This window comes from Equus przewalskii, chromosome 24 (genome assembly GCF_037783145.1).
Source record: "Equus przewalskii isolate Varuska chromosome 24, EquPr2, whole genome shotgun sequence".
Taxonomy (NCBI): domain Eukaryota; kingdom Metazoa; phylum Chordata; class Mammalia; order Perissodactyla; family Equidae; genus Equus; species Equus przewalskii.
Genome location: NC_091854.1, coordinates 26,634,057 through 27,787,489, shown reverse-complemented (window position 1 = coordinate 27,787,489; position 1,153,433 = coordinate 26,634,057). Strand labels below are relative to the sequence as shown.

General features: G+C 37.4%; 3 protein-coding genes and 2 long non-coding RNA genes across 20 annotated transcripts; 2 read left to right on the top strand and 3 right to left on the bottom strand.

Annotated features, from left to right (window-relative positions):
- Positions 1-97,326: 97,326 nt before the first annotated feature.
- On the bottom strand, positions 97,327-98,111 carry LOC139079167 (uncharacterized). Its single transcript, XR_011532519.1, has 2 exons — positions 97,850-98,111; positions 97,327-97,593 (listed from the first exon to the last, which is right to left on the bottom strand). It is a non-coding gene; the product is annotated as an uncharacterized lncRNA (long non-coding RNA).
- Positions 98,112-547,532: 449,421 nt separating this feature from the next.
- LRRC7 (leucine rich repeat containing 7) lies at positions 547,533-1,040,531 on the top strand. Of its 9 annotated transcripts, none has more exons than XM_070592308.1 (27): positions 547,536-548,804; positions 654,121-654,218; positions 746,440-746,642; positions 778,729-778,846; positions 796,916-796,994; positions 807,855-807,944; positions 811,697-811,753; positions 878,684-878,747; positions 907,290-907,364; positions 912,961-913,105; positions 918,975-919,047; positions 930,092-930,221; positions 931,225-931,340; positions 935,383-935,452; positions 937,397-937,496; positions 939,779-939,903; positions 941,937-942,185; positions 946,993-947,193; positions 955,226-955,337; positions 955,548-955,728; positions 957,393-959,073; positions 962,940-963,080; positions 971,626-971,745; positions 993,487-993,708; positions 1,007,309-1,007,401; positions 1,024,479-1,024,553; positions 1,038,657-1,040,531. In XM_070592308.1, coding segments are annotated over exons 1-27 (4,728 nt in total). In that variant the 5' UTR covers positions 547,536-548,802; the 3' UTR covers positions 1,038,765-1,040,531. The 9 variants fall into 9 exon arrangements, with proteins under 9 accessions (XP_070448407.1, XP_070448409.1, XP_070448404.1 ...); XM_070592304.1 differs by lacking the exon at positions 962,940-963,080 and adding an exon at positions 686,729-686,804 and having other exon boundaries at positions 547,791-548,804; positions 1,024,496-1,024,553; XM_070592300.1 differs by lacking the exon at positions 962,940-963,080 and adding an exon at positions 686,729-686,804 and having other exon boundaries at positions 547,791-548,804.
- Positions 1,040,532-1,059,425: 18,894 nt separating this feature from the next.
- On the bottom strand, positions 1,059,426-1,109,106 carry LRRC40 (leucine rich repeat containing 40). Of its 2 annotated transcripts, XM_008535584.2 has the most exons (15): positions 1,108,881-1,109,106; positions 1,096,237-1,096,418; positions 1,095,071-1,095,144; positions 1,092,046-1,092,175; positions 1,088,768-1,088,891; positions 1,085,737-1,085,879; positions 1,084,525-1,084,697; positions 1,080,431-1,080,518; positions 1,080,267-1,080,312; positions 1,073,560-1,073,668; positions 1,070,495-1,070,602; positions 1,067,523-1,067,633; positions 1,065,422-1,065,499; positions 1,063,085-1,063,270; positions 1,059,426-1,060,865 (listed from the first exon to the last, which is right to left on the bottom strand). In XM_008535584.2, exons 1-15 carry the CDS (start codon positions 1,109,029-1,109,031, stop codon positions 1,060,760-1,060,762), a joined length of 1,809 nt encoding a protein of 602 aa, XP_008533806.2. In that variant the 5' UTR covers positions 1,109,032-1,109,106; the 3' UTR covers positions 1,059,426-1,060,759. The 2 variants fall into 2 exon arrangements, with proteins under 2 accessions (XP_008533806.2, XP_070448410.1); XM_070592309.1 differs by lacking the exons at positions 1,085,737-1,085,879; positions 1,088,768-1,088,891 and having other exon boundaries at positions 1,108,881-1,109,031.
- Positions 1,102,307-1,103,664, bottom strand: LOC139079140 (uncharacterized). The gene is made up of 2 exons (XR_011532474.1): positions 1,103,531-1,103,664; positions 1,102,307-1,102,493 (listed from the first exon to the last, which is right to left on the bottom strand). It is a non-coding gene; the product is annotated as an uncharacterized lncRNA (long non-coding RNA).
- Positions 1,109,107-1,109,108: 2 nt separating the features above from the next.
- Positions 1,109,109-1,152,794, top strand: SRSF11 (serine and arginine rich splicing factor 11). 7 transcript variants are annotated; one of them, XM_070592317.1, is made up of 13 exons: positions 1,109,109-1,109,271; positions 1,122,625-1,122,834; positions 1,129,408-1,129,541; positions 1,133,317-1,133,426; positions 1,135,387-1,135,479; positions 1,136,527-1,136,576; positions 1,137,998-1,138,125; positions 1,140,041-1,140,122; positions 1,144,434-1,144,565; positions 1,147,499-1,147,588; positions 1,150,663-1,150,758; positions 1,151,163-1,151,301; positions 1,151,410-1,152,794. In XM_070592317.1, the coding sequence occupies exons 2-13, from the start codon at positions 1,122,647-1,122,649 to the stop codon at positions 1,151,602-1,151,604; spliced, it is 1,437 nt and encodes a 478-aa protein (XP_070448418.1). In that variant the 5' UTR covers positions 1,109,109-1,109,271; positions 1,122,625-1,122,646; the 3' UTR covers positions 1,151,605-1,152,794. The 7 variants fall into 7 exon arrangements, with proteins under 7 accessions (XP_070448418.1, XP_070448414.1, XP_070448419.1 ...); XM_070592313.1 differs by having other exon boundaries at positions 1,151,407-1,152,794; XM_070592318.1 differs by having other exon boundaries at positions 1,109,138-1,109,271; positions 1,122,622-1,122,834.
- Positions 1,152,795-1,153,433: the final 639 nt, after the last annotated feature.

The window sequence follows — 1,153,433 nt, the reverse complement described above, 5'->3', positions numbered from 1 at the left end:
ACTCTTGTTGTATTATTATTGAGCTGTTTCTGGAATTTTCTCTATCGTTCAGATAAATTTTCAAAGGCCTAAGCATGGAAGTTACTATTTTTGGTGAAGATGATTATTACAGTATAGTAATCAGACATTGCTGCAATGACACTTAATGACAAGCAACTTCCCAAAATCTCAGTAGCTTCTATCAACAAATATTTATTTTTCTCACTCGTGGACCTGTGGCTCATCTGCAGTTCTGCTGCTCTTGACTGAGTTAGCGTGGACTTGGCTCCAGGCTGCAGGTCAGGTCTGGGTCTGCTTCACACGTCTGCATCCGTGGCTGAATCAGGAGCAGAGGAGAACTGGGACATGCTGCTCTTAGAAGTGATCACAGAAGGTCAAGAGAGAAAGTGGAAACACATGATGCCTCTTAAGCCCTCAGCTCGAAACTGGCCCAGCGTCACTTCTGCCCCCATCCATTTGCCAAAGATATTGGGCCAGGGAAATACACCCTGACCACAATGGGAGGCCTTACAAAGTCATAGGGAAATGATGTATAATTTTACTAAAGAATTGGGAACAATCATCTAATCTATTCCAAACACATGTTTTGCCCTTAACAAGTAATTTAGATGTATGAAAAGATAATTCCAAATGAATGTGGAAAATAGAGTCCAAAAGATGTTTATTCTGGGGTAACTGCCTGGGATTATGTCCGGGATATCAATGAGTTGGGAGTAGGGTAGACAACTTAAAGAAGCTATGATTTACATGAAGCATTACATACAATAGCCCAAATATGGAAACGACCTAAGTATCCATCAGCGGATGAATGGATAAAGAAGATGTGGTATATATATACACAAAAGAATACTACTCAATAATAAAAAAGAATGAAATCTTGCCATTTGTGACACCATGGATGGACCTCAAGGGCATTATGCTAAGTGAAATAAATCAGACAGAGAAAGACAAATACCGTATGATCTCACAAACAATGAGAAAACCAAACCAAGCTCATAGATACAGAGACCAGCTTGGTGGTTGTGGGGGTGGGGTGGAGGGCAAAATGGGTGAAGGTACAGGCTTCTAGTTATAAGTAAGTCATGGGGATGTAACATACAGCATGTGACTATAGTTAATAATATTGTACTGTATATTTGAAAATTAAGTGAGTAGATCTTAAAAGTCCTCATCACAGGAAAATAAAATTTGTAACTAGGTGTAGTGATGGATGTTAACGAGACTTACTGTAGTGATCACCTCAAAATATATGGAAGTATTGAATCATTATGTTGTATACCTGAAACTAATATCATGTCATATGTCAATTATACCTCAATAAAAAAGTAGTAAGAAAATGCCAGTCTATCAAAAAAGGGAAGGAGGGTAAAATGAAAGAAGAGATTGGAGGTACAAATCCACTTGTGCTCAGTTGAAGACCCAGTTGTGCCACATGTTGGCAGCTTCCTTAATCACTCTGGATCCATTTTCCTAAACTGTAAAAAACAATATTCCGCCTGTGAGGAAAATCTGAGACAATGTATTTGATGACGGTTGGCAAACTTAACATATGATAAAAAAGAGTTTGATATAATTATCAGTTTCATGTAATTATGTCAAAGTTCCAATTTGAAATTATTTGTAATTATATAACTGAGTGCCACATTTTTTGTCTGACTTGTTTCATGTGTGACAGATGAAGAAGTTCTGATGTGGTCATGAAGACTGCATGGCACCTAAAACAGAGGTCACAAACTCATGGCTTGTGGGCCACGTGTGATTTGGTTTGGCACACAGTATTTTGCAGATATCTGTATTCACTGTCAATGTTAAGAAATTGGGAAGTTTCTCATTAAAATCACAATTGCTGGCTTCTGTTGAAATATCAGAAGCTTTAGCACCCTCAGCTTACATCCCTACATGACAACAATCTTCCACAGCTACATAGGAACTGCTTCCTTACGGGCTATGTGCTCTCCAGTTTCCTACATTGCTCGTCACCCCCTATTGCATTACACCCACCCGCTTAATTCATTTCCATTATCTCTGGGATCCTTTAAACAGGGCTAGTATTCAGTATGTTTAGCTATTAAAGCCAAGAACCGATCAATTAGAAAGGGCACGGATCATAGGGTGCTAAAGCAGGGTCCTGAGGCACATCCCATGGTGATGCCAGACAGTGCCCTTTAGGTGCTGGCATGTGGGAAGGTTTAGGGGTTTCTGGGGCTGGGGCCATGGTGGCCACGGTGATGGTGGAGGCACTATGGGGGTTCAGAGTAGGGGCTCTTTATCAAATACTAAAGAAATATTTCACCATTTTAATAACAGGCCTGTCCGATCGTGCATAGCTCTGAATGTCAGTTCTATTGTGAAATTTGCATTTCTATCCTAGAAGGCAAGGATACAGCTTAGAAATAGGAATTATTGAGAACCTAAGTTCAGAAAACTTGACCAAGTTCCTTGGGAGTATGGCGAGAGCATAGAAGATCAAAAGCAGGGGTCGCTGCTTCTGGGAAAGCTGTTTGTCTGTCCTGTTACTTCAGCGTTATTCTGTTGTCTGTCTTAGGACGGTCCTTCAGTCATGCATTAGACGAACTTTTTGTTGGATCTCAGAGCTCCCCGGCTCTCCTCTGACTGGTCCCTCTGAGCTAGCTCCTCTTGCTGTTAGGAGTTTAGGTGGTGTCAGTGCGATGCAGATCCTTGGGAAACTGCCTGACAGCTTTTCATCTTTTAGAGATAAGATAGCACCAATTTATGGTGTCCTTAATGAAAAATAATGGGTTTAACATTGGAAGTTATAGCTCCTTTCTGAAGGTCTCCATGAAATATCTGTGTCTGGTTTATACCTTGTTTAATTTTGCCATCCATAAAAAAAGGTAAGTATGCTATTTCATTTATGGGGTAGAATATTTTTTCCCACGATCATCTTGAAGATTTTGTGCTTATGGCGGGAGAAATGAGTTTTTAAGAAATGTCAATGTTATGATTCTTCCAATAGCATGTTTTTCTGAGTCTCCATTTTTAGGTAGAGTTGAATGTGCCATTTAAAAAGAATAGTTTATTTTATGGTGGAGAAAATCTGATGTGAGAGTGAAAAAGAGCAATAATTCAATGCCGCAGCATGACGTGACAGCAGAAGACGGAAGAGGACGGTTTGGAGAACCTCAAGCTGTACCTGTAGCCAGTTCTCAGCTTCATATGCCACAAACCCGGCCCCCAAACACTGCCAGGTCACTTTCTTTAGAACTGTGCAGCCTCAGGATACGGAGATCTGTCAGTCTCTGCAGGGGAAACTAATTTGGAGTATCTCTCTGGATGCTCCTAAAGTTTGGGACATTTCTTGAAAATTAGCAGTAAAGAAGTTGTACGATGTTATCTGTTTTGCACTGATTTAAAGTTTCCATGACATCAAGGAAACTGGCTGGCAGATTAAACCCACCACTCCAGATTTTTTTTAAATAGAGTTTTGTGAAGCTGACAACAGTTGATAACACATATTTCCTACTGGTTTGCTTACTCTGCCAGCACAACTTCTTCACATCGTTTGTACCTGGGCTGACCCTCCATGTCACTGAGGAGTCTCCATGCCGTGCTGGGGAATGTAAAACGAATGAGTAACCCTTCAAATCTGTGGATATTATTTTCTTTGGCCCTTGCCTTCTCTCTTCCCCACTTTCCCTCACAGCCTTTCTTTCCCCCTCATTTACCTCTTGCCTATTTCTTAACCTCCTTTGGTTGTTATTGAACAAAATTTGAAGCAATTGGAATTGAAATGAAGTTCCAGGACCCTGTAGGGAAGTGAGAGAATACCCACCACTGAGGAATGTCTCTCCTAGGTCTCCTCGTTCCCCTTCACGAACTTATGTGACAGGTATTCTCATTGCCTTCATTTTTCTACTTGCAGAAATTGAGGCCACAAGACCTTAAGTTAAAAGGTTTGACCCTGGTGTTTGTATCTGCGTCTATTTTACATTAAATCTCCTCCTTTTTCTCCACCACCATGCTAAAAAGGAATTGAATGAAAAAGAATCTTCGTTCTTTCCTGTGATTTTTCCTCCCACTTTTAAAATCTATATTCCTCTCTTCCTTCCATTTGACCTTCCTTAACTTCTAAGCTGAGTGGGATAAAAAGCAAGTCTTATGATTAGTGGGGTGACAAGGAGTTCAAATTTAGGTATAAAGTGAGTGAGCTATGGGATGTTGTAATATTTTATTTCAGAGAGAAAAGAGTAGACCATGTGTGGACAAATCTATTCCCAAGATAATTTTAGAATTAATTGGATCAACTTGCTGGTGAGCATCTACCATGAGCAAAATACCCTATTGACAACATGGAGGAGAAAAGATTAATACAGAGTTTGTCTCTTCAAGGAGTGTCTTCAAATAGGCGGATACATATAGTTCTAGTCTGTAATATAAAGTGAACTAAAATAGATGCTATAGTTGAGATACAGTTAATGGGCAGAGGAAACACAGGGAACAAAGGGAATTCATTTTCATCAGAGTTAATTGGGGACCATTTGTCAGGAAGGTGGCATTTGAAATTTTCCTTGAAAGATAAGAAATTTGATGGGAGGAGAAGATGGATATTAATATTCCCAACTGAGAATATAACATGAAATAGAAAATATGAGAAGTTGTTTTGGTCTGGTTGGAGCACTGTAGGATTCTTGAGTGACATAGAAGATAACACTGGAGAATGGATTGACATCAGATTCTGAAGAGCCGTGTTAAGAGTCTGGACTTTAATCAAGAGACAACTAGGAATTATCGAAAAATTTTTTAATTTAGAAAATAACGTGATTTGACCTGTGCCAAAATAATCCTAACACAGTATGAAGGGTGTACTCGGGAGAGTCTGCAGGCAGAGATGTCTTAGATGGCTATTGCAGTAGTGTGGATGAGAGAAGAGAGATGATACATTAGTTATCTATTGTTGTATAACAGATTACCCTTAAACTTATGGTTTAAAACAGGTTTTATTATCTCAGGGTTTCTCTGGGTCAAGAATCCCAGGATGGTTTAACTGGGGGCCGCGAGGCTAAAATCAAGTTGTTGGCTCCAGCTACAGTCATCTCGAGGCTTGACTCGGGGATAATCTGCTTCCAAGCTCATCCCTGTGACTATTTGCAGGCCTCAGGTCCTAGTGGCTGTGGGCTGGGAACAGCAGTTCCTTGACACATGAGCTTCCATTGGGACACTCACACATGGCTACTAACTTCTCTCAGAGCCAACGAGCAAGAGACGGTGCCCAAGACGGAAGCCACGGTCTTTTTATAACCTAATCTTGGAAGTGACATCTCCTCATTTTTGCCATAATTTGTTCATTGGAAGCAAGTCACAGGTCCAACCCACATTTAGGAGGGGGGGATTATGCAAAAACTTAACCTTGATCTTGGATTTCTAGCCTCCAGAACTGTGAGGAAGTAAATTTCTGTTGGTGAAGCCACACAGTCTGTGGTACTTTCTTATGGCAGCCCGAGCAGACTGACACAAGGATGAAGGTCTGAATTTGAGCAGAGAGGGGGGGATCAAGGGAGGGGAAGGTCATAAGAAACATGATGCTTTCTTTAACAATTTCAGTGTTAGTTCTTAGAGAAGAAATTGGTAACCCCTAGGTAACAAAATAGAATTCTTAAATAAAAATCAAGTTAAACAAAAGTATTTGTCTTTGCTTATTTATTTGTTTGATAAGGGTACAGAACTGACCCTTATGCATATGCATATCATATGCAATGTCACTTGCTTCCAGCCGCTGAACAATACCGTCTGTCCCAGACTGAGTTCTCCAGAAACAGATGCTGAAACCAAGATTGAGATGCAAGAGGTAGGGATTAACACGTGCAAAAGAAACTGAGAGGAAGAACGACCGGACAAAGGGAGAAGTCAGAATGTGATGCAGGCACTTGTCAGGAGCTCTGGAAAAAGTATTGCCTATTTAAGTTGTCCCACAGTGGACTGGAGTGGCTGGTTCCTAATAATCCCCCGTATCCAGTCACTTGGTGCAGGCTGTCCTGGAAGGGCAGGACCCAGGGTGAGGTGGCTCTGTAGTTGAGGCAGAAAGCTGGAGATGTCTGCAGTCTGAGCTCCCTGCAGCTGGGCAGAAAGTCCTCTCTTGAAAAGGATCAGGTGACTCATCTCCAGGTTTATCAAACCTTCCTCGTTTTGGGGGGAAATAAATGTTCAGAGACAGCATGGTGACCTGAACTCAAAACTAGGCCACATGTAAAAATATTGCCAATTAGAATAATAATACTTAACATTTTTACAAAGCTGACTGTGCCAGTCACAATGCTATGATCTCTACCATAATTTCATTTATTCAATAAAGCTTTAGGAGGATATCTTATTATTATTTCCGTTGTACAGATGGGACGCCTTAAGATTTAGAAAAGTGAATTTACCTCCTCAAAGTCATACCACAGATGGCGGACCTAGAAATAAAATCTAGGTCTCTTTGGTCTAGAACCCATGACTTAACTACTAATCTATTCTCATTATTGATTAATAGATGGTGTGAAACTTAAAGCATTTCTTAAATGATGTGATACGGGATTTTGTTCTTGTATCTGTCCTATTGGATCACACTTTCAATGACTGGGTGAAAGCGTAGCAGACGAGCTCATCAGATCTGTAGATGACAAAAAGCTGGGCAGGAGAAAAAATACTTTGACACAAGAATCAGAAGGATTCTTAGACAGCAATAATGTTCAAAATGATCAAGATGAAATTTAGAAGGGATGCACATGAAATTTCACACTTAGGTTCAACATTTTCCTGCACAAATTCTGAATGAGGGAAACCTTGTTTAAGAGCAATTCCTGTGAGAAAAAAGCCTCAGGGGATTTAACTGACTCTAAGGCAACTCGGCAAAAAGGAAGAAGATTAAGCGTGAACATCAGCTAGACCTGAATTTGGATCCTGGTCCCAACACTGCCACTGGGCTGAGTACTTTGACTTTCAGAGACTGGGTTTATTCATCTAAAATGGAGAGAGTAATAATATTTACCTTGATTACTTCAGAAACTTCTCAAGAATATTTTGTGAAATAACACAAGAAAAAAGAGCTTTATAAACTGTTACCTAGCATATAAAAGCCAATTCCTTGCCGTTATTTTCTCATCTCATGTCAGACACATAGTGGGTAAGCAACGTGAAGAATGAGCTGAGAGCAGAGTTGTTCTGGAATATACCTAATTTTCACTGGCCTACATCCATTTCACTTCCTTTCCTGTGTGATTTGGGGTCTGGCTCTAGGTGAAAGCATAATTTCAAATGGGTAGACTTGGAAAACATCAGCATCTCTGTAATGGTTGTGGTTAGTTTTAGATAACTTTTTGTGGAAATCAAATAAGAATTACAGATTCCAGCAGGACTGAGAAGGTCAAAGAAAAATTGGTTATAAGACAACGCCATACTTGGAAATTCTTTGGTAGGAAGTAACCTTAACCATTACCCACAGGCTTTCTGAGTATGAACTTGTGTTATAACCATTTGTTTTTTTCTGCCTCTTTTAGTCCTCCTGGAATCTGTAGCTATTCTTCCTCTTATCAGATTTCCACAAAAAGTTATCTAAATAGAGAAGAATTAGCATTGAGTATCAATTTTGTAGTAATCATGTTAGATGTTCTACAAATATTTTGTCTCACTACTGTCCTCATTTCATAGCTAGAAAAACAGGCCTGGTTTAAATAAACATTTTATAAATAGATAAATTATTCAACTGGTAATTAGTGGAGCTGGATTGGAACCCCCAGATTTCTGACTCCAAAACTCTATGTCAAACATCCTCTACGCCTACCATGAAGACAACCCTGAACAAAGTATGCTTTTAATTCGTTACCCTCTGTGTTAGTGTCACCCTGCTGCTCTGTGAGGGAAAGAAGACGGTTACTCACAGAAAGGTTGTCAGAGGTAGTGACAAGTTTTTGTTTTGAGCAATGTTTCTACAGAACAAGCTAAGCTTTTAATGGCACGTGAACATTCCTGCTCCCCTCCTTCTTATAGCTGTGACCTTCGTGGGATTCCAAAGACCAGTCAGGCTTAAACATTTTTAAGAATATTTTATGGAGGCCATGAATATTCAAGGAGGTGATGTAATATCTCAAGCCCAGAACTCAGGACTCAACTCTGATAACACTGACATAAATTATAGGTCCTCTGGGCCCCTCCAAATTATAACAATATTCCTCATACCTTCTCAGTTCAATCTCTTACCTACACCATAATGATCCATATTCCAGAATAAAACACTGGGGTTAGTTTGGGGTCAGAGTTTAGTATCAAAGATGGAGGAACTTGCCTGTGTGTTCTACTTACATTCCCAGTTCAGAGGCGCAAGGTCTCTCTGGGTGACATGGTAGGCTTTTAGATCATGGGCCAGTCAGGAGGTCAGACCTCTGAAGGTGGGAGTGGACACAACTGACACCCTCTCTGTCAGTCCATCTGGCGGCTATAGCAAAATACTATAGCCTGGCTGATGTAAATAGAAAACATTGATTTCTCACAGTTCTGGAAGCTGGGAAGTCTGAGATCAGGGTGCCTGTATGGTAGGATTCTGGTAAGGCCTTCTTCCTGGTTTGCAGATGGTCTTCTTCCTGTTGTGTCCTCATGTGATGGAGAGTGAGAAAAAGACATCATCTCTCTCATATCTCTTCTCATTAAGGGCACTAATCCCATTCATTAGGGTTCTACCCTCATGACCTGATTACCTTCTAAAGGCCCCACCACCAAATCTATCACATTGGAGATTTAGGCTTCAACATATGAATATTGAGTGGCACAAACATTCAGTCTATATCATCCATTTACCAAGAGTATTGCTTAGATCTATACATGCCCTCCCCAACAAACTACTACCAGCAAGAGTACGTAAACCCTGAAAGCCCCAGCTCAGACTCTCTAACTATACCTGTCCTAGTCTGTTCAGGCTGCTATACCAAAATAGCATAAACTGGGAGGCTTATCAACAACAAACATTTATTTCTTACGCTTCTGGAGCCTGGGAAGTCCAAGGTCATGGGGCCAGCCGATTCAGTGTCTGATGAGAGCCCACTTCCCAGATGGCCGCCTTTTCATTGTAACCTCACATGGCAGAAGAGGTGAGGGAGCTTCCTCAGGTGACTTTGATAAGGACTGTAATCTGATTAGTTAGGGCTCATAACCTAATCACTGCTCAAAGGCCCCGCCTCCTAACACCATCACATTAGGAGTTAAGTCTCAGCATGTGAATTTTGGGGAGACACAAACACTCAGACCACAGCAGTACCCTGATCACAAAAGGACTATAAAATTTTCTAACATCAAAGGGGATGTGAGATGACCCTAAATGGCACTATCTACAGGTACAGAAACACAGCATATCAGAGAGCTATAAAAGCACTCTTTCAAGCTTCAAAGGAAGAAAATTCAGGGCTAGGCAAGTTTGAAATATCTCCTCATTTCAGACTTCATTTCCTTATCCAGTACAGGGTGTCTAGTGCAGCCAGCCCTTCTTTTATATTTTTAAGCATTTCTTAGATAATGGTAAAAGTGCTCTGCAACACGAAGTGCTATTTAAAATTTTAGAGTTATTATTATTTTTTTATTCTTTTGAGGAAGATTAGCCCTGAGCTAACATCTGCTGCCAATCCTCCTCCTTTTGCTGAGGAAGACTGGCCCTGAGCTAACATCTGTGCCCATCTTCCTCTAGTTTATATGTGGGATGCCTACCACAGCATGGAGTGCCAAGCAGTGCCATGTCCGCACCTGGGATCCAAACTGGTGAACTCCGGGCCGCCGAAGAGGAATCTGCAAACTTAACCACTGTGCCACCGGGCGGGCCCCTAGAGTTATTATTTTTATTACCATTATATCTTTGGCCAGGAATGGAGTGATATGGTATTAAGGTTGGACTCCACCGAGAGAAAGCGCTTTCTTCTCTGATTGATCCAAAAAAGTCCTCTGAGAGAGGTTGATCATGGTGGTAAAAAATGTCATTGTTCCATGACCTTCAGAGGCGTTCCTGGCATATCAGATAAATGAACCGTTGGGGGCAAAAACAGAGGAAGGACGAAAATCTCCTCTCCTGCTTCTAAGGGATTTGGTGCCAACAAATGTGGCTTATCAGAATGAACAAACCAATTGACAGTTGTTCTGATTCTTAATTATTACTTGACATATGGGCTTAGACTGTGCCCTAGAGCTCACGTCTAAAAACACATATAGCAGCAAGCTTCTCTTGACAGAATGAACCCTTGGCATCTGGAGAGCATAAAGTAAATTAGGAACTAACCTTATCAAACCTAAAAATGAGCCAGCATGATGTTACCTCAATGGTTCATAAAAGGCCTTTGAAATTCCTCCTGTTTCCATGTCAGGTAAAATAATTAATCAGTGAGTTCAACTTTTTCTTTAGATTCCATGTAAAATGGGGTGGTATTTGTCTTTCTCTAATTATCAGGGGCTGAAGGGCGGGAAAATAGGGAGAGGTTGTAAAAAGGTGCAAACTTTTCGTTATAAGATGAAGAAGATCTGAGGATGTAATGCATCACATGGTGACTACAGTTGATCACACTCTATTGCGTAATTGAAATTTGTTAAGAGAGTAGAACGTAAAAGTTCTCTTCAAAAAAAAAAGAAAAAGGAAAAGAAAAGAAAGAAATATGTGAGGACGTGTTAACTTGGTGGGAGTAATTTTTTCACAATATACTTGTACATTAAGTCATCATATTATACACTTTAAATATCTTACAGTTTCATTTGTTAGTTATACTTCAATAAAGCTGGAAAAAGTTAATCAGATCTCAACCAACTGGAACATTTGAGTAGACAGAATATCTTATATACTTCCTCACAGGGTTCACTTTTGTTGAATAAAGAGGCAAATAGCAAGAATATTACCTGGTTACTTTAAAGTTTCCTTCCATAATTTTCCTAACAATAAAATAAGAATTTCAGAATAAAGATTGAATTAATGACACAATAAATTGTCCGAACTCTACTCTTGATCAGAAACTCACTACCCCTCTAGGTAGCCCGTTCAATAGTCGGGCTGTTAGAAGTGCGATCAAATGCTGGAATAAAATCTATCTCCTTCAAAGCTTCTCCCCAGTGGACATAATTCTTCCTCCTTCCCTCTGGTGTCATAAACCCTGGTCAGGCTTTGGTGCCCACCTCTCCGCTGACACTGCTCATTTCAATGTCACCCATGACCTCCTCATCACCAAATACAATGGCCAATTGTATTAGTTGACTAGGGTTGTCACAACAAAGTAGCAAAGATTTGGGGCTTAAATAACACAAATTTATTTTCTCACAGTTCTGGCAGCTAGAAGTTCAAGATCAAAGTATTATCAGGTTTGGTGTCTCCTGAGGCCTCTCTCCATGGGTTCTAGATGGCTATCTTCTTCCTATGACTTCAAATGGTCTCCCTCTGTGCCTGCCTGTGTCTGAATTTCCTCTTCTAAGAAGGATACCAGTCATACTGGATGAGGGCCCACCCTAATGACCTCATTTTAACTTAATTACCTTTTAAAAGATCCTACCTCCAAATACAGCCACATACTGAGGTACTGGGGGTTAGGACTTCAATATATGAATGGTGGGGAACACAATTCAGCCTGTAACATCAGTTTTTTCAAATCTCATCTTATTTGAATTGTTTTTTAACATACTTGAATTTTCTGACTTGACTTCCTGGCTATTATGCTCTCTTAGCCTTCCTTGTATTTTGTAGGTTACTCCTTTTTGTTCTTGTTACCTGAATCCTCCATTTTGTAGTTTCCAAACCTTAGAGCCCCCCAGGACAGTTTAATCACTTCTGTCTGCACTCACACCTTAGGCGATCTCATCCTATCCCAGAGATTACAAACTATCTCTACGTGCTAGTGTTTCTCAGATGTTTTACATCAAGCCGAGGCATGTCCCCTGACACCCAGATAGCTAAGTCATATATCTGTTTACCTAACTCATTCCAAATTCACTTCCTGCTCTAACTCCTACCTTAAGCCTGCTCCTTATGCGTCTCCCCAATCCCAGGAAATGATATGTCTAGTCGCCCAGTTGCTTAGGTCCAAAATCTTGGAGTAGTCCTCAACTCAGTTCTTTCTTTCATGTCCTACATCAGTTCCAACAATAAATCCTGTTAACATCACTTTTAAACTATATCTGCTTCTCAACGCCTTTACCATATGCAGACATCTCTCAGCTGCAAAACAGTTTGAGCCTCCTCCCTCATTGCCTTGCTCTTGCTATAAGCCTCTCTTCTAGTCTGTTCTCGACACAGAAGCCATAGTGATTCTTTTAAAACCCTTTGGATGATGTGACTTCTCTTTTCAAACCTTCTAGTGTCTTCATGTCATACAGAATAAAAGCCTAAGATCTTTATTGTGATGTATAGTTCCTCGATCATTCTCCCCCATTGCTTATTTCTAATCTAGCTCCACCATGCATAGCGAGCTGTTTCTTAACCTCTGAGCCTCTGATCTGTTTCTGGAACATGAGTACTGCCATATCAGGGCCTTTCCTTTTGTTGTTGCCTCTGTCTGAAAAGGTTTTACCCAGCTTAAGCAAGTGGCTCTCTTTCTCACTTTACCAAGTCTCTGCTCAGAAATGATCTCAACAGACGTGCCTGCCGTGACCTCATATTTAAACTAGGATCTTCCTCACACTCTTTCTCCACACTCTGCCCTATTTTTCTTTATAACCCTTATCATTTTTACTTGCATTTGTGTTTATTTGTGTACTGCCTATCACCCAACCTTAGAATGTCAGCTCTGGGAGTCAGGATATTCCTTCATTCTGTATTGATTCATTTATTCATCCATTCAGCAAGTATTATACATTGGACAATCTGGAGACAGAATAGAGTGCATTATTGAGCACTACTACTACATATATGCGCTATGCTAGATGTTGTGGATTCATTGGTGAGTCAAACAAAGACGTAGTACCTGATGATCCTTTAGGTGCACTCTTCGAAGATCATCATCTGCCTGCACTTATGACCCAAAGTAATTCTTACACAACTCCATAAGGATAGAGAGAAGGATATTCACTCCAGGTTATTTGCGATAGTGGAAAGTTGGAGGAAATCCAGAGGCCCACAACATGGAGAGTGGAGAGGTAAAACATGGTGGATGGACATTCTGAAGAGCCCTGCCACAATCAGAAGCAGTAGATTAGTATACAGAGCAATATAAATGGATCTCAATGGCATAATGCTGAGTGAGAAGAGCAAGCTATTTAATAAAATACCTTTTATGTGAATTTAAAATATATGTGCATGAGACACCAATATAGTTTTTACAAGAGCACATAAAAAAAAGATATATATTAAATACATTAGAATGCTACCATGCGGGTAAGGGCATGAGAATGGAGGATGAGGGAAAAAGGCAATGAAATGAATCAGTGAATAAGTACGCAAATGAGACCTAAAAGAGCAGCACTGGGCGGGCCAATGATGCTAAGATGTCATGATTAACTTAATCAACACCCAAAGTCTTCTCATTTCCAGGGGAAGCAGGGCTCTTTAAGCAGCTCCTCATGTGTCGCAGTTTTCAGAACTCACCGCATCCTGGATAATCTCCTCTGAATCATTTCATCCTGTCTCCAGTTTGTCTAATATCCAGGCTCATTTTCCGGATTTCCTACAGCCTTGTGTGGAACAGAAACTACTAAGACTCAAAATTATGTCCTTGAGAACTTAGGAGATTCTAAATTTGAAAATAAAGATTCAACTGCACTCTGTACTTACTGAGGCAGGGGAATGGTTACTGAAAAGTTAATCAAAAAATTCAATTAGCTGTGTGCTCTGAACTTTCCAGTTGACTGACATTTTATGGTATATGACTTAAATAGTTACAGAGCACACTCAACAATCACAAGCAGCAGGAAAATGAGTCATGTAGTGACCCAGACCACTGAATACTGATTTCTTAGAAGGCAGTGTAGTGAGGTGGTTAAGAGCAAGAGTTTCTGCATTCAGCCTCTAGTGTCTGAATTCTGTTTCTTCTGTGTGCTGAATGTGCAACTGGTGTGTTTAGATAACCTCACAAAGCCTCAGTACCTCTATTTTTAAAAGAGTGATAACATCCTAGTTTGTAGGGTTGCTGTAAGGGTTAAGTGAAATATTTGATATAAAGGACCTAGAACAGTGCTTAGTACCCAATGCACACTCAATAGATGTTAGTTTTTTTTTATCTCGACAAAGTAGCTCATTCCTTTTTCTAAGACGTACTTACATTCCACTGTCATGTCAAGTGCTGTGTTCAATGCTGGGAGAAAAGTAGATCAAGAGTTAGATTTTTTTTTCTCTGATATTCTAATACTCTAGTGGATACGGTAAATACATCCATGAACTTTTGTAAAATTTGTTAAGAACTCAACATGTACAAGATGCTGGACATAATGGAGTAATTCTGTGTCAAGGAGACCTTTTAGAGCTGGTAACCTTGGAGATAAGACATTCAGCCATTCATTCAACAATCATTTGTTAAAAGTCTACTACGTGACAGAGCTTGTAGTAAAGGCAAGGAATATAAAATTAACAAACATAGTTCCTCTCCTTAATAACATCTCAATTTAGTGAGAGAGGTAGACATGTAGATATCCAGTGATACAAATTATAATATTCCAAGGTGAATGTTGCTAAAAGCATGAGTGAGATAATACAGGGTGTCATGGCATGGCACGTCATGGCAGAAGTCTCCAGAGATGAGGTAATATGTTATCTGTATATGGAACAGTGAGCAGGAGTATGGCAAATAGAGAAAAGGGAGGAGAGCCTTCCAGGCAGAAGAAACAATACCTGAAAAAGGACCATCAAGAAGAGATTCGCACAGGGCAGATATACCATGAATTATACGAAGTTTAAGTTTCAGGACCTCTTGCTTGAGTGCGCCCCTTCTATTTCTCCACGTGTTCTTCTCCGAGATGGTAGGAATCAACAGAAAACGGGATATTGGAGGCATGGAACCCTGCCCCTGATGGTGGTCCTGGGACTGTGAGCGGGACCTGCAGGCTGCCAGCACTACTTCTCCCTCTGCCTGGTCTCCATCAGCACCCTGCCCACCATGTACCTCATGGATCATCCCAACCCTCAGATCCCAAGAAGAAGGATCCAAATAAGATGCCACTCTGCATCCTGCTTAGGGCCACTATGATCCAGATTATGGAAACCTGGTCCCGCCAGTTCCCAGGATCACCATGATGGGACAGCATGGGAGTGGGTGAGGGAGTGCTGTGGTAAGTAAGGAGCCGCCTGGGCTGCGCTGTGCCCAGGGAGAGCAAAGGGCTGGAGTTCTCCCTAGGCTTGCTGCTGAGCAGAAGCACAGGGAAAGTTACAGATGAAATGGAAAGCAACTCTTCTAAACTATCAATAATGAAAAACAAATCTCGATCGACCATGCCAGAAGAAATTCAGAGTAACCTTACTATTCTACAGAAAACATTAAAAATCATTGCATGTAAAGAGGCACTCAAAGAATTTGCATCCCCAAAATTTAGAAAAATAGATATTGAAGAAGTATGCCAGGACATTAACTAATGTTAATTAAAAAATGTTAATTTTGTGGATTGTTTTTTATATTTATGGTATTTGTCAGCTTTCTAAAATTTGTAATTTGTCATGATTTTTTGTTTATAATTTCATAATTTTTTTCTTAACAAAGACCCCCAAATTTACGTAAGCATCTGGCCTCACGAAAACTAGATTCCTTCCCGATTTATAGTGCTAAGAATGAGAGGCGAAATATTTTTTTCATTGTAATTTCCCCCCTTCTCTCCATGTAATTTCTAACCAAAAGAACTTTATGAAGAGGAATAGCCAAATGTATGTATGAACACACACACACACACACACACACACACACACACCTCTTAAAATTTATGAATATCTGGACAAAGATTGATACATTCCAGTGTAGTACTTTAGTGCTTTCTTGGAAAATCTGGTTTGGGGAACACAGTATAGGTTAGGGGTAAGACTTCTTGCTTGTCATCCCTTGAATATGATATGCTTGTGTCTATAAATCAGGGCACAACTTAACTCACCCACTCAGTTGCCAGTGTAGAGAAAGTGAAGCACAAGACTTGCCTGGGCCTGAAATCCGGGCAACGAGAGAATAACCGTTACACCCAATGAATTCACCCACTAGTAAATATGGTCCGGTGCCACCCTAGACTCTGATTAATCCAAATTGTGAAATTCTCTTCCTTTGGTCAGCCATGTTGAATGAGGAAAAATGGACAGAGGCAGACAGTCCTTGCTCAGTAAATGGCAGTTGTGAAGGGCCTTGCATGATAAACCTGATTTTATACTGTTTATAATTAGGAGTAACTATAGATTTTTAAAAGATAGGACTCAACTACATAGATTTATTTTTGATGAAAATAACTTTGCAATGAGTGGATAAATGAATAGAAGTGGGAGGGACCATTCAGAGACATAGTTGCCACATTTCAGATGACAGATGGTAAAGACCTTGGCAGAAACAATGGCAGAGGAAAGGAGAAGAAGAGTCTGGATTTCAAAGACCTTCCTAAGGGATATTTGAAGGTGGAAGATTGCTAGTTTGATTCTAGGACTGAAGAATTAAGACAGGTTTAGACTTTCTTCTAGGCTTCTAGTTTTGGAGAATAGGTATCTTGTAACACTGTTTGGAGAGAATGATAATCCAGAGAGTGGGTTTTATGGGGAAACTAACGAGCTCAGTAGGTAGGTAGAAATATGGATCTTGAGTTGGGTAAGATGTCAGGGCTGGAAATAAAGATGTAGGTGTTGTCAACATATGGGAGGTAGCTGCAACCATGCAAAAGGAGAAGACTTATAAGGAAAAGAGTGAAGAACAAAGGGGGGAATTTCTGAAGAAAGAAAAAAGAAAACTACCATTAAAGTGGGAAAGTAAATAAAGCCAATGGTTAAAAGTAAGAGGGGGCTGTCACAGAACTGGGACCAGGAAAATTGTGGAACCTGAAGGGTAAGGGAGGACAGAATTGCAAGAGGTAGAGGATGACCAATTTGAAGAGTTCCAAAGAAGGATAGAATATAAGTGATTTTGCTTTTAGAATTCAAATCTAATGGAATAAAAACTTGAGGTAGGAAAGTCAGCTGGAAGCTATCAAAATACTCTAAGAGAAAGGGAGATGACCACGACTGAGCAACAGAAGTGGAGATAAGAAGAAAACAAGACATTTAGGAGGTCATTTTGGCAGGAACTGATGGAAGGCCAGCTATAAAGAGGAGAAAAGTCAAGAGTCGAGGCTGATTCTGAGCTTTCTATCTTGATGAATGGTGGTGCTGTTAACTGAGATAGCAAGTGACAGAGAAGCTGGTTTGGGGAAATTTGGGGGAGGTAATGAGTTTTGTTTTGAATTTGTTGAATGTGACATGCCTTCAGACACTCAGGTGGAGATTTCCTGAATGAGCCTAGAACTCAGAAGGGAGCTTTGAGCTGGAGCTATAATTGAGAGTGGGAAGAACATACGTTCTAGGTTAAATCACCAGAGAGACTGAGATTGCACAGGAAGAGCACATGAGTATCTGTGAAAAGTGCTTAGGACAGAAGACTGATGGATGTGTGACAGAAATAGAGCCAATAGGTAGTCCTAAGTAAAAATTTCACTAAATACCTTTGTAGAAGGTAACTAGCAGAGTCACAGTGAAGCAGTAAGTTCACTCTAAGCATTTGGCTTGGGATGTGTGATGTTTATTAATAACGTCTAAACTGAGGTGGGAAGAGATGGAAGAACATGAACTTAAGAGTCTTCCAGAGTTGGATTCAAATCCTGGCCCTGCCAGTCATATTTTATGGGGCTTTTCCTAGAGCAGGTGCTCAGTAATGCTGACTCTCCCCATCTCTCCCTGTCTCATCCTTCTCTTGAGGGATTCCCTCTCTCCCTTCCTTCCCTATGGTGAGCTCAATCATTTGGAATGAACCCTCCTTTGGCTTTCAAAATCCCCAGTTGAAACACAAGGATTCAATTGTGTACTGTACTGATAAGGAATGATATCTTAGGGGATGGAACCATAATTTAAAATAACTGTCCTGATACCCAGGTAAGCAGCATCCATTTAAGAACATCAATTGAACAAGTCCTGTTCCTAAGATGGGTCACCTACACCCAAGGGAATAACATGGGGGGTGGGGTGGGGTGGGTGGGTAACAATGTTAAGATAGGCTAAATAATTTCTAATTTTTTCTTTCAAAATAAAGACAATTAAGAAATACTATGTCAATAGACATATTATAGAATTATTGAAGGAGCTAGTAAGGATTTTAGAGGTTATTGAATCTATTTTCCTTTTTATTTTCTTTTGTAGCAAAACTTCCTCCTACAAATGAAATCTTATTCAAATAACAGTTATTTGTTAACAAAGTTAACAGAGTTTCTCAAATTGATGTGAGAGTGGGAGACCCTGAGCCCTGCTTTCTCAGTGTCTCCTAACTCCTACTCAGTTGGTCCCTGAGGTACAATTAAGAAACTCTAGGGCTCTACAGAAGACAGTTTCTAATCATAGCTTTAGTCCAACTGCCTCATTTAATGGAGGGGAAACTGAGTCAGGTGGTGAGGGTAAGTAGTTTGTTCGAGGTCCTGGTGGTGGAGTGGCAGTGTTGTCTTGACTTCTCCAGGGTTTCTGTTGAAGGGGCCTTTTAAGGACTGAGATTCGAGCAAATCACTGTCTTCTCATTTTACTTTTAAATCCAGCATTCTATAAAAATAGGAAGAGATCCAGAATGTTACTCCAACCCCTCCTTCTCCAAGAAGAGTCCCAGGAGGTTGAGAGCCTCATGAGAAAATATGTAAAGCTTTTCGTCGGGAGACTGACTAGCCACCTGCCAGAGTTGATAAGTAGGAGAGGTAGTTGGCCAGGGAGATGGGGCTGAATGAGCGGATTCCTTGAGGCCAGCCAAGAAACAGAAGTCTCCCTTGTGGAGACGCAGCAGAGAACCCACTGGGACTGAAATTCCATGTCTGGGAGCCGGGTGTTAACCTGCACACATTCATCTATGGTGCTCCTGTGCTGATTTCTGAAGACCGTGTGGGAATGGCCATGGGAGGAGGGCTGAGAGAGTGGAGCTCGGCCATGGCCAGGAGGGCATAACAAACATTAGGGACTTTGAGGAGGGTGTTTGCTAGTTTCAACAAGAGGGAAATAAAATCAATGCCCTTTTCTGAGTTCAAATCTCAGACTTTACCCCAATGGAATATTCACTGGTTTAAAATGATTTTCACAAACATTTTCGGAGCACCTATTAAGTCCCAAAAGTTAGGTGGAGAGCTTTGGATGAAAAAAATAAGCTACTTTCCTCAAGAATTATCTATCCAAAGGAAATGAAATCGTTGTCTCAAAGAGACACCTGCTCTCCTATGTTTCCTGCAGCGTCATTCACAACAGCCAAGATGTGGAGACGCCTTGTGTCCATCAATGGATGAAGGGATAAAGAAGATGTGATGTATACACACACACACACACACACACACACACACTCAATGGGATATTATTTAGCCTTAAGAAAGAAGGAAATCCTGCCATTTGTGACAACATAGATGAACTTGAGTGCATTATGCTAAGTTAAGTAAGTCAAAGACAAATTCTGTTTGATCTCACTTATATATGGGCTCTGCAAACATCGAACTCATAGAAACAGAGAGTTGAATAGTGATTGGCAGCAGCTGAGGGGTGGAGGAAATGGGGAGATATCAGTCAAAAGTTACGAACTTTTAGCTAGAAGAAGAAGTTCTGGTGATCTAAGGTACAGCATGGTGACTACAGATAACAATACTTTGTCATATACTGGAAAGTTGTTATGAGAGCAGAGCTTTAATGTTCTCACCATAACAACAACAACGAAATGACAACTACGTACGCTGAAAGATGTATTCAATTAACATTATGATAAACATTTTGCAGTATACATGTGTATCAAATCATCACATTGTACACCTTAAACTTACATAATATTATGCTAATTGTATCTCCAGAAAGTTGGAAGAAAATTAGATATAGTGAAAGAAACAGACATGTATGTAACAGCTGAAATACAGCTTACTCACCTTTTATCTTCATAGTTTGGCTTAGTGTATTTACTTACCAAATGCATTTATAGCCTAACTGTGTGAAAAGGATTTGAAGGAGTTACAAAGTACTTAATAAGTGTATCAATAGAATGGAAAATCAGGACCAGAACAGAAAGAATAAAATAATTTTAGTCTGCAAAGGAGAATTGCAATTGGCTCAAGCATGGGTCCACCCTTATTACCTTTGTGAACATTCATTACACAGCCTCTCTGTGCTGCAGTTGCTGCTTCTATAAAATGGCGATAATAGATAATAAGAGTGTCTATCTCATGGGTTATTGTGAGGACTAAATGACTTAATGCACGTTAAATTAACAACTGGCTAATAAAAGTTGGATATTATTTTGCTTTGCTTTCTGATAACTTTCTTCCATATTATCTTCCTACTGTTTTATGGGGTTTTAAATTACTATTGTATCTTGATGGTATTTAACTTCCAAGGGTTTTTTTTGGTTTTATAAGTGTTCCCTTTGCAGTTTGGTAACTTGCTTCCTTAATGCAATTATAATTTCTCTGGATATAGTTAGGGTCTTTTATTTGTAATTAATGTTTGTATTCTTCTACCCACATAAATTCTGATTCTTCCAGATTGTTCTTTCTAATCAGTTTTATTTTGTTCTAGTTATTAACATTCAAATTAGAGTATTGACTTTCAAAACTGTTTGACTATGACTCTCAATAAAAAGTACTTTTCATATCAGGACACACTACGCATACACACACACAGACACAGACAGAAATGCACACATTCACGCATCATCAGGGGTTAGAAATTCATGCATAGTCCTTAACCTTACTACGTGAACTATAATCTGATAATCTATGATTTAAAAACTTGACTGAGGGCTCTAAGTCCATAGATAGGCATTGTTGACCGAGAATTTCACAAAATTGGCCTGGCTGGGCCATTGAGCTGATGATAATTCAATACTAATATCGTTAAGCCTGTCCTTTTAGGCTGAGCAGATTCCTGGGGAGGTTGCTACCAACTTCTTGCCTGGAAGGTCAAGGCACAGGCACTGCTGCCAGCGTTGGGAGCTGAGTCACGGAAGGATGCTCAGGGTCTCAGCATCCAAAAGCATGTTCATTTCCTCTTTTCAGTGCAATACATCAAGCCTCATTTCTGTCTGGTGAGCTATTACAAAGACTCTGTTTTTATGTTTTCAGAAAATAACCTTTCAGTTTTTTGCCAGGAGATGGGAGGAGTAGTGACCTGGTTGCATGGAGTGCTGTAAGGGATCTGATCTTTATAATTGATTCCTAAATAGACTTTTAAACAATCTTTATAATTTAGCACCTGTTCACTCCCTCTTTCAGAGTAATTATGTTGCCAGTACCGGGCCTTTTGAAGATTCTGCAGCCCCAGGTTGAGTACGTTCTCAACTTTCGCCGCTGCCAGCCTCTGACGCAATATTCCCAAATCTCCTAAATGAGTAACCCCTCGTCATCTGCCTTTTAGATTCTATAATTTTGTGGTTGATGTCCTCTCTACTTTTCTCCCCATTCTTTGCGTTTATGCCTTAAAAAATCCTTTATTGTCAGTTCCACGGCATTTTGGAAGGAGGTGAAAGTAAATATGTACATTCACCATTTTTACTTGGATTCGGGTTCCATCTTGAAAATCCTGGATTCATTTTTCACCTCTATACTTTAGTAGCTATGTGTCTTTGAGCAAGAATATGACAATATTAAGACCCTGTGAAATAATAAGATACCTTCTTTGGATGTGAAAAGCACCTCGCAGAGATCCTGGAACATTAAACGCAGAGGTGATATTCCAAATATTTAAGCAACGTTACAGCATGGTCACTGACCACCCAGTTCTCCATGATTTTTGTTTCCTTTATTTCCAGACTGTTAGGGTCTCAGGAGCAAACAGCCTATTTCATGTTTCTTATTTCTTTCCCTTAATTCATGGCACAATGTTAGGAGTCAATCAATACTTGTCTGAATCTTGCAGATATAGGCAGTGACTTTTCACTAGTACTTCTTGATAATTCCTGTCGATTTATACTTTTAAGAAACCATTATCCTACTTCAACTTGGACTCTAGATCACCACAGTAGTGGCTCTTTAAATGTCAGACTTCTCCCCTGCTACCTCATTAGCATGGCGGTGACTCAGGTAGAAAGCAAAGGGAACATTTTGCGATCACTGAGCTGCTTCTCCCCAACCAGAGACTTGAGAGTGAGAATCTCTGTCACCTGGGGCAGGTGGAGCGAAGAAGTGGGTGCATTTGACAGGGAGGAAATCTGGCCACTTCACTGCCTTTTGGTAAAGAGTGCAAGCTTTCAAAGGGTATTAACGAGAAGTAAGAAAAAGAAAAACATCTCAGTCATCACATCTTCTACACTACAGCTTCGGGCTTTTCCTGGGTAGAGCAGAACACTATATCCACTATAAGAGGGACTTTCTGGTCTTGTGTTTTTCTCTTTCTTCACCACACTCACAATTGTACAAGTACCTTAGGCAATTTCCGTGAATTGTTGCTCAGCATAGATCAATACCAGTTCAGGTACTGACAATTTCTCAAAGCTCATACTCCTTTAAAGCCGCCTTCTGAGCAATTCCATATCAGCCTCCTTTAAGGCTCCCTTGAAACCTAAGTACTTTGTAGAGATGGCGCCTAATCGATTTTCTACAGCAAATTAACCCCCTCAGACCTTGGATGAGCATTGGAGTTTGCCACAACAAAGTGAAATAGGAGCCCTTAGGATAAATGGTTATGGGTCAGGGAGAAGGTTCAGAAGTACTGACCTGAATTGAAAAATGCTGACTAATTCATCCTTCCCAATAGTACGTTAGCTTGGAAACACTCATAGTGGTGAAAGAGATAACCCAAATGTCTGAATTCATTCTCTTGCTGAAACCTCCAGAATCTTTAATTTACATTGTCTTTATATTTTGCCCTCAAGATATAGAGTCACACTAGGTATGCTGATCATATTTTTAAAGAAAGCATAAGATTTTTTTTTTCTGTTACAAGGAAGAGTACATACTTATAAAAAAATTGTGAAGGCCAAAAGAATCAGGAAAATCCCCCATCCTTCCACATTCTTAACCCATGGAAATAATCATCATTTACATGTGTGTATTTTTTTACGAATGTAAATTTTTGAATATTTGGAAAAATATAGCAGTAATCTTATCCTTTCTAGAATTTCATTGCTTGTTCCTCCCACTTATAAGACAAAAGCATTTTTAATGATATTGAAAATTAATTATAAATATCATATTTAATTATTGCTCAATATGCTATTGAGTAGATGATTTAATTATCTATTACTGTGGGATATTTAACTTATTTCCAATTGTTTAAAATTTAGGATATGATAAAGGTATCATTTCACAGTAGTGGGGGATAAAAAGGCTATTTCCAACACCATCCTCCCGAAATGGATAACCATTTGATGGGTTAAAATGCACTTCTTACTTTATTTCTAAATAAATTATAGATAACTAATGATTTAATATTTAAAATGGCAGCCAGCCCTGGTGGTCTAGTGGTTAAGAATTGGCACTCTCATCACCAACCCTGGGTTCGATTCCTGGTCAGAGAGCCACATTGCCCCTCTGTTGGTTGTCATACTGTGGTGGCCATGTGTTACTGGTATACTGAAAGCTATGCCACCAGTATTTCAAATACCAACAGGGTCTCCCACAGTGGACAGTTTTCAGCAGAGCTTCCAGACTAAGACAGACTAGGAAGAAGGACTTGGCTGCTCACTGGGAAACTGGCCATGAAAACCCTACGAATAGCAGTAGGGCATTGTCTGATACAGCACCGGAAAGGGAGAGGATGGCACCACAAGATGGGGCAGGGTTCTGCTCTGCTGTAGACAGGGTGCTAGAAGTCGGAAAAGACTTGATGGCAATAGCAGTAAATCATAAAACGTGCTAGAAGAATATAAGGGTGAATATTTATATAATCTTGGTGAAGAAGGGTCTTTTTTAATTTAGTGAGGGAGATTGGCCCTGAACTAACATCTGTGCCAATCTTCCTCTATTTTAAATATGGGACAGAACCACAGCATGGCTTGATGAGTGGTATGTAGGTCCGTGCCTGGGATCCAAAGCTGCAAACCCTGGGCCACTGAAGTGGAGCATATGAACTTAAGCACTACGCCACCGGGCAGGGCCCTGGAGAAGGGTCTTTTTAAGTAAGAAAATAAAGCAGAAACCACAAGGAAATAAATGATAGATTTAAAGGAAAAAATGACAAGAAAAACTGCCTAAAAATCTCTTAGAAATCAATAACTAGGCTAAAAAATGGTCTAACTTTGATGTATTGATGATTCACTACAGAAAAAAATATGAAAACATTTAAAATATTCATGCACACTAGCAATAAAAGAGACATGAATTAAAATAATGATATATTATTTCCCCTATCATTGCAAAGTTTAAAGTGGTTAGAATACCTCATGTTGTTGTGACTGTGGGAAACAGACACTTCCAAACACAGAGTGGAATTTTAAATTGGTACAACTCTCTGGGAGATATTTTAACAATACATGTCAAAGACCCTGAATGTTGAGTACTTTCCAGAAGTTCTTTGAATTTATTCTAAGGATATAATTAAATAACTGTCCATAGATGTGTGTGTAGATATTCATCTCAGTGTTCTGTATCATCATGAAGAATTGAAAGCAACCTCAATACCCAACAACACTGGGTTGTTAAAAACATTTTGGCATGATCACGCAGTAGAAAGCCATGTGGTTCCTAAATAAAATTATCTAAATTAATATATAGTGTTATAGTGTTGAGACCAGTCATTATCTAGTAAATGTAGAAAACATTATGGGAGAAAATGTATGGTATTCTATTTTTGCACATACTTATGTTTCTGGTTACTTGGGGGGAACATCTAGAAAAACAGGGAAGAAAATATTAACAGTGGTTATTTCTTGGGAGTGAGATTTTGGTTGATATGAATTTACATACCTTCCTTAATCAATATTTCCTATTTTTTGTGCTATTAAAATCATGTACTTCTTAAATCTGTACTTTTTTGAATAATAAAAATATATAAATATTATTTTGATAAATACTTGAATCCATATGTCCGTAAGTACATTTATTATTTTTTTCCCTTAGGATAAATGACTAGAAGTGAGAAGTTCGGTTCAAAGGATGTGAATAATTTTGAAATTCAACATATCTTGCCCATTGGCAGGTGTTGACATAACACTCCCCATGGGCATTAGCATAAAAGTGCTATTTTCATCATACTCTTGTCATCATTGGTAAAGTGATTAGTAGTAAGAGTACATTTTTAAATTTTAAATATTTGCTAATCAGTTGAATTTTCACTGTTGGAAATCTTTTCTTCCAGGGTATATTTTAAAAACCACAACAGGCCAATGGGGTTTCAGATAATCATGAAAGCAAGCTGGCCTTTTATAGGCCACAAAATGCTACATAATTGCTGTGGCTTTTTGTGCATTTTTAGCTAAGAGGACACAGTGGATATCGAGCATTTTCTTAGCATGCCTTTGCAGTTCAGCTGTGCCCTCTGGATGATCTCATGCCTTTCTCCTCTTCATTGGAAAGAATGAGTCGATGTTAAGGGAAGGGATATTTTACTGAATCCCATTTTTAGGAGATGATGTTTTCACTGTACTGAGCAAGGAGTTTAAGATAGTGGACTCTGGCAGCAATCGTCTGTCTTTTTCATTCTTCCCTCTTTGATTCACTCTTTTTCAGCTGGTAGAAGCTCTGGACCCTGTCTTGACAAGGACTTATATGAGAGCCTATCTAGTCACTGGGAAAATGTTGTCTCTCTGTCTCTTCCTTCTCTCCTTCCTCCCTCTCTCCCCTCTCCGCTATCCCTCCCTCTCCCCTCTCATGTACCTGCTGCTCTCACTGACTGCTTTACTCTTCCTTGTCTTGGCCTTTCTTCACCATTGTCATTGGAATATTAGAGGATCAAGTTTGAGGTTAGGCGTGTGTAGAAAGGAGCACGGAAAGCTACTTGGCCTTCTTTGGTTTACATCACCTAGGAAGAAGACGTTCCTCTCTGAGGTCTACACTGGCTCACCAGGGCACTGCATTTGAATTATAAGCAAAAGCCTCAAAGTTCTATAGAGCATGCCTCTACCTAGCCTTGACCTATGGGCAGTATAGTTCACAGGAACCTTCGAAGTCTTGGGCTATGCTATTGTAGTAGAGAATGCCAGCTGCTCACAAAGACCAGTACTCTCCTCTTCTTCCTGGGCACAAAGATAGACTCTACCTCCCAGGTTCTTTTACAGTGAGCTGTGATCCTATGACTGAGTTCCAATCAAAGCAATGTGAGTGGAAGTGATTAGTGTCACTCCCAGGCCATGTCATAAAAACCTCTCATATGTGCTTCTCCATGAATTTTCTGCTTCCGATAGTCAAGTATGGACACAGCCCCCATGGAGACCTTGGAATCCATGTGTTAACAATGCTATAGCCTCTAAGTTGGATAAAGAGTGTGTATCAATACAAGAACACTCTCACATGATATAGGATTTAATGACCAGGCAAGGGTCCTGATGATGTTGCTAACATGCTGCTAGGATGGATCTTGAAAGTCTGGAGAAGGCTATGGCTTGTGCTAAGTGGAGCAGAAAGTCTCAGTAATGGAAAAGGATATCAAAGTTTCAGAGGAATGTGCATGCTTGAGTGACTATAAGGTTGGAAGATCCACCAGTCAGCCGTGATAGGTGGGAGAGTTCGGAGTCCACTCCAGTGACCAAAACAAAAAGAATGCAGGTGAGAGGATGTCCAGTATCACTGAGAAACCCAGTAAGTCACTATCCTCTGAGGCCAAGGCTGACACCAGGAGGATCTGCGACAGAGCTGGCTTCCCTAAAGCAATGGAGATGGTAGGACCCCTAAATAATAGAGATCAGGTGGAGGCACTTAATCTCAGAAACAGAAAGAGTACAATTATTATAATGAGTGGATAGTCAGAGTAACACAGAAAGGAGCCTGCCCTACAAGGAGCTTGGCAATGGGTAATAGAACATGACATCCCTAAAGGCAAATAAATGGGCTGCCAATATGGGAGTTGCTCAATTTATTCAAACAAAACAAATCAAGGATGGGTCATCAGGAAGGTAATGGCAACCACCCCAGTAGAAGTGACAGTCCTTTGCATGGTTTCTGGACGTGAGCCTTCTTTTAAACCCGTAACTCAATGACTGGAGTAGATACTGAGTCCCCAGAAAGAAGGACTCTGCAACATCACAGGAAGTATACACAGTTATGATGTCCTCTGTCCTTCCTCAAAGGGACTTACAGTTATTTACTTAGGTAACCATACACTGAGGCAAAGAGGAATGTCTAGCCATTTTGAGAACTACTGAACATAGCATCCACGCTGACGTTGGTGCCTAGGGACACAATGTTATCATTCCTCCCTTGCGTGAGAGTGGGAGTATCTATGGGGTCCATATAATAAATGGAGTCCTGGTCCAGGATCTGTTCACAGAGGGTCCACTGGTTCCACAAATCCATGCAGTGGTTAATTCTCTGTCCCCAAATGTCTAACTGGAAGGGGCATACTTGATAGTTGGCAGAACTCCCACATTAGTTCCTTGGCCTGTGGAGTAGGAGCTAGTCTATAGGGGAAATCCAAACGGAAGACTCTAGAACAACCCCATGCAGGAAAGATAACAAAACTGCAACCACCTCATCCTGAGGAGGAATGATGGAAACCATGCCTACTTTAAATAAAGCCTTTAAGGTTTACAGGGATGGTGATCTCATTACATCCACCAATTAATTCGCCATTCTTGCCATGACAAAGCAGACAGGTCCGGGAGTATGACTGAACTATTATAAACTTGAACAAGTACTAGTCCCAGTTGCAGCTGCTGTGCCAGGTGTGGTATCTTTGCCAATCAGATTGATGCTGCCTCAGGGCATGGTATGTGTCCACTGATCTTGCAAAGACATTTTTTTCCATTTGTAGGAAGAAGGAATGGAAGTAGTTTGCATTCATGTGGGATGGACAACATTTTACACTTATGATTTTGCCCCAGGGCTATGCTAACTCATTGGACCTGTCATAATATAATCCAAAGGGACCTGGATTGTCAGAACATTCCGCAGAATATCAATTTAGTTCGCTGAATCAGTGGCATCATGTTTCTAGGACCAGATAAGAAAAGCATGGCGAACGCATTGGAGGCACTCCTCTACGTGAGAAGAGGGTGGAAGAGAGATCTTAGGATGTCTTTAGTGTCCTGCCAAATCAGTGAAGTTATTAGAGGTTCAGTTTTTTGGTGCATGCCAGAATATCCCCTTGGCATTAAAAGGACAAACAGTTTTATTTTGGACTTTCCACCGCTAAGAAAGAAGCACAACACTTGGTAGATATCTCTGTGTTCTGGAAAGCACATATTCCACACGTAACAGCTCTGATATATTAGCCAAGTGATTGGAAAGAGTACTAGCTCTTAATGAACCCAGAGCAGTAAAGTCTTCTGCAGCAAATAATGGCAGCCCTGGCATTTGGGTCATATATCTGAGTAATTCCTATACATATATCCTATATAGGTATCTGTCCCTATACATAACTATATATACAGTCTATACCTATATGGGTATCTATGATAGGAAAAAGAAATTATATGGAGTTTATGGCAAACTGCAGTAGAAAAATCACAACATAGGCCCCAGTATTCTGAAGCAAGGTCATGCCGTCTGCAACAGTGGGTTGCACACCATTCAGTAAACCACTTGTAGGGCCGGCCCGGTGGTACAGTGGTTAAGTTTGCATGTTCTGCTTTGGTGGCCCGGGGTTCACTGGTTCGGATCCCAGGTGCGGACATACGTGCACTTGTCAAGCCATGTTGTGGCAGGCATCCCATATATAACAAAGCAGAGGAAGATGGGCACGAATGTTAGCTCAAGGCCAGTCTTCCTCAGCAAAAAGAGGTGGATTGGTAGTGGATTTTAGCTCAGGGCTAATCTTCCTCAAGAAAAAATAAAAAAAAATAAACCACTTTTGTCATGCTACTGGGGCCCTGATATACCGAGCTCCTGACCATGAGCCATTAAGCAGCCGTGTGAACAGAACTGTTCATCATAAGCTGAGTTCTGTCAGATCCCCCGAGTCATATGGTTAGACCAGTCCAGTCAGGGATTGGGTGACTTTGAGGAGCACCATGCAAGACCCCAAGAGTCGTAGAGGACTAAGGAAGACTGGGCAGAGATGTCCCCACGGATTGAGTGAGAACACGTTCCAGTCCTGCTCCAAGGGGTTTCCCTCTAAAAGTCTGTCATTAAATAAGCCAGGGCTTTGTCCTGCAAATGTTCATGAATTCCTGCCAAACTGCTGGTATTCAAATGAGTAGAGCCATTTTTCTGCAAGTTCTTTGAGACTCGATATTTTAAATAACTGTACACATCACGAGACTAACTCAGTTAAATCCCAGAGCTTTCAGAAATGCTAGAGTGACAGTGACACTTAAGACATTGGATACATTCCCCACCTCCAGTACTCTTTACATTCCTTTTTGTTTAATTTTTCCACCACAATTATCATCTAACATATTATATACTTTATCTTGTTAATTTTTTCTCCTCCTCTCTGCCCCCCCAAGCAGAATGCAAATTTAACAAGGGTAGTAATTTTTGTCTCTTCTGGTCACTGTTTTATTCATCCCTAGAGCCTAGGTCTGTGCCTGGCATATAGCAATGGCTCAATAAACACTTTTGTGAATGAATAAATGATGCATAGAAGTCTAGCGCCATAACCCATTTCTATCTATTTCTAGTGTAATATCTATCTCTCTTTGGTTAATGGGGGTACATTAGTGTACGGAACTTGGAGTGAAATAGAATGGATACTCCAGTTATAGCAGTTATAACAGTGAAGAGATGCGAGGAAGCCCCTTTATGAGAGTGTTGATGAATTCCTGACTGTTCTTTTATATCCTCTATTGAGGTAGTCTCAGTGACCCAACTCTAAGCCATTTGGCTTAACAAAAGAAAAAACCAAAAGAAGGAAAATGCTGGCCTCTAGGGTATTTTGGTTTTCTACTTGATGAAGGAATGCAGATGTAGAGACTGTCCCTATTGGCTTGGGGGCTACCCCTTTGAATGCCTTGGTTGGGCAGCCGAAACTACTCCACTCTGGGTATTATGAAACTCTCTCTCACTCTTGCTTCTTCTTTCCTTGTGTCTGCATGTTCTTTGAACTAGAAAAACCTTGACAGAGTGATAGATACAGCGGGGCAAGGTTCAGGGTGAGTAAGTGGGGATTTATATTTTGGTCAACATATGAGCATGCCAAAATGGCATGTGGATTTAACTCAACCCACTGGCAGATGCAATGCAGAGTGGGGAAAAAAAAAGACATTATTTCTTACACCCAACATTATGCCTAAAGGCAAAATGATTTATTGTGGTGGTGAAAGTATAAATGTCTCAAGGAACAGGGAGTTAATGATGATGCCTCTCTACTCTTGGAATCAGATTTGAATTCAGTGGTTCCTGGGGATTCCAACAGCTACTTCTCATCAGTATTCAAACTGAATTCATATCAGCATCAAACTAAGAAAAACTGTGTCTGCCAATTTATTCATGCAAATTATCACATATCTACTTTCTATCTTAGGGAATTTATCACCTAAAACTCTTATTTGACACACGGCAAATCATGTAAAGCAAGAATCAGAGACTCCTGCAGAGGCACAGTAGAGGAAGTGCATTTAGGTGAGAAGTTTTAGCTAATATTGCATTCCAGTCCCAGGTGAAAAAATAGCAAAATAATTTAAATTGACCCAAGTTCTTGACGACCTCTTCAGTGTGCTTGTATAAATCTCCATACTGTTCCATTATAATATAATCACTTGAAATTCATTTTCTATTGAGGGCTCATAACATATGATGAAATTATTCCTAACTGCTATCACTAGAGGGTACTAAAATGAATTTTTGAAGCTTTAGTAAATATGCTTTTTTCAAATCTCTCAAAATGCCAAGGGTTTGTAGCATGACACTTAAGGGAGTCTATCTAGCACAAAAACCCTGACTTTGGATCCCTTTGAATTTTAGCTGAATGCACTGAATACCTTGAAGGAAATGTGGCGTATTCTGAATTACATTCCATTCCATCCCAATTCCAGCTGTCTTTGCTTCCTAAATGACCCGGCACCAACGGCAACAGCTATAGCAATGGCTGCTACTAGACTGACTGCCAGGAAAAGTCATGAACTTAATGAGGTGATATATATACACAATTTAATTTATTCTTCTTAAATTCTACTATGAATGCACCTATGGACAGTCGGTATTAGTATCCCCATGTTGCAGATGAACGAACTAAGCCTCAATGAATTTAAATAATTTTATCTCAAATACTATGCAGTCAGTAAGTGTGATTGGCACATATACCAAAAACGATTTGTCCAACGACAAAGCTGATGCTCTCCACCGCTGTGCTGGGCTGCTTGTTGCTATTGAGGTGACACTTTCTGACACCCATACCATTGTTTAATGTTTACCTGGAACTATCTGGAAAGGTGGTAGAAATATATCCAGTCACTTTCCCATCTCTTCTTTTAACGAAGTCTCTATCCTATGAGCTAAATGAGCTAAATGGTTTTTAGAAAGGTGCAAGCCATGGAGGCAAGTGTTTATTTAGGGTATACTACATACAAAGAAAGAACTATGTTCACTTGAGAGACAGCATAGCATCTTAGAAATCCAGGTCCAGGTGTGTCTTGGGAGGTATACAGGCCTGTTCCAATCACAGCGTTGCCACTTATTGGCTGTGTGTCCTTGGTTGATACTCTGGTCACCTTCGTATTTGCTCTTAGATCCATTCCTCATGCCTCCCTGCTCCATGCTGTATTGCAGAGTGCCGATTTCAGCAAAGTGCATTTTGCAGGCTCTTTTGCCAATTGGATTCTAGCTCCGTCAGATACTGGAGGGCATTGGGAGAGGACTGGAAATGGGAGGGAAGCAGGGGTCTTTGTTTCCCACTCTCTCTGCTTTAGGCAGCACTCTGGCAGTGTTTCCTTCTCCTTTACAGGTCCCAGTTCCTTCAGGGTAGTGGTTCCAGCTTACACGGGGCCACCCCAGCACTCAGCCTCCAGTAATACCACCTGCTCCTTGCCCTGCTAGTCCTGGGGATAATGGTGGCTTCCTACTCTCCTGGCTTGCCTCACTGACTCCTCTTTGCCCTCTCAGCTCCTCCAACCCCTTGGTGAGGAGTTCTCCACGTTATTTACCTCCTACTGAACAACATAATGTGGGTTCTGTTTTGCTAAATGAAGCTGACTGATATTGTATGAGCAAATACTCAACTTCACTGAGACTTAGTTTTCTTGTCTACAAAATAAGGATGATAGTAACTGCTTGCGAGTTACTTAAACTCTCAGTGCTTCAGTTTCGCCATTTGGGAAATGTAGATAAGAACACTACCTCCCTTGGAAATAAATAAACCAACTGCTATAAGAAATAAACCATCCAAATTCAGCACCTCCTCCTCGTAGATGGGCAGTTTAATATAGATCTAGGCAATGTGGGAATTGAGGTGTGGGCCTTGGAGTGAGTCTGTAGTTCACACAGTCATTCAGAGGCTCATGGAGCCTTTGGTATCTTCAACACATGGTTTTCAGGGTTGCCTTGGGTCATGTCTGTTCCACTAACCAGAAAATGCAAGGATCACACAGATAATTCTTATTGGCTGACCCTGGGAGTGATTTGCATTATCTCCACCCACAATCCACTGATTACAGCTCAATTACATGACCAATCTAATAGCTGGGAAGGCTGAGGAATGTCATCTTGGTAAGTGTCAATGAAGAAAAGGAAATGATTTGATGATCAGCTAACAATTTCTGCCACAGCTTCACAGGGGTTTTATAAGGATTAAATCGGTTAATAATCCAGACTTTTTATTTTTTGTTTTGCTTCATTTTTTTAATTGAAGTAACATTGGTTTATAACATTATAAAATTCAAGTGTACATCATTATATTTCAACGGTAGAGACTACATTGTGTTCACCACCAAAAGTCTAGTTTCCAAACATCACCATACAAATGTCTCCCTTTACTCCTTTTGCCCTCCTGCCACCCTGCTTCTCATCTGGTAGCCATCTATCTGTTCTCTGTATCTATGTGTTTGTTTGTTTATCTTCCACATGTGAGTGAAATCGTATGGTATTTGTCTATCTTCATCTGATTTATTTCGCTCAGCATAATACCCTCAAGATCCATTCATATTGTTGCAAAGGGCAAGATTTTATCTTCTTTATGGCTGAGTAGTATTCCATTGGATATGTAGACCACATCTTCTTTATCCATTCATCCATCAGTAGGTACTTAGATTGTTTCCAAGTCTTGGCTATTGTAAATACTGCAATGAACATAAGGGTGCACATATCTTTTCAAATGTTTTTGTGTTCTTTGGATGAATACTGAGGAGTAGAGTAGCTGGATCATATGGTAGTTGTATTTTTAATTTTGGGGGGGGGGGATCTCCATACTGTTTTCCATAGTAGCTGCACCAATTTACATTCCCACCAGCAGTATATGAGGGTTCCCTTTTCTCCATATCCTCTCTGATGCTTATTTCTTATCTTTTTAATAGTCACCCTTCTGACAGGCATAAGATGATATCACATTGTGGTTTTGATTTGCATTTCCCTAATAATTAGTGATGTTGAAGATCTTTTCATGAACCTGTTGGCCATCTGTATGTCTTCTTTGGAAAAAATATCTATTCAGATTCTCTTGCCATTTTTTTAATCAGGTTGTTTGTTTTGTTGTTGTTGAGTTGTATGAGTTCTTTATATATTTTGGATAATAACCCAATATTGGATATATAATTTGAAAATATCTTCTCTCATTCAACAGGTTGTATTTTTGTTTGTTGATGGTTTCCTTTGCTGTGCAGAAGTTTTTAGTTTGATGTAGTCCCATTTGTTTATTTTTTCATTGGTTCCCTTGCTTTAGGAGGCATATCCAAAAAGATGCTGCAAAGACTGCTGTCAAAGAGCATACTGCCTATGTTTTCTTCCAGGAGCTTTATGGGTTCAGGTCTTACATTCAGTCATTAATCCATTTTGAGTTGGCTTTTGTGTATGGTGTAAGATCGTGGTCCACTTTCGTTATTTTGCATGTGGCTGTCCAGTTTTCCCAACACCATTTATCGAAGAGACTTTCCTTTCTCCATTGAATGTTCTTGGCTTCTTTGTCAAAAATTAGCTGTCCATAAATGTGTGGGTTTATTTCTGGGCTCTTGATTCTGTTCCATTGATCTGTATCTCTCTTTTTCCTCTAGCACCATGCTGTTTTGATTACTACAGCTTTGTAGTATACTTTGAAATCAAGGAGTGTGATACCTCCAGCTTTGTTCTTTTTTCTAAGGATTCCTTTGGCTATTTGAGGTCTTTTGTTGTTTTATATAAATTTTAGGATTCTTTGTTCTATTTCTGTAAAAAGAGTTGTTGGGAATTTGATAGGGATTACATTGAATCTGTAGATTGCTTTAGGTAATATGGACATTTTAACTATGTTAATTCTTCCAATCCATGAGCATGGAATATCTTTCAATTCCTTTGTGTCTTCTTCAATTTCTTTCAATAGTGTCTTATAGTTTTCAGTGTACAGGTCTTTCACCTTCTGGGCTAAATTTATTCCTTGACATTTTATTCTTTTTGATGCGATTGTAAACAGAATTGTATTCTTGATTTCTCTTTCTGCTATTTCATTGTTAATGTTTAGAAATGCAACTGACTTTTGCATGTTGATTTTGTACGCTGCAACTTTACCATATTCGTTTATTATTTCTAATAGTTTTTTCGGGATTCTTTAGAGTTTTCTATACATAAAATCATGTCGTCTCCAAATAATGATAGTTTTACATTTTACTTTCCTATTTAGATACCTTTTATTTATTTATTTTCTTGCCTAATTGCTCTGGCCAGGACTTCCAATACTGTGTTGAATAAGAGTGATGAGAGTGGGCATCCTTATCTTGTTCCTGTTCTAAGTGTAATCCAGACTGTTTAGGACAGTGCCTAGCACATAAATAGCATTATATAGGTGTAAAGTCTTACTGTTATTGTTCGTATTAAATGGGGTAATGTTTATAAAGAGTCTAGCAAAGAGTCTGACACATACAAAATACTCAGAAATGTAATATATAATCATTATCATCATCATTGATGTAACCATCATCAGAGAATTGAGATCTGAATATAAAAGTTGGCTTTACCACTATCTTGGACAAGAGTTTTCTTTCTAATTTACAGTTTTGCATCCATGAAGTAAAAATGTCACATTTTTATTGATGATGATAAGGATGATGATAAATTATAGGTTCATTAGCAACATTAAATGAGTCTGGATATGAAGTTGCCTACTGAAATACTTAGCACATGATATATACTAAAAAATTCTTGTTTCATCTCCTAGAGTCCAAGGATAAGAGGAAGGTGGGAAGGACCTAAAGATCAATAAAATTAGTTATTGTCCATAAAGCTGGATACAATCTGGAGGGAGAGAAGAAGTATATCACAATATTCTAGATTCTTTGGCCTTCATGGAAGATGCATTCCAGTAGTGAAGCAAATTATAAACAAGTAAACAAATGTACATGTGTATATGTGTGTGTGTATATACACATGTATGTTCAGATAATGAGAAGTGCTACAAAAAAGTAGAGAGAAAGTATATAGAGTAATGGTGGCTGTGGGGAGGGCTACTTCTATAGGGTACTTAGTTAAGGCTCTCTGTGAAGAGGCATTTGAGCAGAGATGTGAAGTCTGTGGTGGAGTTGGTAATGAAGGGAAAGGAATATGAAGTGTGGGCTAACATAGCATCATGGCCTCAGGATCAAAACTGGAATTTAGGTGTTGTAGGTGCCCTGCTTTTAATTTGTAGCCCACGAGTGTTCTTTGTCAGATAATCTTTCCTACTATTGGAGATGGGAAAAGAGGCCAAATAGAGGGAAACATTTTTAAATCCCAACTCAAGGGCCTGATCAATGGTAAGGATCATTCTTGTCATGAGAGGCAGAACAGTACTGACAGATTCCACCAAGGTTAGTCCCTCAGTGAGACTCTTTCCCTCACTTGGGGGATGGCAAAGCTGAGTCAACTGAACACTTGTGGCATGGCCAGCATGGAAAGTTTCAACCAAGAGTGTCAAAGAAAAAGATGGTCTATGGGGAGGGATGTTCTGAAGGCCTGTCTATATATTGACCTGAAAAGAACCATGTCTTGGATCTCCCAAGTGATTTTATGCAGCCAGAATTTATATGAAGTATGAGGACCACAGGGGAAAGAATGACAATGACAATAGCCCTTAAGTAGTATAGTGGTAAAATAGACAGAATGGACTGTATCCTCCTCCCAACTCTATTATAGTTGACTTGGCAATATTCTATTTCTCCATCTGCAAATGCTCCCTGACCCACAGGGCTGACCTCTGGCAATGTGAAATTCAATTCAACAAATGTTTATTGACTTTTATTGTGTGCCAAGCAGTAGTATATATCTGAGGATGCAGCCAGGAGATTACATTTCGGTGAGGGAGTCAGACAATAAAAAATAAACATGAGAGTAGCATGGATAGAATACTAGATGCTGGTAAGTATTATGGAAAAAATTAAGTAGGGAGTGTGGGGGAAGGGTCAGATTTTGAATTGAATGATTAGAGGAGGCCTCATGAGAACATGAAATGTGAGTAAAGACCCTACGAAAATGAGGAAGCAAGCAATTGGCTTTCTGGGGATTGGTCATTCCAATAGAGGATGCAGAAAGGACACGTGTCCTGGTGCAGGAATGTGCCTGGGGTGTTTATGGAACAACAAGAAAGCCAGCATGTGAGGTAGATGGGGTGGCAAGGGTAGGGTGTGATTCAGAGAAGTAATGGTGTCGGGTGGGGCTGTATAGACCAAAGGGTGGAACCAGATCTACAAGACCTTGGAGCCCACTGTAAGGACTTTGGCTTTTAGTCAGGATGAGATACAAAGCCATTCAAGTGTTTTGAGAAGAAGAATGATATTATCTGATTTATGTTTTAACAAGAAGCCTGTAGTTGATGTTTGCCGATAGAATGAAGTAGAGCAGAGGTGGGAGAAAGGAGACCAGTTAGGAGAGTAGACCTTCTGCTTCCTTCCTTCTGTGCCCTTCGCCTCTCCTTGATGGTGATTTCCTTCCTTCCCAACCCACTTCCAGTGCTCTTCAAATTCTCTCATATGCTCTTTCTAGTCTCCTAATGTCCTCAGGAAAAGAGATAATAAACTCATCTACTTTGTGGTCTACGTGATTTATAAGATATGTTTTATAAGTAGAGTGTCAAGTTTAAACAAAAGGAATGGTGCTCTAATTGTAGATTTCAGGCGTTAGTGGGCAGGTACTTTACTTGGATCAGTGGGTCTTTTGAAAATCCCTGAAAGGACTTTCTACAGATACCTAGATACTCTCAGCCTCAGTTGAAATCTTTAAGAATAGGAGACAAGTTGTACAGACAGGAATAAAAAGGCCAGCCTGGCTTACACTTCTCATAGGATGATAGAATATTGTATTCATGTGGCCATCACCCACTCAATCGTTATAGATTCCATCTCATTAGCCTGTCTCCCAGTCTCTCTCCTCCTTTCATCCTGTTGTTAAGACTTTCATCTTTGGCTTGGAAAATTGACTTAGTCTCCTAATTTGTTTCCAGCATTTCAGGCTTAATCCCCCTTCACCTACCCAATCCAATCACCACATTGGAATGATCTTCCTAAAGTGCAAACGATATCATTTCTCTGTTTAAAACTCCTCAGTTGTTCTCCAGTGCCCTCACCTTAGGGAAACCCAACCTCCCTGGTCTGACACACGAAGTCCTTCAGCAACTGGTCTCTCTCTCCCTCTAAATTAATATCCTAACCATCTCATCTCCATCAACACCCCTCACACACATTTTCTGCTCCAGCCACATTCCATGCTGTCTTCTTCCTCTGGGACTTAGTGTTTTCTATCTTCTCTTCCTGGTGAAATTTATATTCTCTTTACCTCCTTACTTTACCCTCAACTTTGAACGGCTAACTTCTATTCACCCTTCAAGTTTGGTGTAGAGGTCACCTCCTCTAAAACGCCTTCCCTGGTGCTTATGACTCAGTTATATGCTTTTCCCAAGAGTTCCCATAGTGTTTTCACACTTACTTTATAAAAGAGATTTTCTGTTACTTGCTGATTTGTCCTCCCATTAGATTTTGAGCCCTTAAAGCAGAGACTTTGCTTTATTTGTGTATCTATGATGCCTAAGAGAATGTCTGATACGTGGTAGAACATCAATACATGATTTTTTATTACATATTATTTTTTAATTGAAATATAATTGACATATAACATTGTGTAAGTTTAAAGTGTACATGTTGATTTGATACATTTATATATTGCAATATGATATCACTGTAGTGTTAGCTAATATCTCTATCGTGTCATGTAATTATCATTTCTTTTTTGTGGCAGGAACAACTAAGATTTAGTCTCTTAGCAACTATGAAGTTTATAATACAATATGATTGACTACAATCACTATACTGTGTGTTAGCTCTCCAGCACTCATCTATCTTAGCCTGTACCTTTAAACAACATCTCTCCGATTCCCCCACTTCCTAGCATCTGGGAACCACCATTCTACTCTCTGTTTTTTTTTTGTATTTGTATTTGTATTTCCACATATTTGTAGCATTTGTAGATTCCACATATAGGTGCTCTCATACCGTATTTGTCTTTCTCCGACTTATCTCACTTCACATAATGCCGTCAAGTTCTATCTACGTTGTCCCAAATGGCAGGACTTCCTTCTTCATCATGGCTGAATAATAAACATTTCATTGTATATATATACCGCGTCTTCTTTACCTATTCATCCATTGATGCACATTTAGGTTGTTTACATATTTTGACTATTTTTTAAAGATTGGCACCTGAGCTAATAACTGTTGCCAATCTTCTTTTTTTTTTCCTCTGCTTTTTTTCTCCCCATATCCCCCCAGTACATAGTTGCATATATTTATTTTTTTCTTTTTAGTGGTGGGTCCTTCTAGTTGTGGCATGTGGGACACTGCCTCTGCATGGCCTGATGAGTGGTGCCATGTCAATGCGCAGGATTCAAACCAGCAAAACCCTGGGCCGCTGAAGCGGAGTGCGCGAACTTAATCACTTGGCCATGGGGCTGGCCCCCATATCTTGACTATTATGAATAATGCTGCAATAAACATAGGAGTGCATATATCTATTCAAACTCCTGTTTTCACTTCCTTTGGACATACACCCAAAAATGAAATTGCTGGATCACGTGGTAGTTGTATTTGTAATTTTTTGAGGAAACTCCATACTGTTTTCCATAGTGACTGAATCAGTTTACATTTCCACCAACAGTGTACAAGTGTTCTCTTATCTCCGTATCCTCACCAACACTTATCTCTTGTCTTCTTGATGATACCCATTCTAATAGGCGTGAGGTGACATCTCATTGTGGTTTTTATTTGCATTTCCCTGATGATTAATGATGTTGAGCATCTTTTCATATACTTGGCCATTTGGATGTGTTTTTTTGGGAAAAATATCTATTTAATTCCTCTGCCCATTTTTTAAACAGGTTGTATTTTTGTTATTGAGTTGTATGAGTACTTTATATATTTTGGTTATTAACCCCTTATCTGATATATGGTTTGCAAATATTTTTTCCCATTCCATTGGTGGGATTTCTTTTCTTTTCTTTTTTCTGATTTTTTTTTGCTGTTTAAAAACTTTTCCATTTGATGTAGTCACACTTGTTGATTTTTACTTTTGTTGCTTGTGCTTATAGTGTCATATTCAAAAAATCATTGCCCCGCCCAATGTCAAGGAATTTCTTCCCTATGTCTTCTTCTAGAAGTTTTATGGTATCAGGTCTTACATTTAAGTCTTTGATCCATTTCAAGTTAATTTTTATGAGTGATATAAGATGTGGTCAAATTTCACCATTTGTTGAAGAGACTATCTTCTCCTCAATGAGTGTTCTTGGCTCCCTTGTCAAATATTAGTTGATTGTATATGTAGAGGTTTATTTCTGGGCTTTCTATTATGTTCCATTGGTCTACGTGTCTATTTTTATGACAGTACCATACTGTTTTAATTACTGTCTGAATAGACTATTGAGTGCATGAATGAAAGCTGTGTATGGAAATTCCTATAAAAGTCTAAAACATGAAACACGGGAAAATGATATACTAGTCTCCAAACAAACCTTGGAGAAATACAACTTTCTAATATTGAGACCAATGGGAAGTTGCTCTCTGGAGTACTCAGAAAATGCACTGACAGTACAAGAGGCTTAGATACTATGTAAAAAAGTAATTAAATAACCTCCATGGTTACTGCAAATCTGTACTACTGATCTTTAACTAACTTCAGTTAGGCAGGTTGCCCATGATGATGTCTTTAGTCCTTTTCCAGCTTTAAGTAGTTTTTAAATGGTAATGATCATTTTAGTGTAATTCCCTGCAAAAGTTCACATATTCATTTGTAGGGGATTTTCTAAAAGCCAAATATGTGCTAATGTTTTAAACATAACATTTATCTAATTTAACACTACTTTAGATCAATAATTTAAATAATCTACTTCATTGTAAACTAGAGGATTATTACGTGTGATAGCCTAAAACTAGATCATTTTAAGAAAAGTAAAAAATATTTCATGATTATGAAAATGCAATGTAAAAAGCCCAATTAAAAATAAGCATAATTTTAAGTTGCAATACTTTTTCAAGGTCATTAAACAATGAAAGTATGTTTTTCTTTCAATTAAGTTATAGACTCTTTAGTTCTAAAAATGAACATGAAGGTGGACATTGGCCTCCTTGTTTTGTTTTTAAAAACTTTATTAGAAAATAGCAATCATTGGTTGATTAAATTTTTTCCCTTTGTGAGTTAAGAATAGATGACTTAGCCCCTTCAGGTTCCCATTAGACTTCTAGGGCTTAATTACTTTTTTTTTCAAACCTTGGAACTTCTTATCCACACTGTGACCACAGTGTGCCTTCAAGATCTATTTCCGTGCTCTCTGGGCTCCAGAGGGGAACTTTCTGAACTCATGGTGGCTCCCTCCTGAGATCTCTGCCTTTGTAATAAAAAAGACGGAACTGAAGTCTGCATTTGGAGTCATTCAACAGATATGAGTCTTAAACCCAAATTGTCCTCTAAATTTCTGTGTACATTTGGGCAAGGCACCTCATGCGTCCAGGCCTATTAAAGGAGTTGTTTGGTTTAGATGTTCCCTAAATTTCATTCCATCTTTACTATCTTAAATTATCTGACTCCATGATTTGTACCAGAAACCTCAATTTTCTTTCTACAAATCTTCTAGCCAGGCAGGTACTGAACTGGATGCCATGGGCCATGTGTACCTCTCTGAGCCCCTAAGACCAGTGAGTACTGACATTATTCTGCTTAGATTACCTTTTAGAACCAGGCGACTTGGAGTTTCAGGATAAAATCAAAGAAGGCACACACCTTCTGGCAATCAAAAGCTTACTGCCCCCATGTCATCCACGATATCTTGGAAGTTAGGTAACATCTCAGTCCACACTTGCTCAGCTACAGCTGATGAAAGATGTTATCAACTCCAATAATGACAACATTTTCTCTATCTTCTCATTATCATAGTAGCTCTCACAACAAAGGAGATAAAAGGAGAGCCTGCTGAGATTTCAAGTGCCACATGGACTGAATTCCAAGTTTAAAAGATGTCAATTCAGAATTATACATGGAAGAGTCCAGGTTATTTTACCTTTTGTTGGGGCTAGTGGGAACAGAAATCAAAGGAAAGTAAAAAAGGAAAAATAGGGGCCAGCCCTGTGGCCTAGTGATTAAGTTAGGCACACTCCTCTTTGGAGGCCCAGGTTCGGTTCCCAGGTGCAGACCTATACCATATGTTGGTAGCCATGTTGTGGCAGTGACCCAGATACAAAATAGGGGAAGACTGGCACAGATGTTAGCTCAGGGTGAATCTTCCTCAGTATAAACAAAAAAAAGAAAAGAAAAGATAAAGGTCAGTGTGCAAATAAATTGCCATTTGAATCTATTTGGCCTTGAAGACATGAGATACCAGGGATGGGGATGGCGTTAAAATTTTTCTACCATTTACCCTCATTCCTATCATGAAGTTGCTCTCTACGTGCAGAAACTCTAGTTAATTGAATATATTGCACCTATAGCAATAGGTTCACTGGCCCAAAGCACACCATTCTTCAACAGCTACAATGTGTGGTATATTTGGTGATGCTGAATTGAGTTTCAGCTTGACCTTCTGAAACAAAACTTTCTACGTCATCTCTCCATTATCAACTCTGGTCTCAGTTACTTCAGGAACTTCTGTCTTCTGCATATAGCACAACAAATTTAGAGTGCTCTTGAACAAATTTAAAGACATGAAGATTTTCAGATCAAGGAAAAGTTTCCCACTAGATATTTCATGTCTATTAAAAGTAGATCATGGTGACTAAATGTGTTTCCTCACTGCAGACAATGGTTGGATGAGGATACTGAATTATTACGGATAATAGAATCCACTGATTCGTAGGGAAAAGCTAATTTAGTAGTCAAGGCATTGGTAGTTATCTAACCTAGTAAGCTCCTTAGGTGGTAAAACTCTCTAAATCTCGCTGTGAATGTATTATAATTATAATCCACCCCAGTAACACTGGCGTTAGATTTTATTGAGATGGAAAAGTAAAATAAATATAATCAAAGAATAGTAATCTTAGAGTGAATTGCCTCATATCTGTGCTCTACAGAGAAGAAGAAAGAAGAAGGAGAAAGGGGAGTGCCTATATCAGGAAAGTGAAAGCTCCCCAGAGGTTTTGGCATCAATTCCTAGAGAAACTATCCTGGAGCATGAGGTGGGAGTCGGGGTGGGGCAGCCACCGGGAGACACAAGCATCATTTCCATGGATCGAGATCCACCCTGGACCTGCAGGCTTTGGTCCTGGGCTTCTGGGATTCTACCTGTGTTAACACAGGCTGACTTCATGAACCAAATCAGGGCTATTTCCATGTTCATCCATGACCTGGAATACTTCCTTCACTACCTGATTTAACTCTGCTTTAAATACTGACTTCAACTCATTTTTCAAACCATGTACTGCTGGTACTATTATTAAGTTATTACAAGAGAATGGTCGACACAGTGGGCAAAAACAGGGAGGAGAGACATGAGCCATCTAACCCTGGTGGTCCTGCAAACCCTGGTTCCAACTGTGTCTGAGGCCGGTAAAACAAAACCATGTCCAGCAAACTTGCATGGAGATTTACATGGTAATTGGAGCTATGTGTGGTTGGTCTGGATGTAGGATATGAGATAAAGAAAATAGAAATTACTCCAAGGTTTCTGACCTGGGCAACTAGAATGGAATTATAATCTACAGCGATGAAGAAGACTATAGGAGAGTTGTGTGTGTGGTGGTAGGCTGGCCTTGTGAGATGAACTGTGCATCTTTCCACATCCATCCGTGCTCTAGAATAGTTGCAGCACCATCAGATTTATCTTTTCTTTACGTTCCCTCCAACTTGGCTTTCAAGTCATCTGCCCCTGGTGCCATATGTAAAGGACAAAGTCCTCTTGAAACATAGAAATAGCCAAACCACTTGAAGTGAGGGACTTCCATCTCAGGAAAAACATTCAAGTACGAGTCTTTGTTGAGGAATTTAAGAATAATGACAAAGCTGCTACTTGAAAATTCAACAAATCTTCCTCCTTAAAGTAAACCTCAGTCTGATTAACTTTCCAGAAGAACCATGAAATTTTGTAGACATTTATGCATACAATAAGACAACAGTTTGGCTCTGTGGAATTTGGCTACAACTTGTCCCAGAGATAAAGTGTTGAAAGCCATTAGAGTACACTATTTAAATAGATTACAACGCCCATGGAAATTGTGCAATGTAGTGGTCCCGATCTGATCATTCTACTTCTATTTAGAAGAGCTATGGAGAAGGTGAATTGTGAACCTGTGCAGGTGGTGATTGTAAGCCCAGAGTAGATATCTGACTTAAAATCTCATGAATAAAAGAGTAAATAAATAAAAAGTTAAAAATCATTTCCAGAACTCTCTAGAAGATTTCTATTCATTCCTTTCTTTGGCCAAAACCATATAACGTGGACACCCTTAGCCACAAGCAAACCTGGGATTTTTTTGGGTGGGATGTGGTAAACAGGAACATTGATGCTCCAAACAGATGAGTCTCTTTTAGTAGCAGAGAGGAGAATGGATAATTTGGTAGACAACTGGCACTAGTAGTGTCTGCCACATATACCACTTTCTTGCATTATATAAATGAACTTGGTCAACCTTTCGTTTTCTTTGCAAAAAGCATTTGGATACTGGCAAAAAATTCTGGTTAGTATTTGAAAAGTTGCCCACTGATGACACATTTCTATCTTCAATGCACGTTGTCACAGTGAGAAGTAATAGGGACAGATATCTTGGGTTTTGTTTCTTTGTTTTCCTTTTAATGTGGAATGGGCTGCGGGAACTTTTTGACATCCCCTTAGGATAAATGTCTTATCCTAAACTTTGATTTTTCCTGTGCACTCACTGGGAGACAGTTGTGGTGAACGAACTCAAAAAAATCACATGCTTAGGGGCTGGCCAGGTGGCGCAGTGGTTGAGTGCTCACGTTCTGCTTCTCGCTGGCCCAGCGTTCGCCGGTTCGGATCCTGGGTGCAGACATGGCACTGCATGGCACACCATGCTGTGGTAGGCATCCCACATAGAAAGCAGAAGGAGATGGGCACGGATGTTAGCTCAGGTCCAGCCTTCCTCAGAAAAAAGGGGAGGATTGGCAGTAGTTAGCTCAGGGCTAATCTTCCTCAAAAAAAAAAAAAAAAAAAAACCCACATGTTGAAACACATTAACTCTATTAAGATCAAGATTACATTTTAATGACCCAAATTACCATTGTCCAGGGTATCCTTAAACATGGTAATATATATAAAGTACTTAGAACAGTATTTTGGTTTTGTTAGGCTCTCAATCATGTCACTTTCCTTTTCTATCCTCACTAAGTCCTGGGATACCTGGGAAGCCAAATTAGAAGTAAGAAGATTGTTTACAAATATGAAATTAGAGCAAAAGAAAACACCTGGACATGGATGCTACAGGCCACTTGGAACCGAGAGAATGGTCATTATTCCAGAGTATGCCAGTTGATGAGCAAGATGCACATTTTCCATATATCAATCAATCTCTCTCTCTCTCCCTCCCTCCCTCCCTTTCCCTCTTCCTTTCCCTCTCCCTCCTCCGCCCTCTCTCTCTTTCTCCTTCTCCCTTTCTCTGTCTCTCTTTTGCTCTTCCCAGGTGAGGATAAGCTTTGACAAATTGATACTTTGTGGTTTCTGGTCTCTCTGAAAACAGATGCTAGTCCACATCTTGTATCTAGTTACAAAATTTCTTTATGATGGACATTTTCAGGTTTTCATATTCGTTTCTTCGTAAACGGATTCCTTTCTTTTTAGGGGCACTCACTTGTCTCCTTGCCAGTCTGAAGAAAACCTCCCAACCTGTCAGCCGCGCTCTTATATCTTATTGCTTGGAAAATCTGATATTATTTCCTGGGAGGAAGAGTAATGCATCTACTTTTTCTTTCATTATATTACCTTACATTCATAAAAGGACATTTTCCACCCTGTCTTTTCATTCCAGGAGTTTTCCTGATTAGAGTCCTGCTACCCAGTATTCTTTGCTTAAAATACTCTATTCTTTGGAAATCATCTCATGTTTAATCTTAGAAAAGACCCACTAATGAACTAAAGATTGACATAGTAATTGTTGTTCCAGTGGGAAAAACATCCACGAGGTGAGGGGTATGAGTTTCTCTTGTTTCATTTCAATAGTAGCAATCAAACTTCTAATTAAAATTAGTCACTCAATTGCTTTCTAAATGATTCGGGTGACTTCATTAATCTGCAGTGATGAGCTACCCCTGTAATATTTAATACCCTGACAAGGCAAGCCACATATTATCAAGCAAGAGTCAAATTTCAGTGGTCCTCTGATATTTCTGGACACTAGGAATCCGTTGCTTCTCTTGTATGATGAGGGCATATTTTCAGACACAGTTCATGTCCTAAATAGACTGAACACTTGTCTAATATCGCAAACTCCCAGAGGGCAGACATCAGTGGCAGCTATAACGCATTTTAGCTCACTCGAAAGAGCACGAAGAGGAGGTGAGAAAGCTGCTCATCAACTCTCTCCATCACTCACCTGGAACTCCTTGGTTTTGAGGGTGAAGAGACTGCTCTCAGAGTTTAGTAGGATCTCTTCTATCTCTGAGGTGACAGTTTCCCTCTTGTAGACATCATGTTTCTTAAGAATGATTTTATAGTAACATGTGCAGAAGTTGCTTTTCTCATATAACCCTGTCCCTAGGGAATCCCACTATGATCCCATCATGTCCCCAATCTGTATTTCCAGTCCTGTCCTTTGTGATCCAGACTCAACCATCCAACTAATTCCTGCACATCACTTGAATAATTAAGAATCAGGGCCTAACTTAACATGTTCAATACTCAACTCATTCTCTTGACTTCAAAATGTGCATATCCTCCAGGGATCCCCATTATCCATGTCAGGAAGTGAGAATCCTTTCTCAGTTCCTTCCTAGCTTCACTTCCCACATTCAATTAATGATCAATTTTGATCCTTCTACTTCTTTAACATTTCTCTGTCCTCCCCTTTACTTCGTTCCTGGCACTTCTTTTATTCAGGCCATCATCATCCAAGGTGGATCTTGATGGCTGCCTCAGAAGCACCCCTTCCGCCTTCCTAATGGTAATCTAAATCTTGTTCATATGTACACTCCACCTCTATATGGCCTGAGTGATTCAGGGAAAATTGATCCAATTCCCAGTTTCAGGAGTAAGTCTGATCAAAGCAATGGTAATTCTATACTCCTCACCCCAATGGTTGGGTCAGGAACCCAGGTTTCCACATTCTGTGGACAAAAGATTGGACCAAGAGCACAAGATTCATTTTGCCAATGAGATTCAAAGGGATGGTTTCTGGGGTCTTGTAGTGATTATACAAAGCCTGGCTCCATTTACCACTATGAGAGAAGCCAGCCAGAAGATGAAGCATAGCCAAAGGAAGAGAAGAAAAATGGATCCGGGGACACGATACTAAGCTACACTTAAAGCTCAACTTATTTCACTACTTTCATTACATGAGCCGGTAAGTTTACACATTGCTTAACTGAATTTGACTAGGAGTTTCTCTTATTTGCAACATAGAAATCCTAAGTGATATATCTTCTTTCTAGAGTTGTCACAATGGTCTGGCAACTCATTTCTCCATCTAGAATAAACCTCTCCAGTTGGCCATCTACTCTCCTGACAGGGTGATCTTTCAAAAAGCCCCGCAGATCTATTCATGTGCTCCCTACTTAATCCCCTACCATGGCAACCTATTATCTTCAGAATAAATTAAACCTCATCAGCATGACACACAAGGTCCCACATTATTGGATTTTTCTTCTGCCTCCCCAGCCTCATATCTCATTTCTTTCCAATGTGAATTCTATGCACAACCTTGCTTAAATAATTTTGGCTCCTAGAATAGAAAGTCTTTATCACTCACCTTTCTGTCTTTCTACATGCAGATTCTACATCTTAGAATTCAGCCAATTCTAGTCTATTCAGCAACCACCTACTTCAAACCTACAGTGTCCTCAAATATGTGCAGTGTGCTGGCAAAGCTCCTCCCCTTGCTGTTCACCTGGTGAGGTTTGGCAGTAAAACTTAGCTGCTGCTCAGAAGACTTTGTGCTTCTCCCCTGTTTCATGCCTCCCTTCCTGTTAGCACTTACCACACTCTGTTTCAATGGTTTGTAATAATTGGTCTCTCCTTAGTTCCTCCCTCAAAGGCAAGAGCTATTTCTTATTTATCTCCATATTCCCAATTCTTAGCATTGAGGTTGGGATAATAACTTATTCACAGACTTGAGTAAGCAGAAAGCCAGATTATTCAAATTGGGAGGTACATTAGATATCAGCTAATCCTAAAGTTCAGTGAGGGAGGTGACCTACTGCCTGTTGGAAACTGGTGCCTGATAGTTGGTTTCCATGTAAGAAAGTCCATAGCAAGTGCAGGGGCCTAGAGTCACTGGAGAGCATGTGCACATGCAGGGGGCGTCCACATCTCAGTTCAGCAGATCATTGTCAGGGGGAAAAATGGGGCCTATATTGCCAACACTTCTGATATTTGTTCAAGAAAGAAAAGAAACCTTCTGTGCAGGCCAATACAGCAGGTGGATCTTGCATCTGTGGACTCGATACACCCTTAGCCTGAGAGTCAGTATCCTTGGATTTATTCCAACCTCCTCATTTTACAGGTAAGGAACCCAAACCAGGACCAAAACAAAGTTTCCCTAAGAGAGCCCTCAGTCCAGGGTACATGCCTCTTCCATACGCTCTCATGGCCCCCTGTGCCCTTAAGTTAATGTTTTATAGCACTCTATGTGACTCTCTCCTCCATCACGGGGCATGTTCTCTGAGTACAGCGAGGGCCCTTGTCGTTCATCTTTCGGAGGACTAGGCACTGAGTAAGAGCTCAGCAGATACTCCTTGAATGAACATTGAGTGGAAATCATGCTCCTGGCAGCCAGCATTTGACTCTTGATATCACCACCACCTTTAACAGGTACATTTATAGATTCACTCCATGGGACGTTTGATAAAGCTTTCTGTGCTGAGCCCTTGGGAACTGGGAGTGGGCTGGATAGGGGCTACTGAAATACTGGGGAGTTCTGTAGATCACAATCTTTACTACAAGACATAAAAGTCCAGTGGAAGAACAATGTGTTGTGTCAGGCAAAGAGGAAGGAACACTAGATGTGGAGGGGAGTGTGGAAAGTGTCCTGAACTGAGTGACCAAGGCTATGTAGGATTTGACAGGTAGAGAACTAGCTGTTGGCCTGGGGAGTTGGTGTGCAGTCTCCAGTGAGCCCTGGTCATGCACTCATGTCATGGTCGTGCACAGTGTCTTGCCACTTTCATTTTTGCCTCCATGAGCGTCTTGGTACCAGTTCGCCTTGATGGAGAGTCCTTCTTCAGGGTCTAAAGCAAGACCCTAAAGCAAAGGGACCTCCAGAGAGAGCCATTTTATTTCCAGTCTGTGGTTCTGGACCTGGGAGAATGAAGTCAAAACAGATAAAACAAACAGATAAAAGTACGAACAATAAAATGAAAGTCCTCAGAGAGTCCAGGTAAGTTTTGAAGCCTCTTGCTGATTATCTGTAACCCGGTCAAATTCTGCCACCAGGTGACTCCCAGAAAGTCATAGAAAGAGGCAGCTCCACTCTGCAGGAGCATTTCTTGTCGTTGAATGGATAATTCCTCCTGTCTTGAACACTGAGCAAGCTGGCCCTAGTTGCACATTTACCAAAAACTCTCTAACAGTAAGACCAGACACTATCTTTAGAGAGGCTGTGAAGCTGGCTGTTTTTTTTAATGCAATAATAACTGAATACCTTTATTACGCACCTGTTGTATGCCAGGCTGCGTCTGTCATTATTACTATTTAACCTAACAAGTTCAGAGTAGGTGTCCTTGTTTTTTGTTTACAGGTGAAGAAACAAAGACTCAGAGAGGTTGAGGGGCTTACTAAGTACCACACGGCCAGAATGTGGAGGAGCTACAAATTGAGCCCGGCTGTAAATGACTTTTTAAAACTGGAGTTCTTTCTACTTCCCCCTGAGATGTGGTGGGGTACGAAGACTCTGGGTCAAAACCTCAGGGTTTGAGATGGCTTTGTCATTTATTAGAATGAAACTCTGCTCATGACACTTGAATATTCTCTGATCCTAATACCTGAGATGGGAACAGTGATAACCTTCATGCTGCCCACTTTACTCTGTTCTTCTTGTGCTCGGATAAGATCGTACAGTGTCAGATTAACAACGGAAATATTAATTGTCATGCTGTTTGGAGAATAGACCGGGTGGAAATCATGAGAACCACTCTCAGTCATTTCCTCTTGAAGATGAAGACCTGATGTTTTGCAATAGTTTGATATAGCATGATGGTTAAGAGCACAACCTTCAGAATTAGAAATATTTGGGTTCCAATCCTGGCTTTACCCAGTTTGGATTAGCTGAGATAGGCAGATTAATGGCCTTTCATAAGAAAATAAATTAGTGTTGTTTTTTGCTTTTTTTTTTTTTTTTAAGATTTTATATTTTTCCTTTTTCTACCCAAAGCCCCCTGGTACATAGTTGTATATTCTTCATTGTGAGTCCTTCTAGTTGTGGCATGTGGGACGCTGCCTCAGCTTGGCTTGATGAGCAGTGCCATGTCCACGCCCAGGATTCGAACCAACGAAACACTGGGCCACCTGCAGCAAAGCGCGTGAACTTAACCACATGGCCACGGGGCCAGCCCCAAATTAGTGTTGTTTTAAACTACTAAATTTGTTGTAATTTGTTTTAGCAGCCATAGAAAACTAATATGCTAGCTATGTGACCTTGGACAAATTACCAAACCTCTCTGAGCCTTACCTGTATGACATAGTAAGTTACCAACCAGTAAAGAATAGTTTTACGATTATGATTGATATCATATAGACAGTACTACTGAACTAACAATAATTTTAATAGGCATAGGGCCCTGTCTTTGTCATAATTACGGTCAACCTTGATTTTCCTGTTTATGTGGCGCTACCAACCCTGAGAAGCTATGGGCAGAGAAATCTGGCTGACTCATTGCAAGCATAGCTGAACACCCACTGCATGTTGCCACGTTAACTGACTGAGGTTCCTGCCAGAAATATCTGTTGCCTAGTTAAGGGAGTGTTCCCTGCTTTGGAAGCCTAGGCAACTGCATATGTGAAAATTTCTGGTTTCCTGGGATTGCAAATTAAATGTCAGGGAAGACAGAAATGCTGTAAAAGGATTCCAAGAAGCAGTGCAATGAATTGGATAAGGAGAAATGTCCTTGTTTGGCTTAGAAAGCCCTTTCACAGAAGCCATTAATGGATAAGCCTTAGATGATGGCATCCGCTTCATCCACCGTTCCCTAGGTATCAGAATGAAGTTGGAAGTTGTGCCGGATGGAGGTCATGTACCCCTTCTCTCCTGCATAAGATCAGGAGTCAGAATAACCTGAGTTTATGCCATTGACAAGTGACTTAACTTCTCTTGGAGATTCTATTTCCTCTTCTGTACCAGGACGCAAATAAAGTAATAAAAAGCACTGTGAAATGTAAACATGCTAATGATAACTAATACTTCCTGATTGCTTACTATATGCAAGGAATTAGTCTAAGCACTTCACATGTAAAATCGCATTTAGTCTTCAGAGCATCACTAACGAGACTTTCCAGTTTTACAGATGAGAAAACTGAGGCATAGGGACATTTATTTTCCAAAGTCACACAGCTAGTAAGTGGTGACAGCACTTAGCCAACGTGCTGAAATGGCTCCCTAAGATTTGGTTTGTGGCACAGTAATGGTGTTATAAATGTGAGCTGTTGTTAATGTCTATCTACCTTGCAGTGTAGTTGGTAGGATCAAATAGAAACTCTTTAGAAATAAAAAAAAAAATAGCATTTAAATAGGTTCTATAAGTGAAAAGCTGTTGTTTCCTCCTCTTTCATGTACTCCTAGCTTGCCGGAGTTTTTGCAAGGCTCCTAATTCTTCCTCCAGCGTGTTCCCTGACCTCACAATGCCACGAGAGGAGCCCTTCTAAAACACAAACCAAATGATGACAGTGCCTGCCTGAGAGCTTATATGCAGTACATTCAAGTCCCACAGAGTGTGTCATAAAAGCCTTTCAACGTGATGGGATTAGTGCCCACCTTTCCAGTCCTTCCTGGAGCCCCATGTCCACAAATCAAGGCTCTGTCAAAATACTTGCTGTTCCCACATCATGTCTCATTACTCGTTAGCTGGGCACATTTGCACTGGAATACCCTTACTCTCCTTTCCTGCTAGGTGAACTCACACCCACCTTCAGAACTTAGTGCCTGGACCAGTGCAACATTTTAATGCATGCATTTTAATTGCATGCATTGTGTAGAGAGCCTGGTCTGCAAATAACGTCTTTGCCAAAGGAAACATCTGAACTTTTGTTCAGTGTTCTTATTTAGTTTCCTGGATCATCAAAATTCCCCACTGCCACCCCTTGTCCTTTGCTTTATTCATGCAAACCCCCTTGGCCATTTCCTGTATCATCTTTATCCTTCTCCTTGGTTCACAGTCCAGGATCTTCTGACTCTGGGGTTCAGTTTCCTTCCCGGCTATGTCACTGTTTCCCTTATTCGTGGACAACCATCAAAACACCTTCCCAGGCTTCCTCTGGCCTCGTACCTTCCCTTACCACATGCTGGAGGTTAGGACCTGGCATCAAGGGTCACCTTTAAAGAAGCCTTTTCTAACCTCTTCAAGAATAGCTGTGTAGGGGCTGGCTCGGGGCATAGTGGTTAAGTTCGCGCACTCTGAAGTGGTTAACTTTGGTCGCGTGGGGTTCACACATTTGGATCCTGGGCGTGGACCTACACACTGCTCATCAAGTGATGCTGTGGTGGCGTCCCACATAGAAGAAGTAGAAGGACTTGCAACTAGGATGTACAACTATATGCTGGGGCTTTGGGGAGGAAAAAAACAAAAGAAGAAGGTAGGCAACAGACATTAGCACAGGGCCAACCTTCCTCCCCAAAAAGCATTAAAAAAAAAAGAAAAAAAGAATAACTGTGCTCTCTTCTCCTACCTCCTATAGAGCTGGTTCTCTACTTTATTAAAGTGTCTATCTTGTTGGGGTGACTGTTGTACACTAATTTCTTTTGTTTTTAATCCAGAGTAGACCAGTCTCCTGGAAAGCAAGAATAACATTCTAGTTACTCCTGTTTCAGGCCTTGCCACTTGGTCTTGCGTGAACCACTTAGCTTTCAGTTAACTTCAATTTCCAAAATTAAAAAATGGGTATAATTAATATTCTGCAGAGTTATAAGAATTCATAGTGTATAAAAAGGGTCTAGCCCAGTGTCTGGTAAACAGTGAGAACTAATATTTGGTAGCAAATATTATTATCTCAATTCATAGAGAGACTGAACAATTTGTTTGGGTGGAGATGAAGAGGAGGAAAAGCATTAGCTTTTGCCTTCTCTAACCTGCCCAGGGACCACAACTGATTCACCATGAGCGCCAGCATCAGCCCTAACTGCCAGGTTAAGGGGTGAATGTTCAGGGTTTGAAGTTTGTCTCTTTGCCTTTGCATCCAGTATCTGGTGTGTCTGGAGTGGGCCCTAGGCAACTATTAATCCATCAATGTGCTGCCTTCTCTGGCCCGTCTTTGTGGTGGTGGCTGTTCACTCTGCTGTCTGATTGGTTCTCCAGGCTGTCCACCAACCCCACCTATGTTTTTGCTTGCACCCCAGTTGATACCTGATCTGGACACTGCCAAGTTTCTTCTCAGAGGGTCAGATCTTGTCCCTTCTGAGTCTTGGATGAGGTCTCCCCAAAGCCTGTGTTTGTTTGGCCCCTTAAGCACCATTGGTGGGCTTGCTCTCTAGTGAGAACACGGCCCTGCAGCCCAGCTTGGTCCCCCAACCCTTCCTACTACTTCTTCCTACTACTTACTTCCTACTACTCACTTATTGGTATTTCAAAGGCTCCAGAATTTCTTGCAACTCAAGAGTTCACATGGGTTATGTTGGGGGATGACTCATGTTTTCGCAAGGTTAGAAAGACTGATGACAAGCAGCTAGATTTTGATGTTCTATTCATTCCTGCCCAAGCCAATTTATGAATCCTGGTGATGCACTTGTTGGCAAGTTTCTCCCTTCACTTTAATAAGCCCTATTTCTATGTGCTCAAAGACCATTACTATATCTTGCAAGAAGGGAAGTTGTTTGATTCAGCTCCTCAGATTGCTTGGTTCCTTCAAATGCCTTTTTAAAAATTCAGAGAGGAGAATGTGTTTTCTCTGAGACCTAGATATTGATATAGGATGTTAGTTTGAAAATAAATTATAGCAAGTATTGTTCATTAATACTATCCTTCAAGTCCGCCTGGTACCTAAATTCCTACTGTTAAATGAGGCTTTGTGGCAGAAAAAGTTCTTAAAGAGCCTTTATGTAAAGGAAAAGGGTATAACTATTAAATCTGAAGCAGCAAGTGTTCACTCAGACCCACCTTTACTTTTCTTTTTAAAGATGTCTTTGAATGAAGCAGAAGAATTCACCTTTTGGCATACTTTTCAATGTATGGGTTGCCTTTCTATATGCCAAATAGCACAAGGGACCAGATCTCATGGGTAGAAATTACATTCTTCCTTCATTTGTAAGTCAGTTGAGAATTCAGAGGAGGTTTCTCCTCTAAGCACTGAATTCCCAAAAGACTTTAAAAGGTAGCTCCTGAAAGTTTTTCTAGTGAATTAAATTGTGAACTGGACTCTGTGGCTTATCATTGCCTGAGCAATTCTGCTCATGTCCCTCTTGATAAGGACTAAGGGAAACTATGAATTATCAAAAGAAAATGACTGCATATTTAAGGAGCCAAGTATAAGTCTGGGGATGGGGAATAATGCAGTCCTACAACAGATTTATAAGACTATATCAGGGAATTCTCCCTCAATATAGTGGCTTTTTCACTCTTATTTTGAGCTTTAGATATTATTGGATGCTGTTTTCCCCCTGAAACTTACTTCTTTGGATTTCTAATTCATATTATCATTCCTTACCTTTAAACTAGTTTATCTTCCTTGGCTTCTTGATGGCAGAGGAATCAGGATTATCTTCAGCTCTTCCTTTTCACATGCTGTATAGTCAGTCAACAAGTTCTGTCAGGTTTGCATTTGAAATGTTTCTCTGGTTCACACGCAGGACTACCACTGCAAGACACACAGACTCTGTCAATTCTATGCTTGTATTCTGGTTTGGGGGGTCAACAAACAGCTGCCCTTGGGCCATATCCAGCCTGCCAACTATTTTGGTTAGTGTAAGTTTTATTGGCACACAGCCGTGTTCATTTGTTTCCGTATTATCTACAGCTGCTTCGGCGCTACAACTGAGTAGCGTCAAAGCCTAAAATATTTACTTTACAGAAAATGTTTGCTGGTCCCTGTTCTAGTTCACACTCTCATAATTTCTCACCTGGGCAATTGAAACTGTCTTCCAACTGGTTTCCTTGCCATTAATCACTCCAACACTAGTCAACTCACCATGTTGATACCAAAGTCTCTTTCTATCTCAAACCCTAGCAAATTCCTTCTAGTCCGTAATGGTTACTTTTACTTACAGCCATTCTTGTACTCTGGCACAATTATAGGCACTGGAGATACAACGGTGAGCAAAATAAACTGGATTCTTGCCCTCACAGCTTTTGTTCTTTATTCTGGAAGAGCAGATAGGCAATTAACCCGGTAATAATAGAACAGTGTGATCTGTGTTGTAACAGGTGGTTTAGACAAACTGTCTTGATTGAAATACTAGTTCCATTCCATATCAACTGTGTGACCATGAGAAATTTACTAATGTTTAGCCTCAGTTTTCATATCTCTGCTCTGTTTTTGGTGATCCAATGAGATAATCCATGTTGGTCCTGTGGCCTTGGTCTAGTGCACACTCAATAATTTTAATTAATAATTACTGGAAAAATATAGCTCTTTGGGAATAGTGAGCAAGAAGGTTTAAGCGAGTCTTGAAGGTCAAGGATTGGCCGGTATGACTGATGTTTATACTGAGATCTCAAGGGTGAGTTAGCGATAGAAAGAGGGACAGGGAATAACATGCAAAGAACTAGAGGGGAAATGTCCCTGGATGCTAAAAGATTGCTGTCATATCTGTGATCCCCAAAGTCCTTTGTTTATATTGCTAATATAGCTATTGCCACAACATATTACAGTTGCATCATTTTTTTTGAGGAAGATTAGCCCTGAGATAACATCTGTGCCCATCTTACTCTCTTTCATACCTGGGACACCTACCACAGCATGGCTTGATAAGTGGTACATGGGTCCATGCCAGGGATCCAAAGTGGCAGACTATGGGCCATGGAGGCGGAGGGTGCGAACTTAACTGCTGTGTCACCAGGCCGGCCCCTAGAGTTTCATTTTTGAAGATAGAAGCTATACTAACATTTTCATCTTTATATTCCCAGAACTTAGGAGAGGCCTGACACATTACACGAGTGCTCAAAAAAGATTGTTTCACGGGAAGCAGCATAGCTGAGTCAAGCAGCATGATCTTTGGAATCAAAAAAAGCCTATATTTAATCCCATTCCTGCTATTACCCTCAGATGTATTAAATCTCTTCTCTGACCCCAACTTAGCTTTCAAATGTGGAAAGGAACACTTGCCACATAGACTTGTAGGGCTTAATTAGAGAGCATAAGCAAAACTCTTGCTGTGTCTGCTTATAGTAGATGTTTGATAAATGACAGTTATTATTGATAATGAGGCTTTTTATTAATTCTGACCCAGGGTATTAGCACAGATCTTTTAGAGTAAATGAACTGAATAGTTGAGAGAAACCAGCTGACTTCACAAATATTTAGTCCATGCAGGCTCAGAAACCTGTTTAGTTTTCCTGCCTACTTTTTGTTTCATTCAACAAATATTTATTGAGTGTCTGCTATGCGATGGGTGCTGGGCAAGATGCCAGGAAATTTGCATTGAATAAGACATGCCCAGCCCCTGTCCTCTTGGGGCATGCAATCTAACACAATGTAAATCTGTCAGTCATATCATGCATTTTTTCCTAGACCATTTTTTTTAGAGAATGTATGTTGGTGAATAGTGTGTATGCCCCCTACGTAGAGTAAGTGAGGTTTTTCTGTCTTTGATTAAGTATTGGATGGAGCCAGATGTAACATGTAAACTGGGCCAACAAGAGTCAATGTTTGTTCTGTTTTTGTTTTTTCTGCTTATATTGCCTGGAGTAGCTCATTCTAATATAGTCATAACTTACCTCTGGCACCGTTTCCACCAAGTAACGTCATTGAAGGCAACTTCCGTTCCCATACATAGATTTTTATTTCTCTTTACCACCTCCTTCTCACTTTTCTCTACATCTGATAATCTGATACCAACAAATTAATAAATGGTGATCATTTGGTTAATATCTGTCCTGGAAAAGAAGGTAAAGATGAGAGAAAATAGCATATTATAAATCAAATAAGATTGATGGTGGCTACTCTTGACTTTCTTCCTACCATAATCCAGGCATTCTGTATTACTTTTAGTCCTCACAACAAATCCTACAAGCTAAGAATTACTAAATTCATTGTGAAAATAGAAAACTAAGCCTCAGAAAGGTTAAGTTATCGGCCAAGCTCATTCCCTTGGTAAGAGGCTACACTGGGTTGCTAACATGGACCCACCTGACTCTAAATCCCACACATTTTCCATGGTGCGATACCTTCTGTGGGAGGTAGAGAAAGGCACCTCCACCAGGAATGTCCACATCCTAATTCCCAAAATTTGTAAATATGTTCCCTTACATGGCAAAGGAGAAGTAATTTTTCAGATGGAATTTTCCTGGATTATCTGGGTAGCCCAGGGTAATCACAAAGTCCTTAAAAGAGGATAAGGGAGACAAAAGAGTAGATCAGAGTAACATGATGGGAGAAAGACTCAACCCAACTTTGCTGATTTTGAGGATGGAGGAAGGGGCCACAAGCCAAGGAATGCAGGCAGCCTCTAGAAGTTGGAAAAGGGAAGGGAACAGATTCCTTTTCTTGAGCCTCTTGAAAAGAACACAGCAGTACTGACACGTTGATGTTAGCCAGTAAAATCCAGGTCAGCCTTCTGGCCCTTAGATAATATAAGATAATAAATTTATATCATTTAAGACACTAAACAATACTGTTGTTATGACAGCAATAGAAAACTAATATACTACCCCTATAGGCACCAAATGATTTAAAAATTTATGCAAGAAAATGATTAAGGGTGATATTTTATCATCCTATTGGAAAGGACTTCAGAAGCTCAGAACTCAGAAGATACATTCAGTTTCAGTTTTGGCATATGAGTAGGGCTTCATGTAGAAGTAAAGAATGATAAGGATGAATTTAAATTGGGGCTTATTAAAACAGAATGTGATTGCATGTTACAGCTAGGAGTTATCTCATGACTGAAAAGAGGGAAGAAAGAAAGGAAGAGAGAAAAAAAGGAAAAGGAAAGAAAAACTTTTAGACTGCACACTATTAAAAAAGGAAAAGCAGATTTAAGTATATTAGTTTTTTAATTACTGAGAAGGAAGCAGCCTGGAAGCAAAAATAAATTGAGCAGGAAACATCTTTTATCATTCCTTTCAGTTCTCAATCTTTGCATTAAATTAGTCCAATGTGGAAGTTTTTCTTTTCTCTGTGCCTTATCTAAGCAATCATTTCAGCTTTTTAAAGAATAAATAATACAAATAGGCTTCATGGAGATGTTGCATTCATTCATGAAAGTAATAGATAGAACTGAATTATTTATAAAGCCGATTATTTTTACAAAGACAGTGAATGACGGGTAATGGCGAAGGAGTGCTTTTCTGGTAATTTAATTTGAAAAACTGTGAAGAAATCAGTTTTCAAAATTTAACAGCAAATCTGCCATGGATTAATAGAAACTCTTGAAAAAAGGCCCATCTCGTTGTGACTTTGATCAAAGTGGGAAAGCTGCAGGCTATTCCGGGATCACACATGTTATCCAAGATTATCTGCACGAGGCCCGAGGTGTTTTGTAGTTTCCCGTGTGGAAAAGTCATTCATAGCCCGGAAAGTTCAGGCACGGGCTTGTGTATTTTTTCCTGGAAAAGATGAAGTGCTGCCAAACAAGAAGCGTGGATAAGGTAGAAAACAGGTGAGTTTCTGCTGGTGTCTTAATATTGGATTATGACAGGCAAGGCGAAGAAATGGTTCTCGTGGGCTGGTTCTGGCCCACATCAGCCAGGTTAACCCTGATGTGTGGAAGAGCTCAAAGTAGCTAAGGAATTTGTACCAACTTCCTACAGCTCTTCTTCTTCATCCTTTTCTTTACTAAAAGAAAATTCAAAATACTTATTTAATAATTGCTCCCCAAATATATGCTTTATGTATGTGACCATGCACAAGTGAAAGAATTCCAGTGGAGGGACGATGGTAGCAGAATATTTGAACACATTTTCTTGCTCACAGTGGTTCCTTTTGAACTTTTGCCTGCAAATCAATGTAAATATGATGTCAACATTTTTCTGAATTCTGCTCCAGGAGAAAAGCTGAGTCCCAAAGGCTAAGACCTTGAAGGCCTGGCATACGGTCACTAAATTCTTTAAGTTTTACAGATTTTCAATTCCAAAGAGATCTAATTTCTTCTTGGTTGAAATATTCCTTAGGCTCTTTATTTTTCGTTAGATACACCTCTACTGAGTTTAAGAATAAAGAGCCAGGATTACATTTTTGTGATAACAGCTTCTTTCACTCTTCCATATCAATTGAAAACTTCGATTGATTGCGTGCTGGAATTTTTTTTTAATCCAAAGTAAAACAAGCATGGGGGAAGGAACTAACAGTACAAAAGCATAGTCAGTGCAAAGTAAATCTCCGCCATCCAGACCTCTAGCCACCTTCCAGTGGCAACCAGTGTTAGCAGCTTCTTCACCAGCCTCCTGGAAGTAGTGTGCTTCTACACGGACCACACATCTATTTCTCCGACACACCATTTACCATGGGCAGTATTCTACACCTTGCTTTTCTCATTTAACAATGCACTTCACAGATAGCTTGATAGCAGCACCTGCACATTTTACCTCATACTTGTCGACAGAGCAAATTATTCCATTGAACGGGTGTAACACAATCTATTTAATTGACCTCCTATTGATGGGCACTTATATTCTTTTCAGGCTTTTATTATCACAAACAATTCTTCGGTAAGTGAACGTTTATGCATGTGTTTCTGCACACACGTGAGTCTATCTGTGAAATACATTCCTAGAAGTAGATGAGCATGACTAAGGAACATGTGTTTACACTTTAGTAGAGTTTTCGATATTGTCCTTCAAGGAGAATATACCAATTTACACTCTCACCAATGGTGTCTGAGAGTCTTGTTTCAACATACTCTCTCTACTCGGTGTTATTAGTCTTGCCCATTATTGTTAATGTGACAGGAGTAGAGTGGAGATTCGTTTTAATATGTATTTATATAATTAGACATTCATTCAATAAATAGTTTTCAACAAATACATTTTTCAATAAAAACCATGAGGAGAAAGATTGTTCTAGGTAACTATTGGTATGAACAAACTATCTCAAAACTTAGTAGTTTAAAATATTTTATTCCTATCTTGTCTCTTAATTTGGGGGTTAGGAATTCTGACAGAACATAATGGGAACAGCTTCCCTCTGTTCCACCATATCTAGAGTCCCAGCCGGGTTGAACCTATGGCTGGGGACGGGAATAATGAGTTAGCCAGAAATTGCTCTCTCTCTCTCTCTGTTCTCTTCCATCTTTCTTCTCTCCTCCCTCTCCCTCTGCCCATCTCTCTCTCTCCTTCTTCTCTGCACACAAAAAGCTCTCCATCTGGCTACCTTGGGCCATCATACAAGGCTGAGAACAACCCAAACAAGCCTAACGGTTAAGAACTCAGTCAGCTGTGCTTCCCAGACTCTCTCTTTTTGCCAGGGTCCAGCCTCGGCAGAGTCCAGGTTCCCGCGGGAGAGACGGCGTCGGCGAAAGTGTAAGTGCTAGACGTGAGACTCGACGCAGTTGCAAGCAAGTCCAATTTATTTCGGGGACAGGGTACACTTACATAGGAAAAAATCACACGAGGTGGTCTAACTATTGTCGTCATGGGAACAATAGGCGAGGGGCAGTGCGTGACTAAAGGTAATCATCAAAGGTGGTTGTCTACATACCAGATGTGCAGCATACATATCGATTGTTTAGGAAGAGGTTACATAGTTTCAGGGTCTTCAAAGAAGTTAGGAGGGCAGCGAGGATATAATTAACAGAATATAGACCCCCGCATCCTTGGGGGCTGCTGTTTGTTCTTTGAGATATGTTTATTGCTAGTTCTGCCTGTTTTTACAAGGCTTCCAGGACAGAGGGAAGACGTTAATCAGTAATAGGCTTTAGAAAGGAGGACAAAGAACTCTGCTTAAAGAATTATGTTCCCTGGAGAAGTGCCTTGCACGATTCTCCTTCCATTGCCAGACCTTGTCACAATACAATGGCAGCTAGATTGGGGGAATGCTTCCCACATCTTTTGAAGACATACATTTAAAAAATACCTATAATTGTGTAATTTCAAGATTTGTGAAACATTTTACTTATTGTATGGGGTCTTAAAATGTGATTAGCTAATATAGATAAAAGGCTATGACAGTTCACAAATGCAATCCTCCGTCATCTACTGAGGTTGTAATGAATTGGAGTGACTAGTTTTTCCCAGCTACAGCTAGGTCTTTTCTTTCCCTGAACTCTGTACAATCATTAGTGATAGAGAAAGTCATTTTTTGATGAAATGCAAGCCACAATTTATATTAAACAAATTGAAAATGAAATTTTTTCAGCAAATGCTAATACTTTACTTCCAAACAAACCCATTTCTCGTCTTCATTGGACTTGTGTTCTGATAGCATCACAGCAGTCAAATAATTATGCAAAGTACGATTACAAACTGTGCGAAGTGCTGTGAAATGTGTAAGATCTTTATGTGGTTTCTGGGATTAGGGCAAGGTTTTCATGAGGAAGAGAAATTTGAAATGAGATCAGAAAAAAGAAGAGGAATTACCTACACATGTAGGTAAAGAACACTACTGAGGGGAGAAAGGGAGAGGATGGTGTGGAGGACAGAGAGAAGCAATGGGTAGGGCATCGATTTCAGGAAAAGGCCAGGGCATTCACAAATGCCTTGCGGTGGGAGGGAACATGATGGCTCAAGGACTTGAAAAAAAGCCTTATGGCTAGAGAACAGAGAGCTAGGAAAGAAGGCACAAAATGAGGCTGAATCAGAACCTTTCTTATGGGCCCTATTAAGAATTTCGTTCTTTATGCTGAAATCAGTAGGTAATACATAACTAGAAAATGCCTCCCAACTCCAGGCTCTAGGATCATTGCTATGCCCACTTCCAGCCCTCAGCCTTTCTACAACTTAAGCAGGAGATGGAAAAGGGGAGAGAGAGACAATTGTCCCAGGAGCCTGGACCCCGGACCGAGTCTGGGGGTTGGGAAAAAAAGCTGGGGGGTTTGAAAGAAAAGATTTTAGATCTGAAAGGTTTCACTTTCAAATGGTGACTGTATTAAGAATTAGCGCAGGAAAAAGAAACAATTCGATGTTTTTCTAGAAAGAAGGGATTTAATGCAAGAAATTAGGTGCTTACAAAATGACCGTAAGGATTTAGAGGAGTAGACGTCAAGAGTTCTCCTACTGGACTATTGATTTCAGGATCCAAATTCTGTAGCTGCAGACTAGATGTCAGGATGCTACTGGGGCTGTGACCACAGTTGCCACTACCTCGCATCCATGTAGCTGGCGACTGGAACAAGGATTCAGCCACCTCAGGCACTGACACCTGTTGGAACTTGAAAACAATGTCCCCCACCTTTTTTCCACCTCCCAAATCTTGAATGAGTGCATCTTGTTGACAGAAACCAAACTGCATACACAACCCTATTTTTAAGAGAGCTGGGGCTGAGCTGTTTTCAGGCTTGTGATTGCTGTAACACGTGTATAAAAGGCAGTGGGAATGGATGCTGAGAGCCGATGGATAATATCCAGTACATTAACCAAACTTAATTTTCCCGAGCATCATTGACAAATAGGCCAGGGATGAGAAATGAGGAATGAGCCACAGCAAACTCCCAGTGATCTCCAGCAATAATTGATGGCTATGATCTGAGGAGATAAAACTTCAAAATGCCTGATACTGCTCTGGTCATTATATGTACTTCTTGGATGGGTGTCCCCAGTGGACAGTACCTTATTTCCCTAATCTGTGAAGAAGCTGAAAACAATTACAAAGAGTAAATATGGAAGTCAAAGTGTTTCACTCAGAATTCACTAAAGGGCGAACTTTTATGTGTAGGATTGTTTTACAGGTGAACAGTATGTTATGTGTGGCAATTCTTTCAATTGTGACCAGAGCTTTGATTCATTATCATCATAAAAGTAATGAATTACCTTACTTAGTTTTAAGGAATAGTGTAAATTGCCTGCAACTGGATGTGTCATAGTGGATAAAACATGGTAATTAGCGTGAGAAAATGTGTGTTCTAGTTCTTGCCACTTCCTTGGAAAAATTACAACCTCTTGGTACCTCAGTTTCCTCATATGTAAAATTAGGAGTTTGAAATTAAAAAAATTTGCCAGTGCCTTCTGGTCTAAAATTCTACTTTACTATTTTATAAGTTTATAAATGGACTAATTTGAGTTGTGTGCAGGTATAGCCACACTGGCACTCAAAAGGGAGATGACACTCAAATGACTTAGTCACTCGTCCGTTTAGTTTGAAGTCTAGAGATTGCTGAAAAACTTTGATCTATTCTGCTCTTGTTGCTTTAAAGAAAACAAGCCATTATGGGGCTGCTTTTCTCTCCACATCTCACTGCACAGACTCCTTTTCATTCCTGAGGTAAAAAGCAATCAGCACAATGTACTAGTTTTCAAGAAGAAAGTTTGCAGTCATGGAAACATCGCTTTAAGTCACCCTGTGTGACCTTCACGATGAGGACAATGTCCAGCAGTTCGGCATCCACAGCACAGCCTGTTTCAAATCTGTCACTGGTAGTTTGCAAATACCAGGGGAGCAGCTGAGGGCCAGGTCCTCGTTCGAGACAATGTAACCATTTTGACCTCCAGAGGACTCCGTCCACATCTGTCCATTCCACTCTCTCAGAAGCCTCCTGTGCTGCGACCAAACGAGCGGACTCCTCTCTCAGATGGGAGGCTTCTTGTCCGAACAACTAATTTCAGAAACAATAAAATTTCACATGTTTTGGTCCTTACCGATGGCACTTGCTTGAGACTGATGCTGAGTTTTCCTGGGCTGCTTTTTGAAATACGAAGAACAAAAGCCTCCCAGCTTAGCCAGAGGTGCCAGCTGTGGTCCTGCTCGGAGACTTGGATAATGCTGTCTTGCTCCGTAAAAGAAAGTGGAAAATTTGAATTTGTATTGGACATTTTCCTCTTCCAGCTGCAGAGTTATCTTATTTTTTTTTCCCTAATGCACAGATATTTTACTTATGCTAATGCTTCTTCTATCCTTATTTGGCCATTGGAGCACTTTATTGAATGCCATCTTCTAGAAAGATCTCAGTCTTTCCAGAATTAATACGTTGAGCCAGGAGCTGCCCCATAAATCCACCGAGCAAAAACAGCAAGACTCCTAAGTACATCAAGCTTACCCTGTAAGAGGAAGATATGGGCCCAGAATGCCTATAAGTATTCTTAACTCCCTTCAAAGAAAGTAATTGAAGGTCTTATTCTTTGGCTTGATAAAGCATTAGTGAATTAAGGAAGCACAATAGGATTCAAAGACAGACTTAGAAGGATTGAAGAGACAGTGCTACAGTTAAAGGGGAAATAAAAATGTTAGGAGGAAGCAATAATCAGAGAGGCCATAGTTACAAAGAGGGTTTCTTGTAGCAAGATAGGAAAGGATGCTTGCTTTCCCGCCATGTTCCTCCTTCTGCCTCCTTCTAACTCAATCCATATTTGGCTTAGTACTTCTACCATCCCCCATTAAAGCCCCTTCTCAGATGTCCAAGGTTGTACAGCGTTACTAACCCTACCTTGAAAATGGTTCCAAAGTAACTTACTGGGAGGATGAAGGAGAACCTGAAGGAGTCATACAGACTGATGACTACTGAAAGTATTCCCTAGAGACTGTGCCTTTGTTGAGCCCATGCTCCATGTCATGCACTATACCAGAAGCTTGGATACAGAGGTAAAGTCTGACCTCAAGAAGGCACCCTGTAGTGGGCAAGTGAATAGGCTACTTCTGTAGCATAAGACAAATGCTAAATTGGATGGCTTTACTAGGTTTGGGGCAATAAGGAATGGCTGGCTTAAAGAGTAAATAACAATTCACATTTGTGCTGAATATTTGAAGGAGTAGTGCTGGTTTATCAAGAGGTCCAAAGCATAACAAAGGAAAAATGTAATGGAGCCAAGGGTAGAGAATTCTGCTCAGGGGAATAGCAATGCAACGCTATGAAGAAACACATCCTCAGAGAACTCTTACTGATTTGGCATGGCTGGATACTCACTTGGAGAGATGAGTGGTGGTCATAAGATGAGGTATAGGATGAAATAAACACATATCAGAAGAGTGGAATTTTCCCTCATCACTTCAGTAGCTATACTGGTTCTTTTCTAATTAAGGACTTTCCATTTCTTCCATTTATTCTCCTTCTCAAATCATTAATACAATCATTAGGTTCTTAGAACTCCTGATGTCTAACATTGACTTTCAAGTAGATCTCTAAAACCTTAGTTTATTAATTGGTTTATTAAAGTGGAGGCAGAGATGATAGGTGCTTTTCAGAGAAAGATAACGTGTAGTTGTGGCAGGGGGTGTGGAGAGAGACCCAGGGTGGGTGGTGGCGGGTGGGATGGGTATTGAGAAAGAGTGGCTCAAAAGCATGCAGAAGACCTTCATGGAGAGTCTGGAGGTGCCCTGGAGCTGCCTAAAATGAGTGTAGGAACGAAGGAGAAAACAAGCGGAGATCTCCTCTTCCTAATGAAACGGTGCTGCTCTGCAGCTGCAGCTGTAGAGACACAATAGGAAAAGTATCTGAGGATTGCGCATTGGCAGATTAATGGAATAAAGCAGAAGTTCATGCCTTCATGGACTCAGGGTCAGGGAGAAATAGGGGAGGATTAGGGTTAGAGTAATGGATAAGGCTTGAGGAGGGGTTGAAGCTCAGGAAGATATAAAGGTTGGAGGAGGGCCCAAAGCTCTGAAGTGGTCAGAGATGGACAGACGGATTGAGATAATAATCAGGGGTGTCCGTTGCGTTCTTGTGTTTGTAACAATGTGGCTGCTGTCATGAGTCCATATCAAAATTGCTGCCTCCAAACAGTGCAATGGGATGTTCTTCTTTGAGCTAAGAAATACCAGTGCAGACACAGCGGAAGGTGTTGGAGTCAGAGAGAATTTTCTGCCTGGAATTAAAATTCTGTATATGTCTTCCATGGGAAAGGAATATATCAGTTACCCCAGAAAAGATGTTCTCAGAAATCTGGCAAAGGAAAGAATTTGGCATTTGTACTGGAGCCCTGGGAAACTAAAGGAAGTAGATCTCAAATTTCCAGCCAGGGAAGCCTAAGTATTTTCAGGCCAGGTGACTAGTTTTACAGTCTGGGGATCATTAGGAATTTTCAATGTCTGAATGCAGTCTACATACTGTGTTGATAAATGTGCTTTGTAGCATTTCTGTAAATTATATTTCTTAATATAAATTTATATTGAGTGCTTACCTAATATTTCAGATATTCCCAGGAGTTCTAGCAAACTATGAGGTGGAATACCATCCCCTTTTTCATGAAAATACTTGCATAGAGAATTCATGAAGACTTTCGTTGTTGAAAATGCTGTATAATTTTAGTTCCATTGTGAGAAAGTATACCATATTGATATGGTTGTGAGCAGACTAGCATTTTGCATAAGTAGGAAATCATACAATAAGAATTCCAGGAAATTTATGTTTTAGTCCTAAGAGATTTAGCAGAGTTCACGGGTAATGGGTCAGTAGCGGCAGTCTAAAGAGGAGTTAGCACAATGGGTTGCAAGAGGGTAGCATGGGAACCAGAGTGCTGGGCAGGACTGCTCATAACCCAGCAGGGAAAGAAAATACCTAAATTAAGGGAAGGAGACCTAGTCAGAAATCTGAAAGCAGTTGGCATTATTGTGAGCATACTTAAGACTCAAAGTTAATAAAACTGAAGCCATAAACCAATAGTCATTGTAAAGAAGATGAGGAACAAGAGGAAGGAGGAGCTCTCATGCCTTCCTGCAAATGTGCCGTTGTGATTCTAGCTTGATTTTAATGCCTCCGAGAGCAACTGAGATGTAGCACAGAGCTTTGTGTCCTCGGCTATTCACTCCTTTATGCAGCCATCCTGAAGGGTCCATTCAACAAAGAGAACCAACCTCAGGCATGCTCTCCATGGATACTCCTCCAGGTACCTCCATGGGTGACATGGAAGCAAGGTAAAAGAACTTGTGGTCATAAGGCTACGGATGACCAGTCAAATGGGCAAGGTGGCCTGTGGCATGGAGAGGAATTAGGAGAGTGGGCACCTTGATTCTTAGTGCAACCTGTCAATGACAGATGAACACGGATGAACCAAGCATTTCCATTTAAAATTTCACGGAGAACATAATGTGCAGCAATTCACATTTTACCTACTTTTGAAATGTTATCCCATCACATATTTATAAGGAGGAAAAATATTTTAAATGTAGTAAACAGCAAAAGCGTGACAGGCTCTTGAAGATATTAACCAGTCTTGAATAGCAATAACTCTTAAACATTAACGCTGGGAATGCCTGGCCAGAAAGTACTTTATCACCTGGAGGGGGATCTTAAGCTCGGCATCTCCACTGACACTTTGCTTTCATTAGGGCTCCTGCCAATAGATTTGATCAATGTTCTGCTTCCCTGGTGGAACCTCCTAAATTCTCATTTGCAGCTGTCACTTTTCAGGGACTTGCAAACTCTCAGATCATTAAAGTGGCATGCCATGTGACTTAGATTTGACAGACAATCACTTACTAAAAATATCTGTCCCGATCAGTGTTGATGTTCTAAAGGGATATTTTCAGCTTCTTGTTCTTTCTCCCTCTCTGTGATGAGCCTGTACCCAGTGAGTTGAAAGCAGCAGAAGGAATAGCGTTATTAAAGGCAGCAGGTTATCGTGGTGCACAGCTTGCCCATGGGGATTGGAGGCAGAAGCAGGAACCCACGCAGTCCTGTGAAGGTTTACTCTCTGTTGATCCATGTAGCCCATGGGCCTGTCACTGCACACTCTTATGCTTCTCAGACAGCCATAGCTCTTCTCTCCAAATGGCCTTTAATTAGAACTGCTGTCGCTGTCGCTTGGTTGGGTAGGTTTGATCTGACTTTGTTCGAAGCCATTATAATCTCTCCTGGTTCATGCTCAATTGGCATGTTAGAGATTAAGGCCTTGTGTAATTTCTCAAATTGACAAGTAGCGATGGTTATGGGCTGGGAAGGCTAGAGGCATTGTGAGAAATAGATCTCAAAAGTCCTCATCGCAAGGTTAATACGGCCTCTTCAATTCCTCTGTTGCATCTGTCCTGGGTTTCTCAACAGAGTCATACCCAGCAAGGTAGAAACTTGCCTTTTAAACTACTTTCTTTTGCGAATTCTACTTCTGTGTATGTCCACTCTAGGCTTTGGAATTTTAACTGCAATTGTCATTGGGATTTATCCCTTGCAGTGTATAACTCTAACTATTCCTGAAGAGGTTGCTTTATAAACGTTCTTGACATTTCTGTTGAAAACTACCTCTCTTCGAGATGAGTACTTCCTCAGTAAAGACTCCTCACCTGAATAGAAATAAGTTATTTCTCTCTATGTCATGTTTTCAAAGATTTTTCCTTTTGCTCCAAATCTAGAAGCCCAAGGTTGTGCTGTTAAAATATTTTACCCTTATTATGTGCATAATGTTGATTTTACCAAATGCTTTATTGCAATTGAACACAATGAATATGTAATAGTTATTTTTTTTCTTTCTGCCTGTGACTTCTCCAGTATTCTGGAATTAGATTGAAGGACGAGCACCATCAGTAAGCCAGGGCCCACAGGCTACCCAGATTTCTGAGCTAATTGAGGTAGTGGTATCAGTGTCACAATACGATTGGATAGAAGGTTTGCCATTGACTCACTATGTGATGGGTTGCAGGTAAGGCCTATAATAATCTCTTGAGTTAAAGAATCTTGCTTTCTCTCCCTCCCTTCTGGCTCATGTCATAGGAGCTTCATTTTAAGTTGGAGTCTTTGCCAAGCACACCACATGCCCTGGAACGCTTCCTGGAATCTCCTGTCTTCACACAGGAACTCTGAGCTTTGTGTGGCTCCGGTTGACTCCCTCCCTTCAGGATCTCTATACTGTTCTTGGTTACTCCACGACTAGCTGGAGTCACAGCTAGACTTTCCACAGACAGTCTGGAGGTTCTCCCAGCAGTCTCCTCTCATGAAAGTAAGTCGTCCTCACTCTCTCCTGCCAGTGATGAAGACCCAAGCACACATGGCTTGTGAAGCTGCTCTTTTCCCTGGCCAGCCTCGCACCTTGTTTGCTCTGGCCCATCCAATAATCTGGAGTGACTGAGGCTGTATCTCATCATAGAGTCAATAATCTGGAGTGACTGGGGCTGTATCTCGTCATAGCATCCTCTGTTCCCCATTAGCTTGTTGTGCTAAGGTTCTAGGAGGCTGCCTACCCAAGCCTCTCTCACAATCCATTACTGGTAACACACAAATGTTATGGGATTTGGGAAAAAGGAAAGGATAATTTAGCACCATTCAGGAAAAGCTGTTCAAAATTTTTCCGCAGAGCTATATTAAAATCACAGTATATTGTTTTCTTCTTTGCTGGTTTTAAAAGTTTTAAATTTAATGTTTATCTAAATAGTGCATTTATATTGTTAAAATATCAGTTAATACTTTAAGGCTTATAACGGAAAATCAGGAGCTTCTTTCCTCAATTCTGCTTTCATCTGATTCTCATTCCACAGTGACAATCCCCTCAAGTGCATTTAGCTGGTTCTTCTGGCATTTAATACCATAACAATGTGTATATTATTATTTCTTGTTTTTTTCAGTTTTTTATATTATCTTTGCATTTTGAACTTATGGAAGATAAGGCTTATTGTTCTCACTCCCCCGCCCTCGCCATGTACTCACGCAGGTTTCCTTCTTCCCATCCTCTGGATGGATCTGTGTCACCATGTAGACTGCATGAACATTCAGTATTTATATGCTGACTTGGACTCTGTTCATAGCTCAACTATGGGATGTACTATGATTATGTTTTCTTTATTCAACTTTTAATTTTTCCTGGGGTTATTAATTATCCTTTTGTTTGTTTGCTCAGTTTTCTGTTTATATATCACTAATTCATCTGCAAACTCTCCAACACAGCTATGAACTCCTCTCAATACGGTCTAAATGATTGAGTAACCTGTTATTCTATTTCTTTTTTTTATAGAGCTATCTCCCTGGAGCCCTCTCTTCCCCTCTTCCAGTCTGGACCATTTACTATCTGGTTTCTGCACAGCTGTCACTCTGAGATTTCCTTTCACCTTCCTTCTAGGATTCCCCCAAATTATCTCCCATTTCCAGGATGCTGTATTTTTGTCTTTCTTGGTGTAGTCCATTCATTTTGGTAAAACATGTCCATGGCAGAGAAATTCTAAATTTGCCACCATGATCCCCATATCCTGGTGTTCATGCCTTTGTGTGTGGGGATCTAGTGACTTGCTTTCAGGCAGTAGAATATGGCAAAGGTGACAGATTGTCAGTTTCATGATTATATTACATAAGATTGTAATGCTGGTCTTGCTAGAAGGTTCTTTCCCTTGCTGGCATTAAACAAACAAGCAGCCATGTTGTGAGCTGTACTATGGAGAGGGCCACATAGAGAGAAACTGAAGGCAGTTTCTGGCTGACAGCAAGAAACTGGGGTCCTCAGTCTGGCATCCTACAAAGAACTGAATGCCAGCAACGAACAAGCGAGCTTGGAAGGAAATCCTTCTGTAGTCAGACCTTCAGATGAGAGTCTACTCCTGGCCGCGCCTTGAGTGTAGCCTTGTAGAGGACACAGCTAAGTCAAGCCCCAAGGTTTCTGACACACAGAACATGTGAGATAGCAAATGTAGGTAGTTTTAAGCCACTAAATTTGTGATATTATTACACAGCAATAGAAAGCGAATATAGGTTTTGGTACCTGGAAATGATGTGCTCTTATAACAAATACTTAAAAATGTGAGAACAACCTTGGAACTGGGCAGTGGCTGGCACCTGGGAGAATTTTGAGGAGAGTGATAGAGAAAGCTTAAATTGCCTTGACGGACAGTTAGTAGAAAGCTAGACTTTAAGGATGTTGCCAGTGAGGACTCAAAGGTGGTGAGTAACATGTTATTGGAAGCTGGGTGAAGGGGCATCCCTAGTATGTATGGCAGAAAGCTTAGTGAAATTGTCACCTGCAGTTAGTGGAGAGCTGAACATGTAAGTGATAAACTTAATTGCTAAGGATATTTCCAAGCAAAGTATTGGAGGTTTGGCCTAGTTTCTTTTTGTGGCTTTTGGTAAAATGTGAGAGGACAGACATACACTGAGGGAAGAACCATTAAACAAAGAGGAACCAGAAATTGATGATCTTGAGAAATTTCAGTCTCTCTGGATGGCAAAAGATGGTCAAATTAGGAGATGGCTTCTGGGCATTGTCAGAAAAGTATGTGGTCTAGAGAAAAAGACAAGAGTATGACTGTACCACCTTTTGTCAAAACTTCAGAAAGATCAAAGTTTCCGGGTGGTACTCAGTCACACAAGGCACCCTTGAAGGAGATTCAGAGTTTGCCTCTTGGAATCTCTCAATCAAACCATGGGGCTTCTAGGAAGATTAGGTATTGTCCCTCAGCTATCTCAGCAGGAGCCAAAGGTGAAGAAGAATTATCTCAAAAAAAAAAAAAAAAAAATGTGGCTTTTGCCTAATGGAAGATCCACAATGTTTTTAAAAAAATTATTTCAGCAAAAGCACTGCCAGCTTGAACTGGAAAGGATAGAGAGAGTGTAAAACGAAAGGAGGCTGTCATTTCCCCAAATTCTACTGGCAGAAAGCAGGCTGATATAACTACTCAGCAGCAAATGCACATTACTCTTCATGACTCAACGTGGGGAACCAAGAGCCCAGAGGGTGGAGCCCAGAGCCAGGGAAAATTATTCCCTGATCTTGAAAGTTAATCATGGAACTCCCAACATTTGGCTAGCTGGATTTTAAAATTGCTATGGACCAGTGATTCCATTACACCTTTCATTTTCCCTTCCATTTTTTTTAAATGGAACGGTCTATAGCTGTTATCTTATACCTGTCCCACCATTGTATGTGGGGTGTGTGTGGGACAGAGAGCTAGTTTCTTTAGTTTTACAGCTTAATACATCAAGAAGAACTGTACTCAAGGAACCTCATCCATACCTGGACTTAATTTGGATGATGAGATTCCGGACTTTGAATAGATGCTGTAATGGGATAATAATTTTGGAGACCTTGGGAAGTGGTGATTGTATTTTGCATGTGGAAGGGGCATGAATTACTGAAGGCCAGAAGGTGGATAGTGACAGATAGACTTTTCCAGAAGGTGGCAAAATGATCCCCACCTCCTGGTATCCCTGCCTTCTGTAACCCCTCCCCTTATCCAAGAGAATCCAACAATAAAGACAGCATGCCACCTTTGTGATGATACTACATAAGACTGTAACGTCTGTTTTGCTAGGAAACTCCCTCCTTTGCTGGCTTTAGGGAAAAAAGCTGTGTATTGTGAGCTGTCCCATGAAGAGAGTCATGTGACAAAAAACTGAGGGCAACGTCTGACCAAAAGTCAGCAAGAAACTGAGGCGCTCAGTCTGGCATCCTCCAGGAAATTGAATGCCACCAACAAAAATGTGAGCTTGGAGGTAGATCCTCCCCCAGTTAAACCTCCAGATGAGAAACCCGTGGCCAACCTGGTGCCTGGAATCCTGACTCACAAACTGTGAGATAATAAACCTGTGTTGTTTACAGCCACTGTTTGTGGTAGTATTGTTACTCAGCAAAAGTTAACTGATGCATTACCTTTCAACACCTCCCTGAGAAAGGGCAGACATTTTGCCTACCTGAAAGAACCTTTCTTCTACCCTCACCCCTGATTGATAAATTTGTTTTGTATAAAATTGCAGATTGAGAGTAATTTTTTTACTCAGAATTTCCAAAGCTACGTTGTCTTCTAACCCATCATGCGGCTATTTAGAAGTCTGATGGGTTGTAATTTTTGAACCCCTGTATCCGGCCCCTGTTTTTTTCCCTCTCCATAATACATAGTATCTTTATTTTATGCCAAATGTTTTAAAAGATATTCTTGGTGTGCATTGATGCAGTTCTTTTGGGTGGCCCTGCCAATTTGAAAACAGGTGTCCATCAGTTCTGGGAAATTGTTTGAGATTTCTAATTTTAATTTCTTTTTTTTTTTTTTTTCGTTTTCTTTTTTTGGATCTCCTATTAACCACATTCTTGAATTGGTCTTCTAAATTTCTTATCTTTTCTCTACTATTTTCCAAGACCTTTAATCTTTCTATATTCTTGACATTTTCTCAACTTTACCTACCAACCCATCTATGAGATGCTATATTTTTCAATCATACTTTTAATTCCTAAGTATTCTTTGTCTTTTTTTAATAGCATTTTTTTTCATATAGTAAGAATGATGGCTTGTGCTGTTGAAGTTTTTTAATTTTCTTTTTGAATCGTCTCTCCTGTATCTAAGTTACTTGTTCGCTTGTTTAGGTATCTGTCTTTCATGTGAGCGGCATTTCTAAAATGTCTGGTGGTATTTGGCTATCCACTCACATATCACAGTGAGGCACTAAAAGAAAGAATAAAAGCCGTAGACAGTGGGAGATGCGTGCTTGTGTTCTGATGCCTTTCACTGTGGGGTGACACGTTTTTCCAAAATCAGTATCTGTGGATCTTTTCTCTTGGGCTATTTTGTTTCCCAAAGTAGAAGTCTTGTGATCTATGTGGGTCCCAGGCCCACCTGCCAAGCTTGAGAGTGCTGAGTGAGAGAAGGAGACGGGTTCTGGCATTTATGTCAGTATGGTTCCTCATCCTTGGCCTCAGCTGGGCCTGCTGTTCCCAAGTCCAGAGCTTTTCTGGGCCGATTTCCACAGGATGGTATTTCTGTCTTCTACTAGAATAGGAAAGAGGCAGTTGGCTACCCAGTATATTTTGTACCTACATTTTGAGACAATTTATGATAACATGTGTGGGATATAAGTTTGGTTCAGCAAAGAGGATTGCTGTAGGATAACATGTTATCATTTAAATGGCATTCAAGTTCCTCTGCTTCCCAACAGGTGTGCAGTGACTCATTAATGCTCTGTGAATGGATGACAGGTATGTGAGCTCCCCAACCATCCCAGCCCTTGGAGAGCCACCAGGCCTCGGCTATGAGCAGCAGAGTCCATCTACCCCTCTGTAGCACATACACGTGATCATTTCCTATATGTGTCATGACAGGAAAACATTGGAAACGCCATCCTCTACAATATCACCCAACCTACGTTTCTAGTCTTGCTTCTCACAGCTTCCTGGAATAAACCCCTCTTTTCTGATCAATACCTTGAATCTCCCATTACCCTACTCCTCTCTCACTTTGTTCTGACTTACCTGGTCTGCCCACCTATATATCCCACTTACTTAACCTTTAAGTCTAATCTCAAATTTCAACCATTGTATAAAGTGTTCTGAATCATTTTCAGCTGTATGTGATGTTTCTTCCTCTGACTTTTCATAGCATTAATTTTCCATCATACTCATTTTCATTTTTCTTGGTCTGTTTTATACTGTACTTATTTACATATATTTTTTTTCTGCTCAACTAGATTGTAAGCTTACTAGAGGATCAAACCTTGTCTTACTCATTGTGTTGACCCCTTTACTGTACCATTTATTCCCTTAACAATCTTCTTTGGAAAGAATGAGTCAAGCGATCAATGAATTCAGCTAGTACTCTCTCACGTTCTCTGACAACTTTTATTGCTAAACCTTAAAGTCAAATCTCTTCACAAACCCAAGTGAGCTTCCTATGGGAGCATGCTTGTAGTGACCTCTTTATTTTGATGAAATGACAATGTACTGTCTGGATATGGGTGTGATTTTGCCCTTCAGTAAACGTTTTATCAGCAGCACAAGTGTGTTGCTTTTTTTTTTTTTTTTTTTTACTGGCTCAGTATAAAACATCAACATGATTCTGTCAATTGTGTTTCTAATTTCTTTAGAAACTCTTTCTTTCCTCTAAAATGATATGTGAAAAAAGGAAAACCATAGAATTAAGCAGAACATAAATCTGTGCCATGCAATATTTCACCTTTTGTTTTCTCCTTAATCAGTTAGATTTGCATGTATAATGCATTTTGAAAATACCAACCACTTATATTTTCCTCTGAAACTAGCTTGCAAAGGAGTTGCTGTCATTTTTTTCCCACAAGAAGTGCCTTTATTAGCTCTTTTTCCAAATCTTGTCCACTTGAACATGTTTATTTGCCTTGTTTCTTAGTTCACAGAGTGTTACATTTCTACAGCCTTCATTCCAGAATTCTTTGCACAACTTCTCTTTGTTTTCCCACCTTCTACCATCCATCCTCATCTGGCTCCTGCCTTTGCTCAACTGACAAGGCAGAGGTATAAGTTCTATTCTCATTCTCTGGCTGCAAGTCATATATTAAATTAATGTGAAGTTCTTGGGAAAGTAGGGCTTAATGTTCAAAGTCCTGAGTTTGGATTTTGACTCTACCAGTATTCAGCCAGTAACCTCTGGCAAATTATGTTCCTCTCTCCGGGCATTTTCCTTCATCCAGAAAGTAAATAGGTTAGAACAAACCGACAGTTTTCAAATTATAATCCTTAATGACTCAAGATAGCAGGGAGATACATCCCTGGCCAGGAGAATAGAAGGCAGCAAGGTAAACACACATCTCCACAAAATGGTTGTTCTAGCTAAAGCTGGAGTTGAGAAGTTGGGCTCGACAATGAGATGAGGTGACATCATCACATCCCATGCTCACATCCTTAATCTACAGAACAGTGAAGGAGTCACCACACATAGGAGATGTCATTTGAATTTGTGGTGAGATATTGCTTCAGAGTTTGGCAGTAGAAGTCATCAAAGTACATGATAAGATACTACCAGCTTGTATTATATATTGGAAATCTTTGCAAGAGTTTATTTAAAATAAATATTACATGGCTAAAAATAAAGTTTATACACCACTGGACTATCCGATGCTATGGTCCTTTCACTTCTACATGCTGTTTCTGACTCACCAGGCAATGCAACACTGGTTGGCCCAGTGGGGTCTGTATTTGGTGTCTTCTGGTTGAAAGTGTCAAAAGGGCATTGGAGGGTATAAATTAAGGGACAGTGTATGACAGCACTGATCTTCTGCATTATAACATCTGTGGAATGGTCTCACCTGCTTTCTCATCTCTGACCTCACTTGATCATAACAAGTGTTCTTCCGGGTCACCGAGGACAAAATCCCTGGTGGGTAGAGGAGTGGAATTTGGAGTCATTTGGATCTGGGCTTAAGTCCTGGTTTTGTAATTTAATAACTGTGATGTCTTGGGCAAGGTTTTTACCTCCTTAATGCTCCACTTTGTCATCTATAAAATGGGACCAATAATATCTTCTTCCGTTGGTTAGCATTAGGTTGAAACTATGTCATTAATGTCAAGGTTTTAATAGAGTGCCTGGTAAATAATCCATAAATGGGCCTATTGTTGCTATTGGTAGTGTTGTTAGCAGCCTGTCTTTAGACTCAGCTAGAGGACTACTTCTTCTGCAGAGCCCTCTGGCTGCCTTCATTCTTCACTGAGGCGTCTGTTTCCCTGTGTTTCTACCTGACTAGTCCACGCTCCCATTAAATAACTATTTTTTGTATTCCAATTGCATACTTGAAGCTCCTTGAGGGGAGGCTTTATGTCTCTTCATTCATCCATTTCCATGCCTAATACAGTATCTATATTACACTAATGCTCAATAAATAGTTTTTGAGTGAATGAATGAATCCTCAAATGAAGTTTATATTTTGTGAACTGAAATTTGTTCTTAGCCAATTCTTGCTCGGTGTTGTATCCACACTTGCGTCTGAGGTGGTAGAAGCGTTGTTGATATAAATAGCTTTCAGCAGCTTAATATGCATAAACCACTGGGGAGATAACTCTGAAGCCGAATCGCATATGAGCACAAATTTCACTGAAAAATTTGTTTAACTCAAGGACATAATTTCTTTCTATTCTTTGGATGTACAAAGATGTATATGAAGCATGGTAATATAAAATTATCATGAAAAAATTTTTCTGTTAGACATAACTAAAGCCCCACCTCTCTCAAAAGGACTTTCTTGGCAAAGCTGACCCAAACGGATCTCCCTTCTTTCTTCCATCCCTCCATCCTTTCCTTGTTTACGTCCTTCCTTTCACATATATTTGTCATGCACCTACCCACAGGATGCCAGGCACTACGACAGGTGCTAGATATTAAGTCATAAACTCGAGATAGACATGATCTCTGTCCTCATGGAACTCGCCTTCTAGTGGGGGGCTCTGACAAGTGTCAGCATGTGGTCAGACTGAACTCTGATAGATAAGTATGTGGGTAGAGCATTACACCCAGTAGCATTGTCAGTGTGCTCTGGGAAGACCAGCTTCCTGATAGGGAATGTTTGTGGACACTGAGAAAGATGCCCACCCTTTGGTTTATGTAGGATTCCCAAAGACTTGAGAGACAGAACATGAATTTGGCCAGCCCTAGGGCTCAGGCATGTAGAGGAAGAGATAATGGCGAGGGAAAATCACAAGAGGAAATTCATGTGCTAAACAGGGCCTTCCCTGTCCCCGACACCTCTCTCTCTGCTAAAGCCCTTGAAGAGCAAGGCCTGGAGGCAGCAGTGAGGCTGATGGCCTTCTGACACTCTTCTCTGCAGTGTCCAGGTGTTCTGTGACGGAGAGAGCAGTGGTATGAGATGAGCACCATGTCACTGGTTACCTGAAGGAGCTGGTCTGCAGAAGCAAAAGTTTGCTGCTTGCCAGCACAGAAGAGCACCAGAGGCCAGGAGTCCAGACAAGGCCTGCAGCGGGATCAGCAGCAGCTACTTGTTAGGAGTTAGCTAAGAGGGACCATGGAAAAAGTGGCCATCAGAGAAGAAAGTCCAAAAATACCCACTAACAGCAACCCCGACCGTGCAGAATCACATCTCTCCTCATGCCCAGAGGTTCCTGGTGAGGAGAATTAGGGAAAGAGATTCTGAAAAAGGCAAGACTCCCTATTAGTCAAGAGAGTGAAGTCTCAGACCATTGTGATTTGGAGTATTGCTGTAATTTTCATATAGTTATACTTGCTGGCAAGTGAGATAAGGGGACATATGGCTTACACTATTAAATACACAATTGCAATAAAATGTAAATGTAACAACACCTAATATTTGATGAATGCTTATTATATGGAAGGCACTTTTGTAAACATAGTACATGAATTATCTCATTTAATACTCACAGCAAACACATGAAATAGTACTATTATATCCAATTTACAAATGAGGAAATTGAGAAGCAGGGAAGTTAAATCACCTGCCCCGGGTCAAACAGGTAGGTCTTGGCAGAACTAGGTTGGGAACCTGGGTGGTCCGATCCCAGAGCGTATGCTTATGTCTGTCCCACACATTCACCACTTCTATGATTATTGCGTCTCTGAAACCCGTCCCCTAACTGTATGTAAGTTCTTCAAGGGCTGAGTGCCTTGTGCTCATTTTATACCAACCCCAAAGGCACCTACCAGGGTGCTGGGCATGGAGTGCCCCCTCTGAGCAAGAGTTCTTAACAGGGGACTTGCACTCTGTCACCCTAATGCGCCATACCTACTGTACTCCTCCTTCACCCCCCCGATAGTCTCACTCATGCATCTCAGACAGCTGGTGGTTATGTTGCCTAGTAATTCTCCAAACTCCTTATCCAGGGTAGTTATCCCCCTAGTCCGATCCCAAATGTCTCATATTCTAATGTGCTCTTTCTTCCTCCCAGAGAAAGCTGCATTTCTTTGACACAACAGATCTTGTTCAAGTGTATGGAGGAAAGCGACCCAATTAAGAAAACTCAAGGAAGCCTGAAATCATTCAACAATCATTTATTTTGTTGTAAGCACTATGGTGGATAATGTGCAAGACACAGTCTCTGTCTTACTAACTTCATAAACTAGTCTAGGAGATGCAGCATTTGTAGTGACAAATATAGAATTAGGCAGAGCAGGTTAAGTATTCAATTTGTGATATGACAGGAGAATTCAGAAAAGGGAGAAAACACTTTGGAATTAGGATCCTGAGGCTACATGAAAGTGGCATTTGAGATGGTCCTTGAAGTGTTGAAATTGGTAAAGAAAAATGTCTATGTTTAGGGAGTGGGGTCATTTTGGTAGGGGAATCCTTTTACTCTTCCCGGGATTACTTGAATTTTTTAAATGGATGTCTTTTATCGTAAGTGGCTCTCCAGTGGGTGAAACTGCTGCCAGTAGGAACAAGGAATGAGAACAAAACTCTCACTTACAGATACTATGACACATTACTTAAAATGAGAGGAGGGAAAAAGAGTTAGCAGGGAGGAAGATTTCTATTGTCAAAAAAGACTGGAATCTACTTTAAAATTAAGCAGCTATCATTGCCATAGGCATTCTTGGAGTCTTATGGCTAAGAAACATTAAGAATATCCAAGAGGGAGTATAGACTACATTAGTTCCCAAACTGGACCCCAGAACTGGATATTTGTGGAGCCTCTCTGAATAAGTGTTCATCAAACACATCTTGAAGAGTGCTGAATTGCGGCCAGGAAGACAGAGTGGAGGTTCAGGTGGTGTGGGGGAAGGAGAAATGGAGAGGTGGCTATTTAGGACCCAGGAACCTGTCTTGTTCAGCTTGAAGCGGAGCATGTAGGCAATCGCTTTCTATACCTTCAGGTCAACCTCGGCTGAGCACATCTTAGGGACTCAATCAATACTCAGAGAATTGAATTGGATTAGAGAATGCAGCACGTCCCCTCATTTCACCAGAGGTGCTACCAACAGCAGAACTATTTTGAGAGAGGAGCTGTGTGAGGAGCTGCCCGGCAGCCACCTTGATCTGGTTGCTCTGGAGGCAGCAGAAGGTCATGTTGTGGGGTTCTCCCTCTCTGCACAATCCGATAGGAATTTCAGCGTTTCTCTGCCCACTCAGGATCATCTCTCTCCCTTACGCCCAGCCCCAAATGGTGACAGAGCCTTGTTATGTGCTTTCTTAGTGTTTCAAAGGGAGACTAGTTTGCAGCTCTCTTTTCATTAAACATTTATATGGTGGTTCAGTTTGAAGACAAAATATTATACTTCAAGCTCACCCAGAGATAACTGCAAGATCTTGGTCTTTATTTGAGCTGCAAAACCCACAGCATTTTTGTGGAAAATGAAGCTGCCGGAAATTTGAGTCCACATATTTTCCTAAATTATCAGGTGGAGAGAAAATAGGATTTCAAGAACACAGAGGGAAGATGTCTGACCTCCATGACTTCAAATTTTATCCAATTGCCCTTTCGTGTTTAAAGGAATGATTATTTTTATTTATATTTTTTTCCACACAGTACAGTAGGGGAGAATAATGATATCTCCATTTATATGGAACTTGTAGCTTATCAGAAGTTTTGTAATATCCATTATCTCACTAACTTTGATTGTTACAAAAATCCTGCAAAGTTAGCAAGTCAATTATCGATTGGCTTTCATGTTATAGAGGAGGAAACTGAGACCTGAGACAATGGTGGCCCTTTTTGGCCACAAAGCTATTTAATTTATTTGAACATACCTGTTGAGCAACTACTGTGCTGTACCAGGACCTGGAAATAGAAGGATGAAGATGAATAAGATACTTCTCTATGCCCAAAGATCTAGCAGTCCGGGGAGAAAGACCAACATGGAAATGGCAAATTGGAGTCCGTGGTGATAAGCAGAGTGACAAGATCTGCTAACGGTGCTGAAAGCATCTGCTCTCCCAGTGAGATAGGATAGACGTGTTGAGAGTGATTCAGAGCTGTGGTTCCCAAACTCCCATGTGCACCAAAGTCACTGCAGCGTGCTGGGTCCCTTCCTCAGAGCTCCTGACTCAGTAGGTCTGTGGTGGAACCTGAGAATTTGCTTTTCGACAGACGGTGCTAATGCTGCTGGTCTGAGAACTAGACGTTGAGAACCACTGATTTTGCGACTGGTTGATGCAGGGCCTTGGAAGTCTGGCAAAAGTTAGACAAAAGGCTATCAATTAAAGGACAGGACGAAGGTGGCCAAATTGTCTTAATAGCCCAATGAGTCAGGAAATTATAAATTTTTAATGGAATAAATTAAAACCTCTGCAATGTGGCTACCAAGGCTTGGCAGCATGAACAGGGAAGTGGAAAAATAAGTATGAATGGATTCTTGCTTATTGCTCACTTAGGAGTGAAAAAATTATAGATGCTGGTGACAATGTTTCTAGACATGTGATCTCCTTTGAGTAGGAGGGAAATGAAGATAGGTTGGGGCATAGTCCCACCATAGTTGTTTTCATACTTTGATATGATGGGAATAATTGTTAAAGCTGCATATCTATGGGGCTGTCTTGAGGGGAAGAGGCAGACTTTGGACCCGCCATATTGCTTCAAACAGAGCAGCTATGCTTTTATTTTATGTTGTATCTAATAGGATTCCTTGTGATAATTCATTTCCATAAAAGATTCTACAGGCAAATGGAATTTGGCCACAACTGAACTAGTATAAAAACAAGAGGTCAGGAATTTGGGGGTCTTGGTGGGTTTTCCTGAAATGGGGCTTCTTTGTAGTTCCAGTCACAGCTCGTGCTCCTGGTTACCAAGGTGAAATTTCCTTTGTGCAGCAGTGATTCTGGAATAATGTTTTCCCGGAGAAAACCCAAGTGAGAGATAAACACAGCTGTCTGCTAGTGAAAGGTTACACACAATTACTCCCAAGGGCCTTGAGAAAGCAAGAAATGTGTAGCCCTTTTAGGTAGATATTGTGTCCAGGGGTTATTTGTTTATTGAGAACACAGGGTAACTGTTAAATTCGCTGGCCCACTTGGCATTTGTCTTATTGATCCCCTGGTATTTTATAAATGTTTTCATTCGTGTAATGGTGGTTGTTTATGTAACTCTTTCTGGTAAGTTTATGGAGAAGGTGGGGAAAGATGAGACAATTATATACAAAGATATTAATATATTAATACACCCATCAAAACAAGGATGAAGTAGGGGCAAGATAAAAGCCATGTTATAATTTAAATCAATGTTTCCAAAATATGTCTGGATAATAAATTGTATGAAATACTTGTTAAAAATAAAATGTCTACGTTTGAAACTACTAAATCAAAATTTCCAATGGAGCACCTTGAATCTGTATTTTTAATAAGTTCCCGGGTGGTTCTTAGGCAGTCAACTCATTGTTGGAGTGTTTAAGGCCACCGAGGCACCTCTATGTGGCCCCATGGAGTGTATTCAACCAGGGCCGGTCTACCATGTAACAAGGTTTGCACAACCTGCGGGGCATCCTAACTTTCTCACCCACCACTCATTCACTGCTACCGTTTTTATTTACCTCAATGAGTCTTACCTCACCACGTATAACATGTTCAAAATAAACATTCTCTAATGATCTTCTGGGGAATAACCAGCAAAAACGGAAAAGAATACAGTTTATAGAACCACCCTCAGGGAAAATGTAAACCAGTTCCAGACTTGTAAATGTTGCCTGATTCTTAAGTATTCAAGAATGGGTTTCAGCATTTTGGTGCCTCTGAAATAATGCTGTTGCTACAGCATGTGCAGAGAATACGGGAGGAGAGACTCATTTAATTAGGTTATCTTTTTAGGTCCTCAAAACAGTTCTGCATTGTAGCATTATTACCCCTTGTATGTAGACTGGGGGACTGAGGCTCAGAACAAATAACCAGCTAACTGTGACACAGCTAATAAGTGACAATATAAGGGCTCAAACCCAGATCTTTGTGGTTCCAAAGCCTATGTTTTTTCACTCTATCATGTAACGCATATGGCGCTTATCATCTTTCCTGCTGCCATTAACACAGATGAATGCCAAGATGAACCCTGAGGAAACAGTTGTGTATCTGGGATTACTTGAGGAAGCTCTGAGAAAGCAGGATTGTGTACATGGAGGCTTTGGAGCCCAGAGGATGAGAGCATGCTCATGCACTCTGGATTCAAGCTTAAGTTTAAATACCCTCAATGAACATTTGTGTGACCTTAGGCAAATCATTTTAGGACCACTAACCCTCAGTTTTCTCATCAGTAAATGGATATAATTTTTCTACCTACTCATAGGGCTGTTAAAAGACTTGCATGTCATATTACATGTAAAGTACTCAGCACAGGCACTGGGGAGTGGTAAGTACTGAATACATTAAACAAGTCAGAGGCATCACCATCCCCAGGTGGTCACACAGGCCCACCTGACCCAAGGGCAGTACACTGAGAGATCATACTGTGGTTTCTTTTTGTTAAAATATTTTTTATGTGAAGCAAGAGCTCTCTTCCATCATATTAATAAAATCATTTTTTTTCAGTGTAATTCTGTTTCCATGTAATTTAATGATTCTTGATAAATGTGATTTTTAACTATATAATTAAAAATATTTTGGGGCCGGCTCCGTGGCCGAGTGGTTAAGTTCACGCACTCTGCTGCGGCGATCCACGGTTCGGATCCTGGGCGCGGACATGGCACCGCTCGTCAGGCCACGTTGAGGCGGCGTCCCACATCCCACAACTAGAGGACCTGCAACTAAGATATACAATTATGTACTGGGGGGGTTTGGGAAATAAAGCAGAAAAAAAAAAAGATTGGCAACAGTTGTTAGCCCAGGTGCCAATCATTAAAATAATATATATATATATATTTTGGCTTTGTACTGTCATTAAGTAGAGTTTTGTCAAGGGAAGGGCTTGGATTTTGAATTCATGCAGGATTGGGTTCAAATGTCTCCACCATCCTTCTCTGGTTGTGTGAACTTGGGCAGTTTCTCTGAGACTCAGTTCCTGTGTGTAAGATGAAGACAATAACAACTATATCAAATGATTATTGGGAAGATTAAATGTTCCAAGGATCTAATAATATGTAAAATACCTGGCAGTTAAGACAAGTGTCATTTAAGACTGTTTTCAGCAGCAAGTGACAGAAACCCAACCCATATACACAGTGGCTTAAACGAATAGGGTTCTATTTTTTTCTGGTGACAAAATGCCAGAGAGAGGTAACCTTGTTGCCAATGGATAAGCTGCTCATTGATGGTGGCAGCACGCAGACTCCTGTTTCTGTCGTCTTAGACACTGCCTTTCATCCTCTGCAGTCGTTGCCTCATGACCACAAGATGACTTCTGTAGCTTTGACTTCGGTTTCAAGAATGAAGAAGGAAAAAAAGAATTAAGAGGTCTTCTCTTCAGGAGACTTGAGCTTTGTAGTCCCCTAGCATAGTACCCTTTTATAGATCATTGGCCAGAACTGGGTCACATCCTCCCCTTTAGACCAATCAATGGCCAAGGGTAATAAAGTTACCATTATTCATCACCTGGGCTAGGCAAGGAAGGGTCTAACCTATATGAGATAAAGGAATCTCAGCCAGCTCCCTGAAATAATAGGGTTCTCTCAGTCAAGTAGAAGGAGATAGGGTGGGCAAAGGAGTTGTTGAGTGGGCCGTGGAAAGTATCTGCCACAATCGTCATTCAAAAAAGGCTAATTTTACTATCCCTTTGCCTAATAAAAATGAATAAACTTATAAATAAAAATATCTCTGGCCAGCTTACAAGCCCTGATATTCAGTTCATGAAAATATGACTTCTGAACCCAAATACACTGTAGGATCCAGAAAGTTGCCCTTAAAATAGCCGGACTTTCAAGAAATATTCTTAACAATTTGGATCAGATTGCTTATCTGGATTCCAAAGAATGGATCTCAATCTAAATATTGGAGGAGATTAATAACAACTGTTGGGCCATTTTCAAAGAATGCTGGTCTTGGGAAAAGACTTAGAAAATAGAACTATCTGGGAGGGTAAGATTTGCATTGGACCTTTTCCCAGAATTGCATTAGTCAGGCACTGTAAAAGGAGGAGGGAAGGGCTGGAGACATGCCTAAGTGTCAAGAACTGCCTCTTCTCATGTGGGAAGATTTGGTTTAAGAAATCTGGACACCATTTCATTAGAGGTATATCCCAAGCCAAGATCTGACTCCTACTTACATTTCCAGGTTGAAAGCTCGCCACTCTCCACCTTACCACTTCTCCTTCTGCATCACAGCTCCTTGCCTCTCCTGACACCCCCAACTAGGCGAGGTCTCCCTGTTACGAATTGCCCGAGTGCCTGGTACTTTCCTTTGTGGCACGTACAACACTTGTAAATAAGTGCTTGTTTACTTGTGTAATTATGGTTTATCGTCTCTCAGCCAGTAGATTAAAGCTGGTTGAGGTGCTGTATCCTCAGCACCAACAAATGTTTGGTACATGGTAAACAATCTATAAATATTTAGCTTTGAACATGTATATTTAGAATGTGCCAATTAAGAAATTTATCTGAAAATCCAAATATGCAGACAGATTGGGGAGGAGGGAGTGAATTTTCACTTCATACAATAATTTCCCAGAGGAGTCCTTGAAACATGGAGCTTCTTCCAAGCGTTTAAAATAGGACTTGATTTAGCAGAATTTGATTCACATTACTTTTCAGGAACACACACACACACACACATACCTATTGCAAAGCCATATGCTACAAGCACACCCTCTAAATTTCTCATTTCCAGGCGTGATCCACGCCAATTATGAAAGAAATGAAAAAGAAGGGAGAAAAAAGCAGCCCAGTTCTAGAATTCCAGCCTAATGATTAAGAGAATAGAATACTGATGAGAAAGATCAGATGTCTCCCAGGGAAATTGGGATAGGAGTGTGTGGCCTTAGAACAATCATCTCCCACCCTTTCTCCTAGCAGCTGGTTTGGTTTTGAGTCAGGTCTGGGGTATGAGTCTATTCTGTGAAAGACTGGAGTGGTTGTTCCTCTCTGAAATGAGCCAGGTGGGCTGCTGACCAAACGCGTTAATGTCAGTGTGGGGGTGATGGAATATCAAGACCTGGGTAACAATGACAATGGCAGCTACAGTCCCTGAGCACTCACTGTGTACTACATGCTGTGCTATGCGCTGGACTTGGATCATCTCTTTTAAATTTTGAACTCCTTTCTGCCACTTACACACTTTATAATTTTCTGAAAGTCTTTTAATCTCTTATCATTTGGGAAGTGAAAAAAAGGATGCCTCTTTAATTTCCTCACAAAATAAAGCTCAAAGGAGATGATGGATGTGAATGCATTCTGCACATTTAACCATGCCTTATATTCGTATAAAGTTATATACTTTATGTGTATGGTTACTTATGTTACATCTGTTTACTTGTATGTTTTTTATGTTGATTTGTATTTTGTTTCAACAAAAGTAGATCTATGGTCAGGATATAATGGTAGCTGAGAGGCCATCTTCCTCATTGGGCCTTGAGATTAAGAAAAGACTTCTTGGAGAAAAAGAGTCCAAATTTGCCTCTTACAGGGTGAGGAGGAGTTGTTCAAGTGAAGAGGGGGAGAGGAGTCTGGGGTGTGTCAGACGGAGGCAACAGAATGAGCAAAACTATAAAGGCATCCAACACTATCCAACAGTTGGTCCTGGGAAGTAAAAGCAGTTTAGTATTATCAGATGTAGGACATGAGTCAGAGTGTCAGACAATAAGGCTGGAGAATTACACAATGGCCAGGTTATCTAGGGCATTCTGTGCCCTGCTAATGTGTTTGATTTCTATTTATGGGGAACAAATGAACTGCTTTAAGCAGAGCGATGACATGGTCGTATTTGTATTTTAGAAGGATCAATCTGGAGGTAGCATGAAGGATAGATTTGAGGGGAACGAAACTGGAAAAGCAAAGCTAAGTTAGGAGGCTAAAATAGTAACTCCAGCCCGATGACCAGGCCTTAACTGGAGTAATAGTAGTTGGGATGGAGAAGAGGGAATAGATTCCCTAAATATATGTGGATTGGAGAGGAGTTTTATATTGGGAAAATCTGGTTACTGATTTAATATGGCCATAAAGAAGAAAAAAGTAAAAGAAAGTCCATAATGAATCCAAGATCAATAATCGTTTTTCTGGATAGATGGATGGATGGGTGAATAGAAGGATGAATGGGTGGATGGATGGACAGAGAATTTGGGTATGTAAATACTGAAAGAGTTTGATTTGGTTCTGGAACTCATAAGGTACCAGAGCTTTGATTTTGTTTTTACTCCTATAAGTTGGATTACTCAGTCAATCAGACACCAAAATCCCATGGATCCTGCCATGTACCGAACACTGAGGCTGGCTCTGTTGGGATGCAAAATATGAATAATACTGGCCACTGCCTTGAAGAGTTATGCATTCTTGGTAGGGAAACAAGACTTATAGATAATAATCTAAGGGAGCCTCGGAGCAAATGATGTGTGCAGAAATCAGTGGTTCAAATTCTCAGATGTGAAGGAGACGGGTTAGAGTTGTACAGATGGCTTCATGTTGCATGTGCAAACTTATCTGAGCTTGAAGGAGAAGGGCAACACAGTCAGGTCAAAGAGCAGGGAAGGAATTAGTAGCAGGGAGAATGGAAGGAGTTAAAGGATGAGGGGATTGGCAGAGCCATGGTTGAAGATTGTAAGCAGGCTAATTTGTCTGGAGACACCATCCCTCTTGTCTAGTCACACATGGGATATACTGGGCGGTTCAGCTTTTGCATGGTCCTCTTTGCTCTGTCATGGCAAATCTCTGCAGGGACCTCTGCGATCTTCTAAATGTTTTGACCGTTAAATCATTCACTCTCCTAATTATACACGGAACCCCACTACATAAAATAGATAAAAGGATAACTGAGGTTATTGAAGTAGAGTTGAGGACCTGGTCTATGGTCAACCAATCACCTCAGAGATGACTCTTGAGATAGCCAAGAAGAATCTCTAGTGTTCTGAAGATCTCAGTTTGGAAACTATTGGTTTAGTCCAATTCCTTCGTTTTATAGAGGGGAAAATTGGATCCAGAGAGGGTATGAGACTCACTCAAAGCCACATACACTACTATCTCCTGACTTGATGGAGCTAAGCTATAAGTAGAACTCATATTTCCTGGGACAAGGCTGAGCTGGAACAGTTTCTGTATCCTTGGTTGGGGACAGATACCTTGTTAAATCATACACTGTGTAGGTTTTGACCCTTTTTGGATATTTTTAAGTTGCCATTGCCTGGGGCGATCCAAAGAGTCAGCAAAAGCCCCCATGCTTTCTAGTGAGGGTGCTCAGAAGCCACTCAGCGGGCTTCCCACTCGTAAACGATTGCCAGAGAGAGGGAATATTAGCTTTTGGCAGTGGGCACAGTCGTGATGTGCCTTGAATTGCCTTAGAGAAGAGCTAATTTCCCCTGCTCTGTGTTCTGAGGAAAATATCCCTACTTTTGACAGATGTTCTAATTCAACAATTAGCGGTGACTATGACATACAAAAATTACCAGTTGCTAAAGCCTCACTTAGCCTGATGGAAGACATAGAGTATTTTTATACTCAGCAGCCCTGGTCTGTGTAGCTTGAAGCACACACTTGCCCAGCATTTCTCTGGCTTATGTGTTTCACCACTAACTGTAATTTATTTTTAAATATTCTAAAAATGCGCCCATCACAACAGCTTCTGGGGGGTGGGAGGAGAAAAGAAAAGCAAGCAATGCTGCATGAAATGGTATCCACTAAAGAGCTTCCTTTCTAGCCCTTGGTACCATTATATCATGGAAAAGGCTGGCAACCCTTCAGGTAAAGGGCAGCCTTGTTGGTAGAGCCCCAAATGGGACGTTTCTGCTCCAGCAAATGATCCGTCTTCTCCTGGCCACTCAGGTGTTCTGGGTATAATTAAGACAGGAGTGGTCCCAGCTCCTCTCTCTGGATTCTTTCCTCCCTTATTAATAATAATATGCTTCCTCCATTTGTCCCCTGCACACCAACTCTTTCCCACGTCTCCATTTTTTTCCCAACAAAGTCTTAGAAAAATTCAATCTCACTATTTTGAAACAACCACAGGGGCCTCAGGATTGGAAAATCACTAATAGCTGTGATTTCCAAATGTTTTGGACTATACCTGTCTGCGTAAAGCAAATACATGTATTTACATGCATATGAACATACAAATGAGTAGGCACTGGCAATATAAGTGTACTCATAAAATAAACGCATAGTATACACCTGGGAAAAATTAATAACTAATTATAGTGGATGCAAATAGTCTTCTTAATAATTTCAATAATTTTGGTTACATTACCAAATCTGATTTGAATGTCAGTCTTTACTTTTGAAGTGGCTAATGAAGACCTCATACCAGGGACAGGAGTCTTGGTTGTACCATTGTCCTGTGGTTATAGGCTACATCGATCATTTGTATTCCTTCGCTCCGCAGTTCCTCAGAGGAGATAGTTATAAGCTGCAAGTGAATTTTCTGTTTAATATCAGGTAATCTACTCCGTACACCTACTTGATGTAAATGATAAATGGTGGCAATATCCCATAAGCAACGCCCGAGAGCAGGTGTCGCTGCCAACCCATCTCCCTGTGAAGCCCTGTCCTTCCAACAGGACTTCTTTCACCGACCTATGGACTCCAGACAAGAGGCTGGTCTCAATCTGGATATTAAATATTAGTATTTTTTTCTCTTGATTTCTTTTTACATTAAAAAATAAAGTTTCTTATATTCATTTCCCATTCCTTAGCTGTTCATCTTGAACATTTCACTTGGAGGGTGCAGATGGGCCTTGGTGCGTGGGCTCTTCTGTTTTCTCCAAAAGAAGCCATCTGTACATCTGGACTGCCTGAATGGTCTGCTCTGGTTGTGAGGCCTTGGAGAGAGGCTGTGTGCAGTGGAGGCAAATGCTCGGTGGTCAGAAACCTGGTTTCTAGGAGCTGAGGGTTGTACACAATCCACTTGAAGTTGTTCACATCCACATTCTCAGGTGACGCTGCGTGCAGCTCAGGCAGGGAGAGCTGACCCGGCTGTGAATGACCCAGCCAGGGTGTGGCCTCACCTGACTTCATAGGGGCTGAAGGTCCATGGGGCTCTCTTCCTGACTGGGTCCCTGACTCCCTCACCACTGTCTGCTCTTTCTCTCTAAGTGTGCCTCCCTCACCACCTTCTGGCCCGTGGTACTCCCAATAGGGGGTTTCTTGTTCCCCACATCCAACTTCTACCAATTCCTGTGTGTTCTGTTCCACCACGTCGGCCATATTCCTCTGTCTTCACGGTTAGCATCCTAATTCAGGTCTCATTCTCTCTTGCCTGAACGGGTGTAACAGCCCCCACCGACATCCCTGCCTCCTCTCACCCCTCACGCAAATCTCTCCACACCACTGCCGCCTCCAGATGTGCCTCTGAGCCCAGACTTCAGTGGCTCCTCCACTGCCGATACTGTTGATTAATCCGCGACTCAGGAGGGCATTCGCCTTCACGACCGTGCGTGCCCAGTCCGCCTTTTCTGACTTCCCGCACTTCTCTGAAATTCTTTATTTTCCTGACAAATGAATCCTTCTGCTAGTCCACTAACAAAGCCCACATTTCCAGACCTTTGGGCCGTTGTTACTAGTTTCGTCTGCCCGCACTTTCAGGCTTTAATCCATTCATTCAACCGCTCCTTTTTAAGTACCTACCAGGATTTTCACAAGCGCTCCCTGTCAAATGTCTACCTGTCCTTCGAGGCCCGTATCAAATATAACCTCCTCCATAGCCTTCCGCCTCCACAAGGCAATGCCATTCTACGTCTTCTGAAGGTTCTCAGTATTTTCTCTGCGCTTTTCTTATGGCACTGCTTTTTGTTTGTTTTGTCTCACATTTTGGCTCAAACCACTTAACAAATACCTAATCTGTGACAAGCAGTATGATAGGTCATATATGATTAAATTTAATACTCCCTATATCCTTGCTAGGTCCATAATCTTACCCCCATTTTAAAGATTAGGAAAATGAAGCACAGAGAAAAAGTAACTTGCCCAAGGCCAAACCACTGAGGAATTTTAGAGTCAGGAATCGACCAAGCTTGCTCTCTTTCCTGATTATATGACGCCCTGACTGTGATCATCATTGTACTTTTTCATCAGCAATCGTACATCACAGACTCCTTGAGGACATGGGCTATGTCGTGGGTCCCTCAGTGTTAGCCACATCGCATTTATTAAGAACTGAATTGGTTGAGTTTCAATCAATCAAACTGTAGCTGAGGGACCTTGGGGAAGGGAAGTCCATGGAGTTGGTGGTCTCAACACGGCTGGAGATTGGCCACCACCACTAATATGGGCCTTTTCACATATAGGCCTGAATAACTCTGTCAGCCCCAGTCCACATAGGTCTTGATTTTCTGGCTTTCTAGAAGTTGCTGCCACCTAACTCCTGGCTGACACACAATCTGTTGCAGCTTTAAATATTCGCTGTGTTAATGCTGATTACTGAATAAAGTGGCAATTAAGTTTTCATGGCATAATTTCTATGTTTCACTGGAACAGTGCTAATAGTACACTATGTCTGTCCCTTCCAAGAATCCACCTGTTTTTGGGGAGATGGCAGCAGGCCGGTGCCATGGGCTGCTCAGTGCAGTGCTGTGTCAGTCACAGGATTCTGTCACTGCATCGAGAGCCACAGAAGATCCAAACCACAGGAGATGTGAACGATGTGTACCTTCCCTCAACTCTGCCCCGACCGCAGTTAAATTGGTCTTTAGACACGAAAGAAACCTTCTATTGTATCCTTTGCCATTTGTAACTCCTGGTGTTTCAAAAGGCAACTGAAGCCATATTTCACCATCTGGCTGCCTCCCCACCAACAGGCAAGACCACAAGGCTTCTGTAAAATTGTGCCTGTGCCACAAGGAATTCCCCTCCGTGACTCGTCTGTGTCGCTGCCCTTGCAGTCTCAACCTTCAATTCCCACTACAGTTGCTCAGCCTGTAGCCCATTTTCTCATCTCTGCTCCATCACTTTGGACCAGAACCTTCCTTAAGACTAAATCTTCATTTCCCCAGCCCACTACTATTAATCAAGAAACTGACTTCCGTACCTCTTTGCTTTGGCTTTAGGGCCCACAGACAAAGGCCAAGCCCAGCTCCTAGACCCCAGCCCAGTTGAGAGTCCTGGATAGACCTTTCTAGCAAGCCCTGCTATGAGATATGCTGGGAGCTGAGTGGCAGGTGGGCTGGGACAGAGCTAAAAATAAACACGGGACAGACTCCAGCTGCAGGGGACTGGCCCAGCTACCGAGATGACCACTGCAGGGGAAGTCCATAAAGCCAAATTTTACTTCCCTAGGAGCCTGAGGAAGGCAGCCAGAATCAAGGCCAAATGGTTCCAAATGGTGGACAAGGCGTGGAGATCAGAGCTCTAGTTAGTGGCCATGTGCAAAGTCCAACTGGTGGCAGCTTTGTCGATGTGAGTGGTCTGTGTAATTTGGAGAAGTCTGCCCTAGCCAAAGGTGAGTGAGGCATAATGAAAAGGAGTTTGAGCTTTGAAATTAAAAGGCCTTGGGTCCTAACTACTGCCGACCCCTAACTAGCTCTGTGATTTGGGCAACTTAATTAACCTCTGTGAGCCTTGGTTTCCTCACATAGAAATAGGGGAGGTAATAATTACCTCAAAAGGCTGTGATGAAACTTAAAGAGCATAGTATACATCAAATACCTCACACAGGAGCTGACAATCAAAGACAGTTATTCATGTTAGATTGGAGGGTTGAGACCCCAGGAAAGATGGGAGGACACAGGCAGATAGTAGACAGTGACTGGTGTTCAGGCTCTCAGCAGTGGGAATTAAGGGACAATCAGGAGGCAAGGTCAGAAGACCAGGGATGCAGATGGGGCGCTGTGAGCCACAGCCAGGCGAAGATAGTGCTAGGCTCCTGGGTACATCTGACTCAGACGGGACAGACTTTAGACCTCACCAGCTGGTAGGGCAGAGGCTGCTGTTGTCCTCCCTGCCTCCATCAGGTTTGGTACAGGAGTTGGGCATGGGCCCTTGGTGCCCATGGATGAGCAGGCAAGGGCATTGCAGAGCAGGCCAGCCTCTCAGGTCAATGATGAGAGCAGCTGCCTGAGAAATGCTGGGACAGGCTCTGCCAGCAGTCCTGCCTGCCTCACCTCCGCCAGGTGCTGGAGAGGCCACCTGGAGGCCTGTCCCAGGAGCCAGGAGCACAGGCTGCAGTGGCACTGTACTTGGCTCTTGTGTTAGAGGACCTGAGGTGGGCAGGGGATTACTGATGTCCCGAAAACAGGTTGGAACAGAGTACAGTCACTCTCCTAGGGGCAAGCAGATTAGAAGTCAGGCGTCAGGTACTGAGATAGGCCCACTGAGAAGCGCTGGCTGCTCCCTTCTCTGTTGCCTTTGCTGGTTCGTGGCTAATTTCTCTAAGCTTGACCCTCTGAGCTACTGTCATAGCCATGATATATATATATTCATGTGTATGTGTACGTGCACACTTAACACATATGTGTGAAAATAAGACAAGAATGAGCATGGGAAAAGCGATGGGTATAATAACCAAGTTGCCTACACATTTTAAGAGACCATGATTTTAATCTTTCTTCCCATAAGAATCATAGTTTTGGGGCCAGCCCGGTGGAGCAATGGTTAAGTTCACCAGTTCCACTTTGGCGGCCAGGGGTTCACTGGTTTGGATCCCGGGTGTGGCCCTACGTATGCTTGTTGGGCCATGCTGTGGCAGGCGTCTCACATGTAAAGTACAGCAAGATGGGCACGGATGTTAGCTCAGGGCCAGTCTTCCTCAGAAAAAAGAGGAGGATTAGCAGTGCATGTTAGCTCAGGGCTAATCTTCCTCAAACAAAACAAAAAGTAAAAAAAAAAAGAGAATCATAGCTTCTATAAGCATCTCTACCCCAAATTTTAAACTCCGTGAAGACAGGAAAACACCCAGGATCTGCCTAGCACAGAATAAGTGCCTGAGAAATGTTAATTGAATAAATCTCACCTGTATTTCAGTCCCTGAATGAGAGACTTTAGTATATTATTTCTAATTTTTGTCACAACCCTGTGAGATATCATTAACCTAAATGATATAAATTTTGTTATAAATGACAAAACTGAGACACAGAGGAAGTCCGTACAAACTTTGTAAGTGACAGAGTGGGGAACTAACCTTTACTCTGACCACGTATCCTATAACATGTGTCAATTTGTGATTTGGAAATGTGGTTATTCATCACGGTAGCTCTAAAGGAGGGAGAACACTTAGGAATTCTGGGGTCAAATGGAGAGAAGGATATGTCAGAGAGGGGAGGAACAGGAGTCTGCCATTTCCAGTATGACGTAATTAACTTGGGTGCTCTTTGCTTAGCGTAATATCGCCAGATTTACAGAAGAAAACTCCAGGGTGCCCAGGTAAACTTGAATTTCAGATAAACAGCAAATAGTTTTATTACTTTGAGTATATCTCAAAAGTTGCATGGAACATACTGATGCTAAAAAGTATTTGTTGTTTATCTGAAATTTAGATTTCACTGGGCATCCTGTATTTTGTTTGGCAGGCCTACTCTGGTTTGATCCATATGAGAGTTCCAAGAGACATTGATTAAGATCAATAGGAATGGAGTTCTGCTGGAAGAGGTCGTTTGGTTGAAGTGGAACAAATTTGTGTGACAGTGTGTCCTTTCAGTCAGTCAACAAACATTTTATGGGCACTTGTCCCATGCGGGGCACTGTGAAGAAGGGAGAAATGTCTGGGTACCAGTTCATCCTTCTTTGGTGCTTGGAGTCCAATAGAAGAGCAGAGGAATGCACTTAAGTGACTGTGATATGAACTTCTGGGAGGCGTGTGGCACGTTGCTGGGAGAGATTTGGCCTGGACACGGGAAGTCTTCTTGGGGAAGAATTTACTCCAGCTGGGCATGACCCCATCTCATTGCCCTGCTTCACTTCACAGTCTCAGCTCCACACGCCTGCTGAAATGCTCTCTCTCCAAGTGCAAGTCTCTATACACCCCTGCCCTTGCTTAAAATCCTTTAACAGTCCCCATAACCTTTTTAATTAAATACCAACAAAAACCCCTGTCTGCTAGAGACCTGTGTACTGTCCCAGCCTCATCCCTACTCTGCCCTGGCTGTGAAGAAATGTCCTGCTGGATCAGTCATGCTCTCCTTGACCCTGCGCCTTCCCCTCAAGCTGGTCATCTCCCTGATAGCGCTTCGGTTTCACCTCACCCGCCTAACGCCTACTCTCTTGTATATGGCTACTAGGTATGAAGCACCTTCCAGACGGCTGGCTCATTACTAGACACTTAAATTGTTTAATCCTCCAAGACTCTGGTGCAGAGTCCCACCTCCTTGAAGCCCACCTCCCCCCACCTGCCACCTTGTGAGCTATTAGCTTTCCTTTCTCAGAGCACCTGCTACCAGGTGTGGTCACTGTCTGTCTGCGGTCTCTCTTTACTACAAAGTGAGCTCTTTGAACAGAAAGGCAGCATCTCACCTTTGTCTGTAGCTTCAGGATGTAACACTGTGCCAGGCATGTAGGAAGGACACTGACGTCTGTTGTATGAATGAATAAACGCTATAAAGAAATTAGAAACTCCTTGTAATAATGACGTTACTACTAATATCAGTGGCTCTCATTTACTGAGCCAGATTCTGTGTTAAGTATCTGATATACGTGGCTTTATTTGATACTCTCTGTGACTACAAGAGGTAGGAATGTCTATAATCTCCATTTCACAGATGAGGAAACAGAGGTTAGAAATATTAGGTAACTCACCCAAGCTAGTGATGGAGCTGGCATCAAACCCAGATGTGATCAACTGTGGAACCCATGGTCTGAGCCACTAACCCATCCTGCCTCTCAGATGTCCCCTAAGACCATCATCATCTTCCCTAAGTTAGTCTCTTACTCTTTCTCTAGTGGGTTAAATGTGCCTGTCACATCTGACCGCTCAGGAAAACCCAGCTGGGCCAAAGAAAACATCTCCGTTGGGAGAATCAGGGCTTATGCAAATATCCAGACTGTGGGGGAGGCCTGCAGTTTTCCTCTGTGCCCTGTTTGTCATAAATAAACTGTGGCAGCATGCTTAGGTTGTTAACAGAGATAGATGGAGCTGGCCCAGCCATTGCTCTGCACTTGGCAAATGGAATAGCTACTTCTCCATTTGTGGAGCAGAGTGGTGCAGGAATTCCATAGCCTCTATATGCTTTGAGATGATTGCATACGGGAGCAGAAACAGGTGGTAGGAGGTGTGTCCCTTCCCCCATCATTTATTGGGGAAGTCATTACCACAGAAGGGCAATGAGGGGCTGGCCAGTGCTGTACCTGAAGAGCAGAGTGTAGCTGGGGATTTGAGTACAAGGTCCTGCACCCCTGGGCGCTCAGTGTCCTCTCTATAAAGTAGGATGAGGGTGTCACTTTCTATCTCCTGACGTGCACTTGTTTTGTGGTGTGTTAGAAGGCATTATGTGGTAAAAATCACTTCATGTTTAGAACAAAAAGGGGATGTCTCTTTAGACAAGCTTTCTTGTCCCTGTCTTCTGTTTGTTTTCTACTACAGGACTTCTCAGGGCCTTTATATGCTCATGTAAATTACTAATCTCCCAGAGGTCACATACTTGATGGCATTTCTGCAACTTGATTGATCACCTAAGCACATTTTCAAAGAGCAGATTATAGCATGGAGTTTCCCAGGGCAGAGCTCAGGGGAATACTCTACTAGATTGCATCTGGGGGTCACCTGTCTGAAGCAGAGCTGGGCTGCCACTTCTGCTTGCTAGGGTACACCTGGGACAGCTTATAGAGCTGATGTATCTTCTGCTGCAGGAGAGGACACACACAAATGTGCTTTCTTGGTTTAAAAGCTCTTTGCTCATCTATGTCCCCAAAACTTCACCACTTAGTGTCTAAAATCCTGTCCGAGAGAACTGAGCTTTCCAATGTGCTTTGAGTTTATGCCTGTATTGAACACTTGCATGGTGCCATGCATTTAATATAAACTCTTTATAAATGGTCTCATTAATTTTTACGATACTGCCACAATGATGGTTGTACATATTGAGTAGTGGATGACATTCACAGATCTGCCTGAAACATACACATGATTGTTCCCATTTAACAGATAATTAAACTGAGGTCCAGGGAGCTTAAGTATTAGAGTAGCTAGTAAGTGTCAGAACCAGGATGCAAACTTCTGCTGAAGTGCCAAGGATAATTTCAATTCTTTCCCAGTATTTTGTTCTTTGGTTTTTTTTTTTCCATCAGGCTGACCTAGATACATAGTCAACATGGAAATGAATGCCTTGGTACCAATTCAGGATTCAGCTTTTAGTAACTTCTTGGTCAGATAAGGAACACAGAAAGTCACTAAAATTTATGAAAATGTTCATCACTTATCCACCTCTGCATAACAAATCACCCCAAAACTTGGAGGCTTAAAACACAAACTATTTTATTTGCTCACAGGACTCCTGTTGGTCTCATTTGAGGTCACTCACACGGCAGCAGTCATTGGTAGCTCAAGGGGGGCTCGACACTCTGAAGCAGCCTTGTCTTCGTAGCTGGTGGTTATGACTGGCCCACCACAGACCCTCTGTATCCAGCAGGCAAAGGTGGGATTCCTCGCATGGTGGTGGCTCTGTGCTCAGGCCTCTTGAGAATTAGGCTTCGGAACTCCTGCACCATCAGTTCCCCTCATTCTGCTACTCAAAGCAAGTCATAAAATCAGCCCAGGTTTAAAGGCCTTCTTCTTCATGGGCGAGGCAGCAAAGTCATACTGCAGAGGGCCCTGTGGACAGGAACTATTGTGGCCATCTTTGCAAATGCTCGACCACTGTTTAAGCAGACCCTTCTTAGAACACCTGCTCGGGCAAGGACCCCTCTTCTGAGAGACTGCCTCCATGTTAATGGGATAGGGCTCCCTAGCAAGAGCTGCTTAGACAAGAGATAGACCCTTACCCAAGAAGGAGTCAATCCATTGCCAAGTTGAGTCAACCAGAGTCTTAACCCAAGAGTTTTAAATTGTGAAGCAAAGATTAAGTTAGGGAGTCAGTAGCGCTGGTACCGACAGCCATTCTGTGCAGTCATTCCTCATCCATATTAATGGAGAAGCAGAGATACGCCAGTAATTCATTCATTCAAAAATATTTACAGCACACCCATTGTATGCTTGGCACTGTGATAGTCACGGGCCCATCCGGCAGAGAGGGAACAATGAGAGCACAACCACAGGGATAAAGTCCACATGTTTCCAAAGAGACAGAGGCTCTGGTTCCAGAACCTGCTGATGCCTGGTTACACGTTCTGCCCTTGTCCACTCTAAGTTGCCTCTGGACTGTACAATAAAATTCTTTATTTTCCTTAAGCTAGTAGAATTGGCTTCTGTGACTTGCGTCTAGATAAACTTGGATATAGTATTCTACTGAGAGAAAGTGCCAGTTACTTTCTGTGTTGGCAGAGAGAATAGAACATTGGAGCAAATTGTCTACTATCCTGGGACTTTTAAGAATTAGTACCTGGGCGACATGGTTATTTGGATTGCTGACAGTAGGACCTCAGGACGTCAGGCAGATTCTTCTTTATTTTTATACAGCAAGACACTTCCAAATATAGTAAATCTCTGACTTGCTTGCTGGGCAAGAAATGATTCAAGAGGAAATAAGCCCATCTTTCTTATAGTAACATTTTATTCAACTTCCCACTGATTATTTTTTGAGTGCCTACTGTGTATGAGACACCATTTTAGCCACTTAAGAAACATCAACCAACCAACTTGACAAAAGTCCTTTCCATTACAGAGCTTACAGGGCTGCACATTGCTCCCAAGTTATAAAACGTAAGAAAACAGTAGAGATCAGTTTAACTCTTTTGGTCTATTTAGAAACGGGTATTTTCCAAAATAAGTATATTCTAGAGTAGATATTTTCTCACTGATAAATCCAAAGGTGAGTAATAGATGTAGTTTTAAAATAAACATTATAGAATGTACAAGAACAATAGAAAATTTAAAACAGCAACAAAAATATTAAAAAGAATCCAGTAGTGTTGATATGTTATTTCTGTGAAATAACTCACTGACTTACTCTCTTGCAAGATTGAGTCTATACTTCTGACCTGATGATGTGCTGAGCCGCGCTCTGCACTGGGATGGAACTGGTAAAGTGGGGAGTAAGATCTACCATAGCAGGATTTGGGCTTCGGGGCATCGTGACTCAGCTACTGTATGAAGGTTAGGAGACTTGATTTCATTCTCGTTAGTCCTGGGCAGTATTTGTCTCTCCTCTGGCAATTATCATTGTTAATACAGGTTTAAATCAGTTGCTTCTTCTATCTTGCCCACAACTTTGTGAAAAAACTTCGTTTTTTTTGAGTATTTTTAAAAATGAAGAATCTTAAATATTTTCTGAGTTGTTTTTACGTGAAAGAAGCTTTGACTTTTAAATAAATGTGCATACTATTACAATAGTCAAAATGTTTCTTCTCAGCTGCTGGCTTTGATTCTCAATTCTGGGAGTTCAAACATTAATATCTTTTCTAAATGTTCTACATAGGCTCACATAAGAATATTTATTAAATCACTTGTGATGATGTACTCTCCAGGATATTGCAGACATTTCTACAACAGAGGAACATGGGAAATAGGTAGGTAGATCGATGGATAGGTATAGAGAGATAGGTATGGATAGACATAGATATTGTAGATAGTAGATAGATAGATAGATAGATAGATAGATAGATAAATAGATGTCTTCTGATGTTCTTGCCGTATTTGCAGCCTGGGGAATCATTTCCTCCCCCTGGACCCTTTGAAGGCTTGATCAAAAGAGTGGATGGTTTGCCTATGCTTGGCACCATCCCTCTTTACTCAGCCCACAGAAACATGTCTGTACCATTAGCCCAGTCTATCAGAAGACAGCACATAGAGAGACATACCATGTTCTAACTGTTCAGAAGGAAGAAAGGTGCTCTAGCCTAGGAACAAAAAGTACAGGTCTTGAAGATAAACAGATCCAAGCTTGGTCACTTACTGGTCACATGACCTCAAACTAATTGCTTAGCGTCTCTAAATCTCGAGTTTTCTCATCTGTTATGTGGTCTTTCTAATAACATTTCGTTAGTAAGTTTATTGTAAGCAATAAGTAAACTAATGCAAACAAAGCCGCAAGCCACAGAGTAAGGCACTGTCACTGCTAGTGTAAGATGATAGAACCATAACAGGGGTGAGGGGGCATGAGTTAGCAGAGCGTGGGCTTGTGGACTCTTACAGCAGGAGAGGACCTTACCAATCAGCGCTTCCAAGTTCTTTATTTTGTAGCCTGGGAATTGGAGGCCCAGAGAGGTTAAGTGACTCACCATACGTTGCCAAGCAGGCTGGTGGAGCTAAAACTTAAACAGTGGTCTACAGTCAGAGGTGAGATGCTTTTTGACTGGTCTGCTCTTTATAATTCCCTCTCATAACAAGAAGGAAATATCTGTAATCATTATAGTCAGATTAGCTGAGTGACTGTGCAGTAAGTTCAATCCAGGGAGTTACCTGAAACTCCACCACTTAAACATGGCTTTGTCAAGAAGGGGAAACTTTTGTGTCGTCAGGATGAAAGGGAGCGCGGTGCTGAAAGAACAGACTCTATCCCTGACTCTATTAACTCTATTTGTATGCTTTCAAAAGGAAATTCTCTTGGGCAGATAAGAAGTTGGCATGCTGAAAGGTAATACATAAATTTCCATGCTCAATAACCAGGACTGGAGCAGGCTTGTCTGTGATGCAGCCCACACCATCCAGAGCTTTCCTGCAGCCTCCCAGCTGCTGTGCATTGCTCATGGCTCTGAGCAACAGAGCAGGGCCGTGCTTATTGTTCAGGGTACAAATTCATCATCGGAGGGGGCTGTTCTGAATGGAAATCTACCCCCTCCCCGCCTCCCATGTATCTCCTCCTCAAGATGCCTCACAGAATATGAGGAGGTTGGGGGGCAGTGGAGGAAGGGGCCATTACCACTGCATTGTGTGGGCAACTGAGGCTTGCTGCTGGACCAGGATGCTGAGTTCCCTGTGCTGAGCATCTGCACCTTATAAATGGATCCTTTACGAAAGTTCATCTGTAACTTTCCCAGTTGATGCTTTCATGCAAACCTAGAGAGAGACGGGGGTATGAAGAATCCATCTTAGTTTGGAATAGCAGCTCAGAAATGCCGTACTGATCAACTGTTTATTTCCATGGGCATGTCCTCCCACGGTCTCTGATGGAGAAACATCTGTTTAATCTCTTCTAGATTGTTAGGCCAGGCTGTTTTCAGGGGGAAGGTCAAACAAAGAAAATAATTTCATAATAAGGTAAAAGTTAATTGTATGTAAGTAAGTTCTATAAAGACATCACTCATAATTTGTTAGAATTTATTTTTTAATTAAAAGTCTTTAATGTTTTATATGTGCCTGTTGAATGAAATGACAAAAGGCTATTTTATTAGCTATGATTCAAATAGTTGGGGAATGATTTTAGCTTTTGGGGCCTCAAGTTCCCAGTCCGGGTTCTTGGAAGAGGAAAAGAACCAACATAGATCTTTTGCCTCTGCTGTTCTGGGAATTACACATATTTTGTCTTAATACTTACCTTGAGGGATACTAACAAGCTTAAGTTACAGAGGCCAAATTATGCTATTTAATATTAATTGTAATATTCTAACTGAATTGAAATATAAAGTGGCGGAAGGTATTTGAATTTGAGCCCTCACCCCCACCCACACTGACTAACGTCTCCTGAAACAGGCTAGCTGTGGATGGCCACATAGATTTCTTGCAGTTTCTGCCTGAGCTCTTTTCATTGTTTCTTGGTTCCCCTAAGCACTTAGAATACCTTAGCTAAGGCGTCTTTGTTTGTGCCCAGTTACAGGCTTTTGTGAACAAGATTGTAGTCTGGGAAAAGGTGCATTTTCCTACTGATGTAAAATAAAATTCAGACCCTTGGGATCTTTGCATCTCAAGCCTGGATATTCCTGTGGGTGCTGTGGATTGTGGAGTAGCTAAGGAGACAAAGCATTCCCCCTGCTCTGGATGAGCATCAGCAGCTCTTCTCCAATCCGTTTTGTTAGATACGTTGCCATGGTGTTGGAAGGCGGTGGCCTAGATAAAGCATTGCGATGCTGGGGCTCTTAGAAAAGCTTCGTGAAATATTCCATCTGCGGATCAGGCTTGAATTAGCCAGAGTTCTCATCGAATTTCCATGATCTGATTCGTGCAATGTCAATGTTATCAGTAAAATTTTATAACATCACCTAAATGGTCTCTGCTGCCTTTTACATTTCTGAAGGTCCTAAAAGGGGCTTCATTGCTGTCTTTCTCTCCATCTCTCTCTCTTCTCTCCTTATCTCTCCCTTTACCCCCTCTCACATTTCTCTCTCTTTTACATGTGTTTATTGAGTACCACATATAGTACTATGCTATATGAGGATGGTTCCTGATGATCAACTCTGCAACACGTGTTGTTTTCCTTTTCTTACACATACTGCACCTGAATTTAGGGAGTTTGAGTGCCGTGAACAAGGTCACACTGCCGGGAGGTTTGGCAGAGCCAGGTTTCAAGCCAACTTCTATCTGAGTTCATAGCCCCAGCACATTTCCTTGCATGCTGCTGCCTCATGGGCCTAAAGTGTCTGATCACTGTCGATGCCTCCCTATGCTTTACCAGCAGCTGGCTTGTTGCTAACGTGAAGATACTAGGATTTTTTTATTGGTGAAGAAATTGATAGTCAAATCTAAAGAAACAAATACCTGAGGTGGTTGAGGGGGTCCTATAAGAAGCAGAAAACACCAAAGATCAAAAGATCTTACTTATCTATGTACAAAGAAATTTTTGAATGTAACTTTATATATATATATGTCATTCATCCAATAAACGTTTTTAGCACTGGAGTGTCTTGGTAACACTCTCTCACTTAATTTTGAATCTTGAAGGAATTATTCCAGAAGCCAAGTCCATCTAAGTTCTGAAAATGGTAATTCAGAAAGCTCAGACACAGTTATCTTATAAAAATGTTTTAAAAGTAAAAAAATAGTTTAACTGTTTCAAAGGCATTTGGCAAGAGAGATGATGACTGGCAGATCGTCTCCTCTCTGGCATACGGGACAAGAAAAAAGATCATCGTTTCACATTATGTGTGATTTCTGTCTTCACCTTGAAGAGGAAGGAGAGGGTGGGACCAGCATTTGGTGATGTCTTATTAGGAGCCGAGGTTTTCATTATGCATATTCGTATGCGATCTCATTCAGTGTTCACATTCTACAGATGAGGAAGCAAAGGAGAGAACAGATAATCTTAGGTGAATAATCGGCAAATTTTTGAACGTAACTCATCAAATTTTCATCCTGATCTCTATCTCTGTCTACATCACTATTCTCCTGTACTCCCCACATGTGGAATACACTACTGTTCTCACTTTACTTCTTCTCCAAAAACTGAGCTCAATCAAGTATCACTTCGTCTAGGAAGCCTGTCCGGACTAGCTCAGCCTGCACTGATCTAGCTTTCTCTCTCTTCAGAATTCCTACAGGACTACTTTTCAGAATCGCAAGTGTATTTCTTAAGGTTGTCTCTGTTTCATTAGAGCACATCTTGCCTCTCCATCTAAGCTTGACTTTTCGGAGCTCCCTGAGAAGCAGACCTGCATCTCGTTCCCTTTTTGTTTCCTATTACAGCTGAAGACTGCTGGTCACATACATATTCATCATGTTTTTGAACATGATGAGTCACATTCCCAGAATACCCCAGAAGGACCGGACATTGTCACTGGATAACCATGTGTCTTTGGGCAAGCCACCTGATCTTTGCTTGGGTTTCCATTGCTCGCTTCTCAAAGCAGGCTGCTAAATAATCCAACTCCGTGGCAAAATTTCTCCATTTTATGAGTCGCCCAGGGGATGTTCATCAAAAGCTCAGATTCTTGTTGGTATAGCCATTCTTCGTGATTTACCGGGACAGAAAGGGGACTCAGGAACCTGAACTTTTAGCGATTTCCCTTGGTGATCCTATGCAAGTGGTGTGGGGACCATCCATCAGTATTCACTGCTGAACAGCACTGGTTACCAAAGTGGACAAGATTGGAATAACCTGGGATACATGAAAATACTATGGATTTCCAAGCCTCTCCACCCCAGGCCAACGGAATCAGAATCTTTGGAATGGGCAGGAGATGGAAACTGAGAATCTGTACTTTTTGAAATTTCTCCAGGTGATTTTGAAGTAACCAGTCTTTTTTTTATTTGCTGCGAAAAGCTTTATTGTTTCCATTTGGTCCACGGTATGGGAGAGGGCTTCAGAGTAGTTAAAAAGCAGCTTAGTAGCTGCAGGAGAGGCTCAGGCAGAAGCCCTGACTCCAGGGGAATCAGAGGGGCCCCTCAAAGGCCACTGGGCTCCGGAGGATCCTTGGCATGCTTGGGGGTGAGACTTTCAAAGAGATGCTCAGCCCGGCCTGGGGCCGACCAGCCAGTGGAGCTTAGTCAGGTGGTCACCCATCTTCTTGATGAGTTTCACCTGCTCATCCAGGCAATGGCTCTCCAGGAAGTCACAGAGATGGGGGTCTGTGCCGGCAGAACCCAGGGCATGCAGAAGCAGAAAGGCCTAGCACAAGTTCTTCTCTAGGGCCATGGTAGCTTTCACCGTATCCAGGGTTTTACTCCACTCATTTTGGGAGGATGCATCTTCAAGAGATACTGGACACCCTCCAGAGCCACATCCTTGAGGTCAACATAGAAGCCCAGAGAGTGGTAGGTGTAGGAGGCCCACACATGCAGGTTGACCAGGGAGTCGGGAACGGTTGAATAATTCTGACAAATATAGGAGCTCATGGCTGGTCTGCAATAAGGAGCTAATGACAAAATACCATGTTGACTGGTCCGGGAGGTTGCAACTGGGAAAGGAGTTTGGAAGGTGGTCAGAAGCTGGAAGAAGGGGAGAGTCCCCGGGTGTGTTCCCTCCAAACACTGTTGAAGCAAGAGACAGACCCAAGGGACCCCGGGGTGTGCTGTGAAATAACTAGTCTTATTACCACCATTAGGGAAGTTCTTTTAACTACTTTCCCATCCTATTTCTTTAGCATCGGTCTCTCCATATCTGCAATCTTGTCACCTTCTGCTGGGCCTCTGGCTATATCCCACCACTCTTCTCTCTCTAAGGGGCAGGAAAATGCCTAAAGCCAGACTGCCATTTTGAAAAAGCTCTCTCTTAGGAGACAAGCACTTTTCAAGTACCATTCTGAGCTAAACTCTTGATTTCAGCAATAAATCTCTTTAAGTTATGAAGAAACATGGCTTAGTGAAACTATTGAATATTCCATAAAATTTATCCTACATGACTAAGCTGTTGCAGCTTTTTGTATCCAGTTTAACCCACTTGGAAAATGTTAAATCATCATATTAACAACACAATCCAGCAGTTAAATAGCTTGGGAGTTACCATGGAAATGTGCCAAACACAGGTGGGCTGGCGTGTGTGGAGGGGTTAGTGGAGGGGGGAAGGTATTAGAGGTTACTTGAGAACTGCTATGCCCCATTTTTATATTTAAATTATTCATACAGTCAATTGATTTAAAGAGATGCAGCCAAGCTTTTAAAAGCACAGTCTCCTCTCCCTCTACCTGGTCAGACAGCTGGAGGGATTTATTGAACTGCTCTAAATGCCACCTGACTCCTTTGATGGAAACATGGTTTTTTCTCCTTGAGCTAGAATCTCTGATTTTTCATATATAGTTTCCTGGATATCATAGTAATAATAATAATAATAATAATAATAAAAAATGCAAGATCCAAATACATTCCATGTCCCTCAAGGCGTAGATGAATGGAATAGCCCTGTCTGATGTCACTTTGTACCAACGTTTCTCTGTTTACCCCATTCCAAGAGTCACACTGGCCTATTTGTTCCTTGAACATGCCCAGGCCTTTTCTCCACATCAGGGGTGTTATGGGCTGAATCGTATCCCCCTCAAAATTCCTATGTTGACGGCCTAACCCCCAGTGCCTAAGGATGAGATTGTATTTGGAAACAGGGTCTTTAAAGAGGTAATTAAGTTAAAATGAGGTCATTAGGGTGGGCCCTAATCCAACACGACTCGTGTCCCTGTGAGTAGAGGACATTAGGAAACAGATGTGCACAGAGGGAGGACCATGTGAAGGCGCAGGGAGAAGGTGTTATCCATAAGCCAAGGAGAGGTCTCAGAAGAAACCCCCCTGCCAACAAGTTCATCTCGGATTTCTAGCCTCCAGAATTGTGAGAAAATCAGTTTCTGTTGTTTAAGACCCCCAGTCTCTGATATTTTGTTGTGGAAACCATAGCAAACTAACACATGCCTGTTTGTACTTCTTTCTTTTCTCTGTATGAAATGTTCTTCCCCCAGATCTTCAAAGGGCTAGAGAGTTTTTTGACATTCAAGTCTCATCTCAATGGTCGCCTCCTCAGAAATATCATGATTATCCTAAAGTTTTCCCCACCCCAATCACTCATGAAAGTGGAAACTGAAGAGGAGAATGGAATTAAATTGTCAGTCAAGACAAGGAGATCCCTCGCAAGACTGTTTAGTTCAAGTAACCCAATCCTAAACCAATTAACCCATGTCATTGTCCTAGCATCAGGAATGTGTTTCCTAGCAGTCCAATCAGTGCACAGCATAGGACTTTTGTTCAATGACTATGGGAAGTGACTACCAGGGAAGCCTGCCTTAGTACTCCTGGCAGCCATTTTGTGACCATAAGGTGAGCTGCCCGAAGATGAAGCAGATACACAAAGGAGAGCAGGCAGAGAGAACATAGAGAGACAAAGCCAGGTTCCTGAATAACCGTGCTTGAATCCTAGTCTACCATCAGACTTTAAGTTACCAATAAAGCCCTTTTACTATTTAGGCCAGTTTTATTTGGGTTTCCTGTTCCTTGCAATGAAAAATATACTTATGGATGCACTTACTATCCCATTATTTTATTTTAGGTTTTCCGTAGAAAATGTTAGAAATCATCCTGTACAATTATTACTTCCCCATTAGTTTTCCGTCTATTAGACTACAGGTTCTCTGAGAGTAGATAGCTGTCTTGTTCTCTGTATTTTCAACATGTAGAACAGCCTGGCACATAATTGATGTACACAAAATATTTGTGTAAAAAAAAGCATCATATTAAGTGTGCCAGAGTCTATGCTAAGTGCTCTATGTGTCTCGTGAGTCTCCAGCCGCTAGAATGTGAGCTTTATGCGAATGGAGACTTTTTTGTTCATCGCTGTATCGTCGGAACCTAGAACAGTATCTGACACAGACGAGGCACTCAGTGCATACTCACTTTTGAATGAATGAATTTTACTGGATCCTTATAACAAACCTACGACATAAGTACCATTCTCGCTCCCCTTTCACAGATGAGTAGGGAGCCTATTAGGTGTAGTAAGACCTGGTAAATAAGCCTAGTCTTTTGGACTTCAAAGCCCACAGCACAGTAATGCCCCATAACCAAATAGCTTATAGATTATAACAACAATGAAAATGAGTATTAAACTTCTTAAAGAAGATTTTCCAACCAGACACAGTTAGATTCATTACTCATCCTAGTTTGGTCAACTCCTAGTGGCACATTTGTGTCTGCATCATAATCACTTGTGGAGATTATTTAAAATAACAGTGTCTGGATCCATTTCAGAACTACAGAATCAGATCCCAGCAGTGAGGGGAAGGGAGACCCGGAGCTCAGGTAAAGGTAGTTTCCAAAACACTGTAGGGTATTTTGATCCCCAAGAAGGGCTGAGAATCATTGTGGAGTTATAATATAGCTAATTGCTGGTGAGACAATCACGCTGTCAGAACTGTTGGGGAGGGACTGAGAAAAGCTTTCATATTGTCAATGCCTAGCCCAGTGTCTGGTCTATAATAGCAATACTATTCCTATATTAGTATTCCAAGGAATGACAATAAACCGTAACATAAACCCATTTCTCTGAACCAGGAGCTGTATGAAGTTATGCATACTCTCCTGTTTCATTCCAAACAATAGATGGAGGTTGGTACCAAAATGATCTTTGGCATTTTTCAGAGGAGGAAACTGAGGGTCAGCCAGGCTAAGCTTTTTGCCCTGCATCCCACATTAAATGTGTGAAGCCTTTTCTTCCTATTGTTCTAACTCTAATCTCAACCTCTACATAGTATTTCTTCTCAGAGATACTCAGTTAGTGCTTTTGGAAGGAAGCAGCTGGCAGTAAGGAAAGAAAGAAAAAAGGAAGAAGAGAAGGGTGCAAGGAAGAAAGAGAGGGACAAGGGAGGGGAATGGGGCAGGAGAGAGAAGGAACAGGAGAGGCAGGAAGGCAGCACTGATGCTATGAAAGTAGAAATAGAAATCAACTCGACCTGCCTTTTCTTCAGAAGGTGAGGCTGTTTCTTGTCACTTCCAGTGACGTGTCATAGACCTCTGTCACCTGTGGGGCTGCTGGCTTCTAGACCCTCCAGAAATACCACCTTTCCCTCTCTCCTAAAGGAGAAGGACTGATATGGAAGGGTTACATTCAAGTACATTACTAGGTCCTGGTGGTTGGGGAGTAGAATTTTTTGTGTACTGAGTGAAAGAAATTAAAAAACACAGTTTTCTGTGGGAAGTCTCTTTTTTGGGGGCTCCTATGCATGAATCATTTTTTTTTCTCTTGCCTTCTCTGAGCTTCACATGGAAATTTGATAAAATGTTACCTCCCTAGCATATACCTAATAGAAAGAAATGAACGGAGCCTAGGTTTTACCATTATGGTAAGGTTTGGGGAAAGGGAGAAGGATTTGGCCAACTGCCCCAGGTTTTAGGGAGAAAAATCTCTGCCTTTGGATTTATCTTTTATCATCTTTACTTACCACTGGAATGGTGATATTTAGAGGGCTGATATTAGGGTATGGAAGGTGCCAAGGAGGTCACAGGCTTTCTTTGGGTCTAGGTGTTTCAGATCTGCCTGCTAAGCCAAAGTTGTCCCCATTCCTCTACCTTTTACAGCTCAACAATGCTAGAGTTCCCACATGAGGTCAGAGGCCAATGTCCTACAGGGTAATAAAGTGTGTGCATTTGCATGGAGTGTCCCTTCTAAGTATCTTATTTTGGAATCTGAATTAGCAGCACATGGGCGGTCAAAAAATTCACAGATCCTGAGTCCTTGTCAAAAATCATCTCTTCATGACTAACAGAGCCACCCTTCCCAGAGCCTGTGGTGAGGAGAGTGTCACCTAGTCTCAGGAGTGCCTGGCACCAGGGATGGCTGAAGGCCCCCGTGGCCAAACAGCACTGTTTTCTGTTAGGGAGACAGCAGCTTTCCAGGCAGGGCTTTACCTGCTTGAATCCAAAAGCTTTCCCAAATCCCAGGTCTCACCCTGTGAAAAATGCTGCCTGCATTTTCCTTTAATGAAAAACCAAAGCAGAAAAGTGTGGTGTATGAGAGCACGGCCCACAGAATCAGACACACCCAGGTTTTATTTGGGACGAAATTACCTAAGGAGGCTGTGGATCAAAGCTAACATCTGTAAATCTCCATTTCCTTATCTCTATATTGGGTGTAACAATAACCTCATGGGCATTTTCTGGTGGTTAAATGCAATAATCCATGGCACATACCAAGTGGCAATGAATGATGTGTTATTCACTAGAAAATTTTGTGCAACCGCCACCAAACCCAAGAACTGGGTCTGAGGGCTTCGACTTTCTGTTGTGCTCCCTCCTCCAAGTCCTGCACCTTTGACCTCCAAGGGCTTGACATGTTGCAGGTTGAGTTCTCAAGGAAGCAGACTCTGAGATGTAGTTCAGTCACAGGATGTTCAGATGGGAGGGTCTTTGGGACCATTCCCCATGGAAGGGAAGAAAGGAAGCAGGTTTGAGCAAAGGCGGGAGTCGAGCTGCGATGCAGGTTGGGCAGCTTCAGGGGACCCCACAGAAAGCTCTAGACTAGACTGGTGGTCAGAGTTGTCCCACACTGGGCCCAAATGACCAGATATTTATATCTCTGCCTCAACAGTCATTGGATGTGGCTGCCCCTGGGAGGACTGGACCTTTGGCGGGGTGACTCTGCAGCTGAGGCAACCCTTGAAGGGACTGGCAGCTGCAGCGTGTCTGCTGGCAGCACTCTCCACAGCTTAGCGACAAATGCTCTTTGAAGAGGGGTTTGGGTGGGCTGTCCCCATGTCTGCCATGCCATGCCCCTGCCATACTATGTCCCTGCCATACTGATGCATAATTACAGCTAGCTCTTGGTTTTCTACGTGTCAAGCAATGTTACACATATACTGATATCTCTATCTATCTGTCTATCTAAACTGAGGCACAAATAAGTTCAATAAATTGCTCAAGATAACCACTTGTTAAGTAGCTTTTGAAACAAGACAGTCTAGCCACAGTGCTTATATCTTAAATACTGCTGTAATCTATCTAGCAGGGACCTGGGTCTCCGAAAGAGATCTGCTGGTCCTGTCCGATACAACTGTGTGTCTCCAGTACAGTGGTTCTCAAAATGTGGTCCCCACATCGGCAACATCAGCATCACTGGAAATTCGATAGAAGTGCAAGTGCCCTGGCCTCACCTAGACCCAGAATCAGAAACTCTGGGAGGAAGGCTCATGATCTGCATTTTAACAGGTCCTCACAGGGATTCCAGTGCACCCTCCAGCTTGAGAACCATTCCAGTAGTGTACAGGTACAACCCCAGAAAGGACATGCCATCTCTCCTAATAGCCTTTCCCTTCAATCTTCCTTTCAGCCAGCAGAGTGGCCCATTCCTCTCCCATGGAATTCTGCCATCTCCTGACCATTGGCTCCCAACCGTGAGTAACTTTCCTTGCTAGGTTCCTATTTGGAATGTGCTATCCCCATTGCATGATGTTGCCATCATCCCCTCTCAGCCTTAAGGGTAGTGCTTACTTGGTATTAGTATTTACAATTTGATGTTATTCCAAGGCAACGCTTGGCAACCCAAACCAAGCATGCTGGTTTCATCAGCAGGCCAAAGAACCCCGAGTTCAAATCTCAGCTTCATGAGTTACTAACAGCATGCCTTGACCAAGTTCAAATTCATCTTTAAATTCAATGTTTTCATGTGCAAAAACAGGAGTAAATCAGCTGTCTCACAGGCTTTCTCTGCGTAATTATTTAGATCGTTTGTTTAGGTAGCTGCCCGGGTTCTGACACTGAGAATATGCTTCACGGGACACTTGTTTAAAACGTATGTGGATGCCCTTTTCCCTCTCCCCTCTCAGATACCTTTGAAAGACCAGCTGGACTTAAGAATAAACAGTGCGTAGATCTATATGGCATCTTCAAGCCAGCTAGAGCATCCTATCATCCATCCTTCTTACTCTCCTCTCCTCAAGAAAGGCATTTGTTGAAATATTTTGCATTTTTTTCTAAAAACCTTTCTAGGAGAGTACCGAAAACATATTAGGTACTCCAGTGGATTGGCTGAATCTAAATATATGTATATGTGTACACACACAACACACACATATACACCTAAGCTGTTGTAATAAACCTTTACAGAACCAGACTATGAGTCTAATATCAACTCCGTGAGATAAATATAGACCCTCCACTTTAATGATGATAAACTATCATTAATAGTGCTTAAATATCTTGCCAGATATCCCGCACAGTTAATAGGGGCAGAATCAGAATTGTAGCTCAGAATCCCAGTATAATCTTCTTTTCATTTAAAGCCTTCCCTCCAAGAACTCTGATTAGCAATTAAATTTTCTTATAAACTGAGAAAGATGTCTAGGTGTTGGTTATAGATAAGGACAGCATTCAGGTATTGGCATTCACCATTTCTGATCAGAGCATTACAAACGTTCTCTCTGTGGATTGCAGTCTAGAATCCTGCAGAGAAAACTTCATGTCATCAGCAGGGTCCAAGATGTCTATAACATGGAGGATGCTGAGAAGTTATTAAAATACCAAGGGATTATTATTTAAACCTAAACTAAAGAACCTGTGAATGGACGGAAGAATGAATGAGTATCTCCTGGAGTGAGGCCCATTAGCATCCTGGGAAGAGCTGACTGTGGAATAGGACTCAGCTAGGAACTAAGAGCTCTCTGGAGGTTGACCTCAAGGACACAGCCAGTCTCCACAGGGCCCTTGATCCTCTGAAGTCCTGGCTGAGCTGCTGTTCCCTGGGAGTCAATTCACATAGGAGCAATCACAGCAGTCGTTCTCAACCTTGGCTGCAAGTTAGGATCATCTGGGGAGATTTAAAACATGCTGATGCCAAAGCCACTCCTAGATCAATTACATCAGAATCACTGGGAGTGAGACCCAGCCACCAGTATTTTTTAAAGGCCAACATCAGGTGATAATGCATAGCTGAGGTCAAGAGTCACTGTTCTGAAAGCTAAAATGTTTTCCTCTTTTTCTCTTCCATTCCTTTACATTTCTTACCTTCATTCCTCCCTCCCTCCTTTCTTCTCATTCTTCTTTTCATTTGTTCTTAAAAAAGTGAGTGAGGACTTATTACTACATGAGAAGTCATGTGCTATAAAGATACATAAGATGTGATTTCTGTCCCTGTATTATGTTTATGCAGTAGTGTAACAAACGTACGCAAATGTAGAGGTTTAGAACAACACCCGTTTATTAGCTAACAGTTCTGTAGCTCAGAAGCTGGCACAGCCTGAATGGGCTCCCTGCTCAGGAAATCACAAGGCTGAAAGGGAAGTGTTGACCAGGCTGAGTTCTTATCTGGAGGCTCTGGGAAAAAATCCACTTCCAAGCTCATTCAGGTTATTGGCTGAATTTGGTTCCTTGTGGGTCTAGGACTGAGGTCCTGGTTGTCTTGCTGGCTGTCAGTCAGGGGCTATTCTCAGCATCCAGAGGCCACTCACATCTGTCGTCATTTAGTGCCCTCTGTTTTCAAGCCAACAATGGTGCATTGAATCTTTCTCATGCTTTGAGTGAATCTGTGATTTCCTCTTCTGTGACCAACTGGAGGAAACTCTTTGCTTTCAAAGGATTCACATGATTAGGTCAGGGCCACTTGACCAGTTTCCCCATCTTAAAGTCAACTGATTTGGGACTTTAATTACACTTGCAAAAGTCCCTTCGTAGCAACAACTAGATTAGCATTTGATTGAATAATTGAGAGAAGGTTTGTGGGAACATGGGACAGGAAATTTGGGGGCCATCTTAGAGCTCTGCCTACCACAGACCCAATTAGTTCACATGTAGGGAAATAGACTTGAAAGCCCATGGAAAGCAATAGAAGATGGTAACAGATACAAGGAAGAGAAGTGGTGCTTACAAATTGCAGAGTGATTAACTCCAGGGTGTATGTTCAGAGGGTCAGATCAGGCTCCTTAGAGGAGGTGACGCTTGAGCCCATTCACACATTAGACAATTACTTATTGAGCACCTGCTGTGTGCCAGGCACTGATCTGAGTTGTGAGAGATGAACAGCTATTTTCCAGGTGAATAGGAGGTGAATACGGTTGAACTTCCCAGAGAGGGGACACCATATGAAAAAGCATGTATCCGACAAGTGACAAAAAAGAGAGGTATTCGAGGCATGAGGTGCTGTTCAGTCCTGGTAGGACACAAAATGTGTGTGGGAAGTGGCTGGAGATGAGGCCAGAGTGAGGCAGGGGCCTAACTTATGAAAACCTGTGACACAGATTTTACTTTGTTTTTCAGTGACAGGGAACCAGCCAGGGTTTTCCCCCCAACTTAGTTGAGGTGTATTTAAAGTACAATAAATTGCACGTATGTGAAGCATACAATTTGATGAATTTTGACACACTTCACACACCCGCGAAACCCTCACCACAATCAAGAAAACAAACATTTTCTATCGCTCCAGTAGTTTTCTTGTGTCCTTTGTAATCCGTCTCTCTCCCGACTCTGCCCCAGGCAACTGCTGATTTGCTTTCTGTCACTACACATTAGTTTCTATTTTCTAGAATTTTATATCAATGGATTCATGCACTCATTTACTCGTTTGTGCTTGGTTCTTTCACTCAGCATAATGATTTTGAAGTTCCTCTTTGTTGTGGCAAGTGTCAAGAGGTCACTCCTTTTGATTGTTAAGTACTATTCCGTTGCTTGGGATGACTATACCACAGTTGTTTATCCATTTTCCTGTTGGTGGACGTTGGTGTTGTCTGCAGCTTTTGGCTACTTTGTAGATAAGTTATTTAATAAAGCTGCTGTGAACATTCATGTATTAGTCTCTGCAGACATGTTTTTATTTCTCTTGAGTAAATACCTAGGAATAGAATCTGTCATAACTTTTCACCTTTTAATTGTTTTACTTTTAACTGTTTAACTTTTAAGAAACTTTCCCAAAGCGGTTACATCATTTTGCAGGAGTATATGAAACTTCTAGGGGCTCTCTAACCTCTCTAACACTTATATGTTCGATCTTTTCAATTTCAGGAAATCCAATGGATATGCAGTGGCATCTCATTGTGTTTCTAACTTTCATTTCCCTGATACCTAGTAATATCGATCCTCTTTTCACGTATTTATTGGCCTTTGTATACTTTGTTTTGTGAAGTCTCTGTTCAACTCTTTTGCCTATTTTAATGAAGTTGTTTGTCTTCTTATTGTTGGGTTGCAAATGTTCTTTATATATTCTGAATGCAAGTCGTTTGTCTGATATATGTGTTATTAATATTTCACTAGTCTTTGCCTTACAGTTTAATTTTGTTTATGGTGTTTTGAAGTGCAAACGTCTATCTCATCAATTTTATTATGCTTTTTATGTTATATCTGACACACATTTGCCTATCACGAAGGCTTCTATGTGTTTTTCTAGAAGTTGTATTGTTTTAGGTTTTATATTTAGGACTATGATTCATTTAGTGTTATGTTTTTGTGTATGGTATAAGATAAGGGTCAATACTACTTGTTTTTTTGGATATTCAGTCGATCCAGGGTAATTTGTTGAGAAGACTTTTCATTCCTCATTGAATTGATTTGGTAATTGTTGAAAAGCAATTAACCATATATATGCGGATCACAGAGGAGTTCTAAGTAGGAAAAAGATGATTACCAAACACTTAAAAAATTATTCATTCCTTTTTCATTAATTCGTTCCATAAGTATTTCTGAAAATCCTACAAAGACCAAACGCCATGCCAGGGACTGAGTCTTGCTTATTTTTCTGTCTTCAAAGCTAGAACAGAGTCTGGCACACAATAGGCCTTTAGAAGTATTTGTTTAACAAAAAAGAAAGACAAATAAGATAGAAACTCTGTCATCAATGTTCTCAGAGTCTAGAGGAGAAGAAAGAACCTTGGTGAGAGTGGGCGAAACTACAGGCAAGCCGATGATTGAGAGTGGAAGCAGCCCTCCAGGTAGAGAAAAGATGGGAAGGCACTGAGTTAGGGTAGTGGTAGTGAAAAGAAATAAAGGGTTCAAGAAATGCAGAGAATGGTAACTGATGAGGAGTTTAAGATGCTACTCAAGTTTGCAGCTTAGAGGATACAAAAGATGGAGTAGATTTAGTGGGGACAGAAGCAAGGAACCATGCATCCATCTGAGTGCCTTTGGGCAGAGAAGGGCGTACAACCCGACTCCTGCCTCCCAAGAGTGTATAGCCCAGTAAAGAATGGAGAGCAATGCAGAGAAAGCAGTATGCATGTGGAAAGAAAGGAGTCAACAAGAGGTGATAGGAAAGCAAAGAGGAGACTGTGTGGAGGAAGTGTATTTAAGAGAGACCTCAAATGAAGATGGAGATAATGTTGTTTGAAATGATTGGGAAACCTTTCAGGCAGAGAACAGTAGGAGTGAAAGCAGGAGGTGTGGCTGTACATGGCATGCTGGCAGGTCAGTGAGTTGTGTGTTGTGGATAAAGTAGGTCAGTGTGAATGAGTGATGGATTGGTGAGTTCAGTGGGATCTGAGGCTGGAAAGAGAGGCTGGGGCCAATGATGTGTGGTTTCAGGCACCTGGATATGCAGCGCCTGGTGTCTGTCAGGTGCTGTGGTAGACTCATCCGACTGACTAGCAAGACATAGTTCCTGCCTCCAAGAAACTCATTCTCTAGTGAATAAAGAACCCAAAAAATAATTACAAAGAGGCTGAAATGTGCAACAAGGACTTATGTAATGTGGAAGACACAAAGTAAGGAATAACATACTCTGCCTGTGGAAATCAGGATACTGTTACTCAGGAGGATTGCAGAGGCCAAGTGGCGGTTTCTGGAGGGTGTGAGATGGAGCATTGTTTAAAAAAGATTTTCCAAACAGAGGTGGCAGCATGGACAGAAGGACAGAAGTAAGTGTGCTCAGGCTCCATGCATCTCTCTTATGTTTTTCTTCCTTGCGTCTAGCTAGAGGAAATGCAATCCTGAAATCCGAGTTTGGACTTAAGGTAGAAATGGAGATACTCCTTTGGCTTCTGGTCCACTCTCGGTTGGGTCAATGTAATCTACCAGCACCAGAGTCCTTATTGTGGTATTAGGTGCTGGCCCATCTTTAATGATGAAGCAGTACTTTATTTCTCATCTCGGTATTGATTCTCATGTAAATCTGTCTCAGAAATCTTATATGAGGAAGTGGTGATTACAAGGCAAGATTCAGGTTTTCCCGCATTCCCGTAAAAACCTTACCCACCCCTAATAATTCGGGGTGTAGAACTTAGTTCTGCTCAGAGCAGACAAGGCTGTGATTGGAAATTCTAAATTTCCAGAGACTTCTACAAAGTTATTTGTTGCTGTCTTGGCTCAGTGGCTCTCCTTATTGCCTGTCTCAGAGCTCTGCAGTGTCTTGCATTCTGATGGTAGGAAGCCTTAGGGGGCACAAAGCAGGTGTTTTGAATTTCAAGTGATTCAGCGTCACTGGGGACATGACGTACTAGAAATGACAGTCTCTCCGTTTCCACCTGCCAGGAACTTGGGGACCAGTGGCAGCCTCTTCCCAAATCATGAATATGATAAATAGCTTTGTGTTCCCCAGGAGGTTACCTTCTTAGAGTAATTCAGACTGAGAAGATACTTTCTAAATAGAAAGTTGAGTTACAACTCAGAAAGCATTTAAGCATATTGGAATCTTTATGTACATAATTTATTTGTTTCTTTGGGTTCTATCATTTTCATTTGAGTCCAAGGAATTGTCCTCATTGCATAGTCAGTGGTGGTGTAGAAGGGTGCTGTCACAGGTTGGGTTTCCTGGGAAGCAGACGCTCAGGTGGAGTGTATTAGTCAGCTCAGGCCACCATAACAAAATACCACAGACTGGGGGCCTTAAACAACAGAAATTTATTTTCTCACAGTTCTGGAGGCTGAAAGTCTGAGATTAGGGTGCCAGCATGGTCAGGTTGACCTGAAGGTTCTCTTTCTGGCTTGCAAATATCCACCTTGTTGCTGTGGGCTTACGTGACTATTTCTTTGTGCATGCACATGGAGAGAGAGATTTCTTTCTCTCTCTTTCTCTTTTTATAAAGTCACCACTCCTGTCGGTTTAGGACTCCACCCTTATTCCCTCATTCCACCTTAATTGCCTCCTAAAAGCCCTATCTCTTCCTAAAAGTACAGTTGCATCAGGAGTTAGGGCTTCAACATATGGATTTGGGGGGACACAATTCAGTCTATAGCACAGAGATGGTCCTTGCAGGAGCTTTATTAAGGAGTACTCAGGTTCATCACTTCTAGAAGGGAAGAGAAGGAAGCAGGATTGAACAAAAGGAGAGGTTGGGCTATGAAGCAGTCTCACCAAAGACATCAGTTGACCCTCGCGGCAGCTCTAAAGCTGGAGAAGGCCTTTCAGGTTTGAGGTCTTTTATAGCCAAGTCAATCAGTCATTGGGTGTGAACTGCCCCTAGTGAGAGCATTATTATTCTCTCCTTGTTGATCTGTACGTATTTTAAGGCTATGTGGATAGATTTCCAGGCAGCTGCCATGATTTCATAGGAATGTGAAAGCCTTTTCCAAATTCTTGCTTGTAGATGATGATTTTGATGACTCATTTCTGAGGGGGAAAATAAAACACAGGGAGAATCCAGACCAAAGGATTGTGCCTCTGAAGTCAGCATAGAGATAAGACACTCAAAATCTGAACTTGGGTGAAAATGCAGAAGATAGCAGCATCAAAAATATATATCACATTGGATGACTCAGCTCCTTACTAACCCACTCATCTGTCTTTATTTTCTTAAAATCTAGGCTGGCTGGCTCAGTTAGCTAAGCTGACCATTTCACATCCTCACTTCTCATTTAGAAAATGCTTTCATCTAGAAAATATTTACCATTTCTCCATCCTTCTATATTCAGCCACTGCAAACCTTTGGGGCTTTAGCTTTCCCTAATCTCAAAGAATTAATGTTCCCATTCTGACCTTCTTAGCATGCCTGTGCTGTGGCCTGTCTAGCAATCCCCACAGGTGTAATAACTTGGTTAATACTGATGTCTCTATTGATCCCACGTTAGTCCCATGAAGCTAGGGAACCGTGCTGTCTTAGTCACCATTGTATCATCACCATCTAGCACACTGCTTAGCACACACTCAGTCTTCAAATATTATTTGCTGGATAAATAAATGGATGAGTCAATGAATGTTAACAAGGAAAATGTATCAACCAGATCTTTTGGGGTCATTTAGTATCTATGACCTGCAGTCCACAGTTCTCTGTCGACATACTAAAATGTACCACTTTTTAATAACTCATTTTGAAAAATAATTGCCCAAATTGTACATGGTCATGCTTTCTCCTCAGACCATCACTTGGGAGAAAAACATCTCAAGATCTGTCTTCTTGACAAACGTCAGCAACAATCTGTAATAACAAAAAAAGTCAGTGATTTTCATTTATCTTCATGGTCTCTGACAACACGTTAGGAGGGTCCCACAGGGAGATCCACACATCTACTCATATCCCTTACTGAAGAGCAGTCCTTTATCATGAGTAGTCTTCCTCTTTGACTGCAGCAGTCTGGGGAATACTTACCTCACTGGTCAGAGCACCACCTTGCTTTTCAAAGAATTCACAGCTAGCTCCCCCTAGCATCCATTACCCCTTTTGAGCAAAGACCATGTCAGGTTTGTCTTGGCCAGGTGGGAGAGCCTGAGCCTAAGTAATGTAAATCTTTTATGTTTCTCTGTTAATGTTGGTCCTTGAGTTGACGAGGAATATCTAGTTTATTGGAATAACTTGTCTTGAGTTTTAAGGAAGCTGTTGCAAATGTGTGGCATGGCTGCTTGTATTCTCACACTGGTCTCTGTGGGAGACATCATCAGTTATTAACAACATTTATTCCCATTAAACCTAATACTTCTTCAGAATCTTTCTCAACATAGTATTTTAGGCAGCCTCTACCATTTACCATGTTGATGTGTGAGATGAAACCTCTTCCATCCTTACTCTAAAATAAGCCCTGATTTAATTTGGCAAACTCTAACTCAAGAACACATCAGAAAAACGAATGATGGACTCAAGGAGTAGTGTAAATACACGATTGGATGGATCAAACCTGTTTATATATGTTCCAGTTACCAGGACTTTCATGCACATCTTTTATTTGATACTTATGTCTATGCAATAGCAAATCAGACATTTTCTTCCCATTTTGTATGTTAAAAAATCAAGACTAAGGGGCCAGCTTGGTGGCTGAGTGGTTAAGTTCGTACACTCTGCTTCAGCAGTCTGGGGTTCGCTGGTTTGGATCCTTAGCATGGACCTACACACTGCTCATCAGGCCATTCTGTGGTGGCTTCCCACATAGAAGAACTAGAATGACTTGCAACTAGAATATATGACAAGGTCCTGGGGCTTTGGGGAGGGGGAAAAAATCAAGACTGAAAGGAGTTTAAGGAGTTACTTGGAATGAAAAACCTAACAAATAAAAAAAAATTGATCTTCTGATTCCAAATTATTTTCATTTTCTATAGAAATTACTATTTCTATAGAGTTATTTTATAATTAGAATTATTTTCTATTGTAATTATAGAATTGTTTTCCATATAACTAGAATTATTTTCATTTTCTATAATTTCATTCTATGTCCTAACTGACTGATGTATAAAGGATGTGAAGTGGGAAATTCCTAAGGTTAAAAAGATACTGTGGCAAGCTTCTCTTTTCTGATAAGAGGCCAATTAAAGGCATCAGGGCTAAAACATGATCCTAGTACAAACTTTACTCAAGACAGCTGAAAAGGTCTTCTGACTCAGAGAGGAAAACTGGTTGTTTTCCAGAACTATTGTCAAAATATTGGCTGATTACTCTCTTTCTGGCAAACAAACTGCTTAAAAACCATCGTGGGGTGCTCCTGTTAAGCCCCATTACTAAGAAAGAAAGCAGAAAACATTAATATGCTTTCTTAGCACAGGCATAGTCACTTTGGGAAGGAAAACAACACTAAGAATCCATATCTGGCTGTACTTCTGTATTTTCCACAGAGAATACAACCCCCATCACGACTCTCAGGGTCTTCCAGACAGGTTCAGTACCAATGGGTCTGTCTCGTTGGTGTTTTTTGAGGCTAATTGGACAGCCTGAATTTTAACAGTGTAAAAAAATAATTATAAGGAATCCAGGGGCTGGGAAGTGGGGGTCAGAGTATGAGTATTTCTAAAATAAATGTGTGTGTGTGTTAATGTTTGGAAATGAATAACCTGAAAACAAAGCATGAAGTCTACTAAATTTAGAAGGCCTTCCAAATTTATATGTGATAGATTCAAAAACTTAGGTTGGAAAAAATAAAAACAAAATCATTCAAGAACAACAAAAATAAAATTTCTGTAATAATAGAGAACTCTATGTATCCAATATTGAAATCAACCATACAGGATAATTAATTAAATACAAAGTCATTATTTTAGGTACATTGAACAATCAAAGAAATCCAGACCAATGGGCATGAAAAGCAAGCTGTCCTATTTAAAAGCATAAAAATATAGAACATATAGAGATAGATCTTAATTTTAGTTTTACATTAATCAGGTCTTTTATTTACTTTGGTTTTGTGATAGGTGCTTCCTTGAGTAGCCCCTTCCTCTGCTCCGTAAAATGGACAACCTTGACTGCAGACTCAGTCCCATGTAGACTGAGCCAATCCCGATGAAGGCCTGTATCATATCAGAATCCTGATGAACCAGGTGGTAGGACACAGATGGTCAAAGCCTAGCACTGGTAGCACTTAGGTTGACCCCTGAGTAACATTTCAAAGAAATTATTGTTTCTTGTGTCTCTTTATCTTTGGTGTAATATAACCATAAAGAAAGAGTGCCAGCAGAATGCCTATTGCATAGATTCATTTTCTGTGCCTGCTATTATTGAAAACAGATCAATGATCTATCACAAAACAGCCAAACATCGATACCTTATATTCAAGGAAAATCCACTGTTGTTAACGTGATGTCCTTTGTTCTCCATACTTTGCAATATGAAATATTTCTTTCCTGTTGTATTTGCATATGCTGCACAGAGATTTTTGGTTTCCTGGAATTTCAGCCACATGTCACACCATCATTATCACACAGTGATATTTCAAAACTCAGAACAAATGAAAACTCCCTAAATGTTGTAAAGGATTTGTGCAGTAAAGTGACATGAGTTCAGAATTTGACTCAGTGGTTCTTGTTTAGACTCTGATCATGTACCAGGCAGAAGCAGGCAGTATTGCACAGGGGAACATGATGTACTTTGAACTCAGAGTTATCTATCGAGATTGAAAAGAAATGGTTTGGATTATCCTATCAGATGCACAGGAATCAGAGCTCTTCCTCAGTACTGAACTTTACTAGTAATGTGATGTTCTAAGCAATACATGCAAGACATTGCTTGTTATAGAAGGGACCATTTTGGTTATAGCTCCTTTTTAGCCTTCAATATAGCTTATGTGACACTTTCCAGTGGGCCATGTCCCATGTTTCTTTGAATTCCTAGGGTGTGTACAATAAGCAACTTAGACCAGGTATATTCTGCTAAAAGCATTTCATATCAAAGGACTCTCTCTATTCTCCTTCTCTCAGTAGGTTTGCAGGGGACTTTGACCAATGCAGCCTGTTCTTCCTCAGGTGTCCTTGGTGAAGAAAGAAAGAATTTCACGGATATCGTAGGCTGACTGCTGCCCTTTCTTCGCTCTGTGAGTGCAAATCCTTACTTCATTTCTTGCTCTCTGATTACGCTGGGGCACCTTGGGCAGTTTCCACCACACAGGTCTGGAGACTCCAGGCATTCACACTTCAGGTTATCATTTTTCCTTCCTCCTTAGATAAACAATGAGACTAACAAAATGTAACTGTTAAGTATTGTTCTCAAGAATCTCACATCAGGAAGTGTGTGCACCTTTCCCAGAAATATACTTTCCACTTCATGGCAACAAATGAAACAAGAAATACGTTCACACTTCTCTAAGAATTCTGTGTTAAAAAAAAAAAAAAAGTACCAGCTCACAGTTTTAATGCTACTACTAATGAACCAAAACTATCTAAAGTAATAGAGTCACGTTTCCATACCACCACTGCCAATTATCTCTGACCCTGGGCCGGCATCACCAGTGGCAGGTAATAGGAGAAAGATGTGGCAGTCATCCAAGTAGGTTTGAAGAAATCTGCTAAAATTTTAATGGTTGTGGAATGTCCAGTACGGACTGGTGTTAAAGTATGGAATCACTGGGAGGCCTAGAGACAAAGGAAGTTTGCATTCACTGGTAGATTAGGGGCAAGTCCGGAGTCCAGAGAGAGCTCCCTCAGTGGTGCTGTGCAGGAGGGGATCTGCCACCACTCCAGGAAGGGCGTGAAGCCCCACCCCCTGCTTAGACTCTTCTCTCAAGTGGGAAAAAGCCTTAAATGGGTGAAGGGCAGCAATCCCTGTACCACCAAGGCCACTGCTGCTGAATAAAGTGAGGGAAAGCCCTGTCTCCTCACGGGGAAGCAGTAGGCAGAGTCCTCTGCCCCAAATTCTAAATAATTTAAATAATTTAAATAATATAAATAAATAAAATTATTAGAGATCTCCTAACACTAGGGGAGGAGCGACACCTCTCCCCTGCGCATGACTCACCACGGACAGCAGGCAGAGTTTGGGTGCCACCGGGAAGAGGGGCTCGAATGCTGAGGAAGTTCCACTCACAAGGCCCAGGCACACAGGTCTTCCCTACACTGAGCTGAGCCGGGCTCCCTACCACCAGCCTAGGAAGCTCTGGGGAACAAGCGACAGCAGTCTGACACAGAGAAAGGGCAAAAGCGTGAAGAGGGTTCCCTTATGTGGTGTACGCATATTGGGATGGCAGAAAACAGAAGGTGGAGCACAAACATTGAGACAAAACCTAAGAGGAATTTGAAGTTTATGGTGCGTGGCGGTAGTCATAGCAACAACAAAGCCCAAGTCCAGCTTAACTCCTGACTAGATTGACTCAACCACCAATGCTCATGGCCTAACCGAAAAGGAGGCATGCCCATTTCCAAGCATAAATTCTATTTCCCACAGTCTCTGCTGTTATACACAATATGCCTGGCATTCAGTAGTAATAATAATATTTAAAAAGTACAAGACACAGGCACACACACACCAATCTCTTGTCAAAAGGAAAACAATCAATGGAACTAGATTTAAAGGTGACTCAGATGTTGGAACTATCAGACAGGGACTTTAAAACAATGATGTTTAATATCTTAAAACAGCTACTGGAAAATGTTGATAATATGCATAAAGATGGAGGGCATTTCAGCAGAGAGTTGGAACTATAACAAAGTCAAATGGAAATGTTAGAAGTAAAGAACTTGGTGTAAAAGATGAAGGCTCCATTTGCCAGGCTCGTCAAGAGACACAACGCAGCAGGGGTGGGAACCAGGGAGTCTGAATATAGATGAAGAGAAAACACCGAAACCGGATAACAACGGGGAAAAAACAGTAGGGAAAAAACAGAACCGATCTCCAACAGCTATGGAACAATGTTAAATGGGTTAATATACATGTAGTTGGAGTCCCAGAAGAATGAGAGAGTGAACATAGCAGAAGACGTATTTGAAAAGAAAATGACTTCCAAAAGTAATAAAAGCTAGGAAACTGCAGATCTAAAATGCTCAGAGAAACAAAAGAAAGATAAGTGAAAAATAAAGCACACCTAATAGAGCATATTTAACCTTCTGGTAACTAAAGAAGAAGAGAAAACAGTAAATGTAGACACAAAAAAAGGGATGTTACAGATACTGAAAAAAGATACGGTTTATAGGAGACTTCTCACCATACACGATGCAAGGCAGATGACAAAGGAGTGACACCTTTAAATATAAGGAAAAAATTTCTAACTCTTAATTTTATACCAAGTGAAAAGATCTGTCAAAAATGAAGGTCAATAGTTTTTCATCGAAACAACAAGGGTTGGAGAGAATGTGGAGAGAAGGGAACCCTCATACACTGCTGGTGGGAGTGCAAACTGGTGCAGCCACAATGGAAAGCAGTATGGAGTATCCTCAGAAAATTAAGAATAGATCTAACATACGATCCAGCTATTCCACTGCTGGGTGTTTATCCAAAGAACTTGAAAGCACAAATGCATAAAGATACATGCACCCCTATGTTCATCACAGCATTATTCACAATAGCCAAGACTTGGAAGCAACCTTGGTGCCCATCAAGGGACAAATGGATAAAGAAGATGTGGTATAGATACACAAAGGAATACTACTCAGCCACAAGAAATGATGAAATCCAGCCATTTGTGACAACATGGATGGACCTTGAGGGTATTATGCTGAGTGAAATAAGTCAGAGGGAGAAAGTCAAGTACCGTATGATCTCACTCATAAGTAGAAGATAAAAACAATGACAAACAAACACATAGCATTGGAGATTGGATTGGTGTTTATCATAGGGGAAGGGGGGTGAGTGAAAGGGGTGATTAGGCTCACATGTGAAGGGATGGGCTATAATTTGTTTTTGGATGGTGAACATGATGTAATCTACACAGAGTTCGAAATATATTATGATGTACATCTGAAAGTTATATAATGTTATAATCCAATGTTTCTAAAATAAATAAATATTTAAAAAAATTAAAAAAATAGTTTTCCATAAAAAAATGGAGAGAATTAATTGCTGAGACCTGTGATACTGGAAGTTTCTTAGGTGGGAGGAATACAATACCAGATAGAAACGTGCATCTACACAAAGAAATAAAGAGCTTTCAAATGGTAAAGGTGAAGATAAATGTAGAAGATACCATTATTCTTATTTTTTAATTACTTTAAAACATAATTTACTATTACAAGCAAAAATCCTTACAGTATTGGATTGGGAGATATGTAAAATTAAAATGTATGGTAATAATATCAGAAATGGGAGGAGAGAAAAAATGAACATATAGTACTTTGTTGTAAGGTTCTTACACTATACATGAAGTGGTAAAATATTGTTTGAAGATAGACTGAGATAAATAAGATGTATGTTGTAAACTCTAGAGTGACTTCTAAAGTTTAAAAAGAAAAAAGGCATAGCTAATAAGCTAATAGTGAAGATGAATAGAATCTTAGAAAATAAATCCAAAAACAGGCAGTAAAAGTAGAAAAAAAAAGAATAAATAACAGATGGAGCAAATAGAAAATGTCCAATAAAATAGTAGATTTAAATCTAACACTACAAATATTTATAGTATATGTATAAGGTCCAATCATTTCAATTAAAAGATAAAGGTTTCCAAACGGAAAAAAACATGACCACACTATATACTATTTACAAGAAAAAAAATTCACTACAAATATAAAGATGTTGATAAGTTAAAAGCAATAGGACAGCATCTGGCCCCGTGGCCGAGTCGTTTAAGTTCACATGCTCTGCTTTGGCGGCCCAGGGTTTCGCTGGTTTGGATCCTGGGTGTGAACATGGTACTGCTTGTCAGGCCATGCTGAGGCAGTGCCCCACATGCCACAACTAGAAGGACCCACAACAAAAATATACAACTATGTACTGGGGGGATTTGGAGAAAAAAAGCAGGAAAAAAAAAGGAGATTGGCAACAGATGTTAGCTCAGGTGCCAATCTTTAAAAAAAAAAAGTATTCTTTATTCTATTTCTGTGAAAATTGTTGTTGGAACTTTGACAGGGATTGCGTTGAATCTATAGATTGCTTTAGGAAGTATGGACATTTTAACTATGTTAATTCTTCCAATCCAAGAGCACGGAATATCTTTCCATTTCTTTGTGTCTTCTTTGATTTCTTTCAAAAATGTTTTATAGTTTTTGGTGTACAGATCTTTCACCTCTTTGGTTAAGTTTATTCCTAGGTATTTTATTCTTTTTGTTGCAATTGTAAATGGGATTGTATTCTTAATTTCTCCTTCTGCTACTTCGTTGTTAGTGTATAGAAACGCAACGGATTTTTGTACATTGATTTTGTATCCCGCAACTTGACTGTATTCCTTTATTATTTCTAAAAGTTTTTTAGCGGACTCTTTAGGGTTTTCTAGATATAAAATCATGTCATCTGCAAAGAGTGACAGTTTCACTTCTTCTTTTCCAATGCGGATCCCTTTTATTTCCTTTTCTTGGCTGATTTCTCTGGCTAGGACTTCTGATACTATGTTAAATAAGAGGTAACAGTGGGCATCCTTGTCTGGTTCCTCTTCTTAGAGGGATAGCTTTCAGTTTTTCTCCATTGAGAATGATATTTGCTGTGGGTTTGTCATACATGGCCTTTATTATGTTGAGGTATTTTCCTTCATACCCATTTTATTTAGAGTTTTTATCATAAATGGATGCCATATTTTGTCAAATGCTTTCTCTGCATCTATTGAGATGATCATGTGATTTTTATGCTTCATTTTGTTAATGTGGTGTATCACATTGATAGGTTTGTGGATATTGAACCATCCCTGCATCCCTAGAATGGCCCACTTGATCATGATGTATGATCTTTTTAATGTATTGTTCTATTCTATTTGCTAGTATTTTGTGGAGGATTTTTGCATCAATGTTCATAAGTGATATTGGCCTGTAATTTTCTTTTTTTGTGTTGTCCTTCTCTGGTTTCGGTATCAGGATAACGTTGGCTTCGTAGAATGAGTTAGGAAGCCGCCCCTCCTCTTCAATTTTTTGGAAGAGTTTGAGAAGGATAGATATTAAGTCTTCTTTGAATGTTTGGTAGAATTCACCAGGGAAGCCATCTGGTCCTGGACTTTTATTTTTTGGGAGGTTATTTATTGCCGTTTCAATCTCCTTACTGGTGATCAGTCTATTCAAATTTTCTGCTTCTTTTTGGCCCAGTTTTGGAAGGTTGTATGTTTCTAAGAATTTATCCATTTCTTCTAGATTATCCAATTTGTTGGCGTATAGCTTTTCATGGTATTCTCTTATTATCTTTTGTATTTCTTTTTTTTTTTTTGAGGAAGATTGGCTGTGAGCTAACTACTGCCAGTCCTCTTTTTTGCTGAGGAAGCCTGGCCCTGAGTTAACATCCATGCCCATCTTACTCTAGTTTATATGTGGGACACCTGCCACAATATGGCTTGCCAAGCAGTGCCATATCCACACCCGGGATCTGAACCAGAGAACCCCAGGCTGCCAAGAAGCAGAACATGCAAACTTAACCACTGCACACCTGGGCCGGCCCAATCTTTTGTATTTCTGAGGTGTCCATTGTAATCTCTCCTCTTTCATTTCTGATTTTATTTATGTGAGCTTTCTGTACTTTTTCTTGGTGAGTCTAGCTAAGAGTTTGTCAGTTTTGTTTATCTTTTCAAAGAACCAGCTCTTGGTTTCATTAATTTTTTCTATTGTTTTTTTAGTCTCTATATCATGTATTTCTTCTCTGATTTTTATTATTTCCTTCCTTCTGCTGATTTTGGGCTTTGTTTGTTGTTCATTTTCCCAGTACCTTTACGTGTGCTTTTAGATTGTCCATTTGGGATTTTTCTTCTTTGTTGAGGTAGGCCTGAATTGCTATAAACTTGCCTCTTAGAACCGCTTTTGCTGTATCCCACAGATTTTGACATGTTGTATTTTCATTTTCATTTGTCTCCAGGAATTTTTTGATTTCTCCTTTGATTTATTCATTGACCCAATCGTTGTTCAGTAGAATTTTATTTAATCTCCACATTTTGGTGGTTTTTCTGGTTTTCTTCCTGTAGTTGATTTCTAGTTTCATACCTTTGTCGTCAAAAAAGATGCATGGTATTATTTCGATCTTCTTAAATTTATTGAGACTTGTTTTGTGGCCTAATATGTGATCAATCCTGGAGAATGTTCCACATGCATTTGAAAAGAATGTCTATTCTGTGGTTTTTGGATGGAATGTTCTGTATGTATGTACCAGGTACATCTGGTCTAATGTGTCCTTTAAGGCCACTGTTTCCTTATTGATCTTCTGTTTGGATGATCTATCCATTGGTGTAAGTGGAGTATTAAAGTCCCCTACTATTATTGTGTTACTGTCTATTTCTCCTTTTATGTCTGTTAATAATTGCTTTATATATTTAGGTGCTCCTATGTTGGGTGCATAGATATTTACAAGAGTTATATTTTCTTGTTGGATTGTTCCCTTTATCATTATGTAGTGTTGGTCTTTGTCTCTTGTTACAGTTTTTGTTTTAAAGTCTATTTTGTCTGATATAAGTATTGCTCCCCCCACTTTCTTTTCTTTGCCTTTTGCATGGAATATCTTTTTCCGTCCTTTCACATTCGGTTTCTACCATATGATCCAGTTATCCCACTGCTGAGTATTTATCCAAAGAGCTTGAAAACACAAATGCATAAAGATACTTGCACCCCTATGTTCATTGCAGCATTATTCACAATAGCCAAGACTTGGAAGCAACCTAGGTGCCCATCAAGGGACAAATGGATAAAGAAGATGTGGTATTCATACACAAAGGAATACTACTCAGCCACAAGAAATGATGAAATCCAGCCATTTGTGACAACATGGATGGACCTTGAGGGTATTATGCTGAGTGAAATAAGTCAGAGGGAGAAAGTCAAATACCATATGATCTCACTCATAAGTAGAAAACAAAAACAATGACAAACACATACATAGCATTGGAGATTGGATTGGTGTTTATCATAGGGGAAGGGGGGAGAGCAAAAGGGGTGATTAGGCTTACATGTGAAGGGATGGACTATAATTTGTTTTTGGATGGTGAACATGATGTAATCTACACAGAATTCGAAATATATTGCAATGTACATCTGAAAGCTATATAATGTTATAATCCAATGTTACTGCAATAAAAAAATATTAAAAAATAAATAAAAAAATAAAAAGCAAAACAAAAAGTTTTTCCATCAAAAAAAAATGGAGAGAATTAATTGTTGAGACCTGTGATACTGGAAGTTAAAGGAAGATTCTCAGGCAGGAGGAATATGATACCAGATAGAAACGTGCATCTACACAAAGAAATAAAGAGCTTTCACAATGGTAAAGGTGAAAATAAATGAAGATATCATTATTCTTATTTTTTAATTACTTTAAAACATAATTGACTATTACAAGCAAAAATTTTAACAGTATTGGATTATGAGATATTTAAAATTAAAGCGTATGGTAGTGATATCAGAAATGGGAAGGGAGAAAAAAATGAACATATTTTTTGTAAGGTTCTTACACTATACATGAAGTGGTAAAATATTGTTTGAAGATAGACTGAGATAAAAGACGTATGTTGTAAACTCTAGGGCGACCTCTAAAAATTAAAAAGAAAAAAGGCATAGCTAATAAGCTAATAGTGAAGATGAATAGAATCTTAGAAAATAAATCCAAAAACAGCCTGTCAAAGTAAGGAAAAAAGAATAAATAACAGATGGGACAAATAGAAAATGTCCAATAAAATAGTAGATTTAAATCTAACACTACAAATATTTACAGTAAATGTATAAGGTCTAATCATTCTAATTAGGAAAAAAAACACATGGCCATGCTAGTTACTATTTACAAAAAAAAAAAAAAAAATTCACTACAAATATAAAGATGTTGATAAGTTAAAAGTAATAGGACAGCATCAGGCCCCGTGGCCAAGTGGTTTAAGTTCACATGCTCTGCTTTGGCGGCCCAGGGTTTCGCTGGTTTGGATCCTGGGTGTGGGCATGGGACTGCTTGTCAGGCCATGCTGAGGTGGTGCCCCACATGCCACAACTAAAAGGACCCACAACAAAAATATACAACTATGTACTGGGGGAATTTGGGGAGAAAAAGCAGGAAAAATAAAAAAAAGATTGGCAACAGATGTTAGCTCAGGTGCCAATCTTTAAAAAAAATAAAGTAATAGGACAGAAAAAGAGATGTGCCAACTCTAACTAAAAGAAAGATGGAGTGGTTGTATTAATAGCAGACAATATAGATTTCAATACAAGGAAGAGTATCGGGGGCAAACGGGGACATTACCTGGTGATAAAGGGGTTATTTCACTAACAAAGACATAACAATCTTCAATATGTATGCACCTAACAATTGAGCTTCAAAATATAGAAATGAAAACTGATGGAGCTGAAAGAAGACATAGGCAGTCCACAATTTTAGTTGAGAGACCTTAATACTCCTCTCCTAGTAATCTACAGAACAGATAGAAACTCAGTGAGGATAAGTACCTCTGTACAATTCCATAAACCAACTTGACTTAATTGACATTTAAAAAATATGCTTTACCCAAAATAGAATATGCGTTTGCTTTATTTCTGTGCCTCCTATAAGCAGACTTTGAGATGGAATTAGACAAAGAAATTTGTCGGTGAGACTGACTCCAAGGAAAAAAATACAAGCAAACTTCCAGTTATAAGATAAATAAGCCCTGGGGATGTAATGTACAGCATGGTCACTAGAGTTAACAATACTGTATTGTACATTTGTAAGTTGAAAAAAAAAGGAAAGAGATTTATTGGTGAAACTGCCTCTAAGGAAACAATAGAAAGGATCCGTAAGAGATGGGAAAAGACATTAAGCTATTGTAAATATCTGTCCTTTGAGAGAGAAAGAAGGGGAGAGAGTTGAACAGGCAGTCTCAGACTGCAGAGCATGTCTAACAAAGTTTCAGGCAGGCCAAATGAGAGTCTTGAGGCTCATCTGTCAAGGGTATCCCCTGTCTCACAGGAACGGACCTGCCTTAGTATTCCTGCCGTGTTCAGTCCTTGGAGGAGAGAAGCCCATGGGTAGCATGACTTAGCATGAATGGTGCAGTGGTGAACTCAGTGGATAGCAGCTGGGGCCATCCAACAACTATGCTTCCCCAAGCAGGAGACCTGGGTGGCACATTTTCATGGATACCAAGTACATGCCTTATGCTGCACAGATCTACTTCACACAGCTTTGGAGAACAGCTTCTCCGTGGTTCCTACGGACTTCTCTTTCTGAGGAGAAACTTAGAAAAGTAAGGTCAGTGGAACAAACTACTGCCATTGATGCTGCAGAAATCCAAATAAAGTTCATAGTTTATTCATTAGTATTGTACCAATGTTAATTTCTAAGTTTTGGTGAATGTACCTGACATATTCTTATATAATAAGAAATATATATTTGTTTTTTCTCTGGTACCTGGCACAGTACTTCTAAAACCCTTCTGATTTCCTAAGTGATAAGGGATGAGAGAAGCACCATTTGTCTTATGTATATACATATGTATATATACATGTATACATGTATATAGAGAGAGAGAGAGAGGAAGAGACAGCCCTTTTCAACCATACCTGATTTATGCTAATGAGGTGACTCTTAGTAGGCCTCTAAATAGCGTCAGGATGGGGGCTGGTTGCCAGAGGAACCAACCATGTGAATAGAGGGTTGAAATTTTCAGTCCTACCCCCTGACCTCCAAGGAAGGGAGAGGTGCTGGAGATCGAGTTAATCATCAATGGCTCATGATTTAATCAATCACACCTACATAATGAAACCTCCATAAAAAGTCTAAACAATGGGATTCAGGAGCTTTAAGGTTGGTGAATGTATCCACATGCTGGAAAGGAGGTACATCCCCAACTCCACGAAGACAGAAGCTCCTGCTCTCAGGACCCTTCTGGACTTTGCCCTGTGTACTTTTTTATCTGGCTATTCATTTGTATCCTTTATAATTTCCTTTATAGTAAACCAGTAATAATAAGTATAGTGTTTCCCTGATTTCTAAAAGCCATTACAGCAATTTACCAAACCTGAGTAGGGGATCATGGGAACCCACAATTTGTCAAATCAGACAGAATTGTGGGTAACCTCGGGACCCACTACTTGTGATTGGCTTCTGACATTGGGGACAGGCTATGGACTGAGCCCTTAACCAGTGAGGTCTGCATTAAGTCCAGGTAGTGTCAGAATTGAATTAATTGTGGGACATCCAGTTGGTGTCCGCAGGAACTGGAGAACTGCTTAATGTGGAAAGCCCACACGTTTGGTGTCAGCAGTGTCTATGGGTAAGAAACAGATCATTGTAATTGTGTTACTATGTATTTTTATAGGTGAATGATACGCAAAGATCTTCCATCCTATTTTTGTAACTTTTCTATAAATCTAAATTATGAAAAATAAAAAATAAAAAGAATATGACCTCATACTTCCATCTACAGACCAATTTCCCTGCCAGTGTGGTGAGTTTTCTTCTTGCCTGCTGGTCTTTGGACACAAGGAGTCCAAAGTGGTCCTGGGGTGGCCATAGCTTGTAGTTTGATGGAACTCTTATTGAATCTCTTTAATAAGATTTAGTCACAATGACCAATGAATAATAAAAATGAGAGAAAAGAGAGAGAGAGAGAGGCAAAGAGAGAGATAGTGACAGAGACAGAGAGGGGAAATCCAAATTACAAATATCACAGATGAAGGAGGAGACATCACCACAGATCCCACAAGCATTAAGATGATGATATGGAAATATTTTGAACAACTTTATATGAATATATTTTACAATGTAGATGAAATGGACAATTTTTTGAAAGACATAAACTACCAAAGCTCACTCAAAAAGAGATAGATGCCCTAAATTGTTAACATAACGCTGTTATCACATTGAGGAAGTTCCTTTTAATTCCTAGTTTGCTGACAATATTTATTATGAATAGATGGTGGATTTTTGTCAAATGTTTTTTTCTTCATCTATTGAAATGATCATATAATTATTAATAAATGTATCTATTATTTGCATTTATAAACCCATTCTCTCTCCCACATTTAGATATAGATACTAGATTCACAGTATGTACTTCAAAAATAATAGATATTATTGTTAATTTAGCATCAATGTTGAGATTTGGTTACTTGTTTCTTGCTTATATCGATTTCTGCCTGTTTTGGTTCTGAAGAGATCCAATATAGGAGTAACACAGCATAATATGTTTTTATTGTTTCTTATCAGGTCTCCTCTGCTAATTTCTTGTTATTCTTTTATGGATGAGCTTGAAATAAACACCTGAGGAAGAAATGCCAACATCAACTCTATACATTTCCCTTACAGCTAAAGTCACTCTCTAGCAAACAGCTTCACCCTTTCTTTCTTCTGGACCCCACCCTGGCTCCTTCTCAGAGCTAGAGATGCTTCTCAAGTAGAATGTATATTGCTGGTTTTAACATGAAAAACAAAGAAAGAAGGGGAGGATCTTTTTTTAAATAGCAGCTTTTAACAAGTACTTTACTACTAAATGTTGATTTCCTTCACTAGACTGAACTCATGGGGCCAAGATCACGTTTTATGTTTACGTTTTATTCTTTTTTGTTCATTTGTTTCCATAGGCTCTACTACAGGCTTGGCACAGGGTTGTTTCTTATTAAATATTGAATGAATAAGTGAATAAATAAATGTTCTAACCCAGGGCATTATGCTATGTTGACCTATTTGTTCATTCGTGGTAGGGGTAGATTTTCTTCTTTGAGGAGACTAGAGTATATTTCAACATATATGTGAGTCGGACAGGTCAGAAACAATAGCCAGTGGTAAAGTAAATCACATATAAAATGCCTGCTATAATTTAGAGACAAACAGAGATGTTAAATGGGAAAGCAGCAGGTGATTTATTTAAAATGCACATTTGTTTGTCTAGGGGGAAAAACACAATAGAGCTTCATTGTTTTTCTGAGATTAGCATCCAGAAACTTATATGGACACGCTGGGAGGCAGTCAGTTGACTGATAATTGTGTTCTTCCTGAAGCTAGTTTAGAAAAAACATTCTGGGAATCCCAAGCTTCTTGATACCTTGGCAACCACAGGTAGAGCACAGCCATCATGGGACTGACTCACTAAATCCCTTTCTAAATCCTCTCAAAGATTTAAATTTGTTAGCTTGTCAAGTCTATCTCTGGAACCCTTGCTCCTCTAAAAGACTTAGAAAAACCTTTTGACTGAGATCCAAAATGATTTCTCTGTATCACTGATGAACTTACATTAAGCCTAATCTTTTGAACACTCATCAAACTAAAGTTTAATCTTCTTTCACAACGGCAAATCACAGCTTCCAAACCAGGTTTCAGATGTTTATGGTTTGCAGATGTGATCTACTGAATTAGGAAATTTCCCAAAAAGATTTCCACCAAAGAAGGGCTCACCTCACCTTAGTGTTTTTATTCAGTACTTACTAAATACTTAAAGACAAATGTCTGTTGTTGAATAATAAGCAAACAAATATACCTGGCCATTATATTTTCTTCTGAACTTACCATATTTACTAAGATCCATATATCCCTTCTAAATCTTTCCTACTCTTCTTATTGTCCAGCCGTTGAGCAAATGGATCAGCTTTTTATATAGGACTAAAAGCATGTAATATCCAGTCCCTCAATATGTCACCACACATTGATAAATAAAAACAACAACTATCACAACATAACGACAACATCAAATAGTATTAATTTCTCTTTTCCATAGAATCTTGCAGCCTAAAAAGAACTTCAATATCTCTCAACTTAACTTAAACTTCAGGACAACCGAAATGGATATTATTGTCTTCTGTGTATAGGTGACAAAAGTGAACCACAGAGGATCCAAGTGATTTTCCCCAAGATCATAAAAGAAGAAAAGCTAGAATTTAATACCGCATTTGCAGTGACTTCTGTTACATCAGTTTAATTCCCTCATTCATAACAACTAAGATTTTGGCTTGGCTGAGATGGCAGATATGTACAAGGAAGGGCAGAGAAGACTGGAAAAGTATCTAGGGATCAGATGATAAAAGTCTGACTATTTTAAAGAGATTGAATTCCATCTTGTAAATTTTAGGGAAACATTGAAAGTCACTAAACAGGAGAGGAATATAACTAAATTTGTATTTTGTGATAATAATTCCGGAGTCATTAAGCAAAGGAGATTTAAGTGATGCAAGACAATAGGCAGAGAGGTCAGTTAGGATGTTACTCCTATTGAAGTGGTCCACATAACCCACAATTATAAATGAAACAAATGGGTGGGACATGTGTAGAGGAGGAAGGCACCTACTAATGAGCCAGACACTGCGCTAGATGCTTTGCAAATACTATCTTTAATCCTCAAAAAAGCCTATTATGCACTACTATTTTTATGCCCTAGAAAAATTATATATTCCATTTCTCACAGCCAACAAATGACATAACCAGGATTTAAAATTAGGTTTTATCTGGTTCCAAATCTCTTAATTTTTCATCAACATAATTCAGTGTAATGGGATGGAGAGGAAGGAACGTATTCAGGTCCTATTTAGGAAACAAAACCTAACATTTGATGCAGTTAGAATAGAGAGCAAAGGAGAGAAGAGTCCAGAATGCTTCCTAGTTTTATAGTTTGAATGCCTGAATGAATTATTACACCGTTAAGGGAAATGAGAAATAGGGGATGAAAAGCAGATTCGGTGGAAAAATAAAATTTCATTTGTGGCTCTCAAAACTGTTTGTACATGAGAATCACCTGAGAAGCTCTTGAAGTCAAATTTAATTACCTGATTTTCCTACTAAATGTAAACATCGTGAGGGCGAGGATCAACCTATCTCTGAATGTACAATTCCACCTAATAGCTTAGTGCTGGGAATATTCTAGGTGCTTAAAAAATACTTAAAACTCCTGAATTATCAAGGACTCTGAAACTCAACATACTTGACATAGGTTGAACCGGTCAGAGTTTGCCTAGAAAACAGAAACCACAGTAAATATTTCAAGGGAGAAGGAATTTAATACAGGGAATTAGAAGCTTATACAACTTTTGGAAGTTCTAGAAGAATGAAGGCATTAGAACCATTGATGTTTTTTCACAAAATTCAGAAGAGAAAGAATTACAGAGAAGATTTTGTTAATAATCTCAACTCCCTGCAAAGTCTAGGTGGGGTATTTCAAGCACAGCTGGAACCTGCTAGCAAAATTCCACGTTTGCCCTCTTTTGAATCCCAGTGTCTGTCCATTGCTGCTACTGAAAAATAATGGCTTCTCCTTTTCTTCTACCTTCCAAATATCCAATAAATTCCTCAAGATTATCCAGGAAATATAATTTCTAGGCTTTTATCCACCATAGTAAAAGGGAGAACTTTGAAAGGTGGATGTGATATCATCATCAAACGATATCTGGCAGATATGTCCTGTGCTTTCTTCTCAGGCTCTTTCAAAGATGGTGGGCAACCTCCTCACTACTGTTTCTGCCTTCTCTCTCCTCCAATGTGCAAAATTTATGGGCCACTTTTCTTTTCTCCACTCTGTGACTCAAAAATAAACAAGTTTTATGTCCTCTTGTTCAATATAAATATGTAATATAATATACTGATGGATTGATTCTTTCCATTTAATTCAACTTAATTTCCAATTTAATATCTTCTAGTGTGATTCCAAATCAGTGTTGTTGTCACAGATTATGCTTTTAAAGAGAAAGGGTATGACTTCTTTACTGGTTTGGAGTACATTATTCACAAATTGTACTTATTGAAAATTGAACCAGGTCTTAGAATCACAGAATAGTGAAAACACTGTTTGAAGGAATCCAAATATCACCTTATGCAATCTCTCACTCAACGTACAGAACTCTTTCATAACGTCTCAGAACATTGCTAGCTATCAGCATCTTACTTTATGCTAAAGTGGTCCTTTCCATTTTTTTCCTTACAGATAAAATATTCAATCATTTCACAAATAGAGTTTGTTTCCTTGTAATATGTAGCCAATAAAATATTCTTTATCAAATGAATAACGTGAAGTCATGATCTTACTAGCCTCAACTTAGGAAAGTATTTTTTTTCCTTGTAAATTCAAGACTTAATCCCTCTAAAACTTCACCAGGTATATTTCTTTTCTGTCTTAATTGTATCATCCAACACACAAGCCAAATTGCTCAGCTGTGAGTAGCTCAGATAATGAGAAAAAGCGTTCTATGTATTAATTCAAAACACTGTTAAAATGTGAAGAAGAAATTAGAACAAGTGTATTGGACAAATCTCTACAATCCTTGCTTTAGCTGGACCCCAATCAATTACTCAATGTTTTTAAGTTTAATTAGCTATGTAGTGACAACAGCAACATATTGTTCATATCTCAGTTTTGTTCAGAAGACATTATCAAATATCTTGCTGAAGCTAATTCTTTAAAAATATTTTATTGAAATATAATTGACATACATTGAAGTACAAAGATCTTAGGTGCTACTGTGTTATGAATTTTGACAAATGCAACCATCAGGGTAATCTACACCCTTATCAGGATATAGACATTATCATCACCCCAAAAAATTTCTTTGTACTTCATCTCAGTCAAATCATACTCTCCCCTCTCCACAAGTAACCAATATTCTGATTTATTTCACCATGATTTAGTTACCCCTGTTCTAGAACTTCACATAAAATAAATCAAACAGTGTGAATACTTTTGTGTATGACTCTTTTCTCTCAGCACAATATCTTAGTGTTTCAGCCACATTGTTGCATATTTTAAGTATATATATTTAATTGGAGGCTAGTAGATCATTATATAAATATATTATAATTTTGTTTATTCATTCTCCTTTACAAAGACATTTGGATTCTTTACAGGTTTATCTGTTGTGAATAAACCTGCTATAAGCATTCTTACACAAGTGTTTTTGTTGAAACGTCTTCATTTCTCTTGGATAAATACTTAGGAATAGAATATCAGGTTAATAAGGTAGTTGTATGTCATCTTTCCCTAAATGACTGTACCATTTTATATTTACATCAGGAATATGTGAGATGCCTGGAATCTCCAGACCTTCATAGCCAGTGTTTTCAGGTTTTTCTATTTTAATAATTCTAATATGTGAATAGTTATATAGAGCTCCTTTTTATGTGCTTATTGGTCATTCACCCATCTTCCTTTGTGATGGATGTTTCAGGTTTTAAATTATTTTTTAAATTGTTAGTATTCTTTTTAGTGATGTAGGAATTCTTGATATATTCTGGATACAAGCCCTTTGAGAGATATATGTATATATATATATATGTATTTACACACATACACACAAACATATACATGTATATACTGACTGACTATGGTAGCCCAGTCCATGACTTGCCTACTTATTTTCCTAATATTGCCTTTTTATGAGTAGATGTTTTAATTTTTTTAAATAAGTGTAATTTATCAGTTTTTTTATGATTCCTGCTCTCTGTGCCTTATCTAAATTTGCCTACTCTCAAATCATGAAAATATTTTCTCATGTTTTCACCTAAAACATTTATCATTTCAGCTTCTATACTGAGGTATATCAAGTAAAAATTTGGAATTTAGTTTATATTTTCTCAGTAGTCTTATTACTACTTGTTGAAAAGGCTTTCCTTTCTACATTGGATTGCTTTGAGAAATTTGTCAAAAAAATAAATTGACCATATAAATGTGAGTCTAATTCTATTCTAGTCCATTTATTGATTTATCTATCAATATTATCAATTTCCGTAAAAATAGAGTCTACTGGAAATTTGCTAGGGATTCTATTGAATCAATGGGTCAATATGGGGAGAATTTGTATTTTAACATTGTTGAATCTTTTGGTCCATGAACATATTATCATTCTACATTTCTATCGGTTTTCTATCATTTGTCTCACAATGTTTGGTAGATGTCAGTGTAAATTATTATTATTCTTTCAGTAAAACTAAAGAACAGTTTTTGGTTTTGCTATTATAAATGGTATTTTTAAAGATTTTATTTTACATTTGTTGCCAGTATAATAAAAAAATGAATATTTTGTATTGACATTGGATCCTAGAGCCTTGCTAAATTCACTTAATACTTTAATATTTTTTCTTTGTAGACTTGTGATTTTTTGCAGACAACATCACGTTTTTCTGTTGAAGAGAGTTGGATTTCTCCTTGTCCAACCTACAGTGCTTTTCACTATTTTTCTGACTTTATTCAACTGGCAAGAATCTGCAGCACAATGTTAAAGAGAAGTTATGAAAAAGGATATTTTCCAGTTTTTCTTGATCTTAGAGAGACTATATTAAATTATTTAGTGTTTTTCCATTAATTTTAATGTGAGTTTTATCAGATTGTTTTATATCAGGCTGAAGAAAATTCTATTCTTGTTTTTCCAACAGTTTTTAAACATGAGTGGGTATTGAATTATGTCAAACGCTATTTTCCTGCTTCTTTTGAGATAATTATACGGAGTTCCTTTTACTATGGCAAATTACACTGATTTTTCAATCGTAAACCAACCTTGTTTTCCTTAGACAAAATATATTTTACTTTCATGTTGTTGGTTTGAGTATGCTAATATTTTGTTAAGGATTTTTACATGTATGTTCATGAGGAATATTAATCTCTAATTTTCTGTCTTTGTAAGTTTCTTTCCTGTTTTCCATTCTGCCTCATTAAAAACGTTGGAACACATAATATCTTCCTCTATTTTCTGAAGTTGTTTGGTAGTATTGGTATTATTTGTACTTAAAATGTGTGACAGAATTCAGCAGTGATGTCACCTGGACCTCAGGTTTTCTTTGGAAGATTTTCCCAATAAATATAACTTATTTATCACATATTTGACTATTCATATTTTAGTTTTTCCTCGAATCAGTTGTATTAATTTGAAACTTTTACATGTTTTAGTATTTCAGTTAAGTTATTGAATCTATTGCCATATTATTTTTCTTAATACTTTCTTATTATACTTTTAGTAACACTTCTAGGTACCAGCTGTGGTTCCCCTCTTTGAATCCCAATATTGGAATTTATGTCTCTTTCTCTCTTTTTTTGATCAGTGTAGCTAGGGATTTATTAATTTTTTACCAAAGAACCACTTAGACAACAAAATCAAGCCTCTAGCCAGGCTAACCAAGAAAAAAAAGAGACAGAAAGAGCATAATTGCTAATATCAGAAGTGAAAGAGGGGACATCATTACAGATTTCACTAAAAGAATAATAAAGGAATACTATGAACATCTCTATGCCCCCAAATTTAATAACCTAGATGACATGGACCAATTCTTTGAAAGATACCATCTGTCAAAACTCACACACACAAAAATAAGTGATCTGATTAAGCCTATATTTATTAAGGTATTGAATCAATAATTAATAACCTTCTAAAATAGAAATCACCAGCCTCTCATGGTTTCACTAGCGAATTCTACCAAACATTTAGGGAAAATTATACCAATTCTCTACAATCTATTTTAAAGGATAGAAGTGGAGGGAATACTCCCTAATGCATTCCATGTGGTAAGCATTACCCTAATACGAAAACTAGATAAAGACATTACAAGAAAAGAAATCTACAGACTAATATGTCCCATGAACATAGATGCAAAAATTCTCAACAAAGTATTAGCAAATCAAAGCCAGAAAAATATAAAAGGAATTATACACGATGGCCAAATGGGATTTATCCCAGGTGTGTAAGGCTGACTGTAAACATTCTAAATTAATGTAATCCATTACATCAACAGACTGAAAATGAAAAGTCACATGATCATATCAACAAAATTAACAAAATCTGATATTCATTCCTTATTAAAAAAAAACTCTCAGTAAACTAGGAGTACAGGGAAACTTCCTCAACTTGATAAAGACTGTCCATAAAAAAACCTACATCTAACATCATACTTTATGATGAGAGACTTGAAGCTTTCCCATTAGGATCAGGTATAAGGCAAGTATGTCCCCTCTTAGCACTCTTGTTTCAACATCATACTGGAAGTCCTTGCTAATGCAATAAGGCAAGAAAAGAAAACAAATGGTATACAGATTATTATTATTATTATTATTCATTATTTATGAATGAAGACATAAAAAATGTCTTTGTTCATAGATGACATGACCATCTATGCAGAAAATCCAAAAGAATTGACAAAAAACTCCTGGAAATAATAATCAATTATCACTGTAGCAAGATATGAAGTTAACATACAAAAGTCATTCTCTTTCCTATATACTGAAAATGAATGAGTGGAATTTGGATTTAAAAGCACAACACCATTTACATTAGCATTCCCCAAATTGAAATACTTAGGTATAAATCTAACAAAATATGTACAAGATCTATATGAGGAAAACTACTAAACTCTGATGAATGAAATAAGAAAAAAATTAAATATATGGATAGGTAGCATGTTCATGCAAAGGAAGATTCAATATTGTCAATATGTCAATTCTTCCCAACTTTGTCTATAGATTCAGTGCAATCCCAATCAAAATCCCAGAAAGTTATTTTGCGGATTTCAACAAACTGATTCTAAAGTTTATATGGAGAAGCAAAAGACTCAGAATACCCAACACAATATTGAAGAGTTGGAGGACTGATACTACATGACTTCAAACTTACTAAAAGGCTACAGTAGTCAACATAGTGTGATATTGACAAGAGAATAGACAGATCATTGGAACAGAATAGAGAATCTGAAAACAGACTCACTTAAATAGAGTCAACTAATATTTGACAAAGGAGCAAAGTCAATACATGGGCAAAGATAGTCCCTTCAACAAATGGTGCTGGAACAACTGGACATCTACATGCAAAAAAAAAAATGAATCTAAACACAAACCTTACACCACTTCACAAAAATGGATCATAGACCTACATGTAAAACACAAAAACATACATTTCCTAGAAGACAACATAGGAGAAAACCTAGATGGTCTTTGATATGGTGATGCTTTTTTAGAAATGACACCAAAGACATGACCCTTAAAAGAAATAATTGATAAGCTGGACTTCATTAAAATTTAAAATTTCTGCTCTGCAAAAGACAGTGTCAAGAGCATGATAAGAAAAGCCACAGAGTGAGAGAAACTATTTGCAAAAGATGTATCTGATAAAGGACTGTTATCCAAAATGTACAAAGAACTCTTAAAATTCAATTATAAGAAAACAAACAACTCAATTAAAAAAAGGGCCAAAGATTTTAACAGATACCTCACCAACAAGACATACAGGTGGCAAATCAGCATGCGAAAAGATGCTCCCCATCATTTGTCATTAGGGAAAGGCAAATTAAAACAACAAGATACCTCTACACACCTATTAGAATGGCCAAAATCCAGAACATTTACAACACCAAATGCTGGTGAGGACATGGAGCAACAGGAACTCTTTTACTGTTAGTGTGAATGCAAAATGATATAGCCACTTAGAGGACAGTTTGTCAATTTTTTAACTAAGCATACTGATAGCATGTGATCCAGCAATCACACTCCTTGGTATTTACCCAAAGGAGTTGAAAACTTATGCCCACACAATAACCTGCACGAGGATAGTTATAACAGCTTTATTAATAATTGCCAAAATTTGGAAGGAACTATGATCTCCTTTAGTAGGTAAATGGATAAATAAATTAGGTTACATCCATACAATTGGATATTTTATTATTCAGCACTAGAAAGAAATGAGCTATCAAGCCACGAAAGACATGCAGGAAACTGAAATGTGTATTTCTAAGTGAAAGAAGCCAATCTGAAAAAGCTATGTACTGTATGATTCCAACTATATACCATTCTGGAAAAGGCAAAACTGTAGAGACAGTCGAAAGATCAGTGGTTGCCAGAGGTGGGAGGTGGGGAGGCTTTGGGGGCAAGAAGAGGCACATTACAGAGATTTTTAGGGCAGTGAAAATACTCTGTATGACGTTATAATAATGGATATATGTCATTACACATTTGTCCAGACTCATAGAATGTACAAAACCTAGAGTGAGCCATAAGGTAAACTATGGACTTTGGGTAATTATGATGTGTCAACGTAGGTTCATCCTTGGTAAAAAAAAGAACAGGTACCTTTCTGCTCAGTGATGTTGGCAATGGGGGAGACTATGCATGTGTCGGGACAGGCTTATGCAAGAAATCTCAGTACCTCCTTCTCAATTTTATTGCAAACCTAAAACTGCTCTAAAAAATAAAGTCTTAAAATTTATTTTAAAAAGAACCATTAAGGAAAACATTTCTCTATTATTGATGATTTTTTTATTTCATTGACTTTTACTTTTGTCTTTGTTATTTCCTTCCTTCTACTTACTTTAAATTTAATTTTTTCTTCTCTTTCTAGCTTCTTAAGGTGGAAATAAAATTACTGATTTGTGACCTATTTTTTAATATAAGCATTTAATGGTATAAATTTCTTTCTAATCACCCCCACGCATTTCAATATGATTTGGTTTTATTTTTATTTAATTAAAATATTTTCTAAAAATATTTTCTCATTTCCCTTGGGATTTATTCTTTGACCCATGGGAAATTTCCAAATATCACTTGTCACTGAAATCTAACCTAATTCTTCTGTGGTCAGAAAAAATACTTTGTATCACTTAAGTATTTTAAAATTTATTGAAAATTGTTTTATGGTGCAGTATGTAAAATAATATACTTGATTGATGTTCTATGTGCACATGAAAAGACTGAACGCTCTGTAGTTGTTGGATATAGTGTTCTGTAAATGAAAGTTACTGTAAGGTAGTGGATAGCTTTACACAGTTTTTCTCTATCTTCACTGAATTGTGCCTACTTTATCAATTGAGAGAGCAATAATAAAATGTTCAACTATAATTTTGGATTTGTCACATCATTTTCTCCCATTAGTTCTCTCAGTACTTGCTGCCTATATTTTGTGCTTCTGGTATTAAGTGTGTACCTATTTAAGATTTTTGTCTACTTGATGAATTAACCCTTTTATCATTATTAATTATCCCCCTTAAAATCTGGCAATATTTCTTTTCTTGAAGTCCATCTTCTTTTGATAATAATGGAGCCCCTTTTGCTTTTTTATCCTGATTTTTTGCATGGCATGTATTTTATTAATCCTTTACTTTTATTTTTATATTTATAACTATATTTAAAGTATATCTTTAAGATAAGCTGATACTTAGAGTGTGCTTATATTTCAAGTCTATCTCTTAAAAGCAGTATTTAGTTGGGTATTGCTTTTTTATCCAGCCTGATAATCTCTGCCTTTTACTACAAGTGTTTAGTCCGCTTAAATTTAGCATAGTCATTTATGTGGTTGGGTTTAAAATCACAATTTGCTATTCATTTTATCATTAACTGATTCTGGTTCTGTTCTTTTTTTCTTTGTCCTGCCTTCATTTTTGCTATAGACTGAATGTTTGTGCTCCCCACCCCCAAATCCATATGTTGAAACACTAATCTTCAATGGATGGCATTTGGAGATGAGGCCTTCGGGAGGTAATCAGATCATAAAGGTAAAACCCTCATGATGATATTAGTGCCCTTGTAAGAAGAGACAAGAGAGAGCTTTCTTTCTTTCTCTCTCCCCACCATGTGATGATACAGTGAGCAGATAGCCTTCTCTAAACTAGGAGGAAGATCCTTATGAGACACTGAATCTGCCAGGACTCTGATCTTGGACTTCCCAGCCTCCAGAACTGTGAGAAATAATTTTCTGCTGTTTGAGCCACCCAATATATGGTATTCTGTTATAGCAGCCTGAAATAAGACAATTTTATTAGTTGAATTTTTTTCAAGTATTCAATTCTATCTCATCTATTGGTTTATTACCTATATCTCTTTATTTTTGTTTATTATTTTTACTGGTTGTTTATGGACTGTACATGTATCCTTTACTTATTACAGTTCACCATGAATTACTGTTATATTTCCCTACATGTTATTCAAGACATTACAACAGTATACTTTTGTTAACTTTCCTTCCATCTTTGTGCTATTGTGGTCAAATAATTTATTCTACGTTATAAGCCCCTCACTATATTAGTATTATTTTTTCTTTTAAAACTTAATTATCTTTTAAGTAAATAAAATATGAAGTACAAAATGTCTTATATTCACCCATTTTTTACTATTTTCATATTTTTAGAATTTTGTGTGTATCAAACTTTCCTTCTGATGTCATTTTCCCTCTCACTAAAGGATTTTCTTTGACATTTGTTGCAGTACAAATCTGCTGGAGATAAATTCTACCAGCTTTTTATTTGTCGTAAAAATTCTTTATTTATCTTTATTTTAAAGGATGTTTTCCCAGGGTATTTATTCTAGGTTGGCAGTTACTTCTTTTTCTTTTAACAATTTAAAAGCGTCATTCCATTGTTCTCTGCCTTGAATTGTTTATGACTGGAATTCAGCAGTCAATCTCATGTCTTTTTTTCTATATACGTCATTTTTTTTCTGGATGCTTTTAAAATTCTCTTTTTATCTTTGGCTTTCAGCAATTTTACTATGATTTATCTATATGTGGTGTTCTTTCTATTTACCCTGCTTGGGATTCATTAGCTGCTTATATCTGTGGTTTGCTATCTATTGAAATGTATCTGTTATTGGCCATTATTTCTTAAAATATTTTTTGTGTAGCAATCTATGTCTCTTCAGAAACTCCAAGTCCGTGTATGCTAACCTGCTTGAGATTACTCTGTTCATTTTTTTCTGTGTGCTTCACTTTAGGTTATTTACATTTTATTGTCTTTAAGCTTGTAGACCTTTCGTTTTGTCTCAGCTATAAGGCTTATCCATTGAATTTCTTTTCTCAAAAATTGTATTCTTCAATTCTAGAGTTTCCATTTTTTTCATAGCATTAATTTGTTTTCTGAAATTTCCTAACTCTTCCACGTATCTTGCTTATCTTTTCTTTTAATTCCTTAAAATATTTATAACGGCTCTCTTAAAGTCATTATCTTCTAATTCCAACATTTCTGTTAGCTCTGTTTCTGTTTCTAACAAATACTGGTATTTTTTTCTTGGTTATAGATTACACATTCCTGCTTTTTTGCATGGGTAGTAATTTTTTATTTTTAGCTCCATATTTTTGATAGTGTGGTGTAAGGAAACTTGATTATGTTATCTTTCTCTAAAGAGGGCTGTGTTTTGGCCTAACAGGTAGTTAATTTACTGGATTAGCTTGATCCTTTTCAGACATGTTTTTAAATTTTTTTAGAGTGAGTCACAAATAACTCTTACCCTAGGGCTAGAATAGCCCTACAGCTTTACCGGTAATATCATTTGAATTTTTCAAGGTGTTCACTGAGGTCTCTATTCTGTCTGTTTGGAACTCCTACTTTTCTCTGCAGTATATGATCTGGAGAATCTCCATTTAGCTTGCATTTCCTTAGTAGTTATTCTCTGCCAGACCTCAAGGAGATTTTTCCTGGCTTGTGTTAAACTTAGTATTTGACCAAAGGTATTAGAGTACCGCTGTAGGTCTGTGGTGCTCCTACTGTACACAGCACTTTTCTCTCCAGTATCATGTCCCACGCATTCTATCTGCCTCAGCATCCCCAGACTCTAGTCTCTGCCTCATCAGCTTAGTGAGCACTTCATGCTTTGTTTGGACAATGTCTCTGTCCGCTGCAGCACAGCCAGCGCCTGCAGACAGAAAGCCAGGGTGACTCTGCATTTCCCTCGTTCAGGGCTCACTGTTCTATGCTGCCTCTTACTGAATATCTGATAACTGTCATTTCATTTATTTTGTTCAGTTTCATAGTTGTTCACAGTGGGAGGGCTAGTCTGGAAGCAGAAGCACCTGAAATAAAAATTTACTACAACTATCACAATCTTTCACACATGTTAAAAAAGCTTATCCCTACTTCTACAGTCAGAATAATATTCTTAGATTAAATCTAAAGCAGCCGCTTGAAGTTATCTGAGGTTAAGAGAGAAGCCAGAGTGGATGTTGGTTTGGCCCCTTGGGGATGATAGGGAGTTTAGGCTAGCTGTCCTGATAGCACAAACAATGATCAAAATTTCAGTTGGGAGAAATCTCACATCAGGAGAGTAGTTATAGGATGATGCGAATTACCACAGGTAGAAAAAAGCGTACGTGTGCATTCTGTCCTCTACTGGTGGAGAACGGTGTCTGAGACGTTGCTACATTCTCTTGTGCAGGTTTGTAATCGCAATGATCGCAGTCCCATCACGAGAGCATATTCTGAGGTGTCATTCTTTTTCACCTAGTATATTCAGAACTTCTTAATTTCCATTTACCTTTGGCCCCCATGTTTCTGGCACCACTTCTGAAATGACTATACGCCCTGTTTAGTGACAGCATTCTTATTACCTTGGAGCAGGCATTTTCAGTTTTGGGCTACGGTAGCTGTTGACCCTTTTGCTGTGGAATTGCTTACACCAGAGAAACCTGCTTCCTTGGGAAGATACCCACAGTCTTCACATTTGTTCCATCTGGATAATCATCCTCAGTGGATTCCAGAAGAAAAGCTACTGTTGATTTTTCAGAAGCCTGTTTCGCCTAGGACCTAGTGATGCCAACGACCTCTTCCTTAGACTCATCAAGTCATTTCTTCCTTATTTCTGGAATGTTTTAGCCCTTTTTTTCTGCTAACTTTGTTTCTGCAATAATGAGATTTGCTTCCGGTGTTTGAAGCTTTCTCCACTGTTCCCCTGCGTACCTTTTAGGAAGGCTCAATTGTGTTGGAGACAGCCTAACTGGCTTCTTGGATTTGTCTTCTAATTTCTTTAGCACGTGTTATAAGAGCGTGTTCACCTGGAACCAAAAACTTTCCTTCGTTTTACCTTCCTTTTCCTTCTGCCCACACATTTTATTCTTTATAAATTTCTCTTGATTTTGTCTTCTGGTTTGTCCTACAGTGAGGTAAATAAAGTCAAAGAATTCTGGGTATAAGAAAAGCAACCAGTGAAGAAGTAAATCTTGTCCATGTTAACTCTCTGAATTGGAAAGTACTGCCTAGGGATTACTATTCCATTGGACCAATATTTCATCTAGGCCCGAACTCAATTTGTTATTGTTTTCTTATCTCCCCTTTAATCTGCTTTATCTTAGCTGTGTCTACCTTCAGAGTTATAATTCCAAAATTGGAGGGGCGCAGTTTCTCAGGACACACTCAGTGACTTCATGCCACCCATAATGGGTGTCACCTTGAAGCTCACCAGCAATTCTTCAAGTCTGTGTTCTTATGGGACTTTTTGATCTTTTCATCTCAGATCTATACAATCTGTGACTTTGTAGTTTAGCTGTTGCAGCTGGGGTAGTATTTGTAACTGCTCTTACTGTGAAATGCCAGCTGCAGCTTTAAGAGGGTATTCCTCCATAGCTTCCTGGAACCTGATTCTTTCTGGGCAGCCTGTCTGCTCTCTGAGAATTTGCCATTGTTCTTTCGTGGGTTACTTTGGGCCCTATTCCCCTTTCCTGTTTATTACAAATCTTGCTTTTTTCCAACACACTCTTTAAGAATAACTAGATCTGGGTGATTGTCCTTTTCCCCTTCACATGTTAGTCTCTCTTAATCTTTAAGATCTTATTTTCTTTTCCATCTGTGAATAATCTGTCCTCTAAGATCCTTATCATTTCTCTTCAAGAAATGTATTTCTTCTTCCAGCTTATTAGTTTGTCTTCATTTGTTCCCCTTCATTTGTTCATTTATGTTCTTTTGCTTTAGTGCTCATTAAAAGTCTGAAGAGTATTTTTAAATATGCCACTTCTTCTCTTATTTTCTAGGCAAATGTGATCTTAGAAACAAAGGTCATTTAAACACTGTTTGGTCCTTTGGATTTGCCGTAAATTCTTTGATTTGTTTCTCTACATTAACCAAATAAAATAATATGTTCTGTTTAAAATTAGGAACCCCGTTCATTTTTTATTTGTTTACGAACAAAATCTTTCACTCTCTTGGGGGTGTGTCATTTTGGTTTTCTGACATCAAGTTCAGAACTTGCTTAAGGGGCAAAATCCATTACCAGTTGTCATCACGTGGCAGTGGGTGATTCTTGAATTTGGTGAAATTGTTATAGCTCGACCTACCGAGGCTTGGCACTAAAGATTTAGAGCTAGAAACTTGAAAGGGCTCTGCAGCAAGAAGATCTCAGCTGCTTTTACAGTTTTAGGTTCAGATCTTGTGGCCAGATATCTGGTTGAGAAACAGAGTAAAAGTAGCAAGCATTTTTCCCCAATTCTCTCCAGCAAGGAAGACTTTGGGGGGCAGGTATGAGGGAGAGTAGGAGGGAAGACTGGTTTTTAGCTACTCTTTATCTTTTAAAAACTCAAACCTATAAAAAAATTCACAGGAATATTACAAAGAACATACACACACGCGCACACATACACACACATCCTTCATCTAGGTTCACCCATTGTTATTATTTTGTCACACGTTTTCTCCTCTCTCTTCTCTTTCTCTCTGCACATACACACATACATACACATCTACATGCATCTATGTAAATCTATATAATATATACACATAAGACGTAATCAACTATGTAAATATATAATGTATTTATTATTTTATTTGAGAAACCATTTGAGAAAAAAGTATGAAATTCATGACGTTTCACTTGTAAAAACTTTAGTACAGATCTTGTATCTCCTAACAGCAAGGACATTCTCTTATGTAACTATAGTGAAATGATCAAATTCAAGATGTTTAGAAACTAATACTACTAGCTAATATATACCCCATACTGAAATTTTTGTAATTATACCAATATTATTCTTTATAGAATTTTTTTTAGCATTATCATTTCTTCTGGTACCATTCCAAGATCCATTCCGAGATCAAGCACTGTGTTGAGTTGTCATATCTCTAATCTCCTTTAACCTGGTAAATATGCTCAGCCTTCTTTGCTCTTTTACAACATTGACTTTTTTGAAGAGTAGAAACCCAATGTTTTTTAGAATGCACATCAGTTTTGGCTTGTCTAATGTTTCCTTATGCATGTTTCCTCATCCTCATTTTGTGAGTTCATTTCTGTTCTTACTGTGCCTACAATTCGAAGCTGGGCAGTCATGTGTTGTTCAAGCTCAGCTCTAACTGGCCCGTGAGGTGTAAGGTTCCTACAGCTGGCACTTGCTAAGATCTGCACCTGCATGCTTCCCTGTATGAAAACAACACTTACCTGAGCAATGTACCAAATGTTACAGTGACCTACAAGGTTAAAATCCTACATGTCTACTGAAGTCTAAGGCTTAAAGCCATGTATTAGGCCATTTGAGTTTATAGCCATCTGCATAATTGTAAAAGATAATCTGCCTAACAATATGAACTGCCACCAACTGGCACAATAAAAAAATACCTAGATGGACTACGCTTGCTAATGTGCCACAAAAGCCTAAAATCACCTACCCTATTCAGGTTAAGAGCTCCAATCTTTCTATGTTAACTGTGTTTTCAAATTTAATCATTTGCTTATCTCCCAAGGATCCCAATGCGTTTATATACAGTGTCTGTCTGCTGGGGTCTTAATATATGGTGGCTACATCAAATTGGATTGCACTGGATTAGATTGATGTTTGAATGTTTAACCCTAAAACAAGATGTCCTTTTGCATAGTAAGAGCATAATTTTCTCCTAGTGTGGTAAGAAGTTATCTCTCTTCTTTAGTCAGATTATCTACCCACACAAAGTCAAATTTTATATTTCAGCAAGTCCTAACCATAAGTTTAGTTAAGCAAAAACATTGGACATCCAAACCAAAGCACTCCTTAAATGATGGGCTGAGCCTTAAGGGCACGCATCAGACCCTGGATGTTGACATCCGTAAAAAGAATAGCAGGCATGTGTTGTTGTTGCTGTTGACAGAAAAAGACCCTGCAGTATTGGAAAAGAGAAATGGAAATAATGAACAAGTCAACCCAGAGAACAGGTGCTGACATGTGGCTTTGTATCAGATGGAACGCTTCCTTCACTTGTGTGACAAGGAAATTGAGGACAGAACGCCCAGCAACATTATACAAGACAAAAATCTCAAAAAGGAACAGAGAGGCATAAAACGATAGATGAAAGGGCCCTGAGAGGTGGCCTGATCAAAAGATTTGAAAACTATTGTGGTTGAAGGCTGAGTGGTGCTTCACTCCTGGCCTCTGATGGCCTCTGGTGACTTCACCTCAGCTGGCTTTTGCATTGAATGGTTATAATGTAGAGTTCTTTTTGGTGGACCAAAAAGGATCTTTCAGTTTAAATGTGGATTTGAAGAGCCCTGGATTTCTAACCATGAAAAAAGGGAAAAACTAGAACCAGGAAACCTATTTTAGCACATCATTAGGCAGCCTTTTATAACCCACAGAATTTTCCAGAAAGGATAGTAGCCAACAATTCTCAAAGTTTGGTCTGGGAGTTTCTAGAAGTCCCTGAGACTCTTTAAGGAAGGATTTAAGTATAGTTAAAACTATTTTCATAATAATGCTAAGATGTTAGTTGCCTTTTTTACTCTTATTGTCTTATGAGTGTACAGTGGAATTTTCCAGAGGCCCCCTGAAGTGTGATGACATCCTCACTTTGATAGCTAATGGGATATGTACTCATATATTCTGCATTTTCTAAGGTAGTAGATTTAGGGTATAAATATATTCTTTTTCAGGAATTAACTCAGTTTGTTCTCAGTGATTTTAATTTGCTATCACTGGTTATCTGCAGTGAAACTTTCCATAATCTAACTAACCTTATTATTATCTAGAAAATTATTATTTTGAAATTCCAGGATAAACTATAACATTTTATAAAAATGCAAAAGGCAAGTTTTAGAATTTCAAAATCGTGATTTATTAAATGATAACTAGGTTAGCTTATGGGAGATAAAATTACTCATATAGCATGGCAACAAGCTGTCCCAGTAGCTTTTCACAAACACGTGCGTACATTTTTTTTTTAAATGCCAATTTCACTTAAGAATTTTCTTGAAGAAGTAGTAAAAAATTAATAATTTTTAAAATGTTGACCCTTGAGTACTTGCTTTTTAATATTTTGTATGACGAAATGGGAAGTGCACGTGAAGCAATTCTGCGTGTGGAAGGCGATGGGCACCTTAATGAAAAGCGTCTGTGCCATTGTTGGAGTGAGGCGCTAACTGCGTTTGTCTATGAACAACAGAAAGACCAACTATGGTTTTTCAGACTTGGGTATTTTGGCAGGCGTTTTCTCAAAAATCAACAATGTGAGCCCGTCACTTTAAGGAAAATAATTACCAGTATTTGTTGTCAATGATAAAATTTGAGCTTTCTAGCAAAAATTAGAACTTTGGCCAACTTGCATTTACCAGTGTGAGCTTGACAATTTCACCATACTTAAAAACCTTTACTGCTAAGATCAGTCACAATATTAACAAATGTGATCTATTGATGGTATTGTCTAATGAAATATGTTCACATATAGAAGACACACATGAATCATTGAACCAGTATTCTCCAAATGATCCATGCATGATGTTACAAATTCATATATGAGCAAAAGATTCATTCAGACTACAGACAGACTAATGGGATCTAATGTAACAGAATTCATTGACATGGTTTCAGATTCCATATTGTAAATAACTTTTAAAAGACTACGTTAGTTGCGTTTTGGTGTCGTATCAAATAAGAATATTTATAATTATCTGAAAATGCTATTGAAATATTCCTCTTTCCAACTCACATCTTTGTGAAGCTGAATTTTCTTCACATACTTCAACTAAAACCATATTTTGTAATTGATTGGATGCTGAAGCCAATATGAGAATCTAGTTAACTTCTATTAAGCCAAACTTTAAAAAAGTTTACAAAAATATAAAACAATATCATTCTTCTCACTAACTTTTTGTTTTGTTTTGGAAAGTTTATTATGTATGTTAACAAGAAGTGGTTTTATTTTTATTATTTTTAATTGAATTAATATTTGCTTCTAATCTCCAATACTGTAAATATAGACAGATTTGACCAAAATAAACAAAAGCTCTTTGGGATCCTCAATAATTTTTATAGTATAAAGGGATAAAGAGACCAAAAAGTTGAGAACAGTTGACACAAGCTATTTTCTATTCAGATAATAACAAAATTATTAGGTACTTTTTGTGTGTTAGGAATTGTTCCAGGTGTCAGAGTGTCTGAGAAAAAAGGCAGAACATACGCCTGAGATGCATATTGTTCAATGTCGTAAAGAAAGGATTTTGAAAAGCATCTGAACTTATTCCTACACCACCAATGTGAACTACATGGTAATCTTATAACATTTATGGAGCGCCTACAATGTGTTGGGTGCTTTATACACATCATTTCTAATTTTTACAAGATCTTTGTAGAGTATTCCCATTTCAAAGTTGAGGAAGCTGAGACCTGAAGAAGGAAAGTGACAAGCCCGTGAATACATGGCTACTTCTCAACAAAGTTACGGATTAAACCCAAGCCTGTCTGTTTCTAAAATGCAGATCGTTTCCATTGTACAAAACCTACACTTTATAGGAGATGCTTAAGTAGAAATTTGGTGACCCAGTAGGAGAGATGCTATGTAAAATTTTACAAGATCAGAGATGATTGGACTAATCAGCATTTAGGTATTATCTAAACCAGAGATATTGTGATTCAAAGATTCTTATTTGTTCTGTTAATACCGTGGTTAACTCAGGAAGGAGTTGCAATTTTAGTCCAAAGGCAGCCTGGTGGAAAAGCCAATGTCGCAGATGAAGTCTCAAGGCAGCTTGTGGGAGAATTTTTTCTTGGCTGGTGGAGGTCAACCTTTTGTTCTATTCAGGCCTTCAACTAATTAGAGAAGGCCCACCCACATTATGAAGGGCAAGCTGCTCCACTCAAAGTTCACCAATATGAATGTAAATCTCATTCCAAAAAGCCTCCAAAAGAATCCAGAACAATTTTTGACCAAATATCTTGGCACTAGGGCCCAGCCAAGTTGACACATAAAATTAACCATCACAACCAGTTTGGGTTTCATTAATTTTCTCCATTTTTTTCCTGATTTCAACTTCATTGATTTCCACTTGTTTCCTTTTTATTTTTTCTTTCTGATTGCTATAGGGTTTTCTTTTTCTGACTTCTTAAGATGAAAAAGTAAACTATTGATTTTGAGACCTTTCTTCTTTTATGTCACTGTTAGTTAAAACTGTACGTTTCCCTCTAAACTGCTTTAGCTGCATCCTTTAAATTTCGGTATGTTATATTCTAATTTTTCTTCAATTCAAAATATGTCCTTACTTCTCTTGAAAATTCCACTTGCACGTAGTTTAATTTCCAAGTATTTGAGGATTTTGTTCACATGTTTTTGTGATTGATTGCTAGTTCAATTCCGTTTTGGCCAGAGAACAAACTTTATATGATTTCAATTCTTTAATTTATTAGGATTTGTTTTATGACCCAGGATATGATCTATCTTGATAAGTGTCCTGTGTGCATTTGAAAGAAATGTGGATTCTGCTATTGTCATATGGAAAGTTCTATAAATGTTGATAAGATCTAGTTGGTTGATGGTATTTTTTGTGTCATTGTGTCCCTGCTATTTTCTCTCTACTTCTTCTTTTGATCAGTGAGAGGAGTGTTGAAGTCTCAAACTATAACTGTGAATTGGTCCATTTATCCTTTTAGTTCTATAAGCTTTGCTTCCTGTATTTTGAATCTCTGTCGTGAGGTGCATATTCATTTAGGGTTATTATGATTTGTTTCTGAATTAATCTTTTTATCGTTGTGCTATGTCTTTCTTCATTCTTGGTAATTTTTTTTGTGCCGATATACAATTTGTCTGATATTAACATGGCTCTTCCAGCTTTCTTTTGATTGGTTTTTATATGGGAATATTTTTTATCCTTTTACTTTTATCCTGCCTACATCATTATATTTAAAGTGTTTTTCTTGTGTACAACTTATAATGGGATCTTGTTTTTATTAGCTGAATTTGACAATCTCTGTCTTTTACTTGGTGTGTTTAGGTCGTTTACATTTAATGCAATTATTGATATGCTTGAATTTATGTCTAGCATTTTATTATTTTTTAAAATGTTATCCTTCTTGTTTTTATTCCTTTATTTTCTCTTTCCTGCCTTTTTTCAAATTATTTGAATTTTTTTGTATTGCATTTTTATTTCTCTACTGGCTTTTTTACTATATTTTGTGTTCAGTATTTTTAGTGGTTTTTCTGGAGATTATAATACACATATTAACTTTATATTCCCCTTAAAATTAATATTTTATCACTTTAAGTGTAATTTAGAAAACTTGTACTATACAGCCCCTTTATTTTTCCCCATTTAATTGTCATATATATTACATCTAAATACACTGCAAAACTCACCAATGTCATAATTTTTAAATACATCTGTTGTACATATTTTACAGAACTTAAGAGAAAATGTTTTAATATATTTAACCAGATATTTACCATTTCTATTGTTCTTCCTTCATTTCTGATCCACTTGAAGTTCTCTTTTACCTGAAGAACTTTAATATTTCTCTCAGTGTAAGTCTTAATTTTTCTTCAACTGAGAATGTCTTTATTTCACCTTCAATCCTGAAGAATGGTTCTTTTTTTAAAATAATTATTTTTTATTTTATTTTATTGAAGTAACATTGATTTATAACATTATGTAAATTTCAGGTGTACATCATTATATTTCAATTTTTGTGTAGACTATATCATGTTCACCACCCAAACACTAATTAGCATTCATCACCTCACACATGTGACTTATTACCCCTTTTGCCTTCCTCCCTTCCTGCTTACCTTTTGGTAACCACTAATCTAATCTCTGTATCTATTTGTTTGTTTGTTGTTATTGTCATTGCCTTTATATTCCGATTATTAGTGAAATCATATGGTATTTGGCTTTCTCCATCCAGCATGATACTCTCAAAGTCGATCCATGTTGTCGCAAATGGCAAGATTTCATCTTTTTTTATGGCAGAACAGTATTCCATTGTATAGAGAGAGAGAGAAAGAGAGAGAGAGAGAGAGCACATCTTCTTTATCCATCCGTCCCCTGCTGGGCACTTAGGTTGTTTCCAAGTCTTGCCTATTGTGAATAGTGCTGCAATGAACATAGGAATGCAATATCTTTTTGACTTAGTGTTCTTTGGATAAATACTCAAAGTAGAATAGCCGGATCATATGGCAATTCTATTCTTGATTTTTGGATATTCTCTTTTGATATAGGATTGGGGTTGACAGTTATTTTCTTTCAACACTTGAGAAATGTTTTACTGTCTTCTGGCCTCCATGGTTTCAGATGAGAAATCCACGGTCATTTGAGTAATTATTCCCCTACAGATAATATGTCATTTCTCTTTGGCTGGTTTCAAGATTTTTTCTTTGTCTTTGGTTTTTGCCGGTTTGATAACGTGCCTGAGTGTGAACTTTTTTGAGTTTACCCTTTAAATGTGCTTTTTAAAAACTATCTCTGATCTGTAAGTATATTATTTCTTCAGCTGTTGTTTCTTCAAATATATTTTTTTGCACCAGACTCTCTTCTCCTTCTGGAATTTCAATAGTATGAATATGAGACCTTTTGTATTGTCTCATAGGTCAGTGTCGAATTAGCATTTCAAAGTATCAGAGAATCCCTGTGGATTACATGATGAGATAAAGCTTTACAGACAAAATAGACCAGAACTGGTTTTTGATAGATCAAAACAAATGAAATACACTGAGAGAAATGGAGAAAATATTATTAGTGGTTGGAAAATCCTGAAACCACACTGTGAGACTAAAATTGATGATTCTCATAATTCTCTATAAACCATATTTCTATTTAAAGAAGGTATCTCTGGATAAACATACTATACCCTCAATCATCAGGTTAGTCATGACAAGGGGGAAGATGTTGGCTGGTTCCACAAGCCTGGGAGATAAGCAAATATTTCCTTGGCATCTCATGCCTACCTTTTCTCTTTATCTGCCCTGTGGCCATCCTCTATCTTGCCGGCTTCCCTGCCTGTCAAGGATGCAGGACAATTCTTTATCTCAGACTGCTCATGAATTTTGTGCAGCAAGCTGAAAAGTTCAAGCACAATTGTCTGTGAAGAATTCACAAATATTCTTTTCAGGAAAATTTCCTTCTAAAAAGAGAATAGTAATTAGCACATAAAAATAAATTACTAATGGTAGAATGTCATGAGTAACAAATGTGTGATAACCTGGGGTAAAGGCAGAACTTCCTTCTCTTTCATTTACAATATGTGGGTAAAATCCTAGTTTGCCCATGTACGTAGAGCTGTCTCACTGATATTGCTAATCAACATCCCTCCTTCGAAAAGTGTTTTTAAAACTATGCAAAATCTTTATGTGCTCAGAAGAGAATGCAATTAGATATTTACATTTATATAATATTTTCTTGAGGAATGCTTGACTCTTCAATGAATCAAATCTATCTGTAGTAACAAGGCAGAAGAGTAGAATGGAGTAGAATAGTTTTATCTCAAAATGGGCAGGCGGTAATGGGGATGCCCCTCAATATCATGTGTGCACTAAATTGAGGGCTGATTCAGGAGAATGTAGTTCTTTGATTCCAGCTCACAAAGGAAATATCCAACTATATACGAGTGCTCTGGACTCAAAGAAATATAAAATTTAGCTGTTGTTGGAGACAAGTGGCTTCTGTCTTTTGTTTCCTTGTCTGGTGATGAATCTTTCTTTTTTACAGAGCGTTTTATTAATATTGCAAGATGGGAAGAAAACATTCATCGTCAAAGAAACCTAGGTTATGTTATCAAGTTCTGTACTGTGAATTTAGGATTAAATTACATCCTTAAAAATCCTACTGAGTACCCATGATGTGACAATCATTGTACCAGATGCTTAACATCTGTACTTCATTTAATCATTAAAAACATTCTGTAATCTTGGTGTTATCAGCTTTATTTCCGTTTTTACAAACATGGGGACAGAAGTTAAGAGAAGTTAAATGATGTGCCCAGGGTAATACAGGTAGTAAAAGGAAGAGGAATGACTTAAACCTTGATCCTCTGACTCTGAATCATGTACTTCTTCCAACTTATCCTTTTTCATCTTTCCACTAAAGGTTAAGATAAATAGGAATAGAATATGCTTTTTCTTTAAAATTTTACTTTGTTGCATTATAAAAGCAAAATATGATACATGCATTCCTAAAGAGATTTTGCACACACACAGGTATATATGTGTGCGTATATACATATACATATGGGAAAGGAGGATGAGGGGAAAATAAACTGATCATGATAATGTGCAATGAACTGAGAAGTAGGATTAACTCCTTTCTCTACTAACTCAGTGCAGACTTAAAAGTCTGAGGGAAAAACGAGAGAGAGAATAAACAAATACGTAAAGGCAGGATATCCCACGAGAGAAATTTGGAAACCTCAGAAAAACTTTAAAAGTACAAATAAAACTTACATTGAAAACATTGCTGACAGTAATGCACTGTTTGTCATAATTATCCAAATCGTTAACATCATCGTTTATAATCAGTTTCAATAAACTTTACATTTTTAGTTTCCCATGACATTAAGGTTTTTTGAGAATGCAATTTTTACTGCTACATGAGGATAGGCTGTAACTTACTTGATTATTCTATAGCACTACTGGAAATTTAGGTTGCTTTCAATTCTGTATACTACAAATAATGATGTGATGGGAGTATTTGTACATACATTCTTGTCAGTATTTCTGGTTATTTCCATAGTGTACATTCTGAGAAGCAGAATAAGTAGGTCAAAAGGTATGAATAGTTTTTTAAATATTTTTGAGGAAGATTAGCCCTGAGCTAACATCTGCTGCCAATCCTCCTCTTTTTGCTGAGGAAGCCTGGCCCTGAGCTAACATCTGTGCCCATCTTCCTCTACTTTATATGTAGGATGCCTACCACAGCATGGCTTGATAAGCGGTGCCATTTCCGCACCCGGGATCCGAACGGGCGAACCCCGAACCGCTGAAGCGGAACGTGTGCACTTAACTGTTGCACCACCGGGCCGACCCCGGTATGAATATTTTTACGACTTTTGCAAAACTTTTATCTTTTTACACTAACATCAACAATATATTAGAGTATCTGTCTTAATACACTTTCTAAAACTGAGCATTATTTTTAAATTTGATAATTTATGAGTGAGGTATGGTATTTCATTGAATTTTGTGGGGGTTTCTTTAAGTACTTGTAAATTTGAAATATGTCTTCATATGATTATTGGCTATCTGTAAAGAATAAAATATTTTTAAATTTCTCAGAGCAAGGCTAATTTCACCCAAGTAATAATACCTTTGAGTAGATACTGTTCCAAGATATGTATTCAATTAACTCATTCTCCTCATTATACCCATTGGACACAGAGGAAGAGAAAGTAATCTGCCCCTGGTCACACGTGGTTAAGTGGTAGAGCCAGCATACGAACCCAGGTGATCAGCTCTGGAGTGTCACCTTTAACAACTGTACTTTAAGGACTCTTTAATGATATTAATTGCTAGGCACATTTATATTTACACCTGGCTTGTTCCATAATTATACCAGGCTGTATCAAAATTTTATTTGCAAGATGATACGCTCCTTCTTACAGTAACAGAAAATGTATTTTGATCAGAAAATAATGTCCCTGCATGGGATGAGGCTTTTTATGTGATGTATATTGATTCAGACTGTATCGGATAAGACCATCTAGATTAAAGAACGTATATATTATACAGATGCTGGGCTATTTTCCCAACAGAGTCATCTTATAATAGTTATTTCCTTGGAGAGACCTATCTAATTCTGTGCCTCCTGTCTTTGGAACAAGCAGAACTTGGTAGTTCAGAAAACGGTCTAGAAGATGATTAAAGGTAATGAAAACATTGCGGTGAGAGACGCAGGACTGAGTTAACTAGAGAAGGGAAAACATTAGGGTCCTTTGATGGTTACTGAGAAATAGATGTAAAATAACGTTAACCAACTTTTCTGTGAAATGTTTTGTAAACGTGTCCCTTTCGTATGTAAGTTTGCCTTTAAATTTTATAATATTTTTGATATTCAGAAGACTTAAATTTTTATTTTTAAAAATCTTTTTAGTAGTTTTTCTCATTGCTTTTATCCTAAAAATGTCATTCCATAACCTGTCACCCAAATATTCCCCTGCTTACGTTAATTTTTCTAACGATAATTTACGTTACTCTTTAAGCTCAAGAATTTACTGTGATCTGTCGTGAAAACTAATAAAATATTTGATTCTTTTCTAATACTTGGGCAATTTTTCTTACAATGGTCGGTTTGTTACACTGAGTGCTATGAATTTTAGAGTTTTGTTGCACTGTGGCTGGAGAATAACAGTCTTACAAATTTTCCCTCTGAAAATTGATTGAGTTTATTTTTCTCCTCTTAGAACATGCCGTGAGATCTTGGTAACATATGCATTTGCTGTTCAATATACATCTAAAAATTCAATCAGCATCATTATTTGGATTGTTCAAATACTCTACATTCTTTATTTTTGTTTAGTTATCCCATAACAATTGCATTTATGGGAAACTGTATTAGGGACTTCTAGCTAAATGGCATCTTAAACTTGAACTTTTGAAGAGATTGCTATATGAAGACTAGTTAGGACAGTTGAAGAAAAATGGTTTTGAAGTGGTATGAAAATCTAAGTAAATTCAACCATAAATTATAACATTAAAAGAACGTGAGGAGAGGAAACTTAGCAGTTAGGCAGGACTGGGTTACACGGGGTCTCGCCCTCCATGGCAAGTAGTCGAGACTTTACTCTTTAGGCCAGCCATTCTTAAACACTGGTTTTATTTTGGCTGCATAAAAAGAAACTGCGGATTTTGATAAATATACACTGAAATCATACGTATGTGAGAATTAGGTCGTAAAGTCAACTTTATTAAAGATTTTATATTTTCCTTTTTCTCCCAAAGCCCCCAGTACATAGCTGTGTATTGTTTAGTTGTGGGTCCTTCTAGTTGTGGCATGTGGGACGCCACCTCAGCGTGGTTTGATGAGCAGTGTCATTTCCGCGCCCAGGATTCGAACCGGCAAAACCCCGGCCTGCCGAAGCAGAGCGTGTGAAGTTAACAGCTCAGCCACGGGGCCAGCCTCCTAAGGTAAACTTTAAAAGGCAAAAATCATGTATTATCAAAATAACTTTTGAAGATCTCTTAAATTGCCTATGAATTAGAGTGTAAGTGATGGGTGGGCACCTTACACATTAATTTTCATGAATGCTGCAGTTTCAGCAGAGGAAGCACGGAGCAGCAGAGGAGAGTCGATGTGAAGATGAGTGGGTCCAGACCTGCGTATCTTTAAGATGATTATCAATCCAGATTAGTGAATGCAGACTGGGTTCAGATACTGGTTTTGGCCCAGTCTTTCTCTCCTTTCTGCTGGGACTCCAATTATCTGCGTGGTCATCCTTATTAACACAGCCTCTCTTTCTCTCATGCTTTTTAAGAAGCATTTTCGGTCCTCTTGTCTCTCACAGCTTTAGTCAAAATATATCCTTCTGAACTAGCTTCTGTTGGAAAAAACTCATTCCTTATTTATGTCCACTCCTCAAGGCGGGTAGGAGGAGTTTTTACTTTCAGTCCTTATATTTTTCACTATTAGGATTTCTATCTGATCTTTTATGTAGCTTTTAGTCCTCTGCTTAAATTCTCCATCTTGTATTTTAATTATTTGAGCATATTTATCACATTTATTTAATCACTAGGTTTAAAAATTCAATTATGCATCTCTCTGATGGGTCTGTTTTTATTTTTTGCCTTTTTTCTTAATTTTTTGATTAAATCTTTTCTCTTTGTACGCTCAGTTATTTTTTACTGAATGCCAGACATTAAATATAAAAGTAGCAAAAGTAATTTGAGACTATGGATGTTTTCTTTTTCTATAAAGGATTTAGTATTGTTTCTAGCATGCATCTGGGCTAGAGACAACTGCGATCCCGGAGTGTCTTAATATACTAAAGACCTGAGATCATTGAAGCTGAGGTTTAGTTCTTCTCGTGGGTGCCTCCCCTTCTCCCGTGTGTAACCCTTTGGAGTCACAGTAGGAAGCCCAGGTACACACCAGGGTCCTCTGGGTTGGTGAGTCCTGAAGACCAGTGTTGGTTCTCACAGCCCCTTGAATCTGCCAAAAACTCTGCTTACCTTCTCAAAATCTCTAACAATACTTTTAGAATTGGCAAATTCCTCAACAGGAAAAGTAGTACTAACTGCCAAGCTTACCTCTTTGGCTTTCTTTTCTTTCCCACATTCTGTCCCCCAAATTTTGTTGTTGGTAACTTTCCAATGCCTTCAGTTTTTTTTGTTGTTGTTGTTTTTTTTGGTGAGGAAGATTGGCCCTGAGATAGCATCTATTGCCAATCTTCCTCTTTTTTCTTGAGGAAGATTATTGCTGAGCTGATATCAGTGCCAACCTTCCTCTATTTCGTATGTGGGATGCCGCCACAGCATGGCTTGATGAGTGGTATGTAGGTCCATACCCCGGATCTGAACCTTCAAACCCTGGGCCACCAAAGTGGAGTGCACAAACTTAACCACTACATCCCCGGGCCAGCCCTGCCTTCAAATTTTTTAAAGCCTTATTTGACTAAGTTTTATTGTTGTCATCAGTAAGAAAGTCTGTCTGAAATAACCCAGTCTACCGTTGCTGGATTTGGAGCTCAATTTGAACTTTGTATATTCGCTCTGATGAAGCGGGATTGTGAAGAAGTAGAAAGGAGGGAATTAGGGGATAAACTGAGAGACTAAGGCAATAGTGTAAACACCTAGGGAAAGATAATGAGGGCCTAAAGTGAGGTCAGAATGGTAAGGATAGAGAAGAGCAGAGCTGTTTCAAGAAGCACATGGGCAATTACATTGGCATCGCAAATGAAAGCTGGAGGTCATTCTAGAGCTCCTCCTCGTTTTTCGGTTCTGAACTACTGACTGGATGTGGCCATAAAAGGTATTGACACCAGGTTTCTGCTTTAGATGACCCTGGATGGTGGTGCTATTCAATGAGATCGAAAATACAGAAGGAGAAGTAACACTGGATGAGGACTTGGGAAAAAAATAAATTCAGCGTGGGCATACTGCATTTGGGGTATTTTGAATACACACACATAGTGGTAGGCAGAATTCTAAAGATGCTCCTCCCAACATTCTTGTTCCCTGAAGATTCCATCAAGCACTAACCTATATACTGTTGTGCAGGGACTTTGCAGATATAATTAAGGTTATTATCACATGACATTAAGCTAGAGCATTTAACCTGGATTTTCCAAATGGGTCCAATATAATCACATGAGCTCTTAAAAGCAGCAGAAGAAGGCAGAAGAGTCAGTCAAGAGATGCAGCAGAAAGGGACATCAGAGTGATTCCAAGCATGAGAAGGATTCTTGGTGTCATTACTGCCCCTCAGATGTAGGTACTCATGTGCAAGGATTGGAGTGACGTTTCTAGGAGCTAAGGGCAACCCCAAGCTGACAGCCAGCAAGAAAGTGGGACCTCAGTCATACAACCACAAGGAACTGGATTCTGCCAACATTGTGAAGGAACTTGGAAGTGGAATCTTTCCCTGGAGCCTCGAGAATGGAACACAGCCTGCCAACCCCTTGATTTCAGTTTTGTGAGACCCAGAGCAGAAGAATGGGTGAACCATGCTGTGCCCCAAATTCTGACCTACGGAAACCGTGAAATAATAAACGGTTGTTGTTTCAAGCTGATGTGTTTGCAGTAACTTGTTGCAATAGGGATAGATAAATGTATATATTACACACACACATACCTACATGCACAAACACATCTCAAACTCAGGGTATAAGTACAAGAAGAAGACATAGTTTTACACAGTGAGAAAAGTAAGTCAATAATATGTACTTGGGAAATAATAATGTTCAAAGGGTAGACGGCACAAGAGGATCCCAAAGAAGTAAATAACCGTAATATATGTTATGGAAGACAAAACAGAAGAATCTCAAGAACAAAGGAATGAATAACAATACAGCAGAATGAAATGTCACAGAAGGGAAAAATTCTTACAAACAATGTTACCATACGTTATCCCTTTTTCACTATATCATTCGTGAATGTGATTTTTTTCTTCTTATAATATTATTCTATTAGATCATGATATGAATTTATAGTGTGAATTATGTCACATATTATCTTTCTGACTCTTCAATAAGCTAAGAAGTTCAGAAAGAAAAATGGTGTTTACTTGTAGGAAGTATAAGGATTTGGTGTCAATTAGAGTCCTCAAAGAAGCAGAGGCCGAAATAGAATTCGCCATGCAAGAGATTTATTGGGAGCAATGCCTGGACAGGTAAAGGGGAAGGGAAGGAAGGGAGGAAGGGGGGCAGGGAGATTCTTCAGACCATTATGCAGGTCTGAGCCCTGGGAAAGGAGCGAGGGAAGGAAAAAGTAGGTAGTAGAGGCCTTGGCTGCGATGCAGTTCTGAGAGAGTCTCTGCCCAGGCAAGTGGGGGACACAGTAGGATCACCTCTCAGAGGAGTCCACTTGGCTGAAATGGCACAGCTATGGTATCCCCACCAAGCTCAGTCATTAGCATTGAGCAGCTCAGGGTGAGTGTGGGGTGCAGGGAACACTGTAGTGGATGCAAAGATGTGGTCTCTGGAAGCTTTTTGCCAACTATGCTCTTCACGGCAGGTTCTCTTAGAGGCATATCTGAGAAGCACACCCCCAGCCGCCACAAACCATACAGCATGAATTTACTACACAAATATTACCTAAGAATTATTCCCCAACCCCTTCACTTTTTCTTATCTTGTTATTTTGTGGATATATATATTTATAAGGCTGATTCAAAATATTACTGGAATAAATCTGATTATAATAAGTTTTGAACTGGAGGACTAAATTAAAAAGTAAGATTCTAAAAATAAATGTTGTAATATATCAGAAAAAGAGTGGATATTGTTCTGCTTTATTGGATAGCTTATTAACTTCCCTAAACTTTTGCTTATACTTGTTTCTATTCATGTCTTATATTTTCAGAGTCAGCTTATTATCTGCATACTTCTTTCACATGATTTCAGGCATTGAAGAAGGCCCCAATGTGCTTGCTTTTCTTTCCACCTATTGCCTGATGCCTGAAATTTCACCATCAGATTAGTGATATAATCTCTCGTACTTCATGCTCTCTCTTTCCTCTCCCTGGCATGTCCTCCAATCCTTTCTTCTCTACTTGCCTCATCTCTCTTTCAAGGATCAGTTCGGGTGTCGTCATCTCCAGGAAGCACCCACATCACCTTTCCATGCTTCCGTAAGATCTCACTGTATATCCATCATATCACTTATCCCACTGTACTGTCATGGTTGTTTGAGCTCCTTGACCAGAGGCCTTGTGTTCTGTTTATCATTGTATTCCTTACAATTAGCACTTTGTGTAGAATATGATAGGTACTCAGCAAATGCTTGTTAAATGAAAAACTTAAATTCCACTAAAATATACATAACTACAGATATGTTGAGCACTTCCATTTAGTCATTTTCACCTTCAACTGGGGTGGGAAGTACTCTGGGCGCTAGTAATGGGGGCACTGCTGCTGAAGAAGGTTTAAAAAAAGGCCACCATAGGGGCCGCCCAGGTGGCGTAGTGGTTAAGTTTGCATGCTCTGCTTCGGTGGCCTGGGGTTCACAAGTTTGGATGCTGGGCGTGGACCTACTCACGGCTCATCAAGCCATGCTGTGGCAGGCATCCCACATATAAAGTAGAGGAAGATGGGCATGGATGTTAGCTCAGGGCTAATCTTCCTCAAACAAACAAAAAAAGTTCACCCTCTAAGATCATAAAAAGTGTTCAAAATTGGAAACTTGACACTTAAGTTTCTTACTCAAAAAAAAACTAACAACTTTTCACAAAGCTGACCCTGGGATAGGTTCCTTTTAATTTTGATGTCTGTTACCTAATGCCAGGTGGATTGGTTTGGTAAACTAAGATTTTTGCCATTAGTCAAGGTAAATGGCATTCACACACTTGCTTGAGGGGAAAAAAATTATTTTCTTGATTTCCTACAGATGTGCCCTCAAGAATGGCACATTAGTTAAAGACAGAAGCAAATAAATCAATGCCAAATGTGAAGCGCCATTTGAAGGCTTATCTCATTGCCAGTTTTTCTTTTAGACCTGGTGTGATTTCCGTCAGCAAGAGACCCTCTGGGACTCTGCTGAGGGGCTCGGTTGTCTTAATCATTTCTTCTCGGGAACACTCACTGAACTTCTGAGAATATTGCCAGCTGCTCTGGTGTCTCCCAGCCTCTGTTCAGACCGAACGAGAACAAGGCTTGAGGAACGGTGTGCCTCTGCCTTACACGGTAGGACACTTAAATAGTCATTGGCTTACCCATCCTGTTTTAAAAATTAATGATGGGAATTATGACATGCTAAAGATTTTACAAATATTCTTATTCTAAGTGACATTTGTGAATATACTTTTTTTTCTCTTATAGTGAGCTTAAGATAATTAACTGCGGAGACTTACCATAAGAGGGAAAAACAGAATACCTTTGGCTAAGCTTTGTGGACATTACTCCTCTGTTTAAAACCTTCCAATGGCTTTGTGCAGCAAATAGAATAAACTTGAAATGTTGTCATGGTCTGCAAGGCCTCATGTGACCTGGACGTAGTCTGTCTCTATGACTTTTCTTAACGTTCTTCCCTGGCTCCCTAGTCCACGTGTGTGATTCCCAGACATGTCTGGGCCCTTCATGCCTTAGGAACTTTGCATATGGTGATGGTGCACATTCTCCCTGGTCTCCATGTACCTGCTTCCTTTTCATTTGCTCTCAGTTCAGATGTCATCTTCTTAGAAATGCCTGCTCTGATCATCACAGACAAAGCAGGCCCTTCTCACCAAACATCTATTCCATTATTCTTTTTTGTTTGGTCTGAAATGCTCTTAAGTTACTTTAGTCTATTGACTCTGAAGGGGAGCAGAACATGCCACTCCAAGATATGCAACTTTGGCATATTGATTATTTTGAATTAAAGTTACTTGAAAAACAGCCAGTGCAAGAAGGATGTTCTGACCCTCCTTTGTCCCCCTGAAAGCAGGAAATAAATCTTCCCTGTGAAAAGTACCCTACCTGTACCAGGAGGGTAGAAGGCATCTTTATCACCAGAGATAGGGACTTCAGGGCTGAGAAACCTGTATACACAAGGCTTGCTACTTCTTCACTAATTTACTACCCCAAGCCCAAACCTCTCATCTTGTCCATTCTTCACAAATGTGTTGTTTCTTTGTCTAGAAGGTATAAAATCTTCCTGCTTTGGTCACTTCTTGTAATCTCATATTTTTATGGAGCTCCCAGACATACAAAATTAAATTTGTTTTTCTCTTGTTAATCTGTCTTATGTCAATTTAATTATTAGGCCAGCCAAAGATCCTAGAAGGGAAGAAAGGAAAATTTTTCCACCTCTACAACTCCATGAGTGCACGGGCTTCATCTGTTTGTTTACAGAGAAAGGGACAACTTGGTTACAAACATCAGTAGGCTTATACATGATCCTCACCTTCAAGTCCAGTTCTTTGGAAGGACCAAGACTAGCTTTGATTGGACTGACTCGGATCAAGTGACCATTCCTGAACCAAATTTTGAGGCCAGGAGAGTGGAACACAAATTAATCAAGCTTGCATTATATGTCTTCTGCACGTAAAGGGTAGGAGAAGTTCAGATAGTAAAGACCAAGAATACGAACAAGGGTGATTTTTTTCCAAAGAAAATTATGGTAATTTTCCAAAACAAAAGGAGAAATGGAGACTTGGAAGTGAAAGCAGCAGCTGCCACTACAAGAAGTAGAAATTGATATGGTTACTTTAAAGGGCTACAAGGCGTTCCTCAGTGTGGATGTATCCTAATTTAGTCAACCAATTCCCTGTGGATGGATATTTTAGGTTGTTTGCCAAATGTCATTGTGGCGAACATCATTGTACATGCATTGATTATATCAGGATAATTCCTAAAAGTGAAACTGCTGGATCCTGGTGTCCACATTAAGTGTTCAATTTAGGGAGTTTCTATTAAATCACAACAAGTTTTGTTGTGGAAATTCATTCGTCTTGTTAGTATAGTCCTGTCTAATAGAAAAATAATGTGAGCCACATACGTAATTATAAATGTTCTAACAGCCAGATTAAAAAAGTAAAAAGAAATCAGCAAAACAAATTTTTAAAACATATTCTATTTAACCCAATATATCAACAATACTATCATTTAAACATGTAATCAATATAAAAATTTATTAATAAGATATTTTACATTTTTTTCATACTAAAGTCTTTGAAATCTGGCGTGCATTTTCTACTTAAAACACATCTCGATTAGGACTCATGGACTAATGCTCAACAGCCACATGGAATTAGTGACTATCTTATTGGAGAGCACAGCTCTAGAATAGTCTAACTCTAATAAGTACATAGAGGGTTTTACACACCCAGGTGCTCTCAGAGACTAGTTTCTGGGCAATTATTTAAAGCTGGCTCTAAACTGAACATAGTACAGATCATCTGTAACTCAAAAGACTGCCCATCTCTAAAAAGATCTCACTCTAAATGATGGTTTACAAATACATAGTGGAGAGGACGCGGCAACATTTCAAACCAATCATGAACACACGGCTATAGCACCAGGAAGAGACTTGATAGAAAAACTGAGGCCTAGATTGACAAAAAGTTTGCTAGTGGGTGTGATGAGAAAGGGTGAAAATCTGGGAAAACTTAACTTGAGCTGCCTGAGGGAAAAGAATGCTAAATCTGGGGAGCCTGGATGAAATATGCTTTTATACTATGCAAATGTTTTTCCTCTGATTTCAGAAGACTGTCTCAAACTTGAAATCATCTGAGTTCTTGCTCAGAGCTGTGTTCTGCATTAATTTGTTCCTTGGAACATGTGAATTAGGTACTATTGCTATACCTATTTGCAGATAAAACAACTGAGACGCAAAGTAATTAGTTTCACAGCTAGCAACTGGTAGAGCTGGCTTTGAAACCTCTGACTTCTAACTCCAGTGCCCATGTCCATTATCTCTGTTCTGTTTTACTCTCACTCTATTATACATGCTCATACAACAGCATTTTAACTAATAGTTTAATTTCTTATGCACACTGACACAGGAAGTAGGTGCCCTAAAATCTTGGACATAAATATTCTAGTCACCAAAAGTTATATTCTCTTTTGAAAATTAATATTTAGGAATTTAACTTACAAGTTGATGTCTTATGAAATGGCTAACAAGTCAGTCCTGAGACTCTGATCAATCCTGGGTATGTAAAAATAAATAAAAGGATAAATAAGTTAACTAAAGTTGAAGACCAAATCCTGAATTATCGGGGCACTATCAGACCCTACCTGAAAAGTCGGCTTCTCCCCTTCTCTTTATGGCCTCTCAATCTTCTTTCAGACAATTCTATACAGTTGTTTAGGAAAAAATTGCCCTGGGACAAATAAGAAAGAGCCCATTATCTTAATGTGACAGGTAGAAAAGTAGCACAGGACCAAAACAATAATCATTGAATTGCTCTTAATTGCTTGGGAGACGCCACTGAGGCTCCAAGAAGTGCCTGAGGGAGTATGTGATAAAAATGCTGTTGTCTGAGTGTACACTGTCTGACTCCAGTTCCCAAATCTAGTTGGAGACGCAATATTCTGAGAAAAAGTCAAAGAAGTCAGTCGTTTGAGAATGTCAAGGTTTTCATTTCCTTTGCTATTAGTGACTTTGAGGCTTCAATTAGAAACCTGTCCACTTAGGACAGATTTGACCTTGAGAAACACACAATTTTCTCATGGGTCAAGTGAACAAATGATGTAAATTCAAAAACATGCTTAGGGACTTATTAGTTGTCCACTTACAACATTTTGGGGCTTGTCTTTGTGACAGAAGTGTTAAATTAATTAAACAAGGAGGCCATTAGACTGAGGTGGTTCTAATGCCACAATATCCTAGGCAGCAAACTAAAACCCAAGCCTGTAAAGGCCTCAAGGCTAAGAAATCAAAACCTGAGGACAGCCAATCACAAACAACCAACCAAGGCTCTCCCAAATAAGGCAACGGCTTAAACCACTAGCCAATCAAATGATCTCCTTGCTTTGCTTCCTGGTCTTCTCTATAAAAGTCTTGCCCCTAGTTCCCGTCAATGAAGTGCTCCTAACAACTCCTAGTTTATCACTATCTGATTTGAATGGATTTTTGTTCAAGTAAAATCTTAAAATTTTTAATAAGCCTCGGTTTATGTTTTAACAGAAGCATGGCGAGGACCCACGAAATTATTTCATGAAGCACTTAAGTCAGGGGAACTGAGAAGATCTTCGGCAAATAACTGTGTCTGTATGTCTGCTGCTGGTGTACCAGGCTGGGGCAATGGAAAGGAATCAACCAGTATTCTTCCTGCTCAGAAGCCAGGAGAGGAGCACTGTGATGCACAGTGTTTACAAACAACCCGGTCAATGGTTGGCAAATTCAAAGACAGTTTATGGTAGGTAAGCACAAGGTTGAGCAAAGAGGGTCTCAGCATTTAAAGTTTAAGTTGCAAAGAAAACGACTCCTCCTTTCAAAGGAATGTTTTGCTGAAATGCTTAAAATTTATTTATTAGAAGTAAAAAGATGGCCCAACAGACTTTTACAGAATCCCCGAAGTGGTGTTCTGGGAGGTTTGTCCTTCCTCGGTCTGCTCTGGAGTCCCAGCAGCCTGGTAGGGGAGGGTGTGGTCAACCTGCTGAGGGCAGGGTCTGTGTTCCTCTGGTTTGTCACCGTATCCTCCAGATGTGGCATTGGCAAGGCATTATGTAAACGATGCTGAGTAAATGAGAGACTTTGTCCCATTGTCCAGAAGTTTCTTTCATCAGTGGTGGTGTGGCTACACAGCTGGCATTAAGTACAAGCTAGGAGACCTCTCGGTAGCTACCATAGAGGAAATTTAGGGAGAGTCAAAGCAGATGACCTTATGTCATTTTTAATCTTGAGAGACTATGATTTTAAGACCTTTCCAAGACCTGCAGTTTGATGGGCATGATGGATCAGAATGCCTAATTCCTTAGTCTCAAGGGTATTATCCCTCTGATAGAATTTGGGGATCTATTGATGAAGATAAACATTTACAAGAAGGATTGCTCTATCTTTTCAGATATAGGCTGGAACACAGGATTTGTCTGACACAAGTTTAAAATCAGAGCCTCCAAACAATTTTGGAAAAAAAAAATTCATCACATGAGGCTCAGCAACGACCTCCTCAGAGTGTTGGAGGCCCCTAAGCTCCATGGTAACCATTTGAGTCTGGGGGAGGCACGTATGAGGCCTGAACTTAATTGGCTCCCTTTTTTGGTTCCTCTGGGACCCTCAGTGCCTCCCCACACACATGGAGGTACTGACACTTGTCGCCTTGCATTCATTAGTATAATAGCTTTAATGATTTGATTTGCTCCTATAAAAGGTGCTATATAAATGCAAATGATCGCCAAGAATGATAACAAACAGTCTTCGGCAGCAAACCACTCATACCTAATGTCCCTGTGTCAGAGAATGAGGAATGTAGAAGTATTTTTTAAGAAAACTGTCCCCTCTGTGTGCTAAATATGGTGACAGGCACTTGTAAAAGCTGTGCCTTCCTCTGGTTCCCTAGCTTGGGTATTTTTGCTGACTGAGGGAGACACTGATATAATCCATCTTTCGGGAATGTTAAATGCTAAGGCAGCAAGATGCTGAATTGAATACGGGGGGCTTTGCGGGGAGCAGAGAATCTATTTCCAGGTGGGAAAAGGCCAAGTCCCCAAACCCTAAGTGTAATTAATAGAGATTTATCATGATTTGTACACTGCCAGCAGTGTACACAAACAGTTTTACAAGATGAGAAAAGTGCCGAGAGTGGGACCTGAGCGCTCAGGTGGAACGTAGCTCAGCCCCACACGCATTGTTCTCTGTGCCCTGACCAGATATTGATGCCACTTATTGACGACATTGATTATCTCCATGAGACGGACAATCTGATTAAATAGCAAAAGCTTCAAGTCTCTTGATTTAAATCTGGAAGGAAGAGGGAATTTCTGTCGCTGGAAATATGCTTTCTTTGTCCATTAAGTTCATCTGCCCATTCTGCTGTGATATTATAAAAAACAAGAGAAACTAAAATTACGGATAATGGTAGCCAGGTTTTCATTCCTTTAGCAGGTTGACTCCTTTTTTTTCAAAGGATAAATTTCGTTAGGTTTTGATTTTTGCATTGGGAGCTGGAGCACAGTCTTCGTTTTTCCCGTTAACTGATGTCTTCCTTTAATAACCATGATACTGATGAACACGTGGCAAAACCCTCTCCTCAGCACAGTACTTAACTAGAGCCTTATTATGAACAAGGAATCTTTACCATTATCTTCCTGGGTTTCCTTGGGACCATTAGTTTTCCATTCTTTAGGGATTTCTCATTGACTTCTTACAGTGTCACACCATGATCTGATCTTAAATGCCTGCTTTCTCTTTGAAGCCATTCTAGTTTTTTCAGCTTAGCTCTTTCATCTATTTCTTGATCCAAGATCAGGTATTTCATTTGTTTAGAGATAATTTACTTCTAGTGGTTCTGCGGGGTTTTCAAGCTCAAAATGCCCATTGAAGTGAGAAGTTCAGAGAAGAGAAGAGACTCTAGTGTTTTGGAGTCTTGACATTTAAGCTTCATCCGGGGGGTTAACTCTCCAGTTTGTGGTGAGAAAGTTTATAAAGTTAGAAAGGCTGGTAAATCCACGAGTTGACTTTTAAAGTCTCATGTCGTTGCTTTTTATTTTTTTTTAGATTGGCACCCGAGCTAATATCTGTTGCCAATCTTCTTTATTTTCTGCTTCTTCTCCTCCCCAAGCCCGCCAGGACATAGTTGTATATTCTAGTTGTAGGTCCTTCTGGCTCTGCTATGTGGGACGCGGCCTCAGCACGGCCTGATGTGTGGTCCTAGGTCTGTGCCCAGGATCCGAACCGGCGAAACCCTGGGCCTCGGAAGTGGAGTACATGAACTCAACCACTCGGCTGTGGGGCTGGCCCACAATTTGCTTTTTAAAAAGAAGCAGATCATTAGTAATTTTGGTTCAAAATAGAGTACACACAACAAAAGAATTAGTCCTGAACTTTTTTTTTTTGGTATTTTTCCATGCAAACAGGGAAGTTGGTGTAAAAAAATAGGAGAAACTGACCCTGCAGCCAGCTAATAGTAAGTCTTAACATGTAAGTGGAATATTTTAAAGCAGTCTAATTCCAATTACAGGATTAGAGTCATTGGAATCCTCAGCAAATTTTCAAAATTTGCTTTTGTTTTCTTCTCCCTTTCCATTCTTTTTTTTTTTTTTTTTTGAGGAAGATTAGCCCTGAGCTAACTACTACCATTCCTCCCCTTTTTGCTGAGGAAGACTGGCCCTGAGCTAACATCCATGCCCATCTTCCTCTAGTTTATAGGTGGGACACCTACCACAGCATGGCTTTTTGCCAAGCAGTGCCATGTCCGCACTGGGATCCGAATCAGCGAACCCAGGGTCGTTGAAGCAGAACATGCACACTTAACCGCTGCACCACTGGGCCGGCGCCTCTCTTTCCATTCTTTACTTCTCTTTTTCATCCTGGTGCTGCCTATGCGTCACCCACACTTCAAGTCTTCAAACCTCGGCTGGCAAACTTCACTCCGTATGCCCTCTCTTTCCCCGTACCACTCAAAATTCTTTTCTGTGTAACGTGACTTCAGCTAGAGCTTAGGAGAAAAATAATCTGAATAAACTCCCCTTTACCAGACCATTTGTCAAAAATGTACATGAGAGAGAAAGAAATTTTAAAGCCACCACATTCTAAAAGTGATGTGATGGCTACTTACTGGTTTTTCCCACTCTGAGCAACAGAATCTTGGCTTCAATGGTGAGATAGGGTCTCTCCAATAAAATAATTTATGTATAATAGAAATAGCAAATAAATTCATTTTATTAGGCTAATTCAGGTTGACAGTGGTTGCCTGAAGCTCTCTGTTAAGAAGGTTTGTAAAACAAAGTCAAGGTGCAGTAGGAAAGAGCAGGACAATCAATTAGAGCTGTCTTCCGTGGATGAGGTGCGTGGGAAAGGTGGTCGTAAGGCCAAACATTACCATTCCTGATATATTGAACTATGCTAAGAGAACCTATCCTCTAATGCAGCTGAAACTATTAAATGAAATGATGCTTAGGAAGTGCTTAGCGTGATGGTTCTCAACTCCAGCTGTTCATCTGAATTGCCGCTCCATACTGAGATTTTCACTGAGCATGTCTGACGCGATTAAACAATACAGCAACTATAACAGCAATAGCAACTGATTAGACGCAAACGCTTTTCCCCTGGGATTGAGACCCATTGGCATTGCCCACCATAGGCCATCAATATATGTTCGCTGTTACTATTGTGATTATTCTCATTAACATGGAGAAGCACTTCCCAAATAGTGTACTGTGAACACCAGAAGCATTACATGATCTATGAAAAGGAAAATTGCTCTTACCTATGTGTGGGAAATGCTGCATGATCTATCCCCTTCTTCAAAGCTAAAGGGCACATTTCCTTACTGAAGAAGTCGAGAAAGCCTTTAGTAAATAAATTTATTTCCCCAATTTTTGTGAATCCAGCACTCTATCCCTGAACATCCACTGACATTCTTTGAAAGTAGAATTTGGAAGAACATACTCTGAGTCTAGTTCTTAAAGGTTTACCTTAAGCAAGAGTACATTAAAAAAACTGCACATAATATATAATTGTGTTCTGTATCATTTCCTGTTTTGCAACGTTAAGTAACTGTTCCGTTTACCAGATCAATTGCAACAGTACGCAACATCATGTAGTCATTTCCACCATAAGAGAGACAATAGAAAACCTCTTTTTTGACTGAACCCAATTACCAGCCCAATTTTCTGTCCCCCTGTGCTGCATATCTCCTCAAAAGAGTTGCCTATATGTCCTATGTTGCACACTGAATTGTGTCCCACAAAATTTATATATTGAAACCCTAATCCCCAATATCTCAGACTGTGCCTGCATTTGGAGATGGGGCCTTTAACAAAGTGATTCAGTTAGAAAGAGTTCATTAGGGTGGGCCCTAATCCAAACTCACTGGTGTCCTTAGAAGAGGAAATTTAGATACAGAGTGAGACACCAGGTGTGCGCCCACAGAGAAAAGACCATGTGAGGACATAATGAAAAGACGGGCACCTTCAGGCCAAAGAGACAGACCTTGGAAGAAACCGAACCTGCAGACACCTCGCTCTTGGGATTCCAGACCTCAGAACTCTGAGAAAATAATTTCTGCTGTTTAAGCCCCTGAGTGCACGGTATCTTATTACGGCAGCCCCAGCAAACAAGCTGCCTCCAGTTGCTCCACCCCATTTCCTCTTGCACCTGCTCCATTTAGGTTTTGGCCTCACCATTCTTCCAAAACAGCGCATATTGGGGCCCCACCTCACTTGCCACAGTGGATGACTCCCTCCTCCCTGGAAATCTGTTTCCACTGGGCTTCTGGCACATCAAACTCTCCCGGCTTTCCTCCTACCTCCCTGACATGCCTTCTACTCTTCATTCTGGTTTTTCTGCATCTTCCCGATCTTTTGCACCTGGAGTTCCTGAGTCCCCTTTCCTTCTGGTTTTTCCCCAGCAAAATCAGTATCTAACATCTATCTTATATATTTATTATTATTGGCTGATTCCCTCCATAGGAATGTGAGAGATTTTTGTCTCTTTCATCCACAGATGTATCATCAACATCTAGAGCAGTGCCTGCACCTACTATGTAGGTTCAACAAATGCTTTTTGAATGAATAAATTGGGTAAAACCAATCAATGCATTTAGGAAAATAGTCTCTGATCAGGTCTGGAGTCTGGCATAGTCTAGGGGTCAGGAGCATGGGCTCCAGGCTTGGACTCTGCCTTCACTGGTTGTGATAACATGGCACATTCTTCAACTTTTTTGTGCCTGTTGCCTCAAATTTGACCAGAAGCCAATGATTATTTCACCCCCTAGGGTTATTATGGAGATTGAGGGCGAGAACACATGTAAGGTACTTAACACAGGGTTGGCACCTTGTAAACACCTGGTCAGTGTTATCTTCCATCATTAATAGGATCAGAATTTCTTCAGCAGAGCTATACAAGTTCCCTGAATGCAGGAACCTTGGCTCCTATTCTTTTATCTTCACCGGTTGCTTGTGCTATAATCTGCAAAACAAAGCTACTCAGAAATGCGCCCCCACAATGTGGAAGCAATAACATAACTAGCTACATAGGTGGCGGGAGATGAAGTCAGAGTCCCAAGGGTTATGGGGACTTTCCGGGTGGAAGAGCGCCAGACTCATTTTTTCTTCTGTTCAAGGTTTCACATAATGTCCAAAGTATCTCTTACAATTCTGTGCAAAAAGACTGAAGAGAATCCGGGGTCCTCTTCAGATTTAAGAGCGGTGAGTCAATAAAACGCTTTTTTGATATGGAAGTGCGGCACGGAATACTTAAGTACCAGGGCATATCACGTAGGAATTGTAGTAGTGGCTACATCTCCGTTTGGTTGAGGAGGAGGGAGGTGCAGCTAGGAACGGGGCTGTGTTAAGCTCACAATATGAGAAGGACCTTAAAGAATCCTCTATTTGCTGCACTCCTCCTGTTTGCAGCAGAAAACAAAGGGATTAGTCCATGGGCCATGGGCCAAAGAGCTTGAGTGTGCGGAGGGAACAGGCTTCGGCAAGATACACAGACAAGAGAGGCCAAGCACAGGGTGTTCACACACACAGGAAGCATGCATTCGGCACAGGGCTTGGGAGGGAGCAAGTTTAGCAACACTGACAATAAATATGCGGTTGAAAATGCACATTAAGTGTCAGAATCAGGAAAGGCTGGACACTGTATAAATTTTCAGGAAGGAACCATAGGCCAACAGAAGAGCAAATGTATCATGGGGCCCAGTTAGAATAACAAGAGGTTTAGTGTGGTCGGAACAGAGTGTGGGGGCGAGGTTTCCAAAGCATTCCTATTTATAAGGTAATTTTTAGATTGTTGCAGAGTTACTGCTCTTCCCAGCCACTCAAACTAAAAGTAAGCTGCATCGTCCCTTTGCTGGGTGTTGCCTGAGGGACTTAGTGACAATGTTACTCTCTAACAAGGAAATGGATTAAAGCTGTAGGCAGGGTTCAAGCTCAGCCTTGGAAAGTGGTGTAGGATGATATCTAAGGGATGGGCTTTGAGTTGAGGCTGACTAGGTTCAAATTCCAACTCTGTGACTTGCTAACTCGGTGATCTTGGGCAAGTTAATTCCTATCTTTGAGCCTAAATTCTATTTTACATACTGTGGGGTAATGTTATCTTCCTCCCAAGCAGGTTGTGAGGATTACATGGAATTACGTATAGAAAGCATTCAGCACAGCACCTGCCTTCTAGTTAGTGTTTGCTAAGGGCAAATGATGGCACTGATATTGGCAAAAGGGCTTAGGAGGGAGATCTCAGGAAGGAAGTTTTCGGTATCAGAAAATGGACAGAACAGATCAAATTTAGATAAATAAACACATCTCAGTCCCTAGATTATATTGGGGAGAAGGAGAACATCACAGCCTCACAAGAGAGAACGAGCTGGGATAATGGGGCTTCTTATATAACAGGACTTACAGGAGTGAGGAAGGGTAATCAACTTTCTCCCTCTGTGCGTGGACCTAGCTCACTTGAGCATGCTTTGCTCTCATCAGTTCGCCAGCTTGCATCAGAAGATCAATGATAAACTCAGTACACTCTGACAAGCTTGATTCTGGAACTTTAGGAGGCCACGATACTCTTGCTGAGTGAGCCCAATAGCAGAGAAATGATCTTATTGGATTGTCCCAATAGAAAACATAAATGCATACTTTAAAAAAATCCTTTAGGGCCTTAAGAGAAGGTGTTCCCCATGCACTGGCTCTCCACAGTTCAGTGGGCTAGAGGGATCTTGTCCCAGAAAGGATGTGTAAATGGTGTCCGAGGAACACGTTGCTGCTCTGTGCTCTACAGTTCCCCATGCTGCCCTTTGGGATGATGCCCCCCATGGAAATGTTATGTAAGGCCCTCCTTTTTCTTGAATTGTTTATCACAAAGATTTTTATCTATGCTACTACCATCCACATCAATAAAATATTTTCCTGCTGATCCTCTCAAACTCCACAGCTAGGCTTCTAGCTATCCCATAATATGCCCTGACTACTCCGATGATTACATTTTATGCTGGCTCATGGCATAAACTTTCAAAGCCGCCAGCTGAGTCGTCATTGTAGTACAAGCGATTTCTTGATTGATGTGCTGTGTCTGAGCTGCCTTTGTTCTCCTGGTTTCCCACTGGTTATCAGATTACAGATACGAAGGAAAGAAAAGAGTGTAACAATCAGACCAACACTGGGTCTCTAACGATATTAGAGGTTACCTTCTCTTTAAGAGAGCATTTGTCACTTTAAAATGATCGGATCATCCAAACAGGTCATGCTGGGCCGGTCGACTCAACTACAGACTGGGTCTCGGAAAGCTTTCTTCTGATCCCAGAGTTCACGTCATTTTTGGCTGCAGGAAATCTATGCCCTGAGAAATTAGATGTCTGGAACACTCCTTAGTCTCGGTGGATGGCTTTTTGTTGTTGAAATGCTGCCCAATTGTGAGGAAAAACACATTTTTCCTTACAATGCAAAGAAAGAAAGTTTTATTTTGTTTTTATTTAAAGGAAAGTACTTAATGCTGTCTATTACTTTGCAAAAAAGAGGTAATACTTTCCACTTGCTCTGTGAAAACTTCAGCTATTTTGTTTTCTTGTCTTTCAAAAGGGAAGAAAATTGAAATATTGAGATATTCTTTGGAAGGCATACGGGACATTTCAACATGGCTTGCAGTCTGTAAAGACTCAGCCTATCAAAAGATTCAGAAATGAGACTTGATTAATCAACCAATTTGCCTGTTTCAAAAACTTCTCTGAATCCATTATTATGTAAATCAAACATTGGTTTTCCTTTCAAAGATGCTTTCTAATATCCGGGGCTAGTGCTTCAGTGCTGGTCAGAATTGCAACTTTCTGTATGCATATGCCGTTCTTCTCTCAGAAACAGGAATTCAGCTTCCTCCCTAACCTTCTCCTCTTCTCTGTGGTGCAATGGTCAGGTGGGTGGGACTGGGTTAATACCTTTTGTTTAAAAAAGCTTTACCGACTCAGCTGTGGACTTTTAGTTCTAATGGAATACATGGACAGATCTCACAAGCTTGTCTCATGCAACAGCTACATGGCGAAGGAAGTCGGCCTGCAAATGTAACATCTAACAAGGAAAACTCAGACAAACCACAGCAAATCGTCTTGAAATAGATCCATAGAGAAAATGTACAGTCTGTAATTCAGATGGTCAAGGCAGATTGTTTAAAAGAAAAATCATTAGGCTGAAAAGCTCAGCATAAAACTCGAGTTATCCTTCCACCCCCTCGACAGCCTCCTCTCGTCCTGTTGGGCCCCGCTGCACGAGGCTCAGGGACTCCAGTGACGTTTGTAGCTAATCCATTCCTCCTGTGTTGCTAGCAGGTAAGACTGTTCATGCAGAAGTCACTGAGGACAGTGGAAAGTATCGCCTTCTTATGAGCCGACCCAGAAGGCCCTGGTTCCTCCTGATATCTCAGGCTGATGCACTGGGCTGATTAATCACAGCAGGAGAAGTGTCCAGCTGATGGCTCCGATCAATCCCACCAACAGTGCAAAGCCCCCACGGCTGGCATTGTCCTAACTTCTACCTCGTAACTGAAAGTTGCACAGAGCTAGTGGGCACACGGGCTCTGACAGATAGCTTGGGTAGGACAGTAGGGAGCCAGCACATGGACATTTCAGAGTGGCAGCTCTAGCTGAGGAGACAGAAGGGCAAGGCACAAGAAAAAGTGAGCTTGGATAAAGCATCTCCAGTAAGAAGAGACTTCCCTTGGGTTTCCTGGTTCCCCTGGGATCAGATTTCTATGCTGAACCATATGCTCTCTTAATCTTTCTGCCCTGTGTCTCTCAGGTAATTGACTGCCATTTACTGAATGCCTAACTGTACCAGGCTCTACAGACAAGCACTTGAAGTCCATTCTGTCAGGTATTAGCATTATATCCTTCCTGGTTTACAGATAAAGAAAATGAGGCTCCAAGAGATTAATCAACTTGCCCTACGTCACACAGTGTGTACGAATTAGGATTCAAATCCGGGTATATCCAATTCCTACGTTTTTAACTACAATACACAGCTGCCTCATTTCCTCTGCGCTCTTTGCTAGTCTCTTTCCCACCCTGAACACTCTCAGGTTTGATTGTCAAATTCCTGTCCTAGAGCAGGATTCTGCCTGGAACATCCTCACTAAAGGAGTTGTCTGGACTAGTAGGTCATTAGGACAAGGACGCCCACTGGGACTGGTACTAATTGCTTGAGCACAAGTTTCCCATGCACAGGCGGCAATGCTGGGTGGGCCTCTGCAGAAACATAGATAAAAAAGTAACTTTCGGCAAACAATTGGCATCAATTATGTGCCACTGACTGAAGTCAAATTATTCCCATGTATAAAGTGTAATGAAAAACAGAGGCATAGAGATTTACCTTGTTCTTGGTAGTTTTCTTTCTTTCTTTCTTTCTTTCTTTCTTTCTTTCTTTTTCTTTGGTCTATTTGAGGTGGAGTCACTTCTGGATCTGTATTATATCTAGGCGCATTCTTGCTTTTATGATACTCTTGTAGTTTTCCACTCTGTAATAGATCTTAAATTGCTAATGTTTAGTGAAGATACTTATTCCCAGCTTTGTAGGTCCTACACCAGGACATTGACACCACACGTTCCTATTACGCTATTCCTAACAAGAAACGCAGAATGTTCCTGATTTCAGACACTCAAATCAACAATGAGAGGAGCCCAAGGAGAGGAGCAGGAGAGGAGAGTTGAAGATGTTGCTCTAGCTGAGAGGAGGCGGCGTTTGTGAAGTGTGTCTGCAGCCGCAAATCCGCAGCCTGGGGTCCGTTCTCCCTCCAGGCCTACCACTTTGGGGCTAAGGGGCAGATCCTGTGCTCAGGAAGGCAGGATTTCAGGCCTTTTGAATTTAAAAACAAACTCTGATTGCTTTTACTTGGTTTTTTGGTTTGCTGAGAGCAAGGCGTTGATGGAGAGGTGAACTTAAAGAAGTTGAGGATGTGACTCCCAACTCAAGAAGCACAGTTGAGGGAGGCCTGGCGGTAGAAGCGGGAATGTGCACGATGGGCACAGTGTTCACCATAGGTGCTTGTGAAAAGCTGAGCGCCAGAGCTCTGGGATGGAAATTCAGAGGAAGGGGAAAGCCTGTGGTCTCACTCACTACATTCCAGCCACAATTATAGCTCATAGTCATGAGTACATTTTTGAGAGGCCCTATCAATTTTGTTGTTGTTTGTTTTTGCTCAGTGCCCTGGAGTCAAGCTGTCAGGTTTTGACACCCACCTTCACTACCTGTCAGTTGTGTGATTGTGTCCACATTACTCTCCTTCTGTGCCTCTATCTCCTTATCCTTTAAACGACAACGGCAACACTATTACTAATAACAGATACCTCATTGTATTCAGTGCGAGGAGTAAGTGAAATATTTCACATAAGGCACTCAGTGCGCAACTTGGCACATGGAAGAGTCAGTAAGACCATGATGGCAGAAACTCTTGACTGCCTTGGTAATACCCATTCTCTCCTGCTTGCTGACCAACCTCCAGCTGAGCTGAGTGGCCATACGCCTCGATAAAGCCCTCTTTCTAGCCTCCCTGGAACCAGAGGCAGCCACAGTTCAATTTGTTGCAGGTGGAAGCCTCCTGGAAGTTTCTGGGAAAGCTTTCACTTCCCCTTTCAAAGGGAACACAACTGCCTGGCATCACCCTTTCCCCACTTTTTCTTCCTTGAATGTGGATCAAATGCCGGGAGTCAAAGGCACCATCTGGGATGGAAGCAACAAGCAAAGGGAAATTTCAAGAGAATAACAGAAATGCCAGCCCAACCATGACCAACCTACTAAACCAACGCCAGCGGGCGCCTTTATCTAGGTTTCTTTTGTGTGAGAAAAATACCGCTATCATCTATTTTTATTGTCTTTATATTGACTCTGCCAGAAGGTCTTCTGTTATTTGCAGGTGGAAGCATTCCTAACAGAGTTATCCATCTTTTGTTTTTAAGCCACACATTATTTTCTTTAATCTTTGTAAAACTCCAGGAAGGTAGAGATGGTTATTCTCATTTTTTTTTTCAGTTGAGATTTAACATGAATTGGGGCTTAATAGTGAAAAGTAACACTTTAGTATTAAAAATAATAGTAACAATGATAATATAGATAGTGAATTACGCTTAGTAGGTGTCATTTGCATTATATTTGTTTACTCCTCACAACTCTCTGCTGGAGGTGTTGTTATCACCTCCACTTTACAGATGAGGAAACCGAGGCACACAAAGCTTCAGATCCAGATCTTTCTGACCACTAGGCTTATGTGCCTAATTATCTAAAGAATCCTGCCTTCCTGCAGTTCCAAAATGCTTTCTCTCTCCTCCAAGTCTTTGTACATGCTGTTCCTCGTGGCTGGAACAGTTTTCTCTCCACTGTCTTTTGTGGGCTAAATCTCTTTCACATTTCACACCTCAGCTCAAATCTGTTTTCTTCCTGCAAGCCTTCCTGACACTCCCTCCCTGGCTGTGCGAGTCCATCTTCTCTGTGTTTACTCCTGTCACGATGCTTGGTCCACTCTCGCATGTTCTATTTATTCATCTTGCTCAGCCTTCAGAGTCTTGTCTTCCTGAACACTGGCCGTCTGTCCTGTCCACCACTGTTTTCCTAGGGCTTGGCTCATAGCGACATTCAATTAAAGGCGTCAGAGTTGACTGACCCTTTGTATTAGGTGGATGCTGAGGGCAGTGACGGTGCCTGGAAGGCAGGAACAAAGCGGATTTGAGGGAAGCGAGAATGATAGCCTCAATTCTAGGGCACCCGACAGGACCTGCGCGCAGGGCAGTTCACGCAGCGCCAGTGGAATGTGCTCGTCATTTCGGCGTTGACCGCAATCAGCCCTGGGAAGGCTACTTAGTCCATGGCCAAAAAAAAAGAAAAGAAAACGTGCTGAAAAGGTGGCAGTGTGTGTCTCTGGAAGGCAAGCCTAGACATGTGGTGGGAGTTAAAGAAATGCAGAATTACAAAAAAGAATCCCTCCCACGGGAGTCTAAAAATGATGTTCCTAGCAGCTTTAGGTATCAGAGTTGTGCAGGCAGAAAAGTATTTGATTAACTCCCTGGCATGATCTCCGAGGTGTGGGTGTCTCGGAAATCTGCATGCACAATATTCCTTTCAGACCAGCCGTTGGGCGTTGTTTTACATACGCCCCATCACAGCTCTTCAGAGCACTCTGCACATGGCCGAAATCACATCCGTGAAAAATTCTCCCTCCCAAGGTTAAGATAGCTGTGCTGTGGCCACTTTGTGCCTGGCACGTAGGAACAAGATAATGAGACTTCAAGTTGACTTGAAGTAGAATTTCTGAACGTACCAGAATGGGCAACATGCCCCACCCCACCCCCTGCATTCTCTATTCCTTGTTTTCTCCTGAAGGTTTCCAGACGGCTCTTCCTCATCTGCATTTTTCCTTCCATATTTAGGTATGTGGTGAATCAGACAGACTTGGTTCATTTAGGTGGCAGAGACAGTCGTGGGGTGACATGGAAGTCTGCAGGAGCCACGTAGAGAGGACCTCCAGAAATAATGGGATGAGGAGGTGGTTTACGCAGTGTCTTCCCTGCTCTGCCTCCTCCCTACCCTGGGTCAGAAACTCTTGGAGTGATTCCCATGGTTAGAGAAGAGAGCTTTCTGCCCCAAGTTTAAGAAGGAGAAGCCCGGGCAGCAAGAAACCAGAGTTCCCAAATGTGGCCACGTGTTCCTGTGACCTTAATGAGTCCATTGATTTATTAGTGATTCAGTTTCTCTATCTGATTTAGAAGTAATGATCATTGACATTTTTGATCACAGGAATAACTAATAGTTTTATTTCTTTGTCAAAATTTCAATCAACTGGTAGTGGGCGCCAGGAGCAATTTGTTGATAACTACTATTAAACTGAGTCCTGGTTAGTAGAAAACGATGTTGTAATCCAGGGTTAGGCAAATTTTTTCTGTAAAGGGTCAGAGGGTAAATATTTTAGGCATTGGAAGCCATATGACTTTGTTGCAACTACTCGACTCTGCCATTGCAACCCCAAAGCAGCTGAGACGATACGTGAATGAATAAGTATGGTGTGATCCAGCACAACTTTATTTACATAAACAGGTGGCACATTCGGCCCACGGCAGGGCCACAGTTTGCCAGCCTCTGCGGTTAGAATGTCTTCAATGGACAGAGGGAGTTTGGTGACACAGATGCCATACATTTCCCATCCCTGATGCAGAGTTACAGATCCCCCAAACCTTCTTGCTTTCATAGTCTTATTAGTCCCTCCTGACAAACACGTGAGGCAGCTCAGCACAGGTATTTTTAGGACAGCGGTGCACTTTGGTTAGGAGCCCAGGCTTTGGAGAGAGAGCAGTGTTGGCATCCAGCCCTGCACTCACAAGCTGTCTGAGACCGGCCGACTGACCCTCCTGGTGCCTCAGTCACCTAACCTGGTAACAACTGATGATAAATACAGTTATTATTATTATCTTCCTTTCTATAAACTGGGGTATTTATGAGTATTAAATGAGGTAGCATATGTAAGGCTTATAGCACAGAGCTGAGTACATAGTAATGCAATAAATGTTAACTAGGATTCATATTGCCATTTTACCAATAAAAGAAGTTTAAAATGATCACATAATTCTGCCAAAGCTCTCTAGTGAATAATAGCAGAAGTGAGACTGAAACCTCGGCCTTTGGACACCAGGGATCAAGTTATTCCTACTAAAAAAGAGTAAATGTGTGTTAAAACTCTCTGAAAAGGTACAAAGTGAAACTTAAATGGAAATATTTTTCCTTAGAAGTGATAGGATATAGACAAACTCTAACTTTCCATTAGTCTCATTGATTGATTTTTAGTCATGTATTTCTCTGTAAAATTCCTTAATCTTAGATATATTTTCTTTATACACCAGTCAGGACGTGACTTGTCCCTGGGACCAGAACATAGGCTTGAGAAGTGTCAGGGAGAAGAGGTCTCACATTGCCTTTTCTGCTAGATATGTCTCGTCCTGTATGAAACAGACCCCACTGCCCTAACTGCCTGTGTTTTATTCCATGTTGGTACCATAATCTTAGCCACATTTGAGTGAAGAAAATGATGGATGTATAAACCGCAGTGGTGGAGAGGCTAGAGACCTCTTACTTGTGCACTTATGTGGCTCAAAAAGGTGATCTGGGCTTATGAGATGAATTGCCACCTCCTTCTCTCTCTAGCCTGGAGAGCTGCAGAGCAGTGAAGGGCTTCGGAGAAGAGATGGCGCTGAAAAGTCCCAGAGAGTGAATAGAAATTCAGCAAGAGCAGAAGGGGAAAGTTTTCACAGGCAGAAAGCACAGGCTAAGCCAAGACCCGTTGACTGGCAAGGGGAGACAGATCCTAAAGAAAACTGCCAGGAAGCTTTTGAGATTGTTGCCTGGTAACCACCCAGCAGAGTTTGGTGGCTGTAGCTGAATCATCCAAATGACTCTCGCTTCCCAATCCCTTCTCCACCCCCATAAGGGTGAACACTTGGAGTGGAATCTAATTCTAAATCAGCAGCTGATTCAGACATCAGTGATGGGGAGTAAGTTATCTCAGGGACATTTCTTCTTAAGTGCCAGGGTAAATTCTTGCCTCCTTTTCTGGGGACACCCACTGACTCTCTAACTCATGCTCAAGCTGGCCCCGGACTAAGCCAGCTAGGATTGACTTGAATGAAACTCACCTTTGTAAATACTGCTCCCATGATTAAGACCTACCTCTAGAAGAAATCAAACCAACCAGAAGTGGGGTGAGGAGGAAAAGGTCCCAGGGGAAGTTGCAGATGAGCATTTTCATGTGTTAAAAAAATATGTAAATACTTTCAAAAGATGGCACCCTCAGCACTGGCAGGCAATGGAGGACAAAATTTGTCAAGATCCCACGTGTTTTCTCCATGACACTTCTCCTCCCTCAGTGAATAAGTTGGTAAACTCTCAAGAGCTGTTCTGGAGACAACAAGCACAGAAGAGCCTCCAGTCGATGTTGCGCACTGCAGCAGGGACTGTGTCTTCTGACTTTAGCCCAACAGTCTCCTACTCGCCTGCAGAGAAGGGTGGAGACTCTGGTCATGACTCACAAGAGGGGGGCCAGGAGAAAGGGGGAGCCCATCGCGGGCATCTCTGGCTTGAGTGGGCCTGTGCGCCCTTGCAAGCCCAGGGAATTGTGGGAGCTGTCTTCCCCCAACTGCCCCCGTTTGCTTTTCATGTCTTTCCTCCTCCTTCTTTCCACCCCCTCAAACACATGCACATATTGGAGAGAAGTGGCTATTTCTGGCTTGCTAGCAAAGACAAGAAATCACATCCAGACACACAAAAGCTAGGAGAAGATACTGTGGAGAGAGTGAAGCACATTTTTGAATAGCTGAGTTGAGGACCCTTCAGAAGGAAAGTGACCTGGAGGTGAAATTTGGTTCTGCCTTTTGATGGACTTCTTTTTCTTCAATGGTTAAAATTCTTCTGAATTTTCATTAGCAGCTTCCGTGACAGTTTCTGAAAGAACAACAGAGTGGCACCACCAAACGGAATTCCTTCTGTACAATCCACTTGAATGTTTAATGTGTATTTCTTTAACTCCCTGGAAGAATGGCATTACTCAGCTAATGCCTGGGGGTCTGGTCATGTTCCATTCCTTTTTGATTCATATATTGGGAGGCAAATGAGTCATACTTGATTAAGGGGTTGATTCCACCTACTCATGCAAATTGTGTGTGTGGACGGGGACAGGATGAAGCAGAATGCCATAGGGTGGGCAATGTTCCTTCCTGTGCTTGAGTGGCAACTTTGCAGACTGCGACTCCCAGCATCTTGATCCAGGAGCTGCTGGGTCTGCAGCCAACTCTGCGGAGAAGTGAGGCCCGTGTGTGTGTGTGTGTGTGTATGTGTTATGTGTGTACCGAGATTCTGGTTCATCACAAAATGTCAAACTGTTATATTTATGTGATCCTTATTGCGTCTGTGGAAGCGACTGTTTGAATGCCAAATCAGACTGCCAGGCACAAATTATGGTAATAACAATAATGGTTATTTATTATTTGTTTTGAGCTTGGCAGTGTGCTAGGTGCATCTCCTCATTTACTCCTCCCAATCTTCCACAGGTAGATATTTATAACCTCTACTGTAATAGTCTCAGCGAGGTTAAAGGAGTAAACCCAACCTCAGGCCTGCTTGTCTCTAAAATCTGTACTATTTACGGCCTCCTGGATCTGATTTTGGAATTGCACTGTGAAACCCACCATCTTTTAAAAACATTCCTGTAAAATGTAAGGCAGCGGGAGAATATTTTATTCATAATGTGTGGCAAAGCCAAAAATTTAAAATGCTTCAATATCTGTACTACTCAATTTAGCACATAATTTTATATTCTCACAAATTGTTCTGTTTCTTTTATGAAGACCAATCCTTGAGGGCAGATTGTTTTTTCACTTTTTTTGTATCCTCCTCCGGGCCTAATATAAGATAAGAAATCCAATTACAGCAAAGACAAGGGAGCAGACAAGACATTAACATGTGTGTTCCCAACACAGGATGAGATTTTTTCACGTGGTTCTTCTGGAATCACATTTTGTGTGAGGATTAGATTCTAAAGGCAGTGTTCAAGGTGATTTTTGTTAGTCTTTTCTCTAACACCAAGTTGCCTCTCTAACACAACCCCTTATTTCCCAGCCGTATGGAATTTCAATGGAATCGGTCTCATCAGAGCTCCATAGTGAGCCCTGATTGAACTCATTAATCAGGGAATTCCATCTCCTTGGCTACAGTGATTGATTCAAGGATGTCACATGATCCAAGCAAAACCAATCAAGACACAATTCCAGTCTTTGGTTTGAGCTAAAAGAAAAGTCAAATTCTTCTTTTCGTAGCTTCAAGAGAGTTGAGGACCAAGAAGGAAGGATCTTCCTATGAATTCAACCAACACTGAAAATGCAGAGCTATGAGATGGTGAGAAAGACCTGTGTCTCAGGAACATTGTTTAAGCCTTCAGTCACCTCCAATCCAGAACTAGGAACCAATAGATTTTCTTATTGCTTAAGGAGGTTGAGTTGTTTTTTCTGTTCCTCACAATATGAGTCTTACCAGTTTCTCCAGGAAAGGTAAAAAAAAATTATGTTATTACATTATATATGCAATGTTATTACATTATAGATAGACACAAAATCTCACAGCAAGATCAATAAGATCAGTTTTTTGTTGTTGTTCTTTGTCATGGAAGCAGATTGCTACATCTTGAGTTGGGCAGGAGATGAGTTCACTGACCTTTATTTGAGGGCTGTGTTAGGAAAAATGTACTTATTTACTCTAGAATAACACCCTGTGTAGTGAGGTGCTCAAAATGTGTAGGGCAAGTGAAAAGTGGGCTCATCCCAGGTAGTAGCAGATTCTTGTGCTCGCTCTAGGACATTTGCTCATTGAGTGGATGTCAGATAATATCACGTCTTCTTCAGTTCAAGGGTGTTACAACAAGAATATCACGGTGGGGGGGATTGAACAGCAACCATTTATTTCCCACAGTTCTGGAGACAGAGAAGTCTGAGTTCAGGATGCCAGCATGGTCAGGGTCAGATGAGAGCCTTCTTCTCAGTTTCCTCACACGGCGGAGAGGAGGAGCTCAAGTCTCTTTATCTTCTTCTAAGGACTCCAATCCCACTACGGGGGCTCCCTCTCCATGACCTCCTCCAAACCTTCTTCCTTCCAAAGGCCTCACCCCCAAATACAATCACATTGGGGATTAATGGTTTGACGGATGCATTTGGGGGGAGACATAAATATTCAGTCCATAGCATTCGCCCACACGATTTAAAATGCCCCCTGACTCTGCCAAGTACATGTGTTTGACATCACGTGAAAAAAATAAATATATCTAGAATACGACTCCATGGAATGATCTAACTTTATCCTTAAAGCGTTACTTTAAGGAAGAAGTCAGTATTTCAATATTCTACATATGAGGGCATTGAGACTCAAGGAACTTTAAAGCTTTCTCACGTCATTATAAAGATAGTAACTAAAGCCAAGATTTATAGCCAGGCCTGTCAAACACAAGCTGCGTGACACAGGAGATCAATAAATTCTTTTTCGATTGAAAATCTTATTGGACTTCAATTTAATGAAAGTTATAAGTATGGTGGCAAATTGCTACCCCTCAGGAATCAATGAGCCTGTTTAATAATGTGATATTTACAAGTCTTGGCCTATCCCCTTGACTGTCTGAGTTTTTTTCCACTATGCTTTAGTTTTAGAATCTTGGCAGTCTCTAAATGACAGAATACATGGGGATTGTGTAGTGCCATGTTCCTAAAGTAGTTCTATATGGCTAAAGGCCAATAATTTCTTGAAGCAAAGAATTCACAGAATGTAATATGGCAGACAATAGTTACTGGGATTAGGGAAGAATTTTCTAATTACTTACTGAAAGAGAAAAAACTAGAAATAGGTGTGACTTCACCATTAATGTGAACACAATCAAACCATTTTGCTCCATCGAGAAATGCTATGGATGATATGAGCAGAGGGATACATTTGAGGCTGTGAGACCAAATATTTTTACCCCAGCATCATGAATTTTCTTTCGCATGTGAGAGTACAACAGTGGAAGAACCAGGCTCTCATCCCATCTCTTGGAGTCTTACCCTCAGCAGAGTTTCTTTTCACATTTTCCTTATTGGCAGAGTGGAAAGAAGGAACTACCTTTATTGAGATCCTATACTGTACCAGTCTCTTTTTGGTGGTGACGTTATTTTTACTAATCACTTCTTCATCTCTTTGAGACAGACTTTCATTTTAGAGACAAACAAATGTTTGGAATTTTTTTTTTAAAGATTGGCACCTGAACTAACATCTGTTGCTAATCTTCTTTTTAGTTTTCTTCTTCTCCCCAAAGCCCCCAGTACATAGTTGCATATTCTAGTTGCAGGTCCTTCTAGTTGTGGCATGTGGGATGCCACCTCAGCTTGGCCTGATGAGCGGTGCCATGTCTGTGCCCAGGATCCAAACTGGTGAAACCCTGGGCCGCCGAAGTGGAGCGCGTGAACTTAACCACTCGGCCATGGGGCCAGCCCCGCGTTTGGAAATTTTAAGAGTTATGCCAAAATTAACACATTTTAGGAAAACCAAGTCTCCAGATTCACAAATCCAGGGCAGAATCCGCTACTAGACCACGTGTGTTTGCAGGTTTCCTGATTATCCAAAGGGATCCCCACACACGTGTGTCTAAAGCTTTCTCCAAATCTAAACCTTGGAGTTGGAGGAGAGACATTAGTGCTCTGTACCTTCCTTTGAATTCCTCTGCTAGACTGGGACTCTATCCTTTTCTTCCCTGGTGTTGCATACACTCTATAGTCCAACTTTTGAGTGGCAATATGCATTGGAGGAGGATAGGAAATGAGTGAAATGAAAGCATTTTGAGAGAGCATAGTGTCAGGCAGACCTGGGTCTCGTTACTGGGTCTTCTCATTGTGGGGTCTTGAAAAGTTCACCACTCCGAACCTCCCTTTTTCCTCATCTATAAAATGGAGATAATGACCTTTCCTAAGATTGTTAATACTAAACAAACAGTATATGTAGATTACCTTCCACAGCTTCCTTTCAATCTTCCATGCCCGCCCTCCTTCTGTGGTTAAGTTTGATACAAGGGAGTAGGAATCAAATAGTCACTAGACAAACACTCTGATCATTCAGTATGTTCCAGTGGATGTGCTTCATCCTGGACTGCCATCCCAGTGGAGGGTCCTTCAATATTCTCTTGTCCTTTAAAGCTTTCAGCAGTTTGTTGGCTTCGGTTTTTGCTAACGATTCTCCATCTTGACTGTGCATCAGAATAGTTGATGGAGTTTTAAAAACCCACATGTCTAAGCTTGACTGTGACGCTGACTCATAGAGGTTCTGGTTCAGTAGGCTAGGGATCAGGGGAGAAGCCCCGTAATGTGTATCCTTTATAAGCTCCACAGGCAATTCTGCTGCACTTGCTAGGTTGACAGTTACTACAGTTTGAGCCACGTGCTCTAGATTGGCAACGGCAGACCACGCTCGGAAAGAGATGGGAAGGTTGAGTTGTGCCGAGCCCTTCTTAGTCCCCATAGCTTTGTTTTCTTAAAGCGTTGTCTCTAAACGACCTTCATCAGTAATTCCTGGTGTTCTTATTGTGAGTGCAGCTACCCAGGGCTGACCTGAGATCGCAACCCTTGTTTATGGGGCCTCAGGAATCTGCATCTAGCAAGTTTCCCAAGTGATTGTTCTGTACACTGAACTTTGAGAATTATTTCCAGAGAGATTTCAGACTAGTGTGTTGAATGCAGATCTGAGAATAAGGCACAAACCTGAGGGGGCTTCCTTTGGGAATTAACTGTGCTGACTTCTCTAAGCACAGTGGCTTTGACTCATTGTGAATTGAATTTTTGCTTGTTTCTTCAGTGAATTGACTTTACCATACATTTAATTTTGACCTAGTCTCTTCTTTTCTCGCCCATCCCTAACTCCACCATGGACCTTCAAGTATGTCAAGGTCTTAAAGAGAATTAAGCTCAATTTAGATGCACTTCAGAATAAAAATTCAAATTTTTGCTTCCTCCTTAGAAAATCTGACTTCATCCATATAGGCCCTATTTAGGGTAGAGGTTAAATAATAGGTATTCTTTGAATTCCTCAATTTTGTATGACTTTGATGAAAGCCCATAGAGTTGAGTTTATGTTGCATTTTAGTGAATCCAGTAAAGAATGATGAAATATCACTTATTTTTAAGTCAGAAGGGAAACTATTTGGCAAAGCATGCAATTCAATGCCCTAGTTTTTGACAGCCTATCTGGGAAAATGTCATACTGCTGTGCCAGGGAAATTGCCAATCTCCTACAAAGGAAGGCACTTTTTCTTTTTCTTTTGGTAACTAAGGAGGTTTAGAGTACACTCTGATATGAAGACTTGAAAGCATTTAGTTCTTCTGTCGAAATGCCCAGGCTGTGCTTACGCCCCTCTACGTCCACATCAATCCAATTCAGCTTTTGTCAAAGTTACTTTAATTTAGTCCCTAACTAATGACTGAACTTTGGTCATGTAGATGGGCTTGGAAATAAAGTACCGACAGTGTTTTAGAGATTTTCTTCTTTAGTATTTTTTTAATATAACCCGATTAAAATAAATTAAGCTTCAGTTAATTTAACAACCCTTGGCAATGAATTCATCAGACCTCTGAAAAGATGGGGAAGCATAAAATTGCTGCTCCGTGCATATGTTAAACTTCTGGTCTTTAGTATTCTGCGGCTGATCAGCTTTGGTTTTTGGCGATCATTCTATGGAGTGACCTCCTTTTTTAGTGGTGGGAGGTAGGGGCCAGGAAGAAAAACAATTATGTTATAATTTCCTCAGTTGTTTTAATACACTTAGTCCTTGTACAGTCTTTAGGTTCTGTTTTCATTGAAAGGGTGAGAAGTAGTCCTTTGTTTAGGGCAGAGTGTCTTGCCCCATACAATTTTCTCTAAAGTAGTATGAGTTGAGAAGTACTTTGAGGGGAGCTGCTTCATCTCGATGTTGAAATAATTCCAGTGGTTTTTGTTCTTATCCTTTTGATTTGCTTGGTTATGTCATCATCATCGCAACGCGGGGGAACCGGTTCCAGGAGCCGCAGCTCCTAACCCCCAGTCTGACGTCCATCTCATTACATTGTATTGTCATCCTCTTGTATATTTTCTTGCCAGTTTTCTGCTTAGAGTCCATAGGTATAAATCACAATCAGGTCTCCTAAGAAATATTTAAATCCCCCAGGGGGGGCAATAATTTTGTTGTCCAAAGGAAATATACAGACTATGCTACTAAACAGCATAGAAAAACTGTCTTATAATTTGGAAGTTAGGATTCACATGGTGTTAAATAACACAACATTATGATGGGTTTTCTGAAAGAAAAAAGAGTAAGAGACAGTATTTGAATTCAGGAAATTTTACTTAACAGGATGAATTCCATAACATGCATCTAGGGTCCTCCATCAACTTGCTGCCTACTTTTCCAGCCCATTTCTTGTCACTCATCGTCTGACACCAAATATTCCAACCACACTACACTGTGCAAATGTTCTAGATGCACCATGCTTGGAGGAAACAAGGAACAGGTGCTTCACTAGAGACTTGGACCTCGGATTGTCCTGCAAGAGCTGGAACCAAGGTGTGGGCTGCCAGGTGGGACCTGAGAACACAAAGGCACTGTTCCTCAGGAGCTGAACCAGAGGAAGCAGAGCTGCTGCTGGAAATGCCACCAGAAAGAGTGAGACAATCATTAATATCCTGACTTCTCCTCTCTTCCTGCCTTTCATTCTTCCACCATTGACTTCCATTGCCCAAAACAACTAGGTGTCAGTTGGCAAGGAAGCCTGGGAAACATAGTTCCCTGAGATGCAAAGCAGAGCAGGTAGGAGGAGGAGGTGGGGAATGGATCTTAAAGCCAATACGCAAATGAATTTTACAACCTGTCTCAAGTTGAGCTTACCCAGAACTACTCAAAAATAAGGATTTGAGTTCAAGTGGTTTATTTGGGAGGTGAATCCAGGATGCACAGGAATAGGAGTGGGAGATGATATATGGGAGGTAAGCAAGCCCATGCAGGGAGCTTTAATAAGCAGCATACTACTGTGGGCAGCAGGGGCTCAATCATCTTGGAAAACTCTGAGAAACTGCATAGAAAATGCCTCAGATACCCTGCCTAAGAGATGAAGAAGCTAGGGAACGTGTGTACCAACTCTCTTCCCTCATTGGTTGAGAACTGCTCTTGGGAGAGGATGGATTATCATTATCTCAGTGGTACTTGCAGGCTCCCCTGGGCATGGGCTGAAGATGATCAGAGAGAGATGACCAGAGAAAGTCCACAGGCAGAGGTGCCTGCAGGAAGAAGCTGTCAGCAGGTGCAGGAATGTTGGGTGTCACGGAGCAATGATAGCGCCTGCTACATTCCCAACACTGAATTAGGTGCTTCTCTTCTCCATGTCTTTTGTACTTTCTCCATATGTCTATCACTGTGTTTATTACATGTCTGTTTCCAATATGGACTTTTGCTCTTTAAACCAGAAGCTATTTCTTACTCCTTATCTAGTCCCCACCAATCAGGCACAGAAGTCCTTAATATATAGAGAGGATTAAATTAGTGCTTCATAACCCAATCAGATATGTCTTTCCTTTTTATAACAAACAATATGAAATATCCAATTCACTTCCATGAAATTTAAATAATTAGCTTACCTACACAGATATTTTTTTAAAAAGTCAATATTAGGGGGCCAGCCCTGTGTCTGAGTGGTTAAGTTTGCGTGCTCCATTTCAGCAGCCCAGAGTTTTGCCAGTTCGGATCCTGGGCATGGACATGGCACTGCTCATTGAGCTATGCTGAGGTGGTGTCCCACATAGCACAACCAGAAGGACCTACAACTAGAAAATACAACTATGTACTGGAGGGCTTTGGAGAGAACAAGAAGAAGAAAAAAAGAAGATTGGCAACAGATGTTAGCTCCGATGCCAACCTTTAAAAAAATGATCAATCATAAAAAAAAGTCAATATTACATTCTACCTCTAATAAAAAGAAAAACTAAGGAACCAATTTATAATAAGATAACATGCATGTCATTATGTAAAGGAGAAGGCATGAGTACACCAGAAGGCATAGTAAGTTGTTAGATACCTGCACTTATCAAAAAATATGTTTAGCTTTAAGGAAAAAAGAAAATATTCATCTGAATATTATTTACCTTTTTAATCTTTGTTAACTGAAATATAGGCTAATACATAGACTCAGTGTATATATACACAGACAGTGTGAATACAGCAACTGAAAAGGAAGGCTGACCCAGGAGTGTTATATGGGCAACTTAAATGTCATAAGATCATTGTAACTTATGACAGGCTTTTCCAAAACGGTGAACAAATCTTGGTAGGTTTAATAAGAAAGTACATTTTTTATTGATTAGCATGATAGTATTTCTAAAAAATTCTAAGTAATTAAAGCAGAGCAAATATATGTGCGTGTGTGGGCATTTATATGCAAAACAGAGTTAGGATCCAGGCTCAGATATTATATGGGGATTATTCACCTACGTGAATCTCCCACAGGACATCTGATGGGTGTCAGTTGTGAGACAGTTCTGTAATGTGCAGGACAGGCCTGTACACTGCTGTGTGTATATCTTCTCTGATCACCTCTACACCCTTAATTCCAAAAGGCCCCCCTAATCATTGTGACAACCAAAAAACCCTCTCAAATTTCTAAAACATCCCTTTGAAAGTGAGCCTACCCCTTTGAGAACAGCTTTGTTAAATGTTTGCTGAATACATCTCCTTCTCCAGTAGATGGGCCCTGAATATTGGATTAGCTATGGATAGGTGAGCAGGAGGTTGACATTACTTAGGAATGTAAACAATGGAAATCTATCAACGTATAAAAAATCACTTCTTGACTATAAAGATGATTGGTGGCTGCTTTGGAAATATATATTTGAAACCCTGGATATGTGTTGGGATATTTAAAACTGTACTCTGGAAGAAAATATAATGGTTTTGGCCCTTTCAGTTCAGCATTTTGATAATAGCTTGAAAAAAGATATAGAAGGCATGTTTATCAGATTTGGAGATAACACAAAGTTGGGAAGAATAGTTAATGTGACAGGTGACACCCAAGGTAAGACAATGAATTGAAACAAATACAGTGAAATTCACTCTCAGCTTCCAGGATATGATTGCATCAGTACAGATCGAAGGTGTAGGCTCACTTACAAATATTAGCTCCTTACTATCTTAATACGTAGAGAGACACTGGTTTCACCCATTTCCATGCAATCTTCAACTACAAAGGATGTCTAGTCTTCTAGTCTTCAAAGCAAGTAAGGTGATGACCCCACTGTATTAGACTCCATTATGGTGATGTAGTTAATTCTGAGTGGTGCCCTTTAAGAGGAGCATTGACCAAACTGAGAGCTTTGGCAAAAGGCAAAGATAATGAAAGATCCAAAATTCCTCTATTTGAAGAATGGTGGACAGAACTGGGGATGTTCAGAGTGGAGAAGAAAATATTTAGGGAAGATGTCGTTTCCATATGAGTGAATTAGGACTCAGAGAGCTTAAGTAAATTGTCCAGGGTAAACAAAACTAGCACTGCTTGTAGTTTAACTTATCAAAGCTGCATTGCCACGTGATGGACTCTGCATCATTTGCAGTGTTCATAACAAGCATGTGTATTGGTTTTGGCAATACAAACTGCTATATGAACACCCCCCACATTTTAGCGGCTAATTTAATGACTTAAAATTAGAGTTTATTTCCACAGGTCTAACTGTCCAGTCTTTGACCCCCTTAAGTGGTGTTCTTTCCTCCAGGGGTTGTTTCTAGAACTCAGGCTTCCTCCATCTTGTGGCTCCTCTATCCTTTAGGGCCTCAGCACCTTCCCCATTTACCCAGCCGACAGTCAAGTGTCTGTATCTAGCAGCACAATGGCTTCTTAAAGCTGCCTGGGAAACGACATGCACAGATTCCATTAGCCAGAAGAGCTCACGTGACCAAACTTGGAAGCAGGGGAGGTGGTGGAGGGAGGGGGAGCAAGGAGTCAGGAGGAAGCCGAGAAATACAGGCCTCAGCTGGGCGGATGTCTTCTGAAGACTCCCGCTATGAAAAAGAGAGAATGGATTTGTTGGCGAGTGACTAAGCTTTTTAGCCGCAACCAGCAAGATGAACTTTTTACAGCTGAGGACGCTAAAGCTCATAAAGATTCAAGAAACTTTCCCAAGGTCTCATGGGTCATAAATGACTGATGAATTTTGGTCTAATTTTAACATCTAGGTATGTTCTTATACCATCAAACCATCTCTGGTGAGAGTGCTTCCTATTCCTACACTTTGCTCTCCTTCTCAAATGAATTCAATCTTCCTATTTTTACCAGCTCTTTTTTTTCTTTTATGAGGAAGATTGGCCCTGAACTAACATCTGTTGCCAATCTTCCTCTTTTTGCTTATGGAAGATCATCGCTGAGCTAACATCTGTGCCAATCTTCCTCTATTTTATGTGGGATGCTGCCACAGTATGGCTTGAGGAGCAGTGCTAGGTCCACGCCCAGGATCCGAACCCACGAATCCTGGGCCACTGAAGTGAAGTGTGTGAACTTAACCACCCTGCTATCAGGCTGGCCCCTTTACCAGCTTTTTTTGATCAACCAATGGAATCTTAGCTAGTTCTAACTTTTCCTGAATCAAGAGTTACACCTTCTTTCTAGACAAATTCTTCCTGCTCCCCCTGAGGCATGCCACCAATCATCTTTGTCCTGGGAGTGGTTAAAACAGACAAACCCGCAACACCCACCCACACACACACAGACACACTTACACATAAGCATACAAGCCCCTTCTCTGACCTTTTCTAACTCACACGTTTTTCTGCTTTGGGGGATTGAACTACTCCTGGCTCCACCTCTCTGGTATTTAAATAAAGTCTGCATAAAATACTAAACTCACTTATCTTCCAGGCTTTGCTCAGTCTCCATAGCAACCTCCCTAGAAACAGACTTCTTTAAAAAGGAATCTCAAAAAAGTTGGGATCATATAGGACTGTGTTCTTTACAATTGTACTGAAAATTGGAAAAAATAAAACCAGCTGTCTCATCACAACCTCCGCTGACTTCGCTCTCGTTCCATAACGCTCTGGCCTGGTCATCCGCTTCCGCTCTGCCCGGACCGTCCAGTCTCCACGTTGCAGTTGGAACCATCTCCAAACGCAAGTCAGTTGGTATCATTTTCCTACTAAAATCCTTCTTTCCAATGACTTCTACTCTCATTCGGATCCAGCCCAAGTTTTGATTAGCCCACCAAGCCTTCAAGGTCCCTGCTGTGTCTGGGACTTCACTGTCTCCTGTCCCACTTGACTCCTGCAGGCCTGTCCTGCCGTCAGTCACCTGCCGAGCTCCTTCCTCCTCTGCTCTTCTCCCTGCCTGGGCTGCTCTGCCCCGAGATTCTTGCGTGCTTCACACCTTCTCATACTCCCCACCTTAATCAATCTGCATTATTTTTAAATAGCATTTGACACTATCTGTAAACACAATCTTTATTGCTTTATGCATTTATTATGCATGTGATTTCCGCAAGGGGAGGGACTTGCTTGTTTTCACCACTTTACTCGCATCTCTTAACACAGAGTCTGCAAACAGCAGTCATTCAGTGTTGAATAAATTCAACAGCTAGTCACTAATGTTCGTTTAGTGCCTCCCAGGTATCAGGCTTTCTTGAGGAATTTGTTCGTTTGTTGTTTGAGAGTGTTGATAAAATGACTGATGTTTGTAGAGAACGAGGCCGGTGCCCGTGTCCCTCCTGGAAGTAAACACTTGTGCATTAGGGACATTCCACTCCAGGTTAGATTAAGGCAGAATTGAGATTCTGTCTGGCAGCCGAAACTGAACGTAATTAGTGTGCAGAGGTGGGAAAGGCACTCTCTGCGAGATTTTGTCCCCTTCATTCATCTAGACTTCAAGATCACACATAAAACATGTTTGTTTTAACTTTGGGCAAAGTTCAGCAAGCGGAGTTTGAGAGAAATTAGCATCTTTCAGACAGGTGGCTTCCGCGATGATGAAATCGAGCCCAGGTGACAGGGGTTCGCTTGAGTGCAGAGGAAGGGTTCTTTAGTAATCTTTATGCCCCCACTTTGCCAGAAATGGCTCTTGATAGGGAACATTGGATAAGTTGGCGTTTTGTGGATGATGCAGATTATTCCAGAGGAAATAAATGCAGTGCATAAGTTAATCAAAAGAATTTCCCCTGCATTGACTTTCCTCCTCAGCTCTTTAATTAGCTATTCAACAGCAGTACTCCTGTACGTGTCTGAAAATAGAAGCTTGGTCAGGAGAAAAGTAAGACGGCCTCTTTCCTCTCTACACCAACAGTGGTTCAGATTAGCTCATTCGTTTCATGAGACTGATAAGTTTGTATGTTTCTCTCTTTTAAAATTGTGCATCTATAATAGAAAAGACACACCCAGAGGTCTACTCACATTAGAAGCATAGTTTTATATTACTTTTACATAGCACTTTGTAGTTTGCAAAGCTCTTTAGTGGAAATAATCTGATTTTTCTTCCCTGGATACAAATAGGTGATGCTAGCATTAAAAACCAGTTGTGGTAGCATCTTGCCCCCATTTGCATGCAAACTGGCAGCCCCTCCCGACGTGCTGTTTCTGGGAGTACCAAGGAGATGTTTGACCTTGTCTAACAATATTGTGTGTCAGCTATCGCTACCACAGGGTGTCCACTGTTCTCTTTCTCATCTGTACTGGATTCTTTTGTTAATGTTCTCTAGTCGCCAAATTACTTTAAAAATGTCTGCTAGTGGCTCTGTTCCCCAGGGGAATGCTAATATCTGAGCTGACCCTTGAGGTGCCAGAGGGATGCTGTGATCTCCATGGAACCGGAGAGAATGCTCTGCGTTAACCTACTTTATGCTACATTTTCCTCCCTCTTAGTCTTCCTGCTGGGACTCTTATGCCAAGTACATAGACTCTGTGAACAGGCCCCCATCACCTCACAAGGTACGCTCAGATTAGCCCTAGCCCTGGGCCTGATTTGGATCCAAGTGAGAGTCTGCTGTAGGTTATCGCATTAGGTTTCCATGACAACTCTCTGAGGTAGTCATGGTAAGGCATTACTGGTCCCATTTTATATATTAGAAACTAAAGTACAAGGAACTTGATTCATTTTTAAAATTTTAAAAGTAATTATAAAGAATTATCAGGTTAAATTAGGAAATCAGCTCCCTTTCTCTTTATCTTAATCCAGATCTTTTTTAAATTTCTTTCTCTAAGGTCAAAGTCTCCTCTTTTCAGCTCCTCGTGCAAGGACTTTTTTCTTTTCTTTCGTTTCTTTCAGCATTATTGAGGTATAGTTGACAATAAGGAATTTTTTTTTTATATAATAAGAGCACTTGGATTTTTTTTTCTTTTAAGATTGGCACCTGAGCTAACATCTGTTGCCCATCTTCTTTTTCTTCTTCTTCTTCTCCTCAAAGCCCCACAGTACATAGTTTTATATTCTAGTTGTAGGTCTTTCTGGTTCTGCTGTGTGGGATGCCGTCTCAGCATGGCTTGATGAGTGGTGCTAGGTCTGCGCCCAGGATCTGAACCGGAGAAACCCTGGGCCACCAAAGTGGAGCTTGCAAACTTAACCACTTGGCCATGGGGCCGGCCCCAACAAGGACTTTCTAATTGCCCCTCAATAAGAAAAGCTGCCCAGGAAGAAATGAATTTCATGTGAGCGGAGGTCTGGCAGCCAGAGACAGGCAGGTACATGGTGGGGTGATCAGATGCCAGACGGAGATGGTGGGCTTGATCATCTCTAAGATGCCTTTCCAGTTCCTTTGTGGTCAGCAACCCCATAGCTAAACTCTGACCAAACAAAGCACACCGTGGCTCTGCTGAAGGGAGGGAGGGAGGTCTGGGCTTTTATCAAAGAGGGGTGAGGAGTGCACAGAGCAAAGTGGTGATGAAATCCCAGAGAAAATCAGAGGGAAGGCAGAGGGAGGGCAGGGTCTGGTGGAGCAGCTTGTGGTCACTAACACGATCCTAGTTCAAGGGCAGAGAGGTGGAGACCTGACCTGGGCTCTCCCATGGCTGTAGGCGTTTGAAGAAGGGACAGCGGAGGAAACTGCCAGTGGACAGGAGTTGAGTGGGAGCAAAGGGCTGAGTTTAGAAGCAGCTTGGCCCCATAAAGGCATCCCAGAAGCCTCTCCTATTTGGGTTTGGCTCCTTGTCTGAGTCTGGGGGCAGCTGTCCCGTTACAGACACCAGCGTGTCAGTGCTGGTAGTGGTGGAACAGAACTCTGCGGTACCTAAGAGCCAACCAGGGGCACCCAGCCGTACAGGAAAGAAGGAATACTAACGGCAGTAGTGAGACATCCAGAAATCCCCTCTTTTCTGCCTTCATTTTGAGTAAACATGACTCAGAAAGCCTGAGACAGAGAGTTGTGACCTGACACTTGACACAGTTTAGTAGCCTGAGAGAACTGTCTGTTCCTCTATTACTCTCTCTGTAATAACACAGTTTACCATCCGTTCATCTCACTAAAGTTTTTCTAGCCTCTGGGTTTTCTGTGCACTTGTTTCCCCTGGACAGTGGGGCTCACTGCCTGTGTGTGTGAGTTGGTAGAGAGTTATTTGTTCACATGTTGTCTTTCTCCTGAAACGACCTCTGTTTCTTTTTTTTTTCTTTTGAGGAAGATCAGCCCTGAGCTAACATCTGATGCCAATCCTCCTCTTTTTTGCTGAGGAAGACTGGCCCTGAGCTAACATCCGTGGCTATCTTCCTCTACTTTCTATGTGGGACGCCTACCACAGCATGGCTTGCCAAGCGGTGCCATGTCCACACCAGGGATCCGAACCCGCGAACCCTGGGCCGCCAAAGCGGAGCATGCACACTTAACCGCTGCGTGACGGTGCTGGCCCCTGACCACTGTTTCTAAGCTTTGACCCATGGACTGTGAACACTTATACTGCTAAATTCTTGAGCCATTAGGACATGATGCTCTGTCTGGTAATCCATACAGATGGCTTTGCATCATTTATCGCAGCCTCGGAAGCTGAGCATTCTCATACCAAACACCCTTAGGCATGATATAATACATATTTTTTAATCGTATATCTTTTTTTACATAAAAAAGTGAGTTCAGACAGCTTTGATAATCTAGTTAAGGCTCACATTGGAAAAGAAAAGCAGTTTTTCATTCCAGATAGGTCAATTAAGACAGGTTAAATGTTTTTCTCTTGATAACAGCAAAAAGAAACAGAGTTGGGACTATAACTCAGAACCCTGATTCCCAGTTCCCTGTTCTCATCAGTAAAACGCAGTCAGCACCCTGCTCTCTTGCTCCAATTGCTATATTTACATGCCCCAATTCTCCCATTAAATCCAAATTGTATTTGTATTTAAATCTAAGTTGTATTTAGCATCTCTAGCAGAAAGCTTTAATTTTTAAATTATTTCTAAGAGCTCTGAGGAGAGGTTATTGTAATTCCGTCTTGAGAGCACAGGTGAAAAGCTAGAGAACAAGATTAATGACTAACCACAGGTCACACACGGGCTGCTGTTGCCAGGAGAGACAAAAATTCCCGGGATAGCATTCTTTCTACTTTTGAGTATGAAAATTTTCTTAGTAAAGTGCTTAAAGTGACATTAAAACCAAAATATGACAAAGTGAAAAGAAAAACTAAGTATCCATCTGCCCACTAAGCTTAGTCTTTAACTTAATATCTTGAATAGTTAATTATCTTTATGTAATTCCTATATTTTCCAAATCACACACGGCCGTTAATAATAAGCTTGCATGCATATAATGACTATAACGTATTGAATGACTCCAGGAAAATAGTAAAGTTTTGAGTTTATGCAGTCGCAGTATATATGTGCTAACTATTGGCATCAATATATTCAATTCCTGAGAACACACGAGATCACTGTTTAAGACACTGGATAGAACGGAAACAAAAACGTGAACCCGATGAAATTGCCCAGTATTTCAGAATATTAACATGTGGCTAGGAAACTGAAAATGCCACCGATACATTCAGAAATTTCTGTTCCACTGTGAAGAGTGTGAGAAGGGAATAGGGTAAAACCAAAAGGTAAATAAGACTATAGATTGCACCAAGACTTGGTAAATGGAACTCTCAATTAGAATAGAACAATGAAGCGATGGAATTTGTGCAAAATTCTGAAGCAATGATGGGAAAAATCTTTTATGTGATTACATAGTCTAAGCAAGATACAGTATTTTCAGGGGCCAGCTGGGTGGCATAGTGGTTAAGTTCACATGCTCCTCTTCGGTGGCCCAGAGTTCATAGGTTTGCAACCCAGTGTGGACCTACATGCCACTCATCAAGCCATGCTGTGGTGGCATCCCACATACAAAATAGAGGAAGATTGGCATAGATGTTAGCTCAGGGACAACTTCTCTCAAGTTAAAAAAAAAGGTTCAACAATAGATGTTAGCTCAGGGCCAATCTTCCTCACCAGAAAAAAAAAAAAGATATAGTATTTTCATAACTTTAAGCAGGGAATGACATAATTAATCTGTATATTCTTAGAACAGCACGGCATGTGATTAGAGGGTGGAAAACAGGAGTCAGAACTAATTTGGAGGTTTTTCAGTGATGTAGGTGAGGGATAATAGATGTCTAAACTAATACAGTGATGTGGTCAAAGGAAGGGACCATATTTGAGAGATAATGAGAGGGAGGAATGAATTAGAAATGTGAGACTTCAAGGAGTTTGCCCTAGAAAAAAAGTGGATGGTGGCTTCCTTTATCAGAATAGAGAATGTGCAACTATGTTGAGACGACGTTGAGATTTAGGAATTTTGCTTTGTGTGGTTGTGAGACTTTCCATTTAAGATCAATAACAGTCAATCGGAAAATCATGCCTGGTCCTCAGTCAAGAAGTCGGGGAAGAGAGAAGTTGAATGAAGTCAAATAAGACAGTTTGCTTAGACAGAAACAAATTGCCAGACATGAAGCTGTGTCTGACATACAGGAAACACATCGTAAACATTTTTTAAATGAATGAGACTGATCGCTTTGCTGAAAGTTGTAAATGATGATGAAATATTGAATGAGGAGCTCTTCAAAATGCCCCTGAAAATTCATTTCTGTCCAGTCTTATGGTTCTCAGATTTTAGTTCTTTGGTTCATTTTTTTGAGACCTCTAAATGTAAGCACTCATCTGAAGATGAGATTTCCCTGTAGACATAGCCCCATAAAATGAGCTTGTCACCCTCTTCTGAGAAAATAGTGAATCTGTGTTTAAATCTACTTTGTTGAACATACTCTGCAAACCTAAGACGACATTGGCACAGAAATATCACTTTGCCAGTATCTTTATTTTGAATATGATTGGTTTCCTAAATATTTTTTAAAGACAATATTTTTAGAGCAATTTTAGGCTTACAACAAAATTGAGAAGAACGTACAGAGATTTCCTGTATAATCCTGTCCCCACACACACATAGCCTCCTCCATTGTCAACATCGCTCACTCACTCACTAGAACGGTACACTTCTCACCAAGGATGAACCTACACTGACATAATCACCCAGACACCACAGTTACTTTAGGGTTCACTCTTGGTGTGGTACATTCTATGAGTTTGGACAAATGTATAATGACATATATCCATCATTATAATATCATACCGACCATTTTCACTGCCCTAAAAATCTTCCGTATCTGCCTGTTCTTCCCCCAGCCCCACCACCTCTGGCAACCACTGATATTTTCACTGTCTCCATAATTTTGCCTTTTCCAGAATGTTATGTGGCTAGAATTATGCGGTATGTAATCTTCTCAGATTGGCTTCTTTCATTTAGTAAGATGCATTTAAGATTCCTTTATGTCTTTTCATGGCTTGATAGCTCATCTCTTTTTAGGGCAGAGTAATATTTCATTGTCTGCATATAGCACAGATTATTTATCTATTTACCTACTGAAGGAGATCTCGGTTGCTTCCATGTTCTGGAAATTAAGAATAAAGCTTCTACAAACATCCTTGTGTAGTTTTTTGTGTGGACATTAGTTTTCAACTCCTTTGAGTAAATACCGGGAGTGGGAATGCTGGATCGTGTGGTGAGAGTATGTTCAGTTTTGTAGGAAGCTGTCATGCTGTCTTCCAAAGTGGCTGCACCATTTTGCATTCCCACCAGCAATGTAAGTTTCCTCACTATTTTGAGATTTTGTTCTTCTTTCACCCCAGTTGTCCTTTATCATTGTCATATCCAGGTAGAATCACCAGTGCCGGACGTGGCTAGAAAGATCATTGCTTGGTCCATCTCTCTGAGTTAGGGCAGAAGAGTGAATAGATAATTTGGGACTAACGCAGTCAGAAAAATTTACATCACAGCAATTTCATGACGTCTTACTTCCATAATTTGTAAGTTTTATACACATTTTAAAAGTGTGAAGTACACAGAAACATGTATTTGCACGGCTCCAAGACCCCATCTCTAACCTGTATGGTTTAAATTTTTTTAAAAGGGTACTAGATTACTTTGATATAGAACTTAAAACATATGTGTGCAATACTCCCAATATTAACCTATATGTATCATTCCGAAATTTATTTCCTTTTGTCTTATTTTTTTCTTACTGGTGATCCAATTTGTATTTTCTCATTTTATTCTATATGAAAATGCATTCACATTTTAGATTCCCTACATTTTTCTTTATTAAGTTTTTAATGCCACTATAATGCTTCTGAATTAGAATGATATTTATCATTTTCAAAAGACGTGTCTCCCTGTATTCCACCCCTGAGTTCTCTGAAACCCAGAATTAATATGTAAAACACATTCTTTTGATTGCTGTACAGAACCCTCTTTATCTTTAAAACATGGTGCAACCTTCTTCTGCTTTCTGGGTGCAATTAGGACCGAATATATGAAAAATGTCAACAGGGACAACAGTCGAATGTTTGACACTGAACATGTGCTGTAGTGGCTTTAGGAACAAGTCCAAATTGGAAATTCTGGTTAGATAAAGGTCAGCTTTCCTAAGCAGATGCATCAGTAAAGAAGCGATAGCTTCTTCTGTAATATTGATACTATGGCTAACATATGTAAGTTATTTTTTTCTTTCAGTTCCATATGAAACTGTGTAGTTCAATACCCTCCCTAACATACTAAGGGAAAAATAGAGTATAGATCTTATGTGAATCTGCACAGCAGAGTGTATAGGGGGTCTATCCCTATCATTCAGTTTGCTGGTGGGAACACGTGCCTTTTTGCTCTGTCCATGCAGATCCAACTACTGATCAACTGGTTACTATCAAGTATGTATTTACTTTGTGCTTGGAATTTGCACATTTTTGTTGAAAGTCTCATGTCGTCAATTAGGATTATAAAGGTAATCTGGCCAGACAAAGGTACTAAAGAGATCGTCAGTCCAGATTTGATTTAACATATATTTAACACACAAGTATTCAGCATTTCCTGTATACAATGTATGTGAAGAAAGAAAATTTCTAAGTGCATCCCAAAGTATTATCTGTGGGTTAGAGATGGTTTTAGGTAGTATGTTGAGATGGTATTAAATGACAATGAATCATACAATGAGCAAGCTCTTTTCACTTCTCTTCCAAACCTGAGTATCATCCAAAAGCATGTTTCAGTGTGGTGCCCCTGTATCTTTAGCTCCTCCCTAGACAGATCTCCCTTTCTCTTTTTTTATGAAAGAGAGAGGCATCAGTCCAAGAGCTCAAAGTGGGGAACAATATCATTAAAATTTAATAATGCAATTTTTATTTTGGGCCTTCTCTCTAATAAGAGAAAGAGATATGATTTTCCTTTAAGATAAATTGGTTTAAGCTAAAAAGCAAAAGTTTAAGTTAAAGGACATTAACAATAGCTGTGATACATTGGTATGGTGAAACTCGTAGATGGTTATGCACATGCCCAGATGGTGAGAACTGGTTAGTTGTATCCTTTGCTCTTGACGATCACCGTTTGGGTTGTTCTGCATGGGGCAAACTTCTATTCCTAAATGTTCCTTTCATTATGCTCTGGTTTACACCACTGGCTATACGGGGGCCAAGGATCATTGCCATCCTGGAAGCAGGCACTATTTCAAGGTTTATATGAAAAGACAAAATTAAGAAAAAAAGATCAAGAGCCAGTTTCTGCCTTTAATGCATTTTTCATCAAACACGAGAGGTGAATGTGCCCCATGACCTTGTTCTATGATGCACTACACTGTGGTTGGACATTTTAAAACTGTGGATTTTGCTTCTCTTTTGGTTAAAAAATCACTGTTACCATCCTTTAGGCACTTTCAGAGGGCAGATCAAGCAACTTTAGATGGTGCAGGTTATATCTACAGATATGTACTATTTCAGGTTGTCAATGTGCTTCTGACTCAGGAACTGGCCAAAATTAAAAAAAATATAAGCAGTTAGCAAATCAGAGCTCCATAGATAATTCCTGGTTGTGGTTTTCTGCTTTCCATGATAGACAAGAACAGTGGGCATTTGTCTTCATCCTGAAGAGAATGCATAGCAGAAATGAGACTCAAACTCGGAAACCATGACGCCTGGAGCCCTGCTCTTTCACTCATATTAACAGCATATACACCTCCAGACAGACGGCACCATTAGACTCCAAGGAGCAGAAGGGATATCTCTGGACGAGGAGTTAGGAGCCTAAGCGGTGGGACCTTGGGCAGCTCATTTAACTTGTTGGAGCCGTAAGTGTCAAATAGAAAAGTTAATATTTTTCTCATTTGTTTTATAGATTTGCTTTGCAGCACAAAGACAATGCTGTGTATGAAAGAGATGTGAATTCTAACCTGCCATGCAAGTGTAAGGCATTGTTATGAGCATATACTCCCAGTCTGCTTCTTGTGATGCTGGTCGTTGTTCTCTCCCCTGCTCCTTAGCCCATAATCTCTCACATATGTTCTCCTGTGTCTATACTTCCTATTTCCTGATGGGTACAGAACCTTGACAGTTGCCATGAGGACATTTGTATCTGGCAGAGAGCCTTCTTCCGTCCTTGTCTTTGCTGAGACTACCTCCTAGGGACCTTCAATTGGATTTACTGCCTTGGGCAGGGCCCTGTCAACATTATCTGTTCTCCTAAAAGAGGGGAAGCTAAAGTTCGAGACAAAGGTCAAGATCCCAGAGGAATTTGGTAAGCACTTCTTCCTTGCCTTGGACCCTGGTGGCATATAGATGAAACTAGGAGTAAGGGGGAGTTGGAAAACTCCAATTCAAATTTCGTCATCCAACTCAGATCTCCTGTTCCCTCTGAAGCCTTTCCTGATCCTCCCAGGCAGATGAAGAGATCCACAGACCTTGTGTTCTCCTTGCACTTTGATTAAACCTCTCTTAGGGCACATGCTGCTTTGTACCAATTGCATATGTTTAGGCTTGTCTTTTGCAGCTGATCTCCTGGAGAGAAGAAATCTGTCTTATTTATTTCTATCACCTCAGCCACCCTACTCAGTGTCTGCTGTATACATAATAAGCACTCACATTTTGTGGGGAATAAAAGTGCGAGAAAGAAGAATGAAAAGATGGAAGAGAGGGAGGGAGGGAGGAAGGGAAGAAGAATGAGTGAATTTCCTTTATCCTCCAGAGTGAGTGATTTTGTTTTTATCATCCCTGAATGGAGAGCTACAATTTAATCCTAGATTTTAGCCCAAGAATATTTAACAAGGATATATTATTTTCCTGGGTGGTAGATAATTCTGGTAACTGCTGGTCAGAAGATACAAGATATTTCTTCCCTAGAATCCATTTTGATGACAGGTTTTCCCTTTGGTTTTAAAAACCAAAAAAAGAGAGAATTTTTCTTAAGTCAGTGCTGTATGTATGACATGGCAAATATATATAGCGGCAATCTCAAAGTTTTTTAACCAGGTTTTTTTTTGGCTTATGGGATTATTTTTGTTTTCTGGCTTCAAAATGCCAAAGGAAAAAATGTAATTCATTAAAAAAATTCTGGACGATTTTGCTTTTTGATTTGAGATCTGGGCACTCATCTCCTTCTTGTACTGCAATTAGAATCAAGCAAATCATTAAGCATTTCTAAGAGGACATCCTATGTGAATTTAAATAGCTTATATTTTTAGTTCACTTTTCCAAATTTTAAGCCACTGTACCACACATAAACAAGCATTTCTAGATCAAGTGTTTACCTAAAAAATTTCTTGCTGCACTTTCTATTGAGATATAAATTTAACATTTATCCTCTCTCCTCAGGTAGCTGCTTTTTAAATTCTGTACGATTATGAAAGAATAAGAGAAGGAAGGAAGAAAAAAAAGAGGCAGGGAGAGAGGAAGAGAGGAAGAAAATAGTGAAGGAACTTTTTACTTAGATTCTTACAGCATCAAACAGGAAATGTTTCGGAGACAAGGCTACAATGCTGGGGGAAAATTAATCAGAGTGGAGAACAGCTTGTACAAAAGTAAAAGATCTAAGTAGCATGTTTTGCTTTAAGGATGGACCTATTTGTTATTTTTTCTTTATTGTACAACATGCGCCATTGAATTTGATGTTTGAAAGTTGCTTATTTTCCTCTTAGGATTTTAGCACGGTCTCATTAAAACTGTTCTTATCAACATTGAATGATGTTCTTTGTTGAGAGCTAGCCTTGTACAAACACTGATAAATGTTTCGCTGAGGTCAGGAAACGTGCACTTTTCATCTTTTTTATCTTAGGGCTTAGTGAAGTGGCTGGTATGTAGTAGACACATAATAAAGTATTTGATGAAAAATGCATAAATGACTGAATGATGAATGAATGAAAAGATCAAATTTAAAATAAAACAATAGTCTAAGTATTTAATTTAGTTGAAAATCACAAATGTTTACAGTGTACTTGCCATGGTTTACACACTGAGTTCGACACTGTAAGTTCTATAAAATTAGTGAGTTTCTGATCTTCAAAGGACAGTTGTAGTATCAGTCCATATTCTTTCACACTGTCTTTAAGTAATCAGAATCAATCTTTGCTTAATTGATATAATCGTGACATTATGCATTGAATACTAAGAATGCCATAATTAACCTCACTAACTAGTTTTCTGACTTTTTGTCCAGTTTGCAGAAGCTCAGAGAGGAAAAAGTCTTCATGTGTCAAACTTCATAGCAGGACAATATAACATTCTTTCACTGGAGCTAGCAGATTTTATAATTTTTAGTTACACTTGAAGCTTGAAGTAATTTCATTTCAGTTTGAAAACAGTTAATTCTCGAGGTCCTGACTGTGGAGGAACCAGGTGTCAGGTGGTCAAACAGAACAGTGAGCCAAATTGAAAGTAGCATTCAAGCTTATTTACTTCGGTGACAGAGCAAGCAAGAGGCAGAAGTGGCCCTGGCTGCTCAGTATTCCATTTCTTCATATGGACCAGCACCATGGGCGTCCAGTGGGTTAGTGCGGACAGAGGGAATCCTCTGACCTTTGAGCAGCCCTGAGCAAAAGCTTCCTGCCCTGAACAAGAGGTTCCTCTGTGTATGTGTGTGGGTCAGTGGGGGTGGGTAGGTTAAGGGACAGTAGAAACATACTCAGTTAAAGTGGAGAAAAGTACCTCAGCACAGGTCCTCAAGGAGGAGGCCTCTGAACAGAGTTTAGGTTAGGACCGCAAATTGTGTATATGAGCATGTCTGGCTGGCCCCAGGATGGGGGCCTTGAGTCCATGACCACAGCTCTCTCCAGAAAACTGCAATGCACTGGCTGTACACCAAGTCTGGAGTGGGGAGGTAGCTTCCGCCCAGGGGTCCTGCCAGGCAAAGCTTTGTAATTGCCTATGGTTGGGCCAGAAAGATTGTACATAGGATTTTGACCTGGACATGGACTCCTCATGGACCAGCCATCTCCCCGCAGCTCTTCGGCACTGGGGATTGTACTGTGCATCTGTACCAGCTCCCTTCTGTTAGTTGCTCTGCCTGGAATTCTACAGCCTCTGGCTCAAAAATATCATTCCTTTCAAAGCACTATACTATCTTTCAGGCACTTGATCTCATGGTCAATTACCCTCTGCCTCTGTTAGCCTTCATTTCCACTCTAATCAGCCATGAGCCACACATAACAGAATAAAAAATTATCCCTGAGTTCCCTCAGTACTGTACAAAATCAAAATATCCTCACCTGTCATCTCTTGCTTTCCTTCCTCTCATGCACAAAAATTGTTTTCCATCCATATTGATATTTTAGAATATTGTTCTCAACTTATTAAATGAGTCCACTCATAGCCAAATGGTGCTTTTTTGCCAACTCAGCTACCTGAATACTGTTACTTAAATTGCTAACATGCTCCCTTGCCCTGACCCACCCTTCTCTTGGCATTACAGTGCCAAGCCTCGCAGTATCCTTGCATTTAGCTTTCTCTGCTCTGCTCCTGCTCCTGGGCTATAGTGTTTTCTGGAACCAGCAAGCTTGGCTTACTAGAGGTTTGTGCCATCCAACCACAACTTGGCTGTGGATACTTTCTTGGCAACACTCTCGTTCATCCCTCATTGGATTTCTGGCTCCCTCTCCTCAGTGGCAGATCCAGGCTTTAGCCTTTCATCACTTGTCTTTGCCCCTCTCCTTACAGCTGACAACTTTCTCTATTCCTTCAATGAGATATGAGCTCTCCATCTACCTCCTTAGTATCTCTTGCATATCCTTTATAATTCCAATTCTCAATTTATAATTGAGAGAAAAATTAATGTCTCTGTTTTTCTCTAAAAGTAACACAGCAATATCTGCAATAATATACTATAGCATAATGGAAAAGGGCAAGGACTTTTTAGGAAAAAAATATGAATTCAGATATTATATTGACATCTAAGTTAAAATCTAATACAATGGAGTAACAGGATCTGGATTTACACTGAAATTTGAAACAATCCAGAAAGGGACAGAAAATAAGACAGACAAATATATGGAGTGATTATTTTTAAGACACTGGGATTGGGTTACAAGTGATGACCCATGAAAGACAAGAAACAAATGAGATAAGCCCTGTGATTGCCCAAGCTTGATGCCTTGATGCCAAGCTTGTTGCCAGGCTTCAGCTCAGGGAGCGGGAATTCAGGTAAAAATGGCTGACTCTCTGAGTTGAGATGAGTAGTGAGTTCAAGAAAACTGACATGGCTTGACAACGTACTAGAGAGCTGCATGAAGATAAATCCCATGAGATTTGCTGAAGATCCCTCTCAACTGTTGAACCCTGTACCAGTCAGTGCATGTACATGAAGAAACAACTTGAGGTTGGAGAAAAAAGAGAACACTGCCTCTGTACTCATACAGAGCTGGCAATAGTGCCCCATCCTTCCAGCCCAAATGGAAAAACTCATTTGTAGGTAGAGTAATCAAGAAGGTCTTTCCTCAATAGTGAGGGATAATTAGCTCTAATCCTAGCACCGCTCAGGACTTGCCTAACAAAATATAAAAGCAAGACCCAAAAACAGCAAGCTGTTTCCAAGCAATTAAACTATATCCCACAATAAAGCTCAAGAATATTTGTAGGAGTACAAAAATATCCAGCACCCAAAAAGGTAAAATTCACAATGTATGTCACCCAATCAAATATTGTCAGGTATGCAAGAAAGCAGAAAAACATGAGCTACAACTAAAGTAAACAACAAACTGAAATGGACCCAGAATAGACACGGATTTTAGAATTAATAGACAAAGAGATTAAAATAATTATTGTAACTGTATTCTATATGTTCAAGAAGTTAAGTAGAAACATGAAAGATATACAAAAGACCAAAGTCACAGGTATGCCAAAATAAATGAAAAGAGCATCAGTAAGGGGCTGGGACAACTTCAAGTAGGCCCATATGCAAAGATCAGAGGCCCTGAAGTGAAGGATAGGGAGGTAAGTCTACAGATCCAAGCTCAGCAAATCCCCAAAACAAAAACCCTGAGGAAAACTAAGCCAAGGCACATTGTCGGCAATTCCCCTAAACTTGCAAGAAAGAGAAAATTGCAAAATCAGCCAGAGGGACAAAAGACACATTTTATGCAAAGGAACAAATTTAAGGATGAAAGCAGATTTCTCCTTGAGAACAAAACAAGAAAAAAGAAAATATAACAACATCTTGAAAGTATGGAAAGAAAAAACCCCGTCAATCTAGAATTCGATACTGAGCAAAAACATATTTAAAAAGGGAAAGTGAAATAAAATCACTTTCAGACACACACAAGCTGAAAGACTTCGTTACTGGTTGATTCACACTATAAGAAATATGAAAGGAAGTCCTTCAGGCAGAACAAAAACAATACAAGATGGAAATCTGGATCTACACCAATGAATGAAGGGCACGGGGAATGGTGACCATGTGGGTAAATAGACCACTGTTTTCTTATTAAGCCTCTTTAGAAACAAAAGGAATAACAATGCATTTGGATTTATTCTTAGATTATCATGAAGTAATATAATGTCACTTGGAGGTGCACTGTAGCAAGTAAGGGTGTATACTATGCCCTGTAATGCAAATACTAAGATTAAAAAAAAACAAAGTTATAGCTAATAAAATAATAAGAGAAATAAAAGGGAATCATAAAAAATGCTCAGTGGCTCCTAAAGAAGACATAAAAAAGAGGAAAAAAGGAATAAAGAGAGAGGGGACAAATAGAAAACAAATAGCAACATGATAAGCTTAACTATGTCAATAATCACATTGAATGTAAATGATCTAAATACCCCAGTTTGAAGGAAGAGATTGTTATATTGGGTAAAAAAGAAAAAAAAAAAAACCCTCCAGACTTAACTACATGCTACCTATAAGAAGCTCGATTAAAATTAAAATTTACCACAAATAAAGCTCCAGGCCCAGATGATTTCACTGGTAAATCCTAACAAATGTTCAAGGAAAAGATAATATTAATTCAATATAAACTTTTCCAGAAAACTGAAGAGGGGGAAATATTTTCAAACTCATTGAATGAATAAGACCGGTGATAAGATGCTATTATTGTCATATATATGAGGAATTTATGAAATCTACCTGGGGTGATTAGGAAAGTCTTAAATTTTCTTCCAGTAAAAGCTTATTGATTTTACATTTCTTTCAACTGACAATACTATGCTGTACCTTCCAAAAACACATACTATCTTTCCTGTTAGTACCCTTAGCAGTATATTGTAACCAAAGCAAATGTCTAGCAAAGAAACAAATATTAAAATGGATTGTGAACAGAATGTCAGCTCTGAATCCATTAAATATCTGGAAAATAATTCTGAAATCTTGATTTATTTATCATTCACTGAGGAGCCTTTTAAAGGGTATTGTAAAAATGAAGTGATTTTTCTTGATAGAAATTTTGTATATCATTTCTTTGATGCAACTTACTCCAATTACCATTTAGCTAATGAACCCTTCAAATTTCATTTGCATAATTGGTGCCAATTTTGACAAGAGGAATTTATCCTGCTGTGATAAAAGCATCATCGGACTCACCAATGGAGTGATGATTATGTAGTTTGGAATCAGCATGGACACACCACTGAACAGACAGGAGGAAACACTGGCTTGTCGTTCCGGGTTTCTAAAGCCCTAGCTCTCTTTCTGGTTACAGGGCCTTGGACTCAAAACAGGATTGTCTATACTCAACGTTAACGTTATAACTAGTGATGAAGCTTTCATTTGAAAGGCATCTTCAGATGACCTGAACATTCTGGTCTTCAAAATGAATTATCTTCTTTTTGGATTTGAGACCTTTTTTTCTTATTGGTGAGGAAGATTGGCCCTGAGCTAACATCTGTTGCAATCTTCCTCTTTTTGCTTGAGGAAGATTGGCCCTGAGCTAACACCTGTGCCAGTCTTCCTCTATTTTCTATGTGGGACGTTGCCACAGCAGGCTTGAAGAGTGGTTTGTAGATCAGGGCCTGGGATAGGAACTCAGTAACTCCGGGCTGCTGAAATGGAGCGCGCGAACTTCACTGCACCACTAGGTCAGCCCCAAGGACATTTTTATATGTTACTCTCTATAAGGTGGTGACTTTCAAATCTCTATCTCCATTGCTCCCACTTTGTTCCTGAGCTCCATAGCCATGTATTAAATAGCCTACAAGACATCTTCTTTTCAGCGTCTTGTACAACGCTAGGCTCTGTGAGAAGCACTTTCCATACATCATCTCATCCTTACAACAGTCTTGTAAAGGAGATATCATTATCTTTATTTAGAGATGAGAAAAACCAAGATCATAGGTAAATTCCCAAGGTCGCATAGCTAGTAGGGGAAGGACGTGGGATTCAAATCAAATTACTCTTGAGTCCACAGCTATTTTATACTGCCTCCAACTTTGTATTACATCTTAGAACACATATGACTTAAAATTCAGCTCTTAGACTGAATAATGTTAAGTTTGAGATTCTACTTTAAAAAAAAAAATAGTTCACCTTCCTAGGCTTTTTATATTAATGAATAGCACAGCATCCTTTCAGTCAAACAAATATGTCAGATTTATCCTCTGCTTTCCTCCAACCCAATAGTGGTAAACCACACCAACTCATTTGCAAAGACAGTGTTTGGGGATTTTCCTTAAGTAGAATGTAGCCTGATTGCTTAGGGGAATAAAGCAGTGGTTGGGTGAAGCAGATTACCAGACAAAATTCATCTAAAACTGACCACTCTCTCTGAACTGGAGTGTACTTAACAATTAGAACAGACCCCTACAGTACAACTATGGTGATTCAGAATGGTTATACAGGTACAAAAAATTGATCCAGATCGACTATTCTTCTGTATCTTGATCTGTCTGTGTATACACAACTAGATTCACATATGGTATAAAACTCACAGGTCCGTGAAATATCACCAAGTTTGATTATTATCGTGAGGAGTCAGGAGATAAAGCAAGGCTAATATTTCTTATTTCTTACTAAATGCTGCAAAACTCAGTTTCCTCCTGGAATTGCTATGTGGATTAAATGTGCTACGACAAAATCAGTGACAATAATGTTTCCTGTATAACACAATTAACCAAATCTTTCAGCAAAGCAAAATTTCACTAATTATTTTTTTGTTGATTTAGATAAGTTAATACAAGGGTCCTAATTGCTACTGGATGGAAACTAGCCATTATAACAAACTGGAGGGATATGTAAAATAAAGAAAAGGTACATTTGAAAAAGAATCAGGAACTTACTAGAAATCAGAGCTCCCGTAGTCAGGGGAGTTTCAGGAATTTGACATATATTAAGCACTGATGATGTTCTTGGAAGAGTGTGCAAAATGCTTAATATGCTTTATTACCTTTCTCCTACAACGGTTTACTGAGTGCCCACTGGGCTCTATGCATTGTGTTCCAAGCATGATGCTAGTTAAAGAGCCTGTGATACAAGCGCTGTTTTGTTCATTACTCCTCCTTGCAAATAAACTGAACATTGGAACTTTAAGTAACTTACCCAGGATTGTACAGCCTGTGTCGGTCAAAAATTGAACCTGCATTTATTTGACTCCAAAGTACATGTTCTCAAACCCTGAACAATGCTGTCTTCTATAGTCAGAGAAGCGAATTACCAGACAGTGAAATTAGAGTAAAGAGCCTGGTTTCTAAAGGGGGGAAAATATTTGCGTTTAAATTCTAGTCCCGTGAATCATTAACTTCATAACCATGACCAATCCAGCCTCAGAGCCCTCAGTTTCTTAGTTGGTACAATAAGTAATAGATCTCCTAACTTACGTGGCTTGCAGTGACCTTTACATGAAACAATGTATGCGAAGTGTGTGGTATATTATTTGGTACTCAGAAAAAAACAGGTATTACTATATTATTTTAGAAGATTGGTACTTCTTCATTCTTCATTATCAGCTTCCAGCAAATGTCTCTTATGTTGTAGACACTTAAGACAGGCTCATAGACCAAATAATGAATAAATGAATGAACAGGTGTTTCTAAGGCATCTAAAAGGCCATGTACCTCTCACAATAGTTTTCTCATTCAAACAGTCAAAATATTCTCCCACATTGTCGATGTTCTTGCTTATCTGTTTGCTTCTGTATGATTCCTGTTGGGAGGTTATATTAATCATGCTTCACTTTGTATTTTTTAAAGTATATCATACCAGCACATATAGCAGGAACTGAGGAAGCACAAATCGCGTCCAAACTAGAGCAAGAGAAAATGACCCGTTGATGCAGAGTGAAACATCTCTGTCACCGGATTAGAATTACCAGAGGTGCTAGAATGGGCTCTGATTCTATAAAATAATCCATAGAAAAGCATACTTTTAAAAAACGTCTCAGTCCTTCCCAACTTGATCTATGGATTCAACGCAATCCCAAATGAAATCTCAGGAGGTTATTTTGTGGATATAGACAAACTGATTTTAAAGTTTACGTGGAGAGTCAAAAGACCTAGCATAGTCAAGTCAGTATCGAAGGAAAAGAACAAAGTTGGAGGACTGACACCTCCTGACTGTGAGACTTACTGTAAATCTACATAATCAAGGCAGTGTGGTACTGGTGAAAGAACAGACGAACAGATCATGAGAACAGAATAGACAGCCCAGAAATAGAGCCACTCAAATAAAGTCAACTGATCTTTGACAAAGGAGCAAAGGTAACGCAATGGAGCACAGACAGTCTTTCCAACCAATGGCACTGGAACAATTGGACATCCACATACAAAAGAGTGAATCTGGATACACACCTTACACCATTCACAAAAATTAACTCAGAGTGGGTCATAGACATAAATGTAAACTGAAAATCCATAAAACACCTAAAAGATAACAGAGAAGAAAACCTAAAAGACCTTGGATATGGTGATGCCTTTTTTAGATACAACACCAAAGGCACAGTCCATGAAAGAAATAAATGATAAGCTGGACTTTGTTAAACTTAAAAACTTCTGTGCTGTGAAAGACAGTGTCAGGAGCATGAGAAGTCAGACAACAGACTAGGAGAAAATCTTTGCAAAAGACATATCTGATATAGGACTGTTAGCCAAAATATACAAAATCTATTAAAATTCAACAATAAGAAGTGCCAGCCCCGTGGCCTAGTGGTTAAGTTTAGCACACTCTGCTTCAGCAGCCCGGCTTCGTAGGTTTGGATCCTAGGTGCAGACCTACACCACTCATTAGCCATGTTGTGGAGGCGACCCACATATAAAATAGAAGAATATTGGCACAGATGTTAGCTCAGGGCTAACCTTCCTCAAGGAAAAAATGAAGAAGATTGGCAATAGATGTTTGCTCAGGGCTAATCTTCCTCAGCAAAAAAAAAAAAAAAGAAAAAAAAAAAAGAAAAAGAAAAAACTCAATAAGAAAACAAACAACCTAATAAAAAAGTGGACCACAGATCTTAAAAGATACCTCACCAAAGAAGATATGTGGATGGCAGATAATCGTATGAAAAGATTCTCCACACCATATGTCATCTGGGAAATGCAAATTAAAACAACAGTGAGATACCATTACACACCTATTAGAAATGGCCCAAATCTACAACGCTTACACCGCCAAATACTGATGAGGATGTGGAGAAACAGGAACTCTCATTCATTGCTGATGAGAATGCAAAATATGAGAGTCACTTTGGAGGACAGTTTGGCGATTTGTTGCAAACTAAACACACTCTTCCCACAAGATCCACAGATCATACTCATACCCTTCGGCATTTACCCAAAGGAGTGGAAAACTTATGTCCACACAAAAACCTGCACCCAGGTGTTTATAACAGCTTAATTCATAACCCCCAGAACTTGGAAACAACTCTGATGTCCTTCGGTAGGTGAGCGGATGAATAAACTGTGCTACATCCACACTGCGGAATGTTACTCGGTGCTAAAAGAAATGAGCTATCAAGTCATGAAAACACATAGAGGAATTTTAAATGCATATTACTAAGTGAAAGAAGCCAATCTGAGAAGGCTACGTACTCTATGATTCCGATGATATGACGTTCTAGAAAAGGGAAAACTCTGAAGATAGCAGAAAGATCAGTGTTTGCCAGAGGTTGAGGGGGAGGGGAAGGATGAAGAGGCAGATCGCAGAGGGTTTTGGGGGTAGAGATAATACTCTGTATGATACTATAATGGTGAAATACATGTCCTTATACGTCTGTCCAAACCCACAGAACGTACAACAGCAAGAGTCAACTGTAAGGTCAACTATAGACTTGGGGATTGTAATGTGTCAATATAGGTTCCCCAGTTGTGACAAGTGTGCCACTCTGGTGGGGGTGTTGATAATGAGGGAGGTTGTGCATGTGCAGGCACCGGTTATACAGGAAATCTCCTTACCTTCCCCTCCATTTTGCTGTGAACCTGAAACTGCCTTAAAAAATAAAGTCCTAAAACTTTAAAAAAAATGTTTAAAAAAACTTCCAACATAGAAAGATGTTTGCAGCTGCTCTTGGGCTGGATTCTGCAACCTAGAGATGAGACAGAAATTTGCACAGCAGCCAGGTATGATAAAAAAGAAGTATTCAGATAAACACATAATTATTGTAATACAAATAGGCACAAATTCATGCATGGAGGAATTGAAATTGAAAAACGCTATTATTTTAGGAAATGGGTATTTAAATTTAACTGGCATATTATGGGGAAATATTTCTTTGTTACCTTTTCTATAAAACATAAGAACAAAGTTACTGAGACTGATTTTACTTTATGGTCTCTGGAACCTGTGGTGTTATTTTATACTGCTGACATATTATACATGGATTTCTCAAACTTAAGTAAAAGAAAAATGTTTAAAACATCTAACTTATGTTCTGCTGATTTTTCTGCAAGACTTGACAAATTGTGGTGGGTTAGACTGTTGCTCAAAATACCCACTCTCTAGTCTCCAGGGCGTGTATGTACCTGACCCTTTACTTTGGGCTCTGCCATGTGGTTTTCTTTGGCCAGAGAAATTTGGATAAAAGCAATGATATGCTCGTTCCATACCCATAGCTTAAGACTAGGGTTGCCAAATTTAGCAAATAAAAATATAAAATGTCCAGTTAAATTTGAAATTAAGTCAGTCCCAAATATTGCATATAATGTACTAATGCCAAAACTAATTTGTTGCTTATCTGAATTTCAAATTTAACTGGGCATCTATATTTTATCTGGAAACTCTACTTAAGAGCCATTGAATGCTTTTACTTGTCCTCTTGCCAGTACCATGGAGAAAATATGCCCTGGCTAGCCCAGTGGTTCTAGGTGGATGAGATGTTCATAGATCAGATCTGGAGTTAGCCTGCAGAATAGATACTCAGCTGAAACTTAGCTAGATCAACTGCGCCTCCACCCACCCATTCAAACCACAGCTGTGTCAGCAAAGTAAATGCTTATTGTTGTTTGTCACTGAAATTTCTGTGGTTGGTTGTTACACAACAATAGCGGACAGATACATAGGTTTTCAGAAAATAAAGGGAGTAAAGAGCATATTTGCATCATTATCAAAAAACGCAGAATCAGTAACTTCAGGGACTTGTTCTGAGATGAACAAAGGTTTCACGTGCATATACTCTATAGCAGATATTTCACTTTTAATTTATACCCGATAAAGTTTGCTCATTCAATAACACAGAACAGTGTACCATCTTCATGACAATTACAAATTATCATTGATTGCTTACTGGACCAGCATCTTTTCCAGATCACACCTTTCTCCTGTTCTTACCTGTTTTCTGCCACACACAGACCAACTATTCACACTTGTATGTCTTATTCATATATCACTTTATTCAATGAATATTTACTTAGTGCCTTAATGCTGGACAAATTATTTCAAAATTTAGTGGCTTAAAACAACATTTATCATCTCACAGTTTCTCTAAGTCAGGAATCTGGAAATGGCTTAACAAAGTCCTTTGCTTTAAGGTCTCTCTCAGGCTACAATCAACATATTGCTAGAGTGTATTCATCAAAAAACTCAACTAGAGGAGGATTCTGCTTCCAAGTTTATTCACATAGCTGTTGGGAGCTTTCAGTTCCTCACGTGCTGTTGAACTGAGAGCCTCAGATTCTCAGTGGCTGTTGGTTAGAGGTCTCCCTCAGTTCCTTGCCAAATGAGCCTGTCCAACATGGCAGCTTGCTTCATCAAGGTATATAAGCCAAGAAAGCAATGGAAAGAGAGAAGACCAGAAAGACGGAAGTCAAAGTGTTTTATAACCTAATTACAGAAGTGACATCACATCACTTTTGCTACATTCTATTCATTAGAAACAAGTTACTAGGTCCCATCCCCACTCAAGGGGAGGGTATTACAAAAGAGTATGACTACTGGGAAGTGGGGCCATTGGGAGTTATGGTAGGCTGAAAAATGTCCCCCTTCCAAAGATATCCACGTCCTAACCCCTGGAACCTGTGAATGTTACCTAATATGGCAAAATAAGAGTCTTTGTGGATATGTTTAAGGATCTTGAGGTGAAGAGATTATTCTGGATAATCTGGGATAATGTATCCTCATCAAAGGAAGTCAGAGGGAGATTTTACACACAGAGAGGAAAAGGAGATATGAAGACAGAGCAGAGAGAGACTTGAAGATGTTGGCCTTGAAGATTGGGGTGATGCAGACACAAGCCAAGGAATGTCAACAGCCAACAGAAACTGGAAGAGACAAGGAACACATTCTCTCCTAGAGCCTCTAGAGGGATTACGGCTCTGCTGACCCTTTGATTTTGGCCCAGAGATACTGATTCTGGACTTCCGGCCTCCAGAACTGTGAAATAATACATTTCTGTTGTTTTAAGCCACCAAATTTGTAATAATTTGTTAGAGCAGCCACAGGAAACTAATACAGGGCTGTGTTAGAAGCTGCTCACTATAGCACCATATATGTGTACGTATATGTATCAGTCAGTGTGTTGTGCAGGAGTCTCTCATTTTCAGCTAACAGAAGGTCATACTTAAATCAACCTAAACAGGAAACGCTTGCATTAACTCACGTAACTGAAAACTCCAAAGTCCAGTTAGTTTTAACTACTATGGACAGTTAGGACTCAAATAATGTCATACATCTTTCTTCATCGTGACTTTTATACTCAGAATGAGGAATGTTGCCAAAATGCGGTGGCAAGATGATTAACAGTAGCTCCTGTGTTGCTTACTATTATATCATAAACCTGAGCAGAAAGAGAAATTTTTTCTCCCTAATATACCCCATAAACTCCAAGAGCAATTCTCATTAGCTATGATGGGGTCATATGCCATCTATGAAACCATTTTTTGTGTTTAGAGGCGTGTGATTGTCTTATTTTCCTGTCTAGTTTCTATGTTCCCCTTGGGGTTGAAGGTAAGTCTACCAAACTCATGGATTTAGATGGGACGAATGATTTCTTAACAAAAAATGAGTAACTGTTATTGGAAAAAGGATGAATAGATCCTGAATAGGTGAAAAAAAGTTTCATTCAGTCCTAGTGAGAAGTAGAGATGAAAATATCAGTCTCTATGTTTGAAGGAATTTAGAGTCTCATGTTGGGTGCAAAACAATAAAGACATACTTATAAATTGTCTCAAGTAATTACTTTCTCAGAAACCAAGACTAAACAATATGAGAGATACTGATAGCAGACATACATACACATGTACATTGTACTTTAAACAAGTACCTCATTGACCTTCTTGATAGTCCCTGGAAAAGTCAGGCTATTTTGCATCTCAGAACCTTTGGGAAGTAGTATCATGTATTATTTAAAAGCATGGGTTCTGGGGTCATACTCTCTTGATTTAAATCATGGCACTAACATTTTCTAGTTCTGTGGTCTTTGGTAAGTTTCTTAACCCATCTGAGATTTAGCATCCTTGTATTTGCAGTTGAAATAGATTACCTACTGCATAAGATTTTTCTAAATAAGGATTTAATGAGCTAGCTAATATTTAGAATTTTAGTAAAATGTCCAGCAGTCAATCCATGAAAATTATCTATCATTATCTCTTAGCTTTATTGGGCTTAGAATATTCTTCCTCTGTTTTCTCCCCTTCAGTGAACTCCTTTATCTTCAAGAAGTAGATGACCTCTGGTCTTCTTTGGAGTCTTGTGTCACAACTTCTCTTGTACGTTGTCTATAGCAATCCATGGTAACATTGCCGTTGGTCTTACCTCTGTTATCACACTCACCCGATAATCTTGTGAACATGTGCTGCTGCATTTTTTTCCTCTCTCTAAATGTGCAGCACTCTACTTGACAGATAGTGGGTTCTCAATAGGTGTTTATTGAAATTTTCATGAAATATTATCTTAAGGAAAGGTGGTGAAGTCTTTGTTCTCATTTCAAATCCCTGGCAATCAGATCATCTTTATTCTCTTTTGACTGCACCAGAAGTTCACATGATGCTCTCCACAGTCTAACTAATCCGTGTATTTCCATACTATATGATGGAGCATAGTCATTATGTCAGAATATTATTAAGAAATAATATTATTTGTAAAGTACATGAAGTGTCTTAGTATATGATTAAAGTTGTCATTTTCACCGTCGTTCAATGATATAATTCCTCTCAAGAGACGTTTTTGTCTTTGAAGGAAACACCAAACCACTTGAATATTTACCCTCATGATCTATGTTTGATCGTCCTTTGTAAACAAGATTGAAAGCTAAATAGGTAGCCCGGGAAGGGAGAGAGAGACAGAGAGAGAGACAGAATGAGAATCTGAAAAAATATGTTCTGGACTTGCCTGTTTGGTTTTTTCCAGAGAATTGTTTGAGAGGTCACATCCAGGGTTACTCATTCTGTGGCTGTACCCAGCAATACACTATTGCTGAAGAAAAATATTCCATTTGGATTTACTTCTAGTTGGGGGTGGTGAATCAATATGAATCAATATTTGTCAAATTAAACTGAAAGGAGTTGAAAGTCTTCTCCTGAAGCTGTTTTTATCAAGAACCCCAAGTTATTTCTCAGGCGTTAGAGGTCTAAGTTTGAAAAGCCTCGTGATGGTAACAATTGCATTTCCAAATGCCTTCATCTTCCCTTTCTGTGCCCACCTTTCCACTGCTTTTATAAACACTCTTCTAACTTTGTTTATTAGTCTCCCAAGTAGCCGAATCAGCACATGAGGCCAACTCACAGATGGAAAGTCAGAACTTGGTCCAGACAGCTAATGGATTCATCCAGTGTCTTCCAGAGTTAAAGTGGGTCCAGCTGGTTTAGCATAATAGGATGCTTATTAATACATCGTAGCATTATAATCAGTGAATGGAGACTAAATTTTCTTTCAACAGAAATGAAACTACACAGTCACAGGAGTGTTACACAGTCTCTGTGGGGAAAAGCACAAACCAGTTTAAACTTAGAATTCCTCATCATCTGACAGAAGGATTTTCATCATGGTAAGCAGAATGCATATCTGCCCTGTAGTGCATCTTACACCCATTTCCCTTGAAGAACTTTCGATCAATAGCTAATAATAGATACATAGGGTAAATTATTAGAGCATTTGTAAATAGACAACACACCATGTTCAAAACTAATTTTTTTGCAAATGATTTGAATTCCAGGAAGCCACAAGGCAGAAAGCATAGAATAGAAAAGTCACAAGTGGTATTTAAAAAAATGGATTTACATAAGGGCTCACAAACTTGCCACATATTTCATAGTAAATGTCTTAGGCACTATTATTGTCTAATTATGACAAGAATACTCCTTCCCATTGTGCCTACCAGCAGACATGCTTGGTGAAGTGGAGAAGGAAGACAATTCTAAAGCTAATTTGAACAAGCAGACAAAACACTTGCTTAAATTATCTAAAGGAGTCGAGAACTTAATTTATGTGGACAAATTTTTCAATTTTCAAATTTATTTCTCTGTCTTTTTTTTTTAAGTTTAGGACCTGGGCTAACATCTGTTGTCAATCTTTTTTTCTTTTTCCTTCTCCTCCTCCCCAAAGCACCCCCCTACATGGTTGTCTATTCTAGTTGTAGGTCCTTCTGGTTGTGCTATGTAGGGTGCTGCCTCAGCATGGTTCGATGAGCTATGCCATGTCTGCGCCCAGAATCTGAACTGGTGAAACCCTGGGCCGCTGAAGCAGAGTCCATTAACTTAACCACTCGGCCACAGGGCCGCCCTGTATTCCTCTGCCTTTGGCCTCCAAACTTTGGTCTTCTTTAATCTTAGTTCTTTGAAGAATTCATTAAAAATATTAAAACCTAGAAACAATCTTGGGATGATGAGATTGACAATGTCACTGTTATTGTTGGTGAGGGTCAATCAACCTGTGAGAAGAAGGCGCCCTATTGGAAAGAGCATAGTCTTTAGGGCAGCAGAATGTACTTCAGAGATGGTCTCCAGGGCATGACTTTTGCTTCCACCTATTACTACCTTGAGTTAGTTATTTAAATTCTATTTTAAACTCTAGTTACTAAACACTACATAGGGTAATTATAATAGTACCTATTTCTTAGAATTCTTGTAAGAGTTACATGATACAATGTAAGGCACTTAGAACTCTCCATGTGATAAAGCTCAATAAATCTTAGATATTGTTCTTTTTTTAATTTTTATTTATTTATTTATTTATCTATTTATTTATTGAGGAAGATTAGCCCTGAGCTAACTATGGCCAGTCCTCCTCTTTTTTTGCTGAGGAAGCCTGGCCTTGAGCTAACATCCGTGCCCATCTTCCTCTACTTTATATGTGGGATGCCTACCTCAGCATGGCTTGCCAAGCTGTGCCATGTCCACACCCGGGATCCGAACCGGTGAACCCCGGGCTGCTGAGAAGCGGAACATGTGCACTTAACCGCTGCACCACCAGGCTGGCCCCAAATCTTAGATATTATTATTTTATTAGTAATTATTATCATTCAGATCCAGAAAGAAATGTATTTAAATCACACGTTCATCACTTACTAGGTTTGTAAACTTGAGAAAGTGGTTTGGCTGCTCTGACTCTCACGTTCTTGGTGTGTCATAAGGGGATCACATTGCCTACCTCACAGATACGCCGTGAGGTTGAGCACAGTATTCCGTGGCCGCTTGTGCTGAACTGTAAATACCAATATAATTTCTGGCGTAGCATTTGATAAGCTGTAGCTATTTTTATTCTTGCCTATTATTCTTATATGCTGATCAATACCCTAAAGGCTATGAGGGGAAATGCAAAAAATACATGTGCCAAGCCTCTTTCAACCTAATTAGAAAGTCAAGACATACAGAGTAGACGAAGAAATAACTACCCAAACCTTCAAACATCTTTGATGACTCACATATATCAGTAAGGAATTTAGACTTTCCCTACGTGTATGTATATTTATTTATTTAAAAAAACCTGCATGGGTTATGATTCTAAAATATTATGACTATCACATAATATCTACAGATAGACGCTTTAAAAGAATGAGGTAAAATATTCTTAAAGGTATTAAGTCATTTTTACTCTCACTAAAATATTATTAGTACGTAAATACATTATAATTTGGCGGAAAAGCAGTGTGATTAAATGCGCCACATTGATTTTTAATCTCGCTATGATACTTTGTGACAGGGCAATGTAAAGTTCTAATTCTGGTTTCATTTTTTGTTCCTGATTTTTATGGCTGTCAGAGATGAAAAAGATTTATAAATCCAAGTGGCAGAAAGACATTATCAAGTGCACTTAAAAAATTATTACAAAAGATTTTTAAGTTTATTCAGCGATTATGGAAAGTTTATGTTGTTTCATCTTGTAAATTTCCTTCTTCTCTGATTTAATTGGTAGTTTTTCAACCTAACTGTAAAACATTGCACTTCTAAATTTTTAAAAAGGGGTTTCAAACCCCCTAAAAGGTCATTTGTGAGAATTTTAGGAAGGTTAAAACACCATTTTTGAGTCTTCAGATATGAGTGTTTTTATGATATAAAAACATATTTATGATATTTATGAGTGTTTTTGTGATATACAGCGTTTTGGCAGAAATACCACAGAAGGATGAAAATAATTCTAAGCATCTATTTTCCAAATATTCTCTCCACAGCGAGAATTTCTTTCAAAAACCAATTATTTTCATGCTTATTGTTGAAATACCACTTTTACCTTGAAGGGATTAGATTAAAAGAGTTTGTTTATTAAAGATCTGTTCGGTAGCAGCTACCTGACAGCCACTTGTCATACCAGAAAAAAACAGAAAATTTGGAACAGTTGTTTTTTGTAAAATAAAAACACATAATTCACCTTTAGAGTCAACAACTCTTTTCACTATATTGCCAAAAGGTAGGCAAGAAAATTCTGTGACTGAAATAGATATCACGGCCAATTATCATTTTGTCACATAATATTGTAGAGATTTTACAATTTTAAAATCTTTATTTTTTTAAATAAAATTAACCATATGATGTCATCTCATAAAATGCAAAATGTGGTGTGTTAACAACACACAAACCTGCCAGTGAGAACGCCGCTGTCAACACTTCCGCTGTGTAGAGTTTTATTCTTTTCAAGGATGCTTTTCTGATATAAGCTCAGGCAGAGTGAGGCCGGAATAAGGCAGAGCCTGAGTCAGGCGGGGTGGGACAGAGACTGGCTCATTTATTAAATATCAGGAAACCTCATTTATTCCTCATATTTATGTTAAAAAGAAGCACCATGTAGTCTAACTCTATTTTCTCCCTGTCCCCAATGGATCAACTTGTATGTTCCCGGTTTGTGGCTTCCACTTTGAAGACTGCTGGAAAGACTACAAATTTTGGATGTAATCTGTGTAGGAAAATCAGCAGAAGCTCACTGAGTGGTCAGAAAAGGCTAGTTTTTCTGGTTTAGGTCAGGGGGAAACAGCCTTCAGTGGACACAACCTTTGTGACAAATGTTTTGGTACCTTCATATTGATTCTCCTTTTTCCTCGTGCCAAAAAAAGAAAAAAAAAAAAGGAAACTGATGTTTTCAGGAGTTTATACTTGTGCTGTGCGATAAAGTACCTACTAACCACACGTAACTGTTTAAATTTAAATCATTTAACATAAAATAAAACTAAAACTTTTGGTTTCTCAGTTGCACTAGCCACTTGTCAAAACACGTGGCTTATGGCTCCCCTAATGGACACATAGGTTAGAGAATATTCCATAATTTCAGAAAGTGCTATTGGATAGAGCTGGTCTGCAATGAGACCTCTTAGAAGTCCTGGCACCAGCAGAGATTTTCCACTCTGTTGCCACTGATACTATCTAAAATTCTAAACAAACACTTTGTTTTAGTCTATAATATAATAAAAGGAAGACTTGTCCTTCCTTAATTATGCAAATAAAATAAGAACTCCAAATGTAACAGCAATAACTTATATTTATTGAGAACTTGCTTTGTGGCAGGTATTGCACTAGTGTTTCACAGGGGTCATTTCATCTCCTTCTCAACAAAGAACTATGAAAGCAGTTTTTACAGAGGTGAAGTAAATACTCCAGGGTTCTAGAGTTGACAAGTAGTGAAGCCATGATATGAGCCTCAGCAGTGAGAAGTGGTACCATTTGGTAACGTCACGTACTCTGTGTGGTAAGGGCAGAAAGTGGTGTGAAGAAGTTCACGCGCATTCCTCAAGCAGAGAATTTAAGGGAAGGGAATGTGTCCAAAGACTCGGTAATCAAGATAAACAATCTTTTAATGAATTACTTTTTAAATATCAAAATTAATGCCAGAAATCCATAATGAACACAATGTCAAAATTTTAAATGAAGACGGGATCACTATTTCTGATTTTTCCTTTTGGCTCAAGTCCCGATGTGCCTCTGTACGGCACTTTATTTAAAATTGTGATATTGTATTCTTCATGGTTTTTTGTTCTGCATTAATTTGGCTTTTAAAAAATCTCTTTATAAGCTTTTCTAATCACTTCCTTCAACCCTTGCTGGAACCATGACTAATATAACGACCAATTAGTCAGAATCTCTGAGGATGTGAACCAGGAAGCTATATTTTTGGAGAGCTCTCTAAGTTAGATTTGGTAAATACTGATCTATGGTTCTTTCTCCTGCTTTGTTTACTGGAGGTATCGCCAGATAAATGAACCACCTGGGCACAACGATTTCATTACACTAGCCTTTTGCAATAACACGACCTATCTTGTTGTCTGTCTGATTTTCAGGGTAAATCTCTCTTACCGTGCCAACTGAGTAACCGCGGTGAGTGATACTGCTCCTTAGACATAGAAATTATTATATGCACTTCTTAAAGATAGAATTATTGGGAGCATGTAGAAAACACTCAAGGAAAGGTAGCAGTGTTTTTTATTAGATGACATTTGTTTTTCCCTCTTCTTAATATGTTTGTCTTGACAGATGAGGAAGTTGGCACAGGATAGGTAAAGACTGAAACATTATAATGGAACTTCTAATGTTACAGAAAATGAAGACAGCCATGGCAAGTGACGAATAAGCAAAAGTGTTATGTTCTGTAAGAGACTAGTACCTTCAAGAGTGGCAGGTGACCATGGCTACTCAAAGGATCACACATCTTCCGCCAGTGTCTGGTCAATGTTATAGTCTCAGGTTTCACACTTCACAGAGCACCTCAGTTTCTAGGAGGCGCTGAGGTACACAGAGGGAAAGAAGAAAAGAAAGGCATGGATTTCTGCAACAGACCGAATTGGATGCAATCTTGGACAAGATTCTTGATCTCCTTGAAACTCAGTTTCTACATAGAAAAAGCAATGATTATCTGAGTAGGTTTATATTCATTGTGCTTTCAGCTTTATATTTTCTTAACCTATAGTTTGTAGAGCTTGGTTAGTTATATAATTTTTAGGACTAAAACATAACCTTGGCTAGGTTATTGCTACCTACAAGACTGTATTTGCAGCTAATGAAGATAGGATCTTAATGAGAAAAGAAGACTAACCAAGAGGGTAATTTAATTTGGGTTTCTCCTAAGCATACGAATCCAGCCTCCATCCTAATATGTGAGTGAATTACATGATCAAGAGCATAACTAGCAGGCACATTATTAGTGTTCAATATCAGTCTCCCTGACTTTGGATATGCATTTGATGAGAAATTTACAACTACCTTATTACAAACAGGATACCAAGTAATCAATTCCTACACATCTGTGGAGTCCAAATATATTTCTTGTTTAGTCTTTTCTCTTTTTGACTCACCCTAATCCAATGGACTTAATGAAATCACTAAATAATTTAAACAACTGTTCTTGGTTCTACATTATTTAGATACTTTATTTTGACGTATACACACAACTGTCTTAGTGGCGTCATTATATCTAAGGCATAGCTATGTACCAGGGAACCACAGTTTAAATGACATGTGATATAACTCTTGCCCATGATTCCATGGTCGAGATTTGCTTCAGTTATCTGTTGCTGTCTTTAAAAGAACACTATAAAAATTAATGACATAAAACATAATTTATTATTTCTCAAAGTTGTATGCATTGTCTGGGCTAAATTGGGTGGCTTTTTCTACGTTGCCCAGGTTGAGTGAGGCCACATTCAACTGAAGAGTCAACTGGGGCTAAAATGACCAAAAAGGCATCTTATTCACTACACTATGGCTTCTTCACATATACTAGTCTAATGCCTGTCTTCCAGGAGGTAAAATGCAGGAGATACCAGTCTTCCTAACACCTGGGTTCAGAATGTCATTTCAGCTGCATTTCAGCGAGTCACAAGATCAGGCCAGTCTCAAGGAGAAAGGAAATGGACTCCATTTCTTGATGGGAAGAGCAGCATACACGTACAGGGGTGGAAGGAAGTGTTGATAACCATATTTGGAGGCCATCCATTTCTGTTCTCTGTCACAACAATTCACCTGTCCTGGCCACTTGAAAATACATTCACCTATTTCCCTAAAGTCACATGCCATTATGAAATCAGCTCCAAGTTCAGGATCCTTTCACCTAAATCAAGCCCAGATGTGGATAAAACTCATTGACGGCAGTTTTTCAGGTGCAGGTCCTTGAGTGCAGTTTCCAACATAAAATATATGGCATTGGCATTGTGACTGGGTAACTGGCAGAAGCCTGAGTGGTGAGCAGATTGTTTATAGAGGAAGAATGGTAACTGAGGGAATTGCTATGGGAGACTGGAGAAAGGGTAGGCCATGCTAAGTATTGGCAGAAAAATTGAGATAGTTACCTGAAGTTACTTGGAAGACAGAAAAAGTACCTAACGAACCCTGGATTTGGCTGGGGAGACTTGTAGGCAAACTTTTGAAAACAGCATTTTTTTACCTGCCTGTGAGAAGGTATTGCAAGAGACAGGTGAACTAAAGAAGGAACTCTTCAGTTTTCAAGCAGGATTGAGAAGAGATATTTTCAACCCAAGTCTTGTTGGGTTGGAAAATAATACTATTTCTCAATCCCAGTTGCTCAAAATGACAACAGGTTCTGAAAGTAAGAAATAGCTTCAGGATAAAGATCAAACTGAGGGTCTGACAGTAAAATTTGGCCTCAGGGTTAAGATCAAATTAGTAGTATATCTGTAACACTGCTCTTAAAGATTTAAGATTTGAGTCAGTGAAAGATTTAAGTCAGTGCCTGGTAAGCCCTTTCAGCGAGATAAAAGCCTTCAACAAATTTTAAAGATTTTATCCTAGGGCATCCTGAATCTCAACCCAAAGCAGGGGGAGACCCACCTTGAATAGATTTGTGGTTGTGGCATTTTTCTAATGTAGTGGATTATAATTTGATACTTTCGAAACAGTTTCTTTTTAAGGTAGTTGAGTTAGACGGATGAAAAAGGATAAAGAAAATTTAAAATATAAAGAGACTTTTAGGCCACCAGCTCTCTGTGGGCAGGGTAAAGACTGAGAATACCACTCAGCTATAAATATAGGGCATTTCTTACAGAAAAGGAAGGATGATTCAGAAGATAGAGGCAACAGTCCAAAGATGGAGCTTAGAACCATTGAAAATCACTTCTAGGGAACAGAACTGAATCCTACTCAAGGAATTTTCGTTGCCCAAGAGTAGAGTGCTACGAAGACATATGCCGATCCACACTGGAAGAGCATTATCTGTACATAAAGGGGCATCACAAGACACTGGAGTATGAGCCCAACTGGAGAAAACTTCTGGGTCTTGGGTGGGGATGAGAGACTTTTGCATGTGGGATGAATGTGAATTGTTGTGGCCAGAGGATAGGTTGTGGCAAATTGACTGCAGATATTGCCATCAACAATTTCTCCTTTTCCAGGATTCACATGAAGCCCCTACATTAAGAGATGAAGCCTATTTTTCCTACCTTGAACCTGCAATAGCCTTGTGACTTGCTTTGACCAACAAAGTATCGCAGAAGGGAGGTTCTAGGACTTCTGAGTCCAGACTTTAAGAGAATTGGCAACTTACACTTAGTCTCTTTCTTAGAGCTCTGAGCACCACACAAGAAGTCCATTGTCCTGTTGGAGAGACATGTAGAGAGGAGTAGAAGAGGTATGTGAAACCATCCCGTACAGTTCATCCAAGCTCCCAAATAAAAGCAACCACATGATTACCCCTAAGACCCCACATGAGCCCAAGTCAACTCAAAGAAACATGAGAAATAGTAAACCATTTCTGTTTTAAGCTACTGTATTAATTTTTATTGATAGATAACAAATTACCACAAACATAGCAGCTTGAAACAACACATATTTATTATCTCCCAGTTTCCCTGGTCCAGGAGTCAGGTAATGGCCTAGCTGGGTCCCCTGCAGAGGATCTCACTGTGCTGCAAGCAAAGTGTTGAACAAGCTGCCATCTCCTCTGAGTCTTGATTAGAGAAGAATCCATTTCCAAGCTCATTCAGGCTATTAACAGAATTCATTTCCTGTAACTCTGTACCTGGGCCGTGGCTTCTTATTGGTTGTTTGCTGAAGACCTCTCTTAGGTATTCCAGGCCACCCACAGTTCCCTACCACACAGCCTTTTCCACGTGCATTTCACAATGTGGCTGTTTACTTCTTGATCCAGTCTGCTAAGACAGAGTCTTAGATAATGTAACATAATCAAAGGTGACATCCATCACCTTGTCATATAATGCAACCTAATCAAGGGAGTGCTATTTCATTGCTTTGCCATATACTGTTGGTTAGAAGGAAGCCACAGATTCCATCTGCACTTAAGAGCAGGGTATTATACAAGGCTTACTGGTGGTCACCTTAGTGTATGTCTGCCACAGCCATTGCTTTGGATGGTTTGTCAAGCAGCTATGGATAATCAAAACATCTTCCTTGAGCAGCAACTCTTTGAGTAAAATTGGTCATTTTTAGTCATTCAAGTAAATAACCTAGTCAGAGAAACCACTTCATTAAATGTTTACAAAGTTAAAGAGGCATCTTTTCAATGGAAATCTTGGCCACATACTTAAGTAGAGAGTGCTTCCCGTCTCAGTCAGCAGGTGAGAAGTGCCAACTATAAGAAATCTGTAGGCCACAGCAGATGCTGCGCTCGGGCTGAGGCTTCTATCCATTCTGCTTTCAGATTCAAGATTCAAGCAAATTCCTCTAGAGGCAGGCCCATATTAGGGGAACACAGCATTCCAGATTTCAAGAATGAAGTTGAGGAAAAGCTGCAGTAATCGGGCCCCTGACATCAGACGATCTTGGAAGCTGAAAGCCAAGGGTTGTGATGTACTCCGTAGCAGGGGCCTTGGAATGTTAGTTATAACTTTTGCTCTTAATACTCGAACCACCGTAAATGAAGATGGGAACATTTAGATCCTACTGATGCTCTAACCTGTAAAGAGAGCTCTCAGGGTATGCTTTCATCAGAAGGCTAGTTATAAGGATGACCAGCATCAACATGCCTTATTCAGGTTCAGGTTATGAAATAGCATATTGTTGTTATGGACTCTGCACAGATGTTATTTCATTGTGCACAATAACTGTAACTTATATACTCACAGTAGGTCCAGTAACAATTTGTGTGAAAGTCACGTTATGTACATACTGAATTAACACTCAAAACAACCCTATTGTAGGTATTATAGTAAACCATTTGAAGAAATAAATAGGGAAAATGAGTCTTAGAGAATTTACTAAAATGCCAAAGTTTACAAAACTAAGAAGTCACAGAGCCACGACTCTAACTTCATACATTTCCATTCATTCATTTCCATCAGACTCCAAAGCCCATATGTTTTTCCCATTATGATGAATTATTCCTTTCCCTATCCTCAAAAGTCAATGATGCCAAAATGTTTTGAAGGATTTGATTTTCACCACTGAAATCTAAGCATTCCTCTCATCGGAAACTGATCATAAAGATACGGAATGGATCTTCCAGAGTTTTCTTCAAAGAACCGAGATTAGAGATGGCATTGACAGTGTCATTCCACATGCATCACATCATTGATGTCTGCAAATGTACTTTGTGTTTGTTTCGTAAATCAAAAACTTGGAATATCTAAACTGAGTAAGAAGACTTTGATCGAGTCAGCGAAGCTGGCTAATTTTACCATTTGTAGCAGTAATAAAAACCAGTGGCATTCTAAACACAGAGGATTGAAAGGAAGAATAAAATAGAGTTTTAGAGAAGTAATTCTAAGTTTATGAAAAGTAAAATCAATCAGTTGAAGAAGAAATTTGCCGTGAGAGAATCAGCCCTTCAAGTCTCATAAGTAAAGTGTGAAAAAGTCTCTTACTGCTAAAGAGAGGAGAGTTGCTATACTTCACACCACAGAACTTCATAGAACTGTTGAATTTCGAACAGACAAGCTGCCGATAGCTACGAAAACTCAGGAAGGCGGGCGATTCTTCTAGGGTCACCATAGAGGCTGGAATAGCAAGAAAGGATTTTACGCCCATCAGTTTGACCCACATATAACTTCAGAATAGGCTTAAAAATCCACCTCATTTACTCATTCTTTCATTCATTCCTGTTTATCATGCATAGGCACTGCCATTCTTACTATTTGGAGCAGGTACTGAGATAAGCACTTGGGAGGGAATGATGAGCAGGACACACCTGGTTTCTGCTAACATAGAGCTCACAGTACAGTGCAACAGAAAAGGAGGACAAGTGCACAGGCATTCGCAATACAGTGAAACAGTCAAGTCTTGTGCTCTATGAGCCGTAAGGGGAGGGCGTGTATGGCAGGTAAGGCTTCCTGGAGAAAATCACACACATGGTGAAACCTGGTTAATGAATGGTAGACGGCCAGGTAAAGAGGCTTGGGCAACTTGTTTTAGAGAAGGAAATGGCTTGTGTGAAGACTTAGTGGTGAGAAAGAGCAAGAAAGGTAGGAGGAACAGAAAGAATTATGACCTGGTGAGTCCCGCGTGCAAAGGCGGGAGTGGCTACAGGGATGGTGGAATCCGGGGCCAGAGCACAGTCCTGTGAGTCTCGTGAGCCTCGTGTGGGCAGCGGGAAAGAGTTTGCACAATGGGAAGCACTGAGGGGAGGAGAAATGGTCAGATTATTCCTGGCTGCTCTTTAGAAAGTCAGTTAGAATTGGCAAGACGAGATGTAGTGAGACTAATGTGGTAGTTGTTACACTATGGAATCAGAGGGTTTGGTGACTGTTTGGAGCTGAGGGTGAAGAGGAGGGAAGAAGGCCTCCCAAGTTACTGGATTGGCCAGGGGTGCGGATGGCAGTGCTGTTCAGGAGACAGGAATGCCAGGAGCAGCAGCAGGCTTCGGATTAAGGAGGGGGCGGTGCAATGAGTTCAGTTTGGGGCAGGAAGAGGTATGTGCGTGTTTTCTGAGAAGCACTATAGGAGGAGTTTACTATGCTGGACAGTTGAATTACATTTTAGCTTTTTAAAAAAAATGTTTAAATGTTTATTTTTATTGGTGTTACCAGCATTACTTCTATTTCTACTACTACTGTTACCGCGACCATAACCTGCATTTACTGAACAGCTTCAAAGTGGTAGGCTGTGTACTAATGAGTTGAATTATTTAAATCCCTATAGCCATCTGTGGGGTGGGCACTATGAGAAAATGGAAGCTTAGCAAGATTATGTAACTTGCCTAATGTCACACAGATAGTACGTCCCGAGGAAGGCCCTGAGTCCTGTCTGTCTGTTACCAAACCCTGTGTTTTCAACTAGTGTGTTACATTGAAAGTAACGGCTAACTTTAAAGTTAGAAGAAGAAAAATCCACTCAGGAAAAAAGAGAGAGAGAGAGACATTCATATAGTCTCTGTTAAGTTCCAGATGCTATTTCTACAGAAATAAACACAACCTCAAACTCACCTTGAAGAGCACACACTTTAGCGAAAAAGGGAGAAAGGCAAACATCTACTATTGCACGCCATCCATGAAAATTCCTTGGAGGGGAGCATGTCAGTGGCATTGAGAAAACAATGAACAGGTGGCTTGCACCAAAGTGGAGAAGTCAGGGAAGGTTTCTAAAACAGCCAGGCAAGTCACAGAAGCCATACAGAACATAGGGTGCTAAATGACCCCACAGAATTTCAGGCTGACTGGATGGCAGGGTGATATGGCAATGGCGAGGAATCCAGCTGAAGATAACCGGAGTCAGGTATTAAATGATCGAGCGCCAGGGGAAGAGGTTTTGATTTTAGCCTAGAGTTAAATCATTCGAAAGCTTCTGAGTAGAGTTCTGACATCATTAGATTTACATTTCTAGACCAATCATTCCAGCAGCCAAATAGAAGATTTATAAAGTACATGATGTAGAGATCATGCACACAGTTTGCAAACTATGACAGAATTTGGCCACAGAAGTGCTTAGCCACAGTGTTGCAAAGCAAAACATAGAAACAGTAAACAAAACTTTGAATGTGAAGGCTTTTAAAAGGGGCAAGAATTCTCCAGTTCCTTATAGAATATCTTAGAGCTGTCTGCTTCACTTACTTATGCTACCGTCCTGATCCCTGATTTAACAATCTTTGTGATAGTAAGAAATGAAAAGATGAAAACCTAAACTAAGAATGACTATAGGATTAATGCAGAGAAAAGTGATTACAGAGAGATTAAAGAAATACAATACAGAAGTTGAAATCCGTGGAATTTGTAGGCAGGGAATATAACTCGTGAATCACCACGAATGGTGAGTGACAACTGCAGGGTAGTTGGGGTCGCCCTCTGAGGCTGTGCAGCCTGGTAGGAGGAGCAGAGAACGGGTGGAAGAGTGGAAAACACCAGCTGTAAAGGGCAGATTTAGGAAAAGTAGTCCCCATTTAGTTCATGCAGGAAGCGTGGTTCTTTTGGGTGGGCCAGTGTACAATCTCTACCTGTCTCTGCCCTTCTCAAACCTGTGCCGTTCAACTCTGAAAAGGTTAAAAGAAAGAGAAAAAATGGCTGCACATATACTAAAAACGTTCATCAATTCAGAGTCGCAGTCGGCTCATTTCAACCTCCTCTTTCTCAAAGGTTGACAGGAGAGCCAGGAAGCCGAGACTGACGCATGCTCCTACCGGCAGTGGGCTGAAAATCTGACCCTCTCAAACCTTCATATTGTATAGATTTATGTTCACATTTGCTTAGTGGAAGCAGGGAGAAATTTACTTCAGGAGGTAGTTATTTAAATCATGTAAGATATACATTAATTGGTTCTTATTGTTAAAAAAATATCCAAATATTTTAGAAGTAGAAAGAGCAAAAGATCAAATCTCTCCTTACGGCCCTTACCCAATATTCCTCTGCTCTCTTCGTAGTTTGGTGTATATTACAGTTTACAGTTTTTAGTGTATATTTTCCCAGCTATCTTTATGCTTCTATATGAACATGTGCAGACCATTCCGTCTTTGAACGCAATGCTATGCACTCGATTTCCATAACATGTAGTGGAGAATTAACCTCACCCAAAGGGAAGCCTGGAATTTGCCCTTGGCTTCTAGGAGGAGAGCTCTGGACCGCTGGAACATCCTGCCTGACAGGAGGCCTTTGTATCTTTTGGGGCTTCAGCCAATGGACACTCTAATGATGTGATTTATTATGGGGGCTTTGGTTGCAACATACCAGTTCCGACTTCCAGAGAAACTGATAACTAAAGCTCAACTTCCAGAGGGGGCTGGAGACTAAAAGGCAGGCAGGCAGGCAGGCGAGATGCGACTGAGCCCCAAAGAAAACTCTGACACCAAGGACTCAGGTGAGCTTCCCTGGTGGGCAGTACTCTGTGCATATTGTCACACAATGTGACCAGGGGGAGGCAATGCTATTCGTGACTTGACAGAGAAGACAACTGGCACCTCCAGGCTTGGACCTCTCCTGGACTCTCTGGTCTCTTCCCTTGGCTGATTTTAATCTGAATCAAATTGTTTTCTGTAACAAATTGCAATGTGAGTTTAACAGCTTTCAATGAGCCTTGTTATTCCTTTCAGCTAACTATCAAACCTGAGTGTGGTTTGGAACTCTGTGAACTTGCAACTGTGTCAGAAGTGAGGATGGTTTTGTGTGGGAATCGTGCCCTCAAACCGCACAGTTTAGTTAACTCTGGGTACATATAAATATCGATATACTTGATACCTCAAAGGTCAAGTTTTGATGTAAAAGGTTTTATTTTTCTTCTTTTCCAAAAATTTCTTCACTATCTCTATGTGTTTGTCTTTTTGTTTTTGAATCGTAGATTAGCTCATCAGAGTGATCTGAGAATTCAGTTAGGATCATGTTTGGGACAGCATTGAATTCATAGATTAACATGGGAATGTTTATAAATTTGTAATATTTTGTTTTTCCATTCATGGATTTTGTATGTCTTTTTACTTCAGTCTTCTTTTCTGTCCATTAGTAAACATTTACCTCTTTGTTTATACAGGTAGTGGATATATTAGGTATATTCCTAAATATTTTATTTTTTTCTAACTCAAGTAGGATTTTCTCTTTACTTTTTCTTATTGTTCATTTCTGTTGTATAATTTAGTGAATTTTTTTGATCTTTTATATCCAACTATGTTACTAAAGCAGGTAATTAATTTTAAGAAATTTTTAAATCAATTTCCCTAGGTTTTCTTGGTAGAGAATTATATCATCTGTAAATTCTGACAGTTTTGTGTTTTTCAAATATGTGTACTTTTTATGTTTATTTCTTGACTTATTGCATTGTCTGGAATCTCTGTAAGATATTGATTAATGACAATAGTTGTAGGCATTTATAGTTTGTTCCTGAGTTCAGTGTAATTTTTAAAACAACTTACCCTTAAGTATAAATTTTGCTGGGAAATTCTAGTATACAGATGTTAACAAGAAAAAGAAGTTTCCTTCTATTTCTAGCTTGCTAAGTTTTTTTTAAAAAAATCATATCAAATGCTTTTGTTATATCAATCAGGATGATCAAAAATTTTTTTTCCTAATCCACTAATGTAGTATAATCGTGTATAATACACGATTTTCCTAATGTTGAACCTTCCTTGTATTTCTTGGAAAGAAACCCTTTTTGATCAGAATATGTTGTTACTTGCCCAGTTTTGTTGTTAGGACTTATGCTTACTTTGTGGAATTACCCGGGGAACTTTCCATACTTTATATATTTTGAAAGCTTAATCATGTTGGCACATATTTGTACTCCACCTCTCTTTTAAATATATTAGCTATGGAATATTGAACTATATATCTTTATAAAATATATCTGTTTAAAAATATATATATATGTATGTTTTACTCTCCTACCCCCTCTGTACATAGAGACAAATGGATAAAAATAATTAAGACTAACCTACATGGTTCCGGGAAAATTAAGTACTTTTCCAAGAACGGAAATGACTGATTAGCCCCTGTGTGCATGCAAAATATTCAAGTAGGGGCTGGCCCAGTGGCACAGTGGCTAAGTTTGCACGCTTCGCTTTGATGGCTTAGCGTTCGTAGGTTTGGATCCTGGGCACAAACCTACACACTGCTCATCAAGTCATGCTGTGACAGACAAAATAGAGGAAGATTGGTTGAGATGTTAGCTCAGTGACAATCTACCTCAAGCAAAAAGCGGAAGATTGGCAACAGATGTTATCTCAGGGCCAATCTTCCTCACACACACACACGCAAAATCAAGTAATAAATGACTCTGACAATGATTTGCAAAATCTAAGGTTAGCCAAAACCTAAGGTTAGTCACCATATCAATGTGTTTCCGCCAAACTGTAGCTCCTTATGTGTTCCCTCCAGGAACCAAGGCACAGGATTGGGAATAAAAACAAGGGTCGTTGCTGCTACATTGACTCTAATTCCTTACTCGAGAAGGCTGTGCGTTTACAAATGGAGTGGCTGAGAAATAGCCCTGGCAGGATGGGGTTCGGTGGTAATGATTGAGGGCTGTCTAGTGTCATATTCCTTGCCCCCAGGTTCTATACCATACCGTACTGTATTTTAACAACTCCTCTCTCCCCCAAACACACCCCCAAGTGTGTTTCCTAAGTAAACAGCATTCAACAAGTTATCACCTGAACTGGGAATCACCCCTCTTTCCCTTCCTTTAAAAACACGTTGCACTGGTCTCAATTTCTGTAATTCTACTTCTTATATCTCTCATAAATCCCTTCACTCTGCGTTAATCTTAAATCACTCCTGGTTTAGATCTCCATCATTTCATTTCTTACTGTCACAGAGGTCGTTAATGAAGGAACCAGATACAAGTCAGGGAGGGGGTTAAAAATTATAACTCAGAAACAATCTGATCCTAAAAGTTTGCCAGGAATGGCTTGTAAAAATTTGTGAGCCCCAAAATTTTATGAGCAGGAATTTGGCTACGTTTTGTCCTTTTTCTATGGTTATTACTCAATTCAGGTTTTTGAAGTGTTCTTGAGTTAGTTTGAAGAAATTACACATTATGTTTCTAGGCTTCCAATGATTACCGTTGATTTTGAAGCTGATATTTAGATTGATATTTCCTATAATAATGTCTAGAGTTAATATTTATATTCTCTCTCTGATCAAAATGCAATTGAGAGCCTGAGCACATTTTCCCTTATCACCAAGCTCCTCTTCCATCTGCCCCTGCCCAATTGTTCATGTAACAATTGTCTTGGAGTTTTGATCCAAGTATTATTTTCAATATTACACACCAACATTTACTGAAACTTCACTATTCTTTCTTTCAGGGGGGTGCGGGTGGTCTCAGCAAACTGCCTGGCACTTAGGAGGTGCTCATGTTTTCATAGGCTTTCCGTAAGCATGTATTTCCCTCCCCAAAGCCCCCCAGTATGTAGTTGTATATCCTTGTTGTAGGTCCTTCCAGTTCTGTGTGGGACACTGCCTCAGCATGGCTTGATGGGTGGTGTGTATGTCCCTACCCAGGATCTGAACCAGCGAACCCCTGGCCACCGAAGCAGAGCACGCAAACTTAACCACTTGGCCATGGGGCCAGCCCCGAAAATTCAATATTTTTGTGTCTCTTCATTCAGCATTTTTACAACATTTTTACGTAGTGTGTTTTTCTTGATACTTCCCTTTCCTACAGGACGTCCTTTAATTATGTCTTCACGTGTCATAACTCGCTCTTGTTTTTGACCAAAATGTTCGCAAAGTATAAAACCCTAGTTTCAAAAGTATTTTCCAATTTTTTTCAGCAGAAGTTTAAGATATTAATCCATCCATTCTAGAATATGGCCATGACTCAAAAATTGAATGCAAATTTTTTTTCTTGTTCCTTTGTGAGTAATTTGATGAATTTTGGAAGATGTTAGGGTTTTTTTTAGAGTTCTTAGCTAAGACAGGCTATGTCTATGTTTTTTCTTTTTAAATTCATCTACTTGTCACTCAGTCCACAATTTTAATCTAAGATCTTATGTTTCTCTTTAGCTCAATAGAAAGGTATTCTTCTATTATTTCTTTTCTTCTATTATCTCTGTTGTTTGATTTGGAACTCCTTTTAGATGGATATTAGTCTCTTGGATTGATCTCTGTGAGTCTTAATTTGCTTGCACTTCTAATTTCTTTGTCTTTTTGCTTTTATTTTTGTGATTTCCTTGACTTTATATACATACCATAAATTTGTTCTTTAGCCATTTCTTTTCTCTATTTCACCCTTCTGATGTTTTCTCTACTTTTACCTTCCATTTTCATTTTGGTAATTCTTTTTATAGTGCAGACTTTTCATCTACTTCATTGCAATAGCTATCCATTTGTTTCTGAGAATGTTAATTGAATTATTTTTAAAATTCTCATTTATTTTATGAATTCTCTTACCTTTTCCGAAGTCAGCTTTCCTATTTGTTTATGTTGTTCATTCTCTTTCAGTTTATTGTCTTTCTCCAAAAGTCTGGTTAACGTGGTTTGGCGATCTGAGTTAGGGCCGAAGGGCTGGGTAGATCAGGGAGAGTGTTGAGAAACAGTTCCTTGCTGGCTATGCAGGTCTGTATCAGCAGCAGCCCTCTCTTCTGACTGGCTGGGCTGACTGTAAGCTTTGTATTTGTGTGGGGAATGTAATAGGTAAGATTTACGTCAGGGTGTGTTGGGGAAAATGGGGACAGAAAGACTTCGGATCTCACCCTATACTTCCACCAATTCCCAGGATCCAGATGTTTGCCCTGTCTCTGAAGCACTAGATTGTCGCCTTGCCCTTAGGAGCCACCTTTCTTTGTTTTCCTCTCTTCCCCTCACCCTCCACCCCTACCTCAAACTTAAGTTGCAAGCTGGAGATGCCTCAGCTCTGCTCTGCTTTTCTCTCAGACCCCCCTCCCCACACTACTAGCCTCAGAAATGTCCCTGCTGCTGTTTAGTCAGAGAAAAGGAAGAGAAAGGGCTCAGCTGTTCCAAATATCTAGTGCTTTGGTAATTTTTCCGGGGTCTTCTCTGCCTCTTTGTGCAATCTGACTCTGAGTCTTGAGAATTATTACAATTGCTCGAAGTTTCCTTCCGGCTTTCCCTCATACTTTGGGGGCTGTGGGCTTTTATTCTTTTGTTTCTGGTCAATCTATTTTGTCTGCAATTCATCCTTCAGGTGGTTCACAAAATTCAGTTCCACTGATGACACCCTATCTTGTTTTCCATTGATATTCTGATTTATTATGTTTTAAACATATTTTTCTATAATTTGAAAGGATTTGATGCAGAAAGTGGAATTGATTATGTGGCATCTGCATTCATTGTCTCGTCTCTGTGATTGTCAATTAACAAAAAGTGGATAATTTTGCTTCATGCTTAAAATGAGAGATCTTTTACAAGCATTAATCATTCCATGATTTTATAACATTTGTAATTACCTTCTATTTCATACCTTTCCTGTCATTCATAGATAATGTTAATCATTGTATTAGTCAGCATTCTCGAGAGAAACAGAACCAATAGAATATGTGTACATATACAGAAAGAGAGATTTATTTTAAGGAATTGCCTCACACAATTGTGGGGTCTGGCAAGTCCAAAATCTGCTGGCCAGACCAGTGGGCTGGCGACCCACGGAAGAGTTAATGTTGCAGCTCGAGTGCTAACATAGGCTGCATGTGGAATTCTCTCCTCCTGGGGGACCTCAGTCCATCTCTCAAGGCCTTTAACTGACTGAGTGAGGTCCACCCACATTATGGAGGGTAATCTGCTTTACTCAAAATCTACTAATTTAAATGTCAATCTCATCTAAAAATAGACTTTCACAGAAACCTCCAGAAGGTGTTTGAGTACCATGGTCTAACCAAGTTTGTGCATACAATTAACCATCACTGTTATACATATTCACTAATGTGTGAATTATAGTTATAGGTGTATCCATATAAAGCCTTGTTCAAAATGTTTTTCAAAAGTTTCCAAATGTTTCTTGAATTTAAAATTCGGTATTTTAAAAAGATCATTTACTCCCAGCAGAGATTCCCATGTCCTGCGTTAGTCAATTTCAGGATTTCAACTGACTGCAGCTATTGAGTGTAGGTAATTCTTGGTGGAGCAATCTCAAGATTGCTGTGAAATTCTCAACAGAAGTGATTAGTGCTGTGGAAAGGGTTGCTGCTGTTTATTGTTGCTGGTTTTAAGTTTTCAGTCAAAAACATGTCATATTTGCCAAATGAGTTGGATAGCATTTTTGTTCCAACTCTCTCTATACCCTTCTGATAATACAACTTTATGTCCACATACTTTGCCATGTGCCCTCCACGAAAGTAGGTAAAGGTAATATGTCCTCCTTATTGATACTGAGCTTGGATCCGTGCCTTGTTTTGAGTAATAAAGTGTGCACAGATATGCGAACAGAAGCTTCAGTTGCATGGTTTGGCTTACCTTTTTGTGCTTTTCTTGTTTGGCATAAGGAGATAATTCACTGTATAGCCATTGTCTTAGAAGGAGGAACCTGAGGAATATCCTTAAACTGAATATATACTTAGAAGTAAAGGGGCCAGCCGCGTGGTGCAGTGGTTAAGGTCACATGTTCCGCTTCAGTGGCCTGGGGTTTGCGGGTTCGGATCCCCGGGGTGGACATGGCACCACTTGACAAGCCATGCTGTGGCAGGCTTCCCACGTGTAAAGTAGAGGGAGATGGACATGAATGTTAGCTCAGGGCCAGTCTTCCTCAGCCAAAACAGGAGGATTGGCAGCAGATGTTAGCTCAGGGCTAATCTTCCTAAAAAACAAAAAGAAGAAGTAGAGCCATATCAACTGTCCCACAGACCTGTGAGTAAGGACATTTATTAATTTTTCTAAGACGCTGAAATTCTGTGGTTGTTTCTTATACAATTACTTTATAGCAAGAGCTGACTGATATTGTAGGAAAAGGACCAATTTACATGTCACTGTTACTTGAATTAATTGGTATCCTATTTTATTCATTCAGTCCACAAATATTTATTGAGTGACTACTACATACTGAGGATCACTCTGGGCAGTATTAGCACTTTTTTGCTGTCAGTGGTATTTGTTCTCTTTTCTTATATAGGGCACAAAAACCCTGCCTTGCTACCTACTATTTCATTTGAATCCAGGTAGAGCTGCTGTCGAAGAAAATAAGCCTTCATATTATTTTTACGAAGTAATCAGTGTCGGCTGCCATGTGACCAGAAGGAAGAAAGTCAGACACAGAATGTGATGCTTTCTGATTAACAAAGTAACAGTGGATTTTTAAATGTCTTATATACAAATGAAGTTAGGACTGTGGGTTGAACACCAGGTAAAAACAGGTCAAGACAGGCTGCAGTGACAGATGACTCTAAAACCTCAGTGGCCTGCAACAGCAAAGATTTATTTATCGCTAATGCCACTTGTCCATCATGAGGTGGTCTGTGGCTCTTCTTTGTATCGTCTTTCCTCTGAACATCCAATGCATAAAACATTGTCAAACTCATAACAAAGGGAAAGTATGTGCTGGCCCTTCTGCTTGAAATGGAACTCAGCCATTTCTGTTCTCACTTCATTGGCTGATTCTGTCATCAGTGAGTCATGAAATTATAATCCTCCTCCAGGGAAGGGCAGCAAACCATTGTGAATCATAACATGCTTTTTCATGCAAACGACTAGAACGTGTAGCCTCAGAATTATTCGTACTTTCCATAGGAGAGGACTTTAAATTTTAAGTCCATATGCCTTAAGGGAACTTCTTCAAAAACAGCCAAGGCATTTTATGATGAGATACAGAACAGGTATACATCTGACACAAATCTTACTCTAACAAGAAACAGAGTATATATTTGTAATAACTTGAGGTCAAATGCCTTGCAAACATTCCAAAATTTTATCTTTATCATGAGCAGTAAATGACTTCAAACTTCTGAATTTTGCTCCCTGCAATGTACCTGAATCCACAATATCTTTTTATCCTCCCCCAGTTTTTCATTAACATTTGCTAATGAGATCTCTTATAGTCTCTGGTATCAACATGATTTTTATTAGATAGAACTGAATCAAAGAATGTGGAGCTTATAGGTTTTCTATTTTGACATTAAAGATTATAGGGCTTATATTTTTCTATCTTCTCAATAAAGCAGCTAGCAAAATCTCTGGCATAAAGTAGGACTAAGAAAATCCTCCTTCTCTGCCCACAAGTATACTTCCAGCTGCCTTTGAGGATCATTTAACCTTTATAAAACACAAAAGTAATGCTTTCCCGTTTATGAAGCACTTTTCAAAAATTCAATTAATTCTCATTACAATCCTGTGAAATATGTGTTATTACATTCTCTGCTTTATGGATGAATATACTGAGACTACAGGAAGCTAAATAACGTTCGAAACATCAAATACCTTAGCAAGCATTTGCTAAAGGGACCTTTGTTCAAAATACTATACTTTTCCCGGCACTCTGGTTATAATGCTTATAATTTACTTTAAAACACCTCAGTATAGTTAATGTGATAGTATGTGTGTGCCAGTTATCTCAATTTTAGCTCCTGGGATGATTAGATGGTACCGTGCTGTCAGGACCATCATGACAGTAGAGTCTAGGGATGGTCAGCTAGGCAACGTGACGGAAGACCACATTCCAGAGAGAGCACAGAAACAAGCCCTTCTGCTGTTAACACCTCCTCAACAACCAGTACTTTACTAAGTGAACAGTACTTGTACAAAGTGAGTTTTTATTGGTGAAATTATTTTAATTATCATCATTTATTTTTTAAAAAGAACTTGTCTGAAAAATTGAAAATATTCAAAATATGTGGTTTGGCTAAACCATCCTTGATTGTTTCTGCACCTCTCAGAGATAGTATCTGCTCTTGATTCCCTAATTGAGCCTGTGTCCACTTATTAGTTTGGGGAGAATTTCTGGATTGCGTGATGCTGGTTAGATGTGTTTCTTCTCTCAGGAATTTCGTCGTGTCTTCATCAAAATCACTTTAGGTGGTTGGAACACCTAAAGGACATAGAGCTGGGGATTCTTCAAGTGCAGAAAACAGGTTGTATGCACCCATGCCATGTCAGCTTTGCTAATAAATAGTAATCTAATCAATGTCCATGTAGGGGACAGAATTGAAGAAGAAGCTGTGCCTTGCTTTCTTTATACCTGATAGCGAGGTTATGGAGAGTAACAAAGACCAGCCACCTCCAACTCGACCGGCACCTACTTTTATCCATGACCATGTTGGCCGAGGTCCCTTCTCAACAACCCATCATATCTTCTCAGGGACGCCATACAGCATTCTCTCTTGAATGCTGGCCTTTGTAATCCGAGATCACCTGGATGCTAATGTTGAGGACAGTGACTCAGTGACTACAGCATGATTTCCTCAGGGCCTGGAAATGTCTTGAATATATATCTGAGCTCTGCAAATAGTTGGGTAGGCTAGAAATTAACTCCTTAAGAATGTTTCTTTGGATGCTCCAGAGCCCCGTGATTCTTTTTATACAGCTATGTAGAGTGAGAGATTCTACTACAGTTTTAAAAATTAATGTTCTTTATATGCAGCAAGCACACAGGAACTATTGATGCTTAGTAATAAAACAAATGCTTAGCAATTATACAAAGCCCATCTTTAGACAGCTTTACAAATATCAGCTAATTAAATTTTAGTAAAGACAACTTATTACGTAACAAACATATGGTGGAAATACAAAAAAAAAGCATAGTCATAGAAAACAAGACCCGAATCAAACGTTAATTGATTGAAATTTCTTTTCCTTCTCATAGGGTACACACTGCCACCATCTTCAATATTTTTTTATTATTGTTTCAAGAAAACTGGGTAAATTTATTCTGAGTATCATACTCTTACCATGTCTTTGAGGTTGCCTTCGATTGTCAGAGACATCACCTCAAGGGAAAAGAATTCTTTAACTGCTGTAGCAAAATCCAATTTTGAATAAAAAATCAAGTTGCATTGTTATTGAAATCAGGCATAAAAAATAATTTTCCTTTGGTCTTCCACCTTAGATTCTTTGATGCTCCAATTACCACCAATTTTTGTCTTTCTTGTTGTGCTTTCCAAACTGGTACTAATATTTTGATGGTGAGTTTTTGTTGATAGCAGAAAATAGTCAGCCAATTTTGCAGGCCCGATCAATTTTTAAAATTTTTATGTATCTTTGTTTGTTTGAAATCAAGTTTGTAAGAAGGGACTTAAAAACTTTAATTCGACTTTTTAAGCTTAATTGCTAATTTCTGCATCAGTAAGTCCTCAGACTTGTATAGATGGGTGTAGGGGGAATTATCATATTTTTGGCATTTATGATATATTCTTATAAAATTTTCATTATTTTTCCCTCTTTCATGATTTTGTGACTTCCTAAAATTATTATCCTCTCTTAAAACTGTTGGGGCAGCCTTTCCCATGTAAATCAGAAGAGGCAAAACTGCCACTGACACCTCATCATCTGGAGGACAAAACTCTAACTCCTTAGCATGATATAGAAGACTTCGAATGACTTTCCTTTCTGATTGTTCTTGGTTTTTCAGCCTAATCTCTCAATGATGGACCACTTGGATCTAGAACTCTAGTTATACAAGAAGTTTTTATTCTATTTCATATCTTGATTCTTTTGCACAATTTTCTCTTCCACACAAGATAAACTTTCTTGCACCTAGCAAGGTGCTAATCTTTCAAGGTGACTTTGAAATTCTACTTTCACATTACCTCCACAGAGAGATCACTATGAAAGCTCCCAGGTAGAGTTCATGATGCTCTCTTCCAGGTACCATATCCTCATGAACAAACTTCCATTATATTTCCATTTGTCTGGATTACTGGCCTGATTTTTCTACTCCTCATTGAGCTCTTTGACAACAAAGACTATGTTTCTTTTATTTTTTCACCTCCTTCATCACTTCTAGCACCTACCATAGGTCTTTAGAGGGAAAGAGGGATCTGGCTTTTCTCTCATTTCCAAGGATGTTTTCTTCATTGTCCTGACTCCTTTCTCATTAATCTTGAACGAAGAGTATCATTAATCTGATAGAGCATGATGACTGGCCACATAAGCTGGTGGGCATGGTCATGTGTATTCTCTTCTGCTCCTTCCTGTCTTGCTGCTGGAGCAGGCAGGAGGCTGGCGCTCTCCCTTTCAAGGTAAGCCTGTTGCTTCTCTTTTTCTGGTCTTCCTTTCCACAGTATCAGTAATCTCAGGACTATGAAATTTGGCTTTTGGGTTAGAGACCTATTAAGCTTACAGTTTAGAAGGATCTGGAAGAGTCTCTTCTGTTGACCATTCAGAGCACCATCAGTCCAGACTACCTTCTGCACACTGCCAGCTCGCAGATAGAAAATGTTTTTTCCCTCCCATAATTTGTGGGCCCATCACTAGTTAGGGAATATCGGAGGCCAGAACTTGGTTCTAGTGAACTGACAAAGAAATATCATAACACATTAAAGGTAGTCTCACACTTGAGAAGAGAGGAAAACCAAGAGATCAGATGGCTAACAAAATATAGCTGCTGGAGGAGAAAAACGTCAACTTGAATAGAACAGTAACATGAACACTTAGGAAGATTCAGATTAAACACAGAATTGACTTTTTGGAAATAAAATTCTCCAACAAAACATGATTTCCAACTAAACAATTTGATAAATAAGCTGTAGAAAGTGTAACCATTGTTGAGACCTATCCTAGAAGGTCAGATAGAAAAAACAAAGAAAAGCCCAGAGCAAGTATTCTAAAATGGGAATATTGATGGATAAGAGATTCTGAGGATAAATCCAGGATATAACATGCCAACAATAGAATTTCCAGAAAAAGAGAAAAGAACAGATGTAGGGGTTATACTAATTTAACAACTATTCAACAAAAATATCCCTAGGCTGCAGAAAGACCAGATTTTAACATTTTAACGGATGCACTGAATTCCTGGTATGAATGATAAAAAAAGGACATGTACCTAGGCATAAAAATTTCTAAATTTAAAGCTAAAGAGACAAATTTCTTTAAGTTTCAGACAGAAAGTTAAAAATGCCTAGAAAAATAAAATAAGCTAGAAGATGGTGGGCGAGTACATTTAAATGAATGAAAAGTAAGAATTAAAACCCCAGAAACTAAAATATCTGGCCAAGATGTTAACATGTAAGAGCAAGATAGATAGATAGATAATCAAGAATTCAGAACGTGTCCCTTACGTAGGGTAACATATAATTTATCATCCTAATTGAGAGTGAAAGGTGCCACTATTCATAATTATACCACAACAAGCAGGACTTAAGCTAGGCATAAACCAGGACTTGCTAGGAAAACTGGACTGGCATCTAATTTATCATCCTGACTGAAAGTGAAAGATGACGCTATTAATGCTTGCACCAAAACAAGCAAGACTTTCTAGAAAACAGGGATGAATGATCATATACCCATACACCACATCTGAGGAAAGTTCTGAAGAATTTGAACCATTAAAAAGAAATCGAGAGAATGAACTAAGAACTTAGGATTGGAAAAAATGAATTGGAAGGAAACAAGTGGTAGGAAACAAAACTTACAGTTAAATCTACGTGAGTAGTGTTGCATCATTTGGGAATAACAATGTGATGTTAAATAAAGTTTCCTGAAATATAGGAAAGCATATTCAAGATAAATTTCAATAATAGTCCAGAAATAAGAAAAACTATATCAACAAGATTTAGGGTGAAAATAGGAAAAAGAGGGGCTGTAAAGCATTTTTGTCACTTCATCTGGAGGGGGAGAGATCTTCAGAGAGGGTAGTGGAGGTCTTCTTACAGTCTTAGCTTATTAAGGCGGGCAGGGGAGAAGCAGTACAATAGAATTAGCCAAACTCGAGCTGGAGGCACAGTCCTCCAGGACTGCCAAGTCGCCAAGTCTTCTGACACCAGCCACAAGTTCAGGGGTCTCAAGGGCCATCCTCAGTTCACACCCGCTTACTACAAATTTGGGAGTTTCCGCAGACTTCCTCAGATTCAATAATTTTCTAGAACAACTCACAGGACTCAATAACGTAGTTCTGTTACAGCAAAAAGATGCAAATCAGAACCAGCCAAAGGAAGAGGTACCTAGGGCAGCATAGGGACTGGGAGCATTCCAAACATGAAGGTTTCACGTCCTCAGGGAGGTGTCCCACTCCCAGCACCGACGTGTAGTAATATAGGTACAGAGTGTGGAAACTCAGGAAGCTCATCTGAGCTTTGTGCAGAGTTTTTATCAAGGCTTCATCACATAGGCCTGACTGATTGAGTTATCGCCCACATGGTTGTATTCTATCTCCATTACTACCGTCTTTCCCTGGAGGTCGACTGATACGGTGTAGCTCAAGGTCCTAACCCTCTAATCACATGGTTGGTCTTTCTGACCCGGCCAGCCCCTATCCTGAGTCATTTTGTTAGTGTAAACTACCCAGGGGCCTGCCATGAATCATCTCATTAGCATAAATGGTCAAGTGTTGTCAGAGGGGCCAACCGAGAATAACACAGTTACTCCTATTACTTGAGAAATTCCCTCAGTTTAGGTTCTTCAAAGGAATTGGAGACAAAAGTCACACCTCTCTTTTGGGCGAGGTCAAACTATTTATTACACAGGATCATCATTGTGCAGGAATTATTGTAACTTTTTCAGTTCATATTGTAGAGGCTAGTATCTGAAAAAGGACGGGAAATATATAGTAAAACTTATAAATTATCAAGGGGAAAAAAGTGAATTAATTGCTGGGCTAAATCAGCAAACATAAGGAAAAGTTAAGAGATGAAATATTGGCCAATGGATAAAAGTAGAAGTAATGTTTTCAACTTAACAAGCAATTACCTTGAAAGGGAAGGTCCTGCCCTCCCATTTGTTCTTTTCTCCATTGAACTAGCTGGAATGTGGATGTGATCAAAGAAATAGAGACTTGTTTTGGAACACAAGATGGAATCTGTGAATTGAGAAGAAAGAAACCCTGGGCTTCAAAACAATCGAGCGCCAAACTCAACTGTGGATCACCTACCTTGATATTTGTGAGATGGGCACAACTGCGTACATTTTTAGAGGAGCCTAACCCATATGCTGACTAAACAGCTGAGAAAAGGAATACTAAAAATTGCTATAAGTAGATACCAATAATGGAAATAGTAATATTAGATAAGATGGCATTTAATATTAAAAGCATAAAAAATGGATAAAATAAGTCATGATGTAATAAGGAGGCAAAATTTAATAAGATGATGTTATAGTGATGTTTGTATACTCTGAAGAATATGTAGCACCTAACTACAGGTGTAACTATTAAAAATATAAGAAGAAAATGAAAAAAAGATAAAATTATGAATTTATAACAGAAGTTGACAAAATAAGGAAATAAAAATTATAGAGACTTTAATGATGCAATCAATAAAGCTTGGTTTAATAAACACATATAAAATATAACCGCCACATAAAGAATATCTAGAATCTTATTTAATGTGTGTCCGTATAAAAAAGTCACAAGATTTTCTAAAGCTCAAGATTTTTTCAAGGCATATTCTCTGATTCTGATCCAATCAAGTTAGAAATAAGTAATTTAAGGATGTTAAAGATCTTAACAATTTGAAAGACACTGACAGATAACTTGTTAAGAAGAAGAATCAAAAGTGAAATTAAAAAGCAAAGAACAGAACATCTTATATCGACATATATAACATACAGACAAAGCAATACACATGGAAAAATGTATAGCCGCAGGTGATAAAAAATGAAAGAACTTGTGTTTATGTTAAGGAATTAGACATCCACAAAAAGCAAAAATAACTTGGGAAGATGAAACTAAAAGGGCAAAAACTGATATTAATACTATGGAAAAATAATGGAAAGAATTTTTTAAAATCAAAAGCTGGTACTGTGAAATAAAAACAATTTTTGATTAATTTATAAACATTATCTGAGCTTGGAAACTCGATAGTAAGATAAATGCTGGATTAACATGGGTCAAAAGTGGTTGATTGTTTCCGTGGAAGAATATTTTCAATTTTATTTGAAATTCCCCAAGTTTTTATTGTGGTAACCATTTTTTTTTAAATATAGATGAAGCTTGTGATAGGCAAAAGCCATCTGAAAAGTGAATTCAACTTGTATGTCACCAGTTTGCAACTTCTAGTTATTAAGCTTCCTTGGCCTGGCGGTCCCGATTTTTAGCATGCTGTCTGTCAAGTATTTTAGGTAAAATATTCACATCATTGTCATATAAAAATACTCAGCCACTCTTTGAGTCTGTTATTTTTATTCTCAGTATACTTCTTTTAATAGTACTTGGAGCCCAGTATTCCTGTTTATACTTCAAGGAGAGCAGCATGCACTGACCTCAAAAATGAGAGAAATAAAATAATAAAATAAAACAAAGTAAAATAGAATTCTTCATAAAAAAGATCGTAATTTCGTAATGATGAAAAGGATGAACAAGGACAATTCTAATTGATGATTATCAGATCTATACCCTCTAATTATACTTTTCAACCACTTTTGTGGGGCTAGCAAGCCATTGGTCTACTCTCTACATGTCATGAGATGTTCAATAGTTTAATTCAACTATCCTTTCCCTCTTCAACCAAAAATCACCACAGAAAAACAGAAATAAGTATTCTTGTTTATTTCAGTCAGGTAGGATGAAGTCAGGGTTCACTTCACATGGTTTTCAAGCCAACAACACTCATCTTCTTCATGAATTCCAGATAAAATTCAGAATTGCCAAGGATTACACCATAGCAGATTATTTAGGGATGTGGATTAGTCACATAAATCTTCTTGAATCAGTTCCGTAAAGATGATAAATGGCTAGAACATGGTGCCAAAAGGGAGAAAAGGACAATGTGCAATCTGTGAACAAATATGCAGACCATTTGGCTTTAACTGTAACTGTGTCCAAGTGCTTTGCCAGAGGAGAGGAAGGGCTTGGAAGGTAAATAATGAGTCCAGAGATTCCAGCCCCATCTGTTCGGACAGGCTGAAGCTCACTGGGATGACAGTGTTTATGCTGGGCACTGATTGATGTCGTCTCAATTGGCTCTTGACATGAGAGAGAGTTGAGGATGTCTGAATTAGAAATTGGTCCCAGGACATGGAACATGAGCCAAGAGCAGTGGTTATGCAAACACTATAGTAAAAGAAAGCTAGTGCTCTCTTCCCACTGTCCACTCCCTCAAAAAGAAAAGAGAGAAGAAGAGAAGAAAAAGGAAAAGCAAAAAGAAAAGAAGCAAAATGAAGAAAATGTAGAATGCCACATAAGGCTAGGAAATAGCAAAGCTAGCTGCCTATTTATAATTAATAATTACACATATTTGACCCATGTGTTCCTTTTTGTCACATTCGTTTCTCTTATTTTTATTGTTCGTAAATGTTAATTAGTTTTCTCTTGCATTACAAAAATTAGCTTATACTCAATAGTGGCAGTTTCAGACGGTAATTTAATTTACTGTTTTGTTTTTAATAATGTGACAGACAATGTAGTATTCCATTATTATTTTAATTTACATTTCTTTAATTATTTGTGAGATCAAGTAAAGTTTAATATATTTCCCTATTTGTTAATGAATTATTTAGTCTCCGATGATATGTTGGTCCAGGTTTTATTTTATGTGTCTTAGTGTATCAGGCACTATGATCAGACCTATCCAATCTCTGCCACCTATAAATTGTGTGGCCTTTGAAAGTTTTATTTCCTCTTATTTCAGTTAGTTTGCCAGTTAAGTGGTAATAATATTGGTATGGTATTCACCTCTTGATTCATAAACTTATATTTCACTTCTAAGTTCTAGATCATTATATTCAATTATCTCTTGGATATATTCTTCTTTGTGTCTCAAAGTTATCTCAAATTCAATATAGCCCAGATTAAACTCATATTTTTTTAACCCTCAAGCTCTCCTAAATGTTTCATTTTAGTGAATAGCATTACCATTCAACTATTTGACCAAACCAGAAACTTAAGAGTCATCTTTCTCATTTATTTTCCATAGTCAATACCTAACTAGTCTTTGTTGTTTTGGCCTCCTAACATCCTTTGTCATATTTTAATGAACCTAAAATCCCATCAGTTGTAACATGTACCATTACTTTAACTCCCCATAAGAAATAAAAAAGGGTGCCAACATGTGCATTGACACATTGCTTGACTTAAGAGTTCTAGAGGACCAGGTTTCTTCACACAGTATTGTCATCTGCGCCATCACAAACTTTGGCTATATATCATTTCTCAGAGTGTTGTTCTGTTGTCTTTTGTATTTTGCAAATTGCCGTGCACTTGCACAGACAATGGCGGTTGGATAATCAATACAGTACAGAGACTATAAGAAGCATCTTGACTTCAGAGATGTTAAACATTTTTTTAGTGTGTCTTAGAATTTCAAAATATTTCTCTTTGTCTCCACTGCCATCACAATAGTCCAAGCTATAATCGTTTCTTGCTTAGACACCTGCAACAGTTGCTAAGTAGTCAGTCTGCATTCATCCTGCCCACCTTCTGTTCAATCCTGTCTCCGCCTAGCAGCCAGACAGTGTGAAAATCTGATGATGTCATTCTCAGTGGGTCTTCTCCCTTTGGCTCCCTTCAATGGCTTCCAGTTTTACTGGGAATAAAGACAAAACTTATCTCTATCCACCAGGTCTTTCCTGGTCTGGCCTCCATCTCTTCTCCAGGATCATCCTTCTCTACTTTTCTTCACTCTGCATTCCGGAGGCTAGAGCTCCTCTGTTCCTTTGCCTGGTCTTTGCACACACATGCTTTCCCCTCTGACCAGATGCTCTTCTCCCCCATAGTTAAATCATCCTTGTCCTTCAGATCTCAACTTAAATTACTTTCTCAGAGAAGCATTCTTTGACTTCTTCAGCCAGGTAAAATGACCGATTAAATTTATCTATATAGCACTTGACATAGTTGCAATGTTATAATTACTTTTGTGATTATTTGATTAGACTCTAAGTCCTATAATGACAGGGACCACACTTATTTTTGCTTCTCTCTGTATTTCCAGCAACTAACCCAAGGTCTGGTAGAGAACAGATGGTCACTATATATTTATTGATTGCATGAGATAATAAAGGGTTCTTATTCGGGCTGAATATGATAACACAGATCATAACAGTGCAGTATTGACTGTTTCACAGTATTTTATAAATGTTAGCTCTTATTGTTGTGGTTATTGATTCATATTCTTCACACTCCATCTCTGGCTTCCCACCTACTTTTAAAGAGTTAGCATTTTCTACATGTCATCACTAATTTCAATGTGTTTGTAATGCAATGAACCCAAATGATCTCTCTTAGCTGTAGAAGAATTGTACCTGCCCTGCAAATTTGTTTTCTTGGCATCAATTATACTGAAAACTACTGAGTTGCGAGCATATCAAGTTAACAGTGTCTTGTGTAAGCCCCAGATTTACATCTCTAGAAGGATGAGAAATGAAGGACAAAATTTGCCCCCATTTGGGAAGCACAAGTCTATATTCATAGTTTATTTTTATGTTTTATTTTTCCTAGTGAAAACTGAGGAGGAAAATAGGTTGCTAAATTCCTTGTCTTAATTACTTCTACATAAGGAATACCAGCATTTCATTTTAATCCTCTCTCTCTCTTAAAAATATGTATTTCTTTGCTCAAAGGCCAACTCTGCTTTGGCATTACTCATTAAAATTTCTTTTACACGAACACCATTACTATAGCAAAGGAGCCCATAAAAATGTCCCATTTGACACTCATTTTTGTGCATTTGCCTCTGGTTTAATTGCAGTCCTTGATGGCTATTTGTTACTTTTTTTTTTGTTTTGAAGATGATTAGCCCTGAGCTAACATCCGCTGCCAATCCTCCTCTTTCTGCTGAGGAAGACTGGCCCTGAGCTGACATCCGTGTCCATCTTCCTCTACTTTATGTGTGGGACACCTGCCACAGCATGGCTTGACAAGTGATGAGTAAATTCTCACCCAGGATCTGAACAGGTGAACCCCAGGCAGCAGAAGCAGAACGTGTGAACTTAACTGCTGTGCCAACAGACCGGCCCCCTTGATGGCTATTTCTGGATCATCATACATTTATTGATCATACATTGGTGAACAGAGAACAAGATTAGGTAATACAAAGGACACAGAGAAAGATAAGAGACATATACCATAATCTCTCTCAAGTTTCTTCTTTTTCTTCCTTAACATCTCCCAATACTAGAAATCTCTTTTTCTTTGAGAACAGTCAGAAAAAGCTTACTGTTTCAGTTAAGAGCTAGCTAACCAAAATCAAGTCTTTTAAGCAACCTAAGTCTGTAATTCTTCATCTGTAATAATATTGTAGATATCTATGGCAGATTGCATCATTGTCACCAAATCCTTATCTTGTTTATATCCATGTCCTTTGTCACATGTCTTTGCATTTGCTCCCATTAGGGCCAAGCATATTTCCCTACTTTGTTGATGTTGGCCTTGGCCATGTAACTTACTTTGGTCAAAGGAATTTTCCTGGGCCTGATGAGAGCAAAGTCTTGACGTTTGCTGGTATAGTTGATCTTGCTCTCTTGTGCTTCTGCCGTAATCATGTGAAACACATATTCAAATGAGCTGAATGGTCCGAAGAGAATGAAAGGCATGTAAAGCACATTTGGATGACCCATGGCTTGGAGTCAATTCCAGCTGAGCCCAATCTAGATTAGCTGGCTTACATTCTGCCCAAAAAACCCATGAGAAAGAAAAAAAATTATTGTTATTTGCCACTGATTTTTTGGGATGGTTTGTCTTCTACCAACAGCTGACTAATACACACCTCACATTTTTTAGATAATTAAGAAAGACATGATGTGTAAGGTGCCTAATATAGTAGGATATTATATAGAATAAGTAATGAACGAAAAGATCACAATCCAGTAAGAAGAGAGGGCATTGGCAAAGCAATTTAGAGCTCTAAAATCAATAGAACAGCATTTGACGTTCATCTCTACCAATTACGTGTCCTTGAGAAGATGCCCAACTTCTGTAAGGCTTAGTTTCCTCCTCTGTAAACTGAGGGAGATAATGAAACATAACTAATAATGTTTTAAAGGTTCAATGGATTGTGTTTTGAAGGGTTTAGTAAAAATGCAATGCATAGTAAGAAATGCTAGCAATTTTCATTGCTCTTTTATTATCATTAATTATAATTATCACTATTAGCAATGCTATTTCAATAAGTTCTTTAGGGGCAAAAAGAGTGTTCAGTTTCAGAAATATTGGCCAATTACAGTTTCCTTTCCTCAATCTACTTCAAAAAGATTATCAAATCAAGAATTAATAACCTTCGTTTTAATAGGCCCAATTTACCTATTGTTCACTGTGTTTGTTTTGACAAAGATTTCAAAATTCATAATATTTGAAACCCTTAGTAATTTGACTCCCACTGTACTCTTCACCTTCAAGTTTCTTTGGGTATGTTGTTTTTTGCCTAATATTACACAACTTTTGGCAATGAAATCAAGCCAACTCTGAAACCCAACTCTCAAAGACTACCACTAGTGCATTGCTGATGCCGCCATCATTTACTTGTTGTGTAAGCTGCCTCTTGGAGAAGGTAACTGGATTAGACCCATTGCAAGGAACTGAAAGAGAAAAAAAGAAAGCTCTTAGCATGCATGGATAAAATTGCACAACTCAAATTTCCCACTCAAAAAGATTTTTTCTGCAGGCAAGATTTTAAGGGCAGCAATAGTAAAAATATTTCATGAATCATTCATCTTCAGTGGGTGCCTTTCTTCTTCATTCAGGTGAAGGTTTTCTGTCTTGTTTTCATACATTTATCTTTTGGGGTCATAGAATCATAGCTGTTAGAGATGAAAACAACCTCAAGAGTCTGGTTCATTGATAGCTTTGTATTTTTTCTTTTCTTTTCTTTTCTTTTCTTTTCTTTCTTTGCAATGTCTCAGTTTGGAAGGGAAATTGGTTTTCCCTGGATCACTGAACCAGCCACATGGCTTTTACTTGCCTGGGCAGCATCACCTGAAATCCAAGGGCTATGACTGCAAAATATGATTTATTCGGTGAAGATAGAAGAGTGAAACGACAATTAAAGTGTGCATTGATTTATTTCAGGGTAGAAATGTAAACTCAAAAGATACAAATTTCCCAAGGGAAGTCACCTGTCTGTTTTTGGTTCCTTAACCAGATTGCATAGCAGTCCATACACAATCATACTTAAAATGAGTTGAGCTGAGTGAATTAATAATGAGTAGCAGCTGAAGACAAATTGCTGAACTTACTTTTGTTCAAGGCATACAATTATACATCTTAGAGATTTTGCTGAAACACACATAAAGCCACTGGAGTATGTTGAATTAATTTTGAGGAGTGATTTTTCAGTGTCTAATTGACCTGTTGTGGAAATGCAACCAGCGCCATGAAAAGGGCTTGCAGCTTTTAGCTGCTCAGCATACCAGTTGGCAAAGTCATCCTAGAACTAATCAAATAGATTTCCCGGAGAAGCTGAACTTTTCTTGGTAGGGCAAGTGCACATTTTGCCTCTCTCCCAGAGCTGGAGGTTTAAGGCTCAAAAAGGGGAGCACGTCTTTCCCAAAGGATGCAGTATCTGAATTGGTTACTCTAATCTTTCATTAGTTAAAACTTGTTGGTTTCAAGTGAAATAAACCCATTTGAACTAGCTTAAGCAAAACAGAAGAATTTATGATGAAATTCCAGGGTGAGTTCACAGAAACCCAGAGTGTCCAGTCCAGTGGACTGCAAGAATTGCTGAGACTGTGACGCAGCCACTGTCGTCAACTCGTCAAAACAAGAGTGTCTTGCTGAACTTCGAGCCCTAACAATTCTCCCAGCCGGCCACTGCTCACAGGAGTTCCTAGCTTCCTGCTGTAATTATTTTTCTAGCAGTCTAACACCTTTGTTTTCCCTCTGCGCAAAGTGTTTGAAGCTTCCTTGAAAGAGAAGTGACAAAGGAAGCTCACCTTCCTTCAGCTCTACTAGTTAATAAGAATCTTTCCTCCCTTTCCTGTAAGCTCCAGAAAGCATGTATTTGCTTTCTTCAAATTATGGGCAAGTATACTTGCTAATAGTTGGACGAGTTAACCCTCTCATTACCGTCTTTCAGACTGGCAAGGAGAGAAGCTTCAGCCTGGAAGGAGGTTCCCTGGGAGCAGAAAGCACTTCAACGGAGAAGGCTTATGACATGACCCAGTCCCAGAAGCCATTCATGGGCTGTCACTTCGAGTGATTTGTTATTTGCTCTACCCACAATTATTCAAGACTGACATTTTATGTATGTTGAGGAATATTAAAAAAAAATTCATACACAAGGAATTTACATCTTTTGAAAGAATGATGCATGTAAACAGCCAGTTAATGCCAATAAAACCTAAAAAGCTATTGAAAAATTCATGACATTGAAATAAAACTCACACTGACAGTCAGTACCAGTTGTTGACCCTTCAACATGAAGCTGTTGAAAAATAAATATCGGTGTAACTTATTACAGGTCTGGCTGGAAATATTTATTGCTTAAATCAGCCTCTTGAAAATAACTTAAATATTCTTGTATGTCTAATTCCAATCAAAGTCTCAAAGGTGGATGGTAACTGGCAAAATGATTCCCCAATTTCATCTATAAGAACAAATAGTATTAACTATAGGCTAAAGATTTGAATTCACGGGGATATTTTAGCTCCATTTTTGATGTTTTAAATAGAAAGGGCAAAGGATTTGGAGTTGGGAACACAAAAGTTTCAATCTTTGCCATATTTTAGTTGAGTAGCATTTGGCATATTTTCTAATCTCTGAACTTCATTTGTAAAGTGGGGGAAATAATACCCATCTCATGGAATTAGTAGGAGGAACAAATGAAATACTGTATGTACATCAATGAGCAGAGTGACACATATGAGACTAAATAAATAGTAACTGTTACTAGTGATGCTATTATATTCGGAAATAATTCAGTACCTAACAGCTCTACACTATAAATTAAGCGAGAGTTGCGCTTTACAGAAGGGAGGGTCCTAGAGGAACTGAAAACCCTGATTTCCAATGATATCAATACACTTCCTTATTTCTCTTTCCTACGTTATACACAAAATAATTTCAAAATTACAACACTTGTATTATGATCAAGAACAAAATTATTAAGTGGAAAATGCAGGAAATAAAAATACATAAATACCAAAAAAAATAAGATTTAGAGTTGCAAAATACACACATAAAATGTCATTCATTTTACCTAATATTAATGAGTCAGAAAATATAATTGAAAAATTTTTACACATACACACACATACATGTATCTCCTATGAGTAAACTCAATCAAAACTTTACAGACCAGAGTTTCTCAATCTTGGCACGATTGACATTTTGGACTGCATAATTCTTTGTTGTCAGGGACTTTCCCAGACATCGTAGGATGTTTAATAGCATCTCTAGCCTTTCCTCACTAGATTCTAGTAAAACCTCCTGCCCCCCACCCCGAAGTCATGACTATTAATACTGTCCCCAGACATTGCCAAATGCTCTGGGGAGCAAAATTGCCCCCAGTTAGGAACCACTGGTATAGACTATGTCATCAAAGAACTCCGTCTTAAGTGGAGAGAATGATTAATTTCTTTCATGGTAACATCGGGACTGCAAAAATGTCCATTCTCTTCAGTTTTGAAGAGCTTTATAAAAACTTATTAAGGAAAATAACAGCCTAGAAGAATAAACCAAGTATGGGACATATAATTCACAAGGAAAGAGGTAATATTGTCTAATAAATATATAAATGAATTTTCTAACTCACTAATAAAAAGGAAAATAAAAATGTAATTGAATAACTAGAAAATAAATTATTTTCAACATCAGTGTTAGTAAGTGTGCTTTGAGATAGCTTTTCGCTTTCCCTGCTGGTGGGAGTGTGTATTGTACTGGTGTAAGCTTTTTCAGAGGGCAATTTAACAGTAATATCAAAAAGTTTTAAAAGTACGCACCCCTTGTATCCAGTAATTTCACTCCTTGAAATTTATCCTTCACAAATAATCATATATATGCAAAAATATTTGTAAACAAGGGTGTTTTTGATGTGATATTTAAAATAGCAAGAATTAGAAATACCGCGAATGTCCAAGAACAGGAGTTAAATAGAATAATTACATAATCACCATTGGATACAATATTATTCCCCTATTATTACACAGTCTTGTTAATAATGTGTAGTTATTATAACAAGTATCTTTAATAATGATGATGTATGTGTGTTTGTATGAATGTGAGAGGGGAAGTTTCTCAGGAAGCAGGCTCAACAGACTCAGAGAGAGACTTTGGTATGCTGGCTATTTCTTAAGGAGAGCCCTTGGGAACAACAGCTGTAGAACAGAGAGGAAGGAAGCACTTGTGAGGAAAAGAAGTCAAGCTGTGACTTTTGCCCAGTGATGACCTTTTTTGACCCTCAGGTAGCTCCGGAGCTGGAACAACCATTGAATGTCCCAAAAGATGGGCCAGGACTTTATACTCCTGCATCAATAAGTCATTGGACATGGGCTTCCACAGAAAGAGGCAGGACCTTGGACGAGGATGCTCTTTGCACCTGAGGTGGTCCCTGAAGGGACTGACAGTCACGTGCTGGTGCTAGTCCCAGCAGCTAGGACAACAAGCCTTTGTGGAAGGGCCGTCTAGGTGGTACATCGCATCACAGCATCCGTCACAGAGCACATGTGTGTTTCGTCTCTGTGGGAGGAATAAAGCAAAACCCATCTTTCCTGTCCAGGTTCTGAACAAATTGAATAATAAGATAAAAACCTCCTCAGAATGAAAGCTAAAATATCACCTTTATTAAAAAAAAAAAAAAGCCACTATTGATGAAAATGGCAAGTGGGCTTTCCAATACTTATTCCAAAATTAGAGTTTCCCACTCAGTCTTCAGCAGAGTTGGGCTGGGACAGGCTTCCCACTGGATACCCACCTCCCCAAGACTTACCACGTGGAGGAGCAGAACAGAAAGTGTGCTCCTTTGTAGGCAACTGAGTCCCAAGATAATGAGAAGAGGAAAAGGCTGGACAACTCACACCAGTTTCCACTTCCAAACTCATCAATCTTATTTCTCCTCCTTTGAAAAGTGAGAACATGCATATAGAAAAGCAAAGGACCAGAATGGTACACTAATAGGCTCCCTCCACAATGAAGAAAATATCAGCAATTTGGAAAAAGCGTTTACCTAGTAATGATATACATGTGGGAAAAGAAATTGTGGGCAAACACAGTATGCCAAAAATATTATATCTGGGTTGTGCTGTTAGGGTGATACTAATGTTCTTTTTTATGGTTTTTAAAAAAAATGTTACAAATGTCTTATATTGAATATGTATTACTTTCATGATCTAAAAGAATTATTGTGAAAAAATTAAAGCCAGTTTCCTCAAAAGTAGGTAGTATACAGAAGACAGGGATGGTGACATAGGAGAAGATTGAACTAAATAAATGGAGAAGAAAAGAGATAATGGGGCAACAAGAAGAGCAGGGGCAGGTGTTTGGGAGATGAGTTGAAAAGATGGTGGGCAGGACAGAGTTACCGCTGAGTGAAGGAGAAGTACACAGAGCTATCAGTACCAGCCATGATGACTGGATGGCTATGTTAGGAAATGGGCTTCTCCAACTCACCCTGTGGAAGCAGAGTGCTTGATAACATGGTGGTTACTCTGACTGCCTCCCAGTTCAGATGCTAAAACCTCAAAAATGGCCCTTGAGTCCATCAGACAGATTTGAGCCAGAGTTGAGATTCAGAATGCTCTGGATACCTACTTTGTTTTTGTCTCTCTCTCCAACCCTAGAACGTAAACATCATTGACAGGAGTTGGCTTGCTGTATACACTGCTATTTCCCCAGCACCTATAACAAAATTCATAATAGGCCATCAAACAGTACTTTTTTAAATGCTTGGAAATGAGCTAGTTGTGACTGCTTATCAAAACCTATGAAAAAAGAATCAACTTAACTGTAATCCTTAAATTATAATGGTTAAATAAAATCCAATTTTTGGATAGATAAAATAAGACTTTAGGGTAAAATGCCCACTTTACACCAAAATGTTTTTGTTAACATGGAAGGTAGTCTAAAAATAGAACTTTTTGATAATGAACACATAGGCTAGTTTCTATAGCAATGAAGCCACCTCAGTTGTAGGTTTTGTGATTTCAAACAGAAAAAGGGCAAGCATCATTGTCACTTTTTCTACGTGAGTGGTCAGCACCAAAGACATAAGCACATAAATAAATACATTCACAACTCATAAGCATTTATACCGTATTAACCAGGTGAAGCAGCTTTCTGCCCACACCCTTGCTATTAATCATACACCCATTGTCTTTTACTTTATTGCTTACATCATGCAGCTTTCTTATGAGAAGAAAATTTAGTGATTTGCACTAGCCTTTGGGAAAAATGCAGCTTACGTGCACGGAGACAAGACCAGCATGAATCCACTTGATGCTTAGTTGCAGTTTGAAGAGGTAGGTTTAAAGAATCTGAATTTTTTAATTTAGCATGCCTCTTCAATACAGTCTATGTGAAATACAGAGAACATAGAAAAATGCTTTTTGTTGTACATGTAGATTTGCCTGTGTCTTTCTGTTAAAATAATAGCAATTCATATTTATTAAGCACTTACTATATGCTGGGCACTCTTATAAGCACTTTTTATATATTTTATAAATCTTCATGGTGACACCATGAGAAAATGTCATACTTTCTCCCTTTTAATAGACATAGAAACTGAAGGAGCAAGGTTAATTAAGTTGCAAATGGTTTGCATGTTTCTCATTTATTCACTCATCTAACAAATGGTATTAAATGCCCTTTGTGCTAGGCATTGTTCTGGGAATTAGGAATAAAGCTGTGAACAAGCAGGCAGGTTTCCTACTCTTAGAATGCTTAAATTCCTGTAAGAGACACAGCCAATAAATAAAAACACATACAAAATACGTAAGATACTTTCCAATACTGATCTATATGCTATGAAAAAAAATTAAATATACTTCTAAATACAGTGGATATGGGTAAGCGAATATGACACTAGGTAGAGACTCAAAGAAGGTTAGAAAAAGTGAAGGTCAAGCTGAAGCTCAATGCCGAGACAGACCAGGCATAAGAAGACCTAGGGAAAGAGTCGCAGCCAGGGCGAGAGTGTGCAGGAGCTGAAAGAAGTCCAGGGCACTTGGGGAATAGTGCATGCGACATAGCAAACCACAGACGAATCAGGTAAACCCAGGTCCTCTGACTCTAGAATATGCACTCTTATGTGATGGCTAACAGTTAGGATACTTTCAGCCATAGAGTATTCCCAGCTAAGGCGTGGACCACAAGAGTTCTGAGACTTAGGCCAACGTAGCTGTTACTCCAAAGTATCAAATCTCTGAGAACCTGCCAGTGTTCCTAAAACTTACAGAAATGTTGCATTCTCTTCCCAAGATATCTTTGCTTGTTTTAACAATAGAATAGAATATATTCTCCTCCCCTTAAAAATTTGAATTTCTGGCAAGATGAACCATATTTCTTCTGAGACTCTGCAAGGAACTCCATGGAGCACTTCTGGGTATACGTGGTATATATATACAACGTATTTTGAGAAACACAATGAGCATAGTTCATGGTAGGTAGCTCATTGGGTAAAGGCTTAATGAACAGATGAGTGAACTCATTCAGTTTGTTCCTCTTCTATCAGCACGTGGGGGTGTCACAACATAACCTTAAATGTCTCGTCAGGAGGTGGCAAAGTATAGTATTAAGTATACCTATGAGTTTTTTATTTAGGTTTACTTAGGTTTGAATTTCGACTCTAGCATTGGCTAGTGTATGACCCAGGGTAGATCATCTAAGCTGTATGCCTCAGTTTCCTCACCTGTAATAGTTGGTATAATAAAATATTAGGATGACTTTAAAGGATGAGGATTGGATATGGTAATGTATTTAAGGAACTTAGCATGATGCCTAGAATGTTGCATTAGCTACTATATAAGAGCATGGAAAAATCCCACTGTCTGCTAATGACTATAGAGGAGCTGTTTCAGGGACCCGTGGATGAGTAACTTGACACTGAGAACAGTAAAACTCAGAATATGCTAATGTCTGGAAGTGCTATCAGGGGACAGTATTCAACTGTAGTATCTTGGCGCACTAGCATCTGTTGCTTAGTAGGCTCTTGAACAATTATTGAAAGAGTATATCAGTAAGTGAAAGAATGATCAGTAGGGTGGTGTGCCGCATTTAAGTGGCCAGCAAAATAGTTCTAATATAATTTTTCAAATAATTTATTTTTGTTATAGTGTATAAAGGGTTAAATTTTATCCTGACATAGCTGCCAAAAGTAGTTCATGACCAAATATCCTAAAGACATCATGGATATTATCATTTAAAAATCTCTCAGAAGTCCTATGATAAAGAAATAATCATCCAGAGGTGTGCTGATAAATGGCTTTTCAGAAAAAAAAAATCTCTAATTTGTAGCATTTTCATATTTCCATGATGTCAATACTCCTTCCACGGCCTATTTCAAAGTGCGCGTGTGACATCACTGAATGCACAAAGGGAAAGAGACAAGTGGAAATAACTCTTGTGAGCTAGCATGAACCAGCAGCAGCAAACTCCTCCTTTATCATAATATCAGGATTTTCTAGACTTGTAGGTACAGCTTCCCCTATCTTTCGTTTAACAGCATACCTGTTAGTAAAGTCTGGAAATGTTTTACGGGGCACCTCTTTGTGAAAGTCTGCCCTAGTTTGTGAGTCTCTCTTATTTTTACTTCTACCCACTTTCTTAACTGGGCAACAAAAGAGAAGATTATAGCTAGTGCATAATTCCTGGGGATAGTGTTTCAGGTACAAGAACTTGTCCTGTCACGTGTATCATACACAAAATGGGTCGGGACCTGATGGAGTAAGAGAAGGCCCATCCAGTCTGGTTCTCCTCTTTGGAGACCTGGAGATTCACTCATGTCAGTGCCCAGAGGGGTTCAAGTCCTGACAATTTGACTAAGTTGGGCTAACTGACACTGAGACAGACATAAAACACCATGTTGCAATGACTAGAATATTCTCTTATTGCAGTCATGCCCAAGGGGAAAGGAAATATGAACCAGAAGCTACCAACTGACTTACTATAAGAAAATTAGCTAATAGAGATGGAAAGAACTTGAAGTCCATTGATTAAGCCATTTTTTTCCCCACAATAATAGCCTACAAGAGTTAGATAATTATATAACTTGACAGATCAAGACAAGATCATCTGATGCTGCCATTGCACTTTAGGGATGGTCTTTCTAGTGGCACTGATGGCTAAAGCTGCCTTTACCAATGTGATCCTTAATATGATGGGCTCTGCCAGAATTTGCTTATATTGTCTTTTTTCAGTGATCCATGGTTGACCACACCTCATCCCTAAACATTACTGCGGTATTTCTTTTAAATCTTTTCGTATGTTTAATGAAGTTATAGTCTAGTCCTAGGTGTTAAAATATTCTCTCTCAGCATTTTTTAATATCTCTACTCTGATCCATTATACTTGGTTCTCACTAGTTCATAGTCAGATAATAATCTTTCCCCCTAATTTCCAAGCTGTTCTGGGTACCTCACCATGACTCTAATTTGCTACAAATTCAGCAGCAAGTATAATATTGGAAGGAGCTTGGGCTTCAAGCATTTGTTTATTCATCCAGAAATACTAAGTGTGCCTTTACTATGGGTGAAGTTTTGGTGGAGCACTGAGCATACAATTATCAGCAAGACAGACATGATCCCAGACTTCATGAACTTATAGACCCACTCGTTCGACAATGCAGCAAGTTGTAGAGCTGTTTGGCTGCGCAAATCACTTCATCTCTTGGAGCCTCAGTTTCCTAACCTGTAAAATGAGTTTCCAAATCTTACCTTGCAGATTGTGTTGGGGAAGTATAATTAAAATAAAATCTTCTCCCAGCCCAGAAATCCCCTCCAAAAAGGAGTTGAGAAAAACAGTTTTAACATCAAATAAGCATTAAACCAGGAAGTTTTCACATCACAGGCAATCTGCTAAGAGATTGCAAAGGCAGAAAGAAATCTCACATTTTATCTAGCCCAACAGATACAGCCCATTACATACGTGTTCTCAACACAAACAATAATTAGTCCTCAAGTAAGAGAACTTGACAGTACCATTTGTCATACATAGTTCACCCTAATTTCACTTGGTAGTTGGGGTGACCGTCTGTGTTAGTTAATTGGCCTTATCTAAAGGAGAAACAAACTTCATATCTTTATGATAGGAAGCAGTTGTGCAACCTGGAGCAAGGTGTCCACAGAAGTTAGTCTCTTATCCTTCCACAGAAACTGGCTGATGGAGATGCTCTCTCCCTTACGTTTATACTTCAAAGAAATGGCTCCCAGGTGTTTAAGAAAGACATTCCTGGATCATAAAGCTGAAGAAAGGCCTATCTAGTTTTCTAAAGAATTTATGCGCATTTCAAAGAGAGAAGAAAGCACTTACAAGCTTAAGTTTTCTGAAGTAAATGGTGTAAGAAAAAGGAGGTGAGAAGGAGCTCTTCCCTTATTTTCAATAGGGAGAATTAAGCCTCTTATTTTTTATTTTTGTCGCCCTTACATTTATTATAAGAATTGAGCAATGTATATACAAATGCAAAAGCATTTTGTAGGCTCTTAAATGTTTTTACAAACTGAAAGTGTCATTTTAACTGGAATGGACATTTTGGTTTTTTGAATTAGAGACATCTTGAAGGCAGCTGGGTGAAGTAAGAGTATGAGCAGTAGGAGCAAAGATGGGCGCAGAAAGGAGCAAGTCTCCACAGGTCATGGTGAGGCACTTTCAGAACAAATACTGTCTGTTGGGAAAAAGTTTATGATAATCTTGTACCCAGCCTATGTTGGAATTTGTGTGTCATCAGAACAACATAGCATTTTTCTGATAATCAAAAGGCAAGCTCAAGTGATTATAATTTTTCTAACAGAGGAATGACGTGAGATATTAACATGCAGGGAATTCAATCTATTGGCATTTGGGTGGATTGAAATGTGAGTAGACTGGCAGCTGAGGACCTGGGTATTGACGTCCAACTGCCCTGGATTGCAATCCAAGCTTCAATACTTACTAGCAAGACAAACTTGGACAAGTTTCTTAATCTCCCCACAACTCATTTTCCTCCTCATTTATGAAATTGGGATCTGATACCCACTCAGTACGATCACTGTGAGATTTAAAGGTGTTTAGTCAATGTCTGGCATATAGTAAATGTTAATAAATGGTGACTGCCGCCACCACCATCTTCATTCTTAATAAAAATAATAAAGAACTTGAGAAGGTTTGGGAATAATTAAATGATCCAAGAAGGGCTGTTGAGAGTCTGGTTTGGTTTCCAGATTTTTAGTTTGTATGGAAAAGTGGCAAGTATTGCAGGCATGTTGAAAGTTAAATCAACAGAACGTGGACGGCAATTTGGTGAAATAGAGACAATATCAAACCTTTGTCATATGTGGAACACTGATTGCTTTAATGGGTCCAATTCTTCACCCCTGGTCATGGGACTTTGGAGCTTCTCCTATCAAGAGGCAGAGTGTATTTCCTATATATATTGCTGTGGCCAATGAGGCGTTAATAGAAATGAACTAACAGAGGCTTATAAAAGCAAGTGTGCATTTCCGCTAGTCCTCTGACACCTTTGCTATTGCCATGAGAAGGACATGTCCAGGGCAGCCTGTGGCAGTTTGAGAGGCACGTGGAGCAAAGCCGAATTGCTCCAGTCACCCCAGCTGACAGCCAGCAACCTCCAGAAATGTGAGAAAACCCAGCCAAGATCAGGAGAGCTGATTTCACGTGCATAAGCTATCAACTTTCTGCTGTAGATCATGGAGATTTGTGACTGTTTGTTACTGAACCATAGCTAACTGATGCATCGTCAGACAGATATAACATCAGGTCTTCATGAGGAAAAAAAAAGCAATAACTAACTCACGAGGTTGTCGTAGGGATTAGAACAGACAAGGTACACAAAGCGCCTGGCATTACAGATGCATTTAGTAAGGGCTGGTTTCTGAGACTGAAAAAGTCAACTTCCAAAAAATATCTATAATGTTTTCACAATGCAATGTATTCTAAAGTTTATGATCACTATTTATTAGATCCAAACATGAAAGAAAATAGAAATGCTATATTAGAACCCTTAATGCTAGATTTCTGTATGTTTATAATTCCAAAATAGACTTCCTTTCTGAATTTTGTTTTTTCTTAAAGATTGGTATCTGAGCTAAGAACCGTTGCCAATTTTATTTTTTTTCTCCCCAAATACCCCCAGTACATAGTTGTATATTTTAGTTGTATGTCCTTCTGGTTGTGCCATGTGGGACACCACCTCAGTAGGGCCTGATAAGTGGTGCCATGTCTGCACCCAGGATCTGAACCGGCGAAACCCTGGGCTGCCGAAGCAGAGCATGCTAACTTAACCACTGGGCCACAGGACCAGCCCCCCTTTTTGAATTTTTATGTATTGCTTTTAAAAGGTCTTTTTATATGACAGACATTAAAATAAATCTCTCTGTAAACAATGAACTGCTCGAGACAAGACTGTATTTTCCCCCCATTAATACAGTGGCCTTATTTTCCATTTACATAACGGACTCAAGCAGGCAGGGTTTGGTTAAATTGCTCATTCTGCCTCTTGCCTGCAAGGCTTTTGCTGTGAGCAAGCATCAAACACAAAATCTGACTGTCATGGAACATTAAACAGGTATTCTCCCTTTAAACTTCATGATCTCAATTTCCTGGAGTTATCCAATAGAAAACAGATGCAAATTAAGAGCTCAATTCACAAAAATAATAGGTAGCATTTATGCTGGCTTCCTATGGAGATGGCTCAGAAAAAGTGCGGAAGGCACAGCCAGCATTTCCAAATGAAATGTGTGTTCTTACAGTTTCATAAATATCCTCCTTACTCTCTTCTAAATATTGACCTTTCTGTGCTGAATGCAAAGGTAAGCACAGGCACAAACAGGCCCAACCAGAACAGAAAGCTGCCTTTCTCTGGAACACACTTTGATGGGTTTCACTGTTTCTTTTTTAGACATACTGGAGAAAGAGACACAGATTTATGCTTCCTGACTTCTGCCTGCTGCATAGTGCGCTGAAGGCTGGGAAGCTGATAGGTTTCTGGCCTTCTCTCAGCGTTACTGGCAAAAGATCTCCTGATTCTAGAGAAAGCCAATAGGAGGAGGTTCTTGGGTTTTCGTTTGTGCATTGTGTATGTGTGTTTAATTTTGTTTTCTGTTTGTTCGTTTGCTTTATTTTTGCTTTCTGAGAGAAAGAAGAAAAAGAAACCTAGAAAGGATAAATGGCTCTGCAGCATGTCGATGCATTTACAGCACTCCTTAAAGAGGTGAGATCATGTTTTGTGTAAATTAATTAGTGAAAGGCTTCACACAGACTTTGGTTTTCTCTAGAAAGTTTGTAAGCTTTGGTGACAATAATGGAAAAGGACATAGAAACATGAATCGAAACTATTGCTTGTATTTAGGGAAATGGAAAAGCAACGTGAAGATCAAGCTGAGCGTCAGCTTCCCCATGGAGCTCAACTCTGTTTTAGACGATCGGACGGTCTCAATTTGTAGAATCACTTCAAGTTTATTGAGGATTTTTGTCAAGGGAATCTATGATACATGTTAACATCACTAGGCGCTCAATAAGTCCTTATTGAAATGAAGTGCAGCTGGCCCGGGCAGATACTAAGGCAGAGAATTGGTCACTTGCATGGTAGGACAACATGGCAGTAGACAGTTGGGTTCTTGGGAATATCCAGGTATTTGGCATCTAATAGATGGAAAGACTGCTGATAGGTTCATTTCTCTTGTGATTATTTTGGCAAGATAAAATCATCAATAAGGAGATTTTGGCTGTAAGGAAAGTGTCAATTTCCACCCCAGCTCTGATATCTCAGTTGTCTGCTGGCAGCCGATGCCAAAATGGACACAGACACAGATACCTGTTTCGACAAATTTCCCAAGACCATTCTCTGTTTATTTTCAATTGTTCATCCCTGCTTTTGTTTGCCCAGTTCTCATGTTCCAGGCTCAGAATTTTGCTGTTGTTCAGAACTGGCCTATGGCAAATTATCCATCTATAATTATTAGATTATTTGTGGCAGATTTTGGAAGCTGCTACAGTCAAATGGAGGTAAGTGTTAGCTACTTCCTGACATCAATACCCAGATATCAGGTAACAATAGAAGCAAGTGTCATGGCAAATTCAGCCACACTTGGAGATATTTATCAGAAATGATATTTATTTAAAAAGCTGTAACAGTAACAGCTCAATGGCCTATTCTTTACATTCAAAGATGTACCAGCTCTCTGATCTTTAGGGAGTCTGAACATAGCACGCCATCTCTAGGTTTGCCACCAGCATCCTCTGATGTCATAGTTGGACAGAGGACCATTTCAAAACCTAGCCCCCAGCACCATCCTAAAGAGTGAAGGGTAGAGTTCTCACTGTATGTCCTGTTTAAACTAGGGCAAGGAGTGTGTCCAAAATATCTTAGAAAAGGCATAGATCTTGAAGCCTACTAATTTGTCTCCACTGGAAACCCATTCATGTTATTTGTCAAGTTAATTAGAGAAGTCTTTGGTATTGATTGGAGATAGATGTAGCTGACTCACAACGGCCACTTCTGGAGCAGTGCCTTTCGGCTCCAGAATTCCGGTGAACCATGAATTCCTGAAATGACTCCTCTAGATTATTAATTCAAACACACACGCACACGCTTATACCGTATTGTCTCCAAATTTATAAAGTAAACTGCAGACATACAATAGTTGTGAAAACCTTCTTCTGGCCCTCTCAGCTTTTTTAATCTTCACAAAATTTTAAGCCTTCCTGTTTGGTGTTCTATTTGGGACCTGTTAATGTCTTACAATTTCACTTCAGCACCCATACCCTGCTCCCTCTCCCTTCCCCAAAGCTTTCTCCATCTGTAGTCACGTGAAACTCTACAGGCTATTCCAGCCCTCAGTCCTCTAACAGAGGACAGGAGGTTGAAGGGAATAACAGCCCGAATTACTTCCAGAATGTTAGAGAGTAAAATATGTGTGATTAGTAGCAAGAAGAAATGATGCCAAATGAAAAAAACAATTCTTCCTGGTAAAGTATAGTAGAAAGAACATACTTAGATTTGGATCCAGTTCTTTTTGTATTTGAGATATGACTTTACCATTTACTGCTTCAATGACATTGTGCACATTGCTTAAACTCGTTGAATCTTAGCTTCCTCTTCTGTAAAATGGGGATAATTTCTACTTACTAAATATTATAACCTATATAAAGTGCTTGGATAGGTGCCTGGCGTATCCTACTCAACAGATGGTATAGTGTCAGTGTCAGTAATTAATCTTTACTATTGTTGCTGTTGTTGTTATCATTTTTTATCCTACAGACTAGATGTGAAATTGTAAGACATCACTGAGACTCTTACAATGAAAAAGCCCTTTAATGAGCACAAGGAAGGAATAACTATGTGAATTAGTTACAGATAGAAGACTCTACTAGTAATTAGTATAAATTAGAAATTCTATGTGCATGGATTGCTCATCATCTATTAGTCTTTAAAATTATACCTGTAGGTGTGATTGTCTTCAGTAGTGCTATATATATATATTACATGAGAACTGACCCCAAAGATAAGAATGCCAGTGGGGGTCTTAGTAGGAATCTGAATTATAAACCTAAAAGGAAACAATTCATTATGTTCACAATAGACATCCTAGTGCTGTGGTTATGAGCTTTAAGCTTTGAATAGGACAGATCTGGGTTGTAATCCCGGCTCTAACTCTTACAAGCCATGAGACCTCAGTCGTAACATCAATAAAATGAGAAGAAGAATAAAAAAGTTGTGGAGATAAAATGAGGTCATGTATAGAAAGCCTTTATTACCGTACCTCACAGATAGCAAATGTTAATTATATCCATTTGACAGCCAAGGAGAAAAAGAGAAAATCTCTCAGATTGTCCACTGATATATATTTTTAAAAAATCATTGATACAAGACATATTTGATCCCATCAAACAATTTCTAAATATTTTGATCATCAGGAAAATGTTTGAATGTGGACACATACTTTCAACAGATGCAATGAAGAGGGGCTGCAATTAATTTCAGATCACTGTGCAGGAGAGGCACAATGCTGTGGGCTAAAGATGACCCCAATGGAGACTGAGGGAAAGACCACCTGACTCTGCTTAAACACACCCTCCACCTTAGATTCGCATGTCACTATGAGCACAGAGCTTCATTTCTCTTCTTAGGCAGGTCTGTCAACTGACGGGAAAGGGTAATGAGAATCTAGGAAGCCTGCTGAGACCCTGTGGATGGTATGCAGTGTTGACGGTGTGCTGAACTCTGGCCAGATCAAAGGCCTGTGCTGCATCAATGCTCCACAACGCTAGGGCTGGGAACTCTTCACCTTCTGCAGTCCTCGCACACTGTGGTACTCAAGAGGTATATGTTACATGCTGGAGAAACTATGGAAGTGACTTACGAAAATAGCAACTATAATGATAATTTGCTTTTCTATGGATGTCCCAGTCACTGGGCTAAACACTGTCATCTCCACAATAACTATATGAAATAGGTGCTATTATTTCTTCACTTTTAGAGATGAAGACACAGATTTAATAAGTTGAATAACCGCTCAAAGCCACACAGCTCACTGAGATTCCGATTCAGGCTATCTGACCCCAGGAAGTAGACTTTCATCTCCCAGCTATAGCACCTCTATTTCACAAGCCTTCCTAACTGTTAAGTGACAGGCCACAAGCACCACCAAATCCTGCAGACAGCTGCCGTTCAAGCTCTGAGCAAATGTGCTGTCAAGCCAAAGCCACTCTGGACACTCCAGTCTAGGCATTGCCACCAAAAGTAGTGAAAACGATCCCCAATCATCTTCAGAATCCGTGGGAAGCCCATCACAGTCTTGCCTCCAGTTTTCTTTCTAGTCCCGTCTCTCTCCACCAGCCCCTACACTTTATCTCCCAGTCTAAGCTCCGATCATACCAAATTGCTTTAATTTCCCAAAATGAGCCTTTCACTCCTCTTCGAACTCTGCCTAGTCCTTCCCACTGGCCAGAACACACCCTTGCCCATTTCCTCTCATCAGCGCCCACGTGTTCTGGCGAGCTTACCCTGTGCCTGTGCCCTGTGCCCACATAGCCAGTGGTCTGACTATAGGACCAGTATATTTTTTCTGATAACCAAACCTTGATGTTTACCCCTGACATTAGGGATGTATTTCCTCTCAATTACATTTCCCAAGATTTCACATCTTTTGGAAATAGCAGATTTGTAAAGGAAGCAGGAGCCGGAAGTGGCTGGTACATGCAAGCCTTTGAGAATTCCTGAATTTGAAAGCACTAAAGTAAGAGTTAGCCTTCTTCCACAGATCATGGGGTGAGCAGCCGTTTGTTTTCTAAGCATCTGAGTCCCGCTGTGCAGTCACTGGAATGCATCTGTCACAGTCAATATGGACGATCCTACAGCCAGGGACTATGGGCAATGATAATATTTGAGGCTCATTCACATTTTCTTTACAATTATTCATTGTTCATCTTGTGCGCCCGTCATCTTGGAAGCTACAAAATTCTATTAAGGTGGCACCTGCTGACCAATGATCGCTTTGAACAAAGTCTAAAAGCAACTAAGAAAAGAAGGACAAGAGAAGATAGAGCAGCAACTTATCTGGGAAGCCAGCTCCTCATTGTGTGTGTGCTTGAACATTTAAATTAAGCGTGACTTTAGCATTTCATGGGGGAAAATGAGCAACAAGAGAAAAATGCAGAAGTATTTTTTCTTGTGAGCTTTTAAATTTTAACATATTGAATGATTTATTTATCATCTAGAAAAATCTCCTGAAGGGGATATTTAGTAATATACAATTGTTTTACAATTTTTGAGGTGTTTCACCTCTCTTTCAATTCTCCCGCACCCCCTGGCTGACAGGCCAGGGCTGTTAACCCTTACTTTACACGTGAGGGGAAAAGCGACTGGGAGCTTGAGTGATTTAGAGCATTGACCTTTCAAAACTCTTCTTCTTCTACTTTTTCTAACATTCTTCAAATCTCTCTATGTGCTCTCCCATATATCATTAGACATCAGGACTTGAGCCTCATAAATCTGGTCTTTATTAGGAAAAAAAAAAATAAGCCTCTTGCCAATGGGTCTTACATTGTGGAAAATCGGTCACTTTTAGTCAGAAGATTATCTTGCCAGTGCTTCTCTTTGCTTCTCCCTTGTAAGTTTTTGTTCGCAATTGCAATTGTCCTTCTTTATAGAAAGATACAAGGCTTCAGAAGCTCAAGGGGTGTGAAGGGTGAGAACATTCCCACTGGGTCTTGGCCTGCTTCCAGCCCCAAGAAGGATATCATTTTCAGTGTCAAACTTCCAATTTCCCTGGAAAGGTCTCACCTCTTTTCCCACAGCCCAGCCCTCCCCAACTCGCAAGCCTGCGTCTTAATTGCCTCTGCTCGTCTTGAAAACAGCTAGGTGCTTATCTCAGATATACCATTACGAGCTCCTCATCTTTTCTACTTTTGTCACTGATACCAACCCCTGCTGTCAGGGTTGATTATCAAGATTTTAATCTTGTTTATATATATGCCTCTGCTCTCTGAATGAGGGGAAGTTTGGATGCTGGCCTGGAAGGATGCTTTATGATGATCCCTATTTGCCATCCTTGCTTCCTTTCAGAAACATAGAGGCAGCATGTCGACCTTTACTGTAAATGCTGTAATCCTAACAGGATTTGCATAATAGAATGAATTTCACCGTTCTCACCTTAGTCCAGATCCCCATTACGTTGCATCTGGACGATGACAATTGCCTCCTAACTGGACTTCCTGCCTCTTTTCAAAGAGTGTTTCTCAATATTGGCAAATAGAATTATCCTTTTGAAGTGCAAATCTTCTTGTGCTGTTCTGTTTAAAACCTCTCAGAGTCTCCCAACAGCCTTTCAGATACGAGCCCATCTGCTGTAGAATTCTCTCTCAAGGCTTCCGCCACATGGTCCCTGTTCATCTCTTCAGTCTCCTTCCTCTCCTTGACCTCTCCCTTTCATCCACACTTCTTACAGTTTCCTAACCATGCTGGGTTGGGGTTTGTGACTCTACAGGTTTGCACATGCCATCTTACTGTTGAGGATACCTTGTTTTTCTGCCTGGCGACTGTTTCTTTCTTCTGCAGGACTTATCATGCATCATCATTCTTGACTGCACAAATACCATGTGTCTGGAAGAATTCCTTGCCTGGGCTCCCAAAACACCAATTACCTGAGAATTTCTTTGAATTTTGAGGGCAGAGACTCTATATTGTTCATGTCTGGACCTCAGTGCCTGGCACAAAGTGGGCACTCAACAATGATTACTGAATGAATTATTGCTGTTCTGCACTCAGTATGCGAGCACGCACAGCACTCTCTCTATAATTCCACCCAGTCAGAGGCTGGGTTTTTGTTCTGCTGGTGTTTAGGCAGGATACCACCAAACTGAGAGTCAGGAGGTCCAGTTCCTGTTTCTGATTCTCCTCGCTACTCTCTGAGCCTCTATTTCATTCACATGTTTTAATATATATATATATATTTATGGAGTCTCTACGAGCGGCTGACACAGTTCTGGGTGCTGAGGATGTAGCGATATACCAAACAGGCTAAGTCCCTTTCTCATGGCATTCACATTGTATTTGAGGAAACAAAAACCAAATGGACAGATATATGTGTGTCAAGCTGTTGTAAGAATTACAGTAAATGAAACAGGAAAAAGAGGTTAATAAAGCAAAGGGGTACAATTTTAGATAGGATGGTCAGAAAAGACATTTCTGATAAGGTGAGATTTGACCAGAGATCTAAAGGAAATAAAAGAGTGAGGATGTGCATTTTGAGAGAAAGAGCCTTCCAGGCAAAGGGAACAACAAGGTCAAGGAGCCTGAAGCAAGATCATGCTAAGCATGTTCCAGAAACAGTAAGGCTGTAATTGTGGCCAGAGCACAGTGAAGGAGGGGCTGGTGGGAAAAGACCAGGTCAGAGAGTCAGCAGGACCAAGTCATGCAGGGCCTGTAGCTCATGGTGAAGTATTTCCTTTTCACTCCGAGTTAGAGGCGAAGCCAGTGGGGGGCCTTGAGGCACAATCTGATTGCTCCATTAAAGGATCGCTGTGAGTCTTCTGTGGAGTAAATACCGTTAGGGGGACACGTGCAGAAGCAAGATCAGTTAGGAACCACTGCTGATGACTTAGGCTAGGGTGGGAGCAGGGAAAGCAGAAAGAAATAGATTTAGGATATATTTTGAAGTTAGCATGGAATTTTTGCTGATGAAATGGATGGGAGACATGTAAGAAATAGAACAATTCAGTGATGATTCTAGAATTTCAGCCACTTACTAAGATGAGGAAGACTGAGAAGAGCAGATCTGGGGTGGGTAGAGAAGAATCAAAGGGTCAGAGTTAGATGCTTAAATATGTAGATATAGATATAAATATAGATACACCTATATAGACATAGATATAGCCCTCGTGGTCTAGTGGTTAAGATCTGGCACTTTCTCTGCCATGGCCTGGGTTTGTTTCTTGGTCAGAGAACCACACCACCCATCTGTCAGTTGCCATACTGTAGTGGCTGTGTGTTTTTGTGATGCTGAAAGCTCTGCCATCAGTATTTCAAATACCAGCAAGCTCACCCGTGATGGATAGGTTTCAGTGGAGCTTCTAGATGAGGAAGAAAGACTTGGCTACCCCTTCCAAAAAATTGGCAGTGAAAACCCCATGAATAGCAGTAGAGCATTGTCTCATATCAGGCCGGAAGGCGAGAGGATTGAGCAAAAAGACTGGGCAGGGTTCTGCTCCGCAGTACACCGGGGTAATTGGAGTTGGAATAGACTCGATGGCACTAACAACAACAACAGGTAGAGATGGAGATATAGCTATATACGAGTGGAATTCTTGAGTCAACAGTAAAATAATTGAGTCTGGAAGGTAGGTGAGCTTAAAGTTTGAGATTAAAAATCTGAGAAAGACCTAAATATGGACAGAGGATCAGCCATAGATTTGGAAGTTGCCACGAAGGGAGTGAGTGGAGGAAGGGAAGATAAGAGGTTTGAGTGCAGGTTTAGAGGCCAGGGAAGAACCATTGGAGGAGACTGAGTAGGAGGGACCATGGAATAAGGGTAAATTCAAGAGAAAATATTGTCCTAGAAATCAAGCAAAGAAGCAGTTTCAAGGAAAGAGTGATCAGTTGTTTTAAAAGCTGCTGGTAGTTTGAATACGATGAGGACTGTGACTTTAGACTCTAGAAACGTGCAGGTTACTTATAACCCTGACAAATGCAGTTTAGGGTAGACGTGGGAGCAAACCTGATAGAGGCGGGTTCAGGAATGATTAAAAAGCAGGTAGACACAGGAAATAGAGACCATTCATAAAAGAAGACTGTTGGGCTAAGGAATTTTTGAATTACCTTTTCTTCTCTAATTTCTATGACTTTTTTTTTTTTTTTTAAGGATAGCCATGTTATATACCTCAGTACTTACCTGGGTTGCCAATCAGAACATTTGAGTTCAACCCAATATCCTGAGCACTGAATTACCTTGAATGCACTTTATTTTTCCTTTGAGAATTCAGAAGGCGCTTTAGCTTTTCAGAGCCTCAGGGACACTTTATGTTGCATCAGTTATCACTGTGCTGCAGACGGGCGAAGTGTCAGTTAATAGAATTCTGGGTAACAGAGAGCTTATTGCATTTGTAGTCTCCTTGTCTTTTGCTTCATCATTCCCTCTGTTCTGCGTATCCTGTCATTGATGCATCCGTCCACCCATCCATCCATCCACCCTTGACTTATTCACCAAGCATTGGGGATATCAAGATCTCAGAGTGCTCGGTCTTCTTTATTTGGGGACAGAGATATGGAACATCCTCTGACCCATAGGAAAGTCTTCCAATGCAGATTGCACTGAGCAGGCCCTGAAGATGAGCAGGTTCAGGGCTATAAAAAGAAGGAAAAAGATATGAAGAGAAGCTGAGGCACTGTAGCCAGAAGACTATTTTAATCGTAATCCTAGAGTGAACCTTGGGTTAAAGCTATAAATATTGTGCTAAGCATCAGATCCAAAAACAAGTATTTGGAGAAATTTAGGCATGGTGTACAGCCAGAGTAAGGAAATGCAGTTTAGGATGAAGTCTTTATGAGAGGTTCTAGATGTCCCCTTTTATGTTTGGAAGGTTTATGGAAGAGGGGCAGGACTGAGAGCAAAATGTACCGTGCAGCACCAGAATAAAACATGGTTAAAGTCAGGGAGATCCTGAAGTGCTCAGTTTCTCATTCTGTCCTTTATTTCCTATTCTCCTATTCTTCTTCCCTTTCTGAGTCTATCCTTTTTTTTTCCTCTTACACAGCACAGAGATAAAATTTGTACAATCTATGATGATGACGTTCAGAATAAACTGTTTCTCATGTAAAGTAAGCAATTGAGTTTTAACATAAATTGAGCCATCCCTTTTAATTTAACTTCACTTCTTAAGTTCTCTAGATTTTTTTCAGAAGAAATGTCTATTTTCTGGAAGTGACATGCTTGACACTTTCTCAATGGGCAGAAAACATGGCTTTATACGACAGTTTCAGTACAGCCCTCGGCAGAGCAATGTGGATAAGCACAGTAAATATGAGAGAGAGAGAAAATTAGAAAAATGGACTACAATTTTTTCCTCTTTGCTGCTTCAGCAGGACAAGGGAAATGACGATTTGGGTTTATGTGTAGAGGTTCAGAATCAAAGCCAGTGAAGCAGGACAAAGTCCAGCTATCAGATGGAGAGGGACACGGCTGCTACAGGAGTAAACGTTCCCTGCCGGAGAAAGAGGAGCCTGATCCTCACTCCTGCCTCTCCATCGGACACTTGAGACAGCTGGAGCAGCGGAGCAGACGGGCCCAGAGATATCAAGTAGATACACTTGATGGGGGAGCATAGAGCAGGATGGCTTCAAGTTCTTGAAGAAAATGCATTGCCGCAATCAATGGAACTAAAAAGGCTCATTATGTAGGATGCTCCTTATAGGACATGGATCTTCCTGAGGGAATTCTCTGCCAGAGCCGTTAAGGACTTATATCCTGATCAGGTGGATTCTGAGTCTTGAAATTGATTTCTCATTCCAAAATAGGTTAAGCTTGCCCTCCTGCCTTGAAAAAGAAGTTTCCAGGAGTTATGACAGAGAAAAAGAAAGATATCTTCAACCCCAGAGCCTGTCTCTGAATTAAAGGGGGTAGCTGTACTCTGCTGACAGATCTTAAAACTAATTACTAAAGGGTTAGCCCTGCAAATTCTCAAGTTCTTGCACCTTTCTTTGTGCACTATAATCCAATAATGTGGATGTACTGACCTAAGGACCAGAGTGACAATCACTTTGAAAGAAGAAAAGGTGATCCCTTGTACATGGCACTGTGTTACTGGGGTCTTGAAACACCCTCCACTCTGAGGTGATCCTGCCGAGTGGTGTCCTTGAGCCCCAAGTTCCACTTCAATGTTGTGCAATAGCGTTTCCGACCTCAATTGCCCTCATCTGAAATACCCTGATATTTCTACTTAGCTTACAGTTCATGAAGTAGATTAACGCCTGCATAGCTACAGTTAAATCGTGCCTTGTTAGGTAATGTTTATTAATCTAACTCCATGTCAGCCACTAAGTACTCAAGGACAGGGGCATTCATCACTGAATTCCCAGCACCTGGCACATTTTTAATATCAAAAAGTGCTTCTTAAAATACAATGGGAGGAATTATTATTACTACTCTTCTTCTTATGAATTGGTTTTGTGTACTTGTACTCCCGTGTCCCTGCTGGTCCTAGGACCTGCTGTACTACTCTATCTACAATTTTAACTAGCCTGAATCACCACAGACATTATACTTTATAGCTCACACTGTCCAATATGGCAGCCATAGCCACATGTACCTACCAAGCACTTGAAATGTGGTCTGTGCAACTGAGAAACAGAATTTTTTCTCTTTTTTTTAATGCTTTTTCTGGTGAGCAAGATTGGCCCTGAGATAATATCTATTGCCAGTCTTTCTCTTTTTTTTTTTTTTCCTCCCCAAAGCCCCAGTACATAGTTGTATATCCTAATTTCAAGTCCTTCTAGTTCTTCTATGTGGGATGCTGTCACAGCATGGCTTGAGGAGCAGTGTGTAGGATCCGAACTGGCAAACCCTGGGCCACCAAAGTGGAGTGCATGAGCTACCAGGCCATGTGGCTGGCCCCCCAGAATTTTTCATTTTAACCAAATTAAATTTTAAAACTAACACTAAATTCAGTTAAAGGAAAACTTTAAGTATGTTTGGGACAAGTTGGATATGTGACTCTATTTGTATCTAAATTTTATGAAATCTAAATAGAGATCAAGTACTTTTGATGAAAATTCAGCATCCGAATTGAACTGTGCTAAAGCATAAAATGCACACCAAATTTTGAAGACAATATAACAAAAAGAACACTAGAGTCTTATTAATCATTTTTCTAATGATCGCATTTTGAGATGATAATTTGGATACCTTAGGTTAAATAGAATATATTACTAAAATTAATTTCACCTGTTCCTTTTTACATTTTGAAATATGGCTGCTAGAAAATTTACCGTAATTACATACATTTATTAACTCTATTGAGCTCAACGGTTATATCATGCAGGAAAGTGACCAAGGGTTAGGATTCATAACTAGCCCTTTGTTAGGCCATTTTTTCCAATGATTTTTTTTTTTCAAAAGACTACAACAATAAGTTAAGAATCTTGCCAATGGAATTGTTCATAACTCTCTGGAATGAATCTTTCATTCAGACAGACACTGACAGAGCACCTGAAATGAAAGAGACCTGGGACTTCCTTTAGCTCACTACTCGCACAGCTCTCAGTGTGCCTGCCTGCCGGCAAACGACTGACTGTGTTACAGAATTTGGTCTGAGATTTGTTCATGTAAATTGTTAATACTTGGACTTTTTTGAGAGGGGATGCAAGGAAGGTACGTTTTCTTGAGAGCTGTCCACATCATCTCTAGCAACAATTTAATGACCAGATTGTGTAGCAGTCTTCTCATAAACTGGTGAGAATGAAAAACGAAAAGAATTGCCAGAAAGTAGGGCAACAGATGATCAAAGCAGATTCTTTTAAGTTGTGTCCAATATGTTCCACGTGTTGGGAGCTTTCATCATCTCATTTAATTCAAACATAAAATAGCCTGGCAAGAAAGATATTATTACCATTTTATAAGTAGAGGCCCAGAGTGGCAAGCGGTAAGATAGATTCAATCCTCAGTCTATGGCTCTGGCTTGGTCTCTTTAATTTTCCTTCTATCTAAAAAGTGACAATTGTGGTTCAATGCAATAAGCTCTAGTCTTGAATCAGAATTGGATCCAAATTACAGGCACAATACCTAAGATTACACAATACTGAAGATTCAAAAATATTCATAATGCTCAAGATTTAAATTATAAGCATAATATTCAAACCCTACCCAACATCATTGTACTCTTGTTCATTCATTCATTTATTCATTCACTCAACAAGTGATTGCTGATTGCCAAGCCCTGTGTTAAATGCTTGGATGATGTGAAGATGAATGAAATGCATCTATAAAAGTACTTTATAAAACAACAAATACTTCAAAGTATTTTCTATTTTTAGATTAGTAATGATGCAACAGTCTGTGGAGATGTGGAGAAATAATGGTATCCGTTCCCAGCTACAAAGATTAAGGTAATACACACCCTCATCAGCCCCTTGGTTACCAGGCCAGATGCCACAGAGTCAATTTAGAAAACTCTGCCTTCTCATTCCTACATCGTGTCTAAAGCCTTAACCGTTTGACATCTGATGGTTCCTCTCCATCCCCATTGCTATTGTTTGGTTTAGACACTTTTGTTTTTAGTAGGGTTTATTTCTTAGAGCAATTTTAGGTTCATAGCAAAATTTAGCAAAAGGTCCAGAGATTTCCCATACACTCCGGCCCCCACACATGCATAGCCTCCCCTATTATCAACATATCCCACCAGAGTGGTGTATTTGTTACAAGTGAAGAACCTACGTTGACACATCATTATTATCTAGAATCCGTAATTTATGGTTCACTCTTGGTGATGTACGTTCTTTGGGTTTGGATAAATGTATAACGACATGTATTTACCATTACAGTATCACTATAGTTTCATTGTCCTAAAAATCCTCTGTGCTCTGCTTATGCATCCCCCACTCCCAATGTCATGTAGTTGGAATCATACAGAACATAGCCGTTTCAGATTGGCTTCTTTCACTTAGTAATATGCATTTAAGTTTCCTTCATATCGTTTCATGGCTTGATAGCTCTTTTTTCTTAGCACTGAATCATATTCCCTTGTCTGGGTGTAGTACAGTTTACTTATCCATTTACCTACTGAAGGACGTCTTGGTTGCTTCTAAGTTTTGCCAATTATGAATAAAGCTGCTATAAACATCTGTGTGCAGCTTTTTGTACTGGCGTAAGTATTCGACTCCTTCAGGTAAATACCAAGGAGTGCAATGGCTGGATTGTCTGGTAAGATTATGTTTAGTTTTGTAAGAAACCACAAAACTGTCTTCCGAAGTGGCTGTACCATTCTGTATTCCCACAAGCACTGAATGAGTGTTCCTGTTGCTCCACATCCTCCCAGCATTTTGTGTTGTCACTGTTCTAGATTTAGGCCATTCTAATAGGTGACCGATGGTATCTTATTGTTTTAATCTGCATTTCCCTAATGACGTATGATTTCGAGCATCTTTTCACATGCTTATTTACCATCTATATATCCTCTTTGGTGAAATGCCTGTTAAAGTCTTTGGTCCATATTTTAATCAAGTTGTTTGTTTTCTTACTGTTGAGTTTTAAGTGTTCTCTGTATATTTTGGATAATAGTTCTTTATCAGATGTATCTTTTGCAAATATTTTCTCCTTAACCTATTGTGAATGGGCAATTCTAATGATCTCTTAACTAGCTCATTGACCCCAAACTTAACTTGTTGTCCACACTGCTGCCAGACTCAGAACCCCACATTGTGGCCTCTAAGATGATTGTCTGCCCATCTAGCTGCTTCCCACCCTACACCCTCAGCCTGCACTCCAGATGCGCTTAACTGCTTGCAGTTTCTCAAACAAGCCAGCCAATTGAAGGCTCCAGGCCCCGGGTCCTGTTTCTCCCTGGACGCAGAATACTCTTTTCCTGCTTCTTCACCTAATGAGCTTTCACTGATCTTTCAAAAGTCGTCTCATCAACCTCTTCTTTTACCTTGTTTTTCTTACAGCTCTTACCTTAAAGAGTCAGGTTAAATTGACCAATTCCTCATAATTCTTTGTCATTCCTCAGTAAACATAAAGTATTCTGCTGCTATAGCACTATCAATACCAAATTGCACTTACTCATTTACACAAGAGTCCTCCTCTCTGACCGGTACATTCCTTGGGATTGAGGGCTGTGTTTTATTCATCCCTGGTACCTGACACGGCAGACCAGTACATCGGTACATGTTTACTGAGAAAATGAATAAATCGTTCCTTTATTTCTTAAAATCTTTTAGTGGATGCCGTCATTTTAATGGTATACCAGTCTCTTCCTCATAAGTCCTTGCTTAATCTAGAGTCTTCTGTGTCTTTTCATTTATTCATGATCTCATTATACTAAAATATAAGCATTTCTTTCAATGGCTGTTAGGGTTTCAGGCTTCAAGGCCTTGACTCACCTAAGTTCACAGCTGAACTATTTCAGTGTCTGGTCAATGATGCCATCTCTGCACTAAGAACCAGATGAGAAAGGGCTTGTGGGAGCTCTTTGTTACCTATGGATCTAAAGAGAGTGGGTGTGCTGAATGTAGGCCAGCCTTTAAGGTGAAATCTAAAATGTTCCCGTCTCATTTTATATACCCCAGACCTTGCCAGTTCTGTCTCTCCCCAGCTGAAGTTCTCAGAAGCCTCGCTGCCCACCACTCTTACCTTCCTTGGTGCTCAGGTCTTTTTTGTGGCACCTTAGGTTGCAAATAATACTCACTTTTACCACCTTGTCTTGACTACCATCCTATCTTATGACTGCCTGGGAGAAGCAGTGTGGCCGATTCATTCCCCATGAAATGTCAAAGTGCTCAGAAATGAGAAGCAGTGTTTTGAAAGAGAAAAGACCGTGAGTGAGCTTTCTGCAAATTCCTTACACTTAGTGAGTTCACGTGATGCTCCCCGCTCACCGTGGGCTGGAGCTGGCACAGAGCAAGGCCAGCATTTCCTCTGCTGCCAGCCTGTAATTAAAGGCTTTGAGAAGCATTTGGGGACGTTCAGTTATATGAAAAACGTCACAGAAATGAAGCTTGCTTTTATCTTTGTTCTTTAACCTAAGACCTCTTGTTTCTTACATTCATTCAGTCATTCTTTCTTCAGGTACTTATCAGTCCCCAAGAAGCCTGAGTTGGACGTCTGCATAGGGAGATTATGTATTTCAAATTGGGAAATCTCTAAAATGTAGTTTTGAAATATCACCTGCAAAAGACACACCTTCAATTTTACAAGTGGAGCGATGGCTATACGTTCTCCCGCCTCTCCTTTCTATTCTCTAGTATTATCTCGTAGGTCTGTAACAGGCTGCAGTTCCAGGTCAACCTAATTTCTAGCCGACTCTGCCCTTCCCAGCTTCTGTCTGCCTTCTTCTCTCCCTGAGCCAGTTTTGGCAAAGTCAGAGGCTATATAAGAAGCTCTCTCAGTGTCATGTGAGGAGTTTGGGGTGGATCGTGCAGCCAGCGGGCCCAGGGTCTAGTGTGCCGTGGAGAAGCTCTTGGCTGAGTCCAAGCAGCTGCCGAGTCACAGTAGCCTCTGCTCCCCAGCCCTACACCATGGTGGCACTTTTACTTCCAGAAAACAAGGCAGGTTCCCTGGTTTCTTGCCTGTTGCATTTATCTGATAACCTGAACTGCTCTGAAACCTGCCTCACTCTCGCCACCTGATTCTTCTCCTCTCCTTAGTGTTCTTTGACTTCCTGTCCAAGACTGTGAGATTTATTGCATCGTCCTCAGAACATCACTTGCCGGACGATATCCATTGCTTGCCACACGCACTGCCTCATAGGCCATGCCGTGCCTTACACGCTAAGTGTCACTTTCCTCTTCCTCCCCCTTCCCTAGGCACAGAGTCGTGAGGTCTGCCCAAGCCGTGCCATGGCTTGCACGCCGACCAGTCTCAGTGTCGCAGAGCCAGGCGCTGTCTCCTTTAGCCCCCAGTTTCTTCCCTCTCCTCACTGCCCTTGTTGCCAAGGGCTAAGTATGCCATACGGTGAGGTCCTCCAGTTATGACAGGTCCCAACTTAGAATAGTCATCTACCTTTCTTCACGGCAAAATGTATTCCCTTGTACATGTCATTTTTCTCTTTGATGTAGAAAATGCTAGCTGGAATGATCAGGTTGGCAGACCAGGCGCATTTATAACTGTGGTCGATTTTTTTTTAACTACTACTCATTATTTATTATTTTCTTGCTTGTTTTGTTGCAAAGAATATTTTAGATGGGTACACATACACTTAAAACGTATGCTAAATATATAATTATACAAAAAATGAATATATACAACATATATTCATTTTTATGAATCTTCATTTTAAAAAAATCATAGAGACAGAGCAGAACATCACTAACACCTTAGCCTTGAATATATAGCAATATTCTTTCATAAAGGCAATTTTAAATATTTTTCTCAAGGGACCACAATTTCAAGAGTCAGACCACATTACAGTATACATGAAATGTAAAGTACAACCAACAATGTCCAAGTAATTCAAAGAAAAAGAAACAGAGAGACCTGCCTCTGCTTTGCCACTGGAGGCACAGGCAATATTTGTAATAATGCTTAATTATGCTCTTTGCATCGACTCAGCCTAGATTACATAATAACAATGATGATCTCCGCAAACAGACAAGTTCATCCAGAAATAACATTCTATTACCTAGGAGGTGCAATAGCTGCCTGCTTACATAGATGGGCAAAGATGACTCTTCCATTTGCCAGCAATCATATGCCTACTACATTCTGAAAAGTCAGATTGGAAATTTTCAAGAGACACCTTATATTTCCTTTGTTATGCTAGATAGTACATTATGTGTCATTTGTTTCAGCAAAGGGATGACATTGTTCTACAAACACACCTGAATTGCAGTTAACAAGGACAGATGTTCAAAGTCACTATTTAATAACATGCTCTCTAGTAAGATGACTATAGTTTCTTTATACATTATATATACACGCACACTCACACACATACACTTTTCTTGAAGTATAATCAGCTGCTCTTAGACTACAATAGTAGAGATGCAGACATTTAACTTCTCTGAGTCTCAGTTTCTATGTCTATAATAAGCTGATAACAATGCCCGCTTACCCGCATGGCTATTGAGGAGATTGAATGAGATAATATGCCTGCACCTAATAAGGACATGACTTTCTCATTCTCTTACACGTGAAATTTGAGGTGATCCTGAGAGCATTCATCTCTCCAAAGCAGTGTTGTGTCCCAACAACAAGTCTGGCTTGGGCGAAAGTATCATTGTATCAACTGAGTCATCTGGATTAATCCTCTAGCCTAAAATTGGTTTAAAACAATCCTGGTTACTTTCACATTAGCTAATATGCAATATCATACTACAATGATACTAATGGCCCTCATTTATTTATTAGTATGCTCTGCACATTATCTCTACACCTAAAATCTCTTTGAAAGGTGGGAATTTACTTTTCTCCTTTTGTAAATGAAAACGTTTTGGCACCAATAGATTAGGAAACAAATCCAAGGGTCTACAGCTAGCAAGTGCCAAAGCTGGTAACCAAGCAGTTGTGCTGGCTCGCAGCTTCTGCATTTCCACTATGCTGTGTAGCCTCTCTTGTTTTCTCTTCTATCTACCTCACCAGTCTATGGGTCAGGGCCTACTCTATATTCATGCTACTATCTTCACTGCATGCCACAGTTCAAGGCATAGAGTAGATCCTAAATGATTTCATGAAAGAAGAGAGGACTATTCAGCCCAACTAATTACGTAATTAAAATCAGTTCAATAAATACCTCCAAATGTTTGTACAATACACCTATTAAATTTTGGTTGTAGGAAAACTACAGTCCTAAAGAAGAAAAATTGTTGTGGTTGTGCTTTCCTGAAAATCAGTCTAGGTTTTCTTCCCTGAGGAACTTACAATACACCAGGGACTCTGTATGTATAATATTAAGTACTGAAGACTAAGTTTAATGAGCCAGGAGGAGTGTGACATGCTTGGTGTGCACTTGGATTCTGCTTGAGGTGGTCAGAAAAGTATCCATGGCGGGGGCATCGGGGGTGATCTCTGACTTGGATTTCGAAAGATGAGCAGAATTTCAATATGTGACAGCAGAGCAAATGGCATTTTGAGCAGAGGGAGATGTATTAGCAAAACAGAAAGAGTAGTTTGTATGCATAAAGGTTGTACTTAGAGATAATTTAGGCTGGATCAAGGACCTTCTGAAAATCCTGAAGTGACAAGCTTGCTTCATTTGAGCTCAAAGTAACCACAGAAGCTTGACATTTATACTTCATCTTCAGGAGTCAGAAACAGTGGCCAACTTTTATCAAAAAGTTTACCCTTATCTCTGCCCTTGCAAGGCATGACGGGGAGAAGTCAGCTATTATCCTTGACTTCTATAGATGTAACTGAGAGTGAATTAAATGGAAGGAGCAGTAAAAGATGAGCCGAGGAGAAGGAAAGGAACAAGATCATAGAAATGCTTGAAGTGTTAATTGCAATCATTGAGAAAGAGGTAACGTGAAGCTGAAAGGAAGATGATCTGTTATAAATAGAATTTGAATGCAGAATATCAGAAGGTCAGCAGATGGGGCTCTAAGAGGCGAAAATTACACATAAACGCAGACTAAGAAATAAGGCTATGTGATAAATTCAGAAAAAGATGGGATAAGATTAATCCAAAACTAAGAGGTAAACTTTTGATCTATGGGTTAAACTGGTTGAATACAAAGAGTCCAGATGCAACCAGCTCTCTACAGAAGTAACTAGAGAATAAACTGACTTCCAAAACAAAGCAGAGAGAACAGAGAGTCTGTGGAAATAGAATCCACAGACCAGCATGTGGTCCCAGGAAGGAGGGCATGTAAAGGAAAATGTACGAACTCTGGAATAAGTGTTGAAGTTTGCATACTGCCTGTAGCTCTTACTGATTGCTTGACCTTGGGCAAGTCACTTAACCTCACTGAGCCTCGGTTTCTACATCTGTGCAATTCCCCTACTTATACCCTTGGGGGCAGGATAGAAGTGTGGGCTCCAGAATCAGTTTGCCTGAGTTCAAATCTCAGCTCTACAACTTACCATCTGCGAGCCTCGGGTAAGACAATTTCCTTCCTCATTTTCTTCATCCGTAGGATGTAAGTAATTACCTATCTGTCACAACATTCATAAAAATCATTTCTAGGGGGTGAAGGGCAAAACTATGAAAACTTTGAATGCAATGTAGAATAATATTATGATCTCAGGATTGGGAAGGATTTTTTTTTTCAACAAGAAACAAAAATTATAAATCATAAAGAAAGAGATGGATAAATCTGACTACATTAAAATTAATTGCAAAGGACACAGTAAAGACAGTGAAAAGGAAAACCGTAAACTGTGGGAAGATATCAGTAACTCATGAAAAACATAAAACATCAATATTCAGTATATAGTAAAAAAATAAAAGCAAACTCTTACATGTCAAGGTAAAAGACAATCCAATAAACCAATACAGAAGAAAGGGAATTCTTGACAACACCTTCAAGTTCGTTGAGCTAGAGTGGGAAAGGAAGGAGATGCATATTCTCTCTCCTAAGCTGGGTGGTGGGTACTTTTAGTGTTCATTTTATAATGATGCACATTTTATACACTCTTTTGTAAAGACTATGTGTTTCTCAGTACATTTTTTAAAGTGGAGATTGTAGTAAGTACCTACTTTATAAGGTTGCTACGAAGATAAATAAGTTATCTAGTTATTTACTTATAAACAAGTTACTTAGTGCCTGGAACATAGTAAGTACTTAATAGGTGTTTATTATTATTATCTTAAAACATTGGAAGCATTGTAAGCCCTTAACGTAAGGTAGCTGTTATTTCTAAGCTATTTTCTCGTGAAAGAATACGTGGAGAGAGAGAGTGGTCTGCACGGAGACGAGGACAGAAGAAACCAGCCAAGGGAGGCTCTTATCTCTGCTGGGCAAGATGGTCCCTACAAGTGGAGGTGGTTCATCACAGTATCTTAGGTCTATTATGCCAGCCTTTATGATGTCCTTGCTGTCATATCAAGTTCACATAATAACCCTATAGTTTCTCACATAGCTGTTCTCAGAAGAATAGAATGCGCAAATCACACAGTAGAAATATTCTCTTCTTTTGGTTAGTTTGAAAGCCTTCTATCTATCAACAGACAAACATCCTATTTTACATTGCAACCTCTTGTGAGCTCAGTTAGTGGAAGTTTTTGTTTTCGCAATTCAGGGAGCATCAGCAAAAATTGTGTTTCTAGACCAATGAAGCAGAAGACTGGTTCCTGGGTCATGATCAGCCCTGGGAGTGAAACCTGGTCTGAGCAGCCCAGCAGACTCCTCTCTGATCAAGTCCCTAACTAAAAAGATCGAAGAGAAAAGAGAAAAATATTTTGATAAGGGACTGTGGGGTTCTTGACAAAGAAACTGGATAGCAAATAGACGTTATCTCTTGAGATCACCAAAATATACTGGAGTGGCCACCTGGCATACGGTTTTGAGTAGAATTCTGAAGCGTATATGTTCAGAGGATAAGTGAGGCTAACCACAGAGAAAGAGAAGGCCTGTGATGGCAAGTGAGGCATGAATCAATGGGCAAGCACCGATCACCAAACCAAGAGGGAAGTGACGTTTTATGTGTTCACTTTAGAAAGACATAAAATGTCAAACCAAACCACAGCTATTATTAGGAAAGGCTGAGGACCAGGCTTGGAAATATATGCTCCTTATACGTGCAAAATAGAGAAGTTTCCTAGGGAGTACAGCACTTGTTCTGTGTACAACTTATAGCATGATATGTGGAGGGAATTCTTCTACTTCTGATGTCTAGGCTTGGACACAAACAAAAATGATCAGAGAAACTACATATTTTGGTATTATTTGTATATGAATATGATTAGAGAATCTTGATTTTAATATCTGTGCTTACAGATTGATCAGTATTATCAAAAGTGTGAAGTGATCACCAAGAAAATTGATAGGGTTTATATTAATAGAGATTGTAATAAAGAGAGAGGCATTGTGTTTTCTGACCATGATATGATAGTAGTTGAAATTAATTTCTCAAAAGCTAAAAAATTTGTCAAAGATAAATGGAAGAAGGTCAAATTCCCATTAGAGCAGATGAATTATTCTTAATGGTAAGCAGATTGATAAATAGGAGAGAAGGCTCTCTTTCTTCTCAAAATATCTCAGTGATGTTAAAGAAAAAATTAGTCTGACACTTGTAAAATGGAAAGGCAAACTATTCAGGACTGTCTAGATGGGTATAGGGACCACTGCGATGGGGTTTTGCAGTATGGGAGAGAGATGGGGCTCAACTCCAAAGACAACGAGGAAAAATGGGCATTTATAGCCAAGGAACAGGGGAGGATGGAAAATTACTAAAAGGATGCATCAGGGGTCAGGGAAGTTCCTAGCTAAAGAGACTAAAGAAGAGTCTTCCTGAAGGCAGATCAGGGTGACCAGATAGCATCTGGGGGACAATGGGAGATGAGAAATTTGATCAGATGTGGAGGGTGGGAGATTCTGACTAAACTAACTTAGCAGGGTTCTCACTAAAATTGGGCTCTTGAAGACTTGCCCAAGGATGAGGCCTAGTTGAGCTCAAAGGAGCCTGTCTAGAGTTTGTTCAAGGAGAGAGTCTATCAGCGGTAATGCTTATTAATAAATGATATAAAGAAATCTCTCAGGAGAAGGAGTAAAGTCTGTATGTAGAAATTATGTGAGTCCTTGCATACAATTTTTAAGTGTGAAGAAATTCAAGAAAAAGGTATACACACCACCAAGAATAAATGAGACAAGTATGATGACTCCAAGTTGATGAGGAAAGAGAGAAAAATAGATGGGTAGATAGATAGATAGATAGATAGATAGATAGATAGATAGATATGCAGACAGTAGATAGTAGCACAGCCTTCCTAGGGCATATGTGAGAGCAAACATATAAAGAATATGCCAAAGAGAAATAATGGATAAGAGAATAGTTCATATTGGAATTGTTTTAGGAGCAAGATAAAATATACAGACGGGATTATTCATTCACTCGTTCCTTCTTATAGTCATGCTACAGAAACAGGACGGGACGCCGCTCAAAATCTGTTTTGGATGGCAAGACTGATAACCACACACACAACCAAGATGGTGTGAAAAGTTTTCTTCCTTATTTAATACCGCTTTTTGGAAGAACAATGTGGGCTACCCAAGCTGGTCCAAAAATGACTTGGGAGAGTGAGGAAAGGAGATTGGCCTAGGGTTTTTGCTGTGCTTAGAGGTGGGGCTGGGGCAGGAGTTCCTGCATGGGAAGGATGTTGTGTGGTTAGAATCTTCCACCCGCACCAAAGGAGGGCGCAGCTAGGCCTTCTAATCACTTTGCCCAGGTGTGGGGTAGAGGGTGATGAGGCCTAGTTGTGGGCCAAGAAAAGGAGGTAAGGTATTTCTCTGACTACAACACGAAAGTATCAGAGGATTTTGTGCAAGGGAGTTACATGATCTGATTTACATAACGAAAAGCTTGACTCTTTTGCCGCCGTATTGAGAATGGAATGCAGGCACCAAGAACAAAAGCAGAGACATTAGTTGGAAGCGTTATCCAGGTCATTTTTACTTGGCAAGTAGCAGTGAAGCCAGTAAGAAAAGGTTAGAGGTGGGATGTATTTTGAGAGTACAATCAATAGGATTTGGTGACAGATTGCATTTAAAGTGTGAGGAAAAGAGAAGAGGATAGGACGATTCCTAAGTGTAAAACATGGTCAATTGATGATTGCATCTAATGAAACAGAGAAGACAGTTGTGGGAGGCAGCATGCAGAGTTGTGTTTGGACATATTAAATTTCAGATACCAGTGATACATCTAAGTGGAGTTATTAACTAGGCATTTGGATGTACTAAAGAGAATACGCTAAGAAGAGGTCCACACACTTTAGTTATCAGTAAGGGAAGACCAATCAAAAACTAAGAAAGATTTGACAGCATGTGTAAAAAGTCCAGTACCTCAATGTAGTTTATTTCAACAACATTAATCAAAAAACATCATGAATTTGTTCAAAAGAAAAAGACCCTTAGGGAGAAGCTGAAATTTCTGCTCAGGTCCACCAGCTGAGATGTGGGGGAAACTCTTTGTGATACTGTTCAACCTGATGGAGATGACTGCCAAGTGCTCTAAAACATCTGACAATGGCTTCGAGCCAAGCCTTGGCTGCACTTTTAATGGCATATGGGCTGAAGATGTAAAGACCAGCAGGAGGAAACAAGAGATTTTATAAAGTGGGGGCAACCAGCCACACTTATCAACGACTACATGGTTTTTGGGTAGGATCTGTTCACAGTCTGGACCAAAACCAAAAGACAGGAAGATATAGCTAAATAGAGAGCTATAAAGTTAAGGTAGAAAAACATAAAGTGTTAAAGGAGAGGTCTGAGGAGAATTTAGATTTTGTGTTGATTAGAAAAACTAGAACTTTTCTCTTTATGATTGTGTTATGCTCTTCAAGGGGAGATGACGGACAATGAGAGGACGTTATACTAAAATGACCACATCCATAAATCTCTGGGGTTTGTAGAACAATGAATTAACTTGGAAAAGGACATCATATTCAGGCTGCCCTTGAAAACTTGGCTCATAGACTCTCCTAGGAAAAGTTGTCCACCTGTTTTCTTTTCTATCTGTATGCCACCTTACGGAGGCTTCCAGGACTGTCTTCCAGGAGAACAAATCATACTTTATTTGTCCCATGTCTCACAAACTTAGTCAAGGTCCTCTATTATGTGATATCAAACTGGTTTTCACACCAAGAATTCCACTCTCTACGTCTCATCCTGTATTTTCCTTTTGTTGTCCTTCTCTTATGTTCTACCTTAACCTTTGGAAAAAGTTTCCCTACAAGATTCTTCTCATCCTTCAAGACCTGGGTTAAATGCTTTCTCCTCTGAGATGCTTTCTTTGATCATCTAAACATGGTGAGTCTTTTTTTTCCTTTTTAAAGATTGGCACTGAGCTAACATCTGTTGCCAATCTTTCTTTTTTTGATTCTTCTCTGCACAGCCCGCCAGTACACAGTTGTATATTCTAGTTTTAAGTCCTTCTGGCTCTGCTATGTGGGATGCCACCTCAGCATGGCCTGATGAGCTGTGCTAGATCCACATCCAGGATCTGAACTGGTGAAACCCTGGGCCACCTAAAAGGAATGTGCAAACTTAACCACTCGGCCATGGGGCCAGCCCCAACATAGTGACTCTTTGCTTCTTCTGTTTATCATCATTAATTAACCTTGACTTCATGAGCAAGTACTACAGTTGTTATAACATTGTTAGTGTCTATTTTCCCAGTTAGACTGTGAGCACCCTGGGGCCAGACACCATATTTCATTCCACGTGTGGGTATTTCTACAGCCTGTAGCAGAGTGCCACGGCCATGACTTTCAAGAGAAGCTTGACCTCGTGAACTTTAAAATGTTTACCAGTGTCTGGTATAGAGAAAGAATTTGATTAATCTTAGTTCTTGATATTAATATTAGTAACCTTACACAACTAAAACCATAGGGCTGGGGTCTTAACCACCCTTGGCCAAGTGATTAAGTTGGTGTGCTCTGTTTCAGAGGCCCGGGGTTCATCACTTTGGATCCAGGGTGCAGACCTACACACTGCTCATCAAGCCATACTATGGTGGCATCCCACATAGAAGAACTAGAATGACTTGTGCTAGGATATACAACCGTGCACTTGAGCTTTGGGGAGAAAAAAGAAAAGAGTCCTCAAATGCTAAAAAAAAAATAAAACATAGGGCTATTTTCTTTTTCTTAATTCCATTTTTGCCTATTATCTACCTATGGATTGAAGTGGAATCCAGAAATTTGGGGCAAGGCCTGGTCCTAAGTCTTTCCAATTTATGTAGCATGCTCAAAACATGAGCAGAACATAGGCACCGAGGCATAGATCTGGGAATTTTTGAAGAAGCTTCTATTTCTTTCTCTTTGTTCTATCGTCAGTTTGCAAATCAGAAAATTTTAGATTTGAATAAAAGGGTGATTTCCAAGGTGCAGTGCACCAGATAACCTAACTAATAAGCATTTATAAAGTTCTTAATGTCTCCATGGAAAGAGGCTGTGAAAAAAGCAATGACTTGTCTTTATGGCTTCACTTCATTTCATTTCATTTACAGTTATTTGTTCCAAAGCTAGCAGGCTTTATCTTTATTCTTACTCCGTAACTATGTTCAGCTTTATTAAAGCAAACTATTCTTCAGGAGGAAATTGTTTTAATGTGCTTTTAGAACCCCGCGTCACATAGAAGTATAACAAATAAATGTTTGGTAAAATATAATCCTTTCTTTTTCAAAAAATAAATTATCCACCTTTTCATTTTTATTGGCATTTCTGGAATGATTAGCCACTTTGGAACATTTTGAACTTGCCAGAATTTAATATGTCCATCAAGAAACTAGGCGGTAAATGGTCTTTTTAAGGTAGACTTGGAAATTCCTTCTTTTGTTTCTGTGTGTCTTTGATGCTATATGCTCTGGGCTGCAGGTTTGCCCCTCATTGTGAAGGCAGCTTAGTTCCGGAAAAAGCTGTCTAAGAAGGAAGATTTTTTTTTCAATGAAGAAAAGGAAGAAGGAAGCTACAGAAGTATTAATTGCAATGCAAAATCTCTAGTTGTTACTAGGTTATCACAGGGAACATGTATTGTTCTGGGCTGACTTGATCCTCCCCAAACCATTCATGTTGAAGTCCTAACCTCCAATATCTCAGCATGTGACTGTATTTGGAGTTAGGGCCTTTAAAGTGGTGATTAAGTTAAAATGAGGCCCTTTGGGTGGACCCTAATCCAATCTGACTAGTGTTCTTATGAGAAGACGGAATTTGGACACACAAAGAGGCACCAGCAATACAAGCACACAGAGAAAATCTCACGTGAGAACACAGTGAGAAGGTGGCCATAGGAAGCCAAACAGAGACAGGCCTCAGTCTGCTGTTGGCCAGAGCAGCTACTGGACATAGGCATCTCCGTTGCTGTCTCCTTTCTTTGTCTTTGGAACCCATGCCCTACCGTCAGCATGCATTCTATTCTCATCTGTGACACACATTTTATCGTGGACTGTCTGCCCTTCCTGACGGAGGGCTGCTCTTTTCCATTTCTTCCAATGCCTGGATCTTTACATTTGTGTAATACCGGGATACAGCTTTGAAAATCCCACTGTTAGCCCAAATCTAAGCCACCACCTTAAGAGCTAATTGTTTAAGTCATTAATTAAGCTGACTTTCCATCTTAATCTGATTTACCCCATTGTCTATTCACTTTGATTCCATTTCAGGTGGATTGGAAAGGGATATAATTCATTTACACCTTGAAAACTCAACATATAAGAAATTAAACATCTAGTTACATTAATCATAGGCCCTGGAGCTGTTCATGGTAAATATTTTATTATAAACTAATTGATTATGGTCCAAAAGTTAGACAAGCCAGCGACTAGACTGCTGATAGACCCATTTTGACTCTTCTCAACTACAAATGACTGGTTGGTTGATTTTGTTTAACTGCCACCTACAAATCAAATTTCCAGTTTGTGCATTGTTTGAATATTTTCATCTCTTGCCTTTCCTCTGGTTTTTGGACAGTTTTTTAATTATAGTCCACTTTTAAAGAAGATAAACAGCAAGCTCAGGGAAAAGAAGGAGAGTTAAATTCTGCTAGGATATTTGATTTTAGTACAAAGGGAAATGTTGGTTTAGCAGTGTTGTCAGATCATTCAAGCTATAAAATTATTATAATAATGATGCTTATAATTAAAATTTACTGAGTATGTATTATATGCCAGTATGTCTAAATTACAGCAGAAATGTGCTAAGTACTGCATATAGACTATCTCACTTAATCCTTATGGCAACCTCATGATGAAGAGGAAGAACAGTGTGGTTAAGTACCTTGCCCAATGTCACGCAGCTGGCAAGCAGTGGAGCTGAGAGTTGAACTTGGGCGTTTTGACTCCAAGCTGATGTATTCACCACAGCAACTCGCTGCTTGCCCAATACCAGAGAGAGGCATTGAGAGCCACTCTGAACATTTCAATCATGGGAAACACCGAACCAATTTGGGAGGTCATTGCTCAATGAGAGGAGATTAACTACTGAGCCGGTGACATTTCGATTCACATAAAAAATAATTTGAAGAGTTTGAAACATAATTCAAACAGACCTCTCATTTTTTTTCTCAACAAGTCCACTAAAATGCTCTTCTTTTGTGAAATAAAAGAAAATGGTAATTTAGCCATTGCTACAATTGCTTTAAACAAATTGGTGGCTTTTAAATCACATTTTTTGCAACTCTTGGGGCAAAAAATCAGTGATTTTGCCAGGAACGTAATCTTTTAGTGTTTTAAGATTCCTAAGTAAACTTTAATAAAAAACAGACACTAAAAATATACTACATAGCAAAACCAGTCTAAACTTACATATGAGAGCTAACCTAAAAGTTACCTAGCACAAGTAAGTAATCAAAGAGCTTGTTTCTATTAAACTTTGTTTGTAGAAGAAAAATTCCCATTTGGTTCTTTTTTATTATAAATAAACTTCCTAAATATTAGCAGATTTCCTTAACTGCCATTGCACTCCTGTTCTTCTCTATTAAAATCTAAATGTGGATCATGTGAAAATACCAGTGTAGGTAGAGTGAGTCTTACTTCATGTGCTGGAAGAGCTAACGACAGTTCTACAAAATGCATATTCTCTGATTAGTTGGTCACCCACAGAAAATGACCTCAAATGCAATATGAAGATCCCCAAAAACACATGCAGAGAAATTTAATGAGTATTAATGATATTCTAAAAGAGATGCTAGACTTGTTAGTGGTGAGCAAGGATGCTTAGATCATGCTAATGTTAAAACCTAACAGATTCCCTAAATGCCTTTCATGTCAATGCGAGATTCCTGTTTCCATGGCAACCTGCAGTGAGTTAAGAAGAGTACTGTGAAACTGTACTGCAATTTTGCTTAGTCTCTCTGAAAGAAAAATGGCAGAAGAAACCATTTCTCCATCCCTGATTGTAATCAGGGATCCTCCGCCCCCACCAGCAAACTTCTGTTATTGCTCCTGAAGAAGAAATTAAAGGCAGTAAATCAGAAATCTGTTGAATGATCTACTACGTTCTACAGGAGCCACAGACCCTTGACTGGAGCCAAGAATCACATGTGCAGCACATAACACTGGAAAATCTGTAGGAAGAGATCGAAACGGATAATGGTGCCAAATAATGAGGAGGAGAAATAATGAGGAAAGCATCTATGCCCTGATTCCTAGAGGCTGCTTTCAAATTTGTTAAAACAATTTCCACTGGGGTGGTGCCTTACTGCCCTGTTTTTGAAGCTCTGCTCTTCTTTGCATTTTGAAAGGAATGAAAATATAATGAATATTTCTGGTGTTCTGCAAGGAATCTAAATCAAAGCTCTGACAAGGGATATCCACCCACATGTTTGCTTCAGCTTTCCTGATTCATTAATTATCCTGCTCAAAGCTCAAGACCAAAAGATTCACCCAGAATGAGAGAGGCAGCATGTCCATTGGCAATTATCCCAGACCATTCATGGGGGGAAGCTGTAACTGAAAATCAAAGATCCTGATACAGGGCATCTTTTATATGAAATGGAGTGACAGGAACACACACTCAATTTTTTTTAAGCCTCATTTATTTTGGTATATCATAGAACACTTGCTGCTAACATTTATTTCACGCCTACTGTGTTCTAGGCATTATCCTTAATATGCATCATCTTATCGGTTGTCATAAAACTGGAAAAGATAGGAGTTATGAATAGCAGCTCCAATTTTACAAATGAGAAATTTGCCTAAGTAAATTGCCTAAGGTCACACTTATCCTAGGAAAAACTTTAAAGTAAACAGAAATAGACTTTGAGGCTGTTTATCTCTCCTTTAAGCATTCTTCTGCTGTTAAAAATAATAACAATAGAAATGCATATCTATCTAGATCTAGATTAACAGAGCAATAGTGGATAAATGTGAATGTCTTCAGGAGTCATGCCAGCAATTTAACTGAGTAGAGCAGGCTGGTTGGAGTAGACAGACAATAGAGACTGGTGAGGACTGTAGCCAGTTGTGGTTCGCGTGTCCCATCTGAAGGAGGCAGCTGCTGCTCGGCTCCCTCTGATATTTGCCACGTGGAAACATAGGCTCAGTGTGGCCTGATTTTCCTACTTTCTAAGACAATCCACTAATCCCAATTTTTATGTGAAACCTGTGAATTTTTAAATGTGGGTATGAAGAAGAAGTGTGAGAACCAAGAAAAAAGATCTGCCCAGGCTTCCTTATTCTCTTCTCTGCCTTAGGAATTAATTATCCTTTTATCCAAAAGTGAAAGTAATTTCAAAAGCGGAACTTCCCTCCCAAATAAAGTACCAACGATAAGATCTAACAAGGAAGTAAGAGTGGTAGAATTCCAGTTATTGGTGAGCCCTCCTGGTAAATAAAGTGTTAAGAAGAGTTGCATCCGTAGCATCTCAAGGTGATGCCCAGTCCTGGTTTTGATTTCTCTTCCTGAACTTCTCATAGGAACTTAATGCTTTTTCTTCTTTCCAATGTTGTATTTTTTATACCAAACAATTGAAGTAGAACAGAATCCTATTTGCTCCTTAATTAAATGAAATAACATTAAAAAAATTCTTCTGTAATTTCCTCTGTGTGGTGGTACAAGTGGCAGGTTTAACTTCATTCAACTGAATGACGGCAATAATCACACAGAAGAGATGAGTAATGTAGATTTTCAAAGCTTCTGCTATTGAAGTTGCCCAGCATATCAAGGTTGGGGAAATCTGTAAGATGTACAATTCCCATAGCAGCATCCCCTTTCAGACAGCAAACAAGAATGAAGCTGAAGATTATACTGGAAAATGTGTACTATTGATTTTCTTAATACATTTACTTTTGATGACAGAAGGTCCAATTACATGACAATTTCTATATAAAGAAAACGTTCCTTGTTTCAGCTTAACTGTCTCATTAAATGAACAATAAAATTCCCTCTTGGGGGGAGGATATGGATAAGTATGTTCAAAGCATGTCTTAGAGATTTCCTAAGGCGATGTCACTGTTATGTCAAGCGTCAATAAATCGTTTTGCTGGAATAGTGATGTTAGACCATTTCTTCATAATTTTACTACAGTCATTGGCTGACCAAATAAAAGACCCAGTTACACGAAAGTGAGTATGATCATAAAAATAAATTTGAGTGCTCACAGTGGTCCAGCAACACACATAATATGTCCTGAATATGGCCCTCACAATGATATTTCAGGGATTTTTTCTAATTTTACAAAACTGGGAGAGATTTTCAAGCAACCAAGCTTAACCAGCATTCTGGCAGCAACAGCAGCCAATCAGACCTGGTGAATTTTCAAAATGCAAGCACATATGGATGTAAGTGAAAATTTGTTTTCTGGAAATCTGAATTTAAGGACCATGGCAGGGAATCAGAAAAAATACCTGAATCTCCATTCTTTGCACACTATATTTCCACTTATCCACTGTTACTTAATAATAATGATGATAACATTAGGCAATGATATATTCAGTTCTTACTATATGCCAAGCATAGTGCTGTTTAGATACATTTTCTCATTTAATGCACACTACAACTCTGAGAGATAGGGATTGTTATCTTTATGTTACAGAGTAGGAGTTGTGTGCCAAAGAGGTTAAGTCAGTCACCTGAGGGCATAGCTGGTAAGGAGCAGAGCAAAGGTATGAAGCCACCTTTTTCCATGCTGATGCCTTCACCACTCCAGTGTTCTAATCCTACTGTTACACCACTATTGTGGCACTGTGAATCCAGGACACAGTGAATTTTTCTGGATGACAAAATGCAGAGTTCCAGAGAGCTGAATACGCTGAGCAAGCCACTTCACCATTTGGGGTTCAATCTCCTCATCTGTAAAATAAGAATAATGCTTTTTCATTGCCAACTCCATGGGATTATTCTGAAGATCAAAGGAGTAAATGTATCTGCCATCAGATATATATTTTTGTTACTATGCCACCATTGGTTCATCCAGTCAATTAGCTGTAGGAATATATATTTTGAAGGGGCCAATAGATAACATTCTGTTTCTCTTACTTATGGTTTGACTCAATTCAGAGACAGAGAAAAAAGCTAGGCAAAGAGAAATCAAAATATGAGCAGGCGAAAAAGATGGCATGGGGGGCATGGCTTAGATGTGTGATAACCATGGAATTCCTAATCTTCCTCACACCTTAGTCTAGACTTTTGAATAGACAAACAGGAAAACTTGAGTTTACACAGAATCTCCTCATTCTTCATTGGTAACATACCAGCCTGGGGAGAACAGGGTGGAAAGGGAGGAAATCCCCCACGTGTAGACTTCTGATTAGATGAGCTGCACCAGATATAAAATCATGGACCAAGGCTCTCCCCCGCCAACTCCTGCTGGGAAAATAAGGGATGAGGCTAATGGCCTGGAGGGTTTCGGGATAAACTTTCCTGGTGCAAATCAGATGAGTGGGTGCGAACCATCTTCAAGTAGTAACCTAAATGTCAGTTGCTACAACTGTTGTGGGATCATAGGCCACTATCTCAGGCTAAACGAAAATAAGTAATAAACTCTAAAATCTCACTAGGGCAAATTATGAGACCATTACAGTTTAGAACTGTAGAAAGATTCTGCTTAAGACAAAATTTTCCAGGCTTTATTGTATTGTTCAGTTTGCCCCTGAAGTCTTCATTGATTAAACATCTTGGTAGTTACTGTGCATCTTCAGTGCACATCCTTTTTAATTTTTTTTCCTCTTCCCTAAATGGAGTTGAAGAGTATGTTACAAATAAGGATGAATGGAAATCTACTTTACTGATTAAGGATTGTAGTATATGACACCCAAAAATATGCCACTTTGGCGTAACAATTATTTTGAGCTAAAGTTAACTGAGAAGAAGCAGATACAAGAAAAGCTCTCTGCTCTCCATTTATTTGCCTCAAAGTAGGGAATAAATTTGGGAAGGTGGCCCCCACTCCTCTCTTTACCAGAAAGGATGGTAGTTAATTATAGGAGACAACTCTAGATCCTTATCAGCCTATAGAAGGCACCAGAAGAGTCAACATAACAAATCTTGCTAAACTAGCCCTTATGTACCAAGAGGTTCCCCATATATTTGCCTTCCCTAGAAGCCACGAGCTCTTTCCCTTTGTGTTGCCCCTTCTCTGAAATTTATTATTGCTTTGCTAAGATTCCATATAAGCTCAAATTCGAACCACCCCTGTGAGTTACTCATCTCTGAGCGCTCCCATGTGTATGAATGTGGTGCACATGCTAATTAACTTCTGTATGTTTTTTCTTTGTAATCTGTGTCTTTTGCTAGTCTACTGTGTAGGATACCAGCCAATGAATCTAAGAAGGGTGAAGGGGAAAAGATCTTTTTCCTCTCCTACACTGAAAGCCACTTAGAAAATTTTTGACTGAAAATATCCCAGAACAGTGGTCCCTCTGAATTTGCTCCTATCCTTTCTTTCTAGCCTCACTTCCCCAAGCTGCCTCCCCACATGCACACCCGTAATACACAACTTATGCCTCAAGTTCATTATACTTCCCACTCAGCCAAGAACTCCAAGCTCTTTCAGACATCCAAACAACTGCATCTCCAATTTCCTCTGTGCAACATTTCATACTGTCTCTTTGCTGAACAATGAACTTCCGTTCATTTTTCAAGATTGAGCCTAACGGTCACTCACTGCTTCAACAAAGATTTCCAGAATTCCCAGACAGAGTGATCCTCTGTACTCACCAATCACTTTAGTCACGTCTCTGTTATATCACATACCACGTCCTATGTGTAACAGGGTGTCCTACTTGAGTCCAGACTAAGTTGGGCTGTGCACATTATTCGTGGACTGGTCGCCACAATTTGCATGAGTATTTTGAATGAGACTTTTTGTGTTTTTTGGGTAAAACACAAGGAAAATGTTTCTCTTGTTTGTGTTTTATGTGTTTGTTTCAAGCTCTTGAGAGATGGAAACAAAAGTGGGAAACAATGGAGGATTCGTCCATGTCTAATCTTTGGATAGGTTGTTGGTTTTTTCAGAGAGAGGATACTCATAGGTGGAGAACTTTTTCTGAGAGTCTGTGAGACCCTAGGTACCACTGGGCTCTGGTACAGAACGCTATTAACTAAATGTAGCTCAGAACCAGAGCAAGGGCAATTTCCCCACCCTATTGTGCCAGCCCTGGTGGTCTAGTGATTAAGATTCGATGCTCTCACTGCCATGGCCCAGGTTCATTTCCTGGTCAGGGAACTACATCACCGTCTGTTAATTGTCAATCTGTGGTGGCGGTGTGTTGCTGTGATGCTGAAAGCTATGCCACTGGTATTTCAAATACCAGCAGGTTCACCCATAGCGCACAGGTTTCAGCGGAGCTTCCAGAGTAGACAGACAAGGAAGAAGGACCTGGCCACACACTTCCTAATAAATGGGCCATGAAAACCTTGTGAATAGCAGCAGAGCATTGTCTGATGTCGTGCTGGAAGGTGAGAGGATGGCACAAAAAGACCAGACTGGGTTCTGCTCTGCTGTCCACACAGGGTCACTAGGAGTCAGAATCCACTCAGTGGCACTAACAGCAACTGTATTACAGGAGAGGAATGGCTTAGAGCCACCACCACAGTGTACATAGTGAAGTTCCCATAAGGAATTTTATATACCGGAAGAACAACCCATTGGGTATTTCTAGAAATCTTTGGGGGTATTTTGGGGGAAGTAGGAAAGTTCTGAGCAAGCAGGTAGGAGAAAGAGCAAGGCTATGAGTCTTTGGGACACTGAGTTACATATTCTCTAGAGCATTAAAGGCCTCATGTACAACTGGGTAGCTTTTATGGCCAATGTGATTACCATTCCAATTGTTTCCCTGCGTGTCTATATGTTCTACAGTCTACGCAGTTCTTCTGATCAGGAACAATGTTTTGATAATGAAATTTAGTGCAGCTCACCCAATAGGCACTTCATGCATGCTTGTTGAATGAAAGAACGAATGGATAGAGACTAAATCAAAACACAAAACTGATTGTTGCTTTGAGCAAATATCGTTCACAACCACACATACTTTTCTTTATGTATCATAAATCCTTGTAGAGTTACCTAGAGTCATGGAACAGCAAAGGGAAAATGAGAAAACTGTTACTTGAGCATCTTACCAAAGCAAAACTCAATCTAATCTACATTCATATTTTGTAGGCCATGCAAGTGTTCTCTACTATTAAAAGGTGCCTCACCCCCAGAATAAGAGTAATATAGTGGTTAAAAGTACAACTTTAGAGTCAAATTGCCTGGATTGAATCTTTGGTCTGTCACTTTTGAGCTGTGCATCCTTGGCTAAAAAACATATGCTCTGTTTCAATTGTATCATTCGTATCATGAAAAGGATAATAATACCTACTTTGTAGGATTGTAGTGAGTATTAAATAATCATTAAAGTGTTGACAATGATTCCTGGCATCAAATGTTAGCCAGAGTTGATGTTTTCTTGCCGAACTCTCTTTCACTTAGTATGACCTTGGCTTGGCTGAAAAGGTAGTAATTCGAGCCACTTGCTTAGGCTTGGATTTCCTATACTTCAGTTTCACTTTTGTAATAATGAGGCTAGGACTGAGTGGACATACTGAACACCAGCAGTAGTGTGTGTTAAAATGGTTTGGTAAGGAGGTGTTTGAAAATACTTACTATGGGTTGCAGCCACATTCCTGGCCTCGTAAAAAGAGGTTAAATGCTTTCTCAAACATTATCTTTGGCCTTTTCTTTTCTCTCCCACTTTAACACTGCTCCTACTACTTATGGTTATTGACCTCCTACGGAGAGACTGGTTTCCTGGTGATGCGTGTACTCACACGCTGTTGCAAGCCCATAAATTGACCGATCGGTAGGTGAGAACAACTTGTTCTGATCTGACCATTACTCTGTTCCATAGAATTGCAATTAGAACTCTAACACCTGCTATATGATGGAACTCCCAGGGGAATGTTACAAAGAAGAGGCACAGAGGTATTGAGGAAACACATGAAGTCATAATTAAAAATGAGAATTTGTGTTTAGAAAATGGATATTAAATTAGGAGGACCGTTTCTGCTCACTGGCAATGTGCCCATTTCTTCTGCTGGTAGCGTGGGGCGCTGTTGTTCCTCTGATGGATCATGTATTAGTAATCTCAGTGTCACTCCACTTAAAACACCTCACTGTGAGTCAGACTGTGGTGGCCGTGAACTCAGAAGGCACTGCATTGTGAAGAAGTCAGGCACAACAAACAGGCTCTGTGGAGGATCGAGGAGGTGTGGAGTTAGATTTCAACAGAGGCAAAATGAACATGCTCAGTTTTGCAAGTGAAATTGCTGTGTTCGTCAGTCACTTGTGTGTATTACTTTTTCTCTGCAGAGCATGAATGCTAAGAGAGAGAATCCAAATTTCTACTTTTATTAAAAGTTGTTGCCATATTACTGGGGTTGTAACATCTTCATCGGGTTGTATTTACAATATTATCATGAGTCTCAGGATATAGCAGGCTCTCATTACTATTGGTTTCATGGTGAGGCCATGTTGAAAGGGACCCTAAAGAAACTTGAGAACGTTTGCAAGGAGATGTTTGCCTTTTGCTGCATGACTAGTTTTCTTTCTCTCTGATTATATCACTTCAATGTTTTCAAGACTTCAATGGTTTGTCATTTCCCTCAGGATAGACTTGCCAGATACTGGACATTAGTTAAATTTGAATTTCAGATAAACAATGAATACTTTTTTAGTATAAGTATAGCCAAAAACTGCAAATGCTGCATAACACAAACTTCTACTAAAAATTATTCAATTTTTTAATTTGAAATTTAAGTTAAACTCGGAGTATTACATTTCTATTTGCTTAGTCTGGCAAACCTAACTTAGGACAAAAATCTCAACTCCGTAGCCAAGCTTTATAAATCATTTCTCCCGGCCACAGGTCCACTCGCTCTCTACTTTTTTTTTGCTCCAATGATATTGGGTTTATTTCAGTTCATTAAAGAGATTATTTGCTCTCTCCCTGCCATGCCTTTCATAGCTATTCGCTTTAGCCTGGAAAATCTCTGTACCAACCACCAACACTACTTCTTCGCCCAGCCCAACAACTTATAATTGTTCAAATCTTTGAAGGGTTCACCAAGAAAGCCAACATTGTACAGCCGTGGGCTTGTTGAGGTTTCAGTGGAAGCAATAAATAAAACTCTGCCTTGATCTCTTGAGTTAGAAGCCAATTGAGAAATAAGACATAAAAGACAACCAGAGAGATAGCAAAATTGACTGAAGACTATGAATATAAATTTGCAGCCAGATGGACTTCCACTCTCCCTGAATTGGACTTAATCCCCCAAATTGCAGGCACTGGGCAGAGCAGGCCAGAGTGCCGCTCCCAAAGGAGAGGGGAACAGAAGGGCTGCGCTGAGTCTCTCCTCCCAAACAGATGAGTCACACAAGGCCCTCTTCCCGCCTTGGGGCTGCAGAGGAGATGAGAGGCTTCCTTCTAAAACTTTTCCTTCTAGAAAGCAGAGTAGAAATTCTCTCCTCTCTCCATCCTCCTCCCATTTGAAAAATTAGGAATGTGGACTAAGTGTGTGTCTCCAATGCCCCCAGCTTTTTATTTCTTTAACTCCCTGAGTTTATTCATTACGTCTATGGTCAATTACTGGTGTAGCTACTTTACTAGAGGGAGAGGTTAGGATGGTCATGCTATCAGCTTCATGAGGCCTCCTCACTGTATCAGCCACTCATCCTTTAAAGTCCTGCCAGGCAACTGGTGGGAAGAACTTTGGCCTGAAATGGCTCTGAGATGGGCAAGAATGGAGCTAACTTTAAAAGTCCTGATTTATAAGCAGACTTGTTGTCTGAAAACAATCCTAAAGAAGTCCCAAATTTGAATAAAAACCATCTCCTATTATGAAGCACATGGATACAAAACGAAGCCCAAAAGTCACATTCCTTTTTCTTTAGAAGTTAAAAACTAAATAAAGTAAAAGATTCTTTAACTACAATCACCCCGTTTCTTTTTCTGCTCAGTCTGATGCAAAGAGAGCCCCAACCTGATGCCTGGGTAGCGTTCGGATTGAGTAGACGGCTACCTGGCCTGTCTTCTACTAAAGGGTATAGCTTCTAAGCCGTGTTCAAGGTAGAGTTAATCCAACCTAAAACCTCTCATGTGCCATAACTTTTCTAATATTGGGACACGAAAAATATCACAACATTAACCTCACTCCACAAAATTTAAAAATTCAAATCTCTAGCCTCTGCGGAAATATTGTTCCCAGGACCCAGTACTCTGTACAATCCAGACCCATATTACTGTTGCCAGAAATGAGAGCAGAAACTTAGTAGCTGAGGGAAAGAGGAGAGATACAGGGAAATCTTGGTTTTAGAATTTTGCCAGGATGCCCGTTAATTCATGTCAGTTATCAGAAGGCTACAGCCTGTGAAATTAAACTCTGTTGAGAAAAATCTTCCATGAGTTTAATTGCAGCACTGGGCTTGCCATTTGTAGGGGGAGAGTGGGGAGGGAAGATCTGCCTATGCACCATCTTAGCTGTCAGAAAACAGCATTTCAGACGGCCCTGCCATCCTAGAAAGACATTAGAACTGAGCGTGAGTGGCGGCTTCAGCCGCCAGATCTTATTAGACGTGCCTTTCTCCCCCATCTGGCATATGCAAAACCTCCTATTGCTGCTTTCCCCTCTGCATTCCTGGCATTCAGGCTGTGCTGTGTGTTTGTCTAGTGATGGGGGCTCCTCTTATCTTGTGAGCAGGCATTTTTGTCTCGTGTCACTGTGGTCATTGCCTCTGCTTCTTGCTATAAAAGTTCTCTGACACTTGAAACCTCTTCTCCACATTTGTTTATGCTGGACAAGCTCTGTGCAGTTTCCTGCCTTGTAAATGATGCTGTTGATGCTTCTGAAACCTGAGCTACACAGGCCTGGTGAGCACCAAGACGCCGGCCATCTGCTCCTCAACGCCCTGTTCACATTAGAGAAGTAACCCTGGTCTTCTAAAAACTCAACTCTCTTTTTCTATTTTTTGCTCTTCATCATCCTTATTGATCCTGAAATAATATAACTATCATGTTTTTAATTCATTTTAATCTTTTTGAATTTTAACTTTTCCACTGTTGCTGTTCTGATGGTAAGAAATAGTGTATTTTACAATTATCTGTCCCTCTTTGACCTGTTCAGCAAACTTGACTTCTAAAGGCTCGGTAATCTAGGTACATCCCTTCTTAGCTCATAGGTTTGCAAAAAGTTCGTGGAGTTGTTTCTCTATGTCAATCCAAAAAGAAGGCAGATTTTCTATTCCTTTCAAGGTGTTATTTAATTCTTAATTAATAAAGACTAATGCACTTCTGTGATATATACCAAGGTATAAATCTCTGTAATCTAAAGCCATGATCAAGACTTACATAACCAATAAATCAGAACAGTAACCTGGGACAACTTGTTAGAAGAGAGGATGACCCAGGAGCCTATAGATAATGTGCGCGAATCCTACAGTTTAGCTGTTATTCATTCCCCACTTAGCCCTGAACCATGATTGTCATAAAGAACAGAATTTGGAGTACATGAGCTTGCATTTGTTCCTTATGCTGGCACAAAACACACATGAGTATTCAGTAGCCCTCATTGAACTTAGCTGTCTGTAGTATTTACTGAGAAATTTAGTAAATTCAGGAAAAAAAACCTGTTCTGCCCATCAAGACCTATAAAAGACAGTGTGTTGACACCTTGCCTACCTTAAGGTAAAGTTTAGGTAGGATGTATATTGTCTCTTTCCTCTGTGATCTGATCCTTATGTGTCTTCTTAAATCACATCAAGGTCAGTCACAAAGACCTGCGCAGTCCCTGGTTATTACAATTCTCCAAGTATCACCATCCTCAGTCACCAGAAGCAAAGCCCCACACAGCTAAGCTTGCTAAAGCCCTGCAAAATGTCACTGCCTCCTCAGGTTAAGCCAAAAACCTCAATCTCTCTACTGGCCAATGGATTCATTTGGTTCTTAAATGCCAATTTCTTGCATCTACTTCTCAGATATCTGGCAAAGGCACCGAGATGATGGGATATATGGCACAGTAATAAATAACATTTATTTTCTCTTCTGAGTTTAGAGTCTATCGAGAAATTAAGCCCGGGACAAATGGATGGATATCAAAATGTCAGTTCAGTTTTAGTTCCATCAAATGGACTGGAGAATGCAGTTTAGCTCTGGTCCTGACACCTGAATTGAACCAATGCTCCATCATTTCTGGATTTCCCCTTGCAGGGCCAGAGTCCCTCTGCTGAGCTGTCTTCTTCTGCAAGTGAAGATCAGGGAGCACAAGCCCTATAAGCTCTTTATTCAAAAAAGAAGCCAGAGGGGTTGAGCATGCTCAGTTTCCTCCCCTGCAACTCACCATTCTGTGGTTGGGGAAGAAGTGAGTGAGGGGGCAGACAGGAGATGAAAATGAGAGAAGTGAGGAGTTAATATCCCTGGTCCCAACTCTGCCTATCAATGCTCCCTGTTATGAGCTTTATAGCAACTCTCCTTCTCATTTTATCTGTCTTCTGATTACAATGTCCTTGAAGGCAGGGATTCTGTTTGCCCTGCTTGTTAATGTTTCCTTGGCTCCTGGCACTTTGCTAGCACTCAGTAAATATCTGCTGAATGAATAAATGATTGCATGGGCTCGTCAGTGTGGAATTCTGGGGTAGCATATTGTTCCATAAATGTTTGCAACAATTGGCAATGGTATGACCTGGAGATCCTAATAGAAGGCATTCCTCCTGCTCTCTTCTCATAGCACAGGAATAAGTAGCATGGCTCTGATAAAAAGATATTCACCATGTCACTGTCCCCTGTGTGTCCTATTTCTGGTTTGCAGAGTATCACTGAATTGCCCCAGGGACCCATCAGTCATTCTTCTCTTCTCGTCTTATGCAGTGGCAGCAGGGAAAATATTCTATGTATCTGTCTCCTGAGACAACTGATTGGTTCCCAGAAACATCATCGCCTCACGGAAGGACAAGTTAACTGGATATCCTAAAAGAACATTGTATACAATGCTTATTTTATTTTATTTTTCCAAGCTCTATTTTTAAAGTAAAGTTGTAACTCAAAAGCTTGCATATTGGTGACCACATGGTCTAGAAACAACTTGTCCAATAAGCATAAGCATGTTTAAGGGGATTGGTATTGATCACAAAGCCTCCCTCTTTGCTCTAATTTCATGTGGATGCACTGGCATCAAAGACATATGGGAAGAAAAATTGAGTAATGAGGCTGCCATAGAATATAACTCCTTATAGCCTTTCAAAGGAGTGAAATCTTTAGCAGAAAAGTTAAATAGATCAAACATAAAATTGGACGATCATGCACTTTACCCTATCCAGCAGTTGGTATGATAAAATGGAGGTTAAGTAAGGAATGGACTGTCCTCGCTAAAATTACTGTCACTGATAAAGTGCTTACTAAGTATACTAGACGTGGTACTTTATGTTCACTGCACATGACCTCCATTATCCATATAACCTATGAGACAGGTACTATTATTCTCATTGAACAGATGAGAAAACTGAGGCTTAAAGAGATTACCTAATGTACCCAAGCTTACAAGGTGTTATGCATCAGGGTTGGAACACAGGTCTGCGTATTTCTGGAGGCCATGGTCGTTACCAATAAGCTATGGTGCATCCCATGCAACCAAAGAGGAAAGGAAGCACAGAGTGCTTGGATTGGCTCTAGTTTGGGTTTAAGGTAAAAAGCCCAAAGAAAAGCCCTCAAAAGTTCATACATCCTCTTGCCCAGCTCACATGGTAGGAGTGAGTTCAAGCAGAAATAATCAACATGCAACAGCTTAAAGTTTCCTCTGCCATAACACCCTCAGGGAAAGAGTATGGAGGCAGTGGAAAGCTTTACAAATATTTGGAGTAGAGCCTAATACTAAAGGGATTTGTCAGGATTGGATGAAACAAGAGCCAAAAGTTTTGAGTAGAAATAATCCAGATGAAACTGTCCACCGCGTGGCAGATGGCCAGTGCAGGCAGCTCCTGCTTCGGCATCGTGGCCTGGTCCTGTGGGCCTTCGTTCGTGGTCAAATGGCACTCCAACAGTGGGGAGGGTTGAGTAGGGTCAGCTGGTTTGAGAGGCTGTTGAATTTAAAATATAAACAATGTTTCTGTGGCCCCATCATCAGTACTATCTGCTAATGGAGTCGTGTATACACTATCTGACAGTAGCATACCTAATTTCAACAAAATGAAAGTTGTCCTTCTTTTTTTCTTTTGTGATATTCGTTATCACTTGAGGATGTTTAGAGCACACAGAACCACGGCTGTAATTTTTAAATACTTTTGCTGAGTTTCTCTTTTAAGCCTGATTGTAATTTAGATATTCATGTGGCCATAAAATGCAGCCTAGATTCAGGTAAGCGCATTTGACAATAACAGCACATAAAACTATAGGCCAACCAGAGATCTATCCAGAAGAGGCACAGAGCTGCAAAGCTTAAATTTATTTTGTTCAAGGATGGCTTCTGAGAGGATCACATGTATATTTTTTTTGGAAGAGTCATGCTTACATGCATCAGAGTCAAGACAGCCATTAGTAAACCTCTGATCAAATTCAGAAAAATTTTGTATAGTGTCTTGGAAAGTGCTCATGTAGATCTTTAGACACTGAAAACCTTGTTGGATGGGGAGACAACCAATTCCTCTAACAACCATTTTGTTTTGAGGCTGGTCAAATCACTATGAAGCTCTTTACACTAATTCAAAACAAGCCCATTATAACTAGGATAATGGAACTGAAAAAGACTTTAAAATTCATTTGGCAAAAGTTCTCATTTTATAATAAGAAGTCTATTCATTCACTCTACAAAGACATATTGTGAATCCAGCATGGGCCTGATATTGTTCTAGGTACTAGGGCTGTAGCAGTGAATACAACAGACAGGAATCCCTAACCTGAGGGGCACACTCCTTTTAAATTGACTTGCTCAAAGTCATACAGTATTGGAAAGAAATGAAAAGACTTTCGTTTCCCCGGACTGTGCATGTCACCCCCATTATTCAGATTACACTCTCCTTGCTCCTTCCCCAGTTATGTCCTACTAGCTGTGAAAACATTGTTTAAGAGCATTCGTATTTTCCAAATCAGTCTCCTACATGTTCCCAAAGTCCTTTTTTCATAAGTCTCTAACATAAAGTAGTGAAAGCATGTCACAATGGGAAGATGACATTTGAGGAAGAACTTAAGGGAGGTGAGGCTATGAGCTGTGTGAATATTGAAGGACAGCATTCTAGCAGAGGGAGCAGCCACTGCAGAGAGCTTCAGGAAGGAGTGTACCTAGTGAGTTCCAGGAGCAATGAAGCTCTCAGTATAACTGGAGTAGAGTGAGAAGCAAATGGCAGGAGATGAGGACAGAGAGGGAATGGGGGCTATGGAGATTACCAGAGCCTTGTGACCATTACAAGGGCTTCAGCTCTTACTCTGGGAGATTGGGGAGCCATTGGAGAATTTTGAATGGAGGCTTGATAGGATTGACTTAGATTTTAACAGGATCTCTCTGGATACTCTTGAGAAGAGTCTGCAGGAGGGCACATGGGGAGATAGAAAATAGAGCAATTAAGAGGCTACTGTAATAATCTGGTAAAGAGATGATGGTGTGAAGTAGCAGAGAGGGCCCCAAGAAGTGTTTGAATTCCTGTATTCAAGGTAAAGTTAACAGAATTTGCTATTTGGAAATGGCGTATGATAGACAGAGAGGCATCAAGGATGACTTTAAGATTTTAGACCTGGAGGATTGAAAGAATGGAGCTGGCATCAACTAAGATTTGGAAGATAGCCAATGGAGCAGACTGTGGAGGAGGATGAGGAAGCGGCAGTTTTAGACATAGGTTTGAGATATAGATACCAATTGGCATCCAAGTGGAGCTATCACGTAGGCAGCTGGATACATAGGAGGAAGCTTGAGGGAAAGAGTGGTGAGGGAGGAGCTGATCCTAGCTGTGTTTGTGTGTGTGTGCATGCATGTGCATGTGTATGTACATGTGGGTATGTCTGTGTGTGCATATGTGCACACATGTTTATGTGTACATGTGTGTATAGTATTAGCACATAGTTAATATTAAAAGCCGTCAGAATGGATGAGATTACCAAGGCGCAAGATCCAAGCTAGAGATCAAAGAGAGAGAATGAAGAAGAAGGGTTGGTGTTGTGATGTTAAAGAAAGAGAGGAAAGCGTGAAATGGTCATTTAGGAGAATGGGGGCAGTGAGGAGAATAAGGGAAGATGGTATGATTTCCAGGCAGCCTTAAAGGCACATCTGAAGTTCATGGTCATAAATCTAAAGTAAAACCAATCAGCATGGTTTATGTCTCCCTCCAGCCATGCTCCGTTGCCTGGGTGCGGGTAAAGCATAGATGGGAAGCTGGATTTAACATTTTAGACATTAAATACATTCTGCATGAACTGTACCTGTTTGGGAAAATATATTGCTAACCAGCATCAGACTTATGTTTAAGGAGATAATTCTTTGTGTCAGAATATACATTGGTCAATCTTTTGGATGTAGAAGGTAGGATTCCCAGCACATAAGTTAAAAGGATACAATTCAATGTACACAGGAAAAAAATGTACTCTGCATAAGAAATTGCCCAGTTTTCATAAAGGAGAAAGTAGAGAATGGAGAAGGTGCTCGTGAAAGAACAGATCAGCAACGTGGCAGAATTCCAGAGTCTGAGGAAGAATGTAACTAAGGAGAAACTTCTGGTGACCAGGCAGCCAAGATTTTATAAACAAAAATGACTAGTTTATAGGTTATTTTTAATATTTTAGGGTAATAAAATCCAGTTACTCTAAACATTTGGTGAAGTCTACCATATACACAAAAACCCGAGTGAATGTGGGGAAAATCAGAGACGAGAGAACACCCATGGAAAATGAGACATGAGGCAGAGCTCGAGAGAGGCAAGAACGTGGAAGGAGAACATTCAGGCAGGACATGAAGCCACAGGGATGTGCAGAAATACTAAAAGGACATTAGACAGGACATGAAGTTTCTTGGTTCAGATGAAGTTTTTATTACATTTTAAACAATAGCAAAATATCAGCTGATATTTCAGTTGAATAATGGTAACAGCTACCATTTTTTGAATGCTTTCTATTTGCCACACATACCTAAGGATGTGCCTACTATGAATAAAACTTCGTTTTTTAATTACAAGACCTTGAAGACAGTCATTATTAAATTTTCATGATATTAAAACATCTACTTGTTTATGCTTTTTTATAATTGATGTGTGCATTGCATTTGATATAATCTATCATTTTTGTGAAATGCTATTACTAGCTGACATGTCTTCTGTTTTTGATATTACCTTAAAATTAAGGAAATGTGGCAATATGTTCACTATGTAAGTGATACAACTAAAATTCAGAAAGTTTAATTAACTTTTCTAATTTCCCACAATTGGCTGAGACGAGGATTCAAAATCTAGGTTTCTAGGACTCCAAAGTTCTGACTGTTTCCTCATGTAAACTCTGGTTATTTCTTCCACTATTTCAGAACCAGCCATGACTCAGCCTAGCAAGCCTAATTTGATTTGCATTCCCAGGAATACACGTTCATGTCATGAAAGCAAAACATTTTCATACAGTGACAACTCATCAGACTAAAGCAATCTTGGTGTTAGCAGTGACACAGAAAGCGTCTTGGTGGCAGAGACGAAAACAAGTAATGTAGCTATCTGATTTACCAACGAAAGCAGAGGGGTCACAAAGAACAAGATAAATTCTGAAGAGTGGAAAGGAATCTTGTTTTCTTAGCGAAGCAGAGAGATGAAAAACAATCAGCCAGAACTAACTGCTGAATTTGAAACACGAGAGTGAAACAATCAGTTGACAAAAACAAATGATTCAACCAAAGTGGTTATTTTATGTGGTGGAACAAGTATTTGCAGAACCATTAGTCTACCGTCACGTCACTCATCACGTAACGCCAACATACCCTTCAAGAAGATGTCCTTTCATGGATCTAAGCTATTCCAACCAGCCTGGAACTCTTAAGTTTTCCCAAAATGCGCTACTTATTTTGGGTCCTGGGACCAAAACTGGTGACCCAGGTCCAAATCTGTGGCAGAAGAAGCCAGCAATTGACTAAAACTGGCATCCGATGAGTGACGAAGAAAGTAGGAGGAATGGCTAAGTGACGGGAGAGGGAGAATTCTGAGCAGAGAGATATATATATTATATCTATGCTATGAATATGCATGCATGTATGCTGTGAATTATAGCAGTCAGCCAGGGGAGGGAAGGACTAAATAATACAGCAGAGCCACTGGGGGAGAGCTATTACTGGAAAAGCTACGCCAAGGGAATAAAGCAAGACAGTTAGCGGCACAAGGGCCTAGAAGGCAAATCCAGGACAAGCATGAAATAAAGCAGTTCATGGTAGGGCAACGGCAAAGGGTGCTTAAGTTAACCGAGACTTTGTAACTATTTGCATTCTACTGCTTTCGCCGGCACAAGTTTTGTCTGTTAAAGGGATCAACTTCAGGAACCTCTCAGATCTCTGTGACTCGAGGCCTTACATGCTTGCTCTACTGTTAAAATTTCAATCTGTTAAAGTCCTATCCATATTTCAACAACCTTCGTCTAAAATGACAGCGCCCTAAACAGCTTCCTCCCAAATCCTGGTAAGGCCACCTGACCCGCCACCTCTGAGTACAATGCTATCCTCCACTGACACTACCACTCCCACTCCCACTCCCACTTTCCTGCGTCCTGAGCAACACTTGGTGTTAGCAGACTTTTTTAAATTGAGGTATAACTGACATACAATATTATATTAGTTTCAGGTGTACAACATAGTGATTTGATTTTTTATACATTACAAAATGATCATCACACTGTCATCTGTAAAATACGTTATTACAATATTATTGATGATATTCCCTGTGCTGGAGGTTACATCTCCGTGACTTATTTTATAATTGGAAGTTTTTACCTTTTAATCTCCTTCAACTATTTCGCCCACCACTCCCCTCCCGTGTGGTGACCAACAGTTTGTTCTCTATATCTATGAGTCTGTTTCTGTTAATTTCACATATCTGATGGGCGTGAAAATGTGTGATTGAGCATCCTTTCATGTATTTACGTCTTTTAGCTTTTACCTTCTCTCCATATCTTTTATCCATCTGTCTAATGGGTTGCTTGTCATTTACTTACTGATTTGTAGATTTTCTTTATATCAAATACTAATCTTCTATTGTTACACGCGTTGCAGATATCTTATCCCAGTGTGTGGTTTCTCTTTTAACTTTGTTTATGGGATCAATTTATTGATTCTTTTATTTATGGTTTCTTACTTTTTTTCCTCACCTTACTTAAGAAATCTTTCCCAATTAGGACAAAATTATTGTCTCTATATTCTCTATTAAAAGTTTAAAAGTTTTGCTTATCATATTTTTGTCTTTAATCAATCTGGAATTTTCTTTTGTATATGGTATGGAGTAGGATTCTGATATTATTTTTTTCCATATATAAACCAATTGTCCCAGTACGATTTAATTAATATCTCACCATTTCCCACTGATTTCTTTTTATTTTATTTTATTTTTATGGAGGTAACATTGGTTTATCATATGATATAAATTTCAGGTGAACATCATTATATTTTGATTTCTGTGTAGACTACATCATGTTCACCAACTAAAGACTAATTACCTTCCGTCCCCATACACGTGTCCTTACCCCTTTCACCTTCCTGCCTCTCCGCTTCCTCTCTGGTGACCACCAATCTAATCTCCACATCTATATGTTTGTTTGCTGTTGCTGTTGTTGCTATTACTTTTATCTTCCAAATATGAACACAATCATACAGTACTTGGCTTTCTCCATCTGACTTATTTCACTTAGCATAATACCCTCAAGGTCCATCCATGTTGTTGCAAATGACAAGATTTCATCTTTTTAATGGCTGAGTGCTATTCCATTGTGTATATATACCACGTCTTCTTTACCCATTCATCTGCGGAGGGGCACATAGGTTGTTTCCAAGTCTTGGCTATTGTAAATAATGCTACAATGAACATAGCAAATATCTTTTCAAATTAGTGTTTTCATGTTCTTTGGATAAATAGCCAGGGGTGGAATAGCTGGATCACGTGGTAGTTCTATCCCACTGATTTCTAATGCTATCTATGACATTTACAAAGCCCTATAAATGTGTGAGTCTATTTTGCCATCTGTATTATAATTGACTCTTTTTCTTGACTTTCAAAGCCCTATATAATCAAATCATATAGAGCTCAGGTGTGTACCCTATACTACAACAACGGCGCTAAACCCACATAATCAGAGAATCTTGGAGCGTCAAAGAAATATATGATTTTAAAAATCTGATTGTATAATTTTACAGACAAAATTCAAGCCCAGAGAAGCTAAACGAGTTGCCCAGGGTCATATAGTCAGTCAGTGGTGGGGAGTTCTAGAAATATGTTGATCTACATTCACTGTAGTGCCCCGTCCACAGAACTGGGTCTCAGCACATATTATGTGGATTTGCTGTTTGAATCAAATGACAGTATCAAATTAAATCAAGCAGGAGCTGCGATTTGTTGAGTGCCCACCATGTGTTGGACGCTGTGCTAGTACGTCCCTAAAACTTGAGAGTGACTTCCCTTTGAGTTCTGGCCTATGAGTTCTGGTTTGTGTTGTTCTCTTTTCTCTGCCTATGCACCATGATTCCAAGAATATTTTTAGTCTGATAAGAGGATTCTATTCAAACTCGAGTCCTATGTTGCTGTAGTGCAATTTTCTCTAGCAGGCAGAAGGGAGAGTTTTACAAAACTCCTGAGTTATACACACCATGTATATTACACAAGAACTATCAAAACAGAATTTCACCTTGGAAATTCAAGCTGAAACTGTCACCTACTTCTCTTGCTTCCCTTTACTTACTCCAAAAGCATATGTTAAGAACCCACAAAGATGTGGATCACCATTATGAATAACATTCCCGTCCAATAGGGTCTGACAGGCTATTTGTGGAACTAGGCTGATAAAAAAATATATAATTCAATTGTAGTAAGTGTCGTTAAATAGATAAGAACAACAAAGTTACAGAAAGGCACAAAAGGATCAGAAATGATCGTTCTACATGATGAAGTCCAGGAAATCCTCATGAGTGGGAGTGTATGAACGGAACGAAAAGTATGGAAAGGGAACCAACTATTTGTGGAGAGATATAGATGTCAATATGTAACATTATGACACAAAACTTAAAGAAAATCGAAATTTTGTGTTAATTGGTAATGTGTTAAACTTTTCTTCTCAAGATCTCACATTATGACGAGTATCACTTAACATTTATTAAGCAGTCAGTTATTTTACAGGCACTGTGAAGGACCGGGAAACAGAGCAGACAGTATAGATTTAACTCCTTTCAGAGGTAGGGTATCTATATAATTCAACATCCAAATGAGTACACTTTGAGATTGCAAAGGAATACTATACTAATAAGCAGAGTGTGGCAATAGGTGTGAATCAGGACTATCCTCCATTAACTAGAATTTATGTCAGCATGTGCAAAGGAAAATATCAATGTGCAATGTGACCACACAATAGGGTTCATAATACCTTCTGCAGTGTCATAGAAGGCTGGGTAAGTGAAATTTCTCCATAGAATCAGGCCCGGCTTCATCAGCTTGCAACCTGTGCGGTTGCATGGGGTCCCTCTCCCAGAAGGGCTCTGCAGTTGGTTTAAAGCTCTGCTCTTGCTGTCTTGAAATTATGACTATTGTTTTAACAAAGGGCTCCACATTTTCATTTGTACTGGGCCCCACAAATTATGTGACAATGCTTAACAGAAAATATAATTTAATCTGATTTAGGAAGAAGACAATCAGAATGCCAGAGAATTCAGGAACGATATGGGATGAGACTGGTTGAAGGACCTGGAAATACTTAGCTGGGTAAAAAATATATAAGGATGAATTAATCACTCTCTTAAGAGAGTGAAAGTTCAAATATCCAAAGGAGAATTAGATTTGTCCAGTGCAGTTCTAGAAGAGGGAACAAGAACAATTCTTGGCAGCTATAGGAAAACTGAGAAAAGGCAAAATTTCACCACAATGGAAGACAAGACATCTTACAGTATCAGAGGTATTAAAGCTGAGATTTGGTGACCATCAAGTCATGACTGTTGAAAATGAGCTTTTTCATTGATTAAGAGGAGAAAGAATAATATAAGTATAATGATCCCAACCAATCCTAAGATTTCATATTTATGAAATACATTGAAACTTCCTTGTCAAAATGACCCATATTTCAGAATTCCAGGAAGTAAAAGAGGGGACATGAAACATAACCTACTTTCAATTTTCTGTATACATTTTTCTTTTTAATGAAAGCTTTTTTTGTATTTTTTAATGGAGGCTTCTTTTCTGTTTTGTAGGAGATCAGCCCTGAGCTAACATCTGTTGCCAAACTTCCTCTTTTTTTTTTTTTCCTCCCAAAGCCCTGGTACACAGTTGTATATCCTAGTTGTAGGTCATTCTAGTTCCTCTAGGTGGGACGCTGTCACAGCACAGCTGGATAAGCGGTGCATAGGTCTGCACTCAGGACCTGAACCAGCGAACCCCAGGCTACGAAAGTGGAGTGCATGAACTTAACCACTCAGTCACGGGGCCAGCCCCATGTATACATTTTTGAGCAGAGGAAATTAAGAGAAATTGTAGAAGACTAATAGTGCGCTCACTTAAATTGTCTCATCAGTGAGCACACAAATCACGCTGACCTTAGTTGTGCTTATGACTCTCAAGATGTGACTTTAAAATTAACAACAGATAACAATAACACAACATTCAGCAAGTGAAGTCTAACCTAGTTGTTTAAGCCTCACAGAGGACTTGTGAGCAAAGACTTGTTATACCATTTTATAGATGAGGAAACAAGCTCAAAGAGTTGGGTTTTATTTTAGTCACATAGCTAGTCAACAAAAGATGAATAAACTGGTTTATTTATTCATTGACGAAGCATTTGAGTACCTGGTAAGTTGAGGCACTGTGCTCTGTGCCAAGAATGCAGATACGAGCCGGACAGAGTTCACACTGTGACAGGCTAGCCAGGATACAGTAAATCTTTTGCTTTATTACGTCCCAAAGGAAATGCTCAGGCAACTTTTCTCTTTGGCGAGCAATTGCTATTAGGGGTAATTCTGATTTGTGTGGACCATGTTTATTTAGCCTTTATTTCAAGCGTACATGAGTCCAGTATTGGGAGATCAGGAAGTGAATCAGACATGTCCCCTGTCTTTTGGGAGATATGGCAGAGAGGGGCTGATTTCAAAGACAACGCAGAATGAAGTAAGTACTAAGTGGATTTGGAAATTTGGGAAAACAAGAGGAGAGGGAGAGTTAGATGTAATTGGGTTATCAGGAAGGTTTGCATGGAGAAGGTGAGCGGAGAACCTGGTGGATGCATAGATAAGTTCAAAATTATCAGAACAAGTTTAGAAAGAGGGCACATTGGGGTGTATCAACCCGCATACCCACAGCACTTAACACAGCAACTACATATATCCAGTTAACAAACAATAAGTATTTGTTAGATTAATGAATTCAAAAATTAATTTATTGGTGTACATTTAATATTGAAGAAGGAGAAAGAGTAAAATCACAGAGTTACAACTGTCTGTGGGACAGTTGGGTATTGAGCAGGCTGATGAGTGTGAATGGTGAGTGGTATGACGGGTTTTATGGACAAGCGCTTATGGAAGAAAGAAGAAATGATAATTAGAAAGACAAGGAGGAATCCAATTGTGGGAAGTCTTACTTTTTAGATGAAGCTTGAAATGATCTCAGTAGGAAATGACAAGACTGTAACTTTTCATACCTGGCACCTAACACAGTGTCTTAAACAATGGTACACAACATGTGTTTGCTGAATGAATAAATAAAAGTGTGAAATAATAAATGAGGAACAGAGGGACATTCATCAGTTATTCAACAAATATTTATTGAACCTTGTTCTGTGCAAAGTACTGGGCTACACGAGCAAGAAAGGAGTGCTTTATATCCTCATGTACCCCCTGGCTCCACGGTATATCTACACACCAGAGAGCGGTGACGATGCCAAGTGAGATGAGCACCGTGGTGGGGAAAGAGAAAGCCCTTTGGAACACGTCAGGGAGATTGCCGAACCCAGCTTCTGTGGGATTTCAGATTTATTTTATTTTTGGTTTTTCAGAAGAGAGTGGTTAGTGAAGGACAGCAATAGGAAAAAAGTGACATCTATGTGAAGACATGAAATATGAGCAGGAACTGGGGAGAAGGAAAACTAAGTGCGAAAAGCTCTAAAAAATAGAAAAGTTCAGAAAAATATCCAAAGAAGGAAATAAGAAGAGCTAAGGCCGGAGTTGCAGAAAGGACAGAGCTGAATGGTAAAATTGGAAAATTGAGAAACTGGAGGCTAGAATGCCAGTGCGGTGACTGTAGCAAGAGTTGACAGGAGAGCTCACTAAAGCGTGCAATGAGAATAGGAAAGGGGGACGTCTTAGTAACTTCCACGCACTCAGTGCTCAATAAACAATGCCTGACGACAGGATGTGGGACGGATTGCTTATGTGGGGTAAAGAAAGAGAAGAGAAAATCGAGTCTGAGGTTTCTAGTTTGAGGGATTAAATTGATGTTGACTATGTAATTTGAGATTGGAAATATGGTCATGGAGCAGATTTTGAGGTTAAATTAATACATTTAATTCCATATACAACTTGATGAAGAAATCTGCCTGCTACCTCTTTGGCGTTGCCTAGCGGAGTGGAAATACATCTGGAGCTCAAATATCATAGTGTAAAGGGCAATTCTGAGAGAATCCACTCCATCACACCACCGAGTTTTGTAGCAATTTTTCCTTTTCATGGAAAGCAAATAGAATTAACAAGCATGACTATTTTCTCTTGTACTTGAGTAAAGAGATTGTCAATATGTGAGTGCCCTTTCCAAAAAGGTGAGCTGCTTCCCTACATTGAGATACACAGCATGTGCAAACCTCCTCCTTAAAGCCGTTTTACTTAGAAAGCATGCCTGTTTATCTTTTTGTGTTTATGCCTAAATAAACAACTTGTAGGAAAATATGTCCCTTTGAATATGGAATAAAGCAACACAAAATTATGCTTGGATGTTTCTTACTGTCTGCACAAGGAGGACAATGAAAGGAATCAGAACAGCCCCTTCTACCTCAATAAAGAGTTGCCCACAGGAGCTTGTTTTTAGACTACCGGCAAAGATTCCTCTATAGGCACTCTTTTCAATAAGTTTGCCCTGCCAGAACTTCTTAGAACATTGACAAATCCCACCTTTGACAAAGAGCTGAGTGCAGTATTTCTTGGCATTTGTTTAATGGAGCATGAAGAGAAGGTAAAAACATTTCACTGGATTTGGTTTATTGGTATGCTGAAATATCTTTTTAATTGCAGCCAGAGAAATCAAATTATAGTTTGGCCCAGAGAGGGAGGCATCCGTTATTTTGAGGACTATCAGAACAGTATAAAGACAGATGTAGCATTTGAATCCAAGCATCACCTAGATAAATATAGCATTTGAGTCCACGGGAAAGAATAAAAGGAAAGAGAGACAGAGACAGAGAGAAAGACGAGAGAGAGAAGGAAAGGAAGAAAGATGGAAGGAAGGAGAAGAGAAGGAGGGGGGAGGAGAGGAAAGAGAGAAAAGGCTGAGATGAAAAATCTAAACTGAATATTTTAAAGAAACAAAATTTTAGGAGTGAAGAAGAGAAAAGTGAAAAAAGTTCAGTGGAAGGTGGTGCGGAATGATTGAAGGGATGAAGACAGAAGTAAGACCACTGGCTCTGAGCACCAGGAATTCTATGGTAATTGAGTAAACCAGTTATACAAATATTCTAACTTGAATGCCATGGAAAAGAAAGAACTAAGTTTCGAGACTGTACTTACGAAGGTAGTGATGAATGTGAGACAAGATATAGAGTGGGTGTGTGTGTAGGGGGGTGAAATGGTTTAGACTTTAAAGAGAAAATCAGATTTTCATAGCATCACAGCATATTCCCCTTAGCCCGATTTCTGTACTTAGTCTTAATAGCTGTGATAAGGTCTGGCCGGGTGACAAAACTGGCCTCTTGTGGAGAATCTATTTCTCACTAAGTCCATCCCTCAGGATTTTGAGAACAGAAATCAAATACACCAGCACATGTCAGTCATTCAGGTTAATTCTTTTAATATGGCTCTATTGGCCAGATAGATGACACTTACGTTCAATCATTTTTCAAGTCCAGTTAGTCCTTAATCCTAATTATGCCTGACCAGAAACTCATTTTCAACTAAGTAAACAGGAACTATAGAGCTCTTGTTATTTGTTAGAACAAGCCGTGTTAAATAGCAAGCATTTGCTCTCCATTCCAATTATTGTTTGTAGGTTTTAAGGGTCTGGGTTAAGTAGAGTTGTCAGATTTTACTTTGTTGGATAATTAAGTCATAAAAATGAATTAATAACAACAGCTCAAATCTGTTGTGTTTTGCAGTTTGCTGGTGTACAATTAGCTTGTTTAGTTCTGATAATGCTGGTAGGTAAGTATGTCTGGCTCTTCATCTGTATAATGGGGATAAGAACTCCATCCTCCTTATAAGGTTGTGGTGAGGATTAAATGAGTTCATAAATGCAGGGAGCTTAAAATTGTGCCAGGAACATAGCAAATATTCAGTAAATGATAGCTGTTTTTGTTGATCCTATTATTACAATTATTAAGTTCAGTGTGCTTTGTGCAATCTGTATCACACAAAGAACAGGAAGAGGAAAAGAGATGATGAGAGAGGGAGGGAAGGCAGAGAGACAAAGGAAAAGAGGAAGAAGGGATTAATATCAGACTTGTAGTTGAGAAGATCTGAACCTTGCCTATTTGAAAAGGCTATTCAGGGTAGTTTCATGCCATCAAGTAAAGTGGATTGAAGCAGATATATTAAACTGATATTGATTAGCTTTGTAAATATCCATTCTCTTGCAGTCAGTAATGGGAGACCATTTAGATTGGAAGGAAGTGTGAGGGGACTGGGTGTTCCAGGGATTAAATTGAAGGACTGAGAACCATTGACCATCTGCATGACCCTGTGTGCTTGTAATTAATCTATCAGGACCTGAGCCACTTTCCCTCCAATGTGGAGTTAAATGACAGTTTCTTATGTTTATCTTGCGAGAGCCTGCCAACGTCAGGTCAAAAAGGCATTTGGAGTTCTTCACGTAGGCTGAATGCAATAATGCAGCAGCTCAACAAATGGTTCTCTGCAGTTGTTTCATTCATTGATTTTTCGTTGTTGTTCTACCCAGCCTGAGTTTACATCCTCATCACATCTCCTCTGGATGATTGTATAACTCTCACTTTTCTCTTCTTCCTTCCCTCAATCCATGTGCCATGATATATACCAAACACACATCTAGTCAAGTTAATCCTACTGCCGAATGAATAATCAAGTCAATTACCACAGCATGGATTTCACAACCTGAGACTAGAAATTTTATTAAACCTTGTTCATTATGTCCTCATCTTTACAGGACATTATTCATTATACCCTTGTCTTTACAAGGGTCGTACAAACTACTTTCTCATTGCAGTTCTACCATCATTCGCTGTGTGACTTTGAAAAAATTGCTTAAACTCTCTCAACCTCATTTTTCTGACTCTAGCAGTGATTCTCAAACAGGGAATGATTATGCATCCCAAGGGACATTAGTCAAAATCTGGAGACATTTTTGATTTTTACAACTTGGGGGAGGAGTACTATTGGCATCTAGTGAGTGGAGGCCAAGGATACTGCTAAATATCCTTCAATGTACAGGACAGCTCCCACTATAAAGAATTACCCATTCTCAAATGTCGATAGTGTGGAACTCGAGAAGCTCTGTATTATGGAAATCATAAACCTACTGACTCATGTGACTGTGACAGTTAAAAGTTAAGTGCCATACAATGTCTAGTATTCATAAACACTCAAAAAATGTTCATTTTTATTCCTGTCCAATCTTCTTTCCTGCCTTTCCAGATTCCTATTTTTATTTATTTAACAAAACCTCTTTAATGCTTACCACGTGCCAAGCACTTTGAAAATATTAACCTATTTAGTCCTGAAACTAGCCCTGTAAGGTAAGTTCATGCCCATTTTACAGATGAGGAAACTGAGGCAAAGGGAGGGTGAATATCTCGGTTAAAGTCACACAGCTTGTAAGTTGCAGATGCGTGCTCAGCTCTGAGTCTGGAGCCCGTGCTCTAACTACGTGCTGTGCTGCTTTTCTAGACCCCACTGTTCTGTGCACCAGTCCCTCCAGACTTCTGTCTAGTTTCGTGATATTGCAAGCATTTCCATACCACTGAACAAGAATGAGAAAACTGTCTTTGTAAAGACAGGAACACATTGCTCCTCTTAGAATCCCCTATAACTAGCACAGGCTTAGCCTGAAGTATATGAATAAATGACTGTATATAAATAAATCAACCAATCCATCAACCCATCAGCAGAGCTCTCTGGTACAATTTTCCTTCCAGTCACTTGTAGGAGATCAGGGGGACAGGACCTGACCTTTGAGCAGAATAAAGTCCCCGATCCTCCCAGGGCCTTGTCTTTATCTTTCCCCACGGCTTCTTTAGCCTGGACTATGACCACCTAAACTAACCCAAACTGCCCCTCAGTGGCTTCATGAGGACTGATCCTCCCAGGGGCTCCACATGGCTTGATGAAAATGCTTCTGCAAAAATAGATGCAGTTGTATTTCCATCATTTGGTGACTAGACAAGCACTAACAGGAGCATATTTTGGTTCCTAACAAGCATCAAATAAACAAGCATGTCTATTATTTTTTTGAGTAAGTAGGTAGAAAATTATTGAAGACTTCCCATCTATATTTTTGTGACATAATCCTAATATATTGAAAGAAAAAAAATAACATCCCCTTATATGTATAATGTTTCAATATTTGCCTTGACAAAGACTCTCTTTCTTTAACCAAACTTTAGTTAGGCTCATCTGAGTCCATTTTTGACTTGGCCCCATCCTTGGGACTTGTCCACAAGAGCAAGAATCCTGTAGGGTCAGTTTATTGAGAATCCTCCACCCTATATATCTGATAGCTCCAAGAGCTGATCAAATTCCTTATTCCCCATCACCCTCCAGGTGATACCTGATCACTCTGGTCTGCCTTCAACAAGAATCCTGTCTTGTTTAACCAGAAGCTCCCCTTACTTCTGATATTTTCTTTCAGTAATTTTCCATCCATAGACCCCCCACCCTGCTCATTGGCTATAAATCCTCACTTTTCCTTCCATTTGGGGTTGAGCTCAATCTCTCTCTACTGAAAAACCCCATTGCAGTAGTCCCTTGAATGAAGTCTTCATGTCCATCTTTAACAAATGTCAGAATTATTTTTCATAATTATTTTTCTTTAACCCTCTTTGAATTTGATTCCCTGAATCGACTTTCTTAACAGTAATTCTGGTTCACAGTCATGGTTATGCTGCCTCATGCCACCTTTGGAGAATTACCTGCCTCTAGGTTCAACTCAGCTCTGAGATCCGGCAGGCTAAGGCCAGCTATCAGATTGGGTACTCAGTGCATTGCACTCTTCCTAAAGTTTTAATTCTGAGCACATGCACTTCATCACCGTTGGTAAGAGAAAGTTAAATGCCAAGCTTGGTAGTACATGTGGTATTCTCTATGTATGCATTCTCATTTAGGAACAGTTATGTGCCCACATGAGAACCTTAAGATTATATGATAAAATTCACTTACTGAGAAATCCTGCCATGACTTTTGTTTCTACCCAACAGGAATTTTTAAACAAAATAAGAAACAGTTGAAGCCAAAGCAGAACATGTGGCAGATGCTTTGCAACTACAGGATTTTCAAACCGGAGTTGATAAAGCCCAGTGCCCTCCTTTGGCATCCGTTGCTAATATACTGGGCTAGTAATGTCTGCAGAGGAGCTGTGCAAATTCTAGTTGCAGCTCAGTCCCAGTCTTAGCCACCCGGGTATAGGGTGCTGGGGAAGTAAAGCAGCCAAGCTTGTCAGATGGAGCCGTTAGGACCCCTGCCGGGCACGATCACAAAGGACATAATTTCACCTCTGCAGCCTTCTTGGCTGATTGACTTGTACTCCTTTAAAAAAAAATTATTTTATTGAGGTCATACTGGCTTACAACACTGTGTAAATTTCAGATGTACATTATTATATTTCAGTTTCTGTATATACTACGTTGTGTTCACCTCCAATAGTCTAGTTTTCATCTGTCACTATATATAGTGCCCCTTTGCCCCTTTCATCCTTCCTCACACTCTTCCCCTCTGGTAACCACTAATCTGTTCTCCTTATCTATATATTTATTTATCTTCCACATATGGGTGAAATCATATGGTATTTGGCTTTCTCAGGTTTATTTCACATAGTGTAATACCCACAAGGTCTATCTATGTTGTCAAAAATGGCACTATTTTGTCTTTTTTATGGCTGAGTAGTATTCCATTGTATATACCACAACTTTATCCATTCATCTGTTGATGGGCATGTGGCTTGCTTCCAGGTCTTGACTATTGTGAATAATGCTTCAATGAACGTAGGGGTGCGTATATCTTTTTGAACGATTGATTTCATGTTCTTTGGATAAATACCCAGTAGTGGAATAAGACTTGTACTTTTAAAAGTCATTCTAATTCAAATTCAGTGCCTGAGCTCTCATTCCTTAAGTTCTTCTAATTTGTAACAAAATAAGCCAAAAGAGGTTTCATCAAAGGTCAATTTTCAGGCTCAAAGAGGGTGAGCCATTTCAAGATCTATGTAGACACAGAGTAAGGTTTTACTACTCCCGACTAATCCAAGAAAGGAGAGTAAAAGTGTGAATTTTAAGAAATTTTTAAATTAAATGAAAATAAATGTATTCTTAAGAGTATCGTAATTTGAAATTCGTGATGATAGCGTATTGTCCAATGAAGATTGCAGCTCTCACAAACTAATGAACTTGATTTATTAGCAGGAGAGCCAATCTGAATACAGTCCTTGCAAACAGATTGCTCTTTTAGCAAATTAAAAACTTCCCCTTTTAATCTTGCCAGCTCAATAATGTAAGATAAACTATGTAGCTATAAAAAAAAAACAAGAGAAAATCTCAGTATTTCAAATCTCAAACTCTAAAAATGCACAAAATTCAGTTTTCTTGTACAGTCTTACATAACATGGTGCAAAGAGACCTGTGATAGAAGTAAGAAGACTTGGGCTCTCTTCTCAGCTCCAAGGATTATTTCCAAGTCAATTGTTTCATTAACTTATTCTTTCAGCATCAATCATTTATCAAGTGTTGACTCTGTGCTGTGTACTGTTTCAGACGTTAGAGATACAGTGTGATCAAAAGAGCACACAGCACTATGGATCTTAGTTTGCAGTTGGAAGAGAGAACAGCAACAGACAGCAAACGTATAAACATATATAATTTCACACAGTGGTTAGTTATGTATTAAAAAAAGCAGTGTAAAGGGATGGAATGTGAGGTTTGAGGGTATGGGAAATCGAGAATTACCTTGATACAAGGTGATTGGGAAAGTTGTTTAAGCAGGTGGCATTTGAGCTAAGTCTTGAATATGAGGAAAATCCTGTAAGCTTCAGGCTCCTTATCACAAAAGTGAGGATAATGATAGTATATATTCCATAAGATTATTTAAAGTATTAATGTCTTACATTGAAGATACTTACCAAATGAATCATGGCACACTATAAATATTCAATTAATGATAGTCATTAATATTATTATGTTAGACATTACAATGATGACAAATTTGGATATATTTAAATAATAATTTAAATAGCCAATGTTCTCAAGAGAGGATGAAGTCAAGCGGCATCACTGTTGAAAAAGCATAATTAATTAAGAAACTAGTTAGGTAGAATGATTACAACAGAGAGAGAAAAACACTATAAAAAGTCAAAAGCTGTGTTATCACCTATCACAGTTCTATTACCACTCATTATCATATTAGATTGAAAATAACCCTGCTTATTTATATAGCACCTTTAATCCAAGCACCTTAGCATGCCTGGATCACTTGGGATTGGGGAGCTATTAATCTCTGTTGTTGTTTGATCTGTTATGGCAAAACAAGTTTTGTCAGTTACAATACTACAAGGTGGAATCAGAATCACAGGGGAACTAGCTTTGTATCTTATATAGAACTTGATTTCTTACCCTTTTGAGAGCTCGAACAGCAGCAAGATGTTGTATAATGTGCATTTGTCTGAAAGTCACAGATCTCTGAGAAACAGTCATTCCTCGGCACTTACTGTACATTTTAAGTGTATGCTTGACACTTTAAGGCTTAGTTTTCCCATTTGTAAAAGGAAAATAGTGCTTCCTAATCACAGGCTGCTTTTGATGTTTAAGTGATACAACATATACAAAATCAACCCGTGCAATGTTGGCGATAGAGGGATGAACAGGACAATATGGTCCCTCTCTTGTGGAACTTAATATAGTGGGAAAGACAGACATAAACAAATATGATTACGCTTGGGCAAAATACCTTGAAAAATAAAATAGTATAAGAACAACAAAATAATAATGAAAATATCATGAAGAATGCCAAGGACTATTGTTTGCAGCATTGCCTATTTTGGAAATAAATTCGAAGAGAGCGGTAGTCATGCTTCCTTTAGTTACCTGGTAGAGGGTAGAACACAATGAAAATGTCATACTTAAAAACTTGATTTGATAAAAGTGATTGATTATTGCGGTTTCATAGTATAAGCAGGTGAGGAAAATATACCTATAGGAAAATAAAAAGATAACTAAGACAGAGTGTCTGGTCCATGCTTCAGTGAGTCTAAAATCTAGTGGGAGATAAAAAGGAAGAAATACCCTTAGCCAAAGAATAGTACTCCTCTCTCTGGAAAGGTCATTCTCTTAAACAGCTTCTAGAGGAAAGAAGAGAGAAAAAGGGATTCAAGGCAGAAAGAGAAAACCTGCCTTGCCAGTGGGTCAGCCCAGTCAGTCTTGTCGCCAAAGGCGTTACTGCTCTTGTCAGAACCACATCCTACCCAATGGTTACAGGAACAAGGCGGAATGCTACAACTGAATTGAAAGAGGCACAAGTAAGTTGGCTTCACCCCAAAGGGAGGTGAACAAAAGAGATCCTTGCTGATCTTCCAAATTTGGGGAGTCTGAGTTTCACAAGTTCATATCCATTGCAAACAATTTGTGAAGTACTCCAATTTTCTTAAGAAGTTTAGACAGGACCAAGTGAACTTACATGATTTCCAAGTAAGTCTTAGGATAGAATTTTTGTGCTGCTGGCTACCTCTCTCTGTTATTTTTCCTTTGTCTATTGCACCACTTAAAGAATAAAGGTCTCTGGCCACCCAAACCAAAAGGAAGGCAGCAGGTCCTTTCTGCATAGGATAAATACAAAGATATTGCTTACATTACTTCAACAAGTGCATGCCGCAGAGTGAAAGAGGCCACAGGGCCCCAGAACATTGCACATCTTGCTTACACATAGTAGGAGCTTAAAGATTGTTATTAAATAATTTACCCTTATTTCATGAGACCATTTGTCAAAAGGGTGTGTTTACATACTCTCTAGCAGCCATTTATCATCCTGCAACTGCAAGTGTGAAAACCAAAAAGAAGTAGCAGCTAGGAATGGGAATTATTTCTTTCATTTTTTTAGCACTACAGTTTTCATACGTGCACATAAATTGCATTTTCTTTAAGAAAATTTACTACCTTCTGCCATTCAAATGACTGTCCTTGTTTCTTCGGAAAACTCAAGCCACACGTCTTACTGAAGGCAGTTGTTTCCTTGCAAGACATAATACAAACATTTCGGCAAAGAGCAACCTCGGAGAGAAAAAATAATGAATATGGCAAATGCTTCGTTAACACTCTATTCATCTCCTTAGGATAGAAAGCTGCGTAAAAAGACTATTCCATTTTCTTCACTATTTTACTGAAACAAGGAGTCAGGCAGATTTGTGAAACAGGTGTGCTGACATTCTTTTGAATGTTGATTCCACTCAAATATTATCCAATGATGTGTCTTCTATTTCTTGAGGATGAATGAGATGAGAGAAGTGGAGTGACTTAGTCAAGTTCAGGCAGTGAATCAAGGGCAGAGAAATCAGGTTTCTGACTACCAGCCATACGCCCTGTTTTCTGAGTGCTCTTAAAGCAGAGTTAGCCAGTCTTTCCCAGACATATCAGTGTAAGGGCAAAGTCACCAAAACTGGTAATAACAATCACAATGACTAGTTTTTAAAGGCTAAGGAAAAGTTCTTAGTCTCAGAAAATTGCTTTGTGAATCTTGAAGGTACATAAGAACACAAGGGACATAAATATCTTCAAGAGCGTAAGGCAGGTGGGAAAAGGTTAGCAGGATCTAGCCCTCCATGTCCAGTTTGTAGGGCAAAGGAGAGGGGCCTCCCGTTGTTGACATTTTCGTGTTGCCCACATTTCCTTTGGCAGAGAAATGCTGTCACTCAGCTCATTTCTGGATACCATAACTACTGAAGTCAGATACATTTTGACAATTGTGGATGACTCTCCCAGCACCTTAAAGATACCTAGAGAATCTGGCAGAGATTCCAGAAATAAATATTTAGGCTTTTAAATTATAGATTGCAAAGGCTATAAAATTATTACAATAATATCAAAAGAATCAGCCGCACTCCAGATCACAGCATGATGAGATTTGAACACAGAATATTTCAAAGGAGCCACACTCTTTGGTTTGGCATAATTTACATGAAGTAAGTGTTAGCAACTCATGTTTTTATATACATCAAAAAAATGCATATAGCATATTAATTACTGTAATAAGCTAATAACTTTGAAGAAGGGAAAGATAATGTCTTTTTCCATTTTCTAGTCTTTTCCTGTTCAGAAGATTTTTCCTGTTAAAATATACAAATTAATGTTCCCCAGAAAGCTCCATTGGAGATGTGGAACATCTTTGGTGTAGAGACAGTATAGTATAGGGGTTCAGTGTCAGGCTTTGCAGACAAGTCAGCCTGAGCTTTCCTCTCAACTGCACTGATTACTAACCAGCTCACTGTTCCATCCCAGACACTTCTTTGTGTTGGAGATAGCTTATTTCATTGGCACTCAACATCTGTTCCCACCTCCTTCTAGGATGCTTTCCTTTACTGTAGAGGCTGGAAGGCTGAAAACTACATTTCCCAGATTTCCTTGCAGCCAAGAGCTGGTGACAGATAGGTTCACCATTAGATTGCAGTCACCAAAGTTTTGAAAGGTAAAGGAGAGTGATGAGGACCATATTCCCATTACATTTAGGTGTTTGTGGGGTTTTTTTTGCTGGCTAAAAATATCATAGAAACGAGTGCTCTTTCTCTAGCAGTGCACTAGTATCTAGCATTGTAAGTATCAAGGATCATAATGGCTTCAAGCTTCCTAGTCTGGTCTTCTGGTTCCATAGTGTGCAGCTACAGCTGTGTTCTCACATTCAATAGTTTGTCAAAGACCTCCTGATCCCCCACCTTTCCCCTGGGAGATGAGACCTGTCCTATGTTTGTTGGACATTGTCCCCGAGGCCCAGCCTATAGCCCACTCCTTCACTCCTCAGTGATTTTTGTAAGCACCTCAGACCATGTGTTAAATCCCTTTCTGCTTAAACTGCCTTCAACCATAGCTTCCTCATCTGTAAATTGCGGCAAATTAGGTCTTTGTTTAATAGCAGTGTTGTGAGAACAGCTTTAGTGAATACTTGACCCAATGCCAGTCACACAGTAAACACCCAGTATAGGTATATGTTAGAGGCTATTTTAAATATCAATTTAATGCTGCTTTGCCCACCGATGTTCTCTCCCTAAACCTTGGACACTTATTCAATAATGGTAATAAGAACAATGGAGAAAGAGAAATTGAGTAGGAACAATTGAGGCAAGAGAAAACACTTCTAGGATCTCCTGACTGCATCAACCACAAGGCTGTAAACCAGGCATATTCTATAAAAAGCCGTACGGATGGAAGAATTATCTGGAAAGAGAGACTCCAAGAAAAAAAGAAGAAATGTGTCTCTGGTCAGTAAAGAAAATGTTGGAAGGATGAGATAGGAAGAAAGAGCAAGGGAGCAACTGAAAGTAAATGGCATGGAGGGATTTTCTGGGGCAACTCTATCACAGGAGAACAATTAACTGTGGAAATTTAATGAGAATGCCCCGCCACTGATGCTGCAAACAGGAACCTAAAACTTTTGACCCTTGACAGCCCAATGTCTTGGAGTAAGGCATTTTTCCTCCTGCCTCCAGTACCTGAAATGTCTGCTGCAGTGACCTAGAATTTTTTTAGTGTGTTTAATCCCTGACCTAAGGAAAATGTGCTGAAGGGGGTTGGTTTTAAGAACCAGCAGAAATAAGGGCTATGAGAGTCTTTATAGCACAGTTCTTAATCATTTTCACCATCTTTTGGACATGCTTTAAATTAGCAATTGCTCCCCAACCTGAGTCAGTTTCAGTCAATCAATCCTGCCCTGTAAGTTTAAGCAGTATCTCCTATGCAAATTAGAGGTCACATCATAGGAGATAAAATTAGAAGAGTCTCTACAAACAGACTTTAATGAAAGCTATTGATCTGCTCATTACTTAGCCTTTAGTTTTTAGACATCATTAGCAAGAAAGGACTTAGCTGAAAAGCTGCATTAGTCCAGGGAAGGGGCACCAGCAAGAGAAATGTGTGGAGGCAAAATCACTTACCAGGACTCTTAGACATATATGATGCATTCCCTGTGCTCCTGAAGGAGCAGAGGAGTGCCTCTCCAAAGGCAACTCTCCTTTCGCATCCTGGTCCTCCCAGCAAAGACGCTGTTATAAAATCAGGGCCAGACAGGGATCTCTCTCTTCCTGTTCACTCCTTCAAAGCTTAGAAATACAAACTGAAGATATAGAATTTATGATCCCATCAGCAGCAGAGCCCAGATTTCCTGACACCCCGCTCGAGTGAGTTTTCTGCCATCTCATACTTTGTTACTTCCAATTCATATAATTTACACCCTGAAGTGATTTCTTTCTTTTTGAATTAGCTGATAAGGCTGAACACACACTGTAAATTGTTTCATTCTTAACTTTATATTTCATTTTGTACTGCATATGGCTAGTTTCAGAGACATTCACAAATCTTCATATGAATGTCATTCTCAACATTTCACTTTATTGTACACAAAGCAGATCTAGTTTCAGAAAAATTCATACATTGTCATAGGATTGTGACACTCAGCATGGAAACTGGGATTTGAGAAATATAATTTACAAAGTTTGAATGAGAGGCCCAGCTTCACACTGCTCACAGACATACTGGTGGGCTCTGAGAAGAAAATCTTCTCATAAAATAAAGAAGAAAACCATGGGGGAAGTGAAAAGAGGGAGAGTACTAGTTTTCTTATCTTATTCAGTAAAAGAAAGTCTTTGTTTTTAGGGAGAATAAATTAGAATTTCAATGCGATGGAGGAAATGCATAATTTGCATTTAAGCAACCCATACCAAACTCATTAGGAAAGATCCTCAAGAAAGTTTGGCTCTTCTCCTGATCTTGTCAAAAATTCTCTGCTAGCTGGCCAAATTGTTTCACCTCTCAGAGCTTCAGTGTTCCATGTCAGTGGAATGAAAAGATAGCTCTGTGGTTTTCAAACCGGGTTCCACAGAGCCCCAGGCTCCTCTGGAAGGTCTGTGAGTACAAGGGGAAGCCAGGTGGGTGTGACATCAAGAAAAACAGAGCAGCTGTGCTTCTGTCTCTTTTATGAATTTCACTGATGATTTTGTTTCAAAATAAGGGTTCACTAGTAAAAAAGAAAAAGTAAGCCCTAATTATTTGAATGCATTCTAGTTATGCAATTCTAAGATTGGAAAAGGCTGACTTAATTGTCAGATCCCACTTCTAGGAGTTGGATCATGGCATTGTAGGAGAGGAAAAACATATTTTTCCTCTACCTTTCTAAGTTCTCAATTGGGATCCTTGGGACAAAAGACAGATTAATAAGAGAAAAGCATACACATTAATTTAATATAAGTTTTATGTGACACAGGAGCCTTCATAAGGAACTCAAGACCCGAAGAAATGGTTAAACGTGAGTGTTTTTGTGCTAAGTTTGATGAAGAGTGGAAAGTCATGGAAGGAGGTGGCAGGATGGAGGTGAGCTAAGTGTAATGAACTAAGGGGCACTTGGAAGGTCTGTTCGTTCAGATCCCTCTCTGTGTACCTTCATCTTCAAAGATAAGAAAGTTCCCTTCTTCTGGGTAGAGAGAGAGCACCTCTCACGTAGGGTTTTTATGACCTACTTCAGGGGAAGGTCAGAAGTCCTTCCTGCACCTGAGATTTCTCAAATTCCTTCATCTTGAAATACTCAATATCCAATATGCCATATTTTGGGATAGTGTATCCTGAATCCCATCAACAAGTCAGGGTTTGCCTTTGAAGTAGAAATAAAGGAATGTGACCAATAGAAACGACAGGAGAACATATGCATTTTTTCCTATGAGAAAATTTCTTAGTTACATCTCACATTATGCTATGGTGTCTTGAGCTCAACCCTAGTTAGAGTCAGCAAACAGCAGATATTGGACAAATCCTCAGCATGCAGTTATACTTATCAGCCAACAAATATTTCCTGAGGGCTCACCAGGAATTCTTACAATTCTGGCCCCTAGACTAAAGAGGTATGTAGTCATTTTCATTGGCCCCTTGGAGTTTACACTATCATGCCAGAGGCAGACATTTAACAAATTTATAACCCAATAAATATTTTCCCTCTCTTTTTAAACTTTTTATTGAGAAGTAATTTTAGATTTACAGAAAAGATGAAGAGATAGTACCAAGAGTTCCTGCATAGTCTTCATCCAGTTCTCCCTAATGTTAACATCTTACATAACCATGGCACATTCGTCAAAAGTAAGAAATTAACATTGATAAATACTATTAACTACACTAGAGACTTTATTTGGATTTTGCTAGTTTTCCCACTAATGTCCTTTCTCTGTTCCAAATCCATCTAAGATGCCACACTGCATTTAATCACATCTCCTTAGTCTCCTTCAATCTGTGACAGTGTCTCAGTTTTTCCTTACTTTCCATGACCTTGACACTTTTGGAGAATACTGGTAAGGAGTTTTGTAGATTGTCCCTCAATTTGAGTTTGTATGATTTTTTTAATGATTAGACTGATATTATGGGTTTCACGGAAGAATACTACAGGGCAAAGTGCACTTTCATCATATTATACTAGGGGTACATGCTGTCACCATGACTTGTCATTGGTGGTGTTAACCTTGATCACTGGCCAAGAAGCAGAGCCAGATGTCTCCACTGAGAAGTTACTCTTTTTACCTTCCCACACTCTTCATAAGGAAGGAGTCACTGAGTCCAGCTTATACTCGAAGGGAGGAGAATTAAGCTTCACTTCCTAGAGGAGAGAGTGTCTACATGTATTATTTGAAATTCTTCTCTATGGAAGAGTTGTCTCTTCATTTCATATCCGATTAATAATTTTATAAATTGTCTTAAGTGACATAGAGGAAAATAAAAGGGAGACGTGGGAGAGATTTACTTAGAAAGCTCTATAAACAGGTCATCAGCCTTCAGGTCTCCTAGACTGATGCCCTAAAGACATGGGTGAGGCAAAAAAGAAAAATGACAGGAGAAAGAGGCACCATTACCCGCTCCCTTTCCTCCCCCTACCACCCACAGCAGGGATTACTTACACGGACTCGGGGTTAGTGGCGTTGGGAGACAGCATCAGAAAAAACACGGCAAAATTAAAAAACTGCAAAATTCTATCTAGGACATGAACAGAATTCTTGTACTGCAATGACGGCTACTGTTGAAACACAGATTATCTTGTGGGAATTCTTGAAGAAACAGCTAGCTTGAGCAAAAGAAAAGAAAAAGGTCACAAGTTGATTTTGCTACCTGAGACATTACTTGAAAGATTACATCCCTTTACTTCCTCTTTTTCATACTTCTTAAACCCAGTTGTTGTACAAAGACCAAGAATTATAATACACAGCATCACAGGATCTCAGACAGTTAGACTTGGAGTACATAAATGAGGACAGTAATTGAGGCAAGATTATGGTGGGGGAGAGGTGGGCAATAGGCTGGAGCGGGCAGTGAAGAAACAGTTGGAACGAACGAAAGGAGTTAAAGGGAAGGAGTCAGGATGAGTTCACTTTCTAGCTTCAATCTGTGTGACCCCAGTCTCTGAGATAAATGACAAACTGCAGATATAAATGTCTGGCTTTAGAATTTTTCCTCAACAGGATGTAAAACTACAAACCCCTTATGAGTTTGCAAGCCCTACCCCGAGATAAAATACAAAATGTAGCAAAACCAATATTTTAAATAAAATAATAGAACAAAGACAACTGCATTATGAGATCAAAAAGCAGATTGAGTAGTTAATTGAAACTCCACTTCCAGCAGAAAAGGAGATGAAACAAGCAGATAAAAGTTCTCTCTAAGCTTCTGTGCCCCTGTTTATACGCTTTAACTTTCCAGTTCTCCATCCTGTGCCCTATTTCAGAGCCATTTTTCCACTCATCTTGGGAACCTCAGGACACTGAGGAAATTTGATGTTCAGACATTTTATTTTTAGGATATCACATTATGTAATATCTTAGGTTGGTGTCATTCATTCCAAAAACTGCTGTTTTGAACAAGAACTGAGAAAAATGTACCCAGTAGATATGAACCTTTTCTACATTTAAACTGTCTTGAAAACACCTTATAAAAACTCAGCAATACCTCTTGAAAGCATTTTTCTTCTTTTATCTATTAACAAATACATATGTGACTTCAGGTTCATTTTCAAAGTCTAATGCCTGCACCTCTATTTCTGGCAGAATTTCTCAATTAATTAACATTCCTGAGAGCACAGTTAGGCACAATATAGAAAAAGAGAACTTTTATTTACTTGGTTTCCCTGCTGTGTAAAGGATGTTACAACTCCGGTATATTTCATCCTTTGAAAAATATCCTCTTGTTCTCCCATCAAGGATACTCATGAAAGCAAGATATAGAGAAGGAAAGGAGAAAAGGTACAGAGATGAAGAATAACGAAGGATGTTGTGTCTGTACTGAGGCTCAAATATCAATGAGGCTGTGCCACATAAAGGCCCACATTTGTGTCTGCTCCTCACTCAAAGTGCTCTTTTCATCTCAAAGGGAAAAGTTTTGCAGGTTGTCGCTGACAACAAGATCAATGTCAATTCTGAAATTCGATATGGAAAACAATAGTGAGCTTTCAACCAGCAATTGTCATAAAATCAAAACATCTCAGTTTTTTGCTGAGTTGGAAGAATTGGTTTGATATGGTATTTATTCGAAAGGCTTTTCATCAGCTCCCTTAGCATTTGCTGAGGGCATCCTGATAATTTAGCTAGTCTGATGTTGAAACAGAATTCTGCAGGAGCAAAGTGGGCCAGCAAACCTAGAACGCTGCTGAAATGCCCGTGGATGAGCCAGCCCAGTCATTAGCTTTATTGCTAACAAAGAGGAAAATCGTGCATATAATTATATGGATTGCAGAGCCAGCAGCAAGAGTTGGCACAGGGGAATTATTTCCCTGCCACCATAACTTCATCAGGATCAGAAGTTGCTTGTATGCCTTCAAAGGAACATGGGGCAGAGGACAAAGTAAACCTGTGTTCTCTTTTTGCTGTAGATTTTTTTTTTTACCCCTAAGCAAACCTCTCTCTGTTCCCGCTAGCTAAACTATCTTTAGAAGTCAGGGAACCCAAAGAGTTAGTGACTTTAGGCTTCTTATGATTACTCTAATGTCAATACAATATTACTAGTAAAAACAACAATATTAATGAAAATATGAGATAATGAGAATTGGAGTTCAGAGAAGTTTGAGTTATTCAGTGTTACAAGGTAAGTAGTGTGTGTGTGTGTGTGTATAGCGGAGCTGGAGCTAAAACCTAGATCTTCTTGCCAGGCTAGTGTCTTCTGCATGTATCTCTTGTTCACTGTCATCACTACAGAGGGAGATACATCAAAATTTTGAGGTTCAGTCACAGATAGTATACCTCTAAGTGCCACAAGCAGACATGAACACAGGACCAGATGCACCTATTGCTTGGACCTACTTTGGGGATTCTTGTGTTCTTATTCTGTAAGGCTCCTTTGAATATTAGCTTCTTAGTCATCCTGTACCTCTCTTATTTCTCCTATGCAATTAAGCGGGATAATATGCATAATTCACCAGCACAGTTCCTGACGCAAAGCAGACATTCTCCCTTCTCCAGATGCATTCGCATTCCTCTCTCCCTTTGTAACAGAAGTGCCCTCACTTCAAAAGACCCTTACTATGATCTTGAGTCATTCAGATTCCTCCCTGTAATGTGAAGATCATGACACCTGCCCTACCTTTCTCAAAGGGTTGATGTAAAAATCAAATGAGATAATGCATATAAAATTGTTTGTTTGTGATTGATTGGCAGGGTTTAATTCAAAATTCTACATAATTTCATGAGGCATCATTGCAGAAGACATTGGGATTTCTTTCCTCTAGGAAATCAGTCTTTGGCATTATCATTGATTTTCTTTGGCAAATCGTGATATCTATTGATTATTAAGATTCTCTTCAACATTCCCAATACTCAGAGATTTATAAGCCATGAGAAAAAAATGGTCCCTGTAAGCTTTGCCAGGGTAGGGATAGTGGTAGATGAAATATTACCAAGCAGAATGAAGATAAATGACAGTTTCAAATGGCCTTACGGTTGGAGGCCTCCCAGTGACCCAGCTCAGCTCACAGATGCAGCTGTGGCAAATAACAGCCAGGGAGTGATGATCTGTGTGATTTCAGCCCATTATTACCAGAAGCCTGATATACATAAAATGTAGGTCAAAGCATTCTGTTTAATGCCATATTTATCTTCAGAATGTGAAGCATGAGAAAGTTGTTCCAGCAATAAAGAAACAGAGGTGATAAATTAGTAGTCTCCAAAGTGCTATTTAAATGACTACATTCAATTTCTATCTCCTCATTGAAATATACATTCCACAAGGGAGAGGACCATGTTTATTTTGTCCTCCCATCTCTCTGCGCTTGGCACAGTGCCTCCCTCATGAAGGCCCTCCATTAGATGCATGTAAAAGATCTGATTAGTTAGTTATTTGGTTGAGACCCATATTGTGGCACTTGTTTATTTACAACTGTTTTTCCTTACTAAACCAGCCCCCGACATGGGGAAGGATTATATAGCATTTATCTTTATTCACCTTCTATCTAGTCGGGTGCTTATTCAGTGAACAAGCGGAAAAAAGAAGGATGTAGCGTAGGGAGAATTTGCTGCTGCCAAATATAGCTTTCTCCTCTGGGTCTTCAGCATATGTAAGAAGAGAATAAAAGATCTACAGTGGGGGGAGTTGTTTTCACAGATTAAACCAGCAAGAAGAACTGATCAATGAAACATTACAGATAGAAAAACTCAGAGCAAAGACAAGAAAATTAATGAGATGTTCTGGGCGTGAACTGATTGGCATAGAAAAAGGAAGGTAACTCTGGAACAAGGAGAGAACAAAAAGCGATAGAGGAAATTCATGAAGTCAAAGAAGTTAATGGAGAGTGGTAAATACAGCATGTTGCTTTGTAAATGTCAGAGCACAAAGGAAATTTAGAGTTAAGTTAAGGGTTTCAACTGTAAGAATTTAAAAGAAACAACGTGGAGACAATTGTTGGAGGGTTAGTGATGTGTTTAGATGTAATTATGTGGGAATATGGTAGTTTTGATTGTGAAAAGCTGTGGTTAGGAATATAGGGAACTGTTTTTTCAGCTAAGTAAGTAAATGCAGATTGTTGGACATAATCCAGCAGCTGCTGAGCATAGAATTTAGTGTTTACATCTTGGAAAATAAAGCATTGTATTGAGCTTTTAGTTAAAACTGATTTAACTGATGCTTTTTCAGAGAGATGATATAAAATTTATCACATTTTCCACAAATTCTAATCAACCATTTGAAAATTCTGGGAAAAAAATCAGAAAGTAGCTGTCATTTATATGCATTTTTCTTTATATATCTCACTCTTTCATATAAAGATGAATTTTAATAGTCTGCTAACAGAATAAGCTTCTTATAATTTATGAAATTAAGAGTTTTAAAAGTGAAAAAAATACTTGAATAGTATTTTGTGTTCCTCAAAATGACTGATTTGCTGATTTAAATTGATGTTCATACTGAATTTTAAAAAGAACCTATTTGGGTGTGTGTATACACTCTCTATAACCTGACAGAAGACAGTGATAATTCACCATAAGTGATGTAATTGTTTAAACACTTTATATCCTACTAGATACTTGTGAAGTTAAATAGCAGAACACCCTAGAAAGACGAAAATGGATAAAGTAATATCTCATTTTACTTTAATAGTAGATTTTAAGGAAAAAATGATAACAATGTGAATACCAATTTGGTCACTGTGGGAAACAAGTTCATTTTCAAAACTCTAATGCATCCAAGGCCTATAGTTTTTTAAGGAGAGACCAGTTGATGGACTTATATTGACATCTCTCAAAATTGCTCTCTCACTTTCAAGTAATCACCTCCTCTTAAAACCACGTTACTAAAACTTGTTCTAATTTATGAAGAGATATACATCTCTTCTATCTATAAATAAAAAGTGAATTTAATGATTCGAAAATGAGTATATGGAATATTTATATCCCTAGGGACTCAGTAAATGTTTTAAAAATCTCTATAAATGTGCATTATGCATTTTCTTTTATGGGAAATATATGCGATAAATTGGGAGTTAAGAGAACTCAGAAGTTGTCCCAACTTTGTCACTAACTGGGTCTGGATTATGGGCAAGTCATTTAACCATTTGGGTCTCAGTATGTAAAATGAGGAGATTGTATTAAATTTCCTTTAAGTATATTAAATAAATGAACTCCTATTACAATATTAACTACTGAAAAAAAATTTGGTATAAATTCAATTGATAAAGTGAAGAATAATACAATCAACCATTATAGACTGACTGGTGATGGTTAAAGACAATAATACTCATGGGAAGTCATTAACCACATTCAGTGGGTTGTACTGATTGCTGTTATACTACAGTTAACATGTACGACAGCAACGGCCCCAATTTATTCAAGTGAAAGATATGTTATGGGTTTATACAAAGATTAAACTCATGGAAACTGGTATACTATCAAACACATATTTTAATATGCATTGATTGTCAGTATCAGTTTTATTTCTAATTAATGTCCTCACTATCCGGCTATTTTTGATAGAAGTCTGAAATATCTATACTATTATTGTCACCTGTGTTGACACTGTCAGCCTTATTAGCAGTTCAAATGTGTATTACTGTTTTGCTCTGACTGGTTAACAAGAAATTCTTATATTTGGAGACACATCAACTGGTTAATGTTAAAATTAGAAGGCTAATATTGATCTTGTTATTAGGTCTAACAATTGCAACACACAAGATAAAGTTCAGACAAGAGCATTTGATTGGCCCTGGTGCATGATTGTGCTGAAAAATCAGAGCTCAAATCAATTATTTTACAAGGAAAATTAATGTTAGTTATGTTAGTTAAAAAATAATGTTAAGTTAATGTTAAAATCAAGGTAAATGTAAAATCAATGTTAAAATTAATGTCAGTAGATGGTTTCAAATTTTTAACGCCCTTATTAAAAGCAATGCCATCAATCAAATGACCTTTTTTCTTTTTACTCTGGAGCACATTTCTGATGATGGTAGGGATGATTGTGAGCTTGCAATACTTAACTTTTATTTGAAGCATATAATTATTGTGACAGTTCCATAAGGAATATAATTTGGATTTAAATTGTCAATTTACTATGTGCAACAATGAAATAAAAATAGTTTTAAGAAAAGAGTTGATCCTACTGATGAGTTTTCAGACAACTTTCAAATGGGTGTTTACCCTTATGTCTCATGAGCTGTTAAGTACACGAGTCTTTAACTGGTAGCATCCACTGCTTGTGTACCAGGACCTTGCCAGTGTTCAACAAATTTGGGCTCACTATGACCCAATATTTTTCCAGGGTTTGTTTGGGAGATACGATACACGGGAAGAATTATGTGCAAAGCACAGCCCATTCACCTTTCCAGATATCTCAAAATATCAGATATTTATGTTTCTTCCAATTTTACCCTCATATACAACTTCAATTTTCCTTTGAGGAGTATTTTATTATTGTATACTTGCACTTTTGTTTGGTTTTCTTTTGTTTCTGTTTGTTTTCAAACCTTTGCATGATATAGTTTTTCAACATTTTGAGTCTTTGTCAATCTGTGATGTGAAAATTGTATTATAAATTCAGATGGGATTAGAATACTAAGAGCTGGCAACTGAGCCAGGTCCCTAGGAATTTCTGAAGCTGCCTTATTTAAGTGTTTGCCCTTCCTTATAGGTATTCAACAGCTTGATCTATGTTATATTGAATTTTTTTCAAATTCTTTTATTTAATTTTATTTTATATGTAGCATTTTTAAGGTGTTAAAATTTTTTTCTGTAATATATTTAAACTCACAATAATTTTTCTTTGTGTTTATACCCTTTGGTTATATTCTTGGAAAAGTAATTCACCATACCAAGATCTATAAAACACATGTACACAAACATATACTTATCAGTTCTTTTCTCTTTGGCTCCTCCTACTCTTAATTTTTTTTCTCTTACTTTATTTTACATATCCCCTTTTATGTTGCTTTAGGTCGTTTCTGAAACAAGACAGTACATAAATACATAATTTTTTTCTTAAGATCTAACAAACACTGAAATCTAAACAGCAATTAATGGACAATAAAGAAGACCAATGAGAATATTTGAAACTAGAATTCTCTTTACAGTTCTATGTAAATATTAACTTAGTGGCTTATAATTTAATTCTAAGAGTCACAAGTTTCACTGAGTTAAGAGTTGAGTGCCAAGTATTGTGCCATGCAAGATATATAACGTGGAAATGTAATTTTGAAATTGAAAAGATATTTTCATCTAGACAAACTGATTAATGGCCTTCATCAAGAGAGAGTGACAAAGTATTACCTAAGCCAAGAAAAGCCTAATCTTCATAGCAGAGGTGGCGTTCACACATGCGTGCATTGCTAGCCCTTACTGTGGACATTGCTCAGTGTTCAGCATTTCACTGTGATTCTCATAAGAAACACAGGGAAATATGAAATGAGGATCAATAAAAGAACGGCAGGTTGAAGCAACCTTTTAGTTGGAAACTGCCAGAGAATTGGGAAGTTATGTTTTTCTTATTTTAAGTGGGAGTTTGGTCTCTCAAAAGGACATGTAAGTACGCAGTGGCCAAAACCCAAAAATTCTGCTTCTTCTCAATCAGTGGTTTTTAGATATAGCCTGAATTGGACCAAATAAATTAAATGCCTACATTTAAAAGTCTCCAATTGCTTAATGTCTACATTTATAATTTTTTCTGCTATGAGTTGAGGTATTTGATTTTATTGAAAACTAACAGTCATTACAGTGGGTAGAAGTTTGGTGTTGAGAAAAGAATATGAGTTATAGAGTTAGAAAGAGCAGGTACACTCCCAACTGGATAGCTTGCTAGATCTTTGAAAATTACTCAAGTTCTATATCACAGATTTTAATCTATCAAATAGGACTAAGAATTACTTTATCAGGGTTCACTCTAATGATTAAATTAAGTAATAATATACAATTTTAAAGCACCAAGCACACAGTCCAAAGTGCAGTAGATGCTCAATAGTTATTCATTATTCCTCTTCTTCTTCTTCTTCCTTTTTTTTGTGAAGAAGATTGGCCCTGAGCCAACATCTGTTGCCAATCTTCCTCTTTTTGCTTGAGGAAGAGTGTTACTGGGCTAACATTTTTGCCCGTCTTCCTCTGTTTTATGTGGGATGCTGCCACAGTGCAACTTGGCTAGCAGTGCTAGGTCCATGCCCTGGATCCGAACCTGCAAACCCTGGGCCGCTGAAGCGAAGCATGTGAACTTAACCAATATGCCACCAGGCCAGCCCTTCATTTCTTCTTTTTGTTAAATATTAACTTCATTATCAGTTTTTATACATGAGAAAGAGAAATAAGCTTTGGTTTACTCCTAATATTTTAAGCATCTCTGAACAAATTTGTTGACAATAAGAATTGATTAAATACTTCTGGTTCAAAGTAGTAGAGTAAAATTAGCATTATTCCACATTTCCTTCTCAGAGACCACTCAAAAGCAGCAAGAAAAATGAAACCCGGAAACATAAACACACTCTGAAATAAAACTATGAGCTCTCTTATGCTTATAATCCAAAAAATATGTGCGAGAATTGCCACAAGCAATAAACATCAACGAAAGTAACGGAGGAGTAAAAAGAAAATGTCAATCCAGCAATTCTCCTAGTTATAGACCCAAAAGAATTGAAAGCAGAGACTCAAAAAGATACTTGTACACCAATGTGCATAGCAACATTATTCACAATAGCCAAAAGGTGGAAGCAACCCAGGTGTCCATCAACACTTGAATGGACAGAGAAAATGTGGTATATGCATGCAATGGAATGTTATTCATCCATTAGAAAGAATGAAATTCTGATATATGCTATGACACAGAGGAAACTTGAAAACATTGTGCTAAGCGAAATAAGCCAGAGACAAAAGGGAAAATATCGTATGGTTCCTTACATGAGGCATCTAGACCAGGAGAATTTGTAGAGACATAAAGAGATGTTACTAGCACCTGTGGGGAAGAGGGATTGGGGAGTTATTATTTAATAAGTACAGAATTTCTGTTTGGGGTAGTCAAAAAGTTCTGAAAATGGATAGTGATGATGGTGGTACAAAATGTGAATTTACTTAATGCCACTAAATTGTACACTTAAAAATGGTTAAAATGATAAGTTTTATGTTATGGATATTTTACTACAATAAAAGAGAAAGAGAGTACCAATAGCTACAGATTTCAGAAAAACTTCAGAGTAAACTTCTCTAAGGTGAAGGAAACACTCAAGTGTAAAACCAAAATCTTGTATTTACAGCAAAGGGAATAGGATGCATGGGCTCAGCAATGGGATTTCCTTTTATCTTGTTAGGTTTTAAGTTTAGAGTAGGAGAGAGAGTCTGCATTGTGAGAAACCTTACAGCTATCTAGATCCACCAGCATGCAAGAGGTTAAGGCTAAAAGAATTCACTAAATTCCCCCCAAAATTTCTGCTAGCCCAAAATATGGCCATGGAATCTTGCCAACCTGAATCTCCTGCAAAGAAGCAGTGGAGGAAAAAAATGCAAAAACTAAACTCTTTTCATTCAAATATGAAGAATCCAGGGACCACCCCAAGGCCTAGTGGTTAAGTTTGATGTCTCCACTTTGGTGACCCCGGTTTGGTTTCCGGGTGCTGACCTACACCACTCGTCAGCTGCCATGTTGTGGCAGTGAGCCACATACAAAATAGAGGAAGACTGGCACAGATGTCAGCTCAGGGTGAATCTTCCTCAAGCAAAAAGAGGAAGACTAGCAATAGATGTTAGCTCGGGGCAAAGCCAAAAAAAAAAGGAGAATCCAAAAAGAATGAGCACAGTATTGCTATAAAAAGCAAAGGAAGGAGCAGGAAAAACAAATTGTAGATGAAAATCACCTACCTTAAATATGTTATTATGGAGCAGACCAAAATTGTGCTCAAATTGGCTGTAACATTTTTTTATGAGAAAATGTACAAGGCAGAGATGTAAGAGTTCAGGGAAGAGATGATGAGGACAGTAGGAGAAATGAAGACAAAATTGGAAGCAGTTTAAGAATAAATAGACAGCTAGGAATACAGTAAGGGCTGTAGAAGACAGGAATGATAAAACTGAACGGAAAAAATGAGGATAATAATATTTGACAAAGATTACAGAGAAAATGATAGATATGGGACATTTAAAAAAGGAGATTTGAAATATACATTATAGGATTTCACAAAAAAGAAAGGCAAAATAGTAGGACAGAGAAAACTTTCAAGAAATAAAAGATGACCTGAAAGGGCCTTCCGAGCAAAATTTGGTACCAAACTGTCAACTCTGTTAATCCTGTTAAACATGAAAATAAAGAAATAACCCTCTTAAAAAATGTTCATGATGTAAAGAAGGGTAGAGAAAAACATGGTGATCTTAGTATTCTTCACAAGAGGATTAAATGCATAAACAAGGGTGTTTTGGGCAGGAAGGAGCGGGGTGCAGTGAGGGTCCTACAGCCTTTACAAGGGAGGAAAGTGTGTTCTAAGAATTTTGTACTCAGCCAAAAATCCAAGTGTGAAGGCACAAATATTTTTCTACATGTAAGAATCAGGAATATTGCAGTCATGGATCTTTCTTTTAGAAAAAAAAGAGCACTATAAACAAATTTCCATAATCAAGGACGGGTGGAATGTTATAGCAGAAGAACTGGAAGTGAGCACTAAATCTATTTGGCAGTGGGCCTAATATTAAATAAATGAAAGGATACACATAAAGTGGAATTTAAGTAATTTAAACTGAGACTATACAGAAATTACATCATTTAAAAAGAGAAACTGAGAGCAGACAGAAGACAGATGATGGGAGGGAATAAAAACCTGCTGACTTCCTCATATTTACTAACAAAAGGTCAAGAGATACTATGTAAAACCAATAAGTCAATGAGTAGACATAAAATTACTGATGAGTCAGGGTTCCTGCAGGAAGCAGATGACATACTTTAATAAGATAATTGAGCGGAGTTGACAAACGGACAGTTAATTTTTAATGTTGGCAAAGTTAAAGGAATCCAATAAGAAATGATGAAATTCCCAGGAGCTAGCAACAGTGGGGAGCTGTTATTACTCTATACCTGAGGTAAGGGAGCTCCTTCTGTAGTATAAGGTCACTCAGTGCGGGCTTCCAATGACTGATCCACTTGGAAGCCAGGTTACAGAACCTTTTGATACAGTCCATATGGTCAGCCTTGCAGGGCATAAAATAGAGTGGAGAATTACAAATAGTGGTTTTTGAGAAACAACTGGAGGAAATCCAGTTCAAACATATTTAATAAAACAAAGGAAAACACTAAGAAAAATAATAGAATTTGCAAGAGTGGAAAGGGAAGAGAGTGGAAAGGAGATGTAGATAAAATCCTGCCATCACTTGTTAAGGTGAGAAATTAATAGATACTAGCTAAAGAAGTAGAAAATCAAGATATTATATAAAAATATATATTTAAACTTAACTGTTAGAACCAAAAGGAACTATACCAAAATAACAGAAGATACAAGTACCTAAAACAAAGCGTGATTTAATCCTAATGCAGAATCTAAATCTATGTTGCATTCCAGAAACAATGTGATTTAGTAAAATTGAAAATACACATACAAACACATAAACACTCATATATACATATACATATGCATATATGTATATGTGTGTGTACATATGCATATGTATATGTATGCATATGTTTATAGGTATAGTGTGTGTCTCTAGAGAGAGACACACACACAAAGTTATATCAGGCAGATGCAGACAAAAAGAAAGCAGGGACCACTACCATAATTTTAGACAAGGTTAAGTTCGGAGAAAAATAAGCATTAAATGAGAAAAGCATCACTTTGTAATTATAGGAACTCAACTCTCAAATAAGATATGAGTAATAATATCTATGTGCTAAATAACATAGTATTATATTAATAATGCATTAATTATGAGAGTTACAAGAAGAAATAAAACAGAAATTCAGCAGTTCTACAATTCCTCTCTCTCAGTCTGTGGCCAATCTAGCAGATAGACCAAAACTAAGCCATAAAACACTTACACAGTCTGTCTCGCCAGTGACATTGTATTTCCTATACATATTCACTCAAGATAAGAGAAAAAAATTAATCATTAAGAAAGTGAAAATGAATAAAACACAATTATTACTTGAAGATGGTAAAAGTACATGTTTCTTTAGCCAGGGAGGATCAATTGAAAAATTTCTGCAAGCAATAAAAAAATTCAGTAAAGTGGCTGTGTACCAAATTAACAAAAAGAAATCAATAGCCTTCACATATGCAGAAAAAGCACTTAGAAGATATAATAAGAAAATGTCTATTTACAGTACCAATAAAATAATTAAAACTAAAAAAGAGAAATATATAAAATCTGTACTAAAAAGTAAATGTTACAGAGGGAGGCCAAAAGATTTAGAGAAACGGAAAGGCATATAATCCTGAATAAGAAAATTTAAAGATGTTTATTCTGAGGTTAATCAAAAAGTAATGCAATCTCAATAAAAAAAATTTGTAGTATTTTTAGTAAGAGATATTAGGTACTGATTCTAAATTTGGCAGGAAACAAAAAAACAAAATTTTTCAGGAAAATTTCTAAGAAAGGAAGAGCAATAAGGGGAAACTAGCAGATATTAAATATAGCATAATGCTACAATAAATTAATTAACACTGTGGTTCTGGAAAAATAAATAGACTGACCCATGAAATAGAGTAAAATGTCAAGAAACAAGAACAAATTCATACAGGAATTAGATAAATGATGAAGGTGAAATTTCATATCAGCGCAGAAGACATGAATTACTCAATGAATAACGTCAAAATCTTGGACATCTGGTAAAATAAACTTCAGAGGGATGAAAGATCTAAATGTGAAAACCTAAAAATACTGGCAGAATTTTTTTTATATTATCTTAATGCGGCAACATCTTACTAAGTTTGACATGAAACCTAGAAGTTGTAAATTAAACCAGGTAAGTTATACTGCATAAAAATTTTATTTTCTACACAGCGATAATTTCTAAGCAAAGACTAATGGCAAGTGACAAATAGTAAACAGTATTGCTATTCATATTAAAAAATATGTATTTTTATGATCTTATAGAGAACTCTACAAAGCATTTAGAGAAAGGCTGCTACAAGGTGGGTACAGGTTTGTGGGCACATTTTATTGAGTTGTTCATGTAGCACTTACCTGTTGAGCCTCTGTTATAGCCCAAGCACTGATCTAGGACCAGGGATTCATCAAGGAACAAAACAAACGAAAGACACTGCTCCCACACAGAGTCCATTCCTGCAGCGGGAAGTAAACAATAAATATAACAAATCAGTAAATTATGTATTAGAATTATATATTAGAAGGTGATAAGTTCTATGGGGGAAAAAGAGCAGAGTATGGACATGACTCTGGTCAGGATGAGCTCCATGGAGATGACATTTGAGCAAAATCTTGAAGACACTGAGAGAGTTAGCCATACGAATATCTTAAAGATATCGTACAAATATTATAAGGAAGAGCTAGTGTAAATATCTTAAGATAAGAAGATGCTTGGAATATTTAAGGAAACATAAGGAGATTAGAGAAGTTAAGGCAGAAAAGATGAGAAGAGTGGTTGGTGGTTAAGTGTAAGAAGGCACGAGGGCCAGATCATGTAGGGAACGGTAAGTCTGAGTAAAACAAGCATTGAAGGGTTCGTGCAGAATAGTGACATGATCTAACCCACTCTGGCTGTTACCTTGTGAATAGATTGTGGGTGGGTGAGCAAGAATGGGAGCAGGTCAAGTCAGGAGGGTTTTCCGATTATCTGAGTAAAGAATATCAGTGGCTCTGTTCAGTGTGGTAGTAGCAGAGGTGGTGAGAAGTGTTTACATTGTTTCTATGTTTTGAAGGTAGAGCCAATAGATTTCAGAAAATAAATATAAATAAGCGTTAATATGTTAAAAGCTCATTCCATTCATATTAAGAGAAATTCAAATTAAAACCACACTAAGATGCACCCACTAGAATAGGAAAAGTGAAAAACACAGGCTCAAGTGTTGAGGATGTGGAGCTACGCAAAGGCATATCCACTGAAGGTGTGAGCATAAATTGGTATGACCACTTTGGAAAACTGCAGCAGAATGTACTAAAGCTGAAGGTATGTACACTCTATGACCCAGCAACTTTACTTCTGGATCTATATCCAACAGAAATGCAGCCAAAAGACATATATAAGAATGCTCACACAATCACTATTTGTAAAAGCCCCAAATTAGAAACTTCTCAATGCAAATAAAAAGTAGAATGTAAATTGTGGAATACTCACAAAATGGAATATAGTATTGCAATAAGAATGAGCAAACAACATTCATGTACAAAAATGTGAGTGAATTTCATACGCAAAAAAATGTTAATTGAAAGAATCCAGACATACAAAGCATAAAGGTCAAAAACAAGTAAAGCTAATCTATGGTGTTAGAAGTCAGATAGAGGGTGCCCTTGGGTGAGGATTACTGTTCTTCCAGGGGATCAAAGGGGGTTTTTCTGGGGTGCTGGTAATGTTCTGTTTTTTGATCTGGGTGCAATTACACGGAATTGTTCAGCTTGTGAAAATTCATTGATCCATTCGTGATTTTGTATGTTTTTCTATATATATGTCATATTTCACTTTAAAAAATGAAACTAGTGCTTTTTACCTATAAGTATGGCAGAAACATGAAACAGTATTTTGGCTAGGGAATGAGAAGAAAAATTTCTCTTGGAGTGATGGTGTGAATGTCAATTAGTGCAAGCTCTGTAGATGGCAATTTTTATCATATTAAATACCAAAACTACAAATGCACGTGTTCTTTTTCCCGGCAAATCTACTCCAAAGAATATATTCTTCAGATACTCTCACACATGAACAAAATGATGTATGCTCAAAGTTATTCATTTTAGCAGTGTTTGTATTTGTAAGAAATTGAAACCACCTCAAGGCCATCAATAGAAACTCTGTTTAAATAAGTTATGGCAACAGCTATTCAATAAAAAATTATGGAGTTATAAAAAAACACACAAAGAAGAGCTTTATATATTGATATAAAGCAATTCCCAAGATATGTATTGCCAAATTTCAAAAAAAATAGTGAGATGCAGGGGGCTTGAATGATACGTTCCCATTTATTTTAAAAGAATAAATGTTTGTATATACATAGGGAAGGTTGGATAAGAAATTTATTACCCTTAATACCTCTAGACAGGAGAATGGGTAATGAAAAACTGACAAGAATAGTAGGGAGACTTTTTTCAGGACTCACATATATTTTTGAAGAGGTAACTGTATCACCTTTTGGAAAACAAATACAATGTACTCTGAAATGAAAATTCATTAGAGAGGAGAATATGCATATTATACCATAGAATAGTTATAAACTGAGAGGGAAGTGAATTTTCTTATAAAGTCTTCTTATAAATTTCCTTTCTAAAGTCACACCTTATATCATTAAGTGTGAGGTTTAATAAATCATTGAAGGCATTCAGAGAAGGCAGTTTTATAGCTCCTGCTTAATAGGATATAGGATCCCCTTGTGAATATATTTATTGGACTGTGTCATTGTCAGTTTAAGATCATGTCTACTTCTTTATTCATTGAATTGAAAAGAAAATAGATTATCTAACATACAGTCAATTTACTCTTGCCTTTCTGTTTTCTAGTTTTTTTGTAATTTAAAAGAAATACTGCAGAGAAATACTCTTCAAGAGTAGCCATGCTTACAAGGTGTCTCATATCTGGATAAAAAGTCAAATGTGTTAGCTCTCATTCTTCCCTTCGTTTGTGTTCTTATGTTAACAGCCTTTTGTTATGTCAGCAACATATACACAGAGCTAAGATGGTTGGAACCTTAAAGATTGTATGAGAATTATTTCTTTTTTTCCTAATTACAAAGCACACTTAAAAATGTTCAATGACTATCTTCTGTTAGTATAGAAATATGTTCAACAGAGAGACTAATAACTTTATTTCAATGATTTATTAATGTGATATGTATTTTTCTCTCATTGTTTAGTCATGTGGTATGAGTTATATCCAAATTCAAATGGTTAGCCAAGAAAATTTCATTTTATCATGGCATGCCAAAAATTAATATACTTTGGATATATAATTTTGAAAATAGAGAGATAAATACAACTTTTATTCAATATTTTAAAACAGTGACATGTTTAGTTTTCAGACAGATTTTGTAACTACATCAAGAAACTGAATGAAGAATTATTCCAGAGGTTGACAACGTCACTTCTCTAAATGCAATCAATATTTATTGGGAACTTAATCTGTCTACTAAAAACCACAAGAGGTATAAAAGAAATATTGGGTCATAAAAATCCCTCAACTGGATTCCAAAGATACAGAACAGTATGATCCAATCTCTACCTAGAAGAAGCTTACTTTATTTTGGATATGGGTTATTTATAGTAAAAATATGCATAAAATTAAATTTCATGTGAGTCGTGCAGACAAAAACATTGCATGAGAACACATGAGACACAAGGGCCTACCAGTCAGGAGGACACAGAGGAGCTGACAGGACTACAGAGAATCATGAAGGAATTTATTTTGTTTCATTTATTTTATTTTTTTTAAAGATTGGCACCTGAGCTAACAACTGTTGCCAATCTTTTTCTTTTTTTCCTGCTTTTTTCCCCAAATCCCCCCAGGAAATAGTTGTATATTTTAGCTGTGGGTCCTTCTAGTTGTGGCATGTCGGACGCCACCTCAGCATGGCCTCATGAGTGGTGCCATGTCCCCGCCCAGGATATGAACCGGCAAAATCCTGGGCTGCCGAAGTGGAGCACGCGAACTTAACCACTCAGCCACAGGCCAGCCCAGGAATTTAGTTTACTAAATAAACCTTTTTTCAGTCCCGCTCTATATTGGGTCTACTATGTGGTATACTACAGAGAATTCACATAGTTGACAAAAATAATATTTGTTGAACAAAGAAATGAATTAATTTTTCCATTTTTAAGGAACTCATAATCCACCATGGCACTGCATTCTCATAATTAACAAAATACAGAAAAGAATAAGGACTATAATACATTAATAGATAGGCAGTAAATTAAAGGTTTATACTTAACAAACAGTAAGGAATGAATTTTTTTATTAATTTATTTTATTACATGTATTATATTATTTATATTTTCTTATTTATTTTTTGTTTGTTATTGAAGTATAAGTATTTGTTATTGAGGTATGAGTAGCTGGGGGTAGTGGTATCTTGGAGCCAGTTCCATAACTGCTCTTAAAATAGACCGTGGAAATCAACAAAAGCTACAAATCAGGACTTACTCCTACCTCCAGCAACAGTTGTCAAACTTGTTTAACATGTGTAGAAAGCGCAGTTTTAGAACAGCATCCCCCTGCCTAGGGGACAGGTGAAAATTGGCACTTCCTTGGGTAAAATTGGCAGTCTAGTTGGCATTCATTGGATATAGCTCTCTGCTTCTAAAATTGGATATTCCCTAGCCATTTTGCCTGGTTCTCTGTCACTGAATTGATGGTATATAAAGAAGACTACATTATATAATTTATACTAATGAGGTTCTTCAGAATTTCTTTGTGGGATCCACATTTCTCAGAATAAAGTGTGTTGCAGTATCCAAATGACTAGAAAAGAATGGGTTGGCAAGAGAGAGAGGAGGAGGAATTGGAATTGGATAAATCATGCTAAAAAGCATGCCATTCAGTGGGGAGTGGTTGGGTTCCTGCACTCCACGTCAGCGTCCCCAGGTTTATCAGTTTGGATCCCGGGCACAGACCTACGCACCACTTATCAAGCCATGCTGTGGCAGGCCTCCCACATATAAAATAGAGGAAGATGGGCACAGATGTTACCTCAGGGCTAATCTTCCTCAAAAAAAGAATGCCATTCGACAACTCATTCCTTTGAAATATAATTATTGAATCCAAAATGCACACCAGGCCCTGTACTAGTCATTGTCAATGGTGAACTAAAGTAAACACACTTGATCCTTATGGAGCTAATGGCCTTTCCACAGTGGAAGGGCAGCTGCAAAATGTTATGGTTTATACATACCTTGATTCTCTTATCAAAAGAGGTAGACTGACAGAGAGAGACACATTATCTTCCAATCTTATTTTAAGCAGAGAGAGGGGCTTTCTTTAATGAGATAAATTATCTGTTGACCATCAATTGGTTGCTGAAAACAGAATCATTCTTATCTCTTGTAATATCTCCCAGATTCTGTCCATAGATACTATGTAAGTCAAAGATGTTTTTTAAGTTCCTTTTCTTTTTCCTGTTCTTGAGAGTACTTGAGTTAAAAGTTGTGAGAAGCTTCACTGGGGACTACTGGATTGACTAGTTGTCATTCATCGGCTATAACCAATAACCATTCTACAGATAGGAGAGATAAAGTGACCTTTACCTGAGCCAGGCTTGAGGACTATAATCCTGGAAGGCAGTCTCCACAAAGGAAGAAAGCCTTCAGGAGAAACAGGGTTTTCAGTACAGTTTTACAACTTTTTAAAAACAAAGAACATACATCAAACACACCCGGGATACAGATTTATCAGTCTCAAAGAGGTATTCAGTTGAAAATTAGCAGGTCAACATGACCCTGACATCTGGAAAGGGAACTGACCTTCAGATACACTAATATGGGCAGTACCACTACTGGTGGGCTTAGGAAGGGAAGTACGCATTCTTATCTTAAAAGAGTGCATCCTTTTTCTGTAAGGTAATGTTTAATGCAGTCTCCTTGAATGGTTAAAGCAGATGTACAATGCCTGTTTCATAGGCCATAAGTCAGGTTTCTTCAGTCCATGCGGAATCAGTTTTAAACCAGAATAGCTACTGCATATGCCTCAAAATGTGAGAATCTCTTGTCAGATATGACTCTGCCATCCTACAACTGGATATTCTCCAACTAGGATTCTTCCTCCTTTTCTTTTTTTAATTAAAAAAATTTGTTTTTCCTCATGGTGCTTGGAGTCTACTAGATAAGGAAGTTAAAACAAGTAAACCCATTGGGAGCAGGCTGAGGCAGGGTTCTGCTGAGAGGGTTAGTGTTGTTGAGAAGACAGCGAGGAGGAAGCTGAATTATTTTGGAAAGTACCCACAGCTCAGCTCTACATGAGGCCTCCTTGTAAAGCAGCATCTCAGAGGAGCACAGGTTCTAGGCTTTCCCAGGCCCCCGGTCCTCATTTTTTCCCACTGCAGATCCTGTGCACTCCTCCTTCTCTAGTAAGTGGCTTTCCTTCCCTTTGCGGGCATTCTACCCAAAGGTCTCCCAGGGCCTGGAGCTGGTGTTGAAGATGAACCGGGTTCTCAGGGCTCTGCAGGGTCCCTGAAGGCAGGCTCCAGACAGAAGGCCGATGGCAGGGCTTGGAAAGGGGTACTGATCTTATTCCACTGGGTGCCGGCGACCAGGGTGCCTGGGAGGACAAGGAAAGCTGCAGAGGGAGAACAGGTTCATCTTTGTGGCCCCGAGGGAGGGCTCCTATGGGAATCTGGGGGCTGGCAGAGCTCTCCACAATCCAAACCTTCTATCCCTTGCTACCGTTTTTCACTTAAAGTCAATTTTATCTGCTGTAAGTACAGCTCCCCCTGCTCTCTCTTAGTTTCCACTTGCCTGAAGTATCTTTTTTCCATCCCTTCCCTTTGAGCCTGTGTGTGTCTGTAAAGCTGAAGTAGGTCTCTGGTAGGCAGGGGAGTGGAGGGAATACAATTTTCCCTCTACCTTTCTAGGTTCTTTGCTGAGACATCCTCTGTAATAAAAGACAGATTAATAGGAGAAAAACAAACAAAAGTTTGAAAACATGCATAACTCCTGTATACATGGGAGATACCTAGGAAAACTGAATAACTCTCCAAAACAGCCCAAACCACCACCTTAAATACCATTCCCAGCTAAAGACAAAAGAAGATGTGGAGAGCCCAAGAGGCCAGTTAGGGAGGTGACCAGAGAAAGCACAGTAACAAGGGTGTGTCTGTTATGCAGATTTAAGTTGGTGCCTTCTCCATTGGTAAGAGTTTCTAGAGATTTGGTCATCCCCTTCTTCCTGGTACAGAGAGGGAGCCACCCTTGCAAATGGAGATTTCCCTAATAAATCTAAATGTCTCTTACCAAAGGGTCACTTGTATATGGTTTTCAGAGCTTTTCTGTGTCTGCTGTTTCTTAAAAATAATAAACCTAAAATAACCCTTATGCCAAAAAGGCTCACACATTTTGGGGTGGCAAATCCCTCTCCCCTTCTTGCTCACACAACAACAGACATGAAGATTGTCTAAACTTGAGCTGTGGCGATTTCTCTGAAGTTTACATCAAGTCTCTCACATTGAGTTTGCAGGGTTTTAGGGAAAGGAAAGTTTTCATTCTCAGTGATTCCAAGTCAAAAGGGTGGGGGAAAATTGAAAACGTTAGTCTGGAGAGTCTGATAGGAAACTAGAAGAATTCAGGATCCAGTCCAGTTTACAGATAGAAAACAAAACCTCAAAGACAATTAACAATACTAGAATGTGATAGCCACACAAGTTTGCTACTGAAACATAATTTTTCTCTCTACAATCACCATTTCTACCAAAGATAATCATAGTAAGACAAATTTGTTTGCAAAATGTCAATGCAAATAATCCATAATCAATCTATAAACCAAAATTCGGGTTGATAACAGAACCTCTAAATCTCCAGTTCCCCGCACCTGTATGTAATAAGTGAATCACTGAGCCATCGTGCTTGGAGATGGAGAAAGTTTTATTAAAATTGGCCAAAACAAGAATGGGGAGGATGGGTTCTCTCAAATCTGCCTTAAGGTAAGAAGAAAGCAGGGGGCTCCTTATAGAGCTAAAGGGCTTGCGAGGAGGAGTTTTGGGGAAAAAAGGAGAACTCTGTGATTCACTCCAGATAAGCCCTTGGGCAATCAGACTTCTGGGCATCAATGGCAGCTGGAGGCTCATTATCTAGTAATTGAAACTTCCTTAAAGGCATCCTTTTTCTACTACAAAACAAACTCATAAACTCTTGTGATTCTTGAGTCACCACTCAGGTTAAACAAGAAAACAGAAGATAAGATTAACTTCTTTTCATCTGTGTCTGTGTTGGGAACAAGGTTGAAGGGTAATCATGTTCTTATTGAGTATTTACAGTAATTCTCAGGTGCTCGCTTTCGAGGTAAGTTTATTATGAGTTAGGTCTGAGGACTATAGCCTGGGGGCGTCCTTCCCCAAGGGCTAATATAGGTTATATACTGTCTTAGTACAAAGAGCATACATCCCACGAGAAGACTATATCTTTTACTACTGTCACAAAATTGCTTTGCTAGCACAGCAGGTCAGTAGTCAGCAGGTCAGTGGTCACAGGTGAGCACACCCTGTCAGTAATTAATCGTTAGTTTCTAGGAAGAGATGCTTATCGTTAATGCTGATATGGGGAGAAGCCACATCCCTATCTTTAAGGGCATCGTTCTTGTCTTTGGGACATTATACATCTTTAAAGTAGATGTGCAATGCATGCTCAACAGGTCATGTAAGGCCTTTCTGGAAAAACAAGGTCAGGCCAAATTAGTTTTAAACCAAATGGCTTCCTCATATAGTCCAATATATCCTATTGCTTTTCATTTGTTCATCAAAAATAAGTCTAGTCTCATTAACCTTGGCCTGATTATTTATGTAATTACAGCAAGAATAGTGATTGACCATAAAGCTCTGTTAATCTTCTTTGATGAAACTTTTTCATTTAACCAGCACCTAATGGATGAATAAATTGGTTCTAAGCTCTAAGAGTAATTTTTGCCAGAAAACATTTACGAGTTGTTAGGAAAATGTACCTCCCTTGACTATTCCTTTCTATTTTATCTATTGGTATGATAGCATTTTTTTTAAATTATGCTCAAGCGTCATTATTTTCCCTGGAAAATTCTGATTCTGCATCAGCATAAACCTCTAGCCCACTGTCAAAGGCAGAGGCGTTTTGGACTCTAAATAGACCCTGGATCCACTTGAAGAAGAGTGTCCTTGCCAAGATTGGTATCTAGATCCTTTTACTCATGCCCTACGCCAAACTTTTCCTTCAGGGAAGATTAATATGATAGTATCCTAAGACTCGAATGTCCCACTGAGTAACCTGGAGGTGCATCAGATTCCAGAGACACTCGGGCAGTAAAGTAAACTGGAGAAGGCCTTTGCTTCAGCTGGTAAAAGCAGAGACTGTATTGGCCTGCACTTTTGCTCACACACACATTGTAGAGTGTATAATGGGGACAGGGAGGCACGCTGGGATGTTATTCTACTGGTCCCATCAGTGAAATAAGAATGCTTTCAATTTTCAATGTAGCTTTTTCTTTGAAATAAGGCTTTTTGATATTGTCCTCAACATTGAAGTAAATACTTATCAAATTCTTAATTAGCAGTAATTAAATAGGAAAACCAGAGACCAACAATTAAATATCATTTAGGAAAATTAATATATTCATGGTACATTTAATATAGCTATATAATTACTTTTTATACTGTAGCCATCAAAAATCAATGCAGTTTTCTTTATGTCTTTTTTTAATTAGTAACTTCTTACAATTTAATTGACAAGTTGTCCATTTTCAAATGCCAGATACTATTTGCTTAAGCAATTTAATCCCTACATGTGACATTTTTGGTCCAAATAAAGTATAATGATATGAATATATAATAATACATTATGATTTTAAATAATGCCTTACTCAAAATCTCTTTATCTATATTAGAGTTTCAAAATTTTGCCTTGAATGATTCTTATCTCTGTAGCACAAATTTAACTTCTTTAATGTCAGCACAAATTTATTGACTGATTGGTTAAATCTTTCATTAAAAAGTATTGCCTGTGAGCTGACTCTGTGGCGGGCACTATAAGGCTGGAGATCCTTGAGGGCTGCTGTCTTCAAAGATTTTACCGTTCAATGGAAATATAGCGCACAAGCAAATGATAATCAATGTGAAATATTCCAAAAAAGGGGGCTACAGGAGCAGAGAAGAGAGCACTAATTTCAATTTTTGGCATAAAGAAAGACTTCATAGGGGCCAGCCCAATGATGTAGTGGTTAAGTTCGTACACTCCACTTCGGCAGCCTGGGGTTCGAGGGTTTGGATCCCGGGCATGCACCTACGCACTGCTCATCCAGCCATGCTGAGGCAGCATCCCACATACAAAATAAAGGAAGATTGGCACGGATCTTAGCTCAGCAACAATTTTCCTCAAGCAAAAAGAGGAAGATTGGCAACAGATGTTAGCTCAGAGCCAGTCTTCCTCACCAAAAAAAAAAGAAAGAAAGAAAGAAAGGCTTCATAAGCTAAATGATATTTAAATTAAACTGAGTCTTGAAAATCAAGAAAGAGTCCCATATTGGAAGCAAAGGATATTCTACACAAAGTGGGGAAAAGTCTTCTGCACAGAAGGAATCTCTGTCCACAGTCATGGTTGAGTGGAAGAGCATGGTGTGTTCCAGAAAGTGCAAGTCCTGTACTCAGTGTGACTGGGGTACAGAATGCATGTGAACGGGAGAAATGAGCCAGGACAGCTGGGCAAGGGGGCCTTACGTGCAGCTCTAAGGAGCTTTGACCCACAGCTATTGCATGGGATGAGAAGACACCGAAGACTGTCTAATCCATGAACAAGACCAAATTTGCCAGTGGCAGAAAAGAGCAGGGGAAAAACGTAGATGCATGTGTATTCATGTGTATACACCTGTTTGCATGCCTGAAAGGAAGGGTAAGAGGTGGGTAACGGCTCAGCAATGAGAAGCTTGATGTACAGTCATGAGGCGCACAATGATTTTTCCATCAACCATGGTGGTCCCATATCTTAAATGCATAGCAGGCTATACCATCTCAATTTAAGTACATTCTATGGTGTTTGTACAACAACAAATTTGCCTAATGATGCATTTCTCAGAACATATCCCCATCGTTAAGCAACAAATGATTATGTATATAAAGTGTAAAAAGATAAAATTTGGATGCAGAATATTGTATGTATTACTAGCTCATTATTATGTGAAATGGAACATTGATATAAGACGTCAAGCATTAGGGCATGACCCACAGGCTTATTCATGCTAGAAATACTAGTTACTGACTAAAATTGAAGTATAGTTTAGAAGTTAAGTGAATATTTTCTACCTTTTAGGAGATGGTGTTATTAAACTTAAAAAATTGAGGGTCTCTACCTTGAGAAAGGTTAGAGTGACACAGAGCAAATGGGAGATATTCTAGGTTGCAGAAGCAGTATGAGCAAATGAAATGGTAAGAATGAGACGGTCTGCATGACCAGAATTAAAATTGAATTCTGGGAATGAATGGCTCTCAGGAAACACAGATAGCTTATTATAAAACATAAGCTAATAACAAGGACAAAAGAAGAGCTAAGGAGAAAATAAATATTTATCAGTATTTAGAAACTGCTTATCAAAAGGCAATAAAGCGTGCTTTTTATAATGCACTGGATTATACCACTTACTACACTGTTGACCTTGGGTGAGGCTTAAGCTTTCTGTGCCTAAATTTTACCTGTAAAGTAGCGATAATAATTTGCCCTGCCTTATAGGCTTGTTAATAAGTTGATACATCAAGTACTCAGAACAGAGACTAGCACATAGTGAATCCTCTGTAAGTGCTGACTGTCACGTACGCAACGTCATAGGCAGTCTTATATAGTGGAAAGCTCACAGTCCATGGCATAGGGTGAGGTCAAGAAATATTTGCTGGAAAAAAACAAATGAAAACTGAAACAAGAAAAGTGTGAATTTGATTTTCTGCTCTATTATTTACAGCTTGTGCAACTCTGGACAAATGGGTTAACCGCTATGGGCTTAGTTCATTATTAATTTATTAAATAAACGCTTGTTGAATATCTATTCTGTGCCAGACACAATGGCAAATGACACAGACTTGTTCTTCGTTTTTACAGAATTTCTCGAGAGAGAGAGAGAAACTGCAAGCATGTAAAACACATAAAACAAAGAATTTCAGTTTGTGAAAAGCACCTTGATTCTCTCTTCTGCAAATGGAATAAAAAATATTTACTTTTTAAAGTCACTGCAATGATTACAAATAATATGCCTAAAGGCACTTGCATAGTGCCTGGTATAAACTATAGGGAAGTGCTGAATGACTCGTTAGTAGCAGTATGAGCAGTCTTCAGATGATCACAGCATGGTTTCAGCATTTCAGAAGCTGATGGTATGGTATAGTGGTCAGCGAACTAACAGCCCTTTGGCTGGCCAACTGTTTTCATTTTGTAAATAACGCATTTTTGGAAAAAAGCCATTCCTATTTGTTTACATATTGTCTACAGCTGCTTTCTCACTAAACAGGCAGATTTGAGTAGTTGTGCTAAAGACCGTATGGTCCCCAAGCCAAATTTACTATCTGACCTTTAAGGAAGTTTTCTGCCCTGGTCTGGTATGTTAATTAGGTTATGTTTAACAAAAATTGGCTCTAATATAGGACTGCATATGTTGCCCTCAGTGATGGATATATATCTTTAGTGTTGTGAAAATGGAGACTGCTCCTAACTAGGGTTATCAGAGTATCCTTCCTAAAGGAGAAAGCATTTTACCAGAACTTAAAGGATAAATAAAAATTCAGGAGGTAGAAATGGCTGGGGAGGTGGCAATCCAGGCAAATTTCTGTACGAATAAAGGCCTCAATATTCTGTGATGTGTACCATATTTCGGAAAATAACGATACGAGACTGGAAGGCATGGTAGGAAATAGATTGAGAAGTGTTTTAAAAACCAGATCAATACGTTTGAACTTAATTTAGCAGGCAACTGAAAGCCACTGAGAATTTCTGAGCATGAGAATGACATAATCGGTATTTTAAAGATGTTCGTTCATCAGTTGTGCAAAATGAATTAAAGCAGAGACAATGAAAAATAGTCAGCCATCCGTAAATGAATAAAAAATCCACACAGGCATGAGATAATGAGGGCTGGCACTAGGATGATGGATAGAAAAGAAAAAGATGACCACAAATAATGCCACAGTTACTCTGACCGATTGGGCGTGCAGGGTGGAACTGGGAGGAAGACAGAAAGCAGGTATATGCCATCAGCGTTAATGGTGGTGAGAACTGATGAGAATGATGAACAATGTCAAAATCAGGAGAGAAACCAAGATGAGTGTGGACTGAGAGAAGATCCATGGATTTCAGTATGTCGGAAGTCAGTTACCGCCTCTAGAGCCAGGGTGACAGACGTGAGATTATGACTTAAAGAGATGGCGCACTTGAAAAAAGAGAGAACGGCAAGTAATAAGGTGGTGATGATAAAACCCATTTCACCGGCAATGAGCTTACAACGTGCCAGGTAGTGAGTTAAGCACTTCAAGGTACTGTTTCACTTATTATGTATGATGACTCTATGAGTAGTCACTATTATTATCTACCCATTTTACAGATGAGGAAATTAAAGTTTAGCATGATTAAATTTCTCCAGTCTTTGAGATTAGTTAACACTAGAGTTTGAACTCGGGTAGTATGACATCAAAACCTTTTGCTTGACCACACAGCTGCACTGTATCTCGTAAGAAAAAAGAGAAAAAGTAAGGTGAGTTAAAGCAATGGTTTTTTAAATTTTCTTGTTGCTTATTGAAATTTTTTGTTGCCTTTTGATGAGGGTTACATGACTACTATTTAGAATGAAATCTTCATGTTTGCTGGGGAGGGGAGACTACTACTTATCAAAAACACAGCATAATGCCGTTTTAATTAGTTAGGCTTTCGGAAGTGGCTCCTAAGGCTGGCTCTGTTTGTGGCAGAACAGCAGGATCCTGTAGCTAACTACTGTCCTGGTGGCTTCCAGTGTCCCACTCCCTGACTGCAGCAGAGGTAGCAGCTCTCTGCGGGCCCGTTCTGCAGTGCTGTTCTGTGTCATTCCAGAAGTGCAGGCTCTGAACTCTAGATTCCTGGAGCCTGGTAGACTGAGCTCCAGCTCTGCCAATGGTTGTATAAGCACCAAATTCCCTCTGTTAAATCCTTTCTACGTAACCTAGCAGGAGCGATTTCTGGTACATGAACCTTAACCTATCCTATTCAGTATTGAAGCAGCAAAACCAGCAAGCATGAGATTGATAACATTGAAGTTCCAGGAACTTCTCCAAAACTTCTTTCCTAAGCTTTTTCTGCCAAACAGAGGGAGTGCATCCTCAGGCAGAGGCTGTGCTAAAGGTGGCGTTTCCTTAATTGTGGCTATTTTCTAAATTCATAAATGAGAAGAGAAAAAGACCATTAGCCAACAGACAAGATTGCTCGGGTTTAAGATCTTTTGTCCTTGGACGTAGTTTACTTTCTTATGGAATTAACCAGAATCAAAGAATCCTGATACCTTCCAGTACTTTATGGAAATTGCGTTGCCGAAAGAATGTGTCCAGTAGCACCCTGTGACTAGTTCACCTAAAGATATCCCTGGGCTCCTGAATTCTACCAACAGGAGCAAGGAGTGGATGCTGTGCGATTTCCCGAAGGGCAGTGTCTTCAGAGCCCACCTGAGATAGTTGGAGATTTTCTTTGATTTTTATTTTCGCTCTTGATTTCCGGTCGAATTGTAATATCATCTGATAATGCAGTCTGTACTATTTCAAATTTGGAATGAAATTAATTTTTCTTTGAGTTTAATATGTCGTCCATTTTTATAGCTGTTCCATGGGTGAGTTCCTTTTTTTACTAGATATATCTATAGAATCTATACTCATTCAACTTTATTAATACTTTGGTTAAAATTTCTTTTATTCTTACTTATATTTTTGTCTATGCAGTCCAACATGAGATAAAAGAGAGACATTTCTGAATTTATCTATCCGTGTACTTCTTGAAGATTTAGCTTTCAGTATTTTGATGCTATGATATTAAAATATGCATGACAGCTATGCCCTCTTTGTGAATCTGCACATTTCAATTATAAAGTGGTACTTTCTATGTCATTCAATTTGTCTCAAATTTAATTTTATCTGATACAAATTTTTTGCAGCTTTAAATAGACACTTGGTCTGATTGAAGAACCATGAAATTTAAAAGATAGTTAATGAACAAAAGAATAGCCTCTCTCTAGAATGTAACTACTATATTCATATTAATTCTGTGTTATTTCTGAAGTGAGAGTCCAGGAAAGGAGAGAATCGATGTCTGGAAAAGAATGAAGCTAATGAGAAAATAAATTTTAGTTTTCATCCTTCATAGAGGACATGAACAAATAGTAACCAAGACTGGGGAAAGAATTAACATTCATTAATAAAAAGAAACTCTCACCCTCAAAATAGCGTCATTTTCCTTTATCTTTCCTGGTATTTCATCTGAAGTTCCTGGGTAGGAGTATGGTCATATCATGCAGGGGTCGTAAGTTATTTGTACTTGTTTACATATTTTTTTGTCATTTATATGGGTATAATTTGGGGGATTAGAATTCACTAAGTATACTTTAATTCTCAATATTTAATTCCTTCATAATCCTAGCTAAAATTTCCTTAAGTGATTCTCTTTCCTTTTAGTTGACATCATAGATTCAAGCCATTTTTTAAGGATTTCATTGCCATAAAAGTATGTTATTTTCTACCACACTTAAGATCCAAATAACAGACTTGCCATAGCTTTGCTGAATGTTTTCCTCAATCTGACTTGGAATAAAAAACAGTTAACACCATTCACCAATGATGTTGCCTTAACAGTTTTTAAAGGTCTTAATCACTGAGAAGTGAAAATACCTGGAAGGGCGAATAGTCCGCAATCTAAATTGAGAGTTCTGATTGGGCTTGCTTGGGTAATCAATACTTATAGCCATCATTTAGATCAAATCTCAGAATCTCCTTTTTTTCTTCTCTATGTTTTATCGGACTTGACTTTCCTTTGCATTAATCATGGCATACTTAGCAATCAGATTAGAAGATATTTTTTGGCATTTGTAAATGTCCTGGGGCTGGCCCCATGGGCGAGTGATCAAGTTCACACGCTCCACTTAGCCAGCCCAGGGCTTCATCGGTTTGGATCCTGGGCATGGACCTAGTACCACTCACCAAGCCATGCTGAGGCGGCATCCCACATAGCAGAACCAGAAGGACCTACAACTAGAATAGACAACTATGTCCTGAAGTCTTTGAGGAGAATAAGGAAGGGAAAAAGAGAAGATTGGCCACAGATGTTAGCTCAAGGTCAATCTTTAAAAAAAAAAGAAAAAAGAAAATGTCCTTAATACTAGTGGCATCCCACTGCAACTACAATAAATGTGCTTAATAGAAACAAAGAGATGTGCAAAAGAGAAAAATAATCTTATTTTACACTTTCGCATTTTTTGATTTTCTCTTACGTGTTTTACTTGGCGAGTTTACTGCTCTTCATAGCTAGTAGACGTTTTTACTAAGATCTTAACATTAGTTGTTTTGTAGCAGTGCCCCTGTTCAACCTAGGAAGGTCCCAGCAATTTTCAAAACCTCCACTGTAATGAGCCCTTTCCCATATGTTTCTGTCCAGTTGATCTTTCTTCCCCCAGAAATCCTCTAGTTTCTGTGTTTATGGCCAACCCCACGCTCATGACTCCATCACTTGGTCTTGTCTTCCGCATGGCTCATTTGAAAGTCTATCCTACAGATCATATCTATTGGTTTCACCTCCTGTTTCTGTTCCTTCTGTTCTTTTCAACACCGTGTCACCCCACCTATCTTTGTCTACTGCTGACCCATCCCTGTCACCTACTTGGCTTGTTCTCTTTCCAGGTCTGTGCTAGCCTCAATGAACAGGTATCGAGAATGCTTTTTCTGCTTGAGTCCTTAGTATCATCACAGGGTTGGCTCTGAAGAGTCTCGAATGATTCTGGCTATAGTAGCTACTCAGGTTCCCTCAGCATTTTTAAAGTCTACTATCTAATGTGCAAAAATAATGGTTTCACCAAAGTCGTTCTTCTATGTTCTACTATCTACTTTTTAAGGTCTTTCACCCATTTCTGAATGTTTATACTTGGTGCTCTGCATACCCTGCTGGACGCAGTTTCCCTGCGTGGTAGCAATCCAGCTGCATTAAACCATGCTTCCTTCTTTATGTTTGTCATATCTGCTTCTTAAGACTTTACATTCCACTGGAGAATTATTGAGTCCTACGGTCCTCTGAGGGACTCTCCTCCTGATCATAGGTCACAGGTCAGGGACATTAGTGCTCAGACATTCTTTGAAGTCATCTTGGCTCTCCTGACTCTATTATCCAATCTGGCCTCACCTGGATTGATTTTTACTTTCCAAAAGAAAAAACAAAAAATATTTTATTTCTCTCTCACACATACTCTTAAAATATACATTGCACACAGAAACTAATTCTTAGAATAAACTAGGGAGGGGCCGGCCTGGTGGCGCAAAGGTTAAGTTCGCACGTCCCGCTTCTTGGTGGCCTGGGGTTAGCTGGTTCGGATCCCCGGTGCAGACATGGCACTGCTTGGCATGTCATGCTGTGGTAGGTGTCCCACGTATAAAGTAGAGGAAGATGGGCATGGATGTTAGCTCAGGGCCAGGCTTCCTCAGCAAAAAGAGGAGGATTGGCAGTAGTTAGCTCAGGGCTAATCTTCCTCAGAAAAAAAAAAAAAGAATAAACTAGGGAGCAATAAACTACTCCTAGGGCATTAAATATTGCTTCATGTGAGTGACTTATTAATATATTTTTAAACATTTTTAGGTCACTTTTACACCACAATATGTAAGATTCTGATTCATCAATTATTTATACAGACTCAACCAAGTATTGCCTTAATTTACATATTTGTTAAAGGCAGGCCCTGAAATTTTCTGTCCATACTATTGGCTGCAAAAGATCAACTTTATAAAGGAAAAGTCATGTCTATTTATATTACTTTCAATAGCATTTGAACAAGGTTTACTGGATGATTTTTTTTTTAAATAAAGATGAAATTGTCAGGCCTACTGTCACGTTTAATCTCAATGAAATTCAAAGGTAAGACTGATAATTTCTTGAGAAAAGCTTTAATCAGCTATATAAGACCTCATCTATCGGCATCCGGATATAATTGGTCTCTGTATCTCTCCCTGTACTAGCCATGGTCTCAGAAGACCTAAAGGAAAATTAGAGAAATCAGAGACTGTTTAGCTCGCAGTAACTTGGGAAATTTTATTAACTATTAGAAGTCATAATATCCCAATCCAAGTCTAACTTAAAGACCTTTCACCCATATTTCAAATCAAAACTACAATCTTTCTCCAGCATCTGTCTAATTCTTGTTCCTCCTCTTGCCTCTACCAGACCAGGAGAGAAACTTCTAATGTCTCTCTAGTCCTTATCTTTTATCTGAAATCACATGGTCCATTTTTGATATTCTAGCACCAAGTTCAGCCATGTGCCTTTGAAGACTTTAAATATTATAAATCAAGAAAGCTGAGTTCCTTTCAAAGAACTGTGAAATATCTTAGGTAAGAAACATGTGATAACAGGAGCAGTATTTTAAAACAATTAGTTGGCACAACAGGAAAAATGAGGACTAATCATTTATGGCTATTACACGTTGAGGAGATAATGGCACATCTTGGTTATAAACACAAAGAATTGTTTCCTGCCTATCTGCTTAGTATTTCTAGGAAAAAATATCCAAAACCTATAAAGAAGGCAAGAGGATGCTTGCATGTTTTTTCAACGTTAAACTGAGGCATTGTTTAACAGAATCACCTAGCAGTTAATTTTTTAAGAGAATGTAGCATGGTGTAACATTGCTACTTATTATTTATTAAGATTTAAGACTGTGAAGTTACATGTGAACTTGGAGATTTTTATATGGTAGAGATGGAATAATTCCTACCAGAGAAAAATTAACCCTAAAGGTGAACTACATAACGTTTACCAGTTTTTAAAATCTAACCTGGTAATAGTTCCTAAAATTCCTTTATCAAATATGCTGTAAATATCCAGTTCTTAACATACCCTTTTAGCCACCTTAATTATCATACTTGTCCTTCATCGATTAACGAGTTAAACAAATTTTGGGTACACGTTCATTGTACATTTGTATGAGGACCATGTATCATTGTACCACTTGGAAATTATTCTCTGTTAGTACATCCCAATTCTGCTTGAATTCTAGATCTCTTCTGTAACTAAGCTTAAGCCTCTATAGCAAGTGCTTCTGCAAACTTAATCTGTTAATTCTCGACAGTTTGTGAAACGGAGAGGATTCTCTAAAATGATGAAAAGAAGATCCTGTCTGTGGGTGTACTTTGTTTTAGTTTAGGCACTAATCTAGTCTGATTTTCTGGGCTTCCTGGTTGAGGAACCATCTACTCAGAGCAGGATGGAGGTAGTAGCTAACACAGCCCTCGCAGGTTCAAACTAGGTGATCGGCGATGTGTTCTCCAGGCTGCCTCTGACCCCGGCTTCCTGCTGGGCTTCCACCTAGGAACTGTTTTGAATACTTTTTTGTTCACATTTCTTGCCTGAGCAAGTCCTTTGATCTTACTTTCTGGACCCTTAGCAGGCACTGCCCAAACACCTTGCTATTGCTGCCGTGGAATTAACTGGCGTACTAAAGGAAACCCAAAAGATCATAACACAGTTATTAGATTCTATTATATTTTGTAAATAAAAAAGATTCAATAGAAAACAAAACCATTCAAGGAAACAAACAGCAGGTGAATTCAGGTTTCTTGTGTGAAAATGGTTTTAGAAATAAGCAGGTATCTTTATTTTCTACTTTCAAGATCAAAAACTTTGAGAGTAGATATCAAAGCGCCAACATCATTATTGCAAAAGTTCCCTGGGGTCAGAAAAACAGACCTCAAACATAACGCTGTGGGCTCTTGAGGCGGCCACTGTGCAGACAGCAAAGAGCAAAGAGGGTCTGAAGAGGCCAAAGCTGATCTATTCGCAAGTTTTAAAAATGGTCGCTCAACCAGCAGGTTGAAGCTGTGACAAACTTCGCAAAACCCAGAGTAATAATTTACACGGAATAGGAATACATTCTTTTCTGTGTGACCCAGGTTGTCTTTATCTTTGCATCACAAACTAGAGGCAGTTCATAGTAGACATTTCTTGGCACTTTTCTTTTCCAGGAAAATTTCTATTGTTCTTATTTTGATTTCAACACTGTGCTACAACCATTTATCTCAATAGTTAGCTAGCTCAACACAAAATGAATGAATAAAACATTTTGGTTTACTGAACTGGTGAATTCCATAAAACCAACTGCAAATCTGGTGAAACAAGCGGGCTGAGGATTGGTAGGAAGATTGTGAGACATTTCTGCTTTTTGCTTGTTTGTTTGCCAAATTTATTGAATCACTGTGGTTCAAGGACCAAAGACATGAACTGTGTGTGACACCAAAATAACAAGTTCAAATTGTTATATTTCATTTTCAATCAATCATACCAATATTTCATAGACCAAAGATTTGATTGGCCTAGTTGAACTTTGTTTTTCCAGAATGTATTCAAACTATTTTATGTGTTGACGTGCCTCTAAAAACCCCAGATGTTGGAATTCTTGAGCTTATTCAAGAAATCTGACTGCAGAAGTGCAGACATCTCTAAGGGAACTCAGCAGGAAATCCAGCATCTGCTCCAGCGACTGGAGAAATCCCCTGCTTCCCAAACTGCCTCTGTCTTCATCTCCTGCCCTCCTTTTTGTTAGCTTATTTAACCTGCAATTTTATAATTAAAGTACAATGTTTTCAGCTCACTGAAAATAACCTTATTCAACTCCTCTTCCCCTCACGTGGGTCCTGGAGCCCCGGTGGATTTGCAACACATTACAGAATGTCTCTTTCTTTTCTGAGCTTCTGCATTCTACACAGACTTTCACAAATTGAATGCCTCACCTTACAAGCAGGACAGGGAAAAGAGTGTGACTCCTGGTGTAAGATTTGGATCAAATGGCCTGGATCTGATCCCTTGGATCGAAAAAAGATAAGGCCAGTGATGATGTCTGATGTGGCATTTCAGCCAACCCTTAACAAGGCCAGACTTGAGAAAGAGGAAGTCATAGACCTTGTGTTTAGTTCAGAAGGCTATACAACAGAATAAAATCCACATTCCAGCTTTGGTGTGACTTTACATATCTTAATTCTTATTCATTAAGTGTTGATTTCTTGGTTTAATTCACACAGAGCAATCTTATTTTCCTCATTTCAAAGGTCTTATGGGAAACATCACAGTGGCTTTCATCTACACACAGCAGTGACATCTTTATACCTTTTCCCTGGAAATTTCTTTCTTGCTTAGAAAATCCTTCACCAAGCAATCAGAAAATATTTATCAACTGTATTAATCAGGACTATTTCAGATACACATTATAGAAATCCAATTCAAACCAGCTTGAGCAAAAATAAGAAAAAACATAAAGGAAATGTATACGTTCTGATGGCGTGCAGTCTGCTCGCTTTGACCCCTGGCATACTTAGGTAAGAATATTTCCCTTTTCCTTTAGGTAAAGGTGGACATCAGGAAGTTGTCTCTCTCCATTCCTCAACTCTACTTCTCTCACAGGTAGGCTCTATTCTTGTGATGGTCCATGAGAGTTTCAAACTTACATCATCCCAGCTTAGCAACCACAGAGACACAGAGTGCTTCTTTCCCATTAATTCTGGCATAAGTCCTGGGCCTGACTGTTTGGGGTAGAGTGTGGGTTCTGTGTCCAACTATTGTCCTAAGCACTGTGCTTAGGGGGTCTTCTGCTTTGCTTAGCCAGACTTTGGTCCTGGACCCACCTTAAAGCTGGTAGGTGGGGTTAGAGCTGGTTCTCCCATTATCACCTGAGAAGAGAGGGCAGAGGGAAGGCGTATTGAAATAAAATTTTGTATTCAATTAATAGCAGGAAGCACAGAAGATTGGTTGTAAAAGCAACAAGTATAAAACATGGTTGACTTCTTGGGTGACACATGCACATGCACACATTCACTCACAAAAATCTCATCTCAAAATTACAATTTAAATAATGCTCATAAGTAGTACAGTCACGCACCACAAATGACGTTTCAGTCAACGGCGGACCGTGTATACCACAGTGGTCCTATAAGATTAGTATCATACAGCCCAGGTGTGTAGTAGGCTATAACATCTAGGTTTGTGTAGGTACACTCTACAGTGTTCGCACAAAGACAAACTCACCTAATGACACATTTCTCAGAACATAGCCCCATCATTAAGTGATGCACAAGTGTATAATGCAACTATTTCTCTTGTAATAGATAAATACATTTAATCAACTATTAACGTAATCTATAAACACTGAAGGACACCTACCGTAAAAAATGCCTATTTGTTTGGGCCAGCCCAGTGGTGTAGTGGTTAAGTCTGCATGCTCCACTTTGGTGACCCAGGGTTCACAGGTTCAGATCCCAGGCACGGACCAACACACCACTTGTCAAGCCATGCTGTGGTGGCAACCCACATACAAAATGGGAGAAGACTGGTTAGCTCAGGCACAATCATCCTCAAGCAAAAGGGTGAAGACTGGCAAGAGATATAATGACAGGGCCAATCTTCCTCACCAAAAAAGAAAAAAGCCTAAGGAAATCATATAGAGTGGTATACAAAGGCACATCTATTTATCTGCCTAAAACTGGTTTGTGAGCACTGGAGAGTCAGAGGATTGTCCTAGTGGTCAAATCACCAAAGGTCTCTACTTCCTGTCTTGGGGAAAAAAGTCTCCCTTTGAAGTTTAGGTAGGAGGAGGGGTTCCTTAATTCACAGTGGTGGACTAACTTGCCTTGCCTTGAACCAAGCCTCCCATTCAGAAGAGTTGGAATAGCTGGAAAAAATTTTTTAAAAGAAAATCTATTTTCAGTTATCAGAGAGCTACCAAGACACAAGTCTTGTGAGACTGGAGATCTGGAGAAAAATAAAACCCAGAGAGGTGATCACAACAGTCCCCACTGCTTTTACCCCGCCAGGCATTGGCTGAGTCAGAGGCGGCTGCCGAGCGGCTGAGAAATCAGGGCTGTGAAGATGAGAAACCAAGCCGAGATTCCAGCGGTCTCACATGCTGAGGGAACAAACATTGATGCAAGGTTTGTTTCCTGGGGAATAAAGAAATATGAGGGGTGGATAATTAAAATTGCCTTCAGTAATTACAGGTGCCACATATCTATTGGTATCCTGTAGCAATGTTCATATTGCTTTGGCTTTGAGTTTTCTCTCTCTTGCTTTTGAAATTAGATTTTGTGGGACCTGTGGGTCGTAAGTTGCTGATCACTGTTCAGGCCTCTGAGAGATAGTGCCAAGAACTGTAGCGTTTTCAGCATGGATACAGACATAATTTGGGGGTTTTTTTGGCTCTTGAAAGTGTCTTGCTGCTCTGCATCCATTCACTCATTCAGTATTTACTGATCTTACTGATCGTAAAACAGAGTCACGACCATAGATACAAAGCAGACTGCCAGGATGGAAGGCCTGCTTTGTTGCTTATTAGCTGTGTGAGCTTGGGCAAGTTAATTTGACTATCTGAGCTTCAGTTGCCACATCTTTTAAAGTGGGGATAAAAGCAGCACTAATCTTATAGAAGTGTCTTTTGAGGAATAAGTGAATTGAAACATATAAATAATTAAGAACAGTGCTTATCAACCAGTGAAAACTGTATAAATGGTTGTTATCACCTTCATCATTCTCATCTTCTTCTCCAATCTAGGGCCTTCTTTGAAACCAGACAAACAGATTTCTGTTATTTGAGGCTCTCCACTTTCTTTTGTGCTGTCATCAATTCCCTTCCAAGGAGCTTCCTTGCTGGGTTCTTTACACAGCTGTCAGTTAGTTCTCCCCACAGTCCATGTAGACAGTCGACATGGGATCTTGATCATGGTGAGAGAAGAAGCAGGACCTGGTGAAACAGATTTGGCTGTCAAGATGACCAGGTGTTATTTCTCACCAAAAGTATTTTTGCTCATTAGTGCCCCAGAATTCCTGATTCTCTTCTTTTTCCTACTTCCACAATACTTTGAGTTTGCCATAACTATACTCAAGCCAGCAGAACTGCTTCTGAGCTGTTCTGGCCACAGCTTTTAGGGGCGCTAATCAGTTCAGGTCCATCCAAAAGACTGGCAGAGACCCTGAGAGGTTGATAGAGAGCACTGGGCAGATAAAAGCTCAAGAATTCTTCTGAAATGTGAAGCTAAAACAATTGTGAAATAGATAGACAGCTATGCCTCCTGATTCAATGCTAATATTTTGATGATACCATGTGATTTTTGAGATTTTTTTCTCACTAATTTTAAGTGCCGTCAAAGTCAAAACCACTTTTGTATTTGTGATGATTCAGTGAAAATTTCTTTTTTCTGATTTGAATCACAAAATCTCTTTCCAGCTCAAAATGATGACTGACTGAGTATGTGCTCTTATCCCATGGAATGTCAATGACGTGAAAATCCAAATATACTGTCATCCTTTTTGTACTTTACAGCATTTAATCCTGATTATGTCAAGCTCCAAGACATCTACTTGCCAAGCGAAGAGCTGGAAAAAATTTAAAACTAGTGGATTGGATGAGTATTATTCCTTCGTTTCAGTTTATGAATTTCAAGTGTCACTCTCTTAATCAAGCTAGAGGTGCTTTTCCATATCCATAAGTGATAATAACTACTGAAGTAGGTTAATGCTGATTTTGGCAAAACTAGATTGATAACGGACAGAATATTTGACTCTAAGTTTTTAAAAATTACTGTGTCACAGCCTTGGGAATCTGGTGTCTATTTGGTGTGTATTTGGGTACAAGGTATTGAGTAAATTGATAAGTGAAATTTCTCAATACCAATGACGGGAGCCTCTGGAAAGAAGTAATGCAATGCAACAAAATTCATTTCCTTTTAAGTGCTGGTACAGAACACAGCCCATTGTATTATAACTATATACAGCTGCACTGAACACATTATTTATAACACATACAGCACAGTGTACTGCAGCACATTGCATTGTAACTTACGTACTTATGCTTAGAGCACGGACCATGCAATTCTTTTCTCTACTTCAATTGCCTAGTCCAGGGCCTTAATAATTTAGAAAGTGTTTGGTAAGTGGTTTTGAAAAAACATATGAATCAACAAGTGTAAAGGAGTTCTACAATATTCACATTTTTACTAGATAAAGATTCTGGTAATGAAATGAACATCAATGTTCTCAGCACGCAAATAATCCACATAATGACTTGTTTATAGCTATATTATCCTTTATTATGAATAATCAAATCACAGTTAAGTTCATAAGGTGGCCAATGTCCACCAATAATCAGCCATCTAAAAGTTTAAGCCTGTGATGCTTTTCAAACTAATGGTTTATTTTAAAATTTCTTTGGAGCTCTTAAACTATCTAGGTTATGTTTCTTGAATCTGTCAGAGATAAAACTTGTTCGTATTTACCTTTGTCTTTTGGATATTATTTTCTCAAAACTAATACTTTATAACTTGAATTTTACATGTTCCAATATCTATAGTCATAATTCATTTCAATAATCTTTTATAAATATAAAATTAATATATGTTCAATTCTAAAAACTTGGAAAATATAGAAAAGCAAAAGAAAAAATAACTCATAATTCCACTAACTAAATGCCCTCACTGTAAGTATTTTGTTGTGTATGCAATTTGTATGTAAATATTAATAGTACATATGTTTGCCTTTATATATCATGATAATGTATTACAGCCATTTTGTTTTCCACTTAACATTTTACACACCAATAAATATTCTTTAATAACATGGTTTTCTAATGTCATAATTATTATACCATGATTTAGTAAATTAATTCCAAATTGTTGGACTTTTAGATTATTGCCAAGTTTTTGGTATTATTAAATATACTCTTCTGAACATCCTTATATCTATATTTGTGCAAGTATCTGTAATGTTTCGGTAGGAATAATCATAAGTGAATTATTGTTTTGAAGGGTATGTACCTAAAATATTATATTTTAGCTTCCATTGTCTTCTCCCAACCTAGTGATAAAAGTGCTTCCATTTTATTTTTGAAAAATCACTGTAAATTGAATAAACCATTTTTTTTACCTAACAAAGTTAATTGCTTTACAGCCTCTTATGAATTATAATAAACTCCTCTCATATAAGACAATCTCAATGGTATAAAGAAGTAATTGTAATTACGGTAACATTTAGCTCTGATTGGGTGCTTGCTAAATGCCTGGCATGTTTCTTAGAACAGCATGCTCTGTAGTATAAACTCAATTAAATTTTGCAGCTACTATTAGGTCAGTACTATTAATGTCCCCATTTCAAAACTGGGAGAACCGAGGCACAAAGTGGAGTTATATGTCCATGGTGACGCAGCTAGTGAGTAACAGAACTGGGACACAAAGCGAGGCGCTCTGGCTCCTGAGCCCATGTCATTCACCACTATGCCACACTGCCTCTGGAACAGCCGTGCCCAGTGAATAACCAGTTTATTTGCTGATCGTTGATGGACACATGGCATTCCTTAGCATATACTCAAATTACTTTGTCAAACTCTGTCCGATTTTTGCAAAGTGCTTGCAGACTTTTTTTTGGATTAAAATATTTTCAGGTGGAAGTAACAGCCATCCATGGCCCCTACTTGGTACGTAGACTGGTTTCATGTACACTGCGTTTAAAATACATAGCACTGCACATCTTTCTCCTGGTGGGATGGCTTTCAAATATGATATTTGAAGAAAGGAAAAGTACAATGTGATACTTCAGCAACTGCATTGCTCTTCTTCCTGTTAAACCTGACCAGTCTGCAGGGCCCTTTCAATGTACGGCGTGTGAAATCTCTGGCTTTGCAAAGGGCAGAGAATGCGTAACAATTACTTCTGAAAAGGAAATTAGCTGTTCTGCCCTGTTGTACATATCCTGGCTGTAATGCTGACCGTTCAATTACAGTATCCACAAGGGCATGCAGAACAGGAACTGAAGAGACCCTGATGGTACCTGATGGCGTGGCCTTGTCAACGTTTCAAAGATGCCTTTAGGTAGTGGTGATGTTTATACCCAGGCATATGGGGACTACAGGCCGGAGTGTCTGTTCAGTGAGAACCAAGGTTCTAATAGAGTGCTGGGGTCTTTGGAACTGGTCTGGTTTCAGAAGCAGAGCCCTCACAGGAGCCTAGCCGAGTGTGCAGACCCTCTCAGACAGACTCTCTCAAGGCAGAATTTCTGTCCCTACAGCATGTGGAGACGAATGGCTAGTTTTGTGCCAGGAGCTCATCTGTGATCCACTGAACACTGCAAAGGAAATAGGCCTCATTCCACATCCCACATGCCAGTGGGAATGTGACCCCTATAATACCACCAGACTTTCTTTATAGATTGTCTAGATTTTCTCAGCAATGCCTGCCCTAGACTAAGCTTGAATGTTTCTAGAATCTGATGCCCAGAACAGCTGGTGAAGGAAGCAATGCGTATTCCTGTTCCATGTCTTCAGTTTCTACTCCTCTCAATCCATTGCAAATGTGGCTTTTAGCTGTATCATGTAGCCAAATTCTGCCCAACTGTCTTAGTTCTTTAGCTCATTCTCCTTCACTTCTTTCAAGTGTTGAGAATGCCAATCACTGTTCTTTTCTAAATCTCTCTTTCTTCTTTTCCTCCTTACCATATATATGTCCTATTTCTGTTAACCCTCTGTATCTTACTTCTGTGTCTCGTTTGCTGGTTGCTATTCAATTTTCTTTCCCCTAAATGTAATTTTGAATGGATCTGTCTTCATGTTTCTCTCCTTGTAATTTCTGCGTCTTCGCCTTTGACCATGTACCCATTGCTATAATTTCAAACTGCTGTCTAATCTCTCTTTTGAATTCTTTTTTCACATTTCCAACTTGTCATTGATAAACCTTCATGAATGTCCTACATTATTTCCATCTCAATACATCTAAAACTGATCTCATTATCTGCTCCTCTAAAATGTGTTCTCTCTCACATGTTCCCTGTCTTCATTAATGGCATCTGCATAATCTCCAACACCAAGGCTCAAAATCTTAGCTCAGCAGTTCTCAAGAGGAGAGATAGTCTCCGGCAGAGGCATTTTGAACATTTGTGGAAGCTTTTGGGTTGTGGTTGTCATAAGGTCTGAAGGTTGCTAGTACCACTTAGTGTATAGGGGCTAGAGATGATATACATCTTGCAGATCAGGTGTCCACGTCCCAAAAAAGACTTCCATATCTTGAATGAATTTTTAATGCCCCACCAGATGTTCAGAGAGGTAAAAAACCTTTTTTAAAAAATCCTTTCAGCCTAGAACCCAACTCTGTTTTACATTAAACAGGAAGAATTTTTGGCAGTTTTCATATATGTTGAAGTTCCAGAAATTTATACACTGTGTAAATTGTCTTTTTTTCTAAACATTGCCAAGAATTTTTCACCATTACAGAAAATTATGTCACTGTGAGCAACACAGCTCATGGTGTTTGAGTCACCAATACACAACCATCCTAGAAGTCTGTAGCAGGGGTAGCGATTACTCACGTGGGTGCAAACATCTGAAGAATCACCACATTCATTGATTCAGTCATTCCAGGCATGACTTCACTGTGCCTTTGCAAGGTCATTGTGCTGTGGTTTATATACTGAAATGCATGCTGCTAATAATGTTTTTCTTTAATTTCTCTTTTATATGTCACACTTAAAGAATCATGCTGATTTTGTTTAATGAATGGATGCCCATAGTTTTTAAGTATCTAGAAATTTTATTTCAGGATAAAAAAGGGAGAATCACTATTAATATTTTTATAGATGGGGAGTTTGGGGTCTGGTAGAAATGAAAACTATTGACTTAGAGTCTTTAAATTTTTCCTCTTTCATCTACGAACATATAAATATTTGCCAAATTCTATAAATTTTACTTTTGTGAATATTCTAACATATTTTTCACATATTGCTGCTGACTATATCTCAGTTTCCATGATCTTAATGTGAATGCTCAATGGCTTCCTAATTAATCTTCTTTTCTTGAAAGGCAAGGTTATGTAGTTTTACAAAATATGGGCTTTGAAATAAGACTGACTTAGACTCATATTTTATCTTTTCACTTATTAGTTGTATATTAACTTTTCTATATTTAAAAATGGACTAACAATTCCTACCTAGTAATAACAACGTCATCAGAAATTTATAGAGCAATAGACAACATGTCTAATGCATAACAATAAATATTCATTTAATGTTAGGTTTCTCTTTCGATTCTGTTATATACGTTATGATGATCATGACATTCTAGACTCTATAAAATAATCTTGATTGCAATACTAAATGCTGTTGTCAGACCATGTGACATGACGCTAGGCTTAGAAAATATGGTCAATGTAATTACAACGTATCTTTTGGTGTATGCATTGAAGGCCCAGATGTGTATGTACCCACAGAACAAGTAATTGAGAACTCGCTTAGCAACGGGTATTATATGACCCCGGGAGATAAATTCTCATTACTTCTTCAATAAGATTTCAGATACATTTGATGCTGGGTATGAACAAAATTTTCTTCTCCCATCTAAGCTGCCATTTCTACTGAATGTCAGGAACTTACTTATTTTCAGCTTACACATTTTATGAACTGTATTTCCATTCAATTTCTGTTCACCTGAAATAGAAATATGAAGTACTTATCAAGAAGCAAGACTTTTTCTGCCTCTTTATAAATGAAACATTTCTGAAAATTAATGTGGTACCCTAAGCTAACAGTAATAATTTGAATGCCTGCATGGATGCTACATAGAGGAATAGGGAACATAAGTCGTTTTTATTATTATCATTGCTCGTAAAGCCCATTTCAGAAGATTGCTTATTTCCTCCAGCTTGGACTTCTTTATTTTAAATATTCTCCTGTAAAATAAGTTGTCAGAAGGTTAATTTAAAACTGCAGCTCTGGCCAGTTTTCTGAGATGACTTCCTTAAACGCTCATGGGTTAGCTCATTTATGTCAGGAATATTCCCAAAAGGAGATCAGAAAAACTGTGGAAAAAAAGGAGTGAGTCAAGTTTGGGGCATTAAGGACAGTGGGAAAACTTGCCTTTAGTTATCTTGAAAGAACTGACTATGTCTACCCAGAGTATTTTGAGCCAGCAAGGTAAATGAGTTTGCTGGTGCGGTGTGATTTGTAGGCAGAGAGGGGAACATCATTCCAAAGGAGCAGACTCGCCACGTAATTCTGAAAAATAGAAACAAAATATTAGGCAGATTCAAGAACAAGAAAATGTGGGAGGAGAGTAGCGGCATGCAGGTATAAAAAGGGATCATAGATTAAAAAAGAGAGATTTTGAAAAATGAAGAAAAAACAAGGAAGAAAGATGGGTTTAATGAGGAATGAATATATCAAAAATTATAGATATTTTGATGGAAACATTGTCAGATAAGACATAACCCAAATCCAGGATGGATATGCCAAATTTAAGAAAACTAGCTGGCTTCTTCAGTGCGATTATCAGGCAGAAGTTGTAGCTCTCTGTGTAACTTGATGTTTGAGGCATGTACTTTGTAAAATATGACTCCATTGTCATGCGCTCCGCAATTAAATCAACAGTTTTCTTCTATTATTAACAGTAGAAACTAATCAAATTAGAAATCATTTGGATTCTCTAATTAGTTGCTATTTTAGAAGTTAGGATAGCATACTTTGGGTGTACCGCTACCCTTGACTCTCTGTGAGTCAATTTAAAACGGCACGGTTTAGGTAAGTAAAATATAAATAATCGTAGAACTTCTGCTTCTAGTCCTGAAAGGAAGATACAGAGGAAGCAGCCTGAAATTGCCATCCTGCTGTAAACAACGCAGCCCTGGACGTAATATGTGAGGCAATTGATTTCAGGCCGTGGAAAACAGGCAACGCGGGACCAGATTCTTGAAGGAAGGGAACACTTGAGCTAAGTGAGCTCCGTTCACCCCAGCTCTCTGCCTGGAGGCATTCTCCTCACCGTGGAGGTGGACCCGAGATAGAGCACAGCAGGCTGCCTAAACACTTGTAATGTCATAGCAGAGACCCAGACAAAAGGTAGCTGTGGAAGGAAGAAGCCCCAGAAGGTAGAGGGTGCCGTGCAATTTATTGACCAGGACTGTGCTGCACATAGCAGGGCGAGATTCCCAATGCCTAACACAGAGCAAGTGCTGCGGGTCTGAGAGTTGATGAGATACCAGAAGTCGTACAATGCTGAGAGATGCTGGGGTTCTAGACTAGCCAGTGAGGACAGACCACGCTACATCGGGCACCTCAGACATTTACTAGGTAGAAACGAGTAAGGACCAAACTCCAGAGTAATGGCCAGGTCACAGGACTCAGTGCAAAACTGAAATAGATTTTCTTCCTAAAAAAGAGGAAACCTATGCTTGGAGGGATCAAAAGTATCTGCCAGCAATTTAATTATCTGTCAGAGCAAAATCCATTTTAATTAAAGGAAGACATCATAGTCTAGACTCTCTACAATGTCTCACCCACCAAGTCATCCACAAAAATTCTATCTGGTGAAAACATTCCTGAAATATGAGTGAAATAAAGACATTTTCAGCTAAACAAAAGCAGAGGACCCCAGCAAACCAACACTCCAAGAAATGATAAAGGACATTTTTTTCAGGCTAAAAGGAAACGATACTAGGTGGAAGCTTGGAGCTAGAAGCAGTGTGTTAGTTTGCTAGGGCTGCTGTGACAAAGTACCACAAACTAGCTGGCTTAAGAAACAGAAATTTATTCTCTCATAATTCTGGAGGCTGGACGTTCAAGATCAAGATATTAACCCTTGGTTTATTCTGCCGTCTGTGAAGGGAAATCTGTTTCTCGTCTCCTTCCCAGCTCCTGGTGGTGTGCTGGCAGTAGATGGGCTTCTCCCGTCTGTAAAAACATCACCGCAACCTCTGCCTTTATCTTCACGAGGCGTTCTCCTGAGCTGCATCTCTGTGCCCAAATTTCCCCTTTTTATAGGACAACAGTCATATTGGAACAGGGCTCGCCCTAATTATTCATCCTAACTAATTACATATGCAACAACTCATTTCCCAATAAGGCCACATTCTGAGGAACTGTGAGTCAGGACTTAAACATATGAATTTTTAGGGGACATAATTCAACTTATAAAAAGCAGGATTAAAGAACACTAAACAGTATAATTGTCTGGGTAAATATATAGACTACCATATATTTTTCTTTTTACTTCTTTGAGATAATTGACAGTTTAAATAAAAAATAAATGCATCATCTTGTGAAGTTCATGATATGTTTAGAAGTAAAATATACGACAACCCGATAGAACAATGAATGGGAGGAAAAATGGAGTTTTATTGTTGTAAGGTGTTTTTGTTTTAATATTTAGTGTGAAGTATACAAATTAACTCTAGGAAGACAATAAATCAAAGAGACATATTGGAATACATAGGACAGTAATGAAAATGGAAAACGCATCAGAAGAATGAATTTCTCAAAGGTATTCATTTAGTTGAACAGTAGGCAGAAAAGAAGGAACAAAAGGGGAACGAAACATATGGAACAACAAAAAACACACCTAGCAAGATTTCAGAATTAAAACAAGCAATTATAAAAATTACGTTAAATGTACTGAATAAAGCATTTTAATTAAAAGCCAAAGATTGTCACACTGGATTAAAATGCATAATCTAAGTATATGCTGTCTGCAAGAGATGTTCTTTAAACATAACGTCAGGGGCCGGCCTGCTGGTGCAGAGGTTAAGTTTGCGTGATCCGCTTCTCGGCGGCCCGGGGTTCACTGGTTCGGATCCTGGGTGCGGACATTGCACCGCTTGGCAAGCCATGCTGTGGTAGGTATCCCACGTATAAAGTAGAGGAAGATGGTCATGGATGTTAGCTCAGGGCCAGTCTCCCTCAGGAAAAAGAGGAGGACTGGCAGCAGTTAGCTCAGGGCTAATCTTCCTCAAAAGAACAAATAAAAATAAGATAAACATAACATCACAGATAGGTAGATGGATAGAAAATATATACCGTGCAAAGAAAGCATGTATGGCTGTATTAATATTAGACAAAGTGTACCTCAAAACACGGATTATTACCATATATATATATATATAGACATACACATAAACAAATATTCTCTCTCTCTCTCTCTCTCTCTATATATATACGAACAAACTTCAAAATGAAGCAAAAAATGACACAAATAGAGAAAAAAATCCACAGTTGTAGTTGGAGATTTTAACACCACTCTCTCAGTAGTTGATAGAACAATTAAACTAAAATTAACCAACGAAATCTAACTAGTACAGACTACTTCACCCAACAGCTACAGAATACACATTCTTTTTAAGTCTACACCGGCACATTCACCAGGATAGACCACCTACTGGGACTTAAAATACCCCTCATTAATTTTAAAAATTGATTCTTGCAAAGCAGTTTCTCTGACCATAAGAAAATTAAATTAAATTAGTAATCAATAAGAAAAGATATCTGCGATATTTGGAAAATCTTCAATTATTTGGAAAGTAAACTTCACACTTCTACATGAGCCAAGGGTCAATAAAGAAATGACAAGGGAAATTAGAATATATATCAAGCTGAATGATAATGAAAATACAACATATCAAAATTTGTGGTAGGTTCCTAAAGTGGAGCTTAGAGGAAAATTTATCACTCTAATTGCTTATATTTGCAAAGAAGAAAGTTTTAAATTCAATATTATAATTTTACAGCATAAGAGGCTAGGCGAAAACAAGGAAATTTTAAATCAAAGTGGAAATATGAAAAATGAAACAGAACAGTAATCAATAAGATGGAAAACAGACATAATAGAGCAAAATAACAAAGGCAAATTTTGGTCTTTTGATAAAATCAACCTAATTTGTAAAACCCTAGCTATCCTGATGAAGAGGAAAAAGAAAAGAAAATCTAAATTACCAATACCAAGGATTAAAGGTGGGATATCTCTACAGATCCCACAGACACTAAAAGGATAATAAGGAAACATTATGAACAACATAAAACCAATGAATGTGATGACTTAGATGAAATGACCAAGTTCCTTGAACAACAGAATTCGAAAAACTGACACAAGATGCTGAAATAGAAAATATGAATAACAATTATGTATTAAAATAATTCATTATCAAAACCTTCCCCAAATGACATTTCAGGCCCAGGAGATATCTTTGTAAATTCTATCAAATATTTCAGGAAGAAAAAAATAACAATCTTCACAATCTATTTTAGGAAATAGAAGACCAGGGAACACTTTCGAATTTGTTTACAAGGCTAGCATATTTCCAATACCATACCCTAGCAAAACATTAGAAGAAAAGAAAAATACAGACCAGTATCCTTCCTAAACATTGCTATGAACTTCCTTAATGCATATTAGTCATTCAAATCCATAAATAAATAAAATCTATCACGAACAAGTTGGCTTTATCACAATTACACAACTTTGATTCAATGTTTAAATATCAATAAATCTCATTCACCTCATTAATAGGATAAAATCCCCAAAATAGGATCATCTCAATAGTTGCCTAAAAAATGTGCAAAACCTCCACCAATAACAACCTGCTTGAGAGGGTTGTGGAGAGGAACAAACGCCTATATATTTCTTATCTCCTGGGTACTCTAGAGCCTGGCACATGGAGGTGCTTGGGTAATGTCAGTAGCTGTTCTTACTAAATATTCTGAAGCGGTTTCTTATTGTTCTTGTTTTAATATGACTATCAGAACAAAATCTTACATATTTAATCAAAGACCAAGTTTCACAGGAGCTGATGAGAAGAGTGAGCAACAGTTTAATTCCGAGAGGTTGAAGACAACTGCTCTGATTCATCCATGGTACCGAGCACACCGGCCTCCAGCTCATGGCCAACCAGAAGAATCTGCAGTTCGACATCATCCTCACAGCAGCAGCCAATATTTTTACGCTGATTATCATGTGCTGGGCCAGCAACCATAGAGAATGTTCTTAGCTCAGTGTTTGGAAAATGATGTTAGCTGAATCTGAATTTACCTCTAGAGCCCATAAATGACTAACAACTTAAGAGACATGAACCAACAATAGGAAAAAGTTAGTGAAGTATAAAGGACAAGTAGGACAAACTCCTATTAATAAGAATTAGGAAAACAGCATGATGAATATTATATCTGTCTTCGATTTTACACTTAACAAGTCACTTTCATAAATATTGTCTCAGATCTTTATTTGTTAATACTGAGCTGATTTAAGGCAGAATTTTTTAAAGCGTTCAATATGCTAATGTGCATTGCAGGTCTCCAAAAGAGGACATAAAATTAGTCATTTTCCATACTTTTTCATCCAAACAGGATAGACCTGTTTGGACCAGAATGCCACAGAATACAGTTAGAAAGTGTTGCACTGAAAAGTTATGAGGTCTTTAGGAATATGGTCTGTTTCAATTAAATCTGTATCTTCAGAACCAAGCACAAAATCTGGCATTCTAAAATGTTTCTTTAACTATTTTTGCTATTTATGGTTATGCTTGCTTTACAGATGAAAACTCAACACTCAGAGAAGATAAGGGATTTGCCAAAGTCAAATAGTCAATGATAGAGCTGGGATTTAATTCTTCTTGCAGTCTTCTGCTTCTGAACCCAAGTGGTCAGCAGTAGACAGGGGAATTCAGGGGTAGAAATGGTTTCAAGTTGGTAGTTGGCAAATATACGATCTGGTAGTGCTACCACTGGCCAGCCGGGTGATTTAGAGCAAATTATGTAATCTTTCTGGGCTTCATATGCTTCCTTTGCTATGAAATAGAGGAGCAATTAGATTATTAATTTCTGACATGACCAGTGGTCTAAAATTCTCTAACTTGATCTGAGTTTGAAGGAATGACAATGTAAACGCGTGAAGAAAGTGAGCAAGATAGTTTCGCGTGTCTGCGGAGCAACTGGGCCTTTCGAAGTTGGTATCCATCGGCAGACTCTCCCTAAACCTGAGCGTTATGACCAATCATCTTGTTTTATTAATATTGCTTTTCTTTTTAAATTGTTTATTATTGCTATTAATGCTATTAATAATAATAACAATACTTGCTTAAGTTAGAAGAGGGTTTTCTTTTCTTAAAACTGTTTCCTCACCTATTTTCCTATCTTATCATTTGCTTATTATGAGATAGAAAGTGAAGGCAGACGTGTCTGGCTGTCTCTAGGCTGTTAGGAAAATGGAAGATTTACATAAGGTCCCCCAATGAGCCAAGTGCAGAGTCAAGGTTTGCTGACTTCCAGCCTTATGTTCCTTTTTCAAGATTGCTTTTTCCTTTCTCTCACCAATATTTTAAAATATTTTTCTAAGCATGTGGACCTCTTCCAGATTTACATTTCTCACCTTTAGTTTTGCTCGGAGATCATGATCTCTGTATAACCAGGGCCAGAGCTGCCTCTTTTCCTTCAGCCCTGGGGCTTTCTTCTTTAACTATAGCTGATGAGAACACTTCTCTACCTGTGAGGCTGATCCTTATATCACCCCCGTAAGCTCAAACTTCAAATCTCCTGTTATGAAAATGCCTCAAACCTCAACTCACAGATAAACGTATCGTACTTTGAAACTATACCCGAGATTTAACAATTCACTCTTTATATGCCGTTTTCCCACAAATTACTTTCTCTCTTCCCAGCAGAGTAAAGGCTAAGGAAGTATTTTAGGTTGCAGACTTGTTTGTAAAGTACTTAAATATGAAGATGATGTTGATAGAGGAATACAATTATCACACACGGAATAGATTATTTAACACAATAATGTTAAACAACAATTTATCTTAAATGGAAAAAATTTTTTTTTGAATGAAAACAATGCTTTTTATGTGATAGCATTTATTCTTTCATAAAATATTAGGTGAGCACCATTTTTGCTAGACTTTGTGCTAGGCCCTGGTTGACTTAAAGACAGGCAAGACTAAAAAGAACAAGAACAGAAAAAATCCTTAGCCTGGAAGTCTTCATGGTCTAATAAGAAGGAGAGGAGAAAGACAAAGTTTCATATTGATTCATATTGGCAGAGTCCTAGTGAGAACAGCTCTAATAGATGTAGACAGAATATGCTGTGGCAACAAAAAAGAGACAGCTCCTGAAGGTCAGTGTTGATCCAGAGAAGAAAGGATGCTTGAATTGAGTCCTAAAGGATAGATAGGAGTCCATTAGGAAATAGGTGGGGAGATGATACTTCTGTAAGTTTTAGCATATAAGAAGGGCGTATCACTTTATGAGTAATGGATATTCATTATTATGGCTAGATCACTGATCCCGTGGAAAAGTAGTATTTGTTAAAGACAGAAGTAAAGTAAATCACAAAGGGCACTGCTTGCCAATTTAAGAAATCTGGATTTTATCAGATATTTGAGAAAGATGTCTCTGGTGACTGTGTGAAGAAAGTTGGCTTGAATGGGTTAAAAAGGGTAAATACAGGATTTTCCTAAATTGTAAGCTTTAACAGAAAGGAAAATTTTACTTTTGAAAGGAAAATTTGGGAGAGCAGAAATTCTCTTTTAGAAATTCTCTTGGATGTTAAACATCCAAGCAGAAATATGGAAAGTTGGATACACAAGTCTGGAATTTAAAGGACATTTATAGGCTGAAATTATAAATTTTAATTTCATCAGCATATAGGTGAGATTTCAAACCAGGGCTAATGAGATCACCTAGAGAAAAAGGATAGATAGAGATATCTCCTAGTTCTTTAGCTGGAATATATAAGAAAGAAATTGTTGTTTGGTGAAAACAATTGCAGTTAAAGAGGATCAGGCCTCCTTCCCTCCCTTCTCTTACTTATTATAATCCAAGAATGAACCTGGAGCTAGAACAAGATAATCCCCCTGCAAGAATGAAGGCATTACTTAAATCTGGGACACTACTTTCTGGAATGGAAATTGCAAAGCAGATAAAACGCTAGCTGACTTTGACGTGGGACTGTTTCCTCTTCCACTTGGCTCCTTGAGTGGTTAAAGAAGGAGCTACTCCTCCAGGGCAAGAATCCTCTTTGAGGTGGATGCTTTTTATTTCTCTCATATAGCTGTGAAGCTGAAGACTACTTCCTTAACCTGGGAAACCTTGAGGCAAACAGCTTAGACATTCTCTGTTTAGTGAATTTAATTTTATTGATTCAAAGAAATTAATGTGATGAACCATACTTGATATGGAAATAAAACTTCATAATGCTACAAATGGAATATTACAATACTAAGTGTCCTTCTATGACCATGATTTTTCATTCTTGATGCCAAGGTTGTCAGATATCTCTCTTTCAATCTTTTCCTATTTTCTCTAGGATATGGAAGCTAGTGGGCAAAGTCAGAAGACGTAAATATGGGCTATAAGAGTGTGTTCTTATTAGTCATATATTAATGCCTGTATTGAGGAAGTCTGTTTTATCTAGCATAGGTCTCACTCACAACCCTTAATTGATCAATTTGGCTGAAGCAAATAGAGTTTTCTGATTGACCAACCCATAAAGGAGGCATGGTTCATACCACGATTGAAAACTCTTCCAGGGGAGGGATGGAGACAAAGTGGGCTCTTACCACTCCAAGGCAGTAAGGGCAGTCATACTAACAGATATTCTCTTTAAAATGTCTGAAGAATGTGCTAATCTTGATCTATGCCTCCTCCAGTTGATGGCAAGATCAGTGCTTTACCACTGTTCCGTGTTGTGGACAAATCAAGGAGTAACTACATGCTCTCTTCAAGTATAAAGAGTTCCAAAAGTTGCACGATTGCTCATGTAAATGAAACCTGCTGTTTTTGATGCTTTCCAGGGGATAGAGCTTGTTAATGTGAATAAAACAAATATACGTACAGCACAAATTATTCATCTATTTAAACCCCCTCAATGTATGTGTTCATACATAATGATGGAAGAGTATTCTTGTACTTAGTGTTATTATAATAATTATAGATGAAGTTAAAGTTCAGAGAGTTTGTGGTATTCACCTAATGTTATGGGAATAAGTAATAAAACTAAACTTCAAAACAAGAGCCGCCACAAGCGTTAATCAGTAGCTAGGGGAGAAAATGAGATTTCAACATGTTGATCAACACAAACACAATCAGGGAAAAATTTGTGGGTAATATTCTACAAATAATTAGTGGATTTTGACATACTAAATGAAGCCTTGACTATTTCCATAATCCTTTTTGAGACCTTCTCTCTGACTTTTTTTCCTTCCAATCTGCATCAATTAGTAAGTAAATTTTACAGACTGAAGATGTTGCTGTCCTTGAGCCCATCCACTCCAGGCCCAGAATCCTCACTTGATTTCCACTGAGTGAAAAAAGACAGAATCAAGGCAAAGTTTTTGACTTGATCACTCCCAGGCTAAAGAGGGCAGGCCAAGGGCTAACAGTTTATGCTCCCCTGTAAAGGCAAACCAACAAACCAAGGTAAATGAGAGGGGATTATGGAAAAACAGTAAAAATGAAACCAGAACAGCATTAAATTTTTAAAATATATATGTATATATTTACTGTCACTCTAAGAGTTTGGTTCATTTGTTAGCTTGGATAAATATTTATATACTCTGCATTATGCATTTAAATTTAAAATAAATCAGTTTAAGATATTCCAGATTGTGACATAGCTGACAAATTGAACACTGTATAGGATTGCTGCTGTAAGACCAAGCGTTCTGCTGGCCTGCTTAGGTAGAGTGATAGCCCTCTATGAGTCCCCTTCACCGCCAAGTACATCAACTTGCTATCAAAAGGCCAGTTTGGAAGACTTCCATTTTCAAATTACTCCTCTTTTCCAAACAACCAAATAGAATTCCAGTAAACCCAGGAAATATTACAGCCATTGTCACTCCTAACATTAAAGTGTAGGAAAGAAACCTTATCTTGCTCTCAAATTGTAATACCTTGCATTGATATGAAGCTTTGCCATTTTCAACCTGCTTTGACATGAGCAATCTCATTTGAGTTTGCTTTAATAAATATTGCATTTTATAGATGAGAAACTGGGTCAGCTGCCTAAAATTAAACAGCTAGGGTGAAGTGAGACTAGGGTCTGCATTAGATGTCTGTTCTACTTGCTGGTCTGGAGGTCTTCTGCTACGTGGAATTTTCTCTAATATTTCCTGAGTATGTTACTGCAAATTACAAACTTTGCAGCAAACTAAGACTACAGTTTACTATCAGAACTAAATTTTTGTTAAAGTTACTTCACTATTCAAAACCCAGAGGTTATTTTTCCTATTGTAGTAATTGGGTTTAAAAGTTCTACTTTTGTTTTCTTCTCATCTTAGAATAGAATGGAAAGGAAGAGAAAAATAAGAGTGAACAAAGAAACGCGAAAAGGGTGAAAGAAATAGAGGAAGGAAGGAAGAAATAGAGAAACAGAGGAAAAGGAAGGAAGGCAGGAAGGGAGGGAAGAAGGAAAGAAGGAAGGAAAAAGAAGGAAAGAAAGAGAGGAAGAGAGGAAGGAAGAGAGAAAGAAAGAAAAGAAAGAAACAGAGAAAGAGGAAAAGGAAGGAAGAAAGGAAGGAAGGCAAAAGGGAGGAAGGAACAAAGAAAGAAAAAAGACAGGAAAAAGAAGGAAAGAAAAAGAAAGGAAGAAAAGGAAGGAAGGAGGGAAGGAAGGAACTGTGATTGTTCAGATTTATCATTTCATCAATATTAAATACAAATTACAGAGAAAATGAAGTCTATCTTTCTTCACTATTGAAGACAGGAGACACCTAATCTTTAGCTGTTTGGATATGTGAAAACAGCCAGCAAGCCCTGGAGCGGGCTCTTTTTCTGCACCGATTCCCTGGTATCACCTAGAAATTATTTTCAAACAAGATCTAAGTACTTTGTTTCATTATTTGTAAGTTAAAAAAGTACTACGTATATAATGTGCAAGTAAACGTTCTTCTCCAGTTCACTAATTCTACAATCAAAGACTTGTGATTCTATTAGCAAAACATGCCCGGGCTGGTGATAGAGGTCTTGGGGAATAGTAAAGATGCTTGCTTATCAAATTAATTTTGCTCATAAATTAAGAAGCTCTTGAAGCACAGTAATTATTTAACACGCATAGCTACTTCGATGGAAAGGGAGAAAGGGTCTCCAGACTCTAAACTAGGCATAGTTTGAGTTTGAGGAAACCTTATGGTAAAAAGTAAAATTTTGTCTGTGTGGGACTATATGGCTATTAGACAATCACTTTGCAGCATTTTGAAGTTATAGAACTTGTAACACAGAAGCCTAATTCATTTTATGCAACTTGAAACTTTTCTATGAAATTCTCATAGCAGAGCTTATCAATAGTAGTTACTATCAGTAAAGTGTGTTGCTGCAACCTTGTTTTGTTAGGCACAATGTAGTATCGTTAAAAAAGGAAAAAAAGAAAAACAGTTAAAAGAATCGGATTATGGTAAGATTGTATGCTTAGCATGTTGTCTAAAATGTCTTATGTATGGGAAAGTGTGATTTCCAATTATTAAATGAAATTTTGTGGTCCAGGATTATACAGACACACAACTTAAGGTGGAAAAAAAAATCACAGATGAAACAAAATAAAAACCAATGTTCAGATGAGGACCGTATTTTGGGAAACTCATTTATTTATTCCTCCATCCATCAAATACGTATTAAGCCCTTAGTCCATCGAAGACACTGTGGTTGACGTCTCTGGCATCTGGCAATGCCAGTCTCTTTCTGGAGTGGCCATGTGTAATGGGAAGAGCATTGGCTTCAGAATCTGAAGACCAGGGATTCATTTTCTTTTCTACCCTTTATTAGCTGAGTAGTCACACATAAATTACATAATAATTCCTGAGACTGGTTTTTGTCTGCAAAGTAAAAGTGATAACAGATGCATCATGAATTCCTGAGAATTAATTGAGATACTGTCTATAAATACCCAGCAGAGCATCTGATCCAGAATTCAGCAGTTCTTGGACTGTGCTGAAACAGGCAAAACTGAAAATAATTGCATGCTGATAAAATTCCTTTTATATTTCTTTCCCTTTGCCAGATAATGAACTTCTTAGGTGATCAAAGAGCACAGCTCTGCAAGTGGATGTTGACATTTAAGGAAATTGGAAAAAATTTTGGCATGCCAATTAATCAAACGAAGCCGGAAACTAGTGTGAGTGGAATCATAAAAGTATTTTACGTAACAGTGTGTGCTGAATAATTTAGAAACCTCAAAATCTTTATTTTACAAGGATAAATAAATAAAACTGACATTTATTTTTGTTTAAAATGCTTTATTTTTAAATATACATTAGGTTTGGAGAATTTTAAAACATATATTCAAATTTAAAGACCATTAACTAAAGGAATAATTGCAGACCCACAACCCAAGTTAAGAGATAGTCAGACTAGTATTTTAGAAGCTTCATCTATGCCCCCTGTGTGTCCCTCCATAGTCACATCAGGCTTATTCACCCCAAGAGGAAACCCCATTCTTATTTTTCTGCTAATCAGCTCCTTGAATTTCTTTATAGTTTTTGCCACATATATACATCACACTGAAAAATATATATTAGTGTCGCCTATTTTTAAATTTTTTAATGATGGAATCAAACTATGTGTGGTTCTGTGATATATTCCTCCAAACATTGTGTTTTTGGGAATTGGATTAACCCAGTTCAGAGCTGTAGTTAATTTATTTTCACCGCTGAATATTATACTGTACGAATATAGCATAATTGTTAATCTATTCTACAATTGATCAGCATACAAAATGTTAACATTTATTTTCTATTGCGAATTTTCTATTGTAAATTACCTTCTTCTATACGTATGCAGGATTTTCCCTAGTGTGTATACCTAAGAGTGGAACTGTGCCTGTTCAACTTCACACACAGTGGAAAACTCTCTTCTAAAATGTTTGCAACAGTTTTCACTTCTCGAGCAGTGGATGAAGATTCTCATTGCTCCACATTCTTGCCAACACATAGTGATGTAAAACAATGTGTTATCGAGACATCTGTGTGTATTTCTGGGTTTGCTAATGAGTTTGAGCGTCTTTTCATGTATTCAAAGGTTATTGATGTATCTCTTCTTTGAAATGTCTGTTTGTGCGTTTTGTTCACTTTTAATTGGTTCCTTCCTTTTTTCTTATTGATCGATTGATAGGATAATAACCCTTTGTTGGTTATATACATTGTGAGAATTTTCTCGGTTCTTAGTTTGTGTTTTGTGGTCTTTATGGTGTCTTTTGATGATCAGAAGTTGGTCATTTTAATCGAATAATAGATTTTATCAATCTTTTGTTTCATGATTTGCATTTTCTGTTTTTTGCTTAATAGACTCCTCCCTGCCTGAGGTCATAATATGTCCTATAATAATTACAGAGGTTTCCATTCCATTTGAATCTTTATTATATCTGAAACTGATTCTTTGAATGATGTAGAGAGGTAATTTGTCATTTATTCCCCGAGTGGATCAATGATGACCCAAAACCATTTATTTCCATTGATCTGCACTGACAAGTATGTCATAAATTAAATTAAATCTTCCTATATAGATATGATCACTTATGAACCTTTTAGTCTGTCCCATTTGTCTAGAATTCTATTCTTGAGACAATATTATACTATTAAAATAATTAGAGCCTCATAGTAATTTTCGTTATAGTAAAGAAAATCTTCTTCAAGGCTATTTTTGGTTCTTTACTCCTCTAAATAATTTAAAGAACTAGTTGTAAAGTTCCACAATTATTCATGGGAATTCCCTTTTTGCTTTTTACCTTTGACCCCTTCACCTATTTCACAGGTTGGAAATATTGAGTAGATACTATAGCCAATCTTCCTAACTAAACAAGTGTACACCTCTCTGTATACAGATAGTCTGTAATATTTTCAAATAAATGTCTTAAACTATTTTTTTATTCCTAGATAGCGTATGTTTTTCCTTCCTATATATAATAAATGATTTATTTTAAATTAAATTTTCTAATCCAATCATTACTTTTATTTTGCATATTGGTTTGATATCCATTGTCCTTGTTAAATTCATTTATTAATTCTAATATTTTACTTATGGATTCATTGGTGATTTTTGATAGCAATTGTATCATCTGCATTGTCGAATGTTTTTAACTGCTCTGACTGGGACCTCAAGGGCTTTAAGGAAAAGTACTGAGAATACGAGAGTAGGCATCCTTGACTTATCCCCGATGTTAAAGAGAATGATTTCAATATTTCATCTTTAAATGTAATATGTGCTCTAGATAGTTTTGTAGGTGTCTTATATCACCTTAATGAAGTTCCTATCTTTTTTTTAATCTATTTTTTGTTTGTAAGTCTTAATTGGATGTTTTTTAAATGATTAGTCCTTACAAATGGTCAAAACCAAAGCCTTATATGATCTGGCTCTCTATCATCTTTTTGTCTCATTTCTGACCTCACTCCCGCCCTCAACTCCAGGCACACTGAACCCCTCTTTACTCTGAAAACACTCTAGACATACCTTGACTTCAACACTTCTGTTTTGTTGAATTCTGTACCCTTTCCCTGAGATATCTACATGGGTTACTCCTTCCTCCTTCAGTCTTTGGGTTATTACTAGAAAGCACCTTTCTCAGTCATGCATTCCCGGGACAACCCACCTAAAATTGGAATTCTCACCCTCACCTTGAAGCTGTCTGTCTTCCTGACTTTATCTTTGATGTTAGAATGTATTAGTAGTATGTTATATGCATAATTTAGTCTCATTAATATCTTCAGAAAAATTTTCCCCTTGAGTTTGCATCTCTGCTTTTACAAATAAATCAACTGAGAAATTACTTTTGAGGCAGATAGACTTGACTCTGTCTCCTTCATTAAAGACTTATTACCATCCTAGGTGAACTCTCTGACTGTTCTTCATCGAAAGGGAAAAGCACTTCAAGAAACTTTCAGTAACACCCAGATATCTGGGATTATTTATCTGTGGAACTTTGTAGCAATTTCTTCTGATCATGTTTTCTCCTACTGGGCACAAAGGCTGAATCATGGTTTTAATTTTTTTTTTTTTTTTTGACATCTCATCTCTGAGATAATGACTCTCAATTACAGGAGAATATAAGAACACAGTTCCTTTCCTAGCTAAAAAAAATGATATATAGAGTAACAAAAAGTTATTTTTAACATGAATCAGATTGATCAGAACCATGTTTCTATGACGACTAGGATTCTTGAGCAAAGAGACAAAATAACAAGCAACTTACTGAATGTTATGGTCTCACTGCAGTTGGTTTTCTTTTGGATATCTTACAGGTGATAACAATCATCTTTTATTCAAAATGGAGAAAGGTGTTGCATTTTCATTTATTTGTGGGATAGTTGCATTGTGATAGACAAAAGCACACACAGTGGCTTTGTGTGGCCATTGGGTTGTTGTTGGCAGTTTTATTACAGAAGGAAGGACTGGGTGGATGTTAAGTAGACAAGTGGCAGACTGTCCAAATCTGCAGACTGACTTATGAACTCTTCGCCAACACACTCCACTTGGGAGGCTGGAAAACTGAATACTTCTCAGGATGGCCAGGTCTAGAGGCAGGAAAGTGAGGTGCTCAGTCCCCCAAGTTTAAGGATGCGTTCACTCTAAGGATTGTGCAAGTACAAGACTGGCATCTGAGAATGCGGACCGTTTTGAACTTTCTGCCCTGGATGTCTATCTTGCCTAGTCACAATCCTGCATCTCAGGCTCCCTGACAGCTCAGCTCAGTTCCACACGTGACCTAGCTTCTGCTAAGCCAATACACCCTTACGACATTTGGAAGAAAGAAGTAATGAAGAGTCCCCCTCCTGGGAATTCTTCTGTCTCTATTGGCAGACAAGGCTGAGGAGGAGTTTGGATTTTCTTTACCAGCTTTATCAGAGGTTTCAGCAACCGTTCCCCACATTTGCAGGCATTTAGAGGAAGAGTGTAAGGAACTCGCAGAACATCCCTCTTGCTGGCAGGAAGTTTAGCTGCAGTGATGTTCTCCTGCAGCTAGTAGTTGGGGCGGTGTCTTGTTGATTCCCTGTCTAGAGCTGAGGGGTAGGGTCTTACAGCTGAGTTTGGTAGTAACATCTTGACCTCCAGACCTCAGCAGAGCCGGGTGATCCTGGAGCTAGGAGCTAGAGCAGCAGCTTCCTGACTCCCAGGATTCCTGATTAGACAGACAGCAGCTCCCTAAGTGGCCATTTTATGATGGCATTCTGGAAGTAACCTTAGTTGCTTGCCCTAAGCTGGTCTAGCCCTTCCAACAATGTTCTTAGTACATCTTTTACTTCTGCTCATCTGATACCTGCAACAGATCCTTCACTGATGCAAACAGAGAATAAGTGTTTTTTTTTTCTATTGAGGAAAACAAAGATTGAAATGAGTTTTCCGGTATGCCACCAGGATTGACTACAAACAAATGCTTACTCAGAAAACATTTATTTATATATATATGTTTATTTTTAATTATTCACCATATTAAACATATGGATACTAGTATGAACTGATAAGGAAAGAATTCACTTTGAGTCACGTAGATAAATCAATTAATCAATAATTCTGTATCAATTATGTGATTAGGACTCTGCTCTAGAGTCTGAGAGGTGAAAGCTACAAAAATGACAAAACTTCCCTAAAGAACCTGTAATTGTTGTCATTTTTAAGAAAATAAAGAACTCAAAAATGATGGAAATAAGGCTGCCCTCCAAGGAGGCAAGAAGTATCTATAAGATCCAATATATCATGATTTAGAACATTCATATTCAGAGTTACCTAATTGAATATATTAATAATTATAAAGAATGAGTCCATCAATTGGAAGCAGTGAGGGGTTGGTCTGCCACAGCAGAATGATAAAAGAAGAGTCACAAAGGCAAGATTGTCCATCTCACTGAAGCACTTTCCAGAATAGAGGCGCCTCAGTAAAGGAACTCATAGTACTTCTAATTTCTAGCCCATTGGAAAGACCATTCTCCTTATCGCACAGACATGTCAAATTGTTTTAGCCTGATGCCATTATCTTCCCAGTTCTTCCAAGGCCTCTTATTCTATTTCCATGCCCACCAAGTGATAGCCCAACTAGGTTTGGGAGGAAATGGACTGCTAATGTTCACCTACTATATATTTTGTTGCAATAGTTATATTTCTCATAATAAACTATGATACTGGTATTCTTGCTCCATTCATCACTCTTAAACTCACTTTATGAGGATCTGTTGCTACAAATATATTAGTTCTTGATAACTTTGTAAAACTAAGCTTGAAACTGTGAACACTGAAGGTTACAGCCTGGACTATGGACAATTTACCAATGCTAACCTGCGATGCCTCTTCTCAGGTAATGAATGCACCTTTCTGCAGGACACAGGCGTGAACCAGACATTGCAAGACCACAACTGGAATTAAAGGCTTCTTGTTTGCTTGTTTGTTTTTGTTTCCTACAATAACTTTTACTTTTCCAGGAGCGTAAGAGAATGTCTCCTAAAGTCCTATCCTACTTACTCAACCATTTCATCTGAATTTCTGCAGTTGTAAAGCTATGTCCAAACTCTTTTATTTTCTTATACAAGTATATTGAAATCTAATCCATGTTATCATCCATGCTATCCTAAGGTAGGATATCCACGCAACATTACAGATTGTTGAAAATGACAGTAAATATTTGCTTGTAGAATTCTTTATTCTGGCTTTAGTTTCCTGAATGCTTCCCTGAAGTGGCTTTAACATTAAATCATGAATACTTTAAAATGAAGTTTAATTTCAAACTTAAAACATGTCATATTTATTTTTAAGGATGCAGGGCTTATGAATAGTAAATGGTTTGTAAAGTCTTCTTGATAATGATGAAACAAGGTTATTGTAACAAGAATACTCTATTATGTGAAATGTACCTTTTCATAGTTTTCTTCTGTAGCCAAATTTGAGGAAAATGAATAACATCCTCTACCATTTTATCTCTTTAAAAAGTTGATCAAGATAGTTTGATTCAATTTTGAACCAAGAGCAGTGGTTTATAACTTGGACTTTATAAGCAAACACTTTAACAGCCCTTCAGAATAGCCCAGATCCCATTATAAGGACAAAATATCATCCATTCTTCAAATTTCTGATCCAACAATGGCATCTCATAACTTATGCTACAGTTCTTCACATTTTAAAAACTGCTTTTGCATCCATAATCTATTTGACTTTAGTGTACAAGCAAACTTCTCAGGCAGGCTGGAGTAGTGTTATTCATTATTCCTATCATGCAGTTGTGGAAAATGAGGCTCAAAGGATGTAGTGGATTTATTAAAGTCACCCAGTTACTTAGTAATAGACCCAGTTATGAATTGAGGGTATTTTTTTCTTAAGTCAATTTTATTGAGGTATAATTTATAAACAATACAATTTACCAATTTGAAATATATAGTTTGATAATTTTTGAAAAGTTTGTATCCCCATGAAACCACGACTACAATCAAGATATACAATACTGACATCAGTCTATAAGTTCCCCCGTGACCCTTTGAGATCAATCCCTCTATCACAACGAGACACAGCCCTAGACAATCCCTGATATGTTTTCTGTCCCTAGAAATTGATTTTGCCTTTTCTAAAATTTCATATAAATGAAGTCATGCAGTATGCACATTTTTGTGCCTAGCTTCTTTTGCTAAGCATGTATTTGAGATTCACTCATGTGGCCATGTGTATCCATTGTGAACTGAGATCTTTGAATGCTAGTAATTATTATTTCCAATGGACTATGTGGTAATGCTTCTTTCTCTTCACCCTAGCTTTAAATAGTCTTAGTTTTTCATTCAACTGGACTATTAAAATTGTATCCTAAAATAAACAGCATGCTACTGAACAGCCAATGGATAATTCAAGAAATTAAAGGAGAAAAAAAAAATTATCTGGAGATAAATGAAAATACACCATATCAACTCACACGGGATGCAGCAAAAGTGGTCCTAAGAGGGAAATTTATAGCAATACAGGCCCACCTTAAGAAACAAGAAAAATCTCAAATCTTAACTACATCTAACAGAACTAGAAAAATAAGAACAAACAAAGCACTAAGTTGGCAGAAGGAGAGAAATAATAAAAATTAGAGCAGAAATAAGTGAAATTGAAGCCAACAAGACAGTAGAAAAGATCAATGAAACTAAGAGCTGTACCTTTGAGAAGATAAACAGAATTGACAAGCCTTTAGCCAGACTCACTAAGAAAAAAAAAGAGAGATGACTCAAGCAAATAAAATTAGAAATGAAGGAAGAGAAATTATAACAAATACCACAGAAATACAAAGGATTATAAGAGAATACTATGAAAAACTATATACCAATCAATTGGGCCATCTAGAAGAAATGGATAAATTCTTGTTCTCACACAACCTCCCAAAACTGAGTCAATAAGAAACAGAGAATCTGAACAAACCAGCCACAAGTAGAAATTGAAACAGTAATCAAAACCTCCCAAAAAATAAAAGTCCAGGACCAGATGGCTTCTCTTGAGAATTCTGCCAAACATTCAAAGAAGATTTAATACTTATCCTTCTCAAAATTTTCTAAGAATTGCAGAAGATGGAACACTTCATAACGTTTTACAAGGCCAACATCACCCTGACCCCAAAGCCAGAGAAGGACAACATAAAGAAGGAAAATTACAGGCAAATATCACTGATGAATATATATGCAAAAATTCTCAACAAAATATTGGCAAACTGAATACAGCAAAACATTAAAAGGATCATACACCATGATCAAGTGGGATTTATACCAGGGACACAAGGATGGTTCAACATCCGAAAATCAATCAATGTGATACATCACATTAACAAAACAAGGAATAAAAACCACATGATCATCTGAATAGATGCAGAGAAAGCATTTGACAAGATCCAACATCCATTTATGATAAAAACTGTCAATAAAATGGGTATATAAGGAAAGTATCTCAACAGAATAAAGGCCGTATATGACAAATCCACAGCCAATATCATACTAAGTGGTGAAAAATTTAAAGCCATACCTCTGAGAACAAGAACAAGATAAGGGTGCCCACTCTTATTCAATATAGTACTGGAGGTTTTGGCAAGAGCTATTAGGCAAGAAAAAGAAGTAAAACCTATCCAAATTAGCAAGGAAGAAATGAAACTCTTGCTGTTACAGACAACACGATTTTATACATAGAAAACTCTAAAGAATCAACTGGAAAACTATTAGAAATAATCAACAACTACAGCAAAGTTGCAGGATACAAAATTAACTTAAAAAATCACTTGCATTTCTATACTTTAATAACGAACTAACAGAAAGAGAACTCAAGAATACAATCCCATTTACAATTGCCACAAAAAGAGTAAAATATCTAGGAATAAATTTAACTAAGGAAATGAAAAACCTGTACAATGAAAACTATAAGACATTATTGAAAGAAATAAATGATGATGTAAAGAAATGGAAAGATATTCCATGCACATGGATTGGAAGAAATCCCAATGACATTCTTCATGGAAATAGAATAAAGAATCCTAAAATTCATATGGGGCAACAAAAGACTCCAAATAGCTAAAGCAATCCTGAAAAGAATGAAGCTGGAGGCATCACAATGCCTGACTTCAAAATAAACTGCAAAGCTATAGTAATCAAAAGAGCAAGTTACTGGTAGAAGAACAGACACACAGATCAATGGAACAGAATTGAAAGCACAAAAATAAAACCATACATCTACAGATGGTTAATATTAGACAAAGGAGCTAAGAACATACAATGGGCAAAGGAAAGTCTCTTCAATAAATGGTTTTGGGAAAACTAGACAGCCACATGTAAAATAATAAAAGTAGACCATTATCTTTTGCCATACACAGAAATTAACTCAAAATGGATTAAAGACTTGAAGGTAAGATGTGAAAACTCCTAGAAGAAAATATAAGTACTACACTCTTTGACATTGGTTTTAGAAGGATCTTTTCAAATACCATGTCCACTCGGGCAAGGGAAACAAAAGAAAAAATAAACAAATGGGACTTCATCAGACTAAAGAGCTTCTGCAAGCCAAAGGAAACCAGGAACAAAAAGAAAAAAACAACACACCAACTGGGATAAAATATTTGCAAATTATATATCTGACAAGGAGTTAATCTCCAAAATATATAAAGAACACAAACAACTCAACAACTAAAAAACAAAGAACCTGACCAAAAAATGGGCAGAGGATGTGAACAGACATTTTTCCAAAGAAGATATACAGATGGCCAACAGGCACATGAAAAGATGTTCAACGTCACTAATCAACAGGGAAATGCAAATCAAAACTACAATGAGATATCACCTCACACCTGTTAGAAGGGCTATAATTACCAAGACAAAAAACGACAAATGTTGGAGAGGATGTAAAGAAAAGGGAACCCTCATACACTGCTGGTGGGAATGCAAACTGGTGCAGCCACTATGGAAAGCAGTATGGAGATTTCTCAAAAAGTTAAAAATAGAATATGACCTAGCTATTACACTACTGGATATTTATCCAAAGAAATTGAAATTAACAATTCAAAGAGACTTATGCACCCCTATGTTCATTGCAGCTTTATTCACAAAGCCAAGATGTGGAAGCAACCCAACTGCCCATCAACTGATGAATGGATAAAGAAGATGTGGTATATATATACAATGGAATACCACTGAGCCATAAAAAAAGATAAAATCTTGCCATCTGCAACAACATGGATGGACCTTGAGAGCATTATGTTAAGCAAAATAAGCCAGACAGAGAAAGATAAATACCATATGATTTCACTCATACGTGGAAGATAAACAAATATGTAGACAAAGAGAACAGATTAATGGTTACCAGAGGGGAAAAGGATTGGGGGGCAGCCATAAGGGGTAAAGGGGCACATATATACGGTGACTGACAAATAATAATGTACAACTGAAATTTCACAATGTTATAAACTATTATGATCTCAATAAAATTTTTTTAAAAATTGTCTCCTAACTAATCTCATTCTGAGTCTCAGCCCTATCAACTATATTGTTTACGAGTGCTCTTTCAAAATAACGATTTTGTCAGCCCCCTGCCTACAGCAGTGGTTCTCGAGGTTTTTCTGGGGAACCTAAAGAGGTGACGAGAGCAAGTTGGGCAGCTCTGTTTCTGGTCTCACCTCTCTGCCCTGAGCCAGAGCAAGCCAATGTTTTATCTATTTTATATGTTGGATTTCCATATAAACTTTTAATTGCAGGAAAAAGTTTTTTGTTTTAAAACTTGGAAAGTAGCTAATCTACAGAACAAATCCATTCTCTTGCTCCCAACCACTCCTCCAATCTGTGTCTCATCTTGAATCCCCCTTTCAGTCATCTTTCTTCCATCCACGGGTACAACCTATGCTCAGACCACACACTGTGCCCTTAATTCATAAGGCTCTTTTCCTCTCAAGCCTTTGCTCCATCTGTTCCATTTGCTTGGATAGTTTTCTACTCCAGCAAACACATATTCATCACTTAAGCTTTTAAGCTCTAGGTGCACCTTATTCATGAATTTTCTCTGACTTCATCCCCAGTATGTGAGCTGCTTGTGACCCCACAGTTCCCTAAACATATCACTGAAACACTGTGCTAGCAAAATCATGTTTTCCACACATGCCTGTTTTCTAGTAATTATTTTTTTAAGATTTATATGATTACCTTGGAAGCAGCCATTTTACACAACATTGACTCAATCCAACGGCCACAGGTTGTCGATATGGAGGGATTGATGGCTCAGCTTAGGCCAGTCAGAGACTCTTCCCCACTGGCTGACGCCTGGACACAGGCCATTGGTTCAGGATGGGCACAGGATCCAGAATGGGCCACTCATAGCTCATAGTTCCCATTTTTGCTTATGCTAGTTCAAGCTGAGCTTTTGTTACTTGTGACAAAAAACAAAAACAAAACAAAAAACCCTGCTAAAATATATAAAACTGAAGTGCGTTTACTTAGTTTTTCAAAATCTGCATTTTTTTTCTTGACTGCCTTGGTCTTGTTGGTTACGTCTCTAACATCTAGCCCAATTCCTGCTAGAAATTAGATGTTTAATACACGTGTGAGGACAAAAAGGTGTGTGAACAAATGTACCCATTGAGCATAAGAATCAAGATGATTTTATAGCATCTAATATATTTAGTAATTGAAATTAAAAGCAAATACACATAAAACATCTGGGAAAACTGATAGAATTTAACATAAAGAATATTACAAAATAAAGGCATAAACAAGTGGATAGAGAAAGATTAAATCAGAGAACAAAGTTCAAGACTGAAATTTCAAATGTCATAAGGATCCGACACTTTGAAATCTTGCAGCGGCACCTTTTGTAATTAAACAATTTTCATATATGTACAATTGCAAATAGTGGTCTCGAGGAAGTCTCAAGAGAGTAAACAGAAAGCATGGAAGTAAGTATATTCACAGCTGGGGAGAAAGTGGGTGAGTCACAGGACTGGCCTTTGGTCCTTAACACAAACAAGTGAGGAATGCCTGTTCCTGCCTTTCTGACAGTCAGGAACAGAACCGTGTCAACATGCCATGGCATCTCCAGAAGGAAACAATTTAAGGGGAATTAATAAATTTCCCTTGAGCTCTAAACTTTCTTTGTATGTCATTAAAACATCCATATAAATAATAATATGGAGAAGGCATTTTCTTTATTTTATCTCAAAGCCTTATTGAGTGCTTAAGGAGTACCAGGCACTGAGTATACAACATCAAAACAAAGACCTTTTCCTTGAACACATAGCAACTCCATGGGGGACATAAACAGAGAAAGAAATTATAACTCCACGGTGTAAAGTGCTGTAAATAGGTATGAATAAAGTGCAGCAGAGATAACCTTAAAACCCACCAAAGAAAATTCTCAAAGAGCTTAGAAAAGAAATTGAAGAATGTGAAGAGTTTTGACCGCTGTTCACATCTCTTCAGCTAAGTGTAGCAAATTTCATTAGCAGTCTCTTCCCCACTCCCATATTTCACTGAGTAAAATATCTACAAGGGATGTTGGAGAGAAAGAGCAATTCACAAAAGAGAATAGAATCAGATTGAGAGAATTATTTAGGTCCTATTATTTGTTGCCGTCATACGTATTTACATTACATATTCTTGCGCTTGATCATCTACAAGGTGCTCATTCTTATGAGCATAAAAAATAAGGATAATTGATTAATTCTCTCCTTACATATGTGAGGTACACTGATACTATGTATACATAAGAGTGACCTCACAAAAGAGGAGGATGGGTGGCCATTTACTTGACTTGAGGAATATAGAGTTTTACCTGCTTAAAAATATTGCATTCCCTTTGGGCTGCCTTTTCATGAATTTCTTATGATATAAGCCATATTTTTTGATTAAGGCATTTCCTTTAGAAAGTCAATCTTACTATGCACATGAACTTACTGGAAAAGGAAGTTTCACTGGCATGCAAGCAATGGCTAATGTGCTAATGTGTCGATGAGTGTCCAAGGATGTGAGGAAATTGGGCACAAAATTCTTGAGTTTTACTGGAAAAGAGAGAAAAGAAAAGAGTCTTGAATATAAGAAGTCATTTAAGAAAGGTCGATCCAGTAAAAGATAAAAATAAAAAACACTGCAATTGGAAGGGAAAGGAAATCAAGCTCAGAAAAAGAAGAGAAGCGAAAACTGTTTAGATCGAAAAGAACACATTTTATTTACCTCACAATTTTTATTGTGTACATTACCTTTATAACTAATGTGATTTACATATCTTTAGTTTCATCTATATAAATATATCTTGTTTTAAGTAAACCTGTACATTGATTTGAAGAATTGCTATTAAATACCTACATGTGCCAGACAGTATTGTAGGACCTGGAGATATTATGGTGGTAATAACGACCCAGATCCCTATACCTTAAAGAGCTTAGAGTCTACTGGAAGACACAGGCAAATTTAATGAAATACCGTCTATGATAGGAGACATACTGGAAATATGGGAGCATTGAGATGCATTTAGATCTAATGTGAGGAGTTAAGGAGGGCTTCTTAAACAAGTGATTTCTAAACTGAGGTATAGAGTATGGGCAAGAACAATCCAGGTGAGCCCAGGAGATGTAGGAATGGAGAAATCAGAAAGAAAAGCATGTGAAGATATCTAGCAAGAGGAAGAGAAAATCAAATTTGGGGATCTAGGAGACATTCGTATTTGCTAAAGTTCAGAGCATGAAAGGGAAGTGTTAAAAGACGAGGCTGTAAGTGTATTTAGACTATTTTGGAGAAAGATACACAAACACGTTATTCCTGAACAAGTAAAAGAAGGTTAAATAATAAGTCTAATATGACATTTTGTGAACCCAAGGGTAAGAATCTCTTAAGGCTCAAGAAAGGAGGGAATTCAAAACTTAAATGGTACTAGGATTCCCTTTTTATCATTCGCCTTTCCTCCACTCTCTGGGTTGACTTCATTCTCCATGCTCACTGCTGACACTCTGTCTACTTGATAGGCTGTAATTTTGTCTTTTTTCACTTTTTGTAGTAGATACTCACTAAGTTTTTTGCTTAGTCCTTTGCATTATACTCAAAGAACTCTTTATAGAGTCATCATGGTGGTCCCCAGTAGTCATTTGGTACCAAACTGATTGATATAAAAATAGGCAGTTGGCCCAAGATAAGATAATATAAGAATATTTTCCCTGGCTAGTCTCTTAAATGGAGATAATTTTAAGCTTGGTTGATATAGGACCAACATATCACCATGATAATTATAGAAGGAACTCTTTCAGGATAAGGAAAGTGGCTAAGCAAATACCTCTGTAGGTATTCACTACAATATGACAAATAGTATTGAAAAATTTGGACTATAGTATATAAAAATATGGTCTCATCAAACTGCTGAAATTCTTCACTTGATTAAAGCAAAAAAAATTTCTTGAACTAGCGTGCTCATTGAGGGGATACAACATTTGTCAAATTTCCATTTGCTTTCAACTTGTCAGGAGCAAATCCACTACCAAAGTAAGATGTATTTCTTATGTGGATGACTCCCTGTGGTGGGTGTGAGTTTCTGCCCCCACATCTGAAGACTTGAACAACTCTCCTCAAGGACCACCCTGGTCTCCACAGAGCTCCTCAGGATTTTATCATTCTTCAGACTCGGTGTAAGTTAGGAGAAGTAGTGGGTGGGAGCAGATGCTGTTCAAGAATTTCCTTCACTTTTGGCATTTTGGTTTCTGATCTAATGAGATTTTTCTATATTTACTTTGGATGCTGTTGCAGTTTTCTCCCAGGCACCGTCATCTGCACTTAACAGGCTGTGCACAGTAGAAGTACTGATCCTTAGTCATGGGACAGATCACATGTTATATGAGCGGTGCAGTATACTGACACACCAAAGAGCAAATGCTTTGACAAAGCATGGAATGGTACAGACGGCCTGGGTTGCCCTCTCTCATTCCTGTTGGCATGCTTTAGAAAAACGTTTTTTTCTTCTCTCCGAAGCCCCCAGTACATAGTTGTATGTTCTAGTTGTAGGTACTTCTAGTTCTGCTATGTGGGATGCCACCTCAGCATGGCTTGATGAGCAGTGCTAGGTGCGCACCCGGGATCCGAACGGCAAAACCCTGGGCCACTGAAGCAGGGCGTGCAAACTTAACCACTCAGCCACAGGGCTGGCCCCAGAAAAATGGTTTTAAAAATCCCTGGATCCTGCCATTTTGAGAGTAAAGGAGTCTTGCAGAGATTGTCTTTCTTGTGTCATTCAAGAAGAATAACAACTGTCTTTTGTTAAGTACATGTTGTGTTCCAAGTACTTTATGTAATCGTACCTAATATGAGACTCTTTCTTACTCAGGGTTTGTTGGGATCCAAAAGCTGGGGAAAATACGCACATCAGGTACTTTTTCTACTTACTGCTGGGTGACAAAACAAGCCAAAATTTAGAACTGTAAGACAATCATTTATTATGCTCACAGATCCTGTGAGTCCGAAATTTGTATACAATATATGACATCTCAGCTGACTCCAAGGCTGGGGTTGACTCAAAAACTGGGAGCCAAAATCGTCTAACCACTCATTCACACACATCTGGCACCTGGATGGGGAAGACTCAAGGACTAGAATTGCAGATTGGACTTCCTACATGTGCCCTCTCGAGGCAGCTTAGCTTCCTCACAGCATGGCTGTCTCAGGATATTTGGACTACTTCCATGGAGATTCAGGGATTCCAATGCTAGCATTCCAGCAAGCAAAGCAGAAACTGCATCACCTTTTAAGACCTAGCATCAAGAGTCACACAGTGTTACTTCCAACATATTCTATTGATCAAAGCCTGCCCACGATCAAGGGGAGGAGACATAGACTGCCCCTTAATGGGCAAAATTTGGGGTGCCATATTTTCAAAAAGTCAAAGGATCAGATAGCATAGGCAAGGAATGGTTAAAAAACTTGTAAGAGTGGTGTGGAATTCTTAGCTCATCACCCACCACAAGGATAAAAAAGAGATACGAGGAGTTAGAGAAAGCAGATATTAGGATCGCTTTGTAGGAATTGTCAGCATGTCCTATGGTCCACTGCTCCATGTCCACCACTGTGAAAAACAGGGGTTAGGAGGAGCTTACTTTGTTCTCGCCTGAGAGGAAGAGCTGCTTTCAGAGTTCGGAGAGTCTGATATGCATCTCCTGAAATTTGAAGGATGCAATGACTGCTCTCTGATTCATGCCTAAAATGTCTAAAGGTTAGCAGCTTTGATTAGCTGAAGTAGCCTCTGGTAGCAGGATAAAAAGTCTTCAGTGAAACCAAACCAAACTTTTAGAGTTCACCTGTGTGATTCCCATGTGTCAGAAAGGAGATAGCCAAGAATTGTCTTGAAAATGACTCTATGCCAATCTCTGTCCTTCAAAGACTACGGAGACTTTGGTATAAAGTAGCTAGAGGTGTCAGAGGCAAAAGCTAAAAAAGATTGGATGTGGCCAGCTGGACAATATCACAGGCACCAAGGAACTGCAGTCAGAGATGCACAAAGTCACACAGGGAATATATAAATGGCTTTGGACATTCACCACATCTAATGGATGTCACTGAAAGACTCTAAGCACAAGTAAGATCACCTTGGCCCCCATCCCTTTCCCACCTTCTATTTCATCACAAAACAACCTTCTGGTCCTGGAATATGTCAAGTGAAAAAAGAATGGAAGCCTTCCCGTCCTATCCCCATTGCAGGATAAGGGGGAGAAAAGCTTTTAATTGAATGAGAATTCGATGTTTCGAATGCCAATGGACTGTTCTATTATTAACATGTGGGAAAAGAAAGTATTCCTGGAACACCTGAGAATGACTAACTGCTCTGTGCTATCTGCTGGAGATTTTTTGCAGGATTAGAGACAAATGATCCCTGGGAAAGGTGGTAGTTTATAGGAGCCATTACTGGGAGATTATCATGCAGCATGCTTGCTTTCTAACTTTTTCAAGTATTTCAATAAACTTGATTCATATACATATTCAATTGCATTTAATTCTCATAATAACTCCAACAAGGTAAGAAATAATACTCCCTGAAGCAGATAAAAGACAGCCATACACTCTCTGACATTCCTTTCATCAAGAGATGGAGTCTATGTGTCCTCGCCTTAAATGTAGGTCATCTCTGCGATTGCCATAATGAAAAGAGCAGAGCAGAAGTGATGCTTTACCAGTTTCCAGGTGGCAGCCTTAAGACACCGACAGCTCCCACCTCCTTTCTCTGAGAAATCTCTCACTAGAGTCCTAAGCCACGGTGAAGTCCATCTACCTTGAGGGCATCGTACTGGAGAGGCCATGTGTAGATGCTTCAATCGACTAACTCCAGCTGAGTCCAGACACCCTGTGCACAAGGTGCCAGGCGAGGGAGTGAGGCCATCTCGGAGCCTCCAGGCCTGCCCATCCCTCAAATGAATACCACTGAGTGATCTCAGTTAACACTTTATGGAGCAGATCGATTGTCCAGCTGAGTCTTCCCAAAATTAATGACCCAAAGAAGCATGAAATAAAATAAAATGTAGTTAATAGCTATTGTTTTAAGTGACTGAGTTTTAAAGTAATTTGTTACACAGCAATAAATACCCAGAATGTGCCCATTTTGTAAATGAGGAAACTAAGGCTTGGAAAGGTCAAAATTTTCCCAAGAAAACATAGTTAACAAATCATAGAAAATATTTAAAATTTAGATTTTTTCCGACTCCAAATTCTTTTCACTCTGCCATAATACCTCAAAGCCAAATACTGGATTAAGGGGAACTTTATTATCATGTCACTCCTTGTTTATTCTACATATAGCAATATCAGCAATAACAACAAGGCAGAATTATTATATCTTGGATATTGGGGTGAACTTCAAGTACTGTTTGGGATATATTTTCTTTTTAAAGCTTAATATTGATACACTGGATTAATCTATTTTATAGGTTAATTTACCTGACACATAACTTTTCTCTTTTGTGTAATTGTTACCTAATTTGTTAGCACTTAATATATGTTCCTCTCATTTCACTATTAACTGTATATTTCCTTCTAGAAATGTTGTATATACGCATGTATGCAATTATTCATTCATTCATTCATCCATCCACCCATTTATTTGCTTCTCTCTTGCTGCTTAACTCTTCATGGCTTTAGGACTGGCTTCTATAAATGTGATAAGAACTTAAGAACAGACATAGGGCTTTACATTTTTTTCCATTACTGTGGATAACCTGTGGTGCACAGAATGGTCCCTAGCTGGATTTCAGAGATTTTTAAACACCCTTACATTTCATGTAAAAAGTTATGTTAATTTGCAGATATGTATCTTTTAAGAGAAAAGTGTCCAAAACCTTTATTGCCTTCTCAAATCTAACTTCCTTTTTAAATGAAAGGTCACTGCTCTTGAGCACCTGGCAGACTCATAGGCTCAGAGTAAATTCACAATAAATATTGGTGATTTAGCTTAGATTTAAACAAGATCTCCCTCAATATTTATGCAACCAACAGCAAATGGGTAACACTGGGACTCTACTAGACTAAGCTCAGATTCAACTTTTAAAAAAATAAAAACAACAAATATACAGCTATAAAATACTAAAGTCCAAAGGAGGAATAAAAAAATTAAAAATATAAATTCATACATAATTTCTTCACTCAGAGATAACCCTGTTAACATTTTGCAGAATATTTTGCAAGTCTTTCTTTCTCACGTTTTCTATACATACAGTTTACAAAAATACATTTAAATACACTACTATATAGCTCTTTTTATTTTTTGTTTTTCTGTGGCATTTTTACTGTCACGCTAAAACCAAAATTTATATCTTAATAAAGAAGTCAGATATTAGGATCAGAGTCTCTCTTGATCTTTCCAAACTGTTATCAATAGTAATCTGGGAGTGCCACCTCACACAGACACTGAGGCAACAAGAGGAGGACCAAATAAGACCCCAGGAGTTCTATACTTTCTGTAGATTATGAGTATGAAAATAGGCTACTTCTCCTAAATACAACTGGCTGAGTGTGGTAAGTGTAATTCCTGAGTCCTCGAGGAAGGACCAGGCTAGAATTTCCTTACTCTTGTGGTACATTTATCTGACTGGTATAACTCTCTGATTGCTTTTTTCCCTGAACTAATCTACACTGAAGAGTAGACCTTAAACCTAAACCCAAGGCTCAACAGCACACACCCTGACCCAGTGATTAGTAGCTGTCTGTTCTGATTTTTAGAGTTGGATCCTGGTTCTGGTGTTTATTATATTGGCTTAGATGGCTCTCCCTAACTGTGACTTTGACATCACAACTGATGCCCAAATCTCATTTATCTTGACGACTTAGACAATGTGCAACCCCATGTCCCATGTATTACATCCTTAAGAAAATGACATTAACCCAAATTGCATGAGTCTCACTAAGTCCCACTCCCACACCTGGACTTAGAGTTTTGAAATGTTAGCCCTTTGGGGCTGGCCCCGTGGCCTAGTGGTCAAGTTCGCACGCTCCGCTGCAGGCAGCCCAGTGTTTCGTTGGTTCGAATCCTGGGCACGGACATGGCACTGCTCATCAAACCTCGCTGAGGCAGCATCCCACATGCCACAACTAGAAGGACCCACAACGAAGAATATACAACTATGTACAGTGGGGGCTTTGGGGAGAAAAAAAAGGAAAAAAATAAATCTTTAAAAGAAAAAAAAAGAAATGTTAGCCCTTCATTGGGACTCCTAATTCATCTCCCTGAGCCCATGTTGATGCCAATCCTTGGCTTAGTCCCTCCCTCTAGAGATATTTCCAAGACTGATATGTGACCAGCATATATATGACAATTTGGGGATGTTTCCAATGGATGGAGGATTATTTGGGCATTTCTCAGTCTGGAAGCTGTTACAAGAACATCAAGATGCCCCTTAACGCAATTTAGGCTGGAAGCCATCCTAATTTGCTTCTTAGCCTTAGATCTTTCAAGCCTCTCTGAACTCGGTGAAGAGAGAAGATCTTAAGTATCACATAAACACTGAAAATTACTCATCCTCTTAACTACCAAAGTGTGTATATAAATTTCATGTCCCTGTGAAACTTATTCTCCGCTATCAGAAAATATTCTTTCATTTTCTGTTTCTATATTTTACTTCATGTTTCTCTCTGATGCCCTATAATATTTTAGAGGGGTTATTTGCAATGAAAGAAAAGCGGTCTAAAATTTTGAGAAAGTTGCAAAACAAGCTAATACTTTTCCATGTCTACTTTGGGATACGTTGGTTTGGATGTTTTTCTGTATTTTTTTTTTTCTTAACTATATAAAGTCATCCTCCCAGAGTCACTGTATCGATTAAATAATATTCATTCATTCATTCATTCATTCATTCAACAAATAATTTTTTAGTATCCACTCCATACCAGGCACTTTTCTAAGCTTGGGGCATATAGCAGGGAACAAAACGGACAAAAATTATGCCCTCATGAAGCAGAATTGCTACATAAGGGGAATACAGATAATAAATAAGAAAATTGCTAAAGAAAAAAAGCAGGAAATGGGTGGTAGTTGACAGATAAGATGTGGTGGCCAAGAAAGGCTAAACTGAGAAGTGAACTTTAGAGTAATAACCTCAAGGAATTGTGAGAACAAACCAAGTGGATTCCGGGAAAGAACATTTTAGGCAGAGGGAGAAGCAAATGCCAGAAGTCACTGAAAAATAACAGGCCACATTTTCACATAAATTTTATATAAGTTTTTTACTCATTTCCAAAAGATCTTCATGATCATTGTTAGCAATATCCAGTCAAGAGTTAAAATGAAGGTGGCTTAGACCAAGGTAGTGATGACAGAACAGGCGTTGAGAAGTGCAAATATTTTGAAGGGATACCACTGAGATTTACTGACATATTGAATATGGTGTCTGAGAGAAAAAGAAGAGACAAGATTAATCCCAGGATTTTGACCTAAATAACTGGAAACATAGAATAGTCATTAACAGATATGGTAAAGATTGTTGTAGATCAGGGTCTGTGGGAAGAATAGAATGGTGGGTAGATGGATAGATGGATTGATAGAAAGAAAGCTGTGGATGGAAGAAAAATGGAAACATACGCACATCACCAAAGCTGCACCCAAATCCAGGTATCCATATATATGTATTTTTAAAACTACTATGTATTGAGTTGCTATAATGAACCCAGTGTTACACACTTTACATACCCTAACTCAGGGTCCTGTCAGGAAAATAGCAACCATGTCAGATATTTAAACAGAGGGTATTTTAAGTAGAGATTTGGTTATATGGTTGTAATCACCTATAGTTGTTTAAAAACTAGAAAAAAACAAAAAGACAGTGAGGTAACCTCAAAGTTAGATGTTTCCATGCCCAGCTTCTGCCCCTAAGTCTGGGAGGACAAACCGTTACAGGGATGTAAGATTAGATTGATAGTGTGAGTCAGAGTTAGGCAGCCAGGCTGGACCTTGCAGAAAACAACACAGAGTTTTCAGAAAAAAGCAGAAGTGAGTAGTCACGTGGATAAGGCCTAAGAGATTTCTCCTTGCTATTAAAATTTGCTATTGTAAAGCACGTATTGAAAAGTGCTGGGCTGGTCTTTGGATGTGCCAACTTGACTAGACTACAGTCCCCAGTAATTCAATCAAACCCCAATCTAGATGGTGCTGTGAAGTTATTTTGAAGATGTGGCTAAAGTCCTTAATCAGTTGACTTGATGTGATGGAGATTATCCTAGATAATCTAGGTGGGTCTGACTCAATAAGAACCAAAGTTTCCCTAAAGAAGAATAAATTCTATCTGTAGACAGTAGCTCCAGCTTGCCCTTCCTGATGGCCTGTCCTACGAATTTTGGACTTTCCTAACCAGCTCCCACAATCGACATGAGCCTTGCAAAAAATCTTTTAATATATATCTCCTACTGATTCTACTTCTCTGCTTGATTCCCAGACTAATACAAGTGCTAAACCAGAACACAGGGAAAAGGAAAGAGAACACAGGGAAAAGGATGTCAATATGAAGTGATAAGTCAATGGGAGGGGGAGTGGGAAAGGGAACAGTGGGATGGAGTGAAAGCAACAATAATCAGGTAGAACCTTGCCAAATGAAGTAACCTTTGCCTCAACCATGGGACTTTCATCTTTTCTATTTGGACAGTAGTCAGTCCTTAAGCATGACTTACTCTGGAGTCTGAGGTAGAAATGATAGGTTAAAACTCCTCATATGAAATCAGAGAGGAGAGCTGTTGATTGAGGTAAGTTGTCATGTTAAAGGCTCCTGGTGAATTACCTCTGGTATTCACACCCTCATGGAGTCTTCTCCCACACTGACACAGGGGTTGGCCACGCCGTTTGCTTTGTCCAATGGGACAAACTGGATATAGTAGATGCTTGATATGCATTGAGGATTGCACTCTTGTAATGCTGCCTGAAACTACATGTGAAGAAGCCCAGTCCAGTCTCCTTGAAGATGAATCAACACAAGGAAAGAGAGGCCCAGCTTTCCAGCCAACCCTGCTGAGCCCAGCTCCCCAGCAAACTCACCAAGTGAATGCAGTTGAAGGAGTGAGGCCACACCAGAAAAATCACCCAGCCAACACACAAAACCATCAACAAATAAAAGTTTGTTTTTCAGTCTGCTAAATTCTGGGCTGGTTAGCGATAGCCACGTGATACATTGATATTCTTTGGTAATGCTATACCCTGAGAGACAATCCCCAATAATAATGGTAGAGTGCCAATATGGAATATTTTAGCCATATTTAAGAAATTTTATTCTCCAGTTTGCTCAATCATTTTGGGATTTATAATGGTTAGAATATAAACTGCTTTAATTTCTTATCTGAAAAGAGAATACGAAAAAACATAATCATATAAAATTATTACCTGGGAATAAGTGATACAGTAGTCATTGTGGACTGGGAAAAACGAAAGCATGGATACCAAAAACGTTATCAAACAGACAATTTTGTGTAACTTCGGAGAACAATAGCATGAAAGGATAAAACCTCCCGCAGCCCAGCAGGGCTGCAAAGTTGTTCTACAGGTTTGAGTCAGAGCCATTCAGGGGATGCAGCTCCTGAATGACAGCTAATTCGCTGTAGAGATGCGGCTCTGCCTGCTAATAGAAATTTGGAAGACTCCCAACGGAATACTTTTGCTGCCACTGCCACTGTCGCCTGGACTACATTCGCTGCATTTCTTTTTCCTTTGCACTCCACACATCTGAGAGTTAAATTCAGCTTTGCAGGACCCAGTTGCCCCGTGTTCCTTTTTGTTCTGAATTTAGTGCACACAGTCTCAAAGCTCTGCTTTCTCTTTGGACTCGTCAGAGTCTTTCTCCTTCCTCTTTAACCTCTAAAGTGCCTTCCTTTTTCTACCACATTAAAACCCTAGATGTCGTCTGGTCAGCTGACCTGATAGATATACCAGCCAATTACTGGCCACCATATCTTTCTAGTCTGCATGACCAGTTAAACAAATTTCAAACTACTCTGATTTTCAGGAATAAGAAAGGGCAGAAGAATGAATGCTCGTCCCCCTATCTCCAATCCTTGTGTGTTAGAGTGAGAAGAACCTTCTTATGGTACTACATTACTAGAAAACCCCTCACTCAATGGGAAAAAAGAAAAGATATGTTCATAGTCTTTTCACTTCACTTGTCTTAAATTATGATGCATCTATATCTTATAAAAATAGATCTTTAATACATCAAAGAAGAAAAAATGTAGTAAAGCGGTTAAATTAATAGGGCTCTAGATTCAGATAGATAAGGATTTACCAGCCAAGATGGCCATGGGCAAGTTACTTAACTTCTGTAGTCTTTAGTGTTCTCTTTTGAAATCAAATAATAAGTTTGTTGTGATGAGTAAAGTAAGACAGTTGTTATAAAGCTCTAGGCTGAGTTTGTGGCATATGGTGAGTGTTCAACATCAGCAGCTGTCAAAAGTGGCCATGCTTGTTATCTTCATGCGTATCCTTTAAGGAATAAACAACAAAAAAATATCCCAATGCCAGTCAGCCCAGTAAATTAAGAGAAGGCAAGTCTTTGTCAGTACCTTATTTGCTGCCCAACAAAATGCTTTAGATCTCAGACAGGAAAATGTCACTTTTTCTTGTTTGTTATAGAAGGTAATTCTGAGTGGATTTGGTGAGCTTTGCCTCTGTGGAGCTGAGGCTGAGTCATTCATCAAAGGCTGTTAGAAGTCATCTATATCCGCTCAAACAGTGGCAGCATCTCTGCTCCTGGTGACCTCACGTTGCACTATTGCTCGTGGGTGTTAAACACGCTCTCTCCGGGGCGCTGCTTTTATACACAGAAACTTCAAGCAAGCATTAAAGTTCCCTGACAAAATCGGGCACTCTGAAAATGAAAAGCCCAGTGTGTGTGCTGCAAGTCGTTAATAATACCCTATCTCAATAATTGCCATCACAGAGCAAACATTAGGGTCTTTGGGCTCATGCAGCTTAGGAAGCTATATGTGGAAAAAAATTACTTTTCCAAAATAGAGATTCTTTGTAGAGAGTAAAGCTGATGTAGTAAGACAAGCACTGACCTTGGTGTCAGAAGTGGGTGACATGCCAGCTCAGTTTACATGTGAATTTGTTCCAATGGTTTACGTCTCTGCATCTCAGTTTTCTCATTGGGAAACTTCTATCTAGAAGGCTCTGTGAGGTAATGTATGTGACAAAACTTCCTACTGTAAATAGTAAATAATGTGTATAAGAATCATGTTTGCATAGGAAACTTGTTAAAATGCCAATTCCTGGGCCCTTCTCTAGAGTTTCAGATTTACACCAGGGGTGAGACCTACAAATCTAAATATTGAACATTCATTCTACAGACTGTCAGACCCTCTACAGCTTATCTGTGGACCACACTATCAGAAAGATTATAATTTTTGTATATCGTATACTTTTTAAGTTATTTAGTACTATTAATGGTCAGAAAGGAAGGAAATGTATCAAATTCTTTTCTCTATTGTTTGAAAATATCAAATATGAAAATCCCTGAGAGAAATATATGGATTCAGTATGTCCCTTTCTTCCTCATTATTTCCAGCATAATTATTCTTATCAAGATTGAAGCAAGGGATGAAAATACTAATGTGCCAACAAGTAAAGACAGATTCTAATTCCCTACCCATCATAATATCATGTGCTTAACCACACTTAAGGCTTGAATATAACAGAAAGACTGAGAGAGAGCACAGAGGGTGATATTGACCAAATCGCTCTTTGTTTCCACTTGAATAAGCTAGGTGACACCGCTGATGTGTAGGTGCTCCTTAACCATATAGCTGTGGCCTCAGAAAACCCCCTATGTTTCTCTTAATCAATACCAAAGACCTAGGGCACCGCAATAAATGGAGGAAAAATCAAAATGTGAAAGGGGGACTATCACAGTGTCCCCCTTCTCCCAAAACCATGTCTGAGCCATAGTTGTCATTATATGATAGAAATGGCTATTGTCATTAGTTTCCAGACAGCACTGTTACAAACACAGATAATCTCTACCGTCCCCATTACCAGGAGAGTCTTTACAGAGACCAAGTCAGCATCCACCTCTGGGTTATCATTTGAAAAATGCCTAAAGGACTTCCCTCTGTGGCCAAAAATGTATTTCTTCCACTGACCTGTCACCAGCTGATTCCACATCACCTCTTTAATTAAATTAAATATATGTTTTATTCCACATTAAAAGGAGTCAGATAAACACAAACTTACTGAGTTCCTAACTCTTTCAGGAAGTTAGACAGCCATTAGAGGCCTCAAATTACATTTTTGAAAGTTTTATTTCAAACAATGTAGGCTAGTTTATTTTGAACCAATTCTCTTGCTTAGAACACCTAGAAAAATTTACACAAAATGATAAAATAAGATCTGTGTGTAAGTATTGTTTGCAAGCTATTAAGGAAGTAAGGTTCATCAGAAGCAAATCCCAAAGATGAAAGAAACACAGAAAAATGAAGCTGACACTTAGGACAACTTTCCCCCTCAAAGCACTTACTGATTTGAATGTGATAGCTGAGAGGCTAAGAAAGTCAGCAGAAATTTTGGCAGACTCACAGGCTCGGGGACCAAAAATTGGAGATCATAGCCCATCAAGAGTGAAGAGATCTCAAAATAGGACACCAAAAATGTACACTCAAGAAATCAGGGTCAATCTGAAATACTGCAGCCCTCCTAGGGCTTCAAATCTTCTCAATCCCTGTTTCCATTAAGGTTACATGCCCTTAACCTAGGATCTGACAGAAGCAAGTCCACAGCCCCCCTAGTATAGGGCAACATTATTTAGAAATTTTCTCTAGGAAATTTCATCTAATCTTCCCAACCAATGGTACTGGGTTAATTGGATATCCATACAGAAAAACAATGACAAGATCTTTACTTCATGATCTACACATAAAAACAAATGTTTAATAAAGCTAAAAGGAAAAGGAAAAACAATAAACCTTACAGAATGTAACAGAGAAGTAATAACTCTTCAGGAGAACATCTTTGACTACAATAAAATTAAAATTTCTCTTAAACTAAAGAAACTTTTAAAAGAGGGCAAAACCAGTCTATGTTTTGACATTTGCAAAACATGTAACCAATAGGAAACCGTGCCCAAACTGTCTGAAGACTTCCTATAAAGGAATAAGAAAAATTCAGACAGCCCAATGGAAAAATAGGCAAAAGACTTGAACAGGCATTTCACATGAGAGGCTATGCAAATTGCCGTTATGAGGGAAATGGAATCAATTGAGAAATAAAGCTGCGATGAGCCGTTGCTACACAGTCACCAGGAGAGCTGAAATTTTAGAAGATTGACAATTGCGTTGACAAACATGTGGAGCACTGAGAACTATCACACTCTGCTGTAGGAGTATAAATTGGTACAACCACTCCAGAAAACAAATGAAAATCACTATTCAAGTGAGCATGTGCATATCCAGCAATCCCAGACCTAGGAATGCATACGTATGTGCACCAAAAGTCATGTGGGTGTAAGTCAAGAATGTTTACAGCAGCATTATTTATAATTGAATCAAACCGGGAAATGAGCCAAATGTCCATCAACTGAGGAATAGATAAACATGTTGCAATATATTTATGTAATTCAAGAAATATAGAGCAGGGAAACAAACAAATCTCTGCTACATACAACAGCTTGAATGAATCTCACAAACATAATATTGAATGGAAGAATCCAGATTTTTAAAATTTTATCTTGTCTGTTTGAAATTCAAAATAGGCAAAATTAATCTGCAGTGTTAAATTCAAGGAAATGGTTCTCCTTGGGAGAGAGGTTTTGACTATCTTAGAAGTATCATGAAGGAGGGCTCTGGTTCTCTGATATTTTTCTATTTCTTGCCTTGAGTGAGCATTACACGGATGTATTCTTTCAAAATCATTCATTGAGTTATTTACTTGTGACTTTGTACTTTTCTTTATATACATTAAACTTCAATTTAAAAAGTTAATCCTTGGCGAAAGCAGCTGCTTTTTGAAGTGTCTTTTTTTCCTCACTTTAAATTTTCAACTCCCTCAGGACACAGCTGGGGCCACTTACAAGAATAATTATGGCCATGACCTGCAATTGAATTAGAATTTTTAGGAATGGGACCTAAGAAGTTTGTTTTTTCCCATCTCCTGGGTGCATTTTGGCAGCCAAGATTGGGAACTACAACACGAGAGCCTCCAAGTCTTTCTTAGTTGCATTTATATGCACAAAGCTATTTGTCCCATTTGGTACTTCATAGCTATATTTATATTTATTAATATACATAAATGTATAATGTGAGAAAATGCAGAACTTTTTTCTCTTTCTACAAAGCTTTCTATGAGCTTAATTTTTCAAGAAAAGGAGACAATTAATCTTTGGGTACAAATTGAATTACCTTTGCTTAAAAGACTTTTCTTCTTCATAAATGATTATATATAAAATTTAGGTTTCTGTTGTTATATTTAGTAAATTGAGTCTTGTAATCTCAATAGGGGTCTCATTGGGATTCCTCCAGCATTGCTTAAAATAGTAAAACTCGTAATACAATAATTCTGGGAACTTTGTAACTGTTATTTTCTCCTTATGCTATATCTGAATGGGAAAAAAATAACTGAAGCTCGTTTATGGAAGCCTTGAGAGACAGACTTTGGGCTAGATGATATCTTTCAAGGTTATTTAACATATTACTATAACGGTGGGCAGAATCCCAGGATTTCCACCCCTCTGGTGGACATGCCCTGTATAATCCTAGGAATTTTAAATTATGTCTCTATAGTGAAGATAATAGATTGTTGTCCTGTGATTAGGTTATGTCATATGCTACAGTTGACTTTAAGAAAGGGAGATCGTCCAGATAGGCTTGACATACTCGTATGAGCCCTTTACAAGGGAGAAGTTTTCTCCGGCTGGAAGCAGAAGAAGCTGTCAGAGAGCTGCCTTCTGGCCAGCCTGGAGGAAAGCAAACATCCGCGTTGTGATGGAGAGGAGTGACGTCAAGGGCTGAGATTGACCCCCGCTGACAACCAGCGAGGAAAGGGGTATCTCAGGCCTGCAGTTGTTAGGAACTGACTTCTTCCAACAGTCAGTGAGCTTAGATGATGGCCACAAGCCACAGATGAGAACTACAACCCCAGCCGAAATCTCATTTTCTGTCTTGTGCTACCCTGGACAGAGAACCCAGCCATGCCGTGTCCAGACTTCTGACCTCCATAACCATGAGTTAACAACTGGGTGTTGTTTTAAGATGCTAAATTGTGGTAATTTGTTATATCGTAATAGAAAGCTAATACTAAAATTTTGATACCTGGAAGTGGGTGCTATTGTAACAAATACCTAAAAATGGGGAATAGCTTTGGAAGTGGACAGCAGAAGTTGGAAGAAATTTGAGGAGAACGTTGAGGAGCAAGCTAGAGAAAGGCTAAATTTCCTTGAACAGACTGTTAAGAGAAACACGGATGTTGAAAATGCTGTTGATGAGGGCTCAGAAGGAGATGAATAATATGTTTTTGGAAATTAGAGCAAGAGGGATGGATCCTCATTGCATAGCAGCAGAAATTGTGTCCTACAGTGACATGGAAAGCAGAACTTGTACGTGACAAACCTGGATAGACAGCTAAGGAGATTTCCAAGCAGACTTCAAGGGTCATTCTGGTTTCTTCTTCCTGCTTACAGCAAAATGGGAGAGCAAAAGACAGACGGAGGGAAGAACTATTTAAGATATTTACTGGAAAGCATACTCTGGAGAAAAGGCTGAGTGTGTGACTACACAGTCCCTTAGTGAAACCTCAGCAAGATCAAAAGATCAGAGGATTCACTCACAAGAAATTGAGAATGTACCTTACAGATCCTCTCAATCAAACCAGGAGGCCTCCAGGAAGATTTACAGTGTTGTCTCTGGGCCACCTCAACAAGAGGTCTGGATAGAGAAGGCATTATATCTTAAAAACATGAGGATGTAGCTTCTGTCTAACGGAATGAATTCCTGTGAAATCTACACAGGACCCACAAGATTCTTGAGCAAATTATGTCGGTAGAAACACTTCTGGCTTGGACTCCACGAAATAGAAGGGGGTAAATTAAAATAAGTTCCTGAACCCCAAAAATTCTACTGGCAAGTTGATAAAAATACTCAACTGCAAACACTTAACACTTTTGAAGGGAAAGGAAGGACGACTCAGAGGGCGGAACCAAGAGCCCAGAGGAAACAAGCAGGGACCCAGAAGGCGGAACTGAGGGCCAGGGAGGACCGTGCCCAGGCTTTGAAGCTGGATCAAGGAACTCTGGCTGGACTATGCCAGCTGGATTTCAAAATTACGTTAGATCTGTGAGTCCATTTTACCTTTCATTTTCCACATTTGTCTTTTAATTTTAACAATAATGCCTATAATTGTTATCCTATGCCTGCACTGATTATATGTTGGGAGTGTCAGGGGCAGATAACTTGTTTCATTAGTTTCAAAAGTCCAGAGACAGAAGGAATTTTGCCCACAAACTTCATTTAATAGATTTCTCTTTGGCATCTAATTCAGATGTTTTAGATGTTGGAAGTTTGAACATTGAACTGATGCTATAAAGGGATGAGACCCTTAGTCCCCTTGGGAGGTGGGAGGAAAAGCAATAGGGTGGATCAAAGCGGCTGGCACCTTAAGGTTAGGATAAGACGTGGGATCACAGGCGATGGGGGATCACAGAGAACTTACAAATTTAAAAAAATGACAAAGGTCAAAAAAGGCCCAAAGGAAAAACCTGTGTTACTGTAATGCAGGACATTTTATTTTCTTAATTTGTGTGTGAAATGAGGCATCCTTGAGAAAATGAAAAAAAAAAATCACTATAAAATGGGCTTGATGATCTCAGAGATTCAGCCTCTTGTCAGGGATGATCCCACGGATGTGAAGATTCTTTGAAGGAGGATGGAAAGATCCTGCTTCATTGATCATTTTAGAATTTGCCTTTTGGTTGAAAATATTTGTTAGGAGCTCTTTGAGAGCTTAGAAATTACAAGCTTCCTCCCCTTTATGTCAAGAAAGGATGTATAAATGGACTTGTATTTGTATTCATTTGTGCCTTGCAGACTTAAGGCGAGTCTCTCATCAGTATTGCATCTGTGACAGCTTTTTAAAGTACAAATTAGGAAAACCATTTTTCCCCTAATTATCCCTTATTTTAGCTGCAAAGGATGTCATTTCTCCAAGAGTTTTAGTGTATCATATATTCAACTATAATGAGGCCATTTTTTCCTTTGTTTAACAAACTCCAGAGTTGTGTGCTTTATAATCCCGAAAGCCTCGTCATGGTCTCTTTAGCAGATGAGGGTGTCCCGCACCGCAACTGATGACAACCTGTCCTGGATTTACAAAGTGCATGAATCTCCTAGGCTCTCCACTAACTGTAGGGTTTCTTGAATTTTGGCAGGAGCACTCAACCATAGACCATCCAATTAATTAGAAATCGGTTTCAAGAACAGAGGATTTTTATAGCAATTTTGACATAGGCCTCAGGGATCTAGAATCCATGTTACATAAGGAATGACTAAAGAAATGAGGGCCATTTAATCAGGTGGAAATGCAGCATATTTAGTGTTCACTAATGGACCAGTAGTCTAGTGGTTAAGATTCAGTGCCCTCACTGGCCGGGTCAGGCCACATCACCCGTCTGTCTATTGTCACACTGTGGCAGCTGTGTGTTGCTATGATCCTGAAACTTATGCCACCAGTATTTCAAATACCTGCAGGGTCACCTATGGTGGACAGGTTTCACCAAAGCTTCCAGACTAAGACAGACTAGGAAGAAGGACCTGGCCACCCACTTCTGAAAAAATTGGCCATAAAAACCCTATGGATAGCAGTGGAGTATTGTCTGATGCAGCACTGGAAGGTGAAAGGATGGTGCAAAAAGACCAGGCAGGGTTCCGCTCCCCTGTCCACAGGGGCACTGGGAGTCAGCATCCACTCGATGGCACCAACAACAACAAATGGACTGGTACCCATAGGTGGACATTGAATACAAATCACTATTTAGAAGGCATATCTAAGACCTTCATTCATTGAACAAAATAAATTACTTCTCCTTAATGCTTTGTGAACATTTTCAAGGAGAGTTAAGAGCCGATTAAGTCTCCATTGGACGTGGAGACTGCGTGTCTGTGTGGCTGAGCTGGGTAAAATGGACTACATGACCTCAACTCCCTTTGAATTCAGAATCTAGGATTCTTTCTTGCAGGGTTTCTGATGTAAAGAAGGCCAGCTCAGCTGGTACCAGAAAAAAAGTGAATAAAGGTGACCTAAATTATTTTTGAAATAGAAACTTTGCCTGATGGAACTCAAAGCAAAAATAAAAGCATCCTATTTCAAAAGGATCTGAAAGCAACCTTGGAATTCACCTAGTTCAGACTTCTGATTTTACCAGTGAGGAAAACTGAGTTGCTGGGACCTGCCTAAGATTTCACCAAGGCCACACCCCTAAAAGGAGGGCAAGTCAACCCAACTCCTGGTGCTCAGATTGTCACTCTCAGCAGTCACCTGGGCTGTGTTGCAACTGTAGCTCTTTTGTTTATTTATTCCCTATTGGATCATCCTTGAAGAGCAGGGTGTCCGTCCTCAACTTTCCTCCGTCATCTCACATAGTAACTCGACAATTTTAATTTCCACTCCTCTTCTCTGTCCTCTCACCCGTACTTCCAACCTCACAGTGAACACTCAAAATCCCCACCTGCTTCTTCAGTGAAATCACAACAGGTGATGGCTTCATGTTCTAAAGTAGTGTGGACCTTAGGTCATCGGGACACAGGTAGCAATACTAAAAGGGGAAAAACTATTGCTTGCTATTGTCAAAGGAGATCAGAAGCCAAAAATCATGAAATGAAAAGAAAAGAGAAGGAGGCCTTTCAGAGGAAATATAAGAGGTGATTTTGAAGGAGCTCCAGGGCTAAGTAGATTTGTAGGCCTGGACAACACAGGAAGTTGTGGGTGAAAACCCCTCCCTCCCTTCCTTTACCTCCTGGAGCTCTGATCTTACTCATTTCTTAAGAGGCCATAGTAGTCAGCTGGGACTGCCATGACAAAATCCCCTAGACCAGGGGACTTGGACAACAGAAATTTATTTCCTCATTGTTCTGGAGGCCGGAAGTCTGAGATCAGGGCACCAGCCTGGTCAGGTTCTGGTGAGAGCTCTCTTCCGGGCTTGCAGCCTGTGGTCTCCTCACTGTGTGCTCACATGACCTTTTTGTGCTCGCTAAGAGAGAGAGTGACCTTGCTGAGGTCTCTTCTTATAAGGGCACCAATTCCACCATTTGTGCCCCATCTTCAGGACTTCATCTAACCATAATTACCTCCCAAAGGACCCATCTCCAAATATCAAGTATTGGGGTTAAGGCTTCAACACGTGAAATGGGGCTGGGGGCGTCTTGGGGAGAGGGATACCAACACTGAGTCCATAACAGAGGCCCACTCACCTGCCCTAGAATACAGAAGCTGTCAACAAATTTAGACACCAACTTTCATAGCAAAACACATTTGAAATTGTGTACTTACCCTGAGATAACAACAACAAATCTTGAGATACTATTCTCCTTTATTTAGTAGGTTTCAGAGTTTTTTGAAAGGTTTCTACAAAGAGAGCTTAAACATTGAATAGTTCAAAATTGTTTATCTCTATCTCAAAGTTGTATTTTAAGATTTAGAATAAGAAGAAAACCTCTTCTAACTGGTCATGCGTACTCCAGCTAACCCCTCCAGTCACCCCCCAGTCCTATGTTAATACCTTCCTGGTTTAAACAGGTGTGCCACATGCTAGGTATGATATCATTTTGTTTATCCCAACATCCTTTCATATGGAGCATTTAAACATGTAGATAGTTCCGTCTAATCTTATAACTTCTTTTTCATTTTGAAATTTCGTTTCCTCTCTACCGATACACATTTCATGTTCTGAGCGGAAAAGGTATTAAGTAAACATTGATTTTTTTCTCTCACTTTCTGCTGCTCACTGGACACTTTTGAGAAAACATCAGGCTTCCACATGGGGGGATCTAGGTTAAGTATCAAAATCCTTTTTTTTTAACAGATTAGACCTGGAGTGGGGTTGATGGGAGGTGGCACGTTAATGCCATTCTTCAATGACCTATGAACTCTGCTTGTTTTCAGATATGTATTTAATAAAGATTTAGGGGAAATTATATCCACCCATATATAATTAGGAGGCCAGAGTATTATAACATCCATGTCAAACAAGTTAAATCCAAGCCCTCCAGAATGGACATTAAGCATTCAGCAAATCTGGAAAGAAAGAAGTCCTGATAAGGTATATTTGGTCAGGTGTATTACTAACTTACTTTGTCCGTCCAGGGCACTTCTGATTATAAAAGGCAGAGGGGAGACACTGTGGTCAATTATCTGTCTGTAAAAACGCCTGAAAGCATTCTTAATCTCAGGACATATGAAGACAAACTGATTTGTTAAGAATGACCAAATTCTTGATGTGGAAATAGAAGTTCATTTATTTTACTAAATGTAATTATATAATATTTACTCTAAATATATATTTGGGTTACAGTAAAAATTTTCAATTTCTCTCTTTTAAGAAAACGACAAAAATTATATTCTTAAGACTAAATCTCTGTTCTGATCCTTTTCAACTCCCCATTCTTCTTCTGCCTACAAGGCCTATCTTCTGAGTCATACAGTGTTCTTGTTTAAACCCACACATTGGAATGTTGATGTCTCATATTTGGCTCTAATTTCTAAATATAGAAAGCATGTTATCTTTCTATAGATATTGGAGTGTTATGTCTTGTATTAATAGACTTTATGTTAATTCCACATTCCTCCAGAATTTGGAAATTTATGTTCCGTTAATTTGGAGTCTTACCATCTTTTCCCAGGGTTTACGTCCAAATTCTATAGGAAGAGGCGAGAATGCAACACTCCAGTCTCACCATGTGAGGAGTAGGGTAGCACAATAAAGTCTACATTATCATTTACCACTCTAGCGACCACTGACACATACTTGTTCCCATCTGCCCTGTAGTCACAGATTCACCCAGTCTGCTGCTCACTCTCCCTGTTCCAAGTTCAGGGCACTAATCCCTAAGCCATGGCCACACTGCTCTCCATGTACAAACGACACATTCTGCTAATTCTAAACCCACAAGACTATGAGTACCTTTTGCTCTTCCGCTTTGAAGGGTGTCAGCTTAGTTCTTGTTTGTTTTGTGGTTACTCTAGGCTAGACTCTGGGGACTAGGTTATAATTCCTCTCTACTCAGATCTCCAAGAATATCCAGAATATTCTCCCATATCTTGCCTCAAAAGCCCTGTATGTGGTGGGGCAGGGGCAAAGCACAAATCTCCTTCTTGGGGAAACACCATAGACTAAGTTGTGGGCTTTCTCTGTTGTCCTTTTCTCATTTCCTTCCAGAGAACTCCATCTTCCAGTCTGGAGAGAGAGATGAGGTGGGCAGCCTATTTCTTCATATTTTCTTTCAAAATTATCATTTGTGGCATGTTATGTCTGAATTCTTGAAAGTCTAGTTTTTTGGAAAACTAAAGACTTGATTTTTGTAATCCTAAATGATTTACCTTTTTTATGCTTTTGTGCTATATTTCCCCTCTTCAGGGGGAAGTGCAAAGGGTACAAGACAATCTGAGGAAAACTCTTTGGTAAATATTTCAAAGACTAGCCCTGATATTTGCTTTCCTTTAAAATGCTTTGCATTCATCTTGCTATGCCGTCGGCACTATTCTCTATATGTGTATTTCTCCTCCAGTTGCACCAACTTGCACCAACAGGAGGTAACCTCACTCTTTCTACAAAAGAGCTGATTTTTAATTTTCTGTTTATGACGTTAATGCCCCCCCAACACTGGGAAGAAATATAGATGCCATGACAACTACTGAGCTATGTCTTTAAACATTCTCCACTCTGCCACAACCCCATCATATGGGCTTTGGTAGCCCAGCAGAATAATCATGTAATCATACAATACTCAATATTGTAGGAGCTTCAGAAGCATATAATAAACTCTGAAATGCTATTGATATGCTTAATGCCAAGTGATCACTACAGATCAAAGAATGAGCGAGCTTAGTAGGATGAGATCCAATTTGAACCACTGCTGTTGAGGAAGGGTCACATGTAGCTGTTCAATGTCAAGAGTATTACAGTAATGGATTCTTCTAGGGAGTACAGTGCAGATGTCAACACCACGTCGCAACAGAGTAACATATTTAATAAGTAACTGATACCACCTTAATCTTCATCTAAAGGATAGTAGCTGGATTTTCTTAGTCTAAAACATAGTAGCTTGGAGACCAATGTGTAACAGGGACACTACAGATTCCATGCCCGTGATACATAAATCTCACATGAAATTGATCTTAGTGATTAATTAAGCCGAAAGATTTTCATCTCCTGAAACAAATCCCTCCTGGAACCTAATAAGAATCTGTTGCGTGATTAGAAAAACATTATTAAAATAAAATCAATTTCCTTTATGTCTGACAGTTGATCTTATGCCGTAGAATTCAGATTTCAAGATCATTTTAAATTTGTATATAACACCGAATATTTGGGAGGGAAGGGAGGTGGGATGCTGCGAAATGCTGTTGCTAAAATTGACGTTTATGAATGGGCATTTACAGTTCTAATACACCCATTGTACCAACTCTCATACTCATAATCTATTATTCCACTTCTATGTTTTTATATAGGATCATCCAGCAACTGTGAATGATATTTACATTTACTAAGTATTCCTGACAATATTATTTGGTGTGATAAGATGGAACTAAACATCAGTAAAAGTCATGGGTTTTGTGTGTGTTTTTCTTCAAATCAACACGTTGCTTTCACTCAGTTTTTTTTCCATCAAGGTACTGGATTAAGTGCTGAAGGTCGCTAAAGGTTGAGAAAGACATTCTGGTGAAAGGAAATCCAGTACAGGATTAAATGAAAAGAAATTCATAGCAAACATCACATAAGGAATAACTTTTAAAAGTATTATGGAGGTTCAGCTGTTTGCGTGTTCACATTCAGTTGGAGAAATCAAAATTCCTCATGGAAAAGTTGTCATCCAGCACAAGTCTGAGAAGATGCCTAAGGCTTTGAATAGCAGACATCATGAGGAAAAACAAGATCATTAAGATGGAGGATAGCATAAGTAAGAGAGAAAAATATGGGACATGTTCAAGGAGTCGGTTTGACCTATGTGGCTGGAATGTACAGCTATTGTTAGAAGGTAGTGAAGGAAACAAAAACACTAACTCAAAAAGGTATTTGCATCCCATATTCATTGGAGCATTATTCATAAGAGCTAAGACATGGAAGCAACCTAAGTGTCCATCAACAAATGAATGGATAAAGATGTGGTATATATACACAATGGAATATTATTCAGCCATAATAAAAGAAATAAATTCTGCCTTTTGCAACAACATGAATGGAACTTGAATGAATGGCATTATACTGAGTGAAACAAGTCATACAGAGAAAGACAAATACCTTATGATCTTACTTATATGTGGAATCCAAACCTCCCCCCAAAAAAACCTCCTAGATACAGAGAACAGATTGGTGATTGCCAGAGGTAGGGAGTGGGAGTTGTGCAAAATGGGTGAAGGTGGTAAAAAGGTACAAACTTCCAGATATAAGATAAATAATTCCTGGGAGTGTAATATGCAACATGGTGACTATAGTTAATAATACTGTATTGCATATTTGAAAGTTACTAAGAGAGTAAATTTTAAAAGTTCTCATCGCAAAAAAAATTAATTATAATTATACATAATGGTGGGCGTTAACTAGACTTATTATGGTGATCATTTTGCAATATACATTTATATAGAGAGATATTTAATCATTATGTTGTACACTTGAAGCTAATGTAATGTTATGTGTCAATTATACCTCAAAAAAACCCTGGAAAGTTGCTATTACCCCGTTATAACATCAGGAATTATACGGAGGGTAAAATAAACCTATATCAGATAAAATAGAAAAAGAGCAGAAGGTAAGTTCAAAACGAGTCTGAAGCCAGATACTGAAGGACGTTAAAGATGAAGTTAAGAGGATATACCAAAGCTGTTAGGCAATGAGAAGCCACTGAGGCAATGATAGCAGCGGGGTGTGTTTTCTGCGGCTTTTCCTGGGTTGTAAATAAGATACGATATATAAAAACTAACTCTGTTATTCTTTCTTGTTTTCTGTGTCTATGTCTTTTGTGTAGGTTCCAGATGTTGATCCTCATATTTCACTCACCCCTCCCACACACATACAAACACACATATAAATGAACATGTGTACACACTCCTTGCCAAGCTCTTTTCCCGGCTGATTTATTGTTTGGTGTTTTCTTATCGCTTATGAGGTTTTTTTCCCCACCACGAAAATATAAGTGATAGTTTTAGATAAGTATTGTGATGAGTTCCAGTTGCATTGTATGGGAAATCAAACACCCATTTCCTACCCTCTTTCCCCCTGCTGTTTCTATCGCAAAGGCTGAAAGAGTAAATATTTGTTTCTCAGATTCTCTTGCAAATAGCGAGTGGTCATGTGACACAGACCTTGGTGTGTAATGGAAATCCGCTGGAATGGCTCCCAGAGAAGCTCTTGCTTTCTAGGTTAAGGAGATTGGATCGGTATCATTGATACCATTTCCTTCCTCTTTCCTTCTTCCTGGAATATGGATATGATGATGCTTGTAACTGGGGAAGGGAGGGGTGAATTGTGTTGGGGAGACCAAGAGATTTTCAGAAATACTGGTTTTGATGTATTTGAGCTATTGAACCAATGCTAACATACTGTCTCTAGATATCTGAATATGACCAAAGTAAACCCCAAATTGCTTAATTCACTGTTAGTTTACTTGCTACCAAAAAACAGTCCCTAACTATTATACAATGTTTCTTCACTGTATGTAAACCTTGACTTTACATAAATCTATAGCATATGTTTGGTTAAAGTCAAATAACTTATTTGCTGAATTCCATATAACCTCTCTAATTCTCACTTTCTTTATTTGTAAAGTGAAGAAAATACCACCTACTCTGAAGAATCATGAGGACTAAGGGCAAGAAAACACTCAATACTGGATAAAAACATCTACTGCAGCACCTGGCCCATAGCAGTAGATTGACACTATTTTTGAATGAATGAATGAGATATTTACAACTCTAAGAAACTTACTTGGATGGTATTAAGTTTTCATCGGGTTGACTGATTAGATGTATCTTTGAGCAACTCTGTTGGTGATCTTTTCTTGCCATTAGAAGAAAGTTGGGAATTAGAGAACATTTGATACCAGTCCAAATATAGATATGGAGGTCAGTATTGTGTCTATATTTAAATTGAATGATTGAGACATAATCTTGGGTTAGGTTTCTCATCTTGAACTAGAATTTGGTACTAAATCAACCTTGCTGAGCAATAGGTGACAAATAGATTCAAATTTGATGCCGATGTGATTCCACAATGTATGGAAGCATATACATGAAAACTTCGACTTCTCTGATCCAAGATTATATTCCTTCTTTATTTGTGCATTGCTCAAGAACTACTGTATAGATAGTAGGATATACTAACAACTTTCAACATTGCACAAGAGATACAAAATTGTGTTTTTCAAAGTTTTCTGCCATATCAAAATTCTATTCAATACTGTTGAACTACAGCAAGATGCTGACTGACATTACAAAGTATTTATTAATTTAATGCTTAAAAAGCAGAGAATCAACAATTTATATGAAAAGGGAGGATTGATGTTTAATCATCCCCAAATCGATATTACTCTCAAGAACAGAACATAATACCCAACTTCCAGACAAAGAGTAGATCTAGAAAACAGTTAGATAAAAAGAGGTGGCAGGGTGTATGGCTGGCAGTTTGGGGATTGCTCTTATCAGTCTTCAACATCTTCTTGTGAAATCAGCCTATGAGTATTGGATTCATATCCAGATCCTTACAAAATTTCATGGAGAATTTCTGAAACTGATTCTGTTTTGAATCACAAAAACTGGCTATTGTGTCTTAAATTAAATCACATCCAAAATGATTTTTTTTTCCTTTGTAAACTTCCTCCCCACCCCTAGGACTCAACTCTGCTGAGCATGTATAAATTCAGAAGGAAATTTATGGAGAATACTTTGTTGGGATTCACTATCAGAATCTATCTATATTAAACCTTAAAACAATATGTAAGACTTCACTGGCCATAATTCACAAGTGAAAGAATCCCTTGACTTCAAAAAGCTCTGGCAAAACTTTTTGCCTTTGAAGTTGAATATAAGACAAGTGGAAACACCCTCAGAGTTCAAAGAACTTCCTATTCAAAGAGAAATCTTCCATTCCTTCTTCCACTTAGAGCATTCTCTCAGGGTCTTCATGTCAATGCTGTGAATGTACAGTTTTACTCCTTTATTTCAGTGGCTTGAATCTGGACTCTTTCTTCACGTATAAACATAGGGTAGAGCAAGGGTGGGAATTTTAATTTAAAATAGAGAAATCATGGGCTTTGTATTGGACTCTAAAACGTTTTCTCCTGCAAGGATGCAATCCCCCTGAAGTGCCTTAAAAATGTATTTTGATAGAATTATAAACAAATAGTTCAAACCACACTGAAGAAAATGGACTGGCCAGATCAACTTTTGCCAGATAAGCCAAGAAATAGTGAATTAATCACATGGCAATGCCTTCAGAGTATTTCTTCATGATCAGAAAACACATTTATGTTATGGAAATTTAACATGAAAGTAGTTAAGATAAGAATTGAAATGATGTCCTATCGGATTGTAGTGGGCCTTAAATTCAATGATGGTGGCCTTGTAAGACATAAAAAAGGACACACAAAGACACAGAAAAGAAAGTGATTTAAAGACAGAGACAAGGATCAGAGTCATGATGCCACAAGCCGTGAATGTCAGGAGCCACCAGAAGCTGGAAATGACAAAAAGAATTCTCCCCTAAAGCCTTTGGAGGGAGTTTGGTCCTGGAAAGACCTTGATTTTATACTTTTGGCCTCCAGAAATGTTAGAGAATAAATTGCTCTTGTTTTAAGTTTCTACATTTGTGGTAATTTGTGGCATCAGCCCTAAGAAATAAATATAGACAGGTTCCAAATTCTGAGACTCCTTATGTTGGAGAAGCTAATAAGGTGCTCATTTTCTAAACCTTCCTTGTAGCTAATGTGCAGCTGCAAGGTCTAGGCTCAGTCACTGTATTCATTATCTATTGCTGTATAACAATTACCACACACTTAGGAGCTTAAAACAAAATCCATTTATTATTTCATAGTCTCTGTGGTTCAGCAGTCTGAGCAACGCTTAACTGGATCTTCTGTTTCTGGGTCTCTCAACACCTCAAGTTGTTGGCCATGGCTGCAGTCTCATCTGAGGCTCAACTGAGGTAGGATCTGCTTCCATGCTTATGTGGTTATTGGCAGCTTTCTGTTTCTTGTGGATTGTTGGGCTAAGGGCCTCAGTTTCTTGATGGCTATCAGCTGGGGTCTACCCTCAGTCCCTCACCATGGGGCCCTTTCCAACATGGCTGCCTGTTTCCTTCAAGCTAGCAAGGAAGAGTGTCTCTTTGGAAAGCGGGCATTACAATCTTGTGTAATATGATCACATACATGTAATCACTTATATTCTGTCACTTTGTCTACTCTATTGCTTCCAAGCAAGTCTCAGGTCGTGCTCACTCTCAAGGAGAAGGCATTGCACAAAGGTGTGAACACCAGGAGGGAGGGGTTGTGGGAGCCACCTTAGAGTCTGTCTGTATGGTCAGTCAGACACATCTGTGCTTTAAATTGAGGAATGCTGACTTAGAGAATGAGCGAGAGTGAGGAATGCATTCTGCAGTGAGGAGCGGTGGTGGCAGCTGTGTCAGAAGCAGTCTGCAGGGTCTGGTACCAGCAGTTTTTGCATGTATGCTACTGTGTTTATTGGCAGGGCCAGTGGTGTTGTAAAACTAGTTCTACAGCATCATTTTGGCTGTGTCTTTGGCTACAAAACCTCGCTTGATTCTGCTCATTTTATTCACCCGTTTCTTCAGCCTTCCTGGTGATTTTGTGAGCTACTTGAAACTTTTCCAATAAGTTCATTTTATGCTTTAATCAACCAGACTTGGTTTCTATTGTGTGTAATCAAGAACTCTGACTGATACACTCAGTAAAATAGAAATTGTTTCCTAGGATTCTAGCCTACCCACCTATACATCTGCTGCTTTCCCTTTCTATAGACGATAGAGAGAAGTTTATAATCATTACACTTGGATGTCAACAACAGCACTAGAAGAGATGTAAACATGTTTATTTCTCTCTAGAAAGGCCTCCTCTGACTCCTAGATTAGGTTTAAGTACCCAAGTTCCATGTTTCTATAACGTGTCCCTCTCATAGCAGTTATCCCACTTTGACATTGCCATTTGTGAAGTAAAGTCTTCCCCACCAGACTTAAAGTCTTCTCTGTCTACAGATACCATCAGCCTTTAAATCAATGTCTGGTACATCAACAGAATGTTTTCAGTGCTCGCTAACATAATGGACGTATGAGCGAACGGAAGAGTGAATTTATATTACGACTTTCTCTGTAGTCCCGGTCACACCTAGTAATCGATCGGGTCAAACTTTGGGTAACTCCATGTGTTAAATGTGCTGGAGTTAACTTTGCTTAGGTCATTTTGAACTTTTTTTCTTGAGAATGCTGTTTCAAAATTCATTCACAGCTAAGTTTCCTAATTCTCTCAATGTCATGTCAGAAAATAGAGGTATTATTTCATCTTTTGGCCTACCTGAGATCCCCTAGATCATTTTCCAAATTTGATGACGTTCGATACAATATCAGATGAAATTCTCAGATGATGTTTGCAATTAAGTTCATCTGTTTTCTTCCCATATTTTTACTATACTTCCAATATTCTCTCTCCTTCTCTTCACATATTTTTCACTGATCTTCTCTGTTTCTCACACAGATCACAAGGTTCTACCACCATAGCTTGTTCATACCATTCTTTTCCCTTCATCTTTCTGCAAGTATTCAAATGCTACTCATTCTTCAAGCTCCAATAAAAATAAGATCTCTTCTACCATCATTTCCCTGCCCAGCCCAAAGTAAGTTTTCCTCCTTCAGACTCTCACATTTTTTATTTTATAACTTCTATAATAAGTATGTGTATGCCTCATCTCTTCTGGTACAATATATGTCCCCTGAGTAGACACTACATTATGATTCATCTTCACATTCTCTGAGTACTTTATATATATTTGACATTCAGTAAATACATGAATGATCTCACAATAAGGAGAACATAGGCTACAAGAGCTTTAAAAGCAATCCTATTAACTACTGTGGATATCGATCATCTCCCAAAGAAAAGATACCAAGTTCTCTAAATTGCTTCATTTAGGTATAACCCAAATACCACATATGAGTATGAATCAGATTGTGCAACTCAAATCATACTATTCATAAACATCCTATGGAGCTGATCACCTTCCTCATTTCTTGTGGTAGTCATTAATGGTGCTATATGTTAAATATTTCTGGCTTTCTTCCGTCAGCTGCCAGGCTCAATTTGAGATGGTGCGGGGCCATGTAACTAACACATCTAATTGCCTATGTGAGACTTCGAGAGTCCTCCTTTCATTTTGGGATGGTAACACTGCATTTGAGATGCTGCTGCTCCATCTGGATCCCTGAGACACTGTGAGGAGGACAGCTCCTTGATGACCCACAATGGACGTGGGGCAACGAACAAGAAATAAAACCATGGATATTTACACAGATGAAAATTTGAAGTTATTTGTTACCACAGCACAAACCAGTCTACTAGAAGTGATGGTATCTTTACGTTATTTTCAATCTAGCAAGCCGGGATATGTTTAATCACACAAAATCTCTCTACAGTTTTTCATTTCTCACTATTTTTGCATCACAATTCTTGTCACCCACTGCTTAGAACATCAGCTCTAATTTACTCACATATGAAAAGAAGATAGACTCATTGATGGGGAAAATTAGCTATTATGAATCAGATTCAGAGATAGATTTATATAGTGAAAACATAGGGGCATACCAGAATAAGTTTCTTGAGAAAAGAAGAAAGAATTTAGCCTTATTTTAAGTGTAAAATGCCATGAATGTTGGACCATAGTCTCAAATCCCTATGGATATTTGTTGCTTATTTTGAGAATTATATATATAAAAGAAAGACAAGATGATGAATGCAGCTAATAAAAAAGTTTGGGCTTTAGGCTATGATTATAAAGGTAAACTTTTTTGTGTTGAAATCTGGATCTTTATTAGAGTAGAATGCTCATAGAGGAAATTTATATTAATATACAAATATATTATTACACCTTTCCAAAAAGGAGTGCTACCTTTGTCATATGTTATCGCAAAATTTCAATAAATTATTTTTCTTTTATAAAGAATCTAAACTTTAGAGATAAGTGACTTGCCCTAGGACACAAATACCAGCAAGAGAAGCTTAAAAAATAATATTACCTACTCACTCAATTTTGGAATGGCTTTTATTTTATCACCTTTCTGATAGCCACATAGCAATTTTAGCAAAATACACATTTTTTTAAATTGAAGATCAGAGTAAGAATCTTACCTGAGAGTAAATTGCAATAAATTCTTAATTATGATGTCATTTGAACCCACAATGACATCTGGAGTGTTAGGAAATTTCTTTAAGCTATGTGTTGCAGGAGGACCACAGAAAACAATGAGAAAAAAAGAAGTCCCATCCATTGATCTGGAAAGAGTTGCTGATATACCCTTTTGAATTCCTGACATAAGTGGTCTTTGTACAGAGTCATTAACAAAGCACGATGCTGCGAAAGTCAAAATGCACCAGCCAACCAAGAGGATGATTTTGTTCAGACTATTGTAACAAGGAGAAGGTTTGTTGAAGAAGAACATCTCAAAGAGAAGGAAGGGGCCTGGGGTTTTACAGAGGCAGGTAAACAAAGAAGTCGTCGCAGTCCTCTGGGAGTCATGAGCGAGGATGGAGCAAGGTCTTATCTTGGAATATGGGCAGGAGTGGCTGGGGACAAAAGAGTGAGGGTATTTCATAAGGATCAGTATTTGCTAGTCATAAAGAGCTCAGATAACATTCAACATCCTCAGTTGCAAATCCAAGTTTCAGTAAGGACACAGAAATCATTCTAAGTATTTTTAGCAAAAGGGGACTTACAGTGAATTAATTGCTTCCAAAACCATCGGAAGGGCTGAAGATGCAAACATCAGGGGAAACTTCCACCAGCTTGCAGGTTCACCAGCACAGGTGTAGTGTGGGGTGCTAACGAGGTTCTGTCAACCAGGACAGAAACCTGCAGGAAGCCATTCTCAATGATCCCTGCAAAACCTCTACAAACCCTCACATCTGCTGGAGCCCATGCAATTGCCTGCCACTGCCAAAGACAAATAATGTGGCTCTGCCTCCCTTCCACCTTCCCAATCATGCTCTAGTGCCCCTTGTTGGTAGAAGATAAATTGTGTTCCAAGCCCTGCAGTCAAGAGAATCTGGAGAATGTGGTTCCTAAATACCCGGCCACTGTGAAACAGAGGACAGCCTAGAAGGGTTTTGCTGCGTACAAAATTAAATTTAATCACTGTGTTAATTTGTATTCTCTTAATAAAAACTTTAAAGAGGTTTGATTCCTGATACCGACACTGTTTCTCCTTGCGTCACCTCCTCAAAACTGTCCTACCCCAGGCTGCTCCCTCACCTTTCAGTTGCTAACCCCCAGCCCCCAAATATCTTCCCCTCTCCTCTCTTTGATTCTCCTTTCTCTGTCTCCTTCCCTCCATCCCATTATTACTCTACTCAACTTAAAAAAAAGAAATCCTCACCTAAGCTGTAGATTTCCTAATGGGTGTGAGATTGAGATTTCTAGGCAATTTTATGTACATTTCCAAAACCTGCTCAATGATATTTTATTTAAATTTTACAGGTTTATGAGAACACGATCGCCTCTTATATTGTGATATGCTCTCCAGTGTAGCTGACTCATACATGGGACATGGCCTCTTCTCCTTTATTTGCTCACAGCAACAGTCTGGAAAGTCACCATCAGTACAAAATGTTTGGTTTGACAGGGTGGCGATTACATCACAGCATCATATGGCAGGGATAAAATTGGATCTTCAACACTTCTCTTCCTTCGGCTGCCTCTACCACTGAGAAATTTTTCCTGATAGGCTCTCTTGCCTCTCCTTGTCCCCTCTTTCCCTGTCTTCTGCTCTTCTTTCCGGATCCCAATCTCTCATCGTTTCTTAAGCAGAACAGAAGTTTCACAGTTTCCTTCCATCCCACAGCACGTACAGAGAGAGAAGGAACATCTCATTTTCCCTACCCAAAACAGCTTATGAAAATATTTTGTTAAATGAAAGATCAACTACTATGAAAAGAAATTATGCCATTTCCATAGGGACAGAAGTAATGGCCCTTATTGTGATTCTAAACAGAGCAATTTGTCTTGTACTATGCTATTCAAAGAAAGACCAACTCTTTGATTCCCAGATCTTAACCTCATAAAAAAGAAAACTATGTAATAACACAGAAACAAGCTGAAGACTAGAGTGTACAGAGAAACAAACTATTGTCATTACTAGTTTAATAATTTGGCCGGGACACCACAGGCTTCCTTAGCGAAGTCTTCAGTAAGACCTGCAATTGGAACAATAGCAATCTTCCCATGCCACAATGCTTTGACTAATTCTATGGTGAAATGGTGGGTGTAGTGGGTAGAAGTGTAGAGCCTAGACTTAGCCTGGCTGCATTTGAATCCCGTCACTGATACTTAATTGTTATGCAATCTGGGATCTAGGACAGCTTTATTCACATTTCTAAGACTGTCTCATGAAGTGTAAAAGAGAAATAAAATACAGAAAAATATCTCGCCTCCTTCAGAGCTGTTGAAAGCATTAATAAGGTCACGTGTGTAAAATATTTAAGACATGCAAATGTGTGCATTGCTACACACACACTTTTACGGAATTCCAGTCACCAAAGCAAGAAACTCACACTCAGTCTGGCCCTTCCTCCACCTCATCCTCCACATCTCATTGCTCACAAAATTTGCCCAGTTACACCCTTTAAATATCTTTCAAATCTTTTCCCACCCTACTTTAGTTTAAACTCTCAACAATATCTCCTGCCTGGACTGTGGCAATCACATCTTAACTCGTTTTTATTATTATTATTGTATCATCTTCCCCTCCCCTTGGTCATTTATCACCTACGCTACAACCAGTGAGCTTACTGTAAGGAAAATGTGATCGATCTGACTCCAATTTGAAAACTTTCCTTGTTTCCCAAATACCCATAAAGTTTCATCTCTACAGTGTGGTAGATACGAACCTCATCGTCCAAATTTGCCAACCTCTACAGCAGCGAAGATCAAACATCAGAGTGTGTCAGAGTCCCCTGGGATGTTGGTTAAAAATGTAGATTTTAGATCCTTACCCAATGGATAGTCTCATATGGTAGATCTCAATTAAAGGCCTTAAATCTGAAGTTTTAACTGTCAGTTCAGGAACTTCTGCTGCAGCGTCCCTGAGATCACCTTTTGAGAGACACCCTGCTCTACAGCCCCATAGCCAAGCACTTCTTCACTAGCATTGCTGTCTGTCCGCCCTACACAACCAGAGTGTCTTCAAATACGACATGCTCTATACACCTTTTTGCCTCTACAACTGCTATTTCTACTCCTGGAAAGTCCTTCGCACTTTATGTTGGCTACTTTCCATTCTTCTTTCAGCGTTTCACTTAAATGTCACTCCTTTGTCAGGAGACCTCTGAATCTTCTCAGGGGGCAATTAGTTATATCTTCTCCTGCACTTCAGTGAGATGCCGTACTAACTTCTGCTTGTTCTTGACGCACTGGGTCATGAGCCAATTTTAAATGTTAGACCTCTCTACTAGACTGTAAAGGCGTGGCACGCTAGAAAAGCACCCAATTGGTTCTTGTGTTATCATTGTCCAGGGTCTGGCACATGTCAGGTGCTCAACTGGCTGAGAGAAGAAATTAAAGAGTGTTAGAAAGTCACTTACTTGGGGTTATTTAAAGATTTAGGTCACCTCCATATGACAAAATATTTCCTCCACAAGATTTCTCCTCTTATCTGAACCATTATCATTTGATATTATCTCAAATCTTCACAAGGCCAAGAGGTAAATTATTAACCTTATATTAGAAACACTTGACAAAATTGAAAGCTGTTTTCTATTTATTTATTTGATTTCAATAAAGCAGAAATTACAAGAGATAGAAGGTGAAAAGGGGTGTCATCTTTCTTTTATTCCCTATCAAACACATTGTCCCGAATAACCCAGGGATCCCTTGAGCTGTTGGTAACTTTGCCTGAAGGTGAAATTCTCCACTACCCCATACAGTTCCTGGCCCTGGAGCTAGTGCACTTCATTTGGCCATGGGAGTGGATGATTCATAGGTTTTCTCAAAATTTGTAGCCCAGCTTTGTCTGCACCATAGTGACCACACAAACAGGGGCTGGTGTCCTTTCCAACATGTTACTATTTCACTTATAGGAGATATTAATGACTCACACTGTTGAACTTTACCTGGGGCCTGTGCTCCTGGAAAACAGCAATGGTTAAGAAATCCCTCTACCCTTTTGTACTCTGGGAAATGGTCTACTGCAAAGAACCACTCTTCCCCAAATGATTTAGATAAGGCTCCCAGATGACCTCCTTGTTTACCTATGGCAAGGCTAGACATAGACCCTCTAAATTCCCATTATTTTACTCATAAATGATTAGCTAAACTGATTTTCCCTACTGACCAATCTGACAAAATGCCTGATCATTTGACTTGACCAAACTGTAGCCTGGCTTCTCTCCTTTCCCTGGACCCCTGCATTTGGCCCACCAGTGAGCTTAAACAAGCATTGGGAGCTTTAGAAGGCATTGGAACATGGAACCACACCCATACAACAGCTCCTCCCAAGATTCAGCTGGTTGCAAGAAAGACATTTCTGCTCAACTGTCCAATCTTGCCTACCTGCTCATCCCACTCCCCAATACCATACACCAAAGCACAACGGTGGATAAAGAGATGGGTACATTATTGTTTCCTTCTCCAGCTGCACTGGTCCATTACGAGAACTTCTCTTCCAGAACCATCAGAGAAGTAGTCTTCATGACAATTTATTAAGTGCAGAGAGATGAAGGGTGTAATGCAAAGCACCTGTCATTAATAGTGTAGGGTTTTTACTAGGAGCCAAGGAATGTGCTAGCCATTTTATTTTAACAAAATTGGAGGAAACTAGAGTTAAAAGGTAATTACTTAAACAAGGTAACAGTATACCATGATGGAGATATAGTTACAGTAACTAGTCAATACACAAGAGTAGGTCACCAATTATCAGAATTTTTAAAATTATAACAGGTGGAGGTACAAGGTATTAGGCACTTCAGTTCCTGGGAATAGTCCCTCAGGATTTGCAGAGAGAAAAATGAAAAAAAGTTATAAAGGAGAATTTTCTAATACAAATGTTATACTGGCTTTTAAAAAATTACTTTACTTACCTTAAACTGGGTGCTGACATACGGATATGGGCACTGAGGGATTTTTGTGTGAACGGTAGAGCCTTAAGCAGCTCTGTTTAGCATGATTGATGAATTTTTTTTTCAATTGTGTGATTCTCGTTAAAAGAGTTCTCTTTCCAGGGTATTTGTTAATTGGTATCACTGCACAAGGCAGCATGCAATACATTCATTTTCAAAGCATCATTTAGAAAATGGCATTGTTCTTTGGCTTGAAATTCCACTATACAATACTAGAATGTTTAGGTTCTGTAAGTTTACAAATTGAATGTTTCGTTATGTTCCAATTCTAGGCATATTATGGAAATCACTATTTTTGGCTTGTATATTCTAATCATATCCCCAAGATTTATAGATGTGATTAGAAACACTTTGATATCAATGTAACACAATGACTTTTTGAAAGTGATATTTACAGCTAGTAATATATGTGTTTCATCATTCTCTATCTGAGCTATCATTGTTCTAAAGACCAGATGTAGCTACGCCTGTAACGATGAGGATAGAGTGCACAGTAAAAATTAGAAATAAAACAGGAAAATAAAATGTCCCAAATTCATATATTACAGCAATGGGGTAACATAAAAAATGAGAATTTCCAGGGAAGGACATAGAAAATTATCAATTAAAATTTAACTATGAAAAAAATAATGGTACTAGGGATAGGGGTAAGAACACCAAAAAGCCATCATTGGTCCATATGATTTCTAATGTACTATTTCACCAAGGCTCATTACCTACCCAAAATAGAACAGCCTATTACTTTCACACAACCACTAATATTAGCATAGCTCTAAATTCACATTAACAGGGATTCACTTCTGCTGGATAGAAGAGTAGTCCTGTTCCGCTTCATTATGCCGATTCTATTTTGAAGGTGTTTCTTTTAGATACCTTAGCTGTCCCCCTATAAAAAAAAAAATAGCAGATTATTTTTCTTTTAAAGACAAGAGTCCCTGTGAGATTTCCTGGGAGCAAATGTGCAAATCAAATTTTACCATTTTCAGTATATGCTATCCCTCTTCACAGAATCTTAGTCAACTTTCACTCATCTACCAGCTTCCTCAACTCTTTTTAGAAGTCCAGTTATGGCGATGGAAGAAACAGCATGAATTTCTGCTTTGGGGAGAATTCTCTATCCTTCTATCTTTCAGGACTTTCCTTGAGTAGGCCCATAATGCTGCAACAGTTCTCCTCTGGTTCACTCCAGCATATTGTACAGAATGATTGGTAAGCCCATGACTAATGTTTTTCTGCTTCAGTCAACTAGTTGTAAGGAACTCTCTATGACAGGAATTGGCAAACTCTAGCCCATGGGTCAAATATAGCCTGCTTTTACAAATAAAGTTTTATGTGAATATCATCATATTCATTTGTTTACGTACTGTCTATGACTTCAAACATAACACAATGGCAGAATCGAATATGAGTGATCAAGATCCTTAAAGCCCACAAAGCCTAAAATATTTACTATCTAGCCCTTTAGAGAAAAAGCTTGCCAACCTCTGCTCTCTGGAGTCATAGAAATAACTTAAAAGAGAGTAAGCACTATAGTTACCATAATGGTCCAAGATCGTGCAATTTTCTCGTGCCTTAAATACTTGCACAAGCTCAGCCTTGTGTTGTCTACTTCCACTTGGTGATGACATGCTGCTGCATTCCCTAGGTTGGTGGATCAGCTAAGCCCAGTTCGTGTCACTTGCCATCTCATGATCTAGGATTCAGACATTACTTATGGCCAATAGCAAGTGAGGTACTGTTGTTCTAAAAGAGAATATAGTTGACCCTCCCTCCCTGTCTGCAAGTTCCACATCTGCACATTCAACCAACTGTGGAAAGAAAGGTTTACAATGGTTGAGTCTGTCCTGAACGTGTGCAGACTTTTCTTTCTTGTCATTATTCCATAATCAATACAGTATAGCAACTATTTGCATAGCATGCACATTGTATTAGGTATTACAAGTAATCTAGAGATGATTTAAAGTATATGGGAGGATGTGCATAGATTATATGCAAATATTACATTTTTATGTAAGGAACTTGATCATCCGTGGATTTTGGTATCCACAGCAGTCCTGGAACAAATCCTCTATGGATATCAAGGAAGAATTGTAGTTATTTTCTGAAGAGGACTTGACTTTTTTCCCTAAACCTTGTGATTCACCCCATCTAGGCTTGTATCAATAGGATCTCTATATATCACATACTTTCAGCATCATCTAATCTACTGGATCATACGGACCAAGTGGAGGATAGCTTGCATTGTATACTGGATCTGTTGCAAATTCTTCTCCTAACCTAGACACCTCTCAAAACTGTTAAGCTTATGAATTATTTAGTGATTAAATCAGAGAAGCATCCGTAAGTATTGTTATATATCGTTTCTAAAATCCAGATTGGTCCTCTCAGCATTGTCCCTCTTCCTTAGTAGTAGGTTGTATAGGGAGTGAAATTTGTCTTTCGATTTGTTCATGTCCAAGATCACTACATTCAAAGAAACTTTACTACATGTCACTTGGTTTTCATCCAACCAATGATACTAAGATACTAAGGTATCTTTCACATTGGAATTTTTGTGTCTTACTAAGTCATTTAGAACACTTCTTGCTATGATGTCAAAATAGCATGATGTCATCATTGTAGGGGACCAGTGTGATATTGTTGTGAAGGCAAAATTATCAATATTCCTCTCATGACAAGAGAGGAATAGAGCTGACATCGCCTTGAGATAACACAATAAAGGTATACAGTTGTCACTGTCAGATGAAACCAAACTACTTATCATGGTTCTTAATAAACAATATAAGAAATGCATTTTTTAGCTCAGTAACTCTGTACAAAATGCCAAGGGCTGTGCTGATTTACTCCAATTAAAAGATCGATCTGGAATAGAAGGTGCAATTGGAGTAACCACCTGGTTTGGCTTACGCTAATGCACAGTCATTCTATGGGACCCATTGATCTTTTTCACAAGTCAAAAAATGAACTAAGTGAAGATGTTATGGGAATCACTACCTTGCATCTTTCAAATCTTTGACAGCGGCACTGCTTTCTGAAAAGCCCCAGGGTTGCAGTGTTACATTTGATTTTCTATTTTGGTTGTTACTGACATTTCAGTGATTTCTTCTTGGCCCTTCCTAATAGACCTTACTGTACAGGTCAGAAAGCAAATGTGGGATTTTACTAGTTGCCAAAAACATCTATTTCAACTATATTTTCAGGAACTGATTATGTCTGCATATCATTGGGACTCACTTTGAGAAAGTCCTGGACCAAAATTTGATTTAATATCTGACCTCTGCTAGCCCCTGCTTGGACTATTGGACCACTGTGTTATATCAGGTCTCTGGGAATTAGCATCAGATCTGAGATACTGTTTAGCATTCCTCCTCAAATCTCTTTCCCTCCTTTTTCTCAGCTGCTCTAACAAAGGTTTGAAGATTTACGATACTACTTGTGGCAGTGCAAGGGAACTTGGCCTCCCCTCCAATAAGGGGACTCTTGATCTATGAATTGGCTTAGATATGGAGACCGGAAAAAAGCCCTTTGTAAGAACTCAAGTCAGAGTTCTGGCCACAAGACCCAGAGTTTTATTTTTACTTTATTTAGATCAAGTAACATTTAGTAGACTGCCCGTCTCTTCCATTCCAAGGAAGAAAGTGATTACTTAGCAACTGCTAAAACTCCATGTGGGTCAAACATTTTGGTTGTCCTCTGGCTGTGCTGTTATGTTAACTATATCCCAACTTGTAACTGGCACTTTAAGTACTTCCATGGGCCTTCACTAATACACCGGCATCCTCTTACTCCCACTGTCTCCCAACCATCATCCTGGTCTGCAGAGGAAGTCCACTCCAAAGCTTTTAATGGATGCTGGTGCTCCCTTTACCAAGGAATTGAGAGGTTTCTTGTTGAAAGGAATGCCTGTGTATTTGCCTAGGTGATTCTCGGACTGTGGCCGCTGGACAGCAGCCTAAGCGTCACTTGAGAAATTGCTAAAGATGCAAATTCTCTTCCCTCAACCCAGACCTACTAAATCAGAAACTTTGGAGGTGGGGCCCTGTAATCTGTGTTTTAACAAGCCTTCCAGGCAGCACCATTCTACATTATACCAGGTAAATTCTGGCATTAAATGTCAGTCATTGCTGAGTTGAGGTATCAAATGAGCTCAAAGTCTTCAAATTAATCAAATGAGTTGCTGGATCCACACCTGGCTGCTTGGACTAACACATTAAATACTGGATGCCAGTGGATTAGTTTGCTAAGGCTGCCATAACAAAATGCCACAGACTAGGGGCCTTAAACAACAGAACTTTATTTTCTCATAGTTCTGGAGGCCAGAAGTCCAAGATCAAGCTGTTGACAGGTTTGGTTTCTCCTAAGAACTCTCTCCTTGGCTGGCAGATGGCCACCTTCTCACCGAGTCCTCACGTGGCCTTTTCACGTGCATCGCTGGTGTCGCTCCCTCTTCTTATAAGAACACCAGTCATATTGGCTTGGAGCCCAACCCTAATAGGTTCATTTTCATTCAATCACCTCTTTGAAGGCCCCATCTCCAAATACAGTCACAAGGATTAGGGCCACCCAAATTACCTCATTGAACTTTAATTACCTCATCAAAGAGTCTATCTCCAAATCGAGGCTTTATACTTGTTCCACTGGGGTATTTCTGTGGTATTTGATTCTAGTCGAATAGAAATGGAGGTTAGTGGGATGGAAACTGAGGAGAATAGACATCATTAGGCAAGGTCATTGAAGTTCTTCAAGCAAGAGCTACCTCATTTTCTCAAATAGAAGAGAAAGTGCTGCTCCTGTATTCAAGGGCGACTCATGGTAATATGGAGGTTCAGAGTTCTCAGATTCATCCAAATCCATCCAAATGTAACTATTCTCATTCTCAGGGTCCCACTCCTTCACAGTCAGCACATTAACGTCAGAGACATGGCAAGGCTGAATATAAATGATGTTGCCTTCTGTAACCCACATTAAAGTCTTCACATCCCTAGTGTAGCAGCTGCTATTTCATCTCTTAAGAAGCCCATCATAGCCACTGCTTAAAAGAGTGGGATAAAACACCAAACGCCTGGCTAGCCAGGGTCTAAGAATATTGCTCCTGGATGAAGCATCAGATCAGAAAAACAGAAACAACTCAAACTTTTTGAAGTAGACAGGAATTTAATTCAGGGTATTAGATAATGAAAATATTGGAAGAGCTGGAGGAATGAAAAGGTTTGTGCTATTACCTTTAGATTAAGAACCGTAGGAAGTCATCATCACTCCACAGGAGGCCAAGAGTTCACACACAGTTGGTAACCCTCCAGCTGCTGTCTCTATTATTTGGCAGGAGCGGAGTGGCTCTCACTCACCTTTGCCACTTCTGGAGCCACTACCTGAAGTGGGCATTGCCTGAAGTGCTGCTGCTGCCACTTCCGGGAAAAAAAATGGCTTCTACGTTCTTCCCATATTTTTATCTCAACTGAATGCCTCCCATAGTCTCTGGAAGCACACTTCCAACAGCATTTGTTTGTGTTGGTATCTTTCCCAACAGGATTCTTCTGTTCCAGAGATATGGCTAAGGAAGCAAAAGTCTAGAGACTTTTAATACATCCAAGCACAGACAGTTGTTTTAAAGCGGGCTACGTGGATCCTCCTCTCACTGGGATTCTGCCAACTTCATCAACCAATGAGGGCCAATCCCCAGTGCTTCTTTGGACTTAGTGTACCTTTGCTCACCATCCCACTTCTGTCTACAATTGTTTTGTTGTCTTTAGCAAACAGGTCAATATTACTGATTAAGCCACATCACTGATCTACCAACCTGGTAGACCTTCTATAGTCAAATACGAATTATCTAATTTTTTTTCATCTAACAAATATTACTTCAAATGCTTTAAAAATATCGACTCATTAATCCTCACATGTACTTTATGAAACAGGTATCATTATTTCTCCATCTTAGAGATGAGAACTGAAGTAAGTAAAGATTAAGTAACTTGTTTAAGAGTACAGAGATAACGAATGTTAGAGCTGGACTTATCAAACCAGGCAGTCTGACTGCAGATGCTATGCTCTAAACCAAGATGCTGTGCTACCTGTGAAGTTAAAATTTTAAAATTCTCAGTCTGGCCCTGTGCCATAGTGGTTAAGTTTGGGGTGCTCTGCTTTGGTGGCCTTGGTTCGCAGGTTTGATTCCCAGGCACTGGACCTATACCACTCATCAGCCATGATGTGCCGGTGACCCATATACAAAACACAGGAAGACTGGCACAGATGTTAGCTCAGGGTAAATCTTTCTCAGCAAAAATAAAAATTATAATTATCTAATCTACTTTAAATTTTATAATTCAGTTTCATAGTATGGTTTCTCAACTACTCTCCAGTCTCTTCTCTTGCTTTTGTTGAATCTCCCCAATATGTGTTAGTAAACACCTGTCCACATGTGCACGCATGCTCACATCCACACACACTCACACACAGTCTTCAGCCTTCAGAAATACGGAGCTGTTAATAGTTCTATAACCCAACACATTGCTCTCTACCTACATTTTACTTATACTTCCTCCTCCCTAGTATGCCCACTTTACCTTATCAGCCTGGAGAGCACTTTCATCTTTTAAATTTCACTCCCTCTGCACAAACAATAGAATTATTAGCTTTTTTTAATCAATGAAGTTTCTGACACTTGCATACGCTTCTATTGTTGTAATTATTGTGTATACGTCTGTTCCTGTTGTTACACTATAAGACAATGAAGATAAGGTTCTCTCTCACTTTTCTTTATGAGCTCAGTGCCTAGCAGAGTTCCTGGTGCATAGTATGTATACTATAAATAGTTTTCACGTTTAGTTAAAATCTACTTTGCCATACTTTTTCTTAAAGGAAGTTTCAAAAAATCCTTACTCCTTATTTTTTTAAAAAATGCCTAAAATCCCTTAGCATTGCAGTAAGGTCTGTTTAATTTTTACGGTCAATTTACTTTTTAAGCTTCAGTTCTCACTTACACACTAAAAATCACACCACTTTGGGCTCCAGCAAAACTAAACTGGGGCCGCTTGAAGATTCCAGAAGACAATTTTCCTTTGGGTCAAAATTCACCGTTCTATAGGCACATCCTGTAGATTCTTTCTTTCGTGTGTTTGTTCATGTTGTCTTCTCCACTTAGGATACATTTGGCCAATTTCCTCTGCTCTTTGAAATTCTGCTGAGGTTTCAATGCCCCACATCAATGCCATCCACCCATAAACAATCCCCTATTCTCTAAGTCAGATCAAATTTACCTTTCTATCTTCTGTGAGACCACCTTCTATATTCAGCTGTCTCTCTTGTTTCTGTGCAGCCATGGCTTATTTCATGCAATGCGTCATTAGCTCCGTGGGGCAGGCACCGGTTTACCCCTGCGTTACCCATCCCAGCTCCCCAGAGCATTTGCACTGAGCCTCGCCCCCAAAAGTTACTCAGCATTAGCTACTGCACTGATGGTGCTATGGTTTTCTCGTCCACATGCTGACTCATTCCAGGTAATTATAGACACACGCATGTTATGACTCAATAATGATAAGGTATAATCAATAACAGAAGAAATATATTTTGCCAGTCACATTCCATTAATAAATGTGCTATTTAGAAAATTTGGAAAAACACAGCCAGAAAGTAATACAAGTAGCTACTATTTACTAAATGCTTACAGTATGTCAGGCATTATATTCCCCGTTGATCTAGTATTGTAGGTTTTGGTATCCATATTTTAGAAATAAGGAAAGTGAGGAGCAGAAAGTTTGAGAGACATACCTAAGATCACACATCTAGTAACTTGAAGGACCTGGACTTCAACCCCACTCAGTCTGTCTCCTGCACCTGTGCTCATAACAGTCAACTGTACTCTCTACTTATCATATACAAATGCGCTGCCCCAAGCATTTTACATATATTCACATATTTGATCCTCGAACAACGCTTTGAGGTATGTATTATAGTCTCCACTTTAGAAATGAAGAAACCAAGATTCTCCTATGAAGTCATTTTCAAAATTCACACAGCCAGTAAGTGATGGAGACGAAAGATGAAGCAGGACCACGTGATGCCAGTCTTACCATAGATTATAGACTGTCTCTGCAGCCGTCTTTCTGCTCCAGCACTTTTTCCTCCGGGGCTGTGGACTCCGGGGTTTGTAGGGGAAACAGTCGCAGAGTCACCGATATTTAATGTGCTTTCTCCTGGCAAGTTAAGGGCTTGAAATGCCCCTAAGTCACAAGGCATTATCCATTTCATACTGCTAAAACATCTCTTGTCATCTCTCAGCCCCAGCGTAGAAAAGAGATCCTAAACCTACATCTAATTGATCCATTAGTCACCCAAATCTCTTTTCATGAATCATTTTGGAAGGGTTATTGATTCACATGTGAGCTGATTCTTAATTGGTTTCTCTTTTCTTACAAGAGTATTTATGGTTAAATTGATCAACAGGCAGGTGAATAACTCATGGTGGGTACACACGCAATTAACTTGTCAAGTAATGTCTGACATTCTTGGTTTTCAGAGAAACTCTGTGTTGAGTGATTTGTTGAGAGAGACTAAAGTTATTTAATGGACAGAAGCCCATACTGTCAGGCAACAGGCAGTAAGGTAGACACCCTGGATTGGTGCTAATCCCTGGGGAGGGGAGAATGGCAGAAACCCCAGGATGGCCTGGCCTTGAAATAAGCAGCCAGCCCTCACCACACGGCATCTACCCATTACAGCAGATGCCCTATGGAAAAGACAGCTGCATACTGGCTTCCTAATTCATTTTCTTATCAAAGAAATGGTCTGTGATAAAAATAATAGTAACAAGGACGGCAAATGACACTCTCATGGCCTTTTACAGTTAAGAGCTTTAAAGTCTTATTTCATAGCTATGATTCTCCAATTACGTGGTCGTATACCATGGGATACGTAGGAGTGCCAGGGGCTGGCAAAGCTTCCTAGAAGATCGATTTTATTCTCTTTTAGGTAATGTAAAACATTATTTTGCATTAGGTCTAATATAAATGTATTTACAGAGTAGACTGCAAAATAAGCATGAAATTTTCGAATAAAACACAAGTTTCAAAGAAATATCATGCTTGCTTTAGCTAATTTGTGCTGCTTACCCAGAACCCTGGGGGTTTTGCCTTCACCGTCTTCTGCCATTGAGAGCGCTTCAGGAGAAAGTTTGAGATGCTCTGACACATTTTTTCATTTGAAGTTTATGAATCAGATAAGTATTTTTATTAATTTTACTAAATGCATCAGGATGATTTTCATGGTTTTAGGTAAGTATTTCAAGGTTTTCAAGCCACAGTTTCCATTTCCTGCCTTTCCCACTATCCACCTGTAAAACCACTCAAAACACTGGTACTCCCTGGACCACACGCGAAACGAACATGTTCTCTAAGAAGATGAAAACGACCCACCACACTTCACCCTTGTGTTGCCTGCAGTGTTTCATTAACCTTCTCTGACTCTTTCCTGTCATTTTTCCTGTCTCTTGCATTACCCAGCTGCTTGTGATTCAGTAAACCCTTTTGGATGGTGCTTGTGACCAGTTGACATTTTTGATAATCAATGACACACTCCTTCTGACCTCAGTTCATCAGTCAATAGCAGTAATTCTGCCAACGTTATCTGGTTTCTTTCATAACTTGATTGCAGCAATTATGTCCCAAGTGGTACTCAGTCATTCTAGCCTAAATGTTTTATCACACTTCACATTTGTATCTTCTCTGCTAATACAGACAGACCTTCAACATGCAGCTGTTCCCTTCAAAGTGTGCAATATAACATAGCATTAGGGAACAATAGCCTGGAGTGATCTAAGGCTTGCTTTCGAAGTCAGCAGTCCTGAGTTTTAATCCGAGCTCTACCATTGACAAGGAAGTTGTTCAACCTTCCTGGAATCAATTTCCTATCAGCAAAATTAATACAACATTCTCGTGAGTCTAGTGAGAATTAAATGAAACGATGACTTAAAAAGCCCTGTGACCTTAACTTAGGATAAGTGATCAATAAATGATAGTCATATTTATTCTCGTTAAGATTATTATTGTTGTTATAATGCTTTAAATTAAATATAGTATGAAACTTCAAAATCTTTGTGTACAGCTCGATAAAGTGCATGAATATAGCCACATAGACACCACTGAAGTCCAGGATATCAGTACCCAAAAGTCATTGCTCATGTTTCCATCCAACCGTTAACTATCTTAAGGAAACAATATTTTCACTTCTATTACCATCGATTAGTTTTTGTCTGTTTCTGTAATTTACATGAATAGAATAACGTTATATTTTCTCATCTGTGTCTAGCTTCCTTTTCTCAATGTTGTATTTGTGATTTCTTTGTGTTGCTGGCCAAAACAGCAATTTGTTCATTCTTATTTCTGGGTTACATCAGTATGAAATGCTTTTATTCATTCTTTTGTTGATATTCATTCTACTGTTAAATTTTTTAGCATTTATTTCCAGTTCGGGTCTATTTTGAATAAGGCTGCTATGAACATTCTTTAATTCTCATTTTTGTTAGATTTATAGCTAGTCTAGGACTGCAGGACCATAACATGAATATTTTCAGCTTTAGATATTGCAAAACAGTTTTCCAAGTGTTTCATTTAATGGCACTTCCACTAGCAATGTACGAGTGTTCTAGTTGCTCCACATGTGCACCAATGGTGGGTATTGTGAATTTTTAAACTATTCTAAATGGAATTTAGATTCCATCTGATTGAGGGTGTAATTTGCAAATGCAAATTAATGACATTGAACACCTGTTAATATGCTTATAGTCGATCTCATAGATTCCTTTTGTTCAAGTGTTTTGCTAATATGTCTATTGTGCTACCTGTCTCTTTTTTATGTTCTAATACAAATTTTGTATATGCTCTGAATATAAGTCCTTTGTAAAATATCTATACTTCAAATATTGTTATCTAATGTGTGTTTGGGGTTTTCACTCTTATCAATGGAATTTTTTTTTTTAAGATTGGCACCTGAGCTAACATCTGTTGCCAATCTTCTCCTTTTTTCCTTTCTTTTTCTCCCCAAAGCCCCCCCAGTACATAGTTGTATATTCGGGTTGTAGGTCCTGGGTGTGCTCTGTGGGACACTGCCTCAGCACGGCCTGATGAGTGATGCTAGGTCTGCACCCAGGATCTGAAGTGGCGAAACCCTTGGCCTCCGAAGCAGAGTGCGCCAACTTAACCACTCAGCCACGGGGCCAGCCCCTGAAATTTTTGATGAACAGATTTTTTTTCTTTTTTGATGCAGTTCAATCTTTTTCTTTCTGATGAATGTTTTTGGTTTCTTATTTTAAGAAATATTTACCTGTCTCAAAGCTACAAAGATATGTACTTATGTTATCTTCCAGAATGTTTACTGTTTTAAATTTCACATTTAGGTCTACAAACTATGTAAAAACTATACTCGTACGTGTAAACTAGAGGTTAAGGTCCATGTTTTTCCTATAATTACACCAATGATCGCAGTATCAGTTATTTAAAAGATCATTCTTTCCCAACCGCAGAGCTGAGTCACCTTTGTTGTAAAATGACCATATAGATATGGGTTTGTTGCTGGACTTTCTGTTTATTTGCCATAAGTCTATTTGCACAGGTACCATACATACTGTTTTAATTACAGCAGCTCTTTCCTAAGGTTTTATACCTGGTAGTATAAGCCCTCACCCAACTTTGTTTTTCTTTTAAAATATTGTCTTTACTATTTTTGGCCTTTTAGATTTCTATAAACATTTTTCAGGTGGCTTTTCAGTTTCTACCACCACTCCCAGTCAAAAAACAAACAAAAACCACCTCTTGGAATTTTAATTGGGACTGTAATGAATCTGTAGATTAATTAAGGAGGAAATAGCATGTTTACCAATCTATGGGTACTCAACATTCCTTCATTTATTTAGATCTTCACTTTTTTTCAGTATTTTGTAGTTTTACCTATAGAGGTCTTATATTAGGTTTATGCTTAGATGTCTAATATTTTAAAAACTATGTTCAAAGATATTTTTTCAATTCTGTTTTCTAGTTTATCGATAGTGAGTAAAATGCAAATGATTTTTATATTAACCTTTTGTCTAGTGACCTTGTTAAATTTGTTTACTCATTCCAATTGTTTATTTTGTATTTTCTATAACTGTAATCAAGGCTTCTATGAATAATGGAAGTTTTACTTCTTTTTTCCAAACTTTATATTTTTTATGTTTCTTACCTTATTGGAATGCCTCGTTTTCCATTTCAGTGTTGAATAAAAGTGGCCATAGTAGATATCTTTGTCTTATTTCTTCACCCAAGAAACTTGATAATTCACCATTAAATCTAATTTTTACCAAAGAATTGTTTTGTAGATTATTAGGTTAAGGACATTCCCATCTAAGTTTGCTAACAGTTTTTATTACGAACTGGTTTTGAATCTTATCAAGTGATCTTGCTGTCTCTGTTGATGCGATCATGTGGCTTTTCCCCTCATCTTGCTGATCTGGTGAATTATTTTGAATGATTGCCTGCAATTAAGTAAACATGCATTCCTGGAAGCAACTCCACGTGATCATGATGTGTCATCCTTTTTATATATTGTTAGATTACATTTGTTGATATTTTGTTTAGAATTTTGTAGCTGTCTTGTAATTTATTTTTCTTAATAATGCCCTTCTCAACTTTTGTTTTCAACATAATGCTGATCTCTTGAAACAACTTGGGAAGTGTTAGCTCTTTTTCTAGGCTCTGAAAGAATTTGTGTAAGATTGTTGTTACATCATAAAGGAAAGAATTGGTTTTATCACTGTCGAGGCAACCTGGGTCTGGGGTTTTCTTTGTGGGAAGGTTTTAGTTATGAGTTAAATTTCTTTAATGAATATAAGATCATTAAATTTTCTTACTTCTTAGCTTTGTTAAATTGTTTGGCAAGAAATTTCTATTTTATTTAAATTTAAATTTTCTTGGCATAAATTTCTCATAATATCCTCTTTTTATCTTTACAATATCTCTAGGATATGCAATTCTGTCCTTTTTTATTCTTGAAATCAGTTTTTTGTTCATTCTTTCTTTTCTTGGTCAGTCTTGCTAAAAGGTGAACAATTTTACTTGATTTTACAAAGAATCAACTTGTAGTCTTTTTGACCTCCTGTATTGTATGTCTGTTTTTATGTCGTTAAATTCTGCTCAGATTGTCATTATTTCCCTTTTCCATATTTTAGGGATAATGTGCTGTTCTTTTTTGTAGCTTTTTGAGATAGATGATTATAGTTATTAATTTTCAGCTTTTCTTACTTTCTAATTTATAGATTTACATCTAAACATGTCTCTTTAGCTGCTCCCCATGTTTTAATAAGTAACATTTTAGTATAATTTCTTTAAAATATATTCTAATATTAATTTGAAATAATCCATGGGTTATTTACAAGTGTGAGGCTTAACTTCAAAGCATTTGGGGACTTTCTAGCTACCTTTTCACTATTGAGTATTAGCTTAAGTTCTCCATGGTCAGCAAATCCTCTGAATTTGATGAGACACTTGCTTTATGCATAATAACTAGCCAATTTTGGCAAATGTTCCATGTGTACTTGAATATGAAATGTTTTCTATATTCATCGATATTGTGGTTTGACATGTAAATTAGGACATTTTGTTAATCTTGATGTCTAAATCTTCTGTTCCTTACTGAATTTTGGTCTGTTTTTCCTCTAAGTTAGTGATGAGGTATGACAAAATCTCCAACTATATTATGGGCTTTCCTGTTTCTCCTATAATTCTGCCAGAATTTGCTAGGGCTATTCTGGATCCATGTTATTGTGCTGTAATAATTCCATAAATTATAGAATATTATGTTTCTGTTGAATTAACCCTTTTATTATTGTTAAAAGTCCCTTTGGTCCCTAGTAATACTTCGTGCCTCCAAATCCAAGTTGTCTATTTGTATAGTATTCATGGTTTTTTCAGTCTTCTTTAGTTACATTTTTTTTTGAAAGATTTTATTTTTTCCTTTTTCTCCCCAAAGCCCCCGGTACGTAGTTGTATATTTTAGTTGTGGGTCCTTCTAGTTGTGGCATGTGGGACGCCGCCTCAGCGTGGCCTGATGAGCAGTGCCATGTCCGCACCCAGGATCCGAACTGGCGAAACCCTGGGCGGCCAAAGAGGAGCGCACAAACTTAACCATTCGGCCACGGGGCCGGCCCCTAGTTACAATTTTTACAGCATATCTATTTTCATCAGTTTACTTCCAATCTTAACGCCTTTATAGTTTTCATTCAAGTTTTAAAAATCTTTCTTTTTATCTAGGCATTTAGCTTATACCCGTAATGTAAATAGTAATTTATTTAGGTTTTCATCTTCTTTTCCTATTCCCTTTTTATATTCTATTTGCTGGCTCACGTATGTTTCATTATTCTATTTGTTCCCCTACTGAGCTTGTTAGTCCTACTGTCGTTTATTATCCTTCTAGTAGGTTCCTTAGAGATACCAATAAATATCATTGAGTTGGTACATTCTACCTTAAATTAGTACATTTTTCATTTTTTAGATATGCTGAAGAACTTAAATAGCTCTTTCACCTAACTCTCAATTTTTATGCTATTATTAACATGCATTGCAATTATCCATAATATTAAACCGCAGAGACATGTTAGCAGTGAACCAACATCAAGCTGCTTTTCTCAGCTCCAAATCCATCCTTCTCTGCCTGCTTTGCCATGCTCAAGTTGCACCCTCTGAACCTTTCTCCCTGCCATCTGGAGCAACGTTAGACTTTGTCAGTAGAGGACACTGTAGTGACAATGGAAAGCAATGGCAACAGCAAGACACTTTCCTTCTAGGTAAAGTTCTTCCATATTGTTATTTAGCAGGAGCGCCCTGCAGACCTCACAGCACCGTTTCAACTACACCCTCAGGCCTTGCTCTCCCCACCCAGGGCCATTTCCATGAACTCCAGTAGTGGTTTTTGGTAGCCCTGGCTGGCCCCATTTCTCCCCACCCAATGGTTCCTTCTGAGAAGCTCCAGTGGGCTGCTTGCACAGCGGCTCCGGTCATATCCTCAGGCAAATGTTTCCCATCTTAGAGAGCTATTTCTTTAAAACGGTTGCAGCCTGCCCTTGTTTTCCAGCCACAGCAGGTCCTTTCTAAAGACCAGTTCTGGCCTGCGCCCTCTGGAATCTTCCAACACCACCATGAAGTTGCATGAAACTATGGTAGCCATGCTTTCTGTAAAAAAACTGTGAATCTCAGCTTTGGAATGAGGCAAGGGGAGAGGATGGAGGGGCTGTCTCTTGAGTTCTCAGTTCTTTTATTTTTCATTCTCTCTTAACCTAGGAATAACAGCTGTTTTTTGTTTATTTGTTTTGTTTTGTTTCTGCATGCTACTTATGGACCCCCTAGAGTCTTCTCCTACTCCTTTTAATAGTTAGCTGTTTTTGGCTAGTGAACAAATCTTTACATTATATTTTCTCTGTTCTAATAACTGGTTTGGGTTCTGTCTCCTGGCTAGATCCTGACTAACGTACTCAGAATTCTAGTAGTGTTTTCCGATATTTGCCATCTTTGGTGCTCTTTATTCCTTTTTGCATTTCTGTGATTCCATCTGAGATCATGTTCTTTCTGTCTGAAGGGCACCCTTTAGTATTTTTTGAAGTGTATGTGTGCTGACAATAAATTGTCTCAGTCTTTGTCTACAAATGCTGTATTTCGCATTATTTACTAATGACTAATTTTGCTCTGTGTAGAACTTGAGGTTGGCAGCTACTTCTTTTCAGCACTTTAATGAAGCAATTTATTGTCTTTTGCTTTATCATTTCTATTAATGAGCCAGCTGTCAACCTCACTGATGTTCCCTTGAAAGAAACATGCTTTTTCTCTGCTTAGACTTAGGCTTTCAGTTTTGTTTTCATTTTTATCTTGTTTCATTTTAAGTAGATTTTACCTGTACGTGCCCAAGAAAGGTCTTCTTGCCATTTCTTCTTAGGTTCACAGAAATCCTTGAATCACACTGACTGATATCTTTAATGAGTTTTAGAAAATTCTCAACCACTATTTTTTCAAATATTACCTATAACATCTCCTTTTTTCTCCTCCTCTGTGACTCCAATTATATTTATACTAAATCTTTTCACTATGTCCCTTTTACTCTTTTGAGTATTTTCATGTGTTTTCCCCTCTGGGAATCAAGTTGGAAACCTTTTATTGCTCTGCCTTCTAATTTACTATTGTTCTCTTTCGTGGGTCTAATTTATTGTTACAACGAATCTGCAAAGTTCTTTATTTCCCTCATTATTATATTTCCCACATAAAGTATTTCATATGATTCTTTTATTTATTTATTGTTTACACAGACCAGTTCTCTCTCTCTCTCGATATTTTCTTCTATTTCCATGAACGTATCCATAATAATTATTTTCTGTCACGTCCCGTTACTCCAATGCCTGGATCATGTGTGGATCTATTTCTACTGCAACTTTATTAGCCATTTGGTCCTGCTTCCTTAAATGTCTGTTAATTCTTGATTAAACATAAGAAATTTTATAAAATAATTAGTGTTTACCTTATTTTGCTTTTTGTTGCTTTATTTTTTACTTTTGCATTACCTTCAAAATTGTATATCTAAATTCTATATCTAAAGAAAAATAAAGTTTAGTCTTGTATGTGGGAGGTTTTGGTATGTGTATCTCATTATAGGGTAGAATTCTAGAATTAAAGTGTGTCACTAAAGTCACTACTTACGCCACCACTACTACTATCGGCTTTATTGTTTTATTTTGGCTTCTTCTAATAGTTTTCTATGTAGCAATACATGGGATATATTTTTTGAAAGGCTCATCTAAAGGAATCTCAAACAGACATCATCTTTGTTAAGGAAGTAGGTTGCATTTGGAAGAGATTTGCTTTTGTCCTGAGGCATTCATGCTATAAATAGAGAACAGATAATTATTTTTTAAATCTAACAATTGCTATTAAAATGAAGAAAAAGCTACCAAGCATTTGAAATTTTTATAGACATTGCTAACTGAGTAACACATAAGTCACAGTTAGATATTTAAAGTCTGGGAATATGGCACCATCACTTATTGTTTTAAAGTCCGAGAATTACATATTAAAAAAAAAATATTTGTGGAGAAAAAAAATTTTAAACAGCTATGGAGCTGCGTGACTCTAGAGAGAGACAGAGATAGAGAAGGAAGAAAAGGATATATAATAAAAGATAATATTTTCAATGAATTCCATATTCCATCATTGTGGAAGAGTTATATTTATATCAGTCATAGCTAAAAATAATAGAACAACTCAGTATGCTGAAGACTGAGTGTTAAAATAGAAGGGCTTGGGTCTGAATGCTAGCAGGCAACAGAGGCAGACTTCAAATTTGAGTCTGGCAGAAGATATTTTCTTCCTACGTTCTAGTCCTCTATCTAAACCTCCTGTGGGTGTGGACAAGCAGCATTTTTCATAAGCACCACTGTCAGCCTCAGTTGATTCACTTTGGGACAACTGCCATATAGTTTTGACACCTACTCTCTCCTTTGGAGCTGCCCCAAAACCCTCCCTTTTTAGACAATGAACGTTGATCCAAATGGCGTTAGGATATCCAGGGGTCTCAATGTTTTTAGTAGCAATACTGTTAATTACACAGTGGCATAACTTAGGTAAAGAAAATGAAGGTTCTGTCTCTTTCTATGTCCCACAAAATAGGCAGATGTTTCATAAAACCTGAGGTTATGCCTGTGATGGTCCAAATTAACATGATTGAGTGTTGAAGTGTTGATTGTTAACTCTAGGACTCATAAAATATTGAATTTTGGTGATAGAAAGGAAAGTGAATGATTACACAGTAGACAATAAGGCTTGTTAAATAAATTTTTGATATTGCTTATAGAATTTCAATATAAAGCACTGAGCACCATGGACTGAAGTTCTTGGATTTTGACAGACATTTCAGGTGTAAAATTATCACACCACAATGAGAGAATTGATCTATTTTTTAAAAAATCATTTCTGTATAGGAATTATTTTGCAACTATAGAAAATGACAAATTGAAAACAATTTTAAATACTTCTATTCGTAACTTCAGAAGTTGTTTTCTACCTATCAATGAGGATACTTATTTTTTTCTGTATTTGGTCAACAATCAAGCTTTCCTTGGATTTAGGAGGTATATATTTTGTATTATAAAAGCCTTGCAATGTTCCTGAAAACAATTCTTAATAGCATTCTCAGTGGACATTCCTATTTGGAATTTTCTTGAAAAAGCTTGCCATGTTAGCTTCATTCCATCCAGACCTATTCTGTGTAAAGAACTCAGCTAGGCATAGGGGATACAAAGATAAGTAATATAGATTTCCTGCCATCAAGAAATGAAACACAAATTTGCAAGAAGAGGTACTGTGTTAGTTTCAGTATAAGTTTCAGCCTGGTTTTCCAAGTTATCTTCCAGCTTCCTAAGGAAGAAATTTTCTAGATATTTGATCAGATTTTGCATCAAAACATAGTAATGAATCAAAGTGAAAGTAAATACAAGCTATTTTCTTTCTTATTTTTCACCATTCCTGGATTTTTGTCTAGTCGAAATCATAAAAATATAAATTCTTCATTAAAACAAGAAAACATGTCTCAGAGAAAAAGAAAGTAACAAAGCTTTTCCAAAATCTTTTCTTCAAAGCACTAGTTGTGTGAGATTTTGAGATTTTCTTTATAAAGAGTTCCAGTCAAAATGAGTTTGTGAAAAAATTTTTCTCATGTCCCTCTGTGAAGAATCCCAATATATATAGTATATCAACATTTTGAGAAGTACTGTGACTTAGAAATTATATTTAGTTTGTTTAGCCGAGCATTTCCCACTTACTTCACCATAGATCCTCCCTTGTGAACTATACACACAGAAGATAGTGCATTGAGGAAAATGGTGGAATAAGGAGAGTTCACAGAGCAAGGAAAACAAGACCTAAATTTTTACTCTCAGACTTGAATTCTTTCCACTAACCACACTTGTCTGACCAAATAATGACAAAAGAGTAAAGTTAACATTCCCACACAGAGATTGAGTCAATGGCCCAGTAAAGCAAGAGGCCAAAAGGTGGGGTATTGACCAGAATGCAAAAAGAAGCTGTATTAGAGAGGGCACCAAAAGTTTCTAGAAAGAACCTGTGCAGTGGTGAACAAAAAGGGCTGTGGACCCAGGTTATTTATGTTCACATCAACTCCAGTCGTTAGCAGTTAAATTTGCTTAACCTTATGTGCCTCAATTTTTCTAGATGCAAAATAGAAGTAATAATAGAGCTACCATAATCACATATTATAATTACTAAATTAGTTAATATTGTTAAAACACAGAGCAATGTATAGCACACAAGAAACAGCATCTAACTGTATCAATAAATAAACCTCACAGTTCTTTGTCTTTATCAGGTCTCCTAGTTGATAGATTCTTCTTCCAATTGAGAAATCCATTTTTCTTACAAATTCAAGCTCCCTAGGCTGACACTCATCAAAGGTCGTGTTTGGGAAATTTACAAAATGTATTTATGGAGTGACAGAGTGAAAGGAGAAGAGGAAATGTTTCTTTCTGTGTGCTGGCCAAATCTTCAGCCTGTGTTCACATCTAATATCTTGGGACATGTTCACTGGAGAAAACCAACCAACCTCATGTAATGAGAACAACAGATTATTTTCTATATTGGTCCCTGTTGCCTCCAAATGTTTGCTTATGGACTTGGCTACAAAATGTTAATAATACCTATATATTTGCTGAGTGCTTACCACATGCCCTGTGCTCTTCTTAGGGATTTGTATATAATTTTTTCACTGAATTCCTACAACAATCTTATGAACTGGATATTGTTATTATCTGCATTTTATAAAGGAGAAAATAACGGGAAATGTCTTCTTACTACTAAACAAATTCAGAGTTTCAAAATATTTTAAAATATTGGAAATATTTTCAGTTCTTTCAGCATAGAAAATAGCCCTTACACAAGACTTTTTCTAAAGATGGAGGTGCTGGAGAGGACAATTCATAGTTTATAAGTGGTGAGTATTCACAACTTGTCAGTTTATAGATCAAGTGGTATCTTTTTTTTTTTTTTTTCAGGAAGATTAGCCCTGAGCTAATATCTGGCACCAATCCTCGTCTTTTTTTGCTGAGGAAGACTGGCCCTGAGCTAACATCCATACTTATCTTCCTCTACCTTATATGTGGGATGCCTGCCACAGGCTTGACAAGAAGTGCGTAGGTCACCACCCAGTATCAGAACTGGTGAATCCTGGGCCCCCAAAGCGGAACCTGTGAACTTAACCGCTGCACCACCAGGCTGGTCCAAGAATGGTATCTCTTTAATGCTCACCAAAATCCATGAAGCTGCTATTATCACTCTATGTTATAGAGAAGCAAATTAAAGTTCAGTGAGGTTAATTCACAGTGAAGATGATTCACTTATCTCCTTAAAAATGGGCTAAACCTGGGTGTGGACCTACACACCGCTTGTCAAACCATGCTGTGGTGGGTGTCCCACATACAAAGTAGAGGAAGATGGGCACGGATGTTAGCTCAGGGCCAGTCTTCCTCAGCAAAAAAGAGGAGGATTGGCAGCAGATGTTAGCTCAGGGCTAATCTTCCTCAAAAAGAAAAAAGGGCTAAAAGGTATGAACATCAAGTACACATACTTTTATCACTGAGGCTAGAGAAAGAAGCAATGTTAGGAGTAATGATAGATATATAGGAGATTATCAAACACAGGAAGGTCTCCAGTGCTGAGCTAGAAAAACAGAATATAATTCAGAACAAAGTTTAATGGGAATTTTTTCTTACTCCTCATTTTCACTGTGCAAAGGCTGATTACAGATTTGTTTATCTCATCAGGAACAAAGCTGGGGAGGTTGCTTTAGTATGTGCTAAATAGGACAAACAGTTAGGAAATGAACATTGATATAATTCAGCATTTCCCATGCAGGTACATGCACATCTCTAAATTGACCATAGGCCTGAACTGTTGCAGTTACAGGAATGGTCAGGAGAAAATTCATAGCGATTTCTTATTGTTTCTGCTTGCATCTGGTCTCCCCACCAAAATGACAAGGAGCACCTCCTAATAGCATAAATATGTATCTCTTGGCTATGTGCATATTTTGAAATCACTCTAACACCTTCAGTTTTAACAGAAAAGGCATTGTTTTTCTGTTGTTTCACAAGACGCTTGCTATGAGTCTTTCTCCCCTAGGATAAAAATAAATAAATTTCACTACTTTGTAATTATCATCTTGAAAACTTTTATGCCTTAGTTTAGCTATTTAAGAAAAAAATCTTCATAATGAATCAGATACTGTTTACTTCCTTGTAAAGTTTGGAAAAACATCAGCTAACTGTTAAGAAAAATCCAAGTTTTTATCCAGGGTTTACAGGATTAAATATCACGAAAATGCAAAGAAGACCTAGCTCACATCTCACTTGGTATAGGATTTAGATCAACTGCCTAAAATATGATAAATTATTGAGCAACAAATTTCCTTTGAATACAAGTCATGGAAACTAAAAAGAAATGCGATTCGGCTCTCTCTTGTCTATATAAATGCAAGGGAATGGTAACCTAGATGTAAATAATGCTTGGATTAAAAGTCATAGCACATTCAGAGAATCCAAGTAATTAATTGTGGACCTAATGTGGAGCATAGAATCCTAGGGCTCTTGCAGTAGGCTGACTTGCCACTAACTAGTTGTATGATGATGGGCTAATAACTTTACTTTTCTTAATCTCCAGTCTTCCTCCGTGAAACTATAATAATTATAAAGATTAATTAATTATTAAATATACATTATAGTTATGTTACATATCTATAAATATTAATTCCCAATATAAAAGAAAGTTATAAAATTTACATGAGATAACGAATGCAGTCTACACCTTGTACATTGTAAATGTTAGATACTCTTATTACTTTGGTTAAATTAAAAATCAGATTTAAACTGAAAGGGTCAGAGCCACAACTTGAAAAATCTTTTATGCCATGTAAGGACTTTAGATTTCATACTGTGGTAGACAATGGAAGGCTGCTGCAGAATTTTACTCAGAAGAATACCATCATGCACTTTGCATTTTAAAAAGATCATTCTGCTTACAGTGTGGGGGTGAATGGGGACACAGTAAGGAGAAGAGTTATAAGTCTATTTCAATGGTCCATCAGAGAAATAATAAAAGCTTGAATCAAGTCAACTGCAGAAACAACAGAGAGAAAAGAATAAGTATGAGATTATAAAGAGTTGAAAGTAATGGAGCATGGTTACTAACATAATGTTGCAGCACAGAAAAGGGAGGAATCACAAATGACATCCAGCCTCCAGAAGCATGATGACTTCATTAGGATAACAAATCCAAGAGGAGGCACAGGTGGGGAGGTGAGGGCAGGGTAGGACTAGATGAATAAGATGAGATTGGTTTTGAAGAAGTAGAGTTTGAGTTGCCTGTAGGACATAAAAGCACAGAGGTCTATCACACAAATTGATTACATTGGTTTCAACTTGGAGTTGAAACCATAAAAAATGATAAAATCGTCCCTTTCGCAACAACATGGATGGAGCTTGAGGGTATTATGTTAAGTAAAATAAGCCAGATAGAGAAAGACAAACTTTTTATGATTCCACTCATATGTGAAAGATAAACAAACATATGGACAAAGAGAACAGATTAGTGGTTACCGCTGGAAGGCAGTGGGGGGTGGGCACAAAGGATGAAGGTATGCACCTTTAAGATGACTGAGAAATAATAATGCACAACTGAAATTTCACAATGTTGTAAACTATCATATCCTCAATCATAACTTCATTAAAAAAAAAGATGGTGGCAGTGAAAAAAAAAAGATGGAGTCTATTTCCTAGTTCCTTGAACTGGAGGAGGACTTAGTGACTGTCTCAATGAACAGAATGCAGCAGAAGTAACACCGTGTGACTTCCAAGTTTAGATCATAAAAGGAAATAAAGATTTCTGTCTCTCCCTCTCTCCCTCTCCCCCCCTCTCTATTTTTCTCATCCCTGGTCCTTGAAGACTCCCAACCACATTGTGAGGAAGCCTAGGTGACACAGAGAGTCTACATGCAGGTATTCTGGTCCACAGATCCAGCTAACATCTCAGTTCTAACACTAGCACCAACTTCTTGAGTGAGCAATCCTTTGAATGATTTTATTTCCTAGCTTTTGAGCTATTCTCGCTGACACATCTGAAGTAGAGATGAGCTATCCCCATTGAGCCCTTCCAGAATGGCAGATTAAACATGCTAGATGTTTTAGGCCACTAAATTTTTGGTAATATCTTACACAGCCACAGTAAATAGTACAGACACAATGAACAAGAAACCAAAGATGTAAATTATTCTTTGGAAGTCCTTAACACTGAAAAATTGCAGGAGAAAAAGAAATTAATAACCAAATGAGGATAGGGAGTCAAGACTACCTGGAACTTTTAAATTTTGTTATTAAAATACGATTGTCATGACCGCATAAGACGTAACATGAAAACGCATGTTAAGAAGAGGAAAGAATCATTGGTACAAATTCTGCATCCTGGTGGATATAAGGGATATCAGATGGAGAGTGTGATTAGTTCTGAATAGGGAAAGTGATGTCTGTACATATGTAGGTGCTCATACATGAGGGCACAAGAAACAAAAGAAGATCATTCTCAATATTCTAAGTTGTCACTACAAAATCAGAGACACAGTCATCTGCATTGAAAAAGAAGTGGTGAGATAGGCAGTAGGGGGAATGGGTAGAGTGAGCAGAATAGTGGAATTTTGAAATAATTATAACAGAGTATATAGAAGAAAAATTCACAGAAAAAGGAGATGACCAACAAGTAAAAGAATTTCCAAGCTCAGTCGAAGCTGGAGAATATACATTTTAATGGCAATAATCCAAACAGCTGCATCATTTGTTTTCAGTAATATCCAGTACCTTAAGTGTCTGTTGATGTAGACATTACATAAACCCAGAAGCTCACTGATAGGTCTTTTCATAACTATCTTAAGAGAGGCACTAAACTTAGTTGAAGGCTCTAGAAAATGGGGCTGAGCCCGGGAATGGGAAAAACAAACTCACAGGCTGTAGGGTCCAGAACTGCAGGTAACTTTGTGGTGACTGTCTGCTCAACAGCCAATTACTCTTCCTTTCTTGACAAATATCTGCTCAACACCATCCTGCCAGTACAAGCAGGCCTCTAGGAACCTTGTTCTAATTACATACTCCTGCCCTTTCAGAGGTGATTGCTGTAAACTGAACCCTTGACTCCACCTGGAGCAATCATGTTTCTCTGAAAGAATCTGGCATTGGGACCCAACCTGGGGCAATCATATTTCTCTGAAAGAATTTGGCATTGGGACCAAGACAGGTTCAGTTAATTCTTTTTTCCTGCCAAAACTTTAACAGAAAAGTTATACAAAAGCTGCATAGTCAAAAAATAAATGAAAACTATCAATCCGCTACATACACTAGAGATTACTTTGGAGAGCCAGAGTAAATAAAAGCATCAGAGAGAGCCTATAAATTGTTCATATTATAGTATTTACACATCTTTTTATTCCATAGATTTAATTATCAAACACCACCGAAGTCCCCTTATACTCAGTTCTAACCCTAAGGTAACCATTACAGTGGGGTCTGTCATCACGGATTAGTTTTTCTATTTTTGAAATGTATATAAATAGAAGCATAGAGCAAATAGTCCTCTGTGTCGGGCTTTTGTTGTTCAACATTATGCATATTAGATTCATACAAATTTCGCATCTAGGGGCAGTTTGTTCATTAACATTGCTGAATAATATTAACATTATATGAATATGATTTTTTTCCATTTTAATAGAAATAGACATTTGGATTGTTTCAAGCATGGGGTTATTGAAAGTAAAGCTTCTATGAATTTCTTGCACATGACTTTGCTGCAAATGTGAATACATTTCTGTATCCAGGAAAGAAATTGCTGGGTTATTAGCTACGCCTGTTTTCAGCTGTCGATACTATCAGTTTTCCCAAGTGGTTACACTGATTTCCATTTCCACAAGCAGTGTGTGTGGGCTCCCGCTGCTTCACATCTCCCCAACACTTGGCGTTACTGATCACTTTCATTTTACCCATGTTAGTGCACGTGTAATCTTCTTCATTTTTCTGTTGGATTTCTTGACCTTTTTTCTTAAATGTTTGTAGCAATATTTTACTTTTGATTCTGTCCTTGTTTTTGTTTTAATTCTGGGTTCAGGTCTTTTTTCAGATATACACACTACAAATATTTTTACACTTGTAGTTTGCTCTCTAGGTCTCTTAATGGTGTCCCTTGAAGAACAATGGCCCTAATTTTAATGGCATCTGATTTATCAGTCTTTTCCTTTGTTGTTAGGTTTTTGCATTCTGTTTAAGAAGTCTTTGTTTATATAAAAGTCATAGAGATATTTTTCCATTGCGAGAAACTTCAAGATTTATCCTTTGAATTTATATAAACAGTGCATTGTGAATTAATTTTTGTGTAAGATTTGAGATAGAGTTCAAGCTACACTATTTTCCATTCAATGACTTAGCATCATTTATTAGAAACCATTCTTTCTCCACTGTACCAGTGTCATCTTTATGAACATGTACTATTCCATTGGTCTGTTAGGCTACCCCTAATCCATTGGTCTATTCCATTGGTCTGTTAGGCTATCCCTGCACCAACACTGCACTCTATTTATGACTGTAGCTTCTACATTAACCCTTGTTGAGTAAGGTCTCCAGCTTTGTCTTTCTCAAGATTTCCTTAGCTATAATTTGCTCTTTGCACTTCCATATATATTTTAGAATAACTTGACATTTCCACAAAAATAACATCTTACTGCAATTTTGATTGAGATTACAGTAAACCTATAGAATAATTTGGAAACAACTGATATGTTTATATTGTTGAAACTTCTCATCCATGACAGTGTGTTGTCTGGAGATTCATCCATGTCATTACTTGCATCGTTAATTTGCTCCTTTTTATTATTGAATAATATTCCATTGTATGAATATATCACAGTTTATTTATCCATTCTCCTACTGAAGGACATTTGGGTTATTTCCATTTTTTGGCTACTATGAATAAAGTTCCTATAAATATTCTTGTACAAATTTTTTCATGGACTTACCTTCTTTTATCTTGGGTAAATACTGAAGATGGGAATTAGTGGCCATTTTTATATCCTCTTTTGCAAACTATTTGTTCAATTCTTTACCCAAATTTTAAATTGGCTTGTTTGCCATTCCTTTATTGAGTTGTAGGAGTTCTTCATGTGTACCAGACAACAGCTCTTTCTTAGATATATTTTCCCTTAGTCTTTGGCTTTCCTATTCATTGTATTAATGATGTCTTTTGATAAACAGAAGTTTTTAGTGATAAAGTCTAATTTATCAAATTTTTGTTGTCATTAATCTTTGTTTTTGATTTAAGCAACTTTTACTACATATTAGTAAAAAATATATTCTTTTATGTTTTCTTCTGAAAATTTTATACTTTTAGCTTTTATGTTGAGGTCTATGATACATCCTTAATTAGTTTGTGTTTATGGTACAAGGTAAGAGTTACAGGGTATTTTTTTCCATGGATATATATCCTGTTATACCACGTCCATTTGTTGAAAAGTCTTTCCTTTCTCCATTGGATTTCTCACCTTTGCTGAGTGTGGGGACCTACTCGTGAGCTCCTCATTCTGTTCCATTTGTCTGTTTATCAACCCTTCCGCCAGCACCATACTGTCTTGACTTATAGTCAGTCTTGAAGTCAAGCCTTATAAGTCCCCTACTTACACTTTGAACTTCTTCAATATAGGATTGGATATTCTAAGTCCTTTGCATTTCTGTATAAAACTTAAAATTTCCAATCAATGAACAAAATGGATTGCCTATTTATTTGGGTCTTCTTAAAAATTTTCTCAAGTTTTTCAGTTTTCAGGGTAAAAGTCTTGCACATCTTTTATTAAATTTACTACTTATTTTGATTTTTGTTGCTGTGGTAAAGAAAATTGTTTTTTAAATTAAATTTTCTGATTGCTACCAGTATGTAAAAATAAAATTGATTTTTCTCTATTAACCTTGTGTGCTGCCACATTGCTAAATTCAATATTCCATTCTGTATTTGTTTTGCAGATTTCATAGGACTTTCTACATAAATAGTCATATTATCTGCAGACAATTTTACTTCTTCCTTTCTGATCTATGCCTATTATTTCTCTTTCTTGTCTCATGCCTAGGTTCTCTAGTACAATGTTGAACAGAAGTCATGAAAATGAGAATCTTTGCCTTAGTCTCAACTTTAGAAAGTGTTAAATATTGCATAACTGAATATTATATTTTTCATATGATTTTTCAGAGATATCTTTATCTCACTGAGAAAGTGCCTTTCTATTTTTAGCATGTTGAGAGTTATTTTTTAACATCAATGCGTGTTGAATTTTGCCCGAGGTTTTTTTCTAAAGGATTGAATTTACCGTCTTTTTCTCTCTTTCATTATAATGTTAAATTGGCAAATTACAATGGTTGATTTCAAATGTTAAATCAAACTTTGCATTCCTGGGATAAGCCTACTTAGTCATGATGTAGTATATCCTTTTGATATATTGCTGTATTTGATTTGACAATATTTTGGTAATATTTTTACCAATATTAATGAAGATTCTGGGGCTGCAATTTTTCTTGTACTTTCTTTCTAAGATTTTAATATTAGGATTGTGCTTCCTTCATAAAGTAAGTTGGTAATCGTTCCCTACTCTTTTATTTTCTGAATAAGTTTAAGACTGGTGATATTTTTTCCTTAAATATTTGAGAGAATTTTCCAATGACACCACGTGAGTCTGTAGTGCCTGTAGAAAATTTGGGATAAGAAATTCACTATCTTTAAAATATATAGGGCTAAACAGATTTTTCTGTTTTATCTTGTATCAATTTGGGCTAGTTGTATTTTTCAAATATTCATCTTTTCATCTAAGTTGACACTTTGTTGGCATAAAATCAATCATAAAATTCCCTTATTATCTTTTCAACATCTGTGGAATCTATAAGGATAATCTTTCTTTCGTTCTTGATATTGGAAGTCTAGGTTTTCTCTGGTATTTTATCAATATTGCAAAGCTAGTTTTGTTAATTTTCTCTATTCTTTGTTTTCTCTCTCATTGATTTCTATGCTTATCTTTGTTATTTCTTCCTTGTTACTTACTCTGGCTTTAATTTGTTCTTTTTTTGATCTTAAGATGGAAATTTAGGTCATTAATTTTAAATATCTCTCTTTTCTAGTATATCCATTTAAAGCTATCCATTTCCCTCTAAGCACTGTTTTAGCTTCATCTCATACATTTTGCTATGCTAGATTTTCTTTATCATTTAGTTGAAAATATTTTACAATTTCCCTTGTGATTTGTTTTCTGACACATGGATTACTTAGTTGTATGTAATTTAGTTTCACAGTGTTTTACTGTATTCTAATATTTCCTAGTTTCTAATTTAATTCTCTGTGGTCAGAGAATAAACTCTATTTGATTTGTAGTTTTAAAAATTTATTTAGACTTCTTTTATGGTTTAACATATAGTCTGTATTGTTGAACTTACAATGTGCACTTGGAAAAAAATCTATTTTCTAAGATTGCTGGATATAGAATTTTATAAATAGCAATTAGGCAAAGATGGCTGATAGTGCTGTTCAGATCACCCATGTCTTTACTAAGTTTTGTTTCTAATTTTTATATTAATTACCAAAGGAGAAAAGTAAAAGTCTTCAGTATAGACTTATCTATTTCTGTCTTTGATCTTATCATTCTTGGTTTCAAGCATTTTGAGATTTTGGTTTTAGGTGCCTATACACATATGATTTTTGGTTCATCCTTATGTTTCGACTCTTTTATCATTGTGAAGTGTTCTTTATCTCTGGTAACATTCTTTATTTTGAAGTCCATTTTATCTGATATTAATATAATGAGTCTAGACTTCTTATGCTTGCTGTTTGCATAGTATATCTCTTCTATTTATTTTAAATTTCTCTCTGTCTTTATATTTAAAATATATCTCTTGTGACAACAAATAGTTTGGTCTTGGTTTATCTTTTAATCCATTCTGACAATCTCTGACTTTTAATTAGAGTGCTTACTACATTAAATGTTAATGCAGTTATTAATATGGTTGAATTTAGGCCTGATGTTTTATTATTCATTTACTGTTTGACATTGCTCCCACTCTGTCTTTTTGGTGTCTGTTCCTCCTTTCTTGCCTTCTTTAAGATTATTTGAATGGTTTTAGGATTCCATTTTAATTTGTCCGTTGGTATTCTAGTTATACTTTTTTGTGTTATTTCTGGTTGTCTCTCAAGATGTTTCAATATACATCCATAATGTTTTATGCTCTAGAGTTAATATTGTGCTATTTCACAGAAAAATGTAGAAACTCTGAAGCCATGTAGGTCTATTTATCACCTTCCATCCCTTATGTTATAGTTATGGAACGTATCTAACATACATAATAGTCCACAAGGAAATGCCATAATTTTGTTTCAAATAGTACAAGGATTTTAAAGATATTAGAAGAAGATACTTACAATCACCCAGATATTTAACAAATTTTGATGCTATTTATTTTCTCCTAAAGAGTCAAATTCCTATCTGATATCATTTCTTTTCAAACTGAAGGACTCCTTTTAGCAACCCTTGAAGTGTAAGTCTACTAGTAATAAATTCTCTTGGTTATCTTTTATATCAAAATATTTTCATTCTTCTTTTTATATTGAAGAATTTTCATTGTATATAAAATTCTAGGTTAAATTTTATTTTTCTTTCAATACTTTGAAAATGTTATTTCTTTATCTTCTTGACTCCATAGTTTTTAATGAGAAGTCAGTAGTTTCTTTTCCATCATTGAGCACAGTGCTATAGTTACTACAAAACCCTTGAAGACTAATTACATTTGGTCTTCTTGGGGATGGCCTCTACTTTGTCTTTTCTCTTGAGAATGGATCATATTGTCCTGGGTTTTGTTTCTTTGTTTGTTTTTGAAACATTGTGGACCTCATGAATGTTATATTTGCAACTCTGGATTTTCTTATAACTGTCTGAAGAGTTTGGATTTGTTTGTATTGCCTGTTCTTTCTCTTGATCCTGTTTCTTGCTATGTCAAAAATCTATTTTTTTAATGTCAGGTGTTACATCTAAAACTTTGCGGGCTCTGGATAATGTTATCAACTTTTAGAAATGGTTCACCCTATTTTCTGATAGGTAAGAGCAGGCAGATCATGTCAATCTGATCATGGACTGAACTGACCTGAGGCTGATTTTCAGTCTTTTCTAGGCTCAAGCTTCCTCCTTTTTGCCCATATTCCTAAAGTATAGCCCACCAGGAATCCCAACTGACAGCCTGGGTTATATTTTAAAGCCGTCATTCTTGTTGACTTCTAAACTGCATTTCTTTTCTTAGGACCAGAAGACTATCAAAAGTTCTGATCTGCTTCACAGTAACTTTCTTCCTGATTTCTTAGTTTTTTGTCATATGCAGCTGAAATGGCAAATGTTTTGAGAGGTAAACACATGCCCAGTGTCAAGGTGACTTCTTTGCACCTTTCTTCTCATTGACATCTTAAACTTTTGAATCCAGGCTGCTTTGGAAGCCCCAAACTCAAATTTTATCTTCCCAGCCTGAAGAGATTGTCTTGAAAATCTACCAGCTTCTCTGCCAGCCTGTACTCTACCAGCTTCTTGACCTTTGGGTCTCTTGACCTCTGCTGAAAACAAGCAAATGCCCTAGGAAGGAAGACAGCATGAGGAAAGTTGGGCACAGCTTAATGAATTTCCCTTCGCCTTTGGATCTGGTCCCTTACATCCTGCTACCTTAGAAACTCTCTAATATCCTCATCAAGATTTCAGTGGAGTTTTTTTCTGACCTTCAAAAATCTTTCTAGAAATTTATTAAATTATTTTTATAACAGAACTGTTTATGAATACATTATATTCAGTTGAACTGGTATTCCATAACTTCCTTAATATCCTCCTATGTTATGATATTTACAATAATCTAATTTAAAAGAATTTTTGCAGTGGGCATCTTAATCCATGTAGCTTTTTTTCTGGAGAGTTACTTTTTCAGAATGAATTTCCAGGAATAAGAGATCCATTAATGTTTCAAAGGATAGAAACAATGTGCTGCCCACTAAAGGCATTTCTTGAAAATCTTTCAAAAAGATTGTGCCAATCTACAACACCACTTACAATGTATAATTGCTGCATCTTTATTACAAGTTCTTCAGCACTGAAGAATTTTATAATATTTAATTTTGGATGATGTAATAATTATAGATAATTTATCTTATTTCAGTTTGAATTTTCTTTGATCACTTAAAAAGTTAAAAATTGTGTAATATTTGGAGAGTGGGGAGTAATTTCAAAGACGGCACGTCAATAGAGCTAGTAGGTAAATTTCCATAATTACTATAACAATATATGGGTCCATTTCCACAGTTGTTTGAGGTATATTTTTCCTTGTATTCTACTCAGAATTTTGCATAATATCCAATGCATAGGATGTACTCATAAACACTTATTAAATTGAATACCATTTTTTCTTTCATTTTTCCAATGATTTTTAGTCTTCAAATAACATTTCAGAGACTTCAGATGCACATGGTACAAAATTGTGGCTTCTCGGTTTAAACCACTTACCATATGTCCAATATTCTCCTTTTCTGAATGTCTCATTCTGATCTATTTTATATATCATGAGAAATAACAGATTCATAAGTTATATATCTGTTATCTAGATATAATTTGATAGGTTTTTCTTTTTATCAGTAACAGCTGGTCGAGGGGACACAACCATATTCCTGGACTTGCAGAGGCACATACTAAGAGAGTTTTGAAAAATGGGGATATTACTCAAGGCTGCTAGATAAAGTATGTCAGCCAGAGTTTTTGATTGGAAAAGCAGTCAGTTCTGCTCAACCATCATTCTCTAAACTTCTATCTTCCTGTAAGCAAAGATAACACTGCTAACTTGTCATCAGTAATGTGGTTTGGGGTTGCTTTTCCAGGAGTAGTAATCAATTTGCAATGATCTTTTCTTGTAATGTAAAATTTCTAGACAAGTTGAAATCATGGCAAAGCAGTTTATTTTTATTAATGATGTTGTTCAGAAAAAAAATTTCACGTTAAAATGGATAATACCCTTAAAAATTCTTTGTAGATTTAAAATTACTTAGAAGCATAAAATGTATTATATGCATGTTGATTTTTTTCATAAAACCATTATATTTGCTATATTAAATTTAGAAGTATAGTTTATTCAAGCAATAACTACAAAGGTCCTAATTGAATTTGCTCATAGTTTTTTGTTTTGTTTTAATGTGAAGCCATAAGCTACTTACCATTAAGGATTCTAGCACCTCGAGATGTTGAGAAGCAGGCTAAAATTTGTGAAAAGAAGAAAACACATTTGTTACATAAAAAACAAACATGTAATTTAGATTTACTCTCTTCCAGAGAGACAAATAGGTAGAAAAAACTTTTTTTTTTTTTAAATGAGCAAAAGAAATACAGGGAAAAAATGTCCTTTAACTCTTGAAATAAAATTGTATTTATTTGGTTTTACTTCCACGTTGGAAAAAACTTTAAATATGTTTTATTCCTCATCTATCCAATGAGTAAATACCCTTTCCATCATGTAGTTATCTACACTCTGGGATTTCACGGCTGATGAAAGACATGCATCTCAAGAGGTATCAAGGGAAGGCAATGTTACTTTGATAACTCATCATTTTGTCAAGTTAAAGACAAGAAAAATATCAACCAAGAAAGCCTAAGATCTACCAATATCATTTCCCAATATAAAGGGCACCTTAACACCAAACAAAGAGGAAAGTCATGGTCTCAGGATAACACAGGCTCTTTGCTGAATACATTTAACTTTATAGAAAAGTCATTACAGCTGTCACATTTTACTTCTTTCACTTCTATCTCCATTATGTAATATTTTATATCTAGAGCTGTGTGTTGGTTACATGGGTATGTTCACTTTGCCTCAATAAAGCAAAAATTATTTAAAATTAAAAAAACAACTTCACAAATGACAACCAATTCTCAGACTAATATACATCTAATCTAAACACCTCCAGCCACAGAAAACTTAGCGTTTTTTAAAATTGGGAAGCTCTGAGCTTTTAGGAATATTTTTATTAATAATAAAGTCTATTTCCCTATCATCTCCCTCCACATACTCTCAATCTGTCTTCTACAGCTATATGGAATAAATCCATCTCCTTTTCTGAAACACACCCCTGTAAGTATAAAGACAATTGTTGAAGTAAAAAGGTTGGAATCATTGTAGTAGTTTCTAAATGTCTTCATACCATATTTTATCATTTTCAAGGCCTTCTAAAACCCAAAGCTTTGAACATATTGAGAGCAACTTTCTACAATTTAATGGGCTAGTTTATTTCCTGATTTTGTCTGAATTCAAGCAGCTATCAGAGCTTGCAGTAATGGTGGACATCTTTGAAGTAAGCAGCAATAATCTGAGCGCCACAGTGCCAGAAGGCTTTTCTTGGCAGCATCTAGGACTGCATCCCTGGATCAAACAGCTGAAGGTGTAGTCTGCTGTCTAACTGCTGAAAATACCTCTCCGCCGCGAGGGCTCGTGTGCAGCCCGGGGCTCTATGCTACTGAGCGCCATAAAGGCACTGCCCTTATCTAATGCAAAGTCTCCCCGGAGGCAGACGTGAGTCTTGCTTGCTTTTGGGAGTTGTATTATTTGTCCGTGGTTACGGAAATGGTGTTGATCTTTTCCTGTGTAATTTAACATCCTCCTCTTGCAATTTTGTAGGAATCACTCTGGGGGAGTAAAACCTGAGTAACAGTATTACAGCACTTAAGCAAAGGGATTTAATTATATTATTCCCATCCTATCTAATTTCCATGCTGCTACAAAACTTCTCTGCGTATATGTCCATTGCCTTTATACTGATATCTTGTTATTTTCAGGATAAAATATAGCCCTACTTTGTGGCATGTAGAACTTTCCTGATCTGACTCCTCGCTGCTTATCTGCATCATCTTTTGCCACAATTGCCCCTACTCAAAACTCCAATCACATTGAACCAACAGCTCTCCGAAGCCCCACAATCATTCTCACCTTGTTCTGGCTACTTCCCTTGCCGGGAACGCCCTTTCCTCCCTTCCTTCTGCCGCATTATACACACCAGTAGTTACCATCTCATCAGACGAGCCTCCGGAACTCCCGCCCAGCTCTATGCTCCACAGCACTCTGTGCAGTTCCGTCCCGGCACAAACCGCACTCCTCCTGGAGCTTTCCTTCAGCCCTCTCATAGCTTGTGGGCATCTGGAAAATGAGGATCTTATTGTATCCACTGATATATCCCCAGAATTTTGCACAACGCCTGGCATGTGGCAGTCTTCCTGGAAAACTTATTTTTCTTGTACTCCACTTTGGTAATTGATAAATACCCTTTAATATGATCCCTTTTATGACCAGCAGCACACATTTATAGGAAAACTGGCTAGAAAGTGGATGAAAACTGAAAGAAACAAAACTACCTGCTCCCAACGTCTACCAAAACAACACAATTAGCATCATTGCCAAAGCTCTCCAACCACATAGTGAACAAATCACAGACCTTTGGCTATCCCTTGTCTTACTAGGAATAATGGGCATTTCTCTTTTGGGTAGTGCAGCAATGTTTGGTGTTTTTGTAAAGATATATCGAGTTCTACTGCTAGTGACAACCATAGAGCCTATGTGAACACTGTGTGTAGAAGAGCTGACAACTGTGAAGTTGGGATAACAGTGAATTTGTCATGCTCTTTTGCAGTGACAAGTAGAAAACATTGCTTTGTATTTTCAGCTTCCTGGTAAGTACATTTTGTATCTTCTTTCAAATATCCCAGTCATCAGGCCTGATGGATTGACAAGCTCAGAATTATTTTCTCACAGAGAAAATTTAGCAAAGCTTCGTAATCTGGTTGAAGATAGAATGGAGTTGAGAAAATAAAAGAACATGGCTAAAAGACATTGGTCTTTTAGGGAATATTCCACATAGATTAAGGAGAAAAGTCAGAAGACATTTCTCTGCATAAAATCATCCCAGCTTCATACCCACAAATACATGCATTATTGTTTTTCATGCAGTAAAATAACAAATGCTGCCAATAGAGAATTTTAGGAACAAAGCACGGTCTTTTACTTAGGAATAACCTATTAATAATAATCTAGTGACCATTCGTTTTAATTAAAATAATCCAACCAATTTCTTTTTGTAACTCTGTGCAAGTCTGTTGTTATAGCTATGACCAGTTTAGTTAGCTTATCTCTGTGATAAGCTAATTGATTAATAATTAATGGTGGAGTGAGCCTCACCATTCTCAGTTGTGTTCAGTCACAGGTATTACAGTATGAGTGTGGCACATACATGATGCGGGCTCGGTGAATCAAGCAGTAGAAAGAAATATTTCTTTGACTTTTAAGGTCTGGCAGTAGTGCTCCTTTATTCAGAGAATAGCATGGGGACAGGACCCATGGGCAGTGAAGAGCTGCAGTGTGTTGAGGGTTAGGGCTAAATTTACAAGGCATGGGTATGTGAGTTATTTCTTTACAAGACAAAGGAAAGACGATATAAAAAGTCATAAATGGTATCAGTGCAGGTGGGGTCTGGTTATTGTGTGGTCGTATAACTTTAGATATGAATCTGGTCATATAGATCAGCATGTAGCCAGGACACCTGGGGCAGCCTTGATCCACATTATACAGAGATGGGGTATTGTATGAAAGAAACATTTACCCAGCATTAACTCTTTGCCAGGTATTGGGTCAGTTTCATTAGATGACTATTTAATCCTTACGAGAACTCTACGGGTAAGTGTAACTGTTTTTGCAAAGGAGGAAACTGTGGCTCAAGTAAATAGCCAAGCCAGGATTAAAACCCAGGTCAAAGTGACGTCAAAGTCCCTACTCATTCCATAGCGTCACATCATCAGTGGGACACCTCACTTGTAGTTCCACCTTCACGGAGTCTGTGTTATTACTGAGTAGTTCTTGAGCAGGACAGGACGCTTCCCAAATAGATGTATTCTATTCTATCAAGTTGGCCTAGTTTATCTGCTTCCCTATCTTGCTCAGATTCCTTAAAATCCATATATCTAAGTTCTGCTTAGGATCTACATAATCAGAAATTTTAATAGGGTAGAACCCTGGCATCTATAGTTTTAAAAGCTTCGCAGACAATTAATACTGACTAAGCTATATTCCACTTAAATCAAATCCTTAATTGTTGAAAATCCACTAAAAAAGCACTTTGCCAAAGGCAAATTTGGCTACCAAGATGTGGTAAGTACCAGAAAACTCATCTTATCATTTTCCCTTTATCTTCCCAGAGCATGGAAAGTGGCCCTCATTGACCAGAGTCTGTCTCAAGGGTGCTTTAAATACAAAGAGAACTCATCAGCCCCTACAGATGCCTGTCAAATATGGGCAAAACAGGCTCAGTCACTTTCCTTGAGCTCATCAGGAAGCAACCTGTGCTTGGTCTCTGTTTTTTCTACTGGAAAGCAAGATATACAACTCCATGGCCATACACTGTGGCTTTTGCTTGAATCAAATCAATAAATATCACTATTTTGACATTTGAACAGGAATCAGTGAAGCTTAAAATAGCATCTTAATAATCTCATTATATTATTAATGAGTGTCAAATGACCTGATTTTCCTTAAGATAAAAACGAAGTAAATTGCCTCTAGTTTGGGGGAAAAAATACTTTCCTGTGTTTATGAAAAAGCACAAAACACAGACTTTCAGTTTTGGTCCATCCTGTAAGGTGCTTAAAAGTCACCATTCCATTCTAACAACAAGTAAAGTGCCCAAGAAACTTAAAAATCAATAACTCTTTTTAGATCCCCAAGAGAAGTCAGCTTACAGGACAACTGCTGCTCCCAAAATTAGAGAACCAGACAGGTGGATACAGATAATCACAACTTACTGGAGCAGAAACTTACCATCAAAAATCTCCATGGGAACCAGTGCAAGAGTAGGGAAGCCTGAAGTGTAATTGATGAGTTTCTGGAGACTCAGTAGACAAGTCTGAGAAATGAAAGCTCTGGGGAGACCCAGTCATCAGGGGCCCCCATATTTCTGTGAGTTTTACTTTCAGGAACTTTCCCAGATCCTCATAGTGAATACCAGAGAAAAATCTCCTCATACTATCTGCAGGGAGAGGTGAAAAGGAACAATTTTGAAATACACCACAGCACTCTGTTCCTCTTCACAAGGCGTGCCCTCAGGAGAAGTTATTTTAACAGAGCCTAACCTGCTGGGACTTTATCAGAGCCTAAACAACCTGACATCAGGGGAACACCCAACTCCATCTGGCTCTAACCTTCAACATGAGGAAAGCATCAGAACCAGAATCAAATATGACAGGAATGTTAGAATTAGCAGACAGGGAATTTTAAAACACTACGATTAACACGCTAAGGACTGCAAGGGAAAAAGCAGGTAAACTACAAGATGCACAGTGTAAGCAGAGAGAGGAAAATTATAAAGATTTGAAAAGAAATGCTAGATATCAAAAACACTATAAAGAAAGGAAGAGTGCTCTTGCTGGGCTCATTAGTAGATCGGACGTGGCTGAAGAAAGAACCTCTGAGTTTGAGGATATAACAATAGAAACTTTCAAAACTGAAAAGCAAAAAGAAAAAGACCAAAAAAGAGAACAAAATATCCAAGAACAGTGGAACAACTGCAATAGGTGTGACACACATGTAATGGGAATGGCAGAGGGAGAAGAAAGAAAGGAACAGAAGATTTATTTGAAAGAATAATAATTGAGCAGTTCCCCACTATTAATGTCATATACCAAACCATAGATCCAGAAAGTTCAGACAACATCAAGCAAAATAAATGCCAAAAAATATTACACATAAACACATAAACATTCTCAAACTTCAGAAAGTCAAAGATAAAAAAAAAAAAAATCCCAAAAGAAGTCAGATGAAAAAAATAGCTTATATGTAGAAAAGCAAAGTTAATAATTACATGTGGTTTTTCCTAAGAAACCATGCAACCCAAAGGAGAGTGTATTGAAATATTTAAAGTATTGAGAGAATAAAACCACCAACCTAGGACTTTTGTACCCTGTGGAATTATCCTTCAAAGGTGAAGGAGAAATAAGGATTTTATGAGGCAAAAAAAAATTGAGAAAATTTGTTGCCAGCAGACTGACCTTGCAAGAAATGTTAAAGAAGTTCTTCAGAGAGAAAGAAAATGATATGGATCAAAAACTCAGATCTACATAAAGAAAGGAAGAACACTGGAGAAGTAATAAATGAAGATAAAATAAAAACTTCTTTTTTCTTAATCTTAATTGATCTAACAGATAATAGTTTGTTCAAAATAATGATAGCAGCAATGTATTTGAATATATACAGATGCTTATGTTTAAGTGAAATGAATGACAAAAATGATACAGGGATATGGCACCGGCCCAGTGGCGCAGTGGTTAAGTTTACACATCCCACTTTGGTGGCCTGGGGTTCACTGGTTCAGATCCCAGGTGTGGACCTACACACCACTTATCAAGCCATGCTGTGGCAGGCATCCCACATATAAAGTAGAGGAAGATGGGCATGGATGTTAGCACAGGGCCAGTCTTCCTCAGCAAAACGAGGAGGATTGGCAGCAGATGTTAGCTCAGGGCTAATCTTCCTCAAGCAAAAAAAGAAAGAATGTTATTATATGGTATTTGCACTACCTATAAAGTGGTATAGTTTTATTTGAAAGTGTACTTAGATTACTTGTAAATGTATATAGCAAATTCTAGGGCAACCACTAAAAGAAGTGAAAAAATAAATATAATTCATACACTAAGAAAGGAGAGAAAATGGAATCAATTAAAACCACAAAAGGCATAAAAAGTATGAAAAACAAAAATATGAAAAAAGAAGGGCAACAAAATAAACAAATATGAGATATATTAATCCAACTATATCAATAATGACTTTAAAAGTCAATGTCCAGAGATTGTCAGAGTAGATCGAAAAACAAGATCCAACTATATGTTTTCTATAAAAACCCCACTTTAAATATAAAGACACACATACATGAAGGCATGAAGAAAGATACACCATATTAGCACTAATCAAAATAAAGCAGAAATACGTTAATCTCAGACAGTGCAGACATCAGAGCAAATTGGATCCACCACTTTCACAGGAAACGACAAGATTGAAGAATATTCTTTACATTCTAGTTTATTTTTCTTTGGTTATAGACAATTGTATTACTGTCGATCCGATTAGAGACAATCTCTCAGTAGGGCTTGAAATGTTTTAACATTATCTATAGAAGCAAAGGAACATATGGCTGTTGGGTGCTTGTGTGTGTGTGTGAGAGAGAGAGGGAGATAGTATGGATTTATTGAACTTAGCAATAGTGCTTTATCCCTTATGAGGACCTTCAATTCTTACCTTTTTACTCTATATATACCTAGACAGTCTGGCACTATGCATATAGCCACCATGATGAAGTAGGACGTTTCACTAAGTGTAACTAATACAGTGGCTACAGCTGTGTGCACATCCACTCCTCTTGATTGCCCAGAAAGGAGGGCTCCTTCTCTATGGTAATGCCGGTAAGGTCAATAACATTGAATGCAAATGAAGTAAATTAGAGATAGAACCAGCCATGCATTGCCTAATTAGCACCATGTTAGAGTAGGTCCAGGTATTTGTACCATCAACAAAAACTCAGGTCATGAGTGAAAGAACTTTAATTGTATAAGGAACGCTTAATTTGAACCTACACTTGAAAAATCTTTCGTGAATGGCCTATTTTTCCCTATGACTTTGCTAAAAGTTAATGTATATAATAAGTACACAGTTGCATATCCGTATGTCACCAATTCTGCTCATCGACATCAAGAGTTCTTGAAGAACTCTTTACCTAAGAAATGGCATAGGTTCTTTTTCTTGATGGTCTGCGTAGGCGGCTTTGGGATCAGAATAATTGTAGAAGCTTGCTTCTGAGATTGTTTTCCTCACATTTATCATTAGCAACTGGGGGGCTTGGAATGGCCCAGAGGAGGCAATGGGAATAAGACAGAGACAACAATCTGTGGAAATCTTAAGAGTTTAAGAAAAATTCCAAAAAACAAACACTCTGCATCCAGATCTGTAATCAACATAAAATATTTTTGTTTGATGTTGGTGGGACTGACTATCCTCTCCAGAAATACGATGATGGTTAATCAGAGCTAGAATACAAATCTTAATTTAATCAGAGATATTGCATGTATTTGTCCTATCAAATATTGGCTTTATTTTTTTTATATGACAATAATAATGACAAATGCTATACAACTGCATTTTTATTAAGATAGTTATTATTTACCAATATTTATAGAAGATTGTAAACTTAGATTCCAAGGACAGTGAGGAATAAAGATGTAAATAATACTCATTCATACAGGCATGCCACATTTCCAAATATCAAAATAAAAGCTTCTGATCTTGCAAGACTCAGATATTATTTACTGTGGAAAGCCTTTTCAGAATTCCTACTCTTATGTCTGGGTGAGGCATTCCTCCTCTGTGCTCCAATGGCACAATTTATCACCCCATTATAACACTTTTTTGAATTTATTTATCTGCCTCTGTAGGGCAAACTCTCTGATAGTAGGAACGTATATTACTTGATCATCATATGTTCCAGTTATTGATTGCTGCACAACAAATGACTCAAAGACTCTATGGCTTAAAACAGCAATGATCATTTATTTTGTTCACAAATCTGCCATTTGGACAGGACTCAGCAACAATGGTTTGTCTTTGCTCCAAACAGTGGCAGGGCGTTACTGAACTAGGACTGGAAAAATCCACTTGTAAGATGGAATCTTTGAATGGCTGGTATATGAGTTATCTATTACTGCACAACAATTCAACTCAAATTTAGCAGCTTAGAAAGACAATCAGCGTTTGTTTTTTTCACACAGTTTCTGTGGGTCAGGTATTTGACAGAGAATTAGCTAGGTGGTTCTGCTCAAAGTCTCTCATGGTGCTGCAGCCAAGACATTGACTAGGGCTGCAGTCTTCTGAAGACTTGACAGAGGCTGGAGAATCTGCTTCCAAGATGGCTCACTGAGATGGGTGGTGAGTTGATGCTGGCTATTGGCAGAAAACCTCAGCTCCTCACTATGTGTACCTCTTCATAGGGTTGCTTGAGTGACCTTATGACAGGGCAGCTGGCTTTCCCCAGGGTAGTCCAAGAGAGAGCAAGACAGAAGTTGCAATGGCTTTTAATGCTTAGCCTAAGAAGTCACACACTGCTGTTTCTGAATATCCTATTGGTCACATAGCTCAGCTTTATTCAGTGTGGGAGGGCACTACAGAAGGCAGGGATCTTTGTGGGCCACTTTAGGGATTGGCTACCACAGCCGGCATATTGGTATTGGCTGCTACCTATGCTTCCCTCTAAAGCTATTTGGGCTTCCTCACAGCATGGTGACTAAGCATCAAGAGAAAGAAGAGACAAGGGAACCAAGAGGCAGGAAGTGGCACAATGGTTTGGTCGGTTATTAAGGTTTGTACTCAGAAATTGGTACAACATCATTTCCACTTTATTCTACCAACAAAAGCAGTTAGCCCATACAAAATACTTGATAGGAGTAATGGCAAAGATTTTGCCATCATCTTTAATCTTCAGCATGATTGCTTTTACAATCGTGTGCACGACTTCTGAACTTAGCACAATGTTCAGTAGACATTCACTAAATATGGGTTCAAAGAATGAATGGACTTTGTGTTAATTCTGAAAGTATTGATTAGTTCGGGCATATACCACAATCATTTTATAATTGAGATTTTTACATGTATTAGTACATTCACAAATCAAAGGAATAAAAGCTTTTTTTTATGTTCCAGTTAAAATACACATTATATTATTTAGGATTAGCCATTTAGCATTGCTCTTTCAAAAAGAGAAAATCAACTTATAGAAGCTGCTCTTTCAAAACAGCTTTGTAAAAATGAATCTTGAGTAGAACTTGAGACTGCTAAAGTCTATGATGACATATATTATTTAATGTTGAATTAGTAGATAGCATATATCACAGCCCTTAAGGAATGGAATTCATAAAATTTCTTTCAAAGAGATGAGAGCCTTATAAGGTAGAAATCAGAGGAAAGCTAAGAGAAAGTTTCGTGAGATTTCTAGGTATCTTATATGGCTTATTCATTACCAACTTTGGTAAGAATGTGTAATTCTAAACATTTATGGAGGGGCATTATTATGCAAAGATACACCCACATTGGTTTGAGCAAAACTCCTTTAGTTATAGGTAGCGAAGCATTAATGTCTGTGTTGTTTATGCTTTTTAACAAAAAGCTGTGTTTTTTGAAAAGTAGTAAAACAAGATTACAATCCCTCTGAGTCCAGTTTCACCTTTAGCCAGGTCTTTTCAACCAAATGATAGAGGTTTTATAAAAGCAAGGCAGACATGAATTACTATCAAAGGGGCAGCGCCATTCCAGTATAGTATTCAGAAATGCATATTATCAATCAAAATGAATTTTTAAGACTGCTTTGTCCGGAATAGCCACTCAATTATGTACTCTGTGTCATGAATAGTTTTCTAAGGACCTTAATCCATATCAGCTTTAACTCTGTCCCCTAGGGTTCTTTGCATCCAGAGTGAGAAATTGTAATGAACAGATAAACAGCACAGTACGGTATCTAATAGCAGTATGCAAACTATAGCACCGACTGGGTTTTATTGCTATTTCATAGTTTTCATATTTCATAGCTAAGCCCAAGCTGCAGCAACTTGACTGTGACCTGAATAATCAGGAAAAAAAACCTTGCATTAAATTTCACCTTGAATAAGTATGCTGAAGTTTTATTTATCAAAGAAATTGTCTATAAAGTCTTCTCTTCATTAGCACATCTCTTAGTAAATTATTTTGAAAGCAAAGCAAATTCTATAATATTTTCCCTTATTAAATGCGATATGCCATGAAGGTAGCTTGGACAGGCTGATATGCACTAACAACAAAGAAGCTACTGCTAAAATTTTTTACTAGAAACCAATAAATTGAAAAAAAATACTTTAAGAGATATTTAAATTTAAACCTATAATATGAGAAGCCAGATTTCAAGGAATCCTAGGAAGATGATTCTAGTTACAGGGAAAAAACAGTGCAGAGCCTGAGACAGGAAAGAGCTTAACATATACAAGGGACTATGAGAAAGTGAGTGTGGCTGAAGTGCAGAAGTGAAGCAAGAGGGAGAGTGGTGCAGTATGAGTTTGGAGGGTAGGAAAGCAACAGTGCAGACTTGTAGGCAGGCCATGTAGTGTATGCCATGATAAAAAAAAAACAAAATAGACTTCTTTCGGAGGACAATGAGAAGATATAGAAGAGTTTTGAGTTAGAAAATATTTTGATCATATTAGGGTTTAGTGTACAGATTGTAAGGATGCAAAGTGAAACTATGGACACAAGTTAGGAGGTAATTCAGACTGGAGATGATGATGGCTTAGATTAGAGTGGAAGCAATGATGATGGAGTGGAGCAGACATATTTGAAATACGTTCTATAGAACCTCTGAAACTAGGGGTGGATTGGATCTGCAATCTACAAAAGACGGAGATATCAGAAAGGACTATCATGTTTCTGAATTGAACAACTGATTTAATTTTAGTGCCATTTAGTGAAATAGGTAAAGGCTGCGGGGGAAATAGTTTTGGGGGGAAACTCAATAGTTGTATTTGGGGATATGTTAACTCTGAGATGCTTGTGAAATATGTAAGTGGGGAAAATCAAATATTCCTTCAGTTATAGAAGTCAGAGTATCAGAAAAAATGTCAGTACTGTAGATATAAGTATGGGAGTTGACAGCATAAAGATGATTTTCAAAGTCATAGGAATGGATGAGCTCATCTAGCAAGAAAATATAAAGACAAGTACCAAGGACTGAGCTCCGCTCAGAATTTTAATAGCAGCGTATAGAAAAAGCAGCTAAAACCTTTGTCAGAAAATCAGTAGAGCATAGTGTTATAAAAATTGAGAAAGAGTTTGTTCAAAAACAGAACAGTTAATTATGTTGAAAGATGCTTCAGTCCAATAAGATAAGCATAGGAAATGGCACTTTCAGTGAGTTGGTGGGGGCAGAAAACTTGTTAGAAAGATTAACAGAATAAACTAGGTATGAAGAAATGAAGAGAGTAGATGACTCAAAATATTTTACTACCAGTAGAAGCAAAGAAATGTGGAGAAACTAGGGGTTGTATGTGGGATCAAGGGCAGATTTTTTGATAAGATGGGAAATACTCAGGCAGGTTTGTATACTGATGGGAATGATACAGAGTAGAAAGGGAGAAAACAATGGCGCAGAAAAAGGGGGTTATTGTCAGAGCACCCCTCCACCTGGCTGAGGCTGAGATAAATAAAAAGAAAGGGAGTGATGAAAGGGTTGGAGTGTTAAAAGGAGCCAATTCCTCAAGATGAGAAGGATGGAAGATAGAAAAGAAAGGAAAGAGGAGACTGCCTTTATCTACCATAACCAGGGGAAATAGGAGCAGATGGAACAAGGTGTGAAGTAATTATTTCAGAGAGTAAGAAATGAATTTTATAGCAAAACACAGCAGAACTGATGTGCAGAATCAGGGACCTGTTTGAGATTTGTAATTATGAATTTAAAGTGAAATCAGTGTTATGTGATTTTCTCTGGCAATATTTATTTCCTTGGTTGCAGGCACAGAAGAGAAAATAATTTGGTGTCTAGAGGGTTAGGGGTATATCAGGTGATAACAACAGAGGGAGAGAGGGGCAAGTGAGCTGAGGATGTTTGCCAAGGTGTGATTACGATTATAGACTAGGGAATTTAGCCAGAACAAGGAATGCAGTAGATACAGGAGGGAAGAGGCAAAGAAACAGTGAGGCAAGGTGGAGGCCATGTTTCAGGTCTCAAGGGAGTTGAATTAAAAGAGTTGTGGTTCTAGAGCAAACGTCTTAGAAGTATAGAAATTTACAGTTAAATATTGGTATGTTGGAAATTTAAATCTAAGAGAAGGCTCAGTTTCTGATGATGACAACATCCAATGTGCATCCCAGAGAGCAGATGGCTGAGGTGGAGTGGAAGAAACAGTTACAGGAGGTGGAGAGGAAAAGAACTGAGATTCCAGTTTCCGTAGACATCATTGCTGCAAAAGTCACTGGGGATTTGTGGAGGAGAGGAAGTCTGGGAGCCAGGAACGGAAGTTTTCAATGTGTGCAGTAAACCAGATTGCAGTGGCTACACCTACGAGAACCTGTATGTTTATTTCATTCAATTGGTCTTTTTAGCACAATCAGGTTTATTTCTCCTTGGTTTGCATGAACTCATGAAAAATGGAACTTTTTCAATATAGTTGTTCAATTATGTATCCCGAGAATTTTCACATTACAAACCAAAACACCTTGTCACTGCAGTTCTGGGAGATGCTGAATCCAGAAATGATTGAGAATAGCTGCTGAGGTAGGAAGACAACATCAGGCAAGTCATAGAGGTGCCGGACACCTAGGAACAGAGGAGAGAAAGACATTCAATAGCAAATGACATGGGGATGGAAGGGGGTATGAATTTAGAAAAAATCATGTGATTGTTAAAAAGACATGAATTATGTATTCAGATCTTTTCTCTACTATATATGAGCTAAAGACTTGATCATTACACGGCCTACTTTCTTGAACATTAACATAGAGACAATAATACCCATGCCATCTGGTTGTTTTAAAATTAAATAAAGGGAATTATGCAAAGCCTATTTACTATACAGGGTATAGGCTAAGATGCTATAACAAAAAGACCTAAAATTATAGTTACTTCAAAAAGAAATTTATTTCTCTGCCACCTAACAGACCAGTGTGGGTAGGTGAGTCTTGCCTTTCAAGGCCACTTAAGGACTTAAGTTCTTTCCGTGTTGTTGTTTCTCATACCCTATGGCACGGTTGTGCTCGTGGTTGAAGCTGGCTGACTTCCACGTTTGCATTCCTATTTTGAGGGGACAAGAGAGTGAAAATGCAGGGCACACAGCTTGTCTTCAGGAAGTTGACACATGCTGTCCATGTTATTTCAGCTTCCATTTTACTGACCCAAACTTAGTCACATGGCTGGTGTAGTCTCTAGTGGGATAGCCTAGTTCCCAGCCTTAATTTTGGAGTTTGGGGGTCTAATACCAAAAGAAATAAGAGGAAAATAATTTGAAGGGAGAGTTGCAGGCTCTGCCACAGCACCTACCATAATACTTGGTCATTAGTTCCATTAATTTCCATTTGCAGGAATTCCTTTATTCATCCTTTATAGACTTTATTGACTTTTAAGCACAAACACATTGGATTCTTATTTATAAAAATACAGTAACTTTGGATTCCTTGATGATTATTGACATAGCTCTACCAACATTTCAGGAACACATTACAAGCACAGGTGTTCAACCCGATGCTTGCTGAGCCTATTCCCATAGCAAAATGGTGGCACACTGCATGCTTCAGGTATGCGGAGAACTTTAATATGGAGCCTACCCTCGCACGCTTGTTATGATATGAGTGGAGATGAATCTGTTATTTGACTAAGTGCAACAGATTTATGTCTGTGGACCCAGCCCAAGTAACACTACTCACAGAGAGCGAGTTAATAAAATTACCATAAATCAAGTTCTATTCACTTAATTTGGTAAATGGCCTCACAGAAATATATTATCTCTGCCAAAAAAAAAAAATCTGTGGTTTTCAGTTTTGTTACCTCTGTTTCATTTATTAAGCATTTTTTGCTTATGAATATCCCTGGATGTTCAGCACATGTCTAGTGAAACAGGAGAACATTTGCCGCTGATTCTATGAAAGCAACTCCAGAAATGGCCTATGCTGAATAAAGCAGCTGCAGAGCACTAGGGATGCATAAACCAGGATGCTAGTGAAGAGCTGGATATCCTCAAACTTAAAGAGTTCCCAGGAATATGGCTCATAGAACTAAAATAGGTCATTACAACTCAAAGTCAATTTAATTGGGGAAATAAGGCATTTAACTTCTATTGGCAAACAAAGAACTTTGTAACAGGGACTCTGTAAAGTCAGTCAAGAAACTTATACAACTAATTCTGTTGAAAACAATAGCTGTTTATATATGGATTGACATATAGGGCAAAGTACCTTCCCCCTTCCCTCCTTTTGCTCAATATTCAGCAGCTCCTTTGGTCATTTTATAGTTTACCTTCTCCAAGAGGTTTCCTTGATTGTTCCCTGCGCTCTTGTGTTCCATTTTTAATACTTTAAAAATATTTTAAAATTTTTTAGACTTGTTGACACTTGTGCGTAAAATAAACAGAATATTATTATGATTTCATTGTTTAGCTACTAATATTATAAATATCAATAGAGAGAGAGAAAGAAAAACTAACATATAGATAGCAGGTTACATATCAGTTTCATTCCCACACATATTTGCATTTAATCAACACAGTGTTGTATGACAGTTGAAACTCACATTCCAGAGTCAGACAGTCCTAGATTTGAAACGCTTGCTTGCCAATTTTTGTGTAAGTTGATTTAGGCAAAAAAGCCGAAATTTCCTCACTTTGATAAATACAGAACCTACTCAGCAATGTTGCTGAATGATGAAATGAACTGATGTATGTAAAGCACTTAGATTGTCCTGATACGGAACAAACAGTAAATCAATATTAGCTATTGTGGTTATAATGAATTACTTCTGAAGCTGTAAGTATTATAAGTGCGGTTGTATGAGTGACAAACCAAGGGTCAAAGATTTTAGGTACTTTGAAAAATCTAAGTGGAATGGAAGATCTAGAATTTAAAACCAGGTCTAAAAGTCCAAACATGTCGGGCTTTCCTATCATTTCTTCTTCTTCTTCTTCTTTTTTTTTGTATCTCGCTCTCCACCAACATCTAAACAAAACCATTGTTCTCAGAATTATTATTAAAAACGGCAGCCACTTCTAGGCAGGGGGCTGCCTGGAAATTCCATACCTTGGGTGAGTTGAGAAAGAAAGATAATAATTGCTTTCTCACACATTTCAGCTCCTGTCCTTATTCACATGGCATTGTTAGAGACCAGTGTTTTTATTATGAAGTAGCTTTCGTTCTGCAAATCCAGCTGCCTCCTTTCTCTGTGTCTTCCCTTTAAGGGAGGGGAAAAGAGGGAAAAGGAACCCAAATGAGTCAGACCTAAAGCTAAATGTGTGGACTGTGGAGAGAGAAGGAGTTCTGCACTGGATTCTGAAAAGTCTGCATTAGTTTCTGTCTGACTCTCAAGCTAAAATTTTGACTGAACTATACCATGCTGCTTCTCCTGGAGAGAAATAATAATTATTGCTTTCTTAGAAGCAGAGCAAGACTTAAGAGCTGTAAGTATTGAGACAAGTAAAGAGTTTAAAGAAAAATTCAGGTTCAGAAAGAAAAGGAAAAACATAGAAATACCATATTTGAGGTCACCAAGCTGTCCTGTTGTCTATCGTGTCTCTTGGGGGCAATTTGCAATGCAATAAATATGACTATCATATATATAATCACATATATAGTTATATACATCATGTATATAAATATCACATACTTCCAAGATATATAATATCATGATATGTGTGATATATATCGCATATGTAAAATATTATATATACAATTTAAATTGAATTAGTTCTAAGACTTGGCACTTGGTTAATTCACAGGAAATTTCTTTCTATCTCAAGGCACACCAGTGTTTTGCCTAGCATGTTCTGCTTCTACACATGTGCTTTCGTAAAGCCAGGTGAAAAAGCTCTGTATGATTCCGGTGCTCCGGACCATACTTTTAGAAGCCATGGGTGGAAGTTGCTTTGGAGGGGGACTAGACTAGCGGCTGGGAAAGAGACAATGCAATATTTTGGGTGACAGGTGATAAGAAACTGAATTAAATTTATTCATGGTGATAGAGAAAAGATATGTCAAAATACCTGGGAGTATCAAGGTGGATTAGCACTTGGAAGTTAAGAGGAAATAAAGGAAAAAGGAAGAATCTTGCAATGAAGCTTGGATTTTGGCTTTGATGACAGGTGAACAGGTAGTGAAAAGAAAAGTAAAAATAATTAGTTAGAAACAAGTTGAGTTTTAAGAGTTATGAGATTATAAAGGTCATTCAAATGAAAGTTTAGATGGTATCCAAAAGTTTTAAGAAATTTTATAAAAATAATTATTCAATCAGGGCCGGCCAGGTGATGCAGTGGTTGAGTTCGCACGTTCCACTTCAGCAGCCTGGGGTTCCCCTGTTTGGATCCTAGGTGCGGACATGGCACTGCCTGGCAAGCCATGCTGTGGCAGGCGTCTCACATATAAAGTAGAGGAAGATGGGCACGGATGTTAGCTTAGGGCCAGTCTTCCTTAGCAAAAAAGAGGAGGATTGGCAGCAGATGTTAGCTCAGGGCTAATCTTCCTCAAAAAATAAATAAATAAATGAAAATAATTATTCAATCATTTTAAAAATTTATATCAAGCACCTACTCTCTGCTTCATAGCAGCTCTGCTCAAGCATCATTTACAGATTTCATTATTATTTTGAGATTTAACCTGGGGTAAAATGTAATATTTTTAAAGACATTAATTGAAAATGTTAAAACTATAGTATTTAATGTCTGTTTAAAGCTTTTATCTTTATTCAAAGATTGGTTTGGTTTTAATGTAAGGTTCTCTGACCTAATATAAAGATATTTTCATTTAGTTATTGCTGGAACCCTTGCAGACCAAAAGTTTCACATATTATATAATGGGTTATATTTGTTTTAGTTAAAATGTTGCTTAAAAGAGGATTTAAAAAAAACTTTAGCTCATTGCTTTGATTTCATCATAATCAAGCAGTATTCATTCCACTTAGACTGAGTCAGGCATCCAGATTGAGGTCAACATTGTTAATTTGGATGCAAATACCACCTCAAATCCACAATTCAATTTTTGCATATTTTTCCTCAAAAAAGGGACACATTTTCCCAAGACTTCTCATATTTCAGGACACCTACAGTTCAGTTGTTCCAGACCATCCAGCTGTTTACAAAATTTAGATGGGAGATTTCAATTATGAATGTAAATGAAATATGTGTTTTACTTGTATTTCTGGTTTCCTATTGACACAGGCTTAGACAAGGCAACACAACATTAGTCAAGACCTCATTTTTTTATTTCTTTCACAGGGAGATTTTCCATTTTAATTCTAGTGGATTAGGAATGGAAAATAATTTTGCAAAGGTTATTACAGCTTTCTTTACGATTGTTCCCACTTTCCATGTAGAAACCCTTAACTAGTGTGAAGGAAGCATTCAAATATGGATTTTCTAATTGACATAACTCTCTCTTTGTTCCTTCTTATTGTTGAAAAACCTCAAAAAATGCAAAATGATTTGCCTGCCTTCCTATTCTCAAAGTAAATATAAACGCAAAATTGCATTGTTAGATTAGGAAACCAGGACATCACTGCAAGTTTTGTGACAACAAACAAGGTATTAAAACTCTCTGAAGTTCCCTTATTTATAAAACCAGAATAAAACTATCTAATTCTTAGAATTAGTGCAGAAGTGAGATAGTCATTGAGATAGTTGGTAAAATAGTAAGTATAAAGCATTTTATGAAACTGTAAAGCCCCACTAATTACAAGGAGTAACTTTTGCATGCAACAAACATTGAATACATACTATGTGCCAGCCGTTAGAGATATGAAGACAAATGAGACAAAAGTCCTTCTTTTAAGAATTTCTCAGCTTAGATGAAGATGTGATAAAGTAAACAAATACTGTCAATACAACATGACAGGAAGTAGGATAAGGTGTTCACTCAGCTTTGAGAGTACTTCGGGTGTCACATATCTAAATCTGCCAAGAGACTAACCTATGAGGATCCTTGGAAGATGGGTAGGAGTTGTTAACAAGGTAAGCACGGCAATCTTCCCATAAGGACAGGGTGTTCAAAAGCAGAGAAGTTTAAAAGGGAATGCAGAGATTTCCAGGTGCACCAAGGTGGAATAGCCCCATTCCTCCCAAGTCTTCCTCCCTACAACTAAAACAGCTTGAACCTAACACAACAGACAAGGATAGAAAGTTTCTGAAAGGTGGAAAGAAGATAGTGGACAACCTAGGGTACTTGAGATTTGAGGAATGGCACAGAGATGTGTTCCCTGGGTTTCTCTACTGTCTCCCATATATCCCAGACAGGGCTCTGCAGAAGCTTCTGACCCAGACTGTCAACAGGTACAGACAAAAATAGTTGCAGAAAGTCCCGTCACCCTAGCCACAAGACTGAGAAAATGGTGGCCTAACAATAGGAATGTTTTTGGCAGTATTTGCCCTACTCCTGCCAAGCACCAATTGGTAAAAATCACATTTCTGTCTATCTCAACTACCCCATAACCCCATGGTTTGAGTGGGATGGAGTGGGAGCTAATCTTCCACCTTCCCTTTGCCCCACTCTTGGAAGAATGTGATGCTCCCATTCCCTGAACAGGTGATGTCTACAGGGAAGAGTGGGAAGCTGAACCATGTGGTGCTCCAATTCCCCAACCAGCATAGTGCCACCAGGGTCCAGTTGCCAGCTGGACCTCCACTACTACTCAGCAAAAATAAGACTTAACCAGGTGGTGTGGGACAGGGGACACTCTACTAGGCTGACAACAAGCCTCAGCAGAAAGCAACAAAGTGATGTGAGCCATCCCTCTACTTTCCTCCTTTCTGGTGGCACCAGGGCCCTGCAAGAAGCTGCTCTTATAATCCCACTTTGATACAATGAGGCAGTGCAGATTTTTGACCCCACTTTCACTGAGTAGATGTCACTGGTACCATTGGAGGAGCTGAACTTCCACCCCATTCATCTGCAACAAGACAGTGTGAATCTCAAAAGTCTCAAATCAATAATCTAAGTTCTTATCTCAAGAAATTAGAAACAGAAAAGCAAAATAAACTGAAAGAAAACTGAAGAAAGCAATGAAGATGAGAGCAGAAATCAGTGAAATTGAAAACAGTAAAACAATAGAGAAAATCAATGAAATGAAGAGCTGATTATTTACAAATATCAATGAAATTGATAAGCATTAGGAAAGCTGACCAAAATAAAAAGAGAGAAGACACAAATCACCAACATTAGAAATGAAATAGAGATATTACTACACATACAGTAGCCATTAAAAGAATAATAAAGGAATAATTTGAACAACATTGTGCTCATAAATGTGGCAACATAGAAGAAACAGACCAATTCCTTAAAAACCACAAACTACAAAAACTTAACCAAGATGAAAGAGACAGCCTGAATAGTCTTATGACCATTAAAGAAATTTAAATTTAATTAAAAAGTTCCTGAAGAAGAAAGCTCCAGCCTAAGATAGGTTCCCTGGAGAATTCCACTAAACTTTTAAAGAAGAATTGACACCAATTTTATGCAATCTTTTCTGGAAAATAGAGTAGGAAGGAAAATTTCCCAATTCACTTTATGAAACTAGTATTATCCTCATAGCAAAACCAGAAAAAGAGAATACAACAAAGAAAACTACAGATCAATATTGCTCGTTAACATAGGTGCAAAAATCCTCAAAATTTTAGCAAAAAAAATCCAACTGTATGAAAAGAGTTATATACTATGACCAAGTAGAATTTATTCCAGGTATACAAGGCTGGTTCAATATTTGAAAATAAATCAGTCCATGTAATTGATCATATCAACAGACTAAAAAAGAAATATCATATTATGATATCGATTGATACAGAAAAACCGTTTCACAGAATCTTAAACCGCTTCATAATAAAAACACTCAGGAAATTAAAGAGAAAGAAACTTCCTCACTTGATAAAGGACGTCTGCAAAATTCATATAGCTAACATCATATTTAATGATGGAAGACTCAATGCTTTTCCTCAAAGATCGGGAACATGGCAAAAGTGTTCACTTTCATTACTCTTATTCAACATAGTTCTGGAAGTCCTAGCCACTGCAATATGGCAAGAAAAAGAAGTAAAAAGTATACAGTTTGAAAGAAAGAAATAAAACTACACTTATTTTCAGATCACATATTGGTCTGTGTAAGACAATGCAAAGAATATACAAAAAAAGAAAAAATACTCCTAGAACTAATAAGTGAGTTCAATAGGGTCTCAAGATACAATATCAACACTCACAAATTAATTACCTCTCTATATACAATAAACATATGAAAACCAAAATTAAAATACAATATAATTTATAATCCTTCCAATGAAAATGAAAAACTTAGGCACATAGACATAAACTTAACCATTATCTACAGGATCTGTATTCTGAAAGTGATAAAATGCTGATGTGAGAAATAAAAATTAACCTAAATAAAGGAAGATTAATACCATAGAATGATATCAACATGATAGTAGAAGACGAGGTCCTGGTGCACATTCCCCCACAGAAACACTGATTTGACAACCATGCACAGATGAAAATAACTTTGTGAGAACTCCAGAGTACATTTGAAAGTTTCCAGCACCCAGTGGATCACAAAGTCTGAGATCAGCCACAGTGGAAGGAGTAGGAAAACCAGTTTCATTTTGCTCATGTCACCTCTTCCCCAGGACAGAAAATTTAGCAATGAGAGAAATTCCCCTAGCCGGGACCTCTCCTGTGGGGGACAGAGAGTAAAGTGAGGGTCCGGCTCCCCCAGAGTTTTGGGGCACTGCTCAAGACAGCCTGTTCTGTCTTGCTGCACCCAGAACAATGAGGAAATCTGTATAGCTGGATAATTTAGCAGCAGCTGAGAACAAAGAAAGGGGATGTGGGCTCACAACAACTAATGTGTGCATCTCCACAGAGGCAGCCCACATGCTCCTACAGACATCATCCTATGCACTCCCATAGACAGCACCCCTACAACCAGTGCCAGATCTGCCCCACAGATAATGCCCTACATGTTTCAGCAGACAGCATGTAAATCTCAGCAAACAGCTTGACTCTGTGGGATTAGGAGAGTATAGGTATAAGACCCTGAGATTCCTCCTTCAGGAGAGAGGGAGAGAAGTAGAGCATGTACCCATCATCCCAACATCTTGTTGCACTGCCCTAGGGAAAGGGTTGGTTGACTCTTGGAACTTGGCACAGCTCTGTGGAATAGGAGGAAGGTGTACAATCCTCAAACATCCCCTTCAGGAAGGAGAAAGAAAAGAGAAGCTTGCACCAAACACCCCAGTACATAAGGACACTTCTCTAGGGGAAAAGAAGGGGCAGGTCTCAGCACCTGACATAGCTCTGTGGGATCAAGAAAAGGCACATGATCCTAAGACTTTCACCACCCCCAGAGAAAGGGAGAGGAGTAGAGCAGGTGCATCCACAGAAAAGATTTGAGAGCACCCTAGAATCTCTAGCTGGGCTGTCTGGTGTTGGTCTTCTCTCCTGAAAGCAGTCCATGAAGACTAGAAGAAGTGACCATTTCTTCAAATGAGCAGACACCTATGTGAGAATTCAAGGATCATGAAGAATCAGGGAAACATACACCAGAAAAGTAAGAAAATGAAGATCCATAACCAACCCAAAAGCAATGGAGAGCTATGATTTACCTGACAAAGAATTTAAAATAATTATCTTAAAGAAGCTCAGTGAGCTACAAGGAAGACACAGAAGAAACTAAATATAAGCACGAAAACAATACATAAATAAAATGAGAAGTTCAACAAAGAGATAAAAAACATAAAAAGAAGCAAACAGAAATTCTGAAGCTGAAGGCTTTAATGAGTGAACTGAAATATTCAACAGAGAGCTTCAACAACAAACTTGATCAAGCAGAAGAAAGAATCAGTCAACTCAAAGACAGATAATTTGAAATTATCTAGTCAGAGGAGCAAAAAGGAAAAAGAAGAATGACAAAGTGTAAAGAAAGCCCACAGGACTTACGGAACACGAAAAAGTGAATCATTGATACCCATTATGGAAGTCCCAGAAGGAGAAAACAAGGAGAAGTGAAGAAAATGTATTTAAAGACAGAATGGATGAAAACTTCCCAAAGCTAGGTAGGGAAATGGACATTCAGATTCACAAAGCCTAAAGGATCCTAACAGGCTGAACTTAAAAAGATCTTTAAGAATCTCTTAACACTAGTATAAAAGACAAAAATATTAAGAATAGCTATAACTACAAAAATCTGTTAATGGATGCACAATATAAATGATGTCAACTATGACATTAATAACACAATGTGTGGGGGGGGCAAGTAAAAGTATAGAATTTTTGCATGATATTGAAATTAATTTGTTAAAATCTTAAAATAGAATGTTACAACTATAAGATGCTTTAGGTAAGTCTCATGGCAACCACAAAGAAAATACCTAAAGAAAATAAGAAAAAGAAAAATAGAAAAGAATCAAACCATATCAGTATAAAGTAGTCAGCAAATCATGAAGGAAGACAGGAAGGAGGAACAAAATAACTATAAAACAGAAAACAAAGAACAAAATGCATACAGCAAGTTTTCACTTATCAATAATTGCATTTAATGTAAATCAATTAAACTTCCCAATCAAAAGACATGAAGTGGCTGAATGGATAACAAAACAAGATGCAACTATTTGCTGTCTACAAGAGACTCACTTCAACTTTAAGGATATAGAAAGCCTTGAAGTGGAAGGATGGAAAAAGATATTCCACATAAATGATAACCAATAGAGAGTAAGGATGGCAATACTTATATCAGACAAAATAAACTTTAAATAAAAAAGGGTCATAAGAAACAAAGAATGTCACTGTGTGATAAAAGGGTCAATTTAAGAGGAAGATAAAACAATTATAAATATATATGCACCCAACATCAGAGCAACTAAATATACAAAGCAAACAGTGACAGATCTGAAGGGAGAAATAGACAACAACAGTAGGAGACTTTAATATCCCACTCTCAATAATGGGTAGAACATCAGATAGAAAATCATAACGAAAAAGCAGACTTGAATAGCGCTATAAACAAAATGTACCTAATAGACATATGCAAAACATTCTACTCAAGAGCAGCAGAATAGATATTCTCAAGCACACATGGAACATTCTCTCAGATAGATCATGTGCTAGGTCAAAATACAAATCTAAATAAATGTAAGAACATTGATATCATGCCAAGATCTTCTCCAGCCACAATGAAATGAAACTAGAAATCAATAGCAGAAGGACAACTAAAAAATTCACAAACATGTGGAAATTAAACAACACACTCTTAAACAACCATTGGGTCTAAGAAGAAATCAAAAGGGAAACTAGAAAATATCTCAAAGCAAGTGGAAGCACAATATATAAAAATACATGAGATTTAGCAAAAACCATACTAAGACAGAAGTTCCCAGTGATAAACACCTACATTAAAAAAAAGAAAGAGAGCCAGACTGGTAGCGTAGTGGTTAAGTTTGCATGCTCCACTTTAGCAGCCCAGGGTTGCAGGTTTGGATCCCAGGCACAGACCTATACACCACTCATCAAGCCATGCTGTGGCAGTGTCCCATATACAAAGTAGAGGAAGATTGCCACAAACGTTAGCTCAGGGACCATCTTCCTCAAGCAAAAAGAGGAAGATTGGCAAAGGTGCTAGCTTAAGGTTAATCTTCCTCACCAAGAAAAAAAAGATCTCAAATAAACAACCTAACTTATACTTCAAAATACAAGGAAAAGAAGAACAGATAAGCCCAAAGTTAGCAGAAGGAAGGCAACAATAAAGAGTAGAGCATAAATAAATGAAATAGAAAATTGAAAAACAACACAAAAAATCAGTGAAACTGAGTTGGTTTTTTTTTTTAAAGAAAAACAAAATCAACAAGACTTTAGTAAGGCTAACTAAGAAAAAGGAGAAAAACTCAAATAAAATCAGAACTCAAAGAGAAACATTACAACTGATGCCACAGAAATAAAAAAAAAAAATCATAATGGAGTATTATGAACAATTATATGCCAACAAATTAGACACCCTATAAGAAATGGATAATTTCCTAGAAACATACAACTTACCAAGACTGAATCAAGAAGAAATAAAAAGCTTGAACAGACCAGTAACAAATAAGGAATTGAATCAGTAATCACAAACCTCCTGACAGAGAAAAGCCTAGGACCAGATGGCTTCACAGGTGAATTACACCAAACACTTAAACAATTATTAGCAGCTCTTCAACTATTCCAAAAAATAGTAGAGAAAACATTCCCAAACTCATTTTATGAGACCAATGACATCCTGATACCAAAGGCAGACAAAAACACTAGAAGAACAGAAAATTACAAGCCAATATCTCTGAGGAACATAGACGTAAAAATTCAACAAAATACTGGCAAACCAAATTCAACAGTATGTTAAAAGGATCATACACCATGACCAAGAAGGCGTGGTTCAACGTGGAAAAGTTAATCAATGTGATGACACTACATGAACAGAACAAAGGAAAAAATAACATTATCATATCAATAGATGAAGAAAAAATATTTGACAAAATTCAACACCCTTTCATGATAAAGAAAAACATCTCAACAAATAGGCAAACCTACCTCAATTCAATAAAACCCATATATGAAAAGCCCGCAGCTAACATCATACTCAATGGTGAAAAACTGAAAGTTTTCTTTTAAGATTTGGAACAAGGCATGTATGCCCACTCTCACCACTACTATTAACATACTACTAGAAGTTCTAGCCAGAGAAATTAGGCAAGAAAAAGAAATAAAAGGCATACAAATCAGAAAAGAAGAAGTAAAATTATCTTTGCTTGCAAATGACATGATCTTTTATGTAGAAAGCCCTAAAAATGCTACCAAAAATGAATTCAGTAATGTTGCAGGATACAAAGTCAATATATAAAAGTTAGCTGCATTTATAAACACTAAAAATAATAATATGAAAAGGAAATCAAGACAACAACCTCATTTGCATTAGCATGAAACAGAATAAACTACTTAGGAATAAACTTAAAGGAGGTGAAAGACATATACTGAAAATTGTAAAACGTTGAGGAAGGAAATTTAAAAGGACACAAAAAAATGGAAAGATGTGCTGTGTTCATGGATTAGAAGAATTAATATTTGTTAAAATGTCCATACTATCCAAAGCAATCTAGAGATTCAATACAATCTCTACCAAAATTCCAACAACATTTTTCACACACACACACAAAATGCTTGAATTCATTTGGAATCAAAAAAGACTGAATAGACAAACCAATTTGAGCAAGAAGAAAAGCTGGAGGTGTGACACTTCCTGATTTAAAAATACATTACAAAGCTACAGTAATCAAAACAGTATGGTACTGGTGTAAAAACAGACAAATAGGACAGTGGAATCCAGAGCCCAGAAATACATCCATGCGCATATGGTCAACTAATAGTCAACAAGAGTGCCAAGAACACACAATGGAGAAAAGACAGTATCTTCAATAAGAGGTGTTGGGAAAACTGGATATCTACATGCAAAAGATTGAGATTGGACCTTTGTCTTACACTATACACAAAGATCAACTAAAAATGAATTAAAATTTTAAATGTAAGACCTGAAACCATAAAACTTCTTGAAGAAAACAGGAAAAAGTCGTCTTAACACTGGCTTTGGCAATGATTTCTTGAATAGAACATCTAAAGCACAGGCAACAAAAGCAAAAACAGCCTAGTGGGATTACATGAAACTGAACATCTTCCACACAGCAAGGGAAACAGTCAACAAAATGAAAGGCAACCTATAGGATAAGAGAAAATATTTGCAGACCGTCTATCTGATAAGGGGTTAATATCCGGAAAATACAAGTAACTCCTACAACTCAATAGCAAAAAAAACCCAAATAATCCAATTTAAAAATGTGCAAGAACTAAATAGATGTTTCTCCAAAGAAGACATACAAATGGCCAACAAGTATACGAAAAGGTGCTCAACATCACTTATTAACAGGCAAATGCAAATCAAAACTGCAATGAGATATCACTTCACACCTGTTGGAATGGCGGTCACAAAAAAACAAAAAGCAAAAACAAGCGCTGACAAGGATATAGAGAAAACCCTTGTACACTGTTGGTGAGAACGTATATTGGTGCAGCCACTATGGAAAACAGTATGGATTTCCTCAAAACATTAAAAATAGAACTACCAGATGATCCTGCAATCCCACTTCTGAGTACATACCCAACGGGATTGAAGTCAGGATCTCAGAGAGATAGCTGCACTCCCATGTTCATCGCAGCATTATTTACAGTAGCCAAGACTGAAAGCGACCTAAATGTCCATTGGTAGATGAATGGATAGAAAAAATACGGTATTTACAGGCAACGTTATATTATTCAGCGTTATAAAGAAGGAAATACGGCTGTTTATGACAACCCGGATGAACCTGGAGGACGTTATGCTAAGTGAAATAAGCAGACACAGAAGGGCAAATGCTACATGAGAGCACTTCTATCAGGAGTCTAAAATGGTCAGACTGATAGAAGCAGAGAGTGTAATGATGGATGCCAGAGGCTGGGGGTGGGGGACAATGGGGAGAAACAGCCAAAGTGTACCAAGTATCAGTTATACAAAATGAATGTCTTAGATATCTACTGTGCAGCACGGTCCCTACAGTAATCAATACTATATTATATACTTAGAATTTGCTAAGAGGGTAACTGTTCTGATCACAAAACAATAACAGTAATAAATAAGAGGGTGAAGGGAAACTTTGGGAGGGGATGGATATGTTTATGGCACAGATTGTGGTGATGGTTTTATGGGCGTATACTTATCTCCAAACTCATTAAACTGTATACATTAAATATGTACAACTTTTTGTATGTCAATTATCCAACAATAAAGTAGTTTTAAAAAACCCACAGAAAAACAAATCAAATGCAGCTTATAGGAGAAATGATTAAAAAAAAAAAAATTAGTTATGGGGGCCAGCCCCGTGGCCGAGTGGTTAAGTTCGCACGCTCTACTGCGGCAGCCCAGGGTTTTGCTGGTTCGGATCCTGGGCATGGACATGGCACCACTCATCAGGCCACGCTGAGGCAGCATCCCACGTACAAGTAGAAGGACCCACAACTAAAATATACAACTATATACTGGGAGGATTTGGGGAGAAAAAGCAGAAAGGAAAAAATGAAGAAGATTGGCAACAGTTGTTAGCTCAGGTGCCAATCTTTAAAAAATTAAAAGAAAAGAAATAGAAATAGACCTTAGTTGTTGGGAAAAAAAAAACGTAGTTATGGGAAAAAAGGCAAATAGAAATCTAAATTAATAAGACTAAGTTACTGTTCCTTACCATACTATGTGAATAATATTCATATTATTTCAGTATATTATTTCAATAATATTCACAGAAATTTTTGAGGGGAAAGATGATTAATACTGTGTTCATGGATAGAAAGTCTCAATATATTAAGGATGTCAATTCTCCGCAAGTTGATCTATAGCTTTAATGCAATTTTTATCAAAATCTTAGCAAGGTCCTTTGTAGACAAAGACAAGCTTATATTAAAATGGATATGGAGGGGCCAGCCCAATGGCCTAGTGGTTAAGTTTGGCACCCTCTGCTTTGGCGGCCTGAGTTAGGCTCCTGGGCACAGACCTATAACACCCATCAGTGTCCATCCTGTGGCAGCACCCACATACAAAATAAAGGAAGTCTGGCACAGATGTTAGCACTGGGTGAATCTTCCTCAGCCAAAAAAAAAAAAAAAAAGATAAAATGGATATGGAAAGGTACAATCTCTAGAATAGCTAAAATAATCCTGACAAAGTAGAATGAAGTAACAGAAATCACTCTGTCTGATATTAAAGCCAATTATTACACAGATTATTACATTACATTTTTATTTTTTTACTTTATTTATTTATTACAGTTATTACATTGATCAGGACAGTGTGATACAGGTGAAGGAATACCCTCCTGTAACAATGGAACAGAATGGAAAATCTAGAAATAGGCCCACACAAGTACAGCAAATTGATTTTTTACAACAGTGCAAAAGCACTTCAATCGAGGATGGAACTGCATCCAGTGGTAGCCAATTTTTTTCTTCACTAGGTACTCTATTAATCAAAATGCTTGACCATGTGCCTCCAAGATTTGTGGACTTGTTTAATTATTTATAAATTAGATGTGTGTTCTACGTACTAACTTATTATGAAGAACATATGCAAACTACACACATTTTTAAAGTATAAGATAATAAATATAACTAGGGATTTTAAAATTTTATTCCTACTCAATAATGGATCATCTCGTAAACCCGTGGGATGCACCCACCACAATTTGATGATCACTATTGTAAAGAAAGGGAAGTTATTAAAGCATTCTCTGTTTTTCCTTTGTTTTAGTATCACTTTTGGCTTCATTTTTCCCCTGAAATGTTACAAAAGACTAAGTAATATATGTGCTGTCCTCACGGTGTCAGTCACAGCAGACCGCAATTCTCTGAGAATGTTTCAGTCAGAGCATACCATGATTCTCTAGAGAATATTTTCTGTCTTATTAAGAGTGGAAACTTAACCAGTTTCTGGAGGCAAGGGAGATGTGGAGAATTTGGGGTTTGCTCATTGTATTTAAAATATGTGTGATAAGTTTTGCAGTGCTAAGAATGCAGAAAACCAAACTGTACTTTTTTATTTTCTCCTAACCAATCTCCCCTTACACTTTCTTCCTTCTATCTCTTGCAAAATGTATAGTGATTGAGAGCCGTAATTTGTTCGCAGTAGGCATACATGTGTGTATACATTAATATTCGGTACTGCTGCAAGATGAGGAGGACTTACTGAACTAAATGTATTACCATAAAATGCTTATATCTTCTGTTTCTTTATTTTTTCTGTAGCTTATGGAAATGGATTAGACCAAATAAATGTTGGGTTTTTCATGACGACAGGACAATGTTGTTGTGTTGTACTTCTTATATCACCAATAGATATGCCTTGGCAAGTAAATGTTAGAAAGAATATTTTGTATATAAAGTATAAAATAATCAATAAGAAATATTCTAAGTGTACAATGAAGAGCACTAAGAAAGAGGACTTCCAACAAATATGATGACATTTTTGGAATAATTATATGTTAGCAAAAAACCCCCTTTAAAAACCAAGGAATTTAACAACAATAAAAAGATCTGCTTAGAGATAAAAATACTGTCTGCTCCAAACCAGTAAAGAACTCAACCTCCTGCCACAAATTCTCATGAAAACTCACCTGACACAAAATAATTCTGGACCAACTTAAGGAAGGATGCTGATAACCAAGGTGCAGCTCAGTTGTTCATGAGCATGCAGCAGTGTTATGAGGACTAAATGGGAAAGTTGTACTGGTACTTCTTGGTTCTGACAGATAAAGGCTAAGAATAAAAGTGGGCTTTGTGGTAGAATGCAAAAGACCATGCTTCCTCAAGTCATGAGTACAGGCAGGGCTAGAGGAACATTGATTATCTAAACTGATCTTCTCATGAAAAAAAGTGAGAGCTAGAGGTAAACGTATCAGAAATAACTATGCAGAGATAAATAATATTTGGGCTAAGATATAAAAACTTTATTAATTATATGGCATCTCTCCAACTTAAATTCTCAGCAAGGTAACTGGTTCACTCAAAATAGAAAGGAGAGACTAACCTCCAAGGTAACTCACCATCGATGGGACAAAACACATTCTTGGTCTAATGGAACAAATCTGATGATAAAAATATAAGATAATCTAGACTGCACTGCCCAGGGTCCCAGCTCCTTGGGTTCCCAATAGACAATCAAAATGCTAAACACTGAATTTATAACATTAGTTTCTAGCATCCTCAGGAAAGCCTTACCTAATATTAGCAAAATATGCATGTGTCTTATAATCATGCTTTACAACATTCCCACGTGTCATTTTCTCCATAGTGCTTATTGACGTTTAAAAGTACCCCACGTATTTACCTTGTTGACTAAATTTGCACCTTAGAATGTAACCTCCCAGAGGGTTGGTCTGTTGTCTGTCTTGTTAACCTTTATAACTCCATGGCCATAAATAGTGCCTGGCACAGAGTAGAGACTCGATAAATGCACATGCATTGATTGCACAGATGAACATGAAAAGAGTCAAAGAGATTCGATTTATCGTACTTTGTGACATATGAATTTAAACAGAATTTACCCAACTTAAACATAAGTAAACAGAAAAAATAGGACTTCAGCAAAAAGTTAACAAAAGAGAAATATTATATTGCAATTAAGGACATTAAGGAAAAAATGAATTTTATGAAATAGAAGTTGTGATAATAAATTAGATAAAAGAGACTAAAACAGAGTAAAGAAAGAAATTAACGGGAACCACAAAGATAGAGTAGAACTTACACACAAGGCAAAGGAAAGGAAGAATGCAGGCGACTTTTCAGAAGATCAAATCAATAGCACGGGGTAGAGATTTCAGAAAATCACACATAATACCCTGGAAAGCAATTAAAGAAAAGGTAATAGATGAGAAAAACAACAGATATGTAACACAAAGATTATTGGTATGCCTAGAGAATGAGCTGAGGTAGTAAACAAGAAAAAAACAAATTCAAAATGTAGATGAAAGAAAACTTCCCTGAAATAAAAGAGGACGTAAATCTGTATCTCAAAGGACTCGCTGAGGTCTAATTGCCAGAAAAAAAAAATAGCAAAGATTGACAATCACGAATTCTATTTGTCACGAATTTCATCTTTAGCTTATCTGAGAAACATTCAGCTAAAAAGAACTAGCTCTCCTTTAAAGGAAAATAGAATGGGGTTACGTCCTACTTCGCTTTGGCAACTTCAGATGTTGACAGTGGACCAGCGTCCAAAGCTGAGGGATGAGGATGTAAATCCAGAACCTTTACCCATCGGATTGTCGTTCACATGTGTTGGCAATAAAAAGACATCCTCAAATACACCAAGACTCTGAAAACATCACCCATGTATTATTCTCTAAAAAATTTGTTTGAAGTAATCCAGTCAAATGAGAGACATATCGAAGAATTTTTATAATAAAATTATAAAAATAAAATACTGATAAAATATTTTTTTATGAAATGTGTTTATTTTACTCATAAAATATTTATTCATAATTTGATTCAAATTAAGAATTAAATTTGAATATCTATGACAATTGTGGCCATAAGATAGAACGTGCCTGTAATTTGATCTTCTGCTTAAACTAGCTAGAGGAGTTTCTGTTACACAGTTGAAAGCTGTTTTAAGGGTATATATGCAAAATTGTGTTGTCCGGGAAGAGCAATCTGCTGTGAATGCCACCGTCTATCCTGCTGTTCCCCCACTGCCACTTAGATGGTCATACTGTCTCTTGGATCTCACTCTGCCCTGGCATCAGCTGCTGTTGACTGTGTCCCTTGAGCTCTTGTCCCATGTTCCACAGACACTACATCCTGTCCCTTTGCTCTCTCAGTACCTTTGTTCCTCCAACGTTGGTAATGGTGGAGAGGTAAGGGCGACTCTGAATTGCTAAGCTATTTGCCTTCACCAAATAACAATTGTCTTCAGATTGTCTATGTAGACACATCCCTTCCCCTTGTGCTTCAGTCTTAGTGGGCATCTCCAAGAAGTTTGCAATATCCCTGGATTTGGAAGTCTGAAACCAAATTTCTGCTAGTCTGTATAAGCACATTTGGGGAGATCTCAGAGCAGAAAGGCCATCTTTATCAAATACACTTGCACCTACGTACACGCGTGTATGCACATCAGGATTTGACCTGCAGGAGGTAGTGTAGCGAGAGCCATTTCTTAGGAACTTACCAGCTAATAAGTGCTAGGCTTCTCCTCCAAGCTTCCTCTTTCTATGGTTTTGCTCTATGGCAATCTTTGTTTCAGTCCTCCATGCTTTGCTCTTTATAGTTAAAACTCAGCTTATGAAAACAAGGATAATCTTTCCTTTCAACTAAAATCAAATATGTTTGGCTTTAAAACCATTGTCCGAGTCTTGGAATTTAATTCTCTTATTTGAAAATCAAAACTATGCAATGGCTCCTTTGTTCTAGTCAGAATCTACCTTCTCTCTGATTTCCAGCATTTATAGTTTTTAAATTACAAATAGTAGGCTCAGAAATACTCTGTTATATTCTGTGTTCATAAATACTGTTTCTTATTCTGTTTGTTTTATTAATATTGGTGTTGAGTTTGGTGTCTCTTTGATGATGTCAATTTTTCTTGAACAGTCAACAATTCTTGGCTATCTTCTCATATTTGTACTGAGCTTCTCTCCTTGCCTGTCTGTGGTGCTTGTGGCAAGGCACTGGGAGGGGTAGGCTAATAGTCTTGCCTTTGGACTTTGGGTTCCAAGTCAGTTGGGTTTAGCAAACCAGCTGGGTGCAAAACTCCAGTTTGGGTTATTGGCTAATGTGGGTGCTCTCTGTTTTCAAGGTTTCAATGTACACTTTTACTCCTTTAGACCTGTCGGCAAATACTCTGACTACTCACTATTCAGCCAACCACGAGAAAAGAAAGGAACAATCCCTCATTTGCTCCAGATGCAGTTGACCAAGAGATCACCAGAACATTCTCCTTCCCTCCACTGCTATCCATGCACTCTGAGCTCAGTTTCCCAAAATTACTGCCATCACCTCAGGAATCCTTCCCTGATATTCCCCACTTTCTATCTCAGCTGTTCCTCAGAGTTTCTGATCGAGTCTCGTTGTTGATTGCATGTAAGGAGTTAGACTGAGATAGGGTGAGGGAAGATGTCTGGGAGAGGTGGCGAGTCAAATATCTTACATAATTTTATATAACATAATATGTCGGTGAGAACAGTATTCCAGGTACTGGGAATAGCAAGTGCAAAGACCCTGAGGAAAAAAACGTTCTTCGCTTGTTTGAGGAATCCAGTCGGACTGGAGTGTAGTATGTTAGTTGTTTCTTAGTGAAATTAAGAAAGGAAAAAAGATGGCTATGTCATAATGTTATGAGGGTAACAAGTGCCCATACATAAAAAAGCAATCCAAAACAGAATAGATGAAAGTGCACAGAGTGTCCTGATTACATGCTGAGTGACTATAAGAACGCGAGAGATTCGTTTTGACATGGTGGACTAGGTGACTTTTGTGAAAGACTTTACAGAGAGGGTTGTTTTCTTCTTTATGTAAAAGTGTGTGTTTGTCTGTTGATGCTGCTGCATGCCTTCACCAAGGGCCCCATCATTTGTAAAGTGTTGCTCTTGTCTGAGTAGTGTAAGACACCTCGCCGCTGCCTTGACATTGCTGCTAGCAGAAAGGGGAAAGGGAAGGTAATGGCATTGCCCCTTCCTGATAAAGGCAAGACTTGAAAATCACACACATCACTTTTACTTACATTCCTTTGGTCAAAAATGTCATCATGTCAGCAACTTAACTGCAGATGGAAGTTTGGGAGTGTAATCTTTATTGTGAGTTGCACTCTAACTAGCCAAAACCTCTATTACTCTGGAAGAGGAAAGAGAAAATATGAGGGAAAACTGGAAGTCTATACCACACTTTCTAAAAAGAAAATCTTCATGACTCTAGTAATGAAAATCTATCAATGATAGCACAGTTTAAAGCTCTACTTCTTCAGTTCTAACCGACTGAAGAAACTCATTCATTTTTGGGTGGTGCTAATTCCACCTTTCACTCTATTTAGCTGTAGATATTATGTGGAACATTCTTTGACTTATTGAATTACTAGGCTAATAGATTGCAACATGAATTAAGTAGACACTTCACATCCAAACAACAAATACTTCATAGGTTACCTGACAGATTCCATATTATATTGAATAAAATTTTTATCACTTTATTCCCCATCACCCTCATGGATTTTTATATTACCGTTTGGAAGAGTCCATTCTATTTCACGTTTGATGGATATGCACAGTATATGAAGCAATCTATATTTATGCTGCTTTCAAAGGCTAGAAGTTGGCTAAACACATCTAGAAACTGCTGCGGTCAAAATGCAGTTGTACACACCATGAATACGTTATTGCTGCTGCAGCATCTGCAATGCATTTGGCACCGAGTGCTGCAGGCTTTCAGCAGACTGCAGCAAATGGCCGCTACAGGCTGCTCTTTGATTCGAGGGGGAAATACTGTATGGTTTTTTGTGCAAGTAACATCCCCAAATTAGTGTCTACTGCAACAAAACAGGAAAACCAAGCACTATTGCAACAGTTGTGATTTTCTATAAATGGAAGATTAATTTCAGTAAGTCCAGACATATGCTAATCTGCAAGAAAATTTTATTGTCCTATATTATCAATGATCCCAAAATATGGTAGCTGAATGAAACTTAAATGTCAATCTTGATTTATTAAAATAGTAGTTTTGTAACTAGAATACAAAAGGTACCATTGACAAACATTATAAGGCAAATGGAAGAAATAATTTCCAGTTTATTAAATGATGTAAATAACTACTAGTTTGTGTTTACAACATCTGCATAAGACTAAATAGTCCTATAGTTAATGAAAAATAATGAAATGAAATAAGTAGATATTTTAATAATCAGGTAAGTTTTATTTATTTTTGAAAACAAAACACAAAGTATAACAGTCAAGAAAGGATCACAGTGGAAACCATTACTAAATTCACATCTTCCGACCAATTTATTTTGAAAAATGTAGTGAAAAACTGTAATTCATATTTTCAGAAAAAGAAAATATTGCATTGATAAAAGAGAATTCTATAAAAAGGGAATAGAGAAGAATGAGTCTTTGAAAATGACCAGAATGAAAATACTTAAAAAAATTGTTCTAAGTGTTGGAAAATAACAACTCCTGGGAAGAAAATTAGAACACAAAGATATCAAAAATAGGAAGGAAAAGATAGAAAGTTAAAGAGTCAATGTAGATGGTCATATATCTGAATAACAGAATTCTTGACAAAATAGAGAAAAAGAAGGCAGACATTACTAAAGAATTAATAAGAAAAGATTTTCCAAACCAAAGGACTTCAGTTTGTGCACTGATAAGCCCCAGCAAGGAGCTGACACAATGAATAAAAATGATCCATACCAAGGCAGCATTATAAAATATCAGAACACTGCATACAAAGAAGATCTTAAAAACCTTGAGACAGGAAAAGCAGATCAGATACAGAGGAATAAGAAGAAAGTACGGCGTTGGACTTCTCAAAAGCAACTCCAGACACCAGAAAAAAATTAGCAACACTTTCTATATATTTAGGGAAAAAGAGTTTCAACTTAAAATAGTATATCCAGTCAAACTCTCAATCTTGAGAGTAAAAATTTCATACGTATAAAGAGTAAAACAACTTTACATACCATGCACTTGCTTAGGAAACCAGGGAGTGGTGGACCTCAGTGAAACAAACAAGCAAACAAAGAAAGAAAAACCTGAGCAACAAATAAGATAAACAAAGAGAATTTCCAAAATAAAAGTGAAGAAGCCCTAGGTGACATCTATTCATCAGGCTGAGAAAGAAATCTGTCCAAATTGTAGCAGAATAAAACAAAGAGTCATGTGAAGGAAAACTGGAAGGGGGAGGGGGACAGGGAGAAAGGAGATAAAAATAAAAGCATAGAATTGATAAATCATCTGATGTTTGGCAGTATTTGTAAACATTACTATAAGGTATTTGGCAGACCTGTTAGAGTATTAAGAAAAAAATAGCAATTGGTGCATGTAACACCAAGCAAATGAATAAAAGTGAGTCAATAATTAGCTCTAGGAAAAATTAAATATTTTTTTAAAAAGAAATATGTTTATAGTATACTACTTGGCTCAGCAATTTGCATAATCATAGTAGTGTAAATACTAAGGATTTCACCAGAATTTATAACATAATTATGTTGGGAAGATAGGCAGAAGGATGTTACCTTATTCAAACTTTTAACTGATATAATGAAAAGCTTAATGGATACTATCAAAATTAATCCATCAAGAAACATCAGAAGATGCATAGTATTTAGAAGTATGGATGTAAATATCAGAAGCAGCAGCTTAAAAATCGGAAAGTGGCTGCCTCTGGGAAGCACGACAACGGAGAGGAGATGCTGAACACAGATATTTTTAAATATAAACTTAACTACTTTCTTATATGGAAAAGATTCAATAAAGTGCAAGTAGAAAACAAATTGATGCCTCCACTGCTCTTTCACCGTGCTGTCTCTTCTCTCTGACTTCGGTAAAATTTCTAGTAGACATGTAAATATTTTAGGCTTTTCTCAGACAATAAAATGTCCTCTGGTCATTTTTAGACCTAAGAATATTAATTACACTGTGCAGCCTCAGGTCATAATTGCAAAGCTGCATAGTCTTCCCCATTTTAAAGTCATTCCCCAATCCTGGAGTTGTTTAGGCTGGAGAGCCTGGAGTGAAGACGAGGAGTGGTGATGGGAGAGAACGGAAGGGTTCTTCTCTATTTAATGCTTTTGCTGTTCCCTCAACCTCTGATTTTTTCTTGTGTGGATGGTGGCACTTTTGTGAGTTTCTCAGGGATGCTTTTTCTGGGGCTCCCCTAATTTAAGCAATTTTTTTTTTTTTTGCTGTAGATACTAATGGTTCTCCACTGGTTACTTGTGCTCTTTGGATGGTACCCTCAGTTTCTGAATCCAAGAACACCTTCAGCCTTTAAGAAATACCATTTCAACTTGGCTCCAGATCATGTAAATCTTTTGAGTCCACCAGGCTGATGGGAAAGTCTCACATCCATGCCAGGCAAAATGGAAATGCAGCTTTCTACCAAGGAAGGAAAAAAATTGCAAAAGCCTCCTCTGTTTGCTCTGCTGCCAGGCAAGCAACTCCACCTGCTACCTTTCACCTTTAGCCTTGCCAGATGTGTCAGTTACCAGTACGTATGTCCCTTTAAAATCCAAGAGACACGTGCAAGTTATCAGAGCAATCCTCTTAAGGCCCCTTTCGTGCATCCTGAGATGCATCCCTCACCCTCCACTTTATGGGGGTAAAAACCACACAGCACATGACAACACTTTCCCTGAATCCCCTCTTCTAACTCCAGCCTCCCCTCTTATCGCAGGCTGTGGGGGATCATCATAGTTGGGAGAATCAGTTCCGCAATTGGTTAGCCTGTACAGCACAGAGCTACAAGCACCCAGCTTCGGAATACAGGGGTATCGGGTAACAGTTGTTTTCTTATTGGCCTTTGGGCATCAGATGAAACTGAAAAAGAAGTTTCATTTTATCATCCTGTTGCATTAGCTTTTTAGTACTATTTTTGGAACTATGTGCATTTTTTATTTAGATTCAAAATGAAGGTTAATTTTTCAAAAAAAAGGAAAAGTAACAACTCTACAGTGTACATTAAACAAACTGAGTCTTTTTCGTCAAGTTTCCTGATAAAGGAAGACTTGGAAATGATACATGTCATCATGAAGCAAGAAGCTTCAGGTAAGATTCAAGAGTCCGATATGCAAAAGTCGCAAACTCAAACGTCCACAAGAACCAGACCGATAATAGTCAAACATTAAGTGGGGTGACCTTAACACAAGTATGGTGCAATTCACACCCAAAATAAAGATAAACACGGAGGGGATGGATGTGTTAATTAACTAGATGGGAGGAATTCTTTCACAACATATACATATATCAAATCACCACAATATAAACTTTAAATATCTTACAACTTTATTTGTCAACTATACCTCAACAAAGCTGAAATAAATTTAAAAAAAAACAAAAAAAAAAACTACGGTACAAATGTACTGAGTGGTGGCAGCCAGCGTCAGAAAATGGGAGGGAGCGGCAGGGATTCTGAGAGCCTGCAGGTTCTAATGCAGGCCGTGACTGCTCAGTTTCAGCTGATGGGCATGCAGTGACTTAAAATCTTCCAATTGCAAAGAGAAACTAATTTTATGTAGACTTCTTTTTGTAAAAAAAAAAAATTTTGACAACTAATTCAAAAAAATTAGAAACATTTTTAAGACAAACAAAACTTGTCTGTCAGCCAGATAGGGCATGTGGGCAACCCCTGATCTTCAGCTTCCTTTGCAAAATGCATGTTGTGTATCAATGCCGTTAAATTGGCGAATTATTTCCCATCGTGGGTGCAGTTTTCTCTAAGACTGTTAGCCCTGGATGACGGAGCCGACAAGACCAAGGTCAGTAACTCTGTCCATTCAATCATTTAACAAGTATTTATTGAGAGTCTACAATGTTTCAGGCAATATTCAAGACAGTAGGGATACGGCAGTGAAAACAAACAAAGCCCTGTCCTCATGGAACTGAGTCCATTGGCAAACAAACAAACACACCAGATTATGGTTAATATAAATGTTTAGGGCAGAAGCAATATCTTTATAAGCATCATTGCTGGTTATTTATTGAGCATTTATTTAATCTTCGTAATAAAAGATAATGAAGATACTACTGGTTTCCTCATTCTACAGAAGAGAAAATTGAAGCCTGAGAGAGATTGTATGTTGATTAACTTGACAGAGATATTAAATGGCACAGCAAGGGCTTGAACTCAACTTTGTCTAACTCAAGGACCCTGAGCTATAGTATCATACTGAAGACCAACAAAACAACAGATTTAGAAGAAGAGCTACAACAGGGCGACTATATGAAAAAAATGATATGAAGATCACACACACATATCACAAATGTGTGACATCAAAGAATAACTCATAACCAGAATATTGGGAAATAACAAACACAGGTGCACAAACTTCATGTTAAGATATCAAAGATAAACAAATTCTTTAGATAAACACAGGATAAGTGCACAAAAGATAATTGTCTCAACTAGGATGTATTTGGTTCCAAATAAAAGCAGACATGAGCGATAGTAGCTTACACTGGACAGACACTTGGTGTTTATCAACAAAGCTAAAAGTCGATGATCCCAGTTTTGTTTACAGCAGCTCAATGGCATCATTAGGATCCCAGGCTTTTTGAATCCTTCCTCTCATGCATATGCATCTTGCTGGATTTTTGTCTCTGCATGTTACCTCAAGGTCACAAGAGTCTAAATGAGGTAGAGAGAAAAGGGTTTTTCTTTCTCCCTTTTGTGGGTCTCTATTAGGGAAAAAAATATTTCCTAGAAGTCTCCCAGCGAATGCTTGCGTTTCATGAGTCAAAACAGTAACTGAGTAGGACGAATGGGATTGTTCAGACAAATTATGATAGGCTTTGACAGATGTTGATTCACCTAAGACACATTGTTTCTTGAACAAAATTATGGTTTTATTAGCAAAGAGGAAGGGATAAATGGTTGTTGGTTAAGCCACTAATAAAGTCTTCCAAAATAACAGAAAAGCAAATATTTCTTGTGCCCATTATATGCAAGATGCCTTAGGATACAAAAGAAATTAGACAATGCAAACTTCTATGACTACAAAACCTTCCTTTGTGTAAATATTAGGGCCAGAATTCTGAGTCGAATAGTTCACCAATTCGATCAAATGTATCAAAAATAATGACCTGCAAGAAATGAAAAGCCCTTTACAGAAATGTCACAAATGAACACTAAATGACAACCTTGACCTGAGTGTAGCTTGGAAAGACAGTGGATTCTTGCACAGAAAAGATCAGCCATACAGTTGGTGACAATATCTTTTATTACTTCAACTCTTTAACCTTACTGGAATTGGGTACACAGAGAGGCATTCTCTTTTAATAGACACTGGAAACAAGAGCTTCTTGTGCAACTTTTAGGATCTGATCTTGCTCTGTCTCTCAGCTGTAGGCCGGCAAGAAAATATCTCAAATTGAAACTGCCTCTGTACCTGGAAACCAACAACACATATACTTGATCAAATCTGAATTATTAAATCCTTTTTTGCTCTCCTTGTGTTTCTATGGCTTTGCAGACAAATTAAATATGAATCCCTTTGATTCACACACACACACACACACACACACATACAGACACACACACATCATCTAAAAGACCGTTGTGCCCTTCGTACATTTTTAATTGTTGCATCTTTTAATATTTTACTTTCTCATTGTTCCCATTTTTGTTCTTCTGTGACATTCAAATCAACTGTGATTTTAAACATCAGGAAGTTATTTACAGATGCTCGACACACATCTTGTGTTTATGATAGGAGTTTCTTCCAGGCTTATTACCTCAAATAACGTCAATCCATACAACCAGCAGAACCTCACCAGACAGAAAAGCAATGGGTGTGTCTGCCTTGCTTCTCCTTTTTCTCCAGCTCACTTGCTTCCTAACCCATCATGGCAGATGCTCTCAGTGCTTTGTCCATATCCATTCAGGCTCTTTACCAATTTTCCACACATTACCTGCTGCTGTCTTTTTCCTCCCAAGAGCCAACAGTTAGCACTCAAGCATCTTTGTTTGCAGGCTGGCCTCTGACAGCTGGAAGCAGTTTTGTCTGAACATGAGCAAAGCCAAAAGTGCCCCTCTACCCACCATGCCCTAGTCCCGGTGGGCCCCCCTAACCAGTAACTGCTGTGTCCAGGAGTTCAAAAGCTCCTGCTGTCCTGCCCCTGACCAGACAACTCAGAGGTGGCACCGCCGTTGTTCACAGAGTTCTATGAGACTGAGCCAGTTAGCCTTTGTGGAACTTTGCCTGTGCTGGCCTTCCTGCCATCCCAGTCCCAATTCCTAAATTTCTTTGCAGTCTCTTCATCTCCTGGGGCTGCCATAACAGAGTACCACAAACTGGGTGGAAATCTCTTATCTCACAGTTCTGGAGCCTAGAAGTTCAAGATCAAGGGTTACTTTCTTCTGAGGGCCGTGAGAGAGAATCTGTTCCATGCCTCCAGTCTAGCTTTTGGTTGGTTTCCTGGCAATCTTTGGTAAAGATTGGTTTGTAGAGGCATCACCCTGATCTCGGCCTTCATGTTCACCTGGAAGTCTCCCTGTGTTCATGGCTGTGCCCAAATTTCTGCTTTTTATAAGGACATGAGTCATATCGGATTAACAGCTCATCTTACTACAGGATGACCTCATCTTAAGGAAATAGGTCTGCAAAGACCTTATTTCTGAATAAGGTCACATTCGCAGGTACTGGGGGTTAAGACTTTAACACCTTTTGGGGACACACAATTCAACCCGTAACAAAGTTTTCCTAATAAATCACTTTCACGTGAATTCTCATCTCAAGGTTTGCTTCTGGCAAGCTCATTCTGTCCATCAAATATTTAATTACTGTCTCAGTTACGATGCTTTCAGTTGCAAGGAAAAGACAGCTCAACTTAAATTGACTTAAATAATAAAAGGAATGTATTGCATTATGTAAATAAAAAATTCAAAGAGACATCAGACTTCAGGCACAATTTCATTCAGAGATTCATGAGTCACTCAACAACATTTTTTAAGTGACAACTCTGTGCCAAGAAATGTACTCTGTTTTGGAGATATAACAGCAAACCAAACAGAAACATTCCTGGAACTTATATTTAATTAAGAGAAGACCAAAAAAAAAATGAATGAAAGTGATAAGTAAAATAAATAGTAATTAGATGATGATAAGGACTATAGAGGAAAAATAAAGTGGGGAAGGAATCAAGTAGAGCTAAGTATTTGGAGGTGGGGGCAGGCTGCTTGTAATAACCGTTTGGTCTTGAAAAATCTCACTGAAGAAGTGACATCTGAATAAAGATCTAAATGTAACGAGGGAGTGACCCAGGAGACTATCTGGGGGAAAACATTCCAGGCAGAGGAAATAATGTAATAAAAGAGTCTCAATAAGGTGGGGAGCTATCAGGGGTTACTGAGCAGAGAAGTGGCAAGACCATACCCGTCAACAATTACTCAGCTGCTGTGCTGAGAATAGACTAAATGGGGACACGGCTAGAAGCAGGCAGACCACTTAGAAGGCTATCACAATAAGCCAGGCAAGAGATGAAGGGAGCTTGGACCAGGGCACAGCAATAAATGTGCAGGTTGTTCAGATCCTGAGTGTATTTTAAAGATAGAGTCAAAGGATTTGCTAGGAAATTGTTTGTTTGTTTGTTTTTTTAAAAAGAGCAAATGTCTTCAAAGATGCATCTACATTTCTTTGCAGCTACATTTCTCTTTGATTCTCTCAACTTTGCCATCATCATAGACCAGCTGCATCTTCAGATTGCTTTTCTCATGATAGAAAAACAACCGCTTAATGCTCCCTTGATAACATTCAGGAGAGAAAGAGAGCTTCTCTTTCTCCAAAAATTGCCAATAATGTCCCAAGTGCCTCTCTGAATGAATAAATTTGGTCACATTCACTGTGATCAGGAGAATATCTTGATACCAGATGACTTTGACCTGAGCTATGTGCCCATCCCTAAACCACTAACTGCGACTGGAAATAGATTTCTCTGATTGCCTCAACTCAACTGTTAGCCACAGTATCGTGAAAATCACTGAACTAGCATGGTGACTACAAAATGAGAAAGAAGTGACATAGATACTGGCAAGGCAAACACAACGTCTACTACAAATACAACTCTGTGGTCTGAGAAAGAAGTGACATAGATACTGGCAAGGCAAACACAACGTCTACTACAAATACAACTCTGTGGTCTGAAAATTGTTCTCACCTCATGGACCTATGGCTTCCCCAGTAAATATAATCAGACATAAGCCAAATTATTACAATATAGTACATGAAAATGCTTTGAAATGAGAAAAAGTGGATAAACATCACAGTGAATAAGCAAGTTACGTTTATCTAGGTCAAGCAATGATATCTTTGAGTCTTCCCTTGGAGAATTACTAATCCTCCATATGCAATTATGAATGTTTTTCTTCTTTCTTGGGCACATGGAGTCACTTATGGAAGAAAGAGAAAGAAAGAGAAGAGCCTAACCTGATCTAATAAGTTAAATAACAGTTTATTATCCATACTTAACAGATCAATTAGGCAATACCTCAGAGAAGGCTGCCTTAGAAATCTCAGTCTTTCCTGGTTATGCTATCTTTGAATTAGTGATCTTTCATTATATTGTTCACCTTTGGCCTTAGCAAATACTCTAGTTTAAGAGTGACCTGGAATATTGATGTTATCTCTGATTATGTTAGCCTCCTTTAAAATGTTGGGGGCCATGGTCAACACAAATTCAGAACGTGAAAAGAGCCTTAGGTCATCTGTGATCACAATATCTCAACCCCGTTTTCCATCAGGAACTAAATTTCCTCCTGGAAACAGCATCATTTGGTTTGGGTAATAAATTCTACATTTGTTTAATTACCCTATAAATCTTAGCGATCTAAAGAATTCACTATATATTTTTCTACTCCAATTTATCAGGTGGTCTAAACTATCTCGAAGACTTTTTAATGTCAGAGTTATTGTAATCTAGTAAAAAATAATAGTCAAACTCATAGGTTTGAGGAGTGGTATGGCGGTTGCCAGAGGCTTGACGGAGGAGGAAATGGAGAGCTACTTCTCAATAAGCTTAAAGTTTCACTTAAGCAAGATGAAAAAGCTCTAGAGATCTGCTGGACAACACTGTACCTACAGTCAACAGTAACGTATTGTACGCTTAGAGATTTGTTAGGAGAGCAGATCTCACGTTATGTGTTCCCACCACAACAAAATAAATAAATAAAAAGCAATACCATCACCAACAAAAACAGGAATAGCTAACTCATTCACAGTTAACTACGCACCAGGCACTCTTCTAAGCACTTTACATAGCAAATTCATTCAATTCTCACAATGCTATTGTGATCCCCAATCTATAGGTGGAACTGAGGGACAAAAAGGTTAAATAACTGGCCCAGAATTGAAGCCAGACAATCTCACTCCAGAGTCCATAATCTTAACTGCTATGCCGGGAGAAAGCTTCATCTATTCTACTATTTTCTATTTCAAGAGGGTTATTAATGGAAGAAATCACTCAATATTTGTAGTGTCTCTGATTCCAAATCTAGTGACAAACATCAAAGCGAAAATGCTAGATTTAACATTTTTTCATATTTTAATGGGAGATTTGCGTCACTGACTCATTTGATTTCACCAGGTAAAGCAGCCACATTAAAAACAAGGAATTTCCGCCACAACTAGAAGGACCCACAATGAAGAATATAATACAACTATGTACCGGGGGGCATTGGGGAGAAAAAGTAAAAAAATAAAATCTTTAAAAAAAAACAAGCAATTTTCAAATCAATCAATTTTGATATCTAAATAATACAGTTTGATCTGGTAAAAGACTGAATAATTGATCTCAGTGGTAATGGATATTTCTAACACCCCAGTTTAAAATAAATAAAATACACATTTTATTTTGTTAAATTTTATTACGTTATCCTTTATATTTCAATATATTGAAGAGAACCACAGCATATTTTAAGGATACTCAGACTAGCATTTTAGTCTTGGTTCTATGTTTTGAAGTTATTTCATCTTTGAAATAAGGAGGGACAACTAGATTGTCTCTAATTTTGCTTCTAACTCTTACATTCACAGAAAACTGATAAAATGTCTTAAAGACGTATTTCCTACAGTTTAATTCTCTATGTAGTTAAAATACAATTATATTATAAAGTCCAAAGGCATCTGAAGTTGTACACTAACACATTTATTTGTAGATATTTATATATATAATGTATATGTATGAATGTCTGTATGTATGCACACACACACTGTTTCAGATAATATATTAATGTATTAATTAAACAAATAGCCTTCTCTATGTCAGACAGATGATCACAAGCTAAATTTTCATAGGCAAAGTTGGAATAAATCTCTCAAAACATAAATAGTTTTACTAGTATTCTAAAAAAAGTAATATAAAATAGCTATAATATTTTTAATCCTAATTATGGTTCCCCTCTTTGAGTCAAGTCAATTTACAAGAGAAAGTAATTTTAACTTCTTGACATGGAGCACAAAATCATCACACACTGACTTTTCCTTTTCTTCTATCCACTTCTTATGAAAGTAATTACTTATCACATATTCACCTGGACTCTGGGGTTTTGGCCACATAGTGGATCTCAGCACAGGTAAAACAGACACAGCACACAAGATACTGACTGAACTTCTGGCTGCTTTCTGATATCGCTTTGAGATTTTACAGTACTAATTGAGGGTAATGAGTGAAATTTTCGTAACACTCATGTTGTCTGGAAACGCTCCTCTAAACTCCTCAGTAGCCTTACGAGGGACAGAACTCTATATCGCAGTTAATGTCTTAGATAGTCATTCTGGTTCTATCTGTGGCCTGTGAGTAATGCATTCAATCTCATCTTTGGTTTCCTATCTGTAAAAACAGGATAAGGATGATGCTTACCAAACACGGTTTTTGTTATTAAGTCTCTAACAAGCTAAAAATGTATGATCTTCTTAGTAAATAAACACAGTAAATGAACACAGATTTCTTTCACCTAAGCACTAGATCTGTATATCCAGCCAGCTATTCAATAATAAAACCAAAAACTGGTGTTAACTGAGCACTTATTATGTGTCAAGATAAAAAAGCAATAGATTTCCTAATTATGGCAGACTGAGTGTCAGGGAAAAGTATTCTGTTCAAATATATAGAAATATTTAATAAATGTAGCAACTTTAAAATACATAATTAACCTCAAATGGAAGAGATGAAAAACCCCAGGGGACAGAAAAGAAGTAACCAAATGCCATTTCAACGAGGACATTACTTGATGCTGTGGGAACTTAGAGAGTCACTGAGTCAGATATAATCCCTAGGGGTTAGGGTTTGTGATTTTAACAAACAGCAAGAGGAAGGAGATGGGACCTTGGACCAGAGTCAGGTGAGGATCTGAAACGCAGATGTCTGGACCGAAATGATAGACTGGGAGAGGTCATCTCTGCTCTAAAATGAGGGGGAAAGCTACCAGTTACCCTGGGTTTTGCAGGGTGTGGGGGTTCATATTGACACTACTTATATGGAATAGGAATGCCAAAATTTGAAGCATTAAAACTGGTCTAAGACTAGCAAAATTCTAGGAATTCCAACAAAAATCAAAATTTTGCATTATGGAAAGTTTCAGAACCCAGGAGTCATGAAATGCTCACAGGAGAGAACAAAAGAAAAAATAAAACAAATGAATAAAAACCTTCACAGAAAGAGAGCACAGAAAAAAGCAAATAAACAGATAAACTACTACGGTATAAGAAAATAATCCATCATGAGGGAAAGTTAGCAGAAAATATAAACAAAAGAATTAGCAACTTAAGAACTTGAGATAAAGAAACCTGCAAGAGACAAAACATGTGCTTGAAGCGACAACAACAGTGGCTAAGATTCATTTTATACTCAATGTGTGCCATGCACTGTTCTACTTGTTTTCTAAGCATTGAGTTCTTTAATTTTTAAAATTACATGTACAACTGAAAAACTTGAAACAAAAGACAGGTCGCCAATAAGAAATGATACTTGCGCATACAGTAACAATAGCAACAGCCACAGAGACAGAAAAATATTGGAACGTCTTCTCCAAAATACTACAGAAAAATATCTTATCAAGTTAAAATTCTATACACAAACAAATTGTGAATCAAGAGTGAAGAAACAAACACATTTTGGACAAAGCCTAAAAGAATTTGCCACTCATAGATACTGTTCAAAATAGCCACTAAAGGCTATACTTTAAAATGGAGAAATTCAAATCCAGAAGGAAAGAATGTGATATAAGAAATATGATAAGAATAGCAATCAGCTTTGGCAAATCTAAATAAACATCGATTGTATAAAACAATAATGATGATGATGATGACTAATTTGAGGGTTTAAAATCAAGTTGGAACTAACATCCTGGATGTCAGCACAGAAGATGGGGAGGGAGCTTAAATGTCATAAGTTCTCTGTAGTTTTCTGTAGTAAGACAGGAATATGTGTTAAGAATAAACTTCGTTAAGTCAAGCACTCACCAAAAGAATAGACATGAAGCATAAAAAATTCAAATTGGTAGAGGAGAGTAAAACAAAATGGTTACAAACACAGCTTGAATAATCCAATACAAAGCAGGAAAGGAGAAAAAGAAAAGCTAAAAGTATGATAAAAAATAAAACAGTAACATGTTAAATATAAGGCAAAATATATCAGTAATAACAACAATATAAATGCTATTAACTTACTCATTAAAAGACAGTCTCAGATTCTATTAAAATCTGGTATATGCTAGTTAATAGGACATCAAGTGCTGTTTCCGACATATACTGAGCACCTAAAGATAGACAAAAGTTGGAAATAAAGGGATGGAAAAATCGTATGCCAGGCCAATACTAATGGAAAGATGTGATTCTGTCAATATCAGACCAAACTGACCTAATGATAAAAACAGTATTTGGAACAAACAAGGTCACTAAATAGCTATAACATTTACCATGAAGATATTACAATTCTAAATGTGTACACATTGAATAACATAGCCCCAAACACATAAAGCAAACGTCGACAAAATTACAAAAAAGATAATGATTAGTCTACAATCATAGCAAATTTTAATATGCTTATTTCAGAACTGATGGATCAAACACATAAAAATTAGTGAAATAGGAGATTCAAAATACCTAGTTACTAAATACAACAATAAATTCACCATTAGAGAATCAATAGTCTCCTCAAGCACATATGGAACATGCTCAAAATTTGATCACTACTAAATTACTAAGAAAATCTCAATTAAATCAAATAAAAATTATAGATTCAATGATTTCTGACCACAAAAATTTCTTAGAATAAACAACAAAACACCCTCTAAGCCTCACATAATTTAAAACAAAAAACATACTTATAAATGTCTTATTAAAATATCTCAACCAAGAAACCACAACATAAATCGCTCAATGTTGAGAATATGACAATAAAGACACTAAAAATCAAAATTTATGAGATAGCTTGAGAAATCAATTGCATTAAAATTAAAAAGATTGAAAATTAATATGTAAGAGGTCAGTTCAAGAAATTGTAAAGAGAACAAACTAAATGGAAAAAATAAGAGGCAATAATGAAGATACATGTAAAAGTATTGAATAGAACATAAAATAATGGAATCAATAAAAGCAAAGGTTGGATCTTTAGAAACACCAATAAAATGATAAAGCTGATAAAAACCTAGGATTGGGGAGACAGAGGGAAGAGAGAAAGAATGATTAATATTTTGAATGAAAATGGACCCATAAATACAGATCTGATCAATAATATAAAAATAATGACACTGTAAAGCAAACAAAAACCTGTGTTCTAGAATGTTCCTCCCCAAATATCTACCTTGGCTGCTCCCTGACTACCTTTGGTCACTAATCAAATATTACTCCCAATTAATTAGTATAGGTATTTTGGATAAAAAAATTAATATCATATTATCCCTATGTGATATGACTGCATACAAAACTAGTAGATTCTACAAACTCTGAGAACTAATAACTAATTAAACTACTAGCTAATTATTAATCAGCAAGCTTCTGAAATTAACATCAATATCTAAATTAGTTCAGTATCAATATTAGTTGGAAAATAAATTTTAAAGAAATAGCTGTATTCACAACATCAAAATAATCTGTAAAGCACCTAAGAATAAATCTTAGGGATAGGCAAGAGCATGAAGAGCGTGAAAGAATATCTGAATAAGCCTGGCAAACTAACACATTCATGAGTGGATAGACTCACTCTTGCCAAAAGGCAAATTTTCCCCACTTTAATGTGTATAATCAATGCTATTTCAATCAAAACTTTATATTTAGGTAAATGAATAGAACAGAAGAGTCGAGAATATTTTGAAGTATAATGGAGGCGGACTTGTCCTATCGGATATTTAAACCCACTATATTTGTTTTATTATAGACTCATTTGATATACGGTCGTTTATAAGAGTGGAAGAGAAACGGACTCACATATTCAGGGGAACTTGATTTATAACAAATACTGGAAATAAGTAGGACAAGAGAACAATGAACTATTGTTATTTTCTTCTCATTTCCAGGAAAACTGGCATAGAACACTCTTCAGTTGTTCTTGCCCACAGTAGACTCTAGGTCTTTTCATCACCCAGTGCTCCTTCAACTTGGAATTTCTTTTTTTCTTTCCCTACAATTTACTTCTTTCTGAATACAGTCAGGTCCTTGATCCTTCCATTTATAGTATCCATTTTATTTGTCCCTTTCTGACCTCAATTTCTTCCCTGGATTTCTTGGTTGCTTACATGAACCACTCTCTCACCAACACCCTCAGCTCTTTCAAACTCATGTTCGTTTGTGTCTTCCATTTGGGAAAATCTCAACCCTAGATTAGTTCCACAGTTGATCTTCTCTGATCCACTCCGCTGAGTGCAGCTTGATAAAAATTGCTCAACCTTACACATGAGTGCCACTATAGGTTCAGATTCATGGGTTCCAGTCTCAGCACTTGATCACTCTTTGTATTTAACTGGCACTTTGGTCCATTCCTCTAAAGGACTTTTCAGATCTTCGCTATTTTTCTCACAGTTTTCTTCAAACCCTCTAAGCTAGTTACCCTCAGCAAATGTCTTTGCTTCCTACTTTAACAAAACTTAAGGCAGTCTGACCTGAATGACCATCTTCTCTTCCCCTCGCTTAGGAACATTTAGGCATTTTAAGCACATGCACACTTCCTTCCTACCTGTTTCAGGGGCAGAGATGGCCCACATCCTGTTTCTGGGGTAGCCCTCCACGTGTAATCTTGATCTGATCCATCTTCATGACCTTTGGGACCCTACTCCATTCTCCTTTCTCCCATATCTTCAATGACTTTTTCTGCTCTATTTCATTCACTTCTCAACCAAACTCCTTGGTAAAAGCAGTGACACTCCCTGCTTCCATTTCCTTACCTTCTCCTTATTTCTCAGCCCTCTGTGATCTCCTAAGAAAACTAATCAACAAACAAACAAAAACTTCTTAACATCGCTAGGAAATTCTCCATTGACCATGTAGTGGTACGTTCCAGGTCTTCATCTTTCTGAACTTTCCTCCTGTGTTTGACCTTATGGCTCATGTTTTCCTTTTCAAAACTCTCCAGTGTTTCCAAAAATTACAAGAAAATTTCTCTCGTGAAATATTTTATTCTTGTTGTTAAAGTTTTCTGCGACCAAGAATAAGAAAGAGAAACAAAAAGGACACATGATAGATTTTTTTCTTGCAGATTCCTATACACATTATCATACTAAAATGTAAGAGGATATGTTTTTACTCTTCTGTCCTGTAAATGGTGCTCATGGCAGTCTTTCCACTGTGATAGCCTCGGGAAAGGAGGCTGGGGTGAAAGTCTTTTCTGGAAGGAGTATACTATGATTTAGAGGAAATTCTGATCAAATCCAGGGGAAGTGGAAATTTTGCCTTTTCTGACCCCAGGTGAATGTTGGGAAGGCGAAGAGACCCTGTAGTAGAGGAATTAGACAAGGAGACCTGTGTGTCCTGACCTTTCACCTCCAGCCTAAAATAGAGCTGTTTACTATGTAGGTGAGAGGCAATTCAGAGGCAGAAAGGCTATTCCCGCAGGAGTTTGGTTGAGAAGAAGCCCATGCAGAGTGATTCTGCATAACTAGAGGGAATCATATTAAACAGAGTAAAGGTAGTGACGGGATGTATTGGGAGAGAGGCTGACCAAAGTTCTCACCCAGTGTCAATGCCCAGGGTGCCCTGTGGTCTGGCAGGTGTCCAGACATTCCAAAGTGCCCTGCAAGGGACACGGAAAGCAGCTAGCCAGTGAGCTTACTCCAGAGATTGCTGTGACGGGGAAGGTAACTCTGTAGCTGTAGATTAGGGTTCAATTAGTGTTCATCCAGAATTCAAGGGCAAGTGAGGACTAAGTTGGGACAGAGTTATCAGGGAGGACAGGAGGCTCTTGTCCAAGCTCCGAAAAAACATATCATAAGCTCCTCAGCTGCCAACTTGGACACTGCATGTCAGCTCCAAGTGCAATGCTGAGATGGGCAAGGGAATAACCAGTACAGTGGCCAAAAGGATGCTCCCTGCCCCATGGATGCGAGGCACCCTTTCTCCCACTGGGAGCAGCACAAGGACACAGTAATCTTCCCTGGAATCCGAACACCTTTGGGGGAAGAGAAGAGGGAGGGTGCAAAACTCTGAAAAACTGAGCATTTACCAGTAAGGGACTAGTTTAAATTGAAACCTGCCACAACATTTAAAGTAATTCTTTAAAAATAAAAATCACCCTCCCAGCTACCCAGAAGAGTGAGGATGAGTGAGAAAGATTAGATTTGAAATATTAAATACATTTTACCCTTTTGTTGGTTATACTGTGAGCGCATTTAAAAAGGCACCAAGGAATTTCCAAATATGATTACAACAAAACTCTTTTTTTTTTTTTTTTTGGCATCCATTAGCACACAGTGGAAGGGATGTTCTGAAGAACATATTTGGTAACCCTGCTCTACAACTTTGCTTTTAGGATAATATGCTTTCACAGTTTCTGTATTAGTCAAGGTTTTCCAAAGGAACAGAATCAATAGTAGAAAGATGATAGATAGATGGACAGATAGATATATACATAGATATAAATATTATACATATATATGAGATTTATCATAAAAAATGGGCTGTTACGATTATGGAGACTGGCAAGCCCAAAGCTGCAGTGTGGCTGGCAGGCGGACCCAGGAGAGCTGATGCTGCAGATGAAGTCGGAAGGCACTCTTGCTCCAGGAGGCTGGCATCTTTTATTCAGACCTTCAACGATTGGATGAGGCCCACTTACACTATGGAGGGCAGTCTGCTTAGTCGAACGAAGTTCACTGATTTAAATGTTGATCTCATCCAAAAACAATTTCCCACCCATCTCTCTACCTTTTTGTTTGTAATATCCTTCAAACGTTATTTTTCCCCTGCTAAATTTCATTTCCCAAGAGATTCATTCTTGGTTTGCTATTCCCTTATTTCTACAGCTTTTAGCAGTCTCATCCAGTCTCACAATTTCAATTGTCATCTCTAAACTAATGATGCAAATCCATAGCCCTAGTCATGATATCACCTTTAAGCTTCAGATGCATGTATTCAAATTCTAGCTGCAGCAACTCATTTGGTGTCTCATGGACACAAACTCATCTGCTTCCAAACTAAAGTCTTCCAACTTCCCCTTTCTCACACACCCCCTCCCCAAAATCCTATTTCAGCATTCCTTATGCCTAAATCATCCCCTAGTCTTGCTGACTAAACCCCAGCTTTTCACAGTCATAAGCACTTAGCTGGACACACAGAAACCTATCTTATCTAAACCTAATTTTCCTGTTCCTAACTTCACCTTTCGAGATACTGAATTATATGTAAGTCTTACGCCTCCATATGTTTTTTCAGCATTCTTTCTTAGCCTGAACATTCTCCCATGGCCCATTTATCCACCTGCCTAAACTCTTATCAATTCTGGATATTCTTACCTAAATTGGCTGGTTAAACCCAGTGCCACTCTGTGCTCCAATCATTCCTTCTGCTTCTCTATCAGAACACTTACAAAACTGTAAGGCAGTCATCTGTTCACGATTCTGCTCCTGGGCCTAGAATGATTCTTGAATGTTCCTCCTTCTTGAGAGCTAGAATATTATACTATACATCTTTTTATTCCTAGCACCTATCACACTGCCAAGAACAGAAGGAGATTGCAAATTTTTTAAAGTAAGCTGAATGTATAAGTTAAGTTGGCTGACTTTACAAAGTTTCTACAGAGCAGTAGTTCTCAGACTGGTCTGTGGACCCCTGCATAGCCTTAAAGCCCTTACAGGGAATCCACAAAGCCAAAACTATTTTCATAATAATACCACATCATTATTTGCTTTATTTACTGTTTGAAATTTAAAATTGATGGCTTTTTAGCAAGAATCAAGGCAACGGCTCCAAACCATACTGTCAGTTTTCATATTTCACTGCATACTTTCATTAAAAAAAATAATAATAAAGGAATGCCAATTTCACTTAAGAATGTTCTTGAGGAAGAAATAAAAATTATTGATTCTATTAAATTTCAACCTTTGAATACGTTACTTTTCAATACATTCTGTGTAACAAAATGGGAACTATGCCAAAATGCTTCCCATAACTTCCCATAACGAAAAAATATTTGTATCAAGAAAGAACTTAGGTAATTCTTTAAGTTGCAAACAGAAGTAAACTTTTTTTTTTCACAGAAGACCATTTGTATTTGAAAGAATGTGGATAAACAAACTATGGTTATTCATATTTGACTGTTTGGTAAATATTTTTTCAAAAAGTGAACAAAGTGAGCCTGCCATGTCAGGGCCAACTGACAGCATTGTTGCCAATGACAAAATTTGAGCTTTCAAGTAAAAATTAGAATTTTGGAAAACTTATGTCTGCCACCATGAGCTTGACAGCTTCCTGATACTTAAAATTTTTTCTGATGAGATCAGTGTCAATATTAATAAATATGATTTTTATTGCATAATGAAATATGTCAGTATTTGAAAGATCTACATAAATTAGTAAATCAATATTTTCAAATGAACATGCTTGATGATACAAAATCACACATGGGTAACAGATCTATTCAAGATGCCAAAGAGAACAATGGATTTCATTCTAACAGAATACAGAAAGTTCATTGATATGGTTTCAGATTCTGTTTGAAACTACCTTTTATGAAACCATCACATGTCAAGTTTTAGTGTAATATCAAAGAAGAATATCCAACATCATCTTAAAATACTCCTCTTGTTTCTACCTACAAATTGACGTAAGGACTTTGTTCATATATTTCAACCAACAAAACATATAGCACAGATATAGCAGATAAAATAACCTAATTACTTTCCATTAAATCAGACATTAAAGGGATTTTCAATAATGTATGACAATGCTTCTCTTCTCATAGAATTGTGTAATTTGTAATATATAATTATTTTTAATAAAAACACCAATTTATCTTAACATGCAATGTGTTACTAGTGTTATTTTAAAATGAATTAATAAATATTTTTAAAATCTCCTTAGTTTTAGTTTGTAATATGGGAAACATAGCTAGGTATAATCCACATTATAAAAGCTCTTTATATTCCTCAACAATATTTGTTTTGTGGGTTTTTTTGGGAGAAAGCTTAGCCCTAGCTAACTACTGCCAATCCTCCTCTTTCTGCTGAGGAAGACTGGCCCTGAGCTAACATCCATGCCCATCTTCCTCCACTTTACACGTAGGATGCCTACCACAGCATGGCTTTTGCCGAGCAGTGCCTTGTCCTCACCGGGATCCGAACCGGCAAACCCCGGGCCGCCGAGAAGTGGACCGTGCGAACTTAACCTCTGCGTCACCAGGCCAGCCACTCAACAATTTTTAAGACTGTACAGAGGCCTTGAGACTAAAATGTTTGTGAACCATTGTTATAGTGATATGTACTTAAACTGCAAATAATTGACAGAATCATTTTTAAGACTATCACTGATTCCTAAGTTGATAAAATAATTTAAATATTCATTTAAAAATACATCTAAAAGTAATTTTTTCTGTAACCTTGCGTAGTCAGTTAGACCACTGGTTAGAAGAGCGTGGAGTTATGCAGACCAATGTTCACATCCTGGCTGCACCACTCGGACACATCAGGTGCAAGGAAGGAGGGGGACACAGGTGTCAGGTAAGAGTGGTACAGTGTATCATTGTTCCCCATTATTAGGCGTCTGTGAGAAGACGTGATTTCCTTGCCTCAATGACATCAGGACTGGCCATAAAATTTACTTTACCCAATAAAATGTGAGTAGAAGTGACATATGCCACTTCCAACCAGAAGTTTTAATTGACATCATGAGGTTCTAACGTCTCCTTTTTCCCTCAGATAAGATCTCCTTTTCCCCACAGTCTCATACAGGAGTATGCCTTCAGCCTGGGTCCTACAAAGAAGAAGACATGGAACAAATCTGCATGGACAGTGTAACACGAGCAAGAAATAAAGCATTGTTTTTGTAAGACACTGAGATTTGGGGGTAGTTAGCACACATAACCCAGCAAAAGCTGAGAGATACTCTAGGTCACTAACAGTGTCCACCACAACATTCACTATCTTGTACAGACAGTAGGATAATTAAATAATTTAATGAATAAAAATTCTTACTACCATATCTGAATATAGCAAGCTCTTGGTGAATAAGAAGCTGGCCCAGTGGCATAGTGGTTAAGTTCACGCTCCACTTTGACAGCACAGGGTCCATGGGTTCAGATCCCAGGCGCAGACCTACGCACCAATTATCAAGCCGTGCTGTGGCAGGCATCTCACATATAAAATAGAGGAGGATGAGCACAGATGTTAGGTGAGGGCCAACTTCCTCAGCAAAAAGAGGAGGATTGGCAGAGGATGTTAGTTCAGGAGTAATCTTCCTCAAAAAATAAATAAATAAAGGCAGATTTAAAAAAAAAAAGAAGCAATTGACTTCTTTTGTTGCTTATTTTTGACCATATGCTTCTTTCTTCCTGTCAGGGCCTCCCTTTTCTTCAGGTATAAGCTCTTCCCACACAGCTCACATGGCTCAGGAGATGCCCCTATCGCTTAGCTTTGGGATAGTTCTGATTATTTTGAGTTACATTCCTCTGTGTCTGGAATTGATTAAAGAATGGGCAAGTGATTCAGTTCTAGTCAGTAAAAACCAGAGAGGAGTTTGGTAGAATCTTCTAGAAAAATTTTTCCTAATATCTAAAAGCAAGTCACGAAAAGCCTTTTCCTCTCTCATGCCATATGTCTGTACATGAATAAAAAAGAATACGGCTTCAATTACTACTGGCAACCACCCAGTCATCTCGGATGTATATGAGTAAGAATACTGAAAGAACCTGGGTCTTTGATGTCAGTGTTGAGATATTAGGCCAACCAACCCTGAGAACTTCTCTCCATCTGCAGATCATATTATTTAAGCCAGCAGTTTTCCTTATTGGTTAAACCAAATTGAGTCACATTTTCTGCTATCTGTAGCCAAAAGCATCCCAAATGCCATAAGATAGCTATTTTTTATTATCAAACTTGCCATTAGGTAGAACTTTATAGATCTTTGACCCTCATCTGTTGCTTTCTTGCCATAGGGAATAATTGGCAGGGTAACTGATGCTCATGCTCTTCCATTTGTCTCCAACACCCTCCTCACCCATTTGGCTGATTGATTCAGGCCTCAGGTAAGAACTTTTAAAACTTTGACTTTATATTTTTCATAGCAATAAAAATTTATGCTGCTGCACTAACAGATATGCTGTTTAACTACAATTGCTGGTGCTTTAACAAATGCGTTCTTATCTTTTCAGCACTTTTGAGAATTTTGAGAGTAATGTTATACCAAACCAAGAATTACATTGATGACTATCCAAAGATGTTACTATTTTATTCAAAGTGTATACTGTTTATATTTTGTATATAATATTCACTGTGTGATCAGAATACTATATCAATAGACTAAAATATAAATTAACCATGTAGTTAATTTCTTTTAAACTAGATCCATGGAAACTCCCCATGAATCAGTTAAAATGATTTTGATTTCATGTTAGAGAATGCACAGCTGAAAGTGGCTTAAAATCATTTGTTTTTTCTATAATAACAAAATATCTGATGGTAGGTGGTCCCAGGATTGGTTCAACAGGTGAGCAGTGTCTGGGATCTCAGTCAGCTGGTCAGTTATTCTCTTGGCTTTTCTTTATGGTCTGAAGGTGACTGCCACAGTTTCACGTGACTTCCTCAGCTTATACCATTCAGCTTATACCAAAGGGAGAGGAAAGCTGTTTTTATATTTCTCTCTTTTTTATCAGAAAGGAAGATATTCCCCCAGAAAATCATAGCAGGACATTCTTCCCAATTTATGGCAAACCCAAGCCAAGCATAGGCAAAGTGTCATCGTGATAGATTGGCCTCCCTTTCCTTAACATATTGATGCTCAAAATCTGAACAAAGTTTAGGTTCTGTTAATAACTAAGAAGAGGATAATGGCTAAGCATAGGTGACCAACAATATCTGTCCCTTATCATCTCCTATATGAGATGTAACTTAACCCTGGTTCTCCTAAACAGCTCTACTCCCACAAAATTTAGCACTTGTCATTTTGAATAATCAGAGTTGTTTTCACCTACTTCAGAAGACAAGCAGGCTTTTAGCATAAGCCGAGGGGGGAGGAGAAAGACTGGTATGAAAATCAGCATCTCTATAAATCCATCATGTCTGATAGAAAAGGTGACCTAATGCATTTTATGTATATATAAACACACTCTGTGATTTAGCAAATAATTTCTTAAAAGAATGACACTGCAACATAAAAACTAGAAATGTCATAATCTCAAAATGAGTGTTCTAATGCAAAATAGTACGACATTGACAATGGATAGAAAGATAGACTTTTAATTATTTTAATATTCCTCTGGACCAGCACTGATCCCTAGTCCAACAGCGTATGAGTGAGCTAAGTACACATTAGAAGAAATATCTGAACAAATTGAGGCATTGAAGAGCAAGATTTAAAAGAAATACAAATATGTTTGTACAAGTCATTCTCATATTATTTCTCTCTAAATTTCTCCCAGTCCTCAATTAAAATAATCCAACTTTGTAGTCTCTTTCTAAGTATCTTTTAACCCATTATCTTGTCTTACTCTCATAAATTAATTAATTCATTTATTCAGTCTATTAACATTAAGTGAGCATATACTGCGTGTAAAGCATAGCGACAGGTGATTTAAGAATATAATGATGTATAGAATGAAATCCATTCTGTCAACTACCCTCCTCATTCCCCAGTTCTGTTCCTTCAGGTTTCCAAAGTATAAAACTTGCTTAAAACTTATCAAAGAAAAGGAGGACCTTTTCATCTTAATTTTCCTGTTTAAATTATTTGTGTTATTTACTCTGGGCATCTGCTCTTTGTCCTATAATCAGCATCTTCTTTGCCATATTTAGGAGAAAAACCCTTTTTTAAAAAAATTTTAACTTATACTGGTAGCTTTACAATTAGGAACAAACTCTCTTATTTGTTCTCACAGCGCTTTTTCCTTCAGAGCAGTTGCCACAACAACAGTTAAATTATGGCTTGATGTCTGTCTTTCCCACTAGCCTGGAATCTCTTCTAAGGCACGGTCAGAACCTGCTAGTTCATTCTATCTCCAGTACCAGGAACAGTTCCTTGAGCATTGTTAGAACTTAATCAGTTTTTGTTAAAGAAGTAAGTGAATGAATTCATAACTCTGACTTCTCCATTCTCCACTAGTCAGTGTTAGACTTATATTAAGGCAACAAATATCCACTAAACAAAGATTGAATGAGCGTGTGATACATGCCCGGTAATGGAGAGAGAAAGCTGGTGATCTCAAGGAGTTCTTCGTACAGTGAAACCTATCTTATCACATTTGAAAACTTGATTTCAATTTTTTAAACAGGCAACACTGGTGCCTAATGTGGCTGATCACTCATTCATACCACTCCCAGAACATTACTTTTCTTTGAATATTTTAAACAAAATTTGAACATAATGAAATTGCTTTATTTTTAAATCAAAGCTATATAATACTTTCCTGTTAAAAAAGTCATGCAAGGAATAGAGAAGCTGAAGGGAACACTTTGGAAGAAGAAAAAGTCATGTAAAGGGTAATCAGGGCCATTTATGATGTCATATGCTCATGAAGTAGAAGCTGGGGAATTGCAAGCACACATGAATGAAAAATAATACTGGCCATAAAAATAATAATCACAGTCACAAAGATAATATTTCTTTCTAATCAGATGGTGGATGCCACAAGAATTCTTAAGTAACATTTTTAATTTGGAAATGTAGTATTTTTTATATTATTCTCCAAATATCCTTCTCATGCTTCAATATTTTACCTAAGTGCCAGCTATTCTAAGAAGTTTTCAGTGATTCCTCCAGCTAAAAGTTATCTTATCTACTACACAGAATTGTTAGGAAGAGTAGTAAGTAGAGAATGAAGGCAAAAGATTGTGGGAGAACAGATATGTAGATCATATGAAGATTTACTTATCAAAACCATTAATCAGCTATTAGCAATTAGTTATATAATTATAACTATAACTTACAATTAACAAGAAAAAAATACTTGCATACTTGAGCACTCACAGTGCACTCTAAGGCACTTCCTTAGTGATCCTTATTCTTTTCCTTGCATCCATGCTTTTCTTCTCTATTAGATCATAAGTTCAAATCTTATCCATCATTTTGTACCTTGCAACATTACATTGAACAAATGTCTGCCCATGAAAATATGAGAATAAAATCCAAATCACTGAATTGACTTTACTAGAGTTTTATTACAAACAAATGGCCGCAAGCTAAGCTCCACCTTCACATCAGCCAAAGTAGGACTTGGTGAAATTTGACAAATTTTATTTAGTCATAGTCCAAGCATCTGGTTGACCTTGTGTAGATATGTAGTTTTCCAAATTTGGTTTGAGATCATTACTGTTTTATAAAAGCTCCCCAGATACATATTCATTCAAGAAGTCAACAAATAGAATTCAATGACATCCATGTGTCAAGACTCTTGGGGCTGGACTAGTAAATACAATAGACATCCCTGCCCACATAGAGTTTGTCCTCTAGTGGAGAAGACTATCCTTATTTGTAGTTGTAATGCTTCTCATATGAAAGTTATTGTTTTGCTTCTAGACTAAATTAACATTTAAATATGAAGATTAACGGTAAACAATAACTGTCATTTTTAGAGCCCTTACTATATGTTAAGCACATGCTAAGCACTTATTTAGGTATTATTTTATTTAATAGCATACAATCTAGATAAGTGGATATCATTTCTATTTTATATATGAAGACACTGAGGCAGTGACAGGTTAAAAAATATCTCCAAAATTAAGACAATGTTTAGCAGAACCAGGATTTGAACCTAGATCTGCCTGACTTCAATGCCTTGTTCCTAATCTCATAACCAGTGTACTTCCAACTGTTACCTCTTTAGCGTACCATTTGGAGTTTTGTATTTATTAGTTAATTTTGTATGGCAGAGAGAAGAATGAGATCTTCAGGGCTTGTCATATTTCAGTTTTCCCATAATATCTCAGACTATAAATGTCCTTACAACATCCAAGTTACCAAGTGTTACTTGACATGATATTGAAGTGAGTTTGTGAATGACCATAGTTCAAGAGGACAATAAAGAAAACAAACAGGACTTAAGACTACTCAAAGATAGTCCAAGGACGCTAAGTTTTAGTGATGATAATACCTAATTATTCTAACGTTATTTCAAGTCTCTTTCTAAATTCCTTCATAAACACTTTGTGCCTGCTGGGATTAATTATAAGAATGTAATTTAAGATACTATGTCCTAGGTAGACAACATATCTTTTATGAGGACTCAAAAAGAAAAACAACTCAGTTTGCTCATCTCTGCCATGACATAGACAGAGAATTGACAAAAACTCTAAAAGAAATGTTTTGATGTCAGAGTTTTTTGAGGGGGTTAACAATGATTTCTCTGCTAGGCACTTTGTTCCCATGTTCACAAATCACAATTAATCTCCACTTCCCAGACTAAGAACAGGGCTGGAACATACTATCACATTCTCTGGAACATATATTCCGGTATGAGTATTCTCCACAGTTGCACACGTGCATGCTCTCCTTAGGAGCTTTAAGATCTCTTGAACTTTGTGAGGGATATGGGACTGTTGCTTGGGTTACTATTTGACAGCTGGTGATTTTCAACATAAATTGGTAAGGACTTGGAAATCTTTCCTCCTTTATGAAAAATTTCCTGATCAACCCCTTCCAAACTTATAAAATACTTCCCACTGATGTATTCATTCGGAACTGATTGTGTTCTGCCAGAACTTATTATTTACTTCCCCATATGTATAATCCATATGGAAGCTGATCATCTTCATGGCCTGATTTTTTCTCCCCCCTCCAGAAGCTAATATGTAGTCATTGGCCCCTTTATTGCTTGCTAAAAAAAAATCTAAACACAATCAGGACTTCCTCAGCTGAGCCTCTTCTGTGAGAATTTGATGGAATCATAGCGCTGAATCACATTTTGGTGTTTGACTCCCAGGTTCTCACCATCTGATTTTCTTCCCCAAAGTTTCTCATTCCCTAGGATCTCTTCTATAATTCTACACCAAACAGTGCCCAGTGCCCTGGCCTCTGCCTTTCTCTTTGATTTCCTGTCCATGTCAGTTGTCAGCACTGTCATTGACCACTTTATTTTGCAGAATAATGTGTCCAGTATGAGCGTCTACCCCTACCTCTCATACCTATGTCCATTCCAGTCCTCAGAATAATAATAATAACAATAAACTCATCCAGCTACCATGAATCATCACATCCTAGAAGATAATTAGAGTTACAAATAATTTTCAAAGTTTTATATATATTTTACCCTTTTACTGGATTGAATGAACATACTTCAAGGGACTGCCCTCTACTTCTCTACACCATCCATACTTCTTTGCACTAGGTAAACAGTCTTCTGTATGCTATTTGGTTTCTTTAGATAGAATAGACCAGTAGCCCATCTTTGTTAGGAGATTTTCAAACAACATCTATGTGAGCTCACCGGACTTGAAACTTGTGGAAGTCAGAGACTTGGTCCTTTTCATCTTGATTTTGAAAGGTCATTGGAATTAAAGAAGGAGGAATTGATAGACACATCCATACTAGATAGTTGCACTACGGCTCTTCTATGTTGTAAGGAAAGTAGGACAAGGATGGGGAAACAAGAGGAGCAAGGGTACTCTGCCCATGCTGAAAGGCTTACCTATGTTGCACTTGGATTTATCCTGCCTGAGAGATACGTTATGCAAATTTAAAGCAAAAAACTTTTGGGCTCTTGTAGTAGAACCATCAAAGAACGGCTGTCTGGAGGTAGAAATAATGGACTGCTTCCTAGAAAAAAAAACAAATTTACAATGGAGTCTACCTTCTAGATGCAAAGAAATTCTCAGCATCACAATGGGGTAAGGTAACAGATATTGGCATCAACTGTATGGATTGTTGAACAAATCTCATCAAGTGGATGGAGCTTTTAACCTTCTTCCTATTCTCTAAGAGACTCAAATACCCACACAAGTGACTGCCAGTCAGGCAGTGTAATTTATATTCTCCATTTCACTTAAAGTGTTTTGCAAATCGTAGGTATTCTTTAAATGTGTTCAACATCATTTTATACAATTAACCATACATTCAGTAGAAGTAGAATTTGAAAACAGAATTCAAAAAGTCTTAAGTTTTGTAGTCATTTTTATGTAAATCTGCTACTGGCATATAATTTCCAAAAAACAGGTATATTAATGGGCATAGAAAGACAAATGGTCAAATCATAAGCAAGAAAAAAATTTTATTTAAATCATTTTGGTATAGATTACAGTTACAAAGATATTTAAACATACATTTTAGGTAATATAAGCAGGCAGTTCAACTGTAAATTAAAGAGGTTTTTTTTTTTTTTTTAAAGATTGGCACCTGGGCTAACAACTGTTGCCAATCTTTTTTTTTTTTTTTTCCTGCGTTATCTCCCCAATCCCCCCTGTACACAGTTGTATATCTTAGTTGCAGGTCCTTCTAGTTATGGGATGTGGGACACCGCCTCAAGGTGGCCTGACAAGTGGTGCCATGTCCACGCCCAGGATCTGAACCCTGGGCTGCCACAGCAGAGCGCGCGAACTTAACCACTCGGCCATGGAGCTGGCCCTAAAGAGTTTTTAGTGTAATAATTTTGCCACCTATATAAAATTTGCATTTATTTCCAGAAAAGTAAATAATCTCTTTAAATTTAATATTAGCATAAACATAACTTAACATAAATCTTAAATTAACCAAGGCTGTACTTTAGAGAAACAGGAATATATCTTGACATATTTACAGATATATAATACATAAAAGTTAAGTAGCAATGGCAGAATCTTCCTGGTCATTTTAGATATATACTTAACATTATGAAATACATTGTTAGGCTTTAGAAGTTACTGTCTGCATCCTGATCCAGTATCTATTTATATGACGAAAATAAAAACCACTTCTACTGGTTTAATGCTGTAAATAAATTGTATTCATAATGATTTTCATAGGCTATCTACTCATTCTCAACATTCCCAGGTTCTTACTTATTATTTTAAAATGCTTTGTAGTACATAGAAAGACTACTATAAATAAAGACCAGTCATTTTGATTTGAAATCAAATATCAAGCTTAAAACAAAATGTCTGACAATGAAGTGTATTTAATTTTCTTTTCTTACATAGAAACAAATACACTAAGTAATCCAAGCTCAGAGCTACTGGTCAGAGGCATTTTCAAGCAATGAAACTAAGAAAATGTTATTGAGTTTGAAGATTACACCATGTGAACTGTCTGATGGGAAGAATAAGGTTATCAAAAACCCTTTGGCTATATCTATGTAATGCCAAATTCCTGTCCGAACAGTAAAGCAGTCCTTTAAATCAGCTGGCGAAGGCTAGTTTATTGATGTGGTCTAAATCCAGGAGCGTATCGGCGAGTCTCAGATCAGTGACCTTTTCCTTGGTAGAGAAATGAGGAGAAGCAGCTGAGGGTTGGATTTGTGGGGATATGTAATGAATTGAGAAAACTTCAACACCTTTTCCTTTTACCACTAAAGTCTCATGAGACTTAACTAAAAACTGATTTTCTGTAGGGAAGATTTTGATTTCTATATTGTTACCTCATTTCTGGTTATTTTCTTGCCACACATAAAAAATACGATGCAACAAGACCATCTCGTCCATTTATAAGTAATAAGGTAAACCCTCTGCATTTCAAACTTTCATAAAAAGGAATAATGCTTAACTTTAATTTAATAATTATTGCAGATATACAAATTAAATAACAAAAGGTGCTTGTCTATTAGATGGGGAAGATTTAAAAATGATTGGTACCCAGGGGCAACAGTGGTGAGAAGAACAGCAATTTGATACACAGTTGGTGACAACGTGAATTAGTTTAACATTTTGGGAAGAATTTTAGTACTACCTATCAAATTTTTGTATATGTATAGTTTTCAACAATATCATAATAACTATTATAGAATTATATTATATTTATATTTATTATATAAATGTATAGTTTGTCAACAATATTTCTAAAAATATAAGCCACAAAATTCTTGCATAGGAATGCAAAGACATATATACAAGAAAATTCATTGCAAATTGTTGTAATAGTGTAAAAATTACAACTCATCTCATAGCCATTAACAGGAAAGAGATTACATAAATTATGGTATATCCATGTAAAGGCATTCTATAAAGCCTGTAGAAAGAACAGATATCACTCTATTAGACTGAAATAGAAAAATATTTCACCACATATGTTGAGCAAAAAGCAAGTTTTAAAGCAACATGCACAGTAAGAAGACATTTCTGAGGGGTAAAATTAATATAGCTGTGTGTTACTATATGCTGATAAAAACTCAGAAGAGTACATCATACTAGTAACTATGGTTACTTCAAGGGAAGAAATTATAGAGTACTTTCATATTTTACTTTATAAAATCTGTATTGCTTGAATTTTAGCAATACACATACATTACTTCTGTGATCAGAAAACAATGAAAATATTAAAAAAGTCAGAAAAACAATTAGATAATTTTTAATTTAGTTTTTCTTTAACAGTGCTATATTGCTACTAGTCTTTTTTTCCCACAACTTTCTAGATTACTGAATTCTCTGTTATAGCTTTATCAAAGACTCTATCTGTTCCAAAAAGAACTAAATTTGATTGGGTGTCTACCTTTTATTTCTCAGATACAAATTCTTAATTGTCAAATGAATGTTTAGAACAGCATTCATGATTCCAGTTGTTTGTGCATACTGCTATCAGGAGAGGAGATTTTAATCAAATAATCATTAATGCTATCTATTAGTGTGTCCTATAGTAAAAAAGAATAACTCATTTAGGTGAACGTGTTCAGTATATAACTGACGGAAATAGCTGCTATTAAAAGAGATTTTTGCCTACACTGATCCTGAAAATATATTAGGGGCATCAGAAATAATAACCAAAGTGTATTTTTGTTTGTTTCACTTTGAAGCTGTCAGTAAAGTTACAACTATGTCCTTTGTAATAACATCTCGGTGGCAAGGCTTATTTCCACTGCCACCTCGTATAATATGAGCCACAGAAAGGAAATATACAAACGCTATTTAACCTAACTAATTTCAACGTCTTGACACTGAAAAATATCACCTCAAAAACTGTGATGTAAACAGAAAAATTAATTCCACTTTCAAAATATGGCAGCCTAAATATCATGAAAATAATTCTAGGACAGAACATCTGAAAATGCTGGATAAAAATAGCGAACCGCCTTTCTTTATTGTTTTGTGGACAGTGAACATCCAAGACACAGGAGAAACTCTCGCAGGCCAAAAAATTGAGAAAATAGGAAACCACAGTGGTAAGAAGCATTAAATACACAAGTCCCCTGAAGGCATTTTCCAAGCAGTAACCTAGAATCTGCCTGTAAACAGGCAGCTGAGCAGGATACTAGACCATTAGCCTAACAGTAATCCAGAATTTGCCTAATGACAGGCAGCTGAATAGGATATGAGACCTTTAGCCTAGGAAACATGAGGGTTAACTGAAACTTCTACTTCAAGATGGGACCCTTGAAGGCCTACATTTTCACTAAAAGTTTAATTTAAAAATATTTACCCTTGGAAAGCAGGAGTAATTACAAGGCACATTGTCTGCTTCAACCCTGGCTCTGGGTGGGGAAGAAAGTCTTTTCCTAGGATTCATATTCACAGGCATGCCCTTTGGAGCACCTGGGAATTATCTGGGTGATCTTGGAAATCCACAGCTAGGAATTAAAATGATTTGGCTCGTTAGCTTGCTGGGGTGCCTGGACAAAACAAATGCAAATCCTTACCAGAGGGAAACATTTCCAACCAAGGGTTCGCATTATCTCCCACATAAAGTCCAACTGGAAGTGAGCTCAGAATCCAAGGAGATAAACCACCACAAGCCAGAGTTAGGAGAAATAAATCAGCACCCCAAACTAGAACTTCAGATATTGAAACTGTTAGACGGAGCATGTGATACAAAAGAGTGAATCACAGGGCCAGACCCTGGCTGAGTGATTAAGTTTGCAAGCGCCATTTCTGTGGCCCAGGGTCTCACTAGTTCAGATCCTGGGTATCCACCTAGCACCACTCATCAGGCCATGCTGAGGTGGTGGCCCACATAGCAGAGCCAGAAGGGCCCACAACTAGAATATACAGCCACGTACTGGGGTCCTTTGGGGAGAAGAAGTGGGGGGGGGGGTGAAGAAGATTGGCAATAGGTGTTAGCTCAGGTGCCAATCTTTAAAAAAAAAAAAGGAGTGAATTAAAAAAACGAGCAAGAAGCATGCCTCTTTCAGGAGACAAGAGAAGGGATGGAGGAGAGACGATGTACAAAGAGATAAAGCCTGATTTTTTTTCCCAAAATTAATTTTTAATCCCTAGCAGCATAAAAGGAAATAAAATAAAAACTAGGAAATACAATAAAATAATTAATAAATAAAACAATAATAAAAGAAACTTTAGTACTCAAAGACAAAAAGAGAATATCTCAACAACAGCAAGAATGAAGGAGTGAACAGCTACAAGGAAATGGCAATGGGGCTGACAGCAGATATTTCACCCCAACAATAACGATCAAAACCCATGAAATAACATCTTCAAAATACTAAGGAATAATAACTGTCAACTTTGAATCATATGCCAACTAAATTATTATTCAAGAATAGTGGGTAAAAGAAGACATTTTCATATGACTTCAAATTTTGGAATTTGGGGTTTTTATAGATTATAAGATAGGTGAAAACTGTTAAGGGGAAAAATTCACTGAAATAAAATGTTATCTTGAATCTAAATGAATCTCCACTTGTTTCATGTTAACCAAATAGTATTTTTCCTAATGATAAAGTTGAGATGTTTTAAAGTAACAAAATTGGATAATAGCAAGTAGTATAACCTTAGATCAGTTTTTCTTATTAATCAACAGTATCAAGTCTCCATCTTGACCTTTGATTAGAGTCTGTGCTAAATATGACCATTCTGGAACATACTGAAATATTCCAGTAGAATTTATTTACTGAAAGGCATTTTTTTGGCCTTGAAGAAAGCAAAATAGTGAGTCCTAACCAAAAAGTGCTGGGCTCCTGACTACATATGATGTCCAAATGACTATACTGCTTTTACTAAAAATAAATAATTTTAAAGACTCAACAAATTGTTGAACTTACTGTGATTGAAACCACTATTTGACTATTTTCTGTCAGGCAAATGGACTGACAAAGGATTATGCAGACTGGAAAAGGTAGATAAAACTCACAAAACAAAATAATCAAAGTTATCACAGCTTAGTATATCTTGCCATAATCAAATTAAGATTTAATTCAACTTATATTTACCTCCATCATTTCCATTTAGGTTTAGATGTGGTCTTATTTAACAAACAAAAATGTAGCCATTTTTCTGGCTATGTCTATTGTTACAGCACAAGTGGGCTCGTCTGCCTGCTGCAAGACATGCCAATAGTCAGAAGGCAAGGTGGTAGAAGAGAAAGGAGTTTATTACAACTTGCTAATGACAAATAAAAATGGCAAGTAATAGGATATATTGGAGAATATGAGGAAGTCATTTTGTGTAAACCTAATTCAGCCTGATCTTGTCTTTCCAAAAGGGCCTGACCGAGGCCGAGGCCATTGAGCATGCATTGTATATCTGCTTTAGAGAGTCCCTATGGCAAGAGCAAAGGCCCTTGAGATAAAGGTGCAACTTCCCTCCCCCTCCCAACGGTGGCATTTCTTTCAGTATTAAGCATCTTTCCTTAGGCTAGGAACTGATTGCTACGCTCACCTGTGACCACCCAGCTCAAGACAATAGACTTGCCTCCTGCTACGCCCTTCCTTGGAGAGAGCAGACCCACTACCTGCTGTGTCCGGCAATCTTGTGACTATTGTGGGAGGGACATTTCAATCATATGTGAAACACCCTTTTTGGGGGTATATAACCACTCTGTATACCTCACTTCCTTGGTGCCCTTTCTTCCTTCAGGAAGAAAGGCCCCGGGCCATGGTCCTCAGATTTCAGCTCAGAATAAACTCACCCAAATTTTCATTTATAGATTGGTTATGGATTATTTTTGTCAACACTAGCAAGAGGGAAGATGGCCGACATGTCAGAAAGAACCAACTCACAGAACAAAGACTTCAGGCCAGTTATATACGAGCTGGTCTCCAGATGGGGGAGATGGCTGGTCTCTGGGTGGGGCAGACATCTGGTTCCAGTTCCTGATAGTCCTTTGTTTTACTAGATCTTTGTCAGAGAATGGAGCAGCTGCCCTATACCTTGATCTTTCAGTTGTCATTGATTATGGCTATCAGCATAGGCTTTCTGCCCAGGGGTCATCACATTCCTGAGGAACTCAAAAGAACAAAAGTTATCATCTTAAAGCAGCTAGGAGGGGCCACAAAATCTACAGAACATGCCTGGCCTAGTTAGTCAGAGGTCATTTAAAGTTACAATATGGTTTCTCTTCTACAATATGGCTTCCCTTATGTCAACCTTGTGTTGAGCTGGTATCAACTATTATCTCATCTCAAGATGTTCTTTCCTAAGAATTCTCTTTCTAGACCAAAGCAAATTCCTGACACTATAATTGAGGTCCCAAGACTTGTGCTATGTAAGAAAACAAGTATAAATGGGCCAACATGACTCCATGATACCGACCATAACAAGGCACTACTCTAGCAGTTATTTGAAAACGTAGAACCATAAGAGGAATTTGATGGCAGTTAATTTTTCAGTTATCTATCTGTAGGTTTGACAAAGCACAAAGCAGAGAAAAAATAGTCTTTTGCCCTAACTTCAAAGAAGGATAATTGGTGTTTCCATACTGACTCATTTAGCATAGAAACAATTTAATATTAACAATGTACAGATTCTTAGATTAAAAGATTATGTTATCCAAGGGAAGGTGAGGGATGTATATGCTCGGGATTGTGTTTACAGGTAATCTTTTGAACTCTGGTTAGTTATGCAGTTTGAATTCCTATATTTGCAGATCATTGGAAATTCTTCAGGAGTTTACAGCTGTCATTAAAAAAAAGCAACTTTGCTAGAAAACCCATCAGTTCCCTAACTTTTTTATTAATAAATTAATTAATAATAATGTGCTATATTAAATTGTAAGAAGATGGGATAATACAAGTTTATATTTAGAAAGAAGTTTAGGTTACTTTAACTATACATATTAATATTAGAATGAAGAAAAGAATTTTACAAATTTTATAGAGATATGAAACTACCTAGAGAGAGCGAAGATGTTCTCAGGATATTTTTATGCTACAGTGTTAGTGAACTCATCTATATATATTTTTAAAAGATATTTAATCCTTCTTTCCTGGCCTTTTTACTCATATTTTATTGAAGATAACCTTCCTGTTGGAGTACTGGCATGATAAGTTTAGTCTTCACTGCCTGTGAGAGAGAAGTGGCAATATGACATAGCAATAGACAGAACAAAGTCTTGTGATTTCACAATCTGTTTTCAAGAGACTTGTGCTGTGAAAAATTAAAGAAACTATCATGGATCTACACTATGCTTAAGAATTAATAGCCCAAAAAGAAAGGGTGAGGAAAAGTCAAAGACATTTTGAAGAAAAACAAGATGAGGTGTCTTATTCTCCTTATATATCAATACTGATTATGAAACTATAGGAATTTAGGACAGTTTTCAATGTCCTAAATGGAACCAAATACAGAGGCCAAAAATTGACCAATGAGCTGACATATGATAGAGGAGGCAGAAGACAATCAATTATCTCATGAGTTAAAAAAATGAAAACATAAAAATTAATCCCTTACCTCACACCATACACAGAATCAATTTCAGATGGTTTAAAGTCTGAAAAGTAAAAATTTTAAATTATAAATCTTTCAGAATATGATATAGGAAAACACATTTATAATCTCAGGGTCATAAAAGTTTTCTTAAACTGGATACAAATCATATATCATAAAGGAAAGTGCTGACAAAGTTGACAGTATTAAATTAAAACTTCTTTTCATAAAAACACACCATATTAAGAGTGAAAGCTAAAGATGAGATATAACTGACAAAGGATTAGATTCCAGGATACACCCCCCTCCCCAAGAAAACCCATTGAAAAATGAGAGAAATATATAAACTAAGCAATTCATATCGGAAATGTGGATTGTTAATAAACCTAAGAAAAGGTGCTCAATCTCAAAAGTAAGCAGGAAAATATGCCTTTAAGTCATAACAAAATACAATTTCACTCCTCCCAGACTGGACAACATGAAAGTGTCTGATAATACCAAACACAGCTAGGATGTGTCAAGGAAAACTCTTATAAATGATAGTAGGAATGTTAGCTTGTCAGAAAACAATTTAATGTCGAATATATTCTACAACCCAGGAAATCTACTCTTAGGTGCTATGCAAACTAGAAAATCTCTCATATACCTACATAAAGACATACAAACAAACATGTCCATTACAGCATTACTTATAAAAGCAAAAATTGTCATAAGAATGTTAGTCTGATAAATTCATACAATCAACTATCATGCTGCAGTAAAAATTAGTGAACCAGAGTGACACACATCAAGATGAATCATTCTCACAAACATAATGTTTTTTAAAAAATCAAAAGCAAATTGCAAAAGAATGCACACTGCTTTCTATCGTTTATGTGAGGGTTAAATTTCCAGAGCAATACAAAAATATTGTTAGAAGTAAACATGCATGCAATTTATGAATGTACAAATAAATGCAAAATTTAGGAATGAGGTTACCTCTGTGGGGTGAAGGTAGCAGAAATAGAGGAACAGGAGAGAAAGGTTCAATCTTTCCTTCTTAAGGTCCATGGTAGGTGCATAAGTGTTCATTGTAGTTTGTATATCTTAAATATGCAAATTAATATTTAAAAATAAAAATAGTTATCGAAGTGAATTTAACACCACAATAAAGAAGCATTCTCTTTAGCCAGAACAGATTGTTAATCTGAGAGATTAGTTTCACAGTAAAGGTCATCTAACAAATTAATTAGAAGAAGCATCTTAGTGACTCCACTTGTTTTCTGAGCTTCTCTCCAGCTTTTTAAATGTTAACCACAACAAGGCAGCACCCCCTCCCATTATGGTACCCCACTGATACTGATCCTATCCTACCAAGCTCTGCTAACTCTGTGCTCTTCAGACCTGTATCTCCATACATCAAAATTTAACACAGTTTTCTATTTCCCCAAGAACCAATATCTAATTAAGCCAATCTCGCTATGATATTAACAGTTGGTAAAGCTAAGTGTTGTACTTTCTGTAAGTAGTCTTATTTTAATGAGGAAATTCCAAAGACGAAACCCTTTTAGACAAGGTTGACATTTCAGGCCTCCAAAGAGAAATATCAGGAAGATAGTTGGCACCTGCTTGTTTAATATCACCACATGTCTTTTATTTTCAAATAAGGTTGGTTCTGCTTACCCTAGGAACAGATTATCATTTCAAAAATTTTAGTAGTGTTAGTCAAAGGAATTGATAACGATTTATAAAATTTTATAGGCTTAATGAATAGCCATTCATAGGTGTAATCTGAACAGCTAACTGTTAAACCTGCCTTGATCTAATGTTTAAAGGTCCTGCTGTTTTTGGTGTTGGACCTCTGCTTGAACGACAGCCTAAGGATATTTAACATTCGTCTCTCCTCAATCTTCAGTCATCTGCATTTCCAGAGGGTTGATGACAGGGCAACTTGGAGTTTAAAGACAGCATCTTCATTTGCATTTCAATGGTTCCATTGAAATCTCTTCAATATGCCTCATTGTCTAAACAGTGAAGGTGGCTAAATTTTGTTCAAGATTCATAAATCTTAGGGAAAAATTTGGGCCATCATATCCAAAGCTGATTCTACAGAGAACACCCTTCTCCCTTCTTATTTTTTTTTAATGCTTAAATCATGTTTGTTAAAACCCATAGGTACTATGTCACATCTGCACGTATTTAAAATCTTTTATCCATTTGGATATTTATGGCCTGAAATCAAGGTTCTAGGATAAGTTAAAGGGGAAAGGACGATATATGGTTTTGTGGGGACCTGGAATTGGCCACCCCAAGATATGTCTCTTTGGCATCAGGATTATTTGAGGCTGATTGCTTTTGATAAACTGGGACAGGCAAGGAGGCTCTGAGGAATGGAACTTGCCCTTTGTTAGGACACGTTTACATTTGTAAGGTAAATCTCTATCTGTAAAAGTTGCCTCCCTCTCTGTACCAGGAAGAAGAAAGGAGATGACCTTCTCTCTACAAACTCTTAATCAATACCAAAGGCAAGGACATAAAATCTGCATTTTATTGTGCTAGTCTGGTAACCTCCTGTAACTGACTTCCCTCCCCCTCCCAACGTTGGCATTCCTTAAAGATTAAGCATCTTTCTTTAGGCTAGGAACTGATTGCTGAGCTCACCTGTGACCACCCAGCTCCAGACAATCGACTTGCCTCCGGCTACGCCCACCGAGATAGCAGACCACTACCTGCTGTGTCCATCAAGCGCTGTGCTGACGGGGCAATCTTGTGACTAATTGTGGGAGGGACATTTCAATCACATGTGAAACACCCCGTTTGGGGGTATATAACCACTGTCTGCACCCCACTTCTTCAGTGCCCTTTCTTCCTTCGGGAAGAAAGGCCCCGGGCCATGGTTCCTCATAAAGCTTTGTTTAATTTTCTCTTGCTATTCTGTCTCATGTGAATTTAATTAGTTCTCCAGCCAGACGAACCCCCATTTGGGGAGAGGACATGTCCTCCTCCCCTACAGTTTGAAGTACAGTATAGCGCCAGCATCAATTTCTAATCCAGAGTTCCAAAAACTGTCTTTCTTCCCATTGGAAAGGAACAAGTTTCTTTTCACTTATGAAAACAGTTGCACTTAACACCAGGGAGGGAACTTCATTGGCAGGTATGTTGACTCTGCAAGGATCTGCAGTTACTCTTAATTGGTTGTGATTTTAAATAGCAGAATTTTTGCCAAATATTTTGGTACAAGGGAATGAATCTTGGAGTTAAATTAAGAAGTTCTGATTTTAAGTGCAGAGCTACTAGGCACCTTTCTGAGATGAACCTTTGCGCCCTTCCCATAAGTTTAGATAGCATTATCCACCAAATAGTTTCAGGAAGGGATTAAATGGAAGCATATGTGTGAAAGTTCGGTGTAAACCATATCCCAAAGAACTGGAAGTCTATAAAGGATTGCTGCAATTGTGTAACTTTTGTGTTAGCTTATTTTTTCAGATTTTCAACAGGTACCTAAAATTTTTTGAATCACTCCATCCAGCTGAGATGCTGAGATATGGCAAAAATGTTAACAAGGACAAAACTATGGGTGAAAAAGTAGAGCTCCACAGAGGTCAATTCCAACATTTGTCCTTTGCACAATTTCTGTTCATCTCCTTGCCATTCCAGAACCCTTTCTCAGTGCTGTTTTGTAACACATTTTAAAAATGATCTGGCTTTTCAAAATATAGCTCTCACTCTTTTTCTTTCTACATGCAAATGATATGAAATTCTGGGATGTTGTCCTTAAAAGTCAGCCCACCTTCATGGCCCAGATAAACTGGGAAAGGATCCTCATTCTTTGTACTCTGCAGATGAGGTGTCAGTCTCCAAAGCCGCCTCCTAGACAATCCCTAGCACCCAGAAAAGACGGGTTTTGACCTCGAATATGTTAGCATTGCAAATCTAAGAATATAAGCAAGTGCATTTTCTTTTTAGAAAACTGAGCTCACACTCACCCCAGAGTGGCAGTTGAATGCCATGCAGTCTGACCGTATTCGTGAAGGACTAAAGCAAAGCTTCCTTCTCTCTCGTAAGGAGGAAACAAAAAACCTATAGCCTACATTCCATAAAAGAATGATTCCAAGATAATAAATCCATTTTCAAAGAAAGAATTCACCAGATGGCTTCAGAGGATCAAAGCCCTTGTACGTACAGTACTGGCATCATCAATATGTTTCTCAACATACTGCTGCTTATGAGAGTTTAAAGAGAAGTGTGTGAGAATTAAGTGTGTGTGCCATTATGTGAAGGAATATATGAGTGTGTTTGAGTGTGAGAGTCTGTGTTCATGGCAGTCAGAACGGCGGTGAAAACGTGAAGGGTAGTTGGGAAAACCCTTCTCTCTTTGCGCACTCCCCGGGCAGCAACCCTGGCCCCAGAAGGCGAAGGGAAACGTGAGCGCGGGCACAAAGGTCGCTGCCTTGACTGATGCGAGGCGACCGACCCGCCAGCAGAGACTTTCTCCTTGGCAGCCAACAACCTGCAGCAGGAGAGGCGGGCGGGGGAGGAAACCCCGAGGAGGCGCTCCCGGCCGCCTCTTTGCTGAGATAGCAGGAGCAGCCGCCTGCGGAGCCACGCGCGCAGCGTCACCGAGCCGGTGCGGGTGCAGGGGCGCGCGGGGAGGCTCGGAGGCCGGCAGCCGCTCCGCCGCCCAGCCGCCCGCGCCGCAGATCGCCGCCCGCCCGAGGAGCCGGGGCCGCGCGCTGCCGGGCGCCGTGCATCCAGCACCTGCCTCGCCACCGAGAGAGGCGGAAGGGACCCCGCGAGCTCGGCCTGTGGTCCCGCTCTCGAAAGGCAGCCTGAGACGGAGCCGGGAGAGGGCGGGCATTGCAATTCGCCGCCGGACTGGGATTTTTCTTCTCGCAATTTGGGGAACCCGAGTAGAGGTCAGAGGGGCAGGCGAGGATCTCAAAAGGGGGCCGAGCGCTGTGAACGTGTGCATCCCCTCCTATCGCTGGAACATCTCCTTGACATTTTTCACACTTTGAAGCAGCTGCAGCTGGTGTCGTCGGAAAAGGGGGTGGGAAAAAGAGAGGGGGCGGGGAGAGCAGGGAGACACAGCCAAGAGCCACGCGCGGCGCCTCCTCGCCTGCCAATCCTGGCACCTGTGCGCCGAACCACTGCACCGAGGAGGACCCCACTCAGGGCGAACCCCGAGCTTGAAGCCACGGACAGGCAGCCCCTGGGCAGCGGGTTCTCGCCGGCGGGACCTGCAGCCGCCCACTCGGCCACCGCCGTCGCCTGCAGCCGCGGGAGCGCACGGCCCCTCCGAGCCGCCCGCTGCGCCCAGGTCCTCGGGGGTCCTCGCCCAGCAGAGGCGCGGCAGCGGGCAGGGGCTGTTACAGAGTTGGGTGCACCATTCGCCTTTTCCTCTCATCTCTTCTCCGCCCAGGATTTATTGTCTGTGGAGCCTTCTGGGGGTGGGGAGAGAGCTGCGCCTCCACCACCGCCACCGCCGCCGCCGCTGCTGCTGCGGTCGCTAGCGCGGCGCGCAGGGCAGGCGGAGGCCGGGGAGTGGAAGCGCTCCTGCCTCCCCCGCCGGCGCTCCGGACTTCCCCTCGGCCGCTTCCCGCCGGAACCTCTCCAGCGGTCCACCTGAAGGGCACCGGCATCATGGTCTAACGAGGCACCGGCCCGGAATCCCCTCTTTCTCCTCCTCTTTCTCCTTCTACTCCACCCCTCCTCTCTTGCTCCTCGGAGGACCCTCGTGCCCCACTCCACTGCGGACCCCCGAACACTTTAAGGAATAACCCTTGGCAGCTGCACGATTCACTCTCTCCGGAACCTCATGGGCAGTTTCTCCCGCTGGCTATGTGAGTAGGACACTCTTGCTCTGTGGCCAAGGGGGCTGCGGGGGCCTCGCCGCTTGTGGCGGCGTTGACAGTGAGCGCCGGAGGTGTGGGACCCAAGCGGCTGGCTGGGGGCGGGGGTGGGAGGACGCAGCCTTCCGCGCTCGCTGGGAGCTGCTCGCGTGGTGGCCCGCGGAGGCGGCGGGGATGTGGTAGGTTGCGGGGCATTTGGAAATGGGGTGCTAGCTCTATGGGTGCATGGGAGCACCGAGGGGCCTAGGCTGCCGGGAGACCCTAAAGGGTTACATACTGCGAAAAGGAAACGTAAAGAGCGAGAGCTGGGCGCTGGTGCTGGGACCACTGGTGGAGCTGAGGTTGGTCTTATCTCCTCTTTATTTTGGGGATCTCCAGTCAGCTTTTTCTTGGAGGTTTCAAGGATGAAGCGCTCGTTTGATCGTGTCACACACACACAGACATAGACATACACACACGCACACTTGTGGCAGGTCGCGTTTGTCCCTTTATCTTGGAAGGTGTACTGTTACTGTTTGATGTCTATTTGTTTGAAAAATACAATTAGAAGATCTTTATGCCATTGAGGATTGAAGGGAAAGGGTGGGGTTTGGGGAGTGGAGGGGAAGAAGGAATATGACAGACTGGAGGACAGAAAGAAGTGGGGGAGCGATGGAGTCGGGGAGAAAGACGCCTCCCTCGCGCTAAACTAAACAACTCCTGCCCACACATCTCCTTTGTGTTGCACGGCGTAGCTGGAGAACCTGCTCTGTTCCCAGTCCCAGTGTTAGGAACCCTCCAGCATCTTGAGTCCTCCTCAGAGTCATTAAGGATGCAGGACTAGTTTGAAATCTTACTGTGGAAAGAAGGAGGGAAGCACATTCCTATTACGGTGATCATGGCATCCCAGCTCGTGGACAATTAGATTGCCTGCGGAAGGTCTCTAGTCTTACCGTTTGCAGTCAAGAACGGGGGTGAGGGGATGGGGGTTGTACAGAATGCCTTTAAAATAGTGTGACTTCATAATAACGGAGATGGCTGCAAAATTGCTTCATTATACTACTTCTTGGCCATCAGGGCTGAATAAAGGACCCGCCTCCGCCCTCTGCCTCGCTGTCTCCTCCCCACCAACTCACAAAGCCAGCGGGCTGGGCGAGAGGGCGCAGCGCCAGGCGGAGAAGGGAAGGGGTCACTTTCACAACTCCTGGGAATCGGCTTCAGAAAGGAACCATCTGCGACTCCCACGACTCCCACCTTCCTTTCGAAGTTCTCCTTCAAAAGGAATCAGAAAGGGGGTGGGGGCTCTGAGACATAAAGGTCCTCCACCTGCCGTTTTCAATTACTTTCCCAATACCTTTCCACACATGGAATTCACCTGCAGTGGTAACTGGGTCAGCACGTAAATATGTGTACCTGAATACGTTGAAATGTGGCTGATAGATGAAAAGCAATTTGTATGTGAGCATATTTAAACCTGGGCAAAATTTCTAAGCACAATAGAGATTTTATAGCGTGGGCGAGAAGAGTGCATTCCAGCGAAAGCAGGACACGTGATCTCTCCAATGGGAGAGATACAGTATTCGGAACTCGATTTTCTTTGTTCCAGGCTGAGCCTAGGAGATGCTCAGCATCCCGGTTGCTGGAGTCCTTCTCTAAGAGGAAAGATAATCAAGTTGACCAGGCGAGAATAGAAGGTAGGGAAACACAGGTGAAGCACAGGGAAGCACCGGGGAAGAGCTTGAACCTTCTCTGCCGCCCACCTCTCCTCTCTACCGCCCACCTCCCATCTCCCACCCCACCTCCGCCCCGGCTACCCCCCTATTTAAAAATGAGGCATTTAAATTTAAATATTTAAAGTTCCCTATTTAAAGTTGCGGGAGATGTGGCGGAAAAGTTCTCCAGCCCCTGTACACGTGGGTTCTCCAGCGCCTCGGAACCTGCTGCGATTCGCGACAGATTCTGCCACCTCCCCAGTCCAAGTGTCACGCCTCCATCCAGGTGTCGTGGAGCTGACTTCACAGATTCCAAGAGAACCACCACGAGATCTTTTTGCAAAAGACAGTAGAGCAGAGTCAAATCCCTGCCTCTGGGAAACCACTGATTGCACCTGGGAAAGAAGGAAAGGATAGAGGTGCAGGAATGGTTTTGTTGTCCCTTAAAAATAAGTCATAGGACTAAAGTATATTGAGAGTGGTGTTGAGCGACTTTGCGTTTGGACTTCTGGGGAGCTGTCTCAGGCCTGTGGAATGACCTCAGGTGGGATTATTTATTAATTTAATGAAGATACAACTTGTTCCTGACGCACCATTTAGTTAGAGTTACCTGATTTGGATATTATTTCGTTTTTCACTTCATGTTTTATAAGCCATCTTAATGGGCTGAAGTTTTTAAAATGTGAGCTATTTCTGTCCTATGCTGCATTGCATCATACTAATATGTCGTGGTATGGGGAAGCAGAGCCAATTTCCATGACATACTGTGAAGTGAGAGTTTTCTATACATTTTTTTTAAAATACTTGACGGTCCAAGAAAAGATGTGTACTTACCATGGCAACCCTAACATTCTCCATCACGTGTGCCTGCACATATGCAGCTTCAGAATTAGAAACAACTTAAAGAAATAAACCTGTTCCAGTTACAGTAGCCATGTTTTATTCAGAATTTTAGCACTGCTTTAGGCTGGCATTAAAATTTTAATTAAAATCTCATTCCACTTTCTTTTGTAAGCTTTTAATTTTTCTACTTCCTCTATAAAATACAGAACATAGATTGAAGTGTTTTTGTGTGTCTGTGTATTTGTTTGCTTTGGATTTTAAAAGATTGTGAAGATGTAAGTTAATATCATTACGAATTTTTGTCGCTCATGAAAGTCATTAAATAACTATATTATTCATATCTGTTAATTCCTAGGGGTATTTCTTAGATGTCTCTTATTTACAGTTCATAGAGCATGGTAATATTGGATATAAAAACCTGGTCTCTTTAATCATGGCTTAAAATGTCCACTTTTTCCAACAGTAGAAAATTTGAAGATAAATTATGTTTTAACTGATGCATCAAAATTTTACCTATTTATACTACAATTTTATCTTCTGATGACTGTGGCCTCAATATAAGGATGGATCGCACATTCCCTGATATTAAAACTTCATTCCATACCCAAATTAACAGAGTACTCCAAGAGTAACCAACTATTAATAAATTACCATCTGAGTTATTTATAGATTCTTATTACATTTTCTCCCTTCAATTACCTTATTTCATAATTTTTGGAAAATTCTTCATTTAGAAAATATATGCTAGTCGTTGAGTAAAACACTTAGAACAACTGCACCACCAATAAAAGATATTGTTTGGAGTATTTTGTTCTCTCCAGTAACAATGACTGCTTGTTGAGTATCATCCACATTCCCCTTTGGATGAGTCTAGTCAGCCATGTGAATTTGCAAGATGACTTTGAGGGAACTGTTAATTTAAATCTGTAACACAGAACAGACCTTTAGTTTGTACCAAGCCAACTGACCATTGAGTAATTCGCATCTCCAAGGACACCTTGGAGATGATTCTAGGATCTTCTGAGAATCCTGAAGTTTACTTTGAATCTCTTTAGTCTAGAGGCCACATCAGTATTCAATGGAGAGTTTTTAATGCCTCAGGATTAAAAAATGGAGTTTTAATATTAAAATGGCTATTCGACCATAACGCAGCAACTAAATTCTATTCTGAGGAGGCACAAAAGTAGAAAGGAGCCACCTAGGTGGCAGGTTTTACATATGTATTCAAATATCGAATCATGAATTGTCAATCAAACTCAGAATTAAAAGTGGCACTGTCAATCAACAATGTTTGGAAGATGGTGGCCCAAATCAATAATATTTTTCCTTTATGAAATTTTTAGCGATGTTTTGTAAATCCAGGTTCTAGTCCTTGGAAATATTCATGTTTTTATAGAAAATATTCTAGTGAATTATCCTGAGGTAGTGAAAGATCAATAAGAAAACCTTAGATACTTCAAGAATTAACATATGATCTTAGGCAATATAAACCAGCCTCTTTTAATGCTGTAAAATTGAGGTTGTATTAATTGCTAATTTATAACTCTAGTACCTAGCAAATATAAGACAAAGTGGTTTATGAAAATTGGCTTGGATATTTTAGAGTGCCACATAAACTTTTTGGTACAAATCAGTTTTTCTGTAGCGATGTGTGTGCGTATGTGTGCGTTGTTGTGTGTAGTAATTGCATAGTATATTTTTAAGGTATGCCATTTAAATACGTAATTACATACTTCTATTTCCTATCTTGGAATTAAGTGAGTATGCTCAGAAATCCACGAGCTTTTGTGATCAGGGACCATCCCTGGTCATCTTGCTTCCCTTAGCATGTAGTGCATGAACTGTAATCATAGTTCTAACAACAGCTACCAAGGAGCAAACACGTGCCGTGACTCAAGTGCTTTACTTCAAAATAATCCTGTGAGAAGCGTTATTCTCCCCATTTGAAAGATTGGAAAATTGAGGTTCAAAGACAGAAATGACAAGTCCATGTCACATAGCTAGAAAGTGAGGAAGATTTAAACCAAGACTTGGCTCCTCTACCTTTTGCTCCACGCATGCTCTCTCCTTGTAGGCATAAATTGATGCTTGTTCAATGACTGAAATCTGTACATCCTCGCATTATTTCCTAATGAATAAAGAAAACTCATATTTTAAACCAGCTTTTCAATGTGATCTACATATTTGGCGATAATGCACTGTGTTACTTTTGTGACTGTCATTTAATATTGGTACAGAGATACTGCTCCTTATCTTCCTGGCATAATTAACTCATGACAGAAACATTTAATAAGCTACTAGAATCTATCATATAAAAGTACATTAAGGAAGTTTTCAATAAGGCAAGCTTTGAGTCCATAGTTGTCATGTGTACTTCAAAAATATGATGATATATTTGATCTATAAGTCCCTGGAGAGGGATCATATATACTATTTAAATTATTAACTATAATAGAAAATGTATCATATGTTATTCAATGACACATGGAAAAATTATTAAATAAATTTAATAACCCCAAGGGTTTCCTACATACACTCATTTTCATTACATTGTTCACTGCTCAATAAATTATTTAAAATCTCTATGCAAAATATTATTTTACTTTAATACACATGAAAGCAATTGTATTTACCAGAGATGAAGTACTGAAATTTATATTAGCATTGACATGATCTGTTCAAGTATGTTAACAATGGAGTCGGCGCTTATATTTTTTAAAGAACACATTTACTGCCTTCTTAAAGATGCAGGTTCTTCAGTTGTGTCACGATGTTTTTGTTCTACTCAAAGTTCAGTAAGGTTAAGAGCATATTTACCATCAGGAGATTGTGGCACCACACGCAAGGTAGTAACATAACAAATTTGTTAAGAACAAGGGTATTGTAGAATACATGTGTAAATATATGTGTGTTGGTATGTGTGTTCAGTTGGAGAGAATTCAATTTAGTGCTATTCAAGAGGTAATGAGAAAAAGTGAGAAGCTATGGGTTGCAATTATAGAAAAGAGGTCACTGACCCAAAAAGGAAAATACTGATAGTGTAAGTACTATCACTATCATTGTGAGATTTTCATAAGGAGAAAAAGAAAGTGGTACCATGAAATACACAGCTAGCACAAAAGAAGATGGGGAAAACAGTTGAAAAAGAGCAGTTTGACTTAATTCACCAAGAATAAGAATTATGGATTTTTCTGCTATTATCATATTGAAAGGGATACAGATACTTTTATGTAGTGGCAAAATATTTTATAGATGGCTGGCTGCATTGTCAAATTACTTGGTAATGGACGGAATGGCAAGAAATGAATCTTACTGAGATACTATCTAAGTGTTGTGGAGACATTTGTTGTACTAAAAAGGTGAGTAACGGACACAAAGCTAAAATGTGTAAGCTGAATTTAAAGAATTAAGGTGACACAAGTGGTGTGACTAAACTAATTTTAAAGTGCAAGGAATTAGATTTCTTGAGTAGTAAGGCTTAAGTGTTCTGCATCGAACTCATTCCTTGCTGTGGATCTTACCATGAGTAGGCATCATATGGAGCCATGTAGCTTGGAGATACACCTCAGACCACACATTTTGAGCACTGATATCACGTTGGATATTTACTCCAGTGTTTTTCTGAGTCGATGTAATTCGAGACATGAAAAAATTTTCTTCCCTACTTCAAGTGTGATTAATTTCTTAAGACAATTATAAGAGCGATTGTAATTAAATGAAATATCTATTTAAACTTCAAGTGATTGTTAAATATTAGCAACGTCCTTAGGGTAATAGCATATTGTTGAACATTGGGCATACCACACACATACACATACAGCTGTAATTGCTCCACTTCACGATGCACACACACATAGCTGTCGTCTTACTGTTTCATGAGTTCATAACACTTCAGAGCTGGAAAGGACTTTATAGGGTCTTATTTTACAAGAGGAAACTGAGCCCGGCTAAGTTTACTTTCTTGTTCAAGGTCACACAGCAGTTGGTGAGAAAAAATGGAAAGAGAACCAGGTCTCTTGACTCCTGATTTCTGCAAGTGAAAACACAACTATGGAACAATGGGAGTCCTTTACACCTAAGCAAAGGGAAATAGGGAAAAGAACCTTAAGCCAGTAATTCCGGTTAAGGAAGCCAGCCAAAATGATGACCCCAGCCAAAGTACATTTTTTTCTCCTTTCGTTTTTGGCCTGAGCTTTTATTCTGCCTGAGGTTTTTGGACAATTGTCTTGTCTTTCCACCTTGATTTGACTCTCTAGGCAGTTTAATGCTATAAATTTAACATCTATTATGTCTTTTATTTTTAAATACCTTTATTTAAGAAATATGAAGTTAGTTTTACTAATATTAAAACCTTCTAAATTTGGGCACTATCTCATTTTTAATGAAAATTTAAATGTTCTTTTAAATTATTGATATTTGTAGTATAATATCAACTAAATGAATATTAGATGTGGAGAAATGTTCAATTCTTTTCAAATAAATGAATTCTCTTCTAAATTTGCTAGTTTCGTTAAAGATCAATCTATGAGTTTTCTTACCAAAGAACAGGAATGATTTAAAGGAGGTTAGTCCTTTCTATAAAATATTGCCTTAAATATTGATTAGGAAAACATACCAATCAGGAAAATAAAATATGATACAGTTGGAATTTGTGAAACATAAGTCATTTCTATGAATTTTTTTGGCATTAGGAAGTTATGTTTTGAAGGGTCCTTTGAAATAATGTTTCCTCTTATTACTAAATGTCTGTTTGTATATCTGTTATGACTTAGGTATCTCTTCTTTCACAAGAAAAATTTGATGTAAATGTTTCTCATTTAATGTTTTTTCTAATGCTGAAATTCTGATTCCACACTATCTGGAAGCTTCGATTTCTGGGAAACTTAGGGCAAGATGTTTTCTAACCTACTGCCAAAACATATCAGCAACAATTATAAAGCACTTTTAAATTATGATGTTGCTCTCTTAAAAATATATATTTGGTTTATAAACAATGACATATAGAAACATTTAGAAATAAAAGCATTAATCTAACAAGACATTCCTACAGAGTCATAGCTAATAACCTGTTTTAAAAGGCAAATTAAAACTTCTTAGTACAGCAACAATGTTTAAAATTGAGGGAAACCATGATGACTAAATTAGTGCATTACATATCAGCACATTAGCTATGCTTTTCATTTGTAGAACAGTTCTTATTCATGCCAGCCTTCAGTGTACTGTTCTGGGACTCGTGGGTGTGAGAGAACGGAACATATTTCTGTATCTGTGAATATAATCCCACACACCATTTTCATGACAAAATCTGAATGTCCTAAGACTAGGCATTAAAGATAAGACCAGATGTCAACCTTTACCAGTCCAGGGCTTGAATGACCTCCATAATAATACCTCTTGTATCTTTCAACATATCTAATTTTCTTAAAGAGCTGTGAATTAGACGTGTAACATAAGGAGCAAGGGTGTTCAAGAGTGCTTCCTTGCTCGCTTGCTTTTTCTACCTTGACATATCTAAGGTTTGTTTCCTGCAGACAAAGAGCAAGCTGCGGAAGCACAAACAGAGTTGACACCAAAGTGAGATATGAACAAGGGAGGAGAGGTGCAAAGTGGTGTATTTTTGTGCTGTGATACAGGAAGAAACTACTAGAACTGCAATGCATGTTTTTCTGTATAAAAATCAGAAAATAGCCTTTAGGAATAGTTAATAAATATATGGATTAACAGGATTGCATTCTATATTGAGGTGGCGTGCATGCTCATTTATGAAAATATATTGGAAAAACTAGGAAAACCTTGGGTAGTTGAGGATATGTTTATCTTAAAGTCTAAAATGTGCTGGTGAATAAAAAAGTTAGAGCAAGGTTTGTATAAACTGTGTTTACCATCTGTTTTTCCTAAATGTAATTGTATATGAGTCAAGCTCTTAGTCTCAGGTATCCTCTCTTTATGAATCCCACTCTAAATACAATCCCTGAGCCAGACCAAGGACGCTTGTCTTCTGTAGCAGTTGACAAGGTATATATGTTCTCTACTATTTATTAATTAGCATAAAGTCAGCCCTGAGGACCTGGTGTGATGGTGAATCCTAACAGGACAACATGTCAGTCTCTGCAGTCAGTCTTGGGGATGCACCTGTCGCTCCTTTTGGCTCTACGTGTGACCAGGACAGCCCTAGACCTCAAGGGTAGATGTCTTCTTTGCATGTGTAAAGTTATCTATGATTTTTAGAATGGAATGTGTTCTTAATCTTCTTCTCGTTTTTCCTGGTAGAATTTCTTTGTATGATTATGTGTGAAAAATAGAAATGTAGAAAAGAAGAAGGTTGAATTTGGATTCTGGGAATATGGATGAATATTTTCTTGTCTTAAATGTCACTTAATGTTTTTAATATTATTGTGTAACAATGGATGAAATAGTGTATTTTTGGCACAGAAGATAGAACATTTTACTGGGAGTCAAGACTTATAGTCTGATGGGCTCACATTGTAGAAGGTGATATACTCTGCCATGCTGCTTGAAGGGTTTTGCACTCTCCTCTGGATCTGAGTCCAGTGAGAAATTTGCCCTTTAGCTGAGTATAGATCACTGTTCAGTTGATAAGTTCTTTTTAGAGTGCTTGGTTGAATGAAAACTATATAGAATATGAATATAGTTTAATGAAACTTTAGAGTTCCTGGATTACCCTTTTTTTAAATAATCCCTTGTCTTGAAGGATCAGACCTTTAAATTGTGTGACTTGTGTGATCACCCAAAGATCACTTTAAATTGATCTTTTCGGGATACTTCAATATGTGAATATGCTGCATTCTTAGCATCCTTAAGTAACTGTTTAATCAGCTGTCCCTAAAACCAGCACATCCATAGTGGCTCGCTTGATTTTTTTTATCTCTAACAAGCTAGCTCACAGCATGGGGCAGAAAAAAATGTGTGTTTATGAATAAATGTTTTCACTGAATGTCTCTTAAGTGACCCTTGTAGCCATTAGTGTGGTTCCCCTCAATTTCTCTTCTCGTTCCTTTCTGAGAACATCATAGGATTGTACTTCCCAGTCCCTCTTTGGAACCAAGCATGGCATGTGGCTTACTTTAGCCCAAGCAATAGGAGCAAAAAGAGAAGAGTGTCTCTTCTGAGTAGAGGTATTTATGACCCATTTGCTCTTCCCCGATGTAGCGATTATAGAAGCATGATATAAGTCATGATGGAGCCTCCATCATGTTCAGCCTGGTCCCTGAACAACCACACGAAGTCAAGTCATCCCTGCACACATGCACTCAACATGTAGCATCAGCAAGAAAGAAAGTGGTGTCGTTTTAAGATTTGGAGGGTTGTTTGTTACTAAAGATACCCTGGCCTTTCTTTCCTCCCAAATTTATTGAGTGAAATTCTAGTGAAAGTGGAGTTGTGATGTCCAGTTTATGCTGTCACGATTACAGGGATGTTATATGAACAAGTCTTTAATTTAGATTTTCATATAAAAAGGTATTCTATTTTATGACTGGTTAAAATTATAGTAAGTAACAAAGCTATATTTAAAAGATACAAAAATTGATCTACTTGAGGAAATTTTATAGGTTTCAAGCACTTTGACTTCTCAATTTGTAGTTTTTTGTACACGCATATTTTGATACACCAGTAGTCTAAGAACTCTGCTACTCTTCTTGTACAATGCAGTAACAGCTCCTCTGATTTGCAGACAAATCAAAGAAACCAAGGTGATACATATTTTCTCACTTTGTAGATTGTTGGGACAATATTTATAATAAAAAAATCTACCGTATCTACTGGAATCTGCAACCTGTTCTCAGTTTAATAAATTTTACTCAATTTCATGCAGTTACTCATTCTTTCAATCATTCTAAATATTTATTGGGCTGTTACTCTGTGCCAGGCCCTGTGCCAGCAAGGCTGATTACAAGAGTGACCTCTGTTTTCACGGCACTTACAGTCTAATGGGGTAGGTAGACAGACGTTAAACAAATAATCACTCTGGGGATATATAGTTTCAAGTTATGGTAAGAGTTAAGAAGGAAAAGATCAAGGTGCTGAGGGTGAATATAATAAGGATCTGAGCAGGAAGAGCAGCATCTCTGATGAACTGACATTTAGATAAGACCTCTGAGATGATAAGAGTTAGCCAGGCAAAGAGAGAGAGAAGGAGAATTCCAGGCTGGCAAATGGCATATGCAGGACTCTAAGGCAAAAGATGGTGCACTGGAGGGCAGTGTGGTTGAAAAGAGGCCAGTGTGGCTGGATATTAGGGAGCAGGGGGAGATTGGCATGATATAAGGCAGGCATGAGCTGGATCATCTCAGGATTTATTGACCAGGTTAAAAATTTTAAGATTTTTATTCTGCATCCTATGTGAAGTCATTAAGCATTTTTAAACAGAAGAGTGGTGTGAACTGATATTTTCAAGTGATCGCCTGGGCTACTATCTTTACGATGTATTAGAAGCAGCCCAGAGTGGAAGGGATAAATAAGGGATTCATAAATTAGGAGATGTTTACAGTAGGTTGGGCAACAGATTAGGATATCTTGGGCTAGGATTTTAGTAGTAGAAATGGAAACAAGTGGGTAAAACTAAGATATGCTTTGTAGAACCTATTGGATTCATTGCTGAATTGCTAGTGGGAGACGGCTAGTGAGACAAAGTGTGGTATCAAGGATTATTCCAAGGCTTCTGACAGGAACAACTGGATACATGGAGGTACAATTTGTTGTCTGGAGAATCCTGGAGAGGGAGCTAATCTATTCAAGTATAACTAGAATAGTGACACTCATATGAAGGAAACTGATTAACTGGCTGACATACTGAGGAAACGTGAATCAGAGCATCAGTTTATTAAACTAAACACCTCTGTATAAAATTACTGGAAACGTAGTGAATACTTTCATGGAGAAAATAATTAAAGCCTCTTTTTAAGAAAAAAAAGTTTTCAAATAAATGATAGTTGAGTATGCATTAGAGTGACTCACTTTATATTGCTATCTTGGTTTTCTTCTAATTATTCTTTGGCATGAACAAAAGACATGAATACATATCCATCCCTTCTAAATACTGATTTCTTCCATCTTTTCCCATTATGCTTTAAAGTTTGGAAAGAAAAATTTACTCCTGGTGCTTTTATATTTGGTTTCCTGATGAGCAGAAGGATGCTAACCATTGGTATAGCTTGTTTTAAAGAACACATCTCAAGTACTTGGTAGCCTCTTCTAGCCCTGTAGCTACCTGGGTATCCATACTGTGGACTTCTCTGGGCAAGGCCTCACACATTTGCAAGTTGTCCTCTCTGTGGTCCCTTTCCTGGAGCCCTTCACCTTTGGAATTGATTGGTGCTAAGTTCTGCCAGTTAAGGCATACTGTAAATTGGTGCCCAGAGAGTGCATACACAGGTAAAGTGACAATCTTTTATTCATGTACCTATTATGGATACATTATTTAGGAATGTGTTCAGCTGCAAGTAACCAACAGTTAGAGGCTTAACTGAGTAAGACAGTTACTTTACCCCTTCTTCCAGTCAGCATTTGCGGTGGTAACTAACGATCCCAAACATCTCAGTGACTTACAAGCACAAACATTTATTTCTCACTTACAGATGTGTGGGGCAGCAACAACCATGCTTGGCTCTGTTCACCCAGTCTTCTCACTCCAGCATCCCAGCTGAAGGAGTAGCCCTTATCTGAGTTGTGTTGTGCTGCTGGTAGAGGACTGGAGCAGGAAGCCAAACTGACCCACTCAAGTTCAAGGAAAGCTTCTGCTCACACATAGCATATTTTATGTCCGTTCACATTCTGTTGGCCAAAGCAAGTCCCATAACCAGCCGTGGCATGGCAAGGGAATGAATGAGTCAACATCTATGCTGGTATCAGGGCTCAACGATGCTGTTAGGAATGTCAACTCTTCCTAAACTGTTGTCTACCTCCTGGGTAGTATCCTTTGCATTTATACTCTGAAAGAATCTTCCTACCTTAACTGCCTTCAACTGGACTGGCACCAAAGGTCACAGCAGCACTGGATATCAACTGCGAGTTCTCTGGGTCTCTTCTTTAGTTTTTTTTATCCTGGTCGGCATGCAGATCTGTTTAATACAGTTGTACTTGTGGAGATGTTTTGATTTTTTTCTTCTTTGATTGAGTTGAAATGTATTTTATGAATTTCTCAAGTAAATTACCTTTGCTATGCCATGCTGTTTCCCTAGGTTAGGGGGCATTTGGAAAAAATAACATTCACCCGAAATTTAGATTAATAGTGATTCAGGTTTTACTTGGGGGAACAGAATTTCTTATCTGTTCAAGCACTGAAGGTTAGTTGTGAAATAAAATTTTATTTTTTATGAAAATAGGATCTGTGGAGTGATTTAGATTTTAGGAATGGATGTACTTTGGAACTTTCGAGATAACTATCAGTTTATAAAGTTATAATTTAAAATTTCCTTTAATGTTCAAAACTTTATATATTCTATTTCTGTTCAGGTCTACTTTATTTAGAACTTTAGATTATAGCCATTATTTATTTCATGTACCATATTTTCACAAAGGAAATTTTTTCATTTTGTCCTGTTAATAGATGAAATGATTAAAATTGGGAACATTTCTAATTCAAATAAAGTCTTCAGAAGTAAATAGATTAGATCATTCATGTTTATGCCTCCTTAGGTGTTCTTTTGAAACCCTTTGGACTCCTACTTTGGAGGGGAACACAATCACCAGTAGATGAGCGGTTTCTGACATTGTTCTAATCATGGGCCGCTTTTATCAAGTGAAGTAGTGCAAAGAACTCTAATGCATAAAACAGAGACAAGTAAGACTGCTGTGTTTGAAAATCACTATATTTTATATTCAAGAATTATCATGCCAAAGTATAATCATTTTATAATTTCTCACTTCCTATTTTAACAGAAAAAACTATTTTACCCCCAATTGGGGAAATTATAAGAAAATATAGGCATTATTTATTTCCAGCTACAGATCACCAACAAATTTAGGGTTGAGGGAAGGCATTTGAATTGTCTTATGAGTGCAAACAGGGTTGCATTGCATTAGCTCTTCATTTTTTCCTTCGATTGACAGAGGGTGATATTATCCACACAAAGACTCCCAGAGGGTTTCACTTTATCACACCAATTATCAGTGTGCATTCCAGGCCTCACCAAGACAGAAAGGTATTTGGGACTGCCAGTTCTGCCTCTTAATGAATATCTCCTGTGCCCAGCAAAATAAGCAAAATGCTAGAGAAAACACAACTATAGGGTAATCTGAGGCAGATGAAAAGACTTACTCATTTTGCTGAATATAGCTCATTAGGATGGCTTTGGTTTTTGGACTCATTGGGGGTGGGGATCACTTACTTTACTTGCCTATCCGAAATATCCTGTTGAGACTGGTTACAGTTTTTGTGAAAGTAGACTCCAGGTTGATCCAAAAAAGAGCTTCAGAGGCAAAGGTGGACAGAATGATGATTTCCTCAGAATTTCGTTTCTCTGTTGTACCATGTGACAGAAATATTTGAGAGTATTTTGGTGGTCTTCTGTTTTAGAAGACATGGAATTCTTACCTTTGTTTCCTAACCTGTATTACTCTCTTGCCTTCTACCACCCTGGCCTTGAGAATTTTATTTTATCAAATATCTGTCAAAATTGTATTTTGCTGGCATCTGTGGTTTAGTGACATGCATAGTTGAATTGTAGTTAGACCGAAAAGATGGGTTTGAATTTTTTTTGTTACTTTCTTGTGGAGCAACCTTAAGAAAGTTATTTTTAACTCTCTACATCATAATTTACTCATTTTTGAAGATAATACTCATTGCACATAAATGTGATGATTAAATAAATTATGTAAGACAAAGTATCTAGCACACCATTGTCTTAGTGATACTTTGGACATGCAAATTGAGTCACCTTAGCTCCTCCTCATTTAAAACCGTTTATTGATTTGCCATTTCTTTGGGATAAAGACCAAAATCTGTAATTTTTCCTATAACTCCCTCAAGTCTGGCTATTATCCATACTCCAGCTTTGCTTCCTAAATGTCCAAAACTGTTGGCCTTCTTTCAGTGCCTTGAAGAGGGCTTATTTCCTACAACCTCAGGGCCTTTGTGTGCAATGTTCTCCTTAACTGCTCTCTCCACCTGGTTAGCTCATATTCTGGCTTCATATTTCAACTGAGTGATCGCTTCCTATGGGAAGCCTCTGCTAGCATATTCTCTTTTGGCATCGTACATACAGCACAATGCTATACAAAGTGTTCCATACATGTTCATTGAGTGTGAACTGCTATACTGATCCACAATTTTATCGTTCTGACCCTTTGAAATGTTTTATCTTGAACATTTACAAAAATGCTTCAAAATGAATTTATGTACAAATAGAACAAAAGGAGAAGAAAGGAGCTAACATTTAGTGGGGACCTGCTATCATTTCAGGAACTCATCTCAGAGTGCTGTATTCTTTTTGCTCACATAATCTTCACCAACTCTGTGAGCAAATATGATTTTTAGGAAAGGAATAAAATATATATATAATCCTTAAAGGTCTTTGTGCCAAATCAAGAAGAGAAAGGGAAGCATGCACAATTTACAGACTAAAAAGTGCTTCTCTCTTTGTTGAAAACCTAGAGAGCTAGAGGAAAGTTTTATTACACAAGGAAAATTTCATGCTGTAGAATATTGTAATCGTTTTTTTCCAGGGATACATTTACCATTTGCATAGATCAGGCTAGATGAAATATAAAGCTTTTGAAAAGATGATAAGTAGTCTATATCTTGCACATAGTGTAATATATTTGTAAAGTAAGTCACTATTATGAAAATAGTTCCCATCATATATGGAAGTATCTATGATGCTGATACTCATTTTCACCATAAACACAAAAAAGAGAAACTGAAAAAGCCTACAGATGTCAAGAATAAGTTGTGGGCGATCACAGTAAACATTTCTTAGAAGTACAATATGTTATAAAACACTTGCAGCCAGTTAAATGAGGGCCACTGACCTTGTCAGAATGACACAGCCAGCCACTGGTGAGTTCAGAAAGAACTGCATGAACTATTGCTAAGAAATAAATCCTTCTAAAATTTTTAATTAGCAAACTCTTCCATTGTTTGTCTTATATATTTCACAAGATAATGCCTTTGGTTCCTTTATCGCGCAAATATGGTGAATGTCAACTAAATAAAAATAGTTTCTTACAAAAAATGGTACTTAGAGTGGAAAGATTGTGGATTCTTATATGAACCTGTAGAGAATGGAGGGTAACTGCAGACTTCCATCTACTATTGTTAAATGGTGGAGGTACTGAGAACTGGTCGGACCCTCAGCCAGGCTTACTGTCTCCAGTTATATTAGATAAACCAAAATTCCAAAATAAAATTAATTTAAGTTTTTGTCAGTTTAAAATATAGACCCACTTAAAAAGTTTCCTCTTTCCTTCTACCTCTTCCCCATGTGTAAGAATATATTTTTGTAGTTGGTCTCTCTGACTGTAGTCTCGCTCACCCATCTGTCAGATTAATCTTCGTGAGTGCCTCCCTTACAAAGTTCATTTTCCTTCTGGGAGATCTCCAGTAGTTTCCCACTGCTTAGAAGAAGTCCCAATTTCCTAAGTTGAAGCTCAAAAGCCTCCAGATTCCACTTAGAACTTTCTCCAAGTTACTCTCTGCTCCTTCTTTATACAAATGTTCCACTCAGTTTGAACTGAGCTGAGTTCCCCAAAGAGACCTTGCATCTACCTTCAAGGGGACATTGTGGTGGATGGAGTGGGCAGGATGCTGGCTGTGGAGTCGCATAAATCTCCATCTGTTCTCTACCAGTTAGCTGTAAGCTTTGCAGGCCCAGTGCTTCCTTCATTCCCCTCTGATCTGCAGTTTTCCCCTCTGTAAAATGGGAACAACTGCCATGATAATTATAAGCTCCTTCACTGGAGTGTTCTGTGGATTACACAGGATAATAGATACAAAGCAACAAGTGCAGAGACCAGCACTATACTTGAGGCCGAATAATTACTGGCCCGCATAACACTGTCTTCCTTGAGTTCCCACTTCCCTGAAAAGTCCAGTGAATTTCCCAAGGTCAGAGTGAAATACATGTTCTATTGATTTTAAGGACAAGATGTGAAGGGACATCACACAGAATTTGTGGTCAGGAGCAAAGGCTTCGGCTTCGGCTTGTCTGGAGTAGGCACGGAGCTGCTGTTCTTCAGCTGCGAGGCTGGGGACAGGCTCATCTCCCTGAGCCTTGGTTTCTGATCCGTAAAATATGCAAAGTAATCCTGTTCTGATAGGGTATTGGGGGAAGATTAGATGAGAGAATGCATGCCATTTCCTTAAAATAATGCCGGTAACCCTTGATAAATGTTAGTTTTATTGTAATTGAAAAATAAAATGTCTTTTCAGTTTAGTAAATGTAGATTCTTTTTAATCAGATTATTAATTTAAAAAAGGCATTTTTATCTAACTTTATTCTCAGCATTTTAGTGTCATTTAAAGCTGCAATGGACACTACATAAATACTTGTTCTTTATTTCTCTAAAATACTGTCCTTTGTCCATACTCAGCAACAAAATCTACGATCCTGAGAAATTCCATTTCTTGTTAAATCTTGGATTTACTGTTGTCCGAGTTCTGAGGAACAAAATAGAATCCAAGTGATTCTAGTCGCTCCTAGCATGGTCAGACCTTTCTCACAACTGGATCGAAATGATGTCATTGGTAGGGGGTATTATTTTCTTGCCTTCATTGTATTTACCTGCAGAAATCTATTGTCAGTGTTTGGATAGCTAGATGTCTGTTGCCTGTTTCCTGGGATATTTTTAGGTGTGCGTGTGGTAAAATATGGTATCATATCACAGAGTACTTTCCTGATAGAGAGAAAATGTCTTCCTTCTTCCATAGCTCCTCTTCCATTATGGTTCATGTTGCTTACTCAGTCACCCAAACTTAAGTCTCTTCCTTTTCCCCTCCCTTACCTACATATGCTTTCTCTTTTAGTTTTTCGGCCTCTAATTCCTACATGATTTTAAATTCCTTTTCCCTCATTGGTCCCATGATTACTCCCCCAGTTCAGGGCCTCTTTGTGTCTCCTCTGCCCTGCTCCAGTGGCCCTGACTGGTCTCTGGACTCCTCTTCCTCCAGTCCAACCGCTATGGGGCTCTCCAGCCTGGAGACTTGGTGGAATACGGGTCTATCTAGGACAATTCTCCTGATTCAAAACCAGCCCTGACTGCCTGTGCTCAGGCTCTGTGCCATGGAGTACACATACACACAATGACTTCTGCTCTGCCTCTCCTCCTATATGCCTTTAATATTCCAGCAATATGGAGCTACTAGAGGCTCCAAAAATTTACCCCGTCTTGCCTCAAGCTGTGTTATCTGCCAGAAATGCTGGCAAACTTCTTCTACTCATTCTTTAGCTTCTAGTTCCAAATGTCACTTACTCTGTGACGTCTTTCTATAATCTTTCTCCTTCTTCCATTCCAGAGAAAGTTAGTGGCTTTTGCTTTGTGTTTTGAGAGTAATTTGCATATATATCTATCAAAGGCTAATTATGTTATATTTGATTGATTGTTTTTTCCATTAGGATGAGCATTATGGTATCAGAAATAGCATCTTATTTGTTTATACACCCTTAGCACACAGTTCCTATTCAATAAATATTGGGGGAGAAAATGAATAGCAAAAAAATAAATGGACTTGATAAGAAATTGACAATGAACCTATATATAAATTTACTAATTCCATCAGGCATAATGTGATCAGGCCTATGTTCCAAGTTGTCTGTTTCTTCTTGTTGTTAGATGCAGATGAAAGAATATACTAAACATTTAGTCTTCTAAATTGAGTATCTCAAAATTATATAAAATAAAACAAATATATAGGATAGTGGAGGAAGTATGAGCTTCAACATTGTAAAATCTGGATTTGGGTCCTAGCTTTACCAAGTAATAACTAGAAAATTTGAAACAGGCTAAGTAATTTTTCTAAGTGGTTATTTCATCTGCATAGAGAAAATAATAATATTAATATCTACCTCACCATTTGGCCATGAGAATCAAATGAGATAAATAGATGGAAATGTTTTGTAAACTATAAAGACTAAATGTTTTTAATTTTTTAGTAGGTTTCAATTTATAATCACAGACACAAACTCTGATGTGCCAAAATACAGCTCTTAAAATCTATTTGTAACCGCTATCAAAGTTATCCTACAAAGTCTCATTTCGTACTTGTTAAATGTGTTTCCTTGACAAATTTATCAACTTACCTTTTGTCTAAAACAGCATAGTCTTCGTCTTTCCTTCTTCTCCACACTGCTGCTGTTGCTGGTGCATTGTGTATGTGTGTGCATGTGTGTGTGTGCATATTTGTGTGTGTGTGTGTGTGTGTGTGTGTGTGTGTGTGTGAGATATACTAGGGGAGGGCTATGTATCCCCATGCCATCCTCCTCATCTGCTCTCTGGCCTCTGCTGAGGTGTCCAACCACAGGATCGACTGCCCTCACTACAGCCACCCTGAACGTTTCTGCCCATCCCACCTGGAACACTAATCACTCAGGTGTCTGTATTTCATGTTCTCCTTGTCTCAACTCCCCGTCCCTTCAGATACACCCATCCTTTCAGCAGCACTGTATGCTCACCTGAGAAACTTTTAGTTCAGAAACTTTCAGGTTCACTGAGATATGAAGACCTCTATGAGGTGGTCCTCTGGCCCATGTCTGAGGGGACCTCCTCAGTCTTTTTCTCAGGTACCAATTGTGGATCCAGGGTGTTTAAAGAGGGTTGCCTACTTCCAGGGTGTTATATTTTGGGATAAGAAGCATAAATCCTGAAGAGATGCCATTAGAACTATACAGATGTTTCTGTCACACCAACCCTGAGATTTTAATCCTAACCGTGGGTGATTATTAGGCACCCATGGCATCCATACTCTAGTTTGGTTCACTTTGAATCATTCTCTTCCTATACAGTGAAATGCCTGTTTCCTTTGGGATAGGAAGTCAGATATTAAATCATCAAGCACTCGTTTGTGCTCTGTGGCTGATAGTCACAATCTATGCCCATTTCCCTTAGCTTGATCCTTTATACTTAATGTCCAGCTTTGAAATTCAAAGAAAACCTTCTGTCTCAACAAGTATTTGGCTTTCTGGCTATTGTGCCAGATAAAAACTTTAAACACTCTGTTTTGAAGTTCAAGTCTGAGCTGTAACTTCTTTGTTCTCAGCTATGGCCATCCTCTCCCTCTGCCATGAAGGCTGTTGGGTCCACAGTCATAGGGGATACAAGAGGTATGGGAAGGAATTGTAGGAAAGAATGTTATCCATGAAATATCTCCAAATATTATATGGTCATAATGTTATTAGGCTCTATAATTTAGACATTCTACTGTTTCTTTAAAATAAGCTACCGATTATATCCTAAAATTTCTCATAAAAGATAGGTAACAAATTTGACTGTTCTGTATCCCAACTGGAGTATAAACTGATGACAAAAGCTGTGCTTAAGTTTCCTTATCTACAAACTGGGGCTCATAATGTCTATCTCATCGGGTTATTGTGAGTATTAAATGTGATAATGTAAATAGAACACCCGGTAATTTCATAGCACATGGTAGGTGCTCAGTAAAGTTAGATCCCTACTCTTTCTCTCATGTTATTATGTTGTATTCTTCCATAGCTCTTAACAGAGTTGGTCAGCAGTCAAAATCAGCAAAGTCTAGTAACATTAACAATAAATGCCGCAGCTAACAATTATTACTTTATCAGCCCGCTGTGGTGGACTTTTGCAACCTTTGCAGAAACCTAAGATTATATGATAATTTGCAGAAAGGAAGCCTACCATACTCCAAATATTGTGAGCAGCAATGGGGATTGAAAAGCCTTTTCTGGACATCACTACCACAAGTGATACACTCCTATAACATTGACTGGAATATCACGTGAAGACTCATCTTTGGAGCATTTAGGAGACAGTGGACACCATGTTCCAGGCTTCTAACTTGATGACGTGCCCAGTTAATCCTGACAATGCCAACCATGGACTAGTTGCATCTGCCCACAGATGTGCTCTTCAGCTTTTAGGTCACGTCCAGTTCTAGCCAGTTCATTAGCCCAGGCTTAATATCAACTCGAGCTACAGGTATCGAAAGTACATGAAGGTTATGATCTTTGTAGAAATTTAGTCTCGTTGAATTCTGTAACAGAGATGTAGGGATTGAGAGAGAATAAATATTAAAATACTTTTAAAAATATAAGGTATGGTAAAATATAAATAATCATTTATTAATATTTTTACTATTATTACATTAAGAAGTGGTAGTTAGAAACTATAGCTATTTTTGCTTAAATATAGGAAATCTTAGCCATATATAAATTGAAGTTTACGTTTCATTAAATGTGGATGATAATGATTAATTGAAATGGGAGAATAAACTTTAAAAACTCCTATGAAAACAGCAGCACATAATGATTGATTGCTGATTCTGGGTGGCATACCAGAGGAAGATGCTGTGCCCAGGAGTTATAAAAGTTCTATTTCATTTTATCATTTGCTTTATTCCTTGAAACTTTCCAAAGATTTCCTCAGAATAAATAGGCAGAAATAAACAGTGATAATCAATGCCAAAACAAGGGGGGGCGTTCAATTACTGTGGAAGAGCTTCCATTTTATATGCATTTTAGTTCCATTTGTTCACACCAGTATCTAATATTGTTGGGAACATTTTATGTTGCTGCCTCATGAAAAGGGCGCAGAGTAAGAAGGTATTTGGCAGAACAGTGGTTTCCTCATAGATGTCAAGAGGAAAAATCTCTCTGCCCAGCAAACATAAATCATACATACTGTGAAGTAAGGCCATATGATCCTCAAATAATCTCCCTATAGAATAGCATAATAAAAACAATAGTTTCCATGATGGATTTACTCTATGGCTGTTTATAAATCTGATCTTTAGTATTTTGACAACTCTCTCTGATTCCACAATTTTTCATAAGCCAATACCCCCAAGATAAATATTCTTTATTGTTCTATATCATTGGGAAATTCACCAGAAATCGAATCTGTGATTCAGAACTGATGATCTGGTAGGTACTTACCTATCCATTTCTTCAGACAACTAAAATAAACAGAAATCAGATGAAGCAAGGAACGGCCATTTTTTATTCTTATTAATAAGGCATTAGCAAATTTATCATACCTGTCTATACAGTCTCTCTTTAAGGCTACTCTACCGCCTCGCGACAGTAATACAAAAACTTTCCTCATCCTGCAGGGTTCTCACTCCTCCTTTTATTCATTTTTCTCCTTCTTGCCCTGTAAACACTTATTTAAAAGTATATGAATCTAGTCATGTTCCCTATGTGCAAGGCACTGTGTCAAGTGCTGGGGGTGGACTTAATTCTTTCTCTTAAACACCTTGTAGCCTAGAGGGGCATCAAGGCAGTCACATTACTTTGTGCCACTGCTACACAGGGTAGTAGAGACCATCTCGCTTCCCTCATATTCTCTTTTCTCTTTCCTCGCCCTCCCTCCGACACATACACACTCATCTCATATCTCCTCAGTCTGTAAAAGGGAACAGATGTTCCAATTTAATAAAAGTTTTAAATGAGATTAAATCATTATATAAAATCTGCTTATTCAAAAGACCATGAGAACATCACCTGAAATGGATCAAGAAGCAAAAATTCAGAGAGATTGTATTTTGTCCCTAACAAAAGAATAAAAAGGAAAAAAGAGGGCAAGTAAGTTCTCTCTCTCTCTTTTTTTTTTTTTGCTCAAAAAAGCTGACCTTTTGGAAACACTTGAACGTTTTCATAACTTTTGAGTTTTAAGCCATTACATTATAAATACCTAATGCTAGCCAAATACCACTGTAAATTTTCTATCTAGAGGACAAAGATTGCCTGATGTGAATTTAGGACTAAATTTATGGCAGTTTTTTGTCTATTAAGATTTTGGCTAAAGCATAGCTGAGCGGTTAGGGGGCACTGTGGAAATGTAAGAACTCATATTGGGAGTAGAAATGCCAGCCTCTTACTTTTAGATTTAACGATAACAGCTAATATTTTCATTTATCAGGCATACTTTGATAAATGTCTGACATATATTTAAGCTTCACAGTGTCTCTGGGAGAAAGGAAATTTCATCTTCCCAATTTTACAAATGAGGAAAGTGTGGATGCGAGATTGGAGGCGAGGAGTGATTTTCTCAAGGTCTTAAGAGGCGGAGCTGGACTCCAGACTTAGGAATCTTGACATTCGAAGGCTACCTTTTAATGCTTCATAATGGTTTTAGTTTTTTATTTTTAAGCAAATATTTCCAGTTAATCTGTTGTTTTATTCTGTATACAGGGTTTTTCAGAGAATCACTTTTTTCAGAGAATTAAATTTGACTTTGTAGTATGTAGCGTGGAAGAGAGGCTGAGTAATGGAGCATAAAAAATGAGAATTCTGTAATTGGGATTATTTATAAATTTGATTATTCTTGGAATTTTAGTTAATTGGGAAATGATATTCTATTATAAGCAAATTAATGAAAAATAATGTAAGTTCATGAGAAACCCACAGTAGACTCCAATGGTTTTAATAATAATAAAACTGTATTTGGACATTTAACATGTGCTTTATATTGTTTTGCTTTTAGAACCAATTGACAGGTGGTTAAAGCAATATTTCAGATTTATTCTTAAGCAAATATTAGATATTAAATAAATATTCTTTGATTTTTTAAAATGTTCTGATGGTTTAAGGTGTCAGCCAGAGATGTGGGTATGTGACACGTACTTAAAAGATTTTTTGGTAATATCCACTTGTTTTTAAATGTCCTTTCTTTGTAAAACCAAATTGCAAAAATAAGGAAGTTTTTCAAACTTACAAAACACAACAGTTCTCATTTCTCCTGCATCCTTTTATTTACCTTTTAGGTGCACATGTTCTACAGTCGAAACGGTAGACTGTGCAGGATGTGCACCTGTGCTCATTTCAACCTCACCTGGTCAGCCTCGTGTTCAGGGCTGTGTGGTTGGGTGAACATGACCTGGGCTTAACCCCTGGCCTCGCTCTTTCCCATCTGTGGAAGCAGGGGCCGGGAACTTCTTACAGCTGTGAACACGCGACTGCCCTAAGTTCCTTAACACAACCGATCCACACGCAACATCTCCAGTCCCTTTGCCGCTCATTAGCTGGGTGACCTTGGGAAATTTTCTTAATTTCTCTGCTGCGTAATTGTTTTCCTTATAAGATAGGGATAATACTTACTGTTGAGAATGATGATGGTTAAATGAAATAATCTGTGAAGTGTCTAGTACAGTGAACTCAGTAGGTGGTAGGAGCTGTCTGTGTGACGTTCTATGAAGTTGGCTACTACGTAACCAGCCTCCTCCTGAAGGTCATTCAGGCTGTGCACACCTTTCCCCTCCTATCAGTAATGTCCAGATTACACCTTTGTGTCCATAGTTGTTTATCTCTTTATTGACTAAACTCATTGAAACAATTTATTCAAAGTAAAATTCTTGTATGATTGATTATGAACAGTTTATGTCTCTTGCATGAGTATCATCAAATTATTTTCCAAAAGGATTATACTAATTTTTGGCACTTACAGTGACCAGTCTTACTTGGAAAGCAGTCCCGAATACGAACAGTAACGTAAATGCAATTGTAATTTCTTCTTCAAAGTAAGCCCTAGGAAGGCTCTGTTCTGTCTCTCGCCGTTCTGTTAGGGCTCCTAATGATTCTGAAATGCCTTTGGAATTACTTTTATAACCTGCTTCTTGCGGCTTGATATTGAATCCTCCCTCTCCTTAGCTTCCTATATCTTACTCATTGCTAAATCCTGTCCATACTCTACCCAGACAGACTTTCATGCTCACCTGTGCTTTTCTTGCGTTGTCAGTGCCTTAGTCTAGATCTGCATAACTTCTGGCCTGAAATATTCCAGTAGCATTTTAACTGGTCTCCCTTGTCATCAATATTTTGCCCTCTAAGTTATAGTTTCTGGTGCCAACAGCTATCTTTCCAAACCTACATGTGGTCAAATTCTGCACTGACTTTCCATTCATTATGCTGCATCTCTTCTCAGTGCCTTGGGTGCCCGTTTGCCTGGCTAACTCCTACTCAACTTGGAGGAGGTGTTATCTAAACTAGCTCACAGGATGAGAAGGAGTCTTATATCATTCCCTCTTAATAACAACATACGTAGAAGATGATGTCACTGTACTTAAAGAGAGTTTTGTAAAAATCATCAGTGTGACTTTTTTGAGTATTTACCATACATTAGGCACTAGTTTAAACATTGCATGTGGATTACTTTATTTAAACCTCACAACTGCCCTTTGAGATGGGTACTATCATGGCATCCATTTTTCTAATGAAGAAAGTAAGGCACAGGGAGGTGAAGTCACTTGCCCAAGGTCTACAGCTGGTAACAGGTGGGCGGGGTTTCAAACCCAGGAAGTCTGGCATTTAACCACTCCTGGCTCAACAGCTGCCTGGGAACTCATATTTTTTTCAACAGTAACTACTCTACTGCAGCTGCTAACTTTACGACGCGATTTTCCTTACCTTGGTCTTCTTGCACTAATGATGCAATGGGCACCACCACACCACGGTAAAGCTCAGCCTGTGCCGACTTCGCTGCATGTCAGCTTCAGGTAAATGGAGGAATCACATGACTCAGTCCAATAACAGTCACCTCTGCCAGATGGCATCTCAGTAATATGGTATATTATGAAATCTGGATGGATACCCCACCATTTGCCTCTTTTGAAAATATTTAACTACAATTATACTGTTTAAGAATCCAGTAAATTTTCTTTAACTTGCTCAGTTTTATAATAAAGCACATATTTTTATTTTAGAAAAATCTATATTTAATAATATATTCAGTGAGTGATTGCCTATTCTTAGGCTATTAAACTGTCTCATAGAGGAGATTGTGCGATTAGATGGGAGGAGTTAATTACCTCTTACTTGACTCTTCTACGTAATTATCCTCAATCGCACACAAATAGACAATGGTACCTGTGTGTCTACATCTGTGGGAGAAGGACTGTCCAGGTTCTTTAAAGCAAAGACTTTGTTTTCGGTTCTGAAGCAAGTCCTTCTTCGCAGTAAGAGTACTTGATTTGTGCCAAGCATTATTCTAACTACTTTACTAGGATTACCTCCTTTGTTCTTCACAGCAACACTAATGTTAGCATTGTTTTGGGATAAAAAAATTAAAAACCCAGAGAGGTTAGGTAACTTGCTCAAGACCACACGTTGAATGGTGAAACCAGAATAAAAACCCTAGCTGTTTGATTCTAGAGCCCCACATTGTTAATCTTTGTGCAACGGCTGTCTCATGGAACATCCCTGGGTCTGGAGTCCTGCATAGAAATCTACCAGTACTAACGACTTCACAGAACTTAATCAAAGCGCAAGCAAATTGGCATATAACAAGATGCTTTGAATTTTGAGATAAACCAGTGGATGGAAACTAGAGTATCTATTGAAGTATCTCAAAAAGATGACGTGTTTTATAACCAAATGGTGGTTACAAATACATTTTCTGCTTTAACTGGAACAGACCTTCTTTCATCTCAAGTGAACGGGAAGTCAATCATTTAGATCTGTGGGAAATTTGTCATTAGGTTTAGCTAAAAGCTGGACTACTTATTTTCTCATTTGGAATTAAATTTACTTTTAAACATTTCCTTGTACCTATTTTGAGAGAAATAGCTAAAATGCGATGAGTATTAAAAAATAAGTCACTTATTGGGGGCTGGCCTGGTGGCATGGTGGTTAAGTTTGTGTGCTCTGCTTCGGTGGCCTGGAGTTCATGGGTTCAGAACTGGGGCACAGACCTAGGCACTGTTCATCAAGCCATGCTGTGGCAGCATTTCACATGTAAAATAGAGGAAGATGGGCACGGATGTTAGCTCAGGGACAGTCTTCCCCAAGCAAAAAGAGGGAGATTGGCAACAGATGTTAGCTGAGGGCCAATCTTCCTCACCAAAAAAAAAAAAAATTAAATTAAAAAATAAGTAATTTTTGGGTCTGTTAGAAATAGTAAGTATTCAATATCGATAATTGATGACCTAATTAATTAATTCACATCCAGATATACATTCTTAAGTAGAATATGTTGATTATTTAATTCTCAGTTTGATATACAGACATAGAAGCTTAATACATAATTCTTGAATGAATAAATGAAAGAATGAATGGAGTAGAGACATGAAGGTCATTAGATTTAGAAAAGGATCTGTCATTTCTATACTGAGTGTGGCTTAACTGATCCATTCATTTATTTATTTGACAAATATATATATATATATATATATATAAAAAATATATACACTCTGTGTGCCCTAAGATAATTATCAATCAAGATACACATGGTCCCTGCCATCAGAATGTTAACAGTTTTTTGGGAAAGAAAAAAGAAAATCAGGGCAAGCATTATAATTCTATAATAGAAGAAAGTACATGATGATATGAGAGAAGAACATGGTCGTCTAACCAAGACTCAAAAAGACAGGAGAGCTTCTGGGTGGAAGTGACATTTACGTGTCGGGGAGAGGGGGCAGGTAGCTGGAGAGAGAGATGGTTATAGATTAAAAAAAATCTTGTACAAAAGTCCGGAGACTATAAAGAGTACATGGGATTTTCTAAACTATTGGAATCCGTTATCATTTAAAGGGTTTGGGTTCTCCGAGTCTTTAGAATAGGAAGGAAAACTTACTTTCTTTCCTACCTCCTCTAGCCTTTCTCCTCCACCATACACTATAAATAAAATTTTCCATAAACGAGATGGTCCCACTAGCTATAATTTAAGTAATAAATCTTCCAGATTGAGTCTGAATCCTAGCCGCAAGCATAGTGTCTCCAGCACCCAGGAAAATGCCTGACCCATAATAAATGCTCAATAAATTGCTGTTGACTGAAAAGAGGTTATTGACTGGCCAGGTTTTTAGAGTGAGTGTGAAGACGCTAGGAAGAGATATATAAGGGGCAGTCTGCTGGAAGGACTCATGTATTTTGGGTGATGTCCTTTGGCTTTAACTTGAGTATAGACTACTCGAATATTAAATCAAACGATTAATATCGCATAATAACATTCAACAATATGAGCAGTTTCTTTGTAATTCTCACCTTTGCAAATCCTTTTGTGACCCAGTGAGCTCGTTTAAATCATAGCCATTAAAAATAGGGAGAGAGAGGGGCTGGCCCCGTGGCCGAGTGGTTAAGTTCGCGCGCTCCGCTGCAGGCGGCCCAGTGTTTCGTCGGTTCGAATCCTGGGCGCGGACATGGCACTGCTCGTCAGACCACGCTGAGGCAGTGTCCCACATGCCACAACTAGAGGAACCCACAACGAAGAATACACAACTATGTACCGGGGGGCTTTGGGGAGAAAAAGGAAAAAATAAAATCTTTAAAAAAAAAAATAGGGAGAGAGAAAGCAAGGAAGCCAACAGAAAAAAAAGAAAAATCACTAGAGAATTTTCTATGAGGGGCTGTTCCCAACTGCCAAATGGAATTTTTATGTGTGAGGTAAATTGATTTGGGGAACAAAATTCTGTTAATGTATCACTTGAATAGATTTCAATCTGAATGTGTTGCCCCATCTACTAATGCGTACCTGGAAAGATGTGTTTAGTCACAGTCAACTAAATTATAGCTTTTTAATGAAGTATGAACTTCTCCTTCTCTGTTACTATGGAGTGTCAGGTTACTAAGTTTCATTTCCCCGCTATCCTGAGACTAAACTTTCAGGAATATAGTCTTCTGAAAAATACCAGAGAGCATGTTTTGATCTAGTTCAAATAAATTAAAATATGTAGTGATGGCAATATCTTAGGCAAACACAGTAGTACAATTCTGGGCTGATAATCTGCAAAAGGCTTCTTGGACAGTCAGTTGGTGTATGGTTGACACGGAGGCAGGCTCAGGGTTATTCCCAGAGGATAGGAGATATTATTTCCTTGTGTTAGAATTTTTCTTGCAAGAATTTTCCAAAAGCCGAGTTCAGATTGTTGAGGCATAGGCGGTGATTCTCTAGGAGAAGTCCCCTTGTCTCCAACAAACATTGATCTTTTTCTATAAATAGTGATGCTTAGTACAGTAAGAATAATTGAGATGATCAATATTATACTTTGTAATTAGAAAATACCTTTCACATACATTGATATTCATAACTATCTTGTAAAGTAAATGTGATTACCACCATGTACTAAAGGTAGAAAATAGAAAGCCAGTGGAGTAGAGCAACTAAGAAACAATCAAGGAAACTTACCAAGAGTTAAAACGTTGCAGAGCTCCAACTCAAATCAAGTCCTCTTCTCCTTGTATGTCCCTTTCCACTGCATCATGAAATGTGCGAGGCGGGCCCAGGATTCATCTGTGTCCTGTAGTCAGGCTTCTCCAGAGAAACAGAACCAACAGCATGTAGAGAAGATATATAGATATATAGATATAGATATAGATATAAAGACAGAGAGATTTATTTTAAGGAATTGGCGCACATGATTGTGGAAGTTTGGTGAGTTCAAAAATCTCATGGGGTAGGCCAGCAGGCTGGAGACTCAGGAAAAAGCTGCAGTTTGAGTCCAAAAGCAGTTTCTGGCAGAATTCCTTCTTGCTTGTGGGGGAGGTCAGTCTTTTTCTAGTAAGACCTTCAACGGATTGGGTGAGATCCACCCACATTATGGAGGGCAGTCTGCTTTACTCAAAGTCTACTCATTTAAATGCTAATCTCATCCAAAAAATACCTTCACAGAAACATCCAGAATGACGTTTGACCAAATATCTCGGCACTGTAGCCCAGCCAAGTTCACATAAAATTAGCCATTACACACATCAAGGTGTTTCCAGCCAAAATGTACAAAGGGGTATTGGATGCAATTAGTGAAGTCAAGGATGCCATTAGCACAGTCAGTGATCCAACAGTCTATAGATTTCACACTCCGTGCATTTCTACTGAACATTATTAACTTTGTCCCATTTGAGGCTCTTATTCTCTCTCTCTTATATACGTGTGCTTCAGACTATTTCAGGGTCACCATGGATTTCATATACTTTATTCACAGTTTTCTTAGCTGACCTGGCATGGCAAATGAAGCATAGTGATTGCCTGAAATGTGCCTGAAGCTCTGGGAAGAGTCTCTACAGAGAAAGTAGAAAAAAGAAAAACAGGGCGTATTGCTCATTTCCTGCCTTTAGCTACTGTATACCTCACAAAGGTGAGGTAGAAATGATCTCAGTTTTACAAATGAAGAATCAAAGAACCAGAGAGGGTGAGTAATAGACCTGGATCACACAAATAGAATGGAGCGCAGGTGAAGCTCTCACCAATTTCTTTTTGGCCATGTGTTCTTTTCATCTTGCTACATACACCAAGAGTCCTTGTATATCCCTGAGGGAGTGCAGTGGAAGCTTTCTCGACCATTTCTCATGTTACAGTTCTTCTTTGATTTATGAGCATATGTACAGGCTAAATTTTCACTGGGGACTTTATTGTAATGCTTGGGACCTTCTATTGTCATGAAATAATTTACGTACATTATAACTGGAGACTAGGCAGAATATAGGATGAACTCTAGCCTTTACATCCTAAGCCATGTTTTAGGTTATTTGTCAGAGTTTTTTTAAATTCACTACAATAAAGCTATAATAAGACCATTGATTATATAACCTTTAAATATTTCATTTATTTGGAAGCCACATCTGATAAACTAGAAGCAACATGCTACAAATGAAAAGTAATAGAAGTTGGAGCCTGGGGTTTCAGCCTTGGCCCCTCCATTCACTTGATTGTGGGATGGGAGCGGCCATGACTAGTTGTCTCTTGGACATTCGGTCCCTTTTTCATCCTTCCTGGAAGAGCCCTGATTTTATTTGGACATTTGCCCTTCTCCACAAGTCTCAGAGAAGGATGTCTCTCTTTCCGGCTCCAGGGTAATTCATGATTGCTCTAGCCTAGTCACAGCCATTCCAATGTCTTTGCCAATGATTGGTTTAGACCCTGTTCTGGCCAGTGAGGTACGAAAGGAGGTCTGCAAAGAATTTCTCCATTCCTAAGAAGATGCACAGAAATAAACTGCCCCTTTTATTTCTACGCCTATTTTCTCCTTTAGATATTGTACCTGAAATGGATGCATCCATATTTGACCACAAAATGAGGCAGTCTGAGAATGAATCTGGTTCAGGAGTTGGCAGAATAGAGAGATGGAAGCTCCCCAGCCCCTGAGTAACACTTCTGAGACACTGATCAGGTTAAGCCTAGAGCCGCTCTACTTCCAGACTTCACCTTATATGTCAAGTTAAAATAATATTCTTTAGTGTTTAACCCAATATAAGCCAGGTTTTCTATTACTTTCAGCCAAATGCATTCTAAAGGATACAACTGACTTTTCATGAAGAAGAAACAGTACCTTCTTTGTGGTCATTCTATGAGCTTTGGTTTATTTATTTATTTATTTATTTATTTATTTATTTATTTATTTATTTATTTTTGCTGTTGATTATCCAGACATAACAGAGGAATGAAAATTTAGCAAAAAAATAAAATAAAATGAACAAACTACTCCCAGTTGACAAAATATTGCCCCCAGAATTCCAGCACTAAATCTCATGTGGGCAAGTCATTTAACCTCTCTGGGGCTCAATTTCCTTGCTGTCAACGGAAATCGTAATAGATCTACTACATAGGGATTTAATAGAATAATGGATACAAAGCACTTTAGTATAGTGCTAGCCCTCTTATAAGCTCTAAATAAAGGCTAATTCTCAGTGAATATTTATTGGCTGTCTCTATTCATTTCTACTGTAACTATTTTTGTTTCAATAATCTTCTTATGAGCTTAGTTACGTACTTTCATTTCCTATAGAAAACAAATAAAATAAATAAATATAGACTTTAGCATGTACCTCATTACATGTTTATACTATCCTTAGAAGCTCAAAAAGGTTACAGATTTGCTTCAAATTACATTTCTAAAAAGTAGCAGCATCCAAGACTTCTGTTTCTGGTGTTCTCTTTCATGCAGCATAGCCGACCTCCCAGAAGTAGCAGAATTGAAGGAGGAAACTGGCTACTAAAGGCTACCAAAGTATATGACAAAGTAAAAACTAGAACGACAGTCATGGAAGAAGAGATAGATGATCTCCACGATGTGACTGCCAGGACAATCTTTAGAACTGTAAGGCAAGCAAAAATACACACCTAAACTACCCTTAGGGAATCACTGTATTATGGAAAACCACGTACGCCATGTTTAGAAAAGCTCATATTCAACATATTCTGCTAATTAAAAAAGTAAAATGTACAATATGATATTCTCTGCTACTTAGTATTTTCTAGTTAAATATACTGGCAGCAAATTACTATGAGCCCCATTGAAACGATGCCACATGGATAAAGTGTTAGTGAATTATGTACAGGGTCTACTGAAGTGGGATCATCAGCAAGTAATAGAAAACTAAACCTATGAATTTAAATTGATATTGTAGTATAGAGGATGATACATTGAATTGAGTACAAATCTCAGTTTAGTTCATTTAATAACTTTGCTGACCATGAGCAAGTATGTATCTTAGTTTTACGTGTAAGGTGAGGTCATTGGAATAGAGAAATATGTCTACTTTTCTCTCCAGAATTCCATGAATATAATCATTTAAAAAAATTTTTTTAGAAGTATAAGTATTTAGATTTATAGAAAAATTGTGAAGATTTTACAGGGTGTCCCATATAGCCTATGCCCACTTTCCCCTTTATTGTGTTACATTAGTGTGGTACATTTCTCACTATTCGTTAATCAATATTGATACATTATTGTTCGTTAAAGTCCATACTTTATTCATGTTTCCTTAGTTTTTACCTAATGTCCTTTTCTGTTCCGGGACATCATCCAGGATACCACATTGCATTCATTCCTCAAGTCTTCCTGGTTGTGACAGTTTTAAAGATTTTCCTTGTTTTTGGTGTCCTTACCAATTCTGAGGCATACTGGTCAGATAGTCTTTAGAATGTCCCTCTATTTAGATTTGTGTTATGTTTTTCTTACATTTAGACTAGGGCTATAAGATTTTGGGAGGAAGAACTCAGTGATAAAGTACAAGTACAGACTCATGGATGTTTATTTTATACTTTGGGTTATAATCTAATACAACTTTATTTTGTTGCTCAAATTGTGCCAGCTTTAACCATTTGGTACTCTTTTGTTTGACTCCTGTGTCCCTTTGACATACACCCATGGTTTTTATCACTTCCTTACTTTGTGGCACTACAAGATGCTCCAGGCTCATCTTGTATGTTTCCTGCCGCAGTCCTAGAATCAGCCATTTCTCCAAGGAGCTCTGGTACCCTTTATTAAAGAGTGGTATTATAAACCAAAATCAGAGAACTGGGTGTGTTATTACTATTGGAGTGTCATTGTTTCTAGGCCCTTTGAGCTGACAGAGCTAGGGAATATATGTATGCTTACTAACCTGCATATATATATATACGTATCCAGGAGTATTTCTGTGTGTAACCATCTGTATCTATAGTAAGCTAAACATGAGTTCATACTGTCTCTAACGCTAATCCATTACCTCATGGATCATTCTATCCTCCTCCTCATGTTTCTCTGTAACCTCCCATTCCATAGTAAGAAATTTGGTTTCCAACATCTGCCATCCATTTACTTAATTGTTCAGTCCCACTATACATGTATAGTGGTTTCAGAATTTTTAAATCATTTCCTTGTGGGAAACATCTTTATCAACTAGAGGACAGTACTTATGTACAGATACTTTTGTGTTTAGTGTTATAGACTCCTTTCATTTACAAGGTTACTTATGTTAGCACCTTTTCACATGCCAATATAGTCATTTTTAACAGGACAGTGTAATCTCCAAATTTTTAATGATAAATATTTTTTGAAAAATATCAATATAAAAAACTTTTGCCAGATCAACATGTGAAAATAAAGATATTAGGTTATGCTATCAACTTCCTTTTTACTGTCTTCTTTTTCATTTATTAACCAGAATAAAATGAAGATACATGTCTTTTGAGCCCCAAATGATTTTCAAATTTAAACTTTGTTAGTCCAAAGTATTAGTTTTGCACTTTTAGAAGAAGCCCCCATTTTGACAGCTGGATTTAGTTTTATGAAGGTGTATCCCTGTTTTACACATATATTTTCTTTGTAATTTTATGATTAAAATGATACTTAAAAAAGAAAACTTTGAAGTATATAACCCCAATAATGTAGAAAACGTTTTCATATACATTTCATTTTATTTCAAAGAGAATACTAAGGAGTTAGGTGGGAAAATATTGTCAGTTTCACTTTATAAAGAAACTGAGATTTTATTAATCTCATAATCATGTGGCTTTAAAATGCCAGAGCAAGAAACAGAACTCAGATCATCTGTCTCCCTGTCCAGTTATAGTTTTGGCAGCATCTTTTTGTCATCTCTGAGTGGACTCACTCTAATACATACATTTAATTTTTTTTTAAATTCTCCTAATTAATTGGTGGTACCAAATGACAAAAGCAATACTCCTAATCAACAGTGAAGACTGAATGTAATGCTTAATAATTAGAATATTGTATACGAAGTAAGCTGCAAGGGAGTAAATGTCCTTTGAAATGGACCAATGATTCTTACAAGTGCTGTATAGCTAGATGTTATGACTCATATTTCATTATATATCTGAATTTTACAAAGCCATAATGGAACAATTTTTAATAAGATGGATTTTGTTGTAACAAATTAAAACTAGTTTAAAAATTATTGATATTCATCATCATTTTTACACCCTTGTTCCATGGCATCGCGTTAGTTTCCTTGGGCGGCTGTAACAAATTACCACAAACTGGCTGGCTTAAACAACGTAAAGTTTTTCTCTCCTGCTTCTGGAGGCCAGAAGTCTGAAATGAGGGTGTTAGTGGGGGCTCCTGCTGGAGGCTCTGAGAGAGAATCAGTCTGCTCTCTGCTAGAGAGTCTAGAGTCTAGAATCTCTCCTAGATTCTTGTGGCATAGGCTCAGGCAACCGTTAGCAATCTTTTGTTTGTACATGTATCACTCCAATATCTAACTCTGTCTTCACATAGCTTTCTCCTTGTATCTCTTTTCTCTTTTTCTGACCTTTTTATACGGACACTTGTGATTGGATGCAGGGCCCAGCCCAAATTTGCAAGGTATCATCTCGAGATCCCAAATCCCTTTTTCCAAGTTAAGATCGCATTCAGAGGTTTCACAGTTTAGGACTTGGACATATCTTTTTGAGGCCACTATTGGTCTACTACAGGGATGTCACTTAGATAGTAGAATTCACATGATTCAGAAGAACATCATTAAATTTGTCAGTTATATGATCCTGGTGAAATTTGGTAATGCTGATGATGGATGTGATGAATGAAAGAGCTCTCTTGCTTGTTAGGAAAAGAGCTTAAGTATGTTGAAAATAATTTGATATATTATAGTAATTACATTTTATAACTTTTCATTACATGAAAACATAACTCTTACATCTACTGTAATTCATATAAATTATGTTTCATTACTGAAATAACATTTTACCAGATATTTTCTACACATTATAACTTCTGTTTGACTAATGTCTTAATCTAAAAGACTAATGGAAACAGAAGATTTTAAGCAAAGAATAAATAGAAATTTTTGTTTCATTCATTGCTTTTTAGACCTAAGGGGCTAAATGTTTGCTGTCATTTGGCTCTAAAATCTTTTTCTACTTAGGTAATATCTCTGTAATACTCTTCACATTTCTGATTTTTTTTTTAAATTTAAGTTTAATTGTATATTTTCTGGAGCCCCAGAATGTAGATGACATGTTAGGAAGCATAGTAATCAGTGTCCTTTGTCGTGACTTTGCTTGTGCTTTTTTCTTTCTGTATCCTTAGTCATTTGATTTCATTCCCAAAAATTTGATTAGAAAGTAAATGAATCATTTTTCAAATATATAAGCAGTGCAAAAAGATTCAATTTATATCAGTTTTATAAATTGCCTTTTTTGTCTTATCAAGCTCTTGAATATTTTAAGATATTTTTCCCTTTTCTTTGGACCTGGAGAAACAAACTGCATGTCTGGGACTTTTTTAGAAGGCAAATTATGTTCTATGTTGTTCTTTCTGGGTCTTTACATAGGTGCATATGCTATTTTCAAATTCAAGATCTAAAACCGCAAACCTTTAAAAAATTATTCAGTTTACTGATTTTGTTTTATTTGGCCAACTCGTTCCAGATTTGATCCTAGCCCACAGAGCTAAATACCACAATTTTGTTTTTGGTCTTCAAAGCAGAATGATTTTTCATTTTAAATAAAATGTGATGCTCTATACTGGCCCTTTAAAATAATTTGCAACTTGTAATATCCTCACATAATCTTCTTGATTGGGCAGATGAGTTATAGAAGTTCTCTGTTAAGATTCAAATGCTGTGTGGAACTAGAAAACCATGAAGTCATTAATACGGTAACTTGATTTACTGATTTGGTTTATTGGATTAGCTCTATCAGAGAACAAGACCCCAAGAGATTAACATGCATGATGGAGTAAGTTTTGATGAAGGACTATGATGTCTTTGGCATCACTTTTTATTGTTTTCTGGGTTTTACTACAATTATTTTATAAGCAGGCCTAAATCGACCAACATTTTTATCACAGTCCCCTGAGTTTGCTGTCATCAGGTGACAGCTGGTAGCATATATTGGGGTGGCTCTAAGAAACTTCCTGCCAATTTAGGATTTGAGAGATAAGATAATACAAATTTAAAAATGTCTGCTCTGTAACAGAAAGTTAAACTATTTACTACTAATAGTATTACACAAATAAGGTAGAAAAGACACATCATGTTTATGTAACAAAATACTAAAAAGCAGTCATTCATTAAATGTGTGACAGCAATCTGGTTTTGACATATGACACCCCAGTGGATGTCAGAGTGATTGGCTGGCTAGGTAGGTGTCTTTTCACTTTAGTGAGGATGATTATCTTGCTAGAACTGGACTATTCTATTAAATATATAGAATGCATTTAACAAAGCTATTGACAACTTGCTTTGTGCAAGACATTTGACTAAATGCTATAGAGGATGCCAAAATTAATAAAATAAAATATCTTCTCTAGAAGTAGTTAGGCCCATTAGGGACATGCAATGTGTATACTGATAATGACAGTTGAGGTACATGGATAAGTGCTGTATGGCTGTAGTTTTGTTTAGATAGAGACAACTATGGGCTAGAGTACTCAAAGGTAGTCCCTGGAAAAGGGAATATTTGATGTGGATCCTGAAAGATGGAAAGTACTTCAGTAATACAAGATGAGGTAAAGCTAAGGTATGAAAAACACACATACAATTAGGAGGCCATGAGCTTTTATTATTTGTTTAGAATGAAAATCTACTTTGACTAGAACATAGGGCTCAATGAGAGTTATGGCTAGAAAAATAAGTGTGCCAGGAGGAGGAAGATCCCAATGCTAGACCAAAGAGCTGGAGTAATATTCCCTGAAAATTCAATTTTAAATCAAACTCAAAGTTACCTTTTTATCTTACAAAGAATTTTATTTTTAAAGGGACAAACTACAGTTGCTTTAAAAATTGAAAAATATATAGTATACATATGTGTACATGTGTAGGTCTCAAACTGTCTGAAGTGAACGAATTCCCTCTCTTAAGTTGATGGAAAACTTTCTATAAAGCAAGTACAAAATGTCCTTGGTGTTCAAACATTTAACATTTGAGATTTTGACTCAGTAAGAGCTATCCTGAAAGTCCACAGCGTACTAATTTGTGATTTTGCTGAGACGTCACTTTAAACGATATGTGTTTAGAGCTAGTTCAGAGCTAGTCACTTACCTAATCCCTGAGCCTAAGAAGCCATCAATTCTCTAATCATGATCTCAGGCACATTCTATTTGAGAAATTAAATACAGCAGTGGTATAAGGGATTCACAAGCAACTTAGGGCGGGCCCCACTTGGAAAGTCACACAGTTACTTTACTCAAATATTGTAGTAAGGAGTTTCAAAAGCTCCTCTATCTATCTTCAGAAATCACTCACTCTCAAATCTCTCACTTAAGCAAAAAAATAAAGATGCCAAAACATGAAACTTAAAACATCTTATTGATCTAATAAAGTAAATATAATACACATTTTGACTATAATTAAGGTTTTAGGCAGTATAAGAAATCTATACTATTATAGTATACAAGTCCAGCTACTTATATTAAAAAGAAAAAAAATATCCTAAATTTATTAAAGACCTAAGATAAAACATCATCTTTTTGGTATAGTTTCGAAGGAACGTTTCTGATCTGCAGAGTCTGTGGCAGTTTGATCCACTTATGTACAATCTTACAGATTCTTTCTTTGAGCAAAGGAAGGGGAGAGGTGTAGGACAAATTTCAGCAACATCCATCCCACAAAAGCGTCAGTGTATTTGAGTAATATTTTTAAGAGTTGTATTTTCTTTTCATTGTTGGAAAATAGGAGATTTCAAGAAACACAATTCTAAAAAGTTCCCCTCTTTTTAGTTTCAAAGTGAGTTAGGGCCTTGTAGTTCATGCTGACTCTGCCTCTACTCTTAGGCAAGGTGGGCTTTCATTATTCTTTTCTGGAAAAAGATTTAATTTTCTGAGTTCTCTACAGAAGACAAATAGACGTTGGCGATACCCTTCAGAATAAGATGAGGTGACTGACGAGTTTCTGATGGGCACTGATAAGAGTTTGTGTTGGTTTGGAATCCTCAGTCTATTTTTCATTGGTATGAAAAATCTTTTATCTTTTTATCTCCATCTTTTAGATGGAGACCTGGTGATTGGGGTCCAATTTCCTTTATTTGTGAGATTTGGAATGCACTTGCAAGTGTTTTCAAAAGCAAATAAAAGCCGTCACATCGTCTCCTGGACTTAATTCACTAGCGCTCATTTCAGACTCATTACTTTTTCTCTTTTAGATTCATTTCTCACTTTATTTTGTCAGAAAGGAGTAACATAACACCAAATTAAAATTGTAAGCATTACCGGAACTGATAGAGTCATCCAAATATTTTTTAGAAATAATTTTTTTTAATTTTCTTTTTTCTCCCTTTGTATCTTGAAACGCATTTTGATTTTCTCCTTCTGTTAGCTTTTCTTTTATCTTTTTCTTCATTGTGAGTCTGTAAGCTTAGTTTTAGTTTGTTCAAATTTTTGCTGAAAATGACTTCTTCCGTGTTAGTAATTCTTTCTAGGTAAATTAGCCTTGGTAATAAGTTAATTTTGTCCTTGCTCCATCGACAAACATTTTGTTCTACATTTTCAGTATGTGTATACCTCCTAGAGGGTTTGCAGATTTAATTCTTTCCAGGTCAAAAGACTTCCCTGACAGATGACTCATTTCAAAGTCATCCAAGTTATCGAATTTCCCAAGATCGTTAAAGCTTTTCCCTAAACTGCGGCGGATGGAGAGAGAGAGTTCCGTGAAAGACGTCAGTAGATTATGTTCACCTGAACTAGAATATGCCGAATCGAATCTGTCTTGAGGAATAGCAGATATTGCTCTTCTATTTGTAATGATTCTCTTTGTTCTGGAAGGGCAACTTTCTGAGAGGAGCTTGAGGTAAACCCTTCACTAATAAGTCCTTGGAATCATCATTATTATTGGAGTCCATTCAAAAGGGAAGTACTTACTGGTTTTGAAGGGTTTTTCTCTTTGTTCTGAAGTGCATTTTTCTTTCAAAGCAAATAGCTGACATTCAAGGTAGTAAAATTCCTTTCTCAGTTGTAGGATGGTGTCTTAGGCTTCTCTCACTTTGAATTTTTCTACATCTAACACTGACATTCTATTGTACTCAGGGTAATTTTTCAAGTACATAGAAATGTTGGCGATTATTTGGAAAACAGTATGGAGATTTCTCGAAATATTAAAAATAGAAATACCATATGATCCAGCTATTCCCCTAATGAGTATTTATCCAAAACATGAAAACACTAATTCAAAAATATATATGCACTCCTATGTTCATTGCAGCGTTATTCATAATAGCCAAAACATGGAAGCAACCCAAGTGCCAATCAGTGGATGGATGGATAAAGAGAATGTGGTTTTATATATAAAATGAAATACTACTCAGCCATAAAAAAGACAAAATTGTGCCATTTGTGACAGCATGGATGGACTTTGAGGGTATTATGCTAAGTGAAATAAATCAGACAGAGAACTACAAATACTTTATGATTTCACTCATATGTGGAAGATAAACGAAAAACAGATAAGGAGAATGGATTGATGGTTACCAGAGGGGAATGGGATGGGGGGAGAGAGAAAGGGGTAAAGGGATACATATGAATGATGATGGATAAAAACTAGACTATTGGTGGTGACCATGATGCAATCTATGTAAAAACTGAAATATAATAATGTACACCTGAAATTTACACACTGTTATAAGCCAATATGACTGCAATAAAATAATTTTTAAAAAATGTCACAGACCAGTCACTTTGCCATATTCATTACCTAACTTAGTTTCTTTTCAGCTTCTTCAACAAATTCAATAAGTTTTTCTTAAGTGCTCTCATTATATTGGACATTTTACTGGGTGATGGAGATACAGAAGTGAACAAGACATATAAGAACCCCACCCTCAAAGATCATATATCCTACCAAATATTTTACCTAAATAGCTTTAAAATAAGAATTAGGATTTTCTCTAAGTTGCCATATATATCCTTAACTTTAGATAGGAGAAAATGATAAAATTTAGAAGAAAACGTGTTCATATAGTCTAACACAACATATTAATAAAATTTGTATTTCTCCCTGGGAAAAATTTCCAGAATATGGGATATTTGATGATTAGCAGGGAGAGCATGAAAACATTAGGCTTTTTAGTTGTGGTGGGGAAGAACTAGTTGTAAAAACAGAGAAAGGAGAACGAAGACGGGCTGTGGACTTCACAATCTGGCCTTGCGCCAATCTCGCTTTTATTAAAATTCTTATTATGTTGCTTCTGTATATTTAGCCAGATAGTATGATAAGTACCACTGGGTACTTAAATCTAACTGACTTCTAAGTAGTCACGAAGGTGATTAATTAGAGCAATAGTAGAAAATGACTGCTAATTTTTATTCCCATCATAGCTGAAGAAAAATTTTACTGGATGAAATAAAAAGGTTAGATAAATTTATGAGTCTATCTTAATTTTTTTTGTACATACATAGAGAGAGAGAGTCAGAGACAAAGACAGAGGTATAGTGGAAAAAACTAAAGCTGTAAGGAAGAAAGGAAAAATCAACCAAGATCCCGCCACCCAGAAATAAACACTGGTGACACTTAACCCTAAAACTATCTCATTAATGTGAGTACTGTTATAATTACCATTTTATGAATGAAGAAGTTGAGGCCTAGATGCGTTAAGTAACATGTACAATGGTGCCCCTCTGGTAGGTGGCATGGATGTGATTTAACTCCATCTACTTAACTTCAAAACCCTGTTTTTCGACAACATGAATAATTGTTCTTGTAAGTTTTGATTTCTCATGAATGATATATAGATATTTTATTTAACCAATACTCCATTTTTGGTAGTCAGGTTGTTCTTTTTTTCTTTTCAGATACAATGCTACAATAAACACTGGCTATTCTTGCCCACTGCTTGTATAGAATAATTTCTAGACATGAGAAGACTTCTACAACTAGCATTTAACAAACCACCGTAGAGTTATTTTCTACATTTTTTTCATCTATGATACAAAAAAAGTAGAAAAGAAATGTTAAAATGAATCCCAGTGTATCCCAGCAGCCAGCTTCAACAGTGATCATCATTGTACTATTCTTCTTTCATCTATGCTGACATTTATTATGTTCACTATAATATTTTAAAGAAAATCCAGATATTATATCATTTTACCCATAAGTTTATCTCTCTCTCTCTATTATATATATCTTTTATATATCTCTAACAGATATATCTCTAACAGATAAAAGTTGAACTCTGTAATGATTTTCTGTTGTTCTTGCAATTTATGTTGAAGAAAGAGGATCTGTTTTCCTTAAGAATTTTCCAAGGTCTAGATTTGACTAATCCATTGGGGTTGTGTTTACTCTGTTCTTTTTTCTCCACTTTTTTTCCTATAAACTGGTGGTTACATCTAAAGACTGATGAGATTTAGGTTCAATTTTTCTTTTTTTTTTTTTGGCAAGAATGCTTTATTGAGGATGCTGTGTACAGTATCAGGAAGTATATGATTTCAAGTGACCCTGTTTTCAGTGATGATAAGATTGGTCATTGGGTTCGAGCTCAGGTCCTTCAGTCTGTCTTCCTTCTTTCCTTTCTTCCCTACTCTTCCCTTCCTTCTTTTTTAATCTTCTTCCATCTGATATCCTGAAATTAGTAACTCGTTGTTTTCCATTTCTATGATTACTAGTGATACTGACTTTTTTTTCACGTGCTTATTGGCCATTTGAACTGTTCTTGTAAGTTGCTCTGTTGTTAATTGCACTATTTGTCATTGTGGAAAAATGAATAAGTTTTTTGTTGTATTTTAATGTAACTAGATTAGCGGCATGTTTAATTTTTCACATAGAACGTTTTTAAGAGATGGTACTGTAAAAAATGTTCCTAGTCTAACAAGAAAACATGTTTCTTATACAATGGTTTAATTAAGTATAACACATTGTGGTTAAACTGTTAAAAGACTGGTGAGTATGTTCAACCTCCAAGGTGAAAATATTTCACAAATTTAAGGAAAAGCACAGTTTTCTATATGCAATATTTTAACAAATCTAGTTTTCTATAACAAACATCTCCAGGCGCACAATTCCACATCAACAGTTCTTGAATTTTTTATTGAATCTGACTATTTATAGGAAAGATCATTGCTTTTATTAAATATACTTAGGCAAGAAATTCAACTTTATGATGAAAAGATATAGAATAGGTATACATTTAATTAAAGTCTCATGGCAGATGTACATAACTATTTGCTAAATTTTTTTTCCAGCAAAAGGTCGTGAATAACCTGGTGCTTTTATTCTCAAAACACTTATGTCAACAGCTTTTTACTTCAAGTTTCTCATTAATACTTTTGAAATTTGTGACCAATGATGTTAACAAGAGCAAAATTAAAGTCATTTGGCTCCTAATATATTTTATTTTCACATTTTTTTGTATCTATTTGTTTTTTCATATATTATTGACACTAAACCTTTACTCTCTTAAGTACTGCAAATATATTTTTGGTTGTCATTTGCCTTTCACAATATTTACCTTATTTTGGATTTGTAGTAATTTTTAAATTATTTGAGCTAAAATATGTCAGGACAGCTGATTTTCATTATTCATGGTAGCTATTTTCTCATAAAGTTGCTGTGAACACTGAACCATTGGTCCTAGGGGAAATACAGGGTTAGGTTCCTGTGAGCCTCTGGTCTCAATGTTTTATTAATCATTCAATATATAACCTTGTTTTATATGTTATTGATTCACTAACATTGAGTACATGGCCAAGAGCACTATAAATCATGCATGGATAAGCTTATCTAACACATTTTCTCTATAAGGTGCGTGACAGCCTTCTTGTTCTTAGGAATACTTAACAGCACTTCAGCCCTATTCTTGGGGAACATTTCAAAGAGCAAAATCACCAACAAAAAGTACAAATATACAAAAACATCACATGAAAGACCACAAAAAGGACACTTGTTTGAAGTATGAGAGATGAAACAAGAAGGCAAAGCATTGCCTTGTTCAGCCTCAGCTGGAAATGTGCACAGTGAGCAACTCAAACTTTTTGCCACTCTGCATATGGATGTCCACTAATGACCACAAGAGTGCCACAAGTATTGGTTTGGGGCTACAAATAAATTTTTGTGAAAAAGAATCTCTGAATAACGAGGATTGACTATATTTTCCTTTTTGGTTTTTCCTTTGCTTTTCTGTGTCACCCACATTTTAATGACATCTTTGAATAATTCCTATTGTGCTCTAATGTTATTGACCTATATTGTGTTAAAAGTAAATAAATGCATTTCATCAAACTACAGTTATAAATAATATACCAAATCAGTGTTTTTGCAATAAAAATAGTATACTATAGATTTTTAAGAATTTAAAAGTTAAAGTGACTACATCACAGCTTGATCTGAGATTAAAAACATCATCACTCATGCTTTCTACCAGTGAATAACAATTATGTTTTCTATAATTTTCTGTATCGTTTTGTTGGAGATAATATTTCTAATACCTAGAATATATTTAACTACATGTAAATGATTTGTGAGACGTTTCAGAATAAGATTATTGTGCATTCAACTATATGCTTAATATACAGGCTTTAAGTAATAGAAAGTGGCCACAGCCTCGCTTGAAAATAAGCCATTATGAAATATTCTAAACGAGAAGATTAGGTTGATTCTGAAACTCTTGTTACTGACATGGAAGTTTCCGTTTGACTTAAGGGAATACCCGTAATGGTGGAGGAACATGTCAGGAAATTTAGAGTGTTGGTGTGAGAAACTGTTTTCTTAAATTAGTTTGTCTATTTTACACCAGGTAATATAATTTACCTAAAACATTTCTAATGTTTTTAATTTAGTTTTTTAAATTAAATATATGTACACACACATGTAGTCATTTTTACAACAGCTCTGTATTGAAGATACTGTGCTCTCTGCTATACAAACAAGGAAACTGAGACTCAGGGCTTTAAATAACTTACGCAAGTCAACCATTTTGCCCAAGATCACAGAGCAAGTAAGTGCTGAAGCCGGGGCTCCTCTTTTCGCTCTTCGCACTATAAGCTCTAGTTACATTAAACAATTTCAGGTTCTCTAATTTGGCATATTCTTTCTCACTTCTTGGCCTTTCCGTATACTAGTTCTTCCTTCCTCTTCCTTTCCATATACTAATTCCTCTTATGTTCCCTCACCATCTTCCCTTGATGAACTTTCACTCATGTTCAGTTTCCATCCCAAGTCTTATCTTCCAGTTGTGTGAGTTGTCTCTCACATGTAGCTGTTGATATTGACCACGCTGTATTGTGTATGCTGCCATTTTTGCTTGTACGGACAATTGGTGAGGTCAGGGAGCATGTCTTGTTCACCATTGTATTCTCAGCCCCTAGCACGTTGACTAGCATGTAGTGGGCCCATTTGATTTGAAACATTTGCTGCTGAAATGAACGTGTATTTCCAAATGTTGAGCAAAGCAACATGTTTCTAGATTTGGCAAATGTAAGTATTTTGTTAACTTCTGAGATGGTGGATTTCCAGAAACCATAATAATTGACTTATGATAGGAAGCTAGAGAAGAGGAATTATTCTGGAAAGATGTCTGCATAGGGTCAGTAAGTTACATTTGTAGGATAAGTGGTGGAAAATAATCTATATCCAAGAAGAAGGGATAATAGAAAGCAATTATGGATTTTCATTAAAGCCTGGAAAATAATAAGAAGTAATGAGACAAATGTAAGAATATTTATCTAACATATGATTGTGAGAACACATTATTATCCGTAAAGTTTCAGCAATTGGAAACATTCGTCTAATCATACATCTAATAGCTCTGTTCTTCACAATCTGGTTCACTTTTTATTTCATATTAAGGTATATCCATATATCTTTGGAAACTCTTCTTTGGCAAATTTTATAGGTTTAATGACATTATCAAGAGCATCGGTTAATCGCTTGTGGTACATGGGAGGGACACCAAGGTAAAATGAGTGTAACAGACATAGGTCCTCTTCTCAGAGAACTTCATTTTTGTGACAAACGCTCAGAAGCATAATAGTAAATTGTTCATTATAACAGACAATTTTCAACTCAATCCCATTGTCAACATATTTCAAGCAAAATTAAATACAGTTATAATACAACCCTGGAGTACACGATAACTGTGTATCACTCTTTTTATGCTATTAAAACTGAATGCAAATTAGCTGGGGAATGTGTTCCTTTTGCCTATCAGTGCTGTAGGCAGATAAAACTCCCGTTTGTCCTGGCCTCTGCAGCACATTGATATCACTGACCAAACACCAATTTGGGCTGTGTTCTTTTGTGCAGGAAGGAACAGCAGCAATTTAAATTGCCCGTAGGCAACTTTCATTGTCTTCATTCATGTTCCCTTTCTTGGCGCTGATTACTTATCTTTGCTCTCCTATTAACTTCTGTGTGACTTGAGGGATACAGAAATTTAGCAACTTGTGTGATCTCTCTCATTTGTAAAATGCAACTAATCTACTTACTGTGGCAATGAGTGGAATTCCTAATAATACCAGACAACTCTAATTACTTGAACGACTGGAAACAATTTGCCACAAATCGGAGGCTTAGACGTGGGTTATATGAAATGTGTCTGAGTGTAACATATAGACATCTCTACAATGTATCCCACTGGATAGGATAAAAACTAGCTTCGATATACTGTATGTGTGTCTTTGCAAGAGCCTGGGGTAGTTTTCTTCTACTTTTCCATACTTTTAGCCAAATGTTTGGCATGAAATATACTAGACTATAGATCCATGTAATTACTCTTCCTGCTTTAAAATCATTTGTCAGATTTCATCAATAATTTAGTCCCTTTCATAAAGAACTTATAAACATCTTTTGTGGCAAAACTCTTAGTTCCCTTCTTCCTTGCCACTTGCATCTATAGGGGCTAAAAGAATAATTTCTTATTTTACCAGCCTCGCTTGCAGCTAGGGTTGGCCTTCAAACAATAGTTCTGGTCAGTAAAATGTTAGCAGAAGACCACCAGGGGGTCTCGAAATGGTTGTGCTTTCCTAGCACAAGGATCAGAAGCTACTGACACTGTTCCTTCTTCCTTCTTATCACATTGAAAGAAATCTGCAGTGGCCCTATTGAGGAAAAGATCAAAATAATGACAGAGAACACGGAACCAACTTTGTTGAGCTATTAATTCAATGCCCACAGCTTCCTCCTTTCAGAATCCTAATAACAAGAGGAAAAACAACACTTTATTTATTTAAACCACTGTAAGTGGATTTATTTGAAGCTAAACACATTCTTGAAACAAGATGAGTATAAATGTACATGTAATTTTATATATATGCGTATACATATGTTAATAAAGCAAAGAATTTGGGGGGAGAGGGTACAAAAAATTCAATTGCATGAAATCCAGGTTCATATTATTATGAGGTTAATGAAAATCACTGTTTTAGTAAAAATAGTATAATTGTAAAGAAAATTTATGCTCTTATAACCACACACTGAATTGAGAAAACCCCCAATGACCAGGAAGCAATCATTTCCTAACATCTCACTCTCCTCCACACCCTCCCCACAGAGAAGACAAGAATTTTAGCATCCCTGGGGCTGGTGACAGGATGAGACTTAATCACTGATTGTGTATTACTGAGATTCCTATTAATTTACTATAATTTAAAAGACAAAAAAATATTTAAGTGTGATTATCAAAGGAATTCAATAAACTTTTCTCAAGTGTCATCTAGGAGAGCAGTGCTGTGCTAGCATTGAAAGATATGCAAAAAAATGTGTAATTCTTAATACCTGTCTTTAAGAAGCTTTCAATAAACATTGCATATATTTAAAATAAGCTTCAAGGTTGTAATCATAGTGCAGTAAATAAAATTTAATGTCAATTTTAGATACCTAGAAAGTGGATTTTTATTAGCAAAATCCAGGTCCTTTTGGTTATTGTAAAAAAAGAGATAATAATAACCTAACTTTTGTCCTTACAATCTAAAATAATAGATTAATTATTGTCTATTGAAGTAAAAATCTTTAGTAGTACTATACCATATGTAAATCATAATACTATCTTCATAATCAAATGTTTAGTAAAATTAAAAAACTCTATAAAATAGCATAGCAAAACCTTAAAGTCCTGTGTGTTTGCTTCCTCAATTAATTCAAAAATCTTTTATTTAAGGTTATCATTATTATAATATAGAGAGCTAAAGGCTTGATGACTTGATACATTCATGGACTTTATGATGAGAGAAAATAACAATCAAAAGGGTAGAAAGATCAATTCAAAACAAATTTCACTTAAAATACTCCACATTGCTAATGAATGACCAAAGTTAGTTTGGGTTCCACCTTACAGATATGTTGTCAAAAATGTTAGCCATATCTTCAGAGAAATGAAATGGCCTGTATTTCAAAGTGGTAGGGACACATTCAAAATGGTAAGGGATAAGACAGAGTAGGGGCAATGAGAGTCCTGAAGAATTGTTCCATAATGAACTGTTTCTTTGCACCCATTGAAACTTCCTTTTCAGAACATACTGCAGGAAAGTGAGAAGAACATGTATTCTTTAAGAAATTCCATCAAGACTTATGCCTGACTTTAAATCACCAGATAATATTTAAATTTTAGAAGTCAAGGTTATTCATTGTTCTTTGAGAAGAATTTAATTTCCATGTAGTATTTGCATTTTTAATCTGACATCTATTTATTCCAAGCTACATGACAAAGAAATTCAATTTCTAATCAGTAACACAGCCCATAATTGTCTGGTGGCCAGGTTCATTGTTAATGCCCTCTCTTTTTTAATACATTTTACTCACAGCTGTGATAGTTGAATGCATGTCCCAATTACATTGGAATATGGGCGGCGGCAGCTAGAGATTAGAGTTCAGCTCTAGGCAGGACTGGGATAGCATCTAATACAAATCATGAGGCCATAAATCAAATGCAAATAAGGCAGGAAAAGAAAGCATATCACTTATATGAGGGGAGGGATCACATTTGATTTGCTTACTATCCTATCACCAGCACCAGCACAAAAAAAAATGGTCAGAATTATCTTAGGAGTGTTATTTATAAGGAGAATGCGTTAGCAACAAGGATGAAGTATAGTGCAAAAATCTTTGTGAGCTGAAGGGTGTGTGATATACTTAGAGTCAAAAATTAGGGATACTCTGAGAGCTTGTGGGGCTAGAGTCTACAAATGGAGGAAACGATTTTATCTGTAGGACTCAGCATCTCAGCCCTTATGGTCAGGGTACCTGACTGCTGTAACAACAACAAATCCCCAAATCTCGGCAGATCATTGCAATAGTAGGTTTATTTCAGATTCTTTTCAAAGGCCATATGCAGATCAAGATAGTGCACTCTACACAAGCAGTCACTCAGGGATCCAGGCTCCTGCTATTTTTTGCATCTACTTCCTTTAGACCTTTGGAATTTTCTCCATCTGCCAACAGATGAGGAAAGAGAATGAAGTATTTATGTACTCAGAAATTGGCACAATCATTCCCAGTCGCATCCCATTGTCTAAAAATAGGTCACAAAGCCATGCCAAAGGGGTATGGAAGTTGTACTCTGACTTTGCTCAGGAAGAAGGGGACAACATGGAAATTGGTAAACATTAGCAGTGTCTGTTACAGTCCACTCTTCAGAAAATCACATACCTATTACACTCCTTTTCCCACACATAAGACATACTCATTCCTTTTGCAAAAAGATAGCCCCAAATCCCATTTAGTCACTGGATTCAGATCAAAGCATACGGACAGTACTTGGGTGAAAGGCAGCTTTCTCTGAGAGATCTGATTGTGATTCCATGTGGGCCAGCAGCCTAAGAACTAAAAGGAAAAGTAATCCACAACCTCATATATAACAATAGTATACAGTGATGCTGTATAATCAGAAAAACATAATAGATAGATTTTAGATTAGAGAAAGAATGGAAGACACTGGCTGATAACATTTATGAATATGACTAAGCAGAATGTGAAGACTCTTACTGTCGAAGGGGTGGGAGGGGTGTTCCTTCATTAGACTCCAGTTCTACTGTCTAAGAAGAATACACTCATCCATTTTTTTCCCAAGACCCCTAGCTGCAGGCTTTGGGAAGTTCTTCCTTTTCCATTAGCCTACATTGCCAGATCGGATGTGAGCATTAGGGGTCTGCCTACTTTGGAGGCTGCCCAATATTCACAGCTTGCTTCTGGCATATGCAAATGTTGTGGTCAGTCAGTCGTTTTAGATATCAAATAGTTTCAGAGTTCTGCTTTCTTTGGCCATAAAATTTCCTTGAAAACTTAGTTGACTTTTCATCTATTTGATTCTAGTCAACTCTGTCAGCTCTAGTTGACTCTAGTCAACTCTGCTACACCCAAAGTTCTTTCCTGTGCATGCCAGCCTCTCTCTACTTCCTGGTAGCAACATCGAAGACATCAGACATTGCTGGGGAGTCTATATCCTTAATGTTATCCTTGCCATAAGGGCTAAGACTTAGTAGATCTTTGACTCTCAGAGACAAATATTTTGTCTTATTTCCTATTTGTTTGGAGCCTAGAAATAGTTGTCTTTAGCATTCCCGCAAGGTCTCAAATTTATGGACTTTCTTTTCCCTATCATTTCTGCTAACAAACTTGCCAATTCTTGTTTAAGCTCAGCTTTTTCTCAAAATATTCAGCTGAAAACAGCAGTAGCATCCAACACACATGGTCATGTTGATTCCTTCTCACTACTTCCCCGAGCTATAGGCTCTGTGAGCAGGTGCCTGCTCTCCAAGCCATCACTGGTTGTTGTTTAAACAAATATTTGAAAAGACAGAATAGAGCTTTCCAGCCTCATAAGCTTCTGTCTCCATGCCATTCCATGACCCAAACACATAGCATTAACTTATTGCCCCATATTTTAGGTTTTGTCATGACAGCACCCAACTTCAAAGTATCAATTTCTCTATTCAGAGAGGCTTACTGCTGCAATAAACCACCTCAGCACTGAGTGGCTCAAACAATAGAAGTTTATTTCTTTCTCATGTCACAGTCCAGTGCAGCGCTGTGTTTGGTGGAGAGGTGGGCATGTGTGCATGCTGTGCTCTCGCGCTTCCAAGACCATGCCCTATCATCTGTGACTACTCCTTCTAGATCAGCAGTTCTCAAATTGTGGTCCATGGACCTGTGGGGGGAGGGGGGTGGCCTGCAAAGTCGAAACTATTTTCTTAACAACATGTGAAGATTATATGTCTTTTTCAGTCTGTTGACATGTGTACTGAGAGTCAAAAAGCAATGGTGAGTTAAACTGCTGGTGCCTTTGCACGAATCAGAGCAGTGACTTCAAACTGTAATGTAGTCACTGTCTTCTTCACTGCCACTCACTTTCAGGCAAAACACCACCAGTTTCTCCTAAGAATGTCCTGGATAAAGGAGGAATAATTATTTATCTTAATAAGTCTTGATCTTTGAGTCCAAATCTTTTCGTATTCTGCATGAAGAAATGAGAGCTATGCATCAGTACTTCTGCTTACTCCAAAACACAGTGGTTGTCTCAAGGAAAGGCCCTTGTGCTAGTGTTTGAGTTTCAAGCTGAACTTGTCTTTTTTTTTTTCTGGAATACTATTTTTTCTTGAAAGAACAGACAATTCAGACTTGGATATTTGACAGAAATTTCCTCAAAAATTACCAAAGTGAGCCAACTATTTCAAGGACAACAATTGTCAGTATTTGTGGCAAATGGTAAAATTTGAGGGTTCGAATGAAAAGTAAATTTTGGAAAACTTGTATGTGCCACTGTGAGCTTGAAAGCTTCTCAATATTTAAAGACTTTTCTGATGAGATTGGTGGTGACATTGATACTGTATGATGAAATGTGTCAACATTTGGAAGATATGTATAACTCAGTGATCCAGTATTTTCCAAATGACCAATGCTTGATATTACAAAAGTACATATTGACAAACTATCTATTCAAAGTGCAAGGTCGAGCCATGGATTTTAATGTAACAGAGGATTAAAAGTTCACTGATATGGTTTCAGAGTCCGTATTGCAACAAAGCTTTAAGAAACAAGCAGCTTTCGCATAGTCAAAGAATATCCAAAATCATCTTGAAATATGCCTCCCTTTTCCAACCATGTGTCTGTGTGAGGTTAAATTTTCTTCATATGCATAAGCAGATATGAAAGTCCAGTTACATTAAGCCAATATTAAAGAAATTTGCAAAAATGTAAATAATACCACTCCTCACAATTTTTTAAAAAATTATGGCTATTTTTAGTTTGGCTGCAATTGGAAAGTTCTTGACAATATTCCTCTTCTTATAAGGATTGTTCTCATTTTTTCCTATTCATTTTTACATAATGTTTGTTTGTTTAGTAAATATGTGTCCTTTTTCTGTAGTTGCCATTTATTGAGCCCTCACCATGAATTGGCCTTGACAAAGGGCTTCACTTTTGTATTTAAAGTAATACTCAAGAAAAAAATCCCATGAGGAAGTGGTGTTATCCCCATTTTACAGAAGAGGAAATCTTATTGCAAGATGATGAGGTAACTTACCCACATCCTCTGGACACAGAATTCAAGCCTAGATTTATCCAATTCCATTGTTTCTGTTTTTTCCACTTTCTTATACTCCGTTATGGAAAAGTGACTATCCCAAATCAAAGCCTGGCTATTTGATTTTCTATTAGATTCTATTTGTTTTCATAGATCCTCTACTCTAACTCAGATCGTTTGGAACTTAGGATTTTAGGAAATCTTTAGAACTGAATTTAGATCATATTCTTGACTCAGATGCATACAGAAGATTTTATCTCACTAGGAAATTTCCTGGCTAAAATATCCGTTGTTTAATAATCATGCTCAATCTTTTTACTAGAATATAGTGTTTATTTTTCTACTGTCAAAGTGTTCGCCTGCAAATTGCCTTGTCGAGTTGCATCATTTTTATTTGTAAAGATATGTCTGCCCCAGAATTTCTAACTAGTCTAGTCGCAACCACTCTAGCAAGTTCAGTCTCTGGAAGAGGTAAATTTACCACCACTCTGCTTATTTACTGCCTATCCTGCCTGTTAAGGATCTCATCACCCTCTTCTAGAGCTGTTGCAATAAATATGCTGTGTAATTCTCCTGCTTGTCATCTTTCTTCCTATTTGTCTCAATCCAACTCTTCCTACCCACTCCTGACTGATGGCACCACTCCCACAGCACACACGTTCAGTGCCCTCGAGTGTCTGCTGAGTTAACTGAAAATTCCAACTTGGAATGTAACAGAGCCTCCTCCTATACCTTGGCATTTCTTCCTTCACTGCCTTGTCCTTTCTCTAAGCCCTTCCCGGGCTGGACCACTCTTTTTCTAACTTGTATTGCACTCTCTCACCACTTTACCTGCACATGCCTTTTCTTTCGTCAGTAATGTCCTCTCCGTCCTATTAAAGCCTAATTAAATGCTTTTGATTCTTCAGCATCTCTCTGAATCCTGACCTTTTCTCAAAGCTTTACCAGATTATTGTATATAATCTTTTCCGTCTCTGAACACCCAGCTTTCTATTTCTGTCTTTCTCAGAGACTCTACGATGTTATATTTTACCTTATCTATTCGTGTATTTGTCTTACTCTGAAATTAGACTTGTAGCTTCCTTGAACAAAGAAATCCTGCCTTATACATCTTCTATCTTAATAATTCCTTATATCTAACAGTTCCTCATTCTGTATACCTGTAGGTGAATAAGCTTTCTACCCTTCCAAGTTTACTGATTACCAAAAATAGGTGGAAAATTCTATGAGAATGAGCATCATTTAGAATGTAGGTGATTTTCTAAATCATTATTGCCTTGGCACTAGTTTTGGGACCGAAACTTTCTTGTCCATGTATGGACCACACTTTCATTATAGTTATTCTCTAAATGACTTTTGCCTACATATGACTTTTCAATTAGTTCAGGACAATTTCCTACATGTTAGTTTATTCAAAAAGGTCATGAAAAGACAAAAATTGCCCTTTTTCTCATAACCTGAAGATAATCCATTATTCTATTTGGCTTTAGTATCTCTGGTATGACTTCAGGACAATCCATGGTTATTCTATAACCAGAAGAAGAGATGACGGACTTTACACATTAATATCCCCAGGTGTGGAACTCCTAGGAAATACTGGCTCTCATTGAAACCGAAGACATGACGTAATATTCAGAATGAAGGGATTCTGGAGAAGTGTGTAGAAACTTCCTTGAAGTGGAGGTGGTTAAAAGAACTATAATGGATTTTTAAGAGGCTCAATGTCTCAGGGGAAAGAACAGTGCTGTAATCATATACATTGCTTTTCCAAGTATAGGAAAGGTCTCCCCACTAATTCTCCAGAACATATCAGAGACCATACTATTATTCAATTTAGCAAGTGAAAACTGAAGGCACTAAATCTACTCAAGGACTAGCAGCTTACAACTCTGCTAGAGGTGGCTACTCTTAATAGAGATAGGCTCAGGACTGGTCTCAGATCCTTCCCCTGGCTACCTCTTGAAGAGGTGTTGGTTCCTGGTCTGCCTCCTCTGGGCAGGGACCAGCTTGTCTGCCATTCCTGGGAGTGCTCTGAGCATCTCTATAAATCAGAGTCCAGGTTTGCTGCCCCTTGGGCCTTTGAGAAAAGAAGAAGAGTTTTGTACCCTTTCCTTGACATCTGATCCAATCTGAAGAGAAAATTCTTTCCAGTGCAAGTGGATACCCCTTCAGGGGAACTTGAGCCTCAAGAGTGGGACATGATCTTATAAAACCTTCTGAAGGACAATTAAATTAAATCAAAATTCATTTGAGTTAAATCAGCGCTTTCTGGGTTACAGAGTTTTAAATGGTACCACAAGGGCAAAAGATATATTTTCTGCAGTTCTCAGTGACTTGGAGATGGAGTAATTATTTATTGGCGTAGAATCATCTCAATCAACTGAGAGAAAGTCAACATTTCTATTCAAATTTCTAAGATATGTAACTTTACTAAAGGAAACAGTAGATTTATATGACTAAACAAGACCTTTAATTTCTCAGCCTTTTTTTTCACTTTTTTATTTTCACTGAGCAAGATTTGCCTTGAGCGAACATCTGTTGGCAATCTTCCTCTTTTTTTGCTTGAGGAAGATTAGCCCTGAGTTAACGTCTATGCCATTCTTCCTCCAGTTTGTATGTAGGTCGCTGCCACAGCATGGCTGTCGAGTGGTGCAGGTCTGGCCCTGGTATCCGAACCCATGAACCTGGTCCACTGAAGCAAGTGCGCCAAATGTAACCACTACGCCACAGGGCTGGCCCTAATTTCTCAGTCTTAATCAACTACTTTACCATATTGTAGTTTGCCCTGAGAGCTAGGACTTTGTATTTGTGTAACTGAAAAACCCCTAGCAGTGGCTTTCCCTAACAGTGGGACAAACAGGTGTAAAATTAAACCTCCATTCTGCAGGAATCAAAAAACTTCAAAAAAATAAAAAATTTTCACTATCATTTTAAAACCTTTCAAAAGTTACAAAAGAGAATAGGCAATAATATAATTAATACCTATTTAGAAAGAAAGCTAACGCCTCAGAGGAAGCCATTGTGTGCCTTTCCCAGTCCCTCTTCTCTTGATTGCTCCACAGAAGTAAGTATTCCAGGAATTTGGTGTTTATCATTATGCATGCCTTTATAATTTTACTATATATGTGTGCATTAAAACCTACATCTATAATTAATTTTATTGTTTTACACAATAAAAATGGAATATACCATACATATCCTTCCACAACTTGCTTTTCTTACTCAACCTTGTAGCTTTTGTTTTTAGATTTATCTATGTTCATACATGAATTTCTTATTTATTAACTTGAACTGTGAAAAAGTATTCCATTATAAACAAATCATCATTTATCTATTTTTTGTTCATGGACATGTAAGTTGCTTTCAAGTTTTTGTTATTAACAATAAAAATCATTCTGTGTTCCATTATTTAATTATCAAGTGTTCTAAAAAATCTTGGCATCCAATCTCACATAGAATAACATTGTTACTCTAAGGAGGGTGAACATGTTTTCATATATATTTTGGTGTTTCTTTATTAAATACCTGTTCAGATACTTTGCCTATTTTTTCCACTGGAGTTTGCTTTTTTACTAATTGGAAAAGTCCATTATGTAATAAAAAGAAAACACTTTATCAAGTAGATATGAATGTTAGTTTTCAGTTTATGAGCTATTTTTGTTTTTTATGAATTATAATTTATATAAAATTCAAAAAATGTAGACTTGAATAAATGATCACAAAGACAATATCCATGTAATTAACACACAGGTCAAGAATTGAGGTCATGGAACACACTCCAGGCTCCTCTTCGTGCCCCCCCTTCACCACTCTCTTTCTCCTCCCTATGGAAATTACTAATTTGACTGGCAAGACCATGGTTGGTTTTGCCTGATTTCGGACATCATAGAGGAAGACTTACTTTTCTATGTCTTCTTCTTTCACTCAATATTATATTTATGAGATTCAGTTTAGCCGTGTTCATTTTTGTATAGTTTCTTGTTTGAGTATACCTGCCTCTGTTTGCTTGTTTTTAATGATGATGAACTTTGTGCCTTCTCAGTTTTGAGTTATGATAAATAATGTCACAGTGAACATTCACTTCATGTACACATGCACACATTTTTATTTTTGGTGTGTACACCTGATAGTCCAATGGCTTAACAATAAAATATATATGTATATTCAACTTCAATAGATAATGACAAATTGTTTCTCAGAGTTCCTGAACTATGTGCAGTCACTCCAGCAGAGAGTTCCTGTTGTTAGACATCAGTCCCTATGTGCAGTAGTGTTGGGCATTTTTAATTGTAGCCATTCCAGTGGGCGGGTAATAGTTAATATATTTGGTGTGTGAATTTTTTAATTTGGATTTTCCTTTTCAAAATCTATTGGTGCTCTAACGTCATACTGAATGATGAGAAGCTAGAAGCTTTTCTGCTAAAACCAGGAATAAGGAAAGGATGTCCCTCTTACCACTCCTTTTCGGCACCATCCTAGCTAAGAAAATAAGGCAAGAAAATGAAATAAAAGGTATACAGAATGAAAAAGAAGAAATAAAACTTCGTTTGCACATGACATAGTCATTTATTTGGAAAATCCAAATGAATCAACAAAAAATTTCCAGAAACTAAGACGCAATTATAACAAGACTACAAGATACAAGATGAATACACAAAGGTTAATTGTTTTCCTTTGTAGCAGCAATGAAGAAATGGGATCTGAAATTAAAAGCATAATGCCATTTACATTAGCATCCAAAAATATGAAATACTTAGGTATAAATCTAACAAAATATTTATAAGATCTATATAGGTAAAACTACAAAATTCTGGTGAAATCAGAGAAGAACTAAATAAATGAAGATATGTTCCATGTTGATTGATAGAAAGACTCAGTATTGTCCAGATGTAGTTCTTCTCAACTTAATCTGTAGATTTAACACAATCTCAGTGAATATATCAGAAAGTTATTTTGTGGATATTGACAAATTGATTCTAAAATTATGTAGAGAGGCCCAGGATAGCCAACACAATATTGAAGGACAAGAACAAAGTCAGAGGACTAACACTACCCAACTTCTAGCTTATTATAAAGCTGCAGTAATCAGGACAGTGTAGTGCTGGTGCAACAATAGATAGATCAATGGAACATATCGCTAGTCCAGAATAGACCCACACAAATATAATTAACTGATCTTTGACAAAGGAACAAAGACACAATAGAGAAAAGAGAGTCTCTTCAACAAATAGTTTTGGAACAACTGGACATCCACATGCCAAAAAATGAATCTAGGTATAGATCTTACACCCTTCACAAAAATTAACTCAAAATGGATCATACACCTAAAGGTAAATTGCAAAACGGTAAAACTCTTAGAAGGTAACATTGGATAAAATCTAGACCACCTTGGGTTTGGTGATGACTTTTTAGACACAGCACCAAAGGCATGATCCATAAAAGAAAGAATTGATAAGCTGGACTTCATTAAAATTAAAAACTTTGGGGCTGGTCCCATGGCCGAGTGGTTAAGTTTGTACACTCCGCCTTGGTGGCCCAGGGTTTCGCCAGTTTGGATCCTGGGCATGGACATGGCACTGGCTCATCAGGCCATGTTGAGGCGGCATCCCACATGCCACAACCAGAAGGACCCATGACTAAAATATACAACTATGTACTGGGGGAATTTGGGGAGAAAAAGCAATTAAAAAAAAAAAAGATTGACAATAGTTGTTAGCCCAGGTGCCAATCTTAAAAAAAAGAAAGAAAGATTAAAAACTTCTTCTGTGCAAAAGACACTGTCAACAGCGTGAGGAGACAAGCCACAGAATGGAAGAAAATATTTGCAAAAGTCATGTCTGTTGAAAGACTGTTATCCAAAATATACAAAGAGTTCTTAAAGTTCAACAATAAGAAAACGAATGGCCTGATTAAAAAATGGGCCAAAGATCTGAAAAGGAACCTCACCAAAAAAGATTTACAGATGGCAAATAAGCACATAAGAAAATACTCAACATCGTGTGTCATTAGGGGATTGCAAATTAAAACAACCATGAGACACCACTGCACATCTATTAGAATGGCAAAAATCTCAAACACTGACAACACCAAATGCTGGTGAAGTTGTGGAGGAACAGGAGCTCTCATTCGTTGCTGGTGGGAATGCAAAATGGCGTAGCACTTTGGAAGACAGTACGGCAGTTTCTTACAAAACTAAACATGCTCTTACCATATGATTCAGTAATCACACTCCTTGGTATAAACCTAAAGGAGTTAAAAACTTATGTCCACACAAAAGCTTGCACACATATGTTTATGGCAGCTTTATTTATAATTGCCAAAATTTGGAAGTGACCAAGATGTCCTTCAGTAGGTGAATAGATAAACTGTGGTACATCAAGGCAATGGAATATTATTCAGTGCTAAAAATAAATGAACTATCAAGCTATGAATAGACATAGAGGAATCATGAATGCATATTACGAAGTGAAAGAAGCCAATCTGAAAATGCTACATACTGTATGATTCCAACTATATGATATTCTGGAAAAAGCAAAGCTGTGGAAACACTGAAAAGATCAGTATGATAGTCCGTATGATACTATAATGATGGATACACACATGTATCAGACATTTGTATTATACATTTATGTAATAATACATAATACGTACATTATATTATGTTTATTATATATTTGTCAAAACCCATAAGTTGGAAAATACCAAGAGTGAACCCTAACGTAAACTGTGGACTTTGGGTGATAATGATGTATCAACATAGGGTCATCAGTTGTAACAAATGGACCATTCTGGTGTGGGATGCAGAGAGTAGGGGAGGCTGTGGGTTGGAGGAGGGCAGAGAGTGTATGGGAACTCTGTGTACTTTCTTCTCAGTTTTACTGTAAACCTAAAACTTCTCTAAAAAATAAAATCTATTTTAAAAAAGTACTGATTCTTCTCAAGAAGGAATTGTAATAACCACTCTGACAACGTATTCAGTTGCATAGGGATTTTGTTTAAACTGCAAATAAAACTATAAATTAATATTGATTGACAGTTTTATGTATTTAGTATAGTATTTCCTACAAGGATCATGTTATTCATATCTTAGATTATGTTATCATCTGGAAATTCTGACTCCCTGTGACCTAACTAAGGCATCTCACTCTCTGGAGCCTGCCCTTCGCTAAGCTCTGTCACTCAGCCTGTCACCTGTTCTCCAAACACATTGAGTCTCCCTTCCCATGACAAGTCTATACTTTGTTTCAATTTTATCTGTTTCATCTCCATTTTGACCTAGTTTTGACTCCTTGATATATCACTTTAACCACTGTCTCTCCTATATGTCATCAGTTCCTTTGTCTTTGTCCTTATTAGTCATTGACAAGTTTTCTCACTGCCTTTATGAAGTGTTGAGAAAAATAAATAGCCCCATAAGTTGATGCCATTAGATTTAATATTTCTATGTTTTAATATTATTCTCTTGTTCTCATTGTATACACTGGCTATTTCCTGTCTTTTCACTCCCCAAAAATCTGACTTGACTACATCTCTTCGACCTCTCAGCAACTTTTCTTCTTAAATCATAGAGAATATAGACACCATCAAATGTGAAATTTTTCAATCTCTTGTCACGAAATCTATAATCACACTCAGATATGTACCTGTCCCCTTGTCTTCCCTCCTATATCACAGTTCTTATAAAATGAACCTTCCGATTGTGCTGGGATTACACTGTCTTCTACCTCCATCCACCCTTTAACCAAAGTCTCTGTCTCAATTATCTCTTTCTTTGCTTGTTCCTTCCCTTCCTCATTTAAACTTCCACAAGTATCTCGCATTAAAAACAAACAGCTTGCCCTCTAGTACTTTGGCTCCTGTCTTCTCTATCTACCATCTATTTCTCTCCTCCTGTTCACAGCAAACTTCCTTAAAAGAGTTGTGGAGTTTCCTATCAAGGACTGTTTTCAGTGTTGTGCTATTCCACACAATAGTGAAATTAGCACATTTTTCTGTCGGGTAGCTTTACAGGATTGCTATTGATGGGTCATGGGATTTCAGTGTTTAAAGACTTGATAATTACTGCCAAATTGCCTTACAAAAATGTTAAACAATTACCAACCCATCAACAGTTCCATTTACCTATACTGCTACCTTTACTTGCCTGCGTTTCTCAAAACCCCCACTACAGCTTGGTCTACTGCAGGGTGGAGTTCTTTCTTTATCGCTCCACTGAACTTGCTCTTGCCAAGGCCACTAATGGCCAGAGTGACCACAACTTCTATGAAATCCTTTTCTTCTGCTATTTTACATAATACCATAGCCTACTCATTCTACGCCTTGCTTTCTGACTGCCTCTCAGTCTTTACACTCCTTAACTCAAATTTCTTAATTGTTGATATTCTTCAGAGTTTTGCCATCGGACTCATTTCTCTTCACTTTACACAAACTCTGTCTTGTAGCAATAATAGTCATCTCTGAGTCTGATGTAATTTGATGATTTGGGGGTCAGAGTGATGTTCTAGTTCTATTTGATGTCATTGTGACCAGGGACTCAGGAAAGCCAGGGTCCTGCCCTGCCAGCCTCTCTTCTTTCCCCTCTCCATAAGGCCCTGAGAGAGCTTTTGACAAAGAACAATAGCCGAAAAAGGGAGAGCAGATGCCATTTTGTTATGAAAGCTCAGTGGGTGTCAGATAACGCTCAATAAAGAGCTCTGTTAAATTAAGTAGTAGCGCATTGTTTAGACTTCTGTCACCACCTTCTCCTAAAACTCTAATCTCTACTTTTGTATCTTACTACACTCTGGCTGGCTGCTTGGTAAAGAAACATAAGTCAATAATCAGCCTTCTCAGTGTGTTCACAATCTGTTTTTGACTCTGTGGCTTGCCAGTGTGTTCATCTTAATCTTAAATCTGATCATGTCCTTCTCCTACTCAAGTCACTCCAAAGGCTCCCTGTTGCCCTAAGGTTAACATCCAAAACCTTTATCATAGCTTACAAGACTTTTTGATTGACCTCTGTTTCCAGTACAGCTTCTTAATATTTTTCTTCTCTCTGCACCAGGCAGTCTGAATCTTGTTTAGATTATCTAATAAAATGTGTTCTCTCTAACCTTGCGGACTTTTCGTAAGCTATTCCTTCTGGCCAGAGCCCATGCATTTCTTCCTATAACCCTTCCTTGAACTTCAAAGACAGGATGAGCGGCCACTTTTAGTGTGACCATAGCACCCACTGCTTCTCTCCATCACCCCAGCACTTACCGTATTATATTTTACCTCCATGGATACTTTTTGTAGTCCTCACACTAGACTTTGAGCTATGCTAGGAAAGAAAACAGTCAATTTTGCTCACCATTTTATCCCCAACACCTAGCACAATACCTGGAATGTACTATATAGTCTGTAAATATTTGTTAAATTAATAATTAACTGAGGGGCTTGCCCCATGGCCCAGTGGTTAAGTTCATGCACTCTGGTTCAGTGGCCCAGGGTTAGCCAGTTTGGATCCTGGGGGTGGACCTATGCACCACTCATCAAGCCATGCTCTGGCAGCATCCCAAATAGAAGAACTAGAATGACCTACAACTAGGATATACAGCTATGTACTGGAGCACTGGGGAGACGAAAAAAAAAAAGACGAAGTTTGGCCACAGAGGTTAGCTCAGGGCCAATCTTCCTCATCAAAAAAAGCAAACAAAATTAAAAAAATAATAATAATAATTGAATGCCAAGTAGTCCCTTATACCATTTTAGATTTTATATATCATTCATTCTTAATTTTGCATATTATTGATTAGTCGTTTTACATAATTACTATATAAAATCCCACTTTACTGATTATTTTTCAAGAAACTCTGTGTTTGTTTTTCACTTTTACACCTTTGATACTCCAAATCACTGTTTTATTTATCATTTTATTTTGTTCTTGCTTTCCTCAGGTTTTTTTTTCCTCTTGAAAATTTAGGGGTTTATTGTGTGAGTGAATTATTGAGTAAGTGCCTCATTCCCTTCCCCACCGAACTCTGCATTCCATCCAAGCAAGGACCGTGTTAGTCTTCTTCATCACTGGAAACTCAGTCACTGGGATAGTGGATACGTGCAGGATTAATGAATAAATGTGTAATTTGAAGGCTATAATTTGCTAAATAGTTTCAAGTTCCTGCTTTAGTTTTCTCTCGAGCCTAAGAGTTAACTAGAATATTTTTATAATTTACAAATAACTGGGAGTTTTTTCATTCTCTTTTTACTTGATATTATTACTTTACAATTTTCATGCAGTGATATCACAAAATAGAGCATTTACTTGTACTTTGGAAAATGTGTGGGCTTTCTTTGTGGAATAGTATCTGATCAGTATTTTTTAAGCTTCCATTATTAATTACATATCAAGTTTCCGTGAGTTACCAAATTTGACTTGCAGCTGTCAAATCAACAGTAATGTAGTATTCAGATTTCATTATTTATTTATTTTTGCTTACTTGTTTTAGAAAAAATTTCCTAAAAAGTGAGTTCTATCATCTATTATTATCCCATTTGTTTTAATTTTTTTGTGATTCTAAAATTTCTGCAGATTATGCGTTATTACTCTGTTATTTGTTACTTAAAGTCTCATAATTATGGACTATATCCTTTATCAAAGTTGAATCACCATAACTGTCGAATTTTAAGCTACTTCCTTTAAAATACAATTTTTAATATTACCTTAATATTTTATTTTTTGTTCATGTTTTGTTCATATTTTTGTCTAATACTTTACTTTTAACCTTTTCCGTCATTTTTCTTTGAGTAGGATCCTTATAAATAGCTTACAATTGGACTTTGTTTTGTGATCCAGTCTGAGAGTCTTTGCAGTACGACAGGAGGATTTAACTCATTTGTACTTAGAGACATAAATGCTAATGTTTAATAATAATTAACATTTTAGAGGTACTTACAATGTGTCGTGTACTGTTCGAAATAATTTTATCTCATAGCACATTTAATTCTCTTAACAGCCCAATCGGCTCAAAAGTATTAATGTATACATTTTACAGATAAGGAAACTGAGACACAAAGGCGTTCTAAGTGACTTGCTGAGGTTTACATGGGTAAAAAGTAGAAGAGCCAGGAAGCATATCTAAGCAATCTGGTGTAGAGCTTGCTTTAACCATCAAGCTTTATTGTCATCCAGTTTTATGTAGATTTTGAAAATTTTAGATGGTGCCTTACATACTCATTGTGTGGTCTGCAAAGATCTCTGAGATAGTCATTTAAAGACGTTGCAAGTAGATTTTTTAAAAATTACATTTTTCCATGTAGCCCAGGTATTCTTCTACAGTTTTCATCCATGCTCTGAATGGTAAAAATGCCTCTTGATTCTGGAATGATATTACTCCACATTACCTAACTTGTAGTTCTGTCGAAATTTTGCGTCATTTTTATGTTTTCTGGTTGAGGAGTGAAAATAAGGCTCGCTCTCTGACAGCCCAAGAATCCATCAACCAGCTGTAGATTCCTGTTTCTTTATAGCCGTAGAACCCAAATTTCCCTCTTCTCTCTTAGCTTTCTGGTTATAGAGCCACAATTCCTGTGACTCTCTCTCTTAGGAAACTTTAGAATTGTCACGTGCAGCCACTTGCATCTCAGCTTCTGGCAACATAGAGGTCATGTTTTTATGCTGAAGAATGATCACTGGAGGCCAGTGGATCTAACGGTAGAGGCTGAGACTGGGCTGAAGATTGAAGTAAATAGAAAAGAAAGTCTGGCTGGAGAGGAAGACCGAGGAGTGGGCAGTGAGAGGTGTCTGACATTCAAGGATTTAAAATAATTTTAGCGTTTGCTTTAATCTTAATGAATATGACTAACCCTTAATTACTACAAGACTACAAGGAAAAGAATGATATTAAAACTACTTTTAAAGAATTATGTAATCTATGATGGAAATAATCGTTTTGGTGCATTGAATTAATGAGGTAAAGCAGTATTATAAGAGCCTAAAATAGATAATAAAGATAAAATTTAAAAAGCAGAAATTTGAGTTAATAGCATAAATGGTATGGGTAACCAAGTAATGTAACTTTAGGGGTTTTGTGTGTGTTTGTGTCTGTGAGGAAGATTGGCTCTGAGCTAACATCTATTGCCAATTTTCCTCTTTTTGCTTGAGGAAGATTGTCCCTAAGCTAACATCTCTGCCAATCTTCCTCTATTTTGTATGTGGGATGCCACCACAGCATGGCTTGATGAGTGGTGCATAGGTCTGTGCCAGGGATCCGAATCTGCAAAACCTGGGCCACCGAAGCAGAGTGCATGAACTTTTAACCACTACGCCACTGGGCCAGCCCTGTACCTTTATTTTTTTGACAAAAATTTTGACTAACTTTTTCATCTTTTTGTCCACTCAAAATACTTCTGTAATGAAAATAAATGGAATTGTTTTCTTCTGGAATTTATTTTACAGGGAACATTTTAATGCAATCTTTTTTCCACTTCAGAATTTTTAAAATAATAATCCTGAGCAAAAGTATAATGTTTGCTCAAAGACAACAACCAAAAAGTTGATAGTGTGTGTGTCCAAGTTAGCAATATCCATCCAATACTTATCGAACTAATGTTATTAAATAAATATCAAAATAAGGTACACATCATGTGTTGTTCATATTTATTTTAAAAACAACACGTCACGTCTTGGCTATTGTGAATGATGCTACAGTAAACATGGGAGTGCGTATATCTTTTCGATATCTTGTTTCCATTTCATTTGGGTATATACCCAGAAGTGGGATTGCTGAATAATACGGTAGTTCTAGGTTTAATTTTTTGAGGAACCTCCATCCTGTTTTCCATGGTGGCTGAACCAATTTATATTCCCCCCATCATTGCACAAGGATTCCCTTTTCTTCACATCCTAGCCAATACTTATCTCCTGTCTTCTTGATGATAGCCATTCTAGCAGGTTGTTCACAATTGCCAAGATATGGAAACAATCTAAGTGTCTGTCGGTGGATGGGTGGATGAAGATGTGGTATACACAAATACAAAGGAATATTATTCAACTATGAGAAAGAAAGGAATCCTGCCATTTGTGACAACATGGGCGGACCTTGAGGGCAGTATGCTAAGGGAAATAAGTCAGAGAGAGAAGGACAAACACTGTATGATCTCACTTATATGTGGAATCTAATAAAGGCAAACTCATAGAAACAGAGAGTAGAATGGTGGTTACCAGAGACTAGGGGGTGGGGAAATTGGGGAGATGTTGGTCAAAGGGTACAAATTTGCTGTTAGAAGATGAACAAGTTCTGGAGACAATGCACAGCCTAGTGATTATAGTCAACAGTACTATATTTTATATTTCAAGATTGCGATCTTAAATGTTCTCACCACCAAAAAGAAATGTTAATTATGTGACGTGATAGAGGTGTTAGCTAATACTATGGGTGGTAATCAAATTGTAATATGTAAATACATCAAATCATTATGTTCCATATCTTAAACTCACACAATATTATATGTCAGTTATCTCAATAAAATAATATATCAATGCTGAAAACATGAATCATATGAAATAATCCAATAGAAGATATTAAATCAGTGAAAATGAGCACATGCATATCAGTTTTTAACTGCAAACTTTGCAGATATTAGAAAATAGATTACAACAATTTCTCTTAATATTTGAGATTAATTGATCATTTTAATTGGTAAGCTTTGTTTGAGACATACTCATTGAATGATTGAATAAATGAATGAATGCTGAACTTACTTCCTGATTTGAAAAAAAAAAACACTGTGCATCAATTCAATACTAGCTGGGAAAATTGTAGAGTTATGCATTCTTGAAAAAAGAATGGGTGCCGGCTCAGTGATGTAGTGGTTAAGTGTGAACGTTCCGCTTCAGCGGCCCAGGGTTCCCCAGTTCGGATCCCTGGTGCGGACATGGCACCACTTGGCAAGCCATGCTGTGGCAGGTGTCCCACATATAAAGTGGAGGAAGATGGGCACGGATGTTAGCTCAGGGCCAGACTTCCTCAGCACAAAGAGGAGGATTGGCGGCAGATGTTAGCTCAGGGCTGATCTTCCTCAAAAAAAAAAAATGAATGGCCAGGTTCATGTTTTCAGGCCCTGCAACCACATATATGATTCTATTCAATTCTGTTCTGCTCTCAATCTGTTGAATACTTTTTCTGTTCTTGGTATATGATAGTTTCTTTGGTAGGAAGCTTGCATTCTTGTTAGGAAAAAAGAGTATAAACTCCAGTTAAACTTTAGAAGAACTTCTCCTTGACTAACTAAATAAATGAAATCTAACATCACTATTGATCCAAATAATTTTACACACACACACACACACACACACATCAGAGAAAAATTGTGTAGGAGAAGAAAAGCTGCGGTTATCTAAGGCACTTTTAGGATCTTTTAATCGTTTGTTTTCTTATTGTGGGCTGTTTAGGAGCTCCAGTACAATGTTCAGTACAAATGTTGATAGTGGATATGTATTTTTTGTTTCTGGCTATAAAGGAAATATTTCTGATGTTTACCATTAACATGATGTTTGCTGAAAGTATTGGGGAGGTACCTTTTTCAGGTTAGAGAAATGTTGGTATTCCTAGTTTGTTGACTACAAAAAACTCAGAGTTGAAATTCATTTAAAATGTTTTACACCTATTGAAGTAGTAATACGGTTTTTCTCCTTTAATGTATTCATTGAGGAAATTACGATAATAGATTGTCTAAAGTTAAACCAACCATGCATTCTTGGAATAAACTTACATTGATCATAAAAGATATAAATATTTATATATGACTGGATTTAATTTGCTAATATTTTATTCATGATATTTCAATTATGTTTATGAATGAGATTAGACTCTAATTTTCTTCTCTCGTATTGCCCTTGTCTTGTTCTTTGACATAAAAGTTACAGTGACTTCATATTCCTTGGGAACATCCTCTCTTTCCTTCCCTCCCTCCCTCTTTTCTTCCTCTTTCCCTCCCTTTCTCTCTTCTCTCTCACATTCTTCCCCTCTCTTTTCTTTCTCTGTGATAGTTTGTGTAAAGTGGATTATCCGAACCATCACCAGCTAGGCTTACTGGGGGTTTCTGTGGTGGTGTCTGTTTGATTCTGTGTGTTGGGGTTAGATTTTAAACTACTGGATGAATGTCTATAATTGTTCTAAGTAAATTTAGATTTTTTAATTCTTCCTTGAGTCTTTCAGTGGGTTATGTTTTCCATAAAAATTGTAATTTCCTTTTCATTGTCAAATTTAAAAGAATAATATTGTTCATAGTCTTGGGTTTATTTCTAAGTAAATAATTCAGTTTTTCTTAATTGGGCAGGAAAATGGTAACACAGTACTGGTAGTTAGAAGACCTAATTTCTTATCACTTCTCCATCACTAATTATACTTGGTGGCTTAGGCAAGATATTTAATCTCCTCAGTTCTATTTCCTTACCTAAAATTTTGGAAAATTGACAGGCTTGTTTTGAAAGTTAAATGAAATAATTTAAAGTTGTCAAACCCCTTCTCAGAGAGAGGTTACCAAATACATGTTAGTTCTCTTTCTCTCTCTGTCTCTCTTCCCTTTTATGACTATTTATAGATATCTCTTCTGTGAACTACGTTTAGGGAATTCTTTGCCTTGTGTAATACCTTCCCCTGTAACTAACATATGTCCTGGTATGTTTCTTTCATCTTGTGTGATTTATACTTGATTGCACAGAATGATTTTGATATGTCACTGGTTGATTTTCTAAAAGACAAACAAAAAACTTCTTATAAGATAAGCAAAGAGATGTGTTGATGAAGCAAAGCTAAGTTGGTTAAGCCTACTGCAGTAAGATAAAACAGCACTTTGACGGAACCTTAGTGGTATCTCAGAACAGGGACGTCAGGGTACGATTGTTTAGAGTTTTAAGAGACTAGTCTGAGATTTTTGAGGCAGATTTTGCAAAGAGAGGAATAGGTTGGGATTGGAGGGCACACTGAAGTGAGTTAGGGTAAACAATATATTAATCTTGACAAATAAAATTTTTGGTTAGTCCACAGAATTATCTTTCAGAAGCAGGTATTTCCTAAAACTGTAACTAAGTTTATTTTGTTTGTTCTCAATAGAAACATGGCGACAGGAAAGTGTGCCTTGTCTAGTGTTGCTTAAATTAGGCATGGGAAGGTGATCTTGCTCTTATTATTGTTTACCACGGTGTTGAGAAATTAACGTTTATTACAGTTTTTCGTCACATTCTTTTGGTTATTTATAATCCTAGACTGTAATATCGACCATACGGTCTGGTAATGATTGATCCAGACCCGTACTTCTGCTTAATGTGTCCTGATCATGTGTAGAGTTTCTGAAGGTGGTCATCCCAGTTTCTGTAAATGGCCTATATTCTTGTTCTTTTTGTTGGAAGATCATTCGTTGTATCATTTGATGAGACATAACAGTCTCATCAAATGACAGAGCAACTTTAAGAAATCACAAATTTGATCCTTGCAACACATACAGTAACACAAGTATTATAATCAGAGTTTGTAGTCTACTTCCAAGTTAAAAGCCAAGAGCATATAAATTTAGCCAAGAGACTGGCACCCATCTACAATCTAAAGAACCTGCAGAACCAGATATGGAGACATTAGATAAATCACCTCATTGTGTGATTTCTTTCTTCTGGAATTACTTTGTTTTTCTGGGACTACAGCAATCTGTCAGAATGCAAGTACAACATTCCTCACCTAAGACGACACATGTTCCATGTAAAGGTGTCAGTCTTACATCTAAAGCAGCTCTATCTTGACCCACCATCAATCCAATTTTATGAACCTCTTCGGTGAGAAGTTCTATGGCCTTTTTCTTGTCTGCCTGCTATTCTCTATACTATAACAGGTAGGTATCCACCCAATTTTCAGGCCTCTTAAATAGTATGAAATAATCTTGACGGGAGAAGAAAGCAATCCAAAATTCCCCTTCAGCGGTTAAAGTCTGAACTTAAGCTGAGACCCAGTTTTCTCCTTCTTGAATTAAATTGTTTAGTTTCCTCCAGTGGGGAAAATTAATGTTCCAAGATGGACTCTGGATAATATCAGAGACCTTCCCAATTGCAGATATCAATTTATTGATGTAACAGATTCTATCTAAATTATAGATAGTAACCAATAGGCTTTTATGCCCCAAATCCAGTGAGAGTCATTAGCTTATTGATTATAGGTTGGGCTTACTCAATGATCTGTTTCAGTTAAAATGATCAAACAGTATTGTTGAATAGTATTTTAATGTTCTTCCATCATTCCTCAAGAATCATCGTGTACTGGACAATGAAACTTCTAATGTAGAGAACATCAGGTAGACCTAAGGCAAGACTTTAGAGCTGAGCCTTCAGTAGTGTGGTTTTCTTATTACTTCTTTGAAAGTGAAACAGCCTCAGAATATATGCCAGTACTTCTTTTGCTTTTTTCCAAGTTTTATTTTTGTGACAATTTTGCTACCAAAGTAAGCCCCTATGAAAGGACTCTGAGTGCTGATTCTGTAAAGACAAGAGCCTTCCCATATAGGTGTATTCTTAAGAGGGTTTTACATTTCTGGCTTTCTGGCTTGTTGTGTTATTTGCCCTCTATAAATGCCTTAGTAATTTAGTCCAAATATCCAGGAGACCAACTCACTTATTGTTATAAACTGGTATCTTAGGAAGCTTTATGGAACTGAAAAAAAAATAATAAGCACAAATCCAACACCTGGCTTGGTTGTATGTTTTAGCTGAATCACACTAGTAAATTGGTGCTCAGTACTTGACTTACATCCAGGCCTAAGAATGTAAAAAGCAATGTTAAAGGTAGGGGCTTTAAGGTATTGTAATTACCAGGTAAGAATTATCTGTTAATAATCGGGAATTTTAAAATAGTAAGGGGAAATAAAATAGCTAGGAAAATAAATAACAGAAACATGCAGATTGACACAGTCTGTGACTCTAGACATCTGGATTTTGTTCTGTGGGTCTTGAGTGGAAGCCGTCCACTTCATGCAGTTGTCATCTTTATCTGAAGGTCTTGGGTGGAAGCCGTCTACTTCGTGAAGTTGCCTACTTGATCTGAAGGTCTTTGGGAAATCCTTTATCCTACTCTCAGTTTGTCTTCTTCTCAAGCCTTTCTTGAAGTCTTCAGCTTGAGGTTTCCAGAAGGATAGAGATCCGAGGAGCAACATTCCAGCCTTTTACTCTTGTGTTTATTGTTAACAGTATCTGATAACGCCCCTATCACTGTCTTAAGTGAGATTTTTTTCTGATGTCTTTTCCAGAAGGTGAAATCTCCTGGAACATTATCATAATGGTAGAGATTGAAATCTCTCTATTTAGATATAACATGCAGTTAATTTGTTTTTCTTTTTTGGATGAGGAAGATTTGCCCTGAGCTAACGTCTGTTGCCAATCTTCCTCTTTTTTTGCTTGAGGAAGATTAGCCCTGAGCTAACATCTGTGCCAATCTTCCTCTGTTTTTTGTATGTGGGATGCCTGCACAGCATGGCTGATGCATGGAGCAGTCCACATCTGGGATCTGAACCCATGAACCCCGGGCTGCTGAAGTGGGACACGTGGAACTTTTAACCACTCGGCCATGAGCCTGGCCTCCTCTTGTGTGTATTTGTATTTCTTTGTAAGTATTATACTTAGCATTATCTCAGTCCTTTTTATTAATTACCAGCTTTAACCAAAATAATCAACTTTTGTTTTTCTGAGCAAAAGAGCACTAGAAGATAGGAAATCAAAAATGTTCTAGCTATATTTTCTGTGAGCACACTTTTTTTTAGAACTTTAACAAACTTTAGGGGGAAAATAAACAAATATATAATTTAAGACATTTTCACATACCATAAATTTGTAGCCATTCTACATAGAAAAATTTTAAAAGTTAAATTTCAAACTATGTTTAGTGATGTATGTTGTATCTTTTTCTTAGAAACTGTTCAAGTAGCCAAAGATCATTTACTAGTTTATTCATTTTAATAATAGTCAAAAGTTTTAAGTTGAATAAATATCTGGAAGTTACAATTTAAACCATTCATTAGGGCTCCATGGTTGATAGCATTAAAAGAATTCATAACACTAAACTATTTTAACTGATACCCAATATTATTGTTTCATTTAGTTGAAATCCATTTTATGTATTTGTAATATTAAGGCCTTTGTGGAAACAATAAAAATTTACAGAGCCTATTACTAGTGTAAAAATTTTACAAAATTTGAATCATGAAGTATTATGCCCACATTTTATTTTAATTAAAATATTATGCCAACACTGTTTTTATGTAGGGATCAAATCAGAGAGAAGATGTGAAGTTGTTTTTGAGCTTAAATTAAATCACTCTAGTCTAAAATATCAGGAATATTGCTTGAAATGTTTTAATATAAACAAACCTTGTATTTAAATACCAAAATGTTGTGATCAATTAATCTCTAAAGATTTCCAAGAAAAAAAGGAAAATGTAGGAATAGGAAGGAAAACTGGAGAAATGAGAGTGAGGCAGCTACTTTCAAACAAGAGTAAGGGGATCGACCACATTAAATATAAGCATTTATTTCTTAGACAGACAAGAAAGAATCTATTCCTGAGAAATTTTTCTGTCTTTATGTTTCTTTCTTTTGTTTTAAATTTGTATCGTTCTGAGGTGCCTCTCAAATAAACACTCTTGTTAATGTCAAAGTTTCCTCAAAACAGTTCCTGCAACTTCAGATTTTCCTTGATGAATTTATGCCAGTTAAAAAGATGTGCATGTGACTCACAACATGAAGAAAATACGTATTTAAATAGAGGGCAAAGGGGGCCAGCCCGGTGGTGCAGCGGTTAACTTCGAACGTTCCGCTTCAGCGGTCCAGGGTTCAGTGGTTTTCGATCCTTGGTGTGGACCTATACACGGCTTGTCAAGCCATGCTGTGGCAGGCGTCCCACATATAAAGTGGAGGAAGATGGGCATGAATGTTAGCTCAGGGCCAGTCTTCCTCAGCAAAAAGAGGAAGATTGGCAGCAGATGTTAGCTCAGGGCTAATCTTCCTCAAAAAAAAAAAAAAAAAGAGGGCTAAATACTGAAAACTCCGTGAGAACTACAGTAGTCAGTAAACACAGTGCTTGTACAAATGAGTGTCTCCAGAACCCAGGCAAACTCCAGTCAATAGCAAATGGGGATCTAAAATAATCCCCAGCTCTAGGCAGAGAAAACCTTATTTGGTTTTAACAACTCTTAAGAAAACAAAGACAAGATTAAGGAAAGTTTTGATAAGTTTCGAAAAGGTGAAACAAGGCAAAGGTGTTCCAAAAAAGCCAGTCAGATGATCCCTCTAAATTTGTCTGTTTTGAGGCTCTAGAATACACTTAGATTGGATTTATCAAACTTATAACTATTTTCTTTCAAGGGACAGTTTTTTTATAGACTCACCATGGAAAGTGACAAGGACAGATAAACAGATCAATGGTGGTGGTGTTAGCTGTGTTATCTTTTCCACCAAAGATAACCATTTTTAAATCTGATCAGTTAATCAAAGGATTCCTAGAAGGAAAAAAATTGAGCATTTGGAAGACTTTTAAAAGAAATCAGAACACAGATCCAATGAAGAAATTGGAGATACCCCTGAGTGGGAGATCCAAGGAATTACAAGGGAGAGTTTCTTCCATGTCAGAAGTTTCAAGCCACAGCAGTGAGGATATCTTGACTGGATCTTAGTGGAACTTCCAGAAATTGTCTCTTGTCAGCTTCCCAGAGGAGCATCCAGACTCACTGATCAAACAAAGCTAAGTGTACTCAACCTACTGCAATAAGGGAGAAAATCATCTTGACAGAATCTTAATAGTACAGAATGGAGAGATCAGGGGTAGATTATAGGATTTTAGGGCCTGAGCTGGATGATTTTAAGGGGGATCTTCCCAGGTGGTGAACTCATTGGGGTTTGATCAATTTATGACATAATAGCTTAGCATCCTTGGGCACAGCTAGGCAAGTGTCTTGAATAAGTTTTGATGAGTAAGCTGATAGGCCTGATATATAAATTATTTTAATTTACTATTTAATTTTAGAAAACTGTTTTAGTTCTAGTTAGTTCACAGTCTCATCTTCAATGCCATTTATTTCCTGGAACAAGTTATTATTTCTTGTCTTCAGTGTTGTTTAACATGGGGACGGGAGGTATGCCTGCACCCAGGACTGTTAAACACAGAGATAGAAAATTATGTTGGTTTCCATTCTTTATATTAGTGTAAATATATCTACATTATTATTTCATTGCCCTGTATTTGTTTTTTCTTGGAACATTCCCCATGTGCACTCGAAAAGAATATGTATTCTTCAGTTGTTGGGTATAGTGTTGCATAAATGTCAATGAAATTAAGGTAATTGAGAGTAATGTTCAGATCTTCTATATTCTTATTGATTTTCTCTCTACCTATTCAGTTACTGAGAGAGAGAGCTATCAAAACTTTCAAATATGATTGTCGGTTTCTCTATTTGTCTCTTTTATTCTTTGAGTTTTTGCTTCATTTTGAAGCTCTCTTATTTGGTGCATGCACATTTAGAGTTTTTATGTGTTCCTGATAATTTATCCTGTTTATCATTATCCAAAGTCTCTATTTGTCACTGGTTATAGTTCTTTTCCTGTATTTTACGTTTTCTGATATCACTCTAGTTCCGCTTTCTTATGTTTACAATTTGCATGATATATCATTTTGTATCCTTTTACTTTCAATGTACCCATGTTGTTGTATTTACACCATGTCTTGTAAACAGATAAAATTGAATTTTGCCTTTTCACCAGATGATTTCACTGGCAAAGTCTATCAAGTATTAAATGAGGAAATACTACCAGTATTAAATGGACTCTTTCAAGAACTACTGGAAGAGGACACAGTTCCCAACTAATCCCGATACTGTGAGAAAAGACTAAGATCTCCCTAGGGAATAGACACAAAAACTCTTACCAAAGTGTTAGCAAATTGGATCTAGTAATATATAAAAATGAAAATATATCATGAATGAGAGAGGTTTATCTGAGGCTTAACATTCAAAAATCAATGTTATTCACCATATGAACAGAATAAAGGAGAAAAATCATGTGACCATCACAATAGATGCAGAAAAAGCATTTGACAAAATTCAACCCTGTAATCATAAAAATCCTTAGTAATTCTGGAGTAGAAAAGAACTTTCTCCATCTAATAAGGGTATCTATGATAATCCACAGCTAATACTTGAGAATTAATTGAATGATTTCCCCTAAGATAAGGGCAAGGGAAGAATATCCACTCCCATAACTTGTACTCAGCATTGTGGTGGATGGTCTAGCCATGGCACTACAGTAAGTTTAGAAGGGAAGAAGTGAAACCCTTTCTTTATTTATAGATGACGTGACTGATTTTATAGAAAACCCAATGGACTCTATAAAACAACTACCAGAGATAAGTAAAGTTAGCAAGTTCAAAATATGCAAGTTCAATATATGAAAATCAATCGTATTACTATATACTAACAAATGCTTCTAAAATAAAATTTTTAAAAATTGCTTTTACTATAGCATCAAACATCATAAAAAACTTAGTCATATGGTGGGTCTTCACAACATAGAGGCTCAGGTCTTCAGTTCTGCAAAATCGCCTTGTCTTTCCATAATTTTTTCTCCATTTTGTGCGTCCTTTTCAGAATTTCAGTGAGTCAAGATACTTCATCCTCAAAATTGAGATCTCTAATTTTCTTATCTTTTCTCTATTTGTTCAACTTTCAGGAAATTTTCTTTATGTTTTTCTTCTTTCTTTGCCTTTTAAAGATCAAGAAAGTAAGGCAGAGAGAGCACCAGTAATTTTCCAGATCATTCAGCTAATCAGTGTTTGAACAGCTGTCTGAAAGCAGGCCATCTGACTCCGAGCACATGATCTTAACCACAACACACCAATACCTCTTTTAGAAAATATTTTTGTAATAAACAACTTCATATTTAATGAAGAAATATGTCTTATAAAGAAGAGAAACCACGAAAAGATATTACTGTGCTTTCATAGTCCTATAATAAAATAAAGATCAGGTTTTATAGAAATCATACTATAAAAGGTCCCAACTGGTTTTGATTTAGAACTATGACAAACCTTGGTACCCAATAGATTTTTCCCGTAAATGTTTAAAGTGAAATGTAATGGCAATATTTTTTCCTTGTCCCAGATTTAAAAGTCCTCAAGGTCAGAGACCATGTTATATTAAGTTTCTGACCTCATAGTAGACAATTTATAATAGTTTGTTATGAATGATGTATCACTGACATTCTAAGATTTTGGAAGTTATATTATTTATATGAATGATTGAAAAAATATACTCAATGGCCAATTGGAAAGCATGCTTAGAATTAGGCTGAAAGTTCTACTCTCTTCTTTAAAACAGAGAGATATGGATAATACATGCCATATGTTTTTAATTTCATTTTAGTAGCTATAACAATAACTTAGAATTGCTATTAAAGTGCTTGAGCATCGGATATTTATTTTACTTTACTCTTTTTTCCATCTGCTAAGAGGTGTTTTTATAAAGATCTGAGTGTCTGATGAGTATTTTTGCATAGATTTCCACTTAAACCATCATTTTACATTTTTCTTTGTCTTTTTGGAGTAAAGCAATAAAATCGTGTAAATAAGCAAATTCATTATATTTCAGTTATAATAAAATGTGGTACATATACAACATTTAGAATAGCACTGATATAAAAAAAGATATTTGGGATTTGCACATATTTGACTTTGTAGTTTCTTGGCATAATGAAAGTTAAATGTTGACTTCCGATTTGAATGTCAACATTTTCTAAGTTATTAGTAATCCTTGATGAAGTCTCCTTAAGTATATTGCACATTAGTTACAAAGACAAAGAAAAAATTGAAACACCAGGTAGAATTAATGAACACATTCCGTAAATAGAAGGATTCTCATTGGCTGGTGTGGTATGCTGCCAGAAAGAAAGGAGCTGCTGTATTGCAAAGCAGGGATGTTGATCTTTCTGCTTTCCTGCACGGGACTCCCTGACTTCAGTGCACATTCCCTACACTGTGCATTATCTGGTCTTTGGGTCTGAAAACTCTGTGTTAATCTAAAAACATGCAGCTGAACCTCTACAGTAGTGGTTATCTATCTTGGCTGCACTAATATATCTGTGGATGTTCTTCAAATGAATTGACACCATCAGAGTCTTCTTTGGTAAGTTTGAAATGGGGCTTAAGTATCTCTAGTCTCAAAAAGTCTCACTGGTCGTTCAGATTGAGAACTACACACTGTGGGTGCTGCTTTTTGAGGCAGCCCAGTGTCAGGTCCACCAGCCACATATCAGAGCCTCTCTACATCAGTCTAAAGACTGCAACTCCTAGAGGAAAATCTGAGAAAGAAGAAAGTACTGTAATAGTAGGGAACAGAATCCTAGAATATACGTTCCTACATATAAGGCATTAGAGGCAGAGGCCAAAAATCCCTGCTATCAAGGCCAAAAAGTCATGTAACCAATTTTCAAGTCTTCCACCTGTTCCAATTATTGGAGGGGCAGGAACCAAGACTAAGAAAAAATGCTACATTGGTGTGGCTGAAGTCTCCAGTTGGGAGTGGGTTTGTACCCAAGTGAACAGCAAGTAGGCTAAGAGTCATCCACACACTTTATTTGTTGACCAACGTTAGGTCTGGATGAGATCCATGGGGTGAGAGTGGGGAGGATACTTTAGAAAATAAGAAAGAAAGCATCATTTTGAACATTCAGTGGAGGAGAAGAACTCAGAAAATGATTTACTATGGAAACATTTTTTAAAAATTGGTTGGCAGATATTGAATGAAGAGTTCTGGCCTGTAAGAATGGAAGAAGAAAGCTATAGAATAGGATTTGGTTGAGATGAAAATACAACAGAATAATTGTTATCTAATTTTCTATGTTATTATTGTCTAGCATTTTAGTTCCATTATTACCTTTAAAAGCTACCAATTTAGTCTTTCTTAATTTTTAAAGCCAATACTTATTTAGATTTACCAATGTATTTTACCTATTTCTTTGCTGACCCATGTCTTTTTGCCTCCTACTTCCTCTACCAAATTTAGCTTTCTTCTTATATTGCATCCTTTAAAGAGTCTGTGAAGCAGAAGAATCTTAACTTTTTAATGAAAATGCCTTTATTGTGCTCTCAGTCTTGAGTGTTAGAATCGTGGATGTAAAATTCAAAATTTTCACTTAATTTCCTCAACACTGAAGATATTTTAATTATGGCTATTTTTGCTGTTGAGAAGTCTGCAAACATTCTGAGTATTGATTCTCTGTAGACTCCCAGGTATCTTTTAAAGATTTATCTTTTTGTTGAATGTTTCATATTCATGTTATAATTTTTTTAGGTTTAGCTTTAAAAATTCTTTTTAATTTTTAAAATTTTTTTGCTTGGAGCTTGTGAACTCTTTCAATTTGAAGCTTATATATTTATTTATTTATGGAAAAATCTCTGTCAATTCTTCGAATACTTTCACCTCTTTCTTTCCTTTTAGAATTCCTATTATTTGTATATTAATTATACACAAGGATTCATGCATGCTCTTAATATTTCTCATCTACTTTTGTCTGCATGTTACATACGGAGCAATTTCTCAGGACAATTTTATAATGTACTAGTTTTCTCTTCAGTTGATTTTATTTCACGGTTTAGCCTTTCCACTGATGTTTATTTATTTTGGTGACTATATATTTACTTTCCATTTGCTTCTTTTCCAAATTCACCTGAGATGGATAGCTAGCTAGTTAGCTAGTTATATTTTAGATACACGTACACGCATTCTTGCTTTTTGCAGTATATTTCTTCCTTTATATCTTTGAACATTTAAATAAATTCTGACACTACAGCTTTTATTATCTATCATTCTTGTGGAATAAATTGTGCCATTTGTCCGTCTGCAGACTCTCACATGGTGGTTTGTTTGCTTTTGGAATCAGTAATTTTAGATTTTGAGTTTATTTTCATCTGGAGTAACTTCCCATAAGATTCCCACTTGTTCGGGATGGTGGACCACTCTTTATGGCCCAGTTTTGCAATTCTCTCTGCCAGGACCCTACAGGAGTCATTATTTTCATATTGGTAAATGTACTGGCCTAGGTTTAAGACCAAAAGTAGTTACAATGATCCCAGCTCCTCCTGAATCACAGACTTAGGCTATCAATTTCTCGTTATCCTTTTTTTTCAACCACCTCCCTGGAAGGAGAGCTTGTCTCATCCCTAGGCCAAAGTAAAAAGCCCCTCTAGTCTATTCCATGTCTCATAAATAGGACAGCTCTTGTGTTTTCCAACTGTATGCATGGTGCTCAATTCCACCTTCTAGACGAGAATTAGCTCAAGAGAATAGGGATCTTTTCTGCTTTGCTCACCTCTATATTTTCAACAAATAGAATTAAGCCTGATATTTTATAAATAAGTATTTATGAAATAATGAACAAATACAAAGCATAAGTCACTGTAATTCACATTTCTGTTAATCAAGGAGGGTTAATTAGTTTATAATATTTTTATAATAAATATTTATTGAACATGATTTCTGCCTGAACATACATTGAACAGAGTTATTTCTACTTCCAGCATTTATTCTCTGTACGTCATATACACAGTTCCTATATTTTTCTTCTTACAAAGAAAGGACATTTCTGATTAAAAGATCATTCTGATTGTAGTTGCTAGGATCTATGTAAGTTTTGTTTACTCTTCTTTATCCATAACACACCAGACATGGGCTTAACCTAATTTAGCAAGAAGTCTGAGGATGGGAGATTCTAGGGTTGGTTGGTTTGTTTTTAGGGGCTTAATGACATTCAGGACTCTGTGGTTCTCTTGACCTTTCTGAATCTCAGGTCTCAAGTGGATTCCTAAGTCCCAAGCACCCTTACAAGAAAGAAGGATTTAACATGAAAGAGGATTTTTCTTTCTTTGGGAAGGAATACCATTCCCAGAAACCTCTCAATAGTCTTCTTACCACCCATAGGACAGAATCTGTTCACATGCTCACATCTAAGGAGGCTTGGAAAATGTGTATCTGGGAAAGAATTGGATTCCCCTCATTTGCTTAAAAAGGCATTGGTCATTTGAGCACCTCACTCGCTCAAACCAAATTCGAGTTTAGTTTTTAGAAAAAGGGTAACAGCTGTTGAATTGGCAAACGATCATGTCTCCCCCACTTACTGGTTCACATTGCTTAGGTTTCTTGATCATCAATAGAGCTGTGGCTTTCTATTTCTATATTAAATAAAAATCTACTAAAAGGAAAATTTTTTAAGAGTTACAAATCTTTATTCATTAAATGATTTCACCATTCCTTTACATACCTACATGAGTTAATAATAAAAATGAGTTAGTCATTTAAGGAAATTCCATCAATTCTAGGGAGGAATAAAAACCATAGTGGTCACAAACTTCATACAAAATTTGCTTCAGAAAGACCCTGAAACAGTCAGATTACATTCATTCAAAGAAATACATTTTGACAATTTTTTCTCAGATGCTAATACATAGTTTTATCATCTGGGAATTCATGATTATTTATTAAGTATCCAGCATAATAACTCGTCACAGGTTAGGTTATAAAATTCAGAGATTTCTTTGAGTAAGTGTCTGTAAATAGACATGAAAATGCCTTCAGCTAATATGAGAGATTTTAAAAACCTTAGCCCATAATCCTTTTTTTCCAGATTTATTTTGAGGAACTTCAGTAATTCAATTAAAAAGTTGTGGGTTTCCTACTACATGTTAGGACGTATAGTAAACGCTAGGCTAATAGCAGAAACAAGAGAGACACGCACCCTGCCCTCATGGAGTTCCCCTCTAGTGGAAAATACAGACTTGGTTGCCATGATTGTTCATAGGTTTAAACGGGAATGTGTGTAGCACTTGGTGTCTGTGCAATGATAATTACTCGCAAATTGTTAACTATTGTTAATTTTATTAAAAAATAATAGTTGAGATGTCGTGACAGGTGAATTGTATGGTTCTGTGGGAGAATATAGGAGGAGCAGGGAGATCTTCCCGAGGAAGGCCTACGAATGAGAATGAGGTGTTCATCACATATGCAGGGCCTGGACCTCTCTGCCTTTCCTCTGCCTGGCTGCAGGCTCCAGGTGGATGCCCTGTTAGCTGGTATCTGTTTGAACTAACCAATGATAGACTCCAGTCCAAGGCAGAGAAAGAAGAAAGGGGGAACTGGAGTATTTCTCTTCCAATTTTCTGCCTCAAGGGGGCTTCACTAGCAACAGCTGCACCTCCTCCGTGGGTCTGGCTCTTGCTGGAGAGGCCTGCTGTGTTCCAGCTTCTGCTAGCTGACCTGATACCCTGAGCTTCATAAACCTGCCTCCTCCATCCATTTCCACACACTGGTGTTGACAGTGGCTTCCTGCTGTTGCTAATCTCTGTCCCCTGTTGGGCTTCTCAGCTCCTCCACCTCCTGCGTAACCAATTTCCCTGCATTCGGTTCTCTCCATTACAAACCCTTGAAGGATCTTGTATTTTTAATTGCCATGAGGCACCAGGTAAAAACAGGTGATGAAACCTGTTCTAGACAGAGCAAAGATTATACTTGAAGATCTAAATATGAGAGAGTGTACATGGGATATGGTTTGTATGTATTATATAAAGCCTCCAGAAAATGATGAGAGAATATTATTATTACTTTGAGAAAATAATACTGTGCTAACAGAATTAAAGATTTATCAATGATCTTAAGTTGCAGTTTTTCAAGATTTTCAGTTTTCTTGTAGATTATTTTTATTGGAGTGTGACCATACAGATATTCTTGGATTCTCTGTCTCAGTCTCTGTGTTGTTCAAATCCTGGCTCCATCACTTACTTGTTATGTGATGTTGTGTAAGTTACTTTACCTCTCTGTGCCTCAGTTTATTCATCTGTAAAATGCAAATAATAATAGTAACTACTTTGCCTCATAAAGTGCTTAGAATGGTGCCTGACACACAATGAGCACTCTAAAGCTGTAGTTGTTGTTATTATTATTATTTCCTCAGTTTTGAAGGGGAAAAACTACTTTTTGCTCTGGGAAGTGAGAAATGATCCATCTGCTTTGCCTAGTAGAGATTCTAGGCAGATGTGCAGGGGTGTGGAAGAATGGAAGTGAATGCTGGAAAGGCTGATGGACTTCAGATTTTGAAGTGCCTTGTATGACATATAAAATTTCATTAAATTTCTGGGATATGGGAAACCACCAAACAGTTAAGGGAGATAGTTATATCCATTTTGTGTGTGTGTGTGAGCAAGATTGGCCCTGAGCTAACATGGATTGTCAGTCTTTCTCTATATTATATGTGAGATGCCAACAAAGCGCTGCTTGACGAGAGGTGCTAGGTCCCTGCCCTGGATCTGAACCTACGAACCTCAGGCCACCCATGTGGAGTGTGCAAACTTAATCACTACGGGACCAGGCCGGCCCCTAAATCTATCTTTTTGTGATTTTTTTTTTTAAATGTAATCTCTGATACCTTTGGATAATGGAACTGGAAGAAGGTGAGAGTGGAGATTGGAGGTACTTTAGAAAACTCTAGAAACCCTCCCGGTTTCTGTCCTGACATCCAGGACAGATGTCAACAAAGATACCACTGGCCATATGGCGCCTTTGTGTTAATTAAAAGAAGACTCCCCTTGCTCTGTGCAGATGCAGCCGAGGCAGGAGCATATGGTTTGGTGAACAGACCTCCTAGGTGGCTCGTGCAGTTAGCAAACTGCCCCAGTTTACACTGCAGGCAACCTTCGACTTTATTCCGGGCCTGACAAGGCTGGTAAGAGTGTCTTAAAGAATAAGATGGATTTCTAAAAAGACTGCCTTACAGGCTAATTCTTGGCCTTCAATGACAGTCACATGGGGGTGAGGCTCCTCACTCCTCAAGGAGGTTTGATCTCAGTACAGATAACGAATCCTTTATGAACGATGACAGGCAAGCATCCAGTAAGAGATTACAAAATACAATGAGAAAATCTATCAATAATTCCCAAACAAATATTAAAGTCAGTGTGACTCTCTGCTAATGAAACTCAAGGACATAGCACAACAGTGAAAATATTACTTCATTATTTATTTTGTGTTTTTTTCTTCAAGGCAAATTCTTTCCCTGTCACCTTACTACTATTCTATTTCTTCCTCATAAAAACAGAGCAGGGCTGGCTCCGTGGCCGAGTGATTAAGTTCCTGCGCTCCGCTGTGGTGGCCCAGGGTTTGGATCCTGGGCGCGGACATGGCACTGCTCGTCAGGCCACGTTGAGGCAGCGTCCCACATCCCACAACTAGAAGGACGTGCAACTAAGATATACAACTGTGTACAGGGTGGGGGGAGGGGGGCGAGATAAAAGCAGGGGAAAAAAAAAAAGATTGGCAACAGTTGTTAGCCCAGGTGCCAGTCTTTGGGGAAAAAAAAGGGAAATTGGCAACAGTTGTTAGCCCAGGTGCCAATCTTTAAAGAAAAAAAAAAGAGCAAATCTATTTTTTAAAAAGTGCTTTGCCATCATCTGGAAAACCTTTCTGATAAAAAGCCAAGCCTCTGTGTCATTTGTTACACAGGAATACATTGATTCGTATACAGAGCAAGTATTTATTAAGCACTTATTGTGAGCTCTGAAATCTTACACTGTTTGACACATGCATGCGTGTAAGCTTTCTATTCCATCAGTGTTTCTAGCCAAACCTTCTGAGTAAAATGTAGTGTACAATTTCTTGTAATCAGAAAATTTTAATTTCTTTCTAAATGCACTCTGAGAGTTTCAAATCTGCAGACACAGTTTGGCAGAACTGGGGAGACTATTGCAAGCATCATTATTTTGGCACTGTCAATAGCTTCCTAATTTACTGGGTATATTTTCTCACATTTTTCATTAGGTTATAGCTGCCACAGGTAGGAATGCTATCTTCATATGAAAGTTACAGCCACGGTGACAAGTGGAGATGTCAATTCCAGAATTATGGACTGGGGCCTCCAGCTAAATCATCCCCCAAGACAGTTTGGCACGTCTAGATTCAGAAAAATAAGTGATGAATGTCAACTCTTTCTAATTAGGTGACAAACCAGAGGTACCCCCTAAATATAACAAAGTTTGGGAATGAACTTAGACACATAAATAATGATATCTTTTTAATATTTTATTCACATTGTTCATATGTTCAACTGTATAAATCTATTTGAAGAAATAAAAATACTTACCGGAGTTGTTTTCTGAAGCAAGTTTAACTAGTTTACAAATTATCTATGATGCTGATTTAGGGGAAACAAAAGCATTAAAGTTTGAAAGAAAAGTAACTCTAACTTTCTTTGTAGTTGAAACCAAAATTGTGCATCCTTTTTGGTCATAATAGTTTTGAAAATCCAATAACATCTGTCAATTATTGTTATTTGTTTTTGCCTCACAACGTCTATTAGAGTTTTATCTATCTGCAGAAGCAGATAGAATTAACTTGACAATTTATTTAAGTGTCAAAAGTACAGTGGGTATAAAAGTACAGTGGGTAATTTATTTAAATGTACAAAAGTACAGTATAGACATGATACTAGGAAGCTTATATTTATCTTAGAAACAGGATTAAAATATCAAAATATAGCAGTATAAGAAACTTCAGAAAAATACCAAAAAATTTGGAAGTTTTAAATTTATGTCACTGATATAGTTGGGCTGTTACTTCACTCTCTTTTAGTACCTCTCCTTCATGTTACCAAAGAAAACCAGGTATAAAATTCAAAGAACATTTTTAGGTGAAATATGAAAATGTAAACTGCTGATCTTTTTACCGTTTATTTAAACAAATCCAGGTTAAAAAAGATGTATCCTAATTGTGGTTATTCCAATTTAAATTCCTGATAGATAGTTGCTTCCAAAATAAAAGTTGTGATAACAAGAAACAATAACCCTTAATGAAGGCGCCAGTCTTCTCACACGAAACACGTGCCACATAGACCTTAAGGTGCCTCCCAGCAGCGCGCTGATGCAGTGATGCTACGTAAAAAAGCACAGCTACCATTCTTCATACAGAGAATCTAGCGTCTCAATTTTATAACATCATTTGTAAACCCTTGCCCAGTCTTTTCTGCATGACAGTTTCAATTTTTAAGAAGATGAGAGCTGCCATTTGGCTACAAGAGAAGCTGCACATATTATCCTTCTGCAAACAAGTAAGAGAAAAGTTAAGACAAGCTAATAGTGAATATGGCACCTTGCCGGCCACTTACTCACCATTAATAAGTGATAAATTGTTTTAATAGCATCAATAGGCTGCAACTCCTCAGAAATTAAATTAATAAGAAAATGTGCATTTTGATGATAAATTATCATAATTACCCATAGCAGATATGCCAGCCACTATTTCTGATAGACTGACTTCAATTTGTGTACCCCGCTACCATTCATCGTGATCGAGAATTTCTTCTGAGATGGTGCAATATTCCATGTCTCACACCTAATTGGTCTCATCAAGCGAGTAAGTAAATGAATCCCTGAACAAGTTGGGCACATTCACAAAGCTATGAACTTGCTCAGATTTCTGTGATAAATTTCTACTTGCTCAATATTTAATGAAGTTAAATAAAATAATTAGGCTTTATATGTATGCTTGAAACAGTTATTACTAAAAGACACTTGTATGAGTTATGGATTATATTCAATTACTAGTAATATAAATCCCCCCAAACTCACTTAAACCAGCAAGCATTTTATTTTTCTATTCTTATCCTCACTATAAGTAGGCCTGTGAAAGAGCTCAGAGATGCTGCTGGAAACCTGAGCTGCTTCTTGCTGTCTACCCAGCCGTGTGGCTGTTTTCCTGCTTATTACCTGCAGTTTGCATGTGCCATCTCTACCGTCATATTCATGTTGCAGTGAGGAGACAGGGAAAAGGCAAAGAGAAGAGACACAAAGAAGAAGCAACAGGGCACCCCCCCCCCTCCTTTATTTTTGGTGAGGAAGATTGACTCTGAGCTAACATCTGTTGCCAATCTTCCTCTTTTTGCTTAAGGAAGATTGTCCCTGAGTCACCATCTGTGCCGATCTTCCTCCATTCTGATGTGGGATGTCACCACAGCACGGCCAACAAGCAGCATGTAGGTCTGCGCCGGGGGTCTGAACCCAGGAACCCCGGGGAGCCAAAGCGGAGCGGGATAACCCAACCACTACGCCACCGGGCCGTCCCACCTGTCCCTTTTATAGAGTTTCCCAGACGCTCCTAGTGACTTTGGCTTACAGAGCTTTAGCCTGAACTGGGTCACATTGCCATCCCTAGATTCGCAGGAGTTTGGAAGATTGTAACATTTAGGGATGTACTACCTCAAACAAAATTAGGGCTCTATTAGTAAAGAAGGGGGATTGAGGTACAAGGCTAAGAATTTGAAACATGCACAGTAAAATAATCCCAAAATGGAAACATTCTTACGTTATTTGTCAAAGTTTGAAATTCTACCTACAAACATTACTCTAAGGATTGCTGAAACTTTGAGTTCTTAAGTCAGTGAGACGGTATATTAACTGTCAGGTTGACCTATGGCTTTCGTAATGCTAATACACTCTGTAATAACATGAACAAAACTGCCGTGTTTGGATAATGTTAACAAGGCCTGATGAGTTATCCTGCAAATAGAAAGTGGTGTATAACGTTTATTATCCTAGCTTACAGCACTAGGGCTTACTAATGCCGTTTGAAACAATGCGGTAGTTGGTTCAGTTCACAAGTGTGCAACGGTAACTGTTTCCTGTTGACTGACTCGTATATTTCCAGGTGTCACTCCCTCTGAAATAATGCATTATAGTTTAAGTTCCAGGTTTTATACTATCAAAAATTTATGCCAGCATTTGTTTATTTAGCATTCAGCAAATTGGGTACTGATTTGTTCTAACCTCTTTGGTTGACATTGAGGCTACAGTCATGGCTCAGTTGCTGCTCTCAGGAGTTCATAGTCTGTCTTGTCTAGTGAATGCCAGTGGTCACTCATGGTTGCCAGGATCCACAGTCCCAGAGGCCACCATTCACACTGGCCTCTTTAAGTGCAAGATGCCTCCCCAATTTGTTTATAATGAGAAGGTTCCAGTTTAACCGCCCATGTATTACAATAACTTTTCACTTTTCCAGCATAATTGGGAACTGAGATTTTCAAAGGATAAAAATGTTACCCTATAATGTTATTTGGAGGATTAAATAAGGTAACATATAGGCATTACATAGACACAATAAATTTTAGTTTTAAAAGAAATCTCACAAAAGTCTCTTGGTTAATAGTGTGGGCTCTGGAGCCAGATGGCTTGAATTCAAACTCTGCCTCCACCACTTTCTAGCTTTGAATGACCTTGAGCAACATATGTCCTCCTCTATGGAATGCTAACCTCGTAGGGTTACTGTAAGGGGTAAATGAGTTATGTAATTCCTGTAATCATACATTCTCAATACATTTTGGCTATTAATTTGTTAACTGAAGCTGGATTATTAAATCAGCATCTAGTTTATTGAGTGGTATTTGATGGACATTTTCCTAACCTTTAATGAACTTTTCTTTGCCTTTGTTAATGAAGTAGAGTAAATATAATTTAAACTTTTCCTCATATTTAAATATCATTATTACAAATATTGATATTATACTACAGTAAAATTAGCTCACACTTATTGATTGCTTTACTAAGCACCAAGTACTCCTGTAAACATTTCACATGTATAACTTCATTTGATTCTCAGAACAAAGTTTGCCATTATGAGATTTAGAGGTTTTATTTTTGTTTTGTTATTGGCTTCCTTGCATAGTCTCGGCTATAATTCAGATAGTTGAGGCTGAGGCTTCTCAGTAACTGAATAAAGATAAATAAGCGTGAATATTTTTCGTGCTTTGCAATGAGCACTAGTAAGCTCTCAGTAGCATTCTAGATCAATGTTTCTCAATTTTTTCCCATGATAGATATCTCCCAATAGAAAGGGCAGGCACGATTTTGACCTAGAAAGTGAGCTGCACCCTGCTCCAACTGTAGCTATTTAATTTACACCCTCCTGAGAATTATTGCTCTTGGTGTTTGGAAAAATTATGATTGACCAATGCAAGACTTCCTTAAAAATATCAATATAAAATTCCAAAATTGTGGAAGAGATTATTTGATTTAAACTTTTGTATTGAAATAGGATTCTAAATTTTAAAAATCTTGACCTACACCCACACCATAGAGTCGGTCTCTCTCCCATCTCAATCCAAAGTGACAGAGACAAGCTCAGAAAGCAGTTCCTGATTTGGCAGTAGTCAGACCACAAAACCTTAATTAATAAAATAATCAATTAACCTTTAGCACAAAAGACTAATAGAGCCACAATCTATTTTGCTAGGTACATCATGACAAAATACCACAGACTGGGTGACTTAAACAACAAAAATTTGTTTTCTCACAGTTCTGGAGGCTGGAAGTCCAAGATCAAGGTGCTGGGAGGTTTGGTTTCCTCTGAGGCCTCTGTCTCTGGCTGGCAGACAGCCACGTTTCACTGTGTCCTCATGTGGCCTTTTCTCTGTTTGCAGCCCCTGGTATCTCTTTGTGGGTCCAGATTTCCTCTTCTTCTTATAAGGAGACCAGTCAGATTGGATTAAGGCCCACCCTGATTTTAACTTAATCATCTCTTTAAAGGTCCTATGTTCAAGGACAGTCACCTTCTGATGTACTGGAAGTTAGGCCTTTAACATATGATTTTGGGGGGTATACAATTCAGCCTATAACACAATCTATTTATAGATCACTTTTCTTCCATACCTGACATTAGACATTAGACTTCAGCTAAAATGCACAAAACAAATAGTAATATCAAATAAAATATCTTTTCACGTTGTAGTAATGCATCATGATTTTCTAATTAAGAATCTGTTAATTATTTTAACAAACACAAAGGGCAACGTATTTAAGAACAAGGTTGAATAAAATCTTAGTTTTAGTGATGAGAGCTATTTCAGATTAGATCATTAAATTTACATGTAATATCTTACTAATGCATTTATGTATCTAATTTTATATTTTTAGCAATGCCTACTTACATAATGCTAGCCAGTGTAGAAGAAAATGCCTTTCTAGGTCAAAGATTTAGGAATTGTACCATTCAATGCTAGCAAACATAACTTTTATTCAATACCGGCAACATAGCTGCTATTGATCACTTTTAGCAACTCCTATGTAAAATAATATTGCTAAAAGAATGAGAAAATAAAATTGTTGTATAAAGGAAGCACAGTCAAGAAAGATTGTTTTACTTGTTGTCGTTTTTGTCTCTTGACTTTTCAACTGGAATTGTGTTGAATTTACAAAGGATGAGAAGTTTTTTGTTTCTCTTCTACATCTTCAGATAGATCTTGGTTAAGAGTATTCATGATGTATATTGGTGTCAGTATTTGTTTGTTTCAGTATTCTTTAGTGCATGTTTTAGTGCTTATTGGTGTAGTGCTGCCAGGCAGATAGTCCTCAAAATCAGTTCAGTGTGCACAACTTCTGACTGGGCAACACATATTCAAATATATCCACCCATATTTAGAATCGTACTTTCATTCATTTGATATTCACTCAGCTACTATTTTTGGAATGCCTACTGTGTGCCAGGAACAGTGCTAAGCACCTCTCCTTGTTTTTTTGTGCTATTTCCCTAAGCAAGGGTATCGCCAACCTCCAACTTACAAAGTTGGTCAAGAATGCCATGTTATCCCAAAAGATCCTCCCCCAAATCATGCAGCTCCGTGGTTTGCAGGCACTGGAATTTCACAGAGAAATAGTATGTTTTTTTAATTGGAACAACATTTTATTGGAGTGATAATGATAAACTTACCATTTATTATCACCACCATTTTATGAGAAAAACATTTTAATACCAACAAGATTAACACAAACCTCAAATAGTTGCTTATTATTCTCATTTCCCTACTGAATACTTTGTCATCCACAGTCCAAAATTTTGGAACTACTGATCTAGAAAATAGAGCAGAGGGAGAGTGAGTAAATATCGAGAGGATTAATTAAAGACCTATGTATAGAATAGTGCATCCCTCCTCAACATGTTACAAAAGATTGTTGCTGTTTAACATTTGAAAGAATGACATTTAGCTTATTTATTATATAGTAATGGATAAAAGGAGAAGAATATTCTTTTTAAAAAATTGTGAAGTCATCCACTTGTGGCTTTCATTTCCTAACAAGATTCTCCAGGATGTTTAACATATCTTGTGGTTTAAACATTTCTCTCAGTATAAAAAGTAGAGTTTTAGAAGGGTGTTTCCATTAAACAGAAGCCTTAAATCCTAAAGATTGATTAAATGCTGATAAATGTCTATGATATTAATGACAGTAAAGATAAATCATTTTATTGACATTGGAAAACCTCAAATAATTACCATAATCTTTTACTACATTATAGTTATTTAAAAAAGATAGAAGGAATGAAAGGAAAAGAAAGAAAAGGAAAATAGAAGACATAAATATTCAATTAGAAGCAAAATCATAGTGATTTATTAAGGTATAAAAATCCACAGTCAATTCTAGACCCAAAATTAGATACTTGCATTGTGAGTCTGTCTATGTGCGAGAAAGATACTGGTTTCTGACCCAAATTCACACTGACCTAATTTCTCACCAGCACTTGTGTGTTTCTAATAGTGATAAATATTCCTGAAATATTATGACTTTAAGATCAATCTGAAAGATCAAAAGCATAACAATATTTTTAAGTATAAAGACTAGTCAAGAACATTATAATTATATGTTTAAAAACAGCAATCTATTGGAATCTTAATGGCACTGTCTTTTGAATAGATGATTTTATGTGAAGAACTACCAGTGCTTCAAGATGTTTCTTATCAATAGAATTACTTCAGAATAACACATAGATCCATATGTGGAACTAGATTAGAAGGTTACCCGTACTGTCCACTTTGTAAAATACTATAAGATGCCCAAGGATCCCCTTCATCCAGGTGCTATGTATCTCAACCATCATAAGTAAAATGCATACACACTACTTTTTTCCTGATGTATCTTCTATATATAAAGTATTGTAAGGCTAAGAGTGAATGAATCCACCATAAAATGTTATTGACATACCCAAATCTGCGGAGAATCTAAATAGAATAAAGGCAGAGAAAGCATGGGAAATAAAGAAAATGAACAAAAACAGACTTAGGGCTCATACAGATGAAATTTTTTTCTATTTAAAAATTTTGTCTACAAATAGTCCTGCTGAAATCACCAATTTTTATCATGCTATCTTTCGGGCTGTTATTTATTTCAGGTTCTTCACCAAGTACAAGGATTTATTTGTTCTCCATGCTTATTCATAGACCGTTTCTGCCAAGTGAAATAAATTCCTCTGCTTTATTAATATTGAAAATGATGGAAGTCCATTGGCTAAAATCTGTACGCCATTTTATTGATCCTCTCTAGTGTACCTCATGGCAGCCGTTTTTGAACTCATCACTTTTATACTAATAGCAGACATTTAATGGCTCTTACTCGAGACTAGATAATTATATATGCTCTTAGCAATATTGTTCTGATATAATACAAGGAAGTCAGGAGCAGTTTACAGCCTAGAGATTTTGGAATTAGAGACGTGTGAGTCCTATCTTTCCTACTTCGCGTCCATGTCATCTTCCACAGCTTACATACTTAGCATTTCCTTGATCTCCTTAATAAGGCTCAATTTCTTCATGTTGAATACAATGGCAATATTTTAAGTTATTAGCTGGTTTTTATCCCTTCCAAAATATTTGTTTTTTTTTTTTTAAATGTGACTACATGAACCACTAAATGCTCTGAAATCGCCTTCCCATGAAAACAACAAATCTGGATGAAATATAAATTACACTTCTTTAAATGAAATGCTGAGCTGGCTAGAAAATAAGGAAGTAGCCAAAAGCTAAATCAAGGAGAAAACCCTGGAAGGTGGGTAAGAACTGAAGCTGATTTTGCCCTAAGGGCATCTGTTCAATCTAGGAATCTTGAGCTCCTGTTTTAGTGGCTGGAAATGGCTAGGTAGTGAGGAAGTAAAGCGTAGATATTCTCTGGAGTAAACACACTATAATCAGGACTCAAAGAATTCTCAAAGATAAAATTTCCAAGAAAAATTAGCTCATCATATAACATCACAAAACACACAAAGAAACCACAAACCAAGAAGCGTGTCACCATTAATCAGAGTCAGCAGAAACAAGAACCAGAAGAATCAGATCACAAAGTCTTCAGATATTGGAATTTTCATAAATGTATGTATTTTAAGAAATAAGGAATAAAAATATGAGAAAAGCACAGGAGTCTGTAAAAATAACCAGGTGGATTTATAACAATAGGATAGGCAGAATTAAAAAAACCAACAAGATATGATGAAGCGTCCTGGGGCTAACAACAGCAGGGAGGCATTTTCCCCTCTGTGTCTAGAGGAGCATGAAAAAGGAGAAGTTAGAAGAAACTGGAGAGAGCTGTAATTGTAACTATAGCAAACGGTCATCTGAGAGGAACTATAAACTTTGATAGAAGAATGCAGCTTCTGCAGCCCCACTAAGGATGCAGCTGGGGAAATAAATACGCCTACTTTTCTCCTCCCACAATGTCCTGCTGGTGCCTTTCACTGCCCAAACACACCTGGATGCCAGAGGCAAGGGAACTCTGCTGGTGCATGATATCATCGAGGTCAGTGTGCCAGGACACAGAGCAGAGTGGAGAAGGGAGTATGAGAGAGACAAAGAGAGAATTCCCAGCACAGAAGGTTGAGAGACATTGAGGAGAGATTGCAAAGACCTAATTTACATTTAAACATAGTCATAAAAAGAAAAAAACAAGGAAAAGCAAATATTCAAAGATAAAATGGATGATAATTTTTCAGCATTGCTGAAAGACAATATATCTCCTATCAAAAAGCAAACCCAACATAAAAGGAAATTGAAACTGAAGAACACCAAAGACAACAAAAAGATCTTCAAATAAGCTAGACAGAAAAGAAAGATTACCTCCCAAAGAAGAGCAAATTCATAACTGACTTCTCAACAGCAACAATGGGGCCATAAGTTTGAAATAACACCTTCAAGAACTATAGGATATCTGCCCACATTAAATTCTTCATCTTACAAAGCTATTTCTCAAGAAGAGGTACAGAATGTAGACATTTTCAAATGAACAACAACTGGGAAGTTTAAAATCTCCTGACTCACTTTAAAGACAATTTTAAAGGATGAGCTTCAGGAAAAGGAAACTGGTCAAATGAAGAAGATCTGAGATGCAAAAGGAATAGTAAGCGAATATGAAATATATGGATAAATCTAGACATAGAAGTCATAATTTCCAAAGTAGATGACAAAAAATAGAATGAGGACAGGGAAAAAAAACCTCAAAAGAAGGGGATAAAAGGAAAATAGAAAATCTGTATAAATAGAAAGCACAGAATGAGATTGCAGAAATAGATCCAAATTATTATCAGTAAAATCAGATAAAGGCAAATTTTCTGTTCAGATTAAAAACCGAATTTTTAAAGGGCTGGATTTAAAATACACAATGATATTTTCCTTCCAAGAGACATATCTTAAATATGAGGACCGAAAAAAACTTAATCAAAATTATGGAAAATGACACTCTAGGCAATCGCTATCCATGAGAGCTCTTCCAACTGTGTTATTCTCAGAGAAACAGATTGTAAGGCAAATAGCCCTATTAGGTGTTAAGGTCACTGCATAATCACTATACTACATAATAAAAGTTTCAATTCTTCAGGATGTTACAACTTTTGTACACTAGAGGAGCCTCAAAATTACATACTGTAAACTCAAATTACGTAAAGCAAAGAATGACAGAATTATAAGCAGAAATAGACGAATTTACCATCATGTTGTGGGTAGTATTCTCATTTCTCTCACTAATTAATAGATAAACAGAAACAAAAATTCAGCAACATTTGGATAATATACGTTCTTTTCAAAGCACGTATGGATTTTTACAGTCAGTAAACCTTGACTTCTGCAGATACGTAGATTAAAGACTATGTTAGAAGTTGATTAACACTAGGGTGAAGGAAAAAGTAAGAAGGCTCACATATGTTGGTGCAGGAGTGAAATATTGGGAGAGCGGTTCAAAGTGCTGTATTACATGTGGTTTTGAGGTTCAAGACTAGTATTAAATGTGGTTGTCAGGATAGACATCACTGAAATGGTAACATTTGAGTTAAGGCTTGGCCAAGGTGAAGGAGCTCCAGAGAGAGGACGTTGCCGTAGTAAAGGCATAAGGCAGGAACAGATTGTATATGATCAAGTGGATTGATTAGGAGGGGGTGAAAGGATGCGAGGAGAGGTTACAGGCAGCAGAAGATGAAGGGCCTCGTAGGCCATTGTAAGGACTTTGGCTTTTGCTCTGAGTAAATTGGGAAGTCATCAGACTGCTGGAAGCAGAGCATTGACACAATCTGACCCATGACTTAAAAGGACTTCCTGGCTGCTGAATTGAGAACAGACCGTAGGAAGGCCAGGTTGTAGCAGAGAGGCTGTACTGGATGATCTAATACTCCTTTAATGGGTAACCTATTTCCTTACCCACAAAAGAAGCCAATAGAAGGTAAGCAAAAGGAAAGAAAGAAAAGCGAATCCCCCTGGCCCCGGAGTGGGAAGGAACTGAGCATAAAATGACAGGTGAGGAGTTTTAAGGTGAAATTGCTATGCAACATGTGATGTGATCCTTTCTTGTGACCCCACAAATGTTTAGAAAAATCAGAAAGATTTCTTAAATGCTCCTAGAATTAGTGTGTGATTATGTGATGTCCGTCTGAGTCGTTCAGGCTTTTTGGGTACTTAGTCTCAAATAGGAACTTGATTGAGAAACCTATCTTCCTAAATAGATGAATCATCTTGACTCTTCTTTCCTTAGTAAAAGATACAGCATGTTTCATTTTTCTGTTCTTAGTACAAAATATTAAGAGACTGAAAGTATTCGTGCTTTAAAACATCCTAGAAATTATAAAAATATGATTCTGATTTTGTTTTTTCTCTCATCAGTAGGAACCATAGACATCAAATACTCACTTGATTAATCATAACAGCTGATTTATTTAAAGACAATGTTGAGTATCTTTTGTGCCTCAGTGCCATATGTGACAATTCTAGAGAACTCCAGGAGAACGTTTTCCCAACATTAAAAAATGTCATGGGCTAGTGACTGAGAAATATTAGTCTGTCGGCCATAACTACAGCTAAAAGAGATTCGTCAGGGATAGGATGCAGGAGAACAGACTGAAGGCCGAACTCCAGGGAAGAACTTGGTTTTTACATCCCTGGATTATAAAGAATATGATGTCATTTATATTATATACTATAGTGTATGTTTAGGTGTTTATGCACATTTTGAAAAGAATAGTATCTATTCATATTTGTCAACTCTCCCCACTTTACTTTGAGAAAGTAATACATGCTTTTGTTGCAAAATAATTACATTCCTTCCACATACATTTTTTTTGTTCTGCATCTAAACAACTACCACATATGAGAATAGTCCCTCCTCTGAAACTTAAGAAGGCTCCAAATGAAAGTGGAATAATCTGGAAATGAACAAAACAATTCCTTCATTTAAGGCAGCTGTGTTCGCCTAGGAAGATCAGCAGGATCAGAAAATTCGGGTGTGAGTCTGGCATTACTCTTGATCTTGGGCAAGTGAGTTTCAGTTTCTTCATCTGTAAAATACTAGGCCCACAGGATCTTTTTGAGGAATGAGTAATGTATGTGAAGACGTTGCGTTACCGTAGATCACATTAGAGCTGTATAGGGCATACATTTATTTCTAACGCCATTCATTCATTCATTCAATCATTTAAAAACGAGTACTTAGTGTCTACTGTGTTCAGTGAACTATGCTAGATCCCAAGGGATGATGCAACTTCTGCCCTCAAGGATTTTTAGTGGAGTCTGAGGAGGTACGATGTATCTGTAGAACCCTGTAGTAGGACAGAGAAAGGATAGTTGGGGAGATGGGCAAAATCATAAAAGGCTTTCCAAAGGAGAGATGGTTCTGTGTTCTGGTGGCATTAGTCTTCACATTTCAGAAATGTCAACTGGAACGCATGAAACCCAAATGTTACCATAGATGTTTTTTCCTTTAAACTTCAAGTGTGTGGAGGAAGGAAAGAACAGAGAAAAGGAATCAAGCTAGGCTTGTAAATGTACTAAATTGTAATAATTTCTAGATGGCAGGTAATTATATTGTTTTTCTATATTCTCCCTTATTCAAAATACAAAGTTTTTTAAAGAAGTAGTTTCCATATGCTACTAAATTTAAAAAATGATGGATAGTTCAGGTATAATCTTCTTTAACATTATAACCTGAGTGGCAATAATCTTCTTAAAGCAGCTAGCCTTGGGGCTGGCCCCGTGGCCGAGTGGTTAAGTTCGTGCGCTCCGCTGCAGGCGGCCCATTGTTTCGTTGGTTCGAATCCTGGGCGCGGACATGACACTGCTCATCAAACCACGCTGAGGCAGCGTCCCGCATGCCACAACTAGAAGGACCCGCAACAAAGAATATACAACTATGTACCAGGGGGCTTTGGGGAGAAAAAGGAAAAAATAAAATCTTTAAAAAAAAAAAAAAAGCACCTAGCCTTTTTTTCTGTATATTTTAGTATCAGTTTTATCTTTGCGTAATTATGTTGATTTGACACCATGACTTTTTCAAGAATTCTCAACATTCTTTAATTGATATGTTTCTTCTACATTGCCAGCTCCATTTTTGCTCTTGAGAGTAAAATAAACATCTTTTGAGCATTTGGGATGTGTTGATTTATTTCTTATTATGCCTTCTTTACATTTTTGCCATCCTGTGGTTCTCACTCATTTTTGTAGGCAAATGTTTCTATTAATTTAGCCACTTAATTAAGTAGTTTTAAAAGATTTGTTTTCTGAATAACTCTGAGGTTAGTGAACTTAATTGGTCGTCCTTTCGTGATTTTGACAATGAACGTATTCCTAAATCTTGCGTGTGAATCCATGATTTCTGTAGGGACCTTCATAAGAGAAGCTTGCTATTCCTAGTACCAATTCAATTTGATAATAAAATGCCTTCATAAAGATAACATACTTCTGATATAGTGTGATTAAGAAACACAAAAATATATTTTTTAAGTAGGGGAGAAGGAAATCAGTTTAAAACTAGAATTTTGTGAATAATGTGCTTCTTGAATTCATGAGGAGCTTGACTTTTTTCCCATTGCTACACATGCTCTTCTCATTAATTTCATTAATTTCATGGAACGGTTCTTTGCTACAATCTCTACAGAGTAAATCATATCACACATTCCAGTTCTGATTTGTTGTTTACAAAAAGTAGCTTCTAGATTTTCAAGTCCATAACAATATCCTTCTACTTTGAGTTCTATTTCTTTCAAAAAACGGAAAACAATAGACTATGGACTGCTGTGTTTGTCATTCCCTAAATGTGTGACATGGCAATGTAAAAATGAGTTTCTCCTCTCTGAAGCTGTTGATGATGGTTGTGTTTTTAGTAAACCATCACTGGCCTTAAAAATTAGACGTCTGACTCCTTTCCAACTCGACAGAGTGTCATCTAACTTTTTGTTCTGTTAAGTATTTCACTCTTCCTAAGCATTTGAAGTATAGTTAAAATGTGATTTCTTTTCACAATAATCTTGCTGTTTAACTTTAGTTTGTCCTTATTAACTGTCAACTCAATGTATTTGGCTGAGATAATGGGGTATTGATTATTTTTGCATTGTCATTTGCAGTTCAAATTGGATCTTTATAATCACTTGAGACTCTTTTTAATGGCTGTTATATGCTTAATATGCATGTGTAGTTCGAGTTTGGGGTTTGGTTCACTGTGCTGAATTCAGGTTCAACTTTGCTTAAAAGAAAACCAGCTCAGTGATAAAGCATGGACACTTTCCACTGCTTCTTCCACTCTCTCCTCTTTTTTTCTTGAATTCTAAGCCAAATGAGGAATTCTGAAACTCTGAGGGAGTCACTTGGCTTTAGATCTTTGTGAGGATGGGTGGTCACAGCATTCTGCCCCCATTCTGTCTGTCTGGGCAGGACAGACTACTAATCATAATTTCCAAAAATAATATAGCAATCTTATGCTTCCTTTATTCGTATGCATGCTTAAACATGCTTTCACTTTTTTTTTTCTTTTTGGTAAGGAAGATTCACTTGAGCTAACATCTGCCGCCAGTCTTCCTCTTTTTGTTTCTGAGCCACTACCACAGCATGGCCACTGACAAACAAGTAGTATAGGTCCGCACCCAGGAACCGAACCCAGGCTGCCAAAGCGGAGTGCACCAAACTTCACCACTAGGCCACCGAGGCTGGTCTGCACACTTTCACTTTCTAATCCCTATTTTGTTTTTTTTATTTTTATGTATTTATTTTTTTTGCTGAGGACAATTCACCCTGAGCTAACGCCAGTGCCAATATTCCTCTACTTTTTAGTATGTGGGCTGCCAGCACAGCATGGCTGCTAACAGAGTGGTGTAGGACTGTGCCCAGGAACCGAACCTGGGCTGCCAAAGCAGAGTGCACTGAAGTTAACTGCTAGGCCCCCAGGGCTGGCCCCCTATTATTTTTATCTACTTTAGTTTGCCATAAATTGTTTTTGTTGAGCTTTGAGACCTGCAGAAGCATAAGTCAAAGTGACAATAACTTATAAATATTCAAGATTTTAAGATTTGTTGAACATCTATGACTCACTTGGTAAGAATCCTACTTTATGAGACACTAGAAGAAAGGAAAGACTGACAATATTTTCTATGCATAGTCGCATTATGAAATGAAGACTGGGATTTGAGAGTCCGTGGACCAGAGTTCAAGTCCTTACTCTGGCCTCCTCTGTTACCTTGCATGTGTCACATAATTGCTCAGTCTTCCACTTGTCTCATCTATATATAGTAATGTGCTAACACCTACTTCAGAATTGTCATGAAAATGAATTGCAATAAGTTAGGGGGAAGTACTTTGACGACTGTGGTGCACTGTATCGAAGTCCTCACGTGGTTTAGAATGTGTATGAGTGAAGACAACACACATTGAAATGGAGAATAATACTAGCTGGAAAATCACTGGTCTACTCATCCAAACATTTGATAGATAAAATATGGAAGATTCAGAAGGTGAGCGCTGAGCATATTTGAAGTGTTTGGATTTGTTTCTGAGGTGAATCGAGACTTAAAAATAGGCCTTCAAGGATGGGTGAAATTTATAATGGAAAAGAAGACTCTGCCAGGAAGGAGCAGATTCTTTCATCCATTCACTAAATCATCTGTTAAATATTTATGGAGTGTTTCCCATCACCTAGGCGCTGTGCTAAGGGACACCATGGAACATGGAGTGGCTATGGAAAGAAAAAGATGCCAGACTTTTGTCACGTGGCGTACATTTTAATCTTTGATTTCTGACCCTCTTTACCACAGAAGTAATAGGGTGAATTTTCAGATTATAGTCAATATTTTACGACTTTGTAATTTAGCAGAAACGTCCCTTGTACCTTCACTGTCAAATGTAAATGCAACAAATGGTACTATAGTTTACTATAGATCTTACTAAGCTTCCTACTCATATCGATTGTCATTTTGCATATAAGGGATCGTGTTTATTTATAGGTATGGAGTTTATTGTGTCCAATTCTGCTTATAATCAAGTTAACTAAAAGCTCAATGAAATACCAGTCTGATTTTTTTTAAATGTCTGCATTTGTTCAAGACTATTTAATTAAAGATAATTATTAAAACATAATTGAAATTTTACTTTCCTAGAAACTAGTAAGTCAAGGATATTTACTCTTTATAACTTACTTTATATCTACTTAACTGATTACAAAAATTCCTTAAGGAGTCTTCAGGAGCCTGCAGAGCCCAAAGCAAAAGGGCTTGCAGATACTCAGTTCATTGTGCACTGAACTTCATTTAGGGGCTTATCTAAATTGTCTATTTATCAAATAAACCCAGAAAGCACTACATATCTCTAGTTTCAGTTGTGCTCACAAAGCAGCAAATATACTAATAAGATCAATGAGAGGGGAAAAGATAGTATCTTTGGTATCCAAACATGTAGATTTTACTTTTTAATCGATTTATTCGATGTTGTGATTCAATTCCTTTTCCTTGGTCATCATCCCCGTCTACTCGTGGGGGCACCTGGTTCTGCTGGGGAAGGTCCCCACATTGCATTGCCCTGAGGAGAGCAGCTCCCTGGTGACCTCTCCCCTGCCTTCCCCTCCCATCCCCTTGGCCCTGCAGCCTTGGGAACCAGGGTTGTCCGGCCTGCTCTCTGACATCTGGTCAGCCTGGCAGCTGGTGGAGAGTGCAATGGTGACAGGCTGTTGTTGAGTGTGTGAGTGAGGATGGCGTACTGGGAAAGTGTTAGGGGGTCCAGTGAATGACTGAGGGGAAGCACGTGGGTTAGGGGGAAGGAGATGGCAGCAATATTTGGAAGGTCACTCACTGGTTCAATTACCTGGGTCACACTGAGGGACTTCAGGAACATGTATTTTCCCTTGTGGCAGTATTAGAGAGAGAGATCTTTTCATTCGTTCCAACAGCAAGTAGTTCGTGAATGCCAAACACTGTGCTATAGAATGGAGAATAAAACTGACATTGTCCTTGCCTTCAGAGAGCTAACAGTTGAGGAGAAAGGCAAACATTAAACAGAAATCCTAGAAAACTAATATACAATTGCAATTTGTGATAAGTGCTATGATGGAAAACTCCAGGCTGTGGGAGGAATGGTATTTGGAGACCTAATTAGATGAAGGGGTCAAAGTGATCCCTCATGGTCTCAAAAAGTGACATAGTAGTGAAAGCTGGAAGGATGATTAAGACTTATTCAGATAGAGTAGGAGGAGAATCATTGGAGGCAAAGGGAGCATAAATGTAGAGGCCCCGAGAGAGGAAGGAGTTTCAAGTGTGTGTTCAAGGCTCTAAGGTGCTAGGAGGGGAGCACCATAGTTGAAAACCATGAGAAGCGTGTTTCTGAAAGGAAGCTCCTAGGACATCACTGGGAGCCACTTCTACAGTGAGAAGTCAGTTAAGTTGTTCATTTGTCTCCAAAACACCTCACGTGGAACACTTCTCCAAAACTGTATTTCCCTGTTCTTGTTGACTTGCATTTTGGGGTGTTCAGTGGAGAATTGTGTTTTCACCAGGCATGCGCTACACAGGCATTTCTAGAGATACAGTGCTGTCTAATACAGTCGTCACAAGTTGCTATGGAAATTTAAATTTAAATAAGGTTCAATGAAATTTTAAAAATCATAAATTTAGTTCCTCAGTCACACTAGCCACATTTCAAGTGCTCGATAACTCACTGTACATGGCTAGCAGCTACTGTATTGGACAGCACAGGTACCGAATATCTCCGTCATCACAGAAAGTTCATGTAGTCCACATGGTAGTTAATAGCAAGGACTTTGCGGTCAGACAGATCTAGATTTAAATTCTGATTTTTGCACTTACTCGCTGTGTGATCCTAAGCAAGTTATTTAACATCGCTGGGCCTCAGATTAGCCATGGATACAATAAGAACGGCATAGATAATGTACATGTAAAGAACCTAACATGGTGCCTGGCACATAATAGGCATTTTATAAGTACCTATACCTGATACCTGTATTCTCTCAATGCAACTCTCACATCCTCCCGTGACTCGATCATTCTCCCTCCTCTTCCTTTATCCAGTGTAAATCCATTTCAACCATATTTTCACCCAAGCTTCACTTCTTTCATTCCCTAGTCACACCCCCAACCCAATCCACAGCCCTAGATCAACCCAAACTATTTCTCAGATCTAGTGGAGTCTGCCAAACCTTGTTGGAGGGAATCATTTCACTATTGAGATTATCAGCCCTGTAAATAAGCAGCCTCCAGGTTCACCTGCTTGACCGCCAGACGCCTTGGCAAGCCTTTGACAGTCCCTCTTTGGCCACTCTGTTCATTTTTAATAGCGCCTGTCCTAGTGGCAGTCCACTCGCCAGGCCCTCACCTCACCTCTGTATCTGCAGATGCCTTTATCTCCTGGAATGAATTTATTGAAGCCCCCTTTCCTACATCTCCAAGTGTATATTTTTTATTCACAGGGGTTCCCAAATGCCAGTATTGGGAGCTGTGTAAGGCTACTTTAGAAGCCCTTGATTACTGTTAAAAAAATCTATCTACTAGACCTGACCCCAGCCTACTGGATGGAAATCTTTAATACCAGGAACAGGGCACTCTGTATTTGCTTAAAACTCCTCAGGTGATTTGGTGACCCAAATTTGGGAGACACCACCAAGAGAGTTGTAGACACCTTTGCTCATAACCTCTGATTGCTTTTTCATGTTGTTTGATAATAATCTGGCTGCCTCTCTTTCTTCCCAGAAGTTGACATGTAGTGTAGACTGCTCTTTTTAGAGCTATTCAATGAGTTGTTCAAGCATCTGTCTTGCCTGTGGTCATCACACTTAATCTCTGCTTGCTGGAACTGTTAACACGCTCCGCTGGTGGTTTGCCAAACTTGAGATAAGCTAGGACAGCTCCTTTGCTGTGTCCTGGCTGTGCTCCAAGACTTCCTTCTTGGTCATTTTGTCTGACCATTTAATGCAAACTGTAGATCATAGATGATACTGGTGGAAGAGTTCAAGGAGCCAGAGGCGTAATCTCAGGAAGATGGAAGTCTCACAGGTGTATAATAGTTTGCACATGAATGTTGCTCTGTGACACTTTTAATTTGATTCAGAGGTGTTTTCCTCTGGGCAGAACATTTAGCATTCTAAGGGACAAAAGGACTTTGAATGTGATTTTTAAATTTTTTTCTTCTATTAGTCTGTTGAATATATAATTTATAGTCAGTTTCTTAGGTCTCAGTTATATTCTTGGTGGTTTTCAAAAGCTTAAAATGTCACAGAAGCAAAGATTTCCTTGAAAATAGCTAAATGATCAAAAATCAACATATAAATAGAAGATCAAAATATATGCAAATATATATATTTGTATAGTATTATATTTATATATTTAATATATACTATTTGCATACAAGTATATATTAATATAAATATTAGTGTTATGTATAATAATAATTTCATCAAAATTAAATATGTATGACATAGCAGAATCTCAAGTATTTAGTGTCCTAGTGGAATTATACTAAAAAATCATAGACTTATGGAAATAATGGATTAAGAAGCAGTTAGAAAAAAGATTAAAAAATCAAAGAACCTTGATTAAATCTCAGTTGAGCCTCTTCCTTCCTGTGTGGCCACAATCAGATCACTGAATATTTCGGAGCCTTAGCTTCCTCATCTTCAAAATGATCTTCCAGAAGGTTGCTGTAAAGATTAAATAGAATCAATGATAAATGGTAGTACATTATAAGATATATTCATTGTTCTTGCTAAAGTCAAAGGGCACTCTACAATTTTGAAATATCTTCTAAATTGTCTAAGAAAGAATAAGTTATTTAGCACTTTAGTTAATTCATGAGGATAACGACCCACTTCTACCCATCTTAGTATCCTTGGAAGATTATCATATAATAATTTCTTAAATCTTATTGAATAAAATGAAGTATTTTTTTGAGTTCTGCATTTCTGAAAATTGGCAATTCAAGTGCATAGATGTTCTGTGTTTTTCTAATAACCAGAACATTTGTTTAGCCATAATTTTTTTTCCTCAATAATTCCATCTGCTCTCTTTCTTTATTAAATAAAGGCAAGTTTTCATATTTTTCCTAACATGCTGGACATTTCAAATTTTAGTATATGGGAATTTCATTTTTATTTGGGATAATTATGGTTAATAATAGCTACATTTGCTGAGCTCTTGCATTGTGACAGACACAATGTAAAGCGTTTTACACATATTGACATATTTAATCCTTACAGCAATCTTATGAGGAAGTTAATGTTATCCTCATTTACTGATGAAAACATTAAAGCACAAAGTAGGTATCTTTCCCTAAAATCATCCTGTAAGAGACAGAATGGGAGTTTGAGCTCAGCTATCTGATTCCAGAACCTACGCTCGTCACATTGAAACCTGCCACATGCTACATTGTTAACATTGGCTAATCTCTGGCATATCTGCTTGTGAGCATCCCCAGGATGCAGCCTTTGTGCACCACGATTCCTGGGGGGTTGACTTCGGGATCTTTGATGCCAATAGCAACCATATAAGTGAAACTCTCCTGGAGCCCTGGCAGGAATTTCTAACCTGTGTTTCAGTTTTTCTGACATTCCCTTAAATAGAGTTCCATGGAAATCAACTAGACCGCTTTTGTTTTCACATATTTGATAGTCAGATATATAAAAGGAAAAATAATAGCCTATTCAAGAGAGCGGTTTGCATAGACTTCCAGCCAGGATAAATTGTCATTCCTCATCAGAGCGTAATCACAATGAGTAAAAATTGGTTTTTAAAAATATATTATAATTTTATGTAGACATTTGCATGTGCGGGTTATGTTTGTTGTATTTTACTATCTTGAGCTTATAAATACCAGTGAATAATTATGAGTTTACTTAAATTGTTATTAGATCATCATGGAAATTCATGCATTTGCTGAAACATGTAATCAAAATTGTGCGTTGAATTAATTCAAGAGTCAGAAACTGTAAAATTTTATATAATTCAGGTTACATGGCTAATCCTCATAGTGAAACTGCAGAGACTGTTCTGGAAGCTTGATTTCTCCCCCATATATAGTGTTAAAGCAAATTCTATCTTCTGCTCTTCAGGTTTTCACTTGGTGTCTTGTCATTGTCTTATAACTTTGAGAGAAATAACTCTTTTTCTCACTTGAAATGAGCTTCAAATGAAACTAAGCTTCAAGTTTTCATCATTGCTCACTGAGAAACATTTTCTTGTATTTATATACACCGGCAGGGGGACATGAGCGTGCACACAGACGCGCACACACACACAAACACATAAAGTGGCCCCTACGTATGAATGGATTAATTTCAAGAAGTATATTTGGAAAGGTGTTTTTTTGGGGTTTTTTTGTTGTTGTTGTTATTGAGGAGGCTTAGCCCTCAGTGAACATCTGTGGCAATCTTCCTCTGTCTCGTTGTGGCTCGCCACCACAGCATAGCTGCTGATGAGTGGTGTGGGTCCACACCTGGGAACCAAGCCCAGGCTCTGAACTTAACGACTAGGCCATGGGGCTGGCCCCTCGAAAGGTGTTTTTAAGAACCAGTCACAGCTTCCCTTAGGAAGAGTGTTATGATACTATTCCAGTACAAAAGGTTACTTATCTCATATTTTACACCATTTTAAATACTGCTTTTATTGGCTTATCCTTTACCAATTTCCTCTCTAGACACCCGAAACATAATCCTCTGTACCACTAACCCTAGGAGACCCTCCACCACCATAATCCATAACAACCACACCGTTTTCAATGGTATATATGCTATCAGCCAGTGCAGTTATCAAAACCAGAGATATCCCATTAGAATAATTATGTAGCTAAGAAGCTGTATTTATATTTTCAAAGTGATAAATCAATACCAGGGTTTTGTTCTGAATTTTCAAATTCTGTGCGTTAAATAGTTTTCAGTGTTATCAAAATGACTAGAGTGTGCATCGGTGGCACAAAACTGTATGGTTTACTGAACCAAAAAATACTGACCATAAAGTATAAGCTGTTAAATATGCTAAGCCAAGTTGCATTTGATACATTTATTATTATTTCCTGGTTGTCAGCATTGCTATGTCGCTAGTAACTGAGAAGTGCACTTTATATTAACACTTTTTCAAGAAGTCACAGCCAGTAGAATCAGAAAACCCCTCCCAGTTTAGCCATTGGCGTGGGATCAAAGCAGTAATTCGACGCCTTGAAAACTGGTCTTCAGAGTGTTGGTGAAAGAGACATTCCTTCTTTCTGAAGGGTGACCTGACTTTTGGTAAATTTGTTTGCTTTAGAGGTGATCACTCTGTGGTCAGTAGGTCTCTGTCTCAGTCAGCCTAGGCTGCTATAACAAAATGCCACAGGCTGGGTGGCCTAAACCACAGCCGTGTATTTCTCACAGTCCTGGAGGCTGGGAAGCCTAAGATCAAGGTGCTGGCAGATTCGCTTCCCACTGAGTGCCCTCTCCCTGGTTTTCATTTGAGCACCTTCTCACTGTGTCCCCATAAGGCAGAGAGAAGCAGCTCTGGTCTCTTTTTTTCTTATAAGGACGTTAATCCCATCAGGGGTGCTGGACCCTTTTGACTTCATCTAAACCTAATTACTTCTCAAGGTTCCACCTCCAGCTACCACTACATTGGGAGTTAGGCCTTCAACATAGGAATGGGGGCCTAAGGCAAACATTCAGTCCGTAACAGTCTCTCATTGAAGAATGTGCGTATGAGTTTCCTCCACGTGTGTTTTTACATTTTTAGAATTTGAATGCCTTGGTAAAGTCAAGCACTGTCCAGTTTACCACAGTCCCTGTCCCTTCCTACTGTCTTACTCCTTGCTAGATACTCTCAATGGTGTTGTCCACCAAGCCTTTGTAGGTACTTGAATTATTGAATCTTGATTTAGACCATTTAACTTGTTCAAATTGATCAAGATTCTAGTATTAAAATACTCTTTTGATTTTCTCTTATAGGATGGAGAACCTAATAAGGGGAAGGAATCCCCCACAATATCAGAGAAGTCCTTGTAAGGAGGTTCGTGCAGCACTTCGGAAGAGGCCTGAAGAGGAGTGTAAGTATGTTTAATAGGAGTAACGTGTTCTAGGTAGATTTTGGTGAGTAGCGTGGCAAAACTAAAGGGTTATCTTTTGCACAATTGGTTAAATCATAGAGGCACTTAATGAATATTTGTTGAATCTGATGGAATTTATCTTCAGAAGCATATTATCACCTGGTACCTGGATTCAGGCCCTAAGAACGTTGTTTTCTTACACGCTCCTCTTGTGCTTCAAGATGCTCTGCTGACGGCTGGGTTCCACCTTCAAATGAGATTGGAGAAGGCTGCACAATCTGCCACGTCTTTCTTAGATATTTGTACCATGAATATTAATATTTCTGAGGAGTCCTAAAGTAAAAAAAAAAACTTAAAATGTATTCAAAACCAACATTTTCCAGTTTAATTTGACCACAATACTCTTTCAGCATTTTTTTTTAATTGAGTACTCTTTGAAAACCACTAAAGTCTAGCATTAGACTAAGGAATAAATGTCTAGTGGTAAATATAAGCGTGTTGGTCAAGTTAAGTATTTGATTTAATTGAATTTAGGAAAAGATTTTGGAAGATGGTAGTCATGTATCCCACCAAGGAGTCATTTTAGTTAATTTTCAAATTATTATTATATTAGAATATATAATTGTCTGTAGAGATTTTATTTAAATATTTCTAGTCTGTAGCATTGTTGGAGACGTGTGACATAATACTTGCATTCTAAGTTAGTTTATAAGGTGACTGATAATACTAGCTTTCCTGATGGTATTTGTATATAATTATTTTAAGAGAACTAAATTACCTTCTATTATGACAAAAATTTATCTGAATTGTGTCTTTTTCCAAGAATTTACACTTTGTAAGGATAGAGCTAATGCAGTGGGTCCACTAGCATATACAGTTTAGTAGACTTTTAAGCTTACATTGGCATTTTGAATTAGTTTGAAGTACACTGTTCTGGGTAAAGACAAATGCATTAAAGCTGGGCAAACTTGTGACAAAGTGCTTTTGTTTTGTTTTGTTTTATTATAAGGTCATTGGATAACTTGATTAGGTTAGCCTCTATGTCATTTAATGTAGTGTCAGTTTTCTTTTAATTGGTAGATTTATAGCTTCTAACATTATAAACAATATCTAATTAAAACTAAAATTTGAAAATGAAGACAGAGTTCATGGGCATCTTAGAACAAAAACTATTTATAAGATGCAGACTCTTGCACAAGGTTTCACTTTTTTATTAGATTCCTGGGAAAGCTTTGGGGTTTCTCCTCTATTCTTATGCTTATGCTTTAACACAATCAGCTTAGCCTCTGGTATAGTTCTGCAGATTTTATTTAAAAACTTGGAAGGGGTGCTGTGGATAAATCTCTAGTTGATTCTCACAGAGTTGTGATTGAACATAAACGCAGTGATTTTCCAGGCCTCTTGTACTGAGTTGGTCTAGGCCAGAGGTTGACCAAATGTGGTCCACTGACCAATCCAGCCTGACACCTGTTTCTGCAAATAAAATTGTGTTAAAACACAGCCATCTCCTATTTCTCTAGGTATTGTGTCTGGTTGCTTTTGTCCTACAAAGGAAGAGTTGGCTAGTTGTGGCAGAGACTGTATGGCCCACAATGACAAAAGTATTTACCCAATTCTTATGGAAAAAGGTTTTAAACCCCAGTCTGGGCCAGTGGTTCTCAAAGTGTGGTCTTCAAACCACCAGCAGCAACAGCATCTGGGGACTTGTTAGAAATGCAAATTTGTAGGGCTGCAACCCACATCTGTTGAATTAAGACCTCTGATTGTCGAGTCCAGTAATTTGTGTTTTGAAGAAGCCCTACAGGAGATTCTGATGCAAACTAAAGTTTGAAAACTACTGGCCTAAGTCAAATGGCTCGCTGCAGATGATATTAAATCATCATGGACACAGAAAACTAATGGTGATAGGCATGTTTCAGAATTAAGTCTTATTATTGCCTAATGTGAGGTATATACCATAACTGTTATTTGTGTTATAACAAATAAATTCTCGTCCATTGGACTGTGGCAGTCAGGGCAAGTTTTGAAATATCACTACAGGAATGAGCTGGATTGACTATGTTATTGGACATGGAAAGACATAGTGAGAAATGAGAAACCAGCGAGGTCTTCAAAATCCTTTGTTAGTATAATGAACAATTGTTCTCATCCTATTACAGACCAGTGTTAATTCCTTAAGAAAGAAGCCTTCTTTTTAGAATAGGCACAGCATCTCATGGTAGTTAATTAAGATTTGAACTTCAGAGTCAGTTCATTCTCTAATGTGACACAATGTGAACAGCTATAGGACTCTGGGTATTATTTTTTTAATCTAAGACTCAATTTGCTTACCTGAAAAATGAGGATAATGATAGAGCTTGCCTTGTAGGGTTCTTCTGAGCATTAAGGGAAATATTTATATTAAGTATTTGGTACTCAACTTGAGAGAGAATTTTCTTTCTTTTCTCTCTCTTTCTTTTCAGTTATTATTGTTCTTTTTATTTCAAATTAACCGTTTGTTTGAGGATAATAAAGCATGTCTTTGAACATGGAAATGAAAATCTACAGAAATTACTGCCACTATTTTTAGAAGCAATAACGCATAGCAAGGAACGGGTTGTAAACAAATGACATAAAGCTGAAGTTCTAGCAGCAGTGTGAGATGGTGATTCGTGTTAGATAGCAATTTGTCTCACACAATGGCATAGCTTCTTCCCTGGCATTCTACCAATTCAGTACAGAATTTAGACCAAGACTTGTTGGTCAACTCCCATGGAAAGCTGCCCCCTTAGGAAACCATCACAGAAAGTCACAGGGCAGTGGCCCCTCTCTACTGAAAATTGAAAGGGATACTAGAACTCGACTCAGACTATAGGGTCCTCCCAAAGCAAGGAGAGCCCTCTGTCCTTTGGAGATATTGCAAATAGGAAGGTTTTGCTAAATAGCATAATTCATACTGCTTTCTTTTATGATCTTTTTATAGTCTTTTACAATATTTTCAATGTTAATATCAACATTAGGTGACCAGGCATAGCTCTTAACCAATTATTTCATGTGAATTCTATCTAGCTCTGCTCCATCTAGCAGAGCCAAGCAAACTTTCAGTAAAAATTGATTCTTGTAATAGACTTTTAAACACGCTCAAGTTACTTCCCATTAAAAAACAAAAAGAAAAACTTTGTCTTCAAAACCGCAGCGCCATTCAGCTACAGCCCTACATTCGTGTTCTATTCCCAGCAAACCTCTCTAGAGACTCATCTATCCTCACTCCATTTACTTACCTCCCACTCACTCCTCTAAACCCAGGCAGTCTGGCTCCTTCCCAATCACTCAACTGAAACAGGTTTCATTCAGGCCACTAATAAACTCTTTATGTTGCTATATTAGTCTTCTATTGCATTATAACAAATCACCACAGATTTACTGGCTTAAAACAACACTCATTTATTATCTCACAGTTTCTGTGCTTCAGGAGTCCAGGCCTTAGCTGTGTTCTTTGCTTCAGGATCTCACCAGACTGAAAACTCGTCACAAGCTCAGCTGGGGAAGAGTCCACTTCCAAGCTTACTTAGGCTGTTGGCAGAATTAGTTTTCTTGTAGTTTTATGACCAAGAGCCGTGCTTTTTGCTGACTTCCAGCTGGAGGCCACCTTTAGGTTCTAGAGGCCTCTTGCGCTTCCTTGCTACACGTACATTCTCAACATGGCTACTTTCTTCATTGAGCTAACAAGGACACTCTCTCTCCTCAGGGGGGGGTCCTGTCCTTCTTTTAGGGCTTTCAACTGATTAAGCCAGGCTCACCCAAGATAATCTCACTTTTGATTAATTCAGTATCAACTTATTTGGACCTTAATTGTATCATCACCTTTTCCATATTATGTTGATTAGAAGCAAGTCACAGGTCCTGTTCACATGCAAGGGGAGGGGATTATACAGGGCTTGAATATTTGGAGGTGTGATGATCATGGGGCCATCCCAGAATTCTGCCTATCTTTTACTAAATTCATCAGGCATTTTTTTCAGTGCTTTTCTTACTGAACTTCCTAGCAGGAATCAATGCTGTTTATCATTTCCTCCTTTTGAAAACCCTCTAATGCCTTGGTTACCATGTCGCAATACTCTCCTGGATTTCTTCCTTCTATTTGTTTATACCTTTGCACGCTCAACTTTCTTTTTCCAGCCATTACATATTAGAATTTCGAAGACTGTCTGAAGTATTCTTGTTTCCAGATATATTCTTTCCATAGACAATCTCATTACACCTGCAGTGACAATTATTTTTATGATCAGATGACTCACAAATTGATACGTCCAGCCCAGGCCTCTCTCCGTATATCCAAATGTCTACTTGACACATCCTCTTGGATGCCTTGACAGTATTGAAACTCACCAAATCCATGATGTTTCTTTCAAAACTGGAGCTTCTTCCAGTGTTTTTTGTCCAAGTATTAGATGCTCTCAACCATCCAGGTTCAAAAGACATAAATCTAGGAGTTATCGTTTACTCCTCCTTCTCCTTTTTCCTCCTATATCCACCATAATTTGAAGGCATCTCGATTTCACCTCCTAAGTGTGTTTTGTGTCTGTTCACAAATCATGTCCTTGCAAAGATTCTACGATTCTACAAGATACTCTTGTAATGGCTTTCCTACACAAAATTATGAAAACTTGTCATCTTAAAATGATCCTATGGCCTCCCATTGCTCATTCAAGAAAAACAAAAGCCTCACAATAGTTTCTAGGACTTTGCAGAGTCTGGCCTCTACTCACCCCTTCAGGTTCACTTCACACTCTGTTCTCTTGCCCTCTGTGCTCCAACCACACTAGCATTCTTTTAATTCCTGAACATATTCAGTGATAGGAGAACCAAATACATATTCTTTAAATGATATAGAATCAGAAAAAAAAAAATTACCCTGGAAAGGAAGAGTATACCTTTGGAAAATAATAAATGCAGAAACTAGAAGAAAAAAGTGGAAAGTTGAGTAAAATTTTCAATAATCAAGATGATAAGCAGTCTATGAAACAGCTGCAAAATAAGAAATATGAAAAAGACAGCAACTTTTCTCAAAAAGTAAAAGAAATAAAACTGAACATTCATGAGGAAGGGAATTATAGAAAGCTAAGAATAAAGAACATACTTAAATCTCAAAAGAATTAACATTGTAAAAATATCAGGAGCTTGAAAAACACATACTGGAAACCCATGAATGCAAAGGAAATATGACCAAAAATCAGTATGAATGGAAACAATGACATTTGGGGAGAAATAAAAAAATGAAAATCCAAGTTAAGAATTATAAGCTGTCCTAAGAAAGAAATCCGAGAAATTCAGAGAAAAAAATCATCATACTTAATTGAATATACTTTTCAAAGTTATAAAAACATCTGACTGCATATTAAAATGTCTTATAGTGTACTATACAAATCAGTTAAATGAGATCTGCACACAGATACATCCAGACAAATATTTTAGAGTTACACAATCAGCTCTTTGAACAAGATATCTGTCTTATTCATCATTGTATCAATAACACATGGCATAGTGCTTGGGACTTAGGAGATGTTTAATATTTTAGAATGATTGAAGAAATTAATTACTTAACTTTTAAAGTAAAAGTGCACCATAGGAATCTGCTTGAAGAAAAGAAAGAGAGAGGAAAAGGGGAGAGAAAGTTAGAAAAAGAGAGAAAAGAAGGAAGGAAAGAAAGAAAAACAGAAAAAGAGAAATCAAGGAAGGAGGAAGGAAGGAAAGGAGGAAGGAAGGGAGGAAGGGAGGAAGGAAAAATTCTGATTCTGAAACAGTTGACATGGATTTACCTTTCCCTAGTCCTACCTTCTAAATGCAACTAAACACTCTGAAAATTATTCGACAGACCATGATAAAAGGACTTCGAGAGCTTAAAAAAAGAGAGCAGACTGTCTAGGACCTCAGGTCTTGAAGAAAGACAACATGGTGTGTTCCTTGGGTTTTCTTTTTATCTTCCATATATCCCTGGGCTGGGTGCCAGAGAGGCCTGCAACCTGACACTATCAAAAGACATTTTAAAAAAGGAAACAAAGCAAGAAAATCCTGCTCTCTCAATTCAAAGGACCAGGAGAGGGGAAGCCCAACAGAAACCTTGTAGACAGCCCTAACTTCCATTTTATAATCCCGGCTGGCAGGCAGTTTGATCCATCTGCCGCAGAAGAACAGTGAAGCCTTAGATCTTTCCAGCTCTGCTTGGATTGGCAGGCAGACCAGGTGGTATCTGGTGGTAACAGTGGCAGCAGTAAAACCCTGTGTCTCCCTACCTTCCAGGCAGTGGCATAAGGAGACCCAGGCCCAGTGGCTTCTGCACATTCCAAGAAGGTAACCCAGTAATGTTAGGAAGCCCAGAAAAGCTCCTTCCACTTAGGCAGATGACACTAGTAGGGTTTGAGCAGGAGCCCAGCAGTCCCAGAAGAACAAAGCTGACCAGAATAGCATTAGCATTACAAGGGATCAGAAAACTGTCATTGGAACTAAAGCCCACAAAATTAGTCCAGAATCTAAACACTAAATCTAAACAGGATACGCTTGCTAAAATAGAAAATTTAAGTAAGATCAAGAGTCTCCTAACAACCAAAATGTCCAAGATAAAATTAAAAATTTTATTGTATCAATGGTAGTATTATCTATTTGTAATATACAAATGATATCATACCAAGAACCTGGAAAACCACAATCTGAATGAGAAAAGAATCAACTTACACCAATACCAAGATGAATCAGATGTTAGAATTATCTGACAAGGAATTGAAGCAGCCATTTCAAAAATGCTTCAACAAACAGTTACATAATCTCTTGACATGAATGAGAAAAATAGAAAATCTCAGCAAAGAAAACGAAGTTATTAAAAACTCAAGAAATTACACAACTGAAAAACTTAATGACCAAGATAAAAATCTTTTTTTAGGGGCTGGCCCCATGGCCGAGTGGTTATGTTTGCGCACTCCACTGCAGGCGACCCAGAGTTTCGTTGGTTTGAATCCTGGGTGTGGACATGGCACTGCTCATCCAACCACGCTGAGGCAGTGTCCCACATGCCACAATTAGAAGGACCCACAACGAAGAATATAACACAACTATGTACCGGGGGGCTTTGGGGAGAAAAAGGAAAAAAACAAAAATCTTTTTTTAAAATAAAAAATAGCCTCCATAGATTCCTCAAAAAACTAAAAATAGAACTACCATACGATCCAGCCATCCCACTACTGGGTATTTATCCAAAGAGCCTGAAGTCAGCAATCCCAAAAGTCCTGTGCACCCCAATGTTTATTGCAGCACTGTTTACAATAGCCAAGACGTGGAAGCAACCTAAGTGCCCATCAACAGACGAATGGATAAAGAAGATGTGGTACATATATACAATGGAATACTACTCAGCTGCAAAACAGAACAAAATCATTCCATTTGCAATAACATGGATGGACCTTGAGAGAATTATGTTAAGTGAAATAAGCCAGCAAGAGAAAGATAATCTGTGTATGATTCCACTCATATGAGGAATTTAAAACTATGGACCAAGAACAGTTTAGTGGATACCAGGGGAAAGGTGGGGTGGGGGGTGGGCACAAAGGGTGAAGTGGTGCACCTACAACATGACTGACAAACATTAATGTACAATTGAAATTTCACAAGATTGTAACCTATCAATAACTCAATTAAAAAAAAAAGAAATGGTAAAAAAAAAAAAAATAGCCTCCATAGTAGAATGAAAATAACAAAGGATAGACTAAGTGAAACAGAAGACAGATTATTTGAGTTTACTCAATCTGAACAACAAAGAGGTTATAGACTTAATAAAAATGAGCAGAGCCTCAAGGATCTGTGGAAAAATAACAAAAGATCTAATGTTTTTATCTTCAGAGTTCCAGAAGGAGAGAAGAAAGAGTATCTGAAAAAAGTATTTGAAGAAATAATGATTGTAAACATCCCCAAACTGGTAAAAGACATAAACTTAGATATTCAAGAACCTGGATGAATTCCAAATGGGGTAAACCCTAAAATATCCACACCAGAACATGTCATAATAAAACTTCTAAAAATTAAAGATAAAGGAGAAAATCTTAAAAGCAGCCAGAGAGAAATAACAAATACCTTGCTCTTTACCTAAAAAGAATGTGAATTCAAATTACAGTGGATTTTTCATCTGAAATCATAGAGATCAGAAGAAAATGGCACAACATTTTTCAAGAGTTATTAAGAACTATCAACTCTGGCTCCTATATCCAAAGAAACTATCCTTCAGTAATTGAGGAGAAAGAAAAACATTCTCAGATGATGGGAAAATTAGAGAATTTGTTGCCAGCAGACCTGTTCCAGGAGAATGGCTAAACAATATTCTCCAAACACAAAGAAAATGATCACAGAAAATGATCCGTAAGGAAGCAAGAATAGGATGAACAAAAGAACTAACCGTAATAAACTCTTTTACCTCATATTTTATGGTTGAAGCAAAAATTATTATGGTACCTGATATGATTCACAAGGTATGTAGAAAAATGATTACGACAACTACATGTATAAAATGGGGAGGGTCAAGGGACCTAAATGGAAGTAAGATTTTTCTATTTCACATGAAGTGGTATAACACTGAACCCAGTAGACTGTGATAAGTTACATATGTCTTTTGTGATATCTAGAGGACCTGCTAAGAAAATTATACAAAATGACATACTAAAAAACATTAAATAAATTAAAATTGAACTAAAAAAATAGTCAAGTAACCCAGAGGAAGGCAAGAAAAAAGAGATAGAGGAATAAGAAACCAAGGGAACAAACAGAAAACAAATAATAAAATGGCAGACATAAGCCTTAACAGATCAAGAATTACATTAAGAGTAAATGGTGTAAATATCTCAATTAAAAGTCAGAGCCTGTCAGATCAGATGAAAAAGCAAGACAATATATGTTGCCTTTAAAAAAATTCTCTTTAAATATAAAGACAGAGAAAGGTTATGTATAAAAGAATGGAGAAAGATATATCAGGTTAACATTATCTAAATGAAAGCTTGAGTGACTATATTTATATCAGGGAAAAGTAATTTCAGAGTAAAACGTATTAAAGAAGGTCACTTCATAATGCCAAAAGGGTCACTTCATCAAGATGATATAACACTCTTAAATGTTTAGGACCCCAATTTACTTTTTCCAAATTTATATTTTCTCAGACTTTGTTTCAATAGCTTTGCTATAATGTTGTATTTTCTTTTTTTTTGGTTCTTTTTACTCAATCCAATTTAGTTTTCAATAGCTAAGAAACTCTTAGTAGCATAGTTGCAATTGTGGCCTGTTTAAAAATTCATTTAAGAGGTTTTTTTTCTTTATTTTACCTTCTTATAAAATTTAAATTCCTAATAACATAATTCTATCTTTATGGCAATAATAGTATACTTTTCCTTAATATAAACAATCTATTTGATATTATTAGGAGATAATATTTAAAACTATTTTGTTTTCAAACAACTGAATGCTACCCTTTCAAATGTCAAAATATTCTTTTATTAGCTAGTTTGGTAAAAATCATGATGATTAGTCATGTTTCTGCCTTCATGTTAGAAGTTACTGAACATGATGTAACTTTCCTGCTGACTCAAGGACAGTTTTGTAAACACCAATTACTGTAAAGCATGGCAATAGAGTTTTGTCTGTGCTTCCCTCCATATCAAGTTGTCAGCTGTCACTTACGCTCTGATCTTGCTTTTTAGTTCTCTCTTCTTTTGGCCTTCTGTTTCTTATTTTACTTTTCTCCTTCAGAGAGCTGATGAGCCAGTGTTGTTAAGAATTGTATATTAAATATGTGTCAGTGAAGTAAGGATTGAAAACCAGTCAAGCCCTGGATGATTTATGGTGCACAAGATAAACAAGTGGGATGCACTGATTGGAAAGATTCTGAGGCTACCTTCTTCTAGTTGACTTCGTCTCAAGTCTGTGGTGGGTCCCCAGATACTGGTGTTCTTTACCAGGTCCCGATTTCAAACTATGTCCCAGTGACTCTAGTATGGTGTTGATGCGCTGGTGCTACTGTCATCTCACTCACTTATCAGGGGCTTAGGCACTGGCGGGGTGGGGGGGGGGTGGGGAGAGGTGGGGGGGTGGTGGTGTTCATATTTGCTAAGGGAATTTGATGAAATCCTCAGGCTGGTAGCACCACACTGTACAGTGTAGACCTCACACATGTGCATCAAAATGCCAGTGTGCCCAGGAAGAGTTACTATCTTTTCCTGGGCTTCTATTTATGTTAGAAAACCTCCCGGAAGCTCCTAGAAAATGTTCCCTATGTGATCCCTATCACTTCACTAGCCCAACTTAGCTTACAGCACTATTCCTGTAACATTACTGTACACCAGGAGAAAGTTATGCACTCATTGGCTTAAGCCTATTAAACTGAACCAATCACTTTCAAGAGCTGGCTTAGTATTAAAAGTAATCTTAGATAATGTATTTGCCAACTGGCCTAGCATAGTGGAACGAGTAAGGTATTCAACATTATATCCCACACTATTGCTTGTAGTGTATATTTGTCTATACATACTCAGCTATTGCAAAATATTTTGGGCATGGGAATGGGAAGAAGGGACAGAAGAGGTGGTAGTTGGGGAGCTCAGGGATCTGGGCACTGATATTAAATGACCTCCAGGCCCCTATATGTATCATTCAGTGCCCTCTTTTCCTACCTACATTCTGCAGTTTGTGGAATGTTTGTGTCGCCATTATCTTCAATTTCTTTTTTAAATTTCTTGAAAACCCAATTTCCCTCTTGTATGGAACAAGACCCACTTCCTCTGCATCTCCCTTCCATTCTTGGGCCAGCCTTTCTTCCTTTTAAGCTTGAACAATTATTGGTCACATTTTATAGATAAGGCTACAGGATCTTAGACATGTTAAGTAACTTATGCACTGTCACACAGCTATTAAGTGCCGAAGCTGGAATACAAACCTAAGTTTGACCCCCAAAACTATTTTATTCCTACTATTCCATGCTATATAACTATACTGTGCTGTGTGCTCATCTTAGCTCTCCAGGACTCACCTTCTGTTTAACTCTTGAAATGTTTTAAACATGAGACATCATACACACAAAGAAATGCATATAACATATATGTACAGCTTCAAGCATTATAAATTAACATTCACATGCATCAAATATCAGAGCTGCTGAATTGCACATTCCCACCCAGCTCTGCTTCTCTTTTTAGTTCTGTACCTCCATTCCAGGACACCAGTCTTCCCCACTCCTCATTACTTAGGTCCATCTTTAGGGTGACCATTTCTTAAGTCCTACACCAAAGCCAAAGGAATAAAGTATATGATTTTAGTACAAAGGGACTCAAGAGAAACAAGTGGTTAGTGATTTCTCATTGACTAGAAAATCCTATTGAACGTTATTTTTTCTATTAATATCTTTGATTTTGATTATACAGCATCATAACAAAAACTAAAGTTGCACTCAGTTGAATTGTATCAGCACAACTGAAATTAATACATGTTATTGACTAATTATTTTGGCTTGATGTAAAAATAAGATTAAAGGGAAATTACATTAAATTCACAGCCTGCATATTCTTAGACTTATGAAAGAGTTGAAACCAAACTTACGCAAATTTAGGACAGAGTTGATGTGTTTTGATGGCTTTTCCATTCAAGGTAGTAACAGAAATTCAAGTAAACAATTTACCAAAAATATGTCTTAAGCTCTTCTCTGGAATGTCCACAGGTTTAAGCCAGCTTCATTAGTCATCTCTGCAGCCCGAGTTCTCCCAAGATTCTACTCAGGATACAGTGTTAGAAAAGATTCGCCAGCACTTATTTATCTAGTACCTCTGTCTTAGTCCATCATTCATTTGTGTTGGGGCTTGCACCTCCAGTGGACTTCTTTTGAAACGCAAATTCCTGTGAGGGGTAACTCCAGTCAAATCACAAGACTCTTTAACTTAAAAGTAATTTTAGATCACTGACCTCAATAATTGCAAGGAATCAAACATGAAGAGATCTTTGGATGCCCAAGAAGAGAAGGAAAAGTCAGAAAACACATACAGAGGTGAGGGGTTTGGAAAACAAATTTCACCTGCTACTTACTTTTGCTAAAGTTTCTTTCTGTTTTCTGGTGAAAGACTTTTTTAAATAAAATTTCAGCCCTTTCTGCATCCTTCCTCTCATTTCAGTAGGAACCACTCTGCTAATTTATCCCTCCTTTAGGAAAGCTTTTCCTCCTCTCCTTGGCGGAGGGCAGGACTCCCTTCCTGTCTATCCTAAAACACTGTGCAGACTGTTAATGCAGTACTTTCAGCACAGTATTTCAGCCCGTTGCTTGCATGTCTGTTTCCTCTGCACTGGGTTATGATTTGCTTAAGGGCAGGCAGACACATCTTATTCATCTGTCTCTCACAACATTAAGTACAATATTTGATATATACTGGGGAATAGTTGTCTATGTAGACTGTCTCCTCTCTCAAAGAGAGGCCGTTAGGACATTGCCTTTTTGGCAGAGTTTAGAAACTTGCACAAGTGAACACCCTAGTCACCAGAGCTGAGTTGTGGTGTCCTTCTTTCCCATGCAGTATTTTCAAACTTTTGAAATTTGTTTTTCCACTTTGAGCTCCAACACTGGACTGAGTGCAAGTCTGTCTACTGGCATGGTTTCTACAAAGTGTGGTGAGCTGGTTTCTGCTCCCAGAATCCTAGTGGCCATCACCATGTGCCTTGCTGTGGAATTGCTTAGCCCTGTACAACTGCTGTCATCCTTATCTGTTTCATCTGGAGAATGAACGTCAGCATGATCCTGACCTAAAGCAGCTGTTGTTACTTTAGAAACATGTGTCTCCAGGGACCTAACGAAGATAAGTGTCTGCTCTTTCAAGAAATTTGTTTTCCTCAACGTCAGACTGTTCCAGGCAGGACTTGAGTAGAATTTCTTTCTGCTCTTTTTCCCAGATGTGAAATTGGCACCGTGTTTCATCTCCCTCCATTGTTCTATTGCTTTTAGGATAAGGTTGCCAGACACAATTCAACACCTGGTTAAATTTGAATTCAGATAAGCAACAAATAACTTTTTAGAGTAAGTATGTCTCATAATATTTAGGGCACATTTATATTAAAATTGATTCATTCCTTATCTGAAACTTAAATTTATCTGAATGTCTGCATTAGGGTTCTCCAGAAAAAGAAAAACAATAGGAGATATATACATAAAACAGATTTGTTTTAAGGAATTAGCTCGCATGCTTATGGAAGCTATCAAGTCCAAGATCTGTCAAGTAGGTTGGCAGAGTGGAGAGCAGGGAGGAGCCAATGTTACAATATAAGTCCGAAGACGACCTGCTGGGAGAATTTCTTCTTTCTCAGGGGAGGTCAGTCTTTTTCTATAAAGACCTTCAACTGATTGGATAAGGCCCACCCACATTATGGAGGGCAGTCTGCTTTACTGACAGTCTGCTGATTTAAATGTTAATCTCATCCTAAAACAACCACACAGAAACATCCAGAATAATGTTTGATTGCATATCTGGGTACTGTGGACTAGCCAAGTCAACACATAAAATTAACCATCACAGTGTCCTTTATTTTTATTTACTGGCAACTCTATTTTAAGGGGTCTGAACTGAGTTTCTAAGAGTTTAAATTTCTCTCTTAGTTCATCTAGTTCTTTCTTTAACAATGTAAAACTAGTGCTATTTACTAGTACTTTGTTTTGGGGTTTTTCATTGCTTTTTGACTCAAACATATTTTTCTAACATATTTCCCTAAATTTGTCTCATGAGGTCTCACATATGGGAGATATAAATCAGCAAGATTTGAGTCTTTCAAAAGCCCCCACTAGTCAAACAAGTCACATCCATCCTCACCATCCCAGGTGGGATAATCCCACCCAGGAAGAAATGTCCCATAAAGTCAGCAACAAACTCAAGCCTGGACTTGCCCCTTACTGTTCTGCATGCCTTTCCTCTAATATGTCGCCTTTAATATGCCTCATCTTTGTGGGACCTTCCTTTAAAACACTAATTCTGTACATTTCTGGAATGTGCCCTGAGGACAAGACAACACCCGTACCCTCACCTATAGTGATTTTGTCACTTTGAAACTCACCGAAGAGTGCTTTAAATAGAGATATATATATTGGTTTCTGCCTTCTACCCTTAAATTTGTCCAGATTTTCTAGACCCTTGGTATGGTGTCCCCAGTCTTCAAGTTGTAGTTCCCAAACGCTGCTGTTCCAGACTCTTTACCCACAGCTTTAAAAGGCACATCCTTTGTAATTTCCCTGCTCCTGCCCTCTCCTGGGGGTGCTTTCCAGATTACTCCAGGACTTTCCATCTCCCTGCTTTGGTTAGATTTCTTTAGCCTCCCGTCGCAATTGTTTGACTTGGTACAGTGGAAACATCTCCTTCGTTTCTATTTTCCTCTTTAAGATTAGTCAGAGCTGGTCTATCCATTTCCTGTTAATGTCTGTTTCTCTTGACCTTCAAGATCCCATTTTCTACTTCATATCTATCTAATCTTTCCCTTCAAATCTCAATATTTCTCCTAAGGACATCTCTCTTTTCTTCCCAAGTAATCAGCCAGTTTCCCTTTATTTTGTTTGTCTTTTTCTATTACTTCTGTTCTGATAATAAAACTGAAGCATACCTCTTTTCACACGACTGCAATTCTTGCTGGATATCCTACTCAAATTCAATTCTTAAAGGCCAAGTGCTTCAAACACAAGCTTTATTATTTCTTTTTGTGGCCTTTAGGTATGCCATAATTCCCATGACTTCTTTGTTATCTTTTTCAATTCCACCTAGAAGAGGACAGATTTCTTGATTGTAAGGGCTCCCTAGTCCTTTTCATTTGTTTATTAATCAAATTCACTATTCTGTGAGCACATCCGCAATGAGAGCTCTCTGAATTATAAGGCCTTGGGCAGTGCTTGTGTGCAGCCCAAAGCTCAAGGTCCGACTGCAATAGGTCAACCACTTGCAGCCAGCATCTGCTAAGATCAGCAGGGCCAACACAGTGTTGATGAAACAACCTTGTCTGTACATCAACAACCACTTGCTTGAGAATAAAACTGTTGTGAATTACAATAAACTTGCAAGTCACATCTTGCATGGCCTACTTGCTAAATCTGAAAGCCTGTAGCCACATGCCCTGCTCCCATCAAAATTTCCGCAAGTGCTATATTGGTGGGATCTACCAAAATCTACTTTTTGTCTATTTATGTTATTACTGATAAAAATGACATTGAAGGATGTGGCTCAAGTGCGTGGCTACAATGATCTTTGTAAGAATTAGCCCATCTAGCTTCATCCCGTGGGCCTCCTGCCGTACCATGGAGGGTGGGAGGACAAAACCAAATGAAGCCTGGCAGGCTCCAGAAGAAAGAGAGGGGAAGGGTCTGAGCTCTGCATCCATGCTCAGTTCTTCCTCAGAACCTACCAATCAAATAACTCCTTCCACTTCTTTGGAAAAAGAGAGAATGCGGCAAGAATCCAGGAAGTTTAGGGAAAATGCCTCCTCATGAAATACAAGGAAGTGAGTGATAAGTCTGTCCCCTCCTAAAATACTCCTATGGCACTTGTAACCATGACCTGGCTCTGGTAGAAATTCTTGGGGGATCAGTCTGCCATGACTGCATGTCAATACCTAGACCAACCCAGAGAGTTTCTCTTGATAAACTTGCGTGTCCACCAGGGACAATATCTCCACGAAGATTGTCCTATGCGAGCTTAATTTAGTTCTCAACCCCTAGGATTTTCTTTTGCTGATGCCACCTCTCAGGTGCCTGACAGAATGGACCCCTGCCAAAACACTTCATCCGGAATTGCTTCCAAACCATGCCCCAGAAAGCAGACTCTTTCTCCAAAGCTGCCATTAACCAAATCAACAAGAAGCTCCCCCACATTTGAGAATCCCATCTGGTTCTCCTTTTATTATTTCTGCTCCCTAGGAACATACAGAAAATGCTCAAACTTTCTAGTACCCTTTCTTATCCCTGCAACCAAACTCATTGCTTTCTGTTTCTATTCTCGACAACTCTGATAAATTAAGATGTTGGACAACCATATTTCATGACATAATTGAGAAGTAACCATTTTTCATCCCCCTTTCTCCTTTTAAAGGGGGATGATTTTCCCCAGCCCCTGATGTTATTGATCCACTCTTAGGAAAATGACATTAGACTATATCAGTCCAAATTATTGATCGATGCTTTAATCTTCATTCAAATTTAAGACTTTTCTTCCCTCACCCCGTGCCCCAACTGTAGCTGCTTATCTGACTTTAGGCAGAAGATGTGGTGAGAGCCTTTTCACTCCCACCTGCTTCACCTTCTCTAGGACTTTATAGCACCTGTTTCAGTTGAGAGTCTGGTTCCACTACTTCATAGAATACTGATGCTAGCCCCTGAAAAAAATTATCTAGGAGCTTTGCAATGCAATCAACTTCCTCACTCAAGCCAAAGGGAAAGAGCAGAGCCACAGAGGAGGAAAGGGGCAGAGACCTCTCAAGTGTCACCATTAATGTGACTCAGTTCCAAAGATTCGAAATCACTCTCCCCCATTTCAAGTTTTATTTCTTAGTGGAGAGAGAATTTAGCCAGCCCAGTTTGAATCAATTCTTTATGCCCGGAGTCTTGGGTCACATTGTGTTGTGTATTAAGGCCATTCCCAGAAAGAAGGAATCATTCTCGGCCAGACAACTTCCCAGAAGGTGTCCAGTGTAGTTTGGCACCCATGACCCTCTCAGGCCTCATCGTGGCTGTGTCTCTATTGTTGACCTCTGGCATCCTTGACTTCTGACCCACTACATCCCTGGCTGCAAACCCACAAGTGATTTGCATTAGGTTTAAGATATTTTTTTAATTGTACTGGATAAAACTGTACTTGTGGCATAAAAATAATGGATAAAAAACACAGACCAAGCCTCAAGAAACTTCCTCTCTCAATTGTCAGATCAGAAGCAGTGCATTAGACGAAAACATATCAGTTAGAAGACCAATGCATTTCAAATGTTTCAGGCTCATTGGAATAAAGTTAGTATAAAATATCCCTAAAAAGCAGAAATACTATTAATAGAGTGTCGTGTTGTGAATTTTGCTTCGTTACACTCTTAGCCCTGTGGAGACAGAGACGGTGCTGCCGTTACGTCTGTATCACCAATGGGTGGACTGGTGCCTGGCACGTGGAGATGCTTGGTAAATACTTGCTCATGGAATGAATGAATCAATGAACAGCAGAAGACATCTTCATTAAAAAAAAATACCTGCACTTCGATTTTTATGGTTTTATCTCCCATACTAAATGAAAAGGAAAATCGTTAAATTGATAGCATGCTAAAGCCAGTGGTGTGTTTATGAATTCATGTTCCTTGGAATTTACTGATGGACTTATTAACAACTCAAACTCTGATCCACATGAGGCTGTTTTTAGGTGCAGAAGAAGTGTTTCTATGAAATGAAAGTCCTGAAAACAAGGAATGTATTCTAGCCCCTTTGGAAGATTCTCCAGCTTTATTAGGTTAGAGAAAACTTAACTGTTTAATTGAAGCATGCTATTTTAGAAAGCGTTGGCTTCATTGACTTGAATTAGTACTCAGAGGATATTTGTACTCAAAGATTTTAAAATGGTATCTCTCGTATTATCTAGGCCAAAGGAAAGGTTACTTGTTACATCAATTGATTGTTTTAATTGATGATGCATCCATATGGACTAAAGTGCAGAAAGTCGTTGCATCAATTATTTATAAATTCTGTTTTTAAGTTCACTTACGTTTTTTGATAACAGATGTCCAAAAACTAGGCATTGTGTTGTTTTATTTTGTGTGAGTTTGAACATCCTGTCGTCAAGACTAAAACTAAACACTTTCTTTTTAATTTTAAAGAGAAAAATATATATGACATTGCGCCATTTGGCTGCATGCCTGAAGAGTGAATGATGTTACCTATCTGCTCACGGGTCATCGCAAACCATGTTTAATCAAGAACATATTGTCACCTATAGTATTTGACATGTCACATGCCCATCAGTTTACTGTCACGGAAGATAGAACACATCATGAAGAGCATCAGTTCTTATCGCTCTCTGTGGAGCCAAGCGCTGCAGATGACAGTAAACATGACAGCTGTTGTGATCGGCAACGTTTTGCTGGCATCCTGTTATTAATGACACTGGCTCAACAGTATTACCAGGGATAATCCATGGTGGAACAACTGTTCCTGCATCATCAGCCACAAAATGATTTTTAAGCTTTTTCAAAGGCTTTTTGTTTTTCCGACTTTTTTCCCCCTTGGCCAAACTCTTAACTAAACTTGTTATAAAATTAATTGGGAAGTGGAAAAAGGGAAAAGAGACCATTAAAGGCTGAGTCTTTAAATCTTGACTTACAGGTTATATTTACCAACTTTTAAGAGCCACAATGTGTCCTGCGGAACTCAATCAAGACTGAGGGTGAACCGGAAAAATATAAAGGCTGCAAAAATGATTTTTGATTGAATATACAGTTGTGGCACTTGCGAAACTTAATATTGAGGTGAATATTTCTGATGACATGTGAAATGTAGACAGTATTCTGGGCAGAATATAATATGCACTTAATAGCCACAATGACTTTCTATGTTTAAAAAAAAGAATCAATGACAGTCAGGAAAGGATGAGCGGTTTTATGACTAGCCATTATCGAGACATGTTTTCCTCTCCGAGGATCAACTACAGTGTTCATTACGTAGACATAATTTATACTTCTGGTGTTATGTATTATCTACACCATCATTAAGCAAAGTTCACGAGGTGGCCAGTTCCCCGGCTCGCTGATCCAGCCTTCAATCACTTAGTGCTTCTTAATGCTTGTGAGACCCTAGAAGAGTCTGAAGAGAAAACACCAAAGCTTTTAAATGAATCTTACCTCAGAGTCACAAACTGCATTTCACTTTTACTCTGTCTTGATTTATTTTATCTTGAAAATCTCACGGAAATAAGTCTCCCCTAGCATCATTTTTTAAAGATTATAAGTGGCTAAAAAATAGATTATTTACTGTCTCTAATTGTTTAATGTTCCAAGATAAAGACAAATAAATCTTGTTTTACTTTGTTTCTTAAAATTGGGGCTCTGTTTTTATATTTCAATGTCAAATCTGAGTGTTTCAAATAATTTTTTAGAAGAGACAATGAGAATTGAGAAGGAGATTATTTTTCAGTCTTGAATTGCACTTGTTAGCTAATTTATCCTAGGATGGCATAATGTTTAGAGTCCTTTATGGTATCCCACTAATTACATATCTACATATCTATTCTAAGAATAAATTTAAATCTCTGATCTATGAGAATCTTTCTCAAAAGCTTACGTAATTGTTGCTTCAAATGCCCAAAGTTGCGTAAATAGATGTTTGTGTGTGTGCATAGGTAGCGTGTATATAATGTGTGTGTTACATGTATATCGACTTCATTTTGAGCCTTGCTCTTTAATTAACATAAAAATAATTCATAGTGAAAGGCTATCAACATAATAGATATAGATAACCATGCATTTGACTTAATCATCATTGTTTATTTTATCAAAATGTCTTCCATTTCTTTTAAAAACTTGAAAAAGTAAAGGATGTGGTCAGTGTTCTTTTCTACAGGTGCTTAAGTTACAAGATATATAAATCAACAAATTAGACACCTTTAAGAATTTTGTATCAGAATTGATGTGCTTCCTTGAAACAGACTGACAAACTTGGTGGCCTCTACGTTTCTTTCGTTGCCTCCCTTTCAGGAAGCAAAAAGCTGCTTTCAATGCTAAGTCACAGTAAACATGTGAGTCTTACAAAAAGGCCTTTTCTTTTTTTCCTTTTTATGGTTCTAATTTTTGTTTTTTTACTTAAAACTAGCTTGTACTTTTTATTATAAGCCTTCTCAAAATCTTTTATGAAGGACGTAAGGAAAAGGAAATAAAATGATAATTTAAAAAATGCCCTTTTTTGTGGACTTTTTTCATTAGTTCAGTAAGCAATTACTGAGCACTTGCTACATGCACAGTTTTTTTTAAGCATTTTACAGAGAATAAATCTCATCCTAAGAAATAATGCCTATCGTTGGGGAAGGAAACAATTTTTGAAAGACAAATCAACCAGAGAATAATTTTCTTCCAATATACAAATATCTATAATAGCTAAGGCCTTATTTATACAGGCATACCTCGGAGATATTGCGGGTTCGGTTCTAGACCCGCAATAAAACTTATATTGCAATAAAGTGACTCACAAGAACTTTTTGGTTTTCCAGTGCATATAAAAGTTATGTTTACGCTATACTGTAGTCTGTTAAGTGTGCAATAGCATTATGTCTAAAACATATATATACATACCTTAATTAAAAAATACTTTATTGCTAAAAAATGCCAACCATCATCTGGGCCTTCAGCGAGTCCTAATCTTCTTGCTGGTGCAGGGTCTTGCCTCAGTGTTGATGGCTGCTGACTGATCAGGATGGTGATTGCTAAAGGATGGGGTGGCTGCAGCCATTTCTTAAAGACAACGACGAAGTTGGCTGCATCAATTGACTTCCCTTCACGAACAGTTTCTCTGTGGCAGGTGATGCTGTCTGATAGCATTTTACACACAGTAGAACTTCTTTTAAAATTGGAGTCAATCCTCAAATCCTGCTGCTGCTTTATTAACTAAGTTTATGTAATATTCTAAATCCTTTGTTGGCATTTCACCAATCTTCACAGCATCTTCACCAGGAGGAGTTTCCATCTCAAGAAACCACTTTCTTTGCTCATTCATAAGAAGAAACTTCTCATCCATTAGAGTTTTATCATGAGATTTACAGGAGTTCAGTCAAATCTTCAGGCTCCACTTCTAATTCTGTTTCTCTTGCTATTTCCATCAGATCTGCAGTCACTTCCTCTGCTGAAGTCTTGACCCCCTCAAAGTCAGTCATCCATGAGGTTGGAATCAACTTCTTCCAAATTTCTGTTAATGTTAGTATTTTGACCTTTTCCCATGAATCATGAAGGTTCTTAATGGCAGCTAGAATGGTGAATCCTTTCCAGAAGTTTTTCAATTTACCTTGCCCACATTCATCAGAGGAATCACTATGTATGGCAGCTGTAGCCTCACAAAATGTATTTCTTAAATCATAAGACTTGAAAATCAAAATTGCTTCTTGATCCATGGGCTGCAAAATGGATGTTGTGTTACCTGCCATGAAAACAACATTAATGTCATTGTACCTCTCCATCGGAGCTCTTGGGTGATCAGGTGCATTATCAATGAGCAGTAATATTTTGAAAGGGGTCTTCTTTCTGAGCAATAGGTCTCAACAGAGGTCTTAAAATATTCAGTAAGCTATGTTGTAAACAGATGTGCTGTCATCCAGGATTTGTCGTTCCATTTATAGCACATAGGCAGAGTAGATTTAGCATAATTCTTAAGAGCTCTAGGATTTTCAGAATGGTAAATGAACACTGGCTTTAACTCAAAGTCATCAGTTGCATTAGCTCCTAACAAGAGAGTCAGACCGTCCTTTGAAGATTTGAAGCCAGGCATTGACTTCTCCTCTCTAGCTATGAAAGTCCTAGATGGCATCTTCTTTCAATAGAAGGTTGTTTTCTCTACACAGGAAGTCTGTTATTTAATGTAGCCACCTTGGTTAATTATCTTAGCAAGATCTTCTGGATAACTTGCTGCAGGTTCTACACAGCACTTGCTTCTTGACCTTGCCCTTTTATGTTGTGGAGATGGCTTCTTTCCTTAAACCTCATGAACCAACCTCTGCTAGTTTCAAACTTTTCTTCTGCATCTTCCTCACCTCTCTCAGCTTTCATTGAATTGAAGAGAGTTAGCGCCTTGCTCTGGATTAGGCTTTGGTTTAAGGGAATGTTGTGACTGGTTTGATCTTCTATCCAGGCCACTAAAACTTTGTCTGCATCAGCAATAAGGCTGTTTAGCTTTCTTAGCATTGGTGTGTTAACTGGAGTAGCACTTTTAATTTCCTTCAAGAACTTTTCCTTTGCATTCACAATTTGGCTAACTGGTGCAAGTTGTTTTCAGCCTGTCTGAGCTTTTGACATGCCTTTCTTACTTACCTTAATCATTTCCAGCTTTTGATTTAAAATGTCAGACATGCAACTCTTCCTTTCACTTGAACACTTAGAAGCTATGCAGGGTTATTAATTGGCCTAATTTCAATATTATTGTGTGTCCTGGAATAGGGAGCCCAGAGGAGAGGGAGAGAGATGGAGTAACGGCCAGTTGGTGGAGCAGTCAGAACACACACAACATTTATCCATTAAGTTTGCCATCTTATATGGGCATGGTTTGCAGTGCCCCGAAAAAATTAGAGTAGTAACATCAAAGATCACCGATCACGGATCTCCAAAACAAATAGAATAATAATGAAAAAGTTTAAAATATTGCAAGAATTACCAAAATGTGCCAGAGAGACACAAAGTGAGCAAAAGCTTTTGGAAAAATGGCTCTCACAGACTTGCTTGACACAGGGTTGCCACAAACCTTCAATTCCTAAAAACACATGCTATCTGTGAAGCTCCATAAAGCAAAGTGCAGTAAAATGAGGTATGCCTGTACTTGATAATTGAGAAAGCTTTTATAAATAAACCTGCATTAACATTTTAAAGGCAAAAAAGAGAATAAAGTATATTTTATGAAGCATTTGAAAGCCATTTTGCAAATTGTAGAATTACTAAATTGAATACATTACCACAATTTTGGCTTTGGATGACTTTAATTTCTCTGAGCCTCCTTTTCCACGTCTGTAAAATGGGAAATATATTACAACTTTACAGTGACTTTGTTGTTGTGATTTTTTTTTTTGAGGAAGATTAGCCCTGAGCTAACTACTGCCAATTCTCCTCTTTTTGCTGAGGAAGACTGGCCCTGAGCTAACATCCATGCCCATCTTCCTCTACTTTATATGCGGGACACCTACCACAGCATGGTGTTTGCCAAGTGGTGCCATGTGTGCACCCGGGATCCTAACCAGCAAACCCCAGGCCACCAAGAAGCGGAACATTCAGACTTAACCGCTGCACCACCTGGTTGGCCCCAATGTTGTTGTGATTTTTTTAATGTTATAGGACTGCTTTTTGCACAGTAAAGACTATTTATAGCTATTTGCAATTTAAAATTAATATGTATTTTATAAAAGTTAAGATTTTTGGTTTAACCCTAGTTTTCCAGTATTTTTTTAAAGCTGAACATACATATTTTATTCTATTTATAAACTTGGTAAGTTTTAACAATAACTTTAAAACTTTATTATTTAAAAACTTTGTTAAATTTTTTGAAATTTTCCGTTTTCTTCATAAATCTAATATATTTTATCATCCTAATTAGGTACTTCAAGCCCTGATGCAACAAGCAAAACCTCCCCAACTACTTGAACAACTCTTGCAAATCTAATCAATTAAGGGTATAAATGTAGAAAATTTCAAGTTTTCTTATTACAGTGCTGTTATTAACCAACTAAATAAAATTCTCCTACATATTTCGTCTAAACATCACAATTCAGTATTTCATTTGGAATCACATGCCCTTATGCCCTAATATGTGAAATTCTTTTGAATATTATAATCACTTTTAATACCATTTATAAATTTTTCCTACATTAAACTCAAAATTATGAACAAAAAGTGGTTTTCTTCATGATTTCAATGTTTAGTTTGTAAACTTTCCCAGAATTAGAAAGGCACTTTTATCCACGTCTTCTTACAAAACTTTTACCTTTTCAGTAATAAATGAACCCAAACCTTAGTGTTTATGACAACAAAAGTTTATTTTTCACTACCATTACGTGTTGGCTACATGTTGGCTGGGGTTCTGCTCCAACATCTTTTTGTTCCAGAATCTAGAAAGAAAATGGAGCCCATGGCTAGAGTTTGCTGTGAGGGCAAAGAGCACCAGGAGAAGCACAGGCTGGCTTAGAACTTCCCCTTGGCCGTATCCCATTCCAAAGCGAGCCCCATGTCTTAAGCTAACATCCTTGGGGCAGTAAGTATGATCCTCCCATAGAAAGAAGCAGCCGTAAAGGGGAGCCTGATGGTATAGGGAAATGCTTCAGGTATTTTTGACCAGTCAGTACATTCTACCACATCTTTCCTCCAAAAAAATGGTTCATGTTATTACTTAGTTATATTTTATCTGTATTTTCAATCTACTGCAGCCCTCTCCTTTTAACAAGGTGTTTCCTGCATGACTGAATACTAAATTGTTTTCATGCTTTTGTCAGGCCCTATAGTCATGCTAATGACCTTGTCCTGAGGCTTAACTGAGATAATGTAAATGAAAGCATCTACACATCCTTAGCAAATATAAGTAGGAATACATTATTTTCTTGTTCTTTTTTTTCTGGCTTCATCCTTCCTGACTCCATTTTGCTTGTATAATTGTGTGGTTTTCTTCAGGCCCAACCATATAAAGCAAAATCGCTCACCTATGCAGGGATAAAAGGAATTTTGCTGTTCTGTTGTCGGTTACTCTGAGTTCCAGTGATTTTGGCCTCAGAAACAATCTCACATTCGCCATCCCTCACACCCACCCCCTGACTGCTCTAGAAATTCTATTTACATTCACCTAGCCTTTTACATTGGACTTTTTAGGGGTCAGATCACACTGTTTCTCATATTAAACTAACTGTTGACAATAAGTAACCTGCGATCATTTTCACCTATGGTTTTAAGCAACGTTTCATTCATCCTATAATGTATTTGTGCACTAACTTTTTTTTTTAAAGATGCAAGACTAATCTAACTAGCTGGATTATAGAAAGAATTGAAAGTCAGGTAGAGGAATTTGCATTTAATGATGTAGGATATAAGAAATAATTGAGTTTTCTGAAGCAGGAAATAGGAAAGCAGCATGGTGCCGTTATCACAGTATGGTAAAGAGTATGGGATTTTATGTCAGACCATCCTGGATTGGAATCCCATCATCACCAACATGAGCTTGGTATTCCCATCCAGTAATGAAGACCACACTACCTACCTCATAGGGCTGTCATTCAATAATTGATTCAACAGATATCAGGTTCCTACTTTGTACTAGTCATTGTTGAACAAAACAAACTCAGTTCTTGATCTCCTTATACTCACTGTCTAGGGACAAATTCAGAAAATATACGATGAAAGAAGCAAGTTAACAGTGGATGATTGTGGTAAGGGCTCAGAATACAGGAACAAATGATAAAGAACTGGGGTATGTGTCTTTAAATTAAGTGGTCAGGGAAGCCCCTCTAAACCAGTGACATTAATGAGGAATAAATGAGAAAAAGGTTCTATAGCTGTTGGGGACCTCCTATGTCCTCTTGACCTAACATCCTACTATGTACCCACGGCATTTGAGTGCAAGCACTGTGGAATTCTCTTGAGAATGTTGTTTCAGTTTGTGTTCAGGGCAGCCTGAAGTACAGAGGAGTTAGTGCCCCCAGGTGCAGCTTCAGTCATTGCCAGACTGTGTGCGAGAATGACCAGCCCACCTCCCTCACCCGGCTGATGGCTCACCCTCAGGTGTATCTACGCGACAGGGCCTTCATTGCCCGGAATGGTAATCTCTTCATCACATGCCCATTTCTGCCTTCCTTGCCTTCTTTACCCTTCTACTGGTGTGTCCTAGGATTGCCTCCCAAATAGAATATTTCTTCTCCAATCTGTGTCTTAGGCAGAATCTGCTGCAGGGGGAAGCCAACCTGAGAGAAATATCATCTCTAATCACCTGGGACAGTATCTGGAATAAAACATGCACTGAGTAAATGTTGGTTCTCCTTTTCCTTGCCCTTGTTTCCCTAAGTCAAATATGCATGATGAAATGTTTTAGGAAATCCTCTCTGACTGTCTTGTAGTCATGGAGGTAGCTAATGTTAGAGTCCCAGATACCAATGAGGAAGCAGACTGCTGCTGTAGAACTGACAAAAAGCAATGAAGACCCAGACAGGCCAAGGTGAGATGCCACTGAAATTCAGTTACAGTGTCCCGTTTATGAATCTTTTGTACCCTCACTGCACATTATGTACTCTGCTGGACCACGTGGGTCTATGGAGTGGTATAAGAGGGTAGTGGCACCATAAAGATACCCGTGGGTAAAGGAAATTATATACGCTATCAGGCCAATAAGGTAGACTGAGAGATCAGCAAAGTGTTCTGTGAAATTGGTTAGAGTTCCCAGGCCTCCTGCTCTTATCTGTCTTACCTGGCGTACCAAGTAGCCAGGTGAAGGTGGAAGAGCTTCTGATCTCCATCAGCACTCTCAGAGCCATTACACACACACATACAATGCGTAAAATCAAGGTAAAAACAATGAGCTTACTATATAAGTGCATTTTCAAGTCAAGTATTCCTTGTCCTCTCTTCCAACTCATTTTTCACGTCGAAGCTGGCCTTAAACAGATAATCTGAAGGGTCTACTGGCTCTTGGAAATTTAAAAAATTAATTTCCTACCAGGGGCTACAAGGTCTGATCCATCACCTTTTCTCTTCAATCTATTTTTGGTTCTTATTCTTCGTGCTGATTAGACTCAGGCATACTGGCCATTATTTATCTCCTCAAAGTATGCTGCATACCTAAGTGTCATTTTTGTTTTGTTTTGTTTTTCTGCTGAGGAAGATTTGCCCTGAGCTGACATCTGTGCCCATCTTCCTTTATTTTGTATGTGAGTTGCCACCACAGCATGGCCACTGACGAGTGCTGTAGGTCCACGCCTGGGAGCTGAACCCAGGCCCCCGAAGCAAGCACACAGAACTTAACCACTAGGCCATGGGGCTGGCCCCCTTAGTGTCTTTTTGCAGGTTGATCTTTCTCCCTGGAATTTTCTTATCAGCTGCGTAGCTAGATAGCTCTCTCTCATTCCTTAGGTGGCTGCTTACATGTTACCTTCTCTGTGAGGTCTTCCCTGATCCCTTTATCTGAGAAGATGTATCAGGTAGCTATCACTACAATAATGCTACATAACAAACAACAATAAAAATCTCAGTGGCATGCAATAATGAGCATTTATTTAGCCCAAATATTTGAGGGTTGGTCAGGGGTCTGTTGAGCCAGGCTGGGTTTCACTCGGTGTCTCTGCTGATTTCTCGTGGGCTTCTTCATGTCTGGAGCTCAGCTGATCTAGACTGCCTCTGCTGAACAACTCTGCTTTGTGTTCCTCTTGTTTTCCACCTAGGACCAGTGGGCTAATCTGGACTTGGTCATTTCATAGTCCTTATACATGACAGAATTGTAACAGTATGAACAGAAACACATAAGGCCTTTTAAGGCCTAGGCTCAGAACTGGTCCATCTTTACTTCTCTTGGCTAAAGCTAGTCACAGAGCCAAATCCAACATTAATGGTGTATTCCTCCCATAGAAATATGGGAGGTAGGAGGAGAATATTCCTGAACCATGATCTAATCCACAAGAAGAGGTCTCTTTTGCTCTTTCAGTTCAGAGTACTCAGTATGTTCCCCTCCAAGCAGTTTTGGGTTTTGTTTTCAATTGTCTAGTGTCTGTCTCACCCATGAAAATTTGTATTAGACAAGAAAGAAGGAATAGACTATACTATGGTAACAAATCAAACCCAAAATCTCAGCAGTTTAACTCCATAAAAGTTTATTTCTCCCTCATGTTGCAGTTCAATGCAGGTTGGGAGGCCCTCCTTTGTAGCTATGTCGGCTCAGTCTGTGTAGCCCACCCACGGGAAGAAAGGAACGAAAGATCAGATGAGATGATTTTTTCCAGGGCCAAGCCTAGAAGTGGCTTCTATTACTTTTACTCACTCTTGGCCAAAACTTGGTCACATGGCCCCAATCTAGCTGCAGTGGGAGATGGAGGGGCAGAGAAATCCAGTTTTCTTGTGTATCGGGGAAAAGAAAATGGTATGGTAGACACACAGCTTTGTTTCTACTGAGACTGTGAGGTCTCTGATGGCAAGATGTGTCTGTGGTACCATTGTGCCTGGAAAATAGAAGCTCTTCACTTGTTCAAGGAATGAACGAGCAATTCCAACAATGCACTGACTCCAAAGTCAGTTTTCTCATCTGTGAAGAGAGAATAATGATACACACCTAACAGAATCATTTTAAAGATGGGAGAAGTAATCTCTATGATAGGGAGTTGTTTTCTAGAAAAGATGTACTTTCTCAGGGCCTCTCTTGGTTTATGACTTCACTTCTATTTCAAAAATACATAAGAAATATTGTGTTTGAATTATTGTTTGGGAGCATACTGAGGAAAAATTCTTGATGCATGCAAATATGTATGTGGATTTATGAAGCAAGACTTTCAGCTTCATTTCTTAAGAAAATATGATCTAAAAGAAGGTCAGGACATGAGACCTGGAGCAGAGAGGGCAGAAGGGGCGGTCCCATCTAGCCCAGAGTCCTCCATGCAGCTACAGGGTTCCTTGTCTTGACAGCACCATCCAGGCCAAGCGGTTCTGTACTTGCCTATTCCTCCTCCTAGTAGAGTTTAAGGAATTTGGAGAGGAGAATAAGTGTAAAAGGAACAACAAAAGACTTATAACGATTCACAAGACTCTGTCATTTTTTTCTTTTTACTGGCCTTAAGGTAAAACATATGCATAGAAGGAACTTAAGGAATCTTGGCTTTGTTGATTGAAATTCAATTAAAATTTAATAAAATGTATAAAATGCTTGGGGCGTCCAAGGTACTGACTGATCCTTGAGTCAGAAGCCTTCCACGAACCCCCAGATTGTGCTGAGTGCCCCTCCTCCAGGTTCCCACAGCACAGTGTGAACACTCCTGTCATATCATGTCTCAGATTATATTGAAATCTGCTTTGGATCTCGGTTCCTCAATGATAAGCTTTTCTAGGGGGCTTATTCATAATTTATCCCAGAGCCCACAGGCTGGATACTCAAAAGGCCTTAGTCTCATACTGGGAATTCTGTTTTGCCCTCTATTTTCTGAAGGTCCTTTGTATGTGGACTTTAAAACTCTGCCTTTAAATCCAAATGATTTACAGTGCTACTGCCAAGACATCCTTTGCTCCACTCAGATCTCACAAAGCCGGCACTGAATGTATGGTCTCGTGCTTTCTGGAAGGCCCTCTGACTCTGATTCTTACAGGCTGATACCTGCAAGATATGACAACAGACCCTAATGAATTTTCTGAAGATACTGGTGGCTTTCAAAACATAGTAGATTCTCACTTGCTAAGAATGGCTGTGATGAAATTCCTCCTGAAATAATGAACAGACTATTGCTATTTAAAATTCCTTTCAAGCTTATGATTCACCTAAGTATGTTCTCTACTATACTTCTTGCTTGGCTTAGTATTATCGTATTTTTTTGATATATAGTGCCTGTGCTTCATCAGCTCTGAGAACATTGTTGGCATTAAATACCCAATGAGTATTAGTAATCATATCACAAAAACACCAAGAGAACTTTAACCATGAGACAGTTCAAGTTCTTAGCCAAGTCAATATCTATCTCAGAGCATTCTTGACATTTAAAACCCTCTGAAGTTTTCATTTATGCAGTGCTAGTCGGAAAACTAAACCTAAAAGTTTAGTGTTATCAAGAGGGCCCACTGAATCCTCTGGATTGGGAAGGGTTAATTTTAACAAACAGTTAAACACTTGCATTGGACAATCTCATCTAAATAGAATTGAGATGTGAAACTGGCAGTTGTAGTGCTTGGCAGCAGATCTGGCCTATTTACTGTGCAGGCATAGCTCAAGTGCTGTACTAACACTTGTCAAATAGGCAGTGTCTGCAGCATGATAAACACTGGTTAGAAGCCCAACTGAACAAGGCCCTGCCCCTGCGAGACCGTGGTTTAAGTAAGAGCTATACCTTAAGGACTTTTCATATGTACTTTCTATTTCTGAGTAGCAGGTCAGAGGGGCTGGTTAAACTGGGTTAAATGCACCTCAGGCCATGGAAGGGTATGGGAAGTGTGGGAAAAAGAGGCCTGCAAGTAGGAGCAGCAAGCTAGTGAGAATTAGCATCATCTAATGGGTAAGATGGATGGGATTTTTTTTAAAGTCACCATTTGCATACAATTAAGGCACAATACAATAGTGAGGAGGTTATATTTTAAGAATTTTGACTAAAAAAGTAGAAACCAAAAATACCACACAAGGAGTATAGCCCAAAGGAAGGAACTTTGTAAAGGCTTTCAAATAATGCTTCCATATATAAGCCTTCTCACTAAGTCTTTTAAAATGGACTTTAACCTAGAGGCTCGGGCACTTAGCCAAGCATACCCTGGACCAACCAGTACAGTGATGGCACTGAAGACAACACTTGAAAATTTGTTTTCCTTTGAGCATCTTATTTTAGTTGTTTAGTAAAAGGGAACTATCAAGACTGGTATGCTGGTCTCCGTTATAAACAAAAGGTTCTTCTTTTCCTCTTCAACATTGGCCTTGAAAATTCGATGTCACCTGTAACTAGGTATATTAGATCTCTTGTAAAAGAAAAATAAAATACTGTGTTTAAAAGAGTGTGTGTCTTCCTAACATTATCTCCCTTCTCTGAAGAGTGTGCAAGTCACATTAGCCATGGCAGGGCCCAATTACAGTGATTTGCAAAGAACAAAAGCACGTCTACTCATCCTTAAATAACATAACTATATAATATAATAATATAATTTTAATATATAACTTAATATATAACTATTTTTATAATAGTATAATGTATTATACCATGGTACAGTATTGTATAGCATAATAATAAAAAAATAACAATGTAACTATAATAATAATAATTAAATTCAGACATGTATTCCTTTCATTCTATTGAATGGTGAATCTGCCTGAAAGTGGAGGGGCAAGTTTTATTTTCAAAAAATAGCAACAAGAGAACAGAAAACAAGAATATAATAATTTATTTTTAAGTATATATCACTTTCTTGGGTACTGGAATAATATATTTTAGTCTTATAATTTCACTTGTTATAATGAAACGAAATAATAGTAAATTTCTTTTTCCTAAGGTGAGTGCTTAGCTGTTAAGAATTTAGTTTACATTATTTTTTAAAAAACTATTTATGAGACGCTTAAGGTTAATTATTATTACCATTTTACAGATAAAGAAATTAAAATAGGTGATTCTAGTTTTCTAATCTGTAGACCTAGAGTGTATTAAGGTATTTAATTAGATATATCTTTGTATTTCTACAAAATTCAGGATAATATACTGCAGACTGAAAGCACGTCATACTGTAACACTGTTATGGTGCATAAAAGTTAAAAGAAAAACATTAAGAATAATCATAACTATAAAAATTTGTAAATTTCTGTTTTAATATTGTAATCAGAAAATTACATGAGCCTAAACACAGTTTGCTAAGCTTTATTTATTCTAAGACTGTGTTTTTTCTACAAGTAAAGAATTACTTCAATTAGATAAACATAATCTCCAGCATTTTAACTGCTATTTATATATTTTCACTATGGTTTTTATTTTCCAAAATAGCCTTTCGAGTGCTAATTTCAAGAAGAGGTCTTTTAGTATCTAAGTCTTACTATGTACAGTTGGCTTTATTAAGCAGATCTTGAATATTTTCTCAGTCCTTTCTCTCCCCTTTGTAAATTTTTCATTTGAAAATTGCACTAAATAATAACAACAAAGCTTCCCGTGTGACTCCTGAAATACACCAGGCTCTGCCTGACTCTGCGTGGACAAGATGCTTCTCTCCTCCACTAATAAATGGAGGCTCCCTGTAGTCCTGACTTACACATTTAATAATTATATAGAGAGTCTTGGTTTTTATAATCATAAGGGCTTTACATTAAGTATTCAAACAAACAATTTCAGAGTATTGGTTTCTTCTTATTTCCCATGTCAACCATGGATTATAAATGTATAGAGTGCAAACTGCAATACTAAATAAATGTGTATATCTGCATTAATCTCATGAAAGTCACTTTTCTGAAATAAATTTGATTATTACAAATGCATATGGGTATCTTAGGCTCAATTATTGTGATTATAATATATTGAACACATTAAACTATGACTATATGACTATGTAATAATTGCCAGTGTCAGAGCACTTTGTTTTAATGATCACTGGGAATTACCAAATCAGTGTTTAAGGTGGAATAATGAGAACATAAAACTTTATTCATTTGGAATAATTAGAGGAAAAGGCAACTCTGACCTGCAAGAATCTAAATTATAAAATATTTTTAAAAGAAATTCTGTTTTTATAATTTTTAAAAGCAAGGGGAAATAAATACATTTCACATTTATTATTTAATTATTAGGAATAAAACAGGCAAGGAAGAAAATCACTATACAAAGAATTTCCCTTGAAGCTATTGAAGTGTTATTTTAAGAAGGAATATTGGACAATAGCATCATCCTTTTGTTCCACACTGAATTTATATATTCACGGCTCAAATACTTAATGTGGTAGTGTTTGTGGAATTATTCTGATAGGATGTGTAACGTGACAATTAGAAAAGCATCTGATTAAGCTCTTCACATTCCAATCTTGCTTATTATGTTCATTTAGATGCATCTGTCAATTTATAAGTACAGTTAATTAAAATTTTTTAAACTTTCTTTTTTTTTTTAAAGGAGCCCGCTACATGAAAAAAATGCAAGTCAAAGTGGTCACAACCTAGAAGTCTGCAGAGACAGGAATAACTAGCAAGTAGATACTATGTTATTTTGCTATGCTTAAGTATATAGAATTCAGTAGTGTTCTGGGAATTTCACTCTATAATGACCAAGAGTCTTGTAATTTTAAATTTATACTTAATAGTACTTGTGTTAACTATATCACGTAATAAATATAATTAGGAAGAAAAATGGTAACTATGAATTTTAGGAAGCTAATTTTCTGTCAAGAATGAGATGATTTTGGTCAGAAAGATAAGTTTAAATATTATATCTTTGCTCAGGTCTTATCTGTAGAGCCCTAAATCTCCCTATGCCTTGTGACATATTTAACCACTATATAAACCTATTAATTCCTCTCATAAACCATTAGCAGAAATTATAATATACTCATGCTTTAAGAAACAGAATGAAATTACATTCATTTTTGAAGGTTACATTTCAAAATTTCAAGGTGATATCAAATGCAATCTATACACAAAGCAGGAGCTTTCCATTTATCAGTACTCACTGACATTTCAAGAAACAAAAAGGGAGGTTCAAGAATAACAACATGCCATGTTTGGATGAGTGGATAAAAAAGGACTTAAGAATATGGAAAGAGTAAATAAAATTACTTGAATGGTGTTTTGTTTTAGGGGGCAAAATTATTGCCGGAGACTGAGACCGTCTTTGCCAATAGTTTATTTAACATAGGGTCACCATGGGATTTATAATAGTTTCACAAGCCAATAGCATACAGGATAATGTCTCTTAATAAGCTGATCAAGAAATAACATAACATACTCCAAACCAATGATAGATTAATCACACTATTGTTCCAGGCAAGAGGTGATGAAAGGGAAAAAGTCTTAATTTAATCAACGTGTGCCTTTTTATATGAGTAGGCACTCTTGAGAGATGGCTTGACCAACCGAGAGCTGACATCCAGTTGCCAGTGCAAAACAAAAGTGAAAAGTCCCCTGTTGCTAGGGCACATTGCTAGGGAACGACTGTGGAGTGTTGGCAGACAGGCTGATCTCCTTCAGGGGGCCTCTGCACAGTTTGTCACCACTACTGATAAAAGAGTTGACTTACCACGGTAGGAGCTAATGCCTCAAGGTCTTCAAAGACTTTATTTAGGTCAGCAAAGTGGTGCCTTGCCCACTTTTTGACCGAAATTCTCAGATAGTCCTCACAGACTCTGAGTGTTTAGAATCTAATGTCTCCTTGCCATAGTTGCTTCTCCACGTGTTCTTACTGATCAGCCCCCAGCAGTGTTGGTCATCAGCTGAGCCACTGAGTTCTTATTAATGACAACAGATGAGATGTTGACATCCTCACACAACTTACTTCATTCTTATATCCAAACAACAACTTTATTTTTGTCTTTGTCATAAACAAGTGCATTAAAACAACTTCACCTCAGTCATTAACAAGTGGATTTGAAATCATGTCAAACCAATACACAACAATCTACCCTGTGATTACAAATCACTCACACACTAATTAATCCTAAGGACCTAATGCCTTGTACTGTTGACACAAATAATCAATAATCATTCTATAGTAGAGAATTAATTCAAGCCAAGCTGAGGACTATAGCCTGGGAGTGCAAAGCACTCTGGGGAAGAATGATTTTCAGCACAGTTATGTACCATTTCCAGAGAGACATACATCAAGTATGACAGGGGTACATTCCTTCAAGAGTTCAAGGAGATATTCTGTTACAGATCAGCACACACGGCGAGTCAATGTGGCCTTGGTGCTGTGGGAAAGGAAGCATTTGATCTTATCTTTAAAGAGTTCTGTCATCAAATGGAAGGGGGACATGAATTTTCTTAATCTTCAGAGAGTACGTTCTTTACTTTAGAGTAATCGTTAAAGCAGGTGTACAGTGTATATTTGACAGGCCGTAAGTCAAGCCATTCTGGTTAAAATAAAACTCAGGCCAAAGCAGCTTCAAATCAGAACGGCTTCCTCATATACCGGAAAATATAAAATTTCTTCCATCATTTTCCCCATTTGATCAATAATCTTTTGATAGAAGGCACTGATAATCAGGGGCTGGCCCAGTGGCATAGTGGTTAAGTTCACAAACTCTACTTCAGTGGCCCAGGGTTCGCAGGTTGGGATCCTGGGCGTGGACCTAGCACTGCTCGTCAAGCCATGCTGCAGCAGCTCAGTGACAATCATCCTCAAGCAAAAGGAGGAAGATTGGCAACAGATGTTAGCTCAGGGCCAATCTTCCTCACAAATAAAAAGAAAAAGAAAAAGAAAGAAAGCATTGATCATCAAAGTATCATCCCCCAATGCCAGGGTGGTTGCTTCCTGCCCTGGGTCCATCATGTCCCTTGGAGGTGGACTTTGTTTTAAGGGACCCTCCCAGTTATCTATGTTGGCAAGCAATGGCCAAATATAACTGACAGTTGTAGAGGTACACACTGACAGGGCAAGTAATTTTATAGCTTATACATATTTTCAATTAAGTCAAATTGCCATGCAAACATTGTATGTGTGCTTTTGTGTGACCTTTTGTGATCATGTTGTTTATAACATTTGTGGAACAGATATAGTAACAATAATAAGAAACCAATCAATAATATTTGAAGTAGCCAGTGAGGAGTAGGCATGGATTTAAAGAGACAAGAAAAGAAGCCAGAAATCCATTACAGGTATCTTCCTAGTTTTGCACTAATTTAACTATTTGCCTGTCTCATTTATCAACTTACGTGTACTTTATGATAAGTTTGGGAAAATGGTTTAATATGATAATAAGCTCTTCAGTTGCCACTTGCAATGATTTTTCAGGCCAGTTAGGTTCCATTGAAATTACATCTTGTCGTGGAAGTTGTTCTATTTCCCAAAACATTTGATCATCAATATTAATATTAGTATAAGTCTTATTACTTATTTCTATTTGACTAGCAAAGCCAGTATTGCACCATATAGCAGTAAAGTTATGATAAAAAGTACTTTGATTACAATACAAGTCAAAAAGTATGACAGACTTATCTTGTAAACTTTTCCTAATAATGGCATCTTGTAATATACATATCCCAGAAAGTAAGTCCCAAATGCCAAGGGAACATTAGGGTATGTCCAAGGAGTCTCAAAGATTTTATCTAAGTCATCATCATAATATAACACTAAGATTGTGTTTGGGGTTATATTACTTAGATTTTCAGGCAGCCATGATGTTTCTTTTGGATTTAATAGAGAGGGAGAAGGGGTTAGACAAGTGAGTCCAATATTGCCCAAAGAAGCAGATATAATAAAATGTTGGAAAAGTAAGAATATAGACCTGGTCCTGAGTCTTGAGAGGAACTGCCTGCCACAGATGTCAGCGGCTTCTCTTCCGTGTCAGTATGATTTGGAGGTCTCCAGCATTTGTATAGGACCAGATGTCAGTTGGAGACTTATTTAGCTGTGAAATGTATCTCCAAGGTTAAATGCCTTCTAGTTCTGCATCAGTGTCAGTGGTTAGGAGTACTTGGATAGGTCCTTTCCAATGGGGCTCGAGGGCTGACTTCTGATGTCACTTCCAGAATACCCAGTTACCAAGCCATTAAATTGGAATCCAGAAAAGCCTCTTTACCCTGTTAAGGATAGGCTTGCATATAAGACATTAGAGACTTACAGTAGGTGGTCATACTAGCATAAGACAACAAAAGATCAGCAGAAGTTTGCGTACCAACAGACATTGATCTGCCAGTGACCATCCCGTGTGGGGTCAGTTCATGTTTTCCAAAGGCGGCACTGCAAGCAATTGATGAGACCAAAGGCAATACCTTAGGCCAGGGAATCCAGTCTATAGGTATATAGCAAAACCTCAAAGAAAATTAACAGCACTAGAATCCAACATCTACAAAAGTGCAACATAATTTTTCTCTCCACAGTTACCCTCATTTTTATCAAAGATAATCACAGTAAAACTGGTTCATATATATCAAAATTGGCCTGATTATTTGCATAAGTGAAAATAAGAATACTCACTGAGAATTTCTGAATTCTGGAGGTATCAGGTAGGGAGAAAAAGTAAATGTCTCATCTTTGTTCATAAAGGTATAGTTTACCAAATTGTTTATAGCTTAAGAGAAAAGATTCCTTTAAATTTGGATAAACAAAACGTTAGAGCATTCTCCATGAATCATGTAGTCCTATGTAATTAATATTTGATCTTCATCTTTTGTTGGCAGTTTTATGAAGCCATGAGTTTCTCTGTTAGAGTTCTCTAATTTCTTACCCAGTTCAGTTTTAGGATCTGAAAGTTCATCAGAAACCCATATTCTGGTGTAAGTGTCAATGTCTTTCCACAAATCTCTCTGAAGGTGAGACATATTTGCAAAAGCATTAGAGTAAAACCATAACTGTCTGTCAATGACAAAAGATTTAAAACAACATGGTTAAAGATCTGATTACAATGCAATTGACAAGGAAATTAAGTTATTTCTATAGTACACATTTTAAGATAATGACTAGAATTATGCCAGGACATATCAGATTTTTAGGAATTTTATATAATTTTTAGAAAAGCTATATTAATAACATTTACCTACACAATATAACCTGAGAAAGTTTATTATCACTTATTTGACAATGCTTACCATGAGATTTAATACACCAAATAAACATAATCTGTTTGGTATCTACCTCTTCATAGGAAGAGAGAACAAATTCTTTGAGAAGTCCTATGAAATTCTCAAAGTTATTTTTAGGTCAAAAGAAAGACTTTATTTTGAATTTGAATTTTGGGAAGTTTGTCAAAAATATCAAAAAGTTTGAGAACACTTGGTCAAATAGGATCATAGGTCACAGTAAAACGAAACACGGTTATCTCTTTACCCATGGTGATTTTCAGGCAAATACAGAAATTTAAATAGTTGTAAGAAAAATCTTAGCTCTAGTGATGAGGGACCTAATAAAAACAACACAGGAATTTTATTTTGATAAAACATAATATCTCGGCCTTTTTGGTGACTAGTCAAAAGTAAAGAAAAACCTTTCATAATCTCTTTATCAAGAGCAGACTAAAAGTCCAAGAAAATTATCATTTTAAGAGAAAGAAAACCAAATTCTAACTTTTTGTGCCGGCAAAACCTTCTTTTTGATGTTCAAACAAATTTACCTTTCTTAAAAAAACAAAAATATCATCATTCCTTATGCCTTCTTTACTGGAAACATACATCTTACTTTTCTTGTATACAGAGATGTTTTCCTTATTCTTTTACATTAGCACCCTGTAGATTGGCAGACCCACAAATACTGTCTAGAAACGTGCTTTCTTATAGAAAATTTCTCAGCATGACACAAAACATGTTTATTAATAAACCCAAGCATTTTCCAAGTTTCTCTAAAATAGGAAGTCAAAGGTAAATAAATCTATCTTTAGTAATTATTTCTAATGTTTCATCTTATTTGGAAATGATCTAGATACTCAAATTTTTATCATTCAGTGTAATTTAGCAAAACTAAGATTTCAAGTTATCAAAATGTTTCAAAGTTATTTTAAGTACAGATATCATAACACATAATTATTGTTCAAAATTTCACCAAAAATTTTTATCTTTCTTACATCTATTTAGTTTACTTTTTCTAATAATTATGTTTAAATTGCCTAAAAAACTTCATGAGACATTAGCCAAAATCAGCTAGCTTTGTAAGTTATTATTTTTGCCAACAAATTTTGTGAATAAACATGTCTGCATCATATCCAATGCTGATAACTCTGAAAATCTGCTTATTTTAATCAAACCAACAAACTTAAATAAATTTTCATTTACCAAACGTTATTTTGCAGACTGTTAACTTGTTAAACATTTGAGTTAGTTTCTATTACATCTAGAAATAACTTATAATAAGTGCTTACTCTAAGCCAATTAAATAGAGTTCTTTTATAAACTAGTCTTTACAATACTATCCAGAGGTAGAAAAATATCACATATTTATAAAATACATATATATACACATAGACAGATGTAAACAAAGATTTTATAGCCTTCTTTTTTAAATAATTTTTTTTCGATTTTTGCGCAAGGGTACTTTCATGGCCGTCTACATCTCCAAAAGCTCCTTTCTCTCTTTTTTCCTTCAGTCTTAGGAACGCAGGATAGGCTAGATAATAGTTCCTAGAGAGGTTACAAGTTTTTTGAGATAAACAGGGGAGGTTAGTTGCTTATCAAAAGACTGACACATCCATCCAATTACATTATTCTTAGTTTGTTTCTCTCCCTCTGGGTACACAGTTTTATTGTATGGGAATTTACATAGGGAAGAAGTCCTGCATATAAAAAAAAATTCCTATCAGAGTCTGAATGTCAGCTTCCAATATGGCCAAACTTCTGGTTATAAGTTGCTAAATTCTTTCAAATATATTATCAGGTTTCAGCCAGGACAAATAGTAAATATTTCTGGTAGTATTAAACAGCTCTATTAAATTTTAATTTTAGTTTCCTCTTGACTGTTTAAGGGAATAACATAGCAATTTCCAAGAAAATCTCTGAGTCCCATTAACTCTGGGAGGGCTCATACTTGGCCCTCCTGCTGGGGGTGTCTGTAAAGCCATAACTTAATACAGTTTTCCTGTAAGTACCTCTTATAATTTAATTTTTCATTAGCTTTTTGCAGCACAACGTTTAACAAGGCTGTTTTGGAATTTTCAAATCTTTGCTCTTAAGTGCACTTTGTAAATGATCATATCTAATTGGAACATTCCTTCTAATGGCTACTGTAACTCCCCTGAGGCTGGTAGTAATTTGGTAGGACCCTAGCTGCAAATTGGGTGCAATTTACCATTCTGTCTGATCATATTTTGGGGCCGCCAACCTGACGGTTACCAAGCCAAGCTCTCAGGACACAAAACAAGCTTAGTAAGATTTTGCTGTTCTTTGTAAATATTGACACCTTGCAGAACCATTAGTTTTTGAGCAGGTGTGCTAGAGGTTGGTGTGCTTGACTCTTTAGAGATTAAAGATTGCATTTAATCTGTCTATTCCATGAGTCTCAAATCTCATGAGCAAAAAGACAAGTTTTGGAAGCTCAAAGGAGCCCCAAAATGGCCGCTGTAATTTTAAATCATCTTTTGTCAAATTTTCTCATTTTGTTAAGTAGTTGCAAGTAAAGGCTTCATATGTATTGTACATAAAGCCAGCCAGAGTTCTGGTGGGTGGCTGCCCATTCTGGAGCTGGTCAGCTTTAGAAGAGCAATTTCCCATTTTCTTTTATTTTGTTTTACTATAAAGTCTGAAGGATTCCTGAGTGCAGTGCAATGGGTCATAAGCGTGCTTCTTGTGAGTGTCACTTCCTACAAGGCTGTTAACACTCTCTTCCGAGTCTTGACTTCTCCTGCTGCATGGTAGTCTAAAACTACCATGGGTGTTTGGAGCACCAGATGACCAATCTTTATATATGCGTCCCTGGATGAGCCATTAACTATTTAAAGTGAACATTCATGATAGAGTTCCCTATGGGACCACTGCACATCACAAGGATTGACCTCAGACACTTCCACTAGGTTCTCAGTTGCTTGAGAATGACTTGCAGCTGGAAGGAGCAAGTCTCCCTTTTCTTCGGAGCTGAACAAATTCGGTCTCTCATTTTGCTGTCAGTTATTTGTTCAGACTTTATACACATAAATCTTTTCCAATTAAAAGCCAAAGTAAAAAGGTCAGCCAACCCAGTTCTCTCCAAATTCCCCCCCCCCCCAAGTTCCTCTTACCTAGGAAAAGTATGGGTACACCCTTAAGATGTTTAAGTCTTAAGACCCAAATAAAAGTCAGGACTGTCAACTTAAATAAGGAGGTTCAGATTTCAGGAGAACCCACCAAAGCACCTGAAGAGTGCAGTGAAACCGGTGCAATGGCAGGGGTGTCATCACAGTGGGCCCATGCTGGTACCATGCGCCAGTTCAAAGTGGGACCCAGGTGGTCTCAGGTAGGTTTCTCTGAAGTCCCTTCATGGTCATCAAGAAATATTGATGAGAATAATTAATAATCATCCTATAGTAGGGAGTTTTATTCAAGCCAAGCTGAGGACTGTAGCCTGGGAGTGCAAAGCACTCTGGAGAAAACTCATTTTCAGCGCACTTATATACAGTTTCCAAACAGAAAAACATCAAGTATAATAGGGGTACCTTCCTTCAAGGGTTCAGGGAGATATTTTGTTGCAGATCAGTACGTACACAGTGAGTCAACATGGCCTTGGCACTGTCAGAAAGGAGGCATTCAGTCTGATCTTTAAAGAGTGCTGGTGTCAAAAGGAAGGGAGGCATGAAATTTTTTAACCTTCAAAGAGTACATTCTTTACTTTAGGGTAACGGTTAAAGCAGATGTACAATGTATGGTTTGACAGGCTGTAAGTCAGGCAGCTCTGGTTAAAATAAAACTCAGGCCAAATCAGGTTCAAACCAGAATGGCTTCCCCATATACTTGAAAATCTGAAATTTCTTGTGTCAGTACAAATCTAAGTTAACAAAAATATCAGTCCACCGTGTGATTCTAACTCACTTACAATCTTAGTCACAAAGAATCATGTTTTGTGGGTATTTTTTCTTTTGACACAGCTTCTTTTACACCATAGCTCATTGACTAGTTTAAGGAACCATATTGCTAATATTATCAATATAAGTATAGCAAAGTGCTCTTTAACATGATGCCATATCCAATCACCAGAAGACCTAAAATAAAGTTTCTTAAACCTCTCAGTTAAGCTTCCTTCACAATTGTGTTTCCAAGTAAAAGCCATTTTTATAAAGCTCCAGGGGGTACAGCTTGCACAGCATCGTTAAACACATGCTCAGTTGCCATTACGTCAGAATTTAAGGCTGTCATTATGGTAGGGAATGCATGTTTTTGTTCTCTTTTCAGTTCCTGCAAAGTTATTTTGACTTTGTTAGTCTCGTCTTCTAGATGTTCTTTTACTTCTCCTAAGTTTTCTAATATATGATTTACATTTATTAAATTAATCTAGGATGTTCAGTGTGGAATATTTCTCCAGTTATTTTAATAGTTCCCTTATCTTTTTTTGACCTCGAATAGTATCTTTTTCCTTCTCTTGTCACATTCATTACCTATTCTATTTTCACACACCTCATCATGTTGTGTTTCTTATTTTTCCCTTGACTCTAATAGGTTAGGGTAAGGTTTAGTTGAGAGTATACTATTACGGTCCAATTTCACGTATTATATATAACTGGTTGAGGAGGCATTGAGGTCATAGTCATGGGTTCGTGTACCATAGGTTTATCTAAAGGTCTAGCAATGATAAGTGCATTTTGATTTCATTCCACTAACACATCCTTAGGAACATGTTTTCCTTCTGTCCTAGTGGGCTTTCTGTGGACTGTAGGCTCCACTCTCTCTTTTGATATAGAGAAATCACAGAAGTGTGGTAATCTGATGTCATGTTTCCTCCTTTAAGTGCCAATATTCTAATTTCACAGTTGCCCAAGAAATCACAGCTATTAGGATGTGTGGCATCCACTTTGCTTCTGGTTGGGTTGTCTGTTATCTCAGGCAACCAGTATTGCCTCAAGATTATAGCTGTTCTAAGAATATTCCAGATATCAACCAATCTTAATTGCAATAATTGACCATCTACACTTAAAGAAACATCTTTTATGTTGGTTTTTAGTATTTTGTTATTTTTAGCATTTTCTTCAACTGCTTTATGTAGCATTTCCATTGCTCTATTTATTCCGTGTGAAATTCATTTATATTTTATAATATATTGCTAATTTTATCCATCTGTCTATCCAGCAATGACAAAGCTGCCATTGCATGTATGTGAAATTGAGATTGTTTGGTTTCAAAGTTTTTAAAATCTAATGCAATTTGATCAATTTGGAATTGAGAAAAAGCAGCTGCATTGCTCCTGCAATCAAACTTCCTAATGGTCCAAGGAGGAATTGTAAGGGTTTTCTTCCTTTCAGCAAATCTGTTCTGGATATTGGTTGTAAATTGGGCATAAACGAAGAAGGATAAAACTAAGAGATCTCTATCTGGCTTGAAAGTCTTATGTGTTAAATTTCAAGGTCTAGGCTACTATTGTAGGTTCTGATATGACTATGAGAGGTTTTATTAACATAGGTTTTCATATCCTTGGGGTAGAAATCTGTGATGTGATATAGAAGCCTGATGTATACCCCCAAGGATAATGATATGTGTTATGTGCTGTTTCCTGTGTGTTCTCCATACGCTTTACAAGGTATCCCTGTTCTTTTAAAGTCTGGACATAGTGTCCATGAATCTATTGTTAATTTTCTAATAGGTGAATATGGATCAAACAGTGTAAGTTGGGGATATAGTAAATGATCAATTTTTGACCTATTTATATTTAAGGATATAGTCACCCAATTGTCTTCATGTGCATGTGCTGTGACAATGTCTATTCCTAACGCATCATCATTACACATGGCTGGAACTACATATTTATTATTCCATGAGGTAAACTCATCTCTATAATTTTTTAATGGTTTTTCTAGGTTGTCCCCAATTTTTTGAATTTAATATTTTGCTTCTCAGTCTTGGTTTCCACCAGTCATCTGTTGATTTTTCATGTGTTCTGTTCCATAAATGGAGCATGATTTTACTCCAGTCAGCAATTTTTGATATATTACTAGTATAATAAAGTTTATTACTCTGATATGACCATACTCCTGCTCCCTAGCTAGTGGAGTTTAATATCTGCCTTGTTCATTGTACATCCCAGTGCATATATTGGTTTCTGTCTCATCACTAGAGGAAAAATATTCTCATGGTTTATACTCGTAATATCTGTATGTTATATCATATGTTCTATTCAAGAGCAAGTTGTTTGTAAAATTTAAAGTTGACTATGTGACCTTAGGAATGGGCCACCATAACGTTTGGTTTATGTTGCATTGCTGGGGCGTCCCTACAGGGGGATTTAGTAATATTTTGTAAGGTAAAGAATAGGGTAAAGTACCTGGTTGTCTTGGTATATACGCTGGGTTACAATACCAAGAGGCAGTTAGTAGTTCAGGCCAATCTTCATCCTCTGAGTCTGTGTCTATAAGAAGGCATTTTTCAGGATCTTCTTTGATTCTTGTGGAGGTTGAAGTGGAGGACGTCACACACAATGGAGCTGTATCCGGACCAGAAGGTGGCATTCCAATTTGGAAAGGTGGTACAACTGCTGTTGCTGGAGATGTCTGAGGAGTACAGGTAGCTGCAGTGAGTATGGTATCCAATACTGAGCGATGAGCAAAATAGTATGGCTACTAGGCAGCATGCCATACTGACCCACTTACCGTTATTTATAAGGTTCAAGATGCATAGCAGATCTATGCCTGCAAAATAAAGATAGTGCCATATAAATATCTAATTCTTTCTTATTGTCTTTTCACTCAAAAAAAATTATAGTCGTTATGGCCATTACTGCCAATGTTACTCCAAGCATAATTGCTCTGCATCATGCTAGGCTAAATATTAGGCATCTAGTGTTGATGCTGTACAAAAATGTGTCCACTATTGAAATTTTATAGAGACATCATGTTATTTTCTTTAATTTGATATAATATGCCTTTTTCTTCAGTCACCCAGTAGGCTTTATTAGTGGCAGGTGCTATAATTTCCCCAGTGCTATATATATCATTATGCTTTTTTAATTAATACTTTTCCTTTTAATTTAGACTCTCTGGTGTGGTTAGTGCTAATTCTGATCTCTGTGGCTGCCTGCAATATTAGTTCAATAGAGTTTTCCCATCCCTTCTATATCTGTGGTTTAGAGATCTTGCAGCCTCCCAGACTGCTTTCTTCTAATCTTTCTTATCTAGATTGTTAGTAAACAACCTAAGCTTTTGCTTAAGCAAGACATTATACCTTTCAATTGAGCCAGAGGTGGCTGGTTGTAGGGTCAGTGGAAGTTCCACATTGTGCCCTGTTCTTTGGCTCAATCTGGTATTATTTTTCCTCTGAAGTGGGTTCCCTGGGTCTGATTCTTCAATAGTTTGGACCAGAGCAAGCAATCTAGATTTACTGTGCTCTGAGGGTGGATTTTTGATCACTTTTCCTGCAAGATAGCGTAATCCTACAGTGGTGCATGCATGTAGTTTATTCTCTGATATAAGCAAGGGTTTTATATAATCACTTTGTATAATTTGAAAGGGTCTGTCAACTTTGACCTTATCTAGAGTATTCATTAATGACTTCTAAGCTTTAAATCTTTGGCACTTCTCACATCTCTTAATTTGAAGTTGGAGGTATTTGATAGTTATAGACGTGTTTCTTTTCTCTAACCATGTTCTAGTGCTGTGTATGCCAGCATGACCTGTTTGATGATGTGCCCATGAAATGAGCATATCAATTGGCATAGCTGTGTGTTCAGGTTTTATGGTCTATTGTTATTCTTGTTTATGTGTGGTTATGTTTTAAATTGGTTTCCTCTTTAGCCGTAAATCATAGCATTATCTTCTGAAGATAAATCTTAGGAATCCTTGCCTCACTAGTTTTCCTAGTGAGTTTGTCCACCTGGTTATTAAATTTAGTTGCTTCATACCTTGGGATAAATTTAACCAAGGAAATGAAAGATCTATACAACAAAAACTACAAGACTTTCTTGAAAGAAATCGATGACAACATAAAGAGATGGAAAGACATTCCATGCACATGGACAGGAAGAATAAACATAGTTAAAATGTCCATACTACCTAAAGCAATCTACAGATTCAACGCTATCCCAATCAGAATCCCAATGACATTCTTTACAGAAATTGAACAAAGAATCCTAAAATTCACATGGGGCAACAAAAGACCCCGAATTTCTAAAGCAATCCTGAGAAAGAAGAACAAAGCAGGAGGCATCACATACTTCAAAGCATACTACAAAGCTGCAGTAATCAAAACAGCATGGTACTGGTACAAAAACAGTTGCACAGATCAATGGAACAGAATTGAAAGCCCAGAAATAAAACCACACATCTATGGACAGCTAATCTTCCACAAAGGAGCTGAGGGCATACAATGGAGAAAGGAAAGTCTCTTCAACAAATGGTGCTGGGAAAACTGGACAGCCACATGTAAAAGAATGAAAATTGACCATTCTTTTTCACCATTCACAAAAATAAACTCAAAATGGATCAAAGACCTAAAGATTAGGCCTGAAGCAATAAGTCTTCTAGAAGAGAATATAGGCAGTACACTCTTTGACATCAGTTTCAAAAGAATCTTTTCAGACACCATAACCCCTTAAATGAGGGAAACAATAGAAAGAATAAACAAATGGGACTTCATCAGACTAAAGAGCTTCTTCAAGGCAAGGGAAAACGGGATTGAAACAAAAAAACAGCCCACTAATTGGGAAAAAATATTTGCAAGTTATTTATCCAACAAAGGGTTAATCTCCATAATATATAAAGAACTCACACAGCTCAACAACAAAAAATCAAACAACCCGATCAAAAAATGGGCAGGGGCCATGAACAGACATTTCTCCAAAGAAGATATACGGATGGCCAATAGACACATGGAAAGATGCTCATCATCACTAATCGTCAGGGAAATACAAATCAAAACTACACTAAGATATCACCTTACACCTGTTAGAATGACAAAAATATCCAAAACCAAGAGTGACAAATGTTGGAGAGGCTGTGGAGAAAAAGGAACCCTCATACACTGTTGGTGGGAATGCAAACTGGTGCAGCCACTATGGAAAACAGTATGGAGATTTCTCAAAAAGTCAAAAATAGAAATACCTTATGACCCAGCCATCCCACTACCAGGTAGCTATCCTAAGAACCTGAAATCAGCAATTCCAAAAGTCCCATGCACCCCTGTGTTCATCAGAGCATTATTCACAATAGCCAAGACATGGAACCAACCTAAGTGCCAAGCAACTGATGATTGGATAAAGAAGATATGGTGTATATATATACAATGGAATACTACTCAGCCATAAAAAAGGACAAAGTCGTCCCACTCACAACAACATGGATGGATCTTGAGGGTATTGTGTTGAGTCAAATAAGCCAGACAGAGAAAGACGAACTCTGTATGACTCCACTCATAGGTGGTAGTTAACATACAGACAAAGAGAACTGATCAGTGGTTACCAGGGGAACGGGGGAGTAGGGGTAGGGCACAAAGGGTGAAGTGGTATACCTACAACATGACTAACAATAGTGTACAACTGTAATTTCACAAGGTTGTTAACTATCATAATCTTAAAAGAAAATAATTTAGTTGCTTCAGAGCTATCCTTCTGATGTGCAGACACACATGTGATGAGTATGGAGATGTCCTCTAGTTCTATATTCTGCCATATGTCCTTACCCCATATGTCCTTATTTCCTATTTCCCAGTCATTTCCCCACCATGTTCCTGACCAAAGAGCTATTCCATTAGCTACTGCCCATGAGTCTGAGAAAAGATGTATCTCATTCTGATTTTCCTTGACAGATTGTTCAATTAGCAATTTTATGGCTATTAGTTCAGCATATTGTGTTGATTCTCCCGAGCCTGATCTGTCAGAGTTAGACCATCATCAGTTCTCAAGGCTGTAGCCTACTGGCATACTCCGGATGTTGTCATGGAGGCTGATCCATCTATAAACCATGCATTGTTGAGGGCTGTGGACCAGGCTGGTCCCCATTGTCCAACTTGTTGAGCTTGGATAGGCTCAACCCTTAGGAATTCTGGAAAGTCCACCATTGGCATTGCTGAGATTTCCTCAATTAAGGCAGAGAGCAGACCATCCCTCCTTGTGTTTTGCTTGGAAATATACCATTTCCATGTTAGGACTTTACGCTCAGTGGTAGTTCCCTTCTGTTTGTCAGGGATCTGTTTTACCCAATCCCAAAGAGGCTATTGGAGTTTAAGTGTAATTGGTTAATTTCCTGTTAGTGGCTCTGTATTTTGTAGGGCCTCACAGAGTGCCGAGATTTGCCTTTCAGTTGGTTGGTATCTATTCTCAGGCCACGAGAACTTCTTAGTCCAAAACCCAATCAGGTAAAATTTTGAGCCTTATGGTGTTTTAGTCTACAGGTGACCATGTTGCAAACCCTTATGAATATGGGGATTCTGGTTTATATTTAGAGTTCTCATTAGCTGTTCCAAAGTGTTAAAAATTCTGACAGCATTTTTCAAATAAGTAAAGGCTGCCTCTTGAGTCGCCGTCCATCTAAATTTCCTACTCTTCCTAGTCATTCTATAGATAAGATTCATTTTTATCCCTGTATGTGGTATGTGCTGTTTCCAATATCCAGACAATCCTATCAGTTTCTGGGCTTCTTCTTTTGTGGTAGGAGTTGGATTAAATTTATCTCATTTATGACTGTGTCTGGCATTTTACTACCTTCAGAGGACCAAATTATGGCTAGAAATTTCACTGTAGCTTAGAGTCCTTAGACTTTACCTGGGTTGGTTGGCCATCCTCTGAGTGTAAGCCATTAAATTAACTATATCTTGACCCTAGTCTGTTCTTCCAAGTTATCACCATAAATAAGGATGTAATCAATATAGGAAATAATGGTTTGTGTATGTGTTGTGTTTTCCTGAAAGGCCTGGATGTCTTGTGTTAGGAGGATGTAGGCTATCACCAGGCTGTTAAGATATCCCTGCAGTAACCTCGTAAACTGATATTGTCTACCTTCCCATGTGAAGGCAGTCATGGGTTGGCTTTCCTCATCAGTTGGAATAGCAAAGAACACATCAGATGAATTTATTACTGTGCAATAAGTTCCAGATCCAGAGGTGATATTGTTTATGATAGTGCCTATATCTGGGAGTACTCCCTCTATTTGGGGGCAGCATGTGTTTAAATTCCTATAATCTACTGTAAATCTATATGACCCATCTGGCTTTTGAAAAGGCCACATTGGGTTATTATATGGTGAGACAGTAGGCACAATTTGTTCCTTTAGGAGTTCCTCAATTTTTTCCTTAATTTGAGTATGTCCTCCCTTAAGATTGTATTGGGGAATATTTTTTATTGTAGCTAGGACAGGAAGTTTAATTGCAATAATTTGCCATAGCCAAATTATTTTTAGGAATTGTTACATCCTTATTTGTTATATGGTGTCCTATTACATCTATTCTAAGAATGGTTTCTAATTTGGGACCTATAAGGCATGTAGCCTGGCCTGTTATCAGTTGTTAGGAAACTATATACCCATGTTCCTGGGGTTAATTTTCCTCCTAATCCTTCTGTTAGTTCTGTTTTATTTTTAAGGTTTTCTAAGTTAGTATGATATCTTTGTATCATTGCTACTTGGGACCCTATATCTAACAGCATAGTAGTGTATATAGTATTTTTATTTACAAAAGGGTTTCTGTTGAAGTGGCCACTGTAACATATGGGCAATTGTCTCTGGCTTGGGCCAGGGAACAGAGACTGCTGAGTCCCTAAAGGGAGCTCATTGGGCTTTCTTTTCCTTGCCTATCAGTGGCTCATCTATTAATGGGATTAGATTTTATAAAAGGATTACTATTTACAGTAAATGGGTTATTAGGTGTATTTTCTATAGGTCCATTACTTCTAAAAGGCTGGTTATTTTCATTTCTCTGCCACTGTAAATAGTTTCTGGGATTTCTATTTGGGCTTTTTTTTTTTATAATTTGGATTAAAGGGTGGTAGTCTAAATGGTTTAGGTGGCCAAAAAGGCTTTGTAGATTTAGGTCCATATGGTCTATTTTGATTGAGTCTATCTACATTAGGTGTTTCATCTATATACATTAGCTTTGATCTTGACGTAGTTCCTCAGTTGTTCTTATCAAGTCCATCAGTTCTCCTGTGTTTCTGGCACCTTCAGATACTATACATAGTACTGTTCTGTCTTGTGGGGGCACAGCTTTTAGGATGACCTTTTTTTGTCTGTTGTTTCCACATGTAGCAGTGAGGGTGTCTGTCCCCATCATAAACCATAGTCAATACTCCTAATTTCATTGTTATAGCAGTAGCTTCCCCCGCTGCTTTCCATGGAGATGTTTTAAGGGGTGATATATTAGTTATATGCCATCTTAATCTCCAGGTTGCTGCCACCCATCAAACAAAGGTCTTTGTAAATTCCTATTAGTTTCTCTGAATGCTCTGGGGTGTTGGTTAAATTTAGGACCAGGATCAGTGGTAATGGGCTTGAGTTGTGCAATCTCTGCTCCTGTGAAGATCAGGTTGTGTCCTCCTTTGGACCATAAATCTAATAGGCACTGGGTTTCTGTGTGCTTATCAGTTTGTGGAATTCCATTCTAATTTTTGTCATGTCTTGTCTAGTGTAAGCTCTCTTTTCAGTTACTCTGATTGGATCCATATCATCATTTGTTGTAGTTATGTCTATTCTTATGGGGCTAACGTCTAGTAGGTTACCAGGGTCAAAAGAATTAAAATAATTATCATTCTTAGGGTGTGAATTTGTACCGCTAGGAGCAAAGGGGTCTCCCTGCTCTGGAGATGACTTTGTGCTAGCACTTTTTCTTTCCACCTATTGGCATCTATGTTACTTAATGCTCCTACCAAGAGTGCTGGAATTTCGTCCTTATTTGCTCTTTTTACTATAGGCTATAACTCATGGGTTTGGGTGATCAGGCCAATATCTGAAGCTTCCTTAACTCTAAGTTTTGTTCAGACTAAGTCTACAATAGGTCTCCAAGGGTCCTCAGAAGTAATATATAATCCATCCTACCCCTAAGCCATCTCTTGAATAATTTTGGTTTGGGGCCAATGAGCAAGGCCTGTTTACTACTGTCCTCCTGCCTTTCACAATAGTGTTCAGTGTTTCATTATAGAGATGCTTAATAGAACGTTCCAAATGGTTTTAAATATGGTTAAGTGGTAGTAAGATAATTATTATGGCCACTGTTAGCTTCCAAACTGTAACAGCTCATCAATTTTGTCTATTCACAGGTTGTTTATAATTTCAGTAGGATGCCATAGATGGTAAACAATATATCAAGTTTAAAGTTTGTCAATCCAGTAATGGGCTTTGCCAGATTTGCTCAACTATAAATTTAACAGAATTTATCAGTCTGCGTTTCAAATTTGGCATGGAGTATGATGTATCCCACAGCACTAACCAATTTTAATTATTATTACTTTTGAATTGGTTTGCTGACTATACCAATTGTTTTGTTTTGGGGGACAAAATTACGCTCAATGACTGAGACCGTCTTTGCCAATAGTTTATTTAACACAGGTTCACTGTGAGATTTATAATAGCTTCACCAGCCAATAGTATGCAGGGTAATATCTCTTAATAAGCCAACAAAAAAATAACATAACATAACATACGCCAAACCAATGATAGTTTAATCACACAATGTTGTTCCAGGCCAGGGGTGATGAAAGGAATGAAGTCTAAATTTAATTGAGGTGTACCTTTTTATGAGTAGTCACTCCGGAGAGATGGCTTGACCAGCAGAGAACTGGCATCCAGCTGCCAGCACAAAACGCAAGTGAAAAGCCCCCTGTTGCTAGAACACATTGGCAGGGAATGAAGGCGCCCGTGTGGGTGGACAGGCTGATCTCCTTCAGGGGCCTCTGCGCAGTTTGGACCACTACCAACAAGGGACTTGCTTTACCATGGTAGGGGCTAATGCCCCGCGGTCTTCAGAGAGTTTATTTAGGTCAGCAAAGTGGTGTCTTACGCAGACTGCAACTCTGGAATGGTCCTCAGAACTCTGGGTATTTTGAGTCTAATGTCTCCTTGCCACAGTTGCTTCTCCCCATGTTCTTACTGATCAGCCCCCAGCAGCACCGGTCGTCAGCTGAGCTACTGGGTTTTTATCAACGGCAACAGATGAGATGACATCTTGACAGAGCATGCATCATTCTTATGTCAAAACAGGTTTTTTTTTGTCTTCGTCATAAGTGGATTGAAACAACTTCACTGCAGTCATAAACAAGTACATTTGAAATCACCACAAACCGATCACAAGAAATGGCAAGAATCTGAAAATCTCATTGTTCCTTATTAAAGTGGTTGGAGTTGATTCTCTCTCTCCAAGTGTACCTTGAAGATTGTAATAGAGTCAGAAAGTAATGCTAAAAAGGTTTTAGAAAGAATTTACATCAAATCTTTTTTTAGTATGAATTAAGAAACTAAGTTTGCAATTAGAAACTTATTTTACGTGTTAAAATTACGTATATATACACACACATAAATACACTTTTATACACAAATATACATAATATGCATATATTTTTTAAGATAAAACCTAATACAGTTAGTTCTTAATTTAAAAAGAATTTTTCAATGGTAATGGTGATTAAAATATATCTGAAAAGAGAAATGTGTAAGAAAAAGTGTCAGTATCCACAATCAAAATATTTTAGAAATTGTAAATAAGTATTTTTATATTTAAAATCCTATATTAGAAGTTTCTATATTGTAGAAATGTTTATAATTATGTTTCAATTGTTTAACAATTGAATTATAGATTCCTAACAAATTATATAAGCCATCAGAAATGTCCTCTCTTTCAATCTTCTTCTAAGGCTTTATAAATGACGCGTCATGGATAATGAAGACCTCACATATAAACTCTATCAAATATTTATAGAACTGGAACCACACATTTTGATAAGAAGAATGCTAAGCAATGACTCAATAGAGTTGAAAAACACCATTATAATTTAAACTGTTAGCTCTTAATGTATTTGGTTTATAAATTTAGCCTTTTCATCTCGGCTTGTCATCCAGTGACACGAGTTTACACTGTGAGGCAGTGGAAGGGAAGGCACCTTCAAAATTCAAAGATGAAATAATTCAGTTGGAATGTCCTAGTATTAAAGGAGAGGAAATTGTGAAACTGTGTTTGGAAATACCTTGGTAACAGTTAACATCAACTTTAGCTCAGAAGAAAATGAACAAGACCATAATTTAAAAGGTATTGAAGAACTTAAAAGAAGAGTCAGTAAAAAAAAAAAAAGGAAAAACGTCTGGTAGAGTGTTGGGAGACAGTCTGGTGGCAGGAGACCAGGACATTGATGCTTGCAGTAATAAAGGTGGAAAATTTCTAGAGTCAAACTAAAGTGGTGGCAGTAGAGATAAAGAGGAGGACTTTGATTTGGAAGAAATACATTCTTCACTGGATTCTACAGGCACTTGGTTTGGATCAATAGTGATCCCCTTATTTGAGACCTGGAGCATTAAAAGAGAGTAGTTAACTTTCAGTAGAGGATGCTCAAATGCTACCTTTAGTTTGGAACGTGAAATTCAGATGTCTCTGGCATAGCGAGATGGGGATATCACAGGGGTTGTGGAAATGCAGAACTGAAGGTTCTGAAGAAGACATATGAGCTTGATTTATCTGACTAGAGATAGTGGTTGAAGCCACCAGAATTTAATCAGGCAGAAAACACATATAGAGGGAAAGGGAAACATTACCACAGGTACAATTCCTATGATCATTGATATTTAGGCATCAAAACTGTTTAGGGGAAGAGGAATCAGCCACAAAATCTGAGCAATAGTCAGAAGTAAGAGGAAAATTGGCTTCCAGTGTTTTTGTTTTGTTTTGCTTTGTTTTTTACAGAAACCAAAGAAGTAGAGAGATTCATAGAGGTTAACAGTGCTGAATGCAGCTGAAAAGCTTAGGAGGGGGATGACTGAGGGAGAAAAAGCTTTTGGACATCACAATTAGCGAGCCATTGGGAACCCTAATAGAGATAATCCAACTTTGGAGGCCAGATGGATTTATGAATCCTTTTCAATATGTTGCCTTTATTCTTTACCTTTCTTCTTCCTATATCAATCCCAATAGTAGAATTACATTTTTCAGATTTATCTTTGGGTAGTTTTATTTATTTTTTAATTCAGATTTACTTATTCTCAGAGTATCATTCAGTTATAAACACTCTAAAACTTCCCATTATTTGAATAGGTAATTCAATTTCATGTACCTTCGTTAAGGAAATCTTTATTATTGGGTAATCCTATCAAATATATATGGCCTATTATTGTTTCATCTAGTAATCTCATTGATGATTGCCCACAGTAAGCTGACAAATATTCTATTTGCCTCTGTTGGGAAAAACTCAGTCCTCCTCCCCTGTTTCTCCTTCACTTTCACACCACTACCACACTCACATTTTTCACATCAGATGTGTGGGGAGTCTTCCCCACACCAGCAATTTTCTGCAACACCAGCTGAGTGTCCTAGAATTTAACTCAATTCTGACACTCTCTATTTGAAGATAGTGTCAGATCCCACAGGTTAAGGGCTCAGTCCCATGAGACTGCCCCCATCCACACGCACTTTAGATGGCAATCACAAGTAATAGGTACCCAGGCTACCCACAACTTTGTGGGGTTGGCTACAAATTGGAGGTTCCCATGACCTCCTCTCCACGGATTCAATGTTTGCTGGAAATCTCACAGAACTCAGGGAGACACTTATGTTTACCAGTTTATTAAAGGGTATGATAAAGGATATGAATGAACAGCCAGATGAAGAGATACATAGGGTGAGATCGGGGAGGGTTCTCAGAGCAGGAGCTTCTGTCCCAGTGGAGTTGGGAAGCATGTGGATATGTTCACCATGTGGAAGCTTTCTGAGCCTCATACAGTTGGGATTTTATGGAGGCTTCCTCACCTAGTCGTGAGGGGTCATTAACGCCATTTCCAGCCCCTTTTCTGTCTCTGTAGAATGTGGGGCAGGGTTGAAAATTCCAAGCTTCTAATCATGGTGACCAGCCTCCATCCAGGAGCCTACCCAGAATCACCTCATTAGAACAAAAGACATTCCTGTCACCCAGGAAACCCTAAGGGATTTAGGTTCTTGTGTCAGGAACTGGGATCAAAAACCAAATATTAGAACAAAAGATGCTCCCAGTGCTCTTATCACTTAGGAGATTATGGTTCCAGGAGCTCTACCAGGAACCCGTGGCAGAGACTAATGTATTTCTTATTATTTCACAGCCTCAAAAGTAATAATTTCAATAAGTATCTGGCACATAGTAGGTACTTATAAGTAATTATTGAATGAATGAATCAATCAATATTTTCCTCCCTTTGGATTATTCCCACATTTCTTTTTCAAGTGCTATTGCCATCTTCTTGCAGAAGATACACTCAGAATTATTTGACCATCTTCAAATCGTTAAATAAACAACAAGACTAAAAGTAAAATAAGATTATGTAACACTCTTCTGTGAGGTTTTCCACCTGATTCTTGTTAGTACTATATTTATTGTCTCACCCTGGGACTATGGACTTAATTTTCATAGTTGTAATTAGGGCATAACAGCCATCAAATCTTTTTAAACTTTTTATTTAGAAACAGATTACTCTTAAATCTTCACATTAATTTCTTCCTTTTATTTTCCACAATAAAAATCGCTTCATTCTTTTATTTCAGGTTGCATAAATAATCCATGCTCTTTGTAAAAATTTCAAACAATGCATGAAAGTATGATGAAGAAGGTAAAAATTGCTTGAAGACCCAAATGATAGAACCACAGCTAACATTTGCATTCTTTATGGATTGGCCATTTTATCATTACAAGATGTTCCTTTTTATCTCTAATGAGGATTCTTACTTTAAATTCTACTCTTTCTATTTTCAGTAAAAATACTGCCAGCTTTCGTTTAGTTAATATTTCCATGGTAATTCTTTTTGCATTCTTCTATTTTCAACCTTCTTGTGTTCTTATATATTTATGATTCCTTGTAAGTATCACATAGTAATCTTTTTAAAAAAAATCTTGTCTAATAATATTGATTTTTTTACTTGGAGTACTTAGTCCATTTACATTTATATTTAATTGCCAATATAGTTCATATTTAGCCTATTACTATTTATTTTTTCTTTAACCCACTTAATCAGATTCTTTTTCCCCCCTTTTATTGCTTTCTTTTGGGTTTTGGATTAATTAGATACTTCATGTTATTCAATTTTTTCTCTGTTAATTTTTTAGATACATATTCTTTTACTGATTTTATATTGGTTACTCTACAGATTTCAACATTCATCCTTAACTTAATACACTTTAATACAAATAATTACTTTTAACAATTCCCTGATATTGATAGAATCTTAGAAGACCTTAACTCTATTTTTTGCCATTATTGCTGTGGTGCATTTTTCTGCAGATATCTTAACCCTCACTCAAGACATTTCTATTATTGTTTTGTACAGTCGATATTCATTTCTATTCATCTACACGTTTACCCTTTCCACTGTCTTTCACTTCTTCCTGCGAATCTGTGTTTGCATTTGGAAATATTTTCCTTATGTCTGACGGACTCTCTTTAGTATCTTTCAGTGCCAACGTGCTGGAAATAGATTTTCTCAGTTTTCGTTTCTCTGAAAACTCTTTATTTCATCTTTGTTTCTGAATATGGTTTTTACTGGGTGTAGAATTTCTTTCAGCACATCAAAGATGACATTCCATTGCGTTGTAGCTTCCATTCTTTCTGTTGGAAAGTCATGAGTCTTATTGGTGCTCCTTTGATGCTTATTTGTTTTATTGTTTGAATGATTTTTAAAATCTTTTTAAAATTCCTTTTTAGTTATGGTAAAATACACATATCATAAAATTTAGCCATCTTAACCATCTTTAAGTGTACAGTTCAGTGGCATTTGGTTCATTTATATTGTTGCGCAATCATCGCCACCATCAATCTCCATATGTTTTTCATCTTGCAAAACTGAAACTCTGCACCCATTAAACAATATCTCCTTTCCCCCAGCCCCTGGCACCCACCACTCTATTTTCCGTCCCTATAAGCTTGACTACTCTAGGGACTTCATATCAGTGGAATCATACAGTATTTGTCCTTTTGTGACTGGCCTGTTTCACTTGGCATAATGTCCTCCAGCTTCATCCATGTTGTAGCCTGCATCAGAATTTCCTTCCTTCTAAGGTGGAATGATATTTCATTTTATGTGTATATCGCATATTGTTTATCCAGTCATCTGTTGATGGATACTTGAGTTGCTTCCACCTTTTGGCTATTGTGAATAATGCTGCTATGAAAATAGGTGTACAAATATCTCTTCAAATCCCTGCTGTCAGTTCTTTTGGTTATATGTCCAGAAGTGGAATTGCTGGATCATATGATAATTGTTTTTAGTTTTCTGAGGAACTGTCATACTGTTTTCCATAGTCGCTGCACTTATTTTACATTCCTACCAAGGGTACACAAGTGACCCAATTTTTTCACATCCTAACCAACCCTTGTTACTTTGTATGTTTTTTTGGTAGTAGCCATCCTGATGGGGATGAGGTGGTATCTCATAATGGTTTTGATTTGCATTTCCCTAATGATTAGTGATGCTGAGCATCTTTTCATGTGCTTATTGCCCTTTGTATATCTAGAGATATACAATATAGAATATATATGGATATACAATAGAGATATAGAGATATATGTATATATAATACATATAATATAGATAATCTATATATAACATATAATTTAGATATATATCTAGGTATATGATAGAGAAATGTCTACTCGAGTCCTTTGCCTATTTTATAACTGTGTTTTTTTTTATTGTTGTTTACATGTCCTTTAAGAATTTCTCTTTATTTATTTTTTTTCAGCACTTTGATTATAATACATCAGGTGTGGTTTTCTTTCCAGTCATTTTGCTTGGAGTTTGCAAATTTTCTTGAAATTCTGGGTTAAAGCTTTCCATCAATTTTGGAACATTCTTAGCCATCATCTTTTCAAGTACTGTTACAATTCCATTCTTTCTCTCTTCTTTCTGGGACTTCAACTACCCGTATCGTAGATCTTTTCACTATGCCCCACATTTCTCTTATACTCTATTCTTATTTCATATTCTTTTTCTCTTTTACTTTAGTTAGATGTTCTCTATTGATCTGTTTTCCAGTTCACTAGCCCAATCTCTAATATGACTTTAAATTCATTTATTGTTCTGAATTTCAGATACTATACTTTTCAATTATAAAATGTCTATTTGATCATTTTTTATAGATTCTGACTATCTGGTGAGAGTCTATTTATTTTTGTCTGATCTATTTTGTCTATCTTTTCCACTATTTTTTGAACATATCAGTCAGAGTTATTCTAAAGTCCTTGGCTGATAACTGTAATATTTGATCACCTGTGCATCTATTTTTAGTGTCTGTTTATTCTCTTATATTTTATCTTTATGAACCTGTCCCTTTGAGTAATTTTTTATTGAATGCCAGAGATTGAGTATACAAAATTTTAGAGTCTCAAGGTTATAATATCTAGGCAAATAAAGTAGAAAAAGAGTTCCACCTCATTCTTTCAGTGAGTGAGATGAGTAGAGGCTGGGTGCTTCAGTCTATCACTGATTGTCCCTGTTTCTAAAGTGCAGCCTTCTAGGATTTTCAACTGAAATCTTGGTGTGTTCACCATGATCCTTCCCCTCTTGAATCTTTGTCAGTAAGGTGGGGACTTTCTGCCCTGCATTTCAGAAGTTTTTAGCTAAAACTCTAGTTTTCTGTGTCATGAAGCATCACAATAATAGCAAATGTCGCAAAGGAGAGATCAACTGTACATTTAAGCTTCCTCAGTTCTCCAGTTTTCACTTTAGGCTCCCAAGACTTCCCAAAGCTCTTCTTATTTGTCTTTCCCCAGTTGTGGTCCTTGGATCAAACTAACCCCAGATTCTCAAACTCTATTTTCTGTCAGAGAATTGGCAAATGCCTCCAGAAAAGGAGTTTCTGATGCTCAGCTCACCTCTCTTTGGTTCTTCCCAGTCTCAAAACTTAGCCCGCCCAGCTTTGTAACTCCCTCAGCTCTTTGATGCATTAAAGCAGATGTTTAAATTCATGTCGTTTTTACAGTTTCTTTCTTTAGGAGCATTGGTGCTGTGAAAAACTAGTTTTTATGCATTGTTTTTGTGTATGATGGAAACTTTTACATGTCAACTAATATGAAGTAATGCACTTTTCCTTTTTGTTTTTTGCTCTTGGAATTATTTTTAAAATAGATGTTACTTTTTAGAGCAGTTTTAAGTTTGCAGCAAAATTGAGCAGAAAGTCCAGAGAAATCCCATATACCACTTGACCCCACACATGCATCACTTTCCCCACTATCAACATCCCTCACCAGAATGGTACATTTCTTACAATCAATAACCTACACTGACATGCCATTATCACCCAAAGTCCATAGTTTACATTAGGGTTCACTGTTGGTGTATAGTCTATAGATTTAAACAAATGGATGATGACATCCATCATGATAGTATCATACAAAATAATTTCACTACCCTAAAAATCCTTATCCTCCATGTCCCCTAACTCCTAGCAACCACTGATCTTTTTACTGTCACTATAGTTTTGCCTTTTCTAGAATGTCATATAATTGGAATCAAACTGTATGTAGCCGTTTCAGATTGTCTTCTTTCACTTAGTAATATGCATTTGAGTTTCTGCCATGTCTTTTCATGGCTTGATAGCTTATTATCCTAGCACTGAAAATATTCCATGGTATAGACATAGCACACTTGATTTTTCCATTCATAATGTATTCTTTTTAACAGCTACATTAGATGCTATGATATCTGACTATATTTTATTTAAAAAACCCCTACTTAAGGACAATCTACTCTATTTCGAATTTTTTGCCACCTAATATAATGGTATATGAACTAAGTTGAATATATCCTTATTTATTTACTTTTGTTCCAAGGAGTTATATAGTCAGGTACAGGCTTTCTGGGACATATGTACACTTTTAAAATATATGTATATATTATTTTCAAAACATTTTATTGTCATAAAATATAAAATTTACCATTTTAAGTGTACAGTTCAGTGGAATTAACTACATTGACATTATTATACCAAAAAAATCATTAATGTTAATAGATATATTATATAGTTCAAAAGTCAAAAGCTTCCAAATGATAAAAACTGAAAAAAAAATCTCTTTCAATACTATCCCCAGCCAACCAATTTCCCTCTCTAGAGGGAGGTAACTGATAATACCAGTTATTATTAGATCATCAGATTCTTCTATATATTTCCAGAGATAGTTTTCCAATATATAAGCCTATATACACACACATGTATTTTTTCTTCTTTTCCATAATCATAACACATTTAGACATTATTCAATACCATTTTTTTCCCACTTAGTAGAAAATATTGGAAATAATTTTATATCTGTTTGTGAAGAACTTTCTTCTTTATTTTCATGTTTTTACAACTCCTTAATAGCACAGCGTGTGGATTTCTATCACTTCCAGTCTTTTGCTGTCATAAACAGTGCTGCTCCAAATAACCATGCACATAGATTGTTTTGCATCTATGCAAGCATATCATAGGAGAAATAGAATTGCTATATACAATGGTATATCTTTTTGTAATTTTGGTAGAATTTGTAAAATTGCCCTGCATAAAGCTTGCTCCAATTTTTACCATTATCCATAATGTGATGCATGTGACTTTCTAAACTTAGGAGATGAATGTTGTACTCCAAAGCTGTGATGGTTAGATTGCCACGGGATTATGTCTGCAAATATCCTTCTCCCACCTTGCCACCTGGAAGTAGGTTATAATCACTCTCTTCTTATTTTTCTCATTCTGCTGAATATAAAGTAATATCTGAATTACTTCAAGTTGCGTTTTTCTGACTGCTAGAGGGATTCAGCTTTGTTTCATGTGTATATTAGTCATATGCTCTCCTGTAAATTGTAATGTTGGTATTTTTTGCCTACCTTTTTATTGTTTTGGCTTTTTCTTATCACTTTGTAACTGCTCTATGCATATTATGCATACCAGTGCTTTTTTTCTTTCAAATGAATTGCAGATATTTTCCCCTGCTAAAATTTGATTTTATTTATGTTATGTTAGTTTTTTTTATTTACATGAGCCAAATTACATGTTTTCTTTTTCTAATGGAATGAAGTAGTTTTGCTATAATTCTTCTATATATAGTTTATGTTGGTATTTAATTCTCTGGAAGCAGTTGGATAGTTCTTATAGATTTTAATGACAGGAAGTCTGTCTTCATAATTTGTTTCAATATTTTAATCTTAATTCGCCTGTGATCATGAAAGAGTCAGTTTTCATAATTATGAAACATTTTATATTTAATGTGGAATGCTAAGATGATTTCACACTTTTGTGCAGCTATCCCCTAGATAAGAGATGTCAATAAACAGGCGATAACAAAGCTCATTTGAGACTTATTGGGTTAAGGGAAAAAAGTATCACAAAATCTCTGGAAGGGGAGAAGAATCCCGGTGTTTTTTATTTTTCTGATACTAAATTAATTGCCAAAAGTCCTATTGGGCTATTTCTTATTTACCTCCATGTTTTACTGGATAGTTCCCACAAATTATTAGGAAGAGTATTTGGAAATGAAAACTTTTTCTGTTATTACCATCCAGCTCACATGATGTTTGGAGTCTCCTATTCTTTACAAGTGACAGTGTTGGATAGGCATGAAGGGGAGCAAAGATACATAAGTCATGAAGGCAGGAGAGTCTAGTGGTTAAAATGCACGTTCTGGAGTGGGGTCATCTAGTTTAAGGTCCAGCACTACCATTTAAGGCTGTATACAATTGAGCACGTGCCTTAACCTTTTCTTGCCTCTCTTTCCTCTTCTATAAAATGGGGATAATAATTGTACTTGCCTTGTGAGATTATCTGGGTGTTTGGAGTAAAGCAGCAGACAAAGATGACAAAACCCATGCTCTCATAAATGGGGAATTTGGAGCTATTCATGTGAAATATAAATGTGAGAATAGTATGAGAAATAGATTGGCCTAAGAAGCAACAGGACTCATGGCATGTAATAAGCATTTCATAAGCATTACTTATAACAATTATTGAAGAATAAAGACATACAAATAAAATTAGACACATTTGTTTCTGAAGAAAGTATATTTAGAGGAGAATTTGTATTCAGAACTTAACCTATTCTGAACTTTTTTGAAAAAAAGTTTCATTTATAGTTTGTAAAGTAGAATATAAAATTGGAAAATTTTACCAAAAAGGACAAATTTATGCTATCTTTACACTAGGATTTATTCAATATTTACTGAGCATCTACTATATGCTGAACCATGTTGTAGGTGCTGGGGATACAAAAGTAAATAAAACAGATGAAATGCAGACCTTTGAGTGTGTGTGTGTTTGGGGCAGAGGAGTGATAGGTTAGGGCTATGAATTGGGGAGATGAATCCTGACAGCCATGTGAGAAGTGGACTGGGAGAGGGAGACACAGGGGATGTGGAAATCAGTCAGGAGGCTATTTGAGACGAGAAGTCACAGAGGCAAGTACTTGTGAATGACAGAGATCCACAAAAATTTCACAATTATGTGCTTACTGAATTTTTGTGAATAAAATCATTTCAATGTACAATGGGAACTTGCTGTTTTTAAATAAATCCTCTTCGACAGTTATTACAAATAATTATCTACTGATTTGACTTATTTGGCTTCCTTAAAATGTGATAAGCCTATACTACTACTAAAAACACAAAACAAAACAAAAAACTAACCCCAAACCACCTCCAAGTGCATATCCTACTGAAAGTGCCTCAATCATTGTGTTTGCTAGATAGTCAGAAAGAAATAAAAATAATACAATATTGTCCCTGAAGAATAACCTCAAATTGATAACCAATTTTTACAGGTTACAAGTGGCATCTACATGGACAGAAATTCAAAATCTAAAGAATGAAGTTGATGACACAATTCTTCAGATCCTATAAGGCCAATGTGCAGCTTAGGTGTCTAAGGTCATGAATATTTTAAGAGGAAAGACAGTCATTGAATGCTGGGTGAGCAAAAAAGTTGCGATCATATGAGAGGGAAGCTGGAGGTAAACATAGGAGTTGACACAAATGGAACTGAACTCTCAAGGCCACGATGAGCAGAGAGAGTGCTGCCAGCTGCGCACTCCAGGCTCCTGGCCAGACCTGTGCTGCTTCAGGGATCTTTGCGTGAGCCAGCAACCCGGTTTGTGTGCCCTGAGGTTTTCTCATGCCAGGTGAATGAGTTCCTGATACTGTCATGTCTATCTGACGTTGTTTCTAAATTTCCTGAGCTGAACAAATAGCCCAGTTCTACCTGTGGTCTGGTTGAGCACTTTCTAGCTGGAATTTAGGAACTGAGTTTAATTGTTTAAACCATATCTGGAACCATAAACCTGGAGAGGAAAGGAGGAGCAGAAGGGAGGGAAGCTGACATTTATTGAGTAATTTTTATGTAGTCCAAGTATATTTATACACACATTTTCTCACTTAGCCCTTATGACATCTCTATAAGAGAGATGAGAAACTGAGCTGCAGAGAAGTTAAAGTGACTTTTCCATGGTTACCACAGTTACTAAGGGGAAAATCAGTATTACAATCTATTTCTATATGACTCGAAGGACCATTCTCTTTCTACTGTATTGCCAGGAGGAAAGAGTTTGCATGAAAGAAATTGGATGGAGAGAACATCATAAAATTTTATCACCTTTGTAAAACTCTGTAGAATCATAGGTTTATGAAATAGAAATGGAACAACTTCTTAAAGCAACAACAATGGAACCATGACAATAGCAGTCAGTATGGATGTCCTGGGGGCACTTTTGGCGGTGGGGTAAAGGGTAGATTGGCAGGAATCGTGGTGGGAGGTGGGGAGAATGGCTTTCAGGAACAGCCGTGGAATATCCAGGCCACAATACCAAGTGGGGTTTTTGAAACATAGGACAGAGATCTGAGCTAAACATGTGGATTCAGGAGGTTTTACCATGAAGATAGGAACTAAAGCCAAGGCTGTAAGTGAGAGTTCCCGAGAAAAAGTACAAAGCAAGGTAAGAAGAGAACCGAGAACAAAACTTGGGTTCAAAAAAACAAAACCAAGACCGAAGAACAATTAGAGTGATAGGAAGAGGATGGGGTAAAGTGAGGTCACGAAGCAAAAAAGAAAGAGTCCTAAGGAAAAAATGGTCAACAGAGTTAAATAAAAACTGCAAAGAAATTTAAGGGTTTGTGGAGTTTGGTGGTTAGGATATTTAGAGGACCTGTGGGAGAACTTCATAAAGTGTAGGTTGAGGAACTGTGTGTGTCTTCGATTGAGTTCCTTGGAAACAGGCCCTGAGGTAAGATAAGGATCATTGGAGAGTGCTGAGTAAAGACAGAAATTAATCTGTCTCTAAAAATTAAACTACAATGAGGCTCTTCTGGCAACTTCAGTAGAGCCTGTGGATAACACAGGAGCTGGGAAGGCCCTTTAGAAATACGCCAGAGTGAAGCAAAGTCGCTGAGCTTTTAAACCAGCATCAACCCGAGGAAAATTCCCTTCAGTAAAAGGCAGTGCCCAGAGAGAAATGCTCCTGTGAGCCGTTAGCAGGCAGCCTTCGAACAGCGGGAAGAATGAACGGCCCCATCCCACAAGGGATCTGGATGGGGCAGTGCCTCACAGCCTTCCAGGAGAGAGAGGAGAAATGAATGCTGAGGGCTGGGACCCTATTTTAAATACTTTGCTGTAAAGGATTTTATTATTGCAGCCACTAATCCTCTCTTCCCAATTCTTCCCACTACCATCTTCTGGTCAACTAACTCCTTTACAGCCAGATTTTCTGCCTAGACAGATACTTCGTTTACTAGATAGCCTCCAGTTCAGTAGCTCTCTTTTCCTTCACTGTTCTTCATTAACTGTTCCTTTTAGCCTATCTGGTTCTATGGAGCAGATGTGAGCCTATAGCTACTCCCATTAATATGTGTGATGTGAAAAATAACCACATTTTACAGAATTGCTTTTCCTACATCAATTACCATTAGAAAAGAGGCTTTCCGTGGGAACACTAAGTTGAGGAATTTAGAAATTACAAACCAAGACGTGATGTAGGCTGCAAGGTTCTCAAGGCACTGCAGAGTCTGGTTTTACATATTTCGTGTAGGGCCTTACATTTCCTTAGAAGAAGACACTAAATAAACAACGGTATGATTATAAATATGCACTTTTATCATAATTGCATGCTCATGAATATAGAAAAAGGTTAAAAGCTGTTAGTCATTTTGGAGATTATTAATTTATGGCCGCTCTGAGTGTGAGGATAGGGTAAAAATAGTTCCCAGGAGGGACTGGAATCAAACTGCTCTTCTAGTGCGTCAACCCTTTCAGCGCCCTGCATCCTTATGTTCCCTGTAGATGCTTAAAGCAATCTCAGCCGTCTCTAGCAGTCCCCTGGGATGTGTATTTACTGGCAGTTTTATTACTTTTTTCAGAATATATATGGCAACATTTTTATTTCTCTTTTTACGATATCAAAAGAATAGTTTAATATTTAAGATGTATTGGCAGGGTTTTTTTTTGGACACTGTGAAGTTCTAATATATTAAATCCCCATTTAGCCAGAAAACAACCCCCCCCCAAAAAAACCCCAGAATCATGTACAGCTTTAGAATTCTAACTAGAGACTATTTAGAAAAGGCAGATTTGTTCTTGCTTTGAAAATACCATATAAACACCCTCAAAAAATCAGTCCCATCTGTCAAATTGCCTGGAGAATGCATTTAACAAGGAAGGAGGCTACATTAAAAACCATAAAGCATGCAGCAAGGGAAAGGAGGATCAAGCCGCCCTGCGGTTCCCGGGCTTCACCTGCTGTGCAGGGCTCTCCCTGTGAACAAGACACATCGAGCAGTTGTCGCTACATCAGCATATCTGCCATCGTGCAGAGTAGGAGAATTGGAACGAAAACACTGGACTCCAAATTTCAGCTCCTTCCATGACCATTAACCAAGGAAATGTGAAAATTAATTACATTTCTTTTCGTTTTAAGGGAGCAGATCAACTTTTTCTGCTAGGACCAAAAACCGCACAACTCCTATTTGCCGTCAAGGAGCCAGCAACTTCATTAATATTGTTAATATTATTACCAATTTGGCAAGTGAAATACGTGAACTTTGACTTAGAGTCCTACAGCTGTGCCTAAGGGAAAGGAACTGATTGCTCAAAGCTAAGCTTATAAGCTAGATATTGGCAATTCTGTAAATTCGCTATTTTTACCAAAATGTGGAAGCAGCACAAGAAAATAAGATTCATTTGGAGGATGTAACAGAAAATAAACTGTGCCTCTGAAAAAAGAGGTAAGACAAAGCATTTAGACACCCTTTTCCAAGGTAGATTTTTGCTTGGATTGTAATTTTGAAAGGTATTCACCTTGCTGTCAAATAACAAATTGGAAAACCCTTAACCAGAACAAAATGTTCAATGCTAAACTTATCGAAAATGGTCTCCATCTGTGAACGTTAGCAAATCTACCCAAGGATTCTCTAGTGATGCATTTTGAGGACAAGAGTGTAACATCAGATGTTCTGAGCAGTTTAAAGCACTTATGAAATAGGAGTGACACTATTAAAAGACCTTGCTTATTATTAGCAAGAAGTTATTATTTGGTATTTCCAGGTAAAAGTGAAAATGTCCTCTATATTATCCCTAAATTTTCTCAGTTTCTGGGGAAAAAGAATTTTATTACTAATTAGTTAATGTATTTAAAAACACTAGACAAAGTATTGTACTTGATTTCCTTCATACAAACTATGGAACTATTCCTCAAACTATTTAATGCCTAGAAAATGTAATAAAATAGAAAAACAGTCTCTCAATAAAAATGTATTTCACTTCACAAAAATAATTCCTATTTAGTAGTAATATTAATGAGCTAATTTAAAAAATACTGACTCTTTTAAAAAGTCTGGAACATAACTTCAAGAAAAAGAAATATTTTTTAAATAAGGGAAACATTGAACACTCTGGCAGATAATCAGATTTTTTAAGTTTTTCATAGTTTTAAAATATTGGACAGTGTTATACAATCTAACGAAAAATAAGAAACATATATGTAGCTAATTGTCCAAAAGAAGATGCATACATTTGTCACTAAAATATTCAATCACTTAGAAATTCTAAAAATTCTAGTCAATAAAAAAAAAATACAGCTAAAAGCTTAGAAATAAAGAATCTAAATACCTTGTCCAAATTTAGGAACTGCAAAACAATAATTATTTTCAAGTTCCATATATTAGCATTCCGTTGTAAGGGAATGACAGAGATTTTATTTCATACTGACTAACAGGGACAATAATCGAGAGAAAAATTAGATTTAAGTAAATGTACTAATGGAACCCCTCTATCAAAGAAGATATAGAGATTTCTGCAATGCTCACTTAGGATTAATATATACTTGAGATATTTTGACAAAATAAATGAAGAGTTGACTCTATCTCCTTTTTATAAACAAAAATACTTTATTTCCCTTAAACTAAAAAATTAGATGTGAATGAAGATTGGGGTGTAACCAACATGCTCCTTTGAACATATACATTTGCCAAAATATATTCTATGGAGAAAACCACTTTACCACGGCAGATATAAAGCATTTTTATGGTTAAAGGGCCTCTATACCTTCCTGAGAAAGTGGGAGTTAGTCAGTGGCTTGGGCATTGATCCAGAGGCTCTGTGCCAGCTAAACATGAAAGGAATCCCTAATTCCTGGGAGAGATTCCAGCATAGGAAGAGATCTACATGGGTTTTGGTAGAAAAGACAAAGAAAACATACATGGAACATGTATTTTGCTATCTGTTTAAGACGTGATAAAGTTAGAGAATCATAGAAATGGTGACCAATGTACTCTATTTATAGATGAGGACACACACACACGAAAAGGGTGTTTCAACTCAGATCACAGAGCTACTTAATGACAGAGCTGGGACTAGAATTCAGGTCTCCTGACTCTTTCTCAAAGCCCTTTAATGGAATTCTGGCAAGATTCCTGATGACACTTGATGTTCCCTGTTAGAAATGCAATTAAGCTTATAATTGGTCCTTGTTCCACTTCTCTGTGAACATCCTTTCCTCAGATTCGATGAGAGGGCACATTATTCACCCAGGGACAGAGAAGAGAGTGTGAAAATTAAGTCTGAGAAGTAATTTTGTTTAAGTTGTCCAGAAAACAAGGTTAATAACGTGATTTGATTATTTGTTGTTTTCCGCTCATATTTCCTCATTTGCATTAACTGAGAACCAGATTCATCTATCTTAGGTACAAGTGACTCCCAATTTATCTTTAATTTTATATGTGAATAATGGTGGGAAAATTGTTGTAAATTGAGGCCTCCCACATGAATTCTGGCAGGCTTCCTCTGAATTTTGATGCTATTTGTTGTGCCCAACTTTTCCCTTCTGTAAGCTATCAAACCATTCTTTGCTAGTGCCAAAAACCTCTTCCACTGATTTCTCAAGACTGCACCTGTTTTTATGCAGAGAAATAGTGTCTTTGCTAGAATCGTAATTTTGTGCAAAGGCATTTAGCTTTCCTCTATCAGATTATGCATCCATACAAACAGAAGTTTCCATCTCAGAAATCATCCATCATGTTTTCTTATTTTTAATTGCACTGATCTACCATTAGCAATTCAGCTAAGCTTAGTGTCTCCTGTCACTGTCTTTAGGTGGTCATAAATAGGAGTCTGAGTTGATGGCGTGATGCTCTTACTTATAATAAGGTGCACTGCAAAAGTTGGAGCTTCACGTAAATAACAAATAGCAGAGGATTAAGGCTTGGAGTGTCACATATATTTATTAAGAATCTAAGATCCTTCTTAACTTTATTTTGTTTTATATTAATGCTTATCTTATTACTAAAGCAAAATAAAACACATCATTGTAGACAAATTAGAAAATACACATAGTCAAAATAAAGAAAATTTAAAGCATCCATAAGCCATCAGAGATAACTCCTATTAAGCTTTGGCAACCTCTGTCTAAACACACTTACACATATGCACACACACACACACACACACACTTGCACATATAAAAAGGAATAATTCTGAATACGTAATTTGTTAAGTTCTTTTGCTCTTAGCAATATATGGCAAAGATTTTCTCTCATTCAGTAATTAAAAAATAGTAATATGTTGGGCAGGCCTGGTGGCATAGTGGTTAAGTTTGCATACTCTACTTTGGCAGCCCAGGGTTTGCAGGTTCGGATCCTGGGAAGGGACCCACACACCACTTGTCAAGCCCTGCTGTGGTGGTGTCCCACATACAAAATAGAGGAAGATTGGCATGGATGTTAGCTCAGGGCCAATCTTCCTCACCAAAAAAAATAATAATAATAATATGTGGATTTTACATTAATATTATCTCTGAATGAATGAGATCTATATGAACCAGAGTAGGGAAATATAACCAATGTAAACATCTTATCATTATTCATCTACCTCATTTTTAAAGGCTGCACAATATTCCATTATGAGTACATTCTGTATTTGACCAATTTTCTATGACTATATCTTACGTTATTTTACATTTTCTTCACTTTTATAAGCAATCATGCATGACTTTATACACATTCAATTCTGGGTATATTTTTAAGGGTAAAATCACTGTTCAATAAATTTTCTGAATAACCGTTTTGAACTCTTTACTTCTTATTCCTTTATTTCCTGTTTCCATTGGTAACTCATTTTTATGCTTGAGGCAGATTTTTTTTTAATTCAGTTTTAATGCACTCTGGACAAAATGACTGATAAATAATTTTTGAAAGTTGTGTGGATCAACAGCATCTTTATCCAATGGCAATATACAAAGAAAAATCATGAAAATAAAAATCTTTTCTAAATTTTCAGAAATGTTCATATCTATAAAAAAAATTTAGAAGAAAAAGAAAGGAGTGCCCTTATATCCTTTTCCTAGATTCACCAATTGTCCACATTAGCCACATTAGCTTTCTCTGTCTCTGTGAGTTATGAAACTTCACCTTTAAATATTTCATTCTATAGCTCATAAAATAAGGACAGTCTTCCATAATTGCAATACCATTATCAGGCCTAAGAAAATTTGCAATTACTCCAGAATATCATCCAATATGTAGTCCATATTTAAATTTCTCCAGTTGTCCCCAAATGCCATGTATGGCTGTTTTATTTTGAATTCTAATTAATGTTCATGCATTTGGGTCATTATATCCTTTCAGTCTCATATCATTTTCATGACATTGACTTTTTTAAAAGTCCTGGCCAATCATCTTTTAAAATAACCTCCGGGGCCCACCCTGTGGCCTAGTGGTTAAGTTCAGTGCACTCTACTTCAGCGACCTGCATTCGGTTCCCGGGCACAGACCTACACCACTTGTGGGCAACCATGCTGTGGTGGTGACCCACATATAAAACAGAGGAAGATTGGCACAGATGTTAGCTCAGGGTGAATCTTCTTCAGCAAAATTAAATTAAATTAAATAACCCAGATATCGCATTTGTTAATCATATTCTCATTGCACAAGACTACTAGATTGTTGGTAGCATATGCTTCTTATTATATCAGAAGGCATATACTGTCAGTTTGTCACACAATGGATGATACTAAATTTGACCACTTAATTGAAGTGGTGGCAAATCTCCATTGTACATTTTCTCCTTTGTAATTGGTAAATAATGTGTGAGTTTAGAAAATATATGAATATCCTGACTCAAACTACTTCTTACCCAGTAGTTTTAGTATCCATTGATGATCCTTGATTGAACCACCATTAGGGATTGCAAAATGGGCATATTCTACCATTTTTCTACATTGTTTTAGCATTCTTTCAAGTTCCCTTTTTGATCTCTCTCTCTCTTTACCTCCCTCTCTCTCTCATCAATATGGAACTATGGACTCATGCATTTATTTTTAATTCAAATAATTTTTTAAATTCAATGAAAGCAGTAGAAATTTAATTGTAAGTGTAGCTCACTTTTGCTGGTAAAAATGCTCAGAATTTGGTACTTAGGAAAATGTATGCATTTAGTAACATTAACATTGCTCCCTTATTTTTAAAATAATAATTTTGCTGCTTTTCTGCAAGTCTCCATGACATATGTTGAAATTATTTCACAATTTTCTATTTCTAAAAATGACATTTGAAATTTGCAAGATTCAACACTGCAGAAAAAGTGTTATATAGCTTGCTTTTTGAATTCCCATAAGATTTGATTGCTTTTTCTGACTGATTGACTAAGAATAAGCAATTATTAATATATTCAGTAACTCCATGTGTTTAATATTTGAACATTTGCTAAACCACTTTGCTGTATCTTCACCTGTTTCAGAGAAAACAAGGAACTTTATTTGTAATTACTAGTTTCTAATGTTAGGTTTTTATACAAATAAAACTTAACATTTTCTTCATATTTTAACATAGTCCAATAGTCACTCAATAGTATTTTAATGACAATAAGACATTTTAGATCATCAAAAGCTGATTTTCAAAAATACCTCATCAGTGTTTGTGAAAAGGAAAGTAATGATTTTCTTTCAGAGGAACAGAACTTCTCAAAGATAACAAGTTCTGTCTAGAAATTTGCAGAAAATTTGGGTTCATTTTAATACAAAGTCCACTTTCGTGATAAGAAGGGAATTTGTGTTGAAGATAAATACAGATTTTGTAGTTAAACCATCAGTGTTTGAATCTTGATGCATTTTCTGCTTTGGGACTTAGTCTTCTTATCTGTATAAAGGGAATAAAGCTGCCAGCTCTTTCTCCTTGTTGTGAGATTCGTGGCAGTCCCTCACCTAATTAACGTCACCCCATCCTGATTATTATCATCACCATCATTATCTTTACATTGCCTTTGATATTATCAGACCTTGAATTGATTGGAGAAAATAAAGTTGTAAACAAAGGTTCTGAAAGTATGAGTCTTTGTTATACAAATGACTTAAAGATGATCTGTATGTATTGGCCCCTGTATTGCTTATTTCTTCACAGCAGGCTAGGGCTGCTAGCTCAAAGCCTGCCAGAGCCAAACTCAATTTCTTACACATCCAGTTTCTTTAAGTGGAGCCCCACAAAGCATATTTTTAGCCAGTTAGTGCCTGCCTGTTTTGCATGCCCCACAAAATTGCACCTAGTGTATCCTAGCCACAGATAAGACAAACTCTATGGCTACAAAAGACCCCAAATGGCTGCTGCCTTTTGCAGCTCTCCTACTCAGAGACTCCCTGGCTTGCTGCTGAGCAACGTCACCTAGACAAAAGGCCCCTCTCCAGTTTCCCTCTCCCCTGGAGGTCTCTTGCCCCATTCCCCTACTGGGGAGTCGTCCCACACCACTGTCTCTGGAAGGTCTCCCACTGAGAGGCACTTCCCAGAACTCTCTCGCAAACCTGTCCAAGTGCCACTCAATGAGGCTTGCTGTGAAATACTGCCCTCTTGTGGTCGTGTCTTTCTCTTGATCAGCCCTTATTTCCTTAAACTCACTATAGTCTTATGCATGAGTTTTGGACCACAGACTAAGCAGCTGAGTCTTTTAATAAATATTAGGCCTGGAATTTACTCTTTTGCTTTTTCAAGACAAGAGGGAAGAGGAAGAAGGGGCCTTTTACTGCGTTTATTTCACAGCTTCACCCAAGGGAATTTGATTGCGAGCTCACATTGCACCTGTCCAGCAGAGAACCTGGCTGCTTGGCAGAAACTGCCTTATTTTATTCCAGAGGGCAACACATCTTGTCTGGGCTTCCTGAGAACTGTTTTGGGTAGCAAATGGGGGCCGAATTACTTGAGAAGGGCCGTGTTTGTCTCACTGAGACCACAGCAGAAGGAAAATGTCCTGAGTTCCAATGAGGAATTTTGCAGTGATCACTTCATTCCATCCTATTTCGAAGAGAATATTCCTATTTTATTGGGAAGTAAGTGGTAGGGCTGGAATGTGAACCTTGATCTTATAATTTCACAGGTCATGCCCTTGCCCTCTCGTCGTTCTGCTTTAGCTACTCCAGAGCTGCTATTAATCTGCAACTGAGTATTTTACAGGACCTCTGGCAATGAAACAAACCTATTTTTTTTAAATTTTTCTCCCAGTTTTTACTTCTTTCTCTTTTTTTCTATTATCAATGCATCAAGTATATTATAAAAATTAAAACTGGAACTCTTTAAAACAAAAGGCCTACCTTTTAAAAATTGTCTTTATGTGTTTTACTTATTATGCAAAGTGTTAGTTTATCAGTAAGCAGCTGTTTGAGCCAGTTGCTTAGAAATATTGAATAGTACCCCTTTGAGAGAGAAAGAAAAAAAAGCTATTTTTATTCAAAACCAACGCACTGATGGATCTGTTAGTTGTGAAAAACAAAGCCCCCCAGGAGTAGTTTGCATGAAATAAATAAGACACAGAAATAGCTAAACTGCTTTATTTAATAAACTGTCAGAAATTACAAATTTGACTCTTGGCAGCTTGAAAAGAAAACACTTAAGTGGGCCCTGGAGACTCAGTAAAAGGTAGATAGACAGAGTAAGTTCTTGGAGGACTCTTAATAGCTTAGAAACAAACAGGACCTAGAAGAAGATGGCCAAGTCAGAAATTCCTTAGGGAGGAAAAACAGACTATAATTATGCACCAAGCAGCCATTTTTAGGTTACTGGGTATAATGCAAAATTTCTATATTGAACAATAAGAGGGTTTGAGAGACTTGACTGAAAGCAAGATAGCAGTAGCTGGTCACTATGGTAACCAGAGGTGAAATGATGCTGATGGGAAAGAACACTGTTAAGATTAGGTTGAGCTTAGCTGTAAAGGCCAAAGAGAAAGAAAATCAAGTTGCTTTTTTCCATCTATTCCTTTTTGACTTGGAAAAGAAAAGGTAGAGGAAGAGGCCCTAGCTAGCAAATATCATAATATGAATTATATAGTTTCCTCTGGCTTTGCCGGGGCTAGCAGAAGGCAGGCTGAGATAAGGGTAAGCACAGTAATTAAAGGTGTTAGTCATAGAAGGGGGACAGCCATGGGCTTTCAGCAGGTCCACTGTAAGCCCAGGAATATGGAAGAAGGAATACTTCCAACCCATCAAGGATCAGGACTACTCAGGGCCATCTTTCTACTGCCCAGGCTGCTTAGCAGCTACAGGATAATTTAAACTGTACAGTCTCAGAATGGATGAGAGAGCACAAGATTGAAATAAAATTGGGAGCATACTTTTAGAAAGTTAATTGATTTGAGTGTAGACCTGTCTGTTGACTGTTTTTTCCAATTGCTCTGAATATTTACATTTTTATCAAAGGACAAGCAGGCTGTTTCCTGGTTTACTGGGCAATTTGCTGATTAACTATGCTAGATAATTTATATCTCATTTAATTTAATGAAGAGCTATCTATTGAAGATATAAAGTCATATTTTGCCAAAAACAAGTTTAATTTGTGTACAGTGGTGACTATAAGTCTCAATTTTCCAAGATGTCTGTCACCACAGGAGTAACTCCCTGCTAGTTCATGCTATTAAGCAAAGAACTATTGCTGTATGTCAATAAAAATAATAATAATAAAAGAACTATCATTAGGCCAACTAAATTCACTTGAAAAGCTTACACTAAAAAAATGCCCTTGTCATCTGTTAGTCAAAATCCGGTTTCATAACTACCCACCATTCACAGAAATGAGCAACATCAGAAAAAGACCGGTAGCTCAGAGAGCAGCCAATTGGGGCAAATAAACAGGAGATGAGAGGTTATGGGCTCCACTGCATGACTGATCAGTTTCTCAATCACAGGGAAGTGTATTGATTTATGCATTGCTGTATTAGTCTGCTTGGACTGCCATAGCAAAATACCACAGACTGGGGGGCTTAAACAACAGAAATTAATTTTCTCACAGTTCTGGAGGCTGGAAGCCCAAGATCAAGGAGCTGGTAGAGTTGGTTTTTCCTGAGGCCTCCTTCCTTGGCGTGCAGGCAGCTGCCTTCTCGCTGTGTCCTCATGTGGCCTTTTCTCTGTGCACGTACGTCCCTGGTGTCTCTCCCTCTGCTTATAAAGACACCAGTCCTAGTGGATTGGGGTCCCACCCTAATGACCTCATTTAGCCTTCATTAGCTCTAAAAAGCATCTTTCTCCAAATACAGTCACATTGGAGGTTAGGGCTTCCATCTATGAATTTTTTGGGGAGGACACAGTTTAGTTCATAACGACTACCAAACCTTAAAAGAGAGCAGACTAGGAATATCCATTCATAAATTTCCACAAGAAATATTAATGAAGCACCCACTATGTTCCAGCCACTGCACAGGCTCTGGAGGAAATGCGGGGAGGAAAGGCAGGCTTGGATTTTATTCTGCGGGTTAGCGAGAAAGGGAGTCATTTAAACAGCTACATCAAGTGGAAAATGCTGAGTTCACTGAGCTGTGTAGGAGCATTTAGCAAGGGCTCCCGTTCTCTTGTCTTGCCAGATAAAATGCAGAATGCTCATATCTGAATTGCAAATAATTTTTTAGTATAAACATATCCCAAATACTGTATGAAATAAACTTTATTTTCCATTGTTTATCTGAATTTTAAATTTAACTGGGTATCCTGTTTGTTGTTGTTGTTTGTTTTACTGTTTTTGTGCTTTTGTTTGTTAAATCCATTAACTCTATAATTCAGTCCATGAGGATCAGGAAAGCTCCAGAGAGGAGGTGACATGTAACCTAAGACCTCAGGGAATGAGTAAGAGCAGGAAAAGAATAGGAAACCGAAAGAAAAGACTGAGAAGACAAGAATCATGCACAAAAGAAAGATTCTAGGGACCAGCAGTGAAGGTAAACATTCCCAAGTGCAGTATAGATGAGAGCCAGTGGTGAGAAGCAGACATTTGACAATGATTAGCCATAGAAATGAAGATCAGAGTCATGCCTAAGGAGGAGATGGAAGAAATAAGCAAATCGTCCCAGCCTCTGGGGTATTGAGTAGAGGAGCAAGCTAAGGATTTACTAACCATGACCAGTCAAGCCCCAAGTCTGCTGATTGCAACTCTAATTTGTTTCCTTACTTAATCTCTTGCTATGTTTACTTCTCTCTTCTCTACCTCCTTTCTGGCCAAACTTCCCCAAGAACCTCCCAATGGGTTTCCCAACCTTCTTCAAACTATCCCCCACTGAGCAGCAAGATACAAATGCAGATCTGATCAGCTCCATCCCCACTTAGAACCCTCAGGACATTTCAAGACAAAGTTTCATTTCGTTTAAGCCAATACAGTTATTCATAAAATGATGCTAAGATTTAAAAGCTGATGGAGATGTCAGCATAATTTTAAAAGGGCAAGAACAGAAATGTAAAAATTATAAATGTGTGTCTGTGTTTAAGCAAGTTATGGGACACAAAAACTCAGAAGGAAAACTGCCTAAAATCCTTATAGATTGCAAATTGAATAAAGCAGAGCTATGTTTATGAAATAATTAGAATCATAAGCTATTACTTTTGGTAACAATCTGAATAATTCCAGTCTAAAATTGTTTCACCTATGAAAAACTAAGTATCAGTAGTTTAAGACACTTATTACTTTGTATCAGAATTGGGATTAGAATGCGTTTTTTCAGATCTCTTAATATAATATACTTATAACTGTGCTGCTTTGTATAAGTTATATATAACCAACTAATATAGAATATTTCCAGGGAAAAGATTTCGAAACCAATAGTAATTTTAGAGGCAAAATATTTTTATGAGTAAAATAATTTTATATCATTTTATATATTTTATTTTGGCTATGTTGAATGTCTTCAGATCATATGGTCATTAGAGGATATTTATATCTACATGTGTGTATATATCTTTGTGTGTATGTAAATATTGTGAGACATTTCAGCAAGGGCTGTGAATAATTTTGGGATATGAGACCCACTTATTTAATAATGTGTACTAAATTCTGCACTGGCATGGTCAACCATTCTCAGATTAAAGCATAAAAATAGAGTGACTATTATTTCACAGGGCTATGCCAAACTTACATTATTTACATCTTTGTGACTGAAAATGAAATTATATTAGTGTTTTCAACTTTGTCAGTCATTTTGTTATTGTTTACAGAGCATAATTGTAATGTATAAATGACAAAGAATTTAAAAAATTGATATGTATTATTTTGTATCTGAAGCAGAATACGTTTCTGCACCATAGATTTACTAAGAATAGCAAGATATTCTGTCGTTAAGGAAAGCAGAGTTGGTGTCTGGTCATGTTTTTTATAACCCATCAGGGTGTTATTTAGAACATAAATGTTACCGTAGAAGACATTTTACATGAAAGATGATTCACCGTTTAGATGTCACCTACATGTAATGTCTAGTAAAGCATGAAAGTGCTTTGACTTTTCTTTCTGATGAAATTTAAAAAGAAATGTGAATCGTCAGCTGACTAGGGATACTTTTAAAGTAAAGAATTTTGAAATTGTCTCTCTTGGTCAGGGAGGAGCAGTTTGGGGTCATGATAAGTCCCCAGAATGAGCTTTGACAACTTAGCACAATAAATGCTAGAAAGAGCTCTAAGGGCAAGAGAAGAGAGTAACTTACATCCTAAGAAAGTTGGAAAAGATTTGCAGAGGGAGATACATTTGAGCTGTCTTGAAGATGAACGATTAAGATTTCTCCAAGTGAAAAAAGAAGTAAAGATCATTCCTGGCAGAGAAAAGCATTTGCAAAAGTGTGGAAGAATGCTGAGGTTTTGTGGATGTGTGTTGGGTGGAAGAAGTTGACAGCATTCACAGGGTAGACTCTGTGGAAACCAATCAGAAAGGTATTTAAGAACCAAAGGAAGAGAAGGCAAAGTGATCCAACAGTCCAGCCGTGATTTCAGAGAGGAGGGGCCACATTTAAAAATCTGTCTCATGTGTGACATTGAAAATGGAAAATGATAGAAAACATAGACTGAAAGACGGTTCCAAAGGTTTAGCTTAGGCGACTGGGTGGGTGTTGACTCGTTAACTGAGAGGAGGCAGTACATTAGGAAGGTCAGATTTGGGGGAGAAAATGATGAAAGCGTGCAATATACATTGTTATCAGTTTAAAGGACAGTGAGAGTAGCAGTCAATAAGAAAGTCTGTACAGAGGGAGAAATTCACTGGGGAAAACAATCTTGTGAGACTTACCTGAAATATAAACTTTTAACAAGAAAAAAAATTTGCTTCTTACTCTGATAATGAGGTTGTATGATCATACATATTTATTCTATTTCTATTTAGAAGTAGAAAATGTCTAAAAAATGATAAAATACTCTTTAAATTCTATACTTTGCCCAATTATATCTATTATATTTTTTACAAAACAGACCACTGCTACTCATGGTGACTCTGAGACAAGCAGAAAAAATTAATTATTCTAAATATATTCCTTTTACTACGATTGGAGAAAAAATACATATATATGGTTTTTTTTGAGAAAGATTAACCCTGAGCTAACATCTGCTGCCAATCCTCCTCTTTTTTACTGAGGAAGACTGGCCCTGAGCTAGCATCCATGCCCATCTTCCTCCACTTTATATGTGGGATGCCTGCCACAGCATGGCTTGACAAGTGATGCATAGGTCCATACCCGGGATCCAAACTGGCGAACCCTGGGCCGCTGAAGCAGAATGTGCAAACTTAACCTCTGCGCCATTGGGCAGGCCCAATGGAAAATATTTTTTAAATATAAATGAAATGCGTAATCTAAGAAGCTAAAAAGATTACTCTAATTATCTGCTATATTCGCTTGTCTCAAAGTGAGATGAGTGAATCTTTTCCCTCCTTGCACTGCATGCTCCTAATCTCAACTCACACATATATGCACACACAAGCACAAGGCATACAAACTCATTTAATGAATTATTTTCTACTATCCTTAAAATCTAAGCAGATGATCTAGGAGAATGAGGAATTATGTTACTTTTCTGCTTCAGATTTTGGCCCTTGGTTCTGAACCGATCTAGGAAGACAGTTGTTGCTGCTTAACAAGAAACCAGATGCATTTTGTCTCCATTGATGCTCATTTGTGTACTTTGTTTTGTTCTAGATATGTCTAGAAAATGTGAAATAGAAAGATTTATTCTGACAGCATTCATATGTTCATCTCACTGTAATTGCTAGAGGTGGATTGAGCTCTAACTGAGTTCATGAAACAAAGTAAAACATTGAATTTATATTACTAAAAGAACTATTTGGTCTGTGGAATTCTGTCAGTAAGACAAATAAATATTCTTGATCTAAAGCATGGTGCAAAATTTCAAGGTCAGTCGACAGAAGTGCTATCCCGAAGCATTTCCATTTGAAAGGGTCCATTAGTGGCAGTGGAATACAAAAACTTAAGCATATTTTTCTCCCTATTTATTCATGTTGTTCTAGATAAGATTTCTCTGAAAACACACAACCAATGAAAGATTAAATGCAATTAACCTTCACATATAAAGATGTACTCTTTATATAATCATTTACGTGATTCTCTTATAGTGGACCCACCTGCTTGGAAATAACGGCCAATGATAAACTTCCAAAAATATCTGGATCATTCATACACTGTCCTGGAACTTTATTTGAGAATGAGCCTAAATATCAAAATTAGACTATTCCTATAAGTGAAAAACTAGAAAGTTGTGGGATTGGCCGATGCTCTGGTCCAAGAGGGGAGAATAGAGTTCCCAAAGATGATGTTTAAAGGAAGTGATTGGTGAAAAATAACGTGTTTCCTATTTGTAAGCCATTGAGTTAAGTCCATTCAGCAAACTGATTTTATAAGCATAAATCAAAGGAGGAACAAATAAAGGAAGAGATTAAAACACCTTAAATTACACTTTGCTCTATTGAACTGACAAATATTGAAAATAAACTGAGAACAGCTGGCAGTGGTGTAAGGGAATGGATATTCACATATAATACTTTGTGCAGTATCAATTGGTAGAAATAATTGACCAATTTTGCACTACTTATCAAGAAGAGTAAGTGTTAAATTCTTTTCACGTAGTAAATACACAAGAACTGATATTTGAAGTTATCAAGGCGTTAATTATAATTTGGGAAAATGCTAAACCGTGTAAATTTTAGAATAGGAAGAAGATTGGTCAAATAAATTGGTAGACATATTTACAACAGGCTAGTTCACCATCTTCAAAAAGTGTGTTCTGAGGAATGTCTAATAAAATAGGAGAAAGTGTTCCCAGTATAATGTTAAGTAGAAAAGCATGACACAAAATAATGTATTTAATCTTAATAATAGATGTGTGTTGTGTGCGTGTGCATCTGTGCATGTGTCTGTGTGTATGTGTTTAGAGTAGAACCTTAAATGAAAGATAGGAAATGCTCCACTGTGTTAATAGTGCTCTATTTCCAGATGATAGGAGTATGGTGAATTTTATTTTCTTACTATATTTTTCTATATTTTCCAAAGTCTTAGTAATAAATATACATTACTTTTATATTCTGAAGAAAATAGCAAATGGAATTTTAAATAGCAAAATTTCAATTGAGCAGAATTATGTGTCTAAAATGTCTAAATAGCTCTTCTCTCATTACACCTATTTTTTTCTCTCTTTGCCGGAATGATGATGTTCATTAGTAAAATATCACCCAGATATATTTCACATGATCTGGTGATTAATAACATACTTTCTAAGGTAACATAATTTCTCTTTATGTCTTCTCTTCAATGTACTTCAATTTGCTTTCATTATCAGTTTAGAATGTCCATTCTGACATGGAGTACTCTCTGTTTTGTATTAGAACTGCTGCTTCTAAGTAAGATATGCCCATCATTTCCAAATGTTAGATGTTAATATCAATTTTACAAGATACCTCTGATTTTCACCCAACTCTTTGGGTTAAATTTTTAGGTTCAAGTATTTTATTGTATTCCCTATGTGTGCTGGTTAAAGACATTGAGTCATTTATTTTCCTGGTTGCTTATTTCTGAGAATGAGTGGATAACCTATCCATTTTGTCCTTTCTGTGATGTCAACCATTGTTCTTCAGAGTATGTAATTTGATACTTTTTGGAAGCAATCTTCCCTGCATCTGAAATTGCAGTTTTAAATCTTCTTCAGCAGGTTGGTGAATCTAAGGCCAAACAAAATTTCCATCTTTGTCCCTATTCATTAATCTGTACAAAAGAGAACTTCACAGTGCATGGCTGCCTTGGATTAGCAGTACAAATGAAAGACAGAGTTCATGGTCTAATTAGGAACTCGTGCTACCTCAAGTGACTGACAGGGAAACAATTGTAAGAAGTCTATGCCAGATTGGGCCTGGACTCCATAAATGGTGGAGAAGAGACACCTAACTTTTGGTGGAAAGCTGAAGAGGGGGTGTATTAGTTTGCTAAGGCTGCCGTAACAGAATGCTGCAAACTGGGTGGCTTACACGACAGAAATTCATTGTCTCTTAAGGCTGGAGGCTGGAAGTACAGAACCAGGGATTATCAGGGATGGTTCCTTTTGAGGACTGTGAGGGAAGAATCTGTTCCAGGACTCTCTCCTTGACTTCTAGATGGATGTCTTCTCCATGGGTCTTCTCATGTTCCCTCTGTGTGCATCGCTCTTTTTATAATGGCCTTATTTTCATAAGATTACCAGTCATATTGAAGCAGGGTCCCACCCTACTCCAGTGTAACCTCATTTTAGCTAATTACATCTGCAATGACTGTATTTCCAAATAAGGCCAGACCCTGAGGTACTGAAGATTAGGGCTTCAACGTGTGACTTTGGAAGGATATAATTCACCCATAACAGGAATAGTAAGGATTTTTCTAGAAGGATAATGCTTGAGTGTAGTTGAAAATGATAAAGGATAGTAATCCAGGAGAGATGAGCAGGCGGCATGAACATGAACATCCTGAGAAGATGTCAGGAGAAGGCCAAGCAATGCAAAGGCGCACAGGCAGGGACGGTAAGATGTGAGTGTGGTCCGAGAAGAACCTGAGATCTTGGCAGAGACCTGGCAATACAGCATTGGCAGTGAAGGTAGCAGGGAGTCAGTGAAGAGTTTTACACAGGTTCAGGTTTGAATTTTAGAAATGATTACTCTGATGGCACTGTGACCTTTGTGAAGTAGGTTGCACCCACCAGCAGGACCTCATTATTTAGGCGTGCTCTTTTCGTTCAAAAAGCTCACCTACCTTCTTTAAACCTTTTCTAATTCTCTTCGCAAAACTTTTGCTCCTGATTTTATTGTCTTAATTCTCACAAATCCTGTTGCCTTTCATCTTCTCCTAAGTAATTTAATTCAGTAAAAATTTAAACTGAAAAAATTCCATATATGGCATGTATTACAGGATGAATAAAGATAAGTATTTAAATACTTAGAATGTTTTAAATTGCGCTTTTAATTTCATATCATAACCAACAGTGAAAAAAATTTCAGAATCATAACAAAATAGTTCAGTTTTAAAAGGAGCCTCTGATTCTGCCACATTAAGCTTTCATGAACCTTTCATTTAACAATTATTAAATCTATGAGTGCATTTTCACATGCTTTTAACTTCTCGCAGCTTTAAGCTTCTTAAATTAATTTTCCTTTTATTTTAACTCTTCTTTCAGCCTGAGGGTGACATCAAGCAGGCTTATATGTTTTATGAATCTCTCAAAATCTTTCCGATTATGAAGTAACTGCCTAGATTTATACCCAAGGCAACTTAATTGATTAAAAGATTCTCACTACAAGCCCTGTTTATTTAGTTGAGTTTCAAAATTGCAGCGTTTACTCTAACTATCCTAAAGGCACAAGTCCTACCATCAGCCTTAATTAAAATATTAATAAACATAAATAATATCAGAAGTTGTCTATAGTTGTGATCGAAGAATGAGTCTAAAGCAGCATGAAATGCCATTTAGAAATGCTTTCTCTAAGTTGTTTATGTCAGATTGAAAGCATAGTCTTCCATCATGTCTTGTGAAGGGCATCATATGGACGTTGTGGCACATCACAGAGGCGAGGAATCCCTGAGATGAGACAACCACGTGGGAAAAGCTTCCTTACTAGCTCCTACTGAAGCTCCTACTCAAATCTTTCAAAGGAGGTGTGGAGTGAAGTGTTTCACATGCAGTGGACTTTTTACAAAAATAAATATTAACCATCTATATATCCAAATTTCATTAAGTAAAGCATTCAATTAAACTATGTCTAAATGTTCTGTGCACATCTCTGTCTTCTCAATAGATGATGCTGAGTAATTGATCTTTTTCTTAATAACTCAGCCATCATTAAGAATATAAATCACTGTCTTATACCACAGTATAAAGCTACCTCAGGACATATTAAGGTATAAGACCATTATCTGAGTAATTTATTCCAGGATGAGGCAAGTGATTTGACTAAGGTTCCCATCAAACCTGAGGTTCTATTAGTTAAATAGCCTTTATCTGACTACATCTCTTCATTCTCTTGTTCTGTATCTTTATATAAACAAGCCTTCAGATATTATTCCAGAAACTTATTACTTTAGGTTATCCCCATGTGAAATTAAAATCTCTGAGAGTATCCTAATGCCTGGAAGCTTGTTTCTTCATGCTGCTCTTGACTGAGGTTCACAACTTGCCTGCAAGCAAAATTCTTCAAGAAACATAACTGTCGAAGTTTATTACAGAATGAGAACTTTTTTCCCGAACCTGGGCTATTTTTAATCTTATCTTGACGTTTGCTTTCTACTTTCCTCTATTGTATTTGTTCTTTCCTCTAGCTGTATTTGCATATTTAGGTAAGACGGTAGATAAAATTTCCAGAGAAGATGTGTGATGTGGAAAGAGTAGGACACAAGTATTAAAATGTTGTTATTCACCTATGTGATGCAATAAGGAGAGATTTTGAACAAGCTTGCATATGCCACTACTTCGTATGAATCTTCTCTCAAGAAATTTTTTTTTCCTGATTGATTCTGTAATCCTTAGGTTGATGTTGTTTAGAGTAGTTAGTGTTAAGATGACAATAATAATGGTGGGGAGGAGGAGGAAGACAAGGAAAGTAGCATTATTTATAGTCTGAAATAGTTAGAAAAGACTTTAAAAAGAATGTGAGCTTCAATAAGTAATCCAAACTCAACTTCTGTGGTTTTTTTTCAACAGCACACACTGTGACTAATAGGCAATGACCTAAGTAAATTAAAGAGCAAAACAGAATATTCTATTGCTCATTTCAAGAAGTTCCAATTAACAGGTTTCTGCAACATCAGCTATTATGATCTTTTAAGACCTGCAAAGAAATTATAATAACCAACAAGTAAAACTACTAAACATGATTTATAAAGATATAGTGGTTTTTCCATAGATTGGTAGAATTGGTATAGATGAAGAAAATGGATAAGGGACTTCAGTATTGGGAGTGGTAAAAGCTAGAGCATAGAATTGGAAAAGTATGTTTATGGAAGTACTCGGTAGAACAGCTGAAAAGTAAGGTTGAAGAGAGCTTGAAAGTCAAGCTAAAGAATCTTGTAGATCAGCCCTTCCTAAAATATGTGATTCAGAGTACTAATTCCTAATTACCATGATAAACTTAAAATTTTTAACTTTTTAATTTTAGGAAGCACTGGTTTGAACACAAATAAGCATATTTCTTTATCACAAGACCTCTCTAAGACCTTAACATGCTAATGTACACTGCTTATTTCTTATTTCTTGGAAGCAGATGCAACCCAGGAACATGGGGTGGGAAATACTGCTGTTGAAAATGTAGATTCAGTGAAGCTTTTAGAACAAGGGAACAGACATGCATTTTAGGGAATTGATTAAGATATTTCTTGTACATGTCAATATATACAATGGATCAAACTCTAATATTTTCTTTTATAGCAGTTATCATAATGTGCATATGGATTTCTTTGTATAACCTTGTATTCAGTATTCATCTCCCTTACTATCCAGTAAATTCACCAGAGCAGGGACCATAGCTCTTTATTCACTGGTGTTTCTATTAGTAGAAACTTAATTAATATTTGTTGAATAAATTATTGTAAAGGAAAGACCTGTTTAGTATACTTTCATTCAGTATTACTTTCGGCAGTACCATTAGGAGATAGTAAGGTCTGAACTAGGTTGGCGGAATGATAAAGAAAGGGAGGGCATGATGTAAAATGTTTCATACAAAGGAAAGAAAGAAGGAGCAGTAAAAGATGATTCCAAGGTATAGAATGAAAACAATTAAAACACAAGTAATGAAAACAAGAAATCCAGAAGGAAAACAGTGTCTGGTCCAGAGCAGGAGCTTAGTAAATATTTCCAAGTTCTGCTTTAGACAAGTTGAGTACTATTTAAAGATGGGTAGCTCATTAAGCACTTAGAAACTAAGTCAGGGATGATGGTTCATGTTAGGAATCATTCATAGAAAGAGACTCTGAAGTCAGTAGGTGAAAATTCCTGGGAAGAAAGTAGAGAGAGGGAACAGAAGCATTGCTCTTCTTAAAAGAAGTAACTTGTCTAAAAGCAGAACTGAGAAATACTGAATAAGCTCCTTCTTGGGACCAGGGACTATGCTTTCCTTCTTGATTCCTTGTTTAATTGCTGATGTGATAATATCAGCATTAAAGACCACAAGGGGGTTTGTCCTAATAACAGTCCATTGATCTTCAGGAAGAGAAATGAGTTTTCTTGTATTGATAGCACATGAAATCACATATAACAATTGCAAGCTTTCGGATATTGTAATGATAAGATGAAAATGAAAACAAACCCATGAAATCTGAGTATTTTTGAAATGCCATCAATGCAACAGTCAGAAAACAAGCAAACAGACCTCAGATGCTCCACTTGGAGTCCTAGAATCACGGTGTATGCCGTCTTGAGAAGGGGGTTTCGGAGAAGTACTTGAGGCTAGGTAATGGTTTTAAAGATATCTCTTGAAGTAGGACATGGAGAGAGCTTGGCAGGTTTCCACATCCCTGTGGCACACTTAGCAAAGCAAAAGGTTTCTCAGTGAATAAATTAGAAACATTTGTCTTTTGAAAAATGTAAGACTGTGCCAACTAAGGAGGACAGCCAGAGTATTTATCACAAGAAATCTTGGAAAGATTGAACTTTCCTTTGTCCCTTTATCTTTCCAGGGATGGAATATTAGGCAAGGGTAACATGGGTACACATTGGTCTAAAACCGTAGGGAATCCAAAGGTATGAAAATCTAAGTGTTTTGATACATATATTCTTATTGCTTGAGTCAACTACTGCAGGCATGATTCTCAAGTGGTTGGAATTCTCTTTGTTCAGATTATCAATAGAGAAGGACTTGAAGAATGTTAGCAAGGTGAGTCTTCCTGTTACTTCTGCTACGATGGGCCGTGTTAACAAGCCCTACTGTTTACATGCGTTTGACTCTTGGACAGTGTTGAAAGGGAGACTCTTGACTGCACATTGTGATTGCAGAAAAAGGAAAAATCCCTTTTATCTGTTCAATTTAGATTTAAAAAAATATGATTCAAGAGAGAAGAGAATCCATGCAACGTTGTGAGAATCCAGAAAAGGATGCTCTTATCTTTTTTTTTTTCGGTGAGGAAGATTCACCCTGAGCTAACATCTGTGGCCAGTCTTCTTCTATTTTGTATGTGTGTGGCCACCACAGCATGGCTGATGAGTGGTGTAGGTCCACGCCCGGGATCCAAACCAATGAACCCAGGTTGCCAAAGTGAAGTATGCTAAACTCAACCACTAGGCCACCAGGCCAGCCCCCCGAGGATGCACTTATCTTTGATTTCAAGGAATTTACTGAAAGGGCCTTAACAGGAACAGATGAATACCTGTTTTCTTCTTGCCTTTTAAAATCTCTTTGAAAAACTGAAAATCTGGGAAATTCCTTTTTTGGGTGTTTGCTAAGGATATGTGGGAGCACAGGAAATCAGATTGCACTGTGCTTCTGAGTGACAGTGCAAATACTGGGTGTGAAGCTACATGCTTCTGTGCAATCCTGGGCAGTGATCATGTTTCCATAGAAAGCAGAGATGTGCTTCTGTATATCTTGTGTGTGATGTATGTGTGCTTTTCTGCATTTTGTGCTCTACTTGATTCCCGAAACACTCTCCATTCTACCTTACTACATTTCCATACTTTGGACATTCGAAGAATTCTTTAAAACTGATGGCTAGGGAAGAGAACAATGTTATCTCTCTCACTGCTACTCCTTCATTTTGTTTTATATCTATCAAGTATTCTATGTGTAAATCACTGTCAAGGGTGTGTGTGTGTGTGTGTGTGTGTGTGTGTGTGAGTGAGTGTGACAGAACAGCTGGTAAATTCATGTCTATGTAAATTCTCATATGCTGCTCTATATATGTCACTGTTAATGTAATGCAAGGTCTGCTAATGGAAAAATTAATGACTTTGGAGTAAGGAGATATGAGACCCAATCTCAGGTCTACTAATTATTCTGTGTGTGACCTTATGCACATCACAGACTCGCTAAATTTTAATTAGTTTATTATTAAAATACAGAAAATAGTATATGAATGCTTATTTCTCATGAAAAACAAGGTAATAGATTACAAATTGTCTTGACATTTTGCAAGGACTGTACAAATAAAAGTCATTATATTCATCTTTAGCTCTCATATTCATTTAGTAATTCAGTTAATATTTTTAAAGTATCTACTCTGAACCAGATACTAGACAAGTTATTGGAAATATACATTGTTGAACAGGCTAGACATGGTCCCCGTCCTCACAGAGGTTTCAATCTAGTAAATAAAATCAATATTTAATAAGTAGTTAAAATGTGATCAAAGGGAATTGCAGCATACAGTTGGAACATATTCCCAGGTAGCACAATCTGCCTTGATGAATAGGAAAGGGCTATTCTTCCTTCTTAGTCTAATTTTTAAGGCAAGGGAAACGTGCCCTATACAGAGGCAGTCCTATTTTTGACGGCCCTAGTATAAGAAAGATCATGTAGTCTTAGGAATGCAAAAGAAGCCATGAATGCGGAGAGCACAGAAAACAATGAGAATGATCCCTGGACAGGCTGTGTACGGGGCTGAGTGTGAGTGTGGCAGGCAGAGTCAGACACAGGACCATGCCCCACTTGGTAGCCCATAGTAAAAATTTTAGACTTTGTCTAGAGAGCAGAGAGGAGCCGTCGAAGTATTTGCAGCAAGAAGGTGGCACAATAGTATTTCTGTGTTAGAAAGGTCACTCCAGGCACACTGTCGAGGGAGAACAAGAGGAAGAGAGAGACAGGTACAAATACAAGAGAAAACAGTTTGAACTAGGTTTCTGTGCAGTTTAAATGAAGAAAAATAGGCTTGACTGAGGAAATGTTCAGGCTGTTTAGTGGCTAGGGCTTGGTGATTGTTAGATGTGGGAAGTGAGGGAACTAGAGCAGTCGAGAACAATGCCCAAGTTTCTCTCTTAAGAAACGGGTGAATGGTACTGCCTTTCACTGAGATTGAGAACACGAAGGGAAGTGGAGCTTTGGGCAGAAGTAACTGCCAGCACTTAGTTAATGCTTCAAACTTGAAGATGGGATTCTAAGTGCTTTGTATGTACTCTGTTATTTTAGAATTGACTAAAGTGGTAGAGGTAAAATAATGTGCCCAGAGTCACACAGCCGTGGAGTTGGCTCCAGGGTCCAAGCTCTTAACCATGATGATGTACTTTGCACCTTTCAGGAGCACCGCTTCAATTGTGAACTTATGTTTGAGATGCCCATAAAACATAAAGTGGAAATAATAAGGGAAATAAATCTGAGAAGAGATTTAAAAGAATATTCACAGCCATCTACTTATCAGAGTTAAATGAAGTGAGAGTTGGGAAAGGTGAAAGATTGTAAAGGCAGGGAGAGCACAATTAGGAGCACAACAGATCTAGGGGAAAAAACCTCTCATATCATAAATCTCGATGTTTGGTAGAGAAGATGGCACCTTCTCAAAAGGTTGAAATGGAGGAACTGAAGTGGAAGGATAAATCTCAGAAGAGTGTGATGTCATGGGAGCCAAAGGAAGAGAGTGTTTCCAAAAGAAGGATGTAATTCTCTGCCCAGTGCTCCTGTAGGTCAATTCAGAAGGGATTACAAGTATAAAAGTATTAAAGGAAAACTTTCCTTTAAACATGGAGGTTAATCTCCCACCTTCCTTATTTATTATTCTTACAACCAAGATTCCATTAAGCTAAAAGGAATTTTAAAACACATATACTCACAAGGGTGGAGAAAATAGAAGAGGAGACCTCAGGGGATAAGAAATTTCAACAAATTTTGAGAAGATAGGAGAAAGATGTGGTTTATATTCACCTACATACCAAGTACCTTGTTAGCTACATTAGGAAGCACCCGCAAAAGGATATGAAAATTGATTTACTCCACAGACCTCCTTAGAGTTTTGAAGACAACAGGTACCAGGCAAGGAACTGAAGAGACAGTAAGAAAATGAGAAAAATTGACTGAAATTCTGTGTTTATAAAGCTGCATGGCTATGCATCAGGCAGAAGACCAGAATATTCTTTGGCTTGCTGCCGGATCGTCCTGCAGTGAAACCTTTCATGCATACAAAGCTTCCAATTAGCTTTTCAGAGCTTCACTCTTCAATTTTGAAGGACAGCCAGGGATCGCCACATATTTGTGGAAAACCTCTATCATGAAAGATAAAGACTAAAAGAAACAGAAAATAGAACTCAGAAATAAAACCAGGAGCACGGGGAAAAAGGCAAAAAGTCTATAGTTAATATCTTCTGAGAGAAATGAAAATGTTATGACATCCTAAAATACACAAGATGCTATGAAAAAGGAGCTTTCAGAAAGAAACAAATAACTCTTGGACAGTAAAAATATGCCAACAGCTAAAAGATAGTATGGTAGATGAATTGAAAAGATAAAAGTTGAGAAAATCTCCCAGAAAAGAGTGAAAAAAGACAAAGAGATGGAAATTACAAGAGAAAAGGATAAATCTAGGAGTGAGACCCACATCTAGCTAATAGGGGTTACAGAAAAAGAGAAAATAAAAACAATGAAGAGGAGGAAATTATCAATTAAATAATAACAGAAATTTTAACAAAATTGAAGCTTAAGTGCTTCCAAAGTGAAGAGGCCCATAAAGTAGTCAGTACAGTGGATAAAAAATGCATCGAAGCACCTCGCCATGAAGTTTCAAAAGATGAAAGATAAGATAAAAATTCTACAGTGTTCTGGCGGAGGAAACGGTATGTGTGAAACAGAATTTTGGATAATAATGGAACTGGATTTCCTGACAACAATTTTAAAAGCTAGAAAATAATAAATTAAAAACGCCTTTAAACTAATGATGGAAAATTATTTCTGATTGAAATATAGTCCGTGAATCAGATACCAAAGTCATCATTGGGTGAAGATCAGTGTTTAAGAGATGGTAAATGAATGGTATGAGGAAGAGTAGAAAGATGTTCCTGCCAGGTAATGAGAGCATCAAAGGAACAGGGGTTTTACGGGATGAGAGAAGAGTAATGGCTTTTAGAGAACAAGGGCGATAACAATTCCATTTTCCAATCCTGAAATGTTTAAGGTGTGAGAAAATCAGCATGCTCCACTTTCAAAGGCTGAAAGTTAACCAAGCTTCAGTTGAGACTGTGAGGGCCGGGGAGCACTCAGTGAAGATGAGGCTCAATGAAGTTGTTGATCCCGGTGTAAAGCACAGTCTCAGAGGTCAGAGGGAGTAGAGGAGATGGAAGCTGTGTGAGGGCAAACGCTCAGCATATTGTGGGGATGAGACAAGGGATGGAAAAGACAACCAGAGAGCCTACATTTGGGGTCAATAAAAGGGAAATCAGTCCTAAATGAATCAAATTCCAAAAGTCTTGGTGGACAGTGGATACTCTGGCCAAATGGTTCAGGCCTGGATGTTCTTTTTCCTCTTGGTTCATAATAAAAAAATTTGCATTTTATTATTGCCTAATAAAAAATTGGCAGCAACAGATGAGTATAAAGAAAGAGCTACGTGGTTCAGCACTAAAGTGTGAGTACTAGGCTCTGGGAACAAAAAGCATAAACAATTGATTCCTCACTTGTCTGTGCATCATACAGGCACACAGGGTATATGCCTTGAGTCAGATCTATGGCATCACAGCTGGGTGGTCAGTATGGCTACTGGTGACTCAAATTAAAGACTGGGGAATCTTTTGAGACACCTCCCTCTCCCCTACAGCCTCCCTTTCCACCTCTCATTTAATCCTTCACCAACACATTGGATTCTGTTACTTAAATATCTTGCCAATCCATCACTTCTCTCCATCCTGGCTGCTACTATCATAGTCTAAGCCACCATCCTTGCCTTTACAACTGCAATAACCTCAACAAACATTTACTAGGTACCTAATATATGCCAGATATATACCAGATGCCTTTGCTGGCCGCCTAACATGTGTTAAACCTCAGGTAGAGACATGGAAGATGCCAACCTGCAATGAGGGATTTCAAGTCAAGCCAAGTAAAATAACAAATACAAAAATCTCGTGATTCAGGCTCCCAGAAATGTGACATGCAGGAGTTCAAGAGAGAGAAAGTGATGGAAAAGGAATGTCCTCTTTTTAATGTTTTCAGTCGGCCTTCTTCAGATTACCATGTGCAAATAACCGTCTATAAGTGCTGACTTATGAACCTGTCCCCAAAATGTTGTTTTATAAATTTCGGGAGTTAAAGGAGAAATAAGGATGGCTTTGGGCTGAACATCCAACATCTTTTAATCATATCCTACTCTTTTGTCTCCAAATTTGATTTAACCTAAACAATTTGAAAAACAAAATGCTATATTATTTTGGTAAACTATCACTACTTTCTGTTTTGGCAATAAATTTGTGTTGGTAAGTAAAAATAAATCAACAAATAAAATGCAAGTTTCAAATGAACGCTCATTCAATACTACTTCTGTGTTGAAGTGCTGTACTGTACTGTGTACTGTGAACTCAAAGATGTGGAAGACAAGCTCCTCTCCTCAAAGAACTCGCCTCATACATGGGGAAATAGTGTGCGTAATTAGGAAGCAATGGGATTAGTGCGCTGAGAACTCAGAGGAAGCCGCTACTCATTCTTCCTCAGGGGAATTCACAGAGATAGTGACCTTTTAGTTAGAATGAGAGGTTTCTCAAGGAAATTATCAGTAGCTGATGGTGGTTGAGGAGAGAACCCCAAACATATTCACTTATTCATTCATTTATGCATTTGTTTGTTCATTCTGCATTTGTTCTTGAATACCTACTATATCTAAAGCACCAAGACAAATGAAAAGTGAACAAAACACAGTTCCTACCCTCAAGAACTCACAGTCTAGGAAAAGAATGACGTGAAAAACAATAGATTTAATGAGGTATTGTAGGTGCCACGATACCAGTCTGTGCAAGATTTCATGGCGTTTGGGCAGTTTAACCTAGAGAAAGATCTGTCAGGAATGTCACAGGAATTTCTACCATGATTACAAGTTGTTTTCTCCCACTAAAATCAAAGTATGGATAAGGTTAGACTCTTATCCTGAAGCAAATAACCAATCCAACTCTAATCTGTAGCTCCAATAGGATATAAGCTTTAAGAAAACAGGAACTTTGTTCAATTCCCAGTACCTAGATCAGTGCCTGGAACCTGGTGGTTATTCAATAAATATACATTGACTAATGGAACAAATTTGTGAGTCTAAAAGAGGACACCATAAACCTTATGAGTGAAACTTGAGTATTTTTGCAGACATGGGAGAAATGTATTTTTCTTCCAACAAATTCTGGAGGTTTGTATTCTGCACTGTAATTTGTGTAAAATTTAAAAAGCGTATTGTAGCTCCATGTTTCAAGTGAGGGGGTAACCCTGGTGATAGCATTGCACTGAGGCAGGACGGTGCTGTGGCCCAATTTGCCATTCCCAAACTGAGTGAAAATGGGAAGTCTCTTCACCTCTCTGAGTCCATTTCTTTATTGGTTAAATGGGAATAAAACCTATCTCACTTTGCAGAGTTGTTTAAGGATTAAATGATGTAATGCATGTGCATGTCATCTATAAGCTTTAAAGCATTATATAATTATAAAATGTAAACCAAAGTTAAATTTATCAGCTTTAAATATTACAAGAATGTCTTCCAAAGGCAGTTGATTAAGGATTTGTGTTTTTTTTTCTGTTTTTCTCTAGTGCAGTGCCTGGAGATGACCACCAAACGGAAAATCATCGGCCGTCTGGTGCCGTGCCGATGTTTCCGAGGTGAAGAAGAAATCATCTCTGTGTTAGATTACTCCCACTGCAGCCTTCAGCAGGTGCCAAAGGAGGTCTTTAACTTTGAACGGACATTAGAGGAGCTTTATCTAGATGCCAATCAAATTGAAGAGCTACCCAAGGTAATTCTTGACAACCTAAAATATACCCTGTAAATGATTATTTCATAGTTTCCAAAGACATGATAATGATCATGATAACTATAGCCTTCTATCTGGGTAATTGACAAATCATTCAAATTGATATAACTTGCCCCCATATTCTCATTAACTTTTAATACCACTCCATTTGTAACTTCATGTGATATGTTAATAACCAATTGAACTCCATGGAAATCATCATTTTTTGAATTATGCCTTGTTATCTTAATTTAAAATAGCCTCCAAGAAAATACAGATTGGTGCTTTCAGATCAATAGTTTATGTTTAGAAAAGAAAAAAGAAATATAGTGCTCTCTATTCCAGAACTGAAAAATTTGTATGTTATATGTTAAGGTGACTTTGTTTGGAAACCTTGAATTATATGTTCTAAGAAATACTTTTATATACAAACACACAGTTAATACTATTATGAAAAACATGTTGTTTCTGGAATTTGGCATCTTTGATTATTAGAGATATCACTGAGTTTATATATACAACTAATAAATATAGTGTAGCTAAAAATTTTAGCTAATATCAAACCTTGCACACACACATGCACACACATACCGCCATTATGATGTTGTAATATGCAAAGAAAATGTCTCCTGTGACCTCGTTCTCCACTGCAGAAAACATTGCATGATAAGAGATTAGTTGAAACAGGCCAAGGCCACATAGCAGAGAGGTTCAAAGTCTAAACCTCTGGATCCTAATGATCACCTAAATAAGTGACTCAGATTAAGTAGTTGGCATGGCATTTACCTGTGAAGGATTTACACAGTTGGTCAGAGGGAAAAAAAAGTCATGTAATACGTTTTCCCTCGTTATGCTAAAAAAATGCATATTAAATATCCAGGAACCAGAAAAAGAGTCTTCCATAATAAAACTAACTTATCAAAATCTGAGGATAATGTGCTGATCAAAACAAGTTATGAATAATTGTTTCATTTGGTATTATAAATTATGGTGTTTATATAACAGCTCAAAGCTAGGAACTATTTAATGTGTACTTCAAATCCAACATACTTCATTTTTTATAATCTAATTACATAAGGTCATCTTGAATCTTTGCTCAGGAGGGCTGGGTCAGGCTTAAAAAAATTTTTGGCCATATGGATTAGCATCCGGATTGCATATCACATAGTGGCGGAACTCAAACGGACTGTCTCACATCAGACTATGAACTACTTGAGGGCAGAGATGGCATCTTCTTCATCTTTGCCGCCCTGCAGATGAGCATTCACGGTCACTTTCTTACAATGGACACTGAATCTATTTGTTGTCACTGCCAGGTGGAACAATGCAGAGAACTTCATGTACCATACGACTTGATTAGCAAAACTATATATAGTTAAACAATCCATAAATGTGACATTTAGCTCTAATTTAGAAAATTAAGCATGAGTATTTTTTTTAGAGCAGGCCAGTCTAGGATTGCCAGATAAAATAAAGACCATCCAGTGCAATTTAAACTAAAAAAGATTTTTTTTTAGTATGATTATGCCCCAAATATTGCATTGGATTTATTTATAATAAAAAAATAGTTTATTATTTATCTGAAATTAAAATTTAACTGGGCATCCTGTATTTTAATTTACTGAATCTGGCAACCCTAAGTCAATCTGGTCATTTAAAATCTTTTTCTGGATCCATGCAATGGATTCTTTAAGACAAAGAGTAAAAACATGGTTAATTAATCAATCCAGTATTTATTTAATATGTAGTCTACTACACAGCATTTGAGGCTTTAGGGGGGGTTACAAGAGAAATACATCCCAATCTTTGCTCTCAAGAATCTGACAGTCTAATTGCAGAGAAAACTCAAGCATTAGAGGTGAGTGCACAATAGTGTACAATCAGAGCCAAAGAGCCAAGTACTGTGGTGCAGCTTATGTATAGAGAAGAGTTCCATTCTTAGAGGGGCTGACCAAAAAACACAGATGGAAAAATTAAGATGGTATATACAGAGAGGGGGAGGAGATGGGCAGCAGAGCTGTGAAGAGTCTGGAGCTGCAGGTACATGTGGGTGAGTGCCAACAATATGTGGGAGAGTAGGGAGGACCCAGGTTATGAAAGCTCTTGAGAGTCAGGCCGCATTACTTGAGTTGATGTATTAGGTAGCTAATGCCATTGGAGAGTCTTAGGCATCATGTAAGTTATTAGGAGCTTGAGCAGGCTTGGACTAACAATCAATAAAAATAATGCAAGTGAACCGAAGACTTAATATACCTCCCCAATGTATTTGAATTAAGGAGAAATTATTATCTTTTATTATTGATAGGCTTTATATATTTCGAAGATCTTTCACATAATCTTTCAAGGTTTCTCTGAGTCCCCAAATTCTATTTTGTTGCTTTCATAATATGGCCCTGTAAGTTAGTTTCTTCTAAAGTATCTGATATTGAAATATGATCTAAATTATCTAACACTGAGATATGATCATGATAGTAAATAGATACATTGGTACATTATTAGAAAAATAGGAAATTAAGAAACAAAAGGAATGATGTATTAATTAGAGTTCACTATGTGTGTTTCAAATAATAGAAAATGCAATCCAAACTAACTTAAACAAGAAATAGGCTTGACTGGCTCACATGAGTGGAAGACTCATCTCGGGACAGGCTCCATAGTTGGTATGTTTCTTTTCGCCTTGTGTGGGATCAACTTTGTTCAGAGGCTGCCTTCTTTCATGGTGGCAGGATGACTGGACTAATTCCAGAGTTCATTTCCACAGCATCCAAAAAGTGAAATATCTGGCTCCTGAAAACTCTTTCTGGAAAGGACAAGAAAATTTTGCCCCCAGAATTCCTCCGCTAACTTGTCCTTACGTCTCATTGGCCTTAATTATATCACGTTCATTGCTGATCCAATCCCTTTGCTATGGGATCCACTATGGCAAGAAAAATAAGATCACTTTGATTGGATTAAACAATGATGAGCCACCTCTGTGGAGTTGTGACTGCTGGCAGCAAGAGAGGGGAAGGGGTGTAAGGACTGTTGGGGAGATTCTCAAAACATAGTCTACTAACCAAATGTTAAAAAATCAGCATTTATGAGGAAGGTTTGCTCTTAATCAAAGACAATATATAAAATTTTTAAGGACTTGTAGGCAAAGTATTACGCCTTTGGTGATTAAGTAATGTATTTTTTGTCTGCTGTCTTATTTTCTTGTTTTCTTTGTATCCCTCTGGAGTTGTTACTACTGTGATTTCAGATTTGTTGAGTAATGAGATAGCCATTTATGTTCTTGTATGGCAAGAATTACCTTTTATAAATGTTTTATTTTTTTCTTTCTGATATTTTATACTGAGAATATTCTAGCTGGCTGTGATTCTCTACTATAAGATGTTATACAACAGAGAACAGAGTCAAGATTAACGGCATTAGGAAAAGATATGTCAAGAGTGTGTCAGAAAAGATGCAACAATAGATATGAAAGAACAGGAAGTTTTTTGATTAAGAATAGTTGAATCTGTGTTGCTTAATTTTCTGTAGTGAAAGGTAAAAATACAGAATGACATGCTTTTTACACAGTAATGGAAACCCACACAGCTATAATTTAGCACTGTTTTTCTTGCTATTTAGAGTTGGGAATTTAAAATTATAGACAGAGTAATAGACTATAATAGGTGTATATTATATATGAAATAGTGTGGGAAGGCAAATGTGAAAAAAATCAGTAAAGATAAAAATTGCAGAGAAACTTCTTGAAAATGAAGAGGAACTTTAAAAAAGAAGAGAATAGAAATAATTTTGGACAAGCTAAGGTGTGACAAAAATTGAAAGACATGAAGAGTGAATTTGGTAGATGAGGTCAATCTAACCATATGTAAAAAGAGGATGAGTCTAAATCTGAAACACCATACTTACAGAGTTTTCTTCATTGAAAAGTTGACAACCTACTCCAGCAATATATTATGGGTTAAGAACCTGAGCTTTCGATCCAGACAAACTGGAGATTAGATCCTAGCCCTGCTCTTTGGTTGAGAAGGTATTTTATTTTCAAGAAGCCTCAGTTACTTCATTAACGAAACCGGGAAAATTATAGTACCTTTCCTGTAGTTAGATAGATGATAGATAGATGGATAGATAGATAAAGTACACAGAGTATTGTGTGAGATCATGCATGTGGAATACCTGGAATAGGAAAATATTCAGTAATTGGTATTCATCATTCTCCAATCACAGATAAAGGAAAATTTCCATGTTTAATTACCTTGAGTAAAACAAAATTAAGATTTTATAACATCTCAAGATAGTTCTGGGTATTGACTCTCGAAAAATAATGTGGTGGCATGACGTCTTCTCTATCTGAAATCTTCGAAGACAGGTTCTAGGAAAATAATCCCCTGCCCAGAATTGACGATAAGTTTTGACCCAAACAACTACACCAGCACATTTGTGATAATACCACTGCTTCCCCAGAGAATTTCCTTGACTCAGAGAATCCCAGTGTTGTATCATTTTTGAGTAGATGAAACCTTGAAGATTATTTTATTTAGCCTTCAGTCATTACTAAATAAACAATTCTCGGCTGGAAAAGTTAACTTTTTCTCATATAAGTCTCATATAATCCACATGGGATGTTAGATTCCTATACAAAATTATTACCAAAGACTTTTTATTAGTTAGGATAGAATAGGTTATGCTACAATAACAAGTCAAAAGCTCAGTGCATAAGTGAACAGAAGTTTTTCTTTGTGTCCCATGAGTGTTGTCAGGGACCATTGCTCTTCAGGAACCTGTAGCTAACAACTACTTCAACTTTTCACCCAATACAGAAGTGTCTGCTTATTATTTCTCTTGCAACAGTTATCTGACCTCTTGATGAACATTTATATTAATGGAAGAAATCACTAATTTAAAAAGCAGGCCACTATATTATTGGAAAGTTCTGGTTATTAGAAAGTTCTGCAATATGTTGATGAAGTTTGCCTATATCCATCCACCTAGCTAGCAATCCAAAACTTGGCTAGACATTAAGGGTGATACAAAGATTATTAAGGCATGCCTTCTCTGGGCAAGGAACTATGCTTCTGGCATTAATGCCTTGATCCTTGAAAGATTTTAAAGGAGTTCATATACTTTGCCTTGGAATTCTTTTTTCCAAGACAAGTTTCTAAGTTTCTTTGACCATTTTTCAAGTACATAATTTCTAGATGCTTGACCATTTTGGTTACTTTCCTCTGGATGCATTCTAGTTATTAGCTTGGTTTTAGACATTGATGTATCAAATAAAAATATTTATCCAAATGGAAGTTTCAAACAGAGGAATAAATGAGATATAATGGAACTCAGGAGAGAGGTCAGAGTTGGAGATGGATTTGAGTCACCCTCCTAGAAGTGAGAATAGAACCCAGACACAAGATAATATGTCTTAGAGAAAAAGGAAAAAGAAAATTCTGAGAAACAAATATTTAACTTTAAAAAGAAAAATGATAGGGGCTGGCCCCGTGGCCGAGTGGTTAAGTTCGCGCACTCCGCTGCAGGCGGCCCAGTGTTTCATTGGTTCGAATCCTGGGTGCGGACATGGCACTGCTCATCAGACCACGCTGAGGCAGCGTCCCACATGCGACAACTGGAAGAACCCACAACGAAGAATACACAACTATGTACCGGGGGGCTTTGGGGAGAAAAAGGAAAAAATAAAATCTTTAAAAAAAAAAAAAAAATGATAGTACAAACTCATCACAAGAACTTGCTTAGAGGTTACTTGTGTTTCCCCTGGCAGGCAAGGCAGCTTTGAGTACAGGGGTAAAACTGGGAAGTCTCATTGTGCTCATGAAGCTAAAAGACTCCATGAGTGAGAGAAGTATGACATCTCAGCTGATTTTGATCTAGGTTCTATAGCTTAGACAAATCTATTTGCTCATAATGAGCAGAAGAAAAGGATATAACCCTTACTGTGTAGCCCTTTAAAGGTAATTCTGGATATTTCCAATCTTCCAAGGTGTTTGAGATTTACGGTCATGAGCGTTTCACTTGTAGAGACTTCAAAGGAACTGATGTATATATAAGAAAGGTGAGGTTCTAGCTTCATATCAGAGTGCCATAAAACACTCAGAGGGACACAAAATGAGTGAGATGTAGGGAAGTTGTAGGGATATTTTTAAATAGCAGGAAAACCATAGAAGCAAATAGTAATCTGAATATTAAGTAATTTGAATTTGAATATTAAATAATTTGAATTTGAATATTAAGCAATATATTCTTAAAACTTGTTCATTTTCTGGAGGCATATTGATGATGTCTCCATTTGGGCTCTGATTTTGCCTCAGTATGACCCAGATTAGTAGTTCCCACACTTCTGGATTTCAAAATCCAGCAAAATGTGGGAACTGAAATTCTCTTTTTTTCCCTAAATAAACATTTAAAAAGTCTCATATAAGATTTTTGTTATTTTATTGTACAAAGAATACTTTAACAGCCAATTGTGGAACACACTCATAAACACAGAATAAATGGTCTTCCCTCACAAGAAAAGATAGGCAGTAAACCTATACTCTTTTTGTTTTAAATAGCAGATTTATTAAGTTCACTGACCAGCAAATTCACCCTCACAAAGTGTACAATTCAGTGCTTTTATTATATTCGCAGAATTACACCACTGTCTGATTCCAGAAAATTTTAATCACTCCCTAAAAAAAACACTACACCTATAGCAGCCACTCCAGGTTCTCTGCTTCCCCTCACCTCTGGCAACATCTTTCTCCATGAATTTGCCTCTTCTGGACATTTCATATAAGTGGAAGTGTAAAACATAGGGCCTTTTGTGACTGGCTTATTTCACTAAGCATGATATTTTCAGGGTGTAGCCATGTGATAGCACGTATTAGTACATCATCCTTTATCATTGCCAAATAATATTCCTTTGTATGGCTATACCATAAGCCACGTTTTAAACATAGGATATAACACTTTTTGAAATGAAAACAAATTACTATCAAATGTTTCTCTTCTATAACAGATTGTGTAATTGTTTTCTCAACACAAATCCATCAGTTTGGGGCTTTGAAGTCCATAGTACACATGAAACTGAGCTCCAATACCCAACTTCCTCCAGTATTCTGTTTTTAATTAAGCAATTGTTGAAATTTCACAAGGGTATACAGTAAAAACGAAAGTGAATTCTCAACAAAATTACATCCAGAGTAGAATATTGTTGGTAAATTGAGAGATGACAGAAAAAATAGCCTCCATATCTATAGTCACTTCTTCCGGGAAGAAAACAGACCAAGGGAAGCCAGGTGTGAGACAAGGGCTTCAGAAAACAGTGGCATGGTGGTCGCGCCTCCATGTGGGCCACTCATGCAGGGCTGTAGAGCTGAAACATTGATCATCCAATATGGAGCAGTCAGGAATTTATCAAAGAGGGATGTTTTAGACCGGCAAAAATTTTATCATGGCCTGGCTCCAGTCACTGGCCCATGAAATAGCAGAAATCCTCATTGACTCTTCAGAAAATAAATGAGCAGCAAAAATGCACCTGAATTGTGCCAGCAGCCAGCAGGTAAAATAGAGCTCCAAGTTAATGACCAGCAAATGGACTATGACAGCCGTGTTGGACCTGTTCGCACTGAGCCTGCACGTGCGAGCCAAGCACGCTCTCTGCTCAGAGGCCTGGCCCCTGCTCTTGCTCTGTCAGTGTTGCTCTCCCACATGGCCTGCTCCCTCATTTCCTTCATGTCTCTGCGCAAACATCACCTTACCAGACAAGCTTTATCCCACTATCTTATACAAAATAACAACACGCACCACCTCTGCCACTTACTCCCCCCAGCAATATTTTAGGCTTAGTTATATCTCTAGAAGATTTCTAGTGCCATTTAGTTATGTTAGCCAGTTTTAAGGTATTTCCTTAACACTTTATCATTGCTGTAAAACATCAACATCAATAGCACCCTCTGATAGGGGGTCTATTATTTTACAAAGAGTAAGACCTTTGACAGTGGCCAGACGTGAGGAAGGACAGGAAAAGTTGGAATACATCTGCATAAGACATATAGAATCAGATGAGTTTTGTGGCTCCTCCATAATCCACTACCTGATACAGTGCACTCTGCACTTTTTCCTTGCTCTCAAACTCTGAGACTTTATCCATATAAATTAGAGCTGGCACATAATATTTTCTTAGATTAAGGAATATACTCTCTGACTCTAGAAACAGTCAAGGAGCGGTATCAAGGAACATACTTTTACATCTATGGGGATGGAGGGGAAAATAAGTTCTCTAACGTTCCTGTCAAACTTAATCTTTTCTGATTCCCTCATTCGAGATTCTTTTTATTTTTTTATTTTTTATTTTTTTATGAGGAAGACTGGCCCTGAGCTAACATCTGTGCCCATCTTCCTCTGTTTTTCATATGGGATGCCACCACAGCATGGCTTTGAGATTCTTTTTAAATAGAGAAAAGTGGTAACAAAAGGAAGCGTTCTGAGAGTAGTGATTGTAGTTACTGGCTATTATCACAGAACTACTACAGTACAATGTAAAGAGTAATGGAGAGAAAGGACCTTGGTTTAACACGAGTTATGACGCTAATTAATCATGTGACTTCAGACATATTATTTAACCCCTTGGAACCTTAGCTTCTTCATCTGTAGCAGATTCTAATAAATATGTTCCTCAACATCTCTTCAGATTGCAATGAGAATCAAAAATATAAAGCATATGAAAGCACTATGAAAACAGCAAAATGATATAAACTCCTGAGTTAAGAGAAATGGTTTATTTATTTTTTGTGTGTGAGGAAGATTGTCGCTGAGCTAACATCTGTGCCAATCTTCATTTACTTTATGCGGGATGCCGCCACAGAGTAGCTTGATAAGCCATGCTAGGTCCGTGCCCGGGATCCGAACCCGCAAACCCTGGGCCAGTGAAGCAGAGCATGAACCCAACCACTGTGACACAGGGCCAGCCAGAAATCGTTTATTTTTATGAGAAAGGGCATATGTTTAATAAAGTTTATTTGCTTCATTAATATAAATTTAGACAAATACAGCACTACAATAACGAAAAGAATTTAAGTGGTAAACAAATGGCTAGAGAGTTACTATTTAATATGGATTTACCATTATGTCAATTTTTTTTATTGTAGGCCACAAAGACCAACTGACCATTTTAGGTAAAGAAAAACATTTATTAGAAATATATCTGTGGTTCATAAAATTAATAGGAACCTGAAGAACTTTCAATGGGAAAAGGGTAGGAAACAAGAGAGCTCTGGATTGCTGCACAGAATTCACAGCACAGTGACAGTATGGGCCACACACTGCTGCCCTTGTGAGGGGTGCAATGTCCAGACACCCCCAGGTAATCATGATGCTGCTCAAGATCCAGATTCCATTTGACTCCTCAAATGATATACAATGAGGTATGCCTGTAAAAGCAAGGTCAAGATACAAATGGGAAAAGGAGAATGGGTGCTGGACAAGCAAAAAAGAAAACAGTGCCCTCCGATATTCCACATTTCATATATCTTAAATTGTATTGATTTTTTTTTATTCACTGATATTTGCTACTTAGGATTTAGAAGCCTGAGGCCATGTTTTCCTTCGACCTTTAAACAAAGTTTGTTTGAAATCAAGGACACTTGCTTATTTTGTGAGAGGTCTAATGAGATCAAAGGAGCCATAGGAGAAATATTTTAAGATGACAAATTCTGAAATGCTCATTCATGATTGTGATTTTAGTGTATCAAAACTTGAGTGATCTTTGATTATTTTTTCTTCTACTCAAAAAGAATCTTTCTTGTATCACTATAGTTGCTGATTAAACAATTGTCATGATTAAGAAATATGGAAAGCTCTGCTCTAGATTAAACATGGCCTAAATTTGCAAATGTAGAACACAGAAAGTACCACTTGTTTAATAACGTTGCCTTATTTTTTAAATTTCACAATAACAGATTATTCCTGAAGTGTTTGTTCTGCAAAAATGCAATTGCCCATAACCTTGGCATTTTACATAAGGAGCCCCACATATATCTATCTATAGAGGTCTCTCCTAAGATCCTGGGTTTAAATAAAGGTGAAAAAAAATGACCTTTTTCAACTCTCTTACTCCCTCATAGATATTCAGGGTGCATTATTTTGTCCTGCAGTGCCAAAGGTATAGAATTTATCTGAATATAATAAAACCATGGCCAGAATAAAGTTGGCACATGGGTGATGCATAAATAATCAAAATTTGATTCCCTTTAATGTCTTGCCTGAAGCATCTTTCTCCAAATCTGTTCTTTTATTGCAATTATTTTGGCATTCAAACGTGTAGTTATTTTTTTCAATTGATAAATAATGTAGGTAGACTCTCTGGGGGCCCAAGGGAAAGTGAGATGAAGGATAAATTTGTAAAAAACATAGTTTATATGTGGAAAATTTAGGTAATTTTTTGTTACTCAGATTTCTATTTTTATTTAAAATGCCTTATTGTTTCAAAAGTTTCTACCGTCAACAACTCTTTTTTTTTTTTTTTTAAAGATTTTATTTTTTCCTTTTTCTCCCCAAAGCCCCCCGGTACATAGTTGTATATTCTTCGTTGTGGGTCCTTTTAGTTGTGGCATGTGGGACGCTGCCTCAGCGTGGTTTGATGAGCAGTGCCATGTCCGCGCCCAGGATTCGAACCAACGAAACACTGGGCCGCCTGCAGCGGAGCGCGCGAACTTAACCACTTGGCCACGGGGCCAGCCCCCCGTCAACAACTCTTGATTTTGTGTGTCAGTGATCAACTGGGACTTCTGTAGTACCCCAGTCGTTTTGTGATCTGTTTTATCTTCCAATTGACGACTTACTCATCCCACCGTTTATTGCTAACATTTACTCGAATATCAAATCTCATTGAGATCATTTCAATGAGATTTTTGAAAACCTATTTGCTGATTTTTCTGCCAACTTTTGGGAAATGATATCAAAAAAACAAATTCTAGGTAAAATATATCCATTGATTTGTGCATTCATTCAGCAAACATTTCCTGAGTACCAGTTATGTGCAGACAACTGTTGTAGGAGCTGGAGGTACATTATTGAGCAAGACCAACAAGTTCCTATCCTCGCAAAATCTACATTGCTGCAAAAAGAGAATTTAAATAATTTTTAAAAGAAAACCTTAGGTAATGACAAGTGCCATGATGAAAATACAGCAGGGGAACAGCTGGGAAACTACTTTAGGTTGAGAGGACAGTAAATGCTTCTCTAAGGAGTGACGTTTTTTGCTGAGTTTGGTTTGACAAGGAGGAGTCAACCATGCAGATTTGAGAAAGAGCAGTCCAGACAGAGGGAAACCTTTGGGGGAAGAATGAGTATGGTGCATTTGAAGAACAGAAAGAAAGCAGGTGTGTAATTGGGGGGTGAGGAGTGTAAAAGATGCAATAGGAAATGTAGGTAGATAGTGAGGCTAAACCAGGAAGTTCGAGTAAGCCACGGAAGGCCTTAATATTTTATTCTAAGTGAGACGAGGGGCCACTGAAGGATTTTAAGGAAATAGGTGATATGAAATAACCTATATTTTTTTAAATAACACTCTGGCTGCAGTGTGGGAGTACATTGTGACAAGTCAAGAATGGAGGCAAGGAGATTAGAGGCTGCAGTAGTTTTTCAGGTGAAAGGTTGGTGGCTTCAACTAGATTGATATTAGTGAAGAAAGGAAGCATGGCAGACTATGTGTTTTAGATAAAGTTCATAGGATTTGCTAATGGAATGGATTTGGGATATAAGAGATTAGCAACAGAAAAGAGGTTGAAAAGAGGTTTAGAAAGAATTGCTATTGAGAAAAGAAGACAACAAGGAAAAAAAGAGTTGCGATGGATATAGGAAGAAACCATGTGTTGTCATGGACGCTAAGAAAAGAACAGAAGGTGTTTTAAGAAGAGAGAATGGTAAAGTAAGAGGTTGACTTCGATGACAAAGGAGAGACCATTGTATTTGCTAGCATGGAAATAATTGGTGACTTTGATAAGAGTGGTAGAGGGAAGACTCAGTGAAGTGGATTGAAGAGACAGAGGCAGATATATACAGCTCTCTTCAGAGGTTTTGCTGTGAGGGAAAGCAGCAAAATGAGACAAGCTAGACAGAAGTTTGAAGTCAAGATAAGGGTTTTTTTAATTTGTTTTTTATTATCAATGGCATTAAAGTACATTTGCACAATAATGAGAATAAATTAGAAGGAAGGAGGAGAGACTAAAGAATGAAATCGATGGGATAATCTTAGGAGCAAAGTCCTGAAGGCAAATGTTCATGGGATCCACAGAGTGTGTGAAGGGGTCACCTTTGAGAGGAACAGCATACTTCATCCGTTCTAATAAGAGAGAAGGAAGAAAATATGGGTACAGATGATGATGGTTAGTAAGACTTGAGGAACGTGATGGATGTTGAAATTTGGTTCAAATGATAGTGGTCACAATGTGTTAAAGGAATGCTGGCATTGGTGAGCTGTAAGGGTAGGAAGTGGCAATCTCTCAATGAGCTGAGAGGGTGGAAGAAAGGGGTGCACGGAGCTTAGAGTTACAGAAGGATATAATTTACAAAAGGAATTGGCCTTAAATGTATAAATTAGCTATATTTTGTAAAGTTTGTTCTTGAAGTGATGGGTCATCAAGAAATAGATGCCAGACCCAAGGTCGTCTAAAGTCTTATTAGCTTACATGCCTGACCAGTGTTAGCAGCAGAAACTGAGAAGAAGAAGACAGGTGAAAGAGCTAAGGGGAGAAGGCAGTAAATGCAACAAATATTTATTGAGCACCTACTGTGTGGTAGGCACTTCATACGCAGTAGCTCCTTTGTCCCCAGAATAACTCTGACAAATAGGTTTTGTTATCCTGGTTTTAAGTACAAGGACACTGAAGCACAGTAAAGTTAAAGAATTTACTAAACGTTATACAGCTAGAAAATGGCACAATTAAAATAGCAGTTTAAGATCTATATTACTCCAAATCCCCTGTTCTTTTCACTTTACTAATCTGAGGGAAGACCTTCTAGAATTTAACATTTGACTAGACTTGAGGATGAACAAGAAGGAGGAATCAAGGATGATAAGATTTTCATCCTAGAGAACTGGGAAATGATACTATTAAAAATATATTGGGGGGCCGGCCCCTTGGCCGAGTGGTTAAGTTCGTGTGCTCTGCTGCAGGCAGCCCAGTGTTCGTCGGTTCGAATCCTGGGCACAGACATGGTACCCATCATCAAGCCACGCTGAGGTGGCGTCCCACATGCCACAACTAAAAGGACCCACAACTAAGAATATACAACTATGTACCAGGGGACTTTGGGGAGAAAAAGGAAAAAACTTAAAAAAAAATTTAAAAATATATATATATTGGAAGGGCCTAGTGTGTACAGAAACATGATGAATTCTGTTTTAGATGCAAAATATGAGATATCAGTCAAGCATCCTTATAAAGACACCAAAAGATAGTGAGAGATCTGAAACTGAGCCTCCTCACATCAGGACAGGCCATACAATTCTGTCTTTCATCCGGAGATTGGAAACAAGCTCGTGTTTTGTGTGGTCTGCCTATTTTTTTTTAATGAATTAGTAGCCAACTTATAAAATAATCAGATTTTACCTGAAAGTCCAGATATCTGGCCTCTCTCTCAAAAAAAAAAAGAAACCTGGGGGCTGGCCCCGTGGCCGAGTGGTTAAGTTCGCGCGCTCCGCTGCAGGCGGCCCAGTGTTTCATTGGTTCGTATCCTGGGCGCGGACATGGCACTGCTCATCAAACCACGCTGAGGCAGCGTCCCACATACCACAACTAGAAGAACCCACAATGAGAAATATACAACTATGTACTGGGGGGCTTTGGGGAGAAAAAGGAAAAAATAAAATCTTAAAAAAAAAAAAAAAAAAAAGAAACCTGAACATCACTGGACTGTTTTGATGCAACAGATCTAGTTTGCCACAGATCCCACCCAGGCTGTCCCCTACCATTGAAGATACCTGTTTAGCTCCTTAGTAAATTGAATTTGCAAGCTAATATGAATATTCATTAATTTTTTCAGGAAAAACTAATTGAGTATCTACTATAGGCTAGATACTTTACTAGTCTCGGGGAAAATAGCAATTGAACAGACTTAATACTCCTTAGAAGAAAAGACAGACATTTAAATAAGAATTGTGTCAAGTATGTTGTCTATTATGATGGGTGGGGAAGCACTCAGCGTTTTGGAAACATTCACTGGAGCATCCTTTCTGAGGAATGCCCTTGCAACTAAGACTTAAGGATGAGTAAGAGTTCACTAGAAGAGGAGCGAGCAGTGTTTCCAGAGAAAGCGCAAATGAGGCATATTGCAGAAACTGAAAGAAGTTAAATATTGCTTAAATACATACTGCAAGAGAGACAATGGGAGAAACGCAGCTGGAGAAAATATAAAAGCCTTCTATGCTAAGATAGGGAATTTGAATTTTATCTATAATCTATGGAAATTTGCTTAAGGGTTTATCCAGTAGCAGCAAGATCAGATACGTATTTTAGGAAGATAGTTTTAGCTGCACTAAGCATAGACATAAAAGAGTAAACCCAAAGACAAGGACACCAGTTAGGTAATGCTTGTAGAAATCTGTGAGAGGTGATGATGGCCTGGCCCAGGGTAGTGACCCTGAGGATGGAACAAAGGGCACAGATTGGAGAGGCTTTGGGGAGGCAAAATTTGCTGGATTTGGTCATATGTTTGATATCTTGATTTTGGGGGAAGGAGCAAAATGAGTCACAGGTGACTCCCAGGTTTCTACTAGAGGATGTGGGAGTAAACCAAAGACAAGAAGGTATAGAATCCAGGAGTAGTGTAGGGGAGTATCAAGTGAATATCCAGGGAAGGCAAATGTGCATCACACTGAGAGAACAATCTGCCCAGACTGGAGCTGGCTGCACAGGCGGAGGAGTGAGTTCCTCCAGAATAAAATGTGGATCCAGCAATTTTTCTGATGGCTTTAGCATTTGGAAATATAACTGTTGGTCATTTGACAAAGCTGTTTGAACATTTGAAAAAATTAAGAATAGGTACATAGAAAACCAAGCAAATAAAAAATGAAGCAACTTCAGAAAAAAACTTAGGAGTAAAAACACAGTGTGCAAATAAACATTATTAATATCAGCATTAACTACTGATTTAACAAAAAAATTAGATATAAGTATATTGGGAAGATGAAGAAAAAGAAAGTGGCTGTGGTAGTGAGAAGTGATTTGATTTTTCAACTGCCATAATATGAAATAAATAGGCAGTATCTACAACTGGTAAAACAAGAAGTAGAAATACATGTGTATTCTCTCAAAATGAAGAAGAAAATACAAAAAATTAATAGCTCAAAAAACCGAAAACAACTGCCTCTAGAAGAGGGATTGTGGGATGCAAAGGTGAGGGCAAAGAACTGATATAATGCTTCTACAAAAATAAAAAGTAATTTAAAAAAAATAAAAAGAGAGAGAAAATGGAGCTGGAAGAGGATTCACCAGAGGCGAATCACCAAATCTGACTGTGTTACGGTAGTTCCATTGGAAAATGACCCGTAAGACACGATGATAAACGTAAATCTCCAATGCTCAAGTAAATTATAAAGTGAGCAAATTAAATGAGATCCAAAGTAAAAATGTACGTTGATTAAGATGAGTCAGTATCTGCTATCTCTTCTCTTCGCTAGTTCTCATAATAGCTGTTAACTGATTCTTGCATGTTTTAATGTTATTATTTCCTTGACTCCCTCCTTAGTATGTGAAGTGGTTCCAAACTGGAGAGAGCATTCTACCAATGCAGCAGTTTGGACTCACTTGTGGAATGAAATCAGCCTTTTGGGGAATTGATGAAGGATTATTTCTCCAGAGTAGAGCAATATATTCTATGAGAAATTACACTCTAGTTTCTCTAGAAATTTAGAGGATAGATGTATAGAAAACCAAGATACATGTGGTACATTTTTCTAGGATGGCCATTAATTTAAAAAGATGCCTAAGAGAGAAACATGAATATCTTATGGAATCAAATGCAAATTCATCTGAATTTCAAAGATAACCAATCACGTTTGCTGTATTCTATTGTTAGACGTACCGTGGTAGAAGTTTAAGAGACCTTCAACTAGACTTCAGGGAAAAAGAAGAGTTCCTCAGGTGCTGAGCAATGATGGGGAAGGAGAGAAGCAGGAGATATGACTAATGTGAGCTCACACTTTTTGCCTACTAGCTAGTATTTATTTAACTTCAAAGGTCAGCGCCAAAATTCCACTAGAGGAAGAGCAGTCAGAATGCAATGGCCGGGGTAGCAGAAAGCACCAGGGCTTTAGCATCAGGCAGATTTGAATTTGAGCAGATATGGGAAGGTTCTCCATCTCAGTCTCTCCCCTGTTTAGGAGATAACATCTGCCTTGCAGAATCGTCCTACCTGCTCCTTGCTTTTGTCATCTACTGACCGTGTGGTAATTCTTCTTCATTATTATGGATTAAATAACATAATATGTATAAAGTGTGAGTATGGACGTGGCAAAATGTAAAATCTTCAACAAACTGTGGCAATTGTTACGAGCTGCAATACCACAGGGAACATCAACAGGTTGACTTTTTTCTATAAAATGAGAAATGATAGTCCCACTTTACGGAAAGGAAGTTTTCTTTTAAGTTAACAGTGATATAAAAAGAGAGAAAATCTTTTGCAGATAGCTATTCTCCCAAAATTTATATAAAAATTAACTTTTAACAAATTCTAGAGATATTTATCATTTCTATCCAAAGGGAGTGTTTGCTGTTTCTGCAATGAACCCAAAACAGCAATAAATGATTTAAATCTTGACCAGAGATTAGAGGAAATACCAATATTCTCTCTCTTTAGAACCTTTTTATTGCTTCTTGATTTCCTGGGAACAGTGTGGCCTTGCTGTGGATTTTTCATTCTGGCATGTATGTATATATGTGTGTGTATGTGTGTGTGTGTGTGTGTGTGGTATTTATTGCCTAGAGAGTTAAGTTTTCTGTTTTCTTTAAATTTTAAGCAGATGAATTAAAGGTTTGTTCTCTTTTTTTGAGGTGGCAACAAAGGTTAATTATGTTGAATTTAATCCCATGGCTCTCAATTGTCTCTTTTCTCTGTGTCAGGGGACTTTAATAGGAATAAAGGTTCTCTTTCTTTGTTCTAAATAATTAAGAACTGACTACATAAAAGCTTGTAATATACCACATGAATTTACTCGTTAAAGTTAATGATGGCTGTTTCTGTCATTGCCAGTGAAGCACTGCCCCCGGCCTGCAGAGAAGTTCGAATTCTCAAGGCCAGCAGGGCAGGGCATTGGGGAGCTAGCAGACAGAAGTCAGAATTCTCTTTAGAAGAACAGCCACGGAAACCAGGAGAGTGGAGAGTTCTAAGGAGGGAGTGATGACCTTGTCAAATGGAATAGAGAGGCCAAGTAAGGCAAAAACTTGTTCATCCATTAGACGAGGCAATAAAGTTTCATTTGTGACTTGTACACGAAGAGCATCAGGATCAGGCGAGAGGCGGGGAGAGCTTCTTGGTCTTCCCATTCTCTCTAGGTGATCACATTCATCCGTTCTCATGTTCTCAGCTACTGCACTGAAGACTGACACATCTATTTTGCCAGCTCAGCCCTCTCTGTCTTTAGGTTTATATGTGCTTCTGGATTTACTTGAATATTCACACTGAATAAGTCTAATTTCCCCCCTTGAAATCTGTCTCCTGTCCTATATTCTCTGTCTCTGTTGGTGACTATCCATTCAGTCCCACTGCCAGGACGCTGCCATCCTTTACTTTCCCTGCTTACTCCCATTCTGCATCAAATCAGTGGCCAAGTTCTGTCAATTTTACCAGCTAAGTATTTCTTAAATCTAATCCCCCCTCTCCACCCTGTGAACAGAAACTTTGTCAGGCTCTAATCATCTCTTAGTGGACTAACAGAACAGTTTCCTTATTGTTAATGTCTTAAACCTACTTTTTTTCCCCCAATTTATTCTTCACACAACCAGCAGTGATATACCCAAATGTAAATATGACCAGGCCACAGCTTAGGTTAAGGCTGTCCCCTGTCTCGTCTCTACTTACAGGAAAAGACCATGCAACAGAGCATGTGATGCTAGTTTGAGGCCTTCCGTTGTCTGGCTACAGCCTACTTCTCCAGTTGCTTACTTCTGCTCTCACACAAAGTATTCCTCAAACATGAGACATTTTCTTGCCTCTGAGCTCATGCTGTTTCCTCTGCCTCCTATGCAGTTGTCACCTCCTCCCACAGCCTCTGTTCTTCACTCACTGGCCCAGTTATTGAACTCTCCTCTGTGCCTCCGGCTCTGCAACTGCACTTACCAAACCTATGGTAGTTATTCATGCCACACGTATGTGTTGAATGCCTACTTTATTCTAGGGAAATAGGGTTGAAGAAGAAAGACACTAGAATATGGAACTATGTCTCTTTGATCTCTGTTTTAACAGGAAACACAATGTTTGGTCCAAAGTTAGAATCTCACTAAATATTTGTTGCATAAGTAATTATAGTATGGTTTTGTCAAAGTGGATTGTAGAAATATGTACACAAGACTATAGGAAACCACAGTCGACAGACAACTAATCTTGTTTTACTGAGGGGTCAGGGAAGTCTGCTTGGCAGAAGTGGGTTGTTAAAGATAAGACTAGAACACAGTGTAATTGGGCTTTTTAAATGGTAAATTGAGCCTCAGAGAAAATGAATGGAAATTGTTCAATAGCATGTGGCCAGTTAAGGGTGGAGCCAGAATTCAAATCTGGATCTGTTTGATTCCAAAGTTCATAATCTTTCCATTATGACTACAAGCGGAAAAGAGACTCCAGCTATACTGTGAGCCATCTGCCCTCTGGTTCACTGACCTGGGCAGAACTAGTCGGCACACGTTGGATTTTTAGTTCAAGTTTAGATCAAGGCATAGATAGGCAAAAACTTAATATATGTATTAAGTTTATATATATATATACACACACACACACACATATAGTATATATATATATATATATCAGCTTATATATGTATTAAGTTTATATATATATACACACACACACATATATAGTGTGTATATATATATGTATATATATATATATATCAGCTTATACTAATGTGAAAGTCTAAATTAATGGCATTCAATCCAACTGTTCACACACCATATTGGTTATTCTATATAGACAAAGCCAACACTTATAAATGTCAATTAGCCAAAACTTTTTACCAACTAGTAGTTACTAAAAAAGCAACAAAGAAAATCCCCAAGGCACACCTGCGCGCACACACACACACACACACATGCACACATTACTTGTCTTAAGTATTATAGAGATTTCAGGAATTTGCCCTAAATGCCTAACAACAGTTAAGCTAGGTCAAAATTAAGGACATTTAAAGTGGTGCTTTTATGTTCAGATTTCACTTTTTCCTCTTTCTTTCTTTGTGTTATTAGCTTGCTACCATCAAGTAAAGTAATCATGGATATGTAAGTTAAAGATCATTTTCACTTACATTTTTTAAATGCAAATGTTATCAAGTAAAATGGGTATGGCAAGGTGCTATGCCTTGTATATTCAAACTGACAGCTGTTACTCCAATAAAACAGATAAATTCCCTTCCTTCTAAGATGATGACAAATGCTAAAATAACTTTTCTGCTGCAAAGGGAGAAATGATTCAACAATGGCTTTGTACAAATTGTTGCTGAAAAGATCTGTATTTTAAAAACAACAGCAGTGATATTTATTGTTTTCTAGGATAAAACGCGTGGGTATTTATTGTAGTTGCCATCTTTCTGCGAGGAGGAAAGGAGCTCTTCGCTGCAGCACATTCAATCTTGCTAGAATGCACTGGAAGGGATTATAAGTGTTTCCTTTTCCTACAGCTGCAATCTTATTTGATGCTCCTTGCGCTTGTCCAGCCCCACACCTTCCCCACCAGCCCACAGCTCCACTACTACTGGAGACCTTAAAGTATTGTTGGGCCACGACATCCTCCCTTCGTTCTACCCGTATACTACCGGCATCATCTTAGTGATTTCTCCTCCCAGCGTCTCCCTCCTCACCCTTCCTGACACCCTCCCTGCTTTAACTAAGACTCTCATTATTTTTCACCTAGATGCTTTCTAATTGCCCACCTGCAGGCTTCTGATCACAGGTGCCAGTTGTTTCCCAAAAACAAAAATCTGAGTCAGTCACTTCCTGGCTTATGAACACTTAAGGGGTGGATGTTAGTGTGAGGGAACAGCATAGAATAGTTTGAAAGGCACGCAAATCCACACATCCAAATAATCTAGGTTAAGGACAAGGTCTAGGAATGTTCCTTTTGGAGTAAAAAGCACTTTGCAAAGCAAAGCCCTCTCTCTTTTATAGCATTAATTTAGTATTTGTTCATTGCGTTTTATTTTTTTCTGTATTTATAACCACTAGTTGACTGCGGACTTGAGGCAGAGGAAACTTTGTGCTCACCTTTGGGTCTTGGCACTGTCTCTGTCACTGAACAGATGCTCAGGAGGTCCTCCCTGAATACGAGCAGTGAGGGAGGGAGTGAAGGAGAAAGGAAGAAAGGAAGGAGGGAGGGAAGAGAGGAAGGACGGAAGAAAGAAAGGAAAGAAGGAAGAAAGGGAGAGAGAGAGGGAGGCAGGGAGGAAGGGAGGAAAGAAGGAAGGAAAAAGTAAATGAATGTCATAATTAGAAGCTTACAATTTTACCAAATGGATATATAAAACTATTTTTTACTCTATTATTTTTGAGCTGGCTCTTTTCTAACTAAAGATAATTATTAACATGTATTAAACTAAAGAATTTTAAAACATTTTATTATAATGCGCACAAAATTATTAGTTCTTTGAAACAGCTTTCAAATGAACTTGGAAATGCGGCAGCCTGAATACTTTTAAAGGGATTCAGAGGAAGAACTTCTAAGAAACCAACGATTCAGTGATGCCAACTCATTAGACAATCAGTCCTTTCCCTGGTGGGATCCACTTGTGCCAACATATGGCATCAATTACCCCCTCACTGAATATTTATGATCTTATATGAAACTTTGCAGGAAAAGGGCTTATCTTTTTCAAATTCAAAAGCAACTAACACTTTTTTCTTCGTGGTGGAAAAATAAACAGCTTATTTCTTATTTTTTCTAAGGAACTGTATCATTCACATTGATGACATTTATTGTGTCCTGAATTTTCCTACCCTGAGTATAAAGTTGATAATAAACTGCTAACCCAAATGATAATAGTTTGCATTTATGGGGCACTTCAGGGTTAGCAAAGTGCTGTAACATATACTCACGTTTACTCGAATTTAGGTCCTTGCTTTCAATAGATAGTCATGAGTCTGAGTCGTTTTCCCTAATCCCCCTAGGACCATTATGATGGGCTCAAGGTTCCCTCTGTCTCTTTCACTCTCTACTCCCAGGCAGCTGCCAAACATTGTCAGTTGTCACTGTTATCTTTCCAAAGCACAGATCTGACAGCGCAGAGGGAGCAGGGTTCTGCGGCAGAAATGGCTTTGTACCAGACAAAACTCAATTTGAATTGCTGGCTCTGGCACTTCCTGGGTGTATGACCTTGTAAAAGCTAACCTCCTGAGTTTTCTCATCTGCAAAGTAGGGATAATGATACTTACCTTGCAATATTCTTGTGAGAAGTAGAGATAATATATTTTACAATATAGTTTAGTGCCTTGCACCTATATAATAGGCACTCAAGAAATGGTCTGTCTTGTTATTTGCCATTTCTCTGCATAAGAATATTCATGAAAGAACAACTATTTACTGAGAAAGAACAATGTATAATTGCAATGTAGGCTGCAGATGCTGCAGGAACTAGAGAAGCTTACAATCAAATAATCCCCAAACAGGAGCATCCAGGCTTCCATAGGGATAATTAGAGAATGTTATGAAAGTACACAGGTGGAGCATGTAAACCGGTCTTAAACTGTGACCTGAAAGATAGAAAGGCCTGGGCTTGAAGGAGAAGGTAGAGGGGAGTTGGGGTAGGGTGGAGTGGAGAAAAGCTTCAGCTGGAGAACTGGCATTTGCAATGGCAAAGCAGAGCACAGTAGACGCAGAAACTGGCAGCTGCTGAGTGTGGCTGGAGATGTAGTAATGCAGGACAGTAGAGGGGAAGTTATGAGGAAGAGACAAGGGACAGGGGAATGACAAGATGAGAAACTGGAGAGGTGAAGGCGTTGAAAGCCATGTCAAGGAATTTGGACTTTGTCCTAAAGAGAGCAAAGAGCCATTGGAAAAGTATGAGCAGAAGATGGACCTGATTGCACTTACTTTTTTAGGAGTAATAAGTCATGGCCTATGACAGAGGTCCTTACCTTTGTCCACAGATCCATGCATGTGCTTCTGGTGATTTGTAAGTTTCTTGAAATTGAATGCAAATGCGTGTGTGTGCATGTGTGTGTATGTGTTTTGATAGAGATAGCATCTGTGATGTTGACTCAAAAATGATTAAAAATCACCATTCAGACTCCTCCTATAGGATAAAGTCCTGACTCTTATACCCTTTCACATTCTGGCTAAAACTTTCATTTCGTATTCCCCTCAACAAAATTTAGAATATAGCCACTTTTAATTTTTTACTGTTCCTAATATGCCTCTGAGCCTTTCCTCCTAGTACAGCTTCCTGCACCAACCGCCCTGCTCTTCCCAAACTACCCCCACCTCCACACCCCACCCTCTGCTCACAGAACTACCCCTCTCTCAAAGCCAGGATCAACTGCTTCTTCCTTCTCCAGAGGTTCTCTCATATTCCTTCCCCATTCTTCTCTAGCACAAGCACAGAGAACAGTCACAGAGCTCTGATGACCCTGCTGGAATGAGAGAGAGACAAATAGAACAGTGGACAAGAAATAGAAAATCCAGAGACGGAGCCACATTTATGTGGAAATCAGATACACAACAGAACTTGTCTTGCAAATCAGTGGAGGAATAATGGACTATTTTTAAATGGTGTTAGAACAACTGGTCACCTGTAAGGAAAAGCGTGGATCCTTACTTCACATCATTCTCAGAAATAAAGTCCAAATGAGTCAAATCAAAGCAGTGAAACTTTTAGGAGAAAAAAAAAAATCAGAGACCATTTTCGCGTATGAAAACTGAGAGATAAATCTGACCACTGTAAATGACTTTTCATCAAAACCTAGCATTAAAAGAATGGAAAAATGAGCCATCTATTGAGAGAACTGTCAAAGAATTGGTATCCAGAACATGCGATGAACTAATTGAAATAAATAAAACAAGAAAGGACATTCAGTTTTGTTAGCAATTAGGTAAAATGTGTTACCATTTGACACACCATAGATTGAAAAAAATTAAATAGTCCGAAAATATCAAATTTTGGTAACAGTATGAAAAAATAAGAATTCTTATTTCTGTGGGAATTTAAATTGTTACAATCTCATTGGAAAAAAATTTCTATTACTTAGATAATTTGAACATTTGCCTACCTCCTCACAGAAACTTTTGTGTACGTGCAGAGTATATAAGAAAATTCTTAGCAGTAATTTTCATGTTAGAAAAAATTGTAAACAACCCAAAAGTCTATGGACAGCAGAATATATAACAAAATTGTGTTATATGAATCATAAAGTAGTAAAAATGAATGCATAGATTATAAACATCAACATGGAATAATGTTAACATAATATTGAAGAAAAAGTCAAGTTGCAGAAGAAAGCATGCAGTATTACTCTATTTGTATAAAGATAGACAGATCTAAACAATATAAATTTTTAGGATTGCTATACCTGTGGTAAAAGTACAAAGGAAAATGAGGAAACGAGTAAAATGAAATTCAAGAGATTGGTTGTCTCTCAATGGTCAAATAGGAGACAAAGGGAGGTGATTGGGAGGGGCATAAAGTAGCTTCCTAAAGCTGGATTGAGGAATATGGGTCTTTGTTTTAGTATCATAATTTTAAAACAGCAAACATATTGTATACACTCTTGTGTACGTAAATTTTATAATAAAAAATTCAAAACGACAAAAACAATCATAAGATACGTACAATGACCCGCAAAATCCATGGTTCCTCTGCTTGAGGAGCTCCAGTCTGGTGCTTGTTTCCGAACCTCTGTCGTCCCCACCTCCCAGACTGCCGTGAGTTGTGAGGGACTTTTTCTTTACTGTACCTTCCTTTCTACATTCTGCTGTCTTTTTTCTGTCTTCTTAAGCTGCGTGCTTAACTCATGCATTTTCACCACTTTATCTTTTCTAATGTAAGCATTTCAGGCTACAATTTACTCCCAGTTACTCCAGCTATAGCCTGCCATTTTTAAAGTATAATATTTTATTGTCATTTGCTTATATTTTGTAATTTCCAGTATGATTTCTTCTTTGACCTATGAGTAATAAATTTAACTTTATATATATCCAAATATAAAAGCTTTTAAAGTTATCTTTTGGTTATTAATTTATAGCTTAATTGCATTATGGCCCAAGAATTTGGTCTTTTTATTACCAATTCTTTGAAGTTTGTTGAGACTTCCTTTACGTCTAGTATTTGGTTAATTGCAAATTTTTCATATATGCTTTTTAAAAAGTATTCAATAGTAGTTGAGTTCAGTGTTCTGTATGTGTCCACTACAACAAGCTAGTGTCTACCAGTTCTTCTATAGCTTTTCTTCTCTTTTCGTCTGTCTTTAATTAGTCATTGAGAGCTATGTGTTAAAATACCCTGTTAGGATAGTATGTTTGTAATATCTCCTTGTAGATATGTCTAACTTTTAAAAAATGTTTTAAAGTTGTGATACTAGATGCATACAAGTCAGACTTATATATTCCTGGTGAGCTGAAGTGTTTATTAACATATAGTCATTCTCTCTCTAGTAATGCATTTTATTTTAAATCAATGTTGCTGCATAAACTTTCTTTTGGTTAGTTTTGCCAGTGTCAGGATTTTTCCATCAAGTTTCAGGTGTATCACTGGCAAAAGGATAAAATTTGATTGTTTGTTGTTTGAATCCACTCTGACAGTCTTTGTTTTTTAACTGGAAAGATTAATCCATGTTTACTGATAGCACCTTTTGGTATATTTGCATTAATCTGTTCCACTCTATTTTTATCCGTGTTGCTTCTTCTAAATATTTACTTGTTTTCCATTATATTTATTAAAGATCTTTTCTTTTCTCTTTCTCTCACTCCATGTACTTTGCCTCTACCCACTAGGAAATTATACATCTTACTTCTATTTCTTTAGTTGTTATTCTAGAAATTTTAACATGTATATTCAATTTTAAAGGTAATCAGTATGTTTAACCTCCTCTCAAACAATGCAAAATTCTGAGAATGTTTTTAATCTTATTATCTTTTTCCTGATACATATGCCTTTGTTGTTCAGAATTTTAGTTCTACATTTATTTTTCCCAACTTTATTGAGATATTATTGACATATATGTAAGTTTAAGGTGTACAGTATGATGATTAAATAAAAGTATATATTGCAAAACAATTACTACAATAAGATAAGAAGGTACCAATAGGGTACCAGATCTCCATCCCTTCACATAATTATGATTTGTGTGTGTGTGTGTGTGGTGATAACAGTTAAGACCTACTTTCATAAAAACTGTCAAGTATGTAATATAGTATTGATTGCTGTAGTCACCATGCTGTGCATTAGAGCCCCAGATCATATTTATCCTAGAGCTGGGAATTTATACCCTCTAACCAACATCTTCCCATTTTCTCCACCCCTCAGCTCCTGACAACCACCATTCTACTCTCTGTCTCTAAGAGTTTGGCTTTTTTAGATTTCACGTCTAAGTGAGATCACACAGTGTTTGTCTTTCTCTGTCTGACATTTCGTTTAGCATAATGCACTCAACATCCATCCATGTTGTTGCAAAAGGCAGCATTTCCTTCTTTTTTATGGATGAATAATATTGAATTATATGTATATGACTCATCTTGATCTGATGGACACTTAACGTGGTTTCCATGTCTTCGCTATTGTGAATGATGCTGCAATGAACGTGAGGGTGCAGCTATCTCTCTGAGATGGTGTTTTCACTTCCTGCGGAAATACACCCAGAAGTGGAAGTGCTAGATCGTATGGTAGTTCTATTTTTAATTTTTGAGGAACCTCTACAGTGTTTTTCATATTGGCTATACCAATTTACATTCCCACCAACAGTTCACAAGGGTTCCCTTTTCTCTACAGCCTTGCCAACAACTTGTTGTTTCTTGTTTGTTTGGGCTTTTTTTTATAACACCCATTCTAACAGATGTGAAGTGATACCTCATTGTGATTTTGATTTGCGTTTCCCTGTATGTTAGCGATGTCAAGCATCATTTCGTGGCCATTTGTATGTCTTTTTTGGAAAACTGTCTGTTCAAGTCTTTTGCCCATTTTTTAATCAGATTTTTTTTTGCTATTCTTTTTATATATTTTGGATATTAGTGTGTTTTGGATATGTTTTGGATATTAATCCAAATATACCTTTGTATATTTTGATGGTTTGCAAATATTTTCTCCCAGTCCATAGGTTGCCTTTCATTTGGCTGATTGTTTATTTTGCTGTGCACAAACATTTTAGTTTGATGTAGTCCCACTCTAATTTTACTTGCACTTTTTTTTTAACTGAAGTAAAATTGGTATATAACATTATATAAGCTTCAGGTATACAACATTATAATTCACCATCTGTCTACATTACAAAGTGATCACCACCAAAAGTCTAGTTACCATCCATCACCATACAGCTGACCCCCTTCACCCATTTCACCCACCCTCCAACCTCTGTGTGATATCCAAAAAATACTTTGCCGAGACCAGTGTCAAAGAGCTTTTTCCCTATGTTTTCTTCCAGTAGTTCTACAGTTTCAGGTCTTACATTTAAGGTTTTAATACATTTAGAGTTAATTTTTGTGAGTGATATACTACAGGGATCCAATTTTGTTCTTTTGCATGTGATCATCCAGTTTTCCTATCACTATTGGTTGAAGAGACCGTCCTTTCCCCATTGCATTTTTTGGCCCCCTTGTCAAGTATTAGTTTGACCATATATGAGTGGGTTTATTTCTTGGCTCTCAATTCTGTTCCATTGATCTATATGTCTATTTTTATGCCACTCCCATACAGTTTTGACCTACGTTGATTTTTTAATCCCACACAGACATTTTGTTATTGTTTTATATACCCAATGTTTGTTTAGCGTCAGCCACGTATTTTCCTTTTTTAAAAAATTTAACTTTATTGCTATTCGTTCTTGCAGATCTACTGCCTTTGATACTCTGCAATTTCCTAGAAGTGTAGATGTAGGCTTCTTTTCATTTATTCTGTTTAGAATTTGTTGAGCTTCCTCAGTCTGAAGATGTGTCTCGATGATTCTGGATTCCTCAGCCACCTCATTCTCTTTTTCTCTACTAAATTTCCCTAGAATTTCAAAAAGATCTTCTTACTCTGCCCTTCATATCATGTAACCTGTCTTTTCTATTTTTCATCTCTTTGTCTTTCACGCTACGTTCAGGTGACTTCTTAACGTGTAATTCGCTATTAGTTTCTCCACCAATGTTTAATCTCCTGATCCACTGAGCTCTCTTTGATAATCTCTTGCTTTATCATCATGCTTTCAGATCCCACTTTTATTTCTTTAAATATATTAAATGCATTTATTTTGCGTTTTGTGTTTTATAATTCTAGTATTTCCATCGTTTACAGGCAAGATTGTTTTTCTGCAACATCTCATTCAGGTCGATTATTTAATCACCATTTAGTTATTTTTTTGGTTTTTTTGGATGATTCCTTGTTTCTTGGAATTTTATCTGTGGGAATTCTTTGAGACCTGAATTTAAAGCTCATTCCTTCAGAGGAGATTTGTGTTTACTTCTACCAGGCACTTGTGGGCAATTCTAACACAGGGCCACCTGTAGCTCCAGATTGGGTTGTAGGGAGCCTCCTAGATACTGTGATTTCCAGTCCCTAACTCAGGGTAAGTTAGGCTTCTGGTTGGTATCCTTAGAAGACTGATTTTCTTTTTTCTTTCTGTGTCTTTTTATTTCTCCCTTTTCCTTGCTTTTTCCTTTCCTTCCCTCCCTCCCTGCATTCCCTTCTTCCCCACTCCTTTCTTCCTTCTTTCCTTTTCTATTTCTTTCTTCTTTATATTTCCTCTTTTTTCCTTCTTTTGCTCCTCTTTCTCTCTCTTTCCTTTTTCTTTTCTTCCTCCTTCTGTCCCTCTCTTTTTTTCTTTCTTTTCCTTCCTTTTTTTCTGTCTTTCTTCTCACTTAGACTCAAAAGTGAGAAAGGCATGCATTCCCCACTGACTCCCTTTGCAGGACTCAATTTTTCTAGTTCACTAACTGAGAGTATCCCCCTTAGGAGACCTCAGATCCATATGGCATGGTCTCTAAGTCAGTCCCTCAGTCTATTCAGACCCCAAGCAGTCTTCCGTCCTTCTTGCAAAACAACCTCAGCCTTCAGCCACCAGGGACCAACAGATGCCACCAGAGCAAAAGCTAAATGCAGATCCACTTAACTCTATGTGTTCATATTTTCTTGTTATTCTGGAATTTGAGGAATTCCTGTACTGTACAACCAGAGCTCAATTATGCCTTAAAAGGACTGTGTGTGTGCTTGTGTAGTTTTGCTGTGCCAAAAGATTTTTCTTTGAATGTTTAGTCTACCATTCAGCTGAAAACAGAGATTGGTGATATCTTTTCATGTCTTTATCTTCAGTGCTGAACATAGACCATAGCATGTAATAAGTATTCAATAAATGTATTTTAAATGCACGTAGATATTGTAGACTCAGAGCTTTCACTCCAAGATATAACTCTCCCTACGCTATCAAATATCTGAAACTATTTTGAGTTACACGTTCTTTGAATTGGGAGTATCTTTAGATACTACAAGAGAGGTGCAACCTTATGCCTCTTTAGTCTTCATCTGGCTAACTTGTGCTGACTCTTGAGTGATCCATTTCTTTATCACCTCTTTCAGGAATACTTTCATGAGTCAACCCCACCACCATTATCCACAGACATCCTACTGTATGTTTTCATCACACCTGATGTTTACCTTGGCATAGTTTTTTCACAATGTATTTAATTTGTTGTCTAAATGTTAAATTGTAAACAATGAGCTCAGTGGCTGTGTCTTATTCACTTTGTGTCCCTTGCACTTGGCCCAGTGTCTGGTTCATAGCAGGGATCAATTAATGGTTTTCCATGATTGAGAGAATAATGCCTTTTAGAATATACACTTTTGGCCCCAAATATGTTTTTATTTTCAACACTCAGGCCTTTCTCTTTTGTATCAGATCTCTTAGAAAACACCTAGCTATTACTTTTTGGAGTCAGTAATTTAAATTGCATACTCCTCTCAAACCAATTTCTGTCAGAGTTAAATTGCTTCCTTAGCCCAAGAAAAAGAACACTTTAGAACGCAAATGTTTTAACACTCAAAATGGTTTTATTGTTTTTGAAATGTGAAATATCATTAGCAAATGAAAGGCAGGATAATCATAACCATTACAAGTCTTACTCTAATTAGCTATTAATTATATTTGCTGTTTTATACTATATTGAAGAATTACAGCTATTTCATAGTCATCTTTCACTTCATTTTCATTCAAAGCTTGAATCTTGAAAGAATCATTAAAATGCCTTCTTAATTTATTTGCCAATTTATAGACATCATGACTCATATTCAAAAGTTCACTGCTTTGTTTATGAAATTTAGATTCCACTGAGATTGTTTACCTATCTGAAACTTCCAACCCAGTGAAATACCACTCTCAGCTGGAACTGAGCACTCTCCTCATTTTTTCTTTATTTATTTAAGTATATTTTCAAAGGTATTTATTCAGCATACACTGTACATGTCACTTTGGTATACACATACAAAGGTGGAGCAGGTTGACACCAAGATGGGTCAGACGTGACTCCTCCCCTCAAAGACTTCATCATCTAGAAAAATAAGAAGTAGATTATTATATGGGTGTGCCTCTCTGTCTGTGCATATAAATATTAATAACAGCTAGCAGTTATCAAGTTCTTATTATGTGCCATCACAGTTTTACATTTTTACAGGTAATTTATTTCATCAAATCCAAGGCCACTGATTATAAGACACACCATTATTGTAGTACCAATAAGAAAGAAACACTCCTTAAAAATTATAACTGTTTCTTGATTGTAAGATGCTTCTCAAGTATCAAAGATGTTAATATGTGAAAAAATGCAGGACTTGGAATTGATGAAATATAATAACTCATTTCAAGTTAGGTAATGTTATTGTTCCCATTTTATAGATGAGGACATTGATAGGGTTTAGAGATGTTAGGTAACTTGCCCAAGATCACACAGCTAGTGAGTAGATGAGTGGGGATTGAACCCACATCAGTCTGATTCCAAATGCCACACTCTTAGTCTCCATACTAGACCGGTATTGGATTCTATATGTAATAGGGTGTTCCAGAGTTTCCACATCTTTTGTTCCTGATGTGGCTTCATTTAAATTTGGAGAAGAATAGGGGCCTCTACTAATTCTCGAGAGAAATTGAATTTAGTTGAGATAATGTGACTGAATTTACCAAAAAAACCACACCAACCCTCTGTTTTGAAAATCATTTGTCTGAATTCTGCATAAGTGGTTATAGTAATCAGACTAAAGAGTATTTAGCAGATCTTACCAACATCTGTCATGAGGTAATTTATTTTTTAAAATCTATGAATCTGTGTAGCAAGTCACATTACATGTGGAAGTAGTGGTCTCAACAGAATGATAGAGACTGGACAAAAACTTAAATTAACTTTTACCATGAATGTAAACATCTGTTTTTCTATTTTTTTAAAGCGAAAATTAGTAGTTAGTGGAAACTATCCATCAAAGTTCTCTTTTTTAGATCTTATAAAAAGAAGTAGCAACATTTCTGTATAGCCTGTTGAAATTCTAGCACTGCATAATGTGTTGCAAATAATCTTTGTAAGGAGTGAAAATGACTATCCAAAAGCAAGAAACTGTTTACTTTGTCTTAAGTAACAACTGGCACAATCTATTTTTTAAAAAGCTAATGAATTAAGAAATAACAAATATGCACTACATTGTTTTTGCCTATAAATAGCGAATTATATGTAAGAACAAGCAGCAGTTAAGTGTGCTGTGGGCCAACTGCATAGTCATGGATACCAGAGACTTCGTCTATGGAAATTCAGCAAAACAGAATTAGAAATGTCAAACAGAAGATTATCATTAAGATAATTCTTCCAGAAATGAATCAAAAATTCTGTGCCAGCTGTTCATATCTTGAGTAGCCAAGATGAAATGGACAGAGCTAAAAAATCTAACATTGTTTTCTAAAATATGGTACGGCAACACCTAAATCAGAATAACCAGATCACTAGAGTGCTTGTTAGAAATACAGATTTATGACCCCCGTCCCAGACCCAATGTAACAGTACTTTGGGTAGAGCCCAAGAACCCACATTCTGAAGAAGCACCTCTAGCCACCAGTGACTAAAACCATGCTGGATTTGAGAACCATTGCTTTAATATGTAACTCTTCCCCACCTACTACTTTGGACTGAGGGCAGAAATGAACCAAACTCTAGGGATTTTTTTCACCAAATATCAGAGGTTAAATGTTTCATTTTCTAGGTATTTATGAAGCAGTATGGGAGCACACAAGGAAATGTGAGCTCCTGTATTCAAATGTATTGCGATTTTTGCGTGTCATTTAAACAACTGCTCAATGTGATTAAATGGAAGCAATAGGTGGTTGCAGAAAAAGAGGATTGAGGTAATCCTGGTAGCTGTGGAAATAGAAAGAGACAATTCCAGAAATTATTTCCAAAAAAAGTCAGTAGGATCAGTGGCAAACTGAACATTAATGGTAAACAGAAGAGAAAATAAAAGAGTATCTTGGGTTTTGAATCTGGGTAGCAGAGAAGAGCGAGGCACTGACATGGGGATGGAATGTGGAAACAGTCTGAAAACAATGGAGAGGATGGCTGTGGGAGCAGTTGAGACTTCTGTGGCTGGCCCTTCTACTACCACATTTATAAAGATGGTGAATTGAATTTTGTTACAGAGTTTATGTATGAATGGACTTAACCAAATTGGGATCTAATTAATCATTATTTTCTTTTACAGCAATTGTTCAACTGTCAAGCTCTACGAAAACTAAGTATTCCTGATAATGACCTTTCAAATCTGCCAACCACTATTGCTAGTTTAGTTAATCTTAAAGAACTCGACATCAGTAAAAATGGTAAGATTCTCATCTCATCTCTAAATAACTTGAATTTTTTCCTGAAAATGTGCTTTAATGTTTTCTCTTAGCAAATGATATAATATAACACTTTTTCTTTGATTTTGCTGCAACTCTGCTACTTTTATTGCAAAGTTAAATCCTAAATTACAAGTCAAAAACAGAAAACCTCTCTGCCCTCCTCTTACTAATGTGCGTGACTCACTCAGTCCTTATTTCCCTCTACATTCAGATATGTACTTTACTTTTTTGTAGAATATTTTAGTGTCTTTATGCTGTTTATTTTCCTCACTCTCAGATTAAAAGTTTTTCCAATATGTCTCAAATATCACCTGCTCAATGAAGCCTATCTGGTCACCCTACTTGAAAGTGAACTCCCAATTTCCCTTGCTGTTCCGTTTTTTCCCATAGCACTGACGATCTTCTTGATATTGTAGAATTTACTTATTTACTATGGTTATTGTCTATCTTCTCCTGGCCTAGAATGTAAACTCCATCATGTGATGGTAGTGATTTTTCTCCATTTTGGTCACCGATGTATCTCAACTGTAAAGAGCAGTGACTGATCAATAATAGATGCTCAGTAGAATTTGCTGTATTTCTGGACAAAGTTGTATTTCTGATGATTGTGTGGATGCTGTTGATGATATTGATGTTCATCTTGATTATGTTTTCCTTCCAATGTTTGTGGGAGTCTTCTGTGCCCTCATACATTCATTAAATCCTCATTTCCTTCCAAATGACCTTCACTCTCCCTGTTATTAGAATAAAGCAAGCATCAGTCTAAAAAGATTATGTCTGGGCACTGTGAGGATATAAAACATGACTCCTCCATCTTTAAGCTAGTCAGTTACTCTGTGTGTGTGTGTGTGTGTTGCTTTGTTTATTTCAGGCAATGTACTTCATGTCAAAAGTATGATATGCTGGGTATGTCTATTATCTTCATGGGGCAATGGTATCATTGGTGTTTACCTATGTCCAGACTCATCAAATGGTATCCATTAAATATGTACAGTTCTTTGTGTATCCGTTATACCTCAGTAAAGCTCTTTGAAAAAAGAAAGTAAAAATTAATTTAGACAACCTAAACAAAAATGTTAGGTAAGACTGGCTTGACATTTTAGGTAAATAAGGATCTTAATGTAATCTGTTTTGTTAAGGACACTAGAAAAATCTCTTAATCATATGTAAATATGATGTTCCTGGACCATCTTGTTTAACATTAAGATCCTGCTGTTATTATCCACTAGAAGTAGACTCCATTTCCCTTTTCTGTTTTATTACTTTAATAACATTTATGAGAAACTGACATACTATATATTTAAATCATTTATGCATTATCTGGACTCCTCTCACTAGAAGTAAAATTCAGTGATGCCCCAATTTTGTTGTGTTTTGGTTACTGGTGTTTCTCTATGGCCTAAAACAGGATATGGCACATTGCAGGAGCTCAATAAATATTTATTGAGTGAATTCATAAATGAATGGTCCTTCTGGAACATGGAACACTTGTTGAAATGTACCAATGTGAATTGCTAGTGATTTCTTCCATTCGACTCTATGAGAGTCACAGAGAACTTTACAGTGTCACTGCAGAGATAAGACTAACACCTATAAGTAATCAGTGAATATTGTAAAACATACAATGAAGTGCTGAGCTATATATCACAAACTACAATTGTAAATTCTTAGAGAATAGGAGGATTAATTAAGGCTGCTTTATTATTAGGGTAGAGTTCAATTAAGGGATGTAAGCTTAGGATTTCCATGAGGCACAGTAGCACCTGCATAAAGGAGAGCATTTCAGTTGAAGGAGACAATCAGAGTGTGCACAGGGGACACACACATCTTTCTACACAAACTTGACTTACCTCTCAGTGGGTTTTCAGGAAGACAGTCCTAAAAGGACCATATGCAGACTTAGAGAGAGAATAGCAACTAGATTTAGGCCCATTGAAAGATGACATCAGGTCTACCTTTATTCTTTTAAGGGTGGATTTACAGGCCACGTACTTCTATGGATTGATATTTCTTTACTTTAATAACAATTAATACTGATTATGTATTTATATACATTCACACATCAAATTCTATTTTCAAATTACAATTTCAGAAACGTATCACACGGCCAAATATACCACATCCCTTGACTTTCAGGCAGGTTTGGCTGAATAAGTCAAAGAAATAAAAATCTATCTTACTTTCAAAGAGGATCAGAAAAACTTCATCACTAAATAGAAATGCTAAACTCCTGAGAAATGTGAAATTTTTATGAGCATTATAATAATCTCCGAGTGGCCCTCGCATCAAGAAATTTTTGTTGCCAGGAGGTGCATTGTAAGTTACACTTCTTCAACTCAGAAGCAAGTCTGTGATATCCTTAGAAGTCCTTGTGAGTATTACTTAGGGACTTTTAGCTGTGCTTATGATCTCTGTGTTTTGGAAATATTTATGCAAAAAGACATGTAAGACATGGAGAAGCACTCTGCAATGTTAGTACCGTATGAAACGTTCGATGAGCGTGTTGATAGATCAGCCATCGCCAACACTTACACAAACAGCGAAAGATTTCAACACATCAACTTTTTCAGAACATCTTACCTAAAAAAGCTGTCACTGAATTCTGTGGCAGAGAGCTAGACAGTTACTTAAGGAGCATAATACATCCTTTGGGAATCTGTCAGGTGAAGAAGGAGCAGAAAACAGAAAATAAATGCAGTTTCAGCATCACAGTTGATAAGGTTGGAATAGTCCTTGTGGAAAAGAGTCAAGACACCAGAGAATATAATCAGTATTGGTATTTAGAGACAGAAAATAGAATGTGACAGGGACTCATTCAAGTACTAGTCAATCTAGGTAAAAATTTACCTGAAATGTGCTTGAAGTTGAGTGACTCCTCACAATGAAACTAATTCACTAGGAGGCTGAGGTTAAATCTGATCTTGGTTGTCCCCACAGCCTCCAATCTTTACTTTTCATGTGCAATTCTTCCATCTGTCATGCTGATTCACGATTTTCCTTCCATAATTTAAAGATACTATTTTATGTTAAAACCTTTAGATAAGTGAACTATTGTATGAGAAAATGTATCTACGCAATTTGTATGAATAATTTCCATGTACCTCTCTAACCACGTTCCCAACTAACCCACCTTCTTTCCATTTTATCCTCAGGTAATGCCAAATTGTCACTCCCAAATGCATTAGACTGGTTGTTTTGACACAAGGAATCAGACTATTTTCTCTGCCCAGGGTATTCCTCCCACCCCACTGCTGTCCCTCATCAGCCAGAGTCCTCTTCACCTTTAAAAGACATTTCAGATGTCATTTATTCTGGGAAGCTTTCCTAACACTTTATACACAAAAAAGAATTAATTACTCCTTCCTCTGTTGTACCTTTATACCTTGAATATGTTTTTGCTTTGGACTTACCTCACTTTGTAATTTAATTTCTATGTATCCAAATATATTTGACTATGTTGTGAAACCCTTGAAATCAGGGACTACTTTACTCTTTCTCTATTTGGAGCTACTAGCACAGTTCCCAGCATGCATGGTAGGTGCTCAATAAATGATTGGTAGATACATAAACACTATACACAAGCATTGTTTTAAAATATATAATGCGTATTACATTACATTAGGGAACCTGCATAGGATAGGGTCCCCCCCCTCTTATACTGGCGACCTGCTAAATGTTGTAACTAAGTGCTGGAAAAGACAAAAATGCCACTGCAATAAGTAGTGAGTAACCACTAAAATCAGTTCCAACCTGCCATATAGTAATATATTTAATATCCTTGTTCCTTCAAATAAGTTACTACTTTATGTACAGCTGTGACCTCACCCTTGATCTTCAGACTGGTATAGCCAATTGCATGCCGGGCATAGCTATAATATGTTCCACAAACACCCCCAAATGTGATGTATTTAAAACCAAACTCATTATGCACTCCAATCTACTTTTCTTCCATTATTCAGTTCTGTTAATGTTACTATTATCCACACAGACATTCAATGCAAAAATCCATTCTTTCCTCTGACTCCCATATGCATTCAGCCACCAAATCCTGCCAAATTTACCTCCTAAACATATGTCAAGTCTGTTTCTTTCTCACCATTCCCATTGTTACAATCTTAATTTAGTTTCTTGCCTCTTTCCTAGACTACTTGAAAAGCTTCCTAATTGGTCTCTCCATGCCCATTATTGCCACCTCCATTCCCAAACCCATTCTCCACAAAGTGGCTTTGGCACTCTTTCTAAATTGCAGATATGACTAGGTTACTCTCCTACTTAAGATACTTCAGTTGATCTAGGATAGAGTGTAGGCTTCCTAATAGCATTAAAGGTCCCCACACTCGATCTTCACATTCACTTCCATCCCATCTGCCCACCTCACCAAAGAGGATTTGTGCTTTCTAACTTTATGGTCTAGATACTGAAGAGCTACCTCAAGTATTTAATGCTGTTTCACCATCTCTGTGTCTCTAATTATATTATTTCCTTTCACACTTCTTTTTACCAAGTTCAATCTCACTCATCATTCAAAACTCAATTTAGTGTTAAAATCTCGACACTTAGTTAATTAAAATATTTACATGGTTTTAATTTTTAAACTATTAAACATTTTTAGCATGAAGAAAATAACGTGAGACAGCAATGTGCCTACCATGAGATTTAAGTGTTAAGATTTGTTATAGATATCACATTCTTATTTAAAAAAATAATAATAAAGCGTTACAGAAATTTGTAAATTCTTATCCTCATCCCTTCCCACTTCTGCTCTCTTAGAGTCAACATCTTTAAAATTTCAGTGAAGTGCTAATACATTATATGTACTGTTCTGGAAATTTTTCATTTCACATTATGTTTCTGAAATTTGTTCTTGATGATCAATGTGGATCTAATTGTACCAGCAAAGAATCACGTTCCCATGGCTCCATAACCCTCGGGGTTATTAGATATTTTAAATGTTGGCCAATCAGATGGATATATAAGGGTAGCTCGATATTTTAATTTATATTTCCCTAATTACTAGTGAAGTTGGCATTTTTAAATTTCTTTTTAGGGCAAACGTAAAGTATCTTTCTTTATAAATTGTCTGAGTCCATTTTTACTTTGTATTGTTTGTCTGTTAGGTATGTTCTTGGTAATTTGAAAGATTTATGTATTGTGAACACTAGTCCTTGTTGGTTAAATGGGTTACAAATACCATCTCCCAATTTGTGGCTTGTCTTTTCACTTTGCTTGGGATACCATTTGTCATAGAGAAGCTGCCAATTTTAATGTTCACTTTTCCCTTTATAGACTGTATTTTTAAGGTTTATTTAAGAAATCTTCTGTACCCTGATATCATAAAGATATTTGCCTATATTTTCTTCCAAAAGTATTAGTTTTTCTCTTCACATTTAGGCTTTTAATTCATTTGCAACTCATTTTTTATACCCTATGTGATCAAAATTTATTTTTTCACATGAATAGATGATTAATTATTCCAGCAGCATTTATTAAATAGTCTCTTGCTTACCCACTAATGTATAAATGTACCTTTTTTACATATAAGAGACGTTTTTTCCAAACTCTATCCTGCTCCATCGGCTTATTTGCCTATTCCTGTGCCAATATCACATTGTTCTAATCACTATAACTTAATATTGTTTTAATATCTGATAATACAAGTCCTCTTTATTTCTTTTTCAAAAGTATCTTGCTGTTCTTGGTACTCAATTCTTCCATGTGAATTTTAGGTTCAACTTGTTGAGGTTCACCACAATCTATCGGAATTTTTTTAATTGTCTTGAACTTATAGATAAATTTGGAAAGAATTGATATCTTTGTAATAGTAAGTGTTGTAACCCATGAACATGGTTTTCACCTTTATGTAGGTCTTATTTTGGGTCTTTCAATAGAGTTCTGTGATTTTCTTCAAGAAAGTCTTGCTCACACTTTGTTAAAGTTATCTCTAAGTAGTTTAAGTTGTTAAGTTTCATAAATTGTATTTCTTTTTAAAAAGTACTTTGTCTAGTTTTAGTTGATGCTATATAGAAACAAACTCATTTTGATATCTTGATCTTACATTCAGCCAGGTGCTGAATTTTAAGTTCTAATATATAACCAGTATTTTCTTTTGAATTTTTATGTATAAAATCATATCATCTGCATATGACAATTATATTTTTCTTTCTCATCCTTATATTTTTATACCTGCTTGAGTCACTTTTTTATAAGTTATAATTTCTTGGGAATTCATCTACTCCATCATCCAGATGTTCAATTTTATTGTCAAACATTGTCCATAGGCTTCTCTTATGTGTTTTGTAAATCTCTGCTATGTCTGTGGTTGTTTCTTCCTAATAGTTCTAATATTCTTTAGTTGTGCCATCTATCTTTTACATTTTTATCATCCATTCAGCTAGAAGTTTTTCTACTTTATTCATCTTTCAAATAATACTCTTTTGTCTTATTAATCTCTCTATTGGCTGGTTGGTTGGCTGATTTTCCAGTCATTAATTTCTACTTGTCTGCTTCCTACTGCAGCAATTTTTATTACGCCCCTTCTGCTTTCTTAGGGTTGACTCAGTTGTTTTCAGTATTCTAATATACTTATGGCTTTTTTAGTCATCATATTATTTTTATTGAAACATGTTGCAGACTACATGATCCGGATGATGTTGATTTCTTGTTATTCATTGACTTTCACATTTTTGCCAAGTATGTGGTCAATTTTTAAAGTATTCTTTGTGGCTAGTAATAAAAATGCATATTCTCTGATTATTGGGTAGAGGCTAGGGATCTACTAATAATGTACCTCATTCCCCATTACATTGTAAGCTTTTCTAGGACAAATACTACATCTTAGTGATTTTTACATACTTGGAGCATTGAAAGCACCCAATGCTTGGAACATTTACCTACTTGGAACATTGAACACATCTAATGAGCTAGAAAGAAATGAACTGGAAAATGAGATTTCAACCTCTTGTGTTCAATAAAGATTCTACTCTTCCTTTTTAAAAATAAGTACATTAACCTTGATCTTTCTTAAGAAATTTCAATTTCCTGAAACTTGGTTTATATATATATACACACACACAGAAAGAGAGAGAGCAGTAAATAAATATCCATGCTGCATGTTATTCACCCATCCTCTCTTAAGTCTTTTTGTTCCCAAAATGACACGCAGCCATCCATGGGTAAATGCATTGGCTTTCCAGCCAATGGATCCTTTATCCTTTATTCCACAGCTTTTAATTCAATAGTAAAATAAAGATCCTGTGTCCATCAGAGATGAATGCATTTTGTGATAGTGTGATCTCTGAATAAATAGTGTATGCCTGTTTGTAGAGCTGATACATGGTATAATGAAGTAAATTGCTTTATATGATAAAACAAGATAATGAATGATAAGGTTTAATTAGGCAGTGATTCAGTTTTAAGTCTGATTGTTGATTTGTCATAGCTTCAGAGAGACTGATACTATAATTTAAGGACTTTAGTGAAAACGAATTAATGTGAAAATTCTTCCTAATTCTGCAGCAATTAAATGATTTTTCTCTCATCCTCTAAAACTTATTTCTATACAAGAATGGATTTGAACAGCATCATAGTGGGCAGAATCACTATTGTTAGTTGTAATGAAAGGCAATCAGAGTTGAAGGCATTATCATGTGTTTTACCAACTCGCCAATTATTCCACCCCCTCCCCAATTGCATGCAAAACACTGAAGACAAATAATATCCTCAACTCTCAATAAAGAGAAGGAGCTGCTCTCAAACACACTAGAGAAAGCAGGTATGAGTAACCAGTTAAATGATTAAAATCTTTAAAAGTTTGTGCATATTAAGAGAAGAATAGAGACTCTATACATTTTTAGGGAAGTCTATTTTGAGATGCTTCATGTGGGTTGGGGAGAAAATGCTACCCTGGAATTGTTCTCCATCAGAAATAAATATGCTCTGGGCCCGCCCGGTGGCACAGCATTAAGTGCACACGTTCCGCTTGGCAGCCCGGGGTTTGCGGGTTCAGAGCTCGGGTGCAGACATGGTGCTGCATGGCAAGCCATGATGTGGTAGGCATCCCACATATAAAATAGAGGAAGATTCGCATGGATGTTAGCTCAAGGCCAGTCGTCCTCAGAGAAAAGAGGAGGATTGGCAGCAGATGTTAGCTCAGGGCTAATCTTCCTCAAAAAGAAAGAAAGACAGAAAGAAAGAAATATGCTCTTGTGTGTTTGACAAATTATTAGACCATTTGTTTAGAGTAAAGCTTATTATTTTGCCCTATTAAATGCCTCACTTTCAACATTCTTAATGTGTGATCTGAAAACCACTAGAACTTCCCTCACTATAAGACTACTTCCCTTTCTCCAGAATCTGCTTCCGCCCAAGATTATAGTGTTAAAATAAACAGAGGATTGAGTTCCTTAGTTTCCATTAAAGAATCTGATGGCCACAAAAGCCAGGTCGGTTCTCCTGCCGCCTTCTCAACCTGATACCAGGACTTTTAACTCTTTCTAATGTTTTCATCAGTAAATAAAATCAAAAATAATGCTTATGTGTGTTACCAGCACTTCCTGCATGGGGCATAGAGCTTACAACCTGGTAATATAGCTAAATATAAGGAAGAACAGAACTGCTTCCAGCCCCTCATTTTCTCAAGCCTGTGTTGGGCTCTGTCACCTAGCCTGACAAATTTTCCTTGAATCACCACAGACCCTTTTCTGAACTGAGTGATTAAACTACCTTCTGTGTCCCTGTATGTCCTGGAAAATTGTAAGAGAACAAAGCTGGACTGGTAATGAAGCAATGTGAGCCCTCTCTCTGGGGGCCACACTCCCTCCCAACTTCAGTGGGAAATCCTTGAAGACCAGAGTGCTGCCCCTTACACTGTTTCTAGGTCCACAATAGCCGTTATCAAAGTGCAGGCATAGTAAGTGTTCAGTAAACTGGTTGATTGATAATGAAGGGAAAATTCACTAGTCAAATATGAAGTAACATTATTAAACAGTCCATTTTACACAATAGCGACTCAGTATTTTTGAAGCAGACGTGTCATTTTAACTAAGACAGTGTCAGATTTTTTCCTCTGTGAATGAACTCGTTGTCAGTTGAGATCATAAAGACTTCTCCAAATTTTCTCTAAACATGTCCCTAAGGAAGGATCACTGGCATGACTGCCTTGAATTATTGATTGCTTTACTTGCATTTGGTTTTTCTCTTTGTAATGCCACTAAAATAACCAGTCTTGCAGGAGACCTTTAACTCTTCTTGCTTAGGTCCCTGCTGAGTTCTTGGCCCCTTCGTTAGGTGCTTAGAGGTAGAGCAAACCATTCCACTCTGTTGGCTCTCTTTTTTCTTTCTCTCCTTAAGAGATGACTGACAGGTACAGTTTCTCCCAAATTTACTAAACTAATTGCTAGATGCTTTTGCTTTCTCTTATCCAGTGGATTGCCCCTCTGAAACCTTAATCTAAACAGTACTTCCTACTCAATATAGTATTGCCCCATTTACCGAATATCCTTGGGGAATGTGGTTTATACACAAAATAATTTTCCAAAATAAAATTATGGTTTATCCTTTAATACTTTAAAATTTTTTATTTCATTTGAATCATTCTGAATGGAAATTATCCCAAAAATGTTTCCTATCTCTTTATTTTCTTTGAATGAGTTCAATTAATACAATTTAACTTTTCCAAATTGACTTGAGTTCATCGTGGGTTGTGTTACTGAGTTTTTTTTTTAGTATGTGGAGCTGCTTGCCTCTACATAAAATGAGAATGGTAGACTGGAAGACTTCTGACATTAACTTTGTAGATTGCCCATCACCTGCTCTATTACAAACTGTCAGTTATAATTTCTTCATGCCGACACTGTCCATTATGAGTAGCCCCTCTTTCTATTCATTCTTTCTCAGAGCTATCAGTTGAACTGTATATAAAGAATACAAAGCTTCTGAACTAGGCTTATAGCACTCGTCAGTATATTAAATTGAGAAATGAAGAACTTTATTACCTGAGCATTATACTCAAAGTTCCAGAAAGTTGATACTGTCTGAAATTTGGCCAAAGGTGATTATAGAACAGATGCAATTTACCATGCCCCTGTGAGAATGCTGCCTGGTCCATCTTGAGTGTGCATTAAACTCAGAGATCCAGAGAGTTGGGGTGGTTTGTATTTGACCTGGAGAGTCTGCATGGAACAAATGCAAATGTATAAATGCTTGCTCTATCATAAAGCCTCATGGCTGATCTTGGGTAGCTAAAACTTACAACTCAAAGTAGTTTAAATATGATTTGATTTACATTTGATGGACACATCTTAATAGAAGTAAAATGTGATAATGTTCGGAATAAGATTGCCCTGGTTTCTAATCCCAGCCAGCCTCTAAGCCTCAGTTTCTTCATTAGTTAAGTAGGAATGATAAACCATCTCATAAAGTTGTTGTGAAGATGAAATAAAGCAAAGTGCTTATAACATCTTTCAATAAATCCCATTCTTTCTGCTTCAAAATCTAATCTAATTTATTAGATATGCAAATAAATTTCCTGCCTTCTCAAAATTGGGAAAAAAACAATTATAAAAATTATCATAATTAAAATATCAGATGAAAATATTAAAATCTCATAAATATATTTTCCATCCTTTATTTTATAGGAGATATAATATTAGGGTTTTTGTCTTTTAACAGCTTATGGTTCTTATATCACAGAGTAAACCATTTGGGCTGATGATATCTGTGAAATTCATAAAACAAGCGTTTCACCATGTACTATCCATAGCTATTATCATGAGGTCTTATATAAAAATTTATAAGTAATAAACATAAATTTTAATGCATTTGAGAGAACACTAAATCATCCAAATTTGGTATTTGCAGTCTTTTCTATCATCTTTGTATGGAAAGAGATAGTTACTTTTTTCATCTTAGAAAATGTAATTTGATGCTAAAACATCTGTACTAAAACAAAATGTTTCTATGGTTGTAAAGTGTTTTAGTTCATTGCTTCAAGGTACTGATGCAAAAATATAATTAGATGCAATTTAACAAACACTTGCTGAGTTTCCACTGTATTCCTAGGTCTGATCTAGATACTGTCAGGAATATTAAGAAGTTGAGTGTCAGTTGACAAATCTCTCTCTCTCTGACTCCATCCTCCTATCTTTCCAGATCTCTCCCTTTGATACAACTCCAACCATCCTTTGACCTCATCAGAACCATCAATCTATTAATACCACTGCTTTCCCATGAATTCTCCCAGCCTTGATGTTTTCTCTCCCCTCTTTGCATGGCTTGAATTCTATGGTCAATCATCAAATGACCCCTTGATACCCGTGCTCCTCTCTCATGTTGTGTTTGCTCAATAAAATTACAACCCCGGCTGAATTCAACTTTCTACCTATAACTGAAAGGATCTGGAAAGAACACTCAATCACACTGATTGATATCACTTTCAATTCATGATCACAGATCTCAAGTGCAGCCTTAATGCTTCCCAACAACCATGTTATATGTCCTTCATTCATTGACTCTCCTTCTCTTCTAGTGACTATTTCACATGTTCTCCTCTGTCTTCAAACCTCCCACACCTCGTCTCCCATCTTCATGGCTATTGATCCTACTCCACTGAGAAAATTAAAGCTCTCAGAAGATAACTTGCACAGCCTCTCACCATCATTTCCACCTGTCTATCAGCATCTGCACCCATGTCCTCTGATTCCTGCCTGTTAGTAGAGATGAATCATTCCTGTTTCTCTCTAAAGCTAGGCTCTCCACTGGATAACCATCCTCTCATACCTACTCACAGATGTCACTCCAGCAATTCTCTTCAGCCTCTGCTACATCATCAAGTTTTTCCTCTCTACTGTTTATTCCAATCAGCATACACACATGCTGTTATTTCTTCCATTCTAAAGAAAACGCCTTGGCTTCTCTTCCCCTAATGCCCCCCCAACTCCTTTGTGGCAAAAGCTCTAGATAAAGTTGTCAGCATTCTCTATCCACAATTCCTGTCCTCTCATCCTCTCTTAAACCCACTCCTGTCTTTAAGCCCACTACCCCACCAAAATCATCCTAGTCAAGGTTGCAAGTAATGCAAGTAATAATCTCCTCATTGCTAAATTCAAAGGCAATTTTTGGTCATCATCTTACTTCACCTATCAGCATCATTTGAAACAGTTGACCACTTCTTCCTACTTGATACGTTTATTCATTTGACTTCTAGGAATCAATACTCTCTTATTTTTTCTCCCATCTCACTGACTGATCTTGTTCAGTCTCCTATGTCAATTCTTTCTCTTCTCCCCATTCTCATTTTGGAGGACTCCACGTTCAGTCCTTAATCCTCTTTTCTTCATTATCTACACTTACATCACTGGTGCTCACATTTTGTCTCATGGTTTAAATACTGTCTATATAATAATGAATCTCCAGTTTTTAAATCTATAGTCTAGACTTCTCTTCTAAATTCTTGGTTCATATCCAAATATCTACCTGACATCTCCTCTGAGAAGTCTCCACATTCAATCCATCAGGAAATTCCATTGGTCTTACATTCAAAATACAGCCAGATTCCATTCACTTCTCACTGTCTCGACTGCTCACACCCTGATGCAAGCCACCATCAATTCTCTTCACAGTTTATGACAATAGCCTCTACCTGGCCTCCCTCTTAGAAAGGCCACCCTACTCAGGAGCCAGAACCGTCCTCTCAAATTACAAATCAGACTATATCACACTTATGTCCTTCAGTGTCTCTCTATTTCGTTTAGAGTAAAAACCAAAGTCCTTGCAATGGCCTGAGAGGACCTATATGAATTGACATCCCCATCTCTCCCCAAACACATACCCCTATTACCTCTGTGACCCGATTTTTTGCTACTCTTCTCTTCCTCACTGTGTGCTAGCCATAATGGCCTCTTTGCTTTCCTAGAGTACTAGGTATACTATGCTATAAGAGCATCTTCACTGTCTATTCCCTCTGTCTGAAATGCTCTTACTTTCCACCTTCAGACATTCAGACATCTGTATGCCTATTTCTCTCACCTGCTTCAAGTTTTTGCTCAAATACCATCTTCCCAATCAATGAGGCTCACCCTAATCATCCTAGTTAAATGCAAAGTCCCCATTTCTGATCCATCTTTATTCTGCTCTAATTATCTTTTTCATGTCTCATTGCTAAAATACTATGTAATTTTATATATTTTATAGTTACATTAATTATCTCTATGATTTATTGTATGTATTCCTCTGCTACAATATAAGCTCCACAAATGAAGAGAATGTATCCATCTTCTTCGCACTGTATCCTCAATGTTTACTACAGTTCCTAATGCAGAGTAAACATTCAACAAATATTTGTTGAATGTAGAGATCTCATAATTAAAGTTAGCTACTCAAATATCAGAGAACCATGTAAGACAAGATGATAAAGCAGTGATTTTTCAACTTATAATCACATACTGTCTCATTATTTTTCAGTCTTATTTAATTTCAGACAGAACACAATCTAAAATGCTAGACATTAAGAGGAGAGAGCCATATGGACTGAAACAGTTGAATAAATTTTCATGCAGATGATAGAATTTCAATGTATTTATATGGATGATATTTATACTGAGGATTTAGGTGAAAGAGTGGAGTGGACAGGTGAAAATATCACACATTAAATAAATATATCCCTAAAGTGATATTAAAAGATAGCCTATTTGTTATGGAAATATCTTACACTCAAGTTTGCCTTTCAAGAATCTTCCATTTATGATCATGAGAATCAATATTGCTATTACTATTGGTAAACTCTCTATTTGATAATGACAATGTTGTTTGCTACATTTAGATTCCATATGTGTCCACTGCATTGGGAAAAACGTTTGCTTTCATACTTTAATATCAATTTAAACCACTTAAAGCCTAACTCAAGATTTTAATGACACTTTAGTTTTGGTTTTCATTTTGACACCAATAACCTTGTTTTATACTTAAATAAAGTTTAAAACTATATTATTACAGATTTAAGATCCTTCTGTCAAAACTTGGTTGTCTGTAATAGACAAGGTAGTCTAAATAAAAACAATGAACTGCATGTACTACAACCTAAATGTAGCCATGGCTTTCCACTTCTCCCGTGCCAGGCAGGAAAGATCCATATTTGATGGATTTCAGGATCCTCCCCTTTCCGTTCTCTGCACACCCTCTGGTGGAAGAATGACTGAGCTGTGAAATGGTCAAATGGAGGCAGCAGGAAAGAGAACAAGAATTAATAACCCACAAGATCGATTCGTTCTTGAATAATTGGAAGTTGAACAGAAACTTTTTCAACCTAATTTTTTTTAAAAAAAAGGAAGGGCAAAGAAAATAATTAATTAATCAGATAAGGTAGTCTATTACATCTTTACTACGTCAAGATATTAATATTCTGTTAAGGCTATTTTGATTAATTCCATTGCAGTAAAAGCTTTGCTTCAGTTTTAAATTCTGAACATGGAAATGTCATTTCTCATTTGGCAGTATTTCTGTGAACATATTCAAAATGGATTTTGCGGTATAGTGACTGAAGTGAACATATTGGGAAATATTACTACAACGTTCTAATTTGGAGAGTAAACTTTTATTGATGTCATCTGCTACTTATGAATAGGGCAATAGTCCATTTTTTAAACTAAATACACCATTTTGCTATAAAACACAGTGTTCCCCATATAATTATTTTAGATTACAGTCCTTCTTGGTTATTCAGCCTAAGTTTGAATCTACTCTAAATTTAATGAGCTTGAATCTCCAGGGATTCCTAAAAGACGAGAGCTCGTGATGCCCTTAGAAGAGAGTACCTTACAGGCCTGCGTGAGAAAGTTTATGAGATGTCTCAACTGAAAAATAAGGATTAGAACATGAATTGTAATGGTCTACAAATGTTTGACCCTGTTTCCTACAGCAATCACAAGTAAAAATGGTTGGAATAAGATACACTATTAAAGTGAAGGATATTTATCCCCCTGTTTCTGGATAAACAAATTTGAAAATCAAAACAAAGTTCATCTTAGAAAATATGTGTGTATATGTATATACGTACACAGACATACACATATATATTACCTTTTTTTAAATTGAAAATGCCATGTTTCAGAGGACAAAGACTAGTTAATAAAAGTGTGGGTTCTATAATCAAATCTGACATAACTTTAATAGGAAGTAACATAAAGGAGTAAAAAAGAACAAAAGATATGGTGTTAAAAAAATGAATTAAATTCCACCTGTATCCATTTCCATCTATAAACAGCCATTAGATATTTAAATGTCACCTAATCATTGAGAATGTGTAGTTCCTCATTCATAAAATGAAAACAATATTGCCTAATATAAGGTCCTCACAGGATTATTAAAAGAATTATATTCTTTTCCACAGTGCCATAGAGAAGTGTAAGTTACCTTACCTCTTGCTAGTACTTGAATTTTATTTAGTATTTATTAGGTACTTATTAAGTGCCAGACATGATACTAAGTGCTTCATCTTCATACCATCTAATGCTCAGATCAACTCTTTGAGTTAAGCAAGAAATGAGTAAGTGATGTTCAAATATTACAATATCTGCCTAAGATTATGTGGCTAGTTAAGTGACAACACTGGGATTTGCAGACCCTTTCCAAGCTGTGCTTTTAATTACTATGCTATAGTAAACTCTCCATGTTTATAGTGAACTACCAGTTAAAGGTATACTCTAAGAACTTTTCCTAAACTTTGGGATCCATATATTAGTATACATGGTAAAGTTCCCCTGACAGCCTATTTTTCCAAATGTGTTTCAACTTTCATAAGCAAATTAAGATAGCTCTGCAAAAATACAAAAATATTGCTCAGCATAAACTAGTTATATATATATTTATTTGTTTATATTATAATATATGTATTTATAAGTACATATTATAAACATTTATTTATTTATAATTTAATTCCCTAAATGCAAGAGCATTTATCTCAGCTGCTACATTGATTAGAAGTTGGAATATTCTTTCAGTGCACTAATTTCTACCTCTTCACTGTGTTCTCTTAGGTAGATATATTTTACAAATTTATACCTCAAGCCAGGTCATTTTGACGTGATATTTGGTTCCTTTGTTGACTGACACCATCTGCTTCTGTTTATTTCTAATGATTACAGATAGCATTTATGCAGCACTTTATGACAATTACTTTATCTGCCTTCTCTCTTTCAATACTCATCACAACTCTCTTTTGAAATCATTCAGATAGTTACCACTTTGCAGAGTAGGAAACTAAGACATTGAACATTTAAATGACTTTCCTAGGATTGCATAACTAGTAAGTGATAAAGCTGGGATTCTATCTGAATCCAATAAACTCTGCTCTGAACAACTCTAAGTTTAAACTGTAAACAACATAATACAAGTTTTTAAACAAATAATGCAGTATCATTTTCACCGCAGCAGGGAATTCCATTTTCAGTAGAAGATAAAGAGATACAGACTTTTCCTTAAAATTGGATTTTAATTTGCGTCTGCTTCCGTGTCTTGGTTTACACATAATTTAAGGAAAATCATCCTGAGGCGGGCACTTGTGGAGATAAGGCATCAGGCACACCAGCATGTAATGAGCCCAGGCCAGGGACTGAACTGAAAAAGCTGCAGGGAGAAAAGAAGAGGCCTTACGCCCGTGTTGGTTGCAGATTTCCTGGTGGCTTGAGGGTTAGCTTATTGACTTCTTTGCCATTTTGTTAACGTCTAGTCAATGAGGGCAGCTCTAGGTGTTACGGCCTTTACAAAAAGGAGAATTGTCCTTTTTCATTCAATTCATACATAATGGAACTCCTGCACTTCGGTGGGTTTTTATTAAGTAGCCAAAATATCTCAGCAATAATTTTAGGCCAGCATAGCTTCTGATGAAATTTCACTTAGGGAGAAAGGGCGTGAGATGCGTTCCCTACCCTCTTTTGTACCCTTCCTGTGCTGTGACTGAACGGCCTGTCTTGGTTTGGCTGTCCTCCTGCTGCTCCACTGGGCTTTGAGGTCCTGTGGACATGGTGGTCTTGGTCAACAGAATCTAGGAAAGTCGAGGGCTTTCTTTCTTGACCGTCTATCATCAAAATGTTCCACTAAATCCTACCATGAAATGTTCCTTACCTTTCCTTCAGATGTGAAGTACTCGGCAGGACTAGTACTTTATAGAAATCTTTACTTCCTTAACAATAGTTCAAAAATTGAGAGAGGATACTACTGCAGGCGTATAGGAGTGGCTTCGTATGGCTGTTTTCTCTTCTAACTTTGCAGGGCCCAATATCTGATTCATTTGTGCCAATTGATTGAAATGTCTTCCACATCTTTTATTTCTCTGACCCTCGCATTTATGGATTAGATTTGTGGCTTACTGATTTTCAGGAAGCAACACTTGTGTCACATAGCCAACAGCACAGCTGTGACAGTGGATGAGCAGCTCTGCAAGGGCCATCAGCCAGGCTGGCTACCTCGGACTCCAGAGAGGACCCAGGAAGGGCTGCTCAGAGCCACACGCTGTGCCAACAAGGAAGAATTGCATAGAACTTGTTAGGGCCCTAAATTGGTTTGGGAATATCTGTAGGTTCCGTAATTTCTCCTTAGGTGTTTTTCACCTGTATGTGTTCAATCATTTCCGTCTCATAAAATGAAGGGAGCAAAGATTTTATCTTCCGTTTTCTTATATCTGCTGATTTCCCCTTCCTCCAGTAACAGCACTGTAACAATAAAATAAACCCAAACTATTTTTATTTCTTTAGATTAGTGAAGAGCCAAGATCTATCTTATTCCAAATATATAATTATCCTCAATTTTATACCTGATTTCCAATTATTACTATCATAAAATGTTAATATTCAACTTTTATTTTTAAAATATATGTACATGTTATATGACATTAATATATTATTTTAAGTTATTATTCTTACTTAATGATTAGTCTAATGATGTTTACACTGTGTATTGATTTGGAGTTTTAATTAATTATTCTTAATATTAGAACTACAGTTTAAAGAATGATTGCCAGAACTTTTTTATTTATGTATTTTTTGTTTTGCATTTTAGGTGTACAAGAATTTCCAGAAAACATTAAGTGCTGTAAGTGTTTAACAATTATTGAAGCCAGTGTCAATCCCATTTCTAAGTAAGTATAAGTGATCATATTTTATTTATGTTTATGTTACCACTGGATAATAATTTACCAAGATAAAAGAAATTCACATAATAAATTAATTTTAAATGCTTCATTTAAAATTCAATTTAATAGAATGATGGGAAAGGAATAATAAAATCAGAATAGTTCAACAAAATGTAACAAAAAGCATTGTTGAGTAAAATGAAGGCCTAATTGGCACAAGAAGGCATTACTTTGAAGCAAACAAGGTCATTATTTTTCTTTGGCTCTCAGACAACATTCCATGGAAGAGAGCCCAAACTAAGGCAACAGTTATTAGTTATAGGCTTGGTAGATAATTAGCATCAAGGATCTGATGAAAGTTCAAGAGAGTGCAAGGGTTTAAGGTATTGATAGATGCATGAAAATAGCTAACCATGTAGTTCAGGCTGAAAAAGGAATTAAGAATGACCAGAAAGAGGGAGTATCTGTGTTCCAGAGATTACAAGAAGAGCAAAAAGACAATCCTATATGGATAACAGAATGGAAGGCATGAGTGGTTAAAGGTGCTGCGATCAGAGAAAGGGTATTTGTGGTTAACCATCTGTTAGTAGAGAAATGCCATGGGAAAATACGACTCAGCATGTGACTTTGATGGGAAATTATGACTGTGGCATAGTGATCAAGCGTACTGTGGAGTCAGGTAGGTCAAGAAATCATGAAGTGAGTGGATTGAATGAGACAGGAAGCTGAACGTTAAACTCACTTAACAATGGAAGTGCAAATAAAATCTAGAAAGGCTATTGACAGTGGTAAAAATATTTGGAAGAGATTGAAACAAATCAATGGTATTGGGGTGCAGGTAATGAGTTTCAAAGTAAGATTGGCATTTTAATTACGCCAAAACTGACAGCAGGACTTGAAAAAGATACTTCAGTCCTTTGTCCACATGAAGTTGAGGAGACTGGGAGAAACTGAAGCCCATTGGGAAGGCATTCAATGAATACAGTGTTTCCAAAAGAAAACAAAAGGAAGTTTATCAAAGAGAATTTAAAGGGAAATTTTTCACCAGTAGAGTTGAGAGGGAATAGTAAGGATGGTTTCTCTATGGACCATGAAGAGAGGCTGCAGATGAGAGTAGGAATGGAATAGAATATGAAAGAATGAGATAGAAGTTTAGATGGGGATCTTTACAGTGAAAGCTTTGTGAAATAATTTGATGCGTTTAGTCGAAAGTATAGAACATTAAGCAATAAAATGTGTTTGAAAGATACAACTCTTCTACCTCAAAAGTAAGGGAGAAAAAGTCCTGTGAAGAAGGTTTTCCAAAACTCTTGAGCCAAAATGCACTTTTCTCAGCAAAGAAATAGATGTTGCTAACTTCTCACATCAACACTACAGCCAGTTCGCTGATTTGAGTTGTAATCCAGGACAGATGATAAGTTGTTCTGCTTTCTAGTTCTTTAATTCTAATGGCTCATCTTGTTTAAGAATCGTGGAGAGGCCTTTAGGAGTGGAAGTCAGATGACAATTTACATTTTTAAGAAGCTTAAAGTATGTAGTTTTATTGGCTGTGTCTCTGGATTATTTTCATATATTTAACTTTTTAAAAGATGAATGAATATGACGTATTTCATCCAAGAATGCTGAACACTAAAAGCATTCAGCAACTTGGGAATTCGTTAAAACTTACTTGCTTGAAGAGTCAATTTAAATAGTATACTAATTTTAAATCCAGACTTTTTTAAAGATATAATTTACATACAGTAAAATTCACCCTTTTAGGTGGTATGGCTCAGTGAATTTTGATAAATGTATACAGTCATAGAACCACCATAATCAAGATATAGAATATTTTCGTCATCCCAAACAGTTGACTCAGCCCCATCATCCACGGATCTGATTGCTATCCCCATAGTTTTGCCTTTTCCAAAATATCATATAAATGGTATCATATTTTTGTGTCTGATTTCTTTTATGTAACAGTGATTTTGAGATTTCTCCATGTTGTTTCAAGAATCATTACATTCCCTGTTATTTCTAGGTGGTATTCCTTTGTATGGATATACCACAGTTTATCTATTCAACAGTTAATAGACATTTATATTGCTTCCAGTTTGGGGCTCTTATTAATAAAGCTGGCATACATATTTATGTATAAGTGTTTGTGTAAGCATATGTTTTCACTTCAACTGGGTAAACACCTAGGAATGCTTTCCTGGGTAGTGTGGTATGTGTATGTTTAACCTTATAAGAAATTTCCAAACTGTATTCCAAAATAGCTTCTCTATTGAGGATTCCCACCAGCAATTTATTAGATTTTCTGTTCCTCATCTTTGTCAGAATTTGGCACTATCAGTTATTTATTTTTTCTATTTTAACTAGTCTAGTAGATGTGGTATCTCATTGTGGTATCTCACTATAGTTTTAATTTACATTTTTAATGTCAAAGTAGCATCTTTTCATGGATTTATTTACAGTCTGTATTGCTTCTTTAATAAAAGTTCAAATCTTTTGTTCATTTTTATTGACTTGTCTTTTTATTATTAAATTAAAAGAATTCTTTGTGTATTCTTGCTAAGACCTTTATCAGATAGATGTTTGCAAATATTTGCTCCTATTTTATGCCTTATCTTTTCATTTTCTACATAGTGACATTCAAAGAGAAGTTTTTAATTTTGACGAAGTCCTATTCATAAATTTTTTTGTGGTTTATGCTTCTTGTTCCTATCTAAAGACGTCCTTGCTAAATGCATAGTCATAAGTATTTCCCCCTGTGTTTTCCTCTGAAATTTTTATAATTTACATTTTATGCATAGGTCTTTGATCCATTTAAAGTTGAGTTTTGTATATGTGCAAGGTGTGAAGGTCAGGGTTCTTTTTTTTTGCATATAGATATCCAATTGTTTCTGTATTATTTGTTGAAAATATTATCTTTTCATTATAAAACTACTTGATTGCCTTTTATGTAAACCAATTGATCATGTGTTGGATCCATTTCTGGGTTCTCTATTTTTCACATTAATCTGTATGCCTGTTCTTACACCAATTCCATATTGTCTTAATTGTAGCATTATAATAAGTCATACAATCAGAGAACATGAGTCCAACTTTGTTCTTCTTTATCAAAATTATTTGGGTTATTCTATGCCCTTTGCTTTTCCACACAAATTTTTTAATCAGCTTGCCAATTTCTACAAAAATATAAAAGCCTTCTTGGATTTTGATAGAGATTGCATTGAATCTGCAGATCAATTTGGGCAGAATGGACATCTCAAAAATATTGAGTATCCTTATCCCTGAGCATCCTATATCTCTATACTTGATTAGAGCTTTTAAAATTTCTTTTATCAATGTTTTATAGATTCAGCATACAAATCTTGTACCTGTTTTGTTCATTTTGTTCCAAGTATTTCATGTTTTTTGGTGCAATCGCAGATGATTTTTCTATTATTCAAGTATTTATTGCTGGTATATGGAAATACTATTGACTTTTTTATATTGATCTTATATCCTGCAGCCTTACTAAATTCACTTATTAGTTCTAGTAGATATTTTGTATGTTGAGGAAGGGGGGATTTTCTATGCAGACCATCATGTCCCCTGTGAACGAAGACAGTTTTATTTCATCCTTTTAAATTTGTATGCCTTTTATTTATTTCTTTTTCTTACTTTGTTGTCCTGGCTAGGACTTCCTGTACTATGTTGAATAGAAGAGGTGAAAATGGGCGTGATGTCTTGTTCCCAATCTTAGGGAAAAAGCACTCAGACTTTCACCATTATGTATGATTATTACTTATTTTTTCATACATGCCCTTTATCAGGTTGAGGAAATTTTCAATAACCCATTCCTCATTTTGTTTTGAGCCCTCACCAACAGGACCCTCAAAGTTTAGATGTCTGCCTTCAATCTTTTCGAGGAAACATAGGCTTTCTCTATGATGCTCTTCAACAGCTGTCTGGTCTCTGACCACTACCTGGCTCCAAAGCCAATCCACATTTTTAAGAATTTATTACGGGAGAATCCTAATTCAAGATACCAAAATCTGTGTTAGTTTTCTCAAGCTGCATAAGAGATTACCACAACATAGTGACTTAAAACAACATGTGTCTGTTGTCTGTTAGCTTCTGTGGGTCAGAAATCTGGGCATGAGTTAGCTGAGTTCTCTGCTTCAGTGTTTCACTAGGCTGCAATCAAGGCATTAGTCAAGCTGTATTCTCATCTGAAGGCTCAACTGGAGAAGAATCCACTTTCAAGTTCACTGAGGTTCTTGGCAGAATTCAGGTTTTGCTGTTATTAAGCTGAGAGTCCCAGCTTTTTGCCTGCTGGTAGCTGGAGGCCACTCTTGCATCACAGAGGCTGGTACAGCTGCCAGTCATGTGACCCTCCCCATAGGCACTTCACAACGTAGCAGCTTGTTTCTGTAAGGCCAGCAGCTGAGTAAGAGTGGGTCTCCTAGCAAGATAGAGTCATATAACGTGATAAAGTTATAGGAGTGACGTCTTATATTTGTCACATTCCATTCATTAGAAGCAAGTCACAAGTCCTGTCAACACTCAGGAGGAGAAGATTATACAAAGACTTGAGCAGCAGTAAGTGAGGATCATGGAGGTCACCTTAGAATCTACCCGCCACATCTTTGATATCTGGTTTGCTGAGACTTTTTGATATCAGTGGTTGTTGAATTTTGTCAAAGCTTTTTTTTAAAACATCTATTGGCATGATGATATGCTTTTTCTTATTCAGTCTGATGATATGGTGGATTACATCGATTGGTTTTTGAATGTCAATTCAACTTTGCATTCCAGGGATAAATTCTGCTTCATCTTGAAGTGTTAACTCTTTTTGTAAATTAATGACTCTTATTTGCTAATATTTTGTAAAGGATTTTCCCATCTATATTCACCAGGCCTATTAGTCTGAAGTTTCTTTTCTTGTAATTTCTTTGTCTGGTTTTGATATCAGGGTAAAACTGGCCTCAAAAAACAGTTGGGGAATATTTTCTTCTATTTTTTATGAGAAATTGCATAGACTTGGAATTATTTCTCCCCTAAATATTGGTAGAATTTGCCGGTGCAAATTCTGGGCCTCCCATCTGGGCCTACAGTTTTCTTTATGGGAAGGTTTTTAATGACAAATTTAATTTCCATAATAGTTATAAAGCTATTCAAATTATTTACATTTTCTTGAGTGGTCTCTTGTAGTTTGTGTTTTTCAGGAATTTGTACATTTCATGTAAGTTTTCAAATTTATTGGCATCTCATTTTTCATAATATTGTTTTACTAGTCCTTTAATATCTACAGGTTCTCTAGTGCTGCCCTCTTTTTCATCCCTGGTTTGGGTAATTTGTGTCTTCTTTCTCTTTTTGCTTGATCGGTCTCAATAGAGATTTATCAATTTTATTGCTGTTTTTATAAACCCGATTTGGGTTTCATTGATTTTTCTCTACATATTACTTTTCTGTTCATTTTCTTTGACCCAAGAAATCTACAACATAGTAAGTTATGAAAACCCTGGAATATAAAGCTTACAGTTTTGAGTGTTATCATCTTAGTTTTAGTTTTAGTTTTAGATGAGAGCATCATAGTGTAGTCTGAATGCCTTAACGAAGTTATTGGTGAAAATTATCACAATAAAGCTGAAAACAAGAACTACTCAATGAGAGAAGCATGGACCAATGTTTACTGAAAACCTATCATGTCTCAGGCTTTTAGATACATTATTTCATTTTCATCTTCACAGCAACCTAATGAAGTAGATAAATCTTACCTACTTTACAGATGGAAATACGTGAACATAGTATTTGAATTCCTGGGTTTCTTTCACTATGTTTCAGCAATTCTTAAGAAGTATTTTGATTTGAGTTTAAATTAAAAGATATATTTTGAAATATTGGAAATATTCATCATATTCAACAATACAGAAATTACTAATAAATTCTGGCACATCTACCACATGATGCAAAGTTTACGTGTATGGTAACCATATATCTCTGTTTGCTCAAGTCATCCCAGTTTGCACCTCTCAAGGTAGCTTGATCAATAATAGGTCCTTTTTAATTCTCAAAAAAGTCCTAGTTTGAATGATAGATTATGTAGTTACTCTGCGTATACAGCAAAATCGAAAGATAATTACAAAGTAAAGGGAGAAATCATGATACAAGTTTGCAGTGATGTTAAAACAGTTAACTGGAAATTAGATTAGAAGGAACTACATGAAATGATAATGATCGCTGTGTTAAGGAAGTGGAATTATAAGCAATATTTTTCTTTTCTCTGTATTTTCCAAACATTCTGTAATATTGTTATATTAATGTTATAATTTTAGCTGTATAAATTAAAATGCTTAGATGTAAAATATCTTTCCAGTTAGAATAGACTTTACATTGGCTGGTTAATCACAACTTATAAAGCCTGTAATTTAATTTGGCTTTAACCGTTCAATTATGGGTCAAATGCCTGTAACATGTTTTCATTTAACTATTAAGTAAATGCAATTAGAAAAGAAAAATGTTGAAACAAAGTTGTCTGCAGCCAATCTTAATTTGCCTATTCCAAGAATAAAATTAGCATTAATAAAAGCATTTAAATTAGTATTCAAGTTAATATTGAAAGATTAGAATGAAAATAACACCAAGGAAAAGTAATATAGTTTCTCTAATTTACTGAGTTCTTATTATGGGTCAGGTAATCATTTAATCGTTGGAGCAACTTTGGAAGTGGATATTAGTATCATTTTACAAATAAGGAAACTGAGTCTTACAGAGATAATAATTGAAAGAACCATGATTCAAACCCAGGTCTTTTGACATCAGGGCCCATGTGCTCAGACACTAAACCTTAGGGATGTCTGCTTCTATTAACCTTTCTTTGTTGTTGTTTGAATATGCCACTTTTAACTTAAGCCGTTAATAAAATGAAAGTGTTTCCTTAGTAGAGAGAATTATTTACCAATATATATTAAACATCTATTCTCTAAATTTTTTAATGTATCAGTCAAATGTGAAAACCACCAGTTACTTTAGGATAGTAAAATCATTTCACTATTGAGAGCTCCCTTACTCAGTGTGAAATGTTGGACTTCATTGAGTAGCTTGAGGAAAATAAGAACAACTCATGATTGTCATCTTCATCAAGTTTATCTAGCTTGCTAGGGAATATCTTCCTCAAAAATCCTTGTACATTCCTTTGGAATTAGTGATATTGACAAGTGGGGCCATTGTCTCTAATAGAAGCTCCCAAATTGTACCATAAAATTAGTAATAAAGTCGTTTATCTTTTTTAGCAGACCTACTGACTTTACATATCTTTCAAATAATATGTTTTCAAAGTACAATACTAGATCATTGAAAAGATTAAAAAATTCCTTGTCCTGAAAGAATTTATGATTTATCCCAGGAATGGAAAATGCCCAACACTTGTACAAAGCGTGATTGGTATAAGTACTTTGCTAAATCTATTAATAGAATCCTATGGGGAAAGTGATGAAGAAGACATTAATTTTGAATGTAAGTACAGAGTAACTGTTCAATAAATTCTGGTTGAAATGAATTGAAGTAAAAATACACATGACATTAAATGAGACATACTGTATAAATATACTCTGTAACTCTACATTTTAAAAAAAGAAAGGTTCAATATAAAATGTCAACACATTTCTGTTTATAACTAGGCTGAAAAAAGTATCTTACTTTGTATTCTGGTTTTTCGTGTAACTTATTTTTGGCAGTCCACTTTTGCAATTGGAATCTGTGCAATGTGATCAAATCTTCAGTCTTCAAAGAAATCTTCTATGTAAGAATCCAGATCCTGCAGCAGAAACTTTGCCAGATAAGCAGCAATAAAGAAATATATTTTTGATCAATGATGTAGTAAAATGTAATACCATTTAGTGCCTACATATGTGGAATAATAGATTAGGGGGTGATGGATAGTTATAACTGTCCCTATAACTAGAAAATTAGTATTTTTAAAGGCTTTTTACTCATTAAAAGTTACAATGTTAAAGTAAATTATTAGATCAAAGGTTTTAATATTCTTCTCATTTTACACATATTAATCTTCTTTTTAAAAAGTCATAAGTGATTCCTTCTTTTGAATGAGTATAGAAATCAAAAAGGACATTAAAGTAAGATAGTAGTTAAATTTGGATTGAAGTCTATTGAACATCTGGGTCATTATCATAAAAACTATCATACTATCAGGATATGAGCTTTAATATATTACACTATCTAATGTATTATCTAATGTATTACAACAAAGGAAACCATAGAGAAAAACAGTTATCTCCCATAGGTTTTTTTAATCTTGTAAAAAAATTCAAACCTTTGAGTCATGCAGTCAATACCCTCTAAATCTTGTCTGCTACTGATATTCTCAAATCTTAATTCCTAATACTCTTGTACATAAAGTAGTCCCTCTAAAATTTGTCTTCTTTTTGTCATCCATCGCTGATGAATTCTTACCTCTACATTATAAAAACCCTCACTGTTCTCCTGCCTCCTTTCTCCTTCTTTCCTATTTTCATGAATCCTACCTCTTTTTAAGAGCAAATTTATGGAAAAGTCCTTTATGAAGCCATATACAAACAATCCAACTCCAAAATACAAATTGGAACAAGATATTTGCAGCAAAAATCATCAGCATAAGATTTGTGTCCTAAGAGTTTATAAAGAATTCCTACCAATTGATATAAAAATATTAATTGTGTTTAGTTTGGATTTCCCAGAAGCAGATGTTTAGAAAAGAATTCAGCAATATGTTTAGGAGATGGCCTCAGGAAATACTTGTTGAGGGTGTGTTATCAAGTTATTTACTGATATGCACCACTGGACCTTAATCTCTTTGGGGAACTCTGGGAAACAGTGTAAAACACATGCCACAGAGTCATCAATCACAATAGGTAAGGGAGCTGAGGTATTTATACTCCTGCTAGTCAGTAGTTGAGAACTATTCCTGAGGGACATTAATCTCTTGTAACCAGGTATATAACTTAAGTAATCTTTTGTTCACCAGGATATATGTACAAAAATATTCACAGAAGTACTGTTCATAATAGAAAACCAAAAACTGGAAAGAAATATAATGTTTATAGGAAGGAGAATAATAAACAAATTGTGGTATATTCATACAATGAAATATTATGCTATTGTGGCCAGTCATCTACATCAAAATAGATGAATTTCAGGGCTGGCCCCGTGGCATAGTGGTTGAGTTCAGCATGCTCCACTTCAGCGGCCTGAGTTTGAGGGTTAGGATCCCCAGCATGGACTTACACTGCCCATCAGCCATGCTATGGCAGTGACTCACGTATAAAATGGAGGAAGATTGGCATAGATGTTAGCTCAGGGCTAATCTTCCTCAAGACAAAAAAAAAAAAAGGGGGATGAATTTCACAAATCTGATGTTAATTTTTTAAAGTCTCAGGAAAATGTTCATACTATGATTTGATTTATATTATGTTTAAAAACATGCAAAACCATGTGACTTTTTTTAGATATTTAAATAGGTGTCATAAAACTCTTTAAAAGGCAGAATAGCAAATATCATTCAGGAATTTGTGGGGCAAATAGGAAGATGTACTCAGAGGGGTTTAAAAGTATTGGCTCTATTTATTAAATAATATTGTGGGCATACATATATTCTTTTGTATATATGAAATATTTCATAATAAAAGATTGGGCAGGGGAAGAGAAAACATAGAATGAAACTCAGATGCAATATCTCAGGAGTAGGAGAAGAAGCAGGAAAAGTAGTATAGTAGGAGCCAAAAAGGAGAGAACAATCAATGATGGCAGCTGTTTGCTAGGCAGTGTGGGATACAAAATGAAAGGAGGTGAATGGAACTGGTACCTAAGAGGCTCTTGGAGGCTTCGGTGAGCGCAGTTTCAGGAACAGAGCTGGGGTAAGTGCCAGAAAACAATGGCTTGAGGAGTAGTAAAAAGCAGTGAGTATAGGCAGCTGTTTAAACAATTTTGTCAGTAATTGCGATAGGTTGTAATTTGAGGGGAAGGCAAATTTGAACACTATTTAAAAGTATTTTATAAAAGATCATAGTCTTGTCTAGACCACAACTAAAAGCATTAAAAATGTTTAAATAAAAGTGTAATTATAGGAAAATATTCAGTATCCTTAGTCTCCTGGAAAATCCTCGAGTTAAATCTTTTTGGTGAAAATGACTTCAATATTTCAAATAATTATTTCATCTAACTGGTAAAATTTCCCCAAAGGACATTTTCTCAACTCTTTTAATGCCTCTTACAACTTTCAGGATTCTGTTTAATTATTGTTGCAATGTTCTTGCTCATTTTTAGTGAACATGAATTGAACCAATTTGAACTATAATTTACATACATGTTGAGACTGCATTAAAGAAATTACCCGTTAAGAGGACAAAATACTCCTTGCCTTTTCATGTTGGACAGCTTTAGTCATCATTGTAACAAATCGTAGACAAATTTTAATGACTGAGTTAAAGAGTAAGTGGATCTCCTTGCCTGACTATATATGTGAATATTCCATTGAGAAAGAACATTAAATTTAAAGTTACAAAACATGGCGTACAACTTGAAATTTCCAAAAAAAAGTATCTCACTGGTGTGTATAAGCTTAGGGCAAAAGGAAGAGATCATGGTGCTGCCTCTGGCAGTGCAGTGACATAAATCTCAGCATAGGAAAGCAACATGGTCAGGGGGCGAGTGCCATTTATTTTAATAACAGGCAAAATTTTCAAGCTGTAACAATATGCTCAATAAATTCTCCCATTACTGTGATACCAAAGGAGAGCTGAAAAATGTCTTACGCTTCTATTTTTTCTCCTTAGAGATATATTTTTGTTCTGTTTCTATGGCAACATTGATGCAGTGACTAAATCTTTACCTCCTTTCTAGACTCCCTGATGGCTTCACGCAGCTTCTAAACCTGACCCAGCTTTACCTGAACGACGCCTTTCTTGAATTTCTTCCAGCCAATTTTGGAAGGTAAGAATAAGAAATTTAAAAGATGCAATTTTTATTTCACTTCACGTAAGTACTCTACCAGCACCAATAGGCGAGGCTTCAAAAGTAACCCTTGTGATTAAAGATAGACCTCATTATTATTCAATAAAGGAGATGTCAATTAATGAAGCATTTTGCAAAAAATAGTAAAACTAGGTCTTTACATGTGATTAATAATCAAATAAATCCCAGGTGAATTAGGGAGTTATTTACAAAAAAATAAAACCAGAAATGATCTGGAAAAACATGCACACGATACTTATGGCTCTTGGGTTGGGAAATACCTTTATAGCATAGAAACAAAGAAAAATATCATAAATGGAAAGGTAGATTCGACTACATGAATACTTTTAAAATAAAATGATATTGGAAATATTTTTAAATTAAGATAAAACAGTAAGCTGGGAAAATTTTTCACCACATATAACAAACAAGTTATTTATATCCTTAACATAAAGAATTCTTACAACTGAATGTGAAGATAAAGATCTCATTAGAGAAAAGTGGGAAAATGTCATGTACAAGCCATCCATTATAAAACGTACAAATTGCCAATAAACATGTGAAAAATGTTTATCCTCACAAACAATAAAAGTAATACAAACTAAAATGACAATAAATGGCTCTGTGTTCGGGCATATTGCGAAAACGGTTTATAGAGTTGGAGGAAAGACAACCTCACAGGCTCAGATGGAATTGCAAAGTGTTATGAACTTCGTGCTGTGCAGTGTGCTTTAAAACACTGAAAATATTTACAGCTATTGCCTTTGTAATTAGTTTCCAAAAAATGTATCTTATCACCATCAGATATCACACTAGCATTTATGGACAAGGATATTATCATTATTTACAATATGAAAAATTGGAAGCATATATCCATCTAGGAGGTTGTTAATGTGTTATGGTCCATGCATATGACAATACTATGTACCAATTTATAATCTTATTTAGGGAAAAATTTTTTAAATTTCTCTTATAAGTTATGCTTAGGAGCATACTATAACAAAATATATAAACTATGTTTCCAATATGAATATGAGTATGCGTGAGATAAAAGAGCGTTTCCTTGGAAGTGAAATATGGATAATTTTTATTGTCATCTTTATATTTTTTAATATTCTACATTGTTTTGGAATGAACATCTATTTTTTTCTCTCAATTTTATTAAGATATAATTGACTTGAGCCCTGTATATGTTTAAAATGTAGGGCATAGATGACTTGCCTTACGTATTTTGCAAAATGATTACCACAATAAATTTAGTTAACATTCATCATCTCATATAGTTACCAAAAAAAAAAATGTTTTTTCCCTTGTGATGAAAATTTTTAGGATCTAATCTCTTAGCAACTTTCAAATATATCATACAGCAGTGTTAGCTATGGTGACCGTGTTGTACATTACATTCCCACAACTTAGTTATCTTATAACTGGAAGTTTATACCATTTGACCACCTTCCAATTCCCACAGCCCCCGCCCCCGTCTCTGGTAACCACAAACTTGGTCTCTTTTTCTGTGAGGTCTCTTTTTTAATTCCACATGTAAGGGAGATTATGCAATATTTGTCTTTCTCTGTCCTACTTATTTCACTTAGCATAATGCTCTCAAGGGCCACCCATATTGTCACAAGTGGCAGGATTTCCCTCTTTTTTGTGGCTGAATAGTATTCAGTTGTGTATAGATATCTATATCTATAGCTACAGATATATATACTACATTTTCTTTATCCATTCATCCGTCAATGGACACTTAGGTTGTTTCTATGACTTGGCTATTATAAGTATAAAAGATATATTTTTAAAGTTAAGACATTTTAAGTTTATTGTCAACTGCATTTTTCCAAGTGATCTTTGAAGTTGTTCAAATAATAGACTGAGTTTAACTCTACACTGTTGGCAGAAGCTAGTATATGACATTAAGAGGAGATCATTGGAATAACGAAGTCCCCTAACATGTAGTAGCCTCCATTTGCATATGGAGAGCACATCAGAACATTTCTCAAATCCCCTTACTTTTGCAGACCGTGATATCACAACACCTATGAACACCATACACTTGGACAGTTTTAAAAATTTACAGATATTCCAAAGAGCATTTGCCTAACTTCTAAATAAATTGGAACATCACCGTTCATTCATATAAACTAGCATTGTCCTTCTGGTACTGACCACAACACTACAAATATGTTTTTCATTTATCAAATCAGAAAATGTTTAATTATCACCCTAAGACACATTTTCTGGTCTTGAATTTTTGTCAATTCTCTTTTAATAGTCCTAATACAAAGGAAGAGATTTGGGTAATCAGAAAACATAATACCAAAACCAAAACCACTTGGAATTAGAATTCAATTTTGTGTAAATTGTCTGCCAAAATATGCTGTATTTTATTATTATTGTAATCTAAAAAAATTTTTTCATCTTTAGCTGAATCATTTAACAAAGGATGCTTAAGATCCTCTCCAAAACCTGAGATTTAGTGCCCCAAAAGCCAAAATAAGTCACAAAATATCACCATACTAGCACAAATGTCAAGAAGACTTGAGACATAGAAATGTTTAAGGAACCTCTTTTACTAGCGATATACCCAGTCTCTGAAGAACTGAATCAGTTTATTTCATGTATAAATTAAGAGTTATAAGATTAAAATTAAATTGTAAATTTGATAGGAGTCCAAACAAAAAGGAAAGAGAAAGCGACCTAGATGAATACCTAAAAGCACAGTAAATATAGGAGATTGTAGGTGACATAGTCCAAATGGGGTGGTGTTCCCAAACACTAAGAATTTGAAGAATCTAATTAAGATTTATTCTAAAGTAGCCTCAACTGAGTACATTTTAAAGTTCAGTGTAGACATTAACGAGAGTGTGTCCCAGACTGCAAAGTTTAATGAGTAGCTAAATCTGAAATGCATTCCTAATCCCAAATGTTATACAAACAGCAGAAACCAAGAACCCCTCTCATCCTCTTCACAGGATTTCCCTAGCCCCAGGACTGTCACAGGACAGATGATGCTGTAGATTTCAATGCATATGTTAAGATGTTCAGCTTAGAGTCAATGAGATATGGAATATTGTAACAATTTTCCTATTGTGCGATTAGTGATAATAGTAATTGCTAACACATGTTAAAATTTATGATGTGCCAGTCATTAGGCTTTACATGTGTGAGTCATTTAATATTCAAAATCCTATAAATTTGGTACTGTTATCACATACTCATTATAGATCAGGAAACTTAAGTTAGGAAGCGTTAATTAGTTTCCCCAGTGTCACAGAGATAGAGTATGGAAGAGTCTGAATTTCACCCAGACCTGTCTGACCACAAAGCTCAAGCCTTTAACCACTATGCTATACTATTTCTTTACAAGTTCACTTATAGTCTCTTGAGGGAAAGTATTGCCATGTTCCTGTGAACCCAGCACCTGGTATTTAGTAATTTGCTGAATGCATACAATTAAACAACCATGAATAATTTTTATAGAACATATGAATTTAGATGACTTGAACTTGATATCTTTCAACGATCTTTATTGTTAAGAAAGTGATACTGTCATTTACAGTGTTGATGCAATACTACTCATAATAAATTTGTATAATTCTTCAAAATCTGTCACTATGGTACTTATGTTTGGACATAGTTATTTGAATAATATAGTGATAATTGACTTTACCATAGGAATATTCTTTTATAAGAGAAATATTAAGAAGCAGTTTTTTTATTCATTTCTACAGACTTGTCAAATTGCGGATCTTGGAGTTAAGAGAAAATCACTTGAAAACTCTACCAAAGTAAGTGATTGCTTATTTTCTAAATTTTGAATAGTGATTTTTCATTAGTAGGAAAAAATGAATATTTATTTTGGCTATGCTTTGCCGTTTTGATTGAGTTACTTTTTCTATAATTTTTTTCCTAGAAGCTGAAAAGCACAGTATACTATAAGAGATTCATGTTAAGTAAGCATGTGTCCTGCCTTATAACATTGTATAATTACTTGTAAAGGTGGGAAGAGTCCATGTAAGGTTCTTCTCATAGCTGAACACACACCAAGAAATAACTGCATTGAAACTCATGAAACTGACACATTTTGTAACTCAAAACCAGTCAACAGTTTCAAAAGGCTCAACTTAATCAGATGCCTAATTCTTCAAGTTCATTTATGGAATGTGCTAGTTTTCGGTTTTCAAATAAGAATATGAAAAATATTTCGTTAAAATTATTAAAATTTTTCTAGCCACCCTAACGTGTTTTGGCAGAAAATTTATATTTGCACTAGCCTTTTCTACTAGTCTATGTAAAATTTGGTTTATATAAAAAACAAGACATTTTTATGTAAAAACTAATTCCCCAAACTTATGCAATGTTTAGTTTAATGAAATGCTTTGTTTCACTCAGCTTTACCTTATTCATGTCTAATAATAGAATTTTGTGTTGTACAGAAAAAAATGTTTCCAAAAGTCAAAAATTATTTAAAATTAGGCGTTTTTTGATTCAAATAAATTAATATGATTTGTATATGTTACAATTAAAATATTGAAAGTACTGTGTTGCTGTTATTCCCTCCTGCAATATTGCAGAAAAATATTGAGTGCGGTGATTAATTTTTCAAACATATCGGCAGCACTTAGAAACCTTTCCTCTGCTGAACCAAAACTTAATTTTATTTTTTACTTTTTAAATCCTTTTCCTAAGCAAACTATACTGAATTTTATTGATTTTTTAACTAATAGATTAATAATATAGCTTCAAGTACATTTCATGTATGATATTATGTATGAAAATTCTGTCAATGCGTATAAAACTTGCAATAATGCTATGGATATGCTACATTTGCTACATAAATATGCTACATTTAAATCTATACATAGAGATAAAACATCTATTCGTTCCTCCATAGTGGAAGGCCAGAAGAGATCATGGAAAGGAGGAAATGTCTCCATATCTGGACACCTTACTTTTGAGTAACCTTTGTTTAAACCAAAACATTATGCATACGTCTAACGGAAGCACCTCTTCCAGGTTGCAGGCATAAACTGAAATGGGAATATGGTTGCGAGTGTTTCTTGTTCGGCATTAATCTGCGAATGCAGCCAGTGCTGCCATTTCCATCCCCAGTGCTTTCAAGGTCTACATTTAGAGTAGAGAGGAAACATGGCTAAGTAGAAACTAAACCATGGTGGAAAAACAGTTGTCTCCTTCATCTAAATACATACGTTTAGATCAAAGAGAAAATAGTGAGTAGTGCAGGGGGACCCTTTCTCCTTGGCTCTCAAATAGCGGTTTTGATGTGAAGTGTAAAATAAATCTGACGTAGGTTGTCAGGTTTTTAAACATATATTTTTAAAATATAAATTTTAAATATAAGTTAAAACTTGACCGTAGATTGATAGTGTGGGCTTTATATGAGATAGCTGTGTGAACAGTTCAGAGGAATGAGTAACAGTGCTTGTCACTGGTGTGTGGGTATTGTGTTGGCTTTGAGACTGTGGCCCCATGTCAAACAGAATTAAAACAAGGAGAATTATATACATTTAACTACGTTTGGTATGAAAAACATTGTAAAGATGCGTGGAAATGTCACTGGGTCTCCTCAGGAAACTGTTATGCATGTATAACTTGAACAGCTGTTGCAGTTTTACATTTAAAGCACATTTTCAAAGTTATTTTCAGTCTAGTGTGTTCATTTTCTTATAGACAAAAGTCTAAAGGACCAAGAACATGCATAAGATGTGGAGAACTGTATGTTAGTTTTGGTGTCTATAAAATGAGAATCGTAGTGTGGAGTTCTGTCATGAATAAAAGTAAACTGTTTTCACTATGTATGATGCATAGGACCTGCCAATCACCAATCGAGACTGTAACTGAGAGATACGTGAGATTTTTCAACTATCCTTTATTTTCTACTTCCAATGAAAATAAAGGAAGAAGTGTAGTTTTGGGAAAAACAGTTTTAGTTTTATAAAAATTACTCCAAGAAGAACTAGCTCGTGGTGTCCTCAGGGATGCAACAAGATGTCGAGGCTTTCGTGGAGCCTCGGCGAGTTTCTCTTCTTTTCATCTTCTATCTTATAGTCTATGTGCCTGGCAGTCATTTCAAAATGGAAAAGTGTGTAAGAATTATGATATAACCTAAATTGAAATGGGTATCCTTTAAATAAACTGATAGAGACATTTTGATTTGTGCAGATTTTAGGACAAATTTTTTTCAGTAATTAAATAGAAGTTAGTATTACAAATTTTCTTACACTGTTACTTTATGATCATTCCTCTAGGTGAGTCAAATCAAATTCCTGTGATACACATTTCCTTAAAAGTCATTGAAACGGTCGATTATGTGTAATAATTGAGGATGCTGAACATCTGAAAAAACTAGATAACCAAAAGAAAAACCTCCAGATTTCATGATACAGTTTTTCTTCATGACAGAATTATTCTCTTAATTATATTTTTTAAGAGGGGGGTCAGAAGATGAGTTTGCTCCCATGCTGGAGTGTTTCACTAGCTATTTCTCTGTCTAGAATTCTCTTACCAGAAATCTTTGCATGGCTGGATCTTCCCTATGATTCACACCCCTCGTCAGATGTTGCCTCTCTCACATGATACAGGATTGTGCCCCCTTAGCCTTTATACCGTTTCGCTATTTTGATTTTCTTCATAACACTTATGGTTCTCTGAACTATTTTGACTCTTTGTTTACTTGGAGATGGTCTCCTCGGGAGAACAAAAGTTCCATTAAGGAGGGAGGGTTTTTTTCTGTTTTGTCACTGCTGATTCTGCAGTAACCAAAACAGTGCCTGGCACACAGTGAACACTCAGTAAATAAACAAGAGTGTGGATGCATTGATTCACAATGAGAAACATCTGTCCTGTGACCCGGACATTTTGTGTCACTTGATTATTTTTCCCCATAGAAAATTATATGGGATACCAAATATTATAATCAGATGAGTCTTTGGTGAGCATCACAGAGGCAGACAAGGATAAATGATTGGGAGTTCTCAGTGGCTGATAGCTGAACCCTGAAGTTTAAACCTACACATACACATGTAACCAGGCACAAACACTCCCTCAGGGGGTTTCAAGTCACACATAATAGCCAAGGCATGACAAGGGAGGAAAATCATTTCAAAGTAAGGAAATTAATATTTATAACAAATAAAGAGCATCCAAAAGTAGTATAACTTATGTCTTTGCTTTTGTTATTAAAATGTGATACATTTAGTCAAAAAACATAAAATATGTCAAGAGAAAAATGAAGGGATAAGAAGAAGTTTTTAAAAATGAAATTTAGGAACCATTTCCATGGAAGTAATCTACATGGTTAATGATAATGGTAGGATTTATCTTTAAATAAAATCGTTCCATATTTGTGAGAAGAATTTTTCCAATCCCTTAAAGTTAAAATATGATCTGTCCATTAATAATTTACTGTGGTTATGAGTAACTGTTTTATCTTGAGCTAAAATATGATTTTCTGTAAATGTCTGTGATAATCGTGAACATACGAAGTAATATGAAGAGAAGGAAACATAGATCAAACTAATATTAAAGTTTATGTTTGCCCTCCCTCCTGAGTGCACAAGCCGTGAAGCGTGATTCCTCAACCTGCGGTCATAATACGCTGACCAAGAGAGGAATAGTTCAAACACATTCCAGTAGAATTGCTGAGGCAATTTCAATAAACAGTAAACCCTGGCAAACAAATCTGAAAAAGAAAAATGGATGAACTTGGTGGATAAGAAAGTGTAAGAGTTGTTGGAAGAAGGGTTCAGAGTGGAGAGATGATAAGTCTGAAGTGCTAACAATCTCTTTTGGATCAAGGGCTTTGCTGAGAAGCTGATAAAAGCTGTGGAACCTGGAAAAGTATTAACTCTAAAATTCCGGTTGTAACTATTTCCAATGTATTCATGATCCATGGTGAGTTTTCACATTTTTATTTTCACCTAGAAGTAGACTATTTGGCTTTTTATGTAAAATTTGCCACACCAAAATGCCTTTTATACTATGAAAGAGCACCAAAAAGAGGGTCCTCTCAATTTTAAAGGACCAAATTTGTCAAATGGATAATTTTAATAATGTAACTGTTTCTGGTATATTCACTCAAAAGAGAATATTTTATTGAGCAAATTTTCTTTTGGGTTGTTCATAGGCTGACGTTTCACTATCATCTACGAAAGTTCTGAACTCTCTATAGAAAAAATCATTAAGGACTAATTTAAAGGAGGATTTTCTCTAGTACAAGCATCAGTCATACTCTGAAACCGCTAGACTATGTGTGCTTGAAAACTAGGAAATCGTAGATCTATTAGTTACGTGTGTTTATTCCTTTAGGCATCATTGCTTTTATTAAGCTATTTCCCCCCGAAAACAAAGATTCAGACACTACAATCTTCCCCTTCTGTAGGTGTCTAAGGACCCACACACAACACACATATTCACAGAAGGCAGCAAAATATTATATCTTATCTGGGCGTACTCTAAGAAAAAGATCCCCTTGAATTATAAATGTAAATTAAAAGCAAGGCTACATTAAAGCACTGTTAATGAGAGCCATTAGAGCAGGAAAGTCAAGAAAATACTGAGGGACTATTTCAGGTTGAAGAAGACCAAAGAGACTTTATAGCTAAAAGCAGTGATTCGCGATTGGTTCTTTTGCTGTAAAAAACGATATTGAGACAACCAGCAAATCTTGCGTGGGGAGGATTAGAGGGTAGCAGTGTGTCGGTATTGGCTTCTGGATTTGGATGGCTGTAGTTTGGCTTGGTGGTGAATGTTCTTGTTTGTAGGAAATACACACTGCATTACTGGGGAAAGACTGGGCACCGGGTTTGCAATTTACTCTCGAGTACTTTGGAAAAGTTATTTGTATGGTGCTTTGAAACTTTTTGTACTTTTATGATTGTTTCAACATAAAAACTTATTTTAAAAAGCTATTTTCAAACAAATTTTAAAAAGTAAAAAAACTATCAACACAGAAAATTAACAGCTTCATTTCTGAAATACTTGTAGATAAAGAGGGCAAGGGGAGAGTTTGCATTTTGTGCTAAAATGCTTAACCATTTGTAAAAATGGGCATTTAAGTGACAGAGGCTCTACTTATGTGAATATCATATGTAACGTGGATTTATTTTTTCCTACCTGACTGGCAATAAATACTCTGTATTCATAAATATCACTCAAATTTCTATTTGTTTGTAAATAACATGTTTTTAGTTTTCATATAAGTTCATTTATTCTTTTTAAGTAAGACTGCTCTTCAGGCAGACTTACAAAAATATAATGTACGTGTCATGTTTTCTTTTTCAAAACCTCTCTTCCTTTGTTACCCATTTTACTAGCAGTTATCATTGTCAGCATAATAAAGAAAAATTCACAAAATAATATGTATTCTGAACTAGATAAATGTGACCAAGTCATTTTCTATTCTCATTTCAATGTCCTATTAATGAATTTATCTCATTTGGCATGACTGTACTAGTTACTTCAATGAAATACAGCAATAGGTTCCTTAGCGCTATTGTAGCAAAACAGTCCGTTGTCAGGCACAGCTTACAGAAGAGCTTTTTGATGTTTCTATTAACTCTGGTTTTGTGACTATAATACGTAGCTGGATACAATGTGTTCTTATAATCATATTACCTTATGCTTTCACCAAAGTATATCAATTTACAAGGCATAGTGTTTTGCTAAATCAATGGTCCCATCCCATTCTGGGTTATCTTTATCTACAGTGACAATATGACAAACTAGCTAATAAGGGGTAACCGTGTTAGTGGCCTCTGGTTTAAGAGAATTGCCCTTAGAACAGGTGTTGTCTTTACTTCTTTTTACCTGGTCTTATATTTTAAAGTCAAATGAAATAAGTGATAATTATGACATTCTATGTTTAAAAGCTTTCTATAAATTATAATGCATCATAACAATGTAATTATTAGAGTCGTTTCTAAAATACCAAGCATGTGCTTTTCAGAGATTCATAAAAGGAAAGAGTGTGAACTCTCCATCTTGTGAACTAATTGTATTTCTTTTTAGCCTTATACTTTCAACATAAAATTCAGATTGAGAATATTATGGTTAGCTAAGTTTGTCTCAAGTCCAGTGAGGAGCTGGGAGACGGCACAAAAGCCCATAGTTTTCTATTGCTCTTTTCAGAGTACTTCAATGAGTGGCCGCTCTGATTTCTGATCATTAAATTTACCAGAAGATGACAACTGCCTGATCTAGGGGTGAAACTGAAAGTGTGGTGGCTTCAGTTTCATAACACGTCCAGGCTTAGTCTTTCACAGAACAGTTAGCCTGTACGAAGTTCTCTCTCACATGAGAGGAGCCATACCGTCTCCTTTGCAGTGACACAAACTGGATTGGCATTCGGACTCTTGCTGCTTGTTTACAGATTATTTACCTTCTCTGAACTCAGTGTCATTATTTTAAAGAGTACTAGGTAGTCATTACCTCCTTTAAAATGTAAACTGTGTTTTGGGTAATAGTTGATGAGAACGAGTCTTGCGATTGTTTAGAACCAGGAAACTATTTAAACAAAAGCAGTATACTCTGGCATTTAGAAAACTTGAGTGTGTGCCAGAAAAGACTGGCATGAGTTATATATTTTTTGTTTTACCTCATAAACATCTTATTAGACAAAGAATCGTGTTTTCTTAGGATTAAGTATTAGTTTTATATGTATACAAGTTATATATGTGTATTAAGTATTTAGTATTAACTATTGCCTTAAAAATAATATGATTCTAATATGCTTTTATTTTCAAGCAGTACTGCAATGAGAACTCATATAAATAGTTGTCTCTCATCCTCAATAAGTATACAAAAACTTTATATAGTTATCAATTCTTAAAGACTTTTTTCAAAATTCTTTTATTGAGGTCGTATTGGCTTATAACACTGTGTAATTTCAGGTGTACATTATTCTATATCGGTTTCTGTGCAGATTGCATCATGCTCACCACCAATAGTCTAGGTTTTATCCATCACCATACATGTGTGCCCCTTCACCTCTTTCACCCAGTGCCCCCTGCCCCTCTTCCCCACTGGTAGCCACTGATTTGTTCTCCTTATCCACATATTTGCTTATCTTCCATATATGAATGAAATCATACAGTGTTTGTCTTTCTCTGAAACTGTTTTTTTTTTTAATTTGTAGTTTCTTTGGATAAATGGAACTCAGATCCTAAAAAATAAACCAAAATTCTCCACGAGTCCCAGGAGGAATGTATGCACCGTTTAAGACTTCATGTACTAGTATAAATTCATTCATTGCAGGTTTGCAAATTCAAACAATTTAATGTGAGTTGCTCTCCCCTTTATGGATAAATGTAGTCTCTTTACTAAAGATGGGTTCTGAACATCGTACTGGTGTTGATCTCAGAGTCTTGGGCCAGAAAAATACACAAAGACTCAAATGATCCAGTCAACAGATCTACTTCCATAGTTTCAGATATTAGCTCTGTGGTGGTGAACTACAAACATTTACCTGAATTCCAATTCCATATTCCAATAGCCAGAGCTCAAATGGGATACTCACCCTGTATCAAAACTGAAATCATCTTCCTTTTTTTCTTCCTCCTCCTACTCCATAGCAAAACCAAACCAGACCAAACAGAAATCCTGGGCCTCTTATTATACACTACCTAATGACGGTACCATCCACCTAATCACAGAAATGAGAAATCGCGGTCCTCTTTTTTTCTCCTACTACCCACAAATCCACAGGCCATCAACTCATGTCATATCTAAGCACTCTTTCTTCTGTCATTGCCCTCCTTGAGGTCCTTAATATTACTTGCCTTTGCCTCCAGTAACTCCTCCTTCTGCTTATCTCTTCCATTAGAATCCATCTCCTTATTGTTGTCAGAGCTTTCTTACTAAAACACACCAAGACACTTGTCAATTTAAAGCCTACAATGACTGCTTACAGCTTGCAGAAGACAAACATGTCAAGACACTTCACAGTGTGGAATCCAACATTTCTAGTGTCATTCACCATCCCCCAGGGTCTCTCTGCTGCACCCAATATGAAATGCACCTTTGTACATCCAGGCATCTTTCTTGGAGCCTTCTCCGTTCTGTCTGAAAAATTCCAAATCATCCCTTAATTTTCCCATCCCTTTTGCTTTGAAGTGAGCCATGGATTCTTCATTCAAAGTGGTAGCTTACAAAATCTGCTAGAGTTTTTAAAGGCAGAGTTTTCACAGGAATTTTGATCTAATTATAGTTTGACTCAGAAATCTAATGAGCTTCAGTTCATGACAGATTTCTTTTTGTCGTCTTGAATATATTATTTGAAGCTCCAACTCTGTAGTTCCAAATGTCAAGTAAGCAATTGCGGAGCAGTTTGCTCTTCCTTCCCAATTACGAGCTTTGTAATGACACAGCCTCAGCAACAGTGACCACCCCAGAGGTACAGGTGGTTTGATTTTCACTTGGGCCCTTCTACAGTATTCTGGGAAGTGCAGAAAAAAATGAACTTCAGGAGATATGTTTTATTCCAGCATTGGAAAAGATTTCCCTGCCAAACCATGTTTTTATTTTTATTTTTAAAAGGACTCTTGATGAGCAAACAATAAGCTGTTATTGATACTCGGCTCTATAAGACACTCTAAAACACATGAAAGTATCTAACTCCCTGTAGATTTTCCACTTTCTTCGTTTCTCCACTCTCCTCTCTCCTCAAGTCAGGGCTAATTCAGGTCTTTCAATATGCAAAATACATCCTGAAAAGACTTGATTTTCTGTTGAACAGATGCAAGGGGAATATTTCTAAGTTGCTATCATTTTCCAGTTTCTGTGACATTTAAGATCAGTGCCTGAGCAATATTAAAAGTAAAATTCATGTAAGATATTAACTTCATAACAATAATGTCCTTGGATGTATATTTTATATTTCCTTTCAGTAATATGAGATTTGAGTTTGTCCTTTCATGGCTTTTAAAAATTTTGATTTCTTCCTTGCCAAACTTCTTATCCCATTATGTTTAGTTTTACATTATTTACCCTTGAAAGGATCCCAAACTTTTACGTAACCACATTGTATTTCTACTTATTTTCAGTTTAGATTTAAACTTTACTCAGTACATTAGAAGAACTTATGTTATCATTTAGTACAAGAATAGCAATCTTTGCTAGTTATAAAATAAATGTCCTGTAATTTTACAAGTAATATTAGCAATAAAATTAATCAGATTAAAATTCTATGACTCTTATCAAGCATTAGTTGTTCAGATTTATGTCTGTTCTGAAAAGATGGTGTAGAAAATATGACTCTACATGAATTGGTTAAAAAGTAAGAAAAATTCATTCTCTATTAAGAATTGTTCAGCAACAATTTAGATAAATGAATTACTTTATGTGTTTTAATTACATTGAAATGTTATTAAGGCTATTGACTCTTCTGATTATAGTGAAATATTTCTAAATTAAACAGATTTCTAAAGGCAAAACTTTACTTTGATTAAGTGTTTCATGCAATTTCCAAAAGCAAAAGCATTTTTTATACTAAATAGGATCTTAAAGGGCATCTCTTTAATTATTACACCCAACTAAATGGATATACATTTTAAAATACACTTGTATACTTTAGTATTATAGAGGAAAGATCTCATTCTTAAGGGATCTATTAAACAGAATGTAGAATTAAAAACCTTTGGCTTCTCATTGCTTGTACAATAACATCCAAACCACTAAACGTCATTCAAGACCCTTCAGGGGCTGGCCTGGTGGCATAGTGGTTAAGTTTGCATGTTCCACTTCGGTGGCTGGCATTCATAGATTTGGATCCTGGCGCTGTGGATCAAGCAATGTGGATCACACTGTTCATCAGGCCATGCTGTGGTTGTGTCCCACAGAGAAAATAGAGGAGGAATGGCACAGATGTTACCTCAGTGACAATCTTTCTGAAGCAAAAAGAGGAAGATTGGCAATGGATGTTAGCTCAGGGCCAATCTTCCTCACCCAAAAAAAAAAAAAAAAGGGATCCTTCACAGTCTGACCGTGTCCTCCCTCCCTGTCCTCCCTCCCACCACTCCCCACTTAATTCCCTAAATTTAATGTGCAGTTTGTGCCTTTATACACTTACAGGTAAGTTCTCACTTCATATAATGAACAAGTCAGCTTAAAAATAACTTTAATTGAGTGTGTACCTAATGTGTCAGACACTATTCTAGGTGCTAGATGATATGACAACAAACAATAGAGACAGATTCTCTGTTCTTCAATGACTTTCAAGTCTGGTGGAGGGAAACAGACAATAAACACATAAACAAATAAGTGAATAAGATAGGAAATTGCTATAAAGAAAACAGGATGGTGTTAGAGAAAGTGTTTGGGGCTTTTTGTTTAATTGTCTGGTTGTTGGTTTTCTGGGACTTTGTTTTTTGGCTAGGTTGGTCAGGGAGATCTTTGTGAAAAGGTGGCATTTGCATTTAGATTTGAACGATGAGAATAATATGAAGTTTTAGAGGAAGAGCAAAAACAACAACAAACAACAGCAAGTGTAAAAACACTTGTGATGGGAGCAAGCCTGATGTGTCTGAGGTGCAAAATGTCCAGTGTAGCAGGAACATGGTGAGCATGAAGTGAAGAAGTGTGAGACGAGATTGGAGATGCAGGTGGGCAAAATTATGAAGTGCCTTGTGGGCCATGTTTGGAAATTAGGATTATATTCTGATTATAATGGAAAGCCATTTGAGGATTCAAACAAGGAAGAAGTGTGATTTGGTTGAAGCTTTACAAAGATCAGTCTGGCTGCTTTGCAGAGAAAGAGTTTTAGGTGAATAAAACTGAAAGAAGGACACCAGTTGGGAGATGATTGCAGTAAGGAAGATGAGAAATGATGGTGGCGTTGTCCAGGATTGTAGCTAGGGAGACGGTGAGTGGTCAGATTTGAGATCTGTCTGGAGGTAAAGGCTTGCTGATGAAAAGAATTTGTGGTGAGAGGAAACAATAGGAATCAAGGAGCATTACCAAAGAATAGATCTGACTAACAGGATGGATGGTGGCATAATTCCCTGATACAGAGAAAATTTGAAGAGGAGCAGATGAGGGAGATTAGAAATTTGATATTGGCAATGAAAAGTTTGAGATGCCTATTAGACAATCAGTTGGATGTAGGCAGCTGGATACATAAATCATATGCTCAGGAAGATAGAGACATAGATTGAAGAGTTATCACTTTATAGATAATATCTAAAATTAAGACACTGGTTGAGGTAACCAAGGGAGAGAGTACGAATAGAGAAGAGATGAGCACCCAGAATTGAACCTAGAATAGTTCAATATTTATAGGCTGAACATGGAAGGGGAATCCTACAAAAGATCCTCAGAGCGAGCAGAGAGTTAAGAAGGAAACCAAAGGAAGGAAGTGCCACAGAGCTATAGGAAAAAGAGGGAGGGAGGAGTCACTTGTATCAAACACTACTTACGGGTCAAGTAAGAAGGGAACAAAAAACTGAGCACTAGCATAGCAGGTCATTGATAAGAGTGATTTCAGTAATGCACTACATGCAGCCTCATTGGAGTGGTTGAGGAGAGAGTAGGGATTAGAAAAGGAGAAAACAGAGACAATTCCTTCAAGGATTTTAGTTTCAGAATGGAAAAGTAGAAAGGCGGCAGTAATTGGATGGGGATATGGTGTCATGGAAAGGATTTTTAAGATGAATGACGTTAAAGCGTATTTGCAAGCTGATGGAAGTGATCCAGTAGAACCAGAGGAATTAATGATGCAGGAGCAAAGGGAAATAATTAAAAGACCAAGTACTTAAGGAGGTAAGAGAATAGGATGAAGAGCACGTGTAGAGGAGGTCGCCATAGAAGCTAGGATGCTTCTAACATGGAAACGTAAGGGTCCTAGAGAAAATAGATGTAAACATAGATGGATTGGTGGCTTGGGACTGGAAAGATAAGAACATTCTCAACTAATTTCTTTGATTTTATCTATGAAGCACGAAGAAAAGTCATCAGCTGACAGCGGGTAGGGAATGTTGGTGATCTGAGGAGATGAGAGAAAGTGTGAAAGAGTAGTTCTCTTAGAGAAGGAGGACGTGACTATACTAGGGTGGTGTCCTAGAATCATCTGGCAGTGTTGACTGCCCATTTGAAATTGAAGGTTATAAATTTGAAAGAAATTCATTCAGCGAAGTTGGGCAGTCTTCCTCAGAAAGTCAGACACTTTGCTGCAGGTATAGAAGGAGAAAGCTGGCTGAGTTTTGCCGGGCACACCAAACGGAGGAGGGGAGGGGAAGGGAAGGCTGTTTGCAGGAGAATGACAGGTCTGGGACTGCAGAATGTAAGACGGGGGATGGAGATAACTGAGGATACGAAAGGGTCAGGAAGAAATGTCTTAATCTGTCCTTCTTCTCTCTCTGTTTGATTTGTTGTCTATAAATATATCCCCAAGAAGATCGTAACTTTTAAAGAGAAGAGCTATAGCTTTTCGTTTATCTTTTGAATTGGCAACAATGTGGGGCATAGGGAAGGTTCTCAAAGAACATTTGCAGAATGAAGGCAAGCAGTTTAGAATGGAAGGGAGTGCTTTAGTGCCTGGAACAATGACAAGCACTTGGTAGCCACCTGGTGAAAACCTGATTGATTGTAAGGACCAGAAATTAATAGGAAGATAAACTCTGTGATATTTTCTTATTAAATAATTTGTGCACTGCACCTGGCTCTTGATTATTGAAAAGTTAACTCAAGCATAATGCGCATTGTTTTTCTTTCTTCTTATTTCACTTGCATACCTTTTAGCCTTTCCACTCACCATTAGCCTTGAAGAGAGTACACTACAGATGTCAAATTGGTGCTACTATCTTTTATTTTTTTTTAATGTTGGCAATAGAAAGACATGGCTTAAAATGACACTATTAGTTATACATGGGCTTTATTTACTTTCTTGGATTATGTTATCTATTTTAATTGAAAAAATAAATATCAACTCTGGGTATATTCTTTGATTATGTTTCCTAATAAGAAAATTTATTATAGTACTTTTTATATGGAGTGAATTTCCATAACATTATGTAGAATGAAAAATGTGTTCTAAAGAAAGAAATAATGAAGGTTCAGTGTGTCGTGAGACAATATGTCCTCTTCTAGATTGCCAAATGTCGTTGCCTGGGAAACAAACTATGTAAAAAACTTCATATCATAATATCCATAATGCAGTTATAATTTGCTGTACACATATTTTACCAAAGTTTCCATAGCTTGCTAAATGCATTCTGCTTGGAAATGTTTACAGAATCTTTAAATCATCCCTGATACCCAAATGCACGTCCCCTTTATGAGACTGCTATCGGGAAGAGAAAAAGCACTAATAGACAATGCACAGTGTCTTCCATTGTTGTACTGAAGAAGCCATTATTTGGTGATTTTGCTTCTATCTGAAATTGTAAAATAAGCCACGTTTTAATGGAATTCTGCTCTACTTGCTATCATTAAGAAATTAAGACCTTTTATTTTTTCCTTTTAGATATAATTCCTGATGTAAAATTTTGCATTTGCATTTAAAATAAGTATTTGAACTGTCATAGGAAAAAGTATGTTGAAAGAGTCTAATCCAAGATGAAGGCAGAACTGAAGTTCAGCAAATTGTGGGAGAAAGTAAATGAGAGATATGACCTCAGTTGATCTGGGCAGTGGATAGCTGCTGCCTTTTTTAGGAACAATGAGAAACGTGGAATTCTTGCTTCAGCTGTAATTCAGTAACTAACATAATAATTTGTATATTTTTTATCAAATATAATGATTAGCATTCAATATTGGTCCATAAGTGAAATTTACTCCCTTATAAAATCTGGCAGACATTCCATTTACAAAGTTTTGGGTAAAAGATAAAAAATCTCATTAAATAAACTAATTATGTTTGCTATTCTTATTCTACTTGCAAAATAAGTATTAAATAAGTAAATCAGCAGAGTTCTACCTTAACTCTCGCCGGTTTTTAAGTTGAGAACTTGGATATAATTATAACAAGGATAATTAACTTCCCTAAGATGTCTTCTATTGTTTTCTGTTACTTTTTTCCATCTATATTTCCAAACAGAAACAAACACTGATGTTTCCCTCTGGGATTACTAAACAACTGATATGAAACAGGAATGTGATTTTTTTTGTTATATCATAAACTATTTTTTAACCATTATGCTTGGGGTGACCTGATGCAATGGAAATCCAGAAATCTTTATTATTCTCACAATAAAATGAAGTTATTACTTTAAAAGTATGTAATAAAAAATAAATATTGCTTTGAAAAAAAGCCCAGCCGTTAGATGAGCTGTTCCAACTGTTTCATAGTAAAATAAAAAATCTTTTAAAATCCAATGCAAATTTCCAAAATATACCAGTATGTTAAAGAATAAAAAATTCTATGGGTGATTTTTTTTATGTTTATAAAATAAAATCTGGATTCTTTTCCTTAACTCGCTCGGCAGTTCCCTGCCTACATCAGGAACAGGAAAACAGCATGGCCAGCGGAGTGGGTTTGGGCTTTAGAATGGGCAGACGTGAATTCAAATTGCTTTCACCCTTGGTACTCGTGTGCCTTAGAGCAGGGGATTTAGCCAATGTCAACTTCAGTTTCCCATATGTATCAAGTACTTAGGCATTCTAGATAGTACAATATGTATATTATACCAATAATGTTTGCACATAGTTGATGTGTGATAAATGGAAGTGGTTCTTAAGCTTGCAGAAGGAGGGAACGGAAAAGAAGCTGAGAGAAGCTTCTCAGCGGGACTCCAATACTGCAGTAGTCCTTGCTCAAGATAAAAAGAAATTCAGAGAAGGGAGCCACACACCTGCGGGCTACACCAACATCACGGTGGTAGAAGGTCTCTCCTGATGTGCTCCTCTCTTTTCCCTTTCATCCTTCGAGTTGGGCATTTTGACAGGACCTTTGGGTTCCAGGTTTACCAATTCTGCCTCTGTTTTGTCTGCTGTGCTTCACAGTAGTAGATTCACAGCAGGATCCACAGATGACAGCTGCTCAGGGAGCCAAAGTACCGATCTTAGAATCACCCCCTTCTGGCCCACTGAACCATGAGTCATAAGATACTTGCTCTAAATTGCAGTGAGGCAAGTGTCCATCTTGCATTTCCTGAGTTCTCTGACCTCTAGTTTCTGAGGAACTGTCTTCTGAGTCCTTTTATTTATTGCAGTAACTTCCTCAATGCCTGGCATCCTGCCTTGCACAGAGTTGAATGATCAGTAATTGTTGAAGAAGTGAAGAGGTAAATGTCATTCATTTTCACAGGATGCATATTTTAACATGGAACCACAAGGCCTAGTGACACACCTGTAGCATAATTGCCCCAAGGTGGTATCATTATGTGTACCACTGGACACCACATTCCAAATCAGACTGAAATCTGGCAAACTTATTCAAGTCAAAACTTAATTGATCAAAGCCTTGAGTAGACATGTGGGTAATTAATGTGACTGAATAAAGATGTGTTTCTTTATTTTTAGAAACAATGTTTGAAAATTTTCAAGTTGTTATTTTTTCACACAGTGGATAAGGAAGATCTGTATATTTTGGTTATTTGCTAATATTTGCACATTTTATGATACTTTTCAGGTCAAACATTCAACTTTCTTTGTTATTTCCATATTTACTTGATAGTAAATAAAAGAGCATGTTTTCTGCCACACTAAGATCTATTATGTTTTCAAAGTGTACTTATCTTCAAGAAAACAATGTAATTGCCTGAATATCCATGAAGATCATATAAAGACTAATTCAAAACCTTTAGAATTATTTCTGGTCAACTTAGAAAAGTTGTTCTTAGTTAGACTGCTGTGGCACATGAAATCCTCATCAACACTTAGCAAGCTTGCCAATTTCTATTAATATATAAATGATATTTTGCTACAACTGAACATTCTTATCATCACGACAGTGAGTGTCAGGCAGAACATTGCCCTGACTGGGGACTAATGCACTGGGTGGAATGGTTCATCATTTCTGTAAATAAGAGGTCAGAGCATACATAGTCAGTCAAGCCAGTACCAAAGGAAGATAGCGTGCCTGTTGAAGCAAGGGATCATTTTTCTCCTGGATATATTCTAGATCAGGTAAAGGCAGTAAACAGTATTATTCAAATAACCAAAAAGTACATAGGATGGATAAGGAATAATTTAGCATATGGGTGCTTTCATAAACACTGTGTCTTATTGTTATACTCTGATAGCTATTGCATTGAATTATTGCTGACATTTAATGTTGCCATGAATCTTTTAATACATTCAGAGCATGCCACCACAACTTAAAGTATGAGGAAACCTACAGAGAACACAAAAAATAAGAATTTCTGCCTAAAATAACCCATTCGAATTTATGAAAATTTAAAAAGTACTTCTGTATGTTTGACTTGATTTGGTAATCCAGTTCTTCCCTACCACACCTGTTTTCTGGGGGATTCTTCCTATTGGGCAAGTTCACTGAATGATCACTGGTGGTAGGGAAAGATCCGGCAAAGGTCCTTTCTCCTAATTCTACAATGGAGAGAGAATAGGGTCATTAGAATGATGATCCTGCCCCACATAGCTTCAAAGAAGCAAGATAACTTACTGTTCTTTTTTATAAGAAGACTATCATTTTTTAATCAAAACCCACACAGAAAACACAATTGAGTTGAGTTTCTGTGTCGACATCCAACAAAGAGCACCTTTACGCAGAAATGAGAAGGGTAAAATTTGCATTATATTTATCTTCCAATCAAGTGCTTAATAGAAAATGACACTAATGAGGCAATTAAGGACAAACCTTTTATTTTTTTTATTTCTTTTCTCTTTTTTTGTGTGAGGAAGATTGGCCCTGAGCTAACATCTGTGCCAATCTTCCTCTATTTTGTGTGTGGGATGCCGCCACAGCATAGCTTGATGAGTAGTGTGTAAGTCCACGGCTAGGATCCGAATCCACAAACGCTGGGCTGCCAAAGTGGAGCAGGCAGACTTAACCACTAGGCCACTGGGCCCCCAAACTTTTTATAAAGATCTAGAAAGGGTAAAGTTTAAGGAAATATTTTTTGCAACTATAAAATGCACTCTTAACCTTAGTTTACTGATCAGGAAATGAGTGTCACTATTCACAAACAAAAATAAGCTCCTCTGCTCCCTGCAAAAAAGTTTTCCTGGGTCAACCCAAACGCAAATCCACTGTTTCATATAAAACCCATAATATTGCATGTTTCTGCTAAGAGTGGCTTAGTTTGCACCATCTGTGTATATGAGGATCGCATTAATAAATCTATTAGAATTGAGAGTTTTTATAATTTCCCGCAGCTAGATGAGGACAAATTTAAATACTTTTAAAGGTGTAGACAATAAATACATGCATTGTGATTTCTGCATTATTCAGATTCAATAGCTTTTAAACATATTATGTTAGTATCACTTACCTATATAGTACACTTACTCTATAGGTGTTATCAAAGCTTTCATTATTGTATCAGTTATGATTCCCAAATCCAGTATGCTATTGACAGACAGCTAATTTGAATAGTCTGCCTTCTCTTTTGGTTAGTAAAGGATCTTATTCTAAGAATTTTTACTCCCTTTTATTTTGCTCTGGTGGCAATTAGGGATAATGGATTCTGATACTAAGTCTCTTTCTTTTGACAAATGTAAATTAATCACTTTTAGGGAAGCTTTTCTTAGCTAAATTATAAAAATTTAAACATTGTCAACATTTCTCTAAATGTAACGCTTTTGTTAAGAGCTATCAAAGTTGAGAAAGGAATAGGAATCCAAAATGGCAGGAAAAGTTGCTTTAAATGGACAAATATGGTATGTTCATTTTGACCCATTTTTAAATCAAGAAAAAACTTTGCTAGAGAACCTATTCCAATTAATTAGATTGTAATAAGATGTGTTAATATTTGAAGAAACTGTATTAATTTTTCTTTATTAATAAATTAAATTGAACTAAACGATGTGAGGAGATATTTATATTGAATATATCTATTTCTACGACAGTCGACTTATGAGCTCAATTTTTTTCCAGTGATTCCCACAATTCACAAAATTTAATCACCATTCTTTTTCTCTTTCGTTTTTACTTGTTTATGCAGGCATCAATTCTCTGATAATGGTTTTTTTCCTGTTGTTTTTTAAACTTTGAAAGACTCATTAGGTGAAATACGTATTCTTTGCTGATTCTATTTTCCTAAATAGTCAATTGTCATTGTATTTTTTTGTTTGGATCTTTTTTTGTTCCGTGTTGCCTAGAGAATGTCTTTCTACCCAGAGAAATCCAAGCTCTTCCAGCTTGCCTATTTAAAATCTCATCTCTATTCTCCATTTAAAAATTGTTAAGAAGCAACACAGCTGGACAATTTACAGTTACTAGTTACACTAGTTTTCTGCCTGTGAATTCTTCAGCAACCATAGTAATAATAGCAGCCGTCATTTCACAGTGTTTTATACCTGCCAGGCACTGTACTAAAGTGCTTTATATTTACCAATATATTTAATCCAAATGGTATCCTATATCAGTACCATTATCAGTTTTCATTTTATAGATGAGGAAAATAAGACTTAAGAAGGTTGAGCAACTTGCCCTATATTGCAAAACTCTCTGAGGTAGATTAGAGCTTTTAAAGATGGATCTGTCTGACTCATAAACCCGAAATAACTGATAGCAACAGTTATATTATTTGCTAACCATTTAATTGTACCTATGTACACTTAGAAAATATGAGCCCTAATATACTGCTAAAATGAATAAAGGTATTTGCACGATGGTTGAAGACAAAATATATGTATGAATATCAATTTTTTTCCATTCTAGAAACGCTGATAAAAAAACTGAAATAAATATTCCATTTTCAATAGAAATAAAAACTAAGTAATATTTAGGGATAAATTTAACAACAAAAGCATAATGCTTATGAAGGAAAACAAATTTCTTATTCATGGGTGTAAAAGATCTGAATGAATAAAAAGATATATCATTTCCTATAGGGGAAGATTTCATATCATAAAAATGTTATTTCTCCCCAAATTACTGACTAATGAAGCTCAATATTTATTTAGCTCATCTTCCCTTATAATTCCAAAGGCTTTTAATTGGAGAAAATAATCTTAAAATTTATATGAGAAAAAAAAGAATAATGGATAACAGTCAAGAATTTATAACAGAAAGTGTTAATGATGGAAGACTTGGCCCGTCAAACATCAGAACATAATATTAGCTATTCTTACCAAGTAAATAATGTCATAAAAAAGAAAATAAGTCAATGGGACAAAACACAAAATTGGAAATAGATCTCAGTATTTATAAGAACTTAAACATGACAAGATAGGTATTTTAAGTCAGTGGAAAAGGGTGCATCATTTAATAAATATTGGTACAATTGGGGATCCATTTGAAACAAAATGGAATTAGACTGTCTGGCTTATACGATATAAAAAAACAACTATGGATTACAAATGATATATTATAAGGTTGTAGCTGATAACTTACGAGGTTTTCTGCAACATTGTTTGGAGTGACCAAAAAAAAAAAAGAACTAGGAAAAATAAAATAAAAATTTATTAACAGAGTGAAGGCTGAGTACATAATGGTGCAGTGATACCAAAAAGCCTTAAAATAATGATTTCTACAAGTTTTTACTGAGGGAGAGAAGAAAGAGTCAGAAAACTGTATATAATACAATTTTATTGTTATTAAAAAAAATACCATGACTCCTTATATTTGTGCTTGTTTGTATGTGATCATATAAGCATCTAGAAAAATATAGTGGGCTTCATACTGCGTTATATACCAGGGTCACTTGAGGCTGGAGTCAGGGTGGGAAGTGAGTAAAACAGTGGTGGGGAGAGGAGGAGAAGACGCAAAAAGTAAACCAAATATTTTTTAAACTATACTGAAAAAAGCACATGTGGCATCATCACATTTATAAATTTATAAAAGTTATATTTATTTTTATGTATATATAAAGCATTTTCAAATAGAAAAGAAGTTGCAAATGACTACCAATTAATTACTTCAATTACTGTCACCGTTTATGAATCTTTGCATTAGAATCCACCATATCTTCAAAAGTGTTGACATTTTAAGTTCATACATAGTGTTCTTTAAATGAATTCTTAAATGAATTCAGTAAATGAGATTCTTAAGCAATATTCAATGGACACAGTGTAATATGACCTGTGTCAACATATTGCTTTGGAAAAATGAAAATATTAGTAAAAATCTAGCAGTGGTGACTCCTTGAGAACTGCAAATACTCTTTAATGGGCTTTGACTCCTAAAATGTAGCAGATTCAATCTACGTTATGAGTCTTGCTGAACACGACAAGCAATTTAACTAGTCTAGCTCACAAAGAGCTGAGTAGCAATCAGTTAAGTATACCCAAGGAGGTAGAAAATCAGGTTCAAGGGAGTGAAGTGTTAAACTGGTTCCATAAAATTTAAAAAGCAGGCAGGATTTGGCTGTCAATGGAGGTGTCCAACTTGTACAGCCATGGCAGAAGAAGGTAACTTAGAACCTTAATTCTAGACCAGAGGCTCATTGCTTAATGTCTTGTATCATACAGTGTCTGTGTGCGGTGGAGCTGGAAATCACAGATGTTCTTGCAGTTCAAGCAAGGCAAGTGGCTATCAGGTCCTACCCACACTTGATGAAATCAGTTGCTAAACTCTAGCTTTCTGGCACTTTTTTAAAGTTATCTGACAGTAGGACAGTTTCATCAGGTCAAATTCCTTGTAGGTGAGCCTTCTCTATTGAGATGATCTTTCATTGTGAAGTTGCAGTAGTTGTATATTTATGTAGCAGGGCAGTCTCTAGCATGTCTGTACACAAAAAGCATTTTCTACCTTGGATAATCATTAATGAGTACAACATCTTCCACAATTAACTATAAAAGTATCCTCAATAAAGAAGCCTAATTTTCTCCCTTTTCACCTATAGCATAAAGGAAACTATCTAAGGCCCAAGACAATATTGAAATATATTCGCAGAATATTACACAGATCTGAACCTGACTCCCAAGTCTGGGTTGAACATGGAAGACTGGTACCAGGTTCTTATATATGACATATAGGTTATTTTGGTGGGCAGAAGTAATGGATGAGATCCCAAAAGAACTGGGCCTTGTTCAACAGAAGTGAAACTATTTTTCCAAGAAAGCAGAAATTAAAACAGTATTGAAGCATTATAGTAAAGAGTACAGTAGAAGAGTCCAAATTTCCAAGTTTCTGCCTGGAAATAATTAGTCCTGTCTAAAGCCTACCAATAATTAATAGTCATGTTATGTTTGCATGACGATGTAATCAGAAAATTCTGAAACAGAACAGAGTCTACTGGCCCTGAATAGCAGAAGGTATTGGGAAGACTTTCAGCAAACACAGTCAACTGAAGATATTGTCTGTTAAGGAGCGTCGCCTAGAGAACTCTAATCCTTCTGAGTTGTGGTCTATATCCTTTCTTCTTAAAAAAAAATTATCTTACAGGTGATTTATCATCTACATATTTCAGAGCATCACAGGTCCCTTACAGTCAACAGTTCCAGTGCTGAACTCATCGTTTATATCACTATCTTGTACTTTTTCCAGTATCCCCAAGCTCATTTAGAAATAATAGAAAGAACATATTCTAGATCCTGTGAATCATCCTAGGTCTCTTTCTTACTCCCACATCCAATCAGTCACCAAGTTCGTCAAATCTGTTTAATTCACTTGTTCATTTCCTTCTATCTGGAACTCTCTGCCCGTAGATCCATCACTGGCTGGTTTCTTTTTTATCATCCAAATCTTAAATTAAATGTCACTTGCCCCAAAAGTCTTTGACCCTCCAATCTAAAGTAGCCACTCCCACCTCAGCACTTCCCAAAAACCCTGTTTTAATTTCTTCATAACACTAATGACTATCGCAAAGTCTCTTATTTATTACTTGTCTCTTCCCTTTCTAAAATTTCTCCATGAGAACAGGAATCTTGCCTAGCTTGTTCATCACTCTATCCTCATTGCCAAGTATACTGTCTAGTTCATGATAGTCACTTAATATGAATGTACTTTTTTAATTCATTCGTTTTAAAATTCTTTCAATAAATACTTATTAACCACTTGTGTGCCAGGCACTGTTATGCATAGGAGATATGATGGGGAAAAACAAACCCTATCTTTGTACTCATAAAGCTTATATTTAATAAGAAAGACAGCCACCAATCAAATAATCACATAAATAAATAAAATTACGGATATGAGTAGATACATTCAAATCTTGTTTCCTTTCACTTACTCTCCATCACCATTGCTTTATTTCAGGTTATCATTATCTCATGCCTCAGCTATTCAAATCATCAATTTCCCTGCCTCCACTCTTGCCACCCTCCACTCTGTTTTTCCAAAATTAAAGTCCAACTCTTATGTCATTTTCTACCTTAGTATCCTTAAAAATTTCAATGACCTTCAAGAAAAAGTATCTACACTCTTTGAGATAATGGCTCTTCATGACCTGCCCTCAACTCTCTCTCCCCTCCTCACCACTTCTTCTCCTCCTCACACTCCAGGCTGCAGTCACCCCGAATGACGCTCTTATCTCTGGGCCTTTATATGTGTTGTTCCTTCTGCCTGGTACATCTTTCCATATTCCTTGATTAACTAATTTACTTATTCTTTATAACTCAGTGGAGATAAGCTCTTCAAGGAACCATTTTCTGAACCCAGTCAGACTGGCTCAGCCTTCCCTTTTCTGTGCTTTCTTAGCAAAAAAAAAAAATTACCCCTTTAGGCTATAATTGTTTATTTAATTGCTTCTTTCCCTCACAGGCCTATGATTTCCTTTATAGCAGAATGTCTTTCATGTTTCTATCTCCATTGCCTAAGGCAGTAACAAATATGTGGAATAAAGGGAAGGATGGTAGGATGGATGAATGGATGGATGAGTTTGCTTGATATAATTAAAAATAAATGTCTAGGATGACATTCAACACAGCTTCAAACATATACTATTAAGATGTTTTTAAAAAGCACGTTGGCTAGAACAGAAGGCTAGCAAAGCCAGTTTGGATCTTCCAAACACTGTGGTAGGCAGCACTCGGTAATTTACTCACTAAATTTATCTATGTTTCTTGATCTTAAGAAAAGAACATCAACCATCCATAGCTCTGTGTTTGCAGTGTTGGAAGATAAGACAACATGGCAATTACATCATTAGACTGAAAGACAGTTTGCAACATTTCTACCACTAATGAAACATTGCTTAAAACAAAGGATATTATCATCCTCTAGTCTTCAGTGAGGAACTTTGTAACCAAAGAAGAAAAGATGTGTTTGCAATCTTTTTGTCACTGGGTACATGGAATTATGGAGGCAATACCATATCGTATGTTGGGGAAACTTGAAAATGTAGACAAATAAAATATAGTGCAGGCTGAGACTTACTAATTAATATATGGCAGCTATTGCTGTCCAAGAGAAGTTGACTATTTTTTCTAGAAAAGAGGAACATGAGGCACAAAGATAAACTAGTCCTTGAGAGATCTCAACATCTGTTTGCAACCAGAAAGTTCTTGTTTCAGTCAGCCATTAGAGACAGAATGAGTATAGACCAAAAGTATAAAAATACGGTGATTCTAGTTATTCGACCTGAGAATATCCTAGCAGAAGGGAACTACTTCCACCCCACCCCGACAAACCTAGAGAAAATAACTTCCCTTGCCTGAAAAAGTTAACCTAATTACCAATGCAAGTCTTTACATACCAGCTATGGTCCTAGAAGAGATGTCAGTGGACCGTCTGCAAAATGTCCATCCAATATTTACCAAATATTCATTAAATACCTACTATATCAAACACTAGGCCACATGAAGCCTAATTATTAGAAGGAAGAATTAAGCGTAGCTGATGGAATGGAGCAATAGTGAACATTTAGGAGTCAACGCTAATAGCCACCAGATTCCAACCACCAAGGAACTAAGACCCTTAAGAGCATCAGAATAAGTGAGCCAATAAAGAAAGTTCACTTTATATAGATGACAGAGATGCAGAGCTACCAAACAAATGGAATGTTTGGAAAGGAATAACTGTCTAAATGTACCTCATCTAACTTTTAATCATGAGTTGATTTGCATTTATCAAGATGGCACATTCTCCAATGGCAAAAGAATGAAACCCAAGATAAATTCAACAGGATGCTTTTTCTCTAGGTCTGTTATTATTTCTAATGCCCAAATGTTGCAATGGAAGGATCCAGGAGGGTCAGTCTTCTAATAGAAAAGGGAGATTTGTTGTATTTTTTTTAATCACTAGGTCTGAAAAGAAAAGCATAGATAGTGAACATGGGAAAAAGTGGCATCTTCTCCCTACTTCCTCTCCACTAAAGCTAAAGGTTCTTTATGGCAGATGTGGTCTTCAAGGGAGACAGGGTTGCTGTGCCAGAGCCAGGAAAGCTGTAGGGTCTGGAAGTGGAGCATAAGACTGGAGAGAATGGGAGAACCAGCAATGTGTGACACAGCAGCAGGCTTGATGGTAGTAAGTTGTATCCTTTCATCTTCCCAAAGTAATTTCAAAGAACATTTAGAGAGGTTAGGATCTGATGGCATCCAGACTTTTCGGACACAGACCATCTGATTCCAAGGGTTACTTACCATTTTCTCTTCATAAAACTTCTTACTATAATCCTGCCTTAAGAACATATATTACCAAATATCCCATATAATAAATGTATCACAACATTCTTAAAAATCACAATAAAAAATCATAACAATAACTATTAGTTATAATGGTGTTATTCAAAGCAAAGTTTCTTTTCAATTAGCTCCAAAATTAATTTGTTAGCACTGAATATCAATTCTGCATTAGTGTTCCTTGGGTAATTATTGCTTACTGTCAAGGCTCCATTATGTCTCCATGTTTGAAATGATGAATGTGTACTTCTATTGATTACTACTTGTGATTTAATGGGTTAGTCTTAGAATAATAATGTTTTTAGCAATATTTTTATTGTTTTTCCAACATTTGTGAATCTACTGAACCTTGTAAAGTTTATATATATGTAAAATCACAGTAGGAGTAATCTATCACATTTCTTTCAGGCCGTTAGGGACACTTGTGTAAATAAACTAGTGTAATAAAGGCTCTATGATAGAGGACTTTAAAAATTATCATAAATTTCCATGCCAAAGGAATTTAGAAATGTGAAAAATATTTTTATTTCAGTTCTGATTATGATTTTATTACAAGTTCCTTGGGGTTATTTTGTCTCCTCTCTCTTTTAATATTCTTCCTACCTTGAATGCATAGTGAAGATTTTGCCAACATAGATATTTAGACCCTTTAGCAATTTTTACATTGTTATAGTTCCTTCTTCCAAGTTCCCAGTCCAAAGATGGAGTCGGGGACATTGACATATAAGTAAACAGTCACAATACAGTTCTTTAAGAACAGAAAAGTCAGTTGGGCCTGCCCAGTGGCATAGTGGTTAAGTTCACACACTCCACTTCAGTGGCCTAGGGTGTGAGGTTCAGATCCTGGGCACTGACTTACACACTGCTCATCAAGCCATGCTGTGGTGGCATCCCATATGCAAAACAGAGGAAGATTAACACAGATGTTAGATCAGGGACAATCTTCCTCCATAAAAAAATAAAAAAGGAATGGAAAAGTCAGCATATTCTGTCAGAGGATTTCAAGAAAGATTGAATAACATAGTGTGTGTGTGTGTGTGTGTGTGTGTGTGTGTGTGTGTGTGTGTGTATAGAACACCTAGTACAGAGCCATACCAAAGGGTTAGAACATGGTTTTGACAGATTCTGTGAGCACTAAAGAACATTAAGTGATATGATCGGGTTTGCATCTTTAGTACTTATGAAGCAAACTTGAGGAAGATAGAAATGAGGAGTCTGGAGACAGAGAGGTAGATTTAGAGACCATTTCAATAGCCTAGAGATCATGTGAACCAGTTTAAGTCAATGACAGTAGAGTAGAGGAAAGACACAAGATATGCTTAGGAGATAGAGCCAGAACACTTTAGTAAATGATTGAATTTGAACTGAGAGAGATTGAAGGAAAAGAGAAGTCAGGATGACCCACTGGTTGCTAGTTTGGGAGAGAGTGAATTATTGAGTGATAAACGGATACACAGGGAGGTTTGGGAGAGATGGAAGGGATGAGACAGATACTGGTTAGAAATATTGAGTTTAGTTTTGGACTGATTGAGTTTTAGTGAAATACCCTAATAAAGAAATACATCTGATTTACAGATCTGAAGACCAGGAGAGAAATCTGGGATTAGAAGTTTGAGAATCATACCGCACAATTCATTATTAAGCCCAGGGCAATCAGTGAGAACTTCTAAATTTCTAGTTATAGAAGATGATTAGGTTAATTGAGGTGGGCCAACATGATGAAATATATTACGAAGTCATTAAAATTATGGTTTTTAATGATGAGAAAAGTGTCCAAAAATAATATCACATCAAATACAAACAGAATGCAAAATTGCTTGTGCAGTAAAATTTTGATTGTGTAAAAACTGGTCTTAAAAGACTTGAAAGAAAAGCATTAAAGAGTTGTAATGGTCATATTAGGCTTAAAAGTTTATGGTGATTCTTTTCCCCGTCTTTCTATTTATCTATATTTTATAAATTTTTTATGTCCATTACTTAAAAATCAATTTACGGTAAGGCATGACCTCCTGGAAAGATAATGAATAAGCTGAATCTAAAGGACTGGATAGAAATCAGCCAGGAGAAGAAGACAGTAGTAGCAGAGGCACAAAGATGAAGACTACATTGTGTACAGGGAACTATAAGCAGTTGAGGGGTGTTGAGGAATAGCATGATGGCAGAGAGTGGTCAGAAAGGAAGCTAGCTAGGAAGATGTGATAGCCCTGTGGGGCTTATGTTGGGATTCTATCCCATGTACTCTGAGCAACTGTTAAAGACATCTACACAGGGTAGTGTACTCGTGTGCTAGCTACCACAACAAGTATCACAGACTGGGTAGCTTAAACAACAGAAATTTGTTTTCTCATGATTCTGGAAGCTAGCAGTCCCACATCAAATTTTGGCAAAGTTGGTTTCTTCGGAGGTCTCTTTCCTTGACTTGTGGATAGCTGTCATCTCCCTGTGTCTTAACACAGTCTTCCCTCTGTGAATCTGTGTCCTAATCACCTGTTCTTATAAAGTAACCAGTTATATTGGATTAAGGTACATCCTAGTGGCCTCATTTTAACTTAATTATCTCTTTAAAGATCCTGTTTCCAAATATGGTCACATTCTGCGGTACTGGTGGGTTAAGGCTTCCACAAATGAGGGGCCAGACACCGTTCAGCCCATAATAGGGAAAGACGTGGTTAAATTTCCATTAGTAGCCATGTGGAAAATGGATTTAAGGGAGAAAGGATGGATTAACCAGCTGTTGTAATAATCCAGGCAAGACAACACATGTTCTATGAAGAACAGTGAATGCAAATCGATGGATGTAAAAAAAAAATCCAGAGAGGAGCTGGTTTAGAGGGGAAACAATGAATTTAATTTATGGAGATCCAGTTATCCATCTAGAATACAGTTAGATATAGGCATCCGTAGCTCAATGACAGATAATTGGGTTGGAAGTCTAGATGGGCATCATTGGTACATATGTTATTTGAAACTATGGGAGCAGATCCTTGTGTGTTGAGTGTTGAGAATGATGGGGTTAGAACACAAAACCAACATTTGCAGAACAGGCAGAGAATGAGCCTGTAAGAAGACCTTAAAGTATAAAGTGAAGCAGGAGAGTGCCTTGTCATAGAATGTAGGGAGTAGAGAGCTTTGATGAAGGGGATAATCAATAGTGAAAGACAGCAAAGAGATATCAAAGATAGAGACAGAGAAATGTTAGTTGCATTTGGAATTAGAAGGGTTTTTGAACATTGATACCATGCTGTAATACTTTAATCTTTCAAGGGGTGTTGAATTTTGGCTGATTCAATAGTAGGATGAGAATACTGACTGCTACATTACTATTCTGTTAGACAAATCCATTCTTGAATAATCTATAAGCCCTATGAGAAAGTCAAATGATAAGGCAGAGAGATTTAAGACAAAACACTAAGATTTAATTGTTTTGCGTTTGCCAGCTATCCAGTTGCATATTTCAAATTATCCAAGAAAAATACACAAAGTGCACAATTATATTCAACTTAGCTTGAACTTGAGCTACAAAGCATTGTCTACATCTAGTTTATAAAATATAGTAGGATATATAAAATATAATGTTCTTTGTAAGATTTTGCAGATGCTGTTATTTTCCTTATATCACTAAAATAAGAATACAAACTTAATAAACACACATTGGGAGAGTTAAGATAACGATGTGAAACAGCTATATCAATTTGTAAATAAACATCTTTGTTAAATGCCTATTTAGTATTATGTCCAAAAATAAATAAATGAAGCTAAAATTCTAGTTAGTAAAATCTGTGAGACAAAATATCCTCACAGGGAGTCTGTGTATATATTGTCTGTCAATGAAACATGCAAAGAATTCATTTTTGTTCAAATAGTCTATGTGCATTCCTAATCCACCTATTGGAAGCATTGAACTGGTCAACTTTTAGAGCGTTTGCTGAGTTCTTCTAACATAATTAGTGATTATCTGGATTCGAGGACTCAACTTCTTGCCTTCTACTGTAAAAATGCTTTAAGATTAATGTGCACTAATTTCAGTTATATGCGAAAATATTGTAATGTGAAATTATATTTTCCCTTTTAATTGAAAATATAAAAGTCTCTTTAGATGGAGCAAAGATAAATTTCTAATACAGCTAAAGTATTCCATCATCATTTATTATTTTGTATGATCATAATCACATTTATCTGAGGAACCATAATTTGCTTTGTTTGGCTATTTAAGCATATCCAATTTTTAAATCATTATATGCTAAGTAAAACTGTAGCATTTAATTAACTTGAATAAAATGTAGTACATCAAAAATTGCAAATACAATATGTATGTCATTAATTGGGATGTGACTGCTGGCTTTCTGGAAAAAATGGAGAGCAAAATTAGAGTAAGGGCATGATTAATTGATTCAGGATGGCTCCTGCTGAAAAGTTATGTTCAATAAGAATCTGTTATTATAATTTGTGAAGATTTGTCACTTTACAGTATATCAAACATAATGGATTCAGGTGTACAAGCTGTATAAATGATTGTCATAAAAATGCCAATTTTTTAAATAAAAAGGATGGTTCTTTAATTGATTTAATTCAAAATAGCCATACTATATTAATTTAAGCTACTACTGTGTTTCCAGAAATGGTAAATATTTTGTAAATGACTTTGATCCAATATGAGCATTCATCATTTTCCACTCAGGTCAAAGATTTTTTAAAATGTTTCAAGATACAAATTCCACATATGTTTATTGAAACATGAAGATGCTGAGCAAAGATCGCTTTGTAAATATTTAATGAGAAATAAATGAGAGGAATTATTACTTTTTACAACTCAAAACATTCTTCCAATCAAAATTCTTTTAATATAATAAAATGTGCTCTTCTCCAGTATGTCCACTTACATATATCTCTCTCACTGGTTTTTTTCGGTAATGTTTTCTCATATAAGAGCTTCTTCTAAACACCATACAGATTAAGCTGAATTATTCTACATATGATGGGAGCTGATATAGTTGAGAAAATTTTATATAACAGAAGACATTTATAAACCAAATTTTGTTATTTTCGGAGAGAAAAAGGGACACTGAAACTCAGAATAAAATACGAATGGATCCATTTGTATTCTGCCTTAAACAGCACGCATCAATAACTCTTGTTATTGTAGAGAGTTAATTTAAATGAGCAGAAATAACCTCAGAAATGAAAGTTTAAGCAAGTTCTTTTCATGAGAACGGTTATCACTCAATGATCTATGGGTGAATGTTTTGCTTTCTCTTTTCAGGAAGTATGCATGTTTTTAGTCATCTGGTCCAATTCCGCTCAGTTGAATTTTCTGTTTCTTCTTATCTAATATTTTTCCTAACTCTCCAAAATCTTGTTTGAAACCTATATCTATGTCATTACATTAGAACAAACATTCCACCTCCCTGTGCTGTAGACCAATTGGTAATTATCTTAGTCACCTTCTGCCTTAGGAGTTCCATCTTTTGGGCATTGAAATTGATTTTTCTCATCTTAGCGTCTGAAGATCCAGAGTGTGCCCCTTGCCCAATCGCCTGAGACTATACAGTGACACCTACAACAGAGGATGTGGAGGCAGCAGCTTTTCGGGCACCAGAAATGGCAGCATCAGGAGCATCAGCACGAATAGACTTTGTAGAGGTAGTTCTCCCAAACTATATTATGAAACCAAACATTTTTGGTGTGCTACCTGCTGATAGGGGCTGCCTTCTAACTGCCTAGCCTTACACAAAATGTTTGGTCTTTGTTAAAGTTTAACAATGACATTTCTGACTAATATAGAGAAACCTGTTTTTTTTTTTTTTTCCAAATGTGTTCCAGTGCCTTAACTCAATGAGTATGAAATTTTATCAGTCTCAGAAAAACATTAATACCCTTATTTTTGTCAAATTCATTTTACTATTTGTTATATAAAGCTGCTGTCACATATAATTTTTGTATAAATATTTTTAAAGTAGATCAGAATAATCCATCACTTAAAAAGTCATCCTAATGCAGTAAATAAGAGTATTTCTCTAGTAAGTTGTATTCTTCAGAGTCAGAATACGGTTGCCCAGTTTTTCTGTCGTACTCCCTACTAATGTTCCATTGTGCATTTATTTTTCAAAGTGAAAGATTATTCCCAGATGGCCTAAGTCAAAATATGAAAGGCCAGTGATTGATTTTATGTAATTTAATGTGAAACGGTTATTTTGTAGCTATAAAACACATTTGTTAATTAACCACATTGGCTTTATCTGTACAGTTCAATGACATAGCATTTCAATTTGCAAGTAAAATGAGTCTCTATAATAATTTTTTTAATAAATAACAAGCAACATAGTGGGTGCATTTGCTTTTAACACTTTATGCATATGACTTGGAAGTAGGATATGTTTCATACTGAAATGTTGAAGAGTTTGAAATTCAGCCTACAGAGGTCTTCATCTTGGTGCAGTACAGAATATTCATCCTTCACCCCATCTGAACTCCTTTTAGGAACAAGGCAAGATACAAGCAATTGATGCTAGTTCTATTGGAACTATTGCTTGATTCAATATAACTTGAAGATTCTTTTCATAAACCAGATATGAGCAGGATACAGTAAGCTTAATAGTTTTTCCTTTTTTTTTTTTTGGCTTTGTTTCTATTTCATTTTGTTATTCAGGAACTTACAAACTACCAGTTTTTGCAAAACCTACACTGTGGAGTCAAAATGTACTATTCTGAATATTTCTACTGTCTTCTGATGCATTTTAATTATGTGAAATATATAAAATAGTGAAATCATGTCTTAAAATGCATAGCCCTTTGTAAATACACACACACACACACATATATATAAGTGGATGTTGGTTTTTTTAGTTAAAATTGTGTAAATGCTGATTTTTCCATGAGTACTTATGAAGATCTATATGTAAAAATGTATAAATCTACTTGTTTGTACAACATTGTTTTTATCTGTATATACCATATGCTAATTGATTGTCATTTTTCACATGTATCACATATATCTCTAGAAACTGTACATTGAAAGGTATATTGCTATTCTAAGAACATAGAAGTAAATCTCTGACTCTGCTTTAAAATAAACTGTGCTATTTTAGTGCAGTTTTATAATGTGTTCTCATCATGTCCTTCCAATACCATTTTAAAGATTTAAAACATTTGGCATGAACGTAGCTTTAAAGATTAAAGTATACTGCTGTTCTGCCTCTATCATATCCCAAGTGAGAAGCTGGACTTTCTGTTGTTCAAGTTGAAAGGTCTCGTAGAACTGCAATTAAAGTTCGCAGCAATGTGCAGTAGTTTTCTTGGCACGACCTTACTGCAGTAAGCCATGTGACATTTCAGGTCTTATGATAATGTATTATAATTGAAAGCTTGTATATGTAGGATAAAGCAAAATTTCTTATTTAAAAGAAATTAACTTGACCTCTTTCTAAAAGCTCTACTTTTTCACTCCCCTCCTCCCACATTTTATGTTTTACAAGTCATAAATAGTCTCTTGTTTAGTGTGTGTCTATCCATTAATAATTAGCTTTTGGGTGGTGAACATGATGTAGTCTACACAGAATTTGAAATATATTATGATGTACATCCAAAAAGTAAATAAATAAAAGAAATTAAAAAGTAACTTGTCAAAACTGGAGTGGTTTAAAACTGCATCAGCAAAAGTGATTACAAAAGCAAAAAATTACACTAAATACCATTGAATATAATACTCATTTTACTTTTGCTCACTATTAATGCTATATGCCGCTGTTAGCGTTCCAACAAGTGTAAATGATTTTAAGTTCATTCCCAATGTTTATGTCACTCTAATCTTTTATTCTAAGAGGAGTCACATATCAAGTGAACCAAAATATTAAATGTGTCCATTTTATAAAGTTAGGTATTTTTTAACCTCTAGATATATATTTTTAAAACAAGATAAGTGGTAATTGGATAAAATGTGTTTATATGCATTTGTATTATTGAAATAATAATTTCCTATTGAGCTGTCTTTTAGAAATATGTTCTATTGATTATACATTCACGGGTAGTGGGATATGCCAATTAAACTAGAATTTGACTAAAAATACTTAATAATAAACAAAACTAAAACAACAAATCCCCTTAAGAAGAAGACAGCACAATATAGGCTTACCCATTCTCCAGGATACCAAGTGCAACAGAGCCCTTTCTTCCCTCATAAGGTAAGTGTCACTCCCAGGAGCCTGGACCAGCATGTGAGCAGCATACTGAGTTGCCTTTCAATATCTTATTGACATCTCATGGAGAGAAGTCGGTTTTTATGGCTCGTAGGAGTGCCTCAGAAAATAAGATACATCTTCCCTGAGTTTCTGAGAAGTTACGGTTTCCTGCAAGTTTATTAAGAATTTCATATACTCTCCCAACCCTATATTTTTGTTCATATCAAATTTTACCGACTAAGCTTTCTGCCATTTTGTATTTTTCTTCTGATTCAAGTCATCTTTTCCTGGAGCAAAACTGGCAGATCTAAATTTTGTTACAAAAAAATATGATTATTCTATCAATTTTTAGTCAAAATAAAATTTTAGGTCATGTTAGGTGTTGTAAGTTTCATTTTATATTGCTTGCTTCTGTCACTAGCAATCAATTTAAATTGGATAAAGACTAATGGTTAATATTTATTTATTGGCATAAAAAACAAGCAATATTAGTAAGGCGAAGGTAGAGCATCTGGATGTCATTTCAGTAAAACATAAGAGGTTCTGAACTGAAAGGAGTTAGAACAGCCTGAGCATGTGAAAACTACACAGTTGCTCAGAATCTCATGGAAGTAAAAACCTTCTATCACATCAAGAATTGCCCCTACTTCCGCACACACACAACTTGCTTTGATTTCACCTGTCTGATACATATGGGTATAACATTTGAAATCCAAACTCTTAGTCACCTCTTCTGCTTGGGCAAATTTTGGAGAGAATACAAACATTTAATTCAGTCCAGTTCAGTAAACATTTGTTGAGGGCCTACTGTGTGTCAAGCATTGTGATTCACGTTAGAGATTCCAAGGACCACAGAGCCCCTGCTGTGAGGGAGCCTACAGTCTGGTAAGGAACATAGACAAGTAAAACACTCCATACAATACAGCATGTTACATGGGATTATAGAAATGTGATGAATGAACAGGAATAATACAGAGAAGTACCAACTCTATTGGCAAAGCCCAGGAAGGAATTACAAAGGAGGTAAAGCCCGACGAGTCTTTTGAACAATAAATTGGAATTTAACAAGTGGGCAGAAAGAGGAGAGTTGCTTTAAAAGGAAACATGTCACAAGGGATTAAATGTACAAAATAGTAAGCCTGAGGAAGGAGGAACCCTGAGGTGGACAGATGAGATACCACAAAGGGCTCATGTGCCCTGGTTGAACTTCATTTTGTGGGCACTGATGAGGTTTTAATGGAATGGTTTTAAGCAGAGAAATTGTAAGTTATATTTCTGAGTGATGGGATAAGATTTATTAAGTTAGGACTCACAGGCACCCTCCCCTCTAAAGAAGCAAAGAACAAAAGCCACTCAGTAGATTCTTTATTTTTTTAACAGCTTTATTGAGGTGTCTGTTACATAACAAAAAATCCACCCATTTTAAGTGTATAATTCGGTAATTTTCAGCAAATTTATGGAGTTGTGCGATCATCACCACAAGGCAGTTTTGAACATTTCCATCACCCCCATCGAAAATCCCTCCTGCTCAGGCGCAGTCAATCAGTCAATCCTCCTTCTGATCTCAATTCCCACGCCAGCCCCAGGGAACCACTCATCTGTCTCCATAAATATGCCTTTTTTGAGCATTTCATGTAAATGGAATCATACAACATGTAGTCTTTTGTGTCTGGCTTCTTTCACTTAGCATAATGTTTTTGAGGTTTCTGTCAGCTTGTTAGGAGACAAACAGAACAGAACTATTTCACTCCCAAAGACACGGTGAATACTCTGGGGACAAGACATATGAGAAGGCTGTCATGTGAGCCTGGCCAAGGTGTGGAGGATTAAAGGGATTGAGGGACTGAGATAGTGAGGACAGGATGGCACGGAAAGCAGATTCAGTTAGAAGAATTGGAAATGCATAGTTACATGAAAGTAGAAGAAAGCATGTCAAGACATTTTAATACAATTTGCTGAAAACTCAATCTCAAACTTCCATTCCCTCCCTACCTTAGAGATTTGTAATGGGATTTTGTAAATACTGAACTTCCTGTTTGTGGGCACTACTCTAGAGGCATCACAAACATTGTTAGCTTCTTGGGTTAAAATCACTTCTCCAAATAATGCGTTAGAAAAAGCCAGTAAATCATCACAGACCGATATCTGCAGTTAAAATATAAAAGGGCAAAAGTGAATTGAGAATCAGCCGTATTTTCCTTAGAAAGCCACTTGGGACAAGGTGGTAGTCACTCTGAGATTTGAATTGCAATTTTTTAGAAAATGCAGCATTGATTTAGGAGTTCTTGTTCAGATGGAAAAACACTTAGTTGACATTATGAGGCCACCCAAATCTCAAAAAATTAAAGTTCTGTCTGCAAAGGAAGACAAGCTACTGACAGATTCTCTGGGTCTACTTTGAAGCTCCACCCCCCTAGCTGAGAAGGGCTGCCCTACTGATCTGGCTGCTACTGTAGGATTGAATATAAAGCAAGTTTTAGAGTTGCTTGTGTGGACCACTAGTTACCAGAAAAATCATAGGATTACAGTGCAGCTGATGGAATAAAAAGACTGAGCACTGGCCAGAATATATCCACCATTGGGTATATCAGAAAGGACAGTTTCAGAAACAACGAAGCAACTAAGTAGTAGAGCCTAACCAAAAAATCACCACGTTTAATGTCAATGACTGGCTTCAGACCAAGAAGCAGGTAACCCAAGGTTGGAACCTAAGAAAGTAACCAACGTAGGTTTCTGAGGGGACAACCAAGAGAAATCCCTCCCTGGAAACTCCTTCTTTGTGGCCCCGGAAGCAGGAAGTGGTCCTCCAAGGCCCCACCCCTCGAGAACCCTGTGGTCTGCTGTGGCCAGGGAACAATGAGAAATTTCATGGCCCTGGTTAGAGACCCTCTGGAGCCATCACAAGGTAAAGAATGGTTAAGAATGGAACTCAGTCCCTAAACTACAGAATTTGGACCCCCTGGCTTGGCCCAGGGTGGGTAGGAAAAATCCGGAACCCTGAATGTTGGTGTGCTCTATTTGCTTCTGTTAGAGTAATAAGGAGCATCCACCAGCTTCAAAACTGGGACTCTGGTCTTAAAAAGAGAAAAGATTAACTAATAGCAATGTACTTCAGTCTGAAGAAATTGCTATTCCTCTGTGAAATGTTCAGAGACATTGGACAAGCATTTGCATACTCTGAGGTTGGGGAGAGAAAGACAAACGTTAAAATGGAATGAAATAAGATGGAGAATTTTGTGTTTTTCCTCCCACTTTGTCCACTTAGCTTCTCCCTCTGCTTCTGTTTTCTGAGAGGAGAAAAGACAACAGTCCCTGGAAGCTTCCTTCAAAGAAAAGTTGTCTAAGGAGGAGAATTGTACTCCCCTGTGGGTTTCATGTGGAAGCTGGAGGTGAGGGGACATGACAGGTCAGGAGCACACACTGGGAGTTTACCCAGCACTGAGGAAAGCGATGATGGCAGGTGGAAGATGGGTGAAGATGATGGCAGGAATCAGAAAGAGATTGGTGTGTTATACAGTAAGACAGAAAATGATAAGAAGAGTGCTGTGAACCAAGTTGTTAGAGCCTCTTAAACGTTGAAAATAATTTGAGGAAAGAAATTGCCATTTGGAGGCTACGTTTCTTTAAGTATCCTTTACAGCAGTTTTGTAAGAGTGACTAGTGAGGGCAGGGGGATTAGATGCCATAATCTGGCCAAGAGAGGGTGAACACCATGATAATAGGGGGAAGAAAAGTGAATAGAATTGGGAGCATTTTTGGAAGTGAAATTCAAAGGACTTTCATCAGAATGTAGTTTATTCTTGGCATATATAAGGAAAAAGGTGGACAAAATCAAACTGCTTCAGGATTGCTCCTTAAATCAAGGCTTTACTCTGTGGCTTTATGATTTTATTTGGAAAGGATTTCCCCGACAACAGACACAGCCATGTTCAAATGCAGCTAATAACAAATTGCAAAGCCAAAGATAAAACATTTACATTAAGACCTGTTTTTGATTGACTGTAGTTCTGCTTCCATTTATTAATTTGACTAAGGCCCGGTGCAAACATCACTGCCTCTATGAAGATGTCACTGTTTGCCCAACCTAGTCACTTTACCACATATGCATATAGGACTTCGGATATAATATTGCTAAAAAGTTAGCATGCTGTGTTATAATTAGTTACTTCAAAGTCTGCTTCTTTGAGCTCTTTGAAGAGAGGACTACTGTGTCTTATTTATCTTTGTACATCCAGTGGCTAATAAAGTGCTTTACCCAAAGTTAGTTTGTTGAATGAATAGAGGATATCTGGCAGTCAGAGGATGTATGATTTTCTGTGGAGTGTGTAAGTACTATTATATGTAATAAAAACAATACACTTAAAATGTCTAAAGATATTCCCTATATCTATTCAGAAATTGTGAAACTGTCCCAAGAGTCATTCTGATCAAAACCCCCAATGAAACCAATACTTTTGTGTGCTACAGTCTCTCTTGACCAGGCTATTAGAACATTATTGAATTTGCAACTGTTGGGATTATTCAGCTTTGTATGTATATAGGTGTCACTTCCATTTGAATTAGTAAAATGCAATTTTAGTCCATCATTCTAAAACTTAGCAAATATCTTTTAAATAAAGTAATGATTCTGGCCTTTCTCACCTAATTTCACCTACTTGACTGCTTGTCTTAATATCCATCCTTTAATCTTGCAGTGTATAAGGCCTTTACTTCTATCCTTCTGTCCTCTGCATTACACCTAGATTTTATTTATTTATGTACTTACCTTTGGTATTTTTCTAAATTGTAAGTTTCTTGAGGACGGTGTGATGTTTTATTCATCCTCCAAAGTACCTAGCATAGTGGCTCTCAAATGGGATGCTTAGCTCATGAAGAAGAAAGAAAAGAAAGGAAGAAAAGTACCCTCACACACACACCCCCCAAAAAAATACTTAAAGAAAATAAGATTACTTCTGGTTGGGAGAAAGGAGGACCAATTTGAGAACATTTGATCAAGACTTTAAAGGGGAAATTATATTTCTCCTATTGGAAAGAAAGCAGTGGCATACCAGGCAGAAGAAATGGTGGATGTAGGAACGTCTAGGGCATATTTATGGAATAAGGAATGCTTTGATTCCCCAAATAAGAGAAAATACACTTTGGAGCAACATCCCGTAAATAAAGCACTTGATGTATTCAAACATGGTACAGTACACATTTTTGAATCTCTTCTGATCAGTTGGCACTTTGATAGCCCTGAATATGCGTGAAGGCATATGTGTTCCAATTCAAACTTTGTCTTCCCTTCTGATAAAACAATAATCTTGACAAAACTGATTTAGCCTATAAGTGATCGCCTATTCCTTGACAATGAAGGGGAACTAATGTTTATTTAATGGACATGCCAGGCTCTCCACCTACAAACATTTCATTAAACCTTGTAACAACTGGGTAAGATATGTGCTCTCACGTTTTTACCTATGAGAAAACTGAGATCACTCTGATAGAAAGTGACAGAACCGGATTCAAACCCACTTCTCTCTCCAGTACTCCCTAACGTACCAACTTCACTGTTACCTACAGATTATAGTCCGGCTTAGATTATATTTTTAGTAACTTTAAATTATTTATGCTGATGCTGCTCATTTGATTGATTTACCTCCAAGGCACTTGATTAGGAATCAATACTTCTTGTAGATTATAGAGGTTTGTCACACATGACAAGAATTCTCTTGAGGTGCTTTTCATTTTTAAAGCACATCTGGGTACATTTGGGGTTCTGGAATCAGAGACTAACCATGTGGTCCTCATAATGTTAAATTTAGGAGATGATCAATGATTTTCATAAGGTTGTAAGAGTGTCAGTTTATAATAATGTAAGACATTCGTTGTGCCTTTAATTTATGGATCAATGTCTTTAACTATGAATTTTATCTTTTCAACCTTGTAAAATTAAGGTGGTTTTTTATTTTGCATTTCCTAAGATATGAGATTGTAAAGGTAACAATACCTCATAGAGCTAACATGCATTAAATTTTTCAAAGCCTGTCAAAGAATACATTCAACAGTATGCTTTTTTGATCTGCCATTAACCTGGTAAGGAGGCATAAAATATATTTTTATGCATAAAAATATATTTTTAGGAAGGCATAAATATATTTTCCATTCAGCTAATAAGAACTTTAATGTTATGTTCTACCATAAAAATAATATTCTTAGTACCACAGGCAGTGGACTAATTTTTGTGTCAACTTACGCTCTTTATTGATGTATATTAATTCTATGTTCTAGTTCTCCTTGAGAACAAATGTTTAGAATTGTAATTTTTTGTTATAAGTTGGTGCTTTGCAGAAGAATTTCACACAAACTGGTAAAACTTTGAAATATAAATTGTTTTATACTGTAATTGTTAAACAGTTCAGGATGTTCCTATACAATAATTACTGAACAATATTCTTTCAGTATTCCTTGGTATAAGTAAATATAGAAACTATGTGGCTTCTAATATCAAGGCATTTTTTGTTCTAAGAGATTTTAAAATTTACTTTGTAATACAAAATTTCTCATACTTGAAAATCAAGCATTTATTTTCTGTGATACAGATAATTGGTATGCATTTTGCTCTTTAGGAAAAAAACATAAAGAAACTGGAGGAAACTTAGGAAAAAGCAAAAGAGCATCATTCTCATCAGCCTGCTCTGTATCAACAAGCTTATGTGGGCATCTATAATTGTAAAGGAAGACTTGGAAATAAAGAGTGTTAAAGAGGAGCAGGAAAAATAGATACTTTGGGATGGGAGACCTATGAACTGCCATCCTAGTTTTGTTATTTAGTAATTCTAACAGAAGAGAAAAATAGTATATTCAGTTAACACCATGCTTAGGGGACAGGATACAAAATAAAAGTACTTAACATTAGTGGCAGAAAACACAATAAGAGAATGAAAATTAGAATCAAGGAAAACTTGCCCAAAGTTTGTTGAAAACTTACAACGTGTTGAGAACTGTACAATGTGTTGAGAATTTCAAGATATATTTGGTCCTCTCAGTGGGTTCTTGGTTCCATGGAAGAGATATTCTAGGCCAAGGAAGTCATGTACAAAAGTAGAGAGATGAATAGGAAACTGCTGAATTATATAAAGTACCCGGAGATTCAGTTGGGTGGGATGTATTGGCTTGTGCATGTCAAGAGATGAGGTTTGAAAAGTAGAACGGAGTGTATTCAAGTAGGATTTAGTATGCCAGTATATTGGTTACATCACTAAAGAGAAAAAAGCCTAATTCAGTCATTGCAAGGAATACTGCCCATTTAGTTTTATCTAATATAGGCAGAAGAATCTTAACTCTTATAGGTAATATAATTGCTAATATTTATTGAGTTCTAAGTCATTTATGTATATAAACTTATATAGCCATCACATTAAATTCTTTGAAGTAGTATTATTATTTCCAATTGCTAAATAAGGAAACTGAAAGATAAAGAAATAACTTGCCCAGTGTCAGAAAGCTGCCAAGGTGAGGAGGGAGCATTTGAACCCTGGCGCCTGACTCAGAAGCCTTGTTCTTAATTACCATGGCACAGCTGGTAGAGTCCACCCTAACTGGGCTGAAGTTTTCAGGATATGTGATGACCTTTTTTTGGAGGTTTGAATACAGTTTGATTTCAGGAAGGTTTTCCTAATATTTGTTAGTAAAACTCCTAAATCTCCTTTTTTTAAAAAAAATAGCTTTATTGAACTATAATTGACATCTAATAAACCACACATCCTTAAACTGTACAATTTGATGTTTTAAAATATATGTACACCAGCGAAAGCATCACCACGAACAAGATAATGAATATATCCATCACCCTCAAAAGTTTCCTCGTGGCACTGTTCACCCACTCCCTCCTCAGACAAATACTGCTCCGCTTTCTGTCACTGCAGATTAGTTTGATTTTTCCAGGATTTTATATAAATGTAATCTATAGTATATTCTCTTTTTTGTTTTGCTTCTTTCACTGACAATAATTATTTTATTTGTCCATGTTGTAATGTTTCTCAATTTTTATTGCTGAATAGTATTCCATTGTATAAATATGCCACAATATCTTTTCTCCTCTTGATGGACATTTAAGATGTTTTCTTCCAGTTTTGGGCTATTACAAGTGGGGTGCTGTGAACATTCACTTACAAGTCTCTGTGTGAATGTTTAGGGAAAGAAGTCATGCACAAGGAATATGTAATACGTGTTTTCATTTATATAGAATACAACAGGAGGCAAAACTAGTCTATACTATCAGAAATTATAATAATGGTTATCTTTTGGGAGGTAAGATAGTGACTAGAAGTGTCCATGAGGGAGGTGCTTTGGGATTCTGGAAATATTTAGTTTCTTCTTCTTGATATTGATTACGTGGATAATCAGTTCTGTATATAAAAATTCAGTGAACATTATACTTCTGATATGTATTCTTTTGTAGGTACCTTAGACTTTACTTAAAGTTAAAATGAAAATGAGGCTACTGAAATGGTTTGGTTCAGTCTAAGTGATTTTCTGTGTGTTGTCTGGCATGTCTGCTTTTTATTTCATAGCCCTTATCACTATTCCAGTTAAATACTCCTATAGGACCATCCTTGTACATCTTATATCATTACTTTTATACCTTTTACTGTAATTGTTTGTTTTACTGTATGTCTTTCTTCTTACACTATAAACTTTCTGGGAAAAAAATATAATGTCTAACTTTGTCACCTTCGTGTCCGTCATCTGGCTTGGTGCTTGGTCCATAGATACTCAGTGACTGCTTGGATGAATGGTAGGAGACCTGCCTTGATGGTGGCTTATGCATCTGCTCAAAGTTTAGCCTCTGCATGCTCATTATTTGGTTTCAACAAAAGGCTTTGCTTCCCCTGTTGTCTACAAATTATTGATTAGATTGCGTGATATTGTAAGTTTTTCTTCCTAACCTCGATGCTTTGTTTTAGCATATGTTTTTCAAAATAATGACTTCTGTTGTTGAGTGTATGCTGTGTGCTCTGAGCAATGTACATCTACTAACTTATTTAAGATGCACAACCCAGTAATGTAGGTACCACCATTTTGCAAACAGGGAAACTGAGGTACAGAGAAGTTGGATCTTGACCAAGATCACAAGGCTTGTAAGTGACAGAGATCAAATTTGATCCCAGACAGTCTAACTCCAGAACTCATGCTTTTATCCAGTATAGTCTTTGATGTTTCTATATCCTACACTGTGTCATTACATTTCCTCACTGCTTCAGATCTTTGATAAATGTTATTTTTTTAGAGTGACTTTCTCTGATCACTTTATATAGCTAGAAGCCCTCCCAATACTCTCAGTCATTCTCACCCTGCTTTATTTTCTCCATAGCACCTACTACTACACGACATATTATATATTTATGTTTATTTCCTTCTAATACATCTCTCCCACTAAAATGAAGGCAGAGACTTTATCTGTTTCACGTTATGCTTTATTCTTTTATCTTAGAATAAGGTCTGGTAAGTAATAGATGCTTAGTAAATGTTTGTTGAATGAATGAATAAATGCTTCATGGAATCAACTTATGCTATAGGACTGTGGTGCTACAGGGATGGCAAAGGTTTTTAAAAGTCTCTTTTAGCAGAGTCACTTCCTGCCTAGGAGAGAGATCAAAAAAGATCTCTATTAGACAGAAACATGGACATCATTACACGTTCCATGTAGCACAATTGATCTTGCCCTAGAAAGCTTAACTCAGTAATTTCTGAACATTCCAGTATCATGTGAATTTTTATTCTGGAAGCAGCTTCATTCTTGCAAAGGGGAGCCAAAAGAGACCTTTTATATGATGTTATGTGACTCGCATTTTTAAAAGATTTCTGTAGCTTCTATGTGGCGAGTGGATTATAAAGGGTACAGTGGAAGACACAGCAACCAATGTAGCCATGGAAGTAATCCACAGGAGAAACAAAGCTTTGAGCTAGAGTTATGACTACGAGATGAGAAGAAATAGATTTCAGAAAGAGTAGACTCCATTGGGCTTGGTGAATAATTAGTTATGCGTTTCTGATTTAGGTAGTACCAACTACATAGACAAGAAATAGAAGAGGTCTGAGAAGATGACTAATTTTGTTTTCAACATGATAGATTGGATGTTCATGTGGTGTAGTCAAAGGAGCTGTTCAGTAAACAATAAAAATTTTAGACCTGGAACTTAGAAGAGTATCTGTGACTGGAGAGTTATATTTTACTCATCAAACGCGTGAAATTGCATAAGGAGATTATGTAGAATATTGTTCCAGTATTAACAGGTTCTCAGCTAATCGCACAATAACCAACTCTTTGTGATTTAAGCTGGAAAAGATTTTAATGAGAGGGTGTTGAATAAATGATAGAATTGACAATAAGACAACAAGTAAAACTTAGAAAATAGGCAAAAGCAATTTTAAATAGAACAATGTGGTATAATACCATTGTTGCCACCACTCAATGCTGAATGCCACAGTTTGCACTGGGTACTGACCACTGTTACGGCACTGTCAGCCTGCAATCTCTGTTGCTGCTGCTGCTGCTGCTGCTCAAGCCGTAATGAATCCTCTAGTCAGTAGCTTCTGTGGAGAGTAGGGAGCATGTGTCTGACCTGCACAACCTGGGTACCCAATTCACTGATGCCAAAGAAGCTTGAAAACCAGGTATCTACCTTCTAAAAGTGATGTTGACACCCAGCAGGCAAAGACCACCAAATGTATCCACTCACCAATATTAGGTTATTCATTGCCGCAGCAAGGGAGACTGCATACGTTGGAGAACCATGGAGTATCTCAGTAAGAGGGAATTAGGAGGGACTTATAGGTGATTTTGAAAAAGGTTCAAGAATGTAGTCGTCTTTTTTGGCTTGGGTATTCTCTGAAAGTTGCACATTTGGTTATTAGAGATTTTGGTATTTTAGGCCTATGAGTACCAGGGGAGTGGAGAGGAGCTGTGGTTGCCATTGGAGAAGAAGCAGTAACCCCTCACAATAGTAGAAGCGCAAGGTCTTTGTTTTTATCTCTATTCGGGTATGATTTTGTAGTTGCCTTGGTTTTGTTTTGTTCCATCATGGTCATTAGCAACCAGGCTAGCTACCAGCTGTCAGATGTCAGGCTGCTTTTTCCTTTCTCCGTAGGTAAGCTTTGCCTCCTACCAAGACTCCTAAAGTGGGAATTACCAAAGGCCAGATGCTGGGCAGCCAATTAAAAAATTACTCAAGCTTACAATTTCCAACTATTAGGTATTGTATTAGTCAGCTCGGGTTGCCATAACAAAACACCATCAACTGGATGGCTTAGACAACTGGAATTTATTTTTCATTGTTCTGGAGGCTGGGAGGTCCAAGATCAAGGTGTTGGCCAGCTCTGTCCCCTGGCGAGTGCCCTCTTTCTGGCCTGCAGCTGCCACCTTCTCTGTGTCCTCACATGGCAGAGAGAAGTGGAGCTCTGGTCTCTCTCCTACTTCTTATAAGGACATTGATTCTGTTGTGGGGCCTCTACCCTCATGATCTCATCTAAACCTAACTACCCTCAAAAGTCCCACCTCCAAATATAATCACATGAGGGGGTTGGGGCTTCAACATATGAATTTTGAGGAGGTGAAAACATTCAGTCCATAACAGGTATCACTTTTAATTCAGGAATCAGCAAACTTATTCCTGCAACAGGTCAAATGGTAAACATTTCAGGCTTTGCAGGCCATAGGGGCTTCATCGCAACTCTCTGCCATTATGGCACAAAAGCACCCAAAGACAGTATGTAAACAAATGACCATGGCTGTGTTCCAATAAAACTTTATTTATGGAGACTATAATTTGAATTTCATAGCATTTTCATGTGTCATGAAATATTCTTTTTTTTTCAAACTATTTAAAAATATAAAAGCCATTCCTAATTGGTAGACTATATGAAAACAGGCAGTGGACCAGATTTGGCCTGCAGGCCATAGTTAGAAAACCCCTGCCCCAAATAAGAAATGATATCATTAATGAGTCTATTGCCTGTAAACTGGTATGGAGAGAGAAGAGCCAATGGTGTAGATTGGTTGAGAAGAACGTATCATGTGGAATTAGAAGAGAAGTCACCATAATAGAGATTCCATTACTTGTAGATCCTTATTGTAAAACTCAGAATCTACATCTATTTTAATTGCTCTTAAATTAAGAAAGAGTGACAGACTCTACCTACTAGTTCTCTGATATTTGATGTTTTTCTTTTAAGTTTGCTTTCCTTTTATTTGGATATATTATGATTCATATTTATAACAAATTTTTTTACTTCAGTTTTTTCTCCAGTGTTATTGAAATATAATTAACATCTATCACTGTGTAAGTTTAAGGTTTAAAGCATAATGGTTTGACTTCCACACGTTGTCAAATTATTGCCACAGTAAGTTAGTTAGTATCCTGCATCTCATATAGATGAAATAAAAAGAAAAAGCTAAAAAAGAGAAAGAAAATATTTTTCCTTGTGATGAGAACTCTTAGGGTTTACTCTCTTTACACCTTTCCTGTGTATCTTACAGCAATGTTAACTATAGTCATCATGTTGTACATTACATCCCTTACATAGATTTTTAAAGATTGCTTTCTATTGTTCATCTTCACATGACAGACTTCATATTCATTGCATACAAACCAAAATCTTTGGGGGGTTTTTTTTGTTTTTGATCTATAAAAAGTTTGACAGTTTTTTTGATAACACAATAATATTCTTCCAAAAGGTGAAATCATAACATATATTTTCCATAATAATTCCTCCTTATGAAAATGCAGTTATTCTCATTTGTATTTTTTTCAGGCTGAGGAGTCCTCTGAGATATGTTTAAAAAGGCTAAATTTATTCTCATGCCCTCCAAAGCTAAATCTACCGGAGAATGGCTCCCATTAGAGACGCTAACTCTTTCAGGTGCTACAAATGGCTCATTATGGCTCTAGATTATAATATGCATAGGGGTTTTGCAGAAAATAAAACCAGAAAGCTAAGCTAGTGTCAAATTATAAGGTTCCTTGAATGCAGTCTTGTAGAACTTGGACCCTTTCTTAAAATAATTTGATTTCTGACATTCCAGACATGACATGACCAAATTATTTGGAGGATTACTCTGGTGACAATGCTAAGTATGGATTGGAAGAAGCTGAAAGTAGAAGCAGGCATATTAGTGAAGAGACTGTTACAAGGGCCTGGGTTACCACAGTCCAAGAAGTGAGAGAGGCTAACCTAAGACAGTAAGAGGGGCTAACCTAAGACAGTAAGAGGGGTTAAACTAAGAAGTAAGTAAAGTCAGAAGTGAGAGAGGCTGAGAGAATCATCATCTCTTAAGCCCTCATTCTGGTATTATCTGATATGAAGCCATCTGTGGGTCAGGCAGAGTGGATGAAAAGAGAACATACATTCAAGGCATGTAATGGAGATAGAATAAATAGGTGCTTGTAATTGACTAATTTGGAGAGTGATCGAGAGAAAAAGGCTTAGAGTGACTTCCAAGTTTCTATTTTAGGCTACAGGGAGGGTAGTGGTAACATTCATCCTAATAGGAAATAGAAGGCCGGCCCAGTGGCTCTTCAGTTAAGTTCGCATGTTCCGCTTTGGTGGCCTGGAGTTCACTGGTTCAGATGCTAGGTGTGGACTTATGCACAGCTCATCAAGCCATGCTGTGGCAGGTGTTCCACATATAAAGTAGAGGAAGACGGGCATGGATGTTAGCTCAGGCCAGTCTGCAGCAGCAAAAGCGGAGGATTGGCGGGAGATGTTAGCTCAGGGCTAATCTTCCTCAAGAAAAAAAAAAACCCAAACAAATAGGAAATAGAGAAGTAAGAGGCAAGTTCTTTCTACCATTGCTTTATTGGGACGCTCAATCCTTCCTTTCCTCATAGAGAAAGGGAACTCCACCTTCTTATTTTGACACTGATGGTTCTCCATCCCCAAGAATGAGGCCCCGTTCACAATGTGAAGGTCTGATAAGGTTTGACCTGGGAATATGGCTACTGGAGCCTGACAGGGGAATAATTCTCTGAACCAGTCTTCTCCGTGAGTGCATTGCTCTTGAGGAAGAATTTCATGTCTCTTCTTCGGGCATTAATGTTAAGGAAGCAAAAAACTCCTCTGATCGTCTCCATGTTGCAAAGAATTTTATTGAGAAGATACTTCGCTGTTTCCAGAACACGTCAAATACTTCAATATCTAGGTGAATGCTGAAGCTAGTGTCATTTTCTTTGCTTGAAATTCCCTTTCTGCCTTCTCCTTCTGGTGAACTCTTTATGTCTTGAGCCTTAATTCCAATATTATCTGACATGAAGCCATCTCTCGGTCACGTCCTGAATTATAAGTTCTCATAGCATTCTGACATCTTTTGGGTAGCATGAATTCCAGTCATAATAAATTAATACGTTAATTTCCTAATCATTTAATTCTGACTTTCCGGACAGATTGCAAGATCCATTAGGACAAGGACTGTGTTTGTTTTGTTCATCTTTGAATCATTGTCACACATATAATAAATACGTCAGAGTATCCATTATTATTGTTTAACTGTAAGCCTTTATGACCACGCCACTGGGTTATGAGGTAACTGAAGGCAACAATCACATCTTCATCCCAGCCCTTGGTCTAGCATCTAATGCGTGCTCAATAGATGTTTGTTAAGTTAATGGAAGAATTGTTTGGTTAATGAATTTAAAAGTCTTAATTTACAGAGAATTTATACAGTGAGGTATCAGTGTAGCAAAGAAATAAAGAGTTTAGATAATGAACTTGCTATTTTGTCCACAGTGATAATAATGATATAAAGAAGTGGACCCTTATTCCTCTTTGGGCAATTAGCTAAACGTTTTGTCACATTAACGAAAAGTTAATCTTTCTCAGTAAAATTCTGGTTCAGAAATATAGTTTTTCTTGAGAGTATTTTAAGAAGCAATGGCTGAACTTATGACTATATTCAAGCAAGATTTACTTTATAAAAATATAATTACCTATAAGAAATAATGCACTTAGACTTTAGTGACTTTTACAGTTCTTTGAAATGAGTTTTCATTATGAGGCACATTTCACAATGGTCTCATTTGCAGTCGATTTCTAACCCATTGTTATTTCTATTGTACGATCCACTATTTGTGATAGCTGTCCTATTATATTTCATTTTGCAACTTCTAAGTGCTGCTTGCTATAATCGTATTTTAGCATGATAATCTTTATGCCAAATTATATCAGTGTGAAAAAAATTAGTCCTGGTTAAAGCAGATCACAAAGTTATCTTAAGTGAAATTTGCTCTTAAATTGCTGTTTTAAGTGAAAATATTCATCTAAAAAGCACACAACGTATCAAGTATTTTTTTAAAAATCTAATCATATTTCTTTGTATTGATAGAAACTATCAAAAAATATACTAGTAATGTCAGTTTTAGAGTCTGATGCAAATATTATTTTAAGGGGAAACCAAACAGAGAGAGAAAGATTTGTGGAGTAATTTTCTTTGAAGGTATAATAAATATAAAAGACAAGAGAAATACAGACACACAATTTTAACATTTTTACTTGATTTCTGAAACTACAAAGTAGTAAAAAATAAAAGAAACAATATATATAGAATCAGTCATGGTTTTTAAAAAGCAGAAATTATAAACATCAAAAATCATACCAAAATCCACAGAATAATTTATGAAAACAAAATTGTCAAAATGGAAAGCTAGACTATTGGAAAGTCAAATGCAGGAAAGAAAAAATATAAGCAGTACCCTATTTGACTTGTGTTTAGAAATGTGTTTTTTAACCTCATGATTAACATATAAAACTATGCAAATACTTTCCTATATATTTTCTATTTCTTTTTTTTAGTTCATTTTTTTCATGAGGTAACATTGGTTTATAACGTTCTATAAAATTCAGATGTACATCATTATATTTTGATTTCTGTGTAGATTATATGATGCTCACCATCCCAGAGACTAATTACCATCCATCACCATAGACATATGCCTAGACACACCTTTTATCCTCCTCCCCACCTCCTTCCCCTCTGGTAACCACCACTCCAATCTCTGTATCTGTGTGTTCATTTGTTGTTGTTGCTGCTGTTTTTATCTTCTATTTATGAGTGAAATCACATGGTATTTGACTCTCTCGCTTCGACTTATTTCGCTTAGCATAATACCCTCAAGGTCCATCCATGTTAGCACAAATAGCAAGATTTCATCTTTTTAGGGCTGATTAGTATTCCATTGTGTATGTATACCATATCTTCTTTGTCCTTTCATCCCGTGGTGGGCACTTAGGTTGTTTCCAAGTCTTAGTTATTGTGAATAATGCTGCAATGAACACAGCAGTGCATATATCCTTATGCATTTGTGTTTTCATGTTCTTTGGATAAATACCCAGCAGTGGAATAGCTAGATCGTACGTATTAAGTCTTATTCTTAACTTTTTGAGGATTGTCCATACTGTTTTCCATAGTGGCTGCACCAGTTTGCACTCCCATCAACAGTGTATGAGAGTTCCCTTCTCTCCACATCCTCTCCAACACTTGTTATTCCCTGTATTGTTAATTATAGCCATTCTGACAGATGTGAGGTGATATCTCATTGTAGTTTTGTTTTGCATTTCCTTGATGATTAGTGATATTGAACATCTTTTCATGTGTCTTTGGTCATGTGTATATCTTCTTTGGAGAAATGTCTGTTCAGATCTTTTTCCCACTTTTTAATTGGGTTGTTACTTTTTTTGTTGTTAAGATCTGTGAGTTCTTTATATATTTTGGATATTAACCACTTATCAGATATAAGGTTTGCAAATATCTTCGCCCAGTTGTTAGGTTGCCTTTTCATTTTGTTGATATTTTCGTTTGCTGTGCAAAAGCTTTTTAGTTTGATGTAGTCCCATTTGTTTATTTTTTCTGTTGCTTCCCTTACCTGGTCAGATACGGTTCTTGAAAATATGCTGCTAAGACCGATGTTGAAGAGCATACTACCTATGTTTTCTTCTAGAACTTTCAAGGTTTCAGGTCTTGCATTCAAGTCTTTAATCCATTTTGAGTTGATTTTTGTGTATAGTATAAGATAATGGTCTACTTTCATTCTTTTGCATGTGGCTGTCCAGTTTCCCCGACACCATTTATTGAAGAGACTTTCCTTTCTCTATTGTATGTTCTTGGCTCCCTTGTTGAAAATTAGCTGTCCATAGATGTGTGGGTTTATTTCTGGGCTCTCAATTCTGTTCCAGTGATCTGTTTTTGTGCCAGTACCATGCTGTTTTGATTACTATAGCTTTGTAGCATATTTTGAAATCAGGGAATGTGATACCTCCAGCTTTGTTCTTTTTTCTCAGGAATCCTTTGGCTATTCAGAGTCTTTTGTTGTTCCATATAAATTTTAGGATTCTTTATTCCATTTCTGTGAAAAGTGTTGTTGGAACTTTGATAAAGATTGCATTGAATCAGTAGATTGCTTTAGGAAGTAGGGACATTTTAACTATGTTAATTCTTCCAATCCAAGATCATGGAATATCTTACCATTTCTTTGTCTTCTTCAACTTCTTTCAACAATGTTTTATAGTTTTCAGTGTACAGGTCTTTCACCTCTTTGGTTAAATTTATTCCTAGATATCTTATTTTTTTTAACTTTTTATTAAGATTATGATAGTTTACAACCTTGTGAAATTTCAGTTGTATGTTATTGTTAGTCGTGTTGTAGGTGCACCACTTCACCCTTTGTGCCCCCCCATCCCCCTTTCCCCTGGTAACCACCAATCAATTCTCTTTGTCTCTATGTTTAACTTCCACCTATGAGTGGAGTCATACAGAGTTCATCTTTATCTGGCTTATTTCACTTAACATAATGCCTTCAAGGTCCATCCATGTTTTTGTGAATGGGACGATTTTATCTTTTTTATGGCTGAGTAGTATTCCATTGTGTATATATACCATATCTTCTTTATTCAGTTATCGGTTGATGGATACTTAGATTGCTTCCACGTCTTGGCTATTGTAAATAATGCTGCAATGAACATAGGGGTGTATGGGACTTTTGGAATTGCTGATTTCAAGTTCTTTGGATAGATACCCAGTAGTGGGATGGCTGGGTCAAAAGGTATTTCTATTTTTAATTTTTTGAGAAATCTCCATACTGTTTTCCATAGTGGCTGCAGATATCTTATTTTTTTTGTTGCAATTGTAAATGAAATTATATTTTTAATTTATCTTTCTGCTACTTCATTGTTAGTGTATAGAAATGTAACTGATTTTTGTATGTTGATTTTGTATCCTACAACTTTACTATATTCATTTATTATTTGCAAAAATTTTTGGTGGATTCTTTATGGTTTTCTATGTATAAAATCATGTCATCTGCAAATAGTGACAGCTTCACTTTTTCCTTTCCAATTTAGATCCCTTTTATTTCTTTTACTTGGCTGATTACTCTGGCTAGGACTTCCAATACTATGTTAAATAAGAGTGGCAAAAGTGGACGTCCTTGTCTGGTTCCTGTTCTTAGAGGGATAGCTTTCAGCTTTTCTCCATTGAGTATGATATTAGCTGTGGGTTTGTCATATATGGCCTTTATTATGTTGAGAGGTTTTCTTTCTATACCCATTTTATTCAGAGTTTTTTTATCATAAATGGATGGTGTAGCTTGTTGAATGCTTTCTCTGCATCTATTGAAATGATCATGAGATTTTTATTCTTCAGTTTGTTAATATGGTGTATCATGTCAAGGATTTGTGGATGTTGAACCATCCCTGCTTCCCTGGAATAAATCCCACCTGATCACAGTATACGATCTTTTTAATGTATTGTTGTATTCAATTTGCTAGTATTTTGTTGAGGATGTTTATGTCAATGTTCATCAGTGATATTGGCCTGTAATTTTCTTTTTCTGTGTTGACCTTGTCTGATTTGTGTATCAGGGTAGCGTTGGCCTTGTAGAATGAGTTAGGAAGCCTCCTGTCCTCTTCAAATTTTTTAGAAGAGTTTGAGAAGGATAGGTATTAAGTCTTCTTTTAATGTTTGACAGAACTTACCAGGGAAGCCATCTGGTCCTGGACTTTTATTTTGGGGGCGGTTTTTTATTACTGTTTCCATTTCTTTACTGGTGATTGGTCTATTCAAATTCTCTATTTCTTCTTGACTCAGTATTGGAAGGTTGTATGGTTCTAAGAATTTATCCATTTCTTCTATGTTTATCCATTTTGTTGGCATATAGCTTTTCATAGTATTTCTGAGGTGTCCATTGTAATTTCTCCTCTTTCATTTCTTTTTTTTTAATTTATTTTATTATTATTACCTTTTTTTTTTTTTTGAGGAAGATTAGCCCTGAGCTAAGTACTGCCAATCCTCCTCTTTTTGCTGAGGAAGACTGGCCCTGAGCTAACATCCATGCCCATCTTCCTCTACTTTATATGTGGGACGCCTACCACAGCATGGCTTGCCAAGTGGTACCATGTCCGCACCCGGGATCTGAACTGGCGAACCCCGGACCACTTAGAAGCAGAACATGTGCACTTAACCGCTGTGCCACTGGGCTGGCCCCTCCTCTTCCGTTTCTGATTTTATTTATTTGAGCCTTCTCTCTTTTTTTCTTGGTGAGTCTAGCTAATGGTTTGTCAATTTTGTTTATCTTTTCAAAGAATCAGCTCTTAGTTTCATTGATTTTTTCTATTGTTTTTTTAGTCTCTATTTCATTTATTTCTGCTCATATTTTTATTACTTCCTTTCTTCTACTGATTTTGGCCTTTGTTCTTCTTTTTCAAGTTCCTTTAGATTACAATCCATTAGATTGTTTATTTGAGATTTTTCTTGTTTGTTGTGGTAGGCCTGTATTACTATAAACTTCCCTCTCAGAACCACTTTTGCTGTATCCCATAAATTTTGGCTTGTCATATTTTCATTTTCATTTATGTCCAAGTGGTTTGGTTTTTGATTTCCTCATTGACCCACTTGTTATTCAGTAGCATTTTGTTTAATCTCCACAGATTTGTGGCTTCTCCCATTTTCTCCCTGTAGTTGATTTCTAGTTTCATACTGTTGTGGTCAGGAAAGATTTTTGGTATTATTTTAAAGTTCTTAAATTTATTGAGACTTGTTTTGTGGCCTAATATGTTATCTATCTTGGCGAATGTTCCATGTGAATTTGAAAAGAATGTGTATTCTATGGTTTTTGAATGGAATGTTCTGTAAGTCTATGTGGTGTAGTGTGTTATTTAAGGCCAATGTTTCCTTATTGATCTTCTGTTTGGATGATCTATCCATTGGTGTAAGTGGAGTGTTAAAGGCCCCTACTGTTACTGTCTATTTCTCCTTTTATGTCTGTTAATAATTGCTTTATATATTTAGGTGCTTCTGTGTTGGGTGCATAAATATTTACAAGTGTTATACCTGCTTTTTGTATTGCTCCCTTTATCATTATGTAGCACCCTTCTTTGTGTCATGTTGCAGTTTTTGTTTTAAAGTCTATTTTGTCTTAGATAAGTGTTGCTATCCAGCTTTTTTTTAATTGTCATTTGCATAGAGTATCTTTTTCAATCCCTTCACTTGCAATTTGTCAGTCTCTTTATGTCTGAAGTGTGTCTCTTGCATGTAGCATATATATGGGTCTTGTTTTGTTATCCAATCCCTGTCTTTTGATTGGAGCATTTAGTCCAATCAAAACATTTAAAGTAGCTATTGATAAGTATGTACTTATTACCATTTTGTTACTTTTTTTCTGAGTGTTTTCAGTAGTTATTCTCTGTTCCTTTTTTCTTCTCTTACTCTCTTCCATTGTGGTTTGATGGCTTTCTTTAGTATTATTTCTGGTTCCTCTTTCTTTCCTTTGGGTTCTCAATTTTTTGTTTATTTATTCTAGGTTTCTGGTTTGTGATTGCCATGAGGTTCATATATAATAACCTATGTATATAGCAATCTGTATTAAGTTGATGGTCTCTTAAGTTTGATCTCTTGCTAAAAGCTCTACTCTTTTACTCCCCTCCTCCCACATTTTCTTTTTGATCTCATATTTAACCTCTTTTTTGTGCATGTGTATCCATTACCCTCTTATCATGGACATAAGAAATTTTAGTACTTTTGTCATTTGACCTTCATATTTGCTTCATAGGTGGTTGATCTGCTCCTTTTACAGTACATTTGCCTTTACCAGTGATTTTATTGTTTTTTCTTGGGGGCTTTTGTGGGTAATTTTCTTATTCCTATTTGTGGTCTTCTCTTTTCCACTTAAATAAGTCCCTTTAGCATTTCTTGTAAGGCCTGTTTATTGGTTATAAGCTCCCTTAGTTTTTGCTTGTCTGGAAAACTGTTTCTCTCTCCTTCCATTCTGAATGATAACCTTACTGAGTAGAGTATTCTTAGCTATAGGTTTTTTCCTTCCAGCACTTTGAATATATCATGCCACTCCCTTCTAGCCTGTAAGGTTTCTGCTTAGAAGTCAGCTGATAGCCTTATGGGGTTTCCTTTGTATGTAACTTGTTGCCTTTCTCTTGCAGCTTTTAAGATTCTCTTTTTCTTTAATTCTTGACATTTTAATTATAATGTGTCTTGGTGTGGGCCTCTTTGGATTCATCTTGTTTGATGCTCTCTGTGCTTCCTGTACCTGGATGTCTGTTTCCTTCCTAGATTAGGAAAGTTTTCAGCTATTATTTCTTCAAATAGATTCTCTGCCCCTTTCTCTCTTCTCCTTCTGGGACACCTATAATACGGAAGTTAGTGCACTTGATGTTATCCCAGAGTCCCTTAGAGTGTCCTCCTTCTTTTTAATTCTTTTTTCTTTTATCTGTTCATCTTGGATGATTACCTGTAGTCTTTCATCCTGCTGACTGATCTGTTCTTCTGTATCATGTACTCTGCTTTTGAGTCCATTAAGTGAATTTTTCATTTCCAGTATTGTATTCTTCGTTTCTGATTGGTTCTTTTTTATATTTTCTGATTCTTTTTTGAAGTTTTCACTGAGTTCATCCATTCTTCTCCCGAGATCTGTGAGCATCCTTATGACTCTTCGTTTGTACTCTTTGTCAGGTAGAGAGTTTGTCTCTGTTTCTCTTTGTTCTTTTTCTGAGGATTTGCCCTGTTCCCTTATTTGTAACATATTCCTTTGTCTCCTCATTTTTACCTTCTCATTAGGTAAAACCTGTTTCTTTTTAACTTATTTAAAATGTGTTTTATCACTTATGATCCCCAAAGCACCCATGTACTTAATTTAATTAAGTAGTAAAATGTTTTTCTTTGCTTAGTATTATCAAAATAATTTGTTCTAATCAACAACAAAAGTGTTAAAGTTATTTGTCTTTTACTTCTTTTATAATTTTGCCTAAAATTTACCATAACCCAAATTATTAAATCAGGAATTTAATAAATGTGTAATGTATCAGACTCTTTTGGTACTTAAAAGACCTCTAGTTTTGCTTTAGGTCTGCCACCAACAAACCATGTGACATTCTTATAGGTACCTAATAGCTCAGTAGAATGAGTATATTAGGAAGTATGTTTTTGCTATGAGAAATAGAATTCTGAGTAAAGGTAACTTTTTAAATAGTAGGTACATTGTTGCTCATTACAAAGTCTCAAGGTAAGCAGTTCCAGAGTTAACGGTTCAATAGCTTAATGATTTTATCAAAAGCCTGGGTTTTTTTTCTATTTGTCTATACTGCTATCCCCAGCATGTGGGCTTTCATCCTTGGACTTGTTACCTCATGATTGCACAGTGTCTGCTGCAACTCCACACATCACATTCTCCTACTACCAGGGAAAAAAGAGGAAGAAAGGAGAACGTGGAAATAGATTCTCATGCCTCCCTCTCTCTTTTTAATCAGAGAGGAAAATCTTTCTCAGAATCTCCCCCAGCAGATTCCTCTTCTTGTTCTAGAGGCCAGAACTGAGTTATATGCTCAAGTCCTAGCTGCAAAGGAGGTTTGCCTAGTGACTGTTCAGCATTTCTAGTCTCTGATGCAGGGAAGGTACTCCTGCTGAGAAAGAAAAGGGGAGGAAATGACAGTTCCCTGGAAAACTAGCCATGGCTACCCTGGCAGATTCCTTTCAAAGGCCTTTATCCTCTAAAGTTCAAATTCTCTGACATCTTAGTCACAGAGCTGCATCTGCATTACACACCAGTTAGAGTATCAACAATCTGAGGCCAGATCTACTCAAAAGTGCATGAATTAATATTTAGAAAGCTCAGTGTAACAAGTAATAAGTTTTTGTATCAAGTATAGCTGGGCAGTAATGAGCCTGTGGTGTGAATGTGAGCATATCTGTTAAAGGAATTTCTTAGGAAAGGGACATGTTGTTGCTGTCTCCTGCTCGGTTATCTCCAGGAATTACAGAATGGCTTAACTCTGCCTAAGTATTTTTCAGTAGTATTCAGAATCTCTTCATGAGGATAGAATAGAAGTTGCAATAGTACAGTGAAAATGAGCATCTGATTATTTTTCTTATATTATGTTTCTTATAACCTTTTGATTGGGCTGCTGCAGTGCAAGCTAGGAGCTTCCGTTTCTGCAGTGTAGCCATCCGCAGAGATAATTGTCGTAGTTCATGCTTATGTGGCACCTTTTCCCCCACAAAAAGCTCAAAAAGTCTTCAAAGTACTGTTATATCTTTGCCACATCATTGTGAGTTAGGAATCCACAATAATTTGGGGCCAGTGGGAAATTCATGTATAGAGTGAATGAACAATTGGTTCTGGTTTTAAACCCAAGAAGACTAGAGAGAGAGATGAAATTCAGGCTTCTCCTCAATATAATTAAACCTTTCATTAGAAGGAGTAGAGCATAATTTGTCTTTTAACCAGTTACTGTTCTTAAGGTTCAATTTTACACTTTAATCTATGTCATTTGATGACTATACCTTACTATATAAACTAAAGATACTCTTGAAAGGTTATTTGTGAATTTGTTTCTTCGTACAGAATCTGTTTTTCACGTTTTATGTGAAATTAAAGATAAGTAATTATAGGAAAGAAAATTTTTCCCATAAGACATCACAAAATCAGCTTAAACTTTTAAATGTTGAATATTTAAAAGGAAAAAATATTTCCTAAGGAAATACTCAAAATATATGACAGCTTGATGTAAGTTATATATTTTAAATGTTTATTCTAGTTTAAAGACTACAAGGAGGAACATCTTAATTGAGAAGCATCAACAAACTGATCTAAAAAATTGTCTTTCAATATTCTTTGATGAAATAATAGGTGTATAGTTTGGTTACATATCTTTCTGGAAGATGCCAAGAAGTCAGTTTAGCTTTTTGGTGTTGTTGTTCCTAGGGGAAATTGAATTGAAATGATGGAGAGTACATAAACATCGTAGCTGTGACATTGGTTTAAGATATAGTAATAATCAAGGGAGAATGTTTGTATAAAACATTTGATCATAGAAATTACGTTATATCTGTCATTGGACACTAGATTTTTAATTTTTCCTGGTTTTTAAAGGTAATAAGTTTATGTTTCTTCGAAATGAGGTATGCCAGTTGTTGCATTTTTAAGTAATGTCAATTCCTGGGCTTTCTTGTCTTTAGTACCTGTGTTGTAAGGAATGATTTATTTCAAAAAATTTATAATAAAAGATTCATTTGAACACAGACTATAAGCAAAGGAAGAACATGATAATGTGGTAAAATTGGTAGGTCTAAATTATAAAATGCAAATATCCATTGAACATAGGACACAGTTAAGTAAAGTGAAAAAATAGTTTGTTCTTTCTCTAAGTTTCAGTAAGAGAGAAACATCAGATGGTAACAACTGAGGGGAGTTTTCCTCTCCTTGTGCCATGAATAGCACTAATGAGAGAGTGTTTGAGCACGTTTGAAAGACAAGTTAAAAGCTGGGATGCATAAGCCCATGCCAAAAATTTGCAGAATCCTGTGAGAGTCAGCAAACCCAAGTTACTGCACTGGGAATTTATGGAGAAGCAACAGTGCTGCCAACTTCGTGTGGCTGTAGAGGTAACTGTCCATTTAAATAAATAAAACTTCTGCATCTGATGAAAGAAAATCACAGATTGTATAATTTTGTCAAAGTGACAGATGCACCAAGATATTGCATTATTTTTCTGTCATTGCTCCAACTGGAACCTTTTTCTAGATTTGTAATTGGATAAATGCCATAAAGTAATGGCATGCTAGAAAGGACTTAATTTTCATAAATACAATCAAATGACAGTATTAAGAACAAATGTACCTGGATTCCAGTAACATATACCCTAAGAAATGAGAATTTCAGATAGTACATAAATATAAATAATCTAGTGGCAATCACCTAATAATAAATATTCTCAGTCCTTAATTTATCTGTCATATCTGGATTCAAGTGTTTGAAAACTTAAATATTCTTGGGGGCCAGGTTTATATCATAAACCCATAGAGCCATCTAGATGTAAGATTTTAGGGACTGATGTAGACCAGGGATTGGAAAACTATGGCTTATGGTCCACTGTTTTTGTAAATAAAGGTTTATTGGAACACAGCCATGTCTATTTGTTAGCATATCATCTATGGCTACTTTTGCACTACAGTGGCAGAATTGAGTAGTTGAGACAGAGATCGTGTGGACCACAGAGCCCTAAACACTTTCTATCTATCCCTTTACAGAAAGTGTACTGGCCTCTGGCATAGTCTATAGTGAGCTATAGAGCGGATACTTGTCATGAATTCCTTCCATATTTAAGCAATGGTCAAGCGAAACCATTCAGGCCAGATTTAGATGATTAGCCACTGCTGGGAAAAGAGATGATCTTATGTCAGCCTTGTCACTGACTTTCTGTGTGACCTTGAGCAAGTCACCAATTCTCCACTAGTAAGAAGCAAGCAATTCCCTTTACTGAGGTTGCAGTGCGTGAGGCCAAATGGCAAGATCAATGGGGTCTTAAAGGGGAATGTAAAAGTCGAGCCAGGGAACCACATCCAAAGCAGTCATAAATGCAAGCAGAGGCTGAAGTGAGTATTGGGAACTGAGGTGCAGAGCCTGGCAGGCCAGAGTTTCAAGCAGACAAATGAGGATGATCTGATCTAATGTAAATACTCGTAATAGAATACTTAACTACACCTAGACCTTTGCTTTCATGGCCTAAGTGTATCCATGCTTCCATGGACTGGGAGGGACAAGAACTCCATTTCGTCACCTGCGAAAAGTTCTTCAGAGTGTTCTCCTAGTCTAAGAAATGTCCTATAAGGAAGAAAAGCAAAATGTTTTTAGTTACATAAACAGGAAATAGTCTAAACTATTTCCATCTGTTAGAGAATCACAATGAACATTTGTGTATTTTATCTGAGAAGTCCTGCCAAGAAGAAACCTATTTAACATTTTTTTAAGCAAGATTTTCCAAAATCTACTGGCCATTTGAAATTTTTTTAAATCATGCAACACCTGTAAGTCCTTCGGAAAACTTCAGGAAACTCTGGCCTAGATAACCTCTTAAGTTATTTCCAACTCTGAAATCTGTCTCTAGGTATTTTAACAGCTAATTCTTAAAGAGCACTTACCATTTGTCAGGCACCAGTTATGTGCTTTACCTGTATTGACTGTTTTAATCATCAAAATAGCTCTATGATGTAAGGATTCTTATTATCATCCCCATGTTACAGATGAGAAAACTGGGGTGCAAAGATGTTCTTTAACTGGTTTAATGTCAAACAGCTAGTGAGTGGTAGAATTGGGATTCACACCCAGGTGGTCTGAATATGCCCTTAACGACTCTACATTCATAGTTTTGTTGCTATATTTCAGATATCCGAAGAAGTGAAAAATTTACCTAAATATTTCACCTAATATTTCTTTTGTTATTTGAATTTTTTAAAAACCTATTATTGGAAATGTCAGGAAGTCAACTTAACACAAGATTTAGATATCCAGGGACTGGCGAGCCTCAGCCTTATCTGCCTTTATCATCATGCATAGTCCACAATAAGTAAGCTAATGTATGTTCATTACAGTATTCATTAAAACAGGCCTATCAGGACATCTCCTTGGCAGCTGTTAATTAATTGTAGCTGCTTCCTTGGCAACTGTTAATTAATTGTAGATGCCTGATAAAAATTGAGAAGTTTGTCTTTGTAAATATTCTAGAATTCACACTTCTCATTGGTAAAGAATCATTCATTCATGCACGTATGAATATCTTCGTTAAACAAGCACTGATTGAGAAGCTATTTATAAGATTGACAAGTTACTTGCTCTCATGAAGCTTCAGTCTAGTAGGGGAGAAATAATTAGCAAACAAACAAAATATATTTTAATTTTTCAGTATCAAATATTTAATGAAATAAATAAAAATATTAAATTAAATATTTCAATGGTAAGTATTAAGAAGAGAATGAAACAGTAATATATGAAGTGAAGATGGGAATGAGACTTTATTTTGGGCAGTGGGGATATGAAGAGGAGACATAAGAGCTGAGTTGAGGAAAAGGAGCCAGCTCCGAGAAGATTTACAGAAAGAACATTATAGGAGGAGAAACAGCAAGGATAAAAGTAACAATCATAGAAATTTTACGCATTTCTACAATTTTTACATGTGAATATAACCATAAGTTGGTAAACATCATTAAATACAAGCAAATTTCATTAGAACTTGTTCCTTTGTATAACTAGGTGAACTTACAAATGAATCTAAATAATCAGCAAGATGAAGATCAAATTACCAGCATTACTGATGAAGAATGTGGCCCAAACTTGTGCCCAAGTCCTGATATCGGCTCCCTGACCTCTGGTGGTGATCATATCTTAAAGGCTAGCCATTTGTAAGGGGAATTCACACTAGTTGGATTCCCAGGTAGGGACGGAGAGATGGGCCTCAGACCCACATGTGTTTACTGTAAAGAGTGAGGAGCAGAGGCAAGTGAGCGCATCCCTCAAGCAGGCTGGCTCAAATTGCGTAAGGACAGGCCACATGGGAACCCGCCAAATAGAGTGAGGAGGGAAACAAATGGAATAAGATGCTCACCCTCCAACTAGACAGTAAAGAGAGGAGATAAAGGCCTGAAGTATTCCTCTAGCACAGTAGATCTCAACTAGAGGCAATTTTGTCCCCAACCCCAACCCAGGAGACATTTGACAATGTCTGGAGACATTTTGGTTGTGAAAACTGCAGAGTGCTACTGATATTTGGTGGGTAGAGGCCTTGGATGCTGACAAACATCCTGCAGTGCACAAGATAGCTGCATCCCAGAAGTCCCCTTATCCAACCATGAGGGTAGGGCAATAAACTCTAATGGGAATTTTTAGAGTTTCTTCACTTTTACATCCTTTAAAGATATGTGTTAGCATTGTGGATTTAAGCTGCAGTCTCAGAAAAAACCTCAGCTTCAGATGTACTTTTTTAGTATTTTCATTGTTTCTTGTCACATGTGCAAATATGTTTGATTCATTTGAAAGGTTCTCTAAAACCCAGCTCAGATGTCACCTCTTCTTAAAGTTTTCCATAATCACTGAACTGTTAGGTGTTCCTTCTTCTGTGCTCCTATGGCAACCTATACATGTTTTCATCCTAGCGCTTATCACCCTGTGAAGTAATTATTCATTTAAAAGTCATTCCCATTTAGAAAATAAGTCTTTCCGGGTAGAGACTGTGTAGGATGTGCTAAACATCCTACAAGGCACACAATAAGCCCCTATGAAAAAGAATGAACAGGTCCAAACATGCCAATAGTGCCAAAATTAAGAAAGCCTACTTCCCAGAAATCTTTGTAGCTCCAGTGCCCACACAGTGCCCGCCATAAGAAGCCATAAGAAGTGAATGAATGAATGCTCACAAAGAACACTAGTAACATAAAAATACCATGAGTTCTATTTTATTTTTCTGACAAAGTCTTACTTGTTTGTATCCTGATGAAATTAAAAACCTCTTACATAGGTTCATCTAAAAGGAACTTTTTTTGGACAATCTGGCAGAATGATTATAGTTTAGCACTAGCACATGAACAGGAAAAGCAATAGGCTGCATTCCAGACTGTCTAAAATCTTATAGTAATGACAGTCAATTTGAAAGGTGTAAAATGTAAGAAATGATATTGAATGGCATATTCAAAAAGTAGAAATAAGAATACAATTTTTTAAAGATATGTAAGAAATCATATTGGAACCATAATTCCCAAAACAGAAGTAAAACTTTAAGGATGGAATGAAAATTTGGTGACAGCAATTAAACATTGATGGAAACTAGGATCATAAAAATGAAAAGTGATAAAATTAAAATAGAAGACAACATATTTTGACATTTTGATTGATATTTTAACAGTACTTAAATAAGCTTCAGGAAATAGTTTAGAAAACCTCATAGGAAAGCCTTTTTTGTTGTTGTTCAGGAACAAGCAAAAGGAAAAATGTCCATTCAAGTGAATGGCAAAGGAATGATAGGAAGCTGTGTTATAAATTTAAGATATCAATTTATGAATTTATGAACCAAATGTTCCAAAAGCAGTAGCCTAAGACCAGGATGGGAAAAGAAAAAGGCTTAGAGGTGACATAGAGACTATCTATTCCACCAAAAAGAATCAAAGTTAAACTACACTAATAGAAACAAAAGAAATGGTTTCTTTATACATTGTCTTGGTCAGCCCACATCTAAAGAATAGTGTTCAATTCTGAGTGCGCCATGGCCCTCAGAGATGGGAAATGTTTCAGGTTCTGTGGTCCATATGGTCTCCGTCTCATTACTCAATTCTGTCATTGCAGTGGAAAACAGCCATAGGTAATATGTTAACAAATGGGCATGACTGTGTACCAGTAAAGCTTTATTTACAAAAACAAGGGTGCCAGATTTGGATCTGGCCATTTGGAAGAGAAGCATTGATAAAGACGATCAGGGTGTTTAGGGAGTCTGAAAACCTTGTCACACAAAGGATTATATAAGAAGTTATTAACATTTAGCCAACAAAAAAGGTAAATCACATAACTAGTAAACTTTGCTCTAGGACACACAAGTACAAGATATCATTCATTTCTTTATTTAACAAAATTAATGTTGTCTTGGTCTTCAACCACTATGGCTAGAAAAAAAATCTATTTCAGGTTTATATGATACCCTTTTGGGGGTTAGTGAGAACTGCAGAGTTCATAGAATCCAGGAAATTGTGGAAAGTCTTCTGGTCTTCAGTTCATGGTGATTCTCACTAGAATATTTTTTTTGCCTAAGGCTACACAAGTCAAATGCCAGTGGCTCTGCTACTCCTGTGGTCATTTCTCATTCACTTGCCATGTTTGGTCACTTGGTCCTTCCTCTTGGCTCCCCAAGCTATGGTGTTCATTGTTTGTTGGGCATGTGCTGGGAACAAAGTTTGAGAGAATCTGCCACTCCTCAATATTCCCCGGTTCAGAGGAAAATCTAATTCTCTCTTCGTGGGGCCCAGCCACTGACACCCCTTTCCCTAGAAGCATCTATTCAGTCATATAGATTTGGCAAAAGACAAGGCAGATGTTCTCCTTACAATTCTTACCAAGGTTTCATAACCATCTTTGGTCTGTGGTGCTCCCACACAAACCCTTCTGGGAGCCTTGAAACATACTTTAAGGTCTGGGGAAAGGAGGCATATACATATGAAAAACTAACAATTCAAGAAAGTAAGTGGTGAATGCCAAGTAAATCATGGAAGGAAGTTAAATGGTGTATGAGTTAAAAAGGAGAGAGAATTTTCAGATGGAATAGACAAGAAACATCACTTATTTATTTTTCAGATCTTTATTTCCAGTCAAGACCTTTTACCTGAGCTCTAGACACACACACATTTTCTCCTAGTATGAGTCTCTCACAGTCACCTCAAAGTCACTATAGTAGTTAAAATAGAATTCACTCCATCCAACCTATCTTCACCTTAGATTTATTCCATTCCAATATTCCTACACTGCTACTCAATCCAGAAACTATCTTTAATACTTTCCTCTCCTTTCCCTCCCACATCCAATCAGTCATCATCATTACCAAGTTGTGTCTTCACCAATGCATCTCTCATAATATCCACCATATCATCCGTACTGCCATTGTCTTATTTCTGGCCCCAATTATATCCCATATGGATTTCAGGACAGTCTTTTCTTTGGCCTCTTGGCTAGCACGTCCTCTCCCCATTTCCTACACCATTCCAGACTGCCAAAGTGCGCTTTCTAAAATACAAATCTGACATATTTTTCCTATCTAAATCTTAAAGGTTCCATTGATTTTGAACTCAAACTCCTTGGCTTGACGTGGATGATCTGGCCCTAGCCTACAGATTATTTCTTATTTCTTACTATTTTCCTTATTTCTTATTGTTCTTACTAACCTGCAGATCCTAGAATGGGCCATGATATCTTTCAACTCACCCCTTTGACATTTCCTCCCAAAGAATCCATCTCTTCTAATTCTGTAGCCTGAGCAACTACTCGAAACCAAAGTAAAGTGACAGTAGGGCCTCCTGTTTTTTACTCCCACTTCTCAAGGCTGAAAAAGTACATCTCCTCTGTGCTCTTAGAAACCTACATATATATTTTCTATGGCATTTACTCTATTGGGTAACCTGATAACCCTAAAACTGGAGAGAGATGAGGAAATCAATGTATTTGTGTTATTGAATAAATAGTACTGAGAAATGTACAGGTAAAGTCATATTGAATGGAAAAAAGAGCTTTAGCAAAGGCTTAAAACAGAAAGCTGATCTTCTCAAAGTCACCACTAATCTCCAGGTTGTTAAATCAAGCGGTCAGTTCTCAGATCTATCGGCAGTTTTTGTCACAATCTGTCATTTCCTTCACCTTAAAACACCTTTTCACTTGGCTTCTGGGACTCCACACTCTTCTGGTTTTCCGCCTGTGTCCCTAGTCACTTCTCTAGCTTGTTCTTTGGCTTGTTGTCATGCTCTTTTAGACTTATCTTCTCATCTACACTCACTCCCTTGATAACTTCATACTCTCGAAACTTGCTGCCACCTCTATGCTGACCGTGCTCAAGTTCTCTCTCTTGCCTGGACTTCTTCCCTGAACTCCAGACTTGTGTGTATAACTGCCTGCTTGACATCTGAGTTGACTTTAAAATGGAAATTTCAAATTTAATATTTCTTTTTTCTGTCAACCGTAAGAGGTATAATTGACAAATAAAATTGTAGGATACTTAAAGTGTACATAGTGATGATTTAATATATGTATACATTGTGAAAGGCTTCTTTCCATCTCGTTAATTAACACATCCATCAACTCAGGTATTTATCTCTTTGGTGGGGTGGCAGGGGTGAGAACATTTAAAATCAAACCTCTGATCAACCCCACCCTGCCCCACCCTGTCTTCTCCATCAGTCAGTTGCAACTTCATCCTTGTAGTTGCTCAGACCAAAACACACTTTGTCACATTTGACTCTACTTTCTCCTCCCCACAGCCACTTCAGCAACAAAACATTCAGTTCTAATCTTAAATACATCCAAAATCCAACCGCTTCTCACCACCTCCACTACCACCACCCTGCTCCAAACCCCCATCATTTCTCATTTGGCTTATTCCGTTAGCCTCATGCCTGATCTCTTGGTTTCTAGCGTTGTTCTCCTCAGTCTGTTTACAAGCCTGCAATGAAAGATGTCCTTTTAGAATAAGTCACTTCAGTCGTACCCTTCATCACAGCCTTTCAGTGACCCTCCATCTTGCTCAGAATCAAAGGCAAAGTCTCTACATTGGGCTATAAGACCCATATTATCTAACTCCCCATTATCATCGTGTTACTCCCCTCTCCCTCACTCTGCTTCAGCCACACTGGTGACCCAGGATGTCTGCAAGCAAGCCACATGTCCTTGCTTTAGAATCTGTGCGCTAGCATGCTCCTTCATTTCCTTTAAGCCTTGGCTCAAATTTCATCTTCTCGGTAACACCTTTCCTGATCACCCTATTAAAAATTGCAGTCATGTTATATGAATTCTTCCTATCTTCCTCTTCTGTTTAGGTTTTCTCCATAGTGCTTATAACCTTTAGTGTATTATTTTATTTTACTTAATTATTTTATTTATTGTAATTCTCTTCCCTACTGGAATGTAAAGTCCTTTTGAGCAGGAATTTTTGTTACTTTTATTCAATACTATACCCCAGACTCCAGAAGATTGTCTAACACATAATAATCTTTCAATAACAGTTGCTGAGTTAAAGAAAGAGTACAAATGTTTTTGCATGTCTGAGTGCCTGACAGTGTCTGGATTACAGAAGTATTTCATTTACTGCTCATAAAAGCCCTATAAGAGAATTACTACACCATTTTAAAGATGAAGGAACTAAAATGTCTAAGATTTGAGTCAATAATGCCTCCAAAATTTCTGTTTAGTCAAGACTTGAGGACAGCATTCTGGTCAGTGGGGACATAAAAAACTTGAAACTCAGAAAAACACTATCTTTTCTTATGTTGTATGTTATACTTAAGAATGGCTTGATAAATGCAGATGGCACATGGGATGGGCTAGGGTACCTCTAACTCTTCTCCAAGGGTTTACAGCTGTTCAGAGCTACAGCAGCACTCAAGCCAATATGTCCAGGAGACAATGAGTAACAGAAGTTCACTTAGGGAAGTAGAAAATGATAAGATTGATGAGGACATTGTGGCCATATTGTGGGATTTTAGAATGCTTTACTAAGAATTTGGTTCATCCATTGGTTCCCAAACCTGAGGTGATTCTTAAAAATATAGATTTGAAGCCCCACCCTGCACCTCCTTCTGGTATAGATATTTAACAAGCTTCCCAGGTTTTCATTAAGCAGCCAGCCTTGTACTCCAACCATAGACTGGCATTTGGGAACATGGTAAGCTACTACAGGTGTTCAGGTGGCAGTGTGCATACATTACTGTATATTTGCAGTTTAATTCTTGATGAAAAATACCCTCATTTCTCTGCATTATACACCCAGGTAAAGCTGACGGGGGTGGGTGGAATGTCTTCTGGAACAATGTGTCATACACTGCCTCACGATAGTATTTTTCTCCATCTGTTATAGGTCGATGCACAAACTGGCCCAGTTGGAAAGACTTGACCTAGGCAATAATGAGTTCAGTGAGCTGGTAAGCAAATGCATTTTCTAAACTTGATAATTACACCGCAGGAGATTATTTCTTTTGTTCTGTCTTTATAACCCCAGGTAGTACATCATCAGGTGCACATTTGCATTTGCTAAATATAAAAACAAAATAAGATTTGGAAATTAAAGTGATTGGCTATATAGTAAACCACAGAGAACTAAATAATATTAAGATTCACTAAAAAAAAAAAGATTCATGCAAATTGAGTTTTGAGCACCAACTGTGTGGCAGGCACCATGTTCAATGTGTTACATACGTTATCTCATTTAATCCTGATTTGACATGTTGCCATGTGAACTGGAAATTAGCTCAAAGTGCTCGCCGATTTGCATAGTTTTTATGTGGTTGAACAGGAATTCAGCCATGACTTGATTAAGTCAGAGTCCACACCTTGAAGACTTCTACTTTGGAAGCTGCTTAGTCATACAGTCTGAGAGGAGTGGCCATGGCCTTTTATTTCTAATTGTATTGAAAGTGTCTTTTGAGTGAACTCGTATTCCAACCTCACTGCCAGCACAGTTGGCAGAATTCTGACTGCTCCTTTCAGGCTTAAGTTTTCTGTAAAATTTGCCTGAAGATCAAAATCTCAAATGAAAATTAGAAAGCAAATACCCCTTTACAAGCAGACTCAGCTTTCTTTATTCAGAAGTCTTCCACTTGAACATCTTCAAATTTCAAAAATCCAATTCATCTAAAATGTATTTTAACTATTTTTAAATTAAAACATGTGAGTAATCAGCTTTTCTCTCTCAGCTATGTTGCTAGCTCTGTAACATTGTGCAAATTACTTAACCTCTCTCAGCCTCATTTTCCTTTTCTATAAAATGGAGATTGTGATTCCTCCCTCACAGGGCTTGTATGAGAATTCAGTGAGATAATACATGTACAGGACTTGGAAAAAAGTGACTCTCAGGGAATGCCATTGTACACAGGTGACAGAGTATAATTCACACTATATCTTGAATGTGCAAAGAAAATTAATTTGTTTTACTTTGGCCATAACTAATCTGGTCATTATCTCTGCCTCTATCAGTTGTTTATTGAGGGTAAAAACTGACTTTTATTCTTCCATGATTAAAAGTTTAGTTTGATGTTAAAAGTTGCATGGTCCCTTTGGGTTGTGTTCATCTTCCTTGCATAAAAATTCCCTGTGTCTCAAGTATCCTCGCATCTCCCCTACTTCTCTCCTTAAAATGGAATTTGAGTATGTGCAAAGGAGCTACATGTCTTTCTGACATGAGGGAAAGGGACTCCCTGGCCTCAAGCTGGTTTTCAGAAGTGGGCTGGGAGCACGTGCTGGGCTCTGGGCTGATGTCTGCAGCTGATACTGCCTCCTGTGTTAAATCTGTGGTTCTGAACCCATAGTCAGTTCTTTGGGCTCAGGCAATACTCCCTGGGTCCACGGCCATCTCCCTCTTGCTAGCATTGCCACCGCTCAGCTATCGTTGCATGTTCATGCATCGGTCTCTGCCCTGTCTTCTCTCCAGCACCAGACTTGGCAGTCCGTCCCTGGTTTCTGTGTAAAGGAACCTCACCAGCCATAACCCCAATAGCGGCCCCATAGCCAGTCTATAGACTTGCAGAGTCCACATAAGTTACAAACTGAGAGAGGTCCAGAAAAATGAACTTCAGAGCCTCCCTCTGCCTGCTACGTTGCATTGCCAAGCTTGCTTTGCTTTGGATGCACCCAACCTTGTTAGAGGGCAACTTGCAAGGTGGCCTCAGCACAGATGTTAGGGCAAGAGGGCCCAGTACATAGTCTAATGAACCTCCGGTGTTTTTAAAGGAGTTATATTTATTCATGTAAGTAGAGAGATTGGTAAGGGTGGTGAGTAACAGTGGCAAAACTAGTTTATACTGGTTGTTTTAAAATTAGTTGTTGAGAAGCCAGGATCTACCCATCTTCCATGAAGAGATGTAGCTTGTCCTAGAACATAGACAGTGGATTCAGACAACTGAGGTTTGCCTCTCAACTCCATCCCTCATTAGCTGGGCACTTTGGGTCTGCAGCTCATGCTCTAGCTTCAGCTCCCTTTTCAATAAAATAAGGATATCAATCCCATCTATCTCACAGGCTTTTTGAGAGAATTTCATGCAAGTGATCTATGTTATATAATATATGTCTCAGTGACTTTCAATTCTGTCAAGTATATCATCTTGCAAGCCTTTTATATGGATAGTTTCTGAATCAATATTTTGCTGTAAATATTTGGATCAACAAAGATAAATAGAGTGTGTTTATTTTTTGAAAATAGACTTAAGTAAAGTAAATTTAAAATACATGTATTTTAACAATGCTTTATGATGTCTAAGAAATCATCATCTGAGCAGAAGCATTTTTTGCTTTTGAACTCCCAGTATTCCATGCTAGTCACAAAATAAGTCTCTCTAATTTTTCTTTTTTTTTTTTTTTTTTGCGTTTAACCTAGAACCCTGTATTGGATAATAGTCATATTTGGTAAGGTGCCACAGGGGGAGTAGTATAATTATGGAACTTCACATTTCTAATGTTATTTACTTTTAATTAAATGTCTGGCTTTCAATAGTCATATGTGTGGGACTAGCTGTTGTTTCTCTGACGGTAAAAACTTTTAATAAGAAAATAAGAGAATTTGCTCTGACGAGAGGCCTCTAGAAACAATGTCATATGGAGGACAGAGGATTAAATTCCATTCTGTAGCTATATATTGACACCTCGGTGATTACTGTTAGATGATTCATTTTGCATGATGTGGTAACGAGACAGATGTGGAGAGAAGATGACAATAGTAAAAAAAATCTTAGAATGTGGAAGCCTAATGAAGAGAATGGAAATTTACTTGCTTGAGAAGCAATGCAAATATCCCAAATGAGATTTGAAGTAGAAATATCTACTTATGGATGTCTTTGTGATCATGAAAAATTCTAAACAAAAGGAATTATCTTACGTTTCTAACAGCAGTAACCACCAGAAGATGCTGGGCAAAGTTCTGGGACTATAATAGATTCCTAAAGCTTTTTTGTAAATTGTTTCTTTCATGACTTTTTTTGTCAATATAAAATTAAGAAATGTTCATTTAAAAAAAATTAGAAAGTTAAAAGAAGTGTATCATGGACGATAGTAAAAGTCATCCATACTCTCACCCCCTTATGTAACTGTTGTTAATATCTTTTGGTATGCTCTTCCTCCCCTCCTTCATTTTCTTATTATGAGGCCAAATGAATATTATTTGGAGCCAGGTCAGAGATGGGATACTGTTAGGTTGATGTGTGGATTTGGATGACCTCAATCAAAAATTCTCTGTTCCCTCTGGGTGGAATAGCCTCCTAACTGTCACAGAATAATCAGGAATGTCCCAATGTCATAGGATGGTCAAGGACACTAAAACAGATTCAGTGATTGTCATGGGGCCTAGAAGCTGTATGGTAGGTTTATATTTCAGATATGTATAGCTCTAACCAATGAACGAAGAGTCCCTATTGGTACTGAACTGGTGGAGGAAATAATGAAGCCCCCAAAAGCAAATCACCGAGAATGAGAAGAATACTGGAGAATGAAGCGATTGAGCAGCAGAGCCCAAAGGAGATGGGATGGGTGGATCCAGAAAAGTGTGAGGCCATAGGCGACCATCCTCCTGATCTAACCCCAGCTTCCAGCTTCCTCACTCCCTCCCTCCACCCATTCCTGCCCTGGAAAAGAGGACTGTGGCATAAAAGAAAGTGTCACTTAGAGCCCCCAACACATCTGCTAATAGAAACCTTCATCAAAAGACCAGTCATAAGAAGCAAAATAAGAAAGCTTTTCTGCAAGCCAGCAAGAGAAAATTGCTCCACCAAGAGGAGGCTAACCAGCAGACTGGGAAGTGGTCTGTGTGCGGTTTAGAGTTCAGGAATTCAAAGGAGGCCAGCAGCAGCATGGGTGACAACCCAGGGACAACAAGGTGACAATGGGCAGCAGAAAAGGAAGACAGGGATTACAGTGGTCATGGAAGCAGCATCTCCTGTTACCTGGGAGATTCCCTTGTCTTCACCACACCCCCCACCCCGCCCTTCCTCCCCGCTCCCCTCCCACTACTCCCGCCCCCACCACAAACGGACTCCTAAAAGGAGTAACTGGGGAGGAGGACCCCAAGAAAGGCCCAGTTTCCTGATCTGCAATTCAAGCAGGAGGGAGATCCAAGAAATGAGGTTTGAAATTTTACTGTAACTATGACATAAAATATGCTGTTTATATGTGTCTATGTAGAGATATTTCTATTTACAAAATTGGAATTGTAGTGTGCATTCCATTTTGCATTAATGCATGATTATCAAATTCAAATAGATTCTTTACAGACGTTATAAGTTATAAGCTTTCTCTGCAGCTGAATTAAGAAGACTATCAAATAATAGCTACAAAGTAAATAGAGAGTTAAAGCTTGAATTTAAGAAAAAACAAAATTAAAGAGACTTGAAATTTTATTATATCAAATTTGAAAATATATAAAATAATATGTGGAATATATGTTTAAGTTACAAAGCATACCAAAACGTATCCCTGTGAACTCACCACCGTACCCTTGTGAACTAGAACCTTGCCCGTGCTCACAGCCCTCTGTAGGCTCTGACCTAACTCTGCCTGATTCCCAGCGGTAACAGCAATCCTGAATTTTGTTTAACATTTCCTACATTTGTTTGTATCTCTAAAACATTATGTCATTTCACTTTGCTTGTTCTCAAGCTTTGTAAAAATGTGACTATACCACAACTTATTTATCGTTTCTTTTCTTCATGGATAGGCATTTTTGTCTAGTTTTTTATTGCATTGCTGCTATGAATATTCCTATAAGTGCACATGTGCAAGAGTTCATCTAAGGCATATATTTAGAAGTAGAATTTCCTGGTCATAAGTTGTACACATATTCAACTCAAAAAGTATTTTTTTTTCAGTTATTAACCAGCAATATGTAAGAGTTTCCATGCTTCACATCTTAATCTACACTTGATATTGTCAGATTTCTTATTTTTTCCAGTATAATATAGGCTGTAAAATGGCATGTCATTATGGTCTTAATTTGCATATCCCTGATTTCTAATGTCAATGACAATTTTTCCGTGTTGTGGCAAACATTGTTTCCTCTTCTGTGAAATGCTTGGTTAGGTATTTTTGCCCATTTTTCTATTGATTGTCTTTTTTTTTTGTAAATTTACAGGGATCTTTTATATATATTGTCATTAAGATTGTTCTTTGCTACTAGTTTGGAAAGATACTCTTTACTAGGTTTAGAACATAGCTTCCTATTTCTAAGAAAATTTATCATGAAGAGATGCCAAACTCTGTAAAATGCTTCTTCTGCACTTATTGAGTGCATTTTTCCCTCTTTAATCTGTTAATGCTGGGAATTATGTGGAGTTTCTAATGTAAAACCACCTTTGCATCTCTGAAATAGATTCAACATGATTATCATGACCTTCTACATAAACAATATTCAGTTCAGTCCTGTCTGGGATTTTTTTAAATCTATGCTCGTGCATGAGATTTGTGTACATTACTCTTGTGTACTTTCTCTGTCTGTGGCTTCATGTTTTTCATCACATTTGGAAAATTATCAGTCCTTATCTCCCCACATGTAACCTTTTATCTATATATTTTGTCTCTCCTTCTGGAATTTGGATTAAATATGAATATGAATATGATATCATAAGTGATTTTAAAATGCTATTTTAATTATTTTGCAAGTTTTTTCTGGAAAAGTAGCCAGATAAGGTATAGTTTTAAAATTTTTATGTCATATCCTTAAAGAAAATCTTTCTGCCTCTGTACCTAAAATTATCCAGTATTCATTCTTCAGAATTTGAGGCATGATGATGAGGTCATTTTAAGAATATTTCAATTCTTTGAACTATTTAATGTGGCAGTTACTGACAGAGATATTTCTAAATTATAGGCCACTCAAATTCTGGATTAAAGAACAAAAACTGGAATTTAAAAAACAAAACACCTAAATGACAGCAACAAAAATATTTAAAGAGCAAAAAAAAATTATTTTATGTAATGAAAGACATTTGATTTCTTAAACATAATGAAAAGATGGATTGAATTTAAAAGTTCAAAGAATTCATTAGGAAATGAGTAGTATCATTATAACTGTCTTATATTTGAAATGATATGTCTAGCAGTCTTTATAAAAAGGTTTCAAAAAATTCAGCCATCTATGGACTGGATTAGAGGATTTACATTCTATAAAACTTCTTTATAGAAAAGCTTAAAAAATATTCTGTACTCTACAAACCACCATTTCAAATGCTTTGTAAGGCTACAGATCACAATAAACAAGAATTTCTGATCTCAATATTCAAACTGAATTAGTTTCTGTCGACTTTTCTCACTTTATTTTAGAGTAAAACCAAAATTTCAAATAGGTAAATAAAAAATAGAGAGACTCTGAGCAATATAACCGAGAAAAAATGCCAGTAGTTATATAGAATATGTTTGGGCTTTATAAATAATAGGAATGTGTTTTCATAGAAATTTGAAAGAGTTGAGCACTTAAACTGTTTTAGCTTGTAATTTGAATTGATTAGAATTAAATTAAACTCATTCTACTCAAAGTGTAGCAGCCAATGGTTTCACCTCCCTACGTCACCCAAGGTGTGCTCATTTTTAATTACCTAGGATGCATGTATACCTGAAGCAAGCACTATAGTTTTATATATCTGGTAGTGTCCTTTGTACATAATTATAGTGTAGGTTTGCCACACCAACTAATCAAATTTTGTCCATTATTCTTCGAGTAAAGCTTATAAAAAAGAACAAAATAAACTTCAGTTTCTCATCATATTACTGGCCATCCCATTTTTAGGGAAAAGAGTTGAAACATCCTAATTCTTAATTCTTCTATTTTCTACATTTGTAAAACTACTGAGTCTGTAGATTATCTACCTATCTATCTATATCACAGACATTGCCAGAGCTTATTATATCAAGAGAAACTTGAGAAATGTAATAACTTGAAAAATTGTTGGAGATACATCAATTTCTGTATCAGTTAAGGTCCAGCCAGGAGGTAGAAACTCTATCGGTTATTTAACATAGAAAGTTTAATATAAGAGGTATTAATCATGTATTAGAAAACTGAAAGGGCAAAAAGGGGACACTGGAGGATCACAGAGGGAACAACTCTAAGAAGCACAGTAGGGAAGAAGTGGCAGACGGCAGTAGAAGGAATTATGAAAACTTAAAGCCAAACTCAGGACTCAAAAAGGGGCACCAGCCAGCTGGTGCTGGTGTCTTTGTGAGGACATGATAAGCCTGGTTCTAGTTGTGTGGAAAACCACAAACCTAAAACAGCCAATGTTGCTGAAGGTCAGTGGCACTGCAGGGAGAAGTGTTGCTGTTGAGATGCTAAAATAACCAGGAAGTAAACAGAAGGAGCAATTCCCTTCCTTCTCTGGCCTCCCAGTCTCTCTCCAGGATACGCAACTCTCAGTGCCTGATTCAGAGCCACTTGTAAAAAAAAAAGAAACCATTGTTAACCTCAGAATTACAAAGTAGAATATAGAAAATTGGGCCTGCAGTGGAAGGCAACAGCTTAAACATTTAAAATAAAACAAACATTTATGTATTTGTTTATTTATTTTTTGAGGAAGACTGGCCCTGAGCTAACATCTGTTTCCATCTTCCTCTCTTTATATGTGGGACTCCTGCCACAGCATGGCTTGAGAAGCAGTGCATAGGTCCGCACCTGGGATCCGAACCAGCGAACCTCAGGCTGCCAAAGCAGAATGTGTAAACTTAACCGCTGTGCCACCAGGCTGGCCCCAACAAATGTTTATTTTTGCCTATTCAATTTTGGCATCGTTTTCTCGAGAAAACTTTCCCTGCACCGAGTAGAGTACCAGGCTCCCAAATGGCACTTGCTAAATGCTTTTGAATGAATAAATGAAAGATTTGATTTTAAAAGCGAACAGTACACTCAGTTCTCATCATCAGAGCCATGCCTATATAAATTGAAAATTTTTTAATTCAAGCTAAACAATAATAGAAGTGGAGGAAATACTTTAATTTATCTAAAAAGCAATCATTCTATATTTAGTTATCCTTTGAGGAATCAATTTCAATTCACTTTGAGACATACTTCCAAATGAATTTCTCCATGAAACCTTAAAGTACAAAATTTGGGACTGTGACCAATAAATAAATAAAACTGTATTTCCTCTAACTCTGGAATTTTAAAGGAAACCTTGGGGAATCATTCAATTAAAATGTATTTTCTGACTGAAAAATTACTGTGGAGGCTTTTCTTCATAGGAGGATCAAGTTGGGGTGCCCACTTTTATAAACGCAACATCTGTTGACCTAAGGCTTTTATAAGCAATCCCCAATGTCATATATAGACATTTAAAAACTCATTTTCTTGCTTTCAAACTTTCCCTTTTCTAGCAATAAGTCATCTTTGCCTCTCTTTTCAAAGAAAGCATTTTTCCCTCATTACCGTTTCTCATTACAGCAATACCATGCCTGGGCACCATGAATGAAATTAATTAGCTCTGTTTGCCTTTCCATAAATGAATTTTTCTAAGAAAGGAATATACCTCAACGTAATCTAGTGCCCTGGTGATTCTCTCAATAGTTTCTACCAGAGAAATTAAATGAAAAAGAAATGCTCCCTGATTGAAACAGGATAAACTATGTTAAATGAGAGTGTAAGTTTATAACCAAGACTTTACAAAGAAAATAGGAATATTATGCAATCATGGAGTAAACCCAGGAGAATATTCTTGAGTTGTGACTAGGGATTGTGAATCACCCAAGAACTAACAAAAGCTATATTTAAAGTAATCAAACTTACATCTTCCTCACTGAGATGCTGAAGTGGATGTATTACCTGAAATTGAATGAATGGAAAAACTTTATTTGGTTTCAGGTTTCACAACAAACCAAAACTGAGAGATGGTGAAAATACTAAGAAGAAATACAAAGAAAGGGGGATGGAAAGGGAGAGAGTGTGTGTGTGGAGGGTATAATTAGAGTGGCCGGGGAATCTTCACGTAGAAGGTGACATTTTAGTAAAAACCTAAAGAAGGTGAAGAAGCGAACTATGCAAATATCTGGGTGAACGATTGTTCTAGACAGAGAGAAGACGGAGTGCAAACACTTGAGATGAGAGCAAGCCTGACGTGCGGATAGCAAGAAGACTGGGATGCTGGAGTAGAATAAATGAGAGGAGTAGGTAATAAGTTAATTTCTGGGGGTGGCGTAGGGAGAGGTAGAATCCTGTAAGACATTTTGAGGATTTTGGCTTTTATTTTGAGTAAAATGGAAGCCCTTTGGAAGGTTTCGAACAAGTGGAATCCATGTTCTGAGTTACATTAAGTTACATTACATTACATTAAATTACATTACATTATGGTACATCAGGTTACAGTATGTTACGTTAATTACATTACATTTCCAGGATCACTTTGCTGTGCTGAGAATAGATGGAAAGTGGGCAAAGTGGAGTCAGAGACCAGTTAAGAAGTTATTGCAATAAAATGGGCAAGAAATGACAGTGTACTGGATTACGGTAGTAGCAGTGGAGGTGGTAAGAAGGAGTTGATTTTTGGGTAGATTTTAAAGATATAGCCAGAAGTAGGATCTGAACTTGTAAATTAGGGACACCTCTTTCAAAAAATAACACAAAGTTAGGAATACATAATTATTACAAAAGGGAATGTTACTTAAGCTGAAAAAAGAAACTATGAATTTTAAATTACAAATTAAAATTAATAAAATACCATTTCAAAAAGCTGACGGATGCCATAAATATCATTAAATCCAGGAAAATAATAATAACTCACATCTGTCATGCTCTTTTTTCCCCTGCATTTTGACTTCATGCTCTTTGACAGTCTTTTCACGTGACAAATATTTTGTAATATTGTCTATAGAGATCATGGAAAGATAATCCAGTCTTTCCTCTACCATGGTTTTCATTACTGATAGTTCAGCAAAATTCATTTCAGCTTTACAGTTTTTCATTGGTATGCCTTGTAAAGTTTTAGGATTGTTGTCAAATTTGGGAAAACCTCTGGTTCTATATATTTCAAGTCTTGTTTCTCCCCCTCCACCTGCATTCTTATGGTGTCTGAAACCAAGGGATGTGTTCATGTCCCCATACTTCTATTCCTTCACCTTCGTGTCATGATGGTCAGGGGAGATGGCACGATGGGCAGTCGTATTTATGGAAGCCATTTCTACACTGGATGACCAGCAACAAGTTAACTATATGCAGACATGAGTGCAAGCTATATAAATATATTCCCTCAAACCTAAGTTAAAGGTATTCCCATGCAGCTTCCTTTTATCCAGCTCCCCAAAATGCCTGTGGTCATTCCTTCACCACATGACATGAGGGAAAATGCAACATAGGGAAAGTCAGGATAGAAATTATAGTTAAAATATCTTGCTTTTACCCAGCATTCCAGACCTGTATTCCTTTCCTCTTCCTGAAGTGTAACCAATGACCACAAACTTAATGGCTTAAAACAATACAAATTTCTTATCTTACAGTTTTGAAGGCCAGAAGTCCTAAAGTCAGGGTGTCAACAGAGCTTTGTTCCTTCTAGAAGCTTCATGGGAGAATCCATTCCTTCCCTTTTCTGGTTTCTAAAGTCTGCCCACATTCTTAGGCTAGTGGCCCCTTTCTCACATCACTTCAGTCTCTGTATCTGTCATTACATCTCCTACTCTGACTCTACTTCCATCATCACATCTCTCTGCCTTCTCTGACCTTCCTGCCTCCCTCTTATAAGGACCTTTGTGATTACATTGGGACCACTCAGATAACCCAGAATAATCTCTCTATCTCAAGATCCTTAAATTAATCATATCTTCAAATTCTTTTTTACCTTGTAAGCTAACATATTCACAGGTTCTGGGGATCAGAACATGGACATCTTTGGAAGTCTATTATTCAGCCTACCATAGTCCAGCCCATCAACTCAAGTGAAAAATATCATCAGCTCAAAAGTCCCAAATTTCATCATCTAAAGCATCTAAATTAGGCATTGGTAAGGTTCTGGGTATAATCCATCCTGGGGCAAAATCCAGTTAATCTGCTTCCAAAACACAATTTTGTGATAGGCATAGGATAACAGTTACAGGCATTCCCATACAGAAAGGGAAAAAAATGGAAGGACAAAGAGTCTACACTCAGAACCAATTTCAAAATCTAACCAGGCAAACTCCATCAGGTTTCCAGGCCTGGGAATAACCTTTGAAGCTCAAGACTTATTGCTCTGTGCCTATGGCTTCACCCTCTGAGTCATCCTTCCTTTTCTAGGAAGGAAAGGAAGTTTTTACAGCTGAGTAGATTTATCAACCTGTTTCCTACCTGTAGAATTTTGAGATTCTGGCAGTCCTCTTTCATTTTGTCCTCTCTCTGCCCCTTTCAGTCTATGTTGGCAGTGTTTCTCTTGATAGGCAAGTCTTAAGAGCCTTGTGGGTCTCCCATGTGTGTCTTGAGGATTTCTCCATTGCACAAGAGGTTGCTCCACAGATCTTTCCTGGATAATCTTATCTCTATTCCTGGGTTCTTCTAAGATGTCTGACAGGTTCCATGAGACACGTACCCTCTATGTGAATTAATGAATGAATACTCTGAACTTTTAGTCCTTACTGGTCACTAGCAAAAAGTTGCCTAGACACCTCCTTGACTTTCTTTTCACAGCACATTTCTTGGCAGTGAATCTCCTAATTTTAGCATCTTTTGCAATAGGGATAGAATGAGAATTTCCCAAATCAAGTTCTGGTTTGTTTTTGTTTAACAGTTCTCTCAATTTATCTCTTTCTTCTTGCATTTTACTATAATCAATGAGTAGAAGCCAGGCCACACCTTCAAAACTTTGCTTGGAGGGGCCGGCCCCGTGGCCGAGAGGTTAAGTTCACGTGCTCCGCTACAGTGGCCCAGGGTTTCACTGGTTCAGATCCTGGGCACAGACATGGCTCCACTCATCAGGCCATGGTGAGGTGGCTTCCCACGTGCCACAACTAGAAAGACCCACAACTAGAATATACGACTATGTACTGGGGGGATTTGGGGAGAAAAAAGCAGAAAGAAAAATAAAAACTTTGCTTGGAAATCTTTTCAGCTAAATATCAAGTGTACCTCTTACAAGTTCTGCTTTCCACATAGTTGTATGACACAACTCAGATATTATATAACAAAGATCCCCTTTCCTCCATTTTCCATGTTGACATGTTCCTCATTTCCTTCTAAGCCCTCACTAGTAGTACTTTTAGTGTCCATATTGCTACCCACAGTCTTTTTATGATGATTTCGGTAGTATCTAAGAAAATACAGATTTTCTTCACCATGCTCTTCACTCCATTCTGAGTCCTCCATAGCAGACAGCCATTACCATCCATATTTTTGCTAATACTATGTTGGAGGCAATCTAGGCTTTTTCTATCAAGAATTTTTAGCTAGAATTTTTCTAGCTTATGTCTACTACCCAATTCCAAAGCCAAACGATCTTTCTCATAGCTTCACTAAGCCAAACTGAACTGCTTGCTATTCCCCCTACATGCAGCTTGCTTTCCCGCTTCTGTGCCCTTGCTTGTACTAATTCTTCCTTCTGGATTTATTCTTACTTTCCCTCATCTTCATATTGTAGTTTGTAAATTTTGCCTTTCCTCAAGGCCCAGCTCAAATGCAGCACCTCCTCAAAAGTTCCCTGATGTTACTAGGTAGACATAATCTTCCCCTCCTATAAATCCCTTTATAAAGAGATCTCCGCTGTACCCCTTACTTTCTTCCTTGGGTCATAGCTGTCCCTATACAGCTGGGTGCACGATCACAGCACACAACCTTCCCTTCTCCCCTCAGATTGCTTGGTGAATATTGTCCATAAGGGGATTTTAATCCCTCAGAACCCAATGAGGCTAACTTGTGGTTTCAGTGCATCCAGTATGACTGACTCTTTCCATCCCCTATGGTCCCTGAAACCATCTCACAAACCTGTTCCCTTTTTTTAATGCAGTAATCACATAATATTTGATTTGCATTGTAATTAACCACCCACCCCAACTAGGATGTGTGCTCCTTGAGGGCAGAGAATCTGTGCATTCATCTTATGAATCACTTATGAACCACCATGTTCAAGCAGTGTATATTAAAGAAACATCCTCAAGTTACCATAACACTTGTTAAAAATTCAGATTTCTGGGTCACACTCTCAGAAATTTTGATTCATTGAGTTTCATGTGGAGCCCAGGAACCTACATTTTGTCAAACTCCCCAGATGATTCTTATCCACAGCAAGTTTGAAAATGGTCACCAGTTGATAAATATTTGTTGAATGAATACTGACTTTTTTTCCTCTCTTAAACTATAGCATCATAGGAGGAAGACATGTGACTACCTTAATCTTTGCGTTTCCCCTAAGTATATGGCCAGCTATTTGAACAGAGTATGTTCTCAAATGCTACGGAATTGATGTATGCTAATAGAATAACTGATGACTCATATAATTTTAAAAAGCCTTCCCTGAGGCACAGGATTTGCTGGACCTTGCAGAATGGGTTGGATTTGGATAGGTGGGGAGGGGAGAGAGCATCCTGGCCAGGAGATTGACATGAGGAAACACAAGCCTTCAGAGGGTTGATGATTAGATTAGTTTAACAAGAGCAAAGGTTCTTACGGCAGATAAATGAGAGATGAGGCGGCCTCCCCACTGTATAAAATAAACCTCTGTTAGCAGAACTTTCATTTTCATTTTAATTTAATAAAAGCAAAAATAAGTGGTTTTGATGTGATTAATGAGCAACAAGGGAGCTACAGTGCTGACTTGGCGAATGTCCACCTCCGTGGCACGTGTAGAAGTACAAGATTTAGTAGGGAGTTAACCTGCCCAAGCATCTGCTCATAGCTCCGTGTGAAAAAGAAAAAAATAGACCAAAGTATATGTTACAAGTGGAAGTCTAGGCAACCTTTTTTTCATATTACGTTAGTAGGAATTCACATTTTTAGCAAAATCCCTTATTGACTTGCTAAATTAAATTTCCTTGTTAAACAACCGTAATAATGATAAAGCAAGACTTGAAAGAAAAGCGTTCTGTTCACACATCAAGAAAAGAGTAACTTGCTACAAAAGAGATAATAAGTTTGCAGTTAAAATATATTCCTTTGGACTGATGACATAGCCAGCATCAACTTATACACCTGTAATTAGCCCACTTGTACATTAGTTAATTCACCAATCCAGCAGTAGTTATTCGTGATCCGCTGCGCGCAAAGCACTGTCCACAAAATGCTAATGGTAAAACATCTTCCATGTGCATGATGCAAACTGAAAGATTAATTCTTACATGGAACAATTAGTATCGAGTTGCTATTCTTTCATTCATTCATTCAACAGCTCTTGGATGAATGACTGTAGCTCTATGACTTTGTTTTATTCTGTTACATCCTCCACCCTAAGGACAGTGCTTGATACATGTTAAATGGTCAATAAATATCTGTTTAATGAATACATTTCTTGATCATTCTGTCAGGCTCTTGGGATACAAAAGCAGAGTGAAAACAGAGATAGCCTCTGCCCTTGTGAAGTTTATAGTCTAGTGAGGGAAACAAATATTAATCAAGTACACTCAGAAATGTAAAATTCCAGCCATGACAAGTGTTGAGGAGCCTCTAATGGAGTTTGGTCATACAAAGGCTTTCCTGAAGGAGTCATCTTGAATTGAAATCTAAAGGATGAGTGGAAATTAACCAAGCAAAGAGAAGGAGGAAGAGCATTTTAGGCAGAAGAAGAAACAGGATATGGAGCATAATGACTGCACAGTGGCTGCAATACACATTGAGAGGGAGCCACAAAAATGAGGGTGGAAAGCCAGCTAGGTGAGGGGAAAGTATGTAAAAACAACTCTAGGGAGATCCAGAATTATAAATATTAGGCAATATTATATAGATAAGGAAAATTCTCATTTAAAGTTGATACAATACAAATTGGTGTGAGTTACAAACTCAAACTTCATTGCTAATTTGTAATATAAGAGAAAAATTTGTCTGATAAAACATACCAAATTTTTTCCAGGGACAAGCAAAACAATTGAGCATGTAATTTCAAATTACATAACCTTGATCCTTGTAGATTGCACCAATAAATATTATAATTTTACTAAATTACATAGCAATTAACCCTCAAATGGGGGTTAATAAAAGAACCAACACTACCAAAAGAATAATTTGGGTGCACTGATGTAGAACTATATTGACAGATTAATAAACCCTGGCAAACAGCTCATTCAACTGTTGTGTAAAACTAATAAAAATATATATAATTTATTGGTGTAGTTTACATGGTGGAATTTGTACAGAGAAAGATAATGCTGAGAATTTTAATGAGCTTTGAAGCAAACGTGAAAACGATGAAACTGTAAAATCTGACCAAAGAAACAATTGATTTTATTCTTTTACTAGTTGTTATAAAGCGTTTGGTCGGGTAGACTAGTATTTCCTCAATTCATTCTGTTTTCTCTTTGGCCTTGGGTGTGACTGTCATCTTTGTCACAGTATTTCGCTCTGGTTCACATCACTCTCTCCGTTGACCTGTCTCTAGATTTCGTCTGAGATCACGTTGTAACGCTCAAGTTTTCCCTCCCTGCCAGCACCTGCACCTGTGGCTCGTGGCACAGGGCTGGACAGGAAGGTGGTGCTTAATAAGTTCTTGTTAAGTTTTCAGAAGTGACCAGTTAGAATATGGACAAATAAATATTATGTTTTAATACTAATAATGAGGAGTATTATAAGTTGTTAGGTTTTGTTTATTATTATTATTATTCAGATAATCAGTATTAGAGTAACCAGGTTTAGAGATGGACGTTGTAGAATGCTATAAATTTTCCCCACCAGTTTATATTGTTTATGTGGGCTATGGTAAAAAAAATATAATAAATATCCAACATTACTTACAGCCTTTGTGTTCTGATCTGATCCTTAATTGAGAATAAATGCATAATTGAGTAAATATTGTAAAAGTAGAAGATATATTCAGCAGTAATAAATAAAACAATAATATATTATTTAATAATAATATATTATATAATATATTATTTAATAATAATATATTATATAATATATTATGAAATAATACAATAAAATATGTGAAATTAATAACTCAAATTCCACTTAAAATAACACATGGAACTCTAATAATGTTTAAAAATATTTATGTCGCTTACAATGCGGTTTAAAAGCCCGCGACGTGTATCACAGAGGTTTTATAGGTAACGTTACCACGCAGTGAAGTAAAGTAGGAGAGGTGTAAGAGTTTCCACTTCTCTAATAGGGAAATTAAAGCACAGAAAGATTGAAGCCTTCTCCTAATAACACTAATCGTTTTCTTTTTTTGTTTAAGAAATATTTATTAAGCATCTACTAACCTAGGCGGTAAGGACGCAATGCCGATGACTCAGTTTGAGCATTTCTTGACTGCTGCAAATTGAAAGCAGGATAACTTTGGAACCAAAAATGAATGAGTCTTGCCTTGCCTCAGTTCTGGCCTGCCTCCAGTGAGTTCCTCTTGCTACCAAACACATAATAAAATGGTCTTCATGTGGAAAGATTTACAATTTTTCATATAGGTCCTTGCTTTCTCTGAACTAATGTAAGACACTGACATCAAGCATGATGGTCTGCCTTATCATTTACTGACTTTCAGGCAGAAAAGATAATACCCACAGTTTGATAGTTTCATTTCTTATTTGATGCAATTCTGACTGTTTAGCAGACTGCTGATGTAATTTCTCTGTTATTTTCTGTTCAGGTTACTGGGTATTATAGAATTTAATAGAGAACAAATTATCTTATGTACCATATATTGATTACTGATTTTCAAAGAATTCGAATTCTGAATTTCATTAAAATCACTCTGAACAGAAGTACTTTGATTTTGCAGTATATCTTTATGACCTTCAAGGGTCATTCCCGGTATTTTTTGCAACAGGCACACTGCTAAGTGTTAGGGATTCAGAGATGCAAGCCCTGCTACAGGTGTTGACAATAGTGAGTGTGGAACTGACAGTTAAAAGGGATGTCAGGTTATTGGTTTGCCAGATAAACTAACTTTCACTGTGTTAAATAAGTAAAATCGAACAATGTTATCATCAAGTAGCAATACAGAGATTTTTTTCCCCCAGTATCTATAGAAAATTAAATTAATGCTGTACATAGATTTTTATGTACACCTTAGCGATTTCGTTAAAAACATTTCTCAGTGTTCTTATAAATTAACCCACATTAGGGGGTTAACTAACAGTGGTAAATAAAAAACAGTGACTCAGATGTGTTTTTTATTCAGGGAAATATCTCAACTGGAAAGATATTTATCTGATACAGAAGAAATAAGTTTTAGATACTTTCAGAGATTAGCTCATAGGAATGAGTAATTAAAGGATATGGTGTGTCTAAAAGTATATGTAAGCATTTTCAACATTTCAAGCATTAATAAGAGATAGAGAAAATAGACATAATAATGATATAGCTTACTAAAGTTATAATTTTAACTAAAGAACACCCGTTCATCACTTAAAGATTCTAGAGTAAAAAATTGCATTGGTAACTGCAGATTTTCTCTCTGCCTTGAAAATACTTAAACCATACAATTTCTTTTAATCAATTGACTGTAAGTTTTTTGTTTCTATTTTTAAAATTGTCTTTGCTTTCCTGATTTGCTATTCATTCCTTATTGGCTCACTTCAGCAGCTAAGCCTGAATTACGTAGTTGTATTTTCAAGGACAGCAGCTCTGAAACAGAGGTCATGGTGACTTTCACCAGAGCACTTTTCAGTAACACATCAGAATTGCTTGAAGGGTGAATGGGAGATAAGGAAGCAAATGCAAATAGTGGCCAGACTTTTTCTAAAATGTCCCTGTGCAGAAGAGCAAACAAATAGGAAAGTAGCTGGAAGAGTCTCCAGAGGCAAAGAAATAGTACTTACCAAAAAAATGACGAGAGAAACTAGAGCATGTTTTTATGCTGCTGGAGGTGAATTGATAGAGAGAGATTGAAGCATGTGGAAAAGGAGATAACTCCAGGCCTGCAGTGCCTGCAAAGACAAGAAGAGACGGAAGAGATGTGGTCAAGAGCTCAAGTGGACAGGAAGGGGACATGAATTTGGGAGGGCCAGAGTGGATAGTGAAAGAGAACCACAAAAGGGACCACCACAAAACATATAAACATATTGCACTAAATCCATTCTAAATGTATCCTCAACTCAAGTTCAACTAAGCCAGATCCCAAATGCGCCACATTATCCTCAAGGAAGTCTGATGGAGGGAAGCAATGTAGCAAATGGCAGCAATATTAACCAGTTGCCTTTAACATATATTCCTTCTCACCATGCCTGTGAGAGGCCTGAAGCTTAAGCTTCCTTGCCTTTAGAGCAAATCCGCTTCTGCCTGTTTGTTTGTTTCAGAGAACAACGGGGTAAGTTATGAGCTGGGAAAAGAGGAGGATGCTTCGGACATGATTGAAGAGCTGTGAAATAGTCTCAGAGAGTTGAAAGGCAACTTCCTGGGGAAAAGTCATAGGTTGCCTGGCTGTATTCGGTCCCCATTTCAGGTGTTTATCATGAATTTGAAGTGAGACCAGTCAGCTAAGTTGTGATTTTTCTCCAACAAAACTTGGTGCAGTAGTAGAAAAGACAGAAAGATGGATTCAACCTAGGTTAAGTTCAACTAAGTGAATGTGACAAAAGGAAAGAGGGCAAATTTGCCAAATGATGATTGTGAGAAACTGGTTATAATGATAGATGGTTAATCATGAACCTCAGCTTAGTAAAGAAGGAAAGATAGATGAATGAAGGTAAATTTAGCCCATCACCACTATGTCCTATCATAACTGCTGTAGAGGAGTTCTAGGGTACCACAATCAATGAACTGGAATATGGGAGGTGATGGTAAGCGAGTGGTGTATTTGCCATTGAGATTTCAGAGGTGATAACAGATAGTTGTGATGACAAAGTTTAAGTGGGATCATGGGAGTGAGTTACTGAGATGGAGTAGAAGAAAAGATTGATTATGAATGTGGATTGTTTATTTTGTTCAATTCAGATGGGATTTTTGAAGCACTAGCATGCCCAAGTTACCATGGAAGGAGCTGGAGATACAGACGAGAACAAGATTCAATCCCCTGCTTCAAGGAGCTCACAGTATAATATGCAAAGGGCTACGGTAGGGATGCAACACAGAAGGAAGGGGACCTAGTCCAGTCAGGGATCAAGGGAACAGGCTGGGAGACCAACCTGTGCAAAGGCCAGACTGCAAGGTAAAGCATGATGCCTTTGCTGAGAACAGCAAAGAGTAGAGTTTTCCTTGAGGCTTGAGTTTGAGTGAGGGTGTAGTGAAAGAAGAGGCTGAGAAGTAAGCAAGGGTCAGATGAAAGTGGTTTTGTGTGATACGGTAAAGGCTTCTGGGCCTTGTATTCTTTGGATAATGGGAAAACTTTGTTTTAAGCAAGAGTGGACATGATGAAATGGTTTACCGGATGCAGTGTAGATAGAGGGTGGAGGAAGGAAGTAGCCACAGTTTTTTGGAGAAAGAAGGCAAGAGGACCAGTTCAAATTATGAGACAAGAGTGTATGTGTTAACAGTTTTCACTCTTAAATTTAGATTCAGACAACATCATCAATGCTTGCAATCTAGGTGGAGGGCAGTACGTTAAAGTGGAAATCGTGAAACTAGAATTGCTTCCCTTGTCCAGTTGTTCACATTTTGTAGGACCCAGCCTAAGAAACATGAAATGCCAGAATGTAAGCTCCAAGAGGACTTGTTTGTTTTGTTCACTGCTGTTTCTCTAGTGCCTGGTACATAACAGACTCTTAATCAACACTAATTGAATGAAATTCTTGAATGAATTAAAGTCTGTCTGAAGCATCTGATCTCCTCCTTTGGCACCTTCGTTCTAAGGCCGCTTGCCCAAGTAGCGTCTGGACTGATGCATCTGGACTGATGTCTAAGTAGCACCCGGATCTCAATGCAGTCTAGCTCCTGAAACCTGCTGTTAACCACTCTGCTTGCTGCCATGTCCAATAATAGTAGCCACCTCATTGGATAGTTGTGAATATTCAATTAGAATAATCTATGTAAAAGTACTTTTTGAAAAATGCCTTACTGTAGTAAGCACCCAACAGAAGTTGGCTTTTGTTATTGTTATTGTTTGATTCTTATTTTTATCTTCTTAGGGGGCTATGTGTTCATTTGCTAGAAGAGTCACTATCTCCTAAAAGAAACTGGATGATTTCATTTTAGACAGATCTAATCGGGAAGAAGTCACTCCTTCCTTATGTAATACTTGCTTACATTTACCTTCCTGCAGTTTCCCTCCTTGCTTCTAGTTCTAAACGGGGAATGAATATAACAAATCCAGTTTCTCTTCATTACAACAACCCTCAAGTATTCAAAGACCAGTGTCTTTGACATCCACATCTTTTGTTCTCCAGCCCAAACAGTTTGACTCATTTTAGCCATTTCTATGATGTGATTTCCAAGTATTCTGAATAAGCTCTGGTTTGTTGAAGACATCTTTACACCTGGGCACCTAGAGGGAAACAGAATACCGTAGTCCATACGTGAGCTAATGGTTCATTATAGAACAGGACATTGACAGAAGAGATTTTGGGACAGCCCTGTGACAGTCTGAATTCTATTCCCAGAGGCCTTTATAGTACCTTCTTCGCATGGGGTAGATGCTATTTCTTGACTGTCTGAATGCACTTATAAACAAATGAGTTAATGAATACTGAGCTTACTCCTAACTTCAGTCCCCAATTTTGTTCACATGTACTTGTGCTTGTGATTTATATCTGTATGGTTGGTTTGGGGCACGTACACCACGGCTTAACACTTGTCCACATTAAACTTCATGCTGTTAGAGCTCTCCAGTCTTCCAGCATTTTCAGGTCACTTCATGTATTGTCTGTTCCTCTCAACATCATGTCGTCTGTAGATTTCTTCCTGTGTGCCATCAATATACTCCTCTGAGTCTTTAAATGGAATATATTATACTCATATTAAAATATTCATAAAAGCTTATGACTGAAAGTATTTTAATTAATTACAAATTAATCACATTTTCTCAGCAGTGCATTTTGTTATTCATTGTCATTAAGAATACCTGTTTATTTATTCATTCAATAATTTCTAAAATATTTTTCCTACGTATTACCTGATTGGAGTAATTAAATTTAAAACAAAGATTTAAAATTTTGTCAACACTTCAGTGGGATTGACATCTCAAATAAAATTGAGAAACATAAAACTCATGTAAACTGGAAACAGGCTCAGACTCTATGGAGCTAACCTTTTCATCGCCAAAGAAATTAACTGAAGAAGTTAAACTGTCTCAAGACATGTAGGACAGAACAATTGAGAGGATGACCAAGTAGGCTTGTCATCAAGAGCTGAACAATTTTAGTCATCCAATTTTGTCTATCAGAAAGAGTTTCAACCGTGTACTGTGAACTTCATAAATAAAAGATTTTCCAGTTGTAAGACCTGAAGGGCTAGTAATAAGCCAAGTGTATAGTTAAATAAAAGATTTAAAGAAAAATGGGAGAAATTTCTTAAAAGGTAGTCACACTTCCTTGGCAAATTGCAAACTCTAAATTATTATGTTATTAGACAAAGATGGTAAAAGTAAAAAGAAAGAAAAAATACTACTCTGATTTGAAAATTTAGAAAAAACGTACTAACTGGAATATCTCAATGAAATATCATAATTATGTCACTTTGGTTACATAATATAATTTTCTAAATTTGCATTGACTGTTTTACATTTATTGATTTGAGAAAACACCTTCACATGTATTTACTTGCATTTTGAAACAGATTCCATCTTACTGCCTTCCAGTTCTTCGTAGTTTATGGGAATAACAAGTTTTTGTTATTACCATATCTGCCAGTTAATCTCATCACTTGTAAGAGACTTAAAGTTTAAAGTTCTCTTTTTAAAGTTTAACATTTTTAAATTCCCTACTTTAATTTTGATAAAGTAAGATAAATTTGATAAAAATAGATGTTATGATTTTTATAGTAAACATTTCTCTTAACCTCGTTGGAAGAAAAAAATTAATAGCTGTATGAATAAATATAATCAAACTCTATTATCTAAATTAGTGTAATGAAAATAACACATATGGTCAATCAATAGAACAGCCTGGAATTGCAAATACCTGAGAGGAGTTATTGGAATTTGTTGCAGTCATGCAAAATAAATGTTCTGTTTATGTTAATACTGAGATAACCATTTCCTTAGCTCATTTCAACTAATCAAAGTAAGATCACTTCAAAAAAGATTCTAAAGTGCTTTAGGTAAGTGTAAATTTAAAGAAAAAGCACTAAAGTTTTCTCTAATTTTTTTCTGATTATTAAATGTAATACCTACGTCCTATAGGAAATTGGAAAATATAGAAAAAAGGCAAAAGAGGAAAAATTTAAATCAATCACAATCTCACAACTGAGATTTTAAAAATCAATGTTTTCTTATACTATCTTCTGACAGTTTTTCTAGCCTTTTAAAAAGTGAAAAAAATAAAAATATACTTTATAAAAATGTAAGAATACTAAAACAATATATCAAACACCTACTAACCAGAATGAATAAATGTTAACTATTTTTCATATTTGAGTTAGATCTTTTTTTTTTTTAAAGATTTTTTTATTTTTCCTTTTTCTCCCCAAAGCCCCCCGGTACATAGTTGTATATTCTTCTTTGTGGGTCCCCCTAGTTGTGGCATGTGGGATGCTGCCTCAGCGTGGTTTGATGAGCAGTGCATGTCCGCGCCCAGGATTCGAACCAACGAAACACTGGGCCGCCTGCAGCGGAGCGCGCGAACTTAACCACTCGGCCACGGGGCTGGCCCCTAGATCTTTTTTAAAAAGAAATAAGACGCTGTAGACCAAGTAGAGTCTTCTGTGTTCTCCCCCCTAGACCTATTCCAATTCCAGGACATTTACGACTTTGAATTTGGTGTGCATCTATTCCATATATGCCTATTTTTAGTGCATATATATGCACTCGTGAATATATAGCATTGTTTTTTAAATTTATGTAAATTTATTTGTGCTATATGCATTTTCTATACTTGCTATTTCATTCAATATTGTTTGTAAGATCTATCCATCTTCATACATAAAAATACAGATAATTCATTTTTATTGTCATATACCATACCAACGTATGATTCTATCACAATTTGGTTATCTATGCCCTTATGCTGTTGTTTATTTAGATCATGACCAACTTTTTGATATTATTAATTATTCTGTAATGAAGTTTTACTGCAATAAGATTTTTCTATATTTTGGATCATTTCGGTAGCATGGTTGCCTAAAAGCAGATGTGAACGTTTTCGTGACATGAGGTAGATATTTGAAAGAGTTTTCCTAAAAGACTACACTGATTTATAATCCCCAAAACAGTCCCCAAAACAGTTTATGTGAGCATCCAGCTTACAGAAGCTTCACCAGCATTGAATACACCAAGCCATTCTTGAGTTAATTCACTCATTTTTAATGGAAACAATTGATTTTGGGATGAAATTAAGTAGCATGAAAAAAAGCAATTTATGTGTTAGGTTGAGTGTAAGCCATTTAGTGTAATTCTAAGATCCACTTTTAAATCGTCTATTGCTCATGCAATACCATTGCATCATCTTCATGTTGTGGTTTTTATTTCAGCGAGGTTATGTATTGATCTGCTAAATATATTTGGTCTCTGCTATTGTTAGGAAGTTGCTGAAATTTCTTCTGTAGTACATTTTATTATAACATCCAGTAATAAAAATATTATCTTTTTTTAGAAATCCAGCATATGCTTTACTTTCTTTGTTGGACATTTGTGATCATCAGCGTTCTTCATTATTTCAGGATTTCAATTTTCAGCTGTAACACTATGTCATCTTTGGATGACCTGAGTAATAATCAGAAGACCTGAGTAACAATCCCAGTTGCCACTACACATCCCACATCAAATCATTCTCATTTTCCCCAGGAAATTATCAGATTTTTCGTCCATGAAGTAGGACTATCATTACCCAATTATGTTATTAAATGAGATATTTTGAAATAAAGTAGAAATATAGGGTAGCGTTAGTTATCCCTTTCCAAGTAATCATAGTGCCTGGGGTCCCCAGGAGAAGCCAGCGTTAGAGCTATTTTAGAGGTAACGTTGGTCAGCTTTATCTACCAATTTGCCTGACACCGCCACAGCAGCAGGTTATGCAGTGTATCAGAGGCTACCCACATCCTTAGAGACCACACCAGGCCTAACGTTCCAACAGCACCCTCCCCTGCCCACACAACAAGACCTCATACGACCCAGGATTACCGTTTGAATTTTTTCATTTCCTGGAACACTTCAGAAATCTTAAACTCCTTGCTTCTGCTCTCTCAGTCTGACTTGTTATCCTTCTAGTTTTCTCAATCCCTCACTCCTCCTATACTTCTCTCTGACCTCATAGGAATCTGAAATCTCTTGTTCTGTTTTTTCCTAGACTGTCCGTCCCCCAACTTACCTCCTCTTTTGTTAGCCTCATTTTCTGCTACCAACTTTGTTTCAAACTTAACACTCCAGTACAGCAAATTGTTTGCTATTCCTTCATACATCACACTGTTTCTCTCTACTTTGCTCTGGCTAAGATGTGCTTCCTCTCTTCTCCCCTCCACTGACCAATTCCTTGTCCACTCAGCTCCATGAGCCCCTGTCTGGCTTCCCTCTGAGGCATAGAGTTTGCCCTTCCTTATGTTCCTTTAGTGTCGTCTGCTTGCTCTTTGTATGCTTGCTCCAGATACAGACCGTGAGTTTCCTGAGGGCAGAGACCATACCATGTGTTGTGACTCTAGTGCAGTGCCTGGAAATTAGAAGATACTTAATAAGTCCTTATGGAATGAGGGGATAACTAAATTACAAAAGTGCTATGTATTCATTCATGTTGTGTTTGTTTTTCATATGGTGTCACTGTATGGCGGGGATAGTAATGTTCACCAGATATTCCATGAACTCCTCCTGCATTTCTCAGCTTTCCTTGAACTTAGGTCGAGGCCATGTGAAGAGTTCTAGACAACAAGCTCTAAGCAGAAGTGATGCATGCATTTCACTTCCAGCCTGAGATCTTTAAAGATAGCAGCTAGTTTTCTAGACTCTTCCTTCTCTGCTTTGGTTCTTCTGAAAGTCTTGACATGGTGGTAACACAAGATCGTGGGTAAGAAACCCACGCTGGACATGTGGTGGGAGTGGGAAGTAAACCTGTTGTGTGAAGCCACTGAGATTTCAGGATTGTTACCACAGCATAGTTGAATCTCTCCTAAATAGTATTCATTGTTCCAAGATTCTACATTAATCTCTGACCTATTACATACATATAAGGCTGTGTTGAACTTACCCAGTATGCAACTCTATCTCCTAAAGTCTGAGTGATGCCTAGGTTTAGGAAAAATTGCCACGTGACTCACGTTTTCCAACTGGCCTGCCTGTTGCTAGCCAGCTCTCTGCCTCAAAGTCTCTGCACATCAGAGTGTGCTTCCTACACTTGATTTAGGTTTTGCATCCTTGCCCAGCTTAATATACAGGCAGAGTAGTTCACCACCTGTTCCCTGTGACCTAAGTGATAGTGGGAATCTTTTCCTACACAGAAAAGTCCCCCACACTTACTCACACATGCCTCTGATTCCACAGCAGAATGCCGTGCTCTAACTTTAGATTTGGGTTGTTGTTGTAAGTGAAAGCTCTCCCAGGAATGGTACCACAGTCCATTGCAGTCGCAGGCCAGAGGTGTCAGAGACCATCTCCACAGTAGCCCTGGCAGTCTCTGAAGCCCTCCTGATGTGTCAAAGATGTGTGTAACTCCCCTGGTCCACAATCACCAATACTCTAGTGGTAACATTGATACAATTCCATTCTTTTTTTTTTTTAATTTTTATTTTTTTCGGATGTACATCATATTTCAAATTCTAGATACATTACATCATGTTCACCACCCGAACACTAATTATAGTGCATCCCCTCACATGTGGCCCCAGTCACCCCTTTTGCCCTCCCCCCTCCCCACTTCCCCAATGGTAACCACCAGTCCAATCTCCAATGCTATGTGGGTTTTTTTTTTTTTTGTCGTTTTTATCTTCTACTGATGAGTGAGATCATATGGTATTTGACGTTCTCCCTCTGACTTATTTCACTCAGCATAATACCCTCAAGGTCCATCCATGTTGTCACAAATGGCCGGATTTTGTCATTTCTTATGGCTGAGTAGTAGTCCATCGTGTATAAATACCACATCTTCTTTATCAATTCGTCCCTTGATGGGCACCTAGGTTGCTTCCAAGTCTTGGCTATTGTGTATAATGCCACAATGAACATAGGGGTGCAAGTATCTTTATGCCTTTGTGTTTTCAAGTCCTTTGGATAAATACTCAGCAGTGGAATAGCTGGATCATATGGTAGATCTATCCTTAATTTTCTGAGGATACTCCAAACTGCTTTCCATAGTGGCTGCACCAGTTTGCACTGCCACCAGCAGTGAACAAGGGTTCCCTTCTCTCCACACCCTCTCCAACATTTGTTGTTTCCTGTCTTGTTAATTATAGCCATTCTGACCAGAGTGAGGTGATAGCTCATTGTAGTTTTGATTTGCATTTCCCTGATAGCTAATGATGTTGAGCATCTTTTCATATGCCTGTTGGCCATCTGTATATCTTCTTTGGAGAAATCTCTGTTCAGATCTTTTGCCCATTTTCTAATTGGATTGTTGGTTTTTTTGTTGTTGAGCTGTATGAGTTCTTTGTATATTTTGGATATTAACCCCTTATCTGATATGTGGTTTGCAAATATCTTCTCTTCAATAAACGGTGTTGGGAAAACTGGACAGCCACATGCAAAAGGATGAAAGTAGACCATTCCCTTACACCATGCACAAAAATCAACTCAAAATGGATTAAAGACTTGAATGTAAGACCCGAAACCATGAGACTTCTAGAAGAAAACATAGGCAGTACGCTCTATGACATTGGTCTGAGCAGCATATTTTCAAGTCCCATGTCTGACCGGGCAAGGGAAACAAAAGAAAAAAAGAACAAATGGAACTACATCAAACTAAAAAGCTTCTGCACAGCAAAGGAAACCATCAACAAAACGAAAAGACAACCTAACAATTCCATTCTTTCACACTAGTGTTCTATAAAATTCACTAGCTTTCCTAATTAAGCCCCAAATTTTATTGAACTATGTTTTATCTTGTTTCAGTGATAGTTCTTTCAGGTGAAGGAGACAAAAAATTTGGCTTCAGATGTGGCTTAATTCCAGGATAATATGATATCATCAGGATCCATCTTTTAATTCAAAGAGGCTCTCCCCTTTTCTTCATGGCTGAAGCTCCCAAGGCTATACCCTTCCAGTTTTGAATCCGTCAGGGAAGAGCAAGAGTCTTGTGCCCGGAAGTCCCCGCCACAGATCCATTGCTTCTTATCTTCTCTGATTGAATTATGTTCCCCGTCCTTGAAACCAATCCCTCTGACAGGTGAATACAGTGCACTAATTAGCTTAGGCCTCAGTAGCTCCCCTGGTGTGCTGAAAAGGAAGCAACTTAAAGGGAAGTAGGTGGCCTTAGAGTGGGAGAGGGGGCAATTTCTGTGGAGAAATCAGGAAAAGTCATCACAAATCAACGAATGATGGTGGCAGCAAGAGCAATCTCTATCCCCTCCACGTAGTCTGCTGCCCGGGAGATAGAATCAGAGACAGCTTCTAGTTCAGGAATTAAAGTGTTTCATTGTGCACTATCTGTTACACCTGGAGCATATTCTCTCTCTCCTTTCTCTGAACTTCTCTGCACTATTCTTTTCTCACACATGCTGCCTTGTGTTTTAGTTATTTGTATGCATCTGTCTTCCCAATTAAATGATCAGCTACTTCAAGGCAGGAACTGGATTTGGTAACTGTGGATCCTGCATTGTGCCTTTCACATATTAGGCATCCCCACTATTCAACAAATAATTATTTGTTGAGTAAATGAAGGGATGAGAAGTGAGTCTTATTCATACTGTTGGCACATCATGGTAAGGTAATGCCTGTGTGTGTGTGTAGGTGTTTGTGTGTAAGGTGCTAATGCTCACACATGAGAAGAACCTACTGTGTGCCAAGTACCATGGCAAACAATGGACATGTGATGATATAGTGATTAAAAAATAAACGCTACTCTCCCCCTCAAAAGTTTATATGCTAGTGAAGAAGGCAAATACTTAAGTAGAGTGTAATAAATGCTACAAAGGATAATGGGGTGTTAAGGGGCAGTAACAGATTTTAATTTTTATTATTGTTGTTCTGATTGTTTCCACATCAATTCTAGGTTAGCTACCTCAAGGACTACAGTTTTGCTGGAGGTCTGTTAAACTTGAAATTTGTTAGAGGATTAACACTAAATTCCCAAATAAAAATTCAAGATCCAAGAAATTAAATCTTATATTTGTGATAAGAAAATACTAATTTAGTTTTCTTCTCCTCTCTCCTTTCTCCCTACGTCTCTCCCAGCCTGAAGTTCTGGATCAAATACAAAATTTAAGGGAGTTGTGGATGGATAATAATGCTTTGCAAGTGCTACCTGGGGTATGTAAGTTTTTATTATGCCATGTTGTCTGCACCTATGTTATATATTAATTGTAATCAATAATAATTAATCTTAAATCTTAAATCTCAATGTTTGCATTTAAAAGTAAAACATTTGTTAGAAGTATTCTATCACCAACTACTTCTCACTAATTTGTTTTTGAGTATTTCATGTGCTTTTTGTGAATGTGATAGGTGTATAAAATATTTGAAAGATTTTTTCGTCTTCTCTTAGGAGTATATTTTTCATCTCTTTCCACATTCACTTTTTTAAAAGCTGAAAAATTTGTATTATTCTGTTTAAAAAAGTAAATGCTGTATATAATACCAAGTCTCAGTTTTGCAAAATCAACCTCCTTCTTCTAGGTGACTAGACATTGGTTGCTGCTCGTATCCTTAGATTTGTTCCAGGAAATACGACTCTCTCTCTCAGTTCACGCAATTTCCAATAGACCCCATTTGAAATTTTGAAAATGGCAAGGACTGTAGAGTGTTAAAAACAGAAAGTTAAACTAGAGTCAAAATTTTTTCTCAACTAACAGACAATCCAGTAATATCTCCTGGGTAGTAGATTTACTAATCAACTCATTGTGACTGTTCCTGCTTTTTCCATCCAGTGAAAGAATGATTTGCCATAAAACACTGCCTCTTGCCCCTCATAACATATGCAGTCAAGTAAACACATATATGCACACAGACACACAGTGACCACAAGACTCCTGGTTGTGATGGCCAACTCCAAGCTCCTTGCACTGGGCTGAGTAGCCAGGGCAGCTGGATTTGTAATAATTCTTCAGCCACTGAGATTTAGATGTGTGTTCCCAAAGCCAATTTTATTCCTCTTTTGAATTGACATTAAGAATTTCTTAAAATGCTTGCAGAACTTACAAGAACAAAAGCTTATTCTCTTTTGAACAGGTATGAGAACCCAAAAAGAAGAAAATCTGGTAAAAGACTAGGGAGAAAATACTTTCTTCTCTTACCAAAAGAATACGTTTCTACTATCACTACAGACACAAAACAGAGAAGCATGCACATCTTCGATTTACTGATTTGTTCAAAAACCTTTTACAAATACACCTCTGTGAACCAGAAACCATGCTAATGTCAAGGTTACACAGATAATATATTCAATGATCTTGAATATATTTGAGTTTGAGGAGCTCACACATAACAGGAGAGGCAGATCTGAATTCCGCTTCACATAGTGGAGCCTAATTTTTGCCATATTCAAGGTATGTACAAATCCTGGGTCAACACAGTTGAGACATTCATCAATCCCCGTGCAGAGATTGAGGAACTGGAATGTATGTCTTGTTGGAAAAATTCATACTTGCTTCTTCAATGTATTTATTTATTCAAAAACATGTAACATTCATCATGGGCTAAGCACTATCCAGATGTTCTACAAATACTGACTTATTGAGTTCTCATAACAACCCTATGAAAAAGAGTCTATTCTTATCCTCATGTTGTAGATGAGCAAACTGAAACAGAAAGAGTCAGTAACTGGCCGAAGGTCACGCAGCCGGTCAATGGTGGAACTGTAGTTCACACCAGCTCCAGAGGCTGTTGTTCACTATGATGCTCCAACATGCTGTCACTATAGGACCAATAGAAGGTACATATGAGAATTAGGGTCATCTTACTTTTCACAACTGTTACATTCCCAAAATCCAGCCTTGAAAATTAACTCAGACCTCAAATTTCTTAGTAAGCTTATTATTTAAATGGAAAGGTGATGATGAAATCTTTTGTAAAGCAGATAATGCTGCCTGATTTATCTATTTTGAAAGTAGATTTTTCTTATATACTGCCAGCTTTAAGTAGATTTCTTCCTTTAGTTAGTACACTTGAATTTCAAATTTAGCCATACTCCTTATAGGAATACCCCACACACCTCCCTGCCATAAACAGGCATGGCTTTCTGAATGTCAGTGCTGGCAAATAGCTGTTATACAATTACCTGGAAACACATGACTTTGGAAGGCTAATCTTGAACACAGGCTTCAGCCCAGGTTTATCAGTTTCACAGAATGATTAATCCTAAATATTTAGTATCATAAGACACAGGAAAAAAAGCAAGTTCATTTTAGTATTAGTTCATGTATCATACTACATTAAGTTAATATACTTTTTGAATACTTTTGGAAGCCTGGACTACCATTTTTTTCACTGTTTTTAATAATCAGAGAAGCAAATAAGCAATGCCCCAAAATTAGTCCTCTACATAGCTCTCTGTCTTGTGACCATCACTCTAAGATCAGTCAACCAAATTATGACTAAACAATGTGTTAAATCCATGTTTATTTTTAAACCAACTCCAGTATCTTCTTTTGCTTGTGATGGCTTCTGCTGTTTTCATCTGCTGTCCTGCTCACCTGCAGACCCCTCTAGTTTGAATGGAGCAACATTCAGTATCCTCAAGGACTTGGAGACGTTGTGTCTCGAAGGCCTTTGTCACTCCAGCTACTGTTGCCTTTATGAGGTATTTGAAAGTGAGCGTTTAGAAAGACTCAAAAATAAACACCAAAGTGTCATTTTACTTCCTTAAAAGGTATTTAGAAACTTCACACCAAAATATTGAGTTGCACTGGAGCTAGCAATAAAGGAAGCTTCAAAGAGGAAAGAAATTTTCTCAAGATAAAGGAACAAAAAAAGAAATACACACAAACACATAAACACACATATCATTCTTTTCTTACTCACCAGAAGAGAAGAATGAGCTAAGGTAACATACTAGTTCCCTGGGGAGGAAGGCTATGAGTGACATATTTCTAAGCATAGGGAGAAATTCAGCCCTCTGGCCTGACTCACCCAAAGTGCTCAGTTCCTAGCCTAGCAACTACTCACCTACTCCAAGACTGTGCTCACACTCTCTGCCCACATAGGGAGCTGAGCCCGCATAGGGCTCGAGGTATGTGCTGGGTTGATTAGGGAGATAGAGGTCAGGAACTGCCAGTATAATCAGTAGGCTTTGTAGTCTGTAATCTGATAAAAGTGAGTTTGAATTTTAGCTCCACCCTTTAATAATGGGGTAACCTTGGAATGCTGCTTGTAGTAGATGCTGTCATGCATCATCCTCCTGGAATAAAGAACTTACTCTATTCCCCAGCTTCTGGGAATGCTGCTTGCAGCTCTCCACCCTCTTCAGGAATGACCTCAGCTGAAGAGAACCTCCTCACCCAGGGTCACACTCCTCTACTGGGAGACCTCCTTCCAGGGACCGATGAGTGCAGGAGTATAAAGGCCATTCACCCCTACTCAGGACAACCACAGGGCAGTCTCTACTTCAGTACTCCTTCAAGGGTCAGTCAGCTGAGGACCTTTCTTAAGACTTCATCACAGCCCAGATTCTTCTGCCCAATCCTGCTTCCTCCCCTCCCTCTTTCTTTCCGCTGGTGTTGATCCTAAGAACACTTTCTCACAAACTTCTCTTTGTCTCTGCTTCCCAGGGCACCCAACATGTGACATTACTTAATTTCTAAGCCTGAATGTTAAAATGCTGGCTCTGATTCAGTAGGTCTGCAATGGATCTGGGCTTCTACATTTCTGACAAGCTCCCAGGTGGCACCAGTGCTGCTGCTCTACAGAACACATTTTGAATAGCAAGAATAGAAAGTATTAAATCAAATAATATATATAAAGTGCTTAGCACAGTGCCAGTGTGTGCTCGTGTGTGTGTATAATACATTTATTTATTTGTTATTTGTTTGTTTATTTATACTCTGTCAAATAAGTAGCGACAATGTAGTAAAGTGTACACAAGTAGACCAGACAAACAGATGAACCACTGAACATGGATATGTGTGGCACATTTATTTGCAAAACATGCCCTAAAGAAAAGGAAAATGAAGACTTTCATCTTGCTCTAACTCCTCTAGTCCGTGTCCCAGCTAAGGGATCACTATTCACTCCTTGCCCAGGGTATGACTTGACTCCTCCCCTGTCCTCAGCAATCCAATTGTTCAGTGATGGTGCTAATCCCATCATTCCACTTCTAAACTTTTTTTGAGCCCATCCCCTCTTCATCTGCACTTCTGCTGCCTTGATACAGGTCCCTCTCATCGCCTCAGCTAAACTGCTTCCAGATCCTTCTAATGGGTCTCTCTGAGTCTGGTTATGAATCTTTCCTTCACAGTTCCCTGAAGTTACTATTTCAAAGCACAAATCTGATCGTGTCATTCTCCATCTTAAAAACCTTGAGTAGCCTTTCTTGCCTATAAGATAGAGTTCACATCTCCTCACATAACACATAAGGCCTTTTAACAGCTGGTTTCTTATAATCCTGACTTCATCACTCTATTCAGTTGCTTTGCGTTTCCCACTATTCCTCAAATACGCCATGCTTTTGCACACTTCTGTAAATATACGTTCTGGTCTCTCTTCCAGATACAGATTCTCTTTTTCTTGACAAGCAGCATCTTCCAGGCAATTTGCAGCCCTGTGCTTCTATGGCATTCCCTGCATGCTTCTTTTATTGTACATATTACAGGATATTATAATTATTTGTTTACTTGACAGTTTCCTTCACTACTGTGAGCTCCTTAAGAATAAAGGCTTTGTCCTTATCATGACAAGTCTCTCCCCATCCCTAGCTGACTTATTCATGATTGTTCTCCAATATTTAACATAAGTCCTGGTCCATAGTAGATCCTCAAAAAGAAAGATTGAATGAACAAAATATTGAAGCTTCCCAGTAGGATAAAGTCTAAATTACAATTTAAAACCCTTCTTAAGCATTTGAAATTGTAAGAATCAAGATGTCAACATGCATTGTTTATTTAATTAATTTGGTTACAACTTTGAGATTATTGTGTTTTAGCTGCTATATTGAGATATAATTCTCACACCCTAAAATTCACCCATTTAAAGTAGACAATTCAGTGGTTGTTAGAATACTCACATGGTTGTGCAGCCATCACCATGGTCTAATTTTAGAACATTTTCATTACCCTTAAAAGACACCCTGAAGCCAATAGTGGTCACTGCCATGCCCCCGCCCCCCAGCCTCTAGCAATCCTAATCTACTTTCTGTCTCTATAGGTTTACCTATTCTGGACATTTCATATAAATGGAATCATACAATATGTGGTCTTTTGTGACTGGCATCTTTCACTGCATGTGTTTTCAAGGTTTATCTGTTTTGTAGCATGTATCAGTACTTTATTTATTTTTATTGCCAAATAGTATTCCATCATTTTCCATCATATAAATATTTTTTTATCCATTCATCAACTGATGGACATTTGGTTTATTTCCACTTTTTGGCTGTTGTGAATAATGCTGCTTTGAACATTGGTATTTTGTGTGGACATGTGCTTTCTTCTTGAGTATAGATCTGGGGATTGCTGGGTCACGTGGCAACTCTACGTTTAACATTTTGAGGAACTGCCAACCTGTTTTTAAAATGGCTGCACAATTTTACATTCTTACTGGCAATGTATGAGGGTTATAATTTCTCCGCATTCTTGCCAACACTTATTATTGTTGTCATTGCCTTTAAAATTAATTTTACAGTGTTGTGGTTTTTACAACTTTAAAATGTCTTGTGAAAGTTTCTCAACTAACCCTGAGTTTATGCAATGTCATCAAGAATATAGGGAAGTTAAAGATGTTGATATACCTGGATATGTCAAAAAACAGAATAGAAACGGTTGACATGGATATTTCTGGATGTGAAGCCCTGGAGGACCTCTTGCTGTCATCCAATATGTTGCAGCAGTTGCCTGACTCTATAGGTGAGAATATAATGTTTTGTCATGAATGTTTATGGCAAATGTGCCACTTTCTTTTTTGGTGTATAGTTTGTCTATAGACATAGGGAATATATGGTCAGCCTGATATTAGTAAATTAGCAAGTTCATCATTCAAGAAGATAAAATAGTGTTTTACAAATACCTTAAAATGAAATTGTAACTCATCAAATTCAAGAAGCATCTCCTATTAAGATGATCCTCCTCAGTTGGTATATTTTCACATTTTCCAGATCTCCTAAGTTGTAAAATGTTACTGTAAGGAGTATATATCTTAGCTTTAAAGTAATTCGATAGCCATATATGTCTCCTTTTATCACTATAGAATTACAGTAGCTTCTGTCCTCAGTGTTGCTATATTCTACTTTTAATATTGTTGTAACATTGCTATAATCTAGGAATAACGTGAAGATGTATAATAAATATAAAATATCTTCATAGTTCTCTTTTTTAAAAAAAAACATTGTCTTTAATATGCTTTTTAAGATTCATGAGGGGAGGTAATTTGAGTGTATATTGAGCACTCAATCTATTTTTGTTACAAATTTTTATATGAGTAAAACAATGAAAGAATCTAAGTTTAATAATGAGTAAACCTTTTTGGACAGATATCTTGCTATTATTATTTATGAGAAGACTCGGCTAGGAGGATAATCATCAAATTGCTTACCTTTGGGATGTGGTTTTTAACACTCTTTGAATTAGATGTGTCATATGTTCTGGAACTTATTAGTGCTTCTGAAAATTAAGTCACAACCTAGGTAGCCTGACTGAAGGGGACCTAAAAGACATGGCCATTTCCCAAATTTTTCTTCAACATTTTATTGTTTCTCTTTTCACCATTCTTGCAGGCTAATAGGGAATACTAGTTTTGACAAAACAGACTAGCTTTTCTTTCTTTCTGGATCTTATGACTTTTTGATTTATAGAATTGCACATGTTATAACAGTATTTCCTCAACTTTCTCCAGCATAAGACTTATCTGAGAACTTTATTAAACACTTCTACATTTCCAGCCTCTTTCTCTGAAAATTCTGATTCAGAAAGTTTATAGTTAGGCCTTCTGATCTATATGTTTGTTAAACATCCTAGATGAAACTTATGATCAGATAAGTTTAGGAAATACTGTTTTATGTTGTAGAAGGTATGGAAGTGTAACGGTTAGAAAGAGCATCCTGGGGGCTGGCCCCATTTCCTAGTGATTAAGTTCAGTGTGCTCCACTTCAGCAGCCCAGGTTCACAGGTTTAGATCCCAGGTGCACCACTCAGCTGCCATGCTGTGGTGGGAACCCACGTATAAAGTGGAGGAGGATTGGCACAGATGTCACCTCAGGGCTAATCTTCCTCAAGGAAAAAAAGAGGAAAATTGGCAACAGATGTTAGCTCAGAGCTAATCTTCCTCAGCCAAAAAAGAAAAAAGAGCGTCCTTTGGTCAGAAATGGTCATTTGGTCAAGATAACCATCTGGTCAAGATACATACCTTACACTCCTACTCAATCACCACTCCATACCTCTTCAAAGACATAATGAGATAGAGAAAAACTTATATTTGAAGAATATATTTTTGTTCATTACTGCCTCCTCAGCACCAAGAACTATTCCTGGTATATGGTAAGTGCTGCTTAAAAATTTAGTAAATAAAATAATTTATCTATGCTTAAGAAGAATGAACATTGACCTGAACCTGAGATCGAATGGAAATACAGCAATAACCCCAAGCCTGATGGACTCCAGACCACAAATAGCAGTGGCAGTCATAAGTTCAGTTCCTGCAGTGGAAAGAAAAAAATAACACCTTACATGTAACAGGGAAACCCAAACTTACAGGAGATTGAGGCAGGAACCCCTTTTCTGTGAAGAAAGACTGAAAAAAACCTACAACTAATATGTGGAGAGAACAGATAACAGGTTCACTGCTGAAAACCATGGCAAGTCTTAAGCTGGTTTGGACTGGATCTGCAATATCCACATGGGTGAGACATGGTGAGACTACCATGTTTCTGATATAAGACCTGCTTCTGAACTCCAGAGACTCGGGAGTCAGGTGGAGGTCCCCATAAAACTGCCCGACAGGGAGGGGTTAGCATAGGTAATGAGGAAACCTCACCCTCACAAATAAGCATGCAAACACATTCTTAAAGGAAAACTAATGTTGTTTTGACAACCAAAAACTCAAACAAATAGGAAAATTTACCCCAAGGGAAACCGAAGTTATCAAGCAGTGTCAAGATGATTTTAAGTATGTGTGGATCCTCAAACAGATCAAAGGAAGAATAACATTCCTAAAAACAGTAAGAAGTTATAAAACAAAACAGGTGATATGACCAAGAACAAGTGGTTATGAAAAAGAACCAATTATAAATCCTGGAAATGAAAATGTCACATAGTGAAATAAAAGATGATATAATTCTTTGTTTAAAATATCTTCCTTTCAGAAGGCAGACTAGGAAATTAGCCTTCTGGCCCGGGGAGGGCAGCCTGTAAAGGTGATAGAAAACATCAGATTAGATATTTGGCTGGCTTAAAACAGCCTGTGACAGGCAGGTGGTATTATAGATTTAACACCTTCATTTAGAATCCGAATGGTTCTCAAATTAAGAAACTAACTTTGTTATAGTAGTTTACTCCTTGAACTATCTTTGAGCCCTACTTACCTTTCAGGGAAAATTGTATTTATACATCTGCAGTCTCTAGAGTCCATGATGATACATGTAGCATGGCTGACTTTCCTCTGAGAATTCCCTTCTTGGTCAAGAGAAATATCTGGGAGAGGGGACTAAGGCTCTTTTCTAAGACCCTAAGATAATTCATTGATGCTGATTGGATGGGAGATTGCATCTTGTCTTCTTTATTTGATCATAGATTATCTATTGGACTACCAACATTTAAAAGAGTAAAAAATGAGAAATTTCATAGTATTAATAAAGGGAAATGGGAAATAAAACAAAATCTTTACTTTCTTCACACTATTTTAGTTCTGCAACTATGAGGGATTTGAATGAAGTGACAGAGTCAACAACAAGCCCTGGGTGCTGCGTCCTCTGATTGTGCTGGCTCCAGGGAAGATGAAGGGGGCTCTTCTCCTCTTCTATATGGAGGGTTAACAGTCTCTTCAATGAAATCTCTGCTTCGCATAGCACAGAAACTCAGTAATGGACAATAGAATTGTTTTTACTTTCCAAAATAATTTATGTTATTCACTTAGTGGTTAAGGACACAGGTTTTATAGTTGAGTTGCCTGAGTTCAAATTCTGTTTCTACCTTACTAGCTGTGTGACCTTAGACAAGCTATTTACTCCCTCTCTGCCTCAATTTCATCATCCATTAGGTAGGATAGTAACAGTACTTGAATCATGAGATTATTTTGAGCAATAAAAGAATTATTATATGTAAAATTGCTTAAAACAGTACCTGGCATGGAGTAAGTGCTCAGTGTTAGCTATTATAATAATGTAACAATTATTATGATCCTAGATTTGATGAGTGCATAACTATTTTGGCTTTTAAAATTCTATTACATGTGCATAAATGCCATGTAAATATTGGCTATTTTTGATAACATTATATTAATGTTTAATACATTGCTGCTTGTTATATATTTATACATAAGTAGCTAAAATCATAGTAAAAGGCCTCCTTTTTCTTTCTCTCCTGTACTTCTTAGTTGGGTGTATAGGATAAAGAGGTGTGGAATTCAGGAAGGGCACAAGTGGAGAGACAGAAGAGGATAAAATACCTTTGGTTCCTATAAGATAGAAGAGTGTCCAAGCAGATATGACATAGAAACGTAAGAAAGGAATTGTCTGCCAGAGGAAGTCAGAACAATGGAGGTGAGGCTAATGGCCTATTTCCACTCCAAGGACAATCAGATTCCACAGAAGCTTCAGAATCTGTCCAAAGAGTATCCCCTTGGATGGAGTATGTGAGTGACAAAGTAGCCACAACACAGATAAGTGAGGTCCCTTCAAATCCATAGATGTGGAACTCAGAACTAAGCAGTGAGGCCAACTTGCTTCAGCCTTTAAAGCTATAGAAGTTTCTGTCAATTGTGAGAATCACTATTCCATTCTTCAAAAAAATCTGTTTCGTCAGCCTTTTGGCCTTAGTCCCTAACCTGCCTGAAGATTTTCTCACCACAGCTTCACACCCAGAGACTATGATTCTCTTAAAGAGTGCTTTGCAGCCTGGCTTCATGGCATCTGCTCAGCCATCTGTAACCCAGCCCAAAACCTCTATGACTCAATCAAGAGAGATGGAGACTGCCAGCCTCCTCCAGCTCCTTTGGTGGGCGGGGGCAGTGGTTTGATCGTGGCTACCAGGTCACACAAAATTTAGCCGTAATTCATAGTCCCCTGTATTCTTCTCACAATTGATGAGCAGGCTCAGGAGTTCTTTTGTGTTTCCAAGGCTGACATTTTAACATATACACACTGGAGAAGCTAAAGTGATTCAGTCACCCTTTGAACATAGATGAATATGGCAGTGGGTGTTCAACTTCAGAGACAAATGACCTCAGTGTGAATTGTCCTCTTTCCCAGGTGCTGCTGTTTTCAGCATTGTGTCCTAGAGGCACAAGCTGATGTATTAAGCTTCCAATATTGTAGATATTTTCTCATGACAGTCTGATAGTCATAACATTTCTCTCCACTAAAGTAGAGATTCTGAGTGCTTCTGCAGAATAGGTAAGTGAGCATACTGAAATTTAAAGGGCAACGACAACTTTATTTCAGATTTTTGGTGACTTACTCTATGCCTTTAAGGAATCCTCAGAAGACTTGAAGTGAATGGGCATGATGCACAGCACTGCATCTCAAAGGATGTCCGCGAAACTCTACCTGGACAAGATGCTCTGTGTGTGCATGTGGATTCCACGGTAGCTTTGGAGAGTCACATTGCTACATTAGTATATTAAAACCGACTTGAAAAACTTCATTAAAGAAATCCGTTTAATTTAGCGTTTCCCCAGTGCATTTGACCACAGAACCTACTCTGTCCATCAGAACAAGCGTTCTGCAAAACAAGCAGTCTGTAGCATATAAGGCATATTTCCAACATAAAGCAAAAGTTAGCCAATTGTTAATGCTTTGTCCTTGGATTTTGGCTATTTAAGCCATATTGATATTATAGGTTATGTTATGGCTGGGTAGAAGCTGTTCTTCAATTACTCTGTGGCTAATTCTCATTAAAACCCCGAGAGGAGAGCAAGCAGGAAGGGTATGAGGGCATAAATCAGACAGTGAAAGATAAATAGTTGGAACGTCAATTCTTGGCCAATTCTACTTGGTGTATTAAAAACTGCAAGTTTTTGTGCTTACTGCTGATCCAAGTCAAGGATTTATGGTAACAAAAAGAGTATGAGGTCATATGTTGTAATTTTCCAAGTCCATAATTATAACCACTGCATTGCAATACCTCAGTACCCATTCGTTGATTATTAGGCTTAATTTGGATTTGTTTTCAATTTGTATCACAACAGGAATTTTAGTTATTAGAGCTTAGGAGTTAATTAAATATTAAATCACAGCTGGCTTGAAAAATTTCATCTGGTCCATTTGCTGCATAATAGAAAAGGGAAATGTGGTGTTACTGTCAACTCAAGTTTCTATGGAGCCCTATGTTTTGTTTACTTGTTTGCGTTGGTGTACTCGAACTCCCATTGATGTAAGTAAATGTTTTGCAAATGGAAGGTCAAAACTAGACTACACACAAATATCAGTTTGTAGGTTTATATAAGCAGAATGCAGCCAATTAGCTGACACACATTCATCACAGCGATTCCTTTTATTTCTTTCATATTGTATTTCCCATCAGAAATCTGTTCTTATGTATTGATAAACCTTCTTCTCTGTTTTAGGACTGTTGAAAAAGCTAACTACTCTAAAAGTAGATGACAATCAACTGACAATACTACCCAATACAATCGGAAAGTAAGTGCCAAATTTCATACCAGTCAGCCTCTCTAAAGCCAGAAACAGAGGGATAACTTGAGTTTTCCCCTTCAAAACATTTTCTACTAGAGATGTTAATAATCTTGTTCATGTGTAAACTTATTTTAGACCATATTTTATTTGGTTATATATTTGTATATATCTTAATTTAGTTTTATATCTGAACACTTCATTGACACCCAACTATATAATATCATGAGAAATACTTAACTGTGACTCTTTCATAAGCAAAGTGATTACCCAGACCTTCAATTGCCTGTAATTTTCCAGATATAGTTAATTTGGTGTTTTTAACCGCATAAAATATGTCCTACAAAATCAAATCAATTTTTATAAGGCTCTGCAGTATGTATATTTTGCCATTATACTATTAGTAATATTTGGTATTTGTAGAAGTTTAATGTACTTTTAGAAGCTAAAGAGATAAGCGTCTGTTTTAGCTTGCATTTTTAAAAGCTTCAAGATGAAAGATCATCATTATTTTTTAAGGACAAAACATATTCCATTTATTGGAAAGCAACTTATTTCTAATTTTATAGTTCTTTAGGAAATATATATAATTATCAGTGTTTCACTGAAATGCTTTTGTTTACAACTTATGTAAAATGAGAGATCAGTAAGCTATCTTCATTCTAAAACTGTGAAAGGCCATTTTATAGGTTTCTTGCTCCACATCTCAGTGTGAAGAATAATATAAATCCATAATTTAACACATTTGTGTATACTGAGGGTGGAAATGGGGAGGAAGCATGGGAAATCTCTGTACCTTCTGCTCAATGTTGCTGTGAACCTAAAACAGCTCTAAAAATAATGTCTATTAAAAAAGAAGAAGAAGAGGAAGACTGACTGACAAACCATGGTTATTCATACGTGGGTATTTGGCAGACATCTTGTCAAAAATGAACGAAGTGAGCTTGACGCTTCAAGGAAACGAACTGACAGTATTTGTTGCCAGCGATGAAATTTGAGCTATCGAGCAAAAGTTAGAATTTTGGAAAATTTGTTTCTGCCACCATGAACTTGACAGCTTCCCAATACTTAAAGTCTTTTCTGATAAGACTTGTGTGAAATTAATGAAAGTGATTTGTTGATACTACATTGTGAAATGTGTCAACATTTGGAAAATCTGTTTAACTCAGTGAAGCCACATTTTCCAAATAACCAATGTATGAGTTACAAAATCAGACATGAGTAAAAGACCCATTGAAAGTGCAAAATACACCAGCTGATTTTAATGTATTGGTATGAAGAGTAAGAAAAGTTCATTGATATAATTTCAGATTCCACACTGCAATTATCCCCTAATAAACTACCACTTGTTGAGTTTTAGTATAGTATCAAAGAATAATCACAATTATCCAAAAAGCTATTAAAATACTACTCCATTTTCTAACTGTACCTGTGTGAGGTTGGGTTTTTCTGACATAATTCAGGAAAATAATATACACACAATCTGTTGTGACAGATTGAATACGTAAGCAGATATGAGAATCCAGTTATCTTCTATTAAGCCAAACGTTGAAGAGATTTCCAAAATTAAAACAATGTCACTTTTCTCACTAAATGTTTTTCTTTTGGAAATATAGTTACTTCGCATAAAAATGTTATTCACACGTCATGGGTTTTTTATTGTTAAGAACAAATAACTATTTTAAAAACCCCTGTTTTAATTTATAATATACCAATAGGACTATAAACCATAGAAACAAAAGTTCTTTAAGATTACCAGGGATTTTAAGAGTGTAAAGGGATCCTAAGACAAAAATGTTTGAAGATTTCTGTTCTGTCACACCGTGGTTTGGATGGTAAAGTTAAGACAGCTATCGTCTACCTTTTGTTCTCACCGTAAGGTAGCACCCGCATACACATGTTTTGTATTTGCATGTATGGCAAAAAGGACTATATTTCTAAAATTTAGTATACCTTTAATAGTAGACCTTAATAAGCAACCTAAAAAAGTAAAATAATAATAATCATATAATAATAATGGCTTTGTTTTCCTTAAGAAATTCAGAATCGATAGATCAAAAGTTTAGTGCACGGACTAGAGATGAAATTTGATTATGTTCCTGTTAAATGGCACCCCAGGTCACATGCAGAAAGTCTTTTGAAAAGGCTGGAATAGTCTATTTTTTTATGAAACATTCTACCTAATCTTCTGGGCACCATAATCCTAGAAATGTTAAGACCAGTTGCAGTGACCAAAAACATTCTCACTCTGCACATAGAACGTTTCAGGATTAGACTTGTCTTTGGTAATTGTTAATAGTTCAACTATTAAAAATTTGCTGGAAGAATTCACTTTTTAACATTTTTCGTAGTCGAAATAGATTCCATGACTTGTAAAATTGATTATTTTTGTTATTGACTCTTAGTCTGTGCCTGGGAGTTCCAGCTGCTCTAAAAATTGAATGTGTCATGAAAATAGTGAAAAACTTTCTTGTGTGTGCTCACGTTGTGACAGACACCATGTTTGCTGCCTTACATGCCTTCTTATGTAGTTACAGGCCCACTAACACTACTAGATGTGTATTATGATCTCCCCATCAATGGATACAGAAACTGAGGCTGAGAGAAGTTTCCAGATTTCAAAGCTAAGCTGTTCATTGAACTATATATGATGCCTCTTAATATATGTGATAGTTGAGTCACACATTTTGTAATATTTGGTAATTTAATGGGTCCCATTGCTCTAGAGTCAAAGGATCTCCCATAAGAAGAGAAACTGCATGCTGAGCCTTCTCTCTCTTGGCTTTGTCTTGGACAAGAGCAAGAAACTGAAAATCTGAATGGGTATTTTAAAAAGTCCTTCCTTCACAGAGTATGGTCAAAAAGTCCGCTGGGCTGGGAATCAGAAAATCTAAGTAGCTATGCAAAGCTGGGTAAATCCTTTCTTCTGTATGGGTCTCAGACTCCTGAGGGACAGTGCAAGGAGCACTGACTTTGGAGTCAGACAACATGGGTGTGACCCTGGCTACACCGCTTACTGTGTGAACTTGGACAAGTTACTTAACCTCTCCGTGGCTTCGTTTCCTCATTTATAAGTTCCACCTACATCTAAAATTCTCTAATTCTCTGATCCAAATGTTTAGTCTACAAATGGCAAATTTTCATAGTCTACTTACTAGACTGCTATAATTGCAAGAAAATAAGTGAACTTTGTTCTAGTTACCTGAGTGCTAAACACAGTGCTTCCCTCTGTTCCCCAAGCCTGGAAGGACACCCGAACCTGCAACTGTGCATGGCTTTGGGAAAAGAATTTGGGGCTGGGTAATAGAGTATATAGGGACCCTTGCTTTTATCATATACCCTCTGTACTTTTTGAATTTTGTATCATGTAATGTTATTCTAGTCCAAAAAATAAAAACAGTACATGCACACAAACCCTTCACTGTATAAAACCCAAGTTACTTCACGTCATACTCAAGTTCTCCCATAGTCTAGTCTAGACTGGTGATTCTCAACATGTGGTCCCCTGATCAGCAGCATCAGCTTCAACTGGGAACTTGTTAGAAATACAAATTCTCAGAGACAACCCCAGATCTACTGAATCAGAAACTCCGGGCGTTGGGCCAGCAATCTATGTGCTAACAAGCCCTTCAGGGGACTGAGATGCACACTAAAGTTTGAGAACTGCCATCTAGACTCAGCTTACTTTTATAGTCATCAGCTAGCTTCTCACACACTATTCCATCCTGCCCACATCAGACTTGCCTAAGAGACTCGTTTAAAATGAAGCTGCCTTCAAGAGGAAAGTGCTCGGTTGCTTTGGCTCTGGAACCAGCACTTTGTGGGTTTAAAACCTGGCTCTCTGATGTGCCGTTGGGTAACACAGAGGCTTCTGTTCTCTGCCGTAAACTGGAAATCATAATAATGTCTACCTCAAGAGAATGTTGTGAGGATTAAATGTGTCAATAAATGGAAATCGCTCACACATTCAATGAATGTTTTTTTTAAAAAAGTAAACAAAAATATTGTCTTAGGTCCTTTGAATTTCTGGGATTTGGATTCAAGAAATATGTTTACTTGTTTTTATGACTTAATTCTTCTCGCTTCTGCGCACCCACACCACAGCAGATTCCTCCTCCGAATTAAAAGCTCTAGTGAACCCATGAACTAGACCAGATTTCCTAAATTATATTCTTTGAAACAGTGACTTGAGATTTTAATAGGTATGACATAAAGATAAGTTTCATGGACAAATAAATTTTGGGAACTCTGTATGGGAGGTAGAGAACACTCTAACTTGTGACATATTTCCATTTATTCTATCAGTCTGTTTCTATCACCATTTAATTTTTCAGTTATTTTGCCATGTCTTCCTAACTAGAGTATGGGCTCCTTGAGGGCTGGGGTCGTCTTGAGCATGCTTCATCTCTTTCTTTGTACCTCAGCAGTATGGCACAGGGGGCGTATTTGCCAGCTTCGGACTAGACTTAGATTTCAATCCTGGCTTCTGCTCTCATTAATTAATTGACTCTGGGTATGTCACTCCACATCTCGGCACTGCAGTTTTCTCATCTGTAAAATAGAAATGATAGTACCTCCCAGAGGTGGTTGTGAGATTTAGTCTTAGGGAGCCTTCAATAAATTGTAATAGTCATTAATAGTAATAGCAAAAAGATTTATTTATTGATCATTGCTTATGTTTATCTGTGTGAGGATTAGTAATATAACATGAATGAAGCATCCAGTTCTTAAAAAGGAAAATGTTTTAGACTTATTTGCAAATAAGATAATAATACATTATCTTAGTCTGCTCAGGTTGCCGTAACAAAACAGCATAGACTAGGTGACTTAAATGACAGAAATTTATTTCTCAGAGTTCTGGAGGTTGGGAGTCCAACATCAAGTGCTAGCAAGGTGGGTTTTATTCTGAGATCTCTTCTCTTGCCTTATAGGCGGCTGTGTGCTCACATCACTTTTTCGTGGTGTGTGCACAGGGAGGGAGTGGGACAGAGAAAGAGAGAGAGAGAGAAATTGACTCTCTGGCATCTCTTCTTGTAAAGGTGCTAATCCCCTCGTGAGGGCCCCATCCTCATGAATTCATCTCGCCCTAATTACCTCCCAAAGGCCCATCTCCAAAAGCTATCACATTGGGAGTTAGATCTGCAACATATGAATTTGGAGGAGACAAAAACATTGAGTCCATCTCATACATATTTTAACTTATAAAAGCTACTGTTAGGAAAAGCAGTGTTTGAAATTGTTTCCGTGCTTTTTGTCAAAGTCCTTAAGAAGAAATTGTTTAGAATATTGTCGTTTGGTTATAAAGTCAAAGGACCTAGAGAGAGAAATTTAAAACACAAAAGGAAAAAACGTTAATGTATTTCCCAAAGTGATAGAAGTATCCTCACACACACACACAAAAAGTTATTGAGAAAAGTACAGAGAAATGATTAAATGGAATTTCATTGATGATTGTATAAGATTTTGGTTAAAGCACAAAACCAGCAACAATATCTATTTAAGAGCCATTCTCCTCTACTGCCTATTTCCTCCTCCACTTCCTGCCCCAGCATTTTTGGGTTGTGACCATTTACGGCTTGTGACCAAATTATAATTGCAGTGCTTACACCAGCATATGTGAAATGTTTCTATATTTTGGTTGGTTAAGAAATCTTTCAGTATTGGTATCCTAACTTGAAGCATATAGAATCTTTTTTTAGTGATCTTTTGCACTGAAGCTATTTTCTACTCATAGGTTACAGATCTGTTCACTAAAAAATACTTTTAAACAGTATTCTGCATTTGGGTGATATTTTTCTCCTATAATTAAAAAAAAATTACAGATTCCTTTTCCAATCAATTTAGTTAACTTCCCAAAAAATCCAAAGGAAGGCAAAAGTTAATAATTACTTTAGAAAGATAGGAAAACCAGGTGAAATGAAAAATATATTGTTTATACAATGATGGAATTCTGCTCAAAATCAGTCAACATAGGTGTTCCACCGGTAAAGTCTCTAAATAGTTGACTATGCCTAACAGATGCTATTTCTACCACAGTTTCACTGAATTTGGCTTAGACTGTAGGATTTAGTACCAAACTGGGTGAAGTTCACTTAGTAAGCACTATAGAAAAGAATTAGTCTAAATTTTGTTAATTTCTTGCCAGTATTTAGAAGCAGTACAAGCAACTTACCTAATGTTAATGAGAAAATTAAGAATGGCATCTAAAACTTGTTCCTAGCCTAAATTAAATGAAATTGATGGATATTGGTAAAAGTTGCTTAGCATTCACTATGTGCCCACTCCAAATGTTTTTCGTGTATTAACTCCTCTACGATATTTAGTCTTTATAACACATGGGTAAGTACTGTTGTCACCCCCTTATGCCCAGTGATGAAACTGAGGGACAGAGTAACTAAGAAATTTGATGAGAATATTGCCGCTAGTAATTGCAGGAGTCCAGACTCCAGTCCCCACTGGCTGCTGCAATTTAGTTTCTCAACCCCTGGGCTATACTGGCACTTTCAGGGAGCAGCTATATAAACAGCTTGCCTTTTCCAAGTTTTCTCTCTCTCTCTTTGGTTATTATATCCCTTTCTACTAAATCTCTGCTTGTACAGTCACTATTCTTCATAGTCACCTGAAATTTGTCTAGCTCCCATGTCTTACTGGTCACTTGCTGGTAATTTTACACTTATCTACTAGAAGGTTTTATTTACATAAAACAACTCATTGTAAAAGGGAAGGTTACAGGATAACTTTTACACGTTTCAGAAACAGATTGTTCAAAATTTGGGTTTTTCGGGGTACTCAATGCCTCGTAACAGGTCATTTTAATGGAATGCCAAATCCATGCCAGGGGCTTAGCATACATTTAATTTTCATTGAAACTCTATGTATTAGACTTTACCAACCAATTTTACAGATGAGAAAACAAGGATTAGTAGTAGATAAAGGTCACTCAGCAATTAAGTGGCCACACTAGAATTGAAACTCAAGCCTGTCTGAATGTTTTTCACTGAATTACATCACTTCTGTTAAGAATTAAAAGTGACCTAAGAAAATGAAGCCCAAAGCCATTTATTTTTATGTTTATTAGCATCTATGTTAATAGTAATTTAATGGTATCCAGTGGTTTCTAACGGTCATAAACAATGTTAAAGTGAAATTATAGATTATCTATGTAATACTCAGTCTCTCCTCCTTATTAGCCAGGTAATTGAGGGTTAATGACACAGTAATATCTTCCCAACCAAGACTAATTCATGGAGACCAAACTAAAGCAGAGAAAAATGTAGAGAATATTTCTAGAAAATTGTCAATATTATTGTTGATGTTCAATTTCAAGCATTTCTACCTCCGATAGTGTCACTGACGTGAACAAAAGCCTGACTGAACACAACTCTTGTAATATTGTATCGATTTTAGCTGTTATTGACATATCTATTGTGTATATGTGTGTGTGTTTAAATGTTACCCTTGAAATATCTGCAAGGGCTCTATTTAAAGCCTTGCAGCTCCATGTGCAACCCCAGGACCAGCAGCATCTCCGTCACCTGGGAGCTTGTTACAGACACAGCATCTGGACCCCACCCCACACCACTGACTCCGAGTCAGCCTTTTAGTAAATTCTCCTGGTGATTGCTGTGCACCCCAAAGTTTGGGAAGCAGGGCTTTAAAGCACTTTACACTTCCTTTGCAGAATGTTATTACTTTTAATGTGCACAATTATAGACTATAGATAAAACTTTTTTTAAAAAGGTAACTTTTTATCTCTTTTTTTGCATAAAGTATAATGAATGTATTTTTTAATTGAGGTATAATTGACGTATACCATTATATTACTTTCAGGTGTACAACATAATGATTCGATATTTGTATATATTGCAAAATGATCACCAGAATAAGTCTCATTAAGATCTGTCACCATACATAGCTACAAAAATTGCTTTTTTCTTGTGATAAGAACTTAAGATTTACTCTCTCAGCAACTTTCAAATACGCAATATAGTATTTTTAACCAACTATTGCTACCATGTTATGCGTTACATTCCCATGACTTATTTATTTTATAACTGAAAGTTTCTACCTTTTGACCCCCTTCACCCGTTTTGCCCTAACCCACCCCCCACCTCTGGCAACCACGATCTGTTCTCTATATCTATGAGCTCAGTATTTTTCGTTTTTGTTTTTTAGATTCCACATATAAGTGAGATCATACTCACTCTTTGTATTTGTCTTTCTCTTTCTGATTATTTCACTTCTTTTGATTTGCTTTTGAATGCCAGTGATAATCTGAGTAAATGCGACATCACTGTTTTCATATAGGGTCCTGCATTAAAATACCTTAGGTGATTTCTAATAAAGTCAGCTGGACTCTTAGATTATCATCTTGAATCTTGTGGATTTCAGAGATCATTAAGGAATGTATGTTTTGCACCTAATAGCTTTTCTCTGTTACTCAGAGACGTAAAATACTCTTAGGCTATAGGTTATTAATTCAGTATAACCCATGGTGCAGTAAAAACATTGTCTTTTTAGTGTAGGAAGTTCTCACTTTATACAGTAGTGAGGGAATGTGAAAACAACCATGCAAGCTAAAACTATGCAACACAGTCTTCATAATCAATGGGGAAAATTGTGATTGTTCTGACAAAAGGTCTTTAAAAACACTATTATTACTAGTTATAAATATGTAGGGAAATGGAATAATGGTAAAACAAATTTACTTAGTATGCGGTCGTTGTAAATTTTAGGAACATCAAGAATTAAAGTGGGTTTTTTTTTGGTAAAAAACTTATCAAGATTAGTTTGAACAATGCTTGCCTTCTTTTCATTCATTGTGTAAGTTATAATTCAGGGTGAACATCTTTTCTGTGCATCGTTGAATTGTCAGACTCATTTTTAAAAGCGTGGATCAACTTCCAAACTTTTATCCTTTGTGTTTTCAACGTTATGAAACATTTCTGACAGTTCCTTCAGTGTAAGTTTACTGCCTACATCACGTCCTCTGGGATATCTTCATCCTTTTTATCGCAACCACTTTCCTCATTTATGTCAGCAAGTTTGCGTTCACTAAGTTCCCCTGGCAGCATATCCCGTCTCTCGAATAGTGGCAGGCAACATTCTCACAGTCAGCTATTTCTTCTGTACCTCCATTTATGTTTGATTCAAATCCTGCAAAGTTATTTGCACAGTGTGCTAAAAGTTTCTGCTATACTGCACACGTATTACTTGCTGTTACTTCCTGCCATGATGCTTGAATATTGTCAGTTGTGTGCTTTATGTCATTTCTTCCAAAACTCAGCTAAAGAAACCACATTATAGCCAAGTCAAAAGTCTGTGTAAGACAATAAGCTTTCAAAGTTGAAATAACTCCCTGGTCCGTTAGCTGTATTAATGGAGTGGTTCTTGGTGATAAAAAGAACATTTTCACATTTTCATTTAAAACCCCAAGAGAATTAGGGTGACCAACAGCATTATCCAACAATAGTAGTGCTTTGCAAATTTATTAAATTATTAATATTAAATTTTAAATTATTGTACCTATAGTATCTCTCTACGGCTGATTGACAAGAAGGCAACACAACTACATGATTTACTGTCTGTGTGTGAACTGAATAACAGATGTGCAGTGACCGTCACTAACAGACTTTGAAAGAAGTAATGAGACTAATCACTGATTAGGATGCACATCTGTTATTGACATTGGGCTTTGTAGACTAAAGAGTTAGCAACAAAGCGTATACTTTTTGCTGTTGCTCACAGTTAACGTATGGAGGTAATTGAAGTTTGAACCATGTTCTTGGGGAACTAATGTTGTTTAATGAAACCATGTTAACTGAAATTTGTGCATGTCAGAACTGTGCAAACTAAGGACTGCCTTACTGTCACTCAGGACTAACCTCAAAACACGTTTCTATAAAAGAAAGAAAAAATGAGAAACTTTAATTACATTTTTAATTGTTTAATTCTTTGACTTCTGCCTCTGAACATACATCTGAAATTTTTATTTTAAAAAGTTCCTGGTACTTTTGTGACCTCTTGCTGAGTACATGAGACCCTAAATCATTGATAGAAACCTTTTTTATTCGATTCTACCACATTTATTACAGGCATTATATGTGTAAGCCACTGTGCTAGACTTTTTTTAAGAAATAAATAAGCTCTTTTTAAACTCACTTCTTTTTAAGAAAGAAATAAATCTGGGTTTCCCATATACGTTGATCTCTGCCCCCACCAACATGCACACACAATCACATAGTCATGCACACCTGGTACCCAACAAGGTGACCATGCCTGCATGTAGGGGCCTCAGAGGATTTAGAAATGAATTTATCAGGGTCCACTAATAAGAAGAGAAAATATTTCCTGAGCGTGTATCTTATGGCAGGTACTGTGCTAAGTTCTTTATTTACAGTATTTCATGAAATACTCGGAGCAAATGCAGGAGGCAAGATAATACAGTGGAGCCGCATTGTCTGCGTGTAGTCCCAGCTCTCCTCATTTGTGTGGCCTTGGGCAAGTTACTTAGCTTCTTTAAGCCTCAATTTCCTTATCTGTAAAGTGGGTTTAAAAATAATAGATATCTTATAGAGTTGTTATAGGGAAAAGATTAGTTATTTTTATCTCCAAAATGCTTAGTAAAATATCTAGTGTTTAATCAGTGTTTTTGTTGTTAATGTTTTGCCTCTTCATCCTCCCTTTCTTGGACCTGCCCTCCACACCCTCCTACCTCCCCAATGCCAGTTACGTGCACTCATTCCAAGGATGTACATCATGAACAGCTGGCTGTAAATGACACTAAGTTCTATAAAAATAAACAAAACCTCCTGTCGTTTTTAATGGTTCAGCTAAATGACAGGTGAATTTAGAAAGGGAAAACATAAAGCATATTTATTTTACCAAATTGAACTATTTCTTAACTGATATTGAACCATTTGGCTGAATTGATAATTAATTTATATAATATAGACGAATAACTTTGGTGAATTTGGATATGCAGCTTTTTCAAAGCTTTTTTTTTGCCATCTTGACCTTTTAAAATGTCTAACTAATGTATTTAACTTTTCAGTTTATCTTTATTAGAAGAGTTTGACTGTAGCTGTAATGAACTGGAGTCGCTGCCTTCTACCATTGGCTACCTTCATAGTCTTCGAACATTAGCAGTCGATGAGAATTTCCTTCCAGAATTACCCAGAGAAGTGAGGAATAAACTTGTTTCTATTAACTTTTAATGAATCTGTTTTGGGATTAAATCTTAACAGGTGCAGTGGCAGTGTAGATTCATGAGTTGGGCTGTGAATATATATAGGAATTATCTACATATATATTTGTTAGTCATTCTCTTGTAAATGAGAAATGATAACTTCTTATATTTGACTCGCAAAATGCATTTGACTTAAATATTACTTGCAAAGGAAAGTCATAAAATATTGTACATTAACGCTAAGAAATAGAATTTTAAATAATTCATATATTTTGATTTTAAGAAGAGTTAAAAATAACATTTTTGAATAATTACATTTCCATTTCTGAAGTGAAATATTTTTAATGTAAATAAGTTTTGTAAAGTGTTGTGTTGCCTAATAACATAATTTTAACTTCAGGATTCACCAGGAGGTTCTGTTAGTGTTTATCTCTAAATAGGATTTTTATTTATTAATATCAAGAAAAAAGTATGGAGTATATTTTAATTTAACATTTGCTACTAAACACTTCTATAAAGAAGAAACAGTAATCAATGTATCACTATTTTAGAGCCAAAAGTTATGAATAAAAATGACAAATACCATTGTAACATGAAGTAAAACTAACTTTGCAAAGGAAATGTCAATAGGACTTCATTTTCTGAGTACATAAGATCCTCCATTATAAACATAGTTGTGTTGGTACTCACTTAGGTGGACAAAAACAATGTGATTTATGTAAACAATAAAGTTAATAAATATCCTGAAAATAAAGTTATAAAGAAAATTCTTCCTCCCTAATATGTAAAAGAACATGAGATATACATTGCCTTAATATCTAAAGGAATATGTATAATATATACACATATTTTAGAGTGAGGTTATATATAAAAAATGCATATTAGGAGAAAAGTGATAAGGAAATATGTAAATTAATTAAATTGCTTTATAGATTATAAAATTAATACATAAAAATAGTTTACACTGTGCTTTACTTATTTTCTTTTGTTACCCATAGATTGGAAGCTGTAAGAATGTAACAGTTATGTCGCTACGCTCCAATAAACTGGAATTTCTTCCTGAAGAGATTGGACAAATGCAGAAATTAAGAGTCTTAAATTTGAGTGACAACAGGTATTTCTGCAACATTTCACAATCACATATTGCTTATTTACTAAATGCAAATTATTGTTTCTTGTTAATAATTTTGGAAACTTTACGATGAAATATATGGAATACAATTATGCATCACTTACTGATGAGGATACAGTCTGAGAAATGTGTTGTTAGGCACTTTTGTCATTGTGTGAACATCATAGAGTCTACTTACACACACCTAGATGGTACAGCCTACGACACACATAGGCTATATAGGACCAATCTTGTGGGACCACTGTCATATATGCGGTCCTGCATTGACTGAAACGTCATGTGATACATGACTATAGTTAGAAAACAGCAGAAGCTAGATTATTTTTAAACTGATATTTCTAAATTTTATTATTTGATTATATTAAAATAATACATTGTATATTAAAATTATGTAAAATTTATATACCCAAATTTATATACCAACATATGGTATTATATACCATATGTATCTCCTATATGCACAAAGCATAATATTATGAAGGCATGGAAAAATAACTGTAATAAAAAGCTACAGAATTTATTAGTAAAAATATGTGCTTAGGTATATACATATGAGCACATATGTGTTTTCATGTATCCATTTATGTCTCCAGTAAATTAGCTGGGCAATGTGTATATTGTCAACACCATCAGAATTCTGGTAAGAATATTGCTAATAAGCTAATGCTCAAAAGTTGTAAGGTTTATGAATTATGGTAAGGACAACCAAATGGTCGTTTAGTCATGTTCAGAGCAGGATGAAAAAGGAAAGATTAGTCCTTTTCTTGTGACAAAAGTGTTACATCGGTGGATGGGTTAAAAAAAATCTAAAACTGTGATCCATCTTTGTTTCCACAATTGTCCTCAAATAGGAAAGCATAAAAATGAATATTGACTAAAGATAACTACTAAGCATATAAAGCGATTTCAGAATAGAATACACGAACTTTTTGTTTTCACTAAGTTTCAGTCAGACAAAATATAGTCTAAGAAACAGATTTTTCAACAAAACTATCAAGAATTAGTTTTTATGGAACATGAAGAATGTTCAGATTCTGAAAGTTTCAAGATAAGTGTGGGAATACTCATTTGTTTGTTTAAGAAAAAAATAGTGTGAATTTCAAAAAATCATTCAGTTAGTAGCTCAATAATGTTCCCAACTAAGAGAATAAAATAATTTATTAAAAGGTTTGGGATTTTATTTTTAAAATTAGGGTGATGAGGAAGCTTCATAACTTGGTGCAACAAGAGTAAGTCATGTCAAACCAACCTCATTACTTGGTTTGACTGGCTTACCAGACAGGAAAATGAGGGAATTGCCTTGAATGTTGTGCATGACTTTCAGCAAGATATTTTTCAAAGTTTTCCGATTATATTCTTGTGAATAACGTTAGGAAATATAGTCACAGAGATATCATAGGAAGATATATTCCCACTGGATTCAATTACAGTTCCCAGCGGAACCAAGGTCCATTATCATCAACTTGGAGGGAGGGTTTTCATGATGAGCTATAGCAGTCTCTCCCAAATTCTTGATCTGCTCAACTTTGATTCATTAATAAGCTACATGATCGTGCAGAAAATATGCTTATCAAATATTAAAAATGACCCATAGTTAGAAGGATTATAGTGGAGTTATTTATTCAACAAATAGAGCATACCTGAGTACCTACCATGGGACAGAGACATTGCTAGATGCTAGTGCAAAAGATACTAATAAGATATTGGGTGAGAATCTCATGATATCAGGAGTTTAAAATATTTCATCCATCTAGAACTATAAGCTTTATTTATTTCCTAGTACAGTGAGTAGAACACAGTCTTGAGTCAAATTAGTATTTTTAAATTAATGAATTAATCAATGAATCTTAACCTGAGGTTAAAATTAATATTCAGCCAAAGCTGAGGCCAAAGTTGAACATTACTATCAGAAAATGAACAGCTTGGATGAAAGATTAAATATGAAGTGTCCAAAACTCATGATTACTACATGTCATATTTATAATAGAATGCATTTTAAACATTTGGTATTATAGTTCAGGAATAATTATTCCTTTGCACTGTCAACAGCATCATTGCTCCTGTGGTCAATTTATTTGCACATTTCTGATATTAAATAGAGGCTCACTTTCAATGCAGGTCACCGGAAGGGCAAGGAAAAATGAGGGTCGCTCATCCTAACAGTTGCTTTCATCTCTTCATACTTTACATTTATGACTGAATTGTTGATGATTTGTCATGGATGTTGCTGTATATGATTCTGGAGAGTTTTCCCCTCATGTACTTTTTTTTTTTTAAGATTTTATTTTTTTTCTTTTTTCTCCCCAAGGCCCCCCAGTACATAGTTGTATATTCTTTGTTGTGGGTCCTTCTAGTTGTGGCATGTGGGATGCTGCCTTACCATGGTTTGATGAGCAGTGCCATGTCCACACCCAGGATTCAAACCAACGAAATAATGGGCCGCCTGCAGCGGAGCACGCGAACTTAACCACTCTGCCATGGGGCCAGCCCCCTCCCCTCATGTACTTTTGATGTGGCAGAATTAATATTCTGCTTTTAATTTTTCTCCACATGATGTGAAAAGTTCTCCCCATAAGACCTTACTTCATAATTTCTGGGTTAAATAAAATTAAATAACTAAAAATTAGAAATATCTTTTATGTAATTTGGTTTAATGTTATATATACTAGTATAACAAATAATTCTATAAAAATAGAATTATTATATAATTTCTTTTCCTTCTTTATATTCTTATTTATCTTTTACAAATATTTATTAGCTCAGAAAGGTTACTATATTCTTCCTAAAGTTGTCTTGCTAATGTACACTCTGTTAATATTTGCATTGGCTGTCAATATCTTTATTAAATTATTTGAAAGTACTTAACTGCTTTTGCATATAAAATGAACTGCTTCCACAATCCCTATTAATTATTGCAACATTTTGCACTTCCATTATCAAAATATATTTATTCTTCAACTGACTGATAGAATTCAACATATTAAAGACTTAAGGAAATTTTTCATTCCAAGTTATGTCTAAAATGCTTATCTGTATTCAAAAGTGTGCATGCAGAAATTAACAATAAATCCATTGGCATGCCTTGTTTGTATTATGTGCTTTGCTGTCTAGTTATGATGATAACCTATATAATCACAATTTATTGATCATGCCAATTTCAAGGATATCATATAGGATGTTGAAGTAGGCATTTGGCAGTTTGACCCTCCAAAGGCTGAAGCCAAAGCTAAATAGATGGTTTTAATTGAATACTAAAGCTGAGCCAAACTTCACAAATCTCAAAATGCTATTTTTAAAGATTCCTTATTTAAATATCTACTATGTAATATATGAAGGGTGAAGGAACAAAAGGGCACACCTTCAGAAGGCAACATAACATTGGGAGCTGTAAATTTCTTTAGTAGTAAAACAGACATGGCCCCTTGCCCTCATGGAGCTACAGTTTTGTGGGGATATCAGACAGTGAAAAAATAATCACGAAAATCAATGTCATTACAAACTGTGATATGTTCCATGAAAGAAAATGCAAGGTGTTTTGAGACTAGATTGGGGAAAACAGTTTAAATGAGGAGTCAGGAAAAAGCCTCTTTGAGAAAATGGCCTTTAAGCTGAGAGCTAAAGGACATATGATATTTAGTCAAGAGGAGCATGCAAGAAAGAGTATTCCAGACAAAGGAAAGGGCTTGGCTAATCCTCATAGTAGGCTGAGAGAGGGCCAGTAGTGCTGACTAAGTCAGGAAAAGAATAGCAGAACCTTCTGGAGGAATTCTGGGTGGCCAGATCTTATAAGGTCCAACAAGGCATGCTAATAATTTTGAACTTATCCTAGATACCACAGGAAGCATTTAAAGGGCTGTAAACAGGAGATTTTTCACTTTTTAAAGATTGCTCAGGCTAGTCAGTGGAGAAAGAATTGGAGAGAAGAAAACGAAATCAATAAGTTACAGTATTCTAAATAATTCTTCATAAAAGTGAATTTTATCCATCTTCACCCATGCTATTAGAATTTTCTTGTTTTTTGCAGATTGAAGAATTTACCATTCTCATTTACCAAACTTAAGGAGCTTGCAGCTTTGTGGCTTTCTGACAATCAGGTAAAAACTTTTATTACCTGATTTATTTTGCTTATTAAAATGGACGCTAATGGAAACTCTGGATTACTAACTTAACCCCAATAGATACCTCTGACAATTACTGCAAAATATATTCTTTATCCCCTGGAGGTGATATTTTTGTAAAGGTAGTAATTCAAATCTGTATTTCATTCCTGTAGACAAAACAGTACTGTAATCCCCACCCTTTTTAAATACTTCAATTTAGCATCTACTTCATTGTCAGAGATCTAATACACAAAATGATCATTTTTATAGCTTTGTAGCTCCAGGTGGTACATGTATGTCCTTAGAGGACATATTTTAATTATATCTCTGAAGGTGAAGATAAGAAATCATTACCACAATCCGCACAAGAGGGAATTATTATCCTCCATGTTCCTTTTTCTTCTCATACTTTTAATTATAATCAACTTAATTCTAAAACTTTATTCAAGAAATTTGCAGATATCTTTGCCACTATTAGTATTTTCTCTGAAATTGTTTTGAATTTATTCCTGAAACTCATAAAAATAGATTATAATTTAATCAGTAATTGAGTGCTAATGAAAAATTTTATTAACTGGAAAATAACAAGAAGCAGTTGCAGACATCTGATTTGCCCCTAGGAAAACGGGTGAGAGAGAGTTTTGACGTAGTTTATTAGTCCTCCTTTACTCTTTTCTGGTAATACTAAAATTTTGAGACACCTATCCAAAAATGTGAATAGTCAAATGAAAACAAATCATCTTGAATTTAGTTTGTTATTTATTGATAGCAGAAAAGCAGAGTTACTGGTAAATGAATGGTTCAGACTTCTAGGTATTGGGCTACTTTCATGAAAAATTAAAATAAACATTTATAAAGGTAAAATGTAAGTGTAAGAATAATGTTCGTGTCCCTATAGTCATTACAGTGCTTGCTTTCATCTACTGAGTAAAAAATTAGATTGTCATTCAAATTTAAATCTTATCAATGAACTATAGATTTTTCAAGGCATCAACCTATCATTATAAATAAATCATTTCTGGAATCAGTGAGAATTATGCTAATGGAACAGTCTACTCTACAGACTTGCATTGTGAAAAAACATCCCCTAATATCGTGATTTATTACTCTTGTGGGAGAGTGAACAGAACAGTGACTGCATCATTTAACTTTTATTTAGAACAGTGATTTAATGTGTTTCTGACATAGTTTCATGAGACAAGTTGGTATCCCAAATCCCCTTTGTGCTTCACTCGTATTAATCAACGTCATGAAATAAGCAGATTTTTAAAACATTAAATAATGTGATCATTTCCAATATATTTCTATTTACAGCATGCCTTGTATATAATATCAAAGTTCTAAAACACTCTACAAAAATAGTATTTCTGAAATAAAATTAAAAATAGAGAATGAAATATAACCACTCATAGGTAAATATGTTGTGATAGATACAAGTACAGTTGCTTATCTGTATGTGCACTCTGGTTGCAAAAATACCTCTTGAAAGTAAATGTTTATGTTGTAACCTAATTAAATCCACAGATGGTCTTGCATAGCATGAATTTGATAGAAGATTCCATTTGTCTTTTTAGGGCAACAGTATGTAAAAATGAATGGGCATATAGAACCATACCAAAAGCTTACTTAGTTGAAACAACTTAATACATTTGGGTCTTTTCAGGATTAAAATTGACATTGCTCAGTGAAGATGAATAGGTTTTGTAAAAGAGAGAGAAAAAGAAAATTTCATCATGAAGACCTTGGAATTTAAAAATATTCCTCAACAATAGTCTTATTTTGTTATACTTTCTAATTTCATTACTTTTCTCCTTGATTTTCTTTTAATTGTTCATTCAGCTTCAGTGAGGCCACACTATTGACCATTATCTTATATAAAAGAAACAGTCTTCATATTTACTATTTAACTAATCTAATTTGTATATTCTTTGCTTCCAGTCCAAAGCCCTTATCCCCTTACAAACTGAAGCCCATCCAGAAACAAAGCAAAGAGTATTGACTAACTACATGTTTCCCCAGCAACCTCGTGGTGATGAAGGTAAATTGTCAGTAGAAATTCCTCCCATACTTATGTGATTATGGATAAAAGGAATTAACGTCATTCTGATCTCTGGCCAGGAATATTGACCATGGGCAAGGCTTTAGAGATAATTACATGGCACACATAGATCATTTGAGGGTTAACTCTAAACATGAATCTTATCTTCCACACTATAATATTTTAAGTAAGATGCCAAAAACAAAACTCTTCCTTTTTATATCTTACATGAAAATAGCATTGACTTTTAGGAGAAACTTCTCCTGGTGGATTGCATGACACAGGACTGGTTAACCTAGTGTTAACTAATTGAATGAGCTAAGAAGAGTCAGATCTTAAAGAAGGTTTAATGAGCTGGTTTATTTCCTGTGTTCACTAATTTCATGAACACAGTTTAAACATTTAGTCCCGTGATCTCAGGCCCCAAATTATTTCATGTTAAACGTCAACCCTAAGAGATGACTTGCAAATTATGACCATTCTTTCTTTTTCAAGTTGAGTTTCCCTAAACAATGTCAGCAACTATGATAGGAATACTTTTTGAAAAACCTAAACCTTTTTCAATAATTAAATCTTCCATCCTACGATCACATTATTCATAAAACTTTTAAAAGAGGTTTGTCCTTTGCCCTTTGGAACTCAGCATAAGCTCCTTAGCCCAAGCCAGCACAGGCTGTCGTGCACATTTTCTATAGTCTTACAGTGAAAGTAATTCTTGGAAGAGTAAACCCACTTTAATCCACCTGTAGATTAAATCCACCCAATCCACTTGAATGAGACCAACTTTTAAAAGAAACTATTTGCTTTTATTTTTAGGGATAATTATAATAAATGTCTTTAGCCTTTGACTTACAAATGTAAGCCAATCATTTTGGGATATTTCAGGATATTTTTGTTCAAAATTTGACTTACAGAAGTAGGAAAAGGAAAGATTATTTTCATATGTATTATTCAGTCTTCAAGAAAATTGATCTTTTGAATTTGTGAAAGAAAAGCTAGTGTGTTTATATATGGGATAAGAAAAGTCTTAAGTAAGGGTTATGTTTTATTCTTGCAATTTTACTTATATTTTCATTTTAATATCCCTAGATTATCAAAATATTTCATTTCAAAAGGATGTAGGGGAAAATGAAAAATATCTCATATTCTCTAGTCATTTCTGAGATCCTGTCTCAAAGATCAAATCCCTAACTTGTTCCAGGGAGTGAGGTAGATCTCGTTAGGTAAGGTGTGATGTTCAGGAATTCACCTAGTTTTGTTTTGTTTTCCTTTGAGGGAGGAAGAGTTGATAGTAGAAAAGTTTTCTTGAACCTTAAGGAAGTCACCCTTTGGTTTTTCAGGCAGAAGTGTAATAACTGAACTTTCAGAATACTTTGCAACTAACAAGGAAATATACAATAAAGGTGCTCCTTTGGGAAAGAGTTTATCCTAAACTAAGCACTTTCGTTGCATTTGTATGTGATCTTCACAATAGCGTTGCAAAAAAGATACTATCTTTAGCCAATATTTTGATATAAGTTAAAGATTTATAAGCCATTTATTTTCCCAGTTAATTTGAGACATTTAGACTAATTGAGATCTTAATGTTACAGACTAAATTTTCCATGTTTGTTACCCTAAAAACAGGCTCCCCTCTATTGCCCCCTCAACACGCACACCAAAACAAAAAGTTGCAATCATGGACACTTTATTGAAAAACCAACGTTATGTAGTAGCTTTCACAAAATCCTGATAGAATTTAATGGTTACAAATACAGGCTCTGTAATCACACCGACACGGAATAGAATCCTGCATTGGCCACAAAGAAGCTGTGTGACTTTGAGCAAGTCTATTAACACTCAGCTATAGTTTTCTCATTAATAAATTGAGGATGATATTAATACTACCATTGTGCTGGTGTGAAGATTAAAAAAGATAATGTTTTAAAATGCTTAGTCCAAGTCTCTCTGTTATTATTATCCTCTAGAGAGCCTATTCTCTACACTGGAAAACTTTCCAATCCCAATATATAATTAATGTATACTTAGGAAAGCTGAATTTGAGTTAAGATATTAAAAGACCATGTAACAAACATCAAGGGAATTTTATTCCTTTTTTCTCTTTCTTTCCTTATTTCTTTCTTCCTTTTTCTCTGTTTCCTTCTTTCCTTCTCTTTCTTTCTTTCTTTTTCTATTTTTGTATTTGTTCATAGTACCCATCGCCATTTTTTGCATAGCGTACTAAGCTCTATTAATAACACTTTATGTAAAAAAAACAATAATACTTTGGAATCTAACTGTAGATTTCCAGTCAGACAGTGACAGCTTTAACCCTACCCTGTGGGAAGAGCAGAGACAACAACGCATGACAGTTGCCTTTGAATTTGAAGAAAAAAAGGAAGATGATGAAAATGCTGGGAAAGTTAAGGTGAACTATTTAATTTTTGTTTCTTCTCTCTTCTCATTATCTTTGTTTGTCCACTGTTATTATTCAGATAGACTTTGGGACAAATTGAGTGATCTCTGCTAGAAGGTCACATACATCTTCAAGTCTCATGGTGGTACCTTTCATTGTAGCAGGATGGTAATTTTGGAAGCATTAGTGTGCTTCTGAAAGAGACTAATGTCCCAGTCATGACTGAGCAAACATGATATGCCACCTCATCTTACAAAATAACAACATAAAAGAGATTCAAGCTGAGAAAAAGCAAAAAAAAAAAAAAACCAAACAAACCAATCTGGGTAATGGGCATTACCAAAGCATCTTATTACAACTTTGAGGCACTGAAATGGTTTTCTTTCAATCACTGAGCAAGGCATCATGCAGACTGTATGAGGCCAAAATACACATTGTTGAAGAGCCAATGGATTAATGTATTATAGTGGTATTAAACTCTCTGAAAGGTTTTGTGACCCTGGGATATTTGAGAAGAAGTTACAAGTTTTAAAGGTGAGTGCAGGTGATATTCCTTAGGGAAAATAACTTCAATTTTTTCACTTCAAAGCATGTTTTAAAAATTCCTCTGTTGGAACTAATCTAAGTCAAGTAACAAGATTGAATTTTAAAATTTATATTTTTCTATTATTTAAAATAGAAAATATCAGAATTGATATAGATTTTAACTCAGATCTTCATGTTATCGTCGTGGCAACATCTTGAATCTCTCATTAATTTTTATGGTATTATTTGTACGCTTTTTCTGTCATGGATATTAACAGCTCTCACTCTTAGTGACCAGTTACCTGAGTAATTGTACATGCATCCTATTAATAGATCTAGATTGTGTGATGTGTTCTTTTCTGTCCCTTTAGTCCCATTCTCTAAAATTTTTCTTAAATCAACATACTCTAGAACCTTACTAAAATAGACAGTAAGGTGATTGACAAGGCTTACCTATATCATTGTGAAGAACCCAAAATGGATTTCCAAATCAAAATGACAATTTTGTTAAAGATTTGGGTTTAAGAAAAAAAATGTTTCTGGATGGTTGGTTAGTGCTATCTAATAACCAAAGAGACATTTTTTTTTAACTTGTGAATTCCTGGAAAAAATAATACTAAACTAAAAATAGACAAAGACCTTTAGAACATTTCTGTTCTTCTTTTAAGGATTTCATATGTTAAACCCAGAACCAATGGATGATGCATTCTATACTGGACGTCTGGTTCATTCTTTTACTTCATTGACTGTCAAATACTACATACTTCTTTTTAAAAATCTATATTCAAAGGATCCAAGAAGAAAAGAGTGCTTGTAATATACTCTGGAATATGTGTCAATGAAAACATAAAATATAGTAAATGCAAACACTTATTTAGAAGCCCTGTTTGTGTGTTATGTGATCAAGTTTGTTTATAATCACAGTAGGTTCATTATACTTTAGAGTGCATTTTCAATATATTTATTGATGTTTGGATTACTTATATATTGGTGAAACAATACGTGTTTCAAAAATCTCAAACTACTTGACTTTGACTAATTTGAATATTTCCAATGCCATTGGCTATTGGACAAATTAGAACACAAACAAACTTCTAAATAAATCATCATAGAAGTATGAAGAATTGACTATACTGAAATCTTACACTAAATTAACCATGCTTTTCTGGTTCATTACATGTACATTAAATTTAGCACCAATTTGCCTTTAATTTACATAAAATGTAAAAAGGAACCACTGACCTATGCCATCAACTTCCAAATGGACTAGAGTATAATGCCCTACTTAGAGTGTATATAGTGTAGTATGAATGCTGCCTTGTGTGGAGAAATTGTGACCCTTTAGCTTCATGTGGTATTGGTGCTGTTTTATTACATAGAGTTAAAACTAATTTTCTGATGGTTGTTTTAAATGCATTACCCAGAGTGAAAAAAAAATCAAGAGTAGAAAAATGATAAAGTGAAAGTATTGCTACAGTGCTCCTCTTTCTCCCAGAAAATGGAGATTCCTTCTCCCACAGGATCTCTCCTGCCAAGCCCCCTGGGAAAGGGGCCAGCGTGGGATTACTCTCCAACCTGCCAGACTGTCTGGCGATTGCTGCACACCATGGGCCAGGTGTGATCAGCAGATCCAAGATATGCCCGTCCCCCAGAATGACCCACAGCTGGCATGGGGTTGTATAAGTGGCCTCCAGCAGGAAAGGAGCATGTGTACTCCATTGCCAGTTGCAGCACAATCCACCACTCTTCCCTCTCTAAGTGGCAGACAGGTAGGCCTAGGTGTTTGAGGTAGGAGAATCCCCCTTGTAGAGGCAACCTTGGAACAGTGGTTAATGGGGTATGTTCTGCATGATTTGGGGGAAGATATGTTGATCATATAGAAACCTTCCAATTGCCAGTGTTTGATCCAATTTAATTTTTGTTCATTAACATTGGCAGTGGGGTGGGGAGAACTGAGTCAGAGGGGAGGGAACATCAATATGAGAGCCTAATGGTGGGATATCTGGAATGGTTTTTGAGTTTGGTGCTTCATTTTTATTTATGTTTTTATTTTTAAAGATTTTTTTCTTTAAAGTGTGGGAATACCAATAGTTCGGCAGAATGTTGATGACACTGTTGATACAATCTAAATTGTCCCTGCACCTACATACATTTTTTTAATAATATCAATTCTGGGGGAGATTAACTAACTTGATTCTTAAAATAGCCTGAGATTTGAATGGAGATTTGCTGAGAGTGAACTTCGAGCACAAAGATGAATATTTGTTTAAAAGCATCAATTTCCCTTTAATTTGAAGGCGCAGATGATGAGAATTCCTGTAAGAGAAGATTGGTTTGGGAGTTGTGGCAAATAGGACTTCCTTATCTCAGTGGGTTGGGTGTCTAGAGTTTAATGGGAAAAAAATATCTTAATGGGATGTGAAAGAACACTGCATTTTACAAACTTTGCCATCCACATGTAATGGACTAGATTCTTCTTCTGTGTCTTATATTCTTTCTGCAATATAAGGCAAGCTGAGAATGCATTTTCCTAACTAACACTGCTATAGGTTTCCTTTCTCTGTAAAACCTTCCAATTAATTCCTAGAATAAGATATTTAATCAGTAATCAAAGCATTAACTATTATTTCTCTTACTGGAATTTACAAGCAAATCAAATTAGAATTAATTATTATATAAGAAAACCATAGTTCTATGTGAACTCAAGATCCGATCTCTAAGTGCCCTAGCTATTAACATTAATTATTTCTTCATGGCTAAATTTTTGGGAGTCTCCAACATCTTGCAGCTGCTATTTGCATTTACTGCACTTTATTTAGATCTGAGATACATAGAATGTTGTGAAATATTTATTTTCCAAAATTAAAATAAAATAGCATTTCAGTAAAATCTTGCATTTTAGTAAAATGTGTATGTAAAATGAGCAAATACTTTATGGTGAGTGATATACACAATATTTGAGTAAGAACATAATTGACAGATTTTCCCATCTATGTGTATAATAAATGAATTTGTCATTCCATACTAGAGTAAGGGAATATTTTTAGCCTATATATTTAAAATATAAAGACACTGCTTTTGTATTTGGGCATTGCTGAACTATTAATATAACTGTGTTCATGGTCATGTTTATTCATTTCCGAAGAACTGCACACATGAGTTGAAAAATAGGAAGGAAAACCATCTGTAAAAGAATATAAAGTATCCTTTTACAAAGCTTGCAAACAACAGAATTATAAGATACTATAGTTTCATTTAAAAAGAAATTATAAGATATTAGCTTTATGTTTAAAAAAATTGAAATTGTCTTGTTATTTAACTCAGTAAAGCTCACATTTTAATGTATAGTATTTCTTCCAAAAGATTATACAAATACGTGCTGCACACACACCAGCAAATGGCTCTGAGCCAAGTAACACTTGTGTAGCATAAGCTTTGGAGTCAAAGGCCTGAGTTCAAATCTAGACATTGCTACCTAATAGTTGGAGGACCTCAGGCAAGTAACTTACACTGTCTGAGGCCATTTTCTTTCTGTAAAATGGGAACAGGTGCTACAATGGGTTGTGAAATTCAAATGAGATTTAATTATAATTAGAAATTATTAATATTGTTAATTATAATCATTTATTGTTTAATTATGTTTAAATCTATATGGTAAATAATAAAATAAATATTATTTTATTAATAACTAATAATAAATATCCCTATAAAACATTTTGCATGGTGCCTGGCACGTGTCAGATACTGAATAAATAATAGTCGTTACTGCATACAATCTGAAAAAATATCCAGACAGTTGCAAGTATTATGAGTAAACATATATATAATAGAATCTAGATTGCCAAAGGATTCCAGATTTCAAAAATACATAAGTAGCATCTGCTATTAGACATAGTGTCTAATATCTGCATAGAACTTATAAATTTTCAAAGGACTTTCACATTTATTATCTTTTGAGCTTTAGATTAACCCAAGTGTGTGGGAGGGATATTATCATTCCCAATTTACATGAGTAGAAACTAGACAGAAATATTAGTGGCTGATAGCTAGTTGGGGGTAAATCGGTGGCTTAAATTTAGGTCTTCTGACTCCAGGTCCAGTAAGTTCTGCTGGTAGACTAGTAAGTGGGAAGCAAGCGGCTTATTGTCCAGGTGGAACAAAGCCAAGTGTTATGAGACCCCCGCGCTTCCACAGTCTGGGGAGGGGCTTCTTTCAGAAAAAGAATATAAAATAACCCTGTAAATAATACATAAGTAGGGCCCTTCACAAGGCTTTGGAAAGAGCCCATGCAAGTGGCAGGCCCTAAAGCTTAAGTTTCATCACCTTCATGGCAAATCTGCTTCTGTTTCTAGATTTGAAATTTTTTATAGAGATAATATACCCAAACATATTCTGGTGATGTGACCAAAGTAACACATTAACTTGCTTATAAAATAATCAGAAAATGTTGGTACCATGGCCATTAGTAATTAGTCATCTAATTGTGTCACATGGGACATGGCATCTGCAAAAAATAGATTACATTATTCAATGAAGTATTTAATTCAATTAAGGAGGAACACTTCACATTTTTTTTTGCCTCTGATTCAATTTAAAAGTGTAATTTTAGCATTGCGGATTTTTTAAGGTAAATAGAATTTTAATTTAATACCCTACTTGAAAATTATTTTTCATTCATATACCACTGGTTATTAAAAATTAAAAGATAGTCTTAATTGGCATAATAGTCATACCATTCTTCAACTTACATTTTCCTAAATGTAGTTTTTTTACTTTTAGCCTTCGGATATCAGGTACTTTTAAACAAGTTCAACAATATAATTCAAAACTTAGATTTAGTTTGTGATTAACATTTCTAATACCAATTTAAATAGCAGATCCAAGAATGCATGCATCCCAGTGGATCTTGTCTAGCATGGATATCGTTCTTTTTATGTTTAAAGAATGCATTATAAATTAAGTACCCTGAAATATATTTATATTATACTCTAACAGCTTATACTTTTTTTATGTAAAGTCTAAGTTTTTCTTGGGTTATATTTTTGTAGCTTTATTTCTGTATATTATTAATTTCATCCTTCCTTATTTGGAAGTATAAAAGATTAAATTGCATTTGAACAATATTTACACTAACAAAATTATCTGGTTTTTCATCAGCTTTCCAAAAATTTATTGGAAAAGAAATTTTGTAATTTTAGTACTGAAAAGAATGTTGGAAATCATCTGGTGAATCCAATCCCAGTATTTGATAAGGAAAATGAGCCACAAGGAAGATGAAATACTAGAATAACAAAGTTGGTGGATTTGCTAAAACTGCAGATGAGCAAAAGTGTTTGAATTCATATTTTTAATCCAGATCTATACCACCATCATAGTTTCTTACATCCCATAAATTACATGGGTGTGGGTGGGCGGGTCTGTGTATGCCCCTCCCTCTTTCTCCTTTGCTCTCTCATTCCCACTCTTCCTCTTCCTCCTTCAGCTTCTCTTCCACATTCTCTCCTTAACCCCCCCACACACTTTCCACAGACACGTACTCACCACAATCACGTAAATCATTCCATTTTGTAAAGTTGGTTCTACTCAGATGCAAAAAAAGCGAGATTGTTGGAATTATCCAGGCCAAGTAAATCTGCCCCTTTTTTTCCCTCCCACTTCTTTTTAATCAGCATGGACAATTTGCGTTTATTCCATTTAAGTATATTATAAATACTCTGATGCTGGAATATTTTATATGGAATGTCTCATATTTTCTCTCTCTAAATTAAATGTGAAAAATAATAATATATATGTTCCCTGAAGTTACACTGATACACTAAAAATGTGTTCTAGAATGGAGATAAATATCTGAATAAATATAAACCAAAATTTACATTTATCTAGAATATCTTATAAAATGTTCCCTATTTTTTATTTCTCTTTATTGTAAGACATTACCTACAAAGCCTGTTACTTTATTAGGGTGAAGACTAAGTATAAAAGCCATCCTGAAGCATATTTTCTTAGGTATTAACAAGAATTAGCTACCCTACATTTTGATGTAACGTGCTAATTAATATAGAGCTGATGCATATTTGGGCAGCAGATATTGTCTACTCCCCATTTTTTTAATACCTGATAACTCTACTTGTAAATCTTTGGGAGCCTTCTCCCACCACTTGCATTGATACTCCAAAGACATTTTTAACATCAAAATAGTTACTTACAAATAACTAAGATAGGGAAGGGAATGGCCTCCAAAGTATAAAAGCAGCTAATAGTAACTTAATTAAATTTTTCAGAGATTACCAGTCGTTTAAGTGTTTGACCTACTGCTATTTCAACCATCTATAGGGGATGTCTAAAGATAGGATATAATCCAAAAATTGTTTTTCATCTAGAAGGATGGGCAGGGGTGGGAGAAGTCCCACATGGCAGAATATGAGAAGAACACTGTGTGTTCTACTCTACAGTTTGTCAGCCTGCTCAGCACTCACTATATTGCATTTGGTTATACTACTGCACATCAATGGAGTGGTTTTGTGAACATGCTGCTGAAGGTATTTTTGTGTTAAATTTCTTTTTATAAACTTCTAGGTTGAAATAAACCTAAAACGATATCCAACTCCTTACCCTGAGGATTTAAAGAACATGGTAAAATCTGTTCAAAATCTGGTGGGTAAACCAAGCCATGGAGTGCGTGTTGAGAATTCAAATCCAACTGCTAACACGGAGCAAACTGTGAAAGAAAAATATGAACACAAGTGGCCTGTAGCTCCAAAGGAGATTACAGTGGAGGTATTTCAAGGTTATTGGTAATTGCCAGTGTGGTTTGGATTTTTTGGAATTATTAAATAATGTTTTTTTTAACTGAATAGGTCTTCCTTGATAAGTGCATTTTTCTCCTAAAATATAAATATAAAATATATTTTTTTCTCTACTCTTTCAAACTATGAGGGTTGCATTTAATAAATCACAGATAAATGACAACCACATGTCTTAAAGTCATTAATACAGCTCCAGAAGTTCCAATATACACAGAAGTAATAATTCACTCACCCAGCGAGGCCTGGCCAGTAAGTGTATTACATCATTTTCATGATATTCCTTTGGCTACCCCAAACTTGTGTTGTATGAGTCATTAGAAAAGACTAAATGAAAACTTTTTTTATTCTGCAAATCTCAGTATAATTCCCAATCAAATTTAGAGCCAACTTTTTTCTTTTTTTAATAATTTTGTGCTTGGGTTACAGCCTTTTTAAGAAACACTACTATAAACAACAAAAAAAGAGATAATTTTGAAATTGAGCTTTACGGAATCTAGTAATGTGAAGCTTAATTCCTATATTTTGGAATGAATTAGATATTTATCTTTATCAATTTGTGTGGTCTGAAAAGAATTCAACTACATTTATGCCACCTCTGTACTATCTCATCTACTCTTCAGCTAATTTGATGATCACCTTTCTGTCTTCATTAGAAACATAATCGGTATGAGTACATCAAGAAATTCCTAAACCTGCTTCTCAACAATCTAAATTAGCAAAACTCTTTTACAAATCTGCACTTCAGAGCATCAATTTGTTGCATTGATTAAACACCAACTGCATATTTAGCACTGTGCTAAACACTGTGAGAGAGAGAAAAGAAATATAAAATGTGTGCATAGTCCCCAAATAATTTAGAGCCTAGCCAGGTAAACATAACACAGATGACGTGATTAGAGAACATTTTATATAAAATATGATCACGTAGTTGAATGTGTGATACAGAATATAATGCTCTATGAAATTGGAGAGAAGTAATCATTGCCAATTAGTTAAAAAGTTATGTGAAACAGTTTAAGGTTGAACTGCATTTTAAAGATTGGACGACTCTTTTAAAGTCAAAAAGACAGGAAGGCATTCCAGGCAAAGGGAAAAGCTTGAGCGAAAATAAGCATGGTGTGCGTGCACATCTCCCAGTGGAGGTACCAGCCTGCTCCAGAAAAGAAGACAGCTGGATAACTAGGGAAGAAAATTTAAATAATTACTCACTTTCATTGCTTTTTCCCTTCTGCTTATAAAACCAGTATTATTATATTCTTTCATTTCCAAAATATTACAGATATGCTATAGCAAAGCAACAACCTTTTCTTTTGTCTCTAAGATTCTATAATAATATAAAAAGAAAGAAAATTGGCATTTAATGAGTACGAACTAAATACACATACACTTTATATTTAAATCTCATGTAATCATAATTGAATGTCAAAATAGCTATGAGGTCATGATGCCCCATAAATTGAGTAACTTTACTACAAAATAAGTAGATCTTAAAATTGCTTAATACAGAGATGGGATAGGTGAAACAAGAAAAAGTTGGGTTGGGCCATGAATTTCACAATAATAATGGAGAAAAATCTTAAAATTGTTCCACAAGCAATTCAAGCTTAACAAGTCCAAAATTAAATTTAATATTTCCTCCACAAACTTGCTTGAGCTCCTGTATTCCTAGTCTCGGTCTCTGCTGGCATCATTATCTACCAGTTCACTCAAACTGGGGATTTGGGAGGTATCCTAATTTCTTTTTCCATCTTTCTCTCCACTCCCCCTTCAATCACCAAAGCCTCTACATTTTCCTCTAAGTGCATCTCATCCATCTCCTCAGGCCCTCAACTCTGTCCTGCCTTGCTCTAAACCTGGCAACTTTTTGGTTTACGTTGAGTGCTTTGCTAACGATCTTTCTAAAAAATTCTGCCCTCCTTGAAAACGCTGCAGTGGCTTTGCATTGCCTATCTAAGCTTCTTAATTAGCTGGAGTAGCCAAACTAAATAGGGCTAAGATTGAAGCTTAACCTTCAGCTTTATATTTATTTCTGTGATTTCCCCACCCTTTCTTAGTTCTCTTCTTCTGCTGGCTTCTCCTCTTGAATTAAAATTGCACTGGTAACAGCAATACTGTTTCTAAAATTGAAATTCTAGGTCTCCTTTCCACAACTTGTAGCCATCCTAGAGAAAGGAGCAGCTGTTGCTTTCTATATCATCCTCTTGTCTCAAACTGCTGCATCTGAATTAAAGGGCCATACTCCATTTATTCAACTTCCAGATACAATAAATACAAATAACCAAGTGACTATCTGATAAGTGTATATTACACATTTTAATTATATGTTTTTCAAATGTATACTATTTTTGAGTCATTGCTATTTAGTTCACTGCCAAGAATGTGGAGGAGGGTATCACATGCTGTGATATAGTGATCCATGTGGTTAAATATGGAAAACCAAGAGAAAACCAAGAATAGAGGTACACAGAACCAGAGGCAGAGAACAGAAAGACAAAACAAGGTAAATAGATTACAACTGCAGCAGGGAAGAGGGAAAAGGAAAGGGAAATCAGCATTGCTTGATCACTTTCTATTAGCCAACCGTCTGTCAAGAATTGTAGCATCTCTTATCCTAGATAGAGAATATGACCAGGAGAGCCATATGAACAAGGAAAACGGGGGACGCAGAGCTTCCCTTCTGCTCTTCTTTTCCTTTATCCTTGCCTTGTGGAGTTTGCGTTTGCTCTTTCCCCAGCATCTTAGTCGTTTGGGCTACTATAATAGAATAGCATAGATTGGGGGGCTTATAAACAAAAACATTTTTTTAAGAAGCCGGATTTTATTTGTATGTAAAAATCAATGCTCAACAGACTTAAAATCAAACTTTCAAAGGCCCAAAGATATCAGGGGTTAGTATACAGTTATAGCCAGGTGCTGGCTATTGGTCCCTCAGTCACTAAAGGCAAAATCATTTCTCACAGTTCTGGAGCCTGGGAAGTCCAAGATCAAGGCGCCAGGAGATTCAGTGTCCAGTGAGGGCCCACTTCCTGGTTCACAGATGGCTGCCTTCTCGCTGTGACCTCATATGTTGGAAGGGGCCAGGGAGCTCTCTGGGTCTCTTTTATAAGGGCACTAATCTCATTCATGAGGCCTCCACCCTCATGACCTAATCACTACCCAAAAGTCCAACCTCCAAGTACCATCAGATAGATTTCAACATAAGAATTTTGGGGGGACACAAACATTCAGTCTTTAACACCCAGTTCTTTATATGGCTAGCACTTCCTCATTCTTCAAGTTTCAGCTTAAAGTTTATCTCAACAGGAAGCCCTTCCGTGATCGCCCTAATGGGTAAGGACCCTCTGATTTTCTCTATCACATCACACTGTATCTTAGCATCAAATGTAATGAAAACCTTTTTGATTTTCTTGTTTATTAACTTCAGCTTGTGAGCTTCACGAGAGCAGGGACCGTGTCTGTCTTGTCCACCATTGTCCTCCCAGTGTCCGGCACAGTGCCCAGAGCAGAGAAGGAGCCCAGTTACTTTCTGTTGAATAACTGAATGACTGATACAGTTTACTGTTTTGACTATGGTAACATGTCTGTCTTTCCATCCAATTAGAAGTTCACTGAAAGCAAGGAGAATTTCTCTGGATTTTTGTTGAATTAATGATTAATTGAGCTTTGGCTGCCATTCCTATCCACATTTTATCACCTGCAATGTTGAATAACATGTATTTTAACAACAATCTACCATATGGCCAATAAAAAGAAATCCGTCTTAACTCTGATGATCTAATATATTATATATATTAATACATTAATATAATATTATGAGTAAAGGTAAAATATTATGATGGAGATTATTGTGGAGCAAGGAAAGCAGGGAAAAAGGACAGAAGGAAAGAGAATGGTACAGTGAATAAAGCTATAACATAAAATAAGTAAAGGCTTGAGGTTCATAAACTCTTCGTATACAAATGCCTTTAGTGTCTTAGTAATTTTGTTACAAGGACCCTAGACCAAAAGAAATACCTAACAGTTCCATTTATTAAGTAGTTAGGTCTGAATAACTCAGTAATTATTTATGCCCTACTTAGACATTATTTGAAAAATAATACACATAAATTGAAAGAGAAAATAATATTTTCATTTCATTTTTAAATAACCAAAACTACTTATTAATGGAATGTGTGCACCTATCACACACTGCCTGCCTTCTCAAACCTTGGAATCTTATTGGCCACTACAACTCTAATTTCTGTTTCATGTTGATTTTCAAGTGGCACTTGATTTTTGATCACAGCAACCACCAAAAACCCAGCTTCACAAAGATTCTCATCAAAAGGAATGTACTATCTAATGTTGACCCTGAGAGCTACCTGGAGGTAGCAGTTCACACAGTGTCTGACTGAAGCCAAGTATTGCTTTGTTTCCTTCAGATATCTAAAATAACCCAGGTATCCCTGTGATTTAGCAACAGCACTGTGGGTGCCTCAGAGCACAGTCTGAGAAAAGACAGAAAGCCTTTGAAGTCTAGAGGACGTGAATGCAAATTTTGAATCTACCCTGTTACCAATTATATGACCTTGACAAGTCGGGGAAATCTTTCTGAGACTTGGTTTCCTTGCCTTTAAAACATTCAGAGTTTTTGTGGAGTATTTTATGTAGCTCCAAGCACAGTTCTTGGCACAGAGGAAGGCTACCACAAATGATAATTCCCTCCCCCCAACAAGAGAATGATGTGCTAACCCTGCCCCATCCTCTTTTAATCCTTCTGTGCGTCACTACCCTGCATTAAAGAAAATTTCTGAATGGATACATGTTCACCACGTCCGTCACGTTCATAATGGCCCTGCACTTTCCCTTTGCTAGGAGACTCAGCACAATTTCTGTCTACAGAGAAACCACATCTTTCTCCTAGTGACAGAGGACAGTCAACTACCCTTAAAAACGTCCTTAAATGCTATTATTAATACTAGACCTGGACTCTCAAAAGCTCAGACACAAGCATGTTTCCCCCTTTGATTTCTCTTGTAGGCTCCCTTTCACTACAGCAGCAGCAGCAGCAAAGATTTAGTTTGAACAGTGGAAGGGCAACGGGGTAAAAAAAGGAAGTTTACCTTTTCTTTCCCCTCCCGCTCTGTCTCCTCACCGGAAGGACACACAGTTCAATGTACTTATAATGGAGTCTCCACTAAATGTGATTCCCTGCCAGTAACTTCCACTGTCTTCACCTGTAGACGTAGTCCCAAAAGCTTCACCCACTTTTTCAGCATGAACTTGATTCCTCCAGCCTATTTATAAAAGAATTTATAGAGACAAAGTCAATGAGTAATTTCCTTTGTTGGACAGTTAACTTTTTTCTGTGGAGGTGGATTGTAGACGAGAACTCTTCTTAGCGTAGATAATATAGCACCTACAGTATCACACAGAAGGCCTTCAAGTACGACAGATCCTAGTTCCAATCCTGGCTCTACCACCTACTAAGCTTCTCACTTGCAATTATGACTTCTCTGAGGTTCCATTGCCTTACCTGTGAAACAAAGATGATGCTAATAGGTAACTTAGAAATACCAAATAAAAATAAAAGATTATCTTTTAAATAAACAACAGGGATAATATAAAGTGTTTCGCATAATAGCACAGTAGCAGACATGCAATACATTCTCTGTAACTGCTGGCCATCATCATCTTCATCAGCATCATCTTTTTACTCCTGCAGATAAGAGAGTCTAACTGGATCAGTGCAAATCCATTATTCTTGCCTCAGTAGTGTTATGCTAGGTGGAGGGCTACAGAACTCTAGAGAAGTGATGCAAGTTCACGATTAGCTGATAGCATACTCTCTTCCTAGTTGCTAGGGCTTTTTTTTTAATTATTGGCCAGGGCCACAGAGACTTGAATCTGAGCCAGACCACAGCTACCGTGCAAAGCTCCGGTCACAATTTTGGGATACCAGTGTGAAAGTTTGATCTGTACATACAAAACTTGAGTATGAATGCATAAGGCATAAAGAAAAAAAATCGTGAAACCTTTAACTATATTTACATTTCTGTGCTTGTACAACTATTTGTTTTGTTTTTTTTGACTAAAGCAAAATGCCTATACTTCTATATTGTCATAGGAATATTTCCTTTTTAAAATACTATTTCAATGAAAAAGTTAGATTTATCGAATGTTAGTACTAGACAGAAATTTTCACTAATTCCTTTTATCTATTACCTTCATTTGATTGATGAATTGAGTAAGATCTAGAGAGGTACACTGACTTCCCCAAGGTAACCTGATTAATAATTGGTAAAGCAGGAAGAAAACAGAAATATGCCACCTTGTTCCTGAAATCTTTTTGAAAGTCTTAACATATTTTCTGCCTTTCATGGTACCATTTATCAAACTTGCACCTGTTCTACTTACACATTTCTTCAAAGATGAGTAAAGGCTTTTATTCTGTATTCTGTCAACTTAAAACTTTATCATAAGTTTCTTATGCTAAACCTTTGAAATAACTTTCAAAATCCACAAAAACACAGACTTCCCTCTTCATCTCCAGAATTTCCATCAATCCCCCTCTTTCCTACCCCTCTTCAAATTTGATACTGCGTTTTAAGGCACTAATGTGCTCGCAGCTGAGCTCACCAGGAGGCAGCACAATAAATTTATAATAAGAGTTTCTGTTTGATTATACCAACCAATTAGTTATAAGGCGGGACTGATTTTATTTATTATATTTTGGTCCTCAAGTATATTCTCTCTCTGATTTAACAGAATATTTCTATATGCATTACATTAATGTTCCAAACTAACAAGTACTAATGAGTGAAAAAACTGAAAATTCTTTAAATTCAAATTTCTAAAGGTTAATAAAAAAGACATAAAGATAACTGCTGTTCATAAATTTATATCACTACTTACGGGCATAGATGAGACATTTTTAGATCTAGAAGAAAGTGAGAATTTGGTATTTTTGCCATCCCTAATGCTCTCCCACTCCCAAGTTAACTTGGAATAATAATTTGAATTGTAGAAGTATAAAATTCACGGGGTTTTTTGCATGTTCATTTGTCATTATGAAGTTATATTCTTTTTTTTGGTGAGAAAGATTGGCCCTGAGCTAACATCTGTTGCCAATCTTCCTCTTTTTGCTTGAGGAAGATTGTCAGTAAGTTAACATCTATGCTAATCCTCCTCTATTTTGTATGTGGGACACCGTCTCAGCACGGCTTGATGAGAGATGCATATGTCCACGCCCAGGATCCGAACCCGCGAACCCTGGGCCGCCAAAGTGGAGTGAGTGAACTTAACCACTACGCCACCAGGCCAGCCCTTGAAGTTATATTCTTGTACCAGTGTTGCTCATTACACTCAATGAATGGATTTAGAATGAAGATTTAGCAGACTAGACTGATCACAAGAAAACTTAAAACCCTTAGGAAGAAGGCATGGTAGAACTAAAGAAATTGAGATCACTCGGGAAACAGTATGAATTAAGAGGGTGATGAGCAGTCGAAGCAGGACTTATAGGACCCAGTTGTGCATTAATATGGCTAAGGATTCAAAAAAAATCTAGTTGGTCAGTGATATACTTTCCTTTTAGAACTCTAAAGAGAGTTCACCCCTTAGAACTCTTACATTTGTATATACCATACATTTGTATGTATCATATTGCTCATATATGGCTTATCATACTTCGGTCCTGTGTTACAATGAACTATTGTAAACCCCCCGAGGGCATGGGTGACATTTTGTCTTTCTTTGGAAACTCCACAGTTCTTTGCACAGTGCCAGGCATATAAACAACATCCCAAAAATGTCTTGTGAATAGATGGACTCGTTTAAATTAAAAAACAAAACATTTTAGTGCTTACCTCAGAGAAACATACGATTCACTTCTCCTGGTGCTCCACAGTGATCTAAATTTTAGAGCCCCACCTTTAAATCTGAGCCAAATAAAGATACTGCCATCGTGGTTAACCATTGTTTAAATGTTTACTTTCCTTGTCCTGTATTATTATATCTCTCAGGATTCTTTTGTTCATCCAGCTAATGAAATGAGGATTGGGGAACTTCACCCTTCATTAGCTGAGACCCCTCTGTACCCACCCAAACTTGTTCTGCTAGGGAAGGACAAAAAAGGTAACTGTGAACCTGGTGTGGAAAATATGCCCCAAATGCATGTGCATGATGAGTCACCAGTTGTAAATTCTGATACACCATAGTCTATAGAAATATTTTACAAATATGTATTTCTAATATTAATCGATATGCTGTTTTTCATACTTCCTTTTCTGTGTTTATAATTGTCGGTGTTCGTAGCATTATAATATTTTCCCCTTTACATTTCAGAATCAACTGATGAGTCTGAAGTTGACAAGACTCACTGTCTGAATAACAGTGTTTCCTCAGGCACTTACTCAGACTACTCGCCTTCCCAGGCTTCCTCAGCATCCTCTAACACCCGGGTTAAAGTGGGGTCCTTGCAGACAACCGCTAAAGACGCAGTACATAATTCTTTGTGGGGTAACAGGTGTGTTTAGAATTCCCTCTTTTCTGTTCCCAAATGCTTATTTTCAGCAACTTTTTAAAAAAATGAAATCTTAATTTTGGAATTGTATTCAGCACCTGAGTGATGTAGAAGACAGAAGGGAGCAGGTAAGCAAATTTAGTCCTCCTGGGATTCCAAGAGTGGATGGATCCATCTTACGCAGCAAAACCATTGCTTAAGGGAGAGATGGTAGGAGATTAACAGGTGGAGGCGATAGGACAAAAAGTTATAAAAATGAAAAATTGTGTTTGCCCAATACTTATTTATGACACATTTGAGCATTCCTCCATCCAAAAGGGTGTTATGGGTTAAAGTAAGATGCATGGAAAGCACTTGTGTGCCTAACACAAAGTAAATATTCAATGAATTTTTTATTGCTATCATCATCATCATCATCAACATTTTATCACCACCTGGAACAGTTAGGATGTAAGTAAAAGTATTTAATCTTTCCCAAATGGCTCCTACTCAATATTACCTCCGTTTACAGATGAAAAAACAAAAGCTACGGAGTGCAATAAAGTGACTCAATGAGGTAGTATTTGCCCAGTTCTGATGCCCTTGCTTCGTAACTTGTTGCTGTGTTTTACCCTGCAAATAACAGATCAAAATCCTCATACAATATAGGCAGAAATGACTTTTATTCATATTTTACTGATAATATCACTGCTGTTAGTAATATATTCTTTGGTAATTAATGAATAACTATTTCTGTTCATTAATACCCATGACAAAAGTCTTAACTCTTTCAGTTTATAAATTCATTATTTGTGATATATAATTGTGATATAAGCTGAGGTTAGTTTAGGTACTTTTGGAAGATACTTTCTAAAGTTACTTTTTTTAATCAGCAAAAGCACTTAGAAGTCTTTCTCTCACTGATAAGAGATGAATAATTCAATATTCTTAGTGTGCAAATGGTTTAGAATAAACTTAGATAAAGGAGCATCTTCTAGAGATACTATGATCACTGTTGTAAACTTGCCAATGACCAAAAGTCATAATATAATTTGCATTCTAGAAAAAGATACATGAATGTGTTCCCTATACAGTGGATTTAATGTCTTCAGTATTTGGCCTTCAAATAAACATTATTTGAAGACAATTTGGGTTCTTTAGATATACCAAGAGTTCATAAGAAAGGCACTCTTAAACAATAGTTTGGAAATGTGCTAAATCAGAAATTCCAGGGATGGGGACCAGGAGTTAGGTGAACCCACTTATCAAACAGGTTTCCAGATCATTACTGAAGGCCTATATATTTTTTCTTTTATTCATTCATTCAACAAATATGTATTTAATACCTACAATATGCCAGGCACTATGCTAGGCCCAAAGAGAAAAAATCTCTGCCCTCATGAGTTTACATTCTAGCAGAGGACACAAGAAAATACGCAATAAATATAATAGGTAAGTAAATTATGTAACATGTTAGAAGGTGATGATTACTAGGAAGAAATAAAAGTTAGAGCTGGGTAAAGGGGTGGATTTTTGTGGACATAAAATAATAATGCTACCATAATCATAAGCATGGATGACTAGTCAGTTAAACAAAGGATTGTGGCATTCTTGGCTGCTTATTCTCTTTCTGGTAAAACCCCAGCTCTTCCACATTTTCATATTTCTCCTTCCTGTTGTGTTCACAGGATTGCACAGTCTTTCCCACAGCCCCTTGATTCAAAGCCATTACTCAGCCAGCGGGAGGCTGTTCCCCCAGGGAACCTACCCCAGCGTCCTGACCGGCTGCCGATGAGTGACGCTTTCACTGACAACTGGACTGATGGCTCACATTATGACAACACAGGGTTTGTTGCAGAGGAGACCACAGGAGAGAATGCCGACAATAATGCTCTCTTAAATTCGAAATCTAGAAGCACATCTTCTCACGGACGCAGGCCTTTGATTAGGCAGGATAGGATTGTTGGTGTTCCCTTGGAACTTGAGCAGTCTACACACAGACACACACCAGAAACAGAAGTGCCTCCTTCCAATCCTTGGCAGAATTGGACCAGAACCCCTAGTCCTTTTGAAGACAGGACCGCTTTCCCTTCCAAATTAGAGACAACCCCTACCACCAGCCCATTGCCTGAAAGGAAAGAACACATAAAAGAATCTGCTGAAATACCTAGCCCCTTCTCTCCAGGAGTACCGTGGGAATATCATGATTCCAATCCCAACAGGAGTCTTAGTAATGTCTTTTCTCAAATCCACTGCCGCCCAGAATCTTCCAAAGGTGTTATTTCCATTAGCAAAAGCACAGAGAGGCTTTCCCCACTAATGAAAGATATCAAGTCCAATAAATTCAAAAAGTCACAGAGTATCGATGAGATTGACATTGGTACATACAAGGTTTATAATATACCATTAGAGAACTATGCTTCTGGAAGTGAACACTTAGGAAGCCATGAACGACCAGATAAAATGCTGGGACCGGAGCACGGTATGTCCAGTATGTCTCGAAGTCAGTCAGTCCCAATGCTGGATGACGAGATGCTCACTTACGGAGGTAGTAAAGGCCCGCAACAACAAAAAGCTTCCATGACAAAAAAAGTCTATCAGTTTGACCAAAGCTTCAATCCCCAAGGAGCAGTGGAAGTTAAAGCCGAAAAGAGGATACCGCCCCCTTTTCAACACAATTCTGAGTACGTGCAACAGACCGGCAAAAACCTTGCCAAGGATTTGGTTAGTCCCAGAGCTTACAGAGGATACCCACCCATGGAGCAGATGTTCTCCTTTTCCCAGCCATCTGTCAATGAGGATGCTGTGGTGAACGCCCAGTTTGCAAGCCAAGGTGCTAGGGCAGGCTTCTTGAGAAGAGCCGACTCCCTGGCGAGCTCCACGGAGATGGCCATGTTTCGGAGGGTCAGCGAACCTCATGAGCTGCCTCCGAGTGATAGGTACGGCCGGCCTCCGTATAGGGGCGGTCCGGATCGCCAAGGCAGCGTTTCAGTGACTGAGTCCCAGTTCCTGAAAAGGAATGGCAGGTATGAAGATGAACACCCTTCATATCAAGAAGTGAAAGCTCAGGCGGGAAGTTTTCCAGTTAAAAACCTTACCCAGAGGAGGCCATTGTCTGCAAGAAGCTACAGTACAGAGAGTTACGGTGCCTCCCAAACCAGGCCAGTTTCAGCTAGGCCTACTATGGCAGCTCTTTTGGAAAAAATACCATCTGACTATAACTTGGGTAACTATGGTGACAAGCCATCAGATAACAGTGATATAAAGACGAGGCCTACTCCTGTGAAGGGAGAGGAGAGCTGTGGTAAAATGCCTGCAGACTGGAGACAACAGCTGCTTAGACATATAGAAGCTAGAAGGTTAGACAGGGTATGTTTGGCATTTCTCTGTAAGAATATCCCTCCTGCCTTTAGTTTTCCTTTATTGGCATTTCTAAGCACATGTAGTGAAGCATGAACAACATGAATGAATAGACGGTCAGCATTTTATTTATCTTTATATTGTGGGGAAATTGATCATAAGAGTTTTTTATGGATGCTGTTTAATGCTCTTCGAGAGTCCATAACCTGTTAGGTGAATTATTTACCAAATCTAACCTGAATATTGTTAGTAAGAAAGAATTCGATTCTATTATGCGAGATGGTGCTTCAATTGCTTTCCAGCCGTTAAGGCAAAATGCCTCTCCTAGGACACAGAACGGTTCTGTAGTAACCTAAAGAGTATGATTTTTATTGAATCTATAAAAAGTGAGTATTTTGCCTCTTTCTGCACAGACTCACTTATATTAAAGTCAGGTTTAATTTGTTTATAAGATTTGCATATAGTTACTGCTATGGGACTACTAAAGTTATTACTTCTAATGAGCAATAATCTTCCCAGCAAGAAACAGAAAAATAAAATAAGCAGATTGAATGCCCTCCTACACATTACTTTATTTAATAAAAATCCTGCCATTTAGAGTGTGGGTTTTTATATAGAAAGAAATGTTTAAATTCAAATCATACTACAGACAACAAAAATAGATGATGTCTTTATGAAGACTACAAATGTACAAATTAGTGCGTATATTGGAGCAAAAAAAAGGAAATTAATCCCAATTCAGTTAAAAATTGAGGCACAAAGCATGGAATGCATAGTGATTGAGGAGAGTAAAAAAACAAATTGTATAAAGCCTAGAATCACTTTTTGTTGCCTTATTCATCTCTCTCTAAGAGAAACCTGATATTTCATTTTCTAGGACTCTGATCAATTGCCCACCGTCATCAAGTGCACGCTCTGGCTCTGGTGCAGAGGGCATTGTGTGCTCTGCACGGACCTTAGAATCTTAAGGGTCCTTTCTGTGAAAATAGGGCCTTTTGTTCTCATTTTCTGGGGTGTAAATGCTCAGTGTAAATTGGGGATCAAGGTAATAATATACCATTAGAATGTTTCACTCAATAGTTTTATTATTTTATTTGGTGTCCTGCCAAAAGCACAGGTCACTGCATTTATTATATATTTCTTTAATACTGAATTTTGTGTTTTCAGGTGTATTCCTTTTAAATCATTATATTGTTTGTAGGTCGTGTCTACATGACAAGGAAACAATTATTTTTTAAGGAAAGAGTGAACTAATAAATGTGGGTGTGGGTGTTAGTTTCTCAATGTGGAAATTGGTTCTGCCTTGCAAAATATTTCATCAGAATGTCTGTTTCAAATAGGTGTGCTCAGTCCCATTGAAGGGAGCCTCATCAAAGCCTCATGACTGGCTGTCAGTGGGAGACACCTGGTCGGTTGTCACCATGCCTTACCTCAAGTTATACCCTCCATGTAGACAGATAACTTGGAGGGCGAAAATATTTGGGGCCAAATAATACAGTACAGTTTGGGAACTCTGGCCTCGTGTAGACACGACCATACGTAACAGGGTAAGATGAACTAGTCAAGAAAGGTTCTAAGAAGCTTTTTGGAGCATATGTACAATGACTAGTAATTTGAGGCAACAGAAGAGTGAGTGAAAACAAAGCATGAGAAAGAAAAGACAAAATTCTAAGCCTTTGGTACCATCATGTATTTACTAGTTTCCCAGGTAAATGGTTCCTCCCCTTTGATCAAAGCTATTGAAAAGTAGGTGACTCCTCTAGTTGGAGCAGGAATTTGGAAGGAGGAAAATAGGACTCGGGGAGGGGCATTGGATCAGCAGAAGTCTAGAGGCCCTGCCTGCCCCAGATCCAGATAAAGAAAAGTAAACTTGTGTATATTTTCCATTACTGTGACAATACTTCCCTTTTGAATTAGTTTCCACGAATCCCCTGTTTGTTTATAATTCCCTCAGTCTGTCTTTCATTTTTCAGAGCAATTTCAATGTATATTCAATAGCTTCTCATTTAATTCCAAGAAATTAAATTACCTTAGAGTATTGCTTCAAGCCATCGGACCCTGGAGGCTCTTCCTCTTGAGTTATCGGAGTAACGTTTCTTTCCCCCTCCCAATTGAGTTACTGAGCTACTCAGGCTGTCTCTTACTTAAAACTTCCCAGCTACTCCGGAAGATGAATGCAGGGTACTGAGCACAGACTTGTTACGTAAAACTGGCTTTGACATCACTGTGCTACTTGACATTCTGTCCAAAGTCAGACTGCACCAGAGACGTGATGTGCTTCCTTCCCGGGAAGATTTAGTTGAGCAATTTGAACCCTGGAAATCAAATACTTACGCTAGAAACTACAAGATCTTTGTCCACTCCTCATAAAAGAGAACTGCCTAGAAGTCTGGACATTGGATAAGCTTAGCAGCCGAACATAATCTCAGTTAAAGATCCCCCTTGGTATTGACCTTGGAGAGGCAGCTGCAAGCACTGCCCTCAATAAAAGATGCCTGTTTTCTCCTTTAGTTTAACCTCAAGGCTCAAGCTTCCACTACAGAGCCCCACTGTGAATGAGAGAATTCAAAACACATGAACCCATATGTCTGCGGCTGCTACTCTTTCATAGGAGCTAAGAGAGCACTAGGTGGGAGTAATTTTAAACCTTAAGGAATAATTCAAGTGCTAGATTGAAATGTTCACTGTCCTTTTCAATTTTGACATGGTGACAGCAAAAATCTCTGGATGAAATCATCAGAGATTCATAAACAATATGATTGGTAGACGAGCACACCATCAGTATAATTGTCTTTCAGTTGAGTTCAGTGAAACTTTGATGCTAAAAATCATTACTTTGCAAATAACACCCTCAGAATAGAATAGCTGCCCACTGTTAATGTCCAATAATATTCAGTTTTTAGAAAGTGTGCTAAGTTAACTTCTGTAGTTTTTTTTTTCCAAAAGAAGAGAATTACTTAAAGGGCCCAAAAGATGTCAATTATTACATTTCTAGGATAGGTGGAAAGTGGAGGTTGTACTGATGGAAACTATTTGATGACAGGACATCGAAAACGTTTTAATTTTTAGATGAAGTTCTCTAGAAGAAAATTAAGTATCTATCAGGCACTTGGAATAACTTTAGATATGCCTGTTGAAGGGTAGCCACTATGCAAAATCACCAGAGTGTTCATAGGTATTTAGGTATATTAGATAAACAGCACTAATAGTTCAAATTATGATTCCTTTAGTTTCATTATGAATTTCTCTAGTTTAAAATGTAATTTTTAAGAAACAAAAATTAGAATATTTGGATCCACATACAACTTGACTGGTTTAACTAAATTAATCAGTAAATTCAATCAGCCAACGGTCAGATTGAAGGATTTTTTTGACCAGCTCTTTTACTGAGTTGCTGCAATTCTGCCTCCAGACTGATTTTGGCTTTCACATTGCAGGGTGTTAGTAATAAGGCGGAATTAGAATCTGGTATTTGTCTTTTGTATGTGATGATGTCACAATGTGAAAGAGACCATGAGATTTGCAGCTGACAAAGTTTAAAACCTCACTGTTTGACGTTTTTAAGTTCATACATGACCACAGATGAACAACATTTGTCCAGAGTCACTACCATCATGAAATATGAGATTTAGCAGCAAATGTAAACAGAATGTATCTTTGCTTTTTGTCTTTTCTGTAGTTTTGGATGGTACTCATTATGTGCATAACTAACACTGCTTACTGTATGCTTCTGTCTGATCAAGTGCATGTTTAAAAAAGGAAGTTACTGTTTGCCTGCTTAAAGTTAAATGTTATAAATTGAAACATGTTCATGTAATAATCAGTTTGTGGAGCATGTGTTCACACCCTGTCACATGATTATTTCCTCTACTCAGAATGCTGCTTACAAACACAACACAGTTAACCTTGGCATGCTGCCCTATGGAGGTATTTCAGCAATGCATGCAGGCAGAAGCATGACTTTAAACTTGCAGACTAAGTCTAAATTTGATCTACAAGAGCTACCTCTTCAGAAAGTAAGTATGGACTGCCCTACATGTGTCAGCATACCAAAGCCAATTAATGTTGTTTGTTCCCTTAGTGTGTTTAGGCTGTACATACAGCCCTGCTTACAGACTCTCAGGAGTCCAAAAAGCACAAGGATGAATAACGCGGAGCCTGAATTCTTAGCTGCTTACTGACTATTTGTAGCTAGACTGATGATCAGGCTCCCTCTTCAACAGCTTTGCTTTTTGGATTGAGCAGGTACATGGCTTTTATGTTGCTTTAAGGCTCATTTTTTATTATTATTCATTTTCTTTTTCTTTTATTCTTTGTCTTTCTTTTGTGTGTGTGTATGTATATTTTTTTTCTTATTTTGTTTTTTTGGAGATAGCCCTATCTTCTCTTGCTGATGCATTCTGAGAATAGAGATAGAAATTATTATTGGAGTTTCGTTAATTCCTTTGGAAAAGACATAGACCCCTAAATTAGAATGGAAATTAAGTAGTTGGCACTTCTAAATGCTCTTTAGCCCATTTTCGTTGTGGGAAATATTACACAGAAGTAAATCCTGAGACACAAGTTTGTGAATTAACTGGCAAATTGTTGCTCATCCTAGGCTAATGAAAAGGTAGCAATTTCACGTGGTTTTAAATGAAAATGTAGGTTCATTTGAAAGGGAGTATACTGTAAGATGAAATATTTCCATTGCCAAAGGAACATTTCTCCTTGTTTTGTTCAGGCAAAACTGAAATGGCACGTTTTACCTGTTTAAGTGGATTACTGCCTTCTGTCTTAGTTACATTTCAATGGAGACTAATGAGTCATTTTCACACAATATGTCGTTATGACTATATTATTAATATAGTCATTAGCCTAGTAATTTTTTATGAAAAATGCAATGCAAAGTAGGGATAACAGAATGACAATAGCCACCAAATACTCCTCTCTTAATAGAGTCAATGAACATATAGAGCAAACTCCCATTCCAGCAAAATGAGGGTCATAAGACCTCAAATTCATGTTTTACTGTCAAATTAGTCTTAACAACAATTGGATAGTTTGCTTCCTACTGTGAGCAGAGTACTAAAATCAGAGACATTTATATTCACAGCTTTTTCATCACCCATGATCACTTTGAAAAAAACTTACTGAATTGGGAACTTTTGAATGTTGTTTTTCCTGTCCTTGGGCTCCTGTTGAAGGACCAGTGGTGTGTGGGTAGTTTTCTCTCCAGGTAAAAGAAAACAAAGCCCTGATTTGTGGTGTGTGCCAAGGTTAGTGATGTAAACACTCCTGCTATGGCCAATTTCAAGGTCCCAACTTAACGTCACTGAACTCGGAAGGAGAATTGAGTACAGTCGGCTCTCGTGAGCTAGTACGTCAGCCATGAAGGAAACTACTGCTTGAACTCCTTGAAATTATATCATATAGATAGCCCCTTATTTGGCCTAATTTTTAGCCATACTTCCTCATCAATCTATAGAATAATACAGATATATTCAGTGTCTGAAAAATGGTAATATACTTGAAGCACTGTTTCTCAATGTCTAAATTATTCTCCAGATATAAATTAGGTACCTCTGTATTGCTATATTAATTTTCTGGTGTTGTTTGGGATACACTAGAGAATGGATTCATTACCTATTACTATGGCTATAAGATGGTCTGCAACAGAAACATTGCAAAGTTATCCTATTTGGAGACTTTTTATCCTTCCTCCGTTGGGCACAGAGATGACCCAAAGGAATTCTCCTTGGGAGCTACGTTAAATTGCAAGCCAAGAGTAATTCAAGTATTAAAAGACTCCATCTCAAAATGAATTATCATCAATACTTTATTATACACACCAAAAAAAGAGAGAAGAGAAAAGGCCAGGGATGGAAAAGGAACACAGGGCCACTACTCCATTACCCCTAAAAGATTTTATGACCCAAAGTACCAGTTTAAGGCCGGTAAACTTTAGGCATTGAGGCATCTGGGACACCTCTGCCACACTGCTGCCACTGCAGGAACCTTTCAGGTGTGGGCACTGAGTGCTTCCTCAGTTTCAAGAATACTCCAGGCTCTGCTTCATCCCGTGGACTCTGGTCTGTCTCTGCCCCTCCATCTTTGTGCTCAGGTACATTTCTTCTGCACAGTTTCCTTAATTAGAAAATTTGTTTGATTTTTCTGCCATGCTTTAGGGTCAACCTCTCTTAAGATGCAGCCTCTCCGATTCTCCTTTCTTGGCTCCACTGACCACTGCTAACTGGTCCTATGATTGAGGCTCAGTTTCCCCGAACCCTTCTCACCGGGAAAGGAGATAGGGAAAAGTTATTTTCCTTTGATTTGTGAATGCAGAAAAACCTACTACAACAGTCTTGTCTTGCTACTTAAGATAATAAAAATTAGTTATCAGCTATTTAAGATTTATTTGCAGCCCCTGAATGCTTGCTAGCCATGAGAATTGCACTAAAATCTAGAGTAAGATCAATTTATAAACAAACATTTTCAAATTTTCATTCTCCCGTGGAAATCCTAGAGCTGTCTTTTTATTCATAAAATTCCTGAATGATAATACTGGCCATCTTTAGTTAGGTGCTGTGGCAGATGACTCTAGGGTGTCCTAGAAAGAATGTTTGAAGAGTCCTAAGGAGTATAAATTAATGTTTTCTCGTATTACCGCTTCAGTAATGGAAATGGAGCTGCAGCAGACCTTGGTGCAGCTGGTGCCCTCCCCAGTGAAGGTTCAGGGGCTGAAATCCAGACTCTTTCTCCACACTCTCTGCTGCCCAAGACTTACCTCTTGTAATTAGGAGAAAGGAGCACCTTTTTGTATTTTCTCTGTCACGCCGAGACTGTCTTTTTGCTAGTTAGGCACTCACAGAAGGCACTTCTCTGTGATTCCCACCTCCCTCCCCCTCCACCTCCACTTTGGTAATTGACAGAAAGGCACTATTTGTGCTAGCCGAGGTCCTGATTCAGCATGTTATTTGTTCTTTTGGTTTAGGTTTTTTTTAGGTTACCAAACATACCTAGTTATTTTTTTCTCAATTTTCTTTTAAACAAATTTGTAATAAACTAATTAAAGGATATAATTATTTGTGAATGAATATTGAAGAACTCCTCACTTGATAAAGTATTTACACAGTGAATATTTATGTGGATGAACAGACTCCCAGATTTTGCTGTGTGTTTTGAATATTTCTAATTTTCTCCTGTTTATTATATGCCAGGTTGAGTATTGTGCATTTTTCATGTATTACAAGGCTTTCTATATTATAAACAGTAAATTACATTTTCTATGGTAATTTTATGGAACCTCTTAAGATATTAACAGAATGCAAATAAATACAACAAAATTAGGTTAATCAGTTTAATATCCTTTAGCATTTTCATTTATTTATGCTTATTCTAATTCCCTAAAAATTTTAATAGTACTTATAACCAGAACATTTAAGACATAAATCAGCTGTTAAATCATAAAATTATTAGTATTTTCTGTTTATTCATTCATTCATTCATTCACTCATTTATTTGCATATCATTTATTTACTGCCTCTCCAAAAAGCATTTAAGACAACTTTCTATGAAGTTATTAATGATTTCATGTGCTTCTTCAGATGTGTTCTGTTGTAATTGAGCTTAGCTATTGTCTTGAAATTTTATGTTATCAGAGAGAAATATAATACTGTAAAATAGTTCAAACTGCCATTTTTGTTCAGATTAATGGTAGAATAAATATTTCAATAGGAGAAGAATAAAGACTAGGATTTATTGAGAATGTACTATGTACCTGGTACCATTAGGTACTTTAAATATGTTTTTCCACACAACCCTCACAAACCCTCAAGGGGACTGTCTATCTCCATTATATAGACAAGGAAACAGGCTCACATGTCACACAAAGGAACTCACCTGTATTTCTAGGGTTTTACGATGCTCACCGCTGCTCCTAGCATAGTAGTAGGGAGAATTTGAATCTGACTGCGTGGCACCCAAGTGCCTGCTGTTTCTATTGTAGCATGATGTCTTCTCAAATGTTTATAAAACCTGACATTTTCATAGAACATAACTTGTAATAGTTGATAAAGCTCTTTCATATACATTATTATCTCACATCATCTTCACAACACTCCAGAAAAATAGATATTATGAGATAGAGAAAAGAATACACAAGTACAATATAGTAACTAATCCAAAACGTATCATGAGCCAAATCGTTTTTCCTGTGTGCTTCAGATACAGTGCTCTCTTAGTTAGCCCAGCTGATTAAATGCTGGTAGTCACCTTGCACTAAGATCCACTTGCATTTCCTGAACACTCATTATCACCAAGAAATATGCTAAAGTTTATCACCCAAGAAGAACACGAACTAGTCATCCATGCTACTGCAGCCCCAGAGACGAGCAGGGCTGGGGAAGAAATCATTGGCCTTTTCTAGCCCCCATCACGGTTGTCTGGTTGCCAAGATAGTGTGGTCTCTTCTACACTGGAGAAATTGCTAATTTTTTTTCCTGTCCTTTTTTTCTTTAACTTCTACCACTGTAATATTATACCATAGCATCTACTGCTTATTGACTTATTGAAACAGACATTAATATAAATTATAATTTCAGGGAAAGGGACGTTGAAATTATGGAAATATATGTATTAAATAATCTTCTCATAGAATTTTGCCTGGAAGAAGATGGCCTCACTATCTGCTTTATTAGTTGATACTCAATCGACCATCTTTTGAATTAGAGAAATTTAGATAGCAATGTTTGCACCTAAACTATTTTTAAATTTCCAATGTCCTTTCTTGCTGGATCTATGCAAATGACTCAAGATCAAATAGTACTGACATTTGATATGCATTTATTCACCCTATTTCCAAGGGTTGCTTACTTAATTCCATTTTTGTGTGTGTGTGCTGAAAGCAAAGCAAAATTTATGCAGCACCTTGAGGCAACTTTTGCCCTTAGTGTCTGTTGATTTTGTTGCATTTGTTATTGGCTACTTATCACACAGCAAGGATTTGCTTATCTTTCTAATTATGAAAAAAGCCTGAAGCCTGTAAATCCACATAAATCCTCATAGACAATGGCCAAAATTGCAAAAATAATGTCAGTACTCATGCTTCTTCACCGTTATAATGAAATGCTGTTTTAAAAAACTATCTGGACATTACATTACCACCTTCAGATTGAACTGCATGGAATCATAATCATTTAAATCCAAATTTGGCATATATTTGCCTTGGTAATACCTACATTTTTCAAAAGATATGCAGAAAAAGAATAATTTACAATAATGTCACTGGAAATACTTTGGGGAAAATTGTTTTTAACACATTTTTTGAATCTCTGGCAATGCCCTTTGTGAACTATGTGCCAATTACTAAGCAAAATAGATCCTTGAGTTCTTAAGGGATACATAGCAAGACCTGTGCAAAGTGCCAATTCTAGTACCACTCTCATATGGTTTCTCCAGCAAAATGCAATAAGTATAATTTCCCAAGCAGTCAGTGTACCTATCAGTTAGCAGACCAGAGCAAAGCTACTGGATCAGCTAAGCTCATTTACTTATATATGTGAATCCTGTACATACACACACGTTCACATATGGACATATATACACACATGCATGCACATACTCACATACATGCACATACATTCACAGACATATAAAGAGAGAGACGCACACAGACCTGCATATTCGTGCACATTTATGTCTCAGCAAAATTAGAAATTACTTCTTCCAGTAGACACTTGTGATCATTCACAGTAGTCAGAGTCATAAATGTTAAATCTAAAAATGTCCAGAGTCATCGTTGGGACTACATCTGTCCAGCAAAACTTGTCCTAGCATTACTGAATTTCTTAACAAATATAATTTCTGATTTTTCACTAAATCGCACTGACCATTTTCTCTATTCTTTTGAAATATTAAATGTCTACAGAATTTAGAAGCTGACAAAATGGTGCATCGTGAAGATTTTCTGTGTCTTTTGTATTTAATTGGTTATATATAGTGAGGAAAAGAAGACATTCTTACTCTTTTAAGGTATCTAAAGAAAATATCTAGAATGTGGTACTAGAAATAATTGAATGAATAACAACTTCAAATTGGTTATTTTCTCTGAAATAGTTGATTTCAATAGTGATAGCTTCATTACTGATTTTCTTTACATTTTTCAGTTGCTCCTTTTAACCTTTTTTAGAATTTTAACAACTAAGCCACTGCATTTATACACAGTTCAGTAGCACTTTGTCAAAACGACAATTTTTCATTAATAGTTTTACTTCTCTTGGGAAAGAATGTGAACCTACTACATAGTTCTCTTTTGGGTTCCCCCCAAACATTAATAAGCTGTTTTCATGGTCTTCCTATTTCTGCAAACTTAAGTCACTCCTACAGTGTCTCACTTAAGAAAAACAGAAAGTCCAGAGCATTCTTGAAATCAACAAAGGAAATTGCTTTCAGGAAATTAATTTAATTTTGCTGTCTAGTGAAAGTATTTTTTTCACGTGTCTGCATGTTTGTGTTTTCTTTGGCCCGTGTAATATAGAGGAATTGGTGAGGTTGTTAATTCTAATTTTAAAAAGAAAGGTTAATTCCTAAACTAATGAAGAGACTACACCATCATGATATTAGGATTTTGACTAAAGGATTTTAGCCTTTTGTTACACCAAAAAGAATTTTGCAGTTCTCAGTTGCTCTCTGTGACTAGGAGTCATGTCTGGGAAGGTGAAGCTAGTGTAGTGGAGGAAATAGAAAAGGAGATGGGGATGATATGAAGGAAAATAGGGTTACTTGTGTTGAATTCTTGCTGCTTCTCAAAAATCTGTGTTGCGCAGACCTAGTAGGATATGATCCTTCTTCACTGGCAAAGAAATCAAACCAGACAAGACACAAGTACGAAAAATTTTTTAAAAGAAAACACTGGCAAGTAGTACCTACCTTACATAATTATATATTTACTGCTTAATTTTAATAATTTGACTTGTCATACTTTAATATCCAGAAAAATTGTGTGTGGGCATATGTAAGCATATTAATCTGGAAAAAGAAAAGACTAGAAAAAGTAATGCTTGAAAACAGACAGATGGGCATTAAGTAGCTATGTGGTTATTTACAAGTAATATGCACTCTGTGTTATCTACATTTGATTTTTCAAACACAAATAGATTCATTTGTAACTAACCCAGAAGCTTCAATTCAGTATCTTTTTTCAGTTTCTGATAGACTCATAAAAAAAGAATTCACATGGCCAAAGTACAAGAAGAAAATCGTTACTTTTCAATATATCCATTAGGTCTTAGGAAGACTTCATCTAGTTTCATAATAAATCCTATTTTAAAAGAGTTCCGAGCAGTCCTTTTAAAAGATGCCTATGGTCAGAATGCAGATAAGGTGGTTATATAATAATTTTAAAGGAGAACAGCTAGGACCACGCCACATAAGCAGATGAGGCCTAGCAAGCAGGCCAGGTTATGAAAAGAATGGGCTTTCTCCTATTCCAGGGTTGGAGGACAGTTCCTCACAGAGTAGAGCTATCTAAACGCTCTCTAACCAGGCTTTATGGATCCACAGGGATCCTTCAAAACAAGTGCAGAAAATGGTGCAGGAAACACTGAGCACAATATCTCACCCACATGAGACTTCCCCAGGAAATCAGGCAGTACCTGTGGATCCCGTAGGTCAGAAGGGAGAAAGCCTTTGCAAAAAGTTAATCTGCTACCACAGGAAAAATATATCACTACCCTGTCTCTCCACCAGAGGCCGTCTTTCTGATAGTGTGTGATCATTTGCCATTCTTCAGGTCAAACTGTAGAGGCCGCCCCCAAAATACCTAATATTAATCATAATAAAGACAGAGGTATTATTATTTTTTAAAAATAATAGGCAATAAATCATCCAAAAATAAAATATATATGAAGAGTTTAAACTTTAATGCATAAAGAATCAAAACACTCTATAAAAATAAATTTAGAAACAAAACACTCATTATTTATTTACACCGCAATTCTAATAGCACAATATTTTTGATGTTGCTTCAGTCTTTCCCTCAAAGCTATCTGTGGATAATTTCATAGTTCTGTAAATCTTATACTGTGGTAGCGTTAACACTATTTGGGGTTAGTGCAAGACGTATTCTCCCAGAATCAATAGAGCTTATAAAATTTATTTCAGGTTATGGTTTGGAGTATTGGAAGTTACTTACTATGTACTATCTGGTTTCAATTTAAAATCTGAATGGTAAGATCATACTAAAGAAACAAATTAAGCAAGTTTTAAATGTTGTGGTTTTTAACAAATGGTTAATTCTGATTATTTTTATTCAGGTGCCGTAAATAATCTAAACTTTTCTTTAAAATTTAGTAAATAACTCTAAGATGGTTATTTTAATTGAATTCCTCACTGCTTCCAAAAAGCTGTCAATTTAGAATTCTTACCGAGTAAATAGTGTTTAATAATACTTCCAGTTCAAGATATATGTTTTTCTGCAATTAAACAAAATTAATTTTACTGTAATCATTAGGGACTCGTTTCAGAAAACTATAATAAACTTCTATTACATAACTAAAGGATGCCATACCATTTTTGCAATAGACCCCGTCCCAGCAAAGCAACATTTTAGACAATGGACAAGAAGATGTATCTCCTAGTGGCCAATGGAATCCTTATCCTCTTGGGAGGCGGGATGTACCTCCGGACACCATTACTAAAAAGGTAACCAATTTCAGATTAATGACACAAACCATGAACCTTGTGCTTCCATTGTAATATGTAATCCATATCTTGTGTCCTAACATCATTTCTAACTTTGTGATAAATTTAGGCTAAATATTATTCCACTATAGGGAGTTTGGTTAACTACAAGTACATTGAAAGGAATGAAAATTGAACATTGCCAAATGTTCAGAGTTGGTAATAAAATTTTATAAATAGCATCCTGCCACCTCTCTGCAGATGCTATCACCTCCTACTAGTGCCTAATATCCACCTTTGAAGTACAAGTATGGGAAGGTGTGTAACCTATACTTCTGACTCTCTTGGCTTTAGCAGTATGGTGTAGCCAATTTGCATAAAATGAAATTTGACTACGGAAAGATTAATTAACCATTTCTAAAATCGTCGCAATTCATTCATCTAGCCATTCATTCAGTAAACACTTAGTGAGCAACTGTGCGTGCTAAGCAGCACTACTACATGTTGAGCACTTGCTGGATGCTGGGGAACAACAATGAATAAGATACAGTGTCTCACCTTGAAGATCTTCAGTCTAGTGAGCTGCGCTGAGTGATAAGTAGGTAATTGTAATACTACATACATGTTAAGTTGCCATCAAGGGAGTATGAAGAAAGACACAAACCAGGAGAAGATAATTGCAACATATATGAGGGACAAGGGATTGGTATTCCAGAATATATTTTTTAAAACTCCTTCAAATCAATATGAAAACACATATAACACAATACAAAAAAGAAAAAAAGGTAAAATCTAAGAGGAATCAGGAGAATAAATAAACATTTTAAAAAACTGAATCTTTGTATCAATCATGCAAAAAAGATGCTATTTTACACTTACTAGATTCACAAAAATTAAGTCTGAAAAGCATAAGTTGTTTGCAAGTGTGAGAGCAATGGAAACTCCTTTATACTTCTTGTGGGAATAACCAGCTCAATCACTTTAGTATCAAATTACCTTATAAAGCTGAACATGCACATCCCCTACATGCCAACAATTCCCCTCCTAAGATGATTCTAGAAACACCCCTGCATATGTTTATCCAAGATACTTGTAATGTTTACAATAGTAGAAAACTGGAAAAACCCAAATGTCTACCACCAGAAAGGGTGCAAATAAATTCTGTTATTCACACAAAGGAATATTTTACAGTAATGAAAAGTAACTATAGTTATGACAATGTGCATAAGCTGTAAAAACATAATTTGAGGGAAAAAGTTTCAGGAGATAGCACACATCAAAAATACCCTATTATAAATCTCAAAAACAAACAAAATTAAAAACATATTGTTTAGGCATGAGTACATAAGTGAGAAAACTATTTTTAGAAGGGAATGGTTAACCTAAAATTTAGGATTATGGTTGTCGCTAAAGGAGAGGCTGGGGGTAGGATCAGAGAGGAAGCTGGTGTTATTATTGGTTCTTTTCTATTTCTTAGGTTGAATTGTGGTTCTTACACTGTAGTACTTAAGTTCTTGAGCATTTATTTTATAATCGTGCTGCATGACTTATATATACTACCTGATCACATACTTTGTAACCTAGCTGATGATTTTCCCCTTGATGACTAGTTTAGTGCTTTTTAAAAAAATATATTAAATATCAAATTATTTTACCCAAAATAATTGTTTATCCCCTGATTTGCAGGTGTGTTGCACGTGTTATTAATCTGCCTATTGGGCAATATCCAGCACTGCAGATGAATAGAGTAGAGCGTGATTGGTGCTGTGAAGATGGGCTTCAGGGTCATGAGAGCACCTGGAAAGGGCACCTGGGCAGTACGGAAACCGAAGGAAGTTGAGAGAGGAGTGGTGTAAAGTAAGGCTGGAGGGATAAGCAGAAGCCTTATCATGCTGGGCTTTATTCTGAAGGAAATGGGTAGTGGAACATTGAAGTGTTTTAAGCAGGAGGAAGACATGATTAAATTTTCATTTAAAGAGCACTCTGATAGCTTTTCAGAGAATGCATCATATCAGAGAGGAGAAAGACTGGAGGCAATGGAACCAGTTACGATTCTCTTGTAGTCCAGGGGAGGGTAGATGGAAGCAAGAGGTGGTGGAGAGAAATGCATGGATCCAATATATTCTTAAAAGGTAAAGCCAACATCATTTTATGATTGACTAGACGTAGGTCATAGGGGACGGATAAAATTTCCATTGATTGATACCCAGGTTTCTAATTTGGACAGTAAGTTGTGTTGTGTTATTTACTCAGATGGGAAATACAGGAAGAGTAATAGGTGGAAGTGGAGGACAGGAGGGAGGTTTAAGTTTTAATAAGTTGATATGAGATCTCTTTAGGGCATCTCAGTAGAAATGTTGTTGGATATTTGTATATATTTATCTGAAGTTCAGGAAAGAATTCCTACCTGGGATACAAACTTAGCAATCATCAATACATATGTTATAAATGAGCTGTAAGTGAGGCAGATGAATGACCCAGAACTCCGTGGAACACCAACATTTAAGAAATGTTCTCAGGAGGGACCGGCCTGGTGGTGCAGTGGTTAAGTGTGCATGTTCCGCTTCGGCGGCCTGGGGTTCCCCGGTTCAGATCCCAGGTGCAGACATGGCACCACTTGACAAGCCATGCTATGGCAGGCGTCCCACATATAAAGGGGAGGAAGATGGGCACGGATGTTATCTCAGGGCCAGTCTTCCTCAGCAAAAAGAGGAGGATTGGCGGCAGATGTTAGCTCAGGGCTAATCTTCCTCAAAAAAGAACAGAAAAGAAAAGAAAAAAGAAATGTTCTTAGGAAGGAGAACAGAGAAGGAATAACCACAGGTTTTATTGATAGTGTTCTTTCTACCACAAGTTAGGGAAAATTCAAGGGAAACAGCCTTGAACATTAAGGAAATATTTAGCTAACATGAGAAGTAGTCAAGATGTAGGGTAAGCCTCAGATTTAGTCTTCACTTATATAATTTTAAACACTTAGATTTTTTCCCCCTACACTCTTCCATTCTTGCTGTTGGCTTTATCCTAAAATCAGGCAAGGTAAGTATGACTAAATGCTCCTTGGATTTAGCAACGAAGAGGTCAATAATGGTCTTGGCAAAAGCAGCGTACTTAATTGATGGGGCAGAATCCATGGGAACCTGCATTAAAGAGTAAATAGAGTCAGAAATGTAGAAAACTCAAGAAAGGAGTTTCCTTTCGAAGGAAAGAGAGGATAACGGTAGAATCTAGAAGGGAATATGAGGAAGATAGAGGAATATTTAAGATGGCAGACACCTGATCATATTTAAAGGCTGACAAGAAGAAGCCATTGCTAAGAGTCAAGTGGAAATCTCAGAGAGGAAAGAAGGGAAATCTGGTTCTTTATGCGGAAAGAGGAGAGGAGGATTGTAACGGCAAGAAATTAAAGGTGTACCTATCATAACCAAGGGCAGGTTGCCTGGCCAAAGGAGGGAACCGTGTTCACTTCCAGAGTTGCAAAGGACTACTATAATTTTTCTGCAAAAGGAAAAGTCTTATTCATTTATTACTCTAAATGGAACTAACAGGCGTTTATGTTATCTATCCATACATCCATTTTACATGAAATCTATTTTCAAAGTCCATAATGTTATATTTAATCATATCATCAATACAAATCATGCTGATCAGTTGCTTGCTTTTCTACTTGCTATAAGTATCCCCATGCAATCCTGTATTGACTAAATATTTGTGAGCTAATCTTATTAATCTTATTAAAGGCTAAAATTACAATTTTTCTGAAGACTTCATTAGCCTTTTATACTTCTTGTCAAATGTACAATAATGTAATAGGTCTTTAAAATTTTATCATGTCTTTCATGTGTAAACTCGTTTGTGTCTTCTTCCTACTATCATGATAAGCATCTTCTGACTACCCGGTGTTATAGCAATTTTGCCTAAAGTCTAAGATTTTGGATCCTATAAAGAGATATGTCTACCTACTACCTCACAGAGTAGAGAGAATGAAGATTGCTTTAAATATTCAAATTTAGCTTTTCATTATATATTAATTAAATATATAAAGTTAATAGTCAGTGAGAATCAACCTAAGGAAATGAAAATGGTAATGGGATTATTAGCCTGGGCTGCAGGATTTACTGAAATAGGTGTGAAAATTGTACTATTATTGATTGAGTTTATATTTTACTCTACAATGAATGCCTTTTAAAGTGAATGTTACTTTTGCAGTTGTCACAAAGTGAGTAGTCAAGAGGCTAGACAGGGTGAGAATGGAAAATTAGAAACTGAGCTACAAGTGGAGTGAACAATCAGAGGAGAATAAATGGTGAAGAAGCCTTAGCCAGTGCCCCATTTGAGTCTGTTTCTCAAAGTCTCTGCAGAAGATTTTTTTAATCTTATCTCTATGCCTAGAGATACTCCTATGATGCTACTACTGTGATACTACTGCTGTGTAGTACTCATGCTGTGATGCTACTGTGATCAGACACTACTGTGATGCTGCAGAGATTCAGTGGGAAATCCACTTTAGAAAGACTTTGAACTTGTGGCTCTCTGTTCTGGCCATCATAGCTCTTTGGTTGAACTGAGATTGGTAATACTCGTGACTCTGCCTATCAGTACTCCAAGCACTATAGGAGAACAATTGTGGGTACCTTCCAAGCTGTGGATCCAGAGATTTAGACACACAAAATAATTAGACAAGAAGTGGTCATCTATCAGAAAGAATTTTGCTCCTGTATCTACTTTCACTGTCCTCTGTACCTGAGAGTGGCTAATCCACGGTAAAATGTTAAGGGTATTAAAGTCTGACTTTCTTTTTTCCTGAATGTCTACAGGTGAGATTGAACTGACTTGTTTGTTTAATGAGATAATAGTAGGTGGTAGTTTTTAATTCTCTTTTGCTATGTCAGCCTCCAAAATCTCAAATTCTGGTGTTCATTAATTCAAAAAGTCTGGGAATCATTGCTAGAAGAACATGTCACAGCCATGTAAGTCTCCCCCTGAATTCCAGGCAGTATTCCTTGATCACTTTAAGAATTGCTGTTACAAAATTTTGCAATTACTGAAAACAGCAGTGGTTTCAGAAGGAGTGTGTGTATTTTGGAGCCCGCTCCCATCACCCCCTTCCCTTCTGCGGTCTCTTGGATCATGCCACAGTCACCTTGGTGAGAACGATTGTGTAACATGTATTCAATATTACTCTGTGTCAGGCATGGTGCTAAATTTAATTTCTTCTTCTAATCCTCACAACCACCATATGAGGTGAACACTATTATTTTTATCCACTTTATGAAAGAAGAAAGTGAGTTTAGACTTTCTCAGTTAGAGACTTAGAGTTTAGGTCACTTGCCAAGATCACACAGTTGACTAACTATTTTAGAGACTTTCCTATATGTAACAGAAAATAGTATGAAAGACATAGAGTAAAATATACATGAAACCATTTCCGTTTTAAAGTCAGACAATATACTCTGACTTGGTAGAATCCTCCATAAGAATGACAGGGCTGTTTTTCTCTGATTCTGAAAAGAAAAACTCTTTAAAGTATTGAGAGTCTTAAACAGGTTGAATACCCCTGAGGAGATTTAAAATTGGAGGATAATACCTGTAGGATATGTTAAAATATTGGAGCTGAAAAACATTCCTGCAAAAAGGCTAAAGTGACATATTAAAAAAACAAATAAAACTGCAAACATTTCCCTGCTGGAAAGGGTAACCAAGAGACTTTGAAATCCCAGTGATATTAAATCTGAAAATTCTTTACTATGTCAAGACTAGGCATTCGAAGGCCTCTTAGCATCAGTGACTCGTCCCTCCCCAAGTGTCTGTTATTCTGGGTTAAGTGCTTAATGACTTGGCAGTTAGAGTAATAAAAATGGGCATCAGAGATCAGCATCAGGATGGACACAGTTGAAGAGAAAGGTAAAAAAATGCAGCTCATTTAGTCTTGGCTCACAGACTTGCCCCTTATGCTGAATTTGCCCATGATTTTCCCGCATCTAGAACGCAGCCTCAGCCATTAAGGGCCTTGGGATTGCCAGATGCTCATCATCTCTGAGGCATGCCCGGGAACTCATTAGGGGAAACTAAAAGAAATTTAAAAGAAATTATATGAGTTTTTTGGTCCTTTTCATGTTCTTTTTATCCTTTCTTTCATAGGCCCCTAAACTGGAATTTTTTATTTTTTCAGACCATGTGAAGTACTACTATTTTTTTATTAAATTTCTGGGAATGAGTATTCATTCCTTATCTTAATTTTGGCATGTGTCATGTTTCTTAGTATATGCATTTTACTGTTTCCTTCTATACAGAATTTAGAAAGGTAAGATCTAAAATATCTTTTGATGATCTTAAGTTGTTGTGCTGCTGACCATATGTCTAAGCCATCATTTGTGTTTCCAGACAACTGAATCAAATTTCTCCTGGGATTGAGTTTTCACGTGGTAACAAAAGTCAGTTTATTGTAGAACATTTCAGAGGGTGAGAATAAACTGATGTCGTTTTAAAAGGAGAAATAGACATTTAAAATGAAGACATAAGAAAAATCAACTTAACCTATACATTTAGTGATCTGAATAAAAGCATTTTACTGCTATGCTATAAATATCTTATCTAAAATATACAATCATTAAGTTGTAGTCATTAAAAAGGAACTTTCTCTCAACCTTTTTTCCATTAAAAACAAATATTGTTATCAGTACCCTAGACATGTGAAAATGAATAAAAGTAACTACAATTCTTAGCTTTTGTAATTTAACTGAGACTGACTGAACAATAGTGCTGTTGGAATCCCTTACATCGAAGGCGGGGGCTGCGGGTGGGCGGATGTAGCTTGCCTACATAGAAATGGAGGAAAGGCTGGACTAGGTAAGAAAGAGAGGTGAGGATGGAAATATTGGAAAAAGCAGGGTTAGCAGAAAGTAGAGTTGATCTTGAGGCTATAAGTCAAGATGTGGAAGAAGCAGATATGAAAATCAACCGGGTAAACTTTACGCATAAGAGATAAGAGACAAGGAAATACAAATGTTTATTTCCATCAACAGCACTGAAGTCAAGAATATCTGTTCTGGTTTAGAGAACAATTGAAATCAAAAAATGTTTTTGAAATTTTAGTGATTGTCAATGCCGTAGCTAAACTCTCCTTTTGCACAGAAGGAAGTACATCAAGTAGAATAAGTTTTGCTTGAGGCTTTGTATTTTTTCCCTCCCAAAGCAATATGCATTGTAAGAGTGATGAAGCCCCAGGAGTAATGCCTTGGCTTCATCAGTCCATAGGCAAAAGAGAAGAACAGTCTTCTCTAGCTCTGTGAGTACTGCCAAGCACGATCCTGACTCTTTTCTGATTCTCTTTCCCAAGCCTCGTGTTCTCCTCTTATAGGAGCAAATTTTGCACTGGTCACAGTAAATTTTTCTTCTGGTAGAATGGGCCATCACTGAAACTCAAAAACAGGTTGGAATCCTTTACATAGAATCATTTTGAACTACAACCATTTTTCTAAACAGGAAAAGAGGTCTTTCTGAGTCAGTTGGGAGGTTGAGATTCTCCTTGCTTCCCTCATGCTCTTCCCATCACCCCGACTCACAGTGGTGTCGCTTAGATCTTTGTATTAAGCAATATAAAGACTGCATTGATATCCATGGCAATGGCCGTTCTACTGAGACTGCCAAGCTTCAAAGAGAAATAGCAGCCAAATGCATTCGCTGTCAGTGAACTCTGCCCAAAAAAACAAGAAAAGAGTCAGTGAAAGGGCAGATTGATGAAGTCACACAATTATAGATTTTTAAGTTACAAAAAAAAAAACCCCACAAACTTTTAGCACAATTTGTTGCTCCCAGAGAGACATTTCTTACACAGATATACGCAGAGTGTTTCTCTTTACCAAAGCCACTTTTTTCAGAGGACATAAGATAAAAAAGGAAAGTGGAACAGCGGGAAGATTCCAAATGTGTGCAAATTAAAAAGAACCTCTATCCCTAGCAGGACTTTGCAAAGGACTCTCTGGAGCTACAATAATTCAACGCTACTTTCCTTGGAGTTTGGTACCCAGAAATAATCTGGAACTGTTTATTTGTGTAAAGAGTAAGTACCCGCTCCTTAATTTCACCCTTAGATTGAAAGAGGAGTGCGAAGCGCAGTTCCAGTCACACCAGCTGCCTGGGAGGTGAACATGCCCACCCTCACACAAACATCCCTCCAGCTTGGGAGGGGTTGGGAGTCGGACACATAGGGAGCCGGAAATTATATCTTACATGACTTTGTGGCTGGGGATCAGATATTGATGACGTTGTTAGGCATCCACGACACACCCCTTGGAGGCTCTGAAATCTCTGATGCTTATAGTTAGTGACTGTAAAGAGACATCCACTGACTTCCCTCGTCTAACAAATCTCTGCCTCTGTCTCTCCTAAAGTAGCCTCAGCATGGTCTTCGTGGCATAAATATCAGTTATGGTTCTAGTACAGGATAAAAATGCCCCGTTAGGGGCTGGCCCCGTGGCCGAGTGGTTAAGTTCGCGCGCTCCGCTGCAGGCGGCCCAGTGTTTCGCTAGTTCGAATCCTGGGCGCGGACATGGCACTGCTCATCAGACCACGCTGAGGCAGCGTCCCACATGCAACAACTAGAAGAACCCACAATGAAGAATATACAACTATGTACCGGGGGGCTTTGGGGAGAAAAAGGAAAAAATAAAATCTTTTAAAAAAAAATGCCCCGTTAGAAGTTAAGTTAAAATGTGTAGAACGATCCAAAGAACAATTAGAGGAATTGTAAGCTAAAGGCTCAAAGCCAGTCTCAAGAATTCCAGGTTGCACTCCTTTTATATTACCAGTTTCAGAACTGTTATTCAGATGAATTAAACATGCTCTTTTAAAATAGAGATTATTGACTGATTAACATATTACTTTTTCCAGTAAATCAATGTAGCCCTGCCTTTTGCTATGAGAATGAAAGATGTAAGACATAGAATACAGAAAAAGAATATAAGAAATAAGAATGAACATATCCAATTAGATTCAATGCCCCCATAATTGCAAATTATTAATATAAGAGAGAGAAATCTGAATACATATAAAGACTTGCTTGTTAAGCAAGAATTAATTGCCACAGCAAGAGTCCATGGCCTATAGAAAGTCAAAAATTTCATGAAAACAGGACCCTTCTAGGCAGTTCCATGCCCTCAGTAATAGCTCAATCGGGAAGAAGGGTTTGAAGAAATCAATGAGATAATTTCCTCTATTTAATGATACATTTCAAATATTTTGTTAATCTGAACAGGTAGAATGATGTATTTTTAATCAATTGATTATAGTATTATTTACTTCATAGATATTTTTATAACTTACTCTATTTCTGTTATGTAATTGTTTGTTCTCAAAAATAAGGCAGATAGGAAGTTGTGCAAATGTGAATGGAAAAATTCTTCTCTAACAAAGCAAAAGTAACAGCTGAATAAAACATTGTTTAGTTTCACAGTCACTTTTGTATTGGATTTTCTTACTTAATACAACATTAATTCTTTAACTCACAGAGCACATCCTTTTATCTCCTAATACCTCAGTGCCACAATACAGCTGTCTCCAGTAGTGAAGGACATCATTGTCCTAAAATCTGGAGATTATTCTTATCCAGACTGACTCTAAATTATTTCCTTAATAAAAGTGAAAACCAAAGGAGCATCTATCAAATGGCTATTAAACCAGAGATAGAAAAAAATTTACCATAGATTAAGGCAATAGAAAGATTGGCAGATTAAAACTCTTTTATTCTATCAATTCTTGACATAGGTGTTCCTTAAAACAAATGATTATTCTATTTCAGAAAATTGAGATAATTCAATAACACTTATACTATCTTCATTTTGGAAGAAATCTAAAAGCAAAAAGAAAATGCAAAATTAATCTAATGCAATAAAAATGCCCATGATTGAGTATGTAATTTGAAGACCTAAACAACATGACAACCGGCAGATGATCAAAGACTGTTACCAAATGGAGGATGTCAAAATAACAAGATTCGATCTCTTGCCACTTGATATTTATCTGACTTACTCCACTACCTATAGGTTCTTAGAAGACTTAGGGGTGAAAGAAATGATTGTCAAACTTTTATTGCTATTGTTAACATCCTCCTTTTTATTTTATTTCAGGAATGTATAAGTCAGCATCATCATAAAATAAATGTAGGTTGAAAGTGTAGACTCAGCTCTAATTTTATCATTTTTGCCATGATGGGTCCTCTGTTGTTTCTTCATTTTGGTTAGTAATTTCCAACTCCGTAGCTATGTTTTACAAGTTGGCATTTAATCATAGAAGAATGTGCTCACAGAGATTCAGTAAGCCAGAAGTGACCGCCTGCACGTATCAGCCAGCTGTCCTCCTAAGGCACAGGGACTGAAGGGAAAGGCCCTCTTGCCTCACCTTTTTATCTGTCATTTGGGGTACTGGAGTCTATCACAAGAATCTGATGCTAGAAAATTTATGCTCAGCAAATATTTTGAATGCCCCCCCTCCCAAAAATACTGCACGTGCCAGCAGAATGCAGTGTCACCAAATCCCCAGGGCAGGACAAAGAACACCTTCCTGGCCCCTGTCTTTCAGGCTTCAGAGCTCTCTTCTATTTATTTGTGCAAATTGGTCCTCTAGTGCCAAAGTAGGAAAACGTAGATTTTTGGCATCAAAACTGCCCCAGCTGAATACAAATAAAGCAAGAAGAAAAAAGAAAGCTTAATAGTTTGATGATTATAATCATAAAACAGTATCCACACTACATAGTAGGCACTGTACCAAGGTGCTTAACATAGACACTCTCATATCATCTTCACAACAACCCAATGGGACAAGGAGCCAGGGGCCTGGCATTGAACAACAGAGGACTGGAGCCCAGTATTGTTAGGTTCTACAGCCTAGTCTGAGCACTCTTATACTACCAATATATTGTATCCCACTCAACCCAAAAAATTCAGAAAACATTATAGCATAACCTGTTGCAATAGTAAATAACCATCAATATCAGGAACATATTTGATATATATTTAGCTAGTACTTTTTTGCCATACTTGGTATTGTTTCTTCTGTTCCATGTTCAGAAGAGAGGAAGAAACCCTGGCACCAGTCACGTATTTGAAAAGAATTTTTGAGTCCTCTTCAACTTGTTTTTCTTGACCCTACACGAATCAAATATTTTAGATGCTAATCTTAAATGTGCTTGTTTTGCAAGCCTTCATTTTCTTTAATCCAGATTAAATCCAGTTACAGGTTCTTTCCTCACCTTTGTGAATCCAGAAGGAATAGAATCAGCATCTTAAGCATGACTGAAACCAACTTACAGATCCTTCCATCATATTGAATTTAGTTCCTTTTGTTAATTTTGTTTCCCAATAATTTAACTTATCAAACTTCCTGATTTTACCATCTAAGATTCCTGCTACTCCTCCTTATTTGATACTTCTCCATTTTCCACAAAATGACGTAAGTCCAGTCACCAAAACCACCCGTGAAACTGATAAAACTGAACTGAATGTTGAAGCAAGCCCAGCAGAATGATAATTACACTAATACATAACAACTAAACTATGCGCTAAGCTGCAGGGGAAAAAAATAGTTCAATTTTGTCTTAGTTTTTAAGATCTTACATTTTTATTTTATTTTAAGCAGGAGTGAAGGAGAAGCTATGAGCCTGAACATTGCCTTTAAGTGGCGCTTGAGCATATTAAACTTTGCTGTGGAGTTTTCTCATCTGGGAAGAGAAGGCAATGATGAATACCTTGTAGATTGGTTCTGAAAATTAAGATCACGATATAAAATACTTCCCACAGTGCCTGTCATATAAATTGTTTAATTAATAGTAGCCATCATAATATTTATTATTTTGGATAAAAATCTGTGTTGATTGTGGGTAAGCTAAATCTTCATTTAGCTTTGTTCCTAACAGCAGGCTGTTAATGAGACCAAGGTCATGAGTTGGTATGCCTTTTGAATTACCGGTACATGAACACAGGCTGTAGTCTTCAGCTGGACAGTTGTCTTGAAGGCATGTGCAGTGATGGGGATGGAGGCGTTGAAGGGGAAAAAATGAAGATGAATCGCCACAACCTAAAATCTTAGCCATGTTAGTGAAGAGTGAGTAGTATCATCTCGAATTACAGCAGAATTGGTTTTTTGTTTTTAATTTGTATATGCTATCCTTGCCCATAAAAGATGCCACTTCTTAATATCTGAATCAAAATGCATAACTTACTCCTTGCTAACAAATAATTTGTAAGACACAATCTCCGAGTAAAACAGAGATTGGGGGAGCGTGGAGTTCAGGGATGGGTGCAGGTTCAGAGGGTGGGATATGTAGGGGTTCATTGACCTGGAACTGGGAAGCGTGGTTACTCGAGTGAGACTGTAACTGTGATTTTAGGAGCAGTTTCTAAAGCAAGTTGTCATTGATTAATTACAAAAGGTTCAATACCAGTTCTTTTTGGTGATTATTTATTGCTGTGTCCAGAGAACAATCAGACTTTTACTCAGCAGATAAGAACATTTTATTTTCATTGTTGTATTTCAGTACTTACTATGTACCAAGCAGTGTGCTCAACGTGTTACATTATCCCCTTTAATCCTCACAATATTCTGTGAAGCACTTACAGTTGTGTACAGTTTTCATATGATAAGCAGAGGGCTTAGGGAACTTGTGTAGGATTGCATAACTAAAAAGTGACAGAGCAAGGAATAAAACCCAGATTCTTCTGACTCCAAAGTACATACCTCTATTATTTTTTTAAATTAATTCCTGGCATTTCTATAACCTTCCATTTCTATAATTTTGTTATTATAAGAATGTCATACAAATGGAATCCTACAGTATGTAACCTTTTGAGTTTGGCCTTTTTTACTTATTATATTTCTCTGGATTTATTCAGGTAGTTGTGTGTCAGTAGTTTCTTCCTTTTTATTGCTGTTTTCAGTATTCCATGGTATGAACGTATCAGTTTGTTTAACTATTCATCCAATGAAGGAAATCTGGGTTATTTCCAGTTTGGGGCTATTGTAAAGAAAGCTGCTCTAAACATTCATGGACAGGTTTTTGTGTTAATTTAAGTCCTAAGCCTCTGGGATAAACTCCCAGGAATGTAATTGCTGCATCATATATGGTACTTGCATGATTTAAGTTTTTTAAGAAACTGCCAAATAGGTTTCCAGAATGGCTCTACCATTTTACATCTCCAGCAGCAGCATATGAGTGATCCAGTTTTTCCTCATTGTCAGCGTTTGTTGTTGTCGCTATATTTTGTTTTAGTCCTTCTCATGCATGTGTGGTGCTTTCTCATTGTGGTTTTAATTTGAATTTCTCTAATGGCTAATGATGTTGAACACCCTTTCATGTGCTTATTCACTGCTATCTGTATATCCTCTTTGGTGAAATGTCTCTTCATGTCTTTTGACCATTATTCTAAATGGACTGTTTAGTTTCTTACTAGTAAGTTTTGAGAGTTCATTACATATTCTAAATACTATCTTTTGTCAGATGTGTGGTTTGCCAATCTTTTCTCAAACTCTTTAGCTTGTCTTTTCATTCTCTTAATGTTTTACATTTGTCTGTGACTTATTTTGAGTAAATTTTTATGTAAAGTATGAGACATAGGTCAAGGTTCACTTATTTTGCCCATGGACATCCAATTGTGCCAGCACCATTTGTTGAAAAGGCTATCTTTCTTCCATTGAATTGCTTTTGCACCTTTGCCAAAAATCATTTGGGCACATTTTTGTGAGTCTATTTATGGGTCTCTGAACTGTTCCATTTATCTATCTCTCTAATCCTCTGCCAATCCCACACAGTCCTGATTCCTGTAACTATAATAATCTTGAAATCCGACAGGCTGATTCTCCCCCACTTTATTCTTCGTTTTCAAAATCATAGCTCTGCTAGTTTCACTGCCTTTCAATACAAATTTTAGAATAATCTTATCTATATCTGTAAAAATTCTTGCTGGGATTTTGATAGACATTGTTAAACCTGGGTACCAATTTGGAGAGAACTGACATCTTTACTCTGTTAAGTCTTCCAACCCGTAAATACAATGTGTCTCTTCATTATTTAAATTTTCTTTGACATCTTTTTTTTTGAGGAAGATTAGCCCTGAGCTAACATCTGCTGCCAATCCTCCTCTTTTTGCTGAGGAAGACTGGCCCTGAGGTCACATCCGTGCCCATCTTCCTCTACTTTATATGTAGGACACCTGCCATAGCATGGCTTGCCACACGGTGCCAAATCCACAGCCGGGATCCAAACCGGTGACTGAAGCGGAACATGCGCACTTAACTGCTGCACCACCGGGTGGGCTTTCTTTGACATCTTTTATTAGCATTGTATAGTTTTCAGCATATAAGTCCAGCAAAAGCCTTGTTTGATACACACCTAAGTATTTCACTTTTCTTGATTGTACATGGTGTTCATTGCCAGCATACATAGATGCACCTGATCTTGTATCCTGTGACCCTGCTCAACTCATTTATTAGTTCTAGGAATTTTTTGTTGATTCTTCTGGATTTTCTGTGTAGAAAATCATGTCATCTGCAAATAAGAACAGTTAATTTCTTCCTCTTCAATCTGTATGCCTTTTATTCCTTTCCTTGCCTTATTCTACTGACCAGAACTTCCAACACTAAGTTGAATAAGAGTGGTGAGTGTGGACATCTGTGCCTTGTTTTTCATCTTAGGGAGGAAGCATTCAGTTTTTAATGTTGTACCATTAAGTATAACGTTAGCTCTAAGTTTTTTGTAGATGTTCTTTACCAAGTTAAGGAAGTTCCCCTCCATTTCTTTTTTTCTGAGAGTTTTTATCATAAATGGATGCTGAATTTTGTCACACATGTTCTGCTTCCATTGATACGATCACTTGATTTTTTTTTCTGTAGCCAGTTAATACGGTTCATGCATTGGATGATTTTCAAATATCGAACAAGCTTTGTATCACTGAAATAAGTTCCACTTGGTCATGGTGTGTAATTCATTTTATATATGCTGGATTCTATGTTTTCTTTTTCTTTCTTTCTTTTTTTTGTATGGTCCTTGTCTGGCTTAGTTATTGGGGTAATGCTAGCTTCATAAAATAAATTGGGAAGTGTTCCCTCCTCTTCTGGTTCCTGGAAGAAACTGAATAGAAGTGGTGTTAATTCTTATTTAAACATTTGGTAGAATTCTCCGGTGTGACCATCTGAGCCTGGAGATTTCTTTCCTGGGAGTGTTAAAATTGCATACTCCAATCTTGATAGTTGCAGGCTATTCAAATTATCTATTTTATATTGGATGAGTTATGGCAGTTTGTGTTTTTCAAGGAAGTGGCTCATTCATGTGAGTTGTCAAATTTATGTATGTAGAGTTATCTGTAATATTACCATATTTTCTTTATGATGTCTGCAGGATCTGTGGTGATATCCCTTTCTTCACTCTTGATTTTGGTAATTTGTGTCTTCTTTCTTTTGCTCTTTCTCAGTCTTTCTAGAAGTGTGTCAATTTTCAGAGTGTTATAATTTCAAAGAACCAACTTTTGTTTCATTTATGTTATCTGTTCTTTATTTTCAATTTCATTAGTTTATGCTCTTTTATTATTTCCTTCCTTCTGCTTGTTTTGTTTATTTAGCTCTTCTTTTTCTAGGATCTTGAGATAGGGTTTTCACTATTTATTTAAGACTTCTTCTTTTCTAGTATATGCATTGAGTGCTATTAATTTCCCGCTCAGTACTGCTTTAGCTGTGTTCTACAAATTTTGGTGTATTATATTTTCATTTACATTCAATTCAATGTATTGTTTTATTTTCCTTGAGACTTTCTTTTTGACCCATGGATTATTTAGAACTGTGTTATTTAGTTTGCAAGTGTTTGGATAGTTTCCTTTTATCTTTCTGTCATTTATTTCTAGTTTGATTCCATTATGGTTGGAGAACACACGTTGACGATTTCAATTCTTTTAATTTTGTTGAGATTTTTTTCTTGTTCAGGATGTGGTCTATCATAGTAAATATTCTATGAGAATTTGAAGAGAATGTCTATTCTGTTGCTGTCAGGTAGAATGTTGTGTAAGTGACAATTAGATATGTTTGGTTGGTGGCATTGTCCAATTCTTCCATATTCTTGCTGATTTTCAGTCTTGTTCTCTAATCAGTTGTTGAGAGATGGGTGTTTGAAATCTCCAATGATAATTGTGGATTTGTCTATTTCTCTTTCAGTTCCACCAGTTTTTCTTTAAATATTTACAGCTCTGTTCGTTGTGTACACATTTAGGATTGCTATGTCTTCATGGTGGATTGACTCCTGTTTCATTTTATAAAATCCCTCTCTATTTCTCATATATTTCCTTTGCTCTGAAATCTACTTTATCTGGAATTAATATAGCCACTTCTCTTTTCCTTTAATTAATATTTGCCTAGTATATGTTTTTGATCCTTTTACTTTCTACCTGCCTGTATTGTTATATTTGAAGTGATTTCCTGCAGACTGCATAGGTGAGTAATATTGTTTAATCCACTCTGCCAAGATCTGTCTATTACTTTTGCATTTAATTTAAGAATTGACACGTTACGGTTTGTATTAATGTAATTTTTGGTTTTCTGTTTGTTCTCCTTTTGCTTCTCTGTTTTCTTTTTCCTGCTTCCTGTGAGTTATTTGAACATTTTTTTGAATTTCATTTTGATTTATCTATAGTGATTTTAGTGTGTCTCTTTGCGTAGCTTTTTTAGCGTTTGCTCCTGGTATTACATTATATATACATACCTTGCAAGAGTCGTGCCATGACTTTGCTGTTCAAGTGAAGTGTAGAAACTTTACCTTCCTTTATTTCCTTCACCCTCCTCTGTTTGTAATTTCCTGGAATATTTCCTCTACACAGATTTAGAACTGCCTCAGATAATGTCATAATTTTTCTTCAAACAGTTTCGAAAATTCAAGAAGAGAAAGAAATCTCATTGTATTATTTATCCATATATTTGCTTGCCGTGTTCTTTCTTCCTTTCGAATGCTCCAAGGTTTCTTCTTTTATTGTTTCTATTTTATCTAGAGAACTTTCTTTAGCCATTATTTTAGGATAGGTCTGGTGATGACGAATTCTCTTCATTTTCCTTCATCTAGAATGTCCCTGATTTCCCTTCCATTGCTGAAGAATATTTTCACTGGTATAGGATTTGGGGTTGACAGTTCTTTTCTTTCAGCCCTTAAAAAATGTAGTGCCGCTTCCTTCTGTCCCCCATGGTTTTCGATGAGACATCCACTCTCATTTGAATTGTTTTTCCTCTGTAGGCAAGATACCATTTTTCTCTGGCTGCTTTTAAGATTTTTTTCTCTGTCTTTAGTTTTCAGAAGTTTAATTATACTGTGTCTACGCATGGATTTTTTTTGGGTTTATCCTGCGTGGGGTTCTCTCTGCTTCTTAAATCTGTAGATTTTTGTCTTTTACCAAATTTCAGAATTTTTCAGCCAGTATTTCTTTAATTTTTCAGCCTTACTCTCTTTCTCCTCTCCTTTCAATAATATGATTGTTAGAACTTTTGTATAGTCCCACAGGTTCCTGAGACTCTGTTCATTTTTTTTTAGTGTGTTTTCCCTCTGTTATTGGAAGCAGAAGCCCTACTGCCTCGATTTTTAAAATTTAACCTGCATGTTAAAAGTATACAGAGTACACTACAGAATGTGTGGTGTGAATAGAAAGTATATAGGACTGTTTTGTTGTTTCATAAAATTACTGACACTGACTCATTTAAATGAACGCTGCTGGTTCCTTGAAATCAGTGACTGAGTTATCCTTTGTAGATGATTCTGTATTGTTGACACTGCTCCCAATTGTTTTTTGAACTCTGTTGGACTTTATTTTAGAGAATGAATTGTATCCATTTGAATATTCTCAGTGGCATAAATTGTCATCCTTTGAGGCTGTGTTTCATTTTTGGAAGCAACCCCAAGTTGTTCAAGAGCCAAGATGAATAGTAAAACAGGTGACCAAATTGGGTAATACACTTTTCAGTCTAACATTCTTTTCTAAGAGGATATTGTGAACCAAAGCATTGTGGTAGTGACACAGTCATTTCTTTTATGTTATACAAAACCTCCTAAGCACTTCAAATTTCTATATAATAAGCCTGATTAGCTGTGGGATGAATTTGCGTGAATAGTAACAATCAACATTTCTTTTCTGTGCTGTTGACATAAATCTTTCCTTGGGTCCTGTGGATGTGGAGTTTTTCCTTGTAAACTTTGGCAGTATATTTTTGGGTCAACCTGAAAACACTGTGTTCCATCACTATTCTCCTCAAATACATGTTATTTTGTCCAACCTTCCCTTGAAAGTTCAGAACAAATGTCAAATCTTCTCTATTTCTTTTTATCATTCAAAATGTGTAACACAGGCTTTACAGAAACCTTATTGTTCAAATTCCCCTTCAGTATTAGTCACTGTTTTCATAGCTAACCATCTGCTTGAACAAATCTCATCTCTTGACAGTTTCTGCATTTTCATCAGTCCTTTGTACTTCATCATGAGCATCCTTATTACCTTTCTTAAGCCTTTGTGTGAGTCAAAAACTTCTTCTTTACAGTCCCTCCACATCACAATTGCCTTTTTAGATGTCTTGTGTCATTTATGTTTGCTTGACTTCACACAAAATTTAGTGTTAATTCTATGCTTTCTACAGCTATCATTCCCCATCCCCATCCACTGCAGCCTGTAGCCCTAACAGAGAGTGAAAGAACTGTTACTGATTCAAACAATCATTTTACAGCATGCTCCTTCCATGCCCACTTTGTATTGCCAAGCCATCCGAGAACATGAATTTCATGACTCTGTAATCGTAGATAGACTACTAAATACACAGAGCATCATCCTATTTGCTTAACTTTAAAGTTCTAGGTCACATACATAGGCTCTAAAATAGATAATAGACCTAATTCAATAAGTAGGAATGACCCTTTGGCAAATTAAAGAGCTGCTAAAGAAATTTAATATATCCTACCTCAACAACCTGATCCTTTTGTTCCTTTTCAGCTCACAGTTCAACTATTAGGTGGAGAGAGCCAATCTAGGGGGAAGAGGGTTGCAACCTAATTTTGTGTTTAAGAGCATGATTGTCAGACAGCCTTGGTCTTGAACCAAGTCAGAACCTGGTCCTGCCAGTTTACCAGTTGTGCAAATTACCTTGGAAAGTTATTCAACCTCTCTAAGCCTTAGTCTCCTCTTCAGTAAAATCAGATAATAATAATTCTCTCGTAATGCTGTTGTACGAATTAAAGGAGGTAATATGTGTAAGGTAAGTTTTAGCACATTGTTTGGCACCCACTGTTTGGATGGTAGCCATTATTAAATGCCAGTTACTGTGCCAGTCATTAAAGATGGTAAGTAGGAGATAGTGCTTGCCCTCAAGGAGTTCCAAATCAAAGCATAATCACAGCTCAAAATGCCCCATCGGAAGGAAAAATAAACCAGAAAAATAAGTTTAAAGGCTAGTGCAGCTCTATAACATATAGCATTAGCTTTTTACCCTTGGACAGACCATTACCAGAATATTCTAATCAATGAAGAGTGTGCAGCAATCATTACTGATTTTCTCATGTGGATTATGCATCTTGAGAGTAAAGCTATGCTCTGGATCCCTCTTAGTTTTTCTGGGTGTAAAAATTTTTTGCTTGTCTATGTGATCACTTTCAATTAAACTACAAGTTCTCCTCTTTCCCACTGGCTCAAGCGCTCACTGAAGACCCATGAATATTATACGAGTGGAGATGAGAAGCAGTTATAAACGTAAAATCAACTGATTATTCAGTAGCCAGGCCAGTCAGCTTAGTCAGCCTATACCCCCAGTTCCTAACTCCAGGAAATTGCTTTCTCTAATTATGTAACTCCACATGCCAGCGAGCTCATTCAGAGTACAGCAGCTCAAAGAGTGATACTGGGTTTAACTAAGGCTTTCCTCTCCTCTCAAACAAGAGAACATGAAATTTCATGGAGGTGGGAGAGAACTGAATTCGAATAAGGAAAAATTTGACCAAAAGAGTGTTTAGTCTTCTAGAATGGCTGAGAAAGTTGTGGCATTACCTTTCATTTAGTTTTCTAAGAAGGTAACAGACACATTAGAGAAATACATACTTGCCCTTTATGAACTTATCTTAGTTGTGTTTATGATGTCATAGTTTTGGGATCCCTGGTTAATTGTGTTGGACAGTATTGGATTGATCATTGTTTTCACATTGTGCTGCTATAGCCTGAAACTCTTTGCATCTTTTCCTCTAATTTCTCATGACCAAAATATCTTTCCTGTTTTTGAGTGTAAAAAGTTGTACATGACAACAAAACAACCAGTTGGATATCTAAAAATATAATGAAATGGTTGTTTACTTTGTCCTATATATTGCCAAATAATAATTTTGAATATTTTCTTCACTGAAATTACTTCTTGTCTGTAATCCAACAATAAGCCTTCCGTCTTCTCCAAATGATTTTCCATGATGACTATTTCCTCATGTCTCTAATGTTGCTCTTCTTTAAAAACTTTAAAATGATTAAAAGTGATCTCTTCCTTGAATATTTGCTTAATAATTTTTTCCTTATTCCTCCAATCTGACTTTTTCATAGTAATCAAAAATCTTGATTAGTGAGGAAAATTCACAAACTTTCCTAGCTGATGAATTCTAAGGTAAAATTCACTTTTGAATTCCAAATTACCTACCCTTAAGAAACCATCAAGAATGAAAATGAGTGCAGGAAGTCACCCCTCAGATCCTTCCACAGTAAAGGGTGAAATAGAAAGCACAGCACTAAAACACGTGTTTAAAAGTGTTAATGATAAGCATCCACTTCCCATGTTAGACCTCCATGTGAAACCATTCTTAATTTGAACAGGCATGTTCTAGGTGACCAGCTCACAAACAGAACTGTTTGCTTGGTAGAAAAGATAGCAAGCAGAAGGACTCAAGATGCTGATGCTAGAACAAAGGTGAGAAAATCAGAGTGAACAGAGGCGCAGGAGTACGCACCCTGTCACTTAGAGATGGGAGACTGCAGTGCGCGCCCTCTCTCCTCCAACAGCCACCTGTAGGGATGGAGAAATGGTGGTAACTGCTTTAACTGAGGAGCCGATGAATCTCTCCGAAAGCTCCTGAGGAGATAATCTGCACAGAGAGCTCGCTTTGAAGGCCCTCCCATTTCTAGGGCCTCCCCAGTCTACAGATACTCAGGAATTTATCACATCATTCATTTTTAATGGAACTTAAAGATTCCAAAAACCATACTCTTGATTTAATAATGCAGAAAATTAATACATATTGATTATACTCACCTGAATAAACTTACCATGCGCCTGTCGCATAAAGGACAATACGCAATTCAATTCTTTGCTTCAGAATTAGGAACTAGGTTCTATCACTTTCCCCTTGATGTTTCATATATTACATCTCTCTCCCTGCTATTATTTAAAGGAAATGCCAGATGGAACTCCACTTTATTTTTAAGTTGTGACTTCTTTTTGCTTCTTGAGATTTTTCAGACTGAATTTTGTTCCCTTAAAATGGGGGTTAAAATAATCTTTGGCAAGCCACCAGATGACTCTGAATGTATTTAATGCAACCTTGCTCCAGTATTAACATTTTCACAAACTGCAGTAGGCAGACCCTCACTGTGTTTTCATTATCCTTTCCAGCCGTGGCTGAAAGCCCAAATGATGCCACTTTACCCGAGAGGTACTCTGTACGTGTTTTCTACTTTAATCACATCCTTTCTACACCACGAATCTTCGTCTGACAGATTATCTTCTCCACAGGCAGGCAGCCACATCCAGACCTTGATGGGGTCCCAAAGCCTGCAGCATCGGAGCCGGGAACAGCAGCCATACGAGGGAAACATCAACAAAGTGACCATCCAGCAGTTCCAGTCACCATTGCCTATTCAGATCCCCTCGTCCCAGGCCACCCGGGGACCTCAGCCCGGACGGTGCTTAATTCAAACTAAAGGGCAAAGGAGTATGGATGGATATCCAGAGCAGGTGAGGAGAGTTTTTATCATTGAGGGCTTTTCAGGAAATGTTCAGGAAAGCCCACCCAATTCATAGTTTGCCTTCCCTCGTTAATGTAGGCGGGACACATTAACGCTGTCATCATGTTGAATGGAATGGAGCCCTCTTTGCAGGGATTTTATCATTATTTTCAGTGGCCGAGGACTACAACATATAGGAATTGATGCTTGGTAAAGTGTTCATTTTACATAAGGAAAAATGGATGAATCAGAATCATTTTTCTGGTTCATCATACACCTTCTCCCACCCACCCCCAGTTCAGTTCTGCAGCACGGCTCCTGAATATTACAAAGAGCATCAGTGGATGAGGTGTATTTACCAAGGCCTCAGGTGAAACTGACACTGTGAAATGTAAACTGTATATTCCCCTCGATTTGTAGACACATTTTTTTTAAAAGTTTGATCTTCTGATTGTTGCATAGTATAGAGATAAAGCCTTGCTATGAAGAAAATGATAAAGAGCAGTTAGAAGGGAAACATTTCCAAAACGCTCCAAAAGCTACTAATATGACTCAATATTAAGCTTAGAAAATAAGACGTTCAGATCTTCATACTCTCATAGAATTAATTTCTCTTATTTTATTCTTCAGATAATTAGGCAAAGCTCCCACTGACTTCACTAACTCCTGACTATGGTTCCTAAAGCTTGCACGTTATCATTGCTTTCTCAAAGCTTCACATATCGCTCCACCATATTTTCAAAACATATCAGACAAGATTATCTTCATTCTCATTTTTTCCTTTATACTGTTAAGAGCCATTTATTATTTGGATCCCAGCTGCTCTAGACAGCTCCCCTATTTCTTAATACTCTTCTTGAAGCTGAGATTTGTATTAATCATTTTCAGAATCTTAGCTTTTGTTAAGATAATTCTCTTCCTATCCTGCCTTGATCTAAGCCAACTGTTGGATTTCAAGTGTCTTTAATCAGGTGATAATGTGAGGATTGTAATTCTCCAGGAAGTCTAAAAAGTTAAAGTTTTAAACTATGCTTTACCACCGGCATCTTAGAAGGTTAAAAATTGTTCATACCCCTTCACCCATAAACATCATAACCCAGACCCAGTTCTCTGACTTAGTTATTCCTGTTAGCAGCTACATGATTTTTTTCTCCCAGAATCAGGGCATTTAAAAATCCAGTGAAATCAATGCCCTCTGTTTCTCCTGCCTTGAATCGTAGGCTTAGGATTAGCATGCAGTTATTCTGAACACTCTGAATGTAAAGATCTTTTTTACATTATTTCTCAAAAAAATACATAAATTGTATAGTTTGACTAATGAGAAGATAACTAAGTTGTAAAGTTTGCATGCTTGTTGAATGTAAAACCTCGTGATTCTTCCAGAGAAGGCATTTACAGTCACTTGCAAGTGTTCTGATTCACAGCTCTAACAGCATCAGATGCCTTTCAAATTGAGGGGTAAAAACTTAAACATCCAATGGCTGTGTTAGGAAGGGACTTCAGTATGATTCCTCTTGCTTCCCCAGTTTTTCTGCCTTTGTTTCAGGCTGAGATGGCTTGAAATGCTGAGATAAGCACTTTGGAGCGGCCCGGAGAAAGCCTAAGAAGCCTTTAACTAGCGCTCCTCCCCAAACTGTGCTCTCCCTTCCCCCGAGGTATAAATATGGAGACAGTTTCTCAGTCCTTTTTTGCCAATTCGGTGTAGTATTTGTCCACTCCCAGTGTCGTGCTGGAACCGACTCACGCCGCGCGTTGCTGTGCGCGTCTCTGCCCAGCTCCGCCGTCAGCGCCCTCACGCCGGTAGGCTGAAATTGTGGGGATAATTGCACAGGGAACTCGGCGCTCGCTGCGAACCAGCGCTCGCCCCTGCCCCAGCTCTTCAGCCTCGTCCAGCACACCGCTGACGGCTACTCTGTTTTCTTTTATCTCTCTTTCTGTTTCCATCCGCTCCACTTCTTCATTTTAGCAATATAGCATTCGAGAAAGAGAACACTAGGAGTGGGTCTCAGAACTTGGAGTTCAAGTCTTATGTTAACATTTATTAGCTTTGTGACCCTGGCCAAGTCATTGACTCTTTCTGAGGTTCAGTTTTTCTCATAAAATGAGACCATTAGCCACCCACCCACAACATTCGAAAAGTTTTTGTGAGAGTCAAATGATACAATTCTACATACACGACGCACGCACGCACACACAAAGTAAGGCTGGCGCTGAGAGTATAGAAATAGAAAAAAAAAAACCAGAAATACAAGATTCTAAGAATTAAAACATTGGAGGAAACTTAATGATTATCAGTCCCAACCTCACTAGTCTATAGATAGAAAAACAAACAAAAACAAAAAACAAGAGAAGAGTCTGAAGAAGGTTATGTAATTTGCTCTCATAATGAAAATATTTCATGTATTTTTTATTTTTCTAAGTTATATTTCTTTTGAAAATTCAGAACAAATGAAGAAAAATATTTATTACATTTCAAAACCTTATAGTTTCACGTGAAAATTATAGAGTAGTGATTGAAGTGCAAAGACCAAGGAGATAGGGGCTGGCCCCGTGGCCGAGTGGTTAAGTTCGCGCACTCCGCTGCAGGCGGCCCAGTGTTTCGTTAGTTCGGATCCTGGGCGCGGACATGGCACTGCTCATCAGACCACGCTGAGGCAGCGTCCCACGTGCCACAACTAGAAGAACCCACAACGAAGAATACACAACTATGTACCGGGGGGCTTTGGGGAGAAAAAGGAAAAAATAAAATCTTTAAAAAAAAAAAAAAAGACCAAGGAGATAACTAAAAATTTCTAAGATGAGTTTCTGGCGTATAAATCAAGGCACTCTGTTTTCATAAGGCATGTCTAGTGGTGCATTAAAAGAGCCGTAGAGAGAAAAACACAGTTTTCTTAAATGATCACAACTACTAATGTTAAATTTGGTAGAGTACAATATGGAAAAAACCTAAATTATTCATAATTTTTAAGTGCAAGGAGACATCATAAACGTGGTACAAAGACTCCACAGAGTGATAAAGCATAAAAATTTCTATTAAAGTAAAAAAAAGTAATCACTTCTTGGAACGCTACAGGTGAAAAAAATATCCAATTACAATGAATACACATTTTTTAATTTAGGGAAAATAAGTCTGAATGAAAATAGGATAAGACGGGACAACAGTTACCCTACATTGCGTGCCTGCTATAATAAATACGTATAGTATATATGTGCGTATATAGTACGTATCTTACACAGGCCTGGCTTCAGGGCTGTGTGACCTGTGCAGTTGCACAAAGTCCTGCACTTAGAACGGCCCCACACTGGGTTTAATGCTCTGCTGTCACCACCTTGTAATTTTAATAATCATTGAACCAGGAGCCTCACATTTTCATTTTGCACCAGGTCCCGCTAATTATATAACTGGTCCTGCTTACACATACTCTTTCATTCACAATAATCTTATTTCCTTTTTATAAATGGAGAAAGCAAGGCACAGAGAAAATAAGTAACTTGTGAAAGTTGTAAGTGGTCAAGCTGGAATTTTAACCTAGGTTTGTCTGACCCAAAACCGAAGTTCTGTGTCCCCATCTTACCATGAAATTAACCACATGATCTCAGACACTTGCCTGCTGTGGCCTCAGTGTCCTCTTCTGTCAAATAATATTGATCAGACCTGCTCCAGCTACAGTTCAGAACTATAGAACTGCATTATGCAGATGAACTCACATGAAACTCACATGAAACACTTCCAATGTTTTGAGAAGCAGAACGGACTGAACAAATGGAAAGTTTTATTATTGACAAAAACATACCTCTGTATCTTGTCATGTGACCTAAAGAACTAATGCGCTTCCAATCTGATTAAAATAAATTCAATATAGTAATGAACATATATAATAAATGCTACCACTGACGACGGGATGAATTCAATGAAGGTCATTTTGGACCTAGGCAGAGTACTCAACTTTGTTTAGCCATGAAGAAGCACTTAGTAAACTTTCATGTTCCTCCTCAAGGATGAAACCATCTCAACTTTCAAACTACCCATCACAGTAAAACAGGGCAAAATATCCAAGAATTCTAATTTAATGCACTTATTTTTGCTTGTTTATTTTTCATAGACATTAAGTTTCAAGTCTGTTTTCATCTCTAGGATCAAATGAAATAAAACATATGGAAGTGATTTTTAAACCATGAAGTGCTACCCAGATTCAAGGTATTAATTTCTATAGACTAGAAATCTGATTTCTAATAATAGAGCTTCTTTTTCAACAAATTATCTACAACACAAAACCATATGCATGTCACTTGGAGTTCATTATCAGGGGATTTTTCTTAGAAAAGGGAGTTTAGTACACAAACCATTATGATTATTGATGAACATAATAGAAAATAAAATGAAAGTCGTATAAAGTCGTGAACTGAAGAAAGCCAGAAAGCGAAGGCTTGATTCTTGTTCCACTTGAAAAACTCCCAGCCATCATATCCATCCTGACAGCTCTTCCCTTTGTTTCCCAGTCCAAGGGTAGAGCCTTAAAGATCCTGTTTCCCTTACCCTCCCCTTCACAATATAATAATGCTTTCTATCAGTTCTCAACCTCAGCTATACATTAGAGTCTGCTCAGGAGCTTTAAAAAGCATTGATGCCTTGACCTCATCCCCAAAGAAACTAATTTTGTTCAGTCTGGATGTGACTGGGTAATGGGAATTTTTGAAACTCCTCAGTTGATTCTGTTGAGTAGCCAAGGCTGAGAACCAATACTTTAGATATTCTATAGCTCAACAATTTACCAGCTGAATAATATATTGTTATTATCACTATTTAAAAGTATAAATAAATTGTCCATAACTTGTTGAATATTTTTAGAAGGAAATAACATTAACTTGATTTTTCTCTTTTGCAAATGTATATCCCAAGGCAATGGATATTTATATAGGTGGAACATACAGATATTAAAGCAGAAATAGGAAGGAAAAACATCAGAATGATGCTTCAGAAGTCTCAAATCCTTTCCAATGTTAACTGAATCGAATCAGTAATGCTGTGATATGAGTAGAGCAGTTTCTGTTTTATTGACTAGAAGACTAAGACTCAGAGAAGTTAACTGTCTTGCCTGTGGCCACACAACAATGTAGAAGCTGAGTTGGGATCAGAACCCAGTTTCATGAGTCTACCACGGTACACACTGCAGCCTATTGCTGTGGCCTAGCATAGAGGTCAAGAGTAAACTCACACTGGAAGAGTAGAACAATGCAAAAATAGACCCTCCTGTCCATGTCTGCCCCAGACAAGAGGACATGCCTGCTAATTAACCTAACACATCGGGATGGCAGGAGTTCCATAGCTGTCTCCTGTCAGTTCCTGTGAGCATACATTCGAACTAAAATTGTGCCTGAAAGATAACTTATAAGATTACATTAGAATCGGCCTCTGTGAGTCATACAAAGCAATTTGTATCCATCATATTCAAGGGGGAAAAATGCAAACCTCCAAAATTTTCCCAGAAGGAGATGCTGTAGTCTACCCCGGAATAAATCTTTTTAATACTTAATAATATGTGGAGGACATGAAGCAGTTGGCTAATAGATATGATTTCAGACATTACTTTAGATTAGATGCCTGGTCAGGGCTCACACGGGTTCCAGGTGAAGCTGTCATCTACTGGGGCCAAGTGAAGAAAACGACATTATTTTGAGTGTTTGATGTAAGAAGAAAAACTTGGAAAAACTTGTTTTATTTAAATCATTAATTTTTACATTAAGAAGGAAAAATCTAATAAAGATGGTTAGAAAATCAATATTAAAATGGTTTCAAGGTAGGTTATTTACCCAAATGATTTCAGGGACATCCCATAGCACATCCTGCCCCGCTTAAAGTATTGCTGCTTAGAAATATTTTCCCCATAAAATTTTATTCTTCAATAACCAAAACAATACTGCTCCTGAAATTGCAATTCATGGTTTAACACAAATAATGTATAACTCAGCACCACAAATTCTACAAATTGACTTTGTAAGGTCTGTGTGGTCGAATAGTAGAATTCAGTAAACACTGCAGTAGGAATCAGAAGGCCTCTTTCATTGTTCCACTAAATATGTGTATGACCTTATTGGTTTCCTTAAGTGTGAAATGAAAAATGTGAAATGAATAACCTTTAAAATTTATTTATAGACTAAAAAAGCCTTCGAGTTTCTATTTCCTAGATGCATACAGAGTCAGCTAATTTTTTCTGAAAGATCTAGAAAATGCTACATCAGAGGATTTTATTCATCAATCTTTCTATTAGTATATCTTTTCAAAGATTTAATTAAGACTTTGAGTTGGACTTGCATCTCTAATTCACAACAGAAAAAGGTATGAAAATAGAAGGATCAAAAAATACTAATTATTCTTGAATATTAACATTGGCATATTTTTATAATTATTATTACCTATCACACAGGCGCAATAGAAATTTTGGAAATGCTGAGAAGTTTTATGTAGAATTTGTATGGCTATGCAATGTGCATATTGTAAGTCAAAACAAAAAATTATAATACCTTATAATTACATAGTACTTTTTATCATACAAGCACTGTTATGTAATAATCATAAGACCAGGAGCTAAAAGTAAAAGTAGCAGTAAATTTAATTTCATTCCAGGAAGCATTCTCTCCTTCTGTCAAGTCCCCTGGTCAAATCTCCATCCTCATCTCATTTGATCTCTTAGCATGTGGCTTGACTTCCTCTTTCTGTGCACATTTTCTTCACTTGGCTCCCGCTACTGGGTTTCCTCTTACCGCACTAGCCATTCTTTCCTGGTTTCTTTGTTGATTGTCCTTCTGTTCCTGACCTTTAAGTGGTAGAGTGAGCCACTGCTTAGGCCTTGACCCCCTTCTCTTTTGTATCCATACTCTCCCCTAGATGATCTCATTGAGTTCCAGGATAGATGACTCCAAAATTTATATCGCCAGCCCTAGCCCTCCCCTGCACTCCACATGTTTGTATTCAATTACTAACTTGTTGATATCTCAACCTGGAGGTCCAATGAATTTCTTAAACTTAGCAGGGTCAACAGGAACTCTTGACTTCCTGCCCCTGCCCCTATCACAACCTGTCTCTCTTCCAGACTTTCCCTTTTCAGTTAATGGCTCTCCTATTCACCCTGTTGCTATAGCCAAACATCCTTGGTTCCCCTTTCTCCCAGCCTACATCCAGTACACAGCAATTCCATTAAAATATATTTTGAATCTACCACTTCTCACCTGCACTGCTACCACCTTGGTCAGCCATTGCCTCACCCCTAACCCCTTCAATAGCCCCCTAATTGTCTTCCCTCCTTCCAGGTGCTTCATTCCAATCTATTTTCCACTGCCAGAATGAGCTTTTTAAAAGATAAATGAGATCATGTCACTCTTCTGCTTAAAAAGCCCTTGTAGCCTGGAAATTCCTGAATCCTTTAAGTCTTTACTATGGCATAAAGTCCCCTCAGATCTGGGCCTGCCTCCCCTCCTTCCCCTCTTTCCTTAGCTATTTTCTCTCTAGTCATGCCGATCTTGTTGTTGTTGTTGTTTTCAACAGCTTCAATGATATAATTTACACATCATGAAGTTCACCTGTTGAAAGTGTTCAATTCAGTGGTTTTGAGTATATTTATATAATTGTGCAACCTACACCATAATCTAATTTTGAAATGTTCTCATCATTCCTAAAAGAAACCTTGTACCCATTAACAGTCACTTTCCATACCCCCTCCCCTCCATTCCCCTCCAGCCCTAGACAAGGACTCATCTACTTTGTGTCTCTACACATTTGCCTATTCTAGACATTTCATATAAATGAGATCACGTAATATGTGGGGTTTGTTGTGACTGGCTAATTTCAACTAGCTTAATGTGCTAAGTGTAGCATCTACCAGTAATTCTTTCCTTTGTATTGCCGTATAATATTTCTCTATATGGATATACCACATATGGTTATCCATTCACCAGTTGATGAACATTTGGGTTGTTTCCACTTTTTGGCTATTATGAATAATAAGCCATTCATGTACAAGTTTGTATGTGGATGTATGTTTTCATTTTTCTCAGGTAGTTACCTAGGAATGAAATTGATGGGTTATATGGTAATTATGTTTATCATTATGAAGAACTTCCAAACTCTTTTCTAAACTGGGTGCCACATATTACATTCCCACCAGCAATGAATGGGTGTTCTAATTTCTCCACATCCTCACCACTGCTTGTGATTGTCTGTCATTTTTGTTATAGCCATCCTGTGAAGTAATACCTCATTGTGATTTTAATTTACATTCCTCTAATGACTAAGGGTGTTGATTGTCTTTTCATGTGTTTATTAGCCATTCATATGTCTTCTTTGGAGAGATGTCTATTAAAATTTTTTAATTAGTTTTTTTAATTAGGTCCATTTTTTAATGAGGTTTTTTGGGTCTTTTAATTATTGACTTGTAAGAGTTGTTCATATATTCTAGAAACGAGACTCTAATCATATATATGATTTGCAAATATTTTCTCCCATTCTGTGGGTTGCCTTTTCTTTTTCTTGCTTGTCTCCTTTAAGCACAAAAGTTTTTAATTTCGATAAAGTCAGTCATCTCTTTTGTCATATTTGGTTTCATATCTAAGAAATCATTGCCTAACTCAAGATCATGGAGATTTGCTCTTATATTTTCTTCTTAGAGCTGTATAGTTCTAGCTCTTATATTTAATTCCCTGATTTACTTTGAGTCAATTTTTCTGTTTGGTGTGAGGTGAGTGTAAAAATCATTATTTTGCATGTGGATTTCCAGTTGTCCCTGAACCATTTATTGAAAAGACTATTCCTTCCTCATTGAATTACCTTGGACCTTTTGTTGACAATCAGTCGGCCATAAACGTTAGGGTTTATTTCTGAACTCTCAATTCTATGCCATTGATCTATATGTTTATCCTTAAGCCATCTTGTTTCTTAACTTTACAAAGACCCATCTATATTTAGGGCATTTAAACTTGCTGTTCCCCTGCTTGGAATAATTTTATCATTTTTCCTATTGTCCTGTGCTTGATCTTTTACATTATTCACACTTCTGCTCAAATGTCACATCCTCAGAGAGGCCTTTCTCGGCTACTTTACCTAATACAGCTCCTCATTCCTTTTCCATCACTCTCTACCACCTTTTCTGCTTTCTTTTTTTCACAGCTCGCCTCATATCTGAAACTGTTTATTCTTTACACGTTTACTATCTCTCTTCCCCATTAGAATGTAAATTCCAGGATGACAAGGATTTTTTTTATATGTTTGATAAAGTGCCTGGCACTTAGTAGGAAATCAATAAATATTTGTGGAATAAAGGCATTAATCATGATTTCTACAACAATTTTCATTTTCAAACCTATAATGGTTTTTCCAAGCAGTTAATTACATAATTGAAGTACTCCTTTGAATAATTGGCACTCCTTCTAAAACCTCATCACATGTTTTAACAAGGAGTTATCATATACTTTTGATGACTTGTATTTAAGAGTATGTATCTTTGGTCACACATACATATTACCTCATTCATTTGTTTATTCAACGAAAAATTAATTGAGTGCTAACCATGTGCAAACCATTGTTCCAGATAGTCAATGAAGAGCTAACATAATAGATCTAAGGAGGTAATTCAGATGTCCTACTTGCATAGGAATCCGTGTGGATGTGGATGCCTCTTCACCAAAACCTCTCTATGGTAATATGCTCAGGGTTCAGCTCTGGAAATGGCCTCACAAGTGGGATGTTCTTGGTTACAAGTTTCCTTCTTGATGTTTCAGCAATTAAAAGCCTTCCAATAGATCAAAACCTTACCTTAAATTTCTCACAGAACAGATACTTAAGATTCTGCTTGCTTTATTTCCCAAAAGCAGTTTCAAACAAGTGTATAATTTTTCTTTTTTAAATAAAAGATAAGAAATTATTTAATATCTGTAAATAAGCAAGTTTCTCCTCAATTTTTTATCAATTAATCCTCTTGATTATAAGTGACAACCTGATAAGATTTAAGCACAAAAGAACATTTTAACTCATATAAGCTAAAACTCCCAGGATGGGCAAGCTTTGTTAATGCTCTGTTCAGTAGAAGTCATGACTTCTTTCTCCATGGGTTGGTTCCTATCTCAAAACGTCTTTCCCCTCATTATAGAAAGATAGCTCGACAGCTCTAGATCCTCTCAGATTTAAAACTAGCAAGAAAGAGCAAGAGTCTCCTTCCTAGGAATCCTAGTGGGCATCTCATTTCTCCTTTTTGATTGGAGTACTGCCCATAATGTAAACAATCATATTTTTAGGGTATACAGTGCTTTGTTTTAGGTCTAGATAACCCGATTCACCAAAGCATACACGTTGAGAATAGGGAAGTGGGTGGTGCTTCAAAAAGAAATTAACGTATAGCTACCAGAAGGATGATGGATCTTGGGCAGCAAAAACAACAGGTATCCACTAAAAGCCATAATACGTACTGCTAGGAAAGAGAATGGCCACTGGAACGTAGTGTAGTAAGCCAGTTCATTACAGCATTACCAGGTATCTTTCTGTAATGCAAGTCCCTAATTCTGAGTTATAGCTCCCAACACACACACACACACACGTTGTTTGTTCGCATACATGTGCACACACACAGGTACAACCATTTCCTTTGCTCTTGCTGCTAGGTTTTAGAGCACTGTTAGACCAAATCAAATCACTACCTTCTATGGATTATAGATTCTGACCTCACAGGGCCCATTGCTACATAAGAATTCGTTTTGTTATGGGTCTTTCTAAAATAAGACCCAGTATTTTAATTAGGCAAGATTAACACAGACCAGAAGTATGAAGTAAAGTCAAATGATGGAAGCAGACTCTGAAAGAAGCAAATGCACCATTGACTGCCAGGCTGTTGCTTATATCTTCAGCCAGAAATTTCATTCATTGATATCAATATCTTAATAGAAAATTTAAATGCTGATTCTCATTAAAGCTATTTCTTAGCCTTCTGGATCTGACCTTTTGCTAGGACACTGCCTTTCCTCTTTGCCAATCCTCTTTAGTTTCAGACTGCTTCTTGGCTGTGAGGTGTTCTCTTCTCTTACATTTTATGGCCCCTTTGGGCCTTGGCAGGCAGGTGGAACTCCTTATATGTGAGATGAGTACTCTCTCTGACATGCTTTATGGGACACAACAGTCACAACACAACCTATTAACCACACTGTAGCATGCCCATGGGTAGTCTAGCTTTAGATCAGAATTTATGGTTGTTTGTCACATTTATAAAACCACAGTGTCACCTTTATTATTTCTATTATTAAAAAATATATTGAGGCAGTTCTTCATGTACTTGGCACATATGAAATTGTTTCCCTTAGATTTTTACTGTCTTCCAGATTGACAATAATATAAAATAGATATAGTCACTACCCTGAAAGAGCATGACTGGAAACTACTCTCAGCAATTTACTTTGTAAATAAAATCTGTTGCATATGTTTCCGTTCAGGTTTTATGGTGGCCTGGGGAAAGCCAGAAGTGCATGTACCTCCCACATATTATATTATGCAATATAAAATTTTTACGTTGGACAGATGTAACCCAAATTTTAAATAATTTAATTAAAAATGCACAGATATGTGGGAAAACACAGAGGCAAAATGTTTAAATCATATTAATTCCTTTCTTTCTGTTTTCTAATTAGCCACTAATAACAAGAAACACTACAAGGTAAACTGGTGTACTGAATAAAACTAAGATATTCCTTCGAGCTATATCAAGCTATTATATGTTCACATCCACAGACCGTGAGCCATATAAATACAGAACTATTATAAACTGTAGTTTCCACCACCCTATTATAACTGGTTTTAACAAATCCAGCTCAATTAAAGTTGTGATTAAACATATTTAAAATAAATATATGGGAGAATACTTATGGTAATTGGAGTTACCCACAATTTAGAAACTATTCATTAGTGACTCTACCATAAAAATCACATTAGTGGATAGTTTTTTGCCCTTATGTTGCAAATGAACTACATAATAGTTAAACATTATATTTACTATTACAAAATATGACAGTGAATTAAGGATAGTCCCATTAAACAGCCAAACCTAATTGATCCAGTTCCCAGTGACTCACAGTATATGCTAATTAAGTCAGGAACAGGACTCCAGTTTGCCTTGAACTAACTAAGAAGTAGGAATTAAAGGAACCTTTAAAATAAAAATACAGAGAGCATTTTGGGAATTTGCATTTGCCCATAAGCAAATTAATAGACTAAGCAAGATTGCTGGGGAAAACATTAAGTGATTTAAGAAAGCAAACATTTCCAATCATCTTTGAAAACTTTTCCAGTATATCTCTATATAAATAGAAAATATACGTTAATGTATTTCTTTATATTTTTTTCTGAACTCTTTGTTAATCTTTTGCGTCCTTATCTCCGGTAAGACTTGGTTCACCTAGGTCCAGTACTTGTTCTGTACTCAAAAGTTATAGAAGTGGGGTTTTTTTTCTTTATGTAACCAAAGTGCATGCTACCTCTGGGGCCCCAAGTCTTTCAATCATCTGGAGTCACTCTGCGCCACTTACATAGAAAACTAGCATTTTCACCACAGCCCACACACAGCCCCAGCTCAGGATCATCAAGAATAGGTTTGTTATAGTTTCTCCAGGTCATTCCTGGCACTGATTCCCTTCTGCTGAATTCTTGATCCACAGTCTTTGTATCAGCTCTTACAGTATCTATCATCTTTACTATGGCCTTACCCCAAGGTGGACCTCCTAATGCCATCGTTTCTCCATAGTACTACAGAGCACAGGCTCTTGTGTTTAACAGACTTTCATTGATGATTTGGAGTTTGGGAAGTAATATAGCACAGAATAGTAGAATATTAGTCATCATAGTCCTAAATATTTATTGACAATTCCCTGTCACCAACAATTTCTCCATATTATTGACCTCTTTCTTTTTCACGATGTTCTCCTCCTTTTTCTAAGATCACTAACTCCCTCTGCAGGAGCTGCTGCCAAACCCGAACACTTTACTGAGTATCTCCCTCTTCCTTTGTTTCACCCTCACTCAAGCTATGGCCAATCCTCTTTCTCAAACTAAAAGTCCTGCAATTTCTAACCAATAGAATTATCTGTTGAGGAGATGAGTGGTACTACTCTCTTAGAAAGCAGTAGCAATTTGTTTAAATAGCCCTATTTTCCCTCACTCTACATTTGCAAATTTTCTTCCACTTATTCACAGGGTCCTTTCTAATTAGTAGTCCTTTCTAATTAGCCAGAATATATGTGCATTTAAAGCAGATATTAAAATAATTCACAATCTTTTCACTGTTATCAGGCTTTTAATTTTTTAAAACTGCTAATCAAAATTTAGTCCTGCACACAGTAACGAATAAATACTTACTAACATCTGCTTGCCCAGGTAATTTCAAGCTAGTTTCAGTCATAACTGATGCATACAGAAACACCAAATATTTTGTCAGCGTTTATACTGTCTTTTGTGTACAAGCTAAAAGAGGCTAACCCTGAAACTTCAGTGGAATGGAATCTATCCCATTGGGATGTGGTTATTTGAAGATGTTAGCTTTGATGTATATATTTGATTGCCTTTTTCTATCTTTTTTACATAGTTTTGTGTGAGAATAGAAAAGAACCCTGGCCTTGGATTTAGTATCAGTGGTGGAATTAGCGGACAAGGAAATCCATTTAAGCCTTCTGACAAGGTAAGAAGTGAATTTCTTGTTGACAGTTTTAATTAGAAAAACACTGTCTTCTACTGCAGCAAAAAAGCTTAGAAAAAACTGTAAGCATTTTTACTTTGCTTTAATAAGGTAGCTAACTGTGAAGCCAATTAGAAAGTTTTTCAGCACAGGGTAAAAATAATTCACTGCAGTGCTTGACAAATCCTAAGAATAAGAAAAAATAAATTTAAGCATTCTCTTTGAAAGGAGTGTTATTTGTTTTTTGCTTTTTGTTTTATTCACAACTATATATATGTAAAGAAAGATATACAGGCAGTTTCTAACAAATTGTTTCCAAGAGCTTACTTGTAGATCACTTATTTGTTTTCTCATGGTAACAGAGTGATTACATAGTGATTCAATGCCAGGGCCAGCTGATTGACACCTCTTTAACTTATCATGTTTATGAGTATTTCACTAATAGAATTGTAGAACTGAAAGACCATGGAAACGAATATTCTATGAGAAAATCAGAGTTAGCCATGCCAGTGGAATCAGGTCCTCCTCTCATGCTTACCCCTGTTTGTCAAACCATGAGTAAAGGATCGCTACCACTCCAACTCTAACCACAATCGTTGTCTGAACGTCCAGCATGCTGCCCATGCTCACATTTGGCCTATCTGATCCCATGTCGACCACCTGACTTTATTATTTCAAAAAATTTACTGCGAGCTACCTAACCTGCCCTGCTACCATCAGCATTTAATACGCTCAGCTTTGAATCAGTTACTAATTATAATTTGATGATAATTGAAACTATCCGGGTTTGAGCTCATCAAATTTAATTGTATTAAGTGACATCATAAAACTTTGGGTTGATGAAGAAAGACAGAAATTAGGTATGAATAAGACCTCCACAGGCTCTCAATTTACCTTTGAGTCACAACCTGGTGCAGGTCCTTTTGACTCACAATTATCATAAAAATAACCCACAAATCAATTTCTGATCATAAGACCTGCTTCTGAAAAAACTTGGATGCCCCCACTCTGGATATTTCTGTAGCCTGAAACAATACCTTTAATTCCTCATTTTCCTCCACTTCTTCCCAATCTTCTTGTCTCCTACCATTCTGTTCCTTTCTGGAGAAGAAGAAGAGAGGAAGAGGACTAGAAGAAAAAAGAATTATTCACACTATACATGTTAGGATGGAAGGAACTAGAAAGAAATCTCCAGTGACCTCGATGGGAGCTCCTTTAGTCAATTGACTGGGGCAGCTATTTATATAGAAGGAAAGTGTATGAGGCAGTCCTATATAATTAGGGGAATGCCAGTTAGAAAATGTCTGTGCGTAAGTAACTACTGCATTTCCAATTTGAAATGACGTTGAAGGTAACCATTGATTTAGTAGAATTAAAATACCTCATGGTTTACTAGGACCAAATGTTTACTGAATTTTAATATATGATTAATATATCCTCAGACAAAAAGTATGAAAGTTCAGGGCCAGCCCAGTGACACAGCACTTAAGTTCACATGTTCCACTTTGGCGGCCTGGGGTTCACCAGTTCAGGTCCCGGATGCGGACCTATGCACCGCTCGTCAGGCCATGCTGTGGCAGGTGTCCCACATCAAATAGAGGAAAATGGGCATGGATGTTAGCTCAGGGCTAATCTTCCTCAAAAAAAAAAAAGTATAAAAGTTCAAAATTATCAGAAACATATGATGGTATTTCTAAAAGCCTCAAATCATTATGTCTTATTCACCTTGGCCTCCCTTTTGTCTCTGGTTTTACATCTCCTCTACAAGTTCTTTCAATGAAAAGATAGTAACCTCATCATTCTTAAGATAGTTGAAATTCAAAAGACATGTTTTTCTCTCCTTTCTCACCAGCATATACATCTTTTCACTAGATTTTTGGAAGGCACAGGATAATAAATGTTTTTAAATTAAGGATGAACAGATTGCTAAATAGTCAAGATGTCTGAATGCTGTTGCTTTTCTGCCGTTATTTTCAACTGAAGGGGACAGTAGACATGAGGCTTTCACAACATCGCCTGTAACTCTTCCACTATGATGAATATCAACACTTTATAACCATTAATTTAATTTCTCATCTGTAACATTTTGATGACTCTACTGAGACTGAACTATTGCTATGATCTTATAATTTGCTCTTTTGGTTAAATGCAATAGATATAGAGCTTGAATTGCATAATGTGTCCATTGAAATATTTCTCCCCAAAAGCACTTTTCTTTGCCTGATTACTCTCTAAAACACTTCACAAACTGAAAAGCAATTCTCTCTTATTGTAAAATTGATGGGAGTAATTAGAAGTTCCAAATCTGCAGAAGACTTTCAAGACTGCTCCTAATTTATTGACCACTTTTGTTGTCACGCCAAATGTATGAGAGATACTTAGTTAAAAGACATTGGCTCTGACAATTTATACAAGAATTTAATGCACTAAGAAGGAAGGGGCACTAATCTCTTGGAAATTCAGTTGCATTTCTTTATCTCCAGTGCCCCATCCTTGTAGTAGTTGCATAAAATTTAGAGTAGAACCCAATGCCTATACCAACCCAAAAATACCAAGCAGTAAGAAAATGAAAATGAACTTCAAAAATATTCCTCTCTCTAATGTTGAAAAACAAATTGTTTTTTCATGATTGGCTAATTTACAGCTGAGGGTGAGAAGAACCTAATTAAAGAGATGTTTACATTCCACCTCCAATGAGTTGGAGGTGGATGCTTTATAAGGAGTCCTAGCCACACAAAAGCTTAAACTTTAATATTATACAAACTCTCTTCCAGTTAACAAGTCACGGATTAGAAATGTTCTCAGAAGCACACTATATTATTTTACTTACTGTTCATGAATGTTTGAATGTTTTATAGTGCCACTCAAAATTCTAAGTATCCAAGATATCTGAATGTCTCAGTGGCATTTAGGACTTTCTAAAGTAGCCAATAGATTTGTTCCATTCGCTTCATTGTGATTGATAGGAACTATCATTTCAGCCAAATGCCAAGGCCAATGTGAGTGAGATAGGATCCAAACCGATTACCTGGTATACAGCCGGATAGGGAAAGCATGAAGTAGTCAACCCAAAAGGCTGGGAGTGTGGGACTGGGGCAAAAGTGAACTGTGTTGTTCAGTCTGGCAGAAGTTCCAATTTAAATCCTACGGTAGTGTGAGATTATTGCAGAAAAACACTTGAGACAGCCCAAAACTTAACTGAGGCTTTAGAGAAAATTTGGGGATTAAACCAGATACGAGGACTGTTTTGTACCAGACTGGAAATTTAGAACGGCATCTGGTCTTGCAAACTTAACTCCTCTCAAAGACCCCAAGGTAGTCCTAAACAACTATAGTATCCTCGAGTTAAACAGAGCATAATTAGTCCTGCAAGTCACAGCATTGTCAGAACAATGCCTAGTAGTAGAACAACCCAATTCATTCATCATGGAGCCTGTTATTTTGGTGAAAAATGCTCTTACATGCTTAGAAGGAGAGAACTGTGAAAAACTGCATGAAAATGGCCCTATCTGGTGCTTGCCTCTGCCCTCCCAGTGAAGGGGATGGAAGCCATGATGTATGTGGTTTAAACATTGCTGTCAGGATGGCAAGATGCTGCGGAGACATGAAAGAGTTTGATCCAAGAAATCTGATGATAATAAGAAAAGTAATAAAAATAATAGTCTTTTATTGAGTAGCTACAATTGTGTTGGTCACTGGTGCTAGACTGTTTGTATATATGAACTTATCTGATCTTCATAACAACTTATATTAGTTAAGTAGTAGTATTTCCCATTTTGCTGAGGCTCAGAGGGTTTAATTAACTTGTCCAAGGTCATTTAGCTGATCTGTGGCAGACAAGATTTGAACCCAAATTGATCTGACTCCAAATCCTTTTCTCTTACGAAGCACTATGATGCATGCCTCTATCTGCAGATAGCACTTAGCAGAAGAGCCACTGACAAATTTATACCCTGTAGAGTTGAGACTAATATGATATTCTAATATTGAAAGTATTACAGAGCCCTCTTATTAGTCATAGTCTAGATATCTGCTTCAACAAGTCCTTGGAAGTCAGCATGTACTCTCTATTGAACCTAGATAATTAGAAGCATACTGTACACAGTGGATTGCTAAGCAATTATATGACTTTTGGACTAAGGTATCATTAGAGTGCTGAGTTTGCCAATGGAACAAACCACTATAATCTTTGCCTGTATTTAAATGGTCAGAAAATAATAATTCATGACTGCAAAATTCAATTAATTTACCCATGCAGTTTCTACAGGACATTGTTAAAAGGAAGAGATCGGATTAATGGGTTACTGATACTGGGTTGTTGTAATGACTTCATAAGGCAGTCCAAGACTCTGAAAATGAATCAGTTTTTAATGATGCATTCACATAGTTCATCGTTCAGGGACTATAGCCTTCCTTGCCATTTGAGGAGGAAGGACTAAAGTCATAGAGTTTAAAGATATTAAAGAAAACTCATAACCCATTTCTCTATATGCTCTAAAGGTATATTACTAAACAGTCGCACGTGCAATTATCTAGCCATAGGACCAAAATGAAAGCTATATTATGGCTATCCTCAAAACACTCGACAGCAGGAAATATTCATACTGGAGCATTGGAACCAAAAAATCACCTATTCTCGGCAGTTTTATCATAAACACCCATGCTCGGTGGATGCCAAAGAGCCCACCTGTACTTCTGCTGATTTGAACAATCTGCCTGTAGACACAGAAATGATAGAAGAATCAAATTCCTGTTCTTTTTTCAAATGCCTTAATTTGCCTATGGTACAAGTAAAATCCCAAACCAACGAAGAATATCGGAGGCATGGCAAAGCTCAAATATGATCACCAATAAACTCTAAATAAATGTTCTCGAATCTCAGGATAAATTACTAGGTTTTGTTCTACATCACTTCTAAAAGATTAACTCCAGATGCCAAAATGGCCTGAAACAGGACTTACGACCCTCCTTCCACTCCGAGAAAAAAATGGGACTTTTTTCTTTGTGTGGAGATGGGTATTGCAGCAAATAAAAGTTTCTATATGATTAATATTAAGAAGAGAAAAAGGTGTAGACATTCAGAATAAAAGCATTTATTTGATACCTTTACGCAGGGATCACAATACCCAGAGGCATGCTTAGCAGTGGCAAATTCAAAAATGCACAAGAATAATTTTCCAGGTTTCCTCAGCCTCATGACATTGCGTGAGTCATAAACAAAAGGTTGCAAAAGCTATGCTCTCGACTTATGAAAAAGGTCCATACCATATGTCTGTTTCTTATCCTGTATGGATATAAAAGTCAATAGCAACACATTTGTCTAGAACACATAGAGTAGGATTTATATTTACTACATAAATATTAAACTACATAGAACACATTTCCTTTGTTTTGCACAACTACTAGACAAATATGATTTATTTTAGATATTTCTAAATTCATTTTATAATGTAATTTATATATCTATCCCATCCTTAATTCTACTCCAAGTGATTATGTAATGCAAAGTAATTTGAATCATGTGAAAGGAACATTCAGGAGCAAGGGAGAGAGATAATATTGTTATACACTGCATTTTGGACTAAATTTAGGAAGGGATTGAAACAGATCTTTTTTATATATATAAAACTGAATTTTTAAAAATAAACACCAACCATAAATTATTTTACAAAACAATTGATTATTTCAGCTGCATCTTAGTCACATTGCAATTTGAGGTTCAGAATGCCATTTGGTTGTTTGAGGACGTTAAAAATGAGATTTTTTTAATAAAAAAATGTGGCTTTGCCTGCTCTTTTCTTTGTCTTATATGGTGAGAAAAAATCCTGATCTATTCAGGAACATTGATAAGAGAATTTACAATCTCCTATTGAAAGGATTCCTACAGATGTGACCACTTACATGAAGCTTTTTATAAAGGCATGGCAGTGTACTTTAGATAGTTGGATAATGTCAGTGTCTAGACATTATAATATAAAGAAGACATGGATTTCAGCTTATGAAAGAATATAATAAAATTCAACGCAGGCTTGGTTCTTCATGAAAGTACTACTAGGGCATACATATGAAAAAATAAGGTGATTTCAAAGTACCATTTTAAATAAGAATATGGATGGCGACATTTTAATTTAACAATATGTTTAGCAAATCACTAGAATTGAGATTGCTATCATTTTGTGATATTTTGTAACAATAAGTAAAACATTTTTCAATTGAAGCCCAAGTGCATAGCCAGCTCTGTTAGTTTCTACAGCTACATATTATTTATGTTCTATCTTCTGCATCATTTTAGCCATTTAGCATGGAACAAAACAAGCAGACAAAGAATGATGTTAGAAAGGTTTTAGAGACTTTTCTTTAAGTTTGTTACTATTCATTGAAAAAATGTCAGACACTTCTCAGTCAAAATATGAAATCGCTTAAAACTAGTTCATAAATAATACCTTACGTAATAAGCAACAAGAACTGACAAGTCCACCAATGAGAGAAAGTTAATTAGTACACCTCTCTGGGATGTGTATAAAATCTTTCCCTTTCCATTTGCAAAATTACTACCACATGTTTTAAGTGGTATTCCAGGGACCTCATAGTATTTCTAGTTTCTTTCTTGAAAATGTTACAACCAACTAGAATTCGTGGAAACATTATGAAGCCAAATTAACAAAATCAAACAAAACAAAGAATAAATAAAGGGAATAACTGCCAGGTCTCTGCCTGTAGCAATATTGTTTAACCTTTTTTATTTACCCATACATTTGAGATATATCTCAGTAATATGTATTTAATAACATCATCATCCACTTTCCCCCATTCCACCCCCAAAATGGTGCTATGCTGGGAGTGGGGGTACATTTCTCCTGACTCTAGCTTCCAAAGAGTCACTTGTAACTGAAACAGAGAATTTCATGTCCCTATCATGGGAGAAGATAGTGCAGAGCTTTAATTTTTGTAGTTTGTATTTGTCTAAAGTCAGTTCCCCTGGATGCAGAGCTGGAGATGGGGATTTTTGTACAAGCGGTTAATTGAAGAATTGCTCTCAGATGAAGTCTATAAGGAAATGAGGGATGCAGGATAGGGCAGGGGAAGAAACTGGACAGAGGTGTGGGTTTAGTGGAAGCCTGATTGCATAGGGTGCTCTGGCGCGTGAGTGGTACCGCAGAGCTGTCTCACCCTGAAGAGGGAAACAGCCTTTTGTACTTTGGTACCAGTCATTGGCTGCAGGCCACCCCCAGGGAGGAGGGTGTAACCTTCCAAGCATTTCCCAGTAGGGAGGCTCCGGCCCATGGGTGATTTTCAAGAGAAGTGTCAGATGCCAGCTGTCGGCAGCACCTGCAGGATGAGAGCATCAATCTGATAAAGAGAATCTGGGCAGGTCCTCAAAAGTGTCCGTTACCCTATTATGAAAACAATAGATCTTTTTCATCTTTCAGACTAAAAGTCCTTTAGTACCAGAGATTCTCATGTGCTTCCATCAGTGAGAAGCACTGCCCTAGAACCTGAGTGCTCTCAACCATGGCATCAACCGGGAGGGCTTGCCAAAGCAGCCGATACTCTGGTATGGACCTGGAAATTGGCGATGGCAGTTTTGCAGTGAGACCCATTTAAATATGCTTTTAAACCCTTGTAATTTTTCTGATTAAATTTTTTTCTTTTAAAAAAAGACACTGCTATAGTCTACAAATACAGTCCTAGTCTGTCTAAGAGACAGCAATCACTAATTGAACCAAATCTGTGTTCTTTGGTAGCTGAAGAAAGTGATTTGCTAAACTAGATATTGATCAGAAGGAGCAGAGAAGTCTGGAGTGAACACTTTTAGATGGGGAAAAAAAGTCAGGTAACAACAGATTAGATCAGAGGAATCTAAGACAAGTGAAAAAGAAACCCAGGTAACTGCAAATCACTTTCATTGTGTCATGTTTCTCTTTTTGAGTGTGTGAAGAAATCATGAGAACTCAAAGAATTGTTTCTTAAGTTCTGTAAATTCCAGCTAAAATTCTCCCTAAGATCCTTTGAATGAATTGGGGGAAAGCTACAAACAGATGAGAATAGATTTGTTTCTAGGAAAGACTTGACCAAGTTAACCTGAAGGAAACTATGCTGGAAAGTTAGACTAGTAGATCAGAATTTAGAGTGTGTTATCAATATATATATATAATTTAATAAAATATATTTAAAATATATATTTTTTAATAAATCCAAAGCTAGGTTAAGCAGTAAGTAATAACAGTTTGGGTATTGTACAAGTTACGAAATTACGAATGTACATTTATTTAATTACCTGTCATCTTTGCAGTATAATTAGTATAGCTATACATGGTCTTAGTAACTAATTCTATTTTCTTAAGTATAACAGAGTAGCAAACTACTTGCTGTATTTGAAACCTGGTTGGTCAAACCCCATCACCATACACACACCACATTCCCATAACAAGGCGCTGTCATGGAACCCTCAAGGACATTTGTTAGTAGGAATAGAATGCAACCTCTTTTAGTGTTGGGCTAACATTAAAATGATGCAAGAGGAATCCTATCTTAAATTTTTGTTAATCTCTGTTTATCAAGGTATACTGAGGTCTCTTTGTTTATTGAGAGAAAAAAATCATATGTTCATTCTATGTCCTACTTGAAAAAATGTTTCTACCTTGACTCTGAGTGACTGGTTTTCTGGGATACCTAAACTTGGGAAGCTTTGCTTATTTCTATAGTGCAAGAAAAACCCACCATATGTTCGATTTTGTATGACTTGCACACACCAGCTTTGGTAGCTTCAGCTCTCTGAAGGTGTCCGTCTCTGAGCCATGAAGTGAGCATGTCAGAGACAGAGAATCCAGAACCACTTTGACTGAGGTCCCTTCCTCTGAGTGTGCACTGCTTCCCTTTCACTCATCAGCCGCATGGCAGTCTCCATGCTTATGCTCTGGGTGACAAAATCATCGACCTTTAAAGCCGTAACACATTCTTAGTCTCAGCTGTGTGCAACCGCAGTCCTTTTTCTTTAACCTGCACCTTTTAAAAAATTACACAGGTAATAAATGAAAACATTGCCACTGTATCAAATAATGTAGAAATGTAGAGACTAAAAACTGAAAAAAAGAAATTCTCCTTTTTCATTCCACCCCACAGGACCAATGCACAGCCGTGGCCTTAGAGCCACTTTATCAGTCAGTGCATCAGGAATTCACAGCCATAGTGTCTTCTGGGCATTTGCCACTGGCCTTTGTGAGCTCCTGATTTTACTGCCACCTCTAAGAAATACTTCTAGTGTGGTCTGACTATACAATGATGTGTTAGGCATTATATAAAACCACATAAAGATCTAAAAGAATCATAGTTTGACTGAATGTAGCTGAACAATAAAACAGTTTTTCACTTCAAAAACCTTATTTTAGCATAAAATGACAAAAAAAGGTTCAACTGAACTTCTTGAATTGACTTTCCAATTGGTTATTTTGAAATGGTATAGATAGTGTCAAAAACTTTCACATTTGAAGGGGCTCTGAGGGAGGCTGCGAGGATGGTAATCAGAGAGCTGATTTCCGGTACTATTTTAGGAATAGCTAGCAAGGAGAATCCACAGCCACCTGCAGTTACCCACTCCTGTTTTTAACAGTTTCTACTATTTTATGCTATGTATGAAGCTGAGAAGAAAAGCCATTAAGGCCCCTGACAGAATCAGTAGATTGTATGAAGCTCAGCAATCCAATATTCACCACCAGTTGAGGTCTTATATTAAATACAAGCTCTGAAGAATTCATAAAAGAAATGGAAAATATTTCTTTATTTTTCCCAAAGAGGCAAGAAATCTGGAAAGACAGTATGTGAAGGAGTGTGATCATTTACTTTTAAAAGAAAATATGAAAATCAAATGAAAGAAAACTCTTTTTTAAGCTCAAAAAATAAACAGGAAACAAAGGTACTTTAAGTCAGATATAGACAGACATCCCGGAGATGTTTAATTGCTAGATAACAGTTGGAATACTGGAGCAATTAAAAAAAGGAAAGTTATAATTATAAAGTAACCAAAGTCAAAGCCAAACATAATTTTAATTGTTATATTCAGATTCCCCAAAAAAGCATAGCACATGGTGATCAGTATCAAACAATTAAAAATATTCTAGAGGTCAATTTGTCATTTCTAACAATAATCACAGATAAAAGAGGACGAACTGCTTACTTACTGGACATTTTTAGCAAGTCAAAAGAGCAGGATCTGAAAACTGTGTTTTTTATTTGGCTGCTAAATAAACCTTTGCAGTGGCCTGAAAGGACGATGCGGGTCCAATGAGCAAAAAGTATGCGTTTCTTCTGTTAGGCTATCCCGCCACATGGCTTCTAAGGTCTTTGTCATCACACAGTCAATCTCTCTGGGTTTTATTAGTCTCTTTCTTGCTCCAATGCATTATTATTAATTCTTTTTACAAATGCAACCAAGTGATTTCTGTTTTAATATTTACTTTATTTAAAAATTTGTTAAAGAGAGTTCGAACTTTCTTTAAATATCTGTGCATAAGATTTTTGTTAAATTTTTAGAGGACTTTGGTCAGTTGTAGAATTTTAATTGGTATCTCTGTCTTTTGAGGCACACATTTTCTAGGTTTCTTAAGTAATTCTCCTTTCTGTCCATCTTTTGTGGATTTTACATTTCATTTGTCACCTAAAGATCAGTCAGTCATACATGGAAGCATTGTATTCAGCTGCCAACGCCCCTTTTTCTTTCTCTCTCTCTCCCTCCCTACCCTGTCTCCCTCCCTCTCCCCTCTCTGGTTTCTTCTGGCCAGGGGATAAATCTCTTCTCTTGCTACATATAAATTCCTCACTTGTTAAGGTAGCAAATTGTTCAAAGCCTAAGATTTAACACTCAGCAATTAACCTTAAAATATCTTGTCATCACACTTTTGATTCATAGAGACAAAAACTATTGATAATACCTTTGTCTTTAATGTGTCGTCTTCTAATAATCACAAAGATTAAGTAAATAGTCTATAGTGTATGTGTAATGCTGTTTCTGTGAGTTGCAACATAGCTTCCTGTTAACCTTGCCCAGTTCATGAAAAAAAACTGCCACATTTTTGGCAAAAAAAAAAAAAAAGTTTCCCCTTAAAATCTATTGAGTCTGTGGCTATATTTGCTATTTTTATGAGTCAGTTTTTCCTCCAGAAGCACTCCTTGAACTTTCACAATTATATGAAAGCATGAAATACTATATTCTACAATATTTAACCAGTGTGTTCAGAATTGTAATAGCATGCAATTTTTATTTGAGATATGGCCTTCCTAGAAACCAATTTCTTAGCATCTGCTAGAGCCAAGATTTTTCGGAATTTTAAAGAAAAGCATATTTCATAAATTCAAGTTGCAGTTCCGTTAAGACAAGTTCTATTTTGGTGTCTGCATTTACAATAGCTGAGACTGTCACAGTCATGTACCTTCATCATTAAAAAGCCATATAAAGTTCCTTTCTCCTCTAAAGTTAGAATGTTAAATGTTGGCCTTGTAGACTAACTTTCTGAGTCCTTTAAGGTTTATGTCGACAGGTATATAGGCTAGGGTAACTAGTAAGACAAGGGTAGATCTTAACACTGTGAAAAACCTCCCATACTCACGCTTTTTCAAAATTACTTGTGAAAGGTAAAACTTTTTAAAAGCCCATCATGGGTACTTTTGGAAAAACCATTTATGACTTACATGGAGACTGGTTAAAAAAATGGGGAAGAAATATGAAATGGCAACAGGTCGTGCCTATTTGTAGCATCTGGCCAGCCCTCTCTCAGTTAGCTGTGGTTCAAACCTGTGAGGGTCCCTCTGTGATGCACGGGTGCATGGGGTCTGTGTCTCCAGCACTCCCAGGTACTGGTGTCTGAGGAGGGCACAGACTTAGTCTTCTGAAAGAGTTGCAGCACTTACCTTGTTGCTCGGTTGTGAGTTCTCTAGAGGTGGTGCTAAGGGAAAACCATTGTGCTGTCAAGCCACTAAGGAACCTGAGAGCTGGTTATGAGGTGGGAGACATCAGAAAAATACACTCAGAGATGCCATAAGCCATCAGCTGGATTCCAGCAGACATTACTATAAAGAGCTGACGCTCCTGACTTGATGCCACCAAAGGAAGTAGCCCCTGAGAGTTACTAAGAACCATCAGAAAGCCCTCTAGTTGAGACCCATGTCTACTGAGTGAACAATAATTGGAGCCATTGTCACTGAGAGCCACCACTAGAAAACCACGGATGAGAAAGGAGAGACTTTACAACCCTCTTCTCATCCCCTCCCTAAAGAAGAAATGCAAATCCTCTTATCTATTGGGAATTCAAGTGAAAGAAAACAAATGTTGGCCTTTCCATCTACTCCAGATTGAGAGTAAAGAAGAATTTCCTGATAACAAACCTGGTTCACTTGGAGACTCAGAACCTCTCAGTGGGACTTTGCTGGATAAAAAGACCTTGGATTATAGCTCAACCTTCAGACTTTCAATAATTATAATAACATTTATTGATCCTACAGTGAGTGTCAGCCATTGTTCTAAGTATATTGTATGTATTCACTCACTTAATCTAATAACTACAAGGTATGTACCATTATTATACTCATTTGACTGATGAGGAGGAGTTAAGCACACAAAAGTTAATTAACTTTCCCAAGGTCACCAATTTATAAATGGTGGACCATAGACAGGCTAACTCCAGGGCTGTGCTCTGATCCACTTCTTACACTATGTGGAAGGCAGGAAAAACAGCCTCCCAAATACAGCCACATCCCAATTCCTAGAACCTGTGAATATGTTACATTAAATGGCAAAAGAGACTTTGCAGGTGAGATTAAATTATGGATCTTGAAATGAGGAGATTATCCTGGATCCAGGTGGACCCAATCTAATCACATAGGTCCTTAAAAACAGAGACTCTTTCTCGGCTGTGGTCAGAGGGAGATGTGAATACAGAAGAAAAGTCAGAGAGGTGCACAACTACTGGCTTTGAAGATGGAAGAAGGGGACCATGAGCCAAGGAATGTGGACATTTCCTAGAAGCTGGAAAAGGCAAGGATACAGATTCTCCCCTAGAGAGTCCAGAAAATTATGCAGCCCTGCCTAGAACTTTGTTTTAGCCCAGTGAAACATGTGTTGGACTTCTAATCTACAGAAATGTAAGATCATGAATTTGTGATGTTTTAAGCCACTAAGTTTGTGGTAACTTGTTACAGCAGCAGCAAAAAGCTAATACCTCATTGAAAAAGAGTTACTGAGGTATTTTCCTTCCTTGAGCAAAATGGTTTTGCTATAGCCTTAGGTATTTAGGTCGTTTCACTAGTTTTGAATGTATTCCATGCTAGTTTGTCCCACATTTAGCACTCTACCAAATGTTACAGGAAACTGAACATATTTTAGATCTTGCCAGCGGAGTTATAAAATTGATCAGATGCCATGATTTGGATCTTTGATCGCCGTACAAGATGGCTTACTGCTGTTTTGAAGTTAGGAAATGGCTTTTTACCAAACAGTAGGAAGTTAGTGTTCTAATTTTCAGAGTATGAATAGTCTGATGATTCCCTACCAAATTCTGTCATTAGTGCCAAAGTATTCTTTCAAGTCTCAGAATAAAATGAATTTGTTGAAAGAACGACACATAGCTACCATGAGCTTTTTCAAAACAATGTCAAAGTTTTGATATTTCTCATCAATATTCATCATAACAGAGACCACAAAATGGGTTCAGAGTTATTTGATCTCTTTCATATGGCAGTGTTTATATACATAAACAAAGTGAAAAACTAGGTCACTGGCCTTTGCGGGCAGTCTTTTGGGAAACATTCCACCTCCACAAATAATGAATGCCACAGACTATTATCAAACATTATACTCATTGCTATCTGTTTCAACTAATGTGGCAGTATGCTGGCTGGTAGGATATAGAGAGAAAAAGAAAACTATACCAATGAACAGTAGCAGTTTCTTAGTTGATGAAATTTATTGATTGAAGAAAATATTAAAGCTTTAGAAAACAGCAATAAATGCTTGGGAAGACTCAGGCCACCGTAAGAGTAATTTCAAAGCAAGTCTTCAGAACAGCGGTTGAATCCCACGGAGCTTTGTGATGGATGAAATTAAACCTGCCACAGACACCACATTTGTATTCTTTCAGCAGTCAGGTTGTGGAGTGTTGCTAGTTCCTCCCAGCATTGCAGATATGATGACCATAATTTAGTTCTTATGGTCTGGATTCACACAAACGTTATTGAAATTGTTCCTGTACAATGAGCTGAAGAAAGGCAATTAAAATTAACTAAGTAGCACAGACTTTGACTGCTGGGATAAAATAATAGTCAGAACAACTTCACCTTCAGCAGCCAGGGATGGAGTGGCTTATTTGGGGCAATAGTGTCATTCCACCTGTTGTACAGAGACCCCAATAGCAAAGAGCGGGGCGACCGAGGGACTCATTGCACGTACAGTCTCCTGGATTGATGGAGAATGAGAGTTCTGGGCCCAGTGTGAACAGGACTGTAGGGATTATATTTGTCTCCACAACCAGTGCGATTCACTGGTCTGGTGGATTAATCATTGTGCCCTATTCAACTGTTCTTCTCAAACAACCCGTTTTCTTTTTCCTTGTTAATTGACCATTTGTACAACTGAATTGACCAAAGTAAACAGCTGTTTAAGCATCACTCTGAAAGTGAAGCCATTAACCTAAAGACTTTTTAAAGTTTTTATTGTTATTTTCTTAATGCTCTAAGTAGTATGTAATCATTGTAGAAAAATTAGAAAACATAGATATGCAAAAAGAAAAAAAAATACATATATATAATGTCTCACCCAGTACAACCACTGTTAGTGGTAGGAGTATGTCCTTCCAGATATTTTCTCACACAGATATGCATATAAACATGTTTCAGCAAAAATAGTATCCTACCACACATAACGTTTTAGGACCTGCTTGTCTCACTAAGCACTGGCGTACCTGTATATCCACCATCTAGGACTTTAGTTTTAATGACCACATATCGTTCTATTGTATGGATTTACCATAATTTATTTAATCAATCCTCTGTTATTAGACATTTAAGTGTGGTTTGTAATTTTTATTATTAAAAATAATATGATGAGCATATTAAATAAATGTATGTTGTATACTTGTCCACTTAGTTCCTTACGATAAGTTCTAGAAGTCAAATTACTGGTTAAAAGTTATGCAGTGCTCTAAGGATTTTGATGCCTGTCCATAGTGTCATCTTTAAATGGGAAGGAAAACAGATTAAAATGAGAAAAATTAAAATTATTCAAAAGCCTTAAATTAATAAGTTTCATAAAGATCTGAAATGCTAAATGAAAATTCACAAAGAAGTATTTTAATTCGGGTCTGTTTGTTAAACCATTTACACACACACACACAAAGTTATGGGTGTAAGTGAGAGTCATTAAGTTTACAGATCAGCAAATGAGATGATTTTCTAAATGACAGGCAAAAACATAAAAATATTATCTTCTGTTCTATTATACTTCTTAGAATTAAAAAATAGTGACAGCTATATTGAGATAGAATTCACATACCGTAAAATTCATCCTTTTAAAGTATACAGTTAAGTGGGTTTTAGTATGTTCACAGTGTTGTGCAATCATCACCATGATCTAAAATCAGAACACTTTACCCCAGAAAGAAACTCTGTACACATTAACAGTCGTTTCCTCTCCCTGCTCCCCAGCCCCTACCAAACGCCAATCTGCTTTCCATTTCTGTGCATCTGCCTCTTCTTGAGATTTCATGTAAGTGGAATCATACAGTATGGGGCCTTTTGGGGACTGGCTTCTTTCACTTAGCATAATGTTTTCAAGGTCCATCAATGTTGTCAGTATTTCATTCTTTTCTATTGCCAGATAATATTCCACGGAGTAGATATACACATTTTGTTTATCCATTGATCAGTTCATTCTTAGGATATTAATTAGAATCTTGTCATCATCATGCTTAAAATACTTCAGTAGCTCCCCAAACTGATGAACATGGCTATTAAAGGCCCGTCTTGATCTGGCCCCAACCTACATTTTGGCTGATCTTCTCCCACGCTCCCAACCGCATCCACTCACACACTTCCCCCACCCCTGCAGTCATCATAGAACTACTCACAGTTTCCTGAGTGTGACAGGTGCTCCTGCTCTCGTGTGTGCTCTCCCTTCCATCTGGGCTACCCTTCCTCCCCTTATCTGTGCGGCCACCTTTTACTTGTCCTTTATGATTCAGCTCCAGGTGTCTTCTCCTCCTGGAAACCCAGACTTTTTAAATGATCTGTTATACCTTTTTAAATAATCTGTTATATCTCTATCATAACACTTGTCACACTGGTTTATAATCGTTGATTTTCTTGACTTTTCTTCCACTATATTGTGAGCTCATTGAAGCCAGGAATTATATTCTGTGTATCTCTGTAACACTAGCGATCAAGACCTGGCATATGGGAGACTTTCGATAAATGTTTGCTTTATATACATGAGCAGCAAAATTAATTTGATTTTTTAATAAACTAAATTAATCACCTTAGGGATTTTGTAACTGTGTGGTCATAAACTTTATAGTTAAAATGCACATTGAATTTTCCTATGTTTAATTTGTTCATGTATATATTGTATTAAAATTCTCAGTACATACAAAGTAATACTCATTAAAATAAACAAGTATTTATATGTAATTCTAGTAAGGTTTTTAAAGTGTACATTGAATTTGCAACCTATCAAATAGGAGACATTTTCAATGAAGAATAATTACTTAAGATAATTTCAGAAGTTGTACAAAAGACAGTTTAGTACCATAGTTCAAATTATTTAAGAAAGAAATTAAGGATATGCCCTGAGATTAATTTATAAATCATAAGTGCACTTTAAAAACAAGACGAGCTTTTTTAATGTAAGTAAATATGTTCTTTTCTTAAACTTGGTTTAGAGTGTTGCCTTGCTTAAAATAGTATATTAACCTTTGAAGCTTACATATGTATATTATTTTTAATCTGTTTTCACTGTTTTCTGTGTGAATGAAAAATGTTTTAAGGAGGCCTAGTTCTCGATAATAGAATCCTAACCTCTGTTACTTCTGACTTATAGGGTATCTTTGTTACTAGGGTTCAGCCTGACGGACCAGCATCCAACCTGCTGCAGCCTGGCGATAAGATCCTTCAGGTAAGACAGATAAAAAGCAATGCTTTCGAATGTCAACAGTGAAACGAATGTGTAACCATGTTACTAAGTTCAATGACTTGAATTCAATGATTGGAAATAAGTCCTTCTCACATTTCTTATTTGCCTGTATTGTTTTGGGGTTGATAGGCAGGTCAGAAACCAATTCAGTCTTATAGAATCCTATTTCCCGAGTACCTGACACATGGTAGGTATTCTGCATATTTTTGTTTAAATGAATGGTGTTATTTGCTATGTAAGAAGAATTGATATATAAAAGAATCTATGCATAGTTATCAAATATAAGTAAGAGTAATGAAGTACCGAAACAGGGCATCTATTGATGTGACTTTAGATGAGGGGGAAGGGACCGGTCTGTATTTAATTTTTCGGAAGTAAGCTTATTACTGTTTGAATACTGTGAAACATGTGGTTCTAGCGCTCTACTCCCCTTGCTCAGATGTTTGAACAAAAGTTTAGCTGTATATAAGGTGACTTTTTTAAATGTTTGGTCTGATGGGAAAAGATTTTTTCTCTGACTTAAAGCTCTGCATGTAGCAAAGGATCGCTCCAGTCGACAGTTAAGTCAATGCTTGGTATGACCTCGCCCACATTGCTTTCTTCGTCCTTCTCTCTTAACTCACTTCTGCTTAATCATTTTCTACATCACAGGAAAAGGCTCTTAAATGTCTTCAATTTATGTAAGATTCAATATTTTGCCTTGCGACCCCAGAAATTTCCCACTATATAACTAGGTGTGGTACTATCTGACATTGTAGATATTTGACCATTTGGAGCAATTATGAAATGGTTCAACATAATATAGTGAAGATTTAGGGACACTGAGAACATAGGGCATGAGGGAAAGGAATCTTCTAGTCACTGGCTATGCAAACAGTTACAAGAATGCTAGGGCCCTGCTTCTCTCAGCTCTGAGGAGATCTTCCATCTCCTATTTACTGAACTCTCAAAGTCCTAGAAAAGTAGAAACCCTATATAAGCCAATATATATATAGCAAAATTGCCTTCACATTTTATTCTCAGAAATTTTTTTTTTTTTTAAGATTTTATTTTCTCCTTTTTCTCCCCAAAGTCCCCCGGTACATAGTCATATATTCTTCGTTGTGGGTCCTTCTAGTTGCAGTATGTGGGATGCTGCCTCAGCATGGCTTGACGAGCAGTGCCATGTCCTCGCCCAGGATTCGAACCAACGAAACACTGGGCCGCCTGCAGCGGAGCGCGAGAACTTAACCACTCGGCCATAGGGCCAGCCCCAATTCTCAGAAATATTTTAAACTAACTAGCAAAATCATGAAAACTCAAGTTTTCAAAAGTGCTAATTTCCTGAAAAGACTACGTGTTGCTCCAACCTGTGGCAGTGTCACAGTGGAAATACCCATCCAGTAGGTCCGTCCATTCCCTGCAGGAGAAGATCAAGCCAGCACTTGGTCTTTTGAGTTAAAACACTGAAACAAAAAGACACATAAAATCATCTAAATTTTTCTTTACCACTTTATTATGGAAGTCAATGTTTTTTGGACGGCATAAGTGGCCCTTTGATCTTAAGCATTTTATGCCATGTCTATGCGACTCACATTCATTATGTGTAAAGTGAACTGTGATTCATATTATATCTGAGATCCCCCAGCTCGAAAATTCACCTGTTCAATAATTGTATCAATTTCCATGAAAAACAGCCAAGAATAAACTAACAGTGTAACTCCTTGACCCTTGGTAAATGCTGTTTAGTAAAGGACATAGCTAGTGTTGTTCTCATGTGAATGTCAAAGAAATTATTCTGAATCTCAAAATCTGAAGAAAAAAAAAATGTAACCACTTAATCTCAAATCTCTGATATGTTAGAATGCCAGGCTGGGTAGAGAAGCATGCCATAGCTTGAGACAAAGTTGGGTAGTTGCCTTCATCCATGACAGAGGTAGCAAGAGAAAGATTTTTCTCTCCAAATTCAGAAAACAAATATTCAAACGGATATAAAAAGTACAAATAGATATTGATATAGATATCCTGCAGAAGGGCAATGAGAATTAAGTTAATGTCTAGTCACAGGGTTAGAAAACTCTTTTCTGGCTGTGAAATTCTAGAAGGGTTATTTGTGGGGAGAGGAGGGGTTAATATTTCTAGTTCCTGAGAGGTATACAGCAACAGCGCAGTGCACAGAAGAATGAATTCCTAAGGCAAGAAGGAGGAAGGATTTGTAAGCCCAACCAGTTAAAAGCCAAAAACACTGCAGAGGGCTGCGCCTGGGATGTCTCCTCTCTCCACAAATGACTAGCTGGAATGTGACATTTTCTTTTCGCTACAGAACTCATTTGTATCTAGTACTATAAAATCAAAATCCTTTTTCAGTAAAAGAAAAATGCACATAGACCTCAATCAAACAAATTACTATATATACTGTTTCATTCATACTAGTTAAAAAGAACAAGTGGTCGATGATACTTCCTAAAAGAAATAAGAATGGCTAATTCTAAACTGAAATCATTGCCAACATCAGATGCAGACAAGACAAGTTATGTTTTTGTCTCTTTGTGATAGTAGCATTCTTAGCTCTGAGTTTACAGAGCACTGGAGAAAATGGGTTTATAACATTGACTTATCTGTCATTTACAAGATCATTAGAATATGTCCTCACTGGAGCAAATTTATTTACAGCTTTAATGACAGTGTACAACCTGGAAAATCAAAGTAAAAGAAAAAAAATGAGCCCCCACAGTATAGCGGTTACTGGGTTTGATCTAACCCAATAGCAAATATCAAAAGAGATGTAAAATAGCAAAAGATATAGACCTTTCCCGATCTCCCTCAAGCCCAGAATTCGTCAGATAAGTGCTCTCTCTCTCTTTTGCTGTAACTCTTTTTACCCACTACTCTCTTCTTGTTCTGCTATGGTATTATGAGCGTGTTATTTGAATTACATGGAGATGTGTGCATTAAGGGATGATGTTAATTAAAACATATTCACATGACTTTTCTGTCATTTTACAATTCATTTTCGCTGAGTAGACACCATATAATTAATGAGCACATTCAGATGCCTTCCTGTGCTTCGTAAGTCATTCTGCTTTAAGACAGTGTGGCATGAGGAAAGAGCTCTGTGCTAGGAGAGCTGACCCCTCACAGCTTCACATTCTGTAAAGTCAAATTATAGAAGAGTGAGAGAGAAAAATGAAAGCACATGGAATCATAAAAAACGTTATTAGATTGAGCCACGTGAATTTGCTGATATCCGAGCATTTCTCAAGTGGCCGTTCCATTGGCTTAACATCACGGTTTCTTTTTCCTAATGTTCTTTCCAGTTAAAAAATTTAGTCTAATTCATTATACATTTTACAATTCAAAATATGTTTAAACAAAGAAAGTCTATTAATTATAATTACTCTGTGTAAAATATGAATAGACTGGAGAAAAGCAGATATTGTACTTGATAGTTAACATGATTCACAGTTACAGCCTAGAGCTCGCTGTGAGTGTATCGTCTTCTATGACATCATGGTCCTCAATCCCCAGCCTCTTCATTTACCCACTCCCCTTCCCCAGACAAGAGCCTGACTTTGGCAGCAGAAGAGAAATTAATTTATACATAATTAGTTAATGACATCCAGATATTATCAGCCATCAAAATAGATTTTTCTAATATAAAGTATATAGATATACCCAGCTCAAGATAATTTCATAGTCTCTTCTACCTTACCATTATTTTAAGAGTTTTGGAATTTGTAATCCAAAATATACTCCTAGTCTATGGCTGTATCTCTAATATATCAAAATAGAGTAATCAGGGATGGTAATTCAAACACACCAGATATTTCCCTTTTTTTCTGACCTTAAACAACTTTGGCCCTACAATTCATACAGACAATTCGAGAAACCGCTCTCAAGAAATACGTCTATCAAGTTTCAGTTAGTTGTTGGCAGGCTGTTGGGCCCAGAGCACCATATCAAGGCCAAAATCATGGGTTTCTGATGGCCACCAGGCTGTTATCACTGCTCTGTTCCATAACCACTGATAACTCCACTCCACACCCTGATTAGTGTGTTATAAGGGGATATCAGATAAGGGGGAAATTGTGTGCCTTCAGGGAGCTCACAGCTAGGGAGACAAGATAAATGCATGCGGGCTTATTAGAAAACTAATAAACTACTTGATTTTGTGATGTAACTAATAGGTGTAGCACTGTTAAGAGAATGAAATGATGAGTATAAGAGGGTTTTTCTTGAGATTCAGAGAGGGTGGCCACTCACATGCAAAAACCAGGATGCTGACCCATCCTGTTCTCACCTCATCCTGGGACTCAGGGCATGAGTGAGAGAGGCGAGATCCGGGTGGCAAGGAACACTGGTCATAATGGAGATCTCTGGGTGTGGAGGGAATAGAGAAAAGAAAAGTTACTCTTGATGGGGCAGGAGATACTCCAGCCTCAACAGAAAGGAGAAGGGAGGGTGAGTAGGAGGAGGAATACCTGTGAGCTAGATGAGCATCAGTCTGCAGGAGCAGAGGTAAGAGGCTTAGGCCAGAATGGTGAGTGTGGAGTACAAGCGAGACAATATTAAGGAGGGAGATCCCTGCACGAAGAAAGGAGCCTGAGATTTTAAAGTTTCTCGTGGAGCTGGATAATTCGAACATGGAGATGGATTGGAGTGGCGATGGGAGTAGGGAGGAGACAACAAGACATAGCTTTCAAGGCTCAGAATGTGAGAGGTAAGTTTAGACTCCCCAGAAGTCTAAATGAAAGGTTCATGGCTGGCTACATCTGTTGTATATGGATACATGGTGCTAGATTTGTAGACACCACTGAATCAAACCTTTCTTGTCTGAATGGAAGTTTTATACCTCTTTTAATGAAAGGTAGATGTGGTTAGCTGCTAACAGGATTAGCTAAAGCTAATTTATTCAACAACCTCAGCTATCAGGAACAAAAACAGAAACCAGAAAACAAATAAAATGTATCTGAGAAGCTAAATTAATGTCACAAAGTCCATGCACTCCATCTCATGCTTTTTTGCTCCAAAGAGAGCCTTTATTTCATACTTGGAGTCTTACTAGTTTTCCAGACCACCAAGGGGAAAGCCTCTGGGTCCAGGCACGTTGCCAGAGGCAGGATGTCATAGCCTGCAGCTTCACTGTCCAGGAAGAGAGAGAAACTTCTTAAAGACAGAAACTAAATTCAAAAAGTACAGCTCACTGGAGTCATTCAATATAAAATAGTGTTTCCCAGCGGTATGCTTTAAGATATCTTTAAAAAAAAAAATTGTTCCTTAGTCAAATAAGTTTCAGAGCCACCTCAGACGCTCTGCCTTGTTTCAGGATTTCACAGTGTACCAAGAATCTGAGCAGTTTTACAAACTTATATTTCCCAAGATACTTAACCATGCAACCCTCTTTACTAAGGACATCAATCAACCACTTCCATACAGCACACTTTGGGAAATGTTTCCTATGGAAGCAACTAATTGGGCCCACAGCTTTATCCCAGAGTGCTGATGCTCATAATTATCATCATGAGTCAGTAAGATGGCTTAGAGTATGCTCATTTCTCTGAATTTTTAAAAATTTCTCCCCAAAAAAGCTATAGCAAGCAAAGAGTGAGAAATTTTTGTTATGGTTAAAATGAAGTGTGGGACCCTTAAAAAATAAACTTAAGGTATTTGGAAATTTCACTCAAGCATTTCCCAATGAGGCCAAATGAGTTCAAGCTTTTCTATAGTTGATCTTCAGTGGTTGAAAATCAAAAGCACCAGAGAAGTTAGGGGGAAGGCTGGCAAGGAAGGGGGTGCAATAATCAAAACTCTGAGTGTTCAGAGAAATTATTAAATAACGTGTATGATTTTATATACCAGAGTTTCACTGAATATCCATTTAGTTTTATTCATAATGTATAAAGTTCATGGGTTACTAATAAATGATTGAGAAATGCTTTTTGCAAATCAAAAAGGTAGTATTGTTAAGTATTAAGTAAAACATGAAAACCAATAAAGACAAGGTAAGTTCTAATGAACTGCCTCTAACTTCTATAATTTGGCTGAAATGAAAATAACATTAATTAAGCATCTATATTGTCTCATTCATGTCACAACAATCCTGCAAGGATCTATTGTTGACAGAGGTTAAATAACTTATTTGAGCTTCTTCTGTTAGACAACACTTATTCTACTGGAGCAAATTTTAGTGATAGCATTGTATTCATCACATTTTCTATTTATCTATTTGGAAAATATGCATTAAATGCCCACTGCGTACAAAGTATTGTGCCAAGCAATGTGAACAGTGCAAGAGGGAATGTAACTGAATTCCTGCCTTTACACATCCTCGCCCAGGAAGCAGACAAGTCCAAAATCACACCAAGCGGAAAATGAAGGAGGAAGAGAGACAGGAAATAGCTGACTATCAAATATTTAATAAAATGAACTCCCAGTCTGTCTTCTTTTAAGACCAAGCTCTCCAACAAAACAGAGACCATCCTGGCCACAAAGAGCCCCCTGAAAATGAGAGATTGGTTTTGCAGTCATTCTTTTTGTGGCCAAAGTAAAAGGAATCAAGTGCAGCTCGTTGGGGAGCCGCTCTGCAGACCAGGATGGGGAAGTCATTCGTCAGAGATGCTCATTCAACATGATTGACAAGAAGAAAACAGGCGTGCTAAAATCAGAGCAGATAAATAAGGAAATGTCTTAAGAAATACTGTTTATTATCAGTTCTACACCTGAATTTCTATGCAAATAACTCACACAGTCTTCACTTGAGTCCATTCCATCGTGCTGCGTCTTTTTGAGCCTGAACTCAGGACACATTCAAGCTGCAGTGCATGTGTGCACTTCAGACAGAAGAAAAATTCTTATCTATGTTTTATTCTGTGAAGACTTTTTTAATACTACAGTAAAGGCCACTAAGACTTGAAACTTTCTCAGATTTAAAATGTGCAGTGTAAATTTTTCATGTGAACTCTCTAATAATTTAAGGCCTGTAGTTCAGATTTTTCATAGAAAGGAAAATTTTTTAAATGACTTGGCATAGAGTCAATATAATATTGATTATGCAGTGCACTCAGCCCCACATATATCCCAATATTTATTGAGAGTACTCTATCAGATTAAAATTCTGAAGTGGGAATTAATTCCAGGTAGTTAATGTGAAACATAATTATAACTATCTAAGATTCCCACTGTTTCTCATAATGCCTGGCTGTCAGGATTAGACAACATGAAAGCTTTTACTTGTAGCTCTAATTTGGTTGCTATGTTTTCTAGTTTTTTCCCCATCCCAAGAGCTATAGGCATTCAAAGTAAAAGATATTACTGTACTAATGTATATCTAATGTACCAAATACATGTGCTCTGGCCCCTTATATGTTTGTCCCTTGAGAGTGAGTTTAAATCAGCCAAAAATCATATGCTCATGTCTCTAATTCCATTTCTTTTTTGGATTCCAAAAAGAGTTGTGCTGTCCTTCTTATTGGCTGATCCCACCAATGCTGCGGCCAGGCCTTCTCAGAGACTAGTTTTTAAGTTTGAGTTCTGAATAATAAGGATACGACAGAATTCCTAGGAGAATTACAGCATCATCTGGAGAATTTATGCAGTATAAACATCTGTAATTTATCCACTTAACAAAACATTTACCAGAAGGAAATCAAAGATAAATCCAGGAAGGACCAAGAGGATGGAATCCAGAAACCAAGTGTGTTTTCCAGTAAATTGATGAGCTGTAATTGCAAAGCTCTACTTTTTGTTGGAATTTCAAATATTATTTTCATTAACCCTCTATGTTTTCATGTCTAAATCGTGAAAAACGACGATTAAAAACCACTTTGTGGCACAGATGTCAGTGGAATTAAAATAAGGGGGGATATCTTCTGGAAATAACATAAAGATTATAGTAAAATGTTTCTTTATACTTTCAAATCAGCTAAAGCCAGAAAGCCATTAATTACATATTCTTGAAGCATAAAATTTTCAGGATATCTTTTCTTTCCTAGATTGTTTTCTTATTAACTTCATTTCGACTTAATAGGCCATTCATTTATTTCTCATTTTTCATTAACTTGCAATTTCGTCAAAGTTGCACACATTTTATAATAACCCATAATAGACTCTACGTATATATAAAATATCTATGTGGCCGAATGTGCCAACATATTTTAAAATTTCATTAATGTAGCATATATTCTTCAAATCATCTTTTGCATTTTATATTATGCATGTGTTCAAAATATCAAATGCATAAATGTAGATTATATACTTTTATTTTACAAAGCACCACTAGATTTATACTCTGCAATTAATATTCCCTGGTACTGGCCTTTATTTCCTCCGCTCTTCTTCTCTTCACACACACAAAACCTTACAGGTTGAACTATGTGATTCTTCTGGTCTTCATTTTAATTGGAAAAGCCCTTCACAGATGTAACGTAATTCTCTGATTCTCTGTCTGGACCACCCAAGATGGAAGCCAGGTAGCTGTACTCATTTTAACAAATACCAGGTCAACTCCCTTTGCTCCTCTGTGCTAAGAATGGAAGGAGAAGGTTCTTTAGCACTGAGACTCTATCATCTCCTTCCATTCAGACCTCTCTTCCAGCTCATCCTGTCATTGCCTCCCTGGGCATCAGGCCTAACAGAATGTTCCATATCAAGAAACAGCTCAATTAATATTAAAAATGAATTCATTAATAAACGGAAAACATTTGTTACAACCTCACAGCAGCCAACAAAACGAATTGTGCCAACATACAGAGAGTTGACTACTATGACATAAATTCCCACCTAGCCACTAGCTCTGTGAGCTTGGTTATTTCCTGTAATATCTCTGATCCTCACATTTTTTTGTTTTTAATTAGAGTTAACTAAACAAAAAAAAAAAGTTCCTTCCTCTGACATTTTGTCCTTCTATTCTTGTGGCTTAATGAAAATTGTATTTCTTAAATTCAAGAAAGTAATAGAGAAGTAATGTTAACAGTAGTGGCTAACAGTGAATGATTGATTAATTATAGTGTGCTGAGCCCTCTCCTAAGCACTTGACATGTTAACTCATTTAATCTTTAATAAACTTTTGAAAATAATGTGTTTTCTGACCTTTCAGAGTCCTTCTGCTATTTTGAAGCCATTCCCAGGCAGTCCCTACTTGTGGTCTTTTAAATAGGGCTCTTGAGGTTCACCAAAGCTCTGGTTTAGATGCAAAACATTCCTGGGACTAGAACAACGGGTGGAGTCCTAATGTGCATTTAACTCAGTGAGCTCATTCACCAGTCTGCTTCTGGGAAATCAGCTCGGTCTTTGTGTTTCCCACTAACTCTCATTGGTTCTTACAAAATATGAAAACTAAAAGCTGATGCTTTAAAGCAATATTAAAAGCTAAGGGGTCTCCCAAGTGCTAAATCAGAACCTGGACTGTGAACATGTGAACTGGCTTCTGAACATCTCGAAGGCTGCTTTATTGGAAGTGGACCCAGATTCAAGGCCAGAAGTAATCCAGCTCTCCCTTTTCCCTGCTCTCCTCTGCTGCAGAAAACTAGGGTCAGCTCGGGCCACTGGACTCTTGCATTTCCTGCTCCCTCTATGAGCACTCTCCCTGATCCCCTTCAGGATGACTCTTCCCAGTTCTCCTGCTGCCTGGGTCCGTCAGGAACCCATGTTTTCTGTCCCCTCCTCTCAGTGCATCAGCACCCATGAGAATCCCCATTCTTTAGTTCGACCGTCTGGCTACGGCAGTTTTCTGGCATCTCTGGAAGGATTGGGCCTGTTTCACCTTTCCCTCCCTCACTTCAGACAGATTTTCCCAGATGCTCAGGTCAACAGCAGACACTGTTTTTCAGTTGTGCTCTACCCATCCAAAGCTCCAACCCCTTCCCGCTCCCCTAGTTATATTGCCCTTCTTTCACAATGCTCCCTTGTAAACTTATTTTCTGGTAAATCTCCCAGCATTCCACGTAGTTAGTACCAGACTGCAGTAAAACCTAACCTCTGCTGCTAACTCTGCCACTCTCATCTCCTTCCTGGACTCCAGTCTACGTTCATTCTCAGAGATGATCAACATTTCCCTTGCATGAGTCGCCAGTACCACAAACTCCACTGTCTTCCCAACTAAGCTTGCTCTTCCTCCAAGCTTTCCATTTTCCCTTAATGACATCGCAATTTGATTCTTGTTTGTTTCTCATACTTTTGTCCAATCTGATGCCAAATTTATAGACTCTACCCTAAAAGTTTTCTCCTTTTTAATCTATTTCCTCTGAAGTCTCCTGGCACTGTCCTAGCTGATAGTCTGACCTAGTCTTTCTACTTTGGAGAGAGAAGCTCACATATGGCTACAACACCCCAATTAACCAGAGTTAAAACTATAATAAGAATGAGAGATTCAGCATTTCTGTCACTTCTAATTTAGGACTAAATGTTATTTCTACCAGTACTTTTGGAATAAGTTAGATTAAACCTAATAGGAATATGAATGAGAATTACAGCTTTTCAACCACCGTAAAAAACAAAATTATGTTAGGAGGTGATACCCAACAATTTTAAGGGGAAAATGTTCATTATTTTATCATGGCCAAGGAAATGTCAGTTCAAATCACTAAGAGCAACTACGGTCTTGTTATTTCAGTGAAGCACTGAGAGAAGGAAGAAGGAATATTATATATCAGATGATTCTCCCCTGGCTGTGTGCTCTCAGTCACGTCGTTTGCTCTCTCTGAGGTGTAGCTCTTTCATTTATAAAGTAACAGGATCAGCCTAGATCATGCTTGCTGCTTACTCACTCTCACTCTCCTGCTCTCTCACTCTCTTGCCATCCCTTTCTATCTCTCCAGAAAAGTTCCGTCTAAATGTTTTACATACTGAGCTATCTCTCTTCCTTTTGAAGAAAAGAATCTATGAAAAGACCCCACCTGCTATAAAGCCTCTGCACATTAGTTTATTTTTATGATTGTTTCTTATGCTAAAGCTTAGGGTCTAAATCCACTGGCAATTTTATTTTTAAATTCTCACAAAAATGATTACATACGTGGATCATCTTAAAACTCTTTTCTGCATGAACTGTTGCAGAATTTACTTGAAATAGCTGACTGTGCACATGTCCAGGGCTGGAGGAGACTCCGGGCTTGAGACAAGACAAGGACCTGTGGTCTTTTGCTAATTACACTCTTGCCAAGTGAGAGTGCCAGCAAACTCCTGTGGTACATGCCTCAGAGAAACAGCTTCCTAGGAAACTTTTCCTCTTCTCTTTTCCTTCCACTGAGCTACCCGAGTACTTTTTTATGTATGTCTTCTGATATTAATTCAATTCAGCATGCATTTGCTGAGTGTTTACTACATGTAAGACATTTTCCACATTATTTTTAGTTATGATCATGGCTTATTTCCCCTTCTGGATGTCACCTCTTTGATGGGAGCCTCCCTGTCTCATCTCTTTCTTACTTCCTATCCCCAGTGCCTGGCACAATACCCTGGACACAGTCAGCACGCAACAGACATTTTTAATTGAGAAGATGAAAAAACTAATCACGGTGGAAGTGGACCAACCTTCTTTGAAGATCTTTTGATATAAGTACCACTCAAAACTGAAAACAATGATTAATTTGCTCTCTGGATTTTGTACCACTTATAGCCTTAATGCTGATATTATTTTGAGACCAGTAGTTCCTAAAACCGGGAACGGTTGGGTCTGGTGATGGACAATATACCATTCGTGGTGTCCAAATCCTAGAGCATTCCTTATCCCTGAAACACTGGGGTATTTAATTTTGAGCAAGTCCCTGAAAATTCTCAGTGGGTTTTGAGTTCATTACAATTCTAGGTTTTGAGTCTGCAGATAGATAAATCTGAGTACTCACAAAGGTATTATTAACATTTGACATTCAAGTACTCCATTATTGAAGTTACATTTTAATTTCACAATTCAGGTATGACTTTTGGTCAAATTGAAGGCATTAAGGTTTAGTAAAACCTTCAAAACTAAAGTGGAATAAGCATATACTTCACCCAAGTTTGCTATTTTCCTGATGTCAGAAACAGGATGAGAGTGAAAAGAAGAATGTACCATATGCTATCTTCTCTATTCCTTGTCACCATCTGACCAGAAATAACATCAAGTGGAACCCAGTTGTCTGGTTTCTACAATAATTTAAAGCAAGAAATTGGGCTGTGTAATAAACCCAAAGTTCTATTCAGCTACCATTTCTGCCACTGAAACAACCAATGCCAACTGTGATAGGCATTTCCATTAATTAAATGTTATTAAAGACTATGTGTATATTTATAGAGAGAGAGAGAGATTCTCTAATTCAAACAAATTTGTACTTCTAATTATTTGGGTTTTCACAGGTTAACATATTTGTTTCCTAGTATTTTCTTTATTCATAGGCGTACTGTGGTTAAAAATGCAGCATTTTAGGAGCTCCTTCAACACATCATTAGCCCACCACTTTTAATGAACTAGTGATAAAATACAATGTGTCAGATAACTTTTATCTAAGTTATAGAGATTATACAGTATCACTAGACATGTACTGCTATTTTAAATTCAAAAAAGCCAAAGGCTGTGAAATATCTTAAGTGAGTAGTTATTTGAAATATTAATCATATTTCAAGAAAGCATAAAAAAAAGTAAAGCAATAAAGGCAATGGGTGCCCGAGATTAGACTCAGTCAACTGAAAATTGAACAAGTCAACCAATTAACTGGCTCTATAACCTGTACTTTGCCAAGCAGTCAATTTGGCTGATTCGTGTAAATCATCAGAGTCTCAGACTACAAGGAAAACAGTGACATGACTGTCAGTCATTGAGTTTCCCAGATTTATTGCTACCAAGTTTCAATAAGGTTGTGTTTTATTTCGGCCTTCATGACAGTGAAGCTTTATGGGATCCACTTCTCTATATATTAATAATAAAAATTATTCCAATGAAGAAAATCTGCAAGGTACTGTGGAGAAAACCAAAGAATCATGAGCATTCACTTCAGAAAAGCATGTACAGTGGTCCCCCCTTACTGCAGGAGCTGTGTTCCAAGCCCCCCAATGGATGCCTGAAACCACAAATAGTACCGAACCCTATGTTTATTATATTTTTTCCTAACTAGGGCTAATGGGTAGTCGCTTATACAGCGTGGATACACTGGGCAAAGGGATGATTCACGTCCCAGGTGGGACAGAGCAGGACCACAGGAGATTTCATCATGCTACTCAGAAGGGCAAAAGATTCAAAACTTATGAATGGTATATTTCTGAAATTTTCCACTTAATATTTTCGGACTGTGGGCAACTGAAACCCCAGAAATGAAACTGTGGATAAAGGGGAACACTGTACATTTTGTGACATAAATATCAAATAGCTAGTTGGAATCCTGAAAGTGTAACCTTAGGCTATTTGTGTTTCAAATGAATTTTGATTACATAGATTGATGATTCTCAAGTAGGAGATGTGGGCATGTCCACTGATACTAATGTCAGTGTGCTTTACCCCTGAGGGATTGACCTCTTAGGTATATTGGATGGGATTGAGAACCACTGGTATAAATAATGAACATACTTGCATTTAGCAACGTGGGAAATAAGAATGATCTCTTTAACATAAAAATATATAAGCTGAGAACGTTTCAATGAGTCAAAATAAGATTGAACCATACGGTAAATGCCCAGTCGTATTTTGCATGAGTGAAATATTTGATGGTACTAATGAGTTTACATCAGTGATTATATCACAAGAAGGCAATGGTCCTTTGGACACTTCCAAACTGTCTCAACTCAGTTCCTGCAAAAACAAAACAAATCAGAACAACAACCAAACTGAACGACCATATTTCAAGGGCGTCCGTCTGTTATTCGCCAGTGTGTGTCTACGGTTAGCACAGTGACTAGGACTGTACTAGGACAGTCTCAGGTAGGGCACTTTAGATTCTTGAGAAATATTTGTTGAGTTAATAAATTGAGTTGGAGCTGAGTGAAATTAATTAGTTGTTTCCATAGTTGCAATTCTGTTGCGAATTTTAAAAATCGATAACTTTTGGTGCTCAATACCTGCTTGAATTTTATGATTAGAAACGATGATAAAGTGATAAACAAGTATCTTGCATTGATTTCCCTCTTTTGTTTGTGTGTTTACAGGCAAATGGACATAGTTTTGTACATATGGAACACGAAAAAGCTGTATTACTACTGAAGAGTTTCCAGAACACCGTAGACCTAGTTATTCAACGTGAGCTTACTGTCTAAATATTTTTTATAAATAGTGAAGATACTCTAGCCAGACCTAATGTTCAAAAATAAATTTATACATAGAAACAAATTTTGCCAATTGCTGGACCAATGGCAAACATTAGTGCCAAATGTATAATACTATATGTTAGCACTGATCCTCCTTAAAAATGTTAACTATATAAATATGACGTTCATGTGGTTATGTATTAGTTTTAATTGTCAGCCTCTGGCTGTGCATTGGTGCAGTTTTGTTTTTGTTTTTGTTTTTGTTTTAATCAAATAAGTTTCTTCTCGAAGTGGATTTCATATAATTTCGGAGCACGGAAGCACACACAAGCTCTTTACGAATTCTGCTCTCCATCAGAAACACTGCCTCAAAGTTGTATATGCCTTTATATAGAAAATACAAGTATAAAGAATTGTAATTCCCATAAAATATTTCTAGCACAAGGTATATGTTGGCATATATACAAAAAGAATATAGAGAAAAACAATATTTTCATAAACTAAACATCTCGGATTGAGAAAGAAAATATATCTTAAAATAAGACTTTACTATATTGAATCTTTTTCAATAAAAATTACATGATAATGCCTTATGAAAGTAACTGTACATATGGTATAAAGTGTTTATATTTGGTTCCATATTCATTTGCTAAATTCTCATAAGACAGAGTGAAATATTTCATAAATTAGCCATTTGTCTCTGGGACCTGAATAAAAAGAGGACAAACTAATTTGCTCAATGCCTTTAGTTGATTACAATACATGCAGAGGTAAGAAACAGACTAGAGGTCATTGCAGATGAATCTTTTTCACCACAAATTTAAGCAGTGAATGATGGGTGGCAGGAAGGTATTGCTTTATTTCTTTCAAGTTTATTTTGATTGTAAACTGTAGCCTCTGTGATTTCTTTACTTGTAAATGTAGGATTTATTTGTGTGTTGCTTTATCTAATTTGCTACTTTTAAATCATTTAAAACAAGTTTTGAGGATTGATAAAATTTATCATTAAGGACTGTTAGAAAGTTATGATGGGTGATTAAAAAAACTTTGGTATTTAAATACAGCACTTCAAATATAATTTCTCAGAGCTATGGTCTACTGTATTATTAATTTCAGTGCCTGTCTTTGTGGGCAGAACTATAGAAAATACTTTTTTTCCAAAAAAGTTTCAAAGTATATAAAATCCTGAATTCTGTCTCACCAGAGAGAAAGACAAACATAGTTAATATAGGAATTAGTTATTTTTACACTGGAGTTGTTTTCCTCTATAAATGATCAAAATTCATTTTATAATCCTTTAAAAATATTTCTTTTATATATTAATCATTAATTTGATTAAAATACTAATTTGAAATTCCAGAATGATTTCCCAGAGTTAGTTGTATGCATTCTCTCTCCTATTTCCACATAGCTTTTTTTAAAAAAAAATATAGAATGAATTTACTTTACATGCTAGTGTTTCAAGTGTTCTATTAGGATTTCCACCGTGGTATCACATACTGATGTCACCAAAGCTCTGAGAGTAATATTTGTATGTTAACTGTTTTATGGGGACATTTAAAATATTGTATTTTTGTAGGGTCTATTAAAATGAGTGTCACTTATTAGAAGTACAGTGGTATTTTTTGGCAATAGAATTTGTCGCTTGAAGGCAAATGATACTTCACCTTATAGATGATGCACTAATTTTGATGTTGCTTTATGTCAGGGTGACATTATACCATGATTTTATAGGGTTTGACATTTAGCAAATGATTAAATGATTGGCCTATTTAATATGTTTCCCAGAAGTAACTTTTAGATGCATTTTAATATATTGACAGTTTCTGATGAGAAGTGTCTTTCAGAGCCTAATTTTCTTTGTCAAAAACTCACACCAAGCCACTGTATCCAGCCACGATTGTAGGATGATCATCATTCATCAAGACAGAGGCCCTCACTGGCCTCACAAGATCGCTTAAAGGAAAAGGAAACGTGTGGGTGTAGTTTGGTGGCAAGGAAGCATCTCAAATCATCCCATCAGTGTGTTAACCTGTCACGGGAGAGGTGAGAGAAGAGCCGGGTGTAGGATTTCCCAAGTCTTTTTTCTTCTGTCAGGCTTCCACATCAAACCCAGGGCTTCAGGAGAAGCTTCTGAGACACAAAGCTGAGAGGACCTTGATTCTAGTAAACACCTCTACACTCCTGATCTGATGACATTGTCTTGGGCCAATGCTTTAATCCTTCCTGTACTGCAGAGAGTGAGGAAAAGAGAAAAGGGATCACTGACCAACTGGAAAAGAAATCTGATGAGCCAAAGCACCTCATGGTCAATTGTACTGCCATGCTGCATACTGAGAAAAGGCAGGGAATCATGAAAAGAGGCACTTTTCTCAGGTTGACTAAATAAAATCAGTAATCACTTGAGGGGGAAAAAATATAATTGATTCCATAGGTAACCAAAACCAATCATACATTAGTTTTTGAGTATTGACTTTTTTGCAGTAACTGGTTTTGCTGCCTGAAAATAGAGTCTGGTTTATGTTAGCCACAACAAAAAAGAGTGTGCCTTTCAAAGAAAGGAAAATCAACAACAACAAAAAAGGAGTGGAGTTCATCATGACTGCAATAGACTCACCTCTTGGTCTTTGATTTTTGGGGGAATCTTTCTGCTGAGGAAGGTGTCAAATCTGGTGGATCAGTAAGACACGGTGGAGGGGAATGAGAAAGATCAGAGGTGGAAGGAACAAGCACTGAAAATTCTTAGTAGATTTGCTGCAGATTTTGCAAACCAAATAGACATTAGCGGATAATTTTTAAAACTATTTACACAGCTTATAATATATTGTCACAAAAGCTCTCTTATGATAATTCCAGCCTTCCAGACAACGTCATCTAAATAAACATAGTAATTAATTTCAAAATATAAGTGTACTTTTGACAAGGAATACTCAAAGTCAGTATGAAATGCAAATATTTACATCCTGCTAATTTATTGCACATTGAAACCTATAAAATATATGTGTCCCAATTAATTAGGACTGTAATTACAGAGACATCAAACAAGCCTGGTTGTTTCTCAGCCGTATGTTGGATTACCATCCTTAGGATGGAAAGCAGCTTCAAAGAGGGCATGACAAGTCAGCATTAATTTGTTTTTAATCTTAAAGGTGAAAATTTAAAGATCATCTTAAAGATGATTTAAAAGTAAGACAAATATCTTTTACCATGTGAGCTAAAGAGAGAGAATATTCAGAGGGAGGAAAATGGTGGGAAAATTAGATTTATGCATGCAAATGCTAAGTGAAAAGTATCTGAATTTTTCCAAAATGATTGGAGGAAGGAAGCCAGAAAAACATTTTACTTTTAACCATAAAATCTATTTAATATCTCCACCACAATTGAAAGCTTTGGAAAACACAGTGTTTGCCAACTTGTCTTTCCCTTGGCTTTTCTTGCAGCCCCCACAGTGTCTGCCCCTCACTGGCGCGCAGATCAAGAATGACTATTCTGATGAAACACTCTTATCAACAGGCAACAACACAACATCACCAGATAAAAAGCCATGTTGGTATAAAATGACCACTCTAAATCTTTGGTAAATTCAATCAGACAACATGTTTGACTGATTCCTGATATACTGACCCAACAGCAGGTTTACTGAAACGCTGGGTCAGTAAAAAGTTATGCAAATAATGAAATCTAGTACATTACGAAGATGAGTCCTTTATCTCGCATCAAGTAAAGCAGGGCTGAGGGTCCAGTCACGTTCCTCTCACAGAAATGCTAAATCTTTCTGAAGCTTAATAAAATGTTCAAACACTGGGCTGGTGATGTGCCCTCTCTTATGTTTGTAGTTCCCTGATCATCTGGGAATTGGGGGGAAATCTTCAGATTTGAGATCACTTGCATGAACTTTTTTCCTTAGCAGTACAATTGCCTTCCACTAAGGAAAGCATCCTGCCTTGGCCCAGAATATTTCCCCATGGCAGCAAGACCATCCCGCAAGTATACATTGTAGCAAGAAAAGAGAATGTGGGCTGTGGAAAAACAGATGCGCACTATAGAAATCATGTGGGGTAATATTAGAGGAGATCCCGGGCATCGGCTCTTTTATGCATCCTTTCAGCTTCATTTGATCTAAACTATTCAGAGAATGTATTTTTCCAAAACACCCCACCATACAAAACTAAGGCACATGCAATCAGGTTTTCTAGTTATATTCTGAAGCTTCTGGGGGCATTTCTGTTTCTCTCTGTAAAGCTGACCTTTCTCCGTTGCTGCTGTTGCTGCTATAGATCCATCCCGCCAACTCCCCTTGATGTTCCGAAGGCGGCGGACGGCCGCTTCTGTCCTGCCGACACAGGATAAGAGGCCCCCTAGAGTTCTAAGTGTTTGGAGACCCTTGAGTATCAACTGATGGTTCCAGCTTCCAGTTTGGTAGGAACTTTCTTTGGTGATGAAGGAAGCTGGAGTAGTAGCATTAACCAAGGCTCAAAAGTGGATCACTTATCCATGTCCCTGACAGCAGAAACACAGCTTGTGCACAAGGGGGCAGGTGGCGATGCGTTGAGACCCGTGTTCCCACTTCTGTTTTTAAAATGTTGAATTTTACCTTATGGAGGACCCTCTCTGGGCCTCCCAGCTGATTTTTACTGGGACAGGTTCCAGTCTTCTTACCTTTGACACTGTCTGCAGGAGAATGGTCTGGAAACACCCCCCTGTGAGGGCATAAATTGCAAGGCTTCTACTTTGGAGAATTCAGAGCTGTCTGATAAATGGAGGGGAAAAGTCCACTCTAAGTTTTGATTAAAAAGAGTAAATGAAAATCTAGGCATATTGAATCCCCTGGGCTTTTTTACTATGTGATTGTCATAATCTTCCCTGAGAGCAGATCTCTGGGAAGTAAAGAGAGGACAACAGAGAGAGGAATTCCCTGTCCACCTTAGAAGCACTCCTTCGTCCGGTAGAGCTCCCGCAGTGGGGTTCCGCTGCAGGACAGAAGGCTCGCGCTTTGTAACAACCCATCGAGCAGTAAGCGAGAGAAGCGGGCCTGGATGGGAGGCAGGCCCAGAAGAGAAGGATGTCTCTGCAGCTACACCAGTATCTCCCCAAACCATCCTGGGCTGCAAAACACTTCTTTTTTTTTTTTTTTTGGCCTCATTTTGTTAATAGCAGCACCTCAAAGAGTGGAAAGTTATGAAATTCAGGCAGTGTTTACGTAGAACGCTCTGAAATCCTGTGACTCTTGTTAGTCTGGCCTGACCCAGAAAAAAAGCCAGGCTCAGATTTCCACAGGTGTGATTTTCAAACCTAGTAGAATTTCTTTTCTCCTTCAAAAAAAAAAAGGCTCTCTTTTATTTTCATTCTTTAAGCTAGTGTAATTTTCAATGTGTGTAGGAATGCGTGCTGAGAAAAAAAGTTAAATGAGTTATCCAATCTTTAGTTTTGAAAGTATATGTATTTTTTCTAAAAACTATCACTGTTGCACAGTTGTATCATTTCTGCCAGGTTTTTTCCTTCTTTAAAATAACATGATGAGGAAGCAGCCTGCTAATGCTTAGGCATCTCTATACCTAGAGTAAAATATCTTAGTAGCGAGACTTTTATTTTTATCGCAAACTCCATATTTCCTCTGCAGGAAAACAGTGACTGTAGCTGAATCTCAGATGCCTAAGGTATGTCATTCATAAATTCAAAACATTTGGGACATCTTATTGAAGACTATTACAAAAACATTAAATGCAATGTTTATAAATACTTGTTGAGCATCAGCTATCTACCAGGCACTGCAAGGGATGGAACATGGTCTCCTTTGTACAGAGTCTCACCATCAAGTGGAAAGAAAGATGGAGAACTTCCAGATGAAGGACAGTCCAAGGCACTGTGGTGAGTCCCTGTGTCCCTGGCCTCAGCCTGTGTCTTGCAAGAGGAAGCAGCATCTTTAGTCAAATCTCTTTGGGTTTGAGCACTGAGGTTTAGATAGTTCAGAGGTAGTTCGCGTTTAGAGGTACAGATAGTTCCCCCTACTGCCTCCTCTGGCCTTTGGGAGGCCAATAGGAACGTTTGCCAGGATTTAGGGCAGCATTTGATAGGGCAGAAGTGGCAAGAGTGGAGAAGGGAATTTTTCCAGTTTGTTCTAAAGAAGAGAGAGAATATAATAAAAAATGGTGCCCATCACCTTGGCCCAGCACTGTGTCTGTGTGCCGCTGACATGATGGGGGAAGAGATGGAAGTCGGCACTTTAAAAGGCATGGGTGTTTGATTGAAGAGATTCTTCTATGTTGAATGTCCCCAAAGGGTCCCTCCCGTGACCGCTGCCTCTCGTAGACTGTCGGGAGCATGGGAGTGCATAGGATCCAATATTAGAACGACCCACCAGCAGTGCGATGAGCTGAGTGTTCATTCAGCCGGCTGCACTTCATGTTGATCTACTTCACTTCCTTCAGTGGAATGAAGAGCATTTTCACTGCCTGCTGTTCAGCCCTTCCCATGGAAATCCTGTTTGCGCGAGGTTGGATCACACATACTCACCTATCATAGACTTCTACTTCTCCTTCCACGCTTGATCCTCTGAAGCTGGGAATTGCTTGTTTTCTCTTCACCCTGTCTATGCGTCCTCAGCGTGTAAGATCCTAGAAATCCTTCCCTCTCCCCAAGCCCTCGCTGTGCTTCTCCATCTCAGCCTTTGCCCACACCGCTCCCTCTACTGGAATGTCTTCCTGTCTAAATTATCAAAATCATATGCAGCCTCCAGGGTCCAGCTCAAACATCACCCCCACCAAGAAACTTTCCCTAATCTTGATTGGGAGAAATTTCTCTTCCTCACACTAATACCATCATATTAACTTTTTGTATGTTTTATAGTACGTGTCACATTCCACCTGAGGCCATAGCTATTTGGTATGTGTTCTTTCTCTCCTATCAACTGCATGCTCCTTGAGAGGATCAGACAATGCTTTAAAGAGGCACTCTGGACAGAAGAGCTTCCAGAGGGCGTGTCTGGTTTGCTTACCATGTAGCCTCAGTGCCTGTCACAGTGTCAGATTATCATAGGTGCTCAATAAATATTTGTACAGTGATTAAGTGGGTGACAGGTCTGGCACATAAACACACTTAATAAATATTGAATTAAACAGGAAGTTGATATTCAATTTGCATAATCTTAAACCATGAACCTTTTACTTTCTCAGTTTATTCACCATTTCTAGTTTTGTTTTGCTTTTTTAATTCTCTCTTTTAATCCAATCCTCCTCCCCTCCTCAGCATTTCTTTTAAGATCTTTTAGGCTCTTATGCTGTTTCAGCAGTGGTGTTTAACTTCCCTTTTGTGTGCTAAGGACCTTAACACTGTCCAAAAAGGCTAAGTAGTGGCTTTTGTTCATTTAATTGGAGGACATCATATCCATCCTTTTGATTGGTTTGGGTTTTATTTCTCTTCTTGGCAGAAGTCACACACGTAGATGTCTGCAATCTCTCAGAGAAATGAATGCTTGAGGTTGAACTCACAGAGCCAGGCTCTGGTCTTACAGGTGTCCTGGAGGTAATGAAGCCAGAGGCCCGCGGTTGGAGAGGGGAAGTGACTGTGAACTAAGGAGACAAAAGGACATGGTTGGATCTATTTCCAACCCCTTTTTAAGGTTCTTCTACCTTAGGTGCGTTGTGATCTGGTAAATGACTTTACCCAAGCTATTCTCAAAATTTGGAGGTGTGGGGAATAGTGAAGGGAGCTGTGACAGGGATGGGGCCAAAGAAAGGTAGTTGGGAAGAGGGAGTCCCCAAGCCTATTTTAGCTCTAAAATTTAGTGGAACTGCTGCCGCATGCTGCCTGTTCCAGACTAAAGAAAGACCTGTCCACAGGCCTTTGGCTATCATTCAGCACGACAATGTCTACACACTACATTTTGGCATCATTTCATGGACAGATTCTACCACCTGCATCCCTAAAGTGAAAATGCCATATCTCCCAGCCAGAATTCTCACACCACTGCAAAAGCTTTGGAATTAACACGGCTAACTATTTAGATCGATCACAGAAAACCTGGGTTACCTTCGTAAGACCACATGCCCCCTGCCAAACTCTCATAGCGGTCAGAACCTGGCCTGCTGATCTCAAAGCAGAAAGAAGGCTGTTTATACTGCCATTGGCACTGGCTTCATTAGAGCCTTCCCTTGTAGGGGCGAAAAGATGGAGTTCAGCCCCTGAAAAGAAAAACAGTTTCTAGTGGGGAGAGCCCTGGGTGGGTGAGCTCCTGACCACAGCTCCTCTATCACCTCATGGGATCTTGCTTTCCTGCAAGCAAAGCATTTCTTTCTTAGCTTTCTCTCAAAAATATTTCCCATATTGTTCTATTCAGGTTTCATTGATAATTGACTACAGAATTGAGTGAAATATTCCCAAACATAAAATCCATTTCTCATCCACTTTTTGCTTATACTAATAATACTGATTACTCCATCTGCCCCCACCTTTTAATTTCTTTGTGTGAAGAGAACTTGCTGTCTCCTCTTCATACGAGGAGAACTTGCTAACTGGCAGACTAGGGCTTCTTTTCGTGAACTTTTTTTTAATCTAGAAGCCATAAATGTCCTTTGAAAGAAACTTCCATCATTTTCCTCAATAGTCTGGTGCCTCAAGCTCTCCAGAGGCCTACACTTTGATCTTACAGCCCAGTCTGTACGTATTTCCATGAGGAAAAGACATGCCAGTGTCTGTTTGAACAAAAGTGAAGTAAAAGTGGAAAATCAAATATTAATTGAGCAAGTAACTTTATTTTAGAGTAGTAAGTGGGTATCTATATTTTAGAATAGTCAGAGCACTTTAAGTATTTTAAGTAAGATGATTTCAGAATAGTGAGGAAGAGGAGGACAGTCTTGAGGTCTGGGTGAGGAGAGAAATTCATAAGTTATTTAGGGAGTAAGAATGAGAAGGGAGAAGAAGGGAGATAAAGGATGGATAAAGAGGACCAGACAAAGAAGAACAAACTGGCTGGCAGAAACCAGACTCAGATTCAGGCACAGCCTCCCGTCGCCGGGAGACCAGGCGGCTGTGGGTCACCCCCCCCCCACCCCGCCCCGACCAGAAGAGAGATCTCTCAGGTCCTCGTGGTTTACTGGCCTCCCTTCTGCTTTTCCAAAGTAGAAAGAAGAATTCAAAATGAAAAATAAGGCATATATTAGAAACATACTTCATTTAATTGTTATTTATTTCTAGAAACTATTTTTGTAATGTAGTGAGTAATTTTTTAGTCACGCAACTTAGGAAAGTCACTAAAAGTTATGTCACACAAAAAAACTACCGGAGCACTTTTCTGAAATAAAGGCCAATCTCAAACAGTATAGTCATAGGTACAAGTTCTGTGGGGAAGTGAGGAAAATTATCGTTCTATCATCCGACGGAAAAGGACCTTGAGAGGATCTATTTCATCTGTCTACCTCTGGGGAAGACTTGATGCTACTTTTAAATTCCTTCAGAGAAGAGGCTACCACTTCCCTCAGTAACCCACCCTCATAAAGCAACAAATCACGTGTTTCATCCCAGTAAGACCCTCTGTTGGACTCACTGGGTTGGGTCTGACACGTACATTTTGATACACAGTGGGACAGATCACACTCTTTACTGGAACATGTCTGCAGTTAGGAAGAGCCACCACTAGATGGAGCGCACGTGTCTCTATTTTCCAAACGAGTCTTGGCAATTCTCTGTCTTGGATGACCACACTTTGGACAGTCCATTTTATACCTGTTGTGCTGATACAGCTGTTAATAAATAACTGCTAATAAATTGTTGATAAAACTATTAACAAACCTTTCCATACTCTTTTGAGAGAATTAATTTGAAACAATGCTCTAAATTTAAACAATGTAAGAAAAAAATTAAGAGCTTTGAGCTTATTTTAAGCACTTTCTGTATTTTCTGACTAAACCTCTCAGGTTGTATCAACCACCCCAGGACCCAGTCAGAGAGAGAAAGGGAGAGGAACAGAGAGAGAGAGAGAGAGAGAGAGAGACACTCCACTCTCCCTAAGCCTCAGGTGAACGTGTGATTGAAAGTGTTGACGTTCCCAGTTGTTCAGTTGAATTATTACATCCACCAGTTTAATAGTTCTTCTCTACTTGCTTGTGTTTTCCAAATATTTTGTGACTCTCTGCCATTATTTTAACCAAGCTTCCTTCAGATATTCTCATTCCAAATATGTGGCAAGATATTTGCTACAAATTATTTAACATATATTTTTTTAAATGAGCTCTCCGAAACTTAAACATGGGGAAGGAAGTGTGCCTGGCACAGGGTTCTTTCTATTACTCTAACACTAGTCCAGTCTGAAGATGTGCGCATCTGTGTATGGCTTTATTTCCAACTGATATCTGACAGTAACTGGGCATATAGTATAAACTAATTTTTAATTTTATCTGTGTGTGCAAGTAATTGACATATTATTAATCAGATTTTACTTTATTATAAAATGAATAAGGAATGTACTTCAAAATATATCTTATAAAGTGATAATCGGATTCAAGGGATGGTTTACAGGCTCCTGCAGCCTCTCTTCTCTCCGAATGTCCGCATGTTGAAGGCTCAGAGCCTCTGGCAGCTTCAGTGACATGTGTCCTCAAGCTATTTTGGGTCTTAAGTTTGGAACTTCAGGGCTAGCTCTAATAGCTGGATCATTGTTTAAAAAGCCAAATGTTTCTGTTTATTTCTTCTAAGCTAATTATGTCCCCAACCGTCCAAGCTTGGCCAGCACCCTTGTTTGGGCCGCTCCTGTGCCAGTTCCACCAAAGTCCTACTTATTTCTGGGTTCATGGTGTTTCTCTGCCCACTGCGTCATCACCCTTTCTTCCAACCCCAAGCAAAAGTAGAAGGAAAACAAGATGTTCTTTCCCGAAGTCTATGTAAAACTAGTTAAATCCTCTCATGTTTTCCTCCACATCAATCCTCTCTGGCCACATGAGCACCAGCTACTAATATAGTTGTGCTCTTTCTTAGCAAATTCGTTCACCCTTCTTTGGGTTGGTGTTTTGCAACTTCTTTATGATCTCGAGCTGGCCGATTTTAGTGCGCCATCTTGGATGTGCTTCCTCTCTTTTCTGGGGAGACAAAAATCTCCTGAACAAACTTAAATTGTACACAATGTGGCCACACATTTTAAGGCCCATACAGGAGGTGTCCACCAGTTTCCTTCTCTTGAATACAGCTTTTGGCTTTTTCACTTGCCTTATATTCTATTTCATTGTCTTTTTCATTCCTTCTCAGACTTCCATAGGCTTTTCAGTATAGGTTGAGTTGCAGAATCTGGAAGTAAATATTAGAATAAAAATTAGGAAGAATTTGGACTGAGAATGATGAGAAAACCGACTTGAAAGCTATTTATGTACTCCAATAGAGGTTTGGTTTCGTTTTGTTTTGTTAATGCTGGTGGTACTGTGCTACCTCTAGACTTTTGGTATCAGCTGTTACCTAAAGTGTTTTTTTTTTTTTTTGTCATATGTGAAGAATCTTAATTTTGTAATCCTGGGAGCAATCTCTAGGTCAGTGCTTCCTATCCAGCAGCCAGCTAAGCTCCGCCGGGGACTGCGATGTTGATCCCCTCAAAGCACGGGGCTTGTGGCTTATTGCTTTCACTTGGGGCCTGGAGGGACCGTCTCTGTTTTACCCACCTGTACCCCATTATGCAGAATAACATGATCATCTTCTCTCCGTGCTGTGATGTGAAGAGGTTGGGAAGCTCTGCTTTTAGGTACAACAGATGGGAGGACAACCCGGTTGGGGTGGTGTGGGGCCCTAAGCAGCTGGGAGGAGAAGCAAGCAGCGAGGAACTGGTACTTAAAGTCCTGGACCCTTTCAAACACTCCTTGCATGCCTCCCCTCTCCCACCAGGATGCTGATTGTCCAATTATGTCACCTCCTTGCAAGATGAGTGAATGATAGTCATACTCAAGACTCCTCTGACTTCTGTGGGTGTTTGCTAAGCCAGAACTCCCCTGAGGAAAAGAAGGGTAGTTAGGTAGCGGGCAAATCTCGTTCTCCACATTTGATTTTTCCTCTGTCGTATCGTCATACAAACCATTCCTGACTTGTAACACTTGTCTTTCACTGCTGTCCTTCTGTTTGTTTTAATCTACCCATCTTTGATAGCCAGTCTTTGGACATAATTCTGCAGCCATACTTGTGGTGGTGTTCAACTGGTCAGTATTTCGCACTTGATAGAATCACACAGTCTCATTATGGTCAAGACAGAGTCTCCGGCAGGCCACCACTCTGATATGTTCTTTATAAAACCATGAATGTTGCTAGCAAACATTACAGATCTGTGTTTGTGACCATTTCCCAGAGAAAGTCAAACTCGGGACTCTCTCTCTCTCTCTCTCACACACAATAGAATATCGGGCACTTTTTTTTTAGGTTTTCACATATTTCCCAAAAGGACAGTTACTATCCCTGTGATCTAGGGACCTACACCATCAAAACTGCTCAAAGGTAAAGGACTGTGTCTTCTTTTCTTTTTTAAATGTTTCATAAATATCTCCAGCATGTGCAGCCACCCCCACAAGAACATGTGCTCATTTGAAGAGCAGTATTCACCCAGGCCTGCATGTAGGTTTGAGCAGATGTAGGTCAGAGAGGTGTCTAAGTAATTGTCTCCTAAGTCTGCCCATGGACCATGCTAAGATTTGGCCTCTAGCCAATCCATGTGTTTATCCTTTAAAACAAAATTATCAGTGATTAAAATAATTTATCTTTTTCTTGCTGTACATTCAACTTAATCAATAAATGTTAGTGACCAAAAGGTTTTGAGAACAATGGGAGATAGAAATATAAATAACCCATGTTCCCTCCCCTCAAGAAACAAAGTCTATGGAGAGACAGACACATGAAAAGTCTCATAAATGCTGCTGCGTAGGCACAAAATAGGAGGGGAGGTCAGAGAGCAGTGCATTCTCTCTTTCCCCCCCAGTCTAATAAAATGGCGATGCTTCCTCCTAGCTTTATTGTCTTCATAACATGGATGAGGAATCTTTTTCTATTCCCTCAGGAAGCAGGCTCCTGTCCCTCATATATGTTCTTTTCCAAAAAGGACAAAGTCTCAGGTGACAGTGGGATGCAGACAACTGCCGCCTCATCCTGGATGAAGCGTTATCAGGGAGGGACAGTCGCCAGCCTGGCTAAGCTCTCGCTCCCACTCTCACTTGGCTTTGTCCTCAAGGGGTTGCGCCTTAGGGATCACAGTCAGAGGGGCTGCAGGAATCCAGGGCAGCTCCTCCTTCCTCAGGGAGGGCACTGAAGCTTGATAACAGAGGCCTGCTGTTCCCCTTGAAGAGATCCATCTGAGGGAAGGATACAACAGAACACTTTCTCTTTAGTATCTCTTGAAATCTTTGCTTTAAAACAATTCATTGTATTTTAAACACCTAAGAAAAGTATACATGCTTCTGGTGGCCTTGCATCTTCTAAATACTTACCATGCACCCTCATACAAGGAAAAGATGGCACTCCTTACTGTGAGCAAACACCCCGCCATCCGGGATGCTTTGTGTTTGAGAACAGAGCCCAACCTGTTACAGTTCAGTAAGAAACGCCACTTGAACCGCACCTATGATAAAATTTTCTAGGAAATAAAAGAGTGCCTGGAACTCTGCAGATACAGACCAAGTCCCACGATGCCATTACATGGACAGCTGAACTGCCTGTGTGCCCTGGCTCCAGGCTCTTCCCTCCAGGGCCACCCAACGTTCACGATTTCAGCTGCCCTGGCGCCATCTCTCAGCGCTGAGAAGTGGTAGCCATCTAAATTCCCACAAGTTCTTCTGAGGGAAGAATCCCTTCAGAAATTACACTGGCAAGAGAAATAGCGGAAATGGTTTAACATCCAACAAAATCCCAGCATTTTTGTTTGCTCCTTGAGGTTAACCTCAAGGATTATTTCACTTGGGTTGGGACTAGCCTAGAGGTAGGACAGCCACCGTACGATAAAGGTGGGTTCAGAAAGTATCTGAGTTCAAACATGGTCTGGAAAGTTAGCTGCCATTTGGTGATAAAGTGGTGGGTTTTACCTGGGAGCAATTCGGTATCTGTGCATCAGTGTAGACAATGTGAGTTTATTAAGACCATTTGCGGCGGATGGTGCAGCATACTTATGTTTGAAAATGAGATTGAGCTTCTTAAATGGTTAATCAGAGGGCTCGACCCTCAAGAACCACTTTGGGCATATTGCTGGAGATCAAGGTTGAAGGTATCGGACACAGCCCGGTATCTATGGCTATTCAGTGGCCAACGTGACAAAGCTTTTTTTTTTTTTGCACTGTAAAACTGAACTATTTATTTATTTAACACCTCACCTTAATTCAGAAAGAACAGCCATGCAGTATGATGCCCCTGTTTTTTTTGTTTGTTTTTTATGTTAATAAAAATTGTATATACTTCAGGTGTACATGATGATTTGCTATATAAATACATAGTGAAATGATTACTACGGTCAAGCTAATTAACATCTCATCTCCTCACACAGTTACCTTTCTTTTGTTAATGGTGAGAGCACCTGAAATCTCCTCCTTTTCCAATTTCCAATATCCAATACAATATTATTGACTGCAGTCCTCATGCCGTACATTAGATCTCCAGACTTATGGCTACTCTGCAGATGTCATCATTCCACTCATAAGTCAGCATTTTTGATTTCCAAATACCGGCAGTTGTTGAAAGCAACAGATGTCCTAATATTGGCAAGATCAGTTCTTTCATGAACTATATACTGAACTGTCAGATGAGCTAGAGAAAACTATGTAAAAGTTATGTCTGCACCTCTTTAAGGGACATGACATAGCAGAGAATCACTTATTCAACCTTAGAAAAACTGAGAGGAGAAACCAAATTATTTAAAAAATTCAGAGTCAAATTTAAATTCTCAATACATCAGGAGATTTGTTATAACAGTTTTAAATTCTTGTCTGAAGAATGAAGAGATGTGGTAAAACTATTAAACACAGTCGTGTCAGGTGGCCTCCCAGCCTGGAGGAGCTCAAGTCTGTCCAAGGTGTGGTCCACCAGTGAGAGAATCAGCACCACGTCACAGCAAACGCTCATCGTTCTCTACTTTAATCCGGACCAGTCTTCCTCCAGGCAGCTGCTGCCTGATTTTAGAGACCATCTCAGGAAGGAAAATAAACGGTCCCTTATTTATCATTTGTCGAATTCAAAGGCATAACTGCTCGCGAACCCCCGACTCTGTGTTCTTTGCCTGTCTCAGAGAGAGATCGGCTCACTTGTCCTTACTCTAAAGCAGTGCTTCGCGCGGCGTTAAAGATTAGTCCTGCGGCAGGTTGTTCCAATGCTTCCTGCCTGCAGAAGCCAACACTAGAAGTCTCCCATCCTGAGATTCGCTGGAATATTGATTTAAAAAATTATTTTAGCGTAAGCAAGATAACTGTACTCAAATCTGTTTATTGTCGTTTGCCTCCCAATTCTGCCAAGTGGTAGAAAATTCAGGCATTTTATTGGATTTCAGAACTCTGTAAGGCACTCTCGGGAAAACAGAAATGAATGGGGCTTTTGGCATTGCAAGAACTCATTGTTGAGACTGTCAAATGATTCAGTAAGGAACTCTAACAAATAGTACAGCAAGTCACTAGTGAGAAGGAAATAAGCATTTCTAGTGAAATCTATGTCTGGTGTACTTCCGCCCAGGGAGCATATTTTATTCAGACCATTTGCAGCTAGATGTACCCTAAAGACAACTAGCCAGTAATAGCTGGTCTCCCACTTCCTGGGGGATGTTGTCTCTAGTTTTTAATTCCTGTTGGGAGGGTGCGTCAGGTGAAGGGTGTCACCACTGCTTGAAAACCCGCTCTCCAGGAAGCGTCAAATCAAGCCAGCCCTAGTTGACCTTTGCGCCTCTCCTCAGGGCAACTGCATTGAAATGTGGGCCAAAGGCTGAGGTCGCAGGAGTGAGGCATTCATCATAGGATTTCAGAAACCAGCCTTTCGGGAAGTTTTGGGGACAGGGCAGGGGCACTCTCCCTGGAGCCTCTGAAGTACAGAGCGTAGGTCTGCTTTTGTAGATTAGGCTGTAACTTCAAGTCCTTGTTGTAGAGTGTCCTGGAATCCTAGAGTCTGCTTTGATCAATTTATTATCAACTCCAGAATGACAGAGGAGTGTACATAGGGAGGATTTGTATAGGTGAAGTGAAATACTTATTTCCTTAATGAAAAACATTGAAATCCCAGGTTACTTACAGCAGCTGCCTTGTTGGGGGAGGGGGACCGCACATTTGAAAGTTGTGGCTTTTTGTTTTTTAAATATTTGGGAAGATGTGTCAAGCAATAATATACTAGGCATGCAATACTTTTGTCAGGTAGTGTGGACTGGCTTTGGAAAGGTGAGAAAGAATTCTTCCAGCAGGCTGCTTTGATTTATCAAGCTGAGCACAGACACGCCTTTGGAAGGGCACCTTTGTTCATATGGTTAATTTAACATTTGGGCTGAAGAGTTCAACCTCACCAGGATGGAAGTGGATTTTACAGAGTTCCTCTTATCCAAAGCACAGCATGCTCACTGCTTTCTCCCTGCATTCTCCACATCTCAGCCTCCAGGACCAGCTATCGGCAAGTCATTCTGTCCATTTTCATTGGCCTGGCCACACGAGGAACATCCTGTTTCTTTAAATCCCTAATGCTCAAATTGCCATGTAGAAAGCAACTCCCTATCAATTTTCTCCACATTTAATCCTCAGCTTCTTGTCACATTTTCATTTTTCTGCATTGGTTTCCATGGTAACAAGTCTGTTGGCAGAGAAAGTGTGACTCTGCTTTTAGCCTTCTGCATAATACAAAATCCTGCTAGTGATCCTCAGGCAAGTGTCACACAAAAAGGCAGGGACAGACTACAGTTCCCTAGGCTAATGCCTCTAATCCCTTACCCTACTGCATGCATTTCCCACCTATCCCCAAACTGGGCCCACTGAGCCCAGAGAGGAAAGACAGCATTCAAGGACACTGCCCAGAATCCCTTCGCCTATTGATACAAGTAGGCAAAGGGTCCTCCTACCCAACTGCAGGTGCAAGGGTCAAACCTTTTGGTTCAGATGGCTTCTTCCAAGTATCAGTGACTTAACTGACACAAATGCATAATTAACGGTAATGGCCAACTGGGGGAAGCATGGAGAAGGAACTTGCACTCATTTTTCTATAAAATATCCTTAGTATGCATGTGAGATGATACAGCCCAGGGGATAAGTTATGTCCTGAACTGAGCCTTAAATCAGTGTCTAATGATAAAACAGTGGGGACATTTCAACAGCTTTTTCTCTTAATGACCCCTTAAGCAGCACATGAGGGGAGGCCAAGGAGTCATCCCAGAGGACTAAGCTCCTGAAGAGGGAGAAATAAGATGTAGATAAGTAAAGAGGACATTGTAACTGGTGGCTGAATGTCAGCAAGAGACTTCAATTGCAACAATTCAGGCTTCAAGGTAAGAAACCTACTGAAAGCTAAGGAAACAGAGCATAGAGAAAGGAGTTTTTTAGAGTTAACTCTCCGCAGAAAGGGAGCCTGCAAATGAGAGTAGCTTCATGCAGACTTTGGCCCAACTCTATCTGCAAAATATTTTTCCAAGTAATGTTTCTCTTAATAGATTATATATTTTGTTTTGACTCTTAGAATTCCGTTGTGGCTTGGCATTGTTATATACATGCCTAGCAACCCCAAATCTCCTATGTCCTCAATATTTAGAAAAAGCAGGAACTGTTCATCAGAAATTAAACAGTTCTTGTATGTGAATGTGCTTTTAATTTTTCTTTTAGAAAAGTTAATGAATTCAGGGGAATAAAAATACATGTTAGAAATAAAAATGTGGGTATCTCAGCTAAGGTAAGAGAATTATCAAATGTAAATGATTCCTTTTTTGTTGAGTCTTATAAAATATGTGATAGTTAAGTACATTGAAGTTTCAAAGTTAGCTGATTATATTGTACAAAGATATTTTTGGCCCTTTAAAGGTTATTTTCCTACATTAAGAAAGGTTTTCTTATATTAAAGACTTTTTATTGTGACTCAGGTTTTGCATCTGTATATAGACACACATACAAAGGTGTTTTTCTTTGTGCACTTGTTTCGCACGGGTAAATTAAGGAGGTTAAATGCTGCCCAGGCGTGCAGGTCCCCTGACCTTTATGATAGCTAGATTAAGGAAAGCAGTTGATGAACGGACAAAAGAAATCACATTCTATTCCTCTGTATCTTTCCATCCCTCTTCCCTTTCCCCGCCACTCTACTAAAGAACATCTCTTATTTAGTCAGGAAATCTTACGTAATTTTTTGCAAAATCCACAGGAAAACCAAGACGAAACTCAGGCAGACAGAACATAAAGCAGTTCCCATATTTGCTAGAATGGTAGTTTATTTTCAGAATGTAGTGCTGAACTAAATTTTATTTTCAATACTTGTAGAATCTTTCCACTCAGAGGACTCACTGGTCTTGAATGTGGACCAGGCATCATTCAGGGCAGTGAGGAATGTTGTATGTTAAGTTTTACTCTAGGAAATCTGGTTTTAGCTTTGACGACACCTAGTGTCAATGGAATGCAATAAATGTTTTAATACCACTTTATGATGTTCAGGCATTTCCCCTTAACATCCTCAACTACATTTTCCTCCTTGAAAATGCAAGCCTTAGTATTTTCTGTTTAAAATGAAGAGAAAGATAATTGATAGATAAACCAGATACTTTGTCTCAAGAGCCAATCAAGTTTCTCTTTGTACTCAGTGTATAGAAGGGACTAAAGGAAGCTTAAGGACAATGACATTGTCTTCATATGAAGGAGGAATTTTTTCCTCATTGAAAATCAGAGGTAAAAATCTACTGAATTCTGTTCGTAAGTTTCAAAAACTACCACAAATAATCTTGCAAAAGCAGGGTTTGCAAGTACTGTACTTTCATTTTTCCCACTTTATAACCACCCAAGGGCACCCCCCCGACCCAGCTGTATATAAGTAAACCATAACATGAACTATGGTCTCTTCCTATTCAGAAAAGAAATATTAAATTAACAACTGCAATTCTAAACAAAGACAGTGATAGGTTTTTAATTGGTTTGTTAAGAATTTTAAGCAAAAGGATAATAGATGCTATGTTTTTAGGGTTTTTTTGTTTTTAAGTATCCATAAAAATTATTCTTTCAATTCTAAACTGTTTGATAATTGGTTACTTTTGAACTCAGTTATGTTGGGGCATAATCCTTGTTTTATTGTATAAAGAAGTTCTAATTCCACCTATTTATATTAATATTTTTCCACATGCTAAACACATGCACACACATGCAAATTTTCCATTTTTCACGTGAGGTTATAATTCAGGTAGTGAAATATTTCACTCTTCTGTAAGCTTAAGAACAATTCCTAAGCAGTGATACAACATTAAGCCACTATTTTAGTAAAATGAAGGCTGTCTCTGGACTCATATTCCTTTTTGATGGTTGACTCCACTACCATATGTGCAGCACAACAGTGACATCTTAAGGCCAAGTAACTAGAGCTCCTTTAGCCAGAGAAAGAACTTGAATTGGGATGTTTTCAAAGAAATTCCATTATATTATCAAGTAGTTTTCAATTTCCAACTGGTAGATCTTTCTAAGTGCTTCTTTATTTATGACTTCCTTTGCAGTCTTTGTGAACATTCTAATGTGCACTAGTAAACACTAACATTTTACATAGACATATTGTATATTAATGCATGCATTTCACTGCATAGTTTATTGACACTCCCCTTGTAAAGCTTTTATGGAAGAAACAACAGGCCACAGCAGTATAGCAAAAGAGGCTTAATCTTTATAAATTGGGGCCTTTTCTGTCTCTTTGCTAGCCTAGGTGGCTGTATACACATTCGGGTGGGAGGGGGCAGGAAACACCTCTTAACGTTTAAGGTTTTCTACTTGGGTGAACTCTAGCCAATTCAAAACAAATTGCTTACTTTAATAAAAAATTTTACCATTTTATAAAAAAATTAAATCACGACATGTTTAATTGAAATGGCTGTATTGTAATTAATATTTTGAGATAATTGTGATTTTGAGCTTAAATTATATATAAAAAAATTGTCATTTTTGTATGTGTTAAAAAACTACTGTATCACAATTAACAGTACTTTTTAGTTGAACTACATATTGATGTAAATAAAAACTGAATGAAGACATATTTACTACTTTATTAACATAGATTGTGAATGTACTTAATGGTTTTTTTGCAGTATGAGAACATAACGACCTTGAAAGCTGCTTCATTTTATGTGCAAAGAAGTCCTATGAATCTATATTTTAAATTTACTGAATCAGTGAAGTTAATTACTTTGTCAGTTACTTTGCAAATGCAGGCTGTATTCTCCAGTTTGATTTTCTGTATTGACACTAATCAGTAAAGGTGTACAGTGTGATTAGAATGCATTTTGAAGATGCTTTCTGTACAGATACAAGATACAGGGACTAAAATGATGCTGTGCAGTGTACAGCAGAGCCATTTTTCGGCTTTGGTGTACTCAACTTTTTCAGTATTTAAAAAAGTGTTTTGAATAACATAAAAGTCTCTTTATTGTATAAATAATAAAATGTCACCTTATTGTAAAGTGTCTTTTGTTTAATATCAAGCAGATTTCTTAGTTAGGGCATGTTTCTTTTAAACCAAAAACATAAACATTGTAATCAATACTTGAAAAATGTAATTTTTATTATGAACATGTAGTATTTATCTTTATTAACAATGATTTTTTTCCACAAGATGAGCACGTCTCAATCATCTAAAAGTTATCTATCTATCTACCTGTCTACCTATCTACTTATCTATCTATATAAATTAATATACATCCTACTGATTGGCTACTTAATAGAATCACATGATAAGTTTTATAATGACTGACCATCCTACTTTTGATATTTTTGGTGTAAATAATAATGTTTATATTTGATTTTTGTTAAATCAGGTTCATCTATAACAAATTCCTTTTTAAAAAATTACCACATGACTACAAGTTTAGTCTTATCAAGATTGCAAGCAAGTTTTAAAATTAAGGCCTTGGAAATTAAAAAATGCACAAGGTTGGATTAGAGCACACCAAGAGAGTAGATTAAGTATACAAATACTCGCTCTGTAAGTATTTAAACAAAGTACATTTCAAGATTTCTATGCAGTATATGTTATTTTTTTGGTTGCTGATATCTATAAAATTAATAAAATTTCAGTACTTTTTTTTTAAAGAACAAAGATATTTTTAAAATGCTCAGAGTCTAACTGAGGGAAAAATATGCAGAGCCAATCTCTTTAAATTCCCTGAATCTAGAAGTACTAGATCATTGTATGGAAACTTAACATTAAGACATCATAAAAAAAAACTTGACAAGTTTTAAATTAAAAGTTGTGAGAGCAATTATAATAACACTTTTACTATTCTTTCCACCAATAACTATATCTTGGGTAGCATTTCTGTGACAGGAGAAACTCTGAAAAAATTAGTTTATAAAACATGGGGGAAAGGCTAGAAAAGAAACATTTCAACTACATTAAAACAAAAACAAGACGGTCAACGTTAATATTTAAAACTTACACTGAGACCAACCACATCACAAAAGGCCTAACCATGAGTAATGAAAAGTCGTATTTTGTTAAATGCCAAAGAACAGTACTGAATAAAATTCAATTCAATGTCATACTTAATAAAAAGGTAGAAATTGGATGGTCATATTCAAGTCAACTGGTCATATTATATGTAACACAAACAGAAACGGGAAAAACTCACTTCTACAAAAACGCTTTGTCATTATAAAAACACTAAACTATATTAAATAAAAATTCACCTTTGAAGAAACTATGTTATTAAGGAATTAAAGTGAGTAGGATAAATCTGCAAAACATTCAGAACAAATGTATGAGCACTATACGTAGTTATCGCCTTTATAAACGTACACAATACCTTAGAAAAATGTCAGCTGTCAATGTAAGAATTCTAAGAATTAACATGACAAAGATTATAAGACAACTCCAATTTAAGTAGGAATTCGGTCTCTCAAATATTCCAGAATAGCAGCTGTTCCTTTCATTAATATGGCTGCTCGAGGAACGCGGAATGGATTTCCATCTAGTAATAATGTCCTGAACAAAAGAGAGAAATTAAGAATTTTAACATTTTCCATTAGGAGGAGTTTGTTCTAATTTCATCTGCAATTTTATAAATAAAATTTGGGTATTTTTTTCTGTTTCTCCCTTTCAAATCTAAGCATTTAAATAGTTGGAATTATAACTATAATAACCAAAACAACATTAATTGAATACTTAAGTTACGTGAAACATACTATGCTAAGTAATTTACATTCACTGACTTTTAATTATCTTAACAACCCTATGATGTAAGCACCATTAATATTCCTATTTTCTAGATAAGAAGATACAAGTTCAGGGAGGTCAGAAAGACTTGTCTAAGATCACACAGCTATTGAAGAGAGGATCTGTGATCTGAACACCATTGTACCCATCCTCTTCTCAGTCTTATAATGACCATATACTAAATGGCTCAATTATATTTACACAAGTATTAGAATGAGCATACTGACAAGCATTAGTACCAAGAACTGTAACATAACCCCTCTGCCCTGGGGAAACAACATATGTTGCCCTCTCCCTCCCTTGACCAGATACACATATAAAATCTATTTACATGTTCTGAAATGAGGTTCAATTTAAAATTTAAGGGCTTGTTGATTTGTTTCTTTAATTAACGAAATATCTGAAATTATAGGATAAAGACATTTTTATATTAATTTTCAATAACAAGTGTTTGTATAAACGCAAGTCAAAGGATTTACACCATATTATATAGTAGATCTAAACTCTATCTTCAAATATTTCTATGTGCCTTGGGAACTCTTAAAAACTGCTTTTCTTAATTTATAGAAAAAGGAGTTAATTACAGTTGATCCTCATTATTCAAAGAGTTCATATTTGCTAATTTGCTGACTCACTAAAACTTATTTGTAACCTCAAAATCAATGCACGTGGCACTTTCAAGGTCATCTGTGGACATGCACAAAGCAGCAAAAAATCTGAGTCACTCGACAGGCTCATTCCCAGCTGAGGTCGCACAAGGTGAGGCTCTGCCTTCTTGTTTCAGCTTTCATACTGTAAACAAGTGTTTTGTGGTCTATCTAGTGCAACACTTTTTGCATTTTTGTACTTTTTGTTGGTGATTTCACTGTTTACAATGGCCGACAAGTGTAGTACTGAAGTGCTGGCTAGTTTTCCTAAACACAAGGCAGTCATGTGCCTTACAGAGAAAACACATTAGATAAACTTCATCCAGGCTTGTTTGGCCAGAGTTCAGTGTTAATGAATCAACAATATTAAATAAGGTGTCTTAATACAGAAACACACATAAAACAAGGTTATGTATTGACTGGTTGATGAAAATGCTGTGACGAGAGGCTCACGAGAACCTGACTCTGTATAGTCCTCCCCAGGAGTGTGGTGCTCACAGAGACTTCACAGGATACCACCTCTGCAAGTCACGAGAATCACCTGTGCTGGCCTCCTAGCATTCTCTAACAGGAGGTCCTGAGGTGCCAGTGCTGCCCTGGTAAAGTTAAATATGCCAAACTGTCACATGCAGTTTCCAAGAATTCAATTACTTCTCACACATTCTGCTTGACTATTTGGCTTTCAGTTGACATCTCAAACTCCCTTTACATTCACTTAACAAGTATTTATTGGCTGCTTACTCTGTTCCAGGCACCAGAACAACTCTTTTCTAAAGGAGGGCAAAGAAATGGTATAAAATGAGTCCAAACAAAGCATGATGGGAAGTCAGAGGGAGTAACTCTGCCTAGAGAATAAGGAAGGTTTTCAAAGGTGATATTTAGGTTGCTTACTGATAAAAGCAGGTAAAGGCATTTGAAGCTGAGGGAACAGCAAACACAAAGAGTAAGAAAGACCATGCTGAGCTTGCAATAAATGGTGGCAGTCTGCAATCAGATTTTGAAAACTTCCATACGCTCAGCTAAGGAGTTTATATTTCCCTGACATTGTTATGCAGTAAAGTTCCAGGTTATACACATACACAGTGATGAGAAAAGTTTCACTAGAAACAGTTACTATATTTACACATATATTATACATATAAACAAAGCTAAAAGAATGTATTTGGCAAAATTTGAAAAACAGAATTGGGATTCTGGGCTTTGTTACCTGTTATTTTAACAGGACATTAAATTTTTTACTTTGGCTTTCCTGCAAGAGCACCTCAACAGGACAAAAAGGAAAAGAACCCTTCAAAAAATCAATCGAATAAATGGAAAAACATAGTGGAATGGTGTAGTTACCTTAAGTTCACACAATTACCAAGCTCTGGTGGAATTTGTAGGAGGTCATTGTTTTGAAGGTCCAGCGTGATCAGATTTTCCATTGTCTTCATTTTCTGAGGGTCCACAGATCCTACCTGATTGTTACTAATCAAAATTGTTTCAAGTGTGGGGATGCGATACAGAACTTCAGGTAGTATTTTGAACCTATTAAAATATGAACAGAACACCCAAATATATTGGCATCGGAGGCAAAATCATTCCTTCAAATAGATCTTACATTTGATATCATGAGGTAGTTTTCTTTAGTGTAAGTTATTTTATATTTGATATAAGCCCTGTATTTTCCAGAAAATGGACTAATTTTGGAAACCTTGAAATACATGTTAAGTGGGCAGACTTGTAACAGTTTCTATTTGTTGAATAAAATCAAAAGTTTGGCGTAAATTCTCCCGTGATTTTCTCTTCACATTCAGGAGACCAGGAAGTCCTCCTGAGATTCCCTGTATAATGTCTCCATGTGGGTGTTCTTCCTTAGTTCACTTTCACTTCTTATGAAATAGAATCACTGCCAATATTTATGAAAAAATTAGAGATTTTTATTTTGCTTTGACTGAAGCTTCCAAAGTGAGTGCAGTTTTGGTTCTTGGAAAGATGAAAACCAGCGTAGGTTGCTGGCTTCCCCATCCAAAGCAACCCGGAAGATGCCCTGAGAGAGATGGGAAGGCAGAGGGCTCTTAGAGCAATACTCAGCAGTGCACACAGAACCCTTGAGGATCTCCCGGGGGAAAGAGGCTGCACGGTTTCAGTGTGAGGCAAACCGCAGCCTGGACTAAAAAAGACAAGGATGGCCTGGGGAGAGCTTCTAACTGTGGCCTTTCCACTCCCCCACACTGCTCTTCCTTTGCTCCTTTGATGTAAGAAAACAAAAGTGGCGTGAATGGTGACTCAAGGCAGCTCTGAAGTTCCAGAGGAACTGGAGAGTCAACAACCAGGCTACAGCTGGACCAAACTGCCCCTAGGGAGTCCCACTCCACAAACAAGGTAATTAAAAAAGATGTGCCTCACCTGCTAACACAGACGCTAAGGTCAACTTTTGCCACCTCCCCAAAGACAGTACTTGACAATGAAATTGATAGCGCCATAGACAACTCAATAGAGAACTGATAGTTTAATTCCCAAATAAAAATGAGGAGAGATCAGAGAAGTGTATATATTTTTAAATAATGACAACATAACCTACACATGAGAAAGTACAAATAATGGAGCAGATGGAACAAAAATTTAAATAGGCAGTATTTTAACATCACTGTGCCTTAGTTTCCTCATCTGCAAATGAGAAATAATAATAGTACTAAACTTTGACACTTGTTACAAACATTGAATGAATATATCTGAAGACGTTAGGATAGTATCTGGAATACAGTAAATGTTAGCCATTAATATTTATATTAAATTGTTACCAGAATTAACTTTTCATCATAGGAAACGTACTAAGAGATAGTTGTTAAGAGCCCAGTTTCTGGACTCAAATCCCAGCTCTCTAATTTACTGTCTGTGTGAACCTTAGATGAGTTACTTAACTCCTAATCCTTCATTTTTAAATGGACTTAATAACAGAACTATCATGTAGGGCTTTTGTGAGGATGAAATGAGATAATACACGTAAGTACTTAGTCCAGCGTCAGCAGATAATAAGCTCTTGTTAAATATTAGCTATTCTTAATTATTAGCAGTATCTTTATAGTGTTTGCAGAATAAAATCTAAATTTCATTTGGCATAAAAGCTCTTAAAGGGCTGGCTGCCGCCTACATGCCCCCCTTCACTGGACTGCTGCTCCTCTCCCTCCTCACTTTAGAGTCTGAGCCCTGATCAACTTCCTGAGTGTCCCGAACATGCCGCGTTCTCACCCCTTTGTGCCTCCGTGCCTGCTGGCAGCTCCCCTGGGATGCCTTAGCCCTGTGGGTCTGGCAAACGTCTGTCTGTTTCTCCAGTCTCAGTTTCAATGCTACCTCCCCTCCTTTCAGGTGATTGCAGGGAACATCTCTGTCTACGCACTGTGCTTCCACTACAGCAATTATAATTATCTATTAGCACATTTGTCTGCCTACTAGGCTACAAGTTTCTTAAAATGGTCAAAAAGAACAAAAGTCTACTAGATATCAATTGTGAAAATTCTAAGAAAGCAACATCATTTTCAATTCTAAGTAGAACTAAGTCAAAATAACCTGGATATTTAAATAAAATAAAAACACAGGGCTTGTGTTCATTTGGATCCTTCAGTTGTATTCTCTAGTAAGACCTTCAGATTTTCCACAGAATAACCGTTAGTCGCACGCTAGTCTGTTCTCTCTTACCTATTAAAGGAAAGATTGATTGTTTGTAGTCTTATCAACGATTCCATTTCTTCAGGCAAAGAATTTAAAAAATTGTTCCTAAATTGGGAAGAAAAAGATGATTTACAAAGCTTGAAAATTTGGACAAGTTTAACAAAGTGCTGATCAGACAAATGACGTAGCTCAGGTTGTTCAGTCCTTGATCTGATCTCATTAAAGCTGAGTCTTGAGGATTCTAAATCAGGCAGCCGCCTCAAGTATTTGATCAGTGTGCCAAATCTTAATAGCAAAACGTAACCAACTGATACTGCAATTAACTCTTTAATAATAGATTTAACAGGATAAACAGTGTAAACCAGTCCCTTATCTCCTTCAAACTGAGCTCAGAAATACTTCCCGAAGTTCAGGGCCCTTTAGATCATGCCTGTAAATACCATATCATTTGATACCACAAATATTTGATTTGTGTTAATACATATATCTCACATACAGATATGAAATTCTACTCTAAGAAGAATTGAAAAATTATACGGAAAAAAGGAAAGAGGAAAGTAAAGAGATTCTAGCCATATTTAAAAATTTGGAGCTTTCTACTACATAGGTGTTAAGCAAATCCATTTCTACTCTACGTTTAGAATAAGAAATTTCAATTTGCACAATGCGTATATTTTTTAGCTCTTACAATGAGACATGGAAGTAAACATAATCTCATTTACTCTTGGAAGAATCTGGGGAAAATGTTAGAAGAAAGGTTAACGGAAGGTAGAAGGATTCAAGAGGCTGTGTAACTACTAATAATATAAAATATTTGTGAGAAAATTATACCCAATTAGAGGTCACCCATTACAACTGAATAATTTTCTCTAAACTATTTTTTTGAGTTCAGAAGTCAAGCCTAATACGTAAGAATCATACTTTCTACAGCTCAACCTATGTTCTTTATTTCTTTTCTCTGTAGTTTTCTCCAGTTATTGTCTTTATTAGGTTGTGGTGAATAACCCAAGGACGGTTTCTATCCTTTTCTTAGAGTCTCATACCTAGCGATATGAGACATAAAAAGCATATTTTAGTCACTTAATTAGAAACTTCCAGGTATGGTTATAGACAGAGGCATATATATACATACACCCACTGAAGAATGGGATGAAAAGAAAGCCAGCAGCAATGGGGACATGAAGTCATTCTGTCTGCTCCATTAATACTGAACTAAAATGTGGTTTTACACTGTTTTGCCAGTAATTGCCATCAAAAAATAAAAGCAATCCCACATTTAGTAGGAGCAGAGTATTACAGATTTACTTTAATCCCATAAGTAAAAAATTTTTGTCTCTATAGGAAGGATAAATCCTCAGTTCTAACTTAGCTTATTGTTATTTAACCACTGTTTGAGCAGAGCAAGAGGAGCTATACTCTAAATAAACTAAAACCACACCTAGTAACAATATACGAGCAGTAGGAAGCCCAGATGATAGAGACATAATTTACAAATAAAGTTTTAAAGCCCAAGCAAATAAATGACTATCTAACGCTGAGACATACATTACATATTACCCTCAAAGAACTGTGACAGTTCTGATCCTGTCACTTCAACTTTGACATATTTAAACTTCCTATTACCTTTTGCAGATTCTTAAACAGTTTTTTCTCTTTTTGGCTCCACTTACAGTGTTCTTTTTCTTTATTTCTGGGCTTGCATGTTTAATATAATATTTTGAAACCAAATAGGTTCTTTTTAAGAGAAGCCATGCAAGCTGCTGTACCAACATAGGGTTTTGATCATTTTATGCTATTTACTTTTAGGAAAGAAACAATGTGAAGTACACACTTTCTATGTGTTATTTGTAATTTTGCTTAAGCATGAATCTAAAGGATGTGTTAATATTTTCTAATATTTTAAATAATTTTATCTTATCACTTAACTTATAAATTGTTTACAAATGATAGATATCTGATTAAAATATTTCCTAAATGCTTCATTTTAGATTTTTTTCTAAGATATTATTAACAAACTAAAGACCAATTTCCACATTTACCTGGGAAATATGAGGGAAAGGTCAAAAGTTAGGCAAATCTCAAAGACAAGTTATAATGAAAAAAGTCAAGCAATAGTATCAATAAATACCTGAGATCTAAAAAAGTCAATTTCTGAAGTGTACATAATTCCAAGGATACAAAGGAAAGTTTATTAAAACTGAGATTGACATCAGAAACCATTTCCTTCAGTTCTATAATCCTGAAACAAAAATAATTTTAAAATGTTAGCACTGGAATTCACTGTCAGAACTTCAAAACTACAAGCAGGCCACGGGGGGAAAAATCCTATATTATTTCTGCTAATTAAGATTCTCTGTAACTTTTACTTTTCTCACAAAAATTTCAATCAGTTTGGAAGTATAACTGATAAAAACAGATTTTTAAAAACAGCCTTAATATTATCTGTCCAAGATTTCTATTTGACCTTAAATGTATGTTGAAGTCTAATTTAGGAACCCATTTATTTTATATTTAAATCAATTATGGACAAAGAAGAAAAACCAAATCTAGGCAATTATTATACTATACTCTGTAACACAGCAGTTTCCTTATTAGACTGCATAGTTTAATACCATCTGTATCTGGGTATTCAAAGTGCTTTTTTCGATATGATATGTTAACATTTTAAAAGTATAGTACAGCATTTGTTATCTAAATTATCATTATATTTAATCATGATTGCAAGAAAACATTAAGTTAATTCCTAGGTTTGGAAGTGTCACTACTAAGCAACTTAAGTTAAACCTTAAAGAGGAAGAATTAAATGTCCTAAGAAGCTTAATCAAGCTTAAAGTACATTAATTTAATTATAAAAACAAGAAATATATAGGATTTGCCAAGAAATGAAAGTTAAACTAGAACTGTACATCATTCTTGCCTATCACATTAGCAAAGAAAAAACCCAAAGAATATCAAATGCTGTGCTAAAGAGGACACAGGAAAGATACAATGAGTTTGGAGATGTAACTGATAAAACTTTTTTGGAAAGTTTTTGGATATAAATAAGAGCCATACTCTTTGATCTAGTAATTCTTCTGGAAATCTGGCCTAAAAAGAAAAATGTTTCATTTGTTGCCATAATCAATCTTAGGGTATACAGACAAATGAGATTTTAAAAGTACTGTTTACAACATAGAGAAATACTTATGACAAATAAACCAATCAAGATACAAATTGTATGTATAATTCTAAATGGGGAATAGCTTCAAATAAAATGTGCCACGAATAGAATAAATCAGTAATGGGATTATAAATGATTTATCCCTTCATTTAGTCCAAAATTTTATGAATAAGTATTATTTTTACAATCAGAAAATAATATGGTGAAAAGTGACTTGTGAAATAAAAATTTAAGAAAGAGGGAAAGTGGTTTAGAAACTCTCTAGAGCAAGGTATGTCTTTACTATCTTTCCTCTTTGGCCTTCTAAATTGCTAAAAGTATGCTGGAATAACTGTGGTAACAGAATAACATTGTTTTGCGTAAGAATAGCTAGATAAAATGAGACAGTAAGTAAAAAGGTAATGTCTTTTTAACCCTTCCATCTTCATTCCCAACTAGCTTGTTTGATCCAGGATCCCCACGGCAAACTTATCCCATCTGACAGCAAATCTAAATGCTCAAGTAGTCTATCAAATGCCCTCTGAGCCCTTTAAGCAGAGAAAATGAGAGGACGGACTGGATCTCCTTTTGCAATGGAACCTCTGAAAGTTACCATCTTTCAAGATCCACATTCCCCAAACCATGGTCTGTAAAACAGAAAACAAATTATAGTTTTCTGACTTTTTAAAAATTTTAAACATCTAAAAATATTTTTTGGCAGTTAGATGAAACCCATTCTATTTTCCCAATATATCATCTTTTTTTAGAAGACTTAAGTGCTTATCAAGGGCTAGGCACTGGCTAAATGCTTTATGTGGATTATGTAATGTAATTTAATACTTATAAATGGGCACTGTTACTCTCTCTACTTCAGAAGTAAGGAAACTAAGAGCAGTCAGTTAACTTGTCCAAGGACATACAGTTCATAGATCTGGGATATAGATACAAACAATCGATTCTATGGCCCAGGTTCTTTATCATTACCCTATCCCGTCTCCCTCACTGTTGTTTTCATTGCAAGGTTATCTTTCAACTGTTTTGGGGTATATAGTTTACTGCAAAAAAATAGTCATTTTTAAAAGTTCAATATTATACTAAACTAATTTTCTCTCATAACCTAAAGATTCTGTTACAATTAACATGAATAAAGATGTATTAAACAGTACAGAGTACAATGCAAACAACTTCTGATGTTTGGAAGTGAAGAATCCTTTTCTGGGAGGAAAATATTAACAGGGTTCAGTCAATTTTGCTTTTACTATCAGTGGAAAAATTCAGTGGCCTACCAATTCATTAACATAAAGCCCCAAATGAAAATTCCTATTAATCTACATGGACCTGGGTTTGCATGATCTCTTAAAACTTTTCCTCTAAATTTCATTATATAAGAAAAAGCAATTTAATACTTTTAATAATTCTAATACTTATTTTCCAAGTTTAAAATGTAAAAGAAAAAGTTTTAGAAAACCTATATACCTCTCAGAATGTTAATGTTACAAGTATCTCAGGGAATACTTAAGTAAATTTTGCTAAATCCCTCTAATGCAAGAAATTTTACATATACTTTTTTTTTTTCTTGAGGAAGATTAGCCCTGAGCTAACATCTGCTGCCAATCCTCTTCTTCTTCTTCTTCTTCTTCTTCATTTTTTTTTTTTTTTTTTTGCTGAGGAAGACTGGGCCTGAGCTAACATCCATGCCATCTTCCTCTACTTTATATGTGGGATGCCTGCCACAGCATGGCTTGCCAAGTGTACATAGGGCCGCATCTGGGATCTGAAGAAGCAAACCAGGGCCACCAAATCAGAACGTGTGAACTTAACTGCTGCGCCACCAGGCCAGCCCCTAGATATACTTTCAAAATTAAAAAACTATGAAAAATAATTATTCTTTCAACTAAGATGCAAACACAAGTAAGAATGAGTCACAACTTAATAGAAATGGCATCATGAACAGTTCTTACCTTTTTGGAATTTCACATAGCTGATTCTTACTGAAGTTAACAGAAGTGACAATGTTGCTTTTTACTGCATCAAACACTTCATCAGGAATCAAAACTGCTTGTTTATCACTAAATGAAAAATGGTTTAAAAAATGTATCATTCTTAGCAATCCAGAAAGATACGATTATTACTTTTCATTTTTAAAGGCCTTTAAAGATTTTATAAGGAGGTTTTTCAGGCCAGTTGATTACGAAGTTCTATAAAGAACGCTACAAAAACCTGCGAACTCACAAAATGTTAACCAGTAGGAAGTCAAACACCATGACACACTGTGCCAATCCTTCTGAGACTCACATACTCTACATGAGTGAAAACAGACATATACCTTCAGAGTCTAAGATGTCTAGAAATCATACAGGAAATGCATGGTCATACAGTAAATGGATTCCTCTACTGCAGAGTAGAACTAAAATTTTTAAATTTTAATTTTAAGAACTACAATCTTAAAAATTTTGACCCTTTTCTTAAAAATCTCTAACAGGGTTTATCTGTCAACTTTCTTTGGGTATAGAGTTAACTGTAAGATAATGATCATTTTTAAAAGTTCAAAATAATACTAATCTAGTTTCCTCATAACCTAAACCAGTTTCTCTCTCCTTTAGCATGTGACCAGGTAGACAGGCCAGTGGACACAGACTAAACTATTCCTGGTTCTAACATTAATGAGCTTTCTAATTGACCTTTCTCGAACCTCAGTTCTGTGAAATTAGAATCTGAAGTTATTATTATTTATGCTAGATCTTTTGCAAATGTAAATATAAATAAATTTCCTTTTCATTAAAATTTTCAGTAAAATTTTGAATAAAATATAAATTTAATCTTAAAGGAAAGTATAGTAGAACTCCGACCTTTGCAGATTTAACAATCTGTTGATGTTTGTTGTTAGAATTAGTCATTATCCTTACATTCTTCTTTTACAATTTTTAATGCCTAACACGTCATCCACTTAAAAGAATTTTCAATGCAATGTCAAATGAATGACCGTATGAGAAAGAAAACAATACTAGATATAATGTGCATTATGGGAGAACTGTGTAAGAAAGGCATTGTAACACAGACAGGTAAAAAGAAAGCCTAGATTTCAGAGTTGTTAGGCCTTGTCTTCTGCTTTAGGTCCCATCTTCTGCTGTGCAGATGTAGCATTTTTATCTTTGCAATCAGAAATGCTCAAAGCTAATTAAGCTTTGAAGATTCATGCTATTTTTAAAAATTTAGTTGAAAGCATTTCTGCCTTGAGATTGGGAATTAATTTATATTTTAAATAGGATATTCCTTTCCAATGAAAGTCTCTGAGGAAAACAAATTACAATAAATTTAGAATCAAAACAACCTAAGATGTATGGCATTAAGTGCTATCTTTATTATGCTTTTGTGATATCTGTGTCTTTAAAAAGTGGGAATGATGGGGGCCCGTGTGGTGGCGCAGCGGTTAAGTGCACACATTCTGCTTTGGTGGCCCAGGGTTCGCCGGTTCGGATCCTGGGTGCGGACATGGCACCACTTGGCAAGCTATGCTGTGGCAGGCATACCACACACAAAGTAGAGGAAGATGGGCACGGATGTTAGCTCAGGGCCAGTCTTCCTCAGCAAAAAGAGGAGGATTGGCAGCAGTTAGCTCAGGGCTAATCTTCCTCAAAAAAAAAAAAAACAAGTGGGAATGATTATCCAAAATAAAATTGTATCAATAGTACTTTATAGATCATTCGGAGGATTAAAAGCAACAGCACATGTAAAATATCTAGTACACTGCTCTGCACAGAAAGGGACTCCAAAAATGCTATCCACTCAGGGTGGAGGGAATGGAAGCCAGAGACAAAAGAAATTCTAAGCTAAGAAATTCTAAGGCAGGAATCAAGTCTGTCTCATTCAGTGTAGCATGACACCTAGTACAGAATTTGATACATAGTGGGCTCCAAAAATATCTACTGAACAAATAGGTACATCATGTGGAAGATAAGACATGCTAAGTTGCCATGCTATGCTATGAGAGAAGAAAGACACAAATCTGAGCACAGAAGAGAAATACTTTGTGTTACAGTGTCAAAGAAGGAAGCTGGATTAGGGTAGTGATTTCTACATACATCACAGAGTGGCAGGCAAGTGGTGAGACCAATGTGAATGAAACGCAACAAATCTGAAACACAGACTGTATCCTGACTGCTGAGGAGGTGGTTGCTCCTGACACATTAAGGAAAAGAGGCCAGACACTGATACTGGCTATGTAGATAATCAAATAAATCTAGTCACCTATCTCACTTGAGCCTGTATTCTTTTGTATTTTCATTACAACACCCAGACATGAGCCAATCACTGCAAGAGCTTGGACAGTCTTGATTACTTTTATCTTTGATGCCTTAGACAGTACGGGAAGAATACTTGACAACCACTTCCAATCTTTGCATAGGTATCTTCTTTCCCCAGTCAAATACGCTTCCATAATATATAAAACTTTTAGGCTTCTGTCTCAATTTATCTACTAACATTGTAATTGTTTCTGGCTTAATATATGTGCTACCAGAGTGCATTATTATGATGACATAATATTTGACTTGTATTCAGATAGAATAACGGGGTAGAACCTCTCAAGCTTTGCCTGTGAGGTATTCATTAACTAAATGATACTTATTTCTTATTTACTAATATAGACACCCCCAATAGAAAGTTCTCTCTGGATGCTGGTTACTGAATCAGAAAATTTCATTACTAACCAATACATTCACTCTTTTATTTTTATATTAATAAAATGTTCTTTATCATAAAAATTTTACTACATGTTAATAACCATCTATTTATCTCTGAAGCTTAATAAACACTAATCACCTAAGGAATGGGCATTTAAGTTCATTGCCCTTTTAATATGCTTTCATCTCATCATTGTTTTTGCAATTGCTATTATTCTAAGTCAAGTACTAATGCATTTGGATGAATTCTTCCTCATCAATTGTCCTTTTTCTGAAGGTTTCTGAAAGTTATTTCTGAAAGTTTCCCATATGTTTTGCAATGCTTAGAAAAACAAATTACATACCTATAGTCCAATATTTTCAACGTGACGATGCTGTGTACATTGACTCTGGATTCACTTGGTAGTGTCATGGCAGTCTCAGTAACAGAGTTATTTTGGCTAGGTTCATCATCTGACAAAAGAAAAGTTATATAAAACCAATATTTATACTACAAAATCATTTTTTAAAATTCTTGAAAATACATAAAAATAGTATATATGATTTCTAGATATTATTGGTGAGAATGTCTTTAGTCATATGCTTTCTTTCCAATAACTCAAATCTGGGTCTAGCATTTAATATTTACTTAATGGAAAACAGATAGTTACTAAAATGTGGCTTCAAAATATTTTTATAAATCCTACCATAAGGAAATTCAGGAGTAGGAAAGAACCTTCAAAGAGTAATTATAATGTCTCAGAAGAAACAACAACAAGCAATCCTTCCTGTTAAGAAAAATAATATCATCCATAAGAAGGAATTGGCTAACAAAGGAAAAGTATTATTTCTCACAAATGTCTACCAAATAGGCATATGCCTATCGTTTCAGTTTAGGACACAGTGAAGCTGATTATCCTCAGTCACTTAAAATCTGTCAATCTGCATAATCAAGTAAGCTTTTGGTACATTATTTATGTTAAGATTTTTTTTTCACAGCAAATGCATGACCATCTTCAATAGAGATTTCCTAAAATGCATGCATACTCACACATTCACACACAATCAACCCCCTCATTAATCTCCAGAGATTAACACTGCCATTTTATGGTATAAAAAACAAAACAAACAAAAATACACATTCAAAAGAAATGACTTTGTGATTTTTCGGCAAAAGAGACTTCAGCAATCTAGACAGAAGCAAAATAAGACTATTAATTTTCAGCAATGTGAAAAAATAAACAGTCCTAGTATTCATACATTAAGAGCAGAAGGCACATGAAAAGAACATAAAGAAACAGTAGTACCCCTGATCTTGCGTCAAATCAGTAGGCATTTAATGAACATTTGTTGAATACTACTAAGTAGTAGTATTTCTCTTGCTTTGAGTTCATCAGTTATTCATTAATCAATAATTATTAAACTATTATTTCCCATGCAAAAATCATATGAATATTTTATTTATAGAGGCAATAGAGAATAAATGACAGAAAATCAAACAGAGATAAAAGACATTAAGGGAAATAGTATCAAGTGAATACTTCGGTGTTTAGAAGTTCCCTAGAGGTTTGGCTACATCATCTTAAAGAATATGTAACATATATTGCCAAATTACATCAGCAGACAGACAATATTACACCGCAACAAAGTCCATTTATTTTTTAAATATACACATACTATACCGTGTTATATATTGAGATAGAGTGTTCTCAACACTTTTGAAAGAGCTACTGTTAATAATCAGCATTGAGAATACAGAGGGAGAATATTCTCTTGGGAGTAGACGTGTGTGACAGAGAGATTTACTTTTCATTATATATCTTTGTATATTCATTGATTGATTTTTTTTACCATGTGTATTTACTGACTTTTTAAAAACCTAAGATGGCAATATTCCCCAAACTGATCTACAGATTCAATGAGAATCCCAGCTGACTTCTTTGCAGAAATTAACAAGCTGATTCTAAAACTCATATGGGATTGCAAGAAACCCAGCATAGTCAAAACAAGTTTGAGAAAGAAGAATAAAGTAGGAGGACTTATACCTGCTGATTTCCAACATACTACAAAGCAGTAGCAATTAAGATAGTATGGTACTGGCCCAGGACAGACATACAGATCAATGGAAAAAAACTGAAAGTCTAGAATGAACCCTACATTTATGGTCAACTGATTTTCAACAAAGGATGCCAAGACCATTCAACAAGGAAAAACAGTCTTTTCAACAGCTGGTGCAGGGAAACTGGATAGCCACATGCAAAAGAATTACATTGGACCCTTATGCTATACCTTATACAAAAATTAACTCAAAATGGATCAAAAATTTAAATGTAAGAGCAAAAGTATAAAACTCTTAGAAGAAAACAGAGGCAAATCTTCATAAAATAGGATTTTGCAAAGGATTTTTAGATATGAAACCAAAAACATAGGCAAAAAAAGAAAAACTAGATAATTGACTTCATCAAAATTTAAAAAAAATTTCATGTTCAAAAGACACCAATAAGAAAATGAAAAGACAATTCACAGGGGGCTAGGAAATATTTGCAAATCATATATCTGCCAAGAGATTTATTCTAGAATACATAAAGAACTATTCCAACTCAATAATAAAAAGATAAATAACCCAATTAAAAATTGGGCAAAGGATCTGAATAGACATTTCTCCAAAGATGTACAAATGTCCAATAAGCACATGATAAGATGCTCAATATCATTAGTCATCAGGGAAATGCAAATCAAATCTACAGTGAGACACCACTTCATACCCACCAGGATGTCTAGAATGAGAAAGTCAGAAAACAACCAGTGTTGGTGAGGATGTAGAAGAAGCGGAACTTTCAAACAACGCTGATGAGAATGGAAATTGGTGCAGCTGCTTTGTAAAAGTCTGGCACTTCCTCAAATGGCTAAACATAAAGTTACCATATGACCCAGCAATTCAACTCCTAGATATATATGCAAGAGAAATGACAACATATGTTCACACTCAAACTTGTAAATAAACGTTTGTCACAGCATTATCCATAATAGCCAAAAAGTATGAAAATTCTTTTTGAGATGATGAAATGTTCTAAAACTGACTATGATGATGGTTACATATATTTGTTAATACAGCAAAAATCATTTAATTGTACACTTTACATGGATAAATTCTATGGTATGTGAATTATCTCACAATAAAGCTGTTTTTTTTATTAGCAGAAAAAAAAAGACTATTTCCCAGCTTTTCTTATACGTGTGGCCATATGACTAAGTTCTGACCAATGGCATATTAGAAGTGATGTATGATACAACAGCTTAGTATATATCCTAATATATTTAATCATTTTTGCACTTTAAAATGCCATAAAACACACCCTAACAAATTTAAAAGAATAGAAATCTTACAACGTCTGCTCTCAGACCACAATGGAATTAAACCAGAGATCAATAACAGAAAAATAACCAGAAAACCCCAAAATATGTGGAGATTAAACAAGACATTTCTAAATACACATGGCTCAAAGAAGAAAACTAAAGAGAAATTTTAAAATATTTTGAACCACATGAAAATGAAAACAACTTATCTAAATTTGTTGGATGCAGAGAAAGCAGTATTTAGAGGGAAATTTATAGCATTGAATGCATATACCAGGAAAGAAGAAAGATTTAAAATCAATAATCTAAGCTTCTATCTTAGGAAGTTAGACAAAGAAGAGCAAATTAAATCAAAGTAAGAAGAAAAGAAATAATATGAATTAGAGCAGAAATGGATGAAATTGAAAACAGGAAATCAATAAAGAAAATCAATAAAAACAAAAGTTAGTTATTTGAAAAGATCAACAAAATTGATATGCCTTTAAGCCAGGCCAACTAAGAAAAAAGCAGCACAAATTACTAATACCAGAAATGAAAGATGGGGCACCACTATAGATCCCATGGATATGAAAAGGATAATAAAGGAGTAATAACTCTATATCCACAAATTTGATAACCTAGATGAAATGGACCACTTCCTTGAAAGGCACAATCTGCCAAAACTCACACAAGAAGAAACAGACAACCTGAATGAACAGGCCTATATCTATGAAAGAAATTTAATCAATAATTAATAACCTTCCAAAACAGAAAGTACCAGGCCCAGATGGGTTCAGTGGTAAATTCTATCAAATGTTTAAGGTAGAAATTATATCAATTCTCTACAATCTCTTTCAGAGGATAAAAGCAGAGGGAATACTTCCTAATTCATTCTACATGCTAGCATTACTCTAATACCAAAACCAGACAAATACATTACGAAAAAAAGACAACTAGAAAGCAATGCTCTCATGAACATACATGCAAAAATCTTCAACAAAATAATAGCAAAGCAAATCTAAAAAAGTATAAAAAGAATTATACACCATGACCAAGTGAGATTTAACCTAGGTACGCAAGGCTAGTTCAACATTCAAAAACTCATTAATGTAATCCTTAATATCAACAGGCTAAAAAAGAAAAATTACATGGTCATATCAACAGATGCATAAAAATCATCTGAAAAATCCAACACCCATTCATGATAAAAACTCTCAGTAAACTAGGAATAGAGATGAACTTTCTCAACTTGATAAAGACCATCTACAAAAACCCTACAGTTAACATCATACTTAGTGGTGAGAAACTTGAAGTTTCCTCCTAAGAACAGGTACAAAGCAAGGATGTCCCCTCTCACCACTCCTTTTCAACATCTTACTGGATGCTGCTTACTGGTCCTTGCTAATGCATTAAGGGAAGAAAAGGAAGTAAAAGGTGCACAGTTTGGGAAGCAGGACATGAAACTGCCTTTGTTCACAGATAACATGATCATCTAGGGAAAAAATTTGAAAGAATTGACCAAAAAAACCCTCCTGAAACTAATAAGTGATCACAGTAAGGTTGCAGAATGCAAGGTGAATATATAAAAGTAAACTACTTTCCTCTCTATCAACAAAAAACAAGTAAAATTTGAAATTAAAAACACAATACTATTTACATCAGTATCTTCAAAAAAGAAATACTTAGGTATAAATCTAACAAAATAGGTACAAGAACTATATGAGGAAAACTGCAAAACTCTGATGAATGAAATCAAAGAAGAACCAAATAAATGGAGAGATATTCCATGTTCATGGAAAGGGAGACTCAGTATTGTCAAGATGTCAGTTCTTCCCTACTTGATCTATAGATTCAAGGCAATCCCAATCAAAATTTCAGAAAGTTATTTTATCAATATTGACAAACTGATTCTAAAGTTTATGTGGAGAGACAAAAAACCCATAATAGCCAATGATATATTGAAGGAGTAGAATAAAGTTGAAGGACTGATGCTATACAACTTCAAAACTTACCATAAAGCTGCAGTAATCAAGACAGTGTGATATTGGCAAAAGAACAGACAAATAAATCAATGGAACAGAATAGAGAGCCCATAAATAGACCTCCATAATTATAATCAATTGATCTTCGACAGGAGCAAAGGCAATACAATGGAGCAAAGATAGTCTTTTCCACAAATGGTGCTGAAACTACAGGACATCCACATGCAAAAATAACAGCTTTATATATAACTGCCAAAATTTGGAAGCAACCGAGATGTCCTTCAGTAGGTAAATAGAAAAATAAACTGTGGTACACCCAGACAATGGAATATTATTCAGTGCTAAAAAGAAATGAGCTATCAAACCATGAAAAGACATGGAAGAAGCTTAAACGCATATTACTAAGTGAAAAGTCAATCTGAAAAGGTTACAGACTGTATGATTCCAAATGTATGACATTCAGGAAAAGACAAATCTATGGAGACAATAAGATCAGTGATTGCCAGAGATGGGGGTTGGGGGATGAAAAGGCAGATCAGAGAAGATTTTTAGGGCAGTGAAAATATTTTATATACTTTGATATTTCAATGATGGATGCATGTCATCATACATTTGTCCAGACCCATAGAATGCACACCACCAAGAGTGAACCTTAAGGTAACAATGGACTTGAGGTGACTATATGTCAGTGTAGGTCTATCCTTGATAAAAAACAAGAAATGTGCCATTCTGGTGAGTGATGTTGATAACAAGGGAGGCTATGTCTGCGGGGGCAGAGGAAATATAGGAAATCTCTGTACTTTCCTTTCGTAAACCTAAAACTACTCTAAAAAAATAGCCTTACAAAAAATTTGCTTATTCTGACATGACTTCTAACTGATGCATATCAGAAGAGTCAAATTTTTCTGGAGGGGAAAGGATACCTAGAGAAGAAAGGAAACTCTTTGATGGGCAGGAAATAAGAGTCTTAGAAAATTATTTTAACAATTTATTTGAAAGGCAAGGCAGAAAATGGAAATTTCTTAAGTATACTGTTATCTTATTCACTTAACATATACTGACTGGTAATATGGTGCTAGACTAGGCTGTCCATAATCAATAAAGTTGTGAGCCAAGTTAACAGCTGCTGCATTTAGCCACTAAGTTTAGGAGTGGTTTGTTATGCAGTAATATACTGGTGCAACTAATTCTTTTCTTAATGCTTCAATGTGTGCTACAATGACATATATGAAATAAAAATTAAGATATACCACAATTTTAGTGAAGCATTAAATATTAAATTTATAGTATCATTTTCTCTTTTGGTGCCTGTTCATACCAAATTAACATATCTTTAAAAATGTCTTTTGTCTTTATTTTTGCCAGAACTTAGCAAAACTATGCATACAGTAGATATTCAAGTACCTGTTAATATATTTCCCAGTCAAGAGAAGCAATGTATTATAACAGTCAAGTTTTGTTTTATTCAAAGTTAAAGCATTAGATGCTTATTGAATTCTTTGTTATATTTTCTAATTGGTACACTATAACACAAATCAAAGCGATTAAGGATGGAACATTATTACTGTGAATTTAAGGATTTTTCATAACTTCAGCATACTTCTGGTGTGTATGGATTCAGAATTGGAGCCACACCAGCCAGGAACCATTTCCTCTAAATATTTACAACCAAAATACATGTAAATTTATGTACTATTAACACTTCACCACCTGTCATGTTATACTTTGAAATGTAAGAGAAAGTAGAAAAGTACCTTTAATCTTGCTTTGTAGATATTTTAAGACTTCTTGGGTTCCTTTCTGAAAAGGTGGAGAGAAAGACACACATTCACCAAGACATACTTTGCAGTTGTTGAGATCAACATGTATGTCTGAATTGCAAATTTAAAAACGAGAGCTGAATCCTAAATATGCTTACATTTATAATTTCTCTTCGAATGGTTCTCAAAGGATTTCCTTCTAGTGCCAGGAATTTCAAATGAAGTTTTCCCAATGAATAGGGCAGACTACAAAAGATTAAACCGGTTTCAGGAAAAACATCAAGAAAAGTATAATTCAACCAAATAGTTGACTAGAAAACTAACATATGACAAATTACATATCATATAACTGTGTGAAAGAAAACCCAAGTGATGTAGGCCTAAAATATTCCTCTTGAAGATAAATGCCGAACATGTAAAAGAAAAACCAGATTTATTTCAAAATTACCATATTGTGATTGTTAAAAAAGAATGTGAGCTTTAAAAAAATGCTAAATTGCATCCAGTGCTAAAATGTAAATGTTCAAAATACAATTATTATCATTTTTCTTTTTGGTGAGGAAGATTGGCCAGGTGCTAACATCTGTTGGCAATCTTCCTTTCTTTTTTTTTCCCCTCCCTGAAGCGCCAGTACATAGTTGTATACCCTAGTCATAAGTCCTTCTAGTTCTCCTATGTGGGATGCCACCACAGCATGGCTTGATGAGTGGTGTGTAGCTCTGCACCCAGGATGCAAACCAGCGAACCCTGGGCTGCCGAAGCCAAATGTTCAAACTTAACCACTATGCCACTGGGCCAGCCCTGTAGATATAAATTTGACAAGGTAGCCATCCTCACTGATACTAAATGTTTTGATTTTGTCCCTCAAGCAAGCAAATAAAATTCTTCCTAAATAAAAATGATAAAAAGAAAAAAAATAAAGTTCAATCACTCAATTCATATTTTCACTCAAAAAGAAAAGTCACTTTTATCTCTGGCACACTCATACACAGAAACATTCAATCTCAGAATTTATTAAGCATCTACAATACACTAGGCATTAGTGTAGGGACATCAAGATCCTTGCCCTTAAGGAGTTCTCAGCTGCACAAAGGAAAAAGACACACATACAGCTAACCAAAATATAAAATTGGTGAGCCTATAAAATAGTACAGCCACTTTGGAAAGCAGTCTTTTAAACATACACTTACCATACACCTAAGCTATCCCACTCCTATGTACTTACCCAGGAGAAATGAAAATAACGTCCACATAGAGACTTTTACATGAATGTTCACAACAGACCAAAATAGAAAACAATCCAAACATCCAATAACTAGCTAGTGAAGAGACGAATAGATTGTGGTATATCTGTATAACGGAATGACACTCAGCAATAAAAATGAATGACCTACTGATACACACAATCACATGAATGGATCACAAAAGCTCTATGCTCCATGAATGAAGACACAAAACTATGTACTGTGTAATTCCATTTACATGATATTCTAAAAAAGGCAAAACTAGAGTGATGGCACATCAGTGGCTGCTATAGGTTGGGGATATGAAAAGGGGACTGACTGCAATGGGTATGAGGAAACTTTAGAGAGACAAATGTTCTACATGACTGTAACAATGGTTACACAAACATACACAGTTGTCAGAAATCATCAAATTGTATGCTTAAATGGGTGAATTTTATTGTATATAAATTATACATCAACAAGTGAATATGATTTAATATATATATATGACAAGACAAATGTTAAACAAGTAATGTTGTGAGAGTAGAGATATGGAAATTAGCATGGGGACAGGTGGGGGACAGGAGTAGCAAAGCCTGGATTTGGGTCTAAAAAGACAAATGGGATTCCTTGCATCAGGCAGTGAGGCAGGAAAAGGCCATTCTATGACCAAGAAAGAAGATTAAGAAAAAGTCAGTACATTTATAGTTCAGTGTAGTCAGAGAGCAGGAGTGAAAGATGATAAAGAGAGAATGAATGAATTCTGTGAGATGGTCTTGAATGTTATGCTAAAAAGTCTGGACTTCATCTTGCAAGACAGTAGTTCCAACTGCTGGTTGGAAAACCAGAGGCACCAAAATCTCCTCGAAATTGTTTAAAACAAAAAAACAAAAAACAAAACAATTTTATGGTCCCATTTTTAGAGATTCTGATTCACTGGTGCCTCAGAATCTGTATTTTTTTCCTTAAATCTTCTCCAATGATTCTGATACATAGCCATACTTGGGAAGCAGTGCTATAACAATGGAGAACCATCAAAACTTTTTAGCAGAATGGCCTGATAATTTATTTGTATTTTATAAAAACTACTCTGGTAGCAGTGTGAGGAATCAATATTTTGTTTAGAAGAGATTCTGGAGGAGTACAAAATGAATAGAATTATCTAATATCTAGGAAGTATGGGGTTAGAGGAAAGAAACTAGTCTTTATTACGTGCCATTAGGTTCTAGGCCCTGTGAGATATACACACTTCATATCCAGAGCGCTGGAGAACGAGGTACATGTATATCAGAAATATTTGTACAAATTACTTATTCATTTAATATTATTTGTCATAGCTTTTGTTTTAAATATTTGCTTTCCATTGCTTTCATACAGTAGCCAAAATAAAACTGCCATGGGAAAAAATTTATCTGTCAATATTTATAAGAGGCAAGAAATTTATTTCATTCATCAGTTAAAAGATAAGCATTTAAGGGATAAACAGATCACTTACTAACTGTATCATAAACAGAAGTAAGTGAAAAGAGTGGTTATCATCCAAGCATTCAAATCTACAGTCAAGACATACCATATGCCATATGTACACTGTGAAAACAATTCTGATTTTTAAAAATATTTATTAAAATATACACATAGAAGAAAATCTGCTTGCCTAACTTTTCTCTTTCTGTGAATAGCAAACCATGTTTCTGACATCTAAACACAAAACCTCAGACATCTAACCAGTGTACAATCCTACAGAAGTCTGAGTCTTGTTTTTTTGTATCTGTAAAATAATTCTGTCTCTAAATATTATACTTATATAACTTTTTATCATTCTTTCCTCACTACCCTCCTCTTCCCCATCTCCAACACGAGCAATCAATTCCTAAATACTACTTATTCTGATTCATCACACCTCTCACATCCTTCCTCTTCTTTCCGTTTCCACTGTCACCACAGTTCAGGTCATTACTATACAAGAGAAATCTACAAAGCTGTCAATACGGTAAATTAGATATAGCAAATGCTCCTTAGTGATAAATATTATTAGATTAATCTAACAAAGTTTATTTAGATTCATCACCTACAAAGCCACTCCTATGTAATGTATACAACCCACTATCACCAATTTATTTTTTAATGAGATTAAGATCAAACTGGTTCTCTTCCTAATCTTTCAATAGCTCCCCACCTGTTAACTAATGAAAACTGACTCTTCACAGGCATTTCAAGGACCTCTTTCACATGGCCTCAACTTATTTTTCAAGCCCCGAATTCTCACAATCTCCCTACTTGCACCCTATTTACCAGTTCCACTTGATTCCTTGCTGTTCTCAGAACGTATTCCTACAATTTTCTGAACTTTCAAAGCTTTGTTTGTATAGTTTTCTCCTGCCAAGCAAATCATTCTGATCACCGTACATGTGTACTTGAAACTTGTAGTGAAAATTGATCACTTTAAAGATCATGTGATAGGACTTTAGTAAGGCATGACCCTGAAAGTGAGGGTGTTCTTAAATTTTGTGCTTTAGGCAATTAACTTGCCTCACCCTAATCCTAGTCCTAAAGATCATCTAAAAATGTTACTTCTTCCACAAAGTTTGCCCTGATTCCTCTCAATAAACTGTGATACCTGTATGTATCTCCTTTAAGTCCCAAAGCATTTTATGTGTTTCCCATGGCTTTATACTCATTAACAAATTCAATAAATATTTATCAGGCACCTTCTATGTACCCAGGCACTGATTTAGGAGTTAGAGATAGAGTAGTGAACAAAACAGATAAAAATCCAGGCTTCCTAGAGTTTACGTTCTCATGGGTTAGAATCACTTGTAAATATATCTAATTCTATTTGCAGATTAAGCTTGCTGCCAAGGACAAAAATCTAATTACTCTTTGTAGGTCTGTACATGATACCTGCTCAATAAATATTTATTAAATTCAATTTAGAAGCAAGATCTTTATACACTTTTTACAAATATTTTAACTTACGAATTATAATCAAATACAGACATGACTTCTTATTCGATATTTAAACTTACCTACTAATATCATTGTTGCTTAGATCAAGCCTTTCCAAAGACTGTAGTAGTGTAATTTCATCTGGAACAGATTTTAACTTGTTATCCCGCAGGTCTAGCACAAGGATAGAATTCAGATGCTTAAGATGTTCTGCCCCTAACATTTCAATCTGGTTTTCACCTACATGTAATTCCTACAAAAACCAAAGATCAATCATATGTATTTCTGTATTTCATTTTATACCAGATAATGAAAATAAAATTGAAATCTTAATTTCAAATCATTGAAAAACACATGGAAAAAACATGACTTTCTAATTACTAAGGTGCTTAAATTTTCAATTACATTTAAGCTATCTTACAGCTAAAGACAAACGGCAAAAAAAGAAAATTTTCAAGAATTTTCTGGTAATTTAAAAATAATTAAAGGTTTAATCTAACAGAAAGTTCAACATTTATAAAACCCAAGCAGAGAAATGATTTAGTCATTACATTTATAGAATTAAAAAAAAACAGATCCAAGAACTATACTGATAAAAATTAAAATTTTAAAACAAATCAGTGTAAGTTTAAAAAGCTATTTTTTTTTAAATTACTTTTATCCATTTAATTTTTTTTTTAAGGTATGCTTTTTTGGTGAGGAAGACTAGCCCAGAGCTAACATCTGTTGCCAATCTTTCTTTTTTTTTCTCCCTAAAGCCCCAGGACATAGTTGTATATCCTAGTTGTAAGTCCTTCTAGTTCTCCTATCTGGGACTGCCACCACAGCATGGCTTGATGAGCGGTGTATAGGTCCGCACTCAGGACATGAACCGGCAAACCCCTGGCTGCTGAAGCGAAGCATGCGAACTTAACCACTATGCCACCTGGTTGGCACCAAAAAAGTTATTTTTATTATAATTGTGGCAACTTATGGAGTCAGATACATTCCTTCGTGGTGTTCCATATCTCCTACAGTGCAGCCTCATCATCTACTGCTTCTCCAATTACAAGCTACTTACCAAAGGACATGGAGAAATTCCTGTTTTTTAAGTTGATTATTTCTTTTTTTAAAAAAAATCTACTACTAACAATAACATTAATGTATTTAGTCATATTAAAATTATGAAAAATATAAATATATGAAAAAAACAGCACTTATAACCAAAGCCTATTCCCAACAAATTACAAATTTCATTTTCAAAATTAATTTTTGGAAAATATATAGTTAGTTAATAATCAACTAAATAGTACCTTTAATAATTTACAAGAAGGAAATTCTGGTAGAAAACGTAATTTATTCCTCCGCAAATAAAGTAATTCTAGTGATTCCATGCTAGCCAATTCAGGAGGTATAGTTTCCAAGAGGTTTGAATTACAATCCAAATGCTTTAATCCTGTAATACATATTTAGTGAAAAGCAAAAATACTTTAATAAAGAAAATATATTGATCTACAATTGTATATGCATTCAAAGAATGTGTATGTAATCATGAGGACCTACAAACCTATGCCATCATACATTGCTATAATAATCAAGAATCCTAGAATACCATTGAATTAAATACACATAAACTAAGATATTTTTACATTTAATTATAGAGAAATAACAATATTAAAATTAATATTTAATAATAGTCCAGGTCATCTCTGTAAAAGATTTGAAAAAGCAAAGTACTCTGGTACTCTATGAAAGTACTCTAAAATGTATAAACTATACACTATGAGATATTATTTCGCTCAGCAATTATGTATCTTTAAATTTTACATCTTCAAAAAAAAAAAGCTTAGGTAGTTAAAGACATATAAATATGCAGGCATGCTAGTTGTATGAATGGATGCCAAGTAACTGTGGCTAGTAGTAGCTTAGACACTTCTGTATTTAAGATAGGCAAAAAGCCCTGGATTTCTATGTATTCCCTCCTACTCTCCCATCCATCCATACTGCCTCTCTCTCACTCCCTGTCTTCTTCCTTCCTTTCTTCTTCTATTTTTTAAAGTCCATGCTTTCTCTAACACCTTAGCTAACACTTGACAAGAAGGTACATTATAGCTCAAGAAGAGTTCTTACTTGCAGCATGTCTCTCTTACCTCCTGGATCTTTCCTTCTTAAAAGGCAGAACAGAAAACAAAAACGCAAAAAAGTAAAGGTCTTCTTTCCCTTAAGACTTCCATAAGCAGGCTTCTCCCTGATCCATATTACAAATTCTCCCATTTATGATGGCCACCACGTATTTTCCACAGTTCACTCTCAAGCCTCTAGTTTTAATAGGCCATATGCATTTTACAACTTTTTTCCCTGTACTTTGAGCCTGTCAATTTAACATAATTCAAGACTGCCTTAGACTGCTTCTTTTAGTGTTTAAAGAAGCTAACTGTTTTTTGAAACAATGTTAATAGTACTACTTTCAACTAATAATAATTTATGTATTATTTCGCTAGAGCATTGAGAAAAATGTCATAATCTGATCTACTCCAAATCCAGTAAATTCTATAAAGAAAAGTTTGTTTTAAAGTTAGAGACTGTAGTTTTCACAGTGGTTTTCATCTGAGAGCACTAATTGAGAAAACAAGCAGTATGTAGTGGAAAGAGCAATGGGGATGGAGTAAGAGTATTCAAGCTCTGGCTCTACAATTTACAATATAACTTCTAAGCCTAGGTTTATGAATCTTTACAATGTAAATAATACATATCCCCGCTAACTTACACAACTGTTGTGAGGGCAAACGGATATATGTAAAGGCATTTCAAGTTACAGAGAACCATACAAATGCTAATATTGTTCTTGGGATCCAATCATTAATGGTGAAATAACAACTAAATGTCCTGCTGGTGATCGCTGAAAAGTATCACCGTCATAAATGAAGGACAGAAAGATTCGGATCATTAGTTATATAGTATATTAGAAAAATTGCTGTAAAGTCAAAGTGTTTTTCTATTGATTTTCCTATCTGTTCCTATCTCTCAAGATATTTACACTCAATTTATGAAAAAAAATTTATGCTTCTTATATACTCACTCCAGATACCATATTTTAAGTTTAGCTCTGCTTTTCTAACACCTTTATTGAAAATTGGCAAAGAGAAGCAGTCTCAACTACTGGCGCCACAAGTAAAACTTCCCTAAAATGTCAATTTGATTTACGGCACATTTAACTTATGCACTCCTACTATAAATGACAAATAACTATTAATCTAAAGTAAAACAGCACAATTTTACAAATTTACCTCAAAATGATCTGTAATCAACTGTATTAAATCACTTCTATGTGATTTAATGACTTCCTCCACAAAGGGAGGTTTAAAAAAAATGAAGAAGGCTTACATATGATTAGAGAAAAAACTAGATATACTAGGAACTAGTATAAACTAGGAAATAGTCTACACCTGACACACAGTGTGGTCATCAACCAAGAAATAACAATAGTTCGCCTTTAAATGAAAAAAATCACTCTTAATGATTTTGGACTCTAAATAAAGAATTCTAAGATGACTAAGTATACTTACCTAAAAGGTTCTGAAATGTACCCTAAATTTATCTCTTAACGGTAGTTCTACAATACTTTAAGTTTGATGGTTCAATGGTTCAAATTTTAACAGAACCACTAAATTTTAACATTTAAAAAAAATGACTGACAATTTGGGCAAAACTAGACTATCTCTTGACACTATTACTTACAGACCACAAGGAGGCTACAGCTATAATATAACCACATATCACAGGTGGAATCACCTGTGAGAAGGGAATAACCTCTTAGTGAATGTTGAATGAATGAATGAAGAGTTAGCATAGCTCAAAACCTTAATCAATTTCTCAGGTATATAATTGTACCAGAATTCATAATCATATTTTCTTTTCCTCTTTTTGATATGCCCAAGTATTTTTTTGCTGGTCATCGTTTAGGAAGTTGCTAGACAATAATGGCGTGGAGAAAATATGATTAGTTGCTATGGTTTGCATTCAACACCATAAAATCTATTATTTTACTTCTCTGTAACTGACTACAGTCGTGTGTCGCTTAACATGGGGATACGTTCTGAAAATGTGTTGTTAGGCAATTCCGTTGTCGTGTGAACATCACAGAGCGTACTTACACAAACTTAGGCAGTATAGCCTACTTCACACCCATACGGTACTAATCTTATGGGACCACCATTGTATATGCAGTCCGTCGTTGACCAAAACGTTATGTGGCTTACGACTGTAAGTACATTAAAATTTATGTTTCTAAATGTAAGTTGCAACAACTTCACATTTATATATTTTTTTAAAACGGAGAATTACTTTTCATTCCACTTATTTCTGCTGGTAAACTCTTCAGCTGATTACTGGAAAGATTGAGTCGCACCAGACTGGATAGAGAAGAAAAACTAGCAGGAACAATTGTAAGACGATTGTTCGAAAGATCCTTTAAAAAGAGAAAGACAATGAATAAATGAACAAATAAATAAAAAAATAAATGATCCCTAACGGGGATTTCAGAATTTTGAGGCAATTGCAACAGAAAAAAGACTATTTCAGAGATGATACATTTTGTAACCCTCATTCACTGACAATTTCACAAATCATCATTCATTACCTCAATATTCTATGGGCCCACTATGTGCCCAATAATGTAGCAGAGAGGGATCAGAATAAATTCTGACTTCAGAAATATTTTGCATACAGGCCAGCCTGGGTAGCATAGTGTTAAGTTAAGTTTGGCACACTCCGCTTTGGCAGCCCGGCACTCACAGGTTTGGATCCTGGGCACAGACCTACACCACTCATCAAGCCATGCCGTGAAGGCAACCCACACACAAAATAGAGGAAGACTGTCAGAGATGTTAGCTCAGGGCCAATCTTCCTCATCAAAAAAACCCCACAAACAAACAGAAATCTTTTGCATAGAAGTTGCTGTTAATGCTAAGTCATGTTATATACCATGCATCATGTTTTCAATAAAAAATCCATTTGTTCATCCAATATTTATTGCATACCTAAGATACATTAGGCAAACTGTATGCAGTAAACTATAATATGAAATGACAAACATATTTGCAAGAGAGAAAAATTTGTGAAAGAAAGAAAAATAAAACTGAAAAAATGGCCATTTTAATTTTTGAAGACAAAAATATTCCCTGGTGGTTCTTCTGCTGACCTCAGCAAGTGTGCTTTGACTAAGTTCAAAAATCTACTCTACTCTACATTTGATTCATTCAAGCTTGCCTAATTAATCTCTGTACCTTGATGGTTCCTTAAGTTATTGTTTGTTTTTCCTTTGAACAGTTAGGAGAGAACTTTTTTTTGAAACTCTCTTTAAAACACAATGTTATGAATCAGATAATTCTTCTCACAACATTCGAATAAGGTGTGTAAGTAGTCCACTAGCTACCAGCAAACTGTAGGTAGGGCCAATGGCCACAACGAATAAAAAAAATGTGACTTCAAGGGACTGTTTTCTAAAGACTTTCATTTAGTCTAACATTAAACAACTGCATTCGGTGACTCTAAATTAAGAAGATAGAAAAGCGTAAAAATGCTAGATCAGCATATTTTTAACTTATCATAAATAACATAAAACATATTATAATCTACAACATACAACATAACAATCTACAACTCCAATACTCTAAGCACTAATCAACAGATTACTAATAAATAAACATTGTATAATATCAAAAGTTACTGACACTAAATGCAATGTAGTATTCTGGATTGGATCCTAGAACAAAAAAAAAGGACATTAGTGGAAAAACTGGGAAAAGCTTAATAAAATCTGTAGTTTAGTTAGTAACATTGTACCAACGTCAGTTTCTTCATTTTTTACAAATGTCTCACAGTTATACAAAATGCGAACATTAAGGAAAGTTGGGTGAAGGGTATATGGGAAGTCTCTGTACTATCTCTACAACATTTTTGTGAATCTAAAATTATTTCAAAATAAAAAGTTTCTGATAGAGAAAAGATATTAATTCACAAATTCTTAAAACACTTTAAAGACTCCAAATCCACAGAATTACTAATAAAGTTAAACAATTAATTACTGCAGTTAATAATTAAATTAGATATAAAACATAAGTATGTTACATATAAATTAATCAGTATTTATGCTGTCATTTCTTCCATAAATATGTATTTAGTAGCATCGTGCTAAGCAGTTTTTCCATAACTTTAAGAAATATTATTAGCCTAAATTATAACAGACGCTTATACTTTTAATGTTTTAATATATTGTTGCTCACACATATGATTTATTTGATACTGAGTCCTTATGAATACAATTTTCAACTGAAACATCCTTTCATTATGCAAATGACTATCCGGGAACGATAATGGGAAAACAACGGGGAACTGTTGTAATTTATCAGGCTTCCTTTCTACTCTAAATAGACTTTTTTTTTTAACCAACTGCTATCTTTTACCATTAAATTTTATCAGAAAATCTGACGGCTCTCTCCTTTGCCATTCATTTTTATCTACCTACGCCTGTTATTCCCAAACCTTATTTCCAATCTGATCAGACTGAAAGACAAAAGAGATATTGAATGGTTGAGGAGAGTATGCATCTTGATTTCAAACACTAGGACAGGTGAGGGAAATACCAAGGAGCACATGTTTAAAGAAAACAAATAAGTAAAAGAAGTAATTTTTCCTTTAATGAAAAATAAACTTTAAGGCTAAAATGACATAAATGAGTTTTTGAAAACGTGTAATAGAGAAAAGAACAAGAATGTAACATGAAATCACCATGTGGAGCAGAGATTATATGTCAGCATATCTGATCTAACATGGCTACAGTCTTTCAGCGAGGGCACTTCACAGCGGAATCTTACTCCTTCAGTGACAAAGTGGGGTGAAAAAAAGGATACACTTTGGAGTCAAACTGACTTATGTTGAAATGCTGAATTCCTTACTTATTAGTTGCATGCCTTCAGATAAGTTACATTTTTTTATAAGTTTTAGTTTCCTATCTGTATTAGGGAATAAAACTATCTACCTTACCATATGTTACCATACGTAAAGCACAAAGCAAAGTGCCTACTCTTTTTATTATTCCTAATAACATGATTAAAAGAATATTTGTATTGCTTTATGGTTGTCTCTAAGATGTGACACAGATGGAATGAAAATGTTGCCAGGTTATGTGGCCATTTTGAAAAACAGGGAAGAAAAGGCAGGTCTTAAAGGGGTTGTCTGGACACTCAGGACAGCAGGGCCACAGGGCCTATACAGGAGGAAGCGGGAATGGGTACAGAAAAGGGGATTGGTCTCCGCTGAATACACGGTGCCTCTACTTTACCAAGCCATAAAAGCCTGTGAATAACAAAGTCATCCTCATCACCCCTTTCCCAAATTCTATTCCAAATTCAAACTTAACGTGATTTCACACGAAAACATAGGAAAAATAAATTTACAATTACTAATTTAGCAATCTAATTAAAACGCACGGTTTCTGATAATCTGGTCATATAGTCAGCTGTCCATATTCTTATGATTTCAATCATAACATCCAACTACTCTGCCTGATGAAAAATCTCACCAGCCCCAAATTATATAAAAATTGGAAAATCACAACTTACCAAATCTTCTAAACTGAAAAGTTGTTCAAATCCCTCTGGTAGGCAAGTTAGTTCATTATGCTGAAGATACAAGCCCTTCAGATTTCTTAGATTTGTAATTTCTTCAGGGAGTATTTTCAGTTTGTTATGGCTATTGATTGATAAAATAAATGGTGAATAATTTGGTGACAACATAATAAAAACGTATAAAGGCATTTTTGCTAACCAACGGGCTCATCAAAAAAAATGAAGTATGTTACCAATTTTAAGTACTTATCACACTTCACCATCCTAAAAGAATACACTCATTCAAATGACGGTAATCTAAACTAATTAGATTGAGGGTTTCAAAGAAATAAAGGTTTTTAACCAAGCAAAGAATTTGTGAACTTTTGATTGCTTCCTTATAATCAACTTTTGATTTTGCATGTAATATGAAAGGATATATTGGACTCAATTTTTTATACTATATTCGAGTTTTAAAATTTTGACAAAGATATGTGCACACATATACTACAATGGAGTCAACATCTTATGTGGGGATTATATTTTAAATTTAACACTAAAAACAAAAAAAGCTCTTTCTGTTTGAGGGCCTGGAATGTCCAGTTGGATATAATATGCAACTCTACTCTTCTTTGTACTTAGTCTTAACTTTTCAGCTCAGTCCTTCTACAGAGATGTTCATCTTAATGGTTTCAGAGAAGTCCCAACCCACCAAGGATGATACACTCTCTGATAATTAAGAGATGACTTGACTTAACTTATTCCCAGCTTTACCTCAATTTAATTATCCACTTAGGACTTCTACTTTATTTTAATGCCACAAACAATTACTTGACAAATAATGGGGAAGTGAGATATATAAAATGGTAACAATAAACTTAAATTATATTAAAATAAAACTAATTGGAATAAAAATGCCAAAAGATGTCTTCTAAAATAAGAACCACTAAAAATTGTCAAAAATTAGTTTCTATTGCTGGTTACTTAATTAAAATCTCTGTATACCTGACAGGAATCTAGTTGGACAGAGATGTAATTCTAGTTATATATTTCCTCCATGCTAACACTTACACACTTAGGTGTTGGAAGGTAAAGCTACAGCCACACCCACTCCATACTCCCTCACCTCTTCCTCTCAACCCTCCCATTCTTGCCTTTGCAGCCCACATGCATGCCTTCAAGTTATAGGAGAAAGAGGTTCTAATGTAGTTCTAAACAATTAGCATCTTTTAATGGATAGACAGTTTTTCTGATTTACGGTAATTTTAATTTTTTTTACCAGATAAGGACTGTTACTTGAGGAACTATTTTCTCTCAAACCAGTTAACTGACCTCCAGAAAACTGAGAATTGACTATGCTATGTTAGACAGATCTGTAACCAAATCTATTATATAAACCATAGTTTTCAAACTATGTTTTGAACGCCTAAACCTTTTTGTTTTTTCTCCTAAAGGAAATCTTCCCTAATCCTTTTTCCCTTAATCTGTGTATATATAACACATAAGGCAGTTATTCTTTCTCAAAAGTCTGGATGTGTATTGAAGGGCAGTTAGCTAGAGTCTTAAGTGCCTGACTTCCATGTATCTATTAATAGTACATGAAGTAGAACCCTAGGAGTCCTGGGAAAAGTTTAAAAACTACTAATATCAAAACAATGAAATTTTTCATCATTAATGAAAGAATGGTTTTAAATTTCTTATCACTTAATACCTAGATATTTTTTAGAATATCAAAGTAACTTAAAACTTGACATCATCAACAAAGAGGTTTTCTAAAATAACGACCAAAAGTTGTTTAACAAAACAAAAAGTATTTTTAAAAAATCAACTGGCCTTCAATAGGCACATGAAAAGATGCTCATCATCACTGATCATCAGGGAAATGCAAATCAAAACTACACTAAGATATCACCTTACACCCATTAGAATGACAAAAATATCTAAAACTAATAGCAACAAATGTTGGAGAGGTTGCGGAGAAAAAGGAACCCTCATACACTGCTGGTGGGAATGCAAACTGGTGCAGCCACTATGGAAAACAGTATGGAGATTCCTCAAAAAACTAAAAATAGAACTACCATACGATCCAGCCATCCCACTACTAGGTATTTATCCAAAGAGCCTGAAGTCAGCAATCCCAAAAGTCCTGTGCACCCCAATGTTTACTGCAGCACTGTTTACAATAGCCAAGACGTGGAAGCAACCTAAGTGTCCATCAACAGATGAATGGATAAAGAAGATGTGGTACATGTATACAATGGAATACTACTCAGCTGCAAAACAGAACAAAATCATTCCATTTGCAATAACATGGATGGACCTTGAGAGAATTATGTTAAGTGAAATAAGCCAGCGAGAGAAAGATAATCTGTGTATGACTCCACTCGTATGAGGAATTTAAAACTATGGACCAAGAACAGTTTAGTGGATACCAGGAGAAAGGTGGGGTGGGGGGTGGGCACAAAGGGTGAAGTGGTGCACCTACAACATGACTGACAAACATTAATGTACAATTGAAATTTCACAAGATTGTAAGCTATCAATAACTCAATAAAAAAAAAAAAAATCAACTGGCCTTAAATTTGTAAAACCAGAAAACATGTAGGCAATTTTAAAACAAAAAATAAAAATAATTTGGGGGCCAGACCCGTGGCTGAGTTCACATGCTCCACTTTGCAGCCTCGGGTTTCGCCGGTTCGGATCCTGGGTGTGGACATGGCACCACTCATCAAGCCATGCTGAGGCAGCGTCCCACACAGCACAACGAGAGGGACATAGAACTAGAATATACAACTATGTACTGGGGGCCTTTGGGGAGAAGAAGAAGAACAAGAAGAAAAAAAAAAGAAGATTGGCAACAGATGTTAGCTCAGGTGCCAATCTTAAAAGAAATAATAATAATTTGAGAATTAAAATTCTTATTTGGCTTTAACCACTTTTAAGATAATACAAAAATATTTTCTAATGTTAGAAAAAAACTTAAAGAATATTGGATTTACACCCTTATCCTAGCAATACTGAAATAAAGATTAAATTTTACCTGACATTAAGTTTCTGAAGATTTTCTAACTCTCTTATTGCAGAAGGAAGGGATGTCAGCTGATTATCATGTATCTAAAAGTTATTAAAAGACACAGTCACTATCTTAGTCTTAGAATTAACCCTATATCAGCTCTGCCATTATACAAAATTCTTCAACAATAATTCCATTCCTCTAATTCAACGGCATCAAGTTGGGGCTATTGGTAATTTCTTCCGTGTATAGAAGAGGAAAAAGAGTTTGAAACTGACCAAACTGCTGTTCATTGTTCATGAAGCAATGTCATCAATTTTAAATATAACAATTAAAAAAGAAACAACTTTGCCTCATTGAGTATAATTTCAATCTCAAATAGAGATGAGAGGATGAGAAACTAAGAACAGCCCTCTGATGGCATGATTTACGTCATCACATACAAAAAACAAATGAAGGGGGGGAGCAGGACTTTGCTTATGTTCTCACAGAATCATACGGTTTTCAAAGCACAAGGAACCTCAGAGAACACCTAAGCCAATCCATTCATTTTACAGGTGAAGAAAACAAAACCTGCTCTAGAAATTTGATCAGATCCAACTTTTCAGACATAAATTGGGAGATTTTTGATGTTCCTAACTGAAGTAGATCAGGAGTCCGTAGGTTATGAAGAAACTACTCATGCCTTACTTAACCACATGGCGCAGCAATTAGAGACTAAAAACACAGTTCCTGAATAAACGCACAAAAATTTAAGTTCAACAATTTAAGTCAGTGTTGGGAGCAAGTTAAAAATCAATCTTAAGTACTTATTTTAATGTCTAGAAAAATGATAAAAGTAATAGTAATAAAAGATGAGCAGCAGCAACCACTTGCTAAACACCGATTCTGTTTGTATGCATTCACTCATTTAATTCTAGAACAATCTTTCAAAATAAGTAGTCATATCCATCCTGGTTTATAGATGTGGAAACTGAGGCACAGAGAGGTAACGTGCCCAAGGTCTCACAGCTATCAAGTGGCAGTCACAATTTGAAGTCTCATGTTTAACCATTATACTATGCCTAACACAATAATTTGTTATTCTTCCTTGCATTCTACCAATTAAACATGGGTTTTCTGCTTATCAAAGCCTAAAGTTAGCTTTAGAGTTTCTTCAGCTAAAGACTCATGTTTATAATCTGTGGACTTACATCAAGAACAGTGAGCGCAGGCAGGAGTCGGAGGTCATCTGTAAGTGACTGAAGTTTATTGTTGGATATGATTAGTTTGGTCAAATCTGTCTGCTCCCACCATCGTTCAGCAGCACTGAATGACAGATTCTGATTAGCTTCCTCAGGGATATCCACATTTATTCTCCAGACACACTGAGGCACTATTTCCACCACCACCACACCAAAAACAAAAAGAAAGAAAACAAGAAGTGAGATCCTAAGTGACATACTTTTATAACAGCTATTCAGTTTATCCCCTGACAAGTAATTTCTGAAACATTTAAAAAAACACACTTTCAAGTAAGTCAAATAGCAATGAATTGCAACTGATTAGAGTGAAAGTTGATTTTATTCAAAAACAAAATATGTGATATGTATTTTACATATGAGATCTTACTTTTGTCTTCATTTAACTGTATTTACTATATACACACTCTGCATAACACATTGTGATAGAAACACAAAGAATGGAGGCTGCCATTATGCTAACAGAATAACACAGAAGGCATGGAAATCACATTTATAAGGTAATGTTATAACTTAGACAGAAGTACATACGAAGTCTGAAAAAGCACTGGTAATAGTAATAGTTAATAATAATAGCTAACATTTACAAATACCTGGCAATTTTCTAACATACTAACTCATTTAAACCTCATAACAACTCTATGAAGTATGTGCTATTACTATTCTTGTTTTATAGATGAGAAAAATGTGGCACAGAGAGAATATATAATTTACCAGAGTTAAACAGCTAGTAAGTAGCAGAGACGGGATTGAAACCCTAGCAAAGGTATGTCTTGCCTCTTGGTGAATATTTGGAAGGCAAATCTGACTCTAGTAGTTGCTATTTTACCTGACATACAATTTTGTTTCTTACTCCACCAGACAACATTGTGTTAATTTTATTGCAGCAAATACAACAATTCCTTTAACATAGCAAATAAGACTGTATAAGTTGAACAGGGAGAATGCAAGTTTATCACTATACAGCTTGAAGCTCCAGAAGATACCAACTTGCTGTAGTGTTGTAGCAAAAGTATTTTAAACACAGTCCTTCATTCCTTGATAAAAGTAGGACTACATATGGGTATGATTTTGAACTTTAAGCTAATGCTAATCAAGGCAACCATTAGTTATGCCCTGTAGTCACTATCATTTCAAAATGAGATTATTTCATTTCAAAATGAGATATCTCATTTCAAAATGAGATATAATATATTCGTATTAGAATAAATTATAAGATCCGTCTCCTACCCCTTCTCTCTGCTTAAGTAGTCTCCTTCTCTACACTTCTTTCAATGAATCTCCAGCAAATATTAATAATACAGAATGTGGATCCACCCATGTTTCTGTTTGTACATGGAAGTTTATTTTTAAAGCAAAACAAAACAAAACAAAATTCACTCTTCCCAACTCTTCTGAGAGCAAAAGCACCATGAAATTTATCATTATCATTACTATTATTTTGATGTGTAGGTATGGATGGTTGGGTGGGAATGAGAAACACAGCAGCATTGGCATGTGTCAACTTACTGACACCAAGGAGTCAGTAGAAATGGGGATGCTCCTATATTTGACTAAAAATCAATGTTACTCTTGAAGGGAAAAAAGTGCCAAATCCAATGTGCCATAACCTTTGCATCACCAACAAAAAGCTCAAGAATAAAACAAGGCAAGACAAAACAATACAAAATAAAAAAAAATGCATGAGGAAGCTATGTGATATGCACCATTCTACTAAATAAAATATGTAGAGCACTTGTGCATATATTTTTTTCTAACACCTATACATAGATACATTAAGATGATTGTACTTGCAAAGTAATGTAATAACAAGTTCTTTTTTCTTCAGGGAGAAAGGTGCGGAGCACAAGAAATTTATACACAATACAATAAAAATACTTGTTACCCATCAACTACACTAAACGAACATTAAAATTTTACTATTATCATTTCAGATATTTTTGTTAACAAAATTTGTCTTTGTGGGAACTACCAAGGCATGGATCCAACTGTTGATATTATACTGTTATTGAACATGTATCAATTTGCTTTTCCATAAACAGTGACTGCTTGTTCTTTACCCTATTAATTGTTTGTGAGGTATCCCAATATCTTCAAGAGCTTATAGCATCAAGATTCACGTCACTTTTCTTTCCCTCCCCCCAAACAAGAAGAACTATTAAAAGGTATAAATAGTCCTAATTATTGAGGAATTATTGTAGGGTCATCCTAAAAGTAGTTTACCAATTCATAAGATAGAAACTGTCACATAAAAATGAATGTTAATAGGCATATAAACCTGAAACAAAGTTACTATGGAGTTAGATTTGCTTCATGAATTTTTAAAGTATTATGTAAAATGTCAAACACATACACAAATTTAAACAGTACAGTGAAATAGCAGTCCATGTACCCATCGCCCACTTTTAACAATTATCAACTCATGGCTCGTCTTGCTTCCTACATAATCCCATCTCACAATGATCTAAGCTATAATCTTAAGAAGGTAGAAAAAGAACAAATTAAACCCAAAGTAAACAGAAGTAAGGAAATAAAGAGTGGAAATCAATGAAATAAAAAACAAATAATAGATAAAAAGCAATAAAACCAATACCTGGTTCTTTGAAAGTGGGACTATATCACTAGAGATCCTACAGATGTTAAAAGGATAAGGGAATATAAAGATTGACTTTATACCCATAAATTCAACAACTTAGATGAAATGGACAAATTCCCTGAAAGGGAAAAAAAAGCACAAGAGCGACTAAAAAACTGAGTAGCTTTACATCTATTAAAGAAATTAAATTTACTATTTAAAGCACTAACACAAAGAAAATCCAGGTCCAGATGGCTTCACTGGTGAATTCTAGCAGACATTTAGAGTAGAAATGATACCAGTTTTACACAGACTCTTTCAGAAAAGAGGAAAGAACAATTCCCAACTCCTTTTATAAAGCAAGCATTACCCTGATACCAAAATCAGATAAAGACATTAAAAGGGAAAAACTAAATCCGAAAAACTACAAACCAAAATTGCTAATGATTGTAGACCCCAAATTCCTGAACAAATTTAGCATCTACATATAAAAAAGATAATACATCACAACCAAATGGGAGTTATATCAAGAATGCAAGTCTGCTTTAACATTTGAAAATCAATCAATGAATTCTACTATAATAACAGAAAAAAAAGTGAAACACCACGATTGTCAAGAAATGCAAAAAAAGCATCTGACAAAATCCAACAATCATTCAAGATAAAAACTCCCCCAAAACTAGGTATTGAAGGGAATTCCTTCAACATGATAAATGGTAACTATGAAAAACCTACAGGTAACATCATACTTAATGGTGAAAGACTCAGTGCCTTCTCTCTAAAATTGGGTACAAAGCAAGGATGCCCATTCTCACTTGTTCAATATTTTATTAGACGTCCTGACCAGTGCAATAAGGCAGGAAAAAGAAATAAAAGGCATTCCAATTGAAAAGGAAGAAGTAAAACTGTCTCTATTAGCAGACAACGTCTATGAAGAAAATCCTAAGGAATCAATAAAAAAACGATATGTAAAGAGTTTACAAAAGTCACAAAATTTAAGCTTAATATACAAAAATAAACTGTTTCTATGTTTTAGCAATCAATAACTGGAGATTTTTTTTTAAATGCTTAAAGATTTACAAGACACAGCATCTAGTAACCATGAAATACTCAACGTCATATTTAACAAATATATGCAAGACCTGAGGTATGAAAATACAAAATACTGCTGTGAAAACTTAAAGAAGGTCTAGATAAGTAGAGAAATAAATCACATTACAGCTCGAAGACTCAATATTATTAAGATGTCACTTTTCCCCTAAATGACTGACAGATTCAGTATAATCCTAATCAAAATCCAAGAAGGCTTTTCTGTAGAAATTAACAAGCTGATTCTAAAATGTATATTAAAATGCAAAAGAACTAAAATAGGTTATGCAATTTTAAAACAGACCAAGAAAGTTGTAGAACTTAACAGTACATGAGTTCAAGTCTTACCATAAAGCTTATCAAGACAGTGTGGTATTAGCATAAGGACAACCATACAGATCAACAGAAGAGTTCAGGAGCCGGCCTGGGGGCCCAGCGGTTAAGTTCGCACGTTCCGCTTCTCAGCGGCCCGGGATTCGCCAGTTTGGATCCCGGGTGTGGACATGGCACCACTTGGCAAAAGCCATGCTGTGGCAGGCATCCCACATATAAAGTAGAGGAAAATGGACATGGATGTTAGCTCAGGGCTGGTCTTCCTCAGCAAAAAGAGGAGGATTGGCAGTAGTTAGCTCAGGGCTAATCTTCCTCCAAAAAAAAGAAGAGTTCAGGAAAAATTCCAAGCAATAAAATATTGTAAATTGATTTGCAACAAAGGCAGAAAGATAATTTAATGAGAAAAGAATAGTCAGGATGGCCCAGTGGCACAGCAGTTAAGTGCGCACATTCCGCTTTGGTGGCCCAGGGTTCGCTGGTTTGGATTCCAGGTGCAGACATGGCACAGCTTGGCAAGCTATGTTGTGGTAGGCGTCCCACATATAAAGTAAAGGAAGATGGGCACAGATGTTAGCTCAGGGCCAGTCTTCCTCAGCAAAAAGAGGAGGATTGGCAGCAGATGTTAGCTAGGGGCTAATCTTCCTCAAAAAAAAAAAAAGAAAATACTTTTTTCAACAAATGGTACTGGAAATTTAGGGGCCGGCCCCGTGGCCGAGTGGTTAAGTTCATGCGCTCTGCTGCAGGTGGCCCAGGGTTTCGCCAGTTCGAATCCTGGGCGCGGACATGGCACCGCTCATCAAGCCACACTGAGGCGGCGTCCCACATGCCACAACTAGAAGGACTCACAACTAAAAATACACAACTATGAAGCGGGGGGCTTTGGGAGAAAAAGGAAAAATAAAATCTTTAAAAAAAAAAGATATCCTTCTAAAAAAAAAAAGGTACTGGAAATTTATATGGATAAAAAAATGAACCTCAACGTTTACCTTGTGACACACTCTAAAATTAACTCCAAATAGATTATAGACTTAAATGTAAAAGATAAAACTATAAAAATTCTAAAAGAAGAGGAGAAAATCTTCACAGTCTCAGATATATAAAATTTCTTAGTACAGCAAAAGTACAAATCACAAAAGAAAAAAATTGAAAAGTTTGACTTCATCAAAATTAAAAACTCATGTTTTTCTAAAGAAATCATTAAGAAAATAAGGCAAGCCTCAGACTGGGAGACTATATTAGATAGGTACCAATATAGATAGACAACCTGAGAAGGACTTGTATCCCCAAAATATAAAAGGTTTTATAACTCAGTAAGACAAACAGCCCAATTAAAAAATAGAGAAAAAATCTGAACACTTGGCAAAAGATATACAGATGGTTAACGAGCAGTTGAAAAGATGTTCAACATCATTAGTCATCAAGGAAATGTAAATAAAACCATGAGGAGATACTACAACACAACCACAAGAAGGGCTAATGTTAAAAAGACTTGACAACACAAAGTGTTGGTAATGATGTGAGCGATTGACTCTCATGTTACCAGTGGCAAACAGTTTAGTGAACTCTTATAAAGTTACATACACACTTATTACTGTATGTCCAGCCATTTCAAGCTCAGGTATGTAACTCAACAGAAATGATAACATATGTCTACACAAAGACTGTACTGGAAAGTTCAGACTGGTCAGTTACTTAACATCTCTGGTCCCAATTTCCTTGTTGATTTAGTAAGAGGGCCCCATTGTCACTTAAATGCTAAGACCTAACAAGAGTAGTTACAAAAATGCTTTTGCTAGGTGCAGGGTAATATTTTGATAACAGCTTATCTTACGAATGTTGTTCACTAAACTGTCCACCCAATTATGAGCAATTTAAAAGAAGAAACCAATAAATCAAGCACTATGTAAAGGATCAGGGAAAGCTCACTGATAAACTTTCCAATTTTCTCTACAGTAGTTTATTCATGGCCACCAATGGCCTCATTAAAGAAAGAATCCCATATTGACAAATCACAATATTGCGGTGTCACTTTCATACTATCTTTAAAGTTTAATAAGAAACAAAACATATACATATACACTCCAGAGTAAAATTACAAAGCTATATGGAAGGCATTAACTCAGTTGCAGCTTGAGGTTGATTCCGAGGGATATATCTTTGTTATGTTAGAATGCCTGCAGAGAGCTGTTCTTCCCTGAAGTCGGGGAGGATACTGCAAAAAGAATGAAACAATGTTTAACATATGAAGAAGGAAACATTTTTACCAATCACTTTAAGAGAAAAGATTTTTGAATTTATTACTTTAACTTGAGAATATGTTTAGTTTTCTAGTGAAGAAAAGCTTCACTGAAACTCTGATTTCATTCTTCCTAGTCTGTATTTTTCCTGGGACAATATCTATGACAGATGCCATTCACTTGTTAGCAATACCAACTTTCCTCTCCTACTGAACAAAACATATCAGAATGCGAGTGAGCAAACATGACATTGATTTAGAGATAAGTTTAAATTTGTACTACTTTATTAAACAAACTTTAGCATTGGTAACTTGAGATACACATTTCAAGAGAGTGAGACACTATAGTTTAGAACTATTTTAACAGATCAAGAAAGAGGAATGGGATTTCCAATTAACTATCTGGTTCGTTGTTTTATAATCCAAACAAGCAGACTTCCCTGGATTTCAGTATATTAAAAATTAAATGTTCACCTCAAGATTCTGCCATTATGTATACATTAAAGCACTTTCCTCTTGCTCTCAGTTCTAAGAATTGTTTAAGAATTAGCTTGTTTTGATGATCTACTCACCTGGAGGCATAGTTTCTTTCTGGAATTATTTGTTATTAAAATCTAAATACTTTGGTTAATTCTTGTTAGCTGTTTAGAATATCACAGTAAATTCCATTAAGACAACAAGTAGTCAAAATACAGAGTCAAGCTAAACAGTAAAACAGAACATGGTTAATACAGATTTGAGCATGGTGATTTAAACCTTGGTAAATATATGGTTTATGTTACACTTTTTATCCTGTTATAACAAACCGTGCATACTGAATAACGTAAATTCTCATTACCCTGAAACAGATGGCACGACATCTTGAGGCCTAGGAGCCCTAGACTTATGTACTCAATTCCACAAATAGAAACTAGCCAAACTGCTCTCTTCAAGGCTTACACCCACATTTCCATTTCGGATAACATGGCTTCCAAACTAATTTAACGGGTGTATTTAATAAATTATCCACTTACCAATTTTCCTGTCAGTTCAACAGTGTGGCTTCCTTTAGAATTTACAGCACTCTTTTGTTCCAAACTCCGGCACCTTTTCTCCTTCATTCAGTTTTTGTTGAATCACCCAAAAACATCCCTACACTACTGTTCTGCCAGTCATGCAACCACAAGGCAACAATCAATCCTCCTTTCAACTCCATCTTCATTTTATCTGGTCCAATGAAAAAGCTGCAATATCTATATTGAACCAAATGACGACATTTTCTCATGTTGCTGCTCATAAAAAGAGCTGTCACTTAAAATTTCCAGAATATTTCTAATATTCTTCTTTGAAGTTGGTTATTAAGTTATTTTGGTTGGGCATACCTTTCTAAGTAAGTTATAGAACTGACACTAACAATGGTGACTTTAAACTGCCAACAATATTTGTATGTTTAAGTAAATTATAGTGGTCATAAGATGGAATATTACAGAGCCATTAAAAATAATCAGATTTTTCAAGTGACAGTGAAAAATGTACAAATAGAAGTCTGACTCAGTACAATTCTAAAAATAAAAAACAGAAAAATTATGCATACATATTCACACAAAGAACTATAGAAGGGAAATCTACAAAATATCAATGGTGATTAACTCTGGATGGTTATTTTCACTTTCTATACTTTCTATAGATTCTATTTTTTCTGTAGTAGACATAAGGCTTTTATAAAGAAGAAAATAATAAATGGTATGTTCACAAAAGAACTATGACCTATAAAAAGAAGGGGTATTGGGCCAGCCTTGAAGGCCTAGTGGCTAAAGTCCAGCGCAGTCCACTTCAGTGGCCCAGGTTCAGTTCCCAGGCAGGGAACCACACTACTTGTCTGTCAGTGGCCATGTCAGTGGTGTATTATCTCATTTAAACCTTAGTAAGTCCTATTATTACTACCACATTATAGATGAGAAGGCACAGTGAGATGTAAAAAAAAAAAGAGGAAGACTGGCAACAGATGTCAGCTTAGAGTGAACCTTCCCCAGCACAATAATAATAATAATAATAATAAATAAACAAATAAGTAAATAAATAAATAAGAAGGGGCATCTAAAAACCCTCAAGAGTACCCAAATTTCAGTTACAGGTAAAAGTTATTCTGCACTAGTTAACAACCCTATCAAGTTAAAATCTCACTAATTTCATAAAAATATCACTGCTCTTAAGTGTTTCCATTAAGAAGAACTGATTTAAGGAGGCCACTATCTAAGAACAAGAATCAACAGAATTTTAACTGCTTTTTATTATACACATCAAAATTAAAGGCTAGGTTCTATTTCTCCAATGTAGAAATAATGGACATGACTGTACTTTACAAATACATTTATATGATTGTATAAATACGAAGGAGGGAAAGAAAGACACAGTATAATATAAAAAGGTATTATTTGTTTAACAGGTGCAATTCTTAATAAACAAATTTGAATAAAGCTTATGTTAAAATGCTTATGTGACTATGAATTGTTTGAAGTGTCATTTCGCTTCCTCAGTACCGAGCACAATATCTGGAAGAAACATAGACAGTAGGTATATAACAAATGCTGCTTAAGTAAGTATCGGTAACTCCCCATAGCATACAAACACTCATATTCATCTCACACCTTTCATATAAAACATCTCTCACATATCGACAGTAATCTGAAAGAAGCCATGTTTGATAATACTTTTTGAATGTAATTCATAATTTTAGGTAATAATATTTGGGGATAATAATAAAGATAATGAGAGGACTTTTTAAAAAAAATCAGTATAAAAGTATAATAATGTGTAGACCAGTACAAGAAACAAGTTAGTAAAAGTTTACCAGAAAAGAGAATGACAATCATTTTCTGCAATTACCTTCATTATGTCAGAAAACCCACAAACTTCTGTAGCTTTTATCTATACTTCATATAATACAGGTTTTTTTGTTGTTGTTTTTTTTTTTTGAGGCAGATTAGCCCTGAGCCGACATCTGTGCCCATCTTCCTCTACTTTGTATATGGGCTGCTGCCACAGCATGGCTTGACAAGTGGTGCATATGTCAGAGCCTGGGATCTAGGCCAGGGAACCTTGGGCTGCCAAAGCACAGTGTGTGAACTTAGCCACTCTGCCACTGGGCTGGCCCCCAAATAACAGAGATTTTAAGAACCATAACCAACAGGCCACTGGCTTACTTCTACATGGCACTTACTCATTGAACCATCAGTTATTAAGCAGAGACATATGGCATAAAAAAGATGAATAAAGGATAAATGTGCTCAACAGTAAGAAAAGAAAGAACTCAATTAAAAAATGGGCAAAAGATCTGAACAGGCACTTCACCAAAGAAGATATACAGATGGCAAAGGAGCATATAAAAAGATGTTCCACATCATATGTCATTAGGGAACAGCAAATTAAAACAACAATGCAATACCACTACATACCTATTAGAAGGGCTAAACTCCAAAAACCTGATAATATCAAATGGTGGCAAGGATGTGGAGCAAGAGGAATTTTCATTGTAGGTGGGAATGCAAAATGGTACATCCACCTTGGAAGACAGGCTAGCAACTTCCTACAAAGCTAAGCATAGTCCCACCATGTGATCCAGCAATGGTGTTCCTAGATTTATACACAAATAAGTTGAAAAAGTACATCCACACAAAAACCTGAACACAAATAGCAGCTTTATTCATAATAGCCAAAGACTGGAAGTAACCAAGATGTCCTTCAAAAAGTGAATGCATAAACAAAATGGTACATCCATACCATAGAATATTATTCAGTGATAAAAAGAAATTAGCTATCAAGCCACAAAAAGACACGGAGGAACCTTAAATGCATATGGCTTAGTGGAAAAAGCCAGTTTGGAAAAGCTACATACTATATGATTCCAATTATATGACTTTGGAAAAGGCAAAACCACAGAAAGAGTAAAAAGATCAGTGGCTGCCAGGGCTTCAGGGGAAGCAGGCTAAGGAATGAATAGGTAGAGCTCCGGGGATTTTTAGGGCAGTGAAACTATTCTATATGAGACTGTAATGGTGACTACATGACACTACGCATTTGTCAATACTCATAGAACTGTACAACACTAAGAGTGAATAGTAATGTACACTATGGACTTTAATTAATAATAATGTATCAACATTGTTTCATCACTTTTAACAAATGTACTATATTAACGCAACATGTTAATAAAAGGGGAAACTATAGGCTGGGGAAAGGGTGTATATGGCAGCTCTCTGTACTATCTGTTCAATTTCCTGGAAAGGTAAAACTGTTCTAAAAAGACTTAATGTATGGTTCTTTGGAGAAAAGATGTTTTTTGGTATTGTTGTTATTGGTAAAGTATTGGATTCTGAAAAGAGATGGGAGCCCTCATTGTAGGTACTTAGGGGCAAGATTTCAAAAGGCTTTTGTATGTTGTACTAAAAACTTTATACTGAATCTTGCAGGCTATGGGAGTCATAAATTGTTATGAATGACATAATAGATCTGTGTTTTGGAAAGATAACTCTTGGTAATGACACTGATTTAGAGGGTGAGATTTAAAACAAGAAATCCAGGAAACCACTTAGGAGGCTATTGCAATGATAACAGCCATAGCCAATTTTTACTATGTATTTTTCATGTGCCAGGCACTTAACGTGTATTATCTCATTTAAACCTTAGTAAGTCCTATTATTACTACCACATTATAGATGAGAAGGCACAGTGAGATTAAGCATCTCAAATTACATGAGCAAAGATATGGAGATAAGGAGAATGGCCCCAGAAGGGACTATAAATAATTGAGAATTACAGCGGTTTGGGTGTCAAAGGTTATGTGACAAGAGATGAAATTGAAGGCTACAGCTAGATAGAGAAATACTTTCTATGTTACAAAGATTCCTTTGTGATACATAAGCTACACATACCATGTGCCTCTTCCATTTATGTCTTTTCTCTCCTATGAAATACTGTATTCACACATTCAACATCATTTATTGAGTACCTCGTATGTGCCAGGTATTGTGTCACACTCTGTTTATACAATAACAACCTAAACAGCCCAGATCCATATCATCATGGAGCTAAGAGTCAAAATTCATTTGCTCTCCAAAACTTCAACAGACTAAATCATCTGGGTCCAATCAATAAGCACAGTCCAAAACATCACTTAGTATTTAGGAATATTCATTCATTTACGTATTCCTCCCACAAATGTTTAACAAGAATCTACTATGTACCAAGCACTATTTTGGGTGCTAGGGACACAACAATAAACAAAACAAAGCTCCTTGACCTCATGAGGACAGAGAAGACGAAAAATAAACAAATACATAATATAAATTCTCATAGTGACGGATGCTATTAAAAAATTAAACAGGCAAGAGAACAGTGTTAACAATGGTATTTAGATAAGGTAGTTAGTAAGGGGCCTCTCTGAGGTGTGACCTCTGAGCAGAGTCTGTTCCAGGCTTTGGGACAAGTAAGTGTCTACGCACATCTGTAGTTTTAAAATATCTATGTTCCTGTGGATTAAAAGTGTTTGCAAGTAGAGCAGAGATTTTATGTCATGTATCCTTTCACTCATTCAAGCAAGTGTTCCTTTGCTTGGTCTAATCTGTTTGTGGCACAATAAAAAAGCAATAAGGAGAAGGAAAATGGAAGGTTTAACCCCAGATAGCCAAAAACCTGAATATAAGTAGAGGAAAACATTACAGGAGGAATGCTATATTCTCTCCCCCCACTTTCTACTCCCTCCTTTACAGGGCAGACAATCAGAAGAGCATCTGGCTATGATTCATTCATGGCGTCCAGATTTGTGCTTGTTGATCTTTACTAGGTTTTTCAGGATGGCCCCAAATTCACTTTGTATTGCATCTATCTTGATCCTCAATTTAGGAAATACGGTGATTATTCTTTTTTATTTAGGCCTCTGCCCAGTTGCATCCAGAAGAGTGTTGGCAGGCAAGAGTGGCATTCACTCTAAGTTCACAAAGGAACAGATCAATGCACAGTGTTAGCCCTAAGAGATCAAACTAAGAAGAGGAAGATGAGGGCTAAAGAAACAAAGTTCTTGCCCATCACGTGATAACTAATTTAGTCACACATTACGTTGTTTAACCCACATGATGTGGGAATCCCAGACAGAGCCCCGTTTCAATTTTGGCCATATTCCCAGCAGGGTCCCTTCGCCAGAGATTCCTGGAGTGAAAGCAGGACCTGAACCGAGCTAAGCGAGCCACTGGCAGTGTGACGAGTGCCTGAATAGGAGCGCGAGAATCCCGGCTGGGAGCCCGGGGCAAAGGGGCCAAAGTCCGGCCAGAGGAAAGGGAGGCTGCTTTGTGACAAGACACTCAATCGGGCCGATCCTGGGCATCTTACCTTCGCTGAGGTTCCGCCCGGACAAGTTTAACTGGCCACTCTTCCTCGCCGCCTTTAACAGCCCCTGGGGAACCGAGGCACCGCAGTCTCTCCTCTCAGCTCTGAAACCCGTTCGGGAATCCCGGTCCGCCACTCCCTTCAAGCGCGACATGTTCAAACGCCAGGGCCCAGCAGCAGCGCCCCGCCCGTGACGCGTAAAGGCGGCGCCGCCGTGCGGCCCCGCCCCCGCCGTGAGCGCGCGCTCCGTGCGCGGGGCTCGTGGCTTGGCGCCGGGCCTTCGCTCCTGCCGGCGCGGCCCCGATGTCGTCAGCGTCAGCGCCCGCGGCTGGAGGACGGAGGAGTCCTTCCCGTTGCCGGTGCCGGCCTTGTGTCTTGGAATTACTTCGCTCAAGTAAGTGCGTTTAACGGGCCGCAGAGGGGCTCTAGGGTTATCGTTTGCGCTCTTCCTGCGACTCCCACCTTGTCCTCCGAGCTCCCGCCGTGGCGACGGTGCGGGAAAGGCTAACCTTCTCTGCTCCCCTCTCCGGGCCGGAACGTGGGCCTTGACCAAAACTTGAGACCTGGGCGCGGTCTGCAGGCTCGCTGGACCCCAGCCTGTGCTTGTCGCTTGTGGTGGTGGCGCCAGACCTCCGTTCGGCGTAGAAAATACAACAGATTTCTGTTCTTCGGGCCTGTACTCCGGCTCGTAGACTGAGTGCACCTTGCCTGTTGTGGGATCGAGTTTATAGCCCAGCCTGGGAGGTGGTGTGAAATGGAAGGGTTGACAAGAGAGAAGAAGGGGAAAAAAAAAAAAAGGCTTAATAATAAATGTTCTCTCTACCGGACGGTGTAGCGAGCCAAGTGCAGGCGTAAGCTTTGGTGTAGCGGAAACAGCTTGGACTTCGGAGTCCTAGTAGTGTGAGTTCGAATCCCGGCTGCCTCTGTATCTTACAAGCCGGATGACTTTAGGCAGTTTACCTAACCGTTTTTAAAGCTCACTCCTTTTTCGTTAATTTAGGGATAATAATACCTATCTCATTCGATTTTTTAAATAAGTGAAGATAAAGGTGTAAAGATTGAGCGCTTGGTGAGGAAAGGAACTCCAGGTCAGAAAAGAAAATGAGAATTTTGTTCAATAACTCGGTTTTCCTCAAAAGTTAGTTTCGGTCTGAAATGTACGGCTTTCTTGATTCATTCAACAAACATTTAGGAACTCATCATCTTTAGGACTGTCTTGGGTGCTAGAGTTTTCTTTTGCCTGAAGTGATTTTGTTTTAAAAGCATGTGCCTGGAAGTATCCTCCTCACTCCGCCTCAGCTCGGCTCGGGAATCGGTAAGATGTTTGCAAGATAGGATGATGGTCCCCTGACAGATTCTGCATCACACACAGTTTAGCCTGAGTTCAGGTTCTTGCTACCTGAATAATTCGGTTTTTAACCCCCTCTTGCTTTTTTCCTTCTTCTGTAGAGTCCTGTACACTGAAAGGGAACAGCAGAAAAGTAACAATAGTTATACTACCAAGCAAGAAAAGAGTTTTAAAGCAAGGACTATAGCAGTTTTTGCAGTTTTGCACTAATGAACCCCCACCCCCGTATGTCTTGACAATGATGATTGTAATTACCTTATTGAACCCGCACTAAGTGCCAGGCTGAGTACTAATAATACCTTTTTCGCTATCTCTTATTTAGCACAATGACCAATTTTGCAGATGAAGAAATTGTGGCTAAAAGGGAGTAAGAAACTTGCCAAAGGTCACAAGTTTTCTATAAGTGGTATGACCAGGAATTTGAACCACGTCTCTCTTAAAAACCTTTCTCGTTAATCGTTATGATTGCCTAGTGGCTTTTATCCTGGAACCATTTTAAGGGACACTTCAATTATGTTTTAAGAGAAAGGTGTTTATTAGAGAAAACCCTTTTTGTCTTTTGTAGCATATGACAGCCTGCCTTTGGAGGATGAATTGCTCAAGTAGAAAATTTTATAATAGCCACCCCTCCTCCACAATAGATTCTTGTTTAGTTCAACATTTTTTAAAATAACAGCCAAGTGTAATTTTTTCACTTATTGTGCTTCTACCTGAAGTTAAATATTTCATTGTTGACATTTAATTATAGTATTATGTTGAAACGTTTCATTTTGTGTAAGAAAAGTAAATCTGAAAAATCCAAGCGACCATATATACTTGAGGTAAACTTTAATAGATATAAACTGACATATGTAAAGATCTTACTAGTATATACCTGTAATACACTGTGTATTGTACTTATGTAGCAAGTGCAGATTGAGCAAGTGAGGGTGAAAATTTTTATCTCATGCAATTGGGAAAATTACGTGTTTTATCTCACATTGGTAGAAACTGAAAGCTTATCAACTTGTGCTTCTTTATTAGAGAGTATAGTTATATATAGTTATATTTGTGGGAATTAGCCCTTTATATCAATTGCATTACTTAGGAAGAATGCATTACAAACAAAAAATCCAACCCTTTTTCAACATGAGCATTTAAATGAAAGTATTTCCTTGTTTGGAAAAAAAAAAGGGTTACTGAAATAATATGAAATGGACATCTCCTGTGTAGGGCCTAGAGACTACTGCATAGCTTTTTGTAACAGAATTTGTCTAGCTACAATTTATTATATTGATTTTATTAAAGTAATGGGGGTGTTTCACTCTTCTGGCTTCTTTGCTAAATGAAAAAAGAAAGTGAAGAAACCAAAAATATGTTGAGCCTAAGAATTATATTGGCCAAAGAATGCTCATCTCTTTCATAATGGAAAGTAAGACTATTATCAAAGTAAGATAATGGCTTGTCTCTACCATTAAAATTTAATAAGACGTGTTCAGACATGGCTGTAGTACTCTTATGAACATTGCTACGTTAGGTTTTTTCAGAGCTGAAAGGTCCAATTGATAAGATGGATTTATTGAGGCAAACTGAGAAATTATAGTAAAGGAAAATGCATTAATTTGTGCAAATTTTTCAAGCATATTTGTTTAAAAAATGTTATCAAATAAGAGCAAAGTGAATTTGCTTCTTGGACATTCCTAGGAAGTTTCTTTTTGTGTAAACTATCAGATTTAGATTTAGCCTATTTTGAATCAGTATTATGTTTATCTTTCAGAATATTGCCTTACCTGTGAGAACTGCTATTTTATGCTGAAGTTACTTATTGAGAGAACCTTTTACTTTTTAACGCTCATTGATTGGAGTTGTTGGACCTAACATATATTGCTTATTAAATGTTTTTTGAGTTGAATTTTTTAATATTCTCATACACTTATTACTCAAGTAAGGTTTTCTTTCTATATTTGTCCCTTAAGGTGCTATAAGTTATCAAAATTGAGGGCAAAATTCTATAGGACAAAGGCTCTTCATGTTTTAAATATTCAACTTTAAAAGTGTTTGTTACACGTGTCTTTTAGTTTCCTTTAAAAATTTCAATTTGCAGTTTCACATTTTCCATTCAGGCCTATGTTGACCAACTTTGAACGCAGTCAGTAGAAAACATTCTATATTATTTCTTTGAAGGCAGTACATATTTTGCATTTTTATTCATAGTTTCAAATGTGACTTTGAATTGCATTTTGTTGTTATTAGAATTGTGTGTGGTGAGTTTTTCAGATGGAGAGGGTGCATTTTATTTTAGATTATTCAATTGTGTATTCTTTGCATGTTCCCTGTGCTTCTCTTTCTTGCTTTTGAATCATGAAGCAATGAGCTTGCTCTAGGAAATTTAATATTTGATTCAAATATCGAGTCTTTTATTTCTTTCTACCTTCAATACAAAAGAATTTTAGTCCACCAGCTTTAGGAAAATATCATTTTCATTTTCCTCTTATCAAAAGGTTTTACATGCTAGTGTTTTTCATATGAAGAAAAGTGGAGGAACTAGTTAGAAAAATTTTTTTTTGATTCTAATCACTTCTAGTTTTATTTTTTATTTTCTTTCTGTTGAAAAAAAGGAAATTGAAGTGGGGGTGGTTGTAAAGCAGTCTTGCTCATGTCATTAAATAAAAAGCATCATGATATTGTTTATTTGTTTTTCTAAAATCAGCTGAAAATGTTTCCCATTCTGACTCCTAACCTTTAACAGCTCTTTTCTCAATCTTTTTTCAAGATTAATGTGTTCTGTGACTTAAAGTCTTTATTTTAATATTAATTGTAAAGGTTTTATGAATTTTCTCTAAAGTAGTAAAGTGATACAGAGATAAAATTGGGGCACCAAACTCTAGAATGTACCTCATAATATTATTGTCTTTAATTGTGTTCACACATACAAAACCGCTGCTGAATAAATCTGTTTAAAGTAAGTTTTAATCAAAATCTACTATTTTCAAATCTGACGTTTTATCATACCCTGCCAACAGTTTTGCTCTGTTGGATTCGGCTTGCAACTTTATTTGCTCAGTACTTCAAAAAGAGAGAGACATTGGGGCTGGCCAGGTGGTGCAGCGGTTAAGTTCACAAGTTCTGCTTCAGCGACCCTGGGCTCACCGGTTCGGATCCTGGCTGTGGACATACACCCTGCTTGTCTAAGCCATGCCGTGGTAGATGTCCCGCATATAAAGTAGAGGAAGATGGGCTTGGATGTTAGCTCAGGGCCAGTTTTCATCAGCAAAAAGGAGGAGGATTGGCAGCAGATGTTAGCTCAGAGCTAATCTTCCTCAAAACAAAAAGAGAGGCAGTAAATGATTGTACATGGCAAATATTGCTCTATGTGAGCAAAGCTTCCCACCAGTTTTAATAAGACGTGATATGGTCCCTGAGAGTTTATTTTTAGTGTCAACTTAAGTTGATAAGGGGGAAAAATATGAATAATTTGCTAGTTTGGTGACAATCACAATCAATAGATTTTTATTAAAAAATTTGATACTCAGATTTCAAGATGGAATATTTATACTCACAATTGCAATTAAGATAAAAGCTAATTTAACTTGCAGAATACTTTCAAGACTGTCCACAATTTTTTCTGCATCATTTTTTTTTCCATCCTTTAAAATATCACGGATACATACACTTAAATAATTTGAAAGATAGTGTCGTTGGAGTGTTGAAACACTAGTGAACATTCAAATACTTGATCCCTGCAATGCAAATCTGTGAACCCAGCTTTGCTCTTCATCTTTCTAGGGATAGATGTTTTGCACTCATCACTAAATTTATCTTCCATTAATACGACTTTGATTATTTTCCATTTTAGAGATGCTGACCTTTTTGCTTTTCTTTTAACTCCTCATTTCCTAGAAAGTTACCTTTCCACCTCTCTTCCCTCCTTCAAAATAATTATTTGATCCGTGTCTCCACGTGCTTTAGACTTCAATGTGAGCTAATTGTGGCTTGAAACTAACTGCAGTTCATAGTTTCAAGCACCTGGGGTGGCAGTTGTTGGGGGGAAAAGCTTGTGTCAGGGATTCAGATTGTTTTGTGTACTTAGTAATATTTCTCTTTGTTTTTCTGTCTTTAGTCATTTGAGAGTCTGTTGCTCTGACCCATGTCGCAGTACTTTTGATTTGAGATTAATTGAACATAAGTGCTGTTGTGTCTTTTGAAAATAAGAATAATACTCTTGCTCTAAAACTGTATGCAAGTAACTGAAGCCTTCCTAGAAAGAATTTTCTGTGAAACATTTGTGTTTTATCAAAAAGGGAATGTTTTGTTTAGCTGTCACCTATCTATTCATGCTATTGGTAAAGTGCTGCTTTAGGATCAAAATGAATATGAAAATCTGAAATCTGTTGGTGTCATGTTTCTGTGCAGCAGCCTCAAAGGAGAAAGGGCATCTAATAATAGTATATTTCACATGTTTACTACCACTTAACAGTTTACAAAGCGGTTTCACATTTGACAGTAATACTCTACGATAAGACAGAAGTATTGTTATTATTCATCCATTGAAAAGATGAGGAAGTTGAACACAGACTTTCCTATAATGGTATATACTGTTTATTGAGTGCATTGAGCGCCTGTGTGCTGGGCTCTGTGCTAGGTGCTTCATATCCATAATATTTCTAATCTTAAAAACGTTTATGTCATTATCCCCATTTTTCACAGGGAATTGAGACTCATGTGGCTAATTATAGGAAGCACCTATTATAGTAGTTGAGAGCATGCATGGGGAGTGGAATGGGGACTTCTACTTTTTCTGCTCATATAGTTTGGATATTTAACATTATATATTTATTACTTTATAATAATTTTTTTTAATATGCCACAAACAAACCTATGTTAGAATATCGGATCTTAAATAAGAAACTCTTCTCAATATGTAAAGTAACTCTTCTGATTCCTATCTTTCGTGTGAATGATGAAATAGATTCAGTCCAAGGTACCAGCCTAAAATAAAGTGATGGTGTAAAATGGAACCCAGTTGAGGTAACCATTCATTTTTCAAGATGAAAGATTTTTAACTTGCAGAGTAGGCATAATAATGGTAGTTAATATTTATCTTTTCTAAGCGTTTGCATTAATATTCTCACAACAACCCGGTGTGGGCATTACTGTTATCCCCATTTTTCAGATGAGGAAATTGAAGCACAAAGTAATAATCCAGTGGTCACAGTTATCTTAACTGGTGGTCAAGCCCCTTCGTGTGGCTCTATGCCTGCATTCTTAATCACTGTAGCACCTTTTAAGTATTGTGAGGATTAAAAGTCATTTTAAAAGCATTCGGTTAATCTCGATCCTCTTATCACTGAGTTGAGTACACTTTCGTTTTTGCCAGTTTTATAAGACTCTTTGGAAAGAGAAAGTTTCATGAAAAGAAAGTTAATTTTACAGTGTAGCCAAAAAAAGGAGCCCAAATGGTGCAAATGTCTAATGCCTCGATTGGGGAAAACTATTTAATATTAAAATGCTTGAGACTTTTTACTTAAAGATACATATAACTCTACTGGATTTATTTTTCACTTTTTTTTTTTAAGATTGTGAAGCATCCCCTCAAGTGGCCTTTCTCAATTGAGATTCTAAAAGAATCTTATATAACATAGAGGATAGTATTGAGTTATTAGTACCTGGAGCTTCCCCATCCAAATATTTCTGTTGACTCCCTTCAATCCAAAAAGCCAAACAAATCTCTACAAATAAATTGACTGTGATTTTCCAAGCGACTCATATACACTCTAGCCGAGAATACTGTGCCTATGGATATAGGCAACAATGTCTTAATGCTCAGACTACTAACTTTTCCCTCTATCATAATCATAAAAACAAAGCTTTGAAAAATGGGCACATACAAATTTTTGCCTACAATTTCAAGATGTTCATAGACCTTGTGCTATCAATTTTAAAATGTAGATATAGAATCCTGGCTATTGATAGACAGTATAAATTGAACAATATGAAACAAGTATTCAGAAATAAACTTTACTTTTTTTCTATCCTGGTGTGTGTCCATCCATCCATCTGTCCATCAGTCCCCTAATGCTAACTTTCCCTTTCATTTAGATGGAACAGGGGAAAGAAGAGTGGGATTTACCATTTTGATTTTAAAACAGATATTAATATTTATAGAATTATTTATAGAATTAGAAATTGACTAGAAGTACAATTATCTAATTTGTAGAATTGGAAATACAAATTAAAATAGATCTGCAGATAAGTTTTTTAAAAGTTGCAGATTTGTAAGCAAGAAATTTATTTGCTAGATTTTTCTTGTTGCTTTCTATGTTATACAGAAAAAAAATGTATAGGCAAATACTTTATCTCAAATTTCACTGTAAATCTAATAAATGCATTGCTATCTTCATTTGCCAAGCCTTTGTTGAGTAGATTATGTGAGGCATTTATAAAGTCTCTAGCACATTGGTGATACTCAGTAAGTGTTTGTCAGATGCTGACTTGGTTGCAGTATAATATTGTTGGGCATCAGAAATACAAAGATTAATACATTGCCTTCCCTGTCCTCAAAAAAAGTGTTTGCTAGAGGGGAAGAACTGCTTAACAACTAATTTGATGAAAGGCCTGCTGCTTGTGCAGATCTGCAAAATTGTGTCAATTTGGAGGGCTCCATCATCTTTTCCATTAGTGTGAACAAAGGTGGCTAACAATAACAGAGGTGACTTGACTATCCAACTGAGAATATGGTGTCCAGCGGGTAGAGTGATTGTACGTACCTGTGCCTATTCTGCCTTTTAATTGAAGAGCTTCCATCTAAAGACATGAGATTTGTTTTCTTAAAAATATCTTTATTACAAGTGTTCTTTTTTTTCCCAGTTTGAGATATAATTGACATATAGCACTGTGTAAGTTTAAGGTGTACAGCATAATGATTTGATTTACATATATCATGAAATGATTACCACAATAAGTTTAGTTAATATCCATCATCTCATATAGATACAAAATAAAAGAAAAAGAAAAGAAATGTTTTTCCTTGTGATGAGAACTCTTAGGATTTACTCTCTTAACAACTTTCCTATGTATCATATGGCAGTGTTCAGTATAGTCATCATGTTGTACATTACGTCCCTAGCACGCACTTATCTTGTAACTGGACCACCTGCCTCCAATTCCCCCTCCCCCTGCATCCCCCCCTGGTAACCACAAATCTGATCTCTTTTTCTGTGAGTTGGGGGGTTTGTTTATTTTTTAGATTCCAAATGTGAGTGAGATCATACATACGTATTTGTCTTTCTCTGTGAGACTTATTTCATTCAGCATGGGTGCCCTCAGGGTCTATCCATGTTGTCACAAGTGGCAAGATTTCCTCATTTTTTATGGCTGAATAATACTACATTGTATAGATATACACATATAACACAACACCTCTATCCATTTGTCTGTCAGCAGACACTTAGGTTGTTTCTACATCGTGGCTATTGTAAATAATGCTGCTACAAACATGTGGGTGCAGATATCTCTTTGACATACTGTTCTCATTTCCTTTGGATATATTTCCAGAAGTGGGATTATTGGATCATATAGTAGTTCTGTTTTTAATTTTTTGAGGAACCTCCATCCTCTTTTCCATGGTGGCTGTACCACTTTACACTACTACCAGTAGTGCACAAGGATTCCCTTTCCTCCACATCCTCACCAGCATTTGTTATCTATGGGCTTTTTTTTTTTTTCCTTTGGTAAGGAAGAGTCGCCTGAGCTAAGATCCATTGCCAGTCTTCCTCTCTCTTTTTTTTTTTTGGTATGTAAACCGCTGCCACAACATGGCCACTGACAGACAAGTCGTGTGGGTCTGTTCCCAGGATCAAACCCAGGCCGTCGAAGCAGAGCATGCCAATGTTAACCAACTAGGCCACCAGGACTAGCCCCTTTGTCTTTCTGATACTAGCCATTCTAACAAGCATGAAGTGATACCTCATTGCGGTTTTGATTTGCATTTCCCTAATGAGAAGTGATGCTGAGCATCTTTTCATATACCTGTTACTGTATCTTCTTTGGACAAATGTCTTTTGAAGTCCTTTGCCCATTTTTCAACTGTATTATTTGGTTTTTGCTGTTGAGTTGTGTGAATTCTCTGTATATTTTGGGTATTAACTCTTTATTGTATATATGGTTTGCAAATATTTTTTTCCCATTCCATATCTTGTCTTTTCATTTTGTTCATGGTTTCCTTTGCTGTGTAGAAGCTTTTTAGTTTGATGTAGTCCCACTTGTTTATTTTTTATTTTGTTGCTTGTGCTTTTGATGTCATATCCAAAAAATTATTGCCAAGTCCCATTTCAAGGAGCTTTTTTCCTATGTTTTCTTCTAGGAGTTTTATGGTTTCAGCTCTTACATTTAAGTCTTTAATCCATTTTGAGTTAATTTTTGTGAGTAGTATAAGATAGGGATCTAGTTTCTTTTATACATGAGCTCTTTTAGAAGCTTGGAACTGGAAAGACCTAAAGCTTGTCCATCATGATGAGAGGCTTGGGATTGTTTTTGAGGATTTGCATAAAGCATTATTTTCTAATTTTCTTTGACTGACTTTCCCGCCAATATCACACACCAGTTTAAATTGTTTTTAGCAGTGTGGTGGTGGTGGTTCCCCACCTATAAGCAATAAGGCCCCATTATGGGGAGCCTATAAGTTATTTTCTATATTTCAGAAGCCTATCAGAAATCATGCACTACAACATGCATATATTGGACAAATATGACTATATAGACCATAATATGACTATATAGGCCAAGTGACAGGTTACTTTTCGCTTTGGATTGGACATAGCCTTAACCCTTAGTAAGACTGGTAATGTTTATCATTCAGATGTAACTGGAAGCCTTCCCTAACCCACTCGGGAAGAGGAGCTGTGACTCTTCCCTGTGCGCGTCTTCCGCTTCACTTTCTACATGATAGTGACATGGTCTCCTTATAAGTCTCTCAGATGTATAAACTGAACAGCATTCATTCAGCAAAGAAGGGTCTTCCTACTTTTCTTGAAAGCTTCCAAATTGTTCTTACCCTCAGGAACTTTCTAATTTGCTGTTTCCTCTGCTTAGATTGCCCTTCCCCTGGAAAATCAAATAGCTTGCTTCCTCCATTTCTTAAAGTCTCACTTCAGACAACACCTTCTCCCACGTCTCCTATCCTGGTTTATTTTCATCACAGCACGTTACTCCCTTACACCTCTGAGTTTGTTTATTGAGAGTTTGCCGTACTAGACGTAAAGTTTCATGAGATCAGGGACATTGCTATCTTTTCTCTGCTGTATTTCCAGTGACTAAGAAAACCCCGGAACATAGTAGGTGCATAATATTTGAAAGAATTGGGGAGTTTTGTAAGAGCCTCTTATGATACTGGGGTTAAAGTAATTAAGACAGGCATGATACCTGTCTCCAGATTCTGTACTTCTTATAATCTTATTTAATTGGGAGCCTAAACAAATCTGAAGTGATTTAAAACTAGTATAGATCGTATATATTTGTTACTTGTTTTGAGATATTTATTTACCTTTGGCTATTTGATTTCTACGGGAAACAGACAATAATAACACAAGGCAGTTAGTGATTGAATCTGTGTAGACCTGGAGGCTCTTCACAGTTGTGCTGCAGCTCCCCAGTCAGCTCCTGACTGGAGTAGGCTCTTCAAGTGAAGTGGAGCTTCCTCAGATCACAATAATAAATGACAGGGGAGTCTGTTAATCCAGTCTTCTGGCTCTAAGTGCAGTATTTTTCCTAGCTGCTGGATGATTTGAAAATATTCAAAAATACTCCTTATTAGAATAAGATTCTTTTTTGCCCCTTTGTTTCTCCATATGGAAATGCCATCTATTTATATGTTCAGTAAGTTAGTATACATAAATTGGCTTCTGATGATTTAAATGATTTTATTTTACTATAGAACTATCTTTTTCTTTGGTTGGAATGTGTAGCTTTAATTAGGAAATATGTCAAACATATAGAAAAGCATAGAATAATATAAAAGATTTCTGTGTATCCACCACAGGGTATAAATAGATGTTAATATTTTAATAAAGAAGGTATGAGCTGTTCCTGCCCTTGTTTTATTTGAGCTTTTATAGTAGAACATTGTAGCATGCTTGGCACATCATAAGCCCTCCTAGTAAGTGTGGAACTTGTCAAATGACAAAACTAAAACAATTTAGTAACAAGTTTGATGTTCTTTATTCAAGGGAAGACAGTCCATAGACGGGGAGAGTGCAGTGTCTCACAAGCGGTGGAGCAATCTTCCTCAGAGATTCCCAGCAAGAGGGAGTTTTATGGATTGTTAGAAGAGGCAATGCAGGGGCTGGCCCCGTGGCGCAGCGCTTAAGTGTGCACGTTCCACTTCCGGGTTCGCCGGTTCGGATCTTGGGTGCAGACATGGCACCACATGGCAAGCCATGCTGTGGCAGGTGTCCCGCATATAAAGTAGAGGAAGACGGGCACGCGTGTTAGCTCAGGGCCAGTCTTCCTCAGCAAAAAGAGGAGGATTGGCAGCAGATTTTAGCTCAAAGCTAATGTTTCTCAAAAAAAGAAAAAACAGAAGAGGCAATGCAGAAACGGCATGATTGGCCAGGAGGCGGGTGATTTCCTTCTAAGGCTAGCAGGTCCTGTTTTCTAGGGTAAGGTAAGGTAGCTAAAACTGAGTTGGAGGATTGGGATTGGTGTATGTTAGGTGTTCTTGACAGGTGTTTCCCCCGTAAGTTCAGGCTGACTTAGGTTTAAATTTGTGATGTGGGCCAGGCCATGGGGGTGGCCTCCATTTTGTGGATCCTGATAGAAGAATTAACTTTACCAAATTGTTAAGAATCTATAATTGGTGGTTACATAAGCCTGATTCAAAATGAGAAGATAAACTACCTGCCACTTTTTATATTCAAAGATACACATTTATGATTGGCATGCAAGTAGTTGTAATTTATAATCTTGCTGAGGCTGACATTCAACCAACCCATCCCTCTTCTGTATAAGAACTAGCAGAAGTGACATCACTAGTAGTAAACCTGGCCAATTGGCTCTCCATCCAAATCTCAACAATTTTGTGTTCTAATCTCTCACAAATTACACTCTTGACTGCATTATTCCATAGAGATATTTACTAATAAAAATATTCTGTAAGGCCTCAGGTTTTAGCCTCCAAAAATATTCAGGGTCAAGTTAAATTATTTAACAATTGTCTTAGAAGAAATGGCATTGTCATTAAGGCATATTTGTGCGCACATGTTCAGCATATTTTTTGGGCATTGCCTATGTGCCAGACATTGTGCTAGGTCCTAAACTGACCCATAAAACTCACAGCTTTGGAGTGGGATACATGTCAATGTAACAAAAACTGTGTATGAATCCTATATTGGTTAGTAGAGCAGAGGAAGCTCAAACTCTGCTTACAGAAGTTGTGACAGTGGAAGGAAGACCTTACAGTGGATAGCACTTGGATAACATGAGGGAGGTTGTCAGTAATTTGTATAAAGGCACAGTGAAATGAAAGATTTGTCAGATGTGGGGGAACGACGAGTCATTCATTGGATAACTGGATGAAAGTGGGAGAAAGTTCAGATGAGGTTGAAAAATTAATCCTCTTTTTGTAGTCAAAAGCTTCAAAATTATTTTAAGCAAGAATATGCATGTAAAGTAAGTTTTCCTGCAGAAATTGCAGATCATATTCTTGAATATATTTTAGGTACTGTGAAATGTGCTTTTAAAAAGTCAACTTGTGAAATAAAATTAGCTATAAAGTACTAGTAAGTGTGACATTAAAATGTTTGTTAAAGGTTTTAGCGACAAAGCAAATTGTTACAAATTTATTATTACCAAAATGTATGTAAAGATTCAGAAAATGTTATAGTGGAGGGGAGCAAAATCTTGGTAGCTAGGGTGGAAATTTCATCAGTAACTGGACAGATTTGTATATGATACTAAAAGAAATAAATATCGTGGGCCTTTTTTAATAAGAATAGTTGCTTAAGCGTGCAGTTTTTACAGGGGAATGAATGCTGGCTTAGAAAAAAAACGGTTAATACCTTCCACTTTCTCTTCTAAAAAGAAGACGGAGCCTCGGCACAGGGCCACCACGGCTCCCCGCGTGTCCTGGCGGCGGGCGGGGGCCTACTGCGCCTGCGCAGGGCGGAGCGGCGGGGACGCGCCCGCGCGCCGCAAGGCATTGTGGGGCCCGGGCCCGCGGGCGCGGAGCTGGGCGGCGAGGGGGGCGGCCGTTTGTTTTCTCGGGCCTCGAGCTCGCGCGCTCTCTTCTCCTGGAGCGGCGGGGCGGAGAAACGGCGGTGGCGGCAGCGGCTGTGGCCTCGGACTGCTTCCTGTCTCCTCTCCGGCGAACCGGTTCCTCTCCCCCTCCTTTTCACTGTTTGTTGTGTGTTTGATGTGTTAAAGCAGGAGCGAGAAGGCGAGCAGCGCCATGAGCAACACCACCGTCGTCCCCAGCACGGCGGGCCCGGGCCCCAGCGGCGGGCCTGGCGGCGGCGGCGGCGGCGGCACCGAGGTGATCCAGGTGACTAACGTCTCCCCGAGCGCCAGCTCTGAGCAGATGCGGACCCTCTTCGGTTTCCTAGGCAAGATCGACGAACTGCGCCTCTTCCCGCCCGAGTGAGTAGCGCCCTCCATGCGCTCTGCGCCTCCCCGGGGCCGGGCCTGGCCGCGCGGGGCCGCGGGCGGGGGCGTTTCCCGAGGCCCGGAGCTGCGTGGTGGGCCTGCCGCCGAGGCCGCGAGGCTGGGCGGGCCGTCGGGGTCGGGAGACGCCGACGCCTCCCCTCGGGAGCGCTTCCCCGAAGCTGGTGCCGACGTGGTCCATCTTTGAGCGCTTAAACCAAGGCACACTGCACTTTACGTATTTTGACGTAGGTCAGTCTTGTCTTTAAAAAATCAAGTGTTTGAGTTCTTTGAAAAGTAACAGTTATTCATTCTTATGTTTATTTGACACTGAATTTTGTGGGCGGCTGTTCACTTGCTGCAAAGTATTGCCGTTGAGTGATTCTGGTCTAGGGAATATAATTGACAGTCGGTACTCTTTGATAGGCATAATTCAGTGAGCCTGAATACTTAGTTTTTACAATAACAAGAACGAGTTATAGCTGAAACTTAGGGTTTCCTTTGTTTAAATAATGTACACATGTATGATATTTCACAATTGTTCTTGAGAAGGAATTTTATAGAATGTTACATTTTTTAATTTAGAGCGTATCGCTTTTTGTTTTTCTCCTGTTGTCTCACATTTATTATTATCGGAAAAGTAATAAACGAGTGGATTAATTGTAAAGAAAAAATAATTTAAAGAAGCTATGAGGTAAGATAAGATGTGTTAAATATTAGAACAATCATTTGAAATAATAAGACCGCTCTTTGGAAACAGTGAGAATTCAGATGTTACTGTCAGTAGACACTCAGTACCCACTGTCCATGGAGAGATTTATGATGTCATTTCAATACTAAACAGGAAATTGGAATCCTCGAGGAATCCACTGTTGTGGATGTAATAAACATTAATTTATGTACATTGCTACTCTAAAATAATAGCGGTTGATCATACTGTGGTATTAAGTATTACCATATTTCATCACTTTCTACTTAAAATATTTTCAAATGGTTCTTAGTGTTTTCAAATTGTTGTGTTGTGTTTAATTTTTAGGAGAATATGCATGCTGATTTTTCACAGTTGATTTGTATGAAGTGTAGAATTCTGGGAACAAACATGTTTTTGTTGTAGTTATTTTGAACAGAAAGTTGACTTGCTTTGGTAATGGAGGACAGATAGCTTTCATAATATGAACATACAGAAATAGAAATTTTACTGTTATTCACTTTTCTCACAACATACTTTTTAGTAAGTTATTAAAATTAACAGTAAAATGGCAGGAAGTCAGACTTAGTGGATTATTGTAATCATGTTATTTCTCAAAGTATTTGAGATGTTGTTTTATGAAATAATTCCAGTCTCGCAAGTTATTAAGAACTTCGTTATAGTTAGACTTTAAAACTCTTTGTTTATTTTGAAGATGCTCTTTTTATGATGTGTTTACAAGAAGATGAGGAAGAGAGGTGTAGGCAGTTTACTGGGTCCTCTTTTACCTAGTGCATGGTTGGTATCTTAGAGGGATCATGGTGGACCAGGGTCTGGCTTTTTTGCTTTGTAGTCAAAGGAGTAGCTCCATCATAACCAGGATAGCTGATATGTACCAGAAAGCATGATCTGGGGGTGCTATGCTTTAAGAGGATTCCTTTCCCTCTATTTGGAGGAAGAGAGAAATATTGACACAATTTGGGTCTTTGACTCACCATGTACAAATCATTCTCTTCTGAAAATGTACAAGGTTGTGATATAGTGAATGTTATATTACATTAGTGGCCTTACTGATTTGAATAGTAGATATGTAGAAGCTTACTTTTGTTCATTTAATGTTGATTTTTTCTTCTTTCTTTTTTTTTTTTTTTTTAACTAATTTAAGTCTCAGCTAACCTGATCTACACAATTTGAAAACGCTTTGCTGAAATTTCTTTAAGCTTGTCACAGCTTTCAGCAGTAGCTTGCTAGGAGTAATGAGCTGTGGAATCCTAGTAGTCCAAAAGGATTCATCATTCCAAAACTATTCCAAAAATTTTTCTCTTACTCAGAGAATAAGATTGAATGGCTCAGATTACATAACATTCTGACTATTGTGAACACATTTGCCACTTGATTTTTTTATGGGTTCTGTGTGTGTATATTTTTTTCCCCTCAAAAGGCGTTGATATCCACCTGGAACTCTTTTCTCTTAGATAGACCCATGACATGCTTAGTTTCTTTGGTTACTCAAACGTCGCTAATGAGAGAAGCCTTCCCTGATCGCTCTATATAAAAATACAGCACCCCTGCTCCCTTCCTTCTCTATTGAACTTAACTGGTTTGTTTTTCTCTATAGTGCTTGCCACAAACTGACAGGTTAAGTTTAACTTCTTCCCTCTTCTAGAATCTGAGATTCCTTGAGGTCATCAACATTAACCTGGGGGGTAATGTTTAAAGTACATGTATAACGGAGCCCCAGCCCACACCTACTGAAACTCGTTTCAGTTCTAAATGCCTGTTTTGAGGGAAGAAAATCATAGGACCTGGGATTATGCCAAGCATTTCAGTGACAACCTCCTCAAGATTTCTCCCCTTTTTTCATTATTGGATCCATTTATCTCTTGGTTCTGTTCAGCTGAAAATTGCTGGCCTGTAATTTCATCCACTGATAATACTGTCTGTCTTCACAAGACATAATATTCTGTCTCTTCAGTATGTCAGCCCTAGAGCTGTTTGAAAGCATCTGTCAGTGTTCCCCTCATTTATTCTCTCTTTTTATTTTATCTGTTTGTTTTTTGTGTGAGGAAGATTGCCCCTGAGCTAACATGTTGCCAATCTTCCTCTTTTTGCTTGAGGAAGTTTGTCAGTGAGCTCACATCTGTGCCGGTCTTCCTTTAATTTACATGGGATGCCGCCACAGCATGGCTTGATGGGGGGTGCTAGGTCTGTGCCGGGATCCGAACCTGCGAACCTCAGGCCTCCAAAGTAAAGCGTGTGACTTAACCACTGTGCAACCAGCCTGGCCCCGTTCTCTTTAGAAGAAAAACAGTTACTTTGATTCTAGTGGTTCCTGAAACGCACGTTGGACATTCAGCATTGAGTGTCTATTGTATGCTAGATGATTTCCTATTTTACCTTAATCAGTCCTTACAAATCCAGAGGAAGAATGTATTTTACCCTATTTTACGAATGGCTGAACTGACATTCGCATACGTTGTTCTGTACGCCCAAGCCACTCTCCCAGTGTCAGAACTAGTTTGGTTTCAGTGGAATTTCAGAATGGAGACTAACTGGAGTGTTCATCTGGTAATGAACCCTGTGAAACTTGTGCCAGAGTTACACAGTGACTGAAGGCTACTGTAACACTGCAGATAAATTTAAATTTGTTATTTAAATAATGGATTAAGTAATTATTTCAGTGACCAAAAATAGATACTTTGATGATTATATAAGTAACAGTATAGTTAGATAAGGGAGAGAACTTAGGTTACCTCAAAAAATTTTTTTTACTAAATACAGCACTTTACTATATTTCTTTAGAAATGAATAAGAACACAGTGAAAGAGGGGGCATATGAGGTCAACAGACTCAAGTTTTCAGGTGCATATTACTTTTGTCACACACCTGCTATTTTGAGAGGCTTAGGAGATTCCCTTTGTTTATAAGCTCAAAATTCTCCGCTCGGAAATGGTTAGCACAGTATTAAGGTAGGAGTTGAAAGAATGATATCCATGGCCTAAACCAGAAATTCTCATACCTCAGTGGGCACAAATGTCAACTGGGGATCTTGTTGAGACTCAGAGCCCTCTTATAAAAAGGATTCTCAGATTCTCTGGGCATGAGATGGACAACAGAAATCTGAATTTTTTATGTGCACCCCCAGAAGATTCTGAAACAACCCTTAGACTAAGGACACTTTAGGAAACATTAGAAACATTAGGTAAAGGGCACAAGCATCATTGGCTCACTTTTCCCCATCTCACATCTGTTCTTTTCAACTGCCCTGCCTCGTCTATGTTAATTCTGAAAATATACTATACTAAAGGAGTAAACACAAGTATGTTTTTAGACGTGGTACTTTACTTGCACAGAATTCTAGGGTGTGAAAATTAATTTTAGGCATCAGTCCTCCATCTTATATTAACATGTTTTTTATTAATCTTAACTGAGAAAGTATAAGAATATAATTGTGAGGCCAAATAGTGATGTTTTTACACAGGAGCATTTTAAGTGGGGAGAGATGCATTATTTGCCTTTCTGAGTTGTCTTGTTGAGGCTGTCTTTTCCATGGTATTTAAATTATTCATATATTAATCTTTACCTCACAACTGCTTACAGGTTTGATACAGCCAAAGTAATAGTTGCTGCACTCCTGTGACATGAGTGGGTAGAAAAAATATGAATCATTTTAAGATGACCAAGTAAATGGAAGGAAGTACACTGTGAGCACACAGGCAGTACTTTCTCATTTTTTAAAAAGAACTGTTATGTTTATATTCTTTAAGAACCTAATATTTGTTAGTGATTTTTCTTTTAGTCAGATGACAATAGATAGTGTCAAAGAAATGGTAGAGGTGACCTTTTAAGAAATTTGAGTGCCTGTTACTTCCCAGGGCATTCTGTTAGGTGTTAACATAGAATGATAGCGGTATTTTAAGAGGTTTTTCATTTAGTGGTAAAAATATGGCTGTCAGAAAAGAAATACAGAGTGTTACAACGTTAGTACTGAAACTGCTGAAAAGGCATTCTTTTCCACTATTCGGGGTGCAAATGGTTAAAGTTTAGACCCTAGATCTGTAGTGCTTCCCTTTAAAAAATGCTGTCTTTTCAGAAACATTTAGCAGTAAGATGGCTGAAATTCCGTTAGCATGTATTGTCAACTTTGCTTTGAACTTAGATTAGGATCTGTGCTTAGTATGGGTGATGCCTTTAGGGAAACATATTAGAAGTTCTAACATAAATTATAGAGTTTGAGTTCTTAGATTATATAGATAGTTTCGTGTAGTCCTCAACATAAGAAGTGTTTTGTTTTTTATTTATTTTTATTTTTTGAGGAAGATGAACCCTGAGCTAACTGCTTTCTGCCAATCCTTCTCTTTTTGCTGAGGAAACCTGGCCCTGAGCTAATATCCGTGCCCATCTTCCTCTACTTTATATGTGGGACGCCTACCACAGCATGGCTTTGCCAAGTGGTGCCATGTCCGCACCCGGGATCCAAACCAGGGAAACCTGGGCTGCCAAAGCAGAACGTGTGAACTTAGCTGCTGCGCCACTGGGCTGGCCCCGAAGTTTTTATTTTCATGTTAGTGCCCAAATTATGAGGAAATTTTCTTTTCAACAACAAATACTGTCTCTGTAATACCTAGTGTAACCAAACCTGATGTAATTAGATTTTTATGTGTACTGGAACATCTCATTTATTAGAAAAGTTAACAAGAAGCTCCATTCTAGTCACGTTGAAATATGTTGTAGGATTTCCCTTTTCGTTATTGAGTCTTAAGATGTAATTGACGTTATAATAAAGCAGTGGTTCTTTACCCTGGGTGCATGTTACAATTGTCAGGGAGAATTAAAATACAGGAAGAGGAGCCACTCAGTACTTCATTCATCAGAGATCTTGATTTAATTGATGTGGAGTGCAGCGCCTACATAATTTTTTTCCAGGATGATTTCAATGTATAACCAGGGATGATGTGATTACTACTGCCTGAGGGCATGGGTTTTCAAATAACTTTTGGTTTGGGCTTAGGGAGCAACCCCATGCCTTTATTTGTTTAATCTTTCCCTTTCACAGAGAATTTCTTGACAGAAGTTTGAACCACCCCATATGTAAAGAAAAAAACGACAAAAACTCTGCTCCCTGCCTCATCTGTCCCACTTACGCTGCCATCACTCGCTCTTTAGCACTTGGTTTTGTTTTACCTGAGAAGGCAGTGTGCTGAGGGAAGTGGCTCTTGGTTATGGAAATTATGCGTGGTAGTAGCAGGAGTGGAGTACTGTCCCCATGTGTGCTTAATTTTTTTTTCCTCTCTGAAAGTACTCTACACAAGAAAGCCTTAATTATTTATAATGCCTGGGAGTTATAATACACCGGAGGTGAAAGAGGGCAGGGCATTTAGTAGTCAGGTCAAGAAAACTGACTGACTGTCAGTAGATGCACTTCCCCACAATATTCTTTTGTCCCTGAAGTGGAAAATTCTTCACGTTTTTTATTCTGAAAATTCAGCTATAGTGAAAAGTTTTCTAAGCCAAAAATAATTTCTTGTTATCTGCATTTTAAAATAGCTGGTACTGGTATTATGAAAAAAAGCATTGACATTTTTGTGGTCTGCTGGAAGTCTGAGAGTTTAGTTTCAAACTGTTTTTAACTTGATACACTGTAAATTTAAACAGTGATTGTTTTTGTCTACGTGCAGTTTGCTACACTAGCTCAGTGGGTAGTCCTTTATTTGAATTGTCGTTTTCTTTTGAACTGGTTAACTAAACTAATATATGTACAGTTATGTATTTTTATCTGCCTGTTTTACTTTTGGAATAGAAGTATTGGTTTTTGAATCATACACTTGTGTTTTACCTGATATTATTTTTCTCTTTTTTGATGTTATTTGTTTATTTTTTAGTGATTCACCTTTGCCTGTCTCATCTCGTGTCTGCTTTGTTAAGTTCCATGATCCCGACTCAGCAGTTGTGGCTCAGCATCTGACAAACACTGTGTTCGTTGACAGAGCTTTGATAGTCGTACCATATGCAGAAGGTTTGTGCTTTGTTTAACTACCTATCTGGGCATCCTATGATGACCATCTACCTCAGTATAGTTTTAGAGTGAGCGTTAGTAGCATGTTAAAAACCTAAGCTATTAACATTTTGAAACCCTTGTTATACTGTGGTCCCTATTTTTACTTGCAGATTTTTTTAAATCCTAAAAATTAGAAATCAGATTTGTTTTTATAAGATATTTAACCTTTTGCATTCTTTGGAAACATTTTTAAGTTCATTAAAACTGTGTCCCTTATTCTATTTTCTTAAGATACATCTATTTAGTTAATTTAATGTTTGAGTTTTATGAAAAAGTCCTGAAGGTGAATGGTTCACTCCATGCATATTTACACAGAAACCTTCAAATAAATGCATGTTATTTCTGTTTCGAAGAAACGACTAGGTGAGTTTTATTTCCTTAGTGCTTCCTCTCACTGATAACTTAAAAAAAAATTCCCATGTTGAGTTCCAGTATACCAAGGGTTGCAATGATTTGGTTTTTATGAAAGTTCAAAATTTCCTATAGCTTAGGTGCCAGATGGGCACTGGGTGTTTTGTTTTTATGCCAGATTTTCTTGTTCATTCATGCTATATTTTCTAGAATATCTCTAAATAATAAATTCTTCTCTCTGTTATTTGTGTGTGTGATTTTTGTAGTGGAGAAGGCAAATGCAAAACTCTTCCAGATGACTGAAAAACAGTGGGTCCTCTGCAGCCACAGGGGATTCTAGACATTAACTAAAGGCCAGCGAGCACTCAAGTCCCCAAGTGTTTTCCTGGTGTAACCATTTGTTAACTACATTTTCTCTCTTTTTACATTTTAGGCTTATGTTAAAGTAATTTGACAGAAAAATAATGAGCAGGGTTTTTGGATCTAAAATAGCCACTGTGACAAGACAGCACTATTTTAATTCAATTTTGTAAAACTTTTTAAGGCATATTTTATAATTAATTTGTTCCCGATGTACTGCTACTTTATTTGCTTTTTGGTAACTATAAATTCTGATCAAAGAAATCACTGAATATGATAAAATCACTGGATTTGAAGTTAATTTAACATATTTACTGACCAGGATTTAAATGCTTTCCCCTTTCCTTAATGAACCGGTCAGTGGAAGTGGAATCGTGATGTTGTTAACTTTAGATGCTATCTCAGATCTTTGAATATCGATGTGAACATTTACCCCATACCTTATAAACGTTGTGAAATGTCTAATTCTTAAAACTTAGAAAAATTGCTTCTCTGGTTTTCTAAAGAAATTAAATTGCATTTGTAGATGGGATAAGGCATGCTGTATAATAACCGTACGTCTATCTCCTTGGTATTAAAGTGTGTGAGCCCAGTTTAAGGTTTTAAAATATATATGCTGATAAACGTTTGACTTACTGTGTTGTGATTAAGCAATTTCTTATATCACTGTGCCTCTTGTAGGATAAGACTTACCTCCAAGAGAAAATTTACAGAATTCACATTTAGGATAAGTAATATATAGATCATAGTTTTTCGAACAAGGGTCAAATATGTGAGTAATGTGCAAAGCATTAGCCTTTAAATTTAAAGTATTTTATTGGCTAAGTATTATGTCATAGTTCCCAAGGCCTGAACATAATACAGTATATCATATAACTGGCTTTCATAAATATTTGTAGGCTGTAGTAACTTTTCTGGATCTGTTTTGAAAGTGATATACTCGGATGTATATGTAGAATTAACAGAAATAGTTAGTTCCAGAATCTGTTTTTGCTGTATTTACTTTCTGGTATGGTATGCTGTATTAATGTTATCTCCACGAAATAACTGATGTATTCAATCCCTTTGTCACCATTCACCCTAGTTTTAGCTCTTAGACTTTGGTGTTGGTTCTTGGTCAGCGTTTTAGAACAATAGACACAAAGTCTACGGTAAGGAATAGTCTTAATTGGTAAAAACTGAGATGGCTGGATTTGGAAGGAACTCTTAATAGTAATGGATTTGGGGGTGATTTAGGTTCCTTGGTTAATGTTTGTTTCTTTTGTCTGTTTCTTTTTCTTTCATTTCTACACATTCATGCAGTATTTCATGGTTCTATCAAAGCAGCAGTAAAAAAAATACTCTTGACGCATGAAAATTAACTGGTGAGGGGCCTCATTGCTATTTTTAAATTGTAGTTTTATTTTTAAATAGTCTTTTTTTAAATCAGAGGATCAGATGCATGACTTTTTTTTAATGGATGCAGATCTTCTATCAGGTGTCTCACAGTAAATTCAAGAGGATTTTAGTTTGCCAGAAATGTTGCAAATGCACTAATTTGAGTAAGATGTTGATAAGTAATATTATCCTCTTGAGACATAATTTTGCATGCAAAATTATCCCATAATCTGTGAAGGTTTGTTAATATTAATGCATTACTGCCCTATATCTAAATGATCTTCTCCCCACTCCCCCTCCATAACTCTTGGTATCTAAATTGATGGCAGCTCTGACACAAGCAAGATAACAGTGCTGTGTAGTATACATTTGTTTATATTATCGGCACTTCTCAGTATAGGTGGAAGGAACCATTACCTTTATTTAACAGTGGTTTTTCTTTTTTGTTGTTGTGTTTTACAGTTCTTTTCCCTGGTTCAGCCTGAACTATATACCAGGCCCTGCTGAAAATACCACCCAACAGTTTTCTTCTGCAGCTTATCCAGTTTCTCTTAAGTGCCCTGTACATATTGTATGTTTTATGATGAGATGCAGTTTCTTAATATGTATTACAGAAATACTACTGGTATTTACAAATATGTAGTTTAATTGTATTATTGAACTCTCATTTTGGGGGCTTGGGCACATTAACAGCTTAATCCATCTGTATAGGGCTTTTGCTGTTGGATAGAATTTAAATTGTCTGCATAAATATTTGTCTTAGGACCCTTAGTTTTTATCTGAATACACAGATTAGGCTTTAAAAACAGACACACATGTCGTTTTTGGCTTTAGGAGTTTGGCTAAGTTAGCTTTTGAACTGACACTGTATAGCAGCATTTTTTGGTATGGTTAGCATGGCACATGTTGGAACATAGAGCATTTTACTGTACAGGTAAGGAATGTGCCATGTTGTTTTACCTATTCTCTCTCTTTCTCTCTCACTCACTCCCACACACACATCCCGTGTGTATTCAGAGACCTTCAGAAACGTTCATGTTCGTTTTCATGAGTCAGCAAAAGCCCTACCCTTGATTCCAACAGAATATTTCCTTTACGTACTTTTCTTCTCTTAATTTTTACGAAATTTGTATGGTAGGTGTAAAAGAAAATCATAGTAACTGTACCATATTATTAACCCCTAAATCAAACTTTTTTTGTCTTGTGTATCTTGATTTTTCTGTGTGCTTTATAGTGAAGCAGCCGACACGAGTCGTTGTTCATAAAACAGCTTTTGAAAGTTGAGAGCACACCCCTGGAGAACCGACTGTGCTTGCTTACGTTTGGTTCATGACTTAAAAATCGAGTACAGGTGATGAAATCTTGGCAGTGTTAACAAAAAAGTAGTGTGTATTGTGCTATTTTTTTTTTACTCTAGAAACTTAACCATTTGTAGAGAAAAAGGAAACAAATTTTCACACATTGAAGTTTCATTCTGACATAAAATTAATGATAAATAATCATAGAAATCAAGCTTTATATTTTAGCGAACATAAGTACTTTCAACAAACTCAGGTGGTGTATCAGGGAGACATTTTCTGGGTGTTTTTGTGTGTTTTCTGTCTTGGAAAAGAGTATGTTCTAATGCAAGGATGTTTCCCTGCAGGAGTTATTCCTGATGAGACTAAGGCTTTGTCTCTGTTGGCACCAGCTAATGCAGTGGCAGGTCTTCTGCCTGGTGGTGGACTCCTGCCTACCCCTAACCCACTTACCCAGGTACTAATTCTGTTGAATTCTTAAAGGATGGAAAGGAACACAATTGTGGATATAGCTAAACATATTTGAGCTTCTGAAGTGTTGTTGTGACTAGTTCCCAGAGTGATAGCACATGTGCACAAGATTATAAAAGGCTATATTGTAATCATAAGTACTAAAGAGAATCTCTTAGAAGTTTGCATTTTTAGAACATTCTGAAAATTATAAATACCTGTGATACTGGTTTTGCCACTGGCTCTTAACCCATAAGTAACTGTGTGAAACAGAATCTCATGAGGCATAGACTTCTGTTGAACACACTGTTAAAATAGTATGTTCATTTGCCTCAGGAAAGAAAATAAATGTGAAATTCAGACTTCTGGGTTTTTTTCTTTTTTTCTTTCTCAACGTCCTGTGATCTTTTGCTCTTATCTTGGGGTTTGAATTAAGTAGGTAGCTTGAAATGAAGATGAATTCTTGATGGAGATTTTTGATACAGAGAAGATGAAGTATAAAGTTGGTGAAAAGTTTTACTGGGTGATGTTTCTAACCCTGAGAATGCTGTAAAAAGCATATTATTTTGGAACTAAAAGACTCTTTAAATATCATATATTGTAACCACTCAGATTGTAATTGGTCAGTGGTTTCACAGATGATAGCAAATGATGAACTTCACCTTGAACTTTATAGCAGTGTTTCTGTTATATCATTTTGCCTGTCCAAATAGTTCAGTTAACTATTAAGTGAACTGAACAGTGTCTTAGAGAATGAGATCAGGAATTTTCAGTATGACTTTGTTACTTAATCTCTAGGGGTTTTTTTACTTATAAAATGAGGATCTTGATAATTTGTAGATACCTTTGATGTATAAAATTGTGTAATAACTAAGATAGCCATTTTTGTAGTAGTATTAACATGGTATTTTAACTGGACTCAGTGAACAGTTAAATTACAGAAAGTTTGATACCTTATATTTACTCAATATTAATTGAAACTAGGAGAACTTTTAGCAGAGTGCTTATAAAGAAGGTCAAACTGCCTCCAAAGGCTATAGGATTTTGCATGGTTCGTGTCTATTAAATTATCGATAACTCAGAATTATGTCAGGCAGGAGACAGAACCACACAGCAATTTGAACAGGAAAAGTTTACTAGTAACAGATTACTGGGGGAAGCCTAATGAATACAGGAATTTCAGGGATAGGAAGCAATTACTTCTAGCGCTGAGACAGAAAGAACACAGGAAAGAACATTTAGATGAAAGGGACCTCCACTTCCCCCTCGAGGCTAAGGTTCAGACCTCCTTTGAAAGGGTGGATAGTAGGGAAGTTCTTTGGGGGCCACAGAAATTGCTAGGAAGCTACCCAAGAGGATGCCACTGAAACTCCCTGAGAGGCGAAGGCCGCTGGATATCCCATATAGTACTGCAATAATAGTCAGAGATGGGACATAGGAACCAGGAAGAGAAACCCCTTCCACAATTAGTGTCCTTTCAGCTCCCCCTATGGATAAAGCTTAACATCATGTCGGTTGTCAAAGGAGAAATAAGGGTGTTGCTTTCGGTATCACAAAGCAGACACTGAACAGTAGATTTGGAGGGGAGAAGCAATAAATAGAATTGGCACTAGAATGTATTGAAAAGTTTTGTATGTTTTCTAAATTCTGATTTTAGGGATAAATGTGCTGTAATGAGTGAAAAATGTGGCCAGCGTATATGGCAGGGGTAGGCAAACTATAGGGCTTGGGCCAGACCCCCATTTTTGTTAATTCTTATTGGAACACAACCATGCCTGTTTGTTTATGTGTTGTCTAGGACTGTTTTCGAGCTACAGTGGCATAGTTGTGTAGTTGCAACAGAGTCCACATAGCCTACAGACTTAAACTCGTTATTATTTGGCCCTTTAGAGGAAAAGAAAAAGTTCACCCCCTGGTATAATGAACAGAAATGAAATTTTAAATAAATAAAATTTGTAATCTCACAGATTGGCGCTGTTCCACTGGCTGCTTTGGGAGCTCCTACTCTTGATCCTGCCCTTGCTGCACTTGGGCTTCCTGGAGCAAACTTGAACTCTCAGGTATAACTTAATACCCTTCAACTTTGAGCTCGTTTTTATAATTAAAGAATTTATTTCATTAACTGCTAGTTTGCATTCCAAGAGCAGGAGATAAGTGGTTAAGATAGTGCAGTAGTAATTTTCTCTTATGTAAACTCGGTAAAAGAAGATTTACAAGCTCACTGTATTATTAGCCCCTTCCCCATTAAAGAATGTCTCTTTTTATGTAGTTTAAAGAGTAGATTCACAGGAAGCCAGCATGACATCAGTATCTTATGGAGTCAGAATAAATAGTTGGGAAAGGATGGGAATGTGGTTTTATCATTTGTTTTCCTCTTATTTACTGACTTGGAAATTTTGGTTTTCTCTCATTGTAATCTTTTTTCTGAAGTTTTTACTCTGGAAATCTCTCAATTATTATACTGGCTAAGCACTCTGAGTTTTGTTTTACATGGTTTTGGTTTTTGGGTTTTGGGTTTTGGGTTTTTTTGAGGAAGATTATCCCTGAGCTAACTGCTGCCAGTCCTCCTCTTTTTCCTGAGGAAGCCTGGCCCTGAGCTAACATCTGTGCCCATCTTCCTCTACTTTATATGTGGGACGCCTACCACAGCACGGCGTGCCAAGCAGTGCCATGTCCGCACCCGGGATCCGAACCGGTGAACCCCGGGCTGCCTAAGCGGAACATGGGAACTTATCCTCTGCGCCACTGGGCTGGCCCTACATGTTTCTTTAATATGTTACTTTCCCTCAGAAAGTCTTAAAATAAGCAGCAGGTAATTGTTAAGTAAGATCTAGACTGTTCAGCTTCGCAATCTTTATATTTCACTTGCTAAAGCAGCTCTGAATATCCAGTACTATAGCCACTGATGTCTCCTGTTTCTTTTTATTTTTTTAATGTGGCTACTAGACACCTTATAATGTGACATTTGTCTGGCATTATATTTCTGTTAGTCATCGTTATGCTTAGAATATGTTACTTTTTGGAGCTTTACCAGATTGTCTTAGGATAGTTCAACATACTGAAAAATTGTTTTGTGTGTTCTCACTGTTATATTTTTGTTTTTGCAGTCTCTTGCTGCAGATCAGTTGCTGAAGCTTATGAGTACTGTTGATCCCAAGTAAGGATTTTTTTTCTGTATCCACTGTGATATGGATATAGTATGTGAATGTTTAGAGAACAGTTATTTTTTGATAGTTAAAAAGAAAGTTATTTCTAGGCATGCAATATATAATTCTGTTTTCAAGAAACAAGGAGAGAAACCCAAGACAAGCCCGTCTGTAAAGGGTTTTGTTTTAGTGTAATTTGAGTCTTTCAAAATAGTTGTAAAAAGCTTATCCCGGGATAACAGGAAAAGAGCTAAACATTATCTTTAGTTGATTCATTTGAAAAATATATATTGACTACCTACTATAAGCTCATGCCTTTGTAGCATTTATGTTGTAGTCAAGATGGGAGACATTATTTCAATACAGTAAAGCATGTGTATCCAACCAGAGGAAGTAAGAGGTGCTTACTACATGGAGAAGAACTTAGTTTGAAGATCACAGAAGCTAAGCCCCAGGGAATGAATCCATGTTGGGGAGGCAGAAGGGGGGAAAGCACTATCCTAGAGCAAAGGAGTAGTACATATCACACAATAATTGCCAACGTTGTCTTTTAGGTGCTTTGAAAAGTTCTCTTTATGCAGTAACTGTTAGGTTTCCTGCTTGATATATAACAGTCATAAGATGTTTTAATTGGTAATTTCTTGGTATATTAAATTTGGACTTAATCCTTTTTCTCCTTAACTTGGTGAAAGTCACTGTCAGTAAGTGGGAGAGCATGGGGGGAGGGAGGGCAGACTCTATAGTCGTTAGTAGTTATTCGCCTTTTTTCTTAAAAATGATTAGATAAAATCCAAGCATATATCTTCCACCCAGCTTATAGAATAAAATATCATCAATGCAGTTGAATTCCCCGTGTACCCATTCTGTCTGTATTTCCCACTCTTCCCACAGATAACTACCATCCTAAATTTGGTGTCTTTAATTTTTTCTCACATGTACAAACACTAAGGTGCATGTGTAGCCTTTCCTGTCAGAAATTTGATGAGTAACTTTTGTGTGCCATTGGCCTCTGCATCAGTTTCTCCCCATCTGCAAACTTAAAAGTAATGCTCTTCCACAACAAAATTATGATGTTGCAGAAAGGTTTTAAATCTGATGGAGAGTTCTGTTAATCAGAAATCTTCAGCATCAGCATGTTCCTATCTACTAGCCTTTCTCAAAATGTCTTTATAGAATGTTAATGGATGTTCAGCAAAATTAAATAGATGTTTTTCTTATTCCAGGTATCTCTGAGTCTTTAAAGTGCAAGTGCCATTGTAAATGTTCAAAAGGATACTAGACTGTATATGGTTTTACCAAAATTGGAATCCTCCCCCTCTTTTTCAAGGAGTATCTTACTAAAATGATGATAGCTGAAACATGTATTATATTTATTTGAGTACTGTTTTGCATTTTTAAATATTTCAGATCTCAATTTTTGATTCTGTTTCAGGTTGAATCATGTAGCTGCTGGTCTTGTTTCACCAAGTCTGAAATCAGATACCTCTAGTAAAGAAATAGAGGAAGCCATGAAGAGAGTACGAGAAGCACAGTCCCTTATTTCTGCTGCTATAGAACCAGGTAAAATACATTTATGCGATTGTGTTGAATCTTAAGTTATATGATTGTTGGCAAAAATGATTCTTGAATAAGTTTGGAAATTTGTCAAATAATACTCTAGTCGTTTTTTGATTTTCCAAGTTCTGATAAAAGATCGTGTACTGGAACAATCCTCAGTTGGGGGATGGGGAGGTGGGGAGTTGTTACCCAGACATATTTGGGAATATCTGGAGACATTTAGTTATCATGCCGATACCAACTGCATCTAGCTGGTTGAGGGCTAAACGTCATTCTCTGTATACAGGACAGGTGCCACCTCCCTCCTCCCAAGCAGAGGATGATCCATTCCAAAATCTTAGCAGTGCCTAGGTTTATCTAATACTTGGTGTGGTATTTTGGTTGTTTTTAGTTTATGGTTTTTTGGTGGTTTTTCATCATTTATGTTTTCCTATGTTGGGATAGCCTAATTGATTTTAGTCTTTAAGTCTTTGACCAAGAGAACCTACTGTAGATGCTTCTGTTTGTCATTTGTTTAAAGAAAAACAAGTACCTTATTCTTTGCAGATTGTCTTTTCAAGATGAAATGAAAGGTCATCTCATTGTCTGTCTGTATATATTTGGATCTTTGGTCCTGGATTTTTTTCCTCCATTAAATAATGTTTTATTAATTTTCAATTCTTATTTATAAGTAGGAAGGCTTTTAATATGTATAGTATTAGACAAATGCTTTTTAAGTATAATATTGGCTAAATTATTACCAAGTGCTTTTATGTGTGTTAGCTCATTTAATCAGCAAAATATTATATAATTAGCCCAACGCCCCATGGTAAGCAGGAGGAGCTTTAGACACACTACTGGATCTGTGACTCCAAAGCTGGAATGCCATGCAGAACTGTTTCTCTTTTTGTTGAAAACTCATAACTGGAATGACTAAAAGTGGTTTCTTTATGAATTCCTCCCCCCCCCCATTTTTGTTATTTTATTATTAATAATGACATTCACAATAAATTGCATCCTGTTAGTGAAATGATGTAAATGGGAAAGAGGAACTCATTCTCACTTTGTCCATGTGTGAAGAATGCAGTGGCTTTATTTCTCTTGTTATTCCCAAGTTAAGTGAATTTCTTGTGTCATTTAAAAAATAGGAAATAGAGACAAATCATTCTAGATCTGTCTCCTACACTTAACACAATTGAAAATTTTTGAGAAGGAGAGGAGACAGATTAAGAAGAGAGCTAGCTTATGAATATCCAGTTCTGTCACAGAATACAGTGAGAACAGTGAATGAATCGTGACTTTCTGGATCTGGAGGCCAAATATGGAGCCCGTGTATCAGCGTCTTTAACGTAAATATACATGAATTTATTTAAGCAAAGGAACATAGAGCTAAGTGGTGAAGAAAGAACATCTGCTGGAGCAAGAATTTAAAATATATATATTTTTATTTATTGTAAACTTAGTTATTTTACAGTTAAATGCTGGTTGGGGAGATGTTAATACATAAACGTGTGAAAATTAAAGTTTTAATCTGTGTGAATTGTAGCTATGTTTTGGAAAGTAGAACCTAGGAATGGAAAAAGGGACTCTTCACTTAGAAACCTCTAAAGAATAAAGAATGTGGAAGATAATCCTTTTCATAGAGAGTTTTATGGACGACACTTCACAGCCTCCCAAGTCTAGCAAATGAAATAGTCAGGGGAACCTTTGGATAACTGAAAATTAGAATTCTCATTTGGATCTACCAAAAGCCTTGATAATTTGTCGAAGCTTTAGTTAAGTGATGCATTCTCACTGTAAAATGATCGCTTATAACATTTAAAGATTATATATAAAAGCTAAAAATTAAGATAAATTCTTACAGTAACTTCTGAATGGGAATAATCTTCCCATTTGTTTGATGATTTCTAAATCTAGATTCCTTTTCTTTTAAATCCAGATAAAAAAGAAGAAAAACGGAGGCACTCACGATCAAGGTCACGTTCCAGGAGGAGGAGGACTCCCTCATCTTCCAGGCACAGGTTAGATTGATTGCTCTTGATAGTCTGTTGTACCTTAGACACAGGGAATTTCTGTATCTTGCATCCTTCTTAATTTGCTACCTGTTAACCTGCTAGCTCCTGGTTAAAGTGTGTTTTACTAATCACTCCTGTTAGCAGAGTGTGTGAACAAGTGTTCACATATGTATAAATGGAGAAAAGGGATAGGCTAAATAGATGATTGATCCTTTAAAACCCAAAACAATCCAGAGATCAGAGGACTAGGTGCTGGGATATGAACACTAAACTGAGTTAGTATGCAAAGAACAGTGTACTTGAAACTTGTAAATTCTAGTTCTGACTTTCCACTAGACTCTGAAATTTTAATTTGGGAGGTCATTATACAACCTGCAGATTACCCATCTAATGCATGAATATTTGCAGTGACGATTTGCTGTGCTTTTTTGAGTATCGTCCTTTTATCCTGCCTAGAGTAAGACTAAATCAATTTATTCTCTTTTCTACATGATGTCCCTGTATAAATGTATAAGGTTTTCTTTAGACCAGGGGCTTTGGTATTAGGACCTTCTTTATACTTGTAGAAAATAGGAGAAGCCCAAAGAGCTTTTGTGTATATCACTAATAGCTATCGATGTTGACCATATTAAAATTTAAAACTCATTTGAAATAACAGTAGTAAACCTGTTCGTATTAGCATGGCTTTGAAACAAAACTTTTCAAAAGAATTAGAAGAGTGGCTTTGTTTTACTTCTTTGCAAATCTCTTTAATGTTTAGCTTAATAGAAGACAGGTGTAGCATTCTGTATTCAACTAACTGCAGTGTATTTTGGTCAGCGTATGTAGAAAATCTGACTTCACACAAAACAAAGATGTAGTTGGAAAAAGGGGAAAGTAATTTTATAGTCTTCTCAGGTGATTGTGAAGAGTATTCTTTGACATAACACCAAAACTTGACAAGTGATAGTTTCTTAAAAGATAATTGCAATATGGAATCTGAAACCATAATAATGAACCTTTCATATTCTGTTGCATAAAAATGTATTGATCTTCCTTACATTTTGAATGGATCTTTTTCCCAGGCGTGCTTTTGTAAAATTATGCATCAGTGGTTTGCAGAATAATTGATTCATTGCGTTATGCAAGTTTTCAAATGTTAACACGTTTTGTTAGACAATAGCAAAAAATGACACTTGATAATATTACCACAAATCTCATCAGAAAACTCTTAAGTATTAGGAAGATGTCAAGGTCACAATTGTGGATTGATTTTTTCCAGAATTTCATTTTCTCTTGAAAGCTCAGATTTTACTATTGGCAACAAATTCAGTTGTTTTCCTTGAAATGATAGGCATCATTCATTTTTCAAGAAAATGTCTGCCAAATACCCAAGTCTGAATAACCGTAGTTTGTCAGTTGTTCTTTCAAGTAAATGTGATGTTTCATGGGAGAAGCAATTCTTTAAGCTCAAAACTCAATCATGTGTCTTCCTTGATACAGCCATTGAACTTTAATAAGTATCAGAAGTGATTTATGCCTACTTCCCATTTTATCGCACAGAATATTGTTCAAGGGACTAGGTACAGTGTTGCTCCTCAATACTACTACTACTTGAATAGTACTCAAGGGACTAGATTTAATAAAGTTAGTAGTTTTTACTGCTTCATCAAGGACATCCTTAGTGAAAATGGCTTTTTATTTCTCTTTTCTTGTACTGCAAGTGCATACTGCAAATGCCAGTGAACAATGCAGTGACTTCTAGGGCAGTTCTGTTGCCGCTCCCTTGATTTCTGCTAAGGAAATGCCAGCACTCTTACACCACCTTTGCTTTTCCACGTTCATGCACGTCAGCACAGTGATGAAAAGGGCAAATAACGTCTTATTTTGGAAATAATTTCAACCTTGTGGTCGAATGACCTTGTCAAGTCGTTTCTTGGACTTCGTCTTAGTCCATTCAGCTGCTATAATAGAATACCATAGATTGGGTGGCTTATAAACTAGAAATTTGTTTCTCACTATTCTGAAGGCTAGGAAGATCAAGGTGCCGGCAAATTCGGTGTCTGGTGAGGACTCACTTCCTTGCTTGTTGTCACCCATCTTTTCTCTGTGTCCTCACGTGGTAGAGTGGGCGAGGGGTCTCTGAGATCTCTTTCATAAAGGTATTAATCCTATTGATGAAAGTTCTACCCTTAGGACCTAATCACCTCCCCAGGGCCCACCTCAAAATACCGTCTCACAGTGTTCAGCCTGGTTTATCTTGCCACACTCATCATTTGCCACTCCAAACAGTTAACCACAGTATTACTTGCCTGAACATGTCGTTTTCCTTATCCCTCCGTGTTTTTGCTCACGATGTTCCTTTCCACCTAAAGCTCTTTCTCCCACATCTTCATCTCATAAGAGAAACTCCTTTTTTCTCGGTTCCAGATACAGCTAAAATTTTATTCTTATGTGAAGTGTTGTTACTACTTACAGTCCTGATCTTCCAGAACAGTGCTCTCATAGCTTCATGTATCACTTGAAAACGTTTGCAAAAAGAGAGCCTGTGTCTTTTTCTTCTGTGTATACCAAGTACATGGTAGGACTCTCAGATTTTAGTTAGAACTACTTTATATGACCAGTGGGAAATAACAGTGAAACCTTTGTTTCCCTGAACAAAGTGTTTTTGGACACTTGTAATAACACATCATAACACATAATTGTTATGGGTTGTGTAGTATCTTGAGCATCTTGGCATATAAAATGACCGTTACTTCCAATAAGCTTTTTTACTTTGATATATAATGTGCTAATCTCTGTATTTTTCCATGTTGAAAAGCTCACATAAGCTAGTAAGTGAAGTCAGGCACTATAGTAATTGCCCAAGGGTACAGTGGTGAAAAAGGTAAACATATTTAACTCCTTGTCCTTTTGGAGCTTACAGAAAGATAAGGTAAGCATTACAGGAAAATTTCCTATGATACAGTCATGTTATTGAGAGGGATTGTTTAAGTAAATAGTTTCAGATATAGTAAAAAATAAGAAATGATTAAAATAAAAATTTATTGAATTTGATCAGACTCTACTGATGTGTTTTGAAACTGCTGTTTTGGAGAATGATGGCAACCAAAGCTATATTAGCATATCGGTAAGAGGAAAGAAGGGAGTCAGTGTTTAATGTATATGCCTGAGCCACTGAGCTGGACTTCATAATTTTGTTTCAATTACAAGTATTCTGTGATATAAGTGCCTTTATTGGTTTTTTCCGACTGCCAAAGTAATAGCCTCAAAGAGGGTAAATAATGAATGCTCTCAGCTGGTTTATAAATGATAGTTGAACACAAATCTCCATTTCTAAAATGTCTATCCTCTGGCACCTTGAAAAAGTGAAGGCAAAAAGTTTAGACTGTATTTGAAATTTTTCATAGAAAGAGGTTGAGTGGTCACTAGAAGTTAAATGATCAAGTCTAAGCAAAGGACTGTAATTTATTTTTAACTATTATTAATATAGAAGAAAATAAAATGTAGGAAGGAGGATCAGTGACAACCTCAAAGGTTAATTGTGCTTCAGTCCTGAGAGAGAAAGTATAGAAGTGGGGGAGAGGGTACAGAGAGAAACATTTCTGTTACATGATTGGAAAGAGATGATTATATAGAGACGGTGGTATGTTGAGTGGAAATGAGAGAAAAAGAGGCAGTTTGAACTGAATTGTGTATATCTACATGAGGCCTGCGTTACTTGAATTTCTCTTAAAGTGTAAATCAAAGAAGTGAAATATATTTTGGAGAACAAGAATCAGAAGTCATAGAAGGCAGCACACACTGTGGTTTCTATTTATAAAATGGGAATAGTAGTGGTACCTACTTTATAGGCTTATGAGGATAAATAAGTTAGTATTTGTAAAGCACTGATAAGCATATATAAGTGTTTGATAATTTTAGAGTTAGCCTGCAATATTGAGGAATCAAATAAATGCATATTAAAGTGCTATGTAATTGTGAAAGATGATGCAAATGAACCAGATATTTTTTATTTTCATTTATTCTCAAGAGGTATTTTTAAGTTCAGAGTTGTAATTTCAGTGGGCATGGAAGGACTAGTATTACAGGTTGACCAAAAGATTAAAAGATGAGGAATTCCAGGTGTTAAAAGGTATTACTAAATTCTGGAGTGTCAAAGATGTTTATTGTATGGGCTAAATAAATAATGGCAGCAACTGATGGGAAGTTATCCCACCTTACTGATGGTTAGCCCATATGTCTGAATCTTTTGTCTGATGCTAAGTGAAATAGTCTCACACAGAGCTAGTCTTTGTCCATTTATACACATGTGTTGGCATCCTTTTATATTATCAGGCGGTCAAGAAGCAGATCGAGGAGGAGATCGCATTCTAAGTCAAGGAGTAGGCGACGGTCCAAAAGTCCACGACGGAGAAGATCTCATTCTAGAGAGAGAGGTAGACGGTCAAGGAGCACGTCAAAAACCAGGTACGGCAGACTGTTAATATTGGGCGGGAAGATAAATTTTAAAGTTCTCAAGACCTCAAATATTGTGCTGCTTGATGATAAAAGAGGTAATGATGAGTGATAGGGCCAGACTGGGGAAGAAACTGTTCAAAGTTGAGGAGGCTCATATTTCTTCTCTTGTTCTCCTGTGTAAACTTGAGATTTCTGCCTGTAGCTGAAGACTTAGATAAAATTTGTTTGTAGTAAAAATTCTAGCTATCCTACTACCTTCTTTCATTTCCTTCTTTCCATGCAACTACTGCTAAGGAGTTAATGCTGTCAGTCATTCCTCATGCTATGCCAAAAGAGTTTGTATGGCAGACAACCATGCCTTAATTTATCTTTATATATCTTATCATTAACACCTTATAAAAAACATTTATTAAGAATTGCTATACGCCAGGGGCTGGCCTAGTGGCATAGCAGTTAAGTGGGCATGTTCCGCTTCAGCGGCCCAGGGTTCGCCAGTTCGAATCCCGGGTGCAGACATGGCACCACTTCGCAAGCCATGCTGTGGTAGGCGTCCCACATATAAAGCAGAGGAAGATGGGCACAGATGTTACCTCAGGGCCAGTCTTCCTCAGCAAAAAGAGGAGGATTGGCAGCAGTTAGGTCTGGACTAATCTTCCTCAAAAAAAAAAAAAAAAGAATTACTATACACCAGATACTGAACCCTACTTGGAGAGTCGCCTACCTCATGAGTTGGGACCAGTAGAGAGTTACAGTGAGGATTCATCGAACAACAAACATTCTCACCTTAACAATTTTATTTTGATTTAAACATGCATTCAATAATCAATCTTTCTCATATAGGGCCAAACCCTTTTAAATTAGTATACGTAGCCTTGATTAACACATACCAAATCACTGTTTTTTCATTTGAACCACCTCTAAAGCGACGGGAACTCTATCACTTGATAAAGTGCCTAGATTTTTATTCTATTTTCCCATTCATAGTTGTCACACACACACAGTTTTGAAAGTTATTTTTTTAGCAGTGATCCTTTATCTCTTTCTAAAATATTTACCTTAATTTTCTAGAAGCAGTCCTTTATTTTATACTACTTTATCCGTTTATATATTTAATTATATAAGGACAGCTGGAGGCCAACAAAATTTATTCTTGGTAAGCATGTAACTCACCTGGGAACAGAGGTTCTGGGATAGCTTTACTGAGTGTTCAGCCTGTAACAAGGCTTTTAGTCATGTTTTACAGAGTGAGTCATCTCTTAATCCAGTCAAGCAAGCAAACAAGCTTGCTAAATGAAACAGCTATCATACAAAAGAATTTGGCATTCCTTCCCTCCAGAAACTTTATCCTAGGAGAGAAATGGATGTAACTACAAAGGAAGGGCCATTGTTAGCGATGTTGGAGGAGGCTTGATTGGGAAGTGACTCTGAGTATTAAATTCCTGATAGATTTGACTGGATTCCATGAGGGGCATGGTTTCAGGTAGAGAATGTTGTTTACAAAGTTAGCGTGAATTCTTGAAATAGCAAGTATTTTGGTGTAGGAAGATGAGGAAGTGAGACCAGAGACGTGTAAGACAATCACACAGAAGGCTTTGTTGTTCACACTAAGGAGTTTGCACCTGATCCAGGAGGCAGTGGAAATAGATTGAAAAGTGGTGAACAGGGAGTTAATACCTTCAAGTTAGTGCTTTGTAAGATTTCTGGTAGAGAGTGAAAGATCAACTTATGGAAAACATGACTGGGACCCTTTACGGAACTGTGACAGTAACCTCGGAATTAGATTATGATAAAAACTTGAATGGAGAGCAGGGTGACCAACAAAGGGAGGGAATGAAATGGAGAATATAGGGCGAGAGGATTAGCCTAGAACAGCGAAAGTGATCCTTTAATCTCTAAAACTACAGATTAGTTGAGGATAAGATTGTGTTTCTGAGTGTTAGGGACATCTCATTCAACAAATATATTGTTATCCTTTCCCCAGAGTGAAGGGGAGAGTGGCCATCTTTCGGGGGGAAATTGCTGTGGGGAATAAAGTTTACAAGGATCTCTAAGAAGATTTAGAGTGAGGTATGGTTGTAGTAACAGTCCATTGTGATGGGATATTTTTCCAATAGCACTGAACAGCCTAGAATATATAGCAGCAGGAAAAATGATAGAAGGTTGGGTTGATCCATGAGGTTAACGTTGGGGTGTGTGCTTTGGAAGACTATTGATAGTATTGTGATTAATTTTGGTAGTGGTGTTATGGATTTGAGCCTGAGAGTAGAGGACATAGAGTCATGGTGGGCTGGGGAACTGGCAATCAGCTGAGAGAAAAAGGAGTGTTGAAGAGCCCAGAGACTATCATTAAAAGTATTGGTGTTTGTTGCAGGACCTACTAAGAAGCTCAACGTCCTTAATTGTGTTCTCACCACATAGTCTGCTTTACTTTATTGGAGAGAAGTTTTATGTGGAATCCCAAGAAAATAGGGTTTTTTTAAAAAACAGTTATTTACCAGAGATATACCACTTGAGCACTATTGTTTCTATACAGTTCTTTCAGAATAACGTTCTTATTTTAAGAATCAGATTAGGGGGCTGGCCCCGTGGCTGAGTGGTTAAGTTTGTGTGCTCCGCTGCGGCAGCCCAGGGTTTCGCTGGTTCAGATCCTGGGCACGGACATGGTACCACTCATCAGGCCATGCTGAGGTGGCATCCCACATGTCACAACTAGAAGGACCCACAAGTAAAATATACAACTATGTACTGGGGGGATTTGGGGAGAAAAAAAGCAGAAAGGAAAAAAAAAGAGGAAGAAGATTGGCAACAGTTGTTAGCTCAGGTGCTAATCTTTAAAAGAAAAAATCGGATTCGATCTCACTGTGCTTTTGTTTTTATTTGTAATGCTGTATAAATGTACCTTAGCTGAATCTTCTAATGCATAAATTGTGTCCATTTATTAGAGACAAAAAGAAAGAAGACAAAGAAAAGAAGCGTTCTAAAACACCACCAAAAAGTTACAGCACAGCCAGACGCTCCAGAAGTGCAAGCAGGTGAGGTGGCATCATGAATTCTTGGCATTGTTTTTAACTTTGTTTGCAAGGACGTTAATAGGCTGTGAATTTTAAATGTTTTCCAGTACCTAGGCACGTATATCAGTATTAAGTTTTTTAAAGACAATTTGTGAGGAATAACCTAAAGTTCATCTTTCCTTTTACTTGATAATTTTGTGGTGTAAAGTGTATTTGAAGTAACCTGGAATTCAACAGTGGTTAGTTTTTACGTTTACTGTATGCATTTCACATCCTGATTTGGTTTGTTTGTGGTTTATTTCCTAGACATTTTGTAATGGCTAAAGTATTCTGAATTATTAGATTGAATTCTCCCTGTTTTCCTTGTTTTTGCTGAGAAAGATTAGCCCTGAGCTAATATCTGTGCCAGTCTTCCTCCACTTTATATGTGGGTCACCACCACAGGATGGCTGACAGTTGGCATAGGTCCAGGCCCAGGATCCAAACCGTCCATCCTGGGCTGCAGAAGCAGAGTGCACCAGACTCGACCACTGCGCCAAAGGGCCGGCCCCTACGTTAAATACATTCTATTATGTTAATTTATATTTAAATTAGCCACATGTTAATATCCAAAAGAATTTTATTTTCCATATATAGCAGTTCGTCGATAAAATAATGGGAGGCGGTACAAGTTCTGATTTGTGTTATTCTTAGACTACTAATTGTCTTTAACCTGCCGTAGTGAGAATTCAGTATTGCAAACTACTCCACAGACACACTTAACGTGGAATTCCTGTGATGTTAGTAAGTGCTGGCCATACGTAGTTCTATTTTCTTCCAGTCTCATTTACACATGTATTGTTGCAGTGTTTTCTTAATCTTGATTGTTTCAATTCACTAGGAGGCTCACTTACACACACCTTAACTCAAAATGGATGAGAGACCTGTGCAAGCTAAAACTAAAAACCTCTCAGAAGACCTTCATGATCTTGAATTTGGCAGTGGTTTCCTAGATAGGACACCAAGCATAAGCAACAAAAGGGAAATATAGATAACTTGGAGATCATAAAAATTAAAAACTTCTGTGTTTCAAAGAATACTATCAAGAAATTAAAGACAACCCACAGAGTGCTAGAAAATATTTGCAAATTATCTATCTGATAAGGGACTTGTATCTAGAATATATAAAGAACTATTATTACAACTCAATCATAGATAACCCAATTAAAAAATGGGCGAAGGATCTTCACTGACCTTCTCCAAAGAAGATATGCAGTGTCTGATGAGCGCCTGAAAAGATGTTCAGCGTTAGTCATCAGAACAGTGCAAATCAGAACCACTTCACACCCACTAGGTTGATTGCAAGCAGAAAGACGGATGATAACTAGTGTTGGTGAGGATGTGGAGAAAATTGGAACTTTGTACATTGCTGGTGTGAATGTAAAATGGTGCAGCTGCTTTGGGAAAAAAAAATTTGGCAGTTCCTAAAAGAGTTAAACAGTTTTTTCACACAGCAGTTTCACTCCTAGGGATGTACCAAGAGAGAGAAAACATATATTCACCCAAAGCTTCTAAGGAAATGTTCATTGCAGCATAATTCATAATAACCAAAAAGTCAACCCAAATCCATTGACTACTATGGATAAACAAAATGGTGTATCCATACAGTGGAATATTATTCAGCGATAGAACAAAGTACTGATACATGCTACAACGTGGATGAGCCTTGAAAACATTATGCCAGATGAAAGAAACCAGTCACAAAGGAGTACATGTTGTATGATTCCATTTATATGAAATGTCCAGAATGGGTAAATCCATAAAGACAGCAGATTAGTGGTTGAGCTGCGCTAGCTCAAGGGTGCGGAGGTTCTTTTCAGGGTGATGAACATTTTCTTAAAAGGTAAAGATATAAAAAAGGAAATGAAACCAGGTTCTAGTGTGCAAGGAAATGGCAAACCAGGTGATTGGTGGCAGAGGGGGCATAAGAGATGGGACGCACAACATACATTTTCTTACCTTAAAACCTGGAAACATTTTGTGCCCATTGCTTTGTTTAATGTACTTAATGATAAGTACCTTACCCTGCATGATTATTGGATCACTCTGAGTTAAGGCATATACTGTAAGTTTTTATTGAATACCTACGATGTGTTTGTAATTGTGCTACAATCTATCGAGGGGCACAGAAACATAAAATCTCTTCCATCGAGGGAATTTGGAGTAGCAGTTACCCAGAGCAATAGCAGAAAGTATGAGGCATACAGCCCTGACAAACTTAGTAAATATTTGAGGAGTGAAAATTTCTGTATGAGATTTCCAGGAAAGTGGGGGAGGTGGTCACAGGGGGCTGTGAGGGTTTTAAAAAAAACTTCATTTGGAAACCAGACAACTGAAAGGATGGAGTTTCATTGTTTTGTTAGTGCCTAAATCATATAATGGTCATCTTGCTAGTCCTGTAACTTTTGAGAACAGTGACAGAAGCAGATTTTTTTTTTTTTTTTTTTTTTTACAGCCACAATTTAAAGAGGGGAAAGGCTGTGCGTCTTCACACGGACTGCTCAGAGCGGGGCTGGGGGATGAGGTTTGCTGGAGGATGGGGGTCCATTTGATCTCCATGTTATCACTGACTCTGCTTCTCGGAATTTTACATAATGATTTAAAAGTAGTTGTTTTTGTATTTTATTAGCAACTGCCTCCCATATCACCACTATTATCCTATACCTGTTCTAGCCACTGAACGTTAGAATCTAAAACTGATTTCTTAAAGAATAGTTTACTTTGGACTGTTTTTCCCTTTTAAATTAGAACTTTTGTTAATCATTCTTTCCTCAAGTTTAAGATTTCTAATGGCTTGATGACATTATGTCTTTAAGAAGAATTGCTAGAACTTCGAGTTTTCTTGAGGGCATTAAAAGAAAGGCATGTAGTTTGCAAAAGAAATGCAGTTGTTTGTTATTCGTTTGACTCTTCAGCTCAAAGCAGAGTTTGATTATCAGAATCCTGTTGTAGGAGTTCCTCATGGAGCTCTGTCGTAGACACATCTGCTATGATGTGTCTGCATTTTTGCAATAATACTGTATTTTAAAGTCGAGTTCGCACATTTGTGGTTCTAGAGAGAGACGAAGACGAAGAAGCAGGAGTGGCACAAGGTCTCCTAAAAAGCCTAGGTCTCCTAAAAGAAAATTATCTCGCTCACCATCCCCTAGGAGGTAAGAATATTAATCATTTAAATCGATCCTTTCTATTTTTCAGAAACTGGCAGTACTTTTTATTTTTAAAACTGTCCTAAAGTTTTTCTTCCTTTTCAGGAATTAAAGTGCTGAAGCACATATTGATCTGTCCCCTGTATGACTTGAGATGGGGTTGTAATAAACACTGTTTAGGATTGGGCCTTTAGACCCATAGCCAAGTGATGGTCTTCTTGCCTGTATGTCTTGTGTGCAGCTTGTGTCCAGTGTTTTGAAATTGGGTCTTTGTCCTCTTTGTAGCCTGTGACCTTGGGTCAAGCTTGCCATCCAAACAGGTGTAAACATATTGCTACATTTAAGAGGGAAGCTTTTTGAGTGGTTCCTTTAAAGCATCTTTTGTTGAGAACATTTTACTGTCATCCTAGACATAAAAAGGAGAAGAAGAAAGATAAAGACAAAGAAAGAAGCCGAGATGAAAGAGAACGGTCAACAAGCAAGAAGAAGAAAAGTAAAGATAAGGAAAAGGATCGGGAAAGAAAGTCAGAGAGTGATAAAGATGTAAAAGTATGTTTACATACTAATTTACTTTGTTATTTTGGGTGGTACTGGTACTTTTAAGAAGTGATTTTTCTGTGAAGACGTTTACTTTTATTATTCTCCTTGGCAAAGCAGGTTACACGGGATTACGATGAAGAGGAACAGGGGTATGATAGCGAGAAGGAGAAAAAAGAGGAGAAGAAACCAACAGAACCAGGTTCCCCTAAAACAAAAGAATGTTCTGTGGAAAAGGGAACTGGTGATTCACTAAGAGAGTCCAAAGTGAATGGGGATGATCATCATGAAGAAGACATGGATATGAGTGACTGAGCACTGCCTCCGTGCGAGTCCACCTGTACACATGCATCAGTGTCATTCCTCTGTGTGATTTCTTAATGCTGTATTTGTTCATCTCAAACCTAGATGTATACAGCTCCGAGTTACTTTAATGGTTATAAAGCTCCTGATATTGATATTTGTTATTTACATCCCAAAGCTTTTAGAAAATGACACGTGGGTAACCAGTTCTTGACATGGTGAAATCTGATTGAGTAGCCAAGCAGTTTACTGTCCTGGTGCTGCTGCGTAACAAGAATGAGAAGCTGCATGCGTCTCCAGCAGGCATGGACTGTTTCTGTTGTATGACCTCCTTTATTAGCTAAGTTCACTTATAGTATTTCTAGAATTTGATTCATCGCCGTGATAGAGCCATGTAGGGAATGCACTGATTGCATGTTAATTGTGGCAGGAATATCCTAAATGTCATTAAAATTCTCCAACATGATGGATCTACTTACGGTCTTGTTTTGTTGACATGACAAATTAACATTCTTATAGTTACATCTGGTAATGAGCATTGGAAATAGATAATCCTTTAAGCCTTGTGGCTAAATTTTTGTGGCTTTTGTTTAACTTTGAAAGGTTATATATGCACTAACCTTTTTTGATGGCTAATTAGGCTTTACAGAAATAAGATTTCAAATGAAACTGTCTTTGGCAGTGAGTAAATAGCATATTTTGAAGTAGAGTTGTATACTTTTTCATAAGATGTTTGGGAATTTTTTTTCCTGAAATAATTTATTCCACATCTCCGTCGGTGAAAGCAATCTGCCTGTCCTGAGTCCATCTGGAAAAGAAAGTTCTCTCTCGTCCTGGTTTTCAAGTTTCCACTTTTATTAATTTGTTTTAATCTCAGTGTTGGAAAAAGGGGATAGTGCATTTTAAATTGACCTTCATATGCTTTTAAAATAAGACAGATCTACTTGATAATGTACTTTTTATTTGATCTCAAGTTGTATAAAACCAATAAATTTGTGTTACTGTTACTGCAGTAGTAATCTTATGCACACAGTGATTCCATGTTAAATGCAGAGTAGTTAGGTAACTGTTTTCCTAGTTACAGGAGTTTCAAGCTTCACTTTTGTGCAGTAAAAACAAAAGTAGGCTACAGTCTGTGCCATGTTGATGTACAGTTTCTGAAATTGTTTTACAAGACTTTGATAATAAAACCCTTAAACTTATGTTCGTTTTCCTGTAAAACTGTATCTGTATTTATTTACGCTGTTGAATGTATGACATTTACCTCATTCATTTTACAAATCAAGTTCTTTCCCCTTTCAATCCACATATTGAAATATAGTAATAAGGTGAAATCCATTATTGTAGTGATTAGTTGCCATCAGATTTGTCAAAGTTGGTTTAATTTTTATCTAAAAGTCTTTTTCTTACTATAATTTTATTTCTCATATTTTGGGTATAGGAATTGGGTTGCATAAAGCAGTGAACTTTAGGATAAACAAATGCTCCCACCTGTATCTAGTAAATTTATATTTTTGGTGAAATATAAATATTTGCCTTTTCTGGAATAGTATAGGAAATGTCAATGGTATGTATCTACTGTACAATACTAAATAGTATATTTATTCACTTATGAATGAATAGTGTTTAGTGGGATTAAGGGAAAAATGAGACTTGGAATTGTAGCTTTTATCCAAGTTTAATTTTTTTTTTAACTTTAAAATTGAAATGCCATATAGAAAAGCAGCATTGTTTTTACAGTTTGTAGTAAGTAACTTTTTAAAGATTTTATCAAAAGGAATTTTGTCTGTAGCGAGTAAGACAGTCTAGTAACGGCCCTAATAATCACTGCATTTTTAAAC

Excerpts from the sequence above, each read along its gene's own strand:
- LRRC7 (XM_070592308.1), top strand. Across the intron at positions 878,748-907,289 it reads ATAATGAGTTCAGTGAGCTG|CCTGAAGTTCTGGATCAAAT; the intron begins GTAAGCAAATGC and ends CGTCTCTCCCAG. Across the intron at positions 937,497-939,778 it reads GCAACCTCGTGGTGATGAAG|ATTTCCAGTCAGACAGTGAC; the intron begins GTAAATTGTCAG and ends ATCTAACTGTAG.
- LRRC40 (XM_008535584.2), bottom strand. The coding sequence starts at position 1,109,031 with ATGTCGCGCTTGAAGGGAGTGGCGGACCGGGATTCCCGAACGGGTTTC. Across the intron at positions 1,073,669-1,080,266 it reads TCTACAAAGCAAGATTAAAG|ATGATGAACCTAGCCAAAAT; the intron begins GTACTTTTCTAC and ends TTCTTTTGTCAG. Across the intron at positions 1,067,634-1,070,494 it reads CTATGTGAAATTCCAAAAAG|GATTATAGAACTGAAGGAAA; the intron begins GTAAGAACTGTT and ends TTTTTGTTTCAG.
- SRSF11 (XM_070592313.1), top strand. The coding sequence starts at position 1,122,647 with ATGAGCAACACCACCGTCGTCCCCAGCACGGCGGGCCCGGGCCCCAGC. Across the intron at positions 1,129,542-1,133,316 it reads AGTCGTACCATATGCAGAAG|GAGTTATTCCTGATGAGACT; the intron begins GTTTGTGCTTTG and ends GTTTCCCTGCAG. Across the intron at positions 1,140,123-1,144,433 it reads CCCTCATCTTCCAGGCACAG|GCGGTCAAGAAGCAGATCGA; the intron begins GTTAGATTGATT and ends TTATATTATCAG.